We start from the raw sequence: 1153433 nt of genomic DNA, 5'->3' as shown, positions 1-1153433 counted from the left end.
CAAAAACAGGAGACAAACTACCGCCGTGACACCCTGTTCCACCTCTGTGCAGCCACGGTATATCCTACAATTCCCGTGAAGTGCTTCGTGGAGGGTACTTCCCTTTGCACTGGTTATAAGGGCTTCTTCCCATTCCATTCACATGTGGACCGCTTGAAGAATGACTGCTTAAATAACTCTGTGAACTGTAAGTGATCTAACATTGTCTTACCTTCGCAATCCGTATGAAAAGGACGCTGATGAAGTCACAGTATATTCCTAGATTCCTCAATTTAATTTTTTAACCTTTCACGGAATGGCGTCAGTCAGTTCTCAAGCGACTGTCAGTACTGTTTCTTCGGCGTCTCCGTTGCTTTCTCTCGTGGATCTACCTTACGTGCTGCCCTCCTTTGTATAGCTTCAATATTCCCTGTAAGACCTCTTTGCTACAGATTTCACGCACTTGAGTAACGTTTTAGAATGGATCGCGCGAGTGGTTTGTAACCGATTTCACTTCCATAGTGATTACATTATCCTAGTCTTCTACCTATGAAAGATACCTGCCTCCCGATTAGCTTCGACAGAATATGTGATCATTCTGTTTCATATCGCTACAAACCGTTCCACGTAAATACTTGTATTAGTTGACTGAGTTCAGATGGATCTTATTGATTAGATTAGATTAGATTAGATTAGATTAATACTAGTTCCATGGATCATGAATACGATATTTCGTAATGATGTGGAACGGGTCGAATTTTCCAATACATGACATAATTAGGTTAATTTAACAACATACTTAAGTTAATATAACAACTTTATTTTTTATTTATTTTTTTCTTAATTTATATCTAAAAATTCCTCTATGGAGTAGAAGGAGTTGTCATTCAGAAATTCTTTTAATTTCTTCTTAAATACTTGTTGGTTATCTGTCAGACTTTTGATATTATTTGGTAAGTGACCAAAGACTTTAGTGCCAGTATAATTCACCCCTTTCTGTGCCAAAGTTAGATTTAATCTTGAATAGTGAAGATCGTCCTTTCTCCTAGTATTGTAGTTATGCGCACTGCTATTACTTTTGAATTGGGTTTGGTTGTTAATAACAAATTTCATAAGAGAGTATATATACTGAGAAGCTACTGTGAATATCCCTAGATCCTTAAATAAATGTCTGCAGGATGATCTTGGGTGGACTCCAGCTATTATTCTGATTACACGCTTTTGTGCAATAAATACTTTATTCCTCAGTGATGAATTACCCCAAAATATGATGCCATATGAAAGCAATGAGTGAAAATAGGCGTAGTAAGCTAATTTACTAAGATGTTTATCACCAAAATTTGCAATGACCCTTATTGCATAAGTAGCTGAACTCAAACGTTTCAGCAGATCATCAATGTGTTTCTTCCAATTTAATCTCTCATCAATGGACATACCCAAAAATTTGGAATATTCTACCTTAGCTATATGCTTCTGATTAAGGTCTATATTCATTAATGGCGTCATACCATTCACTGTACGGAACTGTATGTACTGTGTCTTATCAAAATTCAGTGAGAGTCCGTTTACAAGGAACCACTTAGTAATTTTCTGAAAGACAGTATTGACAATTTCATCAGTTAATTCTTGTTTCTCAGGTGTGATTACTATACTTGTGTCATCAGCGAAGAGAACTAACTTTGCCTCTTCATGAATATAGAATGGCAAGTCATTAATATATAATAAGAACAACAAAGGACCCAAGACTGACCCTTGTGGAACCCCATTCTTGATAGTTCCCCAGTTTGAGGAATGTGCTGATCTTTGCATGTTACGAGAACTACTTATTTCAACTTTCTGCACTCTTCCAGTTAGGTACGAATTAAACCATTTGTGCACTGTCCCACTCATGCCACAATACTTGAGCTTGTCTAGCAGAATTTCATGATTTACACAATCAAAAGCCTTTGAGAGATCACAAAAAATCCCAATGGGTGGTGTTCGGTTATTCAGATCATTCAAAATTTGACTGGTGAAAGCATATATGGCCTTTGCTGTTGAAAAACCTTTCTGGAAACCAAACTGACATTTTGTTAGTACTTCATTTTTACAGATATGTGAAGCTACTCTTGAATACTTTACTTTCTCAAAAATTTTGGATAAAGCTGTTAGAGGGGAGATTGGACGGTAATTGTTGACATCAGATCTATCCCCCTTTTTATGCAAAGGTATAACAATAGCATATTTCAGTCTATCAGGGAAAATGCCCTGTTCCAGAGAGCTATTACACAGGTGGCTGAGAATCTTACTTATCTGTTGAGAACAAGCTTTTAGTATTTTGCTGGAAATGCCATCAATTCCATGTGAGTTTTTGCTTTTAAGCAAGTTTATTATTTTCCTAATTTCAGAGGGAGAAGTGGGTGAGATTTCAATTGTATCAAATTGCATAGGTATGGCCTCTTCCATTAACAGCCTAGCATCTTCTGTTAATGGAAGAGGCCATAGTCATAGTGTACAACATTTTTCTTTTTGTGAAGTGCACAATTATATATTTCTGAAGATTTAGCAGCTTGCTGCCCGACCTTCTGCTAATTTGAAGTCTTATCAAGATTTTTTCGCACAGTACATCATTACAGACATCTGCATCACCTTCCGATTCTTTGAAGTTACTATTAATAATGTCAGTCCGGTCATTAATACACGAGATTACTGTACGACATACTTCCATGGCTACGCCTTAACTTACTTTTATATCAGCCGATGACTCTCCATCCAGGTTAACACACTGCGCGTTCCTGCCAAGAAATTTTCAGACCCGTCGAATTCCTCTTGATACCCAATAGTGTCATACATTCGATAACAAGTGTAGGTGTGGTGCTGAGTCAGCTGCTCCCCAGAAATGAAGAAATGCAGCACAAAACTGCATGGATTCACTGCTTTCAGGAAGTTATGAGAGATTAACACGAGTTGCATTTCTCATGATCGATGTTTCTGGAATCAATGCTAGTTGGCATAGACGAGGTCATTCTGTTCGAGATACGTTATTACGAAAATGGTTCAAATGGCTCTGAGCACTATGCGACTTAACCTCTGAGGTCATCAGTCGCCTAGAACTTAGAACTAATTAAACCTAACTAACCTAAGGACATCACACACATCCATGCCCGAGGCAGGATTCGAACCTGCGACCGTAGCGGTCACGCGGTTCCAGGCTGAAGCGCCTAGAACCGCACGGCCACACCGGCCGACCATACGTTATTACGTTTCAGCTCAGAATATGTTATAAGATTCTAAAACAATTGGGTGTTAAGAATACTGAACTGTATTTTAGTACATCACTTCTGCTAAGCTACCTGTAAATGGATGTGACCTGTGCTTTCCTGTAACTAGAGGACAGACTTCTTTGTTTCTAGAAATTTTATTTCATCCTATCGGCAACCAGGACGAAGTATTGACACACATCTTTATTAATAAAATCGATTATCATTTCCCATTTACAGGATAAGTGGCACCAAGAAGTCAGTGAGCCATTAGGGGAATATACAGATGAAAGGTGCAATTTAGGGAACTGAAACTAACTGTCATGCGCATCTACAGCATCCAATGCTAGCTCTGTGGAATTCATGCTGAGCGATGGAGATGATCTCTCGTTCCACTGAGATACTTGCTTTTGAAGATATTTACCAGTACGACAGTTACAGCCACACTACTGTCATCCTCAAAGAAGTAAAGGCGAATAATCCCAAACGAAGCGACTCCACACCACACTGTGACACAAGAACTGTGCAAGGGCTTGCTGTGAAGTTCATGCGGGTTTACATCACTCCAATAACCCATATTTTCATTCACTGAACCACATAACTCGAAATGACCTTCATCTGACATCAGGATGGTGTGCAACATTTGTGAAATTTGGCGAAGGAGATCACGCATGGTTAAGCAGAATGTTTCAGGTGAAACCCAATCGCGAGGCCTAGTTTCCTTTGCAGCTTATGTGGGTGAAAATGGAGATCTTCGTGCAATATTCTCCTGAATGAGCATGACGACGAGCAGATCTTTTTGGGCTACACAATGGTGCAGCACGAGCATTTTCCACGACTTCTGGTGTCCGCACAGTTCTCTCACTTCTTGCCTGTTTGCCACTGCAGACAGAACCTGTTGTTCGAAATGCACGTACCCACCTCACAATGGTCCGTCCATCTGGAACTTTCCCATGTCATCCCAAGTTGAAATGTTGCCGAAATAGACGTTGAGCAGCAATAACAGAGTCGTTATTCTTGAAATAGCTTTCAACGTTGATCAGCAATAACAGAGTCGTTATTCTTGAAATAGCTTTCAACAGCAAAGCAAGATGCTGTGCACTCCACCGCTTCATATCACAGTCACACTCGAAATGGCAGCTCATTAGTACACGAATGCGCCACGAGCCGGCGCGCATTCCTGCAGTACATCATTGTACTAGGCAAGTCAAATTACGCTATGAACGCTGCCGCACCCTGTGTATGTAACCCAACACTCCTTTTGTCCATTCCTTAAAATTCCACAAGAGTAATAAAAGCAGTATGGATGAAAAGGGGTCTGGATGAATGATTTGAGATAATGTGAGTAAAAGCAGAATGAAATAATATCTCTAGATAAGCAATGTATATCAATTTTGGCGACAAGTGAGAATGTTCTTATGTAGATGTGGGTCTTTCACATCGGAGAGATGGGGGATAGGATAGTCTGTAACTTCACCTTTAGCTCACTGTGCTGAAAAGCGCGGGCAGTTTTCATTGTATGTACGAGAGGAAGGAACTAGGAATTTCAAACACTTGAATTTTTAGAGCGCTCATTGGTCAGGAGTCACCACACCCTCTGGTTAGGCCGGTAGGAACTAGTGGCCAGGCGGCAAGAGAGCACTCGCGCTGGGGCTCTGGACTGGATGGATTCAGCTTGTTAACGGCTGAGCATAATTGCTCACAAAGAGGAGATAGGAATGAAATACTTAAGGCAATAATAAGTGATTATCTTCTTTTTCAGCTTACATTAGAAATATTTGTAGTAAATTTTGGACGGGAGAAAATCTATGTAGGCAGGTAGAACTTGTGCGTGTGAAAAATTTGTGTCGGTAATTTGATAGATTAAGTTTCATTATGTCGAAAATTAAGTTTTCGAAACAGTTAGGATTTAAATAAAAGTTTGTTGCTATTACTTTACTCGGTGTAAAGAATGCGTGTGACGAACATGGGTAATTTTGTCACCTTGCACATACCACAAGGGGCAGACAAAGAAGGTGAACGGTGTGGTTTTAAAAGTACTTGGTACTGTTAACATTAAGCAGGAACTAACAAATCTTTTTCGTATGCTTTTCAAGTAAATAAAGTAGTTACGGAGACGGCGTTTCAGTTAACAAAAAACATTTACAACAAAAAGAGTCTCTCGTGGAACTGCAAAATACGGCACTAGACAACAGTAATTAGACCCGAAGCTCTCTACGCATCTGAGACACTAAACCTTCAACACAGAACACTAAAAGAGGAATTAGAAGTGAAAGAACGTAAGATAATGAGGAAAATCCTAGGACCAAGAACTAAAGATAGGGTACATTATCCAGAACCCAATGCAGAAATATATAAAAATATCTCCAAAATAACAGACACAATGCGCATGAGAAGAATCCAATTCATGGGACACTTAGAAAGAATGGACTCAAACAGGTTAACGTACAAAATCCATACATTTTTAAAGAACAAAACTACAAGACCGAACTGGTACAAACAGACGGAAAAAGACCTGAGAGAATTAGGGTCTCCAAATCTACATGATAGAAATGAAATCAGAAAAATCACAAACACACGGGGTTTTGAGGAAGAAGAGAGAAAAACTAACCGACATACATGGTCTACGCAACGAAAGCTAGCCCATTCGTTGTTCATGAAGGAATACTGGGCGAAAAGGAAGGCCAACAAATGTTGATTACGTGTGGTCCTAAGCGATCCATCCGCGAAGAAGAAGAAGAAAGTAGTTAAGTTCGATCTTGAATTTGTAGGAGTAATTTCGGAAATTTTAAGCAACGGGAGATTGCAGGGGATAACGTTACTTATGTGGAAAAGTAAATTCGCGAATGGAAGTAATACCAGCAATACGTGGGAATAACGTACCGGAAGACAAATTTTGGAATGTGGGAAACTTTTAAAAATAAACCACGAGAATTAGAGGATCGACGACGCGTATGGAAACTGTACGTACAGTGTAGAATAAAAATGTGATATTGTGCAATGAAGCACGCTGTTGTAAAATTTCGTGTACTATTTTGGAGGCAAAGAGCAATTGGATCCATTCAGCCTCAGCTACGGTAATTTTGGGGTTCCATAAGAGAGTCAATCTGAACGTATTTTTAAAGTCTTTACTAGATCCCAACTGAATAGTGGGAGACGTAGTAATTTGCCAATCACGTGAGCGAAAAGTATATAACCAGGAGTGATAATAAAAAATAGGCTAGATATGAAAACTGACTTAGAAATGACGAGAAGGTAGCGATATAGATGCTAAACTTTGCAATTACAGATATTCATTGCTTGGCTCAGTATCTAAAACGTATGTGTGAGTAAATGCGAGAGATCGAATGTTTACGCTTGTGGAAGCCACCTCACCTTGACCTTGGGTCTAATGTTGAGAATTACGAGACCAAAGTAGTTTAATTTAAATTTTAGAAACCGTAAAAGTTGTCACAGTCAAAGAACTCGGTTGCAATTGTGAATTACTCGTCTACAAGCTTATGTCAAAATATAGTTAAATGAATAAAAGAAAATTTTGTAAACTCAAATAATATCTGTTAGTGTTTCTCATTACAATCATTGTTAGGGCACCCGTATTACCGTCGAATGAGGTGGAAATATATACAGAGTGAGTAAAAGCCTAATTCTGCAAATTCTAGTAAGATGAATTACTGTTCTCGTTACAATGTTAGAGCACCCTCATTATTGACAGAATAGAGTAGATATTCCTTATATGAAGAACATAGAGTACATGGCACGAACAATGTCTAAGAGAAGAGAGGTGGATCTATTATGTTGGGGGTTATAAGGAATATCGTTGATTACAGTCGTTACAGCTGCAGTCGGGTGAACTTATAGATTAAATAATTATCCGTTGGAACACATGAGGCAATACTGACCTTACGACTTATCTTAGAAGAAATATTAAGGAAAGGGAAACCTACGATCCTAGCATTTGTAGACTTAGAGAAAGCTTTTGACAATGTTGACTGGAATACTCTCTTTCAAATTCTAAAGGTGGCAGGGGTAAAAGACAGGGAGCGAAAGGCTATGTACAATCTGTACAGAAACCAGATGGCAGTTATAAGAGTCGAGGGGCATGAAAGGGAAGCAGTTGTTGGGAAGGGAGTGAGACAGGGTTGTAGCCTGTCCCCGATGTTATTCAATCTCTATATAGAGCAAGCAGTAAAGGAAGCAAAAGAAAAATTCGGAGTAGGTATTAAAATCCATGGAGAAGAAATAAAAACTTTGAGGTTTGCTGATGACATTGTTATTCTGTCAGAGACAGGAAAGGACTTGGAAGAGCAGTTGAACGGAATGGACAGTATCTTGAAAGGAGGATATAAGATGAACATCAACTAAAGCAAAACGAGGATAATGGAATTTATTCGAATTAAGTCGGGTGAGACTGCGGGAATTAGATTAGGAAATGAGACACTTAAAGTAGTAAAGGAGTTTTGCTATTTGGGGAGCAAAATAACTGATGATGGTCGAAGTAGAGAGGATATAAAATGTAGACTGGCAATGACAAGGAAAGCGTTTCTGAAGAAGAGAAATTTGTTAACATCGAGTATAGATTTAAGTGTCAGGAAGTCGTTTCTGAAAGTATTTGTATGGATTGTAGCCTTGTATGGAAGTGAAACATGGACGATAAATAGTTTGGACAAGAAGAGAATAGAAGCTTTCGAAATGTGGTGCTACAGAAGAATGCTGAATATTAGATGGGCAGATCACATAACTAATGAGGAGGTATTGAATAGAATTGGGGAGAAGAGGAGTTTGTGGCACAACTTGACAAAAAGAAGGGACCGGTTAGTAGGACATGTTCTGAGGCATCAAGGGATCACAAATTCAGCATTGGAGGGCAGCGTGGAGGGTAAAAATCGTAGAGGGAGACCAAGAGATGAATACACTAAGCAGATTCAGAAGGATGTAGGTTGCAGTAAGTACTGAGAGATAAAGAAGCTTGCACAGGATAGAGTAGCATGCAGAGCTGCATCAAACCAGACTCAGGACTGAAGACCACAACAACAACAACAACAATTATTCGTTGCGCAAACTTTTGGCTATTACAGTTTCGTGGAGATGTTGATTCTCTCACGATAAAAGAAATTTCTTTCTTACTTTCAAAATTTTTAGCATGGTTCACACAGCAAGTGTAGGTAACGCTTCTATCTTCAGTTCTTATTCAAAAGAGACCCCGCAGGGTTTTGGGCGAGGCGTCTTGTCATCATCGCAACGAGGTTGCGCAATCCTCTGCGATCTCTCGTGTGCTGGCCGGCCACACGCAGCTCTGAGTCCTGTAATGTTGGAACGTACGGACACTCTACTTCGAGGTGATCGACGGATCACAATCAAACACCTTGCTGCTCAACTGGACGCCTCTGGTGGTAGTGCTGACACACTCGTCCACCACTAGGGGTACTCAAAAGGTGCGTGTCCGGTGGATTACTAGCCGCCTGAAACCTTGTCTCCGACGTAGCCCAGTGGCGTGGTGCCATGTGGGCCTACAGACCTTTGCAGTAAGATGGCGTCAGGCCGTCACATCGAACAGAGATTATGTTGAAAAAAAAGGCTCGTGCATCCAAAAGAATAAGGAATAATATAGTGTATTGCGATCCTGAATTAAACCAATCTTCTTTCAGAAAGAAATGTCTTGCATTACTTGCTGAGCGCCCTTCGTACTTGCAGATATTAGTTAAATTTTTGTTAATATCTGTTCATATTGAGTACAGAAAGTGTGGATTTGTGTAGGTGCTCAGACGCAAAGGTCGTTGAAAGATGAGGATTCCGAGGCAACAAAAAGTTATTATTCCTATTATTTGACGCACTTCCGCAGTTTTGTTACTGGCATTGTCTGTTCAAGACATTTTTCCTCCCATTTTAATGTTATTTTAGTATGTGCACTGCAATTATGAAGAGATGCATCTGTGTAAAGACAGAAACAGTTGTTACAATACAGGGTGAAAAGTATTTAAACCGACAAACTTGGGGAGGTTATAGGGAACATCAAAACAAATATTTTTCCCTAATGTCATTTTTTTCTGTGAGGATTATTTAAACCGGTGAAGGTCGTATTACGCTCTTCAGTTGTAGGCAACTGCTGTCACCAGTGTAGTAGTGCAGTGTCTGTTTATTAATGGAGCGATACACCTGGAGTGAGTGCATTGATATGGTTGGTGCGTACTACGTAGCGCACCACAACGGACGGGCTGCACATCGGGTTTATCAACAACAATATCCTAATCGCCGTATCCCGCATCATGGGACCTTTGCTGCTGTGTACCAACGTCTGCGTGAGACCGGGTCATTTAGCAGATTACCTGGACAGGGACGACGTCGCACGGTAAGAACGCTGCAATTTGAGGAAGCTGTCTTGCAGCATGTGGAGCGGGATCCTTCAATCAGCACTCGTGCAATTGCACGTAACAAGGGAACGAATCAGACGAATGTAAGAACAGTCCTTCGAGAGCAATTGTTACGTCCATTTCACTTACAGCGTGTCCACAACCTGGAACCAGTTGATTATCCACCCAGAGCACAGTTTTCACAGTGGTATCTGGAAAAATGTGAAATGCATCCTACATTTCCATCCTCTGTGCTGTTTACCGATGAAGCAACGTTCGGGCGTGATGGAGTCTTCAGGATGCACACTTCGCATGTTTGGAGTGAGGATAACCCACATGCCACAATTACTATCAAGTGCGGTTCTTCATTAATATGTGGGTCGGTGTTGTTAGGGACTGTTTAATTGGGCCGTATCTGGTACCTAGACCATTAAATGGCAGGTACTATCACAATTTTCTCGCCAGAGCACTGCCAGAATTGCTGGAAGTCGTCCCGCTCCCTACAAGACAACGCATGTGGTTCCAACATGACGGGGCGCCGGTCATTTCAGTCGTCGTGTGCGTCGATTCCTGGTCCGACGGTTCAAAAAATGTTCAAATGTGTGTGAAATCTTATGGAACTTAACTGCTAAGGTCATCAGTCCCTGAGCTTACACACTACCTAACCTAAATTATCCTAAGGACAAACACACACACCCATGCCCGAGGGAGGACTCGAACCTCCGCCGGGACCAGCCGCACAGTGCCGACGGTTCCCAGAAACGTGGACTGGCAGAGGTGCTTCTGTACCATGGCCTGGTCGGTCCCCAAATATGTCCCCTCTGGACTTTTTTGTGTGGGGAGAGTTCTTTACGCAACTCCTGTTGCATTAGAAGAGGATCTGGTTGCCCGGATAGTAGCAGCAGCAGGAACAATTCAGGATAATCCTGGGGTTTATGCACGTGTCAGACAGAACATGACTCGACGGTGTAACCTTTGTTTACGAGTCAATGGAGGCATTTTTGAAAATCTACTGTAATTGAATTGGGTTGTGTTAATGTGTTGTCTCTTGGTCATAAAAAAATGGAAATGTGTTTGTTGGTTTAATTAACTTTCCGCCAGAGAAATCTTCCTCTATCGGTTTAAATACTCCTCGTAGGAAAAAATGACATTAGGAAAAAATATTTGTTTTAATGTCCCCTACAACCTCCCAGAGTTTGTCGGTTTAAATACGTTTCACCCTGTAGACAGCAGGATAAAAACATTTTACACGTACTTTAGAGAATACGTCTGAAAATGAAGCGTTTGGTGGCAAACTATGTTACCTGTTCTAATGAAACAAAATATGAACAATGTAGAAAAAAAATTAACAAAGCAAAAGTTAATCTGGTGCATGTGAAAGGGTCACTCCAAAATAACTGTCAGTACTGTAAATATAGTGTTTCAAATATTGTATGGTGTGCATTTACCATCGTTTGCGCTTGGATATATCGTTATGCTGGTAAAATACTCGGTATTTCCTGTTGCGAAACGGGAATCCCCACCAATGTAGAGATGTTTCAATGGAAAATATTTTCAAAAGCAAGTATCTCAGTGGAAAGAGTGATCATCTCCATCTGTCGGCATGAATTCCATAGAGTATAGTTTGCATGCTCTAGCGAGGCATGACAGTAAGATTCAGTTCTCTAATCTAGGGCCTGGAAAGTAATATCATAAATTGCACCTTTGATCTGTATAATCTCCTAATGTTTCATGGTCTTCTTGGTGTCACTTATCCTGTAAATGGGAAATGTTGATCGATTTATTTAATAGAGATGTGGGCCAAAGACTTTCTCCTGGTTGCGGATAGGAAGAAATAAAATTTCTAGAAACAAAGAACTGCGTCCATTAGTTACAAGAAAGCAGAAGTCACACCCATTTGCAAGAAGTGTAGCAGAAGTGCTACATTAAACTACAGTTCAGTACTCTTAACATCCATTTTTGTAGAACTTATAACATATTCTGAGCTCAAACGTAATAATGTATCTCCAACAGGACGACCTTCTTCAAGCCAACCAGCATTGATTCCTGAAACATCGATCATGCGAAATCCCACTCTTATCTCACACAATTTCCTGAAAGCCATGGATCGATGGAGTTTAGTGTAGTATTTCTCCATTTCAGGCGAGCAGTTAACTCAGTAACGCAACTACGCTTATTATCGAAAGTACGGGTATCAACAGGAATTCGAATGGTTTGAAAAAATACTTGGCAGGGTGGACGCAGTATGTTAACCTTGACGGAGAGGCATCGGCTGACATACAACTAACTTAGGGCGTACACGTGAAAGTGTGCCGTACAGTAATGCTCTGCATTAATGACCTGACTGACACTATTAATAGTAACCTCAAACTATCCAAAGTGACACCAATATCTGCAATGACGTACTGTGCGAAAAAAGTTGCAAACATATTCAAACTAATGTTGATATGACTTAAAATTAGGGCAAAGTCTTGTATCAATCTGTTAAATGTTCAGAAATATATAACTGAGCATTTCACAAAACGAAGAGTATCGTGTACTATGACTAAAATAACAATAAGATTCATCAGAACTCAATCATCTGATTCAAGTACCTGCATGGAACGGTTTGTAGGCATATAAAACAGCATGACCACAGATTCTGTCGTAGGTAATCAGGTGGTAGGTATCATTTCATTGCTAGAAGGCTAGGATCGTGTAATCAGTACGCAAACGCAATTATTTACAAATTACTCATGCGATCCATTGTAAAACGTTACTCAAGTGCGTGGAACGCATGCCAGACAGGACCTACAGGGAATAGTGAAGGGCCGGCCAGAGTGGCCGAGCGGTTCTAGGCTCTACAGTCTGGAACCGCGCGACCGCTACGGTCGCAGATTCGAATCCTGCCTAGGGTATGGATGTGTGTGATGTCCTTAGGTTAGTTTGGTTTAAGTAGTTTTAAGTTCTAGGGGACTGATGGCCTCACAAGTTAAGTCCTATAGTGCTCAGAACCATTTGAACCATTGAATACTGAAGGTATACTAAGGAGGACAGCACGTAAGGTCACATGCTTGTTAGGCCCATGAGAGAAAGCAACGGAGACGCCGAAGAAATGGTACTGTCAGGCGTCTGAGGACTGACGGATTTCCATGAAAGCTTACAAACTTTCAAGGGAACAATCTAGGAATACACTAAGACCTCACAAGCAATCCTTTCGCAGGTATTGCGAAGACAAGACAAGGTTATGAAAGGTACATCGCACGGACCTGTTTAAGCAGTCATTCTTCAATCGGTCCTACGTGAATGAAACAGGAAGAAGTCCTAATACCCAGTTCAACGGATATACAGTAGCTGTACAAACGTGGAACAGAGAGTCATGCGCTTAGGAGAACATTAGCATAAAATTTTAGTGGTTTATGCAGTTCGAAAACAGCACGAGTTAATACAAGTTTGCTGACAGGGTTCGTCCTTCGTGGTAACTGCCCGAATTCGGTCCATCGCTAAACGAGTGTCACGCAGAAATTTGGCCTACGGAGAGTTACAGCACAACGGTAGGGTGTTTCCTGTTATTGATGTATTAACAGATGAAGTACTGGAATGTCTGATATTAACATGATGTTGTGAAACCGAGCACACGGCCAGTGTGACTAAGTGAACCGATTTTTTTCTGTCTCAGTGCCTCAACACAGTTAAGGGAGGCTTGACAAAATTCGACATGATAAAAACTGATGCCGAAAAAATCTTGTCACCTGCCCTCAGCCAATCGTTTGTGTATTACCCGCACAATTTGAGGAAGGCTACTATTGTTGGAGTAATCCGCGGTAAGTAATGTTGCCACCGCTGATGAAAATGCTGCCGTTTCCCCACTACAGTATCACGATACGTACCCAGGATCTGCATAGTCGTGTGTCCTAAAATCTTTCATTTAGGGGAATTTCACTTTATGTTAACATAAGTAAAAGCATTTCTGGAGAATGAAACGTTGTTTTCTTTTAATCATATTCAAAGATAAGTATATTAATTATTATTTCAGTAACGTAAGTTTAACGTTTTTTCACACTCTGCTACAAGATGAGAAAATTAGAAAAACTTTCCTGTTGCTGTTATATGTGAAGTGAATATGAATTCGTAATATCTTTACAAAATCATAGCTAGGAGATGTCTTTAATGTTCACTTTCTATCCTTCGACTTCGTGTTTAAATATTTTCTTTGGCCCTTTCTCGAAACTGTCGCGAGTCAGTTACTGACAGAAGCAGGACGGAAGCGAACTAAATTGTCTTACATCACGTCCAGGAGCGATCACTGCCACATAAGTTGTACAACACAGGACAGAATGACCACATGCTTAAAAACTTGCTGTCCGTATTGGGAACGAAATACATCACGGATTCTGCGAATCAGAAATACGACAGTTTGTTGATAGGTTTGTGAAGGTTTTGGCGTTAGATGTCTACGCGCAGGTCACATATTTTGAGTAAATTAAGTCCAATGATTTGCGTACGCTTTGATGACGTCCGATAGCGACCCACTTGGGATCCGTGGGATTTACGTCAGGCTAGTTTGGTTACCAAAACATCAACATGAGTTCACTATAATGCTCCTCAAACGACTGTAGCATGGTTATGACTCCGAGACACGGATAATTTTACTGCTGAGAGATGACATCGCCGTCGGGGAAGACGTCAAGCATGAAGGGATGCAGCCGGTTCGCAGCTGTCTGTGTGTCTTTGATTACTGTCACAGGTCACGTACAAGCGCAGGAGAATGTCTCCCATTACACAATACTATTCCCACCAGTCTGCGCCCGTGGCGCGGTGCACGTTTCGAGCCGCCTTCACCTCGATGAGGACGCTTGTGGAGACGACCATCGACCCAATGAAGCAAAAATGTGATTCACCCGAAGAGCTCACGTGTTACCGTTGAGCGACGGTCGAATCCCGATGATCCCGTGCGCACTGCAGTCGTAATTGACGATGTCGTTGGGTCAACGTGTGAACACGTAAGTGTGGTCTGCTGCGGAGCTCCATGTTCAACAATGTACAATGAACGGTCTGCTCCGAAGCACTTGTGCTGCAACCAGCATTGTGCTCTTGCGGCAGAGAGACCACAAATTACTGTCTATTCTACTTAGTAGAGCAGACAAACGTCCGAATCCTTCACAGGCTGTACATAATACTAATTTGCCCTTTGTCGAAGATGCTTATCTCAATAGATTTTTACGTTTACAGCCCAAATTTTCGCTAGAGGATCTCCTGTCCGTGTCTGCTAGACTTACACACTTATGCTAAGGCGTCACGTGCCCACAATGCCATCAGACGGGCTTCCGACGTCTCGGTGGGCAGCGGTCATAATGTTTTGTCTTATCAGTGTACAAAACATCAGATCAATAAGACCTAGTAAGTATGCCGAGTTTGCTGAATATTGCTCTAATACGTGCAACGCATGAGGGCAGCAGCAGCAGCAGCAGTTCGTTTTTACGAGGGCAATCCACAAAGTACATTACATTTCGGAATTAAAAATAAATAAAGTGTTGGAATTTTTTTATTATATACAGATGAAAGCCACACTTAAATACAACTTTTCTACAAAGTTGCCATTTAAGTTAAGGCACTTACCGTAGCGATGGACGAGCTTGGAAATTCCTTCGTCGTAAAATTCGGCCGCCTGCGCCTTCAACCACGTGGTTACCTCTTCTTGAAGCTGTGCGTCGTCATCAAAATGCTGCATAGCCAACCACTTCTTCATTGCTGGGAATAAGTGGAAGTCGCTCGGTGCCAGGTCGGGACTGTACGGCGGATGAGGAAACAACTCCCACTTAAAAGATTCGAGAACTTCACGAGTGGCATTTGCCGTGTGGGCCCGGGCGTTGTCGTGAATCAGCAAGATCTCTGAACCCAACTTTCCCCTGCGCTTGTTTTGTATTGCTCTTCTGAGGTTGTGCAGAGTTTGGCAGTACCTTTGAGAGTTTATTGTAGTGCCTCTTTCCAGGAAATCCACAAAAATCACGCCTTTTCTGTCCCAAAAGACAGTCATTACGTGGTTGAAGGCGCAGGCGCCCGAATTTTACGACGAAGGAATTTCCAAGCTCGCCCATCGCTACGTAAGTGCCTTAATTTAAATGGCAACTATGTACAAAAGTAGTATTTAAGTGTGGCTTTCATCTGTATATAATAAAAAAATTCCAATTCTTTATTTATTTTTAATTCCAAAACGTAATGTACTTTGTGGATAGCCCTCGAATAAGAGGGTGGGTGAGTGTGGTTGTTACTCGAGGCACGGAGCTAATGACTTTTTTTTTAGTCTTGTGACTGATTTGATGCGGCCCCGCTACGAATTCCTCTCGCGTGCCAACCTCTTCAGCTCCGAGTAGCACTTGCGACACAAACCGGCCGTTGTGACCGAGCGGTTCTAGGCGTTTCAGTCCGGCGCCGCGCAGCTGCTACGGTCGCAGGTTCGAATCCTGACTCTTGCATGGATGTGTGTGATGTCATTAGCTTAGTTAGGTTTAAGTAGCTCTATGTCTGAAGGTGGCAGGGGTAAAACACAGGGAGCGAAAGGCTATTTACAATTTGTACAGAAACCAGATGGCAGTTATAAGAGTCGAAGGGTATGAAAGGGAAGCAGTGGTTGGGAAGGGAGTGAGACAGGGTTGTAGCCAATCCCCGATGTTATCCAATCTGTATATTGAGCAATCAATAAAAGAAACAAAAGAAAAGTTCGGAGTACGTATTAAAATCCATGGAGAAGAAATAAAAACTTTGAGGTTCGCCGATGACATTGTAATTCTGTCACAAACAGCAAAGGACTTGGAAGAGCAGTTGAACGGAATGGACAGTGTCTTGAAAGGAGGGTATAAGATGAACATTAACAAAAGCAAAACGAAGATAATGGAATGTAGTCGAATTAAGTTAGGTGATGCTGAGGGAGTCAGATTAGGAAATGAGACACTGAAAGTAGTAAAGGAGTTTTGCTATTTGGGGAGCAAAATAACTGATGATGGTCGGAGAGGATATAAAATGCAGACTGCCAATGGCAAGGAAAGCATTTCTGAGGAAGAGAAATTTGTTAACATCGAGTATAAATGTAAAGGTCAGGAAGTCGTTTCTGAAAGTATTTGTATGGAGTGTAGCCATGTATGGAAGTGAAACGTGGACGATAAATAGTTTAGACAAGAAGAAAATAGAAGCTTTCGAAATGTGGTGCTAAAGAAGAATGCTGAAGATTAGTTGGGTAGATCACATAACTAATGATGAAGTATTGAATAGAATTGGGGAGAAGAGGAGTATGTGGCACAACTTGACAAAAAGAAGGGACCGGTTGGTAGGACATGTTCTTAGACATGGAGGGATCACCAATTTATTATTGGAGGGCAGCGTGGAGGGTAAAAACCATAAAAGGAGACCATGAGATGAATACACTAAGCAGATTCAGAAGGATGTAGGCTGCATAAGATACTGGGAGATGAAGAAGCTTGCACAGGATAGAGTAGCATGGAGAGCTGCATCAAACCAGTCTCACGACTGAAGACCACAACAACAACAATATGTCTAGAGGACTGATGACCTCAGATTTTGAATCATTTGTGAATTTGCGACACACGTCCTCAGTATTCCAGTCTCTGTCTTCGTCAACAGTTTTTGCCCTCTACAGCTCCCTCCAGTACAATGGAAGTCATTCCCTGATGTCCTGTCATCCTGTTCCTTCTACGTGTCAGTGTTTTCCACATATTCCTTTCCTCTCCGGTTACGTGCAGAACCTCCTCATTACTTACCTTATCAGTCTACCTAATTTTTAACTTCGCCTGTACCACCATTTCTCAAATGCTTCGATTCTCATCGGTATCGGTTCTCCTGCAGTCCGTGTTTCACTACCACACAATGCTGTGCTGCTTATGTAGGTTCTCAGAAATTTCTTTCTCAAATTAAGGCCTATGTTTGATACTAGTTGACTTCACTTGGCCATAAATGCTTTTGATGTCCTCCTTGCTCCGTCCGTCATTGGTTATTTTGCCGCCAAGGCAGCAGAATTCCTTAACTTCATCTACCTCGTGACCATCAATCCTGATGCTAAGTTTCTCACCGTTCTCCTACTTTCATCTTTCTTCGATTTACTCTCAATCCATATTCTGTACTCATTAGATTGTTCATTCCATTCAGCACATCGTGTAATTCTTCTTCACTTTCATTCACCTTATCAATGTCATCGGCGAATCGCATCACTGATATCCTTGCACATTGAATTTTAATTCCACTCCTGAAGTTTTCTTTTATTTTCATCACTGTTTCTTCGATGTACAGATTGAGCAGTAGAGGCGAAAGACCACACCCTGTCTTACACCCTTTTTAATCCGAGCACTCCGTTCTTGGTAGTCCACACTTAATATTCCTTCTTGGCTCTTGTGAAGTATATTACCCGTCTCTCCCTATAGCGTACCCCTATTTTTCTCAGAATTTCGAACATTTTGCACCTTTTTACATTGTCGAACGCTTTTTCTAGGTCGACAAATCCTATGAGCGTGTCTTGATTTTTCTTATCCTTGCTTCCATTATCAACCGAAACGTCAGAATTGCCTCTCTGGTGCCTTTATCTTTCCGAAAACAAACTGATCGTCATCTAGCAAAGGCTCAGTTTCCTTTCCCATTCGGTATACTATTCTTGTCAGCAACTTGGATGCATGAGCTGTTAAGCTGATTGTGTGACAGTTATCGCACTTGGCAGCTCTTACAGTCTTCGGAATTGTGTGCAAATTTGTCCGAAAGTCAAATGGTGCGTCTCCAGACTCATACATTCAACACACTATAATATCATTTCATAACGTGTAATTCAAGCTAAGACAAAAGTCTTATGACTGCGGCTCGAAAGACATTAACCAGTATGTATTCCCTGTACTTATCCAGTAAAATACTGGATAGAGATTAACGTAATACTGTAAGTCTCTAATTTAATTTTTGAAGCTATATCTTACGTACATGACGGAAAGACTGTCGGTTATAAGTAAACTGAATTATCAAATGGTTCAAATGGCTCTGAGCACTATGCGACTTAACTGCTGAGGTCATCAGTTGCCTAGAACTTAGAACTAATTAAACCTAACTAACCTAAGGACATCACACACATCCATGCCCGAGGCAGGATTCGAACCTGCGACCGTAGCGGTCGCTCGGCTCTAGACTGTAGCGCCCAGAACCGCACGGCCACTCCGGCCGGCCACTGAATTATCGCTATCGCCCGCGAGAGCACAGCATTGTAAGTACGAGGGCAGTTCAATAAGTAATGCAACACATTTTTTTCTGAAACAGGGGTTGTTTTATTCAGCATTGAAATACACCAGGTTATTCCCCAATCTTTTAGCTACACAACACTATTTTTCAACGTAATCTCCATTCAATGCTACGGCCTTACGCCACCTTGAAATGAGGGCCTGTATGCCTGCACGGTACCATTCCACTAGTCGATGTCGGAGCCAACGTCGTACTGCATCAATAACTTCTTCATCATCCGCGTAGTGCCTCCCACGGATTGCGTCCTTCATTTGGCCAAACATATGGAAATCCGACGGTGCGAGATCGGGGCTGTAGGGTGCATGAGGAAGAACAGTCCACTGAAGTTTTGTGAGCTCCTCTCGGATGCGAAGACTTGTGTGAGGTCTTGCGTTGTCATGAAGAAGGAGAAGTTCGTTCAGATTTTTGTGCCTACGAACACCCTGAAGTCGTTTCTTCAATTTCTGAAGAGTAGCACAATACACTTCAGAGTTGATCGTTTGACCATGGGGAAGGATATCGAACAGAATAACCCCTTCAGCGTCCCAGAAGACTGTAACCATGACTTTACCGGCTGAGGGTATGGCTTTAAACTTTTTCTTGGTAGGGGAGTGGGTGTGGCGCCACTCCATTGATTGCCGTTTTGTTTCAGGTTCGAAGTGATGAACCCATGTTTCATCGCCTGTAACAATCTTTGACAAGAAATTGTCACCCTCAGCCACATGACGAGCAAGCAATTCCGCACAGATGGTTCTCCTTTGCTCCTTATGGTGTTCGGTTAGACAACGAGGGACCCAGCGGGAACAAACCTTTGAATATCCCAACTGGTGAACAATTGTGACAGCACTACCAACAGAGATGTCAAGTTGAGCACTGAGTTGTTTGATGGTGATCCATCGATCATCTCGAACGAGTGTGTTCGCACGCTCCGCCATTGCAGGAGCCACAGCTGTGCACGGCCGGCCCGCACGCGGGAGATCAGACAGTCTTGCTTGACCTTGCGGCGATGATGACACACGCTTTGCCCAACGACTCACCGTGCTTTTGTCCACTGCCAGATCACCGTAGACATTCTGCAAGCGCCTATGAATATCTGAGATCCCTGGTTTTCCGCCAAAAGAAACTCGATCACTGCCCGTTGTTTGCAACGCACATCCGTTACAGACGCCATTTTAACAGCTCCGTACAGCGCTGCCAGCAGTCGGAAGTCAATGAAACTATACGAGACGAAGCGGGAATGTTTGAAAATATTCCACAAGAAATTTCCGGTTTTTTCAACCAAAACTGACCGAGAAAAAAAAATGTATTGCATTACTTATTGAACTGCCCTCGTATCATCGTTGGCTTGTTAGAGTTCCATGATTTGTAACAAACTTTTATTCGTGACTTAACTAATAATTTTTTTCTGATAGTAGACTGGACTACGGAATGACGTATTTTCAAAAGAGGTGTACTTCTATTGTTAGAAAAATAAACGACAGCCCCCACTCCTGCAAGATATCAGAAGATATTAATTTTTGTCAATATACGCTCTTGTAAGAAGCTGAATATATTCTGCAATAGTTGAGCATTGAGAAGAAATTTTTTATGAAATAATAATTGTTATATTAAAAGGTAAAGTTTTTCTCATTTCTGAAGTGAATATTATGCTCATCTGTCCTCTCCTAGTAACTACGATACAAAGCGTAAGCAAGAAGTCTCAGGATTTTGAAATCTAGGTAATAGTGTGCGAGACTATCATAGTTGTTCAGAATCGTATCCATCTGACTTGCTCTTCAATAACAGCGTCAAGAATTTTTCAGAGCTACATTACGACGCAGATCTTGAAAAGCTGTTTCTTACGCTGCACTCTGGGGACGCCACGCATTACTGCAAAATTAATAATTTACCCTTTTTCAGCCAAAAAGACAGTAATTAAGATCCACAACACTAGATATTTTATTTTTGAAGAAAAACTCAGTTTCAATTTTCATATTAATAAGTAACACCGAAGGACAGATTTATTTAAATCATTTAATACTAGGAAGGAAAGAGGACCTGGTGAGAGTAGGGAACAATAGTTACAATCTATTTTACAGGGAAAAGTTTCGAGGCTGCCTGTCTGTTTCTTCTTTTGGTTTATCAGGAATACTTAACACTCGTAATTTTTCTATTGGCCAAGGGAAGGTCATTAGAACACAAACGTGAATAGTCGTATTGTTGCCACTTCTCCCAATGATTTTAGAAATTCTGATGGAATGTCATCTATGCCTTCTGCCTTGTTTGATACCGAGCGAGGTGGCGCAGTGGTTAGCACACTGGACTCGCATTCGGGAGGACGACGGTTCAATCCCGTCTCCGGCCATCCTGATTTAGGTTTTCCGTGATTTCCCTAAATCGCTTCAGGCAAATGCCGGGATGGTTCCTTTGAAAGGGCACGGCCGATTTCCTTCCCCATCCTTCCCTCACCCGAGCTTGCGCTCCGTCTCTAATGCCCTCGTTGTCGATGGGACGTTAAACACTAATCTCCTCCTCCTCCTTGTTTGATCTTAAGTACTCCAAAGCGCTCTTAAATCCTGATTCTAATACTGGATCCCTTCTCTCTTCTAAATCGACTCCTGTTCTATCACATCTGACAAATCTTTCCCCTCATAGAGGCCTTCAATGTGTTCTCTCCACCTATCCGCTCTCTCCCCTGCATTTAACAGTGAAATTCCCGTAGCACTCTTTATGTTACCACCCTTGCTTTTTATGTCACCGAAGGTTGTTGTGACTTTCCTCAATGTTGAGTCAGTCATTCCGACAATCATTTCTTTTTCGCTTTGTTCACATTTTTCATGAGGCCACTTCGTCTTAGCTTCCCTGCACTTCCTATTTACTTCATTCCTCAGCGACTTGTATTTCTCTATTCCTGAATTTTCCTGAACATTTTTATATTTCCTTCTTTCATTGATCAACTGAAATGTTTCTTCTGTTACCCATACCCATGGTTTTTTCGCAGTTAACTTCTTTGTACCTACGTTTTTCTTTCGAACTTCTGTGACAGGATTTTTTAGATATGTCCATTCCTCTTCGACTGTACCGCCTACTGAGCTATTCCTTACTACTGTATCTATAATCTCAAAGAACTTCAAGTGTGTCTCGTCATACCTTAGTACGTCTGTATCCTTCATCCTCACTAATGTCTTAAACTTCAGCCTAGTCTTCTTCGCTACTACTTTGTGATGTGATTGTATAACTGCTCCTGGATACGCCTTACACTCCAGTATCTCACTTCAAAATCTCTGTCTGACCGTGATGTAATGTGACTGAAATCTTTCCATATCACCCAGCCCGTATCACCTCTCTCTTACCTCCTCTTCTTGTGATTCCTGGACAGAGTATTCGCTATTACTAGCTGAAGTTTATTATAGATCGTAATTAATCTTTCTCCTCTCTCATTCCTTATCCCAAGAGACAAATTCTCCTGTAACCTTTTCTTCTACTCCTTCCCCTACAACTGCATTCCAGTCTCCCATGACTTAGATTTTCATCTCCCTTTACATACTGTATTACCCTTTTGATATCCTCATCCGCCTTTTCTATCTCTTCATCTTCAGCTTGCGACGTCGGCATATGTGGCTGAACTATCGCTGTTGGTGTTGGTTTGCTTTCGGTTCTGATTAGAACAACCCTATCACTGAACTGTTCGCAGTAACACACTCTCTGCCCTACCTTCCTATTCATAACGAATCTTTTCTGCTGCTGTTGATATTACCCTATACTCATCTGACCAGAAATCCTTGTCTTGTTTCCTCTTCACTACACTGGCCCCTACTATATCTAGATTGAGCCCTTGAATTTCCCTTTTCAGATTTTCTAGTTTCCCTACCAGATTAAAGCTTCTGGCATTCCAAGCCCCGACTCGTAGAGTGTTATCCTTTCGTTGATTATTCAGTGTTTTTCTCATGGTTACCTCCGCCTTGGCAGCCCCCTCCAAAGATGCGAATGGGGTAGTGTTCCGGAATCATTTGCCAATGGAGAGATCATCATGACACTTCTCATTTACAGGCTACATTTCCTTTGGATACAAGTTATGTGTCTTTAATGCAGTGGTTTCCATTGCCTTCCGCATCCTAAAGCCGTTGATCATTGCTGATGTTTCCACATTTAGGGGCAGTTTCCCACGCCAAGAATAGGAGAGTGCCCTGAACCTCTGTCCGCTCCACCACCGTCTTTGACAAGACCGTTGGCAGAAAGCGGGTGTCTTTTTATGCCGGTAGTCTTCGGCCACCAAATGCTGCTTACATTCGTATAACTATTACATTTGTCCCTGGTCATTGCCTCCTGCAATGCGTTACCCTGAATACTTCAGAAATAGTTGGTCCTGGAATTTAAAAATCTAGTAGAGGAAACTGGTGCTATTTGCGATTACATTACTTTTCTTATCCTTTCGTTGATTATTCAGTGTTTTTCTCTTGGTTACCTCCCCCTTGGCAGCCCCCTCCAAAGATGCGATAGGAGGACGAAATATACTGTGTGTCTCATTATTAAATAGTTAGTGCTTTTCAATAAATGAAGTTCGAGGTGTTTCACTGTTATTGTGACTGACGATCCACGTACCACTATTTTCTCACAGACTGACTGTGTATGACATACATTTCATAACTAAAGACTTGGCGACTTTGGTGCTAACTTCCTGCCTGTAGGCACATGTAGATACAACATTTTTTTCAAATGAAGTTACAAAAATATTATGTTGTATATCTTATATTCATATAGAGTCATTTAAGTATTACTTCCGAAACTGGCTGAGATTTTGTGATTGCCAAAATTTAATCGGAACCTTTCATTATTCAGACTGTTGCATAAGCAGTCTTGAGTGGGTGTGTATGTATGTGATAAGCGTTTACCAAGAATATTCTGTGTGTCTCTGTGACCGTTCAGGGACTCTTTGCTCTGTATGTAGGTAACGTGAATATGAATGTGCAATTTAAAACACAGGGTGTCCGAAAAGTCTTTCCCTGATTACATAAATTGATAACTCAGGCTAGAAGTAAGATACAAATATGAAACTGGTGTCTAATTGTTTACAAACTATCTTAGTTTTTTTCACACATCAGTAAACTTCCACATGAGCACCCTTGGTAGCACGCAGCACAGGTGATTGTTTGGTGCGCGCTATTGCACAATCGAATTATCGGGCCATTTTTCTTCGCTGAGGCTACCATCACACCTGCAGTGTATCTGGACATGTTGCAACTGCGTGCTGTTCCTCAGCTGCTACAGTATCACCCCGATCTCTTGTTTCAGCAAGACGGTGCACCGCCTCATTGGGGTTTGGACGTCCGTGCCTATCTCGATATGATCTTTCCTGAGCGATGGATTGGTCGTGATGGGCCAACGGTTTGGCCTCCACGCTCTCCTGACAGAACCCCATTAAACTTCTTTTTATGGGGTTATGTCAAGGACGAGGTCTACCGAACACGTGTACCACATCTTGAACCCTGAGGCAACGGATAACCACAGTCGTTGAATTGATCCCTCCAGTGATGTTGGCTAATGTGTGGACGGAAATTGAATATCGCCTAGATGTGCTACGTGCTACCAAGGGTGCTCATGTGGAAGTTTACTGATATGTGAAAAAAACTTTGATAATTTGTAAGCAATTAGACACCAATTTCATATTTATATCTTACTTCTAGTCTGAGTTATCAATTTATGTAATCAGGGAAAGACTTTTCGGACACCCTATATTATACAGCGTTTAGCAATCATCCTCCTTATCTTTTTGGCAGATAGAACGAATAAATCATTAGAACTGAAAATTCTAACACAAGACAGCATATTGTAAGCTAAAGACAAGGATAGCCACCTACCAAAAGTCTGTTGTAACAGATAAAAGTGATTTTTTGCGTGAACATGTACTAATTACGATTATGTTCCAGCTTTGAATGAAACTGCATCCATTTTGCCATCGATGGACGAAGACACATCGATGGCAGGGGCCGCGGACATCGTAGGGTTAGAGTTTGCGCCACAGTGGATGGAACCGTGCCACGAGTCTACGTTGTGAGACTATGGAGATCGCAATAAAGTCGTCCGAAAAACAGACGAATGTCAGTTTTCTTCATACATTCATCTCAAGCACATCATTGCTTGGTACGTTTGTCGGATTTTCAGTCGGATTCTATAATCAAACTTAAATAAGAGAATCAGGAGGGGGACATCGGCAAGGATGTTCTGATCGCCATACTCACTCAGCCTCATTTCTTTTAAGTGCAATACAAACCTCTGAATCACGAAGAAGGGTAAGTATAACCAACGTACAGTGCATCAGTTTCGTTTCTGGCATTGCAATAGTTGCAAACACCAAAAACAACATGCGGTAAACTATTAATAACCTGTCAAATATTTCGGAGGAGTATCCGTTACTGATTAATGTCAGCAACGCTGATATCACTAAGTCACATCAATACTGATGGCAGCAGCTGCTCCTTAGATTTAGGAGGAGCTGCTTCTGCTGTAGAAGCATTTGCTGACAGCTTTTAATAGAGTTGCTAAGAACGAGGATAGGAAGAATTTTATAGAAGACTGCTGGCTTTCGTGGCAGTTGTCACTGAAGGTCAAATCCTCCTAGGCCATCTCAGGCTCCTCTTCAATTTTTCCTTATGCAATTGACATTTCCACCAGTCTGCTGGGATCATCTTCAGAATATACTGGCGTTCCAGGTGAGCTCAACACTATCAACGACCAGTGCCCTGTTAAGAAGTGGGATTATTGGGAGAAATTTTTCCAGCTACTGTTGATGAACCATCGGCAGTGGCAGGTTGCCAATATACAATTTGCTACAGCCACTCGCCGCTTCGTAGACTCCCGCAATGCCGAAGTGATCAGGAGCGTCGGCTTTGCGTCGTAAAAATGTCTTATTTTGTTCTGACCAAAAAATGAAGTCTTCTGGCCATTTTATCGAAATATTCTGCTTATGTTGTCCGTTACTCAAGAAACGAACGGTGACCTGACTGAGTGAGAAGGCGATTACTCGTCCTTCTAATTGCCACAATCAATACAACTACGTTTGAAAACCCTATCTGTAAACAAACTATCACATCGTTTACCCTTCTGCATCTCCTTTCCAAGATGTTACTGTCATTGATACGAAAGGCACGCGTAGACGGAGTTTTGAGCACTACTTGCGTCTGGAACTGGAAGGTGGTTGGAAGTGGAATCTAAATACCAGTTTTACATCTACATCTACATTTATACTCCGCAAGCCACCCAACGGTGTGTGGCGGAGGGCACTTTACGTGCCACTGTCATTACCTCCCTTTCCTGTTCCAGTCGCGTATGGTTCGCGGGATGAACGACTGCCGGAAAGCCTCCGTGCGCGCTCGAATCTCTCTAATTTTACATTCGTGATCTCCTCGGGAGATATAAGTAGGGGGAAGCAATATATTCGATACCTCATCCAGAAACGCACCCTCTCGAAACCTGGACAACAAGCTACATCGCGAAGCAGAGCGCTTCTCTTGCAGAGTCTGCCACTTGAGTTTGCTGAACATCTCCGTAACGCTATCACGCTTACAAAATAACCCTGTGACGAAACGCGCCGCTCTTCTTTGGATCTTCTCTATCTCCTCTGTCAACCCGACCTGGTACGGATCCCACGCTGATGAGCAATACTCAAGTATTGGTCAAACGAGTGTTTTGTAAGCCACCTCCTTTTTTGATGGGCTACATTTTCTAAGGACTCTCCCAATGAATCTCAACCTGGCACCCGCATTAGCAACAATTAATTTTATATGATCATTCCACCTCAAATCGTTCCGTACGCAAACTTTCAGGTATTTTACAGAAGTAACCGATACCAGTGTATTTTCCGCTATCATATAATCATACAATAATGGATCCTTCTATCTATGTATTCGAAATACATAACATTTGTCTGTGTTAAGGGCCAGTTGCCACTCACTGCACCAAGTGCCTATCCGCTGCAGATCTTCCTACATTTCGCTGCAATTTTCTAATGCTGCAACTTCTCTGTATACTACAGCATCATCCGCGAAAAGGCGCATGGAACTTCCGACGCTATCTACTACGTCATTTATATATATTGTGAAAAGCAATGGTCCCATAACACTCCCCTGTGGCACGCTAGAGGTTACTCTAACGTCTGTAGACGTCATTCCATTGAGAACAACATGCTGTGTTCTGTTTGCTAAACACTCTTCAGTCCAGCCACACAGCTGGTCTGATATTCCGTAGGTTCTTACTTTGTTTATCAAGCGACAGTGCGGAACTACATCCACCTGGGAGCCTCTATCTAATATTTTCTGGGTCTCATGAACAAATAAAGCGAGTTGGGTCTCACATGATCGCTGTTTCCGGAATCAATGTTGATTCCTACAGAGTAGAATCTGGGTTTCCAGAAGTGACATGATACTCGAGCAAAAAACATGTTCTAAAATTCTACAACAGATCGACGTCAGAGATATAGGTCTATAGTTTTGCGCATCTGCTCGACGACCCTTCTTGAAGACTGGGACTACCTGTGCTCTTTTCCAATCATTTGGAACCTTCCGTTCCTCCAGAGACTTGCGGTTCACGGCTGTTAGAAGGAGGGCAAGTTCTTTCGCGTACTCTGTGCAGAATCGAATTGGTATCCCGTCAGGTCCAGTGGACTTTTCTCTGTTGAGTGATTTCAGTTGCTTTTCTACTCCTTGGACACTTATTTCGATGTCAGCCGTTCTTTCGTTCGTGCGAGGATTTAGAGAAGGCACTGCAGTGCGGCCTTCCTCTGACAAAAAGCTTTGGAAAAAGATGTTTAGTATTTCAGCATTAAGCGTGTCATCCTCTGTTTCAGTGCCATTATCATCCCAGAGTGCCTGGATATGCTGTTTCGATCCCCTTACTGATTTAACGTAAAACTAGAACTTCCTAGGATTTTCTATCAAGTCGGTGCATATAATTTTACTTTCGAGTTCACTGAATGCTTCACGCATAGCCCTCCTTACGCTAACTTTGACATCGTTTAGCTTCTGTTTGTTTGAGATGTTTTGGCTACGTTTAAATCTGCAGTGAAGCTCTCTTTGCTTTCGCAGTAGTTTCCTAACTTTGTTGTTGAACCACGGTGGGTTTTTCCCGTTCCTCACAGTTTTACTCGGTACGTACCTGTCTAAAACGCATTTTACGATTGCCTTGAACTTTTTCCATAAACACTCAACATTGTCAGTGGCGGAACAGGAATTTTAGTTTGATCTGTTAGGTAGTCTGAAATCTGCCTTCTATTACTCTTGCTAAACAGATAAACCTTCCTCCCTTTTTTATATTACTATTTACTTCCATATTCAGGGATGCCGCAACGGCCTTATGATCACTGATTCTCTGTTCTGCGCTTACAGAGTCGAAAAGTTCGGGTCTGTTTGTTATCAGTAGGTCCAAGATATTATCTCCACGACTCAGTTCTCTGTTTAATTGCTCGAGGTAATTTTCGGATAGTGCTCCCAGTATAATGTCAATCGATGCTCTGTCCCTACCACCCATCCTAAACATCTGAGTGTCCCAGTCAATATCTGGTAAATAGAAATCTTCACCAAAGACTATAACATGTTGAGGAAATTTATGTGAAATGTATTCCAGATTTTCTCTCAGTTGTTCTGCCACTAATGCTGCTGTGTCGGTAGGTCGGTAAAAGGAGCAAATTATTAACCTAGCTCGGTTGTTGAGTATAACCTCCACCCATAATAATTCACAGGAACTATCCACTTCTATTTCACTGCAGGATAAACTACTACTAACAGCGACAAACACGCCACCACATGTTTGCATGCAATTTATCCTTTCCAAACACCGTCTGTGCCTTTGTAAAAATTTCGGCAGAATTTATCTCTGGCTTCGGTGCTTTCTATCAGCGCTTGAACTTCCGGTACTTTACCAACGCAGCTTCGACAGTTTACAATTACAATACTGATTGCTGCTTGGTCCCTGCATGTTTTGACTTTGCCCCGCACCCTTTGAGGCTGTTGCCCTTTCTGTACTTGCCCGAGGCCATCTAACCTAAAAAACCGCCCAGTCCACGCCACACAACCCCTGCTACCCGTGTAGCTGCCTGCTGTGTGTAGTGGACTCCTCATCTATCAAGCGGAACCCGAAACCCCACCACCCTATGGCGCTAGTCGAGGAATCTGCAGCCCACATGGTCGCAGAACCGTCTCAGCCTCTGATTCAGACCCTCCACTTGGCTCTGTACCAAAGGTCCGTAGTCAGTCCTGCCGACGATGCTGCAGATGGTGAGCTCTGCTTTCATCTCGCTAGCGAGACTGGCAGTCTTCCCAAATCAGTTAGCCGCCGGAAACCAGAGAGGATTTCCTCCGATCCATAGCGACACACATCATTGGTACCGACATGAGCGACCACCTGCAGATGGGTGCACCCTGTACCCTTCATGGCATCCAGAAGGACCCTTTCCACATCTGGAATGACTGCCCCCGGTATGCACACGGAGTGCACATTGGTTTTCTTCCCCTCTCTTGCAGCCGTATCCCTAAGGGGCCCCATTACGCGCCTGACGTTGGAGCTCACAACTGCCAGTAAGCCCACCCTCTGCGACGGCCTGGATCTTGCGTTTGTTGGCTTTCCACACATTTTTGCTTTCGAGAGGACTGCCAGATCTATAGACCAACATCTGTAGGAAAGGGAAACCAACGTTAATCCGTACACCTGACGTGAAACTGATTTTCGGATTAACGTCATGTAAGAAATGGTGGAGTTCATGAAACTCCTGTTTACTGTTTAACCACAAACAAACAAACGTGTTATTCACGTAGCAGAGCTAACAATAAGATCTTGGTGCTGCAATGTAAACTACGTGTTGTTCAAAATGTTCTATAAAAATGTCAGCTGCCCTTGTCGACAAAGATAAACCCACAGCAACACCGACAAACCCTCCTTTCTATTTAAAATAGCTCCATCCAGGCATATAATGCATCAATAGGCGCAAATGGCAGGAGAGTAAAAGTATGCATTAAATAGCATCAACGTCAAGTGCTGATAAAACCAAACGTGAAGTCCGCGGTTGCTGAACATCACCAGAGTTGCTGCCAAGATACAGATTTCAAAAACGTATGTATGCTGTCAATGGAACGCAAAGTTTATAGATAGAAAGAACCGGTAGAGAGTTCTTAAATCGAATGTAATTTTAATAAAGATGAAATAGGCGTCCAGGTTCGTGGCTTCTGGAATCAAGGAAGCAAATATGCAACTGAGACTTCTAAGGACGAAAGTAATTTTAAACGTAGAACATGAAAGAAGCGAAAACGTTACATGACTTCTAAACCATCGCTAAGTTTACTAATTCAATTTCATTCACACGAATTCATAATTATTAGTTTATGCCTAGTTAATTACAATTATTAGATCGCAAATGATATACATGCCAAATCAAGTACAAAATGTCCTGTTTTATACCCTTCTGCAACCTTAAATTTTACTAGGATTTAGTAATCAAGTGTGAATAAAGATGACAGCATTAAGCTTATTCTTTGTTTCCTACCAGCAGGGAAGTACACTACTGGCCATTAAATTTGCTACACCAAGAAGAAATGCAGATGATAAATGGGTATTCATTGGACGAATATATTATACTAAAACTGACATGTGATGACATTTTTACGCTATTTGGGTCCATAGATCCTGAGAAATCAGTACCCAGAACAAACACTTCTGGCCGTAATAAAGGCCTTGATATGTCTGGGCATTGAGTCAAACAGAGCTTGGAAGCCGTGTGCAGGTACAGCTGCCCATGCAGCTTCAACACGATGCCATAGTTCATCAAGAGTAGTTGCTGGCGTATTGTGACGAGCCAGTTGCTCGACCACCATTCACCAGACGTTTTAAGTTGGACAGATCTGGAGAATGTGCTGGCCAGGGCGGCAGTCGAACATTTTCTGTATCCAGAAAGGCCCGTACAGAACCTGCAAAATGCGGTCGTGCATTATCCTGCTGAAATGGAGGGTTTCGCAGGAATCGAATGATGGGTAGTCCCACGGATCGTAACACATCTGAAATGTGACGTCCACTGTTCAGAGTGCCGTCAATGCGAACAAGAGGTGACCGAGACGTGTAACCAATGGCACCCCATACCATCACGCCGGGTGATACGCCAGTATGGCGATGACGAATACACGCTTCCAATGTGCGTTCACCGCGATGTCGCCAAACACGGATGGGACTATCACGATGCTGGAAACAGAACCTGGATTCATTCGAAAAAATGACGTTTCGCCATTCGTGCACCTAGGTTCGTCGTTGAGTACACCATCCCAAGCACTCCTGTCTGTGATGCAACGTCAAGTGTCGCCGCAGCCATGGTCTCCGAACTGATATTCTATGTTGCTGTAGACGTCGTCGAACTTTTCGTGCAGATGGTTGTTGTCTTGCAAATGTCCCCATCTGTTGACTCAGGGATCGAGACGTGGCTGCATGACCCGTTACAGCCATGCGGATAAGATGCCTGTCATCTCGACTGCTAGTGATACGAGGCCATTGGGATCCAGCACGGCGTTCCGTGTTGCTCTTCTGAACACACCGATTCCATATTCTGTTAACAGTCATTGGATCTCGACCAACGCGAGCAGCAGTGTCGCGATACGATAAACAACAATCGCGATAGGCTGCAATCCGATCTTTACCAAAGTCGGAAACGTGATGGTACGCATTTCTCCTCCTTACACGAGGCATCACAACAACGTTTCACCAGGCAACGCCGGTAACTGCTGTTTGTGTATGAGAAATCGGTTGGAAACTTTCCTCATGTCAGCACGTTGTAGGTGTCACCACCGGCGCCAACCTTGTGTGAATGCTCTGAAAAGCCAATCATTTGCATAGCACAGCATCTTCTTCCCCTTCTATAACTGAAAGCAACGCTGGTCTTGAATAATATCATACCATAGAGGTCGAAATTGTAGATTTTACCTAAGGAAAAAAATTTTAGAAACCTAAATCTATACTAGGACAGTGTACGGCTGCCAAAGCTGGAAACTGTTAGCAGATGATGTAAAGCTTCTGGAAGCAATGATTATTTGTTTATGGAGGAGGATAACGAAATCTGTTGAATGGAAACGAAGATAAATTCACTGGTATTAAAAGCAGAAAGTAAACATAAAAATCACCGGAGGGCGAAAATTATCCCTTTTTCGACACATTCTAAGGCATAGCAGCAAATTTTAAACAATTTCTATCATGAGATTCTTGGAAAGAAAGGAGGGAGAAAATCAAAAAAGAAATTGAAAGATAAACTGATGTACAGCATGTGGCTACGAAAAGAGTACAGACAAAAGATATGAATAGTGACAGTGACAAAGCATAGCCTTTAGTAAAACGATAACATTTATAACGCCAGGAATACGTCAGCTGTTCAATTACAGTAACTCCTGAAATGTTCCTGAACAATATATGAACGAATATTAAACAGGTTTTCAAGTCTTTGTCTAAATGTTATTGTAAAATACAATGAAACATTCGCTTTAGAAGTGCTGCTTCAATACTATTACCACTTAAACGCGCACACACACACACACACACACACACACACACACAGACAGAGAGAGAGAGAGAGAGAGAGAGAGAGAGAGAGAGAGAGCTACTATTGAATACGTCAGGTCGACGTTTCGTGTCATAGACGTGACTATATGGGAGAGAGTACTAGCGGACTATTGAGGAGTATGACGCCTAAGTCAGTAGAAAGAAATGGTCGACGGCCCATTGACTAAATTCGACATACAGGATGATACACGGTATGTAACCGATGTTGACTTTCCGGATGACTTCCACCAGTAACATGTACACGTGTTTCGGCTTCTTGAGAGTAAAATACACAAAATTCGGAGAAATACGAATGCAGCAACATCTCACAATACTGTGACAACCCTCCTACTCAAGAGGTTTTAATAATTCCAGGGATAAAATCACACCATTTGTTCCCTGTTCCATCTACAGCACATCCTCGCGTAATCTGTCTTCTGGCAACTGTTTACCCTAAGAGAGGCAGTAAATGGAAAATTCAGACTCAAATGTCACTGAACTTTCTCTCATGCAGTCGCTCTACAATTACTTCAACACGCACGAGAAACACTTAATCTCAAGGACTGACATCTAATAAGAGTACTTTGTATAACACGATGATGTAAAATTAAAATTTAAAATATGCATATATTTTCATTCATATTGTAGTTTTGGGCTCAATTTCCGTACTTGCGGGAAGTAATAATGAATTAAAGATGGATACGCCTTTCTGAAAGTACACAAAATATGGTTTTTTACACAAAAATATGTTTTACGACAATTGTGGCATCCTCAGTGGATTTTTTCTTTTATTTTTCTGAAATGCATACATACAGATTACGTTTAGGTTAAGAAATACGTTACATAGATTTTGCTGTTATTTACATTCATCTTGTTTTTTCCACTCTAGGCTTGTCCCGTAATTATGCAACTAAGACGTAAAATCGAATAAAAGTGTGGAATTTGCTGTGTTTCATATATCATATAAAGTCTAGCATTCCCATGCTGTAATCTAAAAATAGAACTTACTCTAAAATAAACGTGTCATAAATGAAACAAAATAATTCGTCCTGGACAGGTTTACTAAAACTGGTAGAAATAAATTTCAGAGAGAGAGGCGGAATGTGTAAATCAAAAGCCACTATAATCTCTTAATTTTAGGCTTATGTGTTGAAAAAAGGCTCAAAGAAGTTTCAGTTAAAATATGTATATCTCCAAAGTTCAAAGGCTGTGAACTAACGGAAATAAAGAGTTACAGATGTATTTACATTCCTTGTAGGATCCCGTAGACGTTTTGAATGCGGTTTTCGTATGGTGTGACTTCCATGCGGTTTCTGAAGATAATTCGAACTGCCTTCCAGTTGAGACCATTACGTAAGCAGAGAGGTAACGATGAGGCTGGGTGCGTCGGCCACAGATTTCACGAAGTCTGCATATTCGCAGCAGTACGAGTAGCCCTTCTTCTGGCTTTTGGGCTTCCATTTTATCCAGGTGATATTGGGGCATACGTTTTTGCAGATGTAGTAGTCAGAGCCAGGGTTCTTAATGTACGGGTTGTTTACACCCAGGAACACTACAGCTGCCTTAGTAATCGCCTTATACACAATCTTCCAAAAGAGCTTCGGCACTGGGATGTAGTTGCCGCCGTCAATACACAGAAACAAATCCGTCTGGTAATTCGTCTTGCTGGGCAGCGTTGTGATGCCGTGTGTACCCGTGTAGATTTCAAGCTCGGTTCCGTTACTCGCAGCATAGGAACGTACATTTTTCTCCATGGTCTCCCAGTTGCCACCGTTGAATGTTTGCCACTGCGGCGCAGAGTTCATGTAGAAGAACGTGACTGAAATCAGTCCTAGCAGTGAGGTGTCCTTTGGAAAGGAAGTAGTTTTTCCTTGCAGAAGTGATTTCAGAAATGTACTTTGACCCGAGCTTTGGGTCCCCTAGCAGCCTGCCGACCGTGTTGACTTGGGTGGTTCTATTGTAATAATACTCCATGTCAATGTTGCTGAAGAAGGTGCCACGTAACAATTTGGGCCTGCTGGAATCGTTCTGTTTGCCCCCTATTTCGGCGACCATCGTGAAGTGGTCGTACACCGTGCTGTAGGAGCGATTGTCGAAGCAGGCGTCGATGAGCGTGTAGAAGTCGGAGCCGACCTGGAAGCCCAGCTGGACCACCTTGTACTGTCCTCTGTTCCCGCACGATTGGACCGGAATCCGCTCCGACGGCTTCGGCTTGGACTTGCATGCGAGATCAGTGAAGTTGTACGACTTCCCATTGATGGAAAAAGTGGAGCCGGAGACACAGGAGGCTATCGCTTGCGGCTGTTTCGTGGCCTGGACGATGTTGCCGGGACACGCGACGATGATCTGCTGGTTCTGGCTGAGCGAGATCACCCCCGAGGCGTCCGGCGTGACGAAGCCGTGCACGTCTTTGCTTCCGCCGGGCTTCAGCAGCAGCGGCTGTGGGGAGGGCATCTTGGATCTGTTCACGTCCACCGAGCAGCCTGAAATTTGAATAGAAATGTCATTCTAACTGCACTGATGACTTAGATTCACAACACGCTGCAAAAAGATTACAATACTGAATACTGTGAAAGTATTTGCACACTCTAATTCACTGTTTCAAATTCATTTACTTCAGATTTAACCAAAGTCAGAGCAAGTGTTTGCTGTTGTTTCATCTAAAATCAAAAAACTGGTTAACCTACGCAAGAGAGAATCAAAGACACTTAGATGTCAAAAAGAATGTAATACACAGCTGGCCACCAAAGTTATAAACTAGGAAGGATATCAAATATCGAAATTGTACAATAGGACGTCGACTATACCATGAACCTGCTTTGTTAGTTTCGTAATCGTTGCAGCGACGTTCAGTCACTTGTGAGACGCACGCTGGTGGCCACGTTCACCGACTCACAGCGCCAGCGGACCAGCATGAGAGAGTGAGCGCCAGAGACGCCTTCTGCACACACACAGGGGATAGCTCGGTGGATGCCCTAGCCTCACTTAAGAAAGGGGGCATTGTGAAGTACCTGGCAGAAAATTCAAAACGCGCTGATAATTGAGAGGATCCTGCAGACACTCGGATGGAGCGCAGATACAAAGCGCTAAGGATTCGCAGATGGAGGCGTGTGAAATTAAAGAACAGCAGATTCTTAGACGAAGCACGAACATGAGGCTATCCAGACCTCATGCAGATATAGCCGTTACAAAGAAGTGTTGTGTGGCAACTAATGAATAGAGACAAACATCGGAACAACGTGTGACCAACGCTGGGAACAGTCTGACAGTGAAAAAGTGAAATTGATTTCAATTCCTGTGTCACACATCACTTCACATCGGATACAAAATTCCGAACCTGCATTGGAAGCGTGGTTATGGAACAGCGTTTAGTCATTGGGAGGCAGTAGAGATTTAGTCTTCCAATGAGAGGAAGAAAAATTCAAGGTGTCGGTGAGCTTAGATAGTGATGAGAAGGGCAGAGGACAATATCGGTGGCAGCGCGGGGAAGCAAGATTACGCGGTGCTCCCCCACCCATTGTTTTAGATCTGCCTCCCGTCACCGCGAACCTGTGCTCCGGCTACGGCAACACACAGCGCCAACGCGGATACCGTACCCAAGCGTGGGCAGCCGGCTCGACGCCGCCGCCGCCGCTACGAGGCGACGCGCCGGGACGACACACCGCGTCTGCTGCCGACGTCACCACGGGACGAGCGACCTCTCTGGCTTACAAGGGTTCAGCCGAAAATACAAGTCTGCCTGTACTACACCACTGGCCGTTAAAATTTCTAGACCACGAAGACAACGTGCTACAGACGCGAAATTTAACCGACAGGAAGAAGATGCTTTGATATGCAAATGATTAGCTTTTCAGAGCATTCACACAAGGTTGGCGCCGGTGACGACACCTACAACGTGCTGACATGAGGTAAGTTTCCAACAGATTTCTCACACACAAACTGCAGTTGACCGGCGTTGCCTGGTGAAACGTTGTTGTGATGCCTCGTGTACGGAGGAGAAATGCGTACCATCACGTTTCCGACTTTGATAAAGGTCGGATTGTAGCCTATCGCGATTGCGGTTTATCGTATCGCGACATTGCTGCTCGCGTTGGTCGTGATCCAGTGTTAGCAGAATATGGAATCGGTGGGTTCAGGAGGGTAATACGGAACGCCGTGTTGGATCCAACGGCCTCGTATCATTAGCAGTCGAGATGACAGGCATCTTATCCGCATGGCTGTAACGGATCGTGCAGCCACGTCTCGATACCTCAGTCAACAGATGGCGACGTTTGCAAGACAACAACCATCTGCACGAACAGTTCGACGACGTTTGCAGCAGCATGGACTATCAGCTCGGAGACCATGGCTGCGGTTACCCTTGACGCTAGATCACAGACAGCAGCGCCTGCGATGGAGGACTCAACTACTAATCTGGGTGCACGAATGGCAAAACGTCGTTTTTCGGATGAATCCATGTTCTCTTTACAGCATCACGATGGTCGCATCCGGGTTTGGCGACGCGGTGAACGCACGTTGTAAGTGTGTATGCGTCATCGCCATACTGGCGTATCCCCCTGCGTGATGGTATGGGGTGCCATTGGTTACACGTCTCGGTCACCTCTTGTTCGCATTGACGGCACTTTGAACAGTGGACATTACATTTCAGATGTGTTACGACCCGTGGCTCTACCCTTCATTTGATCCATGCGAAACCCTACATTCCAGCAGAATAATGCACGACCGCATGTTGCAGGTCCTGTACAGGCCTTTTGCATACAGAAAATGTTCGACTGCTGCCCTGGCCAGCACATTCTCCAGATCTCTCACCAATTGAAAACGTCTGGTCAATGGCGGCCGACCAATTGTCTCGTCACAATACGCCAGTCACTACTCTTGATGAACTGTGGTATCGTGTTGAAGCTACATGGTCAGGACCTGTACACGCCATCCAAGCTCTGTTTGACTCAATGCCCAGGCGTATCAAGGCCGTTACTGGGTACTGATTTCTCAGGATCAATGCACCCAAATTGCGTGAAAATGTAATTACATGTCAGTTGTAGTATAATATATTCGTCCAATGAATAGCCCTTTATCATCTGCATTTCTTCTTGGTGTAGCAATTTTAATGGCCAGTAATGCACTTTATACTGCACTAACTTATTGATGTCATTATATAAATAATTATGCTCTTCGTATTCATATTTTTTTTATGATCTAGTTAGCTGAGTCATTTTGCCACTCTTCTCTGCATATTGTATCCCAGTGGCTGGCATTGACGTCAGGCGGGAGTGGGGGCCAGAGTCTCCTCTGCTTAGCTCCTAGCTTCCTGACGCTGACAGCACTTGACATCCATGTCTTGCACATGCGGTTCCAGCACCTGGTATCATTTCTTCAGCGGGTATGAAATCTGAAGTATGTACTGCCGAGGCGAACGGTCGATTACCGTCAGTACCTAAGGAGGTCAGGATAGTGCAGGCAACTTATGGTCTTGCATTATCTTGTTGAAAGGTAATGTCACTGAGACCTCGGAGTTAGAGTACAGCCATAAGCTTTAATACGCCAGAAATGTAATACCTGCTATCCATATGACTGGCTATGTGGACCAGAGGTGACCGTGATGTGCTCGTAATGGAACCCCGATACCATTACGCCAAGAGTTAAAATAGTAAGACGATGAGAAATGTTATCTGGAAACATCGGTTCTTCTGGGAGCAACTACAAACGAATACATCCTTGGTGATACGGTACGTAGAACCGGAGATGACGCTGAGCTACTTCTGTGATCATTACCGTCGCTGGACAAGACACGTGACGTGGCAGTACGATACTGCACAGTCGGGCAAAAATTATATCTTTATCCTCTCCGTCTCTAGTCGCACGGGACTATAGATTTTGCATGGCATTGACTATGGCACTCTTGAATACATTGATTCCCTACTCGTATGGCAGTCGATGCTTGCCGATTAGTGCGAGCAGCGATATCGCAGAACAATAAACCTCATACATTAAAGGTCACTTCCGTGCCACTGTGCAGTTCTCATTACTGCTAGTACATACGTCTCTTTACGTGAGGCATAACGCGACCTCACTAAAGTAAACAGCATTCAAACGCGAGTTCTGACTGAGAAACCCACTGTCTAATATTTTAATTTTATAAAGAGTGTAGATGGCGTTGCTAATGTTTACTTTCTGCAATTGAGCTGAGATGCTGACTATTTACATACCAGTTGCAAGACCGCTTTACTGGAAGTTGTGATATATGTGGCCTGGTTTATGTGGCCTACACAGATAAGCGAAACTGAGAAGCACTATAAAACAGTAACTAAAAATTGATATGCTTCTGTGTATAATGAACACCCATTAAATTTATTCAGCAGTTTATGACATTCAAGCAACAAAAAAATCAGGTTTCAACCTAATACGTAAGTGGAGTGTTGCTCCGATTTCATAAACACGTACTTTAAACACATCCAATAGTTAAATGATCAGCAACGTACTTTGTTTTATTTTATAAACGATTTGTTCACAATTGTTAAGAAACCTTCAGCAATCAGCTGTTGTTATTGGCAATCGTGTAAAAGCAACGATCAATGAACGCATCTTTGTAGTATTGCTAAAAATCACAAGAAACATTGCTACTGGGAGCATTGTTTTCATTTTATTTTATGTAAATTTTGTGTTGTGCTACACACAGACCTAGTAATTTCCTTACTTAGTTTTGTGTAACCCCCCACCCCCCCATGAACCATGGACCTTGCCGTTGGTGGGGAGGATTGCGTGCCTCAACGATACAGATAGCCGTACACACGAAGGGGTATCTGTTGAGAGGCCAGACAAACGTATGGTTCCTGAAGAGGGGCAGCAGTCTTTTCAGTAGTTGCAGGGGCAACAGTCTGGATGATTGACTGATCTGGCCTTGCAACACTGACCAAAACAGCCTTGCTGTGCTGGTACTGCGAACGGCTGAAAGCAAGGGGAAACTACAGCCGTAGTTTTTCCCGAGGGCATGCAGCTTTACTGTACGGTTAAATGATGATGGCGTCCTCTTGTGTAAAATATTCCGGAGGTATAATAGTCCCCCATTCGGATCTCCGGGCGGGGACTACTCAAGGGGACGTCGTTGTCAGGGGAAAGAAAACTGGCGTTCTACGGATCGGAGTGTGAAATGTCAGATCCCTTAATCTGGCAGGTAGGTTAGAACATTTAAAAAGGGAAATGGATAGGTTAAAGTTAGATATTGTGGGAATTAGTGAAGTCCGATAGCAGGAGGAATAAGACTTCTGGTCAGGTGAATACAGGGTTATAAATACAAAATCAAATAGGGATAATGCAGGAGTAGGTTTAATAATGAATAAAAATATAGGAGTGTGGGTAAGCTACTGCAAACAGCATAGTGAACCTATTATTGTGGCCAAGATAGACACGAAGCCCATGCCTACTACAGTAGTACAAGTTTATATGCCAACTAGCTCAGCAGATGATGAAGAAATTGAAGAAATGTATGATGAGATAAAAGAAATTATTCAGGTTGTGAAGGGAGACGAAAATTTAATAGTCATGGATGACTGGAATTCGAGCATAGGAAAAGGGAGAGAAGGAAAGATAGTAGGTGAATATGGATTGGGGGTAAGAAATGAAAGAGGAAGCAGTCTGGTGGAATTTTGCACAGAACATAATCATAGCTAACACTTGGTTGAAGAATCATAAAAGAAGGTTGTATACATGGAAGAATCCTGGAGATACTAAAAGGTATCAAATATATTATATAATAGTAAGACAGAGATTTAGGAACCAGGTTTTAGATTGTAAGACATTTCCAGGGGCAGATGTGGACTCTGACCACAATATATTGTTTATGAACTGTAGATTAAAACTGAAGAAATTGCAAAAATGTGGGAATTTAAGGAGATGGGACCTGGATAAACTGACTAAACCAGAGGTTGTACAGAGTTTCAGGGAGAGCATAAGGGAGCAATTGACAGGATTGGGTGAAAGAAATGCGGTAGCAGAAGAATGGGTAACTTTGAGGGATGGAGTAATGAAGGCAGCAGAGGATCAAGTAGGTAAAAAGACGAGGGCTAGTAGAAATTCTTGAGTAACAGAAGAAATATTGAATTTGATTGATGAAAGGAGAAAATATAAAAATGCAGTAAATGAAGCAGGCAAAAAGGAATACAAACGTCTCAAAAATGAGATCGACAGGAAGTGCAAAATGGCTAAGCAGGGATGGCTGAGGACAAATGTAAGGATGTAGAGGCTTATCTCACGAGGGGTAAGATAGATACTGCCTACAGGAAAATTAAAGAGACCTTTGCAGAAAAGAGAACCACTTGCATGAATATCAAGAGCTCAGATGGAAACCCAGTTCTAAGCAAAGAAGGGAAAGCAGAAAGGTGGAAGGAGTATATAGAGGGTCTATACAGGGGCGATGTCCTTGAGGACAATATTATGGAAATGGAAGAGGATTTAGATGAAGATGAAATGGGAGATACGATACTGCGTGAAGAGTTTGACAGAGCACTGAAAGACCTGCGTCGAAACAAGGCCCCGGGAGTAGACAACAATCCATTACAACTATTGACGGCCTTGGGAGAGCCAGTCCTGACAAAACTCTACCATCTGGTGAGCAAGATGTATGAGACAGGCGAAATACCCACAGCACAGACTTCAAGAAGAATATAATAATTCCAATCCCAAAGAAAGAAGGTGTTGACAGATGTGAAAATTACCGAACTATCAGTTTAATAAGTCACAGCTGCAAAATACTAACGCGAATTCTTTACAGACGAATGGAAAAACTGGTAGAAGCCGACCTCGGGGAAGATCAGTTTGGATTCCGTAGAAATGTTGGAACACGTGAGGCAATACTGACCCTACGACTTATCTTAGAAGAAAGATTAAGGAAAGGCAAACCTACATTTCTAGCATTTGTAGACTTAGAGAAAACTTTTGACAATGTTGACTGGAATACTCTCTTTCAAATTATAAAAGTGGCAGGGGTAAAATGCAGGGAGCGAAAGGCTATTTACAATTTGTACAGAAACCAGATGGCAGTTCTAAGAGTCGAGGGGCATGAAAGGGAAGCAGTCGTTGGGAAGGGAGTGAGACAGGGTTGTAGCCTCTCCCCGATGTTATTCAATCTGTATATTGAGCAAGCAGTAAAGGAACCAAAAAAAGTTTGGAGTAGGTATTAAAATCCATGGAGAAGAAATAAAAACTTTGAGGTTCGCCGATGACATTGTAATTCTGTCAGAGACAGCAGAGGACTTGGAGGAGCAGTTGAACGGAATGGACAGTGTCGTGAAAGGAGGATATAAGATGAGCATCAACAAAAGCAAAACGAGGATAATGGAATGTAGTCGAATTAAGTCGGGTGATGCTGAGGGAATTAGATTAGGAAATGAGACACTGAAAGTAGTAAAGGAGTTTTGCTACTTGGGGAGCATAATAACTGATGATGTCGAAGTAGAGGGAATATAAAATGTAGACTGGCAATGGCAAGGAAAGCGTTTCTGAAGAAGGGAAATTTGTTAACATCGAATATAGATTTAAGTGTCAGGAAGTCGTTTCTGAAAGTATTTGTATGGAGTGTAGCCATGTATGGAAGTGAAACATGGACGATAAATAGTTTGGACAAGAAGAGAATAGAAGCTTTCGAAATGTGGTGCTACAGAAGAACGTTGAAGATTAGGTAGGTAGATCACGTAACTAATGAGGAGGTAATGAATAGGATTGGGGAGAAGAGAAGTTTGTGGCAGAGCTTGACTAGAAGAACGGATCGGTTGGTAGAACATGTTCTGAGGCATCAAGGGACCACAAATTTAGCATTGGAGGGCAGCGTGGAGGGTAAAAATCGTAGAGGGAGACCAAGAGATGGATACACTAAGCAGATTCAGAAGGATGTAGGCTACAGTAGGTGCTGGGAGATGAAGGAGCTTGCACAGGATAGAGTAGCATGGAGAGCTGCATCAAACCAGTCTCAGGACTGAAGACCACAACAACAAAAACAACAACAGTTTTATGTATGTGAGAGTCAGGATCATTAAACACCGAACACTCCCATGTAGGTCCCAAATCCACAAGCATCAGTAAATATAGACGCAGAGATACAGAAATCCAAGCACTATACATGAAAAACTTTTGAACGTTACCGCAAACGACTACGGAAACATTTCGACCCATCCACTATAAACGTTATGCTTGGTGTGTTTCGTAACTATGAATATCAGAATTGTTATCGTAACTGAGTAGCAAATCATTTACACATATTCTAGCTTCCATTGCAATGTTGTGTTGACAGTGAATTTAATCTTCATTACAGGAATGATAAGCCCTTTTCATAGCGAACTCGTAATTACCAAGACCGATTGTAAATTTTGGCACTACTATTTCAGAATTCTGTTCAGATTACTGAATTTTGTTGGCGATAGGAGAGGACCACGTTGTAGAATTGCAGACCAGGGCACATCTGCAGGCCCATGTAGTGTTGTGGACAGCATTGAGCACAGCATCCATAGGATGGGGTACAGATCAGGAAGTACTTCGCGGACCCGCAGACCGTGACTAACACCGACTTCCACGATGAGCATATCTACATCTACATCTATACTCCGCGAGCCACCTTACGGTGTGTGGCGGAGGGTACTTATTGTACCACTATCTGATCCCCCCTTCCCTGTTCCATTCACGAATTGTGCGTGGGAAGAACGACTGCTTGTAAGTCTCCGTATTTGCTCTAATTTCTCGGATCTTTTCGTTGTGATCATTACGCGAGATATATGTGGGCGGTAGTAATATGTTGCCCATCTCTTCCCGGAATGTGCTCTCTCGTAATTTCGATAATAAACCTCTCCGTATTGCGTAACGCCTTTCTTGAAGTGTCCGCCACTGGAGCTTGTTCAGCATCTCCGTAACGCTCTCGCGCTGACTAAATGTCCCCATGACGAATCGCGCCGCTTTTCGCTGGATCATGTCTATCTCTTCTATTAATCCAACCTGGTAAGGGTCCCATACTGATGAGCAATACTCAAGAATCGGACGAACAAGCGTTTTGTAAGCTACTTCTTTCGTCGATGAGTCACATTTTCTTAGAATTCTTCCTATGAATCTCAACCTGGCGCCTGCTTTTCCCACTATTTTCTGTAGACACCCCTGCTGCCAGAGCTGTCTCTCCAGAAATTTTAAATTTGGAAATATTTGAAGTAAAATTTTACAAGCTACAAATGCACTGGACATATTGGAAGGATAAATATCTGTACATGATGAATGGAACTACGAGAGGAACTTTCGTAAAGAAATGTCAGTTAGACAATGGTATGAATTAAAGAGCGTCCAATCATGTCCATCATCGGTTTGAAGTAGGGATGCCGTGCTACTCATCGTATTTACACACTATCCTGGACAGCACGTCGGCAAGCGGAAGTTTCACGGGCAACATTCACTTGTTTATTACTGAACTGGATGAGTAGACTGCATTGTTTGGCGAGTAATTAAGGACATGCACAACTGATCGCAACTCTCACAAAATCCTCCACATGAACCAGTGATTTAAGTACTGTTACATATACACTCAGGGGACAATGTCATAGAGTTGGACGGTAGTATCGCGTACACGGGGAATAAAAGAACAGTGCATTGGCGGATTATCACACGTGATTCACGTGAAAAGGATTCCGACGTGATTATGGCTGTACAGAGGGAATTAACAGACACCGATCGTCGGATGGTTAGTTGGAGCTAGATGCACGGTAAATGTCCCATTTCGGAAATCGTTAAGGAATTCAATATTACGAGATCCACAGTGTCAAGAGTGTGCCGAGAAACCAGGCTGCAGGCATTACCTCTCATCACGGACAACGCAATAGCCGACGGCCTTCACTTAGTTACCGAGAGCAGCGGCGTTTGCAGAGAGTTGTCAGTGCTAAAAGACAAGCAACACTGTCTGAAATAACTGCATAGATCAATGTGGGATGTCAGAGGAACGTAACCGTTAGGACTATGTGGCAGCATTTGGCGCTAATAGGTTGTGGCAGCAGACGACCGACGCGAGTGCTTTTGCTAACAGCACGACATCTTCTGCAGCACCTCTCCTTGTTCGTGACTATATCGGTTGGACCCTAGACCAATGGAAACCGTGATCTGATCAGATGAGCCCAGATTTCAGTTGACTGTACCGCAGACCCCACTAAGCCATGGACCCAAGTTTTCAAGAACGCAGTGTACAAGCAGGTGGTGGCTCCATGATGGTGTGGGCTGCGTTCGCATGGAGTACACTGGGTCCTCTGGTCCAACTGAACTGAGCATTGACTCTAAATTCTGATGTTCGGTTACTGGGAGACCATTTCCAGCCATTCAGAGACGTAATGTTCCCAAACAACTATGCAATTTTTATCAATGTCAAAGCGCTATGTCACGGGCCACTATTATTCGCGACTGGTTTGAAGAACATTTTGGACAATTGGGGCGAATGATTTGGCTACCCATATCTCTCGAAATGACTCCCATCGAATATTTATGAGACGTAATCGAGTGGTTAGTTCGTGCACAAAATTCTGCAGCGGTAACACTTTCGCAATTTTTGCCGGCTGTAGAGGAAGCATGGATCAGTATTTCTGCAGGGGACTTCCGGCGACTTCTTGAGTCCACGTCAACGTCGAGTTGCTGCACTACGGGGGGCAAAAGGGAGTCCGACACGAGGTTAGGAGGTGTCCCGTGACTTGTTTACATTATACTGAACGAGTATACATTAATTCTGAACGAGTACTCCATCAAACAGTCGTACAAAAACATTTGCGTCTTTTCAAATGTGACATGTCTTTTTACGGTGTTTTCTTGACTCCCCTCGCGCATGCTACCATTCCTCATAATTCTGTCTGAGTAAGAACGTCAGTGATGCGACTAGTTAGAGAGAGCAAGCATTACCTGGAAGACTAGTAGACAAAACGTCCTGGATACACGTTAAGTCTAACTCACCAGTCGATGTTTCTACAAAACTGCCACTTTTAAGACCAGCTTCAATCATTAAATGTAGGACGTGAGACATGGTTTTTGTTCCAAATTAATAAAAAAGCATGTAAATATAATCGAATAATAGAGATTCTGTAGGATGTGACGTTCTGTAGTCACTTTATAAATGAAACTGAATACAGCCTATTGTTGCAAACTGTAAACATAGACAAATGTACAAAGAAACAGACTCATGGCATAGCAGATCAAATATGGATATTAAGATAATTTGTTAAGAACAGGGAAGTGTACGATATCAAACTAAACGACAAGTTGAGGGTATTAGAAACTGAAGGAAATACGAACATAGCGGAATGGGGTAATTATCAAATCTAAAACATCAGATACGTAGCAGATACGAAGAATGTAAAGGACTATAGTAATGCTTAAGCAAAACTAATTGTCCCCATGAATTAGAGAAGATAAAATGAAAATTATAAAGAGGAATAAATTAAGTCAACATGAAGTATGAAGAAATGTATCAGAAACTTTAGCTAATCCTTAGAGATAGAACATTTCATCAGTTAACGTGGCGGAGGCAATAATATGAACACTCCAAGATTGCTTTAATTGTTCATAAAATTAAGATACGAGTTTGATACCCAGGTAAGTACTAATGAAAACGATAACATTCCAGAAGTAGTGGCAGATGAGTTGTATAAAAACGATCGATCTACGAAGGAAGGTCTTCTACAGGTCCAACCCATCGTCCAAGTCGTGGGAGATGCACAACGGCAAGAAGCAGGGGATTGCCTGTGGGGTCAAAGTGCTGCGGGGTCTGCGTTTGTTCCGAGACCGCTACGGCAGTTGTGGAGATCTTACAGGAGCCCAGAAAGAGAGGGCCATTGTGACTACGATGAAGCTACGATGGGCTCAGCCATTCATTAGTGTGCAATCCATTTGCTTTGAACAAGCAAACGAACCTCGGATCGAAACCAATACCGCAAGTGACAAAGCCTTTGACAAGAGCTGCCAGTTATGTCGGCAAACATGGTTCCCATGAAGGAGAGATTTGTCCAAAAAATTTGTAAATATTGAGACTACTAATATTGTATCCTTATGAAAGGATGCAGGACTCCTGGAAATCACACAGATAATTACAGAAGGGAACGCACTGATAATGGTACTAAGTGAAGTAAGAAAAAGAAGTGATTAGGTAGAGACAAAAGAAGAAATGATGTCGCAATAATAGCAGCTACAGACCTGGAGAAAGGGGTACTTAAAGTGGAAGGGACAGAATAATTGAACTTAAGATAATTATAGAAGGAAATGTTCTTGATGTAGACCAGGTTTATCCTCCTCTGATAAAATATGAAAGAGACGAGAAGGGTGAGTTTTTCACTAAACTGGAATATTCTCTAAAATATAACACGACTGTGGTTGTAGAAGTTCAAAAAATGGTTCAAATGGCCCTGAGCACTATGGGACTTAACATCTGTGTTCATCAGTCCCCTAAAACTTAGAACTACTTAAATCTAACTAACCTAAGGACACCACACACATCCATGCCCGAGGCAGGATTCGAACCTGCGACCGTAGTAGTCGCGCGGTTCCGGACTGAGCGCCTGAACCATTAGACCACCGCGGCCGGCGTTGTAGAAGTCTTAGTTAGCAAGGATAGAAGAAGGTATGAAACAGTCACAGAAAAGATCTCAGAAATGTGGATATTGCTAGACACATGTCTGATAAATTCATGAATAATTGGTAATGGACGATATAAGAAATGAAATAGCCACATGTCTGCCAGATACAGTTGGAGCTTGGAACAGAAATCCATAGTACCCAATATAATAATAAATGAAGGAAGAGAGCCGGCCGAAGTGGCCGTGCGGTTAAAGGCGCTGCAGTCTGGAACCGCAAGACCGCTACGGTCGCAGGTTCGAATCCTGCCTCGGGCATGGATGTTTGTGATGTCCTTAGGTTAGTTAGGTTTAACTAGTTCTAAGTTCTAGGGGACTAATGACCTCAGCAGTTGAGTCCCATAGTGCTCAGAGCCATTTGAACCATTGAAGGAAGAGAAAAATTTAGAAAAGATGCATATGGAGGAAAGAGAAAGGCTAAAGTAAAGCTCTCGGAACTGAAAGATAAAGAAATACAGGACGTATACGAGGTGAAGATTAAGGCACTGCTTCCTAAAGATGAGAGGAAGGATGAAGCGCAGAAGAATGGAGGAGGTTGGAACTGGCCTTAGTCAAGGAAGTACATAAACAAATATCAGACACAAAGAGACTTCACGATGGAATGAAAAAACTGCAGAAGAAGTCAAGAAGGAGAATAACGCAAGGAGAGGAGGGTTCAAAAACAGAACGGAACACAATGGAGATAAATGGGAACGAGTGAGCAGAGCATCAAGGAAAATGAGGGCATTGGCCAAAAAGATGTCTCGGGAAAAATTCACAAAAGATGTAGTAGAGAATTTACAGATGACGACAAGATGTTACGCTACATGTTAGGTAATAGAAGGATCCAGAAACAAAATACTTCAAAAGGCATCAACATAAAAGGAAAACACGTGCCTTCATTGAGGAAATAGAAAGAGAAGATCTGTAGATATTGGATGCAGAGGAAGCTCTATTTTAAATGACAAATGCCAAAGCTCCTAGGTTAGAAGACATCACGCTAGAATGTACAAAGGTATAGGACCAAACGAAATCCAGTATCTGTACAGAATAATGTTTGCACGTATGGAAAGATTCCTGATGATTGAACAAAGGCAGTTGCTATACGGATCTTTAAACAAGGGTAACAAGGTGCACTGTGAGATAGTACTACTGTATCACTGCAAGCAGATTTACAAAAAGATAACTCACAGGAAATCAAGAATAAGATAGAACCACAATTAGGAGAAAAACAACAAGGAATACAACCCGAAAAATCAACTACAGACATATTTAAGCCAGACAGTTGCAGAAAAGAAATGGGGATTTGGGAAAGGCATGGTAATTGAATTTATAGGGCTAAAAAGGCTTATGATGATGTCAGAAGGGATGATATATGGCTCACTGAGAACATATTGGAACGGTCAAAAAGAATGCAACTCAGAATCAGAAACATATGCAATAAAGGCCTGAAATGTGTTATAATGAATGGCAAAAAATCAGAATGGTTTAGAACGGGCAGAGAGGTTCGGCAAGGGTGTGTGCTCTCACCAGCGCTCTTTGACATAGTCACGGACAGCATCATAAGGAAAGTTCGCCGAAGGTCAACAGGAGATAATGTGAGAGCCGAAGCATATATAGATGTTGTGATGATTTGGGAAGAAACTGCGCACAAATTGGAAGGAAAGTTAAATATCTGGCAGAGAGTAATTGAAAAATAAGCCATGGAATTAAGTATAACAAAAAATGAGGTACTGAAAGTCAGCAGGACAAATGAAAAATCTAAGTTGCAATGGAAAAATTATTAAAAAGGTAGACGCTTCCGAGTATCTAAAAAGTAAATTAACCAAGAAAGGAAACATCAACGACAAAATTTTTGAAAGTATAGAAAATTGATAAAAATTCGGTTATTGTGTTTGGAACATAATTAGAAATAGGAAAATACCTGCCAGAGCAAAGATCATGATATACAAGTCATGTTATCTACCAGTTTTACGTATGGATCACAGTGTTGGACTTGGAAAAATACATAGCTGAGCAAAAAACAAGCAGCAGAGATGCGTTTCTACGAGAAATTCTGGATAAGACGAGAAGGGACATGATAAGAAATGAGAAGATACGAAACATCCTTCAGATCAATCCCCTAAAAGAAAGTATGGGTACAAACAGACATAAATATTTTGGCCATGAGAAAGGAGTGGGTTTAGAAAGACTTCCTGAAGAGCCCTAGAATGGACAGAATCTGGACGAAGACCAATTGGAAGACCACGAACAACATGGAGAAACAAGGTGAGAAATGAGGTGAACTGGAGAGCAGTGCAGTGCGAGGAAATGCTGTAGGACAAAAGAGAAGCTCGGTAGAGGCTCTGTGGACGACCTGCATAAGCAGAATCGTTTCAGCAAGAGGAAGAAGAACAAGAAGTCTATGAAGGGAATGAAAACAGCGTGAAATGATAGTGTATGAGCAGGAATGTTTAAAGCTGAGCTGAAAATTGACACGGAAAGAAGCTGCAAGACTTGTGAATATTGTTTGCGGAGTAACACATTTCCTTGCAGCGTGAACAGTGTTCTATCTCTCAAGAGAGGAGAGAGGCAAGAAAGGAGATATCGGCATCCATAACGTAAACGGGAAAGAATATGTGTAGTCACTACATAGAAGATAAAACAGTTTAAATTAAAATCGTAGTCATACAACTAGTTTATAATAATTTTCCGCATCGGATGGTTGAAAGCAGTGGACAAAATAAACGATGTCTTCAAAACTAGGCTTCCGTTATGTCGAAATGTAAAGTCTACAACGAATGTGTGTCACTACTTTTGATCTATATTAGTAAATAATAAGTGACGAAGTAGGTATCTATTAGCTACTCTAATTATTATGTGAAGATATTGTCCACCTTGGCAAGACAGGTTTCAAAATTCCTGTTATTTCTAGGTACTTTATTTGATGCGAAAGAGTTTCAGTCTTACCTGAAGGAAAGCTAAAAAGCTGCAAATAAACGGATTTTCATTTTACTTTTACAATAAATACAATTACGGCGAAATCATACCACACAAAATCATACCATTGCGATACAATCTTATTGAGTGAGATTGGTGAGCAGTTACAACGGAATGGTCCGACAAGAAATATCGAAAGCTACCACAAATCTTTTACACAGGAAGAAGTCAACGAAAGAAATGCACTGCCAAGATTTTGGCTGCTAAGAGGTACTGCAAGTGTTTTATAAAAAAATGTTGAAGTTGCACATTTTTGCCGCCCGAAGAACAGCTAGTAACAACGGTTTGTACAGACCTGCCCGCCTAATGCGCGACTCGGTGAACCACTCACACAGACAGAAGTTTTAAGCACGTAAGGCCTAGTTTACAACGGAGTGAATGGAAGCGAACACATGCGAATGAGCTTAGCCAAAAATTCCCCAACGTTCCCTTTTATAAGGGTAGAATCGTTTATACTAGAGGGAACAGAAGCCAACATGAGGTAGCGAACATTACCTATGAATGCTGTGTTATTAGTTTTTGGAGCTAATATTCGGTATACAGGATACAACTCTATCTTGTTGGAGCAACAGTGCGAAACTTTGGTATTTAGTGAGGATTATTTTGCGTGGCGAGCGCGCTGTTCTTGACGGAGTATGCAAAAGGCGCAGGGAAGGAAGAATTCAAGTGTCTTAATTTGTATGTAAGCGTGACACGCATGGAGATCGTGCACTTTAAACGGAGTTGAAGCTCCATCTCTCCTTAGCACTGGTCCAAAATTTTCCTTGTATGTCTTGGATTCTCATTACCACTGAGGGGAAATCTGTAAACAGAATACTAATTACCGAAACTGATAACGCGCAGATGATTGGAGCTTAAGAATACTGTTCCGCTGATAAACTTGAAATGAGAGAGAGGTATCGGATATTATGTTGTTTGATAATTTCCTGAAAATGCTTTCCACTGTATTGTAGTAAGTGCAGGCGTTGGGAACAGTAGCTGTGGGAATGAGCAGAAAACATTTTAAAAAAATGAACCGAACGATGTGAAATAATAATCAAGAATTGATTATACATCTTTGTATAATAATACATTTCCATGTATATAATTTTCAACAAAACTCCTAACAGAGCCTTACAGTATCACGGTCTCAACGAAATGTAATTTTCGTGTTCCTTTTGTTTTTCATTTTCTTACAGGGTATAGAATTGTTTGGTGATTTATGTACCCTTGAAAATACTATGTACAGTTGTCTGTAAGTAAAGATGGGATTTGGTAAATACAACCCGGCTCTTCGAAGCGTTTGTCCCTGCCAATCGCTTGCAGTGATCGCAATTGCAATTTCAATAGGAAACTGTCTTCTTGTGAGTTCAAAACGATTTCACGGATCAGATGATGTTTCCGTGGTGTACAACATGACAGTAGCGTTTTCTTTTAACGTAAAATTATGTGACGGTAGCCCTGACGGATCCAATGAATATACAAATTCTACAAGATACATCTGGTTGTCAGACCACTCGTCGTACAGTACAGTGTCACAACTGTAGTAAACGCGAAGTGTATAGTGTACAATGTCGCTCTCGCCTCTTACTTGGTATATCACTAAGGCCACAGTAACCTCTAACTGTGCCCTAGTCCTGATGGTAATAAGTAAATCACAATTCAAGGCGACAATGACAAATCAGTTTTTTTTTTTTTTTCGTTCCAGTAAGTACATTCGTTTAGAAAAGACAACTTTTCCGACGGGAAAAGATAATGGACTACCGTAGCGGTCACGAATGTTATCAGTGTGCAAATTATGTAGCTAATAAGTACTTTAAAACAAATAAATTCGTTTGCTATATTTTTGAACTTCCACTACTATAAGTGTGAATCCTGAATCCTTCCTGGTCATGCTGACAAAGTTTTATGAATTTATTTGTAAAACTATAGACAGTCGGAATTAAAATGTCCTGTGGTGCCTCTCCTGCTCCAAATCGCCCCATTTGACGTCCTACCCCCTTAAATGCAATGACGAGTAGCTATTAAAGGAGGAAGAGAGAATAGAGCAAGAATACAATAATAGGAACTTCATACCATGTACTGAATTAAACAGAATTTCTCGAAAATGTCTCCGTCAAACAGAGAAAGTAAAATGACAGTTTAATAACAGAAATACACATATGACAAAAACTTTTGCGTCACCCCGGTTTCCAAAACTCCTGAAGATAGACGTTGAGTGTAGATATTGTATCAGTCCCTTTGACTATTCAGAGAGGTCACTAAATCCGCGCAAAGAAGTAAACAACCATGCATGTGCAGCGCCTATTAGACAGAGGGGGTTCGACAGCCGATCAGTTCCAGTCATTCCACCAGGAAGGACGTACACGGCTCGTGTTGTCTGTAGTGCAGCCGTGCCTAGACGGTCAATACCACTGTTCGATCGCGTCCGGCTTGTTACATTGTGCCAGGAAGGGCACTCGACAAGTAAATTGTCCAGGTGTCTCGGAGTGAACCAAAGTGATGTTGTTCGGACGTGGAGGAGATACAGAGAGACAGGAACTGTCGATGACATGCCTCGCTACTGCAATGGATGACCGCTACCTACGGATTACGGCACGGAGGAAACCTGACAGCAACACCACCATGTTGAATAATGCTTTTTGTGCAGCTACGGGACGTCGTGTAACTGTGCACAATAGGCTGCATGATGCGAGACTTCACTCCCGACGTCCATGACGAACTCCATCTTTGCGACCACGATACCATGCACCGCGGTACAGATGGGCCCAACATGCCGAATGGACCGCTCAGGATTGGAATCACCGATGAGTGTCTCATATGACTTCAACGAGACAATCGTCGGAGATGTACTTGGAGGCAACCCGATAAGGCTGATCGCCTTAGATACACTGTCCAGTGAGTGCAGCAAGGTGGAGGTTCCCTGCTGTTTTGGAGTGGCATTATGTGGAGCCGACGTAAGCCGCTGGTGGTCATGGAAGGCGCCGTAACGGCTGTACGATACGTGAATGTCATCCGCTAACCGGTAGTGCAACTATATAGGCTGCGTATTGACGAGGCATTCCTCTTCATGGACGACATTCCGCGCTCCCATCGCGCACAGCTTGTGAATGACATCCTTCAGGATAACGACATCGCTCGACTAGAGTGGCCAGCACGTTCTCCTGACATGAACACTATCGAATATGCCTGGGATAGATTGAAAAAGGCTGTTTATGGACGACTAGACCCACCAACTATTCTGAGGGATCTACGCCGAATCGCCGTTGAGAAGTGATACAATCTGAACCAACAGTGCCTTGATGAACATGATCAGTGCCACGACAAGTACAGGCACGCATCAACGCAAGAGGACTGCTACTGGGTGTTAGAGGTACTGGTGCATAAAGCAATGTGGAAGACTACCTCTGTAGGTCTCGCTGTGTGGAGGTACAATATGCAATGTGTGGTTTTCATGAACAATGAAAGGGGCGGAAATGATGTTTATGTTGACCTCTACCTTTTTTGATGTGTGTAATTGAAAATAATATGAAGTATGAAGACTGTGCGAAATACTGCATGAATAAAATAAGACAGTACCTTAAGTTAACAGACACAACGTTTCATCATATAAGACGACATGGAAAACAGTAAGAGTATTAGAAGATAGTTTTAAAGGCTTACGACGTCCAAGAGATGAATTAGATATACAGATAAATATAAATCAGTATAATGGCGTTCCAGAAGTAGCGGCAGGCGAAGTGTATAAAGCCGTTCAGTCTATGAAGGAAAGGATGGCAATGAGAAATGACAATATTTGAACAGAAGTGTTCAAAGTTGGAGCCAACTGATACAGAAAGAACTTGCAAAAATAGATACTGAGTATCTGCAGGGGTAGACATTTCGCTGCAGTGAGAACAATATTCTGTCTGCCAAGACAGGAAACAGGCAAGATATAATAATAAGATGTCATCCGTTCCGCAAACGGCAAAGATTATGTATAACCACTACATGGAAGAGGAAATAGTAGAAATTAAAAATGTAGTCATAGAACCAGTGTATAAGATTCTATATTTACGGTAGTTGAAAACAGTGGATGTACGAGAAATTTCGATGAAAAAATAATTTCTTTGTGACTAAAATTCCAATAAGTGTTAAGCGGGAGGCCTAAAATGTTATAGAATTATGGAACATTTTTTTCCTCAAGAATTATGACATTCTTGGAGAAGGAAAATCTCATCTATAAGAATCAACTGGATTCCGCAAACAGAGGTCTGTTCCTCCATGAGATCCACAGTGGCGTACACAATGGCGCTCAGGTTGATGCCGCACCACATTGACGTTTAGTGAAGAAAGAAAGAAAAAAAAAAAAAAAAACGACCTTACCGCGTATCGGAGCGGATTTGCGAGTGGATTCAAGACTTCTTTGCAGACAGAACTCAACACGTCGCTCTTAACGAAACAAAACCGACATATGTAAAGGTAATTTTCGGAGTAAACCAAGGAAGCGTGTTAGGACCGTTGTAAATAAATGTGTCATATTGCTCACACACAGGAAAATAAATCCACTACTGTATAGCTACACTATTGATGACAAACCGCTGGAAACAGTATCTACCGTAAAATTTCTAGGTGCAACTACCCACAGCGACCGTAAGTGGAACGACCACATAAAACAAACAGGGGGGAAAACCAGATGCCAGACTCAGATTCATAGGAAGAATATTAAGGAAATGTAACTCATCCACGAAGGAAGTGGCTTATAAGGCGCTTGTTGAAAAGATTCTTGATTATTTTGCATCTTGGAATACCTACCAGACAGGAGTGATAGGAGAAAGAGAGAGAGAGAGGAGATCCAACGAAGAGCGGCACGTTTCGTCACGGGATTGTTTAGCGTTGCAGAGATGCTCAACTAACTCCATTGGCAGACGTTACAAGAGAGGCGTTATGCATGATGGAGAGGTTTTGTATTGCAATGTCGAGAGAGCACTGTCCGGAAACAGTTGGACAACATATTACTTCCCCCCACATACGTCTCGCGTAATGACCATGAGGAGAATATCCGAGAAATTAGAGCCAATACAGAGCTTGACGGCAGTCATTCTTCCCATGCGCTGTTCTAGAGTGGAACAGGATTCGAGGGCTCAGTTAGTGGTACAAAAAGCACTCTCCACCACACACCATTAGGTGGTTTGCGGAGTATGATATAATTGTACAATGTGTATCACTATTTTTGACTTATGGCAGTGGAAGAAGTACGGCGATGTGAGACTGTTCGAGAACAGAGGGTTTCTCAGCGACCAGTGGAGAGCTCCCAGTTATGAATTACAGGAAGAACGGGAAAACAAACAGATTACTGAAAAGTCTGAAGTGGACGAGATAGTTGTGGATCTACGACTTTCTTTGCTGTTTTCTAGTAGATAAGAAGAAAAGAGAGAGAGACAGCGGTGGAGTGAGAGGTGAGGAAATGACATCACAAAACATACAGAAGCCACATCCGAGAAGATCGTGAGGTCTTTTACCAACTGTGGCTACGAATAACTAATGATGATGATGATGATGATGATGATGATGATGACGGTGATAAGATTAAAACAAAATTGATAAACAGCATCAAATCACCCAGACTGACAGTTATCCCTTCCCTCACTCTATTATGTCTTAGTCGGTGCTCACGTATACTGAGTGTTGAATTAGGCCACTAGGTATGTTTGCATTACTGAACTTACAGCCTGTATAAAAATGTCAATTGTCTGTAATGGTGACTGAAGAATTCACGAAGGCTAAAGTCGTATAGAGAATTAAATATTGGAAAATGACTTTTGTATTTAGGGCAATCGGTGATAACATATGCAAACGGTCTATTGGGAAACATCGGGAGCTTGTGAGACTTAGCAGGTGGTACTGTTGTATACAAGAAAGGCAAGCGTAGAACACCGTAGCGAAATGCAAGAAGTCTTCCAGAGGACTGGCAGTTGAGCCTCAATTTAAACAAATGTAACGTACTGTACACAAATAGGCACAATGACCATAATTACATGGTTACAAGATTGATGAACACGCATTGAAAGCAGTCACATCCAGTTAGTATATGGAAGTGTGTACTCAAAGCAATTAAATGTGGAACAACCACAAGAAACTAATCCTAGGAAAGACAGATACTAGAGACTTTTGCGCTAAATCTGAGGAAGTGTAGTCCAGCCAGGTAGGAGGCAACTTACGAAATCCTTGCTTAACTGACACTTTAATATTATATAGGGCTGATAGTGGAGATAGAGGATAACCACAGAAGAACAGTATGTTTCGTCGCAGGTTAGTATAACAATCGCCAAAGCGTCGCGGAGGTATTCATCTCCAGCGGCTATGGCTGCAACAAAGGCTTGCCAAACACAGTGCGGCTTAGTGTTAAAATTTCGTGAGCGTGCTTTCCTGGAAGAGTCAGCGAACGTATTGCTTCTTCCTACTCATATGTCCGCCTCTGGTAGCTGAGTGGTCAGCGCGACGGAATGTCATTTCTCAAGGCCCGCGTTCGATTCCCAGCTGGGCCGGAGATCTTCTCCGCTCAGGGAGTGGGTCTTGTGTTGTCCTTATCATCATCATTTCATCCCCGTCGACACGCTAGTCGTTGAAGTGGCGTCAACTCGAAAGACTTACACCATGCGAACGGTCTACGCGACGGGAGGCCCTAGCCACACGGCATTTCCTATTCATATCACACGAAAAGGCCATGAAGATAAAATTAGAGGCTTACCAATAGTTATTGTTCTTCCCGCTTACTATTTGCTACTGCAGTAGGAAAGGATTGAAGAACGGTGGTACATAAAGTACCATCCGCCCTACACCATATGTTCGCTTGTGGAGTACAGATGCAAATTTAGATGTAGAAAACGAGTGGAACTATAAGTAAAAAAAAAAAAAAAATCGATTAAGCCAAACCGGGCCTTCAAATGCAAGTGTATAATGAGCGTGTGCTATCAGTTTGGACTTATGGCAAAGATACGTGGACGTTTAATGGAAAATAGAAATGTGTGGTTTGAGGGACGAGGTGTGATACGTGTAGGGGAGGCACCGTACCTGCACGAGGAAGCGAGGAGGCGTGGCCAGCCGTGGCGAACAGCAGTACCAACAGCAGAGTCGGCAGGGGGGCCATCGTGGAGTTCGCACTGAGGGATCTGCGGTCGCCGCCCGCTTATATTGCGTGCGCCGATACTGTCACTCTTATCTGCCAGCCAATGGAAGCTCGTTAGTAGCGTCACGTGTCTTGAGGAGCACCGAGGTAGGACAGTGTGGGGCGATAGGTTCAACTACGTGTAACGTGTATGTCACTTAGGTAAAAGCTCTTACATTATAACGTCAGGCGCTGTGATGGGATTCACAACTACACGAGTTCGAATTTATCGTCTCGGCGACGTAGACTTCGGTTGACTGAAGGTGGGCTTCGATAGTTCGATAGCTGGCATTCGGCCACTAAGGTGCTGTCCTGCTCTCGCCACCAACTCACCTGTGGGGGATCTCACGCGCCTTGCCGGCAGCCACTGAGCTGCCAATTCCGGTGCGTAATGCACTGTTCTGGCCGCTTCTCAGGGAGCCATTCTAGAAGGATATTTGGGAGACGTTTGGTTTCACATCCCTCACAATCTACAATGAAAATAGTTGAAAGAGGGGCATGAAAGAGATCTATGAAAAAATGGGTCTGAGCACTACGGGACTAAACTTCTGGGGTCATCAGTCCCCTAGAACTTAGAACTACTTAAACCTAACTAACCTAAGGACATCACACACGTCCATGCCCGGGGCAGGATTCGAACCTACGACCGTAGCGGTCGCGCGGTTCCAGGCTGAAGCGCCTAGAACCGCTCGGCCACTCTGGCCGGCAGCGATCTATGAGATACAGACTTTGCACTTAATACTTGTTATATTGACAAAACTGCAGAAAACCGGCATCGTGGACGTTTATACATAACAAATGCAATCCGATTCACTACTTGGGGAAAGACACATTGCCAAATAAGGTATTTTTGTGGTCTACAATAAAAAGTACACTGATGGAATAGAAATCGCAGCACCAAGAAGGAATTGTGGGACATAAACAAAAGTCCGTGATTCTGCATCTGAAAGATCATGTCTATTGAAAATTTCGTGACAATCGCTTAAGAGTGGTGCTCGTATTAGAGCCACTATGAGGAGGCAAATGTTGTTTGCTTTCAATACACGCTATAACGGTCGTGAGCGGTAATTACCTTTCCGATTGGAGTTTGTTAGTTGATGTTAGTCAAGAATATCTTTAAGGCGCCATTATCAACACGGCCCTGAGTACGAACGAGGTCGCGTTATAGGGCTACTACAAGTTGGATATTCCTTCTGCGACATCGCGGAAAGACTTGACAGGAATGTAGCCATTGCACATGATTACTGGCGGCGGTTGTGATGAGAATCAACGGTCGCAAGAAGACGGGGCATCGAGCGGCCACGTGGCAGTACCGAGAGGGAAGACCGTCCTGATCGGCGTATTGATTTGGCGCATCGTGCACGATTTGCAGCACCAATTTGAGCGGCAGTTGGCACCACAGTGACACAGCGAACTGATACAAATCGCTTTCTTCAAGGACAGTTCCGAGCATGCACTCCACTGCTCCTAAACTACCGCCATTTGCGACGTCTTTGGTATCAAGCAAGAGTTCATTCGAGGTCAGGAAGAAGATCTCTTATGTTTCCTGATGAAAGTAGTTCTGCCACAGTGCCAATGATGGCCGTGTGTTGGTTAGGAGGAGACCAGCTGACGGACTGCAACCAGCCTGTCTGCATGCCAGACACACTGGACCTACACCTGGAGTTATGCTCTTGGGTGCGATTCTGTATGACAGCTGGAGTACTCCCGTGGTTATCTCACACACTCTGACTGCAAATTTGTACGTATGTCTGGTGATTCGACCTTTAGTGTTGCCATTCATGAACAGAGTTGAAGGGACGTTTTCCAGCAGAATAACGCCCGCCCACATACCGTTATTGTAACGTAACGTGCTCTACCGAGTTTCGACATGTTGCCTTGGCGTGCTGGATGACTATGTCTGTCTCCAGTGGAGAACATATGGAACAGCATCGGACGACAGCTCCAGTGTCATCCGCTCTGTACTGACAGTCCAAGAGCAACAGGCATGCAGCTCCACCCCACCAACTGACTTCTGGCACCTGCACAGAGCGCTATACATGCACGTTTTCTTGCTCTCATTCACATACTGGTGGTTATACCGGTTATGTTATTAATGTACCAGCATTTTACATTTGCTATGACTTATCTTGCGTTAACATTAACGTGTGATCTTGCAACGTTAATCACTTAAATATGTTACGTAAAGAAATATATTCCCGAAATTTCAGTACTCTGCATTAATTGTTTTTTGGTATCGTGATTTTTTCCGTCAGTGTATTTCTGTGAGCGCTATAATTTTCGAAATAGGGCGTGGGGCAAGGTACACCTGTCAAACGCGAGTACGGCTCGTGCCCTGACGGTTCCGTACAAACTTGATTATGTATACAGACAATAATTTCGTGTGACACAATGGCCTGGTCCGCGCGACTTACCAGTTATCAACCGGGAAAAGAGTACCTGTAATTTAACGTGGAATCGTAACAGCGTGTTGACTTTGGTGACTCCTTACATCGGCGAGAATTGAAGCCTAGGTTGAAAAAATTCGCTGTCCGGTCGACATTCGACCCCAAGAGCTCTAGAGTGCCAGGCATACGCTTTACCGCTAATCCACCACGCACGATGTTTATGTAGATAGTTCATCTACAGATTTTGATTGGAGTCTGTGAGAATCTATATATGGCCGTATCTTTTGATCGCAATCACCTAAACGGTTAGATATATTCACAACGCCAAGGGAACGTAAACCTTATTACCTGACATAAATTTCAACTTGATACCTACACCCGTTTCTGAGAAAATGGGATCTTAACAGTCGGACAGATCGACAAACTTGCCATACAAAGGTTTCGTTTTCACCCCAAAAACAACTCTTTAGCTTAGGAACATCAAGAGCAATTTTGGACATCCGTAGAAAAACTACAGAGATTGCCATAAGAGAATATGACATTTTTTAAATGATTTTCGAAAAAGATAGACCGTTTAGCGATTTTCGGTGGCCACGGAGATCGCAGTGCTGTGGAATTGCAGCAGCTGCCTGCGACAACTTCGCACCTTTGGACCTTACACGTCAGATTCCGGCTAATTTAGGAGTGGAGAACAGGTGAACGAGGTTTGTGGACGGAAGCAGTGACGGCCACCACCCTCGAGGTGTGTTAGGGAGAGCGTGGAACACACAAATCCGGTTTGTCGCCTAGGGATCTGGGATCTGCTCCATATGAATGCGGATCCATTGCCTCGTCCACCCGGCATATGTCTTGGTACGTTGTCAGTGGTATCGTGGAAAACAGCAAATTTTTCACCGTCCTTGATTCTGTAGGCATTATACTTTGCGGATCCTGGTCAGCTATAACAACACAGTACAGACCCAAACAGTCGCTGTTGAAGCTCGACGGTCGCTACAGCTTCATTAGATTACATAGTCACAGTAGTCTTACTCGGCGCGTTTCTTAAATATGTTACCAGTTCTTGTCTTCTGGAACCTTGAAAATCTGGAGTGTAATTTAAGCTTTTCGCACAACTTATTGGACGAAGAAGAAGGTTTGAGATAGTTCGTGTAGATCTTAACGATAACGAAATATTAGTAAACTGCAATAAAATTATTTACCACATTCCACGTTTTTCGTTACATAAATACTTAAAAACTGCGTGAGATTGGCCATGGGATATGGCATTGGGTAGTTCCTTGTCGAAGGCCATGGATGGATGGGTGGGCCATGGATTGTGGAACATTGCAGAAGTTCTTGAAGTTTAAGGGTAAATATATGCATCTGAGCAGACACTGACACACCCATCGAATACTGTACGTGAACTTGAAACAATATGCATATAATGCAACCACCAATCCATTTGTGTTACGTTAAAATATGACCTGAAATTACTTAAAAATAAATGTAACAGGAGACATATTCTAAATCAGGTGGTCCAGATTTTTGGGAGGCAATTTTCCCTCCTGCTGCATTGCCAATTTTTGTACCATGTACCAAAATAAGCAAGAAATATCAATTTATTTTTAAAGACAAAAAGAAAAGTCTGAGGAGAGAACATTTATTACACAATTTAATGAAATACAATGTTAATGGGATGTCTGGCTTTGTTTGACTGAACTGAGTGAGTCAGTGTTGATGTCAACTGACGTTGTAGCTACACGCAAAGAGTTTCCAGATGAACGTCAGTAATTTGTGATTTGATGTAGTTCATCCGACCAAACTGCTGCTCGCACACGTAAGTGTTTCTAAATAATGAAATCATTTTTAAACCGTGTTTGTAAAACTCTGGATATTTCTTCTTGTCCAAGTATGTTTTGCAGAACTCTTCCAAACCCATCTGAGTAAATTTCTCTTTTAACCGGTCATCACATTGCATTTCACAGCATTCCATTTGTAAATGTGCCGGTATCCCGGTAGTGAAATCATATCTATGGAGAATGGCGTAACAAATATAGAAAAAGCAGACAATTCTTCTTTAAATCTCAAAATCAGTTTTCGAATTCGTATTTCAAGTCAGATACCACAGAAGCATATTTAATCGCTGTCGCCTTGTGACACCCGATTGTTCACACAGTATAGGAAAATGTGTGAAGTATCCTTTTTCGTAACTGTAGTTCCTAAAATCCTATACTACTGGCCATTAAAATTGCTACAGAAAGAATAAATGAAGATGATAAACGGGTATTCGTTCGACAAATATATTACACTGGAACTGATAATGTGATTACATTTTCACGCAATTTGGGTGCATAGATCCTGAGAAATCAGTACCCAGAACAACCACCTCTGGCCGTAATAACGGCCTTGATACGCCTCGGCATTGAGACAGACAGAGTTTGGATGGCGTGTACAGGTACAGCTGCCCATGCAGCTTCAACACGATACCACAGTTCATTAAGAGTAGTGACTGGCGTATTGTGACGAGCCAGTAGCTCGGCCACCATTGACCAGACGTTTTCAGTTGGTGAGAGATCTGGAGGATGTGCTGGCCAGGGTAGCAGTCGAACATTTTCTGTATCCAGAAAGGCCCGTACAGGACCTGCAACATGCGGTCGTGCATTATCCTGCTGAACTGTAGGGTTTCGCAGGGATTGAATGAAGGGTAGAGCCTCGGGTCGTAACACATCTGAAATGTAACGTCCACTGTTCAAAGTGCCGTCAATGCGAACAAGAGGTGACCGAGACGTGTAACCAATGGCACCTTACACCATCACGCCGGGTGATACGCCAGTATGGCGATGACGAATACATGCTTCCAATGTGCGTTCACAGCGATGTCTCCAAACACGGATGCGACCATCACGATGCTGTAAACAGAACCTGTATTCATCCGAAAAAAATGACGTTTTGCCATTCGTGCACTCAGGTTCGTCGTTGAGTACACCATCGCAGACACTCCCGTCTGTGATGCAGCTTCAAGGGTAACCGCAGCCATGGTCTCCGAGTTGATAGTCCGTGCTGCTGGAAACGTCGTCGGACTGTTCGTGGAGACGATTGTTGTTCTGCAAACGTCGCCATCTGTTGACTCAAGGATCGAGACGTGGCTGCACGATCCGTTACAGCCATGCGGATAAGATGCCTAGTCATCTCGACTGCTAGTGATACGAGGCCGTTGGGATCCAGCACGGCGTTCGGTATTACCCTTCTGAACACACCGATTCCATATTCTGCTAACAGTCATTAGATCTCGACCAACGCGAGCAGCAATGTGGCGATACGATAAACCGCAATCGCGATAGGCTACAATCCGACATTTATCAAAGTGGGAAACGCATTTCTCCTCCTTACACGATGCATCACAACAACGTTTCACCAGGCAACGCCGGTCAACTGCTGTTTGTGTATGAGAAATAGGTTGGAAACTTTCCTTACGTCAGCACGTTGTAGGTGTCGCCACTGGCGCCAACCTTGTGTGAATGCTAATCATTTGCATATCACAGCATCTTCTTGTCGGTTAAATTTCGCGTCTGTAGCACGTCATCTTCGTGGTGTAGCAATTTTAATGGCCAGTAGTGTAGTATCATTTGGAATGCGGAAATAAGTACATGCATGACATTAATCAGTTGATCTAGATTAGTACAGTATTATTATCATGTAGGTGGCTAGCTATATCGACCAAGAACGTAAAGTCGGAAAGTTAGTTTCCATCTTCGAACTCCGGAAGCCTCTTCGATTTGCTTTCAAAGAATGATTGCATTTCTTGCTTCAAATCAAACACTGTTTCCCACATTTTCGCACTTGATAACCATCTTACTTCGGCATAATAGAAAATGTTATCAAGATGACGATGATGTTAGGTTTGTGGGGTACTCAACTGCGCGGTTATCAGCACCCGTACAAAGTCCCATCCTTACTCTATCCAATCTCACCACTTCCATGAATGATGATGAAATGATGAGGGCAGCATTCGCAGGGTGGAGAAAACCCCAGTCCGACCGGGCAGCACTGCTCCTTAGGGAGCAACTCTAGCCACTAGACCACGAGCTGCGGACAAATGTTATCATGCTCTGAATCGAACAAAGTTCACTGTTTTGACAACTAACTTCATAACATGATCCATTCTGAGGGACTTGGCAAATATATTTCCTTGATGTATAATGCAATGAAAGTTTAGCGTTGACCTATTGCCAACTTTGCGGGACTCGTTTTCAATCAACTGAACTATACCTTCATGTTTCCCAGCTATTGCTGGAACACCATTCCTTGTTAGCCTCGGTAAATTTTTAAGTTCTAACGAAAAGATACTTAATTTTGTCGATATAACAGTATCAATAAATCTAGCGACCTCGCCGTATCCTTAAGTGGATGCAATGTCGCTAATTCTTCTGTTTTATTACAATGGGCATCACCACCTCTGACATAAATCGCCACTTGGGCGGTATCCGCCATATCTGTGCATTCATCCAAAGCTGGGGAATAATATATAAACTCAGATTTACGATTTTTCGAATTATCTTCAATTTGTCTTCCAATATCGTCCTCGCATCTGGTAATAGTCTGACAACACAGGCTTGTTTTTCAGAAATCCCTTTCCTTTTTTGGACACACAATTTCAACAACGGTCTCTAAGCATTCCTTAACCAATTTGCCATCTGAACATGGCTTTTATTTTTTTGCCAGTATCAGTGCTACTGCATTATTCGCTTTCACATAGCATGTTGACTCTGAATTCGCTCTTCTATATTCTCCTGTTGAGCAGAAAGTTTACTTTTTATGTTGTTTATCTGTTCTTCTCGAAACTGTCCCTTGCACTTATCAAATATAGCTGCATGGTTAGTCTCGTGATGCCCTTTGGTGTGATATTGTTTGGGAACCGAGACAGATTCATTGCATATCGGAGATATAGGTTTTGTTTTTACATTCCACAAAAAAATTGTTTACAGTCCACTTGACTTGAAAAGTTCTCAACTCCTCTGCATGTCAAGTTTACGTCTTGATTTGAAACAGACTTTTTTTTAACATAAGTCGAAAACTGAAAAAGAGACAATACGGTAACCTGATTTTTGTAATTTTGTCTGTATATCGTATGTGAAGTTCAGAATCAAATATCAGTTAACTCAAAAATTCCCTACAAAATCTACTTTAAAGTTTCCTGAAGTTATTAACACCGTAAAGCAAGTTGGCAGTTTTTATGGGCTGTGTGGCTGTGTGGTAGGACTGTCGTCTGCCACATGTGTGGACTTTGATTCCCATTTGTGGTAAATTTTTAAACAAAGGTTCACTTCCTTGAGACGTGTGATACATGAAGATGGAAGAAAATTAATCTGAAATGCTTTTCTTTTTCTTTTATTCTTTTCAATATCCTTATATATAAAGAATCAGTTGAAGAAAGAAGGATGAGATCCGAGAGAATGAAGAAGTACTGGGCTGACCGGAAACTGAAAAATTATTTGTATAAAGTTGGCTAGAGTGGTCCAATGACGACCATAAAATGTAAATAATAACAATAATAATAAAGAATCGGTCACTATGGATTTTTATCTTCATTGAAAGTTGGGTTTTTGAGTGTGATAGGTAAATAGACATAAGAAGACATGAATTTTTCACAAAAATGACAGTTAAATATGTGCTAATTAGTAAATATTTATATGACACAGGTATTCGAATTGAACGAAAAAAACAAAAAAAAGTAATGACCGAAACTAGACTCCAACCAGCAATCCAGCAATTATCAATCTCGAGCGCAGTTTTTTTACTACGTTAATGTCTTTCCCGCTTCACGGAAATGTTTAAAAATATACACCAACTATGCACCTATTTTTAAAAATACACTCCATCTGCGCATGAAACCGCGACCCTCCACATGGAAGACTAGCTTCGTACCACAGAGCTACTTTGTCTGACGCGTTAGTGCACTTTCATTTGAGTATTATATCGACTTGAGAAACATCATGGTCTGTTTCTCGAGAATTTTTGAGGGTAATATTCAACTGTTTTAGGAAACTGATATTTTATTTCTGAACGACATGCGTCATAAAAATAAAACGTTACATATGCTGCACTTAATCCAGTAGCGTTTCTTTAAAATTTCGACCCCCATTTCCACTTGTTTTGTCATGATTCATTCTTAGAACTATTCCTAATTTGAAGGCGATAAATTATTAGTTGCTGTAAATAAGAGAGAGAGAGACAGGTGGATGAAGATGAAGGTCCCTTTTCTATTTTTGTAATGCAGAATTCTTAAACGTCATCTGTAAAAACAAATTATTTCAATTAAGTATTTATTTTGTGCTACTAAAACTAAGAGAAGGCACTGAGACAGTATCCATTGCTAATGTCGGTTGCTGTACCTACTCACCATAACTGAATGAATGAAATAAATGCAAGCCTACCAAAATTAAAGACAAACGTCACAGATTAATTGTAAAAAGATAAAATCTGGCTTCACTTACCTGAAGCTATGATAGGTCTATCACTATCGAATGCGCAGCACGTATACACGTGAAGGGCCGTAAGTTACGGCCAATAGTGTTTTGAGTTTGCAGTAAAATTACATATGGAATGTAATGGTTACGTCTGGCTCTCGTCTCACTCGCTCAGCGCAGCAAAAATATCTGGCTGTGCAAGCTACACTATTGCTGATTGTTCGTTACATATCGCCAAAGCGAACTATATTTTCTTCACGATGGTGCGCGGGTGTTTCAAAATAAATCAAACATAATGATGTTTTTCAAATAGGAATATAGACGAAAATCTAAAGGTAGTTGAATCAGTAAACTGAGATATTCCTATCGTAATTGGATATGACACGAAAGATGCTTGATGGATGTGATTTTGCGCGTTACCTGAAATTAAACTTAAATTTTTCTTTCATATGATACAGCTCCGCGGGTCAGAAATTAGCATCTCGTGGGACCCACGCGGTCCCCTAGTCGCGGGTTGGCCACCCCTGTTCTAACTGCTTCTAGAACAGAGTAGCGCGATTATAGAAGTCGGCAGGGGGCAGTCCATGTCGACCAAACGTTGTTATAACAGACTTTTAGTATCACATCTGTCCGGACAGGCAAAGAAAATGTGATTGGCTCCTTCTTTACCCCAGCACTGGAGCCAGAGCGGAGCGAAGGAAGCGTTTAAGTTATTGGAGACTGGGCACTAGCTCAGTTGGAAAGAAGTCGCTGTGATCTTTTCTAAGGAATCGCCCACACATTTACCTACAATGATTTAGGAAGCCAATAGGCACATAGAGCAGGTGATTTGAACTTTCGCCGTCCGAAATTGGCGAGAAATGTATTTAAAAGAAACTCTTGCCCATACTACAAAAGATTAGTGTCATAGGCTTATAATGGGAACATGTTAATTTAATGCTTATACAGTGCCGACAGATCAGTCCTGTCTGACTTTTCATAGTTACCGGCAGCGGGCGCTAAGTAAATCTCCTTTGAAATTCCATTCACATTGCCCTAAAATTGTTACTTTAAACTAGTTTAGGCCACTAATTGTTACATTTTTAAAATATTTTTGTTTACTAGTATTTGTCGCTTTTATGAGCATGTTTGCATAATGTTCTATTGCCTTCTACAAAAGCTGTGTTGAGTATTTCCTTGTGGCTTGATAACAGAATTTCATTTTGATTTCCGTTTGGTTATTGCGAAGCTTCTTTTCTCTTTTTTTCTTTTACCTGGAAGAACGTATTCTGCACAAGATGATTTCCTCTGTAAATTCTAGAAATTCATTACAACTACCAATTTTTAGTGTCATATTAGATGTTTCCCAGTGAAGAATCTTTCTTTAGTTTTTGTCTGTCAGGTTAAATGACACGGTAGAGTTCAACTGTATTGTGTTAGAATATGATGTACCTATCGAAAACAGAGGCTCTGTGAGGAGGGGTTTAAATATTCCGTTATGCAAAATTCCTTATCAAAAATCTCATATTTATGAGCTGATGAGAACACAAATTACATGCAAGTGAATTTCAGAAAAAAATACTTTTGGTACAAAAATCTTCCTTGCTTGCAGCATCACCTATTGACCTTGCTCTCAGTTTTTATAGTCATTTAAATTACTCGTTCCTATAGTGTTGTGGAACATGCGACACTTGTGCTTTGTCTTCTACAGCTTACGGTATGTCAACTGATTTGTCGCTGCCCTCTACTTTTTCGCTATTGTATGACAATCATTTCGATTATGCGTGTGTCTGCAGCTCGTGGTCGTGCGGTAGCGTTCTCGCTTCCCGCGCCCGGGTTCCCGGGTTCGATTCCCGGCGAGGTCAGGGATTTTCTCTGCCTCGTGATGACTGGGTGTTGTGTTATGTCCTTAGGTTAGATAGGTTTAAGTAGTTCTAAGTTCTAGGGGACTGATAACCATCGATGTTAAGTCCCATAGTACTCAGAGCCATTTGAACCATTTGATTATGCGTGCACCCGGCCGAATCTTCCCGCTGTGTTTATATTTACTTTTCGACCCACATTGTGAACATATAGCGTAAAATCCTGTAAGTCTGTATTACAGTATTTGTAAATAGAGTTAGTCTCTTGATTACCCATGTTTTTTATGAGTAATACTATTATTATGAACTGTTTTCGGTACATTGAGCTACTTATTTCTTCACTATTTACCTCAGAAAATCGGTAATAATGTGCTTTGCTTTGCTAATTGCTTCGTTCAGAAATATCATGAAGGCGCATTATACATAACTTCCTCTTTTTATAAAAAATGGTTCAAATGGCTCTGAGCACTATGCGACTTAACTTCTGAGGTCATCAGTCGCCTATAACTTAGAACTAATTAAACCTAACTAACCTAAGGACATCACACACATCCATGCCAGAGGCAGGATTCGAACCTGCGACCGTAGCTGTCCCGCGGTTCCGGACTGAGCGCCTAGAACCGCTAGACCACCGCGGCCGGCCTCTTTTTATAACTAAACGTCAGTTGCATAGTAACGCTTAATTTAAAAATACCAAAATTTCGTTGAGAATCAGTTCAGAAAGCCGGAATTAATGTAGGTCCTCAGATGTTGAGATCATTATTCTGTCACTAGAACAAGGCAGTCAGTATGTAAAGGAGTTTCCTTGTAAATGGTTCTTACAATTCTTTCTAGAACGTTGTTGAAGTGTATGGAACCTGTACCACAAATGTGCACAAATGGACACAAATGGAGCAGACAAGTCCTGTCTGCTCCCTATGTAGTGTGACTAAGACATTTTAAAATACTGAGGTCCTTAAGCGACTGTTTCTTCAGGTCCTTAACATGTGGCAACCATGTAAGTTTGCTGTCAAATGTAAGGCCCAGGAACTTCACTGTGTCTGTAAAATTATGAACAGCGTCCCTCATCCTCAACTCGGGAAAGTTTAAAATGGAACGAGAACTGTTGAAAAGAACACACCCAGACTTCTCAGTTGAAAACTTAAAATCATTCTTCTGCACCCATTCATCCAAACGGTGAAGAGTGAGTTGCAACTGATGTGTTATCGTGGCAAGGCTAGAAGAGGAAAAAAACACACAGACCTCATCCACAAACAAAGAACACTGGACAGGACTTTGCACTGCTGACGTAATACTGTTAATAGCTATGGCAAAGACAGTCACTCTTAAAACACTACCTTGAGGGACACCATTCACCTGCTCAAAGCGCTCAGACAGAACGTCACAGACTCGGTATTGAAAATACCGTGGCGAGAGAAAAGACCGTATAAAAATGGGAAGACAACCACGAAAACACCAGCCGTGAAGCTGCTCCAGGATAATATGCCTCCAAGTAGTATCGTAGGCCTTTCCAGTGTCAAAAAATGTACCTAAAAGGTGATGCCGGCGCAGGAAAGCCTAATGTATAGCCGCCTCCAGGTTACCAAAGGTGGAGAGATACCTCCTTAACCCACACTGAAAGCGCCTAAGGAGTTGCCTGGAGTCTAACAGCCAGACCAGGCAGCGGTTGACCATCCGCTCCAAGGTATTTCCCAGGCAGCTAGTGAGGGCAACACTACGATAACTACTCGGGCACATATGGTCTTTCCCAGGTTTTAAAAGAGGAATGAAAATGGTCTCACGACACGAGTCGGGTAGCGACCGGACGCACAAATGTAGTTAAAAAGTGCGAGGAAGGTACCTGCGTTTCTGTTGTTGAGGTGCCGCAGCATACTATAATGGATTCTGTGGTGACCAGGTGATGTGTCACGAGCCGCAGACAATGCAGAATCCAGCTCCCACATGGAGAATGGGCCATTGTGATCTTCATCAGAGGCAGACGGGAAATCCAAACTGCCCCTCTCAGGAATCGCTCCATGGTGCTGGAAAGCTAGATCCTGACTGTCGGTTGCAGTAACCGTGGCAAAATAGGCCGCCATCTTCTGGGCAATGTCTCTTGGATTGGTTTGGAGAATGCCGTTCCCCATTGCAGCAGTCATGGGGCACCTCCTGCCTCTCCTAGAAATTCACCTGATGGTCTCCCATACAACAGAACACTTAGTGGAACGAGTAATGGTGTTCAGGAACTGTTGCCACGACCTCTTCTTGCTCTCTCGAATAATCCGGCGAGTGATGGTGTTCAGGAACTGTTGCCACGACCTCTTCTTGCTCTCTCGAATAATCCGGCGACACTTTGCCCTCGCCACCCAAATGGCTGCAAGATTCTCCACAGTTGGCGGACACTTGAACTTAGGCAGTGCTGCACGCCTAATCCCGACTGCAGAGCGGCATTTGTCACTCCACCAAGGGACAAGGTGCCTCTTCCGTTGTCCCATGGACTGTGGAATGGATGCCGCAGCAGCGTGGTGGATCATTTTGGTAATATGATCCACCCATTCCTCAACATCGGCACAGTGTTCAAACTAGGCTAGCTGCCCGTAAAGTGTCCAGTCTGCTCTACGGAGCACCCATTGCGGCGGCTTCCTATCGGATTCCACCCCATCTGGCAAGTGGATCCAGATGGGGAAGTGATCTCTGCCATGCAAGTCGGCGACCACTTCCCACTGACCCTTATGGGCAAGGGCTGGTGAGCAAAGTGAGAGATCGATGGCAGACAACGACCCACTTGCAGTGCAAAAGTGTGTGCTCTGTCCCATATTGAGCAGATACGCACGTGAGGACATGAGAAGCCTCTAAATTACTCTCCCCCGGGGACAGGTAGTTGCAGAGCCCCAGAGTACATTGTGTGTATTCAAATCGTCACAGAGGATGAAGGGGCTGGGGGTCTTTGTAAGAAGGTCGTTCAGAGCCTCTTTGTCAAGTGCATCATGTAGCGGCAAGGCAACATACTGTCAGTGGATGACGCAAGTACACTTATATGGCACTTGTAAAATCGTTGTAAAGGAGAGAGGCTAGGAGTGGTAGTCAGTATTGACGAAAATACCGACTCCTCCTCTAGCTCTCTCTCCACTCAGGTGGTTCTTCTTGTGGAGGAGATAGCACCGAAGCTCAGGGGTATATGAGTGATGGAAAACAGTCTCCTGGAGACACAGACACAGTGGTATACTCTGAGAGAGTAAACGAAGTTCCTCCACGTGCATTCTGAACCCCTGCAAATTCCACTGAAGTATAGGAACCATCTACCTTCAACCTGTCTCTTCGCTGGGGTGGGGAGAATGGAGCAGGTGGAGGATCAGCCGTGGGTCGAGATGATTACCCCACACATCCCTCATACTCCATCAGCTCTGGGGAAGAGTCAGATGAACCATCATGCAGAATGAGATAGACATGGTCGGATGGTTTACCAATTGACGTTACCTGCTGTTGGTGCTTTATAGTAGCTTTTCGCGGTTTTGTGGACTTTGCTTGAGCTGGAGAAGGAGTGGTAATGGCCATGCTGGGCTTCTGAACAGGCCGCTGTAGCTCTGTCTGCTGTTGTAGGGGGAGGGGAGCTACAGGTGTTGGAACACTTGCTGCCTGGCAAGTGCACTGACATGCGCAGGTGTTTGTGCCAACACTCGACAGCTCCGTTTGCGTAGAGGAATCAGATGTCGGAGTAGGCTTCTAAAGATTGGACGCAAAAGATGTAGCAAACGTGGGAGGCTGCATGAACTTGTAAATATTTTTGACTTCACCATAGGGGATACGCTTAGTTGTTTTTATTTCCTGTACCTTGCGTTAGTCTAAAACGATTCTGTAGTCCCTACTCCAAACTGGGTGTTGTCCAGAACAGTTGACACATTTAGCTGGAGACGAGCAAACAATTCCTTCATGAGCGGCCTTACCACAGTTTCCACATGTCGCATCTCCTTTACGCCTGAGGACTGTATGCCCAAAACAATGGCATTTCAAACAGTGCATTGGGTTCGGGATATAAGGCTGTACGTTTTGACAAAGAAAGCCTGCCTTAACGTGCTCTGGGAGTTTGGGGGTGTTGAAGGTAAGAATGAAGGAGCCAGATTTTATCAGATTTCCATGCACTCTTTTTATAACATTCTGGACATCCACAATTCCCTCTGGAGCCCACTCACTCTTCATTTCTTCTGCAGGAATATCCACTAAATCCTGACACAACACAACACCTTTGCTGAAGTTCAAAGTGCTGTGGAGCTCTGTATCGATGGCATAGTCGCCCAGCCACTTAGCACTCTGCAGGTTAACAGCTTGTTGGGAACTGTATGTTTCAACCAACAGCGTCCCATTTCGCAACCGCTTTCCAGATTTTAAAGTCCCAGCAATTCCTTCTAAGCCCTTCTTTCCTTTTGATTACTAAACACACATTCTGATTACCACCTGTGCTCTGTTACTCTTTATTGCTGCTTGCCGTCTTACTCTCGCATCTGGAGGGCTGGCTACACGAGCCCTCTTATTAGTTGGGGTGTTAGTACCTTCCAGTGACCCACCCGTTCCACTGGGAGGAGGAAAGGAAGATTTCGGAGGATCCATTTCGGTCCCACGAGCAGCTAGGGAAATAAGGGTCCACTCAGACAGAGCCCCACGTGCCTGAGTAAGCCTTGCACAACTGAGGTGCTGCAGGTTCCCAAGAGGTCGCCCGCTAATGACTGTTCCACCTCAACAGCCATGCATCTCATCAGCGCGCAGCACCACTGGAGTTTGAGGTTTTTATTATAGAGGTTTATTCCGTCCTCGCGATCCGGGCGCTCAAGCCAAGATCCCTTTTCTCTGAGACACACAACATTCCATCGCCGCGCCGCACAGTGATCGCTGAAGCACGTACAGAGCTTACGGTGCAGGGGGACTGGCGGCGCTAACCAGTCCCCAGCTCAGAAACCCCGGGGTCACCAAGCCCGTACCCAGAAAATAAATGCCGAGCCCCTGTGGGCGGGTCACATGGAGAATACGTCCCCCCTCCCGCCCACCCCACCCACTACAACTCAGACTGGTCTGCGCATCCGCCAGTCTGGCAGCTTGGGGCGTGTGGAAATCAAAGAAGAAACAGCTGAAACTACTTTAAACACGGTGATATAGAAGAATGAAAGAAACTTATGTGAGCAAATGAAGTAGTGAGGAGATACTATGTGTTGGTAACAATAGTAAGAATAGGCCCAGAAATAAGTGTGTGGGAAACCTTTACCATATACAGAAAGAAGAAAGGTTAGAGTTTAATGTTACTTCGATTATGGGGCCAGCAGCCACTGAGTACGGACTCAGACAGGATAAGGATGGCGAAACCAGTCGGCCGCGATAGCCAATAAGGAAACATCATGGTATTCCCTTTACTCGGTTTAGAAAAAGCTTAGGAACCCTAAATGTGGACAGCTGGAGGTCTAAAGGAAACCTGAATGCGCTTCGAGTATCCTATCACTTGCCCACCTTACACTGTAAACAGAAAAGGGTTCAAATGGTTCAAATGGCTCTGAGCACTATGGGACTCAACTGCTGAGGTCATTAGTCCCCTAGAACTTAGAACGAGTTAAACCTAACTAACCTAAGGACATCACAAACAACCATGCCCGAGGCAGGATTCGAACCTGCGACCGTAGCGGTCTTGCGGTTCCAGACTGCAGCGCCTTTAACCGCACGGCCACTTCGGCCGGCCAGAAAAGGGCAAACGGGGATATTGTTAACCAGTTGCTCCTGACACATTCCACAACCTGTTGTACATGTACCAACGTTTCCTTTCCCCTGCAATTTGTCCCTTGTTTCTTCTGTTGGGAAATCTGTCACTCAACTTCCTCCATATTTAAGGGCAAGTTCGTTTTGTCGGCAAGGTGTTCCTCATTCTCTTCACACCACATAATCGTACGAATCGCTGGTTACACTTAAAACACTGCTGTGTCGCGTGTCTAAAATCACTAGAATTTAGCCCGAGAGAAGCTGGGTTCGAATCCAGTTATAGTCTTCGAGATATATTAAAGTCTCAGTTTCATAACGCGGTCTAGAGAACCACTGCTTAGAATGACGTCAAATTTGAACAGCATATTATTGACGCAGGGGAAAACGTAAAATAAAAGACAATTTTACCAACGAATGGCGCTGTAAGTGTCCTAACGTAAATTAGGTCAGTTTCAAACGACAGATGAATCGCAATACGACTGGTATGGTTTGAGTTGCCCATTACACCATCCATACTGTTGAGTGTGCAAAACTGCACAAGTCGGCAGACATCAACTGTGGCACTGTTAATAACGTAAACCCGTTCAACATGGCAAGGTCGTAAAATTTGTTTTTTGACTGTCCTGAGGCCAAAAAACGCACAAAAGGAATATGAAATCGGTTTATTATTGTCCTGGAACCACAATTTGCATAAAAAACAAGATGACATCAGACCAGAGTACATCGGGGGCTACGTTCAGAATGCATTTTGCAGTGCGTGCCAACTATTCAACTACGTTCGTCATTGGAGCACTGAAGACAACATCTTTCAGATAAACCCACAGCCAGAAGTCACACGAATTAAGATCAGGTGATCTGGAAGGTACAGGCTTCAGAGAAATGACGGCTAGTATCTATCTATATCTATCTATATCCGGATCCCGCTCCAGCTACTGCCGGGTCTGGGTGCTGACGAATCCTCTCCATTTGGCTCGGTCCTCCCACTCCTTTTCTTCCTCCACTTGCTGCCAGATCACACCTCTCCTTTCCACAGATATTCTCACTCCCATTTTCCACCATGTTCTTGGGCGCCCTCTAGGTCTTTTCCCACCCATATTTAGTTCTTCCATAATTTTGGGGAGTCCCTGCCCATGCATCCTCTTAACATGCCCATACCATCTTAACCTCTTTTTTTTTCAATTTCTTCTCTCACACTTTCTTGTTTAAGGTCCTTTCTAATCGCTACATTCCTTACTCTGTCTATTCTTGTTTTTCCCTTAATTCATATATTGCTTTCGAAACACAGACGGCTGGTAATTCTAGCATTTTCGAGAAGTGTATCTGCAGCAGCCGCTCCTCTAGCTGCGCGATGTTCGGAGGAGCACCACCTCGGATAAAAATGATTCACGCGGTTGGGAGATCAGAATGACGGCGCGCAAAAGACTCTCATAGCGTTCTCCAGCGACGGTGCAGTTAACAGGACCTGCGAGACTCATCTCCTCGAGAATATACGGCTCCATATACTGTAGTCACCTTTGCAGAATGAAATGGTAACGGTCGATGTGCGTGCGAATGTCCCGATGCCCATATTCTTCAGTTCTGCGTATTGATGTGTCCTTGAAGATGGACATCGGCTTCGAACGTCCACAGAATGTTTCATGGCTATTCATTGTCTACTTCCATGCGAGTAATTATTTTCAAAGCGAACGTTTGTCTTGCTGGCAGGTCAGCAGGAAGCAACTCCTGGACAAGGGTGTTTTTGTATGGAAAGAAATATTGCACGGATAGCAATGCAGGATGTTTCGTAAGATTTTATGCACCGTTTCGAAGGCATATCGAACGTTCGGGCAATTCCCCGTGCACTGCATGTTAGCACACCATCGCTAGACCCCTCCTGCATTGCTGTGGCCAGATCTTCAACAGACGTTGGCTCAGCTGCTTTCCTCGTACTGCTACATTGCAATTTTTTAAAAAAATCTGTCTTTCGAATTTTGTAATCATTTTTTCGAGACCCTTAGCAGACATCGGAGCAATGCCTTTTTTCATACCACTGAGTGTCCAGAACTTCTGCAAGGCTACGGCTGCACAGTCAACGTTGTTGTAAAGGAGCTTTACCAGCATCGCGCTACACCTCGTGGAGACTGTCACGTCGGGCGTCTCAGAAGCAAAATGAGGAACAGCAGTCTGCCTCGCGTCTGTTGGTATGCGTATTATGATACTTACAGTGCCATCTGTTGCTAAAATTCCGTTATTTTGTTTTCTTCCCTGACGATTTCCCCCGGGTAAATAATGTATTGTTCACATCTGACGTCACTCTGGGAGTTTTGAAACTGTAACTTTTGTTACGGACACCGTGTATATGTTTCACATGCCTTCTCGCAACCAGTTAAGGCAAATGTCTTATTCGTTCCTTAGAAAAGGAAACAGCCAATTTCTTTGTCCACTATATCCTTGTCGACGTCTAGAGACCTCATCGTTGACTTGACGTTAACTTAACACTACTGGCCATTAAAATTGCTACACCAAAAAGAAATGCAGATGATAAACGGGTATTCATTGGACAGATATCTTATACTAGAACTGGCATGTGATTACATTTTCACGCAATTTGGGTGCATAGATCCCGAGAAATCAGTACCCAGAACAACCACCTCTGGCCGTAATAATGGCCTTGATACGGGTGGGCATTGGGTCAAACACAGCTTGGATGGCGTGTACTGGTACACATGCCCATGCAACTGCAACACGATACCACCGTTCATCAAGAGCAGTGACTGGCGTATTGTGACGAGCCAGTTGCTCGGCCACCATTGACCAGACGTTTTCAATTGGTGAGAGATCTGGAGAATGTGCTGGCCAGGGCAGCAGTCGAACATTTACTGTATCCAGAAACGCCCGTACAGGACCTGCAACATGCGGTCGTGCGTTATCCTGCTGAAATGTAGGGTTTCGCCAGGATCGAGTGAAGGGTAGAGCCACGGGTCGTAACACATCTGAAATGTAACGTCCACTGTTCAAAGTGCCGTCAATGCGGACAAGAGGTGACCGCGACGTGTAACCAAAGGCACCCTATACCAACACGCCGGCTGATACGCCAGTATGGCGATGACGAATACACGCTTCCAATGTGTGTTCGCCGCGATGTCGCCAAACACAGATGCGGCCATCATGATGCTATAAACAGAACCCGGATTCATCCGAAAAAATGACGTTTTGCCATTCGTGCACCCAGCTTCGTCGTTGAGTACACCATCGCAGGCGCTCCTGTCTATGCTGCAGCGTCAAGGGTAATCGCAGCCAATGGTCTCCGAGCTGATAGTCCATGCTGCTGCAAACTTCGTCGAACTGTTCGTGCAGTTGGTTTTTGTCTTGCAAATGTCGCCATCTGTTGATTCAGGGATCGAGACGTGGCTGCACGATCCGCTACAGTCATGTGGATAAGATGCCTGTCATCTCGGCTGCTAGTGATACGACGCCATTGAGATCCAGCACGGCGTTCCGTATTAGCCTCCTGAACCCACCGATTCCATATTCTGCTAACAGTCGGATCTCGACCAGCGTGAGCAGCAGTGTCGCGATACGATAAACAACAATCGCGATAGGCTACAATCCGACCTTTACCAAAGTCGGAAACGTGATGGTACGCATTTCTCCTCCTTACACGAGGCATCACAACAACGTTTCACCAGGCAACGCTGGTCAACTGCTGTTTGTGTTTGAGAAATCGATTGGAAGCTTTCCTCATGACAGCACGTTGTAGGTGTCGCCACCAGCGCCAACCTTGTGTGAATGCTCTGATAAGCTAATCATTTGCATATCACAGTCGGTTAAATTTCGCGTCTGTAGCACGTCATCTTCTTGGTGTAGCAATTGTAATGGCCAGTAGAGTAATAATTTTCTGTCCTTTCCTTACATCGTCTCGGAATTCAAGTCAGTCCATCGGCCTGATCGTCTGTCATCTATTTCTGTGGTAACGGTGCCCAAGCAACGTGTTACAATAGACAGTGGTAATACACTAACGGGAGTGGGAAGTGTACAACGTATCAGAATCTGTGGAGATGTTCAACGCATAACCAGTATTCAAATATTCAACGTTCATCCTATTCGGAACTCATGTCCACCATCGACATTAGTCTGAGCAACGAGACCCAAGGCCACGAACACACTCCTGTACTCTTTGTGCCACGTTAGCAGACAGTGTCCGCATGTCACATTGAGCAGCGTCTTGCCACGCCTGAAGCACTCGCTTCGTCAGTTCATGGAGAATGCTGGCCGCAGACTGGTACGAAAATATACATCTTTCTGTAGACGTGCCCTACAGGTACCAAATCAGACGACTAGGCCGGCCATTCAAAGATCCGAACATTCCAAAACAAATTTTTGTTTTGAACAGCTAGGCGGAGTCTTGCTTCATCCTTCAGCAATCTGGCATTTGGCATACTGTTCACAAAGGGTAGGATAACAGAGTCTGCTTACCATGTAATAGCGAGCCTACTTTTTAACAAGTAACGTCAACATCTCCTCACACAATGAATCTAGGAGTTTGAGAGGTATGAGTCCCAAGCATCGCTGCTTGGTGTGACCTTCATCCAGATTGTCTACAGACATGGTGGAGTCGATCCGACAAACGCAAACAGAGGTGAGACTCATCGCTGAGCACCACAGAGTGTCACTCAATGTTCGAGTTTACTCAGGCTGTGGATGGTGCACGTCTCTGTCGTCTGCGGTAAACGACGCTCGACAACTCGATATCTCAGTCCGACTTCCAGTAGTCTACTTCCGACGGTTCGTGGTGATACTGCGTGCGTCCTCCGTCCGGATTTCAGCTGTAGTTAAGCGTCTGTTCGTCACATTCAGTCGTAACAGTCCTACTGGGAGCACCCATGCCTGCCTTTCTTACCACTCTTAAGTCCTGAGTTCATTTCGTCGCCACCTGTTGTGTAGTTACTGCCTTACAGCCAACTGTCGGGCGATCCGTCTAAATGCTGCTCCATTGTCCCTCGTACCAGTGTTCTGTTTTCCTCAAATTCCGGAAGATGGGAAGCTGTACATGCACCTTCTCTTGGCACCCCGTGTCGCGATCTCCATCTAAACAGTTTCACCATAGGGATGTAAATATTGGAGTACCTGTTTTTTTTACTCTCAGTCGAGGTGTCCATGGTATAACACTTTCCATTTCCGTTATAGTACGTGGAATACAGCTGGGGCTCAGAAGAACACAGCGTGCCGCTGTTTCTATCGGATCCAAGGATGCCCGAAGCACTCACTCACGAAGTACGAAAGAATTTGTCTGGAAGCTGCAGCCCTTCCCCTCTCACAGTTAGTTAATGCACCTACGGGGGTTAAACAAAAGTACGAAAAAACAGCGTGAAACGCATGCTTGAACATAAAAGCAAATACTACCAAAGCCTGCGGGTGGTGCTGTCGTATTTAATCACGAACGACTCCTGCGTAAAGTCCCCTATACCTTGCAAATATAAGCCGTGGCCGTAACAGTGTTCTATGTAGGTCTGAGTGTATTGTGTCGTAGCTAAATGAATTCGAACTTCGACAAATTTTTGGTGTTCGTATAGTGGGTAATCAAGGTAACCAAAGTGTTGCCGCACAGTGGCTTGAGATACAATCTCACGCAACAGGAGTGACAGGTATAAAGAATGAGCTGGCCGATAGATTGATTACACAAACATGATGAACAATGAGTCTTGGAAAAAGTAGTTAGAGGTGAACAAAATGGATTAGTGTTAAGTGGATTTCTGAGAAAGACGTCATACACTGTTTATCGTGGAGAGTTAAGTTGTGGACATAGAAATGACGTTAGGCAAATGATCCAGTATGAACCGTGAAATATCTCAAGTGTGATGGTGCTGTTGACTGACTTTGTGCACATGATATGACTTAGACCAATGACGTTATTAAACCAATAATGTAAAGACACATTAGGTGACATCAGAACAAACAGAGAACAGCGCCATACTAAAGCAAATTTTGCTTTACGATGTGGGTATGAGATGTTCAGATTGTATCGATCATGGCCATTAGTTAGAGTTGATTTTGGCGAGCCGCGCGGGATTAGCCGAGCGGTCTAAGGCGTTGCAGTCATGGACTGTGCGGCTGGTCCCGGCGGAGGTTCGAGTCCTCCCTAGGGCATGCGTGTGTGTTTGTCCATAGGATAATTTAGGTTAAGTAGTGTGTAAGCTTAGGGACTGATGACCTTAGCAGTTAAGTCCCATAAGATTTCACACACATTTGAACATTTTGAACCAAAGTGTTTGGCGTTTCAAGAGGCACCTGTCGAAGATTTGTACCGAACACAGGAAAACGAAAAAACATCATCCGCTAGATCGCATTGCAGACGAGAGTATGTGTTGAGTGATCATGACAAACGGTAACAGAAGAGTACTGTGACGAAAAATAAGAGGACGGCTACTGCAAAGGCCACTGCAGAACTTAATGTCGCACTTACGAACCCTGTCATCATCAAAACAACACGATGGGAGCTCCATAAGCAGGGAATTCGAGGGCGAGCTGGAATTACAAAACTAAACATCAGTGATTCAAATGCCCATAATACGTGAACGTGTGGCCGAAGCCATAAAACGTGGACTAGGGCGCAATGGAAGGAAGTCATTTGGTCGGATGAGTCTTGTTCCACACTGTTTCAAACTTCTGACCGAGTCTGCATCTGACTTACGCCGTCGCAAGCCTAGTGTGCAGACTGCTTGAAGCCAAGATTGAAACTTCGCCTGGGTTGGGTGATGATTTTGGGCAGCCATATCGTTGTATCCCACTAGCCCATGGTTACTTTGCAAGGTCGTATTACTGCCGAGGATTATGTGACCATTTTGGCTAATCGGGTCCATCCCGTGATCCACAGATTATTCCCGATGGTGATGCTGTGTACCAAGACGACTGGGCCCTCGTTAACGGAGTTCGTATGGTACATGAATGGTTTTGAGAGGCACAGAATGAATTGTCGCATCTCTAATGGGCACCACAGACAGCAAACTTAAATATTATTGAGGCTTTGTGATCTGGTTTGGAGATAAGAAAGCGTAATCACTAGCCACCTCCATCACAGTTACCTGAACTTGCCATCGAAGGTTTAAACCTCCATGATCGGGTGGATTTATATTTCTTAGTATGATATACAGGGTGGTCCATTGATCGTGACCGGGCCAAATATCTTACGAAATAACCGTCAAACGAAAAAACTACAAAGAACGAAACTCGTCTAGCTTGAAGGGGGAAATCAGATGGCGCTATGGTTGGCCCGCTAGATGGCGGTGCCATAGGTCAATCGGATATCAACTGCGTTTTTTTTAAAAATAGGAACCCCAATTTTTATTACATATTCGTGTAGCACGTAAAGAAATATGAATGTTTTAGTTGAACCACTTTTTTCGCTTTATGATAGATGGCGCTGTAATAGTCACAAACATATGGCTCACAATTTTAGACGAACAGTTGGTAACAGGTGGGTTTTATGAGTTAAAATACAAAACGTAGTTACGTTTGAACATTTCATTTCTGTTGTTCCAATGTGATACATGCACCTTTGTGAACTTGTCATTTCTGAGAACGCATGCTGTTACAGCGTGATTACCTGTAAATACCACATTAATGCAATAAATGCTCAAAATGATGTCCGTCAACCTCAATGCATTTTGCAATACGTGTAACGACATTCCTCTCAACAGCGAGTAGTTCGCCTTCCGTAATGTTCGCACATGCATTGACAATGCGCTGACGCATGTTGTCATGCGTTGTCGATGGATCACGATAGCAAATATCCTTCAACTTTCCCCACAGAAAGAAATCCGGGACGTCAGATCCGGTGAACGTGCGGGCCATGGTATGGTGCTTCGACGACCAATCCACCTGTCATGAAATATGCTATTCAATACCGCTTCAACCGCACGCGAGCTATGTGCCGGACATCCATCATGTTGGAAGTACATTGCCATTCTGTCATGCAGTGAAACATCTTGTAGTAACATCGGCAGAGCATTACGTAGGAAATCAGCACAGATTGCACCATTTAGATTGCCATCGATAAAATGGGGACCCATTATCCTTCCTCCCATAATGCCGCACCTTACATTAACCCGCCAAAGTGGCTGATGTTCCACTTGTCGCAGCCATCGTGTATTTTCCGTTGTCCAATAGTGCATATTATGCCGGTTTACGTTACCGCTGCTGGTGAACGACGCTTCGTCGCTAAATAGAACGCGTGCAAAAAATCTGTCATCGTCCCTTAATTTCTCTTGTGCCCAGTGGCAGAACTGTACACGACGTTCAAAGTCGTCGCCATGCAATTCCTGGTGCATAGAAATATGGTACGGGTGCAATCGATGTTGATGTAGCATTCTCAGCACCGACGTTTTTGTGATTCCCGATTCTCGCGCAATTTGTCTGCTGCTGGTGTGCGGATTAGCCGTGACAGCAGGTAAAACATCTACTTAGGCATCATCGTTTGTTGCAGGTCGTGGTTGACGTTTGACATGTGGCTGAACGCTTCCTGTTTCCTTAAATAACGTAACTATCCGACGAACGGTCCGGACACTTGGATGATGTCGTCCAGGATACCGAGCAGCATACATAGCACGCAATAGCCATACATCAACACGATATCGACCTTTTCTACAATTGATAAACGGTCCATTTTAACACGGGTAATGTATCACGAAGCAAATACCGTCCGCACTGGCGGAATGTTACGTGATACCACGTACTTACACGTTTGTGAATATTACAGCGCCATCTATCACAAAGCGAAAAAAGTGGTCCAACTAAAACATTAATATTTCTTTCCGTACTACACGAATATATAATAAAAATGGGGTTCCTATTTAAAAAGACGCAGTTGATATGCGTTTGACCTATGGCAGCGCCATCTATCGGGCCAACCATAGCGCCATCTGGTTTCCCCCTTCAAGCTAGACGAATTTCGTTCTTTGTAGTTTTTTTGTTTGATGCTTATTTCGTGAGATATTTGGCCCGGTCACTATCAATGGACCACCCTGTATATTGTGCTGTGTTATGATTTTGAGGGAACTTATGGACTGTTTCCAGTGGTCACAGGTTCCTTACACCGTCGTAGCAGATAACTTTTAAACTGTAGTATAAATCCCCCTAAATCGTAACACAGCACACGGTCATCTCTCCACTGCTGTTTAATTTATATATTAACGACCTCCCAACGGTGCCACATGTTACTGCCAGTTTCTATGCCGACGACACAGCGCTCCTGACTGCAGGCACCAGAATGGACCACCTCGTCACACGGATGCAGCGCCAACTAGATTTAGTGGACCACTGGACCCACATGAACAAAATAACGGTCAATGCGGAAAAAACCAAAGTTATTGTCTTCACACGTCGGAGACCCATCGTCAATGACCGCCTGCGGATATCAGACCAGCCACTCCCCTGGGCAACAACTGTAAAATACCTGGGAGTGCATCTAGACGCCAAACTGTTGTATAGTCATCACATCATGGAGAAGAAGACGTCTGGCCTCAAAATGCTGGGAGCTCTCCTCCCCTTTCTGAAGAGCTCATACCTCAACCAACGCACGAAACTCCAGTTGTACCATGCCACAGTCGAACCATCCATTTTGTATGGATCGACCTCTTGGGGTACTACGTGTGCCACGAACTACAAGCAGTTACAGGTTGTACAAAGCAGATGCCTGCGATGGATCACAGGAGCCCAATGGTGGATCCGAAATCAAGACATTCATCGAGCCTTAAGCGAATCTTACCTCTCAGACAAGGTCAAGGAGAAGGCACGAACCTTATTTCGGAAGTTGGACATGATACGTGACAGTACACCACAACTCACCACAGTAGGGGCGGTAGAACCCTTACGCAACCACAAATATAAAGTACCGAAGGCGATAGTATTTGAGCCTCCGTAAATGATATCCCTACGTAATTCTCCATAATTTAAGGACATATCGTCCTTTAGCACTTCTACACACATGTTTTCAAACACACACCAAAAGCAGCGAGTTAAAGGACCCTTCTGTGTGCCCAAACTAAAGCTGAAAGAAGAATAAATAAATAAAGAGAAAATTTTTACCCCTTCCATTCCCTACAGAAGTAAAAATCAACGAAGTTGATCAGACTTCAGCACCACCAAAAAAAAAAAAAAAAAAAAAAAAAAAACACAGCACACACATATGTCAAACTAACAAATATAAATCGACCTGGTAATGGAGCTTTAATCCTTAGAAACGCTTTGTGGAGATAAATAGATAGTGATTGGTAACAGTAAACGTGTTTCATTCGACGTCAGTCGCTGTCGCGGCAACGTCTAACTTAAAATATTCACATTTAAAGTTGAACCTGTCACTATTTCGAGGAAGAATCGTGTAACAGTCTCTTGAAAATCACAGAAGACCTGTGTTTATCCATTTATATGCGTATGGAAGCTGTTTTGAACGCCAGCGGTTTTCCTACGTCGTATTAGGTATGGTAATGTGTTGTGTTTTTAGTATTCCTACCGTGGTACACACGAACAGCAACTTTTTGATAATGACTACTCTTTATGCCATTTCCATAGCACTTCCGTAGGCAGTTTTTAGTCCACCACAAGCTAACATATTGCGTTCGAAAATAACGATCACACTGATAAATGTTCGTAGCCAACCAGTATCCATCAGTATTATTCATTGTAACAGTATCGCGCAATAACGAATGTCTCCCACGTTTAAAATTTTTCTATGGTCCCAGCGTGTAAAGGTTCTCGGTAATGTATGTCTGACTACGCGGTTTTATGTAACTCTGCGACAGATGATTTGTCTCTGCCCGCTTCTAGCAAATCCAGCAGATCAGCTCAGCGATGGATGTGGAAACCTCGACGTTGTCCATCAACTGTCAAGCACTGTAGTGAACAATACGAAACACCAACGGAGGCGCAATAGACAATGGACGACCATGATATAGTGCGTCTGTATCGTTCCCGATTGTCACCAGTGAAAATATTAATCACTGCCGACATGATATTCCCCTTAAATTCTGTATGTCCCCAGGTCGTAATTTAAAAACTGGGAAATGAATCACACAAAGTAAGTATTCTTTTAAAATATCTGGCGCTCATCAATCTAACAGAGACGGACGAGCATGATGACACAATCAGCTGGCAGTAATGGACGTTGGAAAGTCGTGGAAATAAATTATCCTCCCATTATTTGTCTCTTCTGGTCGAACGCCTGAGGAAGTAACGAGTGACGTAACGAAAACTGAGCGAAAACACTGGATCGAAACAATGATAAAATAATATAGAGAAAGCTGAATACTATGTAATGCTATGTAATGTAACTTATGCCATGTAACTTAATCCATGAGTGTAAGCCAATACAGATTACGTACTGCTCTACTTTTTAATAAGAGTTACCAAATTGCTGTGCCCGGGTTCGACGTCGGGTGGTTTGGGGATTTTCTCTGGGTGTTTGTGTTGCCCTCGTCACTTCACCATCATTCGTGAACCTGGCAAGAGTGGACTGTGTAAAGACTGGGACTTTGTACAGGCACTGATAACCGCGCAGTTACGCGCCCCACAAACCGAAATTCATCAAAATGCAGCGAGCTTTTTCTTTGAAAAACCGTGAACTGCAATAGAAAATTAATCACTTTTAAGTGTTACCGTCTGAATTGTAAAAAATGAAGTTATCTATGAGATTATACACTACTGACCGTTAAAATTGCTACACCACAAAGATGACGTGCTACAGACGCGAAATTTAACCGACAGCAAGAAGATGCTGTGATATGCAAATGATTAGCTTTTCAGAGCAATCAGACAACTACAACGTGCTGACATGAACGTGCATACACGAACAGCAGTTGACCAGCGTTGCCTGGTGAAACATTGTTGTGATGCCACGTGTAAGAAGTAGAAATGCGTACCATCACGTTTCCGACTTTCATAAAGGTCCGATTGTAGCCTATCGCGATTGTTGTTTATCGTATCGCGACACTGCTGCTCACGCTGGTCGAGATCCGACTGTTAGCAGAATATGGAATCGGTGGGTTCAGGCGGCTAATACGGAACGCCGTGCTGGATCCCAACGGCCTCGTATCACTAGCGGTCGAGATGACAGGCATCTTATCCGAATGGCTGTAACGGATCGTGCAGCCACGTCTCGATCCCTGAGTCAACAGGTGGGGACGTTTGCAAGACAACAACCATCTGCACGAACAGTTCGACGACGTTTGCAGCAGCATGGACTATGAGCCCGGAAACCATGGCTGCGGTTACCCTTGACGCTGCTTCACAGAGAGGAGCGCCTGCGATGGTGTACTCAACGACGAAGCTGGGTGCACGAATGGCAAAACGTCATTTTTGTCGGATGAATACAGGTTCTGTTTACAGCATCGTGATGGTCGCATCTGTGTTTGGCGACATCGCGGTGAACGCACATTGGAAGCGTGTATTCGTCATCGCCATACTGGAGTATCAGCCGGCGTGATGGTATAGGGTGCCATTGGTTACACGTGTCGGTCACCTCCTGTTCCCATTGACGACGCTTTGAATAGTGGACGTTACATTTCAGATGTGTTACGACCCGTGGCTCTACCCTTCATTCGATCTCTTCGGAACCCTACATTTCAGCAGGATAATGCACGACCGCATGTTGCAGGTCCTGTACGGGGCTTTCTGGATACAGTAAATGTTCGACTGCTGCCCTGGCCAGCACATTCTCCAGATCTCTCGATAACTGAAAACGTCTGGTCAATGGTGGTCGAGCAGCTGGCTCGTCACAATACACCAGTCACTGCTCTTGATGAACTGTGGTATCGTGTTGAAACTGCATGGGCAGCTGTACCTACCTGTACACGCCATCCAAGCTCTGTTTGACGCAATGCCCAGGCGTATCAAGGCTGTTATTACGGCCAGAGGTGATTGTTCTGGGTACTGATTTCTCAGGATATACGCACCCAAATTGCGTGAAAATGTAATCACAAGTCAGTTCTAGTATAATATATTTGTCCAATGAACACCCGTTTATCATCTGCATTTCTCAGTTCTGAAAACATCCCCCAGGCTCTGGCTAAGTATGTCTTCGCAATATCCTTTTTTTCAGGAGTGCTAGTTCTGCAAGGTTCGCAGGAGAGTTTCTAATAAGTTTGGAAAGTAGGAGACGAGGTACTGGCGGAAGTATAACTGTGAGGACGTGGCGTGAGTCATGCTTGGGTAGCTCAGTTGGTAGAGCACTTGCCCGCAAATGGCAAAGGTCCCCATTTCGTGTCTCGGTCCGGCACACAGTTTTTGTCTGCCAGGAAGTTTCATTTGCATTTCTTCTTGGTGTAGCAATTTTGATGGCCAGTAGTGTACATGTCTGGAACTGTGTGAAAAGTGTAATGATTTTAATCTATGGGCTACAACTGTGACGACTTCCATGTTTCACTTGTAATATTAGGAGGCCGAAATTTCTCTGTCCACACCTACACAGCATCTTGTGAAATCGTATAGAGGAGAATATAACTTATCGGCTGAAATAAATTGTATTTACATACCTGTTTATGTGCGAAATACGCAGCCGAACATGAGCGGGAGGGTGCGATTTTGACCTTGGGAGCGATGGGAGCGGATGTGCAGCATATTATGCTTGGAGTGTGCAAAACATTGCCACCAACATAGATTGAATATATATATATATACTGTAAAGGGAGAAATAGCAAAGCTAGTGGGGTTCCAGTTACCGACATTCATGTTGTTAAGAGCTGAAGCCCACAATCCGTGATCACGTGTTACTGAGGTACAATCTACACATCTACGTAAACTTATGTATCAGCTGGAATTACTATGAACACCAAAAAAAAAAAAAAAAAAAAAAAAACACAGGAAGCAGGGAGAGGAAATAAAAAAACACTATGAAGAACGAACTCGAGGAACAGGGATGTCCACAGTGGCCTGAACACGCACTGAATTACCTTTCGGTATTTATACAAATTACGGTACAAGACCAGGAGCCGCGATCACCAATTCCTTACAGGTCCACAGACATAATTCGGCCTGAGTTCCTCTCGACGGTTAGCACGAGGAATAAGAATAAGCACGGAACATGCTGGACCGAGGAAATGTGTACTAGCTTCGTAACATAGCCCCAAATGCTTGCTGAAAAGTGCCGTGAAAAAATCTTTAGTGACTACAATTCCGTATGGCAATAAAAGGCAGCATTTGCACTTTCCTGAATAACCGAGAGGTAGAGTGAAGGTATTTCACATTTCCGATTCCATTACAATGGTAAATTGAGAGCAGAACCAAACATGCATTGAATTGCTGTCAAGATTGCAGTTCGGAGAGTTTATACGACGAAAGTCTCATTACACTACATTACAAAGCATTCAGACTTCTTGTAGATAAATCTCAATCGCATTGTTTCTGCAGCTCTGTGCGGCTTAAATCTACCATCCTCAAGCAATGTGTCGTTTACAGAATACTGAAATCGGACAGATTTTAATAATATGAATGCTTTTGTTAACTGGTGAAATATCATTAGAATCGAAGCTGAAGCTACCATAAAGAGTGTTTGTATAGTAAGCTAATCACTGCGCAAACTTGCTGTGTTCCATTATCTTCGTAGAATATCCTATACGAACCGAAATGTCATGGTATGGCTGACTGTTTGTCAAGAAACTGATCGTTCTACTCCGGTCAGTCTCACTTACAAGCTGATGCTGCGTCTTTTGACGCACACGAGGTACACTTGCTTTCACGGTTCCACCTCTCATGGCTGTACAGCGACTTTGAGTCTTGTGTGATACTGAGCTCTCCAGCCACTCAGGAAGGGACGCACTCATGTATAGTTTCAATCCATGCAGACAATTCATTGTCGATGATGTTGATTCGATATTATCTTGATTCCTACTTCCAAAAGACCACAAGTAGGAAATTTGATGAAACTTAGCGCAAAACGAAACAGACAATCGATTTGTAGCCCAGGATCATTTCAACACTGATTTATTTTCCAACCTTTACGTTGTTGTTGTCGTCGTCTTCAGCCCGAAGATTGCGTAGCTCTCCACGCTGGTCTATCTTGTGCCGTACTGTGTTCATGACAAGAATAAACCTAATGTACACAACACAGCATGTATTTTTTCGCACTTGGTGGAATCTCACTGGATTTCGTTTCAAGCTGTCTCGAGTACAGTCAAGTACCATAACAGGGATACGTTTTATGCTGTCCCTTACGCGCACGTCGACTGACCGATAATACGGGACAAGAGATTTACCGGTGGATTTAACTTGGACAGCAGTGGCCAGCCAGCTGATCCAACTAATCTGAGTTAATGTGGGCAGCTGCAGTTAAGACGAACAGAGAAACAATATAGCTTCGAGTGTCATCCAATTATTAAACAGAATACTGCACGCATCTTAGGAAGCCAGATGGAAAGCATAAACTGCTCTCGTTCTTAGTTAAAATAGTTCTTGTTGTTGTGCTCTTCAGCCCTGAGACTGGTTTGATGCAGCTCTCCATGCTACTCTATCCTGTGCAAGCTTCTTCATCTCCCAGTATCTACTGGAACCTACATCCTTCTGAATCTGTTTAGTGTATTCATCTCTTGGTCTCCCTCTACGATTTTTACCCTCCTCGCTGCCCTCCAATACTAAATTGGTGATCCCTTGATGCCAAAGAACATGCCCTACCAACCGATCCCTTCTCCTAGTCAAGTTGTGCCACGAACTCCTCTCTCCTCTTCCCCCCAATTCTATTCAATACCTCCTCGTTAGTTATGTGATCTACCCATCTAATCTTCAACATTCTTCTGTAGCATCACATTTCGAAAGCTTCTATTCTCTTCTTATCCAAACTATTTATCGTCCATGTTTCACTTCCACACATGGCTACACTCCATACAAATTCTTTTAGAAACGACTTCCTGACACTTAAATCTATACTCGATGTTAACAAATTTCTCTTCTTCAGAAACGCTTTCCTTGCCATTGCCAGTCTACATTTTATATCCTCTCTACTTCGACCATCATCAGTTATTTTGCTTCCCAAATAGCAAAACTCCTTTACTACTTTAAGTGCCTCATTTCCTAATCTAGTTCCGTCAGCATCACCCGGCTTAATTCGACTACATGCCATTATCCTCGTTTTGCTTTTGTTGATGTTCATCTTATATTCTCCTTTCAAGACACTGTCCATTCCATTCAACTGCTCTTCCAAGTCCTAAGCTGTCTCTGACAGAATTACAAATTCATCGGCGAACCTCAAAGTTTTTATATCTTCTCCATGGATTTTAATACCTACTCCGAATTTTTCTTTTGTTTCCTTTACTGCTTGCTCAATGTACAGATTGAATAACGTCGGAGATAGGTTACAACCCTGTCTCACTCCCTTCCTAACCACTGCTTCACTTTCATGCCCCTCGACTCTTAGAACTGCCATCTGGTTTCTGTACAAATTGTAAATAGCCTTTCGCTCTCTGCATTTTACCCCTGCCACCTTTAAAATTTGAAAGAGAGTATTCCAGTCAACATTGTCAAAAGTTTTCTCTAAGTCTACAAATGCTAGAAACGTAGGTTTGCCTTTCCTTAATCTTTCTTCTAAGATAAGTCGTAGGGTCAGTATTGCCTCACGTGTTCCAACATTTCTACGGAATCCAAACTGATCTTCCCCGAGGTCGGCTTCTACCAGTTTTTCCATTCGTCTGTAAAGAATTCGTGTTAGTATTTTGCAGCAGTGACTTATTAAACTGATAGCTCGCTAATTTTCACATCTGTCAACACCTGCTTTCTTTGGGATTGGAATTATTATATTCTTCTTGAAGTCTGAGGGTATTTCGCCTGTCTCATACATTTTGCTCACCAGACGGTAGAGTTTTGTCAGGACTCGCTCTCCCAAATCTGTCAGTAGTTCTAATGGAATGTTGTCTACTCCCGGGGCGTTATTTCGACTTAGGTCTTTCAGTGCTCTGTCAAACTCTTGACGCAGTATCATATATCCCATTTCATCTTCATCTACATCCTCTTCCATTTCCATAATATTGCCCTCAGGTACCACGCCCTTGTATAGACCCTGTATGTAGTATTGTAATTAAAACAAAACTGATGAATATTCCTATCTGAAACATAGATTAATGTTTTTGCGCGAGGCTCCTGAAGATATTACTTACAGTCAATCGCCAGATAATTTCTGAAATCCTTCCCTATCCTAATCCGAGAAATATACACTCCTGGAAATTGAAATAAGAACACCGTGAATTCATTGTCCCAGGAAGGGGAAACTTTATTGACACATTCCTGGGGTCAGATACATCACATGATCACACTGACAGAACCACAGGCACATAGACACAGGCAACAGAGCATGCACAATGTCGGCACTAGTACAGTGTATATCCACCTTTCGCAGCAATGCAGGCTGCTATTCTCCCATGGAGACGATCGTAGAGATGGTGGATGTAGTCCTGTGAAACGGCTTGCCATGTCATTTCCACCTGGCGCCTCAGTTGGACCAGCGTTCGTGCTGGACGTGCAGACCGCGTGAGACCACGCTTCATCCAGTACCAAACATGCTCAATGGGGGACAGATCCGGAGATCTTGCTGGCCAGGGTAGTTGACTTCCACCTTCTAGAGCACGTTGGGTGGCACGGGATACATGCGGACGTGCATTGTCCTGTTGAAACAGCAAGTTCCCTTGCCGGTCTAGGAATGGTAGAACGATGGGTTCGATGACGGTTTGGATGTACCGTGCACTATTCAGTGTCCCCTCGACGATCACCAGTGGTGTACGGCCAGTGTAGGAGATCGCTCCCCACACCATGATGCCGGGTGTTGGCCCTGTGTGCCTCGGTCGTATGCAGTCCTGATTGTGGCGCTCACCTGCACGGCGCCAAACACGCATACGACCATCATTGGCACCAAGGCAGAAGCGACTCTCATCGCTGAAGACGACACGTCTCCATTCGTCCCTCCATTCACGCCTGTCGCGACACCACTGGAGGCGGGCTGCACGATGTTGGGGCGTGAGGGGAAGACGGGCTAACGATGTGCGGGACCGTAGCCCAGCTTCATGGAGACGGTTGCGAATGGTCCTCGCCGATACCCCAGGAGCAACAGTGTCCCTAATTAGCTGGGAAGTGGCGGTGCGGTCCCCTACGGCACTGCGTACGATCCTACGGTCTTGGCGTGCATCCGTGCGTCGCTGCGGTCCGGTCCCAGGTCGACGGGCACGTGCACCTTCCGCCGACCACTGGCGACAACATCGATGTACTGTGGAGACCTCACGCCCCACGTGTTGAGCAATTCGGCGGTACATCCACCCGGCCTCCCGCATGCCCACTATACGCCCTCGCTCAAAGTCCGTCAACTGCACATACGGTTCACGTCCAAGCTGTCGCGGCATGCTACCAGTGTTAAAGACTGCGATGGAGCTCCGTATGCCACGGCAAACAGGCTGACACTGACGGCAGCGGTGCACAAATGCTGCGCAGCTAGCGCCATTCGACGGCCAACACCGCGGTTCCTGGTGTGTCCGCTGTGCCGTGCGTGTGATCATTGCTTGTACAGCCCTCTCGCAGTGTCCGGAGCAAGTATGGTGGGTCTGACACACCGGTGTCAATGTGTTCTTTTTTCCATTTCCAGGAGTGTATTTCAGTGCTGGAACTGTCCTCTGCTACGCCATTCCTACAAAACCATTCAAGCGCCACATTTTCTCCTCTTCTTTTATAACGTGCCGATCCGTACCCCGCAAGCGTTCGGCAGCGACCTGTTTCTAAGCTTCATGCATTAGTTCGAGTACGTCTGGCGGCTTAAATGTCTTGTTATTTCTCGCGACAAATTCCTTAACTTGGCTCCAGATCAGGTCTGCTGCGGTCATAATACAGAGGTACGGTGGCAGCTGCAAAAATGCTGAATTTGTACGGTGTTCTCGACGCCACCAAAATTATTGTTTTCCATATTCCTACAACGCTAATCATTCTGCCTATTGTGACATCACATTTGTGACAAAAGGCAATGGACATAGTCCAAATAAAATGTTCGATATTGCATTTCTGTCATAAAATTTTCATTTGTTATGTTTTACATTTGGTTTAAGAATCATGAAAGAACGTTGTATACATGGAAGAACCCTGGAGATACTAAAAGGTATCAGATAGATTATACAATGGTAAGACAGAGATTTAGAAACCAGGTTTTAAATTGTAAGACATTTCTAGGGGCAGATGTGGACTCTGACCACAATCTATTGGTTATGACCTGTAGATTAAAACTGAAGAAACTGCAAAAAGGTGGGAATTTAAGGAGATGGGACCTGGATAACCTGAAAGAATCAGAGGTTGTACAGAGTTTCAGGGAGAGCATAAGGGAACAATTGACAGGAATGGGGGAAAGAAATACGGTAGAAGAAGAATGGGTAGCTTTGAGGGATGAAGTAGTGAAGGCAGCAGAGGATCAAGTAGGTAAAAAGACGAGGGCTAGTAGAAATCCTTGGGTAACAGAAGAAATATTGAATTTAATTGATGAAAGGAGAAAATATAAAACTACAGTAAATGAAGCAGGCAAAAAGGAATACAAACGTCTCAAAAATGAGATCGACAGGAAGTGCAAAATGGCTAAGCAGGGATGGCTAGAGGACAAATGTAAGGATGTAGAGGCCTATCTCACTAGGGGTAAGATAGATACTGCCTACAGGAAAATTAAAGAGACCTTTGGAGATAAGAGAACGACTTGTATGAATATCAAGAGCTCAGATGGAAGCCCAGTTCTAAGCAAAGAAGGGAAAGCAGAAAGGTGGAAGGAGTATATAGAGGGTCTACACAAGGGCGATGTACTTGAGGACAATATTATGGAAATGGAAGAGGATGTAGATGAAGATGAAATGGGAGATATGATACTGCGTCAAGAGTTTGACAGAGCACTGTAAGACCTGAGTCTGGCGGCCTTGGGAGAGCCAGTCCTGTCAAAACTCTACCATCTGGTGAGCAAGATGTATGAAACAGGCGAAATACCCTCAGACTTCAAGAAGAATATAATAATTCCAATCCCAAAGAAAGCAGCTGTTGACAGATGTGAAAATTAGCGAACAATCAGTTTAATAAGCCACAGCTGCAAAATACTAACACGAATTCTTTACAGATGAATGGAAAAACTGGTAGAAGCCGACCTCGGGGAAGATCAGTTTGGATTCCGTAGAAACACTGGATCACGTGAGGCAATACTGACCTTACGACTTATCTTAGAAGAAAGATTAAGGAAAGGCAAACCTACGTTTCTAGCATTTGTAGACTTAGAGAAAACTTTTGACAATGTTGACTGGAATACTCTCTTTCAAATTCTAAAGGTGGCAGGCGTAAAATACAGTGAGCGAAAGGCTATTTACAATTTGTACACAAACCAGATGGCAGTTATAAGAGTCGAGGTGCATGAAAGGGAAGCAGTGGTTGAGAAGGGAGTGAGACAGGGTTGTAGCCTCTCCCCGATGTTATTCAATCTGTATATTGAGCAAGCAGTAAAGGAAACAAAAGAAAAATTCAGAGTAGGTATTAAAATCCATTGAGAAGAAATAAAAACTTTGACGTTCGCCGATGACATTGTAATTCTGTCAGAGACAGCAAAGGACTTGGAAGAGCAGTTGAATGGAATGGACAGTGTCTTGAAAGGAGAATATAAGACGAACATCAACAAAAGCAAAACGAGGATAATGGAATGTAGTCGAATTAAGTCGGGTGATGCTGAGGGAATTAGATTAGGAAATGACACACTTAAAGTAGTAAAGGAGTTTTGCTATTTGGGGAGCAAAATAACTGATGATGGTCGAAGTAGAGAGGATATAAAATGTAGACTGGCAATGGCAAGGCAGGCGTTTCTGAAGAAGAAAAATTTGTTAACATCGAGTATAGATTTAAGTGTCAGGAAGTCGTTTCTGAAAGTATTTGTATGGAGTGTAGCCATGTATGCAAGTGAAACATGGACGATAAATAGTTTGGATAAGAAGAGAATAGAAGCTTTCGAAATGTGGTGCTACAGAAGAATGCTGAAGATTAGATGGGCAGATCACGTAACCAATGAGGAGGTATTGAATAGAATTGGGGAGAAGAGGAGTTTGTGGCACAACTTGACAAGAAGAAGGGATCGGTTGGTAGGACATGTTCTGAGGCATCAAGGGATCACCAATTTAGTATTGGACGGCAGCGTGGAGGGTAAAAATCGTAGAGGGAGACCAAGAGATGAATACACTAAGCAGATTCAGAAGGATGCAGGTTGCAGTAGGTACTGGGAGATGAAGAAGCTTGCACAGGATAGAGTAGCATGGAGAGCTGCATCAAACCAGTCTCAATACTGAAGACCACAACAACAACAACATCATGTATTATAGTTTAAATAATATGTATTATCAATCTTCTATAAAATATCGATAATTAAGAATTTATAGTTGCATTAAAAATTGTAATTTCGCGTGCAACACGTAATTAGAAACAAGAAGACATCCTTTTTTCATAAAAAGTCTTGATTAGATATCTGCTAATTTGTATATATTTAATGAATATTATATTTAAATGATTTAGTTTTGAACGAAAAAAGAAGACAAACGCGAGATTTGAACCAGTGAACCATGGACTTATCAATTTAGCATACTACAGCACTACCGATTCAGTTATGCTCTCCCTTTTCAAAACGCATTAACTTAGTATGAAAAACCTCAAATCTGACTTTTTTTGCAAACCTGTGATAAACATTCAGAACACTATGTTTTTCGCTGCTTTTTTAATGGTGTTCCAAGCGCGCGTTTCAGGACGAAGCAGGAAGCAGCGTCAGCCATTTTCACACCATGTGTTAACAGCGCGACATTCAGAGCACAACAGTACAAGGGACTGTACACGATTTTTGAAATATAAATTACAGAGCTAAGGTGATATTAAGAGAAACGTTAATTGACTGTTAATACATTAGAATATCTTTAAGTTTCATTTACCGTAACATATCAACAAGATATCTAACACATAAGTAGGACATACGTCCAAGAGCAGAACAACACGAATGTAGATGTAGTATGGCTGCTACTAATCATTGCGTTTATGTTTGATCACGTCAGGTTTACTCTTATTATGAACAAAGTATAGTATCTTTATGTCTGCATCACTACCGTAACCTGCACCCACCTGGACCTGCTTATTGTAGTTAAACCTCGGTCTCCTTCTACAGTACAATTATAACCCCTCCAAACTTCTGTCTGTTACTAAAATGAATAAACCTTAATACCTCAGCGTGTGTCCCGTCAACCGATTCTTTCTTTTAGCCAAGTTGTGCCACAAATTTCTTTTTCCCCCAGCTCAACTCAGTACCTCTTCGTTAGTTGTCTAATCTCCCCATACTAACCTTACCTTTCTTCTGCATCAATACATTTAAAAATTCTACTTTCATATTGTCTATACGGTATATCGTCCGCGTTTCGCGTCCATGGAAGGCCACAATTCATATATTATTTCGTGATGTTTTAACAAATCTCCTATCTTTCTGTCCTTTCTTCTTGTCACTATTGCCCACAAAATACTCTCCTTGCCAATTTTGTAGAGATCTTTCTCATTTCTTATAGTAACAGTCGACATAATTTTCATAATCCTTCTATAGCCCCACATCGCATAGCTTTCGATTCTCTTTCTTCCCGTTTTTCCATAGTCCACGACTGATTTGCATACAATGCTGTGCTCAAAACGTTCATTCTTAAAAATTTCTTCCACGAATTATCCCTTTGAGTCTCAACAATATAAAAAGTTAAATTTTAAGAAAATTAACCTTTACTATCATAGTAAACAACGATAGCAAGAAGAAATTGGCTAAAAATAAACAATTGTCTGAAGAAGATGGTTTCGCTTTGGAATACAATTTTAATATTTTCCACAAAATTAACCTTTATTATCATATTAATCAATGAATACAAGAAGATGTTTGCAAAACATAAACAATTAATTATTTTAAGAACGTGGTTTCATTTTTAAACCATTAGGAAAAACAGTTTGCATGCACTAATCTTTTCGTGAGATATATTTGAAAACAAATTACAATCGTAAATAACAAGCAGAAGGGGGCTTAAAATTCAATACATATTGTATCAAATCTACGTACTATCGCAATGGTTTAATTTCGAAACCACTCGTAAAGGCCGTATAGAAATTCAAATCTAAGTTACAATAACTTTACATGTACTTACTTTCAGTGTCAATGATCTTCTCAATTTGGCCACCATAAAAATAAAAAACGCTTTTCACAATCTCCTACAATCACGTGGTACAATCTCCACACCAACTGTTGCTTTGAACTCTTGGAGTGACTACTACAACGCACATCATTCGTAGAAGTACCTCAGTGTACCACTACATGGATCTGTATTGCAACGGCATTGGTGGTTTCGTACTATAGTCACTGGTACTTAGAAACAAGTCAACAAAATGGTGGATTCAAACAGAAACCACTGAAACTCAAAGGATTAAAGCTAATGTTTGATACTTTGGTCATAGGCAGTAGCTTGGCTTCCCCAGTATCAAAATTCATGGCCCACTTCTAGTGTCCTATATTCTAAACTAATTCCCTGGATGTCACCTAATTTCATCTGACTGCATTCAATTACTCTTATTTACTTCTCCTGTCGTTCAACTTTTGAACTATATTCAATACCCTATCCACTCCGTTCAAATGATATTCCACGTCCTTTGCCTCTTCTGATAGGATTGCAATGTCATCGTCAAGCTTCAAAATTTTCAGATGTATTCCCAAGAATTTCATTCCTTTTCCAACTTTTGCTTTCGTTTCAGTTAATAAGCACTCATTGTAGAGATTAAATACCACGAGAGACAAGATACAATCCCGTCTCAACGACTGCCCCCCTTTCGAGTTATTCAAATCTTGTAACTGCTCCTTAGTTCCTGTACGAGTTATAGTTAATCTATCGCTCCCTGAATTTTATCCCTGCTACCTTAAGAGTTTGAAAGAGTATTTTTCAGTCAACACTGTATATGTTTTTCGTGTGCACAAAACAACTTTCTGAAGAATTAAATGAACAATTAGATGACGCAGATGCAAATATAAACATCCGACTTTCATCAGTAAATATTATGCCCATGTAAATAGATTCACTCCAGTACGAAAAATCTCCCATTTCCAGGGTTGTCAGCTGATGGGGCTGCCAATGCGGCGCGTACCAACCCGCATGTACAGGGTGTCCGAAAAGACTTTCCCTGATTACATAAATTGATAACTCAGGCTAGAAGTAAGATACAAGTATGAAACTTGTGTCGAATTGTTTACAACTATCAAAGTTTTTTTTCTGTTTTAGGTTCGCAGTACGTAAGTAGTGGATGGGGTGCAGTGCCCAAGAAGCCATGTTAACCAATCAAGAGAAGGCACAGTGTGTCCTGTAGTACCATGAGACACGATCACCAACCATAGTGCAGAGACACTTCCAGACAACATTTGGAAGGAATCCACCTGATGTCAAGAGCATTAAAGCCTGGTACGAGAAGTTCAAGAACACAGGATCGGTTGCTGACCTTCCGAGGTCTGGTCGACCAAGAACCTCAGCAGACAGAGTGGAAGCTGTAAGGCAATCTTTTCTGCGAAGTCCGAAGAAATCGGTGCGCAGGGCCTCACGTGAATTACAGATGCCAAAAAGGCTCGTTCAGGCCTTGTTGCCCAATGACAGTACACGTCGATATGAGTTTGCGGTCGAAATGCTATCACGTATTGAGGACGATGATGGTAATCTCAGACGAATTGCCTTTTCCGACGAAGCGACCTTTTTTGTCAGTGGAGTAGTGAATCGCCATAATGTGCGCATTTGGGGTTCACAACCCCCTGGCGAGGTCATTGAATGCACCCAGAGGCAGTCCAAAGGTGAATATTTGGTGCGCGCTATTGCACGATCGAATTATCGGGCCATTCTTCTTCGCTGAGGCTACCATCACATCTGCAGTGTATCTGGACATGTTGCAACTGTATGCTGTTCCTCAGCTGCTTCAGTATCACCCCGATGTCTTGTTTCAGCAAGACGGTGCACCGCCTCATTGGGGTTTGGGCGTCCGTGCCTATCTCGATATGACCTTTCCTGGGCGATGGATTGGTCGTGATGGGCCAACGGTTTGGCCTCCACGCTCTCCTGACAGAACCCCATCAGACTTCTTTTTATGGGGTTATGTCAAGGACGAGGTTTACCGAACACGTATACCAGATCTTGAAACCCTGCGACAACGAATAACCACAGTCGTTGGATCGATCCCTCCAGTGATGTTGGCTAATGTGTGTACAGAAATTGAATATCGCCTAGATGTGCTACATGCTACCAAGGGTGCTCATGTGGAAGTTTACTGGTGTGTGAAAAAAACTTTGATAGTTTGTTAACAATTAGACACCAGTTTGATATTTGTATCTTACTTCTAGCCTGAGATCAATTTATGTAATCAGGGAAAGACTTTTCGGACACCCTGTATATCTCAGATATTTATTTTCCTCAGCAAAAAAACACTAGTTTTCAACCGCAGAGACTCGCCTTTCACTCCTTCCCGTCTGCTACACTCACACTGGGCGCATTTTCCAAGTATCATGACTTCCAAGTGATAGTACGATTTGCACAAACAGATGCACAAAACTGATTAATATTAAGAATATGGAATGAGGAATTATAAGCGGTTGTAAAATAACAACAAAAAGCATAGGAAGAGCTCCTGCAGAAGAACACAAGAACACACCAGAAGCTGAAAACCATGGTAAACAAAAGCGAAAACATGCTCTCAACGTGTACATATACGACAGGCCGGTCAAGGATCTTGGGGAAGATTCAACTGCCAAATCGAAAATGATATACAAGGAAGACAAATTCTTGCATACAAGATAAGGAGGCACGTAACACAGTCAGTAAAAGGTACAGCAAAACCGAATAAATTAAAGATTATTGGGTTTGACATCATCAACAGGTAGGGTGTAAACCGAATGATGCTGGAACTGATGTGCATTTTGATGAGAGAAACGAATTTGTAGATATTGACAGCTAGTTGAGTACCTGGCTAGCCCAGGCATGTATTTATTCCAATCTTCTATTAGTCCATTTCCTTCTTCCCCTTCTCTCTGCCCGTCTCTCCTCCCCCCCCCCCTACTATGCACCTCTTCCTGCCCCCTCTCTGCCCATCCGCTAGCCCTTCTCTCTGTCAATCTGCTCCTCCCCCCTCTCGATGCTCGTCTGTTGCTCCTCCCTCTGTCCATCTCCTCCTCGCCCCCTATAACTTACGTCTTCATCAGTCCTTTGTCTCCTCTTCAGCCCCTCTAAGTCCGTTTCCTCCTCCCCCTCTGTTCAACTCTTCCTCTCCCCTCACTGTCCATCTCTTCTTCCCTCCTCTGCATCTGTAGCAGAAATCTGAACAGTGGTTGGCACCGCAGGACTCAACGAACTATTACAAAACGGTTAAATCAAGGACGGCTCTGGACGATTTCAGTGAACTCGGACCGCGACCATTTGCGACTTTAGTGGTGTCAAGCGAGAGCTCATTGGAGGGCTGAGCGGACCTCTGTTGTGTTATCTGATGAAAGTTGGTTCTGCCTTGGTGCCAGTGATGGCCGCATATTAGTCAGAAGGAAGCCTGTTGAAGGGCTGCAAGTAATCTGTTCGTGTGCTAAACGCACTGGATCTACACCTGAATTGACGAGCTGGGGTGCGATTCCGTATGAGAGCATGAGCACTCTCTTGGTTATCACATGCACCCTGACTGCAAATTTGTACATTCTGGTGATTCGATCTGTTGAGCTGGCATTCATGAACAGCATTCCATGATAACCTAGCCCACATACCAATGTTACATACATACATACTCTATAGAGTGTCGGCATGTTGCCTTGGCCTGCTCATTAAATGAGCGCATATGGGACATCATGGGGCGACGACTCCTGCGTCATCCACGAACATCCCTGTATTTCTAACCAAGTGCAACAGGTATGGAAACTCCATCTCACAAATTGGAAACCGGCACCTGTAAAACGCAATATACGCACGTTTGCATGCTTGTATCAAACATTCTGGCAATTACACCGGTTATTAATGCACCAGCATTTCATATTTGCAGTGGCTTATCTCGCTCTTACATTAACCTGTGATCGTGGAATATTAATCACTGAAATATGTTACCTAGACAAATGAATTCCCGAGATATCACTACTGTAAACTAATTATGTTTTGGTGTCACGACTTTTTCCCCTCAGTGTATATCACAACAATAAGAAAGTTTCACATGCACCTAGAGACCAGAGGAAGTTTTTCAAGTTTAGTTGAAGTGTGGAAGGCTTGTTTTGAGATTCACTATGTTCTTTTACTCTTCCAAATAAGTTGCCAATTCTTAATTCACTTTATGATAAGAGGTCAACGACGTTGGTGACGCCCCCAATACACAACCCCACGTTTCATCAAATGAAGGGCAACAGATATATCGTACTGCATAACCAAATGTATTGGAGCTACAAGAATATTTCACATTTTCTTTAACTACAGCTGCTCGTATTGTTTTAATGGCAAATATCCTTGGACGTTTTACACAGCTCTTCACTGATGTGAACGAACTTTGATATCGCCATAGATAAATCATTTACTCCTTGCATCTATATGCATTTCCAAAATCTGTTAAGATGTGTATGTCAGACATTTGGTTACTTCAAGTCACCTTTCAGATCACAGAAAATTCTCAGTCACCTTCTTTTAAGTCGTATCCTCACCTGCTGCTACTCGCAATTAACTCTGCTGTTACCATCACTCTAAGAATCCATCCCCCATTATGTGAAAACCAGAGTTACGTATATTCTTCTCCCTTAACACTTAATTACGAATAATTGATTCTTTCTTCAATTCTCTTTTGCTTCTTGAGACTGACGAATAAAGCATAAAAAGAATGTAATCCTTTGTAAGTGTATAACATGACAGGGAGGAAGTATGCTGTCTGATTAAAGTATCCAGACACATAATGGTGGACATTCAAATGGGTAGTATCCACATTTCGGCTTTATGGTGATTTCAACTCTTCTGAGGACACTTCCAGTGAGGTGTCTGAATATCTGTGGATGAATGGCAGCCCATTCTTCCTCAAAAGCTGAAGCCAGCGGAGGCAGTGACGTTGGCCGCTGGGGTCTGGAGCGAAATCGAAGGTCCAGCTCATCTCAAATATGCTGCGTTGTGAAGCTTGATTCATTACACGAAATGACTTGCTTGCAGTAAGCCATTGCCAAGCTCCCCCGTCGCTCTTCGGACCACCTCAAGCGTCGCTTAGCGCTGCCTACAGATAAGTGTGCTTCTCAGGAGATGCTCGACTGTTGTACTCAACTTTTAAACTCCCTAGACACAGTCCCTCTACTGGCTGTAGACACAGTCGTTGTGCTAGCTGAACTCCTGTTAGCACTTTGGTACTCAGCAGTAATTCCTTCCGCTTATTTTATGCGAACTTTTACAACGACCCTCCACATTGCACGACGGTCCCGGTCTGTCAGTAAATGAGGCAAGTCTGGTCTTGGTTCAGCTGTGGTTACTCCTTCGAGTTTTCCCTTCGCAATCCCACTACCAACTGTCGACTTGGGTAGCTTTAGAATGGTTGAAATAAAGACCCAGATGGATTTGCTACGCAGGTGACATGCGATGTCTGAAACACGTTCGAAGACACTGAGCTGTTCTGACCGACCCATTATGCCGTTAATGTTCTTCGGTTGGCAGCACAGTAGTCTCCACATCCTTTTATACTAGCGGGCCCACCTACATCTACATCTACATTTATAATCTGCAAGCCACCCAACGGTGTGTGGCGGAGGGCACTTTACGTGCCACTGTCATTACCTCCCTTTCCTGTTCCAGTCGCGTATGGTTCGCGGGAAGAACGACTGCCGGAAAGCCTCCGCACGCGCTCGAATCTCTGTAATTTTACATTCGTGATCTCCTCGGGAGGTATAAATAGGGGGAAGTAATATATTCGATACCTCATCCAGAAACGCACCTTCTCGAAACCTGGACAGCAAGCTACACCGCGATGCAGAGCGCCTCTCTTGCAGAGTCTGCCACTTGAGTTTGCTAAACATCTTCGTAACGCTATCACGGTTACCAAATAACCCTGTGACGAAACGCGCCGCTCTTCTTTGGATCTTCTCTATCTCCTCTGTCAACCCGACCTGGTACGGATCCCACACTGATGAGCAATACTCAAGTATAGGTCGAACGAGTGTTTTGTAAGCCACCTCCTTTGTTGATGGACTACATTTTCTAAGGACTCTCCCAATGAATCTCAACCTGACACACGCCGTTTCAACAATTACTTTTATATGATCATTCCACTTCAAATCGTTCCGCACGCATACTCCGAGATATTTTACACAAGTAACTGCTATCAGTGTTTCACCTCTCGTGGCATATAGTGGTCAGATCCGGATTATACAGGGTGTCACAGGAGGAATGGTCATTATAGATGGATATGACGTGAACGACCATACGAAGTAAAAAATATAGTAAACATGGGCTCTAAAATGCATATCTTAAGAGCTATGAGTACTTGGTCATCTCCGCTACTCCGGAAAACATCAATTCTACTGAACGAGTCCTCATAACTCTTCGGGTACGCATTTTAGAGCCAGTGTTTACGGGAGATTTTTTTCTTGTTTTGGTCCATACTACTGCCTCTCAAAGTAGGGAAAGCAAAGAGCTTGCAATAGAAGCGATTTGTCTTACAGTATCGAAGATGAAGAACTGCTCATGACCCTTAATATATGCATTTTAGAGCCCGTGTTTAGTAGACGTTTTTGCGACGACAAGTCGTTCCTGTCATATCCCTGAATATTGACCATTCCTTCTGGGTATCCTGTATAGAGGTGTGCAAATAGTTTCGTTCAGACAGTGTTATGTTATGTTATGTTATGTTAACCGGGGACCTAGAAACGATGGAGAAGCTCCGTCCCCGCCGCAGCCGCTGCGGTCCGCAGCCCTACGACGACTACCGCAGTCCACTTCACTCCTCCGCCGCCCCACACCGAAACCAGGGTTATTGTGCGGTTCGGCCTCCGGTGGACCCCCACAGGGAACGTCTCACACCAGACGAGTGTAACCCCTATGTTTGCGTGGTAGAGTAATGGTGGTGTGTGCGTACGTGGAGAACTTGTTTGCGCAGCAATCGCCGACATAGTGTAGCTGAGGCGGAATAAGGGGAACCAGCCCGCATTCCCCGAGGCAGATGGAAAACCGCCTGAAAACCATCCACGGACTGGCCGGCTCACCGGACCTCGACACAAATCCGCCGGGCGGATTCGTGACGGGGACCAGGCGCTCCTTCCCGCCCGGAAAGCCGTGCGGTAGACCGCATGGCCAACCAGGCGGGCTTCAGGCAGTGTACTTTGTTAGAGTTAAAACACAATCCACGAACCCGAGTGACGCTGGTAATTTAAATTGTTGTATACATGTGGAATATAGATCTTAGAATATGAAAGGAATCACACGGAAGCGCTGTCTTCGGTGTTGCGCAGGATCCAATACTAGGGAGTGATCGTGTGATGGCTGCATACGCTGTGGCCGGTTCCTCAGACTTTGGTAGGTGCGGTACGGGTATTAGATGAGAATAAACTCGGCGTTGGAGAGACGTCTGACAGAACCGTTGCTCTTGCTTTGTGCACTTCTTACCGTCGTGTCGGCAGCATGTGCTCACGGAGCTGTACACTGATTCAGCCCGAGAGCTTAGAAAATAACGACAGTCCGTCGACAGGCCAACGCAGATAATGTTGAGCGACGTTAGGGCTCCAACTGGCTATTGCTTGATGGAGAGGTTAATCCTGAAATGCTCTTTTTTCTGATGAATCTTGGTTGTATGATTCGGGCTACACGAACTCACAGAAGAATCTACGTCGGAAATCTAAAAATTCCCAGCATTCACTTGAAGAGCCTCTACATGATGTGACAACGAGTGTTGTTGGATACGTCTTTCTCCACTAAACCGTAACTTCTCATGGGTATATGAACGCTACATTTTAAACTTTTTTCAGAGAACTAGATACTAACGAAAATCCAAGAGAAGAAGATGGGCAGCATCGCTCGTAAATTTTTAACCTGTTTATTGCGTATCGATTTCAACTGCTATGTACTTCTTCAGTCCCACACGAATAAAAGAACTTAATGGGAATCAGGCATTAAAATATAAATTAAAACCAAATCATAAATATATCAGATTGTAAAACACAAATTTACGTACATGTCATGATGAGTGATCATAAATAAAATAGCACATGGTACAGATGCCAAACAATTAAATTCAGGTTGCTGCTTACATTTCCATGCAGCTAACCTCGGTACGTGACGTAAGTAGTATTTTGCGCCCTCTTTATTAGTGGCACTTGGGTACTACATTTTAAAAAAATTTGCAAAATAATATGTAGTAACTTTACATACATTTACGATGGTGTGCTTAAATACCAAAGTAACTTCATTAATTATTTTAAAACCAGAAGAAAAATCCTCATTTTCGAAGCGTAAATTGAATTATTAATGATATTTGTTTTGTATAAAAATATTGACGTGTATATGTATCAATAATGTGTACTTGTTTTTTATATTAGTATTGATTTTCGGTTTTATACAAATGTTGTTAGTATTTCAATTTATGTCACCTAAATGAGGATTCTTCCTTATGATTTTAGTATAATAACTGAATGTACACTCCTGGAAATTGAAATAAGAACACCGTGAATTCATTGTCCCAGGAAGGGGAAACTTTATTGACACATTCCTGGGGTCAGATACATCACATGATCACACTGACAGAACCACAGGCACATAGACACAGGCAACAGAGCATGCACAATGTCGGCACTAGTACAGTGTATATCCACCTTTCGCAGCAATGCAGGCTGCTATTCTCCCATGGAGACGATCGTAGAGATGCTGGATGTAGTCCTGTGGAACGGCTTGCCATGCCATTTCCACCTGGCGCCTCAGTTGGACCAGCGTTCGTGCTGGACGTGCAGACCGCGTGAGACGACGCTTCATCCAGTCCCAAACATGCTCAATGGGGGACAGATCCGGAGATCTTGCTGGCCAGGGTAGTTGACTTCCACCTTCTAGAGCACGTTGAGTGGCACGGGATACATGCGGACGTGCATTGTCCTGTTGGAACAGCAAGTTCCCTTGCCGGTCTAGGAATGGTAGAACGATGGGTTCGATGACAGTTTGGATGTACCGTGCACTATTCAGTGTCCCCTCGACGATCACCAGTGGTGTACGGCCAGTGTAGGAGATCGCTCCCCACACCATGATGCCGGGTGTTGGCCCTGTGTGCCTCGGTCGTATGCAGTCCTGATTGTGGCGCTCACCTGCACGGCGCCAAACGCGCATACGACCATCATTGGCACCAAGGCAGAAGCGACTCTCATCGCTGAAGACGACACGTCTCCATTCGTCCCTCCATTCACGCCTGTCGCGACACCACTGGAGGCGGGCTGCACGATGTTGGGGCGTGAGCGGAAGACGGCCTAACGGTGTGCGGGACCGTAGCCCAGCTTCATGGAGACGGTTGCGAATGGTCCTCGCCGATACCCCAGGAGCAACAGTGTCCCTAATTTGCTGGGAAGTGGCGGTGCGGTCCCCTGCGGCACTGCGTAGGATCCTACGGTCTTGGCGTGCATCCGTGCGTCGCTGCGGTCCGGTCCCAGGTCGACGGGCACGTGCACCTTCCGCCGACCACTGGCGACAACATCGATGTACTGTGGAGACCTCACGCCCCACGTGTTGAGCAATTCGGCGGTACGTCCACCCGGCCTCCCGCATGCCCACTATACGCCCTCGCTCAAAGTCCGTCAACTGCACATACGGTTCACGTCCACGCTGTCGCGGCATGCTACCAGTGTTAAAGACTGCGATGGAGCTCCGTATGCCACGGCAAACTGGCTGACACTGACGGCGGCGGTGCACAAATGCTGCGCAGCTAGCGCCATTCGACGGCCAACACCGCGGTTCCGCTGTGCCGTGCGTGTGATCATTGCTTGTACAGCCCTCTCGCAGTGTCCGGAGCAAGTATGGTGGGTCTGACACACCGGTGTCAATGTGTTCTTTTTTCCATTTCCAGGAGTGTATTTTAGTATTTAAGGATGCCATTGTAATTTTATGTAAAGCTACTGCATTTTATTTTCTAATTTTTTTAAAAAAATGTAATATATAAGTGACACTAATAAAGAGGGCGCCAGTTATTACAGACGTCACATACGAGGTTAGTTGCGTGGAAATGCAAGCAGCAAGCGCAGTTTAACTGTTTGTTATCTGTAATGTCAATGTGGTAGCATGTCATGTTCAAGTCATCATGACTCGGACATTACTGCTATGTAAATTTATGTTTTACAAGCTGATACGTTTGTGATCTGGTTTTACTGTATTTTTTAATGGCTGATCATCCTTAAGTTCTTTTATTCGTGTAGCACTGAAGATAGCTACACAGTACTTGAAATCGATCTGCAATAAACAGATCAAAAATTTGCGACCGATACTGCCCTTTTTCCTATCTTGGATCTCATCAATACGGTCGTGGAGCACACTGATTTTGATGGGAACGAACCCCAATTAACGAAAATACCTACGATTATTTTATACAGGACAGTGTAAGAGGTCACACCGCCAATGCCTGTACTACAGCGTTACGGGGTATTTTTGATGACAAGAACCGACACTCCGGTTTCACGGTACTGATTTCTACGCAACACCGTACGTGGAACACCCTCCACATTGCTGACGTATCCGTTAGGCTGTAGCTGTTCTGATTGCTCCGATTCTCTTTTAGGTATCCGTATACGAATTCTCTCCGCTGATTCCTGTGTCGGTAGCTGGGCTAACGTACTAAACGGTCTTTCGTATTACTCTTATGAGACTGCGGTAGTTTGGCATAAGGGGCAATCAAAAAGTTTCCGTTTCAGGTAGTTGCGGCAGCATATACACAACGTAGCTCGATCCCGGTACGGTTACATAAGCACCAACATGCAGGCAAGGGGTTAGTGTGGCATTCGTGTCTTGCCGGCGTGCTTACGGTAAATGCGGAAACGTTAACTAGTCTATGACGACGTTATTACCAAATGCGTCCAAACAGGACCAACGTGCTGTCATTATTTTCTTGGCTACCGAAGGACAAACGAAGGTATACATCCATCGGAGAATGAAGAAGGCATACAATTAACGCGAGACGTTCGAGAAGACTGTGACTTGGGTTGCTGCTGCTGCTTCATGATAACGCACGTCTCGATGTCGCAAATGTCATAACGTGGAAGTTAGGACAACTCAAGTGAGAGGCACAGTAGTCCTCATCTCTCCACATGCAATGATCACGCCTTCGGACCCTGAAACAGGCCTCGAAAGGCCAACGAATCCAGTCGAATGAAAAGGTGCAGCAGGCAGCTACGGATTTCTCCGTGCACCAGGACGCGGTGTTTTACCAAACGGATATCTTCAATCTGGAGCGTCGATGGACGATGGGCTCAATACTTAAGGCGATTTTGCCTGATTGCCTTACCGATTCTGGACCGTTCGGCCTTCTAACAGAGACTTTTTGATTGTCCCTTATATAAAGTAATACAAATAGCTAAGAAGTAAGCTCTCATAAAGAAAATTGGTGAAACCAGTTCTCCTTTCCACTTTGGCTACAAGTAGTAGAGACAGGTGAAAACTACTTGGCCTGAGCCGTAGATTACATTCATGTCAATCAAAATTTGATTTCAGTGTTTCTACACCTACTCCTCCATAACATAACTCATGCCTAAAATCGATCTACTTAACACCTTTATTTGCTTGTTTCTTTTTTTCTGCTACTGGCGTATGCGCTCCGTTCAAATGGATAAACTGAATTCTTTGCCATTATAAATTTCTTTGTCTTGGACGTCTGTTGACACCGGAATTGAGTACGACTTTAGTAAAGGCTTATAAAGAGGATGCCTATCTACTCCTGTGGATGATGTGCGTGAAAGACGTCTCAGAACAACCAACACAGGCAATAAAGCCACAAGAAAATGAATAACACTGTTTGGGCGACCGGCTATTAAAGTCCCATAAATGTCTGACATCATAGCCACACAAGGGATAAGAGTACAGTACATTTTACATTGAGAATTAATGGCAAGGAAGCTTAGTGCAGGACGGCTACTATATCTGACGAGGGCAATTCAAAAGGCAGTGCGAAAACGAAGATCTCAGCTTCGCATCCACATCTACATCTACATGCCTGGCAGAGAGTTTATCGAACCACCTTCATAATTATTATTCCAATATCGTATAGCGCGCTGAAAGAACGAACACCTATATCTTTCCGTGCGAGCTCTGACTTCCCTTATTTCATCGTGGTGATGGTTTCTCCGTATGTAGGTCGGTGTCAACAAAATATTTTCGCATTCGGAGGACAAAGTTGGTGATTGGAATTTCGTGAGTAGATTCCGTCGCAACGAAAAACGCCTTTCTTTTAATGATGTCCAGCCCAAATCCTGTATCATTTCAGTGACACCCTCTCCCATATTTCGCTATAATACGAAACATGCTGCCTTTCATCAGTTTCTTCTTATGTAACTCAACTTATAGCAAACCTTCTCGCTTCTGTGCCAATGAAATCTCAATTGCTTTGTCCTCCTTAGTCGGCTACGGATGCTGTAACAGTATATACCTGAGTTTATGAGTTAAAGAGAAAAGCCCTCCTCATAATTAACGCTCACCGATCTTTTATTGTAGGCTATACTTTTCAACGTTATAACTTCTTGTTCTCAGACTAGCCTACGTACACTCACATGGTCAGTCACCACAGAAGTTCCCAGGTTTTCCGAATGAGATTTTCACTCTGCAGCGGAGTGTGCGCTGATATGAAACTTACTGGCAGATTAAAACTGTGTGCTGGACCGAGACTCGAACTCGGGACCTTTGCCTTTCGCGGGCAAGTGCTCTACCGACTGAGCTACCCAAGCACGACTCAGGTCTCGTCCTTACAGCTATACTTCTGCCAGCACCTCGTCTCTGAAGTTTGGAAGGTAGGAAACGAGGTACTGGCAGAAGTACAGCTGTGAGGAGCGGGCGAAAGTGGGTCAATACTACCACTAATTTTGCCGGCACGATAGCTCAGAGTGCTCGGTCACAGGGCTAGCTGCCCTCTGTTATAAAAAAAACTGAATTAATGGATCAACAATGAACTGATACGGATGTCTTTCGACGTCCGCCCAGAGCAGATACAACGAACTAAAGCGAACAAAATGAGATTAAAAAAAAAAAAAAGTCGGTACTGCACTTGCCCGCGAAAGGCAAAGGTCCCCAGTTCGAATCTCGGTCCGGCACACAGTTTTAATCTACCAGGAAGTTTCATATTAAGGTTTTGACAAACGTTTCATGTTTTTACGAATTTATTGTCTTCCAAGTGAATCGGTTGTACGAATAACAAATCAATCATGTTAGCGAATCGATCTAAAGCTAAAAAACCAGCACAGCAAATTACACTGCCAGAAAAAAAGTAGTACACCTGGAAAGACGACGCCGATTTTGACCCGACGACTACATATGCTACCTAGGGGATAGTAGATGTACTGATAAAGGTTCCACTGTCGTCCACCAACAAGTAGCGTAGTGGCATAGCTACCAGAGTGCTATCTTTGTGTACCCTTTAGTAGGGAAGGCTCACAGCCAGAAGGCTCCATGTGGTGCAAACGTGTGAAGCAAACAGGCAGCCATTCCACGGAGACGCACTCGTGCTTCCTACAGCCAACTGAGCGACTGTGAAAGGGATCAAACTGCGGCCTACCGAATAGGAGGATGGTGCTCTCGGTGAATTGCCATACAAGATTGACGTTCTGCGTCAGTCTTGCAACGATGCTGGCGTAAGTGGTCACGTTATCAGCCTCATACCAATAATGGAGATTCTGGACGTCCATGCAGCAGCACAGACGGCCGCCAGGATCGTCCTATTGTAAGGGCAGCAGTGGCAGGTCGTACAGCTACCACAGCACACATACACTCCTGGAAATGGAAAAAAGAACACATTGACACCGGTGTGTCAGACCCACCACACTTGCTCCGGACACTGCGAGAGGGCTGTACAAGCAATGATCACACGCACGGCACAGCGGACACACCAGGAACCGCGGTGTTGGCCGTCGAATGGCGCTAGCTGCGCAGCATTTGTGCACCGCCGCCGTCAGTGTCAGCCAGTTTGCCGTGGCATACGGAGCTCCATCGCAGTCTTTATCACTGGTAGCATGCCGCGACAGCGTGGACGTGAACCGTACGTGCAGTTGACGGACTTTGAGCGAGGGCGTATAGTGGGCATGCGGGAGGCCGGGTGGACGTACCGCCGAATTGCTCAACACGTGGGGCGTGAGGTCTCCACAGTACATCGATGTTGTCGCCAGTGGTCGGCGGAAGGTGCATGTGCCCGTCGACCTGGGACCGGACCGCAGCGACGCACGGATGCACGCCAAGACCGTAGGATCCTACGCAGTGCCGTAGGGGACCGCACCGCCATTTCCCAGAAAATTAGGGACACTGTTGCTCCTGGGGTATCGGCAAGGACCATTCGCAACCGTCTCCATGAAGCTGGGCTACGGTCCCGCACACCGTTAGGCCGTCTTCCGCTCACGCCCCAACATCGTGCAGTCCGCCTCCAGTGGTGTCGCGACAGGCGTGAATGGAGGGACGAATGGAGACGTGTCGTCTTCAGCGATGAGAGTCGCTTCTGCCTTGGTGCCAATGATGGTCGTATGCGTGTTTGGCGCCGTGCAGGTGAGCGCCACAATCAGGACTGCATACGACTGAGGCACACAGGGCCAACACCCGGCATCATGGTGTGGAGAGCGATCTCCTACACTGGCCGTACACCACTGGTGATCGTCGAGGGGACACTGAATAGTGCACGGTACATCCAAACCGTCATCGAACCCATCGTTCTACCACTCCTAGACCGGCAAGGGAACTTGCTGTTCCAACAGGACAATGCACGTCCGCATGTATCCCGTGCCACCCAACGTGCTCTAGAAGGTGTAAGTCAACTACCCTGGCCAGCAAGATCTCCGGATCTGTCCCCCATTGAGCATGTTTGGTACTGGATGAAGCGTCGTCTCACGCGGTCTGCACGTCCAGCACGAACGCTGGTCCAACTGAGGCGCCAGGTGGAAATGGCATGGCAAGCCGTTCCACAGGACTACATCCAGCATCTCTACGATCGTCTCCATGGGAGAATAGCAGCCTGCATTGCTGCGAAAAGTGGATATACACTGTACTAGTGCCGACATTGTGCATGCTCTGTTGCCTGTGTCTATGTGCCTGTGGTTCTGTCAGTGTGATCATGTGATGTATCATACCCCAGGAATGTGTCAATAAAGTTTCCCCTTCCTTGGACAATGAATTCACGGTGTTCTTATTTCAATTTCCAGGAGTGTAAGAACCGGTTATTAGCGGTGGAACTACGGGCATGCACACCTATAGTACGTCTTCCACCCACGTAACAGCATCTACGAGCATAGCTCGAATGGTATCGTCAGAGGATCACATGGAAGGTGGTCTTCAGCAATGAAAGCATATGTTGGCTGGACACCAGTAATGGTCGTCTGAACGTACGGTGTAGACTTGGCGATCACTTTCTTGTAGAGTGCATTCGTGCAAGACACACTGGCCCAAATGGGGTGCGACAAACTACAAATCTCGTTCACCTTAGGTCCTTATGAACGGACGCTAACCAACGCTCGGTATGTGCAGAATGTTGTTTGACCCGTTATTTTACAACAGGAAGGTGATGCGTTGCTCCAGCCGGATAAAGCACTCCCATGCACTGCCCGTGGAACTCAAAGTGCTCTGCGAGGTGTGCATCAACTTCCCTGGCGAGCACGATCTCCGAACTTGTCTTCAACGTAGCACATATGAAATATGATGGAAAGAGAAGTGACTCGTGCGACTCATCAGCCAACAACTCTTAGAAAACTGCGTGAACAGATCGAGCAGGCGCGGCGTAAAGTACCCCAGTACAGTATTCGCCATCTGTACGATTTTCTGGATCTCAGATTCAGCGTCTTCATAGACGCTCGTGCAGGCTAAACCAAGTACTGATATGTGTGTTTCAGGATCGGTGTTACGTAGTAACTCAGAACCGCGTGTACCTATGTTCTCTAAATGTAATAATTTGATGTACTTCATGTGCCCTGTGCAGCAATAAATATTGAGTGAATTGAAAACTCTAAAAGGGTGTTCTATTTTTCTCCCGCAATGTATATGGGACATTATTAATGAAAACCTAGATCTGGGCTTCGGTATTGGTGTTTAACCGTCCTCATTATTATTTTGGTTAACTTATCTTCTATCTGTGAGTCATTAGTGTCATTCTTCCGTTTGTTTTACTCTGATACCTTAACGAGGCTTAATGTTTGCTGTTCTATCCTTGGATTTATTGGGGTTAGTTGTTCAGTTTTTAGTCTCAAATGGGGACTTATTTCCTCAGGATCATCTGTTGGTTTTCAATTCCTGATTGATTCCTCATATTCCTTGGCGTTTATCGGATCATGATGGTCACAGTTTTTCTCCTTTTTTGGGTGAGATTTTTTCTTCGTCAGTGGGGTGAATATAATTCTTATTTGAGCCAATGTCTGTTCCTCTCAAGACTTTCACACTGTATATATTTAAAAAGGGGGAACACATTTTAAATTCAGACATGAACTTACCGAAATAAGCGATGACGCATTTGTAAATATCAGATAATGAACTAAGAGGTATTGGCATCTACAAAAAAGAATAATCATTCTTTGTATGTGTCGATCACTTACCAAAAATATGAAAAAACTGTTTTTAATAAATTAACTGAGTTTGTGGAAAGTATTAATTTTTACGAAAAACATTTGGTTCCTGCTCCACTTCGTTTCATGTGTGAACTCTGCCTCGGTACAGCTGTGTTAACCCCACAGGCCCTGCCGGCCTAGGAGAGGCTCGGCGCGCCGAGAGGACAACGACCGGAGGACAATCCTGATGTTCATGCTGGCTCACAAGACTGATGGAGGCAGTTGCTGCTGCTGCCTTTGACAGCGCTGGTCTACGTAACGCTGTACTGCCCTTTGCGCCTAATACAACAAGACTGTGGACCTCACTCCAACGTCACATACAGCAGTACACAGCCCTCTGATTCACCCATCCTCTGTGAAAAGACGCACCAGCCTCAGTGCAGTGAATCACGCTCTTTTGTGTGATCGTGTGACAGTGACACGCATCTGTAATCTCCTTAATATACTCGACAAAAACCTCAGTGTACATTAGTGCTTTCGTTGGTTTCTTTACAGTAGGCTCTGCACTGTTGTACAATGTCCCCTTTATCAAGAGTACTAAAAACTTTTTAATTATATTGTTCATAAATGTGGAGCATTAGGACATGAATATCTTCATGCCTGTAACAATAACGTCGCCAAAATCAACTCTAACAAGTGGCCATGATCGATACAATCTGAACATCTCATACCCACATCGTAAAACAAAATTTGCTTTAGTATCGTGCTGTTCTCTGTATGTTTTGCTGTCACCTAATGTGTCTTTACATTATTGGTTTAATAACGTCATTGGTCTAAATCATATCATGTGCACAAAGTCAGTCAACAGCACCATCACACTTGAGATATTTCATGGCTACATACTGGATCATTTGCCTAACGTCATTTCTATGTCCACAACTTAACTCCCCACGATAAACAGTGTATGACGTCTTTCTCAGTAATGCACTTAACGCTCATCCATTTTGTTCACCTCTAACTTCTTTTTCCAAGACCCATTGTTCATCATGTTTGTGTAATCAATCTAACGGCCAGCTCATTCTTTATACCTGTCATTCTGTCATTCCTGTGGCATGAGATTGTAACTTCTCCTTCAGAAAGCAAAAAATCTTGCAGTGTGTCAGAAAACTTTTCGGTCGCTCTTAGACTTGAAAGAGGCGGAAAATTAACTTAGTTAAACAAGAACAGAACTTCTTGCAGCTTTGTATACTAGACTCCTAGCTGATAACTTTATATTAAACTCTAAACATTTAAAAATTGTACTAGCAGCCATTCCTTGCTACGTTGGTACTGTTGTACTTCTGGCGTAGATACTGAGTACCATCAACATTAGGCCAATTTATATCTATTCAAATTGTGTGGCCGGCCGCTATGGTCGAGCGGTTCTAGGCGCTTCAGTCCAGAACCGCGCTGCTGCTACGGTCGCAGGTTCGAATCCTGCCTCGGGCATGGATGTGTGGGATGTCCTTAGGTTAGTTAAGTTTAAGTGGTTCTAAGTCCAGGGGACTGATGACCTCAGATGTTAAGTCCCATAGTGCTTAGAGCCATTTGACCCATTTGACCCAACTGCTTGTAAGAGAAGACTATCCTGTGGTTGAACTTAGAGTGTTTAGTCTGCTTCCAGCCCTGTTATACCATTCCATGCTGTAAATTTCACTGTTTTATGTGGATGCCACTACCAGCATTGATAGGTGGCAGATTTTGCTTGGAATTGCTCCATTTACATATTTCAGTAGGACAACTCCCACTCAGAATTATATTGTAAAGGGGGAAGTTACGGACGGCTACATCCCGTCTGGCTTGCCTCCTTCCATTTATATTGAATTTATGTGCCCCCTGACATGACTGGCGATAGCAGGGCACTTTAGTTACACCTGTTTCAAGTCGCATTCGGTTGGTATATTACTGGGAAATGTATTTTATAAAATGTCAGTGGTCATCGGTTAACGGACTAACAGTCCCAGTCTGTGAGTGACTGAGAAATGCACAGCTCTCACACTGCTCTGAATGTGGCAGATGTGTCGTGGGCACTCAGATTTATTTGCTGGCTTGCACGTGTCAAGCGACCATCGACGGAAGTTTACGGAACCTACCGGTTCTTTTTACTAAGTCGGGCTCAGAGGCCTGTGGTACGAATCGTATCTTGAGATGGTCGACGGAAAGAGTCTCAAATGCTTGCTGGGGACACTACAATTTGTGGGGGAAAAGTACGTCTTGGAATCTAGTTTGGCCTCAGGAAATCAGAAACTACGCTCCGATTCGCCCATCGCCGGCTGACGCAAGACGCGAATTTGTAGGACAAACTTGCGAGGAAGAAGTGCTCTGATTGGCCCGTGATTGGCGATATTCCGGAAGCACACCATTGCAACAAATCCGCTAAACCCGATTCATGCCTCAGTATCGTTTGTTATGGCACTCAATCGATCACTGGAGTTAATTGTTCTGCTCTACTGGATTAACGATTTAATGTGCAGTTAGGAAACGGTAGCGCTCCCTCCACTTGCCTGTCTTGTTAGTTGTCGCCAGCAATTAACCTTTTTTCTAGTAGAATGTTGATGCAAGCACTTCGTAATTAGTTAAATAGTCGGTTTATGATTCATTTGCATTTTTACTTGAAGGAGCACGTAGTACTCTTCAATTCACTGGTTTATTCTATTGCTTGCATGGATAGTTATTCAGGTGGTCCATTGATAGTGACCGGGCCAAACATCCCACGAAATAAGCATCAAACGAGAAAACTACAAAGAACGAAACTCGTCTATCTTGAAGGGGAAAACCAGATGGCGCTATGGTTGGCCCGCTAGATGGCGCTGCCATAGGTCAAACGAATATCAACTGCGTTTTTTTAAATAGGAACCCCCATTTTTATTACATATTCCTGTAGTACTTAAAGAAATATGAATGTTTTAGTTGGACCACTTTTTTCGCTTTGTGATAGATGGCGCTGTAATAGTCACAAACGTATAAGTACGTGGCATCACGTAACATTCCGCCAGTGCGGACGATATTTGCTTCGTGATACATTACCCTCGTTAAAATGGACCTTTTACCAATTGCGGAAAAAGTCGATATCGTGTTGATGTATGGCTGTTGTGATCAAAATGCCCAACGAGCGTGTGCTATGTATGCTGCTCCGTATCCTGGACGACATCATCCAAGTGTCCGGACCGTTCGCCGGATACTTACGTTATTTAAGGAAACAGGAAGTGTTCAGCCACATGTGAAACGTCAGCCACGATCTGCAACAAATGATGATGCCCAAGTAGGTATTTTAGCTGCTGTCGCGACTAATCCGCACATAAGTAGCAGACAAATTGCGCGAGAATCGGGAATCTCAAAAACATCGTTGTTGAGAATGCTACATCAACATCGATTGCACCTGTACCATATATCTATGCACCAGGAATTGCATGCCGACGACTTTGAACGTCGTGTACAGTTCTGCCACTGGGCACAAGAGAAATTACGAGACGATGACAGATTTTTTGAAGGCGTTCTATTTAGCGACGAAGTGTCTTTCACCAACAGCGGTAACGTAAACCGGCGTAATATGCTCTATTGGGCAATGGAAAATCCACGATGGCTGCGACAAGTGGAACATCAGCGACCTTGGCGGGTTAATGTATGGTGCGGCATTATGGGAGGAAGGATAATTGGACCCCATTTTATCGATGACAATCTAAATGGTGCAATGTATGTTGATTTCCTACGTAATGTTCTTCCGATGTTACTACAAGATTTTAACCGCATGACAGAATGGCAATGTACTTCCAAAATGATGGATGTCCGGCACATAGCTCGCGTGCGGTTGAAGCGGTATTGAATAGCATTTTTCATGACAGGTGGATTGGTCGTCGAAGCACCATACCATGGCCCGCACGTTCACCGGATCTGACGTCCCCGGATTTCTTTCTGTGGGGAAAGTTGAAGGATATTTGCTATCGTGATCCACCGACAACGTATGACAACATGCGCCAGCCCATTGTCAATGCATGTGCGAACATTACGGAAGGCGAACTACTCGCTGTGGAGAGGAATGTCGTTGCACGTATTGCCAAATGCATTGAGGTTGGCGGACATCATTTTGAGCATTTATTGCATTAATGTGGTATTTACAGGTAATCACGCTGCAACAGCATGCGTTCTCGAAAATGATAAGTTCAGAAAGGTACTAGTATCACATTGGAACAACCGAAATAAAATGTTCAAACGTACCTACGTCCTGTATTTTAATTTAAAAAACCTGCCTGTTACCAACTGTTCGTCTAAAATTGTGAGTCATATGTTTGTGACTATTACAGCGCCATCTATCACAAACTGAAAACAGTGGTCCACCTAAAACATTCATATTTCTTTATGTACTACACGAATATGTAATAAAAATAGGGGTTTTATTTAAAAAGAACGCAGTTGACATCCGTTTGACCTATGGTAGCGCCATCTAGCGGGCCAACCATAGCGCCATCTGGTTTCCCTCTTCAAGCTAGACAAGTTTCATTCTTTGTAGTTTTTTCGTTTGACGCTTATTTCATGAGGTATTTCATGAGGTCACGATCAATGGACCACCCTGTATAGCAAGTTTCTAATCTTTTGATGGGCGTTTCAAGATATCGATTCTATTGCTAATTTGCAGTTAACATGGAGTCTCAAGGGGAGCGTGATGGAGTCTGGGTAGGTCCATTACTCTGACAGGTTTCGCAGTGGCATACACAGTGGAGTATTGCAACATAAAGATCGAGCGCAGAGGCGTTTGCGGATAGTTGTCAGTGCTAACAGACAAGCAACATTGCGAGAAACAACCGCAGAAATCAACGTGGGACGTACGATGAACGTATTCTTTAGGACATTGAGGAGAAATTTGGCGTTAATGGACTATGGCAGCAGATGACGGACGCGAGTAGTTTGCTAAGAGTACGACATCGCATGCAGTGCCTCTCCTGGGGTCGTGACCATATCGGTTAGATCCTGGAAAACCGTGGCCTGGTCAGATTAGCCGCGATCTCAGTTGGTGAGAGTGGTGGTAGGTCTCGAGTGTGGAGCAGACCCTACGAAGCTCTCAACAAGGCAATGGCCAGCTGGTGGTGGCCCCATAATTATGTGGGCTGTGTTCACGTGAAACAGACTGAAGTTATCATTGACAGCAAAATGTGATGTTCGACTGCTTGGATACATTTACACTATTCATAGACTTCATTTTCCCAAACAAATATGGAATTTTTATGGATGACAATGCGCCGTATTAGCGGCCACAATTGTTCACTACTGGTTTCAAGAACATTGTCGACAATTCAGAAGAATGGTTTGTCCACCCAGATTACCCAACATGAACCCCACCCAACATTTGCTGAACATAATCAAAAGGTCACTTCGTGCACAAGATCCTGCACCGGCAACTCATTACGGACGGCTGTAGAGGCAGCATGGCTCAATACTTCTGGAGGGGACATCTAACGACTTGTTGAGCCCATTCCACTTCGAGTTGCTGCACTACGCCTGGCGAAAGGAGGTCCGACACGATATTAGGAGGTGTCCCATGAGTTAGGTTATTTCGGTGCACACTTGGTGTTATTCACAGTTGAAGAGCCATGAACTGTTTCAAAGCAGTGAGATAGCAGCTCATCTTCATTGCAGTTTACTAGTGCAAGTACTGTTAATAACGACAGTGTGATACGTATTTTCCAGGGTGAACGATATTTTTGTACACGTGTGAAGAGTCATGTCTTTTGAGCGCTTTACTATAAGCATTCCGGTACACATTGGATTTGTCTTTTTTTAAAAAAGGCAACGGCCTTGCTGCAGTCGACGCACCGGTTCCTGTGAGATCGCCGAAGTTAAGCGCTGTAGGGTGAGGCCGGCACTTGGATGGGTGACCATCCAGCCGCCATGCGCTGTTGCCATTTTTCTGGGTGCACTCAGCCTCGGGATGCCAACTGAGGAGCTACTCGACCGAATAGTAGCGGCTCCGGTCAAAGAAAGCCATCATACCGACCGGGCGAGTGGTGTGCTGACCACATTCCCCTCCTATCTGCATCCTCAACTGAGGATGACACGGCGGTCGGATGGTCCCGATGGGCCACCTGTGGCCTGAAGACGGAGTACTTTTTTAGATAAGGCTTGTAGTAGCCTTACTCAATTGCTTTCCTTGGACCTATCGCTCTTCTCTCTTGACGTACACTTAATTACGTTTCCAAATAAAATTTTCTTTTCGTTTTTTGTTATATTTTTCTTGTAGAGTGCCCTGTGGACAGCTCTCGTAATAATATGGATAAAATATACCGTAACTGAACCGCGATTTTACGGGATTGCTGCACCTCTAGGGTGTCTTTCTTATACTAACGGTGCGTTGATTTGAATACCCTGTTAAGAGAGTGTAGCACAGCTCAACACTCGTCGAGACGGTATATGAGATGGTCGAGATTCTCGAGCGAAGAGATTCACCTCTCTAGTTACAAGTATGCAGTTTACAGTCCGGCCGACAGTGTGGTTACGTAGTACCCCCTGTCGGTCTCCACATGAGGGCAATTAATTTCTAAAAAATGGCTCTAACAAGGGAACATCCCCATCGCACCCCCCTCAGATTTAGTTATAGGTTGGCACAGTGGATAGGCCTTGAAAAACTGAACACAGATCAGTGAGAAAACAGGAAGAAGTTGTGTGGAACTATGAAAAAAATAAGCAAAATATACAAACTGAGTAGTCCATGCGCAAGATACGCAACATCAAGGATAGTGTGAGCTCAGGAGCGCCGTGGTCCCGTGGTTAGCGTGAGCAGCTGCGGAACGACAGGTCATTGGTTCAAGTCTTCCCTCGAGTGAAAAGTTTACTTTCTTTATTTTCGCAAAGTTATGATCTGTCCGTTCGTTCATTGACGTCTCTGTTCACTGTAATAAGTTTAGCGTCTGTGTTTCGCGACAGCACCGCAAAACCGTGCGATTAGTAGGCGAAAGGACGTACCTCTCCAATGGGAACCGAAAACATTTGAGCGCAAGGTCATAGGTCAACCGATTCCTCCACAGGAAAACACGTTTGATATATTCTATACGACACTGGTGACGGGATGTGCGTCACATGACAGGAATATGTTGTCGACCCACCTAACTTGTACACTTGGCGAATGGGTAAAAAGATTCTTCTACCTTGCCCGATTTAGGTTTTCTTGTGGATGTGATAATCACTCCCAAAAAAGTGATGAAAACATAAGAGTTGGTCACATAAACTGAAAAAAGGAATTAAACTTTTTAGGCGAGGGAAGACTTGAACTAAGGGCCTCTCTTTCCGGAGCTGCTCACGCTAACCACGGGACCACGGCGCTCCTGAGCTCAGGCTGTCCTTGATGTTGCCTATCTTACGCATAGACTACTCAGTTTCTATATTTTGCTTATTTTTTTCATAGTTCCACACAACTTCTTCCTGTTTTCTCGATTGATCTGTGTTCCGTTTTTCAAGGCCTATCCACTGTGTCAACTTATAACTAAATCTGAGGGGGGTGCGATGGGGAGGTTCCCTTGTAAGCACTATGAGACTTAACATCTGAGGTCATCAGCCCCCTAGACTTAGAACTACTTAAACCTGACTAACCTAAGCACAACACACACATCCATGCCCGAGGTAGGATTCGCATCTGCGACCGTAGCAGCAGCGCAGTTCCGGACTGAAGCGCCTAGAATCGCTTGGCCACAGCGGCCGGCAACTAATTTTTTGTGACACCGACTGTGCCTATACGGCTACTTCAAAGAATTGATCAAAATACAGTTGCCAGATCAGTGGTATTCTAGGATTACTCTGAAAGTATAAACGCATACATTAATAGGAAAGGAAATGCTCTGGATGAAAGAGGCATCGTATCGATCCTACTTGCAGGGTTGCACCGCATTACTGTGATTGAAGATCGGTTCCACACCTACGAAACGAGAGAGAGTCACAACAGACGAGGGGCGTACAATAGGTAAGACAAAACTTTTTTTTTTCTCGGCCAATTTCCGTTCTAAAATTAATGATTATGTTGTGGGACATTGTCGAATATTCACGCTTCAGTCCCTACAGTTTCACGAAGATACAGTTGGTGGCGGCGAAACCAGAGCAAATCAGATATACACAGGCGCTTTCAGAATGTCTACAGACACCTGGTAGCGAACAAAAGCTCCGCGAGTCGTTGGATCAGGCGTCTATCATCACCGCAACAAGGTCCGCTCACCCCCGTGCCGGCCCAGGCGCACCCAGCTGTGATTCCTGCGATGTTGAAACGTGCAGACACTCTCATTCGAGGTGATCGACGGACCACAGTCAAACACCCCGCTGCACAACGGGACATTTCTGTTGACAGTGCTGACACACTCGTCCACCTGTTGGGGTACTCGCAACAAGGTCCGCTCACCCGCGTGCCGGCCCAGGCACACCCAGCTGTGATTCCTGCAATGTTGGAACGTGCAGACACTCTCATTCGAGATGATCGATGGATCACAGTCAAACACCCCGCTGCACAACGGGACATTTCTGTTGACAGTGCTGACACACTCGTCCACCTGTTGGGGTACTCGCAACAAGGTCCGCTCACCCGCGTGCCGGCCCAGGCGCACCCAGCTGTGATTGCTGCAATGTTGAAACGTGCAGACACTCTCATTCGAGGTGATCGACGGATCACAGTCAAACACCCCGCTGCACAACGGGACATTTCTGTTGACAGTGCTGACACACTCGTCCACCTGTTGGGGTACTCGCAACAAGGTCCGCTCACCCGCGTGCCGGCCCAGGCGCACCCAGCTGTGATTCCTGCAATGTTGAAACGTGCAGACACTCTCATTCGAGGTGATCGACGGATCACAGTCAAACACCCCGCTGCACAACGGGACATTTCTGTTGACAGTGCTGACACACTCGTCCACCTGTTGGGGTACTCGTAACAAGGTCCGCTCACCCGCGTGCCGGCCCAGGCGCACCCAGCTGTGATTCCTGCAATGTTGAAACGTGCAGACACTCTCATTCGAGGTGATCGACGGATCACAGTCAAACACCCCGCTGCACAACGGGACATTTCTGTTGACAGTACTGACACACTCGTCCACCTGTTGGGGTACTCGCAACAAGGTCCGCTCACCCGCGTGCCGGCCCAGGCACACCCAGCTGTGATTCCTGCAATGTTGGAACGTGCAGACACTCTCATTCGAGATGATCGATGGATCACAGTCAAACACCCCGCTGCACAATGGGACATTTCTGTTGACAGTGCTGACACACTCGTCCACCTGTTGGGGTACTCGCAACAAGGTCCGCTCACCCGCGTGCCGGCCCAGGCGCACCCAGCTGTGATTGCTGCAATGTTGAAACGTGCAGACACTCTCATTCGAGGTGATCGACGGATCACAGTCAAACACCCCGCTGCACAACGGGACATTTCTGTTGACAGTGCTGACACACTCGTCCACCTGTTGGGGTACTCGCAACAAGGTCCGCTCACCCGCGTGCCGGCCCAGGCACACCCAGCTGTGATTCCTGCAATGTTGGAACGTGCAGACACTCTCATTCGAGATGATCGATGGATCACAGTCAAACACCCCGCTGCACAATGGGACATTTCTGTTGACAGTGCTGACACACTCGTCCACCTGTTGGGGTACTCGCAACAAGGTCCGCTCACCCGCGTGCCGGCCCAGGCGCACCCAGCTGTGATTGCTGCAATGTTGAAACGTGCAGACACTCTCATTCGAGGTGATCGACGGATCACAGTCAAACACCCCGCTGCACAACGGGACATTTCTGTTGACAGTGCTGACACATTCGTCCACCTGTTGGGGTACTTGCAACAAGGTCCGCTCACCCGCGTGCCGGCCCAGGCACACCCAGCTGTGATTCCTGCAATGTTGGAACGTGCAGACACTCTCATTCGAGATGATCGACGGATCACAGTCAAACACCCCGCGGCACAACGGGACATTTCTGTTGACAGTGCTGACACACTCGTCCACCTGTTGGGGTACTCAAAGGTGGCTGCCTGGTGGACTTCAGCGTGGTCATCACCACACAACTCAAACGAACTTCTACTTATCCATGACAACGCAAGGCCTTACTGTCCGCACACTCGAGAGGAGCTCACAAAACTTCACTGTTCATCCTCACTCACCCTACAGTCGGCGTGTTGGCTCTTTCGACGTGCACCTGTTTGGCCCAATGAAGGATACATTTCGCCGGATGCAGTACGTGAATGATGAGCAAGACGTTGGCTCCGACGTCGACCAGTAGAGAGGTACCGTGCGGGCATACAGACCCTCCCAGCAAGCTTGTGGCATTTAACGGAGATAATGTCCAAAAATTGGGTTTTATAGCAGAAGGGTGAGGAATAATATGGTGAACTGGAATTCCGAATAACACCAACACTCTTTCGGAAAAAAGTGTTGCATTATTTACTGAACGCTGCTCACACAATTTGGTATTTTGGGCGAACACACACGAGAATATATAGAAACTGGAATCCTGATGAAAACCCCATAATGCATTTCATTGCACAATCTATATTGACAAATACGCACAGAAATTCGATGCGAGTGGGAGAAAACACAGGAACAGTTGCGTGGGTGTTTGGATACGCACCGAATCCGGCTGGTTTGGTGACATGACCCCAGTACTGGGCGGCACGCCACCTCCCCAAAACTGGCGTTTCTTCGGCGGTTGGTTACAGAGAACCTCCTACACTGATTCCTGCCATATTGCCCAGTAAATTGGTGCCTTGGGCACGCTCTTCGCACAGGGACAACAGATGGCAGTGTTTCCATTAAGTTTCCTGATAACGTCGATTTTGCTTGAGATCTGAGACTGGTAATACATGTAATCTGTCTTCGGGACTAAATATGAACTTAATGTCCTTGCTCTCAATTCCTACCCCAAGAAGCCGTCGTCGTGCAATTTTTCTCCTCCCCCCACTCCCGACCACAACCAACAGCCAAATGTCGCCAAATGTGCACCATGCTGCTCCTGTATCATCTTCTCACTTACCTCACTGGCAATATGCATTCAGGGTGTGACAGCTATAAGTGCAGATATTTCTATTGGTAAGTGAGGACAGTGTACTAAACGTTATCTGTAGGCTAAGAGTTACTGCTATTACAAGTCGTACTTACCTAGGTTGGATACTACCTCCAAGTGCATGTGGCAAGGGCAAGCCATTAATGCTTATTCTCGCTGGGGCAGCAGGTCAGAGTTGTATGTGTGGACGCAAAACCGTTAGTCTATACTCACAGGCGTCGTCGACTTACTATGCAGTAACGAACTTTCAGGGAACATAAGGTCGTAGACTTAGCGACATGTCTCCGGGACGGGTGTTTGGTGTAGAGAAAAAGCACCCAATTCAAAGGTATTACATATAAAAAATATTTGCGCTTACATTCGTTAGACCCTGTATATAAAGAGTAAGAGTATAAGTGCAGACATTGTAATCATTGCTACCTTAACATGTACCCACTGCAGTTTCCTCTATGTCTAACGATCTTCCTGCAGACACTTCACATAATTTACTACCTGACATTTTCTGCATGGTCGTAACTGTACAACTAAGTGGGCTACACCTGTCAGTATAGACAGCATCCACACTTTAACACCTGACTTGCTGCCCAGGGGAATAAGCATTAAGGGCTTGCTCTTGCCACATGTACTTGAAGATACTAACCAACCTAAAAACATATGACTCCTAATAGCTGTAATTATTACACTACAAATGAAGGAAATACTGAGATGATGTTGTTCAGTACACTGTCCTCCATCACCAATTACAATATCTGCACTTATATACCTCATTGCCTCAATATTGCACATCCAGCTTCTTGGGGACGCATCAAAATATTCGTATCACTGGAGTCACTAGTTCATTTTGCAGAATATGGCGGAACAAGCCAACATGACATATATCAGAAATCATAGAAGCATTCGACTTATTTGATTTAGGAAAATCACGGCACGCTGCATGTTGACTGACTGTTTGAAATCGCCACAAAGGCTCACGGTCCCGTCGGCCTTCTGAATCACCACCAAAGGAGTGGCAGCCCACTAAATGGAAGAAACAGGAGAAACAATCCTGCCAATGCTCAAACTCAGCCCTTAACCTTTTGTACATGGCGAAGGGGACAGGGCATGACGGTAATATTTAGGTACCGTCGACGGCTTAAGAGAAACAGAGGCATCGAAATTTTCTGCTCAGCCCAAGGCATTTTTAAACAGCAGGCTGTGGGACCACAGTAACGAATCCGGATTGTGAAAACGGATTGAGACACTAAATGAACTTCGTCAAGGATCTGAAACCAAAAATAGAAACCGTTCCGAGCTCAAAGACATTTTGTGCCAACGGTGTAGTGACTACTAACAAGGTAAGTTGCCGTTCCACACTCTTACAGACATGGAGAATTGCCTCCGGAAAGGAATGCGCCCTTTTCTATAACAAACAACCTGATGAAGCGGCAATTGCAGCTCCAGCCACCACAAGAGCGTAATGTGTCTAAGGTAACTAGGCTGACCATCACTCCTGAGTCTGCATTAAAGTCGACGGGCTGCCCATCCACAACCAACGTCAGCAAAATACGCTGGGGCGAAAAGTGCAGGGTGCTGGAGACAGCCCCAGCGTGCAGTGAAAATTCTGGGATGTCTAATGACTAGGGCCCGCATTTTAATGACCAGTCATATTTTTTTCTGAACTATAGGGTGAATTTTAGAACAATTTATACACAAATCTAGGCATTTTAGTGTCGAAAAATGTATTTTGATTGTGCTATAAAGTCATATTTCAACAAATTTTAGTAATAGGTCATACTGCGGCTAACTTTTAATATAATAGGTCACATGTCCGCCAACTTTTACCAAAAATGCATATACCGTTTTTCTCGTACTTTACGGGACACACGAATAAGAAAATGAATATGTTGCTCACGAGACAATATTTAAAGTGCTATTATGAAAGATAATCAGATAAATTAGTACACAGCTTTATTTCTCAGGACTGTAGCAGAAAATCGGTACCACAGGAGACGTTTCGCGAACATAAAACATTGTTGCACAGAGTCGACAATACGCTCTCAGAGCCAATAAAGGCGGCTTCTGCCGTAATAATCATAGCAGTCGCACAGGTGTTCCCAATAACCTGGTTGAATACAGCCTTTGCCTTGTTCAACATGCCTAAAGTAAAGTGCTCCGACAGCGCGAAATTGCGAGAATATGTTCGAGAATTTGGAGAGAAGTTCTTTAGTACTGATGGGAAAATATTATTTTGTAAACTGTGTGAAGTTAGTGCAGAAAAGCGCTTTAATGTGCAACAACACTGTAATACCGCTAAACACAGCAGCTGTGTGAAACGAAGTGCTGAAAATAACAGCAGGCAAACGTTGTTATTTGAACAGACAGGGCCGGCCGGAGTGGCCGTGCGGTTCTAGGCGCTACAGTCTGGAGCCGAGCGGCCGCTACGGTCGCAGGTTCGAATCCTGCCTCGGGCATGGATGTGAGTGATGTCTTTAGGTTAGTTAGGTTTAATTAGTTCTAAGTTCTAGGCGACTGATGATCTCAGAAATTAAGTCGCATAGTGCTCAGAGCCATTTGACCCATTTTTTGAACAGACAGGTCAATTGTCAACCGTGCAATCATTCTGCAAGAATTTGTGTGAGATGATGGTGTCCTGCAACATCCCATTGGAAAAGCAGAAGAATCCACGCTTCAGACGGTACTTGGAGAAGTACACAACACATCCAGTTCCAGATGAATCTACACTGAGAGAGAATTATTTATCCGTATGCTACAATGATGTGCTCAACAAAATACGAATTCCTATTGCTGAACAAATGATCTGGTTGTCGATAGATGAAACTACGGATATTAGTGGGCGATATATTGCAAATGTTGTTGTTGTTGTTCTAAAAGTTGATGCCCCTGGAGATATGTTCCTATTAACGTGTGAAGCTCTCGATAGAGTAAACAATTCGACGATTGCTATTTTGTTTGACAACTCTCTGAAGCTACCATGGCCGGGTGGTGTGGAAAGACACAACGTTTTGCTGCTTGTAACAGACGGTGCTTCATATATGGCTAAAGCAGCCAAAGGGCTTCAGATTCTCTACCCCAGTGTGATGTACGCCACTTGCCTTGCACATGCGTTGCACAGAGTTGCCGAAGAGGTGCAATCAAATTACCCTGACGTGGACAAATTAATTTCCTGTGGCAAGAAAATCTATGTGAAGGCTCCGTTACGGGTGCAGAAATTCAAGGAACAAGCACCTTCAACGCCCCTCCCACCTAAACTTGTTCTTACACGATGGGGTTCTTGGTTTAATGCTGCTGAGTATTACTGCACCAACTACACCCAAATAAAGACAATCTTCTTTGAGCTTGATAGCGATGAATCAAGTGTTATCAAAATTGTGAAAGACGTTTTTACAGATACATTGTCTCGAAACTTGGCATACATCAACGCCAGTTTTTCAGTGATATCAAAAGCCACCAAACGACAGGAAGCTGTTGGCACTCAGCTACGTGAGGCCCTGAGTATTGTGCAACATGTGCAGAGTGAGTTGGGTCGAGCTCGAGGTCATGTGGCTGACAAAGTGAAAACCAAATTGCAAAGTGTTCTCCAACGGAATCCTGGATATTCTACACTGTGCAAAATTAGTGACAGTCTTTCAGGGAATGCCGCAACATTTGAAGATACTGAAACAAAGCTGAACTCCAGTGACCTGGCTGGCTTCAAATACGCTCCAGTGACGTCTTGTGAAGTGGAGAGGAGCTTTTTTCCAGGTACAAAACTATCCTCAGCGAGAACCGTAGATCTTTGACGATGGAAAACCTGAAAATGCACCTTGTAATCCAGTGCAACTTTGCAGATACTGAAGATTGACATAAGGTATTAAATAATGTGAAACGCTTTAAATGCTATGTAGAAATAAAAACATTGTTTTACTGTTGAGATAGATGATCTTTTCACTGTACTTTGTGTTTAGAAAATAAAACATTCAGACATTTAAAAAATAGATGCAAATTAGCCACAAACCCTACAGAAAGAAAGAACTATATTTACAATAATTTGAGAAGTGAATTTTGTATTACTTTATGGTGAAAAAAAAATTAAATAAATAAACGAGAATGCTTTAAGTAAACTTCTATTAAGTCATGTTTTATTTTTTAAGGTCATATTTATGTAAGTTTTAGGTCATAAATGCTTGCATATTTCACTGCTTTTTAGGTAATTAAAATCCAGGCCCTACTAATGACTGACTAACAGCTCGTCGACTGCCACGAAAAGTTGGCAAATGCCGTTATCGCTGGCATACCCCACACATGGAGTCCACATGTAGGCAGTCACCGCAAACAAATGACAGTGGGGGCAGGACCGCTGGTTCGCCCAAAGAACGGAAGCAGATCGACGCCAAGTACCCGAAAAACGCCACTGGTTGGAATTACGACAGCGCGAAACTGCCGAGCTTGTCACAGGCGAGGATGTGCAGCACTGCGGCGCTACTGCACCAGAGTCGACAACAGCGGCAATACATGGCGATTCTGCGGAGACGAAGCCGTCTTGGGTATCCACCACCAGGGGCTGTTTACCACGCACATCCATCATTTAAAGGATTCCCTTGCCACAGCCCTGAGCTCATGCGATTTTGGCAAGGTTAGAAAAGGGTTGGACAAGATCAACGCCTAGCCTGAATCTCGTGATCAGGAACTATCCTGATAATCACGTTCCAAATTAGCAAGTCTGTATAAGAGGTTGCACATTTGGGACATTCAAAACGACACTTTCACGAGAGGCCCTACAAATAAGCTATCCAGGCCACATACGACTGCCTAGGGCCGCTGTGGTATTGGTTAAACAGCACCTGCATCAACACCACATGGATTTGGTATGCAAGGTACTGTGTAAGCAACTGACAAAGCTCATCAAATGGGAGTTTCTTGGCCTCAATGGATGGATTCAAATTTTGGACAACTTTCTATAACCCTTCGCTGCTGGACAACAACAAGGCAGCTTTATCAATGGATCACGATACGCTTTACTTTGCAGTGCATCAAGAATCGGCGCATGTAATTCTTCCACTTTTCTGTCGACTAACTTAACCAGCAATTGGGGTCCGGGGTAGGGCTGGGGGTAGGAAAACGGACCAGCAGATGCCTGAGAAGCAAGTCCCCATTCTGGATTATCAGCACTTGCATCTACTCAGTTGCTACTCCTGCAGCTGTTGCTGATCCTTCTGGGCCCAACTGCTCCTGCCATCACTACAGAAATGCCAGATCCATAGTGGCCTAAGTGAACACTAGGAAAAGATCAAAGAAAAAGAGTGTAAGCCATTTCAGTATCTGCACAGGAGTGACAATGTCGCTTCACTACACGGTCGGCGCAAATACTTTAGGGACCGACGACGGATCGATGATAATTGGGGAGCAGAGGCCCTTGAGAGTGAACCAAACTCCCCACATGAGTCAATCTACGGCAGGCAGATAGTCTAAACCCACGTAACGACGAGTACGGAATGAGCTCAGCACATGGTTGGCATGGACAGCTAACGGCCAAACACTCGGCACGACACAGGCCAGGATTAACCAGGTGAGGTTCGCGTTCTTGCCCAAACAACCTGCATTTCTGTGAAATTTAGGAAAGTAGAGTTTGAATCCCGAGAAGGAGACAATAGGTAATCAACCCAAAAAGGCTGACAGGGTATTGTGGTGTAAGCCAAAACTGATGGTTGTCCTGATAGTAGACGTGGAAGCTTGACTGTACTCGAGAGGCACAAGATGATCCCTGACAGCTTGCAGAGCACTTGCCAGCTTTCAACTGTAAAGCCCTTAAAGCTGCAGACAAAAATAGTGCCGTCTACATAGCTGTGACAACACTGACGCTTTACTATTCAGACTTTTACAAAATGGCGTTACGTCATTGGTTGATGTCCACCAAACTGCTGTGCCCAACTCACTGCATTTGTCAGGGATCAACTTCGTTGACACAGCTATGGGTATAAGATTTCTTACATAAGGTAGAAATTACATTGGGAGTACGTGAGCCCCCGACACCGCAAGGGGTTGCAAACTGTTATGGGTTGAGTTGTTAATATTTCCTGGTGATTATTACTACTCCACTGATACGGTTTGTTATCGCTGATGGCTATGTAATACGTTTATTGAGAATATTGTTCTGTCAGTAGACAGATCTTCGGAAGTGATTCTGTATCTGCTGCAGTTCAGCAGTATTAATTTAACACATATAATTCAATATTTAAATAAGGTACTTAACAGTAAATGTGGATCAATTTTTACATCAAAGTGCATGAAAATATCTATATAGTATTGTCTCTAGTTTTTCCATATCCCCACTGGAAATGAAATTACTGTTGGTTCCTTACTAGCGTTATATATTGCTGTTCAGACAGTTCGTTTGCTGTAAAGTTAACTTTAGTGAGAGTTTTTTGGCGCTTGGGAAACAGCTGCACTAACTGGGAACTTCTTGAGTGGGAAAACCTTTTTGGTTTGCCAGTATCCCGTATCCATCGTTGCCATGAACACAACGCTTTTGCACAGCATGTTGCGTCACAGCGAGCTTTGCTAAGCTCTTCCACTGAAGCTTCTGTGCAAAAGCTTGAGGTCGGTCACTTGTGATATTTCAATATTACAGTGATGTTTAAAAATTTATACTAAAGCGTTGACATATAGATAATTGAAATACTAGTTCGCTGAATTCACACAACATTCTTTTTTTTTTTAATTTTGCACAGTTCTGTACTGAATTAGAAAAGACCATGTTTAATTTACAGCTTCAGAAACTTTTAAGATTAAAGTAACCAGAGTAGCTTATTTATTACCCCTGTTAGTGGATAACTTAAGGAAGAAACCAAATATTTTGCTGTTACTGATAAATAGTAGTGACTTAAATGTGGGTTTTGTTGAAAAATTCTTGTCAGCGTGGACGTAGTAAAGTGCAATACTGCAGATAAAGTATTCCATTCTTCTAGCAACAAGTAGCTCATAAAAAATTACTATACTTAGACCGTCTTTTGATAACTGAGTTCCCTCTCACTAAAGAGTGCTGTGTAAGGCCTTCGTACCCGCAACCACCTTAGTCTCGTCCATTAACGATGGGCCACAGTTTGAATGTTGGAGGGCTTAACGCCCCGTTGAAGAGGACAGATGCAGCAGCAGACGCACACACACACACACACACACACACACACACACACAGGCACACACACACGTACTCTTTATACTCTCTAGGAATGTATCGAATAAAGCGACAATTGAAAGTTTCCACCTACATTTAGCACAAATAAACTTTTCATCTAAACGACCAGATACGTCGATTTTCTCTTGGACCACAGCATAGGCCATATGTCTGTTGGCTAAATATACACTTCGAAAGAAATACATATCTGCCAGCCGGCCGAAGTGGCCGAGCGGTTAAAGGCGCTACAGTCTGGAACCGCACGACCGCTACGGTCGCAGGTTCGAATCCTGCCTCGGGCATGGTTGTGTGTGATGTCGTTAGGTTAGTTAGGTTTAAGTAGTTCTAAGTTCTAGGGGACTTATGACCACAGCAGTTGAGTCCCATAGTGCTCAGAGCCATTTGAACCATTTGAACCATTTGAACATATCTGCCTAATACAAACTCAGGTTGTTTGGAAGTGATGCTTAAATGACTAAACGAGCATAAGAACCGCAACTTAATGCTTTTGCAAACTATAGTTTCGAAAAAAAGTGACAGCTGAATGTGCTTACCGGCAGGGCACTAACCAGTGAGTTGCTTACGTCTACATTTAGTAAGTCTTCAGTTATCAGATACACATCATACGCATTAGTTTGTGGGAAAATATAGGTATATGGAACGGTAGCTATAAGAATGTAAGCAGTGAGACACCATGAACTTTGGAAAGTTCTGACTGCTCAAAAGCGTGCCACGCGACATTATTTGTAAACTCTAGTACGTTCTGCTGTGTCGTCTCCAGCATTCAGTTTAACGCAAAGGAGGGAGAGGTCAGAGGCAACGACTAGACGCTAATCTAACATTTATACGAGGATAAGTGAACAGCAAGGAACAGTCACCCATCCTGTTACAACGCAAAGAGCCGCTGCTGTCCCATGCGTTGCATAGTAATAGAATAACGAGCAGTAAATTACGCATATGTAGTTGAATCTTACACAAAGCAAAACACCACCGATGTGTTGTATATGAACTATATGTGGCAGTGATTCCTTCTGGACTTCATTTCGAATGAGATGCCGGATTATCCGGTAGCAGTACATCGCTTCAGTGTTATCTCAGGCAAGTATCCACTTGCTAACAACTTGGGTCATTAACTTCTAGAAAAGAGAAAAGGAAATATACAAACACGTAGTCTGAGTTATAAGCAACAAAGGGGACATTGAAGATATTTACAGCTATTATTTCCCTCATTATTTATTCTTATGAGGTGTTAGTTCACCGCCGCGTGGGATTAGCCGAGCGGTCTCGGGCGCTGCAGTCATAGAGAGTGCGGCTGATCCCGGCGGAGGCTCGAGTCCTCCCTCGGGCATGGGTGTGTGTGATTGTCCTTAGGATAAGTTAGGTTATGTAGTGTGTAAGCTTAGGGACTGATGACCTTAGCAGTTAAGCCCCATAAGATTTCACACACATTTGAACATTTTTTTGTTAGTTCACATTCTAAACAGTCCAGCTCCTTCGTGTCATTAACATTCAGATAATGAAAACGAAAAATTTCAAGTATTCATCATTTTTCTAACAGTATAACAGCATTTCAGAGGTAATGTCACTGTAAATATCCACTTTAAAATGGTTGTTATATGAAGTATAAAACAACGGAGATACTCTTCTAAATTTTCTCTTGAAATCAGTGGCTCAGCTGGTGTTCCAGTAATCTGCTGTGGGTTGATGTATAAGAGGCCCAGGTCAGATAAGTGTCCATGAAGACAGTGTGTTGATAAGAAATCGGATTTCCCTATATTCTCATTATAATATAACAGTCTGAATGTAGTCGGTCACTTTGGAAATGAACACTGGCTTTCAGACTGAAATATTTACATTCTTTTTGTAACCGTTCAATTACAAAAATTAACATTTGGATTTTAAACTTATTTGACAACATTCACTTCACTGGACGAAACTTGCTCTCCATCTAACTTAGAGGCATGTCACAGCCACGCCGAACCACGTCTGTCCTCTGGTGCAATGAGTCAGAAATGAATATTTACAGAAAGTTTAAGCTCACATTGATCGAAAAAAGATAATATTCAAGACATAAACAATTTTTATATTAATAATTAAATAAAACAATCTTGGGTATAATTTAGCAATGTATTTTTGGGTGTCAAACTAATGTTAAATGCTTAAATGTCTGCCAGTTACTGAAGAAAGAAGTAGATAAAATTTCATAACCTAACCAACGTTTTCATGAGCAACACGAAAATGAAATCAACTGATTTTGAAAACATAATGGAAAAAATATAAAAAATAAGTCATATTTCAAATAATAGTCGCGAAACAACATATGATGCCAAAAACTCTCATAACGAAATATGCAATTTTCAAAGAGAACGACAATGAACAGCTCCTTGGAAAGAGATGTATCGTCAACTACTATTGATCAGGTGACACAACGGTACACGATAGTTTCAACATTTAGTAGCAAGACAGAAAGTATCTTTCTACATCTTACGTTTTTTTCTTTTTAGCAGTTTTTGGGACCATGATGAACTTGTGTAACTATTGTGGAAGTAACCATTATGTCAGGTTAATATATGTATCGCATAGGATATAGATAACTTTTCAAACGACTGTTCGGTATGACGTGGAAATAATAATTATTATATTTATCTCGGAACATAGTTCAAACGAGACAGGACATGGAAATAATGACTATTACATGTGTCTTGGCGCGTAGTTCAAAGAAAGCAACGCTTTTCTTCCCTAAGGCGGATATATAAGCCTAAATTCCTCACTACGGGGAAAAAAATCTGAGGTTGTCAGTCGCACATGCGGCTGCTAGGTACGTGTTCTGGTGCTATAGCAGGAAAACGGTAGCATTTTCCTCATTCAGTTTCAACATTATTTGCCGCGGATTATCCCAACAATAGAATCTGCAGATTATCACGTTATATCAGCGGTCATTGTATTTCATATTATACGGATAGCACACGACAGGTGACAAAGGTTTTATCTACATCAGTTTTCATCATACCGAATTACAACGGGAGTCCTTTACGTGTGTTTTTGAGGATATAAAAAAGAAAGAAAAAACTTGACACTTAAACATGGTGCGGTAACGTGATATCATCAGACACATCTGTTTCACTTCTTGCCACTGCAATAACAGGTGACATCTTACCGACGCAGCTCTCCACATGTCAAATCATTATAGTGCGTACGTTATGCAAGAGACCTTTACCTATGGAATGAAAGTAGGCAGTTACCACGAAGCGCTTACCCTGTAAATCGTACTCTGTTTTCGAACTGAACAAACCGCTAGAATTTTGTGCCACATGTTCTCCTAAGCGTTCTATGACTCTATTCCATCTTTGTTTCACTATAGGCTATCTACTGTCTTCTCTGCAAGCCCTGTGAAGTGCGTCGTAGAAGGTACTTCCCTTCGTACCGGTTATAAGGGCTTCTTCCCGTACCATTCACGTATGGAACGACTGAAGAATGACTGCTTAAACAGCTCTGTGCGCTGTAACTGATCTAACCTTGTCTTGTTTTCGCGATTCCTATGAAAAGGATGCATATGGGTCACGGCATATTTCTAGGTTCCTTCTGTAAACTTTCCTTCCATGAAACTTTGTGAACATTCAAGGGAGTGAGTCACCCATCATGCGTTTGTCAGCGCATTTGCATAAGCATCTCAGTGACTCTCTATAATGGGTCAAAGAAACATGTGATCCTTCCTGCTGTCCTCCTTTGTATCCGGTCAATATCTCCTTTACGCCCTACACTGAGTTGACAAAACTCATGGGACAGCGATGTGCACATAAACAATTGACGACAGTTTCGCGTACATAAGGTATAAGAGGGCGGTGCACTGGCGGGTCTGTCATTTCCACTCAGGCAATTGAGGTGAAGAAAGCTTCCGACGTGATTATCAAGCACGACTGGAATTAGGAGACTTAGAACTCCGAATGATAGTTGGAGCTAGACGCATGGAACATTCCATTTCGGAATTCGTTAGGGAATTCATAATTCCGAAAGGGTCAAGAGTGTGCCGAGAATATCAAATGTCAGGCATTGCCTCTCATCACGGACAACGCAGTGGCCGACGGCAAAAGTTAACGACCGCGAGAGCAGCGGCGTTTGCGGCGTTTTCCGTGCTAACAGACAAGCAACACTGCGTGAAATAACCGCAGAAGGCAGTATGGGACGTACGGCAAACGTATTGTTACGACAGTGCGGTAAAACGTGAAGTTAATTTGCTATGGTAGCAGACGGCCGACGCGAGTGCCTTTGCGAACAGTACGACATGGCTTGCAGCGCTCCCCTGGGGACGTGACCATATCGACTGGACGCTACGAACGGTGGCTTTTAGAAATTTCGGGAAGGACTCGACCAGGAGTTTACTGGCCTTCATTCACCTTTTCATCATTCCGCTTTATGGAGCATTAAATTTAACAATTCAATCAGTGGTTAAATATCTTCTGCAAAATGGTCTCCAAACAATTTTTCAATATTAATCAATATGAAGCGAGATACTGCGTGCCGTAAGGTAAGAAACAATCAATTAACATAATAGACACTTAAATCCCAATGAAAATAACCAAGTTAGTTAACTATCATTATAGTACTAATTTAATCTTCGGTAAGAGTCTGGAACAAAATATTATCTTAAAAAAATAGGTCTTAAGGCTACAATACAATTACAGAACAAAGCAAGATGTAAAATTACGATAGCATAAGCAGCAATACAGAACACTTTCCGGTATAGAAACACTCATCAGTACATGAATATTACATCGCCATTAATAATCAATGTGTACACCTCTCCCACAAAGTGAATTTTAACATACAGGACGACAAGATAAATAGTAGCCGCAAAAAATGTATACAAAGTAATGGCCAAGTTGATCCCTCGAGAGGACTAGGGGACTATTTTGGGTGCTAGGACTGGTGGCTGATGCCAAAATATCTGAAAAAGATCCGGTGAGTAACTTAACTCCAACCTCGCAACTGTAGGACGATGTGGCGTGGCTTCATCCCAAGTTCTGCGACAGACACAGGAGAACAGAAGCTAGAGCGCGGGCACAGCTCTTGCGCGCAGCAGTCAAACTCCGTTCAGTCGGCCACGAAAGATCAAACGGGAAAGGTAGTACTTAAGTACAACCAGTCCAGGCTAGAACTAAAGTAATCGTGTGATGGCTACATGGTATACAAACCAGACACCGGTACATTGAAGTAACAAGCTTAAAGATAGCATGCAAAGGTCAGATGTAGCAGACAAGGACCCACTAGACAATTTATCATAGGATTCAGCACTTTCGGACACCCTGACCCACTGCCTTACCACCCATCATAAATTCAAAGCGATATCTGAGAAGCAATATGTGCTTACACGTGAACACACAAGAACCGTACTATAATTAATAGCAAGGCCTACTTTCGAAGCTAAGGCGAACGGAATAAAATACTAAATATAAAGCAATGTGGGATTACTCGACCTAGTACAGTACAAATTAGCAACCATTTAAAAATACAAACATAAATTTAAAACCAAACTTTAAAAGACTTAAAATACCAGATTAGGTTATGATCATAGCTCACTGTAACAATGCCAAGTTCTATGAACAAGGAGTAATTGGATGCATACCGCACTTAAACCGTCAAACTAAATGTTACATACGGTAATTGTCCTCAAGGGGAGAGAGCATCGTCAAATACTTTAAGGGGGGTAGGATGTCAAACGGGCCGACTTGGAGCAGGACAAGCATCACAGGACATTTTAATTTCCAGTGTCTATAATTTTACAAATAAATTTATAAAACTTTGTCAGCAACACCAGGAAGGATTCAGGATTCACACTCATTGCAGTGGAAGTTCGAAAACATAGCAAAATAAATTTTTTTACGTGCGAAATTTCATCTTTTTTCACTTACTAATGGCTGCATTTGTTGCTATAGGTACACTTTTCTTCATAAGTTAGAGAGATTCTTCGATGAATTTTGCCCAGCACACATACCATACTCACAGGTGTATGAAACTCTAGAATTTAATTAATTTATGAAAAAAAGAATGAACTGTTATATTTTAAACTTCGTCTTTAGAAAAAAACACAAATTTTATAGTTAATTACCTCAATTTTTATCACAGTTTTTAATAGATTTGGAAAATTCTAGAGTTTCATACACCTTTAAGTATGGTTTGTATGCTGTGCAAAATTCATCGAAGAATCTCTCTTACCTATGAAGAAAAGTGTACCTATAGCAACAAATATTGCCATTATTAAGTCAAAAAATGATGAAATTTCATACGCAAAAAAAAAAAAATCATTTCGTTATGTTTTCGAACTTCCACTCCTATGAATGTGAATTCTAAATCCTTCCTGGTCATGCTGACAAAGTTTTATGAATTTATTTGCAAAAGTATAGACAGTGGAAATTAAAATGTCCTGTGGTACCTCTCCTGCTCCAATCCGGCCCGTTTGACGTCCTACCCCCCTTAAGCTTCTGAGCAAGAGAAAGACAATAACAAATATATCGTCTGCTTCTCAGCACACAAGCCTGCAACAGCTTAAATCAAGACTTCATAAAAGAACGCTTTAACTAACAAATTCTTAAAATATAACATGTCAGTGGCAGCATACAACAAACAAATTTAGTAGCGTGACGAATCACTTGACGTCACTGGTCGGGAACAGGTTAACGGACCAATCACTTGCTTTTCCCGTCGCAAGGTACAACTAACGGTCTATTCAATCCGTTGCGATTGTGTTAGAGAAAAGTCCAGTGCGGTTGTAAGTTCGGGGGCGAGAACATATATCACCAGAAACAGAGATGATCGCCATCACCTAAACGTGTGGCTTCGGCTCCATGTGTGGCAATTTCATTGAAATCAACAGCAGTCCTTCAGTGACGTAAGGTGCCAACCGCAGAAGCTGCCATACTGGACACCCAGCAAACAAGCAGCTCCGCTTCGTCTCTCTTCTCTCTTTCAAACACGCAGTGATCCGCTTCCCTTCTGTGCCCACTACCAACTCTCGTCTTCATCGCGACGGGGCCTAACTCATTGCTTCGCCCCAATCGCCGCCAGAGCGCGCCAACACCCGCCTACGACGCCCTCGTGGACAAACCACCCACTTACGTAAAGAATCGATAACCAGAGAGCCGCAACGGCTCACCCTAGAAGACTGGAAAACCGTGGGCTGATGAGGTGAGCCCCGATTTCAGATGGTAAGAACCGTTGGTAGTATTCGAGTGTGGCGCAGACCACACGAAGCCACGGACCCAAGTTGTCAAAAAGGCACTGTGCAACATGGTGGTGGCTCCATAATGGTGTGGGCTGTGTTTACACGGAATGGACTGGGTCACCAGGTTCAAGTGAACGATTATTGAATGGTAATGGTTATGTTCGGCTACTTGGAGAGCATTTTGAGCCATTCATTGACTTCTTATTCCCAAATAGCAATGAAATTTTTACGGATGACAATGCGCCATGTCATCGAGCCACAGCTGTTCGCGATTGGTTCGAAGAACATTCTGGACAGTTCGAACAATTTCATTTGGCCACCTTAACCTCCAGAAAAGAGTCCTATCGAAGATTCACGGGACATAATCGAGAGGTCAGTTCGTGCACAATATCCTGCACCGGAAATACTTTCGCAATTATCGACGGCTATAGAGGCAACATGGCTTATTATTTCTGCAGGGTAATTGCAACGTCTTGTTGAGTCCATGCCACGTCGAATTGCCGCAATACGTCGGGAAAAAGAAAGTCCGACACGATATCAGGAGGTATCTAAAGATTACCTCAGTCTATTTGGTACAGGTTCCATACACTTCAGCAACGTTCTAGAAGGCATTGCAAGAGCCTTTTGCGAGGAAACTACTTTAAATATTGAGTTGGTTGTCCTAGTGATCTATCAATGATCTTAATATCTGAGGACCTACATTAATCCCGCTTTCCGAACCGATTCTCAGTGAAATTTTGGTGTTTTTAAATCAATTATTACTATGCAACGAAATATGTTTTTCAGTACAGTAGATCCTTAGCGTTGCTTTACAATTACAATTAAGATTGCTGAAAACACTACTATTACGTCTACTCCGTAAGCCGCCGGTAACCAGTATCCTCCAGCAGCTGATCGAGATATTCGTTTCAGTATAACGCCGTATGTTGCCTATCTCATCTATGGTCGAAGATCAAAAACATTTCGATAATTTACCAAGTGATCCGTACATTCTGTTCGTACAGCCCCTCACATAACATTAGAAACATTAGTCGGCGCATCTTCCAAGTGTAGAACGGGACTAACAACATAGGACCATCTTGCAAAGGTAAAGGTAAAGGTAAAGGTAAAGTTAAGCGCGGACCTACCCTAAATCGACGTTTAGGAGGGCGTTATGTATAATACGCCTTCATGGTATTTCTGAACTAAGCAACTGGCAAAGTAAAGCACATTATTGCCGACTTTCTGAGGTAGTAGCTCAATGTACCGAAAACGGTTCATAATGATAGTATTACCGACAGAAATACGGGAAATCAGGAGACTAACTGCATGTAGCTATTCTGTAATACAGACTTACAGTTTTTTACACTAAATGTTTACAATATCGATCGAAAAGTAAATATAAGCTTGGCCGTAATTTACGGCCCTTCACGTGTATACGCGCTGCGCATTCGATAGTGATAGACCTATCATAACTTCAGGTAAGTGAACCCAGATTTTATCTTTTTACAATTACTCTATGACGTTTGTCTTTAATTTTGGTAGGCTTGCATTTATTTTATGCATTCAGTTATGGTGAGTAGGTACACCAACCGACATTAGCAATGGTTTCTGTCTCAGTGCCTTCTTTTAGTTTTAGTAGCACAAAACAAATAAATACTTAATTGTAATAATTTGTTTTTACTGATGACGTTTAAGAATTCTACATTACAAAAATAGAAAAGCAACCCTCCTAGTGCATCATAATCCACCTGTCTCTCTTATTTAGAGCAACTAATAATGTTATCGACTTGAAATGTAGAATAGTTTTAAGAAACAATCATAACAAAAGAATTCGAAATGGGGGTCGAAATTTTAAAGTAAGGCTGCTTGATTGAGTGAAGCATATGTAATTCTTTATATTTATGACACATGTCGTTCAGAAATACAATATCAGTTACATAAAACAGCTGAATACTAGCTCTGTGGTACGAAGCTAGTCTCCCATGTGGAGGGCTACGGTTCGATGCACAGATGGGGTGTATTTTTTTAAAAAAGGTGCACAGTTGGTATATATTTTTAAACGTAGTCGCATGCTGTAAAAGCATTTCCGTGAAGGGGAAAGACGTAAATGTCGAAAAAAAAAGAACAACACTGCTCTCGAGACTGGTAATTGTTGGATTGCTGATTATAGTCTAGTTTCGGTCATTACTTTTTTTGGTTTTTCTCGTTCACTTCGAATACCTATGTCGCATAAATATTTAATAATTAACACACATTTAATTGCAATTTTTGTGAAAAATGAATGTCTTCTTATTCCTATTTACATATCACACACAAAAATCCAACTTTCAATGCAGATATAAATCCCTAGTCACCGATTCTTCATATATATATGGATGTTCTAAAAAAAAAAGCACTTCAGATTTTTTTCCATCTTCATGTACCCCACGCTTCACGGTAGTGAACCTTTATTTAAAAATTTACCACAACTGGGAATCGAAGGCCACCTGTGTTGCAGACGACCATCCTACCACACAGACACACAGCCATCAAAACAGTCAACTTGCTTTACGGTGTCAATAACTTCAGGGAACTTTAAAGTAGATATTGAAGGGAATTTTGGAGGTAACTGATGTTTGGTTCTGAACTTAACGTACCATATATAAATAAAATTACAAAAATCAGGTTACCGTGTTGTCTCCCTTTTTAGTTTCTGACTTATGATAAAAAATGTCTGTTTCAAATAAAGACGTAAACTTGATATGGCGTCATCTAGTAAACAAATAGGACCCAAGAAGAGGAAAGTTGCAGAGGAGTTGAGAACTTTTCAAGACAAGTGGATTGCAAACTACTTTTTTGTGGAATATAAAAACAAGACCCTTATGTCTGATATGCAATGAATCTGTCTCGGTTTGAAAAGAATATAATACCAAATTGCATTACGAGGCTAAACATGCAGTTATATTTGGTAAGTGCAAGGGACAATGTCGAAAAGATCAGCTAAACTACTTAAAAAGTAAACTTTCTGCTCAACAGAAGATATTTAGAAGGGAGAATTCAGAGTCAACATGCTACGTGAAAGCGAACAATGCAGTAACTCTAATATTGGAAAAAAAATCAAAGCCATATTCAGATGGCGAATTGGTTAAGGAATGCTTAGAGACCGTCGTTGAAATTGTGTGTCCAAAAAAGGAAAAAGACTTCTGAAAAACAAGCCTATGTCGTCAGACTGTTACCACACGTGAAGACGACATTGGAAGACAAATTAATGATAATTTTAAAAATCGTGCATCTGAGTTTATGTATTATTCCCTAACTTTGGATGAATGCACAGATATGGAGGATACCGCCCAAATCGAGATTTATGTCAGAGGTGTTGATGCCCATTTTAATAAAACAGAAGAATTAGCGACATTGTATCCACTTAAGGATACCATGAGGTCACGAGATTTATTGGAAAATGTTATATCGACATTAAGTCGCTTTACGTTAAAACTTAACAACCTATCGGGGCTAATAACAGATGGTGTTCCAGCAATGGTTGGGAAACACGAAGGTTTAGTTCCGTTGATTGAAAACGAGGCTCGCAAAGTTGGCAATACGTCGATGCTAAACCTTCATTGCAATATCCATCAAGGGAATTTATGTGCCAAGTCCCTCAGAACGGACCATGTTATGAAGGTAGTTGTCAAAACAGTGAACTTTATTAAGACGAATGAACTTAATCATTGTCAGTTCCAAGAATTTCTGAAATAATTGGATTCAGAGCGTGATAACATTTTGTATTATGCAGAAGTAAGATGGCTAACAAGAGCGAAAATATTGGAAAGATGTTTGATTTGAAGCAAGAAATACATTCTTTGAAATCACATCAAAGAGACTTCCGGAGTTCGAAGAAAAACTGGCTTTCCAACTTTGCGTTTTTGGTCGATATAAGTAGCCACCTACATGATGTTAATCGGACGTCACACAGGCGACAGCGATTAAATATGCTTCTTTCTAATCTGACTTGAAATACGAATTCTAAAACAGATTTCGAGACTTCAGGAAACATCGACTGCTTTTTTACATATTTGCTACGCCATTCTCCGTAGACATGAGCTCACTACCGAGACTTTTCAAATGGAATGCTGCGAAATGTAGTGTGATGCACCGTTAAAAGAGAAATTTACTCAAGGTCGTTTGGAAGAGTTCGGTAAAACATATTTGGACAAGAAGAAACATCCAGCCATTTACAAACATGATCTAAAAATGATTTCGCTATTTGGAAACACGTGAGTGAACAGCTTTTTTAGTAGGATGAATTACACCAAATCACCAATGAGAATACGATTTACTGACTTTCATCTGGAAAATTCTATGCGTGTAGCAACAGCGTCAGTTGACATCAACACTGACTCACTCAGTTCAGTCAAACAAAGCCAGACATCTCATTAACATTGTATTTCATTAAATTGTGTAATAAATGTTCTCTCCTCAGACTTTTCTTCTTGTCTTTAAAAATCAATTAATATTCCTTGCTTGTTTTGGTTCACAAAACAAAAATTGGCAATGCGGCCGGAGGGAAAATTGCCTCCCAATAGTTTGGTCATATTTAACAAAAACGGATTGGTAGGTGCATTTTATGTATATTGTTTCAAGTTCACGTACAGTATTCGATGGTTGTGTCAGTCTCTTCTCAGATGCTATATATTTACCTTTAAACTTCAAAAACTTCTGTACTGATTCAAGTTTCCGGAAGAGAAGATGTTAAGAAAGATTATATTGACTTTGAAATTTTAGAAAGAGAGATTAGTGTTACGTACACTAACAAAACATTTGATTGAGCCACTACGTGGAAAGGACCAATCCGTGGCCTTCGGCAAGGAACCATGCACATAATTGCCTCAAGTACACACAGTGCCATATCCCTTGGTCACCCTCACACAGTGTTTAAATAATTATATCAAGAAAGACGTGGAATATTGTAAATAATTTCTTTGCAGTTTACCAATATTCCATTATCGTGAAAATCCACACGAATAGTCTCAAACCCTTTCTTCGTCCAATAAGTTGTGCGAAAAGCAGAGAACGTTAGTGAAATCTCAAGGTCAAATTACAGTGTGGATTTTCAAGGTTCCAAAAGGCAAGAAGAGGTAGCATATTTAAGAAAAGTGCCAGGCAAGACTCCTGTGACTATACAATCCAATGAAGCTATAGCGACCGTCGACCTTCAACAGCGACTGTTTGGGTCTGTACTGTGTTGTTATAGATGGCAAGGATCCGCAAAGTATAATGCCTACAGAATCGCAGACGGTGAAAAATTTGCTGTTTTCCACGATACCACTGACAACGTACCAAGACATATGCCAAGTGGGCGAGGCAATGGATCCGCATTCATATGGAGCAGATCCCACATCCCTATGCTACAAACCGGATTTACGTGTTCCACGCTCTCCCTAACACATTTAATGGGTATACAAGCGCGGTGGCCGTTACTACTTCCGTCCAAAAACCCCGTTCACCTGTTCTACGATCTTAAATTACCCGGCATCTGAGGTGTAAGGTGCAAAGGTGCGAAGTTGTCGCAGGCAGCTGCCGCAGTTCCACAGCACTGCACTCTCCGCGACCCCTGTAAATCGCTTTACAGACTATCTTTTACGAAAATCATTTTAAAAAATCTGATATTCACTTATGGCACAAGTTTCTGTAGAGTTTCTACGGCTGTCGAAAAATTGCTCTTGATTTTTCTTAGCTAGAGGTTTTTTTTTAGGGTGGAAACGAAACCTTCATGTGGCCACTTTGCGTCCATTTGTCAATCTGTACGACTGTTAAGATCCCATTTTCTCAGATACAGGTATAGGTATCTAGATAAAATTAATGTCAGGTACTAAGGTCTACGTTCCCTTGGCGTTGTGAACATATGTAACCGTGTAGGTGATTGCGATCAAAACATACGGCCGTATTTTGCTTCTCACAGACTCCAATCAAAATCTGTAGATGAACTATCTACATAAACATCGTGCGTGGTGGATTAGCGGTAAAGCGTATGCCTGGCAGCCTAGAGCTCTTGGGATCGAATGTCGACCGGACCGCGGATTTTTCAGTGTTCTTTTCAACCTAGGCTTCAATTCTCGCCAATGTAAGGAGACGCCAAAGTCAACACGCGGTTACGATTCCACGCTAAATTACAGGTACTCTTTTCCCGGTTGGATAACTGGTAAGTCACGCGCACCAGGCCGTTGGGTCAGACGAAATTATTGTCTGTATACATAATCAAGTTTTTACGGAACCGTCAGGGCACGAGCCGTACTCGCACTTGTACGGTTTTCGTTTGACAGGTGTACCTTACCCCACGCCCTATTTCGAAAATTATAGCACTCACAGAAATACACTGAAGGAAAAAAATGACGATACCAAAAAACAATTAATGCAGAATAATTAAATTTCGGGAATATATTTTCTTACGTAACATATTTAAGTGATTAACGTTGCAAGATCACAGGTCAATGTAAACGCGAGATAAGTCATAGCAAATGTAAAATGCTGGTACATTAACAACATAACCGGTATAACTACCAGTATGTGAATGGGAGCATGAAAACGTGCATGCATAGCGCCGTACAGGTGCCAGATGTCAGTTGCTGGGGTGGAGCTGCATGCCTATTGCTCTTGGTCTGTCAGTACAGAGCGGATGACACTGGAGCAGTTGTCCGATGCTGTTCCATATGTGCTCCATTGGAGACAGACATAGTCATCCAGCACGCCAAGGCAACATGTCGAAACTCGGTAGAGCATGTTAGGTTACAATAACGGTATGTGGGCGGGTGTTATTCTGCTGGAAAACGTCCCTTCAACTCTGTTCATGAATGGCAACACTAAAGGTCGAATCACCAGACATACGTAAAAGTTTGCAGTCAGAGTGTGTCAGATAACCACGAAATTGCTCCTGCTGTCATACAAAACTCCAGGTGTAGGTCCAGTGTGTTTGGCATGCAGACATTTTGGTTGCTGTCCGTCTGCTGGTATCATCCTAACGAACACACGGCCATCATTGGCACTGAGGCAGAACTACTTTCATCAGGAAACACAAGAGATCTTCTTCCTGACCTCGAATGAACTCTTGCTTGATACCAAAGCCGTCGCAAATGGCGGTGGTTTGGGGGCAGCGGACTGCATGCTCGGAACTGTCCTTGAAGAAAGCGATTTGTATCAGTTCGCTGTGTCACTGTGGTGCCAACTGCCGCTCAGATTGGTGCTGCAAATCGTGCACGATGCGCCAAATCAATATGCAGATCAGGACGGTCTTCCCTCTCGGCACTGCCACGTGGCCGTTCGAAGCCCCGTCTTCTTGAGACCGTTGATTCTCATGGCAGCCGCCGCCAGTAATCATGTGCAATGGCTACATTCCTGTCAAGTCTTTGCGCGACATCGCAGAAGGAATATCGAGCATGTAGTAGCCCTATAACACGACCTCGTTCATACTCAGTGACGTGTCGATAATATCGCCTTAAAGATATTCTTGACTAACATTAACTAACAAAGTCCAATCTCAAAGGTAACTACAGCTCACGACCGTTACGGCGTGTATTGAAAACAAACCCAATTTTGCCTCCTCATAGTGGCTCTAATAGCGCCACTCTTATGCCATTGGCACGAAATTTGAATAGACATGATCTTTCAGATGTAGAAACACAGACTTTTGTTTATGTCCCACAACTCATCCTTGGCTCTGCGATTTCTTTCCTATCAGTGTGAAACATCGCCTTAGAAAAATTTATGAATTACTGTGCTGATAAACCTCCACGTTATTTGATTTTCAAACAGCTGAGCAAAACTGAACGTACACAGACATTTCTCTGCTTACTTATTCTGATCAACACTAAACTGACACACAATATTTTTTAGCGCAACGCAGTCTGATTTTCAATAATCCCTACAAAAGAATGGCCCTGACTATCAATAACCTATACCTTTCATGAATCACTTACCTCACAAAAATCTTCGTTACTCGAACTACTGCAATACAGCGAGCGTCAATACTGCCAGCTAAGTGAAAGATTCTAGCTACTGTAGGCACAGTTAGCAAATGGAAGATTTTGATGGAGAACCAACAATGTATTTACCTTAATAGTCCCCAAAAGTCATATATATATATATATATATATATAAATATATATATATATATATATATATATATCAGTTCATGACATACAGTCTTACAAATTTCCTTTTTCTGACGGACACACGTCCAGATCATCCGCTCTCAAAACTCCGCCATCTCTCTCCCCACATCCACCACTGCTGGCGGCTCACCTCCAACTGCGCAACGCTACGCGCTGTTCACATCGAGCTTCCCAACACTACAATACCGAATGTTCCAAAACTGCCAACCAGCCACAGACTGCACACATCACAGTCAGTGATTTTCATACAGAGCGCTACGCGACGTTACCAACATAAAAACCTAAACAGCCTACTTACGAGTGTACTTTTTATTCTTGATTGCAAAAATACCCTATTTGGCAATGTGTCTTTTCAAAGGAGTGAATCGCATTGCATTTAATATGTATAAACGTCTATGATGGTGCTTTTGTGCAATTTTGTCAATATAACAAGTATTAAGTGCAAAGTCTGTATCTCATAGATCGCTGCAGTGTCTCTTTTATGCCCCTCTTTCAACTATTTTTATTGTAGATTGTGAGGGACGCGAGACCAAACGTTCCACGAATATCCTTCTGCAACGGCTCCCTGAGAAGCGGCAAGCACAATGCAGTACGCACGGGAATTGACAGCTCAGTGGTGGCCGACAAGGCGCTTGAGGTCCCACACAGGTGAGTTGGTGGCGAGAGCAGGCCAGCCCGTCAGTGGCAGAATGCCAGCTATCGGACTATAGAAGCCCGCCTTCAGTCAACCGAAGTCTACGTCGTTGAGACGGTAAATTCTAACTCGTGTGTTTGAAAACCCCACCACAGCGCCTGACGTTATGATGTAAGAGCTTTTACCTAAGTGACATACACGTTACAGGTAGTTGAACCTATCGCCCCACGTTGTCCTACCTCAGTGCTCCTCAAGACACGTCACGCTACTAACGAGCTTCCATTGGCTGGCAGATAAGAGTCACAGTATCGGCGCACGCAATATAAGCGGGCGGCGACCGCAGATCCCTCAGTGCGAACTCCACGATGGCCCTCCTGCCGACTCTGCTGTGGGCACTGCTGCTCGCCGCAGCTGGCCACGCCTCCTCGCTGCCTCGTGCAGGTACGGTGCCTCCCCTACACGTACCACAAATCACACATTTCTATTTTCTGTTAGACGTCCACGTATCTTTGCCGTAAGTGCAAACTGATAGCACACGCTCATTGTGCACTTGCATTTGAATGCCCGGCTTGGCTTAATCGATTTTTTTTCACTTGTAGCTCCACTCGTTTTCTACATCTAAATTTGCATCTGTACCCCACAAGCGAACGTATGGTGTACGGCGGATGGTACTTTATGTACCACTGTCGTTTAATCCTTTCCTACTGCAGTTGCAAATAGTAAGCGGGAAGAACAATTATTATTGGTAACCCTCTAATTTTATCTTCGTGGCCTTTTCGTGTGATATAAGTAGGAGATGCCGTGCGGCTAGGACCTCCCGTCGCGTAGACCTCTCGCGTGGTGCAAGTCTTTCGAGTTGACGCCACTTCAACGACTTGTGTGTCGATGGGGATGAAATGATGATGATAAGGACAACACAATACCCAGTCCCTGAGAGGAGAAAATCTCCGACCCAGCCGGGAATCGAACCAGGGCCTCTAGGTATGACATTCCGTCGCGCTAACCGCTCAGCTACCAGAGGCGGACATATGAGTAGGAAGAAGCAATACGTTTGCTGACTCTTCCAGCAAAGTGCGCTCGCCAAATTTTAACAGTAAGCCGCACTGTGTTTGGCAAGCCTTTGCTGCAGCCATAGCCGCTGGAGATGAATACCTCCGCGACGCTTTGGCGACTGTTATTCTAACCTGTGACGAAACACACTGCTCTTCTGTGGATATCCTCTATTTCCACTATCAGTCCTGTACAATATTAAAGTGTCACCTCAGAAAGGATTTCGTAAGTTGCCTCCTACCTGGTGGGACTACACTTACTCAGATTTATCCCAATAAGGCTATAGTATCTGTCTTTCCTAGGATTAGTTTCATGTAGTTGTTCCACATTGAATTGCTTTGTGTACACACTTCCAGATACCGACCGAATGTGACTGCTTTCACTGGGTTTCAGCAATCTTGTAACCATATAATTGCGGTCATTGTGCGTATTTGTGCACAGTAGGTTACATTTGATTGTATTGAAGCTCAACTGCCAATCCTATGCAAGGCTTCTTGCATTTCGCTACAGTGTCCTAAGCTTGCCTCCATCTACATCTACATCTACATGGACACACTGCAAATCACATTCAAGTACCTGGCATAGAGTTCATCGAACCACCTTCACAATTCTCTATTATTCCAATCTCGTATAGCGCATGGAAAGAATGAACACCTATACCTCTCCGTACGAGCTCTGATTTCCCTTGTTTTATCGTGGTGATCGTTCCGCCCTATGTAAGTCGGTGTCAACAAAATATTTCCGCATTCGGAGGAGAAGGTTGGTAATTGGAATTTCGTGAGAAGATGCCGTCGCTACGAAAAACGCATTTCTTTTAATGATTTCCAGCCCAAATCCTGTATCATTTCTGTGACACTCTCTCCCAAATTTCGCGATAAGACAAAACGTGCTCCCTTTCTTTGAACTTTTTCGGTGTACAGCGTCAGTCCTACCTGGTAAGGACCCCACACCGCGCAGCAGTATTCTAAAAGAGGTCGGATAAGCGTACTGTAGGCAGTCTATTTAGTAGGTCTGTTACATTTTCTAAGTGTCCTGCCAATAAATTGCAGTCTTTGGTTAGTCTTCCCCACAACATTTTCTATGTGTTCCTTCCAATTTAAGTTGTTCGTAATTGTAATACCTAGGTATTTAGTTGAATTTACGGCTTTTAGATTAGACTGATTTTCGTGTAACCGAAGTTTAACCACTTCCTTTTAGCACTCATATGGATGACCTCACACTTTTCATTATTTAGGGTAAATTGCCAATTTTCGCCACATTCAGATCATCATCATCATCTTGGACAGTTTCCAGCCATTGGCTGTGTCTGTCGGGAACACAAGCCTCTCCATCGTGTTCTGTCTTTCCACCATTCCCCCTCTTCCACCTTCGTCCAGTTCTCTCCTCTTCTCGTCACACATTCCTTCACTCCATTCACCCATCTATCTCTTGGTCTTCCCCTGGGCCTCTTCCCCTCCAGTTGCAGATCAAACATCCTCTTTGGAATTCTTCCCTCATCCATTCTCTTCATGTGTCCATACCACTGCAGTCTTGATTTTTCTATCCAGTCCTGTACTGGTTCCTCCTTTAGTCTTTCCCTCACATACACATTTCGCAATCTGTCTCGTCTTGTTACACTCAACCTGCTCCTCTGGAACTTCATTTCACTAGCTTGTATTCTACTTTTGTCGCTTTTGTGCATTACCCGTGTCTCACTTCCGTATGCCAATATGGGGACAAAGTAGGTTCGGTATATAATTCCCTTGGATTTCTGTGGCACCTCCTTGCTCCAAATAAGCCCCCTAATGCATTTGAAGAACTGCCCTGCTTTTCTGCACCTTTCGTTTATTTCCATTGCGTTTCCCCCCTTACTTTCAATCATGCTTCCCAGGTACTTGAAGTTCTCTACCACTTGTAGTTTTTCCCCTCCACAAGTTATATCCACATTTGGCCTATTCTTCTTCCTTGTTGTGACAATTATTTCACTTTTCTTTGCTGAGAAATGCATTCCATATTGTGCTGCCGTTGCCTCCCATACATCTAACTGCTCTTGCACCTCCTTCTCGCAATTTCCCCATAACATCAGGTCATCGGCAAAAAGCACTGCTTTCATTTTATGATCTCCAATTGCATCTGATACTTGCTGTAGGATTTCATCCATAACAATAATAAACAATAAAGGCGAAAGTGCACTTCCCTGTCGCAGCCCATTTTCCAGCTTGAACCATACAGTACGTTCCCTCCCCACTTTCACACAACTCTCACTTCCCTCATACATTTTTCTGACTTTTCGTGTTATCTCTTCATCTATCCCTTTTGCGTTCAGCACATCCCAGAGCTTGTCCCTATAGATACTGTCATACGCCTTCTCAATATCTAAAAAGGCCATGATTAAGTCCTTCCCGTACTCATAGTGCCTTTCCTGCAGTTGCCTTACCGCAAATATGAGGTCCGTTGTTGATCTTCCCGGTCTGAAACCATACTGCTCCTCTTGCAGTCTACTTTCAATACTGCTTCTTATTCTCTTCTCCAGGATCTTTTCATAGAGTTTTCCACAGTGGCATAGCAGGGTGATTCCTCTGTAGTTCTCACATCTCCTTTTATCCCCTTTCTTGAAGATCGGGACTATAATTCCTTTCTTCCAATCCTCAGGAATTCTGTTCTCCTTCCACACCACCCTCAGCACTCTGTATAGCCACTGGGTTCCTACTTCTCCTGCTGCTCGTATCATATCCACTGTTACTTCGTCCCAACCTGGTGCCTTGCCCCCTTTCATCCTCTTTATGGCTTCTTCCACTTCATTCCATGTTAGATCATCAATTTCCCCACTATTATAATCGTCTGCTGCCTTAGGCTCTCCATCGCTGTTAGTTACCCACTTGACGGCATTCAACAGATATCTGTTCTAAATCGTTTTGCAGTTTTTTTTATCTTCTGATGATTCTATTAGTCGATAAACGTCAGCGTCATCTGCAAACAATCGAAGACGGCTGTTCAGATTGTCTCCAAAATCGTTTATATAGATAAGATATACCTTCCTTGTATAGAACAGCACCATATAAGTCCTAATCTGAGTGATGTGATGCTGTTTACCAATTTTGTTATAATCTTATCCCCGTCATCATCGTCATTATTATCATTAGCTATTTCGTAACCACAGGTGGTAAAAGACCTCACGATCTTCTCGGATGTTGCTTCTGTAACTTTTGTGATGTCATCTCCTCACTTCACACGAGACCGCTGTCTCTCTCTCTTTTCTTCTTATCTACTGAAATATAGCAAAGAAAGTCGTAGATCCACAATTATCTCTTCCATTCAGACTTTTCGGTAGTGTGTTTGTTTGTTTCTCGTTTTTCCTGTAATTCATAACTGGTAGCTCTCCACTGGTGGATGTGGTGGAGGGTACGTTTTTACCGCTAACTGGGCCCTCGAATCATGTTCCACTCACCAGTAGCGCATGGGAAGAATGATTGACGGTAAGGCTCCGTATCGGCTCTAATTTCTCGGATTTTCTCCTCACAGTCATCACGCGAGACGTATGTTGGGGAAAGTAATATGTTGTCCAACTCTTCCCGGACAGTGCTCTCTCGAAATAGCATTAGAAAATCTCTCCGTGGTGCATAACGCCTCTCTTGTAACGTCTGCCAATGGAGTTAGTTGAGCATCTCTGCAACGCTCTTGTACCTACTAAACAATCCCGTGACGAAACGTGCCGCTCTTCGTTGGATCTTCTCTCTCTCTCTCTTTCTCCTATCACTCCTGTCTGGTAGGTATTCCAAGATGCAAAATAATCAAGAATCTTTTCAACAAGCGCCTTATAAGCCACTTTCTTCGTGGATGAGTTACATTTCCTTAATATTCTTCCTATGAATCTGAGTCTAGCATCTGGTTTTCCCCCTGTTTGTTTTATGTGGTCGTTCCACTTACGGTCGGTGTGGGTAGTTACTCCTAGATATTTTACGATAGATACTGTTTCCAGCGGTTTGTCATCAATAGTGTAGCTATACAGTAGTGGATTTATTTTCCTGTGTATGCACAATATGTAACATTTATTTACGCTCAGGGTCAACTTATATTACAAATATAACGGTCCTAACACGCTTCCCTGGTTTACTCCGAAAATTACCTTTACATCTGTCAATTTTGATCCGTTAAGAGCGACGTGTTGAGTTCTGTCTGCAAAGAAGTCTTGAATCCACTCGCAAATCGGCTCCGATACGCGGTAAGGCCGTATTTTTTTTTTTTTTTTTCCTTTCTTCACTAAACGCCAATGTGGTACGGCATCAACCTGAGCGCCATTGTGTACGCCACTGTGGATCTCATGGAGGAACAGACCTCTGTTTGCGGAATCCAGCTCGTTCTTATAGATGAGATTTTCCTTCTCCAAGAATGTCATAATTCTTGAGGAAAAAAATGTTCCATAATTCTATAACATTTTAGGCCTCCCGCTTAGCACTTATTGGAATTTTAGTCACAAAAAAATTATTTTTTCATCGAAATTTCTCGTACATCCACTGTTTCCAACTACCGTAAATACAAAATCTTATACACTGGTTCTATGACAACATTTTTAATTTCTACTATTTTCTCTTCCATGTAGTGGTTATACATAACCTTTCCCGCTTATGTAACGGATGGCGACGCCTTATTGTTATATCTTGCCTGTTTCCTGTCTTGGCAGACAGAATATTGTTCTTTTTGTGGCGGCGTTCGTAGCGACAAGCAATTCGCTGTAGAAACGGCTTACGAAGTCACCGCCACACTTTTAATAGCGGGCCGACCAGTCCGCTGGAACAGTGAACAGAAAGATGAAAACCCAAACACTCTGATTAAATAAAAGTCGGTACTTATCTTTATTAACGAAGATACAGAAACACAGTAGTGAACTCCGTGTCTACAGAGATCTGTCTAGTTCGAGTCGGAGCGGCTAGGTCAGCGTCGGCTGACGACAAACAACAACTCTGCTGCGATGAACACACAACTGACTAGCAAGTACACAATTCGGTGGCGAGTATACAACTGAGCGGCGAATACAGAACTGTCCTAGCGCTCGCGACTCCAGCGCTTAAGAAACCAGAAGCCAGCGGTGGCGCGCGCAGACTTGCGGCGATTTCCTGTCTCGCTGGCGCTGCTTATGCGGACGGCGTCCGGACTTTGATGCTGCCAACCTTTTGGCAGCGGGCTCGGGTGGCATTACTGGCTAGGATATAACAGTTCTCACTGTAGCGGAATATCTACCCGCGCAGAAACTCAGTATCTATTTTTGCATGTTCTTTCTGCATCAGTTGCCTTCAGCTATGAACATTTTTGTTCAAATACTGTCATTTCTCACTGCCTTCCTTTCCTTCATAGACAGAACGGCTTTATACACATCATCTGCCGCTACTTCCGGAATGTCATTATACTCATTTATATTTAGTTGTATATGTAATTCATCTCTTAGAGGAGGAGGAGGAAATTAGTGTTTAACGTCCCGTCGTTATCTCTTGGACGTCGGAAGCGTTTAAAGCACTATTGTAATACTCTTTCCATGTTATCTAAAATGATGAAATGGGGGGTCTTATTTTATTCATATCGTATTTCGCACTGTCTTCATGCTTCATATTGTTTTCAATTACACACATCAAAAAAAGTTTTGCATCACCTCCGTTCCGAGAGTTCCGGAACCTGTACAGAAAATTGGAATATAGATAAACATAATTAACATTTCCGCACTTTTTATTACTCATGAAAACCAGACATTGCATATTGTACCACCATACAGCGAGACCTCCAGAGGTCCACATTGCTGTACACACTGGTACCTCTAATACCCAGTAGCACGTCCACTTGCGTGGATGCATGCCTGTATTTGTCGTGGCACGCTATCCACAAGATTCTCAAAGCACTGTTGGTCCACATTGTCCCACTTTTCAACGGCGATTCGGCGTAGATCCCTCAAAGCGGTTGGTAGGTCACGTCGTCCATAAACAGTCCTTTTAAGTCTATCCCAGGCATTTACGATAGGGTTCATGTCTGGAGAACATGCTGGCGACTCTAGTAGAGCGATGTCGTTATCCTGAAGGAAGTCATTCACAAATTGTGCGCGATGGGAGCGCGAATTGTCGTCCATGAAGACGAATGCCTCGCCAATATGCTGCCGATTTGGTTGCACTAACGGACGGAGGATGGCATTCATGTATCGTACAGCCTCCCATGACCACCAGCGGCGTACGTCGGCCCCACATAATGCCACCCTAAAACAGCAGGAAACCTCCACCTTACTGGTCTCGTTAAACAGTGTGTCTAAGGCGGATTGACCGTGTAAGCATGGTTGAACTACAGACAACATGAGCTGTGTACGTCCTTCCTGGTGGAATGACTGGAACTGATCGGCTCTCCGTCTAATAGGCGCTGCACATGCATGCTTGTTTACATCTTTGGGTGGGTTTAGTGACATCTCTGAACAGACAAATGGACTGATACAATATCCATAGTCAACATCTATCTTCAGGAGTTCTGGGAACCGGGGTGATGCAAAACTTTCTCTGTCTGACGGAGATGTTTCTGAGAAATTCTGTTTAATTCGGTATATGGCATGGAGTTCCTATTATTGTATTCTCGCTCTATTCTCTCCTCCTCCTTTAATAGCTATTCGTCATTCCATTTAAGGATGGTAGGATCTCAAATGGTCCCACTTGAAGCAGGAGAGGCATCACAGGACATTTTAATTTCCACTGTCTATAGTTTCACAAATAAATTCATAAAACTTTGTCAGCATGGCCAGGAAGATTGAGGGTTCACATTTATAGCAGTGGACAGTGAAAAACACAGCAAAAAAATTATTTGTTTTAAAGTACTTATTAACTACATAATTTGTACACTGATAACATTCGTGATTTCTGCGGTAGTCCATTATCTTTTCCCGTCGGAAAAGTTATCTTTTCTAAACGAATGTACCTACGGGAACGAAAAAAACATATTTGTCATTGCCGCCTTGAGTTGTGATTCACTTATTGCTACTAGGGCCTAATGTCTTACATAAAGAATGAAGCACAATTAAAATCCTAGGATACAGTTAGAGGTGATGGACCAAGTAAGAAGCGAGCGCGATATTATACACTATACACTTCGCGTTTACCACAGTTGTGACACTGTACTGTACGACGAAAGAACTGACAACCAGATGTATCTTGAATAATTTGTGTAGTCATTAGGTCCGTCGGGGTTACCGTCCCATAAGGTTATTTTAAAAAAAAACACTGTTGTCATGTTGAATGCCACTGATAAACTGATCTGTGCCATCGTTTTGAATTGACAAGAAGACAGTTGCCTATTGAAATTGCATTTACGATCACTGTAAACGAGTCGCAGGGACAAACGCTCCAAAGAGGCCTGATGTATTTACCAAATCCCATCTATACTTACAGACAACTGTACATAGTCTTTTCAAGGATACATAAATCACCTAACGATTCTATACTCCGTAAAAAAACGAAGAAGAACAGGTACACGAAGACTGCATGTCATTTAGACCGTGATATTGCAAGGCTCTGTTAGGAGCTTTGTTGAAAATTATGTACATGGAAATGTATAATTATGCGAGGATGTATCATAAATTAATGATTATCACTTCACATTGTTCGGTTCATTTTTTAAAATGTTTTCTGCTCATTCCCACAGCTACCGTAACGCCGACGCCTAAACTTATTCCAAATATTGTTGTTCTTTAAAACTACAATAGTGAGAAAGTTTCACACGGCTCATCCAATTGACAGTTATCGAACATTGCCTGGCGAAAGGAATTGCTGAGCTTAGGGCTGACGGTGAACACACTCAAACACTTACCAAGCAATAAAGTTATATGTATTATTGCTAGTTACAGATCCCAACAAATTTTTGTTACTCCGTTTAAAGTGCACGATCTCCACGCGTGTCACGCTTACATACAAATTAAGACACTTGAATTCTTCCTTCCCTGCGCCTTTTGCATACTCCGTCAAGAACAGCGCGCTCTCCACGCAAAATAATCCTCACTACATACCAAAATTTCGCACTGTGGCTCCAACAAGATCGAGTTATATCCTGTATACTGAATATTAGCTCCAAAAACTAAAAACTAATAACACAGCATTCATAGGTAACGTTCGCTACCTCATGTTGGCTTCTATTCCCTCTAGTATAAACGATTCTATCCATATAAAAGGGAATGTTAGTGAATTTTTGGCAAAGCTCATTCGCATGTGTTCGCTTCCATTCACTCCATTGTGAACTAGGCCCTACGTGCTTAAAACTGCTGTCTGTGTGAGTGGTTCGAGTCGCGCGCTTGGCGGGCAGGTCTGTACAAACCGCTGTTACAAGCTAACTTAACATTTTTATAAAATACTTGCAGTGCCTCTTAGCAGCCAAAATTCTGGCGGTGAATTTCTTTCGTTGACTTCTTCCTGTGTAAAAATTTTCGGTGTGGGTTTCGATATGTCTTATAGAACCATTCCATTGTAAGTGCTCACTGATCTCACTCAATAAGATTGTATCGCAATGGCATGATTTCGTATGACATGATTTCACCGTAATTGTATTTATTCTAACAGTAAAATGAATATCGTTTATTTACTGCTTTTTAGCTTTCCTTCAGGCAAGACTGAAATTTTAGTTCGCATTAAATAAACTACCTAGATATAACAGAAATTGTGAAACTTGTCTTGCAAAGGAGGCCGATATCTTCACATAATAATTAGAGTAGATAATAAATACCTACTTCCTCACTTATTATGTACTAATATAGATCAAAAGTAGTGACACACATTCGTTGTAGACTTTACATTTCAACTTATCGGAAGCTTAGTTTTGAAGACATCGTTTATTTTGACCACTACTTTCAACAATCCGAAATGGAAAATTATTATAAACTGGTTGTGTGACTACCTTTTTAATTTGTACTGTTTTATCTTCTATGTAGTGACTACACATATTCTTTCCCAATTACGTAACGGATGCCGCTATCTTATTTCTTGCCTCTCTCCTCCCTTGAGAGATAGAAGAATATTGTTCACGCTGCAAGGAAATGTCTTACTCCGCAGATTTCCACCAAGTCTTGCATGTTATTTCGGTGTCAATTTTCTGCTCAGCTTTAATCATTTCTGTTCAAGCACTATGATTTCACACTATTTTCCTTCCCTTCATAGACTTCTTCTTCTTCCTCTTCCTGAAACGATTCTGCTTATGCAGGTCGTTCACAGAGTCTCTTCCGAGCTTCTCTTTTCTCCCACAGTTCATGATTCAGCATTTCCTCGCTCTGCACTGCTCTCCGATTCACCTCATTCCTCACCTTGTCTCTCCATGTTGTTCGTGGTCTTCCAATTGTGCTTCGTCCAGATTCTGTCCGTTCTAGGGCTCTCCTGGAAGTCTTTCTTGACCCACTCCTTTCTCATGGCCAAACTACAGAGGGGTCCAAAAAATGTATCCACTGTTTAAAAGTCCATAACTGGCAAACTAATTGACGGAGTTGTCTCATCTTTGGTAGTGTAATACTTTGTAGTTCCAGCAATCGCCACACAAGCGTTGTATTCCGTTGTTTTGTTTTGTCAGATGACAGTCACCACATAGTTAGTGTTTTGTTCTTAGTTGCACCTAGTTACTCGAGTAAACATGGCTGGCGCAAGGCTCACATTCGATGAAAGGTAGTCAGTTTTGAAGTGGTATTTTAAGTACAAAACATTAATGAGGTTCAACGGCAATGGCGAAATGAGTATCAAACAGAGCCACCGACACGCTTAACGATTCGTCGCATTCGAGGAAAATTTGAAGCCGAAGGCTGCGTTAAAGATGTACACAAACAACGATCTGGACGACCTGTAATAGTAACAAGTCCAGCTAACTCCCGTCGCCGGCCGCGGTGGTCTAGCGGTTCTAGGCGCGCAGTCCGGAACCGAGCGACTGCTACGGTCGCAGGTCGAATCCTGCCTCGGGCATGGATGTGTGTGATGTCCTTAGGTTAGTTAGGTTTAAGTAGTTCTAAGTTCTAGGGGACTGATGACCACAGATGTTAAGTCCCATAGTGCTCAGAGCTATTTGGACCATTTTTTGAACTTCTACAACCACAGTCGTGTTATATTTTAGAGAATATTCCAGTTTAGTGAAAAACTCACCCTTCTCGTCTCTCATATTTTATCAGAGGAGGAAAAACCTGGTCTACATCAAGAACATTTCCTTCTATAATTATCTTAAGTTCAATTATTCTATCCCTTCCACTTTAAGTACCCCTTTTCCAGGTCTGTAGCTGCTATTATTGCGACATCATTTCTTCTTTTGTCTCTTCCTAATCACTTCTTTTTCTTACTTCACTTAGTACCATTATCAGTGCGTTCCCTTCTGTAATTATCTGTGTGATTTCCAGAAGTCTTGCATCCTTTCATAAGGATACAATATTGGCAGTCCCAATATTTCCATATTTTTTGGACAAATCTGTCTTTCATGGGAACCATGTTGGCCGTCATAACTGGAAGATCTTGTCAAAGGCTTTGTCACTTGCGGTATTGGTTTTGATCCGAGGTTCGTTTACTTGTTCAAAGCAAATGGATTGCACACTAATGAATGGCTGAGCCTACCGTAGATTCATCGTAGTCACAATGGCTCTATCTTTCTGTGCTCCTGTAGGATCTCCACAGCTACGGTCTCGGAACAAACGCAGACTCCGCAGCACTTGGACCCCACAGGCAATCCCCTGCTTCTTGCCGTTGTCCATCTCCAACGACTTGGACGATGGGTTGGACCTGTAGAAGACCTTCCTTCGTAGATCGATCGTTTTTATACAACTCATCTGCCACTACTTCTGGAATGTTATCGATTTCATTAGTAGTTACCCGAGTGTCAAACTCATATCTTAATTTTATGAACAATTAAAGCAATCTTGGAGTGCTCATATTATTGCCTCCGCCGCGTTAACTGGTGAAATGTTCTATCTCTAAGAACTAGCTTAAGGTTCTGATACATTTCTTCACACTTCATGTTGCCTTAAATTATTTCTCTTTCTAATTTTTCATTTTATGTTCTCTTATTCATGGGGACATTTAATTTTAAGCATATGATATCTTTATTAATATATTCCTTTACATTCTTAGTATCTGCTACGTATTTGATGTTTTAGATTAGATAATTACCCCATTCCGCAATGTTCGTATTTCCTTCATTTTCTAATACACTCAACTTGTCGCTTAGTTTGATCTCGTACACTTCCCAGTTCTTAACAAATTGTCATATTTTATCTACTATGTCATGAGACCCCCCATGAACCATGGACCTTGCCGTTGGTGGGGAGGCTTGCGTGCCTCAGTGATACAGATAGCCGTACCGTAGGTGCAACCACAACGGAGGGGTATCTGATGAGAGGCCAGACAAACGTGTGGTTCCTGAAGAGGGGCAGCAGCCTTTTCAGTAGTTGCAGGGGCAACAGTCTGGATGATTGACTGATATGGCCTTGTAACACTAACCAAAACGGCCTTGCTGTGCTGGTACTGCGAACGGGTGAAAGCAAGGGGAAACTACAGCCGTTATTTTTCCCGGGGGCATGCAGCTTTACTGTATGGTTAAATGATGATGGCGTCCTCTTGGGTAACATATTCTGCAGGTAAAATAGTCCCCCATTCGGATCTCCGGGCGGGGACTACTCAAGAGGATGTCGTTATCAGGAGAAAGAAAACTGGCGTTCTACGGATCGGACCGTGGAATGTCAGATCCCTTAATCGGGCAGGTAGGTTAGAAAATTTAAAAAGGGAAATGGATAGCTTAAAGTTAGATATAGTGGGAATTAGTGAAGTTCGGTGGCAGGAGGAACAAGAATTCTGGTCAGGTGAATACAGGGTTATAAACACAAAATCAAATAGGGGTAATGCAGAAGTAGGTTTAATAATGAATAGGAAAATAGGAATGCGGGTAAGCTACTACAAACAGCATAGTGAACGGATTATTGTGGCCAAGATAGATACGAAGCCCACGCCTACCACAGTAGTACAAGTTTATATGCCAACTAGCTCTGCAGATGACGAAGAAATTGATGAAATGTATGATGAAATAAAAGAAATTATTCAGATAGTGAAGGGAGACGAAAATTTAATAGTCATGGGTGACTGGAATTCGTCAGTAGGAAAAGGGAGAGAAGGAAACGTAGTAGGTGAATACAGATTGGGGGTAAGAAACGAAAGAGGAAGCCGCCTGGTAGAATTTTGCGCAGAGCACAACTTAATCATAGCTAACACTTGGTTCAAGAATCATAAAAGAAGACTGTATACATGGAAGAAGCCTAGAGATATTGACAGGTTTCAGATAGATTATATAGTGGTAAGACAGAGATTTAGGAACCAGGTTTTAAATTGTAAGACATTTGCAGGGGCAGATGTGGATTCTGACCACAATCTATTGGTTATGAACTGTAGATTAAAACTGAAGAAACTGCAAAAAGATGGAAATTTAAGGAGATGGGACTTGGATATACTGAAAGAACCAGAAGTTGTAGAGAGTTTCAAGGAGAGCATAAGGGAACAATTGACAAGAATGGGGGAAAGAAATACAGTAGAAGAAGAATAGATAGCTTTGAGGGATGACGTAGTGAAGGCAGCAGAGGATCCAGTAGGAAAAAAGACGAGGGCTAGTAGAAATCCTTGGGTAACAGAGGGCTAGTAGAAATCCTTAGGTAACAGAATAAATATTGAATTTAATTGATGAAAGGAGAAAATATAAAATGCAGTAAATGAAGTAGGAAAAAAGGAATACAAACGTCTCAAAAATGAGATCGACAGGAAGTGCAAAATGGCTAAGCAGGGATGGCTAGAGGACAAATATAAGGATGTAGAGGCTTATCTCACTATTGGTCAGATAGATACTGCCTACAAGAAAATTAAAGAGACCATGGGAGGAAAGAGAACCACTTGTATGAATATCAAGAGCTCAGATGGAAACCCAGTTCTAAGCAAAGAAGGGAAAGCAGAAATTTGGAAGGAGTGTATAGAGGATCTATACAAGGGCGACGTACTTGAGATCAATATTTTGGAAATGGAAGAGGATGTAGATGAAGATGAAATGGGAGATATGATAGTACGTGAAGAGGTCGAAAGAGCACTGAAAGACCTGAGTCGAAACAAAGACCCGGGAGTAGAAAACATTCCATTAGAACTACTGACAGCCTTGGGAGAGCTGTATGAGACAGGCGAAATACGCTCAGACTTCAAGAAGAATATAATAATTCCAATCCCAAAGAAAGCAGGTGTTGACAGATGTGAAAATTACCGAACTATCAGTTTAATAAGTCACGGCTGCAAAATACTAAAGCGAATTCTTTACAGACGAATGGTAAAACTAGTAGAAGCCGACCTCGGGGAAGATCAGTTTGGATTCCGTAGAAATATCGGAACACGTGAGGCAATACTGACCCTACGATTTATCTTAGAAGCTAGATTAAGGCAAAGCAAATTTACGTTTCTAGCATTTGTAGACTTAGAGAAAGCTTTTGACAATGTTGACTGTGATACTCTCTTACAAATTCTAAAGGTGGCAGGGGTAAGATACAGGGAGCGAAAGGCTATTTACAATTTGTACAGAAACCAGATGGCAGTTATAAGAGTCGAGGGGCAAGAAAGGGAAGCAGTGGTTGGGAAGGGAGTGAGACAGGGTTGTAGCCTCTCCACGATGTTATTCAATCTGTATATTGAGCAAGCATTGAAGGAAACAAAAGAAAAAATCGGAGTAGGTATTAAAATCCATGGAGAAGGAATAAAAACTTTGAGGTTCGCCGATGACATTGTAATTCTGTCAGAGACAGCAAAGGACTTGGAAGAGCAGTTGAACGGAATGGACAGTGTCTTGAAAGGAGGATGTAAGATGAACATCAACAAAAGCAAAACGAGGATAATGGAATGTAGTCGAATTAATTGGGGTGATGCTGAGGGGATTAGATTAGGAAATGAGACAAAAATGGTTCAAATGGCTCTGAGCACTATGGGACTCAACTGCTGTGGTCATAAGTACCCTAGAACTTAGAACTACTTAAACCTAACTAACCTAAGGACAGCACACAACACCCAGCTATCACGAGGCAGAGAAAATCCCTCACCCGCCGGGAATCGAACCCGGGAACCCGGGCGTGGGAAGCGAGAACGCTACCGCACGACCACGAGATACGGGCGAAATGAGACATTTAAAGTACTAAAGGAGTTTTGCTATTTAGGGAGTAAAATAACTGATGATGGTCGAAGTAGAGAGGATATAAAATGTAGACTGGCAATGGCAAGGAAATCGTTTCTGAAGAAGAGAAATCTGTCAACATCGAGTATAGATTTAAATGTCAGGAAGTCGTTTCTGAAAGCATTTTTATGGATTGTAGCCATGTATGGAAGTGAAACATGGACGATAACTAGTTTGGACAAGAAGAGAATAGAAGCTTTCGAAATGTGGTGCTACAGAAGAATGACGAAGATTCGATGGGTAGATCACATAACAAATGAGGAAGTGTTGAATAGGATTGGGGAGAAGAGACGTTTGTTGCACAACTTGACTAGAAGAAGGGATCGGTTGGTAGGACATGTTCTGAGGCATCAAGGGATCACCAATTTAGTATTGGAGGGAAGTGTGGAGGGTAAAAATCGTAGAGGGAGACCAAGAGACGAATACACTAAGTAGATTCAGAAGGATGTAGTTTGCAGTAGGTACTGGGAGATGAAGAAGCTTGCACAGGATAGAGTAGCATGGAGAGCTGCATCAGACCAATCTCAGGACTGAAGACCACAACAACAACATGTCATGAGTCTGTTTCTTTCCACGCTTATTTATGTATACACTGTCCAATAATTGGCTATAATCAGTTTCCGTTATAAAGTGACTACAGAACGTCACATCCTACAGAATCCCTATTATTCGATTATTTTTACATGCATTTTTATTATTTTGGAACAGAAACCATGTCTCACTTCATACATTTAATTATTGACGCTGGCCTTAAAAGTGGCAGTTTTGTAGAAATATCGACTAGGGTGTTTGACTTAACGTATATCCATGACGATTTGTCTACTAGTCTTCCAGGTGATGCTTGTTCTCTCTAACTGTTCGCATCATTGAAGTTCTTATTCAGACTGATTTATAATGAATGGTAGCAGGCACGAGGGGAGTCAAAGCAACACCATAAAAAGACATGTCACATTTGAAAAGACGCAAATGTTTTTGTACGACTGTTTGATGGAGTACTCGTTCAGAATTAATGTATACTCGTTCAGTATAATGTAAACAAGTCACGGGACACCTCCTAACCTCGTGTCGGACTCCCTTTTGCCCGCCGTAGTGCAGCAACTCGACGTTGACGTGGACTCAAGAAGTCGCCGGAAGTCCCCTGCAGAAATACTGATCCATGCTTCCTCTATGGCCGGCAAAAATTGCGAAAGTGTTACCGCTGCAGAATTTTGTGCACGAACTAAACTCTCGATTATGTCCCATAAATTTTCGATGGGATTCATTTCGAGAGCTATGGGTAGCCAAATCATTCGCTCGAATTGTCCAGAATGTTATTCAAACAAGTCGCGAATAACAGTGGCACGTGACATAGGGCCTTGTCATCGATAAAAATTGCATAGTTCTTTGGGAACGTGAAGTCTATGAATGGCTGTAAATGGTCTCCAAGTAGTCTCTAGAATTTAGAGTCAATGATCAGTTCAGTTGGACCAGAGGACCCAGTGTATTCCATGCGAACGCAGTCCACACCATCATGGAGCCACCACCTGCTTGTACAGTGCGTTCTTGAAAACTTGGGTCCATGGATTAGTGGGGTCTGCGGTACAGTCAAACCCAACCATCAGCCTTACCAACTGAAATCTGGGCTCATATGATCAGATCACGGTTTCCATTGGTCTAGGGTCCAACCGATATAGTCACGAACAAGGAGAGGTGATGCAGAAGATGTCGTGCTGTTAGCAAAAGCACTCGCGTCGGTCGTCTGCTGCCACAACCTATTACCGCCAAATGCTGCCACACAGTCCTAACGGTTACGTTCCTCTGACGTTCCACATTGATCTATGCGGTTATTTCAGACAGTGTTGCTTGTCTTTTAGCACTGACAACTCTCTGCAAACGCCGCTGCTCTCGGTTACTAAGTGAAGGCCGTCGGCTATTGCGTTGTCCATGATGAGAGGTAATGCCTGAAGTCTGGTTTCTCGGCACACTCTTGACACTGTGGATCTCGTAATATTTAATTCCTTAACGATTTCCGAAATGGGACATTTCCCGTGCATCTAGCTCCAACTACCATCCGACGATCGGTGTCTGTTAATTCCCGCTGTAAAGCCATACTCACGTCGGAACCCTTTTCACGTGGATCATGTGTGTACGTGTGAAACTCCCCGAATACACTGTTCTTTTATTCCTCGTGTAAGCGATACTACCGTCTTCAGCATATGTTCGTATCGCAACTCGATGACATTGTCCCCTCAGTGTATATGTAACAGTACTTAAATCACTAGTTCATGTGGAGGATTTTGTGAGAGTCGCGATCAGTTGTGCATGTCCTTAATTACTCTCCAAACAATGCAGTTTACTCATCCAGTTCAGTAATAAACAAGTGAATGGTGTCCGTGAAACTTCTGCTTCCTGACGTGCTGTCCATGATACTGTGTGAATACGACGAGTAGCACCGGCATCCCTACTTCAAACCGATTATGGACGTGACTGGACGCTCTTTAATTCATACCATTGTCTAACTGACATTTCTTTACGAAAGTTCCTCTCGTAATTCCAGTCATTATACACAGATGTTTATCCTTCGGATGTGTCCAGTGCAATTGTAACTTGTAAAATTTTACTTCAAATATTTCCAAATTTAAAATTTATGAAGAGACAGCTCTGGCAGCAGCGGTGTCCACAGAAAATCGCTGCTAAACGGTGGGTACTGAGTGATGTACTCATCGTGGAAGTCGGTGTCGATTACAGTCTGAGTGTCCACGAAGTACATGTTGATGTTTACCCCATCCTATGGATGCTGTGCGCAACTCTGTCCACAATACTACAACGGCCTGCCGATTGGTCCTGGTCGGCCACTGTACAACGTGGTCCTTTCCTATCGGTTACAGAATTCAGTAATCTGAACAGAATTCTGAAATATTAGTGCCAAAATTTACAATCGGGCTTGGTAATTACGAGTTCGCTATGAAAAAGGCTTGTCATTCCTGTAATGAAGATGAAATTCACTGTCAACACAACATTGCCATGGAAGCTAGAATATGTGTAAATGATTTGCTACTCAGTTATGGTAACAATTCTGATATTCATAGTTACGAAACACGCCAAGCATAACGTATTTAGTGGATGGGTCGAAATGTTTCGCTAGTCGATCGCGATAACGTTCAAAAGTTTTTCGTGTATAGTGCTTGGATTTCTGTATCTCTGGATCTATATTTACTGTTGCTTGTGGATTTGGGACCTATATGGGAGTGTTCGGTGTTTAATGATTCTGACTCTCACATACATAAAACTAAGTAAGGAAATTACTAGGTCTCTGTGTAGCACAACGCAAAATTCACATAAAATAACATGAAAACAATGCTCCCAGTAGCAATGTTTCAAGTGATGTTTACGCATGTGTAGCAACGCTACAAAGATGCGTTCACTGATCGTTGCTTTTACACGATTGCCAATAACAACAGCTGATCGCTGAAGGTTTCTTAACGATTGTGAACAAATCGTTTACAAAATAAAACAAAATACGTTACAGATCATTTAACTATTGGAAGTGTTGAAAGTACGTGTTTATGAAATCGTAGCATCACTTTACTTATCTATTAGGTTGAAACCGATTTTTTGGAACTTGAATGTCATAAACTGCTGAATAAATTTAATGGGTGTTCATTATACACAGAAGGATATCAAATATTAGTCACTGTTTTATAGTGCTTCTAAGTTTCGCTTATCTCTGTAGGCCACATAAACCAGGCCACTTCCAATAACGCGGTCTTGCAACTGGTATGTAAATAGTCAGAATCTCAGCTCAATTACAGAAAGTAGACATTAGGTACGCAACTACACTCTTTATAAAATTAAAATATTAGACAGTGGGTTTCTCAGTCAGAACTCGCGTTTGAATGCTGTTTACTTTAGTGAGGTCGCGTTATGCCTCACGTAAAGAGACATATGTACTAGCAGTTATGAGAACTGCACTGTGGCACGGAAGTCACCTTTCATGTATGAGGTTTTATTGTTCTGCGATATCGCTGCTCGCACTGATCAGGATCCAGCGACTGCCATACGAGTAGGGAATCAATGTATTCAAGAGTGCCACAGTCAATACCATGCATAATCTATAGTCCCGTGCGACTAGAGCCAGAGAGGACAGACATATAACTTTTGCCCGGCTGTGCAGTATCGTACTGCCACGCCACGTGTCTTGTCCAGCGACGGTAATCATCACAGAAGTAGCTCAACGTCATCTCCGGTTCTACGTACCGTATCACCAAGGATGTATTCGTTTGTAGGTGCTCCCAGAAGAACCAATGTTGCCAGATAACATTTCTTATCATCTTACTATTTTAACTCCTGGCGTAACGGTATTGGGGTTCCATTACGAGCACATCACGGTCACCTCTGGTGCGCATAACCAGTCATATGAATAGCAGGTATTACATTTCTGACGTATTAAAGATTATGGCTCTACTCTAATTCCGAGGTCTCCGTGACATTATCTTTCAACAAGATAATGCAAGACCATAACTTGCCTGTGCTATACTGACCTCCATTGGTACTGACGGTAATCGACCATTCGCCTCGGCAGTACATACTTCAGATTTCATACGCGCTGAAGAAATGATACCAGGTGCTGGAGCCGCATGTGCGAGACATGGATGTCAAGTGCTGTCAGCGTCAGGAAGCTAGGAGCTAAGCAGAGGAGACTCTGGCCCCCACTCCCGCCTGACGTCAGTGCCAGCCACTGGGATACAATATGCAGAGAAGCGTGGCAAAATGATTCAGCGCACTAGATTATAAAAAAAATATGAATACAAAGAGCATAATTGTTTATATAATGACAACAATAAGTTAGTGCTGTATAAAGTACACTACTGTCCATATAAAAATTGCTACACGAAGAAGAAATGCAGATGATAACCGGGTATTCATTGGACAAATATATTATACTAGAACTGACATGTGATTACATTTACACGCAATTTGGGTGCATCGATTCTGAGAAATCAGTACCCAGTAACGGCCTTGATTCGCTGGGCACTGAGTCAAACAGAGAGAGCTTGGATGGGGTGTAGAGGTACAGTTGCCTACGTAGCTTCAACACGATACCACAGTTCATCAAGAGTAGTGACTGGCGTATTGTGACGAGCCAGGTGGTCGGCCACCTTTGACCAGACGTTTTCAGTTGGTGAGAGATCTGGAGAATGTGCTGACCAGGGCAGCAGTCGAACATTTTCTGTATCCAAAAGACCCGTACAGGACCTGCAAGATGCGGTCGTGCATTATCCTGCTGAAATGTAGGGATTCGCAGGGATCGAATGAAGGGTAGAGCCACTGGTCGTAACACTTCTGAAATGTAGCGTCCACTGTTTAAAGTGCCGTCAATGCGAACAAGAGGTGACCGAGACGTGTAACCAATGGCACCCCATACCATCACGCTGAGTGATATGCAAGAATGGCGATGACGAATACACGCTTCCAATGTGCGCTCACCGCGATGTCGCCAAACACGGATGCGACCATCATGATGCTGTAAACAGAACCTGGATTCATCCGTTTTGCCATTCGTGCACCCAGATTAGTAGTTCAGTACACCATCACATGCGCTCCTGTCTCTGATGCAGCGTCAAGGGTAACCACAGCCATGGTCTCCGAGCTGATAGTCCATTTTGCTGCAGACGTCGTCGAACTTTTCGTGCAGATGGTTATTGTCTTGCAGACGTCCCCATCTGTTGACTCAGGGATCGAGACGTGGGTGCACGACCCGTTACAGCCATGCCGATAACATGCCTGTTATCTCGACTGCTAGTGATACGAGGCCGTTGGATCCAACACGGCGTTCCGTATTACCCTCCTGAACCCACCGATTCCATATTCTGCTAACATTGGATCTCGACCAACGCGAGCAGCAATGTCGCGATACGATAAACCGCAATCGCGATAGGCTACAATCCGACCTTTATCAAAGTCGGAAACATGATGGTACGCATTTCTCCTCCGTACACGAGGCATCACAACAACGTTTCACCAGGCAACGTCGGTCAACTGCTGTTTGTGTATGAGAAATCGGTTGAAACTTTCCTCATGTCGGCACGTTGTAGGTGTCGTCACCGGCGCCAACCTTGTGTGAATTCTCTGAAAAGCTAATCATTTGCATATCAAAGCATCTTCTTCCTGTCGGTTAAATTTCGCGTCTGTAGCACGTCGTCTTCGTGGTCTAGCAATTTTAACGGCCAGTAGTGTAGTACAGGCAGACTTGTATTTTCGGCTGAACCCTTGTAGGCCAGAAAGTCGCTCGTCGTGTGGTGACGTCGGCAGCAGATGCGGTGCGTCGTCCCGGCGCGTCGCCTCGTAGCGGCAGTGGCGGCGTCGAGTCGGCTGCCCACGCTTGGGTACGGTATCCGCGTTGTCGCTGTGTGTTGCCGTAGCCGGAACACGGGTTCGCGGTGACGGGAGGCAGATCTAAATCAATGGGTGGGGAAGCACCACGTCATCTGCTGCCCCGCGCTGCCTCCGATATTGTGCTCTATCCTTCTCACCACTCTCTAAGCTCACCGACACCTTGAATTTTTCTTCCTCTCATTGAAAGACTAAATCTGCACTGCCTCCCAATGACTAAACGATGTTCCATAACCACGCTTCCAATGCAGGTTCGGAATTTTGTATCCGATGTGAAGTGATGTGTGACACAGGAATTGAAATCAATTTCACTTTTTCACTGTCAGACTGTTCCCAGCGTTGGTCACATGTTGTTCCGTTGTTTGTCTCCATTCCTTAGTGGCCACACAACACTTCTTTGTAACGGCTATATCTGCATGAGGTCTGGATAGCCTCATGTTCGTGCTTCGTCTAAGAATCTGCTGTTCTTTAATTTCACACGCCATCATCTGCGAATCCTTAGCGCTTTGTATCTGCGCTCCATCCGAGTGTCTGCAGGATGCTCTCAATTATCAGCGCGTTTTGAATTTTCTGCCAGGTACTTCACAATGCGTCCTTTCTTAAGCGAGGCTAGGGCATCCACCGAGCTATCACCTGCGTGTGTGCAGAAGGCGCCTCTGGCGCTTACTCTATGGGGTTCGAATTTCCCTCATACTAGACTGCTGGCGCTGTGAGTCGGTGAACGTGGCCAGCAGCGTGCGTCTCACAAGTGACTGAACGTCGCTGCAACGATTACGAAACTAACAAAGCAGGTTCATGGTATAGTCGACGTCCTAATGTACAACGTCGATATTTGATATTCTTCCTGGTTTACAACCTTGGTGGCCAGCTGTGTCTTACATTCTTTTTGACATCTTAGTGTACTTGATTCTCTCTTGCGTAGGTTAACCTGTTTTGTGATTTTAGATGAAACAACAGCAAACACTTGCTCTGACTTTGGTACAAATCTGATGTAAACTAATTTGAAACAGTGTATTAGAGTGTGCAAATACTTTCACAGTATTCAGTATTGTAATTTTTTTGCAGCCTGTTACGAAACTAAGTTATCAGTGCAGTTAGAATGACATTTCTATTCAAATTTCAGGCTGCTCGGTGGACGTGAACAGATCCAAGATGCCCTCCCCACAGCCGCTGCTGCTGAAGCCCGGTGGCAGCAAAGACGTGCACGGCTTCGTCACGCCGGACGCCTCGGGGGTGATCTCGCTCAGCCAGAACCAGCAGATCATCGTCGCGTGTCCCGGCAACATCGTCCAGGCCACGAAACAGCCGCAAGCGACAGCCTCCTGTGTCTCCGGCTCCACTTTTTCCATCAATGGGAAGTCGTACAACTTCACTGATCTCGCATGCAACTCCATGCCGAAGCCGTCGGAGCGGATTCCGGCCCAATCGTGCGGGAGCAGAGGACAGCACCAGGTGGTCCAGCTGGGCTTCCAGGTCGGCTCCGACTTCTACACGCTCATCGACGCCTGCTTCGACAATCGCTCCTACAGCACGGTGTACGACCACTTCACGATGGTCGCCGAAATAGGGGGCAAACAGAACGATTCCAGCAGGCCCAAATTGTTACGTGGCACCTTCTTCAGCAACATTGACATGGAGTATTATTACAATAGAACCACCCAAGTCAACACGGTCGGCAGGCTGCTAGGGGACCCTAAGCTCGGGTCAAAGTACATTTCTGAAATAAACTCCACTTCTGCAAGGAAAAACTACTTCCTTTCCAAAGGACACCTCACTGCTAGGACTGATTTCAGTCTCGTCGCGCAGAGGTACGTCACGTTCTTCTACATGAACTTTGCGCCGCAGTGGCAAACATTCAACGGTGGCAACTGGGGGACCATGGAGAAGAATGTACGTTCCTATGCTGCGAGTAACGGAACCGAGCTGGAAATCTACACGGGTACACACGGCATCACAACGCTGCCCAGCAAGACGAATTACCAGACGGATTTGTTTCTTTGTATTGACGGCGGCAACTACATCCCAGTGCCGAAGCTCTTTTGGAAGATTGTGTATAAAGCGATTACTAAGGCAGCTGTAGTGTTCCTGGGTGTAAACAACCCGTACATTAAGAACCCTGGCTCTGACTACTACATCTGCAAAAACGTATGCCCAAATATCACCTGGATAAAATGGAAGCCCAAAAGCCAGAAGGAGGGCTACTCGTACTGCTGCGAATATGCAGACTTCGCGAAATCTGTGGCCGACGCACCCAGCCTCATCGTTACCTCTCTGCTTACGTAATGGTCTCAACTGGAAGGCAGTTCGAATTATCTTCAGAAACCGCATGGAAGTCACACCATACGAAAACCGCATTCAAAACGTCTACGGGATCCTACAAGGAATGTAAATACATCTGTAACTCTTTATTTCCATTAGTTCACAGCCTTTGAACTTTGGAGATATATATATTTTAACTGAAACTTCTTTGAGCCTTTTTTCAACACATAAGCCTAAAATTAAGAGATTATAGTGGCTTTTGATTTACACATTCCGCCTCTCTCTCTGAAATTTATTTCTACCAGTTTTAGTAAACCTGTCCAGGACGAATTATTTTGTTTCATTTATGACACGTTTATTTTAGAGTAAGTTCTATTTTTAGATGACAGCATGGGAATGCTAGACTTTATATGATATATGAAACACAGCAAATTCCACACTTTTATTCGATTTTACGTCCTAGTTGCATAATTACGGGACAAGCCTAGAGTGGAAAAAACAAGATGAATGTAAATAACAGCAAAATCTATGTAACGTATTTCTTAACCTAAACGTAATCTGTATGTATGCATTTCAGAAAAATAAAAGAAAAAATCCACTGAGGATGCCACAATTGTCGTAAAACATATTTTTGTGTAAAAAACCATATTTTGTGTACTTTCAGAAAGGCGTATCCATCTTTAATTCATTATTACTTCCCGCAAGTACGGAAATTGAGCCCAAAACTACAATATGAATGAAAATATATGCATATTTTAAATTTTAATTTTACATCATCGTGTTATACAAAGTACTCTTATTAGATGTCAGTCCTTGAGATTAAGTGTTTCTCGTGCGTGTTGAAGTAATTGTAGAGCGACTGCATGAGAGAAAGTTCAGTGACATTTGAGTCTGAATTTTCCATTTACTGCCTCTCTTAGGGTAAACAGTTGCCAGAAGACAGATTACGCGAGGATGTGCTGTAGATGGAACAGGGAACAAATGGTGTGATTTTATCCCTGGAATTATTAAAACCTCTTGAGTAGGAGGGTTGTCACAGTATTGTGAGATGTTGCTGCATTCGTATTTCTCCGAATTTTGTGCATTTTACTCTTAAGAAGCCGAAACACGTGTACATGTTAGTGGTGGAAGTCATCCGGAAAGTCAACATCGGTTACATACCGTGTCGAATTTAGCCAATGGGAAATTTCTTTCTACTGACTTAGGCGTCATACTCCTCAATAGTCCGCTAGTACTCTCTCCCATATAGTCACGTCTATGACACGAAACGTCGACCTGACGTATTCAATAGTAGCTCTCTCTCTCTCTCTCTCTCTGACTGTGTGTGTGTGTGTGTGTGTGTGTGTGTTTGTGTGTGTGTGTGTGTGTGTGTGTGTGTGTGTGTGTGTGCGTTTAAGTGGTAATAGTATTGAAGCAGCACTTCTAAAGCGAATGTTTCATTGTATTTTACAATAACATTTAGACAAAGATTTGAAAACCTGTTTAATATTCGTTCATACATTGTTCAGGAACATTTCAGGAGTTACTGTAATTGAACAGTTGACGTATTCCTGGTAATATAAATGTTTTCGTTTTACTGAAGGCTATACCTTGTCACTGTCACTATTCACATCTCTTTCTGTACTTTTTTTCGTAACTTCAGTGCCCCATGCCGAACATCAGTTCATGTTTCATATTCTTTTTTGGTTTTCTTCTTCCTTTCTTTCCAAGAATCTTATCATCGAAAATATTTAAATTTGCTGCTATTCCTTAGAATGTGCCCAAAAAAGGACAATTTTCTCCCTCCGGTGATTTGGAGGTGAAGTTTTGGTTATCCTCCTCCATAAACAAATTTTCTTGACTTCCAGACGTTTTACATCATCTGTTAACAGTTTTCAGCTCTGGTAGCTGCACAGTATCCTACTCTAGATTTAGGTTTCCAAAAATTCTTTCTTTAGGCCAAATCTTCAATTTCTACCCCTGTCTTAAGATATTATTCAAGACCAGTCTCGCTTTCTGTTATAAAAGGGGAGTTTTCTTGCGAGTTGTCTTAATAAACGGGACTATTGGGTGAATTTTTTCGGGCTACTATTAAAAGTCCTTTGCCAATAGACAGATAACGATACAGGTGTGCAAGAGAGGGGGAATGTTATCAAAATACCAAATACACGGCCTCCTCCTACTATTGCGCATTCCCCACGTACCGTTTCCGCGTATTTCCTTCCTTGTTGGCGGGAAACAACGAAACTGCCAGCCTATTGCTGTCATCTCTATTAACAATTGATTACTAAATCGCCGTAAATTTAAGGTTGCATAAGTGTATAAAACAGGACATTTTGAACATAATTTGGCATATTTACTATTTGAGATCTAATAATTGAAGTTAACTAAGGCATAAAGAATAAATTCTGAATTCTTGCGATAAAAATCAAGTTGCAAACTTTATGCAACATTTTCTCCTCTTTGATGTTCTAGTTTTAAAAATGCTTTCGTTCTTAGAAGTCTCAATTGCATATTTACTTCCTTAATGGCGGAATCCACGAACCTGGACGCCTATCTCATCTTTATTGAAATTACATTTGTTCTGATAACTCTCTACCTGTTCTCGGACTTTCTATCTATAAATGTTGGGTTCCTTGGCCAGCATACATACGTTTTTGAAATCTATATCTTGGCAGCAATTCTCGTGAAATTCCGCAACCGCGGATTTTTTAACAGTACGTGGCGTTGGCCCTGTTAAATGTATGCTTTTACTCTCATTCCAGTTGCGCCTATGCATGCATTATATGTTTTGATGGAGCTGTTTTAAATAGAAAGGAGAGTTTGTCAGTGTTGCTATGGGTTTATCTCTGTCGCCAAGAGCAGCTGACATTTTTATAGAACATTCTGAAAAACACGCAGTTTACAGAGCGCCACCAACACCTTATTAGCTCTGCTACGTGAATAACACGTTTGCTTGTTATATGGTTACACAGTAAACAGGAGTTTCATGAATTGCACCCTTTCTTACATGACGTTAATCTGAAAATCATTTTCACCTCAGGTGTACAGATTGACGTTGGTTTCCCATTCCTACAGATGTTGGTCTATAGGTCTGTCAGTACTCTACGAAGCAAAGATGTATGGAAAGCCAACAAACGCCAACTTTCAGCTCCAGAAGCAAGTAGCGCTGAACACTCTGCCTACGCGTGCCTTTCGTAACTATGACAGTGACAGATTGGAATCAGAGGTAAATTTCTTAAGGATGCACTGTAGATTGGTTATATTTACCCTTCTTCGTGATTCAGAGGTTTGTATTGCACTTAAAATAAATGAATCTGAAAATGTACGGCGATTTTTACTTTGCTTATGCTTGCATAACTTTCAATCGTTGTTTTTTGATGCATGTATAAGTTTAATAGCACTCTCCTTTTCTTCGAATCTCAGCGTATATTCTTCACATCTTAGAAGAGTTTTTCCCACTGAATGTTATCATATGTTTTATCGAGATCAACACTTCTGTTTTATTGTATTTCACATTCTACTTCATCTCTTACGTAATCATAATTTACATTCTTCCCCGATGACTGCAAGCCAAAGCCTTCCACGCACAGCATTTCTTTTGTCTGTGCACCAAAAGACTGCAAATGTTGTAGAGTGTTGAAACGTTTCCGTCCCTTGGCATTGCCCATGGACCGCATGTACATAGCTAGTTGATATTTACTCTCACTGATCTACCGGCACCAACATCAGCCAATTTCTCCAGGCAACGTAAACACGCTAATCAAAAATACATCAGCCATTTACACTAATTTAAAAATGTAGCTCCAAAGAAGTACACTACTGGCCATTAAAATTGCTACACCAAGAAGAACTGCAGATGAAAACGGGTTTTCATTGGACAAATATATTATGTTAGAACTGATATGTGATTACATTTTCACGCAGTTTGGGTGCACAGATCCTGAGAAATCAGTGCCAAAGGACAACCACCTCTGGCAGTAATAACGGCCTTGATACGCCTGGGCATTGACTCTAACAGAGCTTGGATGGCGTGTACAGGTACAGCTGCCCATGCAGCTTCAACACGATACCACAGTTCATCAAGAGTAGTGACTGGCGTATTGTGACGAGCCAGTTGGCCGGCCACCATTGACCAGACGTATCCAATTGGTGAGAGATCTGGAGAATGTGCTGGCCAGGGCAGCAGTCGAACATTTTCTGTATCCAGAAAGGCCCGTACAGGACCTGCGACATGCTGTCGTACATTATCCTGCTGAAATGTAGGGTTTCGCAGGGATCGAATGAAGGGTAGAGCCTCGGGTCGTATCACATCTGAAATGTAACGTCCACTGTTCAAAGTGCCGTCAATGGGAACAAGAGGTGACCGAGACGCGGGCACCTCATACCATCACGCCCGGTGATACGCCAGTATGGCGATGACGTATACACGCTTCCAATGTGCGTTCACCGCGATGTCACTAAACACGGATGCAAGCATCATGATGTTGTAAACAGAACCTAGATTCATCCGAAAAAATGACGTTTTGCCATTCATGCACCCAGGTTCGCCGTTGAGTACACCATCGCAGGCGCTCTTGTCTGTGATGAAGCGTCAAGGGTAACCGCAGCCATGGTCTACGAGCTGATAGTACATGCTGCTGCAAACATCGTCGAACTGTTCTTGCAGACGATTGTTGTCTTGCAGACGTCCCCATCTGTTGCCAACGGGATCGAGACGTGGCTGACACGATCCGTTACAGCCGTGCGGATAAGATGCCTGTCATCTCGACTGCTAGTGATACGAGGCCGTTGGGATCCAGCACGGCGTTCCGTATTACCCTCCTGAACCCACCGATTCCATATTCTGCTAACAGTCATTGGATCTCGACCAACTCGAGCAGCAGTGTCGCGATACTGTAAACCGCAATCGCGATAGGCTACAGTCCGACCTTTATCAAAGTTGGAAACGTGATGGTACGCATTTCTCCTCCTTACACGATGCATCACAACAACGTTTCACCAGGCAACGCCGGTCAACTGCAGTTTGTGTATGAGAAATAGGTTGGAAACTTTCCTCATGTCAGCACGTTGTAGGTGTCGCCACCGGCGCCAACCTTGTGTGAATGCTCTGAAAAGCTAATCATTTGCATATCACAACATCTTCTTCATGTCGGTTAAATTTCGCGTCTGCAGCACGTCATTTCGTGGTGTATTAATGGCCAGTAGTGTAGTTTGTTTGCGAGTTGGCTAAGTCAACGACTGTGAGTGTCAAATCATAGTTGTGGTAATAGACTGACCTTTAGCGTGGCCTAAAGTTTACGTTCGTATCATATTTAAACTGTTGGCACATAGGAACGGCATTTGTACTGTAATTTTGGTTGCTTGTAGCCTAGTACACAAGCAGCGTGTCTGTTGGTGAAAGATAGAAAAGTGATATATCGCAGTCGAAAAACTGTCTGTAAGGCCATTGCCAATTGCGCCACTGACTTCTTGGGGCAAGACGTGGAAACCCGTTTTACTAGGAGGCACACACCACCATTAGCGGCTTCAGGCGCACGCTCTGTGGTGTTCTGTGATCTATATAAGGCTGGTGTCTCAGGCGTCCCAGCAATCGAGTTTCGCATCTGAGGATGTTGATGGTATGAAGCTGCGAAGTATTGAGTAAAATTGGTTTTGGGATGCAGCTGCAAAACCTTCAAACATATCATGAGGGGGTGTATGTAAAAAACTCGCGTTAGAAGGTCTGTCTTGCAGCAAAATATATCTTACGCTTACCATATGTCATTCGGATAGGCTGCGTCGTACTGTCATGAATATTTCAGAGATTTTAAATGCAGTGGTTTCTGCGACAATTTCACTAAACTATGCCGGCGAGGGTGGCCGAGCGGTTCTAGGCGCTACAGTCTGGAACCGCGTAGGTTCGAATCCATCCTCAGGCATGGATGTGTGTGATGTCCTTAGGTTAGTTAGGTTTAAGTAGTTCTAAGTTCTAGGGGACTGATGACCTTAGAAGTTAAGTCCCATAGTGCTCAGAGCCATTTGAACTACTAAACTATTTTCTCTCCACAAATTAAATTAATTCAGGAAATAATTTACATCGTGAATTTGGGGATACGTAAGAGATATTCTTTGAATTCTCTTGAAGTTTTCGCCGTTATAAAGCTCATTCTAAATCCAGACCGACATAATGAAATTGAAGTAACGTTCATGGAAAACGACATTCAGTGCCTAATATTAATTATAAAAGAGAATGCCGCAACAGCTATAGCGATGAAGGGCGAAGTAAAGCAAAGCTGGTACAGAATACTCAAAATATATTTATTATGCTGTTCCTGACGCAAGTGTGGTGACTCACGGTTTGGAAATGGACGGCTAATATCCTACTGGTACGGAACATTTGGCCGGAAAGTGAAGAAAAGGTGTTGTGTAACGTTCCTGACTCTCAGACATTATTTCAATATGCAAAGCCAAATTTTAAACCATTTTGCAGAGCCATAAGTGCGATCACTTACGAAACGGTGTATGGTTATGACAGCATGGCTGTATCGTAAGGGTGAGGAGGTTTTCCACAGAAAAAGAGCAGCACATGGAAAATGCTGACAACAAAAAGGAACACGGTGATGACGACATCAGGGAATAATTTCTATGGTACTAGAGGGAGCTTTAGAGGGTAAGAACTGTAGGGCAAGATAGCGGCTGGAATATATCCAACAAATAACTGTGGACTGAGGCTGCAAGTGCTGCTCTGAGATACAGAGAGAAATACATGGCGGATCTCATCAACCATTCAGGGGACGGATGACTCCCAAAACGAAACTGGTGATCCATTCGGTGGATGGAATGATAAGTTCGGGAACTGCATAGAGCTCTTCGAAGGCAAGGTTTAATGTTTCATCTTCTCTCGACATTACCAGCAACATAATACTGAAAGCCATATGCACCCGTCAATATTACACCACTGGCCATTAAAATTGCTACACGACGAAGATGGCGTGCTACAGACGCGAAATTTAACAGACATGAAGAAGATACTGTGATATGCAAATGATTAGCTATTCAGAGCATTCACACAAGGTTGGCGCCGGTGGCGACACTTACAATGTGCTGACAGGAGGAAAGTTTCCGACCGATTTCTCATACACAAACAGCAGTTGACCGGCGTTGCCTGGTGAAACTTGTTGTGATGCCTCGTGTAAGGAGGAGAAATGCGTACCATCACGTTTCCGACTTTGATGAAGGTCGGATTGTAGCCTATCGCGATTGCGGTTTATCGTATCGCGACATTGCTGCTCGCATCGGTCGAGATCCAATGACTGTTAGCAGAATATGGAATCGGTGTGTTCAGGAGGGTAATCACTGCAGGCGATCACTATTCTATAAACTGATGTCAAATGCCCCCTGTACCCACTGCCACCAGCCACTTCCGCCAGCCTCCTGGCTGCTTTCTTAGCTTCTCAACTCTCAAAGGTAGTAAATAAATAGTAATTCATGTGTGTATTACATACATTTCAGATCACAAATATCAGTACAGAACACCAGCTTTCACGCAATCTATTTGCATCCCAGGGAAGAAAATAGTCGTTTTTTCTTACACCTGAAGGCAAGTTACAATTCGCATTCCCGACCCGTTCTCGTTTTTTGGAAACATCCAACTGAGTAGAACTACAAACTCAGTCTGTGATACAGGGCTCCTATGTTGTTTTGGAAACAGTTTCACACGTTTCTCTTTTTTTTTTCTTTTATACTCTAACACATTGAAGCAATGTATGACTACAGCTTTGTACACCACCGTTCATCCTCTTTTCATACTACGACTTTGAGGTCTATGTCAGGCGTTAAACTGACATTAACGCATTTCAGTCCATTGCCCGTCACAGAAAGCTGGACATCCCAGGATGTGCTGCTCCCACAATGCACACAGTGTCGGAAATAAAAGAGGGGGTGCTTCTTATTGATCGCAGTATATGGAAACTGGAAGAGTTTGCACCATTGTGAAGCGTTTTAAACTGCTGTCTGACGGTGTTGGCCTCTACATTTAATCTCATGTTACCCAGCGACAGGGTATCAGATGTCTTAGTGCTCCATTTTTGAAGGGACCAAGAGCATTGATTCCTCGTGTTGCACCCAGGTACATGATCACTATCTCGGTATCCTAGGTGTTGGTCGTCCTGACCTCTTTACCTTTGGACACTGCACCTTTCATTTTTATGGCTTATAATACCTAACCACATGTGGAACATGGTATATTCTCCAGGACTTAAACCCATAGAGCACAGATAGTATGTAGCATCTGTTGCCAGTCACACCAGTAGAGCAATGGAATGATTTCACGCACCCAGCTTGGCATGTAAGTACCCTCTTTTTTGGAATTTTTTCTATAATTTACACATTTTCCATCAGTTTTCTCCATTTTACCAGGTTTTCCGTAATTTCAACCCCTTTTACTAGAATTTTTATGGCTGAAAATGCGTAACCACATGTAGAATACGGACGGTATTCTGCAATACTTAACCCCATAGAGCATGGATGGTATCCATAATCAGTTGCCAGTCACGTCAGTGGAGGAATGGAATTATTTTCGCACACCAAGGCGAACATGTAAGTACGCTCATTTTTGTTGTATTTTCCTCATTTTTACGTATTTTTGTCAATTTCGCCAGCTTTTTCCATAATTTGAACGCATTTTACCGAATTACTCAAGTTCTAAAGCACCACATTCGACAACTTGTCACTTCAAGAAAACGTCTCATCACCTCGATCCTGTGATGCTCTCAGCCAATCGCATGGTAGCAAGGTTCTCAAGTTCTTTATCACTGCTAAACACTCCTCCGTCATTAATGTGTATCTGTGGCGCGCGTGCGCGCGCGCGCGCGTGTGTGTGTGTGTGTGTGTGTGTGTGTAACATTGACTGACTAATACAACAGGCAATATCTCTCAGGCGAACTGCTATATGTCGAAACATTATGTATGCATGTGTTACTGAAGGTGTATGTATACCGGAAAATCAGACCTCATCCTAAACGTGCTTATGCTTCCAAACGTGTAGCGGCGACTTCAGTGGCGCTCCTGGAAGGATCTGGCACTTAAATGTCACGCAGGACAATCATAAGTTGAGTGTTTTGAACTCAGAATCTTTGGACCCAGTCAGTATATTGCAGCACTCTGAGTCTTCCAAGGCGCATTCATTTCTGTAGCTTATAATGGATTACTGCATGTAGGGCGAGCAGTTGGAGTCACAGCAGTCATGGCCTGGTGTTAGGTAGTAGTGCTCATCCGTAGGGGGATATGGTAGTTTCAATTTGACACGACATCGTTACACTGCACTCTCCTTCCACTATGAAGATGTATATGCATACTCAGTCCATTCTCCCTCCCAGAACATGTACTTGTACTGATTTTGACCCATATTCTAATACACGCCCAGTTTCCATTACTGCTTACTGTAAATGATAATAGTCTCCCGTCGTAGCCAGATTTCCCGACACACAATGTTTAAAATCACTGTAAAACCAGCTTCCTCATCTGCAATTGGTTCTTCTTTCTCCAGTCAGAGCTGTCTTCGCCATACACCCTAGTTCTCGTTTCATGACTTTGATGTCATGTAGTTCCAGTTTTCTTGTTGTACACATATGAAATTAATTGTACTTGTAGGAGTAATTTCCTTAATAGGGAACGGTTACTCTCTTTAATAATGGTGGGGAAAAATAATTGTTTGCGAAAACGAGCCCCAATTCGCTAATATCTATATCCGATACTATGTTGGAGAACACTGTCTTCGGTTGGGGAAAACATCGTTTGCCTGCTTTAATAAAGGGCTAATGAGTAATAATTACATCGTCTTTGCTGGAGTCGGTATTTCGAATCCTCACGTAGTTTACAGGTGGATAATTGAAACTCAATGCAGACAGAGCATAATTTATAAGCTTTTCTCAGTCTTGGGTGTGTGGGAGGTTGACATTGTGTCAAAACGCTCCAAAAACGCTTCAGAATTTCTATCAAAATACATCCAATCTGCAATAAATTGTTTTGAAAACACAGCATCCGTCATTACAACTCTCAGCTCCTCCGCCACTACAAGGGCCCTTGTACTGACTTGAATTTTCTCCATTACAGATGACAAAACTTTACACAGATCTTTGATGGGTCTATGGAAACGACTTTGTTCACAGACCTACACATGCAGCACTACTGGTAAAATTTAAAACAGTTATTCTGTAAACTGAGGCATTTCCTGTTAGTATAAACGCAGCAAGAACATGTCACAACAGAGTTTTACTGGTTTTGTGATGATTCGCCATACTTTCAATATACATCCATAAGTGTATACACTTATTGCTTACCAGATGTGGCTTGCTATTTCTGTTTATACCATCCAACAGTTACACATAGCCACTGAGCTCAGTCATTGTATCTAGAAACTATCCAAATATCACACATGCAAATAAATGAATTACTGCGGTGTGGCAGGGTGTTGATGTTATACTGCTGTAAACTCGCTCATAGCACTGAGGGAGCTTGTGTTTTCAAACCTTGGTGGATACAAAACTGGGTATATTTAGCGCTATTGGTAGATTTTTTTTCGAAATTTAATGACATGATTTGCAAAATTTATGTGTGCTTCTCATGTGTGTGTTGGATTATGATGTCTGTGAGTGGTAGTTCTTTTTGTGACAACCATGTCGATGTATAATTAGAGCAGTGATGCATTTTATATCACTTTTGTTTGTGTGTATTGAACCATGACCTGTGTGTGTTTGAGGCATGAGGGCTGCGGGGTAATTGTTAGTTTGGGTTTGAGTGGTAAGTGACTTTTTTCCATTGATACTCTGCAACATCTTCCTGTGAAATGGATGAGGGAGGAACGCTGTGTTCCCGCCAGTTTCAAACCTCTCCCAGAGAGCGGTGGTGGTACACAGAGCCAAGGGGTGATGGGTAAGAGTCTGTGGGCCTCTCTCAGCCAGCAGCCGGCCGGAGTGGCCGAGCGGTTCTAGGCGCTGCAGTCTGGAACCGCGCGACCGCTACGGTCGCAGATTCGAATCCTGCCTCGGGCATGGGTGTGTGTGATGTCCTTAGGTTTAAGTAGTTCTAAGTTCTAGGGGACTGATGACCTCAGATGTTAAGTCCCATAGTGCTCAGAGCCATTTGAACCATTTTTCTCAGCCAGCATGGCTGCTGTTCCTGGCGTCCCTGCAGTCAGCAGACAGTGCACGCTCCGACGCAAGTATGTTTTATGTTTTTTCGACACATAGTTTTAGTGGTGGTGAGTGTCTTAAGCAAGCTTTTTTCGCTGCGAAATAGTCATTCAGTTCCATAAGATGTTTCCTATAAAAATGCGAATGAGCTATAGCAATCAATCCAGTTGAGTCTATCAATCAAAAGTGTGCCAGTATAACAAAAGAGGAGGCGAACCGAGGGGTAGTGGGATCAAGGCACTAAAGTATTTTGACCTAACTGAACCAGTACCCGCCAAAAGTTAAGAGTGGAGGTACCACAATTTAGCTATTTTCCCACCAAGTTTTTTGATATCAAAAGTAATACAGGGGTCCTGGAAGGGGAGGGGGAGGCACAAACAAAATGCAGCAGTGGCCCCATTCCTCCGCTAATAATGCAGCATGTAAGTCACAGGGCTTACACTGCGTTAGTGGTGTTTCCTGCCCTGAACTTGGAAACTCTTCGCGAGGAGAAACTTCGTAGATCACCTGGATAGTTTTAATGTAATATAATTTGCAATTTAATGATCCATTTCACTGCAGATGCATTAGTTCCATCTGTAAATCCTCGGGTCTGCTTCCAACTGATGCAGTAAACGGTCTTGAAAACGTCTCAAAACCGGATGTGAGGGTGGCAGTGACCTAAAAGCGATTTGGAAATTATTCCTGTATTTCTTCCAACACTGAAACGGATTGCTCAAGGAGCTTAGGGAAATAAGTGGTATTCTCTATCAGAAGTTTTCCCTTCTATAATGTGATTTTCATTTAAACGGCTTCTATCCTTTCATTAAACCAGATTAATTGCTTCTCACCTTGCAATTTCTTATTGAGTGTGTTCAGGTGTGCAGTCAAGTAAACTAAAAATGTGAGGTCTGCAATCTATTCTGGATCTTCTAATGTTGGTTCCTGCTTTCCTTTTTTTTCATAAATACTAAAATAGCAGGTCATAACTTCAAAAATCGTTCCAGGTTTGTCTCTCGACTTCGTTTCGTAGTAGTAATTCACGGCTCCCGGCTCCATTCTCTTCCTGCAATACCATCAAAAAGTGTTGAAACTGCCGTTGTAATAGCCTGTGTGACTTTAGATAACTTTCTGTCTGGGCTACTAGTCTCATGAGGTGCCTCACCCACGTAAATTTACTACAAAGTGCTTCTTGACGCACGAAGCACTGAATTCTGTACAAATTGTCTGTTGATCGTTGCAGCTTTTTTCGTGCAACAAAGCTACAAGCCCATTTTGTGCCCATCGCATCCTTGGTACTCCTTCGGCAATAACTGAGACCAACATGTTCGAATTCGGCCAACCGTTTCGATTGCCTCTTCAACAGTTTTCAACAAGTCGGTCCCTCTCGTTCTGTCTTTCATTAGCATCAAATCTAACAGTTCTTCCGTCACGTGAAAATTATTGTGTGTTTTCGTCCAAATGATTGGTTCAAATGGCTCTGAGCACTATGGAACTTAACATCTGAGGTCATCAGTCCCCTAGAACGTAGAACTACTTAAATCTAACTAACCTTAGGACATCACACACATCCATGCCCGAGGCAGGATTCGAACCTGCGACCGTAGCGGTCGCTCGGCTCCAGACTGTAGCGCCTAGAACCGCTCAGGCACACCGGCAGGCTGTGTTTTTATAAGTTGCGCACGGCTCGAAATGTCGGCCGCCTCGCCCAAGGCAATGAAAAATGCAGTGGACTTGCTGCCATTGTCAGTTAACTGCCTGTAGACGTCAGCTGACGTGGCATCTCTGCGGCGAGCTTTTTTTTTATCGAAAGACTAATTTCAGAAAACTTCTGTACCTCATGAGCACCACTGCCTCAACAATGTGCTCTTTAAACAAATCACCATCAGTGAGAGGTTTATTAAATCCGGCAATTTTGAGCCTAATTCTTTTGCTTGCTTCTAATGACGGGCCGCTATAGATGGTTGCCCGATAAAAATAAGAACAAAAAGAAAGGATTGAAAACACATTAGACTGCTACAAGTAAACACTGTAATGTTGATGCATTAATTTGTTCTGACAGCGGTGCTGATATTCAAGACAATAAAAGCAGGTTAAAAGCTGTGAGCTATCTGGGGAAGTTAACCTTGCATTACTGAACAACTGTTTCACCAGGTATCCGATCTAGCTTACCAAATTCCAAACCAGACTAACATTAATTATAATCTTATATATATATATATATATATATATATATATATATATATATACAATTTAAATAAAAAGAAATAAATCAGTTTATATTTGGACATTAATTTTAATATTGATCATTGTTCCGTTAAAATTTCATATATATATATATATATATATATATGAAATTTTATTGTGTTCCATAAGATTACAAACTCACATTTTCACAATCCTAAATAAGGCAGCAGTTTAGTTATGAATCAAGTTTAATATGCTGAAATTTTAACGGAACAATGATCAATATTAAAATAAATGTCCAAATATAAACCGATTTATTTCTTTTTATTTCAGTTATATATATATATATATATATATATATATATATATATATATATATATATATCAGTTTATATTTGGACATTTATTTCAATATTGATCATTGTTCCGTTAAAATTTCAGCATATTAAACTTGATTCATAACTAAACTGGTGCCTTATTTAGGATTGTGAAAATGTGAGTTTGTAATCTTATGGAACACATCAAATATATAGTCAAGATTGGCAGATTGCATACAACACTGCATTCATAAAATAACACACGAAAAACATTGAAGTATATACAAGAGGAAATTAACCACAACCAACCGATTCAATTTTCACCCAATGAAGTTACGTTCATAGTGCAATCCTGTCCATCATGAAATTACAACATACTGGTATACTAAATTCATACTAACTCTCTGTGAAATCTTCCCGAAAAGAATAGCTGAGGGCTACTTTGATGATTACACTACATGCTTCACGTGGTCACTTGGTTTACACAAAGAGTGTAACTCCACAATAATTTTGATAATTAAAATAAATTACATCGAAACACAAATTACAAAAGAAAAACCTCGAACTGGTTACTATTGTCTTACTATTAACCTGATGGGTCAAACAACTGTATAAGTACATGGTACTGGTCTCACAAAGTACACCCACGTGGGTTGAACATAAAGAAAAGTTGCTATATTAAAAAATATTGTCAAGACGAGACGTTATAATCTCACGCACATTCGCATTTAAGATTGATGATCTTCGTTAGAGTTAGGGATCATCCACACGTGGTTCCACTTTACTCACAAAGTAGTGACAAAGCAACTACTGAAAGATATTCTGAACTTCACACTCGCATCACACTGCGTTGCAATTTAAGATAACATTAGATATTTTAAGTCTAAACCTGAAATATAGGTGATTAAATTTTCAGTTAGGCTGAACTTAAGAAAACCATTGTTCTACAGACTTAGCAGACATGCGCTTAGCCGGAGATCTTACCACCTCAGACGCTCGCCGCGGACCAACTGGCCTGGGCCCCTACCGAGGGTGCTTCACAGATACAAACAGAAGTGACAAGAGAGGCAGCTTCCTATACCATCATGACAAGGGACAGACAGGACCATACTAAGAATAGAAAACTCTGCTTCTAGAAAGCGTAGCTACCTGTTCCGACGTTGGTCCTACTGTTCTCTAGCAGACAGGCTTGTCTGCTACCATCAAGCATGCAACTAGAAATACATTTGTTCATCCATCCTTTCACACAGAAGGGAAGGGGGATGACAGTATCTTATGATATACAGTATATAAAAGAAAGCGGATGTAGGTTCCGTATGAGACTGTGTGACATGAATTACATATAAACTGTGTTTTAAAGTGTAGTAGTGTGACAGATCGTTCTTGTTTATGTGTAAAAGTAACACGTTTCACTGCTCAGTCTCCTCCCAGATAGTCAGAAACACCACAGTAAATTTAGAAGTGGAATGTATGCCGTAAATGACAACAGTTTTAAAAAATTAACATGAAAGGAATCCAGCAGAGACCTTTCAACACGTACAAATACAAAAAACACAAACACAATAATCTTCATGGGTTACGTTGAGACCAGCGCGCTATGCAGCAGTACACATTTTTAGGTTCGCCGACTTTTTTCAATTTCATTGGACGGTAAATCTTTAAACTGCTTGTGAATTTTGATGTAATGCCATTCTAGAACATATCTGTTGTACTCGGTGAATACACGACTGCGTAATAGACACTCAGAATTTCTACCCTTCTCTTCGAAGAAGTACAGTAATTCCCACTCTTATTTAAATGCTCGTGATAATACGTCGCTAGACTTCATCTTTTTGACTGTGTGTGTCACTGCACCAGCCACTGCTCTTTTACACGTCCTTTAAAGCGCAAACAAACAGCGAGGAATACAAAGCACTGGTACTTCGAACAATACCGCGCTATATGCCGGAAGAAACAGTGCCGCATCGCACTTCTAAATGAGGTGCCGCGCGTTACGGAGTACTTCCGAGAAGGACTGAGCAAGGCCGAGAGAGGCCGAGCTTCCTCCCCCATATGCGCTCGCCTGCGGTTTGGCATGCTGCGGCCGGCCCTGGTCTTGTGCGTACATTGTGTGACACTCGTTTAGCGATGGGATGAATGCGGGCAGTTACCACGAACCAATAATCCCGTCCGCTGTCTCGTAATAACTCGTACTGTTTTTAGAACTGTATAAGCCACTAGAGGAGTATATAGAGGATCTATAAAAGGGCAATGTACTTGAGGACAATATTATGGAAATGGAAGACGATGTAGATGAAGATGAAATGGGAGATATGAAACTGCGTGAAGAGTTTGACAGAGCACTGAAAGACTTGAGTTGAAACAAGGCCCCCGGAGTAGACAACATTCCATTAGAACTACTGACAGCCTTGGGAGAGCCAGTCCAGACAAAATTCTACCATCTGGTGAGCAAGATGTATGAGACAGGCGAAATTCCCTCAGACTTCGAGAAGAATACAATAATTCCAATCCCAAAGAAAGCAGGTGTCGACAGATATGAAAATTACCGAACTATCAGTTTAATAAGTCACGGCTGCAACTTACTAACGCGAATTCTTTACAGACGAATGGAAAAACTGATAGAAGCCGAACTCGGGGAAGATCAGTTTGGATATAATAGAAATGTTGGAACACGTGAGACAATACTGACCCTACGACTTATCTCAGAAGAAAGATTAAGGAAAGGCAAATCTACGTTTCTTGCATTTGGAGACTTAGAGAAAGCTTTTGACAATGTTGATTGGAATACTCTCTTTCAAAATCTGAAGGTGGCAGGGGTAAAATACAGGGAGAGAAAAGGGAAGCACTGGTTGAGAAGTGAGTGAGACAGGGTTGTAGCCTCTCCCCGATGTTATTCACTCTGTATATTGAGCAAGCAGTAAAGGAAGCAAAAGAAATATTCGGAGTAGGTATTAAAATCCATGGAGAAGAAATAAAAACTTTAAGGTTCGCCGATGACATTGTAATTCTGTCAGAGCCAGCAAAGGACTTGGAAGAGGAGTTGAACGGAATGGATGGACAGTGTCTTCAAAGGAGGATATAAGATGAACATCAACAAAAAGGAAAACGGGGATATGGAATGTAGTCTGATTAAGTCCGGTGATGCTGAGAGAATTACATTAGGAAATGAGACAGTTAAAGTAGTAAAGGACTTTTGCAATTTGGGGAGCAAAATAACTGACGATGGTCGAAGTAGAGAGGATATAAAATGTAGACTGGCAATGGCAAGGAAAGCGTTTCTGAAGAAGAAAAATTTGTTAACATCGAGTATAGATTTAAATGTCAGGAAGTCGTTTCTGAAAGTATTTGTATGGAGTGTAGCCATGTATGGAAGTGAAACGTGGACGATAAATAGTTTAGACAAGAGGAGAATAGAAGCTTTCGAAATGTGGTGCTACAGAAGAATGCTGACGATTAGATGGGTAGATCACATAACTAATGAGGAGATCTTGAACAGAATTGGGGAGAAGAGGAGTTTGTGGCACAACTTGACTAGAAGAAGGGATCGGTTGGTAGGACATGGTCTGAGACATCGAGGGATCACCAATTTAGTATTGGAGGGCAGCGTGGAGGGTAAAAATCGTAGAAGGAGACCAAGAGATGAATACACTAAGCAGATTCAGAAGGATGTAGGCTGCAGTACGTACTGGGAGATGAAGAAGCTTACACAGGATAGAGTAGCATGGAGAGCTGCATCAAACCAGTCTCAGGACTGAAGGCCACAACAGCAACAACAATAAGCCACTAAAAGTTTCCGCAGCACATCCCTCTAAGTTTTCTATCACTCTCTAATCCATATTTGTACAGCTACACACATCAAAAAAACTTTTGCATCACCTCGGTTCCGAGAGCTCCGTAACCTGTACAGAAAACTGGAATAAAAATCAACATAAACATCATTTCCGTCCTTTTTATTGCTCATGAGAATCACACATTGCATCTTGTACCACGACACAGCGAGACCTTCAGAGGTGGTAGTCCAGATTGCTGTATACACCGGTACCTGTAATACCCAGTAGCACGTCCTCTTGCATGCCTGTATTTGTCGTGGCATACTATCCATAAGTTCATCAAGGCACTGTTGGTCCAAATTGTCCCACTGCTCAACGGCGATTCGGCGTAGAACACTCAGGGTGGTTGTTGGATCAGCCCTTTTCGATCTATCCCCAGGCATGTTTGATAGGGTTCATGTCTGGAGAACATGCTGGCCACTCTAATCGAGCGATGTCGTTATCCTGAAGGAAGTCATTCACAAGATGAGGACGATGGGGGTGCGAATTTTCGTCCATGAAGACGAATGCCTGGCCTATATGTGGCCAATATGGCTGCACTATCGGTCTGAGGATGGCATTCACGTTGGTACAGCCGTTATGGCGCCTTCCATGACGATCAGCGGCGTGCGTCGGCCCCAAATACTGCCACCCCAAAACAGCAGAGAGCCTCTACCTTGCTGCACTCGCTGGACAGTGTGTCTAAGGCGTTCAGCTTGACCGGGTTGACTCCAAGCACGTCTCCGACGATTGTCTGGTTGAATTCATATGCGACGCCCATCGATGAAGAGACCGTGATGCCAGTCGTGAGCTATCTATTCGGCCTATTGTTGGGCCCATATGTACCGCGCTGTATGGTGTCGTGGTTGCAAAGATGGACCTCGCATGGACGTCGAGAGTGAAGTTGCGCATCACGCAGCCTATTGCTCACAGTTTGAGTCGTAATACGACGTCCTGTGGCTGCACAAAAAGTATTATTCAACATGGTGACGTTGCTGTCAGGGTTCCTCCGAGCCATAATCCTTAGGTAGCGTTCATCCATTGCAGTACTAGACCTTGAGCGGCCTGAGCGAGGCATGTCATCGACAGTTCCTGTCTCTATGTATCTCCTCCATGTCCGAACAACATCGCTTTGAATTACGCCGAAACGCCTGGATACTTCCTTTGTTGAGGTCCCTTCCTAGGACAAAACAACAATGCGGACGCGATCGAACCGCGGTATTGACCGTGTGGGCATGGTTGAACTACAGACAACACGAGGCGTGTATCTCCTTCCTGATGGAATGACTGGAACTGATTGCTGTCGGACCCCCTCCGTCTAATAGGCGCTGCCCATGCATGGTTGCTTACATCTTTGGGCGGGTTTAGTGACGTCTCTGAACAGTCAAAGGGACTGTGTCGGTGATAGAATATCCGCAGTCGACGTCTATCTCCAGGAGTTCTAGGAACCGGGGTGATGCAATACTTTTTTTGATGTGTGTATACCTATACCCTACAACCCCTATGGACAGCATCCTGCAGGGCTACTTACTATTCTACCGGTTATTAACGCTTCTTCCCATTACATTCGCGCCGCTGTGGTCCACTTTTCTCAGTGGGAGTCTTAATGTTTCACCCATAGAGGCCAACACCGAGAACTGTTCTCATACTGCAGTGATTAATTGCGCTAAGGCGCTACTTGTTGTTATGGCTACCGCTGCATGGCTGCTTTTACTGTTCGTCAGGCTAGCGCCTATCGAGTTATAATGGGGGTAGGTCCCCATTTTAATCTTAACATCTACTTTAAGCTACGGCTAGTTCCGACCAGTGTGGTCATAATTTGTCATAAGGGACTATTGGGATAGTAGTAAGTGATGCCAAGCTAATTTAAATCAACAAACTGTTAGCGCTCTAGTTTAAGTATCTTCGGGTGTACCTTAGACCAGCCCATACTTTGTACATTAATGTCTACTAACTTTTATTACTAACTGAACGTGTGGAGAAATGTCAGCTGTGTAACTCCTTGAAAATGAATGCTCGATTCTTACCTATTGTGCTTCTGGTTTTCATGTTTATTATTTATTGTGGTTAGTACAAGAGATGCAATGAGACTGCTGAGAATTATTGGTAAGAGAAGGCCAATTAAGAACATATACCTACAACACGTGTTCAGAATTGGAATGAGATGACAGGGGAAAGCATAATAAGAAGGGGAGTGAGACAAAACTATTGTTTCTCCCCAATACGGTTTAAGATATATTTGGAACATATTATTCCAAAATGTGTGAAACAAGAAAGAGTAGTGCAGATTTGTGGTAGACGTATAGAATGTATTCCAATTGTAGATAATACGGCGTTATTGACAGAGAACGAAAAAACTATGACTGGAATGTTAAAATCATTAAATAAGATCTGTGAGGAATTTGGAATGAAAATTAATTTGAAAAAGACTAAATGTAGGATGATAAGTGCAGTAAAAGTAAGAACTACAAATTTAGCACAGGAGGATATACACTAGTGTCCAAAATTAAGGCAAAAACGGAAATTTTGCAAATTTGTGTGTATTTTGCCACAAAACAGTAGAAACAGGTGATAACAAAGTCGAAACAATGTAAAGGACACAGAACGTAATCTACTGCAACACGTATAACGGTAGACAAAAATTTTCTTTGCTTTTTCAACTTAACGGATTTGCACACACGTTCTGACAACTGATCAATGTGCTCAGTATGGGGTGTGACCACCTCTAGCAACAATACAGGCCGGACAACGATGGGACATGATGTGAATGATGTCGTCAATCTCATGTTGAGCCCAAAACGCTCCCCTGCCCACACCGTTAGGGATCCTCCACGATACCGGTCTCTTTCCACAAGGCTTGGGTCCTGACGTTGTGATCCATGTGCCCTTCAGATGCGAATCCGTCGAGAATCACTCTCCAGATCAAATCATAACTCAACTGTGAAAGAACATTGTCCCACTGATCGACGTCCAGGTGGCATGTTGATGGTTCCATCCTAGACGTTCCCTTTTGTGAAGACACGCCAGAGGTAAGCAGACAGCAGGTCTCCAACAATAAAGGCCACTTTGCTGAGGCCTTCTGTACACCGTTTGCCTCTATACAACACGTCGAGGGGATACTGCGAAGTCAGATGCCACTTGCATTGCAGTAATAGTGCGCTACCGTCGTGCCCTCATAGCCAAATAATGGTCCACTCTTTCTGAAGTCACACGTGGTCGATCATATCCTGGTCTCCGGGATATAGTTCCGGTTTCTATAAAGTGTCTCTTCATCCGAGAAACAATAGAACAATTCACATCAAGCCATCGGGCCACATCAGTTTGCGACTCTCCTGCTGTCATTCTTCCTATGGCCCAGCACAGCAGAGAATCTGTAGGCGTCTTCTCTATGCCATACAGGGCAGTCTGTGTCTTTGTACACAGCGAAAGTTGATGTGGGACTACCCTGCAAACACTACCCCGCTTGATAGGTGCTCTGGCGTGGTTGTCCATTGATCGGAATGCCATCTTCCACGCAGAACACCATCGTAACGACATCTGGTTGACAGCTTGAATGATTATATTGTCCATTAGACACTGGACGGGGAAATAGCAGTTTGTTGCTTAAATTTTGGTCAACAGTGTAGAACAAGTTAGTGCTTTTAGATATTTGGGAAGCACAATTACAAACGACATGAGATGCAATAAGCAAATGAAAAAATGTAAAGCATTTGCTAAAAAGGCTTCTAATAAGAAGAGGCGGCTTCTATGTGGGTGCATGGACAGTGTACTCAGGAAGAGACTGGTGAAATGCTTTATATGGAGTGTGGCGTCATACGGAGCTGAGACATGGACACTGAGGAAAGAGGAACGGAGGAGAATAGATGCATTTGGGATGTGGATTTGGTGGATAATGGAATGTTTAAAATGGGTGGACAAAGTGAGAAATGAGGAGGTGCTGAGAGGAGAGGGCGAAGAGAGAAATTTTAAAGGTGATCAGGAAGAGGGAACACAATTGCTTTGGACATTGGGTGACAAGAGATTGTTTACTGATGGATGCTATGGAATGAACGGTGATTCGCAGGAGAAGAAGAGGACGCAGGAGATACCAGATGGTGGACAGTACAACGATAGGAAACAATTATGAGCAAATGACAAGAGTGCATGAAGAGCAGCATGTGATGACCTGCCCTATGGCAGAACGCTGATGATGATGGTGAGTATTTTATTAATGTTTTTTTTATTTAGTTTTACAGTAATGCTTGCCTGAATATTTTTTGAATCTGCTTTTAAATGTCAGCGGATAATGCTGTTGTTGCTTGGAGCGAGATCTAGTGGCTTATTCAGATCCCTGTTGCAGAGCAAGAGTGTTCTACTTTCTGTGCGTCTTGCTCTCTTGGCTGGCGATGGGGCGCGCACCGGCGTTGCCACTGGCGACGATCTGGTCCAGCCGGTATGGGATCTCGCATCTGGTACTTGGCTCACACAAGCAACTCTGCATCCCGTAAACTGTTGATGAAACTTAAGAAAGTAAAAGATAAAAAAATTTTGAAACATAATTTTGTGTCAGCTCAAAGGAACCTTAGTCACTAACAAACAGCACTGCACCTCTACTCCCATGCTCCCTGCTGTTTCAGAATTGTCTAAGTGACCTGACTGCTGTAAATAACAGCTTGGGGAAAACATGTTAAGTAGGTCTGTAGACTAGTTACTTTACTTTGTTCTAGTATCTTGGATTCTGATGTCACAGAAACTGTGCCAGTATCCCATCGGTCATCTTGGATTCTATACTTAGCGACATGTGGCTTACTTTCGCAGTGACGTCAGTGAAAACCTCAGTGGCGATCTTGAATTTTGTATTAAGCACAAGTGATTTACTTTCTCCAACATGACAATGCTTCAGCTTCGATGTTTTAATTTCCCACCAATTAATACTTAGGACATCACTTCTATATCACAAGGGTGTGGGGGACCCTGGCTATTTTTTAAACTTTCGAAAAATTATTGAATTTCTCGTAATTTTATGCATATGGTAAATGGTCTTTGTCAGATGAGTGGTAGGGAGAGGGATGAGGAAAACCGATGACTCGTTGATAACGTCATTGATGATGCCATAGTGGTAGGGGAAGCAATTGGCCCTATCCCTTGCGTCCTTTGCTGTCTCAGAAGAAGCTCAGCCTACTTACTAGTTCTAAGTGAAATACTGATAATGCTGAATGGACACTGATTGTATACTGAGTAAATTTTGATGTTCTCAAAACTGAAAGAGCTTGTTTCTGCTATAGTTCTTAAATCAGTTGTGTGAGATGTATTTTTCTAGCATTTTTCAATGAAGGCTTCTGATATCCTGTAATCAAAATGTTCAAAAAATAGTTTAAATTTGTGTGAAATCTTACGGGACTTAACTGCTAAGGTCATCAGTCCCTAAGCTTACACACTACTTAACCTAAATTATCCTAAGGACAAATACACACACTCATGCCCGAGGGAGGACTCGGACCTCCGCCGGGACCAGCCGCACAGTCCATGACTGTAGCGTCCGAGACCGCTCGGCTAATCCCGCGCGGCTGTAATCCTCTGAAACGAAATTTCTTATAAGTTATGCTGTGATGTATTCATTGATGTAAACAAGTTACTCGTAGATTTAAATATTTTGTAACTTTTTATTATTATTATTATTCTTTCCTTTCTCAGACGTTATGTCTGGTTAAAAATGGAAAGTGACGCGGACCTTGATCAAGCGTGAGTTCCTTTTAACTGTACGGTATATGTTACATTGCATTTAGGGACTTTCGGGTAATTTAACATGTATCAATAATTACAGGTTTCTGTAGCTGTATATATAAGTTTGGATGCAACTGTATTGCGTTGATGTACTGGTGGATATTGTGTGGTATGATTCCTGTAGTTGATAGCATAATTGGTATGATGTCAACTTTATCCTGATGCCACATGTCCTTGACTTCCTCAGCCAGTTGGATGTATTTTTCAATTTTTTCTCCTGTTTTCTTCTGTATATTTGTTGTATTGGGTATGGATATTTCGATTAGTTGTGTTAATTTCTTCTTTTTATTGGTGAGTATGATGTCAGGTTTGTTATGTGGTGTTGTTTTATCTGTTATAATGGTTATGTTATAGTATAATTTGTATTCATCATTCTCCAGTACATTTTGTGGTGCATACTTGTATGTGGGAACGTGTTGTTTTATTAGTATATGTTGTATGGCAAGTTGTTGATGTATTATTTTTGCTACATTGTCGTATCTTCTGGGGTATTCTGTATTTGCTAGTATTGTACATCCGCTTGTAATGTGATCTACTGTTTCTATTTGTTGTTTGCGAAGTCTGCATTTGTCTGTTGTGGTATTGGGACCTTTAATAATATGCTTCAAAAATGGCTCTGAGCACTATGGGACTTAACTTCTGAGGTCATCAGTCCCCTAGAACTTAGAACTACTTAAACCTAACTAACCTAAGGACATCACACACATCCATGCCCGAGGCAGGATTCGAACCTGCGACCGTAGCCGTCACGCGATTCCAGACTGTAGCGCCTAGAACCGCTCGGCCACCACGGCCGGCCAATAATATGCTTGCTGTAATATCTGGTGTTTATTGTTTGATGCTGTATTGCAATCATGAATCCTTCCGTCTCACTGTGTATATTGCCATTTCTTAGCCATGTGTTGGATGCGTCTTGATCGATGTGTGGCTGTGTTAGATGATACAGGGGCTTGCCATGTAGTGTTTTCTTTTTCCAATTTATTTTCTTCGTATCTGTTGATGTTATGTGATCTAAAGGGTTGTAGAAGTGGTTATTAAATTGCAGTGGTGTAGCCGATGTATTTATATGCGTGATTGCTTTGTGTATTATGCTAGGTTCTGCTCGTTCTATAAAGAATTTTCTTAAATTGTCTACCTGTCCATAATGTAGGTTTTTTATGTCGATAAATCCCCTTCCTCCCTCCTTTCTGCTTAATGTGAATCTTTCTGTTGCTGAATGTATGTGATGTATTCTATATTTGTGGCGTTCTGATCGTGTAAGTGTATTGAGTGCTTCTAGGTCTGTGTTACTCCATTTCACTACTCCAAATGAGTAGGTCAATATTGGTATGGCATATGTATTTATAGCTTTTGTCTTGTTTCTTGCTGTCAATTCTGTTTTCAGTATTTTTGTTAGTCTTCGTCTACATTGTTCTTTTAGTTCTTCTTTAATATTTGTATTATCTATTCCTATATTTATATATTAGATATTTCTAGATTTTTATTGTTATTATTATTATTATTGTTTTTAGCATAGGCGTCTGTGGCATGTTAAAAGCAGTTCTGAAATACAGGTAGATTTGGGAAAAGAGAGGTGGGGGTGGAATTGTATCAAACTGTGGTCACCTACCCCCCAGAAACCGCATCATTTACTGTAAAAGAAAGTCTTCGTTACTTGTACCACTTCCAGGCGAGCTAAAACCTTTTCATATTTTTCAAATGATAGTAGTTGATGATTTTATTCATGCAGTAGCGGAGCAAATGAATAGGTAAACAATGAAGATTTCTCCGTCCACTAACGTCCAGTAGCTCACATATTAAACTACAGAAGTAAACTTGAAGGAACCTGTTTCTTCTTACCATTTCGATATCACTTGCATTCATCAATGACTATTCGAAGAGTGACTCCGTTCAATATGGTTCAAATGGCTCTGAGCACTATGGGACTTAACATTTGAGGTCATCAGTCCCCTAGAACTTAGAACTACTTAAACCTAACTAACCTAAGGACATCACACACATCCATGCTCGAGGCAGGATTCGAACCTGCTACCGTAGCGGTCACTCGGTTCCAGACTGAAGCGCGTAGAACCGCACGGCCACACCGACCGGCGGCTGACTCCGTGACTACACTGCTACCACAATTAAAAAGAGAAAGCAATTAGCAAACGCAGGGAAAATAATGCTCGATGTCCCTGAATGGACACTCAGTAGATTTTGTCAGCCAGCCTGAGCGTCTGTCAGAGTTCTGTATGGAACAGCATGAAGGGGCCGGCAGCCAACTAGGTCAGTCGCTGACCGCGCCTCAGTCTATAAGCACCGAGGCCGTCCCACAGTTACTGTTCACCGACCCGCCGCTCCGGTGATGCGGCTAACAGGTATTGTGATGTAGTTTTAGCAGTGATGGAGCGTAAACACGCGTGAAACAGGAAGACGCGCTGACGAGCAGCTAGGAGGGCCACTCGAGAGTAATGGGCCGTAATTCTGTGGGGGGGAGGGCAGGCTGCGGGCGCCTCGTCACCCTGCTGGTGAACCGACAAGCCGTTCACCCCCGCTCCCCACATTAATGAGAACCGGGGAACGCCGGAGAGTCTAATGTTTCCCGTGCCAGTCACCGCGCTGGTATTACTCATCCCAGACAGCAGACATGCCTCTTTACAGAAGCTCAGCTCGGCTGAAAAGCTTCGTCTTGTCACCAAAGGGACAAACTACAACAATAACCGCACGTTGGTTCATATGTCAATCACTTATGCATTGCCGGAAAAAAAAATCCCAACACCCAGAAAGACTGTGTTTGGTGGCTCAAGGGTGTTGTTGTTGTGGTCTTCAGTCCTGAGACTGGTTTGATGCAGCTCTCCATGCTACTCTATCCTGTGCAAGCTTCTTCATCTCCCAGTACATACTGCAGCCTACATCCTTCTGAATCTGCTTAGTGTATTCATCTCTTTGTCTCCTTCTACGATTTTTACCCTCCACTCTGCCCTCCAATACTAAACTGGTGATCCCTTGATGCCTCAGAACATGTCCTACCAACCGATCCCTTCTTCTAGTCAAGTTGTGCCACAAACTCCTCTTCTCCCCAATTCTATTCAATACTCCATCATTAGTTATGTGATCTACCCATCTAATCTTCAGCATTCTTCAGTAGCACCACATTTCGAAAGCTTCTATTCTCTTCTTGTCCAAACTGGTTATCGTCCATGTTTCACTTCCATACATGGCTACACTCCATACAAACACTTTCAGAAACGACTTCCTGACACTTAAATCAATACTCGATGTTAACAAATTTCTCTTCTTCAGAAACTCTTTTCTTGCCATTGCCAGTCTACATTTTATATCCTCTCTACTTCGACCATCATCAGTACTTTGCTCACCAAATAACAAAACTCCTTTACTACTTTAAGTGTCTCATTTCCCAATCTAATTCCCTCAGCATCACCCCAATTAATTCGACTACATTCCATTATCATCGTTTTGCTTTTGTTGATGTTCATCTTACATCCTCCTTTCAAGACACTGTCCATTCCGTTCAACTGCTCTTCCAAGTCCTTTGCTGTCTCTGACAGAATTACAATGTCATCGGCGAACCTCAAAGTTTTTATTTCTTCTCCATGGATTTTAATACCTACGCCGAATTTTTCTTTTGTTTCTTTTACTGCTTGCTCAATATACAGATTGAACAACATCGGGGAGAGGCTACAACCCTGTCTCACTCCCTTTCCAACCACTGCTTCCCTTTCATGTCCCTCGACTCTTATAACTGCCATCTGGTTTCTGTACAAATTGCAAATAGCCTTTCGCTCCCTGTATTTTACACCAGCCACCTTCATAATTTGAGGCCGGTCGGTGTGGCCGAGCGGTTCTAGGCGCTTCAGTCAGGGACCGCGTGACCGCTACGGTCGCAGGTTCGAAGCCTGCCTCGGGCTTGGATGTGTGTGATGTCCTTAGGTTAGTTAGGTTTACGTAGTTCTAAGTTCTAGGGGACTGATGACCTCAGATGTTAAGTCCCATAGTGCTCAGAGCCATTTGAACCATTTGAATTTTTCATAATTTGAAAGAGGGTATTCCAGTCAACATTGTCGAAAGCTTTCTCTAAGTCTACAAATGCTAGAAACACAAGGGTGTAGTCCACTGAAATGATAGAAGTCGTGGGGTATCTCCTAGTATTGTGTTGTGGGATCCTTTTGTCCCGTTTAGAGCACCAGCTCGACGTGTCATGCACGAACAAGCCGTTGGAAGCCCTCTTCAGAAATACTGAGCCATGCTGTCTTTATGGCCGTCCATAACTGCCGAAGTGATGCCAGTGCTGGATTTTGTTCACGAACTGACCTCTCACTTATGTCCCGTAAATATTCGATGGGATTCATGTCTGGCGATCTGGCTAGCCAAAACATTCGCTCGAACTGTCCAGAACGTTCTTCAAATCAACCGCAAACAATTATGGCCCCATGAGAATTCCATCGTTGTCTGGGAACATGAAGTCCGTGAATGGCAGTAAAGTGTCTCCAAGTAACTGAACGTAACCGGTTTCAGTCAATGATCGGTTCAGTTGGACCAGATGACCCAGTCCATTCCACATGAACTCAGCCCACACCATTATGGAGCCACCACCAGCTTGCACAGTGCCTTGTCGACAACTTGAGTCCATGGTTTCGTAGAGTCTTCGCCACACTCGAACCCTACCATCAGCTCTTAATAACTGGAGCCGGGACTCATCTGACAAGGCCACCGTCTTCCATTCGTCTAGGATCCAATTGATATGGTGACGAGCCCAGGAGAGGCGCTGCAGGCGATGTCGTGCTTTTAGCAAAGGCACTCATGTGGGTCGTCTCCTTCCATAGCCCATTAACGCCAAATTTCGCAGCACTGTCCTAACAAATACGTTCGACGTATGTCCCAATTGATTTCTTCGGTTATTTCACGCAGTGTTGCTTGTCTGTTAGCACTGACAACTCTACGCAAACGCCGCTGCTCCCAGTCGTTAAGTGAAAGTCGTCGGCCACTGTGTTGTCCGTGGTGAGAGTTAATGTCTGAAATGTGGTATTTTCGGCACACTCTTGACCAGGAGTGGCCAAGAATACGGCTAGTGAGCCATGCTGGGGCCCGAGTGGCAATGCACTCAACCACGTTGAAAGACATGCACTCCATTCACCATTCAGTGCTCGTATTTCATATTTCTAATCCCAGCATTCTGGTATTCGGTAAAATAATAATTCAGGTAATATTAATCATTTCTATGGGTTGCCTGATTTATTAGACGATTTTTACAGTTGTCTCACACTGATCTGTGAGAGGAGCTTGGCGCCAGGAATTTTCTTTATTTATGGGCGATGGCAGCAGTCTTCCTAGCAGCCATGATGGCTTCCCGTTTCCCATCCCTTTTCCGGTCGCCAGGGTAGCACGTGGTGTCATTTCAACATTCAGTAGTGGCCAAAGTTTCTCCTGTTCTCAGTTCCCCAACCTGCCTTACCAACCTTGTAACCGCTATTTCTGCTCGATTTTAACGTCGCGAGATCGCCTCCCTGTGAGATTCCGGCTCTCTGATTGGCCAGTTCAGGTGCGCGCCCGTTTTTCGCCGATAGGCGCCAACCGCCTTCAGCGGGTTGATAGTGGACAAAGGGGCAGTAGCTCAGTTCTAGTGTGACCGTGCCGGAGACCGGAGGTGCCGCTTCCAGGAGATGAAGTTCGGTAAGCATGAGCGCAGCCGTGCACTGTAGATTCGCGCCCTGCGGCCCAGAGGGAACCTGATAGGTCATTGTGAATAGTTTCGCATCTTGCGGGTTTTATTCCTTCAGTACGGGAGGCTACCTAGCGATTCACGCACAGTAGCATCTTTCTTGGCGTTTGGCTGTTTCATGGTGGTGGTCGTTGCACGCCTGCAACCCCTTCCTTTACTAAATGGGATTGTACTTGATAATACGGCGATCGTTACTAAAATTCCTTTTCTCCTGCTATCGTGGCTTGTTACGAGCGTATGTTGGAGCAGGTTGCTGAAATCGAATCTTTCTTCCTCCCACCCCCATTCGGTTGTATTATTGTTCGATTCTCAACTGTTTAATAAATGAGTCCGTTATTCTTACATTCTCTCTCTTTCCATACGTGAACCCACCCCTAGTGTAACAGAATAATGCGGAACTATAACGGTGGCTATAAGGTCGTGAAGGTCTCGCGCCACTAACGACAGTATAAAGATTCAATATCGCGCGCCTGGCACGACCATCGCACGCATGGCACCAATAACAAATTGTAACGGAATGTTATCGGAGAAGGAGGAAAACGTAAGGCAGAAGAAAAATAAGTAGTTACAAAATGTAGCGGTAGATGGCGCTGTAAGCATCATAATTTAATAGTGGTTGACTACAAACGACAAAAGAATTACACAATGCCTAAGGTGCACGTTTAACGTTAAACACACTGCACTACTCAGTGTACATGGGCGTACATGTGTGATACTGTTAGTTACGCAAACCCATCCACCACGGCAAGGTCATTCGCATCGGAGGAGAAAAAATCGGTTTTTAATTGCCCTCAGGCCAAAAACCGCATTAAAAGCATCACTAACATCGGTTTTTAATTGTCACGAGGTCAAAAACCGTATAAAAGCATCAATCAAAATCAAATCGGATTATTAAATTCCGTGTGACTGGTGCAAAACATTTTCAGTATGCGGTCCACCGTTTTCTGCAACAAATTGAAATCGAGAAACAGCATGTTCCACAACTGATCGAAGTGTTTCCGGGGTCACGTTCAGAATGTGTTGCGCAGTGCGTGCCTCTAATGCAGCTAAGTTTGAAAGCGGAACACTCAGCAAACATCTTTCAGACAGCCCCACAGCCAGAAGTCACACGGATTAAGATCAGCTGATCGGAACGGCCAGATTATAGGGAAATAGCGGCTGACAATTCAATCTACCCTCGATATGCTGGAAAAATTATTCGTTTAAAGCCGGCGGCAGGCATAAAACGTCATCCGAAACTGTACAGAATGCTTTATCAGAAAATTATTTTGAACAATTAGTTCATGAGCCCACTCGAAGCGTAAATGGTTGCGAAAGCATACTTGACCTCTTAGCAACAAATAATCCTGGAAAAATAGTAAGTATCGTGACGAATACAGGGATTAGCAACCACAAGGCAGTTGCTGATAGGCTGAATGCCGTAACACCTACAACCATCAAAAAGAAAGGCAAAGTATATCTATTTAAAAAAGCTGATAAAAATGCTCTTAACACCGTTTTAAGAGACAGTCTGCACTCCGTTCGATCTGATAATGAAATCGTAGAAAAGTTGTGGAATGATTTCAAAGAGATAGTATCGACAGCAATTGAGAGGTATATACCACATAAATCAATAAGTGATGGTACTGATCCCCCATGGTACACAAAACGGGTCAGATCGCTGCTGCAGAAGCAACGAAAAAAACACGCAAATTAAAAAGAAGGCAAATTCCCCAAGACTGGCAAAGTTTTATAGAAGTTCGAAATGAAGCACGTACTTCAATGCGAGATGCTTTTAATAATTTCCATAACGAGACTCTGTCTCGAAATCTGGCAGAAAACCCAAAGAGATTCTGGTCATACATAAGGCACACAAGTGGCAAGACGCAATCAATACCTTCTCTGCGCGATAACAACGGTGAAGTCATTGATGACAGTGCCACTAAAGCAGAGTTATTAGAGACGGTTTTCCGAAACTCACTCACCAAAGAAGACGAAGCAAATATTCCTGAATTCCAATCAAGAACAACTGCCAAGATGAGAAACATAGGAGTAGATATCCTCGGTGTCGCAAAGCAGCTTAAATCACTTAATAAAGGCAAGGCTTCTGGTCCAGATTGTATACAAGTCAGGTTCCTCTCAGAGTATGCTGATACAATAGCTCCATATTTTGCAGTTATATACAACCGCTAGCTCACAGAAAGATCCGTACCTAGAGACACGAAAATTGCTCATGTCACACCAATAACCAAAAATGGAAGTAGGAGTAATCCGTTGAATTACAGGTCCATACACTAACGTCGATTTGCAGAAGGGTTTTGGAACATATACTGTATTCGAACATTATGAAGTAACTCGAAGAAAACGATTTATTGACACATAGCTAGCACGAATTCAGAAAATATCGTTCTTGCGAAACATAATTAGCTCTTTATACTCATGAAGCAATGAGTGCTGTCGACAGGGGATTTCCAATTGATTCCATATTTTTAGGTTTCCAGAAGGCTTTTGACACTGTTCCTCACAAGCGTCTTTAACCAATATGCATACGTATGGAATATCGCCTCAGTTGTGTGACTAGATTCGTGATTCACTGTCAGAAGGTGACAGTTCGTTGTAATAGACGGAAAGTCATCGAGTAAAACAGAAGTAATATCCAGCGCTCCCCAAGGAAGTGTTACAGGCCCTCTATTGTTCCTGATCTATATTGATCTTAGTAGCCGTCTTAGATTATTTGCGGATGATGCTGTCATTTACCGTCTGGTAAAGTCATCAGATGGCCAAAAGGATTTGAAAAATGATTTAGATAAGATATCTGTATAGTGCGAAAAGTGGCAATTGACCCTGAATGAAGAAAAGTGTGAAGTTCTTCACATGAGTACTAAAAGAAATCCACGAAATTTCTATTACGCGATAAGTCACTCAAATATGAAGGCTGTAAATTCAACTACATACTTAGAGATTACAATTACAATTAACCCAAACTGGAATGATCACATATATAATGTTGTGGGTAGAGAAAACCAAAGACCGCGCTTCACTGACAGAACACTTAGAAGGCGCAACAGGTCTACTAAGAGACTCCTTACACCACGCTTGTCCGCCCTATTCTGGAGTATTGCTATGCGGTGTGGGATCCGCATCAGATGGAACTGACGGATTACTTCGAAAAAGTACAAAGAAGGGTGGCTCGTTTTGTATTTTCGCGAAACAGAGGAGATAATGCCACAGACATGATACGCGAATTGGGGTGGCAATCATTAAAACTAATGCGTTTTCTGTTGCGACGGGATCTTCTCACGAAATTTCAGTCACTAGTTTTCTCCTCCGATTGCGAAAACATTCTGTTGGCACCCACCTACATAGGGAGAAATGATCATCACGATAAAATAAGAGAAATCAAGGCTCACACATAAAAATTTAAGTGCTCGTTTTACCTGCGCGTCGTTCGAGAGTGGAACGCTAGAGAGACAGTTTGAAGGTGGTTCATTGAACCCTCTGCCAGGCACTTTATTGTGAATAGCAGAGAAATCATTAAGATGTAGATATAGATGAAGAAATAGGTATGTTTAGAACAGTAGTACAGTCGAGGGTCCGTTTATTGTTTCTATAAAACAAGCCAGTATTTTGTTGTGATATGTAAAAAAAGGATGATATTTAAAAAAGGGTATTGTAACAAAACTGGAACTATCGATGTTTAATTCAGGTTTTACCCGAAAATTGTTGATTTGTGTCGTGAAACACAGGGATGTAGTAGTAAAAATAAAATTAATAGGGATTTGTAACATTGCGCTAAAAAGCACAATTACCTCAAAAGAAAGACAAAATTTAAAAAACTCAAAACAAAATTATGTCAAACATCGCTTCAGTACTGCGTTGAGATTATATAAAACGTGCTTCTGTTATTCATAAACAATTTTTGCTTCTGTCGATACTAACAGGAAACTCTTGCCTTTGATCATTTTGAAGAATGATTTTACTAAGTACAAAGTGATGTGTTAGTAAATGTGCCAACACCTCGTAGATAGAGGACGCCGAAATCTAACGCAGACGGGCGTGAATTCTGGAACAGGATAAGTAGTGAATGGTAGCAAGAAAAGTACGTAGCTGCTATACTTAACTTTTATATCTTCATTGGTTTACAACGTTCTTGTAGAGACATGCTTTATACGGTAAGTATCAAACTATGTAAGGCTAATGGCGCCTTGCTAGGTCGTAGCCATGGACTTAGCTGAAGACTATTCTAACCGTCTCTCGGCAAATGAGAGAAGGCTTCGTCAGTGTAGTCGCTAGCAAAGTCGTCGTACAACTGGGGTCGAGTGCTATATCGTGTCTCGAGACCTGCCTTGTGGTGGCGCTCGGTCTGCGATCACACAGTGGCGACACGCGGGTCCGACATGTACTAAATGGACCGCGGCCGATTTAAGCTACCACCTAGCAAGTGTGGTGTCCGTCGGTGACACCACACAAAGTAGCAACATTAATTATATTATTATTATTATAACGATTGTTGCCCTTTAGGAGAGTGTTTGAACTTGAATTCATAATTTCATCTTCGGATGTTTTTCTTCTTTGCTTCCCAAAACCTCCTCATCCTCTCAGAATGCTCCTTCTTCCGTTCGTCTGTCCACTTTTTACCAGGCTGACGCGATGTTCTTTCCCCAAACTTCACACTTGTGATTTTATGCCGGCACTCGGTGCGATCTTCGAGATTTTTTATGTTGATCTGCTGTAGATCCCTCTGGACTTCTTTCAGCCATTCCATGTCACATTTACTCCTTGTTATAATATTGAATAATTTCTTTGCTGTTCTGGAGTCTTCCATCCTGTAGATGTGTGTATAAAATTTGGCTCGGCGCTTTCTGATTTCACCTGTTACTATGTTGATCTTTCTATAGAGCTCGTTTTGTGGTCTCTTCATCCAAATGCCATTTTTGTTGATTGGACCCTAAATCTTCCTGAGAATTTTTCTTTCCTGCTTTTCTATTTCCTTAATTTTAGAATGACCATCAATCACCATTGTTTCAGCTGCATAGATTGCTTCTGGAAGAATCACTGTTGTATAGTGCCTTAATTTTACGTCTGTCGAAATGCACTTCTTGTTGTAATGCGTCCATGTTAGCTTGTTGGCTTTCTGGAGCTTGGTGATTCTTTGTTCATTGGCAATTCGGTTTAATCCTGAGGACTGTATAGTTTCACCGAGGTATTTAAAATGGCAGACTTGTGCAAGTTTACCATATTTTGTTATTAAAGGGGATTTATTTTCTGGCTGCCTTTCCATATATTGGGTTTTTTCATAAGATATCTGTAGTCTGGTTTTTTGTGAAATTTCATGTAGTTTGTCCACTGCGTGAATCGCTTCTGTTCTGTTATTGGTGATAATTGCAATATCGTCAGCGAAAGCAAGGCACTTGACTTTAATTCGGTTCTCTTTCTTGATACCAATTTGGATACCCTTTACTTGAGGTTCCCATTCCCTGATTATCTTTTCTAGAACAATATTGAAAAGGATTGGGGATAGTCCGTCCCCCTGTCGGACTCCAGATTTGATTTCGAAGGGTTCTGATACTTCGCCCATGAATTTCAATTTGGCCGTTGTTCCTGTAAGTGTCTGTTCTGTGATTTTTCGTGTCTTTCGGTCGATCCCAAATTCTCCCATGATTTTAAACAGGGTTCCACGGTCCACTGAATCATATGCTTTCCTGAAGTCGATGAATGTAACTCCTGTGTTTCTGCATTTCCTCATTTGTAATATTGTCTTTAAGCACCAGATCTGTTCCGCACATGACCGTCCTTTTCTGAATACGACCTGGTATTCACCAATTAGTGTATCTGCTTGGGATTCTATCCTGTTTAAAAGCGCTTTGGAAAGGATTTTGTAAGCGACTGGGAGCAGGGAAATTCCTCTGTAATTGTTCATGTCTGTCTTGTCGCCCTTTTTGTGTAGCGGGTGAATTAGAGCGCATTTCCAGTCCTCTGGTATCTGCTCCGTTATCCATACGTCTGATATTATACGGTGTAATTTCTGCATAAGTATAGGATCGTTTCGTTTCCAGAACTCAGCAATGATCCCATCTTCTCCTGGTGCTTTGTTATTTTTCAACTGCTTGACTATCTCCATAATTTCTTCAAGATCCGGGGCATGTGAGTCTGGGTGTGTGAATACTGGAGAAGAGAAGACAAGTATTTCTTGGGGTGGATCGCAGTTGAGGAGGGAACTGAAATATTGGGCTAAGATTTTGCAGTTATTTTTCGTGTTGGTTTCCAAAGAGCCATCGGGTTTCTTGAAGCATACGCTAGGCACTTGGTATCCCTGTAAGTTTTCTTTGAAAGTCTTATAAAAATTTCTTGTATTATTTTTGATGAAATCCTGCTGGATTTCAGAGAGTCTGTTGTTGTCATATCCCCGTTTTTCTTTTCTAATTATTTTTGAGGTCTGTTTTTGGGTTTTAAGAAAGTTCTCCCAGTTTTCTTCAGTTTTGTGACTGCTAAATTTTTTCCATGCAGTTATTCGGTTGTCAACTGCCTCATCACAGGTTGCATTCCACCAGCGATGTTTCCTGTTGCGAGGGGGTTGTCCTAATTTGAGGGCTTCCTGAATTTTCTCTGTTAGTTTCTTCCAGTCTGTTGATTTTTCCTGATTAATTTGCATGATGATTTTTTCTTTGTTCAGTTGCAGATATTCCGGATCTGGTTTGGTACTTTTGGGTGGCCTTTTTAGCATTCTGTTGGGTTGGAATTTTGTTTTTATTTGGAGAAGATGATGGTCTGATTCAGACACCTTTGCGGGTTCTGATGTTTTGAATTTCTTTTATGTTTTCTTTGGAAATTGCGACATGGTCTATTTGGTATTCACCCTGTCTAAGACTGGGTGATCTCCATGGGGTTAATTTACATATATATTTATTTATTTATGTTTCTCCATGAACCCAAACTTAACAAAATGCCCTTCAAAAATTTAGACAACATGTCAAAAACACAGAAGTTCCTGATGGAGCCACACTTGCCTCATTTGACATGCAAAATCTTTATTCCTTTACGTCAATAGATCCCACACTACAGATAATTAATGCCTACCTACAAAAGCACAAAAAAGTCCCTGCAGCTCACATTACTGAACTAATGGACCTACTCGAATTCACACTTTCACACAACTACTTTAAATTTAACAATAAAATGTACAAACAAACAGATGGCCTGACAACGGACTCAGACCTTTCTGGATTGTTAGCTGAATTTTTTATAAGTAATTTAGAAGACAAAATCCTGAATTCCAACCACCACCTCCTCAAAAAAATTATCTACTACTGCAAATATGGCACAAAAGATGAAATCAATGAGTTGAACCAGTCATTCAACAGTTCCCATGAACACATAAAATTCACTGTTCGACACCAAGCAGATGACAGTATAACAAAATAAAAGACATCAGTCTGAAATCTATTGGTAGCCTACGACAACACATACTACAATCCACAAAATGGTAGCATTCCAGTACATGATCTGTCAAGCTATCCAACTACCCCTCTTTGAAGACAAATAAGAACAAGAAATTGGAATAACAAAACAAACAGCTATTGCAAATGCTTATAACAACTCCATAGTAGATACCCTAAAACACTCAATAGTGGCAAAGCAATCACATCACAAAAAAACAAAACAAAAATACATCTTCCATATAATCCCCTCCCTAGGTAACATTTCATATCAGATTGCCAATGTCTACAAACGAAAAACATAATCATATCCTTTACACAGAAAACAAGATTGGACAGAAATTACCCCAAAACTTCAGCACATGAAATCCACTTCAACACACAGGTGCGTACAAAATTGAATGTTTGGACTGTGAGTGCTTCTACATTGGCCAGACAAGCATATCATCTGAGAGTAGATTCAAAGAATACATGGCAACATTAAAAAACAAAAAAATACCTCACATCAAAAGAAAACACCATGTTAACAGCACAAGTACAAGCATCCTAAACATCCAACCTAAAGACAATAAACTAGACATTCTCTAAACACTCCAAATATACAAACACCAAACAAAACATACTGAATCCATCTTAAATGAAAATATTAACAAAATTATCGTCTCTGTTTTCAGTGACTGCCAACGTTATTAAATTTGCAATGTACACACACACATAAACACAATAACACAGATACACACACACACACACACACACACACACACACACACACACACACACACACACACACCTTAATATTTACCATAAATATTTAGTTACATTACCATGACATCCCCCAATGTACAAGGGATTAACCTCATTTACAAATATATCATCACATCAACAGCTTGTACCCTCTGTCAGCTTCAAACTATATGTACATCAACTAATAACACAAACTGTACATCCATTTGAACAATTACAGCAGTAACCAATGTATTACCACAGCCTTTAGGCAGTTATTACATGTAACATACATAATCCTAAGAACCCCTGCTTTGCAAATTTGCGCTCAGCCAATCACTCCTCTGACCCTCTCTCTCCCTCTCACTTTCTTTTTCTCTTCCTCTTGCTCTGCATCCTGCCTCCATTTCTGTTTGTGCATCCCAACCAAAATTGTTATTTACGTATAATTTTACCACCATATTCAACATAATTATTCTAATTAAAGGTTGCAACATGTCACCTTGTTGTATAAATGAGTATAAAGTTTAAGCTATATTAACTTGGCAAAATCGGACTCATATACCACCTGAAATATTTATAACATCATGTATTCAACACTTCAAAATAAAGGTCTCCAAAATTCTTTAACATTTATTCTGTAAAATCCTTTAAAATTTATATTGAAATAATGTTGTTACGATGTATAGTCTTTGTACTTTGTGATCATGTTTTTCTTCTGCTATATGATCCTTGCACCTGATAGTTCCCCGACGCCATATTTGTTTACAAAATACGACAGAGTACATGTGATGTATTACGACAATGGAAGGAACCTGTGACCACTGGAGATACTCTATTTTACTTATTTAATTTTTACCGTTAGATATACGTTTAGTTTTTTGTCAAAGAAGTCCAAAACCGTGTTCTGAAATACTGTTTTGTTTTTCCTACTAGACAGTGCCACAAGTTTCCTCCACAAAATTGTAACACAACAAACAGACGCATCTCATACTAACAAATGTAAATCCACCTGATGATGGTGGTTTAAATCTTTGAAACGCGTCGTGGAGATAAATGAACAGTGACTGGTAACAGTAAACGTGTTGTTTCATTTAATGTCAGTGACAGTCACGGTAAAACCTAACCAAAAATGTTCGCATTTAAAGTTACTGTGTCTTACGTTGGGAAAATATCAGAGAAATTGGCGAGTTATTTACAGTGTCCATTTGGCATTCAAATTTAGTCTGATATAGCTTAAGGAATGACGTTGGGAGCTGGAAAAGCAAATTAGAGCAAGTGGAAATATATAAAATACGGTATGCATAATGTAACGCGATGTATATAGGACAGATAGGAAGAACACTTTCGACTAAGCACAAAGAACACATAGACGCCTTCAGTCTAAGCAAGTACGGTAAACCTGTAGTAGGCAAATTGAAGAGATATATGCAGCAAAGAAAAGAAAAAAAGTTTGATCTAGCCGGCCGAAGTGGCCGCGCGGTTCTGGCGCTGCAGTCTGGAACCGCGAGACCGCTACGGTCGCAGGTTCGAATACTGCCTCGGGCATGGATGTGTGTGATGTCCTTAGGTTAGTTAGGTTTAACTAGTTCTAAGTTCTAGGGGACTAATGACCTCAGCAGTTGAGTCCCATAGTGCTCAGAGCCATTTGAACCATTTTTGAACCAAAGTTTGATCTACTTGAAGAACTATCTATTCACCAAGATAAGTTTCATCATCATCATTACCATAATCATCTTGCGAGTATCCTACGGCTAGCGCCACTTCTTGTTTTCCGTATTTCACTTTTTCTGATCATGCCAGTCTCCTTCTTGTAGTCCTTTGGGATCCATCGCATCCCGGACATCTTGACCCCGTCTCCTTCTAGGTCCCTTGGTCGCCCACGATCTCTTCTTTCCGCTAAGGTCCAGTGTAAACTCTGAAGTAAAAAGTGAAGAAAAAAATTCTGAGAGCCAGTCTTCATTACTCATGGCAAAATTTCCGGATGATAATCATTTCCAGAGCACTACAAAAGACACACGATCTTATAACTCACACGAGTTTAACACAAGCTGGCACAAGAGTATCATCCAAGCCAACTCTAAAAAAAATTACTCCGTCTTAACGCGAGATCACGTTTTACACGCGATTCCAGGTATTGTCTCATCCAGAAACGCTCAGAAACTAGTCTTGAGCTATCTGGAAAGTTTAACGCCTGCTCTTTCAGGGTGCACTTATGATTAGTCCATCCTTTCCATCGATAAGCACTGGCAATAACTAAAATTTGTGTAATTTGCTGATTAATTGAGTGATATTGAAATTATTATTAAAAAGTGCAACTAACGGCATCAGTACTGATGGAGCTATATATTAATATTTAAACAGTAAATATAAGTAATAATAGATTCGCTTCTTACCGACCAGCGTGGTAAGTGAATTCCAACTGCCTCTGTTCCAGTACGATAGGGCCCTTGCTCGCCCGGCCGTTCCCACGATATGTGACCATCGGGCGCGTCATTGGATGAGTCTATCTTGCGATCCTAAGTACTCGCTAGCCTCCCGTACCAAATATTCATATACTGTGCATTAAAACATGTAATAAATATAGGTAGAGATGTGACATAAATGACACACAGTAGCACACTTTCTTTGGCCATCGGTTATTTTCCATCCCTCATATTTGTTCATATCATTCTAGACGCTTCATCTTTATGGTGCCTGTGATTACTAATGAATTATTCACACTCATTGGCTCTCTTATGACCATATATGGTGCATAGTCCATACTAGAGATGCCAGTAGTCAGTCTGAGTGGTCAGTCTCTAGGCCAGCAACTTGTTCCTTTGACGCTTGTTTACTATGTTTCTCCTCTGTACGTACCGATAATTTTATCAATTGAACGATACATTCCTAGTTTAGGTCTTTTGTTATTTTGTTGCTTCAAAATATTGACTTCATTCGTCTTACGACCAACTTGCCCCTATTTATATCATCTTCTGCGTTTAATGTACAAGCGAGAGAGAGCGTTAACCCATTCTACAACGGGTTCATACATCTATTTGAGCTTAGCGGTAATACGATATATGTGAACATTTTGACATAGATAGCTAGCAGTACGTTGTTTCATCATGCCCCTTTAACATCTCTGGAATGCAGTGGAACAGCCCATCGCGCAGTGCAGCCAGCTGAAGCCGTGTACTCATTTATAGAACTAGGAAGTGTACGGGAATGCAGCTGGTGTGACATGAAGCACATGCGAGAGAATTATCACTATGGCAAAGAAGCACTTCGGTGATTGGGCAATGGTACCTTATGAAGAAGCAAAATAGAGGATCGGGTATTTCCAATTTAGAGTTAGAGGACTTTATGTCTGAATATTTTTATTTTATTTCATTTCATGAATATTTTATGTTTTTTAGGTTGCCGTACCTCAATCGGTAAAAACCGAACCTTTATAGGGTCACTTCGTTATCCGTGTAGCTGTCTATCTGCCAGACCGTTAAAAACCCTTTCTCTGGTAAACGGGTTGATGTATCAAGTTGAAATTTATGTCACATATTAAGATCTACGGTACCTTACCGGTGTAAAAAATTGAAGCTTCTATGTCGGTGCAGTTAAAAGATAAGGCCATTTATTTCACGTATTTTTTTTACTCGAAAACCTGCTCGTCAAAACTTACAGGGTTCTTCCCATTGACCTAGAATCATGAAATTTGTCAAGAAGGAGAGTTTCACACTACAATTAAAGGGAAAAATCCTAAAATTGTTAATTTGTAATAATATCACACGATTTTCTTTTTGAGACATGATTTCTAACTGTCAGTCTGTCTGTCCGTCCGTCTGTTAAGACCTCTTTTTCTCAATAACGGGTAGACTTTGCAAGTTGAAATTTACGTTACATACTAAAGTTCATGGTCCCTTGTTGCTGTAACAAATGTAAATTTCGAAATCAATGAAATCAAAAGATACGGCCATTTATGTCACATATTCTCAATCTCGGAAATTCACTCATCACAACCTATAAGGTACTTCCCATTGGCCTGGAATCATGAAACTGGGTAAGACACTAGGTTTCGCAGTACAAGGAAACGAAAAAATTCGAAAGCTGTGTGTTTTTAATTATATCACACAGTTTTTTCGCGTTTGTTGTCCCACTGTCTGTCCATCCAGCTATTAAAACACCTTTTCCTGAGAAAAAGGTCTATGTTCCCTTGGTATATGAAAGTATTAAGCTTCTAAGTCAATGCAAACAGTAGATACGATCATATATGTCACGTATTTTGATACTCATAAAAAGCTGTAGGATACATCCCATTGCCTGGAATCACTAAATTGGGCAAAAAGCAAGGTTTCACAGTGCAAGTAAATGAATAAAAAATCAGAACTACGAAGTCTTTCGCGACGGAGTCCTTGCATAAAAAGTTCTCGGTTTACTTGCCGCGTCAAATTTGGATAAAATCCCAAGCTTTCGATGACTACCTCCGTCATCTTCGTCAGGGGGAAAAACTGACTATCGTAGACCGGTGAGGCTTCCGCTTTTATAAGCAGTGGACGGCTTCTCATTGGCTGGATGACGTCACGGTGAAACCGATGCGTACTGAGGTGGCGGCCTCTATATCCATAGATTTTGTTTGCGCGCTTTATCCAGCGTTGCTTGCAGTGCCATCCATCGCAACAGGCGGAGAACTGCGAGGAATGTAAGAAGTCTCCCTCTGTGCTCTTTCTATATCAATTGCGCGCTTCCATGCATTGCTGAGCGCATAACCGGAATCTCTGTTGAAATTATTTTCACAGAGTCTAATTTCAACTGCTTCCCTGATGACAGAGTCCCAATAGTTTGAAGCGTGAGCAAGTAGTTTTGTTTCATCGAATAAAATCTTATGTTTATTTAACAAACTGTGCTCAGCCACCGCTGATTTTTCTAGATACGGTGGCTGAGCACAGTTTGTTAAATAAACATAAGATTTTATTCGATGAAACAAAACTACTTGCTCACGCTTCAAACTATTGGGACTCTGTCATCAGGGAAGCAGTTGAAATTAGACTCTGTGAAAATAATTTCAACAGAGATTCCGGTTATGCACTCAGCAATGCATGGAAGCGCGCAATTGATATAGAAAGAGCACAGAGGGAGACTTCTTACATTCCTCGCAGTTCTCCGCCTGTTGCGATGGATGGCGCTGCAAGCAACGCTGGATAAAGCGCGCAAACAAAATCTATGGATATAGAGGCCGCCACCTCAGTACGCATCGGTTTCACCGTGACGTCATCCAGCCAATGAGAAGCCGTCCACTGCTTATAAAAGCGGAAGCCTCACCGGTCCACGACAGTCAGTTTTACCCCTAACGAAGATGACGGAGGTAGTCATCGAAAGCTTGGGATTTTATCCAAATTTGACGCGGCAAGTAAACCGAGAACTTTTTATGCAAAAAATCAGAAAATTGTTAATTTTTAATTATATCACATAATATAAATCTTTTGTCAAAAGCTATAGGGTACTTCCCATTGACCTGGAATCACGAAGCTTGGCAAAAAGCAAGGTTTCACAGTGCAAATAAATGAATAAAAAATCAGAAAATTGTTCATTTTTAATTATATCACATGATATAAATCTTCTGTCATTTGTTATCCGACTTGAAACTTAAAATTAAAACATTACGTGGACCAGTATCTTGCCAGTATAAGTATCGATAATGGACAAAAACTGTCGTGGTCAGACTCGCAGGATGAATGAACTTTCTATATACAGAATCACATTTGTGCAGAATCCTCAGAGAGCGAGTCCTGTTTTTGAAGTACGGGTGCATAAAGGATTTGAAAGCAGAAAGCCAGACAGACGATGGGAGCTTGACTCCTAAACACATTGCTGTGGAGTATATTGTTGTATGTTAAAAACCGGTTACGATAATGGAAGTTGAAAGACGCCAAGCTCACGTGGATTGTCCTCTTCCATTTTTTTGCCTTGATTCAACTTTTTCTCGTTAAGTCCCCGAGTTGAGACAGCCAGTTAAGGTCACTGGAGAAATGAAATCTAGAATGAGAGCTTTGATTTTTCCTAGACAGTTACCGGCTGATGGGACTGGCGCAGTTCATTAGGAGTGGGACCATGTGAGGGGGTATAGCTCCCAGAGTGACAAGAGCAGAGTATGGCCCGCTCGTTGCACTGCACGGGGTGTCCGGTGTTTTATCTTTTGTAGCGAGGCGAGCAGGGTGTCTGGGACATGGCCAGCGTCGGGGATGCTGTCTCGCAAATCATTTAAGTGCACTGGGCCAGCCGCACACTTACCAGATGGCGCCGGACGGTTGCACTGTTGAAGATTTTCTTGTGTGGTGGGGACAGGGCGCTAATCTTTTGGTGTGAAGGCGAAGTGAGCAGCTGAAGGTATTCGCTTATGGACGGCCGGAGAACTGTTAGAGTTCTTCAGTTCTGGTCAACCAGAGTGAAGATGACCGCAAGAGTCAGCAGTATTTCTGTCGTGGTTGTCCGGGCAGAGCCTGTCTGTTACCACTTGGTGAGAACACTCGGTACTGTTTCTCATTTCGCGCTTACACTACTTCAGTCGGGTCTTTATCCACGTGCACGGACTGCCACTGAGAGCAGCTGCAATATCATCCCTGCGATCCGAGTTGTTGGCGCATGGCCACTGTAGCAGGTGGTAAAGTATTCACAGCACCAGCTCAGTAGTTTAATTAATCTGACCTCTCCCAGCTTATGCTGTCACCATTTCGCCATACACAGCCACGGCTTGCATGTGTGATCTGTATCAAGGGCTCTCATTCCCGATCGATATTGTTCGTAGTAGTCAGGGGTAACGTGTTAAGTCATACCCTCACTCACTAAGTTTGTAGGTGTCTATAACGCGGTAGTTGATACAACTCCTATACGCGGGTTCAGCCAACATGTCATTACCCAAGTTACATTGTTCTGATTTATATTCCATGCAATGTTTGTGTCTTGAAATAGTTTAGGAGTTTTCGCAATAAATCACTTTGTGATACCAAAATCTTTGTATTATTTAGTGATTGAAGTTCATATTTATTATCAGGGCCATTTGCCAGCTGAAAGTGATCAGCTCATAAGCTATCATAAATAGAATTATTTCGAAGGTGCAGCTCTTAAACTGCATACAAACAGGGGCACATTTCCCTAATTTCCCCCATAAATTGTATATTGCATGATAGGGTTGGTAGTTAAAGGGGAAGTTGAGTATATTAGCCTAAGTAATACGGACTTCTGTAATGCATTTGGGTGAATGTCCACCTCTCAGTCCCCACAACTCGCTAAGTTATTGTATCAATTGCAAATTTGCAGCATGAGAAAAATATACACCACTCTTTGCTGTTTCAAAGGAAAAGAAATAAACGAGAAAGCACACGTTTCTGACACGTGTGTGAATTGGATATAAGTCCTAATCTCCTTCTCCTCTGCCTCTGTCCACATCCCCCACCCCCTTTCTTTATCCATTCTTCCTCCTTCCCCATCCCCCTGTCCATTTCCTCCTCTCTCATCTCTCTCTCCTTCTCCTCCTGCTCCCCTCTTTCCATCTTTCTCAGCTCATCTCCTCCTTGTTCCCTTCTCTCTCATCTCTCTCTCCATCTCCTCCTGCCCCCTGCCACCCTTTCTCACCCCATCACCTCCTCCCCTCCTTTCTCTGTGCATCTTCTCCTCGCGCCCCTCTCCGTCCACCTCCTCCTTCCCGTTTTCTGCGTGCATTTCCTCTCACCTTCTTCCCATCTTTTTTAAAACTTCTCTCTAACCTTAAACCTTGTTTATTATTATTGTAAATTCATGTCCTGTATTTGTGTCCCAATCATAAACCAATAACCAATAAATACAACTTTCCTGTTTGCTACGAACGTTTCACAATTTCATACTTTCTATTTATATATTTTAAAGGCTGTAGCCATTATGTGTCTAAGCGTTTCTTACAAGTGCGTGAAAAAATTTCAAATAAATCGGAAAGGTAAATTTTGAGATTTTGGTAACACTGTTTCCCTTTACATACACTACTGGCCATTAAAATTGCTACACCAAGAAGAAATGCAGATGATAAACGGGTATTCATTGGACAAATATATTATACTAGAACTGACATGTGATTACATTTTCACGCAGTTTGGATGCATAGATCCTGAGAAATCAGTACCCAGAACAACCACCGTAATAACGGCCTTGATACGCCCGGGCATTGAGTCTAAGAGATCTTGGATGGCGTGTACATGTACAGCTGCCCATGCAGCTTCAGCACGATGCCACACTTCATCAAGGGTAGTGACTGGCGTATTGTGACGAGCCGGTTGCTCGACCACCATTGACCAGACGTTTTCAATTGGTGAGAGATCTGGAGAATGCGCTGGCCAGGGCAGCAGTCCAACATTTTCTGTATCCAGGAAGGCCCGTACGGGACCTGCAACATGCGGTCGTGCATTATCCTGCTGAAATGTAGTTTCACACTGATCGAATGAAGGGTAGAGCCACAGGTCGTAACACATCTGAAATGTAATGTCCACTGTTGAAAGTGCAGTCAGTGCGAACAAGAGGTGACCGAGACGTGTAACCAATGGTACCCCATTCCATCACGCCAGCTGATACCCCAGTATGGCGATGACGAATACACGCTTCCAATGTGCGTTCACCGCGATGTCGCCACACACAGATGCGACCATCATGATGCTGTAAACAGAACCTGGATTCATCCGAAAAAATGATGTTTTGCCATTCGTGCACCCAGGTTCGTCGTTGAGTACACCATCGCAGGCGCTCCTGTCTGTGATGCAGAGACAAGGGTAGCCCGAGCCATGGTCTCCGAGCTGATAGTCCATGCTGCTGCAAACGCCGTTGAATTGTTCGTGCAGATGGTTGTTGTCTCGCAAACGTCCCCATCTGTTAACTCAGGGATCGAGACGTGGCTGCGCGATCCGTTACAGCCATGCGGATAAGATGCCTGTCATCTCGACTGCTAGTTATACGAGGCCGCTGGGATCCAGCACGGCGTTCCGTATTACCCTCCTGAACCCTCCGATTCCGTATTCTGCTAACAGTCATTGGATCTCGACCAACGCGAGCAGCAATGTCGCGATACTATAAACCGCAATGCGATAGGCTACACTCCGACCTTTATCAAAGTCGGAAACGTGATGGTACGCATTTCTCCTCGTAACACGAGGCATCACAACAACTTTTCACCAGGCAACGCTGGTCAACTGCTGCTTGTGTATGAGAAATCGGTTGGAAACTTTCCTCATGTCAGGACGTTGTAGGTGTCGCCACCGGTGCCAACCTTGTGTGAATGCTCTGAAATGCTAATCATTTGCATATCACAGCATCTTCCTTCTGTCGGACAAATGTCGCGTCTGTAGCACGTCATCTTCGTGATGTAGCAATTTTAATGGCCAGTAGAATATAAAGAGGTAGGTTCGTAAAAACAGTTCAACTTCATGACAAAATTTCGAAGCAACTGGGCAACAACTTTTGGAGATGAACGATTTTGAAGTGACGAAAATTTACATTTTTTGTATGGATACCCGTAGGGCCCTTGAAGGCTCGATATCACATACAGAGCAACCCTGCGAACTGTCCCAGAGCCCACGGAACATCCCATCCCGCCGCCACAACATCCCCACAACGCCACCCCAGCGACTGCGCCCTCGCCTCGTCGCGTGTCTGCTCGCAGTTTCTGCATCCGGCCGGCACGCGGCGCTGCGGGTGCCCTGCACCCCTCTCAATACGTCGTTTCCGGGAAATTAAATAACTACACAAAGGACCGCCCGGAACAGACGCCGACGAACATATTCGGGCTGCTCGGAGAAAATAAATAACTGCGCATAAATCAGGGGCGTTTCTACTTTAATAGTCGTCGCGAGCTCCCGCCGATGTCCAAAACACGTCGCCGCGCCACCCCTTAACCGGGCGCAGACCATAACGAGACCGGGAAACACATTAGCGGGAAGCCGTTTGTCATGCGCGTGCGTGTGCGCTATCTGGGGTCCCGACACAAACCTTTCGGCTCCTTCTCAGGCCACCTCGCCTTTCTCCCGCGCACAATAGAGCCCTCTCTCCACGCAGCTCTGCTGATGCGCGAATGGCTCCTGTTTAATGCATCAGGCGCCGCCTCCAGTAGCAATTCCATTTTTCGCCTGCATTTCACACACAAAAACCTGGAATGCTTAAAATGAGCGCAAAAATGCGCCAGGCGCAGACGACGAAAAAATTCAGCACCTAGAGATTCTCTTTCGCAATTGCGTTACAGTTTCAGACAGACACGATACAGTGGAATGGTAAACTACGTTTATAAACAATCTTTTATCTTGAACTCTTCCATTGGTTCGTGTTCGCGTAAAAACAACAATAGGGGATTGTAGATCCGCCTTGATGCAAAATACTTTTGTTTTTTATTTATTTAATCCCAAACTAGTTTCGGCGACGATATCACGATCATCAGTGGGTTCTTTAAACCCAAGACAAGCAAAGAATAGCATACTTTTATAAACGTTGTAAAACATTATTATTTCAATACTTTCATAATACATTATTTACTTCCTGACAAATGGTTCAAATGGCTCTGAGCACTATGGGACTAAACTTCTGAGGTCATCAGTCCCCTAGCACTTAGAACTACTTAAACCTAAGTAACCTAAGGACATCACACACATCCATGCCCGAGGCAGGATTCGAACCTGCGACCGTAGCGGCCGCGAGGTTCCAGGCTGTAGCGCCTAGAACCGCACGGCCACTCCGACCGGCTTTGACGGACACAGCGGCAACAAACGGAAAAACCACGCTGTGACACAAAGTAAATATAGTACTATGAAACTACTCACGGAACACAATATTTTGGAATCAAACAGTACACATATAAGAATGTTGTACAGTGCTCATAAATAACCAATTTTTCTGTAAGTTTTAGAGTTGAAGAACCCACTGATGATGGCGATATTGTCGCTGAAACTGCTTCGGGAATAAATAAATAAATAAATAAAAAACAAAAATGTTTTCCACCAAGGCGGATCCACATACCCATATTTTTGTTATGTTTATTAACGTACACTACCGGTCTAAAGTTTCCGATCACTTGTCGCAACTATGGATTTATGGTTAAACAGGAATTTCGTTTTGGATATTCTATCACATCCCCTTTTTGATAACAAAACAGGTACAAACATGTGAAGACTAAGTGTCTCTGTTGTGTATTTGACTGGTTTTTCACGTAGAGCTGCGCTGATGAGTGTGTACAAGAATATTGACGTGCCTTTAGCTAAGACGATTACATTCGAATAGGATCCATGCCTTCAGCTGTGTAGCAACCAGTTCACATTACACTAAGGCCACGAAAGTCATGGGAAAGCAATATGCACACATAAAGATGACGGTAGTATCGCGTACACAGGTACCAAAGGGCAGTGCATTGGCGAATCGGTCATTTGTACTCAGGTGATTGAAATGAAAGGGTTTCTGACGGCAGTTAACAGACTTTGAACCCTGAGTGATAGATCGGGCTAGAACCATGGGACATTCTGTTTCGGAAATTGTTAGAGAAATCACTATTCCGAGATCCACAGTGTCAAGAGTGTGCCGCGAATACTAAATTTCAGGCGTTACTTCGCATCACGAACAACTCAGAGGCTGACGGCCTTCACTTAACGACCCAACGCAGCGCTGTTTACGTAGACAAACAAGAAATCACCGCAAAAATCGGTGTGGGACGTGCGGCGAACGTTTCCGTTTGGACGGTGCGGCGAAATTCGTCGTTAATGGGCTATGGCAGCAAACGACTGATGCGAGTACCTTTGTTAACAGTACGGCATCGCCTGCAGCGTCTCTCTTAGCCTCCTGGCAATGTCGGTTGTGCCCCAGACGACTGGAAAACCGTGACCCAGTCGGATGAGTCGCCATTTCAGCTGATGGTAGGGATCGAATGTGGCACAGATCCCACGAAGCCACGGACCCAAGTCGTCAACAAGGCACTCTGCAAGCTGGCGGTAGCTACATAATGACGTTGGTTGTGTTTACAGAAGTGGACTAGGCCCTCTGGTCCAACTGAACCGATCATTGACTGGAAATGGTTATGTTCGGCTACTTGAAAACAATTTGCAGACATTCGTGGACTTCGTGTTCCTATACAAGAATGGAATTTTCATGGATAAAAATGCGCCACGTTCTCGGGCCACAGTTATTCGCGATTGGTCTGAAAACATTTCGGGCAGTTCGAGCCAATTGTTTGCCCATTCAGGTGACCCAACTTGAATCCCATCGACATTTATGGGACATAATCCAGAGGTCAGTTGGTGCACAAAATTCCGCACCGGCAACACTTTCACAGATATGGACGCTGTAGAGACAGCGTGGCTCAGTATTTCTGGAGAGGACTCCCAACGACTAACTGAGTGCATGCCACGTCGAGTTGTTGCACTGTTGTTGTGTTGTTGTGGTCTTCAGTCCTGAGACTGGTTTGATGCAGCTCTCTATGCTACTCTATCCTGTGCAAGCTCCTTCATCTCCCAGTACCTACTGAAACCTACATCCTTCTGAATCTGCTTAGTGTATTGATCTCTTGGTCTCCCTCTACGATTTTTACCCTCCACGCTGCCCTCCAATATGTGATCCCTTGATGCCTCAAAACATGTCCTACCAACCGATCCCTTCTTCTAGTCAAGTTGTGCCACAAACTTCTCTTCTTCCCAATCCTATTCAATACCTCCTCATTAGTTACGTGATCTACCCACTTTATCTTCAGCATTCTTCTGTAGCACCACATTTCGAAAGCTTCTGTTCTCTTCTTGTCCAAACTGGTTATCGTCCATGTTTCACTTCCATACATGGCTACACTCCATACAAATACTTTCAGAAACGACTTCCTGACACTTAAATCTATACTCGATGTTAACAAATTTCTCTTCTTCAGAAACGATTTCCTTGCCATTGCCAGTCTACATTTTATATCCTCTCTACTTCGACCATCATCAGTTATTTTACTCCCTAAATAGGAAAACTCCTTTACTACTAGTGTCTCATTTCCTAATCTAATCCCCTCAGCATCACCCGATTTAATTTGACTACATTCCATTATCCTCGTTTTGCTTTTGTTGATGTTCATCTTATATCCTCCTTTCAAGACACTGTCCATTCCATTCAACTGCTCTTCCAAGTCCTTTGCTGTCTCTGACAGAATTACAATGTCATCGGCAAACCTCAAAGTTTTTACTTCTTCTCCATGAATTTTAATACCTACTCCGAATTTTTCTTTTGTTTCCTTTACTGCTTGCTCAATATACAGATTGAATAACATCGGGGAGAGGCTACAACCCTGTCTCACTCCTTTCCCAACCACTGCTTCCCTTTCATGCCCCTCGACTCTTATAACTGCCATCTGGTTTCTGTACAAATTGTAAATAGCCTTTCGCTCCCTGTATTTTACCCCTGCCACCTTCAGAATTTGAAAGAGAGTATTCCAGTTAACGTTGTCATAAGCTTTCTCTAAGTCTACAAATGCTAGAAACGTAGGTTTGCCCTTTCTTAATCTTTTTTCTAAGATAAGTCGTAAGGTTAGTATTGCCTCACGTGTTCCAACATTTCTACGGAATCCAAACTGATCATCCCCGAGGTCCGCTTCTACCAGTTTTTCCATTCGACTGTGAAGAATTCGCGTTAGTATTTTGCAGCTGTGACTTATTAAACTGATAGTTCTGTAATTTTCACATCTGTCAACACCTGCTTTCTTCGGGTTTGGAATTATTATATTCTTCTTGAAGTCTGTGGGTATTTCGCCTGTCTCATACATCTTGCTCACCAGATGGCAGAGTTTTGTCATGACTGGCTCTCCCAAGGCCATCAGTAGTTCTAATGGAATGTTGTCTACTCCCGGGGCCTTGTTTCGACTCAGGTCTTCCAGTGCTCTGTCAAACTCTTCACGCAGTATCTTATCTCCCATTTCATCTTCATCTACATCCTCTTCCATTTCCATAATATTGTCCTCAAGTACATCGCCCTTGTATAAACCCTCTATATACTCCTTCCACCTTTCTGCCTTCCTTTCTTTGCTTAGAACTGGGTTGCCATCTGAGCTCTTGATATTCATACAAGTGGTTCTCTTCTCTCCAAAGGCCTCTTTAATTTTCCTGTAGGCAGTATCTATCTTACCCCTAGTGAGACAAGCCTCTACATCCTTGTTGCACTATGCTCGGCAAAAGGACCGACACGACGTTCGGATGTATCCCATGACTTTTCTCACCTCAGTGTTACAGTAGTGTGTTTGTGTAGGTGATCAGCTTCGTGCCATAGTATCTCATAATGGGACGGATAAGCCATGTGGATAAGATGCCTGTCATCTCGACTGCTACTGATACGAGGCCGTTGGGATCCAGCACGGTGTTCCGTATTACCCTCCTGAACCCACCGATTTCATATTCTGCTGACAGTCATTGGGTCTCGACCAACGCGAGCAGCAATGTCGCGATACGATAAACCGCAATCGCGATAAGCTACAATCCAACTTTATCAAAGTCGGAACGCATTTCTCCTCCTTACACGAGGCATCACAACAACGTTTCACCAGGCAACGCTAGTCAACTGCTGTTTGTGTATGAGAAATCGGTTGGAATCTTTCCTGACGTCAGCACGTTGTATGTGTCGCCACCGGCGCCAACCTTGTGTGAATGCTCTGAAAAGCTAATCATTTGCGTATCGCAGCATGTTCTTCCTGTCGGTTAAATTTGGCGTCTGTAGCACGTCATCTTCGTGGTGTAGCAATTTTAATGGCCAGTAGTGTAATTCCTGTACAGGTGAGGACACTTTAATTGAAAGTCGCTCGTTGGCATCGGTGGATAAGTACAATATTGTAGAGCCCCTTTTGCCAAGAAGAACGATGCAATGTTTCATTTTCACTGTCGCCATTTCCTCATATAGCTGATGGTTGTTCTTTTCGCAACTGCGGATACATTTCATGCACTTCGCAACGGCTGTACGCGGCATTGCCTGTTCCTACGACCATGCATGCATGTCTGAAGGAACATTGCGTCGTTTTTCTCAATAACGCAGGCACTGCGATATCGTATCGAGTGTCGAAATATTTGACAAGTGAACAGAATTAGTTGAGACATCCAGAGGTGTTTCTGGCAATTTTGATGTCACAATGAATGTTTTGGTTATTTTAATGATTGAGTATGGAACGTGGCTCCATAGCTATGATTCCTGAATAAAGGAATCGACAAGCGTATGGCATCCCGCTACCGAAGAAGCTCCGCTCCCATAAATCAGCCAGAAAGCTCACAACCTCCGTAATCTGGAACAAAGACTGAATACTGTTGTGCCTGCCTTAGGACTGTAGTATAATCAGAGAATATTAGGTCTGCCTCCTCGAACAGCTGAATAAGGCAACTGAAACGCCGTGGAAAGTTCACTAACGGCACTTGTTTCATGCAATATCAGTGCAGTTTCGCATATATCTCAAGAAATGACTGCGAAGTCTTGCGTTTCCAACTGTCCGATCATCCTTCTTGTTACTTCAGTAATTCAGTAATGGATTGCAAATGTTCGTTGGATACTCTCGCCGCCGGCATCTGTGACCGAGCGGTTCTAGGGGCTTCAGTCCAGAACCGCGATGCTGCTACGGTAGCAGGTTCGAATCCTGCCTCGGGCACGGATGTGTGTGATGTTCTTAGGTTAGTTAGGTTTAAGTAGTTCTAACTCTAGCAGACTGATGACCTCAGATGTTAAGTCCCATAGTGTTTAGAGCTATTTGGACCATTTGATACTCTCATCCTTGTACCTTCGCCTTTGATTTAGTCATTTTTCCTTGCTTAACGTTAAAAAAAGACGGAATTGTTTTATGGAGGATTACAAAAAATTCGTAGGCAAAAGTAAGTACGATCAATTGATGATAATTGGGGGCCGGAAGCACGTCTGGTAAACATATTAATACCTTGAGACATTGGTGGACGTGCTGTCCTCTCTCACTGTCTGTTAAAAGAGCTGGCACCCCAGGTGCCTAACGTTAAAGTAGCTTGCCCCAGTTTGCAGATCAACTGGTCACCGAAATTCTGATACTGATCATCTATTGTTTCTCCGACCCTGTAAGGCACCAGCAAGTTCCTACTGCACGGGGCCTTCGTTAGTATGGACGCAGAAGATTGGGGAGACAGGTCACAACTCAAAAAAATCGATAGCCGCTTTATCACAAAACAAATGAAAGCGTTCAGAAATTATAGGTTAACAATGTTCAGTGGAAAACACCCTAAACTAATGTAAAGCATTACTAAAGAAAAGTTAAATCTGGGAAACTCAGCTATAGTGCACTGAAACTACACAACTAGGTGCAATTTTTTTTTAACTATACAAGGGCGGTGTTGTGCCAGATGGTCAATGTTGGATGGAATTCATTTAACCCAGAGTGAGACTACTGAACCAGGTGACAAAGGGGCGGTCGCGGTATGCTCTTGTCGCGTTGTTCTGTGGCCTTAGCGTAAGGTGGTCGACCCGCCGTGCGAACGAGACGGCGCACGTACGCGAACAACAATGCGGAGTTCCGTCCAAGTTCACCTGTTCAGAAATGCGAGGCGGCAAGTGTCTACAGTAAAACGGGACCGCGGTAGATATAGATCTGCATCTGTTGCTCGGCATCGAAGCTAAAAATTGTCGGGACCGAAGCGCCTGCAGTCCGACCTTTCGTGATTCCAGATATGTCACATCCAAGTGAGCTTCCGACCCCAAAAGGCTGGAGGGGTATTGGGGAAAACCCACCTGCTGTGAAATAGGGGACTACATCTCTTGTCGAAAGATGTTTCACATTATAGCTTAGTACCAACCTTCGAAAAACAATCCTCACTGTATGAAGATGGCATCTGTTCTTTCGGATCTTGTAGCTCTCAAAAAATGAAATTACAATGAAGTCCAGATCCTTTGCTGCTTCCAGGCGTTGATAAATATCAACTGGGACAGTTGAAAATGTGTGCCGCTACTGGGACTCGAACCCGGGATCTACTACTTACATGGCACGCGGTCTATCCGACGGAGCCATCGAGGGCACAGAGTATAATGCGACTGCAGGGACTTATCTCTGGCACACTCCCCGTGAGACCCACATTTCCAACGTACTGTCCACACACTACAAATGTGAGAGAAGTCCTACAAATGCAGTGTGTTGTAACACGCCCGAGAGTACGAATGGGTGTGGTCCTTTTAAACTGGTTGTCGCTTCTACTTTTCTAGACCGTGAGCCCTGTCCACACCACGTACCTGATAATCCCGCGGCGGCCGTACTGTTCTGCTCCACACTGCTGCTGGCTTGCCTGAAATTATCCATCGAAATATACGGGCGGGTTTAGGGGAGCCACTCAACGTTAAAACACAACACTGTTCTACGTTTGGTATGAACAACTATATTCTGAGACGATAAAAGAAAATCGCAGGTTGCACTGTTTACATTCTAATTCATACGTGCTTATCCCAATTAATGGATGATTATCTGTCCACAAAAAATCACTAGGACGAGCGTACGCGTAACCGAACACGGCGCGGATGATTGTTGATGATGCGAAATCCGAATGTGCGCACGAAAGTACTTACTCTCGTCATGCATTCACAGATATTTGGTACCAGTCCTCCTTGACACTAGTAATGACATTTTAACACTGTTCACAAAGTTAATTTTTCAGTTCTCAGTTCTCACTTGTACGAGTGCGCGCGTAACCGTCGCGGCGCGGCTGATTGTTGATGATGCGGAACGCGATGACCGAACGCACGTTCTCACGCTCGCTACAACACACTGGCACTTGACTGCACTCTTTTATGGTAACTAATTTCTACTGATTCACATAAGTTTATTCTGGGAGACCGAACACGGCGCGGATGATTGATACTGTGCGACACGCAACGAGAGGATGCATAAATACGTTATCGGCGGCACTGCTCATTTTTAATTACATCTTGACGCACTTTCCTCTGAATTACTTCCATATTTCATCATTTTACTGTAATAGCACTCCTAATAGCACTTGTAGCAACACTTCAACTAACGTACTAACAATTCCTCTCACATGCAGAGCTACACACTACACAGCATAACAGTTCCGTGTCCCGTGCTGCACTGTCTAGACGCGGCTGCCCGCAAAGATACTCCACAACCAAACCAGCGGTATGACAGTACAATTACAGTGTGAACAGTTGGAAACGTGGGTCTCACAGGGAGCGTGCCAGAGATGAGACCCTGCAGTCGCCCTGTCTCAGTGGCTCAGTAGGGTAGAGCGTCTGCCATGTAAGCACGAGATCCCGGGTTCGAGTTCCGGTCGAGGCACACATTTTCAACTGTCCCCGTTGATATTTATCAACGCCTGTAAGCAGCTAAATGTCTGGATTTCACTGTAATTTCAATCCTCACTGTGTTCCTGCGGCCCCACATGGGAAAAGAAGGAAAAGTTTGAAACTCGAAGAGTTTTTAAAGCTTGCTGACATTTTGAATAAATTAAGAACTTCTCTCAAAATGACAGCAGCCGAAATCCGGATCAATATTTCGCTTGCTCGGTGTATCAGGGGTAATTGTACCAATGTCTCTTATCTCTCGGAATTTTTGTTGAAGTGTTAAACCGCCACTGGAAATTAATGGAATTCGAAATAAAGATGATATAAACTATGAGTACAACAGTGAACTGTTCATTATCTAAGAGTCCAGACTCGGTTATCAGACTGCACGATTTTTGCTTATTATTGTATTCTTTTCTTGTCTGAAGGCTGTGGCAGGCTCACATACTTCCATCCCAACACAGGGCGTTAGAAGCATAAGAAGAGCACATAACAAATAATAATGGACAAGGATGAACACATTCCGCAACATTCGAGGATATGAAAATTACCAAAACGTTAGTAAAAGAGATATGGAGTGCCAGAGGCGAACGGTCTCTTTTCGATTACTTTATAGTAAATAGAAAAACTTAGATTACTTGACCAAGATACAATATTTCACAGAGGAAGCAACCTGCAATCGGACCACAATCTTGTTATAGCGAAGATAGACCTGTCGGCTAGATGAGAGAAACAAATAAATAAATAAATTATACAACACCAAAGTAGAAGAATTGAAAGCATATCTGTTACAACATTACAACAAAACATTATAAAGGCTCTGTACTCTCAAGGACCCGAACAATATATACAGATCGAAATCACTCAGAGCAATGTACACAGACAAAGGGGAAACATCAAATCATGCACTAACAGAGTAGCAATGGACAATACAGGGAGAAAAAGAAATTCTCGTAGGAGAATAATTTCGGTTACCTCGTTTATTTACATATTTTACAGAAGTGATTCGAACGATACAGGTAGAAAAGTGCAACTTGGCCACAAGAGCAGTAAGGAAATTTGATGAAGAACAGTGGCATAGATTTATGTGAACTACAGGAAATGACGAGTGTCGTAGATAAGGAGTGGCCTATAAACTCATGAAGCAACTTAACAAGCAAGAAAGAGACGCAGAAAGAATAAATTTCATAGATAAAGGACCTTAAATAAAACACTACCATTTGCTAATGAGTCAAGAAGATGACGAGGAGGAGGAAGTAACAACTTCACTAAATGAAGGGGACAAACTTGTGTTCGGGGATACACTAGATAAATTACAAGCATTTCTGAGAGAGATGAAAGCAGGAAAAGTTGTAGGCCCTAATGTAAGCAACATAGAACTCTATAAATACGTAGGATAAATGTTACTACTTAGGTTCATATAGCTCTTAAGTGAATGCCGAAGCTGAGGATGGTATCCGAATCGTGGAAAATTGCGGGGGCGATACGGCTCCACAAAAGAAAAGAAAAGGAATTGTTGGCCTTGAAAGGAAAATTTTCAGTAAGCTTTAATACAGTACTGAGCAACGTATAGACCAGCTGACACATTTCCTGCTATTACCCTGTGATGTTAGCTGCAAATAAGAACATGACGTCACTAATTAATTAAATAAGTTTAAAACGACATGTTACACAATACATCGAGGACTAGGCAACAAGACAAGAAAGGATACAAAGTGAAAGTTTTCCAAAGTAATGGAAAATCCTAGTCTAATATATGGAAGCGAATCATGGAAATTAACTGTGAAAGACAACAATATTGTCTGATTAAATGGAATAATTGAGGAAAGTTAAAAGTTGTAACCTCCAAGATAAAACAGAAGAGTATGTATGTTTTTGGATAGGGTTCGCCTTTAGCAAAACATATTTCTTGTTTTTTACCCAGACATGTTTCACTGTAGTTGCAGCATCTTCAGTGGGCTTTTATTTTCCATCTGTTAAAGATAAAGAGTGTTATTTGCTGTTTGTATACATGTAGCTATTAGTTTTTAAATCGTAATTACAGATATTTGAAAAAAACACATAAATTACGATTTCATACCTTTTTACCACATGGCGTGGCTTTTCTGATGTGTTGTGTTTCTACAGTGACCGTTTTTTTGCACAGTTTGTCATCTGCAGCCACTTATACCTTAAAGTAGACAAATTGTTTAAGCCAAAATTACGATTTGAAAATTTGTTATTTCTGTGTCTGAAATTATTTATTTCTATGTGTGTGTCTATTTACATAATGTCTCACTTACGTTTTCCTTGTTTTAAAAAACAAAAAATGTGTTTTGCTAAAGGAAGACCCTATCCAAAAACATACATATTGGTAAGCAAACACGGAAGAAAAGAGCTTCAACCCAAAGATGAGTATTATAAGAGATTGTAACATACACTGTACAAATGAAAAGATGAATAAACGTTGCAAGAAATGGAAACAACATACTAACAAAATGGTGACAAGAGATTGGTTGAACGAGTCGTCAGTTATAAACCAGTAGGAAGGAGGGATGTACGATCATCGAGAAACAGATGGTTTCAGCGAAGGCGGAACAGGCTATAAGCTTACTCCACGAAATGAAAACGAAGAACAAGAAGAAGTCCATTTACCATATCATTGAACATTCACACCGACGCACAACCCTAACTGAAAAATAAGTGTAAATTCGTCTCTCAGAACTGGAAACATTGTTTTCAAAGTATGACAGACAAGGCGCATGGCAACCAAAATAGCCGACCAACATTTCTCTCACTTGGTAATAGCCTCGTCCTTTGAGCTGCGACGTACGCGTCGCCTCTCTAGAGCGCCTAATGCATCAGTCAGCAGCAGTGCTGACACCTTGTTCCCACAGTGTCAGGTAGCGTCAGACTCGCACACTTATATTACTTATCGAAGTGTTAATTCCAGCAACACAAACAGACGCTGTTTTGGGAATCGTGTAATGTTACAGCTTCAAACGCAATCCACAGAAAGAAAATAGTGGAAATTTAGTTAGCAAACAAAAAAAAGATGTTTCTGTCATGACAGTAACATACACAACCATGCTGCGTGTCCTATTATCCATACATTACGTTTAAATGAGGCTCCGAAAACCAGATTTCATAAACCGATTTCCGTACACCAATTGGTCATGTTTACACTCCAGTATCGAATATTGCCGGATTTCCGCTTTCATCATCGACTTTCGTTCTCTTTTAAAGGCACAGCCATTGTTTATACGTGCTTTGGTTGCAAGGTTATGCCTTCTTTTCTTTAATTATTGGCCTACCTGGACAGAGTGACTTTTCGCGCAGTGAAGAATAAGTAGAAATACTATACTGAGCATAAAGTTGTGTTCTTTTAATATTCAACTGAAGAGAAACAGCGCTAGTGCTGACTAAATCATATACAACCGCTCGCTCGTCGAAAAATCCGTACCTCAAGACTGGAAAGTTGCTCAGGTCACACCAGTACCCAATAAAGGAGTAGGGGTAATCCACTTAATTACAGATCCATGTCATTAACGTCGATTTGCAGTAGGATTTTTGAACATATACAGTGTTCGAACATTATGAATTACCTCGAAGAAAAAACGATTTAGCCGGCCGGTGTGGCCGTGCGGTTCTCGGCGCTTCAGTTTGGAACCGCGTGACCGCTACGGTCGCAGGTTCGAATCCTGCCTCGGGCATGGATGTGTGTGATGTCCTTAGGTTAGTTAGGTTTAAGTAGTTCTAAGTTCTAGGGGACTGATGACCACAGATGTTAAGTCCCATAGTGCTCAGAGCCATTTGAACCATTTGAACCAAAAAACGATTTACTGACAAATAGTCGGCACGAATTCAGAAAATATCGTTTTCTCAAACACAACTACACTACTGGCCATTAAAACTGCTACACCAAGAAGAAATTCAGATGATAAAGGGGTATTCATTGGACAAACATATTATACTACAACTGACATGTCATTACATTTTCACGCAATTTGGGTGCATAGATCCTGAGAAATCAATACGCAGAACAACCACCTCTACCCGTAATAACGGCCTTGATACGCCTAGGCATTGAGTCAAATAGAGATTGGATGGCGTGTACAGGTACAGCTGCCCATGCAGCTTCAGCACGATACCACAGTTCATCAAGAGCAATGACGAGCCAGTCGCTCGGCCACCATTGACCAGACGTTTTCATTCCGTGAGAGATCTGGAGAATGCGCTGGGCAGGGCAGCAGTCGAACATTTTCTGTATCCAGAAAAGTCCGTACAGGACCTGGAACATGCTGTCGTGCATTATCCTGCTGAAATGTAGGGTTTCGCAGGGATCGAATGAAGGGTAGAGTCACGGGTCGTAACACATCTGAAATGTAACGTTCACTGTTCAAAGTGCCGTCAATGCGAAGAAGACGTGGCCGAGACGCGTAATCAATGGCACCCCATACCATTACGCCGAGTGATCAGTATGGCGATGACGAATACACCCTCAAGTGGGCGTTCACCGCGATGTCGCCAAACACGGATGTGACCATCATGATGCTGTAAACAGAACCTGGATTCATCCGAAAAAATGACGTTTTGCCGTTCGTGTACCAATGTTCGTCGTTGAGTACACCAGCGCAGGCACTCCTGACTGTGATGCAGCGTCAAGGGTAACCACAACCATGGTCTCCGAGCTGATAGTCCATATTGCTGCAAACGTCGTCGAACTGTCCGTGCAGATGATTGTTGTCTTGCATTTCTCCTGCTTACACGAGGTATCACAACAACGTTTTACCAGGCAACGCCCGTCACCTGCTGTTTGTGTATGTGAAATCGGTTGGAAACTTTCCTCATGTCAGCACGTTGTAGGTGTAGCCACTGGCGCCAAACTTGTGTGAATGCTCTGAAAAGCTAATCATTTGCATATCACAGCATCTTCTTTCTGTCGGTTAAATTTCGCGTCTGTAGCTCGTCATCTTCGTGGTGAAGCAATTTTAATGGCCAGTAGTGTAGTTGTTTATTCTCACGAAGTAATGAGTGCTATCGACAGGGGTCTCAAATTGATTCCATGGTTTTAGAGTTCATAAGGATTTTGACACCGTTCGTTACAAGCGACTTCTAATCAAACTGCGTGCCTATGGGGCATCGCCTCCGTTGTGCGACTGGATTCGTGGGTCCTTTCAGGAATGTCACAGTCGCACTGATTGGCAAAAAGTCATTGAGTGAAATTGAAGTAATACCTGACGTTCCCAAAGAAAGTTTTATAGACCGACTGTTGTTCCTGATGTACATAAACGATTTAGGAGACAATCTGAGCAGGTCTCTTAGATTGATGGTTGATGATGCTGTCATCGAATGTCTTGCAAAGTCATCAGATAAAACAATTTGCAAAACGATTTTGACAAAATATCTGTACGGTGCGAAAAGTGCCAATCGAATCCAAATCGTGAAAAGCGTGATCCCATTTACTTGAGTAAAAGGAAATTTCTGGTAAGGTCTTATGGGACCAAACTGCTGAGGCCATCGGTCCCTAAGCCTACACACTACTTAATGTAACTTAAACTAACTTACGCTGTGGACAACACACACACCCATACCCGAGGGAGGACTCGAACCTCCGATGGGGGCAGCCGCACGGACCGCAACAAGGCACCTTAGACCGCGCGGCTACCTCGCGCGGCACTTTACTTTACTAAAAGAAATCCGTTAAATTTCGGTTACACGTTAAATCGCAAAAATCTATAGGCTGTAAATTCAACTGAATATTTGGGGATTGCAGTTACTTAAACTGGAACCGGCTCGAAGATAGTATTGTGGGGAAAGCAGAACACTTAGAAAGTGCAACAGTTGTTCTAAAGGGACTACTTACACCATGCTTGTCCACCATCTTCTGGAGTGTTGCTGTGCGGTGTAAGATCCGTATCAAACCGAACTGATGTTCAGAGGAGGGCAGCTCGTTTTATATTACCGCGAAATAGGAACGAGAGTTCCGCGGACATGACACGTAAATTAGGGTGGGGATCATTAAAACAAAGGCGTTTTTCGTTGCGGCAGGATCTTCTCACGACCTTTCAATCACCGACTTCCTCCTCCAATTGCGAAAATATTCTGTTGGCGTCCCGATACATTGGGAGAAATTATTGCCGGCCGGTGTGGCCGTGCGCTCTAGGCGCTCCAGTCTGGAACCGCGTGACCGCTCCGGTCGCAGGTTCGAATCCTGCCTCGGGCATGGATGTGTGTGACGTCCTTAGGTTAGTTAGGTTTAAGTAGTTCTAAGTTCTAGGGGACTAATGACCACAGATGTTAAGTCCCATAGTGCTCAGAGCCATTTGAACCTTTTTTTTTTTTTTTTTGAGAAATTATTATCAAGATAAAATAAGAGAGAGTCAGAGCGCGTACAGAAAGATTTAAGTGCTCGTTTTTCCCATGCTCCGTTCGAGTCTGAAACGGTAGCGAAATAGCTTGGAGAGGGTTTTATCCACGCTGCCACGCGATTAAGTTTGAATAGTAGAGTAACCAGGTAGATGTATATGTAAATCAGAAGTGGGAGCAGTTAATTTCCATATGGCGTATTTGGACGGTGTATTAAAACCTTTTAAGGCCTTAACATGTAAACAACAGAGTGAAGAATGGTTTCTGAATTTCGGTTTTCGTTTTCCGTAAGTTGTGTGCCATGTAAACGTAGTTGCAGATTATATGGACTAGGGATGGCTCGAGCCTATAGCAGCACACAATAGGTTGGTGGGACTGCCGACGGATGTGCCAGTATTTGCTGGCTGGGGCCAGTTGTTACATACGTTGCCTGCGGCTCATATCTGGCCTGGCCACCCATATCAATCGCGCCGCCCTGGTACGCGTGCCTACTCGTACCCCGGTAGGGGGAGGGCGAGTCCCGAGGGGAGGGGGACATGAGTGTGTGCCTCCCCCTCTCTGGAATCAATCGGCCACCTCTCGCCACTGCCGCCATGTATCAGCAGTAGCAGAGCAGCAGACCGCGGAAATTACTCCCCCGCTTGGCTCCCTCTGTTTGCTCGCCGGCACGTGGAGACCATGCTGTCGATACTTTTTCAACATCATCAAGCTGGACTAGACCTTGCAGGGCTTCTTTTCCAGAACCGGTGCGATAGGCTGCAGCTGCACTCCTCTCTTTAAAAAGTGATCCACTTTTACATATACACTTCTGGCCTTTAAAATTGCTACGCCATGAAGATGACGTGCTACAGACGCGAAATTTAACCGACAGGAAGAACATGCTGTGATATGCAAATGATTAGCTTTTCAGAGCATTCACACAAGGTTGGCGCCGGTGGTGACACCTACAACGTGCTGACATGAGGAAAGTTTCCAACCGATTTCTCATACACAAACAGCAGTTGACCGGCATTGCCTGGTGAAACGTTGTTGTGATGCCTCGTGTAACGAGGAGAAAAGCGTACCATCACGTTTCTGACTTTGATAAAGGTCGGGTTGTAGCCTATCGCGATTGCGGTTTATCGTATCACGACATTGCTGCTCACGTTGGTCGCGATCCAATGACTGTTAACAGAATATAAAATCGGTGGATTCAGGAGGGTAATACGGAACGCCGTGCTGGATCCCAACGGCCTCGTATCACTAGCAGTCGAGATGACAGGAATCTTATACGCATGGCTGTAACGGATCGTGCAACCACGTCTCGATCCCTGAGTCAACAGATGTGGACGTTTGCAAGGCAACAAGCATCCGCACGAACAGTTCGACGACGTTTGCAGCAGCATGGACTATCATCTCGGAGACCATGGCTGCGGTTACCTTTGACGCTGCATCACAGACAGGAGCGCCTGCGATGGTGTACTCAACGACGAAATTTTTTCGGATGAATCCAGGTTCTGTGTACAGCATCATGATGGTCGCATCCGTGTTTGGCGACATCGCGGTGAACGCACATTGGAAGAGTGTGTTCGTCATCGCCATACTGGTGTATCGCCCGGCTGATGGTATGGGGTGCCACTCGGAACACGTCTCGGTCACCTCTTGCTCGCATTGACGGCCCTTTGAACAGTGGACGTTACATTTCAGATGTGTTACGACCTGTGGCTCTGCCCTTCATTCAATCCCTGCGAAACCCTACATTTCAGCGGGATAATGCACGACAGCATGTTGCAGGTGCTGTCGGGCCTCTCTGGAAACAGAAAGTGTTCGACTGCTGCCCTGGCCAACACATTCCCCTGATCTCTCACTAATTGAAAACGTCTGGTCAATGGTGGTCGAGCAACTGGCCCGCCACAATACGCCAGTCACTACTCCTGATGAACTGTGGTATCATGTTGAAGCTGCATGGGCAGCTGTACCTGTACACGCCATCCAAGCTCTGTTTCACTCAATGCCCAGGCGTATCAAGGCCGTTATTACGGCCAGAGGTGGTTGTTCTGGGTACTGATTTCTCAGGATCTACGCATCCAAATTGCGTGAAAATTTAATCACATGTCAGTTGTAGTATAATATGTTGTCCAACGAATACCCGTTTATCATCTGCATTTCTTCTTGGTGTAGCAATTTTAATGGCCAGTACTGAATATTCCGCTAGGCAACTTATGGTTTGTGGCAGAGGCTACTTCTGATATCACTTTCTTCGCCTCCCTCCTGTCGCTTTCGCGAATGACGCGTGGACAGATTGGTTGTCAGTAAAGCTGCGTACAATATATAATTTGGCTGTTATTCTCATCGTTATCATTCGGGGCTCGTATGTGGGAAGAAGCGATGTGTCGCCCCACTCCACTTCGAAAGTATGCTCTTGAAATTGCGACAGTATACCACTATTCTGCCACTGGTGTTTCGAGCACCTCTTGTAACGTTCTCACGCTGAGTCAGCGATTCCGAGACGAAAAGCAACGCTCTCCGTTGAACTCCTTTATCTCTTTTATTAATCCTACTTGGTACAAGTCCCAGACTGGTGAAAATCATTTTAAAAATGAAAAGAAGCCGCTTATTTCCTAGGTAATTACATTTCGTTAAGATTATACCGATGAATCTCAAACTGGCATCTGCTGTATCTACTATTTTGACACGTTTTTATAAGATTGCTTTCTTGTGTGTCTAACTGTTTTGTCCAAATTTTGTTATTAATTTTAAATTAGCTTCCCAATGTGCTAGACTTGAAATTTTAGGCATTGCTCAGAACTGGATGATAATCAGATATTAACTCGCTCTCTTGTCAGTCTGATCGGTGCTAGTGGGGATCGATGTGATAAGGTTTGGGAACCCCTGACATGTTGGCTGCCCTGCAGGACTGGCACTGGCACCTTGTGTGAGTTGTATCAGACTCGTTCCTGGCGGAATGCGAGTGGTTGGCAGTGACTGAGCAGAGAAAGGGAAGAAGAGGAGATGGACAAAGAGAAAGGACGAAGAGATGAGTGTTATACAGGTGACACACACATAAATGGGCAAAGCTGGAGGTTAAAAGCTAGTGTATGTACAAATAATCAGTTAAATAAAAAATATGATCCCATCAAAATGTCAAATTCTATTGAGTAACTTCACACACACAAGAATAACAAAACAGAAAACATATATTTTGAAAAAAATAAGTTTTCAACATAGCACTTTTTTAAGCAGATTAAAAGGTAAATAACACTGTATCACCTAACACGATACAGATTTTTAAGACCATACAGATAGCCTGAAACTTTTTGCTTGTGAATGTTTAACAGCTATGGCAATATTTCTAAGATTGATTACGAAAAACATGGGGTATGTGCGGTAGATAACAGTTAGGAAGTGCTCATACGTCAGTTGTGTATTGAATGTACCCATGTTTTTCGTTATAAATTTGCAACTGTTGTCATAGCTATTAAAAATTCACAATTACAAATTTTCAAGACTCTCAGTATGGGTGAGAAATAAATTATTTTACACGCTTTAGTCAGATCTAAAACTGTTCCATCAAAAAATTATTTTATTTAAATATTTGCGTTTTATGTGGATATTCCAATTTATGACGCTCAGGGTGGTTACTGCTAGGTACTTCATAGTCGATATTGTTTCCAGTCATTTGTCACCTATAGCGTAATCGATCAGTAGTACTGAAACTTATTAATATATTTTTTGTTTAAACTGAAATAACTGAGAATGTCAAACTTCTATATTTTTACACAAATTGCTTAATCCAACTGAATCTTCTAAACCTGAGGAGTGAAACTGAACGTGTTGTCACTTTGTCTTTGTCATTCCAACTCTGACCTACAAAATTTTCCCTGACAAATATATCTCAAACTGATTCTATTCATTTATGACGCACAATATACAAGGATAACGCAATCTGACTATTAAATAACACAAAAGAATGGCCCTGAATTAGAAGAAATCCTAACAATAACCCATACACTTCAAAAGTCATTTACCTCACAGAAATTCTTCATGACACGAACTACAGCAAATACAGCAGGTATACAGCCAGCTAAATAAAAAGAGTATAACTACTGTAGGCTCTAAGTACTAATAGGCATGTGGTCAGCAAAGGAATGATTTTGTTGTAGAGCAAACAATGTATTTATCAGATATTACCTTAATCATGTGACATCCAGTTCCAAAAATTATATAATCGTCCGTGACAACCAGTTCCAAAAATTGTATAATCGTCAATAATTCCATTACTCACAGTTTATAATCCATGTCCAACCAATATTAAATCTCCATGACGGACACACGTCCAGACCGTCTACTCCCGCTAACATTGCTTCTGGCCTCCATCATTACTAACTATTAACTTCTAACTTCGAGTCCGACCAGCCACAGAGTCTCTAACAGAGGGTACACAGTGTTGTCAGAGATGTTAATGCAGTCTATAGCGCTGCATAGCACTGCCAGCATAGAAACATATAAACAGGCCACATACATAGGCCCCCTTGATCCTTTCAAGACATTTTACACAGTGTTTAGGGCAGTGGCCAAAACTAATTTCGTAAAGATTTTTTTTTATATTAACAATATCAAATAGATCAGATGCACACAATTAGTAACATACTGTTGGTGCACGCATAAATGGCTCTGAGCACTATGGGACTTAACATCTGAGGTTATCAGTCCCCTAGAACTTAGAACTACGAGTAGACCGTAATTTCTCCCTCACTCCATTTTCATGTGGAACAGGAAAAAAGTGACTAACAGTGGTACAAGGTATCTACCGCCATGAAGCATACAGTGGCCTGCTGAGATTGTATGTAGATGTAGACAATGCCACAACCCGTTGCTGCCGTAATGGTTCAAATGGCTCTAAATACTATGGGACTTAACATCTGAGGTCATCAGTCTCCTAGACTTAGAACTACTTAAACCTAACTAACCTAAGGCCATCACACACACCCATGCCCGAGGCAGGATTCCAACCTGCGACTGTAGCAGCAGCACGGTTCCGGACTGAAGCACTCAGAACCGCACGGCCACACTGGGTGGCGACTTGTGCACTCACAAACTTTTTGCAATATCCTTAAAATCAGCAGTGATGTTATCCAGTCCCTTGCTGAATTATCAACATACGTGCAATCACTAACAAAGTCATATAACTTCTGAGATTTCATATACATATAGTATTAAAAACAGACAAAAGTGTGCAGCAAAATGAATCCCTACTGTTTACTTAACTTGGAGAACTGGTGTGTATACAGTAACAATTTTACAGCATAAGAATACAATTAAAAAGGTAAAGAAAACATCTTTACAGTAAAGAATATGATAATACAGATAACATTTGTATTAATACAGGCTTTACGAAAAGAATAGAAATAAACATATACATGAGTATTACAGGAATTATGACATAAGTAAGTAAATGAAAAATGTGAATATCTTTAGAAACATGAACTTGATGCATGCTCATTAAGATAAAATATAACAGAATAAATAATGTCTGGACATCTTTCCAAAGTAAAGAATATGGTACAAAAGCAGATTAGATTTCAGGATAACAATATTCCTCATCATAGTGAATGCAGCCTGGTATTAGAAGCAAAAAAAAAAAAAAATCTAGCAAATTTATCTTATCAGGTAAACACACAGAGACAGGAAGAACACAGACACACAAGGGTACACGTAAGCATATAGCGGAATAACACAAAAGCAAAGGACAGGGTCTGTTTTCAGTGTAGCATTTGGTACTGCAGTACTTGTGGTACTTCCTTTCGAAACAAAATTTCATTTAATTCCCACAGATCTTTCTTCTTATTTCAATAATTGTTCCACAAAAAAACCCTATTTATCTGTATTTATACTTTCATATATTTCTTACTTCGTCATTTGTTTCCAAGAAAATCCTACCTAAACCTGTTGTCACTATACCCTACTCATCTGTTCATTTCCTTTTTCAAAGTAATTATTCCTTATTGTCCAAACTTTTTTCTTATAGCTTCTCAATGCATTTCTTCCCTACTCATCACAACTCATTTTCTTATATAGCATACCCCCCCTTAAACTAACTTAAATATAAACTAGAGAATGAGGCAATGCAGCAGCACAAAACAGTTAATACAAACCATAATGACAAAAATCCAAATTGGCAAAGCAAGCAGCAGCAAATCTAAATTAGCAAAAAATAATGCAACATTACAACTCATATAAGGCAATATGCAGCAGATAAGAAAAATAAATCAGCGGTAAAACTGGCTTATCACAGTAATGCAAAGTAAAATTCAGTAGGACAATGCATGACAAATAGCAGCAGCAAATGTAATAACTTATACCTAAACATGAGAAATCACACACAGAAAAAGTATTACACTAAAAACATCAATGCAGATAAGGGAAATGTCTATTTACATCTTAATATCTGTGTCACATCTTAACACTAGAGTGGTGCACCACAACAACTTATTCCACCAAAAAATTACCAAGTCCTTGAAAAGAAAATTATGTATGCAATTCCTGTTACTAGCCCCTTTTTCTTATTGTTCTTTCCTTTCCAAGTGCTCTTCTTTTTAATAAGGTGGGTCACATAATTAGTATTTAATGGATCTGTAGACAGAAAGTGTTTACATTAGCATATGTATTGAAATTTATTTTATAAAACCATTGCTGCAGGGCCGCTAGAATCTAGATTTCAAATAAAATAAGCAAATATGCACAAAACAAAGCATAAAAACGTCATTCACGTGCATATGGCATTTCATAAGTCAGTAAAAATTCTCTCAACTCTAGCAGAAAGACACTTGTCATAATCAGATGTGTAGAGGTAAGAATATTTGTCATCACTTCATAAGCATTTCAGTAAGTAGCATAAACTGCAAGCTTCAAAGTGTAATCATATATTTCGAAGTAATTGTGTGTTGTGTTTATGGTGCGTTCTGCAAAGAAATGTCGACAGCGAGGTCAATGGCCTCTCTTTTCTACAGATGTGCACGCAGTTATGGGAGTGTGGCGTGCTTCACAGCGGCTTAAGCGATGTCATTTCATTTAAAGTTGGAAGGCAACACCACAATGGGTTTTTCCAGACTGCTAGCTCGCAGCTGGGCGCAGCAGAGTATTACATAGAGGTCACAAGTACTCCTTTCCAAAACATGTACGACAGATACAATGACACAGATCGAAAAAATACAGAAGTGTGTAGAAACCACATCTCATCAATAACAGTGTCAAAAAATTTCCGTCGGCATTGTGGTACTCACATTCACATATATATTCACATTTCATAACTCTTAAAGTACAATTCTTGGTTTCCAACATTCTTTTCTACAAACCAGAGTCCCTAACCCCTACTCTTTAATCATTGCCTCATTCAATACTTCTTCAATACTTCATCATCATAAATATGTAGCAAAATCACATTCTTCATATAGCATTACCTTATTGAACATAAACATATCTCAACATCATAATATACGTCGCGTCATTATAGCATCATCATAATAGATCAATCAAATCTCAAAATCGTCGAAGCTTCCTTCAATAATTTCAAAACCTCTAAAAAATGCTCGGTCGTTTCAATAGTGTCATCTACCTCAAACGTACTTCAAAAATCGTGATCCCTTACTGTATACATCACTCAGATCTCTCACAGTATCACAATGCTTCCCAAAATATATGTGAACAGATCACAATATGCAGGCGCAAAGTAATCGAACAGTGTAATTACGTAAATATGTGTCAAACATGTAGTAAAAAACCATTTATTTCTCTGACTTAAATGACCAGATAGCTGTGTAATACTGTGTTAGAGAAATATGGCACCGATGTATAAAATTGTATAAGCAAATACCATATTAGCTAGGGCTCCTTGCGCTGGACACACACATAGTACACAAAGTAGGCGTTCCCCCACGAGGGAAAATGTAATTATACCTCAGATGTTACAGATTAAAGCTGAGGAATGAAATTTATCAACGAAAACCTTCTCCGTATCACTGTAATTCATAAATATTTTCTAAAAATGTTCCAAGTACAAAAATTAATCATTCAACTGCGTGTAATGTAGCGCTAAACTATACTTCTTGCTGTAAGATGATTTCTGTCATTAGCTATGGTAAAAATGTACTAAGTGCAGTAATTATCGTCATTCATAAGCAAAGTTCTCCAAATATCAATGTACTTACCTTTGTCATGCACAAAATGAAAGTGCTATGCGTATAAATGTCGTAGTTAATTACGTGCATTGCTGTGACCTTGAAAGTACTATATTATAATGTATTGTTGTGTTATGAAAATAACTGTCTCATTGTAGCTATGCCACAAAAGTCATTACTTTCCAGATAAAGTAGAAAAACTGTGCAGACTTGAAACAGCTAAAGCGCAAAAGCAATAATGAAGATTGTATCACACCTAAGTAGCGTCGTACTATAATCGTGCAGCTGTCAAAAAAGCCGAATACTCTGTCATCTGTGACCTCACAGAAAGTACTTTAAATAAAAAAAATTTTCAAGTAAACAAAATGTTCCAATAAAACATCGTTAGCAGTATATGTTCCAAGAATATGAACCTTATAGTCGTCACGTAATCGCACAACTAACAAGCAAAATGTACACACAATGAGACTGTGTCGTCTGTTCCCTATAAAAGTGAACTCGTAAAATTACTGTCTTAATAAGTTCCAGTTGATTAGACAGTTGATTTCAAAACATCGCGGTATGTTAAATGTGACAAACGTGATAGTAACTTCAAGTGACAAATTTAATGACAAAGTCTAAGCCAGAAAGTAAATTATTTCTCAATAAACGATTTTACACGAGAAATGTGATCTTGTTACATTCTTTTTTTGCACATTAATGACCAATTAGGAGGAAAGCAATATGAAATCTGATGAAGCCAAGCTTGTGGATGTATATGATTACTGGCATTCTTGAATGTTTTGAGTTTAAGTGTAGCGATATAGTGAAAGTCATCATGACGGCGAGTCGTAAATCGGTCATTCTTACGTCGTGTTGGTGGTTCTATCTCAATGTACGATGCACCCTGCCGGCTGCTTTCAAGATCTCCGAAATACTATGTATTACTGCTTTGTAACCTTTCCGTACTTCTAAACATCTCTTCCCGTGTCAGAACGCTAGTATCCTCTGAAATATGTAACTCTTTTATCACCTGTGCCAACTAATCATGTACTTCCCGCATTTATCTTTTGTGTTGCTTATTGATTTGTTTCTGACTCTGTTTAGAGTTCCTGATGTCCTCGTACTCCTCTGTATTAGTAAAAGCTACCAGTCTTGTATCATTCAAATCGTCATCTACCTTCGTAGATAAATTTGTTAACTGATCCGAAAGTTCGGCTACTTTTTCCGATAATGAGTTAATTTCCTGCGTGTGTTTTTCTGAACCAAACTTTAGAGTATCTACTGTGCTCTTTAAGTTTTCCTGAGCTTTTACAAGTTGCGCAATTGTATCGGTAGATGCAACAGAGCCACTTTTAGCCTGCAAGGTGTCATGATTTTCGTGTACAATGGTCTTTTGTTGAATTATGTCTAGCTTTTGAAGTTCTTGCTGTGTTTGTTTCTGATTTTGTTCCATTGAGTCTAGCTTTTGAAGATTTTGAATTAAATACAATAACAACGCATGAGTGACTGAAACATGTCCCATTATGTTTTTCGGCAGTGCACTCGCACCGGCAATACTCGTTTACCGAAAAGCAGAAAGCGTGTCTTGACTAAACTGAGAAAAGTGTCATGACGCTAAACCTAAATCTACGGTATTTGAAAGGTTTTGTTCTGTTATTTCGCATTCCAGAAGCGAACTGTTACCGACCTATCGATCGACAATACTTCTCTGTTTTCTGATTGTTTCCATTTCCACACCATTATTTACTGCTTGATCCATGTCCCTATGCACAATTACCAAATTTTTGTTTTGAACATTTGTCAATTCATTACAATGTGGTGCTAACACGCTACGCTCGTCTTCATTGTCATTTCTCAATTTACTTTGCAGCCTAGTATTGCGCTTTTCACACGTCATGATTGTCACACTATTTCACACGATAACACAGAAAAAAATGAAAAACAAAAATAGGAAGACACACTAAAATAGCACTGAAAATAATCAACATCTAATTAGCTGCAAAAGCGACTACGACATACTCAGTGCAAATACACGGGGATACCACAACTGCTTTGCTCATTACAAAATAGTACAACAATAAGAAACTACAGCTACAAAGGAAATTCCATATACTGTTACGCACAAGCAGTAAAAAATAACTAATTTCTAATCATGCACTAATTATTCAAACTACAAGGAAATCAGAAGATTCCAGTGAAGAATTCTCGGCTAAGGGTCCACAGGTGAAACTTCTTTATTTATTTTTTACTTAAACTGAAATAATTGAGAATGTGAAACTGCTACATATTTACTTAAATTGCTTATTGCAACTGAACCTTCTAAAACAGCTGAGTGAAACTGACGTACTGTCACTTTGTTTGTCTTTATCATTTAATCGCCGACCTACAGAATTTTCCCTGACAAATACAGCTCAAACTTATTCAATTCATTTATGGCCCACAATATACGTGGATAACGCAATTTGACTATTAATTAACACAAAAGAATGGCCCTGTATTACAAGAAACCATAACAAATACCCGTACATTTCTTAAATCACTTACCTCACAGAAAATCTTCATGACACGAACTACAGCAAATACAGTTAAGTATACAGCCAGCTAAATAAAAAGAGTGTAACTACTGTTGGCTCTAACTACTAATAGGCATGTAATTAGCAAAGGAAATATTTTTTTCACAGAGCAAACAATGTATTTAGCAGATGTCATGAGACATCCAGTTCCAAAAATTATATAATCGTCCGTGACATCCAGTTCCAAAAATCATATGATCATCAATAATTCCATTACCCACATTTCGCAATCCATGTCCAACCAATATTAAATCTTCATGACGGACACACGTCCAGACCAAGCTCTAACTGTGAGTCCGACCAGCCACAGACTGTCTTACAGAGCGCGCACAGCGCTCGCAGAGATATTGATGTAGTCTATAGCGTTGCGTAGCGCTGCCAACACACAAACATATAAGCAGGCTACTTAGAATAGATATGTACGCTTTTTCACGCACAGTTCGTTTACGTTCAGAGTCAATTGTCGCTGTACTGTTTGCGCCAATAGTTGATCCACTGCAGATCTTGCTGCATCTCGCTACAGTCTTCTGACGTTTCTATCGTCATTTCGACACCATCGTCCGTAAATAGCCTTGCTGGGCCACCAGCATTATTCACTAGGTCATTAATATACAGTAGCAGCCGTATAATATTCCCCTGGGGTACTCTCGAAATTATCTGTCCGTTTGACGATTTTCTTCTGTTAGTTAAGCTCTCCCTGCAAGAAAATCCTCTGTACAACCATAAGTGTGGTCCGATACTCGAGATGCTCATAATTAGGCCACTAAAAGACATTGCGAAACCTTTCGGAATATAGCAACACGGCATCAACCACATTGCAAGTGTTTACAGTGCTGTGGATATATGGACGGTCAGAACAGCTGAGTTTCGCTAGATCTGTGTTTACAGGAGGCATGTTAATTTTTATCCAGTATACTTCCCTTCTCCAAAACTGCCGTAGCGCGTAACCATAAAATATGTTCCAAAATCCTACGACAGACTGACTTCAGAGATATGGGCTGATAAATATGTGCATCTGTCGCATGACCCTCCTCAGTACCTCAGTCGATCAAGTTGCCTTTCCAGTGTTGACCAATTTTAGTTGAACATGCAAATTAGCAAGATATTGGAACTTGGACTGTTGGCGTCTAATGAATATTTCGTGTGAAAGAATTCCATAAACATCGCTGACACTTCAGGTACTGAACTCTAATCGGCCAGTTAAACACAATAATTGTAAACTGTCGCACAGCTCACAAAATTGTCCCACACTTGTATTTTCGTCCTAGTAACTGCGACATCGAAGCCACATTCATTTCAAAGAACAGTTTGGTGCAAATAAACTGAGGGAGAGAAAAATCGCAGCACCAAGAAGGAGTTGTGAGACTTACACGAAATCTGGTAGGCATTTTTCTACATCTGGAAGATGATGCCTATTGAGATGTCGCGCCAGTCACGTAACAGTGGCGGTACTAGCTCCACTGTGAGGACGCAAATCAGGTTTCCTTTAAATACACGCTGTAACGCGAGTGTTAGCTACATTTGAAATTGGACTTGGTGAGTTGATGTTGGTCAAGAATGCCAGTAAGGCGACAAAGATGCCATTCTCAACAGCTCACTGAGTTTGAACAAGGTCGTGGAACAGGGCTGCTAGACGCTGGATATGCTTTCTACGATATTGTAGAAAGACTGGGCAGGAATGTAGCCATTGTACGTGATTGCTGGCAGAGGTGGTCAGGAGAATTTACGATCGCAAGAAGACCGGTCTCCGGACGGCCATTTGTCGCTAACGTGAGGGAAGACCATCGTGTTGGGTGTGTGGCTCTTGCGCATCGTACTGCACTGGCAGCAGCAATATGAGCAACAGCTGGCACCAAAGCGACACAACGAATGCTTCAAATCTGTTACTTCAAGGACAGCCCGGTGGTGTGCATTCTACTGGCCCGAAACTACAGCCATTTGTAACTTCAAGCGAGCAAGAGCTCGTTTGAGGACAGGGTAGAGGTCTGTTGTTTTTTCTGATGAAAACTGGTTCTGCCTCGGTGCCTGTGATAGCCCTGTATTGGTTAGAAGGAGGCCAGTTGAGGACCTTAAACCAACCTGTCCGCATGCTAGGCACTCTGGACCTACACCTCGAGTTATGATCTGGGGTGCGATTTCGGATGACAGCAGGAGAACTCTCGTTGTTATCCCACGCGCCCAGACTGCAAATTTGTATGTCCATTTGGTGATTCGACCTGTTCTGCTGCTTATTTTTAAGAAAATGTCCCATAGACAGGAAGTTATTTAATAGGTCCCTACGCCCCTCATTCTGTAACGATCTCTGGAAGTGTGTCGTATTCCCATTAATAGTTTTACCTTCTTCCACAATCACAATACAGTGAACGCAATGGCACAGCTGGACAATACTCAGTATTGTAAAACATTCAGTATAATGTCGTTTATTGAAACTGAACTACACTTCTCGAACAATCACTATATACACACAAAAACAAATAACTTGTAGACGACCATTCATCAAGAACGTTGGTGAGGTCCGTCGGAGCTGGTCCTAGCTCAGTGAGGAACTGGCTGTACTGCTGCTGCGCTGGCCTTATAAAGCTGGCGGAGGCCGGCGGAGTACTCCAACTTTCCCTGTATCTGTGAGGAGACCTCAGCAGAAAAAGGTTCGCATTAGTCTCTAGCAAGTTCTGTTTGTTTTGAAGAACTGTTTTCCTCTTGGTTACGCCTGCAAATGTTTGTGTATGTTATATGGTACACAGGGGTGTCTTGAGTGTAGTCTGCCTGGCAGGGGCCGTCTGTGGCAGATGTAACAACAGCTGTCTTGGGTAATAGGCCTGCCCAATGGTAGTCTTAGGCAGAGGCTGGTTTTGCATCAAATCAGAATTTACAGTCAGTGAATTGTCAAGCAACTAGTTGAGGTTCTGGAAAATACCCTTACCCTAGAGCAGCTTCTCATTGGTAGATGCAGCTGATTTCAATTGCACGCTACATTTCAGACATTAACTGCAAGTGTCCTACTTCACGCTTCCGAACCCTAGATTGAATTTGGTAACAAATATCTGCAAAAAAGCCTGTTGTAGCGATTAAATATTTACATTTAGTTAAAAATTGCAAAGAATCATAAGCACTCCCAGTACGGAAACACCTTTGTGTGATAATGAATATGACAGTAAGCTTTCTTATAAAGCTCATTGCAAAATTTTTTGAGATTTCAACCAAAATATATGATATGAACAATAATCGAAATTACTATGTCTTCGTAACCTTAAATTTACAACAAAGTAGAGTTTAAGTAATATTAAATGAGAGAAGACAACAAATTACCTCGTAATGCAAAGTGTAAGTGCAGTACGTAGATACACCAGAAGTTCCACGTTGTTCACAAAATAACACCCACATATTTCGAATATTCAGGTCTACAGGATGATACGTTCTCCCTTGTGCAACACCTCGGATGTATAGCTTTTCTCTGCATTTGAATGACTGAATATGGGAAGAAATCTTTTCTTGAAGAGCAGTCATTAAAGCTGTCGATCTAGACACACATCTCTTCTCTGGATCAATAACACCTGCCCCTGTTATGCCTTTGCAGCATTTTCACTCACTCGCCTACCAGTGTTCAGTACACTTAGAAATGTATCTCGACATACATTTACCACAGCAGTATGAGATTTTACTTTATATTTTACGGAAATTGTCTTCTTGACACCTTTACCACTTCCCTGATTGGGTCTGCACCTCACCGGTGAAATTACATAAGTGTATGCAGAAATGACCTTCTTTGGTAAATCAGTATCTTTGTTCTCATAGAAACTGTCATGAACTCTTGAATTTCAGTTGGTAATATAGGTGCAGCACTGCAGAAGCCACTGTCACGTTCTCAACAAACTGGAGGCCTAACACTAGCATTTGTGCATGCTGAATTTGTTTTGCGACATTTTTCTCCCACTTTTCCGGTCTGCATACACATTTCCTTGGATTTTCAGTTACTGTTGGTGATTGACATTATTCATCTGATATATCAGACCCCATTATTTAATTAAAAACTCAAAACAGACTCGTAGTTAAAACGTACAATGTCATTTTAAAAATGTCGCTCTTACAACCTCACAAATATGTTTAAAGTCCGTTAGAAAATTTCGCACACACAAGACTAAAAAGTAGAAAATAACTGTTTGAATAAAGATTAATTTTTAATATGTTACGTTTCTAAATTGACTAAAAAGTAACTTCTCCTAGCCACAAACAGATTCCTGACCTCAAACCGATGGATTTGTAAATTTGTGGCTGAATTTTTAATAGTTGTGAAATTAAATGTGAGTTTTCAAATGAAAAACGTGAGCCCACGTAATACATAAGTGATTAGTGAATAGTTCACTTACTTACTCTATACAATGTCTCCACTGAACCAGTGTCAAAGTATGGATCGTCCATAACAACCACTCCACGTAGAGCACACTTCTGGATTCCAGAATTCACAAACTTGTTGTTTTACTAGAAGTTACATCATCCAGAATTTATTAAAGCAGGTGCTAACATATGCGAGGAAGTACTTTTAAGTGCATTTAGCTCTTCGGTAAGACAAATGTATCTTTTCTTACCACCTGACTTGTTGAAATATTGTATAAGGTATACATCAATATAGCAATGAATTCAGCTGTTCTATCGTAATCATCACTATTTATTATTGTCATCACCAAATCATGCTGTAAAAGTTCACATGTATATTTCACGGATACATGAGCACTAAAGCAAAAATCATCAAAAGAATATGAATACGCTTCAAAATGCATATTTTACGGCTTAAAATCTTAGCATGTAGTTCATTTACAGATAATTCATTGAAACACTTCGCGTGTGATTCATTAACTGACCAAAAATTCTTTCACTCAGAGTACACAAGTTCACAGCTTCCAACCACAATGCAATTTACTTTATTTTGTTTATTGGCAGTGTGATATTTTGTCCTACGAGATGTTCGCGGTTCCAAAAAGTCAGATGTTTTCATCGATCTTGTGGTTGGTCCTCCATAAATTTTGCAGGTTACTTTGGGAAAATGTCACTGCCTGTCGCACCTTGAAATGGGATCGTCCGGGCCGCACACCATCACGACGCCATGCCCCGTATTCTCGTCTGGTAGGGACGACGTTTCGACAGTTCTTTATGTGAAGTAGTGAAGTGAAGCGGTTTCTTGTCTTATTCGTTTCTCGTAAACACGTGTTGCGCCTGCCTTTTATTCTAGAGTTACGGCATGACTTTTTTCGTTCAACCGGTTGGATGATTGAAGCCATGAATTCTCTCCCGTAGAGCTACCGAGAGGTTCCGTATGGATAACCGCAATTACGGATAACATGGATGTGTGGCATGGTTGATCTTGCTTGGAAGCAAGCGTACCAAAATCGACGCATTTTGGATCGACAAGTAAAGTTTTTTAACATACATCGTAAAAGATTTTCAGTGTTGGTCGAAGATAGACCACTCGAAGATAGGATGTATTGAAAGATGAAGTATTGCTTTGGTTCCGATGCTTCGTAAGCATCTTACACAGGCCGTTCTTTGTACAAAACGACAAGTTTTACCGACTGGTATCAGCATGTAGGGACTTTATGTTGTGACTTGGCAAGACAGCCAAGCCACTATGAGAGGAAGCCGAAAGGCACGCGTTTAAGCTCACGCAGGCTGGTGTGAGGTCTGGAACAGTTAAAGGAATAGAGACTAGCAAAATAGGTACGTAGCTTATGGAATACTTAACTTTAATCCGTAATTGGTGAATATCGGTCTGACGGCACATGCATCACAAGATAAATGGCAAATGATAATGGCGCCTTGCTAGGTCGTAGCAAATGACGTAGCTGAAGGCTATGCTAAATATCGTCTCGGCAAATGAGAGCGTAATTTGTCAGTGAACCATCGCTAGCAAAGTCGGCTGTACAACTGGGCGAGTGCTAGGAAGTCTCTCTAGACCTGCCGTGTGGCGGCGCTCGGTCTGCAATCACTGACAGTGGCGACACGCGGGTCCGACGTGTACTAGCGGACCGCGGCCGATTTAAAGGCTACCACCTAGCAAGTGTGGTGTCTGGCGGTGACACCACACTTTACACCTCACAGAATTCTCAGAAGTCAGAGATCACAGAGACCATTTGCAGTTTTATTATCTACGAGGGTCACTCCAAAAGAAATGCACACTATTTTTTTTAATCCATCTTTTATTCTACATGTTTGAAAGTTTTACAGTATGTGGACACATCCTTTGGGAACAATATTTTCATTTCTCAATATAATTTCCATCCCTCTCAACTGCCTCACGCCATCTTGGAACCAGCGACTGTATACCATCACGGCAAAATTTTGGACCAACCTGTTGGAGCCACTGTTTGGCAGTGTGCACAAGGGAGTCATCATCTTCAAACCTTGTTCCACGAAGAGTGTCTTTCAGTTTCCCAAAGAGATGATAGTCACATGGAGCCAGGTCAGGACTGTAAGGCGGCTGTTTCAGTCCGAGTTTTGTGATCGCTTCCATGGTTTTTTGACTGACATGTGGCCGTGCATTGTTGTGCAACACCAAAACATCCTGCTATTGCCGATGTGGTCAAACACGACTCAGTCGAGCTTGAAGTTTCTTCAGTGTCGTCACATATGCATAAGAATTTATGGTGGTTCCACTTGGCATGATGTCCACAGGCTAGAGTCCTTCGGAATCGAAAACCACCGTAGCCATAACTTTTCCAGCAGAAGGTGTGGTTTTCAATTTTTTTTCTCGTGTTAATTCTCATGATGCCCCTCCATTGATTGCCTCTTCGTCTCTGGTGAAAAATGATGGAGCCATGTTTTATCACCTGTCACAATTCATCCAAGAAATTCATCTCCACCATCTCGTACTGTTCCAAAAGTTCGGTGCATACCGTTTTTCTTGTTTCTTTGTGAGCCACTGTTAACATCCTGGGAACCCAACTGGCACAAACCTTTTTTAAAGCCAACATTTTCACTATTCTGTAAACACTTCCTTCCCCTATCCCAACGTAGCTGACAAATCGTTAACTGTCTGCACATTGTCTGGAGTGTGTGCGGTACGAGGCCTCAATATTGCCGTGCCCGCTTTCATCACGTAACGTGCTTGCCCACCGACTAACTGTTCTGCGATCGACAGCAGCATCTCCATACACCTTTTTCAACCTCTTGTGGATGTTTCCCACCGTCTCGTTTTCACAGTACAGAAATTCTATGACAGCACGTTGCTTCTGACGAACGTCAAGTGTAGCAGCCATCTTGAAGACATGCTGTGACTTCGCCACTCACGGGAAAGGTTGAACTAAGTTTGTAAACAAGTGAGAAGGATGTATTTACACACTCTAAAACTTTCACAGATGCAGAATGAAAACTGTATTTTTACAAAAATAGTGTGCATTTCATTTGGAGTGATCCTGGTATATCATTTGTGTTGTCATGTATCAAACCCGTACTGCAATGTTTATTTGTGTTACTTGTATAAGCCGGCCGAAGTGGCCGCGCGGTTCTGGCGCTGCAGTCTGGAACCGCGAGACCGCTACGGTCGCAGGTTCGAATCCTGCCTCGGGCATGGATGTGTGTGATGTCCTTAGGTTAGTTAGGTTTAACTAGTTCTAAGTTCTAGGGGACTAATGACCTCAGCAGTTGAGTCCCATAGTGCTCAGAGCCATTACTTGTATACTTACCGTCGTTATGAACTTGACAGATCATAGTGCATGTATGTACTCATTCGTCCATCACGAAGTAGCTTTGATTTACGTAATTTCAAAGAATGAGGGAACACAAAAAATAATAACAATAATAATAATAGGATCTCAGCAGCATATCTAGGTTACTGGCCTTTGGAGCTTATGAACAGCTATTTCGTTAACGACAGTAATGGATATATTTTAATATTTAGCGGTTTAACAAGAGCATTCCGTACGCTGGCGTAAGAGGCATCTCGCAGACTCCACAGTGCCAAAGCAACGCGAAAGTAGCACTGGTTTCGTGACCAGTGAGAATGCAGAAAACGGGCGCGATGTCGAGGCTGCAGAGCCATTAAGTCAGGCCGCGGGCGGTGTAAAATGTGCGCGGTAATTCGGGGGTGCCATTACCTGGTTACTTATTCATGGGGGCGTCAGGGCGCGGTGGCGCTCCCCTTTGTACTCCGTCCCTCCCCCGCGTGGGGGCGCGCCAGCTGAGGGGGCCACGACACCGAGTCCTCTGCAGCAGCCTGCTCTGCAGGAACGCTCGCTGCTAGCAGCTGCGAGTCGGGGCGCGCTCCAGGCTCTAGACACTACCTGCACCTACATCTAGCTAGCTGACTATTCTCCCATTCACAATCAAGCGTCTGGAAGAGGGTTCTTCTAACCGTCTTCAAGTTATTTCTCTAGCGTTCCACTCTCGGGCGGGAGGGCGGTGGGGATTGAACACATAAATCATTTTGTGCGAGACGCGTGGTCAGTGAAGCCTGTGGGCGCGCTCGACGCAAAAGGGGGCCACAACTTCATCCTATGGCAAATGACACACTGCTAGGACAATCAGTGGTTACAAATTATTGCGCGAGTTCGTAAGCCTCACCAGATTTGATCACAAATACGCGATATTGTCCCCAGCCCAAAGACTTTTTATTTTCTTTATTGAATTTCGATTGCCGCTCTTCGGCCTACAGACTTTATTTTAAAAAGATGAGAATAAAAAACAAGCGATAAAACCGGAGACTATCATAGTAACATGGCGAAAAAATCGTGGAACTTAAAAACATAGAACAAAGGGATGATGATGCTAATAAAATACATACGAAGCAGACAGGTAAAATAATAGACAGACAATTAAAAAACACGGCGACAGGCTGGTTTCTGTTCACAAAAGACGTAAAATTCACACCCAGCGACATCATGGTTTCTGTTCGCAACACTAGAAAGACGAACAACACTGAACATTCACTGGAACACTGCACTAAAAAGTTGGCAAATGTGACACACCACAGCCGCGAGCAGGTGGGGCGAAACTGGACAGATGATGGAAAAATAAAAAAGAGGTGCAAGGAGAGGAAAAGGAGCCGTTGGAGGATGAGGACCCATAAGAGGGGTGGGGGGTGCTGGGCAGACGCGACAGGGAGTGGGGAAGGCAGAGGAGGGGAATACAAAAGGACTCGGGGGCCCAAAGACCCAAGTGCGAAAATATAAAGCTAACCTTTGATGCACATGCTGACAGATGTGAATATTACTAAACCATCAGTTGAATAAGGCATGGCTTTATTAGTTCTTGTGTGACACTACACCACACGACAATAGGATTTTTTCAATCTACAGGGTGGTCCATTGATGGTGACCGGGCCAAATATCTCACGAAATAAGCATCAAACGAAAAAACTACAAAGGACGAAACTCGTCTAGCTTGAAGGGGGAAACCAGATGGCGCTATGGTTGGTCCTCTAGATGGCACTGCCATAGGTCAAACGGATATTAACTGCGTTTTTTTTTTAAATAGGAACTCCCATTTTTTTATTGCATATTCGTGTAGTACATATAGTAATATGAATGCTTTACTTGGACCACTTTTTTCGCTTTGTGAGAGATGGCACTGTAATATTCACAAACGTGTAAGTATGTGGTATCACGCAACATTCCTCCAGTGCAGACGGTATTTGCTTCGTGATACATTATCCGTGTTAAAATAGACCGTTTACCAATTGCGGAAAAGGTAGATATCGTGTTGATGTATGGCTATTGTGATCAAAATGCCCAACGGGCGCGTGCTATGTATGCTGCTCGATATCCTGGACGACATCATCCAGGTGTCCGGACCGTTCGCCGGATAGTTACGTTATTTAAGGAAACAGGAAGTGTTCAGCCACATGTGAAACGTCAACCACTACTTGTAACAAATGATGATGCCCAAGTAGGTGTTTTAGCTACTGTCGCGGCTAATCCGCACATCAGTAGCAGACAAATTGCGCGAGAATCGGGAATCTCAAAAACATCGGTGTTGAGAATGTTACATCAACATCGATAGCACCCGTACCATATTTCCATGAACCATGAATTGCATGGCGACAACTTTGAACGTCGTGTACAGTTCTGCCACTGGGCACAAGAGAAATTACAGGACGATGACAGATTTTTTGCACGCGTTCTATTTAGCGACGAAGCGTCATTCACCAGCAGCGGTAACGTAAACGGGCATAATACGCACTATTGGGCAACGGAAAATCCACGATGGCTGCGACAAGTGGAACATCAGCGACCTTGGCGGGTTAATGTATGGTGCGGCATTATGGGAGGAAGGATAATTGGCCCCCATTTCATCGATGGCAATCTAAATGGTGCAATGTATGCTGATTTCCTACGTAATGTTCTACCGATGTTACAACAAGATGTTTCAGTGCATAACAGAATGGCAATGTACTTCCAACATGATGGATGTCCGGCACATAGCTCGCGTGCGGTTGAAGCGGAATTGAATAGCATTTTTCATGACAGGTGGATTGGTCCTCGAAGCACCATACCATGGCCTGCTAGTTCACCGGATCTGACGTGCCCGGATTTCTTTCTGTGGGGAAAGTTGAAGGATATTTGCCATCGTGATCCACCGACAACGCCTGACAATATGCGTCAGCGCTTGTCAATGCATGTGCGAACATTACGAAAGGCGAACAACTCGCTGTTGAGAGGAATGTCGTTACACGTATTGCCAAATGCATTGAGGTTGACAGACATCATTTTGAGCATTTATTGCATTAATGTGGTATTTACAGGTAATCACGCTGTAACAGCATGCATTCTCACAAATGATAAGTTCACAAGGTATAGGTATCACATTGGAGCAACCTAAATAAAATGTTCAAACGTACCTACGTTCTGTATTTTAATTTAAAAAACCTACCTGTTACCAACTGTTCGTCTAAAATTGTGAGCCATATGTTTGTAACTATTACAGCGCGATCTATCACAAAGCGAAAACAGTGGTCCAACTAAAACATTCATATTTCTGTACGTACTACACGAATATGTAATAAAGAATAGGGGTTCCTATTTAAAAAAACCCAGTTTATGTCCGTTTGACCTACGGCAGCGCCATCTAGCGGGCCAACCACAGAGCCATCTGGTTTCCCCCTTCAAGTTAGACAAGTTTCATTGTTTGTAGTTTTTTCGTTTGACGCTTATTTCATGAGATATTTGGCCCGGTCGCGATCACTGGACCACCCTGTATACATGTTGAGAAGTCCCCTTAGAAAAATTATGAATGACTGTGCTGGTAAACTTCTACGTTATTTGATTTTCAGACAGCTGAGCAAAACTCAACTTACTCAAACAGTTTTCTCTTTACTTATTGTGATCATCACTAAACTGACATGATCATCACTAAACTGACACACAATATTTTTAGCGCAACGGAATCTGACTTTCAAAAATCCCCACAAAAGAATGGCCCTGACTGACAATAACCTATACCTTTCATGAATCACTTACCTCACAAAAATCTTCGTTACTCGAAATACTGCAATACAGTGAGCGCCAATACTGCCAGCTAAACAAAAGATTCTAACTACTGATAGGCGTAGTTAGCAAATGAAAGATTTTGATATAAAACAAACAATGTATTTACCTTAGTGTTCAAAAGTCATTATATATATACCTATCAATTCATGACATCCATCTTCACAAATTTCCTTTTTCTGGTGGACACACGTCCAGATCGTCCGGTTATGGTAACTTCTCAAAACTCTGGCATCTCTCTCTCCACATCCACCACTGCTGGCGGCTCACCTCCAACTGCGCAGCGCTACGAGCTGTTCCCATCCAACTGCCCAACACTACACTAGCGACTATTCCAACAATGAGTCCAACCAGCCACAGACTGCACACAGCGCAGTCAGCGATTTTCATACACAGCACTACGTGGCATTACCAACATAAAAACCTAAACAGCCTAATTACAATATTATAAAAATGGACACGTGTGCTTGCGCGCGCGCGCGTGTGTGTGTGTGTGTGTGTATGTGTGTGTATGTGTGTGTGTCTGTGTGTGTGTGTGTGTGTGTTCCATATCTCCTCCTAAGTCACTGCAACGATTTCACCGAAGCTTAGTACACATATACCTTAACTGTCAGGCGATAGTCGCTGTGCGAGTAGGAATCACTTAGTTATCAAGGGGGTATGGGTAGGGATGAGAAAGGAGTCTAGCCGCGATGCGTTAATTCCCACACTTTATCCACCCAGCATTTGGGAATGAGAGCACTCAGCGACACGTCACAAATCTTACACACAGTTTCAAGGTTTTCGAAATTTTTTCTCGCTGACAAGCTGACAAGCCCTACAAAGTGATTAAAGAAAAAAAAATTTACCCCTTACCACTTTTCCGCTGTTAGTACAGTGAAAGTACCGCATGAGGTTCAAAATAGTTCAAATGGCTCTGAGCACTATGGGACTTAACTTCTGAGGTCATCAGTCCCCTAGAACTTAGAACTACTTAAACCTAACTAACGTAAGGAGATTACACACATCCTTGTCCGAGGCAGGATTCGAACCTGCGACCGTACAGGTCGCGCGGTTCCAGACTGAAGCGCCTAGAACCACTCGGTCACACCGGCCGGCTAAATGTTTCCCTGAAACATTTAATTATAAGACCTATAAGATCACCAATGGTACAAGGACGTCCCATTACGCCCAATGCTGGGGTGCTTGCCAATACTAGAGAGCCCTGGCAATAGTGACAACATGTAAGGGAAAAATGAATTGAAGTTTGTGTTGGGGAAGGCTCTCAGCTTAGGTAATTCGTGCTGCAATACTGGCTGTCGTACGGTGGTGGTGTAATGTTTAACGTTTCTACCTCGAAAGCAAGACGACCCGGGTTCGAGTCTCAGCCGTAGCACAAATTTTAATTCATTTCGTATGCTTCGATCATTAGCGTGGATAATAGAAGGAGACTTAAATGTCTCAGGGAATTGTAAGATTATATTGTCATTAGCGTTGATTTCACGTAAGGACAATGAAAATAAGACCATAGAGGTTACGGCTCCTATTATAGATAACTGTTTTCCCCTCGCTCTGTTTGCTAGTGGAACAGAAAAGGAAACTAATAGTAGTGGTACAGGGTGTCCTCCGCCACACACCATGCGGTGGCTTGCGGGTATGGTTTTAGAAGCAGCCCTAATAAATGGTTCGACAGGAAGTACCTTCTGCCATAAACGCCACAGTGGCAGATCACGCAATTCATTCGCACTTCGGTATTTTATTGCTGACGAAGCAACAAAGTTGATTTCTTCTGTCATGCTCACTGTAGTTTAATTGTGATTCTTCCTCGCTTTCAATTCGTAGTACTGTTATGGCCTCTGTACATTGTCTTTATAACATTAATGTATCCATCTTCTATATCTATCTTCTTCAGTTCTTCCCAGAGTCTTTCCCTGTCAACTGAGTCATATGCCTTTTCTATGTCTATAAAAACCATTATCACCCTTTTGTTACACTCCCAACTTTTTTCCATCAGTTGACGGATAGAAAATATCAGGTCGATCGTGCTCCTTCCTTTCCTAAACCCATGCTGTTCTTCACTCAGCTCCTTTTCTATCTTTTCACTTATTCGATTTAGTAAAATTCTTTCAAAAATCTTGGCTGTATGACTCATGAGGGTTATTCCTCTGTAGTTTTTACAAAGTCTTTTATTGCCTTTCTTGAAGATGGGAACAATGTCTCCTGTTCTCCAGTCATCAGGTATTTTATTATTTCTCCGCACGCTTGATAGTACTCTATACAACCACTGCATTCCCACTGGACCTGCTGCTCTTATCATGTCCACTGATACTTCATCAGGTCCTGGGGCTTTCCCCCCATTCATCTTCTTCACAGCTTTTTCCATTTCTTCCCGTGTAATTTGTCCTAATTCTGCATCCCAACTTCTCTCAATTTCTTCATTATTTGTTGTTTCCTCATGTACCTGCTCCTCAGCGTTTAACAGCTTCTTAAAATGTTCTTTCCAGAGATCTTTTATATTCCCTGGATCTTCAATAATGGTACCGTCCTCTGTTTCCATCTTTACTGGTACTTGAGAAGCCTTCCTTTTATTTTTCATCATTTTATAGAACATTTTCTTATTGCTCTTCACATCTTCTTCAAGTTTTTTTGTAAACTCTTCCCATGCCTTTTTCTTTGCTGCTTCCACTATTTCTTTCCACTTCTTCTTTTCCTCTATATATCTTTTATGGTCTTCGTCATTTTTAGTTTTCCACTATTTTCTCCATGCTCCATTTTTTCTTCTAACTGCTTGGATTGTGGTATCATCCCGCCAACTTGTCTGTCTTATTTTTTCCTTTCCAGATGTTCTGCCACATACTTTTTGTGCTGCTTCGACTAAAGTGTCTTTGAATAGACTCCATTCTTTTTCTACATCACAGAAAACTTCTTTTGGAAATTTTTGTGTTATTAATTCTCTGTGCTTCTCAGCACATTCACTCTCCTTCAATTTCCAATCCCGTATCCTCATCACTTTCTTCTGTTTTCTATTTTTCACACACTGATTCATTTTCCATTGTCCCACCAGTAATCTATGGTCTCCATCTGCACTCACACTTGGAATTACCTTCACATTTGTTACTTTCTCTCCCCATTCCCTATCTACTAGAATATAATCAATTACACTCTTCGTTCTTCCATCCCAACTGTATCTGGTGATAACATGACTTTCTCTCTTCATAAACCAGCGGTTTGCTATTTTCATTCCATTTCTCTGGCACAAATCCAGGAGTCTTTCCCCTTCTTCATTTCTGCCTCCATACCCAAAACATCCCAATACCTGCTCAAATCCCTTTCTGTCTTTGCCTACCTGTGCATTAAAATCTCCCATCACTATATTAGCACTCTCTATATGGTTTTCTAACACATTTTCAAAGTTCCTCTTCTCTTCTTCGCTACATCCCACTTGAGGTGCATAAATCTGGATTACTTTTAGTGTTTCTTTTTGGAATCTCAGGTTTAAGATTATGATCCTGTCTGATATATATCTCACATTTTCAATACAGCTTTGTACATTCTTATTCACCATCACTGCCACACCATTTCTTCCATACCTGTTATTCCCACTCCAGTACAGCTTTCCTCCTCCTCTCAAATTCTTCTCACCTTTTCCCTTCCACTTTGTTTCGCTTAATCCCAATATATCTAACTTCCTCTCTGTTAGTACATCTGTCATTTCTTCCATTTTTCCATTGAGGGTTAATATATTAAGTTTGACAATAGTTAGGTTATTTTTTAGTCCAGTTGGTTTCATCTTCTTATACTGATGAATATCATCAGGTCTCCCATCATTTGCACCAGTACTTGAAGAAGCAGTGGGGTCAAATCCTGAGTGGTTCGTTCCGAGGCTCGTCTGTGTTTTGAAAGCAATATATGAAGACTTTCCTACTGGCTTGCTAGGCCTAACGCAAGGAAGGATTTTCTGTTGGGGTTGTCTCCCTTAGCCTTTGGAGTTTCTTCTCCACCACAAGGCAGTGGTTCCCTTCTCATTTAATCCCCAGAAAGGAGGGCTGCCTCATCTGCCAGCTACGCCGTTCCGAAGTCTTCCTTCTCCGCCGTCGCTGCCATTAAGGTCTTCACCCGTAACCCTGGGCATGGGATCCGTGTTATACCCCACAGGATTGGGTCCCTGCCTGAACTCAGCCATCCTAGCACTCCGGCCTACTGAAGTGTAGGATGCCCACCCCCGCGACGTGGACGCGCCAGGCGGGAATTACCCCAGTGGAGGAATAGGGAAGGGCACCCTACCTCCCTGGAGCCAGGTTAATGATTGTGTATGGTGCCACAGTCTATAGTTGTAGAATTAGAACACCATTGGGGAACTCTGAATACTTCGAAATAAGACAAGGACTTAAGCAAGGAAGTATTCTATCTCCTGCGCTTCTTAATGTTGTGATGGAGGGAATGAATAGGGCAGTTAAAGATATAGTAAAAGAAAAAGACAAAAAGATGATTTTTGCAGATGATATGGTAATATGGGGTGATAAAGAGGTAGATGTACAGTTACAGCTTGATGCGTGGAAGGAAATAATGAAAAGGTGTGGATTAAAAATAAATAAAGATAAGAGTGAAGTAATGGTATTTGGAAGGGAGAAAGGAATCAACGGAAATATTACCTTGAATGGAGAACCCCTCAAAGTGGTAGAAAGTTTCACTTATTTAGGGAGTGAAATATCTAGTGATGGAAGAATAACTAACGAAATTAATAGGAGGTTACAGAAGGGAGGCAATTTCTACCAAACAATAAAACATCTGATTTGGAATAATGAAGTTTCAGAAAGAGCAAAACTCCTTATGTATAAGAATTATTACATCCCTATTGTCACCTATGGTGGAGAAACATGGACAATGACAGAAAGGGACTGGAGCAGACTGCAAGCAGGGAAAATGAAATTTCTCAGAGCAGTTAAGGAAAAAACAAGAATGGACAGAGTAAGGAATGTAGAGATTAGAAAGGACCTCAAACAAAAAAAGTATGAGAGAAGAAATTGAAAGAAAGAGATTAAGATGGTATGGGCATGTTAAGAGGATGCATGGGCAGAGACTCCCCCAAAATTATGGAAGAACTAAAGATGGATGGGAAAAGACCTAGAGGGCGCCCAAGAACACGGTGGAAAATGGGAGTGAGAATATCTGTTGAAAGGAGAGGTGTGACCTGGCAGCAAATGGAGGAAGAAAAGTGGTGGGAGGACCGAGCCAAATGGAGAGGAGTCGTCAGCACCCAGACCCGGCAGTAGCTGGAGCGGGATTCGGATATAGATATAGTACTGTTGTATCCTGTTGTTCGTAATATGGAGAGCTGTGATGGAGCTGTGTCACTTGAAAAATAAACGTCAGTAGGACAAGGTATGAGATTTACGTATTAGCAATCCACTGTCTAAATTAATTTCTCAACGGCAGACAACGATTATGGGAAAAAGGATTGCGGGTACTACGGTGAACGCCTACGCTCAGGCTATCTACGTTGCACCTAGCAGGATAGCGCAGAGGGGTTATGTTCCACAACACAACACCGTTAACGGTGGTGAAATATTACTTACTGATGAAATTCTCGTCCTGTTTGTTGGCAACACGTGTACATTTTGTGAGTGCAGTAAGGGATGCTCCAGGTGCATTGGAACGGAGTTAGTCCTGGAGGGCTGGTGTCGGTAATGGCGCGTATCTGAATGCCGGCACGCAGGTGTGCGGGCTGCGGAATGTTGTGTGCAGAAGACAGCAGACAGACAGAGACAGCCCGGGGCGGCTCCGCCCCCTCGCCTTTAGAGGCGCGTGAAACGCGATTTGCCGCCTAACGAGGCCCGTGAATCACTCGCTCGTCAGCGCCGCATCCAGCGCGAGACGCGTCGCCGTGCCGCGCCACGATTACTGCAATTGTGTGTCCGCCGCTGCCGACGGGCGCGCCCTCTGCAGTACGAGGACGGGCATCAAGCGAGCTCTGCGAGCAGCGGGTCCCGCCCCCTCGTCTGTCTCCCGTGTGTAAACAGTCGCCCGTACTACTCACTGGCGAACATGGGCCACGGAATGTTCAGCCCTGGGAGGTACACTTGAAACTACTAAACATAATTTTTTTGCTTAAACTGGAATAACTGAGAAGGTGAAACTTCTTTACTTAATTCTGAAACTGCTGAGTGAAACTGACGTACTGTCACTTTGCTTGTCTTTATCGTTTCAACACTGACATACAGAATTTTCCCTGACAAATACAGCTCAAACTTATTCTATTCATTAATGACCCACAATATACAAACGCAACGCAATCTCACTATCAATTAACATAAAAGAATGGCCCTGAATTTGAAGAAATCCTAACAATAACCCATACATTTCATAATTCACTTACCTCACAGAACATCTTCATGGCACGAACTGCAGCTAATACAGCAAGTATACAGCCAGCTCAATAAAAAGATTCTACTACCATAGGCTCTAACTACTAATAGGCATGTGGTTAGCAAAGGAAAGATTTTGTTTCACAGCAAATAATGTACCGGGTGATCAAAAAGTCAGTATAAATTTGAAAACTAAATAAATCACGGAATAATGTAGATAGAGAGGTACAAATTGACACACATGCTTGGAATGACACGGGGTTTATTAGAACCAAAAAAATACAAAAGTTCAAAAAATGTCCGACAGATGGCGCTTCATCTGATCAGAATAGCAATGATTAGCTTGACAAAGTCAGACAAAGCAAAGAGATGTGCCTTACAGGAAATGCTCAATATGTCCACCATCATTCCTCAACAATAGCTGTAGTCGAGGAATAATGTTGTGTACAGCACTATAAAGCATATCCGGAGTTATGGTGAGGCATTACCGTCGGATGGTGTCTTTCAGAATCCCTAGAGATGTCGGTCGATCACGATACACTTACGGCTTCAGGTAACCCCAAAGCCAATAATCGCACGTACTGAGGTCTGGGGACCTGAGAGGCCAAGCATGACGAAAGTGGCGACTGAGCACACGATCATCACCAAACGACGCGCGCAAGAGATCTTTCACGCGTCTAGCAATATGGGGTGTTCTTTTTAGTTCATTCCAAGCATGTGTGTCAATTTTTACCTCTCTATCTACATTATTCCGTGGTTTATTAAGTTTTCAAATTTATACTGACTTTTTCATCACTCGGTATTTAGTATATTTTACCTTAATCATGTGACATCCAGTTCCAAAAATTATATAATCGTCCGTGACATCCAGTTCCAAAAATTACATAATCGTCAATAATTCCATTACTCACATTTTACAATCCGTGTCCAACCAATATTAAATCTCCATGACGGACACACGTCCAGACCGTCCGCTCCCGCTAACACTGCTTCTAACCTCCATCGACTTCTCCACTAACTTCTAACTGCGAGTCCAACCAGCCACAGACTCTCTTACAGAGGGCGCACAGCGCTGTCAGAGATATTAATGCAATCTATAGCTCGTCATATCGCTGCCAACATACAAACATATAAACAGGCTACATACACACTAAGTACCTGGTAATTCGGAATTGACCAGCAGATGTCATAAGAGGTATTGAATAGAATTGGGGAGAAGAGGAGCTTGTGGCACAACTTGACTAGAAGAAGGGATCGGTTCGTAGGACATGTTCTGAGACATCGAGGGATCACCAATTTAGTATTGGAGGGCAGCGTGGAGGGTAAAAATCGTAGAGGGAGACCAAGAGATGAATACACTATGAGCACTATGGACTTAACATATGTGGTCATCAGTCCCCTAGAACTTAGAACTACTTAAACCTAACTAACCTAAGGACATCACACACATCCATGCCCGAGGCAGGATTCGAACCTGCGACCGTAGCGGTCACGCGGTTCCAGACTATAGCGCCTAGTGCTCTATCATCTGATCTACCCAAGTAGCTCCTCATATAAGTCAACGTTTCATTAGTCACTGCTAAGTGACGCGCTAAGTGGCATAAAGGGCAATGGATGACTGCAAATGAGTGATTTAGAATGATGAATCGTGCTACACCTGGCGGCAATCCAGTGGGGGCGTTTGGATTCGCCAAATTACTGGAGAACGTTACCTCTCATGTGTAGTGCCAACAGCAAAGTATGGATGAGCTGGTGCTTCGGTATGAAGCTGTTTTTCGTGCCCCACCGTAGTGGCCGAGCGGTTCTAGGTGCTTCAGTCTGGAACCGCGCTGCTGCTGCTGCTGTCGCAGGTTCGAATCCTGCCTCGGGCATGGATGTGTGTGATGTCTTTAGGTTAATTAGGGTTAAGTAGTTCTAGGTCTAGGGGACTGATGTCCTCATATGTTAAGTCCCATAGTACTTAGATGCATTGCTTCGGGTGGCCTATATAGTCTTCTCCACTTTGAATACAAAGCATGGAACGTTCATACGACCATATGAAATTGTCAGAAAAGCCTTTCTTTGGAATGTTGTTCAACTCGTGAATTACTTTGGCTCCAGTGTAGGTTATACCATCAAATCGATGATTCTTCATGCGAATCGCTGCAAGTTGTCGTTTTGATGTAGGTTCGTATTGACTTAATCAGAATAGCTTTTTAAACTTTCACCCTCGTCATGCAGCCCCTCAGCCTATAGTTGTAGTCCCGAAAAACAAACAGATCAAATCTCTTCCGATTCAGAATTACATCCAATCAGATTTGTACATGTAATGGGGGTTTATATGAGTTGCAGCACGTCACCGTATTGTCAAATATCAGGCTTTTGGCAAAGTTTTTAAATCATCCCACCATGGTTGTGATTGCATGAACGGTGTCCAAGACTGAGACGAGATGTATGTAAAGTACTCACTTCGACATCTCAGCATCAAAGTCAATTGTTGTAAGGCAGCGAGCACTACTACTGGAGCATCATAACAGACAGTCCTCCGGGATTGATTTCCGCTTTTACAACGAGATCACAGTTAAACACAAGTAATAGTAATGTCAGTACTTGACATTGTCAGAAGAAGAATGATCTCCATACCAATGTAAAAAAGCTTTCAAAGTAGAAGTTTTACTGCTAAGTCGCAGTTAGTACATACCCCGATTGCTAGCTTCGGCAAAGTTATATTGGCGTCTTCAGGTCATCGGATACATGGATTATAAAGCCGCTAAATGTGGTGCATTACCACCTGCCCATTAAAAACATGGAGGTAAACTCACAGAAATGACACTTCCGTGCAACAGTAAGTGCACTAAAATAAAAGCCATTAACTTTACCAGCAAGGAACTGAGGTATCAAACACATTAAAGGGAGCACATACTCTGCTCTCACATGCGTGTATGTCCTCAATTTGATGTGTTTGATACCTCAGTTCCTTGCTGATATAGTTGTGGTTGTTACGGATTTTAATTCAGTGCACTTAGTGTTGCATGGAAGTGTCATTTCTGTGAGTTTATCTACATCTTTTCAATGGCCAGATGGTAATGCACCACAGGTTAGGGCTTTATAATTCACGTATCCAATGATCTGAAGAAGGCTATTTAGCTTTGCCGAAACTAGTTATTAGTATATGTATCAACTGCAAACTGGGAAGTAAAACTGGCGACTCCAGCCAAAAACGACTAGTAAGCTTGCACCGTCGACGAGATCGTTCTAAGGCCTGTGAGGCAACACGCTCTACACACTGAATCATATTTTAGATAAAGTCGGGTGAAGATTTCGTAAAAAATGTAACTCAAGCACTCAGTTATATTAGTAAAATACCTCTGCACTTTCACAACTCGTTTTCGCGTAATAATTATTTAATCTGAAAAACCTTACACTAAATCTCTGCAAAGAATAATACTAACATCTTATCTTCTTTCTGGTCTTAACATATAGTTCATTATGATGGATGTTGACACAGTTTTCCATTCAAGCAAGTGGGAAGTAGTGGTATACGTGATGGAAACCAAATATCATAGTCATGGTCCTGCTGTCAATCCATTGTGTGTATAATGTGTAAAGTGCGTGTGGGCTGCGCAGTGACAGCACATTGCAGCACTAGCTCGTTACGTTATGATACAGCTTCTCTGCAAAGATGTATAAACAAAACAGCGTCTACATCGACGCTGCGCAAGTCGCGGAGGCTACTTTGCTACTACTATCATTTCTCCAGTCCCATGTTCGATTCGCATGAATTCCAGTTTTTCTGATATCCTCGTCGTGCTCATTTCACGATGGACATGTAGGAGTAAGTATTACGTTGCCCGACTCTTCTTCGAACGCACGCTTTCGGAACGCCAATATAAATAGTACCCTCTCTGTAATCTCTTGTAGTGACTGTTCCTGGAATTTCTTGATACAATAATTTACCAACAGCCGTATATATAGTAGAAATTTATTTCATGAACTTCTTATATGCAACCAGTTTCGGCATTACATTGATGCCATCTTCAGGCCCCGCACGTCATAGTCGTAAAATAGCTATACACGGCTGTTGGTAAATTGTTGTATCAAGAAATAAATGTCAGCCGTTGTCCCACAGTCCATAATGGATCAACAAAGGTTCCTGCAGTTTGTTGAACACTTCCGCAACGACCTGTCAGTTACTAAACGATTGCATGACGAAATGTGATGCCCTTCGTTGTATCTTCTCTAGCTCTTCTGCTAATCCTACATGTCAAGGGTCCCATATTGATGAGCAACACTCAAGAATCGGTCAAACAAATATTTTGTAAGCTACTTGTTTCGAGAATGAACTACATTTCCTTAAGATTCTTCTCACCAATCCGAGCCCAGCATCTGCTTCTCCTTCAGTTAGTTTCATGCATTTATTGCACTTCAGGTCGATACGGATAGTTACTTCCAGGTATTTTACAGTTGTTACTCTTTGCAGTGATTTTTCACAAATAACAAATTCGAACAGTGATTGATCTCGTCGTCTTTTTGTGCGCAATATGTTACATTTATTTTTGTGCAGCGTCAATTGCCTCTCGCTGCATCAATCACCGATCCTCTACTGGTCCTCGTGCATTTTGCTACGTTGGCGAAATATCGAACGAGACTGTGCTGTTCTTAACTAACTGGCTTTATATTCGGTGGAGAGGAGGCATCTAACCCCCATCCAGTCATCCTCATTTAAGGTATCCGCGGATGCCCTAAATTATAAAGGTCAGTCAGATGAAAACGATACAGATGGAAAAAAATAAGTAAACTATTTATTATTTCAAAAGTAACAGCCATAACTATTAACACATTCATCTCACTGTGAGACAAGAGGGTCAGTGCCTTCAGGGAAAAACATACACAGTTACCAATGTAACTCTTCGTCCGAAACAAATCGACGACGACAAATGCCTTTATTCAGGGCTCAAAAAACATGAAAATCCCATGGCGAGAAATCGGGACTGTATGGAGGATGTGTAAGGGCCTGCAAGTGAAATTTCTGAGCGTGGTCGAAACAACAGACACGCCAGCTCCAGAAATGTCTCGGAACTTCTTGGAAAAACGATGCAGGTGCGGCAAAAATTCTTCATAATCAGGCGTATGGGATTATTTGCCGTTCCATCAAAGCCGCACAGGATTAGCCGTGCGGTCAAGGGCGTTGCAGTCATGGACTGTGCGCCTGGTCCCGGCGGAGGTTCGAGTCCTCCCGCGTGCATGGGTGCGTGTGTTTGTCCTTAGGATAATTTAGGTTAAGTTGTGTGTAAGCTTAGGGACTGATGACTTTAGCAGTTAAGTCCCATAAGATTTCACGCACATTTGAACATTTTTGTTCCATCAAAATTATGTCGGGAGAAGTAAAAGAGGAAGTGCAGATCTTACTAAACATTGTGCTTCCGTGGGTAACAGTTACATCTCGCTATTCCAATCCTATAACAAAATCAATACAGAACGACGGGGAAAACATAGCTACAAGTATTTCCCCAAGCTTCAATATTTCAGAAAGATGTGGAAGAAGGAGAAAAAAGTTACATTTACCATGTTGTTCCCCGCTCTTTTCGCTACAAGACTATTTTTCAACATACTCTCCGTTCGTTGCGACGAACTTATGACCCCTACTAGGAGAATCTTTATGCACTCATGGTACCACCCGACTGGTGGATGTCGGAGGGAACATCTTGCTGCATCAGTAGCGTCGCTATCATCCACGTGCTGATTCCTGTGGAGTGTATCCTTCATTGAGCGAAACAGATGGAAGTCGGAAGGTGCTATATCTGGCTGTAGGGTGGATACGCAAGAACAGTCAAACGCAGTTCTGTGAGTTGCTCTCGGGTGCACAGACTTGTGTAAGACTTTGAGTTGACATGGAGAAATAGCAATTAGTTTGCACTGATTGCTTTCTGCGGTATTCTGCTAGACAGGGAGGAGCAAAGCGAGCACACACCTTTGAATACCCCAACTGGTGGACGAGTGTGTCATCAATCCCAACAGGGACGCCCAGTTGTGCAGCGAGATGTTTGTGATCCGTCGATCACCTCGAATGAGTGTGTCCACACGTTCCAACACTGCAGAAATCGCAGATGTGTGCGGTCGGCCGGCATACGGTAGATCAGACAGATCTGCGCGACCTTTCTGCGATGACGACGGACGCCTCGCCCAAAGACTCATCGCCTTATTGTTCACTGCCAGTCTCTGCAGTCATTCTGTGCCTCACGGGGTTAGCCGAGCGGTCTATGGCGCTGCAGTCATGGACTGTGCGGCTGGTCCCGGCGGAGGTTCGAGTCCTCCCTCGGGCATCGGTGTGTGTGTTTGTCCTTAGGATAATTTAGGTTTAGTGTGTAAGCTTAGGGACTGATGACGTTAGCAGTTAAGTCCCACAAGATTTCACACACATTTGAACATTCGAGTCATTCTGCAAGCACCTATAACTACCTGTGAAGCTTTAGTTTGCTGCCAAAAGAAACTTGATGACAGTCTCTGCTTGGAATGCACCTCTGTTACCGACACCATTTTGAAGGGCCGGCCGGTGTGGCCGTGCGGTTCTAGGCGCTTCAGTCTGGAGCCGCGTGACCGCTACGGTCGCAGGTTCGAATCCTGCCTCGGGCATGGATGTGTGTCATGTCCTTAGGTTAGTTAGGTTTAAGTAGTTCTAAGTTCTAGGGGACTGATGACCACAGATGTTAAGTCCCATAGTGCTCAGAGGCATTTAAACCATTTTTTTTAAGGCTACATGTAGTCTCGCCAAATACCAGAACGTCATGAAACTATAACGGCTGAAGCTGGAATGTTCCACGATCTCCCACAACAAATTCAGCATTTTTTTTCAACTGAAATTGGCCAGAGAAAAAATGTGTTGCAGTACCTTTCGAATGTCCCTCGTAATTTCAACGTAACACATTTTCCTTGTTTTACTTTGGCAGTAATATAAGCGACATTGTCTGTAACGTTTCATTTTTTGCCCCTTTTTTGTTTTATGAGATTCCCTTGTGTCAGTTCATTCGTTGGACTTGTTTTACCTTCGTTGATCCATTTGTAAGCGGCTTTTATTTTTTTGGTACTCTAATAGGAAACATTGAACGCCTATATCGCCGATGACATTGTAATTCTGTCAGAGACAGCAAAGGACCTGGAAGAGCAACTGAACGGAATGGGCAGTGTCTTTAAAGGAGGATATAAGATGAAGATCAACAAAAGCAAAACGAGGATAATGGAATGTAGTCGAACTAAATCGGGTGATGCTGCGGGAATTAGATAAGGAAATGTGACGCTTAAAGTAGTAGATGAGTTTTGCTATTTGGGAAGCAAAATAAATGATAATGGTCGATGTACAAAGGGTATAAAATGTAGACTGGCAATGGCAAGGAAAGCGTTTCTGAAGAAGAGAAATTTGTTAACATCGAGTATAGATTTAAGTGTCAGGAAGTGGCTTCTGAAAGTATATATGTAGTGTAGCCATGTGTGGAAGTGAAACATGGACGATAAATAGTTTAGACAAGAAGGGAATAGAAGCTTTCGAACTGTGGTGCTACAGAAGAATGCTGAAGATTAGATGGGTAGATCACATAACTAATGAGGAGGTATTGATTAGAATTGGAGAGAAGAGAAATTTGTGGCACAACTTGACTATAAGAAGGGATCGGTTGGTAGGGCATATTCTGAGGCATCAAGGGATCACCAATTTAGTATTGGAGGGCAGCGTGGAGGGTAAAATTCGTAGAGGGAGACCAAGAGATGAATACACTAAACGGATTCAGAAGGATGTCGGTTGCAGTAGGTACTGGGAGATGAAGGAGCTTGCACAGGAGAGAGTAGCATGGAGAGCTGCATCAAACCAGTCGCTGGACTGAAGACCACAACAAGAACATCTGTCGAATTATTGTTATATATTACCTGTTGATACCAACGTTCACAGACTTTCTAATTGTGGTTTAACGATGTCTTCAGCTGTTGAACTACAACTCCGCTAACGCACCATCGTCTTTCATAAGAGAGCCCCCGTCGTTATCTTTCTCTCCTCCCACCCCACGCTCCCCTCTTCCTATCTGCCACATCGTCTGCGCAGCTACGAGTCAGGTTATTTTGTGCGATTCTATCTATCTCGCAACTTCTAAACGTGTCAGCTCAGCGCAAAGACTGAAAATTACAAAAATACATACTGTACGAAGAAGGGAAGAAACATTCATTCGACTAGGAGATACATCCAGACTGGACTACGGTACACAGCAGTAGTCGTTAATCCGCTGTACTGACTCGAGTTTAGATCACTTCGCAGTCTGGTGATTTATCGCCATACTCGCAAGCGCAAGCTTTATGCGAGCGAGTCGAGTGAGTATCTTCGCTAACTACCGAGAAAGATAAGGAAATGATGTTCTGCAACTGGGCTGCGGTAATATTGTGCTGTGGCTAGGCTGTGTTTTGATAAGAAAAGATGATTTAGTTGGGTCTGGAAATGAGTTTCATCGCAGAACGGCCAGAAGCGGGGAAATGTACACCCACGCCGCCGGATGGAAACCGTGCCGTGCCTTCTGCGACCCCGTCCACGTACAGCGTTTCTGGGGTGGCAATATCCACAAGTTGACAAAATTGCGGGGAGGCCATCGCGCAGCCATTATCCCGCTCTGAGATAACGGACAGCTCCTGTATAGATGTGTGTGTGTGTGTGTGTGTGTGTGTGTGTGTGTGTGTGGCCGCGCACGCCGCCTGCGCGTATTCATGAGGTGTCCGGCCGAGCGCGTGATTCACGCCACGGCCCGCGGGCGGCCTCGCTGTTTATCGGCCGTAATGCTCGCGGCTCATCAGCGACGGCAATAACCGCCTCCCCTGGCGCTCTGGAGCAGCCGTTACAGAGTAACACGGTGGCCGTACAGTACGGTCCCACCGCGAGCTGACGAGGCCGCAGGGACAGAGAGACGCGTGTCCACCAAGTACGCAGCCGCCCTTAGCCGTAGAATCATTCCCAACCGGGACGCCGTTGTTCACACGTAACAACCACCTTTTTCGAAAGTGGTACGATAATGTTGTGACGACGATTTCAGGGAGCTTCTCTTTTTGCTACATCAGTACAGCCCGCAACGACCTCCTCTCGTCAGCCTGCTCCCTTCATCTCAGAGTATCGCTAGTACTTACATTCTAAAACGTTTCTTTCATCCGCGCCTCGTAACTGTGGTGATACCGTAAACTAAGAGTTGAAAACAACAGGAGTGTCACACTCGTTGCTGCGTCCAGAATCGGCGCAGTCTTGTCAATGCACGGTGCGAGAGACAAGCTACGCAAGGTACTGGTCCGCACATCTACTCGGAAACGTTTATTAGCAATTCAGCATACAGTGAGTAACGTTAATATAGCCCGCCCGGTTGGCCGTGCGGTCTACCGTACGGCTTTCCGAGCGGGAAGGAGCGCCTGGTCCCCGGCACGAATCCGCCCGGCGGATTTGTGTCGAGGTCCAGTGAACCGGCCAGTCTGTGGATGGTTTTTAGGCAGTTTTCCATCTGCCTCGGCGAATGCGAGCTGGTTCCCCTTATTGCCCCCTCAGTTACACTATGTCGGCGATTGCTACGCAAACAGTTCTCCACGTACGCGTACACCACCATTACTCTACAACACCAACATAGGGGTTACACTCGTCTGGTGTGAGACGTTCCCTGGGGGGTTCACCGGGGGCCGAACCGCACAATAACCCTGGGTTCGGTGTGGGGCGGCGGAGGGGTGAAGTGGACTGCGGTAGTCGTCGTGGGGTTGTGGACCACTGCGGCTGCGGCGGGGGCGGAGCCGCTCCGTCGTTTCTAGGTCCCCATTTAACATACAATACAATACATACAACATTAATATACGGAGACAATGGAAACTTTGTAGCACCATAACGTTATCCTTAATTTTTAACCGGTTTGATAGGATATTTTAACACTAACTGCATTATGGAATATGGAATCGTGGAGACACACACACACACACACACACACACACACACACACTAAACGTGGCTTGTGTCTGGTAATTCGGGACGTGTGCGTAATCAAAGACATATAAAGGAATCGAACTTTTATTGTTAGCAAGTTTAGAAACAAACTAAAGCCAGAAAACATGAAACTAAATATAATACATATACAGGACGGTCCATTGTTCGTGACTGGGCCACATATCTCACGAAATTAGCGTCAAACGAAAAAACTACAAAGAACGGAACTTGAAGGGGGAAACCAGATGGCGCTATGGTTGGCCCGCTAGAAGGCGCTGCCATAGATCAAACGGATATCAACTGCGTTTTTGTAAATAGAAAACCCCATTTTTTATTACATATTCGTGTAGGACGTAAAGAAATATCAATGTTTTAGTTGGACCACTTTTTTCGCTTTGTGATAGATGGCGCTGTAATAGTCACAAATATATTGCTCAATATTTTAGACCGATAGTTGGTAACAGGTAGGTTTTTTTAAATTAAAATACAGAACGTAGGTACGTTTGAACATTTTATTTCGGTTGTTCCAATGTGATACATGTACCTTTGTGAACTTATCATTCTGAGAACGCATGCTGTTACAGCGTGATTACCTGTAAATGCCACATTAATGCAATAAATGCTCAAAATGATGTCTGTCAACCTCAATGTATTTGGCAGAACGTGTAACAACATTCCTCTCAACAGCGCGTAGTCCGCCTTCCATAATGGTCGCACATGCATTAGCAATGCGCTGACGCATGTTGTCAGGCGTTGTGGGTGGATCACGATAGCAAATATCCTTCAACTTTCCCCACAGAATGAAATCCGGGGACATCAGATCCGGCGAACGTGCGGGCCATGGCATGGTGCTGCGACGACCAATCCACCTGTCATGAAATATGCTATTCAATACCGCTTCCATTCTGTCATGTAGTGAAACATTTTGTAGTACAACGGTAGAACATTACGCATTTTGCACCATTTGGATTGCCATCGATAAAATGGGGGCCAATTATCCTTCCTCCCATAATGCTGCACCATACATTAACCCGCCAAGGTCGCTGATGTTCCACTTGTCGCAGAAATCGTGGATTTTCCGTTGCCCAATAGTGCATATTATGCCAGTTTTCGTTACCGCTGTTGGTGAATGACGCTTCGTCGCTAAATAGACCGCGTTCAAAAAATCTGTCATCGTCCCGTAATTTCTCTTGTGCCCAGTGGCAGAACTGTACACGATGTTGAAAGTCGTCGCCATGCAATTCCTGGTGCATAGAAATAAGGTACGGGTGCAATCGATGTAGATGTAGCATTCTCAACACCGATGTTTTTGAGATTCCCGATTCTCCCGCAATTTGTCTGCTACTGATGTGCGGATTAGCCGCAACAGCAGCTAAAACACCTACTTGGGCATCATCATTTGTTGCAGGTCGTGGTTGACGTTTCACATGTGGCTGGAAACTTCCTGTTTCCTTAAATAACGCAACTATCCGGCGAACGGTCCGGACACTTGGATGATGTCGTCCAGGATACCGAGCAGCATACATAGTACACACCCATTGGGCATTTTGATCACAATAGCCATACGTCAACACGATATCGACATTTTCCGCAAATGGTAAACGGTCCATTTCAACACGGGTAATGTATCGCGAAACAAATACAGTCCGCACTGGCGGAATGTTACGTGATACCACGTACTTATACGTTTGTGACTATTACAGCGCCATCTATCACAAAGCGAAAAAAATGGTCCAACTAAAACATTCATATTTCTTTACGTACTACACGAATATGTAATAAAAATGGGGGTTCCTATTTAACAAAAAGCAGTTGATATCCGTTTGACCTATGGCAAAACCATCTAGCGGGCCAACCATAGCGCCATCTGGTTTCCCCCTTCAAGCTAGACAAGTTTCGTTCTTTGTAGTTTTTTCGTTTGATGCTTATTTCGTGATATATTTGGCCTGGTCACGATCAATGGACCACCATATACAGGGTGTTACAAAAAGTGAAACGTCCCCTTTGAACAATTATACACGAGACTGTGCTTAACCTGACACACAATACTTTGTTAGCGCAACGCAATCTGACTTTCAAAATTCCCTACAAAAGAATGGCCCTGACTAACATTAAACTATACCTTTCACAAATCACTTACCTCACAAAAATCTTCGCTGCTCAAGCTACTGCAATACAGCAAGCGCCACTACTGCCAGCTAAATAAAAGATTCAAACTACTAAAGGCACTAACTACTGATAGGGATAGTTAGCAAATGAAAGATATTAATAGAGAACAAACAATGTATTTACCTTAATATCATCACAAGTCATAATATATATATCAGTTCATGACAAATTGCAAAGTTCCGCCATCTCTCTCCCCACATCCACCACTGCTGGCGGCTCACCTCCAACTGCGCAACGCTACGCGCTGTTCACAGCCAGCTGCCTAACACTACAATGGCGAGTATTACAACAATGCAAAGCAGCCACAGACTGCCCACAGCACAGCCTAGAGGTGGCGTTACTAATAAAAAACCTAAACAGCCTACTTACATAGAGAAAACATAAACAGCCTACTTACATAGCCCCCATGCTCCCCACAAAAAATTTTTACAAATGGTGTTGGGCACTGGCCAATACAGATTTGACAAAAATTTTTCACAATTATAGTAACAAAGATATAAAATGCACACACTTATTAATATTATGTTGGTCAAAAGATCTCAAAGTCCAAGCAGTAAAAGAAAATGCACATAGAAGTAGTGGATTTCCATGCAGTCTTGAAGAAGTAGTGTTGACCTTCCAATGGAAAGACAGTGCTGACTCTCGACATGCAGACAGGTAATGGGCCACAACAGAGCAAACCCACTGCAGAGTCAGTCGAAGTTTTGATGAAAATTGGTAGGTAGGTCACAGAGCAGACCCACTGTAGTCCTGGTAGAGAGTATGGTATTGGTGGGCCACCAGAGGTGCAGACCCACTGCAGTCCTTGTAGAAATAATGGTATTGATGGATCATCAAAGATGTAGACCCACTGTAGTCCTTGAAGCGATGGCCAGCAGCCATCTGTTGTGACTGTGCAGGTGCACAATCACCATTGAAGAGTCTTGCGGATAATATAGCAAGTCCATAAACCACCACTTGTGCACTCACAAAGTTTTTGAAATTGTCCTTAGAACCAGCAATGCTGTCATCCAGTCCCTTGCTGAGTTATTAACACACGTGCAAACACTAACAGTCCCTACTTCTCACATATTGTCCACATACTATGACCAACAGAAACGTGTGCAGTGAAATGTAACTAACAAGTTAATAATGTCATGAACTGGTGACAATTACAATTCTATAACATAAGAATACAATTACAAAGGTACAAAATACATCATTAAAAACATAATAATACAGATAACATTTGTAGTACAGGCTTTACAAAAGAATAGAAATAAACATATACATCAGTGGAATTATGACATGAGTACATACATAAAAGATCACAATAACTTTTGAAACATCAACTTCACACATGAGCATTAAACAGAATAAATAATGTGTAAGCATATTTATAAGGTAAATAACATATTATGAATGCCAATTATATTTGAGGATAACAGTATTCCTCATCATAGTGAATGTAGCTTAATATTAATAGAAGAAAAAATTCTATGAAACTGTACACTGAGACAGGAAGAAAACAAATACACAAGGGTACACAAACATATAGTGGGATAACACAAAAGGAAAGGACAGGGTTTGTTGTACTGCAGTATTTTGCGAACAAAACTTTCTTTACTTCTTGGAGATCTCCCTTCATTCATCATTATTCCCAAAACTTCATTCTATAGATCTTTCGTCTTATTTCAACCTTTGCTTCCACCAAAAAATCTTATCCAAGCATGCTTTCTGTATTTATTTCACATATTTCTTACCTCATTATTTATTTCCAAGAAAATCCTACCTATACCTGCTTTCTGTACGGTTTTCGTATAGATTCTCAATGCATTTCTTCCAATTCATCGCAACTCATTCTCTTCTATAGACTACCCCCTCTTAAGCTAACTTAAATCTACTGAGCTCAGATGCTAAACTAAGGGACGAGGCAATGCAGCAGCACAAAATAATTAATACAAACAGCAATGAAAAGAATGCAAAATGGCAAAGCCAGCAGCAGTAAATCTAATTTACAGATAAAATGCAAAATTACAACTAATATGAGCCAATGTGCAGCAACATGAAAAATCAATGAGTAGTAAAATTGGCTTAGCAGAGTAATGTAATGTGAAATTTAGTAGCACTATGCCTGGCAAACAGCAACAGCAAATGCAATAACTTATATCTAAACATGACATAGCTCAAGCAGAAAAAATAGTACACTAAAGATAACAATGCAGATAAGGGAAATGTATAATCACATCTTAATGTCTAAGTAATTAAAGTGGTGCACCACAAGAAGTTATTCTACCAAAAAGTTACCAATTACTTGAAAAGAAAATTATGAATGCAGTTACTAGTTCCTTCTTATTGTTCTTTCCTTTCCAAGTGCTCCTTCTTTAAAGAATGTGGATCATAAAATAATTATTTAATAGATCTGTTGACAGAAAGTGTTCACATTAGCAAATGCATTTTATTTTATAAAAGCAATGCTGCAACACAGCTGGAAAACAGATGTCAAATGAAATAAGCAACTATGAAAAGCAAAGCATAAAAATATCATTCAGCAGTCATGTGACATTTCATAAGTTAGTAGAAATTCTCTCAACTCTCGTAGAAAGACGCTTGTCGTAATCAGGTGTGCAGATGTACGAATATTTCCCGTCATTTCATTAGGCATTTCAGTAAATATCATAAATTACGAGCTCCACATTATACTTTCAACAAGGAAATGTCAATACCGATGATAATGGCCTTCCCTTTTTTTTTTTTTTCTGCCTGTGCTTCCGGAAAGGCTAATGGCTTTTTTTTTTTTTTTTTTCGGGCGGCTGTCGCCCAGGTGGGTGCCCGCGACGCATTATGTGCAGGTGGTCACTTAACTTTCTTACGGAAATATTTACGACACCAGCTTCCGCTACGGTAACAGTCTCACATAATTCACAGGTCAAGAATTAGCGTTGCAAATCTGTAGAAAGAAAATCCTATAAATATAAGTGTCCAAATAAAATATTCGTCAGCATTGTGATACAGTCACACATTTCATAACTCTTAAAGTACGATTCTTGGTTTCCAACAACCTTTTCCACAAATCAGAGTCCCTAATCACTACTCATTATTCCTTACCTTATTACATATATACATATTCGTATTCATCAACACATAATAACTACATAGCATAATCAGATTCCTCATATAACATCAGCTTAGTGACCATAAACATACCTCAACAGCATAGTGCACATCGTCGTCGTAAAAATAACATCATTACACCCCAGTCAAATCTCAAAAACGTCGTACCTTTCTGCAATAATTTCAAACCCTAAAAAATTCTCTGCTCATGTCAAAAGTGTCATCTGCCTCAAACGTACTTTAAAAATCATGAATCCATACCAAATACATCATTCAAAGCTCTCATAGTATCACAATGGTTCGAAAAAAATATGAAGAGTTCACACAGTACAGACAAAATACAATTTCATAAGTTTGAAGTTACCCAACTGTGTAATTGCGTAAACATCTGTCACTGGCGTAGTAAAAAAATGTTTATCTCTCAGTTAAATGATCAGATAGCTGTGTATTTGTGTGTTAGAGAAATATGGTACCGATGTGTAAAGTTGTATAAGCAAATACCATATTAGCTAGGGTTCCTTGTGCTTGCCAAACACATGGTACACAAAGTAAGCATGTACCCCCCTGAGGATTTATGTAATTATACCCTCAGGTGTTACAGATTACAGCAATGAAATGAAATATATCACGGAAAACTTTCTTTGTAATTAAAAAATCTTTAAAAATAAATGTTTTAAGTACAAAATCTCTCAAATGCGTGTCCTGTAGCGCTAAATGTGCGTCTTGCTGTAAGATAATTCTGTGTAAGTGTCGTAATTATCGTCCTCCGAAAGCTAAGTTCTGCAGAAGTCAATGTACTTACCCCATCAGAAACGAAAGTGAAATGCTTTGTGTATAGATATCATAATTATTATGCACATTACTGTGATCAAGAAAATACTATACTGTAAAGTATTGTTGTGCTAAGAAAAGGGCCTCACATTGTAGCTTACTACTAAAACATGTTTTGCTTTCCAGAAGAAATTCAGAAAAACTGTGCGGATATAAAACAGAAACACTGCAAAAGCAACATTGTAAATTGTCACTCATTAGTAGCGTCGTGATAAAATCGTGTAACTGTCACATAAACTAACACTGTGTCATCTGGTATCTCACAATAACAATGCATTCGTAATTTCTGTTTAAATAATTTCTCTTGGTTCTTGGCTGGATATTTAACTTCAAACATTGTTGCATGGTAACAGTTTCTAAAGCATACTAGTAACGTGAAGTGAAACGTTTTATGGCAAAGATAAAGTTAAAAGGCAGATTATCTGTCAATAAATGGTTTTACATGAGAAATGTGGTGTAAACCTTTACTCTTCCTAGTACGCAGAGTTTCAACTTCAACGCAATTATCATGTGGTATACGTCGGATTCTGTAAGGTCCATTGTAAACTAGAAAGAATTTGTGACTCAAGTGTTTCTTCTTATGTGACAATGAATGAGCTTTAATGAGAACTTTCTGACCAATATACAATTTCTTTGTATTTGCTTTACCGTGTAGTTTTCTCCTTTTGTCTGCTGCAGATTTTATATTTTTAAGAGCCAAATCAATTATGTCTTTGTGTCGAAGTTTACGTGTATTTGGGAAAGGTACAAGCTCTCTGATTCTGTTCGGTGGTTCTTCATTCTTTAGTACAAGAGTGGGTGGTAAAGCAGTGGAATCATGAGGCATTTCATTCAGCACATTTTGAAATAAGTGTAAATATCTGTCCCAATGCTGATGCTTTCTGTGACAATAAAGTCTGCAAAGCTTATTGATTTCTTTCATAATCCGTTCAGACGGGTTACAATGTGGTGAGTACAATGAAATAAAAACAGGTTTGATTTTATGGTTGCGAAGCATGCGTGACCAAACAGCAGATCTGAATTGCGGTCCGTTATCTGAAATGACTTTAGCAACGTGGCCAACTTCACGTAAGAAATTTTTAACAAAGGCGTTGGATACAGATCGTCCAGTGGCTTTACGTAACGGAGTGAAAGAAACAAATTTTGAAGTAAGTTCAACAGCGACTAGAACGTACGAAAATCCATTGGATGTTCTGACAAGGGGTCCCAAGAGATCAACAGCAGCATATTCTTTTAATTTAGAAGGAATGATAGGAAACAGCGGAGCACGATGTGAGATAGTAGATGGTTTCGCCTTTTGACAAAGTTTACAAATAGACAAGACTCTTCGAATTCGCTTTTCCATATTGTTAAAATAACAAGTCGTTCGAAGAATATGATAACATTTTCGTGGACCAAAATGTGCGTAGCTGAAATGAATGTACCAAATGAGCTTATTAACAAAATCGTCTGGAATGCAAAGTACCCATAGCTTGTCATCAACAGTGCAGCGTTTGAAGAGTATGTTGTTTCTAACCAGGTAATAATGCCGAATCTGTGTGTGTGTCTTTTCATGCCATTTGCTCTTGATGTCTTTCCAAATCGGATCTTTATCTTGTTCATGAGCAATGTCCTTTAAAGATGTGGTGATGAAGTTTTCAAAGGCGACTTTCTGAATGTAAAGAATACTGAAATTTTTCTCGAGGTTGCCTTCTGTGGTACTTTTCTCAAGCCCAGCCGGTGCGCGTGACAGTGCGTCCGCAACAATGTTCTCCTTGCCGGGAATGTAGACTATTGTGAAGCGGAATTCTTGCAGAAACAATGCCCAACGTTTTAACCTGTCATGATTTAATTTTGAAGACATAAGAAATTGTAATGCACGATGATCACTGTATACTTTTACGTGCTTACCAGAAAGAAAGAAACGGAATTTGTTAAATGCCCAAACGATAGCTAAAGCTTCTAATTCAGTAACGGAATAATTTTTTTCAGATTTTGTTAGCACTCGGCTAGCAAAAGCAATGGTTTTCTGAACAGTAGTGTCATTTTCTGTGGCTTCTTGAAATAAATGGGCACCAAGACCGACTTTAGAAGAATCCGTGCTAAGGCAGAAATCTTGTGACAGATCTGGATGAGCTAAGATTGGTGCGTGAAGTAACGCTTCTTTCAAAGAATTGAATTCCAACTGTGCTTGTTCGTCCCAGTTCCAAATAGTATTTTTTCCAGTGAGAGAACAAAGTTTTGGTGTAACAAGAATTTGCATATTCAGAAAACGACGGTAAAAATTTACGAGACCTAGAAAACTGCGGACTTGTCTTTTTGTGGATGGAACTGGAATGGCTCTGATTGCTTCTAACTTTTCAGGATCCGGCTGAATGCCTTCAGAAGAAATAATATGTCCCAAAAACTTCACCTTTGTCCTACCGAATTCAGACTTTTCCAAGTTAACTGTAATTCCAGATTCTGCAAAAATACGTAACAAACTGTTGAGGATGCGATTATGTAGTTCCCATGAAGCTTCTGCTATTAGAATATCGTCCACATATAAGGTGATGTGACGTTTTAAGAACTCAGGTAATATCGAATTTAGCCCGCGAATGAATGCTGCTGAAGAAATGTTCAAACCAAAGGGAAGTTTCCGAAACTGATAACAAACGCCGAAACAAAGGAAAGCTGTGTATTTTCTACATTCTGGATGAAGTTCGATCTGATAAAAGCTGGATCTGAGATCAATGGAAGACAACACTTTTACACCATTAAAATTTTGAAGAAGTTCTTCCATCGTCTGCGGCCTGTCTGTTTCAGGAATAATGATAGTATTGATTTGTCTCGAATCTAAGACAAGCCTGATCGATCCATTTTTCTTCTCAACAACATGTAACGGATTGTTGTATGAGCTTACTGCAGGCTCAATAATGCCCTCGTCAAGCATAGATTGTATTTCTGTTCTAACACGGTCCCTATAATGCGCCGGAATTACATATGGTCTAACACAAAATTTAGTATGCTCACGAACACGAAATTGGTATTGAAATCCCTTGATTGTTCCTGTTTTGTGAGTAAAAACTGTGGAATGTTCTTGTAAAATCTCAAAAAGGTCCTGCCTATCAGTGTCATTACAATTCTCAATTGTTTGAATTTTATTCTGAATTAACTTATTAGTGTCAAATGCGCCGTCGATATCATCCCTGTCAGTACTTGCAGAGTGATTGTTAGTGTCTAGTTCCGTAGAAAAGTCCGAACTGTTGTCTAACAGAAGGTAAAGCCGATTAATTTCCTCGTCATGGTTTGAGAGCCAATCTTCAAATTTCAAAGCTACTGACTTACCTTCTTTTTCTAAACTTATTTCAGCATCGTGAAAGCTTAAGATTGCTTTGTATTCATTTAAAAAGTCTACTCCCAGTATAATTTCCGTCGACAATAATGGAACAATGAGAAAGTTCATAGAGAAGCTGTGGCTTTGACAAAAGAATTCTAAATTGGTTTGTTGGCGTACATCTACACCTTTTCCAAAGATTGCACCTTGTAATTTAATCTTACGTAACGGAAGTGTGGGGCAATCGTTCGATTTGTTGCATTTGCTAAAGGCTGTTTCACTGATTACTGAAATGGGACTGCCAGAGTCAAGTACTGCCGTAAATTTTATGTCATTTACAGTAATGTGAATCACAGGATATGCAATGTTGTTATGTTTTATGTCGTGTTCCTGGAGTAAGATGTCCCTAATGTCTTCCATTTTTACGTAATTACTAGCTACGGCAGCTGCGTCGTCAGTTTCATAAGTATGTTTTGTGGCTGCCAGCGGTGTGAGTCATTGCCTATTGTCTCTTTGTTGGCGCGCGTCGTTATTCGGATTTGGAGACCTAACTTCTACAAATTCACCTCCTCGAGAGGGCCCTGCCCTGTTTAAATCCCGCCAGTTCTGATGCAATTCAGGTCTGTCGTTACGATCACATCGTCTGTCGCCATGTCGATAGCTCCTGTAGTTTCTTTCTTGTCGGTTAAGTGGTGGAGAATTTCTCCCTGAATCGTAACTGCGCGCTGGACCGTTGCGTCTAAAGTTATTCTGTCTCCCTTGATAATAATTGTTTTGGTTTCCATATTGTCTGTTTCTCTGATTGTCTCTGTGATAGTCATTACCACGGAGAGGTGATCTTTCCCTGTAATTATTACTACTCTGCCAACGGTTGTCATACGGGTGGTGTCTGTTTTGGTCACGATATGTGTTGTGGGAATAGCCTTGTCGTGTCCAGTTATTATTTCTTTCATCGCGGAATTGCGACTGATGTGATCTGTAATTGTTGTGCTCCTGTGTTCCGCGATTGTCAGTGTCACTTTCCAGTTCTTGTAACAGTCCCTGAAAAGCTTCAATGTCGTCTTTGCAACGTCCTGCCAAAATAATATGTCGTAAATGTTCAGGTAATTTGATTAAGCAAATGCGGATGAGTTCTGAGGGGCTGTATGGGTTTGACAGGTACTGATTCTTGTGCAACATGTCTTCAAAATATTTCACAAGACTGGAGAATTCAGATTGTTCGAAATGTTTCATCATTATGATGCCATGTTTTACGCGGTCTTGTGTGGCTTGAGACCAATATGCTGAGAGGAAGGCATGGTAAAATTCTCCTTCACTGTGGCAATCGTGAATGACCGATCGCATTCTTACAGCTGGTTCATTCTCTAAGTAGCCACACATAAATTCTAATCTGTGCTCCAATGACCAGTTGGGAGGAAAACAATGAGAGAATTGATGAAGCCATGCTTGTGGATGAATGTCGTTGCCAGAATTCTTAAATGTTTTGAATTTACGTGTAGTAATGAACAGCTTATAGTCAAAATCATCATGTCGGCGAGTCGCATATCGGTCATTGTTAGGTCGTGTCGGCCGTTCCATCTCAAAATTCGGTGTACCTTGCCAATTTCTTTCATAATTACCGAAATGCCCTGTGTTATTATTTTGTGGCTTTTGCGTATTTCTAAGTTCCTCTTCCCGTGTTGGAGCGCGAGTGTCTTCTGAAATACGTAATTCTTGTATTACCTGTGTCAGCTGATCTTGTACTTCCCGGATTTCTCTTTGGTGTTGCGTATCAATTTGATTCAGATTTTGTTTCAGTTTCCTAATTTGTTCGCTCTGTTCTGTGTCATTAAAGACTACCGGTTTTGCGTCATTCAGATTATCATCTACCTTCGTAGATAAATTATTTAGCTGATCCGAAAGTTCAACTACTTTCTCTGATAATGAACACATTTCCTCAGTGTGTTTTTCTGAACCAAGTTTCAGAGTGTCCATTTGTGTTGAAATCGAATCTACTGTGTCCTTTAAGTTTTCTTGACTTTTTGCAAGTTGCGTAACCGAATCGGTAGATGCAACTGCGTCAATTTTAGCTTGCAAGGTGTTGTGATTTTCATGAACAATAGTTTGCAGTTCTTTTATGGCTGCTTCGTGATTCTGTAGTGCATTTTCATGCCGCGAAAAAATAGGTTGGAAATGCTCACAAATTTGTGTTTTTACGTCATTACAGACTTTTTGACATTTCGATTCGATGTTATGTAACTCAGTAGTTAAATCTTCACGAGTTTGTTCAAGCGTCGTGTCTAACTTTTGAAGCTTTTGCTGTGTTTGTCTCTGATTTTGTTCCATTGTGTCTAACTGTTGCTGTGTTTGTCTCTGATTTTGTTCCATTGTGTCTAACTTTTCAAGCTTTTGTCCCATTTGTTGCATTAATCGTAATAACAATGCACTGGTGTCTGAAACATGTTCCTCAGTGCTTTTCGGCAGTGAATTTGCACCGGCAACATTCACAGTTTGACAAGCGGAAAATGTGTCTTGACTCCTTTGAGAAAACGGTGAGGACGCAAAACCTGAATCTACAGTATTTGCGAGATCGTGTCGTGTCATTTCGGCTTCCTGAGGCGAGCTATTGCCGACCGGTCGATCGATAATGCTTCCCTCTTCACTAATTGTTTCACTGTCCACGCCATTGTTTGACGCCCGCTCCATTTCCCTGTGCACAGTTACCAAATTACTACTTTGAACATTAGTAAATTCATTACTCGGCGGCGCTGATAAGCTACGCTCGTCATCACTATTATTTCTCAGTTTAGTTTGGAGCCTAGTGTTACGTTTTTCACACGCCATTATTGTCACAGTATTTCACACGACAACACAGAAAAACACAATTTGAAGATCAAAAATAAGAGAACACATTAACATAGCACTGAAAATAATATCTAGTTAATTGCAAGCGCAGCTGCGAAATACTTGGTGCAAATCTACATGCATGCCACAACTGTTTTACTATACAACAATGAAAGACTGCAACTACAAAGGAAATTCTCTCTACAATTACGCGCTAGCAATAAACAAAAGCTACACTAAATACACAAACTACAAGAAAAAATCAGAAGATTCCAGTGAGGTATCCTAGGCTAAGGGTCGACATATGAAACGTCCCCTTTGAACAATTATACACGAGACTGTGCTTAACCTGACACACAATACTTTGTTAGCGCAACGCAATCTGACTTTCAAAATTCCCTACAAAAGAATGGCCCTGACTAACATTAAACTATACCTTTCACAAATCACTTACCTCACAAAAATCTTCGCTGCTCAAGCTACTGCAATACAGCAAGCGCCACTACTGCCAGCTAAATAAAAGATTCAAACTACTAAAGGCACTAACTACTGATAGGGATAGTTAGCAAATGAAAGATATTAATAGAGAACAAACAATGTATTTACCTTAATATCATCACAAGTCATAATATATATATCAGTTCATGACAAATTGCAAAGTTCCGCCATCTCTCTCCCCACATCCACCACTGCTGGCGGCTCACCTCCAACTGCGCAACGCTACGCGCTGTTCACAGCCAGCTGCCTAACACTACAATGGCGAGTATTACAACAATGCAAAGCAGCCACAGACTGCCCACAGCACAGCCTAGAGGTGGCGTTACTAATAAAAAACCTAAACAGCCTACTTACATAGAGAAAACATAAACAGCCTACTTACAAAAGGCACGGCCAAACTTTCAGGAAACATGCCTCACACACAAAGAAAGAAAATATGTTACGTGGACATGTGTCCGGAAACGCTTACTTTCCATGTTAGAGCTCATTTTATTACTTCTCTTCAAATCACATTAATCATGGAATGGAAACACACAGCAACGGAACGTACCAGCGTGACTTCAAACACTTTGTTTCAGGAAATGTTCAAAATGTCCTCCGTTAGCGAGGATACATGCATCCACCCTCCGTCGCATGGAATCCCTGATGCGCTGATGCAGTCCTGGAGAATGGCGTATAGTATCACAGCCATCCACAATACGAGCACGAAGAGTCTCTACATTTGGTACCGGGATTGCGTAGACAAAAGCTTTCAAATGCCCCCATACATGAAAGTCAAGAGGGTTGAGGCCAGGAGAGCGTGGAGGCCATGGAATCGGTCCGCCTCTACCAATCCCTCGGTCACCGAATCTGTTGTTGAGAAGCGTACGAACACTTCGACTGAAATGTGCAGGAGCTCCATCGTGCATGAACCACATGTTGTGTCGTACTTGTGTAGGCACATGTAGAGTATCCCGTATGAAATCACGATAACGTGCTCCATTGAGCTTAGGTGGAAGAACATGGGGCCCAATCAAGACATGACCAACAATGCCTGCCCAAACGTTCACAGATAATCTGTGTTGATGACGTGATTGCACAATTGCGTGCGGATTCTCGTCAGCCCACACATGTTGATTGTGAAAATTTACAATTTTATCACGTTGGAATGAAGCCTCATCCGTAAAGAGAACATTTGCACTTAAATGAGGATTGACACATTGTTGGATGAACCATTCGCAGAAGTGTACCCGTAGAGGCCAATCAGCTGCTGATAGTGCCTGCACACGCTGTACATGGTACGGAAACAACTGGTTCTCCCGTAGCACTCTCCATACAGTGACGTGGTCAACGTTACCTTGTACAGCAGCAACGTCTCTGACGCTGACATTAGGGTTATCGTCAACTGCACGAAGAATTGCTTCGTCCATTTCAGGTGTCCTCGTCTTTCTAGATCTTCCCCAGTCGCGAGTCATAGGCTGGAATGTTCCGTACTCCCTAAGATGCCTATCAATTGCTTCGAACGTCTTCCTGTTGGGACACCTTCGTTCTGGAAATCTGTCTCGATACAAACGTACCGCACCACGGCTATTGCCCCGAGCTAATCCATACATCAAATGGTCGTCTTCCAACTCCGCATTTGTAAACATTGCACTGACTGAAAAACCACGTTCGTGATAAACGCTAATCTGTTGATGCTACGTACTGATGTACTTGATGCTAGTACGGTAGAGCAATGAGTCGCATGTCAACACAAGCACCGAAGTCAACATTACCTTCCTTAAATTGGGCCAACTGGCGGTGAATCGAGGAAGTACAGTACATACTGACGAAACTAAAATGAGCTCTAACATGGAAATTAAGCGTTTCCGGACACATGTCCACATAAGATCTTTTCTTTATTTGTGTGTGAGGAATGTTTCCTGAAAGTTTGGCCGTACCTTTTTGTAGCACTCTGTATATTAAATATATTACATATAGTCCTTCTGTTATATCTATTTTCCAAGAAAAAAACTGACAAATAAAAACATTTTATCGAGTATACGTGTAGTAACGTCTAAACTATAACAAAAGAGCATATATTTAGTTCTATAGGAAACTTGTAAAATACTGACAACAGGTCAAACACGCATACAAAATGTGGTAACATTTAGGAGTCTTGAACACTTACAAGACATTGAACACACAATTTTCGTCTTCAGTTTAAGCAATCTGCATCTCATCTTCTTCATCAGATTCACCGCCAGAGAGTTCACTTGATGTTTCGTGATCACGCGGAATAGCATTTTCGGTGGTAATGTTGCTCTCGGGATCGCCATTTACATCTGAACAGGTAGCATCACATTCTTCAGTCCGCCTTAGTAGACTTTTCTCAGAGTTAGAATCTGCAGCGTTAACATTTTCTGGATTCGCGAACGTATCCCTAGCGACTCTTACGCTCGTTTTTACAGCGCTTGCCTTGATAACAGACTGCAGCCGCTTCATCACCCGACGTGTCTCCCCACCATGGGAAAGTAATGAGTATGGCATGCTGCCTGATCAACAAATACAGAAGTTACTACAACTTCTTACTCACCTGAAGTCCCAGAGACTCCGCAAAAAAATCGTGTTTTATAGTTTTATATTACGATAGATGCCCAGTAAACAATAGTATGAACTTTTCTCACATATAACAGTTGTTAAATAATACCATTTATGTAAAGCACTGATCGACTTTCACGTTAATTTAGTATACCGACAGTTGTCAGTGTAGCGCTTGTTATGTTCGTTCGAGCCAAGTTATATACTGTTATTGTTAGAAGGCAGTGTTTGTTTACAGCCGAGGTCGACCGTCTAGACGCTTCAATGCCACGCAAAAGCAATACCATCTTTGATATATGACAGCTTGTGATTTTTCATAACACGAAAGGTAAATCATGTAAACAAACTGCTGCCATGGTCAACATTAGTAAATTTACTGTGGTAAATATCGTCAGATGATTCAAGAATGAGGACAATATAGACTCTACACCCCGAAAGGGCCGACATAAGAAGTTCGATGCGCGTGACAAGAGACATCTAATACGTATCATAAAGAAGGAGCCTCCACGGAGTGCACCCAAGGTGGCAAGTGAGCTTCTGGCCGAGACTGGAAAGAAGGTGCATCCTCAAACGATTAGCAGAACACTGGACTATAGTGGTTACAATGGAAGAGTAGAGAACAGAGCGAAAGAAGAGATTGCGCTTTGCTAAAGAGTTTATGGCATAACGACGTCGTTTTTACCGACTAAAGTGAATTTAACGTTTTTGGTTAGGATGAACGAAGAGTGGCGGGACGGAAGAAGATTGAAGAATTTAAAGTTACGAATATTATGCCCACTGCAAAGCATGGAGGTTGCAGTGTTCTTGTCTGGGCTTGTATTTCCGTATTTCGACCTGTCAGATCAGTGTTCATCGACAGTATTATGGACAAACATGTCTATTCGTATGTACTGAAAAACAATTATGCACAAGTGATGAAAAAATGGGCATATCTAACACGGTCAAGTTCTGTCTGGACAATGACCCGAAACATAAGGCTCCATTGTGCAGGAATGTTTGTTGTACAATTGCTTGAAAGTTCTACGACTACCATCTCAATCACCTGACTTTAACCCTTCCTACTGAGAATGTGTATGGAGAACTGCAGAGACGTTTCAGCCAACACCAATATCTTACAAACAAATTTTTGAAGCGTTAATTAAAAGATGAATGGAACGGTCTATGTACTGACTATTGAAGAAAGATCATTAGAGTATGACGTAACGTTTGAAAGAAGTGATGCTGCAGAATGGCTCCCCGACAAGATATTGAAAAATATTTTTCGCAAAAAATTGTTTTGAAGTAATTAGTTCTGAAAAGTGTGCGAATATTAAGGTAACATGAAAATACGATCGAGTTTTATTGAAATCATTTTTTAAAGAAATTTGGTAAGTTATGTTAATACAGTTTATATCTGTTATTTACAAGACATGCAACTTAATATAATACTTAGCATACGAATATTAACATTACTTACTGTACGTACATATTATTCTTGGAATTATAACACGCACCCGGATACCCGTGCGTGTTAAAGCACCACTTCCAGAACGGGCAGGTGCGCCGGAGCCCATAAGCGACAACGATCGGTTTGCCGGTCAACCTGCATGTGATTTTTATGCGGTTTCTCACATCCAGCCAGGTGAACACCGGACTGGTACCCAAAGTCCAGGTCAGGTAAGCGATTCGTAAACACTTAGAAAGCCCTTGCACACTTTCACATGCACACAGACACTCATGGTGCACACATTCCCTACCGGGATGGCGGAGGGGGGGAGACGGGGAAGGTTGGTAAATCAGCACAGGGAGGGCATCCAGTCACGCCTTAAATTAACCATGTCAAATCCTACCTGCGTAGATGGGGAACAAAGACACAACAAATAGAAGCACACTCTCGAAATAACAATCATATATAAACAATAAAAGTACAATATAAGTACAAATAACCGGTTGCATTGTTAGTAATAATAGATACCATTTTGTACATAAAAGGAAAGTAAGAAATCATACTTTTGGTGTGTGTTTAGCGTTGTCTTATGTTTGTTACAGACTTAAGGTACAGTCTTTCTTCGGTCCTTTTCCTGTTGGAGCAGAAACCTCGGGTTATGACTGATAGCTCTAAATATTTTAGTCAATAACATTTTCTCACTTTTCGAAATTCAAGAAGGCTTTATTGCATACCTCGATAAGGAAGTTCTGTCGTTTGAGCGCCGATCCATAACGAAATACCGAGCAAGGTGGCGCAGTGGTTAGCACACTGGACTCGCATTCGGGAGGACGACGGTTCAACCCCGCGTCTGGCCATCCTGATTTAGGTTTTCCGTGATTTCCTTAAATCGGTCCAGGCAAATGCCGGGTCCGCAGCTCGTGGTCGTGCGGTAGCGTTCTCGCTTCCCGCGCCCGGGTTCCCGGGTTCGATTCCCGGCGGGGTCAGGGATTTTCTCTGCCTCGTGATGACTGGATGTTGTGTGTCGTCCTTAGGTTAGTTAGGTTTAAGTAATTCTAAGTTCTAGGGGACTGATGGCCATAGATGTTAAGTCCCATAGTGCTCAGAGCCATTTGAACCATTTTTTGAGCAAATGCCGGGATGGTTCCTTTGGAAGGGCAAGGCCGACTTCCTTCCCTATCCTTCTCTAATCCGATGAGATCGATGACCTCGCAGTTTGGTCTCTTCCCCCAAACAACCCAACCCAACCCAGCCCCCATAACGAAATTTTAGTTTGCCCTCTTTAAATGTTTATAAATATAAGGTAAAGTCTGTAACAAAGAAAAAGATCGTATAGTGTCCGAGTACAAGATTAGTGGTTCACGTGTTAAGCACGTTACATCGTAAAGATATCTAGAAGTAACACTAAAAGCTACATGGAAATTGTTGTGAATGCCTTATCCGAAAATTATCTTGAGCAGATAATTAGGGAATCCACAGTGAAGGTAACACATCAGATCACGAGGTTACCAAACAGGCCCGAACTTACCTACTGAGCGTAGAACAGGGAATCAGTGATCATTGAGGTCGTTTGTGTACCACTGAATACGGCTGTGAATAGCAATGTAAATAAAGGTAGAAAATCTCCGTTTTCGAAGAGCGACAGAAAACAGATATCATTTTATCTGAGTGATCAATATGAAAAAACCCATCTCCAGAACCGTCGAATTGTTGAGCATTAGTGAGGAAAGTTAAATGGTGTGAGTTCAAGTTGGGATCGGTCGAAAGGCCCGCCGTGGTTCGACAGCCGTACTGGAAAGCTGCTACGAAAGCAAAGATACCTTCACTGAAAGTTTCATCTCAGCCAAAGCCTCACAAACAAACTAAATCTTAACTAAACCAAAACTAGCCTAAAGAGAGCAACGCATTAAGCGCTCAACGAATTCGAAAGTAAAATTCTATCTACCGACTTGACAAAAAGTCCTATGAGATTTTGGTTTGAAGTCAGTAAACGGATCGAAGCCATCTGTTCAGACACTGTGGCCATAATAGCAACGAAACGGAAGATGACACAGAGAATGCTGAAATATTAACTGTTTTTCTCCTAAAATGTTTCACTAACGAAAATCGTATTGCGATTTCTCCTTGAAATCGGCGCACGAAGGACGAAATAGATATCGAAATAAGTGACCATGTGATAGACAAGCAACTGAAATCTCTCAACACCGGGAAGGTCATTGCACCTGATGGGATGAACATACGATTTTACGTAGAGGGGACTATGTGTAACAACTCTTCCAGCAGCAATGTAGCTTAGGTCGCTGGAGAAGAGTTCCTGGTGATTAATAAAGCACAGGTGTTTCCTGTTTTTGAAGGGTATCGAAGAGACGAGAAATATCATAGGCCAATATCTCTGACGTCAGTCTGTTGTAGGATTTCAAAACAAGTTTAAGCTCGCGTATTATTATATTTCTGGAAACAGAGAATCTCCTCTGAAAAAATCAAAATGGATTCCGAAAAAAACGATCGTGTGAAACCCAGAAAGCTCTATTCGTCCTTGAGATTTACAAAGCAGGAGTGCAGGCGCCCAAACTACTATCGTATGGAATACCAGGCTAACTGCGCGACTAGATTGAGAAGTTTCTAGTAAACAACACAGCATGTCATTCTCGACAGACAGAAGTCGTGAGACGTAAAAGTAAATTCGGGCATGCCCCAAGGGAGTGTTATAAGACCATTACCTTTCTAATATATGTAAATGATCTAGTGGGTAACACTGGAAGTTCCATGAGGCTTTTCGCAAATGATGCTGTTATGCATAGAGAATTCTCAAAGCCCGAATATTGTACTGAAATGGAGGAAGATTTAAAGAGGATCGACGCTTGTAGCAGGGGATTCGCAGATGAGCCCTAACAAAGACAAATTGAAACTTGTAAATAATTGTTTTACTTAAATTGCTCAATGCAACTGAACCTTCTAAAACTGCTGAGTGCAGCTGAACGTACTGTCACATTGCTTGTCTTTATCTTTTGAACAGTGACCTATAGAATTTTCCCTGACAAATACAGCTCAGACTAATTCTATGCATTAGTAACCCACAATATACAAGGATAACAGAATCTGTCCATTAATTAACACAAAAGAATGACCCTGAATTAGAAGAAATCCTAACAATAATCCATACACTTCATAAGTCACTATTTACCTAACTTGAAGAACTGGTGTCTGTACAGTTACAAATTTACAGCATAAGAATACAATTACAAACGCAAAGAAAACATCATTACAGTAAAGAACATGACAATACAGATAACATTTGTAGTTGGTTGGTTGGTTGGTTTGGGGAAGGAGATCAGACAGCGTGGTCATCGGTCTCATCGGATTAGGGAAGGATGGGGAGGGAAGTCGGCCGTGCCCTTTCACAGGAACCATCCCGGCATTTGCCTGGACTGATTTAGGGAAATCACGGAAAACCTAAATCAGGATGGCCGGACGCGGGATTGAACCGTCGTCCTTCCGAATGCGAACATTTGTAGTAATACAGGCTTTACAAAAGAATAGAAATAAACATATACATGAGTATTATAGGAATTATGACATAAATAAATAAATGAAAAATGAGAATATCCTTAGAAACATTAACTTGGCACATGAGCACTGAAAGAAAACATAACAGAACAAATAATGTCTAAACACCTTCCCAAATTAAAGAACATGTTACAAAAACAGATTAGATTTGAGGATAACAGTATTCCTTATTATAGTGAATGCAGCTTAGTATTAAAAGCAGAAAAAATTCTACCAAATTTATCTTATCAGGTAAACACACAGAGACAGAAAGAACACAGACACACAAGAGTACACATAAACACATAGAGGAATATCACAAAAGGAAAGGACAGCGTCTGTTTTCAGTGTAACATTTGGTACTGCAGTACTTGTAGTGAGCATTGTATACCTCTTTTCCATTTTTCTCCTTTCAATAATATCCTTCATGCTGATCCCTCTATAACTTTCAGCGAAAACTACTTAATTTCATTCTCGGAGATCTCCCTTAGTTCAACATTGTTTCCAAAAAAAGTCCTATCTAAACCTGTTGTCACTATACTCTACTTATCTGCTCATTTCGTTTTTTCACAATAATTGTTCCTCGTTGTGCACTACTCTTTGGCCAAACGTTTTTCTTATAGCTGCTCAATGCACTTCTTCCCAACTTATCACAACTAACTTTCTTATATAGCATACCCTGTCTTAAACTAACTCAAATCTACTGATCTGAGATACATTAACTAGAGAATGAGGCAATGCAGCACAATTAACACAAACAAATATTACAAAAATGCAAATTGGCAAAGCAAGCAGCAGCATATCTAAATTAGCAAAGCAAATGTAACATTGCAATTAATATAAGGCAACATGCAGCAAACATGAAAAGTAAATCATTGGTGAAACTAGCTTCACACAGTAATACAAAGTAAAATTCAGTAGGACAGTGCGTGACAAACAGCAGAAGCAAATTTAATAAGTTATACGTAAACATGAGAAAGCACAAGCAGAAAAAATATTACAGTAACGACAGCAATGCAGATAAGGGAAATGTCTATTCACATCTTAATATCTATGTCACACCTTAACACTAGAGTGGTGCATCACAACAACTTATTTTACCAAAAAATTTACCAAGTCCTTGAAAGAAAATTATATATGCAATTCCTGTTACTAGTCCCTTATCCTTCTTATTGTTCTTTCCTTTCCAAGTGCTCTTTTTTTTAAGAGTGTGATTCATATAATTATTATTTAATGAATCTGTTGACAGAAAGTGTTTACATTAGCATATGTATTGAATTTTATTTTATGAAACCAATGTTGTGAGGCAGCTAGAAACTAGATATCAAATAAAATAAGCAAATATGTACAAAGCAAAGCATGAAAACATGATTGACCAGCCATATGGCATTTCATAAGTCAGTAAAAATTCTCTCAACTCTCATAGAAAGACACTTATCATAATCAGGTGTGTAGTTGTAAAAATATTTCTCATCCCTTCATAAGCATTTCAGTAAGTAGCACAAAGTACAGACTCCAAAGTGTAATCATATGTTTCCAAGTAATAGTTCGTCGTGTTTGTGGTTCATTCTGGAACGAAATGTCAATAGAAAGGACAATGTCCCCTCTTTTCTACAGCTATTCATTTCAAAGGCAACACAACAATGGGTTTTTCCAGGTGGCTAGCGCGCAGCCAGGCACAACACAGCTTTTCATCAAGGTCACACACACTCTTTACCGGTAAATTTATGACAGCAGTTTGAGCTACAATAAAAGTTTGATACAAATAAAAAATTTCACAGGTTGAAAAATTACAGGAGAAGTGTGTAGAACCGAAAACTCATCAATAACAATGTTCAAAAATTTCCGTCGGCATTCTGGTACTCACATTCACATATATACTCACTTTTCATAACTCTTAAAGTACGATTCTTGGTTTCCAACATTTTTCTTCACAAACCAGAATCCCTAACCCTTACTCATTATTCATATACGCATAAACACGTAGCATAATCACATTCCTCATATAGCATCACCTTATTGACCATAAACATATTTCAACATCATAATACATATCGTCGTCATAATAACATCACCATAATACATCAAACAAATCTCAAAATCGTCGTAGCATCCTCCAGTAATCTCAAAACCTCAAAACAATTCTCTCTCCTCGTTTCAGTAGTGTCATCTACCTCAATCGTACTTAAAAACTCATGATCCCATACACTATACACTTCTCAAAGCTCTCGCAGTTTCACAATGGTTCCGAAAATATATGTGAACAGTTCACAAAATAAAGACGAAGTACAATTTCATAAGTGCAGAGTAATCCAACTGTGTAATTAAGTAAATGTGTGTCAGAAACGTAGTAAAAAAGTTTACTCCCCTCAGTTAAATGAGCAGATAGCTGTGTAATTCTGTGTTAGAGAAATGTGGTACCGATGTATAAAATTGTATAAGCAAATACCATACTAGCTAGGGCTCCCTTCGCTTGCCACACGAATAGTACACAAAGCAGGCGTACCCCCATGAGGGATAATGTAACTATACCGCAGATGTTACAGATTAAAACTGCGGAATGAAATGTATCGCCGAAAACCCTCTGTGTATCATTGTAATTCAAAAATATTTCTAAAAATTATTCCAAGTACAAAAATTAATCTCTCAAACGCGTGTCCTGTAGCGCTAAGCTATGCTTCATGCTATAAGTTAATTTCTATCATTGGCTAACGGTAAAAAGGTACCAAGTGTCGTAGTTATCGTCGTTCATAAGCAAACTTCTCCAAAAATCAATGTACTTACCATGTTCTATACGAAAGTAAAGTGCTATGCGTATAAATGTCGTACTCATTACGTTCATTGGGGTGACCTTGAAAGTACTATACTGTAACGTATTGTTGTGTTACCTGTCTCATTGTAGCTATGCCATAAATGTCATTACCGGAACATATTTTACTTTCCAGAAGAATGTAGAAAACCGGTGCAGAGATGAAACAGATACAGCGCAAAAACAATAATGAAGATTGTGTCACTCCTAAGTAGCGTCGTACTATAATCGTGCAGCTGCCAAAGAAAACCGAATACTCTTGTCACCCGTGGCCTCTCAGAAAGTACTTTATATAAAAATTTCTTTTCAAGTAAACCAAGATGTTGCAGCAAAACCTTATTATCAGTAAATGTTCCAAGAATGTGGACTTTATAGTCGTGACTTAATTGTGCAACTAACAAGCAAAAATGTACACACAATAAGACTGAGTCGACTGTTCCCCATAAAAGTGGACTTCTGAAATTACTGTCTTGATACGTTGCATAGTTTGTTGACTAGATAGTTGACTTGAAAAAATCGTTGCATGCGAAATGTGACAACGCTTAAATTTAATAGCAACGACTAAGTCAGAAAGCAAATTATTTCTCAATAAACGGTTTTACACGAGAATTGTGGTATAATCTTTCGTTAAATTTTTTCTTTCATTTTTGCTCTGATGACCAATTAGGAGGAAAACAGTAAGGAAATTCATAAAGCCCAGCCTGTGGATATATAGCATTACTGGAATTCCTGAAAGACTTCGTGTCACCGAGTCGCAAATCTCTCATTCATACGTCGTGTCGGCGGTTCCTTCTCAAGGCTCGCTGCACCTTGCCGACTCCTTTCAAAATCTCCGAAATACCATATATTATTGCCGTGTGACTTTTGTGTCGTAATCGTATCTACCGTTTCCTTAAGGTTTTCCCTATTTTTTACATGTTGCGTGACCGTATCGGTAGATGCAACTGAGTCAGTTTTAGCCTGCAAAGTGTCGTGATTTTCATGCACAATAATCTGCAGTTCTCTTATGTCAGCTTTATGATTCTGTACTGTGTCTTCATGTCACGAAAAGACATGCTGTAAATATGCACAAGTTTCTGTTTTTACATCTTTAGAAACTTTTTGATATTTCGATTCGATTTCGGGTGTCTCAGCGGTTAAATCTTCACGTGTTTGTTCAAGTGCTTGTTCAATTGTGTTAAATTTTTGGAGCTGTTGCAGTATTCCTTCCTGATATTATTCATTTGTTGCAGTATTTGTTTCTTATTTTGAATTAATAGCAATATCAATTTTAGTGAGTGAAACATGTTCTATTGTGTCTTTCGTCAGCGTCTTTGCGTCGGCAACATTCATATTTTGAAAAGCAGAAAATGTGTCTTGACTTAATTGGGGAAATGTTATGACGAAAAACCTGAATCTACGGTATTTGCAAGATTTTGTTCTGTTGTTACGCTTTCCTAACAGTTACCGATCGATCGATCGATCGACAATATTTCCGTGTTCACTGATTGTTTCACTTTCTGCACCGCTATTTACTACCTGGTCCATGTCCCTATGCACAATTATCAAATTACTGCCTTGAACGTTTGTCAATTCGTTACAAGGTGGTAACAAGCCTCGCTCTTCGTCACTGGCATTTCTCAATTTGATTTCAGCCTAGTTGTCACACCCCATGATTATCACAGTATTTCACACGATAACACAGAAAAAACACACTATGAAAAGCGAAAAAGGGAAGACACACTAAAATAGCAAAGAAAATAATCAATATCTAATTAGTTGCAAAAGCGACTGCGAAATACTTGGTACAAATCCACATGCATAACGATACTGCTTTGCTCACTACAATATAGTACAACAATAAGAAACTACAACTACAAAGGAAATTCCATATACAATTACGTGCTAGCAGTAAACAATCACTAAGTTCTAATCATGCACTAATTATTCAAACTACAAGAAAATCAGAAGATTCCAGTGAGGTATCCTCGGCTAAGGGTCGATAAGTGAAACTTCTAAGTAATTTTTTTTTACTTAAATTGCTTAATGTAACTGAACCTTCTAAAACTGCTGAGTGCAACTGAACATACTGTCACTTTGCTTATCTTCATCGTTTCAACACTGACCTACACAATTTTCCCCGACAAATACAGCTCAAACTTACTCTATTCATTAATAACCCACAATATACAAGGATAACCCAATCTGACTATTAATTAACACAAAAGAATGGTCCTGAATTAGAAGAAATCCTAACAATAACCTGTACGTTTCATAAGTCACTTACCTCACAGAAAATCTTCGTGACACGAACTACAGCAAATACAGCAGGTATACAGCCAGCTAAATAAAAAGATTCTAACTACTGTAGGCTCTAACTATTAATAGGCATGTGGTTAGCAAAGGAAAGATTCTGTTGCAGAGCAAACAATGTATTTAGCGGATTTTACCCTAACCATGTGACACGCAGTTTCAAAAATTATATAATCGTTTGTGACACGCAGTTCCAAAAATTACGTAATCGTCAATAATTCCATTATCCACATTTATAATTCATGTCCAACCAATATTAAATCTCCATGATGGACGCACGTCCAGACCGTCCACTCCCGCTGTAAGTAGGCTGTTTAGGTTTTTATGTTGGTAACGCCACGTAGCACTCCGTATGAAAATCACTGACTGTGCTGTGTGCAGTCTGTGGCTGGTTGGACTCAATGCTGGAATATTCGCTTGTGTAGTGTTAGGCAGTTGGATGGGAACGGCGCGTAGCGTTGCGCAGTTGGAGGTGAGCCACCAGCAGTGGTGGATGTGGAGAGAGAGATGGCAGAGTTTTGAGAGGTTGCTATAAGCGGACGATCTGGAAGTTTGTCCGCCAAAAAAAGGAAATTTGTAAAGATAGATGCCATGAATTGATAGATATACATATATGGTGACTTTTGTACATTATTAAGGTAAATACTTTGTTTGTTCTCTATCAAAATCTTTCATTTGCTAACTATGCCTATCAGTAGTTAGTGCCTTCAGTAGTTAGAATCTTTTATTTAGCTGGCAGTATTCGCGCTCGCTGTATTGCAGTTGCTCCAGTAACTAAGATTTTTGTGAGGTAAGTGATTCATGAAAAGTGTAGCTTATTGTTAGTCAGGGCCATTCTTTTGTAAGGATTATTGAAAGTCAGATTGTGTTGCGCTGAAAAAATACTGTGTGTCAGTTTAGTGATGATCAGAATAAGTAAAGAGAGAAATGTCTGAGTAAGTTCTGTTTTGCTCAGCTGTTTGAAAATCAAATTACGTAAAAGTTTACCAGCACAGTAATTCATAATTTTTCTAAGGGGACGTTTCACCACTAACACAGATTCTAACCTCCATCGTTGCTACCTATTAACTTCTAACTGCGAGTGCGACCAGCCACAGAGTCTCTTACAGAGGGCGCACAGCGCTGTCAGAGATATTAATACAGTCTGTAACGCTGCATAGCGCTGCCAACATGCAAACATATAAACAGGATAACTTACAAAATGTAACACGTTGGGCGCAAATAGGCAGAGAGACCCATTGCTGTACCGCTATACATGGCAAAACAATCACTCGAAGCATTCACATCCATATAATGTCTATGATTGTGTGTACAAAGCGATTGAAACTGGAAAGAAAACATAAACTTAATCGAGGGTACGGAGGCGGCAGACTGAGATTCGTTGGAAGAATGTTCAGGAAATGCAAGCCACCCACGAAGAAGGTAGTATACAATACCCTCGTTCGACCGATATTTGAATATTGCTCGCCCGTATGGGATGCGTACCAGATAGGATCGAGAGATGAAATAGAGAATACCCAAAAAAAAAGACCAACACATTTCGTTACAGGTTCATTTAGTAAGCGCGAAATCCAGTGGCAGACGATGCAACAGAGGCGTTGTGCACCACGGCGTGATTTACTGTTAAAATTCCGAGGGCGTAAATCCCTAGATGAGCCAACCAACATATTGCTTCCACCTACACATATTTAGAGAAAAAAACCATGATCGTTAAACAAGAGAGAGAAACGAGATCACACGGAGGTTTACAGTCGTCCTTCCAGCGAAGAATCGCGACTGCAACAGGGAAAGGGCGACCTGACAGTGTCACACCATGTTCCCTCTGCCGCACCCCGTACAGCGATCTACGGAGTATACATGTAGACGTAGATGTAGAACGATTACGTCAAATGAGTATCAGCGAAGGCTGGTGGAAGACTTAGATTTGTTGTAAGGGTTCTGGAAGAATGCAATCCTCTTTTCAAGAAAATAACATACAAGGTGCTACAGCAACTTATTCCATAGAATTTTACCAGTGGTTTTAGTCTTTACCGTGAAGCCAAGACAACAGATGTTGAACGAGTTCAAAGATGCGACTTTAAGATCTTAAAAAGGTACTGCAGTCCGTACGAAAGTGTAATAGAAATATACGGAAAGCTTCAATTGGAAATTTTGAAAGCAAGATAACGTAGTACTCGCAAAATCCTATTGGATAAATTTAGAGAACACAGTTTTGATGAACGCTGTGCGACCATTGTGCTGCCAGCAACGTACATTCCACGTAGAGTTCGGATGGATCAAAAGACTCTAACCCCTATGGGACTTAACATCTGAGGTCGTCAGGTCCCTAGACTTAGAACTCCTTAAACCTAACTAACCTAAGGACATTACACACATCCTGCCCGAGGCATGATTCGAACCTGCGACCGTAACAGCAGCGCGGTTCCGGACTGAAGCACCCAGAACCACTCGGCCACAGCGGCCGGCTCTCACGTAGGGATCGAGAGGAAAAGGTGAGAGAGATTAGGGTTCGTACAATCCTTTTCCACCGCACAATACATGAATTGAATACGAAGTTACTTGGAGATAGTGAGCGGAGCTGTGGGCGGTAGAAAATAGAGTGCCGGGTGGAGAAATTGGAACACATCAGACGTATACATTAAATGAATCCGTAATTGCGAATAAGGACAACCATCAATTGTAGACTAGAATGAGGACATGAAAATTTGTGCCGGACCGGGAATCGATCCCGGATTTCCTGCTTATCGCGAGCGTTCTGCTTACCATTTGGCTATCAGTGCAAGACTCACGGCCAGACCCAAACTTCCATATGTCATCAACCACGCTTCTATGGCCTGTACTCGCACATCCATTATGTATATTCCCGTGCAGGTCAGCCATCGTACGTGAAAGTCGCTTGCCCGGTATCGGCAGATAAATACGATATTACAGCGACTGTGTTATTCTGATTACGATGCAGACTTCCTTTGAACATACATGCATGTCCAAAGGAACTTTGCACAGTAATCAGAATGACAAAGGTACTGCAATATCGCATTTTCGACGCGTTGTTCAGTTTCAGTTCAGCAGAGACCTGACAGCAGCGTAGACTGCCAGAAACATTTTCGCCGTGTATGCGGATAATGGCATTTGACAGAGGAGGGCACGAAAATGGATTTCGCGTTTTAAGGAGGATCATTTTACCCCTTAGGGTAGGTCTTCGGAATTTCATGAAGATACACTACTGACCATTAAAATTGCTACACCAAGAAGAAATGCAGATGATAAACGGGTATTCATTGGACAAATATAGTAGAAGTGACATGTGATTACATTTTCACGCAATTTGGGTGCATAGATCCTGAGCAATCAGTACCTAGAACAACCACCTCTGGCCGTAATAACGGCCTTGATCCGCCTGGGCATTGAGTCAACAGAGCTTGGATGGCGTGTACAGGTACAGCTGCCCATGCAGTTTGAACACGATACCACAGTTCATCAAGAGTAGTGACTGGCGTATTGTGACGAGCCAGCTGCTCGGCCACCATTGACCAGACGTCTTTAATTGCTGCCACCATTTACCAGACGTCTTCAATTGGTGAGAGATCTAGAGAATGTGCTGGTCAGGGCAGCAGTCGAACATTTTCTATATCCAGAAAGGCCCGTACAGGACCTGCAACATGCGGTCGTGCATTATCCTGCTGAAATGTAGGGTTTCCCAGGGATCGAATGAAGCGTAGAGTCACGGGTCGTATCACATCTGAAATGTAACGTCCACTGTTCAAAGTGCCGTCAATGCGAACAAGAGGTGACCGAGACGTGTAACCAATGGCACCCCATATCATCACGCCGGATGATACGCCAGTATGGCGATGACGAATACACGCTTTCAATGTGCGTTCACCGCGATGTCGCCCAACATGGATGCGACCATCGTGATGCTGTAAACAGAACCTGGATTCATCCGAATAAATGATGTTTTGCCATTCGTGCACCCAGGTTCGTCGTCGAGTACACCATCGCAGGCGTTCGTGTGTGTGATGCAGCGTCAAGGGTAACCGCAGCCATCGTCTCCGAGCTGATAGTCCATGCTGCTGCAAACGTCGTCGAACTGTTCGTGCAGATTGTTGTTGTCTTGCAAACGTCCCCATCTGTTGACTCAGGGATCGAGACGTGGCTGCACCATCCGCTACAGCCATGCGGATAAGATGCCTGTCATCTCGACTGCTAGTGATACGAGGCCGTTGGGATCCAGCACGGCGTTCCGTATTACCCTCCTGATCCCACCGATTTCATATTCTGCTAACAGTCATTGGCTCTCGACCAACGAGAGCCGCAATGTCGCGATACGATAAACCGCAATCGCGATGGGCTACAATCCGACCTTTATCAAAGTCAGAGACGTGATGGTACGCATTTCTCCTCCTTACACGAGGCATCAAAACAACGTTTCACCAGGCAACGCTGGTCAACTGCTGTTTGTGTATGAGAAATCGGTTGGAAACTTTCCTCATGTCAGCGCGTTGTAGTTGTCGCTTCCGGCGCCAATCTTGTGTGAATGCTCTAAAAAGCTAATCATTTGCATATCACAGCATCTTCTTCCCGTCGGTTAAATTTCGCGTCTGTAGCACGTCATCTTCGTGGTGTAGCAATTTTAATTGCCAGTAGCGTAGTTTAAACGCATTACCCATAATTATTGAGGACTGGCAAAAGTGAAGAACTATGATCATTCCATGATCGTCCGACATTTGCATGGAATAGGGAAGGTTCGAAGCTCGGATCTAGGTACCGCATATTCTAAACCAAAATCACGTAAATCAGTGGGTGGCCAAATGTGAATCTCTGCTTGCTCACATCAATTTAGTGGTGAACAACACCGACCATTCGTATCCTTTGTTGTTGCTTCTGGGGAGAAATGGTATCTTTAAGCTAACATAAGGAAAAGAAAATGACTGAGCTCACACGGAGCAGCGGCTCCCCGTACAAAGACTTGTGCGCATCTACAAAAGATAACGTTAAGCAACTGATGGAACAGCATCGGTGTAGTGTGCTGCGAATTGCTTCCCAGAGCTGTAACCACCAGTGCTGACATTTATTGTCAACAACTAAGATGTCTTGCCGACGCTTTTCAAGAACAACGTCCATCAAGCGATGCTGCTCGACAATAACGTCCGCCTGCATTCAGCTAGGTCGACGGAAAACACTATACAGGAGTTGGGCTGGGAAGTCAGTATGCACCCACCTTATTCACTTGATCTTGCGCCCTCGGATTTTCGCATTTTCTGCTCTCTGTTGAACAACTTTCAAGGAACTTCCTTTCCGCTCCAAACATGGCTCGACGAACTCTTCGCCTCAAAACATCATGGTTTCTACAGTCGCGGAATCGGAAAAGTACTCAGCGATGGCAGATTGTTATAAATAGTGAAGGAAAATATATTATTGATGACTAAAGTCTCTGTTAAGTGTACCTGTTGCGTTTATTAAACTCACAGAAGAACGCTACGAACTTATGCAACAACTTAATACGAGGGTGAGTCAGATGAAAACCTTCAATATGTAATAACAAATCGAAATTTCGCGCTGTCATCCTGTAAGGTGGTAAGCGTGCTACAAACAGCCTGCAGAATGGCCTGTAGGTGGCAGCATGGTGCAGATGCACACATACCGTCGCAATATCAGTATAAAGATGGCCGCCCCACTTGCGACTTGTACCAGGGAAGAACAGCGTTCTGTTATTCAGTTTTTGCGTAGTGAAGGTGCGAAACCTATTGAAATTCATCGACGAATGAAGGTTCAGTACGGTGATGCATGTTTGTCACAGCAGAAAGTCTATGAATGGATAAGGAAGTTCGCAAATGGTATTACTTCAGTGGAAGATGCTCCTCGTCCAGGTCACGCACAACGAATTGTGACTCCACAGAACATTGCAGCAGTTGAAGCCATAGTGAAGGAAAACCGCCGAGTGACATTGAATGACACTGCAGCATGTTTACAGATTAGTCATGGGTCTGCACACCACATTGTGCATGATGTGCTCCAGTTTCACAAAGTGTCTGCAAGATGGGTGCCACGGCAGGTGACTCCTGAAATGAGAGAACGACGTGTTGATGCTTGTGAAGAACTTCCTCGGCGCTTTGAACGAGAAGGTGATGGCTTCTTTGCAAGAATCGTTACTGGGGACGAAACATGGGTTCACTTCCACCAACCGGAACGAAGAGAGCAAGCAAGGAATGGCGCCATTCCTCATGACCAAAACCAAAGAAGTTTCAAACAGAACCATCAGTAAGGAAGGTTATGGTTCAACTGGCTCTGAGCACTATGGGACTTAACATCTGAGGTCATCAGTCCCATAGAATTTAGAACTACTTAAACCTAACTAACCTAACGACATCACACACATCCATGCCCGAGGCAGGATTCGAACCTGCGACCGTAGCAGTCGCGGGGTTCCGGACTGAAGCGCCTAGAACCACTCGGCCACCGTGGCCGGCAAGCAAAGTTATGCTGACTCTCTTTTGGGACGAAAAAGGCGACATTTTGGAGCATAACATGCCTAGAGGGCCCACTGTCACCAGTGCATCATACACAGATCTCCTAAAAAATCATCTGCGGCCTGCAATCAAATGAAAGCGACGTGGATTGCTGTCAGCAGGTGTCCTTTTTCAACACGACAATACAAGGCCCCATACTACCCTTACAACAGTTGCAACGATCACAGACCTGCATTTTGAGTGTCTTCCTCATCCACCACACTCACCAGACCTTGCCCCAAGTGATTTCCATGTGTTTGGACTGTGGTGTGCATACTGTAAGACCTTTGGTACACACACCATCAGATTATTTAACTTGTCGCTCTAACGAAGTAGGCGAGTGTCAGCAATATGTCTCGTGGTCTTATCGTGGCATGTTTATCTTCTGCCATTAGGTCAGACGATAGAAATGCCACTTGCACGCTTAGAGTAGCAGACTGAAAGTGACCAACTTTAAATAGAACTTAATTAATTTTCACTCACATTTATTAAAATAATAAAAAGCATAGACATTACGTAACTTGATTCTGGATGCTGTTTACGATTGACAATCTGCAGTTCCTTTGGTCTTGGCACGTTAATCTTATTCTCACATATCTCTGATACTTGACAAAGTGTCTATACATTTCTCTTCATGGCTATGTACAGGAATATGATAATCTTCTTAGGTGCAGACTGAAACTTGACTATAGACTGGTATAGACTAATGCAGACTGGCACAGAGTGGTGCAGACAAATGCCGACTGAGTAATCGGAGGACTGTACACTCGTTATAATACCTCGAACATTCAGGTATCACTGCGCTAGTGTGATCCGCCAGGAGAAAAGTTCTACGTTAGCAGCAATCTCATTGGCTGCGTTACATATTAATACGTGGGTCGGCGGAAGCAGAATTTGGTCCGTCTCTAAGGCAGTGCCAACTCGTAGTGCAGAGACGGACGAGCGCTGCGCCTGCGCTGTTGTGCTTAGCGGGGCACACTCTAGTGGGAAAGTTGTGTACGCGCTGACTACGCGGAACTATGTACACAACATGGACCACTCAAAGACGCAACGGGAGGAAATAATTTCCGTTCTGATGAAGAGGTACACCACGCGGTGCATGAGTGGTTGTGCGGACTACCAAAAGAATTTTTTTCAAAAGGAATTTATGCACTTTGTAAGCACTGGAGGACATGCATTGAGCGTGGGGGAGATTATGTTGAAAAGTGATACCGCTTTGTACCACTTCTGCACAATAAATAATATTTTAAAAAGTATTTAAGGTTTTCATTTGACTCACCCGCGTATAATGATTTCATCTCTCATGTCTGCTCCTCTTAAATCTTTCCCTATCGTCTCAAGTTCCCACTACGCTGACAGGCGCTATTCAGTCTGGTTATCGGCAGGGGTCACAATATTTTGCCTCATTAGTGTATTTAGATCTAGTTGTTGAAGTTCTGTGCGGTGTACTCTCCGCTGCAGATTGAATATGGGCGGCCGCGAAACGCAGCGGCAGTTGTTCATCAGCAGCGTCCTCTGGTGGTCCGCTGTGAATCGGCCACCCTCGTGGACCGTCGGCAGTGACAGATGCGCGCCGCAGCGCCATTGTAGAGCGCGATTGCTGCGCCCCCGGGGGGCACTTACCGCCCTAAGTGTGCCGCCAAGGGGTGGGCCCACCCTCCCGTCAGGAGCCACGCACTGCTCTGCCGGCTGCGGCAGCGGTGCTTTATTTATGTTTAAACAAAGGTCAGCCGGAGACAGGCTTAATCACTGGCCACAGCGGTAAAGCTCCAGAACCGCCACGGAGAGGCTGGTAATCGTACAACCCAAGGGAGTGTGCCGCGATCGGCGATGAGTAGTTAATGAGCCAATATAAGACTACAGACAACTGCAAATAAAATTTTCTTTTATCAAGTCTGGATCTTGTTAAACTTCGTGGCTGTTTTTCAACTAATGATTTTTGACGGTGAACACCGTTATTCACAAATAGCAAGTCTGTTAAAAAGCATTTCAATGACATGATTGGTTTCTAGTTTTCATGCTCATCTTCGGATGCCTACATTTGTTTAATTACAGTAATAAATTCGTCAGCAGCATGTTCTCGGCTTCTTCACTGGATAAGTAGGTGTCACTCCATATGCTTTGTAGATGACTTGAATAATGTATTACATGAAAACGAATATTTCTTTGCTCGCCTTGTATGCGTTCCTGTTGTGCTCACGCCCGCAAAGTTATCTGTAGAGATAAGTACCACCCATACTAGTGACCGTGAGGGTCAAAACAAGATGAGACAGTACTATAACTCAGGAATGCCTGGAGCAATTTCAGTCAAATTTGGTATGAACGTGATTCATTAGTTCCATAAAAACTTTGTGACAGTAAGAAACTCCTGCTACTGTAGGGGCTAAGGGTGACGATGAGAGCACTAACATCTACACTATGTGATCAAAAGTATCCGGACACCTGGCTGAAAAATGTTCGTGGCAGCCTCCATCGGTAATTCTGGAATTTAATATGGTGTTGGCTCACCATTAGCGTTGATAACAGCTTCCACTCTCGCAGGCACACGTTCAGTCAGGTGCTGGAATGTTTCTTGAGGAATGGCAGCCCATTCTTCATGGAGTGCTACACTGAGGAGACGTATCGTTGTCGGTCGGTGAGGCCTGGCACGAAGTCGCGTTCCAAAATATTCCAAAGGTAGGATTCAGGTCAGGACTCTGCGCAGGCCAGTCCATTACAGGGATGTTATTGTCGTGTAACCACTCCGCCACAGGCCGTTCATTACGAAGAGGTGCACGATCGTGTTGAAAGATCCAACCACCATCCCCGAATTGCTCTTCAACAGGTGCTTAAAACATCAATGTAGGCCTGTGCTCTGATAGTGCCACGCAAAACAACAAGAGGTGCAAGCCTCCTCCATGAAAAACACGATCTCTCCATAACATCACCGCCTTCGAATTTTACTGTTGGCACTAAACACGCTGACTGATGACGTTCACCGGGCATTCACCGTACCCACACCCTGCCATCGAATCGCCAGATTGTGTACCATGATTCGTCACACCACACAACGTTTTTCCACTGTCCAGTCGACCAGTGTTCACGCTCCTTACACCAAGCGAGACGTCGTCTGCCATTTACCGGCATAATGTGTGGTTTATGAGCAGCCGCTGGACTATGAACTCCAAGTTTCCTCACCTTCCTCCTAACTGTCATAGTACCTGCAGTGGCTCCTGATGCAGTGTGGAATTCCTGTGAAATGATCTAGATAGATGTCTGCCTACTATACATTACGACCCTCTTCAACTGTCGACGGTCTCTGTGAGTCAACAGATGAGGTCGGCCTGCACACTTTTGTGCTGCCCAAGTGACACCCAATCACCTGAGCACGTTCGAAGTCCGTTGAGTTCTGCGGAGCGCCCCATTCTGCTCTCCCACGATGTCCAATGACTACTGAGGTCGCTGATATGGAGTACCTGGCAGTAGATGGCAGCACAATGCAGCTGATATGGAAAACGTACGTTTCTGGGGGTGTCCGGATACTTTTGACCACATGATGTATAATTGACCGAAAACGCCCTAACGATATTTCTTTCCGTGTATAGATGACATGGAATACTTCAAAATTTGCGTTGTTCAGTGTGTCACCACATCGAGATTCAGCGCCAAAACTCATGCCACCGGGTTTAATACCACAACAGCGGAGAATGATACATTTGCCAGAGACACTTCTACACACATCAAGAAAAGTTTTACATCACCTCGGTTCCCAGAGTTCCGGAACCTGTACAGAAAACTGGAATGCAGACCAACATAAACATTATTTCCGTCTTTTCATTGGTCATGGAAACCACACATTGCATGTTGTACCACCATTCAGCGAGACCTTCAGAGATGGTGGTCTACATTCCCGTACACAACGGTACCTCTAATACCCAGCAGCACGTCCTTTTGCATTGATGCACGCATATATTCGACGTGGAACTGATACATGGCTATATTCGCCGTGGCATACCATCCACAAGTTCATCAAGGCAGGGTTGGTCCAGATTGTCCCACTCCTCAACGACGAGTCGGCGTAGATCCCTCAGATTGGGTGGTGGGTCACTCATCCATAAACAGCCCTTTTCAATCTATCCCAGGCATGTTCGATAGGATTCATGTCTGGAAAACATGCTGGCTACTCTAGTTGAGCGATGTCGTTATCCTGAATGAAGTCATTCACAAGAAGTCCACGATAGGGGCGCAAATTGTCGTCCATGAAGACGAATGCCTGGCCTATACGCTGCCGATATGGTTGCTCTATCGGTCGGAGGACAGCTTTCATATATCGTACAGCCGTCACGGCGCCTTCCATGACCACCAGCGGCGTACGTCGGCCCCAGATAATGCCACCCCGAAGCAGCAGGGAACCTCCACGTTGCTGTACTCGCTGGACAGTGTGTCTAAAGCGTTCAGCCTGACCAGGTTACCTCTAAACATGTCTCCGACGATTGTCTGGTTGAATGCATATGCGACACTCATCGGTGAAGAGAACGTGATGCCCATCCTGAGCGGTAAATTCAGCATGTTGTTGGGCCCATCTGTACCACGTTGCAAAGATGGACGTGGGAGTGAAGTAGCGCATCATGCAGCCTATTGCACACAGCTTGAGTCGTAACACGACGTACTGTGGCTGCACGGAAAGCATTATTCAACATGGTGACGTTGCTGACACGGTTCCTCCGACTAGGTAGCGGTCATCCACTGCAGTAGTAGCCCTCGGGTGGCCTGAGCGAGGCATGTCATCGACAGTTCCTGTCTCTCTGTATCTCCTCCATGTCCGAACAACATCGCTTTGGTTCACTCCGAGGCGCCTGGACACTTCCCTTGTTGAGAGCTCTTCCTGGCACAAAGAAACAATGCGGACGCGATCGAACCGCGGTATTGACCGTCTAGGTATGGTTGAACTACAGACAACACGAGCTGTGTATCTCCTTCCTGGTAGATGACTGTAACTGACCGACTGTCGGGCAACCTCCGTCTAATAGCCTCATGCGTCTTTGTTTATATCTTTGGGCGGGTTTATTCACATCTCTGAACAGTCAAACGGACTGTATCTGTGATACAATATACGTAGTCAACGTCTATCTTCAGGAGCTCTGGGAACCGGGGTGAGGCAAAACTTTTCTTGATGTAAGCATTTCTCAAATCGACAATCAGTTACTGTCAGTATTAATAAATTTCTCAGAATTCAGACGAAACTGCTTGGCGAACTTGAAACGTTAATGTTCAAATTTCTAAACTCGTGTTTGCATCTTTTTGGTATCTGATAAATTAGTAAAACTTATTTTGATATCGAAGTGTGTAAACTTCGGTGGAGAGCCAAAGAACTGTGTTAAAATTAAGTCCTGAAAGGAAGTATGTGAAGCTCAATCCAAACGATGCGAAATTCAGGCTAGCCAGTACACCAAACATTTCGCCTGCGAGAGAGAAATCCGTTTTCTATGATGTTTACATACTCCATTTGACTGCAAAACAAATGACTCAGATTAAAATGTTGGCCCTAAATATTTTTAGTCTTTCTTTTTAACTTTGCACAAAATTGGTGTACCAGAACTTTTATTATAATTATAGAGCAAATGGACATAAAATTTAACGCAACTGACTTTGTTTTAAAACTGCTTGAAAGTTAGAAGACAATACTTAATCTGAAATCTATTACTGATTCGAAACCCGTGAAGTGGTATGATATTTTTACAGATAGATTCCGACACTCACTGTACCTTACAGTGGGCATGAATTTTGATGATAATTAAATTTGTTGGCCTACCTGTGCACAAGGAACGCTCACCTGTTCTGCAACTTGTTACTATTAGGAATATTGATCTAACTGTCTAAAATCAGATTTCATTTGCCTTACTTGCGATGTGCAGTGGCAGACGGTCTCTTAATAATGCTCTCAAAAATGCTTTTGCAGCACGCAACTAGCAGTGTGCAATGAGAATATACAAACACATTAATAAACATAAAGAGTGATAAATGACGAACTAAACTGAACGACTAATAGATGAGAACAAAGACTCCCAACTGTAACTATGCTTCATAAGAGAAACACACCCTTTCATAAATTTCTCATAACTAGACAAGTTAGCAAAAATTTTTCTTAATAGTTTTCCTTTCTACAATTACTTTCCTGGACACACATTTAAATTATAAGTCAAATCCATGAGCTTCACTACGAAACTTCTTACAATAAACTTTAACCATACACAATGTTCGTCAATAAGAAACTGCACAATTACGAATGTATATAAAAACTAGATTACCTTAGAAAACTATCCTTCTGATATTCTTGCATTCATATCACCTCCGCTCCACAAATTGTTTCGCAGAATAAATTAATATAAAATCCTTTACATATAATGCTGCCTCGACTACACGGCAGGCCAGCTTCTATACTTCTCAAAGCAAGTACATAGCTAGACTGTCTAACACACAGTACTGCTACTCCGACAAGGTAAAACTAACCTCTCTGACCAACATCTCTAGTCTCAAGAACAGACTTACAAAGAATACGGTCGTATCAGTAACACAGCAGTTGAGTACATTTATCAAAAACGTCATTCAGATTTATTGTCAAAACCTCTTGAAAATCGACACTACAAGCAGAACAGACCGTTTTCATCAACCCTCCTCTATGAAACAGGTATTTCGTAGAGTGGTTTCTGCTGATAGAATTGCAGGAAGCACTCAAAAATTCTCTAAAAGAAAGTCACAAAAGCATGGTACAATATGTGTGGTTACAGATACTTGGGGTGGGTGACAATGTATACAAAGTATCAGTGAAGAGGTACAAAGTTATGTAATTGTGGTACATAAGTTTAAATACAAGTAACAGTACATATATGCAAACAAGTGTACAAACGTTCCAGTAATAAATGAGTTTACACGTTTGTCATGAAACAGAAGAGATGGCATAACAAGATACTTGCTTTGTCAAAACAGTAATCTAGTTTAGTCAAATGCAGTGGCATAAATACATGTAGTGTTTTTACAATAAGTTACAAAGTATTACAAAGTTATTACAATTAGCTGTAAAAATGTTTAAAAGAAACCTATCAGGACAAGTAAGCTCTCCTGTCAATTCCAGTGACGTAAGAAAGGTACACACGTTTCATGCAACATTGTACAAAACTTTACAGAGCAGTTCTAACTGCCTATTCAAATGTTTAAGATAATTTTATGAAGACAAGTTAATATTCTTGTCAGTTCAAATAAAGCAAGAAAGATACGCACATTACAGTATGATACAAAAGTGTAGAATTTTCTATTCAAAATTATGTAGAAAGCCTATGAGGGCAACATCATGCAGTGAGAGAAAAATATCACAGCAAAATGTCACACACATCACTGTTTTGTTGCACAGATGTTTATCACAATTGCGCCAGCATGATGGCATGAGTACATTCCTGGGGCAGACTCAGGGAGCATAGTACTTTGCCTTCAGTTTCTCCACTGTCAACCCACAGGGCTCAAAATAAGTGTTATCCAGGCAGACTCAGGGAGGATGAAGCGTCTTGTTACAAACCCCACTCACAACCCAGAATCTGAAGAGCTTATCTTATCTAGGCAGACGTAGGGAGCAATAAGTATCTTGTCGCAACCTCCATTGACAATCCAAAATTTGAGGAACTACAATCATTGCTATAGAACTGCCATTATGAGCAGCGTTTCAATCGGTCCAGCTTTCATAACCTGAGGCATATTGTGATACTCAAGTTAGTCCCACAGTAAATTGCATAAAGCCACCCAGCACACCTTATCCCTTAAGCATTGCGTGTGCATGTCATCCAAGCTCATCTCCTATACATGTTCTGAATACATGAAACAAATTTTCAAAGGAATTCGATAACTAGTTACTAAGCATATCAATACCACAATCAATTGTTATGAAAAACATGTCATTCCACACACAGTGGCTTATTCAAGAGTCCTTACGTGATGTACATACAGTAGAAATGGTTATCTCATAATATGTAAGGCTTATCAATAAAGATCTGGTGTCATTTAAAACAGTTGCTTACACAAGTAAATAGTTAATCCTCAATCTGGTATCACATGTTATTCTTAAATATATTTCTTCATTTTTAAAGTAATTTACATGAACGAAGAGACTTGGATCCAGTTTCTTAAGTTATATACATTTATCTATTTGGCCAGAATGGTAACTACCACATATCTCATGTACAATAACATCAGGAACAAGTATGGTGATAACCAAAATAGGTAATTGTTGTATTCACACTCTTTGAATAGAAAACCTTATTAATGTACAATCAGTGTCAGACAACATCTTATACCAATGGAGCAAAAACCTTAGGTGTACACCATCTTAGCACTTTTCAAATTCCATGGTATCATTATGACTACAAAACTGTTGCCATTCCTGGTGACAAAAGAGTAACATGTTGATTATATTTTCATTAGCAAGCTGCAAGTTTTTGAAAATTCAAAGATCAGTTGACAACCACAAAGTAGCTCTATTATCCGGTGAATAAATTCCTAACAGATACATACAGAGCACAATTCTAAAAGAAAATGTTCATGTTAAATATATTTTAGTTCTTGTTTCCACTGCTACACAATGTCCCTGTGAAGTACATTTCTGAGACAAAAAAATCTCCCTTTGCCCCTCATTGGCTACCAGAAGTAACAATCCACAAAACATCCCATACACCATCACTACTGAAATAACATTTTCTAATACTCATTAGTTCCCTGAAATATTTATTCTTACAAACACCTCTTCGCACACATATACATCATAATTCAATACATATTATTACTTCATTACTTTCAGCATAAGAAAATTTTTACTACTACAAAATATCGTCTTATTTCATCACACAAATACAGCCACATCATCAGCACATCATCTCTTACCTTTCAGTCTCAGCATTTTTTCTTTTACATAAATGTCACATTTCACTCATTCGCTATCATTCTTTACACCGTGTCCAGAATACACATATTCAGCTGGAATTGGCAATTCATGTCTCTGTATTACCAGTAACCAATAGCTGACGACTGTTAGCTTCATGTAAATATTTTCAAACATCTCAAAATGGCATCAGTATCATAGACATCTGAAACATCATTCACACATTACCAAAGTTCATAGCAAATTGCATTTATCAGTACTCAGAAAAATAATTTCTTGTTGTGGAAGATCAACAAGCCTCAAAACTTACTTCACTATACATACACTAGGAGAGAGGGAGAGATTCATTTACACTTATTAACTAAATAGAACAGTAGAAAAAGTCGAGTGCACCATGATCCAGCTGATGTAACCACCATAGAGAGATGGATCCTCTATCATATCACTCATTAAATACCCTGACATTAGATTCATGATGAACGCCTCGCACTTTACGCGTCCTCAATGTTTCCACTTCCACAGCAATTTCACGAACAATGCGACGTATGAGAGGCGGTTCATTGTATAGAAGAAAGAACTTATGAATAAATAATTTTCCCTTTTGAGAAAGACGGTGAGATTTCACAAAGTCCTTTTGGCCTATATATAACTGTCTAATATTTACACGTCGTTACAAGTTCGTCCTGTTTTCAGCAGCTCTCTTAATGTTAGCTAAGGCTAAATCAGTCAATTATGACGCAGGCGTCTCTGTTTGGGTAATGATACAATTTCTCTGACTCGGTCAGGTGACCGCTTATCCTTTAACATCAAAAGAGGGGGCAAAAATATAGAATTATTTGATAACTCATTCAGCACATTCGGAAACAAATGAAGGTATCCCAAGCGTTGAGTTTGCAGTGACAGTAAAATCTGCAGAGTTTCCAAGTTCTTTCATTAGACGTTCACAGAGATTTGAAGATGCATGATACAAGGAAAGACAGGTCTAATTTTCCTATGGCGTAACGTACACAGCCAATGCTGAGATAGGAACTGAGTTCCGTTGTCAGATATTACTTTGTCTATATGACCAACATCTTTCAAAAAATATTTAACAATTGCTGCAGATATAGATTTTGTTGTTGCTCTACACAGTGGTGTAAATGACACAAATTTCTACGTTTGTTCTATTGCCACAAAAACAAAGGAGTAATCGTTGTTTGTTCTGGGAAATGGACCAAATAAATTGACAGTTGCGAGCCACCTTAATTTAGCAGGGATTATGGAAAGATGGAGCAGAGTGGAATATAGTAGGAGGTTTCGCCTTTTGACAGTTTACACTTTAATAGCACTATACTATTTCTTTTCTCAATATTGTGAAAATAATATGTGTCACGTAACTTGTAAAAACATTTTCGGGCCCCAAAATGGGCGTAACTAAGGTGTACGTACCACACAAGTTTATTAACTAGGGCATCAGGAATGCAGACCACCAATAATTCATGATGGGGACTCGTACGTTTGAAAATTGTTTCACAGTTACATTGTCCCTGTCATTCCATTTCTCTTTGAGTTCCCTCCATTCCCTCCATATAGAGTCCTTATCTTGTTCTTTAGCGGTGTCAGCAGGAGTTAATGAGATGTAATTCTCAAATGCAACCTTCTGAATTTATAAGATATTGAAGTTATTTTCCTGATAATCGCTTTCCGTTGCTTTGAGAAGACCAACAGGTGAACGAGATAAAGAGTCAGCTACTAAATTTTGTGCTCCCGGAATGTTAACCATGGTAAACTGGGACTTTTGTGAAATTAAGGTCTAACGCTTAAGACGATCATGATTCAACTTAACACTCATCTGAAACTGAAAGGCATGGTAATGAGGATATACCTTGGTAAGTCTGCCATACAAGAAATAGCGGAATTAATTAAAAGCCCAAACCATAGCCATCGCCTCCATTTCAAAAATGTTCAAATGTGTGTGAAACCTTATGGCACTTAACTGCTAAGGTCCTCAGTCCCTAAACTTACACACTACTTAACCTAAATTATCCTAAGGACAAACACACACACACACACACACACACACACACACACACACACACACACCAATGCCCGAGGGAGGACTCGAACCTCCGCCGGGACCAGCCGCACAGGCCTCCATTTCAATCATAGAATAATTCCGTTCTGATGTTGATAAAATACGACTGTCAAATGCAATAGTCCTTCGGGTAATGATGCAATTTTCCTCAATTTTTGAGCTGTCGGTAGAAATATAAAAGACACATGACAGATCTGGATGGTATGATATCGGTGATGCAAGAAGTGCATCCTTCAAACTTTGAAATTCATCCTGAGCTACCTGGTCCCAGTGCACACAATATTCTAACCAGTCAGCTCATACAACCTGGAAGTAGTCAAGTTTTTCATAGTAATGAGCCCTAAGAATACTCCGTGTTGATGTTTAGTTGTAGGTACAGGCCTTTTTTCTGGATCAGGTTGAATTCCTTCATTAAATATGATATAACCAAGAAATTTAATTTGAAATCTGCCAAACTGTGACTTTTCCAAATTAACTGTGATGCCAGGCTCGGCAAATACCTGTAGTAGTGAATTAAGATAACTGTTATAATCTGACCATCCCTTTTTCACAATTAGGATCTCATCAACGTAGGTGATAATTCTTTCCTTTAGGTATTCAGGAAGAATAGAGTTTAATCCATGAATAAAAGCAGAAGATGAAATGTTAAATCCTAAAGGCAATTTACAAAACTGGTAACAGCTACAAAGCAAAGAAAAGCTGTACATTTCTTAAAAGTAGGGTGCAATTGAATTTGCCAAAAGCTATCTTAGATCTAAAGTAGATGAAACCTTAATACCATGAAATTCCTGTAAAAGTTCTTCCAATGTCTGTGGATGATCTGTTTCAGGAAGGCTAACGGTATTGATTAGTCTGGAATCTAACACCAAACTTATTGACCCATTTCATTTCTTAACAACAAGAAATGGACTGTCACAGCTGGTTCAATGACACTCTCAGCTAACATGGATTGGATCTCATTCTTTACTCATTCCCTGTATAGCAATGGAATTGTATAAGGTGGAACAAAAATTTCCTATGTTTAGTATGGTACCAGATTTGTTGACAAAGCCTTCAGAATGTGACTGTAAGATATCGAATAACTCTCGCCAACCTACTCTATCTACTTCAAAAGCATCATCTACACTGCCTACTTCCCCACTTACAATTTCAGAAATGTCAAAAGACTGTTGCATCTTCTGAGAAATATATTAATTATGACGAATACGTGCAGTGGAAGTTTGTAGTTTTGACGAAGATACAAATTTTAGACAGCTGATGTCTTCTTCCTCTGAGATTCAATCCTCGAACTGCAAACAGACTAACTTGCCACCGACTACAGCTTTCGCCCTAGCATCATTAAAGTTTATCATAGCCTTGTGTTCAGTCAAGAAATCACATAGTATCATTTGTGTAGTTAGGAGGGGAATGATTAAGAAGTTGGCTGAGCATTGATGGCCTTTGCAAATGACATCTAAACATGTCTGTTTTCTAACTTCTACTGTTTTCCAGAAATCACGCCTTTAATTTTGGTATGTTGCAATGGAAATATTGGACAAATAGTTAATTCCTGTCATTTACTGAAAGCTGCCTCACTGATACTCGAAACAGGGCTGCCTGAGTCTAATACCGCTCATAAGGAGCCTTTTCCTACAAAAACTGACACTGTAGGATGGATTAAGGTGTTCTAATTGCCTACCTTCTCTTCTAATAAGGTGTCTCTAATGTCATGAAACTGGACAAGCTTTATTCGTCTCTCCTTTCAGTCCATGTTACAGTGTTTTTCCTAAGAAAGTGTCACGAAAATCCACTTCCATATCATTAGACATGTTCCCTACACCTTGCGTATGTACATCAGTTTCATATTCACTGTCATCATCTGACCAACGTATGTAATTAGTTACCTAGTCAAAAACAATGATTTCCCTTAAGTTTAGAGCTTGCTCCTCGAGAGACTCTATATTAACAGGACTATGACCAGTTTCACGTAACATTTGATCCTCATTTTGATTAATAAAAGGCTCACACTGTTCATTTTGTTTATTAATGGATTCACAACAATTATTTTTATGGTACGAGTGGCGGAATACTGTGTATCGGCAAACCAGTCGTTTTCCGCATGTGCCATCAGTCATCCCTGAGATGAACCATCACGTCTAACATTATCACGAGCATTAGGTGGTCTAATCTCAACTACGTCAGCACGTCGTTCAGGACTAAAATTTCCACGATCGCGCCACTCCTGATTATTTCGTTCTTGATCACCACTACGATCACGCGAACCATCTCGTATTTGGTTGTAATGATAGTCATGTGCCCTGAAATCAGTGTTCTCAGTGTCTCGGTTTGAATTAAAGTTTCGTCTTTCACGCCCATTACTGTTGTTTCTTTCGTTGTACTGATGTCTGTTGGAATCACCATTATTGCCATAATTTCTTTGGTTCCTAAAACCACGATCTCTGTAGGTGCCTTTGAAATTGCTGCGGTTGTTAGACTGTTCTCTCGGATACCAACTGTATGAATGATTGTGAACACGGCTATTAGAAAATTGATTACTGTATTCATAACTTTTGTTGCGATTTGCAGAATACCCATAATCCGACCACCTTCGTTGTAACTGGAAATTTTGCCTGTTGCCGCTCTGTATTTATTTCGTGAGTAAACTCTCTGGAGTACGTGTCATTGGGAGAATTTCGAGAAACTTTAAACTTCCGAACTGTAAGAAAATGTTTGTAATCGAATCAGTCAGTCTGCTGAGAGTGCAAATTATTTTTCTCGCTGTTTGAAGCATCCGCGCTATCTTGTCTGCGTAACGCACTGCGTTTGCGTATCAGTTCACCTACTCGGCATAAATTGGAAAATTCGTCAGAAGTATTAAAGCGTACAGTCTGAAAACCAGTATCATCAAGCCTGTGACTGATTTTACTTTCAATGCGAGATAATCTGTTATCCAATTTCCTTACATCAGACTTGTGCTGTTGATTAATGGTTATCTGATCCTGTTAAAGACGATGAAGAGAAAGATACTTTTCCGATTCTGCTGAGGAAACAGGCTGTGTAACATAAAAACTTTTATCCGCGTTGCTAGACAATTGGATCACTGTTACAGGAAGTTCGTCTACTTGTTTGGTAAGTGTATTCAACTGTTCTTTGGTAGCAAATTCTGTCTCTTTAACCTTAAGCGATGCGCACTGCTCTTCAAGACTTTGTATCTGGCTTTCAAACTGGCTATCCTGTTGTTTTAACTGTGAAATTGCAGCCATTTCAATGTACTCTAGACTTTAGATTGTTTACATCTTGCTAAATCTGTTTAGTTTTCTCAGTTAAATCGGACATAATTTCCTCTCTAAACCTTTTATAATTCTGTTCCAGATTGCTGGCCAGTTTTTTGTCACGTTCTTTATTATCTTCCTTGACGCTTTTAATCTCTAACATACGAATTTCATTGTCTTCCTTAACGCTTTTAAGCTCTGACAATAGTATCTGTAACAGATCGTTGTCCTTATCTCTGGCATTGCTACCGGAAGGAGAAGAGACTGGCTTAGCTTGACTAACAGCTGTGGGTGCAGAACGTGAATCTATCTACAGAATCTGACTGTTGTGACAAATTACATCCTACAGACTCATTTTGCAAAGCAAAATCCCCAGACGCTGTTTCTTGTTCGTTGTTTGATACTATCCTGATCAATCCTGTCAGTCATTGTCCTATTTGTTGCAATTAAATCAATGTTGTGAGACTAAACCTGCTGAACTGTCCCTTCTGTGTCTACAGAATTTAAATCAGCTGCAGCTCTAGCAAGCGACTTGGCTCGGTAACTTTTGACATTTTAATGCAACTAAAGTAATACAAGTAATACAGCAAACAAAAGGCACACTTGTCACACACAGAAGACAATACTACACAGATAACTACTAAAAATAACTTCCTATAAATGTTAATGAAAACAGAAAAAGATTTAAATTATCACTGACAGGATATACCATAAAAAATCACTTTCTGTCTAACCATATAACATATCAAGTTTCAGTATAAAAGAACACTTTCAAATTGGACCATATAATTAGAAACAACAAAGATCAGTAGCAAAATCAGTTGTTCTAAGCACAATATAACACCACAAACTTATAAAATTAAAGAATCTATTTTCACTACACGCTGTAAAATACTTGTCACAAATTGATATTCAGAACTGCAGAAAATACACTAAACTCTAAACCTGCTCAAAAAAACTTTTACTGTTCTCCAGAAAATTTGTCTACATTGTTCACTGGTAAAAATAATGCAAAGAAACTGTGTTGCTGGAATGGTATGCTATGTATGCACTTTAATTGTTGAGTCCCAAATACTGAAAGGAATTGCTAAGTCAAAACCTACAACTGAAATTTTAATTTGTGGTTGCAGATCAAAACTTTATCTGTCTGCAAAAATCAGCGGACAATCACGTAATTACGGATCATGGCAGGAAAGGTCGACAAGTGAAATGTTAATGTTCAAACTTCTAAACTCGTCTTTGCGTCAGGTTGGTATCTGATGAATTGGTAAAACTTATTTTGATATCGAAATTTGTAAACTTCGGTCAGGACAACAGAACTATTTTAAAATTAAATTTTGAACGGAAGTATGTGAAGCTCACGCTACTCGAATTGAAATCCGGGCTAACCAGTAAATCAAACAATTCACCTACGAGAAAGTTGTCCGGCTTCAATGAAATTTACATATGGCATTTGACTTCAAAACAAATGACTCAGATTAAAATATTGGCACTCAGTATTGTTGGTCTTTATCTTAAGCCTTGCAAACAATCACTGGACTAGAACTGTTACTGTAATTGTAGAGCAAATGGACAAAAATTAACGCATCTGCCTTTGTGTTAAAACTGCTTGGAAGTTCACAAGATAACACTTGACTGAATTTTTTTACTGATTTGAAATCTCTGATATGACGTGATATTTTTACGAGTAATTCCGACAATCACTGCACCTTACAGTTAACATGAATTTTGATGATAATTAACTTTGTTGGCCTACCTGTGCACACGGAACGCTCATCTGTTCTGCAACCTGTTACTATTAGGAATATTGATCTAACTGTCCACTGTGATTGCTGTGTTCGGATGAGGGCTGAGTTGGCATCCCTTCGCTCACAGCTGCAAGCGGCGCTGACTTCGGTCACGCAGCTTGAGGCTGTTGCCAATGGGCACCACTGTGGGGAGCCGGACTTGGGTATCACGGGGATGTCAACCTCGTCCCGTCTGTCCCCAGATCGGTCTGCCGCTGTGGTTGCCCCGGTTGCTGCCCGCAGTGGGGCTGAGCCCTCGCCTGTGGTTAATTGGGAGGTCGTTCCAAGGCGTGGCAGGCAGCGAAAGACGTCCCCGGAGGCTGATCAGAAAGCCTCCCCTGTGCGCCTGACAAACAGGTTTCAGGCACTGTCTCTGGCTGAGCCAGATGCAGCTGCCTGCCCTGTTTCAGACGATGATTCTCAGTCTTCAAGGTCCGGGCAATCACAGAGGGTGTGCTTATTGGTAGTTGGGAGCTCCAATGTTAGGCGCGTAATGGGGCCCCTTAGGGATATGGCGGCTAAGGAGGGGAAGAAATCCAGTGTGCACTCCGTGTGCATTCCGGGTGGAGTCATTCCTGATGTGGAAAGGGTCCTTCCGGATGCCATGAAGAGCACAGGGTGCAGCCAGCTGCAGGTGGTGGCACATGTCGGCACTAATGACGTGTGTCGCTTTGGATCTGAGGAAATTCTCTCTGGATTCCAGCGGCTATCTGATTTGGTGAAGGCTGCCGGTCTTGCTTATGAGATGAAGGCAGAGCTCACCATCTGCAGCATCGTTGACAGAACCGACTGTGGACCTTTGGTGCAGAGCCGGGTGGAGGGTCTGAATCAGAGGCTCAGACGGTTTTGCGACCGTGTTGGCTGCAGATTCCTTGACTTGCGCCATAGGGTGGTGGGGTATCGGGTTCCGCTGAATAGGTTAGGAGTTCACTACACTCAGTTGGCGGCTACACGGGTAGCGGAGGCTGTGTGGCGTGGACTGGGCGGTTTTTTAGGTTAGAAGGCCTCGGGAAAGTACGGGGTGGGCTGCAATCTCAAAGGGTGCATGGCAAATACAGGACGTGCTTCGATCAAGGAACAGTCGGAATTGTAGTTGTAAATTGTTGTACTTTTGCTGGGAAAGTCCCTGAGCTTCAAGCGCTAATAGAAAACACAGAAGCTGAAATCGTTAAAGGTACAGAAAGCTGGCTAAAGCCTGAAATAAGTTCTGCAGAAATTTTTACGAAGTCTCAGACGGTGTTCAGGAAAGATAGATTAGGCAGAATTGGTGGTGGAGTGTTTGTGTCTGTCAGTAGTGGTTTATCTTGTAGTGAAGTCGATGTAGATACTCCGTGCGAATTGGTATGGGTGGAGGTTATACTTAACAGCCGAACTAAGTCAACAATTGGCTCCTTCTATCGACCCCCAGACTCCGATGATATAGTTGCGGAACAGTTCAGAGAGAATTTGAGTCTCGTAACAAATAAATACCCCACTCATACGGTTATAATTGGTGGGGACTTCAACCTTCCCTCGATATGTTGGCAAAAATACTTGTTCAAAACCGGTGGTAGGCAGAAAACATCTTCCGAAATTGTCCTAAATGCTTTCTCCGAAAATTATTTCGAGTAGTTAGTCCACGAACCCACGCGCATTGTAAATGGTTGCGAAAACACACTTGACCTCTTAGCCACAAACAATCCAGAGCTGATAGAGAGCATCATGACTCATACAGGGATTAGTGATCACAAGGTCGTTGTAGCTAGGCTCAATACCGTTTCTCCCAAATCCACCAGAAACAAACGCAAAATAATTTTATTTAAAAAAGCGGATAAAGTGTCACTAGAAGCCTTCCTAAGAGACAATCTCCATTCCTTCCGAACTGACTATGCAAATGTAGACGAGATGTGGCTCAAATTCAAAGATATAGTAGCAACAGCAACAGCAATTGAGAGATTCATACCTCATAAAATGGTAAGAGATGGAACTGATCCCCCGTGGTACACAAAACAGGTCCGAACGCTTTTGCAGAGGCAACGGAAAAAGCATGCGAAGTTCAGAAGAACGCGAAATCCCGAAGATTGGCTAAAATATACTGACGCGCGAAATTTGGCACGGACTTCAATGCGAGATGCCTTTAATAGGTTCCACAACGAAACATTGTCTCGAAATTTGATAGAAAATCCGAAGAAATTCTGGTCGTATGTAAAGTCAATACCTTCGCTGCGCAGTGCCGATGGTACTGTTACCGACGACTGTGCCTCTAAAGCGGAGTTACTGAACGCAGTTTTCCGAAATTCCTTCACCAGGGAAGATGAATGGAATATTCCAGAATTTGAAACACGAACAGCTGCTAGCATGAGTTTCTTAGAAGTAGATACCTTAGGGGTTGCGAAGCTACTCAAATCGCTTGATACGGGCAAGTCTTCAGCTCCAGATTGTATACCGATTAGGTTCCTTTCAGATTACGCTGATACAATAGCTCCCTACTTAGCACTCATATACAACCGCTCGCTCACCGATAGATCTGTACCTACAGATTGGAAAATTGCGCAGGTCGCACCAGCGTTTAAGAAGGGTAGTAGGAGTAATCCATCTAACTACAGACTTATATCATTGACGTCGGTTTGCAGTAGGGTTTTGGAGCATATACTGTATTCAAACATTATGAATCACCTCGAAGGGAACGATCTATTGATACGTAATCAGCATGGTTTCAGAAAACATCGTTCTTGTGCAACGCAGCTAGCTCTTTATTCGCACGAAGTAATGGCAGCTATCGACAGGGGATCTCAAGTTGATTCCGTATTTCTAGATTTCCGGAAAGCTTTTGACACCGTTCCTCACAAGCGACTTCTAATCAAGCTGCGGGCCTATGGGGTATCGTCCTAGTTGTGCGACTGGATTTGTGATTTCCTGTCAGGAAGGTCGCAGTTCGTAGTAGTAGACGGCAAATCATCGAGTAAAACTGAAGTGATATCAGGTGTTCCCCAGGGAAGCGTCCTGGGACCTCTGCTGTTACTGATCTATATAAATGACCTGAGTGACAATCTGAGCAGTTCTCTTAGGTTGTTCGCAGATGATGCTGTAATTTACCGTCTAGTAAGGTCATCCGAAGACCAGTATCAGTTGCAAAGCGATTTAGAAAAGATTGCTGTATGGTGTGGCAGGTGGCAGTTGAAGCTAAATAACGAAAAGTGTGAGGTGATCCACATGAGTTCCAAAAGAAATCCGTTGGAATTCGATTACTCGATAAATAGTACAATTCTCAAGGCTGTCAATTCAACTAAGTACCTGGGTGTTAAAATTACGAACAACTTCAGTTGGAAAGACCACACAGATAATATTGTGGGGAAGGCGAGTCAAAGGTTGCGTTTCAATGGCAGGACACTTAGAAGATGCAACAAGTCCACTAAAGAGACAGGTTACACTACACTCGTTCGTCCTCTGTTAGAATATTGCTGCGCGGTGTGAGATCCTTACCAGGTGGGATTGACGGAGGACATCGAAAGGGTGCAAAAAAGGGCAGCTCGTTTTGTATTATCACGTAATAGGGGAGAGAGTGTGGCAGATATGATACGCGAATTGGGATGGAAGTCATTACAGCAAAGACGGTTTTCGTCGCGTCGAGATCTATTTACGAAATTTCAGTCACCAACTTTCTCTTCCGAATGCGAAAATATTTTATTGAGCCCAACCTACATAGGTAGTAATGATCATCAAAATAAAATAAGAGAAATCAGAGCTCGAACAGAAAGGTTTAGGTGTTCATTTTTCCCGCGCGCTGTTCGGGAGTGGAATGGTAGAGAGATAGTATGATTGTGGTTCGGCGAACGCTCTGCCAAGTACTTAAATGTGAATTGCAGAGTAATCATGTAGTTGTAGATGTAGAAACAAATTTCAATTGACGTACTTGCGGTGTGCAGTGGAAGACGGTCTCTTAACAATTTTCTCAAAAATGCTTCTGCAGCACACAACTAGCGAAGTGCAATGCGACTATACAAACATAACGATAAAAATAAAGACTGAAAAATGGGGAACTAAACTTAACGAGACATAGATGAGAACAGAGTCGCCAAGTACAACTACGCTTCGTTAACAACACTACACCCTTTCATAAAGTTCTCACAACTAGACAAGTTAGCAAAACTCTTTCTTTATAATTTTCCTGTGCACAGGTCCTTCCATGACACTTATTTCAATTATAAGACAAATACGTGCGCTTCACTATAAAACTCCTTACAGTAAACTTTAACCACGCACAATGTTCTTCAATAAGGGACTGCACAATTACAGATGTACATAAAAACTGGATTACCTTAGAAAACTATCCTTATGATTTTCTTGCATTCATACCATCTCAGTACCACAAATTGTTTCGTCAGAATAAATTAATATAAAATCCTTTCCAAACAATGCTGCTTCCACTACACGGCAGGCCAGCTTCTATCCTTCTCAAAGCAACTACATAGCCAGACTGTCTAACACACAGTACTGCTACTCCGACAAGGTAAAACTAATCTCTCTGACCAACATCTGTGGTCTCAAGAACAGACTTACAAAGAATATGGTTGAGTCAATAATACTGCGGTTGAGAACGTTTATCACATTCACATCATTCGCATTATTGGTCAGAACCTCTTGAAAATCGACATCGCAAATAGGACAGTCCCTTTTCGATCTCGCTAGAGGTAAGAATGAAATATGTGTACAAGTATGTGTGAGATAAGTTCAACGTATGTGTAATACGAGGGTAAGTCAATTATTATCTGTAATTTAGTTATATTTTTGTTTATTTTGGTAGGACTATCGTTTTACGTCGATGACGCATGCTTTGTTTATTTGTTGTTATATCTTTGCGATTTTCAAGCTGCTAGGTTAGTTTCGTTATCGCTGCCTTGCTGTTAATTACGGCTTCTCCGCTGTCTATTTGCACCAAAGAAGAGCAACGTTCAGTGATCCGTTTTTTGTGGGCGGGAGGGGTATCCGGGGTCGAAATTCATCGAAGACTTTCGGTACAGTATGGGAACAGTGTTTTGCCACAAGGGAGTGTGATGCTTACGGTTTTTTGGGACGCACGAGGTCCAGTACTGGAACATTATGGGAAAAGGGTCACAACAATAAACAGTGTACGTTACAGTGAGATGCTTACTGCCGGGCTAAAGCCTGCAATTCCAAGCAAACGCCGAGGATTGATGTCAAAAGGTGTTGTGCTGTTGCACCACAATGCCCGCATACTGCTGCCCACACTGCTGAAACTGAGTGCTGAATCCTAAGGGATCGGGTTCGATTCCTGGCTGGGTCGGAGATTTTCTCCGCTCGGGGACTGGGTGTTGAGTTGTCCTAAACGCCAAACTGCAAAACAATTTTGAAAAGATATCTGAATGGTGCGAAAAGTGGCAGTTGACCCTAAATAACGAAAAGTGTGAGCCCATCAACATGAGTGCTAAGAGGAACTCGTTAAACTTCGGTTACACGATAAATCAGTCTAATCTAAAACCGCTAAATTCAACTAAATATCTAGGTATTAAAATAACTAACAACTTAAATTGGAAGGAACACACAAAAAAATGTTGTGGGGAAGGCTAACCAAAGATTGCGTTTTATTGGCAGGACAGAAAATGTAATAGACCTACTAAGGAGACTGCCTACCCTACGCATGTCCGTCCTTTAGAATACTGCTGCGCGGTGTAGGATCCTTACCAGATAGGACTGACGGAGTACATCGAAAAAGTTCAAAGAAAGGCAGCACTAAATGTGGGAGAGAGTGTCACAGAAATATACAGGATTTGGGCTGGAGATCATTAAAAGAAAAGCGTTTTTCGTTGCGACGGCATCTTCTAACGAAATTCCAATAACAACTATCTCCTCCGAATGTGAAAATATTTTGTTGACACCGACCTACACAGGGAGGAACGATCATCACGATTAAATAAAGGAAATCAGAGCTCGTACGAAAAGATATAGATGTTCATTCTTTCCGCGCGCTATACAAGATTGGAATAATAGAACTGTGAAGGTGGTTCGATGAGGCCTCTGCCAAGCACTTGAATGTGATTTGGAGAGTATCCATGTAGATGTAGATGTAGATTTAGAGGGTCGGCGACATACAGCAGACCTGTCAAAGTCCTTTCGATGTTTGACTGCTGCGTACGATTAGTTGTATATTCTTTGAATTAGGGATATCTGTTGTGCCTCTACTCCTATATACTCCATCCCTTCCCATAGTCCGTTGATTGGAGACAGCATCATACGCTTTTTCTAAAGCTTCTTTGGTAATTAACTCTACGATAGGAAGCTATGTGATCCACACAGCGGAAAAACTGTTATAGATAATTTGCGAAAAAATCCAGCTCTCCTAAGGAAACACACACACACACACACACGGGATAAAATGACTAAAAACGAGTACCTCGTGTTGTCGTTGACACAGTAGCATTCTAAGCTGTGTGAATGTCTGGAAGGCCAGCGGTGTCTTCTAGAACGACTTGAGGAGCAGTGTTCCCTGGGCGCCTTTGTTCCTTACTCTTTGTGTTCCTTTTCGGGAGAGGTGAAAGATTAACTGATAGTTCCATTTTTCATCTGCTCTGAGTGCACCAACATCTGCATACGTCTCTCTCTGAAGCAGGACACAGCACATCGCTGCCTCCGCTGCCAGGCCCGCGCTTCTTTTGCTCTGATTACAGTACTGCAGGTGCATTACGTACTTCCACAATGAATCTTACACTCTGCAGCGGAGAGGAAGCTGTTTTGAAACCTTCTCGCAGACTGACATTGGATTGGCGCAGAAGTTCGTAGCGTTTTAAACACGACAGACAGAAGTGATGGAGACTTTAGTCATTAATAATAGATTCTCAAATGGTTCAAATCAGTCCACAACAAGAAAGGAATACGTGGAAAACACTGATAAGGAGAAGGAACATAATGATAAGACATATGTTGAGGCATGAGGCATGATGAATTCGTGACGGGCCGCATCAAACGAGCCAGAAGACTGACGACTCAAAAGAAAAAAAAAAAATTCAAGTTATTAATATGACTGTATTCCGCCAATAACAGACCAAATATTCCATAAATAGAAACAAATATCATTTACGTTTCGTTGGTAATATTGCGAGGAACGCCTCCAGAGTTCAAGATAATAGTTTTCTTATAAATACGGTGGTTCAAAAATGGCTCTGAGCACTATGGGACTTAACTTCTGAGGTCATCAGTCCCCTAGAACTTACAACTAACCTAAGGACGTCACACACATCCATGCCCGAGGCAGGATTCGAACCTGCGATCGTAGCGGTCGCGCGGTTCCAGACTGAAGCGCCTAGAACCGCTCGGTCACACCAGCCGGCAAGCTATTACACACACGACTTCGATTGACTACTTTATTGCTTTGGTTCCTCGACATCCCAGCGAGTAATTCTGAATATCGCTTGGCACAGGGCGTGTGACGCGACGATAGGCAGCCCTTCCCTGACATTCAGAAGTTAAAAGGCGTCATCTGAGAGCTCATTGTGAGCTACACACCACAGGCAGTTTCACGTTTGACACAACCACTACGCCCAGCGTTGCACTGCCACGATACTGGGGAGATGGAGGCAGGTTTCCTCACCGCATTCGTCACATTTTTTCCCAGTTTATTAGTTTTCGTTTCGTAACCATATAGCCGTCTCAGCAGTGAAAAGATGGTCGATATATGTCTGAGGCGACTTTAGTGTCTGTTAAGGCGACACAAATGTAAGGACAACACAACATTTACTTCCAGAACGAAGAAAATCTTCGACCAGGCCGGAAATAGAACCGTTCCCTTTCTATTAGCAATCTGCCGCGCTGACTCACTGAGAACATTCTTCGGACTTGGCAGGCGGCGTATTGGTTGTAGCTGGACGTACGAGTTCAGAGCGGCCGTACAAGGAAGTCCGAGGAAACCGTTGCGTTATTTAGCGCTTTAGACAAGTATGTCAGTAACATGTGCTGACAGAGCTGAGTAAAAACCCAAACTGAAACCTTAAATACACTGCTCTGCAAAAATTAATGATGTGTAAGTAGTTGGTGGAAATAAATGAAGGTGCTGGAGCATGTTGCCAGGGGCCTCCCAGTCGTCCACAGAAAGCTGACGTCACATGGTATGAGGCCAGCTTGGCCGTTGGGCCAGCTGCAGTTGACGGAGCGAGAAAAGACAAGCAGAGACCAGTCACGATCCACTGTGTTGGTGTTCTTCAATGTAACGTGGCCCGGATACAATGTTTGGATGACTTCACACAGAGAAAAATCATCGGTAAACTGGAAAAAGTGGTGTAGCCCAAGAGTCTGGTATTGTTCACAGCATTTTTTTCCCGTGAGTAGGGTGCGTTCCGAACCACAGACATATATTGTACAGTTCGCAAGAAGGGATCCACCTCAAACAATTGCAACAACATTTGACAAGAATGAGATTTTCACTTTCAGTGGAGTGTGCGCTGATATGAAACTTCCTGGCAGAGTAAAACTGTGTGCCAGTCCGAGACTCGAACTCGGGACCTTTGCCTTTCGCAGGCAAGTGCTGGAAACATCCCACAGGCTGTGGCTCAGCCATGTCTCCGCAATATCCTTTCGTCCAGGAGTGGTAGTTCTGCAAGGTTCACAGAAGAGCTTCTGTGGAGCTTCGAAGGTAGGAGACGAGGTAATGGCGGATGTAAAGCTGTGAGGACGGGTCGTCAGTCGTACTTGGGTAGATCAGATGATAGAGCACTAGGCGCTACAGTCTGGAACTGCACGGCCGCAACGGTCGCAGGTTCGAATCCTGCCTCCGGCATGGATGTGTGTGATGTCCTTCGGTTAGTTAGGTTTAAGTAGTTCTAAGTTCTATGGGACTGATGACTTCAGAAGTTAAGTCCCATAGTGCTCAGAGCCATTTGAACCATTTGATAGAGCGCTTTCCCACGAAAGGCAAAGGCCCCGAGTTCGAGTCTCGGTCCGGAACAAAGTTTTAATCTGCCAGGAAGTTTCACATTTGACAAGATTCGAAGGCACGCCACTCACACTACACATTGGTACAGCGACTGCAAGTCAGTGGTCTCTATGCCGGATGATCAGTGCGTTCTGTTCTGTTGGCATTCGCAAATCGGCGGACCGTCTGGGATGGTGCCAAGAGCGTAGGAACTGGACCAACGAGGACTGGGTCGCTTGTTCTTCTCAAATGAGAGCAGGTTCAGTCTGAGCAACAATTCTGAACTACCCTAGTATAGAGAGAAGACAGAACATGTAATACACCCAGGAACATTTAGTTTTTAGTTTGGTTTTAGTTATGTCATGTTTCGTAGATCATTTTCCCAATTATTTTATCGATATGATGTGGAAGAAGTCAGATTACAAGATATACAGGGTGTTACAAAAAGGTACGGCCAAACTTTCAGGAGACATTCCTCACACACAAAGAAAGAAGAATGTTATGTGGACATGTGTCCGGGAACGCTTATTTCCATGTTAGAGCTCATTTTATTACTTCTCTTCAAATCACATTAATCATGGAATGGAAACACACAGCAACAGAACGTACCAGCGTGACTTCAAACACTTTGTTACAGGAAATGTTGAAAATGTCCTCCGTTAGGGAGGATACATGCATCCACCCTCCGTCGCATGGAATCCCTGATGCGCTGATGCAGCCCTAGAGAATGGCGTATTGTATCACAGTCGTCCACAATACGAGCACGAAGAGTCTCTACATTTGGTAACAGGGTTGCGTAGACAAGAGCTTTCAAATGCCCCCATAAATGAACGTCAAGAGGGTTGAGGTCAGGAGAGCGTGGAGGCCACGGAATTGGTCCGCCTCCACCAATCCATCGGTCACCGAATCTGTTGTTGAGAAGCGTACGAACACTTCGACTGAAATGTGCAGGAGCTCCATCGTGCATGAACCACATGTTGTGTCGTACTTGCAAAGGCACATGTTCTAGCAGCACAGGTAGAGTATCCCGTATGAAATCATGGCGGTGAATCGAGGAAGTACAGTACATACTGACGAAACTAAAATGAGCTCTAACATGGAAATTAAGCGTTTCCGGACACATGTCCACATAACATATTTTCTTTATTTGTGTGTGAGGAATGTTTGCTGAAAGTTTGGTCGTACCTTTTTGTAACACCCTGTATATACACACACGAATAGTGTTAATATTAGTAGTACTGAAATGCAACTACATTTAGAGGTACAATTTTATTTTATTTTATTTATTTATTTATTTATTTTTTTTTTTTGCCTGTTCTGAAACAGAAACTCGTCTATGGAATAGAAGGAGTTGTCCAAAAGAAATGATTTTAAGCTAGATTTAAACTTGATCTGCTACCTGCCAGGCACTTTATGTTGTTGTGTAAATGATCAAAGATTTTGGTTGCTGAATAATCTACTCATTTTTGAGCAACTGACAGCTTCAATAACGGATAGGAAAGGTCATTTTTCCCTCTAGTGTTGTACGTATGAACATCACTGTTCTTCGCGAATTGTTGTGGATTATTTGTAACGAATTTCATTAGCTAATATATGTACTCTGATGGTGCAGTTAAATACCTAACTCCTTGAAAAGGTGCCTACATGACGTCCTTGGGTGAAAACCACTAATCATTCTCACTACTCTCTTTTGTGCAATCAGTACTTTGTGTCTAGGTGGTGAGTTACCCCAGAAAACTATTCCATAAGACATTACTGAGTGGAAATATTGTTTTGGTCGTCCATGTATAATGGTGTTGGGAGACATAACGTTGCATGGCGTAGCGATCTCAAGATCTTTAAACGCAGAACACTCCTATCAACGCTATTCTGATGTACTCCTATCCCAAGTGCGTCTTTTCAGGAGTGGATTCAGCCCTTACTTCATTTTTGTGGATGACGATGCGCCACCGCTTCGAAGAGCAGAGGGGAGGAACTCTTGGACAGAGAGAGTATTCGGCTAATGGACTGTCTTGCCCGTTCCCCGACTTAAATCTCATCGAGTACGTGTGGGATACGCTGGAAAGACGTAATGCAAGACGCCCACAAGCACCACGGACCGTCCAGCAGCTGTTAACCGCGCTGGTGGAGGAGTGGAAAGCCATACCACAAGAACTCCTTACCAACCTTGTGCACTCATAGGAGCACGGTACAGAACAAGTACCGCTTTCAGTGATGATCACACACAGTGTTAAGGAACATGTTCCGCCTTACGTAACGTCCAGGGAACCGTGATAAATCGAGACCACTTCCGTGTAATGGCTGTTTTCAAAAGTGACATTTCTCATTCCTGTTCGTCTCACTGCGTATTTATTTCAGTTACCTTCTGTACTATATTTTATCAGTTTTTTCTGTGCCTGATCAAAGTTTCATAGAACAGTGTCACTTGGCAGCGACAACTGATGGGAAACGTAATTCGTCCTGAAGTTTGGCACGTCGGAGTATTACCGGGAGTGCAATCGACTGACCAGTCTAATGAAGCTTGGCTTGATTTGTCGGGGCACGTGAACTCGCAGAACAATCGACGTTGGACATCTGAGAATCTTCGTCATTCACATCGAGAGCCGCTGCATAATTCAATAGCAGGAGTGTGGTGTGCAGTTAGCACAACTGGAAATTTTTGATGGGTTTTTTACCGACAACTATAACTTCCGGTAGGTATGTGAACAATATTCTGCAAGCTTTTCTTCAAAGAACTGACTGTTAAAAATGGCTTATGGTTATTTCATACATAAGTGTGCAAGGACACATACCGCCAATGCATCTGTACGGGACGCATATTTTAGGATTTTTGCACGAATTTTTACTTCGGACGCCCTAGCCGCTTCTTTGAAGCAGTCTCGCGGTGTAAGTTCCCACAGGGCCTATTTACCTGACAGGCAACGGCCTTGCCGCAGTGGGTACACCGGTTCCCGTCAGATCACGGAAGTTAAGCGCTGTCGGGCGTGGCCGGCACTTGGATGGGTGACCATCCGGGCCGCCATGAGCTGTTGCCATTTTTCGGGGTACACTCAGCCTCGTGATGCCAACTGAGGAGCTACTTGACCGAATAGTAGCGGCTACGGTCAAAGAAAACCATCATAACGACTGGGAGAGTGGTATGCTGGCCACACGCCCCTCCTATCCCCATCCTCAGCTGAGGTTGTCCCGATGGGCCACTTGTGGCCTGAAGACGGAGTGCTACTTACCTGATAGAACCTGTGGCATCAGCAACATGCTATCTCTTCCGCTTCATTTGACAAAACCAGTTACACGCGAGACTCAGACGGCCAGTAAGAAACATGGGGAATGCGTTACGTGTGTAGTTGTATTAGCATCTTGCACGAGGGACTTTCAATAAGTAACTCAACGCTTTCTTTTTCTGAAAGTAAGTTGGTTTTATTCAGGATTCCAGTGCACCGTATTGTTCCTCACTATCTTGGCTACAGTAGTCTATTTTTCACCGTAACCTCCATTCAATGTGATGGTCTTACACCATCTTACTGGGAGGGCCTTTGCGCCGCATAGTACCACTTTACTGATCAATGTTTGAGCTAACGACTTGCTGGATCAATAACCTCCCCATCATCCACTTACCGCATCCGGTGGAGGGCATCCTCCTTGGACCAAACAGATGGAAGTGGGAAGGTGCGAGATGTGGACTGTAGAATGGATGTGCAGTACCAATACACCCTGGCGGACCTCGCTTTATGAAATGGCCTTTTAAGGACACTCTAGGGAAAATGAAGAGTGGGGGGATAGCGTTGCCAATAGCACTGACAGCAGTTGCAACTGTAACTGTTTCCCCTCGCTCAGCAGAAGTGGCTTTTGCAACTTGCCGAACGCCTTTCTCAGCTGTAATTTTGCTTGGCCGCTGAACAGCCTGCACCCAGGTTTCGTCCGAATTCCATTCTTTGCTTTGAAACTTATGTTTTTCATAAACATGTCTCAAATTTTCAGAAAAACTTCCAACGTTGTACCGATTAAAACTAATTGTCCGACTAAGGCATGTCGCTTCTGGCTCTCTTAAAGAAAGATTGGGGTGCCTTTTTAAAAACTTATAAAACCATTCTGAGGTTGCCATTTTGGCATTTATCCAGGTATCTGTCACTTTTACTTGATTAGCTAGTGATAATTCACCGGCCATTTCCCGAATATTTTTAGGAGTTAATGCATAGTTAATTTTAGCACTTGTTAAAATGTAGTTACTAAGCTCGTTTTTCAAATCATCATTTAATATTTGTCGAAATTTAGCATATCCCAGTTTTACGTCCCCAACTCCTTCTGGTGTTACAAGATGCTTTTCCTTTTTAACTTTATACCTATAACGTGCCATTTTGTCTATAGCAAATGTTTTTGCTACTTCCCTAATAGACATCCAGCCATTTTTAATTTCTTTATATGCCCTCTCAAATATATCAATCAACACAAACATCAAGATACTGGGACAGTGTCATCAAATAATCTATTGAGATTAAGGTTGCGGAGAATCTCATTAACCGGGACACCGGTTTCCACCTCAGCTCTGCTTGGAACCCAACACTCGATCTTCTGAAGATACATCGCAGCCAACATCCAGACTCCAAGGGACACAAATATAAAGATGGAATCAGAGATAACAGCCCAGTACATGTAACAAAGGACTTACGTGAGGTAATGTCTCAGACAACAGACACAATACCTGAGGACGTTCTTCCAAGTCTCGAGCGACAATTTGAACACAATCGGCTGAAAATGACACTGCAGCCGCTCCTGAGGGGCAAGACCTTCGGGTGGAACGCCTAACACGACACAGCACAGCAGAGGAAGTTCCACGCGGCTTTTCACGGATAATGCTGTGGTGTACAGAGAAGTTGCAGCATTAGAAAATTGCAGCGAAATGTAGCAAGGTCTGCAGCGGATAGGCACTTGGTGCAGGGAGTGGCAACTGACCCTTAACATAGACAAATGTAATGTATTGCGAATACATAGAAAGAAGGATCCTTTATTGTATGATTATATGATAGCAGAACAAACACTGGTAGCAGTTACTTCTGTAAAATATCTGGGAGCATGCGTACGGAACGATTTCAAAAATTCAAATCTGTGTGAAATCTTATGGGACTTAGCTACAAAGGTCATCAGTCCCTAAGCTTACACACTACTTAACCTAAATTATCCTAAGGACACACACCCATGCCCGAGGGAGGACTCGAACCTCCGCCGGGACCAGCCGCTGAGTCCATGACCGCAGCACCTTAAACCGCTCGGCTAATCCCGCGCGGCGGAACGATTTGAAGTGGAATGATCATATAAAATTAATTGTTGGTAAGGCGGGTGCCAGGTTGAGATTCACTGGGAGAGTCCTTAGAAAATGTAGTCCATCAACAAAGGAGGTGGCTTAAAAAACACTCGTTCGACCTATATTTGAGTATTGCTCATCAGTGTGGGATCCGACCAGGTCGGGTTGACAGAGGAGATAGAGAAGATCCAAAGAAGAGTGGCGCGTTTCGTCACAGGGTTATTTGGTAAGCGTGATAGCGTTACGGACATGTTTAGCAAACTCAAGTGGCAGACTCGGCAAGAGAGGCGCTCTGCATCGCGGTGTAGCTTGCGGTCCAAGTTTCGAGAGGTTGCGTTTCTGGATGAGGTATCGAATATTTTGCTTCCCCCTGCTTATAAAAAAAATGGTTCAATTGGCTCTGAGCACTATGGGACTCAACTGCTGAGGTCATTAGTCCCCTAGAACTTAGAACTAGTTAAACCTAACTAACCTAAGGACATCACAAACATTCATGCCCGAGGCAGGATTCGAACCTGGGACCGTAGCGGTCTTGCGGTTCCAGACTGCAGCGCCTTTAACCGCATGGCCACTTCGGCCGGCCCCCCTGCTTATACTTCCCGAGGAGATCACGAATGTAAAATTAGAGAGATTCGAGTGCGCACGGAGCCTTTCCGGCAGTCGTTCTTCCCGCGAACCATACGCGACTGGAACAGGAAAGTGGCACGTGAAGTGCCCTCTGCCACACACCGTTGGGTGGCTTGCGGAGTATAAATGTAGATGTAGATGTAGATGTAAAAGAACGTCCTAATTCACAGAAGGACTCAAATGACGACAATCGGAAGATTAAACGACTAGCACAGGATGGACACGATTCAGAACCTAATTCAGCTATATTGGCAACGAATAAACCACGAAGTACGCGCACAGCTTTCGGAACACCTGCGGCTAGAAGAAAACGCTACAGCTGTTGCTATTGGTCGGCGCACACCACGGACAGAGCGCCAGACGCGGCGCGTACCGCAGAGGGAACGCCTAGCACAACGTAGGTATAAATACCGGACTCGTTCCACACTGTAATCAGTATCAGACAGCACCTGAAGAAGACTGCGAGTCACGCAGTTGAAATATCGTGCAGGCAAGACGTGAATAACCGGCAGAAACCCGAATAATCAACATGACAACGCCTCGCCGGCAAAGCTTGAAGGATTATATCAGTGGGTATTTCGCCTCTTTCAGTTGACTTCTTACAATTCCTCGGCATTTCTGAAAACGAAAATACCACATAAGAAAATACTCGTGGGTTAATACACCATGTCAACTTGATCCAAAAGAAGCGTATCAACTGGACCCAAACGACGCCATTACACTAAACTAAAATCTACGAGAAACAGGTAGCAGTTGTATTTACCGTTTAAAGTTAATATTCTTATCAACAAACCATGAAACAATATGATATGTCTGATTGTTCAAGTAGTTCACGAATAACCATAAAACAAAAGGTGGAAATGGCTTCTAAAATTTTACTTTCAGTTAAAAAAAAATTTTTATTCACAAAACACAGCGGCAAGCAACCTTCTCCCTCGGCACACGCGTGGTTACTGAGTATCGATCTGTTCCCCCTCCACTCCCGTTCCCGCTTGCAAGCGTCTTCACGTTTGGAAGTTAATGGGGCCTGTATCAATTTGACCCTGTATCGACTAGACCCGGTCTCCCCTACATTGCACCGTTTCCGAGTTAATGAGCGTTGAAGTCAGCTAATCAGACACTTGCGAGTGCAAATTCAAGCGGCCCGCCAGAGACGGCGTCGCCATGTGTGTTCTTCGTCAGGCTTATTAAAACCGAAAACAGAGAGTGATACAAAAACTGAACATAGCACAGTAGTAAGGATCGAACTCGAGCCAAAGGCTGAGCAGTCACGTGCCCTATCATCCACCTATAAGAACAGCTGACACTAGTTCTATTTGGCGGACCGCGCAAGAGCCTCATTGGCTAACTTCAGCGCTAATTATCAGTTTTACTCAGCTGTATTTGTATCAAATAACGTAGAAGTTTACCAGCACAGTAATTCATAATTTTTCTAAGGGGACGTTTCAAAAGGTTTTTAGGCCTGTGATTATTTGATACTTTCTCCAGAATGTCACTGTCCACTTACACGAAATTTGTGTCGACGTCACTGCAGTAGTGGGCAGGGGAACCCCGACATTCTGTTGCACCCCAGCTTACTCGAGACAACCGGTACCGCTAGTGGACCCTCGCGAACGGTTACACAGCACGCGGCGGGGACCGGGCCGATGCAGAGAAAGAGAGACGTTAATAACACTTAGCTCGACAGCAGGGATTATTGCCTCGCTTGGCCATTAGACGCCGTATTTAAGGCGGAATTAATTTTAGTAGCGGAACCGGGAAAGCAGCTTAGCGGTGAAGCCTTCCCTCGGAAAACTCCGGGGAAACTGGGAAGGCGCTGCCGGGATGAATATTTAAAATGATAATCGCGTCTCAGACGCGCCTGCCTCGGCCTGGAGGAGGTGCAATTTGGCTAATGATGCAGCCACTCCGTGAACCGGGGGGTGGCGTGTGGGGAATGCGCTCATCTAACGCAGAAATAATGGAACGCAGCGTGGCCAAGGGGTGGGGGATTCTGGGGACGAGGGCGCAGTGTTGCACTCGCACATGCGCGGGAGTGCGTACGGTGCGTATGTGACGCCGCGAGGCGCCTACAATGCCGCTCTTCTGTCTCCTCCCCCCCCTCCCCCCCCCTCCCCAACACAAACTCTGGTGGCATTGTGCTCAGGAGAGCCGCTCCCGTCCCACCCAGCGCCGGCGGGTAATCGCGGAAGCCCGGCCGACACCCGTCGCAGGCCTTGGGCAGTTGGCCGGGCTTCCGGCCTTATTGCCATCCGAGAGCCGGTCACCCGAGTCGTTACGTGACTCACCGGTAAGCGGGCTTTCACGTTTATGAACTGTCGCCCTCATCACCATATTTTCGGTGACACAGCGGAATTGCGACAGATCGAAAAAGGAAGATGCCGCATAGAGTGCTGTGATACGGGGATTGCGTCACTCTGTGCGTTGTCGTCAGCACTAGGGCACGTCATCGTGATTTATCACATCATCATCATCTCATATCATCGCCAACTCCTCTTTCTCTTCCACCTCACCATCATCACTATCTCAGGTCATTGTAAAGTGAGGTGGTATTGCGCGGACGTGTAACAAGTATTAAGCTGAAACTTCCTGGCAGATTAAAACTGTGTGCCGGACCGAGACTCGAACTCGGGACCTTTGCCTTTCGCGGGCAAGTGCTCTACCATCCGAGCTACCCAAGCACGACTCACGCTCCGTCCTCACGGCTTTACTTCTGCCAGTATCGCCTCGTACCTTCCAAACTTTACAGAAGCTCTCCTGCGAACCTTGCAGGAAGTTTCATATCAGCGCACACTCCGCTGCAGAGTGAAAATCTCATTCTGGAAACATCCTCCAGGCTGTGGCTAATCCATGTCTCCGCAATATCCTTTCTTTCAGGAGTGCTAGTTCTGCAAGGTTCGCAGGAGAGCTTCTGTAAAGTTTGGAAGGTAGGAGACGAGATACTGGCAGAAGTAAAACCGTGAGGACGGAGCGTTAGTCGTACTTGGGTAGCTCAGATGGTAGAGCACTTGCCCGCGAAAGGCAAAGGTCCCGAGTTCGAGTCTCGGTCTGGCACACACTTTTAATCTGCCAGGAAGTTTCATATCAGCGCACACTCCGCTGCAGAGTGAAAATCTCATTCTGGAAACATCCCCCAGGCTGTGGCTAAGCCATGTCTCCGCAATATCCCTTCTTTCAGGAGTGCTAGTTCTGCAAGGTTCGCAGGAGAGCTTCTGTAAAGTTTGGAATGTAGGAGACGAGATACTGGCAGAAGTAACGCCGTGAGGACGGAGTGTGAGTCGTGATTGGATAGCTCACAAAGTAGAGCACTTGCCCGCGAAAGGCAAAGGTCCCGAGTTCGAGTCTCGGTCCGGCACACACTTTTAATCTGCCAGGAAGTTTCATATCAGCGCACACTCCGCTGCAGAGTGAAAATCTCATTCTGGAAACATCCCGCAGGCTGTGGCTAAGCCATGTCTCCGCAATATCCTTTCTTTCAGGAGTGCTAGTTCTGCAAGGTTCGCAGGAGAGCTTCTGTAAAGTTTGGAAGGTAGGAGATGAGATACTGGCAGAAGTAAAACCGTGAGGACGGAGCGTTAGTCGTGCTTGGGTAGCTCAGATGGTAGAGCACTTGCCCGTGAAAGGCAAAGGTCCCGAGTTCGAGTCTCGGTCCGGCACACACTTTTAATCTGCCAGGAAGTTTCATATCAGCGCACACTCCGCTGCAGAGTGAAAATCTCATTCTGGAAACATCCCCCAGACTGTGGCTAAGCCATGTCTCCGCAATATCCCTTCTTTCAGTAGTGCTAGTTCTGCAAGGTTCGCAGGAGAGCTTTCGTAAAGTTTGGAAGGTAAGAGACGAGATACCAGCAGAAGTAAAGCCGTGAGGACGGAGTGTGAGTCGTGATTGGATAGCTCAGATAGTAGAGCACTTGCCCGCGAAAGGCAAAGGTCCCGAGTTCGAGTCTCGGTCTGGCACACACTTTTAATCTGCCAGGAAGTTTCATATCAGCGCACACTCCGCTGCAGAGTGAAAATCTCATTCTGGAAACATCCCCCAGGCTGTGGCTAAGCCATGTCTCCGCAATATCCTTTCTTTCAGGAGTGCTAGTTCTGCAAGGTTCGCAGGAGAGCTTCTGTAAAGTTTGGAATGTAGGAGACGAGATACTGGCAGAAGTAACGCCGTGAGGACGGAGTGTGAGTCGTGATTGGATAGCTCACAAAGTAGAGCACTTGCCCGCGAAAGGCAAAGGTCCCGAGTTCGAGTCTCGGTCCGGCACACACTTTTAATCTGCCAGGAAGTTTCATATCAGCGCACACTCCGCTGCAGAGTGAAAATCTCATTCTGGAAACATCCTGCAGGCTGTGGCTAAGCCATGTCTCCGCAATATCCTTTCTTTCAGGAGTGCTAGTTCTGCAAGGTTCGCAGGAGAGCTTCTGTAAAGTTTGGAAGGTAGGAGATGAGATACTGGCAGAAGTAAAACCGTGAGGACGGAGCGTTAGTCGTGCTTGGGTAGCTCAGATGGTAGAGCACTTGCCCGTGAAAGGCAAAGGTCCGAGTTCGAGTCTCGGTCCGGCACACAGTTTTAATCTGCCAGGAAGTTTCATATCAGCGCACACTCCGCTGCAGAGTGAAAATCTCATTCTGGAAACATCCTCCAGGCTGTAGCTAAGTCATGTCTCCGCAATATCCCTTCTTTCAGGAGTGCTAGTTCTGCAAGTTTCGCAGGAGAGCTTTCGTAAAGTTTGGAAGGTAAGAGACGAGATACCAGCAGAAGTAAAGCCGTGACGACGGAGTGTGAGTCGTGATTGGATAGCTTAGATGGTAGAGCACTTGCCCGCGAAAGGCAAAGGTCCCGAGTTCGAGTCTCGGTCTGGCACACAGTTTTAATCTGCCAGGAAGTTTCATATCAGCGCACACTCCGCTGCAGAGTGAAAATCTCATTCTGGAAACATCCCCCAGGCTGTGGCTAAGCCATGTCTCCGCAATATCCTTTCTTTCAGGAGTGCTAGTTCTGCAAGGTTCGCAGGAGAGCTTCTGTAAAGTTTGGAAGGTAGGAGACGAGATACTGGCAGAAGTAAAGCCGTGAGGACGGATTGTGAGTCGTGATTGGATAGCTCAGATGGTAGAGCACTTGCCCGCGAAAGGCAAGGGTCCCGAGTTCGAGTCTCGGTCCGGCACACAGTTTTAATCTGCCAGGAAGTTTTATATCAACGCACACTCCGCTGCAGAGTGAAAATCTCATTCTGGAAGTATTAAGCTGTCAGAATGATACCTTAAAAACCTTACACTGGGGTGACAAAAGTCATGGAATACCTCCTAACATCGTGTCGGACCTCTTTTTGCACTGCCTAGCGGGGCAGCTCGACGTAGCATGGACTCATCAAGACGTTGGAAGTCCCCTGCAGAAATATTGAGCTATGCAGTCTCTACATCCTTCCATTTTGCGAAAGTGTTGCCGGTGCAGGATTTTGTGCACGAACTGACCTCTCCATTATGTCCATAAATGTTCGATGAGATTCACGTATTGTCCAGAATGTTCCTCAAAGTAATCACGAAGAGTTGTCGCCTTCTTTTCCCTGCTGAAATAGGGCATGCAAAACATATGAACCAACCGATTTGCTCCATTTGTCGAAGAATCAGTAAGTATGTACTATTCATACTTTGACCCTGTATTGTAGAGTAATGACACCAACACGATCCGTCTGTTTCATATAAAAATTGTTCCAACCGCAATGGCTAGCCAAAACACTTGACCCTACCTTTATATTCCCAATAGAAACCGAGATATGAGCACCGGAAAATCTCGTTTTTATGAGCTGCGTTTTGGAACATACTACAGGGCGTACGTAAAGTCCACGAACACTTTCAATTATTTATTTCACAAGAACCAAACATTGTACAGATATCATACATATTCTGAAGAAAAACCCTGAAAGTTTTTTTTCATGTGTGCCGCCACAGCATAGTTTGGTAATTTGCCTACTGTCAGCGCTAGTCGCAAACATGGCGAGTTCAGGTTTGGAGCGAGCTGTTTCATGAAATGGCCTCCCTGATCACCAGATCTCACTCCATGTGACTTGTTTCTGTGGGGACACATTAAAGGTCTGGTGTATGTACCGCCTCTACCACGTGATGTAGCAGAGCTCCGGGAGAGAATACGGGAAGCGACTGTCACAGCCGACGATGCCCTGCTGGGACGGACGGGTATGGCAGGAATTCGATTACCGTATTGACGTCTACCGGGTCACTCATGGTTCGCATATCGAATGTTTGTAAAAAGCTTTCAGAGTTTCTCTTAAAAAGGCAATATGTATGACATCTGTACAATGTTTAGTTCTTGTGCAATAAATAACTGAAAGTGTTCCCGGACTTTATGTACACCCTGTACGTGTGGAACAACTGGAAATGAACGTGTAAGTCAAACACTTATGTGCGGTGTATGTAAATTAACTTTGTGTAAGTGTACCACACACACACACACACACACACACACACACACACACACACACACACACACACATGCTGTGCGGGATATGGTGATTTATTGGGAAAATAGGACGAATTCCGACAAAGGAAATGAGAATCTGGACAGCAAAATTAGGAAGTTACTGTCAGCAATGGAAGAGACTATAAAAACGTGCTGGAAAACCGCCAGAGGTTCATAAGCGTACGAAAACAGATTTTGTTTAATAGCTTGAGGATACCATTTCTATTACTTTCAATATCATTAGCTGTTTATCAATCAGTGGTGGAAAGGACGGTCAATGTTCGAACATGAAATCCATTACTTGTTTCTAAGAGAAATAAAAGCGTCTTTGCGAGTGCAAGCACCTGTGAAGACGCTGCAGTTGAGCTAATATGCAGGTCAAAAATTCAGTAACATATATACACACATAAAAAAAAAAAATGTTTTGCATCATTTCGGCTCCGAGAGTTCCGGAACCTGTACAGAAAATTGGAATAGGGATCAACATAAACATCATTTCCACCATTTTTATTGCTCACGAAAACCACACATTGCATGTTGTACCACCATACAGCGAGACCTTCAGAGGTGGTGGCCCAAACTGCTGTACACACTGGTACCCCTAATACCCAGTACCACGTCCTCTTGCACTGATGCATGACTGTATTCGTCGTGGCATATTATCCACAAGTTCATCAACCCACTGTTGGTCCAGATTGTCCCGGCGATTCGGCGTAGATCCCTCAGAGTGGTTGGTGGGTCACGTCGATCATAAACAGCCCTTTTCAGTCTGGGCATGTTCGATAGGGTTCATGTCTGGAGAACTTGCTGGCCACTCTAGTCGAGTGATGTCGTTATCCTGAAGGAACTCATTCACAAGATGTGCACGATGGGGGCGCGAATTGTCGTCCATGAAGACGAATGCCTGGCCTATATGCTGCCGATATGGTTGCACTATCGTCGGTCGGAGGATAGCATTCACGTATCGCACAGCCGTTACGGGGCTTTCCATGATCACCAGCGGCGTACGTCGGCTCCACATAATGCTACATTAAAACAGCAGGGAACCTCCACCCAGCTGCACTCGCTGCGCTGTGTGTCTAAGACGTCCAGCCTGACCGGATTGTCTCCAGAACGTCTCCGACGATTGTCTGGTTGAAGGAATATGCGACACTCATTGGCGAAGAGAACGTGATGCCAATCCTGAGCGTTCCAACATGTTGTTGGGCCTATCTGTACCGCGATGCATGGCGTCGTGGTTGCAAAGGTGGACCTCGCCATGGACGTCGGGAGTGAAGTTGCGCATCATGCAGCGTATTGCGCACAGCTTGAGTCGTAATACGACGTCCTGTGGCTGCACGAAAAACATTATTCAACGTGGTGGCGTTGCTGTCAGGATTCCTTCCTGCCATAAATCGTAGGTAGCGGTCATTCAGTAGTATCCCTTGGGCGGCCTGAGCGAGGCATGTCATCGACAGTTCCTGTCTCTCTGTATCTCTTCCATGTCCGAACAACATCGCTTTGGTTCACGCCTTGACGCCTGGGCACTTCCCTTGTTGAGAGCCCTTCCTGGCACAAAGTAACAATGCAGACGCGATCGAACCGCGATATTGATCGTGTAGGCATGGTTGAACTACACAACATGAGCCCTGTACCTCCTTCCTGGTGGAAATACGGGCAGTGATCGGCTGTCAGACCCCATCCGTCTAATAGGCGCTGCTCATGCATGATTGTTTACATCTTTGCCGGGTTTAGTGACACCTCTGAACAGTCATAGGGACTGTGTCAGTGACACAATATCTACAGTCAACGTCTATCTTCAGGAGTTCTGGGAACCGTGGTGATGGAAAACTTTTTTTGATGTGTGTATATACGTATTTGAAAATAAAAGAAAAACCCACTACTGAAATAATGGTAACAATTTTTATGATTAATTTAATATATATATTGTTTATGAATTTCTTGCTGAGTGCATTTTTCAAAAATGGCTCTGAGCACTATGGGACTTATCTTCAGAGGTCATCAGTCCCCTAGAACTTAGAACTACTTAAACCTAACTAACCTAAGGAAATCACACACATCCATGCCCGAGGTAAGATTCGTACCTGCGACCGTAGCGGCCGCGCGGTTCCAGACTGTAGCGCCTAGAACCGCTCGGACACCCTGGCCGGCAGTGCATTTTTCGCTCATATGTTAAGGCCCTAGCATTTGACACAACATCAACATCAAATAGAGACCCTTTTCGAGCAGTGTGAAATTGCATTCTCAAAAATGTTTTCGTGTAGAGATACAGTTCCGACTCTACCGCCAATCTTGGAACAATTTCAAATGCACTTATTCTGGGATCAATTTCAATAAATTCCAAACTGGAATTGAAGGGTCAGACGTCAAGAAACATTTAGATGAAGTCGATGTGTCTCGAATACTCCATTTTCTTCGAACTACTTTGAGAAGCACAATGTCAGGGAGTAAATTGCCGCGCTACCATGCAGAAAAACTATTCATTATCTCACAATTGTTATTATGATTAATTTGAATTATCATCACAAAAATATCATGCGGTTTGTAGTATTTGCATATTCAGTGCCATTTCTGAAGTCAAAGCACTTTATCTGGATTTCAGTATTAGTTCGAAACTGCGCACGCGTCATGTTATCTGTTGAAGTAGATTTAGTGTAACTTCACTGAAAAATTATTAACAATTTCTGTCTCCTATCTCCGAAACTGTATCCACTCAGCCTTGCGAGACCAATGGGGGAGTTGCTTTTAAAAGAAGAACCGGCATCACCAGGATGCACCTACTAACAATAACGGCCGGAGGAATTGACAACATCCTCATTACACGTCCCAAGATCATTAATCGCTTCTAGTAGTGCCAGTCGGAACGGGTCTTACGCTTAGTCCGTGAATGGCTTGTTTTAGTTTTGTCATGGCTAACAAAAAGCTAGGTGAATTGTGATTACTCCCTTTTCTATTGATGAGCCCCATACTGTTAAAAATTCAATTGAGTCCAGCGTCGAACGAATTATTTGCTTGACGAAGCGAAATAATCATAGGGAATTTTTGGTCGAGAGACACCGTATGGGTAGTTAGCCAGTCGATCGTTCTTGCGCGTATGTGTGGATGAAATTATGATGAGAACAACACGACACTTGGCTCCGGGCAGAGAAAATTTCCAACCCGGGTTGAATTGAATCTGGCATCCCACGATTCAGAGGCAGCAACACTAACGATTATTTCCTACCTTTTTTTTAACGTTCGCTGTGGGATTGGGGGGGGGGGGGGCAGAGTGGGTAGGGTATGGTCTCGAGACCTGACCACGGTGTCCCCGCACTCCCAGCTGCCAGGACTGACTGTGGGAAAAAAGGAAGTGTAAAGCGTATTGAAAACATCGATATGTGCCGGCGTCACTCGGGGAAAGTACCATCAGATCACGAGCTGCACGACTCACTAATTGTGTTATTCCAATAATTACTTGAAATTTCGCCTATCGTTGCTTTAAGTAGAGGATTGCTTGATCGAATAAGCGAGCACAAAATGCGAAATGGGCCAAGCACATCCTAACTGGATAGGCTGCCCACGCCGCTGAGCATAGAAGCCATGATCGAATCCTAGGAAATTTTGGACTCCAAAAACGTTAAATGTGTCTTTATCCACGCACGACTACATCCAGCAGAGGCTTCTTATTCGTGGTGTGCTTCCAGCCGTGAACCATGAGGAAGCCAGTGCAGCAAGCAGTCAAACTGAAACCAATGCGTGCGCACTGAAAAAACGGGACGGCCTAAGAAATGTATGGAACAATTCTGTTTGCTGTGGATACGTATCAGGCATAAACATTATCGTGTTTCCTGTAGGGAACGACTCATTTAAGGAAACACCGTTGTAATAAATGCCATATTGACACAACTCCTTCAGGAATACCTACAATATTAAAAAATGGAATAATAGTGACGTGTGCTAAAGATATGAGACCTTTTAATATGTTTGTGGTGAAGGTTTCAAAGAATTAGGCCAAGAATTAATTCATGTAGGTGCACATTGGCGAGAAGTCAGCAGTTCAGATGTCATGCCACATCCCTCTAATGTAAGTAGATATGTCAAAGAACGAGCTGATGCAATTAGAAACAGCGTAAAACTTCCGGTTACTGAGGAATTTGCTAATAAAACATGTTCTACGACAGTTAATATGTAGATTGATTCGTACAATAGTGCGCCTAATATGACGCTTACAGCATTTAACATAAACACACATTGATCTCTTGTGAATAACATTTTAGCTAAAACTAAATTCCTTGACATTAAGATTAGGGAAGTACATATTGTGAAAGCTACAGAAGAAATGATGACTCGAACATTTCGCCGGACATGTTGCGAAGTTTTTGTTTTGTTTCCGACTACGGTGTCAATATAATAAAAAGCTTTGGAAACTCACAAAAGTCTTCCTTGTGCTGCTCATTGTATTACAGCGCTTAGCACAATTCCGATTGACGAAGCATCTTGTCAAATGATGCGGCTAACATGGCAGCAACAATAAATGCTGTAGACCGCATTTGAACGTTGCATGAAGAAAAATGGCCTCTGCTCAGCGTTGAAATGGTTCAAATGGCTCTGAGCACTATGGGACTCAACTTCTGAGGTCATTAGTCCCCTAGAACTTAGAACTAGTTAAACCTAACTAACCTAAGGACATCACAAACATCAATGCCCGAGGCAGGATTCGAACCTACGACGGTAGCGGTCGCGCGGTTCCAGACTGCAGCGCCTTTAACCGCACGGCCACTTAGGCCGGCTCAGCGTTGAAGTCAGAGAGCAGCACTCGCAGGAACAGCCTGTACACTGTGCTAGATTCCTTACGCACTCTGTATAACCAAGTTGCTGTGTACTGAAGGAAAGTAATCCGCATTATAATTTGTAGGAATATGACAATGAACCTGCAGGAAGACTTGTAGATTTCTCGAAATCTTCATGAGGGCGCAGATGAGTTAGAAGACAAAAAAGAACCTCAAATCCAGTCTGTTTTCTTTGGTTTCAAAAGCGTCAAAAAATCTGCAGAGTCAAAGACAGAGGCTGTAACTGTGAGGTGAGTTTAATTAGTTTACTTACAAGTATTGTTGCATTATGATGCAAGGAAAGGACAGATATGTAATAAACTACCGTAACTGTCGTATACTGGCAGATGTGTATTTGTTAACAGCACGTACAAGCGCTAAAAGGACGAGCACTAAGGCGTAATTATTTCTAAACATAAAACCGCTACGTCCGTTTTGCCATCTCCCGGTATCTCAGTAAGTTTGACATAAATGAAAATCAGGAAATTCCTAACTGTGCCAGATAAAAGTGTGCCAACTGTTCAGGTACAACATGCAACCATTTACGTAATCGTTTTTGTGTAGTTAGTGCATAGTGCCTGACAGCGAAACGGAAGTATTGTAATTCGTATAATATTTCTTCATCGTAAAACAATTTTTCCGGTTATTCTTTCATGATTTCCACAACCGTTCTGTACTATTTCTCTCTCTTCTGTTTACTAAAGTTCAAGTGCAGTGCCGTAGCCAGCCAGAAAAAGAGATCCTTTCAAGCAGATTAGGTAGACGTCTATATTTTAATGCACCCATGCGCTCACGATATCTTAAAATCGTGGAACAGACATAAAAAGGATTTAGCAGGCCTGACTGCAGTCGTAACACTTATTTTACACTGAAGAGCCAAAGAAACTGGTACACCTACCTAATATTGTGTAGGGCCCCCTTGAGCACACAGAAGTGCCGCAATACAACGTAGCATGGACTCGACTAATGTCTGAAGTAGTGCTGGAAGGAATTGACGCCATGACACTATGAACCCCGCAGGGCTGTCCATAGATACTTAAGAGTAGGAGGGGTGGACAGCACGTTTCAAGGCATCTCAGATATGCTCATGTCTGGGAAGTTTGGTGGCCAGCGGAAGTGTTTAAACTCAGAAGAGTGTTGCTGGAGCCACTCTGTAGCAAATCTGGACGTGTGCGGTGTCGTATTACTGTGCTGGAATTGCCCAAGTCCGTCGGAATACACATTGGACATGAATGGATGCATGTGTTCAGACAGGATGCTTACTTATGTATCACCTATCAGACTCGTGTCTAGACGTATCAGCAGTCCCATATCACTCCAACTGCACACGTCCCACACCATTACAGAGCCTCCAACAGCTTGAACAGTCCCCTGCTGACATGCAGGGTCCATGGATTCATGAGGTTGTCTCCACAGCCGTACACGTCCATCCGCTCGATTCAATTTGAAACGACACTCGTCCGACAAGGCGTCAACAGTCCAATGTCGGTATTGAGGGGCCCGGGGCCGACGTAAAACTTTCCGTCGTGCAGTCATCAAGGGTACATGAGTGGGTCTTCGGTTCCTAAGGCCCGTATCGATGATGTTTCTTTGAAAGGTTCGCAAGCTGACAGTCGCTATGGCGTAGCTTTGAAATCTGCAGCAATTTGCGGAAGGGTTGCAATTCTGTCACGTTGAACGATTCGCTTCAGTCTTCGTTGGTCCCTTTCTTGCAGGATCTTTTTCCGGCCGCAGCGATGTAGGAGATTTGAATTTTTACCGGATTGCTGATATTCACGGTACACTCGTGAAATGGGGGTAAATCCTCACTTCATCGCTACGTCGGAGGTGCTGTGTTCCATCGCTCCTGCGCCGACTTTAACACCACGTCCACACTCAAATCTTCATAACCTGCCACGGTAGTAGCAGTAACCGATCTAACAACTGCGCCAGGCCGTATTCTGCCTGTTTACATACCTCTGAACTTGAATACGCTTGCCTATACCAGTTTGTCTGGCGCTTCAGTGTTTGTACCCTAGCAACAAGCGCAGCTAGCGAACGGTGCCTTAGCAAAGCTGGAATGTTATTAACACATCGCTACAGCCAAACAAACCCAGAACGCGTCAGCGATATACTGCTGATCAACAGTAACTACAAATCTTTTTCTCTTGCAAACAGCTGAAAAGTGTGAAAAGCCACAGCTGTAAATGTACACCGTTGTCGATGTGCCCTGTTAATAAAAACAGTCGTCTCCTACATTTCTTGGATAGTATTTGTGTAATATGTACGAAGTTTCCTGTTAATGACAGGAAAAATAAATCTTCTGTTTGGAAATGAGTCATATATTTCCCTGTTGTTGTACTGAAAAATCAGATTATTTTTCACCGACTGTATGAAGTTAGGTGTGGCATGTAAGCGTTCTTGAAATCGTTACTTATGCGTTTGAAGGAGAAAGAGTGCGAGAGAAAGCTGTTGGAGTGGTGAAGTGAGGCGCGGCGAGACTTCTGCCAAGACTGGTCACGCACGGTTATTCGCATGCCCGGAGTCCGGAGTCCGACTGAGCGAGTACATGACCGAGCAGTCATTTGAGGCTGGACGCGAGTGGCTCGCTCCTCCATGTAGCAGCCGAGCCGTAACTGGTCAAATATAGGCGCTGCAGCACTCTCGCTTCAAACTACATATGAATGCCAATGCCAGGCGTACAAAACTGCACGCGCGACAGAATCGCTTTCCGGGTAGCATTACGCTCGTCTGTAGGCGTTAGTCGGAGCGATGCCCGGCATGCTGCGACTGCAGAAAAGAAACAAAAGCGGTCGCAATATTTCACAGACGACACATGCACAAAATATTTACTTCAGATTACACCTTACCCGTGAAAGCACGGTGTAACGAAAATTGTTGTTGTTTACATTGTTTGGTGGCATACCGTCAGATTTTTGGAAAAATATCATCCACACAATCCTGAAGATAAAAATCAAATGGCTCTGAGCACTACGGACCTTAACATCTGTGGTCATCAGTCCCCTAGAACTTAGAACTACTTAAACCTAACTAACCTAAGGACATCACACACATCCGTGCCCGAGGCAGGATTCGAACCTGCGACCGTAGCAGTCGCGCAGTTCCGGACTGAGCGCCTAGAACCACTCGGACAACGCGGCCGGCTCCTGAAGATAGCAAGGACAGATAAGTGTGATAACTATCTTACAATCAGCTGAACAGTTCATGCATCCAGGCTACAGACAAGAATAATGTACAGAACAACTGGAAAGGAAACCGAAGATTTGTTAGATGACGATCACTGGCACTTTAGGGAAACTAAAGTCACCAGAGAAGGAGTTCTGACGTTGCGATTGATAATGGAAGCAAGACTTTGAGAAAATCAGGACATTTTCATATGACCTATCTACCCAGAGAAAGCGTTCAACAATGTAAAATGGTGTAAGATGCTTAAAATTCTTGGGAAAATAGGTCTAAGTTACAGGGAAAGACGGGTAATACGCAATGTGTACAGGAGACAAGAGGAATAAAAATTAATGAAAGACCGGGAACTAACTCCTCAGATCGGAAAGGCTGTAAGACTGCGATGCTGTCTTTCTGACGTAGTAATCAATCTATAGATCGAAAAAGCAATAATGGATAAAGAAACATAGTTTCTGAAATGGGTTTAAAATTCACGATAAAAGAATATCAATGATAAGATTCACGAATGACATTGCTATGCTCAGTGAAAACGGGGAAGAACTGCGGAGCTTACTGAATGGAATGAACTTTCTACTGAGCAAGAAAGTAAAGGGGAGTAACATAAATGTTATTAGTGAAAAAGCGAACGTCAAACTTGAGGCCTACGAAGTAGACTGAGTGAAGAAATTCTACTACCTTGGAAGCAAAATAACGTGTTACGGACGAAGCAAAGAGGACATCAGATTAGCACAAGCAGAGAGGGAATTTCTGGCCAAAAGTAGTGCACTAATATCAAACATCGGCCTTTGAGAAAGAAATTTCTGAAAACTCACGTTGAACCATAGAACTGTGTGAAAGCGAATCATGCGCTGTAGGAATAAAAGAAATGGAATCAAAGTTTTTGAGGCGTGGTGCTCTAGAAAGAAGTTCAAAATTGAGTGGATTCAAAAGATATGAAATGAGGAGGTTCTCTGCATAAACGACGAAGATGTGGAGAACATTAACAAGAAGAAGGAACAGGATGACAGAATATCTGCTGAAATATCAAGGAATAACTTATATGGTAATTGAGGGTAAAAACTGTAGGGGAAGACACAGACTGGAATATACGAAACAAATAGCGGAAGACGTTGCATGCAAGCTCCATTCTAATATTAAGTGGTTGACACAGGAGAAGCATTCTCGATGGGCCGCTTCAAACTTCCAGCAGACTGATAGCACAAAAAATGATTACCTAACCCAGCGCTCACGAGCTGTAAATGGACTCGTAACTGTCTGTAATGAACTGTGACTGATTCACTCGTCACACTTTAACTCCTTCGGTCTCAAATTTTTGCTATAGGTTTACGTGGTTTGTTATTCCTCTATTTGCTGTCCTTTTTTGCGCAGACTTGTTGTCCATTTCGTTTAACAACACGTGGAAATGCTAGAGGGGCGGCTGTAACTCCTTGTTTCATTGAGGAACTTACGTATACAATATGTTAAACGTTCTTGCACTACCGTTTTGTTTCACATTTGACATATACGTTTCCTGCCAGCTCTCAGAAGTTCTTAAGTAAGCTTATTAAGTTGTTACGCAAGCTTGTGAAGTAACCCATTAATACCGTGGCTTGTCGTCGAGTAATGCTATACTGACCCGCTGAATTTTTTCTGCCTGTGAGGATGTAGTGGACATATTTTGACAATGAAAATCGGACTTAACTGTTCATCGTGTTCTGAACACTGCAATCTCAAGTGTATCAGATAGAAATTACTGATATATTGTAAGGGTACTGCTTGTTATTAAGTTTTGAGTAGATGTAAGAACGTCTCCAGAAAATAGTCCTATTTAAAATGTCCTCTTTTAATCCATTAATACTGGCCCATGAAATAATATTTGTTTTAAGAACAAGTTAACAAGGGATCACTTACCTTGCGCAACTGTTGTTCTATGGGCAGCAATGAACATTTAAATGTACTTTAATGGTCAATTCGCCTATCACCCAGTTCACCACCTGATTTACGAAATGTGTAAACGCTCCATCTTATAGAACAAGCACGTGCAATGAGCATATCTCACAATTGGGATCCAAACACTTTTCCGCACAAAGATTGAAATTATTGAACAACAGAACAAATACTGAATGGGACTTGAGATGTCGCCGGCCGCTACGAAAATCGCGAGGCAACGTAACTGCAAAACCTGAAACATGCGGGTGAAGACGCTAACAATATATGCGTTTCTAAATAAACGAGAGCCGATTCACTGTTGTAAATTCTCATACTTTGTATGTTCAAATCACAAACCAGAAATGGGTGTCATTGTTGCCGTGAGGCTATTGCAAACGAGGTTCTCGTGATTGACGATGTTCAGGAGACACCAATGAATGGGAGTAAGGAACAGCTTGAAACTGCAGTGAGACGACTCCAAAGCACGTGGGAGGAAGCATGCTATCATATATAAATAACAAGCAGGAGTCATTGAAATGTCAAATCTGTTCTCAGAGTTTCATGTGCATGTACTGTTTCTTTTTTTCTTTTTTTGCAATGTACGAATGTGTAAAAATGTAAGTTCTTTATTTTGAAAATTAAAGCAATTATATAATGAGTAGTTGGAGTTTGCTAATAATATCATCCTCTTCAGATACATGAATGTGTATCAAGAGTGATGCATGTGGCCATATAAAGCTTTTAGTCGCATCTTAAGTTTAAAATAGGTCATGTGCATCATATTTGATCAAACCATATTTATCAGGTAAAAAACGGTTTTTTGTCGTTTCATGCGTGATCAGATATACTAGATTCTACTTTTTTTAAATAAGAAGCAAAAAAATTACTGCCAAAATGAAAAATTTATCAAAAAGCTGCCGGAAATCAAAGTGTTAAAACTAACGGCATCTGGTTTCCCTGGACGGTTACCCGTCCAATTACTACTCGGGCCCAACGATGCTTAACTGCCGTGATCGAGCGGGAACAGATGTTACCAACGTCGCAACATCGGTTGCGTTCTTTGCAGTGAAATAATATGCTAACCGTACTTTTCAGCACGTTACACCGTAATTCGTAGGCCCCAATAAGAGAATGCCGGAAGCAAATCTCATTGCAAGTATGCTCATACAGACTGTAAGAGGCCCATGACTAAGGAATTTATTGCTAGCGCACTCGAGCAGATGTAATTTCGATGGATTGCTCACGAGCTGCCTGGGGTATGTAAGCTAGATGAGAATCTCAGACCAGAGAACAGTGTTGGCTGCAGTAGGAACTGTGTAGCAGTAGGAGTAAGTAGTAGCTAGCAGTCTGGTGTATGGAGTTGGCTAGGCCGGTCGTGGGAAGCGATGGCGGTGCCTGAGCGATGTAGTATAAGGTAAAAGAGGCCTCGCACATATGTGCTATTGTTATATCGAGTCCCATATAAAGGTTTTTAAAAATACCTTAATAATAATCTTTGTTACAAAAATTAACTTTTGACAATCATTCATCTCAATTTAAAGAAGGACCGCCTCCAAAATTTGCTCGGAGCATTTAGGCTTCATTCAGTGCACGAGAATGAAAGCCAGTGAGCTGAGTCTGAGTTTTTATCGGTTGTTTGTCACTGGGCCTTGGCCTCAGTTTGAAGGGCGAATTCAATAAACTGCGACTTTTTCAGCAGAGTATTCCATCAGTATAATTCCAACAGTGAATTTAAGAGCCCCGATTGGAGTATAATCACATCGGACGTGCCAAGTGGACTCAGTAAGGCGGAGAAACAGCAGCGTACGTCGAATAGCAGGACAGAGGGGGCAGAACAGGGTGAGTCGTCAATGACGTCACGCTCACTCGCCCTATAATTACGTTGGCGGCCGCTGCGCGTCGCCAGTTTCGTCAACAGGGCGGGCGGGTGACACAATTGAAATAATTACTGGCTGCCGATTTACGACCCCTGCTGCAAGGGTGGATCATCTTTGTGCACGCCTGTGTAGAGGGGACGGGGAGTAAAAAATGGGTTCGGCGCGCTGGAGTCTGTGCCGTCCAGCAGTTTATAATGGAGAGCGATTCGTTGGCGGTGCACCCGGGCAGCGGTTATGTCATTAAGGGCTGCGACGGACTGGCGACAAATTAAAGCGGTCTCCGGGGGGGCAGAATCGCTTAAAGGGCGCCCCGTCACCGAGAGGCCAGTGGTGGCAGATAGGAGGGGCGTTACTCACTGCCGGCACAAACCGGCTCAGGTGAGGCGGCCAGGGACAGCTGCGTTCAACAGTTGTCAAGTGGCTAGTGATTACTGAGAATACGATTCGTGTCACCTACCAGCCTCTCAATACTCCCATTTCAGTGTCAGTATGTCAGCAAGCAGTATCTGCAGCGAGCAGCTACCTCTTTGCACTGCATTCAGTGACCTCTGCTTATTTCTAAATACACTACTGGCCATTAAAATTGCTACACCATGAAGGTGACGTCCTACAGACCTGAAATTTAACCGACAGGAAGAAGATGCTGTGGTATGCAAATGATTAGCTTTTCAGGGCATTCACACAAGGTTGGCGCCGGTGGTGACACCTACAACGTGCTGACATGAGGAAAGTTTCCAACCGATTTCTCATACACAAGCAGCAGTTGATCGGCGTTGCCTGATGAAACGTTTTTGTGATGCCTCGTGTAATGAGGAGAAATGCGTACCATCACGTTTCCAACTTCCATAAAGGTCGGATAGCGCCTATAGCGATTGCGGTTTATCGTATCGCGTCATTGCTGCTCGCGTTGGTCGAGATCCAATGACTGTTAGCAGAATATGGAATCGTTGGGTCCAGGAGGGTAATACGGAACGCCGTGCTGGATCCCAACGGCCTCGTATCACTAGTAGTGGAGATGACAGGCATTTTATCCGCATGGCTGTAAAGGATCGTGCAGCCACGTCTCGATCCCTGACTCAACAGATGGGGACGTTTGCAAGACAACAACCATCTGTAGGAACAGTTCGACGACGTTTGCAGCAGCATGGACTATCAGCTCGGAGACCGTAGCTGCGGTTACCCTTGAGGCTGCATCACAGACAGGAGCGCCTGCGATGGTGTACTCAACGACGAACATGGGTGCACAAATGGCAAAACGTCATTTTTTCGGATGAATGCAGGTTCTGTTTACAGCATCATGATGGTCGCTTTCGTGTTTGGCGACATCGCGGTGAACGCACATTGGAAGCGTGTATTCGTCCCGGCGTGATGGTATGGGGTTACACGTCTCGGTCACTTCTTGTTCGCATTGACGGCGCTTTGAACAGTGGACGCTACATTTCAGATGTGTTACGACCCGTGGCTCTACCCTTCATTCTATCCCTGCGAAACCCTACATTTCAGCAGGATAATGCACGACCACATGTTGCAGGTCCTGTACGGGCCTTTCTGGATACAGAAAATGTTCGACTGCTGCACTGGCCAGCACATTCTCCAGATCTGTCACCAATTGAAAACGTCTGGTCAATGGTGGACGAGCAACTGCCTTGTCACAATACGCCAGTCACTACTCTTGATGAATTGTGGTATCGTGTTGAAGCTGCATGGGCAGCTGTACCTGTACACGCCATCCAATCTCTGTTTGACTCAATGCCCAGGCGTATCAAGGCCGTTATTACGACCAGAGGTGGTTGTTTTGATCTTTCTTCTGCGTCTTCGTGGTATGAATGCTGTGGACACTACCCTCAACAAGACGGCAACAACTGAGTTGGCCAAGTTGTAAACGTCAGCGAAACCTAAAGGTGGACATCTCCAGTGGACCAAACAACGCAGAAACTGGATATTAGCTGACTGGGGGTGCTTAGTGTAGTTTGGCAATTTACGATTTTTTCCTCTTTTCAAGTAATCCAACGCGTCGAGAGCTTCAACGGACAAATGACAGGTTCTGTTTACAGCATCATGATGGTCGCATTCGTGTTTGGCGACATCGCGGTGAGCGCACATTGGAAGCGTGTATTCGTCCCGGCGCGATAGTATGGGGTTACACGTCTCGGGCACCAGAGGTGGTTGTTCTGGGTACTGATGTCTCAGGATCTATGCACCCACATGCCTTGCTCATACTGTGGCATCAAGCAGTCAGGCCTGCAAGATGAGTGGTCTGCCAAGCGAGTGGATTCATTTTTTTCTTATCAAGTAACATGAACTCTAGTACTCACAATTAAGTTAGAAGTTATTCTCCTGCTTGGATATTGCGCACATCTGACTATTAGTAATTTACACAACTCTGACTGTTCACTACGCACTGGCAACACCACATTTTCGTTCTTATTCAACGGCTTTGATCAACACGCGGCCATCCCACTGCATATGAATGGCGCACACATTATAAATTCTGGGTATCATGGCAACACACTATTCGAAGGAAAAGGGCACCAATCTTTTTCTTTTCACTACCTTATTTATTCCGATAAATTCTATGACCTAAACTCACAAATTCTATAACCTACAACAATAACACATGAGAAATTCCGCCCAGTGGGCATGGCTTTACACTGGTGATTCTCTATCTTATGGTCTCGTAATTATTTAACGCTACAGTGCACTTTCTGGATAGGATGGTGGATCTTTTGCTATATCTCACACTTCGACTCTCACAACCATCATCACGAAACTTTCCTCCAGGCCGAGCGGTACAAAAGGAACATGCATAACCCACTACCTCTGAAATTATCTTGCTACTCTCCCATGCAAACCACACATACTTAAATCACATGACATACACCACACTGCAACATGGAATACAACACAAGGAATAGTCACAACATTATCACTTTCAGCTTTCCCACTTCAATTAGTATTTATCCCAGTTTCACACGACACTGCCCCACTTCGTAATTTTTGTTTCCTACTATGAACTCTGGAGGATATATGCACGTCTTCCTGTGCAATGCAAGCCAAGTGGCGTTGCTGGATAGACGGCTGACTCACCTTGCTTCTCTCTCAGAGTATTACAGTTTGAACCGTCACACGGAAACATAACACGCAAAGTAATATTAAGAACATATTTATCATACACGCGAGTCCTCAACTGCTACCATGGACGAGTACTTCTTTTTATCCTTTGTCTCATACACAGATTGAGACTCACACAGTACTCACTACGTGGAAGTACTCGTCTCTAATTTCAAGTCCTGCACACGCCATTTCTTAAATATTTCCAACTTATACACACGCTAGTAATTCAGCTAAACTTAAGCACTCGGAAGTATTTCAACTTATTGCTACACATGGTTTCATTGTGACCATTGGTCACTTCCGAAGATTACTACGATCCCCTTAATATTACCTGCCTGACATTTAATTCTCCCCACAAAAGTTCCTGAAATAGAGAAATTATTATTCTAAACTACTCTTAAGTATTTCACATGCACACCATGTCTCCACTCTTTTGTCCTTACGGAGCACGCCTACGACAGGTCTTACTAACACTAGATCCAGTGGCAGAGTGCTGAAACATGGTCATTCTTCAGGTCCTCTCGCACCTCTGCCGAAGTGGGGGAGCACCTTGCTACCGTATTGGTCAGCCACATTTCAGGCGCTCAAAGCTCAGGTAAATTTCATCTCTTTGGTCACACCAAAGGTGACCCAAGTACCGTCTCAAAGATGATCATATATTCACATTCACTATCTGCGGTTAGCAGACGACCATACATTCATTCATTTCACAGATCTCACCAAACTGGATGTAGGGATTTATTTTGTGGGAGTGCACATGTGATCAATTAAATAAATAAATTGTCATTCTTTCCCACACTGGTATCCGGGTTCGCTGTATTAATTGAAATTGAGTTATTATTAGAAAAAAATATGTTGTTTTGACAAGAATAATGAAGAATGTTGTACCTATTTTTAATGTCGGGCAGTACTGTACCCTTTCAATATATCAAACTATTTGATTATCATTTCAGAACATAGATATTTAAGATCATTCCTAACACTAATTATTTATCATTTTTGATGGCACACAAGATGTATCACACATCAGTCAAATGTCTGAAATAATTCCGTATGTACGTATTGTAGGTTCAGAAATCACAGTAGACGAATCCTTTATCGATTTCATTTTATTACGTGTGAAATCAGCTAATGAAATTACAGAAGAAATTTTTGACAAGTTGAAAGAAGATGGTGTAAAACTGTAGTATTGCTGTGCTCAGGGATACAATAACGCTGCGACCATGTATGGACATACGAGGTGTGATCAAAAAGCAATGGGATTTTTTTTCTTAAATAATCTTTATTTATTCATCAACGTCAATTTTGTTCCCTTATGAGTAATCCCCTTCAGATATAACACACTTATGCCAGTGCAAAAGCACTCTTAGAAGTACTTCTGGAACTCATTTTCCGTTACGGAGTTCAGCTCCTTCAGCGAGTCTGTTTTTACCTCATCAGTGGTGGCAAAACAAAGTCCTTTCATGGTTCTCTTCAGCCTCTGGACAAAAAAGGCGATAGCAAGCACTGAGGCGTAACAGTGGGACCATTATCTTGATGCAATTTCCACGGCTGATTTTGCCACAATTTAGATCGTTTTCTTCGGACTGCCTTATTGACCATATGACCACAAGGCAGGAACTCATGATGCACTATCTCTTTGTAAATTAAGTAAACAGTGAGAAAAACCTCCACTTATGATCGAACTTGGCAAATTTTTTTCGGTCTTGGCTCTTCAGGCAATTGCCATTCGGACGATTGTGCCTTGGTTTCGACGTCATTCCTATGTAGCCATGTTTCGCCACCTGTAATAACGATCTTTGAAGTTCTGGATCGTTGTCGACTTCATACAGAAATATCTGAACGATGTTTAAGAGACATCGTTTTCGGTCGAAATTCGACAATTTCTTGCTCAAAACATCCTTACAAACTGCTTGGCCTGAGCTAAAGATTATGCCGACATGATCAGTAACCTCTCTGGTAGTGATTCGGCGATTTTCAAGGACCATTTTCTTCCCTTCTTCCACAGCGTCGCCAGTAACTGATGTGCTTGGGGGTCCAGAGTGATCTTCGTCTTGAGGATGTATGCGACTTTCTTTGAAACGTTTGCGTCGCTCGCAATCTCTTGGCTTCCTCATGGCAGATTTGCCAAAAGCCACAGTCAACATTTTGAATGCGGAGCTGCACTTTGTTGCCTTTTTCAAGCGAAATTTAATTCAAGTTCTTTGATACATCTTTTTCGAAAGTAAAAATTCGCCGAGCACTCGAAAGCACTTACAACATTTTTGACTGTCACCAATAAACTAAATATTCAGAATAGCTGAAAATGCAGACATACATCAGGAACATGTGTACCAACAAGACAAATGAAAATTAAAAAAATTACGTTACTTTTTGATCACACCTCATCTTAACGGAGTTCAGGGACACATTTTTACATACTCCCCAAAACAGTGTTTGTACTACTCACTCAATCTTGTTGGAGTACGTGCAGCTACTATTGGAGCAAAATTGGTGACTTTTGTTTTTTGCACTGTGCAAAAGGTGTACACACTTTTCTCACTCTCAACATATAGGTGAGAAATTTTTAAACAGCACGTTCCAACTAATGTGAAGCGATCCTGTGATGCAAAATGGAGTTCAAAGCATGAATCTGTACATGGGCTTGCAGAGCGCATAAATGCGTAGTAAAAGCTTTGGTCGTCTTGTGGGATGGACCAGGAGAAACCCCAGAAACCAAAGGAGATGTAGGCAATTTGTGGGTTTGCAGTAAGACCTATTCTTTCATTGGATTTCTTTGTTTTTGGAGCCCATTGCTTACTGAGGTGAATGATGCTCAGGTGTACCTACAACAAAAACTGGGACTCAAACAACAAAATCTGAAAGTGCTGATTCTATTTTGTGAGAGAAAGCCTGATTCTCTAGTCACAAAAACAGCTGAAAGAGTCAAGGGGATATGTAGTATATTTGATATTTCAACAACAACAAAAACCTAAAGACGAAAGAAAATATCTGATGAGAAAAGCATCAATCTGGCTTAAATGCGGGAAGCTTGTCGAGAACAGCTTGAGACAGTAGAAAATTTACCATTAGAATTAAAACAACATACAATTACAAATGTATATAATTGATGAGCTATTAGCCTTTCTTCAAATTCAAATACTATTGGATGCAGACAAACACAAATTCATTGTTTGAAACATTCAGCATTATGTGGAAAATATTCCGAATAAAATGCTTGAGCTATGATTATTGAAGTACATTGTATTAGGTGCCACATTTCTTTATTCAAAGTACATCAGTAAATGGTAATATGTGGTCACAAAAGTGCTCCCAGCAACACTGCAGTAATGCAGCTGATGTACATGGCAAAACTCATATATGGAACAGACTGCTGCAGATAATTGCAGACGTTGTCGAGGACCACTAAGGGTGGAGAATGCGTGGGCAATATCTCTGTCCTTGTCTAAAATATGACTGTGTAACCCTATTTTCATCAGTATTTTAGGTAGAGGGAGGACAACATTAACTGAATTTCCAGGACTTAACCTGGCAGTGTGTGGTCACCCCCTCAGATGGACAGCAAGCCAAATTTGACCACTGTACCACTATCCGCAGAACAGAGAGATCTGTAAAGACGGTGATACCATAGCAAGGTACCTGTCAGTTCATTACTTTCCTCTGATGTCTTTGGTGTAATCATTCTGTCTTGATGCTTTTGTTCCCCAAGGAATGTGCAGTTTCATGGCTTGGGTTTAAGAGCTTAGAGGACTTGCCAAGTCATCTGGTGACTAATAGCTAATTGGAAGTGAGAAAGAACTCTTCTTGACAATGTTGTATGCCTTCCTTTCCTATGAACTGCAGTTGTGCAGAATGTCTACATATGCTTATCGCAGACACATAGGATCATTCACTTTTCAAATCACTACACTCCTATGTTTGCCATTACGAATAGGAATTTTTGTTGTGAAGTGTCTGTAACACACAAAAAATTTTGTCTTAAAAAGATATTTGTCAAGTACATAAAATGACTGCTAAGCAGCTCAAAAACGTTAATTGTGTATGCCACTGTTAGTTGGGATATCCCACACGATGGCTTCAGCTGCCTGTTTGAAAGGGTGTTCTCCTTCCATGCATATTGGTCTTTACCTTGCAGATATGTGAGAATTAGGTCATATGTGTATTTTTAGAGTGTAGTTGAGTGTAGTTGATGCATGTATAACGTTATGTTAGTGTTGCATGATGTTGGTGAAAGAAGGGAAGTGGTGAAACTCAGTGTTGGCAAGCAGCCTACTCTTTCCGAAGAGCACCAATGGAGCACACTGAACTTAATTTTCCCATTCAATAACAGATCATAGTCAATAGTGTCACATGCCCTCATTTCATTAGCCACTAAGGAGAAGCTTGGAATGTGATCCAGGATATTAGTGCCAAGACTGGTGAAAAGGTACCTTACATCATCAAATCTCCTCCCCATGCGGACAAAAACTGGCAGTGAAAATTTAATCTACCACCAGGATCAAACCAGCTTACCTCTGAGATGATCACCACTGTACAAGTGTGCATTATTGACCTCAGCTACAGAGGCAGGGGTGGGTGCTAAATAACTTTTCACAAGATACCATTTCAGTCACCAATTCTGCTATGTTTACATGGGAATAAACAGCAAAATGGCTCTTACATGTACATTTCTGTTTTAATGTGAAGTCTTCTATTTACGTCCTTTTTTTGCTTTAATAAGCATTCACATACACAAGAGGAAGGAATGGTCTGTAGCCATCTTGTTTCCATTTGTCAGTGTGATGTCAAACCGGTTTAGAAGTTATGAATGTTTTTTCTTTTCTTTTTTTTAATGAAAACCAATCCCTCTTCAGGATGTCTTCAGTTTTTCCTAATATGCTACTGTATATAGAAGCACGATATGTCAGACTGATCATGCAATAGTTTTCACAGTTGTCTGTCAGTGATTTCTTTGGTAATGTAGTATATATCTAATGGTATGTCATACAGTCACTCGAAAAACTTTTTATACATTTAATTACCAACTGACTTTAATAATTACAAAGATCTGTTGTTCAAGTTTTTCAGTGGTGTCATAGAATCTGCAGCTGCTTTCTCTCCCTCTTGTCATGCTACTGGACAGCTCTTAGACTTCCTCCAAGTTGTCAATGAGAGCTCTGTTTATTCTTCTGTACTTCTGGCTCTCAAACATCAGTTTTCCACTTTCAACTTCCTTTTTATAGTTAATCTTAGAATACAATAATGAATTTGCAAAATGACTTAGGCCCTTCGAGTTAAATTTTCAGAAACAACAAAAAACTGTTTATTATCTTACTGAAGGGAATATTACACAAAATTATTGTATGATATGATACACACAAGTAAATTACATAGAACCATTAAGAAAAAATATGACCTAGTAATCTCTTCGTGTTCAAATTTTGTTTTAAAAAGCAAGACTGAGATTTTTTCAAATTATCTTCAGTTGCGTTTTTTACACAATACAATTCTGATATGTAAACATACAATGTGTATTCTGTTTATTGAAAAACGCATTCAGAATACAGAGAACAGTAAGTCATCAAGAAATATGAACATAAAGAAAAAACTTTCCAGAAATTCAAATTTTACTCATTTATCTTTGTTACCCAAACTGCATTTCTTTCATAAAATGCCTTTGGTTCATCACTGTCAGGAACATACTTGAGCATTTTGTGCATATCATTAATTCTGTTTTCACTGACTGGGCACACACCATCTGAATAAATATATCTGGTTGTTAGCTCTGGGATTTGTTGATATGTTGGGCTGAGAATGAAAGAATATTGAATTATTCCTGCTATGAATGATTTTACCGTAACTATTCTGATCTGTTCTGCAGAAAAGCAGAACTCCATGAAATATAGAACAGTGAATGATACCTTTTTATCTCTAGAAATCTTCATAACAGAAGATTTTGTGGACTTCACATATGTTTTGTAATATTGTGGCGATCAGTTGTTGCAATCATAAATATCCTCACTTTCAGTGATAGCTGTGAAACTTCCTTTACTACTTGAGCTAACTGTGTGTTCACATACATACTTCATTGTGTAGACTCTATCAACAAGCTTCAGTCCTTCTTTTCATTGCTGCAAAGTCCCTATTTGATAGCAGAAATGAGTGTCCTCTGATAAAGAAAAGAAAACTGACGTTCAGAAAAGGTCTATAAGCACTTACAGCCATCAAAAACATGTCATGTTGTTCTTATTCAGTCCTGGACATCCATCACAAGACAACCAGTGTTCCATAACACTAGATGAAGCACAAGCATTGAAGTAATGGAGGAGAAAACTGTGTAATTGTCAAGAAAAACAACTAAGTCTTGGAGTGAAGCTGTTTTGGCAGTAAACAAGAATATTGTCACTGGAAATAATGTAGAGAAGATGCAGACTAAGTCATTTTATTAATAAACAATGTAAGTTGGGCATCTGCACACTGCTGTACTCATAACTCAAAGCCATAAGTCATTTTACAAATTCATCATTATGAGTCTTTGCACCAAATTTCATTTTCAGTTCATCTATTTTTATTTCCTATGGTTTCCATTTCATAGTATGATGTTGCTGCTATTCTTTGGCATTCTTCATAAATAATCTGATGTATCTGTTTCCACATCAGTCTTCTTTTACATTCGTTTTCTTAAACTTAGTCTCTCCACACTTAATGATATATTTTTGTAGTATGTTCCATTCTTTTCTTGTTGAACTATTCAAAATTTATTGATTGTTCTGGTCATCAGCTTATGAGAAATGCAAATTATTCTTATTACTCCAAAAGGATAAACTAGTGTGAAGCCCTTTTTTATGTTTCCTTTCTATCAATACTTAGTTGCAATTTGAACTTATATTCATTCTGTGTATATTCTCTATCCTAGGCAAATGCATATCAAAACATTACTAATTACATTGTAAAGCATGTGTCTGAGGATGAAAATAATGTAAATGAATAATTATAAAATGTCCATACCACAGGAATAAAGGGAGGACTGCATAATTGTAAATTAGCAATTCCCTTTGACATCTCCTACCTTTCAGTTGGTAAACTCAGATATGATACAGGAAATGACAGAGATCATATGTTACTAGAATTAACCATGAAATAATACAGAAATTGTACAAGAGGTGGCATTCTTATACCACTGATCACATTATTTTAAGTTGCAGAGAAAACCCAGATTCAAAGCTATAAAGAAATAGTCATCAGGCCTGATGTCAGAATATTGGATTATAAGAAATTAATTACAAATCGGAATCTATACTAGAATAGCATAAAAAATTTCAGCATCTTAGAAAATTGAGATAATATGAATGTGGCTGCAAGAACAATCACTTAATACAGGTAGTTAACACAAACAACAAAAGATGTTGCTGACATGAAGAGAGAGAAAAAAAGGAAAGATTACACACCAAGATAAAAGAAATGATGCACCATTAAGGAATTATCTGAATGGGTTAGAAATCAGTAGATATGATGTACATGAACAGAGAAACAAATGCTTACAATTTCAGAAAAACTGTATGATTAATTCCCAAGAAAGAGCTTCACAAACTGAGAATGTCACCAACACACTGCTCCACCTGTGGCCCTTATGCAAGCAGTTATTCCATTTGGCATCAATTGAAAGAGTTGTTAGATGACTTCCTGAAGAATATCAGAACAAATTCTGTCCAGATCATTAAAATTCCAAGCTCGTTGGAGGGCCCTGTTCATAATGTGGCACACATTCTCAACTGGGGAGAAATCCGGCACCCCTCACTTTGTTGCCCTTCACGGTAAGCCATCCTGGGCTTACATTTCAGCAAGATAAAGCCTACCCATACATGACAAGAGTTTCAGCTCCTACATTGGCCAGCAAGGTCACTGGATCTTTCCCCAATTGCAAATGTTTGGAATATTGTGAGCAGGGCCTACCCCCCCCCCCCCCCCCCATCCAGCTTGGGATTTTGATAATCCAATGTGCAAATTTGGTAACATATCTGCTAGGACATCCAACAACTCTCACAGTTGGTGCCAAACCAAACAACTGCTTTCATAAAGGTCAGAGGCAGACCAATGTATTATTGACTTGTTCAGTTTGAGAAGCTCTTTCCTTTGAATAAAACATTCAATTTTTCTGAAATTGTAATCATTTATGAAGAAATCTTCTTGGGTTATCAGCTGAGTGATGGCATCATCTTGTTGCAATGTTGTGATAAGCTTCATCATCTGATTGATTGATTTCTTCATTAATCCATGTAACAATTTACACTGTGTGGATTTCATCAGTAAAATCATATACAATACAATATACCTACAATTTATACACTTAAAATTAATATTTACACACATTTTTAAAGTACCTTACGTTAGTTTTATATTCTTATGTAATTTTCTTATAGTACTGTACAGTTCTGGATTTCATATTATAATTATTTCCTCGTGTATTACAATGCAGGCTACTTTAATTACACTACATGTTTTAATTCAGATAGTCCATTACTGTGTAATAACTTTTATTTAATAAAAATTTTTTTTTTAGTTTTGTTTTGAACTTTCCAAGCAAAGTGCTGGGATGCTGTGTCCCACCTATCCATATAATTGCTTGACAGCTGTCCACTTCTGCAGGCAGTACAATTGCTCACCTCCAGAAGTGTGGTGCCATATTGGTGGTCGGGGTACATGACACAACCAGTGGCAGGGGATTGCAGTGTGGTCCTGACACTGGCATCAAGTCTCAGATACTGTCCATCTGCAGATGCTGCTGGCTTCAGAACAGAATGTTCCTGACCTATTTACTCAATTGTGGAATCCCATGCTGTGCTTAGCAGAAATCCACTATCATGTTTTCACAACAGTCTACTAAGTCATGATAGCTCATTTGAGTTTAGCACAGCATGGGATGCCACAATTAAGAATTACAGCAATAATGCTCCATTCTGAAGGCAACAGAGACCACAGACAGATTGGACTACAACCAGGACTCACTGGCCATGTCAGGGCCTGGCTATGATTTCCCATCACTGGTCAAATTGCATCCCCAATAACCACACAGTATCCCTTTCTGGAGGCAAGCGATTGGCCCACCTGTATAAGTGGACAGTGGTCGAGTGACTATACAGATAGATGGCATACAGCATCCCCAATACTTTGCTTTGAAGATGATGGCTACAAAACTCATCAAAACATTGCAACAAGACAGCACCACAACTCAGCTGATCACCCGAAATGATTTCCTCACTGGAATATGCCAAGAAAGCCTGCAATCTCATATATTGTAATATCTGTTCTTTTCCTTTTTTTTTAGATAGAAAATGAAAGAGAAAATTGCACTAGGATTTCTACTTCTTTTTTAATGTATAGTTCAAGATATGAATCAGAAATGGAGATGGTTAATAATGAAAATTCTGACATTGCATAAATAATGCCAAAGAGATGTATACAATCATTTGATGATGTATCAAGGTAGGAAAAATGACAGAAGATAATGATTAAACCTGGAGAAAAAAAAACACAAAATGAATATGCTAAATTATTTGCACAATATTTATGGAGGGACATTTCCCAAAAAAATGGAGAAATACTATTATTATTCTACTTCATAAGAAAAGGAGCAGGATTGGAAATTTTAATAATAGCTTAATAGATGTAAGATACTGAATAAAATTTGGGAGTATACTGAAAATTATATATATCAACACCATAGTTTCCATTGAACTTCATCCAGATTGTAAGAAATTTAAAATTGAAAGAGAAGTCAAACAAGGAAACTCCATAACTTTGTAGCCCTGGGAGAAGTTTTCAAATCTTAAAACAAAGAAAGAATGTGTGTCAATAGACCATATCCGAATCACTTACATTTTGTGAATTATGCTGTGCTGCTTGCCTCTAGTGCAGAAAAACTTCAGCAACCAATGGAAGAACATAGTACAGCAAGTTTGAAAATAGAGCAAAATCAATTATAATATGACACAAAAAATGTAAAACAAATTAGTCATGTACTTGGCTCATGATAATTTGATTTTACAGCAGTTGAAGATGACGAGTTGATGTAAGACAAAATAAATATCACGCAACAGTAAAAAAAAATCGTTTGGATTGTTTTTGACAGCCTAAACTGTGTTTTCAAAGCTATGATTTAATGTGAAAACTATTTTAAAAGGTGAGTATTGTTCAGAGGGCTGTGGAGAGCTCGATGTTAGAAATTACTAATCACTGAACAGACTGGTGGGAAGGTGTAATTATTATGGTAAAGAAAATAAGGGGAGGTGTACACAGCATGTAACCAGAAGAATGCATGGTAGACGGACCAAGAAAGTCGTTTTGCTGGATTTCAAGAAATAAGAAAAGGCCAAGACATTGTTGTCCTAAAAAAGATGGATATATCACAATACAAAAAAGGCAGGAACAATAAGGATACATGGAGCACGAATGTAAAGCCTGGAAAAATATATGAGGGGCTTTTATTCAGCAGCTGATGATAAATCTCTGCTGCTGATGGTGATGAATGTTTGACATTACCATTATCTCACAAACATGTTCTGAAGATGGACTGATCTGAGAAAAAAAGCTGGAGACAGTGGGTGCACCAATGCAAAAAAGTGCTATGCTGTATGGCACACACAGAACTTCAAATATTAGTTTCTTTCTGTTTAGTCCATCTTTTAAATCATTGTTGTTATTACTAACTGAAATGTTGGTCAAAATTTCATCTGAGCTACACAGAAAGAGATTTCCTGTTAGTTATGCTTGACATGTTAAGTATGTTTTACATATTCTATTTTTAGCAGTACAACAGCGTACGCACGTTTGAGAGGGTTCTCTTTGTAGCATGCATTCATTGTCATTGCACTTTTTGGGTGCAGTAAAGAGATTCTGAATGGCTTCAAAGTTATTTAATCATGATTGCAATGTTCATTATAAATGATGAAGATAATTAAAACAGTGACACAAAGTAAGATCCAGTAAATTCCATGCTACCACTTTTTGCTCTTGCTATGAATATCATAGATTGATTTTTAACTCATAGAATAGGTCTGCAAGTTCCTTGTAGGCACTGTAATCCTTTACAATATCTGGGCATGAAATATCTACAAGGGAATCATCTTTACATTTCCAAGCTGCTGTGTTTTTATTCTCAATTTTGTGGAAATTTTGGAGAAACTGTAATGGTTCCTGATCTTTCCAACCCATTGGTGTGATATCTGGCCTACTACATCAAAAACTGGAATCCTCCCTGGAACAAAATCTAGCTTTATTGACACAAAAGTGATCATATGATATAACAACAACAAAATTTTAACTTCATGATACTGTATTTTGGGTGGTTTCAAAGTAAAACCACTGGGCCCTTATGATGATTTTAATGGCTACATATGAAGGTAATTACATCTAGGTGCTTTCAGGCTGAAACTATTATAAATAGAAATATCTTCTTAAATGAAGCATAAGAACAAAGCATTACCCAAAATTCCAAATGTCTACTGAAGAGATGTTATAAATTAAGTATACAATTATGTGTGGATTCCATCATCCAGTATTCAATACAACATTGCTTTGAAAAGGTGGGTAACCTTCAACAATCACTTTGCTGCTCCTCTAGTTGTCAGTGCTGATGATAGGTGACACCAGCAGTCAGTGTCCAGTACTGACTTCAAGACAAAACCAGTAGATGGCGTAAGGAAGAGAAGTAAATAAGTAAATACATGGCTTCAGACAAATCACTGGCTTGGAATGAGGTAAGTATATTACAACTATCATAAAACTTGTTTCTGCCGTTTATCGTTTTATTACAGTATTTACCACAAAATTGTATTCATTAAATTTTCTCACACATTGTTTTCTAAAACATATTTTATATGTAAATGATGAAATAACTTTTTACCATTTTTATGCATTAAATGAAAGTGTCTTGTACTGTTGAAGTTTGACTACAGATATAGGAAATTAATGAAACAAATTAGTTTCTCTACATTTTATTCATCAAGTAGCTATAATTTATAAACCAATTTGCACTTTGCAAATGGGAAGGATGTTATCAGTGGTGGAGGACAGCAACACAACAATTACTTTAAAGCATCAGTTGGGAAAGATGTGAGTAGAAGTAGGAGAAGGTTTGGCATTATTCATATACTCAGATTATGCCTGAGAGATCAAGTCGACTCAAGGCTCCAGACCATTAGATTAATCTCTTACAACATAATGGCAGTTCCATAAAAGTACTTGAGATATTTACACTACCAAATTCTATAGATGACGGGAAGAGAGCTTCACAAGCACATGTATCATACATACAATGATTCGGCTGCTCATGCTGACGGATTTTATGCAGCCTGCAATGTCTTCAAATATAACACGCAAGGTTTTCATATTATCTCCTTTGCTATGCACAAACTATCATTCCTATAGAGACAATAAATGGGACTCTTTTGTAGGAAATTTAATGTAGTTAAATTCTGTAGCAGGGTGTGTCTTTGCTAGACACCATAGTTCTCAAATTATTCAAGAAAAACATACAAAAGAGACCTTCAAATGCATTTTTCTTGAATAACTCAAAAATCCTGGTCTCTGGCGAGAACTTAAACCAGTACAAAATTTAACTACATTAAATTTCCTACAAAAAAGTCCTGCTCATTTGTCCTATAGGTCTAACACTTTGTGTGTATCGAATGAGATAATATGAATGTCTCACATGTCTGGTTTTTGGAGGCATTGCAGATTGCATAAAACCTGTCAGTAGAGGCAGGTGAATCACCCTGTATATATTTTTTTGCAGAATTTTCTTGTTTCAATTTGAGAACATAGTTTTAGGCTGCATTTGTTATCTTTTTAACAGTGATAGCATTACACGATAGTAAAGCCACTCATCACATAAAATTGTGAACATAGCAGCAAGAGGCACAGAAGTACTCATGGATTACCGGACAGTTTTTCTGTGTTTAAGATTCATTAGTAGTTTGTCATTATCATAAATTATCATTTTGTAGACGAGACATTAAAAAGATTACTGATTTCATTTCATAAATTCCATTTCCATGTTGTCTTGTATATAAATTGTTGAAGTGGAATTTCAGGATCATTTTGCACATAGAGAAAATTTAAAATTTGAATGAAAGAAAGTGTATAATTATATATGGTTCATTTTAATTAATATAAATATGTACATGAATAATTTTACAATAAAAATACTTTTTTATACTTTGATTTACAATATATGAAATAAATAATATTCAAATTATTTACAAATGTTTACAGAAAAATCTTATATACAGCCATATTTACAATGTTCGTATATTATAAGGGTCTCTTAAAACTATACAGTCATATGTTCACTTGAAGGAATGATAACTCATTTTGTAGCAGTTAATAACATCCATGAGCAACTGTCTCAAATATGTTTACTGAAATGGTTGTTATATGTACAAAAACTGTATGGAAGATCTATGTTCAATGGTATGATAATATTTGCAGTGTATTACATTAAAATATCTTTATGATATGCATTCTGGTGTCGGTACAAGTCAAAGGCTGCAATTTCTTGTGCTTTGGATAAATTTATGAATATACTGCAAAAACAAGATAACCATAGAGGTCTCTCAAATGATGATATCAGTGAATGTTGCACTTACATCACTTCGTTTAAACTTATGACATAAAATGTTAATCTCATTCCTGAAAAATTCTCTGACATAAATAGTACGATTGTCATTAATTTGGAAGCATGTCTATTGACACTGTGCTACTACATGACAGTCTCTACAGCAAGTTCTACATGTCTATAAATATCTGAGACCACTTCCATCTAATGTAATGGCACTTTTACCTAATATACTGTACTGAAGAAATCTGAGATCATCACAGGCAAAGGCAGGGGATGGGCACTTTATCAGTTACATTTTGTACTGCTTGCCAGCTTCTCTATCATAAGGGCACATTGGTCATGATTTTTTATTAAGTATACCTCAAAAACAGCTGGTAAGGCTATGGTAAAAGAGCCTACTGCTACAAACATCATCTCTTTTAAAGTGTACAAAATTTGCAAAGGACACTTCCATGTAAGAATTAAAATATTCTTCATACAATTCCCACATTTATCTCTAAAAGCTCTAGAAAGTCTGAATACTGAATACAAATATTTCTTGATAGCATAATAGTACCTACAATAGCTACTAATACAATTTCCTTCCAATAGCAGATCAATAAAATGATGCACTGCTTTTATTTAATGCTTCTTGACAAAACATTCACAGTCACAATATTAGTGTTAAAACTTAATGATACAAAAGACTGATAGTAAACTATGGAATTCAACAAATAAAAATGTTGTCTGATAAGCATGGTCAAAAGATGATGCAGACTCTGACACTGTGCAAATTAAATTTTTTATGATCCAAACTAGAAACCTAGAAAAAGATTCAAAATAGTGCATGTGTGAAAGTGGACATATGACCACTAATTCACTTTGATCAGGTAAATAAATGGTACAAGAACAAAGGAGAGCAGCACAACATTATCAAAATAAGTATCAGATATTCTGTATATGCCTAACCAGCAGATTAAAGTTGACTGAGGCTCAGAGATCAAAATTACTCATAAACAGTGTTTAGGTATTATGTGTATTTTTCTATACTGGGTAGTCAGAATTATGTAGTGATAAAAAGGCATGAAAAAGTGAAGATAAAAAATCGTTAAAAATCATTAGAACTTCCCAATGATATGTCTGGACAACCATGTCATAAATTTGTAGTAATATTTAAATATGATCCAAAAACCAATATCATGTTAATCAACAAATGCTAGAACACATCTGATCAGAATTGCCATTGTTCCTTTTTCACCTATGCACAGTCTTAGATTTAAATGTTATTCATATTTTTTGTGTTTCCTGTTATACTATTTAGCTTTAACGTGCGCCTCCACAGAGTGGAAGAAACAATTTATTAGAATCTCCACATGACTGATGTGTTTGATGTCCTATCACTTTAATACACAGTACTGCCATTGAGCATTACCGTTTCATCATATCTTGAAATGCCAAGTTACAAGCCTCTGAAGAAAAGAGCTCTGTGACAAAATTGTTACAATTACTGATGCTAATTATCAGCAGATGCACAGGCAAGACTACGTGAACGCATGTGTTCACTTAGATATCTCACAGCAGTTACAAAATGAAGAGACAGAAATGTTAGAGAATTAGTCTAGAACAGTAGGTTTTAGATTCTATTTGTGGAACCAAACACTTGTACCTAAAAGACATCAAAGTTCTGTGAAAAAACTGAAAATCAGATTTAGAAATGAACTATTTCAATGAAACAAATTCAAATATGTCTAGGCTCATTCTAGAGAAAAATATGACAGACAGTACTGTAAGATTAAATATGCAAGAGATTTTAAAAATGTATAGTACATCAGTGCCCGTAATAATACATGTCACACGGAATGTGGCCCAGTTTTGAATCATTCTGTGCATCTCCTTCTACTAAACACGGCAGGCAATGACATTTAGTCTTTCCCTAGATGTGCCTTGTGATGGTGGTAATAATTGGTCTCTTCCAGACTGCACTGTGGCCATACTTCAGTGGTGATGAAATTTTGTGCATTGTTGTCCACAAAAGCACTTTATAGAGCTTTGTAACAGGAGCAGTATTTGCTCTCCTTACTCTTCTTCATTGCGTAGAGATGTCTTCTGACACGATGTGCAGTATAGGAATGAATGCTCTCTTAATGGACCAGAGTGAACAATACAGAAACTGATGAAACGCACAGAGAGCAGCTTCTTTCTTATGCAACAGAAAGTAAAAGTAACACAATTCCTGTCCTTGAAGGAAGGATAGTGATTTACAATACAGCTCAAATTCTGTTACTCTGTAAGATTCTGCGATAATTTTCAATTATAGTTGTCCACAGCATTACATGGATTAAGGAAAACAACAAATTCTCATTTGCTAGTCTCAGTCAATAGGAATTAACTGATTAGAAGCCAAATACATATAAGCTTATGCCAAGATAGTGGCATGGAACAGATTCTTAAGTATGTTTCAGATTAGAAAAAAAACTGTTATAAATACTTGTTTCAATTAATGACAAGAAAAGACTATGGCACTTAATAATTTGCACCAGACGATAAACTACAATATCACTCATTAATGTGGATTACTGGGCCAACTCAAATGTTGCATAGAACATAGTTTCTAAGAAGAAAAACTATTTCAAATTGTTGTAGTTAATATAGTGATAAATCTGACAAGCATAAGAGAGATAGTTTTAAAATGTATAGGTATTACTAATCACAGAAGTTTGTAGGTGATGAGGAGATGCTAAATCTCTGAAGCTGTTACTCAGATTAATCACCCAACAGACGTAATTTATCGAGGGGCTGTTGTGCTTAAATAATGATGTTCAATTAATGGAGGATAAACCACATAATGCCAGTAAAACAGGATTTCTTGGAATGTTACAGCATCACACACTCAAGTTCGCCTACTTTTCAATCACTTAAGTTGGCCTACTTTATGTTTTAACACAACATTATAGAGTGATACAGTCTTTTCCATTTCTGCTTGTAATGGCATTGTGATATGTCAGAAATGTAGCAGCAAAACAAGCAAAGCTGGATCTGCTACACATATCTTGTTAACTGTGTATAGAAATCCTGAAGGCACACTTGGAGCTGACTGAATGTTGGTCTTTCATCAGGACTCATTGCCCAGCAATAAGCCATCACACCAAACCTGAAACAGATGGAAGTTATGCAAATGTTGCAGGCACATGTATAATGTGCTATGTGCAGAATATTATGTCCAAAAACTTGATTATAAAAGTAAAGACTATTGCTTATAACCTGATCAAAGCTGTTATTTTCCAACAACACAAGTTTTAATCCATATTAATTCAGCAAGTAGCAAAATTCTAAATAATACTTAACACAGTGACAAGACAAAGTTATTATAAGCTATTGAGGGCCAAAGTACACGTTTTCCATGATTATTCTGAATTTAGTCAGGGCTTTTATTTTGGGACAAGTCCAAGTAGCAGATGAGTCAATATCACAATTAGGTTCAACTCATGAAGTGAAGAGCCATTAGAAGGATAAGAGCTAGCTAGCTAGCCATGGAAAGAGGCTGTTGATGCCAATGAGGGTGGTGACAGAGCATAGCTATGCAGCTGTGGACTAATTTTCAAGCAATGTAATAAGTTTGAAAGCAATCAGAATATTGTCATATGTGTCAAACTATAATACTAGTACCTCTGTAATCAGATTCAGTGGCAGAGTGCACATTGTCCGGTAATATGATGCCAGCTTGTGCAATCAGTCTTGTGAAGATACTCTCTACATACCAACTTTGTTCACGGTGACACGCCTGAAAATCCAAGCATACAATCTCCCTAACTTAGATTCGTCCATTCTTGCTATGTTGGAAGGCATGACAGCAGCCAAGCTGCATGTAATAAACATCCAGAAAGTCATGAGCTGTAAGTTCATCTTCAACTTATTTTATAGGCTACTGGTTTCAGCGATATAACTCGCCATCATCAGGCCGTCTACTCTAGATTGCGGCTCAATTTTTCACTGAAAGAATTTATGTAAAATATGTGCTTACATCATATGTACACAAGCTGCTGAGAAGACTGGTTATTTCCCATATATGACATATGAGTGTCATTCAATAATTAAAGAGAAAAATTGGTCAGGGGAAAAAACAGTTAGTAGGGCAAGTTTGGTACTTCTATGGCTTTATGTTGGCATCACTGGAATGAGCCTTGATCAGCAGATGTATCAACATTGTTTTGTTTATAACCTCAAAAATACATTTCAAGATGGCTAGTCCACTTGAAATGTTCACATTAGTTGAATATCGTTCTGTTATTCATTTTTTACTTGCTGAAGGTGAGAAACCAGTGAATATATATTGTAGAATGTCTAAATTTTATAGTGAAGGCTGTATGAATTGTGAAAATTTTTACAAGTGGGTAGAGCAGTTCAAAAATGGTCAGGACTCAGTGACTGACAAACACCATTCTGGCCAACTGGTTGCAGTTTAAGCTCCCTCACTTGAAGTCGAACTGATGACGTTATTCATGCCGATCGCTGTGTGACTGTGAAAATGATGGTTGATAAGTTTCAAGTCAGTACTGGTAGAGTTCACAACATTATCTGTAACAAGCTTAAGTACTGCAAAACATGTGCAAGATGGGTTCTAAAGGAGTTGATGTGGCTACACAAGAAAACAAGGTTGAGAGTGTGCACAGAGCTAAGGGAACATTATGAAAGAGAAAGTCAACACTTCCTCAACAGAATTTTAACTTGTGACGACACTTGGGTTCACTATTATGAGCCAGAATCAAAAAGACAAAGCATGGAGTGGAATTACACCAACTCACCTGTCAATAAAAAATTGAAAACCCAAGCATAAGCAGGAAAAGTCATGTTGATGGTGTTTTGGGATGACGAAGGTCCAGTTTTTTTGTGATTATCTAGAAGAGCAGCATACAATGAACAGCCAATATTACACAGATTTGCTTTTCTCTCTCATGTGAGAGAGATGTCATGGATCTCAGAGGAGGGGTGTGATTCTCCAGCAAGACAACGCACTTCTTCATATTGCTCAACTAACCTGGTAAACCATTGACAAAATGGGTTCGGAAGTGCTGCCTCATCACCCGTACAGTCCTGATTTAGCACCTAGTGATTTCTACTAGTTTGGTGCACTGAAGGAGGCATTACGTGGGAAAAGGTACCACGACAATGAGGCTGTGAAAAAGTTTGTGCACTGAAGGAGGCATTACGTGGGAAGAGGTTCCACGACAATGAGGCTGTGAAAAAGTTTGTGGGAAATTGGTTCAAACATTAAGATAAAGAGTTCTTTACAGCCAGAATAGAAAAGCTTGTAGCCCATTGGCACAAGTGCATAAATGTTCAAGGGAGTTATATCGAAAAGTAGAAAAAGTATTGCTTTGTAAAAATAAATGCTGTTTTCTCCAAACCAATTTGTCTCTTTCATTACAGAATGATCCTTGTACATACATTTTGTCATTGAAAAATTCTATCTAGAATAGAGGGTCTCAAGATGGAATATTATATCACTTAAACTGTTAGCCAATGAAATAAACTGACGATGAAGTTACATCTGATGGCCTTTTCGATATTTATTATACATCAAATCTCTCTGGAAACTGAAGCAAGTAACTTGCGTGTTTATCACACTTAAAACCCCACTGGTCATGTTTGATGTAAGCCTGCCAGCAGAACTGCATCTACACTAGCATGCCACAAAATGCTTCCGGAGTGGCAGGTTACTCTTCCCAGTACGTACAGAATTCTGCCAACAATTCCTTGACAATAGTGGTGAATCTACACAAAGAAGATTCAAAGCAGTAATGACTGATTGAAATGACTACACCATCCTATCACACATTACATCTGTGGTCTTATGTGTCTGTTCAACTGTTTCACTGAAATCACAACTGGCCTATCAGATCTCACAATTTATGCTCGTATGTGCCAGAATGAATACTGTTACACCTGAAATATTTATTAAATAAAAAAAAAAAATCATATTATTCCTGATGTTCTGTCTAAGCCTTTAATTGTGCCTAAAACATGGAAAATAAGATAAAAGAAACTAAATGTGTACAAAAAAAAACTGTTAAAGAATATCAGACTGAGATTTTAATACTTTGATTTCTTTTCTGTGAGGTCATAATTCCTTACATTGCCATTGAGATGCTCTGTAAATGTGAGTATATCATCTGTCCAAATAGAGTGTGACAGAGAAAACTGGAGCAGGAAATTAGGATAAGAAATGAGTGGATGTTTATTTCCTAATAAGCCTAATTTCTTCAATATGCCAACTGCAGTGAGCAGTATAGTATATTATACCCAGCTTATGACATTAGACTGTTTAATAGTGTTACAACCTCTTTAACAAGTCACAGCAAATCAGATCATAAGATAAAGAGGAAACTCACAGTTCATCAGGACAATTTACAGGCTGCACAAGCCTAAAACCATCACTGAGGTATGCAGCCATTTCAAATGGATCAATCTCTGCATAAGGTTGCTGTGCCAGCGTTGTTAGCTCCCAGAGTAGTACTCCAAAGGCCCACTGAAACAAAGTAAGATTTTATTACTTCAGTACCTCAATACACTCTGATACTCAATGTGTTGGATAAGAAACAAACAGATCCCTCACCCCACTCTCTCTCACTCTCTGTCACACACACACACACACACACACACACACACACACACACACACACACACTACAAATGAGCAAAGTTCTCAGAATGTAAGAATGTAAATAATAAAAGATAAGCAAGTAATTGCTGCAAAATTTTCAGGTGGCAGCTAGTAAGATCTCTGCAGTTCAGTATCAGTCTACTGCCTGAGTCATGTTTCAATTAACAGTACTAAACAGAAGAACTTTATGTAACTATTTAGATGAAATTAAAAAGTCTTGTGACATATATTAGGATTGTTAGTATGAATTTTAATATTCTAGATTCAGGCATTCACTTCAAGAGCTCAACGTAAGCTTTGACGTCAGTCGTTCATACATGTGTGCTAGTACAATAAGTTTTCTTTGCCACCTAAGACACATTCCATTTTTTGTTCTGCTACTGTTTCTGTTTGAATACTTCTACATTTACATCTACATCTACATATATACTCCACAGGCCAATGTACAATGTGTGGGTAGGCTACCTTGTATCTCTACTAGCCATTTACTTTCCTGTTCCACACATAAATAGACCAAAGGAAAATACTGTCTATCTACCTCAGTACAAGCACTAATTTCTTGTCTTTTCTTACAAAATGTATGTTGGCGGCAGTAGAATCATTCCACAGTCAATTTCAAATGCGGGTTCTCTAAATTTTCTCAGTAGTGTTCCTTCAAAAGAACATCAGAGATTCCCATTTTAGTTCCCAAAGCATCTCCATGATACTTGCATGTTGTTCAAACCTACTGCTAATGATCCAGCGGCACACCTCTCAACTGCTCAGTAACTTCCTTTAATCTGTCATGAAGCAGGTCCTAACCACTCACGCAGTATTCAAAACAGATCACACTGGTGTTCTATTTGTAGTTACCTTTACCTATGAACCACCCTGGCTCAAAATTCTCCCAATAAACTGAAGTTGACTATTCACCTTCCCTACCTGAATCCCCGCATGCTCATTCTATTTCATACTGCTTTGAAACATTAGGCACAGATGTTTAAATGATGTAACTGTATCAAGGAAAACTACTAACACTGTACCCCAACATAATGGGCGCATCCACATTAACTTGCATTTTTGTACATTTAGAGCTACCTGTCATTCATCAAACCAATTAGAAATTTTGTATAGTCATCTGGAATTTTCATTTGACACCTTCCCATACACCATATAATCATCAGCAAACAATTGCAGATTGCTGCACACCTTGTACAACAGATCATTTATGTATATAGAAAATAACAATTTCATAGCCAGACATAGCGTCTTGTTCAGGTATTCTTTATTGTTTCCACTGTATGATTTAGTTACACTTCTACTGAAAGTTGTTCAACTTACGACATCAGATGCTGGTGAATAGCTGTTGTGAAGGAGACTTTCTATAGCCAGCCATTTAACAGGGCGATTCTCGTTGTCACCCAGACAATGGTAGTCAGCAGGGAAGAGATCGCGTGAGAGAGCACAGTCTGTGAGCTGCACATGCAGCCTCTCATCGACAACACAGTTCCGTGCTGCGAGGTCACGGTGCACGAGTCGCTTCTTGTGCAGAAATTGCACTGCTGCCACAATCTGCAGTGCCATGTCGACCACCTCCTGTGTTGTCAGAGTATGTGCTACACCTTCCGGGCACAGCTTACATTTCTGCAGGAACCTGAAATGAGCAATTTATTTATGAGTTGTGTTTAATTATGCTTGAGAAGATATTACAGTCAGTGAGGAATAGTTTTGCAATGGGAAAATACATATTTTACTTTGATATACATTTCAAATGCATCAGACACTACATTCAAGAAGATAAAGTTAATAACATAACATCAAAAAGCCTTCTACATAGATAATGCCAATAACATAGTTCATAATGAGTAAAGAAAAAATAATATAAACTAAGGAGGACATCTTATGCACATGAAACTCCTCTTAATGTAATTCACCAACATGGTGAGCTAAACATAAAAAGATTAGGACTGATTAATTAAATGGCATGGTTTAGACGTGAGTTGTCACTCATCAACCTCTCTCCTTCCTTCTGATTTTACACATACCACCTCATTTGTACACAAGATATATCACAGACATTCAAGATAAAAAACTGTATCTATTAAAGTAAAGAACTGTAACTTATGAATAAAACTTATGTGAACTGGACCACAGACTAACATTTACTTTAATGTGCACAGAATCAATGGTAAATACATAGTGGATCATGTACCCACGTGAAGAACATCAACAGAACCACTTCTGATTAGGATCTGAAAAGAATTTTAACAAAACTCTCCCCCCTTCCACACCCCTGCACTGCAGATAAATTATGTTATTTTAATAATAGTAATAGATAAGCAAAAACAGATGCTTACCTTTTCAGGTTTGTGTAACCATGATATGGATAAATGAGAAAAGGTGAAGTGTGGTCTTCAATGGACACACCCAGCACAGACAAAATATTCTTGTGGCTGAAGCCATACATTGCCATTCCCTCTTGCAGTAACAATGAAACTTGTACTTGGGATGCATGATCTGTTTCAAGGAAATTAAAAAACAAGCATGTAGTTAGCAACTTGCTACATCAACAAGTTATAATACATCTTAATAAATAACAGAATGTGTACCAGATTACAGAAACTGTAATATAAGTGCAAGTATTAAGGATGCAACCAGCAGAAAAAAAACTGGCAAACAAAATAAAGAGACATAATAAGCTACTTGCTATGTTGATAAGTTATAAATGAACATAATAAGCAACACAAAGCATACCTAATTACAGTAATTGTAACATAAATGCAAGTATTCAGGATGTAGCCCAAAGAAAAAATGCTGGCAACAAAACATGTAAAGAGATATAATTGGCTACGTACTAGCATGACGGGTGGAAGAGCAAAGGAAAAATAAATAACAGAAATAATAATAACAAACCAACAGAGAAAATTGCCTTATTTATTTATTTCCCTACCTTATTTCCCTACTTTTTTTGAAGGGGGTGGGTGGGACAGGGGAGTGAGGGGGATGTAATAGATACTACAATTCAAACAATGGAAAGTTCAAGATGGAATAACGTGAAATGAATAGACTGCTACACAACACACAGAGGAAGTGATGAGTAAGGTGACCAACACTCCACATTTCCCAGGATCTCCTGTATAGGAATTCTTTTTAATCCTCCCAGCTCCCCTACTGATCACCTGTTTCTCCTGTGTATTTCTACCATGATCATTTTATAATGGTGATCACTGATGAAATATTTATTATCAAGCCCACACAGTACTATTGATATTTCGTATTCCATGACTGGCAGATCTCCAAGTTTTCAAGTAATAATCAATCCTATAATTTACATATAGTATTTTTTCTGTTTGTCCATTTATGGAAACAAGGTTCATGAAAATAAATATAATGAGAAGCATTAGTTACTACATCTAATTATCTGAACAGATAATGGCATGCTTTTCTAGAACTTCCACCACAAATAAGTCTTATTACATGTTTTTGCACTCTAAAAACTTTCTCTCAGTTTGTGAAATCATCCCAAAATATGATAATGTATGGCCTAACAAGAGTAAAACTAAATCATGCTTGCCAGTTTTTTATATTTATATCTCCATTGTTAACCATTCCAAGAAAATGTGATGTAGTACGTGCAGTTGGAATTTATTGCACCCAATTATGCCTTAAATGTCCTTTAAAATCATGGTTAGATGGTTATCATCCCCCTTAAAACCATGATCAAATGTTGGTAATCCTTGTGTTGAGTCACAGAGAGGCACAATGAAAAAGACTGCTACATTGGACCTCAGCACCCAGAGAAAGAGGCCGTGTGTGTGTGTGTGTGTGTGTGTATGTGTGTGTGTGTGTGTGTGTTTTCTCTGTTTGAGAAGAATGCCCTTCTATCCAAGAGCTCAAATGTTCAATAGTATTTTTCATTGTGCCTGTCTGCAACTCAATACCTCTGCCACAATTAGCAGCCACCTACCTTTTCCTACATTCCAACTCTGCTTTCTATGATTATCAATGGACACAGTTGAGTTTCCTACCATTTGTTAGAGGTTAATTCAACGAAAATGGGGAATTAAATTTCTTATTGTCAGTAAAGTATTGTTTTCTGGCATATTATAGTATTCAACATTATAAACTTTGGTTTGATACTGCCTCATAGATTTATGTATATCATTTTGAAGGAAAAATGGTACCTGTCACAGTTTTGACTAGCACTTCCTCTTCCACGCCATCTTCATGAGTGTATGAACCACGATACACTCTACCAAATGTTCCTTCAAGAACCACACTACGCAGACGCACACGACACCTATAAAGATACATCATTATTACAAAATGTAATTTTCAAATGCCTTGATAACTCTCCAAAGATCTGAATACTTTTATTCAGCACTACTATATGAAATAAGCTACTTTTCCAATAGCAACCAATTTAATCAATATATTTTGATTCTGAAAGGTAATAAAGAAATACATGTTGATACACAATTAACAACTTTAGTTGGGATTACTGATGTGCTAGTTTACCTCGGACCAAGCAATCATATCTGCAGCATATCTATAGAGTAAACAGTGTGTGGGAAAATACTGCACTGGCTTGCAGCAGTAAGGCCTAATTATACATGGTTTTTCAGTGTATCACATCTCTGTATACAGCCCACCCCCTCTGAAAAATATAAATATATTTATATTTGTGGATAAATGTAAAATTAACAGCAGAAAATATTTTTTTACTTATTCATTGCCTGTAATAATCCAGTAGGACTTAAGCATATTAATTGGAGCATGGCTGCTAAGATGATGAAAATTGTCACTTCTTAAACAATAAATACGGAGTTGCGTGAGAGAAACGAAAGTTCATAGGTGTGTTTCTACATCTGAAAGATGTTGTCTATTCAAATTACAAGTCATTCGCTTATGAGTGGCGCCTTTAGAGCCACTGTGAGAATGTAAATCCTGTTTGCTTTAAATACACATAGTAATGGTCATGAGCGTTAGTTACCTTTCAGACTGGACATAGTGAGTTGATGTTAGTCGAGAATGCCTTTAAGATGACGAAGGCGCCATTATCAACAGCTCACTGAGCTTGAACAAGATTGTGTAACTTAGGCTACAAGAAGTTGGACATTCTTTCTCATATTGCAAAAAAAGACTTGGGAGGAATGTAGCCACTGCACGTAATTGCTGGGTGGTCACGGGAATGTTTAGCTGCAAAACAGGCTCTGGACAGCTATGTGCCTGCCATTACCGAGTTGGAAATCAATCCTATTCGTCGTATGGCTCTGGTGTATCAAATTGCATCTGCAGCAGCAATTAACTTCGACAGCTCCGAGCCGGAAGCTCGGTAGTGTGCATTCCACTCACCCCAAACCACAACCTTTTGCGACTTCAGTGGTGTCAAGCGAGAGCTCAGTGGAGAGTTGATTGGAGGTCTGTTATATTTTTTGATAAAAACTGGTGCGCCTCGATGCCAGTGACTGCCATGTGTTGGTTACAAGGAGGTCAATTGAGGAGCTACAACTAGACTGGGTAGCAATTTTGTAGGGCAGCAGGAGCACTTCAGTGCATATCTCATGCATCCTGACTGCAAATCTGTACGTCAATCTAGTGATTCGACATGTTGTGCTACCGTTTATGAGCAAGAGTGTTTTCCAACAGGATAGCACTCACCTAACATATTCTGTAGGGTGTCCAAATGTCGCTTTGGCCTCCTTGATTACCAGACCTCTGCCCAGTCGAGCACATACAGGACATCATCGGGTGACAACTTCAATGTCATCCGCAATGAGCATTCACCGTCCCTGTACTGACCGACCAAGTGCAACAAGCATCGAAATCCATTCCACAAATTGACACCCGACACCTGTACGGCACAATGAATGCACATTTGTGTGCTTGCATTCAACATTCTGGCGGATGCTCCAGTTATTAATGCACCAGCACTCCACTTACACAATTGCTTTTTTCGCACCTGTGATCTTGAAACGCTAATCACTTAAACATGTTACCTTGGGAAACGTATCCCAAAATTCAATTACTCTACATTGGTTATTTCTTGTTGATGGCATTTTTTTCCGTCATTCTACTTCCACGATGCATTTCAAAAGTGGCAGGAAAGTTGGGATGTATTTGCGTCAAAAGGTACTACTTTGAAGATTTATGTAACATGTAATGCCTTCAATTAATTTTTTTTTAATACCTCAGATAAATATGTTGTCGTCGTCGTCGTCGTTGTTGTTGTTGTTGTTGTTGCTGTTGTGGTCTTCAGTCCGAAGACTGGTTTGATGCAGCTCTCCACGCAGCTCTCTCCTGTGGAAGTCTCTTCATCTCCACATAACTGCTGGATCTTACATCCTCCTGAATCTGCTTACTGCATTCATCTCTTAGTCTTCCTCTACGATTTTTACCCCTACACTTCCATCTGGTACTAAATTGGTGATCCCTTGATGTCTCACAATATGTCGTATGAACCTATCTCTTCTTTTAATCTAACTGTTCCACTAATTTCTTGTTTCTTCTGTTCTGTTCAGTACCTCCTCATTAATTTCGTGATCTACTCACCTAATCTTCAGCATTCTTCTGTTGCACCACATTTCCAATGCCTCCATTTTCTTCTTGACTGAACTCTTTATCGCCCATGTTTCACTTCAGTACAGGGCTACACTCCAAACAAATACTTTGAGAGAGGGCGTCCTAAAAGTTAAATCTATAGCCGATCTCAACAAATTTCTCTTCTTCAGAAGCGCCTTTCTTGCCATTTCCAGGCTATATTTTATATCCTCCTTACTTCGGCCATCATCAATTATTTTTCTGCCCAAATAACAAAACTCATCTACTACTTTAAGTGTCTCATTTCCTAATCTAATGCCCTCGGCATCACTTGATTTAATTCGATCACACTACATTATTCTTGTTTTGCTTTCGTTGATATTTATCTTGCATCCTCCTTTGGGGTGTCCAAGTCCTTTGCAGGCTCTGACAGAAATGCACTGTCGTCCGGAAACATCGAAGTTTTTATTTCTTCTCCCCGAACTTTAATTCCTTCTCCAAATTTTCCTTTACTGGTTGATCAATGTACGGATTGAATAACATCAGCGATAGGCTACAACCCTGTTTCATTGCCTTCCCAACCACTGCTTCCCTTTCATGTCTTTCGACTAGTATAACTGACGTCGGATTTATGTACAAGTTGTAAATAGCCTTTCGCTCCCTGTATTTTACCCCTGCTACCTTGGAGATTTCAGCGAGAGTATTCCGCCAACAGTTTCAAAAGCTTTCTCTGGGTCTATGAATGCTATAAATGTAGGTTTGCCTTTCCTTAACCTATCCTCTAAGAAAAGTTGTAGGAGCAGTACTGCCTCGCGTGTCGCTACATTTCTCCGAAATCAAAATCTATCTTCCTCGAGGTCGACTTATATCAATTTTTCTATTCTTCTATACAGAATTCGGAATAGTATTTGCAACGATGACTTATTAAACTGATAGTTGTATACTATTCACATCTGTCAGCACCTGCTTTCTTTGAAATTGCAGTTATTGCATTCTTCTTTAAGTCTGAGGATATTTCCCTGTCTCATACCTCTTGCACACCAGATGTAAGAGTTCCGTCACGGCTGACTCTACCAAGGCTGTCAGTAATCCTGACGGAGCGTCACCTACCGCGGGGCCATGTTTCCACTTGGTCTTCCAGTGCTCATGCCACACCATGGACGTGCACGGACCACCTGGGGCTGTCAGAAGATCACTTGGAAGATGGAACGGCGCGCCTAAGTCTTCAGCGATGAAAGCGATAAGCTACAACTTTCCTTCATCTTCGGTGGTTTCGGTAGGGGACGCTAACCAGCGCTCCGTACGTGCGGAATGTTGTCAGACTTATTCTTCTGCCGTACTCAACAGGATAATCCTCTCCCACACATCACCCGTGAAACTCAACATTTTCTGCAAGACGTGCAGCAACTTTCTCGGCCATCACGATCTCTGGACTTGACTTCAATCGAGCACGTGTGGAATATGATGAGGTGAGAAGTGACTCGTGCGACTCGTCAACCAACAGCTCTTACAGAACTACGTGAAAAGATCGAGCAGGCGTGGCACAACTGTCCCAGGACAGTATTCGGCTTCTGTTCGATCGACAGAATGACAGAATCAGCGCCTGCATTGCCACCTGCGGAGGTTTACAGCGCGCACTACATTAAGAGAGCCAAAGAAACTGGTACACTTGCCTAATATCGTGTAGGGCCCCGCACGAGCAGCAGAAATGCCGCAACACGACGTGGCATGGACTCTACTAATGTCTAAAGTAGTGCTGGAGGGAACTGACACCATGAATCCTCCAGGGTTGCCCATAAATACATAACAATATTTGGGTGTGGAGATCTCTTCTGAACAGCACGTTGCAAGGTATCCCTGAAGGGCTCAGTAATCTTTATATGTGGAGAGTTTGGTGGCCTGCGGAAGTGATTAAACTCGGAAGAGTGTTCCTGGAGCCAGTCTGTAGCAAATCTGGTCGTTTGGGGTGCCGCATTGTCCTGTTGGAATTGCCCAAATCCGTCGGAATCCACAATGGACATAAATCGATGCAGCTGATCAGACAGGATGCTTATGTTCGTGTCACCCGCCAGAGTCGTATCTAGACGTATCAGAGGTTCCCTGTCACTCCAACTGCACACGCCCCATACCATTACAGAGCCTCCAACCAGCTTCAACAGTACCCTGACGACATGCAGGATGCATGGATTCATGAGGCTGACTCCATACCCGTACACGTCCATCTGCTCCATACAATTTGAAACCAGACTCGTCCGACTAGGCAACGTGTGTGCAGTCATCAACAGTCCAATGTCGATGTTGACGGGAGCAGGCGAAGCGTCAAGATTTGTGTCCTGCAGTCATCAAGGGTACACGTGTGGGCCTTCGGCTCCGAAAGCCCATACCGAAGCGAAAAAAGCGATCCAACTAAAATATTCATATTTCTTTGCGTACTACACGAATATGTAATAAAAAATGGGGGTTCCTATTTCAAAAAACTCGGTTGATATCCGTTTAACCTATGGCAGCGCCATCTAGCGGGCCAAACATAGCGCCGTCTGGTTTCCCCCTTCAAGCTAGACAAGTTTAGTTCTTTGTAGTTTTTTTCGTTTGACGTTTATTTCGAGAGATATTTGGCCCGGTCACGATCAATGGACCACCCTGTATATAGCACGATGTCACATGTAGCAATCCTGTTGGATGTCGAGGATTTTTTACGTGCATCGTCTGCAGCCACTCTTACGTGTTTGCTGCTCAGGACTACAGGGACACTGGTTTTGTTACCGTCTCAAGTGGGGCGGGACTGGTCGGTCACGATGGGACCTTTCTTGCTGCTGGTTATGTGATTTGGCGTTGGCGCCAGTCCGGCGCCAGTGCGGCTAAATGAAGCCATGATCAGCGGCGGAAGGCGCCGGAATGCAGTAAGAAGCGGCCGCCGCGCCGCCGGGATAAAAAGCGGGCGCGGCGCCTCCGTCCTCTTCAGTTAACGCTGGCCACTCCCCGCCAGCACCGGACCGAGCCAGTCGGCGACGCCGGCCTAGCGTCTCTGCAGGGAGGCCAGAGAGCGATAGCGGCGCCAAACAGGAAGAAAAAGTGCGCTGCATCCAGCCCCTTGTAATACCTCCTATGTAAGAGTCGATACTGCTAAGCGACTTTTCCAGAATCCCGTACCAGTTGCAGGTTTCCTGCTTATTGGCTTCTAGGGGCAACAAAAACTAAATTTCCAATATTTCGCGCAATTAATGACTGAATTTAAAAATTTAAATGATGTCGTAATCTACTCATTAAGAGACCTAATCATACATTAAAAGTTTAACACCATGAGACAAGTATTCCAGTTAGAAACTGTTTGTTTGTCTTGAGGCAGTGTTAACAGATGGAGTGGAAATATCCAAACTTCAATCATCCAATATTTGAGAATGAGAGCATTTAGTGACTGCCAACAAGGGTTGCACATAATTCAAAAGCTTTAAGAAAAACTTTCTCGCTGACATCCCCACAAAATGACGAAAGAAGAAAAGCTTCCGTTCTAGGTGCTTCAGTCTGGAACCGCGCGACTGCTACGGTCGCAGGTTCGCATCCCGCCTTGGGCCTGGATGTGTGTGATGTCCTTAGGTTAGTTAGGTTTAAGTAGTTCTAAGTTCTAGGGGATTGATGACCTCAGATGTTAACCCATAGTGCTCAGAGCTATTTTGAGAAAAGCTTATTGCTCACTACATTGTCGCTGTTCATGCAGTAGAACTTCAACTTAAGGCGTGACGCTTTAATTTATTACTGACTCGTATGTATGTATGTATGTATTAGGACGGGGACATAGAAGCAACGGAGAGGATTCGTCCCGCCGTGGCCCCCAGTGGTTCAAAACCCAACAACAGGCCACAGCAGTCCACGCACCCCACCGCCGCACCATACCGAACGCAGGGTTATTTCGCGATTCGGCCCCCAGTGACCCCCCCCCCTCCCCTCCCTCCACCGGAACGTCTCATACCAGACGACTGTAACCCCAAATGTTTACATGGTAGAGTAATTATGGAGTACGTGAACGTGGGAACTATTAGTGATACTGATTTACTACCGACTCTATTTGCAATACAGTTTGCAAACAGTACCTAGATATATCACTGAATGTACACTACTGGCCATTAAAATAGCTACACCAAGAAGAAATGCAGACGATAAACGGGTATTTATTGAACAAATACATTATACTAGAACTGACATGTGATTATATTTACACGCAATTTGGGTGCATACATCCTGAGAAATCAGTACCCAGAATAACCACCTCTGGCCGTAATAACGGTCTTGATACACCTGGGCATTGAGTCAAATAGAGCTGCCCATGCAGCTTCAACACGATACCACAGTTCATCAAGAGTAGTAGTGACTGGCGTATTGTGACGATCCAGTTGCTCGGCCACCATTGACCAGACGTTTTCAATTGGTGAGAGATCTGTAGAATGTGCTTGCCAGGGCAGCATTCGAACATTTTCTGTATCCAGAGAGGCCCGTACAGGACCTGCAACATGCGGTCGTGCATTATCTTGCTGAAATGTAGGGTTTCGCAGGGATCGAATGAAGGGTAGAGCCACGGGTCGTAACACATCTGAAATGTAACGTCCACTGTTCAAAGTGCCGTCAATGCGAACAAGAAGTGACCGAGACGTGTAACCAATGGCACCCCATACCATCACGCCAGATGTTACGCCAGTATGGCGATGACGAATACACGCTTCCAATGTGCGTTCACCGCGATGTCGCCAAACACGGATGCGACCATCATGATGCTGTAAACAGAACCTGGATTCATCAGAAAAAATGACGTTTTGCCATTCGTGCACCCAGGTTCGTCTTTGAGTTCACCATCGCAAGCGCTCATGTCTGTGATGCAGCGTCAAGGGTAACCGCAGCTACGGTCTCCGAGCTGATAGTCCATGCTGCTGCAAACGTCGTCGAACTGTTCCTGCAGATGGTTGTTGTCTTGCAAACGTCCCCATCTGTTGACTCAGGGATCGAGACGTGGCTGCACGATCCGTTACAGCCATGCGGGTAAGATGCCTGTCATCTCGACTGCTAGTGATAGGAGGCCGTTGGGATCCAGCACCGCTTTCCGTATTACCCTCCTGAACCCACCGATCCCATATTCTGCAAACAGTCATTGGATCTCGACCAACGCGAGCACCAATGTCGCGATACGATAAACCGCAATCGCTATAGGCTACAATCCGAGCTTTATCAAAGTCGGAAACGTGATGGTACGCATTTCTCCTCCTTACACGAGGCATCACAACAACGTTTCACCAGGCAACCCTGGTCAACTGCTGTTTGTGAATGAGAAATCGGTTGGAAACTTTCCTCATGTCAGCACATTGTAGGTGTGCCCACCGGCGCCAACCATGTGTGAATGCTCTGAAAAGCTAATCGTTTGCATATCACAGCATCATCTCCCGTTTCTCCTGTCGGTTAAATTTCGCGTCTGTAGCACGTCATCTTCGTGGTGTAGCAATTTTAATGGCCAGTACTGTACCTCTACAATTATGTCGTTGTAAGACGCAAAGTTCAGGAGATACGACGTCATAAGCATTTAGCTGTGTCAAAAATGGTGGATAAATTATCCAGACTCTATTCATCTATTGTTTCACAATGAGAGCACTTAGCGACTTCCAACAAACTTTGGGCATAATTTCAAATCTTTTCAACATTTCTTCTTGCTTACATATATAAAGTCAAATATTTTACACTTTAACCCATTTGTAAAATAATGAGCCATTTGAAGCTATTTAATACCGAGTTGTTACAATTGAAGTACAGCAGCTCACGGAGGTCCGATACGGGCTGTTGTTTCCTTATGGCAGCGAAACATGGAAGATATCTAACGCGAAACAGATTTACGGCAGAAAAAAATTAGTTCCAGTTTTGGTCACCAGTGCAAACCTGGCGCTGGACAGCATCTAGTCGACATCTCTGAAGCTCATATTTAACAATTTGTGTAAGCGGTAGTTAATAACAAAATCACCATTATGCCTTTCTCACTTCTTTGGCGTTCTCTGCACACGTCCCATTCCTTATCCATTACGTATGGAAACATTTCTGTACGTATTTTTTTCCTTCACTGTGCCAGATTTGCACCTGGTGGTCAGTAATTTTGTCAGTGTAAATCGTTGTGCATTAACGCATTAGAATGTGTACCCAGTTTCGCTGCCATACAATAACTATGGCCCACAATGGACCTCTGTTAGCAGCTGTATCTCAACTATTACCACACGGGGTGTATGGGAGTTCGATTCTTTAAAGAGCCGGGGGTTTACTGCTCAACAGATTTTGCAAACAACGATCTTGCCAAACCCGCTGCAGTCATGGGCTGTGCGGTTGTTCCCGAGGGAGGTTCGAGTCCTCCCTCGGCCATGGGTGTGTGTGTTTGTCCTTAGGATAATTTAGTTTAAGTAGTGTGTAAGCTTAGGGACTGATGACCTTAGCAGTTAAGTCCCATAAGATTTCATACACATTTGAACATTTGATCTTGCCAAACCGTGCTTGCTATATTCGTCCGCAGGATCCAGAAGGCAGCAGACACTACTAATCCTTTTTCCCTCCGCCTGTCGCCGTGTGCAGTTCGCGACTGGCCGAAGTCACATCACGAGGGATTTGTGGCCATATTGGGGCCTCCTGTTACGTGTGACTCACAGGAAGTCTTAAGTATTTTCGGAAGTTTCGGGCGAAAGTGTTGTGCTTTTCGAGGGAAGAAGGGAGGCAAACGTTGTACAGTTCGGGACGACGGGAGAGATGCAGATGGTTGTTTGGAAGTACTCAAGAAATAATAAAGTAGAACATATCAACACATCTGAGTATTGTTTCGTGTCATAGTTAATGTTAAGTTCTTCAAGTCGTGTCATAGTTAATGTTAAGTTCTTCAGGTCTGATGCACGCTTTTCTCAATCGTTAATTTGTGTTTAGTGTACAACTACGAGTATACTACATAACACAATTTCAAACACTGCTATTAGCTACAGCAATATGTGCAATGTGTCTTGCTACGAATGAAACCTTATACAGAGCTGCAGGAGATTCCAATGCCCAAGTTGATGTCGTGATTCTTTAATTCCTGATGCTCCTCCGACCCTCACCAAATGAATAACGAGCGCACGGAAAATCAAAAAAGTTCGTAGAAAACAGAACATAGCCTGTCCTTAATGGAGAGAAATCTTCAGATGTGAAAGTAGCAACAGGCGTTATATTAAGAACTGCTACGGGACTATTACTGATCAGAATGTATGTAAATGACCCAGTGGATAAAGTAGGAAGCTCTTTCAGTCTATTCGGGAATGATGCTGCTGTGGAGTGTAGCGAAGTTTAACCCTGTCTCGCGGGAAAACGACGCTCGTAAATTTTATTCCTGTGAATCAAAGCAGAGAATAAATCTGGGTCCTCCAGTGCACGTTTCGGATGATATATATTGAGCAGTACGTCTTACACAAGCGAGACGAAGTGTGACACCGAGGCCCGGTCTAGGGCTGCCACCTGTCCCAGTTCCGTAACGATCGTCCCTACTTTCTATTATTGTCCCTTGTACTTAGATGAGTGTGTCGGAACAGCCTCAAGTCGCTCCTTTTTCGGCTCACATTTCTGTTTCGGACATGTCCGAAAGAACAGATGCCATCTTCATATCGTTAAGGCTAACCGGCTGATGACTTTCTTCAGTGCGGATGCACACGAATTGCCTGAACTCTTGCGGGACTCGGTGGATTGTCTGCCGCGAGTAATGTGTATAATGACAGGGGCACTACGAAAGTTATGTGTGGAATGTAAGTTGAGAATGTGGGTCTCACGGGGAGTGTGCCAGAGATACATCCCTGCAGTCGCACTATCCTCTGTGCCCTCGGTGGCTCAGATGGAGCACAGGTAGCTCAGCGTGTTCGGTCAGAGGGTTAACTGCCCTCTGTGTAAAGAAAAAAAAAAAAAAAAAAAAAAAAAAGACTGAGTTAATGGATCAACGACGAACTGCAACGGGAGTCTTGCGACGTCCGTCCAGAGCAAACGCAACGAACGAAAACGAACAAAATGAGCTTAAAAAAAAGAGAGAGAGAGAGAAGATGGATAAGCGTCTGCCTTGTAAGCAGGAGATCCCTGGTTCGAGTCCCGGTCCGCGCACACATTTTCAACTGTCCCCGTTGGTGTATATCAACGGCTGCGAGCAGCTATGGTACTGATTTAATTGTAATTTCATTCTAGAGATCTGCACGGTCGCCAATGGCACCTGTTCATTCGGACATGTAAGCTATTGAAGATATTAGGTCACAGTCTAGTTGTAAATTTCTGCGTACCAAGCTTACACAATTGGCAGTTACATTGCAGATCTATGCAAGGAAATTAAAGTGCAAAAAACCTAATTTGTGGTGAAGTTGTGCATTTGAATAACGTAATATTATCTTGAAATTACTTCCATTTCATCTTTGTAAACACTGTCGGCCTTAATCATATGAGCAAATATTGAGAGTGTAAAAGTCTGATACTATTTTATAACATTAAATTTGTGTACATGTCTTAGTTAAAATGTTTACAGCATTGATATTGCTGCAAAATTTACGTTGTTTTATTGAAGGCACTTATTGTTTTTATTTAAATTATATTATTACTTGAAAGTCTTTTCGGGTTTGCTGCCGGATCCTAAAATCAACTTGACTCGATATTTCGGCGATCCAACTGTTCGCCATCTTCAGGAAATGCTGCTTCTGCTGATGAGTCCCGCTGAGAAATGACGCAAGATTGCAATTCGACGTCCTATATAGGCCACCGTTCAGTACATGGCGCATGCGCCGCCCATCACGGTGTCTGACTTCCAAAACAGGGAGGTGGCGCCGCCCTTAGTGAAACACTGCTGGCAACGATATATCGCAATCAAGGCCGCATCGAAGAACGTTCAGTTTTTATGCGAGATATTACGGGATTCCACGTTTTGCTAAGAGGAAACCCATTGTCCCTGTTGATTAAATTATCAGCCAACCTAATTTCGATCGCCTCTTTATACACACTATTCCAAAAACCGGAAATGTTGGCAATTACAACAGTTTCCTCAAATTTCATTTTATGTCTCTCATTCAGGCAGTGTTCTGCTACGGCCGATTTTTCCGGCTGTTGTAGCCTCGTGTGACGGCGATGTTCCACACACCTGTCATTCACTGTGCGAATAGAACGGCCAACGTAAGCTTTCCCACATTGACACGGGATTTTGTACACCCCAGGTTTCTTAAGTCCCAAATCATCCTTCACAGAGCCGAGCAGAGCCCTAATCTTAGAGGGTGGACGGAACACACTCTTAATGTTAAAACTCCTTAAAATTCGTCCAATCTTAAATGATAAGCCTCCAGCATAAGGAAGAAAGGCCACAGATCTATGTTCCTCTTCGGACACCTCCGGAGACGGTTCAAATTCCATAGCCCGACGAATCTGTTTCTCGGTGTATCCATTTTCCTTAAAAACAGTCATCAAATGCTCAAGTTCTTGGGTTAAGCTGTCTGCGTCGGAAATGGCATATGCTCTCCGTACCAAAGTCCTAAGGACGCCACTACGTTGGTGTGGTGGATGACAACTCTTAGGGTGCAGATACAAATCTGTGTGTGTCGGCTTTCGGTGAACGCTGTGTCCCAAAGTTCCATCTGGTTTTTTATAAACCATAACGTCTAAAAATGGAAGCATCCCATCATTTTCAACCTCCATAGTAAATTTGATACGGGGATGAAGACAGTTGAAGTGGTTCAAAAACCTTTTAAGAGCATCACGTCCATGCGGCCATACGAAGAAGGTATCGTCCACGTATCTCCAGAAGCACGTTGGTTGCAAAGCTGAAGTCCTCAGTGCCATAGCCTCGAAGTCCTCCATAAATAAATTGGCGACTATGGGTGACAAAGGACTACCCATAGCCACTCCGTCATTCTGTTCAAAAATGTTACCGTTAAATAAAAAATACGTGGAGGTCAGCACATGACGACAAAGCTTCACCCGCTCTTCATCCAGTTTTTCACTGATCAAACTAAGGGACTCTTCCAGAGGAACTCGTGTAAATAGGGATACCACATCGAAACTCACTAACAGATCTGAAGGACTCAACTTCAAAGATCCCAATTGTCGAATAAAATCCACCGAACTGGATATATGGTGTTCACATTTGCCAACAAATGGACTGAGAGCAGATGATAAATACTTTGCCAGGTTATAGGTCGGTGCACCCAAATTACTAACAATAGGGCGTAGAGGAACCCCTTCCTTATGCAACTTAGGCAAACCATACAACCTAGGCGGAACGGCAGCACCAGGATGAAGTTTCTTACGTAAATCATCTGATAACGAACTCTTTTTCAGCAGTGAAAGTGTCTTACGTTTCATCCTTTCTGACCCCACAGATTTGTATCTGCACCCTAAGAGTTGTCATCCACCACACCAACGTAGTGGCGTCCTTAGGACTTTGGTACGGAGAGCATATGCCATTTCCGACGCAGACAGCTTAACCCAAGAACTTGAGCATTTGATGACTGTTTTTAAGGAAAATGGATACACCGAGAAACAGATTCGTCGGGCTATGGAATTTGGACCGTCTCCGGAGGTGTCCGAAGAGGAACATAGATCTGTGGCCTTTCTTCCTTATGCTGGAGGCTTATCATTTAAGATTGGACGAATTTTAAGGAGTTTTAACATTAAGAGTGTGTTCCGTCCACCCTCTAAGATTAGGGCTCTGCTCGGCTCTGTGAAGGATGATTTGGGACTTAAGAAACCCGGGGTGTACAAAATCCCGTGTCAATGTGGGAAAGCTTACGTTGGCCGTTCTATTCGCACAGTGAATGACAGGTGTGTGGAACATCGCCGTCACACGAGGCTACAACAGCCGGAAAAATCGGCCGTAGCAGAACACTGCCTGAATGAGAGACATAAAATGAAATTTGAGGAAACTGTTGTAATTGCCAACATTTCCGGTTTTTGGAATAGTGTGTATAAAGAGGCGATCGAAATTAGGTTGGCTGATAATTTAATCAACAGGGACAATGGGTTTCCTCTTAGCAAAACGTGGAATCCTGTATTATCTCGCATCAAAACTGAACGTTCTTCGATGCGGCCTTGATTGCGATATATCGTTGCCAGCAGTGTTTCACTAAGGGCGGCGCCACCTCCCTGTTTTGGAAGTCAGAAACCGTGATGGGCGGCGCATGCGCCGTGTACTGAACGGTGGCCTATATAGGACGTCGAATTGCAATCTTGCGTCAGTTCTCAGCGGGACTCATCAGCAGAAGCAGCATTTCCTGAAGATGGCGAACAGTTGGATCGCCGAAATATCGAGTCAAGTTGATTTTAGGATCCGGCAGCAAACCCGAAAAGACTTTAAAGACTTATTACGCCGGGAAAGCCTACGTAGTCATATATTATTACTTATTGGTTCTTAACTTATATTAATTGATGTTTGCTTTGTGTATGCCGTGTTTTCTGTTTGTGTTGTCTGTTTGTGTTCTAGTTTTTGTGCGAGTTGAGGTGTGTGGGAGCGGCGCCACGTTCTACTGCGGTGCACAGAAGATGTGCACTGAGGCGTACCCTCCGATGCTATCCGTACAAAATCCATCGGCATCATGAACTGTTACCTGGCGATTTAGTGAAGCGGAGGGCATTTGCGGGGTGGGCGTTTCAAAAGATGGCGGAAGATGACGATTGGTTGAGTAACGTGTTGTGGACCGACGAAGCTCATTTCACGCTCCTAGGGTATGGCAACGCCCACAACTGCAGAATTTGGGCTACCGAAAATCCTAGAACTGTCGTGGAAACTCCATTGCACGACGAGAAAGTCACGGTATGGGTTGCATTTCCCACATCTACTGTTATCGGGCCTTTTTTCTTTGAGGAAATGCGTTATTCCTGTTTTGTAACTGCTACCAGCCCAGCTGATAAACACCTGCTGGAACGTACGATGTTTATGAAGGGTGGCGCTCCACCCCATGTTGCTAGACGCGTGAAAGATCTCTTGCGCGCGTCGTTTGGTGATGATCGTGTGCTCAGCCGCCACTTTCGTCATGCTTGCCTCCCAGGTCCGCAGACCTCAGTCCGTGCGATTATTGGCTTTGGGGTTACCTGAAGTCGCAAGTGTATCGTAATCGACCGACATCTCTAGGGATGCCGAGAGACAACATCCGACGCCCATGCCTCACCATAACTCCGGACATGCTTTACAGGGCTGTTCACAACATTATTCCTCGACTACAGCTATTGTTGAGGAATAATGGTGGAAATATTGAGCATTTACTGTAAAGAACATAATCTTTCCTTTGTCTTACTTTGTTATGCTAATTATTGCTATTCTGATCAGATGAAGCGCCATCTGTCGGACATTTTTTGAACTTTTGTATATTTCTGGTTCTAATAAAACCCCATGTCATTCCAAGCATGTGTGTCAATTTGTACCTCTCTGTCTACATTATTCCGTGATTAGTTCAGTTTTCAAATTTAGAGTGCCTTTTTATCATCCAGTATAATTAATATCACTAAGTGGTAACGGATATGACCTGTGTGTTTACGACATGTCATTCGATTACCATCCCTCTTTTGTGATTTTCAGATTATCCGGATTTTCTACAATCCGGACGACCAACGATCGCACCTAGTCCGGAGAAACCAGGTTTCGATGTATAGCAAGTGACACAGAGAGAGAGAGAGAGAGAGAGAGAGAGAGAGAGAGAGAGAGAGAGAGAGAGAGAGAAGTACCTCTGTATGGTGAGCTGGGCGATGCGCTCGTGGATGTCGGTCGGCGGCTGGGCGGCGGCGCCAGGGGCGGGCAGCGGCCCCGCGGACGTGCGGAGGCTGGCGTAGCTGTTGCTGGAGGCGGCCGACGTGGCGCGCGCCGGCGGCGGGGGCGGCGGCAGCAGGGAGGCGTGGCCCGCCGCGCTGCTGCTGGCCGACCCGTGGCGCGACTCCCTGCACACGCAGCACACACCAGGCGGCTGTAGCAGCGGTAACGACTGTGCACTCGCTGTCTGTTGTACATCGTGACACTCGCGGCTGTATAAGTTGGTACCACCTGACTGCCGGAACGAAACTAGCGCCCCAAGCGGCGAGAAAGCCGGCGACTATAGCAGAGCGGTTCCGTACTGAAGCGCCTAGGTGCTTCAGTCCGGAACCGCGTGACCGCTACGGTCCCAGGTTCGGATCCTGCCTCGGGCATGCATGTGTGTGATGTCCTTAGGTTAGTTAGGCTTAAGTAGTTCTAAGTTCAAAACATCTTCGGTTCCGGGTTCGATCCCCGCCACTGCCTAAATTTTGATAAATAATCAGCATTGGCGGCCGAAGACTTCCGGCATAAGAAGTCAGCCTCATTCTGCCAACGGCCTTGTCAAAGAGGGCGAGGAGCGGATAGAGGTTCAGGGCACTCTCTTGTCCTAGGGGTGGGAAATTGCCCCTAAAGGCGAAAGAATCAGCAATGATCAACGACATGAGGATGCACAAGGCAATGGAAACCACTGCATTAAAGATACGTAACGTGTATCCACAGGACATGGAGCCTGTAATTGAAGAAGTGTCATGATGATCTCTCCATTGGCAAAAGATTCCGGAATAGTCCCCCATTCGGATCTCCGGGAGGGGACTGCCAAAGGGGAGGTTACCATTAGAAACAAATTGAATAATCAACGAAAGGATAACGTTCTACGAGTCGGGGCGTGGAATGCCAGAAGCTTGAACGTGGTAGGGAAACTAGAAAATCTGAAAAGGGAAATTCAAAGGCTCAATCTAGATATAGTAGGGGTCAGTAAAGTGAAGTGGAAGGAAGACAGGGATTTCTGGTCAGATGAGTATCGGGTAATATCAACAGCAGCAGAAATTGGTATAACAGGTGTAGGATTCGTTATGAATAGGAAGGTAGGGCAGAGGGTGTGTTACTGTGAACAGGTCAGTGACCGGGTTGTTCTAATCAGAATCGACAGCAGACCAACACCGGGAACGATAGTTCAGGTATACATGCCGACGTCGCAAGCTGAAGATGAACAGATAGAGAAAGTGTATGACGATATTGAAAGGGTAATGCAGTATGTAAAGGGGGACGAAAATCTAATAGTCATGGGCGACTAGAATGCAGTTGTAGGGGAAGGAGTAGAAGAAAAGGTTACAGGAGAATATGGGCTTGGGACAAGGAATGAAAGAGGAGAAAGACTAATTGAGTTCTGTAGCAAGTTTCAGCTAGTAATAGCGAATACCCTGTTCAAGAATCACAAGAGGAGGAGGTATACTTGGAAAAGGCCGGGAGATACGGGAAGATTTCAATTAGATTACATCATGGTCAGACAGAGATTCCGAAATCAGATACTGGATTGTAAGGCGTACCCAGGAGCAGATAGAGACTCAGATCACAATATAGTAGTGATGAAGAGTAGGCTGAAGTTCAAGACATTAGTCAGGAAGAATCAATACGCAAAGAAGTGGGATACGGAAGTACTAATGAATGACGAGATACGTTTGAAGTTCTCTAACGCTATAGATACAGCAATAAGGAATAGCGCAGTAGGCAGTACAGTTGAAAAGGAATGGACATCTCTAAAAAGGGCTATAACAGAAGTTGGGAAGGAGAACATAGGTACAAAGAAGGTAGCTGCGAAGAAACCATGGGTAACAGAAGAAATACTTCAGTTGATTGATGAAAGGAGGAAGTACAAACATGTTCCGGGAAAATCAGGAATAAAGAAATACAAGTCGCTGAGGAATGAAATGAATAGGAAGTGCAGGGAAGCTAAGACGAAATGGCTGCAGGAAAAATGTGAAGACATCGAAAAAGATATGTTGTCGGAAGGTCAGACTCAGCATACAGGAAAGTCAAAACAATCCTTGGTGACATTAAAAGCAACGGTGGTAACATTAAGAGTGCAACGGGAATTCCACTGTTAAATGCAGAGGAGAGAGCAAATAGGTGGAAAGAATACATTGAAAGCCTCTATGAGGGTGAAGATTTGTCTGGTGTGATAGAAGAAGAAACAGGAGTCGATTTAGAAGAGATAGGGGATCCAGTATTAGAATCGGAATTTAAAAGAGCTTTGGAGGACCTACGGTCAAATAAGGCAGAAGGGATAGATAACATTCATCAGAATTTCTAAAATCATTGGGGGAAGTGGCAACAAAACGACTATTCACTTTGGTGTGTAGAACATATGAGTCTGGCGATATACCATCTGACTTTCGGAAAAGCATCATCCACACAATTCCGAAGACGGCAAGAGCTGACAAGTGCGAGAATTATCGCACAATTAGCTTAACAGCTCATGCATCGAAGCTACTTACAAGAATAATATACAGAAGAATGGAAAAGAAAATTGACAATGCGCTAGGTGACAATCAGTTTGGCTTTAGGAAAAGTAAAGGGACGAGAGAGGCAATTCTGACGTTACGGCTAATAATGGAAGCAAGGCTAAAGAAAAATCAAGACACTTTCATAGGATTTGTCGACCTGGAAAAAGCGTTCGACAGTATAAAATGGTGCAAGCTGTTCGAGATTCTAAAAAAGTAGGAGTAAGCTATAGGGAGAGACGGGTCATATACAATATGTACAACAACCAAGAGGGAATAATAAGAGTGGACGATCAAGAACGAAGTGCTCGTATTAAGAAGGGTGTAAGACAAGGCTGTAGCCTTTCGTCCCTACTCTTCAATCTGTACATCGAGGAAGCAATGATGGAAATAAAAGAAAGGTTCAGGAGTGGAATTAAAATACAAGGTGAAAGGATATCAATGATACGATTCGCTGATGACATTGCTATCCTGAGTGAAAGTGAAGAAGAATTAAATGATCTGCTGAACGGAATGAACAGTCTAATGAGTACACAGTATGGTTTGAGAGTAAATCGGAGAAAGTCGAAGGTAATGAGAAGTAGTAGAAATGAGAACAGCGAGAAACTTAACATGAGGATTGATGGTCACGAAGTCAATGAAGTTAAGGAATTCTGCTACCTAGGCAGTAAAATAACCAATGACGGACTGAGCAAGAAGGACATCAAAAGCAGACTCGCTATGGCAAAAAGGCATTTCTGGCCAAGAGAAGTCTACTAATATCAAATACCGGCCATAATTTGAGGAAGAAATTTCTGAGGATGGTTCAAATGGTTCAAATGGCTCTGAGCACTATGGGACTTAACATCTATGGTCATCAGTCCCCTAGAACTTAGAACTACTTAAACCCAACTAACCTAAGGACAGCACACAACACCCAGCCATCACGAGGCAGAGAAAATCCCTGACCCCGCCGGGAATCGAACCCGGGAACCCGGGCGTGGGAAGCGAGAACGCTACCGCACGACCACGAGATGCGGGCTGAGGATGTACGTCTGGAGTACAGCATTGTATGGTAGTGAAACATGGACTGTGGGAAAACCGGAACAGAAGAGAATCGAAGCATTTGAGATGTGGTGCTATAGACGAATGTTGAAAATTAGGTGGACTGATAAGGTAAGGAATGAGGAGGTTCTACGCAGAATCGGAGAGGAAAGGAATATGTGAAAAACACTGATAAGGAGAAGGGACAGGATGATAGGACATCTGCTAAGACATGAGGGAATGACTTCCATGGTACTAGAGGGAGCTGTAGAGGGCAAAAACTGTAGAGGAAGACAGAGATTGGAATACGTCAAGCAAATAATTGAGGACGTAGGTTGCAAGTGCTACTCTGAGATGAAGAGGTTAGCACAGGAAAGGAATTTGTGACGGGCCGCATCAAACCAGTCAGTAGACCGATGACAAAAAAAAAAAAAAAAAAAAGTTCTAGGGGACTGATGACATAAGATTTTAAGTCCCATAGCGCTCAGAGCCATTTGAACCATTTTTTGAAGCGCCTAGAACAAATGGTTGAAGTGGCTCTGAGCACTATGCGACTTAACATCTGAGGTCATCAGTCCCCTACAACTTAGAACTACTTAAACCTAACTGACCTAAGGACAACACACACATCCATGCCCGAGGCAATGCCCGAGGCAGGATTCGAACCTGCGGCCGTAGCAGCAGCGCGGTTCCGGGCTGAAGCGCCTAGAACCGCTCGGCCACAGCTTCCGGCTAAATAAGATACAATTCGGAACAATATCGATCAGGGGAACAATGATCAACTCTAACAATCAATGCCAAGCCGAACTTGTGTAAGCGCCAGAGTTGGACCAAAGCGTTATTGATTTTCTCAATGTGTGAAACTCTCTTTCTCTTGAATAAATCATCCGGTATTTCTGAAATTGCCATCATTTGTTTGTCCGCACGTGTAAATCATTTCGATTTCTATCCCATTCGGATAATCCCTTCAGTTATGAACTATTAGTAGAAATATATGTGTCTAAACTGGCTGCAACAGAGACATAATGGGTGTTGTGTTTGGATCAGCATTGTACTCATATTTTGTGTTACTGGCTGGAGACTTTGTGAAGAAAAATAACTGCACACTTTTTTTTAATACTTAATGTGTGAACGTCACTACACACGGCACAGCATTTTTTTTAGTTAACTACGGAACTGCAGTAGTTGGAAGTGTAAAGAGGATTTGATTCAGTCTTACTCGTTTATCTCCATTTGTTGTGCCACTGCAATGCAACACAACATTTCCGTTCCTGTTAACTAATCCATGAGTTTTTTTTGCGCTCCTCATGTGGTACTTGGATCTACGAAGCGAAGTTTTAAGGCTTTAACCTTTAAAATCCTGAAAAAAATATTATTGTTTTTAATAGAGTATTCTACCGGATTCCATTAAACTTTTAAATTAATTTAAACTAACACAAAATTTAAATCGTAGTTGTAGCCGTGACTTTTTCACAACGAATGTAAAATTCAGTATTTCAATTTCAGGACTATACTTACACATCAATATCTCTTTAAAAAATATGTTTTCACTAAAAGTCAACAACAGTTAACTAATTTTGTTGTTCTTTGTATTATCTTGGGGTAGGCATTATGTACCCCTTCCACCCCCTTGGTAATACATCTTACTGAAAATGTGTTTATGTTGCTACGGTTAAGCATGAGCTTGCAGACACAAAATAAGGTAACAGATTTTTTAAATCTGCAGGTAGATGTCTGCTGTTCTGGTTCACATTAAAAGACCTGCGCTGCAAAACTATAGCACGCTAGAGGGCCCGAAACAAAACGGCGCAGACCATGGATGAAGAGTCGCAGGATCAGCTCGTCTCCGGCAGCAGCAGAAAAGATGCAGTCAGGTGAGGGCAATCCACATGGATGAAGACGTCATCCAGATGCCTGCTTGGTGGCATTTTTGAAAAGGACATGGTCGATTTCCTTCCCCACTCTGAGCTTGTGCCCTGCCTCTAACGCCACAGTCGTCGACGGAAAGTCGAACCCCGATCTGCCTTCTTCTTACGATAGGAATCGCTTGATAAAAAAGATCGAGCAGCAGTGTCTGTATGAGCTGTAAAAAGAAAGGCTGTTTTCATCTGAGACTTCAGGCATGTCCAGTGCTACTACACAAGCCTATTGCAAAGAATCAAAAATTCAGAATTACTTAAATGACGTCCTAGCAACATCCCTGGCAACAGTCGGCACATTTTAAGTCTTAGCAGACCTTGAAAATACACTTGTTTCTCTGGCCGTACGCTTCTTGACGTCGCTTCTCATCTAAGTAGTGTTTCCATTATCTATATGTGTGTCCTGTAAAATCTGTCCTCTGCGCTTTAACATTTTCTTCGCCGTGTTTCTGACGGGTGACGGGAAATCATAAAAATTCGTCGAAAGATGTACGAGCAACGGACTAAAATCCACACCCAGGTTTGTCAGTGTCACAACTGTAACGGATGGTAATTCGTTGCGTTGACGCGCAAGTTGCCGAAGCGGCGTCAAATAGAATCACTAGCACTAAGCGGCCCAACAAACCCAGACGGGGGCCTCCCGGCCAATAATCATCTTGAAAGTCGGACGTCTATGGTTCTGCCGTGTGCATACACAAACTCTGAGTCTGGGATTTTACTCGTATTATCGCGAGTGGTAGCGAACGAGCAGTGGTCGAGGGGAGACGGAAGTGGTCGGACGCGGCCTGCGGTCGAGAGAAGCCGCGCGACATGCGAGGTCGAAGTCTGCCGTGATCGTGCTAGTACCGCCGGAGGAGTCTCCCGTATTAATTGAGGATTTTTTGATAATTTGCCTTTTCGCTGCACGTAGCTGTTGGTTTCTTGCGCACTCGAGGGATTTTGGCAGATTTATGTGTGCCTACACTCAGAATAATATTCTGAACAGTATAAACTCGAGAATTCAGTTCACAATGAAGGAGGAGGTAGACGGCAAATTACATTTCCTCGATGTGCTTGTTTTTAGAAACAAAAGTGGTGGTTTGGGCCACTCAGTGTACCGCAAACCCACGCACACGGACCGTTATTTGCACCGGGATTCGAACCACCACCCACAACAGAAGCGGGGTGTTATCAAGACGTTAGCGGACAGAGCTAGAAATATTTGTGAACCTGAGTTGCTCGACGCTGAGATGGAACATCTCCACAACGTACCAATGAAGAACGGATATTCGTCCGCCGAAATAAAACGCGCGTTGAGGCAGCCACGCAGAAATTATACTGACGTACAGGCTACTGCAAAATCTAAGGATTTCCTGCCGTTTGTTAAAAATGTAACGGAAAGAATAGGGAGGATTTTGACGAAGCGGAATATTACCGTAATTTACAAGCCCACCAGGAAGATACAGGATTACCCTAAGCCTCCCAAGAACGCTCGCAAACCATTGGAAAAATCTGGAGTGTATAGGATCCCATGCAGTTGTGGTAATGTTTATGTGGGTACCACTAAAAGAACTGTTTCTAAACGTTTGGAAGAGCACAAGGGAAATTGTAGAAGAGGAGAAACGGAACGATCAGTTGTTGCGGAGCATGCTTTCCAGCCAGGGAACCACAATATTCGTTTCGAGGAGACGCAAGTACTAGCGGCCACGAGCGGATATTACGAAAGGCTCTACAGGGAGGCAATCGAAATCGCTAAACACCCAAATAATTTCAACCGAAAGGAGGAGGGCGTCAAATTAAACGGTATATGGATACCGGTGTTAAAGATGTGTACCACCCGTCCACTACTGGGCGATGGCAACGGCGATCGACGGCGACGGACAGCGGCCAATTGCACTGACGTTTTCAAAACACGTGACGTCACGCCGCGGCGCGGGGGCGCGCGGGCACGGAATTTAGCGGCAGTCAGTGGCGAGCCAGTGTGTGTGGTTGGACCTTCCATCGAGCTACGGACCCCCTTGAAGATGGTTCCCGCAGGCGGAGACGAAACGTTGGGAATCACCACAGAATTCATCAACCGGCCACGGCATAACAGCCCGGATAATTATAATGGACATTCGTAACTTTGTTCAAAAAATGGTTCAAATGGCTCTGAGCACTATGGGACTTAACATCTATGGTCATCAGTCCCCTAGAACTTAGAACTACTTAAACCTAACTAACCTAAGGACATCACACAACACCCAGTCATCACGAGGCAGAGAAAATCCCTGACCCCGCCGGGAATCGAACCCGGGTACCCGGGCGCGGGAAGCGAGAACGCTACCGCGCGACCACGAGCAGCGGACGTAACTTCGTTGTGGCCAGTGGTTATTGAGTATATACATCCTGGAATAATGAAAAAAAATGGTTCAAATGGCTCTAAGAACTATGGGACGCAACTGCTGTGGTCATCAGTCGCCTAGAACTTAGAACTACTTAAACCTAACTAACCTAAGGACATCACATACACCCATGCCCGAGGCAGGATTCGAACCTGCGACCGTAGCAACAGCGCGGCTCCGGACTGCAGCGCCTAGAACCGCACGGCCACCGCGGAATAATGAAAAGTCCGTGTAAAGTTTGTCAGCACTTAAATCATCAATTTTCTGAATATAGTAATTTAATAGTTTTTATTGGTTTCTTTCATTTTTCTTTACATCGTTTAAGGTTAGTTGACGAAACCCGTCTTGATCATTCAATTTATATACACGAGGGGTGTCCAGAAAGTAAGTTCCGATTACTCGCGAAATGGAAACGACTACGAAAATCAAATGATGTTTTGGCACAGATGTGTTGGGCAGTGTCCCTAGTATGACCCTAGATAGCATCACGCCCCTCTTCTCATTTCTGAGCTCACACTGACCGCGTAAAGATGTCTAGAAAATAGTGTCTCCCGCCAAGTACGAGGGCCTGGCGAGAAATTTCGCCTGAAGCTATGCAGCCAACACTACATAACTATCGTGCAGTTTCTTCTTCAAGACAATTCTCAGCCTCATTCTGCAGGGTCAATGAAGATGCTCCTGCATCATTTTCTATTGGAAATGTTTGATTGCCCACAATACAGCCCGTAATTGTCTCCCTCTGAGTTTCATCTCTGCTCACATGAACCGCTGGCTATGAAGACAACATTTTGGCACAGACAACGAGCTGTGGGCCAGCGTAGAAAATTGGCGGAAAGCACTGGCGGCTGCCTTGTATAACGAGGGTATTGGAAAGTTGGTACAACGCTACGACAAATGTCTAAGGCAGAACGGCGACTACGTAGGGAAGTAGCTGGAAGGTGTAGCTAACTGTTACAAATAAAACATTTCTGACTTTCTTTGTGGTTTCCATTTCGCGACCAATCGGAACTTACTTTCTGGACAGCCCTCTTATAGAAGAGTGTCAGTAATTGATGCAATTAGTTCATGCATTGCTCTCTGCTTGGATCGCAGTACTGCTTTTTGAAATATTTTAGCAAGTTGCTGATCTGTGCAGTTGCAGCGGCAAGACGAGGTAAGTTGTCCGTTGCGTACAGGAGTACTGCAGAACAGCTGTTAGGAGACGTTAGAGGATATTTTAAATCTCGCAGTCAGATGGTTAAGGTTTCATTAGTTTGTAATGCGTGGGAGGAGTAATTAACTTTCTGTTCATATTCCCTTTTCTATATATATTCAATCAGAATTCCATTACTGTCAGAGACGGAATGTCACGCACATATTTCCGAACATGTCTTTTAAAGAATAATTACGAACCTATTTGAATCTCATTTTACTTCAGTTCAGCGCAAATTCCGTCTACGTATGGTACCTTAGCGGCCTGCTCCCTACATTACCCGATCAGGTAAACTAACTAAAATGATCCTGCATTCCGAGTACTGTCTTAGAATGCAACGAACGACGTCAGTAGCCGAAAGTGTATGGACGTACATCGCCAAGCTTGGGCAGTTCTGTGGGTATAAGGGAAGGTACACAAAACTTTTATATGACAGCCTCGCTGCTCACGTGTCGCAGGCGCCACATAGCCACTTGAGCTGCGGTCTCGTGGGACAGTTCAGAGACGCAGAGTATAACATAAAGGACCACAAAGGCGGAAGCGTCGCTGGCCCCGAGTGAATGGCACGGTCAATGGAGGCAGCCAACGGCTACCTGTTGCTTCGGCAATGTTCGGAACGGGACTTGAAAAGCACAGATCGGCGGAACGAAAGGACGGAAAACGCGGCTCACTGCAGATCAGCTGACGGACGAATGTTTTCGAATGACTCCGACCGCCTGATATAATGGTCGCTACGTTTAATTGTTGCTGTACGGGGAAAAGGGGGGGGAGGGAGTAGAAAAATATGAGAACACCAAAAACGCCAGACATTACCACCCGAATGCAGTGTAGGAAAGCAGCTGGTATTAAAAACAGCAACAAGTCGTCTCCGAATGAATAAACACAGGTTCCGTATGGCTTTCAGGGGAATATTAAATCGTCGTTCCTGCGAAACAGTGACACGTTTAAGGTAACGACCGTGGAGATGGATAGCATTTACGCACCCTTCTCTCCAAATTAGATCACATAGACCCAATAATATTGAGATCTGCTGACTATTGTGGCCAGGGAAGATGCAGGGGTTTATCCTCGTGCTCATAAAATCAGTCCTGGACGATACGGGGTGTGTTAACAACAGCCCTGGAACAGAGCATCACCACTGGGTAACGAACATTGTCCCATAGAATGGACCTTATGAGCCGAAATATCACATGATACTTGGCAGCACTGCAACCTTGAGAAGAAACCATTGGACCCATGGAATTCTACGATTGTTGTTGTTGTGGTCTTCAGTCCTGAGACTGGTTTGATGCAGCTCTCCATGCTACTCTATCCTGTGCAAGCTTCTTCATCTCCCAGTACCTACTGCAACCTACATCCTTCTGAATCTGCTTAGTGTATTCATCTCTTGGTCTCCCTCTATGATTTTTACCCTCCACGCTGCCCTCCAATACTAAATTGGTGATCCCTTGATGCCTCAGAACATGTCCTACCAACCGATCCCTTCTTCTAGTCAAGCTGTGCCACAAACTTCTCTTCTCCCCAATCCCATTCAGTACTTCCTCATTAGTTATGTGATCTACCCATCTAATCTTAAGCATTCTTCTGTAGCACCACATTTCGAAAGCTTCTATTCTCTTCTTGTCCAAACTATTTATCGTCCATGTTTCACTTCCATACATGGCTACACTCCATACAAATACTTTCAGAAACGAGTTCCTGACACTTAAATCTATACTCGATGTTAACAAATTTCTCTTCTTCAGAAACGATTTCCTTGCCATTGCCAGTCTACATTTTATATCCTCTCTACTTCGACCATCGTCAGTTATTTTGCTCCCCAAATAGCAAAACTCCTTTACTACTTTAAGTGTCTCATTTCCTAATCTAATTCCCTCAGCATCACCCGACTTAATTCGACTACATTCCATTATCCTCGTTTTGCTTTTTTGTTGATGTTCATCTTATATTCTCCTTTCAAGACACTGTCCATTCCATTCAACTGCTCTTCCAAGTCCTTTGCTGTTTCTGACAGAATTACAATGTCATCAGCGAACCTCAAAGTTTTTATTTGTTCTCCATGGTTCCAAAATAAAATTCCGATTTTGTTCAGAAAATAGTTTGGAATCGTGGCACAATTTTCGTCAATGACTGTCTGTAAAGATCACTTAACACACTTCCGTCCGCGTTCTGACTTAGCGGGTGATGATATTCCGCTTTTCTGTATGCGGTATACTTCTATGAAGTGCCTTTTGAAACACTGCACTTCGGCTCCCTTACTGACTGAAGAACCTACCATACAAGCATCAACGAATCCACTTAGCGTCGGCATAATGTGCCAAAAACTAGACAAAACACCGTTCTGACCACGACTGACCCTTGAAGCACACTGAAAACATTACGCAGGTGCCATTCGTGGTCAAATACGAGTCGCACATGCGCCTCGCAGTGTCGACGAAAATCATCCGTTTCCTGTAACAAACAAAATTATCTGTAAAGTAAAATTTTACGTGCCCATTCGATAGAGTGGTCCCAGGTAAGCCTAGTCCGATATTCACGTTACTTATACACTCTTTGATCAAAAGTATCCGGACACCTGGCTGAAAATGACTTACAAGTTCGTGGCGCCCTCCGTCAGTAATGCTGCAATTCAATGTGGTGTTGGCCCGCCCTTAACTTTGATGACAGCTTCCACTCTCGCAGGCATACGTTCAACCAGGTGCTGGAAGGTTTCTTGGGGAATGGCAGACCATTCATGACGGAGTGCTGCACTGAGGAGGGGTATCGATGTTGGTCGGTGAGGCCTGGCACGAAGTCGGCGTTCCAAAACATCCCGAAGGTGTTCTATGGGATTATGGTCAGGACTCTGTGCAGGCCAGTCCATTACAGGGATGTTATTGTCGTGTAACCACTCCGCCACAGGCTGTGCATTATGAACAGGTGCTCGATCGTGTTGAAAGATGCAATCACCATCCTCGAATTGCTCTTCGCAGTGGGAAGCAAGAAGGTGCTTAAAAGATCAATGTAGGCCTGTGCTGTAATAGCGCCACGCAAAACAACAAGGAGTGCAAGCTCCCTCCATGAATCAGAGGACCACACCATAACACCACCGTCTCCGAATTTTACTGTTGGCATTACACACACTGGCAGATGACGTACACTGGGAATTCGCCATTCCCACACCCTGCCATCGGATCGCCGCACTGTGTACCGTGATTCATCACCCCACACAACGTTCTTCCACTGTTCAATCGTTCAATGTTAACATTCCTTACACCAAGAGAGGCGTCGTTTGGCATTTACCGCCGTGATGTGTGGCTTAAGAGCAGCCGCTCGACCACGAAATCCAAGTTTGCTCACCTCCCTCGCCGGCCGCTGTGGGCGAGCGGTTCTAGGCGCTTCATTCCGGAACCGCGCTGCTGCTACGGTCGCATCCTGCCTCGGGCATGGATGTGTGTGATGTCCTTAGGTTAGTTAGGTTTAAGTAGTTATAAGTCTAAGGGACTGATGATCTCAGATGTTAAGCCCCATAGTGCTCAGAGCCATTTCAGCCGTTTTACTATTGTTCGTATTTTGTTGCCACTGTTGACAGATAAGGGTAACATGGGACCGCTCTATCGGATGCGCACGTAAAATTACGCATTACAAATCACTTTGATTGCAACGGCAAAGGAACCTATGCTTTCCGTCGACACCAGACGTCGCATGAAAGACGTGGTGTGCAGTATTTATTTGGGCTGACTGGCTACATGTTGAAATAACGAAACTGCAAATATCTGCCGAAACAGCAGAGAAAATGCGCCTGACAACTCTTAGGGGAGACACACTGTACATTGTAACTTCAATTTGTTAATCCTGTTGTTATTTTGTGTGATATCATTACATTAGCTGCTTTTAAGCCGACTATGCTGTACAGCATTTCACACAATGTTACAATTCATGTAGTTTTTGTTTAAACGCTATATGATACGTGTCAGTAGATCGATATCCCTCTAACTATTTTGACTTCGACCAGATATTGAATCGTAACCAAAGATGTGAAACGTGCCTTATTCTATCTTCCCTTTCGAGTAGCATCAGAATGAACGGAATAATAGGCGCCAGAAAAGAAATTTCTCTCGGCTCAATCTTCGGACAGTGGTTCGGTTTGTATGTGCAACTGCAGAGTACGACCTGAGAGAGCTGGCCAGAGGAAGGGGGGCATGTAAAGGTTAAACGCGAGGCAGCTGGCCTGCTGGACGCCGTCCAACTGAGTCTGCTTTACGCGAGGGAGCAGGCGCTGCAAAGTGCGTCCCACGCTGCTCTGCCACGTCTCAGGTGCGGCGCGCGCGCTGTCCGCTACAGAGGCTGAGTATGTGCCAGAGCATGCTACACTACTGGCCATTTAAGTTGCTACACCAAGAAGAAATGCAGATGATAAACGGGTATTGATTGGACAAATATATTATACTAGAACTGACATGTGGTTACATTGGGGTGCATAGATCCTGAGAAATCAGTGCCCAGAACAACCACCTCTGGCCGTAATGACGGCCTTGATACGCCTGGGCATTGAGCCAAACAGAGCTCGGATGGCGTGTACAGGTACAACTGCCCATGCAGCTTCAAAACGATACCACAGTTCATCAAGAGTAGTGACTGGCGTATTGTGACGAGCCAGTTGCTCGGCCACCATTGACCAGACGTTTTCAATTGGTGAGAGATCTGAAGAATGTGCTAGCCAGGGCAGCAGTCGAACATTTTCTGTATCCAGAAAGGCCCGTACAGGACCTGCAACATGCGGTCGTGAATTATCGTGCTGAAATGTAGGGTTTCGCAGGGATCGAATGAAGGGTAGAGCCACGGGTCGTAACACATCTGAAATGTAACGTCCACTGTTCAAAGTGCCGTCAATGCGAACAAGAGGTGACCGAGACGTGTAATCAGTGGCACCCCATACCATCACGCCGGGTGATACGCCAGTATGGCGATGACGAATACACGCTTCCAATGTGCGTTCATCGCGAAGTCGCTAAACACGGATGCGACCATCACGGTGCTGTAAACAGAACCTGGATTCACCCGAAAAAATGACGTTTTGCCATTCGTGCACCCAGGTTCGTCGTTGAGTACACCATCGCAGGCGCTCCTGTCTGTGATGCAGCGTCAAGGGCAACTGTAGCCACGGTCTCCGACCTGTTAGTCCATGCTGCTCCAAACGCCGTCGTACTGTTCGTGCAGATAGTTGTTGTCTTGCAAACGTCCCCATCTGTTGACTCAGGGATCGAGACGAGGCTGCACGATCCGTTACAGCCATGCGGATAAGATGCCTGTCATCTCATGAGAAATGGGTTGGAAACTTTCCTCATGTCAGCACGTTGTAGGTGTCGCCACCGGTGCCAACCTTGTGTGACTGCTCTGAAAAGCTAATCATTCGCATATCACAGCATCTTCTAGCTGTCGGTTAAATGTCGCGTCAGTAGCACGTTATCTTCGTGGTGTAGCAATTTTAATGGCCAGTAGTGTATAACTGAGAAATTGAAATACCTCTTTGCTGACTTGAAAAGTGTATATATCATCTCCTTAGAATTTAATGGCTGCTTTTCTGCGAACGAACAGTCACTGAACTCAGATAAAAAACAAAACGTCTAATTCAGTTGTACGAAGTGCCTGACCACAACATTAGAAGTAATAAAAAGCTAAAGCTCCGTCCGCTGGCGTTGCTAGGCCATTAAGTACCGCCTCGTGATGACTGGGTGTTGTGTGATGTCCTTAGGTTAGTTAGGTTTAAGTAGTTCTAAGATCTAGGGGAACTGATGACCATAGACGTTAAGTCCCATAGTGCTCAGAGCCATTAAGTACCAACCGACCACCATGGTAGTTACAATACTGGTGTGCAAAACTTAAGGCTAGTTTACACGACGTCACTAGGTTGCAATCAACTGCGCTACCGGCCACCGGGCACGCGCGCCGCGCGTTTGCACCACTCGTCGGTGAAGCTAAATAGTTTCGGCGTGTTCCAACTTTGGCGAGACTAGTTGCATGACTTTTGAGGTTATGTGTGTTTGTAGAGTGTAGACAAACTGAAATATGTTGAGGTTATGTGTGTTCGTAGAGTGTAGACAAACTGAAATATGCAGTGAGGAACGGAGAATAATGTTCGCTTTTTGGATATCTATGCTTTGCGTAAGTGTTTGTGGGATTTCAGTGATGCTGATTACAAAAGTAAGCAATATATTGCTGCTCCAGAGACCTTCACGTGCGGTCAGAACACAGAAAGTTTGACAATATCTGAGCTGCAGGGCAACATTTATTGAATTAGAAGCACATATACAACTGAACTGTGAAAAATACAAGCAAATGTAATTCCAGCTGTGGAAATGTTCTCGTCTACAAGACTAAAATCCCACCGTTCGAGTTGGCCGACTCTTTTTTTCAAGGAATATTGTTAACAGGAGGGAAGGCTACATAAATCAAGAAGCTGCCTTCTTTATTCAATATTCATCTATCTAAAACGTCGCAGCAGTGCACTCATTCACATATCTTTGAATTTTGAAATATTACCACTGTACAGATCTATCTTCAAGAGATTAGTTTGCAAACTATTCTCTTCTTGATGCGGCCTGTTCGAATAATTACTGCTGTTAATGTTAATGATTATTACTGATAATGTTACTAATTATTGGTGTTAGTGAAAAAGTGTCATCACCAACTAAATCCGCACCTTATAGCATGCCGAGTGTTCTCGATTGTAACGCACGCAATGTGATATGTAATTTCAGTTCTGGCGAAGTGCGTCATGCATTACTGTATTTTTATTCCTTATCGCAAAATTAACTCTATTTAGAAGATACGTGAACAGTTCTGGTGACATTCTAAGATAATTAAAAGAACTTCTTGCGTCTTCCATTACAAATTAATTCACCAAGGATGCTGATCAACCGAGCTGACGTCTTTTCTTCATTCAGTGACGAATCGAAACACGTTTATTTTCTTCTTAAGCAGCGATTCCACGAAACAAGCTTTCCAACTCCACCACAGCTCGTGCGACGTGCAGCTGCCAAAACTTTCATTTCAGACACGACTCAGCAACCCATGAAACGACGAAACTGAAGAGTATACTGGTTTAGCCGTGTCGACTGTCAAAGACGAAACCATTTGCGTGCATCTCATTCCATGCAACAAGTGGCGCAAACCAATGTCGTCGTGTTAGGCTTTAAGGACGAAAGTAACTTTCGCATGATGTGTCACTGCCAACTAACAGATCTCTGTGAAACTTTGCACACGAACAGGAAGAACTGCTACAGTATAGCACAGATGCTAACTGAAAGAGATACGTAGCCAGATATGACACTTTTATTCAAAGACAATAATTACGCAGAAGTCACTGCGATTCACGATGGTGTCCTGGTCCTTACAAACAGCGGGACATGGTTCTTAATATGATGTATGATCACCACGGATGGCAGCTCGGTTGGCAACTGTGGATGGGCTTTGGCGCATATACACTTAAGTGTCCCGAACGCATACCACATGCTGCTCGATGAAATTTAAGTCGGTGAATGGGCGGGCCAGTCCATTCGCCAAATATCCTCTCGTTCCAAGAGATGCGGTCAAAGTTTGATGCGGTCGCGCACTGTCATCCCCAAAAACAAAGTCAGGACCGAAAGACCGCTGAACAAGACGCCCATAAGGAAGGAGAACAGTGACAAAAAAACAATGACCAGCAAGTGTACCTTGTTCAAAGATTTGGAGATCAGTACGCCCTTGCAACATTATGCCTCCCCACACCTTAACGCCTGGACTACCAAAGCAATTATGTTTGACAATAGTTGGCATACCCTCATATGGCGAGAGCGGGGAACACACAATGGACCCACCAACATAGTCGAATACGATGGTTTTGATGCTGCTTGTGTTATGGCCTGGAGAGCTGTAGTGTCACGTTAGCGTACTAACCATCCAATTCTTCAACACGGTACTCATTCCCTAAGTGCGCCTTTTGAGGGGTGCAGTCGGCCCCGACTTTATTTTTATGGATAGCAATGCGCGACTGCATTGAAAAGCGCACGTGGAGGATGGTAAAACTCTAGAAATGAGAAGATACGAGAGCTATTCGGAAAGTAAGGAACGACAGGTCGCGAAATGGAAACCACAGCGAAAATCAAAACTGTTTTACAATGAAATGAAGACCCTTAGCTGCTTACAGGCATTGACATACGACAACGGGGACAGATGAAAATGTGTGCCCCGACTGGGACTCGAACCCGTGATCTCCTGCTTACATGGCAGACGCTCTATCCATCTGAGCCACCGAGAACACAAAGGATAGTGCGAATGCAGGGATTTATCTCTGGCACGCCTCCCGCGAAACCCACATTCTCAACGCATTGTCCCGCACTACATTCGTAGTGCCCCCGCCCATTATACTCATTACTCGCGGCGCGTTTCCGATTCCCGCAAGAGTTCGGGCACTGTTTGTGCATTCGCACAGAAGAAGAAGATGGCCAAGTGGCCAGTGAGCCTTAACTATATATTTACTAAGATGGAATATGTTCTTTCGGCAACGCGCCGCGAGTAATGAGTATAATGGGCAGCGGCACTACGAATGTAGTGCTGGACAATACGTTGAGAATGTGGGTTTCGCGGGAAGCGTGCCAGAGATAAATCCCTGCAGTCGCACTATCCTCTGTGTTCTCGGAGGCTCAGATGGATAGAGCGTCTGCCATGTAAGCAGGAGATCCCGCGTTCAAGTCCCGGTCGGGGCACACATTTTCATCTGTCCCCGTTGACGTATGTCAATGCCTGTAAGAAGCTAAGGGTCTTCATTTCATTGTAATTTCATTCTAACGAGCTACTTGGTCACCGATGGTATCTGTTCTTTCGGACATGTCCGAAAGAACAGATACCATCTTAACAAAACTATTTTATTTCCAACAGTTAGCTACAACTTCCAGCTACTTATCTCCATAGTCGCCCATCCGACTTAGACGTTTGTCGTAGCGTTGTGCCAACTTTCCAATACCCTCGTTATAGAAGCCAGCCGCCAGTGCTTTCCGCCAATTCCCTACGCTGGCCTACAGCCCGTTGTCTGTGCTAAAATGTCTTCGTAGCCAGCGGTTCCTGTGAGCAGAGATGAAACTCAGAAGTAGACAATTACGAGCTGTATTGTAGGTAATCAAACGTTTTCAATTGAAAACGATGCCGGAGCATCTTCATTGCCCCTGCAGAACGCGGCTGAGAATTTTCGTCCAAGGTTACCGAGCAGCATACATAGCACACGTCCGTTGGGCATTCTGATCACAACAGCCATACACCAACACGATATCGACCTTTCCGCAATTGAAAACTGTCCATTTTAACACGGGTAATGTATCACGAAGCAAATACCGTCCGCACTGGCGGAATGTTACGTGATAGCACGTACTTACACGTTTGTGACTATTACAGCGCCATCTATGACAAAGCGAAAAAAGTGGTCCAACTAAAAGATTCATACTTCTTTACGTCCTACACGAATATGTAATAGAAGTGGGGGTTCCTATTCAAAAAAACGCAGTTGATATCCGTTTGACCTATGGAAGCGCCATCTAGCGGGCCAACCATAGCGCCATCTGGTTTCCCCCTTCAAGATGGACGAGTTTCGCTCTCTGTAGTTTTTTCGTTTGATGCCTATTTCGTGAGATATTTGGCCCGGTCTCTATCAATGGACCACTCCATATATATACAGGGTATTACAAAAAGGTGCGGCCAAACTTTCAGGAAACATTCCTCACACACAAAGAAAGAAAATATGTTATGTGGACATGTGTCCGGAAACGCTTACTTTCCATGTTAGAGCTCATTTTATTACTTTTCTTCAAATCACATTAATCATGGAATGGAAACACATAGCAACATAATTTACCAGCGTGACTTCAAACACTTTGTTACAGGAAATGTTCAAAATGTCCTCCGTTAGCGAGGATACATGCATCCACCCTCCGTCGCATGGAATCCCTGATGCGCTGATGCAGCCCTGGAGAATGGCGTATTGTATCACAGCCGTCCACAATACGAGCACGAAGAGTCTCTACATTTGGTACCGGGGTTACGTAGACAAGAGCTTTCAAATGCCCCCATAAATGAAAGTCAAGAGGGTTGAGGTCAGGAGAGCGTGGAGGCCACGGAATTGGTCCGCCTCTACCAATCCATCGGTCACCGAATCTGTTGTTGAGAAGCGTACGAACACTTCGACTGAAATGTGCAGGAGCTCCATCGTGCATGAACCACATGTTGTGTCGTACTTGTAAAGGCACATGTTCTAGCAGCACAGGGAGAGTATCCCGTATGAAATCATACCGTGCTCCATTGAGCGTATGTGGACGAAACTAAAATGAGCTCTAACATGGAAATTAAGCGTTTCCGCACATGTCCACATAACATCTTTTCTTTATTTGTGTGTGAGGAATGTTTCCTGAAAGTTTGGCCGTAGCTTTTTGTAACACCGTGTGTTACAAATGAAGATAATTAAGTATGTTTCACTGTAATTTTAAAAAAGTAGTAATAATAACCTGAAGTTTCCGTGTGAATGTTGAGCATGTGGCCACGTTTTTCACTGAGGGATAAAGCACTGGCACGGTAGGTTTGGGACATCCGGCGTATCATACAACTCACTGACCTTTCTGCATGACATGTCTCATATCAACAAGAATATGTGTTAGTTCTGCCGGTGCGGGAGAGGGGAGATGTTCTTACGAATTCCAGAGGAGCCACCAAAAAAATCACAGAACGTCACATACACGTGTCAGGAAGCCACGCCGCTACACGGCTGCTGTGAACGTGGCATCCACGTGGAATGCCAATGAGGGCATCTCATACACGACAGGGCTGCGCGCTGCCGAGGATGTTCCTTGACTCCGCTGAGGATACACAGAAATCTTATTTGGTAGTATGACGAATATAATCGTGTGTTGTGAAATATGAAACACACATTTCCACCGAATTTATAGTATAGGATATTTGCCAATTAAAGACTACATTGAAACTTACCATGGCAATCTTTAGAACTTGAGATTTTTTTTCAGATAATTGTGACGAATAACGTAGGTGTGGTAGACAATCCATGAAGAGTTGAGATATGATGTCGGGGGTAGTGGCAAGCTTAATGTGAAATTCATGTAACGTCGTATGTCAAAACATGTAAAAACTGTCTTCGGATGCTGCCTGCAACGGGCAGTGTCATTGATGCGAAGAGATCAGAAAGATCAGTTCTGCCGGCCGAAGTGACCGAGCGGTTCTAGGCGCTTCAGTCTGGAACCGCGCGATCGCTTCGGTCGCAGGTTCGAATCCTGCCTCGGGCACGGATGTGTGTGATGTCCTTAGGTTAGTTAGGTTTAAGTAGTTCTAAGTTCTAGGGGACTGATGACCACAGCAGTTAAGTCCCATAGTGCTCAGAGCCTTTTGAACCAGATCAGTTCTGCTGTGACGGCTTCCAATAATGGATTCTTACCAGCACCTGGCTTCAGGGTCGCATGGAAAGGTCTAACGGTTCATACAGTTAGAACCATTCTGAATAGAGAGATATCCTTTACGAATTGGACAGCACTTTACACCTACGATTTATTGTTTTGTGAACACTGTGACCGCAATGCGTTGTTCGCTGGAGTCTTTTTGCGCTGGCCTGATGTACTGTTGGGTATTTTTATCAGTGTGCTGTAGTCAGATTGGGCAGTGTTTCACATTTGAGTTTTTTTTTTTTTCTTCCGACAGACGTAGTTGTCATTATACGCAATTATCATTACTGGGCTAGTAAGGCTCTGGACATTTGTGCTGAAGACGGAAGGTGGTAGTTCAATGCGGCTTGTCGCTGACTTCCGTTGGTGGTCCTTTCCGATGCATGTCTAAAACGTATCTAAAGATACTGCAAAATCGTGTATGTCCAGTAATTGCTTAGTGGGGTCATACTGCGCAGTTTACTTCATACAGTATGGTGCACTCGCACACTTCTCAAATGAAGTTCGTAAGTCGTTGTACAAAAGTTTCCAAGGACTATGGGTTGCGCCGGCCGGGGTGACCGAGCTGTTCTAGGCGCTACAGTCTGGAACCGCGCGACGCTACAGTCGCAGGTTCGAATCCTGCCTCGGGCATGGATGTGTGTGATGTCCTTAGGTTAGTTAGGTTTAAGTAGTTCTAAGTTCTAGGGACTGATGACCTCAGAAGTTAAGTCTCATAGTTCTCAGAGCCATTTGAACCATTTTTGACTATGGGTTGCGGTGTCTTGTCCCTCATACGAATGTCCGAATCACAATCCAAACCAACCATCCTTTGACTTTTTCGTTTCGAGATAGGAAAATGAAGAGGAATTACTTGAAAATATGAAGAAGAATCTAGGTCAGGATGGGTGCAGTTATATAAAGTAGTCTCCATCCTCTTTCCATCAAAAACTGTTATGCGGCTTTCGGTTCATTATAGTAGTTTACAGTTACTTGTTATTAATAAAGGAAAAAAATCCGTAATATGAATTCGCGATCATAAAGGAATTTAAGAATAATACCGTCTAGATGGCTTAAGTATATCTTTCATTATGTTGTTTCACATAAGTTTCGGCTCATGTCATCTTTAAACCCAAACTTAAAAGTTTCTGAAATATAGTCCTGTCCCAATACACGGTAAATGCTTCGTCGAACCAAAGAACCTGTTATCGGTGCGAAATGGCAGTTTCGCCAAGGTTTATTTGCTTCACTGGCACGCAAATTTAAGACTGCTTCACCACGTCTGCAGACACCTCCACCTGCTTCAGAACCTAAAGACAGAACGGTAACCAAACTGAAATAGCCAGTAGAGTTTATTTGGAGTATCAACTGTTTCTCCCAAGTATGTCGGCTGGTCTTCTTTCGCCACCGAAGTCGACATTTAACTCTGACGTCAATGGCCTCATTAAACCCAGCAGTTCTAAATGGTGTCATTAGTTGACAGATGATGCACCACAGAGGCAAGAGAGAAGTCTATAAACTTCACCTGCTAAATACTGCATTCTCCCTCTTCGCCACGACACCTCCATCTCTCTCTCTCTCTCTCTCTCTCTCTCTACCACATCATAAACTTCCACTCCGCCTTCTCTATCTCACTGCCAACTCAAAACATTATAGGACATGCTTAAACTCATTCTTAGAAATGTGTATTGCCAATGACTGGAAATATTACATAATAACAGTTCAAGTTCCACTAGACGTTTGAGATTAATTACAACATATCGGTGGCTATAATTTCTTGGCGGTACAAGCACACTGTTGATATCACAGTTTTTCTGAGAGTGGACAAAAATATGGAAACAAAAAACGCAACACATTACCACCCCTTCATTCGAATTCAATCTGTATATTGAGCAAGCAGTAAAGGAAACAAAAGAACAATGCGGAGTAGGTATTAAAATCCGTGGAGAAGAAATAAAAACTTTGAGGTTCGCCGATGACATTGTAATTCTATCAGACACAGCAAAGTACCTCGAAGAGCAGTTGAGCGGAATGGACAGGGTCTTGAAAGGAGGATATAAGATGAACATCAAAAAAAAGCAAAACGAGGATAATGGAATGTCGTCGAATTAAATCCGGTGATACTGAGGGAATTAGATTAGGAAATGATACACTTAAAGTAGTAAAAGCGTTTTGCTATTTGGGGAGCAAAAAAAATTGACGATGGTCGAAGTAGAGAGTATATAAAATGTAGACTGGCAATGGCATGGAAAGCGTTTCTGAAGAAGAGAAATTTGTTAACATCGAGTATAGATTTAAGTGTCAGGAAGTCGTTTCTGAAAGTATCTGTATGGAGTGTAGCCATGTGTGGAAGTGAAACATGGACGATAAATAGTTTGGACAAGAAGAGAATAGCTTTCGAAATGTGGTGCTACAGAAGAATGCTGAAGATTAGATGGGTAGATCACATAACTAATGAGGAGGTATTGAATAGAATTGGGGAGAAGAGGAGTTTGTGGCACAACTTGACTAGACGAAGGGATCGGTTGGTATGACATGTTCTGAGGCATAAAGGGATCACCAATTTAGTATTGAAGGGCACCGTGGAGGGTAAAAATCGTAGAGGGAGACCAAGAGATGAATACACTAAGCAGATTCAGAAGGATGTAGGTTGCGGCAGGTACTGGGACATGAAGAAGCTTGCACAGGATAGAGTAGCACGGAGAGCTGCATCAAACCAGTCTCAGGACTGAAGAACACAAGAACAACATGCGTAATGTAGTGTAGGAAACCCATTGGCATTCAAAACAGCTTCGTCATCTCAGAAGGCATAAATACAGGTACTGTGTGCTTTTCAAGCGAACCTTACACCAACCTTCCTGCAAAATATTGACAAGTTCAGGTAACAACGATGCAGGTGGATAGCGATCAAGCATCTTCTCTCCAAAGTAGGTCACAAATGTTTGAAGTACTGAGCTCTGGTGACTTGGGGGGAGGGGGTGGCAACAATTCATTCTTGTGTTAATAAAACCAGTAATAATTGCCGGCCGCGGTGGTCTCGCCGTTATAGGCGCTCAGTCCGGAACCGCGCCACTACTACGGTCGCAGGTTCGAATCCTGCCTCGGGCATGGATGTGTGTGATGTCCTCAGGTTAGTTAGGTTTAAGTAGTTCTAAGTTCTAGGGGACTGATGACCACAGATGTTAAGTCCCATAGTGCTCAGAGTCATTTGAACCACTAGTAATAATTACTTTCTTCCACTGCTCCATAGTCTAGGATTTATACCTTCGGCACCATGTATTCCTGCTACAGGCATCTGCCCTAGTGGTAAGTGGTTTTGGAATTCTAGCTCACCCTGCGATTTCCCGCTTATAGAGCTTCCTTCGAGTTTTTGTGTTGACTGGATTCGCGAGTGCGACAATCACTTCTGCAGTGACTTTTGCAGCTGTCATCCTCTTTATTTTTCGTCATAATCCTCTTCAGTGACGCCTGTCACGATCACTCAGTGCACGCTTTCGTCCGCGTTGTGATTTAGCGGTTGATGCTTTCCCGCTTTCCCTGTAAGCGGTACACAGGGTGTTACAAAAAGGTACGGCTAAACTTTCAGGAAACATTCCTCACACACAAAGAAAGAAAATATGTTATGTGGACATGTGTCCGGAAATGCTTACTTTCCATATTAGAGCTCATTTTATTACTTCAAATCACATTAATCATGGAATGGAAACACACAGCAACAGAACTTACCAGTGTGACTTCAAACACTTTGTTACAGGAAATGTTCAAAATGTCCTCCGTTAGCGAGGATACATGCATCCACCCTCCGTCGCAGGGAATCCCTGATGCGCTGATGCAGCCCTGGAGAATGGCGTATTGTATCATAGCCGTCCACAATACGAGCACGAAGAGTCTCTACATTTGGTACCGGAGTTGCGTAGACAAGGGCTTTCAAATGCCCCCATAAATGAAAGTCGAGAGGGTTGAGGTCAGGAGAGCGTGGAGGCCATGGAATTGGTCCGCCTCTACCAATCCATCGGTCACAGAATCTGTTGTTGAGAAGCGTACGAACACTTCGACTGAAATGTGCAGGAGCTCCATCGTGCATGAACCACATGTTGTGTCGTACTTGTAAAGGCACATGTTCTAGCAGCACAGGTAGAATATCCCGTATGAAATCATACCGTGTTGCACTGAGCGTATGTGGACGAAACTAAAATGAGCTCTAACATGGAAATTAAGCGTTTCCGCACGTGTCCACATAACATCTTTTCTTTATTTGTGTGTGAGGAATGTTTCCTGAAAGTTTGGCCGTACCTTTTTGTAACACCCTGTATATACCCGATACGGTGTCCCTCGAAACACCAAACAGTTCGGTAACCTTGGTTACGGAAGCACCCACCACATGGGCACCAACAAGTATCCCAAGTTCGGACTCACTTAGGTCCGACATAAAGCACTCTAGGATTGGTGGCTGAAACTTCACATACCTAAGTCCATTACTGACGATAAATCTTTGTCTTAGGCCTACATGAAATACGCAACCTAAGATATATTCTGCATAATCACTCGCGATATCGTTCGGTCTGAGTTACATTCTTTCTCATGCCTCTGACTCTCTGGCCGCACACTCGACAGACTCCGCCACACTAGGGATGACGGTTATCGCTGAAAAAAAAAAAACGGTTTTCAGTTATATCGTTTTTTTCCATGACAATTAAACCTGACTGTTGAAACCGGTTTGTGAAACAATCGATTTTCGACTTTCTGTTCCAGTTATTTACTGTAATAAACGTAGAAATCGAACAAAGATTGAAAAATTTCGTCTCTCTCAGTTTCCAGATAACATAGAATCAAAATATTATATTAAATAGGCAAACAAAAGGAAACTCTGTTCGTCCATCGTTCGCTTCCTCGAAAGTGTTAAGTGGTTGAATACTACAAAAAATAACCAATTTTTTGAAACTCTGCTCGGAAACCACATTTTAACCGGGGATCTTACCACTATTTCGGCATTACGAGAAGTCAGTGCTAAAGAGTGAAAACTTAAGAGTCAAGAACCCTGTTTTAAGCGTTCACTTGACCATCTTCAAGGACTGCATGCAGATAAAGACATGATTATATAGACACAGGCACGAGATCAGCTATTTTCTATTTTTATTGCTTACTATGAATGAACTGTTGTCACGTCTTCAATTTATTGCTGTTACCAAAATTTTCTTCCTTTTCCATTATTTCACAGAAATAGCAGACAAATCTCTAATCGTTTAAAGCAAATGAAGTACTGTACCTGATTATTACGTCACTTCGCTATAAATTTTTAACATGTTGCAGCCCTGACAGTAACTGATAAATTAATACGTCAAAGATCCGCCTCAGTTGCGAAAAGTCACTGGTCTTTACCCAGGTTTCAGCTAGAGTAATCTAGCCTTCTTCAGAAGCATAAAATAAACGAAGACATGCAAGAATACGACACGGTCAAACATAAAAAGCTTAAGTACCGTGGTATCATGTCAAGCTACGTTACTTAGCTGAGGAACAGCCCCGGGACCACTTCATGGCCGGCCGAAGTGGCCATGCGGTTAAAGGCGCTGCAGTCTGGAACCGCAAGACCGCTACGGTCGCAGGTTCGAATCCTGCCTCGGGCATGGATGTTTGTGATGTCCTTAGGTTAGTTAGGTTTAACTAGTTCTAAGTTCTAGGGGACTACTGACCTCAGAAGTTGAGTCCCATAGTGCTCAGAGCCATTTGAACCATTTGAACCCACTTCATGTAAATAGTCGGTAACCGCAAATGCTTCGCTAACATATTTTCAGTCTAGGTTTGGTGCCATTCCGCAATAAGGCGGATATGCAGCGACAACAGTAGGAAACTACCATACAGACCAGGTAGGGTAAGTCTTGCACAGCGCACGTTCGCGGGTACTTTAAGCCACGACACATGGCAACAGCGAAATTGCTGTCTCAGCAATGTTGTACCAATGCTTATGCCACGTGTTTGTTAATCATTTCTGTTGGCACTGTTATTAAAATAGCACTGATCGCTTTTCCTACTTTCTATAATAACGCAATATTTCAAACCACTGCAAATTTTACGAATAAAAATTACTACTTTTTTCTAAAAAAAAAGTTTTTATTATATATGGCTAATTGATATTTCGATTTTTTACTCCGTCATTAGTAGGAAATAAAAATCGCCTGTTATAACCGAAACCAAAGAAGCACCGAAAAATACCTGTTATTCAGAACTAAAATACCGGCATCAGTTTTAGCCGATCGGTTTTTCCTATACGTACGCCGCACTGTTCACTCAAACAGTGCGTATCGCCCGCACTAGCCGTTCTGAAGTTCAAAGAGAACCAACAGCGTAAGAAAGTCTACACCACCCTGGCTGCGGTATGGGCTAAGCCCACAAACTCCAGGCGCTGGGACATCCACGTGGAACCCTTATTGAACAGCCTATAGCAGAGTGAAGAGGTGCTACAGGTGATAGCCTAGCGGATGACTTCCTCACGTTGGTTGGCGGCCGTAGCCGCGAATATATTGAGCCAAAGATAGAAAGGGTTATGGAAAAACTACAACTATAGTGCCGAAATACGAAAATGACAATTTCATCAAATAAGTCAGCATATCTCTTACTAAAAGGACAACTTGTAAGGATTCCAACAGTGAAGGCTCGCCAGTTGTTCGGCGAGGAGAGGCGCGCTATTTGGGAGTCATCATTGATGAAAGGTGGAACATTGCATAGTACATCGAAACCGTAACCCAAAGAGCCCTGGAAGTACTCAATAACCTCATTTCCATTGGTCATAAAAGATTCCATGTTCGCCTCATTTAATGAAATTATACCACGACAGCATATTAACATCAATTGTGTGTTACGGCTTTGGAGTCTGGGTGCACAGGCTCACGAGGGTGGTGTCCGCCATGACGGTGAGGAGGACGAAAAGGGACATGATATTAAAGTCAGGTGGGACAGGAAATCTCCAAGTGGAGCCCAGTTGGCAATAATGGGGCTCTGCACTCTTGACATTAAAATCAGAAAGTAGGCAGCATGGTTTGGGCTAAGAAGGGGGTAGTTGGAAGAACAGGAGACATTCTGCGCGTTCGGGCTGGGGATAAGAGTGCGATTAGGAGACGACGTGAAGAGCTATGGCAGGAGTCATGGGCAGCTGATGACACTGGCCGAAGAACATTCCATCTTCTACTAGACGTGAAAGAACGGTTAGGCATGAGATACTTCGAGCCAACATGGGGAGTGTTCCATTTCCTCACTAGTCATGTGCTCCATCCGACATAGCTATGTCGTTTTGGGAGGAGGACTACGCCTTTGTGTGACTGTGGTGCATCGGAGGATAGTCCCAACCATGGGGTTTACGAGTGCCCCCTTTAAAATGATGGCCGGCCGGTGTGGCCGAGCGGTTCTAGGCGCTTCAGTCTGGAACCGCGCGACCGCTACGTCGCAGGTTCAAATCCTGCCTCGGGCATGGATGTGTGTGATGGATGTCCTTAGGTTAGTTAGGTTTAAGTACTAGGGGACTGATGATCTCATTCTCTGCCTCGTGATGACTGGGTGTTGTGAGATGTCCTTAGGTTAGTTAGGTTTTAAGTAGTTCTAAGTTCTAGGGGCTGATGACCATAGATGTTTAGTCCCATAGTGCTCAGAGCCATCTGAACCATTTGAACTGATGACCTCAGCAGTTAAGTCCCATAGTGCTCACAGCTATTTGAACCTTTTTTTTTTTTTTTTTTAATGATGTAACAGCCGCGCTACGACTTCAACTACCAAACAACAACACGTACACACTACTGAGACGAAAGGATACATTTTGAACATGAAACAACCTAGCGAACGAGGTATCACGAAAAGTTTTATCGGAATATCTGAGGGACAATCGTGATAAGTAACAAATAACCAAATGCGTCTCAGTACCCCAATCACGTAGCGCCTGTGAGTGGATAGATCGACTACCATTACAGTTGGAATCCGCCACGTGCAGGACTATGGGCAGTGGGGTGCAACAACACTGAACCAAGACAAGCACCAAAATTGACGTAGGCTAGATTCTTAGTAAGTAGAACTTAGAATTAGGGAACAAAAAATAGGAACCTGCAGCGATATTCAAGTTATCTTTGGCCTGCCTAGAGTAAAGGGCACGCTCATCAGGATTAGCTAGGTGGGCAAGGACGCGCAGTAGGTTATACACTTGACTGACACACCTGTGACGCTGCGGGCAGTGTAGAGGTTTAGTCACTAAGCACACCATTAGAATAAGTAGAGTAATATTAATAGTAAACAAATTGCCCATTGTAACACTACTGTAGCTCACCTGTAACCTTGTAAATTAGCTGCTAACAATATTGCAACAGAATGAGATTTTCACTCTGCAGCGGAGTGTGCGCTGATATGAAACTTCCTGGCAGATTAAAACCGTGTGCCCGACCGATACTCGAGCTCGGGACCTTTTTGCCTTTCGCGGGCAAGTGCTCTACCATCTGAGCTACCGAAGCACGACTCACGCCCGGTACTCAAAGTTTGGAAGGTAGGAGACGAGGTACTGGCAGAAGTAAAGCTGTGAGTACCGGGCGTGAGTCGTGCTTCGGTAGCTCAGATGGTAGAGCACTTGCCCGCGAAAGGCAAAGGTCCCGAGTTCGAGTCTTGGTCGGGCACACGGTTTTAATCTGCCAGGAAGTTTCAATATTGCAACAATTAAGGACCCACTAATTATGTGAGGTGGCGGGTTGTACATGTGTAATACAAAGATGGAAAAAAAAAAACCTCCAGGAGTTGCGGCCAAACAAATGAAGAATTCGAGGATCATCCATCCGATTATATGACTCAGATAAATCGTTTTCATTACCGATTACGCCAGTGAGCGACATGCAAACGGACAGTCTGCCAGTCTTCTGATACAGACACTCTGCCACTGTAGATGTTGCAACATATGGCGCCTACGTGCTCGTTAACGTCAGGTCGAGGATATAATAATGCGTACCGTACGGCTATCCCACTGTTTTTCTAGAGTGTTGAACACAGCCAGTATAATGCCTGTATAATGCGAAGGATCCGCTGTGTGCGTCTGCTGCATCGGCATCAGCGCCAGCGCACATCGGATCCCGGCACCGTCGCCAGACACAGCTGGGCGCCGTGTGCTGTGCGCTGCCCGCCCACACGTCTTCTTTCTCGCTTTGTGAGCGCACCGTTTATTACCTCTTGTCCGCAACAGCCAGCGCCAGCCGAACGTGACGAGCGCAACGTGCAGTTTGATAAAAACAAATAACACACTCCGGTCGGAACAGCGACGCCGAGGCAGGGGTGTGTCTGTTCGCTAAGCAGCATGACAGTTCCTAGCGAAACAACAATTACACTGGTCAAATGCTCTCGGGCAGCGATACATTGAACGGCTATACATCAGTCAGCCTGGTGCAGTATTCGCTGTACTCTGCACAGTATTTGCTATCTGGACTTCGTAATAATTTATTTCCTCCAGTCGTCAGGATCTTAAGCAGCTTCGGTATCCGATACAAGTAAATTCAACGAGGAGCTTTGCGTATTAAGTTCATCGAGGTTTTTCCCGTTTTTAAACAAGAACTGAGTCTTTGACTTGGAGTACCATAGCTCAACAGATACAAATTCAATTGTAATTTTACGATGGAAGAGGGGATGAACTTATGTTTTGTTTGTGTGTTGGCGATGGGTTGGGGTACTTTTATAGAATGAGGAGGTAGTGGTCTGGTTAATAGTGACCTGCCTCCTAGAGACACGGTCAGTGTCCTGGTCGGACCAACTTGTTCAGACAAGTGGTCAACAATAATCAATTAGCTAGCAATGTCAACAGCATCATTATCATCTCAACTTCTAGGGATCAGGCTCACAGCCAACTTGTTGAGACGAAGCGGCCAAAAATAATCAACTAGCCAGCAATGTCAACAGCATCATCATCATCTCAACTTCTAGGGATTAGGCCTCTTCAAAGATTATTATTGAGCCCATCACATTTTGGGTCTACCAGAGCTTTTACTTCCTCTTGGGCTGTATGTCAATCGTTACTCCGCCAAACTTTCTTCTGGCATTCTGCCCAGATGTTCATTCCATATGTTTCTATATTTATCTATTGTGTTGATTATCCCATCAACATTCAGTTTATCTTTAATTTGTTCATTCCTAGTTCCATCGTTGCGTATGGAAGATCAGACTGGGAAAGATCATATTGAATCTCACTAACCAGTTGTGTAGCATGTATGTATGGCTAATTGATATTTCGATTTTTTACTCTGTTATTAGTAAAAAATAAAAAACAGCTGTTATAAGCGAAACCAAAGAAGTACCGAAAACTACCGGTTATTCAGAACTAAAATACCGGTATCAGTTTTAACCGATCGGTTTTTTCTATACCTACTCCACACTGTTCGCTCAAACAGTGCCTATCGCCCACGCTACCCGTTGTGCAGTTCAAAGAGAACCAACGGCAGAAGAAAGTCTATGCCGCCCTGACCGATAAATAGACGTTCTGTATGGTTTTCAAAGCAATCTTGTACCATTCTTTCTACAAAATAGTGGCAAGTTCGGATAATGATGATGGAGGTGGATGCTGATCACACACCCTTCTCCCCAAAGTTGACAACAAAAGCTCAATAATATTGAGATCTAGCGACTGTGGTGACAAACGGAGATGCGACAATTCATCCTCATGATCACAAAAGTCCTACACGTTGCGAGGTGTGTGAATAGGGACCCTGCCGACTTGGAACATGGCATGACTATTCGGGAACAAACACTGTAACATGGGGTGGACCTTATACGTCAAAATAGTCACATAATCATTGACAGTAATGCAACCTTGCAGAGTAACCATGGGGCCCATGTAATATTACGATATGGCTGCCCAAATCAGCACCGGACCTTCGCCATATTTCATTTTTGGGACGTAAACTTTCCAGATAGTTGGAAAAAGTGTGGAACAATACTAGCCCGACCAAATGAGTTTCTTCAATTGATCCACAGTCCAGATTTCATGGATTCGACACCTCGTTTTCCTGTTACAGGTATTTGCATCACCGATGAATGGTTTTGGAATTCCAGCTCGCTCTAAAATTTCCTGTTTACGGAACTCCCTCGATCTTGGTTTGGTGCCAACAGGGCTCGAGATGCGACATCCAGTTCTGCAATGATTTTTGCAGCGGTCGTCCTCGTATTTTTCATCACACTCACAACCCTGTTCAACGACCGTCTGTCACGATCACTCAACACACACTTTCGTCCGCATTGTGACTTAGTGGATGATGTTTTTCGTTTTTCCCTGTAAGCGGTGCCTCTTAGAACACCAAACGTGCTTGGTTACGAAGCACCCACTAAACGAGCACCAACAATTTTCCCACGTTCCAGTTCACTCAGCTTCGACATATATCACTTACAACCACACAGAACATCGTTCCGCACGCAACTGACACATGCAACGTAATGGGGGCATTGCACAAGCGCCGTTAGTGGTCCAATACCATAGTGCAATCTGCAGGATTAGCTAGTATCTGCATTTACATTCAAGCATGAATTTCTCGGGATGTTTCCATGATTCTGTCCAATCCCTCCACACATAGACTGTCTGATATCCGGTGGAAGTTTGCCCCCAACAGCCCCCTTCTTTCCTATATTGTCTGCTATAGCATGTCTTAGGACGTGTGCTCTGACTGCTACTTCCTGCTGGTAAGAGAGTTCCTTGCATTTCTTATTTTGCTTAGCTGCTTTGTTTTTGAGACATTTTTGGCTCTGAGCACTATGGGACTTAACATCTGTGGTCATCAGTCTCCTAGATCTTAGAACTACTTAAACCTAACTAACCTAAGGACATCACACACATCAATGTCCGAGGCAGGATTCGAACCTGCGAAAGTAGCGGTCACACGGTTCCAGACTGAAGCGCCTAGAACCGCACGGCCACACAGACCGGCTGAGACATTTCTGTTAGACATTTCAACTGCCTCCTGTTTCTTCTTCCCAGTACCTGCTTCACGTTCATACAATGTTTTGTTCCAGATTCTCAGTTTCAGAACAGTGGAACGAACAACCACAGTAGCGACGTAATATTCCTACAAACGGAGTATTCTTTGCTCCTGGGACAGAGAATTCGACAGCACGCTTGTTGTTACTTATTTTGAAATTAATGCCATTGAACTAAGGAGATTAGAGAATCGGGCTGGTAGGAGTTTTAAGACTACGTATCGATCGCGAAACTCGTGACAACTGAAGAAGATAATTACCGATATGACAGCCACGTGCAAACTGTGATGAAGAAATTAGTTTCAGGATAGAAAAAATTGTACTTTGCACTTCTTTCGTGGCAGTTTGACCTTCACAGAGTGTGAGCGTTTCCGAAAGGCCTAAGTTTGTAAATTGTTCCCCTGCCGACGGCCGCGGTGGCCGAGCGGTTCTAGGCGCTTCAGTCCGGAACCGCGCGACTGCTACGGTCGCAGGTTCGAATCCTGTCTCGGGCATGGATGTGTGTGATGCCCTTAGGTTAGTTAGCTTTAAGTAGTTCTAAGTTCTAGGGGACTGATGACCTCAGATGTTAAGTCCCATAGTGCTCAGAGCCATTTTTTTGTTCCCCTGCCGCCCAGGTTAAAGCATACCGTGCATGGAAAAATGCCGCTATCCTAAAAACTGGCGCCGAGGCAATTGTAGCGCATCGCAGGCCATAGATGAAAGGGGTAAAGGACGGCTGCGGAGATGTGTACGGGTGAATAGCCGTGCAACTGTTGAGCAACAGAGCCCCGGTCGCCAGACGAACTAATGGGCTGCCAACAGCGTGTCGCCAGCGTCCGTCCATCGGACGTTGCTGTATATGGGCGTCCGCAGCACCGCGCGTGATTCATGCACCCACGCTGACTGCTATTCATGGGCGACGAAGACTGGAATTTGCACGATAATAACGCAACTGGACGTCTGCTGAGTGGCGCTAGGTATCCTCTTCAGGTGAATGACGTTTTATGCTCCATCGGACAGACGGCCGTTGGCGTATATGGACCTCCAGCAATCGTCGAAAGGGTCGAGGCCGGAGGAGGGAGTTTTATATTCTGGTGGAAGTTTCCGTGGCATTCCCTGGGTGATATCTACATCTACGTACATACTCCGCAATCCACCATACGCTGCGCGGCGGAGGGTATCTCGTACCACAACTAGCATCTTGTCTCCCTGTTCCACTCCCAAACAGAACGAGGGAAAAATGACCGCCTATATGCCTCCGTACGAGCCCTAATCTCTCTTATCTTATCTTGGTGGTCTTTCCGCGAAATGTAAGTTGGCGGCAGTAAAATTGTACTGCAGTCAGCCTCAAATGATGGTTCTCTAAATTTCCTCAGTATCAATTCACGAAAAGAACGCCTCCTTTCCTCTAGAGACTCCCACCTGAGTTCCTGAAGCATTTCCGTAACACTCGCGTGATGATCAAACCCACCAGTAACACATATAGCAGCCCGCCTCTGAATTGCTTCTATGTCCTCCCTCAATCCGACCTGATAGGGATCCCAAACGCTCGAGCAGTACTCAAGAATAGGTCGTATTAGCGTTTTATAAGCGGTCTCCTTTGCAGATGAACCACATCTTCCCAAAATTCTACCAATGAACCGAAGACGACTATCCGCCTTCCCCACAAGTGCCATTACATGCTTGTCCCACTCCATATTGCTCTGCAATGTTACACCCAAATATTTAATCGATGTGACTGTGTCAAGCGCTACACTACTAATGGAGTATTCAAACATTACGGGATTCTTTTTCCTATTCATCTGCATTAATTTACATTTATCCATATTTAGAGTTAGCTGCCATTCTTTACACCAAGTCTGTCCAAGTCATCTTGTATCCTCCTACAGTCACTCAACGACGACACCTTTCCGCACACCACAGTATCATCAGCAAACAGCCGCACATTGCTATCCACCCTATCCAAAAGATCATTTATGTAGATAGAAAACAACAGCAGACCTACCACACTTCCCTGGGGCACTCCAGATGATACCCTCGTCTCCGATAAACACTCACCATCGAGGACAACGTACTGGGTTCTATTACTTAAGAATCGTTCTGAAAGGCGCAACGGATCAATACAAGTATGCATCTACCCTTTGGGACCATACCAACCCCTACTTGCAGTTTCTTTCTTCCTCGGTATCGTGGCATCTACCAACAGGACACTGCAACATGTCACACAGCTCGGAGAGTACGTGCGTGGATCAAAAAGCACCAGAATGTGAGAATAATGAAAAACTCGCGAGACGCGCATGCGATGTAGTTTAGGTTATTTTTGTAGGCCAATTAGAGATAATTCAGACACAAAGGAATTACAGACATTGACTGCAAGTGGGCACTGATTTAACTCGATGGAGAAGGTTGAAAAATTTTAGCGGATCGGTATTCGAAGCTGGGTCTCCTTTACTAGGCAGATGCGCTGATCACTGCACTATCCGGAAACTGATCATTGCAATCGCAGGGACTACCCTAGCACGCCTCCTATCAGACCCAGATTTTCAACCTATTGACACACTACGAATGTAGTGCCCCTTGCCCTTTATCCTCATTACTCACGGCATTTCACCGATTCCCATAAGAGTTAAGAGACTGGTGTGCATCCGCACTGGAGACGACATTGATCATCCTGACCTTAATTAATCAGAGATAGTTCTTGATTTGATAGACCACAAGCGTCTTTTAATAAACATTGTAAACAGTTATCGTTTACACTCTGTAGATTGAACAGTATAGGTGGAAGACTGCATGCTTGTTTTATACACTTTCAAAATCCGTGCACATGCTTCTTGGTCTTCCGTTTTTATTTTTCCCCTCTAGCTCTTGTACCTGTTATGTACAGCGTGGCGCACGAAATGTGTTACCATTTTGTTTTTGAATATAAACGTTATTGTCAATACAATCTGAAAGGAACATATACTACAATGAAGAGCCGTCCATGGAGATTGGTTCTAACTCAGCACATGCTCAGTATGTCCACTATTTCGTTTCCTAATTTCCTTCAAACGAACAAGTTAGTGATTACCCTACGGCACATGTCTTCTGTAATTTGACTGCAAGCTTGAAGAATAAGTCTTCTGAGCTCCATTAAATTCCACAGCTTCTTGCTACTGCCTTGCCCTTCAACACACAGTGGTTCATGCAAGATGGAGCAAGACCTCATACTGGAAACACTGTGTTGGAGTTTTTACACGAGAATTTCGAGATGAGGATCATTTCACTCAGGTTTCCAGGTCGCTTCATTGACGGACAAAATTGGCACCCCAATAGTCCAGACCTCAATCCATGTGACTTTTTTCTTTGGGGGTACCTAAAGGAAAAAACTTTCCCGAAACGTCCACGTGATTTAATGGAGCTCAGAAGACTTATTATTCAAGCTTGCAGTGAAATTACGGAAGACATGTGCCATAGGGTAATCACTAACTTCAGTGTTCGTTTGAAGGAAGTTAGGAAACGAAATTGTGGACATATTGAGCACGTGCTGAGTTAGAAAAACACTCCATGGACGGCTCTTCATTGTAGAATATGTTCCTTTCAGATTGTATTGACAATAAAGTTTATATTCAAAAACAAAATGGTAACACATTTCGTGCGCCACCCTGTATTATCGTTTAATATACTTTTATCCATATTTCAGTTAAAGGAGGAATCATGCCAGACGCAAAAGAGGCACTTATGCGACAAGGGTGGTACTCACTGCAGGATGTGCCCGTGGCGGCGCGCCTTGGAGGTCCTGAGGTAGCAGCCCGCGACGGCGAGCAGCACGATGACGATGAGCGCGCATGCGCAGCCCAGCGCCACGTAGAACACCAGCGTCGGCGTCGCCTCCGACACTGCGGCCGCCGCATCCACCACCACCGACGGCTGCTGGCTCTCTGCACACACACACCACACGCGACTCTCACTCGGGTGCTCAGTGACCTCTTCCCTAACGCCTTCAGCACCCAGAACATGTTGAACACTAAACATCTCTGTCTCTCTTCTCTCTAGGCTAGTTGCAGTGATACGACGTCACCAGAAAGCTGGATGTCTGTAAATGAGACCGTAACTGCAGGAAATGGTCCCTCAGTGGATAAGGGCCAAGGGTCACATGTACAAGGGTTGTCCGTAAAGTAAGGTTCCCATGGCGCTACAGTCCTGAAAAGGGCTGTTACCATGGAGGTAGAATAAGGGGAGATGGCGCTACAGACTTAGGCTGTACGTTGTCTTGAAGGTAGTGGGAGGGGCCTGCCGCAATCTTGGATCCCCCAAAACATTAGCAGAGCAGTGTTTACAATTGCTTCTTGTTCGTTGTTTCTGTCGTGTGCACGCAATATTTATTTTATATAGTTAATGTTACACTATTTTAGTGAACAACACAGCATAAGGAACGCAACTCCAAACGTTTTTCTGGTCCCTAATGCGTATTCGATACAGTAATACGACATGAAAATATGACGCTTCTGGCCTCAGTACTGTAATTCCTTTTTGTTTATACACTTCGAATAACCGAGAAGAGAAGTATTTGCTATGAAAAGCGCGCTTCCGTAATCCATTTCTATTCACTCTCATTGACTTGTGTTTGTGTCGATAATTGATAAAGCCAGAACTCCAAAAGCAATTATTGATAGTTTAGAGGCACCGATTTCTATTCGTTGCATTTTCAAGTGAAATGCAAATTTTTAATGTTTATGTTTGCAAGAAACTTACCTTATTTCCTTTGGTGTCCCATCGATGTATGCCGCGATGATATAAACAAGCCAGCTGTCATCTCAACAAAGTGAAAGATTCGTTAAATTACGAAGGAAAAGAACGGAATTTAAGATTGTCAGACCCATTGCAGTTTACACATCTGCTTTGTTTTTCAATTGCACCTACCAAGTGACATCCAGTGTGGCAAATAACAGCAATTTACAGGGTAACACGACAACACAGTGACTAAAGTAATGATCTAAATAGCCTGGGCTTAGATAGGGTACGTTGCTTTAACATATGTAACCCTTTAAGTACTTATAATTTAACCACTGTAACAGGTGTTCCACACATTTTACTGAAGATTTAATTAACTACATGTAGTTACATTACTTTTATATTAAATTATCGCATTTTAAAATATTAGTCCCCATTTCCAGGATATTTCTTGCCAGGACTTTTCAGTTACTTGGGAATGACCAAACAATGAAAACCAAGTGTATTGCTCACCTCCAGAGAACTCTTCACGTTGAATTGATTGGTAATCTAAAGTCAAATCATAGAAGTAAAACCATACTGCAAACCTTTACAGCGCATCAGAATTTCTAGTATATATAAGAAAATAGCGCTTAAATAAGTCCACTTACGAATGAAATGTGATTTGTTTAAACTTTAGACTACAATCAGAACGATTAGTACACCCGTAAGCGACGCAAGCTGGCATTTTTTATCAAAACTCTTCACGACTACAAGGAATCAAACCACCAGAAGTGAATGTTTTGGGGTAGCTAACATGGCGGATCTTCACTTGGGTCGGCTTCAAGTTTGTGACGTCATGACAACTCCCCTTATTTTTACCTCCATGGCTGTTACGGTGGATCCCGCGATTCTGTAGTGTACCTTGGTTCCCCCACTCCAAATTCCCTCCCTAGCGAGCTGCCTGCGGAGCTCAGTCTTGGCTTGGCAGCCGTATGTGATGGACCTCCCCCACGCTTCGCCGGCCACATGTGAGCTGCGCTTGGTGATTCGTTTCCTGTCTGCAAAAAACGTTGCGCCGGCAGAAATCCATTCCCAGCTATGCGAAATCTACTGAGACAAGTGTAAGACCGTACAACATGTGCAAAAATGGTGCATTAATGGTTCAAATTGCTCTGAGCACTATGGGACTTAACTTCTGAGGTCATCAGTCCCCTAGAACTTAGAACTACTTAAACCTAACCAACCTAAGGACATCACACACATCCATGCCCGAGGCAGGATTCGAACCCGCGACCGTAGTGGTCGTGTGGTTCCAGACTGAAGCGCCTAGAACCCCTCGGCCTCTCCAGCCGGCCAATGGTGCAGAGAATTCAAGAACGGGCGTACTGACGTCCATGATGAGGAGCGCTCCGGAAGGCCATCTCTTTCTGACGAAACAATCTCAGATCGAAGAGTGACAGATCGTGAGCACTCCGAAATGATCCCTGATGTCAGCAAAACTTCTATTGACAAGATTTTGACGGAGCATTTAGGGTATGCTGAGGTTTGCGCGAGGTGGGTGCCAAGGATGTTGACCGAAGACCACAAACGTCAACGCGTTGAAGCGGCCCAAGAGCTTCTTAAGACCACGGAACTCTTGGCGAGGAATACCTCGACTCCATCGTCACTGGAGACGAGACTTGGGTGCACTACCGCTCACCCGCAACCAAAGAACAGTCCAAACAATGGAAGCACCCAGAGTCGCCGAGATCGCGAAAATACAAAGAAACGCAAAGTGTCGACAAAGTGATGGTAACAGTGTTTTGGGACAAGAAGGAAGTATTGTTGTGCGAGTTCTTGCCCACCGATACACAACAATCGACGCTGCCGGGTACTGCGACACACTGCAAAAATTGCGCCGTGCAATTCAAAACAAGAGGAGCGGTACGCTGTCCAAGGGGGTGCGTCTGCATCAGGATAACGCACGACTGCATACCGCTAAAGCCACCAACGAGTTCATCGCAAAATTTGGATGGGGCAAAACACCCACCCTACAACACGGACTTAGCCCCAACTGACTACCATCTCTTCCCTGACACGAAGAAACACCTGGGTGGAACGCATTTCGGCGACAGAGAAGGGCTGGAAGAAGCGGTTCTCAGGTATCTGCGCGGCTTGGCGGCAGATTGTTTTGACTCGGGCATTCAAAAGCTCGTACACCGCATGCAAAAATGTATTGACTTCAACGGCGACTATGTAGAAAATTAGGTTTAAGTCTGAACTTCCCAAAATGTACGCATTCATGAAATAAAAATGTTTTACACTGTAAAAAAAAATTGGGATCCTTATTTTACGGACACCCTTCGTACACATGGCCGGAAACGCGTTCCAGAGGGGGTAGAATCACTTGAGAATGGAGACGAAACATCTTTGCCAGTGACCCCTGCATCAGCACCAGGCGCGGACCCACCAGCAGAGGTAACCCAGCGACTGTGTGGAACATTTCTCCACAACTGCCACTATCCGTAACGCTTTTAACGCGTACCGGTCTTATTACGCACGCACTTGTCTCGGCGGCGGCGTTTTTGTCAGTGGTTCGTCGCACAGACCCCCATGGTGCTGGTCATCCGGGCTCAATTCGAAGCGGGACTATCACTCAAGAGTATTCTACTCCAGTCAATGAAATTGGAGATCTAAGGCGTGTCTGGAGACGCCCCGGACAGCGGTGGAATATAAATAGTCAGCATTAACGTTAAAGAGATATTGCACATATTGATACTGAAGAATTCATAGATTTTATTATTTGAAGCAACTAATCGTCAGGATGTACAAAATTCACAATTTTGTATAGCTTCCAACACAAAGTTGTAACTGCGATTAGATTAATTGAAGAGGAGCCTGGTAGAGGTAAAAGAGTCACTTGTTGGTTCAGTATGAGCCGATATGAATGTAATTCAGTAAGTAACTGCAAACACAGTAGATACACATAGTTTTGACCTTTCGCCAAAACGTCCGTCCGTTATCTCTGGCAACTCGTCGCACTAACAGTTTTGAACATCAAAGCACGCACGCAATGCAGTTCAGACTCATACTTTTAATGTGGTGTAAGTCCGTTCGTAGTTTGTAGTTGTGCGCCGCTAACATGATTGACCGCGAACGGCAAATGAGATTGCGTGGCGGGTCGCTCGGATTTAATTGCCTCCCAGTTATGCTACCAGCAGAACAATAACGTAAATGAATTTATGTGTCAGCCAGTCGCATCGAGCCACTGTGAGTACAATTATGTTCTGTGAGCCTTCAACGATAGAGCTTTTTGAACAAATGAGATGTCGCATAATTCGTGGTTATTTTAGTAAAGGTCAGTGTATTAAAATAGCAGCCTCGGGCTTTCGACTACGACTGCCTTCCCACGACGGGATAAACGGAAAGCAGAGCAGATAGATGCAGTATGAAAACGCGCGGCGCCTCAATGCGGGAAAAACACTGACCAGTGCCGCTGCTGAAGAGTTAAATACAATTACAATTACTGTCATTAATCAGTTAACCCTCTCCTCACACAGGAAACACAATAACACATCGTCAGGCAATTATAGTGTCACAACACTGGGTCGCTGAGTCTAAATTTCGAATGGTGCCGACTTTTAACGATCCAATATATTTCAGTTATACTATAACTAGTCTGTTGTGGTCTTGTAACACACTATTTTTTGCAGGTTACCAACTATTAATAATCATCATTTCTGCCAAAAGGCAGGTTTTCACATGGTAGTTCTCCAGGCTGTCCGGTCTTCTGCCATCCTCTTCAGGTCTGCATAATTTCCTCTGCCCTTTAATTCGTCCATCATCTTGTATCTCCTTCTTCCTCTCAGTCTTCTCCCACAAACCATCCTTCCAAAGCATCTGCTAGCAAGCACTCCCGTTTCAATCAATGTCCCAACCAGTTCTTTTTCCTTTCTCTTACAACCTTCACCAGACATCTTCTCTCACCAACCGTTTCCGATACTCTTCTATTACTCACTCTTTCCATCCAGCTTATTCTCTCCATTCTCCTCCACAACCTCCATCTCAAATGCTTCTAACCTTTTTTCATCCTCTCGTCTCAGCGTCCACGTTTCTGCCCCTTATAGTGCCACACTCCAGACAAAACCTTTTCCTTAGAGCCGGCCGGGGTGGCGGAGCGGTTCTAGGCACTACAGTCTGGAACCGCACGACCGCTACCGCCGCAGGTTCGAATCCTGCCTCGGGCATGGATGTGTGTGATGTCCTTAGGTTAGTTAGGTTTAAGTAGTTCTAAGTTCTAGGGGACTGATGACCTTAGAAGTTAAGTCCTATAGTGCTCAGAGCCATTTGAACCATTTTTCCTTAGACCTTTATCTAATTTGCCACATAAGAGTTTCCTCTTTCTGTTGAATGCCTCCTTCGCTACGGCAATTCGAGTTTACACCTCCTGGTGACATATCAAGTCTTCAGTTATTGTGCTTCCAAGATATTTAAATGCATTTACTTGGCTAATTTTAGATTGTCCTATTTTAATATTGAACAGTCTGCGTCTTGTACTGATGACCATACTCTGTTTTTGCTGTGTTTATTTGCATCCAATATTCCACACAAGCTTCATTCAGATCTTTCTGCATGTTATTCACTGTCCGCTCACTTTCTGCCACTAATACCATGTCATCAGCAAATCTTATACATTCTAGTCTCTTTCCACCAATACATATTCCTCTTTTCCTATCTAAGCCTTTCGCAATAATCTCTTCAAGTTATGCGTTAAACAACAGTGGGGAAAGTCAACACCCTTATCTAACACCTCGTCCAATGCTGCTTCCTTCTGAGATTTCATTTCCAATCCTTATCCTTACTTTCTGGTGTAAATATAGATTCTGTATGAGTCGAACCTCTTTCCAATCTACTCCTTTCCTCTTCAAAATATCCTTCAACTTGTTCCACTAAACTCTGTCAAAAGCCTTCTCTAAATCTATAAAAACAGCAAAGAAATCTCTACCTTTTTCCGTATATCTTTCCCCTACAGTTCTTAACAGGCCAAAAGCATCTCTTGTTCCCTTTCCTCTTCTAAACCCGAACTGCTCCTCTGCAATCTCTCTATCCAGCTTGCGATATAGCCTTCTACTCAACACTCTCAGCAAGACTTTAGCTGCATGAGAAATTAGACTGATGTCCGGTGCTCTTCACATTTTTGAGTGTTTCTCTTTTTCTCCGTTGGTATCATAACTGTTGCAAGGAAGTCCTCAGGCCATTCCCCTCTGCCATATATCTTGTTACAGAGGTAGACTATTTCTTTTCTTGCCTTGTTTCCCAGACTCTTCAACAGATCTGCTGGTAAATCATCAATTCCACATGCCTTCCTATTCTCAATCCCCTTCAGCGCTTTTTCTACTTCTGCTTCCAAGATGGTGAATCCGTTTCCATCTTAATAATGACAACTAAAGGGGACCTACTCTTAAAAAAAATGGCTCCCAAGACCATCACTCCTGGTTTCCATGCCGTATGGCGGGCGACAATCAGGTTGGTGTCCCACCGCTTTTTCAGGGCGTCTCCACAGACGTCTTCGGCCTGGAATCTCATTGACTGGAGTAGGATTGCCTTTGGGGATGAGATCCACTTCGAACTGATCCCCGATGACCATTGAGAATCCTCACACAGCTATGGGATACCAATGTAACTCTCGCCCACTGTACGGCCCGACGTCGAAGAGTGACGCTCTAGGGTGCCATTTCCTTTCACAGCAGGTCTCGTTTGGTTCTCATTCGCGGTACCCTTGTTGCAAACCCTACCTTTGCCAGCAAAGTTGTCAGATCTCTCTCCAATTGAGAACGTTTGGAGCATTATGTGCAAGGCCGTCCATCCGTCTCGGGATTTTGACGATTTAAAGCGACAGTTGGACAGAATCCGGCACGACATCACTTACAGGAACACCAACAACTCTATCAGTCAATGCCAAGCCAAATAACTGTTTCATAAGGGCCAGTGGCGAACCAACGCGTTACTGAGTTGCTCTATTTGTGAAGTTTTGTCTCTTGAATGAATTACTGAATTTTTCTGAAATTGTAATCACTTCTTTGTCCGTAGATGTGCATCACATCAGCGGTACCAATAGCTACGATGCCACGGCGTAGGTTGGCACTACGACACCGACACCGACGACAGCGCCCTCTAGCAGGCGCTGTCCAGATCTACGAGCTCCGCTCCAGATTCTCCTCATTGGATCAAGAGCAGAAAACCGGGACACTTCGTTTCATATATATTTGCTCTACTTTACGTCGGGTCTACGGCTTCGCACCTACGTACAAAGTTATGTATGCTCTGTATATATTCATGCACCAGTAAACCACTTTTACTTTCTTGCAGTACCAACGTGTATTACCTTTTCCTGTTCCTACTCACTTCCTTCATTCGGTCAACCTTTCAGTTTTCAGGAGCAGACCCACGCGTCGCCTTCCAGGTGGGATACAAAAACATCTATCGACTTCCGTCCCATTCGGTTAATTCCTTCGTGCCGCATCGTTTTGTTTTGTCTTAGAGGCGACTACCCCGTAACCCGTAGGGAATAAGGACGGTTTCGAGGGGCAACAAAAATGATTTCGTGTAATTATTGATCGAATTTAATAAACGTTTAAAACACTGTCCTAACCCACTCATTAAGACACTTAATCTCATGTTAAAAGTTTAGCACAATAATACAAGCATAACAGTTAGAAACAATTTTCTTGTGGTAGCGTAGCTGACAGCACGGAGACACTTGGAGATTATTCATCCAGTATTTGAGAATGAGAGCACTTAGTGACTGTCAACAAACTTAACACATAATTTCAAACATATAACGAACTTTTTTCTCGCTAAAGCACTTAGCCACTCTCAGCAAACTTTACATGTAATTTCAAACATATAACAAACTTTTTTCTCGCTAAAATCACCCCAAAAAATGATAAAAAGTAAAAAATTTGTCGCTTACTACATTTTCGCTGTTCCTGCAGTAAAATTTCAGCATCAGACATGATGTTTTAATTTATTACTTCTTCACTGCGAATCTTCGTAAACCTGTTAGCACACAGTATACACATGTGTAACTGAATGTACATGCAAAATTATATCAATGTAAAACATAGTTCAGGAGGTATAACGTCAGAGCCATTTTGATGCGTGGAAAAATACCTTTTGCTTAAAATGGCTCACAGGCATGACCTTTAAATTTATTACTTCTTCACAACAATCTCGAATCGTGGCACATTTTGCACACAGTACCAATATGCAACAACCGAGCGAGGTGGCGCAGTGGTTAGCACACTGGACTCGCATTCGGGAGGACGATGGTTCAATCCCGCGGCCGGCCATCTTGATTTAGGTTTTCCGTGATTTCCCTAAACCGATCCAGGTAAATGCCGGGATGGTTCCTTTGAAAGCGCAGGGCCGATTTCCTTCCCCATCTTTCCCTAATCCGATGAGACCAATGACCTCGCAGTTTGGTCTCTTCCCCCAAAACAACCCAACCCCCTACATACAACTGTGAATGTATCTGCAAAATTATATTAATCTTCAGGAGATATGACGTCATAAACACTGAGATGCGCGGAAAACTTGCTTTTGGTTGAAATGGAGCACAAACAGCCAGATTACAATCATCCAGTAGTCGGACGTTTGAAGCTGCTTTATATACATGGGCGTTCGATTCTTTGAAGACGGTTCAAAAAATGGTTCAAATGGCTCTGAGCACTATGGGACTTAACATCTGAGGTCATCACTCCCCTAGAACTTAGAACTACTTAAACCTAACCAACCTAAGGACATCACACACATCCATGCCCGAGGCAGGATTCGAACCTGCGACCGTAGCGGTCGTGCGGTTCCAGACTGAATCGCGATCCTTTGAAGAATCGGGGGTAAGTATTTCCTACGATCTTAGCTCGCTGACATCAACATCCAGTAGTAGCGTGGACTGCAAAACCTTTGTTCACAACACGACCCGATGTCTCCTCGGTGGTCGATACAGGTTTTGCTGTGCACACTACTTCTAGACGGTGATGTCAGAAAGCTAGGATCCTAGGAAATACATATCTTATTCCTATAAGAAGTATATGCGCGAGGTGCATCTGAATATGGGGCTGGTAGCTCCGAAATCGATCAAGACACAAGAAAAAGAAATTGCTGGTCATTTTTTCAGTCAGCGGAAAATTCTCTCCTAATATCGCTCCATCGAATTAATTTCTCTGCACTGTAAGATTTCAGTCGGGCAAACACGCGGTGCCGTCAGTAAGGTGAGGCCTCGGAAACTTCAGTTAAGCTACGCGTTTCAGTCCAGCAGTGAGCCAACTTACGGTGCTGTCGCACGGTCGTTGTGTCCTCCAGTTTGATCAGCGATGGGCGTGGCCGGGAGGGCGTGGTCAAATAGCTTTCATCTACTCATAGACCTTGCAACGCGACGTGAGCGTCAACAAAAACTCAAAAGAAAGAGTTTATATATTACAGATTACTCGCCCACTGTAAGACGCGTCACTTGCCCCTCATCATGAAATATAACTACGTAACTAGTGCAGCTACACTACTGGGCATTAAAATTGCTACACCACGAAGATGACGTGCTACAGACGCGAAATTTAACTGACTGGAAGAAGATGCTGTGATATGCAAATGATTAGCTTTTCAGAGCATTCACACAAGGTTGGCGCAGGTGGCGACACCTACAACGTGCTGACATGAGGAAAGTTTCCAAGCGATTTCTCATACACAAACAGCAATTGATCGGCGGTGCCTGGTGAAACGTTGTTGTCATGCCTCGTGTAAGGAGGAGAAATGCGTACCATCACGTTTCCGACTTTGATAAAGGCCAGATTGTAGCCATCGCGATTGCGGTTTTCCGTATCGCGACATCGCTGCTCGCGTTGGTCGAGATCCAATGACTGTTAGCAGAATACGGAATCGGTGTGTTCAGGAGGGTAATACGGAACACCGTGCTGGGTCCCAAAGGCCTCCTATCACTAGCAGTCGAGATAGGCATCTTATTCGCATGGCTGTAACGGATCGTGCAGTTACGTCTCGATCCCTGAGTCAACAGGTCGTTTGCAAGACAACAACCATCTGCAGCATGGACTATCAGCTCGGGGACCATGGCTGCGGTTACCCTTGACGCTGCATCACAGGCAGGAGTGCCTGCGATGTTGTACTGAACGACCAACCTGGGTGCACGAATGGCAAAACGTCATTTTTTCGGATGAATCCAGGTTCTGTTTGTAGCATCATGATGGTCGCATCCGTCTTTGGCGACATCGCGGTGAACGCACATTGGAAGTGTGTATTCGTCATCGCCATACTAGCGTATCACCCAGCGTGGTGTTATGGGGTGCCATTGGTTACACGTCTCGGTCACATATTGTTCGCATTGACGGCACTTTGAACAGTGGATGTTACATTTCAAACGCGTTACGAAGCGTGGCTCTACCCTTCATTCGATCCCTGCGAAACCCTACATTACAGCAGTATAATACACGACCGCATGTTGCAGGTCCTGTACGGGCCTTTCTGGATACAGAAAATGTTCGACTGCTGCCCTGGCCAGCACATTCTCCTGATCTCTCACCAATTGAAAACGTCTCGTCAATGGTGGCCGAGCAACTGGCTCGTCACAATACGCCAGTCACTACTCTTGATGAACTGTGGTATCGTGTTGAAGCTGCATGGGCAGCTGTACCTGGACACGCCATCCATGCCCTGTTTGACTCAATGCCCAGGCGTATCAAGGCCATATTACGGCCAGAGGTGGCAGTTCTGGGTACTGATTTCTCAGGATATATACACCCAAATTGCGTGAAAATGTAATCAGAATTCAGTTCTAGCATAATATATTTGTTCGGTGAGCACCCGTTTATCATCTGCATTTCTTCTTGGTGTAGCAATTTTAATGGTCAGTAGTGTATGATTTCTGTTCCGTGATACTGTTTCCCTCTTCAGTGTATTACAAGAGGCACAATGATCCAATTAATAGTTAGATATTACTTCGTTTTCGCTTATTACCTATACGCTGTCTTCGCACATAAGGCACTTTAAAGCGTGAACGGCATATTACAGAAGGCAAACCTTTTTGGTTGATAGGCTACGTCACGTTCTTCTTCAAGTTTCTTCTTGAAAAGCCGATATTTCGACGCTTCTGCTGGTATTTTTTTCAAGAATCTCCTTGTGTCCCCAGTGAACTGACTGTGGATAATAGTAAAGTGCTGTAGAAGACTTCAGCAGAGTGTCGAAACGTCGACCTGTGAAGAAGAAATCTGAAGAGGAACGAGCATGACGCGGCCTCACAATTTAGAAGTTTTGCCTTCAATGACAATGGCCTCGAGAGCCTGCAAACTTATATAAAACGTCATATTACTCTGGAAAGATTCATAAGAGAATGGATTACTATCATCAGAGCATAGAGCTGATGTCCAAAGCTTGGTCTTTTTTACACTGCTGGGAACGAATATCAGTACACCATTTTAGAGGTTCCAAATTCACTAAAGATTACTGTTGCAACAGTTCATATGAAGTACATAAGATGATTACATTCACAGATTAGTAGCACAAGCGGTTCTGAGGTACCAGGTATCGACCCATGGAGCAGTACCCATATTAGTTCGTGGTATAGCATCCACGGGTGTAATACAGGCGCAGACTGTGGCACCCAGTCGATCGTACAGATAACGAATACTGCTCTGCGAAATGTTATGCCACGCCTACTCGATCCGTTCACGTAGTTCTGTAAGGGTTGTACGCTGATGACTCGCACGAGTCACTTCCCTTCCCATCGTAAACTACATGTTCTTGATTGGAGACAAGTCAGGAGATCATGCTGGCCAGGGAAGTTGCACAGTATGTTGAGTTTCACGGGCAGTGCGTGGGCCAGAATTATCCTATTGGAACAACACATCACCATTCTGTTGCAAAAGAAGGCCCTAACAACCTTCTGCACGTACCGAGCGCTGATTAGCGTCCCGTTCAGAAATACCATAGCTGAACGAGGGCTGTAGCTTACCGCACCCCAAACCATAAGGCCAGTGTGTCTTGGACGAATGCACTCTACGAGAAAGCACTCAACAGGTGTACGTCGTATGCGCAAACAACCATCATTTGCGTGCAGGCAGAACCCGTTTCCATCGCTGAAGACCACGGCGCACCATTCCATTTTCCAAGGGATCCTCTGACGGCACAAGTTGAGCCGTGCACATCGATACTGTGGGGTGAGTGGAGGATGGGCTAGAGGTGTCCGTGTCTGTAGCCCCACTGCTAATAACCAGTTCGTAACAGTTCGTGTTGACACGTCTGGACTCCAAAGAACGCCGGCCGAAGTGGCCGTGCGGTTAAAGGCGCTGCAGTCTGGAACCGCAAGACCGCTACGGTCGCAGGTTCGAATCCTGCCTCGGGCATGGATGTTTGTGATGTCCTTAGGTTAGTTAGGTTTAACTAGTTCTAAGTTCTAGGGGACTAATGACCTCAGCAGTTGAGTCCGATAGTACTCAGAGCCATTTGAACCATTTGAACTCCAGAGAACCTCTTATCTGTCCTCTGGCATCTATACAATAGTCACTGCTGTCGAAACAGTACAAGGATCCTGGTGGACGTCTGTGCTGTGTGGACGTCCAGAATCTCGGCTACGGGTGTAAGAATGTTCACGTTACTACTGATACAAGCATCGTTGCACAATTGACCCAGCACGTCCGACTTGTGTAGCAATTCTCCGAAAGGACCATCCCGCCGCTAGGAAGGCCACAATTTGACCCCTTTGAGACTCGCTCATTTGGTTTTGGGAAGGACCGTTCGCCGGGTGCAAGTCTTTCGATTTGACGCCACTTCGGCGACTCATGAGGATGAAATGATGATGTTTAGGACAACACTACACCCAGTCCCTGAGCGTAGAAAATCTCCGACCCAGCCGGGAATCGAACCCGGGCCCTTAGGATTGACATTCTGTCGCGCTGACCACTCAGCTACCGGGGCCGGACTGTGGCATGGTTACCGGCTTGCTTTACAAGTCTGCAGCACACTGGGACCTCTGGCTGTGAGCATTTCCTATTAAAGGGTACACACAGCTATCGCTCTGCTAGCTATGCCTTTACGCTATCTGTTGGTGGAAAACATTAAAACCATTACCAATATATCTACTATCCCCCAGGTGGCATATGCCATCATCGGATCAATATCGACGTCGTCTTTCCAGGCGTAATTTTTTTTTCTTCATTGTATAAGGGCCACATGGGCGCAGTGGCTTGACAGTGGACACGTATTCGTGAGGGAAGTCGTTCAAAACCCCGCCCAACCATACAGATTTTGGCTGTCCATTATTTCGCTAAATGACCTGGAGGGGATGCTGGGATGGTTCCTTTGAAAGGGCAAAGCCAGTTTCCTTTCCTATCTTCCCAAAACTGGAATTGTGGTCTTTCTCTAATTCCCTCGTCTTCGACAGTACGTCTAACCATAATCTTCTCATCTGTTTTCCCCAAAGGAACAGTCGTGCAAGATACAAAACACAGGTGGTCAAGCAGTTGAGGAAGTTTCTGAAGCTCTTTTCTGAAAATGTGTCCGCCGATCGTTATTTTCGTTTTTAGACACTTGGAGATCAGCAGCAGCCCCATATATTGATTGCCGTTAGTATCACAACGCAAACGGCTGGGTTTGGAGTGGTGTCGTGACTGGGAAGCATGGACTTCTGATGAAAGGCACCGCAATGTGTTCAGCGAGTGTTCGTTTTTTCTGCACGACCCCGGATGTCCTTCGTCGGCCAGAACGGCGTCGACCTGGGGAGATGTCGCATCCTTCGAACGATTTGGAGTGGCATAGCTGTGTTACTCATGGCATCATGGTGTGAGAAGCTACTGGGTATGAGTTCAGGTCACGGCTCGTAGCAATCAAGGGAACTTTGATGGTAGAACGATATGTCACGGACATCTTGCGTACTCACGTGTGGCTTCTCATGCGACTGTATCTTAGTTGCTTCGTTTAACAGAATAATGCTCTCCCACAAATGGCATGTGGTTCTATCAACTGTCAGCATATGCGGAGGTCCTCTCATCGCTAGTAATGTCCCCTTATCTCTATGCGATAGCGTATCTGTGGGACCAGTTCAGACGTTAACTCCGTCCTAGTGTCACTATCCGGTTATCGAGAACCAGTTGCAGCAGTGGTGGTGGGCCAGCTTACCTCAGGAGAGGATATAACCAAATCAGTGCATTCCTACGGGCCAGAAGGGGAGCGACGTTATATTCATAAGTGGACTCGTATTGTCAAGCTGTTTCTAAATTTGATTGGATATTGTGATCAATGCAATAAAATCATGTACCCCTTCACGCCTGGACAGCCGTGAAGTTTCATTTGTTTGTCTCCTTCCTTACGGGTGTTTCACCTTTTCTTGTCAGGCAGTGAACTTGTTCGTATATTTTTTTGTTTGATTTAAAGCTTGTGTCATTCTGATTAAACCTTACGAAAATCCACTAAGAGATACAAATAGTTGAGCGCAACTGCAGCCGAAGTAATCCACGTTTCCGAAGTAAACCGCTTTCAGCTGCGTAAGAACGTTTACAGGAAAACGACCGGTTTCATGATGTCAAATCGCATCCTCAGATGTACATCTACAAGACAGTTGAAGTACAATTGATATTATGATAAAAAGCATATACCTATTGTAATAATCTATGCTCTATGACAGCCAATATGATATAGTATAATATGAATAGTATAACATTTATGCCCTCATACGAGCAGGAGGAGGACTCAACCTTCTGATAATGAAATACTGTTACCCGCAAAAGAAACAGGGCATTATAGTTCAAACTGGCCTGATGAAAAACTGACAAGTTAAAAGATCAAAACAAGAAAATAATTAAAGGTAAAAGCCCCAGCTAGTAACATTGAATGCCCATGGTTAAGAAAACTCACTTCATACTAGGAAGCGGCGGGCAGCAATCCTCGCCGTATGGGCCACACTGCTAGTGAATGTATTCATGTGTGTCACGGAGAGCACTATCGCGACCTTCCACATAGCGGGGAGAGTTACAAACATTTTCGTGCCTATCGAAATATCAGGAAGGGCATCCAACCACCCCTTTCAATTAACGTTGCCAAATCCGTTGTAACCACGCCGACCCTGCGAACATTGCGGGACAAAGACGCAAGTGAAAGTAAAGTGTCATAGATCATTAGGATAGGTCTCTTTTTTTATCATAATGTCGATTGCACGTTTCTTATCTTGTAGCTGTAAACCTAAAGATGTTATTTGACATCACGAAACTGGCCGTGTTCGTGTAAAAGTTCACATACAGCTGCAAGCGGTTTATTTTCAGAAACGTCTATTGCAGACAGATTTTCAAATCAGATGCGTAGAGACTGGGGCCGATAGGACGTACTCCAAACTTTTGATCGATGATACGTATCGATCCTTCATGGTATCGATAATTTTTTTTCTTCCATTACTGCTCAAGAGTACAGTGACGATACCTGTCCTTCGATCACCGCGTCCCTCCGGGTAACCCTTACTTGTACGCCACCGTAGGGACAATGTGCTCCTTCAGCCCCGCCATGTTCGTTCGCATCCTGTCGTCAGCTCATCGAGGAAGACCTGAGAGCGCAGCCCGCAGTGAGCACCGCACTCCAGCCTTAACGACGTAATGGCCACTCTACATGTCCGTGTGTCGCGCTCCCAGCCGGATACGGCGGCTGCAGTGTAAGGCCAGACGCCACGGCCTGCAGCCTGCAAGCTGGACCGGCCCCCGCCCATACCGGGAGCGCCATCAGATAACTCCTGGGGAACGTACGGGTGTCGCCGGCGAAAGCAGCCCACCGCCCACACGCACAACTACTGACCTTTACGCACTGCGCAGCGCCACTCCAACAAATAGCGCGTTCGCCTTCTGTCAGTGCACAAACCGCCGCCAACCGGACTTTCTCGTCACCGAGAGGTCGAAAGAGAAAACACCGCCCCATTTCTCTCCACTTACACAGTGCCAGAGTCGCAAATTATCTGTGATTATTCTAAGAAAAATGCGAGGCAAGAAGCGGGGGTGCTTCCCTGGATCCTATGGCTAACGACGAAGGGAAATTATGCGCAGTATGAGAACGATCAGCTTTTATCGACTTAAGGATGTGCATGTAGGAAAGCAGATGGGATAAGGTGGAGCCCGTCACAGACAGGGAGTTGGGGAAAGGGGGGGGGACTAGGGGTGGTGAAACTTTTTCAAATGCTTTCCTTACTTAATACTGCAAAACATGGATGCATGTGTTCGAGTCTTTTGTGCAACACAGGCAGAAATAGTGGGGTGTGTTTACACAAACCAACAGGAAACATGCCATTGGTGGAAATAACTGTTGTGATTGGTCCCTGATACTCTGGATACTGACACTGGGACAGAGTTGATATCTGAACTGGTCCTACACATGTTCTATTGGGGACAGATCTAGGGATCTTCATGGCTAAAGAAGTACCTCAACATCACACAGACAGTCATAAAGACACGTGCCACGTCTGCTGAAAAATGGAACAATGATATTTCACATGAGAGGTAACACATGGGGATGTAAGATGTCCGTACATATCCTTGTGCACTCCGAACTCCTCAATCACTACCAGCTGTGACCTGAAGTCATACCTGATGGCTCCCCACAATATGGCACAAGGACTAACATCACAATGCCTCTCCAAAACACTGGAAGGAAGGGACCTCTTCCCAGGTTGCCATCATACTTGCAGATAGTGGTCATCTAGATCAGTGCGGAACCATGACTCACTGCTAAGCACAATGTGATGAAGTTCATCAGCAGTACATGTTTCCCTGCAATAGCACCATTGCAAATGCAGCTGGGACATGGCATGGGATGGTAATGTCCCAGTACAGCTTCTGCTAGTATCTGATCCACAGTGTGCAATGACACAGAATGTTGGAGGTATGGATTTGAAGGGAATACGGTGAGCTTGGTGCATAATACTGAGATCCTGTTCGCCTGAACATTGATGACAAGTATACCTGCCATCACAGTCTCATGCAGCCAAGAATTAGGTCACTATCACATCCAAAAGCACCACATATCTAGATATTACATAATTTGATCAACCGGCGAAATGGAGGCTCACAAAGAGGCCTCCTCCAAATTCTGTCAGATCCAGATAATAATTTCTTACATGAGTATGTGAGATCTGTGTGTCCTTTACAGTTCTCGAGAACTGAGATGATATGAACACGTTCGACGGACGTGGCAACACCGATGGCCGTAGTGTTTGCTCAACTGGCCTCCCCCAGGGAGAAGAAGCCGACTCAAGCCAAGGGCACCGTAGACGGAACTATAGTCAAAATTACGGAAAGGAGGGTCCTATGGGAAGGAAGGAGACCGGCGGAACAGAAGTTCGTGGCATTGAGAAAAGGCAACTGCTAAAATGTGAAAACACTCGCTACAGTAAAAAAAAAAAAATAGATACATTTACGCCTCTACTGGACTTATGCTGATGAGGCAAGTCTTTGGTACGTTTCTGGAGGTATGTGGCATCACATATCTATACAAAGATCACGCCATTCCCGCAAATTATGGGCCACTGTTTGTGAGCGTAGAGGTGACGTTCAGTAGCGGCCCAGATGCGTTCCATAGGGCTCAGGTCCGACGGATTACGTAGCCAAAACACCAACGTGAATTTCTATCATCAATCTTAAGCCATAATACACTACTGGCCATTAAAATTGCTACACCAAGAAGAAATACGGATGATAAACGGGTATTCATAGGACAAATATATTATACTAGAACTGACATGTGATTACATTTTCACGCAATTTGGGTGCATAGATCCTGAGAAATCAGTACCCAAAACAACCACCTCTTTCAATTGGTGAGAGATCTGGAGAATGTGCTGGCCAGGGCAGCTGTCGGACATTTTCTGTATCCAGAAAGGCTCGTACAGGACCTGCAACATGCGATCGTGTATAATCCTGCTGAAATGTAGGGTTTCGCAGAGATCGAATGAAGGGTAGAGCCACGTGTCGTAACACATCTGAAATCTAACGTCCACTGTTCAAAGTGTCGTCAATGCGAACAAGAGGTGACCGAGACGTGTAACCAATGGCACCCCATACCATCACGCCGGGTGATACGCCAGTATGCCGATGACGAATACACGCTTCCAATGTGCGTTCACCGAGGTGTCGCCAAACACGGATGCGACCATCATGATGCTGTAAACAGAACCTGGACACATCCGAGAAAATGACTTTTGCCATTCGTTCACCCAGGTTCGTCGTTGAGTACACCATCGCAGGCGCTCCTGTCCGATGCAGCGTCAATGGTAACCGCAGCCATGGTCTCCGAGCTGATAGTCCATGCTACTGCAAACGTCGTCGAACTGTTCGTGCAGATGGTTGTTGTCTTGCAAACGTCCCCATCTGTCGACTCAGGGATCGAGACGTGGCTGCACGATCCGTTACAGCCATGCGGATAAGATGCCTGTCATCTCGACTGCTAGTGATACGAGGCCGTTGGGATCCAGCAAGGCGTTCCGTATTACCCTCGTGAACCCACCGATTCCATATTCTGCAGACAGCCATTGGATCTCGACCAACGCGAGCAGCAATGTCGCGATACGATAAACCGCAACCGCGATAGGCTACAATCCGACTTTTATCAAAGTCGGAAACGTCGTGGTACGCATTTCTCCTCCTTACACGAGTCATCATAACAACGTTTCACCATGCAACGCCGGTCAACTGCTGTTTTTGTATGAGAAATCGCTTGGAATCTTTCCTCATGTCAGCACGTTGTAAGTGTCGCCACCGGCGCCAACCTTGTGTGAATGCTCTGAAAAGCTGATCATTTCCATATCACAGCGTCTTCTTCCTGTCGGTTAAATTTCGCGTCTGTAGCAATTTTAATGGCCAGTAGTGTAGCACCATTTTGGCGTTGTGACATTGGCAGGTTGGTGCGGCGACACTATATTAAAGGGAAATCGTCACTGACATGAAAAAAGCGACCGCGAATGAGGGAGGCTCTCTTGAGAGGTTATCCGATTGCCTGTAATATCCGCAGCAGTCATCCTCAAGACACCTACGTGGCGCCAAAGTGTCGGTATTACCCAGTCGAACGTGAACTGCAGTAAATGTGCCATAATGCGGACATCTTCGTACATACAAACGTTTACATGGAAACATCCGTGGTATATTCGCTGTGTTCTTCGACGATTTCCTTCAGCTGCACAGTAAACAAAGTGTCATGTCTTGCAATTCTTTCCACGTGCAGCGCTCGAAGTTCACGTACTGCGAACGCTAAGAAGGCACTGTAGAACGCTACATGCTATTTACTGGCTCAGTGCGAACATCAGGACGTTACAGCACTTTGTATTTAAAATCAACTTTGATTCAACGGTGTTTGAAGAAGGCACTAACGCATGCTTTTAATGCTTACTCAGTATGGGTTTCCAATCTCTGATTTTGTATCGAAATACGATTGTCGTTGGTGTCGACGTAATACGTCATGTTGGGCACTGAATTTTGATCAACTTGTATATGCGCCTATGGTCACTGAGGAGGCAATGGAACAAAGTAATCCCGTGTTGGCATATGTAACCTGCTGCAGGCAGGAACAATACTGTTGCGAAATGTGCTGCATGCTTTGTACTGAAGCGGTACGCGTCACTGGCTGGCGTGTAGGATCGGATCAAGAGCAAATATTTGTTATTCAGTATTTCTTACTTCTGGAGAGTCTCGAAGCCTCTAGGTTTTCAATGTTTACCTATTCCGTAGTATTCGATGTTTATAGAAACAGCAGCGTTCTCTGTCCAGGACGCAGCTCTGTTGTGTCTGTACGTTAGTGTCCGTAATATACGAGCTTTCTGTGCAAAATGTTATGCTTCACTGAGGACCAAGTTTTCTGATTTGGTGTGCGGTTGGTCCCGGCGGAGGTTCGAGTCCTCCCTCGGGCACTGGCGTGTGTGTTTGTCCTTAGGATAATTTAGGTTAAGTAGTGTGTAAGCTTAGGGACTGATGACCTTAGCAGTTAAGTTCCATAAGATTTCACACACATTAACTCATTAACTTTCTGATTAGGACTTCATTGTGATTACGATATGATAATGAGAGATACGTCGCCTGCATACTTAATAGAAGCCGAGGGAGACCTCGTAGTTTGGAGGCCGGAGTAAGGCATCACAGTAGCTGAGGATGAACAAGACTAGGCCTCGAACCGCCATTGTTTTCATAGACGAAATATGCTACTCGAGGAAAATGTATTCCGCGACACAGCTGGTGATACAGTCAGTTACTAGTGATACCTCTACTCGGCTGCCATATGCCTAGGAGCTGCCATATGCCTTAGATTGCGTGGAACTGCTTTTCAGGTCTTCATCCGTGCTTCGGCCACTGCTTACAAATTCTCAGGAGCGGGAACTTCGAGTGCATACGGAGGATGCTTCTGTACCAGTGGGAATTCGACAGCCCATCCGCTGGTACACATCTAATTAAGGAAAATACTGGTGCCACTCGTCAATGATACGTAATTACCGTCTGAGAACAGCGACAATTTGCAGCAGCAATTACAGCCTAATACCAACTGTAGTTTTGCGGAGCATCTAATAAACTTGACTGATGCTACGAGTATAATGGGTGCTGCAACGAATACACATCTCGTGAGAACTGCACTCATTAGTAAGATTTCCGGAGAAGCATAGAGGCAGCAACTAGGGTATTCATCTGCTATCAGATTATTCTACACCTTATTTTAAAATACTGAACCAATCATGAACAGCCTTATAGTATTTTCTAAAGGCCATCATATTCACCGTGGTCCTTAGAAATTACTTATTTCATTATTGAAGTTTCTGCCTTTGGGTCATTTTCAAGCGGCACTGCAAAAGATTTTGCTTTAGCACATTTCAAACTTTTAAAATCCCCCGACATATATACGCGTCATCATCAAAAACAGACCTTTTCACTGTAGAAATATAATGAGAAGAAGTTCTGTATGTTGTGAAATAATGTAATTACGTGAAACGTTACAAATGTTAACATCATTAACGTAAATCGTTACAAATCGATGTTATAGGACACCGTTTACATGCAAACAAAGGCCGTTCGCGTCAAGGGCCTTATTTTACATGTAAGCTCAGTGCCAGAAAAATCGATCTGTCTTTATAAAAATTCTACATGACTGTGGACCCCGACCATGAGAAGTAGAAAGGCTAGAATTTAATTTATTTCCGAGGTTGAGATCACTCAAGTTGGGAAGGACGAGTTAAACTGAATGGTGATGGTGGAGGATACAAGCGAATTATGTGATTTACGGGAAGAGGCCAGCAAGAAGATGACTGGACGGGGATTTATGTCTGCATTCACAATGTGTGATAGTATGCGCTTAGTCACAGCTGAGAGCAAATTTTTGTTGCCAATAGGGATATGGCTGTGGCTATTTTCGTATCACTACGTTGAACAGAATCCTGTGGGCACAGTTTAGGCCAAAACAGACACACACTGCTGAGCCAACTTTACAATCAGCTGCTTAATAGCTTGTCTGTCCGTTTCTGGAACGAAATAAGTCACTGATTCTCCGTGTCAGGGATCTGACAGTTTGTTGGTAGGGTTGTGGAGGTATGTGGCATTAGGTATCTACCCACAGTTCACGTAATTCGCATAAATAACGGGCCGTTGTTCTGCGTACGCGGTGATAGCGCCCAATAACAACCCACATGTCTTCCGCGGTATTTACATCAGGCGAATTTGGTCGCTGAGGCATCACCGTGAGTTCACTATAACGCTCCTCAAATCACTGTAGCTCGGTTCTGGGTTTGAGTTACGGACAGTTATACTGCTTAAAGATAATATCACCTTCGGAATATATCAAGCATGAAGGGACGCAGGTGGTTCGCAGCTGTCAGCGTGTCCTCTATTACTACCACGGGTCGCATGCAAGCGCAGGAGAATATCTGCCATAGCATAATACTGCTGGATGATTCCATCTCAAATCATACAGAGCAAGAGTGAATGCGTCACATTACTATTTCAAAGTTCGCTGAGAAAAAAATATATGTTGAAGTTCACAAGATACCTCTCCAAAACTACAATATTTTGATTATCTGGTGATTTTTTTTAAAATGCTAGAGACGTCTCTAAATGAGAGTATTTGTGAAAAAGTTGTAACGAAAGGGAAAATTGACAAATTGTAATAAAGAAACCGAAAGTGATAGAGATCTGAATTTGTTTGCAATAAATACTTTGTTCCCAATACTACGAGAGAAGAATAATACATGGGTACATCTGAGCTTCTTTCACCTTTTATTTTGGAAAAATAAACTATGAAAATTTGTAACTTTTTGCAAATTCAAAATTATGTTTTGAAAACATGAATAGTCACAAGATGTTAACTGCCTTGATAAAGTGGAAGTAGTGTTGTCAGCTATGACATTAACGCATGAAATTCTTAAACATTCAAAATATTTATACGTAAAGATTAACGAATCTGAATGTTCTAAATATTTCATATCACGGTAGTTGGTCATTGTACTTAGGGAATGTACAATCATAGTGGGCAATACTTGTCTGTACAAAATGTGAGAAACTTTTCAGGTAAACCTAGCGCTACTCTCAAAGTCAAAAAATTATGGACGTTTAAATATTTAAACTGACCGCTGATTTTAAATAAATGTCATGCAAAACTGGTATTTATGAATAAAAATAACTACTTAGCAACATTATAAGTGAGTGGGAAAGCTTCTTCATCTCCCAGTACCTACTGCAGCCTACATCCTTCTGAATCTGCTTAGTGTATTCATCTCTTGGTCTCCCTCTACGATTTTTACCCTCCACGCTGCCCTCCAATACTAAATTGGTGATCCCTTGATGCCTCAGAACATGTCCTACCAACCGATCCCTTCTTCTAGTCAAGTTGTGCCACAAACTCCTCTTCTCCCCAATTCTATTCAGTACCTCGTCATTAGTTGCGTGATCTACCCATCTGATCTTCAGCATTCTTCTGTAGCCCCACAATTCGAAAACTTCTATCCTCTTCTTGTCCAAACTATTTATCGTCCATGTTTCAAAATAGTAGCTTACCATTTCTCTGTGGACATTTAAGTAACTTGACGGCTTACTGGAATACGGTCATGCTATACTTCAGGGGTGTTCATCTATGGACCGAAATTTAAGGGGGAAACAAGTCCTCTCTAGGAAATAGGACCTTCCCAAATCCTGTAGCATGCCAGCCACAGTGCGACATGGAAACAAGAATCCTTCAATCACTTTGGTAGGACTGCACGGCAGTGTGTCAGTTGGGAGAGAAGAAACACATTCGTTCAATCCTAGGCCGTTAGAAGCTGATTCTGTTGGTCAATTTCAGTGTGTTTTGGGAGATTTCCCGCAATCATCTGGTCGAATGCTGGCACAGGGATACACTTTACTAGAGCAACCCAAAAAGTGTAGCTTTCAAAACAGACTTTTTCTTAACTTCAAATAATAGAGTACATTAAAGTAATGCAATAAATCCGTTTAAGCTATCAAATGGAAAGTTTTGTAAAGAAACCAACTATTATAGTTGGCGTAACATTTGAATAAGCGTCTCTTAAAGTTTGTCCGCTTTGAAGAGAATTAAAGCTGCATCTTTTGCTGGTTATTTTTGCTGCTATACAACAGGATTTTGTCAATCAATTTGATTTTTATTCCTGTTCCGGATTTTTTAATTTTAAATGTAAAATAAACATCATTTGTTTTCCCGATCTTCAGTCCGAAGACTGGTTTGATGCAGCTCTTCACGATATTTCATCCTGAGCAAGTTTTTCCATCCGCGAACAGCTACTTAGCATACCCACGCTTGACACATTCAGGTTGCTTTCCCTAAGTCTCGGTCTCCCAAACGTCCTTCCATTACCAAGTTGACCACTCGTTGATGCTTCAGGATATGTCCTGTCAATCGATCATTTCTTTTTCTCCAATTCGATTCAGTCTCCTCATTATATATTCGGTCTACCCGTTCAATCTTCGGCGTTCTTTTGTAGCACCACATTTCAAAAGCGGATATTCCCTTCTTGTGTGCGCTGTTTATCGCTTACATTTCGCTTCCATACAGGGCTACACACGAGAGCAATGTCTTCAGAAAAGACTTCCTAACACTTAAATGTATATTTAAATTTAACAAATCCCTTTTTCTCAGAAAAGCTTTCTTTGCTACAGCCAGTCTGCATTTTCTGTACTCTCTGCTTCGGCCATCATCTGTTATTTTGGGGACCAAATCTACTACTTTTTCCAATGTCGCCTAATTTAATTTGCCGGTCAGTGTGGTCGAGTGGTTCTAGGCGCTTCAGTCTGGAACCGCGCGACCGCTACGGTAGCAGGTTCGAATCCTGCCTCGGGCATGGATGTGTGTGATGTCCTTAGGTTAGTTAGGTTTAAGTAGTTCTAAGTTCTAGGGGACTGATGACCTCAGATGTTAAGTCCCATGGTGCTCAGAGCCATTTGAACCATTTGATTTAATTTGATTAAGAGTCCATTGCCGTTGTTTTACTTTTGTTTATCTTTATCTTATAATCACTTTTCAAGACTCTGTACATTCTTTCAACACAAAATGGATATATGAACATAATGTTTTGTCAATAAACCTTTGGATATACTCGATTTAATCTTAAGCCTTCTTAACGTAATTTCAGGTTACTGGCATTTTGATTCATGGCAACAGTGTAAAAGGTTAACTTTCGACTGGGAAATGAAATATGCTTACGATTTACGTGTTCAAATAATTTACCTTAAAAATAAGGGGATTCATATCAGACGTTTGAGACACTGTTTTCTGTGAACTTTCTGCCAATACGTTCTCAAACTCATTTAATCCGTTATGTAAAAAACGGCAATTTTACAACCTTGTCCCTCCTAGATAAATTTCAGCAGACTCCCACGTTCATACATAACTTAAATTTAGTACAAAAAAAGTGATAACCAGCAATGAGTAGCCGGCCGCGGTGGCCGAGCGGTTCTAGGCACTACAGTCTGGAACCGCGTGACCGCTACGGTCGCAGGTTCGAATCCTGCCTCGGGCATGGATGTGTGTGATGTCCTTAGGTTAGTTAGGTTTAAGTAGTTCTAAGTTCTAGGGGACTGATGACCTCAGAAGTTAAGTCCCATAGTGCTCAGAGCCATTTGAACCAGCAGTGAGTGGTACCGTAGATGAGACACCTACGGAGCAGATCACCGAAGCCAGGGACGGTACCTTGTTAGTGAAGCGTCTCCTTGCTACCGAAATAAAAGGAGGAGCAAGTTTAAGAGGGAATTGCACGGGAAGTGCGGAGAGACGCGAGGTTTTCGTCGAGCTTCTGCGCGGCGCGAGAGTATTCAGGGAGGCGCGAGAAGAGGAACAGGGCGCGGGGCGTGAGAATGGGAAGCGCCGCTTCCGGCGCTCTTTACGGGCGCCCTAAAACAGGGGAAACCATCCAGCACAGCACAGTGGAGCACAGCAAGCCGGGCGTCGCGAGACACACAGGCCCGGCGAGCGGCGGCGGCGGCGGCAGCCACGTGTGACTGGGAACACCTCTGACGTGCTCTGACGAGGTACTGCGACAGCGGGTTCCGACGCTGTTTCTTCGTAGGAACTTCGCCAGTGCTGGGTCCGGTGGAGCAGACGAATGCCGGACATTTGCCACGCCAGACATTTGCCACACTTGCCCCTTCTCCAGGTAGCGATCCCTCAGGTATGGGACGCCCTTCCTCGTACTACTTCTGTCCGCTTTCAAACCGCAGTCTCCACATCTTACTCGATACAACCAGTACGTAACGGACGTTCTTCTTCGACATCTTGGTGAAATACAGAGCTTCTTTCCGAAATCGAAATATTTATAACTTGTTGTTGTTGTGGTCTTCAGCCCTGAGACTGCTTTGATGCAGCTCTCCATGCTACTCTATCCTGTGCCAGCTTCTTCATGTCCCAGCACTTACTGCAACCTACATCCTTCTGAATCTGCTTGGTGTATTCATCTCTTGGTCTCCCTCTACGAGTTTTACCCACCACGCTGCCCTCCAATACTAAATTGGTGATCCCTTGATGCCTCAGAACATGTCCTACCAACCGATCCCTTCTTCTAGTCAAGTTGTGCCACAAACTTCTCTTCTCCCCAATTCTATGCAACACCTCATTAGTTATGTGATCTACCCATCTAATCTTCAGCATTCTTTTGTAGCACCACATTTCGAAAGCTTCTATTCTCTTCTTGTCTAAACTATTTATCGTCCATGTTTCACTTCCATACATGGCTACGCTTTCGGAAACGACTTCCTGACACTTAAATCTATACTCGATGTTAACAAATTTCTCTTCTTCAGAAACGCTTTCCTTGCCATTGCCAGTCTACATTTTATATCCTCTCTACTTCGACCATCATCAGTTATTTTGCTCCCCAAATAGCAAAACTCCTTTACCACTTTAAGTGTCTCATTTCCTAATCTAATTCCCTCAGCATCACCTGACTTAATTCGACTACATTCCATTACTCTCGTTTTGCTTTTGTTGACGTTCATCTTATATCCTCCTTTCAAGACACTGTACATTCCATTCAACTGCTCTTTCATGTCCTTTGCTGTCTCTGACAGAATTACAATGTCATCGGCGAACCTCAAAGTTTTTATTTCTTCTCCATGGATTTTAATACCTACTCCGAATTTTTCTTTTGTTTCCTTTACTGCTTGCTCAATATACAGATTGAATAACATCGGGGAGAGGCTACAACCCTGTCTCACTCCCTTCTCAACCACTGCTTCCCTTTCATGCCCCTCGACTCTTATAGCTGCCACCTGGTTTCTGTACAAATTGTAAATAGCCTTTCGCTCCCTGTACTTTACCCCTGCCACCTTCAAAATTTGAAAGAGAGCGGGTCAGTGTTCAAAACATGACTGAAAGTACGTTCATAAGCACAGATAAGAATATCTATGATTGACATGTCATCTAAAGTCGACGTACAATTTTAAAATGTTAGAAATACGGAAATAAAGTAATACAGAATGCTATGCTTGTAACGTACGTTGTTGTTCTACATTGTTGAGCTCTCGTATTTACAGGGTCACTGACAAAGCATCCTAGGTTTCGGAGGGAAAAGTCGTAATTGTAATGATCTGCACTACAACAGAAACAAGAAGCACAACTTAAGGAAAAATTATGTAATGTATGTTCCAGATCACAAGCGACATTGAAGCTGATGGTTACTGTGAATTATTGTGGGCAGAGGTTATATTCGGCAACCGGAATAAATTAATAACTGGCTCCTTTTACCGACCCCCGGTCTCAGATGAAACAGTTGCTGAACATTTCAAAGAAAACTCGAGTCTCATCGCAAATGGGTACCTACTCATACAATTATAGTTGGCAATGATTTCAATCTACCTTCCGTATGTTGACAAAAATACATTTTCAGACCCTATTGTAGATAGCAAACCACTTCCGTAATTGTTCTAAATGCTTTTTTTAAAAATTATTTTGGACAATTAGTTCAAGAGGCCATTCAGATTGTAAATGGTTACGAAAACACACTTGACCTCTTAGCCACAAATAACCCTGAGCATCACGAAAAGAAATTCACTAAAACTAAGAGCGAAATATATCTATTTATAAAAGCAACTAAAAATTCGGTTGACGTCTTTCTAAGAGACAGTCTCCAATCCTTCCAAACTATGAAAGTGAAGACCATATATGGCTTAAGTTCAAAGAAATAGTATCAACAGCACTCGAGAGATTCATACCAAATAATAACAAACGGAACTGATCCCCCATGGTACACAAAACACGGCAGATAGCTGGTGCAGGAGAACCGAAAAAGGCAAATATAATGCAGACGAACGCAAAATCTCCAAGATTGGCGAAGTTTTACTGAGGGTCGAAAGTTGGTGCGGATTTGAATGCGAGATGCATTTAATAGTTTCCACAACGAAACTCTCTCTAGAAATGTGGCGGAAAATCCTTAGAGATTCTGGTCCTATGTTAAGAAAACCAGCGGAAAGGCTCAGTAAGTAGCTCTACTGCGGGTCAGGCGGCGAGTGAGCAGGAGGAGGAGGAGGAGGGGGAGACAAGCGACCCAACCCTTCGGAGCAGGTAAAATCGTGGCAAATGACCGGCGTGGCAAATGTCCGCACACCGGATCAGACACGGATGCATGGAGGCGGGGTCACTAGGGTCATGCCCAGCTCCTCCCCCACCCCCTAAGAAAAGGAAACATTTCAGCTTACCATAAAAGAAAACGTTGTCCGTTGTAGGCTGTAGATTTACCTTACATTTTATGTGCTCTTGGCCAGTCTCGTCTGAGGCGTCAGTACGAAACAAGTATGCATCTACATCTACATCCAAACTCCGCAAGCCATCTGACGGTGTGTGGTGGAGGGTACCTTGAGTACCTCTATCGGTTCTCCCTTCCATTCCAGTCCCGTATTGTTCGTGGAACGATTGTCGGTATGCCTCTGTGTGGGCTCTAATTTCTTTGGTTTTATCCTCATGGTCTCTTCGCGAGATATACGTAGGAGGGAGCAATATACTGCTCGACTCCTCGACGAAGGTATGTTCTCGAAACTTCAACTAAAGCCCGTACCGAGCTACTGAGCGTCTCTCTTGCAGAGTCTTCCACTGGAGTTTATCTATCATCTCCTTAGCGCTTTCGCTATTACTAAATGATCCTATAACGAAGCGTGCTGCTCTCCGTTGGATCTTCTCTCTCTCTTCTATCAACCCTACGTGGTACGGATCGCACACCGGTGAGCAGTATTCAAGCAGTGAGCGAACAAGTGTACTGTAACTTACTTCCTTTGTTTTCGGACTGCATTTCCTTAGGATTCTTCCGATGAATCTCAGTATGGCATCTGCTTTACCGGCGATTAATTTTATGTGGTCATTCCATTTTAGATCACTCCTAATGCCTACCCCCAGATAATTTGTGGAATTAACTGCTTACAGTTGCTGACCTGCTATACTGTAGCTAAACGATAAAGGATCTTTATTTCTATGTATTCGCAGCACATTACACTTGTCTACATTGAGATTCAATTGCCATTTCCTGCACCATACGTCAATTGGTTGCAGATCCTCCTACATTTCAATACAATTTTCCATTGTTACAACATCTCGATACACTACAGCATCATCCGCATAAAGCCTCAGTGAACTTCCGATGTTATCCAAAAGGTCATTTATACATATTGTGAATAGCAACGGTCCTACGACACTCCCCTGCAGCGCACCTGAAATCACTCTTACTTCGGAAGACTTCTCTCCATTCTGTTATCCAGGAACTCTTCAATCCAATCACACAATTGGTTTGATAGTCCATATGCTCTTACTTTGTTCATTAAACTACTGTGGGGAACTGTATCAAACGCCTTGCGGAAGTCAGGAAACACGGCTTCTAGCTGGGAACCCGTGTCTATGGCCCCCTGAGTCTCGTGGACGAATGGCGCGAGCTGGGTTACACACGATGCACATTACGTACTACGTTGTATGAGGTCTGACATGCAAATCAATATGTCAATCAAAATGCGGAACCACACTTCAGTATCAGCATGCTCTATATCGAATGCGACCTGAAAGACAGTAAAATACGCCCTTAAAAAAAATCGACGCACCACGAAACAATTACTCCAGCAGGACGGAAATTGGTAGATGCGATGAACACGTACAGACAAACAAACAGTTAACAGTTTCAGACAAATTGGATGATTTACCCAATAGAGAGAACTTCACAAACTGGGCCAGTCAGTAATCGTTGGTCCATCTCTGGTCCTTGGCCGGCCGCAGTGACCGAGCTGTTCTTGGCGCTTCAGTTTGGAACCGCGCGACCGCTACGGTCGCAGCTTCGAATCCTGCCTCGGGCATGGATGTGTGTGATGTCCTTATGTTAGTTAGGTGTAAGTAGTTCTAAGTCTAAAAGACTGATGATCTCAGATGTGAGTCCCATAGTGCTTAGAGCCATTTTGAAATGGAGCGGCAAGTGGAAACCCACTCTGAAGTAGAAATACGCGGGACAGTACAATTCTGAGGTTCACAGTAAAATGCAGGTGCTAATTGGACCAAATGCAATGTCGCATCCAGCCGTACAGAAATGATGCCAACAAAATGAGCAAGGACGCATAGATGTGGGCGCGATGCTGATTGGCCAGAAGAGCCATCGACATCGACAACAGATTACAATGTACAGACCATCTATTAGCTGTTCCTGCTGCTGCTGATGATTTTGGTTTGGAGGACGCTCAATCGCGTGGTTACCAGCGCCCGTACAATTTCTCAGTCTTTGCATTTCTCACTCTGGCCAATTTCTGAATGATGATAATATAATGAGGACAACAAAAACACCCAGTCCCCGGGTGGAGAAAATCCCGACCCGGACGGGAATCGAAGACGGGACCCCGTAACACAGATGCAGCGACGTAAACCACTTGACCACGAGCTGCGGACATCTGCTAACTGATTCGCAGTCATGGCAGACTCAGATGCGCATCTCAATAAACATATCCGATTTTTAAAATATTATACATTTCGTAAATGTTACTTTAATTACTCGTATGTACGCCAGTGTAATTCCCTGCACAGTCCTAACAAACCTGCAACCTCTTTACAGAGAGATCAGAAGCGTCATTACAGTAAATTAAGCTTTGCTCACGGTCCTTCACTCGCCTTTCAAATGGTGTGCCTCCACCGCATTTGGACTGAACTCAACAGCTGCCTACTTACAGAGCCTGGAGCCTACACCGCTGCACCCGAACCAGTCACGGTTGACAAGCGAGTGCTCGCCACTGCATGCCTGATGTCGCACACGAGCACAGCGCGGCGAGATTAGTATTCGTACCGGGTCTGCTGAGATCTTAACGCTGCATGTTGCTCGTTTTTTCGTGCGCTCGTTTGGGAGGTTGCCAGGCAGAGTCCAGTTAGGTGAGGGGCAGGTGTCCGCCAGCTGGTAATGGCTCGAGGTGTATACATCGCCGTGCTCGCTCCGTATCTGGAGTAGCCGCCTGTACGTCCGTGTCCAGTGTAACGCGGCCTGCTTTCTGACAGGCCGGAATTTACTCCGGTCGCCGATTCGACTAAAGATACTTCAAGAGACGTATCTGTTTGCATCTGAGATCAGGAAGGTATTCAGTAAATTTATCTTATGAATAGATTATACATGACGATATGGCATGAGAGAGAGACAACCGATGCAGCTGCCTTGCCAAAGAACCATGATGCAGCCGATTAAGTTGTCAGTAAGGAAACTGTCAGTACTGCCTAGACATATCACTGAAACAGAAGCAGATTTGGTCTAGTCACTGGCGAATGGTGCCGTAGGCGGTAGGAATAGACAGTATCTGATAAATAGTATCCGGTTACTCCTATGTAATGTAGAATTGACCGCCAGATGTCACGAGAGGCGGAAGCCAGTATAAAAGGAGGCGAGGAGTATTATACACGCATCGAAAAATGTTTTCCTTCACCCCGGTTCCCAGAATTCCTGAAGACAGACGTTGCTGAAGATACTGTATCACAGACACGGTCCCTTTGACTGTTCAGAGTTGTCACAAAACTCGCCCAAAGATGTAAACAACCATGCATGAGCAGCGCCTATTAGACGGAGGGTGTCCGACAGTTCCAGTCATTCCACCAGGAAGGAGGTACACGGCTCGTGTTGTCTGTAGTTCAACCACGCCTAGACGGTCAATACCGCGGTTCGATCGCGTCCGCATTGTTACTTTGTGCCAGGAAGGGCTTTCAACAAGTGTCCAGGCATCTAGAAGTGAACCAAAGCGTTATTGTTCGGACATGCAAGAGATACAGAGAGACAGGGTCTATGACATGCCTCGCTCAGGCCGCCCAAGGGCTACTACTGCAGTGGATTACCGCTACCAACGGATTATGGCTCAGAGGAACCCTGACGGCAGCGCCACCATGTTGAATAATGCTTTTCGTGCAGCCACAGGACGTCGTGTTAAGACTCAAACTGTGCACAATATGCCGCATGATGCTCAACCTCACTCCCGACGTCCATGGCGAGGTCCAGCTTTGCAACCACGACAATATGCAGCGCGGCACATATGGGCCCAACAACATGCCGAATGGACTGCTTAGGATTGGCATCACGTTCTCTTCACCGATGAGTGTCGCATATGCCTTCAACTAGACAATCGTCGGAGACGTGATTGGAGGCAACCCGGCCAGGCTGAACGCCTTAGGCAGTGTCCAGCGAGGGCAGAAGGTGAAGGTTCCCTGCTGTTTGGGGGTGGCATTATGTGGGGCCGATGTACGCCACTAGTGGTCATGGAAGGCGCCGTAACGGCTGTACGATACGTGAATGCCACCGTCCGATCGATAGTGCAACCATAACGGCACCATACTGGCGAGGCATTCGTCTTCATGGACGACAATTCGCTCCCCCATCGTGCACACTTGTGAATGACTTCCTTCAGGATAACGACATCGCTCGACTAAGGTGGGCAGCATGTTCTCCAGACATGAACCCTAACGAACATGCCTGGGGGGTAGATTGAAAAGGGCTATAATTGACGACGTGACCCACTAACCACTCTGAGGGATCTACACCGATTCGCCGTTGAGAAGTGGGACCAACAGTGCCTTGATGAACTTGTGGATAGTATGCCACGACGAATACAGGCATGCATCAATGCAAGAGGACGTGCTACTGGGTATTAGAGGTACCGTTGGGTACAGCAATTTGTACCAACACCTCTGAAGGTCTCGCTGTATGGTGGTACAACATGCAATGTGAGGTTTTCATGAGCAATAAAAAGGGCAGAAACGTTGTGTATGTTGATCTCTATTCCAGTTTTCTGTACAGGTTCCGGGACTCTCGGAACTGAGGTGATGCAAAACTTTTTTTGATCTGTGTATTGTCAGCAGAGACGCAGTATCAGCGGAATCGGTCGATCACGAGAGCTTAGTACCCCCGCACATGGACTAAAGCTGTCCAAGTCGGTACTCGGTGATACGATTGTGAACTGGAAACTCGAAGGAAAAGCCACACCTAAAACAAGATCAGGCAGACGCCATGTGTTGACAAAACGAACCGTCGAGGCTTGCAGAAGGTACCAGTAACAGTCGCATGAAATCAGCGGAAGGAACTACTCGTGAGCTCCACAGTGCCACCAGCAGAATGACTGTGCGTAGGGAATTAAAAAGAATAGGTGCATTGGTCGAGCAGTTCCTCATAAACCAAGCATATCTGTAGTCAGTATTAAAGGGCGCTGGAGGTGGTATAGGAAGAGACGGCTTTCAAATTTGATGACTGCAAACGAGTGCCTTGGAGTGATCCATCACGCTATAGCCTGTGGCAATCCGATGCATGTGTCCGCAGCTCGTTGTATAGTGGCTAGTATTGTTGCCTCGGGATCACGGGGTCTCAGGTTCGATTCCCGGCCGGGTTGGCGATTTTTTCTGCCTGAGGACTAAGTTTTTGTGTTGTCCTCATCATTTCATCATCATCATTCGTGACACTGGCTAGATCTGACTGTGTAAAAATTGGAGTGTGTCAAAATTGGGGCTTTGTACGATCGCTGATTACCGCGCAGTTGAGCGCCCCACAAACCAAACATCATCATCATCATCATCATCCGATGGAAGTGTTTAGGTTTGGCGAATGCCTGGAGAATGTTACGTGCCATCATATGTAATGTCAATAGCGAAGTTCGGTTGAGATGGTGTTACGGTGTGTAAGGCGTTATTTGTGTTTCCCCTTACTGCACTCAAGAAAACAATGAACGGGTAAGGATGCGAATGCGTTTTACAGCATTGTGTACTGCGTACAGTAGAGGAACAGTTAGAAGAAGATAATTGTCTGTCTCAGTATGACAATGCATCCCATCATAAATCAGTATCTGTGAGAGAGAGCAGCATTATGTGAGGCAGTGGTTTGTAGATAGTAATATTTCTGAAATTGACTGGACCGCCCAGAGTTATGACCTGAAGCCAAGTGAAAGGCTTTGGGGTGAGTTAGAAAGTCGACTACGCTCCAGATCCCAGCGTCTACCAACAGTCCCTTCTCCAGTTTCGGCCCCTGAGGAAGAATGGCCTCCATTCCTCCACAGACATTCGGACACATCACTGAAAGTGCCCCAGCAGATTGCAAGGCGTCAAAAAGGCGAAGAGTAGACGTAAGCCACGCACTTCTCAACTGGAATATTGTCACTGCTTTACCAGGTGTATGTGGAGCCTTAATTTGAACTGCAACAAAATACTGAAAATTTGGCAAACCATAAAACTTACTGGACAGTTTATTGGACATGGGCAGTGAAATTAGCCGGCATGTCAACTTTAAGCAGGGATGCTACATGGATAATTATAATTAATTAATGGGTAATTACCAGTGCCGAAAGTGTACCCAGTCCGGAAATTTTTTACAAATTTGACACCAAATAAGTAACCGCACTGAATAAATAGCAGAAGATTATGAAAATTGCTACCGTAAAATGTCGATGCAGCACCGTACACGATTTATCACACTGTGAGATACGCGTAGCAGACCGTCCTCAAGAAATAGTAGCATCAGACTTTAGAACGTTACTCTGTAGCTCTTCCGGTGTGTGTAGATTATTCGAGTACACTTAGCAGTTAGATTTTGCCACGAAGGCGATAGTCACATTGTCGGAGATTAGGTTATCGCAGAGGCGACGAGATTTTGCTGCTCTTGTCCTCTCCTCACCAAACAAGCCATAAGCTAACGTCAGATTTGCGTGTGCGGTGTATGCGAAAACGAAACGATGTACCGTATTCGTATGACATTGGACTGGTATTCGCGAAGACGGCGTTCCTAGTCCGGTACTTCCCGTCCAAATGTACGTTCCTCGTGATTTCCCTAAACTGCGTAGGGCGAATGCCAGGATGGTTGCCTCGAAAGGGCACGGCCGATTTCCTTCTCCCACGCTTCCTCACAACGGCTTTGTACGTCACCTCTATAATGATCACATCGTTGTCGGGACGTCAGACTGTAATCTTCCTTCCTCCCATTCTGACGATAACATCCATATCCGAAATATCCTCTGTAAGCTGATCTACACATGAATCAATACGAGGGTCGTTCAATAAGTAATGCGTCACAGTTGTTTTTTTTTAAGTCATTAATATACATAGACAAGCGTCCTTGCTGGTGCTTCACATTTGATGTTTTTTCTGTGCACCTGTGAACTTCAGAACCGTTGTGGTAGATGCAAGAGCCGTAGTACAGCGTCAAAATGGCGTCTACATACTACTCACTTTACAAGCAGTGTGCTGCTATTGAATTCTTGTGTGCAGAAAAAGAAACCAACCATGGTGAACATCCATAAACGTTTGTGTGCCGTGTATGGCGATACTGCAGTTGATAGGAGTACAGTCGGGGTAAAGAAAGTTACAGCCTCAGGAAACGCAGAAAGAGAGCTTCATGATCAGCCACGCTCGGGACGTCCTGTCACAGCCATTGCTCCAGACATGATGAATCGTGCGGACGCCATTATTCGTGTCGCCTAGCGTATCATAACTCGACAATTGACTCTACAGTTGTCGATCAGCATTGGAAGTGCGTCTGCCATGATCGAGACTCTCGGATATTCAAAGAAGTGCTCACGATGGGTTCCACGCATGCTCACAGCGGACCTCAAGATTCAAAGAAAGGCCATTTCATCTGAATTGCTGGAGCGTTTTGAGACCGACTGAGAGGCCACAGATGCAGTAAAAACACGGCTACGCCTACAGGACAAGAGCTTTTACCAGCGAGGAATACGTGCTCTTCCTCAACTTTGGTGTACGGCCATAACGTGATGGAGATTACGCAGAAAAAATATATATATTGTCACCAAATTCTGACTCTTAACAATAAATATGTTCTAAGAAATTAAATGTGGGGCTTTACTTCTTGAACGACTCTCGTATATACGTTTCATATGCCGCTCACTTGTCTTAATGTTGCGCTACGGAAGCTCAACGTACTGATGAGAATTTTTTGGTACATAATGTCGTGTGTTTGTGAGTTCACTTACCGGGGAAGCCTGGAAAGTCCTAATCGAAGGAAATGAAAAACTAAGGATCCATATGTCCTGAACGACTTTATTTAGAAACCGTCGGCTGAACTAAACAGACGTAAGTTGGTCTGGAAGCTTTAAATAATGCAACTACAGAACATTTGTAAGGCTACAGATACGAATCCTGGGAGTTCCAAGATACTTCGTTTGTATATTAGACGCACAATCAGCCCTTGGTGCGCATCCAGAAGAAGTCTGAGGATACATCCTATTTATGTGATCAGTTAAAATATCCGCTGAAGCTGGGAGGATGGTATGCTTCGTCGAGTAATTCTGCCAGGTCAACATAATTCTATAGATGTTATACAGCGAGTGGGGAAAGAGAACGCGTCCGTACAATACACGAAAAAAAAAAGAATATGGTACGCAACCAGAAGCATAAGGGGGAGGAAACGAAATGGAACTTCAAGAGTTGAGAGTGTATGTCACGTTACTACAGTATCAGAAAATCAAGTCAAATTAAAAATAACTTGGCAGCAGAGCCCACTTATCAGTATGATGCTGCACCACCCTTTGTCCGGGATGCAAGAAACTGATTCCGTTGGGAAGTTAGTTACATATCCCATAGATCATTTGAACCGATTATTTTATTGATATGAATGTATAATCATGCTCATAAATTAAGGATAATGCTGATACATGGTGAAACAACGCTCTGGTGGGCGGTTTGTGGGTTTAAATCACCTCGGTGTATGACGATGCGGTGCATTTGCTCTGCGATCGTAGCACGGTGGCAGCAGTCCACATACGCAGAGGTGTGTTGGTGCATGTCAGAATACGGTGCAGCGAATAAGTGTGCAGGCGTTTTCAGACGTGCTAATGGCGACTGTGTGTTAAAAATGGCTCAAAGAACACATATTGATGATTTTATGAGGGGTAGAATACTAGGGCGACTGAAAGATTGTCAAACACAGCAGGTCGTAGCACGGGCCTTCCGTGTGCCACAAAGTGTGATCTCAAGATTATGGCAACGATTCCAGCAGACAGGCAACGTGTCCAGGCGCTAAAGTACGGGACGTCCACAGTTTACAACACCACAAGAAGACCGATATCTCATCATCAGTGCCCGCAGACGGGCACGGAGTATTGCAGATAGCCTTGCTCGGGACCTTGCCGCAGCCACTGGAACAGTTGTCTCCACACACACAGTCTACAGACATGGTTTTTTTCACCCGGAGAGCCGCAAGGCACATTCCACTGACTCCTGGTCACAGGAGAGCCCGTAAAGACTGATGTCAAGAACATAGTACACGGACGTTGGAACAGTGGTTCCAGGTTATGTTCACGGACAGTGATTCTCACCGGGTTTTCATCTGATGTGAACCAGAAACCAGATACCAACCCCTTAATGTCCTTGAAAGGGACCTGTATGGAGGTCGTGGTTGGATGGTGCGGGGTGGGATTATGATTGGTGCACGTACACCCCTGCATGTTTTTGACAAAGGAACTGTAACAGGTCAGGTGTTGCACCAGTATGTCCGCCTTTTCAAGGGTGCAGTGGGTCCCACCTCCCTCCTGATGGATGATAACGAGCTGCCATTGTGGAGGAGTACCTTGAAACAGAAGATATCAGGCGAATGGAGTAGCCTACCCCCGCGCGGCTGTGGTATCTCCACAACGAATGCTCAACGACCCCATCATATACCCTATCAGGCCTACTAACGACACTTAACATGAAATCAGTAATGCACTGTAGTTGCCGTTCTATGTGTGACACGGAATTGCAATTACGAGGGGCATTCAATAAGTAATGGAACACTTTTTTTTCTCGGCCAATTTCGGTTGGAAAAAAATCGGAATTCGTTGTCGGACGTCGTGGAAAACTCATGTTCCAGCACCTATAGTTTCATGAAGTTCCGACAGTTGGCCGTGCTATTCGTAACCTGCAAAATGGCACCCGTAAGAGAGCTGCGGTCCAAGCAGAAAGCTGTCATTTAGTTACTGTTAATGGAAAACCAGAGTACTGCAGATATTCGTGGGCGCTAGCATAACGTGACGGAGATCTGGCAGTGAACAAAAGCACGGTGAGGTGTTGGGCGAGACGTCTGCCATCATCGCGACAGGATCACGCAAACTTTTCTGAACTCCCGCGTGCTGGCCGGCCGCACACAGCTGCGACTCCTCTGGAGTGCTGGAACGTGCGGACGCTCTCCTTCGAGGTGATCGACCAATCACAAACACCACGCTGCTCAACTGGATGTCTCTTTTGGAAGTGCTGACACTATGGGTACTCAAATGCATGTGCTTGTTGGGATACTCACCGCCTAACAGAAGACCATAAAGAGCATTTGTCGCAAGCAAGACATTGGCTCCGACGTCGACCAGGAGAGTGGTAGCGCGATGGCATAGAGGCCCTCCAGTAAAGTGGTGATGAACGGAGACTACGTTGAAAAGTATGGTTTTGTAGCCGAAAGAGTAGAATATGATATGGTGTATTGCAATCCTGAATAAAAACAACCCTGTTTTCTGAAAAAAAAGTGTTGCGTTGCTTATTGAATGTCCCTTGAGTAATTATTTATATACCCACAGATGGTTTGCACGAGTGCAAAGCTATGTTGACATCCGATCATGTCTACTGGGTGCTTCACATTGTTTGTCAGGCAGTGCATAGGTCACGAAACTACACTACTGGCCATTAAAATTGCTACACCACGAGCATGACGAGCTACAGACGAGAAATTTAACCTACAGGAGAAAGATGCTGTGATATGCAAATGATTAGCTTTTCAGAGCATTCACACAAGGTTGGCGCCGGTGGCGACACCTACAACATGCTGACATGAGGAACGTTTCCAATCAATTTCTCATACACAAACAGCAGTTGACCGCCGTTGCCTGGTGAAACGTTGTTGTGATGCCTCGTGTAAGGAGGAGAAATGCGTACCATCACGTTTCCGACTTTGAGAAAGGTCGGATTGTAGCCCATCGCGATTGCGGTTTACCGTATCGGGACATTGCTGCTCGCGTTGGTCGAGATCCATTGACTGTTAGTAGAATATGGAATTGGTGGGTTGAGGAGGGTAATACGGAGCACCGTGTTGGATCCCAACGGCCTCGTATCACTAGAAGTCGAGATGACAGGCACCTTATCCGCATGGCTGTAACGGATCGTGCAGCCACGTCTCGATCCCTGAATCAACAGATAGGGACGTTTGCAAGACAACAACCATCTGCACGAACAGTTCGACAACGTTTGCAGCAGCTAGCATAACGTGACGGAGATCTGGCAGTGAACAAAAGCACGGTGAGGTGTTGGGCGAGACGTCTGCCATCATCGCGACAGGATCACGCAGACTTCTCTGAAATCCCGCGTGCTGGCCGGCCGCACACAGCTGCGACTCCTCTGGATTGCTGGAACGTGCAGACACTCTCCTTCGAGGTGATCGACCAATCACAAACACCACGCTGCTCAACTGGATGTCTCTTTTGGAACTGCTCGGAGACCATGGCTGCGGTTACCCTTGACGCTGCATCACAGACAGGAGCGCCTGCGATGCTGTACTCAACGACGAACCTGGGTGCACGAATGGCTAAACGTCATTTTTTCGGATGAATCTAGGTTCTGTATACACCATCATGATGGTCGCATCCGTGTTTGGCGACATCGCGGAGAACGCACATTGGAAGCGTGTATTCGTCATCGCAATAATGGCGTATGACCCGGCGTGATGGTACGGGGTGCCATGGGTTACACGTCCCGGTCACCTCTTGTTCGCATTGACGGCACTTTGAACAGTGGACGTTACATTTCAGATGTGTTACGACCCGTAACTCTACCCTTCATTCCATCCCTGCGAAACCCTATATTTCAGCAGGATAACGCACGACCGCACGTTGCAGGTCCTGTACGGGCCTTTGTGGATACAGTAAATATTCGACTGCTGCCCTGGCCAGCACATTGTCCAGATCTCTCACCAACTGAAAACGTCTTGTCAATGGTGGCCGAGCATCTGGCTCGTCAGAATACACCAGTCACTACTCTTGATGAACCGTGGTATCGTGTTGAAGCTGCATGGGCAGCTGTACCTGTACACGCCATCCAAGCTCTGTTCGACTCAATGCCCAGGCGTATCAAGGCCAGAGGTGGTTGTTCAGGGTATTGATTTTTCAGGATCTCTGCACCGAAATTGCGAGAAAATGTAATCACATATCAGTTCGAGTATAATATATTTGACTAATGAATACCCGTTTATCATCTGCACTTCTTCTTGGTGTAGCAATTTTAATGGCCAGTAGTGTACATCCGGAGATGAAGTGTTCGTGTTATTTTTTTCCCCATAGGTATAGTGCAGGAAACGTGAAAACATTCCAGGTCCGGGTAGTGGTCAGGTTGCTCCGAATTATTCTGGCACGACCTGGGTCGCGGGGGCGCCGAACGGGCGGTCCACTGCGCGCGCCCCTGGCCGCGGCATCAGATGGCGCGTCGCCCGTCGGCGGAAATACTGCGGGCATTAGCATGCGCCATTGTGGGTGCGCGCCCCGCCATTAATTAGCCGAAAGCTGGCAGAGGAGCAGGCCCTGTTTTGCATGTGGCCGCCGCCGCAGGACCGGTTGCCCGGCCGCCGCGCACTTGTTAGCATTCCTTATTCAAACAGTGGAGCAAGGCGGTGCGGAGGAGGGTGAAGGGCAGGGAAAGGAAAGGGAAGGCAGCGGGCCCACTCACACAAAGGAGGCGCGCTCCCAGCACCGCGCAGCCGCGCTGCTCCGCCACGTGAGGACTCGCGGCGCTGACTGACTCCTCGACACCTCCAGAGCACTGCAACTGTCATTTGCTCCTCGACGCTGTCCAGCAACTATTCAAATTGTGTGAAGATAACTCATAGAGATGTTGTGTCTTAAGAACGCATGGTTGTGCTCATGACATCATACAGTTAGGTAAACTTACAGCTATATTCCGCAAGCCTCCGTAAAGCATGTGCCAGAGGGTATACCTGATGCCGCTGCCACTTGCCGCATTCCCTATTCCTTTAGTGAATGGTACGTCGAAAGAATGTCAATAAATTTCTATACGACATCTAATTTCTCTGATTTTTCATCGTGGTCATTTCACAACACATGTGAGGAAGATGTATGAGACATGCGAAATACCCTCAGACTTCAAGAACAATATAATAATTCCAATCCCAAAGAAAGCAGGTGTTGACAGATGTGAAAATTACCGAACTATCAGTTTAATAAGCCACGGCTGCAAAATACTAACGCGAATTCTTTACAGACGAATTGAAAAACCGATAGAAGCCGACCTCGGGGAAGATCAGTTTGGATTCCGTAGAAATGTTGGAACACGTGAGGCAATCTACAACTGATCTTAGAAAATAGATTAAGGAATGGGAAATCTACGTTTCTAGCTTTTGTAGACTTAGAGAAACCTTCTGACTGGAGTACTCTCTTTCAAATTCTGAATGTGGCAGGGGTAAACTACAGGGAGCGAAAGGCTATTTACAATTTGTACAGAAACCAGATGGCAGTTATAAGAGTTGAGGGGTATGAATGGGAAGGAGTGGTTGGGAAGGGAGTGAGACAAGGTTGTAGCCTATCCCCGATGTTATTCAATCCGTATATTGAGCAAGCAGTAAAGGAAACAAAAGAAAACTTCGGAGTAGGAATTAAAATCCGTGGAGAAGAAATAAAAACTTTGAGGTTCGCCGATGACATTGTAATTCTGTCAGAGACAGCAAACGACCGCCGGCCGGAGTGGCCGTGCGGTTCTAGGCGCTGCAGTCTGCAACCGAGCGACCGCTACGGTCACACGTTGGAATCCAGCCTCGGGCATGGATGTGTGTGATCTCCTTAGGTTAGTTAGGTTTAATTATTTCTAAGTTCTAGGAGACTGATGACCTCAGAAGTTAAGTCGCATAGTGCTCAGAGCCATTTTTTTCAGCAAACGACCTGGAAGACCAGCTGAACGGAATGGACGGTGTCTTGAAAGTAGAATATACGATGAACATCAAAACGCAAAACGAGGACAATGGAATGTAGTCGAATTAAATCGGGTGATGCTGCGGGAATTACTTTAGGAAATGAGACGCTTAAAGTAGTAAGTGAGTTTTGCTATTTGGGGAGCAAAATAACTGATGATGGTCGAAGTAGAGAGGGTATAAAATGTACACTGGCAATGGCAAGGAGAGCGTTTCTAAAGAAGAGAAATTTGTTAATATAAGAGTATTTTAGGTGTCAGCAAGTCGTTTCTGAAAGTATTTGTATGGAGTGTAGCCATGTATGGAAGTGAAACGTGGACGATAAATAGTTTAGACAAGAGGAGAACAGAAGCTTCCGAAATGTGAGGCTACAGAAGAATGCTGAAGATTAGATGGGTAGATCACATAACTAATGAGGAGTTATTGAATAGAATTGGAGACAAGAGAAATTTGTGGCGCAACTTGACTAGAAGAAGGGATCGGTTGGTAGGACATGTTCTGAAGCATCAAGGGATAACCAATTTAGTACTGGAGGGCAGCGTAGAGGGTAAAAATCGTAGAGGGAGGGCAAGAGAGATGAATACACTAAACAGATTCAGAAGGATGTAGGTTGCAGTAGGTACTGGGAGATGAAGAAGCTTTCACAGGATAGAGTAGCATGGAGAGCTGCATCAAACCAGTCTCAGAACTGAAGACCATAACGACAACAGTAATAGGGTGATTCGGCTGCCCCTATTTACGGGTTTCCTGCAACTTTTATATCTTCAAAAACGACACATGAAATTTTCAAACGCTCCCGCTCACTATGTTCATACTGTTAGTCCTACAGAAAAACTGACCAGGACAGTGTTGTAGGAAATTTAATGTAGCTAAACTTTCTGCTGGGATACGTTTCTGCCAGAGGTCACAGTTTTCGACTTATTCAAGGAAAAAGCATTTGAAGGTCCCTTTTGTGCGTTTTCCTTCAATAAGTCGAAAACTACGGCCTCTAGGAGAAACGTATCTCAGTACAAAATTAAACTACATTAAATTTCCTACAAAAACGTCCCGTTGATTTTCTTCCGTAGAACTAATAATCTGCATGTAGCTAGCAAGAGAATATGAAAATTTGCGCGTGGTATTTCAAGCTTTGTTACATTTATATCTTATATGCCGTTTGAAGTGGATTTCCACTGTTTAGACTATGCCCAGTTACGTTAAAGGACGTCCTACTGTGTATCGTGTTTTTGTGGTGTAACAAGCTTCTGTGACCGGCGTATTATGGCGTGGACTTCTGCACTGTGTTCTTTATGTTCCTCAATATTTTAGTTATGACAGACCTTTTATAATGTGCTGATTTTTATCCACATGACAACTTGGCGTGAGGTGCGACGTAAACTGAACACGTTTCACAACAAAAAGATTCTTAAGACCTGAATTTGACAACAAACTGTCGAAATAGATTGTTATAAAGAAACATTTTACGCAATCTAGGCTATTGAATGTTTTTAGCTCGAGCAGTCAATTGAAACAAAAATGTTGCTCTTATAAAAGGGGCTTAAGAGGCAAGAGGGCACTGCGGAGACTACGGGCCACTCAAAAATGAATTTGCAGCAAGTGGGAAAAATGTTAATAATAAATTTGAGATAATGAAAAAACGCATAGTTACAGCATGCACAGGCTGAGAGCTGGGGTAAAACCGCGACTCACTGAAGCCGGTTAATGTGACCGTTCGAAAATCCATTCCAGAATGTCTACACTGCCCATATCTAGATGAAGTTAGAACAGAAAAGACTGATTTCAGCCACAGAACAATGCCAAGACAGATGCGGAACGCTGGAAAATTACTGTAGATTGAGCGCAACGTAGACTTCGAAAAGTAGGTAAGCGCATTTTTTTAGTCGATGTATGTTGGAAACTGTGTGTTTCTGTATCAACAAGGGCGATGAAACTGGCGTACAGCGTAATCAAAAAGTAAAAACTGCACGAAAAAATTTTTCGGCATTTCGTAATAACGTAACATAAAGAGTACAGAATTCGCCAGAAAAGAGCGAAACTCCACTTGATGTGAAAGCAGCACGTGAGGGGGTGGATGCTCATGCGCTGACACGTGACAGCAACAAGTTGTTTCTCTCTCAATGAGAGCTGTAGAAGGGGTCAGTGACTCACTGAAGTGGACACAAATGCTGTGATTCGTGGAAAACACGCGCTAAACTGTTTGCACAAGACTTTAAGGCTTGCACTGTTTTGGAAAAAAACCTCCAGGGAAATCTGCGACAGATAATTTTGTCACGAAACTGAGTGAAGGGTGATCTGCATGTGCGTCTCTCAGTCTTCCTCCTCCTTTCCTTCTGACATCGACCGTGTCTTTTTCACGGTTTTGTACTTTATGGAAAAAATAATAACCGAGAACAGTATAACTGATAACTATGGAGTCACATGTGGTGTTTTATATATTTTATATGGAGAGATAATGCTGTTGCCTTTTTACATTCATTAATGCCTTTTAATCGCATGAATACCGTTATTTAGCGTTTTATTAGTACACCAATCCGTATTTAACTACAGTACCATGTTATAGCAATTTTTCGCTAGTACCTCGATCAGCTGCCATAGATCTCAGTTAGCACTTACAACTGTTTGTTTAGTCTAGTATTAGACGAGATACATTGTATCCACACTCGCCGATGATGATGTTTGGTTTCTGAGGCGCTCAACTTCGCGGTCATCAGCGCCCGTACAAAGTCCCAATTTTTACACAGTCCAATTTTTATCCAATCTCCGCTAGCCACTGCCACGAATGATGATGACGAAATGATGATGACAACACAGACACCCAGTCCCGGGGCAGAACAAATCCCCGACCAGGCCGGGAATCGAACCTGAGACCCCGTGATCAAAAGCAGCAAGTATCCATACTTGATTTTTCTTTGGTATGTATTAAGAGTTACGGAGATCCACGACGACCTGTTTGCACATTAGCTCATACCGACTGCTCTTTATGTTTCGATTTTCTTATACCGCGTGATTCAGCTGACCCTACCACTGTCGTTTTATGTAACCTACAAAGTTTTAGCTGTCCTTGATAAGCCACGTACGAGATTTTCGTTTTCTCTCACTTGCTATGCGCAAACTTTTACTCCTACGGAAAAATTACCTGAACTCTTTTTTGGAAACGTAATGTTGTTAAATTTTTTACTTTGTTACGTTTCCGCTGGGGTCACGGTTTTCGAGTTATTCACGAAAAAGGTACAGAAGTAACATTGAATCACACATCCACCCCCACTGATCCGCCGCCAGTGAGGATTTCTAGTACGTTGTTCGTGGCACTCCTCCATACCACTGTGCAAATAATTCCGACTACGTGAACTGTTCCCGATACTCGACTTTTCTTAGTCTCGACTGGGCTGTTTCGCCACTAGCATATTCAGCTACTTCGCTAACATTATTGATTTAAGCGCGCCACTGACAGTAATAAACGACAAACTTTACACCAAAACTGATTACGTTGACTGTTTGGTCCACACTTAACTGTTACAGGCACAGTAGTTTCGTAGTCAGAAGGCCCGCCGAATACAACGATGTTTAAACTCGCAAAAATTTACACAAACGTCAGTTCTACAATTTGTAGTTGCTAAACTCTTGGTCGCGTACTAGGGTCAGTCAATGAAGACGAAAAAAGATCAAATGCGGGAAATAAATTATGCAGTCGCAAATATTTGTACAGTGGTTGGAGGGAATGCCACGAACAACATACTAAACATCCTTACTGGTTGAGGCTGTGCTTGGGAGTGGGGTGAGTGACGGTCATTTCCGTATGTTCTTCTTGAATAACTCGAAAACTGCGGCCTCTAGTGGTAACTTGTTCTAGTATGAACTGTAACTACATTAAATGTACTACACAAAGGTTCTGTTCAGTTTTTTCTGTAGAACTAACAGTTTTCGCGGAGCAAGCGAGAGAATACGAAAATCTAGCGAGTGTTTTACGAAGGCCAGTTACTCAAAACGAGACGGGTTGCACAAGACAATAGTGGTAGGGGCTGCTTAATCATCTGTAGCCTGATGCCTGAGGCACATACGCGTCATAATAATAATTAATAAATGCATGCGATCTACGGTCTGTGTATGAGACCCGGGTAATTTCATATGATCCCAAGGGTCTGAGAGATTCAAGGAAGAGATGGCATATTGTTCTCGATGTTTGAGCGATGTGTGAGTGGGCTGCGAGCGTCCGTGGAGCTTCACGTTCGAAGAGATTTGCAATTCGAGGTCACGGCAGCGACTATCGACTCGGCGCACCGGTACCGTTATCGACATACCTCAAGGCCAGAGCAGAACACAGAGTCCAGTGTTCGCTGCAGACGCCTACGAATGGCTTCCTCAGCTCGTTGTTTACACTGTCAACGTTGGCACACGGCTTCCTACGGCCATGTTTACACTGTCAACTTTGGCATACGGAGCCTACTGTGCGAAAAAAAAGCGCCCTGTGATTTGTGGGAACGCTCAGGATTTCAAATCTGGATGTCAACGCTGACGGTGAAGGCTTCACAGCGACGTTAGCACTGCTATTACTATGTAGGAGTTCACTTTCAGCTCCTATGTGCTGCTTGCAAATATTCTTATAGTAGCAGGCAGATACGGAAATTTTCAAGTTTTTTACTGTTGTTATCCACATATGTACATGTAATGTCGAAGTCTGGATATATAAGCATCCTTTTTAAAAAATCAATGCCATTCATTAAAGACAATTACATTAATGTTTCAATAAATGGGTTAATCTCTGTGAGTCAATGTTATGAACACAATAAAACGACAAAAATCTATTATTTACATTTCACTAAATTATAGACAAAACAAACACTCTAACTTTTTCGTGTCACTCAGCATTTACCCTTGGGACTGTCATATATTAGCGAGTTAAATTCATTTCTTTGATGCCGTTCTTCATCTCTTTCCATGTTGCATATCAGTAATCTTCGTTGATATACTAGGCATCTGTCCCTAAAATTTTTCCATTCTACTCAGCAGGAATCAACCTGGATGCCTCAGCAGGTGTCCCACAAATGGACCTCTTCTTCAAATAAGGGTTTCGCAAGGACTTACTTTGTCACCTATCCTTCTCAGAACCTCTTCTTTTCGCACTTTATCGCTCCACTTCAAATTTAACATACATTCACAACGCCACATTTGGAAAGTTTGCTGAAACTTTTATTTGCCCCAACCCAACTCGTGGAGTTAGGCTGAAATTAATGTTTAACGTTCAAATAACGAAAGGGAACTATTCACATCTCTTTGATATGTGTCAAACATATATTCAAGGGAAAATCTGAAAGAATTACGTAAAATGGGGCCGGTACAAGCTGTTAGCGCTAAATTCCGCGAAGTCTTTCCGGTGCTCGCAACAGACTTTTTGATAAACGTACTACTATTTTTTTAATTATAAAAAAGGAAACCTATTTGTATTTGTTATGGAAAACATTAAACTTCCATTTATGGCAAATACATGCAAAATGGCCCTTAAAATAATTTAACAACTTGCTTCTGACGGATTTAATTTGCCCCCTTTTATTTTATTCTGCCAGATATGGACTCCCTGCAGACTGCCACATTAATGAAGAACAACGTTTTACGACGCAGCTTTCATTACGAACGACTCTGGTGCCATTATACTTCGTTTTTTTTACGCTGGGTAGACTGAAAAGCGAAGCTTGTATCCACGTCATAAAAGTTTTACGGTGGTCCTGCCTGTCCGTGGAGAAAAGCGGCGCACCTGATCAGATCATTTTATTGCTTAACTCTTCTGCAACTTCCCCAGTCGAAGAACGCAAAAGGAGACACGGCGGTGTTAACTCGCTTTGATTGGGGAAACGTTCCGACCGCCACAAATTTCGGCCTAGGTCACCAGAATAAAGATATTTTAGAAATGTGAAATCAGCTGCTGACTTTGACGTCAGGAAGTCCGGAACGTAACTCTGGCAAACCGGTTCTGTCAATAGCTTTCGATTTAAAGGTATTCGTGTCCGTAAATAACGGATGAATGTCTCTACTCAACTTCACTGGAACTGCATACTTGAAGCAGGATTATAAAGACAAGTCTTTAGACTAGAGATTACTGTGAGGAAGAAGACACTTACTGCTAATCAAATGCGGAAATCCAGTTTGACCCAATGATCTGGATGTGGTTAGTGTTGTACGAGTACATATTGCACGATGCGTTCAAATGGCTGTATTTTCACCAACTGTAAACTTTATTACATAATCTTACCGCTATCTCTAGAGGAGGACTAAGAGTTTCGACGTCATTTGATCACAGTTGCCCAGTAGCGTCTGATGTTGTCCTTGTCAGGAAACTTGGTTACATTAACTGTAGAAAACACACTGTAGCGCCAAAGGAACTCGTATAGGAGTGCGTATTCAAATACAGAGATACGTAAATAGGCAGAATGCGGCACTTCGGTCGGCAACACCTGTATAATACAAGTGTATGGCGCAGTTGTTAGATCGGTTACTACTGCTACAATGGCAGGTTATCAAGATTCAAGTGAGTTTCAACGTGGGGTCATAGTCGGTGCACGAGCGATGGGACACATCTCTGAGGTAGCGATGAAGCAGGGATTTTCCCATGCGACCATTCCACGAGTGTACCGCGAATATCAGGAATCCGGCAAAACAGCAAATCTCTGACATCGCTGGGGCCAGAGAAAAGATCCTACAAGAACGGGACCAACGAGGACTGAAGAGAATCGTTCAACGTGACAGAAGTGCAACCCTTCTGCAAATTGCTGCAGATTTCAATACAGGCGCATCAACAAGTGTCAGCGTGCGAGCCATTCAACGGAACAGCATCGATGTGGGCTTTCGGAGCCGAACTCCCACTCGTGTACCCTAGATGACTGCACGACACAAAGCTTTACTCCTCGCCTGGGCCCGTCAACACCGACACTGGACTGTTGATGACTGAAAACATGATGCCTGGTCGGACGAGTCTCGTTTCAAATTGTATTGAGCTGATGGACGCATACGGGTATGGAGACAACCTCAGGAATCCATGAATCATGCATGTCACCAGGAGACTATTCAAGCCGGTAAAGGCTCTGCAATGGTTCGGGTCGTGTGCAGTTACAGTGATATGGGACCCCTGACATGTCTAGATACGACTCTAACAGGTGACACATTCCTAAGCATCCTGTCTGATCACCTGCATCCATTAATGTCCATTGTGCAGTCCCCCGGACTTTGGCATTTCCAGCAGGACAATGCGGCACCCCACACGCCCAGAATTGCTCTACAAAGTGGCTCCAGGCACACTTTTCTGAGTTTAAACAATTCCGCTGGCCACCAAATTCTCCAGAAATGAACATTATTGAGCATATCTCGGATGCCTTGCAACGTGCTGTTTAGAAGACATCTCCTCCCTCTCGTATTCTTACGGATTTATGGACATGGTGTCTGAAATACATTTCTACTGTACGTGCTAGTTAGGCGTAGGCGTAGGCAGACTATTTAATGACGTGGCCGAAATTTCATTAGGGAAGCCAGTTAGTTTATTCACGAAGTTGGTCAAAATAACAAAACCACAATCACAAAGTCGTATCCTCACAATGGTTAACGACCTATTATTCTGGTAGCACAATTCGCATTTGTAGCAAGAATATTTTACAATCACAAAGAGCAATAAATAGCTTTCGTAATTTGTAATGGGTCTCAACTGTTAGCGCGGATTACTTCTTGAGGCATTGTTCGTGACAACCCAACAACGCGCGAAGTGATTTGAGCAGTTCATATTTTTTCTTATTTTATAAATGTACAATCACATTATTCTGATAATTCATTGATGGGAGACAGCTCACCAAAGTGGTGTCCAGCACGCAACCGACATGTGGCAACTTTCTTTGATCGCAAACAGCGATCAGTAAATGTTTGTGGCGTCAGTAGAACTGCGGTCTACCAAAACTACAGTTTGGTAGTTTTTGCACAATACATACATGACGCAGTAAATGTAGAAGTACCGATAGTACTGATAACATTAGTAAGGAAAGAAACGTAAATGAATATGTGAGAGAGAAACAAGGAGCCAACGAATTGTCTTTGTTTTCTGTTTGTTTTGCACATAATTAGAACCACACATCTTTCAATGATAAAAATGGCTCTGAGCACTATGGGACTTAACATCTGAGGTCATCAGTCCCCTAGAACTTAGAACTACTTAAACCTAACTAACCTAAGGACATCACACACATCCATGCCCGAGGCAGGATTCGAACCTGCGACCGTAGCGGTCGCGCGGTTCCAGACTGAAGCGCCTAGAACCGTTCGGCCACACCGGCCGGCGTTCAATGTTAGTCCACTGTGTATTTTATATCCTTACAAATATAAATTGCATTTTATAAGTAATAAAACTAGTTTATCGTGCAACTTCTGCGTTTGAATGAAAGCAAAGCAATTATTATTGATACAAGTACATTTTTCATGCTCAAACATAAAAATCTATATTATTATCGTTGTTTTTTATACTCAGCAGAACTTTCTCCATCATGTTAAAAGGCAAGACTTTCTTGTTATTGTTGGTAAGTTTAAAATGGCTATACGCACTATGGGACTTAACATCTGAGGTCATCAGTCCCATAGACTTACAACTACATAAACCTAACTAACCTAAGTACATCACACACATCCATGCCCGAGGCAGGATTCGAACCTGTGAACGTAGCAGCAGCGCGGTTCTGGACTGCAGCGTCTAGAACCGCTCGGCCACACCGACCGGCTGTTGGTAAGTGCGGAAGTTTTTTCACATAATAGAAATACGTTTTATATAAAGTAGACGAGGTATTGAAGCTATGTTGGTGTGCTTTTCTTGTGTGCGTATTTTTTTAAATTTTACCTTTTCAAGGATCAAAAAGAATTATATTTGTGAAACTAATTAACATATTCAATGAATTTTGTTTTTTGATGAACGGGAAATACAAAAAGTTTTTATTTCATACCTTTTCATAGGTTTTAAGTATGCACCCATTGAGATGCACGCATATGTCAAAGCGATATTTAAAGTGTTACCACACTGCAGCCAGCATGTCTTGAGTACAGCTTCCACAGCTGCTATTATGCGATGTCTCAGTTCATTCGTTATTGTTGGTGACGGAGGCACTTTTTTTATACAAAAAAAAAGAGGTGGAGCCCCTTCACGCCCATGCCGGCATGATGGCCGACTCAAAAGGTCTACTGCCATCTCTGCATAAGGTGTGAGGTGTCGCAGGATGAGGGTGCTGCGATGTTTGCGTACGTCTAGTTAAGGTTAACCATTAATACGCGCTCATCTGAAGATAGGTTGGGTCGAAGTCGGAAGAAGGCCAGAGCCAAGGGAAAAAAACCTCTCCGATAGTTAGGACGGGTGGTAAGAGGAGCAGCGGATGTCTTGCTGCCTGCGACAGGTCATGCAAGGGTAGGCTTGGTTAGTAGTGAGTATCATGCATGTCGATACCTTTGGCGTTGTGCGGTGCTGTTGCTCGCGAGCTGCCGCTGGGGCTTATAAAAGACTCTGTTAAAACCCCCACAAGAAATAGTCACACGCAGTCAGGTCCGGCGACCTTGGAGGCCAGTAATGTAAGGCTGAATCATTTGGTCCAGTGCGACCGATCCATCGTTCTAGTCCTTTGATTTAAAAATTGCCGCACTTCAAGATCCCAGTGTGGCGGTGCCCCACCCTGTTGGTAAATGAAGTCGTTCGAATCAGTCTCAAACTGTGGGAAAAGGGAGTTCTCAAGCATATCGAGATGTGTGCTTCCTGTAACAGTGTTCTCGCAAACAAAAATGGACCATACTCCTTTTCCTGTGAAACTACACAAAACACATTAAATTTTGTAGAGTCCCTCTTATGTTGTACAACTTCATGTGGTTGTTCCGTACCCCATATTCTCACAATATGGCGGTTCACGTTGCGATTGAAATGGAATGTTGCCTCTTCACTAAACACTAACCGTGGAAGAAAACTGTCATCCTCCATCTTGCCAAGAGCGAAATTACACAGCTCCACACGTTGTTGTTTGTCGCCTTCACGAAGAGCTTGCAGTAGCTGAATTTTGTATGGTTTCATGTGTAAACGTCGACGCAACACACGCCAGACGGACATCGGGGGCATGTTGAGCTGTCGAGCTGCACGGCAAATGGATTTCTGCCTACTGCTTGGGAAACTATGGCGGACGCGTTCAACATCTGTGTCAGACACTCGGGGACGGCCCAGCGATTTGCCTTTACACAAACAATTTCTCGAAATTGTTCATGCCATCGTCTAATGCTCTGTGCTGTAGGAGTGTCCACACTATATATAGCACGAAAGTCACGCCGAACAATTATTACTGACCTGCACTGCGCAAAACATACAACACAAAACGCTTTCTGTTGCCTCGACACCATTTTTGCTAGAAGTGAAGTGGACGCACACTGCTGCTACCTAGCGAGAAAGATGTAAAACTCGAAGACGTTGCTCACGCCCATATCTCAAATAACATAATAGTTGTGATTTTTTAATGGGATAATTCTTTTTGATACACCTTGTAAGTAATAAGATGATAATTATGTAGAACAAAAATGTTCGTAGGTTACGTGGCCTTTTGTATATCGTCACCCAGTTTCTAGACGGTTCAACGGTACAGGTCTTTGGAGGATTCTAGTAAGAGACTGATAGCATGCGTGAAGAAAGTGACCGTTATAAGGTAACACTCGACAGGTATACAACCAATCCAATACACTGTTAACGTGGGTACAACCTTAACTGACCAAAGTTACTACGAAAACTACCTCAGTCTAGACTTACTTGTGACAGTCTACTGTAGCCTACGCTAGATTTACAACTCTAGGCGTCAGCTGCCTGCTACATCACGTAAGATGAGAAGAGAGTAGCCATGGCTGCAAGAGATAGAAATGTTACAGTAGCCTTGCACGGAAGTCAAACACTGACACTAAGCACTTCATACAAGAAGGGACTGGAAGCTTTTGATAAGGAGTGCTATAGAGGATTGCTGAAGATTAGATGGGTAGGTACTCTAAGTGAGGAGAAAGGAAATTTATGGCTCAACGTGGCTAAAAGATGGGATCGGTTGATCCTGAGGTATCAAAGAATTGTGTGTGTGTGAAATCTTACGGGACTTAACTACTAAGGTCATCAGTCCCTAAGCTTACACACTACTTAACCTAAATCATCCTAAGGGCAATAGCCGGCCGCGGTGGCCGAGTGGTTCTAGGCGCTACAGTCTGGAACCGCGCGACCGCTACGGTCGCAGGTTCGAATCCTGCCTCGGGCATGGATGTGTGTGATGTCCTTAGGTTAGTTAGGTTTAAGTAGTTCTAAGTTCTAGGGGACTGATGACCTCAGACGTTAAGTCCCATAGTGCTCAGAGCCATTTGAACCATTTGAACCTAAGGACACACTCTCATGCCCGAGGGAAGACTCGAACCTCCGCCGGGACCATCCGCACAATCCACGACCGCAGCGCCAAAGAATTGTGGTAGGAAATGTATGTGTTTGTGTGTGGCGGGGAGGGGTAGAAATTGTATGAGGGCGACCAACGCTTGACTACAGAAAGCGGTTGAAATTGACGTAAGTTGTAATAGCTATGCAGAGGTGAACAGCTTTGCGTAGCATACCTGTCGTGGAGAGTTTTCTATTCGGTCTGATAACAACAACAACAACAACAACAACACTGAGAACAAGAAGATATAAAAACTGCTTGACTAGACACTCTGTTGACTACTATCGACCTGTACAGGGTAAAACGATGTTGCACCTCAAGAGCCTAGTCCACTTTTTCCCCGGCACGTGCCAGAGTGGCTGTACGCCAGGAAATATTGCGGACGGTGCGCAGTGTGTAGGCGGGCTGTCCGTGTCCAGGCGGGTGGTCACACGCGCGACGGCTGAGCTTCCAGCAGGTGCGCTGGAGCAGCTAAGCGGCGCGTTCCACCCGGCTGCCACTGCGTACACACGCTCAACACAGCAGAGGACGGCCTGGAGTAGGCTGTCCCTCACAGCGACACAGGGCTTTGTGCCTGCTGCTGTTGCTGCTGCTAGCGCGTCTCCGCTCACACGCCGCTGCACCTCAAACGACGCTGGCGATTTGGGGCATAGCAGAGCAGCGCGGGTTTAACTCGCACAGCAGCCGACGGCGGGCACACCAGTCCCCAGGCACACACTGCCGTCCGTCCCACATAGGCCAGTCATCTTACCTGTCCCATAAAAACCGCCCCTATACTAATACGTAAATCGACAAGAGAAGTGGGAAAAATTCACTGAACGTTCGTCTTGTAGCAAGTTGCGCCTCACAGAAACTCAGCCATTGCTCTTTCCATGTAGTGGCACTAAGTCATTTACATCACACTTAAGATATGTGGTATGTGTGACAGTACACATGAATAATATGAATATATCGTTGTACTTCAATAATCGTTATAAGAACAGCGAACAAAAATTTAATCACTCCCACGTGACATCATGCTAATAACGTGCAACACGGCTTCCACCCTTGATAAGGGACTAATTTCGGGGTGGAAGAGAGTCCAGAAGTTTCTTCAGCTGTCAACCCACCTCCGCAGCCGAGGTCGGCAACGCAAGCCTGTGCGGTAGCGCGCATCGGAGGCAAGCCGGCCCGAATCCTAGAATTGAACTAAATTCTCACAGCCACTGTTTGCCCAGAAGGGATGGAGAAGTGGTAGTGTATAGTTCCTGCTCTTTAGTCTTTCCGATGATGTTCTGGATTAAATTCGAAACCTCTCCGCAGTGTCTCATGATGTGAGGGCATGTTGTGATCCGTCCGTCGAATGCGTCCTCCTTGGTGCCCTTCGACAGAAGTAGGCTTTGTGCCGGCACCGGCAGATATTTCAGTGTGCGTTCCCGTGAACGTCTTAATTTGGCCAGTTTGAAGTCGCCTTGAGTGCTCCCCTTCGTGAAACAGGACATACATTTGGTAATCTACACTCCAATTTACGTATTATTTAACTCTCAATATCCTTCGGGAAGTGGAGATCACGTAAGAACACCCTCCCACGCACACTCTGAATAACCAGATGGAACTAAGGTACTGTGGTATTTTGAATAACTTTGACTGTCTAAAAAGTGGATTTTTAATTTGATCTACTTTGTCATTCAACTTATTTTTATCTGAATCACTTTTTTACTTCATTATATTTACCTTTTCTTGAATAATCAATTTTCATCTTTAACTTTTTTTTATTACTCTGTCTTTGGACACATTCTTTCCCAACCTTTCATATTCAAAAATCCCGCCACGTTTACCTTACGTCGTGTTCTTACCGTTGCGCAGTAGCGCCTCCCGTCGTATGTCGCCTTTGGAAGTCTCAGTTCACACCTGATAGCCTTATATGTCCTGTCCTTGCAACCACCATAGTGTATGTATAGGTCCTCGTTTTGTATTACTGCAAGTTATTATAGTTCTTTCCTATCTTATTACCTTAAATTTCTGACATAGTAAGGTGTCCTTTCACTTGATGTAGTCTGCCGGACACAAAAAAAAAAAAAAATTTGCATGTCAATAACACTGCCAGTATGCTGCTGTTTTAATGTAATGTCCAGCATCTCACTGATTCCACACGGATGGCGTTGGTTATTTAGCTCGCTGAACGCCCCAGTTTTGATCTTTACGTCTTTAGTTTTCACTCATTGTACCTACACATGTTTCTTCTCGTACTACGCCATCACTCTATTCGCCCCGATGTTCTGTTTTACTTATTTTGACAACTTCCCGTCTTCAACTTTTTTATTTTTGACTACTACGAACATTGGGGCTGTCTTGGTATGCTAATCAGACACTGTTGCAAGTTTGTGCCTGTTTAAATGTGTACATAAGATCTATAAAAATACCAAAAGAAATTCCTTGAAATTCTCGAAAAAAATTATATTTATTAAATTTTTTAAAAATAATTCTTATAGCATTTTGTTCATTTGTATTACGTGGAATCCTTTCCTTCCTAGCCGGCCGGAGTGTCCGAGCGGTTCTAAGCGCTACAGTCTGTAACCGCGCGACCGCTACGGTCGCAGGTTCGAATCCTGCCTCGGGCATGGATGTGTGTGATGTCCTTAGGCTAGTTAGGTTTAAGTAGTTCTAAGTTCTAGGGGACTGATGACCTCAGAAGTTAAGTCCAATAGTGCTCAGAGCCATTTGAACCATTTTCCTTCCTATGTAGTTCAGCAGAGGATGCTGCTTTAATGCAGCGAAACCGTTTAAGACTACAAAGAAACCAGCAATTACAGCTATCTTGAGGTTCATTTTACTTCCATTGATTATGAAGTTTAACGGCTGTGGCCACCCGTGTTACAAAGTTTAATGTGCCGGCACTGGGTCTCATCCTTTCCCTTCTTTCATCATCACCGCTCGACAAGACAAGTATAACACTACATTCTATACGCACGCACTACACTCGCCTACACTCTAGAAATACACACATTACACAACACTCAAGTACCCGCATGCACGAGGCCAATGTACGCGGAGGAAGAACTCTCCTTACGACAGGTGGCTTCCCCCTTCCTTTCTATATCCCAGCCAACAATGCCACACGATATTTACATCTTATTCTGGTATTCAATAGACAACAGCGGCCACTGATGACTAGATCCAGTAGAGTTATCAAATTACGACGACGTTGGTCGCTACGTTTCACACACTGCTCCAAACAGTCACATGCGTTTTAGAGGAACAAACAAAGCATGATTTAAAAGGCTAGTTGAGGTACAACATGATGCTTGAATTTTCGTTAAACCAGGAACGCATTTGTGTAGCTGTTTGCACATGGCTGTCGTCAGCTTCCAAGACGGGACTGTCCACAACATTGAAATCAGGAAGACGCAAAATAAAGCGCAACATATGGTCACGACACATTTATTTCTGTCCTTAAGGCTGTCGCGCAAGGAACATGGATTCGAAAGTTCTGCGTAACGAGTTTCTGAGGTCATAGCGTTGAAAAAACACGTCGGGGAGTCTTTCAGAACGAGCAGAGCAATATCTAGCCTGTCAGATATTCTGAACTGCTGCTGAACGTTGACCAATGAGACGGAAGAACGTCATCTATGTCACATGCACGTCATCATCTTCAGTACGGAGACGTGAAGCACCAAACTGTCTTTCAGTTCAAGCCGATGTTTATAAATGCCATTTCTAAGCATCAGCAAATTGAGGATTTCTCAAAATGCCATTTGTTGAATGAAATGATGTGAAGCGTGATATTGGTGGTTAAAGAATTATTGTAACTTGTGTATTATGCAAGTACGACCTTCAAGACGACGTCACACTGAGGATCCATAAAAAATGCAATGTGCTTGGTACAATCTGTTATAACTAAATACCAGTTAATAATATATCTAACACTGAAACTTTCAATTAATACCAAATCAGCTGTCAGGAGACAATATATGCAAAGTATAGTCGCAAAACAATAATATCTAGTACAGCGCAGCTTCAACACACTGCCGTGCAACTAGGCAACATCAGTAGAGTCGTGGAATTGTAAGTTATAAGGTGATCTGTTGCTGGTCCACGTCTCACTGTACCCAAAAAATTTTCTACTATGCTTCGAGTTTTCTGATCGGTTCTGATACTTTCTTATTAATTTAATAAAAGTACATTGTATAACATACGATGTTAAGTAAATATAAGTGTGCCCTTTCTGGGCAGTGAGTTCTTATCGATTAGCGTGATCTACAAGACCGCTTGCACTACTTGCTTAAGATATTTTGCACTTTGTTTTTTTAAGTTTAGTATTTCACATGTTGTAAAGATTCTGCTGCTCACTAGGAACGATGATCAAGTGAGACAGACCTTAGGATTTTATTAAAAAATGAGAATGATGAAATAGTTTTTATCTTATGTGGAGAAGTATTGTAAAATTTTCCACATTATTTCTAATGGAACTGCCGGCCGCTGTGGTCGAGCGGTTCTAGGCGGTTCAGTCCGGAACCGCGCTGCTGGTACGGTCGCAGGTTCGAATCCTGCCTCGGGCATGGATGTGTGTGATGTCCTTAGGTTAGTTAGTTTTTAGTAGTTCTAAGTCTAGGGGACTGATGACCTCAGAAGTTAAGTCCCACAGTGCTCAGAACTATTTGAACCAAACTGCTGAGGTCATCGGTCCCTAGACTTACACACAAACTAACTTATGCTAAGAACAACACACACACCCACGCCCGAGGGAGGCGGGAGGGGCCGCGCAGTCCGTGACACAGCGCCTCAAACCACGCGGCCACTGCGAGCGACTTATGCATTTTAAAATTGTAAAAGAGCCTTTGGGTTGATAACAGCTTCTCCATTAGGTCATGCTGTGAGTGATTTTGGAGAGTTCGGGAAGACATACTAAGGAGCAGAAGCTTTCAGACAGGGTGTGAGGTGTGCCCAAATAATTCAGTCGGTAAGAGCACTACCCGCAGCGCATCTTGATACAGCACGCAGTTTTAACATCTGACCAACTTTCGCGACTCTGCATGTACAGTATCCTCCGTTGCAAGGTGAGAGGTAATTCTCTGTTAACACTGCTCTATACACGACCTGCCTGATGAAGGCACCGGAGAATATATTCCAATTGTACAAAGTGAGATTTATGTAACCCGGGCTGCCGTTCTCTCCTGCTATGGACAGTTCTCCCATTCACCATAATTATCACTGCCGCGTAAGCCTGGAGCAGAGCTACAGAAAGCACACACAAAAAGGTGAGCCACTGTCAAATCCACGGGGAACGCCACGCTGTGTCTCCTCTAAGCCGCGACCACTGCCGCGCCGGATTTTGAACGGCTAATGCGTCACGGCGGGAATCTAGACATCGAAAACAACGTCTCTCATTGAGCTCGACAGCTTAAGCAGCGACAGCGGCGCGGGAATCAAAACAAACGTCAACACAGTCAGTGGTGCCTGTAAAGGGGTGTGGGGGAAAAGAAATAATGCGAGAGGTACCGCTCCAGAGTGCACCACACACACACACACACACACACACATAGAGTGAGTCAGTCGGGCAAAAACGCTAATGCGGAGCGGCGGACCCCGGTATCTGGATAAGCGGGCAGTCAGTCATGCCAACCACCACGTCCGTCCCGTATCGCGAGGCCGTGCTCATTAGGGCCGTTTCTCACCGGTTCTCGGCAGAGGTGCCACCACTAAGTGGCCGTCTCGCAGTTCGCTTCATGTCCTGTTACGTCTCAATAGCTAGGCAGCGATGCGCAAGCGGCCTTCGTAACTTGTAGTTAAAGTGATTTTGTTTCAGTTCCACAGCAATGCCCCCTCTGCGCTCCGAGGCTCACAAGGGAACCTCCCCATCGCACCGCCCTCAGATTTAGTTATTTATAAGTTGGCACAGCGGATAGGCCTTGAAAAACTGAACACAGATCAATCGAGAAAACAGGAAGAAGTTGTGTGGAACTATGAAAAAAATAAGCAAAATATACAAACTGAGTAGTCAATGCGCAAGATAGGCAACATCAAAGCATCTGTGAGTGCAGGATCGCCCCGGTCCCGTGGTTAGCGCGAGCAGCTACAGAATGAGAGGTCCTTGGTTCAAGTCTTCCTTCGAGTGAAAACTTTAACTTTTTATTTTCAGACAATTATTTTGCGAAGCTGCACAAGTACACAGAGCAGTATTGTTTACGTGATCGTGTGTCAATTATCAAAGTTCAGGCACTCACACATAATCAACTTCGCTCTACAAAATTCCAGGACATGTTCAGATTTGCTTGGACATGCAGGATTTGACGGTCCACACACGGAAAAATTTGAAAACGTTAAAAACATATGTTTTCACAGAGCACAGGGAAAACTGCGCGACTGTGAAACTGTTGCATTCATTTGTTGCAATTTATGTGACAAACTCTAATGTTTTCATCACTTTTTTGGGAGTGATTATCACATCCACAAGAAAACCTAAATCGGGCAAGGTAGAAGAATCTTTTTACCCATTCGCCAAGTGTACAAGTTAGGTGGGTCGACAACATATTCCTGTCATGTGACGCACAAGACGTCACCAGTGTCGTATAGAATATATTAGACGTGTTTTCCTATGGAGGAATCGGTTGACTTATGACCTTGCGATCAAATGTTTTCGGTTCCCATTGGAGAGGCACGTCCTTTCGTCTACTAGTCGCACGGTTTTGCGGTGCAGTCGCAAAACACAGACACTAAACTTATTACAGCGAACAGAGACGTCAATGAACGAACGGACAGATCATAACTTTGCGAAAATAAAGAAAGTAAACTTTTCACCCGAGGGAAGACTTGAACCAAGGATCTCCGCAGCTACTCAGGCTAACCACGGGACCGGGGCGCTCCTGTCCTCAGATTCTACTTGATGTTGTTTATCTTGCACATGGACTACTCAGTTTTTATATTTTGCTATTTTTCCACACAACTTCTTCCTGTTTTCTCGATTGATCTGTGTTCAGTTTTTCAAGGCCTATGCACTGTGCCAACTTATAACTAAATCTGAGGCGGGTGCGATGGGGAGGTTCCCTTGTCAGTAACAACCATCACGCATCTGTATGTGACACTGCGAAGCGAGATGGAGCGGAACGAGTACGCATAATGAAGTGCGTGTCACACTGTGGGAATTCTGGCCAATTGAAGCGTGCATGTGAAGCACATCAACTGAAAGTAATGAAAAGTGCCTTGAACAGCAGTTGCATGATGAACATTAACAAAAGTTCAACGAGGGTAATATAGGGTAGTAGAATTTAGGTGATCCTGTGCAATAAGATTACGAAATGAGACACTAAAAGTTGTAGACGAGTTCTGGAATTCAGGCAGTAAAATAACTGAAGATCCTCGAAGTAGAGAGGACTCAGGACGCAGATTGACAATAGCAAAAACGGCCGTTTCTGAAAAAGAAAAATAAATTTTAGTGTGATAAAGCCTTTTCTCAACGCATTCCTCTGAGTGCATCTTTATATGGAATGGAATGTGGACGATGCATCATACAAAAGAAGAGGACAGAATCTTTTCAAATGCAGTGTTCAAGAAGAACGCCGAAGGTTAGATGAGAAGAGCGAATAACTGAATAGAACTGGTGAGGATAGAGCGTTATGGCATCAACATCTACATCTTGCCGGGCGCAATGTCCGAGCGGTTCTAGGCGCTTCAGGTTCGAATCCTGCCTCGGGCATGGATGTGTGTGATGTCCTTAGTTTAGTTAGGTTTAAGTAGTTCTAAGTCTAGGGGACTGATGACCTCAGAAGTTAAGTCCCATAGTGCTCAGAGCCATCTACATCTACATGGATACTCTGCAAATCACATTTAAGTGCCTGGCAGAGGGTTCCTCGAGCCACCTTCACAATTCTTGTATAGCGCGCGGAAAGAATGAACGCCTATATCTTTCCGTACGAGCTCTGATTCCCCTTATTTTATCGTCGTGATCGTTCCTTCCTATGTAGGTCGGTGCCAACAAAATATTTTCGCATTCGGAGGAGGAAGCTGGTGATTGGAATTTCGTGAGAAGGTGCCGTCGTAACTAAAAACGCCTTTCTTTTAATGATGTCCAGCCCATATCCTGTATAATTTCTGTGACACACTCTTCCATGTTTCGCGATAATGCAAAACGTGCTGCCTTTCTTTGAACTTTTTCGATGTACTCCGTCAGTCCTATCTAATAAGGATCCCACACCGCGCAGCAGTATTCTACAAGAGGACAAGCGTAGTGTAGGCAGTCTCCTTAGTAGGTCTGTTACATTTTCTAAGTGTCCTTCCAATAAAACGCAGTCTTTGATTAGCCTTCCCACAACATTTTCTATGTGTTCCTTCCAATTTTAGTTGTCGTAATTGTAATACCTAGGTATTTAGTTGAATTTACGGCTTTTAGTTTGGACTGATTTATCGTGTAACCGAAGTTTAACGAGTTCCTTTTAGCACTCATGTGGATGACCTCACACTTTTCGTTATTTAGGGTCAACTGCCACTTTTCGCACCACTCAGATATTTTTTCTAAATCGTTTTGCAGTTTATTTTGATCTTCTGATGAATTTATTAGTCGATAAACGACAGCGTCATCTGCAAACAACCGAAGACGGCTGCTCAGATTGCCTCCTAAATCGTTTATGTAGATAAGGAATAACAAAGGGCCTACAACACTACCTTGGGGAACGCCAGAAATCACTTCTGTTTTACTCGATGACTTTCCGTCAGTTACTACGAGCTGTGACCTCTCTGACAGGAAGTCACAAAAAAAAAAAAAATAGTTCAAATGGCTCTGAGCACTATGGGACTAAACATCTTAGCTCATCAGTCCCTTAGAACTTACGAGTAGAACTACTTAAACCTAACTAACCTAAGGACATCACACACATCCATGCCCGAGGCAGGATTCGAACCTGCGACCGTAGCAGTCACGCGGTTCCGGACTGAAGCGCCCAGAATCGCACGGCATCCGCGGCCGGCAGGAAGTCACAAATCCAGTCACATAACTAAGACGATATTCCGTAAGCACGCAATTTCACTACGAGCCGCTTGTGTGGTACAGTGTCAAAAGTCTTCCGGAAATCCAGAAATACGGAATCGATCTGAAATCCCTTGTCAATAGCACTCAACACTTCATATGAATAAAGAGCTAGTTGTGTTTCACAGGAACGATGTTTTCTAAACCCATGTTGACTGTGTGTCAATAGGTCGTTTTCTTCGAGGTAATTCATTATGTTCGAACACAATCGACTGATAGGGCACAACCGGTGGTGTCGAGGAATAGTCACTGCGGTTATCAATGAAAGAGACCGATGGAGAGAGGGGGAAGGGGGCTGACGGGGAGCGAGAGGAGTAAAATTGTAGACCATAGCTTAACTGCTATAAGCAGATTCCAATGGGCTGACTTTGTCACAGATATATGCAGAAATGAAGAGACTTGCATAGGACAGACGGACATGGGAAGATGCATCAAACCAGTCTTCGGACTAAAGACGACAACAAAAACTTACGATAGGCATTGCAGCAGTAACTCTCGTGTAATCTAGACCCGGGAAGAATGGTCCGTACGAAACCAAACTCTGAAGACTGTAAGCGCTGTGCCGGCAACGAGGAAAGACGGCTACAGGGCACGACGAACCCAAGGAGGCAGCAACAGCGCCGCGTCTCGCTTGGGTGGAAGTTCAGTGACACGCCAAGATCAGAGAAGTGAAAAGCAAGTGCCTATGGGCCTAGTTATCAACGAAAGGCTTAAAAGTGGAGTATTAGTATCTTCGAAACAGACAGAGTTGTCGATTTCCGGGAAAGGGTTTTGGAATACTGAGATGTCTCGCCTTTACAGGGTATACTGATGTACTGCGACTGCTACGGCAGTGATGCGTGCGTGCAACCAACGGAAAGACAGGAGCATGCACACTACTGAGAATCGCCTGCTTCTGCGCGTAGCTTCGATCGCAGAGCAATGATTTCCAGAAATGGGGCTGGTACAGTAGTCTGGGAGAGTGGATGTATCAAGCGCCACTGTATCATAACCTGAATCTTATTTTCGTATAACGTTGACGGAACTATTGCGTCTAACACCTGAAGCCACATGGTCCAGCTGTGATGTAAAGTGAGTATTTTCATATCCCCTAATTTTTTGGCTGATATCATGGCAAACCTCAGAAACAAAATGTGTAAAAGAAGTACACAGTTCTCTGACGGATAGTGAATAAATATGCCAGTAAAGGATGAGCGGGAAAACAGTTAATGCGCCACATTTATCTGTATTCGACGAGGACGCGGCACCTGTTTGGTTACTTTTATTTTCAACTAATTCGGCATTCATACAAGGATCACACATTTTACGCAATTACCAGAACTGGCTCCAGAAGACATGATCGGACGTCAACGTGACTTCGTACAGTTAGATACCGTTGGCGGTTATGTAAGAGATTACAGCTGCACTTTTGTGAGACAAGTAGAATGGTAACCGGAGTGCGTTAGCGTTCTCCAGGTTTGTATTTGCTATCAGGCCTGGCAGAATATACAAGGGGCGTGAACAGCATCACATATTGAGTGATCACCGTGAAGAACACGGAGATGGCAGGTACACGTATGAGACAGCGTTATCGGCACCTGCACAATTTCGAGGGGCGTGATGTGGGTCTCTGTCTGACCGGCAGGTGGAATCGTGGAATATCCAAATTTGTGGCTCATTCGGATGTGATAGTGACCGGATTTTGGACAGCATGGAAACGTAACTGCAGGCTTTCTCGTCGTTAAGGTTCCTCTTGACCACGTCTGCCAACCAAAAGGGAGGATCACCGCATTGTGCACCAACCACGTCACACCGCCTTAACACCTGCGATCCGAGAAAAAGTAATGGACTCCATTCAACATTTTGTGTCATCCCGCACCATTCTTTGATCGGAGACTAGTAGCAGCCTGACTTCGGAATTACCATCCCATGCGTAGCGGTAACCGGTAAGCATGGGCTGCTGATAAATGGCGTCGCACTGTATTCAGCGATGGATCAAGGTCCTGAACGACCATCGTCGGCGAGTATGGCGAAGATCTGAGGAGGAGTATCATGTTTTGGAGATGTACAACGGTCTTCTTCGTGGCGTCATGCTTTACGGCGTAATCAGATATGACTTCAGGTCACGACTGGTAGTGACCGAAGGTATTCTGACGTCACAACGCTACATCAAGGACGTCTTGCGCCATCATGCGTTGCCTCTCATGCGACAGCATCGCTGTGCCATTTTTCAACAGGGCACGTGTATCTCTGAACTGTGTGCATTATTATACAATGAAAGCATTCACGACCAGATGTTTCAGCTGCCGAGAATTCTTCCGGGTTCTATGGCCGTGGCCCATGGAACTCTTCTGTTCCTGACGTTTCGCCCAAAGCTAAGTTGCACATCTTCGGAGGTGCTCCTGGTTGTAGTGAGTCATGCTGAATAACGGGACGGACGTCGAAGAACGACCTAAATACCGTGGAAAGTGAGCGTGGTATGGATTTCAGGTGATAGCAGAGATGAACCTTGTCAAGGATAAAATTTAACTATCGATCATAGTACGTCAAAGATAAAAACTTCTCATCGATTCTGTACTGTAGCACCACTAGTGTTACGAGGCCGTTGGGATCCAGCACGGCGTTCCGTATTACCCTCCTGAAACCACCGATTCCATATTCTGCTGACAGTCATTGGTTGGTTGGTTGGTTTGGGGAAGGAGACCAGACAGCGTGGTCATCGGTCTCATCAGATTAGGGAAGGATTGGGAAGGAAGTCGGCCGTGCCCTTTCAGAGGAACCATCCCGGCATTTGCCTGGAGTGATTTAGGGAAATCACGGAAAACCTAAATCAGGATGGCCGGACGCGGGATTGAACCGTCGTCCTCCCGAGACAGTCATTGGATCTCGACCAACGCGAGCAGCAATGTCGCGATACGATAAACCGCAATCGCGATAGACTACAATCCGACCTTTATCGAAGTCGGAAACGTGATGGTACGCATTTCTCCTCCTTACACGAGGCATCACAACAACGTTTCACCAGGCAACGCCGCTCAACTGCTGTTTGTGTATGAGAAATCGGTTGGAAACTTTCCTCATATCAGTACGTAGTAGGTGTCGCCACCGGCGCCGACCTTGTGTGAATGCTCTGAAAAGCTAATCATTTGCATATCACAGCATCTTCTTCCTGTCGGTTAAATTTCGCATGTGTAGCACGTCATCTTGGTGGTGTAGCAATTTCTATGGCCAGTAGTGTATTATACTTTAAATTTGTTCAGAAGTGAATTCTGTATTACATGAGACACAAAAAAATCAACAAGCATGTTATTTTTAAGGTCATATTCATGTAAGTTTTACGTCATAAATGCTTGCATAATCGCTGTTTTTTAGGTAATTAAAATCCGTGTCCTACTGATAAGTGAGCTTATACTGACAACTTCTTTGAAAATCGGACTCGACATTGTCATCACTACAGTAACATGACTTGTTAAGTTCCATTTCGTTTCCTCTGGCTCTGCTCAGTGCCCCCCCCCCCCCCTCTTTATTTTCTTTTTCGTAGGCAATATGTATCAAAATTATTTGTGCTGATTCTAAAAGGCTGATAATGGCAGAAAATGTCCAGGAATCTTAACAAAGAAGTCGCTGGTCGCAACACTGCATGAATGACGTTTTATGCTTGTTTCATTACTGAGGGAACTCTCTTCAGATTTCTTTCAGAATAGACTGCCCCCAACAGGCTGGGCTTTATTTATTAGCGTTTCTCCATCTCAGCCGGAACACTTTACGCTGCCGCCTCATCAATATTCCAGACTTGATGGGTCCCCCGGGACGCGGCAGAAGCTCTGACCCGGGAGCAGCGGCGAGTGGCGCCTGCCCGTATCGCCGTCGTTAGCAGGGCGCAGCCGTTAAGTGCGTTTCTTCGCGGCTGTCACGCGGCCACAGGAATCCGATCACTTCCCGACAGACATCCAGCGGCCGCCCCCAAAAATACCTCTACAACCGGGGCCACAGCTTGTACGCTTCTCCAGCTATCGACGACCACCGTTCCTCAAAACCTAATCGAATGACGCGAGTCTGTAATACCTCCGTGCAACATCAATCCAGATTCCCTCGTAACAGAAATTAATGAAGTGTAATATAACGACGCTCTGCATATTTTATTTTATACTGCTTCGAAATATACTGACCTCTCGTAATTCGGAGACGACGCGGTCATTTACCATCCCTAAGGCAGCTCTAGGCAGCATGAGCAATGTCTTTATCTCTCTCGTTTCACTTCCACCAGTAAATGAGCATGTTATTTTCCCTTTTCCCCTCTTCTCTTTACCAGAACATTATACGGCCGTTAAGATAAACGTGACGCAAGTAATATAAAGGTGACTGAAGCAACGTGTTACCTGTCTGAAGCGACTTACAACTTCTTACAGATATCTAGGTCAGTGACTATCTTGGATGAATATATTTGATAGTATTTGACGTAAAGTACTGATCAAGCAAGTAATTGGATCATATGCTTATGTCGAGTTTCGTAAAAATTCAGTCAGCTCAGTGGCAGTTGAAGAGCAGCTTACTATAGTCGTGTTCCTACGTTCCGCCGGTAAAGGTCGTGTTGAAACGTCTCTGTCGGAAACGTTTCATGTAATCTTTCTCAGATTTCATTTTATTTCCACTCAATACCGCCACCTCGAATTATCGGTGCGTTTCTTGGCTAACCCGCGAGAAAACTGAGCAGCTGGACATGCTTATCTCATTATAAATTAATGTAAAGATGAGGCAAACCTTATTCCGCATCACTCTAACGTATTTATACATGCATACTGTCCGCCCCCGGTAGCTGAGTGGTGCCGGCACGGTAAGTCAGCATGTTCGGTCAGAGGGTTAGCTGCCCTCTGTAATAAAAAAAACTGAGGTAATGAATCAACGACGAACTAAAACGGGTGTCTTATGACGTCCGCCCCGAGCAGATACAACGAACAAAAACGAACAAAATGAGATTTAAAAAAAAAAAAAAAAAAAAAAAAAAAAAAAAAAAAAAAAAAGGAAGAAGTGGTCAGCGCGACAGACTGTCAATCCTAAGGGCCCGCGTTCGATTCCCGGCTGGGTCGGAGATTTTGTCCGCTCAGGGACCGGGTGTTGTGTCGTCCTAATCATCATCATTTCATCCCCATCGACGCGCAAGTCGCCGACGTGGCGTCAAATCGAAAGACTTGCACCAGGTGAGCGGTCTACCCGACGGGAGGCCCTCGTCACACGACACTATTATTATTATACATGCATACTTATGTTCCACGCAAGTCAATACTACTTATGTGATTTTTGTTATGTGCTTCCATACGTCCCTTCCTTTCTTAGCACCTGTGAGCGTGTCTATTTAGTATTTCAACAATAGTTAGTGATGCAGCACTTTGCTGTCTGCTGTAGACACAGGATTGCAATCTCAATGGTTTCAGGTACAGCAAAGAGGTTTGTGCTTGCTGTGTGTCTTTCGACTGTCGTTAAGCTGGTGTCGGAGAGGATGCTGGTCAGCTCCTCTTACCTAGAGGTTCGTTATTCGGGGTTCGGGGAGCTTGCAAAAACATTTGGCACTGGACGGCTGGTGAGCGCACATCGTAACTGTAAGAGCCAGGCGAGACTTCGCCTTGGAACGTGAATTGTGTAAGTCCTCAGGCCAATGTGAAGTATTCTAGTTCAGTTTATTTCACGATGACAGCCTCAGAATTATATTTGATTGTTCGTTAAGAGTACTTTGTCTTACGAGAAATTGTGGTCTGGAAATGCTTTCTACCAGGATACGTTTAAGTTATTCAGAGAATGAATTCTATTAAGTGAGAATGATAATGTGCGTGTGAATGTACTCTCCTGTGAATTTACTTTCATTTCTTGTAAATTCATTTCCGTTTCAGCTGTATCTATAGCTTTCCAGCTTTTTTTTTTTAATGGCATCACACATGGTCAAAATTCTTTCTGTGTGCCCTCAGCACTATCCAATTGTGTTTTCTATGGCTGAGTCGTGCGATAGGAAATATTCAGTGTAGTTAGATGTGTTCGTGTGATTCGATTGTGTTAAACTCCAATTCTCGAGTACGCGCTTTGTTCGTGTAGGTCACATGCACAAATGATTCCGTTGAGTCCTGAGCTCCTCATCTTTTTTATTTAGTAAATTGTTTTGTATTCGTTTGGATTTTTACTACCGTGGCAAGTATTTATCAGTTTAATTTATCTCGTAAATATTCAGAAAATTTGCGAGCGTTCCACTTGATTTGCTGTGCTGGGGTGAATGAGCCGCGTGGTCTGTAGTTATGTGGCGAAGGGCTGACTTCCTTCAAACTGTATTATTTTAGTGTGAAGTTAGTGTGCATATGAATTTACCCTATCCTTCTCTCATTTTGTACGAATTATATTCATGAAGTGTCTCAGTATCAAACATACATGCTATATTCAATTACAGAATATTTGTCTAATAAAAGGAAAGCATCACGAAAGGCTCCAATATCCGGCAAGAGATCGCAGGACTCTATTCTTCTACCTTGAAGCAATGGGTGCAGCTCATACGCCGACGATGATATTTTTTCCATTTAAGTGTCATCACCAGTCCGTTGTTCTGCTCTAAGATTAATCTGAAGTAGCTGTAGAACAACGTACGGCTCACCTGTGTGTACCCCAACCCCCAATATCCAATATTTCTGCGGCCAGTACCCTCGGACACTACAGTGTTGAACAGCGAGGACACTTAACGAAAAATTTTGCCTTAAAGTTGAGGTTGTCTTTCTGCAGAGTGAAGCTGCTTGAGTAACAGCGAAACAAACAAAAAATTAAAGAGTCAAGTGTCTTGGACGCTTTCCCACCTTGTACTGTGCAGGATGGGCCATAACGGTGGCCCGCAAAATATTTCATGCACCTTAAGATAGGCAACCCTGCGAGCATTACCTGCCCTAGGTGCAGACGATGTAAGCTGGGCTGCCTATCGTAACGTACATGAAATTTTTGCTGGTCAGATTTATAATTACAACACCTAGCAGATAATAGACTACTAGCCATTAAAATTGCTACACCAAGAAGAAATACAGATGATAAACTGGTATTCATTGGACAAATATACTATACTACAACTGACATGTGATTACATTTTTACGTAATTTGGGTGCATAGATCGTGAGAGATCAGTACCTAGAACAACCACCTCTGGCCGTAATAACGGCCTTGGTACGCCTGGGTATTCAGTCAAAAACAGCTTGGATGGCGTATACAGGTACAACTGCCCATGCAGCTTCAACACGATACCACAGTTCATCAAGAGTAGTGACTGGCGTATTGTGACGAGCCAGGTGCTCGGCCGCCATTGACCAGACGTTTTCAGTTGGTGAGAGATCTGGACAATGTGCTGGCCAGGGCAGCAGTCGAACATTTTCTGGATCCAGAAACGCCCGTACAGGACCTGCAACATGCGGTTGTGCATTATCCTGCTGAAATGTAGGGTTTCGCAGGGATCGAATAAAGGGTAGAGGCACAGGTCGTAACACATCGGAAATGTAACGTCCACTGTTCAAAGTGCCGTCAATAGGAACAGGAGGTGACCGAGACGTGTAACCAATGGCACCCCATACCATCACTCCGGGTGATACGACAGTATGGCGATGACGAATTCACGCTTCCAATGTGCGTTCACCGCGGTGTCGACAAACACGGATGTGACCATCATGATGCTGTAAACAGAACTTGGATTCATCCGAAAAAAATGACGTTTTGCCATTCGTGCACCCAGGTTCGTCGTTGAGTACACCATCGCAGGCGCTCCTGTCTGTGATGCAGCGTCAAGAGTAACCGCAGCCATGGTCCCCGAGCTGATAGTCCATGCTGCTGCAAACGTCGTCCATGTGTTCGTGCAGATGGTTGTTATCTTGCAAACGTCCCCATTTGTTGACTCAGGGATCGAGACGTTACAGCCACGCGGATAAGATGCCTGTCATCTCGACTGCTAGTGATACGAGGCCGTTGGGATCCAGAATGGCGTTCCATGTTACCCTCCTGAACCCACCGATTCCATATTCTGCTAACAATCATTCGATCTCGACCAACGCGAGCAGCAATGTGGCGATAAGATAAACCGCAATCGCGATAGGCTACAATCCGACCTTTATCAAAGTCGGAAACGTGATGGTACACATTTCTCCTCCTTACACGAGGCATCAGAACAATGTTTCACCAGCCAACGCCGTTCAACTGCTGTTTGTGTATGAGAAATCGGTTGGAAACTTTCAGCGCGTTGTAGATGTCGCCACCGGCGCCAACCTTGTGTGAATGCTCTGAAAAGCTAATCATTTGCATATTACAGCATCTTCTTCCAGTCGGTTAAATTTCGCGTGTGTAGCACGTCATCTTGGTGGTGTAGCAATTTTAATGGCCAGTAGTGTAATCTAAGAGTATCTAATCTTACAGTAAGAAAGATATACTGGCTCGATCATTTGCTATATGTTTTTGTTTTACATTCTGAAGATGATGACACAGGCTGATACGTATAACGATCAACAGAATCATTTAACAAGAGTGACTGGAACAGATAAGCGGTTGTTATATGATAACAAGGTAATACGTGTGCCTGTATACGATTATGTTCCTGGTTGGAGAGTTAAAGGCGGACTCACCGGGGTCGCCCTTTCGGCAGATCTTGCGGCGGCGGAAGAGCAGCGAGGTGACGTTGTTGGTGGCGCGGTGCAGCGTCACGTTGACGGACAGCGCCACGTCCACCTCGGCGTCGGCGCGGCCGGTGCAGGGCAGCGTGACGCGCCACGTCTGCGCGTACGTCGGCACCTCGCCGCGCGCGCTGATGTTCAGCTGCGGCGGCCACAGCGCCTCCAGGTCCGACGCCCACACCGACACCTCGTACGGCAGCTGCGGGCACACGGCGAGGCGCCGAGTCAGCACTCCCAAACTGTCTACCGACACGGACGAGTGTGCCTACAAAGCTACAGAAAAGCAGCTACAGCTCCGTCAATATTACGAGGCTTACTCCGAAAGAAATGCGCACTGTTGTTGTAAAAATACAGTTTTCATTCCGCATGTGTGAAAGTTTTACAGTGTGCAGATACTTCCTTCCCCCTTGTTTTCAAACTCACCAGGAAAGTACTTGGGCTCGAACAAACACAAATACACCAAAATCGTGTGAGAAATAATGGTTAAAATGGCTCTGAGCACTATGGGACTTAACATCTGTGGTCATCAGTCCCCTAGAACTTAGAACTACTTAAACCTAACCAACCTAAGGACATCACACACACATCCATGCCCGAGGCAGGATTCGAACCCGCGACCGTAGCAATCGCGCGGTTCCGGACTGAGCGCCTAGAACCGCTAGACCACCGCGGCCGGCTGAGAAATAATGTAAAGGTCTCTTATTGCACTAGTGATACACCCGCATCTGCAAAATTCTGCAGTCGTCCGTTAGAGGGCTCTGCGTATGCCATGCCGCATTGCACACTGACCTGCCGGTACGCCATTCGGGACCAGTAGGGACGGTGCAGTGTGCCTCTGAAGTTGTGTTTTGTGACATTATTTGTGTATTGAAGCGTCAGATGGCTATGCGATTGGTAATCAATCCTGCTAATGTATTGCGATTGGCTGAGATGAAGTTACGAAGAACTCTTCTTCGTGAAGATGGTATTGGTGTAGAAGACGAATCATTCGCATGTTTTCTGGTATCTATTATAGTGCAGAAATATGAGCATAGGTTAGAAACAGATACTGTTGTAACACTAACACATAATGATGATGATAGGGATGATAATGACGAACAACTCATTGCAAACGGTAGTGCTACGGCAAGTGTGGCAAGAGGCAATGGAAGCAGTGACAGTGATACCAACCGTCTCCCAAGAAGAAGGTTAAAGTTGCACGGCGTTTGATGACATCACACTGGACAACATGTAAGATGATTATTACGTAAGAGGTTTCGACACATACGACAAGCTCCTGAAAAGATATCCTAAACTGAAGCCTAAAAGCAATATTAAAAACATATTGGATTACGTGGCAAAGAAAAGAGAAGGAAATACAGTTTTCAAAGGAAATCGTACACGGCTGTTCAAGACCATCAAGCAGCGTGTAATGGCGAAATTCGGTGAAGCGCGAGAATGCGGTTCCGCCGTTCATTATTGGCATTTACAACATTGGGCATTGGACGTAGCCAGAAATCTCGGGTGTACAAACTTTACAGCTTCACTAAGATGTATTACTAATTTAAAAATGGAGTTTAGGATAACATTACGCAGTATCACTATGCTCCAAGCACGAAAAGATAAGGACGACGAAGAAGAGCTGATTGAAAGAGCTCAAACGTTTGTTGCTGACGTCAATGAGCATATCACGAGAGAAAGCATCGATATTAGTTCTGTATGGAACTGTGATCAGAGTCAGTTCAACTATGAACTTTCTTGTGACAGTCGAGAGAAACACTGTCGCGATGTTGCAATCAGTTAACTGTGCAACACATAGTTACATGATCCATGTTGCTATATCAATGGACGGACGATTGGCAGACAAACTCTATATTTGCTTCCAAGAATCCAGTGGAAAGTTTGGACCCCGCGTGTCAAGGGAAATAGAAACGCGGTGCCCTCCAAATGTCGTCGTCGATATAAGTGTGAGTGGGAAGATGACGAAACAACTTCTGAAGACGTTTTTTCTGTCAGTTTTGAATCCACATTTGTCGAGAAAGTCATTAGTACTTTGTGACTTCTGGTCTGGACATAAGGATGAACGAGTACTACTGGAAGCATCTGGCGGAAAACATGTAGATTTAAAAATCATTCCGCCTAAAACTACAAAATATGCACGAGCTCTGGATGTGTATTTCTTCAGGCAATATGAAATATATGCCAAGAGAATAACAGACTTCATTAAATTACGTTCCAGTAATATGCAGCCGAAATTACACGATAGATTCTTTATCATGAATATGCATTCTGTCACTTACAATCAGTTATCTGCGGGAGTATACAGACCAATGCTTCGTTACGCGTGGCAGAACGCTGGCTACGATATTGGTGAGGCAGTGAAGAACTTCAAAAGTGTCACTGACGTGGCGTTCAACACTGATATTATATAATGTGCAAATACGCCATGCGATCAACTTGCATTTCTTCGCTGTGCATTTTGCAGTCATTCGTATTGCTCGGAGCATTTTATTGACATTTCGCATTTACATTTATAGTTAAGATTGCTGCATTGCGTATGGCGTCTACAATTACATCTACAGTGATATCTAGAGCATGGCTGCAGAGTTCTGCAGAAAAACGACACCCACCAGCACATTCAGAGGTACATAATGGTCCTGTAACCAAACGTTCATACAGATCTGTTTGTTCGAGCCCAAGTACTTTTCTGATTAGTTCAACCTGTTCCCGTGAGTGGGGCCGTCAAAGCGTGTCTTCAAGATGACTGCTACACTTGACGTTCGTCAGAAGCAAAGTGCTGTCATAGAATTCCTGTGCTGTGAAAACGAGAATGTGGGAAACATCCACGAGAGGTTGAAAAAGGTGTATGGAGATGCTGCTGTCGATCGCAGTACAGTTAGTCGGTGGGCAAGCAGGTTACGTGATGAACGCGGGCACGGCAATATTGAGGGCTGTCCTCGCAGCGGCAGGCCTCGTACTGCACACTCTCCAGACAATGTGCAGAGAGTTAACGAATTGGGGACTGCTGACAGACGCATCGCAGTGAACGAATTGTCACGCTACGTTGGGATAGGGGAATGAAGTGTTTGCAGAATACTGAAAGTGTTGGCGTTAAAAAAGGTTTGTGCCAGGTGGGTTCCCAGGATGTTGACAGTGGCTCACAAGGAAACAAGGAAAACGGTATGCAGTGAACTTTTGGAACAGTACGAGAATGGTGGAGATAAATTTCTTGGAAGAATTGTGACAGGTGATAAAACATGGCTCCATCATTTTTCACCAGAGACGGAGAGGCAATCAATGGGGTGGCATCATGCAAATTACCCAAAAAAAAAAAAAAAAATTCAAAACCACACCTTTTGCTGGAAAATTTATGGCTACGGTGTTTTTCGATTCCGAAGGACTCTTGCTTGTGGACATCGTGCCAAGTGGAACCACCATAAATTCTGATGCATATGTGACGACACTGAAAAACTTCAAGCTCGACTGAGTCGTGTTCGACCACATCGGCAAAAGCAGGATGTTTTGCTGTTGCACGACAATGCACGGCCACACGTCAGTCAAAAAAGCATGGAAGCGATCACAAAACTCGGGTGGACAACGCTGAAACACCCGCCTTAGAGTCCTGACCTGGCTCCATGTGACTATCATCTCTTTGGGAAACTGAAAGACTCTCTTCGTGGAACAAGGTTTGAAGATGATGACTCCCTTGTGCATGCTGCCGATCAGTGGCTCCAAAAGGTTGGTCCAGAATTTTATCGTGCGGGTATACAGGCGCTGGTTCCAAGATGGCGTAAGGCAGTTGAGAGGGATGGAAATTATGTGGAGAAATGAAAATACTGTTCTTAAAGGATGTATCTACACACTGTAAAACTTTCAAACATGTAAAATAAAATATGGATTTAAATAAAATAGAGTGTATTTCTTTTGGAGTGACCCTCGCAGTTTGTGAGCAAATGGTGCATAACTTCTCGATTCCTTTCAGCATTATCTTTATGTCTTACCACTTTGCGTAAACAAAGAATCGTCACTCCGCATATATAGTAAAGATAAATCGCAATTAATTATAGGCTTATCAATGCAGAAAAATTTTTGAATTTGGCATTTGAAAGTTAGATGGACTGATAAGAAAAGAAATGAGGTGGTTCTCCTGAGACTCAGCGAGTAAAAGGATCCTACGGAAAACTGTCACAAGGAAAAGGGACAGTACGATAGCACATGACTAAACACATGAGGGAATAACTTCCATGGGAGTAGGGATCTGTAGAGGGCGAAAGCTGTAGGGAAAGACAGAGGTAGGGTGTTTTTACCCTTCAGTCCTCTGAATGGTTTCATGTGACGCGCCAATAATTCCTTTCCTGTGCCAGCCTCCTTATCTCGGAATTAGACTTGCACCCTAAATTCTCAATTATTTGTTGGAAATATTCCGGCCCCTGTCTTTCTTACACCTCCTTCTACTACCTTGGAAGTTATTCCCTTATGCCTTAACATGTGTCCTGTCATCTTGTCACTTCAGTTATTATCTTACCAGTCCGTCTAATTTTGAAGACCCTTCTGCAGCAGCACACCTCGAACGTTCCTATTCTCTTCATTCCCGGTTTTCCCGGAGTCCATGATACACTGCCACATAACGCTGGGCCCCAAACGTGCATCCTCAGAAATTTCGTCCCCAAATTAATGCCTAATTTTCATACCAGTAGACTTATCTTGGACCGGAATACCCTCTCCGCCTGTGCTAGTCCGTTTCTTAAGCCTTCCTTCCTTCGTCCGTCATGGCTCATTTTGCTTCCAAGCTAGCAGATTTCCTTAACGTCGTCTACAACTTGGTTCCCAATTTCAGTGTTAAGTTTTTCACTCATCTCTTTCTGCTATTCCTCATTACTTTCGACTTTCTTCGGTGTACTCTCAGTCCATATCGTATGCTCAATAGACTGTTAATTGCATTCAGTATCTGCTGTAATAATTACTATTTTTCACTAAAGATAGCAAATGCCATCAGCGAATCTTATCATTGATATTCTTTCCCCTCCTGAACTTTATTTTCGGTGCCGTCATTGCTTATTCGACGTACAAATTCAACAAGAGGAGAGAAAGACCGCATACCTACGTTTCACTGTTTTCAATCCGAGCACTGATATAACAGATAATTGCGGATGTTTAGCGCAAGTGCACTCCAAGGTGAAGAAGTTCGCACCGTGGCGGGCCGCTTCAAACCAATAAGAATACTGGTGACAAAAATAGATGGTATCACTTGTTACGAAATTTGTTAAGAGGAGGATGGAATATAGTCAACAATAACTGGAGTTAAAATTTTTTACTCTTTATTGAACACTTCAGTTTAACGTACAAATAACCAAAGTTTGTCACGATTACGCATACTAAAAAAAGACGTACCACGAAGGGAAAGAGCTTTACAAACTGATCAAGTCAATAACGCGTTGGTCCATCTCTGACCCTTCTGCAAGCGGTTATTCGATATGGCACTGACCGATACAATTGTTGGATGTCCTCTTGACGAATATAGTGCCAAATTCTATTCAATTGGCGCATTAGATCGTCAAAATCCGGAGCTGGTTGGAGGGCCCTCTCATAACGCTCCAAACGTTCCCAATTCGGGACAGACCCAATGACCTTCCTGCCCAGGGTATGGTTTGGCCAGCACGAAGACAAGCAGTAGAAACTCTCGCCTGTGTGCGGACGAGCATTATCTTTCTGAAATGTAAGCCGAGGATGGATTATCGTAAAGGACAACAAAACAGGGCGTAGGATATCGTCGACGTACCGGTGTGCTGTATGGGTGCCGCGGATGATAACGAAAGCAGTCGAGCTATGAAAATAAATGGTACCCAAGTCCAACACTCTTGGTTGCCGGGCCGTATGGCGGGCCACAGTCAGGTTGGTATCCCACCGCTGTTGGATACGTCGGCAGGCACGTCTTTGATGGTCAAAGTGGCTCAGTTAGAAGTGTGACACATCACTGAAGACAATTATACTTCAGTCAATGACATTCCAGGCCGAAGATATGTTCGCTGACGCCCCGGATACCGGTGAGATAGCAACCTGACTCTCGTCCGCCATACGCCCCATCTACCAGGAGTCATCCTCGTCACCCTTAAAGCTGAGCGGTACGTGGACGATATTCTACCCTCAGTTTTGTTGCCCTTCATGCCAGGCCATCCTGGGCTTACATTTCAGCAAGATTATGGGTCAAATGGCTCTAAGCACTATGGGACTTAACATCTGAGGCCATCAGTCCAAATGATTCAAATGGCTCTCAGCACTATGGGACTTAACATCTGTCATCAGTCCCCTAGACTTAGAACTACTTAAACCTAACTAAACTAAGGACATCACACAGATACATGCCCGAGGTAGGAATTGAACCTGCGACCGTAGCACCTAGAACCGCTCCGCCACAACGGCCGGCCAGCAAGATTACGATTTTCCGTACAATGCTAGAGTTTCTACTGTTTGTCATCGTACTTGCCAAACATTATTTTTCGCAGCAAGGTTGCCAGATCTCTCCGCAACTAAGAACGTTTGGAGCATTAAGGGGGAGCCCTGCAACCATCACGAGGTTTTGCTTTTCTAAAGCACCAATTGGACAGAATTTGGCACGATATCTCTCAAGTGGATATCCAACAACACTCTCAAACGATGCGAAGTGGAATAACTGCTTGCTTAAGGGCGAGAGGTGGATCAACACGTTTTTTGAGTTGCTCAATTTGTGTCGCTCACTCTCTTGAATAAATAATCCAATTTTTCTGAAAGTGTAATCATTTCCTCGTCTGTATGTGTACATCACTTCTATCGATTTGCGTTACATTAGGATAATTGCTTCATGGTGCGTCGTTTTCTTCTTCTTCTTTTTTATTAATATCATGCTTATCCAAAGTTTTGGATAGTACACAAAAAAAAGAAAAATGTGTTCTTGAAAGCTGTGTGCACTGTGCACAGTTGTCTACGGGAGTTCTAATGATAGATCGCGTACTATCCACATTACACGTTCCTGAGTAATGAATGTTTACTTCACCAAAACAGAGTTGCCTCATAATATTATGCCATTACATGCTAGAAAATAAAAATGGGCAAACAAAAGTAATTGTCGGACACCGGTATGTCTCAAGTCTGCAACTGACCGCTTAATATCTATAAGTACCACGTGACTCGCATCTCCCTGGGCCGGCCGCTGTGGTCGAGCGGTTCTAGGCGCTTCAGTCCGGAACCGCGCTGCTGCTACGGTCGCAGTTTCGAATCCTGCCTCGGGTAATTGATGTGTGTGATGTCCTTGGGTTAGTTTAAGGAGTTTCTAAGTCTAGGGTACTGATGACCTCAGGTGTGAAGTCCTATACCGCTTGGGGCCATTTTTTTGCATCTCCCTGGGCCGCATGGGAGGCAGTTGCTAAACCTGTGTTTCCACAACGTCGTAAGCAAATAAAGTCAAAGTCCACAGCAGTTAGTGCTTGCGTTTTAATTTGTTTATCACTGCGTACTCGATTTGAATATAGTGCATCTTATCATCCAATGGGGGGGGGGGGGTTCATCAAGAATTCGGAGTTTACCGTGTTCAGGCCGATCAGAACACGAGTGGTTGTACCATGGAACGAGCCACTGGACGATGAATGAGAATAAATGCCATAGCCAGTACATTGTGCAGCTTAAGAAGTAACAGAGTGCGCCCACGGAGCTGACACGATGCGTGCACACAGTGGCAGCGGCTGTTCAGCTGGGCTGCTGGGTCGCCCTAGTGTGCAGGGCGTGCGTGGCACGTGTGGCGGGGAAGGAAGGAAGGAAGCGGAAACGAGCAGTTTTCAGCGGCAGCGCCCGGCCCACCCACCGTCCAGGGAGGGCACTCGCTAAACACTGCGCCCTTCACCAGCTCAGTGGCGAAAGTAAACATCGGCTGACACTGACGCCCATAGTGTTCCCAGTCGTTGTACGACGAGAAAAGTGATGTGTTTCTGCAGACTGTTTTGTTTTCTCATATACAACTGAGTACCATTAACATTTGTGTCAACTCCTCCTGCCACCGAAAGGAACAATGCTTGGTTGCACATGCTGTACAGGTAGGACTTAAGCACTGTATGGCGTAGTGATGGCAGCAGCCTGCACTTAATTTGCCACTGGAACCCTAACAAGGGCATTTCAAAGTCAGTGTGTAGTCAGCAAGTTCCGAAAGTAGTAAGTCGTAAAAATTGGAAGATTTACGACCGCTGTGAAGTCCACAACATTTCCAGCCCATGAACTTAGTTGTACCGACCGAGGTGGAGCGGTGGTCAGCTCACTGGAATCGCATTCGGTTCAAACCACGTCCGGCCATCCTGCTTTAGGTTTCTGTGGTTTCGCTAAATTGCTCCAGGCAAATGGCTGGTGGTTGTTTTCACAGGGCAGCGTCGATTTTCTTCTCCATCCTTGACAATCCTAGCTTGTGCTAGGTTTGTAATAACCTCGATGTTGACGAGACGTTAAACCTAACCTCCCTTCCTTTCTTCCTTTAATATAGCTGTACGTAACTGAACGCTTTCTCAAGAGAAGTGGTACTTACTTTCTTTGTTCATCCACTCTCTAAAAAATACATGAGTACACAAAAAGAGTGAAAAAGAAAACAAAGTGCGTAACGTGAAAGTCTACTATTTTGTAAATTCATTGGTTCACATCTCACTGATAATAACCTTTTTTTATGGAACTTTAGTCTCTCCCGGCGTACAGAATGTTCAAATAGCTTACGGGAATACAATTTGTGCTTTGAAAATGACAGGGTGTGCAACTGTTGAAATATTGCCAGTTGTCGAAGACTTCAGCCAGTTGCTTTCCCGTAGGTTACTGGAACCTTTTTTTTTTTTTAATTTTATTTAAGTTCTATATTCCTTATCAAATGGAAGTGTTAATTAAACAATGATAAATCATAATTTAATAACAATGACGTCTTTCTGTTTCATTTACTAATCGCAAGAAAAAGCGAGTCTGCATAATAAATTCAAATTTGCTACATCTGTGTGACATCTTATAGAAAATTAAATATTATCTTATCATTGATTGCCCAATTTGTTTCATTTAACAACAGGCCATTCCACATGCCTGTATCAAATTTAATGTATTTTAACGACCAGTAATAAAAAAAATACAAAAGTATTACTTTATTAAATTTATGACTCAATATTACTTAATTAACATTTCCATTTGATAATAAATATAGAATTTATATAAAAATAAAGAAAAAGTTTCATTGAGCGAGTTTCGAATCAACGACTAGACTTTATGAATACAGTTACAGGCAATTACGTTAACGTGTTCGAAATGTTTGGAGTTAACAGCGGTCGGAAATCTTCCAGTATACAAATGCGATTTTTTTTTTCCTTTAGGAAACTGATACCCGGGCACTGGCCTTCAAACCTTACAAGTAAGGCCCCCTTGTAAGGATGGGACTCTGGAACCGGATACACAGTCGTAAGGTACTTTTACATACTTTAATGTTTTATTAAAATTAGGGTGAATAATAACGTATGCTTCACACTGGAATCCAGCGCCCAACATCAGCGCTTTCTGTGGTCTCGGCTCTTAAGGAAGAATGGGTTGCGATTCCTCTATTGCCATTCAGACACCTTACTGAAACTGTGGCCAGCAGAATTCAAACCGTGATCAAAGGGAAGGGCGTACACACAGCCATAATGATGTCCACTAAAAGTGGTTTGAAAATGGCTCTGAGCACATCTGAGATCATCAGTCCCCTAGACTTAGAACTACTTAAACCTAACTAACCTAAGGACATCACACACATCCATGCCCGAGGCAGGATTCGAACCTGCGACCGTAGCGGTCGCGTGGTTCCAGACTGAGGCGCCTAAAACCGCTCGGCCACAACGGCCGGCCACTAAAAGTGTCCGGACACAGTTGATCAGGTGATAGGGGTACGTATATGTATAGAGGGTGGTTATGATTAAACTTCCGCTACTTGAGAGGACCCATGGAAAACGATAGATCATAGGACAATAAAACTTTTTGAAAACATATGTTCAAAAATGGTTCAAATGGCTCTGAGCACTATGCGTCTTAACTTCTGAGGTCATCAGTCGCCTAGAACTTAGAACTAATTAAACCTAACTAACCTAAGGACATCACACACATCCATGCCCGAGGCAGGATTCGAACCTGCGACCGTAGCGGTCGCCCGGTTCCAGACTGTAGCGCCTAGAACCGCACGGCCACTCCGGCCGGTGAAAACATATGTAATGACATGCGGAAGAAAAATAACGAACAAACCATTTAAAGAAACACATTTTAATTTCCACGTGAGAAGGTGACATGTGTTAGTTACGTACATGTGTACGTTTCAGGTTACTAACGTTGTTCATTGTGACGACTATCTGCATTCACGGCAACCTGGAACCGCAACAGAGACTGCTCTTCTGCTGCCGAAACATCTCAGGTGGAACGTTCACCACCTCCCTCGCTATGTTCATCTTCAACCTCCGACATGTGTTGGAGTGGCGTTGATAAACCCTGTCATTCAGGGAAACCACACGGCTTCAAATCTGGTGATCTTGGTGGCCGCGCAGTTTGAAACGAAGGGCCAATGATTCGGTTTTCTCCTACTGTGTTACGAAGTAACCGCGTGGTCTCAAGGGCAACGCGAGGTGGATCTCCATCGCGCATCAAAACAGTTGAGTCCAAAGCACCTCTCTCCCGTAGAGCAGGGACTAAAATACTATTGGCAAAGTAGATCACAGTAACGTGTGCCGTACATACTGCGTGTCCTTGGTCATTGGGATCCCAGTTCCTAGAAGAAAAATGGGCAAAGACGAACTCACTATGCATGGGAACTTCATGAACGTTTCTTGGCGGTGACGATTCTCAAATGCGATAACTGTGAGTGCTCACTGCCGCAGTGAGCGTAAGGTACGCATCACTACACAAAATGTTTAACCTTTTCAAGAAACGTAAGAGGGAAGTCTACTCGAAAGTCTCCGTCACGTGGCAGAAGTTAGTGAGTAATGTGAAGCTTACACACATATCATTTCACAATTGTTCGCAGTACTCTTCGAACGGTGGACCATGGAATGTCCAAACGTCGTGACACAGCTCGTGCGCTGCTTGAAGGTCGCACATTGCGTTCAGAATTCTCAGCCGCGGCAACGGTAGCTCGTTCTACAATTCGTGGCGCAATAGGCCTTCAGCGTCTTCCAGGAGCAGTTCGCAAGTCGTCAGTTAATTCGAACTTCCAAATATGCTGTTTAACTCCTTTAATGCATCGATTGTCGCTAAGGGCAGCAGCACTATTGCTGTTATTTAGATGAAACAATATTACGAGTAAAGCCCAGCTCATCTTGTCCAGAGCCACGTTGGCTGGCTGCAGTTGTAATGCGCACTGATGCTTGCGTTTCACGACCGAGTTACCCAAGTGTACTTGGAAATACCGGGTGATCAAAAAGACAGTATAAATTTGAAAACTAAATAAACCACAGACTAACGTAGATAGAGAGGTAAAAATTGACACACATGCTTGGAATGACATGGGGTTTTATTAGAACCACCCCATATTGCTAGATGCGTGAAAGATCTCTGACCTGAAGTCGCAAGTGTATCGTGATCGACCGACATCTCTAGGGGTCCTGAAAGACATCATCCGACGTCAATGCCTCACCATAACTCCGGACATGCTTTACAATGCTGTTCACAACATTATTCCTCGACTACAGTTATTGTTGAGGAATGATGGTGGACATATTGAGCATTTCCTGTAAAGAACATCATCTTTGCCTTGTCTCACTTTGTTATGCTAATTATTGCTATTCTGATCAGATGAAGCGCCATATGTCGGACATTTTTTGAACTTTCGCATTGTTTTGGTTCTAATAGAACCCCATGTCATTCCAAGCATGTGTGTCAATTTGTACCTCTCTATCTACATTATTTCGTGATTTATTCAGTTTTCAAATTTATACTGACTTTCTGATCACACGGTACATAGATAATGGATAAGAAAATATGAACAAGATATTCTAGGTAGGAATATCAGGAGCAGGACAGAGTTGTAGGGAAAATGAGCACAAGACAATATTTGTCGCTTGTAGCTGACAAGGCCGTATCTCCGTTCTCAGCTGCTACGGAGCGCTGCCTGAGACGAGTTCCAGGAACCGCAGCTGTAGCCGGCGCGGCGCTCGCGGATCGGCTTCGCCGCTGTGCGTCGCAGGAATGCCGCGCGCGCACGTCTCCCGGGAGACGCTAATGATTACGTCACAAAGTCGGGCAGGAATGCGGGTGGAGAATGCGGACGACTCGGCAGGCGCCACACGTCGCGTCAGCTCAGGTGGGGCGGCCAGCAGCTGAGAGCTACCGGCGCGTGGCTGCGCCGGCATGCGGCCGGGCCGCGTTCCACGCATTTAATTGGCTGCCGCCGTCCCTGGCACTGCGCTCCCGCTACAGTCATTTCCCCCCACTCCTCCCACCGTTCATTTCCTCCGTTCTCTGTTACAGTTTCGCGATTCAATCTGTAAAAACGGAACCCTTATAGCATAGCTTTTTTGTCCGTCTATGCGTCTGGTCTGTCCGCCTATCTGTGCGACTGCTAAGAACGCTTTTTGTCAGGAACGAGTATACGTATCAAGTTCCAATTTATGATCCCTTGACAGCGTAAAAATTTTAACCCGCTAAGCCAGTGCAATCAAAAGATACGCCCATCTATGTGACATATTTTGATGAAATGATTATTAAATGGACACCCTAGCTGCAAACAGGCACTGATGTACTTTATTGGGGACATGTTGAAAATGTGTGCCCCGACCGGCACTCGAACCCGGGATCTCCTTCTTACATGGCAGACGCTCTATCCATCTTTTTTTCCCACTAAGTGTGCATAAATCTTAACACGAAACTCCCAATCTCCGATGTAAGAAAGACAAAGAAACCTCTTCTCTGAGGAGAAACTGAACACTGATAAAACTTAACAATTCTTCTTGAATCACACAAATACTTTGGAAGTCGAACACGAGTAATTCTGAACAAAATGTTTAAAAAAAAAAAATCTTCGTGTAACATAGAAGTTCCGGAAGCAAGGTAATAATAAATAAGAATAAGAAACGAAGTGACTTTTAATTTTCTTCTGTTCGTTCTCGTTCAAGGTGTTGTAGTGGTTCCACATATTTAACCAACACCCATTCTTTCAAAAATGATCTTCAGCATGTTGCCGTAGTGCGTCTTGTGGTTGCGATACGTGCTGATTTTTGCATATTCACACTTCATGTAAACGCGGAATTCTATCTCGTTGTCCGACGCACGTTTGTGGATGACATAACTAACATATTTTCCCAGTAACCACCTAATGGCGTTGGTTTTTAATTTCGGAAAGTATGTCATGTCTGGTCTCAGGAGGAGCGATGGCGTTATGTATTCCGTCGAGGATCCGGTGAGAAAGGCGATTTGTTGCCTGATCCAATTCCAGTTGTGCACATTGCCACCACAGGTGAATCTGTGGATGAGTGTATCCACCAGATTGCATTTTCCACAAAGGTGTGTCTGGTTTAAACCGATCCCATATAGTCTCTCGTTGGTGCTGATGACATTGTTAACTGTTTTGTACCATGCGGAAATAGCGTCTGTAGATAGCCCGGCATAGTTGATGTTCTGCCATACAGCTTTCCAGTCACAATTAGGGAATTTCGTTTCAATTGCGTTTCTGCCCTCATTTAACTTCCTTTCAAGTATGATGTCGCGTGCTGTGATACATGTGTTGCTTCTGATTTTGTCACTAAGATAACTTGCTTCGAGGAAAAAGTTCCTCACATGCTGGAAACGGGCATTAATCCTTCGCGCATCAATCGGTGCTTGCAGGCTATGGGGTGTCACAGCCTCAAAGAGCTTTGCGGTTATACATTGTGGAAGTTCTCTGAGTATTTGGAAAGTCCGTTCGAGGAACAGAGCAGACACTTTATTGCGAATATCCACCAAACCGAGGCCCCCGTTTCTGACATCCAGTACAACGGTAGTCGCAACCAACCCTGAATATGTCTCCTCGCCATAAATAATTGGTAACAGTGGACATGATCCCTTTCGGTACTAGATCCATCTGAGCCACTGAGGGCACAGAGGATAGTGCACCTGCAGGGACTTATCCCTTGCACGCCCCCCGTAAGACCCACATTCCCAACATGTCCACACCACTACATTCGTAGTGCGCCTAATAGATGTTTGCCCATCATACTCATTACTCGTGGCAGCTTAACCTACCAAGTCCCATAAGAGTTTGGGCATAGCGTGTGCTTTCGCACAAGAAGGTCAATGGCCGGGAAGCCATATTTTAACTATATATGAAGGTAGTATCCGTTCCTGAGAGAACAGTTACCGTTGATGACCATGCAGCTTTCGTTAGAATGAAATGATAATTAAATGGACACCCTAGTTGCAAACAGGTGTTGATATATTTCATTGGGGACATATTTTGATACTCGAAAACTCACTTATCAAAACCTAAAGCGTACTTCCCGTTGACCTAGATCCGTCAAACTTGGAAAGACGTACAGGTTCATACACAAGTAAAGGTAAATATCTGAAAATTGTTAACTTATAATTATATCATACGAAAAGAATCTTTTATCATATTTTATCCATCTGTCTGTCCGTACGTCGGTTAAGAACCATTTTTCTCTGGAATAGGTTGGCCTATCAAGTTCAGATTATGTCACACCCTAAAGTCAATGAGCCCTTGGCGGTGTAAAACATTAAATTTCTAATTCAGTTCAGTCAAAAGATTCGGCTATTTATCTCACATATTTTGATCCTCGAAAACTCACTCATCGGAACCCACAGTGTGTTTCCCGTTCACCTAGAATCATGATATTCTGCAAGAAGCAAGGTTTCACTGTTCAAGGAAAAAATCCGAAAAGTGTTAATTTGTAATTATATGTCACGAACAAATATTTTTCTCGCTTTTTACTCGTCGTCTGTTTATTTACACGTCTGTGAAAACCTTTTTTTCCCCTCTGAAACGTGTTGGCGTATCGAATTCAAATTTATGTCACATAGTTAAGTCTACGATCAAATGGTTCAAATGGCTCTGAACACTATGCGATTTTACTTATGAGACCATCAGTCCCCTAGAACTTAGAACTACTTAAACCTAACTAATTTATGGACATCACACATATCCATGCCCGAGGAGATTTCGAACCTGCGACCGTCGCAGCAACGCGGTTCCAGACTAAAGCGCCTAGAAACGCTCGGCAACATTAGCCGGCGGCGGAGGTTCCCTGCTGTTTTGGGGTGGCATGATGTGAGGCCGACGTACGCCGCTGACCCACGGGATCTACGGCGATTCGCCGTTGTGGAGTGGAACAATCTGGACCAACAGTGCCTTGATGAAGTTGTGGAGAGAATACCACAACGAATACAGGCATACATCAGTGTTGCTGGGTATGTGTACAGTAATCTGGACCACCACCTCTGAAGGTCTCGCTGTATAGTGGTACAACCTGCAATGTATAGTTTTCAGGGGCAATAAAAAGGGCGAAAACGATGTTTATGTTGATCTGTATTCCAATTTTCTGTGTAGGTTCCGGAACTCTCGGAACCGACGGGATGCAAAACTTTTTTTGACGTGTGTATTATCCAACGACGCTAGAGAGCGTCGAAGTTGTAAGCGCCGGTGCCTGCCGCAAGACCACTCATTAGGCAGTAAACGTGACTTTGTTCGCTGACGAATCGTAGGCGGAACGTGTCGCAATGCTGTTTGTTATTCAGTAGACAGGCCTTGTCTCCTGTGAATTCGATGCTCTGTTGTCTAGGTGGACAACGGTTTCGGACACAGATTTCCAACCGCAGTTATTTCTCCTGAAAGCTTCTAAAATTTCCAGTGCTTTTCGATATAAAGTAGAGGAGAAAAATAAATTGCAATTGGAAACCCGTGTCTGAAACTGTCTTCCGCAAAGGCAACAGAGCATCGCATTCTTAGGAGACAATGCCTTTCTACGCAGCAGCTTATCCGCTGGCTGTTGTGGCAGTCGTCACGATCACTGAATAACAAATTATGGGGTTCAAATGGTTCAAATGGCTCTGAGCACTATGGGACTCAACATCTGTGGTCATAAGTCCCCTAGAACTTAGAACTACTTAAACCTAACTAACCTAAGGACATCACACACATCCATGCCCGAGGCAGGATTCGAACCTGCGACCGTAGCGGTCACGCGGTTCCAGACTGAAGCGCCTTTAACCGCACGGTCACACCGGCCGGCTAATAACAAATTATAAAAATGGCTCTGAGCACTATGGGACTTAACATCTGAAGTCATCAGTCCCCTAGAACTTAGACCTATTTAAAACTAACTAACCTAAGGACGTCACACACATCAATGCCCGAGGCAAGATTCGAACCTCCGACCATAGCAGTCGCGCGGTTCCGGACTGAAGCGCCTAGAACCGCTCGGTCATCGCGGCCGGCAACAAATTACCCTGCGAGAAGTTCCGCCTACGGTCTTCCATTGTAGAAAGTCAAATTTGCTACTGAAGGGGTGGCGTAGTGGCGGTCACCGCCGCCTGTAAATTCGTCGTACTGTAGTGTCCTTGGATGACACTACCGGACAGGGATTCATATCGTCGATTTATTTCTCAAGACATCCTCTAAAACCCCTTGAAGTTTGTCGCAACATTTCTGGGACACCCTGTATACTTCAAGGACTTACTACACCAAATTTTAAATTGTAACTTCATCTTTGAATAAACGGGTCAGTTCCGAATATAAATACAGCCTTTTGCATTCTTTATTTACATTAACCAAATCTACAGATGAATCTTTAGGATTTGCTTGACAACGTCGTCATTTTCTGGAGTTAGGAAACATAACTTGGCGACACTATTTTAAAGTGAAAAGAAATTTTACAGTGTGAAAGACAGGGGTGGATTGGTAAAGTCAGATAAGTGAACCGCGCTATGGAGTACTGCCAATTGATACGAGAATTCACTGACCATAAACTTACATGGCAGCAGCTTTGCAAGAGACACGAAATCCTAAAAATATACGCAACCTCAATTCTCTTATCGTTCTAGCGAATTTCTGTCTGGACAGCCATCAGGAAATCAAAAATGACCTGACAAAAGCGTGCGTTACGATACCACTTTGAGTGAAAATCAACTTCGGCCATAGTGCTTGGTGTCACGTCGATTGCAGTCACCCACTGGCATTGGAGGGAGAGCCTTTGACCATGACTGTGTATTCTCCTGGAAAAACGCCAGAGAAACGAAACCCAGTACAGTGCCATAGGCGCTACATCAAGAAGCAGCCATGGCATCCCTCAAGATTTTAGAACAATGGAACTCATAAGATAAAACAAAAATTATAGACAAAGTTAATGTGTTTTAACGTTTTAAATGATTGTGCGTTAGTGTTTAAATATTAATCACCTAATTTTCTTCATGATCTACGTTAAAACAAGATGGTCAACGTGATAACATTGCTCGATGCCCTTTTTCCTTTTTGTAATGGTACTGGATCGGAGGTTCGTTATTAAGGAAGAAAACAGAATATGGAAAAGTGCTTTGGAAAATGCCGTATGATTGATGTTCAGATCTGCTTTACCTACCGTGATTTTAAAGGAATGTGTGTTTTTCAAGGAATTTTGCACAAAACTCTATAGGTCTGTAAAATATCATGACTGGATCATCGACGTATCGACGCATTTGCAGCCTATACTAAAATGAGATGAAATGAGCGTCCTTAAACTGATCAAATACTTATAAAAAGACCAAGGTACATATATGTACCTCGCCTGCAACTGACCTAAAAGTAAAGGAGTTAGTCACTGTGAAGCACATGAAAACCTCCAATCCAGGAATTGAGACTTACCATATGCGTCTCAATTTCAACTAAAATAGTGGACAGGGCATATCCTAACCGAAACTTACCGTTGCCCTATTTTTGGTACATGAAACGCGCTCTGTGAAACTGTAGCTTATGGAAGTTGTATACTACAAGCACAGAGATATTCGTATCGAAATAGGAGTATGTCCTTCAATTCTTGAAAGTATTTGGAACGAAAATTCATGTGGGATAAGTTTGGCGATCTGTCGAAAGTGGAGGAAACTGTAATTGAGAGAACACAGAAGCACAGAGCAACAGCGCCCCTAGTGGTCTGGCGGTGAAATTTGAGCACGAGAAAATATGTCGCAAAATTTCGTATTTACAATTCAAAATACGCGATTAAAATGACAATATTTTTCATTTATACTTCATAACCAAGATAGACACAAAGCCCACCCCTATCACAGTAGCACAAGTCTACATGCCAACTAGCTCAGCAGATGATGAGATTGAAGAATTGTATGACGAGATAAGAGAAATTATTCAGATAGTTGAAGGAGACGAAAATTTAATTGTGATGGAGGACTGGAATTCGACAGTAGAAAAAGAAAGAGAGGAGAAAACAGCAAGTGAATATGGGCAGGGGTAAAGGAATGAGGGAGGAAGCCGCTTGCTAAAATTTTGCAAAGCACAACTTAATCATCGCCGACACTTGGTTTAAGAAGGTTTCAGATTAATTATATAACTGTTAGAGAGTTAGGAACGAGATTTTAAACTGTAAGACATTTCCAGGAGCAGAAGTGGAGTCTGGCCGTAATTTATTGATTATGAGCTGTAGATCAAAACTGAAAAAATTGCGAAAAGGTAGGAAATTGAGGAGAGGGGACCTGGATAAACTGAAAGAACCAGAGGTTGTTGTGACTTTCAGAGGGAGCATTAGGCAAAATTTGACTAGAACATGGAAAAGGAGTAGTGTAATTAATTTATTAAAAACTATTCCACAAGATTTCGGCATTGCAGCCGGATCTCATCGACTTCTTTCCACGATATTTCGGCTGACAACCTTACAGCCATCTTCAGGCGAGTGTTTGACACTGGAGATTGCTAGTTTTTTTTTTTCTTTATTGTATTTCAATTCCCCATCGGGGCGGGCTGGCAGCAGCATATGCGCTGCTCTTCAGCCGAAAGACATAGAACAAACAATAGAAGACAATTAAAAATAACAAAGGAGAGAATATGGTGAACATAGATATAAAAAAGGGGGAACATCATGGAAGGCAATAGACAAAAAAACAAGGTGACCGTAAAATGGAGATAAAAAAACTGTTAAAACTGATTAAAAGTAGCACACACAAAAAGCCACACACTGCGACAATTAAAAGAACACAAGGCACAGTATGACTGGAGCATAAAAGGTATCAATGGATGGCGTAGCACATAACAAACAATGACGGCGAACCTCAAGGCAGTACACAATTAAAATCACACCTCTTGAAGCACAGGAGAAACAGCACTAAACACAACACTGATGTGGCACACTGATGATAATCAAAACAGAGGATCTGCCAGGCGCTAGGAGATGAGGGAGACCAGAAGAAGGGGGGGAGGGGAAGAGATGGGGGAGATGAGCGGGGGGCACGCCAAAGAGGGCCCGGTAGGGAGGGATGTGGGAAGGAAAGAGGCAAGTATGGGGTGCAGGGTCTCAGGGGAGGGGGGGTTGGGAAGGAGGAAAATACTCTCTGGGAGAAGGAGGGAAGAGGAAAAAAGGGGGCCCTGGGGAGGGGGGGGGGAACAAGGCCAGGTTATAGTTGGATGTCACAGCAAAGTTCGTCATCTGGGAGGGGGAGGCGTTGGAAATTGCCCTGATGAAGGAGATGGAGGGTGTGGAGGTGGAGAGAGGGAGGGATACAGTGATAGAGGCGCGGCAACGGGCAGGGGGTGGAGAGGAAGGAGGAAACCAGAGGGTGGGGGGGATCAAGCCTGCGGACAATGTAAAGGATGCGGAGATGTTGGAGGAACAGGAGGAGATGGGGGAAGAAGATCAGTTCATACAGGAGCCGTGTGGGGGAAGGGAGGCGGATACGCAAGGCAAGGCGGAGCGCATGGCGTTCAAGGATTTGGAGGGCCTTGTAAAAGCGGGTGGGGGCAGAGATCCAGGCAACACTGGCACAACGGAGGATAGGACGGATGAGAGATTTGTAGGTGTGGAGGATGGTAGAAGGATGCAATCCCCATGTCCGGCCAGACAGGAGTTTCAGAAGGCGGAGGCGGGAATGGGCTTTCTGCTGGACAGTCTGGAGATGAGGGGTGCAGGTGAGGTGTCGGTAGAGGGTGACGCCAAGGTATTTCAGGGTGGGGGTGAGCTGGGTGGGACGACCATAAAGGGTGAGGTAGAAATCATGGAGGCGAATGGAGTGAGTGGTGCGGCCGATAATGATTGCCTGGGTTTTGGAGGGGTTGAGACGGAGGAACCACTGTTTACACCAAGTGGTGAACTGGTTAAGGTGGGTTTGGAGGGTACGTTGAGACCGTTGAAGGGTAGGATAGAGATCCAGGAAGGCGGTGTCATCAGCATACTGGAGAAGGTGGACTGGTGGGGGTGGCTTGGGCATATCAGCTGTATACAAGAGATAACGGAGAGGGGGAGGACAGAACCCTGGAGGACGCCAGCCATCGGATAAAAGATACGGGAGTTGGTGTTGTGGAGGGTGACATAGGAAGGACGGTCCGAGAGGAAGGAAGCGACCAGACGGACAAAATTGATAGGCAGGGCGTAGGTTTGGAGTTAAAGAGGAGACTGGGATGCCATACACGGTCATAGGCATTTTGGAGGTCAAGGGAAACAAAAATGGCGGAGCGACGGGAGTTGAGCTGAAGGGACAGAAGGTGAACAAGGTTGAGGAGTTGGTCTTCAGCAGAGAAGGAGGGTCGGAAGCCACACTGGGTAAGGGGGAGGAGGTGGTGTTGAGCAAGGTGCTGATGGATATGGTGGGAGAGGATGGACTCAAGGACCTTAAAGGGAGAGGATGGATTCAAGGACCTTACTGAAGATGGAGGTGAGGCAGATGGGACGATAGGAAGAGGTAGCAGAAGGGGGTTTGTTGGGTTTGAGGAATAAGAGGATGCGGAAGGTCTTCTACAGGTCAGGGTAGAAGCCAGTAGATAGGATGACATTATAGAGATGGGCGAGGACAGTCAGGAAGGAATAGGGGCTTTCTGGAAGGTGACGGTAGGTGACACACACCTCGGAAAGGTGGGAAGCGAAGTAGTTGGCCTTACTGAGGTTGTCACGAAGGGGGCGATCGTTATGGAGAAGGGGGTAGTGGGGAGCGGAAAGGGAACCAGTAAGGCGATGGAAGGCGGACCAGTACTTGGAGGAGTTGATAGGGAGGGTGGCGTTGAGTCGTGTGCAGGTCTGGCGCCAGTCTCGGCGTTTCGTTGCTGTAATAAGGTTCCGTACGTGTCGCTGTATTTGCCGGTGGCGTTGGAGTGTATCCCTGTCACGAGTGTGCAGGAAGGAGCGATAGAGGCGGCGGGATTCACGGAGGAGGAGGCCAGCCCGCGGAGGGAGAGTGGGACGGTGTGGGTGGATGGTTTTAGTAGGAACATGGGCCTCCACGGCGTCAGTAATTACCTTCTGAAGGAAGGACGAGGGGTGGATGATGTCGTCAGGATGGCGATAAGTAAGAGCGTGGCTTTCGACCTGGGTGGAGATGGAGTCCCGGTAGGAATCCCAGTTGGCACGGTGATAGTCATGGACGACCTTGGCAGGGGGTGAGATTGCTAGTGCAAGTCGCTCTATTTATACGTAAAAGTGCCGCAGGCGCGCATGCGCCAAGTTACCGTAGCATGCGCGCCACCTGTCGATTCCAAGGCCCTCTACTATATTACTGCATCTATGGAGCGCAAACGAATGCGTGAAAAAAGTAAAACATGCACGCAGACGTGTCCAAAACAATAAAATGCAAAATTTCAATATTAAAATTAAAAATACTTGTCGCGCGACATGTCAGAAGCCATAAAAAGTTTTCTTTTCGTTGAAATTAAAGAAATCAACGGGTACCAGGCCTTCCATATAAAAGTTTGCTACCAGAGGGGACAGAGGACTGCCCATGGCAACACCGTCAAGTTGCTCAAAATATTCATTATTAAATAGAAAGAAGGTAGAGGACAGGGTATGGTGAAACAGCGCCGTTATATCGGCTGTAAACTTATTGCCGATAAGAGACAATGAATCCAAAAGAGGGACCCTCGTGAAGAGTGAAACGACATCGAAACTTGCTAACAAGTCCGAATCCTTCAGCTGTAGTGTTCTCAGTCTATTGATAAAGTCCGCAGAGTTGCGAATATGGTGCGTACATTTGCCAACAAAAGGTCTCAGTAGCGAAGCCAAATGACTAGATAAATCATATGTTGGAGCACCGACATTGCTCACTATGGGGCGTAAGGGCACATTATCCTTATGGATCTTTGGAACACCATATAACCTCGGTGGAACAGAACTGTGGGGTCTCAATCTTTTCACAACTTCTTGCGGCAGAGAAGAGGAGTTTAGCAACTCTGACGTTTTCCTTTCTACTTTCCGAGTAGGGTCTTTATCAAGCTTCCTGTACGTTGTCTCACTCAGCAAACTATATATCTTCTGATCATACATACCACGTGGCAACAGCACAGTAGCATTCCCCTTACCCGCCGGATGGACCACCGTCTGAGGATCTTCCCGTAACTTGTGCAGCGCAGCCCTTTCCATTGAAGAAATTTTGCTCTTCTGAGGCCGAGTTCTCGTAAGGGCGCCCTTTTATATGGAAGACTTTGAGGAGAGGGCTCTCGATTCGGCGATGTTGAAACCAACAGTATTCTGGCGGTACGTAGACGATACCTTTGTAGTGTGGCCTCACGGTGAAGAAGAGCTTTCACGGTTTTTACATCTGAATTCCATCCACACAAGCATTCAGTTTACGATGGAAGTTGAAAAGGATGGTTGCCTACCATTTCTGGACGTCATGGTTAAACGCAGGGTGGGTGGGTCATTGGGGCATTCTGTCTATCGAAAACCCACGCATACGGATCTGTACCTGCAGGCGTCAAGCTGTCATCGCCCGTCACAAACTATGGGTGTCCTTCGAACGTTGGTGCATAGGGCACATGTCGTGTCTGATAAAGACAGCCTTGCAGACGAATTAGAGCATTTGAAATCGGTATTTCAACGTAATGGATATTCTGCACATCAGGTCAGTACTGCTTTAAGGAGGAAAAAACGTGACCACCCACAAGATCAAGAGGATAAGGAGATGTTTAAGTCCAGAGTATTTCCCCCATACGTCGGGAACATTTCATCGAAAGTAAGCAGAATTTTAAAGAAACATCGTGTGAAAGCAATCTTCCGGCCACCTACAAAGACTCGTGCTCTTCTGGGCTCAGCCAAGGATGATCTGGGATTACGGAAGGCTGGAATTTATAAAATACCTTGCGAGTGTGGGAAAGCCTACATTGGTCAAACCACACGCACAGTACACGACCGCTGCATTGAACATGAGCGCCACACTCGCCTTTCACAGCCCAGTAAGTCGGCCATAGCCGAACATTGTATTTCCACAGGACATACTATGGATTATTCGGCCACGAAAATCTTGGCCCTATCGAGATCCTTCTGGGATTCAGTTGTGAAGGAATCCGTGGAAATACGTTTAGCGGAAAATCTCATTAATCGTGATGGCGGCTTTTTATTGAATAAGGCCTGGGACCCGTTTATTTCTTTAATTTCAACGAAAAGAAAACTTTTTATGGCTTCTGACATGTCGAGCGACAAGTATTTTTAATTTTAATATTGAAATTTTGCATTTTATTGTTTTGGACACGTCTGCGTGCACGTTTTACTTTTTCCACGCATTCGTTTGCGCTCCATAGATGCAGTAATATGAGGGCCTTGGAATCGACAGGTGGCGCGCATGCTACGGTAACTTGGCGCATGCGCGCCTGCTGCACTTTTACGTATAAATAGAGCGACTTGCACTAGCAATCTCCTACCTGTGCCACCATCTATGTACGCCCTAACGCCCCTATTCCCTTCGATTTCCTCTCCCACATTGACCGTACCTTCTCCTCCTACGTGATCGCCTCAACATCCAAAGTCGTTCCGCCGCCCAGTTACGGCGGTGGCATCGGTTCCTCTCCTCCCTTCAAGGCGACCTCATCCCCATCCCCCAGCACACCCGTCCCGAATCCAACTCCACTCCCGATGTTATCCTCTCCTCCCCCAACCTCCTTGGCCGCATCACGGTGGATGTCCTGGAGCCTATTGGTAGCGACCATCTCCCTGTCCTCGTTTAGGACGGTCGTCGCCCCCGCCCCGACCCTCGTAATGACCCTCCCCCTCAGTACGTCCATGACTAATCTCGTGCCAACTGGAATGCCTACCGGGATACCCTCTCCACCCAGGTCGATAGCCACCCCTTCACCTACCACCACCCTGACGATGTCACCCATGCCGCCTCCGTTCTCCAGCAGACCTTGTCTGAGGCCGTGGAGGCCCACGTCCCTACTGTCGCCATCCACCCCCACCGTCCTACCTTACATCAACTCGTCCAAGTTCTGGACAGCCTTCCGTCGCCTTACCGGAACTAAACCCTCCCCCTACTATCCTCTTCTCCATGATGATCACCCCTTACCTGACACCCTTAGTAAGGCCAATCACTTTGCCTCCTACCTCTTCGATGTATTTTCCATCCCCGATGATTCCCAGTTCGATTACTCCCTCTTGCCGGATGTCCGCGATCGAACTGACTCCTCTGTCCCTCCCCTCGCACCTGATTTCCAGTACTTGGACAACATTGCACACATGGAACTCAATACCCATATCACTACACAGGATCTCATTGCTACACTCCGCACAAAATGCAACACCGCTCCTGGTCACGATCGTGTCACCTACCGTCACCTTCGTGAAGCTCCTGTCTATTTCCTCTCCACCCTGGCCAGGCTCTACAATGTAGTCCTGTCCACCGGTTACTACCCCGACCTATGGAAAACCTCCCGTATCCTAATGTTCCTTAAACCTGCCAAACCGCCGTCCGCCGTCTCCTCCTACCATCCCATCAGCCTTACCTCGGTCTTCAGCAAGGTCCTGGAATCTATCCTCATCCGACGCATCCACCAGCATCTCCGCCAGCACCGTCTCCTTCCCGTTACCCAGTGTGGCTTTCGGCCGTCCTTCTCTTCCGACGACCTTCTCCTTCACCTCACTCATCTCCTTTCCGAACAGCTTAATTCCCGTCGCTCCGCAATCTTCCTCTCCCTGGACCTCGAACGAGCTTATGACCGCGTATGGCATTCCGGTTTCCTCTTCAAGCTCCAAACCTTCGCCCTTCCCATTAACTACGTCCGTCTGATCGGCTCCTTTCTCTCCCGCCGTCCTTCCTATGTCACCATCCATAACACAGATTCCTACACCTTTTCCCCTCCGCCGGTGTGCCCCAAGGCTCCGTCCTCTCCCCCCTTCTGTACCTTTTGTACACGGCTGACATGCCGCCGCCGTCACCCCCCATCCACCTTCTCCAGTTTGCCGATGACACCGCCTTCCTTGCCCTTGCCCCCACCCTGCAGCGCTCCCAACACCTTCTCCAATACCATCTTGACCGATTCACCGCTTGGTGCAACCAGTGGTTGCTCAAGGTCAATCCCTCCAAAACCCAGGCGATCATTGTAGGCAAAACCACCCCTTCCTTCCGCCTCCTTGATTTATATCTCACCATCTATACCCGTCCTATCGCCCTCACTCCCACCCTTAAGTACCTTGGCGTCACCCTCGACCGTTGCCTCTCCTGGACTCCCCATCTCTGGACAATCCAAGCCAAGGCACACTCCCGACTTCGTCTCCTCAAGCTCCTTTCGGGCCGTACGTGGGGTCTGGACCCCTCCACCATCCTCCACACCTATAAATCCCTCATCTGCCCTATCCTTTGTTACGCCCATCCGGCCTGGATCTCCGCCCCCCCTACCTTTTATAAATCCCTCCAAACCTTGAACGCCATGCTCTCCGCCTCGCCTATCGCATCCGTCGCCCCTCCCCCACGTGGATCCTGTACGATCTCATCCCCTTCCCCCACCTCCTCCTTTTCCTTGAAAGGATACGGATCCTGTACACCTCCCGCAAACTCGATCCTCCTCACCCACTTGTCTCACCCATCCTACCCCACCCCCACCCGCTGCTGCGCCTATATTCCCACGTCCCACCCGATCTCCATCTCTCCACCCTCCTTACCCTCTCCCAAGGTGGCTTCCGCCAGCTCCCCCTCCCTGATGATGTCCTCCTCCCCTCCATCTACCCCTCCTATCAACTTTGATCCTCCCCACCACTTCCTGTGTCCTTTCCTTTAGGCACCCTCCCTCCCTTCCTTTTCCTTTTCCCCCATCCCCACCCTCCACCCCTCTTCCCCCGGGCTTCCCCTCCCCCTTCCTCCCTTCCCCCTGTCTCCCCTGCCCATGGCATCTGCTCTCCCCTCTCCCTCTCCCTCTCCAACCCCCCCTCCTCCTCTCTTGGCAGGTCCCCGGACTCGTACACGGTTAGTGAACATTCACGCGCCGGAGATCAACGCCTCGTGTTCTGTGTGTGCCGTCGTTTTGTGCTTAAGTGGTTCAGTGTTATTCGTTTTGTGCACCTACGTTCACATGTGACAATTTTCGTTTCTGTCTGTGTCCAAGTGTCTTAACAATTTTATCTTGGACTCTACGCCTGTGCCCGCATCTCGTGGTCGTGCGGTAGCGTTCTCGCTTCCCACGCCCGGGTTCTCGGGTTCGATTCCCGGCGGGGTCAGGGATTTTCTCTGCCTCGTGATGGCTGGGTGTTGTGTGATGTCCTTAGGTTAGTTAGGTTTAAGTAGTTCTAAGTTCTAGGGGACTGATGACCATAGATGTTAAGTCCCATAGTGCTCAGAGCCATTTGAGGATCTACGCCTGTGAACGGCACCTTGTATTTTAAAAAGTGTTTGTCTCCGTTTATATGTCCACCATCTTTTTTTCTCTCATTGTCTTCATTGTATCTTAGTGTTTCTCTGCAGCCAAAGAGCGGCGTAGTATGCTGCTGCAGGCCTGCCTGTATACAGGTTTCAAAATGACAATAAAGAAAGAAAAAAATCTAGCAATTTCCAGTGTCAAACACTCACCTGACGATGGCTGTAAGGTTGTCAGCCGAAATATCGTGGAAAGAAGTCGATGAGATCCGGCTGCAATCCCGAAATCTTGTGGAATATTCGATACGCCGGGAAAATTTCAACAGTCACATTTTTAAAAACTGTTATAAAAATTGAGATAGTTAACTATAAAATTTGAGTATTTTCTAAACATGAAGTTTTAAAATTAACAGCTCATTCATTTTTTCATAAATAAAATAAATTCTAGAGTTTCTACACCTGTGGTTTGTATACTGAAAGTATGGGGGGGGGGGGGGGGGAGAACAGGGAAGGGGAGCAGATGCGGTATGGGGAGAGGACGGGGATGGATAGGCTGGCATTGATTCAGAGTTGGTAGGATATAGGATGAATATATGTCAGGCCACAGTTCATTCGTGGTCTGGGAGAGGGTTGAAATTTCTTTGGGAAAGGACTTATATGCTGTACAGGAGGAGGGTTGGTGGGATGTGTAGGTAGAGGCACGGCACCACACTAGGATTGGAGAGCAGAGGGGACACACTAGGACTGTTGGGAGTCGAGATTGTGTTCAGTGTAGGTTATTCAGAGGGGTTCAGTGTGAGTGAGCAGAGATGAGAATTTGATGATTTGGTAAAGGATTCTTGTTGAAGTAAGGTAAGTGGATGTGGAAAGCAAGGTGGAAGGCATCGTCTTCGAGGATCTGAAGCAGCTTATAGAACTTCGGTGGGACAGATATCCATCAACATTTGTATTGCAAAGGCTGGGGCAGATCAGAGACTTGTATGTGCAAAAATAGTGGAGGGCTGTAGTCCCAATTTTCAGCTAGTTAGTAGTTTTAGTAGTGTTGTCTACTGTGAGCTTTCTGTTGGATTGTTAGAAGGTGAGGTTCCCATGTTAGATATGCCAGTCGATGGTGAGTCCAAGGTATTTTACAATGTTAGCTGCATAGAACGGTGAGGTAGAAATCGTGGAGTCGGAAGGTGCGGGTGTTGCGTTCTACAATTATTTTCTGTGTTTTGATGGGGTTAATCCTAAGGAGTCACTGACCCACCAGGTTAGCCGAGAGCGCTAATGCGCTGCTTCCTGGACCCTGGGTAGGCGCGCGGGCCCCGGACCGAATCCGCCCGGCGGCTTTAGACGGTGTGCTGGCCAGCCTGGATGTGGTTTTTAAGCGGTTTTCCACATCCCTGTAGGTGAATACCGGACTGGTCCCCACGTCCCGCCTCAGTTATACGACTCGTAGACATCTGACAGTTGGGGTACATTCATTCCGTCCCGGGGGATATGGGATGGCGGCAGGAAGGGCATCCAGCCACCCCTTAAATTAATCTTGCCAAATCCGATTAACCATGCCGACCCTGCGTCATTGCGGGAAAACGGCACAAGCGAAAGAATCTTAAGGAGTCATTGGTTAAACCAGAGGGTAAACTGACTGAGATGGATTTCTGGAGCGCAGGATAGAACGTGATGAAAGCGGTGTAATCAGAAAACTGAAGGAGGTGGATGGGAGAAAGTGTTTTGGACATATTGGCAGCGATAAGAGGTAAAGGAGAGGGGTCGGAACGGAACCTTGGGACACTCCTGCAGTGGAATGGAAGGTTGTTGACAATGACATCAGATGAGAGATTGGAGAGGGATGATGCAATAAGTCGGCCATAGTTGATTGGAAGTGCATATGTCTGGAGTTTGAAAAGGAGACGGGAATGTCAGACGCTGTCATAAGCTTTCTCTAGGTCAAGGTACACAAAGATGTTGGATTTACGGTTGTTGAACTGTAGATATACGAGATGGGTGAGGTTCAGAAGATGATCATCAGCACAGGAGGAGGGAGGGAAGCACTGGGTAATAGGAAACAGATGGTGTTGCTGCAGATGCCGGCGGATGCGTCAGGAGAGGATGGATTCAAAGGCCTTGCTAAACACTGAGGTAAAACAGGTGGGGCGGAAAGATCGTCGAATGTGCACACATTGCGACTCTGCGGCATTTGTGTATCCGCGCGATTTCCACGGGGACAGGCAAGCCGCGCCAGAATCTGTATCATTAGGCAAGGAAGTGTCAGTCATCTTTGGCAACTTCCGCCACGCTGTGCGAAGTTTATTCGCCTATGTGCCGCACACTGCAGCCGTGTGGACGGCAAGCGGACCGAGCATCGGCTTGCAGCGTTCTAATAGACAGCCACTGGTTGTGTGGGAGGAAGCAGAGGGGCCCCGGGGCGGCGTGTCCGGCGGCGGTCTATTCCGGGCCGTTTACTGTGCCATTTAACGCGCGCGTTCCACTAGAAAAACACAGCCAGGCCCCGAGACCGGGCCAGACAAATTAATGCGGCGCCGCGCCGGAGGCGCGATGCCATGCGACGTGATGTGCTGTAGCTGGCCGGCGTATTTTTACGAGTGGGTGGGGCGCGCCGGGGTGTCGCGTTTCGTCTGTTTGTTGTGACTGCCCCGTGCGACGGCGGATGTCGGCTGCCGGCACGCCTAATAACGCCCCAGGGTGGAGCTGACGCGTGGGAAACGTCACTCACACCCACAACTCCAGAAATAACAACGACGATTCAGCCATTACTTTTGATATGGTCAAGTGGAGAACAGCGCAAAGAAACACAGATACTAAATCAGTGGACACTGTAAAAAAAATTTAAAAAAAGACTTGCTGGCATCCTGTTTCCCCAGTTTCTTAATTTTAAGTACAGCAATATACATGGGGTCAATGGCGTTGCTGTAGTGGTGACACCGGCTTCCGTCAGATCACTGAAGTTAAGAGCTGTCAGGCTTGGCTAGGACTTGGATTGGTACCGTCCGGGTCTGCCGAGTGCTGTTGGCAAGTGGGGAGTACTCAGCACTTGGGAGGCCAATTGAGGAGCTATTTAACTGAGAAACAGCGGCACCGGTCACGAAAACCGACAACGGCCGGGTAGAATAATGTGCTGGCCACATGCCCATCCATATCCAGCGATGTCTAAGGTTTAAGGATAACACGGCGGCCGGTCGGTACCGTTGGGCCTTCAAGGCCTGTTCAGACGCTGTTTGTTTTTTAATATACAGTACGATTCAGTTGCCCCTACCGACAGGCTTTATGCAACCTGCAACACCTTCAAAAACCTCGCACAAGATTCATATTTGCTCGCTCGCTATGTGCAAACTATTTGTCCTACAGAAACAAATGGACAGAACTTTTCTGTAGGAAATTTAATGTATAAGGCCACAGTTTTCGCGTTATTCAAGAAAAACTCGTTTGTAGGTCGCTTTTGTACGTTTTTCTTGAATAATTCGGAAACTATGGCCTCTGACAAAAACCTATTCTCCAGTACAAAATTTAACTAAATTAAACTTACTATATAAAGGTTGTGTCCATAAATTCTGTAGGGCTAAAAGTCTGCACATAGCGAGCGAGAGAATATTAAAATCTTGCATGTGGTATTTGAAGGTGTCGTGGACTGCATAAAACCATGTATACAGGATGATTTCTTGATGATGTTACAAACTTTCAGTGATAACAGAGAAGGATAAACACATCAGTCTCAGGCAAGGGCCCCTGGTCTGGAAACGACCGAGACAAAAGGCGTCAGCGAAAATCTATCAAATTTTAACTTGGTCTCGCGCAGAGCACAAAATAAGTGCCCCAACTTCCGAAGCCCGCGGGTCCGACATTCCCTGAAACGTGAATGGGCAGTGGAGGTTCTTTTTTAATGGCCAGCACATTCACCTGACGTTACCCTTACTTGATTTCTTTCTGTGGCAATATGCGAAAGCAGGAGAACTTCTGTAAAGTTTGGAAGGTAGGAGACGAGATACTGGCAGAAGTAAAGCTGTGAGAACGGGGCGTGAGTCGTGCTCAGTTGGTAGCGCACTTGCCCGCGAAAGGCAAAGGTCCCGAGTTCGAGTCTCGGTCCGGCACACAGTTTTAATCTGCCAGGAAGTTTTTAACCGAAAACCGCTTGCTTACGCGATAACCGTCAATCCTCGTTCGCACGTGTCCATGAAGTATTGCGCGAGGAAGACTGAGCCACTCGCACTCATATGAGACAGCATAAGACCAGTGATCGTAGTGTAACATTATGTGATTGCCTTATCATTTTAAATCATTCACTAATCGAGCAGTCGCTCGGCAACAGCTACAGTTAGCAAATAATGTTGCGAGAATGTAAAAGGTGAACGACCTGTGACGTAACTTGTTTATTGTCGAAGCGCCGTCAGAGATGCAGTGAGGTATTGACTTTGAAAACCGCGGCGCGAAAAACGGACAGAAGAAGAACACTTTTACACATTTTTGAGGTACGAGATATTCTCGATGAACAGTTACTCATTCTTCTCTTGTCTCCTGTAACTTGTGTCGGACGCGCATGTCTTGCCGCCGTATTATTATTGTTAAAAATAATATTGTTCAAGTGTAAAGTAAATGTGTAATACTAAAAGTGCCTAGCAGTAGATTTATTGTGCGACGTGTATGTGAAAACGTCAAAGGAATTGTTTTCATTACGAGAAGTGTCAGTCAAAACGGCATCCATGTTAAATCCTTCATTGCAGTGTAAGTTCGTCTATTAATTGCCATAAATTCAGAGTTAAGTGGAACTGGTGCATGGACTATTCATTTACTATAGAATCTATGTCTCACTTCTTCATGAAATTACTTAATTTTCTGTATGTTTCTGCCAAATAGAGAGTTCACAGTCACGAATTCTTTCGTCGAGTTCGGACGGAAGTTGCATGCGGCGAAATATTTTCTCCGCGCCATATTCAACTGGTAAATGCATGATAAACTACGGTCCCTTAGGAAATTCATGTTGAGCTATCCAAAAATAATTATATTTTGAACAGGCATTTACTCTCCTCTGCAATGCAACTTCCGACTGATCAGACGATCCAACAAGAAACAGCCGCACACGGTCGGCGGTCGCAAATATGTTTCCACCGCTGATTATAGCTATATGTTACAGCACAAAAGTAAACATATTGTTATAATTAGCGACTACGAACGGGGACATTTATAACTGTATGTTTATGTATACACATTACGTAAACATATCGTTATAGACAGCATAAGACCAGTGATCGTATTTTACGATTCCTGCCTAGCAGGGACCGGATATGAGTGTCACGCACGCCCTGTCAATGTCAATCGGTTTCTAAACAGAAAGGAGCTGCTGAAGTGACCGAGTGCAGGTTCATCTCACCCAGTTTCAAAGGGAACATTGGGAAGGAAATTGCATACATGGAAAGTTGGAGTCTTCTACCTCACGAAAGACCATTGCTCAGAGTGGCACAGACAGCTACCATCTCTAACTGGCCAAACAGCACACAAAGTGAACAGTTGCTGACTGGAACGTGTAGTGTAGCCCGATAAGTCGTGATATTTACGTGCTTTTCGAGTGATGCAATGCGTTTAGTGCGTGGACAGTTCATTGAGCCGTATAACCCGTAGTGTATGCAGGATATAGTTTATGCTGGAGATTGTCGTGTGATGTTTTGGGGGTGTTTGCCGTGTTATGATCTGGACCAACTCATTTAGGTTAAAATCAGCATTAACCAAGATCACTAAAGCAACATTCTCCGTGACCAAGTGATGCCCCTTCTATTGCATCTTCATGATGCATTTGCTGTAGACGTTTCCATCATCCAAGATACACTGAAGAGCCAAAGAAATCGGTACACCTGCCCATCATCGTTTAGGGCTCCCGCGAGCACGAAGAAGTGCGACAACACGACGTGGCATTGACTCGCCTAATGTCTGAAGTAGTGCTGGAAGGAACTGATACTATGAATCCTGCAGATCCATACATCCGTAAGAGTACGAGGGGGTGGAGATCTCTTCTGAAGAGCACATTGCAAGGCATCCCAGATATACCCAATAATGTTCATGCCTAGGGAGTTTGGTGGCCAGCGGAAGTGTTTAAACTCAGAAGAGTGTTCCTGGAGCCACTCTGTAACAATTTTGGGCATGCGCGGTGTCGTATTGCCCTACTAGAACTGCTCAAGTCCGTCGAAATGCACAATGGACATGACTGGATGCAGGTGATCAGACAGGATGCTTAAGTACGTGTCACCTGTCGGAGTCGTATCTAGACGTATCAGGGGTCCCACATTACTCCAACTGCACTCGCCGCACACCATTACATAGCCTCCACCAGCTAGAAAAGTCCCCTGCTAACACGTAGCGTCCATGGATTCATGAGATTGTCTCCATACCCGTACACGTCCATCCGCTCGATACAATGCGAGGCTTTGTGTCGTGCAGCCATCAGGGGTACACGAGTGGGCCTTCGGCTCCGAAAGCCAATATCGATGATCCTTCGTTGAGTGGTTCGCCCCAAACTTACACTTGTTGATGGCCAAGCAATGAAATCTGCAGCAGTTTGCGGAAGGGTTGCACGTCTGTCACGCTGAACGATTCTCTTCAGTCGTCGTTGGTCCCGTTCTTGCAGGATCTTTTTCCGGCCGCAGTGGTGTCGGAAATTTGATGTTTTACCGGACTCCTGATATTCACGGTACACTCGTGAAATGGTCGTACGGTAAAATCCCAACTTCATCGCTATCTCGGAGATGCTGTGTCCCATCGCTCGTGCGCCGACTGTAACACCACGTTCAAATTCACTTAAATCTTCCCGAATGAGATTTTCACTCTGCAGCGGAGTGTGCGCTGATATGAAACTTCCTGGCAGATTAAAACTGTGTGCCCGACCGAGACTCGAACTCGGGACCTTTGCCTTTCGCGGGCAAGTGCTCTACCATCTGAGCTACCGAAGCGCGACTCACGCCCGGTACTTTCAGCTTTACTTCTGCCAGTATCTCCTCTCCTACCTTCCAAACTTTACAGAAGCTCTCCTGCGAACCGCACGAGAGCTTCTGTTAAGTTTGGAAGGTAGGAGACGAGATACTGGCAGAAGTAAATCTGTGAGTACCGGGCGTGAGTCGTGCTTCGGTAGCTCAGATGGTAGAGCACTTGCCCTCGAAAGGCAAAGGTCCCGAGTTCGAGTCTCGGTCGGGCACACAGTTTTAATCTGCCAGGAAGTTTCACTTAAATCTTGATAACCTGCCAGTATAGCTGCAGTAACCGATCTAACAACTGCGCCAGACGTCTTATATAGGCGTTGCCGACCGCAGTGCCATCTTCTGCCTGTTTACATATCTCTGTATTTTAATATACATGTCTATACCAGTTGATTTGGTGCTTCAGTGTAGGAACAGCCATGTGCCTAGCGCTGCACGTATATCTTCCTTGTTTGACAAACAGTCAGGCACACCAGTGCTCCTACAGCAAATGCTGCTTGTCCCTACTGGAACTCCGCAGTTCGCAGTCTTTTCACTTCCTCACTTGGAGATTGGTGAACTGCGTAGATTCCTTGATACCTGCCACCACCTTGTAGAGTATCGACTTTGTTTCCTTTTTCCTCTGGGATCAACATATGTACTTTCTTTGGCTATGTATGATAATCCATTCGTTCTAAATAGTCATACCATGTTATCATCTTCCTCTCAATACCTTCCACGATGTTTCTTTCCAGTTACACGTTTTTTTTAAGTTCTTCATTTCTTATTTGGTCTAGTATTGAGACTCGAGCATTTCGTCTTCAGTAATTTATTTCCATGGACAGCAGTTGTTCTTTTCCTGTCCCTCTTATTTCCCAAACATCTGACCCATATACATACTTTCTATTATAGTTCTCTGCATAACTCTTAGTTTTATTTGTAAACTAATTACTCCAAATGACACAGTACAACTAGCCAATAATATACATCCCTTGTCCAATCTTATTTTTAATATTTTCTACATTCTATCCATTCGAAGATGTACACACACTTTGATATTTAAAAGAACAACAAGTAATATTAATACTAACAGCACATAAAATGAAGCTCTTCGTCGGTACTCGTTGTCATTTTATACCCAACTTGTCATAGTCCGCTAATGGCTTCGTTAGTCATCACCATCTTCAGCAATTATCGCTTGCTTACAAGCGAATAAGAGAACATAGTTTGTCAATCCACACCGACTTTCCCACAAAGCTCCATTTGCTCCTACATACTTTGAATACTTCTTCCAGTTGGGTTTTTAACAATCGAGGTGGCACTGGATAATCCTGTCGAAACAATTTAGCTAGTGAATGTATGTGGTGCATTAGTACCCTAATTTGGTACAATGCTTTGGTTCATGTAGATCTGTAAAAAAGAAATTATTATGTAATATTTTTGCGTAAGAGTACTCATACTCAGTAGGTTTTTCGGCTGCCGAACTAAAAATTATGAATTCCTGTGCGTATATAATCACTTCGTAGGATGTGACGTATATTGAGTGCACGTAACTAGAGTAACTGACCGCAATGAGTTGGGTCAAACGGCACCGTTGTCTCTTTGTCTCTAATGTAAATAAACTCCGACACCTGATTTTAGAAATTAATAGGACGCGTTTGAGCGTAAGACGGGAAATAAATTAGAATAAAACTAAAATAGTGGAGAATCAAAACATATAAAAGAAAACAGTAGAAACCAGCCACAAATTATAAAATTAGATTACAAGTTATTGTAGTTTGGGTAACTGACTTCAACGCTGGATGAATAACAAATCAAATAGACAGATAGCAAACTGGAGAGTTTTTGGTAAAGGGTTTGAAGAACTAAACTTCGTACGTGCCTGAAACCGAAAGTTTACAATCAGTTGTCAGTGCGACATGGAAGTTTAATGTGAAAACCATTAGCGCACTGAGGGCCGCGCAGCGACTAGTGGCGAGAGGGAATGGAAATGAAAACAAATAAATTGAGCACGAAAGGAACTCGAGTGAATAGCGTTATCAGGACTGTGATGGAAAAAAATAGAGGTAGTTGAGGTATGTAGTCACACGAATTTACGACAGGCAGACCAAGGAAACACTTTGCTGGGTCTGGGAGATAGGAAAAGGAAGATCTGCGCTTACCGTCCCGACGCCTACGAGGGGTCATCATAGGTAAGATACAGAAAGGCTGGGCAAGAAAATCGGGTGTGCCTTTTTTCGAAGTAACCATCCCGGAAACTGCTTTAAGCGATTTAGGTAAATCATGAAAAACGACCATATTGGGATTTGAACAGTTGTCCTCCTGCATATGGATCCACTGTGTTGCCCACTGTGCTACTTCGGTGGGAAAAGACCGAGAAAACAACCTCCTAACGGTAATTTGTACATGATTTTAGAAACAGTGCTAGAGCAACGTGTATGCCTGTACCGAAATGACTGGAGAAGTCCGGAACAGGTCTACCTTCCAGCAATATATGTCACTATAAGTGTGGAAAGATGATACATATATACACCAGCAGAAAATTCAGATAATTTGCAGAAAAAATTCCCGTTTTACTTTTCTTTAAATGGTCACCTGCGGTCCTCGTTCGCTACTCAAACTTATCGCACATTTTACAACCAATGTGTTTCGTTCAGATGAAGGAGTTCCATAAAATCTTTATAATGTAGTCACCTTAAGCATGAATTAATTTTATGTTTTTCTGACTTGTTGTTTGTGTGCCACAGGAAAGTACCGATAGCTCCTTAAAACAGATTTACCTGAGAATTGGTGCATATCTTTTCGCTTCCTTTCAATGTTACCTGACGTCAAGCACGCGCGCGCGCGCGCGTATTGATTTTAAACGACATGAAAAGATAATATTCGGAATATTGCTCTACAGTTTCCACCTACGTTGGAAATGACGAACGTAATTACTTCGGTTTTTAAGTCACAAAGCGTGCATGAGCGAAGATTTTGTTGCGCTCCACAATAAATAAATAAATAAATAAATGCGCAATAGGTTTTTTGAGATGACACACTCCCCAAAAAACTCTTCCAGTAGATGCATAGTAGTGTGCGCAGTGCACCTATTTGAAATCATGTGTAGTTTATTGCGCCTTTCTTTAACTGGATAATTAAATAGTGGGTCATTAAACAATAACTTTCACTGTTCACGGTTTCTTCAAAAAGTAAAGGGCCAATAATGCGACGTCCGGATGTTACCACCCACACACAAATTTTTTGGGCACGCAATGGCGTTTCAAACATAGCACGAGGATCCTCCGTTGACAAAATCGTGTGTTTTGTGTGTTAACATAAGCATGCTGCCACACCTCGTCTGTGAAGCAAGTCACGTGAAGAAAATCAGTGGTATTCCTCTTAATAAAATATGTAAACCATTTCCAGCAAGGGATTCACTTGTCATCATCCGCATCTTTCACTTCTTGCATTCTTCTTCTTTCGCTTACGCCATAGTCCCGCAGCGATCGCATGGTTCGGCGCGGTTAGAACGGATTTGGCAAGGTTAGTCTTAGGGTGGCTGGATGCCCTTCCTGCCACCACCCCGCACCCCGCGGGGTGGAATCAGTGCACCCCAACTGTCTGCATCTAGTGTAAATCGTGAAATAGTACGAACGTGTTTCAAATGTGTGCGTGACGCGTGGAACTGAGGCGTAACGTGGGGACCAGCCCGGTATTCACCTAGCGGGATGTGGGAAACCGCCTAAAAACCACATCCAGGCTGGCCGGCACACCGGGCCTCGTCGTTAATCCGCCGGGTAGATTCGATCCGGGGCCGGCGTGCCTACGCGAGTCCAGCTCGCGGCTACCCTGGCGGGAGATCTTTCAATTCTTGCATTAAATAAAACAAATGTCGTGTGACTAGGGCCTCCCATCGGGTAGACAGTTCGCCGGGTGCAAGTCTTTCGATTTGACGCCACTTCGGCGGCTTGCGCGTCGATGGGGATGAAATAATGATGATTAGGACAACACAACGACCCGGGCCCTTAGGATTGACATTCTGTCTCGCTGACTATTCAGCTACCGGGGCGGACAATTCTTACATTGCTATCATTTTATAAGGAAACAACGTCAATATTTGTCTTGCAACTTAATGCGCTGTTGCAAGCCCGACATGTTTTACTTGTACCAGCTTCCTCAACGATTTTGCTCCGCTCTGCTGCATAGAGACAGAAATATCCAACAACTTCTGTTCGTTTAATTTAGATGGTCTTACAGTTCATTCGGTACCTAACACTGAGCCTGTCTCTCGAAATTTTTCAATAAATTGAAGAACCGCAATAACGACGATGTGCGGAGGTTTCGGCAAAATTTCAGCAAATGCCTCCATTTATTTATAACCTAGTCTAAACACATTTTGAACAAGAAAAATAGGTTCCTCAGTTCAAAATACTATAATTTAAAAACAAATTGAATATCTAGACACTACAAATCGCATTCAGTAACTTTCATCTAGTGAACCAAACAGTAGAATGAAATAAATAATAGTCGTGTTTCTATGAAAAAAACAGTTAAGCCAACTTTGTTTCGAACTTTCAACATAATCTACATATATAGTCGGTAGCCTAGTGCACAGTGGCTCTCCAAAGGCACTGCACATTGAGCCAATGAGGTTAATGTACAGTGAAAAATCGACACCCAACTAGTGGGTTGGTTGAATGGCCAAGATAGAGTTGTCAAAGCCCCAGCTCTTTAAAAAAATTGTCCTCTGGTGCTAATATGTTGTGTGGCGGAGATTTCAAGGTTGCGGAAAAGATATCACATATTAGTTTCGGGAAACAACTTGCCTAGTTTTTGGCGTGAATAACACTTTTTACGGCCTACGTTACTATTACAACAGTAAAAGGTGACTACGCCTGTCCTGTTCATTGGCAGAAATACGTTCATTCACACGCATACACCTACATCTAAATTCGAGGCTTTATGGTTTCCTCCGTTCAAATGTGTCCGTACGGCAGACAGTACCAAGCTATTCCGAGGTTTATTTGATGGCTCCAGGAACGGCTGAACGACACTAAGTGCGGAAACCGAGGTAATACGAGACTGGTTAGGCCGTGGCACAAAAAACACCTGCCAGTTCTATGTAACAGGGACGACGCCCCTCGAAAATTCCAAGGCGACAGCAAAGTTCTTCGCGATCGCTGCCTCGGCTCGACACATCGTGCTCGCCCAAGCGCCCGTGACGTGTCGCGTCGTCTGACTTCTTTCTTTCGATGATTCACAACGGAAGTGAGAACTTACTTGGTGGGGAAGAATAACCCGATAGTAAGGTCAGTTCACGATAGGTGACGCCAGATCGAGCAATTTGTTCTCAATAAACATAGGTCGGAAATGCACTATCCCCATAAAAGGCACACAACCGTCGAGGATCGCGCGGAAATTCGTTCCGCAAAAAATGATTCAAATAGCTCTGAGCACTATGCGAATTAACTTCTGAGGTCATCAGTCGCCTAGAACTTAGAACTAATTAAACCTAACTAACCTAAGGACATCACACACATCCATGCCCGAGGCAGGATTCGAACGTGCGACCGTAGCGGTCGCTGAGCTCCCGATTGTAGCGCCTAGAACCGCACGGCCACTCCGGCCGGCTTCGTTCCGCAAGCTAAAGTGTGTATGTGTCTAACAGTGTGGTTCTTTCCTATTACGCTGCTTCTATATTATGCTGCGATTACTGCTCATTTTTTCGCCGATGTCAACTTTAGAGCTACACTGAAGGCGCGAATATCGAGAAATCACTATACAAAATGTGATTTACCAATAAAATAATGTTTAAAATTTAACGTATGCGCTCTACTTCACTACTGTCTTAGCTCACAATTACTGATCTACTAAATCTGTCAGACGAAAATTCATTATTGTTTTCTCTACACTAACAAAAATCACATTTCGCCCTTAGATTTCACTGATTTTTTTAAAGGTTAGATCGATCGCAAAATTAAAACCACAGAAAAAATCCTATGACGCTTTGCGCAGATGTGTTGCGCAGTGTTCCTAATATGCCAGTCGATCGCTTCACTTTCAGTTCTGAGCGTACAGTGAGTACGTAAAGATATGTATAACAATAGTCTCCCGCCCTGTGTGAAGTGCGTGCTGTCATTCGATTTTTTCATGACGAGGGATTCCGCCTGAATTTACGGAGCCAATAGAATGTAATTGCCATGCCCCACGGCAAAGTGCGGCAACGAAGCAGGAACACTGAAGCACGACGAACTGACGTTCATGATGCAGGTGGTCCAAAAAAATAAGTTCAAATGTGTGTGAAATCTTATGTGACTTAACTGCTAAGGTCATCAGTCCCTAAGCTTACACACTACTTAACCTAAATTATCCTAAGGACATACACACACACCCATGCCCGAGGGAGAACGCGAACCTCCGCCGGGATCAGCCGCTCAGTCCATGACTGTAGCGCCTTAAACCACTCGGCTAACCCCGCGCGACGCAGGTGGTCAGGGAAGGAAGCGACTGTCAGCTGATGACCTTGTTCAGCGAGTGGATCAGGCAAGTAGAGAATATCGTCTACGAAGGGCAGTTGCCATCCGGCACTGTTCTTCATGACAATGCTCGGCAACATACTGCAGTGGCAACAAAAATGCATCCGCAACGATTTCGATGGGAAGTGTTTGAGCACTCAACCCACCGTATAGCCTGGGCTTGGCTCCCTCTGATTTTCATCTCTTTACTCTCTTGAGCCGCTGGCTATGAGGACAGCATTTTGGACAGACGACAAGCTACAGACCAGCATAGAGAATTGACGGACGGCACAGGCGGCTGGCTTCTGTGACGAGAGTATTGGAAAGTTTGTACCATACAACCACAAAGGTCCAAGTCGGAACGCCGATCACGAAGAGAATGAGCTGGAAAATTTAGCCAAACGCAAATACAACATACTTGATTTTTGCTGTGGTTTCCATTTCGCGACCGATCTGACCTTGCTCTCTCTGCACCACAGGTGAATATCTTAACAAGTTAATGGCTGTACGGCACTTTCGGCACAGATGGTTCAATAGCCAAGCTTCACCCAGTAAACATTTCAGAAAATTTGCGCCTAACGTAAGCAGCCATTTATAGGAACTTAAAGTCGACCAAGCTTTGATTGTTCAACTGAAATCATTATTTGTAAATGCCTTCTTTAGCATAACATATATTTGCTGGGGCACCCTGGTTCAGATGCACACAGTTCCGTGCGCTCCTTGCTAATTGGCTGTCGTGTCGTGGCCGTTGCTCCGTAAAGGAGCATCTACGGACTATGGTTATTTGCAAAATATTCGTCGATTCGACGTCTTCTACCTTGTTCTGACCCTTGTATCAGTCCGCATCTCTCCACTGTACACACGAGGTACATTGAATCATCCTTACCTGCAAGTCCTGATTCTCTCGGCACAGTTACTCTGAATGTCTCTATCTCTGGCGACAACAAGGGACAACAAATCATTCTTTGAATGTCGCTGAAGACACCGCACGTGTGATATCTTTGTGGAAAACAGCAATACTTGAGAACGGAGGTGGATCTAGTTTTCCCACATGGGAGCATAATTTCACGATGATGTAGAGATGATGCAAGTTAAAGTGATTTGCAAAGTAAAAATAAAGTACAGTCTTTGGCCAAACGCCACGACTGGACTACTTGCCTAACTGGCAAGTAGAATGCATTCTTTCTTCACCGAAACATCAGAAACGAGTCATCTTATAAATTTACGTAGTTAATTAAACAATGCAAACTGGAAATAATTTGATATTTGTTTATTTCATTGTGGCTAGGTACTGTTGTGAGGCCTAGTTCGTCTGAGTGCTGCTGTGTCTTGATGTTGATTGGAGCCTATTGGTTTGTTGTTGTCAACCAGTTTGTTGACCGGCCTGGTTGCCGAAATTCACCAGAGATTTTTTAACAGCTGTCTTTCATGTCGTGACGAAACCACAATCGTCCTGTAATTGTGGTTCGTGATTGTTGTGGGAGGTGGCTGATCGGAACTACTACATATGAAACATTATTTCGCTTTATTACAAGAACGAAGAGTCGAATATTTACAACTGCCTTTGAATAGTTAAGCATCACAACTGCCTTTGAATAGTTAAGCACACAATTACAACTTCTTTTCCTGTAGTACAATTTCAACATTTACGTATGTAAATTTCCATCTGATACTCGACTAGCACTGGTGTTCTAACTAGATGAGGCCACGGACTGGAGCAGAGCGATTCAAGGCTTGGCTCTACATTGACCTATGTGTGATGGCACTGCACTGTGAGACACAAGGCGAATCTTCATGCAAGCCTCCCAATCATCGCTGATGATTGTAGCGAGACATCGCCCATATCTGTGGTATTACGTTGCGTTGCTGACTTCGGTCGTGGCATTGTGATGTTTGGATGATGCCATGTATTTATTGCAATGATTTTAAAAAATTCGTAAATCTTTCTTCACGTTTGGTATTTTTCTTCTTTTCTTATTTGGTCCCATCGGGAAGTTAGAAATTTCTCAGCGCGTTGCAGTTGGTTCAAATGGTTCAAATGGCTCTGAGCACTATGAGACTTAACAGCTATGGTCATCAATCCCCTAGAACTTAAAACTACTTAAACCTAACTAACCTAAGGACATCACACAACACCCAGTCATCACTAGGCAGAGAAAATCCCTGACCCCACCGGGAATCGAACCCGGGCGTTTGCAGTTGGTAGATGGAGGCGGAGGGTTGCTGGCCTATAGCCCCGGCCATATTTATCGCTGGAAAAAATCTCCGGTATTCATTTGATAGCAGGCTGAGCGGACCTGGTGCCATCTTGGAGGGACTGAAAAGAGGAAAATTCCCCGCCCCTATCCGGGATTGAACTCGAGACCTCCAGGGCCACATGGACGCAAACATCGTAGATCAACAAAAGGATCAATTTAATGTCTTTGAACTAAGTCCTGCGCCATGACGCAACCAGTCACCGGTTATGTGAGTTAGCAAGAAGCTTGTACGAAATGTAGATTTTCTAACGGTGACCTACGCCAGGCATGGGTAACCTTTGGTGACCTGCGGGCTTGATTGGCAGACGTCCCTAAGCTCACGGGCCAGCCACTTTGTTACGTGACGCGGTATAAAACAAAAAACCATAGCGTGACATTAATGATAAAGGGTAACTAGCTGATATGTACAGAACCGCTTTATCGACACGCAACGCTAACAAATTATGCCTAAAAACACGCTTTTTTGAGAAAGCATCCAATTTATGTTCACTCCATCTTCTGATCCTTACATTTATTTCTGCGTTGTGACTACTCTTACGTTACTTACGACTTCTTGCAATAGCTGTCTTAAAAACTTCCGTTGCAAAATTCTTCAACGCCGTAAGTAAAGAAAAAATGTTCGCGACATGTAAATAAATGTAAACGTTTGAATGCTGGATGCCAGGTGTCTTGAAATGTTTCATGGAAAAATGGACGCCTATAAAAGCAACTGGTTGCAGCTAATTCATTATATATTAGCACCAACTTCAACAGATGCAGAGTTCTGACATACACAAAGGGCAAGATTTATTTATTAATGTTAATACGAGAAAGGATAGAAAAACAAAATACAGCAGCGAGGTGCGGAATTCCAATCAACATGCAGTTAGGACTACCTTAGCGATTTTTGGCTACAGGCAGCTCATTTGGGTGTTTGAAATTGAGTTTGTTAATATAATTGTAACTAATAATTAGTATTAGCAAGTATTTTTAAATATTTGTCCAAAATACTTACGATGACTGATTGCATAGGTGTGATTGTTTCTGTAACACATTAAATACAATTTATTCCGCGGGGTCCGCAGCTCGTGGTCGTGCGGTAGCGTTCTCGCTTCCCGCGCCCGGGTTCCCGTGTTCGATTCCCGGCGGGGTCAGGGATTTTCTCTGCCTCGTGATGACTGGGTGTTGTGTGATGTCCTTAGGTTAGTTAGGTTTAAGTATTTCTAAGTTCTAGGGGACTGATGACCATAGCTGTTAAGTCCCATAGTGCCCAGAGCCATTTGAACCATTTTTTTCTTCCGCGGGACGGACTGAACGAATAGCGGGCCGGATGCGGCCCGCGTGCCACCGGTTGCCTATAAGTGTTCTATGCAATAAGAACGAGGAAAACATTTTATACAACAGTGAATGAAACGTCGCACGATACAGTTTGCGAAATATTATTTGCACTTCCGCGGCCTTTGACAGTAGAGATTCAGTACGAGCTAGCTTCCTACTTCTCGCGTATTCTTCTCTTCAATGCCAGGCAAACCATTATTCAACTTCCCACCAGTTTATTGTCCGAGAAAGATTAATGGAGTCTCGTCCGTCCATTATCAGGATAACGGAGGAAGTACACAGGAAATCGATGTAGCTCTTATTCCAGCGTGTTTATCGGGACGCAGATTCTCTCTCCGCGGGCAGTTTATTTCTCCTGGAGACTGGATAATGGCAGTCATCTATCTCGCTGTCGCAGTTGATGAAAAAAGCGTCCGAGGAATCAAAGGGAATGCAACAAAGAGCATGTGATGTAGTACTTCCGTAAACATACCTGACGCAGTCACTTCCCTCTAGGGAGGTTTCTAAAATGAAAATATGACAGGGCTGTTAGAGTGCAGGAACTTGCTTGATTCGAACAATGCTATCTGTTGTTTTGTACCGGAAACAATGGTTACCGCCACAGTAAGTAGAATTTTTTGGAGAGGAGTAATCAATCAATTTTTCGCTTTTGACTCCCTTGCTCATATTATTTCTAGGTATTTCGCGACAGATTTCTTATACTAACAAAATTTTAAGAAACGGTAAAATATTTTGAGAAATGATTTGTCTAAAAGCACAAAATCAAAAAGATTAGAGAAAGATTTCGAGTTCCATTTAATGAGGCTCGAATTCATGCACAGCAGCTGAGATTCTCATACGTTAGTGAGGTAAAGATATCAAGGATATCACTGAATAAAATTCCAACAGACACTTATCCTGTAGCATTCGTTAGAATTCTAACATTCTAACTTTGAAAATCAGATTATCAGTCTGAACCTCATTTGCTGTAAATTATTTCAATCATTCAAACGGGCGTCCGGTGTTCCCCTAATCCACATATATTATAAAAATGAATGTATGCACGTATATCCCACATGTCCTCCTAAATCACTTGATCGATTTCAACCAAGCTTGGTATTGATATCACTAACTGCCTGGAAAGAACCACTGTGGATACCCCTCAAAGGGGTTCGGGTGAAAAATAAGCATAGTTCACGACACGCAAATACCAGAATCTGTTCATCCCGTATTTGAGAATGAGGGCACTTAGCGTTTTGCTGAAAACTTCACATATGGCTTCAAACTTTCAAGAAACTTTTTCTCGCTGTCGCTCCCCACAAAACGAAAGGAAAAGGTGTATCACTTACTATATTTTTGCTGCTCATGCGGTGAAACTGCCATATCAGGAATTAAGTTTTAATTTATTACTCATTTACTACTACTTCTATTAGCGACACATTTTGCATACAATATTCACATATACCACTGCATGTACTCGCCAAATTATATCATTGTACGACACATTGTTCAGGTGATGTCATCAACATTGAAGTGTGTGAAACGAAACTTCAAGTAATATCTTCCTTTCGACTTTCTTCCAAATTTGAAATTCTATTAAGAAATAATGAAATGTAATATACTTAAATATCGACTGGTGTTCTATTATTATAAAGAGGATATAGTTCAAGAGATAGAAGATAGGTTTCAATTTATGATGTGATTTGATAGTTTTGGACATTTCATTTACATACCTTACTGCCGCTGTTGGTAAAATATAACAATTTGCTCTCAAATCACTAATTAAGTTTTTTCATAGTTCCCCTGATGACTTTCAAGCAGTTACGTATTTTTCCTCTTGAAAACTAGACCTCACCCTGGCTAATTAGATACCCCTTTTTCCTTTTCTCGCTATACGGTTGGCTTTGAAAATTCGGACGAAACGCCATTTGTAATTTCTAGAGATTCTTGCATTCGCTCGCTACACAAAAGGGAAGTTTCATAACACCATCTGAAAAAGTTTCACTCGTTTATAGCATTCCCAGCAAATAGTGTTAAGTGTAATCTTCCTCTCTCTCTCTCTCTGTGTGTGTGTGTGTGTGAGAGAGAGAGAGAGAGAGAGAGAGAGAGAGAGAGAGAGAGAGAGAGAGAAAGAAAGAAAGAGAGAGGCTGAAAACCATGGCCCCTATGTGGGATCTGGAGCCGATTAGTTTGGGCCTTGATAGAGAAGTTTACTTTGCAAATACAGCTATGCTTACCAGGACAACATTTTATACTGACGTCAGTGGCAGCTCAAAATCAGTTACCTCGCAAACGATTCTGTGACTGGCCGGTGCTGGAGATGGCGTGATATGATGAGATTAATTGAAAGTATATCAGCAATGATTAAACTGGCTGTCAGTTTCCTTGTTCCCCTAATTAATTGGCGATGTTAAACCTCACCTGTCGGTCTGCTGTTGTCCCGACCGAAGCCAGGATCAGATTCCATCACATCTAGATGGGATTTCAGTATTCAGTTAATAATAATAATAATAATAAAAGAGACTAAACGGCGAAATCACAGGCCAAGGTAAAACAGACAAATCTGGTAAAATGTTGCATATGCTGTCTCCGATGGACATATTAAACGAAAGGTAGCCTGTTACACGCGAACAACGGTTACTGCACACAAATTTAAGTAAGAAAGTGGTGGGAACTAGTTTTGCTGCAGGTCAAGACTCAATAAAATTTAAACAGGAAATAGTTATGGATGTTGTGTTGCGTGGTCTAACCCCAGAATTAAGAGAGAGCGCGCTACGAGATACTTGAACGCTAACTATCCTGAGAATTGAGGTGACCATCCTGGGCAGGGGAAGTTTAGATTGCTATTGCAGAAACATAATACGATCACTGCTCCTACTATTTGGTGTAAGTGCTGTTGCAGTCCATCGGAATTATTAGCGATCAGCACGCAGAAACTGTTTACTGACCACTACTGTAGCGAGTCACTGGGCGCTACCGATGTGACATGTATACACACCCACGCACAATTTCAGCAACTCATTAGCTGAGGACGGTGACGAACCTGCACCAACTGTCCGCAGCTCGTGGTCGTGCGGTAGCGTTCTCGCTTCCCACACCCGGGATCCCGGGTTCGATTCCAGGCGGGGTCAGGGATTTTCTCTGCCTCGTGATGACTGGGTGTTGTGTGATGTCCTTAGGTTAGTTAGGTTTCAGTAGTTCTAAGTTCTAGGGGACTGATGACCATAGCTGTTAAGTCCCATAGTGCTCAGAGCCATTTGAACCATTTTGAACCTGCACCAACTAAGAACTGACTTCAGTTGGGGCGTCGAAGGCATCTCTTGTCACTTTTGTGTGCGGAGACACAACAACACTGTAATACCTCCACGGTAAGAAGAGGAGCCCCGTGACCAAACTAACAGGTGTGCATCTTGCGGATTTGTTCCGGCTCTTGAGGGCTGTACCTGTGGCCTACAGGTTGGGAGACCTGGAACAGCCGGTCTTCTACGAAAACGACGGGTAGGGTGTATCCCTCCGCCGCTCGTAAAGGAAGACTGAAGATCAAACCAACAGATACCTTGGTCTTCCAGAAATACGCCATACTGTGCAAATTCTGTATTGATTAAACCAGCCGCCAGGAAATTATAATCTCTTCATATGCCGGGCGTCCTGTGGTTAGGCAAGCCTATGGAGGTACCGCAGGGAGTCTGTATCCGCTATCTATGGACAGGGACCCACACCCATGCATAACGGCAGCAACTCATTGGATATGATTTAATTATATCGATTTTTATACTACATCTACAACTACTTCTACACTGCAGAAAACATTTAAGTGTCTGGCACAGGGTTCATAGAACCACCTTCACAATTCTCTATTGCCGGCCGCGGTGGCCGAGCGGTTCTAGGCGCTTGAGTCTGGAACCACGCGGCTGCTGTGGTTGCAGGTTCGAATCCTGACTCGGGCATGGATGTGTGTGATGTACTTAGGTTAGTTAGGTTTCAGTAGTTCTAAGTCTAGGTGACTGATGACCTCAAATGTTAAGTCCCATAGTGCTTAGAGCCATTTTTGAACAATTCTCTATTATTCCAATCCCGTATACTGTGCGGAAAGAACGAACATCTGTATCTTTCCATACGAGTTCTGATTTCCCTTATTTTCCCATGGTGATCGTTTCTAGGTCTGCGTCAACAAAATATTTTCGCAATCGGAGGAGAAAGGTGGTGATTGGAATTTGTGAGATGATTCCGCCGCAACGAAAAACGCCTTTGTTTTAATGATGTCCGTCCCAAATCCTCTATTTCACGATAATACAAAACGTGCTGCTCTTCTTTGAACTTATTATCTGTACTCCGTCAATCGTATCTGGTAAGGATCCCACACCGCGCAGCAGTATTCTAAAAGAGGACGGACATTTTCTATGTGTTCCTTCCAATTTAGATTGTTCGTAATTGTAATTCTTAGGTATTTAGTTGAATTTACGGCCTTTAGATTTGACTGATTTATCGTGTAACCGAAGTTTAACGGATTCCTTTTAGCACTCACTTGGATGACCTCACACTTTTCTTTATTTAGGGTAAAAAAAAAAATGACTCCAAGCACTATGGGACTTACCATTTGAGGACATCAGTCCACTAGACTTAGAAATATTTAAACCTAACTAACCTAAGCAAATCACACACATCCATGCCCGAGGCAGGATTCGAACCTGCGGCTGTAGCAGCTGCGCGGTTCCGGACTGAAGCGCCCAGAATCGCTCGGTCACAGCGGCCGGCATTGAGGGTCAATTGCCAATTTTCGCACCATTCGGATGTCTTTTCTAAATCGTTTTGCAATTTGTTTTGATCTTCTGATGACTTTACTAGTCGATAAACGACAGCGTCATCTGCAAACAACCTAAGACGGCTGCTCAGATTGTCTCCCAAATCATTCATATTGATAAGGCACAGCAAAGGTCCCATAACACTACCTTGGGGAACGCCAGAAATCACTTCTGTTTTACTCGATGAATTTCCGTCAATTACTGTGACCTCTCTGACAGGAAGTCACAAATCCAGTCCCATAACTGAGACGATATTCCATGCAATTTCACTGCAAGCCGCTTGTGTGGTACAGGGTCAAAAGCCTTGCGGAAATCCAGGAATACGGGATCAATTTGAAATCGCTTGCCGATAGCACTCAACACTTCGTGCGAATAGAGAGCTAGCTGCGTTTCACAAGAGCTAGTGGGCCCATTCGCCTGTGACCTATACCAATCAACTCCTAATTTAAAGAGTACTCTTAATTTGTAATCAAAAGTATAAATTAAGTTTTATTCGGGCATTCTCCCTGTGTCAAACGGGAAAGTATCAGTGCGACATATCGTTTGCAGACCTCGTTCGATCCTATTGTCGTACATTTTCACACGCGGGAATATTTGCTATTATCGTAATTGTGAAACACGTAGTGCAGAAGCTCTCGTTGACTTTGTTTTAGGTTTATTTTTCGTATCTTGCGGTAATCAGGAAGATTCGAATAGTAAAGAGTTTCGAATGGGCCTTTTATTACACATTATCTGGGAATACAGACACGCACATTATTTTTCTGTTTTCTTTTCTACAGGCATTGTCCAGTCTAGTACTCCTTTTACAGGAGTTGGCTGGTTTTATTTCATTACTTCACTTGTGGCCCGATGCTCTTCCTGACGTCACAGTTGTTAACTCTCAGGAAAGGGATTCGGTGCGCCATATGTCTGTGAATGGTGTCTACGTCCTTCTTTGTGTTATCCTGTTTTAACAGCTGGCGTATCTTAGTATTTAAGGTGGAATTTGGGGACCAGCCCAGCGCGAGAAGCTGATTAAAATTCACACTCCGTCTAGCCGGAAACCAGCCCACAGTCGATCAAAGTCTGGTCAGCTAGCGCGCTGTGCGTTACGCTATACGGCAGATCAGTCTTATACGTTTTCCCATATCTCACTGACGTACATTCGGACCACAAATACAGGGTGATCAGAAAGTCAATATAAATTTGAAAACTGAATAAATCACGGAATAATGTAGATAGAGAGGTACAAATTGACACACATGCCTGGAATGACATGGGGTTTTGTTAGAACAAAAAAATTACAAAAGTTCAAAAAATGTCCGATGGCGCTTCATCGATCAGAATAGCAATAATTAGCATAACAAAGTAAGACAAAGCAAAGATGATGTTCTTTACAGGAAATGCTCAATATGTCCACCATCATTCCTCAACAATAGCTGTAGTCGAGGAATAATGTTGTGAACAGCACTGTCAAGCATGTCCGGAGTTACGGTGAGGCATTGGCGTCGGATGTTGTCTTTCAGCATCCCTAGAGATGTCCGTCGATCACGATACACTTGCGACTTCAGGTAACCACAAAGCCAATAATCGCACGGACTGAGGTCTGGGGACCTCGGAGGCCAAGCATGAGGAAAGAGGCGGCTGAGCACACGATTATCACCAGACAACGCGCATCTGTCGGACATTTTGTGAACTTCGTTTTTTTTTTTTGTTGTCGTTCTAATAAAACCATATGTCATTCTAAGCATGTTTGTCAATTTGTACCTCTCTATTTACATTATTCCGTGGTTTATTAAGTTTTCAAATTTATACTGACTTTTTGATCACCCAGTGTATTGTGGACGGTGGTGAGACCGTTCTGGAAACCACGTAAGTAATTCCGCAACAGGAAAACAAAAGCAGAACACCCATCCTGACAGAGTAGTCGTTGTGAAGATTTAACTTTTTTTTTAACGAATCTGTCATCGAGATTTGTAGAAAGAAAGAAAAAGAAAACCACAGTTAGTGAGCGGGATCTCCATCAACGCCTGGCACTAGCCGCTGATCTCTGGTGTTTGTTTAAGCTTTCAGAACGCGCGCGCCCCCGCCAAACACGCGCAGTTAATTTTATCCCGGGCAGCTGAGTCCGGCCGTTGTCCGCTACAATAACTGTTTGCGAGCGTTCCCAGGCGTCGCAGCGGCCCTGCCCGAGGTGACGAAACGCAGCCAGTGGGGGGCGCCGCGTAAACACGGCGGGGCAGAGAGCGGGGTAGGCGCCGCGCCTCGCGCGCTGCCCGGGGATTAGCGCCGGGCAGGCGGAGATCGCGTTTCTGAGACGTGTGCGCCGAGTCTAGCAGGCTGCTGAACATTTCCGTCGCACTTAGGATGAAGGCCGATTCACACGAGACGTCAGCGGAAAGACATGGAGCGTCAGGCGACGTCACCGTCAAGACGTTTCGGGCCAACGGGATATACGGGCCCTGCAACCAAATGGTGGCGTCACACTGGTCGGCTTGTCTGCCACATTTCACGTGCGCTCTGCTCCGTGCAGGACCGACGGGAGATCAATATTTCATTGAAAAGGTACCATCTGAAAGTCTTAATTTCGTCGTGTGCTATCGAGAATTCGCATGCATTTAAACACGCAGTCAAGAACTGCTAAATTCTTTTCAAATTGTTATTCGCACTATCTTTCAAATTCTGAAGGTGGCAGGAGTAAAATACAGGGAGCGAAAGCCTATTTATAATTTGTACAGAAACCAAGGGGCAGTTATAAGAGTCCAGGGGCATGTAAGGGAAGCAGTGGTTGGGAAGGTGGTCCCTTGGGCATGGTGCAAAAATGGCTCTGAGCACTATGGGACTTAACATCTGAGGTCATCAGTCCCCTAGAACTTAGAACTACTTAAATCTAACTAACCTAACGACATCACGTTCACCCATGCCCGAAGCAGGATTCGAACCTGGGACCGTAGCGGTCGTGCGGCTCCAGACTGAAGCGTCTAGAACCGCTCGGCCACACAGGCCGGCTCCCTCGGGCATGGGCGTGTGTGTTTGTCCTTAGGATAATTTAGATTAAGTAGTGTGTAAGCTTAGGGACTGATGACATAAGATTTCACACACATTTGAACTTTTTCTTTAAGTGTCAGGAAGTCGTTGCTGAAAGTATTTGTATGGAGTGTAGCCATGTATGGAATTGAAACATTTACGATAAATAGTTTGGACAAGAAGAGAATAGAAGCTTTCGAATTGTGGTGCTACAGGAGAATGCTGAAGATTAGTGGGGAGATCACATAACTAATGAGGAGGTATGAATAGAATTGGGGAGAAGAGGAGTTTGTGGCACAACTTGACTAGAAGAAGGGATCGGTTGGTAGGGCATATTCAGAGGCATCAAGGGATCACCAATTTAATATTGGAGGGCAGCGTGGAGGGTAAAAATCGTAGAGGGAGACCAAGAGATGAATACACTAAACAATTCAGAAGGATGTAGGTAGCACTAGGTACTGGGAGATGAAGAAGCTTGCACAGGATAGAGTAGCATGGAAAGCTGCATCAACCAGTCTCTGGACTGAAGACCACAACACAACAACTTTCGCACCTCGCCAGAGACGTCTCCCTGGCACTCGTGAGACCTGCAGTGTCACGTGCTGTGACGTACCCGCCATGTAGTCGACGCCGACGAGAAAGACAGGCCGTGGCGTCACAGCGCGTAGCACAACAGGTTTTACGAGTACCAATAGCCGCCTCCGTCAGAAGGTGAGTAACTATTTGAAATGAGTTTATTAATTCTTAACTGTGCGTTTAAATGTATGCAAGCTCCCGATAGCACACGAAAAAGTTACGACCTACAGTGAGTAGCTTTTCATTGATAAATTCATTTTCCGTGGACACTGCAAGGAGCTGAGCGTTCGCGAAGTCTCACAAGTTCGTTGCAGGGTCCGTATTTATCGTGAGCCCCGCAGATGATGGAGAGTTCAAACCAGACGGAACGTCATCACGACGTCAATTCGCTTAGCCCAGGTCCGAAAGGTGGAAGTAGTGTTATGAGCTATCATCCGTGATACGAAAAGTCGAAATATAGTATCGGAATTAAGGAAGTAACTAGGACGAATTTTATTAATGGGCAAAGCATCCATAAGCGATGTTTGTGCGGTACATTGCTGAAAAGTGAAACAGCATTTCAAACCGAGCGGGGTGGCGCAGTGGTTAGACACTGGACTCGCATTCGGGAGGACGACGGTTCAATCCCGCGTCCGGCCATCCTGATTTAGGTTTTCCGTGATTTCCCTAAATCACTCCAGGCAAATGCCGGGAAGGTTCCTCTGAAAGGGCACGGCCGACTTCCTTCCCAATCCTTCCCTAATCCGATGAGACCGATGACCACGCTGTCTGGTCTCTTTCCCCAAACCAACCAACCAACCAACCAGCACTTCAAAACAACGAAATTTATCTGCTGGGAAAAATATGTACATACAAACACATCGTACTATTCTTCCACAAAATTTCGGGGGAACTGCCGGATGTTTGCAACTTCCTGCCACAGGTGATACCTGAAGTTGGCCAGAAGACACTGCGCCGAAATATTGTGGCAGGAAGTTGCAAACATCCGCAGTTCACCCGAAATTTTGTGGAACAGTACGTACGCCGGGAAAGTTTTAAATCTCACACATCATACTATGTTTATAAGGGAATGCAGACTCTATAGTCTGTTTTTCTTATCCATTATGTCCTTTTCCCCCTACGTAACAAATAATGTCATGAACAGTTGTACGTTTCTCCTTCAGCAGAGCTCACTTTCTCCACTTAATAAAACGTTACTTAATGAAATACACTTCATCAATTTATGGTCTTATTTACATATAGTGTACATGTCAGCTGTGTGCAGTTATTGTTAAACTTAAACCAATTTTCGCTTTCAGATATCTGACATCTCTTATAGAAGAATAGTGAATGGAAAAAATGTCAAATTTGTCAAAGAACACTTGCAATGGTTCACATGGCTCTGAGCACTACGGGAATTAACTTCTAAATTCATCAGTCCTCTAGAACTTAGAACTACTTAAACCTAACCAACCTAAGGACATCACACACATCAATGCCCGAGGCAGGATTCGAACCTGCGACCGTAGCGGTCGCGCGGTTCCAGACTGTAGAGCCTAGAACCGCTTGGCCACTCCAGCCGGCACACTTGCAATGGATCACGGACGAAGCAAACTAATCAAATAACGACTAACAAGAAGCAAAGAGCGAAATCCAGTACTGCAATATGAGAGCACGACCTGCCCTGGGCAGCGGGTCAGGAGCTGGTGTGTGGACTCGTGTACGCAAAACTGTAAGTCTATACCAACAGGCACAGCCCACTTAGTGGTGCAGTTGCGACCGTGCAAAAGACATCAGACAGTAAATTATGTGAGGTGTTTGCAGGAAGACTGTTAGACGCAGAGACACAACTAACATATTGTAATGGCTACACATTAATATGCCAATGATCACAGTTTCTGTGTTTATACTCCTAACAGCCTGCATTTTGATTACTGACTACTTATCAGTGAGCCTAACGAACTATTGGTAACAATGATGGGTTAGTAAAAAATTATATGACTTCATCGCTGGACCATAATTGAACCTGTTTTAATATCTTCTGTAGACAGTGCTACAGAGCTTCCTTGCATTTAGGAAATGCCATCATGAAGCACCAGAAGCTGCTATACCGTATATTTGTTCATAGGCAACTGGCTCCGGTGACACGGCCACTGTCAAGTCATTATGCCTAAAAATGTGTAAGAAACATTACCTGGTAAAAAAGTCATGGTCAATCTTTGTTTAAAACACTACACCAAGATAAAGGAAGGTTGCTTCGCGCATGTATCTGCATATGGGATCTCGTAAGCAATCGCTGTACTAAGGAAGACAAACTTTATCCGATACAGTCAGCAGTTTATGATTCGACTTTAACCAGTCGGTGTGCTGAAGAATGCAGATAGTATGTCGATTAAAACTTCCTAGCAGCTTAAAACTGTGTTCCGGACCGAGACTCGAAATCGGGACCTTTGCCTTTCGCGGGCAAATGCTCTACCATCTGACCTACTGAAGCACGACTCACGCTCCATCTTCACAGCTTTACTTCCACCAGTACCTCGTCTCCTACCTTTCAAACTTCACAGAAGCTCTCCTACGATGCTCCAGAGCTAGCACTCCTGGAAGAAAGGATACCGCGGAGACATGGCTTAGCCACAGCCTGGGGGATGTTTCCAGAATGAAATATGACGATTGTTGCAGAAGACGATAGATCCACCCGCCACAGCTGCTCGTGGTTCTCATACTCCTCTACGTGTAGGGTGTAAGTAAGTGATTTCAGGAGTTCCCTTGACCGAAACGCATCTACATCTACGCGCCACAGCGGAGGGTATTCCTGGTACCACTATACCCCCCTCCCACGTTTTGCTGTTGCATTGGATAAGAATGACTGTTGGTGAAGCTCTGTATTATCTCTAATTTCTCTGATTTTCTTGTCGCATTTATTTTACAATACGCATGTCGGAAGAAGTAATCTGTTGTCCGATTCTCCCCGGAACGTACTCTCTCGAAATTTCTGTAGTAAACCTTTCCGTGACGCAAACGCCTCTCTTATTGCGTCTGCCTCCGGAGTTTGTTAGGCATCCCCTCAACGCTCTCGCGTTCCGACTAACGATCCCGCGACGCGACTCGCCGCTCTTCGTTGAATATTCTCCACCTCTTCTGCTAATTCTATATAGTAAGGGTCCCTGACCGACGAGCAATACGCAAGAATCGGTCAGACAAGTGTTTTGAAAGCCACTTCTTACGTGGGCGATTTATATTTACTTAAGCTCCTTCCAGTGATTCTACATCTACATCTACGTGAAAACTTTGCAATTCACAATATTAAGTGCCTGGCACGGCGTTCATCGAACCTCTTCATCTGTTTCTCTAACGTTCCTCTCTTGAACAGCGTCTGGGAGAAACGAGCACTTAAAATCTGTCTGTCCGAGCTCTGATTCCTCTTGTTTTATCGTGATGATCGTTCCTCCATATATAGGTGACCGCCAACAAAATACTTTCGCAATCAGAGGAGAAATTTGGTGATTTTTCATGAGAAGATGAAAAACGCTTTTTTCAGTGAGTGCCACCCCACTTCACTTATCTTGGCCGTGGAACTCTCTCCCCTATTTCGCAATAATAGAAAACGAGTTGCCCTTATTTGAAACTTTTCGATGTCACCCGTCAGTCTCATCTGAAGCGGATGTCACATCGCGCAACAGTACTCCAGAAAAAGGCGGACGAGCGTAGTGTAAGCAGTCTCTTTAGTAGACCTGTTGCAGTTTCTAAGTGTCTTGCCAATGAATCGCAGCCGTTGGTTTGCTTTACCAAAACATTATCATTGTGACCTTTTAAAAAATAAGTTACTCGTAATTGTAATCCCTAAGTACTTAATCGAATTTACAGTCTTTAGATTTGTATGATTTATAGTGTAACCGAAATTTAGCGGTTTTTAGTGCGCGTTGCTTCCGCTCGTTGTTCCCGCTTTTCGCACCAAACAGATATCTTGTCTAAATAATCTTTCACTTCGTTTTGATCTTCTAATGACTTTACACGAAGATAAATAACAGCATCGTCATCTGCAAACAATCTAAGGGGACTGTTCAGATTGTCTCCTACGTCGTATACGTAGATCAGGCGCAGCAGAGGGCCTATAACACTTCCTTGGGGAGTGCCAGATATTACTTCTGTTTTGCTCGATAACTTTCCATCAGTTACTACGAACAGTGACCTTTATGACAGGAACTCAAGAATCCAGTCGCACAGCTGAGGCAATACTCCACATGCACGCAATTTGATTAGAAAACGCTTGTTAGGAACTGTGTCAATAACGTTCTGGAAATCTAAAAATACGGAATCAAATTCAACATCCCTTGCCGACCTTTTTTTTATTTTTTTTGAGGTACTTCAAAGTGTTCGAACACAGTATATGTTACAAAATTGTAAAGCTTTCGTGGCCACTTGTTGACAAACCGCCTATTGGCTCATGTCTCGGGTTCTTCGGCCGACGTCTGATGACGAACGTCGGCCGAAGAACCCGAGACAGAAGCCAATAGGCAGTTTGTCACAGTATATGTTCCAAAACCCTACGGCAAATCGACGTTAGTGATATGGGTCTGCAATTCGGCGGATTAGTCTTATTTCCTTTCTCGGATACTGGTGCGACTTGTGAAACTTCCCAGTCTTTAGGTACGGAACTTCCGGTGTGCGAGTGATTATGTATGATTGCTAAGTATGAAGCTATTGTATCAGTATACTCTGAAAGGAATCTGAGTGGTCGGCCGGAGTGGCCGTGGGATTCTAGGCGCTACAGTTTGGAACCGCGTGACCGCTACGGTCGCAGGTTCGAATCCTGCCTCGGAAATGGATGTGTGTGATGTTCTTAGGTTAGTTAGGTTTAAGTAGTTCTAAGTTGTAGGGGACTGATGACCACAGCAGTTAAGTTCCATAGTGCTCAGAGCCATTTGAACCATTTTTAAATCTGAGTGGGATCGGAGGCTTGCCCTTTTTTAAGCGATTTAAGCTGCTACGCTACACCGAGGATATCTAGTTCTACGTTACTTATGTTCGCAGTTCTTTACTCAATTTCTGGAATATTTACTTCGTCTCCTTTGGTGAAAAAGTTTCGGAAAGCCGTGTTTAGTAATTTGCTTTACACTGTCATCAGTGACATCTTTTTTATCGCGCAGCGAACGTTTTGGTTGCGTCTTGTCGCTGGTATACTTCACATATGACGATAATCTGCTTGGGTTTTTCGCCAGATTTCGTGACGGGTTTTCCTCCAGATTTTGTGACAGAGTTCCGTTGTGGAAACTAATGACAGCATCTCTCAATCCCAACCTGGCGTCTGCTCTTCTTTTCATGGGTTTTACGTCGTCATTGCATTTTACGTGGTGTGCGGACATTTGCCACGCCGGACATTTGCCGCGTCGGACAATTGCCACGATTTTGCCTGCTCCGAAGGGTTGGGTCCCTTGTCTCGTTCTCCCCCCCCCCCCCCCCCCCCTCCTCCTCCTCCTATATTATGTTTGCAGCTATTCTCATTTCCAATTCTGGAATATTTACTTCGTCTTCTTTGGTGGAGGAATTTCGGAAAACTGCATTTAGTAACTCCACTTTAGTGGCACTGTCATCAGTAACATTACCGTCGCTGCCGCGCAGTAAAGGTACTTACTAAGCCTTTCCATTGGTTTGCTTAACATAGGACCAGAATCTCTTTGCATTTTCCGCCACATTTCTAGAGAGAGTTTCGTTGTGGAAACTATTAAATCCATCTCGCATTGAAATCCGCACCAAATTTCAAGCCTCAGTAAAACTTCGCCAATCTTGGAGATTTTGCCATCGTCTAAATTATACGTGCCTTTTTCGGTGCTCCTGCAGCAGCCTTCTGTCGTGTTTTGTGTACCATGGGGGATCAGTTCCGTCTCTTATTAATTTATTTGGTATGAATCTCTCGAGTGCTGTTGATACTATTTCTTTGAACTGAAGCCACATATGCTCTTCACTTACATAGTTTGGAAGGATTGGAGACTGTCTCTTAGAAAGACGTCAAGAATTTTTAGCTGGTTTTACAAATAGATATATTTCGTGTTTAGTTTTGGTGAATTTCTTTGTTACGGAATTGAGCCTCACCACGACAGTGTGTTCACTAATCCCTGTATCCGTCGTGATGCTCAGGATTATTTGTGGCTAAGAGGTGAAGTGTGTTTTCGTAACCATTTACAATTTGAATGGCCTCGTGAACGAACTGTTCAAAATAATTTTAAAAAAAATTAGAACAATTACGAAAGTTGTTTTCTATCTACAATAGGGTCTGAAAATGTATTTTTGTCAACATACGGAAGGTAGATTGAAGTCACTGCCAACTATAATTGTATGAGTAGGGTACCTATTTGTGATGAGACTCAAGTTTTCTTTGAACTGTTCAGCAAATGTTTCATCTGAGACCGCGGGTCGGTAAAAGGAGCCAGTTATTAATTTATTCCGGTTGTCGAAAATAACCTCTGCCCATAGTAAGTCACAGGAACTATCTGCTTCAATGTCGCATGTGAGCTGAACACATATTACATTTTTTTCCCTTAAGCTGTGCTCCTTGTTTCTGTTGTAGTGCAGATCACTACAATTACGACTTTTCCCTCCAAAACTTAGGATGCTTTCTCTGTGACTGTAAATACCAGAGCTAAACAATGTAGAACAACAACGTACGTTCAAGCATAGCATTCTGTATTACTTTATTTCCTTATTTCTAACATTTTAAAATTGTACGTCGACTTTAGATGACATGCAAATCATAGATGTTCTTATCTCTTTTTAGTGAACGTATTTTTAGCCATTTTTTGAACACCCGTTTCACTTTATTACCTAATGTTTCGCCGCAAGGGATATCGGGTTTTAGAGAGTAAATTAATATGGAGTATGACGTTCTTCTTTTCAAACATTCACATACCAATTGCTTCGTTCCGTATTGTCTTTTAGGTATGTAGTTGTAGTAATTAAAGTAGGCACAAATGCAGTGATCAAAAAGAAATGATTAGCGTACATTCGCATTCTCTTTACATCGTTCCTTTCTTGTTGCTCCCATGGCGATGGACTGTTTCTATCGCAATCAGTAAGCGTGAAAGGAAGCTACCGTACAGACAGAGGGATCTATATTTATACTTGGCAGAACTAATTACATACTGACATAATCGTCGGTATTGCCTTCGTTTCCCAAAAGTTATATACATTTCGATTTCGAAAAAGAAGATGTCGCGAAGATGTCGAAGAAGAAGGTCCCTTACGTACTGGTTGTATGGAGTAAGATGTGGAGACGGCGGTTTGAAAGCAGATAGAAGACGTTCGAAGAAGGGCGTCCCTTACCTGAGGGATCACTACTCAAGCTACCTGGCGAAGGGCAAGTGTGGCAAATGTCCGTCGTGGCAAATGTCCGGCATTCTTTTACGTAACTCCTTAGTATTTTTAAGGTAATTACTGTTTCCACGCGCGTGTAATCGGGCAGTAGTGGACATCATCACTTATTTATACGCACTGTCATATATTTATTTACGTTCAGTGTCAACTGCCAGTCCTTGAACCAATCGTCGATCCACTGGGCAATTTGCGATCGTGTGCCTCAGTGGTGTTTCCAGTCGATAGGGGTAAGCTAAATGGGACGCGCGAATTGAAGCATTCGACCAGTGCAAGTGAATTAGGCAGCTTTAAAAATTCTCTTCTGCTGCACACGCCAGCTGTATCGGAGGACCACACTCAGCAACTCACATCGGGAGCACCTGCACTGGAAGTTAAACGAGAGCTGAAATAACGCTGTTCACGCGGAAGACGTTTAATTGTAGGCTGCCGATCGCGTGCACAGGCCGCGCAGCCAAAGAACGCGCGGATACGCGATCGCAGATCGGGGCAAAAATTTGCAGTTACTACGCGCCAGCTACGCGAAGGAATGCCGTCGCTGATAGCAGAGCTGATGGAGAGGCTGTGAGAGCGGGCCACGGCGGCCTCTTGACCAGTCTACGGGCCTGCGGGCCAACTGCGACCGGCAACGAGGAGAGAAGCGACTGGCGAGCGGCGCTAATTGCAGTGGAGAGGCTGCCCGGTGGAATGGGTTGGCCGAGTGGGGAGGGGGGGGGGGGGCGGTTGAGGCAGAGCTAATCGCTGCCGGGACGGGACACGCCACAAATAAACACGTCAGCGCGCGTTTGTTTTCGGGACAGCGCCTCCCCTCCCCTCCCCGCCGCACCGCACCACTCTGCACCCACACTTCATCTCCGGTTGCCGGCTGCAGCCCGCTGCACCGCCTCGTCACCCACGCTGTCATTCTCCACGCCGTTTCCTGCGCTGACACGACTCGTTCTGGTCTTTTTGTTCTCCCGCACAGACGTCCGGATGTTGCACCTACCCTGTATCACCCCATTACCTCATCTACGCTCCTCTGCCTTCGCACCCGTCACCTGTCAGCTGTCAACTGTCACGATTTCTTCCGGGCGATTCAATGTTTCATCTAAGTACTATAAACGATTAATGCTCAGGAGAGGCGTTAAGCAATATTTTATTAGTTTTTAATAGCAGAGAAGTAATGTACAAACAACTTTTGATGAATTCAGCCGGATGACGTCTACGACAACAACCGATATTTCGACATGTGAACATTCCGTCATTTTCAAGGTCAAATGACGTAGTTTTCACCTGTAGAAATACTGGCGGTAGTCGAAGACGTCCCTCGCCTGCATTCTCCGAAGTTGCTTCAACTCTTTGTATACAGGGAGAAATTAAAGTTTCACAGCTGAAGTACTGTTTATGTTCCTAATGCTTTAATCGTATGCAGTATCTGAAGGCCAGTTCCAAGAGATTGAAATAAAAAGCGATTAAATCATTAAAATGAAATAGTAACTGCCAAGTGAATTAAAATACATGCATAAAATTCGCTAACAGTAATCGTCTGCATCATCACAGCCGTGTTTCCTTGAGATATATGGAACGACCAACAGAATCACGAAAGTCGAAGGCTAGTTATACTCAGAGAGGTACAGAGAGTAAAAACGTGCACGCCGAAATGCGCCAACGCGGCTGGGAGTTCAGTAGTTATCAACGAGTAGCAACGTCTGCAGCGTCTTCAGCGATCACACGGCTTACGATGCGTAGCGGGATGCCTGCATTTGAGGGGCGTGCGCAGCTGACACTGCACCAATCTATTCAAACGCAACCACCATCGAGCTTCAGGCTCTATACTGCATGTGGCCAGATAAGATCAGTGACAGTTAACCTAGGTTTTATAAAGGCAGTCACAATGTCAGTGAAGATCTGTGGCAAGTGTAACGTCATCGCCGATTATTTCAGTTACAGTTGCTATTTAATACAGAGGATCGGTTTTCTTATTTTAATGTCAAGGCAGCCTTTCACGACGACGACGTTGATGAGTAGCGCTGAAGCAAAGCTGAAAATATTTAAAGGTGGATGATAACCGTCAAAACCGGTGATCGACCGTATTAAATCGCAGCTGTGACTGAACTAAAAATCACATGATTTCTTATGACTGCAAATAAACATGTGTTCTGATTAATATATTTAAGCCGATTTCAGAGCTGTTCCTTATGCTAAAAAGTTTATGTTAGCCATACTTACAGGAATGTTACTAAGAGAGCACGAAAATGCTCTGATTTTTATGTGAATGGGGTAGCTGTACAAAGCAAAAGCATTGGAGCGCAGAGGTTGGGCCAAATCTGAAGCATTTTTTGGCTTGTAGTAAAAATATATCTTGCATGAACAGCTTATACGACACAAAAATATTGCTTTTACCGATACATGTCAAATTCGGCTTGATCGGGCAGCACTTTTCAATAAATTTCATATAAAATTCCCGTCGGTAGTGTGAAGAGGAAAATGAAAGCCGGAAGTTAGTTGGTCCTCAGAGTCACAAACTGATGAAGGACCACGAATTTCAGAACAAAGAAAGAGAAAAAGATGCATGGACTGCCTTCAGGCGTGGTACTGAACACTTCCTGGGGAATAGAAATCAGCCATTTCACAAGAACATTGTCAAAACCGTGATGTAAAATCTGAAGTGGCTGGGTTGTAGCATCAGCGTAAAAGTGCACATCTTGACTAATTCCGTAAAAATCTGGGGCCTTATAAAGTAGAGCAAGGAGATCGTTTCCATCAGGACACTGAGGAGGCGGTGTAGCGGCAGTGGGGAAGATGGAGTGAAAGTAGGATGGCCTATTGGTGGACGTTGAGGAGGGCCAGTAAAAATGAATCTTTTGTAAGTAAATCGAAAACAAGAAAGTTTGAAAATTTGATGTAGCTAAGAGTTCTTCTTCTGGGGCAGCCGGAGCTGTATAAGTCGGTTTTGTAAAATGAAGAAACCGCCAACAGTTGCTTAGTCCGCAATATTTTATTGTGGACACGAATGGCTTCGGACCACTTAAAGTTCTATCATTCGGTGGAAAAATGACAACACTTAATCATCTTCACCCCACAGTTATCAGTAACTAAAGGTCTCGTGTCAAAAGGATAAGATGAACGCAAATTCCATGAAAACCGTTCGTCTTGCTGCGCGAGCGAGGACACAAACAGGAAAACTGTGTGGATTAAGCAACTGTTAGTGGTTTCTTCATTTTACAAAATTAATGTAAGAGCGTACCCATAATGATTCTAAGAAAACTGTTTGAAGTATTTTAGTATTTGCCTAAAAAATAAAGAAATAGTTATAAAAATTTAGGCCTCGATAGATTTTTTATTTTAATATTTGCGTTTCAACTACTTACATCTTCGAAATATGTATTATTGTGCTAAGAAGTCTGACATGATAGAACAAAACGAAAGTAATTTCCATAGCAAGCTTTATAAGTTTATTCTACAACGCATATTTTTGAGAAATCACCTGACAGTAATTTTAAAAATGTGTATGCCTATAGGCCAGACGTCAATGACAGCAGACGATAAAGGAAAAGGGTAGTGTGGGTCACCACTGAAGTAGACAAGAAAAGAGGATACTGATTGTCTTGGATAAAGAGCGGGAGGGAAGAAGAAAACAAAATCGAGTAAGAGACTACCGCGATCCTACAGAACGTCTAAGGGACCATCAAATGGTTCAAATGGCTCTGAGCACTATAGGACTTAACATCTGATGTCATCAGTCCCCTCGAACTTAGAACTACTTAAACCTAATTAACCTAAGAACATCACACACATCCATCCCGAGGCAAGATTCGAACCTGCGACCGTAGCGGTCGCGCGGTTCCAGACTGAAGCGCCTAGAACCGCTCGGCCACACCGGCCAAGGGACCATCTCCCGCCGGAGATACCGCAGTTACCAGCTCGCCATTCCGCGAGGCACAAACGTGGAACGTCTCCTGGGGAGGCGGTGTGGCAGACTGCTTTCTTTCTTGCTGCGCTGGCTGGCTGGCTGCGTTCACCCCTGGGTTGACCCTGAGTAACCAGCAGCGGAAGGTGTCGGGCGGACATAATGGCCGTTTGATAAGCGGGCCGTGTTGTGTTACCGCGGGCTGTTTGTTTTGTGGAGCGCGTGCTTAATGGAGAATCCATTAGCGGGCCCGGCCCAGGCGGGGGCGGCGCGCACACACTCATACACACACACACACACACACACACACATACACGGGAGGCAGCCTGCTGCTACAGCACTCCGGCTGAGCGTGTTCACGCCTCGGGGCTGCTCTTCCTCCTTTTCCTCAGTCCTGCTTTCTGGAAGACTGAAACTGCAACAAGTGTACGCGTCACCTTCCCTCTCCGACCAACAATACTCTAGCAGTTTCTAAGTGGTGACTTCGCAGGATCATCATAACCGTTCGAGAGAAAAGAACGTGCCCTCCAAGTACTGTACAAGGTCTATAACGGCCGAAGAAAGGATTGATCCGATAAAGTGAAAATTTTGATTCTAGCTGACGGCTTAGACCAATTACGAAGTGAACATGCATTAGGTACCGTAAACAATGTCGCGACTATAACGTCATATTCTTGGCCGTATTTTTAAAACGATTTCCGGTATTGTAAAGTAAGCTTGTAAGTAGGCTGTTAGGTTTTTATGTTGGTAACGACAGCATGAATGGGACTTTCTTTTCGTCAGTTGTGACAATGGATGAGACGTGGATGCCATTTTTCAATCCAGAAACAAAGCGCCAGTCAGCTCAATGGAACAAAGCGCCAGTCAGCTCAATGGAAGCACACAGATTCACCGCCACCAAAAAAATTTCGGGTAACCGCCAGTGCTGAAAAAATGATGGTGTCCATGTTCTGGGACAGCAAGGGCGTAATCCTTACCCATTGCGTTCCAAAGGGCACTACGGTAACAGGTGCATTCTACGAAAATGTTTTGAACAAATTCCTTCCTGCACTGCAACAAAAACGTCCGGGAGGGGCTGCGCGTGTGCTGTTTCACCAAGACAACGCACCCGCACATCGAGCTAACGTTACGCAACAGTTTCTTCGTGATAACAACTTTGAAGTGATTCCTGATGCTCCCTACTCACCTAACCCGGCTCCTAGTGACTTTCGGCTTTTTCCAACAATGAAAGACACTCTCTGTGGCCGCACATTCACCAGCCGTGGTGCTATTGCCTCAGCGATTTTCCAGTGGTCAAAATAGACTCCTAAAGAAGCCTTCGCCGCTGCCATGGAATCATGGCGTCAGCGTTGTGAGTAATGTGTACGTCTGCAGGGCGATTACGTCGAGAAGTAACGCGAGTTTCATCGATTTCGGGTGAGTAGTTAATTATAAAAAAAATCGGAGGCCTTAGAACTTGAGTGCACCTCGTATTGGCGCTCGCTGTATTGCAGTAGTTCGAGTAACGAAGATTTTTGTGAGGTAAGTGATTCATGAAAGGTATAGGTTATTGTCAGTCAGGGCCATTCTTTTGTAGGGATTATTGAAAGTCACACTGCGTTGCGCTAAAAATATTGTGTGTCAGTTTAGTGTTGATCAGAATAAGTAAAGAGCGAAATGTCTGAGTACGTTCAGTTCTGCTCGGCTGTTTGAAAATCAAATAACGTAGGAGGTTTATCAGCACAGTCATTCATAGATTTTTCTAAGGGGAGGTTTCAAGCTCTATAGCTGTAGTGCAACTGCGACAAACAGACAAGAAGAGCATTATCAGTTTATCAGAAAGGAAACGAATCGCGTATCGTACATTTGTAGCGGAGACCACGACAGACTGTGAGAATTAAAAGTAAAACAATTTGTCGTATAAAAAAAAAGCTGGTAATTGGCCTAAACATTAAAATTCCCGCCTAAACAGAAGAGATACTATTTAGTTTCTCGTACGCAATATAAACTTTAAAAATAATGATAACTCCTCTCGAAACTGCGGAAAATATGACAACGAATATCTACATAGAGAGACGCAGTTCAAAATGCGCACCACGAAATGACGTGCTTTGTGAATCTGGAAATCTCTCCTGTGGATACATAATCATTTCAAGGTTGTTTTTATGACTTATTACGGTAAGCTGAGTAAAAAATGGTTCAAATGGCTCTGAGCACTAGGGGGCTGAACATCTGTGGTCATCAGTCCCCTAGAACTTAGAACTACTTAAACCTAACTAACCTAAGGACATCACACAACACCCAGTCATCACGAGGCAGAGAAAATCCCTAACCCCGTCGGGAATCGAACCCGGAAACCCGGGCGTGGGAAGCAAGCTGAGTAAGAAATGCTCACGTGACAAACAGCTTTATGTGTATGGCTACACCACTGCCTGTTCGTTAGCACGATGATTTACTGCCCGATGAACTTTTAACCCCAAGCGTGCAAGTGTACAAACATCTTCTACGCTGGCTGTACGTATGCAGAGACATTCCGTGGCGACAACCTGTCTTGTTATGCCGTATGTCGAACAGGCGGCCATTTCTTCTGGTCCTCGGGGAATGGAATTCAGGTTATCTGCTACAGACGTGGAATTCCTGCTTAATGTATTTCAATCCGTGACTGCGAATAACGATGTAAAATGAATGAAGGTCCTCATTAATCAGGAGCTACTGTCCACAGAGACGCCCGTGCCATTTCCGTTGGCCACCGTTCTGCCATTGTGTCGTTGCACTTACACTGTATATGTCGTTTAAAGGAATCCATACTAAGCGATTAGGTATCATGTGACCTTCACAGCGCTATGACATTAACGCATAGCACGGGTATGGAAGCCTACAATGACAACGCTGCTAACTATTGGAGTATTTATGATAGCGATTTATAGTGTCTTTCTAAATATCCATTACACATTTTGAGGGCTTTTTGTGGAGACTGGGCGCACGTCATTTTAAATAGGAACTCACGATTGGAAATGTATCTCTCCCACTCAAGAGGAACGAACATCAAATAATGTCTTCCATTCACCGCGTCTGATGCTTGAGAGAGTGGTGGTAACTCATTGTGATTCCGGTAACTGTTATATTTACATAGCTGCGACATGAATTCACGAAAACGGTATGCGACGCTGTGCAAAAGTATGCACAGCCTGCAAATGGCTGAATATGTCGCTGAGGAAAAAATCGCCGGCCGGAGTGGCCGAGCGGTTAAAGGCGCTACAGTCTGGAACCGCACGACGGCTACGGTCGCAGGTTCGAATCCTGCCTCGGGCATGGATGTGTGTGATGTCCTTATGTTAGTTAGGTTTAAGTAGTTCTAAGTTCTAGGGGACTTATGACCACAGCAGTTGAGTCCCATAGTGCTCAGAGCCATTTTTTTTAGGAAAAAATCATTGACTGGATGCAAGCTGATTTTTATTATTCCAGTATTATGCGTTTCGGACACCGCCATCACCAGATATCCTGGAACATCATCTTATGCATAGATACAAAAGCTAGTAACAATCACTAAGCAGTCTGCTTATCATCGTTACAACAGATATTTTTTTTATCTACGTAAAACATGATGTTCCAGCAGTCTGCTTATGATTGTTACTGCTACAACATGTAACTTTTGTATCTGTGTGCAACGTGAAGTTACAGGACATCTGATGATGGCAATGTCCAAGACGCGTAATATTGGAATAATGAAGTCAGCTTACATCCAGTCACTGACTTTTTCCCCAGCGACCTGTTCAGCATTTTCCAGACTCCACATATGTTATATTTACAGCCGTATAATGAAACAATACGGCAGAAAATGGTACACTCCGTCTTTTCCTCGAGGAGTCTCTCTTAACAACGAAACTTAACAGTCATCCTAGATGGACTTCAATGTGCGGAAAAAATAGGAGATAGTAGTGATCTGTATTGGCGCTGTTACAGGACCGTCTCGTCGACAATACCAACAATTAGTCAGTACATCAAATAGCAGACGAAGAGGTAGGATTACGTCGTTGTGATTATAAGACTGCCATGATGGGGTGAAAGAACACTGAAGCGTAGGAAAGAATGGAGATTTATACAGACTAACGAAGGCGGCACTTCGCATTGGTACAAGGAAATGTGACCAGTTTTTGTCACATACACGTACTGCAGCTTGTACAGGTACTACTTACATCAGTATTAGGTACTGCACTACGCTGAAGTAAATGGGAACATGACATTACGACCATGGCAGAACCGTGGCTGCAAGATCGTGTGCAGTGTGCAACAGAAAGGCAATGTTTAATGAACTGTGTAAGTGTGACATACTATCAGTTGAAATCTAGCGCCTATAGAAGAACAAGTTGACACATGAAAGGAATAAAAAAATACAAACTATTCGATAATGCCCAGCAGGATTAAGCGGAACGTAGTTGGTTAAAAACGAAAGAAAGATTCAGTTGCAAAAGAGGGATTTGCTCTTATCCAAACGGTAAACACAATCAGAAGTGGCTGTTTGCGTTGCCCACAGGCGGCCCAAAGCTAGTACAAGAACTGTGCCTCAGTACTTAGGATTGAAATCGATGGTCAGTTGTAAAATAAATAAGAGACTCAACGCTGAAGCAAATACATGGTGTTTATAAAAGTATGTCGCAGTTTAAATGGCATATTGTAACAGTTTCATTCAGAGTATTTACAGCAAATCATACATCAAATTGAAGGTTAGCTAACTTAATTTTTATTGAAAATGTTCACTATGTGCGCACATCAAACCAAAAATCCAGTTCTTCTCATACTTTGGTGAACAAGTCTGGAGTAAAGGAGGCACCAGCCTCTTCAGTTCTGTGTCTCAGCTCTGGTATATCACTAGGTAGTAGGGGAACGTGGACGCGATCTTTTACAAAACTCGAAAGGAAAAAAATCGTCAGGCGTGAGCTCTGGTGAACGTGGAGGCCAGCGCAAAAGAGTTCTGTCGTATTGACCATTAAGAGCAATCCAAAAGCCGGGGCCGGGACTTCGACGTTTAACAATTCTCTTATAAAGAGATGCCAATGGAGAGGGGGGCATCTTGTTGCCAAATGAAGTTATCAGGTTCAGATTCTAATTGGGAATGCTCTGCCTCGTGATGACTGGATGTTGTGTGATGTCCTTAGGTTAGTTAGGTTTAAGTAGTTCTAAGTTCTAGGGGACTGATGACCACAGATGTTAAGTCCCATAGTGCTCAGAGCCATTCTAATTGGGAAAAGAGCCATTCTTGTCACATATTCAGATAAGCCATCCCTGTTACTGTAGATTGAGCGGAAAAAAATGTTTAGTACTCTTGACGGTGGGACCCAGCGCAAAAAAGTTTAGTTTTGAGGAATGTCTTTGATATCGAATATTGACCTTTCCATTTAGGTGAAAAACTGCATCATCACTGAACGCTACACGATGAAGAAAGGTATCTTCTCGCTACAACACTTCGTTTGCAAAGTTGTAACGTGCTCAATGGTCATCTGCCTTTAAGGCATGTACCAGCTGTAACTGACACGGAGGCATGTGTACAGTTTTTTTTTTCTTATTTTAACCTTCCACACTGTGTTGTTTGGCAACGTAAGTTCAAGTCTTGTTTTTCCAACAGACTCTCTACGGCGGTGAAAATAAAATGCTCAGACACGGTCGACAACCCCTTCAGATACTTTTAGTCGTCATATGCTTTTCCCTTTACACAAATATCCGGGGCGTTTAGAACTGAATATACCATCAGCGGATGTTTCTGCCACATGGGGGATCACAATGAAATGGAATGGAAATAACAGACTCGCTCTTAGCAAACTACAGAACACAAAACGCCTTACGCTCAGTAGTCGTCATTTTGGGTATGTAGTGGTGCAAGCACGAAAACAGCAGAGAAGTACTAGCGCTTGCAATTAACTGAACTGTTTGCGTTACTCTTTCTGACCTTGAACCAAGACTCAACAACGCTTTCAGTTTATAGTATCAAAACTTACACGTCTGGGAATGAACTCTACAGATGCAGCAGTCAGGGCGAACAGGCTTGGATGGTGGGGTCATGTTACACGCATGGGAGAAGTAAGGTTACCCAAGAGACTCATGGGTTCAGCAGTAGATGGTAGGAGGAGTCGGGGTAGACCAAGGAGAAGGTACCCGGATTTGATTCAGAATGATTTTGAAGTAATAGGCTTAACATCAGAAGAGGCACGAATGTTAGCACTGAATAGGGGATGTGAAGGAATTGTATAAGGGGGACTATGCTCCAGACTGAACGCTGAAAGGCATAATCAGTCTTAAACGATGATGATGATGAATTTATACGTCGGGCGTCCTCTTATGGGCAGCCTGTATTTTTTTCTGAATCATGGTGACCAGACATATTTGTGCAATGAGAATACAGTGCCTACTAGCAGGCATCGAGTAAAGAAGGGGAGTGGGGCTTGCGTGGGAGTCATAAACTGCCAAAACCCAAAATCACTGTACTAACCACTGAAATCAACAGTTGTCGATAATATTAAAAACCCCTGACGTCAGTGGTGTGTTAAATGTGGGGGTGACGACACTGTTTGATTTTTTAATGGGGGCCGGGAGAAGGGGTAAGATCGAGTGGAAAGCTGACCCCTATCTCCCCCTCCCAGGAACAAACCCTGGACCCGCACCTATTGATCGCTGCCCCACTTGGCTCAGCGTGCGAGTATAAAGGCTGATAGATCAAGATTGAAATGGTTCAAATGGCTCTGAGCACTATGGGACTTAACTTCTGATGTCACCAGTCCCCTAGAACTACAGTAAGTAGGCTGTTTAGGTTTTTTTATTGGTAACGCCACATGGCGCTCTGTATCAAAATCACTGGCTGTGCTGTGTGCAGTCTGTGGCTGGTTTGCATTGTTGTTTGCTATTGTAGTGTTGGGCAGTTGGCTGTTAACAGCGCGTAACGTTGCGCAGTTGGAGGTGAGCCGCCAGCAGTGGTGGGTGTGGGGAGAGTTTTAAGAGCGGATGATCTGGACGTGTGTCCGTCAGAGACAGTAAATTTGTAAGACTGGGTGTCATGAACTGATATATATTATGATTTTTGAACACTATTAAGGTAAATACATTGTTTGTCCTCTATCAAAATCTTTCATTTCCTAACTATGCCTATCAGTAGTTAGTGACTTCAGTGGTTAGAATCTTTTCTTTAGCTGGCAGTATTGGCGCTCGCTGTATTGCAGTAGTTCGAGTAACGAAGATTTTTGTGGGGTAAGTGATTCATGAAAGGTATAGGTTATTGTCAGTCAGGGCCATTCTTTTGTAGGGATTTTTGAAAGTCAGATTGCGTTGCGCCAAAAATATTGTGTGTCAGTTTAGTGATGATCAGAATAAGTAAAGAGAGAAACGTCTGAGTACGTTCAGTTTTGCTCAGCTGTTTGAAAATCAAATAACGTAAGGGGTTTACCAGCACAGTAATTCAATATTTTTTCTAAGGGGACGTTTCATACTACTTAAGCCTAACTAACCTAAAGACATTGTAATTCTGTCAGAGACAGCAAAGGACTTGGAAGAGCAGTTGAACGGAATGGACAGTGTCTTGAAAGGAGGATATAAGATGAACATCAACAAAAGCAAAACGAGGATAATGGAATGTAGTCAAATTAAATCGGGTGATGCTGAGGGAATTAGATTAGGAAATGAGACATTTAAAGTAGTAAAGGAATTTTGCTATTTGGAAAGCAAAATAACTGATGATGGTCGAATTAGAGAGGATATTAAATGTAGACTGGCAATGGTAAGGAAAGCGTTTCTGAAGAAGAGAAATTTGTTAACATCGAGTATAGATTTAAGTGTCAGGAAGTCGTCTCTGAAAGTATTTGTATGGAGTGTAGCCATGTATGGAAGTGAAACATGGACGATAATAGTTTGGACAAGAATAGAATAGAAGCTTTCGAAATGTGGTGCTACAGAAGAATGCTGAAGATTAGATGGGTCGATCACATAACTAAAGAGGAGGTATTGAACAGAATTGGGGAGAAGAGGATTTTGTGGCACAACTTGACAAGAAGAAGGGACCGGTTGGTAGGACATGTTCTGAGGCATCAAGGGATCACAAATTTAGCATTGGTCGGCAGTGTGGAGGGTAAAAATCGTAGAGGGAGACCAAGAGATGAATACACTAAGCAGATTCAGAAGGATGTAGGTTGCAGTAAGTACTGGGAGATGAAGAAGCTTGCACAGGATAGAGTAGCATGGAGAGCTGCATCAAACCAGTCTCAGGACTGATGACCACAACAACAACAACAACCTGAAGACATCACACACATCCATGCCCGAGGAAGGACTCGAACCTGCGACCGTAGCGGTCGCGCGGTTCCAGATTGTGGCGCTTAGAACCGCTCGGCCACTCCGGCCGGCCTAGATCAAGAAGAATCGGATGCTGACCGAGTGTGGGACAGAGTAGGTCTGAAGCGCGCGGGGCGGCGAAGCAGCAGTGTTGAGGTTGAGGAGGTCTCGGCTGAGCAAACGGCCTGCAGGTATTGGCGTTGGCTCTGCCTTTGTCGGCGCGGCGGCCGCCCAGATGCGCTATCTGCTATCTGCACCTCGCGCCACGCCACGCCGCGGCGCTCTCTTTTGTAGCGGTCTTCGGCGCCGGCGCCCGGAGGGGGCAGAGCGTGCCTGGCCGTGCTCTGCTGTGCCGTGGCGTTCGCCTCGCGATGTGGGCCGATTAGCGGCCAGGCGCCTGTCTGACTGCCCACCTTCTCACGACAGACAGCCCGGGCCACGCTGCCACGTGACCGGCCGCCAGCTCCGGGAATTGGGACTCCACTATGCGAGGCCCATTTTCTGTTTTCAAGGTTCGCACAATCGATGAAGCCTTGCACAGACGTGTTGCGCAATATCTGTAGGATGCACGTCGATAGCGTCGCGTCGCACTCCTCAGTTCTGAGCACACAGTGAGAACGTAAAACACGCATAGAGCAATAAAGTCTCCCGACAAGTGTGAAGTGCGTGATGTCATTCTTCCACCTGATTTCATGCGACCAACATAACTTGTCATGCGTAACAGCAAAGTGCGGCAATGGTGCAGGAACTTTGAACAAGGACGTACAGATGTCCATGACGGAGGCGGTCAGGTAAGAAAGCGAGTGTCAATCGATGATCTCTTTCGAGAAAATCGTCTTCGAAGAGCAATACAGAACACCCCAAGAGCAATGTTGTCACCAGGCATTGTGACAACGCTCGGCCGCACACTCCAGCTGCAGTGAAGACGCTCCTGCAATGTTTCCTATTGCAAGTGTCTGATCACCCACCATACAGCGCGGAACTGTCTCCCTCTGATTTTCATCTCTTTCGTCGTATGAACCGCCGCCTATGAGGACAGCTTTTTGCACATACAATAAGCTACAAATGGTTCAAATGGCTCTGAGCACTATGGGACTTAACTTCTGAGGTCATCAGTCCCCTAGAACTTATAACTACTTGAACCTAACCAACCTAAGGACATCACACACATCCATGCCAGAGGCAGGATTCGAACCTGCGGCCGTAGCAGTCACGCGGTTCCGGACTGAAGCGCCTACAACCACTCGGCCGCCGCGGCAGGCGACAAGCTACAGACCAGCGTATGAAATCGGGGAAAGCACAGGCGTTTGGCTTCTATGACGAGGATATTGCAAAATCTGGCATCACACTACGACAGATGTCCAAGTCGGAGCGGCAGCTACGTACAGAAGTAGCTGGACGGCGTAGCTAAATGTTGCAAATAAAACATTCTTGATTTTCACTGTGGTTTACATTTCGCAACAGACCAGATCCTGAAAAAAAGTAGCCTCTGTACTATATTTTGCTCATCGCAAGCTCAGTCCTCATTGCACGCTCAGAGACTGGTCGTCGAACGATGACGAGTAGTATCAGATGTTATGTCGCCACAGAAAACAGGCCCTTCTTGCGTATAGGTTATTCGTCCTTATTGTACTTATTGTAATGTAAACGGCATGGTGATTTATTCGACTTAATTCAGCCGGCCATAGGGCATCCAGGAGAAATCTCCATCCATTTCTGCCTTTAGCTGCTGCTACGGATGTGTGTGCTGTCCTTAGGTTAGTTAGGTTTAAGTAGTTCTAAGTCTACGAGACTGATGACCTCAGATGTTAAGTCCCATAGTGCTTAGAGTCATTTGAACCATCTGTCTTTGGCAATTTCTCTCAACTCTAATCAGGCCTTGCCAATTCTCCTTGCTTCCGCTCTCCTCTTCCATGTACCTCTCTGAGCCTTCCTCTCCTACATGTTTCCTGCGGATTCCATTCCAATGCTTTTTTCTCGATTGCTACGTTTCGCTTCCTCAATGTTCGCCCCAGCCATATCCAATTTCTCTGACGTATTTTGTCATCTATGCCAACGACCTTGCGGCAGTGGTAACACCGTTTCCCGTCAGATCGCAGAAGTTAAGCACTGTCGGGCTGGGATCGCACTTGGATGGGTGACCATCCGGTCTGCCGAGCGCTGCTGGCAAGTGGGCTGCACTCAGCCCCTGTGACGCAAACCAAGGAGTTACTTGATTGAGAAGTAGAGGCTCCGGTCTCGGAAACTGACATACGGCCGGAAGAGGGGTGTGCTAACCACATGCCCCTCCATATCCGCATTCGGTGGCACCTGTGGGCTGAGGATGACACGACGGCTGGTCGGTACCGATGGGTCTGTCAGGGCCTGTGGACGGAGATTACATTTTATCATCTTCAAGTATTTGCTCGATGTTATTTGTTTTTTCTGCGTTGGTGACACCTACTTCTGAAGCTCTCCAACTGTGATTTTATCTTCTTGTACTCATTGTCAACTTACACTGGCATGTGATGTTTATGTTTGCCTTCCTTCTTTATGCAGTTTTTCACGTATTTTCCAGCTCCATCATCTCCTGCCACCATACTACCTACGTCCGAGAAAGTTCGTCTCCACCTGCTGCTCCCCTAGAAACAGAGGCAAGAGTGACACAGTGAGGCACAGAGCTGAAAGATTTCACTCTTTCTGCCAACTGACTGACGCAGGTCTTGTTTAAAATCTCAATCTCACTGAACAGTAGGGTTGTTTGCCCCGCCATTCGTGCTCATATCGTATATCGATTTTTTTTTTTTTTTTTTTTTTTTGCCAGCAATCCGGAGACTGATTACCTGTAGCTCTCCACGGTAGTACGTCCTGTGCAACTCCCTTGGTCTCTACGAAGCTACTGCAACCTACATCCATATGAAGCTGCTTACTGTATTCATGTCTAGGTCTCCCTCTACAGCCGGCCGGAGTGGCCGTGCGGTTGCAGGCGCTACAGTCTGGAGCCGCGCGACCGCTACGGTCGCAAAAATGGCTCTGAGCTCTATGGGACTTAACATCTGTGGTCATCAGTCCCCTAGAACTTAGAACTAACTAAACCTAACTAACCTAAGGACACCACACACATCCATGGCCGAGGCAGGATTCGAACCTGCGACCGTAGCAGTCGCGCGGTTCCGGACTGAGCGCATAGAACCGCTAGACCACCGCGGCCGGCACTACGGTCGCAGATTCGAATCCTGCCTCGGGCGTGGATGTGTGTGATGTCCTTAGTTTAGTTAGGTTTAAGTAGTTCCAAGTTCTACGGGACTGATGACCTCAGAAGTTAAGTCCCATAGTGCTCAAAGCCATTTCTTCCTCTACATAAGGGGGAAAATTATTGTTTCTGTGTCATAAATATTGTTACTGGTATACAGTTTTGTGCAGTCTCAATGAAATTGGACAGGGTGAGTGAAAACGAACCTTACGGTGGTGAAAGATTGCATTTCAAACTGAAGTAAAAATGAAATCCTCTACCTTAAGCACACTGGTACTGCAGATGTAAGTACTATTTCTGTGTAAAGATCACACATTGCAAGTGTTGTATCATTGGCATACGTTGGGGAAAAACATACAGCAGTAGACTGTAATTATTGATACTGAATACGCGAGCGTGCATGTGTGCGTGTGTTTTAGAAAGAGACAGAAAGAGAGACAAGGCCCAGATGACAGGGAAACATAACGAAATTTTTGTGATAACGTTGTAAATATAATGCTAAAACGTGAATTTTCCAGTAATGTGGCTAAATCGCAACCATTTAAACGATCATCGATAGAATCTCTGCGTAAAAACAAACAAAATAAGATCCTTACAACCTGTGTGATGAACATGCTGTATGCATTATAAATTGAGGAAATAAGGATTCAATAACCGTCACCGACGATATCATTTGAGACACCGCGCGTACTCTGTTTGAACAACGGTAGGTGCAAGAAATCGTGTGTTGTGTGTCCTTTACGAGTATACAGTTTTTGCAATTATCTCGCACATTTCTTTCTAGAAAAGGTGTCTGAAATCGAATCTTCCGGGTGCATCAGTTAGTAGTTATTCCATCATTGCAGAGTGATTTTTTTTTGGAACGTTTTCCAACACATCCTTCGATGATATAATTTTTTTTTCGTTAGTTTGTTTAGTTGAAAACACACTTGGCAGCAAACGCATTTGTTGTCTGCGATTGTTTGTAAAACGAAAACCATCGGCTACAAAAATAAATACAGCAGAACAAAGTTTGCCGCTTCTTTTTTTCCGTTCTTAAATAATTACACTTCCTCGATGAAAGCGCATAAACTGCAAACCGATGACTGTCAAAGAACTTCATTGGAGTACTATGGAAACTTTTCAATTTGTTTTTCATCTGCGCTCCACGTCGTAATACACATGGCGCCTTAAGCACGATACACAATCTTTTGTATCTTGTACGTTGTAACAATGGCTCTACCGTGTGAAAAGAGGCCTCACTCCTCTGCAAGGAGGTATGACCCGTCAAACTGGTCAAGGTTTTCATAAGATTTGATTTCTGTGTGTTCAAATGGCTCTGAGCACTACGCGACTTAACTTCTGAGGTCATCAGTCGCCTAGAACTTAGATCTAATGAAACCTAACTAACCTAAGGACATCACACACATCCATGCCCGAGGCAGGATTAAAACCCGCGACCGTAGCGGTCGCTCGGTTCCAGACTGTAGCGCCTAGAACCGCACGGCCACTCCGGCCGGCTGATTTCTGTGTGTCCTCATATCAGAATACAGAAGGGTTATATCGCCCGAATGCACATAAACTGCAGAAATTTCGCTTGAAAAGTTCGCCCAGTGCTGAACGAATGTCTCTCAGCCGGTCGGAGTGGCCGTGCGGTTCTGGGCGCTACAGTCTGGAACCGAGCGAGCGCTACTGTCACAGGTTCGAATCCTGCCTCGGGCATGGATGTGTGTGATGTCCTTAGGTTAGTTAGGTTTAATTAGTTCTAAGTTCTAGGCGACTGATGACCTCAGAAGTTAAGTCGCATAGTGCTCAGAGCCATTTGAACCATTTGAATGTCTCTCAATATTCAAACGGAGCGGCATTCCACACTAGAACCCCGAAGAATTCAATTTCTCTGTTCGCTGCTACTTCACATTTTAGTTGGATTCAGCCTTAAAAACGAACACAAGTTTACCCACAGAACATGTAGAAGTTAAATATTCAGCACGTCACCTCCATTACGGAAACTTGATTTGAAAGCGGCGCGGTAACTTCCGCGCTGCCTCCCACCTAACGACCTGAAACGAACTTTTTCAGGAAGGCACTGCAGGAGAGGCTGCGCATCCCTCCTTCGTCTACCACAAATATTTCAGTTCGTAAGAATGTGGGAAAACCGTCAGTGCTTTGTTTGGCCTTCGCAAACCCAAAGCAATGTCGAAATCTGAAAAGACAGAAGCATCGTCATAATCGTAATCCACTAAAAGTACTGAGAGAGTTCCAGTTTTGTGACTACACGAACTGTCTTCATAATCACTCTTTCCTAGAAATCGACGTTGGAGCACTGTACATTATACCATAGTCTCTGGCGTTATAACAAAATACGTGTCCATTTAAACTGGCTCAATTGGAGATCGCAGACTATTTTTTCGGCATCATTGTTTCTTGTGACCTCATTCAAAGTTACGACGCTCAGGGAACATAAAAAACCTGATCTGTGACATATTTATTCTTGTTTTATAATGATCGCGAAGTTTTCAACATTTGCTTCCTTCTAGAAGAACCGGGTTCAGTACAGACATTATGAAATCTACTTTGGGTATCCTTCCTCAATTGTTACACAAATTCAGTTTTGAGAGTTATTTCTGGCTGGTAAATTATGGCCGGCCGGTGTGGCCGAGTGGTTCTAGGGGCTTCAGTCTGGAACCGCGCGACCGCTACGGTCGCAGGTTCGAATCCTGCCTCAGGCATGGATGTGTGTGATGTCCTTAGGTTAGTTAGGTTTAAGTAGTTCTAAGTTCTAGGGGACTGATGACATCAGATGTTAAGGCCTATAGTGTTCAGAGCCATTTGAACCATTTTTTTGGTAAATTATGAAGTGACACAACCCAGATAAACAGGGGTTTCAAAGTCTTTGCGACAAACGTCTAATGGTGATAGTACCATGTCACGAGGAACTACTTCTGTTAGAGAAAAACTGTTCGCTGATGCTTGCCGGCAACCCCAGGAGCCCTTTTGTATTGGTTATGCCCCTGAGATGCGGCAGCGATTAGGCACTATTAGTCTCAGCAGAGACGCAATACCAGCTCTCAGACTAATACTAGCTTAAACTAACTTACGCTAAGAACAACACACACACCCATGCCCGACCGAGGACTGGAACCTCCGGCGGGAGGAGCCGCGCAGTCCGTGACATGGCGCCTCAAACAGCACGGCCACTCCGCGCGGCGAAATATTCAAATTTAGTGCCACTTTGTAAACATAAGGCAAACGATGCACAAATGAGCCACATACTACCTCTCACTGAATATGGAGGCGGAAGTGTGTTCTCAAATCACGCTTTGTGGAAAATGCGTTTGAAGCAAATGTGATAGTGAAAATATATAAGAAATCTGTGAGCAAACGGTGTATTCATAAGCACGAGAAAAAGATATCCACCGAGATACGCAACAAGGAGGATAACCTAAGTACAGTAACATACACAACTGCTACTGGCCGTAGTGACCGAGTGGTTCTAGGCGCTACAATCTGGAACCGCGCGACCACTACGGTCCCCGGTTCGAATCCTGCCTCGGGCATGGATGTGTGTGATGTCCTAAGGTTAGTTAGGTTTAAGTACTTCTAAGTTCTAGGGGACTGATGACGTCAGAAGTTAAGTCCCATAGTGCTCATAGCCATTTGAACCATACACAACTACTAACCGCGAAACGCACATATTTTCCTCATGACTACTTTACAGATGACATGCTTTCAAAACGAAAAAAAAAACAGGCACAAACAACCGATCTGTAAAAATGCAATTTCAATAGCAGTGTAATTTTCAGGAAAGCAATCTAAACAAACCCAACAAAATGCACATGTTATAATTGTTTGCCCTAAAATGGAAAAAGGTTTATAATCTTTGAAGTATACGTTACAGAAACAAATCTGACCCACAGAAGATGACACATAGGTGTCGAAAGGTATCTGGGTGAATAAAAACAAACTAGGTTCTTACTTAATGCGAATTTAAGAGAAAAAAGAGTAATACCAACAAGGAAAAGAAAGCGCTGCAGTTTTGGACTGACCAATAAAACAAAAAACGCCGACAGCCCCTTTTTCCTTGTCTCTTACAGAGGTCTTCTTCCCCTCACCGTTAGTATTTCGCAAGGTAAGTGCGTCACTCGGCTCTAGTTGCTTTTGAAATACTACCTGTCATAGAGGATAATGTTTCATTGCAAGCGGTGACTAGCCGTCTTCCAGATGGAATTTCTTCTTTCCGCTATTGCGGCAACGAGACACTATAAAAGCAGGATAAACACACAGACAGCTCGGCTCCCTGCAAATAAGGTCGTTTACCCGGAGATCCGCGTTTAGAAGGCGAGGAGGCGAACAAAAACCGAAGGAGGGAATTTGAGTATTACAGACACAGATGGCTCCGGGCAGTGGAGCCGAGCGCCAGACACCTGCCATTACGCGTCTGTGCTTGCGGCTGCCTTGTTACCCACTTTGAGGAGCACCGCCACAAATGACAAAAACACGAGGGAAACGTCGGAACAAAGCACGCAATACGATTTCTTGTCAGCCTCGTGCTAGTCACGTTCTGTAATTCTCATTGTTCATTTTATTCGCAAAAATGTGAAAGTCGGGTTCACAAGGCGTCACAAAAACCTACTGGTTACTTGCCTGCTCAAATATTCTACTTCTAGTGCACACCAATCCTTAGAGTGTAGCGCTGTTTATGGCTCTTCTGAGTCATATAAAAGGATAACGTAACCATCAGCAGTCAGTACCTTTATTCTCATTTGATAACAAAACAGATTGCAACATTTTCTACATTACCCCAAATTCTGAAAACGTGCCTCTACAAATGAGATGTATGAAAATATCCTGCACAGGTCTCAAGAAAAAAAGAGTACAGGCTGTCGAGCGAAATGGTTGTCTATAGCTGATCAACATTAAAATGAAGTTTAGTGTTTTGTCAATCGGCAGCAACTGTAGTCGATTATAATGAATTAATAGGCAACCAGCTGCATATAAGAAATTTAATATTTCACCTGTTTCGGGAACTTAGTGCCCTTCTTCAGAAGGATGTATTCACGGTGTCAGCATGAGACTAGCACAAAGAAGCGAAACAAAAAGTGCAGACATCACGCCAGAACATGAGCCTATCAGGCAATGGAATTCATCACTTGAAGTTGGTCTCAGGGTTGCTGTTTATGATACAAACCGAAAACTTAAAAACGATTACAAGTCTATGCTATACTTATTGGATAGATCTACAAAATAATATATGAACAGATAAGGCCTATTCATCGAAAAAATACATTCTTTCTCATCAGTGCAGTACACTAATTCGTACTCTCCGTATGATCATTAGAAAATATGTGAAAGAGTGTAGCGAACTTGTTAGAAAACATAGAGGAAAACTTAGAAAACCTTAGAGTAAGGAAGACAATACGAGGGAACGAAAAAAGTTGGATACGAGAAGTTGTTGTTGTTGTGGTCTTCAGTCCTGAGACTGGTTTGATGCAGCTCTCCATGCTACTCTATCCTGTGCAAGCTCCTTCATCTCCCAGTACCTACTGCAACCTACATCCTTCTGAATCTGCTTAGTGTATTCATCTCTTGGTCTCCCTCTACGATTTTTACCCTCCACGGTGCCCTCCAATGCTAAATTTGTGATCCCTTGATGCCTCAAAACATGTCCTACCAACCGATCCCTTCTTCTAGTCAAGTTGTGCCACAAACTTCTCTTCTCCCCAATTCTATTCAATACCTCTACATTAGTTACGTGATCTACCCATCTAATCTTCAGCATTCTTCTGTAGCACCACATTTCGAAAGCTTCTATTCTCTTCTTGTCCAAACTAGTTATCGTCCATGTTTCACTTCCATACATGGCTACACTCCATACAAATACTTTCAGAAACGACTTCCTGACGCTTAAATCTATACTCGATGTTAACAAATTTCTCTTCTTCAGAAACGCTTTCCTTCCCATTGCCAGTCTACATTTTATATCCTCTCTACTTCGACCATCATCAGTTATTTTGCTCCCTAAATAGCAAAACTCCTTTACCTCTTTAAGTGTCTCATTTCCTAATCTAATTCCCTCAGCATCACCTGATTTAGTTTGACTACATTCCATTATTCTCGTTTTGTTTTTGTTGATGTTCATCTTATATTCTCCTTTCAAGACACTGTCCATTCCGTTCAACTGCTCTTCCAAGTCCTTTGCTGTCTCTGACAGAATTACAATGTCATCGGCGAACCTCAAAGTTTTTACTTCTTCTCCATGAATTTTAATATCTACTCCGAATTTTTCTTTTGTTTCCTATACTGCTTGCTCAATATACAGATTGAGTAACATTGGGGAGAGGCTACAACCCTGTCTCACTCCCTTCCCAACCACTGCTTCCCTTTCATGCTCCTCGACTGTTATAACTGCCATCTGGTTTCTGTACAAATTGTAAATAGCCTTTCGCTCCCTGTATTTTACCCCTCCCACCTTCAGAATTTGAAAGAGAGTATTCCAGTTAACATTGTCAAAAGCTTTCTCTAAGTCTACAAATGCTAGAAACGTAGGTTTGCCTTTTCTTAATCTTTCTTCTAAGATAAGTCTTAAGGTTAGTATTGCCTCACGTGTTCCAACATTTCTACGGAATCCAAACTGATCTTCCCCGAGGTCCGCTTCTACCAGTTTTTCCATTCGTCTGTAAAGAATTCGCGTTAGTATTTTGCAGCTGTGACTTATTAAACTGATAGTTCGGTAATTTTCACATCTGTCAACACCTGCTTTCTTTGGGATTGGAATTATTATATTCTTCTTGAAGTCTGAGGGTATTTCACCTGTCTCATACCTCTTCCTCACCAGATGGTAGATTTTTGTCATGAATGGCTCTCCCAAGGCCATCAGTAGTTCTAATGGAATGTTGTCTATTCCCGGGGCCTTGTTTCGACTCAGGTCTTTCAGTGCTCTGTCAAACTCTTCACGCAGTATATCTCCCATTTCGTCTTCATCTACATCCTCTTCCATTTCCATAATATTGTCCTCAAGTACATCGCCCTTGTATAAACCCTCTATATACTCCTTCGACCTTTCTGCCTTCCCTTCTTTGCTTAGAACTGGTTTGCCATCTGAGCTCTTGATATTCATACAAGTGGTTCTCTTCTCTCCAAAGGTCTCTTTAATTTTCCTGTAGGCAGTGTCTATCTTACCCCTAGTGAGACAAGCCTCTACATCCTTACATTTCTCCTCTAGCCATCCCTGCTTAGCCATTTTGCACTTCCTGTCGATATCATTTTTGAGACGTTTGTATTCCTTTTTGCCTGCCTCATTTACTGCACTTTTATATTTTCTCCTTTCATCAATTAAATTCAATATTTCTTCTGTTACCCAAGGATTTCTATTAGCCCTAGTCTTTTTACCTACTTGATCGTCTGCTGCCTTCACTACTTCATCCCTCAGAGCTGCTCATTCTTCTTCTACTGTATTTCTTTCCCCCATTCCTGTCAATTGTTCCCTTATGCTCTCCCTGAAACTCTCTACAACCTCTGGTTCTTTCAGTTTATCCAGGTCCCAACTCCTTAAATTCCCACCTTTTTGCGGTTTCTTCAGTTTCAATCTGCAGTTCATAACCAATAGATTGTGGTCAGAATCCACATCTGCCCCTGGAAATATCTTACAATTTAAAACCTGGTTTCTAAATCTCTGTCTTACCATTATATAATCTATCTGATACCTTTTAGTATCTCCAGGATTCTTCCACGTATACAACCTTCTTTTATGATTCTTGAACCAAGTGTTAGCTATGATTAAGTTATACTCTGTGCAAAATTCTACAAGGCGGCTTCCTCTTTCATTCCTTCCCCCCAATCCGTAATCACCTACTATGTTTCCTTCTCTCCCTTTTCCTACTGACGAATTCCAGTCACCCATGACTATTAAATTTTCGTCTCCCTTCACTACCTGAATAATTTCTTTTATCTCATCATACATTTCATCTATTTCTTCATCATCTGCAGAGCTAGTTGGCATATAAACTTGTACTACTGTAGTAGGCATGGGCTTTGTGTCTATCTTGGCCACAAAAATGCGTTCACTATGCTGTTTGTAGTAGCTAACCCGCACTCCTATTTTTTTATTCATTATTAAACCTACACCTGCATTACCCCTATTTCTCTCTCTACGTCTATTCACTGAATGTTGAAGGAAGTCGCTTGAGACGGAGTACAAGCTTGGACTGCGGAACTATGGGAACGAAAACAGGCCGTGCGCTTTCAAAGGAATCATCGAGGCATTTGTCTTATGTGGTTTAAGGAAACCATGGAAAGCAGAAGATAATACACAGTTTTTAAATATTACAGAAAAAAATGATTTAACACGATAGCTGCTAGTTAATTTTTTATAACTAACAGTCCGGTCAAACATCAGACAATCCTTAGGTAAAAAGAAAGACATTAACTATGTTAACATTGTGTATCACTGAATGCAGACTTTCACGTGCGGCATTTGCATTATTCCTATGTTCGTTTCATGGTCCAAGGCATAATTCTCTGCCGAATGTTTCGTATTCCCCCACTGGAGGCATCACCAGTGCTAAATAAAACAAACAGTGCAAACTCTTCCGCACTACATGCTCCAAAACATACGTCTGCGTGATCTTGCGGTCTTAGATAGCGGTGTAATGACGTCACGAACCAACCGTTGCATATAAACACTTCGATTTTAGTGAGTTTGTTTGAGACTGTAACTGCCATCTGGGACGTTAAAGCGTCTGATGAGGTCTCCAGGACTAGAAGATGATGTTGCTAATGGTGAGAAAGTGCTTCAGGAGACCAAACAGCTATGGTCATTGGACTCCCTTTCACCACACCCAGGGCAGGAACAGTTACCCAGTCTGTCTGCGTATGGCGTTAATTCTGTGTGCAAGGGTGAGAAACTTTACTACACGTTTGCGTAGTAGACAGAACATGGGAACCAGCCCGGTATTCACCTAGTAGGATGTGGGTAACCCCCTAAAAACCACATCCAGGCTGCCCGACGCCGGCACGTCGACCCTCGTCGTTAATCCACCGGGCGGATTCGATCCGGGGCCGGCATACCTCCCATCCCAGAGGCGGGTTTGGAAAAAAAGAATTCTGTCGCGGACCGCGGTCTGTCCGTAAATCAAATATCAGTATAACTGCATATCACTGATTTTTGTGATACAAGATATATACCATCACAGTGTGGCCTTGTGCTTCGCTCTGCTACCGTTTTGCCTAATAAATAAATCGGGAACTATTCTACATTATACAATTTATTTCAGTTGCTGTATAAGGTAGATCAAGATACAAATTATAATGGCTGGACGCATTAATGTGGATGCATTAATGCATTTTTGTACCTATGGATGTCCTATTGAGTGAAATTAATTCACATATCGTGGAAAATCTTTTAAGTCACGGGAAACCTACATCTGGATGGGCGGACAGAGATTTGTGCCGACGCGTTCCCTAATACGAGTCCAGTGTCTTACCATCGCGCGGAACCTCGCTCGGTTCTGAATGTTGAAAGCACAGACTGCGACGCGGACTGGAGTTGAAGGACAGGCAGTGTAGCAGGCAGCTGGAGACCGGAGGGGAGAACTGCGCTATTGGTGCTGATGACAGCCCCAGACGTTACACACTGATTGCTACCTCCCCTCCCCTCCCCTCATCGCCCCTCGCTACCTCGACCCAGCAGACGTGGTGCTAATTAATCTGTCCGTCAGAACGATCCCAGGGCGTGAGTGACAAGTGCCTTACCGGACACACAGGCAGCGGCAGCCTCAACCCGTTTCCATTAGCCAACCGCCGTCAACTGACAGGGCGCCGGCAGTTGTGGCCGAGCGGTTCTAGGCGCTTCAGCCTGGAACCGCGCTGCTGCTCCGGTTGCAGGTTCGAATCCTGTCTCGGGTATCGATGTGTGTGATGTCCTTAGGTTAGTTAGGTTTAAGTAGTTCTAAGTCTAGGGGACTGATGACCTCATATGTTAAGTATCATAGCGCTCAGAGCCATTTTTTGAACTGACAGGGCGCTGATAGGTTTGTCGATATGTACTACGGTATCTCTTAGAGCTCCTATAATAACAGGCTGAATTGTCCGCCAAGTTTCCCCCAACTCTGACGATTTAACCACCCACCTTTTGGGTGGTTAAATATTCATGCAACTTTTTACAGTACTTATTATGAAATTGAATACTGCGTGTACGAAGTGTACCGAACAACAATTAATGTGTATAGAGATACTTGGAATGCCCTTTTCATATAACGGAAAACTGAAATGTAGTATTACACTGCTATAGAAATGTAGGCTCGAAACTTCCGCGGTAGTCTGTAAATATTAAATGTAATGAATTACGAACTCCGTACCAATGTCTTCAAATATGGATGCTAGACAGTAACAACCTATGTCTGCTTATTAGCTTTTGCACGTATGTTGGCACTTGTAAAAGTGATGTTTATGTTTTAATCGTAAGTAGGTGCTTTAAGAAATACGGCAGTTTTATTTTTACAGAGGGGAATTGTACCATGCATGAACTCAACCATAGAAGTATGTTCATACAGGCCTATGAAGCAAAACTACCATTTTATGTTATTTTTTGTTCATTACGTCGAATTAGTTAATGACCTTGTGGATAACATCGGAAGTTCCCTGAGGCCTTTTGCAGACGATGCTGTAGTATATCGAGAGGTTGTAACAATGGAAAATTGTACTGAAATGCAGGAGGATCTGCAGCGAATTGACGCATGGTGCAGGGAATGGCAATTGAATCTCAATGTAGACAAGTGTAATGTGCTGCGAATACATAGAAAGATAGATCCCTTATCATTTAGCTACAAAATAGCAGGTCAGCAACTGGAAGCAGTTAATTCCATAAATTATCTGAGAGCAGACATTAAGAGTGATTTAAAATGGAATGACCAAATAAAATTAATCGTCGGTAAAACAGATGCCAGACTGAGATTCATTGGAAGAATCTTAAGGAAATGCAATCCGAAAACAAAGGAAGTAGGTTACTGTACACTTGTTCGGCCACTGCTTGAATACTGCTCACGGGTGTGGGATCCGTAACAGATAGGGTTGATAGAAGAGATAGAGAAGATCCAATGGAGAGCAGCGCGCTTCGTTACAGGATCATTTAGTAATCGCGAAAGCGTTACGGAAATGATAGATAAACTAGAGTGGAAGAATCTGCAAGAGAGACGCTTAGTAGCTCGGTAAGGGCTTTTGTTGAAGTTTCGAGAACACACCTTCACCGAGGAGTCAAGCAGAATATTGCTCCATCCTACGTATATCTCGCGTAGAGACCATGAGCCCACACAGAGGCATACAGACAATCTTTCTTTCCACGAACAATACGAGACTGAAATAGAAGGGAGAACCGATAGAGGTACTCCAAGTACCCTCCGCCACACACCATCAGGTGGCTTGCGGAGTATGGATGTAGATGTAGTTTTTGCCCAGCAGGGGTGTCTGAGTAAACACCCGTTCTCACTAAGCACCAACCGTAAAGTTTGTGTGCATGAAATTCAGGCTTTTATTGTTTTTATCATTAACAGAAAAATAAGACGGAAACGTTGTTACTTGTTGTGGTCACAACTTAATAGTTTGGAAGTTATGTTTAATTATTAAATAAGAAAAGGAGTTATGTATTATTCAGTTTGTGTATGTATAAATAATCACAACAGGCCTAAATATTCGTTTTCACTTTGCCAATTGCGAAAATGCCTCAAGAATTAAAAAAAATTGAGACGAATTGCTTCATACAATCGGTTTCATATTTATAATTACTTTTATTAACATATACTCGCAATACACAATTGAGTGCCAGGTCCTGGTAACCAGCTGTCTCGCTTTCTTCGTTCAGGATCACATGGAAATCTAAACACGTGAAAACAATTTTTGCAATGGTTAGTGCAGTTTACAGCTGAGCAGCCACCTTTTTTTACGATAAATTCTTCAATACATTTAATCAGAAACATCCACTCGCATCGGGACTCATACATAAGCAAGTATGAATATAGTATACTCTAGGGAAAACATGGCAGACCGTTCAGCTCAGGTTATAGGAGTCTTAGTACCTCTGCACACGTCACCGTATCGAGTGCACTGGACCGCTACATAGAACTACACTTAAACTCTTCCAAATTAAGTGGTAGCGGGGGCATATCTTTTACGGAAGTTCTTCAGCGCACTCGTAACAGTCTTGGCAACATGCGAGCCCTTATACATCCTCCATACAGTACCGACCTCTTCGCATGAGATTTCCATACCTTTGGAGCTCCGAAGAAAGGCATTCGTGGCCGTCGATTTCCTTCGGTCGAAGAGACACATCCCTGGGTACAACCACGGTTCGGTAGGCAAACGCAGACATTTTTCCATGAAGGCAGTGACCATCTTGCCTCACAGTAGGATAAATGTATAAACATTTATAGCTGTTACAATGGAAATAATAAACAGTTTACTTACTTTTCCCCTTGTGTCACGTTTTAATTTGTCAGCCCCTCAGCCGGCCACAGTGGCCGAGCGGTTTTAGGCGCTTCAGTCCAGAACCGTGCTGCTGCTACGGTCGCAGGTTCGAATCCTGCCGCGGGCATGGATGTGTGTAATGTCCTTAGTTAGGTTTAAGTAGTTCTACGCCTAGGAGACTGATGACCTCAAATGTTAAGTCCCATAGTGCTTAGAGCCATTTGAACCATTTGTCTGCCCCTTACAAACGAAGCGCGAACCTTGCGGTTCCACCAGAAGAACGAGTTCCCGTATCAGATGCCATGATACAGTAAGAGGGAAAGTAGGAGAGTTCCATGAAGTCTGAAGATTGAAGGAAACTTTAACCATTCATCAAGATTAAAACGTCTCTGCGGGATTATAGACACTGCTCTACAACCCGAGAAACTTCATGGTAACAAAGATGCACCTGATACGTTAAGCGGTAAACTCTTCAGTTTCATCGAACATAGTACTTTTCACTCCAACCAGATTTACAATACTGATGAACCGGCACTGTACTGGAAGCGCATTTCCACATTTCAGCCTCTCCAACACACGCGCCTGTTGATTTCGAACTGTCAACGTTTTTCGGATACTGTATAGCCTGGTGTCCTTGTTAACCTGAACAGTCTGGCTTTTCTCAGGGCGGTAATTTTAGCATTTTAAGCATTGTACACTGCAGCGCCAAAGAAACTGGTATAGGCATGCGTATTCACATTCAGAGATATTTAAACAGGCAGAATACGGCGCTGCGGTCGGCAACGCCTATATAAGACAAGTGTATGGCGAAGATGTTAGGTCGGTTACTGCTGCTACAATGGCAGGTTATCAAGATTTAAGTGAGTTTGAACGTGGAGTTGTAGTCGGCGCACGACCGATGGGACACAGAATCTACGAGGTAGCGATGAAGAGGGGATTTTCCCGTACGACAATTTCACGAGTGTACCGTGAATGTCAGAAATCAGATAAAACATCAAATCTGCGACATCCCTGAGGCCGGAAAAATATCCTGCAAGAATGTCACCAACGACGACTTAAGAGAATCGTTCAACGTGACAGAAGTGCAACCCTTCAGCAAACTGCTGCAGATTTCAATGCTGGTCCATCAACAAATGTCAGCGTGAGAACCATTCAATGAAACATCATCGATATGGGCTTTCGGAGCCGAAGGCCCACTCGTGTACCCATGAAGACTGCACGACAAAAAGCTTTACTCCTCGCCTGGGCCCGTCAACACCGACGTTGGGTTGGAAACATGTTGCCTGGTCGGACGAGTCTCGTTTCAAATTGTACCGAATGGATGGAAGTGTACGGGTATGGAGACATTCTGATGAGTACATGGACCCTGCGTGTCAGCAGAGGACTGTTCAAGCTGGTGGAGGCTCCGTAATGGTGTGGGGCGTGTGCAGTTAAAGTGATGTGGGACCCCTGATACGTCTAGATATGACTCTGACAGGTGATACGTAAGTAATCATCGTGTCTGATGTCCTGCTTCCATTCATGTCAATTGCGCATTCCGAGGTACTTGGGCAATTCCAGCAGGACCACGCGACACCCCACACGTCTAGAATGGCTACAGAGTGGCTCCAGGAACACTTCCGCTGGGCACAAAACTCCCCAGACATAAACATTATTCAACATGGATGCCATGCAACGTGCTGTTCAGAAAAGATCTTCATCCCCTCGTATTCCTACGAATTTATGGCCAGCCCTGCAGGATTCATGGTGTCAGTTCCCTCCAGCACTGCTTCAGACATGACTCGAGTCCATTCCACGTCCTGCTGCGGCACATCAGCGTGCTCGCGGGGGCCCTACACGATATTAGGCAGTTGTACCAGTTTTCTTGGCTCTTCAGTGTAGAGGACCTTGCAGCAGTATAAGTAGAAGGGTGTTGACGAGATTGAGAACGGGAGCGGAAACCTTCAGACGTGTATCAGTTCTGGCAGTGCGCAACTCACCGGTCGTCCAGCGAGCGACTGCCAGGTGAAGTGGAGGCTCTCGATGCCTGGGTGCACGGGCACCACGAAGTTGAGCGCGTACGTGTTGACCATGCCGTCCCGCACGTAGAACAGCTCCGCCTCCAGACCTGCAACACACCAACACACGAGTTCACAACCCACACATACGAACAATGACGTCACGAGAGAAAGAGGCAGTGTGCAGACAAGAGACACCAAATAAAAAAAAATTGTTTCATTTTTTGTAATATAAACTTCAAGTTATACAAGTAACGCGCAAGGAGAACTCTAGATGCGGTTTATTGGTAGAAACCTGAAGTGATGCTGTCCGTCAAGAAACGAAATTGCTTACAATACGTTAGTTCGTCCAGTCTTTATTGTTCGTCTGTATGGGACCCTTACCAGTTGGGTCTGATTCAAGAGATTGAGAAGGTCCAAAAAAGAGCGGCAAGATTTGTGACTGGTACATTGAGCCATCGCGAGAGCGTTACAAATCTCATTTAAAATTTGAAGTGGGACACACATGCAGGTAGACGACGCGCTAAACTGAAGGGGCTTGCTCACTAAATTCAGAAGTCCGATCGATCTTCGCCGAAGGTGTTGAGCAGGTATTATTACCACCTACTTTCAAATCGCGCGGGTGGGAGGGGGGGGGGGTATGACTTCGGCGCGAATTGTGCCCTCCGCCACACACCTTGCTGGCTAGCGGAGTATATATGTAGATGCAGAAGTTATTGCCAGATCATTAGTGAAGTGTTTCTCATCATTTGGCTCAGTCCGCAGCTCGTGGTCGTGCGGTAGCGTTCTCGCTTCCCACGCCCGGGTTCCCGGGTTCGATTCCCCGCGGGGTCAGAAATTTTCACTGCCTCGTGATGACTGGGTGTTGTGTGATGTCCTTAGGTTAGTTAGGTTTAAGTAGTTCTAAGTTCTAGGGGACTGATGACCATAGATGTTAAGTCCCATAATGCTCAGAGCCATTTGAACCATTTGGCTCACGATAAACCAAGTCTGAACAAGTTTCGACGAGATTTGTGCCTGATTTTCGTAAGTGAAGACCATCTGTGTCCCCTAAATTATGATCAGATGAGACAGAACGAAGATCTTGGCAGGATAAACAGGTAACGACGAAAGGTCTGCACTGTAGATCTGGAAATCGATTTAATATAAAACGCGAATCGCGACTGGAAAGTAAACACTGCGCAGGATGAAGTGAAACAAGCTGATAAGGTGAAAGCGGAGTACAGGACCTCGAACCTAGCAACATTTTCCAGATAACCGCAGATCGAAAATATACGGATCTGGATGATGATCGGGTTCTGGGTGCTCAACTACACGGTCATCAGCGCCCGTACAAAGTCCCAATTTTTTCACACGAATGATAAGGATGATGATAAAATGATGAGAACAACACGAACATTGAGTCCCCGGGCAGAGAAAAATCCCCAACGCGGCCGGGAATCGAACCCGGGACCCCGTGAGCCAGAGGTAGCAACGCTAGCCACTAGACCACAAGTTGCGGACTACGCATCTGGAGCTACGGCCGCCAAACGACAATCGGCGAGCAGGGTTCGGAAGTTTGTCCACTACACCTACTTGTTTGGGCGTAAAATGTAAAATTAAAACACCTTTAGCCGTCTATACTTTGAATATAATTTACTTAAGCGACCAGTTTCGTTGTTTCACTACGCCACCTTGAGGCACTTGCGTAAGAACAACAACAATAATGACGGTGTAAAAAACTACATAAAATGGCGGTATAAAATTTAAGATATCACTTATATGCAGCGGTAATATGTGGTAAAGATCTGACACAAAGCAAACTGTACAAGCCGTACACATTAGTTGTGATATCACATCTTCTACAGTTCTTTTTCTTAAATGTTTACTACATATTAGCACTGCATATAACTGACCTCTTAAATTTTACACCGTCCCTTTAATATGTAAATTACTCTATCATTATTGTTGTTATCCTTACGCAGGGCCTTTAAGATGGCGTCTTGAAATACCAAAACAGGTCGCATAAGCAAATAACATTCAAAACATAGACGGCTGAAGGTTGTTTTTAATTTTATATTTTATAATGAACAGCCTAAATCCCTCAATCATCTTGTACAAAGATGGACTTACAGTGTCCGTGTCTAGCAGTGTGGTGCTGTCCAGCTAACGATACTTCTGTCTTATGCTGTGTTTGTTGCTGTGGTTCTTGTCAACTTCGAAGCGAAGCTGTGGGCAGGACTTTCGTGCAGTTGCTGTAAAAAATGTAATTTGAGTACAAAAGGACTGTTTAAAATTTAATTTCTCTCTTCATTCTTGTCACCGTATTATTTCACACTTAATGTCCTCATACTGTACCTTTTCATATAAACTTTAATTCATCCAATCTGTGTGTAGTAAAAAGTAAGAGATGTGGTCCTTAGATATCACTATTAATAACATTGTACCTTACAGTACCAAATATCGACTACCTCACTACAGTGGTGTTTCTGCAGTACAGTTTATTATCTTAACAAATTAATATCATTGCGATCTATTTAGCCTACTTGAATGAAAGTCGAGCTTTACGTAGTAAATATAACAGAATTTCGGGATGGGAATTTAAAGTTTGACTAGCTATAAATGTTCAATTAAAGTCATTATCTCCAACTACTTTAAAGGGTAACGGCGCTCTTTGGCATAACAGGCGTTAACTGAAGCAAAGTAATTTCAGTAGTAGTAGTAGTTGTTGTTGTTGTTATTGTTGTTGCAGTTTTATGCATCCCTAGATCTCTTTTGAAAGATATTGGACATGTGTTGCTATTACAACCAAAAACAAAGCAATTCACGTATACGGAAATTTGCATACTTACAGGTCTAGTTTGAGAAGGAAGAGGCACATAGTCGGCCGTGGCCTTATAGTAGGAACCATCCCGGTGTTTGCCAGAAGTGATTTAAGGAAACCACGGAAAACGTAAATTGTAATGTCTGAATGAAGACTAGAGCGTCCACCGTCCCGAATTGATGGCCGATATATTTGAAACAGTCCTGCCTCACTCTGTTTATTATTAGTGTGCAACGTTATTTAATAAGTAAGTTATTTAATAGAATAAAAGGCTAGCGCTAAACTATTCATCCATAAGAAACTTCCTGGCAGATTAAAACTGTGTGCCCGACCGAGACTCGAACTCGGGACCTTTGCCTTTCGCGGGCAAGTGCTCTACCAACTGAGCTACCGAAGCACGACTCACGCCCGGTACTCACAGCTTTACTTCTGCCAGTACCTCGTCTCCTACCTTCCAAACTTTACAGAAGCTCTTCTGCGAACCTTGCAGAACTAGCACTCCTGAAAGAAAGGATACTGTGGAGACATGGCTTAGCCACAGCCTGGGGGATGTTTCCAGAATGATATTTTCACTCTGCAGCGGAGTGTGCGCTGATATGAAACTTCCTGGCAGATTAAAACTGTGTGCCCGACCGAGACTCGAACTCGGGACCTTTGCCTTTCGCGGGCAAGTGCTCTACCAACTGAGCTACCGAAGCACGACTCACGCCCGGTACTCACAGCTTTACTTCTGCCAGTACCTCGTCTCCTACCTTCCAAACTTTACAGAAGCTCTTCTGCGAACCTTGCAGAACTAGCACTCCTGAAAGAAAGGATACTGTGGAGACATGGCTTAGCCACAGCCTGGGGGATGTTTCCAGAATGATATTTTCACTCTGCAGCGGAGTGTGCGCTGATATGAAACTTCCTGGCAGATTAAAACTGTGTGCCCGACCGAGACTCGAACTCGGGACCTTTGCCTTTCGCGGGCAAGTGCTCTACCAACTGAGCTACCGAAGCACGACTCACGCCCGGTACTCACAGCTTTACTTCTGCCAGTACCTCGTCTCCTACCTTCCAAACTTTACAGAAGCTCTTCTGCGAAGTTTGGAAGGTAGGAGACGAGGTACTGGCAGAAGTAAAGCTGTGAGTACCGGGCGTGAGTCGTGCTTCGGTAGCTCAGTTGGTAGAGCACTTGCCCGCGAAAGGCAAAGGTCCCGAGTTCGAGTCTCGGTCGGGCACACAGTTTTAATCTGCCAGGAAGTTTCATATCAGCGCACACTCCGCTGCAGAGTGAAAATATCATTCTGGAAACATCCCCCAGGCTGTGGCTAAGCCATGTCTCCACAGTATCCTTTCTTTCAGGAGTGCTAGTTCTGCAAGGTTCGCAGAAGAGCTTCTGTAAAGTTTGGAAGGTAGGAGACGAGGTACTGGCAGAAGTAAAGCTGTGAGTACCGGGCGTGAGTCGTGCTTCGGTAGCTCAGTTGGCAGAGCACTTGCCCGCGAAAGGCAAAGGTCCCGAGTTCGAGTCTCGGTCGGGCACACAGTTTTAATCTGCCAGGAAGTTTCATATCAGCGCACACTCCGCTGCAGAGTGAAAATATCATTCTGGAAACATCCCCCAGGCTGTGGCTAAGCCATGTCTCCACAGTATCCTTTCTTTCAGGAGTGCTAGTTCTGCAAGGTTCGCAGAAGAGCTTCTGTAAAGTTTGGAAGGTAGGAGACGAGGTACTGGCAGAAGTAAAGCTGTGAGTACCGGGCGTGAGTCGTGCTTCGGTAGCTCAGTTGGCAGAGCACTTGCCCGCGAAAGGCAAAGGTCCCGAGTTCGAGTCTCGGTCGGGCACACAGTTTTAATCTGCCAGGAAGTTTCATATCAGCGCACACTCCGCTGCAGAGTGAAAATATCATTCTGGAAACATCCCCCAGGCTGTGGCTAAGCCATGTCTCCACAGTATCCTTTCTTTCAGGAGTGCTAGTTCTGCAAGGTTCGCAGAAGAGCTTCTGTAAAGTTTGGAAGGTAGGAGACGAGGTACTGGCAGAAGTAAAGCTGTGAGTACCGGGCGTGAGTCGTGCTTCGGTAGCTCAGTTGGTAGAGCACTTGCCCGCGAAAGGCAAAGGTCCCGAGTTCGAGTCTCGGTCGGGCACACAGTTTTAATCTGCCAGGAAGTTTCATATCAGCGCACACTCCGCTGCAGAGTGAAAATATCATTCTGGAAACATCCCCCAGGCTGTGGCTAAGCCATGTCTCCACAGTATCCTTTCTTTCAGGAGTGCTAGTTCTGCATGGTTCGCAGAAGAGCTTCTGTAAAGTTTGGAAGGTAGGAGACGAGGTACTGGCAGAAGTAAAGCTGTGAGTACCGGGCGTGAGTCGTGCTTCGGTAGCTCAGTTGGTAGAGCACTTGCCCGCGAAAGGCAAAGGTCCCGAGTTCGAGTCTCGGTCGGGCACACAGTTTTAATCTGCCAGGAAGTTTCATATCAGCGCACACTCCGCTGCAGAGTGAAAATATCATTCTGGAAACATCCCCCAGGCTGTGGCTAAGCCATGTCTCCACAGTATCCTTTCTTTCAGGAGTGCTAGTTCTGCAAGGTTCGCAGAAGAGCTTCTGTAAAGTTTGGAAGGTAGGAGACGAGGTACTGGCAGAAGTAAAGCTGTGAGTACCGGGCGTGAGTCGTGCTTCGGTAGCTCAGTTGGTAGAGCACTTGCCCGCGAAAGGCAAAGGTCCCGAGTTCGAGTCTCGGTCGGGCACACAGTTTTAATCTGCCAGGAAGTTTCATATCAGCGCACACTCCGCTGCAGAGTGAAAATATCATTCTGTATTCATCCATATCTCACTCCAAGTCACTGCACACATCGCTTTACAATACTACACACACTGTAACTCATGTGACTGCCTTGTGAGATGTTGAGCTCGGAAAGACGATAAGGTGTGTAGTATTACACACTGAATAGCGTTGAGAGCAAGATTTTCAAGAATAGAAATGTACTATGGTAGTGTCATGTGGAATGATAGATGTTTTGTTACTGTTACTATTATTTATTAGTGTTACATTTTTTACTAAACTCTTACTCAGCGGTATCTAAATAAGCCTTCGACGTATAAAATGTATTGTGTAACAGGTACTTTTTAACAGCCTTTTTAAATCATTTTCTTTTAGCAATTTCTTCAGTCTCTCCAATTTATTGTACAGTTTTATTCCTTGGTAGGAAATACTATTTTGTGTTTTACGTTCATTCTTTCTTGGTGAAAGTAAGTTCACAGCAATTCTACTTCCATGGTAATGGATAGAGCTGCTTGTGCAATAATTTTCAATGTTATTGTGATGTGATGCACGCACTTCCGCGTGCTCATCGCTGGTTACTTATCGTTTTATGGCCGTAGCTCCACAACGGCGCATTTCCAACAGTGATTCGATTCGACGCGCTCTACCACGCTGTGGCGTAATTATATCACGGTAACGCTCATCTCACAATGTTCCCTACAAACGTGAAGTAATTTTGACGTCACACGCAATATAGATAACCGAAGGAACTGCTATCGACTTTCGTTAGCGTTTGGTTTGTGAGAAGTCTTGTGACGTGAGAATTATCCGTGAAATAACTGTGACAAGAAAGAATATGAATGTTACTGCTCATCGTTACACTTGCAGCAGTTGAAGCCGTCCTCTTAGGTTCCTGCCTAACCACACATTAGGAAATCGTCACTTATTCGGAAATAAATAGCCAAATAGTTCATCCTTCGTTGTCTAATAAGACGGAAATGTTAAATAGCATCGAAAAATACAGAACATATTACATTCACAAGCAAGTCCCAAAAAGTGTCAACAACGCGAAGATGAAAAAAATAAATAAATAAAGAAATTAGCACTTAGCGGAGTGCAAACCTACATCCGTCGGCTCCAAATGGCTCTGAGCACTATGGGACTTAACATCTATGGTCATCAGTCTAGTACTTAGAACTACTTAAACCTAACTTGCCCGCCGAAGTGGCCGCGCGGTTCTGGCGCTGCAGTGTGGAACCGCGAGACCGCTACGGTCGCAGGTTCGAATCCTGGCCCGGGCATGGATGTGTGTGACGTCCTTAGGTTAGTTAGGTTTAACTAGTTCTAAGTTCTAGGGGACTAACGACCTCAGCAGTTGAGTCCCATAGTGCTCAGAGCCAGCCAACCCTAACTAACCTAAGGACAGCACACAACACCCAGCCATCACGAGGCAGAGAAAATCCCTGACCCCGCCGGGAATCGAACCCGGGAACCCGGGCGTGGGAAGCGAGAACGCTACCGCACGACCACGAGATGCGGGCCCCAATCCGTCGGCTCCGTAGACAACGATATATCCTCCTTTTTTTTCACAGCTTAGTCATGTAACTTTTGTTTCATGTTACCGTTATCATACCTGTGGCAACTCTTCGAGGCTTACATCGCTAACGCGTTAGTAACTCACATTTCATGATAAGGATAACGTGCTTGTAATACATTTTCAATGCGCCGTCGCCTTTAAACAGCATACTGCAAGTTATAATTCAAAATATCTAAATGTGCCAAAACGCATATGGTGCCTGCCATATAAATTACCGATACTGCGTGTGACCTCAAACAAGACGAGGGTCACGTTTGCAGGAATCTTGTGAAATGAGTGTTACCATTATTGTCAGCTCGTTCTTCTGCTCCCTGTATTGCAACATGAAGAAGACGTGTGAATGTATAAAGCAGAAAGCTGCTTTAGAAGAATACAGGTGAGATGATTCGTTACGATTACTATTTGATACAACGATTTGAGAAACCGCGAGTAATCCGTTTATTACTTATTCAGATTTTTAATATTCCTTAGAACAGAAGCATGCGTAAGAACTTGATTACTAATGGAATGCTACAGGTCTGAGAAAGCACGAATGTTGTTGTTCATACTCTTTTGGAATAGGCGATAACTCGTAAAAAAACTTTTCTTTCCATTTAATAGATCCGGGAATGAAACTTGGAAGATTGAAATGCAGGATATTTTCAGCGAGAGCTCGAAACACTTTATAATGGTACATAACTTGGTGTTCATACCTTCTACGTTGAGTCTTGTGTGTATCGAAACATTACCAAGACGTCCGCCGGTGGGCAAGACGTAGAGAAACCCATCTCGCGAAGTGTACTGCATTTGTGAAAAGCGGCTACCTGTAAAACTCATCACAGGAATGAACAAACCGAACATTCTCTGCACGTCGCCTATCTTTGCCGTAGCGACTCATCTGTGGCGAGGTCTTCTCACGCGGTGTTTTTTTTAGCAGCAAAGAAATTGCAGACGCTTTGCTCCGAGACGCATCGCTCCTCTTACAAAGCCCTCCCCTTTCCCTACATCGCCGTGGGCAGAAGACGATGGACCGCGCTTCGGCGCTACAAAGGCACGCTATGTAGCGCGGTGCACTCTGGGAGGTTTCCGCCGCCACTGCCACCGCGTGATGTAATCACGGCCGCCTCAAAGCCCGCCTTGGAGCTCTCAGCAGATGAACGCCGCCCAGGTATTCCGAGTTGGACTGCTCACGATGAAAGCTGTAAGCGCACGCATTTCGTTGTATTACTTTTATTTTTACTCTGGCCCGTGTTCGTAGTCGCTAACGCTCGCTCGAGCTGTGGCGCTCAGCCGACAGGTTTCCAGTTCGAATCCTGGAGGTGGGAGAAATATTGTCGTGTCACGTTCGCTTCAACACTGCTTGCGTGGCAGTTGTAGTGTGTTACACGGACTCGTAAACGTGGCTGTGATGATTGCATGTACAGCATACAGGTAGTATCTTATTTGTGGTCATGTTCTACATTCTATCTATCGCTTGTGCATTGCCCCGCGGTTACGCAGGCTCGGCTATGGTTAGCCGGATTTGGCCTCTTAATTGCAAGGGGTGACCTGATGCCCTTCTTGCCGCCACCCCGTACCCCCCAAGATGGAATAGTGTACCCCAATTGTCTGCGTCTAGTGTAAATCGTGAAATAGTGTGAATGTGTTTCAAATGTCTGTGAGTCGTGTAACTGAGGCGAGACGTGGGGACCAGCCCGGTATTCACCTAGTAGGATGTGGAAAACCGCCTAAAAACCACATCCAGCCTGGCCGGCACACCGGCCGTCGTCGTTAATCCGCCGGGCGGATTCCATCCGGGGCCGGAGCGCCTTCCCGAGTCCAGGAAGCTCTCGGCTAACCTGGCGGGTTGGTCATGTTCTACATCTACATCAATATTCCGCAAGCGATCTGACAGTGTGTGGCGGTAACAGGCACCTCTATCTGCTCACCTCCTCCCTGTTCAATTCAAGGATAGCGCGTCAAAAAAATGATTCTATATAGACCTCCGTACTATCTCTAATTTCTCGAATTTTCACGTTGCGGTCATTTCGCGAGTAGTGTAGGAGGGTGGGGAAGGGGTAATAATTAGTTGTCCGAGTCTCCCCAGAAATTACTTTCTCGAAATTTTAGTAGTACACGTTTCCGTGATGCACAGCGTCTCCTTTGCAGTGTTTGCCACTGGAGTAGTAGTAGTAGCAGTAGTAGTTACTGTAGTTGTTGTCGCTGTCACTGTTGTTCTTCAAATGGCTCTGGGCACTATGGGACTTAACATCTGAGGTCTAAGAACATCACACACATCATGCCCGAGATAGGATTCGAACCTGCTACCGTAGCGGTTGCGTGGTTCCAGACTGTAGCGCCTAGAACCGCTCGGCCACTGGGGCCGGCTTTATTGTTCTTGATGATGATGATAAGAGAAGGGAGAGACAGGCGTACATCGTGTGCTCTTATCGAATAACACAAGGAGACTACCGAGCTTAACGTGTCCATCCGACGGACGGAACACCATCAACAGCGTCACATCGCACCTCGACTACGAGGCTGGTTCAGTGTCTCATTGAGCAGAGGCGTGTGACTGCGGATGCTGATTGGCCCGTCTGATGGGGATGTTAAGCTCGGTAGTTTGCCACCTTGCACTACTCCCCCCCCCCCCCCCCCTCCACTCTCGCTACCGTACAACAGAAGACTTCCCCCTCTCCCTTCACCATGAGGCTTCCAGAAGAATGTAATGTAATAATTCCAACTGGAAGGAAAGTAAGTGTTGTCCGATGTAACCCGTCAGTTTATTACTTCTTGCTTGCAAAATACTGACTCAGTTATTTGCAGACGAACGGAATAACTGGTAGAAGCCGAACTTGAGGAAGAACAGTTTAGGTTCCATAGAAATGCAGAAACAAGTCAGAAAATACTGAGACTATGACTTGCCTTTAAAGTCAGGCAAACGACAGGTGACTCTACGTTTATATCATGTGTATGTTTACAGAAATGTTTTGACAATGTTGAGTGGGCCAGTCTTTAAAATTCTGAAAGTAACACGGATAAAATACAGGGAGCGAAAGGTTATGTACACAACTTATACAGTAACCAGACGGCTGTTACAAGAGTCTGTAAGAGTATTGTCATATCGCTGGCTTAGTTGTGGAGTATCTTTGCGGGCAGCCGCGTCTATAGTGAGTCGAGCACGGGACACGAAACTGTTATGTTGTGTATTGTGTAGCTCTGAATGTAGAAGTATTGTTAGTATTCAGGTTAAGTGTTGCTACAAGTGCTATTATAGTAAAGTGATGACATATGGAAATGGTTCAGAGGAAAGTGCGTCAAGAAGTAATTGAAAATGAGCAGTGGCGTTAATAACGAATTTATGTACCCTCTCGTTGCGTGTCGCATAGCATCGATCATCCGCGCCGTGTTCGGTCTCCAAGAATGAATAAATGTGAACCAGTAATACTATTTACCACAAAAGAGTGCAACGTGGTGTGGACAGGGCGCACGGTCAAGAAAAGAAACAGTCACGAAACGAGAAGTCAGTTTAAAGGTACCTCCACCCCCCTTATTACTCCTGGGGCGTGTTACAAGTCGAGGGGCATGAACGGGAAGCAGTGGTTGAGAAAGGAATGAGACAGAGTTGTAGCCTATCCCCGATGTTATTCAATCTATATTTTGGACAAGTAGTAAAGGAACCCAAAGAAAAAGTCGGAGAAGGAATTAAAGTTGAGGGACAAGAAATAGAATTTACAATTTTTTTTCGACGACATTTTAACTGCTTCAGATGTGGCAAATGACTATCAAGAGTAGATGAATGGAATAGATAGTGTCTTGAAAACAGGTTATAAGATAAACATGAGCAACAGTGGAAATGGAAATGAAGTCCCATGCTTCTCGACGGAGCGTAGGGGAACGATGCGGGAGACCCGCACCGCCGTACTAGGCAAGGCCCTAATAGAGATGGCTTGCCTTCCTCCGACCGTAATGGGGATGAATGATGATGATGAAGACGACACAACAACAGCCAGTCATCTCGGGGCAGGTGAAAATCCCTGACCTCGACGGGAATCGAAACCCGGGACCCCGTGCTCGGGAAGCGAGAACGCTATCGCGAGACCACGAGCTGCGATCTATAAACTACAGTAGAAAAAGGATAATAGAATGTACTCGAAATAAATCAGGGGATGTTCCTGTAACCAGACAAAGAAACGTCACGTTTTGCTATCTGGGCAGCAAAATAATAGCCGAAGAAGACAGTATATAAAATGTAGACTTGCGATAGCAAAAATAAAAAGCGTTTCTGAAAATGAGAAATTTGTTACAATCGAAAATAAATTTAAGCGCTAGTGAGTTTTCTCTGAAGTTATTTGTGTGGACCGTAGCCTTGTACAGAAGTGAAACGTGGACGATAAACACTTCAGACAAGAGCAGCACAGAACCTTCTGAAATGTTGTGCGAGAGATGAACGCTGACGACTGGATGGGTGAAACGGTTAACTAGTGGGGAGGTGCTGATTCAAATTCGAGAAGAAAGGAATTTATGACACAACTTGACTAGAACCAGGGATCTGTTCATTGGACACATGCTAAGGCATCAAGAAAGCGTCCCTTTAGTAAGGGAAGGAAACGTAGAGGGGTAAAGACTGTCGAGGGAGACCAAGGCTAGCGTACAGTAAGCAGTTTCAAATGGATGTAGGATGTAGTAGCTCTGCGCGGATAAAAAGGCTTGCACAGGATAAAGTAGCGTGAAGAGCTGTATCAAACTATCAATAAAATTTTATGTTATGCAAAAATACCAATATGGACATTCAAATTTAAGTGTTCGATCAGTCTGGAAGCTGTCTTATTTTGTGCAAGCTGATAATAATCGGGAGAACAGCAGCGTTGTATGTTTCAGTTACACTGTAAGATATCCTCCATCTTACACAACAATGCGTTTCTTGAGTCAAAGTTCTCATCATACAATGACGGAAAGAAATCGCAATACCAAAATGGTTCAAATGGCTCTGAGCACTATGGGACTTAACATCTATGGTCATCAGTCCCCTAGAACTTAGAACTACTTAAACCTAACTAACCTAAGGACAGCACACAACACACAATCACGAGGCAGAGAAAATCCCTGACTCCGCCGGGAATCGAACCCGGGAACCCGGGCGTGGGAAGCGAGAACGCTACCGCACGACCACGAGCCGCGGACGGGCAACACCAAAACATACTCAATGTAGAGTAATGAAATTTTTGGGAACACTTTTGTCAGGGTAACATATTTAAATGATTAACATTGCAAGATCGCAGATTAATGTAAGCGCGAGATAAGCTATTGCAAATGTCAAATGCTACTACATTAAAAACCGGTGTAACTGCCAGCATATTCAACGTAAGCATGCAAACGTGCCTGCGTCGTTTTGTGCAGGTGCCAGATGTCCGTTTGTGAAATGGAGTTCCATGCCTGTTGCACTCGGTCGATTAATACAGGGATAGTTGTTGCTATTTGTAGATGACACTGGCGTTGTCGTTCGATGATGTCCCACATGTCCTCAGGTATTCGAGCAGGTCAAAGCAACATGTCAACACCCGGTAAGGCACGTTGGGTTACAACAGCGGTATGTTGGCGAGCGTTATCTTGCTGGAAAACACCTGGAAAGCTGTTCATGAATGGCAGCACAAAAGGTCGAATCACCAGACTGATGCACAAATTTGCAGCCAGGTTGGGGGACAACCACGACAGTATTCCTGCTACCGTACGAAATCGCACCTCAGATCATAACTCCAGCTGTAGGTACAATGTGTCTAGCACAAAGAGAGGCTGGGTGCAGGCCCTCGGCTGGCCTGCTTCTAATCAACAAACGGCCATTACTGGCACCGAGGCAGAACCAGCTTTCATCAGAAAACACGACAGATCTCCACCCTGCTGTGCAACGATCTGTCGTTTGACACCACTGAAGTCGCAAATCGTGGTGCTTTGAGGTCAGTAGAATGCGCGCTACAGGGCGTCTGACCCGCAGCTCTCCTTGAAGTTTCCGGTTAGTAGCAATTCATTGTGTCACTGTGGTGCCAACTGCTGCACAGATTACTGCTGCAGATGCAGCACGATGCGCCACAGCCATACGCCGGGCACGACGGTCTTCCCTCTCGGCAGCACCACGTGCCCGACCGGAGCCCGGTCTTACTGCGACCGCACATTCTCGGGACCACCGCTGCCAGCAGTCACGTACAGTGGCTACATTTCTGCCAAGTCTTTCTCCAACACCGTGTAAGGTACATCTTCTCACAGCCTTATTACACGACCTCTTTCAAAGTAAGTGAGGTGCTGAAAATGGCGTCTTTGTCGCTTTAAATGCATTATTAAGTAACACCAGCTCACCACGTCCTATCTCAAAGGTAATAACGGTCACGGCAGTTACAAGGTTAATTTAAGGAGAACCTGACTTGCATGTTCATAGAGGCACTACTAGCGACAATCTTATGCGACTGGCGCGAATTTTTCTACATCTTTCAGGTGTAGAAACACGCCTTCCAGCCTTCGTTTATGTCGTAAAACTTGTTCTTGGTGTTGCGATTTTTTTTTTCGTCCGTGTATTTCCGGCACTTATACCATAGCATGATGAGAGGTTTGATTGGCGTTAACTCAGCATGGCTGTGAGGGGACAGCTAATGTGGTCCTGATGCCGGCTACAGACTCTGGTTTCCGGCCAGCTGCCGAACACTTGCACGTGATGGCAGCTCAGCTCAGCACCTGCAGCGCATCCTGTCAATGACGCAGCGTCCGGCTCTCGCTGATAGGATACCTGCTGTCCTGTTCAACAGCCGAACGCTGCCACTGTACTGCCGGCGAATAGATAACAGTTAACGCACCTATTCCACATTACGCAACTGACCTCTTGTATGCCGGATTTCGTTCTTAATAACTATGTAAGCAACAGCAAATGATACACTGCTTTCCTTTTTGTTTTTACCACGTATGTATTAAGTCACGTTCTTGTCCGCCCGCAGCTCGTGGTCGTGCGGTAGCGTTCTCGCTTCCCACGCCCGGGTTCCCGGTTTCGATTCCCGGCGGGGTCAGGGATTTTCTCTGCCTCGTGATGGCTGGGTGTTGTGTGATGTCCTTAGGTTAGTTAGGTTTAAGTAGTTCTAAGTTCTAGGGGACTGATGACCATAGATGTTAAGTCCCATAGTGCTCAGAGCCACTCAACGTTCTTGTCCCTCTCTGTCTGTCTGGTATAATTTTTATAATTGTTTTTAAACTAGTTTACAAACGGTGTTTTACAGCATTGGACCCTTACCTAGTTTGCATTTATCGAAAGTCTTTCGCCCAGCGGAAAGTCCCAGACGACTGGAAAAAAGCGTAAGTGACTCCTGCATATAAAAACGGCAAAACTACGGACCCGCAAAATAACAGGCCAATAGCCCTAAAATCGGTTTGCTGTAGAATCCTTGACCATATTCTCAGTTCGAATATAATAAATTTTGAAACTACCTGGCAGATTAAAACTGTCTGCCGGACCGAGACTCGAACTCAGAGCCTCTGCCTTTCGCGGGCAAGTGCTCTACCATCGGAGCTACCCAAACACGACTGACGCCCCGTCCCCACAGCTTCATTTCTGCCAATGCCTCGACTCCTACCATCCAAACTTTACGGAAGCTCTTCTGCAGAAGATGGTAGAGCACTGCCCGCGAAAGGCAAAGGTCCCGAGATCGAGTCTCGGCCAGGCACACAGTTTTAATCTGCCAGGAAATTTCATATCAGCGCACTCTCCGCTGCAGAGTGAAAATCTCATTCTATAATAAATTTTCTTGATACCGAGAAGTTTGTGTTCACGAATTACCAAGGCTTTAGAAAGCATAGCTCGCGCGGAACTCACCTTGTCCGTTTCTCAGATGATATCCCGCCAAACATGGATGAAGCGCATGAGGCACATCTCATATTTCTAGATTTCCGAGAGCATTTGAAACGATGCGCCTCTCCAGTCTGTTAATGAAGATACGAGATATGTAATATGTTCCGACATATGTGACTGGCTCAAACACATCTTAAGTGTCCTCGTCGGCCAGAGTTCATCAGAGAAAATGGTATCGTCAGGAGAGAACCAGGGGAGTGTGATAGGCCATTATTTTCTGTATACATAAATAACCTGGCGGACGAGGTGGATAGCAATCTGCATTTGTTTGCTGATGATGCTGGGGTGTTTTAAATATCTGGGAGTAATGTTGTAAAGCAATATGAATGGAACGATCACGGAGGCATTGTGTTGGGTAAGGCGAATGATGAATTTCGGTTCATTGGGAGTATTTTGGGAATATGTGGTGACCTGTAAAGAAGACTGCACAAGGGCGCCAGTGAGACCTGTTCATGAGTACTCCTCAAGCGTTTGGAATTCCGTACAAAGTCGGATTCAAGGCAAACATCGAACAAATTCAGAGGCGGGCTGCTAAATTTGTTACTGGTAAGTTCGAACAACATGCAAGTGTTACGGACATGCTTCAGGAACTCAAATGGTAATTCCTGTAGGAACACTATTAACAAAATGTAGAGAACTGGTATTTGAAGCTGACTGCAGAACGATTCTGCTACTGCAAGCACACATTTCGCGTAAGGACCACGAAGGTAAGATACGAGAAATTAAGTTTCATACAGAGGCATATGGTGCAGTACCACATATTGATACCACCCTAAGTCGTATCAAGATTGGTAACGGAATTGCAACTTTCCGTCTGACACCGACAGCACTCGCACGGGATCTGGCGGACCCATGGTGCGCGTCCACTGCGCCACAAGTCCAGCAGCTCTGTTCTACAAGCGCCCTCTGCCGCCGAAATATTGGGCGGCCGGTGGCAGACGCTCAGCCCACTTGCGCTGAGAGCCACTTCGCCACGCAGATGCCGCCAGTTGCTGCTCCAACTAAATCGTTCATGCTTAGTACAGAGTGTCTCTTCGTTGTGGACATTGACGTCGGAATGTATTTCTTGCTGCATCATTTCTAATACGTCTTCATATGCTCCCAGAACTACCAGTTAAGTAAATTTTCGGTTTACTATGTTAACTTGTTCGCTAATCATTTCTACTCCTGTCCAGCTTCCCTTCAACAACAGCTGCTGCTCCACTCTCTGGCCCACCTAGCGTTACTGTTGTGTACGAAGTCGCACAGAACATATAGACGGTCGTTTTTTGCTAGTGGCACAGGAAAGGAAACGACTAGTAATGGTACACGCTAACCTCCGGCACGGACCGTGTGGAGTATATATGTAGAAGTATGGAGTATATATGTAGATGCAGAAACTAACATCTTGAAGAGCTAGACATTTGAAATTTTAACTATAGCCCACAACTGGATGAAATGTCATAAAGTTCCAGCACAGTATATGTTCCAAAATCTTAGTACAAAATGATGTCAGTAATGTGAATTTGTAATTCAGATAATTACTTCTGTTTCCCCTCTTGTATACTGATGTGACTTGTGCAACTTTCAATTTCTTAGCTACGAATCTTTTGTCGAGTAAGCGGTTGTACATGATTGTTAAATGAGGAAGTATTCCATCATCATGCACTGTATGAAACGTACCTAAATTAGTATGCAATCTGGACCGGAAGCCTTTTTGTTTCGTGACTTAAGTTGCTTTGCCACACTGGGATATTTACTGTTAAGTTTTCTACAATTTTTTGCGTAATCGAACAGCGTCCCAGAATACACTGTGGCCATGTTTGAGTACGTATGAGCACTAGGATAATTTGTGAACCGCACGAACAAATTCTAGGCCCGAGATCTCACACGATGGCGCACCCGATGACAGACATGTGATGAGACACGATGGTAGTGGTGGTTGCTGTAGGGGAGGGCGCGACGCCGCGGAGGGACGACATGCAGCCGCCGCCCCGCCGCCCCCGCCACCCCCGCAGTGCGGTCGCGCCACCGTCTCATTAGGCGGGGTCGATACCCGCCACAGGTGCTCGCGGAGACGCCCTTAGCCGACGCCTCTGCGGCGCCCGACACGCGTAACGCAGCAGCAGCCGGCAACCAACTCCCTTCGCACAAAATTACTGCCCTCTGGTTCACACTTGCGCGTAGGCAACACGTTAACAAAAATACACTGACAGAAAAAGATCTCAACACCACGACGGAGTTGTGCGACATATACGAAAGTCAATAGGCGTGTTTTTACATCTGAAAGGTGATTTCTATTGAAAATTCGGCCCTGTAGTACCACTGTGAGGATGCAAATCAGCTGCGATTTATTTACACGTTGTAACGGTCGTAAGCGTTAAGTACCTTTGACATTGGACGTGATGAGAGATGATGTCAATCATGACGGCGTTTAAGGCGACAAAGACGCCATTATCAACACCTTACTGAGTTTGAAAGCGGTCGTGTAAAAGGGCTACCAGAAGCTGAATGTTCCTCCTGCGAAACTGCATAAAGTCTTGGCAGGAAGGTTGCCACTCTACATGATTGCTGGCACCAGTGATCAGGGGTATGTACGGTCGCAAGAAGACTGGGCTCCGTACGGACACTTACCATTACCGAGAGGTAAGACCACCGCAATCGCCGTATGGCTCTGTCGCGTCGTAATGCATCTGATGCAGCAATTTCAGCAGCAATTAGCACCACAGTGACACAACGGGCTGTTACAAATCGGTTGCTTGAAGGACAGCTCCAAAACAGACGTCCTGGAGAGTGCATTCCACTGATCCCAACCACCGCCATCAGTGTTGTCGAACGGGAGCTCACTGGAAGGTAGGGTGGAGGTCTTTTGTATTTTCTGTTGAAAGCTGATGCTGCCTCGGTGCCACTGATGGCTGTGTGTTGGCTAGAAGGAGGCCAGTCGAGGGCCTGTCACCAATATGTCTGCTTTACCAACACCTGGAGTTGTGGTCTGGCGTGCGACTTCGTATGACAACAGCAGCACTCTCGTGCTTATCCCACGCATCCTGGCTGTAAATTTGTACGTAAGTCTGATGATCGACCTGTTGTGCTGCCATTCATGAACAGTACTCCAGGGGGCCTTGTTCACAGACCGGTGGTGTACCCCAATATGCTCCACAGACTGTCGACATGCCTTGATCTGCTGCATCGTCTGATTCGTCTCAAATCAGGCACATATGGAACATTATCAAACAACAACTCCAGCGTCATCCACAAAGAGCATTAACCGTCCCTGTATGGATCAGTCAAGTACAACAGACGTGGAACTCCATCCCACACACTGACATCCGGCGCCTGTACAACACAGTGCGTGCAATTTCGCGTGATGGCATTCAATATTTGGCGGTTACATCGATTATTAACGTAGCAGCGTAAAGATTTGCAATCGGTTTCTCCACCCTTACATTAAATTGCGATCTTGTAATGATAATCACTTAAATATGATACCTAGACAAATGTATGCCCTGAATTTAACTACCCTACATTAATTATTTCTTGGTGTTCGGATTTTCTTTCCGTCAGTGTAACTAATACTAAAACTGACCATCTTTGGCCCGTAGTGCATTCAAGATTCGAACCGGAATCGTTTCCATGTACAGCTACTAAGTTTGTGTAAATGTTCACATCTCATAACTATTGCAATGTACACCCCTATTAACTGTAGTCATCTCTTCGTCTCCCGCTTCAAATTTCAGCCCCCCCCCCCCCCAACAGCTCTGACGGTTGACTGCGTTCTGGCTAAATTTTCGCCTGCTGAAGTCGGACTTCAAATGTAAATTTCATACGCTAAAGTAGTAGAGACCAATCAGGACCACATTTCAATATAACATATACTATGACATTCTTCATACGTTTCGTAATTTCTATAACTGAATTATTGTAGTTTTCTTGGAACTTTTTCCTTGACATTGGGAAGTCAGATGACGTCGTGTTACATGTTGTCATCACATCATGCAAACTGGTACATATTAATCAAATAATCCATTTATAAAATGCACATTAATTTCCAGAAATGAAAATAATTCTAACGTGCTACACTTCTCATTGTAAGGTGCATTGTAATATGTGCTTCTAAAAATATTAAAGAAAAGCGTTGATACATTCATCGATTCTATATTTTAAAAAAATGGCTCTGAACATTATGGGACTTAACTTCTGAGGTCATCAGTCCCCTAGAACTTAGAACTACTGAAACCTAACTAACCTAAGGACATCATACACATCCATGCCCGAGGCAGGATTCGAACCTGCGACCGTAGCGGTCGCGCGGTTCCAGACTGGAGCGCCTAGAACCACTCGGCCACTCTGGCCGGCGAGTCTATATCAAATATTATTTAATTCATAAAGTGTAAACAAGCGAAAGTACTAATATTGACACTGTTCGCCGGCCGGGGTGGCCGAGCGGTTCTAGGCGCTACAGTCTGGAAGCGCGGCCACTACGTTCGTAGGTTCGAATCCTGACCCGGGCATGGATGTGTGTGATGTCCTTAGTTTAGTAAGGTTTAAGTAGTTCTAAGTTCTAGGGGACTCATGACCTCAGAAGTTAAGTTCCATAGTGCTCAGAGCCATTTTTTTGACACTGTTCTTTAATTTATAAGTACAAAATAATTATTACACCAGCGGATATCTGCTTCGGTGAATGATTTTTTACGCGAAGTATTTAAAACTGCGAATATCAGTGGCCATCTGTGTGAAACCTGCGAGCTGCTTTTAGCCTGATCTTGTCTCTGCGGTCCCCACACAAGCTATACGGAGAACATTTACGAACCTGATCTAACGTGATGTCATTGAGAGACTGAGCAGAAAACAGGGCTAGTAAAGTGTAAGGGCAGAAACCAACTGCGACCTTCTTACAGGAATTTATCATGCCAAGATCCAGTTCCACGCATTTCGCTCGGAGGAAGAAAGGATCAGTAGTCAACTTTCCGTCGATTACGAGGTTCTTAGAGACGGAACACAATCTCGTGCTGGGGGAGGAAATCGACTGCGCCGTTTCTAATCGATTCAGGAAAACCCTAATATCTGCTCCAAATGTCAGGGACTGAAACCGCCACCCCCGTTGGCCACCTCGCTCGACAGACTTTTCTAGAGCAGACACATTTAGCAACTCGTTGCTCGACGTTATTTCTGCAACAGTACCTTATTGAATGGCAACAAACAATATTGATACATGAAGGGCCTTTTTTTCTTTCAGGATACGTGAAGAGCACGAATACGTGCAGCTGGCGTGCCGCCTCACAAACAGAACGTGTTTCAGGAGGGCCTCGAGGACACAGTGGTTAACAATTACTCCAGTGAAGTGCCGCTGTGAAAACATGTGACGACAGGTCGGCTATTATACACTTCGCCCGGGCATCAAATTAGTGGTCCGGTAACGACGTGTGGAGGGGTGGTGGACAGGGGGTGGGGGTGGGGGAGAGGGGGCGGGGCCGCGCCTTCTCGCAACTCACCTCCTTTGATTGAGCCGCTGCCGCTGCTGGCGCGTCTTTCTGCCGTATTTTCGTGACTCGTTAACTAACGCTATTGTCGGCGAATAAGGATCGCGGCGAAGCGCAGATGATTCAAGTTCTGCGCTCGGCGTGCTGTGGCATGAAATGCTCCGGCCTTACATAACGCACCCATACATAAAAACTCCGCAAGCCAACGCACAGTGCGAGGCGGAGGGCACTGTGTTTCTATATTTCAATTTTCTGCCTCGTTCTATTAGCTTGTTGAGCGAAGGAAAGATGTCTATCTATACAGCTCTCCCTCTTCTCTACCTTGTTCTCAGAATTCCTAAGCAAAATATACGACGATGGCAAAAGAACAGTCGCACAGTCTTCCTCAATTACAGCTTTTTTAAATATACCTAACGGGACTTCGCAAGCACTATGTCGTCTTTCTTATAAGGAATCCCATTTAAGTTCCTGGACCATTCCTATACGTACTACACCATCCTGTTAGGAACTTAGCAGCACGTCTCTGAAACCGGTCAATGTCTGTCGACGAGGAATCCAAACGCTGAAAGAGTATGCACGGAAGCAGACATCCACTGGTGTAATAATCAACTTGTTATTAAAAGTTAAAGAACAGTGTCAATAACCGGCCGGGGTGGCCAAGTGGTTCTAGGCGCTACAGTCTGGAACCTCGCGACCACTACGGTCGCAGGTCCGAATCCTGCCTCGGGCATGGATGTGTGTGATGTCCTTAGATTAGTTAGGTTTAAGTAGTTCTAAGTTCTAGGGGACTGATGGCCTTAGAAGTTAAGTCCCATAGTGCTCAGAGCCATTTGAACCATTTTGAACAGTGTCAGTATTACGACTTTCACCTATTTGCACTTTATGCACTAAATAATATCTGATATAGAATCGATGAATTTATCGACGCTTTTCTTTAATTTATTTAGAACCACATATTACAACACATCTTATATAGAGAAGTGTAGCACGTTAGAATTATCACACTAGCGTCTTGCAAGACATTTCTTTTACAAATACGCCGCACTTTCCAGGTAGCATTTCAACATACCTCGTCTTCAACTCGCTTTCGTGATCGTCCGATTTCGTACAGTGTCTTAATATTACTCCTGAATAGCTATACGATGTGACGATATTGAAAAAAAATTGCAATCGAATAATTTATTACAGGTGTTATTTTGGATTTATTCACATCTAAAGAGAGTTGCCATTCACTAACGTAGTGAAAGTAGTGTCCAAATCTTCCTTCGTTACCTCACGATCATCCAACATTGATACTTTCCGGCAGACAGCACCATCGCCAGCGAACAATCTTATAGTGCTGCAGATCTTGTCCGATAAATCGCTTACATATAATGAGTAACGCCACGCGTGGATAATTGCCTCTGTCGTGTTACAATGTCACCAACTGTAGCTTGCATCACAGGAAACAATGTCAGCCTTACCATCTCCGTTACGGGTTAACATTACATTCTGTCCTTAACGAAATATTTTGAAACCGAGTACTTGCGTGTGGTTAATGCTCATAATATGAAAAAATAATAAAACATAACCTGATTTAAACTCAACATCGCGTTTACATTGTGATATAAACCCGAACAAAAACTCCTTTTCTAGATACCTGTTAAACTAAAAAAAAATTTAAAAACAAAGCTGAAAGCGCTGTTAGTGATTACTGAACAGCTGGTACGCAGGTGACGAATAACACATGGAAACCATGAATGAACTTTGGAACTTTAAAATATGTATTAAAGTGTTCATTTAACGCAACAAAGGCGGATTATGTAGCACCTGATAAACTTCAGAATTAATTATTCTTTAACCAGAGATCTCATTCGACCACTATGGAGCCCAATACAACTTATAGGGCTTGACGGTCATGAGAATACTTCGTCCTCGTCTGTTGGTCGCCTTTTCTGGGGTGCACTGGGCAAGACCTGTAGAATATACAAATCGCTGGGCACAGTCATTCCTTCACAGCTGAGTGACGGAAATTTCTATCAGTACGGGTTCTATCATCACACTAACAGATTAGCAACTTCAGCGTCAAACTGTGAGGCGTAAACGCCCATGGCGTGCGTCAATGAAATGGAACTACACTCCTGGAAATTGAAATAAGAACACCGTGAATTCATTGTCCCAGGAAGGGGAAGCTTTATTGACACATTCCTGGGGTCAGATACATCACATGATCACACTGACAGAACCACAGGCACATAGACACAGGCCACAGAGCATTCACAATGTTGGCACTAGTACAGTGTATATCCACCTTTCGCAGCAATGTAGGCTGCTATTCTCCCATGGAGACGATCGTAGAGATGCTGGATGTAGTCCTGTGGAACGGCTTGCCATGCCATTTCCACCTGGCGCCTCAGTTGGACCAGTGTTCGTGCTGGACGTGCAGACCGCGTGAGACGACGCTTCATCCAGTCCCAAACATGCTCAATGGGGGACAGATCCGGAGATCTTGCTGGCCAGGGTAGTTGACTTACACCTTCTAGAGCACGTTGGGTGGCACGGGATACATGCGGACGTGCATTGTCCTGTTGGAACAACAAGTTCCCTTGCCGGTCTAGGAATGGTAGAACGATGGGTTCGATGACGGTTTGGATGTACCGTGCACTATTCAGTGTCCCCTCGACGATCACCAGTGGTGTACAGCCAGTGTAGGAGATCGCTTCCCACACCATGATGCCGGGTGTTGGCCCTGTGTGCCTCGGTCGTATGCAGTCCTGATTGTGGCGCTCACCTGCACGGCGCCAAACACGCATACGACCATCATTGGCACCAAGGCAGAAGCGACTCTCATCGCTGAAGACGACACGTCTCCATTCGTCCCTCCATTCACGCCTGTCGCGACACCACTGGAGGCGGGGTGCACGATGTTGGGGCGTGAGCGGAAGACGGCCTAACGGTGTGCGGGACCGTAGCCCAGCTTCATGGAGACGGTTGCGAATGGTCCTCGCCGATACCCCAGGAGCAACAGTGTCCCTAATTTGCTGGGAAGTGGCGGTGCGGTCCCCTACGGCACTGCGTAGGATCCTACGGTCTTGGCGTGCGTCCGTGCGTCGCTGCGGTCCGGTCCCAGGTCGACGGGCACGTGCACCTTCCGCCGACCACTGGCGACAACATCGATGTACTGTGGAGACCTCACGCCCCACGTGTTGAGCAATTCGGCGGTACGTCCACCCGGCCTCCCGCATGCCCACTATACGCCCTCGCTCAAAGTCCGTCAACTGCACATACGGTTCACGTCCACGCTGTCGCGGCATGCTATCAGTGTTAAAGACTGCGATGGAGCTCCGTATGCCACGGCAAACTGGCTGACACTGACGGCGGCGGTGCACAAATGCTGCGCAGCTAGCGCCATTCGACGGCCAACACCGCGGTTCCTGGTGTGTCCGCTGTGCCGTGCGTGTGATCATTGCTTGTACAGCCCTCTCGCAGTGTCCGGAGCAAGTATGGTGGGTCTGACACACCGGTGTCAATGTGTTCTTTTTTCCATTTCCAGGAGTGTATATGGCCGCTGAAGCGAAGCCGATAATGCTGAACAAGTAATTTAATGTCGGACACATTGGGCAGCAAATGTCTGGAAATACCACAAAAAGTTGATGCTAGATGTTGACCAGGTGACATTGAAAGGTCTCTGTTGGATTCCTTTCATGTTTAATTTCTTAAATCTGTTGTCATTTACGGCACAAATTCCTCTTCTAAATTTACTGTGGTATTTCTGACTATCTGGGAGGAGACTGAGCAGTGAAACGTGTTACTTTTACACAACAACAAGAACGATCTGTCACACTACTACACTTTAAAACACAGTTTATATGGAATTCATGTCACACAGTCTCATACGGAACCTACATCCGCTTTCTTTTATATACTGTATATGATAAGATACTGTCATCCCCTTTCCCTTCTGTGAGAGAGGATGAATGAGCAAATGTGTTTCTAGTTGCATGCTTGAGGGTAGCAGACAAGCCTGTCTGCTAGAGAACAGTAGGACCAACGTCGGAACAGCTAGCTACGCTTTCTAAAAGCAGAGAGGTTTCCATTCTTAGCATGGTCCTGGCCGTCCCTTGTCATGTTGGTGTAGGAAGCTGCCCCTCTGGTCACTTCCGTTTGTATCTGGGAAGCACGCTCGGTAGGAGCGCAGGGCAGTCTGTCCATGGCGAGCGTCTGAAGTGGTAAGATCTCCGGCTAAGCGCGTGTCTGCTAAGTCCGTAGGACAATGCATTTCTTAAGTTCAGCCTAACTGAAAATTTAATCACCTTTATTTCAGGTTTAGCTCTAAAATATCTAATGTTATCTTAAATTGCAGCGCAGTGTAATTCTCGTGTGAAGTTCAGAATATATTCCGGTAGTTGCTTTGTCACTACTTTGTGAGTAAAGTGGAACCACGTGTTGATCACTAACTCTAACTAAGTTCATCAATCTTAAATGCGAATGTGCGTGAGATTATAACGTCTCGTCTTGACAGTATTTTTCAATATAGCAACTTTTCTTTATGTTTAACCCGCGTGGGGTGTACTTTGTGAGACCACTATCACGTGTTTATACACTCCTGGAAATTGAAATAAGAACACCGTGAATTCATTGTCCCAGGAAGGAGAAACTTTATTGACACATTCCTGGGGTCAGATACATCACATGATCACACTGACAGAACCACAGGCACATAGACACTGGCAGCAGAGCATGCACATTGTCGGCACTAGAACAGTGTATATCCACCTTTCGCAGCAATGCAGGCTGCTATTCTCCCATGGAGACGATCGTAGAGTTGCTGGATGTAGTCCTGTGGAACGGCTTGCCATGCCATTTCCACCTGGCGCCTCAGTTGGACCAGCGTTCGTGCTGGACGTGCAGACCGCGTGAGACGACGCTTCATCCAGTCCCAAACATGCTCAATGGGGGACAGATCCGGAGATCTTGCTGGCCAGGGTAGTTGACTTACACCTTCTAGAGCACTTTGTGTGGCACGGGATACATGCGGACGTGCATTGTCCTGTTGGAACAGCAAGTTCCCTTGCCGGTCTAGGAATGGTAGAACGATGGGTTCGATGACGGTTTGGATGTACCGTGCACTATTCAGTGTCCCCTCGACGATCACCAGTGGTGTACGGCCAGTGTAGGAGATCGCTCCCCACACCATGATGCCGGGTGTTGGCCCTGTGTGCCTCGGTCGTATGCAGTCCTGATTGTGGCGCTCACCTGCACGGCGCCAAACACGCATACGACCATCATTGGCACCAAGGCAGAAGCGACTCTCATCGCTGAAGACGACACGTCTCCATTCGTCCCTCCATTCACGCCTGTCGCGACACCACTGGAGGCGGGCTGCACGATGTTGGGGCGTGAGCGGAAGACGGCCTAACGGTGTGCGGGACCGTAGCCCAGCTTCATGGAGACGGTTGCGAATGGTCCTCGCCGATACCCCAGGAGCAACAGTGTCCCTAATTTGCTGGGAAGTGTCGGTGCGGTCCCCTACGGCACTGCGTAGGATCCTACGGTCTTGGCGTGCATCCGTGCGTCGCCGCGGTCCGGTCCCAGGTCGACGGGCACGTGCACCTTCCGCCGACCACTGGCGACAACATCGATGTACTGTGGAGACCTCACGCCCCACGTGTTGAGCAATTCGGCGGTACGTCCACCCGGCCTCCCGCATGCCCACTATACGCCCTCGCTCAAAGTCCGTCAACTGCACATACGGTTCACGTCCACGCTGTCGCGGCATGCTACCAGTGTTAAAGACTGCGATGGAGCTCCGTATGCCACGGAAAACTGGCTGACACTGACGGCGGCGGTGCACAAATGCTGCGCAGCTAGCGCCATTCGACGGCCAACACCGCGATTCCTGGTGTGTCCGCTGCGCCGTGCGTGTGATCATTGCTTGTACAGCCCTCTCGCAGTGTCCGGAGCAAGTATGGTGGGTCTGACACACCGGTGTCAATGTGTTCTTTTTTCCATTTCCAGGAGTGTATAACTGTTTGACCCATCAGGTTAATAGTAAGACGATAGTAACCAGTTCGAGGTTTTTCTTTTGTAAACTGATTTTCGATCTAATTTATTTTAATTATCAAAATTATTGTGGAGTTACACTCTTTGTGTAAACCAAGTTGACCACGTGAAGCATGTGGTGTAATTATCAAAGTAGCCCTCAGCTATTCTTTTCGGGAATATTTCACAGAGAGTTAGTATGAATTTAGTATACCAGTGTGTGGTAATTACATGACGGACAGGATTGCGCTACGAACGTAACTTCTTTGGGTGAAAATTGTATCGGTTGGTTGTGGTTAATTTCCTCTTGCATATGTTTCAACGTTCTTTGTGTGTTATTTTATGAATACAGTGTTGTATGTAGTCTCCCAATCTTGGCTCCCTATTTGATGTGTTCCGTAAGATTTCACATTTTCACAGTCGTAAATAAGGCACCAGCTTAGTTATGACTCACGTTTAATATGCTGAAATTTCAATGATCGATGGTAAAATAAATTTCCAAATATAAACTGATTTATTTCTTTTTATTTAAATTCTCTTTTTTATATATATATATCACCGGTTGTCGTATGACTATTAAAAGATTATAATTAATGTTAGTCTGGTTGGTAATTCGGTAAGCTAGACTGGATGCCTGGTGAAACAGTTGCTCAGTAATGCAAGGTTAACTTCCCCAGACAGCTCACAGCTTTTAACCCGCTTTTATTGTCTATCAGTTCCGCTTACATCATAGCAAATTAAAGTAACAACGTTACAACATTACCAGACAACGCATCTCGGCGGAAGTGTAGCGGTTAGACTTGTCGGGCCCACCCTAGCCGATAGAGGGCAGTGCAGCACATCGCTCCGTTAGGCTCCTCTCTTTTCGTTCTTGCAGTTTTTCGATGTCGTACGATGCTGCTCACGGTAGTGGTAAATCAACACTATGACGAACCGTTTACATTTACCGAGCTTGCAGACATACGTCTCTGTTACGATATTGCTAATTTCAATGCTGTGGCAGCAAGGCGAATTTACGCGGAACGTTTCCCACAGTGTTTTTTTACCTTCTCAAACACCGTTTCCTTCAGTGGGTCGTCGAACGAAAGTAAACAGTGAAGGCCAAAATGCGCTGGGGGAAGGTAACACAGTGGCCAGACGTGCTGTGTTTTGAAATCAATGTTAATCATCATGTCAGATCTAACGCATCAAACGATTTCTACTTTGTTGCTATTTGTTCCCACTACCCCTGAGACATCGGGTAGCGCTAGAACGAAAACAGAGTAAAGACACAAAGGAATTACAGACATTGCCTGCAAGAGGACATTGATTGAAATCAAAGGGGAAAGTCGAAAATTTGTGCCCGACCAGGATTTGAACCCGGTTCTCCTGCTTACTGGGCTTACCACTAAGCCAACCGGACAAAGAGATCATTGCAACTGTACGGACTACCCTAGCACGCCTCCCGACAGACTCAAAATCTCAATTTATCCACACAGTACTAATATAGTTCCCCTTGCCCATTATCCTCATCACTCTCGGCATTGCGACGATTACCAAGAGAGGTGTGCATCCGCACTCAAGACATCATTGGCCGGCCGGTGTGACCGAGCGGTTCTAGGCGCTTCAGTCCGGAGCCGCGTTGCTGGTACAGTCGCAGGTTCGAATCATGCCTCGGGCATGGATTGTGTGATGTCCGTAGGTTAGTTAGGTTTAAGTAGTTCTAAGTCTAGGGGACTGATGACCTCAGATGTAAAGTCCCATAGTGCTTAGAGTCATTTGAACTAAGACAGCATTCGCCGTCCTCGCCTTACTTCTATATATGTGTGGTGTCTGTTCATTCAGACATGTCTGAAGAGACACTCCATATGGAAAACAGAATAGCCTAGCAGAACGGTCTGCAGCACGGCCTCCTGCCTGTGAGGGCAGGATCAGCAAACTCAGACGCTGTACTTGCGCCGAGTTACGGTCATCTGGTGACAACGTCTGTTCAAAACATGCCATTCAGAAAACAGAGCAGCCTAGCGGAGCGATGTGTAGCGCTGTTCCCTGGTGACAACGTAAGTTCAAATCTTGCCATCCACTTCTGGGGTACTTCCAGATATATGCGGACCCATGTGAGTCATATTAAATTAATTGTCTCAGGTTCATCTACGTCACTTCAGAGGTTTTTGAAAGTTAGTATGGATCACTCTGTATATAAAACAGTGTCAGGTTAGTATTTTGGGTTGTTCATATCGTAGGAAATTTATTACCTATTGATTTAAGTCACATACAGCGTATCTGGAACTCCTATGACACTGGAAACCTTCACAATGTTGCACGAAAGTCAAACAACAAAGAATAATAGAGAGGATACGGCACCAACAATTATGAGCGAGTGCTGCAAGAAAACGTTAACTGGAAGTGAAACATGGACGATAAGTAGTTTGGACAAGAAGAGAATAGAAACTTTCAAAATGTGGTGCTTAAGAAGAATGCTGATGATTAGATGGGTAGATCACATAACCAATGAGGAGATATTGAACAGAATTGGGAGGAGTTTGTGGCACAACTTGACAAAAAGAAGGGACCGGTTGGTAGGACTTGTTCTGAGGCATCAAGGGATCACAAATTTAGCATTGGAGGGCAGCGTTGAGGGTAAAAATCGTTGAGGGAGACCAAGAGATGAATACACTAAGCAGATTCAGAAGGATGTGGGTTGCAGTAAGTACTGGGAGATGAAGAAGCTTGCACAGGATAGAGTAGCGTGGAGAGCTGCATCAAACCAGTGTCAGGACTGAAGACCACAACAACAAAAACACCGGTGTCAGCCAACGACGACATGTCACCCCGCCCCCACCCCTCCCCACCCCCCCTAACGTTAACTGCAGAACTTTCTTCCTGCAAATCCTTGACACTGACGCCCCGTTTCAGATCCACTGCCGGCCGGTGTGGCCGTGCGGTTAAAGGCGCTTCAGTCTGGAACCGCGTGACCGCTACGGTCGCAGGTTCGAATGCTGCCTCGGGCATGGATGTGTGTGATGTCCTTAGGTTAGGTAGGTTTAATTAGTTCTAAGTTCTAGGCGACTGATGACCTCAGAAGTTAAGTCGCATAGTGCTCAGAGCCTTTTTTTTTCAGATCCACTGTGGGATTTATTGACCTTCCGTGTCGTCGAGAGCGAATCCACCCTTTAACGACAACTGGAGCTGAAAGTTGGAGCCTGTCCCGACAGAGTATCACGAGGGTAGAACAATCGGGAGAGCGCTGCCTTGGGGCGAGACCCTGCTTGTCGCACGCCACTCTGCCCCTCGGCATGTATCAACACTGCGGCCACGCGCGCAGCCCCAGTGCAGCAGTAGGCAGTGTGCGCCAGTTGATCAATTAGTCGCGCGGCCCATTGTGCATGGCTGCCTGGGCCAGAGGTGTGAGAAGCCAGCAGCGGCGGCAGCGGACGGGGGGCAGGCGGTCTCTGGCGCTACTGCTGCCGCTGCTCCCGGACCCCACAACGGCCGCGGATCCGCTTTCACGAGCGCATGCCTGCCAACCCAACGAATACACACTGCCTCTCCCGAACACCCCTAGCACACTTTCTTAACCTTACACAGATTGTTTCAATAAGGTGTTTTTTTTCTGTAATTTACACAGCAATTAGTGGAACGAATAGGTGAACATAAGAAACGATGCGATTTCTGCGGAGTTATCAGCAGAGTTTCAAAATCTTTCAACAAAGATGCTATTCGGCAACGGCGAAGGTAAATGAGTGATTTGAGAAAAATGAGCCAACGAGCTTCAGATGTAAAAGTTTATTAACAACGCCTGACCATTATTCCAACAATTTTGAAATTGTCTTCTTCGGAAATACATGGAACTATTGGGGATATTATTTACATCATAGTTAAACAGAATTACCAAGGTTTAAAGGATTTACAAAATCACTGGATAAAAAGTAATAAACCAAAACTACTTACACGTAAAATCGCATTTCGCCGACGACAAATTTCAGAGCACAGACGCCTATGTCAAGAAAGGCTGCCACACACGTAACTGCATGCTTGACAAGCACCCTTGCGCAAGCATGTACAAACTTCTGGCGCCTACACACGCTTCAAGCATGCTTGTACAAGTATCTGTTTATAAGGAGCCGGCCGGGGTGGCCGAGCGGTTCTGGGCGCTACAGTCCGGAACCGCTCTGCTACTACAGTCGCAGGTTCCAATCCTGCCTCGGGCATGGATGTGTGTGATGTCCTTAGGTTAGTTAGGTTTAAGTAGTTCTAAGTTCTAGGGGACTGATGACCTCAGATGTTAAGTCCCATATTGCACAGAGCCATTTTGTTTATCAGGATATGTCGATCTCACATGGCTTTGGCAACCTTTCTGCTTGTGTTAAAAAAAAAAAAAAAAGAAAGAAAAGAAAAGGGCGGCATATGGAATTAAGAGTGGTTAAAGCAACGATAACATTACTCCCGTATTAGCTATTCTTGGCAGACATGCTATGGAAACTATCTCACAGTACTGTTTTTCTTCTCTCTTTCTCCACATAATACTGCATTCTTTGACTTGACTTACAGTATAATACAACCACTGTACAGAATGTAAATTAACACGACCAAATATAAATTAAATCAAAGCCGATCACTGACAAGTGCTTGCAGAAGCCTCTGTATTTTTGGTACATACACTAAAACATACACACGTTTGAACTCTTGCACAAGCATGCATAATGGAAATTCGATCAAGAATCAAGATCCTTGTACAGGCCCAATGTTTGCGCAAATTTATCCTACACATTATCAAGAGCGTTTGCACAAGCTTGCTTGTCAAGCATGCAGTTACTTGTGAGGCCGCTTTAAAATTATATGTGTGACCATCATTAGAGCCAAATAAAATCTGTTAAAAACATTCCCCCTGGAACGGGGTTAAGCGCAGAAATCTTCACATTAAAAGGTACATGGAGTTAAAGGTAGTGCCACGACCTGTAAGCTTATATAGCCGGTGCCATGCGGCGACAGAGTTGTCGCAGTGCACGGAATAGCAAACATCGGTAGATGCCCTACCCGCGCGAAAATATATGCACAAAGCAAGCACCTAAAGCGTAAACTACGAATCGCCACTCGTATATCGAAAAGGAAGTGAGAAAGTTTCTTAGACAGAACAATGGGGTAAGATGGGAGGTAGGGAGGAGGAGGAGAAACTTTAAAAATGAATTATAACAGTGAAATATTTCATAAAAAACAAATTTGAAGAGAATGAATGACAAGTGGAGGCCAATAACGAATTCCATCTGCACTAACCGGTCTGAATCTTCAAGAAACCGTCGACTCGCAGATTGCTGGTGATCATTTAACATGTTACCATCCCTACCGAGTGTATGTTTAAACATTTATAGTTCTTCACGAAAGTCTTGTTTCCACCCTTTAAGCTCCTGACACAAAATCACTGTTCCACCAAGATCTTTAGGGGAATGCTTAGCAATGAATGAATGTTCAGCAAATGTGATGTGGTGCACATTACCACCATCCTTTCCAGTTTATTTAGTTTATTTAATTAGATATCCCCTTAAAAAGTATCGACGACTGTTTATTGGTATTAAATCGTTACTGAACGAACAAGCTATAGTTGTGTAGTTGAAAGTGAAAAGAAAAGGCAGAGATACAGTGATACTAGGTACAATGGTTGAGGTGCTCGATATCAGAGTCAGACATAGTAACCTTTATTTATGGATTTTTACCGTCTCTCACGAGGCATTAATTTCACCATATCGCCAAAACTAAGTGTTTCCTAATTTAACATAATCCGACGGATAATAAGGTGTCATCTCCTTTTCCTAAACCAAAAACACTGAATGTAATTGCACTGAGAATAATAACGATCTCAATGAGCACATTTGCTTCCACTGTTGAAAATAACTGTCAAAGCCGCGAACTACGAAAATAAAATTCCAGTGCGGACAACGAGACATCTCCAGAAGGCATGAGGTAAGCAGGGCTCTCTTCCAGCAGTCAGTTAATCACTGAGTGCAGACGCTTGTTAGACGTGAGGAACAATCTATGGACTTAGCCTATTCAGTCACAGTAATGTGTCGTCATAGGAATATCCTCTTCCTTTTTTACAAGTCCAGGAATCACCACAACTTGATTCAGCAATGTTCTAACCCCCACTATCCAGAATACCTTACAGGTAATATGAAAACAGAACAGATTTGGGTTTAACGTCCCCCGTGTACGACGATATCGCTAGAAACGGATCACAAGCGCAGTTGGATGAGAAGTGAACACAGAAGTAGGCCCAGTTCTTATCTATGAAACTCTCCCGGCAATCGTCCGAAATAATTTAAGGACATCAGGGAAAAATTAAATCTGGTTGCCATGTTAGCATTTAAAAACCACTCCACCCATAAGAGGTGTCCAGTGCCTGTAACTCCTGTATCATTTCGCTCTGAATGTTGCAAGTTGTCACTAAATAAGGATACAACTGTACCATTTCGTGGCGACATATAACGACTTACATTTACGAATAATCTTTAGCTCAGTTGGTATTACACTGTAATTCGTCAACTGAGAACTACTGTACGTGCTGGAAGAATAGCGCCTAACCAACAAGCAGGTAGGCAACCCGACATGCACGATCCATTGACGCGCTTGAATATGAAAGTAACGAATAAATAAATAGTACTCGATGTAATTGCAATAGTAAATTATGTCGAGATCGATGGCGTTCTTGTTTTCTGTTCTTATAAATGACTATTGACAAAAGTTAATTAGCTGGACCGTCTCTTATGACTAAAAATGAATCTTATTCGAAACGAACAAACGAGGAATTCGACAATTCAATGTTTTTATTGATACGCTCTTCAAGTCTACTCATCTCCGCCTAGCTACTGCAACCTACGTCCACCAGAGCCAGAATGCCTGGAATTATGGTATGAGGGTGACTAGAATTGAACTCGAAAAATAAGAAAAAGAAAGAAAACAGGTCTTTCACGCCTCGTGCACAATGTTTTGCGTCCCGGTAATCCAAATTTAGGTTATCTGTGGTTTCCCCAGGTCACTTAAGGCAAATGCCAGGTTGGCCGTTTTCCTTCTCCAGCCCCGATGTGCGATCCGTCTCTAATGAGCCCTTCGTCGTCGGTACGCTTAACCCTAATCTCCCTTCCTTCTAAAGAAGCAAGGCTTAACCTCCCGTTCGACCACAATCCATTACCCTTACGCTGGTAACAAGGACCCCTTCTTCACCTTCCACTCTCCTTTTTGCGATTAATACTGTGTTTATATGAAAATGGTATACCATCGGTGACCATGCAGCTCGTTAGAATGAAATTGTAATGAAATGAATACCCCTAGATATATATAAGGCTCACCGGCCATTTGACCATCTTCTTCTGTGCGGATGCACAAACAGTGCCCGAACTCTTACGGGAACCGGCAAAAAGCCGCAAGTAATGAGTATAATGGGCAGAGTCACTATCAATACAGTGCGGGACAATGAGTTGGGAATGTGGGTCTCACGGGAGGCGTGTCAGAGATAAGTCCCTGCATCGCACTATCCTCTGTGTCCTCGGTGGCTCAGAGAGGGAAGCATCTGCCTTGTAAGCAGGAGAACCCGGGTTCGAGTCCCGGTCGGGGCATACATTTTCAACTGTCCCCGTTGACTTATATCAACGTCTGTACGCAGCTAGGGGTATTCAGCTCATTGTAATTTCAATACTGTGTTTCGCCATATAACCTCGACATGAGTGAGAAAATTTTAAGCTTCTAACCGTCACCCATTAAAGAAGAGTTACTCTTCGTGTGTTGGTGTCGATGGTATTAGAGTGCAACACCATCACAGGAAAAGGAATGGTGGAGGTCGGAATCGCCCATGACTGTCGTAGGGACCATCTCAACACACGCTGTGATCTGGGAAAACTACTGAAAAGAAAAATCCTAATTGTCAGATGGGAATTCTATACTTAATTTGCTGCGATTTTCTTTGACCTGCCACCCGACAACTAAGGTTGATGGTGTTTTCACAATAGTAAATTCTACATGTACTTAAAAGAAAGTTTATTTGTTTTCTTAGTGTTTTAACTAAGCTTTTGCAGCTTTATATACTTTGAAACTTAAACCTAACTAGGAAACAAAAGTGTTTAAAATTAACTATTTATGTATAAGTAAAATAGGAAAGTAGTGCGACAGAAAAGAGGAGCCGTCCAGGAGGGAGTAACTCGGAAAAATACTGAGCCTCATTCTCTTGGCCAGCCACCGCCCGATCTTGGCTACCCGCCACCGGAGGGCGATGATCTCAGCAATGCTTTTGAGATTCTCGTCCTCAGATTCTGCATCTAGGTTAGGTTCTATTTTTCATCTACTGCAGCGTTACTGTCCTCCATTTCTACATTTGTCTTACAAATCTAATATTATTGTCTAAAGTACAGTGCACGCTTTTCGCGACTCTGCGGTTTGAGGCACCAGTAACGTTTGGTTATTATCCTGTTCATAATTCTAATATTTTTAGTTCTTCAGATTTTTACCAGATGTCTTCGTGTATTTATGTTCTGCATAATTAAGTGATCAGTATTGCTCCATGCCTAGCATACACGATTCACCTGGATTATTATAAGGGACAGACAAATGAAAACGAGACAAATGTAAAAAAAGAACGTGCACTGTTTATTATTACAGAAGTAACCGCCATGACTGTTAATGCATTTATCCTACTGTGAAACAAAATCATCAGTGGCTTCATGGAAAAATCTTTTCGGCTACCTACCGAATCAGGAATGTACCCAAGAGTCTCCGTCCAAAGAAATCGACGACCACGAATGTCTTTCTTCAGCGTTACAATAATATGGAAATATAAGGGGGAAACATCGGGACCGTGTGGAGGATGTACAAGGGATTTCCAGCGAAACTTCTTCAGCGTACTCGAAACAACCTTGGCAACATGCGAGAAGCTCTCACACATCCTCCATACAGTCCCGATCGGTCCACATGCGATTTTCAAATTTTTGAATCTCTAAAGAAAAACTCTCAGGCAACGGCCTTGCCGCAATGGATACACCAGTTCCCGTCAGATCACCGAAGTTAAGCGCTGTCGGGCGTGACCGGCACTTGGATGGGTGACCATCTGGCCCGCCATGCGCTGTTGCCATTTTTCGGGGTGCACTCATCCTCGTGATGCCAATTGAGGAGCTACTCGACCGAATAGCAGCGGCTCCGGTCAAAGAAAACCATCGTAATGGCTGGGAGCGCGGTGTGCTGACCACACGCCCCTCGTATCCGTATCCTTGGCTGAGAATGACACGGCTGTCGGATGGTCCCGATGGGCCACTTGTGGCATGAAGACGGAGTGCAAAGAAAGACTCTCATGAAAACAGACTTGATTCAGACGAAGAGGTGCACGCCTAGTTACAATCGTGGTTCCGTAGACAATCACAAAGATTTTTCCATGGAGCTACTGACCGACTTTCCTCACAGTGGGATAAACGTATAAACAGTTACGGCGATTATTTTTGAAATAATGAACAGTTTAGTTACTTTTTTCCACCTGTCTCGTTTTCATTTGACTGCCACTTGTAGTCATGAATTCTAGTGTATCACCTGTATCAGCCAGCCTATGTTAGTACTTTGTATTTACTCCTTATCCTATCTCAGTCCGTCTACGTCACTGCCGCTGCCTTCCGTTCTGCTACAACTACTTTCAGTCTCGCTAGTATCGTCCGTGCAGTCATTCGTCACCTATGCTCGTTGCCGCCTGTACTCTCGCCGCAGCAAGTTTTCTTTATGTAACGATATAGATATTCTGTTTTTATAGTTCTTGGGATTGGTCCTCATTGTCTGGTCTCTAAGACATTGCTTTATGTCGTAGTGTGAGTACAGTAGTCGCATTTCCTGCGGGAATGTGGCTCTAGGGACCCCTCTCTCACCCGTCAGACGGTAATACGAATCATGCGCCTCTGACGTGGAAAGTGTCAACCATCTCAATGTAGAAAACGAGCTCAGAATCAAAAGCGTATTGTATTGTATTGTATTGTATTGTATGTTAACCGGGGACCTAGAAACGACGGAGAGGCTTGGTCCCCGCCGCAGCCGCAGTGGTCCACAACCCCACAACTACCGCAGTCCACTTCGCCCCTCCGCCGCCCCACACCGAACCCAGGGTTATTGTGCCGTTCGGCCCCCGCTGGACCCCCCAGGGAACGTCTCACACCAGACGAGTGTAACCCCTATGTTGGAGGTAGAGTAATGGTGGTGTACGCGTACGTGGAGAACTTGTTTGCGCAGCAATCGCCGACATAGTGTAACTGAGGCGGATAAGGGGAACCAGCCCGCATTCGCCGAGGCAGATAGAAAACCGCCTAAAAACCATCCACAGACTGGCCGGTTCACCGGACCTCGACACAAATCTGCCGGGCGGATTCGTGACGGGGACCAGGCGCTCCTTCCCGCCCGAAAGACCATGCGTTAGACCGCACGGCCAACCGGGCGGGCTCATCAAAAGGGTCCTGCGAAGTCTTTTGAGTACTTGCAGTGCGTGCAGAACTCGGAGAAGAGAGACCCTAAAGGGAATGTGTGACATGACTGATTATCGCTCCGAATACGATTCGGAGTCCCCACAAAACGATGAGGAGCGTTGAGCCCGCTCCACAATATTTTTATTGCTGCTGTCACAACTAGTTTCGCGACGTTCCAGATTTCAATCTCCTGCTCCTCCTCCTTTGACGTATAAAGAAGACGCGAACGCGAGACGAGGCCATTCGCTTCGACACCGCAGCTGTGTGCCGGGGCGATGAAAGCCCAGGAAGGCGGTGTCGGAAGACATTGCCGTCATTCCGCGACAGCTTTGTGCGTTCCAGCACTGGGAACTGCAACTGGAGAGGAGGCCTCCTGGAACGGAGCCAATTTCCAGTAACACGAGCACCAGCCTTCTTTTCTCCGCAGCGCCGGCCCAAATTAAACTCGACTGCGCACAGCGTGAGCGCCTCGCGGCATGTGCCTTATTGGCCGAAATCAGATCGCGCACATCCCGCGTCTACTGCGATGACCGTATGGTGGAGCGCGGCCACCGCTAGGGGCCGGGAAGGGCCATGTAAAGCAGCGCCGCGCCGCGAGGAAATCCATTTCTACTTTTCGTGCGCCGTTTTTTCGTCCCCTCCGTTCTCTCTTTGTGTGTGTGTGTGTGTGTGTGTGTGTGTGCGCAGGGGAATAGGGGTTGGACTCTTTGTGGGCCTGCACAAAGACATTCAGCTGTCAGGGCCGGACCGCGCGTGAGAAAGCCACAATGGGGCGGCGCTGGCGAGGTGTCGGCGGCACACGGTGCGTCGACAATCGCGTCGTCGTCGCCGCAGAGGCCTGTTAAACGCACACCGCCCGCACGCCACCGCCAGCGCGCCGCTCGCAGCGTAACACTCGCATCCGTCTCAGCGCTCCTAGTTTGGGGCCGCCTTTCCTCACACTACCGGAATTTACTAATTCTGGATTTCCTAATACACTTTCGCCGGCCGGATTTCTTCCGTGGTCACGGTGTTTCGAAATGAACTTCGGATATATCCGAAAGAACACACACACACACAATCAGATGACGACGAACAATGGTCCTTTCTTTCAGTGCGGATATACACTACGTCATCAAAAGTACCCGAACACCTGGCTGAAAATTACTTACAAGTTCATGGCGCCGTCCATCGGTAGTGCTGGGGAAGTATCGATGTTGGTCCGTGAGGCCCGGCACGAAGTCGGCGTTCCAAAACATCCCAAAAGTGTTCTCTATAGGATTCAGGTCAGGACTCTGTCCAGGCCAGTCCATTACAGGAATGTTATTGTCGTGTAACCACTCCGCCACAGGCCGTGCATTATGAACAGGTGCTCGATAGTGTTGAAAGATGCAGTCGCCATACCCGAATTGCTCTTCAACAGTGGGAAGCAAGCGTAAAACATCAATGTAGACCTGTGCTGTAATAGTGCCACGCAAAACAACAAGAGGTGCAACCCTCACTCCATGAAAAACACGACCACACTATAACACCACCACCTCCGAATTTTACTATTGGCACTACACACGCTGGCAGATGACGTTCACTGGGCATTCGCTATACCTACACCCTGCCATCGGATCGCCACTTCGTGTACCGTGATTCGTCACTCTACACAACATTCTTCCACTGTTCAATCGTCCAATGTTTACGCTCCTTACATCAAGCGAGGCGTCGTTTGGCGCTTACCGGCGTGATGTATGGCTATGAGCAGCCGCTCGACCATGAAATCCAAGTTTTCTCACCTCCCGCCTGTCATAGTACTTGCAGTGGATCCTGATACAGTTTCGAATTCCTGTGGACCTAGGGATGTTTAGGAATGTGGAAATCTTGCGTACAGACGTATGACACAAGACACACGCAATCACCAGATTACGTTGGAAGTCCGTGAGTTCCGCGGTGCGCCCCATTCTGCTCTCTCGCGATGTCTAATGATTACTGAGGTCACTGATATGGAGTACCTGGCAGTAGGTGCCACAGTGCACCTAATATGAAAAACGTATGTTTTTGGGGGTCTCCGGATACTTTTGATCACATAGTGTACACCTTGCCTGATCTCTTACGGAAAGCAGGGACTGCGAGTATAGGGTTCATGGGTTAAGTGCCGCTCCATCAGACGTGAATAACAAGCTGGGAATCGGGATGGGAAGGGAAGGGTACATGGATGGCGGACGCGTTTAAGATCACTCTCACGTTAGGCGGACATTCGAGTTCGAGTCCTGGTCCGGTACAAATTTTCACCTGCAACTATTTACAGACTTCAATCCCCAAATGCGGTAAACGTCATTGAAAACCATTGAACTTTCATAAACAGATGGTAGATCAGTGAGGGAACAGAAGAGCAGTTGAGAATAAAAATTTGAGCAAAGTAACAGAAGCGCAACTTACCTTCCTTACAAGGGAACCTCCCCATTGCACCCCCCTCAGATTTAATTACAAGTTGGCACAGTGGATAGGCCTTGAAAAACTGAACACAGATCAATCGAGAAAACAGGGAGAAGTTGTGTGGAACTATGAAAAAAATAAGCAAAATATACAAACTGAGTAGTTCATGTGCGGCATAGGCAGCATCAAGGGCACTGGTAACGCTGAAGCGCCGTGGTCCCGTGGTTAGCGTGAGCAGCTGTGAAACGAAAGGTATTTGGTTCAAGCCTCCCTCGAGTGAAATTTTTTTTTTATTTTCAGACTATTATCAAAGTTAAGGCACTCAAACATAATCAACTTCGCTCTCCAAAATTCCAGGACATGTTCAGATTTGCTTGGACACATGCAGGATTTGACGGTCTACACACGCAAAAATTTGAAAACGTTAAAAACATATGTTTTGACAGAGCACAGGGAAAACTGTACGACTGTGAAACTGTTGCATTCATTTGTTGCAGTTCATGTGACAAACTCTTATGTTTTCATCACTTTTTTGGGAGTGATTATCACATCCAAAAGAAAACCTAAATCGGCAAGGTAGAAGAATCTTTTTACCCATTCGCCAAGTGTACAAGTTAGATGGGTCGACAACATATGCCTGTCAGGTGACGCACATGCCGTCACCAGTGTCGTATAGAATATATCAGACGTGTTGTCCTGTGGAGGAATCGCTTGACCTATGACCTTGCGAGCAAATGTTTTGGGTGCCCATTGGAGAGGCACGTGCTTTCGTCTACTAATCGCACGGTTTTGCGGTGCGGTGGCAAAACACAGACACTAAACTTATTACAGTGAACAGAGACGTCAATGAACGAACGGACGGATCATTACTTTGCGAGAATAAAGAAAGTAAAATTTTCACTCGATGGAAGACTTGAACCAGGGACCTCTCATTCCGCAGCTGCTCACGCTAATCACGGGACCTCGGCGCTCCTGAGCTCACAATATCCTTAATGTTGCTTATGTTACGCATGGACTACTCAGTTCGTATATTTTGCTTATTTTTTTCGTAGTTCCACAAAACTTCTTCCTGTTTTCTCGATTGATCTATGTCCAGTTTTTCAAGGCCTATCCACTGTGCCAACTTATAACAAAATCTGAGAGGGTGCGATGGGGAGGTTCCCTTGTTAGTTCCGTAACATAATGTTAGTATTCTTTTTCTTACCACAGAAATGTGCGGCACCTTAGAAAACAGAGCTTGACATTGAAGGCCGGAGATCCTCTGGTCATTAAAGGTGCACAATATGTAAATTCCACGCAGGAGCAGTGAATTGTTAAGCTGTGGTGTGCATCCAGGGCCATGTAGACTGATAAACAGGCACAGGTTGAGGGAGCTGGCAACACACTAGGTAAGGTACTGCGGCACATAGTGATGTGGTGTCGGTGCAGCAACTGTGCCGGCTGGTGGGACGTATCCGCGGGGGGGGGGGCTTAATTCAGGATTCGTGAGGCAGCTCTTTGCCTGTCGAGGTCGTTCCGCCTCGCAGGGCCGAGAGTGAAACGTCTGCAAAAGCGCACGTGCCGACTTTATCTGCTGCGAGCGTCGTATGTTAATTGTGGCTGGGGCCGACAGCACTATGCATCTCCCGTATTCCAGCTCATGCACAGAAGTACCTCAAATGATGTCAAGTGCGTATCGTCTGCTTACCTTCTTAATACACGGCACGAACATCGTCCGAACCAGCGCACGACAATCCGTGGGACCATCCATTTTTTGCGGCCTGCAGAGTCATATTTCGTTTTATATCGTACCTTATCTAAAGGGTTCAAAACTTGATGTTTACTTTCTTACAGATATCTCGGCTTTGCAATACGCAGACAGTGATATTTCCAGATAGGAATCGATATAATCATTTTTGTACTTCGTGTACTGATAGTACATCACTCGAAAAAACATGAAATGGCAGCGTGAACTGCGTTCTTTCCTTTTTTGTAAATAATTTTCTGAATGTTTCGATTTCCTTTTATTATCATTCTAATTCAATATACGTAACTCTTTTTAGGGGTACACTTTCCTCAGGGAATGCCAGATTAGATAAATGTTGCCAGTATTATGCGATCGCAAAGTCGTCTGCCGTAAAATATCAACAAAATTCCTCTACAGTTCTTAATTTTGTATTCGTTTTGTTTCCTTAAACTCCAAAAACACTGATATTTCCTAATTTTTTTGTTCATCAAATAAAATCCTGCTTTGAAAAAATTTCAAAAAGTTTCTTTCACTTAATTACTGTACATGTCCCATTGCTATCAAAACAAAGTGAATCGTTGGATTTTGGGTTATATTTTATTGCTGCAGCTTTACAATGTTGGCAACGGCCTTGCCGCAGTGGCTACACCAGTTACCGTCAGATCAACGAAGTTAAGCGCTGTCGGGCGTGGCCGGAACTTGGATGGGTGACCATCCAGCCGCCATGTGCTGTTGCCATATTTCGGGGTGCACTCAGCCTCGTGATGCCAATTGAGGAGCTACTCGACCGAATAGTAGCGGCTCCGGTCAAAGAAAACCATCATAACGACCGGGAGAGCGGTGTGCTGACCACACGCCCCTCCTATCCGCATCCTCGTTGAGGATGACACGGCGGTCGGATGGTCCCGATGGGCCACTTGTGGCCTGAAGACGGAGTGCTTTAGTCTGGAAACACATGCGGCCAACAACATTTTCAGGTTGCTACAAACTGATAAGTGGGAACTGTGTGTGTGTGTGTGTGTGTGTGTGTGTGTATATATACCTAAGGGACCAAACTGCTGAGGGTCATCGGACCCTAGACTTACACACTACTGAAACTAACTTACGCTAAGAACAACACACACGCCCGTTCCCGGGGGAGGACTCGAATTTCCGGCGGGAGGGGCCGCGCAATGCTGACTTGGCGCCTCTAATTTTTTTGGAAATTTATGGTAAGATCCTATGGGACCAAACTGCTGAGGTCATTGGTCCCTAAGCTTAGACACTACTTAATCTAACTTACGCTAATGACGACACACACACCCATGCCCGAGGGAGGACTCGAACCTCCGACGGAGGAAGCTGCGCGGACCGTGACAAGACGCCTAAGACCGCGCGGCTACCCCGCGCGGCATGGCGCCTTTAACCGCGAGGCATGTGGGAACTAGAAGTTCGCTAATCCGTGATCTAAACAGGAAATGTCTGAATAATAATTTGATGCAGGGAAGCTGACATCAGAACACAGCTGTGAGCAACTGACAACCAAGACGTGTTACGGATGCAGCATATTGTTGAGTCAGGAGACTATTCTGAACACATGTTTGCAACTTTCGAAGATATCCTACTAAAGGTGCCAGGACCACCGTTACCTTAAGTTTGATCATTTCTCCCCTTTACCTGCACCCACGCCACGTTCTCACTGCTTACAGCTCCGTATTCTCACCTTGTGGCAGATAGTGGAACTATTATTTTTTCAGTGTATTCCGCAAACCATGATTAATGATCATACCTACGACGTTTCGGCGTCCTGATATGTATACAGACTGTACTGCGCCATTCGCAACACCGTCAATTTAATTATAACCATCCTATATGTAGGCATGTGGCAGTAACATTGAATTTACGGATTTGTCTGCTAAAATAGACCAGACCGTCTTCCTGTTTAAGTCTGTGTTTCACGTGATTTGCTGGCGACATGTAGTTCTTTCCCCAATGATTTTCACTATAAAAAATATGTTACAGTTTCGCAAGGCACAAGTCCGACGGACTTGCCGGTAACTTGAGTGTACTTATGAGATTTTTCGCTAAAAGGACTCAACACTTTGCTTCACAAGCTGTTAAGTTTACGCCGCCATAGTTAGCCGGTCACGTCAGCTGATACCCAACCACACGAAACAACGAACCAGTCGTTGTACTAGAGAGATTAGAACCAACTAATTTGCGATTAAGAGACTCGGAATGGGTTCGAAAGTGTTTGTAATCAACAGCCCTCGGAAATCTCATTTTCAAAGGCAATACTTTCAAGTGTTTATAAAAGTGAAATTGTGAAGTGCTGCTTTAGAAACGTGATGTGTGAGCAATTCTTCAATGACTATAAACACGAAGAAAATCAAAGAGGGCCAGTCCGTAAGGTTCTCTTTTAACCTGTAAAAAAAAAATTAAAAAAATTAAAAAAAATGGATCGAGCCCACGGTAAATTTCTCGGCAGAACGCCACCGACAATCACTGGTACACACAACAGAAACATCATAACTTTAGCGCGATAGGCATATGATTATATGATATGGCAATATGTTGCCGAAACGCGTCGTGCTACATATTTCTATTGAACGTGTTTGAAGCAGCAAATTGTGTTGTTTATAAAATTACAGTTTATGTTGCATTACCACTGCCTACAATGTTTTAGACTGCAGCTAGAGTTGCTCTGTACCAAAACTACGGGTCGGTGGTTTCATTATGGTGCATAAATCACGTAGTAAGTGCTAGGAATACTGGCAGTACTGATAGCTTTGGTAGGGAAAGAAACATAAATGAATGTGTGAGTAGAAACTGGGAGCCGACGACTTCTCTCTGATTTTTTTTTGTTTACTTTTTGTTTGTTTTGCACATAATTAGAACCACACATCGTTCAGTGTTAGTCATTTGTGTATTTTATATCGCTAAAACAATAAATTGCATTTTATAAGTATTAAACAAAGCAATTACGTTTTATGTAAGTACTGTTTGCATACGCAAACATTAAAAAAATCTATGCTATTACTGTTCTTACCTTGTACTAAACAGAACGTTCTTCATCATGATCAAAGACGAGAGTATATAAGCTCGACAAAGTACTGAAGCGTAGTTTGATATGCTTTTGTTTCGAGAATTTTTTTTATTTTAGCTTTTGTTGAGGTAAATGGTTTTCCTAGCACTGTATGATAAGTCTGTACCTTTTTTCTACACCATCCCTCCGTTTCACGTTAGAAATCAACAATTTTCGTACAAAATCTGAATTAAATACTGACAGTCTCAATCTTGCTATAAATACTGTTTATTTTTATGTAACAAACAGAAGGATAACTATGCAGAGCAAGAATTTTCCATTAGTTACGTCCCCCGTTATATATCCTCACTCAGCTTTTATATGGTTCACAACTTCCGGTTTCTAGCAGAATTTACAGGGTGACAATTATTAGACTACATGTAATAGAAAGGTCATAATTTTTGAATGGTTTGCGTTAGGGCGTTCAACCTGCACAGTGGCAGAGGAGCATGATGGGAATTAGTATGCCCTTTGTGGTTTGGTTAAGCGACGAAGCCCACTTTTTGGATGGGTTCGTCAATAAGCATTTGGAGGACTGAGAATCTCGATCGTGAAGTCTCTTCACCCTCAACGGGTGACAGTGTGGTGTGCAATGTCCAGTCACGGGATAATCGGTGCGATATTCCTTGATGGCGCAGTGACTACCGAACGGTGCGTGAAGGTTTTGGAAGATGATTTCATCTCCATTATCCAAAGTGGCCTGATTTCGACGCAGGTTCGAATCCTGCCTCGGGCATGGATGTGTGCGATGTCCTTAGGTTTAAGTAGTTCTAAGTTCTAGGGGACTGATGACCACAGTAGTTAAGTCCCATAGTGCTCAGAGCCAAGTTAACAATGTCATCAGCATCAACGAGAGACTATATGGGATCGGTTTAAACCAGACACCCCTTTGTGGAAAATGCAATCTGGTGGATACACTCATCCACAGATTCACCTGTGGTGGCAATGTGCACAACTGGAATCGGATCAGGCAACAAATCGCCTTTCTCACCAGATCCTCGACGGAATATATAACGCCATCGCTCCTCCTGAGACCAGACATGACATACTTTCCGAAATTAAAAACCAACGCCATTAGGTGGTTACTGGGAAAATATGTTAGTTATGTCATCCACAAACGTGGGTCGGACAACGAGATAGAATTCCGCGTTTACATGAAGTGTGAATATGCAAAAATCAGCACGTATCGCAACCACAAGACGCACTACGGCAATATGCTGAAGATCATTTTTGAAACAATGGGTGTTGGTTAAATATGTGGAACCACTACAACACCTTGAACGAGAACGAACAGAAGAAAATTAAGTCACTTGGTTTCTTATTCTTATTTACTATTACCTTGCTTCCGGAACTTCTATGTTACACGAAGAATTTTTTTTTTTTTTTTTTTTCCAAAACATTTTGTTCAGAATTACTCGTGTTCGACTTCCAAAGTATTTGTGTGATTCAAGAAGAATTGTTAAGTTTTATCAGTGTTCAGTTTCTCCTCAGAGAAGAGGTTTCTTTGTCTTTCTTACATCGGAGAATGGGAGTTTTGTGTTAAGATTTATGCACACTTCGTGGGAAAAAAAAGATGGATAGAGAGTCTGCCATGTAAGAAGGAGATCCCGGGTTCGAGTGCCGGTCGGGGCACACATTTTCAACATGTCCCCAATGAAGTACATCAACGCCTGTTTGCACCTAGGGTGTCCATTTAATAATCATTTCATCAAAATATGTCACATAGATGGGCGTATCTTTTGATTGCACTGGCTTAGCAGGTTAAAATTTTTACGCTGTCAAGGGATCATAAATTGGAACTTGATACATATACTCGTTCCTGACAAAAAGCGTTCTTATCAGTCGCACAGATAGTGCCATAGTGCTCAGAGCCATTTAAACCATTTGATTTCGACAAGATGTAGTTCATGCAAGGCGTAGCTCGACCCCATCGAAGCAGGATAGTTTGATATCCTGGAGCAGCACGTTGGGGACCGCATTCTGGCTCTGGGGTACCCACAGGCCACTGGCATGGGCTTCGATTGGCCGCCATACTCTCCGGATATGAACACATGCGACTTCTTTTTATTGAAGACAAGGTGTACAACAATAACTCCAAAACCATTGATGAGCTGAAAACAGCCGTTCAGGAGGTCATCGACAGCATAGAAGTTCCGAAACTTCAGCGGCTCATGCAGAATTTCGCTACACGTCTGCGCCACATCATCTAAAATGATGGCAGGCATGTCGAACATGTCATAACGTAAATCCAAATATCTGTAGTGACGTTTACATGTTGAATGCCGTTGTGCACGCTGTAGTTTGTAACTAATTTATGTTTGTTTTTTTTTCATATAGGTTCTCGCGTCCGTCGGCCGTCGTAATTTAATATATTATTATTATGTTGATTGTTGCCGACTTACGTGGTGGGCCTTAATAAAAATGATATTTCATTCAATTTTGATTTACAATTAAATGCTTTTGTGAAGTTCTCCTTTTTAACAATATTAATCCTAAATTATTTGTTACGTTAATGAATGTTACACTTGCCTTAAAAGATCTTAAAACATGAGCATGTAAGTTGAACAATGGAATAATCTTTTCATATTAATTCCCTCGGCTAGTCAGCTCACTTTAAAGCAAAAAATCTTTAGTTATTAATTCCAATTGCGGCCCACACACGCGCGAGAGTATTTCTTCTTACCTCCGTTAACCATTGCATTGTAGTCGGAGTCCTGGCTCAGGCTCTCGTCTGTGGTACTGAACATAAGAATCTTAAAGCTACGTATTTTCTACAACGTCGGGTGGCTGTGGAGAAAAATGAATATTATGTAAATAGCGGGGGAGTTTTTCATTTCCGCAAATTTTTTTATAAGTTAATATCGCCACGTAATGGCGTCGTTGGCTGCATCGGCCGCTGCGATTGTTGAACTGTAAATTACTCGAATGCAGGTTATTTCAAGGAAGGCGGACATGAAATCGGGATCACCTCTTGCAAATTAAAAGTGAACAATGATATTAAATCAATATATTATCTGCTTAATTAGTACAAAAACGCTTACATTTGCCAGCACTCGCAAGATGTCCGTCTACACACAACCAAGACAAGAGAAGAAGTGAAGACGACTAAAAAATTAACAAAAGAGTGTATCTTGTCGTCCCTTTGGATCATTTTGTTACATTTCTCTGCCCTCGAAACTTACACAGAGAAATTATTATAATCCAGGTACATGATAAAAATGAATATTATTCAATTTTTAAATTTCTCTTCTTTATAAATACTGTTTTTAAGTCTTTTCGTATTATTTCACTGGGGACGCTATAAGGTCAATAATTGTCGCCATATAGTAAGACAGTGATCACATACGCAGACAAAACGATCGAAATGAGGTAACTCCTGATAGGTATGCAACGCAACTAATGTGCAGGTAACGCGGTTACGATCTTAATTGACCAAAACTACTAGGAAAACTATAGTAGTCAACGCTTACTTGTGGTAGTCTACGGTAGTTTTTCGGCTCTACCTGCAACACATATTTCTCCCCAAAAGAGGGGAGCGTACAGAAGTGGGTTCGCTGACCAACCACAGCAGAGCAGAACAAAGCCCTGGGAACGCCGGCGTTTCTCGCTGTACGCGTCGGCAACACTTTGCACTCTGTGAATAACGGGTTCGTATCGCAGCCGAGAACAATGCGCCTACCTCACTCGCGGCAATGAAATACGGCTGGGTTGCGTGCTGGCGCTACAAGGAAGTTGTCGTCGGTTGTAAATGAACGCCTGCCGATGCCTCCTTAAGGAGCACACGACTGCTTGCGGCACGAAGCCACGCCGCGGGCACCCATTCACCGGTGCTACGTCGGAGCTGCTCGCGGACTATTTTAATGCAAACCCGCGCGCGGCTCCCATACGCAGCGCCCCGTCTGACAGCTCTCTTTTGTGCGCGCACCAACAATAAAGACCATTATCCTGCGCCGAGTGGCGACGCCCGGCATAAATATTTACATAAACGCTGCACACTGAAATACAAATGACGAATTTGGGAACGGAGATGAAAAGAGAGGTTACAATTGTATTTAGATTTACGGCAGCAACCGCGCCCTTGCTGCGGCGTGGAATTTTAATTAGCGTCCCGTGTTCCTTAGTGCTGACACGGTGTATTCGACGAGTGTGTGTGTGTGTGTGTGTTTGTGTGTGTGTGTGTGAGAGAGAGAGAGAGAGAGAGAGAGAGAGAGAGAGGGGGGGGGGGGTGGGAGGGGGGGCGTGGCTTGCGTGGTCGCAAGTCAAATCGCCCTACAAGGCTGAAGGAGAGAGGTGGTGGGAAGTCTAGCAGCTAGCCCCAAAAAGGGTAAGTGGTATCCTTGCTACGGTCTCTTCAACACACACTACTGGCCATTAAAATTGCTACACCACGAAGATGACATGCTGCAGCCGCGAAATTTAACCGACAGGAAGAAGACGCTGTGATATGCAAATGATTAGCTTTTCAGAGCATCCACACAAGGTTGGCGACGGTGACAACACCTACAACGTGCTGACATGAGGAAAGTTTCCAACCGATTTCTCATACACAAACAGTAGTTGACCGGCGTTGCCAGATGCAACTTTATTGTGATACCTCGTGTAAAGAGGAGAAATGCGTACCATCACGTTTCCGACTTTGATAAAGGTCGAATTGTACTCTATCGCGATTGCGGTTCATCGTATTGCGACATTGCCGCTCGCGTTGGTCGACATCGAATGACTGTTAGCAGAATATGGAATCGGTGGGTTCAGGAGGGTAATACGGTACGCCGTGCTGGATCCCAACGGCCTCGTATCACTAGCAGTCGAGATGACAGGCATCTTATCCGCATGGCTGTAACGGATCGTGCAGCCACGTCTCGATCCCTGAGTCAACAGATGGGGATGTTTGCAAGACAACAACCATCTACACGAACAGTTCGACGACGTTTGCAGCAGCATGGACTATCGGCTCGGAGGCCATGGCTGCGGTTACCCTTGACGCTGCATCACAGATAGGAGCGCCTGCGATGGTGTACTCAACAAAGAACCTGGGTGGACGAATGGCAAAATGTTAAATTTTTCGGATGAATCCAGGTTCTGTTTACAGCCTCATGATGGTCGCATCCGTGCTTGGCGACATCGCGGTGAACGCACAGTGGAAGCGTGTATTCGTCATTGCCATACTGGCGTATCATCCGGTGTGATGGTATGCGGTGCCATTGGTTACACGTCTCGGTCACCTCGTGTTCGCATTGACGGCACTTTGAACAGTGGACGTTACATTTCAGATGTGTTACGACCCGTAGCTCTACCCTTCATTCGATCCCTGCAAAACCCTACATTTCAGCAGGATAATGTAGGACCGCATGTTGCAGGTCCTGTACGGGCCCTTCTGGATACAGAAAGTGTTCGACTGCTGCTCTGGCCAACACATTCTCCAGGTCTCTCACCAACTGAAAACGTCTGGTCAATGGTGGCCGAGCAACTGGCTCGTCACAATACGCCAGTCACTACTCTTGATGAGCTGTGGTATCGTGTTGAAGCTGCATGGGCAGCTGTACCTGTACACGCCATGCAAGCTCTGTTTGACTCAATGCCCAGGCGTATCAAGGCCGTTATTGCAGCCAGAGGTGGTTGTTCTGGGTACAGATTTCTCAGGATCTATCCACCCAAATTGTGTGAAAATTTAATCACATGTAAGTTCTAGTATAATATATTTGTCCAATGAATACCCGATCATCATCTGCATTTCTTCTTGGTGTAGCAATTTTAAGGGCCAGTAGTGTAACAGGCTTATTCACACCAAATATCAAAACAGAAGTTATAGCGTAGCAAGACGGCAAATGTCAGAAAGCTCTCGTGTCGCCTTCTCCGAACCACGAGTGTGCAGTGTCATTGCACTCGCAGTGAGTACTCATTACGTGCGTGTATGGCGCTGCAGTTGTAGAATTAAGGTAGTGTGCACGCCGCCCTATACTCAGTACAGCTCGAATAAAATGTCTTTGTGATTGACAGACTGAATTCTTACGAGTGGCTAAAATGAGGAATTACCACGATGTGCGGCTGGCATTCGGCTGAAATCGGAAATCGGTCACGTGACGTCCTTCCGCTCGGATGAAATGGGAAATCGGTCACTTGAAGTCCTTCGCTCGTTGTGTGGAGCGATCTTAGTCTTTCTTGACTGTCAGATTTACGACAGCGTTGTTAAGGATTGGATCGCAGCTAAATATTTGTGACTAGCAAGACTACAAATACGGGAGTAGCTAGGTTCAATAACAGCAATTTAAGCTCAGGTCCTAGCTTCCTTCCTAACCACACCCTCGGAAATATACAGCCAATTCGTCTATTATAATGTTTTCGGTGGGTGATGAACGCAACGTATGTTGCAATAGCAAAAAGATATTTCGTACGTGATATAATTACAGTTTAACAATTTCCTGCTTTTTAACTTCACTTGCACTGTAAAACCTTGCAATTTGCCAAATTTCATGGCTCTAGGTCGACAGGAAATAGCCTATAGGTTTGGATGAGAGAATTTGCGAGTGTCAAAATATGTCACATAAATGACCGAATCTTCTGATTGCGTTTAAAATTCGTTGCGACTTTTGACGTTTGGCTCACTGGAGGTGACATAACGCCGTTGCCCGGGAAACACCAATGGCGAGCCGGCTTTCCCTACCATGCCGCCAGCGGTTCGGTTGGTAAAGCGTCCCTGTTGCCACGCCGTGGATAAACAGTTCCACGTGGTGTCGCGCATAGAGACACCTATGTTATAGAGGCACCTATGTTCATTAGCTCACGTTGTAAAGTGATATTTTATGGCGTTGAAGTGTTCTACAGTCCAATGGTTTTTTTTTTTATTCTAGTCTTTGATCACAGTATAAATTCCTTTGACAATGACCGGTTTCTGTCAGTGATGACCATCTTCAGATCTACAATATAAAAATTATATACACCTAGTGGGCAGTCTATCTTTCAACACAATACAGCATTTCATATCACAATGTACTACCATACAAACTTGGAAATGTACAGATAAAATAAGGTAAAACGTACCTGTTCTACACCATGTCCTAATGTGATAGAGACTTAATGGCATCGTCAAAACATATAAATACACTCAGCATAGCATCGTCACATAGATCTAAAATATGGTGTAAAATAGGCCACATCGTCCACACAGCCATTTTGCAACTGGCGTTATTGTACAAAACCTACAGAAGTGCAGTAGCTACCAGAAATCTGTTTACCTACATCCTCCAAAACTGTCGCTACTGTTGGCTTACATGTATTCTTCATTTACGTAAGAACCATAATCTGATAAAAACACATTAGGTAAAATACTTGATATGTCGCAGTTGGTGTTCTACAGTCGTCAGGTGTTCGTTTTCGCGCTGCATTAGACCTAACAATAACAGCATGTCTAAACACAAGATTCACAACATAGGTGGGCGACCAAGAACACGTTCTCCGGCTGTGAAGAGAATGTTCCGTTGCAAAATATTCCCCTGAAGTAGACAATAATAATAGACAATGCGCAATACCCATTTGGCTGTGATGGATAAAGCTCCAACAATGCAGTGGAGGAAAGCGGTTATTTTTTGTCTGGGTACAAAGAAAAGTGCGATTGGATAAAGTTCAACCTAACTTGTGTAAGGCGAAGTTAATGTAACTTGCAGTACTGTACAAGCTAAATAGTCCACGCTATCAGGTCGTCGAAATGGCTAACGCTGAAGAGCGTAGTTTAAACAGGCTTCCTCCGCAGGATGCTCACTTAAATCCGACTGAGAATATATGGCATGGGTGAAAAGTAACGTGGCAAGAAACAACAAGAAATTTACGCTCAGCGAGGCTGAAATGCTGACAAAAGAAGTCATTGCAAATGTTACATCACAGGCCTGGTCACAAGTTGTCAGCCATACCAAGATTGTGGTTGAGAAGACATTGATTCATGAAGGACTGTACTGTCGACTTTTGAGTAATACGTTACTTTTCTTGCAGCTGTGTTAACATCTGCTTCTTTTGCCTAAACACAGCAGAGTTTACAGGCATACATCTCATTAACATTCTAATGCAGTTGAAATTGTTGCAGAATCCTAAAACAGCGTATTATTGAACTAGCAACTGAGGGAGAGACTTAACTAACAAATGGTTCAAATGGCTCTGAGCACTATGGGACTTAACATCTATGGTCATCAGTCACCTAGAACTTAGAACTACTTAAACCTAACTAACCTAAGGACATTACACAACACCCAGTCATCACGAGGCAGAGAAAATCCCTGACCCCGCCGGGAATCCGGGAATCGAACCCGGGAACCCGGGCGTGGGAAGCGAGAACGCTACCGCACGACCACGAGCTGCGGACTTTACTAACATGACCGAGCGAGGTGGCGCAGCGGTTAGACACTGGACTCGTATTCGGGAGGACGACGGTTCAATACCGCGTCCGGCCATCCTGATTTAGGTTTTCCGTGATTTCCCTAAATCGCTCCAGGCAAATGCTGGTGTGGTTCCTTTGAAAGGGCACGGCCGACTTCCTCCCCGTTCTTCCCTAATCCGATGAGACCGATGACCTCGATGTCTGGTCTCCTTCCCCAAAACAAAAACAACTCACTAACAGTTATGAGAAAGCCCATTTTCAGTATAAAAATAAATGTGCAGCTTTTTCACTTATAATGTTGCAAAACCCACAGTAATTCTCGTTTCACAGACTACTGATCGTCCTTAACAATTACATTATTTCATTTAAAAATATATGTAGTTGCTTGAATGTCGCGGTAGAAATGGAAGTTTTGCATATTAGTCATATGGCAAAATATCATTCCTTTGCGTGCTATCATTAGACTAAATCTTGTTTCAATATCTCAGGCCATTTATGAGATACGAGGGCTTCATGAATATTTCATTCTGGCTTTTTCACCGGCGAGTGTGTTCGTGACGGAGCCCCTTACATACATTCCATTTTCTGGACATTGGAGATAGATAGCGATATGCTTCGAGGTTTAAAGAACAATTTAATATGTTATCTAAATTTCATGTGTAGCAACCTATGACCTAACATACACCAAACGCAAATCCATAGCGACCCCTCTTTTTCACTGCAAACTTTAAGAATTTCTCGCAGTAGTTTAGCTAACACCGAAATACCACAATAACTATGGCCATTACAGAAATGATAGGTAATTCATTATGAAGTTAGCAAATGAAGCTATAAGATGTGCTAGACTCAGAATTTATTACGGTATAGTTTCTGTAAAATCGTTAGGGAAAGACTGCAGATCGGCCAGCTTGCGCACCTGACATGTTACACTCCGTTATCGTCGCCTGCTAACGCGTTCAACAAACGCTGGCATCTGCGCTTCCCTCCACTCGCTCCGTACTGAACTGACAAAAGTCGCAACTAATTTTAAATGCACTACATAAACTTGCATTTTTCACACAAATTCGAACGTGATACACCAACCCGTTCCAGGGAAAAATGGATCTTAACAGACGAACAGCTTGATGCATGGGTTAAAAACGACAGCCGCGCAGGATTAGCCGAACGGTCTGACGACATATACTTTCCATCAACCAGAACGAACGCCGTTAACTGGCTAAAAGGCATGGCCGTTTACTACATACTTGCGATGCTCCCAAAGGCACACTCGACTTTTGGTCCCTATTGATGACGACACATGCAGCTTTCAGCCGCCACCCGAAGTACCGAACTCGTTTCGCAAATTATTTAGGTTCATTATTTGCGGATCCTCCTGCTCACTGGGGCGTTCCGGGTATGAGACGCTGAAAATGAAGAAGAATCCTGGAGCATATTGATCCTCTACGGACGGAATAGGGGGGAACCCCTCCCAACAGACGAGAAGACGACTCGGACGCTCGGCTACGGCAGTTGTAGGATCTTTCTTTGTAATGAAACAAAAATAAATCTATAAATACAATACAAAATGAAAATTTAAAAAAATTTAAAAACGTTGTAAAAATTAAAGAAATAAGTAAATACAAGAACATCGACAAACCCACTACATCCCCTTCCTGATCCTTCGATCCTCGAACTCGAACACGTTGCTTGGGCGTGGCGGCGGGAAGATTTCACACACATTTGAACACTTTTTAAAAACAACAAATAACATTTTCGTGTGATATAATTAGGAATTAATGGTGATTGGATTTTGTTCTTTACTTGTAGTGTGAAACGTTGTTTCATGACAGATTTCATGATTCTACATCAATGTGAATGACCCTATACTTTTTGATGAGTGAATTTTCGAGTATCAAAATGTTACATAAATGGGCGAATCTTTTGATTGAACTGACTCAGAAGCTTAACATTTTTATGCCGCCAAGGAACTGGAAACGTTAATATGTGATATAAATTTGAACGTGATACGTCCACCAGTTCCAGTAAGAAAGGGTTCTGAACAGTCTGACAGCCGTACGGACAAACAGAGAGACAACAAAGGGATGCTGAAACAGTTTCGTTTTTTCACACTGATGCACAGTATCCTAACAATAAGTCGTAGAAGTTTCTAGTATTCCTTGAATAATACACTACTGTCCATTAAAATTGCTACACCACGAAGATGACGTGCTACAAACGTGGAATTTAACCGATAGGAAGAAGATGCTGTGATATCCAAATGATTAGCTTTTCAGAGCATTCACACAAGGTAAGCGCCGGTGGCGACACCTACAACGTGCTGACATGAGGAAAGTTTCACCGATTTCTCATACACAAACAGCAGTTGATCGGCGTTGCTGGTGAAACGTTGTTGTGATGCCTCGTGTAAGGAGGAGAAATTCGTACCATCACGTTTCCGACTTTGATAAAGGTCGGATTGTAGCCTATCGCGATTGCGGTTTATCGTATCGCGACATGGCTGCTCGCGTTGGTCGAGATCCAATGACTGTTAGCAGAATATGAAATCGGTGGGTTCAGGAGGGTAATACGGAACACCGTGCTGGATTCCAATGGCCTCGTATCACTAGCAGTCGAGATGACAGGCATCTTATCCGCATGGCTGTAACGGATCGTGCAGCCACGTCTCGAGACCTGAGTCAATAGATGGGGACGTTTGCAAGACAACAACCATCTGGACGAACAGTTCGACGACGTTTGCAGCAGCATGGACTATCTGCTCGGAGACCATGGCTGCGGGTACCCTTGACGCTGCATCACAGACAGGAGTGTCTGCGATGGTGTACTCAACGACGCACATTGGAAGCGTGTATTCGTGATCGCCATACCGGCGTATCACCCGGCGTGATGGTTTGGGTGCCATTGGTTACACGTCTCGGTCATCTCTTTTGCGCATTGACGCCTCTTTGAACAGTGGACGTTACATGTCAGATGTGTTACGACCCGTGGCTCTACCCTTCATTCGATTCCTGCAAAACCCTACATTTCAGCAGGATAATGCACGACCGCATGTTGCAGGTCCTGTACGGGCCTATCTGCATACAGAAAATGTTCGACTGCTGCCCTGGCCAGCACATTCTCCAGATCCCGCACCAACTGAAAACGTCTGGTCAATGGTGGCCGAGCAACTGGCTCGTCCCAATACGCCAGTCACTACTGTTGATGAACTGTGGTATCGTGTTGAAGCTGCATGGGCAGCTGTACCTGTACACGTCATCCAAGCTCCGTTTGACTCAATGCCCAGGCGTATCAAGGCCGTTATTACGGCCAGAGGTGGTTGTTCTGAGTACTGATTTCTCCGGATCTATGCACCCAAATTGCGTGAAAATGTAATCACGTGTCCGTTCTAGAATAACAAATTTGTCCCGTTCATCATCTGCATTTCTTCTTGGTGTAGCAATTTTAATGGCCAGTAGTGTAGGTCGAGAACTTCAGATATTTAACACGTCGGAAGATAGGATCTTAATCGTCTGCCTTATACAAGGCCAGATGAGATGCAGAGGTGCACCTGCTGGAAGCCCCTACACGGTTCCGCTGGTCTCGGCCTGTGGCGGCGGTGTGACGGCCTGCGGGCTGCCGCCGCTGCAGAGGACCTGTGCCGAGGACAGCCGGGGAGACGTGATTTGCCGGCTGAGTGGCGCCGCTGCACGCCTGGATTACGGCCCACGCCTCTGGCTGCTCGCTTTGAGCCATTCGTCGCGCCTCGTCCGCCGCCCTGGGGTAGCTGCCGCTTCTATACCAGTCCGCCCCGCCGCAAGAAATCTCGCCGGTACGCTACTCCAGCCACCACCTCCTCAGCCACGGCACCTGCCGCTATGCTAATGTCTTCACCGTCTCCGGACCACTTGCATACACTCAGCAGTGTTCCCGCAAATATTTACTTTGTAGCTACAGAAACTTTCAAGGGTCTCTCACGGTAGCGTTCTCGCTTCCCACGCCCGGGTTCCCGGGTTCGATTCCCGGCGGGGTCAGGGATTTTCTCTGCCTCGTGATGACTGGGTGTTGTGTGATGTCCTTAGGTTAGTTAGGTTTAAGTAGTTCTAAGTTCTAGGGGACTGATGACCACAGATGTTAAGTCCCATAGTGCTCAGAGCCAAGGGTCTCTCAGCTGCCTCCGGATGCATCTCGGACGCATCGGCATCGTACGTAAGAGGTCCTCAGCTGATACGTACTGGTGTGCACGTCAAAGTCTTAAGGCTACTGCGCTGCGTCCAGCAAAACCAGGTACTGTTTGAAAGAGGAAAGGCAGCAGCCGATGAAGGGGCGAAGGGGGGAGGGAGGAGTGGGCGGAAAGGTCAGTGTCGTTATCCCCACATCAAAAAAGACTTTATCAAAAATGCTTGTACACTGTTGTGCAAAAATTAAGCATGATGTGTTGCTGCCAAGTAACATAGCTCGATGAAACTTGGACATTGCATACACTAAAGCGCAAAGAAATTGGTATAGGCGTGCGTATACAAATACCGAGATACGTAAACACGCAGAAGACGGCGTTGGGGTCATCAACGACTATATAAGACAACAAGTGTCTAGCGCAGTTATTAGATCGGTTACTGCTGCTCCAGTGGCAGGTTATCAAGATTTAAGTGAGTTTGAACGTGGTGTTATAGTTGGCGACCGAGCGATGGGACACAGCACCTTCGAGGTAGCGATTTGCCGTTCGACCATTTCACGAGTGCACCGTGGATATCAGGAATCCGGTAAAACATCAAATCTCCGACACCACTGCGATCGGAAAAAGATCCTGCAAGAACGGTACCAACGATGACTGATGAGAAGTGTTCAACATGAGAGAAGTGCAACGCTTCAGCAAATTGCTGCCGATTTCAGTGCTGGGCCATCAGTAAGTGCCTGAGTGCGAACCATTCAACGAAACATCGATATGGACTTCCGTAGCCAAAGGCCCAATCGTGTACCCTTGATGACTACACGACAAAAAGCTTTACGCCTCGTCTGGGCCCTTCAACACCGACAATGGGACTGTTGATGACTTGAAACATGTTGCCTGGTCGGACAAATGGTTCAAATGGCTCTGAGCACTATGGAACTTAACATCTGAAATCATCAGTATCCTAGACCTAGAACTACTTGAACCTAACTAACCTAAGGACATCACACACATCCATGCCCGACGCAGGATTCGAACCTGCAACCGCAGCAGCAGCGCGGTTCCGGACTGAAGCGCCAAGAACGGCTCGGCCACAGCACCCGGCTGGTCGGACGTCTCGTTTCATATTGTATCGAGCGCTTGGACGTGTACGGATATGGAGACAACCTCATGAATCGATGGACCCTGCATGGCAGTAGAAGACTGTTCAGGCTCGTGGAGGCTGTGTATTGGTCTGGGGCGTGTGCAGTTGGAGTGGTATGGAATCCCTGATACGTCTAGATACGACTCTGACAGGTAATAAATACGTAAGCATCCTGTCGGATCATCTGCATCCATTCATGTCCGTTGTGCATTCCGACGGACTTGGGCAATAGCAGGACAATGCGACATCCAACTCGTCCAGAATTGCTTCAGAGTGGCTCCAGGAAGACTCTTCTGAGTTTGAACGTTTCCGCTGGGCACCAAACTCCCCAGACATGAACATTACTGAGCATATCTGGAATGCCTCACAACATCCTGCTCGGAAAGGCATCTCTACCCCCACATACTCTTACGGATTTATGGACAGCCCTACAGGATTCGTGGTGTCAATTCCCTCCAGCACTACTTCAGACATTAGTCGAGTCCATGCCACGTCGTGTTGCGGCACTTCCTCCTGCTCGCGGGGGCCCTACACGACACTAGGCAGATGTACCAGCCTCTTTGGTTCTTCAGTGTAGAAAAAGCTGCTACAGTACAGAACAGAATAAATGAAAGAAACATCGCTGTGAAGGGAGCAGAGCCGGCCGGAGTGGCCGTGCGGTTCTAGGCGCTACAGTCTGGAGCCGAGCGACCGCTACGGTCGCAGGTTCGAATCCTGCCTCGGGCATGGATGTGTGTGATGTCCTTAGGTTAGTTAGGTTTAATTAGTTCTAAGTTCTAGGCGACTGATGACCTCAGAAGTTAAGTCGCATAGTGCTCAGAGCCATTTTTGAAGGGAGCAGAAATGAGACTTTTACTGAAACACTACAATTACAGTGAAGTAAATGCGATGCTGACGGTCGCCTGGATATTACAAACGGCGTTACATGGTTACATGGTTCATTATAGAATATGTGAACAACACGCACAGTAGTGCGTGCTTTCCAACGAATGTCTCTGCTCGCCAGTAGGCTGGTAAGGGGTTCTTTGGTAGGGCGTCGCATTCCTCCACCAGAACGGGCGACAGATGCTGGACTGTCGTTGGTGCACGTGGAGGTGCCGCAGTACGCGTCCCCAAGGCATCCCACATGTCCTCGACGCGATTTAAGTCGGGGGAGCGAGCGAGCCAGACAGTTCACCGAATATCCTCAAGTGCGGTCCGAATGCACTCTGAAAAGACGCACATGGCGAGAGAGAACAGTGTCACAGTAACGTTTACCGTTGAGTGTACCGTGCTCAAAAAATTGGACGTCAGTAAGCCCATGCAACAATTATGCTTCTCCACATCATAACACTTGGACGTATCCTCACTTGGTGATAGGTGGAATCACGTAATGCACCCAGGAACTTTGTCCAGGTGTTACGGTTAGTGAGCGTGTGTGAGTGTGTATGTGTGTGTGTGTGTGTGTGTGTGTGTGTGTGTGTGGTTGGAGGCATGACTTTTCATGGACGTACTGACCTCCGTATCTTTGAACACCATACACTTAACGATTAACGTTGCTGTTTTGTGTTTTTTCGGGGTTGAATTCGGCCTGACTTCATTTTTATGGATGACAATGCGCGACTGTCTCGAAGAGCACAAGGTGGTGGAGCTATTGAAATGAAGGGATATTTGGCGGATGGACTAACCTGCCGGTTCCTCCGATTTAAATCTCTTGGAGCACGAGTGGGATGAGATGGGGCACTTATTGCAGCACGTCCAGATTCACCAACAACCATCGAGCAGTTGTCAACCCAGCTGGCGGAGGATTGGAACGCCCTACCGCAAGAACTCGCGGATGTCAGATATCCTATTAGCAGCCATGTCAAATCTTCTGTACCGTCCAGGAGACCACCATAAATCACAGAGACGTCAGTGTAATAAGTCCTTCCGATTAAAGTTGTCATTTATGTTCGTCTCATTGCGTGATTCTTTTTCAGTTACATTCTGTACTATATTGTACCAGGTATTTCTATGTGAAATCCAAGTTTCATTGGGCTACGTTACATGGCACTATGGCAGTATGCGAGAGCTAGTTTCGTCTTTAGGTATTGCACATCAGTGTATTTTGTAAGTCATGTTCTTGCTACATGAATTGCATTTCCTTGAGATTCTGTCAATTAATCTGAGCCTGACTTCCGATTTTCCTACAATATGTTTCACTTGGCAATTTCATTTTAGGTTGCTCCAGATGTTCATCCTCGGTGTTTTAATGTAGCGACTGGTTCCAGCGATCTTGTCACCGACAGTGTAATACAATGAGGTTGCAAATGTCTTGGGATCCCTTCTAATATCGTGGTGGACCTCCTTTCGTCCGGAGTAGTGAAGCAACTCTAAGTGGCACAGACTCAACAAGTCGTTGGAAGTACTCTGAACAAATACTGAGCCATGCTGGCCCTATAACCTTACATAATGCTGAAGTTTTAACAGTCTTGACGGCGCACGATTTTGTGCGCGAACTGATGTGTCATAAATGTTCCGATGAGATTCATGTTGGGCGATCTGGGAAGCCAAACCATTAGCTCCAATTGTCCAGAATGTTTTTCAAACCGATCGCGAATAATTGTGACCCAGTTTGGAAACATGAAGTCCATGAATGGCTGCAAATGGTCTCCAAGCAGCCGAACATTGTCATTTGCAGCCAATGATCGGTTCATTTGGACCATAGGACCCTAAACATTCTGTGTAAACACGGCTCACACCATTATGGAGCGATCACCAGCATGCACAATGCCTTGTTGACAACGTGGGTCCACGATTTCGTGGGGTCTGCACGACACTCGAACCCTATCATCAGTTCTTACCAACTGAGACCGGACTCGTCTGGCCACGCCGCGACTTTCCACTTGTCTAGGGCCCGACCGATATGGTGATGAGTCCAAATAGTTCAAATGGCTCTAAGCAGTATGGGACTTAACATCTGACGTCATCAGTCCTCTATACGTAGAACTACTTAAACCTAACTAACCTAAGGACATCACGCACATCCACGCCCGAGGCAGAATTCGAACCTGCGACCGTACCAGCCGCGCGGTTCCGGACTGAAGCGCCTACAACCGCTCGGCCACAGCGGCCGGCCGTGATGAGCCCAGGGGAGGTGCTGGAGGCGATGTCGTGCTGTTAGCAATGGCACTCGCAGGAGTCTCCTGTTCCCATAGCCCATTAATGCCAAATATCGCCGCACTGTCCTAACGGATACATTCGTCATATCTCCCACATTGACTTTTGCAGTTATTTCACGCAGTATTGCTTGTCTGTCAGCACTGACAACTCTACGCAAACGCCGCTGCTCTCTATCGTAAAATAAAGGTCGTTGGCCACTGCGTCGTCCATGCTGAAAGATAATGCCTGCAATTTGTAATTGTCAGCACTACCTTGAGACTGTTGATCGCGAAATATTGGATTCCCTATCAATTTCAGAAACGGAATGTCCCATGCGTATAGTTCCAGCTAAATTCCGCGTTCAGAGTCTTTTCATTCCCGTTAAAAATGTTCAAATGGGTGTGAAGTCTTATGGGACTTAACTGCTAAGGTCATCAGTCCCTAAGCTTACACATTACTTAACCTAACTTATCCTAAGGACAAACACACACACCCATGCCCGAGGGAGGGCTCGAGCCTCCGCCGGGACCAGCCGCACAGCCCATGACTGCAGCGCCTAAGACCGCTCGGCTAATCCCGCGCGGCTTGATTCCCGTCTTGCGCACACAATCACGTCGGAAGACTTTTCACAAGAATCACTTGCGTACAAATGACATCTCCGCCAATGCATTGCCCTTTTATACCTTGCGCATGCGATAACACCGCCATCTGTATATTTACATATCGCTATCCCATGAATTTCGTCATCTCACTGTAGCGCAGTAGTAGATTTCTTCGCCTGTTTGTGCGCAACATTTATTAGCGTAGTAGACAAGGAAAGGGGAGAATCAGCGGTACGTTATTGAAGGAGAGCGAGCATCCGCGAGAAGTGATTTATAACGGAAACCCGTGGTATTGTTTTGGATTCTGCAGTTTTATTTAGAGGAAAGATTTTCTTACAATCGTAAAGCTACAAATGAAGATCATAGTTCTGTATTACTGAATCCTGTCCAAGCAAACGTAGATCAATATGAGAAGATGCTTTGCCCCATTGCAAGCTTCGGAAATTTTACATTCAAGTAACTATATTTACTTGATCCACTTTGTTATCGAAACTTACCCCAAGCCCCTTACAATGAACTCGTTTTATTTATTTATTTATTTATTTCCGTTTGACATCGTCACTGGAAATGTTAACTAATTTACATTTGTAAATGTCCAACTGTTGCCAGACATTAGATTACAGTCGTTTTCAACGAAAGGAATTCTAAACAGGAAACAAAATAGCTTCATACATCGAAAATACTGCTGAGCTTAAACTTTTTTAAACATGCACATTAGAAAAGATAAATATTCCCCTCTTGCAACCGAAAGGAGAAACTTTATAAGATAAAAAAAAATTATTTGATAAAACAAGTATCTCTCTTTTGCCTCTTCCTCTGTCCCCCAGCCGCTCCCCCAACGTGTACAATCGCAAGATATTTCATTAACATTCAGTGCTCCTCACCCCATAGTCAACCAAGATACCTAAAGAAGTGCACGAATATGTTCAGTTTCTTGTAAAAACAATCCAGTACAAACGTAACTTCCTCAGATTTATAAATAAGGTAAAGAAGCACGAATTCTGTTGCTGCTGGACCATGAAGTTGTTTTTGTATGTCAATCCTTAAAACAGGTGGAAATTTAAGCTCAGGAGTACACTATTTGTTAAGAAATGTAATGAATTGCACAATTAATTGATTGCAGAAATCTCTCAGAGCAATGTGTGTTGGTCAACTACCACCAATAGTTTCACATTTTCCTGTGTCACAGAAGGAGACATCACCATTATGAGTATGCCTGCAACAGACCTGGCGTTCGCCGTGCTTAGCTCACGTGACGTCACGAGCAAGCGCTGAGGCCTTCCTTTGAGTCGGTGTTGTTGTTATAGGGGAAGGACATCGACAGAGGGGAGAGACACAACGGCAAATTCTGATGCTTCACCACGCTCCTGTTTATAATGAAGTCAGATTCCTTCACAGAGCTTGGCGAACAGATCGTGACGGATGGATTGCATCAATCCCATTAAAGGAACGAGGGAGTAAGAGGGAGGGAGTAAGTGTGAGCCGAGAAGGCGCTCCGAGCAGCAGACCGCTATTCACATAGCGGCAGGAGGTGGGGCTGAGGTGAGCGAGATTTCCGCCCGGCTGTGTCGCGTCGCCGGCGGCACAATTTGTCAGCGTCGCCCGGTCGCAGCTGCGGCGCGGGGCTGGCTGGGTAGCGTACTGGCGTGGCGCCCTGTAGCGCGGAGCGGGGGGACAGACCGCCAGCTGCGGACACCTCAGCCGTCGCGGGAAGCAGCCGCAGCCGCGGCAGGAGCTGCGGCGGGAGACGCTGCCCGCAGTCCAGCTGCCGCCGCCACGTAAACACCGTGGCCGCCGCGCCGCCGCAATCGTGTCGGCTCGCCGTTCGTTACGGCGGCCATCACGGCGCGCACGTGCCAATGGCTCAATTCGCACGTCCACGTACCAGCCGAGCACGGTCTCTCTGACTCTCTTTCGGCGGAACGCTGGAGAATGGAGCGCCTTCAGGCTCACATCCTCGCGCAAGTCCTTCAGTTACGCCTCAACAGTCCCACGGAAGGTCGGCGACAGGACGGATTGAAAAACCCCCCTGCTCCTTCAGGTGAACCGAGGTTGACAACCAGGCGCAGTCGGCTGCGTTCAGGCTGCCGTGAGTATTCACGGATAACACCTAATGTTGTTGTTGTGATCTTCAGTCCAGAGACTGGTTTGATGCAGCTCTCCATGCTACTCTACCCTGTGCAAGCTTCTTCATCACCCAGTACCTACTGCAATCTACATCCTTCTGAATCTGTTTAGTGTATTCATGTCTTGGTCTCCCTCTACGATTTTTACCCTCCACGCTGCCCTCCTGCAGGCGCTCCATTCTCCAGCGTTCCGCCAAAAGAGAGTCAGAGAGACCGTGCTCGGCCGGTAAGTGGGCGTGCGAATTGGTGATCCCTTGATGCCTCAGAATATTCCCTACCAACCTATCCCTTCTTCTAGTCAAGTTTGCCACAAATTTCTCTTCTCTCCAATTCTATTCAATACCTCCTCATTAGTTATGTTCAATAATGGCTCTGAGCACTATGGGACCATCTTAGGTCATCAGTCCCCTAGAACTTAGAACTTCTTAAAGCTGACTAACCTAAGGACATCACACACAACCATGCCCGAGGCAGGATTCGAACCTGCGACCGTAGCAGTCCCGCGGTTCCAGACTGCAGCGCCTAGAACCGCACGGCCACCGCGGCCGGAATTAGTTATGCGATCTACCCATCTAATCTTCAGCATTCTTCTGTAGCACCAAATTTCAAAAGCTTCTATTCCGTTCTTGTCTAAACTATTTCTCGTCCATGTTTCACTTCCATACATGGCTACACTCCATACCAATACTTTCAGAAACGACTTTCTGACACTTAAATCTATACTCGATGTTAACAAATTTCTGTTCTTCAGATACGCTTTCCTTGCCATTGCCAATCTACATTTTATATCCTCTCTACTTCGACCATCATCAGTTATTTTGCTCCCCAAATAGCAAAACTCCTTTACTACACCTAATATTATAATTTAAATAGCTGGACAAGTGCGAGTAGAACTCGCGCTCTCCGGACCCCGATATTTCGAAACTATTCGTTCAAATTAATACAGGAGGCAGAGTACATCAAAACAAGCCCGCCTGGCTAGCCGCGCGGTGTGACGCGCTGATTCCCGAGCGGGAAGGCGTGCCGGTCCCCGGCACGAACCCGCCCGGCGAATTAGGGTGGAGGTCAGGTGTGCCGGCCAGTCTGTAGATGGTTTTTAAGGCGGTGTTCCATCTGCCTCAGCGAATGCGGGCTGGTTCCCCTTATTTCGCCTCAGTTACAATATGTCGACGGTTGCTGCGCAAACACTTGTCTCCACGGACGCAAACAGTTGGGGTTACACTCGGCTGGTATGAGACGTTGATGGGGAGGGGGGAGGTTTCCACTGGTGGTCGAACCGCACAATAACCCGGGGTTCGGTGTGGGGCAGCGGTGGGGTGGGTGGACTGCTGTGACGTGTTCTGAACGACTGAGGGCTACGGCGGGACGAAGCCTCTCCATCATTGAGGTCCGCCGCTGGTAGCTGAGTCGTCAGCGCGAAGGAATGTCATACCTAACGGACCGGGTTCGCTCCACGGCTGGGTCGGAGACTTTCTCCGCTCAGGGACTGGGTGTTGTGTTGTCTTTATCGTCATCATTTCATCTCCATCGACACCCAAGTCGCCGAAGGAATCTTTCTGTATTTCCCCTGTAAAGGACATTTTCCATGCGTCACCTTCTTCAACCTAATGATACAGTTCCTAATCAAACTGCACCTTCCTGCGGTCAAATGATGACAAAATATCGTTGATGCCGAGGCCGTTAGAGAAGAATAGCTTCAGAGGAGAGGGAACGAAATCGACCCTGTCCTTTTCGGGAACTATCGGTCGATTTGCCTTAAGCGATTTAGGGAAACCACGCCCGCCCGGAGAGCCGAGCGTTTTAAAGCGCCCGCTCCCGGAAAACGCTGATGTGCGATGGCCTGGGATCGAATCCACCCACTCCACCTAAACGACACATTCAGGCTAGGAGGCACTGTAAACCCCGTACCCGGTCTTAATCCAACTACCACCAATATTGCCGAAAACTATATAAGAACGCCGACCCCGTAGGGGAAAAAAAAGGACAACAAATTAGTTAGGGGTACCACGAAAAACCAAAGCCTAGATGGTCTGTAGGGGTATTGAAATGTCATCTTCCCAAATGTGAGGGTAGCATCTTATCACTATGACTGGATTGATGTCTGGAAAAAGCAGGGTCATGTTTAGAGTTGAAAAACTACCGTAGGCTGTTGTAGACTATCGTAAGTAACTGCAGACTACAGTACTGCTGCTATTTGCTTTGGTCAGTTAAGGTCATGCCTGTGTTACATGTAAATAAATTGTGTCGCATACCTGTCGGGCGTTACCTCAAAACGACCACTTTCTTTCTGTATGAGATCAGTGTCTTAGAAGATTTTTCTAAAAACCGGAAGTGGTAAAATGTCTAGAAGCTGTGTGAGGACACCTAAATAGACGCATTATCTACGGAACATTTTTGTTCTACACAGTTAAAAATGAAGAGTATTTGCAGCGAAATTGAACTTGTCAACATTTAATTTCGACTTTATTCGAAAATTGTTTATTTCTAACGTGAAACAGAGAAACGTCGTTGTAAAAAATAGAGAAAACAATACAGATTTATCATACAGCGCTAGAAAACGCGATTTCCTCAACAAAAGGATAAAATTAAAAAAATTGCAGACAAAAATATATCAAACATCGTTTCAATACTTCGTAGAACTTACATAAAACATGTTTCTGTCATTTATAAAAGACTTTCGAATTTATCCATAATAACAGGAAACTCCTCTGATCGTAATGAAATGCGAGGGGTTCTAGGCGCTTCAGTCCGGAACTGTGTGACTGCTGCGGTCGCATGTTCGAATCCTGCCTCGGGCATGGATGTGGGTGGTGTCCTTAGGTTAGTTAGGTTTAAGTAGTTCTAAGTTCTAGGGGACTGATGACCTCAGATGTTAAGTCCCATAGTGCTCAGAGCCATTTGGATCTTTTTTTTTCGTAATGAAATGTTCTACTGAGTGCAAAATAACAGCAATAATTGAATATACTTTTTAGTGCATGTAAACCGTGCTTGCACCAAAAGTCATTCCTTTAGTTAGATAAAAACGTAGAAGTTACGCTATCAACTAATTTTTATTATTACCTATAAAATGCAATTATTTTCTGTTAGGATATAAAACACATGTTGGACTAAATTGAGTGACGTGCTGTTCTAATTATGTGTAAATGAAAAAGAGAGAAATCGTCGGCTCCCAAAAAAGGTTCAAATGGCTCTGAGCACTATGGGACTTAACTTCTGAGGTCATCAGTCCCCTAGAACTTAGAACTAATTAAAACTAACTAACCTAAGGACATCATACACACCCATGCACGAGGCAGGATTCGAACCTGCGACTGAAGCAGTCCCACGGTTCCGGACTGAAGCGCCTAGAACCGCTCGGCCAGCACGGCCGGCGTCGGCTCCCAATTTCTCTCTCACACACACTCATTTATGATTCTTACCCCATCACCAATGCTACCAATTCCACGTGTAATACTACCAACTTTACTACATCATTTATGTAGTGCACCAAAACTAACGAATCGTAGTTTTGGTAGAGCGCAACTGTGGTCAGGTCATTTTCGTTTAGGTTCTACACAGTTACCGAAATCACAAAGACAGTAGACGGTGTAGTAGTGAGGACGTGCGAAGGCGCAGCACACGTGTTTCCGGGAGTGTCGCAGGAAGAGGCGAGATAGCAGGGAGGCGCGACGTGTAGAGGGCGCGAACAGGGCGCGCTTTGAGCGGCGGGGCGCGGGACACGCCGGTAGCAGCAGATAGCGGCCGGACACGTGTTGACACTGCGATAGCGCCGCCGGGGGCGCTGCCGGGCGTCTCCACAGGCGGACGTGGATCAACGGCTCGAGCGGCAGGCGGGCTCGAGACTCCGAAAGTCCCTCTCCTCGCCGTCCTGGGGCTCATCACCCTACACACGAAACAGACCTTATAATCATAGAGGCACTTTAGGCAAAAAGTGACCAGCTTTCAGTGTCATGCTGACTTCCTAAACCACCTACTGGCACCACTCTCACAGTGCTTCCCTAGGAGTGGTAATGGAAACAAAAATTCACCACCACTGGCCATTAACATTGCTACACCAAGAAGAAATGCAGATGATAAACGGGTATTCATTAGACAAATATATTATACTAGAACTGACATGCGATTACATTTTCACGCAATTTGGGTTCATAGATACTGAGAAATCACTACCCGGAACAACCACCTCCGGCCGTAATAACGGCCTTGATACGCCTGGGCATTGAGTCAAACAGAGCTTGGATGGCGTGTACAGGTACAGCTACCCATGCAGCTTCAACACGATACCACAGTTCATCAAGAGTAGTGACTGGCGTATTGTGACGAGCCAGTTGCTCGGCCACCATTGACCAGACATTTTCAGTTGGTGACAGATCTGGAGAATGTGCCGGCCAAGGCAGCAGTCTAACATTTTCTGTATCCAGAAAGGCACGTACACGACCTGCAACATGCGGTCGCGCATTTTCCTGCTGAAATGTAGGGTTTCGCAGGGCTCGAATGATGGGTAGAGCCACGGGTCGTAACACATCTGAAATGTAACGTCCACTGTTCAAAGTGCCCTCAATGCGAACAAGAGGTAACCGAGACGTGTAACCAATGGCACCCCATACCATCACGCCGGGTGATACGCCAGTATGGCGATGACGAATACACGCTTCCAATGTGCGTTCACCGCGATGTTGCCAAACACGGATGCGACCATCGTGATGCTGTAAACAGAACCTGGATTCATCCGAAAAAATGACGTTTTGCCATTCGTGCACCCAGGTTCGTCGTTGAGTACACCATCGCAGGCGCTCATGTCTGTGATGCAGCGTCAAGGGTAACCGCAGCCATGGTCCCCGAGCAGATAGTCCATGCTGCTGCAAACGTCGTCGAACTGTTCGTGTAGATGGTTGTTGTCTTGCAAACATCCCCATCTGTTGACTCAGGGATCGAGACGTGGCTGCACGATCCGTTACAGCCAAGCGGATAAGATGCCTGTCATCTCGACTGCTAGTGATACGAGACCGTTGGGCTCCAGCACGGAGTTCTGTATTACCCTCCTGAACCCACCGATTCCGTATTCTGCTAACAGTAATTGAATCTCGACCAACGCGAACAGCAATGTCGCGATACGGTAAACCGCAATCGTGATGGCTACAATCTGGCCTTTATCAAAGTCGGAAACGTGATGGTACGCATTTTTCCTCCTTACACGAGACATCACAACAACGTTTCACCAGGCAACGCCGGTCAACTGCTGTTTGTGTATGAGAAATCTGTTGGAAACTTTCCTCATGTCAGCACGTTGTAGGTGTCGCCACCGGCGCCAACCTTGTGTGAATGCTCTGAAAAGCTAATCATTTGCATATCATAGCAGCTTCTTCCTGTCGGTTAAATTTCGCGACTGTAGCACGTCATCTTCGTGCTGTAGCAGTTTTAATGGCCAGTAGTGTATAAGAGTCAGTAAAATTAATCTGGCTGTTTTACTGCGTCATGTGTGTTATAACTAGCCAGTCTTTTCAGCCACTATTGCAGGTAGCCTTCATCAGGATGACTACTTGTAGTTTTTGGTAACTACTGAATAATTAAAATTAATTAATGTCAAACATTCGCAGAAATAAGCATCGGATATAGCTCTAGTTGGTCCGGTCTCTCAGCCAAAAAAGTGGTCGTCAAGCCTATCAAAGATATAATAATGAACATTGAGTTTGTTCATCTTCTATGCGTTCCTACACCATCATCCGTTTACAATAACACTTCGGTGAGCTGTTGTGCTCACATTGGGGAAGTTTTCTGCGGGGGTAAGTATCAGCTAGGCAACGGCCTTGCCGCAGTGGATACACCGGTTCCCGTCAGATTACCAAAGTTAAGCGCTGTCGGGCATGGCCGGCATTTGGATGGGTGACCATCCAGGCCGCCATGCGCTGTTGCCATTTTTCGGGGTGCACTAAGCCTCGTGACGCCAACTGAGGAGCTGCTCGACCGAATAGTAGCGGCTCCGGTCAAAGAAAACCATCATAACGACTGGGAGCGTGGTGTGCTGACCACACGCCCCTCTTATCCGCATCCTCATCTGAGGATGGCACGGCGGTCGGATGGACCCGATGGGCCACTTGTGGCCTGAAGACGGAGTGCAAGCATCAGCTCCTACCCATAGGAAAGAGGTGGAAAAGAGGGAGAGAAATCACAGAAGTTTAACTCAGAAACATCTGGAGCAGTTTCAGTCACTTTTGTATATACATGACTCATTATTTGTACAATTATTTGTATAAAAATATTGTGCAGGCAATACAGGCTAGCCACCGATAGAAGTAGGGTGAGAAGATGTGATGTGTAAAACCATTCTCTAACGACCGATACTAGTACCATAGTTCTCGGGTCGCTGGACTTTAGGTAACGATCATGATGGCGTTTCACGCGTCGTGTTGCAGGAGGCGTGAGGAGGGAGAGAGCAAAGACATTAACATATCAGCATATCTCTGACACGCTCGATGAAATTTCCACTAAACGTTTAACACGTGTCACTTGCCGTCTGTAAAAATGTACTGTGGCAATTAGGCACCACTAGTACCTCTGTGGGTGAGGATTTAGAGTGAAAAGGCGTGTCGTAAAAGCATAACTCAGGAACTTCTGGAGCAAATTCATCCAAATTTGTTGAATAAACACACGGTGGAATAAGAAATGGAAGAAATACCAACTACAGCTAGGAGTTAGGGTGACGCTGGGAGGAGATGACACGTATAAACGACTGAAAACGACCTGATGGTATTTCTTTCCTATAATTATGAAGCGTCTGTGTTGTTTGATGCATCAGCCATATCTGTTTTCGGGCCAAAGATCATTACCGCATATACATTTAACGTCCTCGCTAAATTCGCATGGTGTCAGATGTGGAGAATCAGACAGACGCCAGCGACAATCCTCTTTCTCGAAAAGATAATCAGTTACTCGCAGAATTACCAGTTTCCTCATCATTCGCTATAGGTACGGGTGAAATGCGTGTACAAACATGCGGAATGCTAGATTGTACTGTGCCTCAGAATGCTACTCTCAATACTACGTCCACTTTTCGTAATGAAATGTCCAATAAACATAATGAATTATCAGATCAGTTATCCCTAAATTATTATTTGAAGTACACACGTTACGTAATGAAATGTGTACTAAAAATAAAATTACCCCTTTTCCATAATGAAATGTGTATTAAGAGTAACGTGTCAACTAAATCTGAATACTGTCCGCTAAACTGTCAAGCGAAATTTTCGCAAAACATGAATTCCGAAGCAAAATACGTTTTCAAATAACATGTCTGTCTGCGGACACATCACAGTTAAAATAATAGTGTACGACTTTCACAACTGATGTAGCAAATTTGTCACTGCAACACGCTACCATGAATACTGATACAGCTGCACTGAAGGATGGAAACGAAGATTTGGCAACTTGTCTGTCGAGTATATACTTATTGTACGATCTGTACGGAAGTTAGATACTAACGTAGATTCAGAACCAGCACTCGTAGTACAGCCTTCAGCTGGTGACCTTTTAACCCAGTATGGCACTATGGAAATGGTTAAAGCTACGAACATGGCGATCTTACATGCATCTAAACGGAAGTAAGCAGGGCTCTAATGAACTTCCTTTGTTTCATATAAAAATAACGAAATTAATCCATCGGCTCCAGCACATCGAGTTCAAGGATATACATATCTCTCAGCATGGTAATTAATTAAACAACAAAATTTAATTTCTTGCAGCCTGAAGCCAGGGACAAAAAGCTTTTCACATGATCAGTTACATCTTTCACTCTCGCGAGTGAGACAGCCAAAAATGAATTTGTTTTTACAGAAGACGGTAAGGTCAGAAATACTGATATCTCAAAGGACTTGAAAAACAATTTCAAATAAACATAACGTACAAAAATTATCATTATCATTCATTTATTTTGCACTCATAAATGTGTCTGCTTTGTTTATGTACAGTACACAGAAAGAAAAAGTGATTGCAACGCATGCCGGTCTCAGCTGATTTCAAAAAATAAATACAAAGCTGCAACGACAAGCCACAAGTAGTCATATCGATGAAGACTGCCTGCAATAGCAGTTGAAACGTTTGTCGTTTTATCACTTATGAGGCCGCCATACACCAAAGAGTATTATATTGAAACTGACTCCTGCTGCTAAATCCTATGCTCTTAAAATATAAACTGCCCATTTGGCATCACCTTCATAATCTGCGAATGATTCAAGGAGAGCAGGGAGTCAAAGAATAAGCCTTATGAAAATTAAAAAGAAACTTATCATACTAACAGAATCTTCCGTTGGTTCTTGGTAGAACAACATTATAATAAATGAAAATCACCAGTTTGCTTTTGTTCTATTTGTTTTATTCTACAATATTGTAGAATAAAAGCAAACTGGTGCTTTTCATTTATTAAAAAAACTTAAATATATAATAAAAACAAAACAATAACCACAAAATTTTAGTTTGTTTAATGGCGCTCGTCTGTGAAATCTGAACCTGCTTCTGGTTAAATTCGGTACCGTATTGTTCCACCATGCACATTGTAAGATGACTGTGTCACCCTTGGCAAGCCGTCCACACGGTGGTAGAGAATCGCAGCTACTCAAACCTGTCGCACGCTTTCTATGCGACGTCCCTTCTGAGGTTACCCACTGCTAGTTTCAACTGGTCCAGAGCATCCTCAGTCGACTTTACGCCAGCAGACACCGCAGGTCATGCCATTCACTTCCTCCAGGGGGAACGAGTTCACAAAATGGGCTCGTCGTACTAGTGCGTTGTCGTCTTGAAACCTAACACATTGTCTACTAAAGCATAAGGAAATAAGTTGGAGCAACTTGGTCCGATACTGAGAAGTATTCAACTTATCAAAGACACCGATCATACTGCCCAAAATACATGACTGATGCATCTTCCTGCTGAACTTGTCAGACAGCAAGTCTGAGATATGTATTGGTGGGCATGAGGAAATTCCTCATCAGGAAGAACTTCAAGTCTTGTAAAGCATCATATACCAACAACAGTGGGCAGCAAATACTCAACCAACACGAGGCACGGAAGCATCAGCAACATCCCACAAAATGCCACACGCTAATGTCGCGGAATGAAGGTTTATCTTTGTATAGTAATGCGATATCAGTGATTACCTGACGCAGTGGTAAACCTGCGCTGTTAAGAGGCTCTGGAATGATATATGCGAATGTGAAAGGGTGAGCCAGACAAATGTCTACCAAAATTATTATATTTCATTGGCTTACCTCAAGCACACATGCAGCAAATGAACTTGCAATGCACTTGAAGATCGTAGCATGCTACCGAAAGACCTAGTGCAAACAAATTTAGTAAATAGTGACTGAAAGAGCAGAAATTATTTCATAAATAGGAAAGATTAAACTTTTCATCACGTCTTTAGACTCAGTGGTTTCCAATATGTATTTCCGTTGTGAGTCACAGATGTTTCTTTGTCAGTCGATATCTTTGATTCGCGATCGCAGGCGACATCGCTGTGGCGACGGCAGCCATCTTCGATTAACGAACATCTCTGGTAAGTAATCGCTGCCATCTTGGCCGACAACAGGCAGTATCTCTGGCAATGTATCGCAGCAATCTCTGGCGCGGAGCCGGCGAACAGCGCTACCAATCACGGCCACCGAACACGGAGGACACAGATTAATCGAGCGGCAGCTTACTAGCCGCTTGAACAACCGAGGGTGGAAGAGGAGTGCTCCTTACACGGTAGCGGCGTTCTGCGTGAAATATGCCTCGACCGTGGGGAGATAAGCACAGGCGCATACATCAGCAGGCACGCCGGACCAGTGCTAATTAACGAAGGCACCCGCAGATGTCTGGACCCAGATAGCCGGGGGACAAAACGGCTCCTCGCTTTTCTTTCCCCATCTCTGGCGAGACCGCAATTAAGGGGGCGAGAGACGGATGGGGCCGAGGAGGGTTCGCTGGCGAGTTTCGCTGCAACATCGAGGTCCAGACCTGCGGAAGATTCCGATAACGCTGGCGCAACAGGTCTCGGGTTTCTCTTTTAGCGACGCTTATTATTGTGAAACATGACCTAGCTTGGATTTATATTCGGTTCCCAGCGTTCGTTGTCTTCCCTTTTTTTTAGGAGGCGGGTAGAATTATGTCCGTAACTTAAAGGATCTTTGAAATCTACGAAAAATACTGTGTCCTGTTGTCACCATGCAGATTAACAAAAGTTGTTACGAAAGAACACTGAAACGTGTGACATAAACGAGACACAAATTCCTGTATAGGTATACTAGGTTATTCAGATGTATGGTTTTAAGCAACCGGCAATGCCTTCAAAAACCACAAATGAGATTGTAACATTCTCTCGCTCGCTACGTGCAAATTACGAGACCTACAGAAATATAAACTGAACGTTTTTGTGGGAAATTTAATGTAGTTACATTTTGTACTGCAATAAGTTTTTAGTAGAGCACTTAGTTTTCCAATTATGCAAGAACACCGCGGTTGAAGAGCACTTTGACACGTTTTTCTTGAATAGGTCGAAAACTACGGTTTATGGCGAGAATGTGTCCCTGTACAAAATTTAACTACATTAAATTTCCTGCAAAAAGGTCCTGTTTGTTTGTTCTGTAGGACCAATAGTTTTCAAATAGTGTGAGAGAGAGAATATGAAAATCTTGTGTGTGGTATTTGAAGGTGTTGTGGGTTGCATAAAACTCACAAGAAGGGGCAGCTCAATCATCTTTCATAATTACAAAGGGTAATACGTGTACAGAGTATGTTACAACTTGTAACATCCTTTTTATTTCATGAACGATTCAAGATATAAAAACGAAGCTTTCAGAGAAAGATAGTACACAGATGGACATGTTATCTTGCTACAGGTTTAATATTGTTAACTCATCTATTGAATTAGCTATTCAAGCAAGTATGTTCCTAATTTTTTTAAATAAATACTTTAAATAAATAAGACGACATAGCACTTTAACGACATTCGGAAACTTTTGAAAAGACAAACACAATAATATTCTGCTTGTTAATTCTGGTACTGAAACTTTTTGCAAAAAGTATCTGATAAACCTGCCAAAAGATCAATTATTTCGACACAAAGTCTGCCAAGTGGGGCTCTCAAACCGAGTTCCGACCGTGTATATAGGGTGCAATAGGTATAAGTATAGATAATTTTATGTGTGGTACTTTACAAAGATCATTGTGTTGGTTCTTTTTTCTCTGCACTGAACAGTCTTCCCACAAACACGCCACAAAACTAGTACCTGATGTTTTCTGCACCGTCATAACTGCATCACTAAGTGGTGTACGTCTGTCAGTATAGACTAACCGTTTTGTGTCCATGAGCCCACACTTCCATATCTGACATGCTGCCCAGGGGAAAATAAGCATTAATGGTTTGCTTGTGTCATCTGGATTTGGAGGTACTAACCAACCTAAAAATACACGACTTGTAATAGCTGTAATTATTAGTCTGCAAGTGACGTAAATACTGATGTAATGTTGTTCAGTACTTCGTCCTCAATCACCAGTAGAATCTTCTGCATTTATGACTGTTACACTCTGTATAGCATATGTGAAAACACTGAGACACATACATAGTTGAAATAGTTTTCTGATCCTTTTCTGACACCCTTAAAGGTAAGATACAGGTCGTTTCTAGAAAATCGTAGCTGTACCTCTGTCGTATAGAATACCGTCAAGAGGAAATAAGTTTCATCTCAGTAGCCTCGGCTTATCTTGTTGTTGCATGTAGCGACGGTGCCTAGAAAGACAGGCCAACTTGGCAGTGGTGGACGCAGCAAAGACCATTCTGGTCGTCAAATCACCTCTAAATTTTAGCACATTTCTCAGATACGCGAAATGATTCAAAGCTAGTATTGACATGTGTTATATGAGGTGTATTCAGGGAGCATAAGTCGGATGGACCCGAGTTCTCGTTTTTGTGTTGGTAAACACGTCTGAAACGTATGTGTACAGAGTTAGCCGTATCGGATATTTAGTCTTTTGTCAGCTGTCAAAAAGAATACACGTGTTTAGGTGCTATCGCTGATTATATATTTTGTATCAAATGGATCACAGAATTCACACTAAAGATTACTATAAAAATGAAATAAAGTGCAGCAAAGTTTTACAAATGTTAATATTCATTTTGGTTATTGTGCTGTGAGTAATGCGAGGGTTCACGAATGGTATAACCACTTCGAAGAAGACGTTAAAGATAGTAGCACTCTGGACGCCACAGCACATCAGCAATCGATGACAGTGTAAACGGGGATTATGAACGGTCGACGAATAACAACAGAGATGTCACTGATGATGTTGGTATATCAAATGGCTCATACCATGAAATGTTTTCAAATTTTTGGGTATGAAACGTGCGAGAACAAAATTGATTCCAAAATCACAAAGTTTCGAACAAATTCTCAGGAGCTGCTGTCAGATGTGAAGGTGTGCTTACTGTATTGTTCGGTTTTAACGGCGTAGTTCTCCACGGTTCTTGTCACAATATCGAACGATCAATAAGGACTACTGCTTACACGTTTAATGCAGTTTGCCTGAAGCACTCCAAGACCTGTGGCGAAGCAGTCCATAGCTCTTGCCCCATGACAATGCTTGTTCGGGAATTTTTGGTCAAAATCAACACTGTAATAATGGCAGAACCTCCATAGTCGCCAGACATGTACTCATGTGACTTTTTCCTGTTCCAGATGATAAAGGATCGTTGTTTTATATGTGCAAAAGGGTAAGCCATCGTCAGCCGGAAAACTGGCTTGAACAGCACAACGCTTTATTAGTCACTGTCGTATTGGAGATGGTATACCGTTTCCTTTCTCCGACCTCTGAACTGACTTTGCAGTCAGTAATAGGGGGACCTACAGTTTATCGTTTCCTCCGGACCAAGGAGAACTCAACGTTTTTGACACTAACAAGCAGTGGCAGTGGTGAACGAAGTGATAGGTGACAGTCTAATGGCGCGATTAATTATGCTCGTTCTACAGAAAATGTCCACTCACCTTGTGCTGAATTTCCTCTTCTGAAGTATGGCCCACATCCCTTCCTTGCTAAAAACGAATGGTGTTCTTCTACCGGAAACGCTGTAGTAGAACCAGCAGCATTATACAAATCCAACGGGTGCAGCAGCTGTCCTTCAGTATCAGGTTAGCTGAATGATTAATAGAAAGGTAGTTCGTGGGTGAAGACTTCGATGTATTGACCCTTGTTTGATACAAAAACCCTGCCAAGCCCTTGCTAATGTTAAGTTCTAGTTTCAACACTAACACGCAGTTCAAAAATGGCTCTGAGCTCTATGGTCATCAGTCCCCTAGAACTTAGAACTACTTAAACCTAACTAACCTAAGGACAGCACACAACACTCAGCCATCACGAGGCAGAGAAAATCCCTGACCCCGCCGGGAATCGAACCCGGGAACCCGGGCGTGGGAAGCGAGAACGCTACCGCACGACCACGAGATGCGGGCAACACGCAGTCACAGTCACTCGTAATAGAGAGTTTATGGTGTGGAACTAAACCTAATACCAGACAGCATTACAAAGCGGATTATCTGTAACAGAATGCTCACTCAAATATTACACAATTTGACCTGAATGTTAATTTCACACATACGGCTTGTATAACACGCCATGCATATTTTGGTTATTCAAACATTACATGTTACATACTAAAACGAACACGTGCCTAGTTCAACGGGCCGCTGAACGCTCAGAAACGATGCGACTTGTCGTTATAGTACGTGGGCCCCATCGTCAAATAAGTAATCGCAACGCGCTCCAGCTGCAGTTGTCGGCTGTATCTGGATCGTAAATCACACTGTTTACGAAATGGACGGGACTAAAATTCCTGTATTAGCTGTGTTAAAACGTACTTTCCTCCCTTGTGTATATGCTAGTCAGGTTGTTCTGTCCGTAGTATACATAAAGAAAAACTTCAATATCCGTAAAAATATTACAAGGCAAAAAGGAAAGTACCGTGTCAAGTCGATAAGGACATCGGCTTATAAAAGTTCCATTACAAATAGTATGATGCAAATTTACAACAGTTCTCCACACAAGATAAAAATTATTTCATCATTCTTACAAAAACACTAAGGCCATTCTTACATGATTACTGTTCCTACTCAGTAGCAGAATCTTTACAACATGTGAATTACAAAACTTAAAAGAAAAAAGGGCAAAATATGTTACAGCAAGTAGTGCCAAGTGCCTTGTAGCTTGAGCCAATCGAACTACTCACTCCCCAAAAAGAGCGCACTAATATTTACATAACATCGAATATTATAATACATACTTAACGGAAGTATCAGACCGTATTAAAAACGCGAAAGTTGTTGTTGTTGTTGTGGTCTTAAGTCCTGAGACTGGTTTGATGCAGCTCTCCATGCTACTCTATCCTGTGCAAGCTTCTGCATCTCTCAGTACCTACTGCTACCTACATCCTTCTGAATCTGTTTAGTGTATTCATCTCTTGGTCTCCCTCTAAGATTTTTACCCTCCACGCTGCCCTCCAATACTAAACTGGTGATCCCTTGATGTCTCAGAACATGTCCTAGCAACCGATCCCTTCTTCTCGTCAAGTTGTGCCACAAACTTCTCTTCTCCCCAATCCTATTCAGTACTTCCTCATTAGTTACGTGATCTACCCATCTAATCTTCAGCATTCTTCTGTAGCACCACATTTTGAAAGCTTCTATTCTCTTCTTGTCCAAACTAGTTATCGTCCATGTTTCACTTCCATACATGGCTACGCTCCATACAAATACTTTCAGAAACGACTTCCTGACACTTAAATCAATACTCGATGTTAACAAATTTCTCTTCTTCAGAAACGCTTTCCTTGCCATTGCCGGTCTACATTTTATATCCTCTCTACTTCGACCATCATCAGTTATTTTGCTCCTCAAATAGCAAAACTCCTTTACTATTTTAAGTGTCTCATTTCATAATCTAACTCCCTCAGCATCACCTGACTTAATTCGACTACATTCCATTATCCCCGTTTTGCTTTTGTTGATGTTCATCTTATACCCTCCTTTCATGACACTGTCCATTCCGCGAAAGTTAAGAAAAAAAAAAATTGGACGCAGCAGGACGCAAACCACTGCCGTATCATACATTGCGTCACGATCCTGAGACACTATTCATTGAGCTTTATTTTTTTTATCTCATTTTATTCGTTATTATTCGTTGCATTTATTCGGGATGGAAGTTCCATGACACTCGTTCAAGTTCATCGTTGGTCCATTCACACAGTTTTTTTGTATTACAGAGACCAGCTAATCCTCTGAGTGAACACACTGAGCTACCGTGCCGGCATCATCATCGTATGGCCGTTGTTACCATATCTAGCTTTTACCATGTCCTGAAAGCTTTAATCGTAGTTATATTATTAATTGAAATTTAATTATACCAAACTGTACAAAGAACAATGCGGTTTTAATGGATCCTCAACATGTCGTTGTCTTCAAATTCCATACTCTCATAATATGCAAGTTACAATAATTCTGTTACCACGAATATGACGTCTCTCGTCTTTTATTACAACGAATCGTACAACTGACCGCGGGTTTCCGAGAGCTCCTAAGTTTGCTGGTGCTCCGAAACGGCATATACACATACGGGCTTCAACTGAAAGCCAATATGGCGCCTCACAAGGGAGATAGCCTGCACGCCCGTGGACAGCATGCATGTGACGTAGAAGGCGTTCTGCCATCTCATTGGTCAACGCTCAAACGCTCGTTCAGAATATCTTACAGGCTAGATTTTGCTCTGCACGTTCGGAAAGCCTCCCCATCGTGCTATTCCACACTATGACGTCAGAAACTCGGCACGCTCAACGCTCGAAGTTCGGATGCAAGGTCCGTGTGCCGATGGCTTTACGTAGGCACTGTGAGGTACGGTTTCCAGATATTTTATAGCCAAAGGTCGGAAATAAATGATTTCGTTGAATGGAAGTGAAATGTCGTACTTATTTTGAATATAAATGAATAAGGTTTATTAGTTGAATGGCGTGCATATTTGCTGTGCAGAATAATGGTTCGGAATATAAAGAGTTAGTTATTATGTAAGAAGATTTATTACGGGACAAGTCCTGTTTTGTGTACTTTATTATTTGAGTGAGGTATTCTGTCTGATCTCCGTGCCGTCTCAAGAGAGCTGAAGACGTACTTGGTATCTTGGCGGGCAAGGCACTCAAACTCAAAGGCGGCAAAGAGTCTTCTGCACCAGCCACGCTGTCAAGGAGTACCAGTGACCGGAAGTTCATATCAATAATACGAGGCCTGTTCAGAAAGTAAGCTCCGATTGATTGCCAAATTGAAACCACAGTGAACATCAGAAATGTTTTACTTGTAACAATTAGCTACACCTTTCAGCTACTTCTCTACGTAGTCGCCGTTCTGACTTAGACTTTTGTCATAGCGTTGTACCAACTTTTCAATAGCCTCATCATAGAAGGCAGCCGCCAGTGCTTTCCGCCAATTCTCCACGCTGGCCTACACCTCGTTGTCTGTGTCAAAATGTTGTCTTCAAAGACAGCGGTTCATGTGACCAGAGATGAAACTCAGGGGGAGACAATTGCGGACTGTATTGTGGGTAATCTAACATTTCCATTTGAAAACGATGCAGGAGCATCTTCATTGCCCCTGCAGAATGCGGCTGAGAATTGTCGTGAAGACGAAACAGCACGACAGTTATGTAATGTTAGCTGCATAGCTTCAGGCGAAATTTCTCACCAGGCCCTCGTACTTGGCGGCAGACACTATTTTCTAGACATCTTTACGCACTCACTGCGAGCTCAGAAATGAGAAGAGCGACGTGATGCTAACTGGGGTTGTACTAGAGACACTACCCAACACATCTGTGCAAAGCTTTATCGGATTTTCATAGTCGTTTCCATTTCGCGACCGATCGAAGCTTACTTTCTGAACGCCCCTCGTAAATACATGTAGTATTGAAAAAAAATCGCTTGTTATTCGTTACCCAAAACATCTCCTGTAGCAAGATACTTATCATCTAATATGTGTTTTATTTAAAGGGACAATTAAAGCCTTAAAAGATCGGAGTTGCCAAGTCGTGGGTTTTAGTAAAAATTGAGTTATTCTACACATAGGAAAAATATTTAACAAGTCGGGGGTTCGCAGATTACTCCGAAATGAAGACAACAATGAGGTAACTTAAAAGATAAACGAACTCTCGAAGCGCGATGCAGAGCGCTACGCCTCAACAGATTAAAATCATGGGAGTGACCAGGGATCTAACCTGTGACGTTTGGATATGTAGCCTGCAGCTTACACGAAGCCAGCCGGCCGAGGTGGTCTCGCGGTTCTAGGCGCGCAGCCCGGAACCGTGCGACTGCTACGGTCGCAGGTTCGAATCCTGCCTCGGGCATGGATGTGTGTGATGTGCTTAGGTTAGTTAGGTTTAAGTAGTTCTAAGTTCTAGGGGACTGATGACCACAGCAGTTGAGTCCCATAGTGCTCAGAGCCATTTGAACCATTTTTTACACGAAGCCTCCACGATTTATATATGAAATTAAAACGCATCACAGATTGAGCTAAGGGCTATTCGAAGGATCGGATTTCAGAAGCGTTACTACTATTGGAAAAAGCTCTGACGGGTAAGTGTGTAATACCAAAAGGCGACTATTTTGAATGGGATAACACTGATGTAGATGTATAAATTAAATTCTTTAAAAAACCGTTATTTCTTGAACATACCACTCAACGTTGCATACGTCTTTTAAAGAACTTTCGCGTGCCGTTGTAAAGTACATCGATCCATATAAAAATAATCTTACTTCCTTCCTTCCATCGGTCGGTACCAGAACTAATAGTATTAATGCTCTTGATACAATGATGTCTTTCTCAATACAAAATAGTCGCAGAATACCTCGTACTTATATTTAGAACCGTGAAGAACGTAAAATGGGATGGTACGTTTTACGTGATTCGTCCTTTATAGTACATTTACCGCTCAAATATCTGAAACAAGATAAAAGTATAAGAAGTAATTTAGGGAAACTACGAAAAGGCAAACGAGAAAAGTCGTACGGGATTTAAACTGAGCAAGGTTCGATTCCCGGTACTGACAGGACTTTTCCTTTGATGAGAGACCGCAAGGGGGTGCACTCAGCCTCGTAATGCCAACTGGGAGCTACTTGACAAAATAGTAACTGCACCACGCCTGCTGAACTAACAACGCCCGGGGGTGTGATGTGGGGCCCTTCCACACTGCATTCAAATGACACCGTTGGCAAAGGACGACACGACGGTCTGTCGGTGCTGATTAGCCCTCCTGTGGCCAGAAGGATGGTTCTTAACACTTCTCGGATAAAGGTATGGCGGAGGACAGATCAGCCACCGCGTAGGACCCGTTTCCACCTGCAGTGGAATATAGGCTGTAAACGAAATTTTTCTGTGGAAGGCAGAGACATTGCCTAGTGACAAAAGTTCGATTTTTATTGGTGCTTGAAACTGCCTGGGCCTGTCCTATATCGCGCCATAGGATTGACAGCAACCTCGGAGAGTCTAAAGATGTTGACCATGTAGGCGGTGGCGTTCATCTCTTGCGACCGCCCGACTAAGAGCTGAGCGGGAACTATACCATGTTTTCTCACGCTTTTTAAAAGAGGTGCAGCTACTCGTGTACGGCTGAAACGCAGGCAGTTGATTATATTCGCGGTTGTTTACATTGAGGCTCGGTAGCGTGTATATTTTTTTTCGTGATATCTAATCTGACGCTGCACTCACCTATCTTTCTAAAGTTAAGCGTCCATTCGTGCTGAGTTCTCTGCGGGTAGGAAGGCGTAACAACATGTTCTGTTCATGAAGACAAACAATGGCCGCTGCATGCTTCAAACAAGTTTGGTAATGTTCCCGATAAGTAAAACATAGAAAATAGAGTACGGGGGAGGAGATGGACTGGGGAAGTACGTTACGATTTGTTGTATCGCCAACTGTGAGGTCATTTCGGATCGGAATTAGCACCATGCTTCTCCAGATCGGGCTGCGTTGAATGAATGTTTTATCAAATCGATGGCTGGCGTACAAGCTCACTTGCTGAACCAGCACTCCTGGAAGAAGGTATATTATTAAAAAATAGCTTAGCCACAGCCTAGGGGATTTTTCTAGAAGGAATTTTCACTTTGCAATATCCTTTCGAACAGGAGTGGTAGCCCCGCAAGATATACAGAAGAGCGTTTGTGAAGATTAGAAGGTTGGGGAGAGATACCGGAGGAAGTAAAGTTGTGTGGGTGGGTCGCCAGTCGTACCTAGACAGCTCAACCGGTAGAGTATTTTATCACAAAAGTGAAAGGTCCCAATTTAGAGTAAAGGCCTGGTACACAGTTATAGTCTGACAGGTATTTTCAAACCAGCGCTCTTTTATAAAGAAGTATTATCTGAAAAAGCAGCACAAGTATTCACTCGAATCATGATAAAATTTTAAGATGACGCAGAGGCTGGCAACTTGTTTTAAATTTTCAGAAATGTAAATTTATGTACTTCACAAAATGAAAAACGTAGTATCCTATAGCTAAAATATTAGTGAGTCACGACTGGAACTGTTCACGCCATATACATATGTGGCTTCTGCAATTTGTAAGGATATGAAATGGAACAGTCACATAGGCTCAATCTTACGTAAAGCAGATGGCAAAGTTCTGTTCATTGCCAGAATATTATGGAAATACAAGTACTCTACAAAGGAGATTCCTTACAACAGACTAGTGTGACCCATCCTAGTGTATTTCTCAAGTGTGTAGGACTTGTGCCAAACAGGACTAACGGGGGATATTGAACGTAAACGGGAAAGGATAACACGAATGATCATACACAGCAGGCTGTATGCATCGTTGTAGCATATTTTAATTACTGCTGTATCGCCCTTTAGTCTTTGATATATCTACTAGTTGTTTTTCTTAAATATCAAGTACTCCCACCAGTATAAACATGGAGCACCGATTCATATTGTAACCCGGAACTTTACAATACTCATCTCTTTTCATATGGAATAAAAGCATTTACCCCATACGCGGGCCGGCCGCTGTGGACGAGCGGTTCTAGGTGCATCTGTCCGGAACCGCGCGACTGCTACGGTCGCAGGTTCGAGTCCTGCCTCGGGTATGGGTGTGTGTGATGTCCTTAGGTTAGTTAGGTTTAAGTAGTCCTAAGTTCTAGGGGACTGATGACCTCAGATGTTAAGTCCCATAGTGCTCGGAGCCATTTGAACCATTTTTTTTTTTTTTTTTTTTTTTTGTTAGCATATCATATCTGATTTCCGGGTGTACTTTGTGTCCCGTTAAACTAACAACTAGAATGTGTAAACCAGGAGCAATTTAGCATACGTAAGCTTTGAATTCCACAATGCACGTCAAAAATATTTCTAAGTGGGTGCATATGACCTCATGAAAAGATCGGGAACTACATCGTGAGCTCCACAATATTTTTCCGTAATCTGCTGTGCGGTTACACTGACCCATAACTCATAAACCCATAAAGAACGTTCTGTACTTAGATCACGAGCACCGCATCACTGGCACCTATGACTTAATGTAGTTCATTTAATATGGCGTGAAGCATACAGTTACGTGAACCTGATAGTATTTGAGGGAGTGATTTTGTGTGGTCCACTGTTATGGCCTATACAGAGTGAACATTAATAAAACCGACAAACTGTAGGGACGGATTCCTTACTGGAAATGGAAGAAAAAAGGTCCTATGAACATGCGTCCGGAAATGCACCGTTGTCACGGCAGATGGCGCCGACTATTGAACGTTCCTGTGACCATGTGGTGTTATGTTCCTTGTGTGTTGCACGTCGCGTGATTGCGTCTGGTTTTCATGTCGGGAATAAGCCGAGATGGTGTTTGTGTACGTCCAGACAGATGGAAACGGCCGACAGCCAAAGCAAATACTCTCCTTGCACGTTCGTCAAAGGACCCACGATCACACAAACGGCCAAAACGGGATGAAATGTTGTGTTATGTGGTTGCTGTTTGTGAGGGTACTTGTTTTGGTATATCCGTGCTGTGTCGATTGTTTCCATCTGCTGGGCCGTACACAAACACGTCTCGGCTTGTTCCCGACATGAATACCGAGCCATTCTGCTGCTTACGGTACGCTGCGCCAATAGCACAGCCTGAAACACACAAGGAAAACACAGGACTTGGTCAGAGGACCTTACATTCGTCGGCGCTATCTACCGTGGCAACGATGCATTTCCGGACACATGTTCATAGGACCTTTTTTCCTCCATTTCCGTCCCTGCAGTTTGTCGCTGTTGCTAATGTTCACACTGTATTTGTCTTGCATATTGTTACCTTGAGGACTTCGATGTGGCTCTGTGTTGACGAATAATCTAAAGCACGTTAGTTGTAAACTTATTTTTTTAATGACAGTTTATTTTAAGTTTACATGTAATAGATGACGATATATGTTTCACTATAAATTTTACTTTTTTTAAAAAAATGACACTGTTTATATTTAAAACATAATGTTATTTTGAATCTGCCATTTAAAATGTTAGTTAGATTGTCTTAAAATAATAGCAAAGGTATTGGAGAGAAGACATAATTTCAGAGTGGCAGATGTACCACAATTTATCAGTTGTCGGACACAGCTATGTAAATAACTGTATACTTATCTATCTGTGAAAATAATATCCTAAGTTGCCACTGTGGTGTCAAGTGACTAATGTATGCTGGGACATCAGCACAACGTGTCGTATGTTTTAATTGTGTATTATTTTATTTGTGAGAGCCGATGTTATCTGCCATTTTTGATTACGAATTCGCGCAACATCACTATGTGTGTTGCAACAAGCATGTACATCTAATAATGTTACAAGACACGTTAAAGCCGTGTACACTGCGGCTATATGAAATCCTACATGTTTGAGCCACACATTCCCTTGGGGTGTTTGTTTTTGTAAATTTCAGATCCGATGATGACAGAGTAGATCTGTCGAAACCGGCCATAGTAATAAAAAGAATTTCTACCGATAGTGGCAAACTTGATACTTAAAGAACAATATAAAGTCACAGGTTTGTTTGACACATAGAAAAGCTTGACAGAGACGCTTAACAAACTGAACTGGCAGACAATGACAGAAGCAAACTATACCGAAGAAGGCCATGCACAAAGCTTCAAGAACCAAATTTAGGTGATGAATAAAGGAAGTAACTACAAACCCTTACGTACCGCTCCCGTTCGGACCGCGAAGAGAGAACTGGGCCCGCCCACAAGTTGCCCAGATTGTTTGGAATACACTGCATAATTTTTCCCTGGGAAGCCGCAGCCAGTCCCCGATCTCTCCCCATGCGATTTCCTTATTTTGGGAGTCCTAAAGAGAGGCATTCGTGGCCACTGATTTGCTTCGGACGAAGAAGTGCACTCTAGAGCACAATCAATGTTTCGTAGGCAACCGCAAACTTATTTCCATTAAGATCCTGACTATCTCGTCTCACAGTGCGGTAAATGTATTATCAGTTATGGCGGTTACTTTAGAAATAATAAACGATTTGCTTACTTCTTTCCATCACTCTGGTTTTCACCTCACTGTGCCTTATACGAGGAAAAAAGTTCAGCAAACATCCGCTCTAAAATGTTAACCTTAAGAACAATGAGCACTCGTAAGTCTTCGCTATTGCGAAACAGTTCCCTTCTATTGCACGCTCTTTGCTTTTCATATTTTAGGGGAATCAAACCAAGAAAAGAAGTCAGTAAACATGGACTCTAAAATGTATACCTTAAAAGCTACAAGCACTTCTTCAATGGAAGGGATGTATTTCACAGTAGGGAAGATGAATATGTGGTAATAGCAGTTAAGATATACGCTTTAAGAGTCCATGTTTACTGGACATTTTTCCTTGCCCTGTTTCATACTATATCCTCGCAAAATATGGAAAGCAAAGAGCAAGCAGCAGAAATCACGTGTGTCACGGTATCGATGACGAACAAGTCCTCACAGTGTCCACGTTAAGTGAACTTTTTTTCTTGCTTTGATGGTTACCGCCACCTCTCAAAATATTCGAAATTTTTTAACAACCTACACTACTGGTCATTGAAATTGCTACGCCAAGAAGAAATGCAGATGACAAACGCGTATTCACTGGACAAATATATTATACTAGAACTGGCATGTGATTTCATTTTCACGCAATTTGGGTTCATAGATCCTGAGAAATCACTACCCGGAAAAACCACCTCTGGCCGTAATAACGGCCTTGAAACGCCTGGGCATTGTCTCAAACAGAGCTTGGATGGCGTGTACAGGTACAGTTGCCCATGCAGCTTCAACACGATACCACAGTTCATCAAGAGTAGTCATTGGCGTACTGTGGCGAGCCACTTGCTCGGCCACCATTAACCAGAAATTATCAGTTGGTCAGAGATCTGTAGAATGTTCGGGCCAGGGCAGCAGTCGAACATTTTCTGTGTCCAGGAAGGCCCGTATAGGACCTGCAACATGCGGTCGAGCATTATCCCGCTGAAATGTAGGGTTTCGCAGGGATCGAATGAAGGGTAGAGCCACGGTTCATGACACATCTGAAATGTAGCGTCCACTGTTCAAAGTGCCGTCAGTGCGAACAAGAGGTGACCGAGACGTGTGACCAATGACACCCCATACAACCACGCCGGGTGATACGCCAGTATGGCGATGACGAATACTCGCTTCCAATGTGCGTTCACCGCGATGTCGCGAAACACGAATGCGATCATCATGATGCTGTAAACAGAACCTGGATTCATCCGAAAAAATGACGTTTTGCCATTCGTGCACCCAGGTTCGTCGTTGAGTACACCATCGCTTCTGTCTGTGATGCAGCGTCAAGGGTAACCGCAGCCATGGTCTCCGAGCTAATAGTCCATGCTGCTGCAAACGTCGTCGAACTGCTCGTGCAGATGGTTGTTGTCTCGCAAACGTCCCCTTCTGTTGACTCAGGGATCGAGACGTGGCTGCACGATCCGTTACAGCCATGCGGATAAGATGCCTGTCATCTCGACTGCTAGTGATACGAGGCCGTTGGGATCCAGCACGGCGTTCCGTATTACCCTCCTGAACCCACCGATTCCATATTCTGCTAACAGTCATTGGATCTCGACCACCGCGAGCAGCAATGTCGCGATACGATAAACCGCAATCGCGATAGGCTACAATCCGACCTTTATCAAAGTCGGAAACGTGATGGTACGCATTTTTCCTCCTTACACGAGACATCACAACAACGTTTCACCAGGCAACGCCGGTCAACTGCTGCCTGTGTTTGAGAAATCGGTTGGAAACTTTCCTCATGTCAGCACGTTGTAGGTGTCGCCACCGGCGCAAACCTTGTGTGAATGCTCTGAAAAGCTAATCATTTGCATATGGCAGCATCTTCTTCCTGTCGGTTAAATTTCGCGTCTGTAGCACGTCATCTTCGTGGTGTAGCAATTTTAATGGCCAGTAGTGTATATATAACCCAAGGGTCTATCCTCAGGTTCTCGTGCAATGCTTCGTAGTACTGATTTTAAGCAGGTACCTGATTAAGTACTTCTAGTACGCTAATCTGGCATATTTCATTGAACTACCGAGTTCGCTACAGTTATTTACACGTCCTTGTCAGTATTGAAGAAGAGAAACTTCAGTAGTGCTCGTCGCAACGACGCGCAGTAACTCATAGGGGCCGTACAAGAAACCATTCGGTTAGCGGCGTTATAACGAGCTGATACTTTATTCCCGCGCCTTACGAAACCCGGTGCCGCGGCCGTTTTTCTGTCGTGGCGGTTTCGCTCTCATCTCTCGCGTCCTCGCACGACACTAATCTTTGTGCTGCCAGAGCGCAGGATTTACTGCGGCGCCAACAAAGAAGACACTGTGCAGACGCGGACATTTAAATACACTGCGGCACATTTTGAGCTTATCCCACGCAATTTATGTGCTTACACAGTGCGGGAGCCGGCGCGGGGTCCCGGGGGAGCAGCACCAGAGCGGCGGCAACGTCTTCTGCCAGGAATAACCCGCGCCCGCGATTAACGGCTCCGCTGGAGCCGAATTCATTACTCGCGTGCGGATAAATCCAACACAGTCAATTAAGGACGGCATATTCAAGATGGAGAGCGGCATTTTAACGCAGTCCTCTTAGCGCGACGAGCAATTAAATCACAATCGCGCCAATTAAGGACTTGTCTGACTAACAATGCAGCTCCGAAGTTGTTCTCGAATGTTGGTGTCCTTGACATCGGTAGAATATATGCCAGACAGCAGATGCCGTGACAGAGCCTATAGCCTGATTCAAATTAATTAGGCTACGACATTTCATGTGCACAGTTGCTACACTGTTGCAGCAAGTGCTGCAGGTGCCCTACGATCCCCGTGGCGAATGAAAATCGCCTTTGCCTCTTATCCATGTATTTGAAAAAATAATTGTATATATATATTTACGTTCATCGGTAGGTTCCCTATCTTCTAACGCAATGGATCGACTCCAACCAAATTTGGTGCACTTTTACATTCGTGTATGTAGACAGCGCTAGCAAACTACATTGCAGAAGGAGGAGTTTGAGGGGTGATAGAAAGGCCCAACTGGGAAAAGTCTGAAACAGTTAAAACCAAATCTGCTGTATATACAGGCTGAAAAAAATCGCAGTACCAAGAAAGAGTTGTGCGACACAACCGAAAGTTGGTAGGCGTGTTTCTACATCTGAAAGATGATGTATATTCAAATTTCGCGACAGTCGCGTAACAATGGTGTTAGTAGGGCCACTATAAAGATACAAACAAGGTTTGATTTAAACACATGCTGTAACGGTCGTGAGCGTTAATTACCACTGATTGAAAGTGGTGAGTTGATGTTAGTTAAAAATCTCTTTAATTGGACAAAGACGTCATTATCAGTATCTGAACGAATTTGAAAGAGGTCGTGTAATAGGGCTACGAGAAGCTGAATATTCCCTCTACTATACTGCAGAAAGACTTGGCAGGAATGTAAGCAGTGTACGTGATTGCTGGCACCAGTTTTCATAGGAACGTACGGACGTAAGAAGATCAACTACAGTTGGCCACCTGGGGATACCGAGAGGGGAGACCATCGTGTTCAATATTAGCTCAGGCGCATCGTACTGCATCTGCAGCAACGATGTGATCAGCAGTTGACACCACAGTGACACAATGAACTGTTGTTACAAGTCGGTCACTTCAAGGGCAACTCCGATCCAGACGCCCTGTAGCGCGCATTCCACTGACCTCAAACCACCACCTATTGCAACTTCAATGGTGCCAAGCGAAAGCCATTAGAAGGCAGGGTGGAGGTCTATTGTATTTTCTGATGAAAGCTGGTTCTGCCTCGTTGCTAGTGGTGGCTGTTTGTTGGTTAGATGGAGGCCGGTTGGGGGCCTGCCACCAACCGGTCTGTGTGTTAGACACACTGGATCTACACCTGGAGGTACGGTCTGGGGTGCGATTTCAGCAGGAGCACTCTCGTAGTTATCCCAAACATCCTGAAAGCAAATTTGTACATCATTCTGGTGATGCGATCTATTCTGCTGTCATTCATGAACAGCGTTCCAGGGGTGTTTTCCAACAGAATAACGATCGCCCATCTACCACTGCTGTAATCTTACGTGCTCTACAGAGTGTCGACATGTTGCCTTGGCCTGCTCGATCGTCAGATCTGTCTCCAGTCGAGCACATATGGGACATCATCGGAAGGCAACTCCAATGTCATCCACAACCAGCATTAACCGTCCCTATATTGACAGATTTTCGTTTTTCTTTGAAACAGGAGAAATGTTTGCATCGGTTATGCTTCCTTCTTGTTTTGTGCAGCGGGAGTGGCAGCACAGGAGTAGCCGACAGCAGTAACAGAGCGAGTCCGCTGGTTGTGATATAGCATTCATTTAAAATCCGACCGTAAGGTTTGAGTTTAACACAAAACTTTCGCATATATACCAAATGGTATCCCAGGAGGAAATTGTCAATATCAAGAAAATGGTCATCTGAAAAAAAAAGCAAAATAAAATACAAATAAACAAACCCTACCGATCTCTGCTGACCTGTTAAATACGTTTCATGTCCATGTCAATAGCTATTAGGTGCTTGGTTTGCAGTGTAGATGAAGGAGAGATATGGATACTCTGTTTATCAAAGAGATTATACTGCATATTGAAACGCTAATGTCAAGGGTTACACACACACACACACACACACACACACACACACACACACACACACACCCGTACCCACGCACACATACACACAGAACAGACAGAGACAGAGAAACAGAGACAGAGAAAGAGAGAGAGAGAGAGAGAGAGAGAGGGACGGAAGGAGAGGGGAGAGAGAGAGAGAGAGAGAGAGAGAGAGAGAGAGAGAGAGAGAGAGAGAGAGTGAGAAAGAGAGAGAGAGACTTCGCAAGATTGAAGTTAATCGTCAAAGCACGGCTGTCGAGGAGAGAGACCGTGCTCTGTTGCTCGAACTGTTTTATGTGAACGGCAACAATTATAGTGTTGCATTGAGAGAGTATCGCCGACTGAAAGATCAGAGGAGAGGTCGGATGTCATTAAATGGCCTTTAGAACTTGAGGATGAAATCCCAAAACGCGGTGTGACCTTGGTATGGTACTTGGAAGGCGGCCTATCCCGGTGAAAGTTATTGACCAGGTTGCTATTGCTGCAACTGACCATGCAGCGCGTGGTCCGGGTATTGTTGGTCCTCGTGCAGTGTCAAGAGAATTCTCCGCCACACACCATCAGGTGGCTTGCGGAGTATGGATGTAGATGTAGATGGTCAATAGTACGGGATGTTTTGCGGTCTGTTTCACACTAGCACCCGTACAAGAGCCAGACGGTGCACAAGTAAAACGTAATGAACCACAACAAAGTTCTGAATTTTCCCTTCTGTTTCTGGCACGGATCAAAGCTGATGATATGTGGCCGCGCAATATTCTATGAAGTAACCAGGCACATTTTACACTACAGGATGCAGTAAATACAGAGAATTGTCGAATTTGCGGTACTGTTATACCGCGTTTCCCGCACGAAGAGTCGTTGCAATCACCATATGTTGACTGCAAAGTGTGAAATTCACAAGTACCTTTGTTCTCGGTCCGTTCTTCTTTGAAAAGAATGCATGCACATGACTTGTCGGCTAAACCGCGACGTCTGTACGTTATCGAGACATTCTTGAACAAGATTTGATTGCGACTTTGAAAGAACACAACCGAGTGGAAACCACTACTTTCATGCAAGATGGGGCAACACCTTATGTCGCTCGCCCAGATGTGCTCAATGCAACGGTTCACGAACGTGTTATTTCCAGAGATTTTTCAGATGCATGTCCTTCAAGATGACCTGTTCTGGATCCATGTGACTTTTTGTTCTGGGAATACCAAAGATAACGCCTCTACCTAGTACACATTCTATCTCTACCTGGTCTGAAGGCCAGTTTACAGGAACACGTTGCTTAGATTCCACCAGAACTGTTGCGATCAACTGCTGATGACATCGTTTTGCGGATGCAGCATCTCGCCAATGTTTCCGGTGCTCGTATTGAAGAAATTGTGTAACATTACGCCTTTCTCGCCCGTTTGACCTTTTTTCCCTCCTCCCGTCCCTAATCCATTACATATGGAAACATTTCTATACGTCTTGCTTCCATCCAAACGCTAGATTTGCAGCTGGTAGCAAAAACTGGTACTTTTTTTTTTTTCAGCGTAAATCAGTCCCGCATTACCGCTTTAGAATATCTGCCATGTTTCGCTGCATACGATAATTACAGCCCACAATTGACCTATGTGAGCAGTTGAACATTAATTACAGCCACCTGATATACAGCCTGCAAACTAATGAGCGAGCAGGCGAGTCCCAACTCTCTCTACCCAACTACTTCACAAGCTGCACCTAGTGACGATTTCTCCGCAGTGACCGGTTTCTCCGCAGCGCGTTTTAAACCGATGGCTATGCAGTGCTAAGATACGTCCACGGAGAGTTGATTTGTCACTACACGCGTTAATTCCGCACAATAACACTTAAATTAGTAACATATAAGTGAAGCAGTCCGCCTCCGTAGTTGAGTTCTCATGCGGAGGACCTGGGTTCGCTTCCCGATGCTGCCAAGGATTTTTTTCTTGGTAGGAGGACTAGTATGGTGTGCATTAAGTCCCGTGTTGCCAACTGAGGAGCTACTTGAACGGGTAGTAGTGTCTCCTCGGTCTGGAAAATCGGCAGAAGGGGCGGAAGAGGTGTATGCTGATCACATGGCCTTCCATACCGCACCCACATGATGTCACAAGGCAGACAATGTCACGGTGACCGGTAGACATCTTTGTGCCTTCACGGCCTGGCGAGGATCTCGTTTTCTTTATATATAAGGGGTGTTCAAAAAGAAACGAGCCGGAGGCATAATTACAGAAACCAGTACCTATATGTTAGAAATATTGACCCTGGCTGTTGAGACACTTGTCCCACTGTGACACAAGGCGGTGAATGGCTGTCTCATAAAATTCCCGGGGCTGCGATGTTAACCAGTTCCGCACGTACAGCTGGATGTCGTCGTCGGCGGTGAATCGTTATGCTGACGTTCTTCTTTGACCTAGATGGCCTTTCCGATCCATATCCTGCAGCACGGGAGAACAGTGAATGCCCAGCGTTACTCGCAAACCTTGACCACCCTTTCACAAGCGATCAAATCAAAACGACCAGGCAATCACACCAGTGGGGTCATTCTGCTCCACGACAATGCAAAGCCTCATACGGCCAACACAGTCCCGGCACTCCTGCAGAAATTCAAATGGGAGGTTCTCGGCCATCCTCCATACATTCCGGACCACTCTCCCTGTGATTACGCCATGTTTGATCGCCTTAAAAAGGCTCTGATGGGCAAACTATTCACCTCGGACGACGACGTCCAGCTGTACGTGCGGAACTGGTTAACATCGCAGCCCCGAGAATTTTATGAGACACCCATTCATCGCCTTGTATCACAATGTCTCAACAGCCAGGGTCAGTACTTCTAACATACAGGTACTTGTTTCTGTAGTTATGCCTCCGGCTCATTTCTTTTTGAACGCCCCGTATGAATAAAACAAGAAAAGTACACACACAGAAACTACATAAATCACCGGACGCTGCACTACATTGCTAGACTCGAAACCGGTTCTTAAGTGTTCCTGTACGGCAGCTGTAGCGTTCTTCCGGGAAAATCCACCTCCATCGCCACAAACACTACTCGCTCCTCAGTTGAAGATAATATCGTCGCTTAGGTGTTTTATGTCTTAGAAATGACTAAAGTACTTTCTTAGCCCGTGTTCCCCCTATTTAGAGTACATCTGACATACCAACAAGAGAAAGTTACTACAGTGTTTTCTGCTGCTCTAAATATTGGTGCATAATTTCGTAGCGTTTGTCCCCAGTTTCATAAACACAACAGATATACTTAACAGAGAAGTTAGTCGTTATTAATACATTCTGCTTCCTTATTTACAACAGTCTGCCAATGCTGGTGTGACTTTTCGATTCCGCTACTGCAGAAACCATGTTGTCTGGAGGCGAAGAACTTGTCGAGCCATGTTCGGAGTTCATCTTCATCCGGAAAGGAAGTTCCTTGGAGGTTTTTCGATAGAGTGCGGGAAAGCTGAAAAGACGGCTGAAAAAGGTGGTTGCGGATGCCTTCCTAAGCCAACTGTTGTAGAATGTTTTTGATCAGTCTAAGGGAATGCGTGCTGGTGTTATCGTGGAGTAGTTTCACCTCACGCAGCCTTCCTGGTTGTTGTCCTTGGATTGCGTCTGGAAGACTACTAAGTTGTTGACCGTAAATGTCAATAGCAGGCCGGCCGGTGTGACCGAGCGGTTCTAGGCGCTTCAGTCTGGAACCGCGTGACTGCTACAGTCGCAGGTTCGAATCCTGCCTCGGGCATGGATGTGTGTGATGTCCTTAGGTTAGTTAGGTTTAAGTAGTTCTAAGTCTACGGGACTGATGACCTCAGATGCTAAGTCGCATAGTGCTCAGAGACATTTGAACCATTTTGTCAATAGGCATGGTTACATCTCGGGGTAGGGATTTGTTGAACTCCACGCCGTCGCTGTTCCACCAGGTGCATTACATTATCTTTCGTGGATGCGTACAGGTCTTAGTGTGGGGAGCTGCATCTGTGTTTGGTCTCAACCAGTCCTTTCTTTTCCTCACGCTAGCGTAAAGGCACCCTTTCTCATCACCAGTAACGATACGGGATAGGAATGGTCGGAGTTGTTTACAAACAAATTCATGACGAGGAAGCGGAGACGCACATATGGGCGCCTTGTGATTTTTGTTTAGAATAGGCGGTACCCATATAAACGGTTTTTGAAAGTTCCCCATTGCATGCAAATGTCGCACATGGTCGAATGATCATAGTTCATCACATTCGCCAGTTGTCGAGTATACTGCAGTGGATCATTGTGGATTAATGCTTTTAAACGAGCCCCATCAAACACACAAGTTCTTCCTGAACGTTGAAGAGTCACTAATGTCCAAAAGATTCTCCACAGAACGAGAAAACCATTTCCTTGTCGTGCTCTGTCCAATGGCATTATCCCTATCAATGGTGCAAATGTTTCTTGCTACCTCCGCTGCTGTCACAACTCCATCGAACTCTAATAGAAGAATACGTCCGTACTGTTCCGAATTTTCCACTTGGCGCTACATTTTCTAGCGTCCACAGCTCCATTATCTCCAAGTGGCAAAACGACAATATGAAACTCAACTAGCAACAGTTACAACAAATTCTGTCGGAGGATCATCCGCAACTGAACATTATATCAGAGGTTGAAAATACTGCTACAGTTGTGAGGTTCTTTTCATTTAAACAGTGTGTTAAATAAAAAGAACCTTACAACTGTAGCTGTATTTTCAACCTCTGGTAGCAACAGTGAACTGTAAATAAAATATCACAATCGATAAATAAAAACATAGCAACCGGAGTACCAAGATGCAAAACAAAATGGCTAGGATATCATGCACCAACCTAATACAAGAACTTATATACTGTTGTATGATGCCATTGTTACTTCGTGCTATGTTGTTTTATACGCGTTGACTGGGAAGACGAAGTGAGTACTGTGTGTATTCAGCGCGTTGGATTATAGTATTACAGGTACAAAAACAAGAGGCTAGTAGAGAACAATGAAACAAGCAAATAATCCTAATAAACACAGATTCAGAAACGGATAGTCTCCTAGATAAGACGTATGTACATGTACAAAAATGGTTCAAATGGCTCTGAGCACTACGGGACTCAACTGCTGTGGTCATAAGTCCCCTAGAACTTAGAACAACTTAAACCTAACTAACCTAAGGACAGCACACAACACCCAGCCATCACGAGGCAGAGAAAATCCCTGACCCCGCCGGGAATCGAACCCGGGAACCCGGGCGTGGGAAGCGAGAACGCTACCGTACGACCACGAGATGCGGGCTGTACATGTACAATCACACCAATGTTACAATACTGTTAATTTCTAAGGTCACGTTAATTTCGAAACCCCAAGTGAGGGATAAATTGCGTAGCGGTAAACTGCCCTAGTTTGGCTCTATCATCATTCCGGATGATTAAGTACTGGTAAAGAGCACTTCAACAACAAGTGTATCGGACGTTGCTCGTCAATACCATGTCCTCCTACATCCATCGATGTGAACCAATTGGATTTTGTGTACGTGTTTATGGTAGGAGGAGGGGGGGGGCGTGGGACAGTTTTTAAAAGCTTTTGGTGTATTAAAGCAGTGTTAATAATGAACTTTGGTGGCTATTAGAGAATTCCAAACAAGCCTGTTATTTTGGAACGTGTATGGGCATCTATGAGTCGACGTACTGAAGCCTGCCTTTACGTGAACGGTAACCATGTGGGACACATATTACTATGTGTTTGTCCCCAAGTACATATATGCAGTTTGGACCCCTGGGGACACTGTTTCAACATGTTCCAGTACTTCGTCGCAATACGTCGTATCAGGGAAGTAATTAGTATCTGGACCTATGTTTATTAGCTTGTTTCATCGTCCTCTACTCGCTGCTTTCGTTTGTGTCCATCGACCCCTGCATACGCATATGGAGTATATATTTCATTTTTTATGCGCCTGCAGAAATTTCTCTTTCTCCAATCAGGCATCATCAGGCGTCTATATTTTATGCCCAACACCAGTATTCAAGTCGCGACCTGACGCCTCATACTGCAAAGAAAAACATTCGTATGTAAATAAACTGTGCCACTTTGCAACTTGAAAAGTCGGCTACTTGGTGAAACACATTCACACACAATGTTGAAAAGTATTTAATTAGAATTGGGGGAAAATTCCTCCGTATCGAAAGTTCGTTATTGCCCTACATCAGCACGGCGTCCCTCAAGATCTCAGCCAGCAGGGCGATGAATGAAGATGCGGCGTGAAGAGACTCGGAAGTTTAATTAAGGGGATCTGGAAGAAGTGAAGCCCTTTGGCCAGCGGTCTGGAGTAGTTACCTGCCCTGGGAGCCGGGCGGTAGGGCCCCCTCTCCCTGGCCCTTTGTGCGCAGGGCGGAGGGCGCATTCCTGCGCGCCGCGCTGTCCTGCGTAGCGTGGCGTGAAAAAGTCACGAAACGTACACAAACAGGTGGCTTAATTACGGCCGTCACTCAGCGAGCGCCATTGTGCCGGTGACGCATTCAGGCGGACGCGACGGCGCCGGAAATGAGGCGGCGACCCGCTTCGCCTGCGTGCGCAACCGCAACCAAAACCACAATCACGCCTTCTGCATCACTGCAAGCGGTACTCCAAACGTCACTTTCAGAATTTGGAGCAGATCACCGGCGACTCAACGAGTTGGCCATCACTGGTCATCCGATTGGGAATTAGTTACGCCCGGTGACTCCCAATGGAAAGCAGGTTCATTCATTGATCCTGTTTCGTAGAGGAAACTTCAAAGTTGCAAAACGAGTCAAGGTGTCCATTAACAAAAGATAAGCACCTCTTAAGGTACTTGACCAGTACATTGCATAAACGGTAAAATTTCACCATACTGGTTGCTACCAGTTATGCTTACAAGATCACTCGGCTCAATGCAAATCTCAAAAATTTTCGAAAAAAACGACTCTGAAGTTTTCTGAGCTGTTTTAGTACATCACCGAAAAAAAATCGCAACACCAAAAAATAATTAATGTAGACTAATGACATTTCTCTAGGTAACATGTTCAAGCGATTAACATTGTTAGACCACAGATTAATGTAAGCGCGAGATAAGCCATTGCAAATGCGAAACGCTGGCACATTAATAAAAGGTGTAACAGCTAGAATGTTGAACGCAAGCAAGCATACGTTCATGCATTGTACTGTACAGATGCCGGATGTCAGCTTGTGTGATGGATGGCTGGTTCAAATGGCTCTGAGCACTATGTGACTTAACTTCTGAGGTCACCAGTCGCCTAGAACTTAGAACTAATTAAACCTAACTAACGTAAGGACATCACACACTGTGGTGTCACCGCCAGACACCACACTTGCTGGGTGGTAGCCTTTAAATCGGCCGCGGTCCGGTAGTATACGTCGGACCCGCGTGTCGCCACTATCAGTGATTGCAGACCGAGCGCCGCCACACGGCAGGTCTAGAGAGATTTCCTAGCACTCGCCCCAGTTGTATAGCCGACTTTGCTAGCGATGGTTCACTGACAAATTACGCTCTCATTTGCCGAGACGATAATTAGCATAGCCTTCAGCTACGTCATTTGCTACGACCTAGCAAGGCGCCATTATCAATTGCTATTTATCTTGTGATGCATGTAACGTCAGACCGATGTTCACCAATTATGGGTTAAAGTTAAGTACTCCAGAAGCTACGTACTTTATTTGCTAGTCTCAAGACATTGTCCTGTTCCAGACCTCACGCCATCCTGCGTGAGCTTTAACGCGTGCCTTTCGGCTTCACCTCATAGTGGCTTGGCTGTCTTGCCAAGTCACAACACACACATCCATGCCCGAGGCAGGATTCGAACCTGGGACCGTAGCGGTCGCTCGGCTGCAGACTGCAGCGCCTAGAACGGCACGGCCACTCCGGCCGGCTGTGTGATGGAGTTCCATGCTTCATGCACTTGGTCTGTCAGCACAGGAATGGTTGATGCTGGATGTGGATGAGGCTGAACACAAAGTTCCAAATGGCTCTGAGCACTATGGGACTTAACATCTGAGGTCATCAATCCCCTAGAACTTAAAACTACTTAAACCTAACTACCTAAGGAAACCACACACATCCATGCCCGAGGCAGGATAGGAACCTGCGACCGTAGCGATCGCGCGGTTCTAAACTGAAGCGCCTAGAACCGCTCGGCCACACCGACGCTGAACACACTGTAGACTGTAGAGCATTTTGGGTTGGTATGTGGGTGAATGTTATCCTTTTCGAAAACACCCGACGGAATACTGTTCATGAAAGGCAGCACAACAGGTCGAATCACCAGACTCACGTACAATTTTGCAGTCAGGGTGTGTGGGATAACCACGATAGAGCTCCTGCTGTCATACGAAATCGCACCCCAGACCCCAAGTCTAGGTGTAGGTCCTATGTGTCTAGCGAGCAGATAGGTTGGCTGCAGACCCTAACATCGCACACGATGGTCTTTACTCTCGATAGCGCCCTATAGCCGTCCAGAGACCGGTCTTCCTGAGACCGTACGTTCTCGTGACCACCGCTGCCAGCAGTCCCGTACAGTAGCTATATTCCTGTCAAGTCTTCTCGCGGTTACGCAGAAGGAACATCCAGCTACTCGTAGGCCTATTACAGGATCTCGCTCAAAGTTAGTGTGGTGTTGACTATGGGGTCTTTGTCGCCTTAAAGGCATTCTTGAGTTATTCAACTCACCACGTCCAATCTCAAAGGCAATTAACGCTCACGACCGTTACACCGTGTGTTTAAAGCAAATCTGGTTTGCACCTTCCTGGTGACGCTACTCTCGTCACTCTCATGAGACTGGCGCGACATCTGAATAGACGTCATCTTTCAGGCATAGAAACACGTCTACCAACTTCCATTTATGTCGCACATAACCTTCTTGATGTTACGATTTTTTCCGCCAGTGTAACTTAAAATAAGATATACTTTTCGACAGGCAACGTCGTTCTGTGGGAAGCTGCTCGCCTGCCATGTTGGGGTTCATGGTTCGATTCCTGGCTTAAGCAAATTTGTAAAGAAAGGTGCAATGTTGTACGAGCATTTCCATAAAGCCTGAAATACATAAAGATTGAAAAGAAATGTCAGTAGCTCTCGAAACTGGTAATAGCTACATCGGTGGGTAGAGTCTCGTTATGTTTTTAGTTCGAACAGCTATTCCATTTATATATAAAATTGAACAAATATATGCTAATTAGCAAGTAATTATCGTTTTTATGGAAATGATCGTATTTTTATTTCTCATTACATATATCGTATAAAAATCTAGCTTTTATTGTAAAAACAAATTCTTAACTACTGTTTTTCATTTTACGTATTTTACGCTTCACGGAAATACTCACAGAACATGTACCTTTGTTTAAAGATTTATCTTAGCTTGCAATCATCGAACCAGGCCGTCCACGTAGCAGACGAGTTTCCCATTACACAGCCACACGACCCGTCGAAACACGAGCTTCTTTAGACATTCGCAGGGCTCCCTTCACCTAGCCCTCGACTGAGCACCGGTGGCGTCACAGCTAGTACGACGGCTACACAATGACGAGGGCAGCAATCACATTGCTACTATTCTCCGATGGGCTCGTATTAGTGGACAATCTTACCCAGAGATACGAACAAGAACACAGCCGCGTATCCTTCAACTCCTAGATCGAATTACTATTTGCAGAGGTGACAGTGGAACTTTCTATGATGGCCACCGTGCTACTTGACAATGGGCAATGAGCACTCGACCGAAAGCCTGGGAATGAAAAAGCACTTGACGCGGTGGGAAACCCGAGGAGATTTTATTCGCTAAATCAGGATGTTACGAGGAAACGATAAGCCGTCGCCAACAGAGCGATGGGGAGCGCTACGCTATGGCGTTCAGGCCAGCCTTGCGTTGGTGACAGAAAGGAGGAGGTGGAATATCAGAAGTCGTTCCGAACGCGAGGAGGAGCAGGTAGCAGGCGTTGGGGGGCAGCGACGTGTTGACCGAGGGGAGGGCTGTTTGCGCCGGGCACACACAGCCGCGCCTCTTCACGCCTGACATCGGATACGGGCATTCCAGCGCGCGGACATTGTCTCGTCGCACCACGCACGCTGTGGTCCTGGTTCGATCCTCGTCTGTCTGCCTGACTCACATTTTCCGAGCACTTAGACGACCTACTAAGTGTTACTCGTAAAATTTTCCCTTTTCAGAAAAGTTCCAGGGCTGGTTTCTTTTTCCTTTATAGAAAGTTACACATACCAAATAATGATCCTAGCTCGTATCGAAGTAGCCCCCTTGGCTATCTATACATGTACACAGTTGCCACGGTCCTGCCGGCCGCGGTGGTCTAGCGGTTCTAGGCGCTCAGTCCGGAGCCGCGCGGCTGCTACGGTCGCAGGTTCGAATCCTGCCTCGGGCATGGATGTGTGTGATGTCCTTAGGTTAGTTAGGTTTAAGTAGTTCTAAGTTCTAGGGGACTGATGACCACAGATGTTAAGTCCCATAGTGCTCAGAGCCATTTGAACCATTTTTTTTTTTTTTTTTTTTTTTTTTTTGCCACGGTCCTGGAGGTCTTGGAAGCAAGAGGGGAAATTTTCAGCTGTTATACTTGTAAGCTCATTTGTCACAGCCCGTTGGAAGTCTGCGATATCTTTATGAAGCTTTCTTACAGTCGCCTTTTCACTCGCGGAAATTAGAAAAAATCGCGGATATGGGAAGGCAATAAAAAACGTCTGACCAGATACTGGGTAACAGATAAAGCGGGATGGGGCCTTGCATTGTCATACAGTAATAAACAGTCCCGAGAATGCCACAAATCAGGGCGGGTATGTCGAATTGCTTGTCGCAAACGTTTCAAAACTTCAGTATAAAAAGTTTGATTAACCGTTTGACCTGGAGGAACATAATCATGGTGAACTAATCCTTAACTATCAAATAATGCTATCAACAATGTCTTTGTTCTCATCGATTGTCGTTTGATTTTTTTCCAGGTTGGTGATCCAGGGATCTGCCATTCAGCACTTTTGACGCTTCCTGTGAAGGTCATACTGGCGGCACCAGTTTTCGTCGCCTACAATAATCTTTGACAGAAATGTGGGATCACGTCTGGTTCTGTCCAGTAGTTCAGCAGAAATTCCTCCTTCCGTTCGTCTGTTGGTGCGTGAGGGACGAGATTTGCATTAAGTTGAGGTTTCTCTAAATCTTCGCGTAAAATCTTATGACACACATCACGATTCAAATTAAGTTCTTCTGATATCGCACGCACAGTTGCATGACGGTCTTCTTGCAATAACTGCCTTACACGCTTCACGTCTGCATCGGTATATGCTGTAGACGGGCGACCAGCTTTGCAGTCACGAAACCTTTTGTACCACTGGAAAACACGACTTGTTGAAAGTTCCTGGCCTGCATACTCTTACTTAATCATTGTACACGTTTCATTAGGAATTTTCCTGAGAACGCAGAACTTGCTGTTCACTCTTTGCACACAATCAGTATCAAAAAATGGTTCAAATGGCTCTGAGCACTATGGGACTCAATTGCTGTGGTCATAAGTACCCTAGAACTTAGAACTACTTAAACCTAACTAACCTAAGGACAGCACACAACACCCAGCCATCACGAGGCAGAGAAAATCCCTGACCCGCCGGGAATCGAACCCGGGAACCCGGGCGTGGGAAGCGAGAACGCTACCGCACGACCACGAGATGCGGGCCAATCAGTATCCACTGTGCCATCGTAACTAATGCGCCAAAAACTCAGTGTGCTGCTAAGCTCAGCCCTGCCACCTAGTGGGTTTGCGCGTAAACATGGCCAAGGTCATTTCAAGGGCGCACACATAACACGTAACATAAAAACATGTTCCTTTTTAGTACCGCAAACTCAGAAATAAAAAAAATCCTGGAACTTTTCTGACAAAGGGAATAATTATACAGGCCGAACCAGAACGTCATCTACAGTAATTCAGAGGTTGTTCAGCGACATTTTCTGCGTATTTTGGTATAACTGACCCTGTAGTCTTTAGTGGCTCGTTAAAGAATAATTATGTAATTATGATGTACTAGCTGAGTACCCAGCGTTGCCCGAGTCCGGGTTTATATTTATTACAGTCTCCAATTAGTCCTTCTCCTAGTCCCCTCTCGCTGTTCATCTCTTCCTCCCTTATCAGCCTCTCCATCCCATCCTCTTTCATTTCTCTGTCCGACTCTTCCTCTTCCCCCTCTCTTTCTCGATCTCCTCCTCTTCTACCTCTTTGTCTATTTCCTATTACCCTCTCTGTATCAATCGTCCCTTCCCCTCTCTTGGTTTATCTCCTCCTCTGCACTCTCTCTGTCCATCTCCCCCTCCCCTCTGTCTGTCCATCTCCCCTTCCCCCCTATCTGTGTCCAGCTCCTTCTTCCCCACCTCCCCCTCCATGTTATCACTCCTATCGCAATAGGAGGCTGATGTTTCTTACCTCACAGTATTTATTTCCAGATCGTTATTAATTTGTGTACCAAATTTGTTGAAATCGCTCCAGGGGCTGAGGATGAGCCTTTTACCAGCGCGTTTGCCCACGTTCGCACATATTTTTCGCATATTTACAGTGTTTCACAAGTGTTTGTACACATAGCTGACCTGTATCTCTAGCGAATTTCTCCCTGCAGTCTCATTTTCACGCAGCTCAATGCTTATGACGAAGTATCTCTTAAACTATTTGTCGTACAATGATATATTTGTGTACGTACATTGAGTGGTGTATTTAGTTATCAGTTGCGAAAAGTGCTGCGAATAGAGTACATAGTAAAGAAGCACTAAATTTACACGTCATGCATGATACGGCAGTTTTTCACGCATCCCATTGTTTATGACATCGTATCTCCTGGACTATCAGTCGTACAAATATATAAATTTGCTTGTACATTTCTTGGTATATGTGAATACCATCTACAATATTTGTCGCTAATACAATTAGTAGTAAAGAAGTAACACACTGAAACGTCGTGGTTTATACAGAAATTTTACTATATGAACAGCATAAATGTAGTAGCGATAAACTTTTCTCTTTTCCTAATATTGTAGGTGTTGGCAGCGAGAGAAAGTTTCATAAAGATATGAAAGTATTCGAAAAATTTGTTGTAAGTCATTTACTGCTCTCATTCTCAAATACTGGATGAATAAAGTATGGGTATTCGCACGTCGTGGCCTACATTGCTTTTCCACCAGCACGCTCGCCCCTTTGACAGGAATGTGGTTTTTACCCGCACAGCGATTCTTTCCAGACGTTAATTCATGTACAACCATTATTACAGTACCTGTGGATTCAGATTGTTACTCCAGTTACCTTCGTGCCGTGAACAGCGAAAAACTCGGTAATATCCAATCATCAAAACCCAGAAAACAAAACACACAGTAGCTCAACAACTCCCAGACGAAACAGGTACACATGGATCACAACGTTCAATTTAATAATCAGCGAAAACAGTGAAATGCAATCAGAATTCGATAATGAGTGCAAGAGAATGTCACTTTAAACATAAAAGTAACAGCAACAACTCAGGCCAGACGCCGGATGTCGGTGAGATATTCCCATAGTACTTCAACGGCGCATCTGACCGACATCTACAGGTTTTACGAACACACAGGTGAGCTATGACTATAGTTGTAAAACTACCGTAGGTTACCCTAGACCACCACACGTAAGCACAGACTACGAAAGTATTCCTAGTAGCCAAGGTCAGTTAAGATCGTATTCACGTTACCTGTGTGTTAGATATTTTGTATATCTCTCGGGCTTTACCTCATATCGATCGCTTTGTTTGCATATGCGATCAATGTCTTATTAGTTTCCTCTAAAAGTTGGAAGTGGTTAACCGTCTAGAAACTGAGTGAGAACGCATAAAAGGTCACATAATCTACGGAACATCTTTATTCTACAAGGTTGTCCTCCTGTATTACTTAAAAGTAAACGGTACTTAGAGTAAAATTGAAATTGTCAGTCTTTAATTCACGTTTCAATCGAAAACTGTTGATTTATAACGTGAAACACAGTGATGTTGGGGAAAAAAAGAAAGAGAGAATCACAATGCACAATTTCTTTTTTAAAAAAATATATAACATTTAAAAAAGGAAACAAAACAAAAATATATCAAACATTGCTTCAATACTTCGTCGAGCTTATATGAAACATGTTTCTGTGATTCACAAATAACTTTCGCATTTATCAGTAACAATAGGAAATTCTTGCCTTTAATCACGATGAAGAACCTTCTACTGCGTATAAAATAATGACAGTAATTATACAGATTTTTTTTTATGTTTGACATGTAAACCTTACTTTCATCAATAGTAATTGCTTTGCTTACACAAAAGTGCAGAATTTACGTGAACAACTAATTGTTGTTGCTTATGAAATACAATTTATAAACGATATAAAACACACAATCCACTAAAACTAAATGATGTGCTGTTCTAATTAAGTGCAAAAGAAACAAACAAAATATGGAGAGAATTTGCCGGCTCCCACTTCCTCTCTTACACATTCATTTATATTTCTTTCCCTACTAACACTACCAACACTACCTGCAGACATGATATTTACTATGTCATTTGCGTACTATACCAAATCTACCGAACCGTAGTTTTGGTAGAGTGCGACTGCAGCTGTGACAAAAGTCTCTTATTTATGTCAGTCTAAGTAAGAAACGCGAAGGTGTGGAGGGTCAAATTCGATGGCTAACAGTGAAGATGTCCTTATCGCGGAACTATTCGTCATAAAATGGATGGCGCTTCGGCGACGACACAGATATTCTCATGACAACAGTGTGCATCGTCACACGCCAAAGCGGAGGCGTATATCGGCACGTGACTCAACAGAATGCGCTGGAGGGGCTGACGGGCAGCGCCAACAATGAACAACAGCCTTTGCGCGTGCGCCGACGCTCTTGGTTCCGACAGATGACGAATCTGTCCATTCCGCTACCGATCACGATATCTTCGCTGTTGGTCACCGAATTCGGCGCCTTCACTCCCGCCCGTCTCATACCCACACAGGCATAATAGGAGGCATAGTTGCAGCTCAGCAAGTGGTGTAACACGTGGAAACTTCAAGTAAATCCGCGGAAAGGCCAAGCCACCATATTTGCCTGCTCCACTCGGCGTTTTTATTGTCCACATTTCCATCTCTTCATCTACAACCACTGTGGCTAACAGAGTAAGGTATTTGGTTCTAACTCTCGAAAAGAAAACTAAAACGGAATGCACATCTCCCTACCATCCAACACAAAGTCCTAAACCAACTAAAACTACTGACAGGCCGCACGTGGGGTTTACATCCATCTACTATTATCCTCGTCTATAAATCCTTCATTCCTCCATCCTCACCAACGCCAATTTTGCTTGGATCTCTACCTCCCCTAATAGTACCTCGAAACCGTGGAAATACATGCACTCCGCATCGCCTTCCGCATCCATCTACCCTCCCCAACTCGCATTTGTACCAACCCATTCGTTTCACACATCCTCTTCTCTTCCTAGAGCACCTTACGATCCGATGAGTTAATCGCAAAATCCATTCCCAGCATCCGATTTCCCAGACAGTAATCACACACCCAGTTTTCTGCCGCGCCACCGCAACCATATTCCACGTGGCATGCACGATCATACCTTATCTATCCTCTTCCGCCGAAGTTTCAACCAACTCCCACTCCCCAACGATGAAATTAGCCTCGAGATATGCCCCTCGTTCATCTAGGTTTTGAGACTCGTCATTTGCTGTGACCTATCGATAGGTCGTCTATGAACCAAATGGCATCGATCTCGTTAACGGATGTTGGGCGACTTATGAATGTATGCGATGTCTTTTTCGAAGGTGACTGAAGGCGTAAATTTCGCCATCACTGCTTACGTCCATTTTTGTTCCAGTCTGCTACAGGCAAATCTCTTAGCCCATAAGTAATTTATCTAAACGGTGCCGAAAACACTTATTCGAGGGTTTCTGTGCCATGTCGTTCACAAATTGAAGATAAGCTGCTTACTTGCTGTCTCACATTTTTCCCGCTCAATGTCTTCAGTAATGCGCAGTTGTCAGGATGAAGTTCGCAGAAAAAGGGTTGACAATTCTTAACGATTTTAAAACAGTTTAATTTTAATGGATACTAATGGCGGCACGGTTCACATAAATGCGAAAAACTGAATGCAGTTCTCACACATTTCTTGTAACAAGGGTCCACATAGTGTTTCACTTCCTGCTCCGCTACCCGCCTACTTACTGCTCCACCCTCGCCGTGGCATCATGCAAAGATAAGTGTTGCGAGCTTTCCACTCGCTAGGGATGGGAAGTATGAAGGACGCTACCAGTCGGATCACCACGTACATACAGGATATCTGTCGCAGAAGACCACAGAATTACTATTCAGAATCCCACAACGGGAGTGCACACACGACTTTGACATTGTGGATCTAATGTAATGTCATCTTTAATTTTGAGAATATTTCTCGTAGAGAAAATCAGCGATCTAACTAAAATACACTAAAATAAGATCAAAACATTCTTTATCACAACAAAACATTTATTTGCAGTGGAATCGGTTTCGGTCATGATGTGACCATCTTCAGACCATGGTAGGCGGTGGCGGCCAACAGAGACGTTGCTCCAAGGAACTCAATCGCTCAACTGCTCGTGGAGCCACAAGACGTGTTTCGTTCGCTGCCACCGCCTACCATCATGGCATAAATAGTCTGAAACTCAGATTTTGACTGAAACCGCTTATCACATACATTTTAATGTCATTTTTGAATCACAACCTTGCTGGAATCACAGAAGATATCTTTCGTATGCAGACAGCAAATTTATTTATTTTGATAGAACTCTGCAGATCATTCCTGTGCTACACACTCCCAGTTTCCTCTTTTTCTTCTTTTCTTTCTTCTTTTCTTTTTTTTTTTTTACGATTGAGGCACCAGTGTTGAGGCACCAGTCTTAGTGTTATGTCGGGAGTGGAGCCGACAATACTTCACTATGACCACTCGTCACGTAAAGCCCATACACAACCGTCATCAGGTATGCCTGCCGTGCGCGGCCCGCCTGGTCATACGTCATGCCACCCCCGCACGACACAGGCGCAGACACGCGTGCCTTTGTCTCCGTCTGGGAGTAAATCACTCGCCTCATTGGAGGGCTGTGGCACGCCGAGGCGGCGAGATGTACTGTTTCCGCCAGCGGTCCAAGTGGGAAGCGGCGACCGCTTGCGTCTTCCCCGAACACTGTACTCAGTCGGACAGGGATGGCGCGTCCAACAAAGAGTTGTTCCAGCAGCATTACGATGTCAAGCGCTTCCCGAATCTCAACATCTCGTCATCTCGAAGCCGTCAGCAAGTTTGTTTATTTTACTTAAACTTCTACATTCCGCAAGCCACTTCAGGCGTGTGGCGGAGCACGGTTCCGGTACCTCTAACTAATCTGGAGAGGCCGGAAGAAAAGCCTCATTCGAAAGAACAGTTCCTTTATGTAACTGGTTTACACGGTGCACAGTTGGCCTGAGTCCACGCAAGAAGAATATTGTAGCATGGAACGTCTATAACTGGAAACACATTGGCGAAAATGAAAAGTGTTTCACTATCAAGCACCAGCCTGGTATTTATCAAACTACCCTGTTCCCTGTCGGCTGCAGAGGCCGAGCGGTTCTAGGCGCTTCAGTCCCTAACCACGCATGTGCTACGGTCGCAGGTTCGAATCCTGCCTCGGGTATGGATGTGTGTGATGTCCTTAGGTTAGTCAGGTTTAAGTAGTACTAAGTCTAGGGGACTGATGACCTCAGATGTTCAGCCCCATAGTGCTTAGAGCCATTTGAACCCCGTTCCCTTCGCGAACGACGCGCGGGAATAATGACTGTCAGTAAAACTCTTTATTAACTTTGATTTATCGAATTTTGTCGTTGTGGTCACTTCGTGAGACACATGTGGAAGGAAATAACACGTTCTCCGACTCTTCCCAAAACATACTCTCTCTCTCTCTTTCTCTTTCTTTCTCTCTTTGATGCACAACGCCTTTCTTGTATCGTCTGCGTAACGCTATCGCGCCGACTGTACGATCCCGTGACGTAACACGCCGCTCTTCGTTAGATCTTGTCTATTTCTTCTATTAATCTCTCCAAGCAAGGGTCCCATACATGCCAGCAATGCTCGCGAATCTGTTGACCAAGTGTTTTGTAAGCCACCTTCTTTCGTAGATGATTACATTTCCTTACGATTTTTTCGATGAATCTGTCTGGCGTCTGCTTCTCCTATTTGTTTTATGCGGTCATTCCGCTTACGATCCCTCTGGCTGGTTACTCCTAGATATTATACTGTGATTAGTTACTGTTTACAGCAGTTTGTCGTCAGTAGTGTGTAGAAGAACAGTAGTGGGTTACTTCTCCCATACATGTGCAGTTCGTTACATCTATTTATTTCGTGGGTCGACTGCCAGTCCCTGCACCATTCATCAATCAAATGGTTCAAATGCCTCTGAGCCCTATGGGACTCAACTTCTTAGGTCATCAGTCCCCTAGAAAGTAGAACTACTTAAACCTAACTAACCTATGGACATCACACACATCCATGCCCGAGCCAAGATTCGAACCTGCGACCGCAGCGGTCTCTCGGTTCCAGACTGTAGCGCCTAGAACCGCTCGGCCACTCCGGCCGGCCCATTCATCAATCCTCTGCAGGTCCTTCTGCAAGGCGCTCCAGTCATCTGGCGTTAAAAAAACATAAACTCCGTCCACAGGTCATGGCGGGCCCATTGGTATAGACCGACAGCCGTGTCCTCCTCTGCCAATGTCGTCACTGGATGAGGTAAGGAGGGGAGTGCAGTCAGGGGGTCTGCGGTCAGCATACGGTTCTGCCAGACGTTGTCGGTTTTAGTAACCTGGAGCCGCTCCTAATCCGTCAAGTGACTCGTCAATTGACGTCATGAGGCTGAATGCACACTACTTCAGTTCTCCCAACACGGGTAACTTCCTGACAGTACCGGGAATCGACGCTGGTCCTCGCAGGTTCGAATCCTGCCTCGGGCATGGATATGTGTGATGTCCTTAGATTAGTTAGGTTTAAGTAGTTCTAAGTTCTAGGGGACTGATGACCTCAGAAGTTAAGTCCCATAGTGCTCAGAGCCATTTGAACCATTTTTGAGATTGGTCCTCTGCATGGCAATAAACCGCACTGACCACTCAGCTGCAAAGGCGGAAGTCGATTGGCATTGCTATCTTCTTACAGATAGCCGCGTCATCTGCGAACGGCCTTATTGTACTTTCTTCTAGTTATTTTAAAAACCATTGAAGTTTTTTTAAATTTCATTCCAAATTTTCCCCTGTTCTGAGTTTCGTCTTCAGTTATGTGTATCTCTCCTAACGCTCTCTGAATATCTTTGGTTCACTGACTTTCTTTCTGGTATAGTAATCTTGGAAGATTGTTTTTTAATTAATCAGATGTCCTCCATTTCTTTCAAGTATGCAAAGAAACTGACCGCCATCTCCGAGCTATGTCTGAGGGTTTTGGAATCTTCTTCTTTTTTATATACAGTTCTTTGTGGTTTCTTAATTTTGATTTCGTCTGCGGTTAGTTCCAGAATTTTTAAAACCATTGTCCTCTCTTTTTTCTCCATTATTTTTGCTGTTTCTCCTACCTTACGTGTAGCAATGCATTGTGCTGTATTGAGCACTTTCGGTTTTTATAGCTCTTCTGGCGTCTAGTTTTCGCATTAACGGGGACTGATTTTTTTATTGTGTCTCTGGAGAGTTTATACGCCATCTCCATCTTCTGGCATCTGACGTTGTTTGTTTCTTTGGTCAGTATTCGTTTGAATGATTACTTAAATTTATAAACTTTATTAATTTTTCGGAAATCTCTTTTCAGTGATTTGGAGCATCTACGATATTTGTCACGTATTACGTTTTAAATATTGACATTTGTAGGCCTGCTTTCTGCGATATTTTTCCGAGGAGGATTATTTACGTTGTGGCTGATTCAATTCAGAGCCAAAGACTGTAAAGTCATCCGCAAAGGCTAGGCAACTGGTTCTGATTCCTTTCTGTATCGTTTTTATCTTTTTCTAGCGCACTTTCCCACTCTTCCATTATTTTGTTTTCAAAACGCAATTAAAGAGTAAAGGGGAGAGTCCACATTATAGTGCTATGAGTCATACAAGGTAGGCTTTCAAGACCATATGTCTTAGCCGCTGGTAGATCTTTCAAGTTGTACCGCCTTGGTCTCTGAAAGTTTTCCGTAGCTAATGTTTTGGCCAGAGTTGTGCTGGGTATCTTCAGAGGTGCTCCTGGTTCCACTGAATCAGTTGGCAAGTCTCAGCGGAAGCCAGAGCACTTCTGAAGATGCCCAGCAGAACTCTCGCCAAAACTTTAGAAAGGGAGAAGTTTGACGGACCGCGACATAAAACCCGCATGATTTACCAGGATCTTAAGTAATACCAACGTTATCAGGTAAGCAACCACCGAAAATCTCTATGAAGGTATGCGTAGCCGAAGACGTCATTCGCCGAGCGGTTCTAGGCGCTTCAGTCTGGAACCGCAGCGATCGCTACGGTCGCAGGTTCGAATCCTGCCTCGGGCATGGATGTGTATGATGTCCTTACGTTAGTTTGGTTTAAGTAGTTCTAAGTCTAGGGGACTGATGACCTCATATGTTAAGTCCCATAGTGCTCAGAGCCATTTTTTGAAGACGTCATTCTAGAAGCTCCATTTACACAAAAGACGCAGTCGCTGAGAAATTTCTTTGCTGGGACAGTAACAGAGTATAGGGAGGTATAAATCAGAGGAGAAGAGAGCAGTGACTTCTCGAGAGCCTTGTGTCGGATTCCAGGGACCAACTGCGGGGGACCCTGCAGTGGGCGCACGCCGGGGGGCGATGCCAGATTTTTTTTTGTCACCGCACAGCTGAAGATAAGACGGCAGGGGGCGGGGGATGCTGGCTTTTTCTGTGGGGCAGTAAATTGGCCATTCCGTGAGGCCGCGGCCCTCCCACGCACCCAGCACCACCACCACCAGAGAGGCACAACACGGCGCGGCGCAGCGGGGCGCCGCAGAGATATATGAAGACGTTTCACTCGGCCGACGGCCGCGTCTTTGTCTGGTGCGCGCGCGCTCTATTCGGATGGGCCGCACATCAATTGCGTGGACGAGGACCGGCTCCGGCGTAACGGCCTCCGCCCCCGCTGCGGCCTATGGAACGGCGTCGCACTGTCGCAGCTGCGTCCCGCCAGCGCGAGCTGTGTAGCCCGGAGGACCGCATCTGCAGCGTGGTGCGCCACCATTAATAACACGCCCCTGCCCCGCGGCTGGAAAAACACGCCGAATCTGTTGTGACTTCGGTGGCATGCGACTGATGCCAGCTGCGGAAACAGCCTCGCTTCCGCTTTTGGGAACTCGGGGAGTGGAAGACGGAGGCATATCCTTACACAGGGTGTTCCAAAGCCTTTTGTCTCAGACATCTAAGGCTGCCAGATCACGTCACGGGGACCAAGTTTTGTTAGTGACAAAACGTTCGCTGACGCTTCTCGGGCCGAGCGGAATCAGCTGCGCGGTCTCGGCGCTGCAGTCATGGACTGTGCGGCTGGTCCCGGCGGAGGTTCGAGTCCTCCTCGGGCATGGGAGTGTGTGTGTGTTTGACCTTAGGATAATTTCGGTTAAGTAATGTGTAAGATTAGGGACTGATGACCTCAGCAGTTAAGTCCCATATTTTTCACACACATTTGAACATTTTCAACGCTTCTCGGCGACGTTAGGCGTCCTTTTGCGTTGGTTCTGACCCTACTAAATACCTTAGAATCTAGGTTAAGGGAAGTCAATCCTACTTTTACAGCATTTGTAGACTTTGAAAAAGCTTTTGACAATGTTGAGTGAAATATTCTTTTTCAAATCCTGAAGGTGGCAGGGGTAAAATACAGGGAGCTAAAGGCTATATATAATTTGTACAGAGACCAGATGGCAGTTATAAAGAGTCGAGGGGCACGAAAGGGAAGCATTGGTTGAGAAGGGAGTGAGACAGGTTAGCAGCCTGTCCCCGATGTTATTTAATCTGTAAATTGAATAAGCAGTAAAGCAAACGAAAGAAAAATTTGAAGTGGGAATTAAAGTCTAGGGAGAAGAAATAAAAACCTTGAGGTTTGCCGATGAGATTGTAATTCTGTCAGAGATAAAGAGGACTGGAAGAACAGCTGAACGGAATGGACTGTGCCTTCGAAGGTGGATACAAGATGAAGGATAACTGAATTAAATCAGGTGATGATGAGGAAATTAGATTAGGAAAATGGTTCAAATGGCTCTGAGAGCTATGGGACTTAACTACTGCCGGCCAGAGTGGCCGAGCGGTTCTAGGCGCTACAGTCTGGAGCCGCGCGACCGCTACGGTCGCAGGTTCGAATCCTGCCTCGGGCATGGATGTGTGTGATGTCCTTAGGTTAGTTAGCTTTAATTGGTTTTAAGTTCTACGGGACTGATGACCTCAGAAGTTAAGTCCCATAGTGCTCAGAGCCATTTTTTGAACTTAACTGCTGAGGTCATCAGCCCCCTAGAACTTAGAACTACTTAAACGTAACTAACCTAAGGACACCACACACATCCATGTCCGAGGCAGGATTCGAACCTGTGACCGTAGCCGCCGCGCGGTTCCAGACTGTAGCGCCGGCCGGCTAGATTAGAAAATGAGACACCTAAAGTAGTACATGTGTTTTTCTATTTGGCCAGAAAAATAATTGAGGATGGTCGAAAGAGAGGATATAAAATGTAGACAAGCGATGGAAAGGAAAGCGTCTCTGAAGAAAAGAGATTTGTTAACATCGCATATAGATATAAGTATCAATAAGTCCTTTCTGAAAGTATTTGTATGGAGCGTAGCCATGGATGTAAAACATGGACGATAAACAGTTTAGACAAGAAGAGAATAGAAGTTTTTGAAATGTGGTGCTACAGAAGAATGTTGAAGATTAGGTGCGTAAATCACGTAACTAATGAGGAGGTACAGAACAGAATTGGGGAGAAGAGGAATTTGTGGCACAACTTGACAAGAAGTAGGGATCTGTTGGTAGGACACATTCTGAAGCATCAAGGGATCACCAATTTAGTACTGGAGGGAAACGTAGAGTAAAGAATCGCAGTGGGAGACCAAGAGATGAATACACTAAGCAGATTCAGAGCCGGCCATGGTGGTCGAGCGGTTCTCGGCGCTTCAGTCCGGAACCGCGTGACTGCTACGGTCGCAGGTTCGAATCCTGCCTCGGGCATGGATGTGTGTGATGTCCTTACGTTAGTTAGGTTTAATTAGTTCTGAGTTCTAGGAAACAGGTGACCTCAGGTGAAGTCCCACAGTGCTCAGAGCCATTTGAACCATTTTGAAGCAGATTCAGAAGAATGTAGAGTGCAGTAGTTACTCGGAGATGAAGAGGCTTGTACAAGAAAGAGTAGCATGGAAAGCTGCATCAAACCAGACTTTGGACTGAAGACCACAACAACAACAATAGCAACAACATGCCATTGAGAGGTGGCAACGCGTAGGCAATGTGCAGCATGTGTATGTGGTGTGTGTTGCCTATAATCCAGTCGTCTACTCCGCGTGAAAGGTGACAGACTGTGCAAAACTGAAGTTCCTGATTCGCTTCTAAAATACCTTTATCCGCTTAGAACCAATTATTTATACGGTCTTCTTGTTGAAAATCCCTCTGTCAGTTTACTGAATTTAGTAGCCGCAGTATGCCTGGTTATTAGACAATACTAGTTCGGACGGCGAATACTAAAGAACGTAAGTGTTGGCGGGAAGCGTCAGTGAACATACTGTTGTAAGTAGGCTGTTTCTGTTTTCTTATTGGCAACATTACGTAGCGCTCTGTATGAAAATCACTGGCTGTGCTGTGTGCAGTCTGTGGCTAGTTTGCATTGTTGTCTGCCATTGTAGTGTTGGGCAGCTGGATGTGAACAGCGCGTAGCGTTGCGCAGTTGGATGTGAGCCGCCAGCAGAGGTGGACGTGGTGAGAAAGATGGCGGACTTTCGAAATTTGTAAGACTGGATGTCATGAACTGCTATATATATTATGACTATTAAGGTAAATACATCATTTGTTCTCTATCAAAATCTTTCATTTGCTAACTATGCCTATCAGTAGTTAGTGCCTTCCGTAGTTTGAATCTTTTATTTAGCTGGCAGTAGTGGCGCTCGCTGTATTGCAGTAGTTCGAGTAACCAAGATTTTTGTGAGGTAAGCGATTTGTGAAACGCATAGGTTAATGTTAGTCAAGGCCATTTTTTTGTAGGGATTTTTGAAAGTCAGATTGCGTTGCGCTAAAAATATTGTGTGTCAGTTTAAGCACAGTCACGCGTATAATTTTTCAAAGGGGACGTTTCACTGTCAGAAACAAAAGTTGTTCCCCAAAACGGATCTATCACCTCTAGACATCTGTCGTACGATTTTGAAACACCCTGCGCAGATTTTTTTTCTTTTTGAAGCCCACCTTCTGCAAAACAAAGATTTGTTTTTAATATTTTCCCAAATGTTTCTTGAAAACAGCTTACGTGGTTATAAGACGAAGTAATTTCAGTTCATTTTCCATTCCGTGATCATTTTTCTCAATATCTATTATTTCGAAAGCAATACTGCGTAGGGTTTTCTCCAGTCGAGAGCACGACATTTGTATTCTCGAAGAGGAGCTTTCCATTTCCATTCCAATGACGCAGACGTGCACCTCGTCGGTTGCTCCGCATGGGTAAATACTGGTGGTATCACTGCACAGAATGAGAACTACGCTAGTAAATTGCCCCAATCTTTCTCAGTCAGACACATGTGACGGGTAGACTCATCACTCTACCCTCTGCCTAAGTTGCGTACTTACCTCTGCATAATTGGGTCTAGCGTCAAGTGACCATTATGAGTTCTAAACAGCTGAGCCTTGCAAACCGTTATGAATACGGTACACGTTTAGATTTATCCCCTACAAGGCAGTGACAAACAGTAATAAACACTGGAATGATTGATTAATTTTTATGTTAATTAAAGTAAATCCAATCTTTTTACACTAGACTCAGGTACTACAGTATCGCACTCAAACCTGAAGATTTGTATTCAGCAGAGACAATTACTAGAACTCAATCTCAGAAATAAAAAAAAGCGAGGAAATTTCTATGATAGATCCCTGGGTCAAAAGTCGGTAACAGCAGATGACTTTCCATTCCACTTACACAAAGGACCATAGGAAAAGTTTGAAAAGATCTCACCCACAATAGAGAAAACCAAGGCTGTTCTCTCTAAGAACACATCGAAAGAATGAAATCATAAGGTACAAGATAATTGCTACAATAACGTTAAAATAGCAACCAGCCACTGTCAATAATGCTTTTTTTTTTTAGGAGGAAATAGCACTGTTATCGGTTTAGAACCAGACGACTGTTCAGATTTGAGGATTAACTTGCCAATTAGAAACAAGTAACGCCGCATTTTGTTGCTTACAAATAGCATTATTAACAGTGGATCATTGCTATTTCTACTTTTTTGTCAGAAGTATCTTGTATTTTCATCCACCAATGGATTTATTATGTCAATTTTCGACAAAATAGCGGAAACCAGAAAGGTTGCAAAAAGGATATCGACATAGCGGAACAGAAAACACAATATAATAAGTGTAGAATTATATTACGATAGAGGGAAGTCCGGGATCAGTGAAAAATACAGAGGTTCAGAGAAAAACTAGTTAGCCTGGCGATCTATCCTATGACAAGACAGAACAACACGAGTACTATTCTTGGGAGAAGAGCGAATAGAGACGAGTCCGAGAATGACGGAATACTGGCGAAAGAGAAAAGATCTTGAAAAGTGAAGGCATTGTGGAATGGCAGTCCGTTAGCAGGTAAAAGAATCAATTGAAATACAAAGCAGAAAGTAAAATTTACGTCCCTATGCCTCGGTTTCTTTCCACGCCCACAGATCTCCTGTGAATACCATCCACCCGTGATTACCACTCACCAGTGACTGTGTGTGTGTGTGTGTGTGTGTGTGTGTGTGTGTTACAGTTAATGTCTTTCTGCTATCATGTTGATCCAAGTGTCCCCAGTGTTGCTCGCAAGTTGTTGCGTTGTCATCTGGGATATTCGTAGGCAGTATCTTTGGACGAGCGTGGTTTCTTGTCTCGATGGACCCACGTTAGATGACCAAGGTCGGGTGCACAGTGGCCACAGTCTTGTAAGCCAGGGCACAGGCTGCTCCGTCGGAGACGTTCAACAACAGTAGTTACTGTATATGACATTATCGTTAAAACTGTCAAGGTGGGCTGTTTATATCCTCATGTTTAAACCAACGAAACGTGACATCATTTACAAATCGGCAGATGTTCTAGCAATATTCAAGCGTGTTACGCACTTCGGCTGCTTAATCGTTTCTCTCTGTCAAGATCACACAGAGAGCAATTCTCGCATTCACCTGGTAGTGGAAGGGAAACTGAAGAAAAATCAATCGATCACTGTGGAGTTTGTGGACCCACAGAAGTCGAAAAAAGTTCTTAAACGAATTGAGTGAAGTGCAAGGACGACCGAATAATCTACAACATCCACAAACCTCAAACTATAGTCATACTCGTAAATGTTAAAGGACAATATAGACTAGTACGTCTTAAGCAAGATATAAGACCTGGTTGCAGCTTATCGCGTCCGTTGCCCAATTTGTAGGTCAAATGTGCAGTGTTGGAAGGGAGAAGACAATTTCGGAACACGTTCAACATTAAAACTGGTAGTGATACTGCAGTGGAAAAAGTAGAAGTATTCTGCAACTTAGGAATACACAGGATGACCTAAACGATGGAAATGTATGAAGTACATTGCCACAGTCGAAGAAAGCTTTCTTTAGTGAAAGAGCTCTAATGCCACAAACTTTGTTATAAAAATAAGAAAGAAGCACCCGAAAATATACGTATGGAGGACTGCGATGTACACTATCTGATCACAAGTATCCGCATATCTCTGTGTAATGCAGAATTGATGGCTGGATGCCGGCCAGAGTGGCCGAGCGGTTGTAAGTGCTACAGTCTGGAACCGCGCGACCCCTACGGTCGCAGGTTCGAATCCTTCCTCGGGCATGGATGTGTATGTGTATGATGTCCTTAGGTTAGTTAGGTTTAAGTAGTTCTAAGTTCTAGGGGACTGGTGACCTCATAAGTTAATTCCCATAGTGCACAGAGCCTAGATGTAACGAGGGGAACTTCCACCAGTATAGAAGGAGGTAGGAGGCACTGTGTCGTCAGAAGAGAAGCAAACAACAGTCTGTCTCTCTCTTTCTCTCTCTCTCTATCTCTCTTTCTCTCTCTCTCTCTCTCTCTCTGTGTGTGTGTGTGTGTGTGTCGCGCGGAAGGGGGTGAACGGAAAGAGGATAAAAACTGTAGAGGGGAGCCAAAGCTTGGATACAGTAAGGAAGGTTCAGATGAATGTAGGTAGCAGTAGTTATGCAGACATGAATAGGGTTTTACAGTTACAGGATATATTGACGTTTATAGTTGCATCAAACCAATCTTCGGACTGAAGATCACAACAATAACATTTACAGCATGCACATACCAGCTTTTTTTTTCTTTTTTTCTCCCTCTCTCTCTCTCCGTGAATTTCGGTAGAAGTACCCCTTGACGTATGCTGGTATTCTTGCGAACGCCCTGTAAGTAGTTGTAAGTGGAGGTGTACTTCACCCGGCGTGGATGCTGGCGCTGCTACCGCCGTGTCGCCAGGCAGCGAGCAGACAGGCGTGGAATGCACAGTGGCCGCTGCTGCCGCCCCCGCACAGATAAGGGCGGCGGCGCTATCTGCGCGGTGCGCCCCCACACAAGGCCCCAGTGTGCGCGCCTAACACACGTCCAGATGGGTATCGCCGCTACCTGCCCGCTGCCACACGCAGCAGCAGCAGCAGCCGCCGGCGTTCCCACGTGGCCCGCCACTCCGTGTCACGTTACACGGAAACGCACCTCGTGTAAACACGCACAATTTGTTTAGCGTGACGGCTTCGTTTCTCTATTCGAGAGGCGACTCCGCAGCCTGACGTCGCATACAGAATGAGAGGTCGAGCAGCGAGCCCTGAGGAGCGCCTCTTCCCACCGGAAACCGCCCGAGTCATTTAGTACGGCGTCGTTGACTTGTAAAGACACAGTGGATGCCATCAGCGTGCCGTGACGTCGGTAGATACACTCCAGTAAGAGCTGAGGAATTCATCGACCCCTCTCTTTCACACTGCCAGTTGCATATTCACACAGCAGACACGATCACTGTTGGCCATATACAGCACAGTCCCAACAGAAAACTTAACTAGGCCCAAACGCTTCCGTGATTCTAGTTCGGTGGTAAGTTGTTTGCCGAAACTGGGGGATTCCTCCGAAATATTCAGAATTGTGTTTGGCCATTCCACAAGTCTAGCTTGTAGAGATTTCGCGGAAAAGAGTAGACACTTAAAGAAGTGTCCCACCTCTCAGATTTAGTACATAATGAACAGCAGGCAAGAATTTTTTTAATTTGGGCAGTGTCATCTCACGAATAAAAAATGTCTGGATCTCTCTGTTGCGACTGGGGATATCGGGAAGTACTCACGAGCTGTAACGGCAGAACAGGATAATTTCTCCACATAATCTCAATCTCGACGTCGAAGAATTTTGGTTGATTTAGCTTAGTTACACTGTGAATTATAGTCTCGAAAAAATGAGGTTACGTAATTTATGTTTCATGTTTGTTTTCAGCTGCATGCCTACGGTCCGGATAATACATTAAAATCCGTGCGCCATAGTAGTACGCCGCTATAGCAGCCAAAACAAAATTTTACAGCTCATTTCGATTTTATCAATACCCGCCGGCAGGTTTTTTGCCTCCTATAGTGGCGTATTACGGTGGTATGGCGCAGGGATTTTAATGTGCATCAGGACCGCAGGCATGCAGTTGCAAACAAACAAGAAAAATAGATCCTTAATCCTAGTATGTTTACGCCTTTTTCAGAATTTGACAAATTTTATTTTATTTTTTATTTTTTTAATTGTGTGAACGACTTATCTAAGGACCCATGTGGTTACCACCCACACGCACCCAAGAAGGGAACCCCTCAAGGGCTAATAAAATATCAGGGCAGGTATTAAACAAACTTTGAAGCTGTTGATATAACAGCAGCATGAAGGAAGGTGAGACACCAAAAGAATGGAAAGACAGTATTACAGTTGCAGTGTATAAAAAAGGAAGTAAGCAAGTATTACGTAATTACCGAGGAATTACCCTGTTTGATACCACTTTAAAACCCATAACATCAGTAATTACACACAGAGTTCAGAAATATATAGAAATAACAGAAAAACAGCGGGGATTCAGGAAAAACAGGAGCGCAATAGATGCTATTTTCGTTTTAAGACAGATTGTCGAGTAATCGGTAAAACTTAGTAACAAAATCAATCTGTGCTTCATTGACTTGTTAAAAACTTTTGACAGGATTAGAAAACAACATATAATCCAAGCCTAAATGCGCAAGAGAATATCAACGTGTTTACTGAAATCGTAGAATATATATATATATACGGATACAAAAAAAATCATAACACGAAGGATTCACAGATGAAACTATACTAAATAAAGGAGTTAGACAAGGAGACTCATTGCGCCCACTGCTGCTCAACTTCATAATGGACCACATCAGTGATGAAGTAAGAAAGAAACCGAGTATAAAATGGAAAGTAAAGTGGTAAATATTATGTGTTATGCTAATGATGCTGTACTGATACCAAATAACAAGGATAATTTACGAAGGTTGATTCACCAATTTAATAGAACAGGTAAGCAATATAATATGGAAATCTCATCTAAAAAAATCTAAGAGTATAGTAATATCAAAAGAAACCTATAGAATGTAAATTAGAAGTAGATGAGTTTTAATTATCTACAGACTGTTATTACCTGCTGTAAATACTTAACCATGGCAGTGAAAAATCAAGTGACAAAGGCAGTAAGGGTAGCCGGGTGCCTGCAAAATACTGCATGGAGAAATCAGTTTATGACTACTGAGGGAAAAATAAAATGGTATAAAAGTGGCGTGTCCTGTTTTGACATACGCAGCAGAAACTAAAGCAGAAACGAAAAAGATAAAGCAAAAGTAAACGGCAGTGGAAATGAAGATACTAAGGCAGATACAAGGAGTAACAATGTGGGACAAAAGAACAAATATGTCGATAACGGAACAGTGTGGAATACAAAAGATAAATAAATAGATGGAGACGAGAAAAATAAATTCGAAGGATTATGTGCACAACATGGATCCCACAAGCCCATCTAAAATTTGCAAACAGGGACGACCGCAAGGGAAGCGGCTACCCGGGTGACCACTCAAGAGACAGGACAGCAGTTTGCCCAGCACATTCGCGGAATGAGGCAAACCAACGGGGCAAATAAAAGCCGAAGACGAAGAAAAGAAGTATGTGAACGGATGCCCGTCCTGACGTCACAGTCGTCGAGGTTACTTGAAGGAGTGAAGTATCGTGCGCCTTCCGTCTGTGAATCGTGTAAATTTTGTTCTGCGTTTTACCCTACTTTAACTGGTTGCTTATTGTATTCTCCGAGAAGGAACTGAGCGCCCAGTCCAGCGTTTGCCCAAACGGGCGTGGGAAATCTAAGCAATAAATGCACTCAGGACGGCCAGTGTATCATGCTACTGTCCGTAATTCCCCGTGGATCCGATCCGGGTCCGGCCTACCTTCCTGCCCCGCAAGCTAGCGCTCTGCGCGTTACCCTATACGAGTAGGACAAACAAGAAAAAATAGTACGGTAATTTTATGTTCTCGTGGTGATAATAATCTTTGTACCAGCCAAAACTACAAAGGGACATATGACAGGATTTAAAACACTGGACACATACTAGGAAAACCCAAAAAGAACGGTAGCTAGGTTTTCACGATTAAGATTCTCATTTGCGAGTTTTTCTCCATGCTGTCGAAAGCCTATCTTTGCTGCTGTATGGCGCGTTATCTCACTCAAGACTTTCGGACGTTTTTGTAACTGTCGGTGGCTAATGTTGCAGTGGTTAACTGAAAAGAAGAAGAACCGATTTTTTCACCTAAGTTCATCAGAAGGCCTCAAAATCTGATGGCCTTTCTGTCGACTGTTCTGCATCTGCCTTACTCTTGCAGCCTCCATGTTACTATCAGAATGTGCCAGTAGGTATATGACAGTTCTACGGAAGTTTAGTTCTCTCAGCGGTCGGCTCAGTTCTGTAACACCTCGCGCGTCAAACTGGTATAGGGTCATTATCATCATAATCATGTTCGATAAATGCATCCATGTTGCCGCTTCTTGTTTCCTAATTTCTGCCCACTTTCCATTTGGTAGTTGTATTCGCCTTTCGTTATCTCTTGGCATCCGGCATTAATTTCCTTGGTGCGCCTACCATCTACTGGCCTGGTTACTATTCAGCCCACGTCCATTTCAGTTTCACTACGGTCATAAGTCCTTCTTCTACTCCATTATATTCCCCCTATTATTTTTATTTATGTTAGTCATAGCAATTTTCACCATTGGTAGATGAGAGACGCTCATTTTTGAGGTACATAACCGTCAGTTCAAAAAGTTTCGAGACTGGCTTAGTAAAAAAATAGAGAAAAGATAAGATGGGAGATTTAATGCTTTAGATGTTCCACTAGTCTCTCTGAGAACGTTCGTATATCCATGTGAAACTGTCAGAAAAATTCTTCATTCTGATGTTCAGCTAGCGCGTCACATTATCTTGTATGACGGTTATGTCGTCAAAGCGAATTTCTCCACTTTGTCGCTTTGTTGTCGATTCGTATTGAAAATATGTCGATTCGTATTGAAAATACCGCGTCTCGACGCCCGAGATAATTTTTTCCAGTAAGGAACGGCTGCATTTCTGAACAATTTCTTGAACACTTTATTTAGGGATTTTGTTCCACTGCGATTTCTGACAGCACCAACGTTGACACACTACGGCTGAACATCCACTGCTTAACGCACATCTGTTGTTTGCAGTTGTTGGTTCAAACTGGCATCGTAGTTACTGCGTTGACATAGCTTACTCGCCAGGAATACAATCAGTCCCGGGACATTTTGGTCGGGTGGCGTACATCCTTTTGTTGTGCATCATCAGTGAGAGCAACACCAACGAGAGCAAAGAAACCAGGTGTGTGTGTGGCACAAGTTCCCCATACAAAGTAATATAGAATCCAGATCATGTACGTTGATATGAAAAAATGTGAAAAGGTGTAGAATTTACAGCTTTAAGTGGAATCAGAAGGAAAACCTACGTGCACAAGATAAGCTACGCTGGAGACGGGAGCACAGTAAGGGGCGTAATGAGTTTCACCTTCCGAATCCAAAGAATGAATGCCAGGAATGGAATTCTACTCTCCCTCTCTCTCTCGAGGAAGAGGAGGAGAAGGTTCAATTTAGCGACTTTCTGAGGACACTGAATCTATGAAAATATTCTGAGGTTACAGTTTAACGACTCGTCAACACTGAAGTCTTCAGAGCGGAGTAGTAGCTCATTTCGAAAGAGAAAGAACAGTGGCCGTATCCGTGGAACCATCGGGCAGTCGTCTTATTTATGAAAACAACATAAAACCTAAGTGTGGGGAATTGCTGAATTCCCTTACGAACTCGAGTTCAGTGCGCTATCTTACTCCGTAGGAGCCAGCAGATGCAGGACGCCTCACAGCTGTAATCACTGTAACTTGAGAGACGGAACGTCTTGACACATTACTAGTGTGTGCCGGGCCAGGACCCGAATCCGGGACTTTGCTATTCGGGAGCTTTCCCGGTATGACTCAGGAAGCAGACTCACGGATGAACTTCTGCCAGAACCTCTGTCTACTTTACATACAAGAACCTCTCCTGCATGCGTTGCTGAACTAGCGCTCCTGGAACAAAGCACTTCTACTCTTCTTCTTCTGCAGTGGTCAATCCAAGGATTGGTTTGCAACAGCAACAATGGCAGCTTGCCTCCATTCTGTGCGCCTTTCAGCTTTTCTCTTCATTTCTTTATTGGTGTTACATCCCACATCTTTCACGATTTGATCCATGTACCTCAGTCGTGGTCTTCCTCTTGGTCTTTTTCCCTCGACATATCCCTCTATCATTCTGTTCAGGAGTCCTTTATGTCTTAATAGATGGCCTATAAATTGCACTCTTCTTTTAACAATGAAACTCTAGAAGCTTCTCTTCTCACCTGCTCTTTCCAGAACCACTTCGTTTGTGACCTTGTCGATACATTTTATTTTGAGCATGCGTCTACAGCACCACATTTCAAAAGAATTTAGCTTCTGGTCTTCCTCTGTCCCGAGAGTCCATGTTTCACACCCATAGCATGCCACACTCCACACATATGGTTTCAAAAACCTTTTCCTGATTTCAAGGCTGATGCTCTTAGATGTTAAGATATTTTTCTTCTTGTTAAAAGCAGCTTTTGCTTGAGCAATTCTACTTCTCACTTCTGCCTTGCTCCTTCCATCCCTGGTAATATTACTCCCCAGATAAGTGAATTTATCAACTTGTTCAAGCAGTTCATTGCCTACATGAACTTGTACTTTCACTTGATCTTTTTTGCCGCATGCCATTACTTTTGTTTTTGCTTTATTAATTCTCATATTATATTCTTCACCCATAACTTTATCCATTCTATTCAGTAGGACTACAAGATCTTCTTCACTTTCAGCCAGGGCAGCTATATCATCGGCATATCTTATCATATCTATTCGTTGGCCATGAATTACTATACCTGCCTGTGAATTTTCCCTTACTTTTTTCAGCGCCTCTTCAATGTATAGTTTAAAGATAACAGGGGATAGTGCGCAACCTTGTCGGACACCTTTCCGTACTTGCACCTCTTCTTGTTTCGTCCGTCCATGGATAACTGCTGTCTCGTTTTTGTACAGGTTCCATATCATTTTTCTATCTTTATAGTCTATTCCTACTTTTTTGAGTACCTCAAACATCTTATCCCATTTAACATTATCAAAGGCTTTCCCTACATCTACGAAAGCTATGTATGTTGTCAGGTTCTTATCTAGTCGTTTCTCTATTATTAGTTTTAGAGCAAATATTGCTTCTCTGGTTCCTCTGTCTTTCCGGAATCCAAACTGGTCTTCGGAGAGTGTAGAGGAACAAAGCACATTGCGGAGAAATTCTCAGCTACAATCCAGGGGATTATTTCCAGAATGAATTCCAGTCTTCCGGTCCAGTATATACTTTTAATATAACGGAAAATTCCGAAATAGTGCATACACTGATACAGACGGAAAGATCTGTTCTGGTCAGTTGAGAAGTATTTTGTGTCGACGAGAGGCGGCAGAAGAATACGTGGCGGAGGGCAAGCAGGAGAATGTAGTGAGGACGGAAGGAGCTACTGGTAAGTCGCTCTGCTTCAGAACCGAAGCCGACGCGCGCCCGCAGCACACCCGAGCAGAGTCAGCGCGCGTCCAGGTAGTGGAGAGTCCGACAGCCCAGCTCAGACGGAGACGGATGGGCCGGCATGATGGATGGCGGGCCTCGGGCCTCTGCAAACATCGCCGCCCACCGCCGCCCCACCCCTCACCGGCGCCACAGCAAGAAAAACGTCGGGAGAGGGGAGGAGGGGGCCACAAGTCTCCCGGCAACGTCACATCACGCCACGCCATATGGGAACACACCTCCACAGCTGACATCCGGCAGCGGTTGGACGACACTGCTATCGAAACAGTTCGTACACAAATATATTTGCTTATAGGAAGCTTTGACCGTGCGATCTGGCGCAGTAATAGCCATACAGTACTCCTACATCTACATCTACATACATATTCCGCAATCCACCATACGGTGCGTGGCGGAGGGTACCTCGTACCACAACTAGCATCTTCTCTCCCTGTTCCACTCCCAAAAAGAACGAGGGAAAAATGACTGCCTATATGCCTCTGTACGAGTCCTAATCTCTCTTATCTTTGTGGTCTTTCGGCGAAATATAAGTTGGCGGCAGTAAAACTGTACTGCAGTCAGCCTCAAATGCTGGTTCTCTAAATTTCCTCAGCAGCGATTCACGAAAAGAACGCCTCCTTTCCTCCAGAGACTCCCACCCGAGTTCCTGAAGCATTTTCGTAACACTCGCGTGATGATCAAACCTACCAGTAACAAATCTAGCAGCCCGCCTCTGAATTGCTTCTATGTCCTCCCTCAATCCGACCTGATAGGGATCCCAAACGCTCGAGAAGTACTCAAGAATAGGTCGTATTAGTGTTTTATAAGCGGTCTCCTTTACAGATGAACCACATCTTCCCAAAACTCTACCAATGAACCGAAGACGACTATCCGCCTTCCCCACAACTGCCATTACATGCTTGTCCCACTTCATATCGCTCTGCAATGTTACGCCCAAATATTTAATTGACGTGACTGTGTCAAGCGCTACACTACTAATGGTGTGGTGTCATCGCCAGACACCACACTTGCTAGGTGGTAGCCTTTAAATCGGCCGCGGTCCGTTAGTATACGTCGGACCCGCGTGTCGCCACTATCAGTGATTGCAGACCGAGCGCCGCCACACGGCAGGTCTAGAGAGACTTCCTAGCACTCGCCCCAGTTGTACAGCCGACTTTGCTAGCGATGGTTCACTGACAAATTACGCTCTCATTTTCCGAGACGATAGTTAGCATAGCCTTCAGCTACGTCATTTGCTACGACCTAGCAAGCCGCCATTACCAGTTACTATTGATGCTGTAAAACATGTACCGTCAAGAGCGATGTTCACTTATTATGGATTAAAGTTAAGTATTCTACCAGTTACCTCCTTTTTTCTGAAGTCTAAAATCCGTGTCCTGTTCCAGACCTCACGCCAGCCTGCGTGAGCTTAAACGCGTGCCTTTCGGCTTCCTGTCATAGTGGGTTGGCTGTCTTGCCAATCCACAACAAATGAAGTATTCAAACATTACGGGAATCTTTTTCCTATTCATCTGCATTAATTTACATTTATCTATATTTAGAGTTAGCTACCATTCTGTACACCAGTCACAAATCCTGTCCAAGTCATCTTGTATCCTCCCACAGTCACTCAACGACGACACCTTCCCGTACACCATAGCATCATCAGCAAACAGCCGCACATTGCTATCCACCCTATCCAAAAGATCATGTATGTAGATAGAAAACAACAGCGGACCTACCACACTTTCCTGGGGCACTCCAGATGATACCCTCACCTCTGATGAACACTCACCATCGAGGACAACGTACTGGGTTCTATTACTTAAGAAGTCTTCGAGCCACGCACATATTTGGGAACCAATCCCAAATGCTCGTACCTTAGTTAGGAGTCTGCAGTGGGGCTCCGAGCCAAACGCTTTCTGGAAGTCAAGGAATATGGCATCTGCCCCATCGTATTCAGTCGATGATGGTTCAAATCCCCGTCCGGCCACCCAGTGTTAAGATTCCCAAAATTGTTGAAGGCTAGAGTTGTAAAACTATCGTAGGCAGTCACAAGCGAGTGCGGAGTTCGGTAGTTTTCCTAGTAGCCTTGGTCAGTTAAGTTAGTAACCGCGTTACTTGTACGTTAGGTGGGATACATACCTACTGGGCGTTACCTCACTTCCATTCCTTTGTGAACGTGGTCAGTGTCTTACAAGATTCTCATAGAAGCCGGAAGTGATGAGGATATATCAGGAGCCGCACACCCTCCGGGACATTTCTCTTCCGTATCGTTTTCCTCCTGTCTGTCACTTAAAATAAGCTTTACTTATAGCAAAACGGAAGCAGGCAATGTATAATTCAGGTTTCATTCGAAAACTGCTGATTTCTAACGTGCAACGGAGGGATATTGTAGTAAAAATGAAAATTCAAGCTATTCAGGTTTTTCATATAGCACTAGAAAACGCAATTTTCTTTTTAAAAAAAGTAAAAAAAAAAAAAAACGCAAAGCAATAAAATACCAAACATCGCTTCAATATCTCGTTGAACTAATACTAAACATGTTTCTGTTATTCATAAATAACTTTCACAATTATCAGTAATAACAAGAAACTCTTGGTTTTGAACACAAGAGTACAAAATAGCAACAATGATTATATAGATTTTTTAGGTTCTTGCATGTAAACTGCACTTGCACCCAAAATAACTGATTCGGTTACGTAAAGGTGCACAAGTTAGGAGGTCAACTATTTTTTAGTACTCATAAAACTCGATTTATATTTTGTAAGGATATCAAATACACAGTGGACTAACACTGAACGATGTGCATTTTTTTTTTAATTACGTGCAAAACAAATAAGCAAAAAACCTTTCCTGCCAATGATAACAATACTACCCGTAATTCTACGATTTGCTACGTAATTTATGAACTGCACGAAAACCACCGAACCGTAGTTTTGTTAGAAAGCGACTCTACACAAGCCAAACGCTGGGTTGGTTCTTTTAAAAGATAACGGCCCATTTACTTTTACATTCTTCCCAAAACAGAGCTTGCCCCTAAACTTCCTTTCTTCTTTGTGGTCGGACGATGAAACTGTTGCCAATCTCTCTATTGTAGTTGCAAGTTTCAGTACACAAGTTGAGCATCGAGCCACCAAAAGACATGCCATTAAATAGCCAGAGCGTTACAGGAGAGACAGTAAAAAATTTAAAAAAAAATTTGGGAAATAGTAGTGTAGACTAACGTCCAATTTTTATTGTTTGCCGGCCGTGGTGGCCGTGCGGTTAGGGCACTTCAGTCCGGAACCGCGTGACTGCTACGGTCGCAGGTTCGAATCCTGCCTCGGGCATGGATGTGGGTGATGCCCTTAGGTTAATGAGGTTTAAGTAGTTCTAAGTTCTAGGGGACTGATGACCTCAGATGTTAAGTCCCATAGTGCTCAGAGACTTTTTTTTTTATTGTTTACACAGACAGAGTTGGTCACAGAAGTAAGTTATCATTTTGCTAGTTGGTACTTTATTAACTATATATATATATATATATATATATATAGTGCGTGCATGCGCGCAAATCCAAAAAATGTTACGTTGTGCACGAAAGTAAACCGGCTACTGATGTCTCAGAACCATTGAACAAAACACTCAAGTATTTCTCAACTCGTAGGTTAAATAAGGCTTTCAAAACGCCTTACTCGGCTAACATACACGAGCAAGCCTTTACCGCCTAAACGACCTGACCAGATCGGTGTCCATCGGCAAAAGGCCACGAAAACAGCTCAGCATGCTCTCAGCTCAGCGAGCCATGTGACCAACTACATTAGTCAAACGTCCACCTACGGCCAGCCTCATTTGGACGCAAACACGTTTTTATGTTTAACATTTAAATTATATTAATCGAAAATTATTTATCACAAATATCAAAATAGTGTTTCATTCATAATTGTTATAACCCCCATTTTTTAGATCGTTAAATCGCCGGAATCCACACGCACTAGTCACCAATCTTACTACATTTACTCCTTCCGTTTCCACACTGCGTTGTTCAAATTTTATTTTTTGTTAGTACCGATTTCCAACTTTTCTTTCAGTACACGGACAGTCAAATCCCACATCGATTAATGTAGAAGGTTAACTGTTTCATTGTGGATGACTTGTCCTGAGACTTATTTTTCCACATCACTTTACTCTCTCGTCGGAAAATTCTTGTTAAAATTCCTCATAGTATACATTTCCAACAGACGACGGTGCCACAGCTGTGACATGTGTTATTATACGTCACTGCTGCCTCTTATCTTACTGGTAGATTTCTGAAAATGGGTTCCTTAGCAAAACTTTATCTACTAAGTCGTTTCTACAGCCCCTAAAAGCCAGTTATAGGAATAATGAAACACGGTGTACAAACGCAGAACACAACCACTTTACCCACGCGTCATCTCCCCTCGCACTCCGCACCGGCTCGCTTACTTACTTGCAAGACGTCGTATTGTTGAACATAGAAGCCGTAGTTAGTGCAATTCGGCCCACCCCTCAACAGACAGACCCATTCGCGAGGCACCGATCGCGGTAGAATTCATATTAAGCGCCAAAAAGTTCCAGAGCGTAACCCTACAGTAGTAAGATATAAGAGGTGTACCTTCTAACACGAACGCAGTGGTAGCCTAACAATCGGTCACAAAAGAACCAAGTCGGTATTCTCTTTCCAACTTGTCCTCCTTGTGTGCTGGACTAGCGAACCGTTACGCGCGCCCCTTGTATCGCTGGTCTAGTCTTCGGCAGCGCTGCCGCGTACCGCCGGGAACAATACGCCGGCGTCTGCAGACTGGAGCAGCGATATTCGGAATAAAGGCTCGGCGAAAGACAGGCGCGCCATTGTGGCGCGTTGCAATTGGAACCGCCGGAAATTAGGTATCGACCGCTCCGGCTGTCACAATAGGCGCCGAAACAATGCTGGCGGCGCGTCAGACTTGGCCCTCCTGTGTGCCAGTGTCGGGCGACGCTGCCCGTTTTGGGAGACAGCACACGGGCCGGCGCTGTTAACAGCTGGCGCTCCAGCTTTGTCAGCCATAAATGCCCGCCCAACGAGATTTTTCAGCGCTTTTTGGGATTAGTGGCTATCTGAAGCACTGTGCAGTGATTCGCCACCACACCGATAGGCGTGTGATATTGAGGCAAAGCTGTGTATTTATAGATACAATTTATAAATAGTCAGTGACTTGAGCGCGGGAGATACTATGGATGATAAAAGAGTTTTTAACGTCGCGTCGACAACTAGGTCACTAGGGATGCAGCGCATATTCAGATTAGGGAAAGAAAGGGTGCGCAAGCGGCGGTGCCCTTGCAAAGGAACCACCCCCGCATTTGCCTGGAACGATTTAGGGAAATCAGAAAATCTAAAGCTGGATGATCTAACGGAGATTTGAATCGTCGAGACCAGTGTGCTAAGCTCCGCCCTTGGTGCAGATAATAGAGGAAAAACACGGGGCACATTCAGTGACACATAGCTTTTGGTCACGTGCTGGGGTGATTTTACACATCTGCGTCTGTAATACGTAAGATACCTTACAGTGTCCGACACAGGGGGCTTAATGTGTAGTGGCTTCTTAGGAGAGGAAGCAAGTTCAAACTCGGCGAAGAAAACAAAGATAATGTCAGTCACTGGGCTCGTGAAAAGTTGGCCCCATTAGGAAATTTAACTGACATAATTTATTTTGCTGTTCCTGAGGGAAGAATGACCCTGCCAGACCACTTGTGGTGGTAACATGGGAGGTGCCAGTGCAGGATATTCTCTGAAGACAATCGCCCAGGAAGGACAACGGGTTTCATGGCGGAAGAAGAGATCATCTCTAGAAGGACAGAGTTACAGATGAGATTGAAACGTGTTGTGAGGCCGTCGCCGCGAAATATCAGCCTCTGCTTATGGCCGGCCGCTGTGACCGAGCGGTTCTAGGCGCTTCAGTCCGGAACCGCGCTGCTGCTCCGGTCGCAGGTTCGAATCCTGCCTCGGGCATGGATGTGTGTGATGTCCTTAGGTCAGTTAGGTTTAAGTCTAGGGGACTGATGACCTCAAATGTTAAGTCCCATAGTGCTTAGAGCCATTTGAACCTCTGCTTACCGGCTTCACGCGCCACTGACGTCACCGTCACAGCTAAGACTCCTGTAACCTGAGCTGAGCTGTGCGCCATGTTTTCCACAAAGTACAGAAAATTCATACTTGTTTACATACAAGACACGATGCGAATGGAGATTTCTAATTAGCTGTATTGAAGAATTCGTCGTAAATATGGGTGGCTGCTCAGCTGTCAACTGCACGAATTATTGCAAAAATGGTTTTCGCATTTTTAGATTTCCTAGTGACCCTGAATGAAGAAAAAGAGAGACCATAGACTGCTGGAGAAACAATTGAGAACCCCCGGCGCTTAGTTGTGTATTGTAAATATACGGCAACAACACTAGTTACCAACATGAAACCAGTTGTATGAAATTACGTTTCTTCCCAGTCGAAAACTGTACTGGAGCAGTTCGTCTCACAATTTTTCAGGTTTGAGATATTTTCGCAAGTGGAAAATGGAGAGGAATATTTTTGATGTATTTATACGTCTTATCATAAACATACATATTTAAACTGAATAATACTTAACCCCATTTCTTATATACACACAACAGACGAGTGATATTTCAGATATGCTTGTAGTCCATTGGTAATTGTGAGGAAACCTGCATAACCTTCAAAGAATAAAGTTTTTACCACAACTCAACAAGCAACAAACCTATCGTGAAGTGCATAAAATGAATACTGATAAAATGACAGAGCCGGCCGCTGTGGACGAGCGGTTCTAGGCGCTTCAGTCCGGAAGCGCCCTGCTGCTACGGTCGCAGGTTCGAATCCTGCCTCGGGCATGGGTGCTTGTGGTGTCCTTAGGTTAGTTAGTTTTAAGTAGTTCTAAGTCTAGGGGACTAATGACCTCAGATGTTTAGCCCCATAGTGCTTAGAGCCATTTGAACCATTTTGAAAATGACAGATGAAACTATTAATAAAAATTCATTTCTCTGGAAGATAAAACTATGCTTTCCCTCACTTCTGTGCAATAAAAATGCGGCAATTCTTGAAGTTCCTACTTTTGAATTAAAAAGTAAACACCTCTTTTACAAGTGACTATATACAGGCAAAACTAAAAAATAGCCGCAGGTTGTTACTGCATAACACCCACATTTGAAGACAATCGTACCGAGTTCTTAACTCACTACAATTAATATGAGGGGTTTTCAAATGAAACCCGGTCACTAGTGTAAAGTAACGGTAACGATTTTATTAACTCAAAAATGTAGTTACACACAGTACACAAACTTAAAAATAGTCGCCATGAACTGTTGGCACATTTATCCCATTGCGATACTAGCCTGTCGATTCCATCCTTGAAGAAGCTAGTATGCTGCTGTCGGATCCAGGATTGGACCCAGTCACACATGTCGTCGTCCGTTGCGAATCGTTGCCCGCGAATAGCTGGTTTTAGCTAAAGCAAGCTTCAGCTTTGGTAAGCCTAAAGCATTCACGTCCGCAACCATTTCCGGTGTGATGACACGATGAGACTGTCCAGGACGAGCATCGTCTTCCAGTGACTCGCGAACCTCAACGAATCGTTTGTGCCATCCCACAACACTTGAACGACTCAGACTGTACTCAGCGAACACAGCCTGCATCCGTCGACACATTTTACGGCCTCTAACTCCCTTCGCCTCCAAACATCGAGTCACTCCTCGTTGTCCCTGCTTATTCGCCTGCATGTTCGGAAGTGGACGATAACTTGTGTGACCACCTTCTCTTCGGCGGGAAACCACACCGGCGCTATGCAACATCAAACGGTGCGCACGCGTCATTCTACCAATAGATGGTGCCCCCTCTACCAACAGATGGTGCTCCGTCTCCCCGCAGTTACGTGGTTCCATCTTACGTGTAAGGCAAAGGTAGACGCACTGACCAGGTTTCATTTGAATGAACTTTACATTTACAAACTACCGCGGAACTTCCGACTCTACGTTTCTACAGCCGTGTTATATTACCAAACATTTTATAAGAAATACTGTAAAAAGTTACCCAGCCACAAAGTAAACACTGCTGAATCGTCAGAGATGGGGAAAGCCTGGTGGACGTTCAAATGGCTCTGAGCACTATGGGACTCAACTGCTGAGGTCATTAGTCCCCTAGAACTTAGAACTAGTTAAACCTAACTAACCTAAGGACATCACAAACATCCATGCCCGAGGCAGGATTCGAACCTGCGACCGTAGCGGTCTTGCAGTTCTAGACTGCAGCGCCTTTAACCGCACGGCCACTTCGGCCGGCCCTGGTGGACGATTCAGCCTGTTACACAGGAGCTCCAGTCACCGCAGCAAACCACGCTGCAGTACGCAGCTAACTCTCCGTGCTTAGCAAAACCCTGGCGCACCCGTTCCTCTTGTTTCTCCCACAATGAAAAGGTTTCTGTGAGTCCGTTGAAGGTCATGAAAATAATATATCGTTTTTATCAGGGGTCTTGGTTCTAAATTACATGACCACTCCAAACATAGACTGCGTGTAGTTATCCCCACGACGTATCCTCTTTGTAACGGTTAAGTCATGCAAGTAGGATCAAACCGATGCCTTTCGACTAAGGGCGTTTCTATTTCTATTAATGTGCGCGCTTACTTTTAACAGAGAAACACTAGTATAGCCCCCACTTTTTGTTCTTTAAGGAATAGAACTCCCATGTATAAGCCACGTCTGATTACTTTGCAATTGCGTTAACGTGTTAAGCGTTTGACGTTAAGTTTGCAAGAGTCTCAAAATTCAGAAGCTGTTGGTAATCTGCGGTCCATTTTAAACAAAAGCTACTTTTTCACGCACTTCAATGTATCTGACGGCACGTCCACTGAACTCTGTGCCGTAGAACGATATAATTTGGTGCATTGAATGCTGTACGTGGATACTTTCTGCAAAATGTATTGGGAACAGAGTTAGTGGCAAAGAAAAAAAAAATCACACGTCGTGCCTGATATGGTAGTTTTACTGCATAAACAGCGAAAAGGCAGCAACGTCTTCCTTTCATCGATCTGTGGGAGGTATCAGAGAGAAAAAGTGTCGGAAGCGTTTGAAACTGCGTGTACAATTTGTTGCAAGACGCTATGCTCTCATTCTCAAATGCTCGATGAATATAATCTACGTAATTTGTTCACCGTGACTTACGCTGCCTGACGACAAAACACAGTTTTCAACTTCCTCCGTTAAACCTTTAATATAACGTTCTAACTCTTTATTAATGTGTAGATTATGACAGCATTTAAAATTTTTACGTTCGATCAATAATTGTAAGGCATACTGCAAATTAAAATTTTTGCCCCTGTTAGCAATCTGCAACTCGAAACGTGCACCGAACGCCTGGTTATCCTTTTAGTAATATAGATCAATCTGGCGAATGTGTTTTACTCAATTACTTCAGGTAGCCATACCGGCACAATCGGTCGAATTAATCAGTAAGCTACGGCTAATTAATGTGTGTAAAACAGAGACCGACAGAGGGCAGTACCACAGTTCTAACGACATCGTCTATTAAATAATTATTTGGTATACCTGTATATAGGGAAATATATAATTGTTCTTTGAGTATGGTAGCATAAGTAGGCATGGTGGTACAGATTGCTATGGCGCGACTATTTCCTTTTTTAGGTTACCATGTTTCCATTGACTTACTGCTCTCTTCCATATTTTCCTTTCTTGGGCTAATCTATTCACCTACACATAAGTGCTACACGCAACATCCTCCACAACCTGTCTCGGATGCTGTAGCAGATGTACCACTAAGCTCTCACTTATGCTAAGAGTCTTTCATTGGCGTTTGCTCTCGCCTGTGTTCCAGACGTACAATTCCAGGAAATTCTTCCTCCAGATACATACCAATAAACAAATACACATGTTCACATGTGTGTGAAATCTTATGGGACTTAACTGCTAAAGTCATCAGTCCCTAAGCTTTCACACTATTTAACCTAAATTATCCTAAGGACAAACACACACACCCATGCCCGAGGGAGGAATTGAACCTCCGCACAGTCCATGACAGCAGCGCCTTAAACCGCTCGGCTAATCCCGCGCGGCTAAACGAAGACAGCGGACGGAGACGTTTAATTGCAGAAACTTTTCATCGCCTGTGCCAGTCTACTTCTACTATTTTCCTTGCTTCGACCACCGATTGTAATCTCGCTTCTTTGATAGGAAAATTCTTTCGCTCCTTCCACTGTTGTGTCATTAGCGAGATCGACGTCGAGCAAATCTTTATTCTCCTTATTACAGCTCATCATCACCCACGTCCTATTCTTAACCTTAGAGCATTACTTCCTTCCATCGATGTTGCTGGCATCACGTTCGCCAGACCTGGGTTGTGGATTTGATTGACCGTAGTTGTAGTTTACCACCTCTAACTACTCTTCTTTCCACTGAATGAGATGACAGCGTGCAGGTGGACGGCACGCCGAATCACAACGCCTCCTCGTCCACTCCTGTTAGGCGGCTTTACAGACGCTCCAAATGTGTGCTCGGTTTGAATGATCTACGCGAGTTAATAAACAAGTTATGACCGCTTCAGGGTTACTTGCAGTACACTTGTGGATTACCGCATAGCGTGTGGGTAGGACCTGCTGGATTTGTGTGGAGGATATTTTGCGGAGCAGAGCGTGGGCGCGCAGCTGTCGCGAGGCTGGCGGCTGATAGCGGGTGCCGGGGTCGATACGCGGTGAGCGAGTTAATTAGGCGAGCCGCAGTGGCAGTAGGGCGCGGGGGTGGAAGGTGGGGGCGGGCAGGAGGCGCCCGCCGTGCGTAACGACCTGCAGAGCCACGCCGCGCCGTGGCGTGGCTGAACCAGCCGGCAGCCGCCTCAGGCGTGCCCGTGTATAAGCGCGGCTGGCTTTGAAAGCGCGGCCGCCGCCCTGCACTAGGAGCCACTACTGCCTGCCCCTCACCCGCGCCAATTACACTGCGTCGCCACGGGGGAGCGCTGTGCGAGTGTGAAGGCTCCCCCGAACGAATAATACGCACAATAATGCCGCGTGGGACGTCGAAGTGGCCCAGTCCTACCTTCGGTTTCTCGAAAATCTTGAACAGTGGTTAATGATCTTTTTAGCCGAGCGGTCTAGGGCGCTGCAGTCATGGACTGTGCGGCTGGTCCCGGCGGAGGTTCGAGTCCTCCCTCGGGCATGGGTGTGTGTGTTTGTCCTTAGGATAATTTAGCTTAACTAGTGTGTAAGCTTAGGGACTGATGACCTTAGCAGTTAAGTCCCATAAGATTTCACACACATCTGAACATTTTTGTTAATGATTTTTTTGAGACCATTTCCCACGAGTGCAGTCAGACACTAACTGGTTACCCTACCCCAACCCTCACTATCATCAACTACAATTTACAATAAACAGAATTTTCTTTCAAAGCTTCTCTTTTTAAAATGACGAAAATAAATGATATTTCGTTTCTGTAGGTGTTTTATTGAACCTCGGACTAGTCAGTGAGGCAACTAGTACTGCTTGTTTCTAACATTACTTTCTTATGTAATGGTGAAGCAGTTCTCAGTGTATCGTGAGCGCTACCTACAACTCCTCCTCAGAAAAAGAGAGTTAACTGTCCGCACTCAGGGTAGATGCTTGCTACAGAACACTCTCCTCTCCAAGGCGACTTCTGCATCACTTACACTACTCTTCACCCCTATTTAAAATCGCCCAAATTAAACTGAGTGCATTATACTTATACCTACTGTTCGTAAACCACTTCATTGCTGGACTCTTCACATCCGAATGGACAGAAACTGGAAGATTTTAGCCTGTTAATGCCTCGCCTCTGACCACTCCCACTGATAATAATACTGTCTGGACCCTACAGCAGTGAGGCAGCCATAACATAGTTATTGTTGTGCTGTGCTGTCAGACCGTTCGTTTATTGTTGCGAAATGACTAATGAAGAAATTTCTCGTCTACTGCGACAGATATCTACAACTCGGAGAAGGCATAATCATCAGATATTTAAGCATAACGTATTTACGAAAGGTGTCCAGAAAAGAAGTTCCGATCGGTCGCGAAATGAAAACGACAGTGAAAATCCTATGAAGCTTTCCACAGATGTGCTGGGCAATGTCTCTACTATGCCTATCAATCGCGTCACGTAGCACTTTGCAGTTCTAAGCAGGTAAACATGCCTATAAATGGCTCTGAGCACTATGGGACTTAACATCTGAGGCCATCAGTCCCCTAGGACTTAGATCTATTTAAACCTAACTAACCTAAGGACATCACACACATCCATGCCCGATGCATGATTCAAACCTGCGACCGTAGCGGTCGCGCGGTTCCAGACTGAAGCGCCTAGAACCGCTCGGCCACACCGGGCGGCAAACATGCCTATAAAATAGAGTCTCCCGTCAAGTATGAGTGCCTCCCGTGAGATTTCGCCTGAGTTCATGCAACCCCACATAACTGTCAAGCATTTTCTTCTTTAGGACAATTCTCGACCGCATACGTCTAGGTCGGAGCGGCGACTATGTAGAGAAGTAGCTGAAAGGTGTGGCAAACTGTTGCAAATAAAATATTTCTGATCTTCACGGTGGTTTCCATTTCGCAACCTATCGGAGCTTACTTTTTGGTGGACCCTCGTATGTATCTCAGTATTACTGTCATAGATGCATGGAACAGAGTATGTATGCAGTGGGTGGACTATATGAAAACATGTTCATACATTCGTTTCACAAGCTGTAACATCCACCAAAATGTGCCAGGTGTTAATGTTAGTATTTCGAAAAGAATAATTTATTAGTAAGTTGCATAATCAGTGTTTTAGACACTAAGTAGTGTTTATAGTAAAAAAAATTAAAATAATTTAGCTTAATGACAAACTGAAACAGTTGGTTTCACTCATCAGAAAATTTATTTTACCACTGACGGGGTAATTACTTCCAAACTGGGAGCGTCTGTCCTGGAAGGACCTACACTCCGCCTTGGCATCCGTCTACGTATCTGGCACCTTTTTGTAAAGTACCCTCACCTCCTCCTCAAACACCTAGAAAATCTTCGCCTGTCTTACGTCTCCTGTAAACGTGGTTCGTAATGTCCTTTGTAAAGGACGGGACCGATTTCTTACCCATTGCCTCCCTCGTCAAGAGCTGGTACTGCATCTCTGGCCTCGTTCTCCGACGGGATGTTAAGCCTTTATCTTCCTTCCACTTTCCCAACACTTCATTGCAGCCCCTGGCCTCGAGAATCCAGGTCTTCTGCAGCGTCTATGCCGCGTTATTCGTAAATTCCTCTGGCCTTTCAGAATACGACCGCACGAAAACTACTGGACGTACGGAGAGATGACAAATATCAGTGTACAGAACATCCCTACAAGTTTTCGCTTCGTAGAATGCGCCTTGGCATAGCTGTCAGAACATGTAGACAAACCGTCCGCTCCGCACTGTCGCATCCAACAAGTCCGCGCCTGCAGATAGGCAGCTCAGTGAACAGATTACCAAAGCAGGCTGGTGTTTAGCGCACTCCCAGTCAGCAGCGCGTATTGTTCTGCCCACACTGACGTTTTCCAAGTCACAAACGGAGCCTACACTGAGCACCTTTAATATGAGTTAAAAACTTGGAGAGGTGCTCTGTCCGCTGATATGTGTATGTTATCTTGATGCCTTGTAGATATCGCACAGTCATCTTCTGAAACCCCAGAGGTACTTACGCATAACCACTTATTAGCAGATACCATATTCCCCTCATCCTAAACATACCACACCCTTTCTGAACAAAACTGTAACCACCTCGCCTTCTCCCCTCCCCTCCCCCAAGAAAATTCCATCCCAAATTAAGGCTCCAACTCACCCTCTTCCCGCATAATTGAATCTTACCATCTACTAATTTTACACTCCGACCATCACATTCTTCTCCTGTAAACATCCCACAGATCTTTTTTACACAACATCCTCTCCAATATCTTCCTTCAACTAAATCCATTTCCCAAGTCAGCAGTAGCCCCTAACATCACCACAGAACAGCAGAACAAACTTCACCGTTATTCTGTCATGAATACTTTCCTATTTTATACGGTTAACTTTATTTTTATATGACTTTTATTTTTAGGGCAAAGGCAATCAGCTCGCTGCTATCCGTACCCCTCTAGGGAGGCGGTATATATAACCAAGAACTAAAAAAGAGAGAAATGAAACATCAGCAGCACATCAGTTTCAGACTCCGTCGCTGAGCAGTGTACTTGCACTGATTATTACGACGTTCAGATCCCGGCAACCGCATCATTTTCTTTAGAACTTCATGGAACCGGTGTAAATACATCAAGATAATTTCACCAATTAGGACGAGATCCTCCACTCAGGTAGTTCATGGAAACCATGCTGCCATTGCAGCAATTATATCTTTTTTTTCATTTCTGGATACATTTATATGTGCCGTAGTGTTGTCAGCTACATCTGTGTGTATTCACATCTTTGAATGACGTGTCTTGGCGTCTCAAGCAATAAAAAGATGTGAATTTCAACTAGGAAGTGAATCGCCCACTCGCCTTGACGGTGATTGGAAGGTTTCTGCCAGTAATATGGAAAGAAATATTCATGGAACATGAATGTATATTGCCCAGCCTTTGTAAAGGAATGTCTACTGAAGGTGGCTAAAAAAATTTAAGAAGTCATGAAACGAGCAAGCAAAATTGGTGTCAAAATTTAAATACTGGAAAAAAGCGTTTATGACCTACATTAAGCGTAGTCAAATCAAGGAAATGAAACTGCAGGATGCTACCCAAAAAGTCGAAACCTACCAATTCTGACAAAAATTTATTTATTTTTACTAGTGCTGTAGTCATCTGAAAAGTGAAGAAGATAATTCTAGTAAGGAAACCTTTTCGACTGCTAAACTTATTCTATGATTCTCTTTAAAACACAAACAGCCACTTTTAGCCCGCATGGCCTCCTTTTGCCAGAATAACCGTTGAACCAAAATATGAATCGCATTTAACAGTACAAACGCAATGCACTTGTTATGGCGTCACTCCCAGTCCACCTGGATATGATACCACAGAAATCCCGACGTGTTTACGTAGTGTGCCCTGAGTAAACTTGTATGCAACAACAGCTGCTTACAGTGATGGATTATTAATAAAAACAAGGCAACATATGTCATAAATATGAAGCCAAACAAGTAGACACTACCGTACCGCCATAGGTGTCATCGAGATGCATAAGAGCAGGCTGCGACGTCATTACTCACCTGAAACAGAACGAACTGCAATCAGTAACCCTTCTACACGCATTGAAAATAACATTATTTGTCACACTGAAGGAAGAATGGATGTCACACATTGGTTAAGAACACACAGAGACAAGCAGAACTATGGAGTCCTGGAGACAACGGACTTACTGACATTTTTAATAATGCTACTTATAAGGAAATAATTTTATAACTAAGTATGAACTTCGTACGAAGTAATGACATCATTCACGAGAACTGTCACAGCACAAAGGGCAGTCGCAAAGACAACGATGGGTCGCAGTGATCAACGCTCTGGCTTTGTGTTCCGAACTGTTCCGTCTCAAATCTCCTCCGGACAGCCGTCATTAAAACTTTGCCCGCTTCTCCTGCATTACTTTCGAAGGAGCCCAATATGGCTCCATGAAGTAAGCTACGGATGATTTCTTACACACCTCTTACGTTGTTGAAAATTAAGGAAAAGACAGCGGGCGTAGTACGCTGCCGGTGCATGATTTACTCAGCTCGAACAGTAATAAGAGGTCGCCTGGAGTTAAAATTACCGCAATGCTGATCGATCCTACCATGCCAGTGAGTACTGTGGAGCTGCTCAATACAGTGCACGTTCAAGTCTGTGGGTCAAGAATTGCACACTTCCGAGTCATTCTCCTTGCACACCAATGAATTGAAATGTGTGGCGAGGGCCTCCCGGCTGGTAGACGCGATCGCCTCGTGCAAGTCTTTTGAGGTGACGCCATTTCGGCAACTTGCGCGTCGATGAGGATGAAATGATGATGAAGGCGAAACAAACACCCAGTCCCTGAGCAGAGAAAATCTCCAACCCAGCCGGGAATCGAACCGTACGGGAGGCTATTGCCCGTGTTACTGTGGTAAGGTGACGCAGGGAACAGCGAATCGGCAGGCCGCAACCAAAGTGTTTTCCTGCAGCGTGATGTCGAAGGCGGACGCCAGTTCTCTTGTGGCTGTTCCTTAATACTGTTGGATCTGGATCATGTGGTCCTGTTGGCTGGCAAACACAAGCGGCCCGTTGGGCTGGGATCGCTGCATCCTGTTCATGCTGTGGGGGTGTTTAATTATTTCTATAGCCTCTGCAGTGTTTCGTTGTCGCATTAACGGCTGACGGGCAAGCACGTAAAGCATACGAACAATGACAGATCGGCCAAACCACTGGTAGCGTTCAGCTACAGCCGATTTGTTGCGTCGCCCCAGTCAAACGTACCGTTCTTGCTGCGACATGGGAGAGCTAATCGGTCTCCCGGTTTCACCGAAGCACACTTCGCCGAAATTTCATCGAACTTGTGAACGACTGTAGTATGGAGATCATCTATGGAATCCTAAGTGGGCCTCAACAGATCTTAGCTCTTGCGGCCACTTCGGAATATTGGTTTGATTCCGGCGCGGCGTACCACCTCACGTGTACGGCCGCTGTCACCTCAAAGGTAAGAAACCTTCAATGTACTTCTCAGCTCGTTGTACACTATGTGATCAAAAGTATCCGGACACCTGGCTGAAAATGGCTTCAAGTTCGTGGCGCCCTTCAATGGTAATGCTGGAATTCAATATGTGCCGCTCTAAGGAGGTATCAATGTCGGTCGGTAAGGTCTGGCACAAAGTCGGGGTTCCAAAACATCCCGAAGGTGTTCTATAGGATCCAGGTCAGCACTCTGTGCAAGCCAGTCCATTACAGGGATGTTATTTTCCTGTAACCACTCCGCCACAGGCCGTGCATTATGAACAGGTGCTCGATCGTGTTGAAAGGTGCAATCGCCTTTCCCGAATTGCTCTTCAACAGTGGGAAGGAAGAAGGCGCTTAAGACATCATTGTAGGCCTGTACTGTGATAGTGCCACGCAAAACAACAGGTGTGCAAACCCCCTCCACGGAAAACAAGACCACACCATAACACCACCGCATCCGAATTTTACTGTTGGCATTACACACGCTGGCAGATGACGTTCACCGGGCATCTGCCATACCCACACCCTGCCATCGGATCGCCACATTATTTATCCTGATTCGTCACTCCACTCAACGCTCTTCCACTGTTCAGTCGTCCAAAGTTTACACCTCTTACACCAAGTGAAGCGTCGTTTGGCATTTACCGTCGTGATGTGTGGTTTATGAGCAGCCGCTCGACCATGAAATCCAAGTTTACTCACCTTCCGCCTCACTTTCATAGTACTTGCAGCGGATCCTGATGTAGTTTGGAATTCCTGTGTGATGGTCTGGATACATGTCTGCCTATTACACATTACGACCCTCTTGAACTGTAGGCAGTCTCTGTACACTTTTGTGCTGCAAGTATCCCTTCACGTTTTCACTTCACTACCACATCGGAAACAGTGGACATAGTGATGTTCAGGAGTGTGGAAATCTCGCGTACAGACGTATGACACAAGTGACACCCAATTACCTGACCACGTTCGAAGTCCGTGTGCTCCGCGGAGCGCCCCCATTCTGCTCTCTCACGATGTCTAATGACTACTGATGTCGCTGATATGGAGTACCTGGCAGCACAATTCACCTAATGTGAAAAACGTATTTTTTGCGGTGTCCGGATACTTTTGATCACAAAGTGTATGTTCTTATTGATATATCCAGTCGCACGGAATGCTGTCTGAAACTCGTGTAGTACAGCAACCAGTAGTTAGCCAGCAGCTCCATAAGAGCCGGATTCAGCTCAGCAATACAAACAAGCGGCCACAAGATTGAACTGACGTGCCGCATCAACGTCTCGCTGCAACAAAACACCATGATTCAAGTTCGCACTGGTAGTTGAAGTCCACCAATTTATACAGAGCAAAGTTTACACGATTCGCAAGCAGGTGGTGCAGACGACGAGTCTCCCGTAGTTTAAATAACGACTGGAGACTGAGGTATACTCGGTTGTAGGACACCACCCGTCTGTTTTGACCTGTGACGCAGTTGCGCTGTGTCGCGATGTGTTGGTGTGACGCCATCGAGCTGCTGTGTGATTGTTTCGGAATGGAAGTAAATGTCGTGGGGGGGGAGGGGGGGGTATGAAGAGGTGGCGTGATCTAGCGGCTAATTATGTGGTAGCGATGTGTTTGTGAGGTATCTTGTTGTGTCATTTAGTGTACTACAAAAAAAAAGTTCAAATGTGTGTGAAATCTTATGGGACTTAACTGCTACGGTCATCAGTCCCTAAGCTTACACACTACTTAACCTAAATCATCCTAAGGAGGAACACACACACCCATGCCCGAGGGAGGACTCGAACCTCCGCCGGGATCGGCCGCACAGTCCATGACTGCAGCGCCTTAGACCGCTCGGCTAATTCCGCGCGGCTTAGTGTACTACAGTCGCCATGATGTAGAGTGTACGAAATTACGTGGTGCCACAATGGACTACATTCCGCAGAATGCTGGAATATAAAACTTAATGTGTCGTAAAATTTAAACTGGCTGCGTAGCCACCGAGTAAATGGATCAACGTGTTTAATTAAAACATGGGAAAAGATAGGTGGGTCAATGTTTTTACTATATCGAACATATGACTCTAGTATTAATAAACACTGATCCAACCATCATCACCCATGATCTAGATCAAAAACTTTGATCCCCCTACCGTCTCCTATGATTTAATTAAAAAAGAATGATCCACTTACGACGTTTATCGAAAACTATTTTCTTATGAGTTCCACCATCTTGTCCTATTCGACTCATCATTCATCATGTTTAGTTCCCATCATTCAGCGCGCATACAGTTACCAACCACAAAAGAAACAGGAAAGCCGCCGACAGCGTTAAGTGGGCTTTTACTATAATGTTGACCTATATAGTAAACTGGAGATTTGGGTACTTCCTTTTGTAGTTTGGAGGAGGGGTGGGGGTGGTTATTTGTATCCCGGTCTTGGGGTTGAGCTGTAGAGGTGAAATGGAGATTGAGATACCGGCTTTTGTAGTTCTGCGGAATGAAAGGATTTAGAGTTCAGCTATATAGGGGAACTGGAGACTCGACTATCAGCCTTTGTAGTTGTGGCGGGGCAGGGGAGGGGGGGGGGGGGGGAGGGAGCGGAGTTTATTGGTATTGGTATCCTGATCTGTGGATGAGCTACATAGTTTGACTGGAGACTAGGATACAGTGATCGTATGGTGTGTTTCGTATGGTTTTGTCGCGTTTTGTTTTTTGGTAATTTCGAGTTTTTGTTTTTTGCAGAGTGTTGCGTCTTGAACAGTATTATGGTTCTTATTATTCAATTTTTAATTTGTCACCGTACAAAACCTCCTTGCTCCCGCGGTTGTCCCTGTAATTTCATTGGTTTTAATCAGTATACTTGTTCGCGTGGTATTTTTATTTTTGCGACGAGTGCTCCGTTTTGGCCGCCATGTTGGATACGTTCGAAAGAGGAGTTTGGCGGCATTCTGAGGACGTTATTTGTCAAAAAAGACAAGTGGTATCCCAGTCTCCGGTAATACTCGTGACAGGAAGGGCACCCGGCCACAAAGTTAAATAAAATAAAACTGTAGATCATTAAAAACGCTTTGAAAGAGAGAGAGAGAGAGAGAGAGACGTGGCGGCGGGGGTGCGGGGGGGGGGGGGCGTTTCGCTCTTGAGTATACACTTATAACAACTTATAACTTATAACAACTGACATGAAAATCATAGATATATACAGACACATACAGAGCAAGAGACACGAAGAGCACAGTAATGAATAGTCGTTAAGTTTTTGTCAAGCATATCATTAGTTTGGCAACAGTTACATAAACAACTAAGAAATGAGATATCAAGTGAACACACCTTTACGACAGAACTCACGCACAGTTCCCGTAAGAAATATTGTAACTACTGCCAGACCAGTAATGGTGTTCCGCAGCAGCTAGCTTACGAAATACGCAAACTATGAAACCAAAAGATCGTGGCGTGTAAATAGGTCGATGTTTCGGAAGTAATGTTACAGTGGGATGAGCGGAAAAGCAGACTGAGGGCCAGGAAAATGAATAATATTAGTAATCAATTTATACAAAAATTATGGGTTTTCTAATGTATAAGGATCGCATATGAAAACTGTATTGCTCGAGATTAAATCTACTGAACATACTTTACAAATAAGGCGAAAGGCGTGTGGAACAAATAAAACAGACTGCAGCGAGAAAAAGGCGACTGAATTTATAAAACGAACTTGTAAGTAACAACATTGCAGTTAACATCCCGAATGTTGGTTCGAACACCACAGGCTCTGGACTGCATACTCCTTCTTTATGTGGTATCCCTTCGCCTATTGGCCTATCCCTGACTAGAAAACAAGTTGTAGATGACCCTGCAGTTCACCTTACAGTCCTTACCAACGTATAACTTGACTCGCTCATTCTCTCTCTCTCTCTCTCACACACACACACACATCATTGACAGTAGTGAAAGTCCGATTGACGTCGCAGGAAAAGAAACGGCTTTGTCCTAAAGGAAAGCAAAGCTCCAAACCTTTGCAATTGGAATCTGACGCTAAAACACTCACCGGTAAAATTAAAGCGACTGGCAGATAGAGGAATGTGCCGATTCACTACGTGTTGCTTCGCGTCAGTTGGTACACGTGTGATGGGGATCTGAGCCTCCAGCGTCGCGGCTTTGAGCGGATACGTTTCAGGCATATCTCGCGTGCCCCGTGCCGTTTGAGAACGCAACACCCTCCCGTCGAAAGCACATGCAGCAGACAGATAAAATCACGACGACAGAACAAGCGCCAGGTTGCAGTCGATCACTCATTGTTTGAGTACCGACTGATCCCTCCCACAATGGGGCACGGGCGAGCAAACGATTGTGTGCGCCCGAGAGGTCGTTACTCCGCGAGAAGTCGGATAACACGCTACAAATGAGAGGCGCCGCGCAATTTGGGGAAGAGTGCGGTCCTGTGAGCTCACAATGGGGTATTATCGGGCCATCGGCGGCTTCGGCTGCCGTTATTGTGGGTGGGGAGCCGAGGGGCCGGCCGACACAATGGCGCGGGCAGCCCCCGCTTATCTCCATCAGGTCCAGGTGCCAGCCAAGCCTCTCCACCACCCTCGGCGCGTCTCCTCCTGACGTGCTCGTCAGTAATGAACGTGGCCACAGCTCAACAGACGTTACGTGGCAGGAACTTGCTCCAGCGCGATCTACTGCTCTATTTCGTCATACACGATGTGTTCCCTGACTTCCAGAAGACGTCTGATACAGATCCGCACTGCCGCCTAATGAACAAAACACGAGAGCACGGAATATCAAACCACTTCAGTGACTAGACTGAAGAGTTTCTAGCAAATAGAACACATCATGAAACTTTCTGGCAGATTAAAACTGTGCGCCGGGCCGAGACTATAACTCGGCACCTTTGCCTTTCGCGGGCAATCTCATTCTGGAAACATCCCCCAGGCTGTGGCTAAGCCATGCCTCCGCAATATCCTTTCTTTCAGGAGTGCTAGTCCTGCAAGGCTCGCAGGAGAGCTTCTGTAAAGTTTGGAAGGTAGGATCCACAGTTTTAATCTGCCAGGAAGTTTCATATCAGCGAACACTCCGCTGCAGAGTGAAAATCTCTTTCTGAGAACACATGCCATTCTGATTCCGAACGAAGAGAGGTCGTCAGACGCAAAAGTAAACTCGAACGTGTCGCAAGGAAGTACTATTAAAACTGAACTCCTCCCGAACAGGCCATGAAGGCCCATCGTTACCGACCGGCCGCCGTCTCATCCTCAGCCCATAGGCGTCACTGGATGCGGATATGGAGGGGCATGTGGTCAGCACACTGCTCTCCCGGCCGTATGTCAGTTTCCGAGACCGGAGCCGCTACGTCTCAATCAAGTAGCTCCTCAGTTTGCCTCACAAGGGCAGAGTGCACCCAACTTGCCAACAGCGCTCGGCAGACAGGATGGTCACCCATCTAATGTGCTAGCCCAGCCCTACAGCGCTTAACTTCGATCAGACGCTGCTCCGCAGCTCGTTGTTTGTGCCAAAAAGTAGTCTTCGTAGCCAATGGTTCATGTGAACAGAGATGAACATCAGACAGAACCAGGTGTGGGCTATATGATGGGTGATGAAACACTTCCCATTGAAAACGCTGCAGGGGCGTCCTCCTTGGCCCTGGAGTATGCGGCCGAGAATTGTCATAAGGAAGAAAATGCATGACAGTTATGTGGGGTTGCATAACTCGGCGAAATCTCACGGGAAGCACTCACACTTGACGGGAGACAATATTTTATAGGCATGTTTGCCGGCCGGTGTGGCCGAGCGGTTCTAGGCGCTCCAGTCTGGAACCGCGCGACCCCTACAGTCGCAGGTTCGAATCCTGCCTCGGGCATGGATGTGTGTGATGTCCTTAGGTTAGTTAGGTTTAAGTTGTTCGAAGTTCTAGGGAACTGATGACCTTAGATGTTAAGTTCCATAGTGCTCAGAGTCATTTGAACCATGTGGTCACCCATCCAAGTGCTAGCCCGGCCACACAGCGCTTAACTTCGGTGATCTGAAGGGAACCGGTGTTACCACTGTGGATAGGTCGTTGGCTCTTTTTAAATACACCACCAGCAAATCAGAAACAAACTGCCTTGCAATGCGTTACTGTGGACAGTGTGCAGTGAAGTCTGATTAAAATGCGAAGTCTGCATTTCACTCCGGATGATGTAATTTTCGTTCCTGCACTGCTTTCTCCCTGATACATTCAACAATAGCGAGATTGCAATCGGAAACTAGCTTCAGGTATGCCCCTTGACTTAACCAACGAACTTTGCAGTAATATATGAAGTCTCCATACTCTTCCTTAATTTCCACTGAAAACTGCTGCAACTGAAAATGGAATAATGGGTGCAACTTCAGAAACTTTACTATTCGTACACCACTTTCTGCAAGTGCTTCACGCGTGCAAATTTAAAACAAAGTGTTTCTTGATGTACTGAATAATTAATGCCGTAGGTCGATCATTGTAATTTTTTGCTCTTTTATTGTCGTCTCAAAATTTGAATTCTTGCTGCATGATACTATAGTGTCGTTTCGTAGTAGGTAAGCAGTAGCAGATAAGCAGAATTGAGAATTATCATCCCTCTCTTCTGTTATTCCCATTCATTTTAAACTTTGTGACAATAGATCGCTAGACTGCCTCTTTTTGTGCTAACAGTCACTGGTCCTGAGAACGTCCTTCATACCAAGAGCAAATAGCGAAGGGTAAACAGCGCTCACAGTACGATTCTGCCGAACCCAGAGAGTTGTGCCGACCAGAAAATGCCACAATGTTGTGCGGGTACTTGCGAGAAGTAGCGAGCAAACCAAAGCCGATTTGACAAGCCGGGCCTTATAAGGCTCACCGGTCACTTGACCATCTTCTTCTGTGCGGATACACAAACAGTGCCCGATCTCTTACGGGAATCGGCGCTAAAGCCGCGAGTAATGAGTATGATGGGCAGGAGCACTATGAATATAGTGCGGGACAATAAGTTGCGAATGTGGGTCTCACGGGAGGCGTGACAGAGGTAAGTGCTTGCAGCGGCACTATCCTCTGCGTCCACGGTGGCTCAGATGGATAGAGCATCTGCCATGTAAACAAGAGATCCCGCGTTCGAGTCCCGGTCGGGGCACACATTTTCAACTCTTCCCGTTGACTTATATCAACGCCTGTATGCAGCTCAGACCTTGCCTGGAGGTGGCCCGCTCACGCTGCACGCGTGAAGTTTGGCACGCCGTGGCTGGCCCTTCCACAGACTGTTTACTATCTAACATCAGGTTGCATGCTAAAAAGTAGTTGTGAGTGTACTTGCATGAATAGGGCTGAAAACTAATATGTCCAATTATGTTAAAACTAATCAGATGTATGTATCCTGTGAACTGACTCATTCTACACAAGTCGGAAAAGAAACTTGTTAAAATCATGCGTGGGACACGTAACTAATCAACTACGTCGCCAGAAAAAAAATCATCCTCACAGACTGTGTTTAATGGCACTAGGTGTATATTGAGATGTTCTACTGACAGTGATTCATTTGTCAGTGTCATCGTCGATCAGGTGGCGCTTAGGAGGTCTGTCTGTTTTGACTCTGCACGCAGTAACTGTGCTGAGTGTAGAGGTCAACCACTTGAACGCGGTCGCCGGCCGCTGTGACCGAGCGGTTCTAGGCGCTTCAGTCCGGAATCGCGCTGCTGTTACGTTCGCAGGTTCGAACCCTGCCTCGGGCACGGGTGTGTGTGTGTGATGTCCTTAGATTAGTTAGGTTTAAGGAGTTCTAAGTCTAGGGGACTGACGATCTCAGATGTTACATCCCATAGTGCTTGGGGCCATTTGAAATTTGAACGCGGTCGCGCTACGGATCTGCAACAAGCTGGAAGGACATATCGACAGAGTATTGCGCATATTGGACACAAAGGGCCGACGGTGTGTCGCAGCTTTCGGCAGTGGTCTGTGGAAGATTCCTACACGTGTATACAAGCTTCTGGACGTCCGCGTAATACTGAATAAGGTCAGAATCGACGGATGTGCGAGCAGCAGTGGCCAACCTAACATCTACCAGGGACGGAAGCTGGGTACATGCTGCACCTGCCTCGTCACCAAGGACCACTGGGAATCGTTTGTTTGCAGCAGGACTAAGATCATTTGCGCCTCCGTCCATGCTGCCACTGACCTACGACACCGCCAAGCTCGGCTACTCTGGAGTCGTGAAAGAGTTGACTTGTGAGTGCAATGGCGCTTAGTTTTTCCCGTGATGGGAGTAGATTCTGTCAATCTGCGCGTAACTGACATACATGTGTACGGCATAGACCGAGGTCCACGAGAAAGACAGGCCGAGGTACGTACGTCACGGCACGTGACACTGCAGGTCTTCCGAGTGCAAACAGCCGTCTGTGGCGGCGAGAGAGTAATATTTCAGAAGAGCTAAACTGCGTGTTTCAGTGATTGCAAGCTCTCCATCGCACACAACAAAGTTCAGACTTTCAGTCGGTACCTTTTCTTTGAAATATCTATTTCTCGCAGGCCCTGCGCAGAGTCGACCGTTCGCGAAGTATGATAGATAAGGCGACTAGTGTAGCGTCACAAGTTCGTTTCAGGGCCTATATACACAAATGTAACATACTGCGCATAAATCCACTACTGTTCAGCTACACTATTGATGACAAACAGTTGGAGACAGCGTCTGCCGTAAAATATCTAAGCGTAACTATCCAGAACGACTTTAAGTGGAATGACCATATAAAACAGACAGTGAGAAAAGAAGATTCTAGACTCAGATTCATCGGAAGAATCTTAAGGAAATGTAACTCATCCACGAAAGAAGTGGCTTATAAGGCGCTTGTTCGCCAGATTCTTGAGTATTTTTCATCAATCTGGGATCCGTATCAGGAAGGACTGACAGAGCAGGTAGAGAAGATCCAACGAAGAGCGGCGCGTTTCGCCACTGGATCGTTTAGCTGGCGAGAGAGCTTTACGGAGATGCTAAAACTCTACTGGCAGACGTTACAATAGAGGCGTTGTGCACCATGGAGAGATTTACTATCGATATTTCGGGAAAGCAGTTTCCAGGAGGAGTCAGACAACATATTACTTCCCCAACATACATCTCGCATATTGACGACCTCGAGGAGAAAATTCGAGAAATTAGAGTCAATACAGCGGCTTAGCGACAATGATTCTTCTCACGCACTATTCGCGAGTGGAACAGGGTTGGAGGGATCAGATACTGGTACCGAAAGTACTCTCCGACACACAGCATTAGGTGGCTTGCGCAGTATGATGCGGATGTAGATGTATTTCTCGTGAGCCCTGGGTGTAGACATGGTGAGCGAACTATCTGGATTGCACTCTACCATGACACACAAGTCTCCACCCAAGGTTGAATGGTGTGGGAGGCTATCTGTCACAACTCGAGATCACGCTTGGTTTTCCTGCAGGGTAAAGTAACCAGTGCCTACTAGATTGCACAGGTTTGTAGCGGCACTACCGTTTGGGATAGGAAAAGTCAGTGCAATATTTCTGAGCGAGCAAGTTACATCCAGGTGTGGGCCTGTTTACAGTGAGTTACGCTCACCAGCAGTTGCGAAGTAATATAGAGGCCAAGGGGCGTAGAACTGCCGGAAACTGTACACGCAGCGGTTTGCATGACTCAAGTCACAGGCAGAAGGCGCCCACTGGCCAACCTAAGTGTTATGAGTACATGACGTGGAGCGGCGCATTAAGGAAAACAGAGGTGCACAGCCACATATAAAGAGGCGCCGGTTCACTAACAACACATTCAAGCGTGGCAGCTCTCCTGGATGGTGGGGCCTGTCTCACCACTGGCTACACACAGCAGCTGATGGGGCGCCAGCGTTCCAGTCCACGGTGGGTCGCTGGTTCGACCCTCTGAGGCTGACGCAGGCCACGGCCTGCTACTGCGGGCAGTTATCTTGGCTCCCAACACGCACCAGAGACATCCAGGGCGAGGGCCGGATTGCGGGCGCTTGTTGTCGCTGTGACCCAAGCCACCTTGCAGTTCTCAGCGGGCGGCGCTGAGGCAGCGCAGGATGAAGGCTGCTGAGCCAGTTGCTGGCGCAGCCCTGATGTCGTACAAGGCCGACACATTAGCAGAACGCTCGATGGGATGCTGAGGTGGTGTCCTCAGCATTTCGGGATCCGGTGACACAGACTGAGGGGAACGCACCACTGTAGTTGGAAACAATAAACCACTTAGAAAGCTCTGACGAGTCTTAATACGGTGCCTTCTACCTCTTACATTTGGTGTTTCTGTTACATTTGGTGGCAGAAGTCGCTACTACTGGTTGTTATCCGTCTGATACTGTCTCTTCTTCAACAAGATGAAGATGAGCTTTTTCAGCAGGACAATGTTCACGTACCGCTACTGCGATGCAAAGTCGTCTACATTGTGCAGAACGGCACTGACGAGGAGGATAACCAGTTATCTCTCCAAATGAACACGTAAGGGACGTTTCTGAAGCAAGAACTTACTCGCTCTCCTGAAACTACGAAGAAAGTTGCTGAATTGCGACCAAAGGTGTAAATGACTAGGACGATCTATTGCAGGGTGCCATTCGGCACCTTTATGATGATTTGCATGCGAGAATACACGCCTACATTGCCGCCGGAAGGAGGTACAGTGTGTATTGAAGCAACTATTTGGGCATCCCTTTACTGTGCCATGTGTGTTTCATTTTGTCTCCTACAACGAAGACCTACCTGTCACGTCACTTGTCAGTAAAATGACCTAGTCCTTGAGGATGTTGCATTTTTTTTTTCGGACAGTGTAGCTAACTAGCGGCCCCGCAGGCGCAGTGTTGGCAACAGTAACTGGGAAAGAGTGATTTAATAGCGCAGCCGTTCGATGTCCGCGGCCAGCGGGCTGTCACTGCAGCAGCCGGCGGCAGCGGAGGCGGCTAAGCGCGCGCTTCACGGCCGAGCGCGCTGCCGCGACAGCTGTGCGCAGCATCTGCCGGGTAATCTCACGTCAATTACGAGCCTGCACCTGCGGCTGCCAGCTAGCATCTAGTTGCCAGCGGCTAGCCACGCCATTATACTTGCAAACCGCGCGCGGCGGCCACGCCGCGACATCTGACCGCGCGCGCGTCGGCTCTCCGCGGCTCAGCAAAGCGACGCTGCCAATCTTGAGCCGTAACGTCACTATTACCGTGATCTATCGCCGGCGTTCCGCTCTCGACCGATGGCGACTGGCAGCGACTCAGCTTCGAGATTAACGGCCGTGCCCACTCGCTTGCCATCACCTACGCGCCCAAGTACGCGCACGGGACTAGTTGGCGCGGCGATAGAGGGCACTGGAACCGCATTCGACAGCAGAAGAATTTACGTCTCTGTTAAGCCATCCCGTACGTTTTTCAGTGGTTTCTGCAAGCCGGCGGCCGCGAAAGTTAATTTCAGAAGTACAAAACGCCAATTTCCTTTACTATTTTCGTTTAATCTGACCTCAATGTCCGGCTGCAATGGTCTCGTGTCGACGGGTCATCGACGCCTCAATCTTCTTTTTAGGCTCCTTCGAAGACATGCATACTCGCACAGTCCACACTAAGGTCTGTGCTGTTTGGAGGGCAGTGGTGGGCTCACAACGTAGTGATAGCTTGTAAGTCCCATGAATTTTCGAAAGGAAACGCATCACAAATAATATTTCCTTAGCAGGGTAATTCAGCTGCCCCTATTCCATGCAACCCACAACGCCTTCAAAACCACGCGCGAGATTCTCATGCTCTCTCGCTTGCTACACGCAACTACTAGTCCCACAGAAACAATGAACAGGACCTTTTTGTAGAGAATTTAATGTAGTTAAATTTTCTAGTGGGATACGTTTTCACTGGAGGCAACGGTTTTCGAGTTATCCAAGAAAAACGCGTTTGAAGGTCACATTTGTAAGTTTTTCTTGAGGAATTCGAAAACTACAGCCTCTAGTGAAAAAGTATCCCCGTAAAAAATTTAATTAAATTAAATTTCTTAGTAAAAAGGTCCTGTACATATTTTCTGAAGGGCTAATAGCTGGTAGCGTAGTGACCGAGAGAATACGAAAATCTTGTGCGTGGCATTTGAGGGCACTGCTGGCTGCATAAAACTCACATGCAGGGGCAGTTCAGTCAGCCTGTATATTGTCGAGTCACATGCCATGTGGCACTGTCGGCTGGTTATCCCGTGGGATGGTTTCAGATGTCTGTCGAAGAGGGTGTTCTTCCACTGTTCACAATAACGCCTTTCGTTGCGGGTAAGTGAGAGTTGCGTCAGACGGGTATTTGTATAGTGCAGGTCGGTGAAATGGATGCGTGTATTGTGTAGTGTTATGTTAGTGTTGCCTGACGATGATGAGACAAGGGAGAGGCTGAAACCCAGTCCGGGCACAGAGCCTACCCTTCTCGAATACCGGCAAGGGGGACGCCAAGTTTAACGTCCCCATCAGGCAGACAGGTATCCACGACATTGGCGCAAAGACTGGTGACGTCACCATCTCTCCTCCCCTTGGCTGTCAAATTCATCCACCACCAGGATTCGAACTGGCTTACCCCCGAGCCGAGACCCACCCGCACAGGCGTACGCTAGCGACCTACTGAGGTACCAACTGTCATCCCATATTACAGCGCACACAGCCGCTACACGAAATGCATTATTATTGCCGGCCGGAGTGGCCGAGCGGTTCTAGGCGCTTCAGTCTGGAACCGCGCGACCGCTACGGTCGCGGGTTCGAATCCTGCCTCGGGCATAGATGTGTGTGATATCCTTAGGTTACTTAGGTTTAAGTAGTTCTAAGTTCTAGGGGACTGATGACCTCAGATGTTGAGTCCCATAGTGCTCAGAGCCATCTGAAATGCATTATTACACTTGGCCTGAGTGGTTCTATCGCTGCTGTCTGTATAGTCTAGAGTAAACGTTCGGTCAATACAGTACAACAGCAGTGGGGGAGTTGAACGATACGTAGTGAATGATTTTCTAAACGAATACTAAGATTTAGGATTTCTTAGATGCTCACTTGTATTACGTTTCAGGTAATTTGGGAACCAAATATGTAATTTCAGTATTTGTTTTTATTCTTCCAGCCGTGTTGCTGAAAGATTACGCATTTCCCGGCGCAGACGATCAAACGATATGGGTGAGCAATTGCTCTGAAATGTGGGTTCATAATCCATAGCCTCAAGATAGCTTTTGGTATAGAATAATGGTTTTACAGCACGTGCTGAAACTACTCCCCGGACTATAACACATCTCCCACCGAACGACTATTTCCATACCTCGCCACCTCCTCGCTCAACATCGCCACTACATTTACTTTTACAGCACTTGTCGCAGAGTGCCTGTTATTTGACGATCGTCAGTTCAAAGAAGTTACGCACCGCCAATACGTCACAGTCCATAACAAGTGTCTTCTGTCTTAAAGTATTTTCCGTCAAAGCACCGTCGTTAGCAACAATGAAGACCTATCAAGTCACCATCTCCTTCGGAGTTCCTTGCGCAACAGGTTCGTCGCCGATGAGTTACTATAGCCACGAGTCTGGTCGCCCACGTCTTTTTATTATTTTTTAAGTTTTTTGGTCAGGACGTGCTCTGCTGTAACATATCTGGTCGTCATCACTGTCGACATTCACTTCGCACATCAAAGGCAGTTTCCCAGTTCTATGTGTTGTCATTAGTCCACTCGCTATACACTTTCAGCAAACAGGCAGGCAGACAGGCGTCCGAGAAATATTGCCCCTGCAAACAGCTGTTGGCTCTCTATGATACTCAACACCATCTCTTCGTTTGGTAATTTTAGCAATTCATGAACTGTGGATTAAGTCAGCCTGTCAGACTCACTATAAACTGCACACATTAAACTGATGTTAAGTTAGGAAACTAGCTTTGAATATCCTTACGAAAAAAGGAAATAATAGTAATTGTAAGGACGGAAGGCAGTTTATTACATTGCCACAGCCAAGTTTCCATTGACCTATCGACCATTTTGTCATAAATTCTCGAACAGTATTATCGGCTGCAAAAATATTTGGACCCACGTATTGGTTCATGGTTGGGGGCAATGCAACTAACTTAGAGCAGATCTGAACCGCATGACAAGCGCTCAGTGACAAGTGTGCATTAACTATACTCCCCCCTGAAAGAATTCCCTGGCAGTTGTTTTGAACAGGCTGGTGCTACTTCTGCAAAGTAGCACGGAAGAAATACGGGGGCATTAACAGTGTGTTCTCGAGCAACAAATTTTGACTTAACCAAGATATTTGCTTAAGGATTGAACAGTTATTTGAGTCTTTTTAAGGCCTCTGGCGTTGTCTCAAGCAATGGGAAGTGAAAACTTTTGGCACAGAAATATGCCTTGGACCATGGCCTAATGGCCATAAAACAAAACTTCATGAAGAACAAGAACACAGGCTGTGGAAGCCTGCACTGTATGACGTAACCTTCCTCTTTTTTCAAGTTCCTCAGCAGAAAAAAAGAAAAAGCGCAAGATGAAAATTTAAAGCATACACCAAATAGATACATATCTTTGATTCATAATGCACCAACTGACTGTAACTGTTTCCCGTAGAGTATTATTGTGAGGCTGTTTACGAACTTAAAATGAGTCAACTCACAGGCAGTTGACAAAATGTTTACTACAGACGTGTTCCTACGTTCCACCGTAAAATTTCCCTGCACTAAACGTCGACAACGAGTAATTGACGTTCTTTTGAAATATATGAAGCCAACTTTGGAGACTTTTCATTTGCTAATAGGGACGACTGAGAGAGTCTGTGAATAGTATAGGAGATCTTCTGCACGTTGGGACTCGGCGAAAAACCGTGACTGACCATATCACACTAAGAGAATAGGGGTAGACACTGAAAAAATTCTAGAAGCAATGAGGGGAGACTGAAGACAGAGTGATCCTCGTATTACTGGAATGTTGCAAACGCACGAAGGAAGTTATTGGCGCACTTAAAGGAGTACAAGAACATGAAGAACGTTAAGTGCGAAAATACTAATAAAAAATTGACCTGGTGAAGAAAACAAAAGAAGAAAATTCGTTTTGGTATGTGGAACAGGTTGATGAAGAGCCCTGTTTTTTTAAAGACTGTTAATACTGACTGAAGCAGGGACAAAATCCAATGAGCGAAAAATTATTCATAACTGGTCTAGAAACCAGTTTTTAACTGTAATACTTTTCAAAGAAACACACCGCCATTTGACTGTTTTATTCTTTAATAAATAAAGCCACATTTCGGCCTTTTATGCCGTTTTCAATTATTTGATTTTATGTCTTTAACATACGTTGCAGCAGACTTAACATGTTGTCAAGCTCAAAGTTGGCCATAAATTAAGAAACATATTGACTCCTCACGAAATGCCAGATGCGATTTTAAATAGAACTCAAGTCAAGGGAGGAGAAATTAAAACATTGAGGTTCGCGGGTATCAATGTAATTCTGTCACAGACTGCAAAAGACTTGTGAGATCAGCTGAACGGACTGGACAACGTCTTGAAAACACAATATAAGGTGAATATCAACTTATGTAATGGAGTTCAGTAACATTATATCAGTTATTGCTGATGGAATTAGATTAAGAAGATAAGCCACAAAAAGTAATAGAAGAGTTTTGCTATTTGTGCAACAAAATTACTACGTCGGAGTCCCTCGGGCATGGCTGTGTGGTGTGCGTTGTCCTTACGGTAAGTTAGTTTGAGTTAGATTAAGCAGTGCGTAGGTCTATGGACCGATGACGTCAGTTTTGTCCCTTAGAAGCTTACGACAAAATATGAAGATTGGCTAAGCAGATTGATATCTAATGAGATGATACTGTTTGGAATTGGGCAGAAAAGAAATTTGTGACGCAGAATTACTACAACAGGGGATCGACTAATAGAAGATATCGTCAAACTGGTAATGGAGGCAAGTGTGGGAGGTGGAGGGGGTTAAAGTTGTAGAGGGAGACGAAGGCTTAACTACAGTATGCAAGTTGAAATGGATGTAGGTTGTAGTAATTATGCGTAGACGAAGTGACCGCGCAACATAGAATAGCGTGTAGAGCTGCATCAAACCAGTGTCGGAATGAAGAGCACAAGAACATCATGTACGATCAAACTTGGATTTTTTTTGTGCAGAAGTTAGGGCAATACGCGCATCGACAATAAGTGTATCGAACATTATTACCTTCCTCACCTGAGAAGAAAACACGTGTAAGTCGTTTAAAGTTCAACGCAATGCTAATCGTTATCTTCGATATTCAAGGCATCATTGCGACAGAAGGGGCACTCACTAGTCAGTTAATTAACAGAAAGAATTTTCTTATTCTGATGTACAATGCGACGGTGAGGATTCAAAGCCTAGGATAACCCTGCTCAAGGTACAAATTCCAGTATCCGACGGCGCTGGTGTGTAGGAACGTGAAAACACATAAATGATGACGACCAGACCAAGACAAAAAGGTAATGACTGGATATACATGCAGTTATGGCAGAGCCTGGTTTGACAGAAAGATTTATGGCTTACTGTTGCATCATCAGCCTTGTTTACGTTCGAGCAGGAATACAATAGCGCGCGGGCAACACGAGCGCGTGTTCACTTTTACTGCTCCCTACGACGCGACGCGGCGTGCTCGCCGATCCGTGACCATCCGCTCGGCGAAAGAAGGGAGCGAGCGACCGTAGACGGGTACCGGGAAGCGGGCTACGGAATTAGAATGCCGATTTCCGCTCTGGAGGAGCAGAGCCGGGTTCGCAGTTCCGCGTATTCTCCGCGTGGGGCCCGGGGCTCTAGACACGGCGTGACGGCTCCCCACGACGCCTCTGCATTCGTTCCAGCCTGTCGAGCTCTCTATGACAGCTCACGCGTATTAGCAATGCGGAGATTTCGGGCTCACGGCTATGCACGTCCGCGCTAGGGAATGCTCTGACTTGATTCTCGTGGAGCTGTGCGACACGACGTGAGGCGATTCTCAGAAGCAATCACACCAGCGCGGTTAGACTAGCTGTCACTTCGAATCAGCGTCAAGCTGAAGCCATGCGATACGTTGTGCAGCGTCAGCCATATTTACTTAGAAATCAGTTTGCCAGATGCTCGAGCAAAGCGAAGATCAAAGTACAGAATACTCACTCTCCACCACGCGCGCGCGCTTGTGTGTGTGTGTGTGTGTGTGTGTGTGATGGAGAGTCATCCGAAAATTAGAGGCAGATCGAATGCAGTAGGAGACGACGACGTGGGTAAACATTCTCCAGTTGTTCTTATATTGCATCATCACTTGATGACAACAGGTTCAACTTCCAGGAAGCTTCGGTGCGGCACTGGCTGTTTATGGCTTCCATATAATACGGGGTGGTCAAAAAGTCTCTCCGCAGTGCCGTATGATTGCTAACCGCGCGTGCCGTATGCCGCAGTGAATATAACGAAATGAAACTCAGTGAAATACAAGTTATTAATTTATTGAATATTCACTTTTACTTACAAATTTTCACATTAAGTGCTGAAAGTGTCCCCCCTGTTGTTGAATACACAACTGAATTCGTCTAATAATACGGCTCGCGCGGCTATCAATCATACGGCACTCCGGAGACTTTTTGAACACCCCGTAGAAGCATATTACATCTCCTATAACTTGTACACAAACCAGGCTGCTATTATAAGAGTCTGACATAAAACGGACACAGCGGTTGAGAAGCGGGTGAGACAGGGTTGTAGGCTGTCCACCTTATTCAGTCTGGGCGTAAGCAGCACAGGAAACCAAGGAAAATCATGGTAAAGGAATTAACTTTCAGAGGGAAGAAATTAAAACTTCGAGATTTGCCGTTAATACTGTCATCCAGTGATGACGAGAAACGGCTTGGAAGAGCCGTTGAACGGAATGGGCGATTTGTATAGGAAAGAGGTTATAAGACGAACATCAAGCAAGGGTGTTGCAGTGCAATCGAATTGAGTAAGTTAGTGTTAAGGACAATAGATAAGCAAATGACACACTGAAAGTAGTAGATGAGTTTCTCAATTTACGCAACAAAATTACTGATAGGTCCTCCGAGTCTTTCGCGGCGGCATAATTGGGTTAAATGTTGGCGGTTTGCAAATTCCGTCAATTTGAGGTATATACTTCTCGACCTTTCGACAGCTGTCACCGCCATCGAAGGTTCCAGAATTTTATCTCAAAAGTATCCAATTCTCCAATAGAACTAAAGACGGAAAAAGTAAAGGTGATATAATTATAACCACTCCATTCCATGGCTACCGCAAACTTCTTCTTGAAGTCAGAAGGTATACCGCCTGTCTCATACATCTTGCTCACCAGATGGTAGAGTTTTGTCAGGGCTGGCTCTCCCAAGGCTATCAGTAGTTCTAATGGAATGTTGTCTACTCCCGGGGCCTTGTTTCGAGTTAGGTCTTCCAGCGATCTGTCAAATCCTTCACCAAAATCATATCACCCATTTCATTTTCCCCTACGTCCTCCACCATTTCCATAATATTGCCCTCAAGTAAATCACCCTTGTATAGACCCTCTATATACTCCTTCCACCTTTCTGCTTTCCCTTCTTTGCTTAGGATTGCTTTTCCATCTGAGCTCTTTACATTCATACACGTAGGTCTCTTTTCTCCAAAGATCTCTATTTTTCCTTTAGGCAGTATCTATCTTACCACTAGTGAAATATGCCTCTACATCCTACATTTGTCCTCTAGCCATCCCTGCTTAGCCATTTTGCACTTCCTGTCGATCTCATTTTTGAGACGTTTGTATTCCTTTTTGCCTGCTTCATTTACTGCATTTTTATATTTTCTCCTTTCATCAATTACATTCAGTATCTCTTCTGTTACCCAATGATTTCCTCTAGCCCTCGTGTTTTTTCCTACTGGATCCTCTGCTGCCTTCACTATTTCATCTCTCAAAACTACCCATTCTTCTTCTACTGCATTTCTTTTTCCCGTTCTTGTCAATCGTTCCCTAATCCTCTCTCCATAACTCTCTACAACCTCTGGTTCTTTCAGTTTATCCGCTCCTAGTTCCTCCTAGTTTTACGGGACTCTTAATCACATTTGAAGCTTCGGTTACGATTAGCAAGAACTTTTATCGATAAGCTCAATTCTGGTGCAATCTTTTATGAGTTGAAAATTATAGCCCTCAACATCCCGTGAAACACAAATGTGACCCTGTGCTCCATAGTCCAATCGGTGTATGTCGTCTTCTACTTTTTTAATTTATTCATTTATTATTGCCTTCAGTAGAACTTTATACTTATACCAGTTGGTAATTTCTCCAAATTGTCTGATGATGCACAGAACAGGCGAAAAGCGTCACACGTGAAGATTAAGTAAACCTGTCTTGTGCAAGGCCTTTTTCTCTGTTCTAAAGATTATATAATTTGCAGTCAAGGAATAAACAAGAAAAATATGTTTGTTAACATCGAATAACAATCTAAGTGTTGATAAGTATTTTCTGAAAGTGTTTGTCTCGGGTACAGCTTCATCTGGAAGTGGAATGTGGATGATAGAAGAGTACGGATAAGACGAGGGTAAAAGCTTTTGAAATGTGGTGTTGCAAGCAAAATGATGAAGATTAAATGTGTCGATCGAATAACCAGTGATGAGTTGTTGAGTGTAATCAGGGAGAAAAAAGCTTTATGGACGTTTCTCCAGAAGGAGGTAAACACTGATAAGACCCATCATAAGGCATCAAGGACTAATTATGTTGGTACGGCAGGAGATGTGTGCGCAAGCGGGCGGAATGGGAGGGGGAAGGTGGGGGGAAAAGCGTATAAATTTTATAGGGACAGTATGGTTGGACTACAGTAACAAAATTCGAATGGATATAGGCTGGAGGAGTCAGCACAGATGAAGAGACTTCCACAAGTAGCGTCGCGTGGACAGCTGCATCGAGGTAGTCTTCGGACTGAAGACCACAACAGTAACAATGCAGAGGAACGGGAGAGATCTTACAAAAAATTTCGCTGCCCTGATTTCAAAAGCCAACCACGACCAATATGGAATGTGTTTTCCTTAAGTTTGGAGCAAAAGGGTGATATCACCGAGTTTTGCTGCCCGTATTGGCTGCGGTAAAATGTTCAATTTACGAATACTATAAAACAATTTTCTCGATCGAACGTGTACGTTTGCGATTCAACTTGTAACACCAGGTGCGGACAAACCTTGTAATCTCGCCTTTTTTGTTTCTAGTGTAACACCCCAACAAGTGGTTCGGTTCGTGCTAAGAAGAAGGGGAAAAAACGAACGTTTCCGGCTGGTTCTGAGCGAGCCCAGGTCCCTGGTTGCGTTTGCGTGCGGCGAACTTACTCACCAGCTGCCTTGCTCACATGGGGAGAGTTCCACAAATTTATGAGGCATTAGCATGAGGGCTAAGCACGAGAACGTGACTGCAGGAGCAGGCACGAGCACATTTTATGGAGAGCTTAGAAGGCCCCTTACCGCCGCTGTACTAGGCCAACGAATTTATCGTCCTTATTTTCCATCGATGATACGTATTAATAGCGACAATACGGAAGAAAATTCGTTGTTTCTTGTTTGTTTCCAACGAACTGCGAGATACCAACAGGCAGAAATTCAGCTGTGATTTTCTTTTCCGTGTTAAGTGACATCACCATTGAATCAAAATTATGCACCGAAGAAAGCAGAGAAGAAGGGAAAAGCATACATGCTGAACTTACAAGGGGAGGCCGCCAATTGTGAAATTCAGATTCGATTCATACTGCGCATAATAAAAGCTCATGGCCAGAGGTGTAATGTGGCAAAGCACCAAGATGCCCTTCTCAGCCGTTGTCGAGAAAATCGACAGTTAAAAGAAACCGTTGCGGTGAAATACTCTCTACGATTTATAATTTTCTACAGCGTCGTGGTGCAGCGGTAAGCGCTTGCGTTCGTAATCCGAAGGTCGCCGGATCGAATCTCGCGCCATGCAACCTTTTTTTTAGTATTTGTTTTTTGTAATTCAAATATATAAATATATGTAATTCCCGGCAATCAGTTGCAACAATTATACATATAATAAGTTGTTGAAAGTCGTTTGTCGTGGAAAAACTGGCGACTTCGAACATCATTATGTTTTCCGCGAACAAAGTAGTATTTCACAAATGTTATTAATTGTCTTCATAATGTTAACCACGTATAGTTAACGGAAGACGTAGAAACGATATTCCGAAACGAATACGTATAGGGTAAGTCAAACGTTCGAATTAGAATAGAGACCCCACGAACACAAATTTGCTGTGGCAGGTATGAAATATAAACTCCGTTACTCGCTCGTTACACTTGAAGGACAGATGTTGAATGGGCCAAAACGAGCCGCCGCATAACAGCGTAGTTGCCTGCCAACTTTGAAAGAAGGTAGATGCGGTCCCTAGCGCAACTTATAACATCGTCGAAAATCAGTGCGGACGGGAGAGCTTTGGTAAACCCTGTTAAACAAACGGAAAAATGAAGACGGTACAATTGGAGAGCGATCCACCTTCACCAACATGCATAAGCAATTCATTAATAGATTACAAAAAACTAATAATAAAAAAAACTGCATGGCGCGAGATTCGATCCGGCGACCTTCGGATTACGAACCCGAGCGCTTACCGCTGCGCCACGACGCTGTAGAAAATTATTGGTCATAGAGAGTATTTCACCACAACGGTTTCTTTTAACTGTCGATTTTCTCGACAACGGCTGAGAAGTGCATCTTGGTGCTTTGCCACATTACACCTCTGGCCATGCGCTTTAATTAAGCGCAGTATGAATCGAATCTGCATTTCACAATTGGCGGCCTCCCCTTGTTAGTCAGGTGATAGGCTTAAATAAATGAGCCAAAGCAATTATAAGTGAGAAGGTGATCTTCGGATCTGGAGAATTGCGAAATAATCCCCAGATGTTGTGAAATGCTACCCTAATGCCAAGATTGTTTCTTGCCATCTTATTCACGATATCCGTCTTGGTTCGTTATTAGATTCAGAGGAGATGCCTGACGCAAAACAGGCGAGAAGTATGGTCAAATTTTGTGTGCTTATCAAGTATGTTCAGTTAGTAGCGAACATCTTCAAAGTACGTATTACCTGACTAGACAAACGTTTCAATTCACAATGTAGGAATCATCTGACTAGACAAACCTGTCAGTTCACTACACTCACTCACAATACTTATGTACCTCGTTTCTTTCACTATCACAAAATTAATCACTATTCTCACAAAATTACTTTCCGGAATTAAAAAAAAAAAAACGTACAGTGACAGACCAGCTGAGTGAGGTGAGTGTTCAGGAACTGATCTGTTTTTATTGCACAAAGATTGCTGCACTGATAAAATGTTGTGTGTGGCCACATTGTCCTGATCCTTTTTAAATCCATTTCATTCCCTATGTGCGACGATCTGCAGCCACTTTCCTGTAAACAGCAAGTGCCGTCAGTGAATGGAACGAATTTGTTTCCAAACAAGACACACAGCACATGCCGTCGACATTTTCGCAGTTGTGCAAATGTCTTCCGTGCAGTATAGTTCTTTATATCAGGCAACATTACGCGTCTCTGTCCACTGTAATGAACAGCAGAACTTTGATGCGTCTCCATGCGGCAAATGCTTGAGGCTGAAAGCGATAACCGATGGTGTCTTCGAAGCTTACTATCTAACAGCAACCGCTGATGTCCGAATAAGAAGAATGGGACTGAGAGGCAGCATTCGGGAGTTGTATGATGTAGGAATTGCTACTCCTCAGTAAACTTCAAAAGACCGAAAAGAGGGGTATGCCAACTGCTGAGAAACGCAGTGGCCAAGTTCTATCTGCTCTGACATAGGAACATAAAATGCCTTCGTTCCTCAGACGTTTACCGTCCTGCCTTGGTGACAACTGAAGAAGGGGGACTGTATCAGGACGCCTCTTTGAATACGGAGGAGCCAATCAAATCTTCAGTGAACTTGAGAAATGCAGAGGCAGATGTAGATGGATTTCAAGAATGCCGGCCAGTGTGGCCGAGCGGTTCTAGGCGCTTCAGTCTGGAACCGCGCGAACGCTATGGTCGCAGGTTCGAATCCTGCCTAGGGCATGGATGTGTGTGATGTCCTTAGGTTAGTTAGGTTTAAGTAGTTCTAAGTCTAGGGGACTGATGACCTCAGATGTTAAGTCCCATAGTGCCCAGACCCATTTGAACCATTTTCTAGAATTTTTTATGATTACTCAACGAACTGAAGTACTTTTGAAATTAATTCGTTGACTGCGAATTCCCTGGCATCAACTGTATTATGCACAGATCTAGTCAGCAAATTAATTACGAAAGTACAGCTGTGGATCGTTAACAGTGTCTGTTCTTTGAAATATGAGTGTAAGAACTAAAGTAGTTCACCAATAAAGCCCAGGAGACCACAGGACCCAGTTCTACACGCTGCTTAAATCATCTGCCTTAACATCTATATTAAAGTTATGCAGCGTTGAGCGATTAATTACGAAAGTACAGCTGTGGATCGTTAACAGTGTCTGTTCTTTGAAATATGAGTGTAAGAACTAAAGTAGTTCACCAATAAGGCCCAGGAGACCACAGGACGCAGTTCTACACGCTGCTTAAATCATCTGCCTGAACATCCATATTAAAGTTATGCAGCGTTGAGAATCAAAAAATTCACAAGTCCGACAGTTACGGGTTCGGCGAGAGGCGATTTTTTAGGTTCAGTAATATTTGCCACCTAGTAAGGTTCAAATGAGGTTCAAGTTTAAGCTAGTGAAAAGAGTCATTATGCTCTTCGATGTGTGGAAGCCATTAACATACATAAGCATTACCATTTCCTCTATAGCGAAGAAGAAGCACTAGATATTAACAATATAAGGATTTCATCGCAGGCAAAACAACGGCCACTAAAGTTAAGTGCAGCGCGGCGACAGACAGCCTCAAATCCAAGCAATCAAACTGGAGGAAAGTCAGCAGAAGACGTAAAACTGGACAAATACGTTGTGGCGAGAACATGTAAATAATAACTGAAATGTAGAGGAGTTGAACAATCAGTGCTACAAAATTTACTATCAAAAACAGTCTTCATTGTCCGGTTTCGACCACTAATGTGGTCATCTTCAGACCAATGAGTAAGAACGACCTTCTGGTGGTAAATTGCTCATCTGAAGATGACCACAGTAGTGGTCGAAACCGGTCACCGTAATAAACAAATTGTGATCAAGACTGTTTCTGATAGTAAATATTTGTAACACATTGATCACTGTTCATTCCCACAACGTATTCAAAAGTGCTAGAAAACACTTGAAAATGTTAGGTACGCGCGCTGGCGGAAAGGGAATCCGACTCCAGGTGCTGGTATGAATATTTCACTGCGTAAGGGAATGTGCACTGCTTTGAAACCTCCTGCTAGATTAAAAAAGTGTTCTGGACCTGGACTCGAACCAGGACCTTGTCTTTCGCGTGCTATGCTGTTACGTGTGAGCTATCCAGACACGAGCACTGCTGCCACTACCTCTCGCCTACTTTCGTAGCTTCACAGTTAGCACCGTGTGAATTCTGCATCGCTCTGCGTTACTGTGTCATCACTTCTGTTACGTCGAATTTTTCTTTCACAGTTCCTTTTTCGGAAATAAGCATTTCAAGTCAATGGTGGTAAGGTGTGAGTTGAGCGATAACATCTGGTGTGGCCGACGTCCCCGGAAGTGGGTACGCAGTGAAGTGTTTGCGGGACGAGTCGGTCAGTTGCCTTGGTATTCTCGCTGGGCACGCGCTGTCAACCTGGGGTATTAGGGGCCACTTACAAGTTGGAGTGGAAACCTTTCGACAGGGCTGGCTAGCGTCGGTTTAAAATTCCGGGCCGACGCCCGCCATTAGTCTATGTCCCCGGCTTATCAGCGCAGACCCGGCTGGCTGGGCCAGCTTTTTACCGCCACCTACGCACCTGCCGTCTGATCGCGAGGACGCAGCGTGTGTGAGCGATCACCGTGTCCCGCAGTATACGCCCTCGCAGTACATGGGTGGTCCGCGAGTAGCGCCTTCAAACTTGATTATTGTGATTATTGCAGCATCTACTAATACCGTTACTAGGTACTGCTTCTGTTACTACCACTCTCGACAGTCCCTACACTTATAACGCTGAAATGGAGCAATTACTTAAATGATTAACAAGCTTCCAAGTACTTAGTAAATAAAAATATATTTTAATCAGGCTTCAAGTCTAGCCTTCGAATTCTTTTCTTGGAGCATAGAACGCCAAGTCTGTTTTTAAATCAATAACAGTGACGTGATTTCAAAGATGGTATACGTATGTTAATCCGGCCGGAGTGACCGAGGGATTCTAGGCGCTACAGTCTGGAACCGCGCGACCGCTACGGTCGCAGGTTCGAATCCTGCCTCGGGCAAGGATGTGTGTGATGTCCTTAGGTTTGTTAGGTTTAAGTGGTTCCAAGTTCTAGGGGACTGATGACCTCAGCAGTTTAGTCCCATAGTGCTCAGAGCCATTTGAACCATGCGTATGTTAATCGGAAGTATTGATTTTAGCCGACAAGTAACTGCTGTAAATCTTCGCTGTAATAGAACAACTTCGAACAAATTTTTTATCTGGCTGTTTCCGCAAAATCTATTTTGTGATAGTGCACATAATTACTATAACACAGTTAAACATACCTAACAGTGCTGCATACCATTCTATTCTTCCAGTGAATTAACTGCTATTACACTGTAGGACAAAAAAGAAAAAAAAAAAAAAAAAAAAACACTGGATCATTCAGAAGGGGAGCATGAAACGAAATGAAAACTCATGTGTTGAAAGGGTATGTGGCGTTACGTGAGTTATTAAAAAAATCAAGTCAAATTCACAAAGACCTGTATGAGTCTACTTATCGGTGTAACGTTGAAATAGTCCTCTTCTAAATAATATTAATGTGAGTATTAATTGTATATTCTAATATAGGGGTTTCCAGGCTGTGGTAAGCGTCCCACTGGTGGTACGCACGGACATTTCAGGTGATACGCGTGAAAGTAAACACAGCATCTATTTATATAAGTAAAAGTACTGTTATCTGATTTATTTCGGACTGTGCACACGACATAGGAAAGTGAGACTGTACCTTCCCCATCCCTCTCATAATTATTCATCGCTGCCTTGGCCAGAAATGTTTCAACTCTTTTCGACGTTGGTGGCGATACTTTGATCGAGTCGTGTCGGTGATCGTTCGAAAGGTTTCGTGCCACTTTGCAAATACTGCCAATTTTGCGGTCCACCAATGTGTGGCGTTACAGTAATTTTTACGGTTTATTGTTGTTATTGACACTTTGTTGGGCGTTACATTAAATGATAGGAAACGCTTGCGTCTGGAACTGGAATGTGCATATTACAATGAGCTATAGTACTATGTACTTCTATAATATACGACTACTATAATTGTGATGTGAAGTTTATCTTAATTGCGTTACTTATATGTGACAATTCTGTCATACATAGTAGTTGATCGGTATGACGCAAAAACCGTGCGTGATGAAACTTCCTGGGGGGATTAAAACTGTTTGTCGGACAGAGACTCGAACTCGGGAGCTTTGCCTCTCGGGGGCAAGTGCTCTACCAACTAAGCAACCCAAGCACGACTCACGCCCCGTCCTCACAGGTTTACTTCTGCCACTACCTCGTCTTCCTTGCGTATTGTTAGCGCTGAGCAAGATGGCGAAAATTCTTTCGCGCATACCGTTCCTCACCCTCCGGCAGTCACTGCCCAACAGCCTGCTTCCCCCCGCCCCCCCCCCCCCCCCGTCCCGGACAAAATGGCGAGTGGTATGCAGCGACAAAAAGTTTGGGAACCCCTGGTCTAGTAGCCAGTCTAATCCACCTAATGACAGCTACTACAAATCTTTCGCTAGGAAATTCTGTATGAATCAAAAAATAACAGTCAGCAGTCGTTTTAGTTAACCAAGTTAACTGTAATTAAAGTAAGCTGGAAGTTTTTGCTTATTGGTGATTAGCAACTCCGTGCTATGCTCTCTGTACTGTATAGCCCATGCCCTTGCATGTTACACCGTAATTACTTAGGGTGGTATGTCAGATCGTCTCCGAAGTTAGATTTTGCAACGAGTCACCACGGACCGCCAATAATTACCAAATAACGTAAAAGAGAAATCCCGGTGATGAACTTGAAACTCGGAAAACCGAAAGTACTTTAAATTGTCTCACTCTGTAAGACGTAAACAGTTTATTTTTAAACCTCCTGGCAGATTAAATCTGTGTGCCGGACCAAGACTCGGACTTGTTACCTCTGGCTTTCGCGGGCAAGTGCTCTATAACCTGAGCTAGCCAAGTGTGACTCAGGACCCGTCCTCACAGCTTCAGTTCTACCAGTATCTCGACTCCTACCCTCCAAACTTCACAGTAGCTCTTCATATCAGCGCACACTCCAGTACAGAGTGAAATTCTCATCCTGGAAACATACCCCAGGCTGTGGCTAAGCCATGTCTCCGCAATATCCTTTCTTCCAGGAGTGCTAGTTCCACTAGGTTCGGCCGGCCGCGGTGGTCTCGCGGTTAAGGCGCTCAGTCCGGAACCGCGCGACTGCTACGGTCGCAGGTTTGAATCCTGCCTCGGGCATGGATGTGTGTGATGTCCTTAGGTTAGTTAGGTTTAAGTAGTTCTGAGTTCTAGGGGACTGATGACCGCAGAAGATAAGTCCCATAGTGCTCAGAGCCATTTGAACCATTTGAATCTACTAGGTTCGCAGAATAGCTTCTGTGAAGTTTGGAAGGTAGGAGTCGAGGTACTGGCAGAACTGATGCTGTGATGGCGGGTCGTGAGTCGTGCTTGGGTAGCTCAGATGGTAGAGCACTTGCTCGCGAAAGGCAAAGGTCCCGAGTTCGAGTCTCGGTCCGATGGTTGGTTGGGTGGTTGGTTGGTTTGGGGAAGGAGACCAGACAGCGTGGTCATCGGTCTCATCGGATTAGGGAAGGATTGGGAAGGAAGTCGGCCGTGCCCTTTCAGAGGAACCATCCCGGCATTTGCCTGGAGTGATTTAGGGAAATCACGGAAAACCTAAATCATAATGGCCGGACGCGGGATTGAACCGTCGTCCTCCCGAATGCGAGTCCAGTGTCTAACCACTGCGCCACCCCGCTCGGTCTCTCGGTCCGACACACAGTTTTAATCTGCCAGGAGGTTTCATATCAGCGCACACTCCGCTGCAGAGTGAAAATCTCATCCAGTTAATTATTCTTTGTGCTCTCCAGAATAAATGATAAAAATCCTTCGTTTTACGTAGGACATCGAACAACGAACAATAGCAGAGAGTAAAAACCTCCGATCGGTTAGCGCACAAAATTGCTGCTGCACTGATTATATCATCTCTGGCGCATGAATTTTCCGTAACTTACGAATTTCAAAATATGCTGTAACGTTGCGCCCTCTCAGGCCTGGATGGATGTACTGATGCGGTTGGGAAGACTATTATAAAGCCGGTGTATTCTCTCCTGAAGTAAATGACCCACAGTTGTTGTAACTGGTCCTTTATATTCTGGATGATAAAAGCACTGGGACGGAGTTGACGTCGGAACTGCTCCCACATATATTCCGACTCGCAGATAACTAAGGATGTTGCTGACCACGGTAGTAAGGCAACATCACCTGTTGAAAAATAGCACCACGGTATTGTCTCACGAGAGGTAGCAAATGAGGATGCAGGATGTTCGTGGCGTACCGTTGCATTCTCAGAATTCCCTCAATCACAGCCAGTCGTGGCGTGAAATTATACTCGACGGTTCTCAATTACGCAAAAAAGCTGTACTGGACACTATCTGTCGTTTTATACACTAGTTCAGCTTCAAACATTTCCCTATATCGCGTTGTTCAACTCTTCCATGTTCGCGGACTTTTTTCCTTTCGGTCGGAATCTAGCATGCGGCGAAGGCGCCGTCATTAGCAGCTGTGGTCGAATCACATACACGCAGCCGAGCCCCCGGAGAAAAACAGGCGTTGCCAGCCGTCGCTGTAAGACTCTATCTGCGGTCGACAAACAGCTCCACCTAACAACGGACGCAAATCGCGACTCGGCGGTGGCGCCGATCGGTCCGGCCGCACATCCTGGTGAGCGCGGCCTGGACTGGGCGTGTTCTCGGCCGTGTAACCGCACACCGCCGGCAAAAAGGGAATACCTGCGGTCGCGACAGGGCGGCAGCGGCTGCGGCTGGGGAGGCGTCGAACCTGCCCACGCCGCTCGCCATAGGTCCAGCCTCGAGGACAGCGGGTGATCGCTCTGTACCTCACAGACCTGCTGCCACGTTTGGATTTACACAATAACAGCATTGCTTTACTAAGCTCAAATTAAGAGGGAAGGTATAAGCGACCCTCACTACTAACTTGTTTATTTCATCGCTCATCACCCTCTCTACACATGCAAAGCTATCTTGATCTGACCCGCCCTCTCTTACGCCAATGTCACATCGACATCCATTCTACACTGCGTCTATCAATCATTCCAAACCCCCGAACGCCATCCACTTTGTCTAACTTACAACATCCGCCTATCTACGTTTAACCAAATTCTCTACCAAGTCGTTAAATTCCCCTTCCTCCGCATCCACAATTAAAACCACCGTATATCCTAAAAATACCACACACTTGAATCCAACGTTCTCATTGTCTCCCTGTCCGCCCCCGGTAGCTGCGTGGTCAGCGCGACACAATACCAATCCCAAGGGCCCGGCTTCGATTCCTGGCGGGGACGGAGATTTTCTCCGCTCAGGGGCTGGGTGTTGTGTTGTCTTAACCATCGTCATTTCACCCCCATCGACGCGCAAGTCGCCGAAGTGGCGTCAAATCGAAAGACTTGCACCCGGCGAACGACCTGCGCGACGAGATGCCCTAGTCACACGACATTTACATTTTATTGTCCTCCCCGATAGCTGAATGGTCTGTGACGGACTGCCGTCATAAGGAGCCAGGGTTCGATTCCCGGCTGGGTCGGGGATTTTCTCCGCTCAGGGACTGGGTGTTGTCTTCATCATCATCATCATTTCATCCCCATCCGGAGCGCAGGTGGCGTCAAATGTAATAAGACCTGCACCACGGCGGCCGGACCTGCCCCATAATGGGTCTCCCGGTCACTGATGCCAAACGCTCATTTCCATACATTTTATTGTCTCCCTGTTAGTTACCAAATCCCAGCATGCTATCGTGCCACGGTAAACATATCCCACCCAGCCCTTCAGCTTCATATCCCCTCTAAGGCAATTCTGCCCAAACTTTTATTCTACTTGACATCAGGGTTTCCACCTTATATCTCACACAGTCCTTTTCTTTTTTCTCTATTGCAACGAACTGACCTTCATCGCTGATATCCGTATCCAAAATCCCATTCTCCTGCCACACACTCTGCTACGCTACACACATCCCCATACATCAACTCCTTTACCACTCCATTCTTCATAGCGCATCTTTACTCGCCTAATCCACTCCCAACTTTTTCTTCCCTATTCCAGATTCCTACAATTTGCCGTAGCAAAGAGAGTGGTAACTTTCAATAATTCAGAAACTAACACGTTCATGTTTTAACATTTTAATATTTTGAAACTGTTTATTTTTGTAAGCGCTCCCCACTGAAGAGGACTGCTAGCTCATCTCGCCCTGAATGGCGAAGGAATAACGTCACAACATAAAAAATTATGTGCTTTTATCTGATTAAATAATGCAGGGGCAGCCGTAAGTTCTTGTTATTGGCGACAACAATGAAGAACAGCTATATCCTACGCTTTGCAAAAGGATAAGATGTGCCTTTAATTATATCGACTAGCATGTTAGTACTTTTGATTCGATAGTGTGCAATAAGTGTAGTGTAGATATGCAAGAGACGAGTAAATTAGGGATAACGAAAATCGTGTGTAGCTTTCGCTCACATGAACGCAAAAACTCGTACGAAGCTGCGCTGCGGATTACGTGACTACGCTCCGATGTATGCGCCTTTCCACACAAAAGAGAAAGTCACGCAATGAATTACATGTTTACAGTTCTCTTCCGTTTTTGAAAGACCAGTGGCCGTTTTACACTGTGAGCCATTAAGGTTGCAACAGCATGAATGTGACAAGCATTAAAGGTGAGTTTGCGAACGGATAGTGGTCCGTCAATGAGAACTCTAGGCACTGAAGTGAAACCATATCGTGTTTTCAGTAGGATCACAGTTCCACATACAACACATTATGACGGATGAATTCTGTTTGGAAGCTCCGAAGACAGCAAACGTTCCCAGACGGCTTTCTACGTTATACGAGCCTCGTACCCTGCGTGATGGTACGGCGTGCCAGTGGGTATATAATACACAACACTATCATCTGCTTGGTAATTTGGACAGCAGACATAGTTCTGAAAGATTAAGGCGGTGGCTCTGCTATATCTTAGAGGTCTCCAAGACGTTACATTTCAACACAAAAACGCAAAACCACAAGTTGCCAGAGCTGTCCTGAGCTACCTCGATGCAGAGGGGGTTTGACAGTTGCCATCGCAGGCACATTCCCCAGATCTCTCACCCACTCAAAACAATTGGTCATGAGCTGACGAGAGACTCGCATGCCTACACTCACCAGCCATCGCGATCGATGACTTCTGGAACAGAGTTGGAAAAGCATGCAATGTCGTACCAGCATCTGCCATCCAAGCTGTCAGTGCGACTCGATACCAAACCGGGTTACAGGGAATGTTGCGACGAAAGAGGGCAGTTCTGTGTACTAAATCTCGCACCCTGTGTACCCCAAACCTCGCACCCTGTTTACCCCAAACCAATCGCAAATTTAATCATGTACTTTCCTACCATACTGTAGAAGCACAATACGTAATATTTCTTTTCTTGGTACCCTTCCAAGCGTGAGTTTTACGGCCAACAGTGTATTATTAGTAGACAAGAACACGGGTGATGGTCATGTAGACGGAATATGGCGAAGTTTACTTTCTTCGGAATTCCGGTGGACAAAGCAGTAGAGGGTGGGTGCGTTTTCCAAACACTGGAAGAACAATAGCGGTCGATAGTATCGCCGGACCGGAGCGGCCAGCCAGCAGCCGCTGATGCCTGCCTCACGGATAATTACCGGCAGCGCCGGCGGAGAGAAAGAGCGAGAGGAAGGAGCGGGCGCTGCCCGGACCAGTCCAGATTGCATCGGACATCCCGGCCGCCGACGCGTCACGAGCTCGCCGCGGGTCGACTTGCCGAGGTCGATAATTCCAGAGCCCGCCACCGCTCTACCCCACCGCCGGTTTTTGTGCTCGGCGACAAGCCTCACTTCATTACTGTGAGATCTGTGCGCTGTACCTATTGATAGTAGCGGAACACTGGTAATCGACAACGTAGTTCGATAACAGCCCAGAGTCGACTCGAATGTGGGTTCACAGAATACATGGAGACAACACAAAGTCCGTAGCTAGAAGGTAAACTGGTGGTCTGGGAAGTTTTCACTAGCATCCGAGCAACCGAATTACAAGTCGAGGAGATATCCTAATTTTTCTGCGGCTTCTTAATAAGGACAAGGACTAAAAACAAACTTATTGCTTTTAATTTGCTGGCGCACGTAACCACTACACGTTAACTGGGGTTGACAGCTTTGCCTTTGGGGTGAGGAGGGGGAGGAAGTGGGGAGCAATATTTTTCTGCCAGCGCTGACCTGATTTATAATATAACATGCTATGAAGTAAGAGTAGTGCGAAACGTGTCGTTTCAACAAGAGTTTGTACGAACTCATCACTAAACAAAACATATACAAATGAGGCACATCATTCACCTATAACCGAGCTAAGTGGAGTAGCAGTTGATATACACTGAACCCGTATTCCGGAGGTCTGAGATTCAATTCCACCGTCCGTCCAACGACACTTAATTATTCCTTGATTTCCCTAAACCAAGTGAGACGAATGCCGGAATGGCTACTCTTTCCAGTCCTTCCCCACTCCGTCTCACGGCTACGTCGTCGATCGGATGTGCAGACCATAACATTCCTTTAATTTTTCGAAAGACGGGGCAGTGTGTTAAGGACAGCTCCACCCACCTTCGTATAAACGATCGAGGTTTTTATCTGTGAACCGGCATTGGAAAGAGATACAAGACTATCAGACATTCTAGTATGTGTGAGTTCCACAATTATAGTTTTTAGGTTACGGTATTTTATAATAACAAACCCTCTCCGTTCAGTGTATGTTGCGCCATCAGCGTTCAGGGTCGCATAAGTTTTTGTGTCAAGGTAAAAGAACTACGTCTTTGCTTCTGAAATACGTAAAATAAAGCTGTCCTGAACGGGAGTTTTGGATTTTTAGTCTTGAGCTTGCCCATTTAGTTAGCTAATCAATCTTTTGCCCATTTAGTTAGCTAATCAATCTTATTAAAAATAAAACTAAAAATAAAATCTATTTATCTCTGAGGCAGTTCTGCTATGGATATTCTTTTGCAGGAGAATGATGGCCAAAGTAGAAATAATATAAAATGCAGAATTTTAATAGCAAATAAAATGTCGAATATATTTATATCGAGTATAAATTTAAGTGTTAAGGGCTTTCTTAACGTTTGTTTTTGTGTGTATCCTTACACGGAAGGGAAATATAGGTGAAAAACTCTACAGGCAAGAAGAAATTAGAAGCCCTTGAGATGTATTACACAAGGACGTTAAGAGATTAGATGGCTTGATTGAATAGCAGAAGGGGAAGCACTGAGACGCACTGGAAAAAAAATTATGGCTAATTAGACTAAAAGAAAGGAATTGTTATTTTACTGTTAGCAGTCATAGTTGTGAAGTTAATGATGATCTTTAATGCTGGTCATCAGAGTTTGTTTAAAGTTTTCTGAACTGACCATCTGTTTCAAAGTGTTTAAAGTTGCGAAGAGACTAACAATAACGCTGTTTTTAAGGTATGCTTGTAAAGTGGCTTGGCACCTTACCACTCCCCTCTCCATTTGCCATTCGATCCACCCCTCTAACCTTCAGCGTTCTGTAGCACCACATTTCAAAAGCTTCTGTTCTTTTCTTGTCTGACCCGCTTATCGTCTAAGATTCGCTTCCGAACAAGGTTACGCTCCATACAAATACCTCCAGCAAAGACTTCCAAACACTTCAATGTATATTCGCTGTTAACAGATTTCCTTTTCCAGAAACACTTTTCTTGCCACTGGTAGTTTGCATTTTGTAGCTGTCTGCCTCGGCCAACGTCAGCTATTTTACTGCCCAAACATCGAAACACGTCAACTAGTTTTACTGCATCAAAACTGGACAGACCTGTCACAGTACAGTATCCCGTTTTCTTATTGGAAAGGACCGTTCAGCGTGTGTGTGACGATCTGTTAATTGTAATTATGTTTATTGGCCGACAGTAGTCGATCAATGTTTGTATACCCACTGTAAATATACTAGATGCTCTGTGCACGTGCGTTACTCCATGAATGTTGACTAGGATTGTGTACATGTGTGGAATGTGGTCCACACTGAATTGTGAAGAAAAAGAGCAATAAAATACAAAGTGATCATCACGAGGTCGCTGACGAGACTCCAATTCAATTACACCGTCCACTTAGTTTATTAATCACGAAGTCAGTTTTCAGGTGGTACGGATTCTATATGAAGTTGGATGCTGCGAACGAACCACAGCACGGTGGACGCCACTTTACACCTATGCTACGATAGCTGTTCAGCTTTACTATTTGGGTACGCGTCGCTCATTGAGGAGTCTCTCCTACCACAAATCAGTCTTCGCTTACTGGGTCTGCTGACGCACCTGGAAATTCTGCTGAGCGTTATAGACTGGACTAGAAACTAAATCCAATATTCATGATACCAGGCAACAAAGTAAGTAACAATTCAACAGGAAGCTACCAATGATTCATATTTGTAGAAAATAGACATTTTTCTGTCTGTCGATTGCTGTTTTTATTTTTTTAAACTGACTGGTTTCGGACAGTGTCTCCCCCTCATTATATCATTTCTTGTAGTTACAGGGGAACCACTCATAACGCAACTATCAGTTTATAACAACCTGTGAGAGCGAAGCTGGAAGTTCGTTAGCGCCGATTACTCTGCAGCTACGAAATATGAAGATGAACGACACATCCCGAAACCGGTCTATCTGAAATTACAAAAAACAGTGATCGACAGACGGATAATAGATCTATTTCCTGCTCTTAGTGTGATTTCCTAACCTAATTCCTCACTGTCACCTGATTTACTTACAAGGGGAGGCCGCCAATTGTGAAATTCAGATTCGATTCATACTGCGCATAATAAAAGCTCATGGCCAGAGATGTAATGTGGCAAAGCACCAAGATGCACTTCTCAGCCGTTGTCGAGAAAATCGACAGTTAAAAGTAACCGTTGCGGTGAAATACTCTCTACGATTGATAATCTTCTACAGCGTGGTGGCGCAGCGGTAAGCACTCGGGTTCGTAATCCGAAGGTCGCCGGATCGAATCTCGCCCCATGCAATTATTTTTTTATTATTAGTTTTTTGTAATTCAAACATTAATGTATTGCTTATGCATGTTGGTGAAGGCGGATCGCTCTCCAATTGCACCGCCTCCATTTTTCCGTTTGTTTAACAGGGTGTACCAAAGCTCTCACGTCCGCACTGATTTTCGACGATGTTATAAGTTGCGCTAGGGACCGCATCTACCTTCTTTCGAAGTTAGCAGGCAACTACGCTGTTATGCGGCGGCTCGTTTCGGCCCATTCAACATCTGTCCTTCAAGTGTAACGAGCAAGTAACGGAGTTTATATTTCATACCTGCCACAGCAAATTTGTGTTCGTGGGGTCTCTATTCTAATTCGAACGTTTGACTTACGCTATACGTATTCGTTTGGGAATATCGTTTCTACGTCTTCGCTAACTATACGTGGTTAACATTATGAAGACAATTAATAACATTTGTGAAATACAACTTTGTTTGCGAAAAACATAATGATGTTCGAAGTAGCCAATTTTTCCACGACAAACGACTTTCAACAACTTATTATATGCATAATTGTTGCAACTGATTCCCGGGAATTATATATATAATCAGTGCGGACGCGAGAGCTTTGGTACACCCTGTTAAACAAACGGAGAAATGGAGGCGGTACAATTGGAGAGCGATCCGCCTTCACCAAGATGCATAAGCAATTCATTAATAGTTTATATATATATATATATATATATATATATATATATATATATATATATATATATATATATATGAATAACAAAAACTAATAATAAAAATTGCATGGCGCGAGATTCGATCCGGTGACCTTCGGCTTAACATTTGTGAAATACAACTTTGTTTGCGAAAAACATAATGATGTTCGAAGTAGCCAGTTTTTCCACGACAAACGACTTTCAACAACTTATTATATGCATAATTGTTGCAACTGATTCCCGGGAATTATATATACGAGGGTTATTCCAAAAGTAAGGTCCGATTCGCCGTAACTATTGAAATTTGGCGCCAATGACAAAACACGCATGCGCGCCGACTCCCGGCAAGCCTTGCGCGTCAAACGCCGCCATTCGCTTTGTTACTGTTGCTGAGTGTAGTTCACAGTGTCACTTTACAATGTTTAAGACAATTGATCAGCCCGCCGATTGTGAAGTAAGGGCAGTGATACGGTTTTTGTCTGCAAGAAACAATTCAGCGGCGGAAATCCATCGGCAGATTACTGAAGTGTACGGTCCTAACATAATGAGCGACAGTAAAGTGCGCAAGTGGGTGCGAGCTTTTAATGAAGGACGGGATAATGTGCACGATGAACCACGGTGTGGCCGACCATCAGTGATTTCAGACGATTTGGTCAATGCGGTTGACAAAAAAATTCGTGAAGATCGCCGATTCACTATTACAGACGTAGACATGCATTTTCCGAATGTGAGTAGAACAACTTTGTACAGAATTGTGTCTGAACATTTGAAGTTTCACAAATTGTGTGCCCGTTGGGTTCCCAGGCTGCTTACTGAGCCCCAACGAATGAAAAGAATGGCTTTTGCTCTTGATTTTTTGGAGAGATATCATAAGGAAGGTGACAGTCTTTTAGACAATGATGTCACAGGGGATGAGACATGGGTTTCTCACATCACTCCAGAGTCTAAACGTCAGTCAATGCAATGGCGTCACACGTCATCGCCAGTCAAGGTCAAGGCAAAGCAGACAATCTCAACACGTAAGGTTATGGCGACTGTGTTCTGGGATAGACGTGGAGTATTGTTAGTCGACTTTATGGAGAGAGGAACAACGATTAATAAAGCCGCCTACTGCGCTACCCTGACTAAACTTCGACGTGCAATCCAGAATAAGCGACGTGGTCTTTTGTCGTCTGGAATCTTGTTGTTGAATGACAATGCCAGACCCCACACTGCAAATGAAACGCAAGCTCTGATCAAGAAATTTGGATGGGAACAGATGGACCATCCTCCTTACAGTCCGGACCTGGCGCCAAGTGATTTCCACCTGTTCCGTTACTTAAAGGAGTTTCTCGGCGGCAAGCGCTTCGACACAGATGATGAAGTGAAAGAAGCAGTTAAGGACTGGTTATCGTCACAGGCGGCCGATTTCTATAACATGGGCATTCAAAAGCTTGTTGAACGATGTGACAAATGTTTAAATAAGTATGGAAGTTATGTAGAAAAATAGATAAAGATGTAAGGAATGTAAATAAAACAATTGTTTTGAAAAAACATTTTAGTTTTGATTTTTTTTTTATAACCGGACCTTACTTTTGGAATAACCCTCGTATAATCAGTGCGGACGCGAGAGCTTTGGTACACCCTGTTAAACAAACGGAGAAATGGAGGCGGTACAATTGGAGAGCGATCCGCCTTCACCAAGATGCATAAGCAATTCATTAATAGTTTATATATATATATATATATATATATATGAATAACAAAAACTAATAATAAAAATTGCATGGCGCGAGATTCGATCCGGTGACCTTCGGCTTACGTACCCGAGCGCTTACCGCTGCGCCACGACGCTGTAGAAAGTTACGTATTAATCGTAGAGAGTATTTCACCGCAACGGTTACTTTTAACTGTCGATTTTCTCGACAACGGCTGAGAAGTGCATCTTGGTGCTTTGCCACATTACACCTCTGGCCATGAGCTTTTATTATGCGCAGTATGAATCGAATCTGAATTTCACAATTGGCGGCCTCCCCTTGTTAGACTAGAATTACTTTACATTAGTCGATGCTCAGCTCATAACTGCTTATCGAGTCACTATACAGGGTGTTTGCCAAATAACTCCCTAGTTTCAATGTGTTCTAGAATCTATAAAAAGTGACATACACTATTGTAGTTTATGGTGTCTGATTCATCAGCTCTCCAAGTTTGACTCCCCTGCAATTGGCAGGTCTGCTTGACCTTTTTGACGGCATCAGTGCTGTTTTTTCCCACTGTTCCCTCAGTTCATTCCAGGCATGCGTGCAATGCAGTGCAGCGCACCTCAGCAACATGTCATGTCAGTAAAACAGTTAATCGTCATAACTGCAGAATTTGGGTGGCAAGGCATCCACATGTAGTTAATCAGCGTCAATGTGACTCTCCCAAAATTAATGTCTGGCGTCGTTTGATGTGACTGGTCCTTTCATTTTTGTAGAAAAAACAATAAATCGGGACGTTTTACTGTGACATGTTGTCAGAGTACGTCTTGCCCCACATAGACGATACCGAGGCGGAAAAGGGGCTTGTGTTTTTCCAGTAAGATGGCGCCCCATCTCATTACAGTAACCATATGCATGCAGCTCTTGACACTCGCTTTCCAGGAAGGTGGATAGGCAAGGACTGGCCCAGTACCTTGCCCAACACGAAGCCCAGTCTTAACCCCACTTGACTTTTTCTTTGGGGACCACATAGAAAATGTTGTGTACAGTGAAAAGATCAGAGACATCAATAATTTACGGGAAAGAACTGTCGCGGCGGTTGAGACAGTTACACCTGAAATGTTGGTGAACACGTGGCGAGAAGTGGAATATCGTCTCGACGTGTGCAGGGCAACAAATGGATCCCTCGTTGACGTCTATTAACATTAAATAAAACTTGAAGGCATTATCTTTCGTGACATGTACGCACTGATGTAATTTTTCATTAATTTCCCCATTAAATGTATGCTTAAAACTAGGGAGTTCTTTTTCAAACACCCTACGTCGTTGCCGTCTCAGATGGGATTATGAACATCATTGGCGAATCTGAAAATAAATTCAATTTCCAAATGTCTTCTTGGTGTCGTTTCCTGCCTGCTCAGTGTACAGACTGAATAACAGAGGGGAGAGGGTATATGCCTGTCTCAATCCCTTTTCAAGTACTTCTTCCGTTTCACATTCTCTCACTCATGTAATTGCAGTCTCATTTCTGTACCAGCTTTCTCTCTCTGTACGCCTATTACCACGTTCGTCATTCCAAAGAGGTCATTCCAGTCAACATTGTCAAAAGTTTTCCAATAAACTTACTAAATGGAAAAATTAAAGCTATGTTTGGACACATCAGAGTTACTCTCGGAATAGATCCAGCCGCCTGTTTCTCTTACATCTACATCTACTGATTACTCTGCTATTCACAATAAAGTGCCTGGTAGAAGGTTCACTGGACCACCTTCAAGCTGTCTCTCTACCGTTCCACACTCGAACGGCACGCGGGAAAAACGAGCACTTTAATTTTTCTGTGCGAGCTCTGATTTCTCTTATTTTATCGTGATGATCATTTCTCCCTATGTAGGTGGGTGCCAACAGAATGTTTTCGCAGTCGGAGGAGAGAACTAGTGATTAAAATTTCATGAGAAGATCCCGTCGCAATGAAAAACGCCACCGAGCGAGGTGGCGCAGTGGTTAGCACACTGGACTCGCATTCGGGAGGACGACGGTTCAAACCCGCGTCCGGCCATCCTGATTTAGGTTTTCCGTGATTTCCCTAAATCGCTTCACGCAAATGCCGGGATGGTTCCTTAGAAAGGGCACGGCCAATTTCCTCCCCCATCCCCCTAATCCGAGCTTGTGCTCCGTCTCTTAATGACCTCGTTGTCGACGGGACGTTAAACAGTAATCTCCTCCTCCTCCTCCTCCTCCTCCAGGAAAAACGCCTTTGTTTTAATGATTGCCACTCCAATTCAGGTATCATGTCTGTGACACAATCCCCCTTATTTCCGAGATAACAGAAAACGAGCTGCCCTTCTTTGTACTTTTTCGATGTCATCCGTCAGTCCCGCGTGATGCGGATCCGACACCGCACAGCAATACTCCAGATTAGGGCGGACAAGCGTGATGTGAGCAGTCTCTTTAGTAGACCTGTTGCACCTTCTAAGTGTTCTGCCAATGAATGGCAGTCTTTGGTTTGCTCTACTCACATTATCCATGTGATTGTTCCAATTTAGGTTATATGTAATTGTAATCCCTAAGTATTTAGTTTACAGCTTTCAGATTTGTGTGACTTATCGCGTAATCGAAATTTAGCTGATTTCTTTGAGTACTCATGTGAATAAATTCACACTTTTCCTTTTTCAGGGTCAATTGTCACTTTTCGCACCATACAGATATATTATCTAAATCATTTTGCAACTGGTTTTGATCATCTGATGACTTTACAAGACGGTAAATGGCAGCATCATCTGCAAACAATCTAAGACGGCTACTCAGATTGTCTCCTATGTCGTTAATATAGATCAGGAACAATAGAGGGCCTATAACACTTCCTTGGGGAACGCCGGATATTACTTCTGTTTTACGCAATGACTTTCCATCTATTACTACCAACTGTGACCTTTCTCACAGGAAACCACGAATCCAGTGGCAGAACTGAGGCGATACTCCGTAGGCACGCAGTTTGGTAAGAAGACGCTTGTTAGGAACGGTGTCGAAAGCCTTTTGGAAATCTAAAAATATGGAATCAATTTGACATCCCCTGTCGATAGCACTCATTACTTCATGAGTATAAAGAGCTTGTTGTGTTTCAGAAGAACATTTTCTGAAACCGTGCTATGTGTCAATAAGTCGTTTCCTTCGAGGTACTTCATAATGTTCGAATACAGTATATGTCCCAAGACCCTACTGCAAATCGACGTTAGTGATATAGGCCTGTAATTCAGCGGATTACTCCTACTTCCCTTTATGGGTATTGGTGTGACTTGAGCAATTTTCCGGTCTTTAGGTACGGATCTTTCTATGAGCGAGTGGTTGTATATAATTGTTAAATATGGAGCTATTTTGTCAACATACTCTGAGAGGAACCTGACTGGTATACAATCTGGACTGAAGGCCTTGCCTTTATTAAGTGATTTAAGCTGCTTCGTTACTCCGAGGATATCTACTTCTATGTTTCTCACCTTGGCAGTTGTTCGTGATTGAAATTCAGGAATATTTATTTCGTCTTCTTTGGTGAAGGAGTTTTTAGGAAAACTGTGTTTAATAACTCTGCTTTAGTGGCACTGTCATCAGTGACTTCACCGTTAATGTCGCGCAGCGAAGGTATTGATTGCGCGTCTTGCCACTGGTGTGCTTTATGTATGACCAGAACCTCTTTGGGTTTTCTGCCAGATTTCGGGACAGAATTTCGTTGTGGAAGTTATTAAAAGCATCTCGCACTGAAGTACGCACCGTATTTCGAACTTCTGTAAAACTTTGCCAAACCGACCTTCTGATGTTGTCACTTCACAACCGACCTCAAGATAATAATGAAGGGGAGAAGGCAGGGAAGACTATTACCTGTGCTACGCTAGAGGATGATTGGCGGGAATTTCCCTGACGAATGGCGGGATGTTTCCATCGACGAGACCACTGTGGTCTCTTTCCCCGCCCTTCCGCAGCTGGGCTGTTGCTGCGCCACTAACGACCTCTACGTCGACGGGCCGTTAAAGTGGACTGCGCCGCCGCCCTGAAACTGGTCTGTCTTCACGTCCACGTTCACGCTCGCGCTCGTCCGTCAGCGCGGCCGTTCGGAATGTCCGGAGCCGCGAGCAGCACGGCTGCCGGGTCGGACGCGAGCGCGCCCAGAGTAAACACGCCGGCCGGCGCGTGATTACTCGATAATTGCGAGCTGTCGGGCCAGCCGCCTTTATTTAGGGACCAAGCCGCCGGCACGGCCATTACCATAAGAGGCAGAGGAGGAAGAGGGGGGGGGGGGGGGGGAGACAAGCACTGGTCTGCCTTCTAACGAAATGGGACTTGATGACGTTTAGATCCGCCCCCCTCCTCTCTCTCTCACTCTCTCTCTCCTCGACTACTCACCTTGTCGCTGTCACTGAGACCACCACTCTGTTGCAGCTCACGCTCGTAATGGAAAGTAACACAGCCCCGTCCCCTGGCGCTGCTATCTGACAACTTAAACTTGCTCCGAATAACTCGAGTTCTGGCGGCACCGGATGAAGCGCATCGTCGCTGCAACGCTGGATCAGTTCTACCTTTGGTAAAGACTTTTTAAGTAATGGAACACAATACGTTGACCTGGAAAACGAGAATTCATTTATACTTATATGGATATGATGTCTGTTCTTTCGGACATGACCTGCAGCCGTCTAGAACGAAATTAGAATTATATTAATATCTTCAGCTGCTAACGGGCGTTGATATATATCAACGGGGAAAGGTGAAAATGTATGCCCCGACCGGGACTCGAACCCAGGACCTCCTACTTACATGGCAGACGCTCTATCCAGCTGAGCCACCGAGGGCACAGAGGATAGCGCGACTGCAGGGACTATCTCGCGCACGTCTGCTGCGAGACCCACATTCTCACCTTGTATGTCCACACACTACATTCGTAGTGTCCCACCCCAACACACTCATTACTCGTGGAAGACATTCTTACCAAGTCCCGTAAGAGTTCGGGGAATATGTGTGCATACGCACAGGAGGAGGAGGTCATGGCCGGTGTTGCCAGAACGATATACATATATGGATGCACACATATTCCCCGAACTCCCGAACTCTTACTGGACTTGGTAAGATTTTCTTCCATGAGTAATGAGTGTGTTGGGGTGGGACACTACGAATGTAGTGTGTGGACATACGAGGTGAGAGTGTGGGTCTCGCGGGAGGAGTGTGCGAGATAGTCCCTGCAGTCGAGCTATCTTCTGTGCCCTCGGTGGCTCAGCTGGATAGAGCGTCTGCCATGTAAGTAGGAGATTCCGGGTTAGAGTCCCGGTCGGGGCACACATTTTCACCTCTCCCCGTTGATATATATATCAACGCCCGTTATCAAAAGACAGTATTAATATTATTCTAATTTAGAAGTCATTTAAGTCAAAGGCGTCGTCAGGACTGCGCCAGAAAATTGTGGGAAGACCGCTATTGTTTTTTGTACACATAAACGATTTGACGAATTTTGTCGGCAGCGATCTGAGTCTTTTCGCCGTCGTCGCTGTAGTGGACAGGAAACTATCGTCGATAAGTGACTGCAGAAGGATCAGGATGACTTGGACAGAATTTCTGTTTGGTACAAGAAATAGCAGCTTGCTTTGCACGTGAAAGAACGTAAATTAAAGCAGATGGATAAGAAGAATGATCATGTAATGTTAGAATACCGTATTAGTGGTGTGCTATATGAGACAGCCACGTCGCTTATTCACCGGCGGAAAAAAACCGCAACACCAAGAAGGAGCTGTGCGACATAAACGAACACAAAAGGTGACGGTCTGTGATAACTGTTTTAACTCATCGCTATTGACATAAGCAATCACAGTTGCTAAACAACAGTCCAACGTGGATGATGTAAGGTTATTTACGGTTCCTTTACACCAGAAAGTCTTACAGTTTGATAATCTGGAAATAATTGTATCAACATGAAGAGAAAGCACGAAGACACTGCGGATTCGCGTTATGGCTGGACAGTAGTTCGAAATGTGATGCGATCGCATTCGGCTTCCGATTGAACCTTCCGATAACAATGCACAGCGGAGCAAGCAATTTCCGCGGCGAGAGATGCTTATCCGACGGGAATCAAATAAGTGTGTACAAATGAAGTAGGCAGTACAATTCCGGAAGGGCTGTAATCCCGTAAGCACACAAAGCGAGGTTTCGACTCATCGGCGCGTCCACTATTGTGGTCGGAATGAAACGCCGCCTCCTCGCAGACACAATAGGCCCTGGCTTATCTCGGTCCAGCCCGCCGCCTTCAACCGTCCCCTCGACGAATCGAGAATTTAATGAAACATACAGCAGAATGATGGCGTGGCAAACATGTTCTGTGAGGCTACGGCAGGAATGAAATGACCGTCGGATCTTGTTGGAGGCTGTATCTACTGCGTTGCGTTCCTCTGGAAAAGGCAGGTAAATAGTATTGTACCATTACAGGGACAAGAGACGTCGTAAAAACGACGAGCCCACACTCACGCCTTAACAGCCACGTACGCAAATCGTAAAACTTCACGACAGAGCGTCAGGGAGGCAGCGGTCGTAAATTTTGTACGAAAAAGGAGCGCCTCAAAAAGTATATCACGGCTGCTGGATGTGATGAATGCGGCTGACTGCTAAGAAAGCTAAGAGATGCACCAGACATAAAGTAACGAGATTATTTGCGTTAATAAAATCTCCCGGCATTCAAATGGTACTGAAGGCGTCCCAGTGCTCTTACGCGTTACGGATGTTGACAGGCGGACTCTCCCTGCTCTGGAACAAAAGTAACTGAAACATGCACATAAACGCGACGCCCTGCTCCCAGCTCTAAGAAACTAATTTCGTGCGTGCAGAGCGGACAAAGAGGTTGAAAGCGATGCACTGTTCCGCCGGGAATGATGAATAGCCGTAGTCAATGAATAACAGCAGCTCAAGTTTACGTGCGGTCTGGTTAGTGCGACGAACTTACACATCTACAGCGCGTAGTACGGTATTGACTCTCCTTGTCGCTGACCAATATTTCCAGCATTGCCAATAAAACTGAAACCAGCACGTTGAGGCACCCCTGCAATACAATCACGACACTTTTTATATCTTTTTCCCAGAAATTCCCGAAATGCATGGAGTGCAGATAAGTTTGTGTCCACTGCAATAAAACCTGTTATATTTAGCTCCGTTTGTAACTCTTCTCAGTGTTTAGTAGTTTTAAACATAAATAATACACACAAATTCACGGTCCTCATGTAAGGAAGAGGAGTGCGGACCATCACGTTTCCGACTTTGATAAAGGTCGAATTGTAGCCTATCGCGATTGCGGTTTATCGTATCGCGACATTGCTGCTCGCGTTCGTCGAGATCCAATGCCTGTTAGCAGAATATAGAATAGGTGGGTTCTGGAGGAAATACGGAACGCTGTACTAGATCCCAACGGCCTCGTATCACTAGCAGTCGAGATGACCGGTATCTTATCCGCATGCCTATAACAGATCGTGCAGCCACGTCTCGATCCCTGAGTCAACAGATGGGGACGTTTGCAAGACAACAACCATCTGCACGAACAGTTCGACGACGTTTGCAGCAACATGGACTGTCAGCTCGGAGACCATGGCCGCGGTTACCCTTGACGCTGCATCACAGACAGGAGCGCCTACGATGGTGTACTCAACGAAGAACCTGGGTGCACCGATGGCAAAACGTCATTTTGTCGGATGAATCCAGGTTCTGTTTACAGCATCATGATGGTCGCATCCGTGTTTGGCGACATCGCGGTGAAAGCAACGCACATTGCAAGCGTGTATTCGTCATCGCCATACTGCCGTATCACCCACCGTGATGGTATGGGGTGCCATTGGTTACACGTCTCGGTCACCTCTTGTTCGCATTGACGGCACTTTGAAAAGTGGACGTTACATTTCACATGTGCTACGACCCGTGGCTCTACCCTGCGAAACCCTACATTTCAGCAGGATAATGCACGACCGCATGTTGCAGGTCCTGTACGGGCCTTTCTGGATACAGAAAATGTTCAACTGCTGTCCTGGCCAGCACATTCTCCAGATCTCTCACCAATTGAAAATGTCTGATCAATGGTGGTCGAGCAACTGGCTCGTCCCAATACGCCAGTCACTACTGTTGATGAACTGTGATATCGTGTTGAAGCTGCATGGGCAGCTGTACCTGTACACGCCATTCAAGCTCTGTTTGACTCAATGCCCAGGCGTATCAAGCCGTTATTACGGCCATAGGTGGTTGTTCTGAGTACTGATTTCTCAGAATCTATGCACCCAAATTGCGTAAAATGTAATCACATGTCAGTTGTAATATAATATATTTGTCCAATGAATACCCGTTTATCATCTGCATTTCTTCTTGGTGTAGTAATTTTAATGGCCAGTAGTGTACTTAAACAAACATATAACGGCCGATATCCCAAGATGCCTGTAGTGAGATTTACACTAGTGCCAATACGCTAACAGTGCAAGCATTTATTCAGCGAAGCTATAAACCCGTCGAAGTTGCACAGACGTTAGTTGTCACGTAAATGCCGACCAATTTCAGACCTTAGTCCACTGTCAAACCATCCACCGAAGTCCTAACATAACACCATAATGCATGTACGCTTTAGGTGCACGCATGAGTGGACTGTCGTATGCTAATAGCACGTTGCTCTTAACCATTATACATGCAATGGTGGCCGGCGCACACACATAACAGTGTTATGGTAGGACTCATGCAGCTGGCTTGATAATGGACTAAGTTCCGAAACAGGTGGCCATTTAAATAAAAACAAATTTATGTGCAGCTCTGACGTAATTACAGTAAGTTGCTGCCTACAGCCATCGAGAATGCTGGGGTAGGACTAGCATTCACGTTACAATAGAAATCACATGACCAGTTTCCCAGCGCTCTGGCGGAAAATTATCGAATTTACTTACGTTTCTCATGGAGGTAGCAACGAAATATTGTACATTACACACAAGTTGTCGTTCCTAACGTTTATTGTAGAAGACTGTGTATTTCAGCATATATAGCGAATAATAGGAGACGCGCACACATCATTCATACTGTTATCTCAGAGATATTACACTTTTGTAAAAGATATCATCACATTTGCTTTTTATTTTCGTCAGTTATACTGATTTCAAAAACGCGTGGGCTTCTGCGTCTAGTCTTAATGTAATAAAGTCCTTTTACAGAATAGGCTGTGTCCTAATGAGAAAGCCGGCCGCGGTGGCCGTGCGGTTCTGGCGCTGCAGTCCGGAACCGCGGGACTGCTACGGTCGCAGGTTCGAATCCTGCCTCGGGCATGGGTGTGTGTGATGCCCTTAGGTTAGTTAGGTTTAAGTAGTTCTAAGTTCTAGGGGACTTATGATCTACGATGTTGAGTCCCATAGTGCTCAGAGCCATTTGAACCATTTGAACCTAATGAGAAAATAATAAGAACAATACAACAATGGCCGAAGTTTCAACTGAAGTGCTGCCGCCTTTCTCCGGGTCTCGAAATTGCTGATATGATTTCTGGCATATATTTTTAAGAGGTTTCATAAAAATATGAAAATGAAGTGGATTTAATTCTGATTTGTTTTTATTTTTCGGTAATTTTCGAATTATTCGTAGAAGTTCAATGTTCGAATGGTTTCGATGTTGCGCAGTATCTCTTTTTGTTCGAGTGAAGAAACGAGGAAGATAGAAAAGCCAATTACTACGCGGCCTGTACGGCCTGTTTGTTCTAAAAGATGGTTTTTGGGTAGAAAGCTGTAAGTCACAATTTAGAAGATGGTGTATGTGACTAAGACGCCACACGTCTGATGTGTCGTCGCCATTGGAGGTATTTTTCGAACTAGAGCGTACAATTTCGTCGACTATGCATTAGTTTTCCAACAAGGTCCTTCATTTATTCCATTCTTTTATACGCTAACGATATGCGTAACTAACTGTGAAAGAGGTTTGCGATAACGCTAGAAGCATCAATCACTTTCGTGTACATACGAAGAAACAGACTGATGTGAAAGGAGAGAACAAACGCCTTATTGACAATAATAGTGTTTTTTACAGAGCGATTATTACAAAGACATATAGTGCCAAACTCATTACGAGTTTAAAGTGCCACTGGGCTACGTATAATCAGAATTAATTACAATTAACATTTTTGTACTAAAATATTACAATGACTTCTGCATCTCTGGAGTGTTGTCAATATTGCCAAACAAACACACACACACACACACACACACACACACACACACACACTGTGCTGGCTACGTGCCACCAGTGCCGCCGACACTGGTGAGATATACGAAGGAGCACGAAAGCCGAAAGCTGCAGCAACCAATCACGAATGTAACGCAGGCACACCCTGCGCTGCGGCGTGCAGATCGTAACCTCAGCGAACAATGCTGTCGGCGAGAGCACAGCTGCAAATTTGGAACACAACGCCGAGCGTGACAAAACAAATAGCAGAATCAAGAGACGCGAGCGCCTTGTGTCGCCGATTTACGACAGCTGGCGGCAGTCCCCTACAACACTTCTCTAGGTAGGTCGTAGGCAGCGCAGGGCTGCCAACGCCACGGGGAGTCCCCTAGCGGCGTCAGCCAGCCTGTGTCAAAACACGGCGTGTTTCAAGTGGCCACAAATGTCGCGAGAGCTCGCCGCTGTCGCAACATCCTGCAATGGGCGAAGAATACGACCACAGCTCCCCCTTCATTTTCGGTGCCAGCAAAGCCAAACTTTTTGTTATACCCACAACTACACTACAGGATGAACTGCTGTATGAAAACCAAGGCACAACGGGTAGCTGATCTTTTTCATCCTACAGTCATCGTCAATAAAAAATTGTACAATTTTCCAACAAAAAATTCGCATTTGAACGCCAAAGCGATTGTGCAAATATCGCCTGTCTACACAAGCTATCATCCTTTTGTTTTTTGGTTTAAATATAGACCCTCCTCTTCCCCTTCCTCCATCACCATGGGCACCCCAGCGAGCTATTCCCTATTGTTAACTTGTTAATGGAATATTCGGTACGCTGATGATTTTTACTTTGGGACCGTGTAATCGCAACTGGATGAAACGCAAATTTTCGCCTTTATTCTTTGAAAGACATCTTCAGCGGCAGATTTCGTGGCTGTTGATGTACATAGTTGACGCAAACCGTAACATCAAAACTAGTTTTCAGTTCCATTTTCGGTGAAGTGTGAAATCTAAATTTTGATGATGGTTATAATTATGAGAATAGTCGTAACAATGGAACAAGAACACAACATGTAGATCAACATCCACGAAATCTGCCACTGAAGATGCCTTGCAAAGAATAAAGGCGAAACGCGTGTGGCACAAAACTTGCGTTTCATTCAGCTGTCATTTAGTTGGTCCGAAAGCAAAAATTATCAGACTGACGTAATATTACACGCAACTAAAGACGATAGGACTACAAAAGATGAAGACTTTAACGCAACATGTCGAACAAAAGGAGCTATATTTAAACCTAATACTATCTCGAGGTAAGTGTATGATATTTTTGCAGCGTAGCCGCGTAGCACGTTTACTAAGGCCATTTCAGTTCCATTACTGGAAACGCTCCAGATACCGTGGACCCGGATACTTGAGGATGGATACCTCCCTCCGTTTTGGATACCCTGTTCACCGCAATAACAGTGACTGCCTGGTACATATTGTCTACTGCAAGTGTAATAAATCTGTACCTGCTTGGGGACAGTTATCTTTCGCAGAAACTGAGAAGGGAGCGGGACAGACTTGTTAAAATTCTATGTCGAGCAACAGCAAAGGAAACAAAAGAGAAAGTCGGAAATATTTTAATTCTGTCAGAAACAAAACTGAATGAATCCTCTACCAAAAAGGAATTATAACATGATTGAAAATGGAAAAAAAAACAGTTGTAACGTCGAATTAAAACACGTAATACTGAGAGAACTGTGGTATATTAAATAAAATGGCTCTGAGCACTATGGGACTTAACAGCTATGGTCATCAGTCGTGGTATATTAGCAACTAAACTGTTGAAACTAGTAAAGGAATTTTGTTATTAGGGTATCGAAATAACTGGTGACAGCAGAAGTGTGCGGTGTATACAACGTAGACAACCAACAGCAAGGTAAGCTTCTTTTGTAGGTAAAAAATGTTAGCAGCGAATATAAATTTAAGCGTTACGTTGTTGACCATCTGAAATATGGTGCTCCAGAAGAATACTGAATATTAGGTGAGTAGCTCGGATGACGACTGAACTGAAAAGGGGAGAAAATAAAACTAAACGACGGGGAAGGTCGACGGGACGCATTCCGAGGCACAACGAAATCGTCAGTCTGGTAATGGAAGTCAAGAGACACTTGCACGGAGCCCGGGACGCTGTAGGCAGTGGACAGGGTGTTCCAGATGTAGGATAACCCGACCTGACCACCGCTACGTGCACCTTATTCTGCGGGGGCCAAAGCACATTTCCTTCACAAAGTTTGCTGTCCCCCTTCCAGTCTTGAATTTACTGGATAAAAATATACTCATATTCTTCTTGAGGAGGAGCAGTGGACATCTGATTGTAAGCTAGTGCCTCTTTCCATGGTGCTTGTTGCTTGTACTGAACAGGACTTCAGCGTATGCTCTAAATTTTTATTTTCACAGTCAACAGGCAAAGTAATTTCCAACGACTGGCTGTTGCTTTGTCTCAGTTTCCTTGGAAATCCTGCAACTTGTTTTTCCCATTATTAAATTTATACCAAGGCCCAAATATTTCTTAGACCTATTTGTAATGGGAAAACAGCCAATTCGTTTTGAGATCTAAGAGTAAACACTCCAAAGACGTGAAACAGCCATTAAATTTTCTTGAAGAATGAAGTTTTAGGGTGGAGTCTCCCCTTGAAATGGAGAGTAGCTGTTTTTAAAGGAGTGAAAAGTAGCACGATAGTCGGATTACAAGCTTCGAAGCGGTGAGACACATCAACATTAATGTATCAGCGCAGGAGTCCTAGTCTGTGTGTTTGTTGCATGCGTTGATGTCTTGATATGTTTAGTGTTCTATTAATATACTTCAAAACTTTTAACAGAACGAAAAAAATTCAGTTTACAACAACATTACAATAAATTCCATGCAAAGATTGTGGGCATTCGGAAGGTGAACTGAGAGATGCAAGTGTACCCAACATTAAAAGCAAGGCGCTCTTTTTAGTGTCGTATGGGAGCAGAGAAATAAATGTCTGAATAGTTTTCCCAACATTTCCGCTGTGGAAATACATTTTTGTTTCCAGGAGAAACACTCAATGGATGCATATGCAGTTAGATCAGGTTACCCCACTGCTTTTCAGTTTGTAAGGGGTTGCGCAGTTTCACCGATTTTCGCGTTATGTTGACAGAATGGAAATTCGGCTACTGCTAGAATTTATACACCCATAGTATGACGTTAGCGTGATTAGCTTCATAGCAAAATTAGTCTCATACACATATGTTTCCTCAATGTAAATCTTCACGACGTTAGAAGTCTGCCGCTGCAATAATGTCGACGTTTGGATTTACGAGTACACGTTGCTCTTTTACGCAATGAAGAGAATGAAATCCACCCACAGAAGCTCAATGGCAGACTTCAACTAAAGAGCTGGTCTTCGATTTAGCATTACTCGAAAAGTGGTACCGGACACTGATCCTTTAGTAATACGCAAAAGTAGGAATATTCACTGACATTTTGTGATTTTACGTTTAAGATTTATATAAAATGGTAACGAAATATAAATCTGTCAGTTTAAATCAAATGGTTCAAATGGCTCGGAGCACTGTAGGATTTAACATCTGATGTCATGAGTCCCCTAGAACTTAGAACTACTAAAATCTAACTAACCTAAAGACATCACACACATCCATGCCCGAGGCAGGATTCGAACCTGCGACCGTAGCGGTCGCGCAGTTCGAGACTGAAGCGCCTAGAACCGCTCGGCCACAGCGGCCTGCTGTCAGTTTAAATTTTGTCCCAAAACGGCAGTCATCGTAAGACTGCAACAGCCGTAAGAAATACCATGTTCCTTATTTATCCACTCAGCGGATTAAGAGATGTGAAGTTCATTGTCAGTTTCAATGTTGAATTTCGTAGTCTGTTCCCATTAATACAACACTCTTAAAAATGAATCTGCCATGAAACGCGTTAATGAGCCACCCTGAAGCGACACATGGTTATTCACTGCTGTGGTGTGATGACCGCGAGCCAACTGCTGGACTCCCTAGTGTGCCTGTTAGCCGGTTAGACTGGAAGAGCCCCAAGCTCCGTGCAGGTATCACTCTGTGCAAATGTTCCAACCCCTGGTAATGGCGGTGTGTGTGTGTGTGTGTGTGTGTGTGTGTGTGTGTGTGTGTGGGAGGGGCAGCAAAAGCTGTACAGGAAGATCAAGGCTAGGATACAGTCAGCAATTTCAAATGGACGTACGGTGCAGCACGTACAAGGGGTTTTATATGATAGACCAGTGTTGCTATACCAGTGGTTCCCAACAGGTGGTCTGCGGACCCCCAGGGGTCCGCGAGCTATGCCAGAGGGGTCCGCAAGATGCTATTAGAATAAAAAATTTATTAAATATATTTCGTATGATAACAGATTTTTTGTTTTTGTCTCTCAATATTTTTTCAATAATGAATATGCCAATGTTTTTTCTAAGTACCAAAAATAGAAAACGTATAAAAAGACTCTTAATTTGTTTTTTTAGGTACTCGATACTGTGATATGACAAGGTACCAATCATGCTCGATGAGGGGGTCCTCGAGAAAATTTTGTTGGCAACGCCTGTGCTAGACGAATCAAATCTGTCTTCGGACTGACGAGTACACCATAGCCTGACGTGCGCTGTGTACCGTCGACACCAACGATACAAAAAAATGTGGCGCGCCTGTGACTCTCATGCGAGGATCCTTAATTTTCATGTCAGAGTAGTTCCCTCTGTGTGGCGGTGAGGGATAGGGGAGGGGGCGCTGGGGACATTCGGACCACATGAGTGTTTACGACCTGCCAGTCATCGCACGAGGAGCGCTGCCTATCAGTGGGGAAGTTCGCAGGGATGCGGAAAAGCCAGTGCATTGGAGTGAAAGCGCGTCGTCACGCGTCCTCCCTTGTTGGTCGGGCAGGTGGTGGGTGGTGCGAGCGCAGTGGGCTCCGAACAGGTAGAGCCTCCTGCGGCTGTCAAGGCCGTCCGAGAGGCCGCGAGCAGCGCCACTGACGGGCAGGTAGCGGCCGCGACACGCACGCCCGAGAGCAGCAGCAGCTGCTGCCTGCGCGCCGTCTCCCACTTCCAGGGGAAAACCACTCGCCAGACGTCGCCAGAGGAACAGTTTTTGCTGTGTCAGATAGCCGAAACATCCGCTCCAGTCACAAAACTCGCAGCGCACGGTTACTACAAAATGTAACATGTATTTGTAACTGTTGTTGTGGTCTTCAGTCCTGAGACCGGTTTGATGCAGCCCTCCATGCTATTCTATACTCTGCAAGCTTCTTCATCTCCCAGTACCTACTGCAGCCTACATCCTTCTGAATCCGCCTAGCGTATTCATCTCTTGGTCTCCCTCTACGATTTTTACCCTCCACGCTGCCCTCCAATACTAAATTGGTGATCCCTTGATGCCTCAGAACATGTCCTACCAACCGATCCCTTCTTCTAGTCAAGTTGTGCCACAAACTCCTCTTCTACCCAGTTCTATTCAATACCTCCTCATTAGTTATGTGGTCTACCCATCTAATCTTCAGCATTCTTCTGTAGCACCACATTTCGAAAGCTTCTATTCTCTTCTTGTCCAAACTATTTATCGTCCATGTTTCACTTCCATACATGGTTACACTCCATACAAATACTTTCACGACTTCCTAACACTTAAATCAATGCTCGATGTTAACAAATTTCTCTTCTTCAGAAACGCTTTCCTTGCCATTGCCAGTCCATTTTATATCCTCTCTACTTCGACCATCATCAGTTATTTTGCTCCCCAAATAGCAAAACTCCTTTACTACTTTAAGTGTCTCATTTCCTAAACTAATTCACGCAGCATCACCGGTTTTAATTCGACTACATCCCATTATCCTCGTTTTGCTTTTGTTGATGTTCATCGTATACCCTCCTTTCAAGACACTGTCCATTCCGTTCAAATGCTCTTCCAAGTCCTTTGCTGTCTCTGGCAGAATTACAATGTCATCGGCGAACCTCAAAGTTTTTATTTTATTCTCCATGGTTTTTAATGCCTACTCCGAGCATTTCTTTTGTTTCCTTTACTGCTTGCTCAATATACAGATGTGTAACTATTGTAATGAAAAGAATATATCTACGGAGGCAAAGATAAGCCACTACAAGGCAACGATGAGGAATGCAGTATTATATGCCGCTGAGGCGATGACACTAGGAAGAAATGGGGCAGAACAACTAGAAAAAGAAGAGAGAAAATTCTGAGAAAAATACTAGGTCCCAAAGGAGGTGGAGAGAGGTGGATGCGAAGACCTAGGGGAGAATTGTACCGGGAACATGAGAAAAATAACCGGGGAAATCAGACTCAAAAGGGCAAGGTCTGCTGGACGGAATGACGAAGAGAGTGTGGGAAACAACAGGGAGGACAAGGGGAAAGACAGGAACCAAGTGGGATGTTGAACTTCGGAAGGACTGTTTGGAATTGGGGATCAAGGTCGAAGGAAAGGAAAATTGGAGGAACAAATATACACCGACCAATATGCCGGAGATCAACGACAGAGAAGAATACAGGAAAAGATTAGTGTGTCACCAGTGGAGCCGGCAGGAGAAAAGGACACTGAAGATCTCGGAAGAAGAGCGGGAGAGAAGAAGAGAAAGAATGAAGCGGTTCTGGGACAAGAAGAGGAAAATGCAGTCCACGAAGGGGCTACCTGTGGTCCTGCAGAGGCCGTAACACAAGTAGAAGAAGAACTATTGTTCACGTTTAACCCCTACTGGACCATGCAATGAACAACAGAGGACTTTTTCAAAGTTCTGGTTTAGCTTCTCTTTGTGCCCATATTCAAAAATGGTTCAAATGGTTCTGAGCACTATGCGACTTAACTTCTGAGGTCATCAGTCGCCTAGAACTTAGAACTAATTAAACCTAACTAACCTAAGGACATCACACACATCCATGCCCGAGGCAGGATTCGAACCTGCGACCGTAGCGGTCACGCGGTTCCAGACTGAAGCGTCTAAACCGCACGGCCACACCGGCCGGCTGTGCCCATATTACTATCATTCTCTCAGAATGGGCTCTTTTTCCACTCGCCAGATCAAGTTGTTCCGATCTCCTTGGGTGTTTGGTCCAGTCGTGAATTATCTACTTTCAAATTTTTCTGTCTGGTATACCAAGCTGTTTTATTTCTGCTTCATTCGGCTGCACCGATCCGTCTCATTGTTTCAGTTTTAGATTTACTATGACTTTCGTAGGTTACAAGCTGTGTACTTAATCCGGTTGTGTCCATTCCTTTAATACGTCCATAGAATTTTTTCTTTGTTTTATCATATATGAATACACGTTGGTAAACTTTTCCACTTTTTAGTTGCTCTTCTTCTGTACGTTCCTTCTTCGGTATAATTTGTATCTTTAATTTTTCTAATTGGGCTACTTTTTGTTAACTCTTTTGGATTCCTTCAATTTTTCGGTTTGATATGAGTGTTTTAGACCCATCAAGACATTCTACTTTGATAACTTAATGGTACTGTCTCAGTTATAGGTATTTTGATACGGATTTTTTGTTATAGATACTATTAGTGTCTCTGAAAGTTGTTTCCACTACGTGACAAGGAACTTCGTAATCAGTCTTTTCCAGACCCCCCTCATGAACAGTTGCCTTTACTTGAAATATATAATACGCGAGTCGCTCATTGCATTTTGTCTAATAGAATCCTGCACGCTACTAGACGGCATACATAAAATATTTCTCATGTAGTGTCAGAAGCACTAAAAATTGTTCGCTGACAATGGTCTTTTCTACAGTAAAATAACATCGTTGGATGACTGTAAGGAAATGCGAGCAGATTTCATGAAATCTCCATTCTGTTTATTGGATAGCAGCTCTCTCTAAATGTGGATAAATGCAAGATAATAACCGTAACAGGCAGTAAGAGCTCAATTGTATCAGTATACATGATTAATGGTAAATATACATAGCATCTCAATGCTGTTGTTGTGGTCTTCAATTGGAAGACTGGTTTAATGCAGCTCTCCACGCTAGTCTGTGCAAACGCTTAGTCTCTACATAATTACTGCAAACTGCATCCATTTGAACCTGCTTAGTGCATTATTCCCTTGTCTCCGCTAGACTGTTTTCATATCCAAAATGGCTCAAATGACTCTGAGCACTATGGGACTTAACTTCTGAGGTCATCAGTCCCCTAGAACTTAGAACTACTTAAACATAACTAACCTAAGGACACCACACACATCCATGCCCGAGGCAGGATTCGAACCTGCGACCGTAACGGTCGTGCAGCTCCAAACTGTAGCGCCTAGAACCGCTCGGTCACAGCGGTCGGCTTTTCATATCCCACACTACCTTCTATTATCTAACTGGCGATTGCTTCATGCCTCACAATGTGTGCAACCAATCGAGCCCTTCCTATAGTCAAGATGTGCCACTAATTTCGTTTCTTCCTAATTCGATTCAGTAGCTTCTCATTAGATAGCCGATTTACTCATCAAACCTTTAGCATTCTTCTGTAGCACTATACGTTAAAAGCTTCTATTCTCTTTTTATCTGAAATCTTACTCTCGCATCCGTATAGGGCTACACTCCATACAACGAACTAACGTATTTCATAAAAAACTACCTAGCACTTAAAACTTTTATTCGATCTCCCCTTCTTCAGAAATAATTTTCTTGCTATTGCTAGTCTGCATTTTACATCTACTCTACTTCGGGCATTGCTAGGTAATTTCCTGTCCAGATACTTTTAGCATTCCATTTCATAATCCAATTCTGTCAGCACGCCTGATATAGTATGACTATATTTCAACGCCTTCGTTTCACTTCCGTCGCCGTTCACGACAAGAAGTCTTCTCCAAACATTACCCATGCCATTCAACTGTTCTTCCAAGTCCTTTGAAGTGTTTCACAGAATTACGATGTCATCGGCAAACCTCAAAGTTTTTATTTCCTCCGCCTGAAATTTAATTTCGTTTCCAAATTTCTTCTTGGTTTCCTCAACTGCTTGCTCAGTATACAGACTGAATAGCACTGGGGTGAGGTTACAAACCTGTCTCAGTATCTTCTCAAATACTGCTTAGCTATCTAGTCTTTCGACTCTTTACCATTACCACTACATTCAAGTTTCTTTAACTTATAGATATTTTATCCCCGCTACGTTCAGAATTTCAAAGGGTATATTGCATTCAAATCAAGTAAATATTCACGAGGATACTAAGAAGCAAATGCACAAATTCCGTAACAGAGAAGGCGTAAGAAAGACTTGGATTTGTTGAAATGGTTCTGGGAAAGAGCAGCGTATCTATAAAGGAAACCGCACACGAGACCACCACTTCTAGATTACCGCTCCAGTCATACTACGTACACTAAGATTCTCCGAGAAATTAAATTAAGATCTTGTAAGGCGACAGTTATTCTCCCACAACCTTCATGGCTAGATCTAGATAACCAATTTCTATGAGGCCTGGTTGACGATGTACCTGCCACCGTTGTACTGTATATCTCTTGCAGGAATCGTGAGAACAATGAGCGTGAGAGAGGTGCGCGCGCGCACACACGCACGAGCACACACACGCACACGCACACACACACAAGTATATTAGTCTGAGAAAATTCAGTAGCTCGTCTAGTTTTTCGATCGTGACTTAAAATTAAATATGTTTTTTGCTGTTGTCAGTCACAACTAGTTTGCATCTTTCTTAGAATTTCCTTAATGCTGGTGTTTCTAGGCGAAACACGTCATGGTAAGGCTGTTTTGCCAAAAAACTGTATCTTAAGTACACAATGGTTTTTCCGCGTAGTAGGTACTCTTGGCGCGTTATGACGGGCGCCTGCGTGAAAGAGAAGCATAATTTTTCTGAGAAGGTGTTACTTTTTTCTCGGTTCACTGGTCTGCTGCTAACTTTTAGTATTTAAAATGTCACTCACTGTGCCCATTAACCCGTGCAGCACTCTCCTTCTTCGATCACTGGAGAAAAGTGTCTTTTTCGATTTTTTCCACACAATTCACTTTTCGGGGGACAGCGAACTTCTCTTTTCCTGCACCTTCTTTCTAGAAACGTGGAAGAAACTACGTGTTTACGAGCCGAAAGGCGCCGATGTACTGAGGTACAAGTAATCAGTAGTCTGAAATAACACACCTAGCCGCATTTTAGTGAGGCAAATACGGTATTTGGTGCTTGGTACTTACTGTTAAACGCAGTGCTCTCAGAACATTTGGATGCGATGACAACACGTTCTGCAGTAAGCACCCTGGTCTTTGGTTGTGACATCTGTACTTACCTGGAACAGAACAAAATGCGATTAGACACATTGGCTCTTTCGTATGTGTCAAAGCTAGTTTACATACGTACATAAGACAGGAAGAAAAAAGTCAACCGCTTATCGAGTGCTGTTACAACATGCATATACAGTGAAACGTCCCCTTTGAACAATTTTACATGACTGTGCTTAACCTGACACACAATATTTTTAGCGCAACGCAATCTGACTTTCAAAACTCCCTACTAAAGAATGGCCCTGACAAACATTAAACTATACCTTTCACAAATCACTTACCTCACAAAAATCTTCGCTGCTCAAGCTACTGCAATACAGCGAACGCCACTACTGCCAGCTAAATAAAAGATTCAAACTACTGAAGGCACTAACTACTGATAGGGGTAGTTAGCAAATGAAAGATATTAATAGAGAGCAAACAATGTATTTACCTTAATATCATCACAAATCATAATATATATATATCAGTTCATGACAAACTGCAAACCTCCGCCATCTCTCTCCCCACATCCACCAGTGCTGGCGGCTCACCTCCAACTGCGCAACGCTACGCGCTGTTCACAGCCAGCTGCCTAACACTACAATGGCAGACAACAATGCAAACTAGCGACAGACTGCACACAGCACAGCCAGTGATTTTCATATTGAGCGCTACGTAACGTTGCCAATAAGAAAACATAAACAGCCTACTTACATAGAGAAAACATAAACAGCCTACTTACATAGAGAAAACATAAACAGCCTACTTACATAGCCCCCATGCTCCCCACAAAAATTTTTACAAATTTTTTTTGGGCAGTGGCCAATAATGATTTGATAAAATTTTTCATAATTACAATAACAAAGAAATCAAATGCACACACTTATTGATATTATGTTGGTCAAAAGCTAAAATTGTCTCACAGTCCATAAAGACAGTCCTAATCGTACATCATAACAGTAATTACAGGTTTTTTTTCACAAAGTCTCATTAGTAAAAGAAATTGCACACAGAAGTAGTGGATTTCCATGCAGTCTTGAAGAAGTAGTGTTGTCCTTCCAACGGAAAGACAGTGCTGACTCTTGACATGCTGACAGATAACGGGCCACAACAGAGCAAACCCACAGCAGAGTCAGTCGTAGTTTGGAAGAATATTGGTAGGTAGGTCATCACAGAGCAGACCCACTGTAGTCCTGGTAGAGAGTATGGTATTGGTGGGCCACCAGAGGTGCAGACCCACTGTAGTCCTTGTAGAGATAATGGTATTGATGGATCATCAAAGATGTAGACCCACTGTAGTCCTTGTAGAGATAGCCAGCAGCCATCTGTTGTGACTGTGCAGGTGCACAATCACCATTGAAGAGTCTTGCGGATAATATAGCAAGTCCATAAACCATCACTTGTGCACTCACAAAGTTTTTGGAATTGTCCTTAGAACCAGCAATGCTGTTATCCAGCCCCTTGCAGAATTATTAACAAACGTGCAAACACTAACAGTCCCTACTTCTCACATATTGTCCATGTACTATGACCAACAGAAACGTGTGCAGTGAAATGTAACTTACATGTTAATAATATCATGAACTGGTGACAATTACAATTTTATAACATAAGAATACAATAACAAAGGTACAAAATACATTATTAAAAACATAACAATACAGATAACATTTGTAGTAAAACAGGCTTTACAAAAGAATAGAAATAAACATATACATCAATGTTACAGGAATTATGACATAAGTACATACATAGATCAGAATAATTATTGAAACATCAACTTTACACATGAGCATTAAAACAAAACAATAAACAATGTCTAAACATCTTTACAAAGTAAATAACACATTATTAATGCCAATTGTATTTGAGGATAACAGTATTCCTCATCATAGTGAATGTAGCTTAATATTAAAAGAAAAAATTCTATGAAATTACACAGAGACAGGAAGAAAACAAATACACAAGGGTACACACACACATAGTGGGATAACACCAATAGGAAAGGACACGCCATATGAAACGTCCCCTTTGAACAATTTTACATGACTGTGCTTAACCTGACACACAATATTTTTAGCGCAACGCAATCTGACTTTCAAAACTCCCTACTAAAGAATGGCCCTGACAAACATTAAACTATACCTTTCACAAATCACTTACCTCACAAAAATCTTCGCTGCTCAAGCTACTGCAATACAGCGAACGCCACTACTGCCAGCTAAATAAAAGATTCAAACTACTGAAGGCACTAACTACTGATAGGGGTAGTTAGCAAATGAAAGATATTAATAGAGAGCAAACAATGTATTTACCTTAATATCATCACAAATCATAATACATATATATCAGTTCATGACAAACTGCAAACCTCCGCCATCTCTCTCCCCACATCCACCAGTGCTGGCGGCTCACCTCCAACTGCGCAACGCTACGCGCTGTTCACAGCCAGCTGCCTAACACTACAATGGCAGACAACAATGCAAACTAGCGACAGACTGCACACAGCACAGCCAGTGATTTTCATATTGAGCGCTACGTAACGTTGCCAATAAGAAAACATAAACAGCCTACTTACATAGAGAAAACATAAACAGCCTACTTACATAGAGAAAACATAAACAGCCTACTTACAACAGTATAACTAAAATCTTAAAAATAAACGTTCCTTACCTGGATTTGTCCATAACAACAAACGTTCCGTACATACATATACTGAAAAGCACTCCTTTAAAACCGGGAACTAATGACCCTAAATCATCAGTATTGCTACATTTAATAGATCGATGATGACAAACTGTGCCATCTTCTGCGCCCTCCAACGAACTTTAATGCACAGTTCAGTTTTAAGCGACTTTAAGCCAACACTTCTAATGTCGACTGCCTAAATTTCGCTACTGTCTAGGGACCAAACTCACTGCCAATCGCTATCGTAGGCCACCGTAGTCGTAGCTTCATTTAACAGACAGGCTGTTACCGCGGAAACATTACTCAAGTATACGTAGATTTTTACTCATTGTTTTAACAGCGGTTTTGATGGCATCACAGAGATTCTGCTTTAATGATGTGAGTTTGTTATTTAGTTTTATGTTTCATGGATCATTTGCACGATAAATAGTAATGATGTGGAACGAGTCATTTTATATTCACATCGCAGATTTATTCATAAATACGGTTCCATGCTGAACATTTACAAATTTTTAATTATGATTATTATTATTATTAAATGTACAAACGTCAGTGACACATTACAATAACAGAAATTCTTCGACGCAATAGAAGGAGCTGTCAAGGAGAAAGTTTGTCAGTTAGTTTTCAAATTTTACTTTGCTTACAGGCAGGCATTTTATATCAACGGGTAAGTGACCAAAAATTTTAGCTGTAGCATTGTACAAACTTTTAGTGCTAAAGACAACCTTAAAGTGGAGCAATAAATCTGATATTTCCTTCTGGTATTGTAATCACATACATCACTGTTCCTTTTGAACTGGAGTGGATTATTTACAACAAACTTCATGAGGGAATAAATATATGGTGAAGCCGCATTCAGAATGCCAAATTCCTTTACAGATGTGTGCAGGATGATCACGGGTGAGCACCACATACTATTCTTACAGTACGCTTTTCAGCAATGGGACTGTTTATCTTAAAGATCAGTTACCCCATAACATTATTCCATATGGTATTATTCTATGAAAATATGCCAAATGTGTTAACTCACTGATCTGTCCCTCCCCAAGATTTACGATGACCAAATTCAAATGCGGCTGAACTACGTTATTTCAGGAGTTCTAAAATGTGATTTTTCCAGCTTAAAGTGTTATCTGTACGGACACCCAAATTTTTTGATGTTTCCACCTTATTTATTGTTTCCTCACAGTGTTTTAACTTATCATTGGTGTAGTACCCCTAGATGTACGAAACTGGCGTGTTACGTCTTTTTAAAACTGAGAGTGAGACCATTTCCAGAAAAAACAGTTAATGGTACTGTCAAGAACATCTATTTCTTCTGTTGCTGTATTGCAATACTAGAACTAATTGTGGAAACCACACATCTAGCTCGTCCTTGCTTTCTTTGTATTCTTCATCCTGATTAAGGCTAGCGACGTAGATTCATAATGCGATAGCCTCGCTGAATAAATCAGCATGTTTTCTCAATATCAGCCAGATCAAGCAAGTCACTCATGTAGATGCTATGACCATACATTTTCGGTCTTGAAAAAAAACGTTACGCAAGTCCATATCTGTATTATCTTTAGCCTTCTGAATCGTAATTTCAACAGAATGTCCTGTAACAACAACGTGTTATTTATACAGTCTGAACAGTAAAGCGAAAGACTACATCGGTGTCTTATACCCTTTGCTTCCATCCTTATCTTTCCCTCTTTTAATGTGGAATCTAGAAGGTCAGATTCGAATTTTTCAGATACAAAAGACGTTTCTGAAGATATAAATCTTTTAACTGTCATAAAAGCCCAACACCAACAAATCGTGGTTTGAGGCTCTGTAGATGTGCCCTGACTATCACTCTTAAGCGGTGGTAACATAGTTGAGGCTACCACTGCAGAATGCGGTTAGTAATAGAAGATGCAAGATAAGGATTTGACGTCCCGTCGACATTGAGGTCATTAGAAGCGGAACACACGCTCCAATTTACCAGGAACACAGACATAAATCAACCGTGCCTTTCTCAATGGAGCCGTCCCACCATTCGACTAAGCTGCCCCGCCTCTAATGACCTCGATGTCGACGGGAGGTTAAACCATAATCTTCCTTCTTTATCACTAAGGCGACAAGTTGTACATGTGATATATCTCCAAAACATGAACGTGAAATTATTGTGTAATGCTATGCCTGCACTAAAGGTTTACGCGGATAAATCTCCAATAAGAGTTACTAAACGGATAAAATTTTGCGCGAATGTAGATATCTGCGATAGAAAAACAGAAATAATAACTACATTGTCGTTGAAAGTTAAAGGGCAATTAAGTATTATTACACGATGGTCGTCAAACTGGGTTCATTGCGATCACTGAACACGGTTGCATCAGGCTGCGTTTGTTACTGTGTGAAATGTAGCACGTTGACATGATTTAACGCTATGGTGAACTGACATACAACGATGAACCAGAACATTATGATCACCTGCTTAATAGCATGTTTGTCCGCCTTTGGAACGAAATATTGCACTGATTATGCTTATTAAGGAGCCGAAAGTTTGTTGGTAGGCTAGTGGAGGTGTGCAGCGTTAGATGTCGACGCACAGGTAACGTAATTTGCATAAATAACGGGCCGCTGATGGGCGCACGCGGCCATGCCGCCCGGATAGCGACCCCATATGGTTTTCATACGATTTATATCAGGATAATGTGGTCGCCGAGACATCAACATGAGTTCACTATAATGCTCTTCAAATCACTGCATTACGGTTCTGGGTCCGAGACCAGGGCAATCAATAGAGTGAAAGATGACATCGCTGTCGGGAAAGACATCAAGCGTGAAGGGATGCAGGTGGTTCGCAGATGCCAGCGTGGCTTCAATTACTACCACAGGTCCCGCGCAAGTGCAGGAGAATGTCTCCCATAGCATAATACTGCCCCCACCAGGCTGCTTCCGCGACGCGCTGCACGTTTCCAGACGCCATTTACCCTGGTGGCGGCGTTTGTGGGGTCGACCATCGGCCTAGTGTCACAAAAATGTGATTCACTCGAAGAGCCGACACGTTTCCATTGATCGGCGATCGAATCCCGGTGGCCCCAAGTCTACTGCAGTTACAATAGACGATGTCGTTTGGCCAACATGTGAACACGTAGGGGTGGTCTGCTGCGGAGCTCCATGTTCAACAATGTACAATGAACAGTGTGCTCCGAAATACTTGTGCGTGCACCAGCATTGTGCTCCTTCAGCAGAGATGCTACAGATTACCGTCGATCCTACTTTACAGAGCAGACAAGCCTCCGAAACTCACGTTCTGTGAAGAGTCATGGACCTCCACCCATTTAGTGCCTAGTGGAGGTTACACTGTCCTTCTACCTCTTTCCGTATATGCTCAAGCCACTAGCACATGAACATTTGACCAGCTTTGCGTTTTCGAGATACTCGCTCACAGGCCCTGCGTAGTAATAATCTGCCCTTCGTCAAAGTCGCTTATCTCAATGGATTTTCCTCATTTGCAGCCCGTATCTGCGCTAGGGTGATCCCCCGACCCTGTCTGCTCCGCTTACATACTTATGTTAACGTCACGTGCCCGCATAAAGTTGTCACAACTAGACAAGTTAGTAAAATATTTTTTAATAATTTTTCCCGTGTTAATTACTTTACTCGACACTTGTTTCAATTATAAGACAAATCCATGTGCTTCACTATAAAATTTCTCCAGTGAACTTTAACCATACGCAATGTTATAACAATAAACTACACAATTACTAATATAAAAAAACTGGATCATCTTAACACTTTAGCTTACGTAATTCCTCGATTAATACAATCGCACTTACTCAGTATTTTTAATCAAAAACATCTTATTGCAAAATCCTATCTAAATACTGCTGCCTCTGCTGCACGGCCGACTAGCTTCCATCCTTTTCAAACCAAGTGCGCTGCCAGACTGACAAACACACACTGCCTGAATATACACTCCTGGAAATTGAAATAAGAACACCGTGAATTCATTGTCCCAGGAAGGGGAAACTTTATTGACACATTCCTGGGGTCAGATACATCACATGATCACACTGACAGAACCACAGGCACATAGACACAGGCAACAGAGCATGCACAATGTCGGCACTAGTACAGTGTACATCCACCTTTCGCAGCAATGCAGGCTGCTATTCTCCCATGGAGACGATCGTAGAGATGCTGGATGTAGTCCTGTGGAACGGCTTGCCATGCCATTTCCACCTGGCGCCTAAGTTGGACCAGCGTTCGTGCTGGACGTGCAGACCGCGTGAGACGACGCTTCATCCAGTCCCAAACATGCCCAATGGGGGACAGATCCGGAGATCTTGCTGGCCAGGGTAGTTGACTTACACCTTCTAGAGCACGTTGGGTGGCACGGGATACATGCGGACGTGCATTGTCCTGTTGGAACAGCAAGTTCCCTTGCCGGTTTAGGAATGGTAGAACGATGGGTTCGATGACGGTTTGGATGTACCGTGCACTATTCAGTGTCCCCTCGACGATCACCAGTGGTGTACGGCCAGTGTAGGAGATCGCTCCCCACACCATGGTGCCGGGTGTTGGCCCTGTGTGCCTCAGTCGTATGCAGTCCTGATTGTGGCGCTCACCTGCACGGCGCCAAACACGCATACGACCATCACTGGCACCAAGGCAGAAGCGACTCTCATCGCTGAAGACGACACGTCTCCATTCGTCCCTCCATTCACGTCTGTCGCGACACCACTGGAGGCGGGCTGCACGATGTTGGGGCGTGAGCGGAATACGGCCTAACGGTGTGCGGGACCGTAGCCCAGCTTCATGGAGACGGTTGCGAATGGTCCTCGCCGATACCCCAGGAGCAACAGTGTCCCTAATTTGCTGGGAAGTGGCGGTGCGGTCCCCTACGGCACTGCGTAGGATCCTACGGTCTTGGCGTGCATCCGTGCGTCGCTGCGGTCCGGTCCCAGGTCGACGGGCACGTGCACCTTCCGCCGACCACTGGCGACAACATCGATGTACTGTGGAGACCTCACGCCCCACGTGTTGAGCAATTCGGCGGTACGTCCACCCGGCCTCCCGCATGCCCACTATACGCCCTCGCTCAAAGTCCGTCAACTGCACATACGGTTCACGTCCACGCTGTCGCGGCATGCTACCAGTGTTAAAGACTGCGATGGAGCTCCGTATGCCACGGCAAACTGGCTGACACTGACGGCGGCGGTGCACAAATGCTGCCCAGCTAGCGCCATTCGACGGCCAACACCGCGGTTCCTGGTGTGTCCGCTGTGCCGTGCGTGTGATCATTGCTTGTACAGCCCTCTCGCAGTGTCCGGAGCAAGTATGTTGGGTCTGACACACCGGTGTCAATGTGTTCTTTTTTCCATTTCCAGGAGTGTAGTTATATCGATACCACAGATGTTGAGTACATTTATCAAATTCGCTGCTCCATTCACATTTATGGCCAAACCTGCCTGAAAATCGTCATGGCAAATAGGATAGTCCCCTCTCATGGTCTGCTGCGGAGCTCCATGTTCAACAGTGTACAATGAACGATGTGCTCCGAAATACTTGAGCGTGCACCAGCATTATGCTCTTTCGGGAGAGATGCCACAGATCACCATCTGTTCTACTTTACAGGGCAGACAAGCGTCCGAAACCCCTGTTATGTAAAGAGTGGTGGAGTCCAACTATTTAGCGCCTAGTGGTAATTTCACTGTCGTCCTACCTCTTGCCGTAGATGCTCAAGATAGTAGCACGTGAACATTCGACCAGCTTCGCCGTTTTCGAGATACTCGCTCACAGGCTCAACGTAATAATAATGTGACGTTCGTCGAAGTCGCTTATTTCAACGGATTTCTCCATTTGCAACCTTATGTTCGCTAGAGTGATCCGTCGTCCGTATCTACTCCACTTACATACTTTTGTTACCACGTCACGTGCCCGTAACTCGACCAGGTGGTATCCAACGCCGCGGTGGGCAATGGTCATGTTTTGCCTTATCGGTGTGTATTGGATGTTTACAAATTCCTCCTTTTCATAAGTTCTTTGGCACCTCTTGATAATTTGCATTTTGTATCGTCTCTATTTCCACGATCACCAGTTTTTTGCTATCAAAACAGAAGACTCATCTTCTACCTTTACTTTCCCTTTCCTAATCTTACTCCCTCAGCAAAAACTCACCTACGAATTTTACTTCCTCCTTCGTAATCTAATTCTCTAATTAACACCTGATTTCATTCGACTACATTTCATTACACTTGTTTTAATTTTTTTGATGTTCATCTTAAAATATTTACAAGGCTCTATCCACTCAGTCCAACTGCAGCACCAGGTGCTTTGCGTCTGTGACGTAATTACAGTGTCGTCGCCAAATATCATTTCTTCTCCCTCAACTTTAATTTGTCTCCAAATTTCTCCACCGTTTCCTTTACTGTTAGAACAATACAGAGATTGAATAACGTTGGGGATACGCTAGAACCCTGTCTCCACTCCCTTCTTAACCACTGCTTCCCTCTTAGATCCTTCGACTCGTATAAGCTAGTGTCTGGTTTCTGATCGAGTTGTAAATAAACTTTCGCTCAACGTACTTTATCCCTGCTGCCTTCAACATCTCAAGGAGTGTCGGCCAGTGAATATTGTCAAAAACTTTCTCTAGATCAGGAGTAATCAACCTTTCTTACTGACCACTCACTTATGTATCTCTGTTAGTAGTAAGGTTTTCTAACCCCCACTGAGTGCATCGATAATTTGCAATCTTGGGAAGTAACTTTATAAAATTTATGAAGCAGAGTCACGGCTAGTAAAAGCATATAACAATAATAATTAAATATTTCATGTAAAAATGTTATGAAATCCTGATGAAAATATCTTTAAAAGCGCTACTGCCCACCAGGAAAGCTGGATCGCCCACCAGTGGGCGTTAGAGTCCAGGCTGACTACCACTGCTCCAGACCTACAAATGTCACCTCCTACATCTTAGGATCAGTTTTGCCTAGTGTGGCCTCACATTTATCTGGAACCCAAATTTATCTCCTCCGAGGTCGGCTTCTACCGATTTTTCCATCGTTTTGTACATAATACGTGTCAGTATTTTGCAAGCACGGGTAAACTGATGGTTCGACAATATTCACGCCTTTCAACAGCCGCCTTCTAGGGCGTGGCCCGGGGCGAGGTGAGGTAGAAGCTGTTGGGCGGGAACGGACCTCTCTAGCTGTCTGTCTGTGGTGTAGTGGCGACCCTGCCGCAGGGGCTGCCCCGCCTAGCCGCTGGCAGGCTGGCTGAGGTGTCTGTAGTGGCGACCCTGCCGCCGGGGCTGCCCCGCCTGCTGGCTGGCTGCGGTGCTAAGTCAACAGCCCGTCAGCACCACTCCAGGTCGGCAGTTTACTTTAGCCCGCTCCCAATTTAAACTGCCTTCTCTCACCTCACACTCCCCACTCGCCTTTTTTCACCCTCGGCAGTACTTCGACTTATTTTCATCAGAGATGGAGACTTTCGACTTCTACGCCTCCTCTGGTAGCAGCTGAGAAGACAACGTAACTTCGAGCACGTTTCATGCCAGCGTATTATGACCTTGCTGGAGACCAACAATTTGCTCTGTTGCAATCAATACGGAACCTGTAAACAACGCTCGCGTGAAGCCCAGCACGCTCTGTTCGTCCAGGATACCGACGAGGCAGTAGATAACGGCGCTGAGGTGGATGCTGTGTTCCTTGGCTTCAGGAAGGCTTTCGAGACAGTTTCGCACTGCCGCCTGCAGAAAAAAAATTCGAGTTTACGGAACAAGAAAACAGCTTTGTTGTAGGAGTGAAGAGATTCTTAAAAATGGAAATGTCGTTCTAAACTGAGACAAATCTTCGAACGTAAAAGTAATTTTGAGGATGGTCAGTGAGGATATTCTCGCATGAAATCTTTTCTACAGAGAAGTCGCAACTCTAGATAACTGTAGCGGAACGCGGAATGACGTGCACACGATCGACGCTTTGTGCAAGGATAGGTAGTTAACCGTCACCATAAACAAATGTAATGTATTCTGCACAAACAAGCGGAAAGATCCCCTACTGTAGGGCGCACGACTGCCAAAAATCAATGGAACGTCATTGTAAATGCTTGAAAAGTGCCGGGAACCAAGATGTCTTTTGGATCCCTCAGGATTTGCTCCGAAAAATCAGTCGTAACAAAACACGCTCTAGAAATTGTTTCGTTTCAAAGGTCGGAGGAACGCGAAGGCACATCATCCCTAACAGGATCGTGCATAGAGTAGCGCTGTAGTGTTTAAACCGACCTTCGAGCTGAGGACAGTTTAGCTCCATAATCATAGTGCCTTCTGCCACGAAGCCCAGCCCGTCTCAAGGAATACATCAGCCCTAGATTTTGATCCAAACCATCTGGTCCACATGCAGTTACTAAGCTTACACATACTATCCCAGCTATACGTAAGGATGAATATTCCGTCGCCTAAATATCGTGGATAAGGAACGATTTGACTTGGATGGCGATCCGAGAAGATCGTTTAAGTGCGGCTTTTCAACAGATACGTTACCTTTGTGCAGGTGGTGCCCCACACCTCGTAAATAACAGAAACGTCGGAGATCCACAGCCAGAAGCTGCTAATAAACACTTTTTTACTGCAACGTGTTTCAGTCCTCAAATTATTCTCAAGTACCTTAAAGTCATTTAAAACAGCTAGCCGGGTACTAAACATATGGTGCCAAACAACATAAAAGCCTTCGTACATCACTGCTGTTAAGTGGGAAAATACATTACATCGCCAGTAACATTTTAATCGCGTACGTAAATGCGACCTGCAGAACATATAATTTGCAGACGAAAACTCTTGTTCCATTTGTTTTGTTACCCAGTTGTCTACTTAAAATAGGGTAAAATGTTTTGTTTCTAGGAATGACTCTCGGAAAGCACATGTGACGATATGAGCAGGCAGGCGCACGCGGATTTTATAATGAACAATCGCGCGGGAGATTTCCATACCCCTGTTAACAATACGCGACAAGTACGTAGCAGCCGTATTCGCTTGAAATTTGCCCATTAGTACGCTGATTCCAAAGTTAAGACCCAAAACGATACTTTTGTTAAAATTAATTCCTCCAGCAAGCTACGATTCGTGCCTCGCTGACGGAGACATTGTACGCATAGTGACAGAGCGTAATAAACACAATCATCCAGGCAAAGCTACAAACAACACTTGGAAAGTTAACAATTCTATTTTCCTCAAGACGTTCTTAGTTACACGGATAGGTTCGTTGTCAAATGTATTTGCCATTTAATACGGTTCTATAAAAGGGAAATTTAAAACCTGAAGAGAGGTCTCACGCCTGTCTCACTCCTTTCTCAACTACATACGCATACAGAAATACTTTCCGAGCATCTTGACGGGCTAATCGCCAACGTAATAGTAGTCGTCGGTTACAGCCAGTGGCGGATACATGCACGAAAAAAAAAAAGTGTGTTAACTGTTAAGACGGCTGCGTTGTGAGGGGAGTGTGGGGAGAGGAGGAATCAAGCATTGGCTGGCGAGGGGAGGGGAGTGGAGCCGTTGGGGGGGGGGGGGGGGGACAAGGCACGCCTACCAGTTGCAGTGCTGGCACTACAAATTGCGTGTCATGCTCACACGAAAGCAGACGAAAGGCTTGGAAGTAAAGCTCGCTTTAAATGTTGTTCGTAAACGAAACTGAAATCGTCATGTACATTAATGTATGTATGTTTGTCTACTATGCGCTCACAAACCATTCATCCGATTGCAATGAAACTTCGGTGAGTTGTTCTCCGAACGCCCGAAAGACGTAATGTTTCAACAATTAGGTCAACGTTGTATGCGTAGCGCAATTGATTAGGTAAAGGCTTGAGACGCAGCGAACCCGCGTTCGATTCCCACTACTCGCAATTTTTTATTTTATTTCATTCCCCGCAATGTTAAACTACTAATTATAAAATTTAAATATACTTAAACAGGTAATATACTATAACGTAACTGTCAATCTCTATATATAAAAATGAATGTATTTATGTCTACCCTCTGTGCGTTCCCAAACCATTCATCCGACTGCGATGAAATTTTCGTGATTCCTTCAAAGTGATCGCGAACAAAATATCTGAAATGGAAACTCACCTTTTCTTGCCAGGCGTTTGTGGCGATACGCCAGGATGATTCTTGGAAAACTGTTTGAATCTTCCAGTGCTACGCATGCTTTGTCCTGTGTATGTAGCAGCTCTCACTGAAGATTTGTAAATGGGGTGAAGCAATTTTTTCTGCTCCCTTTCCCTTTCGCAGCATTCAATCACACGCAATATAATTTTGCGAGCGTCGCTACGTAATACTGATTCCCTTCTAACCGTAGGCCTACCAGTAGGGTTTGTTGGCGACTCCCGAGATGGGTCAGCAACTGCCTCTTCACTCATTTTGATAATGTTTAGCACAACTGCACAATAAAAACACGCAGAACAGTACAGCGCAAAACAATAATGAAGCAGACGACAATGGCTACCTTGTACAACACAGTCAGCTACGTAATGTTAGCAGCAGTCGAAACTGCGTGCCTACCGAAGCTTCCCGACGTTTACCGACTTCGGCCGATTCAGGACTAGGGAGAGGTCTGCCATCTAAAAGTTTACACACTGTATAGGGGTCACGCCCCCCCCCCCCCCCCCCCCCCCCCCAACACCGTGTAAGGCCGACCGCATTGCCACGCGCGCCGCCACCGCCAGTCAGCCCGCACGCTATTCGTTCATTTCTTTCGTCAGTCGACTCGACTGAATCGTGTTGTCGACTACAGTCGTACCCTCCTATGTAGCACGCGCGTCCGCGCCATCGTATATTATACGTTTCTGTCTGCCACATCGATAGCCAACACATACCTACGAGAAATGTCACGGTCATTCTAGTGATCTCGATACGTTATTCTGTCTGGCATTTGCTCGAGAACAGTCGCCAATATTTTATTTTACTGTTTTGTTGTATGGAGATCCTTCGACATGTAGCGTTATATGGCCGGCCGAAGTGGCCGCGCGGTTCTGGCGCTGCAGTCTGGAACCGCGAGACCGCTACGGTCGCAGGTTCGAATCCTGCCTCGGGCATGGATGTGTGTGACGTCCTTAGGTTAGTTAGGTTTAACTAGTTCTAAGTTCTAGGGGACTAATGACCTCAGCAGTTGAGTCCCATAGTGCTCAGAGCCATTTGAACCATTTTTTTGTAGCGTTATATATACGGACTACTCGCCGAGTAGGAAGCTAGTTTATAGTCAGAAGCAGAAATGTTAAGACTGAAGAATGAATAAGTAAAAAGTCCTAGTTGTAGCAAGTGCAAGTGTGAAGATTAATCAAGAGTGGGAGTGATCAGTCGATTGCGACGTATTAATAATAGTAATTCACAGTAATTTCTCAGTAAAAATATTGTTACGAGACTCGTAACAATACTTTTACTAATAACGTAACACTAGTTTACCATACCTAATTTCGTAATACGAGTTAGCATGGGAAACTATTTATGCGTATATGTCTGGTAATAGTGACTTCCGAGAAAAGTCCTAAAAACGCATTGTTACTATATAGGCCCTCTATCGAATGCACTAGAAAGGAACAGAATCGACAATAAAAGTTCCCCACACATAAATTGCCGGACGACGTCATCATTGGAAACCCGCCGTTGTATTATACGTCGTAAGGTACATATTGGCTTGTCGCTTTCACAGTAGGTATTTGTTCACACACCATATAAGTCTGGAAGCGAACGTTATTACCGTAAAAGTAAAGGTAGCTGAGGATATCTGTGCGCGCCCTCTTTGAGGTTTTTCTTTATCCGCCACTGGTTGCGGCTGAAGGTTAAAGGAGACGGGGAAAGTTGCGAATGTAGTAACTGAATGCTACTATTAATCCAGCCCCAACATCCAGAGTAGCAGAAAAATGTTTCGCTGCTAAGAATATGTTACAAAATGGTACTTTGGCATAATTTGATGCGTGACGCTTGATGCCCTAAGGTAATATAATGACGTCTTGGCAGTGTAAGATGTCGTCACTATGACTGAATATAGTTGAGCGGACACTGGTAATGATCGAAGTTCTCTGCACATAGTCAATGATAAAAACGGAATATAGGCTTCAGTGTACTGTGCTGAGCTGCTTGCAGGAATTTAACTGAATTCTCTAACGGCTGAATGGGAACTGTCTGAGTGTCTGCGGCGCGTCTTGTTTTGATGACTGTCAATGGAAGGGCCCCCACGTCCGCCATTACAGGGAGGAAGCAAAGTAGTTCGCAGTTGAGGCGGCTGTCGACAGTATCAAAAATGGTTCAAATGGCTCTGAGTACTATGGGACTTACTTCTGAGGTCATCAGTCCCCTAGAACTTAGAACTACTTAAACCTAACTAACCTAAGGACATCACACACATCCATGCCCGAGGCAGGATTCGAACCTGCGACCGTAGTGGTCGCGCGGTTCCAAACTGTGGTGTGCGTAATATAAGGCCTTCGGTACACACACCATCAGATTATTTGACTTGTCGCTCTAACGAAGTAGGCGAGTGTCAGCAATATGTCTCGTGGTCTTATCGCGGCGTGTTTATCTTCTGCCGTTAGGTCAGACGATAGAAATGCCGCTTGCACGCTTACAGTAGCAGATTGACGGTGACCAACTTTAAACAGAACTTGATTAAGTTTCACACACATTTATTAAAATAATAAAAAGCACAGATATTACGTAACTTGATTCTGGATGCCGTTTACAATTGACAATCTGAAGTTCCTTTGGTCGTGGTACGTTAATCTTATTGTCAGATATCTCTGATACTTGACAAAGTGTCTAGTCATTTATCTTCATGGCTATGTACAGGAATATGATAATCTTATTAGGCGCAGACTGAAACTTGACTACAGACTAAGGCAGACAAATGCAGACTGACTAATCGGAGGTCTGTACACTCATTATAATACCTCGAGCGTTCAGGTATCACTGCGCGAGTGTGATCCGCGAGGAGAAAAGGCTCTACGTTAGCAGCAATCTCTTGGCTGCGTATCGGCGGAAGCAGAATTTGGTCCGTCTCTATGACTGCGCCATCTCGTAGTGCGGAGACGGAAGAGCGCTGCGCCTGCGCTTAGCGGGGCGCGCTCTAGTGGGAAAGTTGTGTACGCGCTGACTACGCGGAACCATGTACACAACACAAACTGTAGCGCCTAGAACCGCTCGGCGACAGTATCGGCGGACCCGTAAGACACAGTGGAGGAAGCTGCGCGGAAGCAGGAAGTCGTCCGGGTTTGTGAGCGTAATCTCACGGCTGCTGCATGGACCTGAGGGACGCCGGGTATTGGTTCTGCCTTTGTGATGGGGTCTCTCGCGGTATTTGTTGTGTACCTCTTAATTGGTATGAAACAACAGAGGTGCAACCCTTCCGCAAATTGATACATATTTCATTGCTGGGCCATCAACAAGTTTCCTGTCTTACCACCTGCATCCACTCATGTCCATTGTGCATTCCGACGGACATGTGCAATTCCAGCAGGGCAGGTCCAGAAGCGCAGTCGCTAGCACACTGGGCTCGCATTCGGGAGGACGACGGTTCAATCCCGCGTCCGGCCATCCTGATTTAGGCTTTCCGTGATTTCCCTAAATCGCTCCAGGCAAATGCTCGGATGGTTCCTTTGAAATGGCACGGCCGACTTCCTTCCCCATCCTTCCCTAATCCGATGAGACCGATGACCTCGCTGTTTGGTCTCTTCCCCCAAACAAACCAACCAACGTCCAGAAGTGCTACAGAGTGCCTCCAGGAACTCTCTTCTGAGTTTAAACTCTTCCGCTGCCCACCAAACTCCCCAGATATGAACATTCTTGATCATATCTGGGATGCTTTGCAACGTGCTGTTCAGAAGAGATCTCCACCCCCTCGAACTCTTACGGATTTATGGACAACCCTGCAGGATTAATGGTGTCAGTTCCCTCCAGCACTATTTCAGACATCACTCAAGTCCATACCAGTCGTGTTGAGCGGCACTTCTGTGTGCTCGTGGGGTCCTACATGATATTAGGCAGGTGTAACAGTTTCTTTGGTTCTTCAGTGTGTATCTACAACGTGCTGTGGTAAAGCCGTTCTTTGCTCTCGTGGGTGCTGTGGCCGTTGTCCACATTAGGAGGCCACGTCGGAAATGCAGAGGGAAGGAAACGGTCGCCACCACGTTTCCCGGGCGGCGGGATCCGCTACAAATCCGGGCAGAGCAGTCGTCGTCAGACAGCGCCGTATCGGTTTTACGGCTGCCGCCTCCGCCGGCCGGGAGGCCGTAAAACGCGATCCGCTAAGCGACCCGACCCGGCCAGACCAGGCCACACCCCGGCGCTAAGCGTCGCGACGTCGCGCGTGACCTGAGACGGCGCGGCGACGTAAACAGCAGGCGCCTCTGCCAGTGCTGGCGCCACATAAAATGCTTCCCCTGCCCCCCCCCCCCCCCACCAGCCCACATCCGGAAACAGTGGCGCCAGCCACGTGGCGTTGAATGGCACGCACCCAAGGGGTGGGCCAATAATAAACCGAACAGTGATTATAATTTATACATTTCCTGTTTGCTACAGGGCGTTTCACACAAGGAAAGTAAACAATGCATAATATGCGGCTAATGCAGGATCGACTTTTGATAGCAGCTGATCATCGAATCTGTTATCCGTTTCATAATGATCAACCCCTGACTGAGATCGTATTCTCGTTACATCGCATGATGAACGTCGATGTGTTGTACTTCGCCGGAATCGTGGAAAAGCCTTATTTACTGTACGTCGGAAAGTGGCGTGGAGGATTGCCGTTGTTAGGTATACGTCGAAGCGATTATCCGCAATGATAATTAACCTCTACATAAAAGTCCGCGCCGATGCGGATGTCTACAGTAATAACTACTTTGTGCATAAAAGTGGAGAGGCAGTGTCGTTGATTTAAAATACATGCGATAGACAGCAGTAGTTGTCAGTATAGATGTCCGTTTGGGATTCGATGGCTTGAATATGCAGTGTCCTGAAGAGGTTAGAAGGATCGTTGGCATTTTTAAGAGCGCCATCGACTACTTCCTAATTTTTCGCAACTTTTACAAATGCATCCTTTTTCCGTCGTCAGAGCAGCTGTAGTAATTCTAAGTCATTGGTGTGCAGTTTGTACTAACAGAGATGAGTCGTGTCATCTCTACCACAAAGCTCTTGTACGATACTAAATCTATTGGAATCTTCGCTTCGTCATCTGTATCTTGTTTGCGTTTGACATAGGACACGTGCAATTTTTTGTATGAAATGAATGAATTTAAGACCTCTGTCTTAAATGTAGCCGGTGAGGTTATGCCGTGTATTGACTAGGGCTCGTCCACCCAAGAGTAAAACAGCAGCAGAGAGAGCTGCTTTACGCCCTCTCAAAGTTGATTCTGATATTGTTATTTTCACTGCGGACAAGGGCAATGCCACCGTTCTTTTAAATAAAGAGGATTATTTACAAAAGGTGCAACGTGTACTATCTGATTCAGCGTATCGCAGAATCGATGCCGCCCCACAAAAATGTTAAGAGAAAGACCAACAGCCTCCTGAAGGAAAGTGGTTTGTCGCAGGACGCTATCAAGAGTCTTAACACCTATAGAGCTGTTCTCCTAGGTTATATGGCCTCCCGAAGGTTCACAAGGAAGGAGTTCCTTTCCGTCCTATAGTGAGTAACATCGGCGCTCCGACATACGGTGTAGCCAAGCATCTTGCTTTTCTGTTGAGTCCACAAGTAGGCCGGTGTGAACATCATATCAGGAATTCAGCTGATTTTTTTTACGTCGTTTGGAGAGACTGTAGTTGAATGATATTTTAGTGCGTTTCGATGTGGTCTCTCTCTTCACTCGTGTTCCTCTGTCTTATTCTTTGCGATTAATTGAGGCTATGTTTGGTGCTGAATTAACTAATCTCTTTCGGCTTGTATTGACATCCACTTACTTTTTATTCAGTGACCAGCATTACGAGCAGACAGATGGAGTTGTGACGGGTAGTCCGTTGTCTTCTGCGATCGCAAATTTGTTTACGGAAGACTTCGAGGAACGTGCATTGGAGTCGGCGCCTTTGAAACCCGCCTGTTTCTTTAGATTTGTTGACGATACCTTTGTTGTTTGGCCTCATGGTAGGGAGAATTTGAATGCCTTTCTAGAACATCTGAACTCGATCCACCCGAACATTCGTTTTATGATGGAGGTGGAAGAGGATGGTTGCCTTCCCTTTCTTAACGTGTTGGTTAGGAGGAAGGATGATGGATCGTTGGGACATGCAGTCTACAGGAAACGTACTCACACCGACTTGTACTTACAGGCTAATAGTTGTCACCATCCCGCTCAGCGTGAAGGGGTACTTCGTACCTTGGTACACAGGGCACATGTCGTTTCGGACGCTGAGACTTTGCAAGCTGAGCTGTCCCATCTTGAAGTTACGTTTCGTCAAAATGGTTATAGTGATAGACAGATTGAACGTGCGTTGCGCTATCGACCAACTGTACATCGGGTGATTGATAATAATTCTGAGTCGACACCTAAGTGTACTGCCTTTTTGCCTTGCGTAGGAAACACTTCCAACGAGATCGGTCGTATTTTACGGAAATACGATGTGAAATGTGTTTTCCGACCTCCATCTAAAATTAGAGCGCTTTTGAGTTCTGTTAAGGATGATCTTGGTCTGCGTAAGGCGGGTGTATATCGCATTCCTTTTAGCTGCGGCATGGCATATATTGGTCAAACTATCAGGACCGTGGAGGACCGATGTACTGAGCACAAACGACACACACGATTACAGCAGCCAAGTAGATCTGCTATTGCCGAACATTGCTTGGATACTGGTCACCCAAGTTATGTAACACCGATATATTGGCATGCACGTCCAGCTATTGGGACAGTGTTATTAAGGAGGCACATGAGATTAAATTAGCGAGCAACCTCGTTAACAGGGATGGAGGTTTTTGTTTAAACTCTGTTTGGAATCCGGCTCTCTCCCTTGTCAAAAAACAGAGGGACAGAGTCAATGTTACCTCACCTGCGAGTTCGTAGTCTCACTACCGATAGCTCTGACTTTGGTCATCTATGGTGGCACTAGTGTTCAGTGTGTGTGTTATCTTTCCTGCATCAGTCCGGGAACCGAGGTTTTAAATTTGCATATACGTCGCCTGTGCGTTGCAGTTTGCGTTGAAAATGGTGGGGTGTTCTCCCGCCGAAATATGGGCGGTCGCTGAAAGTGTTACCTGGCTGAATTCCCGGAAGTTATTTGAAAGTTGTATACGCCAGGAGAAACTCAGGTCTCAAATCCAACAAAGACTGAAAAATTTTGAGTCTCGGTTTCAATATACATAGAATCAAAATATTGAATTAAATAGGCATCTGACAGGAAACTTAGTCCGTCCACTGTTCACTGCTTTTCTCGGAAAGTGGTAAGTCGTCGAATACTACAAAAAATCACCAGTATTCCTCACAGATTCTAAACTCTCTCCAAAAATCATGTTATAATCAAGGATCATACCACTATTTGAGCATTACGAATAGTCAGTGCCGAAAGGTGAAAACTTGGGTTGAAGGACTTTGTTTTACGTATAATTTGTCTGTTTCCAAGGGTTATAGGCAACAGATCAGCTACTTTATATTTTTATTGTATACTATGAATGAATTGTCGTTGAGTTTTTAATTTATTGCTGTTACCATAATTTCCAACCTCTTATTATTTCATAGAAATAGTAGACAAATCTTCAGTCTTTTAAAGCAAATGAAGCATTGTAATTCATTGCTACTTCATTTTGTAAAAATGTTTCCATACAAGGGTTGGTGCCATTCTGTAATAAAACAGATTGCCGACGACGACAACGAGAAACTACCGTAACGTCTAGAGGAGATGTGGTCCAGTCCTGCTTACTGCGCATACTTGCTTACTTTAAGCCACGACGCACGGCAACACGGACATTATTGTGTCGGCAATGTTGTAGCAGTTCTTATGCCACGTGTTGGTTGCTCGTTTTTGTCGGCATTGTAATTAAAGTAGCACTGACCGCTTTTCCCATTTTCTGTAATAACGCAATATTTCACACCATTACAAATTTTATGAATAAGAATTACTAAAAGAAGTTTAGTTAAAAACTTTTAATAGTGCTGCTATAGCTAACTAATATTTCTATTTCTTTACTTGGTTATCAGTACAAAATTTAAAAAAAATGGTTTTAACTGAAACCAGACAAATACCGAAAAATACCGGTTATCCACGCTAAATTACCGTTATCAGTTTTAACTGTTGGGTTTTTCCCATCCCTAACTTATACTCCTAACGCCATACATGGCATGCTACGCTGTATTATATGCGATTATGAACGGCCTGTGCGTTCTTACTGTGTCAAACAGAAATGACGACGTCCGGCTTCAGAACTCAGGCGTACCAAACAGGTTAAAAATGTCTTACAAAGTTTTAATATCCGTTGATGGGGATGACAGACTTGTCGGGTGCGGTGCGGATAACACTTCCTTTATCTGCGTGGACTACTGGTGATGGCTGCGAAATGGTCGAGCAAGTTTTGAAACTGCAGTGACGCGTCACCTGATCGTTGGTAACCAAATTTAGAGGTGTGGTAGCCACGTCTGTGGCGCCAGGAGGAAGCGCCGTTTCCGGTGCGCTGGCGCCAGCGTCTCCAAATGGCGTACTGTACGCACAGTGGCCGCTGTAGGCTGAGGCGCTTGAGACTGTGCTAACAAGAAAATGAAGTGCGACAGAGTGCGCCGAAGGATTTTCAGCAATGCCAACAGCAACGTGTCAATCTGAGGAACAGCCGGCCGGGGTGGCCGAGCGGTTCTAGGCACTACAGTCTGGAACCGCGCGACAGCTACGGTCGCAGGTTCGAATCCTGCCTCGGACATGGATGTATGTGATGTCCTTAGGTTAGTTAGCTTTAAGTAGTGCTAAGTTCTAGGGGACTGATGACCTTAGAAGTTAAGTCCCATAGTGCTCATAGCCATTTGAACCATTTGAATAAATCACATTTGCAGTATTTCTATCACCCCAGTTTCACGGGAGGAAGATATGCATCGGGTTAATAATATCGAAAAAATAAGATAAAACGCAAGTTATTACGAAATTTTCGTGGAACACATACAGCTTAAAGAGACAGACGTTAATTTCCATCTACCTTCTGAAAAACATGATGTTGGTACAAATGACAAAGTAACCAAAGAACACGAATTAACAACCTAAGAAAGCTTGTAAAATATAAGGTACAAAACGGAAGTCTCACTAGTAACAAGTAAATGTTTTAAAATTTTTCACGTATGTAATGAAAATAATCACGTACACACTCATGTCGGCACATATGTACTGAAATATGTTAGTTCAGATTAATTTGAGAAAAAATTGTGTTTTACCATAGTAGGCAGAAGCCAGTTCTGGAACCTAAACTGATAAGAAAGTGCTGAGACATCAGAAGGAGGATTTGGACCCGCCAAACACAGCGCGAACATCGTATTCTAGACTAGGAACGCCGGATGCAGAATATCTCCACGCGGATGTGGTGCGGTAACTGACGGCATGGAGTTTTTTCATATGTCTCGCGTGCACCGATCTGATTTGAGACTGAGTTTAGCTCAGACTTACTGCACATGGCGTAACACCATCTGTCTGTAGTGATTTAACTCGAAAAGAGATTGCCGTTCCAATCAAGGAACTCGTGCTAAATAAATAAGTCCGAAGTCCGCCAGACCGTCACTGAAGGCTCTGGAACAACGTTGCTATTATTTTACTACATAAAACACACACACACACACACACACACACACACACACACACACAGAGAGAGAGAGAGAGAGAGAGAGAGAGAGAGAGCGAGGGAGGGAGAGAGATGGGGGAGAGAAAGAGGGGTTTTCAATTGGGGACATATCCCCTACAACTGGATCGTCCAGTAAATGGCTCTCAAGAAAATAAAAAGAAGATGAGGGTATACAATGGGAGCAGAGAAGGAGAAGTATATAATGCGAAAATACCTTCAGCCCCACACAGATGCTATACGCGACGTCCCTGGTAATCTCGATCACCTGAGTCATATGATACTGTACCTCCCAACCAATCTACAGGTTCCTATACAGCTACATTAATTTCGTACGAATATCTTAAACGATGTGCTGTACCAACGTGTCCCTCACACCGCTAAAAGCTTTGCATGCCATTTTTTGTATTGTTTAAATAATATTTCCGTCATTTTTTTATTTACTTTCGAATACAAGGGCAAGGGTACTCAGATATCGTTTATTGCACCTCTATTGATTATTTCAAACGAGGAACAGGATTGGAGCCTTAGTCTTGACCACGCATTGTCACTCATCGTCGCTGCTCACTTGAGTTTTAACGTATTTCGCTGACACACATCCGTTGCCTGCACTTCTCTCTTTTCCGGTTTTCTCACCAGACATTTTAAACTAGGAAGAGGTACACCCCTGACAGAAGTACAAAAGTTTGCAAATTCTTTATCTCTAGGTGATAGTTAACTTTTACAGCAACCAGACGGCACTAATAAGGGTCGAAGTGCATGAAATCGTAGCAGTAGCTGCGAAGGGAGTGAAACAGTACTGTAGTCCTTTGATGACGTTATTCAACCTGCAAACGGAGTAAACAGTAAAAGAAATCTAAGAAGAAATTTGGAAAGGGAATTTAACTTAAGAGGTAAGAAATAAAACTTTGCTGTTTGCAGACGAAATTGATATTCTGTCAGAGACGGCAAAGAACTTGCTAGAGAACTTGTGCGGAATGGATAGTGTCTTGAAAATATGACTATCGACTAAAGTAAAACAACGATAGTTGAGAGTATTAGAATTAAATGAGGTGATACTGAAGTAATTAGATTTGAAAGAATGGTTCAAATGGCTCTGAGCACTACGGGACTTAACATCTATGGTCATCAGACCCCTAGAACCTAGAACTACTTAAACCTAACTAACCTAAAGACAGCACACAACACCCAGTCATCACGAGGCAGAGAAAATCCCTGACCCCGCTGGGGAATCGAACCCGGGCGCGGGAAGCGAGAACGCTACCGCCCGACCACGAGCTGCGGACTAGATTTGAAAGAGAGACACAAAAAGTAGTACTAGGAAAGTTATGCTACTAGTTAGTAAAATAAGTGACGATGACCGAATCAGAGAGAACATAAAATGCTGACTGACAAGAAGACGAAAAGCACTTCTCAGAAAGAGCGATTTTATTAATATCGAAGGTAAATGTGTCAGAGAGCCTTGTTCGCAGATGTGTGTCTGGAGTACAGCTATGCACGGAAGTGGAAAGTTCAAACAAGAAGAGAACATAAGCTTTTGAAATGCAGCGCTGTATGAGAACACTGAACAGTAAATGGATAGTTTACGCAAGTAATGAAGAAGTACTGAAAAAAACTGGCGAGAGAAGGGCGTCATTGCACATCACCAGTTGGGGCTGGTTGACAGGATATATCATGAACCATCAAGATATCATCATGTTGGTACTGAAAGAAGAGTGGGAGATCAGGGCTTTAACACAGCAAGCAGTTTGAAATCGATAGAGGTTCCTACCAGTGATTATTCGGAGATGGTGAGGCTTGCACAGGACGGACAATCACAGTGAGCTGCACCAAACCAGTCTCTGGACTGAAGAAAACGACAACAACAGACACTATTGCTGAAACAATTTTTCTTCACAAACTTCCAGCATGCTGGAGCACCTGTGGATCAGTAACTTCTGTTAATCAGTACAATGAAAAACCAGTCTAAAGTTGCAAATTTTGCGTTTTTTATTCTGAAATCATCGTAAAGTATTCAAAAATAGTATTTCCGAAGATGTGAAAACCATGTCAAAAATGTACAACGAGCAGATACAGCGCAATTAGATAGTTATCTGTATGCGCTGTAACTGTTCGTTGCACGTTTCTGACGTGGTTTTCAAATGTTCGGAAATATCATTTTTGACTATGTTACGATGATCTGAAAATGGGTCTCGGCCGGAAACTAGCCATCGAGTGAATAAAAAAAAATCAAAATTTGCAACTGTGGACTGTTTTTCCGTTGTACTAATTTTTCTTCACTCCAGTCTTTTGTAATACGTTTCGTGAGTAACTGTACACTTGCGCTGTTTCAGCTGCATCTTCATCAGTTCCGATGTTCAACTTGTTAAACAGTCTCATTCCTGATACATGTCCATACTGCCGTTTTAATTTTATCGACCGTTACTAAAAATGTTGTATCACGTACCCTGTCCATTCCGTGTAAAAAGTGATGTAAGTCATCCTTACTTCAAGGCCTGGTACGGAATGCCAAATATTTGCTCTCGCTCGTGTTTATCGACGTGTGCAGCAGAACCAGAGCACCCGGTTCGGCGTCGAAGCTGCCATTAGATGCTATCGCCGGTCACGCCTGTGACAAAAGTCGCCGCCGAAAGCTGTTACACGAGAAGCACATTTACAAACAGAGCGCAGGGGGACGTGATTTCCTGTGTCATAAAGGAGACAGTAGCTTATTGTTCGGGCAGGACCCTATCGCAACTGAGGAGATCTTTGCAGAAAGCGACTCCCCTCAGGAAGTCACACAGCCTGCCGAAGTGGCCGTGCGGTTAAAGGCGCTGCAGTCTGGAACCGCAAGACCGCTACGGTCGCAGGTTCGAATCCTGCCTCGGGCATGGATGTTTGTGATGTCCTTAGGTTAGTTAGGTTTAACTAGTTCTAAGTTCTAGGGGACTAATGACCTTAGCAGTTAAGTCCCATAGTGCTCAGAGCCATTTGAACCATTTGAAGTCACACAGAAGGCGAACGCTGTGGCCCGTCGGAGGTGGAGCCAGCCGGCAGACAGCTCTGACTGCAATCATGTTCTCTCCGTGCGCAACGTGAGGTTTCAGTAGCATTCTTCACAAACGACAAATTAAATTCGCCGTCTGCGATTGCCTGTTCGCTGACAGGGTGTGTGCTACTAAATGCGTCGATGATCAAGCCGAACAAGGTGACGCAACGGTTGAGATACTGGATTTGTATTAGGGCTGGGGAGTTTACTATTTCAAAACTTAAGAGTTCCCTAAATCATTTGAGACGAATGCCAGGACCATTCCTTAAGGGAATCTGCTTTCTCCTTTGTCTTAACTCGAGCGCCAGTTTAACCTCTATTGACCTTGACGTCGATGGGACATTAAACACCAAAATTCCTTCATCCGTCTATGCTAATCGAAGCACAAACTAATAACAATTCCAACAGACAGCAGCTGGGTAATTTACCTGGCATGTAGGTTTGACAATAGTGATGCACTGTGATGGATGGAATGCTTCTTATTGGCCATTTTGTACCTCAGTGATGCTACACAAGCTTGGTTCGGAAACTGTTCAGTGGTAATGCTATTAGTTTACATGCGTTGAAGATATCCCATCAATCATGTTTACTGTGAAGCTAGTACACTTTTCCCTCATTTGCTCTGAAAAATATTTCTGTTCACTGATTTCTACCAAAACCGCCTAATTATTTCTCTTATACAAGGTCTCAATATTCCTACAAAAGATAGTATTGGTCAAAGCTAGAAGAAATTTCCAATAATTGTAAGTCTTGAAGCAACACCTGTTGAAGTATGGGACGTTTTATTCGTGACGATTGGTGTACGTCGTCTTAATGTTGCAGTTCATTGTGCATGTCTGAATGATGGTTGTAATTTGCAGAACTCTGATGGTGACACTGATACAAATCATATCAGTGAAACCATCTGCTACATCCGTCAATTGAGGTTGAGCTGCGACAGTACCTCACTGCAACCTTCCGTGAGCGATGGATTGGTCGAAGTTGTCAGGTAGCGTGGCCTCCTCGTTCACAAGACATGAATCTGTTGCGTTTCTGGATACGGGAACCTTCAAATAGCATTTGTGTGTCCGCTCATCGACAATGCACAATACATCCAACACATTCCAGATGGAGCCAGGTGTATTTGAAAGAGTGCGTGGTTCACTGCGAAGAAATGTTGAAGGATGTATCAGGATGCATGGTAACCATATGCAGCATTGCCTAGGGTCACTACTTCTACGTTAACAGACAAAAGAAAATGGCAAGAAAGATTGGTCGTACCTCAACAGGTGTTGATTTCCGGACATAAGTTTATGGGAACTTTTCTTCTAATTTAAACCAGTACTACCTCTTGTGGGAATGTGTTCTGCCGTTACTACAACTATGACTAAAATACGTAATGTTAAAACTCTTTTATATAAAAAGGTACTACATTATATTCCCAATAATCAACACAGTTTAATTAATAATTTAGGCTGCATTTATTTAATAACCGTGCTAGCACTCAGAACAAAGCAATTTCAGTTTTTTGGTCATACAGAAGCTTGAACTAGAAATAGTACTTTCAGAACCTGTAAGTAAAATATAACTTCGACCACAGATATAATTATTCGATATAAACGAATATGTAACTTGGCAACATGGCCGATACTGCGCTGTTTTTGTTCAAAACACAATGAAAAAATATTTGTGCCATGCTTATAAAGGCAAAATTAGAGACCACAAGCAGAGTAAAAATTAAGTGCGTCTAATTAGTAATACAGCGTAAATACACAACGCGTGAAGTATAGCAACTATACAAAGCTGTTAATTTATATAGGCGAGCTGCAGCATTCAAACTGCTGTTGATATTTTAACGATGTATAAATGAAGGTTGATTAGGTGTTACCCCAACTGAAGATGGGTGAAAGCCCGAAAAGCGTACTGGCATAAATAAAAATACCTAAAAAAGTGGCTGGTTGCTTCATTTCTTATAATAATATGTGACACTTTTTAAATACCTGGTGTACGTTCTTTACTCACAGTCATTTTTCCATTGCCTTCAACCGGTAGCTCTCAATGTTCGTTATTTCCCAGGAAGAAAGACAAAAAAAATGGCTCTGAGCATTATGGGACTTAACTACTGTGGTCATCAGTCCCCTAGAACTTAGAACTACTTAAACCTAACTAACCTAAGGACATCACACACATCCATGCCCGAGGCAGGATTCGAACCTGCGACCGTAGCAGTCGTGCGGTTCCGGACTGCGCGCCTAGAACCGCTAGACCACCGCGGCCGGCAGGAAGAAAGACAACAAGAACCTTATGGACGGCGATAACAGCTGAGGTGGGAAAGTAGGAAGAGGTAAGTTTTTCTTCACCTTGTCAATGAAAATACTTCAATTTTCACTTTGACTTTTCCTTGTTGTGTACATTCATACTTCTGACACTACCACAGATTTAGTCCAGAATGGATTTTCACTCTGAAGTGGAGTGTGCGCTGATTTGAAAATTCCTGACAGATTAAAACTATGTGCCGTACACGATATGGTATTGGTAGAAGTAAACCGGTGAGAGCGGATCGTGAGTCGTGCTTGGGTAACTCAGGCAGTAGAGTACTTGGCCCTGAAAGGGAAGGGTCGCAGGTTCGAGTCCCGGTGCGGCACAGAGTTTTAATCTGACAGGAAGATTTGCTATTCTCTAGGTTGAGAAGTTTTGTTCAATCACAGTCTTAAGGGCAGATCAAAGAACAATGCCAATATACAGAACTGTATAAAAATCTGTGTATGTTTATGATCCAGTTTAAAACAGGGAAGCCTGGAGCTATTTTAACAACCCGTAACACATATATGACTTTTACCTGGGAGAAAATATAGTGTGGGTAACAGACATCCAGCATTACAAGGGAGGAAGGGTTGATGAGATTTCAGTAAGATCTAGCACACTTGCGACTTGTTAAATGGCGAAAAAGTACGAGGGGCCAAACATTTTTGATTTCCATAACGGTGATGTGGAGATGATCTGACATGAAAAGTAAAAATGAACGAAGACCGATATTACTGTCTAATTCAGTTTTTCGGGTCGAGAGATCGATCGATAGCAGTCTTGCTGAAATGTACATCCACCTTTAGCTGACAATTCTAGGTAATTTTTGCAATATTTTTCTGTGTCTTTATATTCTGCCGGGGGCCGGAAAATAGGGTGGAGGTTGGATGAAGATATAGTTGGGTGGTGTGGTCGGTTACGTGTATATGGGTTTTATTCATCTAGAGATTCATTTAGGCTTACCCATAATGAAATAACTAAATATGTTTTTTAAAATCAAGTTTTCTGTTAAATTCATATCAAAGGAAATTTGTAGAAGATTTTAATTTATAATTGATGTACGATACTCACAGTTTTAAAAACTTGTTCATAGGGTAACTCTGACTTTACTTTATAGATATCATTGATACCTCTTTGCGGCTAACAGAAGACTGATATAATCTGTCAATGTCGGCAAACCAGCAAGTGATGTTGGCAAGAGTTAAACTGACAGGCCCCTCCCCCAAACATTTACATTTTTCGGAGCTGATGTTGAATTAATGTACATAACGCGCAAAAAAAAAAAAAAAAAATACATTGACATCTGTCTATTATGTAACACAACTTTTCTGTATTTACCTTGTAGTTTTAGTTAGTTATAAGCAAACGTACGTCCAATATCGACCTGTAATGAAGACAGATACCGTCTGGATAACTTGGTGTGTTTCAGTACGGTAACTGGTTTCGACCTTCGATATTTGGTTATCCTCAGAAATATGCATGTAATGACTGAAGCGTAAAGTGTCACAGCGGTGAAGATTCAATTAAATATAAAAAAATTACCGAATGTTCGCCCTACTAACAAACTGTGCTTCGCATCAGTTAGACGTATGGGTCTGAGGATGACACGTATCAAAGGTCCAAACTGGTTTGCCTAATAAAACATACCAAATGACTAGGATTGTGACTTTTCTTATTAAGTGGTCACGATTCCCTGACATATCGTGTCTTCAATTACGACACATCAATCTCTTGCCACAACCCTTACACGTTTTGATATTCGTCGGCTTTACCGATTGACAACCAGAATCGTAAATTCCAACGTAACCTATACATAGGGCTATGCAAGAAATCAGCCTAATAACTCAACCAAGATTTTAAGGAAAAAATGTGAAATATGGAAACGATTCAGTTTGTAGCATCCTGTGAACTATTCGTCAATGTGAAAATAGATTAGCAATATCTTTGGCGAAATAAAAGATATTTGTATTATTAAACAGCAATTGAGGGCAAGACACCTCAATACTTTTTGATAAAGTCCATTCTTAGTACTAAAATAACATGTAATTTCTGCACGTATGTTACTGGAAAACCCACAGCAATTTTCGTCTTACCGACTATTGATGGCCCTTAAAAATTACATTACTGCACTGAAAAAATCAGTACTTACTTGCGTATTGTACCAGATAAGGAAGTTTTATATTTTAATCTCCCGGAAAAATACTCTTCTCTTTGCTTGCTATCATTTCCCAAAATCTCTTATCGATACCTCAAACCGTTCGGGAGATAAGAGAGATGTTATGAGTATTTCGTCCTGGTTTCATCGTTTGCACACGTGAGCGGAACTGAGTGCGACACATACAGTCCACTTTATCGAGGGTAGAGATAGATATAGATCTCCTTCCATTTTTAAAGAATAATTTAGTATGTTAGCTACATTTCACACGCTGCAATGTATGCAAATGAAACTCATACCGACTTCTATTTTCCACTGCAAATTATTCGAATTATTTTTGGATGTGAGGTCCGCCAGTTACGCAAAACACCGTTTTTCTCAGTACCCAAACACACTTCGGCACCACATCAGTGGGTTTTCGTTTTTATTTATTCTGCAATGTGAACATTTTGTTAAATTATTATAAAATTATGTGCATTTTTACTTCAAACAACAGATTGTGTTTTTGTAAATACCTTTACATTTAGTGAACACTGGATCACTTTTGTGTTAATTATTACAGGTGGCTTGTCATCTGCAACCAAACGATGTTGATGAGAAAAGTGTTTTGCTGGGAGTTAACCTATCTTCTAGAACGTAATTTAGTTTCTCGCGATGTTTTCGCGCCTACTTTCGTATTTACTTACGATTTCGTGTGGCAAGCACTTCCATTCTCCGCATCATGCTGAGATGTTGTGATGCATACGTAACTATAATAAGTATTTTCCACAAAATAACGTATTAAAACACTCTTTTACTACACCAGAACACAGTGTGATTGTGGTTTGTTATGTGTCCCAGCCCAGTCAGTGTTCATTTGTTCAGCAGAGAGTACGGCACCTAATTTGAATTTTATTTGCATTTTATCTTTGTGTGTGTGTGTGTATGTGTGTGTGTGTGTGTGTGTGTGTATGTGCGCGTCTGTGATCCAGAAAAGTGATCCAGAAAATTCATGTTCACCAAATGTAAAGGTATTTACAAAAAGACACGATCTGTTGTTTGAACTAAAAATGCTCATAATTTTATAATCATTTAACAAAATGTTCACATTACAGAATAAATAAAAACGAAAACCCACTGATGATGGCACAGTGGTGCCGAAACATGTTTGGGTACTGAGAAAAACGGTGTTTTGCGTAACTGGCGGAACTCACATCCAAAATTTGTTAACTGTAAGCACGGCCAATACAAGGAGCTGCAAATCAAAAAGATGGATATTCGAATTACATGCAATAACTCACTTAATGCTGAAACATCACAGTGCCTGTAAGCATCAAGGAAATGACAGGCGGTTCATTACGGAGCTGACGAATCATGCTGTGATACGCGAGAGATTTTTTTAACTGAACAGTTTACTTAAATTAGTTTGAGAAAAGCTGAAAAGCAGTCGGCTGGCGCGCAATGCCCTTCGCGGAGTGTAGCTGCAGCCCTGTATATTGCACCGTGTGAGTGGGACCACCGGCGAGCGAGCTAGTCAGTCTACACTTGCGACACGGCACGCTACTTTTCCTGCCAGTGTCCAGAAAATTTCATTTGTCTAGCTAAAAGCTGTAGTAGAAAATATTAGGCCACTACTGTCTATTGCAAGTCGCAACATACATAGAATTGTCCGGCAAACGGGATGTGGCTAGTTACTGAAATAAAAGTTTTAACCTGGCAATGTAAATTTTCAGCACCAGTTCGCTTTTGTTCTACAATATTATTTTTATTGCTAACCGGTTTTCGGCTTACAAGGCCATCTTCAGGCATTTACTGAGTATTATCACCAAAGAAGTTAAATGTTAGCAAACCACATTGGAAGAGAAGTAACACATCTAGAGTGAAGTAGAAACATACAGTGAGTAACGTCTTTGCAATGAAATAGTAAAAACTGAACAGTACATAAATAACAATGGAGTTGACAGGAAAACCTTTAGCACAAAATAAGAATAGCATGCCTACATAACAGTTTCTATTGATAAACAAAACTATTGAAATAAGATAAAATTAGTACTAGTGATAAACAAAACTATTGAAATAAGATAAAATTAGTACTAGGCAAGGCTTGCCTAGTACTAATTTTATCTTATTTCAATAGTTTTGTTTATCAATAGAAACTGTTATGTAGGCATGCTATTCTTATTTTGTGCTAAAAGGTTTTCCTGTCAACTCCATTGTTATTTATGTACTGTTCAGTTTTTACTATTTCATTGCCTAGTACTAATTTTATCTTATTTCAATAGTTTTGTTTATCAATATAAACTGTTATGTAGGCATGCTATTCTTATTTTGTGCTAAAAGGTTTTCCTGTCAACTCCATTGTTATTTATGTACTGTTCAGTTTTTACTATTTCATTGCAAAGATGTTACTCACTGTATGTTTCTACTTCAATCTAGATGTGTTACTTCTCTTCCAATGTGGTCTGCTAACATTTAACTTCTTTGGTGATAATACTCAGTAAATGCCTGAAGATGGCCTTGTAAGCCGAAAACCGGTTAGCAATAAAAATAATATTGTAGAACAAAAGCAAACTGGTGCTTTTCATTTATTATTATAATGTTGTTCTACCAAGAACCGACGGAAGATTCTGTTAATATGGTAAATTTTCAGGTGTATTTTTACGATAAAGATCACAGTTAATACTCCCAAGCCCATACTAAGTGGCAACACAATGTAAAGTTCACACACACATCACAATCACACACGTAGCCAGTTTATGGTATTTATACCCGTTAACGAAGTTAATAGAGTTCACCGGATCGTTTAGTTATGAAAATGCTCGCTCAAATGTTGTCCACTCTGCTCTACACGTGATACCTGTTCCAGTCTTATATCGCACAACACGCCACGCGGTTTTAACTAACGGTCAAAAGCAATAAGTTTGATATTCCGTCCGAAATTCCACACGATTTCCACTATACCGTTCACTTAAATACACTTTGTACTACTTCGCGAACTCGTAATTAGCATTTTTCCGCGATTTTATAGTAGTTTCGTCGGAGCTGCTTTCAATGAGATGTTACTAGTTCGAACCCTCAGCCCCGACCCCCTAGATCACACCAAAGGCTTTGTTCCCATCATAGATTGGCGCGATCCTGTATTTTTCTGATTGGCTGATACCACAAACAGCAGATCAGGTTGCAGTATTATGCCGCGCTGCATTTTTCTGATTGGCTGATACCACAAACAGCAGATCAGGTTGCAGTATTATGCCGCGCTAACCCGCGCTTTATTTCAATGACCAATCATAGTAAAACATTTCTTTCGATGGCAATTGCTAAATAAATAAATTTAGAAAAGTGTCAAATATAAAATTACTCCTTCCGAAATTACCGATTAATTTGTGTTCTACTCACGATTTATTAGTACCATAAACTGACTGCACATTTAATTATTGTAAATCCCCTGTATAGTTTAACCGGTACTTCGTGAACAAACAAAACAATTTTCATTTACTTCTGTTCTTCTTTACTCATACAACACTCACACTGCTAATTACTACACATATAAAACAATTATAATTATGCAAATACATTAAAAACTAATCAAACATAACTTTACAACATTGTTTTGACTACGACTGCTACCACTGTTCGTCAACTGCTGACCTCTGCCGCCTACTGGTACAACTACGTGCAGCTCTGTAACTCAGGTCCATGTCGGTTGGTGACATCTGTCTTGATGACTCATGCCTATAACGATTTCGTCCTAACAAGTGACAGGAGCGATGCGAAGGCGCTACGCCTCACACTCCCTGCTAGACAACAGTGGAGCGCCTCACCTAGCAAACTTACGGCGAACCTTACTCCCTGTGAGGCGGGCTTATCAATACACTCTTAAGATGGACTACTCCTAGCGGTGTTGTTCCCATTGGGTGTCCCCCTGCACCAGGGAGAGCCTGAGAAAAATGGCTGATTATGCGGCCACAATTAAGCGGAGGTGGCCGCGCACACCCACCCTTTCTTATCGCGTCCGCATCGCGCCGCCCCCGGGGGCAACCTCGCGGACATCCTGCGACGGCCGGCCGATAGTATTCACTGTTTGTTTTGAGGAGGCAGGCAGTCAGCCAGCCAGCGCCCCAGACGCGGACCGCCGCCCCCGCCGACGAATAAAGCATTAACATAAGAATAAACACTGAGGCCCGCCCGGCACTTATCCCATCATCGGCCATGAATAGGCAAGCGCGTATAATTCAGATCCAAACACGGCCCAAGGAGGCAGGCAGGCAGGGTGGGAGGTAGGTCGGTAGGAAGGAAGAGCGAGGAGACTGGAGGAGAAGCGGCCGAACAAAGGGCCAATTTAAATTCGTAATTTACGGGGTGACGTCAGCGGGCGGCCACACCGTGCGATACGCATCGGCCCAGGTCCGCTCTGCCGCCTTTGTGGGGGTCCGTAATGGCGGCTGTCCCTATAAAGCGGCTGCTGGCTCGTAGGGAACCTCCACCACTGCCGGCGCCTCCTCTTACAGCTTCCCTTATCGGGCATGAGGACTGTATTAGGGTGGCGCCACCCCGCACTAATGCCTGCCCTACTTAGGATGTCTCTGCCGTTTCTGGACCTCCCCCAGGTCTGTCCCGAGACAGTTACGTGGGCCGATGCGACTTACACGACTGCCTCGTTAAACACCGCTGGCGCGACACATTAAGAACTCGGAGAGCTTCTTTGCCGGGCGTGTGGGTGACGGGCAACAAGTATTGTGTCCGTCGGTCGGGAGGTGTGGTGGAGAAATCAGAGATCGCCGGGCGATCTGCGTCCTAGAAGTCTTACTACTTGACTTCTCTTTGGCTCATTACTGATGCAAAGGAAACACGTTTGGTTTGCTAAGGGTACCATATATTCTCAACACACAAAAATCTTCTTCCTCTTCACTTCAAGGAACAGGCTCATAGCCTGCTCCATATTCATAAAAGCTACCTTTTTCTTGGCCTTCCCATTTCTCTCTTTCTTACAGGTCTACAGTCTATTTCAAGTCCGACTATTCTTTCTGTCTCCCTTGTTCCAATATACTTCTTCCATTTTACGATAATAATATACCATCTACACTGCTCTTTTTCTATGAGTTTTATAGCGAAAATCACAGTGAGCTCATTTCGGCATATTGCCGTCGTCAGGTGTTCTGTAAACACATCAACAGGTGATAGTCTTCATATTGCAAACTGTAACAATGATCATAAAGATATTACACATTCGACTGGTGTTTTTACCTTATGCGTAATGTCGATGACGCCACAGGCTGTCTTTGTTAGAATTTGTGTTTAGCCGCTACTTGGACATTCGCTGTAGACGATCCATACCTAATAAAAATAATCAAAACATAACCGAATTTCCAAACATCCCTAATTTCTAGTCGTAATTATGCAAACTTGTGACATCACTGATTCACTGTCATCCAAGCTGTCGAGAGGAATAACAACCCAGAAAAACTAATATGTATCTAAAAATCAAATATAACAGTACCTCTATAACGAACGTCCACGTAACGTCGAAATACAAGTTCCAACAAAGACAGCATAAAGCAGCATCGATATTAGAGGTAAGGTAAACATAAATCGAATGTAAATATCATTACGATCATAGCTACAGTTTACAATTCCAAGACTATCACCTATTATTGTATTTACAGAACACCTGACGATGGTAATATGCCCATATGAGCTCATTGTGATTTACGCAATACAACTCATATAAAAAGATCAGTGAACTGATATATAACTGTACTGATGCATAATGAAGGAGAACGACTAACATATATTTGATCTGCCTGTATTTTTCCGGAATTTTTTAGACGAGTTCGTCTCCTTGCTAGTCCGTTTGTGCTTCACGAATCTACATTTGCCGCGGAGAAGACCTGGGTGTTCGATTTTCACAATAATTAAAAAAACACGCACTGCTTTCGTTGAGCAGCAAGTTCTCGTGGACCATACCTTCCAACGCGTTCCCCGGCCTTAGTCTGATTCCTTTGAAGAAATTCGATATTCATCTATGAGATAGCAGGAGAGTATTCGTTAATTATTTCCACTGTCAATCCATACGTCGTAAAATAGCAAACAGTCGGAAAGAAGGAATTTCATTTCTTTTTTGCATACTAGCTTACAAACCCCGCATTGTCCTGGTATTCATTTTGCCAATTTTACATTATAAATGAAAAGAAAAAATGAACTGTGTTTGCAGTGATGTACCATAAAAAATTTCTTTTCCACGTATTCGTGACACCATCTGTGAAATTATGAAACAACCGTAAGAATTAATGTATTGAAACTTCACGCATGCTGCGGCATTTTTTCACATATGTCAGTGCATATGACGCGATATTTCTTGAGCTATTTGTCGTACAATGCTGTAGTTTTGTAGGTACGTTCAGCGGCGTATTATGGATACTGTCAGTAAGAAATGTTGCTAATAGAGTTAGTAGCAAAGAAGTAATAAATTTAAACGTCATGCACGATGCGGCCGATTTTCACGTGTCTCAGTATTTATGCAATCATATGTCCTGATATATGTGTCACACAATATATAATTTTACAGGTACATTCAATGGCATGTGTGTATACCGTCTTTAAAATATGTTGCGAACAAACTAGCAAAGCAGTAATAATTTTAAAAGTCATGCACAATATGGTAATTTTTCACGCATCTCACTGTTTACTTTGTCATATCTCCTGAACTACCTGTACTGTAATTTTGCAGATGCATTTAGCGGCCTATGTGCATACTGCCTACGAAATTCATTGCGTATAGAACTAATAGCAGAGAAGTAGTAAATTTAAGAGGCATGCCCGATGCGGCAGTTTTTTCACGCCTATCATTGTTTATGACATCATATCTCCTGAACTACAATAGGTAGGTGGTTCTTAACCCCACGGCAATTGTTGCCTGACAGGCTGACAGTAAGGAACATCGAAATCGGTTCAGTGGTTTTTACTTTAAAAATAGGTTGAACATTTTGCAATTTTTTCTTGTGATAACATGTATTGTTGCGTATTACAAGCAAAGTTTGTTTTCAGCAATAAAAATATTGAAGTCATAATAATGAGTTGGAAAGAAAAATTAAATTACTTAAGAGAAATGGAGAGTGCCAAGTAAATATGTCAGTAACTTACTGAGACTGAAGGAAGTTTTGGATAACTGCGAAGATTAAAGATGAGTTGTAGACTCCTGCCACCACAAAATGAAGGGCGTTGGGTAGGGGAGTGTCTGACCTCGCAGAGACTACCAAGCCACGCGTTCACCGGTGGTTCGTGTTGTTACGAAGCTATATTCCTACTTCTACCGCAGAGGTTTTACGTGACTCTATACTACGTGATTCGATCGAAGGAATTATCATGATCGTCTGCATTGTTTTTGAGTCAGTTTCGCTTTCCCTGAGATTTCTGTAATGATGATTGTTTGTTGTGCCCTGGGTCTCATATGAAGAAGAGAAGATGGAAAGAAAGGTTATGGTTTAACGTCCAGTCGACAACGGAAAACAACCTCGAATTGGAAAAGGACATCGGCTATGCCACTTTATAGGAACTACCCCGGCATCCGCCTTAAGCGATTTAGGGAAATGACGGAAGACCTAACTATGGACGCCCGGACAGTTGAACTGCCGCGCTTCCGAGTACCAGCCTCGCAAATAGTAGGAGCACCTTGCTGTGCTTTATGACTCACGAGGACGTGGCGCTCTGCCTTTCAGCCTACGATTAAGTTGTATTAAAGGACAGGGGTCATTCCCTGGACGGGGGTGTCGAGCCCACTCGATGCCGGATGTGCGTGCTGCACGTTTATTGGTCGAATGAGCACTCTATGGTCCTGGCAGAGGGGCGCAGAGGCGAGAAAACAGAGGCATCAAACGGTGCAGCCGCTGATGGATACGCGCCCTTCGGCAGGAAGCCCCAAAATTGCTGCCGGGGGTGGGAGGAGGGGGTGCACACCCCGTGGCTTCCGGCCAGCCATCTGGCGCACCGCACCACACAAGTTGAGCCAAGACAACGCGGCCGCAGAGGTACGCTCTCCCCAATCTGTCGCACTGCTTTCAGTTGTATGTACGCGTGGTTCCTGTTCTTTCGGAAATATCCAAAAAAGAGGCACCACGCTAAATCCATAACTGTAAGACATATTATTTAAGTTGAAGGTGGAAAGGGGGAAAAAGAAAAGGAAAGCGTAGCAACTAATGACATTAGCTGCATCGGGGCTTCCTGCAGAATCAGCGGCGACGATTGAAAATGAGTGCCGGACCGGGATTAGAACCTGGGATCTCCTGCTTACTAAACAGATGCATGAACACTGCGCCACCCGGACACTGCGATTCTCGCAAATGCCCGGACTATCTCGGCAGGCGCACCAGCTGGCTGTCTGCAGTCCCACTCGTTTCCTTCATGCTCCTTAGATTCCCACTGGAGGTCGAACGTAAATGTGCATCAACGATGAAAGCTGTAGTTCTTTCGCACATGTCCAAAAGATCAGACAACACGCATTCATAAAACTGATTCACCTTGATACGCAGTGCACTGAATCCACAACCTTCCGTGCAGAGGTACACATTTAATACACGGAAGCGCCACTGAAACTGGTGCAGGAGTGCGTAGAGATAGGTGAACAGGCAGAATACAGCGCTGCGGTTGGCAACGCCTATATAAAAGAACAAGGGTGTAGCGCAGTTGTTAGATCGGTTACAGCTGCTACAATGGCAGGTTATCAAGATTTAAGTGAATTTGAACATGGTGCTATAGTCGGCTTATGAGCGATGGGACACAGCATCTCCGAGGTAGCGATGAAGTGGGTATTTCCCTCACGACTATTTCACGAGTGTACCGTGAATATCAGGAATCCAGTAAAACATCAAATCTCCGACATCGCTGCGGCCGGAAAAAGATCCTGCAAGAACGGGACCAACGACGACTGACGACGACTGAAGAGAATCGTTCAACGGCCGGCCGAAGTGGCCGTGCGGTTAAAGGCGCTGCAGTCTGGAACCGCAAGACCGCTACGGTCGCAGGTTCGAATCCTGCCTCGGGCATGGATGTTTGTGATGTCCTTAGGTTAGTTAGGTTTAAGTAGTTCTAAGTTCTAGGGGACTAATGACCTCAGCAGTTGAGTCCCATAGTGCTCAGAGCCATTTGAACCATTTGATCCAATCGTTCAACGTTACAGAAGTGCAACCCTTCTGCAAATTTCTGCAGATTTCAGCGCTGGGCCATCATCTAGTGTCAGCGTACGCACTATTCAACGAAACATCATCAATATGGGCTTTCGGAGCCGAAGGCCCACTCGTGTACCCCTGATGACTGGAAACATGTTGCCTCGTCGGACGAGTCTCGTTTCAAATTGTATCGAGCAAACTGGCGTGTACGGGTATGGAGACAGCTTCATGAATCCATGGACTCTGTATGTTAGCAGAGGACTGTTCAAGTTGGTGGAGGCTCTGTAATGGTGTGAAGCGATTGCAGTTGAAATGGTATGGAAGCCCTGATACGTCTAGATACGAATCTGATAGGTGACACGTACGTAAGAATCCAGTCTGATCACCTGCATCCATTCATATCCATTGTGCTTTCCGACGGACTTGGGCAATGCCAGCAGGACAATGTACACCCCACGCATCCAGAGCTGTTTAAACACTTCTCCTGGTTACCAAACTCCCCAGACATCAACATTATTGAACTTATCTGGCATGCCCTGCAATGTGCTGTTCAGAAGACATCTCCACCTCCTTATGGATTTATGGACAACCCTGCATGGTGTCAAGTCCCTCCAGCACTAACTCAGACATTAGTCGAGTCCACGCCACGTCGTGTTACGGCACTACTGCATGTTCGCAGGGGCCTTACACGATATTTGGCATGGTGTACCAGTTTATTTGGCTCTTCAGTCTAAAATGTTCCGGGGTATTATGCTGTGGTCGAATAGATTTCACCTTAAAATCAGACGTTTCGTCCCCACCTGCGGAGGACATTTTTAAGAGGGATCGTAGCTTTGTTGAATGTCCGAATCACACCCTGGCTTACTAAAGACATTCGACCACGGCATAGTAGTCCGAAACATTTTCTTAATTGTGACATATACGGTCGTGGCAGTTTACATTTTACAGCTAGATGCACATGACATTCGAGCTCCAGTGGGAATCTAAAATAACAGAGCTTGGAGTACATGCACGGAGACTGCGTACAGGTGGCACTTGGTGGAAATGTGGGTCGACTGGGGAGCGTGACGAGGTGGTCCACGCATTTCTGATGAATGTTGTTCCCGGGTGGCACAGTGGTTAACGCAACTACCTAGTAAGTAGGAGATCCCGGGTTTGAGTCACAATTCGGCACACAATTTCACTCGTCACCGCTGATTCCACATAATGTTCCGATGCAGCTGATATCATTAATTCCTCCCTTTTCCTTTCATTTCTGCCCCGTCCACCTTGAATTTACTTAATGTTTATTGTTCTAGTTACATCAACTGTTTTTGTTCCAAAGTATGATTGGTATCAAACGAAATTAGTGACTGGATTGGGGATTTCTTGGTATGGAAGACGCAGCATGTTATTTAAGATGGAGAGTCATCGACAAGCCGGCTCCTGTGGTCGAGCGATTCTAGGCGCTTCAGTCCGGAACCGCGCTACCGTCGCAGGTTCGAATCCTGCCTCGGGCATGGATATGTGTGATGCCCTTAGTTTAGTTAGGTTTAAGTAGTTCTAAGTTCTAGGGCACTGATAACCTCAGATGTTAAGTCCCATAGTGCTCAGAGCCATTTGAACCATTTTGAAAACATGCAGTTAAATTGAGGAGAGAATCGTGAAATGTGGTCGCGAAAACATCTGTTATCGGAATGGAGTTCCATGAAAGTTATGTATTTTCATGACGTCACATCTAGGGCACCACTTCTCGCAAGAAATGAACTCTCGTTTCAAGGCTATACGCGAAACTCAGACGTGGCACAAAGAATCAATACCCAATGTCAATTTTAACTAAGTGTCAGTTACCAATAGCAGTAAACTGATACCCTTAGATTAACAACAAATTTCACACGAAAACGGGGAAAATGCTAAATTTTGCAACATTCCATCACGACCACCGACTTCGAATTCTCGGTAAAAACCACCAATTTCGCATTATTTTTGGTGTTATCATTTATGCAAAATTTTCGTGCATCTACATACTGATCAAGTGCCTGTAGGTAAAGTGGCCAAACGTGCTGTAAGAGATTTTTCCGTATTTGACAATTAAAAAAAGTCAAAGATGGACCTTGTAAGGGACGCTAAAATCGCTTTTTTAATATTTTCCGCTAATTTATAGTACTCGTGAAGCTTATTTGTCGGAGTTACATCACTGATGGGCGTGTGCGTCGCTGAAGAATATACTGAAGTAATCGTTTATCTTATAACACGTTTGTCGGGAGCGTGTTACGCTACTCCACATTACGTATTATTATGAGTTTAGGTCTGAATTTACCTTATTTAAACGGTAGCCTAACTCAGCTGTCAAATTGACTTGAGGGGGGACGTTCATGAAAAAATACAATATTTAAACGATGCACCAAATCCACAAATTTGAAGATACAGCAATGAAATGTACCATGTTTTACATGAAATTAACACATTTACTTTCAGGTTCTTTGGATTATATATTTTCAATATTTTTTATGGAATTAAAAAAATGTATTTAAAAAAGGTACATATACCTTTTTCGCAATCGCTATTCAAGAGATTTGTACAAGATTTTCTCTGTTTGCATATAGTAATTTTCCCATCGAATGGGAGAATTTTAATAATCGTTTAACTGTAATTCTGTAAGTAAAATACAAAATTTATGCAAAATTTCAAGCACTTTATAACATTTATTGGGTCTATAGAAATAAGTGCATAAAATGTAATAATTCTACACTTCGTAGATTCCGATAAAAAGGTACATAACCTTTAAAAACATAATATTCACATTACGCAGTTTACAGTTCATCGTAACCTTTTTCTTATGTCACGTCTTCAGAAGACCCCTTGTACTCAGGATCCTATTTCCCTTCATGGCCTCTCTTTTGCTTCCTTATTTTCTGCCGTCTTTGCTTTACCACCTATTCAACTGACTTTTCATCTGCAGATAGGCGTTGTAAATCTATTTTTCTCAAGATGTCTTGAGTGAAATTTCTTATCCTAAGCCCATTCTCCCAACAACGTTCATCTTCCCTACGTTCCCCTCATTAAATACAAGAACTGATTCATAAGTTCCAGTTCTGAGGACAGTAGCGTATGAAAACGTGGCAAAGCAAGAATTGTTTCTTCAGAAACAAAGCAGCTGGTTAGTTCTTGTTTGTAAGATACAGAACAGAGTCACAGATGATATATAAAACCAGAGGACATGTATCACAGCCATATAAATGTATCCAGTGAAAGTAATCTACGCAGTCGTTGCTCTCTGAGTTTGTACTGAAGTGTTGCTTCAAAAAGTGGACGTAGCAGGAAAGTCACTTCACACATTTAAGTGTTTTTCTGGCACATCAGATGCGGTTTCAGCATTTAGGCTTTTGGAACTTATTTCCCATGAGTTCAAGTAATAAATTTAAAAAAAAGGAAAAATTGAAATTTTCCGTTCATTTCATTAACATCTCCCTTAAATAATACAATCTATGTACTACTCAACAATAATTTGAAGTCTGAAAAGCAATTATGTGTAGGAAATAGACGTCAGTGCGCATACTGGACATTAGTTGTTAGTTGTACGAATACGATTAACCTCGAAGTAATAAAGTCCACTTCATCTCCTAACCGTGTTAATCTGCTATGTGTTTATTTAAAGAGATGGGAAATGCGTCACTCATAGATACAGCTATAAGGAACCTTTTGAGATTGATAAGAATGACAAAAAACTGTTGACTAAAGGAAAAGAAATAAGCGCCGTAAATACGATTTTGTCAGAGTAGAATTATTTTGATTAGAGTTCAATCTTTAACATTTTGAATGTTTTGCACGTGTTTATGCGAGCTCTGTAGAATTTACATTGAACGTGATTAGTAAGCCTGCAGTATTTTATAAAACTGCTGGACGTAAGTTTTCTTGTTATTACATGTGCACGTCCTTCCCTTAGTAAAATTAACAGCTGGTCACGGTAAAAACTTGGAACTGTCATTGAGGCCCCTTATTGGGGTGTTGGATAAGTTGGCAACCCTAGCTGCAGGTCGCCGTACATGGCGTCGCCACGAGACGTAAATTACGCGTGCGTCACTCGCCAGGCGCGAGCCCGGTTCATCGGCATGCGGGGCGCTGCCTTTGGCACGCGCGAGATTTACCGGGCGTCGCTCCAGCCAGTCACAGCAGGCGCCGTGATGTACGCCGACCTGCGGTCAGGGCGTACCGTGCTCTGCTGTCTGCAAGCTCGGCCACACTCGGCTAGTGTTGCTTGCTCCACCACTGTCTAACCCGCACGTTTCCCACACCGGCTGACACGCTTAAAATCCGTGCGCCTAACCAATGCGTCTTTCTCGACTGGCTTTGTATCGACAAGTTCTCCATTTGCTACTAGCTCACCGGCCAAAGAATTAAGCATCTGGTGTGCCTGTGCCAATAGTAACTTCGGGAGCTATCTACAGTGCATTTGAAAGATAGCTTACGAGAGAGTCTCGTTTTTAAACAAAAATCCGCACTTTAGGAAGGTAGAAACATTGTAAGTTCGTTGGCCGCGCGGGATTAGCCGAGCGGTCTCAGCCGCTGCAGTCATGGACTGTGCGGCTGGTCCCGGCGGAGGTTCGACTTTTTTTTTCCCTAGATGGTTCAAATGGCTCTGAGCACTATGGGACTTAACTGCTGTGGTCATCAGTCCCCTAGAACTTAGAACTACTTAAACCTAACTAACCTAAGGACATCACACACATCCATGCCCGAGGCAGGATTCGAACCTGCGACCGTAGGGGTCACGCGGCTCCAGACCGTAGCGCCTAGAACCGCACGGCCACTCCGGCCGGCGCGGAGGTTCGAGTCCTCCCTCGGGCATGGGTGTGTGTGTTTGTTGTAAGGATAATTTAGGTTAAGCAGTGGGTAAGCTTAGAGACTGATGACCTTAGCAGTTAAGTCCCATAAGATTTCACACACATCTGAACATTTTTCTTGAAGTTCGTTGCAAATATCTCGGAAGTGGAGTCATCGAAAGGGTGGTGATTTTAATCTAAGGCCATTTGAATAATACACGCTCGATTTCGTATTCCATTCTTGTCTGATGTGCCATATCCAATTTGCAGAAAATCAGGACTTACAGACTGATAGTATAAAAATCAGGAGCACAAAGTCGTAGCCAGTCGCTGTGGCCGAGCGGTTCTAGGCGCTTCAGTCCGTAACCGCGCTGCTGCTACGGTCGCAGGTTCGAATGCTGCCTCGGACATGACTGTGTGGTATGTCCTTAGGTTAGTTAGGCTTAAGTAGTTCTAAGTCAAGGGGACTGATGACCTCAGATGTTAAGTGCAATAGTGCTTAGAGCCATTTGAGCCAATTGAACAAAGTCGTAATAAGTCGTAATACGAGAAAGGACGTAAATTTTCAATAATTATAAGTATTTTATTATAATATATTATGAACAAAATTGAGACACTGGTGCACAGGTGCTCATCCAAACTACCAATTTTAGACTGGGAATAAAAAAAATTAGCAGAATTGAGACCACAGATGCAACAGCCTGTCAATTTTGCTGTTAATATATTATAACAAAGATTTTTTTTAACATGGCTGTTATTCAACAGCCTTATACTACATTCAACTTAGGATTAAACAGTTTCCACACCTACTAGGGGTGTCTTCATCAGAATGAAATGTTGATAAATCGTAAAATTACACTGCTAAAAAGCAATAGTCAAAACTTGGAGCACCTATTGATGTAGTTCATAGCTCGGCATATGCGGCAAAAGCTAGAAGAGTTTCTTTTTATTTTTGACTGGAGCATAGCTGCTCCAAATTGTACTGTCGCTTTTAAGCAATGTAACTTTACGATTTAACAACATTTCATTCTGATGAAGACACCCCTAATAGGTATCGAAACCTAGGACAATGTACCAATCATTTATGTACAACCAGTTGGCTGTTTAATCCGAAGCTGAAAAAAAATTATAGCAATCTACGTACTGAAAATTTACGTCCTTTCTGTATTTCCACTTTTTAACGCTTTGTGCTCCTATTTCTTGTACCACCAGTCTGTAAGTCCGGTTTTCTGCTAATTAGATATGGCACGTCAGACAAGAATGGAATACGAAATGGAGCGCGTGTTATTCAAATGGCCTTAGATCAAAAGTATCACCCTTTCGATGACCCCATTTCCGAAATATTTCCAACGAACCTGCAATGTTTCACCTCCGAAAAGGCGGATTTTTGTTCAAAAATGAGAATGTCTCGTAAGCTTCCGTTCAAGTGTACATTAGACAGGTCCCGAAGTTACTATTGGCACAGGCACGCCGGATGCTTAATTCTTTGGTCGGTGAGGGAGTAGCAAATGGAGAATTTGTCGATACAAAACCAGTCGACAAAGACACACTGGTTGAATGCTCGGATTTTACAGTGTTAAAAAATATGTTTCGTACACAACTTAAAGAAGTAGTGCTCAGTATGGCAGTTTCTCAACCACTGTCAATATCTCAGAACCATAGGCATTAGGCCTATACCATATAACGTGAAATAAAATAATATTGTGTAATCTAATTATTAATTGCGTTTAATATTGTCCATTGTGTAAAGTTAATTTCCAGCGCTAAGAAACAAGTTTAGCGCAAATCATTCTGTGCAAGCAGATTCTACCCTTGCTCATAATGTTGGTTATCTAAGAACTACTGTTCTATGCGGAAACTAGTCACTTGTTGCATGAAGGTGGCACAATAATCCGAAAACTCGTTACAAATAAACAAAAATCAGTTGAACAAGAACTATTTACTTGTTATTCAATGTCAAAATTTTGTAAAAAATGGAGGTACATTTTTAATTAGCTTGCCTACAAAAAATCTTAATAAAAAACGCGTACAACGTGTTAAATGTGAAGCAACAAACCGATATTAAATAAATGTATGCTTCGCGTTTCTTAAGAATACTAATGGCAATGTAAGACTTAAGACGGGTCAATGTTTAGGCTTGTTGGTGTTCTTAGTTTATATAACTAACTAGCGTATATTTTCATTCAAACTGTCTATATCTGAAACAATGTTCAGAAAACGATGGCGTGGGGGCAATGACACGACGATGGAAGCCGCGTGACGGAGGTACACCCCGGGCATGCGCTGGAGTGGCAGTCTAGTTCACCGACTGATCGCAGGATATTCTTCTGACTTCCTTGCGTGTCGTCATCGACGCGTTCAGGAACCCATTTCGAGTCTTTAATGCACTTGGCCGTTTTTGACGTAAATACGCATTTAACTCCGAATGGTTAGCGATACTCAAAAATTTCGTGGGAATTTCTTTGTCCCAGGCCTGTGCTGAAGTAAAATTATAATTGGAACACAATTCTTGACAAAAGAAACACATTTCACGGAAAAGGGATGTTTTCTCAACTACTAAATATCGCCCTTTACCTTCCATTATTAATTTAGTAGGAAGAAATGTACAGTTGTTTCTTCCACATCTTACTGAAAGTAATGTCCGATTGTCATAAACAATAAGAAATAGATTTTGTTATTCCTTAAGAAACTTTATACAGTTTATAATTTATTTACTACAAATCATCGTGCGAAATATTTTTCATTACTGCAGTTCTTTTACGTAATATTTTTCAACAACGCTTCATTTTATAAACAAACTTACGAAATTTTACAATATGTTATATCTGCGTATGGAAGATTGGAGGAAGGTAATTTTAAGAGCAGGAAGTGAGTGTGCGCAGTTTTGCCCAGCCAGGAGACCAGCAGATCACCACGGTCCGGATCTGCCCTGGGGGGGTAGAGGCAGCGAAGGATATACCTTGCTACGTTGTTGTTGTTGCTGTTGTGGTCTTCAGTCCAAAGACGGGTTTGATGCAGCTCTCCATGCTACTCTATCCTGTGGAAGCCTCTTCATCATCGAGTAAACACTGCAACCTACATCTTTCTGAATCTGCTTACTGTATCCATCTCTTCGTCTTCCGCTGCGATTTTTACCTCCCCCCCCCCTCTCCCTCCCCAGGCTTCCTTAGAGTACTACATCGGTGATCCCTTCATGCCTCAGACTGTGTCCAACCAACCGATTCCTTCTTCTAGTCAGGTTGGACCACAAATTTCTCTTTTCCCCAATTCTATCCAGTACCTCCTCATTAGTTACGTGAGCTACTCATCTAATCTTCAGCGTTCTTCTGTAGCACCACATATCGAAAGCTTCTATTCTCTTCTTGTCTTAACGGTTTAATGTCCATATTTCCCCTCCATACATGGCTACACCACATACAAATACTTTACTCGTTATTAACAAATTTCTCTTCTTCATAAACGCTTTCCATGCCATCGCCAGTCTACATTTCATGTCATCCCTACGTTGACCATCATCAGTTACACTACTGGCCATTAAAATTGCTACACCAAGAAGAAATGCAGATGATAAACGGGTATTCATTGGGCAAATATATTATACTAGAACTGACATGTGATTACATTTTGCCGGCCGGTGTGGCCGAGCGGTTCTAGGCGCTTCAGTCTGGAACCGCGCGACCGCTACGGTCGCAGGTTCGAATCCTGCCACGGGCATGGATGTGTGTGATGTCCTTACGTTAGTTAGGTTTAAGTAGTTATACGTTCTAGGGGACTGATGACCTCAGATGTTAAGTCCCATAGCGCTCAGAGACATTTGAAACATTTGATTACATTTTCACGCAATTTGGGTGCATAGATCCTGAGAAATCAGTACCCAGAACAACCACCTCTGGCCGTAATAACAACCTTGATACGCCTGGGCATTGAGTCAATCAGAGCTTGGATGGCGTGTAGAATACAGCTGCCCATGTAGCTTCAACACGATACCACAGTTCGTCAAGAGTAGTGACTGGCCTCTGAAGAATGTGCTGGCCAGGGCAGCAGTCAAACATTTTCTTTATCCAGAAAGGCCCGTACAGGACCCGCAACATGTTGTCGTACATTAACCTGCTGAAATGTAGAGTTTGGCAGGGATCAAATGAAGGGTAGAGCCACAGGTCGTTAATACATCTGAAATGTAACGTCCAGTGTTCAAAGTGCCGTCAATGCGAACAAGAGGTGACCGAGACGTGTAACCAATGGCACCCCATACCATTACGCCGGGTGATACGCCAGTGTGGCGATGACGAACACACACTTTCAATGTGCGTTCACCGCGATGTCGCCAAACACGGATGCGACCATCACGATGCTGTAAACAGAACCTGGATTCATCCGAAAAAATTACGTTTTGCCATTCGTGCACCCAGGTTCGTCGCTGAGTACACCATCGCAGGCGCTCCCATCTGTGATGCAGCGTCAAGGGTAACCGTAGCCATGGTGTCCGAGCTGATAGTCCATGCTGCTGCAAACGTCGTCGAACTGTTGTCTTGCAAACGTCCCCATCTGTTGACTCAGGGATCGAGACGTGGCTGCACGATCCGTTACAGCCATGCGGATAAGATGCCTGTCATCTCGACTGCTAGTGATACGAGGCCGTTGGGATCCAGCACGGCGTTCCGTAGTACCCTCCTGAACCGACCAATTCCATATTCTGCTAACAGTCATTGGATCTCGACAAACGCGAGCAGCAATGTCGCGAAACCATAAACCGCAATCGCGTTAGGCTACAGTCCGACCTTTGTGAAAGTCGGAAACGTGATGGTAACCATTTCTCTTCCTTATATGAGGCATCACAACAACGTTTCACCAGGCAACGCCGGTCAACTGCTGTTTGTGTATGAGAAATCGGTTGGAAACTTTCCTCGTGTCAGCACGTTGAAGGTGTCGCCACCGGCGCCAACCTTGTGTGAATGCTCTTAAAAGCTAATCATTTGCGTATCACAGCATCTTCTTCCTGTCGGTTAAATTTCGCGTCTGTACCACGTCATCTTCGTGGTGTAGCAATTTTAATGGCCAGTATTGTATTTTGCTCCCCAAAGAGCAAAACTCATTTACTGCCTTAAGTGTCTCATTTCCTAATCTAATACCCCCAGCATCATCTGATTTAATTCGACTACATTCCATTATCCTGGTTTTGTTTTTGCTGATGTTCATCTAATATCCGCCTTTCAAGACGCTGTCAATTCCGTTCAATTGCTCTTCCAGGTCCTTTGCTGTCTCTAACAGAACTATAGTTTTGTCGTCAACCTCAAAGTTTTTATTTCTTCTCCGTGGGTTTTAATTCCTACTGCAAATTTTTCTTTCGTTTCCTTTACTGCTGCAGATTGAATAACATCGGGGACAGGCTACAACCATGTCTCACTCCCTTCTCAACCACTGCTTCCCTTTCTTGCCCCTCGACTCTTATTACTGCCATCTGGTTTGTGTACAAATTGTATATAATCTTTCGCTCTCTGTATTCTACCCCTGCCACGTTTAGAATTTGAAAGAGAGTATCCCAGTCAACATTGTCAAAAGCTTTCTCTAAGTCTAATGCCTTACTGTACCGAAAGTATTTTTCCTGTCACGTTGGATCGCAGTTTTATCTTTGCACTGGTTGCATATCGTGGGGAAATACAGCCACGCTACTGCGGGAGCGGACGCCGTGTTATCTGCAGTGCAGGCGCTCTTCCGCCGTCATAAGTCACAGGGCTGCGCTCCGGAGTATCTCTCGTCGGTGGCGCTTTGTGACGTACCTGCCGCTTGTCGCTGACGTAGGTCATAAAAGGCTGCGGGTAAAAGAGGCTACCGTCTGCCCTATCGCCAGGCGAGCAAGATGAATGTACTGTTCCCGACTTTCTGTGCAGGGAGTTTTAGTCTTTGCATCAACCGTTTAGGGATGATAGATAACGTTACGGGGAACAACTTTTTGTTAGAGACAAAATGTTAGCTGATCTATTGCCTTCAAATGTTTGACGCAAAGACTTAGAAACGTCCTGTATATCCAGTTTCTTTGCACGAAACTCTTGTCTACAACTTGCAGAGTTCGCTTTCTGTTTAAACAACAGCCCATGCGCTGCCGCAGAATTTTCGACCACTGCTGTGTCATGTGTGGAAGTACAACGATGAACTACTCTGGCAACGCTTTATGTGTGGAACCTACGAAGAAGATGATGTTTCATTTCTTTCACAGATTTTTTTCTCACTGTCTGTTCAATTTAGGACTAAAAGAATCTATAGCACAAAGCACTTGTTCAGTCAGAAATGAGGAAGAATCTATCTATAATTACTACGATGTAATAGCCTGAATCTTCTGTAATACATGATTGCTCGCTACCTTATTTTGTGACGTCAGACAGATAAGCAGAAGGTCTAGGGCTCGAGGTGCTGATGCTGCTCAGGCGCAGTTTAGTTCTTGCACTTGCTGCTAGCTTCATCTCTTGCTGAGAATTGTGTGCACAAAAAGTGACAGCACGCCCTGTGGTTCGCATTTAATCTATGTCTGGCTGGCTAATTGATTTCTGAGATCGGTGACAGGTAAAGTGATTACTCCTCTGTTGTTTGTATTATTCGCCAAGGTACTGAATTTACTAAGCCTCAAGCGACAGACACCATCGTTCACATAAAAAGAAAAATCGCAAAAAACAAGCTGCAGTTGGTGTATCCAAAAACGGTTCAAATGGCTCTGAGCACTCTGGGTCTTAACATCTGAGGTCATAAGTCCCCTCGAACTTAGAACTATTTAAACCTAACTAATGTAAGGACATCACACACACCCATGCCCGAGGCAGGATTCGAACCTGCGACCGTAGCGGTCCCGCGGTTCCAGACTGAAGCGTCTAGAACCGCTCGGTCACACCGGCCGGCCTGGTGTATCCACACCAGTGTCAGAAAAATAGCTCTAGTGACAAGAAGACATTGTTCACAGCTCACAATCGTTAAAAGACCTGAATGTTTACATTCAAGTTATCACCTTTTATTTTCGGCCTGTGTTGATGAAGAGCCGGCCGGTGTGGCCGTGCGGTTCCAGGCGCTTCAGTCTGGAACCGCGTGACCGCTACGGTCGCAGGTTCGAATCCTGCCTCGGGCATGGATGTGTTTGATGTCCTTAGGTTAGTTAGTTTTAAGTAGTTCTAAGTTCTATGGGACTAATGACCTCAGCAGTTGAGTCCCATAGTGCTCAGAGCCATTTGAACCATTTTTTGTGTTGATGATGATGTTTGGTTTGCGGGGCGCTCAACTGCGCGGCTATCAGCGCCCGTACAAAGTCCCAACCTTTGCACAGTCCGAACTCGCCCAACTCATGAATGATGATGAAATGATGAGGACAACACAAACACCCAGTCATCTCGAGACAGGTGAAAATCCCTGATCCCGCCGGGAATCGAACCAGGGACCCCGTGCTCGGGAAGCGAGAAAGCGACCACGAGCTGCGGACTCGGCCTGCGTTGATTTGCTGCATTAGCACTTGACGGTGCCCCGAATGCCGAAACTGCATTTATCGTGAGGAAGTACCCTCCCCCCCCCCCCCCCCCCCCCCAAGAAAAAAAGGCTCGACCCAAAGGAGTTATTCATATTGGTCACTAACTGGTATTCATACAGGTATCGACGGAGAATTCAAAATTGTAAACTTTGGCGTCTGATGAACAACTGCGTGACGCTGCAGCGCAGTTTCATTGCACAGCTGGCGAGGATAGTAAGGAGGGGATACGTCAATAACAAGCCACGAAGACTTTGCGAATTTCATTCCGTGTACGCAGATGGCAGCATTTGAGGGAGGACGTGTAGTTGAGCTCAAACAAGCCGGCTGGAGTAATCTGCGAATCGCTCGACATTTGAATAGAAGCAATACCATTATTCGAAGACGCTGGCAGGAATGGGTGAACCATGGTCTAAAACAGCGTCAAGAAGGAAGCGGTCGGAATAGAGAGACGACAGGACGTGGTGTTGGTGACAGTTTTACGGAGAGACACTTTTACAGAGAGGGAATGTGTTGACATTTGTAGGGAGCCCAGGACACTGTAGATAGTGGACAGGGTGTTTCAGAAGTGGAGTACACCGGCCTCTCCGCCGCTACCTGCGACGTGTTCTGCGGAAGACCGAAGCCCATTTCCTGCACAGAGTTCCCTGTCCTCGCACCCGTTCGCAGAGTGCGTGGCGCTTTCTCAAAGTTTAGTACTTCAGTACTGGCAAGTAGCGTTCCATGTGGGAAGGGAGCCATGTTTTATATTCCAGATGAAGCAGCAAATGAAATGCGAACACATTTTGTCAGCCCAAAGAACCGGACAAAAGAAACAGACGCTACTGTTTCATCAGTTTACGTTGAAGAAGCAGGGCAAGTGCGACACAATCGTTACACAGCATTACGCGAAAATGTATGGGAACTACACAAGATCCCAACGATTCTGGAGGAATATTCTTCCAAGAAAATGATTTACTGATGAGTAATGGTAGCAATTTTTTACTTGCAGATGATTACAGAAGGCCGAATGACAGAATACTGGTGTCTGCTAGCGAAAAGGGAAAAGCGTATCAAATCACGAATCTTTCTTTGTGGATGGAACGTTCAAGGTTTCGAGCAAGCAGTTTCGACAGTTGTTTATACTTCACGCTGACTTTAATAGTTCTTGGGACGGAAAAACACCATTCCAGATGTTTAAACTTTGATGTCAAATAAAAAGCGAGAAAAACATGAACTCTTTTTTAAACTACTAAAATTTACGCATCCGGATAGGACTCTGTGTCTCTGATGATGGACTTTGAAATTGCCGTCATTCAAGCAGCTAACATTTTGTTTCCTTTAACAGAGATGAATGGTTCCAGTTATCATTTTAATCAAAGTTTGTGGAAAGAAGATCAGTGTTGCGGCTCTTTCCAGCCTATAAGCAAAACGAGGAAGTTCTCCGTCACATAAGAATGTGTCCTGCTCTAGCACATGTTCCCCTGGCAGCGTTGGAAGTGACTGGCTGTGTATTCACGACAGCACGTCTGAAAACCAAAACCTTCAGGGATTTTATGACACTTCTGTAGACCAGTGCATTTTATGACAATTTTGTGGACCAGTGGCTCGATAACGAAGAAAGATGTAGAACTGCAGTGGAAGACGCCATCGCACCAATAATAACGTCTCAGAAGAATGGAACCAAAGAATAAATGCATTAGTATGAACAGTTCATTCCAATTTTTACTCATTAATGACAAATATTTTGAAGATGCGGAGTACCACGGCCACCAGTTTGACCGATTAATTTTAAACTTTGATGGGAAAAGAAAGAAAAAAAAGAAAAGGAAGTCAGCAACGAAGGCTGACAAAACGATTGCTAACAAACCCCCGACTGATGGAAACTTAAATCATTTTTGGCTTCCGTGGCCAACACACAGAAGTTACAACGACGAAGACAACGTCAGAATAATTGAAAAACTTGTAAATACTGAAACGTAGTTTGATGTAATCATCAGAAATCCTGTAAATATTGCAGATATGGTAAATAAATTTAATGAGAGACGGAAAGAGACTACCTCCTCGTATCCTCGTAATGCTTTCCTTAAACGACACCAAGTCACCTAAATGTCCCTTGAAATTTGTAAAACTTTCCCTAATGAAGACAGATAAGACTATCTCAAAGTCCAAGTCTTGTCCAGTGAATAATCGCAGCATTCATCGTGGTTGGTCGCTACACTAGCTCCACTTTCGTTCAGCAGTCTTTACCTTATGGGTACATAAGCAACAAACGTTAACAGTTTCTTCCCCCTATTTCTACGAAAACACACATTTGCGGCCCTTACAAATGACGATAAATGCTCAGATTTCGATTAGGTCCCACTCTTGCACTTTCTCGTCCAACTAACATCGACGCACACCTCACATGACACTATTTCGAGACCAAGGGCAAATGGGAAAGCCAACAATGAAACATTCCACATCTCCCCCGCCCTAAACCGCGCGACTGCTACGGTCGCAGGTTCGAATCCTGCCTCGGGCATGGATGTGTGTGCTGTCCTTAGGTTACTTCGATTTAAGTAGTTCTAAGTTCTAGGGGACTGATGACCACAGATGTTAAGTCCCATAGTGCTCAGAGCCATGTGAATACCCCGCCCTAGGAATCCAAAGCTTCGACTTCGACTGTAGTGGCCGCATGGTTGTCGAGTTCCTCGAGCGTGGAATCACAACCAGTGCACAAACTGCGTCATAAAGTCAAAACGCCTAGGAATGCTGACGTACGGAATCATCCCGTTAAATAATAACGCATGTCCCCACACTGCCAATCGTACGAAGGCTATGCTCCAGCCGTTTGGTTGGGAAACACTGCAGTATCCTCCATACAGCTCGGATCTTTCACAGTGCGATTTTCACATCCTTGGAGACCTGAAGATAGATGTGCGTGGACATCGGTTTTGGCTGGACGAGGAAGTGCAAGAGTGAGTGCGGTTTTGGATCCGTCAGCGGCTTACCGTGTACTACGAAACAGGAATTGATGATCTCGTCTTCCAATGGAATAAACGTCTTAACACAAGTGGTGATTAATTTTGAACATAACTATTCCATGATCACGTTATGGTGAGTGTTCGGTTTCCATTGGACTGCGCCTTGTAGGAGCCGAATCGGTTGGCCTGTCTGAGGCCCTCAACTTGTCAGTCGCTTTTGGCTATAACCAGGACGGAGTTCAACAGACTGAGCGAATGTACAATCTACCACAACGATAGGACATTAAATCCTAAAAGTAAAACAAAATAAATATTTGCCATACATGTAAACTGAAGGTCGAGAAGGGGGGAGAGAGAGAGAGAGAGAGAGAGAGAGAGAGAGAGAGAGAGAGAGAAAGGAAAGGAAAGGGATTACTGATGCCAGCACGCGGAATCAGCGGCGACGGGTGAAAATCTGTACCGGACTGGGATTCGAACCAAGGATGTCCCGCTTACTACTAGGCAGGTGCGTTAACCACTGCGCCATCCGAGACACTTTTGGTCCGCTGTTGTTTTCTATCTACATAAATGATCTTTTGGATAGGTTGGATAGCAATGTGCGGCTGTTTGCTAATGATGCTGTGGTGTACGGGAAGGTGTCGTCGTTGAGTGACTGTAGGAGGATACAAGATGACTTGGACAGGATTTGTGATTGGTGTAAAGAATGGCAGCTAACTCTAAATATAGATAAATGTAAATTAATGCAGATGAATAGGAAAAAGAATCCCGTAATGTTTGAATACTCCATTAGCAGTGTAGCGCTTGACACAGTCACGTCGATTAAATATTTGGCCGTAACATTGCAGAGCGATATGAAGTGGGACAAGCATGTAATGGCAGTTGTGGGAAAGGCGGATAGTCGTCTTCGGTTCATTGGTAGAATTTTGGGAAGATGTGGTTCATCTGTAAAGGAGACCGCTTATAAAACACTAATACGACCTATTCTTGAGTACTGCTCGAGTGTTTGGGATCCCTATCAGGTCGGATTGAGGGAGGACATATAAGCAATTCAGAGGCGGGCTGCTAGATTTGTTACTGGTAAGTTTGATCATAACGCCAGTGCTACGGAAATGCTTCAGGAATTCGGGTGGGAGTCTCTAGAGGAAAGGAGGCGTTCTTTTCGTGAATCGCTACTGACGAAATTTAGAGAACCAGCATTTGAGGCTGACTGCAGTACAGTTTTACTGCCGCCAACTTACATTTCGCGGAAAGACCACAAAGATAAGATATGAGAGATTAGGGCTCGTACAGAGGCATATAGGCAGTCATTTTTCCCTCGTTCTGTTTGGGAGTGGAACAGGGAGAGAAGATGCTAGTTGTGGTACGAGGTACCCTCCGCCACGCACCGTATGGTGGATTGCGGAGTATGTATGTAGATGTAGACAGTGTTATCGCATCTGCGTGGACTATCTTAGTACGCCTCATGGCCGATCCACATTCCCACCGAGCACCACCTACCCGCCGTCCCTGTCCATTTTCCTCCATGCTCGCTACTTTGCGATTCCCGCAGAAGGTCGGACGTACTTGCGCATCTGCACTGAAGAAGGTGGATCAATTGCCCAACTAGGTGAATCGATTATATAAATGCGTGGTGTCTGTTCGTTCGGACATGTCCGAAAGAACAAACACCATTCATGTACTTTCCAGATAGTTCTAAGATTTTTGTCTGGCTTTTATCACTTCTTTCCGCCAGTAATGTTTTGTAATGTGAAACAGGCAGAGCTGCATAGCGGTTCGGAGTCTACGCTAAGCTGTAGATCCCGTTATAATTAGATGGTACTGAAACAGAGGATGACAGACTAAAGGCCGAAATACTAACTGTCTTTTTCCAAAGCTGTTTCACAGAGGAAGACTGCACTGTAATTCCTTCTCTAGATTGTCGCGCAGATGACAGAATGGTAGATATCGAAATAGATGACAGAGGGATAGAGAAACAATTAAAATCGCTCAAAAGAGGAAAGGCCGCTGGACCTGACGGGATACCAGTTCGATTTTACACAGAGTACGCGAAGGAATTTGCCCCCCTTCTTGCAGCGGTGTACCGTAGGTCTCTTAGAAGAGCGTAGCGTTCCAAAGGATTGGAAAAGGGCACAGGTCATCCCCGTTTTCAAGAAGGGACGTCGAACAGATGTGCAGAACTATAGACCTATATCTCTAACGTCGATCAGTTGTAGAATTTTGGAACACGTATTATGTTCGAGTATAATGACTTTTCTGGAAGCTAGAAATCTACTCTGTAGGAATCAGCATGGGTTTCGAAAAAGACGATCGTGTGAAACCCAGCTCGCGCTATTCGTCCACGAGACTCAGAGGGCCATAGACACGGGTTCCCAGGTAGATGCCGTGTTTCTTGACTTCCGCAAGGCGTTCGATACAGTTCCCCACAGTCGTTTAATGAACAAAGTAAGAGCATAAGGACTATCAGATCAATTGTGTGATTGGATTGAAGAGTTCCTAGATAACAGAATGCAGCATGTCATTCTCAATGGAGAGAAGTCTTCCGAAGTAAGAGTGATTTCAGGTGTGCCGCAGGCGAGTGTCATAGGACCGTTGCTATTCACGATATACATAAATGACCTTGTGGATGACATCGGAAGTTCACTGAGGCTTTTTGCGGATGATGCTGTGGTATATCGAGAGGTTGTAACAATGGAAAATTGTACTGAAATGCAGGAGGATCTGCAGCGAATTGACGAATGGTGCAGGGAATGGCAATTGAATCTCAATGTAGACAAGTGTAACGTGCTGCGAATACATAGAAAGAAAGACCCTTTATCATTTAGCTACAACATAGCAGGTCAGCAACTGGAAGCAGATAATTCCACACATTTTCCGGGAGTGGGCATTAGCAGTGATTTAAAATGGAATGACCATATAAAATTAATCGTCGGTAAAGAAGATGCCAGACTGAGATTCATTGCAAGAATCCTAAGGAATTGCAATCCGAAAACAAAGGAAGTAGATTACAGTACGCTTGCTCGCCCACTGCTTGAATACTGCTCAGCAGTGTGGGATCCGTACCAGATAGGGTTGATAGAAGAGAGAGAGAAGATCCAACAGAGAGCAGCGCGCTTCGTTACAGGATCATTTAGTAATCGCGAAAACGTTACGGAGGTGATATATAAACTCCAGTGGAAGACTCTGCAGGAGAGACACTCAGTAGCTCGGTACGGGCTTTTGTTGAAGTTTCGAGGAGTCAAGCAGTATATTGCTCCCTCCTACGTATATATCGCGAAGAGACCATGAGGATAAAATCAGAGAGATTAGAGCCCACACAAAGGCATACCGACGATCCTTCTTTCCACGAACACCACGAGACTGGAATAGGAGGGAGAACCGATAGAGATAGTCAATGTACCCTCCGCCACACACCGTCGGGTGACTTGCGGAGTGTGGATGTAGATGTAGATGTAGATGATAAGCCAATGGTAGGAGGAAGGCAACGTCATACCACATCCAGCGGGGCCAGTACATCATTGTGGCGTTGAGATCAACCTTCTGGTTGATGACAGCATTAATATTTAAGTTCACGTGGCAGTTTAGCTCGGAAGTAACACGACAACCGAACTTCGAAAACTACTCCTCGATATGAGTATAGTTCTGTTACTCTTGGCACAAATTCCCAGGAGACTTCGCCGGATCGTTGGCATCACTGAGGGTATTCCCCTGTGAAGGACAGGGAGTGAGCCCCTCCCGAGCACAATTTATAGTGTGTCGGGCGGGCGCGGAGTGGCTGTGAGTCAGCAGGTGGCAGTGCTGGGGCCGGCCCCTGAGGACACGGCGCGCCTGACTGACAGCCGACAAGCCACCGTTAATTCGCTCTACAAGCCGGCACGGGGGGCGGGGGCACCACCGCCCAGGGCCGCCAACACTATTTATTTTCCAGTCTTGGCAGTAAATTGGTTTTATATCGCGCAGCATCGCTAGGCTGACTCAACCGCGGGGCCCGCCCTGTCCTTTCAAGCGTGACAGCTACGGTGACGAGACACGATGACTTGGGGAAGGCGGGCGGGCGCTCGGGACCCACAGGAAATGGGAACGACATTGCCACAGTATTTGCAAGTTGATTACGCTCTGTAGCAAAAGATGAGTTCCCGCGCAATTCGAGAGGCTTCGTGTCAAAGCAACAGCGAAAGCCCCCTTTGTATTCCCGGTAGACACCATGCTGCACTGGCCTCTTTGCACTGGTAGATGTACGGTATAAGTAGCGACTAAAGAAATACATCAAAACAAGGGTATAATTTGTCAAGTACGTTACTTGCGGCGCAGTAGGTACCATACTGGACTCGAATTCGGGAAGACGACACTTAAAACCCGCGTCCGGCCATCCCGCTTTAGGTTTTCCGTAATTTCCCAAAATCGCTTCAGACAAATGCCTGGATGAGATTTTCACTCTGCAGCGGAGTGTGCGCTGATATGAAACTTCCTGACAGATTAAAGCTGTGTGCCGGACCGAGACTCGAACTCGGAACCTTTGCCTTTCGCGGGCTAGTGCTCTACAAACTGAGCTACCCAAGCACGACTCACGCCCCGTCCTCACAGCATTACTTCTGCCAGTACCTCGTCTCCTACCTTCCAAACTTTACAGAAGCTCTCCTGCGAACCTTGAAGAACTAGCACTCCTGAAAGAAAGGATATTGCGGAGACATGGCTTAGCCACAGCCTGGGGGATGTTTCCAGAATGGTAGAGCACTTGCCCGCGAAGGCAAAGGTCCCGAGATCGAGTCTCGGTCCGGCACACAGTTTTAATATGTCAGGAAGTTTCATATCAGCGCACACTCCGCTGCAGAGTGAAAATCTCATTCTGGAAACATCCCCCAGGCTGTGGTTAAGCCATGTCTCCGCAATATCCTTTCTTTCAGGAGTGCTAGTTCTGCAAGGTTCGCAGGAGAGCTTCTGTAAAGTTTGGAAGGTAGGAGACGAGGTACTGGCAGAAGTAATGCTGTGAGGACGGGGCGTGAGTCATGCTTCGGTAGCTCAGTTGGTAGAGCACTTGCCCGCGAAGGCAAAGGTCCCGAGCTCGAGTCTCGGTCCGGCACACAGTTTTAATCTGTCAGGAAGTTTCAAACGCCTGGATGATTCCTATGAAAGGGCACGGCCGACTTCCTTTCCCATCCTTCCCTAAGCCGAGCTCGTGCTCCGTCTCTAATGAGCTCGTTGTCAACGGGACGTTAAACACTAATATCTTGCCCCTGCTCCTCCGTTTCTCGTGTTGACATCTTACGGTTAACAATTCCCCTCATCCGTAACTCTAGGGCGCAAAGAAACGAGCGCTCAAAACAGAGGTTTCAGAGACATACAAATTGAACCGAGAACAAGGATCGGGATTAATCTGAGGAAAACACATGGAAGGGTGGCCCAACTTGATGAGGCTTTTTTAACCCGAAATAAATATTTTTATTTAACAACAAGTTTATTATAAGCCAACTAACAGTTAGCAACATTCTGGCCAAATTCATACAGAAAGTTAAGGTTTTTAAATTAATATCACAATGTTAAAGTACATTTGCATTATAAATAAAATTACAAATGCTACTCGAAGAACATGTCAACTGTGCGATACAGTGATGCCCCAATGACAAACAGTTAATTGATTAAATAAGCCTGCGGCGAAACTCTGTTCGCGCGACTACCATCACGCTTTGGTGTCATAAGACAGTGTTATTCTGCTCCCATGCAGACAAGGTACGACCAAGCTGGCCAAGCGCTACCCACGTGTAAAAACCGAAACAAACAGTAAAACGTTACTGATTGGCCATACGCTGTTACACATAAATCAAGTTATGTTCTTAAATAAACTACCGCGCCCCTAAAACACTATTTAAACGATAATGACAATTTAATTCTTTTTTTAAATCCAGAAACTCAGTGCTCAGTTGGCCCAAAGGCTCTCATCACGTGCCCACAAGGACCTTACAATAATAGAAACACAGAGTAAATTATTTCCCCAGAGTGACTAACGCTACGTTCTAATCCACCGACACCCTCCGCAGCGGCACGAATGATAATGTACTACACAACTTGGGGCTGGAACGGGAGATCCGCCGAAGCGCGGGTGACCTGCCAACACAAGAGCCTCGTGCGATGACGAGAAAGCCGCCGAAGCAGAAGGACAACGCGTTCCTGCCCTGGGCCAGCAGAACAGCAACGCATCAACCGCTGCCGATACAAGGCTGTCAACATAAACCAAATGACAAACTGCAAAGATGTTTGATAGAGAAACTTCCTGGCACATTAAAACTGTGTGCCGGACCGAGACCCGAACTCGGGACCTTTGCTTTTCGCGGGCAAGTGCTCTATCAACATCACCTAGGCTGTGGCTAAGCCATGTCTCCGCAATATCCTTTCTTTCAGGAGTGCTAGTTGTGCAAGGTTCGCAGGAGAGCTTCTGTAAAGTTTGGAAGGTAGGAGACGAGGTACTGGCAGAAGTAATGCTGTGAGGACGGGGCGTGAGTCGTGCTTGGGTAGCTCAGTTGGTAGAGCACTTGCCCGCGAAAGGCAAAGGTCTCGAGTTCGAATCTCGGTCCGGCACACAGTTTTAATCTGTCAGGAAGTTTTATATCAGTGCACACTCCGTTGCAGCGTGAAAATCTCATTCTGGAAGTTTGTTAGAAATTAACACACACGGAAATATTTGAAAGGGCAATTAGAGATTATTTTCGAAGAAGCCAACTATTAAAACTGTAATATAGGAGTGGCCCACTCAAACACTGCAAGTTATTCTTCCTAGCAACAACAAGAAACAATGGACAACGTCATTTAAAAGAATAATTACATAATAATTCAAATAACATTAAATAAATCAAAGTATACCTTTACTGGAGCCTCATAGGGACTAACAGAAACTGTAATTTGCATATCGACCAAATGGGAGATGACGGGTTAAAATATACATATATAATCCGAAAGGTTGCTCAACACGAAGTAAGAAAGTGTGCAAATACAAGCATATACACATACATGACCAGCACGTGCGTACCTTTAGGTTGAGCACACACAATTTTACTTACAGGCCAAAACCAATAACTTGCCCCACGAAGAGCTATAATGTCTACAGAAAACAGAAATTACAATCAGTACTATCAGTTACTCAATGGCAAGAAAACATGACTTCACATATGAAATTAACGTTGCAAAAGACTAGCTTGGCGTCTACAGAAGCCTCCAGATTGACACGCACAGCCCCAAAAGGTGTCAGTGGAGGGCATAAAGGAACCAGATTCCTGGCCAACTCACACCAGGGCAGAACTGACACTCTTTTATGTACAGTACTTACTGAACAGTGCCAACGGCCTTGCCGCAGTGGTTGCACTCAGCCTTTGTGAGGCCAACTGAGGAGCTACTTGATTGAGAAGTAGTGGCTCCGGTCTCGGAAACTGACATACGGCTGGGAGAGCGATGTGCTGACAACGCGCCCCTCCATGTCCGCATCCAGTGACGCCTGTGGGCTGAGGATGACACGGCGGCCAGTCGTTACCTTTGGGCCTTCATGGCCTGTGCGGGAGGAGTTTCGTTTCGTTTCACTTCCTGAACAGTCTTCATGTACAATTTCAAATAGCCATGGAGGCCAATAGCTTCACGACTCCAGGTAGGCACCAGATAATACTGCCCTCCTGTTCGTAATTGCTAACACGGTGCGCAATACATCCCGGTGTATTTAGGACACCACAGTTAACAGATGCACTTCGTAACCAAGTTGCACGCGACGAGAGCCGCTCCTTACTCGCTAACTCGCCGGAACAACGATGAACGCTGCAGGCAAACGCGGTCCCCAAGGCCCAGCGGTTTCAACACACTGCAATCGCCGGACGCCGAGTACAAAGACACGTCCGTCCAGCTCCGTGTCCCACGCACCACTCACTATCACACAGCCCCAGAGGGAACACACAACCAGACAAAGATTATACGACGGCGCCCAGAATCGATGGGACGCGCGTACAAGTGGCGCCAGTAGGATTGCGCCCGCGCTCTCACAGAAACCACCACGGCACAACGAAGAGTTGGTTACTGTCAAACACAAGTCGTAGCGCTAACGACGTATCTCCAACGAAGATATCGACATGATGTTTGCTACCATATGACTTCTGAATCACGTCATGATGGCGTAGGCCGACCAGTCACAGGCCGACTATTGGTTACAGGAGATCAGTTTCTCTTGCCATTAACGATAGAGAAAGTGGTTGAAATTACAATGAAATGAACACCCTTAGCTGCTTACAGGCGTTGACATACGTCAACGGGGACAGATGGAAATGCGTGACCCGACCCGACATGTCCGAAAGAACAGATACCACCTTAGTATATATATAAAGTGGTTGAAAGTTCGAATTCTTACTCACATCTGACGCGGCAAAATTGAAAAATACATTTTATTCAAAAGTACAGTTTCCCCATCAGTTCACTATTTTCGATCATCATGTGATATTCAGACTTTTAAACTCCGCCTTCTGCAAAACACACAAAGTGTTTCTTTTGTTATTTTACCCACACATGTTTCCCTGAGTCATCTTTTGTGGGTCTCGATTTATTTCTATAAAAATATTATTCAAAGTCCATGGTTGTTTTTCTATTGTAAGACTAAAAACTTTGACTGCTCACCCGAAAATTAAATTACTTGAGAGAACAGATTTGTACAGATCTTTCTGCATTTACATCTTTTTAAATTTTTACAGCATATCATCCGCAATGTAGTCGGAAGAATTTCCTTGGAAAGCTGTCAATTTTGAAACACTTTCCCGGAAGTGGTAGCGGTGTATGCGGTGGACTTCCCTGTCCTGTTGTAACCATAGGCATGTTCTGCTTTTTGGTCGTAATTACATACACTTTTTTTCAGACCTTTCGCAGATTCGAGAGTAAACATAGATCTCTGTACCCATCGACGGCCGCTGCGTTACCATCGCCGTTCAGATCACTGTAAAATATTAAAAAGATGTAAATGCAAGAAGAAATGTGCAAATCCATTTCACAATTAACGTAATTTTCTGCCAATCAATCAAAGCAAAATAGAAATGCACATGTTCTAATTTTTGGGCGTAATACCGAAAAACAATGAAGAACTTTTAACAGTATTTTTACAGAAATAAATCGAGACACGCAGAAGATCACACATAGGCGTCGAAAGATGTCTGGATAAACGGAAAAAAGAAAGAGATAACGTTTGCCTGAAGGCAGGGCTTAAAAAGTCAAATTTAATTCGCAAACACTGAAAAAATTTCAACAGGAGTTTGTAACGCCAAAAAGATCTCAAGGTTGTGCCAAACATCTTGTGATGTATAGCCATTCCTTTCCAACGCTTGCGCAGAAGTTGATACTTTCAGTTATTTGCGCCTAAAAGGGATTACTGATTGAGAATATCTGAAAATGTTCCTTCAGCAGCTGACAACCGAGAGGACGTCCCTACAACCTTTGTCGAAACCAGAGGATTGGGGTTATTTTAAATTTACTGCAGAGAAAAATAATGGCACATGTATACAACTATTAAGGCGAGCTGTAGTCATTGCTTAGTGTAAAGGTACCGATTATTGATGAATACGTTATTTATTTGTATTTTGTTGCTGTCAGGAACGGTGTTCTATTTTGTCACGTTTCGAAGTCGCTTACTGCACATTCAGCCTTTACGTGCGTACAACTTATACTCTTACATTATACTTTATCAAACTACAAGAAACGTTGCAATGTGGCATTGGTCAGTATTTATTTATTGTTTATGTACTGCACTTCTTACGTTTCCTGCCGCGTAGTAGCTACTGAAGTTTGTACTCGCATGTCTCACAATTTCCAGTTAACTGATGTGTGAGTACAAGTCAGACATTTTTATATGTGGTACTACCTTAATAAGTACACGAGTCCGTGTATTGGTTGTTTTTGCTCTGTGCCCAACAGCCTTCCCGCGAAAACATAAATTTACTACCTGATGTATTCTGCACGGTCGTAACTGCCTGTCAGTATAAAGCAACAGTTTTGCGTCCACACTCCCAACACTTGTCCTGCCACCCAAGAGGCGGGAAAAATCATTAATAGCCTGCTCTTGCCATAAGTTCTTGCAGGTAATAACGAACCTAAAAATATACCATTCCTAATCAAAATTATTAGTCTGGAAAGGAAGTAAACACTGATGTGGCTCTGAGCACTATGGGACTCAACTGCTGAGGTCATTAGTCCCCTAGAACTTAGAACTAGTTAAACCTAACTAACCTAAGGACATCACAAACATCCATGCCCGAGGCAGGATTCGAACCTGCGACCGTAGCGGTCTCGCGGTTCCAGACTGCAGCGTCTTTAACCGCACGGCCACTTCGGCCGGCAAACACTGATGTAATGTTATTCAGTATACTGTCCTCACTTACCAATAAATACCTCTGTACTTATAGCTGCTACACCCCGTATATTGTGAGTTGAAAATAAAGCTATCATCAACTGGAATGTTAGTTTGAACAGGACAGCGTTTTATTAGTCATGGTGCTATTACAGATGGTATGCTGCCTTTCAGCTGACTTTCCCAGGCACTTGTTGGGGATCTACATTGCCGGCCACGGTGACCGAGCGGTTCTAGGAGGCGCTTCAGTCCGGAACCGCGCGACTGCTACGGTTGCAGGTTCGAATCTTGCCTCTTGCATGGATGCGTGTGATGTTTTTAGGCTAGTTAGGTTTAAGTAGTTCTAAGTTCTAGGGGACTGATGCACCCATAGTGCTCAGAGCCATTTGAACCATTTGAACCTACATTTCTGCATGGATTCCGACTCATGTTGCAGTCAGGCATTTCTCACAACAACAAGCATTGACAGATAAGAAGGAAATGGAAAGTGACAGGTAAATAGCCTAGGAATGACAGGGAATCGAACCACAGACCTTTGCATTCATAATCTGGCGTTTTACCACGAAGACACATTGTTAGAGCAAGTTTAACTTACTAAAGAAAAGAAAAACTTTCGATGGGTCACAATAAAGTCACGAATAAAAACATCTAGCTGTATATTTCATAACAAGAACGTACTCGTAGTATTGTAAACGACTATGTAAATATTGCTTATAAATTAAACGACTTTTTAGTGCTGTAATATTACCATTTAATTTCCCAGACGTGTTTTGTCTTTTACATAAAACACGTCTTCAGTGGATATTTCTGTAATAACAGAGAAAAAGAGTAACTGTAAGCAACATTTCATTTCTATAAAAAGATTTTGACACGAACTGTTTTAAATTTATAATTAATAAAAAATGGTTCAAATGGCTCCGAGCACTATGGGACTCAACTTCTGAGGTCATCAGTCCCCTAGAACTTAGAACTACTTTAACCTAACTAACCTAAGGACGTCACAAACATCCATGCCCGAGGCAGGATTCGAACCTGCGACCGTATCGGTCGCGCGGTTCCAGACTGTAGCGCCTAGAACCGCTCGGCCACCCCATCCGGCTATAATTAATAGATGGAGAAACAAAACTGTATATTATTCTAGCAGAAACTACTGAAAATTCTTTTCATATAAAATATGAAACAAATATGAAAGTACATACAAGTAAAAACTTATTGTAACTGCGAAGTTGCAGTAATTGATAGCGGTTTTTTGCAAGTAATACAATTTAAGTATTCGCAGCATTTGTGCTTGTAAAACAGGAGAAGTTTAATAAAAATGATTAATTTTTCACTGAAGAAGACAATGGTTATGATGGGGCTTTAGAAGTAGGGAGCGATGGAACGGAAGTGCAAAATGCTCGATTCTTTAGCATTGGTGGCAGGGGTGCGTTTATAATATATTTACCAAGAAGCGCTTCGCCTGATTCAGGGATTTTCAGATTAGCCTACACAAAAAATATACATTTCGTTGCAAGTGACACGAGCCGATTTTGCAAAATTGGAGTTACTAGCAACTAATTGTATCACGACTTACTGAACATCAGATGGTGTTAGGTACATGGGATACCTACAGAACATCGCAGTAAATATTTGGAAACATTGCGCGCGTCCTATAAATAAATAGAATGGAATATAGGTGAAAAAATCACACCCTGTGACCTGTTTTGTCATTAATATGTATTTCACACTCCATGAAATAGAAACACAAAACGAAAAAGAAAGAAAAACCGATTACCTTATTGAGATAAACAAAAGAAGATCAGGGCTACATTGATCCGTCATCATAGACATCGGCGTGCGATAAGTGTCTGCACCTCACAGCAGATGGCGCTAGTGAACTATTAGACGATATGTATAAAACTGATATAGAAAACTAGTCGTAATGAAATTGTGGAAAATCCATTTACAAATGTGAGCCAAAATAGCAGTAAAAATTGCTAGGTATAGTGCTGAGACGTAAAACCGCGTAAACCCACAAATGGAAACGACAATCATCAAAGATGGATGCAAATGATAACTGGTGGTACAAAGCCAAGGACATATAAAAATTAAAAAAAAAATACAACTGAAACTGAAATAAAATTGGGGCATAAATGCTAGATGCCTAAAATTGGACCTATTGACAAATAATATACGAAACTGATACAAAACTGATCGCATTGAGATTGTGGATAGTCCATTTACAGATGAGGGCCAAAATAACAAGACAAAAGCAACAACAAAGAATTGCGTGCTATAGTGGTGTGTTCTGGTCACATCTCGACATGAAAGTAGCACTATGTAGGCCTGTTCCTGTTGTGCATTCACTGGACTACGTCGCATGTCTCAACAAGGTAATCCGTTCTCTTTCCTTTTCCTTCTGCAACTTCATGAAGTGCAAAATACATTTTTATTACGAAGCAGGTGACTGCGTGTGACTTTATCCCGTTCTATTTATTCATAGTGGCCGCGCAATGTTTGCAAATATTTGGCGTGGGCAATTATTTGCTGGGACGTTCTGTATAAAATGGTTCTGAGCAATATGGGACTCAACATCTGAGGTCATCAGTCGCCTAGAACTTAGAACTAATTAAACCTAACTAACCGAAGGACATCACACACATCCATGCCCTTACAGACTGTAGCGCCTAGAAACGCACGGCCACTGGGGCCGGCCACGTTCTATATAGTCGGTATTCTATGTAGCCGACGCTATCTAATAATCAGCAAATAAGTCGTTTGTATCTAGAACGAAATTTTCACTCTACAGCGGCGTGTGCGCTGATATGAAACTTCCTGGCAGATTAAAACTGTGTGCCGGACCGAGACTCGAACTCGGGACCTTTGCCTTTCGCGGGCAAGTGCTCTACCAAGATGCCTGAATCAGGCGAAACTAGTCAGTGGTAAATAAACAGTAAATACGTCACTGCAAACCGAAAACCGACTGTTTCTTCATCGTATATTACTTGTTGCTGTGCCATTCCTGCCTTATGTTGAAGAAGTTTTACATTTTTAATCTATACACTGCATCTGTTCGACCTCGATCTGATTGCTACTACGTACCAACTGCGTTTGTCGATGTGCACTGTTAACGTGTCAGGCGTATGAGACAAATAACGCCTGCCCAGAGACTGCAGTGATGGGTACGGTGCGTGAAAGCTTGGCACTGAAAATGCCAAATGTGCGTCGCGTCTGTTAGGTGCGAGCGCACGTCTTGTACGGGTGACGGGCAGAAATCTAGGCCTTCCTGTCGGCTGACGCCTTGGAGCCGACAATCGGATTTGTCAGGAGCTGTCAAACGGCGACGGCGCGGGTCGGAGGGCGGGGGAAGGAAGCTTTGTGCCGCGCCTGAGGCTGGCCGGGGATCTCGTCTAAGCCGCAGCCAGGCAGCTGCAGGTAGCTGACTGGCGCGTCCTGTGCCCTGCGTGCGGCTGGCGACCTTGCCAGCTGGCGGGACGTGGCCGTAGCCGCCCCCACCTCCCTCGCCTCCCAGCCACGGCCGCGCGGCTGACGCCGTTATGTTAATGAGCGGCCCTAAGCCCGGCCGCGTCAATCTCTCGCGTAATTGGAAACACTGGCCGAGCGAGCTGTGTGACACGGCCTCCAAGCGTCGCCTGCTCCCTACGACATGTCTGCTCGCGGTCTTACTCCATTGGCATATGGCGCCATGACACACTGACCTGTATTCCTATCAACGCATCTCTCCTATATTATTTATTTCTGTTTATCTTTTTGCCTACATCTATATCTATTTACAGGGTGAGTCGCGTAAGATGTAACACCCCCTTTTGTTCCGGGGGCGATTGCACGTATGGGCATGCGGTTTTCGGTGAATCATATGGGGCACATACGTTGGTACATGCACGATAATCACAACGTTTATATTGACGGAGATAATGAGGCAAGTATATGTTTTTTAAATGGGACGCTATACTTTTTTTACCATCATTCGAACGCTCTGGAAACGACCTGTATAGTGATGTAACGCATGTTGCTATTGTGATTCAAACTTTGCTTAAAAGAGGGCGGATGAGGATTTACCTACGTAGCGTAGGCCGTGCATGCTGCGTAGAGCCAACACCGACTCAAAGGAAGGCCTCGGCGCTTGCTGGCGACGTCACGTCAGCTAGGCACGGCGAACGCCAGGTCTGTTGCAGGCAGAAACGCCTGGGCGTGCTTGTCACTATAAATCTCTTATTTTTGGACAAACTGTTTGGTATTGTTTTGGATTCTGCAGTTTTATTTAGATGAAAGATTTTCTTACTATCGTAAAGCTACAAATGAAGATCATAGTTCTGTATTAACGAATCCTGTCGAAACAAACGTAGATCAATATGAGAAGATGCTTTGCCCCATTGCAAGCTTCGGAAATTTTACATTCAAGAAACTATATTTACTTGATCCATTTTGTTATCAAACTTACCCCAACCCCCTTACAATTAACTCGTTTCTTTTATTTATTTATTTATTTATTTTCGTTTGACATTGTCACTGGAAATGTGAAATAATTTACGTGTGTAATTGTCCAACTGTTGCCAGTCATTAGATTACAGTCGTTTTCGACGAAAGGAATTCTAAACAGGAAACAAAATAGCTTCGTACATCGAAAATACTGCTGAGCTTAAAACTTTTTTAAACATGCACATTAGAAAAGATAAATATTCCCCTCTTGCAACTGAAAGGAGAATCTTTATAAGATAAAAAAAATTTTATTTGATAAAAGAAGTATCTCTCTTTTGCCTCTTCTTCTGTCTCCCACCCCCTCCCCGAACGTATACAATCGCAAGATGTTTCATTAACATTCAGTGCTCCTCACCCCATAGTCAACCAAGATACCTAAAAAGAAGAGCACCAATATGTTCACAGTTCTAAAAGCAACCCAGTACAAACGTAACTTCCTCAGATTTACAAATAAGGTAAAGAAGCACGAATTCTGTTGCTGCTGGACCATGAAGTTGTTCTTGTATGTCAATCCTTAAAACAGGTGGAAATTTAAGTTCAGGAGTACACTATTTGTTAAGAAGTGTAATGAATTGCACAATTAATTGATTGCAGAAATCTCTCAGAACAATGTGTGTTGGTCAACTACCGCCAATAGTTTCACATTTTCCTGTGTCAGAGAGGGAGACACCACCATTATGAGTATGCCTGCAATAGACCTGGCGTTCGCCGTGTCTAGCTGACGTGACGTCACGAACAAGCGCTGAGGCCTTCCTTTGAGTCGGTGTTGGAGCACGGCAACTCGGCCTGCGGGTCGCGCGAGGCGTGTTTACAGTCTGCAGCCGCTTCCGACCGCATCGACCTTCAATCGTACAATATTTTCCAGCGTCTTTTAAGCGAAGTTTGAATCGCAATAGCAACATGCGTTACATCACTATACCCGTCTTTTCCAGAGCGTTCGAATAATGGTAAAAAAAGTATAGCGTCCCATTTAAAAAAACATGTACTTGCCTCATTATCTCGGTCAATATAAACGTTGTGATTATTGTGCTTGTACCAAGTATGTGCCCCATAGTCGGCTACGATTCGCCGAACACCGTTTGTCGATACGTGCAATCGCCAAAGGAATAATGGGGGTGTTACGTCTTATGCGACTCACCCTGTATACTGTCCGCAAACCAACTTGTTACATTGTCGAATGGTACGCGGGAACGACTGTTGCTTTGCCCCTCTCCTGTGAACTCGAATCCCTCTAATTTTATCTTCACTGATTTTTCGCGATCATGTACGTAAGAGGAAGCGATATACTTTGAGGTGACAAGAGTCGTGGCACAGCAGTGTGCACATATACAGATGGCGGTAGTACCATGTACTTAAGGTACAGAGTTTATAAATGAATATCAGGGTTTTAATGCTTTATAATATTAATTACATTAAACTTACAGTTATAAATAATATGACAAATGAAAGAGCAACTCCAACAGCTGTGTTTGGCACCAGTGCGCATGCGCAGCGCTCAACGTTTCCGCCGCAATCCGCTAGACAGCCGTAGTAGCGAAGATGGCGAATAGTGAACAGAAAGCGTTTTGTGTTTTGCAGTTAGCAAAGACCGAATCTGTAGTTACTGTGCAACGTGCGTTCCGGCTGAAGTTCGGTTGTGATCCTCCAAGTAATAATAACATTCGTAGATGGTATCATCAATTTGAAGATACCGGCTGCCTTTGTAAAGGGAAGAGCACAGGACGACAAAGAGTTAGTGAAGAGACTGTTAAGCGAGTGAGACAGTCGTTCACTTGTAGCCCAAAGAAATCAGTCCGGAAGGCTAGTCGTGAAGTACAAGTTCCCGTGTCGATTGTTTGGAAAGTTTTAAGAAAACGCGTACAACTACGTCCGTACCGTTTACAGTTATTACAGGGTCTAAGCCGGCAGACCATGGATTACGTGCCAAGTTCGCAAACGAAATGTTGTTTCATGACGATGAAGATTTTCTGGATCATGTTGTTCGTCAGTGATGAATCGACCTTTCACCTTAGTGGACATGTTAACACTCACAATGTGAGCATCTGGGGCTCAGAAAATCCTCACAAGGTGGTACAAATGCACCGAGATTCCCCTGAAGTGATTGTTATTTGTGCTGTATCCCGGCAGAAAGTTTATGGGCCCTTCTTTTTTGGTGAATCTTCTGTAACGGGCACTTCTTACCTTGATACACTAGAGCAATGACTCTTCCCTCATTTGGAAGAAGATGAGCCAGAGAACTTCATTTTCCAGCGAGATGGTACGCCACCTCACTGGCATAGCAAAGTACGCTATTGGTTGAACTTCACTGTACCCAAGCGCTGGATAGGCCGCAAGGGGCCCAGTAACGGGGCTTGCTTTGCATGGCCTCCACGTCCACCCGAACTAACGCCATGCGATTTTTTCCTTTGGGGCTTCATCAAGGATCGTGTGTACGTGTCTCCGCTACCAGCAGACCTCCCTGAATTAAGAAACCGGATTGAAGCAGCTGATGCTACATTCGCTGAAGACACATTTATCAACGTTTGGGAAGAAATCGGCTATAGACTTGATGTGTGCCGTGTAACAAATGGTGCTCACATTGAACATTTATAAGGTTCTTGATAAAACTGTTTGAGTTGCTCTTTCATTTGACATGTCATTTATAACTGTAAGTTTAATATAATAAATATTATAAAACGTTAAAACAGCGATATTCATTTGCTAGACGCATGGGATGTTTCACTTCGAAAATCGTTACGAAATTCAATACTGCGAGATCCACAGTGTCAAAAGTGTGACGAGAATATCAAATTTCAGGCATCATCTCTCACCACGGACAACGCTGTGGCCGACGGCGTTCACTCAACAACAGAGAGCAGCGGCGTTTGCGTAGAGTTGTCAGTGCTGACAGACAAGCAACACTGCGTGAAATAACCGCAGAAGTCAAAATGGGACGACGATGAATGTATCCCTTAGGACAGTGCGGCGAAATCTGGCGTTAATGGCCTGTGGCAGCACACGACTGACCCAAGTGCCTTTGCCAACAGCACGACATCGCTTGCAAAGCCTCTTCTGGGGTAGTATCCTAGACGGATGGAAAAACTATGGCCTGGTCAGAAGAGCCAGGATTTCAGTTGGCAAAACCTGGTGGCAGGGTTCGAGTATGGCGCAGACCTACGAAGTCGTGGACCTAGGTTGCCAACACGGCACTGTGCAAGCTGCTGATGGCTCCATAATGGTGTGGACTGTGTCCTCTGGTCCAACTGAACCGATCATTGACTGGAAATGGTTATATTCGGCTACTTGAAGACCATCTGCAGCCATTCATGGACTTCATATACCCAAACAACGATGGAAGTCACTGGGCCATAATTGTTCGCAATTGCTTTGAAGAACGTTCTGGACAATTTCTGCGAATGATTTAGTCACTGATCCTTTACGGGACATAATCGAGAAGTTTGTTCGTGTCCAAATTCTGCACCGATTGTGGATGGCTATAGGGGCAGCATGGCCCAATATTGCTGCAGTGGGCTTCCAAAGACTTGTTTAGTCGATGCTACGTCGATGCTGTACTACGCAGGGCAAACCGAGGTCCGATACGGTATCAGGAGGTATCCCATGACTTCAAAAATGGTTCAAATGCCTCTGAGCACTATGGGACTTAACATTGGAGGTCATCAGTCCCCTAGAACTTATAACTACTTAAACCTATCTAACCTAAGGACATCACACACATCCATGCCCGAGGCAGGATTCGAACCTGCGACCGTAGCTGTCACTCGGTTAGGCCGGCCGCGGTGGTCTCGCGGTTCTAGGCGCGCAGTCCGGAACCGTGCGACTGCTACGGTCGCAGGTTCGAATCCTGCCTCGGGCATGGATGTGTGTGATGTCCTTAGGTTGGTTAGGTTTAAGTAGATCTAAGTTCTAGGGGACTGATAACCACAGCAGTTGAGTCCCATAGTGCTCAGAGCCATTTTGTCACTCGGTTACAGACTGAAGCGCCTAGAAGCGCTCGGCCACAGCGGCCGGCTCCCATGACTATTGTAGCTCAGTGTGTTGTTTGCTGCCACACTCTCGGAATTTTAACAGTAAACCATACTGTAATGCGAAATGCCTCTCTTGCAGCGACTGCTACTGGATCCGGACGAGTATCAACGAGAAGTTTTAGCGCTTAGTGAACCAAAGTGTGACGAACGCTCCGCTCTTTTTTGTATCTTCTCTACTTTTTCTATCAAACCTATCTGGTTAGGGACCCAGACTGACGAGCTGCATTCAGGTACAGGTTGAACGAATGTTCTCTAAAATATGTCACTCCTCATGAGTGGATTACAGTACTTGAAGTTTCTTCCAATAAATCTGTCTCCCTTCTGTTATTATTATTTTATGAATTACAGCTAATGGTGCACTTTTATCTCTTTTTTTAACTAGATTGGTCATTGCTGACAAAGGAGTACATCAATACCTGCATCCATACACGAGATCGTTACTGCTGGCTAGCTCGGAATTGCTAAATCAGGAGGTAGCCTTTTCGGATCCTGACAGAGGCATTTTGAAATACAGTAATTGGGATGCGTAACAGATCATTTTATTGCAGAGGTCTCACATTTTTATGAAAGACCAAATCTGTGTTAGATTTCATGGCGTTACTTTTGTTAAATCATTTTAAGATAGTGATGGCGATAAAATTATACTTCTTTCTGCAGAAACATTGTGTCCTAACATGTTTTAAAAAGCAAATAATGTGACTGAATAAGCTCTCCGAAATATGCAGCGAAATAAAAACTATGGTGCATAATTTGTATAATCAACTAGCCTTCTGACATTAACCCTCAATGGACAATAAAGGCAAACAATGTTCATCTAAAATTCCCGATGAAAGATATCATAACGCGAGACAGATGAAAATAAAAACTAAATATTTTTATTCTCCACTGGTTATAATAGACTTCTGGCAAAGTATCTCAAATGTTTTTGGCAACGTATCGTAAATGTCAACGAATACTTCTTCAGAATTTATGGACGCATTGATGTTGCAGGTCTTTGGATGTGCGTTGTAGGGTGATCTGTGTAGTGTGAATATGGTAATTACTTCCCAGCTCGTGTTATGATGATATGCATAAGAATCTCGGCTACGTGTATCAGACCGGAATCACCAGTAGTTTCTATCCGCGTTGCGTTCTCTTTGATAACCAGTAATGTGGCGTATAATGGAAACCGTTTATCCTCTAAATGATTTCCATCCCGAAGAGATTTTAATCAGCCCTGTATGCATTACCCACTCAAAACTTCTGTTCTCCACCCTAACATCGCATGCGTATCTGTCGCCATTAGGCACCTTTTTTAAAAAACTTGGTGTTCACACGTTGCTCAATCCCACTGCGGCACACTTCTTCATGATCACTTCTGATGCCTTAGTAGTGTATCTTTCATATAAATCAAGAAAATAACATGATGACGCATACGGGAGTGTACAGACAGCAATTTATCCTCGCTCCACAGGGGACTACGATTGGAGCAGGACAGAGGGGGACAAATATTCTTTGAAAATATCCTCCGCCCAGACTACAATTATTTTCAGAATGAGATTTTCACTCAGCAGCCGAGGGTGCGCTGATATGAAACTTACTGGCAGATTGAAACTGTATTCGGGGGGGTTGACGTTTGTCGCGCAGGATTCCCTTCTGTGTCGGTGTACAAAGTGAACGTGGATTCCAGCACTAATAATCTGGAGGTTGCTCACAGATATTTTCTGAGAATTTTGGTGTAAGGGACATGTGGTCTCTTGTGGCTCTTTACAGATTAGTAATGTAATTATGAAGTATCATGTGTCTTCAAACTGTGATCACTGGAAAGTGTATAGCAACGCATCATCGACTGACGTTCAAGAATTCCAGGACTTTCGGCGTACTAACATTGCGAAAATCCTAACAACCAGGTGCATGTGAGTATCAACCAGATTCTTGTAAACTGGACTCTCCACACTGATCCAGAAGGAGAAGTCCAGTGATGTCATTTCTGGTGACCGAGTGAGCTACGGAACAGGTCCACCATGACAATCTACTGTTGACCAAACGAAACTTAATCGCTCTATAAAGACACATAGCAGACGTGTCCCTTACACCAAAATACGTAGAAAATACCCCTGAACCACTTACGAAATACTGTCGGTGCAGACTGGGTTCGCTTTGTAAGAGACGTTTTACATATTACATTAAGCACTATGACAACGCATTCACACCTTTTTTAATGCAAGACTGATCTGACGATGGCTGTAGATCACAACTGAAATCAGAAGCTGTAAAAGTAAAACTAGTATAAAGTAATGACGGTTCCCACACTACGCTACGGTACCCAGGCAGCTTAGGGCTGTGAAAGGCTTACTGGATTAGACAGAATGAGAAGCAGCGACATTAGGAAGGCATTAAACGCATTTAACGTAAGAAACAGAAATGAAGTCAACAGAAGAAATTGGAGTGAACATCTTCACAGAATTAACAGTGGCAGTGTGACATTTCTGGCTTTGGAACCCTAATATTCCACACCACTTGAAAGTTTAGTTTGGTCGTTGGGTCACGTAAGAGGTGCAGCGAGAGGCAGACAACAGACAGTGAGTACCAATTCGGCGAGAAACTGCGTCAGCTTTGTAGTCGGTTAATCTAATTGGCTACCACATCAGGATCCAGGCACAATATCTCCAATTTTCATTTATTAATATTTTTGAACAGCATGCGGTCATCAGCTTACTTTAGAAGTCAGTTTTATCACAACTTTCATTAATATTAGAATAGCGACTGCGTGCAGTACAGACAAGGTCAGAGTAGAGAATGTGTAACTTTATTTGTGAGTGTAGTTTATAGAATGCATTCAACGTACCAGGCGTATTAATGTTTCGTACGTGGACTGTGATAAGTGTGACTTCGTCGGCGTACATTTGTAAAGTGGTTTCTTACCAATTTGTGGCTTATCTGCAACACGATTTGTGTGGTAATAAAAAAGCCTCTGGTATTCCTGATTGTAATTTGACTGGTTATTTCGTAGCCTTAGCTATGTTACTAGTTTATTACAGCCTCACATCAACAACAATGGACTCACGATGTATATGCTTGACAAAGACTTCTTTAGAAGACGTCAATTGGGTGCACAATTACGGAATGCCTTGATGTGGCAGAATAGCCTACACTGTGTGCGCAAGGGTCCATTAGCGTTGCTGGTGTTGAATTCCAAACTGCAACGCTATCTCGCGGTGAGCTGTGTGTTATGATCCTGAAGTTCGAACAACAGCCGTGTAAAAGATCAAAGCATTAGTATCGACGGAGCAGGTGTCCTGGCCGCAATTGTAACAGTACGTGTCTGGCACTCGTCGGAAAGTGGTGGTGGAGCACTGAGGCAACATCAAGTTTTGTATTGAGTTTCGTGCTTGAGGGCGAGAATTCGTCAAATTCGAATGCCGAGAGGTAGGTACCTGGTTCCTCCACCATGAGAAACCCCAGTCCACAGAGTGAAGACTGTGCGTGAGCTTTTGGCCAGCAAATGGATCACAGTCCTGGATCACCCACCGTATTCGTTGGATTTAACACCTGCCGATTTCTCGTTGTTCCCGAAGTTGAAACTGGCAATGAAAGGACACCATCACGACGCACTTAAGAACATTCACGAAAATTGCTCTAAATCCAGTTCCAAAAAAGGATTACACTGAATATTTCAAACCATTTTTGAAACGATTCCAGCTGTGTATTGATCCAGGTGGAGACTATTGTGAATAAATTCAGTGACTGTGTAAATATAATGAATGGTTTTTCGTTTTACATATCTATAATCCTAGCAGAAATGGGACACACAGTGTATATGTTCTACCTTTTCAGTACAAAAGGGAACTGTTACATGTTATCTGTGGCAACACAGAGAAGGATATGAATGAATCAATGTGCAGAGCGCCTGATTCTCCAGACACTGATTGTACTCGTCACATTTTGCTTCTGTCACTCAAACTGCAACATATTGTGTCGTCGTGGCAGACTGCCAAACAACGGCAGGAATCTTATAATCCGGTAGCCAGAAGAACTCTGGAAAGGTCAAGGCAGCGAGGGCCACCGTAACACAGAAAGGCCTGACACAAAGTGCAGAGGGGAAGAAACTAATGATTGTCACCCGCTTAAGTAGAGGAAGAAGAAGAAATATTTGACGGAGTTGCTAAAATATGGGCATCGTACTGGCGAGCACACGTACTGGCAGGCTTTTGTGGGCCGCGACTACAGCGGTTGCTGTCGTGACGCCCCACGAGGGCATTCAGTGACCGTCGCTGCCGTAATGTATGCGCCGAGCCGCTACTGTGGCTTTCTGGACCGACCCTAACTCCAGCACCTCGGCGGGACAACAGAAGCCACCGTAGGGGGACAGCGGCCCGCCTTTAATTGCAAATGAACAGAAAAGCCACAGTCCGGACGGGGCGAACGATATACTGAGTGGACATGCAAATTATTTTTCGGGAACTGTATCCTTTGGCGGACAAAAGGGACCGCCACGCAATTACCATGGGCGTTCTGAAAGGCCTTCCGCCGTCCAGCAAGTGTGTGGGGTACGGAAGAAGGGGTACGAGGAGAGGGGAGGGGTGTTATTTATTAAAGCATTGTTGCAGAGCAGGGAGTGCTATTAATACTTGTCGCTGGCGCGTCCCAGCACACCATTTGTTCCGTCGATTAGTGTCACGGGCCGTATTCAAATTCGCAGCAGCCAGGCTGGCCCGGGCCTCTCATCCTTCCGTAGAGAGAGCGGAAAGGCAAAAGAAAACAGAGGCGGAGAGGAGAAAACAAAACAAGCGGGAGAGACAGAGAGAGAGAGAGGCGGTGGGAAACGAGGTAGGGAGGCGGGAGAGCGAGATTCGCCCTAGGCGATACCGGTATGCCAACCGGGCCTTCCAAGTCTCCACTGGAGATCGCGCGCCCATTAAAAAAGCCGCCACGCAGAACCAGACCGGCCGGCAGAGTTTGCGCGCCGCGGGGCTTGTATGCAAAGTACCAATAAGCTGCCAATACCATTCATCAGCCGCCGTAACGGCAGGCACTGACAAAGCGCTCGCCGTCGACCGATCGATCGCTCGATCCACCGCTCGCTCTCGCCCTCCGTCTCTCTCTCTCGAACGGGACGAGCGGGCTAGGTCGGAAGGCGCGGCCGCACAGAGGAGACGTGACAGACAGCTGCCAGCCGGCGCGTGTTCGAGTGCGTGGAGCGCCGTGTCGTGTGCGTCACGCATGGTGCAGAAGTGAGCTCGGGCGGGGAATGCTAAACAGGGGAGCCAGACCGGCGTACCTGTCCAAGAATGCTCGCGTCGTATGTTCTCGCCGAGGTACGTCTCGCTACGCACGATACGCTTGTAACTCTCCTGGAACGTCCTTAGTCGACAGCCTTAGTGCCAATCACAGACACCTCGAGGATGACGAGTTTACCTCCGAATACGCGTTCGCCTCACTCAGATCCGAAACTTTTACCTGCTCAACACCCCAGACTCTACAACTGGCCCAAAGCTGCCCTTACCTCCAGTGCCCGAACCCCACACCTAGGAGCAGACCTTTGATTTTCTGTTCGCCACTCTCTGTAAGACATCGGCATGCCATTCTGTACGGGTGTAGCAATGATAGGTGCTACAGTCTGGAACCGCGTGACCGCTACGGTTGTAGCAATGATAAGCCACAGCGTAAGTAGGCACACTGTTATGTTTTTATTGATGTAGTGGTATTCAGCTCGAAGACTAGTTCGAAGCTGCTCTCCGTCTAATCTATCATGTGCATCTTTGCATAAATACTACATCATATACGCATTTGCATAAGCTTCGTGCAGTCAAGCGTTGGCTTCCCTCTACAGTTTTTAACACCCACACTTCTTGACGACCTCTAGATGCCTCAAGAAATATCCATCCAATCAACTCTTCCCTTCTTTTAGTAAAACTGCGCCACAAATAACTGTCCTCCCGAACTCGCTCCAGTACCTTATCGTTTGTTATCCGACCTACATTCAAAATTCTACTGTAGCTCTACGCTTCAAAAACCCTCTGCTTTCCTATTGTCTTAACTATTCATTTTCCACTTTGTATTTCTGTAAAATGTAGACTGGCAATGGCAAGGAAAGCGTTTCTGAAGAAGAGAAATTTGTTAACATCGAGTATTGATTTAAGTGTCAGGAAGTCGTTTCTGAAAGTATTTGTACGGAGTGTAGCCATGTATGGAAGTGAAACGTCGACGATAAATAGTTTAGACAAGAAGAGAATAGAAGCTTTCGAAATGTGGTGCTACAGCGAATGCTGAAGATTAGATGGGTAGATCACATAACTAATGAGGAGGTAATGAATAGAATTGGGCAGAAGAGGAGTTTGTGGCACAACTTGACAAGAAGAAGGGATCGGTTGGTAGGACATGTTCTGAGGCATCAAGGGATCACCAGTTTAGTACTGGAGGGCAGCGTGGAGGGTAAAAGTCGTAGAGGGAGACCAAGAGATGAATACACTAAGCAGATTCAGAAGGATGTAGGTTGCAGTAGGTACTGGGAGATGAAGAAGTTTGCACAGGATAGAGTAGCATGGAGAGCTGCATCAAACCAATCTCAGGACTGAAGACCTCAACAACAACGTTTCTGTACAAGGCTACAATCTAATAACGCTTAAATTTATATTCGCTGTTTATAAATTTATCTTTCTACGAACACTTAGCTTGCTGTAGGTAGCTTGCGTTTTATATCCTCTCTACATCTGCCGTAGTTATTACGTTCACCATATAGCAAAACTTATTGACTACCTTTAATGTCCCATTTCCTAATCCGATTCCCTCAGCTTCACGAGATTTAATTCGACTATATTCCATCAGTCTCGTTTTACGTTTGACGATACTCTTCTCGTTACCTATTTTCCCAACATTATCCATTCCGTTTATTTGATATTCCGAGTCACTTGCCGTCCGTAATAGAAAACAATATCATTAGCAAACCTTTAAGTACTTATTTCTTCTCCCTGAGCATAAATTCGTTTCCAAATTGTCCGCAGTTCGTGGTCTAGTGGCTAGCGTTGCTGCCTCTTGATTGCTAAGTCCTGTGTTCGATGCCCGGCCGAGTCGGGGATTTTCTCCGCCCGGGGACTGGGTGTTTGTGTCGTCATCATCTCATCATCATTCGAGGCGTGACGAGACTGGAAATGGAAAGATTGGGAACTTGTACGGGCGCTGATGACCACTCTGTTGAGCGCCCCACAAAACATCAGCATCACCGTTTTCAAATTTATCTTTAGCTTCTTTTAATTTTGCTCAGTGTACAGATCGAATATCATGGGTGATAGGTTACAACCCTGTCTCACCCTCTTCTGTTTCCGTGCAAACTGTGAGTAACCCTTTTGTCCGTGTATTTTATCCCTGCTACCTTCCAAATTTCAATGTGTTTGAGATAACATTGCTAAAAGCTTTCTATAAACTTACAACGACCACAAATGCTGCTTTGCCTTTTTTCATCCCATCTTGTAAGGTAAGATTACAAATAAAAAAGTTATTGTTTTAAATGCTCTAAATAACAGAAGGATGACGAAAAATTATTCAAAGGAGAGGAACTATACAATAACGAGCACCAATTAATAGTACTTTTATTCAGAGCATTTTTTTAAGTCAACGTCAAGATTTAAGCTTTGTATGAAACAGTTTTCCATAAGTACAATCCGTCCATTTCAGGATTTTGCCGTAGCACAATTTTGTTTGAGATAAACACTTGTCTTCATTTGGTTTTCCTATCAGTTTTTGGTACGGAACCGGGGCCGACACCGTTTAGTCGAAGAGCCTCTACTCTTCAAGAGTTCCTCCCAAAAATGCAAATGTTGGACTCAACAGATTCAAACAGAGTTAAAATGAAAATGAAAATCTTGCAGGCCTTTGCTGTTCTCGAGAACGCAATGGACTCGTTTGTTCAAATATATGTGTGCGTCCTTCTGTCTGAAGTGTTGGATAAGAGGACCCTTTCTCGAGCTTCTGTGAATTACAGAGTTCGTGCCCGCTGGATGTTTTTTTTTTCTGGATCTTTGAAACCAAGGAGGCTTGAGTGTGGACAGCCTGTATTACAAGATAAGTGGATTTCAGTTCGTCAGTAACTTGATGGGGTATAATTTTAAATTATTTTTTTCCAGATTAGTAAATTTTTAATTTTCACAGTGTCAGTTGGTTCATACCCAATGTACGTAGTGATACCTGTGAGGAACTTATTTGAAATTTTCTTGCTGTGATTTGAAGAGTGATGTCGAGTGTCACTGATTTATTATGGCTAGTGGTGTGACTTTTTCGGACAGAATATAATGGACAGAAGTCGAAACTGATATGGCAGTGATTTTAATAGTTATTTGATGAAGGCTAGTACTTGTTATTTTTCAGATGACCAGAGTTATTATGTTATGTAATACGTTATGATGCCCGTAAGGAATTTATGCATTGAACCTTGTGGCCTGTCGACTCATTCCATTTAAAAAATGAACAACACCATTTGTGTTCTATCGCGGTTGTACAAATCAAATTTTACACTGGTTTCGGTGCGTCGATGAACGTGGTTGCTTAGGATTACTTTATGAACTAATTGTATTTTATTTAACCGGCAATTGTGGCTGATTCTTAAATTATATCACCTGTAATTTAAAAATGTTTGGTTCGAAATGTCGTATACTGATATTCGTCACATGCTCTGCATATTATTTAAGTAATGAACGAATGTAATGTTGTCGCTAAAACCATTTCAGCCCTTATCGGTGAAGACGATCCATGAGTGAAACCGGTCTATATTTGATTTTAAAATAAAAGCGTCTGATGAACGAACATGCATATTATACCTGTAATATCAGTTTATCATTTCAATCTTAAAATTGTTTATTAACTAGTTGTATTTTTAATTGTAAAATTTTGGAACGATCTTTGAGCAGATATACTTCATTTTAAAAATTATTTCATTTTACCAAATTATGTTTTCAATTGATAAATGTTTGCAACTGCCATTCTGGAAGTTATCCTACCAGACATCGCTCCACATGACTATATGGAATATAGGCGAATGAAGTCAGGAGGTGTTTTAGAAAGCCTTTTTGTGGGGTTTAGCCCTGTATGGAAATGAAATGTGGACGACAGGTAACTCAGACCAGATGATAGGTTTTGAAATGTGGTACTATAGAAGAATGATGAAGATTAGGTAGGCAGATCCAGTAACTATAAGAGATGAGCAGGTATTGACTCGAAGTAGGGAAAAAATGAATTTATGGCACAAAGTGGCTCGAAGAAGGGAGCAGTTGACAAAAACACCGTGAGACCTCAAGGAATTGTCAGTCTGGTAATGGAAAAAAGTGTGGGGATAAAAATTGTAGAGGGAGACGAAGGTTTCAGTAAAGCAAGCAGGTTCAAATGGATGTTAGGTTGCGGTTGTTATCCAGAGATGAAGAGGACTGCACACGATATACTACCGTGACTCGCTGCATCATACTTGTCTGCGGACTCAAGGCCACAACAACAACAACAACAACAACAACACTTCATACATTACTGGCCATTAAAATTGCTACACCAAGAAGATGACGTGCTACAGACGCGAAATTTAACCGACAGGAAGAAGATGCTGTGATACGCAAATGATTAGCTTTCCAGAGCATTCACACAAGGTTGGCGACGCTGGCGACACCTACAACGTGCTGACATGAGGAAAGTTTCCAACCGATTTCTCATACACAAACAGCAGCTGACCGGCGTTGCCTGGTGAAACGTTGTTGTGATGCCTCGTGTAAGGAGGAGAAATGCGTACCATCACGTTTCCGACTTTGACAAAGGTCGGATTGTAGCCCATCGCGATTGCGGTCTTTCGTATCGTCACATTGCTGCTCGCGTTGGTCGAGATCCAATGACTGTTAGCAGAATATGGAATCGGTGGCTTCAGGGGGTAATACGGAACGCCGTGCTGGATCCCAACGGCCTCGTATCACTAGCAGTCTAGATGACAGGCATCTTATCCGCATGGCTGTAACGGATCGTGCGGCTACGTCTCGATCCCTGACTCAACAAATGGGGACGTTTGCAAGACAACAACCATATGTACGAACAGTTCGACGACGTTTGCAGCAGCATGGACTATCAGCTCGGAGACCATGGCTGCGGTTACCGTTGACGCTGCATCACAGTCAGGAGCGCCTGCGATGGTGTACTCAACGACGAACCTGGGTGCACGAATGGCAAAATGTCATTTTTTCGGATGAATCCAGGTTCTGTTTACAGTATCTGGATATCCCATCCGTGTTTGGCGACATCGCGGTTAACGCACATTGGAAGCGTGTATTCGTCATCGCCATACTGACGTATCACCCGGCCCGATGGTATGGGGTGCCATTAGTTACATGTCTCGGTCACCTCTTGTTCGCGTTGATGGCACTTTGAACAGTGGACGTTAAGTTTCAGATGTGATACGACCCGTGGCTCTACCCTTCATTCGATCCCTGCGAAACCCTACATTTCAGCAGGATAATGCATGTTGCAGGTCCTGTACGGCCGTTTCTGGATCCAGAAAATGTTCTACTGCTGCCCTGGCCAGCACATTCTCCAGATCTCTCACCAACTGAAAACGTTTGGTCAATGGTGGCCGAGCAACTGGCTCGTTACAATACGCCAGTCACCACTCTTGATGAACTGTGGTATCGTGTTGAAGCTGCATGGGCAGCTGTACCTGTACACGCCATCCAAGCTCTGTTTGACTCAATGCCTGGGCGTATCAAGGCCGTTATTACGTCCAGAGGCGGTTGTTCTGGGTACTGATTTCTCAGGATCTATGCACCCAAACTGCGTGAAAATGTAATCACATGTCAGTTCTAGTATAATATATTTGTCCAATGAATGCCCGTTCATCATCTGCATTTCTTCTTGGTGTAGCAATGTTAATGGCCAGTAGTGTATACACACTCCGATTTCATCTCACTAATCGGTTCAATAAAGCCGGCGTGACTTACGTACTGCGTGGGAAGTATAGGAACGTTTATTACGACCGAAAAATCCTCTTCTGTGTTTTTAGTTTTACTGCATTGCGTCACACAGAATCCTCTTTCTCTAACTGTCATTCACTCGAATGTAAACCAGGATTTAGAGCGCGCGCTTAATAATTAAAAATAGCGATGTGGCAGCAGAATGCGAATAGATGTAATGGAGAAGAGTTGGACTTTGCTTTTGGAATGCGTCAGTTGTAAGACATCGAGTCGTAAGATACAGGGCTGCAGGAGTGCGGTGGAAGCATGCGGAAATGCTTGAGAAACTGCAGACACATCCACCGTCCGCGTGGCGCGTCGCCTGTGCGAGCACATACGGCAAAAAAGGCGCCTCCGAGGTGCTGCCGCCGCCGCTGTGGACAGCAGAGCGCGCTGCCGGATCATAGGCCATACATCGCGCTGCCTGCCTGCCCGCGATGGAGCAACGCGGAACACCTGCCTCTAGCACGGGAAACTCGTTTCGAGGCTTTTACAACGCGAAAAACTGTGCTGTTACAATCCGCTTTTTATTTTGGTCCTAATTGTAATTGTAGTGACGAAATCCAAAAAATTAAACCGCAGTCGAGTTTCCAAATTAATTACGAGTTTTTCGTCTTTCTGAGGCCCAGGAGGAACTGGTAACTTAATTTGTTCTGTCTACTATACAGGGTCTATACGAACTCTGCAGACAAACTTTCAGAGGTTCGTCTGGAATGTTTATTGAGACGTGTGATGAAGATGAACCAATGGGCACCGGTGTGGCTAGTTACCGATTAATTAAAACTGTTAAGATATGTGATATCTCTGGCACTGTGCCTTCTGAAGCTCAGCAAGCAATATGAAGCACTTAACCACAAACTGTGTTCTGAATTACACACAAAAAATACACTCCTGGAAATTGAAATAAGAACACCGTGAATTCATTGTCCCAGGAAGGGGAAACTTTATTGACACATTCCTGGGGTCAGATACATCACATGATCACACTGACAGAACCACAGGCACATAGTCACAGGCAACAGAGCATGCACAATGTCGGCACTAGTACAGTGTATATCCACCTTTCACAGCAATGCAGGCTGCTATTCTCCCATGGAGACAATCGTAGAGATGCTGGATGTAGTCCTGTGGAACGGTTTGCCATGCCATTTCCACCTGGCGCCTCAGTTGGACCAGCGTTCGTGCTGGACGTGCAGACCACGTGAGACGACGCTTCATCCAGTCCCAAACATGCTCAATGGGGGACAGATCCGGAGATCTTGCTGGCCAGGGTAGTTGACTTACACCTTCTAGAGCACGTTGGGTGGCACGGGATACATGCGGACGTGCATTGTCCTGTTGGAACAGCAAGTTCCCTTGCCGGTCTTGGAATGGTAGAACGATGGGTTCGATGACGGTTTGGATGTACCGTGCACTATTCAGTGTCCCCTCGACGATCACCAGTGGTGTACGGCCAGTGTAGCAGATCGCTCCCCACACCATGATGGTGGGTGTTGGCCCTGTGTGCCTCGGTCGTATGCAGTCCTGATTGTGGCGCACACCTGCATGACGCCAAACACGCATACGACCATCATTGGCACCAAGGCAGAAGCGACTCTCATCGCTGAAGACGACACGTCTCCATTCGTCCCTCCATTCACGCCTGTCGCGACACCACTGGAGGCGGGCTGCACGATGTTGGGGCGTGAGCGGAAGACGGCCTAACGGTGTGCGGGACCGTAGCCCAGCTTCATGGAGACGGTTGCTAATGGTCCTCGCCGATACCCCAGGAGCAACAGTGTCCCTAATTTGCTGGGAAGTGGCGGTGCGGTCCCCTACGGCACTGCGTAGGATCCTACAGTCTTGGCGTGCATCCGTGCGTCGCTGCGGTCCGGTCCCAGGTCGACGGGCACGTGCACCTTCCGCCGACCACTGGCGACAACATCGATGTACTGTGGAGACCTCACGTCCCACGTGTTGAGCAATTCGGCGGTACGTCCACCCAGCCTCCCGCATGCCCATTATGCGCCCTCGCTCAAAGTCCGTCAACTGCACATACGGTTCACGTCCACGCTGTCGCGGCATGCTACCAGTGTTAAAGACTGCGATGGAGCTCCGTATGCCACGGCAAACTGGCTGACACTGACGGCGGCGGTGCACAAACGCTGCGCAGCTAGCGCCATTCGACGGCCAACACCGCGGTTCCTGGTGTGTCCGCTGTGCCGTGCGTGTGATCATTGCTTGTACAGCCCTCTCGCAGTGTCCGGAGCAAGTATGGTGGGTCTGACACACCGGTGTCAATGTGTTCTTTTTTCCATTTCCGGGAGTGTATTTGCTCAAAAATTTCAATAATTGGCCTGTATAGAACTCCACTGCAAAATACAGCTTTAGGCGTGGCAATAACAACCGCACTCAATTTTTTCGTTCTTGTTTCTTTAGAAACCACATTTTCCGATGGTTGGATCGTGCTCTGACACACAGCCTTGTGCAGCAACGTGTGAACAACCTCACTCTGTGAAAGTAGGGTGAATTAATAATCTGGACAAACGTCCTCCTAACACAAAAGAATTACTGGTTTCAGTTACTATTATCATCATAAAAATTACCCTTTGTTCTCAATAGCACTTTTATCCCTTTACAATATAGAACTGATCTTTAGGTCATGTACTCACGGGATTGATGTCACTATCTTTACACAATCAAGAAAGAAGATCAGCGTTAAATGTCCTGTCGACGATAAGTTAATAAGTGACTTTTCGCGCTCTTCTGTAAACACTGTATCATTTCTGATTCTGTCATCAGTGAGACACTAACCTTCCGTCCTTCTTCATACTGGGCCACTCGCGACTCCGTTTTCCAAAGTAAGTGTAATCCCCTTCCCTCGTTTAAAGAACAGACTCGACGCTTCGGAGCGCTACAGACGCCGCAGAAAACGTAGCGTGCGGTAAAGGAAAGCGTAGCGGGCGGTAACGTGTCCTTCCATCGCCGGCGTATTTTATGGCAGCGTTGTGGTATATGTGTGCCAGTCGGGTGTATGGATTCAGCGGAGAAGATGGGCTGATGTGGAGACGTGACACAAAGCAGCTTCCGCTTCTGGATGCACCCACCACTGCACCGTAAATGAAGTTGCTCGATCTGCTGGTATATCAACGTGAACTGTCCAGCGTGTCTGCAAGCAACGGTGTACCACTCACACCTGTATAACGCGGTGCAAGAAAAGGGGACGTAAAAAGATCGTAATCAGCAGGAACCGGGACACTAGTGTCACGCCTTGTCAACGACAGGGGGTTTCAAACCCGATAGGAACTGCTGTTTCCAGTCCATGTAGGTCGATCTCAACCACTTTCCAAGCGAACATTGCGGAGGACAATGCACAATGCATGAAATGTACAAATGCTCCTCGCCAAAGGTTCATTGCTCACAGTAGCACATAAAACGACACGTCTTCAGTGGGCGAAACCATACAGAAACTGGAATGTAGTTCATTTTAGGCGTATAGCGTAGTCCGACGAGTCGCGATTTTGGCTGCTTTCAAAGACATCGAGTACACTGAGTGCGATTTTTTTCGTTGGGTTCTGTGACGTTTTCACGTGTTTTTCGGAGCGTAAGTTTTTCCCAGTCAATCAGGTTACAGTGAACATTAAACAAGATGACCAAGTGTTGCCATTTTTTTTCAGGATATTCTTGATGTGTATGCTCCGGATACTCCTATATTCCAACATAACCACAGTGGTGTTCAGATGACTGCACGCATACGTTCGTGGTTTGAAAAACACTCAGACACACTATCGCACCTCCACTAGCCAACTGAATCACCTGCTCTCAATCCCACAGAAAGTGCCTGGGACTATTTGGAACAGGGGGTCACGCGCAACACTTTAAATCACCGTAATTTGACAGCTCTACAGAATCTCATTACCTAAGATAGGCATCGGGTATATGGAATACCTCAAGAAACGTGTGAACTCTCTGCGTCACCGAACTGCGACTTCATCAAGACTGCAGGCGGCTTTACACGGTATTATGATATCCGATGTGATTGCTTCCCTCACCACTTCCAAGTTCATTTCCTCCGCCCAGGGAACGCCCCAAAATTTCAAGATAAACAAATTTCTTCCACGTTTACAGCGCGTACGAGCTGCTGCCAGCCCTGGAGTTCCTCAAACATAAAATGTACGATCTGTTTCAAATTCTCAATAAATTTGTTACGAGAGCCATCCCAAACATCACAGATAAGTACTTCAAAGGAATTCAGTAGATGTATCTAACTGCTCCTGTGCGCTATCAGATCGAAAATATCTGGAGACCTATAAGTAGATATAAAAATGGAGTGCCTCTTCACTTCTCCTTTATGGCGGATTGAACTCTACTGGGTACAGTTTCAGTAAGGCGCCTCAGTGTCGGTGGAACAGTAGCAATCAATTGTTCCTCGAGAACCAAAACCAGAAAAGGTAGCTATGCGACCAAAGTCTACGATATTCCTACGTTGCGACATCGTATCACTAATGCGATTGAAACAATAAAAGAGGAAATGTTAAAAGCACTTGGCAAGACAATGAATATAGACTCGATATTCTTCGTGCTACAAATGGTTCACATGTATAGGTGTGTTGATTATAAATAAATAAATTCTTTGAGATGCTCTACAATGTGGAGCATTTTTCATTATCGTATCTACTGTGTTTTTTATTTTATTTTCCTCGGTCTTTGAAATCAGGGAGGTTTGAATGGGACACCCTGTATTACAAGATAAGTGGAATTCAGTTCGTCAGTACCTTCATGGGGTATAATTTTAAACTTCAAATCAGAATGAGATTTTCACTCTGCAGCAGAGTGTGCGCTTATATGAAACTTCCTGGCAGATTAAAACTGGACTGCGTGGCGGACCGAGACTCGAACTCGGAATCTTTCCCCTACGCGGGCAAGTGCTCTACCAACTGAGCTACCCAAGCACGACTCACGACCCGTCCCCACAGCTTTGGTAGGTAGGAGACGAGGTACTGGCGGAATTAAAGTGTTGAGGACGGATCGTGAGTCGTGCTTGGGTAGCTCAGGTGGTAGAGCACTCGCCCGCAATAGGCTTAGGTCCCGAGTTCGAGCCTCGGTCCGACACTCAGTTTTAATCAGCCAGGAAGTTTCATCACTTCAGATCACTCGTTTCCAGTCGTCCACTGTCCAGATGCGTAGCTATTTACACCACCTCAACCATCACTTAGCATCGTCTATAGAAATCTGTGGCTTATAATAATGTTCTCGACCACTGTATCCCATTCTTTTTAACGCTCTACGCACAGTCGTCGTACTAGCTGCACTGCTGTTATGACTTGCAAAGCCACGAGGTGATACCTTCCTCTGATTTCATGTGATTTTTGTACAACTACCGTCTGTAATGCCCGTCGGTACAGGAGATCTCGGTTTAGCTGTGTTTGTTCCTCCACGTTTCCACATTCCAGTCGCATCACCAACGATCGATTTGGGTAGCTTTAGAAAAGTTGCGTTGGAGTGTCCACGATGGATTTGTTACTCAGGTGACTTCTAATAACAAGTCCACGTTCGAAGTCGCTGAGCTCTTCTGGCCGACCCAGACTGCTTTTGCTGCTTCTCTGCTGACAACGCAATACTCCTCTCGTGACATCTAGTGGGCTGGTCCGTATACTTAGGGGTATCGGGACACTTTAGTTGAGACGATGTACTCATTTTGCGGCGCAGTTTGCGACAAACCTGGAGAACGCGAGTGCGGCAGTGGCCGGTCGCCGGCTGCGAGGCCGTGGGAGCGGCAGCTGCGTCGACTATCGCGGCCTGCTGAGCCGAGAGGAGTCGCAAGGCTGAGCTGAGCCCGGCTGATCAATAACGCACGCCGCCGGTGGCGTCGCGTCGCGTGCCGAGGCGAGCAGCGTGGCGTCTCGCGCGTGACACGGCCGCCAAACTGCGTGAGGCGCCGCGGCGGTGCGTTACGCACCAGTGTCTCGCCCTCTGCAACCCTACCAGCGGCCCAGTTAGGGCGCGTTGGGTATATACCTTCTACTTCAGCACCAGTGACCAGTTTAAGATGGACCATGTAGGAGGTGGACAAAAACGTGGAAACACTAAAATTACACTTTCCATCATAACGATGACGGTCGACGGGACTTTAAACCTCCAAGTGGTCAAGCACGCTTCTCTCCGAAGTACACCACAAAGGCTCAATAATATTAAGATCTGGTGACTGGGGTGGCAATGGGGGGGGGGGGGGGGGGGGGATGCGACAAATGATTCCCGTGCTCACAAAACCAGCTGTGGACGATGCGAGCTGTGTGAATGACGGTTCTGTCGTCTTGAAACATGGCATCACCACTGTGGGAACAAACACTATACCATAAGGTGCATATGGTCATCGAGAATGGTCGTATAATCGTTGACAGTAATGAGACCTTGCAGCGAAATGATGGGACCCGATGGATGCCACGATGTCGCTGCGCAGTTCATCTCCAAACCACCGCCGTGTTTCACTTTTGGTGCGTAAACTTGGCCAGAAATTGGAGATACTGTGCAACAAGACTTATCCGACCAAATGACTTTCGATATCGCAGCGCCTGTGTTATTCTGATGACGATGAACCGCGGCGACCACGGCCGTTACGAAACACGTCAGATGAATTCGCAATGGTGAATAATGATTACCACCAGCTGTGGAATGGAATGAGGGAAATGAAAATCTGTGCCGGACCGGAACTCGAACCGAGATTTACCACTTATCGCGAGCGGTCGCCTTACGATTTGCCTATCGGCACACGACTCACGACCAGATGCAAACTTTCACATTTCGTCAACCATACGTCACCGATGGCTTTCTTCCGTTGCTCCATAGCCCGGGTTTTATGGCTTAGGTACCACATTTCCATGCTAAGGCAATTGGCATCACTGATGAGTGATTTTGGAATTTCAGCTCGAGCTGCAATTCCCAGCATTCCTCTTCCATCACCATATGTCAGCATCCTTCAACACTCACTGTGGGGCCCGCATCTCGTGGTCGTGCGGTAGCGTTCTCGCTTCCCACGCCCGGGTTCCCGGGTTCGATTCCCGGCGGGGTCAGGGATTTTCTCTGCCTCGTGATGGCTGGGTTTAAGTAGTTCTAAGTTCTAGGGGACTGATGACCGTAGATGTTAAGTCCCATAGTGCTCAGAGCCATTTGAACTCACTTTGGTTCGCGTTGTGAAACGGAAGTTTACGTTTTTTTCGCTTTCTCTGCATGTGACACTGTGTCTCTCTTGAAGCACCAACTACTTCGGTTCCCATCGTTAAGGAAGCGTCTACTATATGACTACCAACACTTTTCAAATTCAGTCATAAATACACAGAACGCTGTTCCGACCGCGGCTCACACTACCAACGTATTGGGGACTGCAAAGGTGTTGCTCGTGGCCAAATACAACAGCGCGTGGTACAGGCTTGGCTATCATCTTGAGTCAAACGAAAACCTTAAATATTTTTTAAAATATTATTTATTGTGCAGAAGTGGTACAAAGCTGTATCACTTTTCAAGATAGTCTCCCCCACACTCAATGCAAGTCCTCCAGCGCTTACAAAGTGCATAAACGCATTTAGAAAAAAATTCTTTTGGTAGTCCATGCAACTACTCATGCACCGTGTGGCGTGCCTCTTCATCAGAACGGAACTTCTTTCCTCCCATTACGTCTTTGAGTGGTCCAAACATATGGAAATCACTTGGGGCAAGGTCTGGTGAGTACGGTGGATGAGGAAAACATTCAAAATGCGGGTCTATGATTCTTGCAACTGTTGTACGGGAAGTGTGGGGCCTTGCATTGTCATGTTGCAAAAGGTCACCTGCTGACAATAATCCACGTCGCTTTGAATTGATTGCAGGCCGCAGATGATTTTTAGGAGATCTGAGTATGATGCAGTGGTGACAGTGGACCCTCTAGGCATGTAATGCTCCAAAATGACGCCTTTTTCGCCCTAAAAGAGAGTCAGCATAACCTTCCCTGCTGATGGTTCTGTTCGAAACTTCTTTGGTTTTGGTGATGAGGTATGGCGCCATTCCTTGCTCGCTCTCTTCGTTTCCGGCAGGTGGCAGTGAACCCGGTTTCGTCCCCAGTAACGATTCTTGCAAGGAAGCCATAACCTTCCGTTCAAAGCGCAGAAGAAGTTCTTCACAAGCATCAACACGTCGTTCTCTCATGTCAGGAGTCAGCTGCCGCACCCATCTTGCAGACACTTTGTGAAACTGGAGCACATCGTGCACAATGTGGTGTGCTGACCCATGACTAATTTGTAAACGTGCTGCAATGTCATTCAGTGTCATTCGGCGGTTTTCCTTCACTATGGCTTCAACTGCTGCAATGTTCTGTGGAGTCACAACTCGTTGTGCTTGACCTGGACGAGGAGCATCTTCCACTGAAGTCATACCATTTGTGAACTTCCTACTCCATTCGCAGACTTGCTGCTCAGACAAACATGCATCACCGTACTGAACCTTCATTCGTCGATGAATTTCAATTGGTTTCCCACCTTCGCTACCCGAAAACCGAATAACAGAACGCTGTTCTTCCCTGGTGCAAATCGCAAGTGGGGCGGCCATCTTTATACTGATACTGCGACAGTATGTGTGCATCTGCACTATGCTGCCACCTACAGGCCATTCTGCACGCTGTTTGTAGCATGCTTACCAACTTACAGGATAACGGCGCCAAATTTCGATTTGTTATTACAAATTTAAGGTTTTCATTTGACTCGCCCTCGTATATTCAGGCATACATCTTCGCCGTGTTTCTCTATTTTTGTCCAAACCCTGTACTTATGTTGCGGTTGACACCAGCCAGACGGCTGCACCAAGCGCTGACTGTCTGCAGGACGCCCTGCATTTCGCTAAAGAAATAAATAATAATAATAATAATAAAAGCATTTCCTGTACACGACCGCATGATCCTCGAATAGCTATAAAGAGCTTCAGACGATGTCAATCAGCTCATTTGTCTATGGTACACTGGAAAAAAATTAGCACACACGTTTCGAGGTTTCATTTTCACTCAAGATTTATTGCTGCAACAGCGAATATGGAGTTCATGATATTATTACATTTACAGATCAGTAGGACGTAGGTTGCAAGTGCTGCTCTGAGATGAAGAGGAATTCGTGGCGGGTCGCATCAAACCAGTCAAAAGACTGATGACCAAGAAAAAAAGAAAAAAGGAAAAGGACAAAGTGTTGCGAAATACCAGGCATCCAACCAAGATGAAACACCCATATTAGTACGTGGTGCATGCAGCCTTCACGGCCGGCAATGCAGGCACAGAATGCAAATGCCCTCCTGGGATACATTATGTCACACCTCGACTTGTTCATGTACTTCTGTAAGAGTTGTTGGTTGACGAGTCCCAAGAGTCACTCCTCGTCTCATTTTATCCCACATGTGCTCGATTGGAGACAAGTCCGGAGATCGTGCTGGCCAGAGAAGTTGCTGCAAGTCTTGTGGGGCGCATTGGGTTTGAGGGGCAGTGTGTGTGGGCGACAGTTATCCTCTTGGAACAACACATCACCTTCCTGTCGCACGAACGAAGAAACAAAAGGTCTAAGAACATTCTACATACACCGAGCGCTGGTTAGCATCCCATCCAGAAACACCACATGTGAACTGCAGTTGTAGCTCATCGCTCCCCAGGCCATAAGGTCGGGGGTGGGATCGGCGTGTCTTGGATAAATGCACTCTACGAGGCAGCAGTCACCAGGTCTACGTTTACGCGCAAACGACCATCACTGCTTTCATCGTTGAAGACCACGGTGCGCCATTCTGTCTTCCAATTGATCCACTGGCGGCACCAGTCGAGCCGTACATGTCGCTGCAGTGGTGTGAGTGGAATACGGGCTAGAGGTGTGCGTGCCGTAGCCCCATTACTAATAGCAGGTTCGTAACCGTCCGTGTTGACAAGTGTAGGCTCACAAGCACTCTTATCTGCGTTGTGGTAGCTGTAGGATCTTCCACTGCTGCTCTTACAATACGGCGATCCTGGACGGCGTCTGTGCTGTGTGAACGTCCAGGACCTCGCCTATAGGTGTGTGAATGTTCATGTGACCACTGACGCCAGCACCGTTGCACAATTGACGCAGCACGTCCAACTTGTGTGACAGTTCTCCGAAAGGACGATCCCGCCACTCGGAAGGCCACAATTTACCCCTTTCAGACTCTTTGCTGGCTGTAGGAAGCACATGTGCGTCTCTGTGGCATAATTCTCAGCTTTACACATGCGTACCACACAGGAACTCCTGGCTGTGAGCATGCGATATTAAAGGATAGACACAGATTGCTCTCTGGTAGGTACGCCGCTATCTGTTGGCGGACGACGTTGAAACATCAGTACATCCACTGTCCCTCTGGTGGCATATGCCATCAACGGATCAAAGCTTATTGACACCAGTGCTTACTAATTTAAGTTATATATTACAGCACTGAAGATGGTCACTAAGTGACCGAAAATCGATTTTGCGATAATAAACAAAAATATACGACCAATGCTGTCTCTCCTTCCAAGTATAATTTTTATCCCGACAATGTAGACCGACGGAGGTGGCGCAGTGGTTAGCACACTGGATTCGCATTCGGGAGGACGCCATCCTGATTTAGGTTTTCCGTGATTTCCCTAAATCGCTCCAGGCAAATGCCGGGATGGTTCTTTTGAAAGGGCACGGCCGACTTCCTTCCCCGTCCTTCCCTCATCCGATGAGAGCGATGACCTCGCTGTTTGGTCTCTTCCCCCAAAACAATCCTCAACCCAACCCGACAATGTACATCCCAAGAACACTCTGGGATGCGAGCGATGTTACTTTCACTTCACAGGACTTCTCCTTGTTTAGAATGACGTGCGCAGATCGATGGTTCACCCAGACTGTAACCAATTACTGTCTCCCTCCTCTTCGCCCAGTTGCGCTAATGCGTGAACACTAAAGACGACGACGTCGTTCGGGAGGTCATTCCGTCTGCTATAGTTGTCTTACCTGGAAAATGCCAGAAGCGGTGTCCTACAAGTCCACCACACGCACTCGCTGCAGGTTTCGGGGCAGAGTGTTGCAAGAAGCGCGTGCTGGACTTGCGAGCCGGCTTGTAGTTTCGCAGAGCTGGTGGGGGCGTAAATTAGGCGTGAGGCGCGGCGCGCAGACACACACGTGTGGCCGCCACCATGGGTCGACGCCTGTGCAATGCACAGCCGCAGCCGATACCTGCCTGCTCGCCAACGAAGCGTCTGAGGTGAGACGGCTATCGCTTCGGAACAGAAAGTACGGAGCACACGTACTGTCCAACGTCATCTTGTACCGCGGACCGGTTAGTCTTAGAACGATGGAAAACAAAACCGTAGCACAAAGAAGGAGTTGTTCGAGATAAACGAAAGTTGGTAGGCTTGTCTCAACATCTGAAAGATGATGTCTATTCATATTTCGCACTTCTAGCGCCACCATGAGGACGCGAATCAGGTTTGCTTTAAATACGCGCGGTACCGGTCGTGAGGGTCAGTTACCTTCGAGATACGACGTGCTGAGTTGATGTTAGTCAAGAATGTCTTTAAGGCGACAAAAACGTCATGATCAGCACGTCACTGAGTATGCACTAGGTCGTGTAATACGACTGCGAGAAGCGGGATGTTCCTTCTGCGATACTGAAAAGAGAGTTAGAAGGAACGTAGCCGCTGTATATGATTGCTGGCAGCGGTGGTCCCGAGAATGTACGGTCGCAAGAAGACCGGGCTCCGGACGGCCACGTGGCAGTAATTTGAGAGAAGACCACCGTGTTCAACTTATTCCTCAGGTGCATCATATTGCATGTGCAGCAGCAATTTGAGTAACAGTTGGCACCGCAGTGACACATCGGTTGTTTCAAGGGCAGCTTCGAATCAGACACCCTGTAACATGCATTCCACTGACCCCAAACCACCGCCACTTGCGGTTTCAGTAGTGTCAGGTCTAACAACCTTACCACAACAAAGGTCAAAATTTAATAATGATTGTGGTGTTGCTCACGCTGCTAAATACTGCATTTTCGGGCAACAACACAGTTATTATGTGGCAGGTGTCATTAGAGCACGGTTAATAAAGTCATTTCATGTAATAACGAATAAACTAGGCACTCATCTTTTTGTGTTTCCAACGCTGGTCTCGTCGTAAAATCATGGCTCAATCGTCGAAAATCTAGGTGGTTATGATTCCAAGCTCGGATGCGAAGAGGCCTAGGTTTTATTCTGCTATATTCAAAACTTTTGTAGATGCGCTTCACAAACCATTCTTGAAGATTAAACCTTTCAAAGTTAGCACAATGGTGATGTAAAAAAATAATCAGCACTCCGAATTTAAGTTACACTTCTTTTTTATTGCTTTTGTTGCGATAGCACGTAACACACAAAACATCACTTCACAATACAAAACATACTTGAAAACATCTTCCTCACTGTTAAAGTTCACATTTTATAAACTGGCTACAATATGCGCCTTTCCAACATGACGTCCAAGACTTGACTTTCTCGAGGTCCGATTCTCTAACAACTAACTAATAATCGCTTACGCGCCCAAAAATCAGAGTTTACAAGTACGTCAAAGATCATAGTGACAAAAGAAAGAATACACATAAGAGTAATATCATTGCAACATAAACATATCGATGTATCAAAGTACCTCTACATTAATGAAATCAAATCTGAATGTTGTCTCAGAAACATGTTAAATACTTTACAGAAACACAGTAGAATTTTGCTGGTTACGAGAGGTTCAGGTGAGCTGCCGTAATGGTTACGTAATTCAAGTACCATTACACAGGCGAGAGCTCATTGTAGGGCACGGGACGCCTGTTGTGTTTCCTGATGAAAAGTCGTTCTGCCTTGGTGTTAATAATGGCCGGTTGTTGGCTACAAGAAGGCTAGCTGAGGGCCTGCAAGCAAACAGTCAGCCGGCTGAAGTGGCCGAGCGGTTCTAGGCGCTACAGTCGGGAACCGCGCGACCGCTACGGCCGCAGGTTCGAATCCTGCCTCGGGCATGGATGTGTGTGATGTCCTTAGGTTAGTTAGGTTTAAGTAGTTCTGTGTTCCCCAAGTTGAGTCCAATAGTGCTCAGAGCCACTAGACACTAGCAAACAGTTTGCACGCTAGACACACTGAACCTACACCTGGAGTTTGGTCGGGGGTGTGATTTCGTATGAGAGCAGCAGCGCTCTCATGGTTGTCCCACGCAACGTGACTGCAGAGTTGTACGACAGTCTGATAATTCGACCCGTTGTGCTGCCATTCATGAACAGCATTTCGGGAGGTTCTAATGGTTCAAATGGCTCTGAGCACTATGGGACCTAACTTCTGAGGTCATCAGTCCCCTAGAACTTAGAACTACTTAAACCTAACTAACCTAAGGACATCACACACATCCATGCCCGAGGCGGGATTCGAACCTGCGACCGTAGCGGTCGCGCGGTTCCAGACTGAAGCGCCTAGAACGGCTCGGCCACTCCGGCCGGCTTTCGGGAGGTGTTCTCCAACTGGATAACGCTCGCTCACATACCGCTCTTGTAACCCAATATGCTCTACAGACTGTCGACATGATGCCTGCGTCATCACCAGATCTGACCCCAATCGAGCATATATGCGTCATCCACAACTAGCATTAATCGTTCCAGTATTGACCGACCAACTGCAACAGGCAGGGATCTCCATCCCTTGTAATGGACTGGCGTGCACAGAGTCCTGACCTGAATCCTGTAGAAAACCTTTGGGAAGTTTTGGAACGTCGACTTCGTATCAGGCCTCACCGACCGACATCGATACCTCTCCTCAGTGCAGCACTCCGTGAAGAATGGGCTGCCATTCCCCAAGAAAACTTCCAGCACCTGATTGAACGTATGCCTACGAGAGTGCAAGCTGTCATCAAAGCTAAGGGTGGGCCAACACCATATTGAATACCAGCATTACCGATAGAGGGCGCCACGAACTTGTAAAGTGAATTTCAACTGGGTGCCCGGATACTTTTGATCACATAGTGTACATAACAACTGCTTTAGTTCAGGCGGCCTTATCCCTTTTGTTGAGCGTGCGAAGGACATGTTTCTGTGGCAGTGAAAATCTCTGTGCTGCGTGACGTACAGTGAGCTGAGGTACACATGCGGAGCAGTGGCTTCTGAACCCCATACCGAGTTCTGGTTTTGTCTGGGATGGGTCTGTCATTAGTTGTTGTTGTTGTTGTCTAATAACGGATTGCTGCATTGTGGTCCGTCCATCTGCTGCAGCTGTCGCTGGAGCTCATGGCGATTCTTATGTCAAGGCGCTGTTGTGTGGTGGCATACGACAGCCGCTAGCGTTGACGTGAAAGATACCAGATGTGCTTGCTGATACCGATGGACAAACGACAAAAAACGCAAACGCCCTCACTGCCAGTCGCAACAGAGTACATTGGCATCCCTGTAAGCGCTCAACCCGGCGCTGCTGAAGTCAGCTGCCATCCTAGATGAGGATCCTCTGCTGGTCACGTCATAGCTTCCGGTCATACGCTTGTCTCAGGCATGCCGTGACCGCATGGTTGCTAGCTCCCACTCCTGCGAATTCACAGCACAGTCTTGTAGATTTAGAAACGCTGAGCAAAGGCACACAACTCCGTCGAAGGGGAAATAACAAGTCAGCTCCATTAACACCACGAGCGTGCAGGTGACAGTTTTTAGAATTATTTACCCCATTAACAGCAAGGGACTTGCCTTCGCCGAGAAAGCGAAAGGGAAAAGAGCATTTTGTACTTATAACTCCGTGGCGCAATCGAAAAGGCGTGATACAAATCGACTACCGTCACCCACGACTTTGCATTTTGTTTCCGCACCCATTCTGAGTATAAACTTGGCGACGTGGGCCAGCGGCCCCAGTGTAAAACACTCACCTGAAGATGGCTGAATGGTTGGCGGCTGAAATATAGAATATAGTGGAAAGATGTCGATATTGTACTGCTGCTAGCCCGAAACCTGATGATGTTCAGCTTTTGGATTCTAGACGGCTTCACCTTGAACATCAGAGACAAGGAACAACGTAGGTTTTGAGCTGCTGGGGAGTCTACACTATCTCTCTCCACTAATCCATTAGTTAAAATGTTTTTGCAAGCTAATTACAGCTGTTTATAGAATAAAAATCAGCTTCAGTTGCCAGTAATTTTCTTAATTTATTCCACGACCGGTTTCGAAGCTTAAAGCTTCATCTTCAGGTGCCACCAAATAATTATGGGAATAAGTGTGTGGTAGTCGGGACCAGGCAATCACGGGAGATCACACAAACATAAAACAAAATCATGGGAGCGTAGGACCACACAGAACGTGGATGTGATCCCTAATGACTTGACTAGCCCGACCACCACACACTTAGGTAGCCTATTATTTGATGGCGCCTGAAGATGAAGCTACAAGCTTCGAAACTTATCGTGCAATAAAATAAGAAAATTACTGGCAATTGAAGTCGATTTTTATTCAATAAATATGTTCCTCGGTTTCGAATGTTCACCTGATCAAATATTTTGCATTCCAGCTGTGTTAACGAAAGATGAAGCCAAGAGGGGGGAAAAAAAGGGTACATTTTGCGCGTATGGTTACAGGGAGTGTTGGGTCGATGCACTATGTACCGCGTTACTTGTTACGGAATAAGACACGAAGCCTGCAAAGTCCTATACGTAGCAAAAACCCCTTTCTTCAATCTCTGTACTGGGGACCTCGCTCTTAATCTTGGAGGCATCTCGTTGGGTAGACAAGACGGAGTCCTATCTGCGTGGGATTAAAATCGCGCGTTATTAAGGAACAAACGGCCTTTGCGGACAAAGCGCGGCCTCTGGGCTGTAGCTGTCGGGCCGGCTCCCTAATGAGCCCTCTGATCAGCGCGAGAGCTGGGCGCCTACATCCTCGCGTGCTGCTCGTTGTTCCCCCGTCCTGCATAAAGGAGTTCATTAAGCCGTGTGTGCGCCGCGCCTTATCGCACGACTCCCGGCCCGGTGCCGTATTTCTCCTTTATCTCGACCGGGGAATCCCCTACCTGTTGTCCCTGTCGCACACTCACCCCTAAGTCCTCACTACACACTGATATGTTTTAGTTGCTGTACTCTTCCTCTCCTCCCTATTCACGGCTCTTCTTTGTTCCTGTTCTGGGCTACTACTGAACATCTGCATAAACGTCATTCTGGGTTAGGTATTCAGGCCACTGTTTCTTTCCTGCTCTCTTCCTAATGAAATTAACTAAATTGAACGTTTCAGAATGAGCACGGAGCGAAGTAGTGCAGTTGAGGCTCTGGACTCGTATTCAAGAGAAGCGGCGCTATGATCGTCCTCTGTTCATCCTAACTTATATTGTACATGTTTCCCGAGAGTCACTTTAAACGAACTGCAGGGTGCTTCGTCCAGAACCGAAGACCGATGCATTCTTTCCCGGAAGCACTCTGTCTCTTATCATCCTGCCGTCTATGATACGCCCAAATCCACCAATCCTATTTTTTTTCAGACTGTTCCCCACATCCGTTTAAGGCAATATTTCTGAGGAGAATCTTATCACCGTATCAGATAAAGTCATCAGTTTCAGACTTATCGAGAAGCGTTGAAGACGTCGAGGGAATTCCGCTGGGCTGTCTCCTGCAAGCTGCTAGCTGAGGTAAGTTGTCATTGGCCTCCTCGTATCTTCAATTAGCCAATGTCCTTGCGCGATGGTAACACCGGTTCGCGTGAGACCATCTAAGTTAAGCGCTGTCGGGCTGAGCTAGCACTTGGATAGGTGACGATCCGTTCTGCCGAGTGCTGTTGGCAAGCGGGGTGCACTCAGCCCTAGTGACTGAGAAGTAGCGGCTCCAGTCTCGTATACTGACATACGGCCGGGAGAGCGGTATGTTGACCACATGCCCCTCCATATCCGCATCCTGTGAAGCCTATGGGCTGAGGATGACACGGTGGCCGGTCGGTACCGTTGTGCCTTCATGGTTTGCTCGGGCGGAGTCTTTTTAGTAAAAGGAAAGGAGGTGTCGAAACTCGAGGTTATAATTAAATCTTCACCACTGCCCCTTTTACTAGGAAAAAAAGTAGACCGTCTTTTCAAAAATTTCGGCGCCTGGTGTCATTCTTGGGCTATAAACGACTTCTGCGCAGTAACTACGGTGGCAGCTTGAACCAACAACTGTAAGCATCACACGTGCATTCGACCAGTCTGTTGTGTGGACGGTTATTAAGTAGCGGATCTACGAACATAATGTGTCAACTTTGCTTTGTTGCAAATTGCAATGCAGCAACATCTCCAAATCAGGTGCTCAAAACATTCACCAGACTACATTAGTGCAATGTCTGATTCTCCCGAATGTTTTGAAGAAGAAAAAAAAGTTTATCCCGCACACCTTGACTCCAGAACAGAAACAACGACGCGTGGACACCTTGCGCGAAATGCGAAACGCGGAAAATTCTTTTCTGGAAAAAATCTTCACGGGTATTGAGATTTGGTGTTATCAATACCAATCTAATGCATAAAGTCAAAACGAAAACGCTGAAATTCACATGCATGGAGGTCAACGCTTTGACGATATAACCTACATTCAAGCCAACGTAAAGTGCGAGATGAACAACATTCCAACGACTTTTCTGACGGTTTCACAAGGTTCTATGAACTTACTGTGCGTTTTACTCAAGGGGGACACGGTACAGACTGTGTAGAACACATGAAGCATTACGACACCATCTTAGCGTTTTTTTTTTTTTTTTTCGTTAATGCTGTCTCGGAACTTTTTGGACTGAACTACTCACGAATCACAAGTCACGTCTTCGCAGGGACACGGCTGACTTAGGTAGTGACTATTTATGGGATATAATCTAACTGCAATTTCAGTTACAGTATAAGGCGACAGAAAACGAAGCCGGTGCATCAGTATGCTCCTCAGCAATGATATAGATGATATGACAGTCTGCTGCAGCCGTTGCACTGCAATGATTAATGGGGTGCGGTTGACCGGCCGGCCTGGCTCATTAATCAGTGACAGGGTATGCCGTGCACCACTCAAGTGTACAGCTGCCGTCCGCCTATTGTCCTCAGAGAGTCGCCCTCGCAAATATGGCAGAGGTGGGCGAGTTCAGTCTTGGCTCCTAGGAGGAGTGGAGTGACGTGGAGCTATGAACAGCACCGCGTTCGCTGTCTATCTGTCACTGTTCGCCGGCGGTCGGCACCCATGTGTGCTGGCTTCCCGTAATAGTACAGTGTGAATGCCCTGCGCTTGGTGACTGCTGTAACTAGGAATAACACAATAAATATACCACCGTTTATTGACGCAACACTGTTACAAAATAGTTCTGTTACCAAGCGCCAAGTTGAAGCTGAACACTTCATGGAAATTAGACCACTGCCCATTAAAATTGCTACACCAAGAAGATGACGTGCTACAAACGCGAAATTTAACCGACAGGTTGGTTGGTTGGTTTGGGGAAGGAGACCAGACAGCGTGGTCATCGGTCACATCGGATTAGAGAAGGATGGGGAAGGAAGTCGGCCGTACCCTTTCAGAGGAACCATCCCGGCATTTGCCTGGAGTGATTTAGGGAAATCACGGAAAACCTAAATCAGGATGGCCGGACGCGGGATTGAACCGTCGTCCTTCCGAATGCGAGTCCAGTGTCTAACCACTGCGCCACCTCGCTCGGTTTTAACCGACAGGAAGAAGATGCTGTGATATGCCAATGATTAGCTTTTCAGAGCATTCACACACGTTTAGCGCCGGTGGCGACACCTACAACGTGCTGGCATGAGGAAAGTTTCCAACCGATTTCTCATACACAAACACCAGTTGACCGGTGTTGCCTGGTGAAACGTTGTTGTGATGCCTCGTGTAAGCAGGAGAAATGCGTACCATCGGGTTTCCGACTTTGACAAAGGTCGGATTGTAGCCTATCGCGATTGCGGTTTATCGTATCGCGACACTGGTGCTCGCGTTGGTCGAGAGCCAATGGCTGTTAGCAGAATATGGAATCGGTGGGTTCAGGAGGGTAATACGGAACGCCGTGCTGGATCCCAACGGCCTCGTATCACTAGCAGTCGAGATGACAGGCATCTTATCCGCATGGCTGTAACGAATCGTGCAGCCACGTCTCGATCCCTGAGTCAACAGATGGGGACGTTTGCAAGACAACAACCATCTGCACGAACAATTCGACGACGTTTGCAGCAGTGTGGACTATCAGCTCGGAGACCATGGCTGCGGTTACCATTGACGCTGCATCACAGACAGGAGCGCCTGCGATGGTGTACTCAACGAAGAACCTGGGTACACGAATGGCAAAACGTTATTCTTTCGGATGAATCCGGGTTCTGTTTACAGCATCACGATGGTCGCATCCGTGTTTGGCGACATCGCGGTGAACGCATATTGGAAGCGTGTATTCGTCGTCGCCATACTGGCGTATCACCCGGCGAGATGGTTACACGTCTCGGTCACCCCTTGTTCGCATTGACGGCATTTTGAACAGTGGACGTTACATTTCAGATGTGTTACGACCCGTGACTCTACCCTTCATTCGATCCCTGCGAAACCCTACATTTTAGCAGGATAATGCACGACCGCATGTTGCAGTCTTTCTGGATACAAAAAGTGTTCGACTGCTGCCCTGGCCACCACATTCTCCAGATCTCTCACCAATTGAAAACGTCTGGTCAATGGTGGCCTAGCAACTGGCTCGTCACAATACGCCAGTCACTACTCTTGATGAACTGTGGTATCGTGATGAAGCTGCATGGGCAGCTGTACCTGTACACGCCATCCAAGCTCTGTTTGACTCGATGCCTGGGCGTATCAAGGCCGTTATTACGGCCAGAGGTGGTTGTTCTGGGTACTGATTTCTCAGGATCTATGGATCCAAATTGCGTGAAAATGCAATCACATGTCAGTTCTAGTATAATATATTTGTCTAATGAATACCCGTTTATCATCTGCATTTCTTCTTGGTGTAGCAATTTTAGTGGGCAGTAGTGTAAATACGTAAATTGACGGTGGTTATACCAATATGCAGGAAGTGTAAGTCAAATGCAGAATTCCGGCTGAATTCGCAAGTGCGTTGAAATACCAAGCCTAGTGAACGTTGAAGTCCAAGTTCCAGTATAGCATTCGGATTCTAAGTGCAGCCGAATCAACATCCAACAGCAGGTCCACCGCAGCATAGCACTTCCGAATTTTGGAGTAGAAACATAACGCGATGAGAACTGGCTTGCAGACGTATGGAGCGCGGGGAGCTGGCGGCTGAGGTCGCTATATACTCTGGGTCGCCAATCGCTTAGTGTTATGTGAGGTCAATCCCCCAGGGGGCTGCACACGGAGATGTGCGGCCAACATTGTGTTTCTCGGCCGCGCGTAATGGAGCGCGGCACAGCTCGGAGGAGATTTAGTAATGTGACGTTTAGAACTGCAACACTGAAGCTCCGCCATTCTTCACAAAAATGTAAAATGTAGCTTTCATTGTTAAAATGATTACCTTTTCCAGTGGATTTTGTGAAAGTCTTTGATCGAAACAAATGTAGGCAATGAGTAGTGACAGTGGCAAATCACCACACTTCTTCATAAGGGAAATGAGGTGTCCCAGAAATGTTGCGACAAACGTCTAGTGTAGCTGGGGCAATCATAAGAACCGGGATAGCAAACCATGGACGCAAAAGTCCGGGGTAAGTGGTAGCAGAAGTCGAAGATCTGAAACGAAACAAGACAGCGACTAATTTGAAATCTTCATTGGACATAATGAGTACACATGATGTACTACATCAACATAGCTCTAATGTTACAAAGATGCTCGACGTTTGCACCATCTGACGCTACACATGCCTGACATAGACGGAGCATCGACTGTCGCACACGCGCGAGCACACCAGGGAGTTTCTCTGATTGTAGCAGTTTGGCAGACGATTCTTGCGACGAGATTCATTTCAGACTCCACAGGACCGTGATGCATGAAGGTTTTTACGACTCCCCACAGACAAAAATCAGGCCTCGATAAATTCGGTCAGCTTGGGGACCAGGGAGCCGCACCACCACGTCGATGCCAGACGTCCAAAATCAGAAGGTACCCCATCACGTTGGAACCACATGATGCCTCTCAAAATTACTGGAACATCTTTAGGCAAGCCGGAAAGAACCTGTTCCACAAAAGTCCGATAATTCGCATTGGCCAAGCGGAATGGTACGAACGAACTAAGCAGTAAAAGAACTGCATCAATATTGTGCAAGCCAAGTCTTAATACAAAAATTATGTAACTACACGATAAAACTTCTTGGCTTGCCAGGTCAGAGAATGTGATATTTCTCTAGAACTAACACCCGAATGACAGCAACACTTCTGCACAACGTTTGTTCACAAAAGACCTTCCTTGCAAGTAGAGGGAGCTACTCTCCAGCGACGCATTTGTGAAGTAAGCCACTGGTCCTTTTCACCCAGTGGTTCGAGTCTCCTGGGCTTATCCTAGGCTCTGTGACTAACTCCAAACATTTCTAGCAATTTTATTCTGCTGTTCCTTGGCTTTTACCGCGTCTCGTTACGCGCTCCGCTGTACCACAGCTTCGGCAGATTTTGTTTTATTTCTCTTCGCGGCCGGATGCCCTTCCTGCCGCCGCACTCGTCGAGGAAACCTACGGGAGGGAAGTCGCATGCTTCCTCTCTAGAATCGTGTAAACTCTGTTCTGTGTGTAATCGTGTTTTAGCTGTTTGTGTGTCGTCCTATCTGAGGCAAAAATTGGTCATCAGACCTGCATTTGCCTATATCAGCGTTGGGAGATGGCATAAAAACCCACACTCAAGCCAGCCGATGCACCAGCCACAGTCGTTAACCCGCCGAGCGGCTTCGATCCTTATGAATAAATGAATGAGCTGTTACAATTTAAACTTCATGTTTAGAAAAAACTCAAATGTTATAGTTAATTATCTCAATTTTAATAGATTTGGAAAATTCTAGAGTTTCATGCACATGTAAGTATGGTTTGTATGCTGTGCAAAATTTATCGAAGAATCTATAGCAACAAATGCAGCCAACAGTAAGTGAAAGCATAATGAAAATTCACATGTAAAAAAAATATTTTGTTATATTTTTGAACTTCCACTGCTATGAGTGTCCGGTCAGAGTGGCCGAGCGGTTCTAGGCGCTACAGTCTGGAACCGCGCGACCGCTACGGTCGCAGGTTCGAATCCTGCCTCGGGCATGGATGTGTGTGATGTCCTTAGGCTAGTTAGGTTTAAGTAGTTCTATGTTCTAGGGGATTGATGACCTCAGAAGTTAAGTCCCATAGTGCTCAGAGCCATTTGAACCACAGTTAACTTGTTGGATGTGCCATGACTCATTCGGAACTAATTTTACAGCATGGAGTATTTTTCACACTTTTCTCCAACACTTCTCCGCTATCTACTGTTGACTCTATGCCTTCCAGCTAAACTTACAATAATAAATGTCAACACACGCGCTTTTTCTTGAGCATTCGTCAATTTCGTTGGATTTGGTAAAGCAACATTTGAGGCGCGGCGAAAGTGTGAGTACTGATGAAGAATGCTGTCAGCAAAACTCACCACGTAGAGAGAGTCCACAATGCTGACGAAAATTAGATGGAAACAGCGGTAGTGACCTTTTAAGATTCGTTTGACACTGTCCTTTACTATTTACAATAGATACATTTTACGCAATGAAAAAACATATTTAAATTTTACACCGAATAGACGGAGCATTACAGCAGGAAATGCAGTCGTTCACAGAGAGACGTAGAAAGTGTGTGGCGCCGACAGAGGCCATTTATACTAACCAGGTGCGGCTGATTTCGCTTTTGTAGCATCTGTAGGTAAAGCGTCCCTCGAGGACGTTTGAATGCTATCTACTCAGCACATCGTTGTCTTCATGGATTGCAACAGGTGCACGAAGTTAGTGGCTTGGCAAGTAATAGTCAACCCAACGCAGTTTTGCAGCGGTTTAGGAGAAGGAGTACGTCTGAGTTGCATGGGTGTCAACGCTAGCGACGCAGTGCTTCTGTGGCCGAGCCTTTGCAAGCTGTACCAATTTCGGCAGCACGTCGCACTTCTGCCTCGTCACCAATCCACGTGTCTGTAAGACGCCAAGCAACAGCGTGGATCGAATAATAATTGAAGCTGATTATAGCCGTGACGTATGTTTGAGTGCCGAGGACATTGCACTCAAATGGGAAGGCCTGAATTTGTATGTCAGAAGAAATATATGTGAGTAAACGGTGATAGGTCAGAACACTATGACAACAGCCCACTGCGACAGTGGATGTCGCATGGTGGCGTTGCGGGGACGAGCAGACAGAGACAGGGGATCACCATAGCGAAGACGTGGAGTGTAAATGGGGAAATCAACAGAGATAAGCGACTTCGACTTTGACAAAGAGCAGATTATTATTACGCAGAGCCTGTGAAGCGAATAGCTAGAAAATGGCGAAACTAGTCGAATGTTCTCGGGCTACTATCGTATCTGCGGAAAGAGGTAGAAGGACAGTGAAACGACCACTAGGTGCAAAATGGTTGGAGGCCCACGACTTTTCACAGAACGTTGGGTTCGGAGGCTTGTCTGCTCTGTAAAGTAGGATGGATGGTGGTCTGTGGCTTCTCTGCTGAAAGAGCATAATGCTGGTGCGGGCGGAAGTGTTTTGGAGCACACCGTTCATCGTACATTCTTGAACATGGAGCTCCGCAGCCGACCACCCCTACATGTTCACATGTTAACCTAAGTACGTCGTCATTTACGATTGCAGTGGTCACGGGACCCAGTATTCGACGGCTGATCAGTGGAAACGTGTCGGCTCTTCGGGTGAATGAATCACCTTTCTGGTAAACTAGATCGATGATCGTCTCAACAAACGCCGTCACCGAGGTGAACGGCGACTCGAAACGTGCAGCCCGCCACGGACGCAAGCTGGTGGGGCCAATATTGTACTACGGGAGACATTCTCCTACACTTGCATAGGACCTGTGGTAGTAATCGAAGTCACGCTGACAGCTGCGAACCACCTGCATCCCTTCGTGTTTGATATCTTCGCCGACGGCAATGTCATCAAAAAAATGGTTCAAATGGCTCTGAGCACTATGGGACTCAACATCTTAGGTCATAAGTCCCCTAAAACTTAGAACTACTTAAACCTAACTAACTTAAGGACATCACACACACCCATGCCCGAGGCAGGATTCGAACCTGCGACCGTAGCAGTCCCGCGGTTCCAGACTGAAGCGCCAGAACCGCTAGACCACCGCGGCCGGCGGCAATGTCATCTTTCAGCAGTATAATTGTCCGTGGTTCGGAGCCAAAACCCTGCTACAGTAGTTTGAAGAGCATTGTAATGAACTCACGTTGATGTTTCGGCGACCAAATTCGCCTGATGTACCATAAATTGTTTGGAACTCATCTATGTTGCTATCGGGCGCCATCACAAGCATTAGCAGATCAGCGCCCCGTTATTTACGCGAATTACATGATCTGTGCGTAGACGTAATGCCACACACCTCCACCAACCAACATACTGTCGGATCCCAGATACACAGAATCAGTTATGTATTTCGTTCCGAAGACGGACAAACACACAAACAAGCTATTGAGCAAGTGATTATAATGGATTTGGCTCATCAGTGTACGTAGTATGGATCTGAATTCACTATTATAGTGACAGAAAAAGTTGCTCATTTGCTTAAAGTAAATTCAATTCAGTCAATAATCAAATTGCTTGCCTTTTTCTACATTTTGCACTACGTTATACTGAGGTTGCTAAAAGTCTTTTTTTTTTTTTTTTTTTTTTTTTACATAACAATGTTAAAATCAAGGCAGTCATTTATTTAACCAGTAACTTCATTTAAAATTACTTTAAAAATTTACTAGTCCAGAATAAGTAACTGCAGACTCAGTACTCTGCGATTCATTTATTTTCTCGTGAAATGCTATGCTGTGGAAAAGCGTGACAACCTTCTGTTACCACGCCCGTGATTATTTGCTTAAATTTCTTTGCCATTAACTTTCTCAAGATTCTGGAGATTCATTGCCTACTGGGCTGGCGACCGTTTAATTATCCTTTTCTTAGCAAATCAGTGTTTTCTACGTGATATCAGTGATTCTTGTAGTAAATATTACATGGTAATCCCCCCCCCCCCCCCCCCCCCTGTGCGGTTCGTGAGCGATTGCACTACATTCCACCCATTACAGAATTATCATCAGTATTTAGCTTAAGTTTAGAATAGATTCTTCCTTCAGAAGAGTCTGTTGTACACTTTCCTCCAACTAACCGGCGTTATTTTCCTTCGATAACGATAGCCTTACTAACTGTAATATTTCAATAGGCACAAGCGTTCACGGTCAGCTATATCTTAACCCAGTAGGCCGATTAGGAAGGGGGAGGTTACTGAGTCTCCATAATCGCATGGTGAGAGAACAGAACTATAGGACGAGTGCTCCAGAGTTGGCGTAACTTCTGCGTCTCGATGTTTATGATGTGGGGACGTGCCTTTTGAAGCAGCATCACCACTTGCCGCATCCATTCCACAACGGCAGGTTTTCGACAGAATTCTGTCTCCTACACATTTTTCAGTCTCTGATGGATGTCTCCGATGTTCGTTCTGTATATGAGCGCGAATGCGGACAAAGCGACGTGTAAAAATTTCATATTAAGCCCCTGGAACGATTTCAGTCAATCTGAGTACGCATATTAGTTACAAACTGAAGAGAAATACTGTAGGTGTAAGAACCACCAGCCTCCTATTGGGGTGAGTGTCATAACCTGGAGAGAGAAGGGAGGATGAGGCGATGGATAGATAGCGAAGGGAAGGAGGAGATAGGCATAGACAGGAGGAGGAGGAGGAGATAGGGGAGGGGGAAAAGGACAGAGAGAGGGGAAGTAGGAGATGGACCAGCTTGTAACGCCGGAAATGCATATCCTCCTATTTCCATCTATTGTACTATAATTTTTTTTCTTATTTTGTTACCTGAAGATATGACATTTCTGTGTTTTTATATATTGTAATTATTTTACAATTTGTAGATATATATTTATGTCGATGTATAATTGGTTTGTTTTGTAAATATTGCTTGTATTTTTACGCTGGGTCTTGCCTAGGGAAAACTATGCTATCGACCGATTACATCGATACGTCGTGTGGAGAACCAAAGTGCTTAGGATCTTTGGTAGTGTTAACGGCCGCGTGGAGCGCGGGCAGAGCAGATTCTGGCTGGAATAGGGCGGTTGGGCAGGTGTGTTGAGTGACACTCCCCAGAGTTGCTGCGCTTTCGGGGTTTGGCAGCATGTAATTGCGCTCGACTTGCTATGATAGTTTCTGGCACGGTGTCGCGGACGGGAAACATTAGCTGGCACACATGAAGAGCCTGTTTCGCCTGGTGACCGTGTCGAGAAGAAGGCGCGCCACATCCAGCTCCTGCAACAGCGACGGCCGACATAAGCGATTGTCGCCACCTCCTCGATCGACGACATCAAACCTTCAATCAACCAACAAGGAAGACTGAAGGCACGTAAAGTTTTAGAACTGTATGGCACACCTGAACTTTTCAAACTGTCCCATTTGCATCATTAAAATACTGCAACTTAGCATGAACCTTTGTTGCTCATTGCCCGAAGTTGCTCATTGCCCCAATTGCATTACCAAGCAGGGTCCCTTCCTTTTCCGAAATGCACCCGAGTGTCGTTGAAATTCAACGCCAGCATTAAAGTAATATCATTCCATTTCACTGCTTTAATTTCGAAGTTCAGTAAAAGTATTCGTAGCTGGCTACAATAAACAAACAGAACTATATTTAGATCACACAAGCACAATTTAAGAGTGCGAGTTTTGTTACCATATTTTAGCTTACCTGTGACTGCAGCTCAGCTTGGTACGTACTAAATTTTACTATTGTTAGTTGTTCAAAATCATTTAATTCAAGTTCAAAGTTAAATCTCTTATTTCTAAATTGCGTAGATTCAAGTTGCTTTTGAGATGATTGTTGAGGTAGCCCAAGACTAACCTTATTTTATTTAATTTCGTAGTGCTTCAGAAACAAAGTTCACTATTAATTTCAGTCACTAAATTAACTTTCAATTTTGCGGTTTTATTAATTCTTTTTCTAAATTAAGTCAGAGTGTAGCGAAATTTATTACTTCTGACAAACATTCAGTTATCACACAAAACATGTCATCCTTCAACGCTTTTAGTGCATTAACCTTTGTTTTTCAGTTATTATAGTAGTTGTCCATAGGACTAGCGACCGTAATATTCCCCAAATCTTAAATATCTAATTAACGCCAGTTAATTTTTAACGTAACGACCGCACATTTACTTTCTTTAATAACTTTACCCTTTCTCAAAATTAATTTCCACCAATTTAATTTGCATTTTTCCTTTCATTTAGATGTAACTCTTCCTCCCTCTTTACCGACAGATTAACTTCGGTGACGATTGCTTTTTCCCAAATTTCCATTAGGTACACGCGGTTTAATTTTTCACTGTCATTAGGGTCGATACGTGAGGGGGAGGTTACAAGGTGGAGGAAGAGACAGGCAGAGAGGTGGGAGAGGATGAGCTTACCAAACAAAGAAGGACATGAACAGCGAAAGGGAAGAGGAGATGGTCAGAGAGAGGGGAGATATGGAGATGGAAGGTGGTGGAGATGAACAGGGAGAGGGGAGGACGATCTGCACAGAGAGGGGCGTGGAGGAGATGGACAGATGGGGAAGGAGCAGATGGATAGGTGGGGGAGTAGCAGATTGACGAAGAGACAGCAGGAGATGGGCAGAATGACGGCAAGGAGGAGATGAACCAAGGTTGGGGGCGGGTGGAGTAGAAGAGATGGACAGAGAGAGGGGCTGAGGGAGAGGAAGAGATGGACTAATAGAAGACTGGAAAAAATACATACCCGGGAGACGCCGGGTACTCAGCTAGCGGCATGGCTCAAATGGCTCTCAGCACTATGGGACTTAACAGCTATGGTCATCAGTCCCCTAGAACGTAGAACTACTTAAACCTAACTAACCTAAGGACATCACACAACACCCAGGCATCACGAGGCAGAGAAAATCCCTGACCCCGCCGGGAATCGAACCCGGGCGCGGGAAGCGAGAACGCTACCGTACGACCACGAGCTGCGGCCAGCTAGCGGTATATAAAAATAATTTCCTTGCACGAACCACCGCTATGGTGGCTACTATCGTAACCTCCAACCAATAATTCAAAACTGTTCCCACTCTTAACTCGAAACGATTGGCTATAGCCACTTGGAGCGCAGTACTCTGTTGTAGTCAAGCTATAGTTCGGAAACGGTTAGCCCGATGCGGCCTTGAGTTACGTATGAGCGGCCACAGCGATCACGCAGCACGTGAGGTGACCAAATTAGTGATAGCGTAGCTGGGACGGCCCCCGCAGCGCGAATGGGCTGCCAGTTCGCGTGCTCGTAGCAATTAGGTACCGGCCGCCCACACCACCATAAACAAGGACAGCACTCGATAACTCGCTCGCAGCGGGACTTTATTTACTATGCATTGGCCCGTTTGAATTTCAAATGTAAAACGCCCTGTACATCACCCGCAGTCCATCTCCGACAGGAAACATTCTCCGCTTTGCGTCCTCGCACAAGAATTTATATCTGGGCGGGAGCACCTCGCGTGGTTATGCTGCGGCGAACAGCATCGAGTCTCCTCCCACACGTCCCGCTTTTCTCTGTTGCTCGCTGCCGACGCCGAGTTTTCTCGCTTTGTTTATAGCGGAGTCAATGCTCGTGCATAATCGTCATTCGCCTTGTCACCTCTCCATGCAACGATTTCTTATATATTACATGCATAATGTATGAGAGGCAGGCCGGAGAGGTGTAGGGGCGGAGCACCTTTTATATGTTTGCACTTGTTATGCCGAGGAGCCTGTGAACACTTTGAAAACCAACACAAACGGTTCGTTAGACGTGTGAACGAGGTGTCCGAGCCAGTAAGGGCCATTCTCGCGCGCGCTGCACGCCCAGATAAGTGGCGTATGCTAATGGTTGTTAGCCACAGCTGTCAGAAGCGCGTGGCGAGCGAAAATAACCCGTAACCGCCTCTCTGCCTGGAGAACGGTCGAGCGAGTAAGGCGCCCGCTTTTTTTTGCCCGTCTCTCCTTCTCATTCTCTCTCTCTTCAGCTACCCTTTTTTCCTTCCTTTTTGCTTTGTTTACTTCTCCGCCCTACCTGAGTCTCCTCTTCGCGAGTGCAACAAAAAGACTCCGGGCCGGTCGGTTAATAAAAGTTGAGGGGGGAAAATGGCCCGGGCGAGCTGCGGAAGAGAGAAAACTCTCGGAATTATCACCTGCTTCCACCGCCGCAGCCAAAGCACAGGCAGGCTGTTGGCATCACAACGAGGTGCCTGTTTGCGTTGTCTCTGCAGTCACGTTCCGGCGAGCAGACTTGAGATGAGATGCAGTTACCAACATTTGCGCGGAGAGAATGCAAACGGCGAGATTTTCCTAATGTCCGGCAGGCGTCTACGGAGATGGAAGGGGCAACGCTGAATGTAACGGCGCATTTCGCTGTGAAGCCCATGAGCTGCTATGTAGTAGTTTCGTGTCATTCACCTCTGCAACGGTGCTCATTGAACTTAAAAGCTATTATTTCGTTGATTAAATAAGGCAAGCAAATTTCATCTCAAAACGTTCAGTGTCCGAAGTCTACTTTACGAGACTGCTAAACCTCTCCAACTTGTCTTCGTACGCTGTTTCTTCTGTATATGCCCGAAACAACATATACCATCTTCATATAGATAAGGCTTACCGGCCAATGATTTTCTCCAGTGCGGATGCACTCACATTGCCAGAACTCTTGCGGTAATCGGTAGATTCACTGCCGCGAGTAATGAGTATAATGGGCAGGGGCACTACAAATGTAGTGTGTGGACAGTACGATGGAAATGTGGGTCTCACGAGGAGCGTGCCAGAAATACGTCCCTGCAGTCGCACTATCCTCTGTGCCCTCCATGGCTCAGTCGCATAGATCGTCTGCCAAATAAGCAGGAGATCCCGGGTTCGAGTCCCGGTCGGGGCACACATTTTTCAACTGTCCCCGTTGATATTTAACAACGCCTGTAAGCAGCTAAGAACTAGATTTCATTATAATTTCATTCTTCTAGAGCTGCAAGATCACTAATGATATATGTACATATACCAGCTTCATGCGTATCCATCCACGTCCATTGTACATTCTCACGGACTCGGGCAATTCCAGCAGGCCAATACGGCTCTCCACACGTCCAGAATTGCTGCAGAGTGGCTCCAGGAACACTGAGTTTAAACACTTTCGCTGGCCACCAAACTCCCCAGGAATGAACATTATTGAGTAAATATTGGACGCCTTGCAATGTGCTGTTCAGAAGAGATCTCCACCCTCTCGTACTCTTACGAATTTATGGACAACTCTGCAGTTCCCTCCAGCACTACGTGAGACTTTAGTCGAGTCCGTGCCACGTCGTGTTGCGGCACTTCTGCGTGCTCGCGGGGGCCCTACTCGATATTAGGCAGGCGTTCTTTGGCTCTTCATTGTATAAGCGAAGTCGTTGTTTTGAACAACGGAGTGCCTGTTGGAGAGGAGGGAAGGGGGAGTGCGAATGATTGTTTTTTCCTGTAACCAAATCAGTTTGTAAAGTCATTGACCTCTACTCAGGTCACTAGGTTTCTGCCTTTGTAATTCATATATTTTGTAAGATTTTTTCTCAAAATAATGGCCTGTTTGCAAAATGATGAAATAGCAGACATAAACATATCTGACAGTGATGAAGTTGTTTCGAAGGATGACGATCATGTTTCGGGATGCATCTCTTGATCTTCACTAGGAGGCGCAGATGAGACACCAGAATAACAAATAGTTAGCAGTACGATAATGAAGTCAAAGGTTAAATCAATTGAATGGAAACAGAACCCCTGCCTCAACTGGGACGGCATGCAGCATGTAATATAGTTCACCTGACTCAAGCACCGACGAGGTGTGTCACTTATCGAATTAAAAATGATTACTCAGCTTCCAAAGATTTCCTTCCGTCATCAATGGAAGACATTATACTCACCCATTATAATGCTGAAGGAATGCATTTGTCTGAGATCAGTGCAAAAAATTATATGTTCTTGACCTAGATGTTTACCCAGGTCTGTTGTTATTAGCAGGAATTAGTAAGTCACATAATGAGTCTACTGATAGTTTATGGGATGATAACATAGGGTCCACTTTTCAGAGTTACAGTGTCACTAGAAACGTTCAAAAAAGGATTAATCCATTTGACGACCGTGAGACAAGGCAAAAAATAAGTGAATAGGTTAAGTCTGCAACTGTAAGGGATTTGTGGGAGAAATGGGTAGAGATATTACCTAAATTATACAATCCCATTATGTTTGTTACAGTAGACGAAAGACTTGTGGCGTTCAGGGTAAACCTTTCCGCCAGTATATGCCTAGTAAACCGGCGAAGTATGGCATCAAGTTTTGGGAACTGTGACGAGGAAACAAGTTATGTATGGAATATTCAGATTTATACTGGAAAATAAACAGATAGTGCCCCTGAAAAGAACCAAGGTCTAAGGTTTTAACTGACTTGTCTTATGGCTTGAAAGGGCATAGCACTACCTGCGACAACTTTTTCACCTACAACGAGCCAGGACAAATGCCGATGAAGAGAAACATCACAATGATTGGAACTGTACGAAAAAACAAGCCTTCCATCCCACCAAAAATATTGAAGACCTAGGGGAGTCTTAATCACCCACCAACATTTGCTTTCACAAAGGACACAACGCTTAAATCATACATCCCAAAGCAAAACAAATGTGTTATTGTACAAAGCACTCTGCACCATAATGCAGAAGTCAGTGACGTCACCAACAGAAGAAACTCAAGTTGTTTTAGATTACGACGCTACGAAAGGAGCTGAGGACGCACTAGACAAGGTGCTTGTGAATTATATAGTAAAGAGCAAGATAAGTAGTGGCATATTGTTTTGTTCTCAAATATCATCGACATATCTGCATATAACTTAAGTGCTATTAAGGGCAACTTACCCCCAATGGAAAGCAAACCTCTACGGCGAAGAAGACTATTCCTACAGACTCGTGGCGAGCAACTAACTGATGGGGACATCTTTAAAGAAGAAATGCTGCAATAGAAGCTATAGAGAACAGAATATCGTTTGAATCTGCACCTCTGCATCGGAAGAATGTAGTCCTAGGAGTAAAATGGCTCTGAGCACTATGGGACTCAACTTCTGAGGTCATCAGTCCCCTAGAACTTAGAACTACTTAAACCTAACCTAAGGACATCACACACATTCATGCCCGAGGCAGAATTCGAACCTGCGACCGTAGCGGTCGCGCGGTTCTAGACTGTAGCTCCTAGAACCGCTCGGCCACTCCGGCCGGCCCTAGGAGTAAGGAGAGGCAGATGTCATCAGTGAGGGAAAATGCAAAGCAAGCTGCTCCTCTCAGAACTTTTTCGGTGTCTTCTGTCAACCTTGTCTGGTAAGGATTTCATACTGCGGAGCAATACTCCAGAAGAGGACGGACAAGCGTGGTGCAAGCAGTTCGTTTGACAGATTTGTAACATCTACTTATTGTTCAGCTGATAAAACGCAGTTCTGCACAATTTTCTGTGTGTCAGCTCTTAACTGCAGTCCCTAGGCATTTAGTTTACCATTACTTTTGATTTCTTTATTTCCGTATTATTTCGCATACACGCCATAACGATACAAAATCACTGTGTGAATCAATATTGGACACGAGTAATATTTTGTCAATTCCTGCAAAGCCTTAAAGACGAATAAAGAAAGATTTGGCGTGCAGATCCGAATCACGCCGAGAAAACTATATATACTGCGGTACATGAAAGAGCTGGTTGCAGACATAAAAGGCTGCCCCGGCAACAAGATGACTGTAAAAGAAAGTCCGGGTGAGGTGCTATTAGAGAGGAAGGATGATAGATGGTCTCTAAAGACAGCACTATTTCAGGACAAATGCGGTAAGAAAGTACACGCTAACAGACAGAATGTGCACGTTACACTGGAGTGTTATTCTGAGAAACATCATGATAACCTTGTAACACGAAAGGAGAATGTCAAAAGCTGTCGCACGGCTGTGGGCGGAAAAAAAAAAGTCCTCTCTTGCCTCTCGTCCATTCGGGTATTTTGCAGAGAGAGAGAGATATTACGAGAAAATGAGCGGTGTATGGACGTCTCTGTACAAAGCCCAAAGCCTCGCGAATGAGGTGTAATTTGGGCGCCGCCTGCACGAAACGCGGCTAGTCCAGTCGGACTCCAGGCGCCTCGAACTGCGCCACGAGCGGACGGCATTTCTCTAGCGAGCGCGATCGTCTTTCATTCCGCCAGCGAGGTCGCTTTGTACGAGGTGACACAGACAGACCCGGTTATCTCATTTCACGCAGTGGGCGACTTTGCATAACGCCCGCACGGCGGTATCTCGTCTCTCTTTACCGCTGTGTCAATACAGACTGAAATACGTTCGTTTCTTATTTCATGCTGATGGTGTTGGTATTTATGCAATCTCAAAGGCGTTTCAAGCTGCACAGGCAGCATGAGATATTGCGGCTGTGAGCAAAAGGCGCTCTTAAATGTAAGAGGTTTAACGGGAGAGACGCCTGGTGCCAGATAAAAGTGTGGAATAACAGCACAATGCAGACTGGAGACAATGCGAACGACTTCCTGTCAACTCCTGAGGAACATTACCAGGTGTACCGGTATGAAATGAGCGTTAAGATACAAATAGGGAATATTAGTTGTGAACGAGCCTTAACTTTTTTTTGTTTGGTTGGTATGACATCTGTCAAAGATATTTAGTATACGTCAAGCCATGGAACAAACAACATCATATGTTTTCATCGTGTTAACAATGTCGAATTTTGTACCAGAAAGTGTTGATTTGCGGAAAGCAGTAATTTTTTGTTTTCATTTGAAAAAAAAGTACTGCAGAGTCGCATCGAATGCTTGTCGACGCATATGGTGATCATGCTCTATCAGAAGCAACATGCAAAAGATGGTTTCAACGGTTCAAAAATAATGATTTTGATGTAAGAAATGAAGAAAGTGGAAGACCACCAAAAAAGTTCCAAGACGCCGAATTGGAAGTAATATTGGATGAAAATGATACTTTGAGTCAGAAGCAAATGTCAGCAATGCTAAATGTTGCACAACAAACAATTTCTGACCGTTTGAAAGCTATGGGAAAGATCCAAAAGTGTGGAAAATGGGTGCCACATGAACTGAATGAAAGACAGATGGAAAACCGAAAAACCATTTGTCAAATTTTGCTTCAAAGACATGGAAGAAGATAAATTTTGCATCGAATTGTTACTGGCGATTAAAAATGGATTTATTTTAAGAATCCTAGAAGGGAAAAATCATGCGTTAATCCGGGACAACCATCAACATCGACTGCAAAACCAGATCGATTCGGCAAGTTTGGTGGGATCCGAAAGGTATGGTGTATCATGAGCTTCTAAAACCCGGTGAAACTGTGAATACTAATCGCTACAGACAACAAATGATCAATTTGAGCTATGCATTGATCGAAAAAAGACCAGAATGGGCCAGAAGACATGGCAAAGTAATTTTTTTACATGACATGACAATGCACGTGCACACAAAGCAAAACTGGTTCAGGATACAATCAAAACACTTGGCTGGGAACTGCTATCCCACCCGCCGTATTCACCAGACTTGGCCCCTTCCGACTACCATTTGTTTTCATCAATGGGACACGCATTGGCTGAGGCGAAGAAGTCGAAATTGGGTGTCTGATTGGTTTGCTTCAAAAGACGAACATTTCTATTGGCGTGGTGTCCACAAATTGCCAGAAAGGTGGCAAAATGTATAGAAAGCAATGGTCAGTACTTTGAATAAAATGTTTTTACTCTTCAGTTCAAAATTAGTGTTTCATTTTCACAAAAACAAACGCTCATTTCATACCGGTATACCTGGTATGTTCCTATGTATAGCTATTACAGAAAAACAGTCAAGTCTCTGCGTTTTCCAGTTTACAGGGCAATAAGCGACTTATTCTGACGCTAGAATTTTTAGTAAAAAGTAGCAGTCGAGTTCGTAAATTTATTTTAAAAGGTGTACAACTCTGCTTCCACCGTTTCTTCCCCAACATTTGAGGCTTTAATGAAACAAATTGGCTACACATGTATCATTCAAAGTATTTTCCATCGCTGGCCACTACTTTCTCCCATCTTTCGGGTACTGTACGAATCCCGTGTCGAACATATTGTTAATTTTTTGAAGTGATCCACGAATCGATCCAATTTGTGACTTCTTCATGAGATAGGAAGTGTTCGTCAGCCAGGACATGCACCTTTGATCTAAACAAGTGACAGTCAGAGGGAGCAATGTCAGGAGAATACGGCAGGTGGGGTAGGACTTCCAATTTTAACGTTTCCAAGTGCGTTTTGACCTCTATGGCAACCTGGGGTCGAGCGTTGTCGCGCTGCAAAATCACTTCATCGTGCCTCTCGTTGTATTGCGGCAGATTGTCTTTTAACGCTCTGCTCAAACGCATTAATTACGTTCGATAACGAGCACCTGCGATTTTTTTCACTTGATTTTAACACCTCACAGTAGACGACGCCGAGCTGGTCTCACCAAATGCAGTGCATGATCTTTGAGCTGTGAATATTCGGTTTGGCCGTCGACGTGGAAGCATGGTCGGGATATTCCCATGATTTTTTGCGTTTAGAGTTATCGTAATGAACCCATTTTCCTCCCCGGTCACAATGCGATGCAGAAATCCCTTCCGCTTTTGCCTCTGAAGCAAGTGTTCACAAACACACAAACGCCGTTCAACGTCTCTTGGTTTCAACTCAAACGGGACCCAAGTTCCTTCTTTCTGAATCATGCTCATAGCCTTGAGACGTTTTGAAATGGCTTGCTGTGTCACTCCCACTAATTGTGCCAATTCCTCTTGAGTCTGACGCGAGTCTTCACTCAGCAATGCCTAGAATTCTGCATCTTCGGAAACATTCCATCTTCCACCACGATGCCGATCTACGACGTTAAAATCACCATTCTTAAAGTGTTGAAACCACTCACGACACGTTCTTTTCATTAATGGCGTCCTTACCATACGTACTGGAGAGCATTCGATGAGACTCAGTCGCTGTTTTCTTCATATTGAAACAAAACAGTAGCACCTTCCGCAAATGACGAGAATTAGGCTCGGAAACTGACATTTTCAATCAAGAACAACTTTATGATGCAGACACAAATCGACTAATGTTTGAGTGAGGTTATGTTGACCGAGGTCCAAGCTAACTGCCTGACGTCTGCGATCTGTTTCTTTCGACCGCTACTTACCGTTGTCGCCACCTATCGGCAAACGGCGGAAGCAAAGTTGTACACCTTGTATATTTAACGATGGTAACCGGTTTCTAGTATTATAACCGTCTTCAGATCAAGATTGTGAAGTAATACAATATTACCAGCTTTAAATCCATACATTTCGTCAAAATGGATGTGTTTATCAATGTTCCACATCTCCTCCTAAACCACTGGACCCATTTCAATCAAACTTGGAATACATATCCCTCACTGCCAAGCAACATCCTCGTGAGGGTAAGAACCATATACCTATCATAGTTCAGGAGAAATGATGTCACAAACAGTGAAATGAGCGAAAAACTTGGCGCAGATGCACGACGTTTAAATTTATTTCTTCTGTGATGCTGACTCTATTCCACATATCTCGCTAAATGCACCAACACCATTACGTAATGGTACCACAAGTAATTCAAAAGATATGACGTCATAAACACTGACGCGTGAAAAACTGCAGTGTCATGCATGACGTTAAAATTTATTACTTCTGTGCTACTAACCCCATTTGCAAAATATTTCGTAGACAGCATCTGCACATGCCATTGAATGTGCCTACACATATATATCATTGTACTATACACCGTTCAAGAGATATGACGTCATAAACACTGAAATGCGTGAAAAAAATTCTCCATCTTACACGACGTTGTAATACATTCTTTCCTTCTAATTAGACACCCCTTCAGTCGAGTCACAGCTGGCAGCCCTTTGAACAGTTTTCAATAGCGAAGGGCAAACCGCTGTAGGTGAAAATGATAGCCAGCTATGGAGACATGAAGAGCCGTTCCTTTGAGACAATTACGAAATCGCGTTGTAGACATGGGAAGCAGCTGCGTCCAGCATACAGCAACTGTTCGTGACTATGTCACACCGAGTCTACTTCAGAACACGTATAAGATTTCGTTTCTAATAGAAAACTGGCAAAATGAATACTTGCCACGCCGGGTTTGTCTGCTAGTTTTAACATAAAAGCGACACTAGTTAAGATACAAAATAATGTTTCACCCAGATGACCAGATGTTCCAGTGCCCGGAGTCATTGCGTGATACCCAATAGTATCCATCACGAGCTGCTATCTAGCCGTTATAAAAGGGTAATGCTGTAGGCCATGGGAGGAGCTTGTAGTATACAGGGCGTATCAAAAAGAATCATCCGATTTGGCAGTCTATATTTCTAAAACTAACAAAGATATACAATGAATTTTGTGTTCTGAGGAACGCGAAACCCAAATTTTTCATACCTTTTCATAGCTGTTTAATGTGGTCCCAGCGAGATGCGCGGCATATGTCAATTCGGTATTCAAACTGTTCCTACACAGCAGCGAGCATGTCTGTGTGAGTCCCAGCTTTCACAGCTGCTGTTATACGATGTCTCAGTTCATTCATGACGGCTGTTGTGGCCGAAGGCGTTCTAGGCGCTTCAGTCTGGAACCGCGCAACTGCTACAGTCGCAGGTTCGAATCCTGCCTCGGGCATGGATGTGTGTGCTGTCTTTAGGTTAGTTAAGTTTAAGTAGTTCTAAGTCTAGGGGACTGATGACCTCAGATGTTAAGTCCCATAGTGCTCAGAGCACAGATATTACATTCTTCTAAGCAACGATTGTGCTAGACAGAGCCCCAACGGTCACCAAGTAATTCGTACTCGGGAAACTCAGTCATTTCGTTGTGAAGCAGTGTTATTTGCTGCATTATAGACAAATCTGCTTAACAGCTTATCCGCAATGCTCCAGTATACTTTCTTTTTGACACATAAATCTTGCGTAAGTAGCTGTCACCAATTATTTATTTTTCCACTACACTTTCCGGAAGATCTATCATGAGGTTCACTTAAATTGTGTACGTCAGAGGTGAAAACCCTTTTTTAATTAACGCAACCGGTATTAATACGATATCAAAAATGCCGCAGTTAACTCTCACTATTTTAAAAATGTATTTTTAGCGTTTTCACATAGTATTTCAAGACATAATAATATGAAGTTGAAATTTTTCTGGTTGTGGTTGCACCGGTTAGTACGTACCATGACTACTATGACAAGCTGTTTGGATCTTCTTCTTATGCAAGAACCTCGTGGTTCAGGGAAAATAATTAAAGTTCTGATCTCCATGGGAATTTCCTCATCTATCAGAAGCGAAATTGAAAGAATGCGTCTTTATTGGATCTGGCAGTCGAAAAATGATCTTGCGCTCTAACTCTGAATAAAAAAAAAGTCTGTGAGTGAAATGGAATCTTCGGCGTAATTCAAAGAGATTTTTTATACGTTCTTGGGCATCAGTAAGGACCCGACTGACGTTTCTGCTGTAACAAACATACTCGGAAAGTTTATGGGCTGTTTGATGAACCTCAAGTTTCTTTTTCTGAACAGTCATCTTGACATTCACGCTCAAATTTTGGGCGATTTCAGCGAAGGACAAGGTGAGCGCTTTCATTGACTCATCGAAGTGACGGAAAGATGATATCAGTGCCGCTGTGAAATCGTATGACGGGAAACTATCGTTGGTAACTTCACGGATCATTCAACAGCAGAAACAGCCATATTAGATGCTTTAAAGGAGAGAGAAAGGAAATATAAGGCAATGGATTCTGAATTAGTATGTACGCTGATTTTCTGCTTCATAACGAAGTCATATTTAGATAAATTTTAATAGTGAGTTCGCTATGTACGCACCTGCACGCACATCATGTCCACAGAAAGGTCCCGAGAGATGGAGCGATGTTCGGCTTTCATGGACCAGCAGGAAGAAACAGGAGTCGTTAAACGTACTGCAGTTTATTTTCTTACGAAATATTTTACCGAAAGAAAAGAGTTCCGTAAGATAAAATTTTGTTTTTTAAATAAAAAACTTGAAAATCCACTGTTTATTTGATATGCAATTTCAAACTCCAAATATGATTTAGAATTTTGCTCCGCTCAGAGTTACTGAAATGTCTGTATATTACACGATTATGATTATTCTAGGCCACTGAATCGCTAGGTCACAGTTCACTACAAGCATTTCACAGACACGAAGAATAAAAAAATCCGATGTGGAATTTCGAAGTTGCTGATTTTAAGTTAAAACGATAATTTGTCATTTTTATGTGTGAATAACTAGCTGAAAACTTTTTTATAAAAAATTTTGCTAACGCAAAAAATAGATTTGGTTTCTCTTGGGGCAGAAGCACATCGTTAATCCCGCAACCTTTAGGTGCGGTAACACAAACTGTGATAAGGCTGCTTACGGCAGTTCCATGCTATAAACAGATTCAAGCAATAGCAGCTGCTATCTTTTCAGAACAACGTAATCGCAAGAACTGAGAAAATATGTCAGAATGAGGGAATTCTTAACTCCTTCTGAAAGCGAAATACTATAACTAACACTTTTGTCCGAATTTCAGAAACATTACAATTGTATTTCAGCATCAAGTAGCTATAGCAATTGCCGGCTGGTGTGGCCGAGCGGTTCTAGGCGCTACAGTCTGGAACCGCGTGACCGCTACGGTCGCAGGTTCGAATCGTGCCTCGGGCGTGGATGTGTGTAACGTCGTTAGGTTAGTTAGGTTTAAGTAGTTCTAAGTTCTAGGGGAACTGCTCAGAGCTATTTAGCTATAGCAATTTCTTCCTTGCCTCAAAAACATCTTTAATTTTTAGGTTTTAATGAGGCAACGGCTTGATTTTTCAAATAAAGAAATACTCTTTTAGAACAAAATAACTTATTCTTTATCGCTACTTAAAAGGTAAAAATAGTCTTAACTTCTCGCAACATTTCTGCCATAGCAATTCTTTGATTTTTAGCCTGTACTCTGGGTGAACAGCACTAATGAAGAGTACTGTCAAACAGTTTGTTTTGCAGATGCAGTCTTAACATGTAATTCTGTTGAAATCAGTGTACAGGTATGTTGCCCCGTTTTTATAAAGCCTCGATCCGGTATTTCCTGCCCGAACGCCTCTTACGCAAGGTCGGTTACCGCGTGCGGCCGGAGGAGGCGTTCGACCAGATCGACAGCTCGCGAGCGATCTCTCGCGGACGATGCACCCGGATATCGTTCGTCAGCTGTCACGACAGCCCGGTAATGGGATGCATTATGCGCAGGCGCGACATTTCATGGGCCGAACCGCTTTGCATCGCGAGTAACGAGGCGGCAACATGTACTGGCAGGGGGAGTGGGATGGGTTAGCGGTATGGAGGGCGGGGGGAGGGAAGCGGGTTGTACCTGTGGAGGGAGTTACAGCGAATTTACGGCTCCCAGGAGCCGCAGTGTAGCGTCGTTTCTCAGCGGCCGTCACCTCTAAACGGCGCAGAGCCGTCGCAAACAGCAACTCTGGCGAAGTTCACGGCACAGTTTAGCTGCCGCTTTCTGCAACTTATTTCTCTCAACGAGTCAACATTTTTTTTCCATTTTTCTGGCATATGCTATAAGTTGAGCGTCTGTATCGTGCAATTAAGTCTATGCCAGCGTTTGAAGTTCGTCCTGCCTGTTTTCTGTGCGTTCTAGCTGACTCTATGCATAATTCCTTCTCAGACAAGTCTACATGTTTATGCAGAAGACATTTGTTGTAGTGGGCGACAACTTTGGGCTACAGAATGCTCTGAAAAAATAAATCACACAGAATGGTCCAAATCTTTAGAATATAAAATACAGGGTGAGCACAAAGTCTTGCCCTGATTATAAAAATTTATAACAGAATAACCATTTGACATAATAAGTTACATTTGATGCCGTTACATAAGTTAGTGTTACTAGTTGTTGTGACCAATAAATGGCGATAGTGCTCCACAACACCGACGCCATCTGTTAGGTCACGTTAGTTGCTGGCGAAATGGCGTCGAAGCAGGAGAAAGCGCAATATGTGCCTTGGTGTCACGAACCGAAATCGCCCATCATAACGAAAAAGGCAGCGTTGAAGATCGTCCTCGAAGTGGCAGGCCTCGTGTGATTGATGCAACTGTTGATCGTGTTCGGCTATCGTTTCAACGGAGTCCGTCTAAATCATCTCGTCAAGCATCACGTGAACATCAAATACCGCAAGCAAGTGTGGTGAAGATTCTTCATGAAAAGCTTTTGTCGCATGCTTACAAAGTGCAAATCGTGCAGGCGTTGCAACCGAATGTTTTGCTGACACGTGCTGAATATTCAACTGAGATTCTCAACAGGATTGATGGCGCTAACGATTACTTAAATCGCATATGCTTTACCGATGAATCCACCTTTCATTTCTGTAGAATGGTAACTAGGGATAATGTCCGTATATGAGGTACAGAGTCTCCACATGTTACTCTACAGTTACAGCGAGACATCGAAAAAGTAAATGTTTGGTGCGGCGTCGTGCATAACAAGGTTTTTGGACGTTTTTCTTCGCGGAAAAATTCATTACCGCTAACATTTACTTAGACGTTTTGCAACAGTTCATTGCCCCACAGACGAATATCAACCACGGATAATTTTCCAGCAAGATGGAGAACCCCCTCCCACTGGGCTTTGACAATGCGTGAGTTCCTGGATGAAACATTTCCGGATCGGTGGACTGGAAGGAACGGTCCAACCCTCTGGCCACCCCGCTCTCCAAACATTATGGCCCTTGACTTTTTTTTCTGGGGTATATCAAGGACAGAGTCTTCGTCACACCAGTTGCTGACGTCGACGAACTGAAGGCTAGGATACAAACTGCTTTGTGTACTGTGACAGAACACATGTTACGAAACACCTGGCGGGAAATGGAATACCGCCTCGACATTCTCCGAGCTACCAAGGGAGCACACGTTGAGGTTTACTAATGTAAGTGGTCTTTTTTAAACTAGTGACACTAACCTATGTAACGGCATCAAATGTAAATTATTATGTCAAACGGTTATTCTGTAATAAATTGTTATAATCAGTGCAAGACGTTGTGCTCACCCAGTATAAAGAAGGCAGAAGGTTCTGAGTTTTTCCAGATAATGTGCTAATGGTTGGAAATGTAATCCACATTTTTTTACATGACGAACATCTACCTTATGGCAACAACTTCAGTTCGTTTAAACTGTACAGAACGACGAACGAAAGTCTAAATGCTTGAATTACAAGATGATTCATAACAGAGCTGTGTGTACCACTATCTCATCCACTTTTTTCTGTTCCAGTCGCGTACGGTCCGCGGGAAGAACGATTGCTGGTAAGGTTCCGTGTGTACTCGAATCTCTGTAATTTTATCTTCGTAGTCTTATCTTTTAGCGCCGTCCAGAGCGTGAGACAAACCATGCGACGTATCGCACCGTTGACTCCCTCCAAAATGTCTGTTAGCAGACCTCGATTACTTCTACGCAATGCTGCACACATACTGTTATGCCAAATAAGGATCATCAGCCTTACTTTGACCCTCGAAACAAGGTTAAAATAATCATTCTTCTATGTTATTAAACCAGTGTTTCCTACCCTGGGGAGATTATCAAGTACCCCCTGAGGGGTAAAATGAAATTTTCTGAGGCGGAAAAACAAAAGAACGCGATTGTGTTTCGGTCAAACAAAAGTTTTTAAAACCACTATTCTTTTCACAATTTTGTGAGACTGTTAATACTGATTACATAAGTTGGCAATTATTACATTTTTCCCCTAATACTAGTATTAACGAGTGGGACTATGTGGTGGAGGTTATAGCGTGTGAAACGAACGGGCGAACGTCATTTCCTCACTTAGTGCTCCCACTCTGTACATACTTTGCTGCACTTTGTATCATGCATCTACAATAGTAAAATTCATATATACAACACATATTCTTAAGCATATCATGGAAAAGCCCTCTCCGAGGTGTAGGTAGTTCCTGCAATTGGTTAGAATTTGTTTCATCGTTCACTTCGCAACAGATAAACGTACTAACTGATTGCATAACATGACAGTAACTATGTGATGGCTAATTCATATTATTATTATCAGTAGTAGTAGCAATAGGAGTAGTAATACTATCTAGCGGCAATGGTCATACTGAAAGCATTGTCAACCTGAAACGTTCCAGTTTCTGCCACTTTAGAAGTAAGGAACACAGCAATCACGTAGGCCTAAGTGTAGTACACATAAATTTTAAATGGGAGTGCAGGGTGTGGATGAGAGCAGGTGTCGCTAGGGAAAGGAGTGGTTCAGAGGAAGCATGTTCTGTAACAAGTGCCTATTTCTTTTCTGAGAAAGAGTTGTAGGTAGCACTTGTGATGCACCGAGAACTGTATCACCACCCTATAAAAAAGAAATAAGTGGTACCAATTGTTTCACTGACCCTTTGGTTTGTGGTTTAATAACACACTAACCAAATATTTATCGTTCGTCATTTTGAAAACAAAAAATTCTTTTTAATTCCAAAGTTTAGTAGGGCGCTGATGTGACTGTGGTGTGGGGAGGGGGCTTACTTCCTAATATATGAATGCACTCAAGCGTAATGGTTCAAATGGCTCTGAGCACTATGCGACTTAACTTCCGAGGTCATCAGTCGCCTAGAACTTAGAATTAATTAAACCTAACTAACCTAAGGACATCACACACATCCATGCCCGAAGCAGGATTCCAACCTACGACCGGAGCGGTCGCTCGGCTCCAGGCTGTAGCGCCTAGAACCGCACGGCCACTCCGGCCGGCTGGCGTAATGGTCTCAAAAAGCTTGTGAACCGCTGCAATAATTAGTGCTCTGGTAACACTCTCATTCTATCAAAATGTTCTCAGATCCGACCACTGCACTGGAAAACACGCAGTCACTACACCATCTACAACAGGGATACAATGTCTCCATCGTAAACCATACTGGTTAACAGTCTAAAGATAAAAGGAAAGAGGACGTACACATGAACAGGTGTCGATTGAGACAAATGGAATTTACTGTCTTCTATACGGCCTCGCCAAGGCCATCTCGTTGTTATCAAACACATTCTCCAGCTTGTTGATGTGTCCAAGTACCGAGTTGAGACCTTTCTCCGCGTAGCAAATGCTCACTCACTGGCTCACACCCTTTCTCACAAAAACTGAGGATCGTACACGGAACAATTAAAATCTCAGCCCCGGCCTACAGGACTCGCGACTACCGCTCTAACTTCATCAGGGCTGCCAGCTGATTCCCCACCTCGTGAGCTGCCAAACCTTGCACGAAATTACAAGGGCTGATCTATAAAGAATTATCATAATGTTTGTTTTGACAAAATACCTCTATTCATGCTCATAATTTTGATAGCCCTTCTCAAAATATTCTCCTCTTAATGTCCCAGCTTTTCTGCCAGTCTGCAGAGACATACTGGAAACTATTTCTGATAGGCTCTACTGAATCATCCCCAAAGTCTTCACTACTGTACCTGATGGTGGAAAATGTCTTCCACGAAGGCCGTTTCTTCAGGTTAGAGAATAAAAAATAATTACACACTGTAGGGAGGGTGACATATGCACTTCACATCGATTTTTGCATGATATTCAGCAATAACAATTGCAGTATGTGGCTGTGCTGTATCGTGGTACAGTATCCACCATTATTCCTGGTATGGACTTGCAGGTGTTGACAGATGTGAAAATTACCGAACTATCAGCTTAATAAGTCACAGCTGCAAAATACTAACACGAATTCTTTACAGACGAATGGAAAAACTAGTAGAAGCCAACCTCGGGGAAGATCAGTTTGGATTCCGTAGAAACACTGGAACACGTGAGGCAATACTGACCTTACGACTTATCTTAGAAGAAAGATTAAGGAAAGGCAAACCTACGTTTCTAGCATTTGTAGACTTAGAGAAAGCTTTTGACAATGTTGACTGGAATACTCTCTTTCAAATTCTAAAGGTGGCAGGGGTAAAATACAGGGAGCGAAAGGCTATTTACAATTTGTACAGAAACCAGATGGCAGTTATAAGAGTCGAGGGACATGAAAGGGAAGCAGTGGTTGGGAAGGGAGTAAGACAGGGTTGTAGCCTCTCCCCGATGTTGTTCAATCTGTATATTGAGCAAGCAGTAAAGGAAACAAAAGAAAAATTCGGGGTAGGTATTAAAATTCATGGAGAAGAAATAAAAACTTTGAGGTTCGCCGATGACATTGTAATTCTGTCAGAGACAGCAAAGGACTTGGAAGAGCAGTTGACTGGAATGGACAGTGTCTTGAAAGGAGGATATAAGATGAACATCAACAAAAGCAAAACAAGGATAATGGAATGTAGTCGAATTAAGTCGGGTGATGCTGAGGGAATTAGATTAGGAAATGAGGCACTTAAAGTAGTAAAGGAGTTTTGCTATTTGGGGAGCAAAATAACTGATGATGGTCGAAGTAGAGAGGATATAAAATGTAGGCTGGCAATGGCAAGGAAAGCGTTTCTGAAGAAGAGAAATTTGTTAACATCCAGTATTGATTTAAGTGTCAGAAAGTCATTTCTGAAAGTATTCGTATGGAGTGTAGCCATGTATGGAAGTGAAACATGGACGATAAATAGTTTGGACAAGAAGAGAATAGAAGCTTTCGAAATGTGGTGCTACAGAAGAATGCTGAAGATTAGATGGGTAGATCACATAACTAATGAGGAGGTATTGAATAGGATTGGGGAGGAGAGAAGTTTGTGGCACAACTTGACCAGAAGAAGGGATCGGTTGGTAGGACATGTTCTGAGGCATCAAGGGATCACCAATTTAGTATTGGAGGGCAGTGTGGATGGTAAAAATCGTAGAGGGAGACCAAGAGATGAATACACTAAGCAGATTCAGAAGGATGTAGGTTGCAGTACGTACTGGGAGATGAAAAAGCTTGCACAGTATAGAGTAGCATGGAGAGCTGCATCAAACCAGTCTCAGGACTGAAGACAACAACAACAACAACAACATGGACTTGCAAACTTTGCATTACATCCTTGCAGTACTGTCCAGTTACTGATGTATATCTAGGTACAACATATTGATAAACCAATCCACGAATATCAAAAAATTAGAGGACCATGACTTTTCCAGCAGGCGCAACCTCTTTGGCTTTTTGGAGGTTGATGATGAAAAAGATCTCCACACTGAGCTTAGCTGTTTGCTCTGAGGATCAATCTGCTGCAGCCAAGTTTCGTCAGCAGTGATTACCTTTGAAAGAAACCCCGGACCTTCCTCTAACATCAGCTACAAGTGCATGCAGACTTGCATCCGAATGTCCTTTTGTTGGGGGTACAGCAGTCACGGAACCCGCCGAGCACAAACGTGTCTTGTGTAAAATTTCCGTTACCAACTTGTGGGTGGCACCCAGTGAAATATTCAGTGTTACAGGGAGTGTTCGTAAGATTTTTCGTCCATCTTGTCTGGCAATGACGCAGCAGGTGTTTTTGGTTTCCTCTGTAAGGACCAGTAACTGGAGCTCCTTTCAGATTGATTGCCCCCCCTCTTGAAACAGTTTAAACCATGTAGATCTTTCCACGAAATGTATTCGAAATTACGAATACGGACGATCATCAGTTTGTATAATGGTATGGCGACAATGAAAATTTATTCCGGACCCGGCCTCGAAACCGGATATGCCGATTATCGCAAGCGGTGGCCTTACTATTAGGTTATCCGAGCACGCTCAACGGCCAGAACCAAAATTCCGTATGTCGTCAGCCACGTGTTTAAAACTTGCACTCGTACATTGACTGTCTAGCGGTTCTAGGCGCGCAGTCCGGAACCGCGCGACTGCAACGGTCGCGGGTTCGAATCCTGCCTCGGGCATGGATGTGTGTGATGTCCTTAGGTTAGTTAGGTTTAAGTAGTTCTAAGTTCTAGGGACTGATGACCACAGTAGTTAAGTCCCATAGTGCTCAGAGCCATTTGAACCATTTTTTTCGTACATTGACTATGTATATTCGCGAACAGGGGAGACATTTTAATTGAAAGTTGCTTGCCCGGTCTCGGCGAATAAATATTTATCCAGCTTAACATTTATTCGCCGACACCGGGCTAGCGACCCTTTCATGACAGTCAATTCAACTTTTCAACGTTGTGAGTACTTTTAGCTCATGATTAAATTCCTCATTCCATTTCTTAATCTCATTATCCATACATTCCTTTGTCCGGGACTGCGTGTTTGTGTTGCCCTCATCATTTCATCGTCATGCTCATCATCATCATCATCACCAACATCATCATCATCATGTGTGACAGTGGCTAGATTGGATTGTGTAAAAATTGGGACTTTGTACGGGCGCTGATGTCCGCGCAGATGAGCGCCCCACAAACCGATCATCATCATCATCATTATCCATGTCTCTTTTCCATACAAGCTTCTACTTTCATTTTTTCACTTAAAGTGAATTTTCACGGGCGTCCTCGTGCCCACGTAGTGTAGACAACGTTTAGTACAGGGGCATTGCTGATCGGAAAGCGGTTGTACTCACGCACGGCCATGTTAACATCACATGGTGCCGCAAGGCACTGTACCATCTCTCTTCTTCCATTCAGCAACGGTACGCGGGTGAAAAAAGGAATCTGCGGAAAAAAATAATAACCCACAAGAACGTATTTTGAGTTATTGAATGTTATATGTTTGCTTACCCGCCAAGTTAGCCGAGAGCGCTAACGCGGTGCTTCCTGGACTCGGGTAGGCGCGCCGGCCCCGGATCGAATCCGCCCGCCGGATTAACGACGAGGGCCGGTGTGCCGGCCAGTCTGGATGTGGTTTTTAGGCGGTTTTCCACATCCCTCTAGGTGAATACCGGGCTGGTCCCCACATCCCGCCTCAGTTACATGACTCGCAGACATTTGACACACATACGCACTTTTACATGATTTGCACTAGATGCAGACAGTTGGAGTACTCTGATTCCGTCCCTGGGGGTACAGGGTGGCGGCAAGAAGGGCATCCGGCCACCCCTTCAAATTAACATGCCAAATGCGATTTAACCACGCCAACCCCGCGCACAATACGGGACAATGGAGCAAGCTGTATATAGATAGAATGTTATATATTTGGTTAAACTTAAAGACAAGAATAAAAATACAATACGATAAAGCAATTTATATGGTAGACAACGAGTTCTAGCGAGATATAAGGAACCTTATTTGAAAACACAACAGATTACGAAGTTAGACTATTCTTGACTTTAATGGGGTTAGCACTTTCTTCCGCGCGATCCCTTCGTATTAAATAATACTGTGCGACAACGCTTTCGTTCAAATAATTTTTCAGTAGTTATGTTACTGTTCGTCTGAGTACAGTCAATGGGAGTGCAGCGTAACTAAGAAGATAAAAGCTTATCTCTCATCCCAATAAATTTTAATATCTAGCGTTGAGACGTCGCCACTGGATAAGCACTTGAGATAAGGTGCCACTCATCCTGCTGTAAAAATCCACTCTGAATTACTGACATACGTATCTTTGAAAACAGTAGCGAATGATAATACATTTTGGAGCTATCCACGAAAAGAATTATCCGCATCTACATCGATATTAGCACTGCCGATATTCTTAAAAATACTAAGAATCAGATATATCGATATTTAAAGCAATATCATTATTGGCAATCGACGTATCTAAAAAATCACAATCGACGGAAAAATATCGACGTACCGGCAAAGGAAAATATCGATTGCAGATTGTAAATATACCGCCAGTATTGATTTATTATTAGATATTCTGCTAATCAACGAGCTAGCAGCCTGATTATTCCCCTTAGAGCAAGAATTGAAAGGAAACGATGCACGTTCACGCTTGGCGATAGCCATTTCGCTAACTGCAGGTAAGTGACACGATAAAAGGTGTCGCTCGGCTTCGTCACATAACGGATTTGTTTGGGTTCCAGCGACCTAGCAGTTGCGGGGTGAAGTTAAACGTTGTAGTTTCGTGGTAGCACCGAGAGCAGATTACGTCAGAATTCCCCCTCACACGACTTGGCCCACCACAAAAACCATCCTTGTCAATTAGATTTTTGTTCATCAGTTTCACCAACTGTTTTGAAGGATGCCGATGTGAAGAAATAGCACACTGGTTGCATTAACAATTGTTTATTGACGCAGCTGGTGCATTATTTCTTCACATCGGACATGTTGTAATTCATTTCCCACCGCCCTCCCCCCCCCCCCCCCCCTCCCCCGTGAATCTCACTTCTTCTTTGTGCCATCTATACTTGCTTCACACAGAGAAGGCTGGACGTAATGAAAGCTCAAAAAGTAGTAAGACTCCTTTACATAGTGAAATTCAAATTATGCTCGACTACAATTTCAAGAGAACAACTTAAAATATTTACCGAAAATTGCGAAAAAACTGTAATACAAAATAAAAATATTGGAGCTCGATATCGCCTTTCGGTATCGATATATTGGCGAAAGAAATGTCGCCGATACGTAACTACATATTTTGGAAAAATATCGATATATCGATATTTTATGAACAGCCCTGATAGCAAGCTATATTGTGTTGCGTGGCGCAGAGTACTTTGGTACCACTGTCACTTCCCTCCTTTCTTCTTGAAGACCGAATAGTCCACAGCAAGAGCGATTGTTGGCAAACCTCTGTGCGAACTTGAATCTCTCTAATGTTACCTTCATGGTATTTTCTCGAGATATAAAAAGAAGCAATATATTGGTTGACTCTTCTGTGAACGTACGCTCTAGGAACGTTAACAGTAAAAGATATCCTGACACCCAATGCCTCCCCTTCAGAGCCTGTCGCTAGAGTTGGGTGACGCTTTCGAGTGTACTAAATGAACGTGTGAAGAACTGGGCTGACCTCTGGATCTTCCCTATTCCCTTTATTTAATTCCATTTAGTACAGATTCCAGACTGGAGATCGGAATAAAACGGCACTAACAAAGCTGATGCAGATAAACATCAGCCTTTTGTACGGACTAAGCTACGTAAGTATTCTAGGCATTGATCAGTGATTTGGATGAAATCAGACACGAAGAATTGATCCACCTCGTAATTTTCGAAGTCCGCTAGCTAGATCGACATCCTTGCCGTCTTCATGGCAGAGTTAGTTTTATCGGTCTGGAAGGAAATCACACTCATTCGATGCAACCCTTCTATGAAATACGGCAGCTTAGTGCTCGAATCGTACAAGGAACGATACTATCCGACTGTTTGTGTTCAGTTTAAAACATAGTTGAAGAAACATTAAATAAACATAGGCTCTAGAAAAAAATGTTGATTGTGTTTTGAAAATACTGTCTCCGGCGGAGTTAAACTGTCGATACGGATATCATAAAGAAATTATTATTAGCTCGTTGGATGAATTCTTCTGAAACGTGACCCTTGTATTTACTAAAGCGCAAAACATTACTTTACAACATCACACGTCGCTTAACAACAAAGCTTCAACTTCTAGAAAAACAGCGAGGCGCCGTTTTTCAATTAAAAGGAATGGTCGGATACCTTCCTTCAGGAATCATCTGACAATTACATGAAGTGATTCGGGGCAGTGGGGGAAATTTAAAGCGTGTCGTCCTCAGCTCCCACCAGTGCAGTGCTTGCCCACATGGTAAGTTCGGCAGTAACTTCATCTATGAATCCTAGTCGGCAAGAAGCTAGTTCCGGCCTGTTCAGAGAGCAAAGTGTAGACGTTCTTGATTCGTCTTGCCGGAAAGCACGTGTTTTCGTTTCTCATGCACACTATTTATTGCAATTTTTTTGCTTTCATAGCTGGGCTTTTTATTAGTAATCGACTACATTTGTATTTTTAAATTTCTGAGTCCCTGTAGACTACCTACGTACAGCACGAACTTAGACTATTTAGCTTACATATCATCATCATCATCATCATCATCATCATCAAATTATTGTCACAAGCGAAATCCTCTCTTCATGTTGCTCTTTTTTATATACAGTAAGCGTATACTGTACTCCTTACCTCGTCCAGGAAGCTTTTTGTGCGTCCTCGTATTGTTTCCTCCAACGAATAGCTTCTAACACTAAGAATCTGTTACCCTTTAGTGAGTGGCTCACAAATTTAATTTCCGGTTGCTGCACTACCACAAGCAGACATCTACGTTTATTCAGTTTGTTTTTAGCACTGTCCTATGCTTTTGTTATCTACCCATAATGATCCGGTAAGTTTTCTTCGCCGTAAGGTATCGATTGCCTGACCCCATTGCTTCCATTATTTTGTAGCTGACCAATATTCCTTGCTGTGTAACAACGTGCTGTAGCTAAACATTGTAATAGTAAATTCATCGTTATCGATTCTACGTTAGGTTGAAAGCAAAATCTTTGCTACTGCTTGATAACTTGTTCTGTAGAAAATCCTATATTCTGAGGCCAATGTAACTAGTTTTCCAGACGTCTTTCCGACTACGAAGGAAAAAATAACTGGAGACTATGGGAATACCGCTGATGAATAATGACTAAGATTCATGAATAATGACAGAGACGTTACAGTGTTTGAAGCAGTATCGAACACCCAACCGAAACTATCAGAAGCAATGTTAACAGCATATTTTTAAGAAAACTGAAATATCGTGTTCGGCCGTCCAGCGACCGTAACGTACGTATTAAATCGCCTATCCCTTGAACCAAAAAGAAATGATAGACGAATTAGAAATACTGGAGAGGAACTAGTCAAAAAGCGACGACAAAGGAAATGTTGTTGGCCGGCCGGTGTGACCGAGCGGTTCTAGGCGCCACCGCTATGGTCGCAGGTTCGGATCCTGCCTCGGGCATGGATGTGTGTGATGCCCTTAGGTTAGTCAGGTTTAAGTAGTTCTAAGTTCTAGGGGACTGATGACCTCAGACCTCAGAACCTCAGTTGATACTCATCAACACCCGTCAGCAGCTGAAGGTATTAATATATAATTCTAATTTCCTTCTGTATGGTGTCCTGCACTGATAGCTTGTCATGTTTTGTTGTGACTGATCGTTCTTCTTTTGCGTCCTACGGGCACTGCACACAACACACACATTAATGTACTTTGTGTAGTTTCGTTTGTTGTAAACGCCTTTTCACTCCGCAAAGCGCGGTGAGCACTATGAGTCTTCAATAAACAAAACCCACTGTTGGTGGCACAGAGTTACCGAAATATGTTCGGATGAAAAAAAAAAATATACCGGTATTTTTGCGTAAAGGCGGAACCTATAACGTATAGCTTAACTGCAAGACCAGAAGAAACAGCTGCAGATCCAAAATACGGATAGTAAGCGAAATACTTTAAGCACCTTGGTATTCGCCAATAGCTAGACAATAACAGTCAACTTCAGAAGACGAAGTGACTAAAAACAGGGAGGGGACGTACTTCCCAGTAACAATCGCCGGCTGCAGTTCCTAGGAGAGGAACTGCCACATCACGGCAGCAATCCGGCAACCGTGACCGGCGTATCTAAAGCTGGCGACTCGTCTCAGTGCCAGCGACGAGCGTAATGGAACACACACGACGTGAAAATTTTACTGCCAGCCTTGCTGGCAGTGCGGCAACAAGCGTGGCCAACACGCGTCCATTATGGCGCGTCGAAGCGATTTGGCACGCCGCGGGGACGGCGGAACACGGGGAGCAGGGTCGCCCCACCCCAGGATCTCAAGAGAACACAGCCGGGCGCTGTCGCCGCCTCTGGGACTAATAACGCGTACAGAAGAGGCGCTACAGTCTCGGCCGCGGGACTGTTTGCTCTTGTAAACCTGCGTGAAATTACGCCGCGCGGATGGCACGTAAAGGAACGCCGAACTCGGTACATAGAGTCGGTCCGGCGGAAATCGACGCAGCGCATTCACGATTTATTAGTCCGCTGTTAGCAGAGGGAAGGCAGAGTGCGATACGCGGACGATAAGCGGCTTTAATTGTGGTCCGGAGGTGCTGCGCCGGCCGGAGAAGTAATGGACGCAATTTCACGGACAGCGGAGCCCGGCCGTACTTCTTCCTTTGTTCGTCTTTTGTCGGCACTCAAATAGGCATGCACTAACTGGCGCGGCGAAGATGTAAAGCATAGCGCATAATTCATACCGCAAACACTGTTCAAAGATGCTGTACCGGCGTGTGAAGCGATCGTAACAGTCACGCTATAACTTGCCTATGCAGGAAAGTCGTTGCGTGTCGCGCGGAAATCTGCGCAGGGTTTAGAACCGCGCATATAATAACATAAAAAATATAAAAATATTATACGAGACTCGTTTCAAAATTTCTGCACCTTGTAAGATAGAATTGAAAAAATAGTATTGGTTAAAAACAGTTTTTTTTTATTTTTCAACGACGCGTTTCGCCTTATGTAGGCATCTTCAGGTTATCTAAATAGAAAACAGAGAACAAATACATCTATTTAACAATCGCGATCGCGTTGTACAGACTTGGATAACCTATATGCATGCATAAACAGCTCACCTATTGAAAATATAAACAGATCATCTACTGAAAGAGAAAATATCTTAATTTGGTATTTCTTAAGAATCCTTTAGTCAATGTAGCCAAAGGGCATCGTCGAATATATCAGGCCAGCATTGCCTTCCTTAAACTCGGTAAAAACTAGAAATATAAAATAGTAAAATCATTACCTTTTCTAGATGGACGCGAGAGGCACCAAGATCTGCATAACGCGTTCCCGTTCACAGGAGCGAGTAACAGTAAGATGGGGGCTCAGGCAGTAAGTAATTTCAAATAAAGAGGCCGCACATATAACACTCATAATTTATCTTACAAAATACGTTTGCAGGGCTGCAATATAATCTCCATTCTTGTTATGACGACTTCCCAACGTTATGGCAACTTCTGTATTCCAGACAGGGCACCTTTCATTGTTGAGAAGCTTCATAAGTTGCGTCAAAACGTGTTCCACAGAGTTGTTTACTCAGTTTGGGAAACGAATCAAAGTATGGTCGGCTCATATCAGGACTCCATGGTGAATGGCGAAGTATCAGGTTTATTCGGAAAGTAAGGAACGATCGGCCGCGAAGTGGAAACCGCAGTCCAAATCTGATGAAGTTTTGCACCGGTGTGTTGGGCAGTGTCTCTAGTATGTCCGTCGATCGCGTTACGTCGTTCTTTTCAGTTCTGAGCACACAGGTAGCACATAAAGATACCTAGAACAATAGTGTCTCCCGCCAAGCACGAGGGCCTGGTGAGAAATTTCGCCTCCAGCTATGCAGCCAACATTGCAAAACTGTCGTGTGTTTTCTTCTTCGAGACAATTCTCAGCCGCATTCTGCAGGGGCAAAGAAGATGCCCCTGCATCGTTTTCAACTATGAAGATAACATTTTTGCCCAGACAACGAGCTGTAGGCCAGTGTAGAGAATTGGAGGAAAGCACTGGCGGCTGACTTCTATAACGAGGGCACTAGAAAGTTGGTACAACACTACGATAAACGTGTAAGTCGGATCGGCGACGATGGAGATAAGTAGCTGGAAGTTGAAGCTAACTGTAGCAAATAAAACAGTTTTGATTTTCACTGCGGTTTCCATTTCGCGACCTATCGTTTCTTACTTTCCGAGCAGCCCTCGTGTTTCCCATCCGTATTTGTCGAGTGTGTCTCACTGGTAGGGCAATACTCGGCCTTATATTTTACGTGCAAAATGAGGGCACCAGCTGCAAGTACATTCTTTGACGATTCCATATACAGCTACATGTTCCCTCATAATATTGTGGGTGAGATGCTTCTGAGATGGCTTGAAGGTAACGCGTATACCACCTCCAATAGAGCGAAGAATCTTTCTGCAGGGTGTAAAGTACAACTGTTTATGAAGAACCACAGTGGTTTAGGAGAAGTCGAGACAAACAATCTGATAGAGGATACTTGTGGTCTATCAACATAGAAAACAACCCCAAATTGACAGAAAAGTTTTCTGAGTACGATATCGCGTCACAGGGTAAAAAGAGATCTGTACTGGAGAAACCAATGTTTCGGCCATGGAAACAGTGGCTTTCTTCTGGTTCTACTCAGACACAGAAGAAGGCCACTATAACCATGGCAAAAATGTATTTTCCACTGTAGCTTCGCTTTTACATTATAACGCGGTAACGTACCCAGTAAACGTTTACGTTAGCTGACACCGGCCGCGAACCCTCCGCAATTGTACACACATAAAGAAAACAAAAATTTGCATTACGTCGGTTCCGAGAGTTCCGGAACCTGTACAGAAAATTGGAATGGAACCAACATAAACATCATTTCCGCCCGTTGTATTTCTCATGAATAAGACACATTGCATGTTGTACCACCATACAGCGAGACCTTCAGACGTGGTGGTCCAGATTGTTGTACACAGCGGTACTTCTAATACCCAGTAGCACGTCCTCTTGCATTGATGCATGCCTGTATTCGTCGTGGCATACAATCCACAAGTTCATCAAGGCACTGATGGTCCAGATTGTCCCACTGTTCAACGGCGATTCGGCGTTGACCTTTCGGAGTGGTTGGTGGGTCATGTCGTCCATAAACAACCCTTTTCAATCTAAACCAGGCATGTTCGATAGGGTTTATGTCTCGAGAACATGCTGGCCACTGTATTCGAGCGATGTCGTTATCCTGAAGGAAGTAATTCACAAGATGTGCACGATGCGGGCGCGAATTGTCATCTATGAAGACGAATGCCACGCCAATATGCTGCCGATATGCTTGCACTGTCGGTCGGAGGATGGTATTCACGTATCGTACAGCCGTTACGGCGCCTTCCATGACCACCAGCGGCGTACATCGACCCCACATAATGCCACCCCAAAACAGCAGGGAAACTCCACCTTGCTGCACTCACTGAACAGTGTATCTAAGGCGATCAGCCATATCGGGTTGCCTCCAAACACGTCTCCGACGATTGTCTTGTTGAAGGCATATGAGACACTCATCGGTGATACCAATCCTGAGCGGTCCATTCGGCATGTTGTTGGGCCCATCTTTACCGCGCTGCGTGGTGTCGTGGTTGGAAAGATGGTCTCGCCATGGACGTCGGGAGTGAAGTTGCGCATCATGCAAGCAATTGCGCACAGTTTGAGTCGTAACACGACGTCCTGTGGCTACACGAAAAGCATTATTCAACATGGTGGTGTTGCTGTCAGGGTTCCTCCGAGCCATAATCCATAAGTAGCAATCATCCACTGTAGTAGTAGCACTTGGGCGGCCTGAGCGAGGCATGTCATCGACAGTTCCCGTCTCTCTGTATCTCCTCTATGTCCGAACAACATCGTTTTGGTTCACTCTGAGACGCCTAAAAACATCACCAGGAAGGAGGTACACGGCTCAATAGGCGCTACTCATGCATGGTTGCTTACATCTTTCGGCGGATTTGGGGACATCTCTGAACAGTCAAAGGGACTGTGTCTGTGATACAATACCCACAGTCAATGTCTATCTTCAGGAGTTCTGGGAATTGGAGTGATGCAAAACTTTTTTTGATGTGTATATTAAGCTAAAACTGGCCTACAAGTGCCACCCAAGCTATAGCGCAAGTGTGCAGCGTGAGTTTTTAACATCCTCCCACCCTCTTACCCCGCCGGCTTCGTAGTGCACTTGCAACTTCCGGGCAGATTAAAACTGTGTGCCGGACCGAGACTCGAACTCGGGACCTTTGCCTTTCGCAGGCAAGTGCTCTACCAACTGAGCTAACCAAGCACGACTCACGTCCCGTCTTCGCAGCTTTACTTCCGCCAGAACCGAGTTCGAGTCTCAGTCCGGCACACAGTTTTAATCTGCCAGGAAGTTTCATATCAGCGCACACTCCGCTGCAGAGTGAAAATTTCATTCTGTAAAACTGACGTTTGTGTACATGCTACCTCCCAATTTTGTGGATTGTAACATCGTAAAATTAACAGTTAAATCGTTTTGTTCGTCTTAATACAAAATGAATTGGAAACCTTAAGTAATTTTTGTACAACTTGTTCGAAAGTCTTCCTTTCATTACCCTCTAGACGAATGAAAAAACTGGTAGAAGTTGACCTCGGGGAAGATCAGTTTGGATTCCGTAGAAATGTTGGAACACGTGAGGCAATACTGACCTTACGCCTTGTCTTAGACGAAAGATTAAGGAAAGGCAAACCTACGTTTCTAGCATTTGTAGACTTAGAGAAAGCTTTTGACAATGTTGACTGGAATACTCTCTTTCAAATTATAAAGGTGGCAGGGGTAAAATACAGGGAGCGAAAGGCTATTTACAATTTGTATAGAAACCAGATGGCAGTTATAAGTGTCGAGGGACATGAAAGGGAAGCAGCGGTTGGGAAGGGAGTGAGACAGGGTTGTAGCCTCTCCCCGATGTCATTCAATTTGTACATTGAGCAAGCAGTAAAGGAAACAAAAGAAAAATTCGGAGTAGGTATTAAAATCCATGGAGAAGAAATAAAAACTCTGAGGTTCGCCGATGACATTGTAATTCTGTCAGAGACAGCAAAGGACTTGGAAGAGCATTTGAACGGAATGGACAGTGTCTTGAAAGGAGGATATAAGATGTACATCAGCAAAAGGAAAACGAGGATAATGGAATGTAGTCGAATCAAGTCGGGTGATGCTGAGGGAATTAGATTAGGAAATGAGACACTTAAAGAAGTAGAGGAGTTTTGCTATTTGGGGAGCAAAATAACTGATGATGGTCGAAGTAGAGAGGATATAAAATGTAGACTGGCAATGGCAAGGAAAGCGTTTCTGAAGAAGAGGAATTTGTTAACATCGAGTATAGATGTAAGTGTCAGGAAGTATTTGTATGGAGTGTAGCCATGTATGGAAGTGAAACATGGACGATAAATAGTTTGGACAGGAAGAGAATAGAAGCTTTCGAAATGTGGTGCTACAGAAGAATGCTGAAGATTAGATGGGTACATCACGTAACTAATGAGGAGGTATTGAACAGAATAGGGGAGAAGAGCAGTTCGTGGCACAACTTGACAAGAAGAAGGGACCAGTTGGTAGGGCATGTTCTGAGGCATCAAGGGATCACAAATTTAGCATTGGAGGGCAGCGTGGAGGGTAAAAATCGTATAGGGAGACCAAGAGATGAATAAATTAAGCAGATTCAGAAGGATGTAGGTTGCATTAAGTACTGGGAGATGAAGGAGCTTGCACAGGATAGAGTAGCGTGGAGAGCTGCATCAAACCAGTCTCAGGACTGAAGACCACAACAACAACAACAACAACAACCCTTCACAGGAAAGGTCAATTTACTGATATTAAGGAAAGTCGGGGGCATAAGAGGGCGATATTAAAAATGTCGCGCCGTGGGCATGTGCTGTAGCTTAGGTAAGTATTGTAAGCCAATTTGACGTTGCTTTCCCCTTTTAGAGACACGCGTCCTTTATCAAACTATTCGGCTCAACTTCTTCTAAATCACTGTGTTACGTTGTAAACAGTTATCGCTTATACCTTATATATTAGGAGCTAAGATCAGATGTTTCCGTAAGTACCTGGATTTGGGGAAGTAATTGTGGTCTTATCATACTTGAGCCAGGAACTCAATAAGCCGGAGGTTGACAGAAATAAAATCTTAATGAAATGTGGGCACTTGTATGTACTGCAGTAAGCAAATTTTTGGAGCTAGAGGGGTAGAATCTGAGTGCAACCTGAACCAAATGGCAATTCTCGTATGATTATCACTGAAAAAAAAAGCAGAAGAGTACAATGGTTTAGAAATGGAAAGGCACATTCAACAGTACACTGAGGTGAGTAACATTGTGCGATTCATCATAATATCGTGTCGAATCTCCTTTTGCCCCGCGTGGTGCAGTAGCTCGACATGGCATCGACTCAACAAGTCGTTGTTGAAAGCCCCCTGCAGAAATACTGAGTCACGCTGCCTATATAGCCATCCATAATTGCGGAAGTGTTGCCGGTGCACGATTTTTTGCACGAACTAACCTCTCGATTATGTCCCATAAATGCTCGATGGGATTCATGTCGGGTGATGGGTGATGTGGGTGAACAAATCATTCGCTCGCATTGAGCAGGGATTCTTCAAACCAATCGGGAATAGCTGTCGCCCCGTGAAATGGCGCATTGTTGTTTCGGAACACAAAGTCCATAAATGGCTGCAAATGGTCTCCCCCTAGCCGAACGTAACAATTTCCACTCAATAATCGATTCAGCTGGACCAGGAACCCAGTCCATTCCACACATACACAGCCCACACCATTATGGAGCCACCACCAGATCACTGAGCGAGGTGGCGCATTGGTTAGCACACTGGACTCACATTCGGGAGGACGACGGTTCAATCCCACGTGCGGCCATCCTGATTTAGGTTTTCCGTGATTTCCTTAAATCGCTTGAGGCAAATGCTGGGATGGTTCCTTTCAAAAGGCACAGCCGACTTCCTTCTGCATCCTTCCCTAACCCGATGAGACCGATGACCTCGTAGTTTGGTCTCCTCCCCCAAATCAACAGCCACCATCAGCTTGCACAATGCGTTGTTGATAACTTGGGTCCATGGCTTCGCAGGGTCTGCGGCACACACTAAGCGTAACATCAGCTGTTACCAACTGAACTCGGGACTCATCTGACCAATCCACGGTTTTGCAGTCCTCTAGGGTCCAGCCGATACGCCCAAGAGATCGCGCAGGAGAGGCGCTGCAGACGATGTGCTGTTAACAAAGGCGCTAGCGTAGGCCGTCTGCTGCCGTAGCCCATTAACGACCAATTTCGCCGCACTGTCCTAAAGGATAAGTTCGTCGTATGTCCCACATTAATTTCTGCGGTTATTTAATGCAGTTTTACTTTTCTGTTAGCGCTGAAACTCTATCGCTGCTCTAGATCATTAAGTGAAGGCCGTAGGCCGTTGCGTTGTCTGGGTAATGCCAGAGATTTGGTATTGTCGGCGCACTCTTGACACTATTGATCTCGGAATATTGAATTCCATAACGATTTCCGTAATGGAACGTCCCAAGCGTCTAGCTCCAATTAGCATTCCGCGTTCAAAGTCTTAATTCCCGTCGTGCGGACGTAATCATTGCGGAAACCTTTTCACACGAATCACCCAAGTGCAAATGACACCCCCAACAATGCACTGCCCTTTTATGTCTTGAGTACGCGATGTATGTGTGTATATCGCTATCCCATGATTTTCATCACCTCAATGTAAATCTCCAATTAACACACATGAAATTCTTTAGTTACTTATATAAACACTAGTTACCAACCCAGGACAGTTAGAACTTAGTGCATAAACTGTACAAAATTAGGAGTCGATCCATGGGCAATAGACAAACATAAAACGTAAAATGACGGTGCAGCGAAATGATTAAATGAGCGAGAGACAAGAGATGAGGATGTCGTAGTACACGCCACTCTACTGAGTACCGAAGTGGTGCAAATATCCGTATGACGTGACGGAACGACACAAAGTTGTTTGCATCAGTGAACATACGTTCCTGTTACAAATGTATAGGTGTAGCGTGAGACATGCACCTAGAAACGCATTTACCGACGAACGTCTGGAATGAAGTAACTGTACTGTCATCGTGTGCTTCAGCAGTCAATAAACCCATCAACATCACAGCAAAATGCATTTGGCCGACCACCACAAGGCGCTCTCAGCAAGCAATTTCTTTTGCTTACCGTGTTGTTTGCTCGGAATGTGAGATTTCACATTATGAGTTGGTATTTGCCTGGAGGCATGCGACCTTTTCTTGTGCATCGGTAAGTTGACGTGAACGTGGAGCGAGACGCGAGAGACGCGTTGCGCCATACGCAGGGTGCGCCCAGCAAACTTGCACCTGGTGCTTCGTTACATCTCGAATACGACGAGAGTTTCTCGATAGCTCTCCATTTATTCCATGATCGTGGTTCGAGACTCCTGGTGACGATATACTTACAATATATCGATTACAATTTCCTGCGAGGAGGTCGTACTACTTAACGTCTCAAGCACCAGCATTCGACTAGCATCTAGAGAATTCTGGTGGTTGTGATCTGCATGTATAACTTTGCGAAATATTTGAGCATAACCGCGATACTGCCAGCTGCCTCGTTTGTTGCCATTAATCTTGCACATTGTACAGTAAATTTAACTAATCTTAAATCTCACGCAATAGGGATTGCTTAGTACATACTACCATGTACGTGTAACCCTATACCTAAACTAGCTGCAACAGACCGAGTCGCTGCTAATAGAAGAATTGTCCGTCTCCAATTCACTCTTCTCTCCTCAGACGAGATGTTATCCTGTAATCCCTCGTAACATCCAAAGAATGCTATGTTCCAGTGGGCATCTCATTGTATTTTACTTTTTAATTTTATTAGCTTACGGAACAAGCCCATACAGCCGTCTCAATAGTAGAATGTCAATTATGACCATACAAACGCAAGGACAATACAACACTCAGTCCCCTAGTGGAGAAAATTCCCGACCCGTCCAGCAATCGAAACCGAGCCTCTTCTATCAGAGAAAAATCTCATACGAAATCTACTTCTGCAGGAGGTTTGAACGCAACGTAAGTATAGGTCTCTAATCTCGTGTTACAATGCATCACGAGCTAACCAGTTTAGTCTTTCGCAGAACAAATACGCAATTTCACCAACCTGCATCTGATGAAGAATCAAGAGGCTTCGAAATGCGTTGTGTGTAGCATAGGCTTTAGTGACTGACGAGTTCTTTGCCCGTCAACATCTTTCACAACACATAGCGACTGATGCATAATAACGCTGTTATTAAACACCATTCTGAATCTCTTATCTTGGTCACTTTCGACCTTCATTTGAGTAATAACTAATGAATATTTAATTAAAAGCGTCAAAGGTACCTAACAATCAGCACTACGATAGCCAGAGAAAGAGAAATTTAACATAATGTACAAGGTGCTTATCAATATGACAGACAGAAGATTATGCCGACCTACAGCTGCGAATACACAGCTATTCACGAAGCAGTTGCACGTGATATAATGTGGACATGGGACCAGTGTAACACGCACGCTTCTTTTCGCGACAGGATACTATGATACTACGATTTCTGCTGAGTGGTACACCAGACGACGACAGTTTCCAAATGGTCTGTCAATTAAAAATGTGAAATCGAGTGACTTCAGCTTCCGTAAGTCCTGTCAATGTCTTTTTGTAGGTATTAAACTAAAAAAAGGGAGCGCTCTGTTTTTGCGTACAACTTGAGATATTAAATTATGAGTAAATTCGTTTTGATTTTATTCCTGCCACACAGTGAAAGATCTGTCAACATATCAACTTAATTTTTCAATAAAAATTCATTCACGGTTATCGCTTGTTTCTTGAGATACGGCATAAATTCGAATAGTCTCTTACTGAGGTGCTGACCAGTATATAAAACGTTGCCTCTATTGGTAATAAATGACAAATCATAGCTGAAAGTGTACAATACTCCACAACTGATGAAATGGACAATTTTTGCTTCCGTGCAGACCCAGCAGTGATGCTCGGGAGTATCTCATTAAGAGTAACAGTGCTTTCATACAATTCTCCAAGTAGCGTCTGTTTTCCGATTAGCCACATCCACGATAGTATCGTCTCAGAAGAAATGAAAACACAGCTGGAAAATTAGATTTTTAATGAAGCGAGGCGCCCCATCCCTACCCGTGCTGATAACGCTGCCACTACAGGCGCGTCCATCAATCATGCAAATTGTTTCTGTCAAGATCCTTCATCAGCACTTTAAGATCAACACACCTAACAGCGCCCCATCACAGAAAAAAAAGGAGGAGGATGCGAGAGGAAAGCAATCTAACAAAAACAAAGGAATCACTGACACTTCTCGATTGGCTGACGATATTTATAAAGCAACAGTCGGCTACAGGGCACGCACAAGGCGGCGACGCGAGAAAAGGAAACGAGGTGCTAGATTTACTATATCCCGAGTCGGTTTTACGCCAGTGATGCGATGTATGGGACATTCCCGACGCGCTTGTAACAAAATGTGGCGGTCGGCGCACAAAAAACCGCTCGTACGTCAATGTCTAGTTTAAATTCGGCAGTCCTTTGGAGCCCGCTACACGCGCCGTCCAGCTCACGCACGCACTTCTCTGCATGGTTTCCTCTCGTTCTCTCTTTCGTTTCTCCGTTCTTTTCTCAGCACTGTTTCACAACAATGGTGTCCTCCACGTAGCGGTCTTTGATAATGGCCACAGTGATGCCGAATGCACTTTAAACACAAGTATTTACTAGCAGCATTGCCTGCCACAGGAACATGTTCGATAAATAGTGTTGTTTGGTCACGTATGTTTCCACCCGTTTCAATGAAATGAAGTTCGAGATACACAACAAAAGGTCGTTACTGGTACACATGAAGCAGTAATGATTGTTCACTACAGATGACAGTTCCATGCGATTAAAAATTTCCGCCAAGGAACATCAGGTATCAATTTGGAATGCTTGTGGAATAATTGACTCGGGTGTAGCATTGAAGAAATTGTAGTTTTGTAAAAGTGACAAATGCGACATTGTAATTTTATGCCAGGAGCATTGCAAGAATGAACGACTTTATGGAAAGATACGACATAATACAGCCACGTGAAAGAACACGGATAACAGTTACTTTCGATAATGAGTTGTAAATTACGGTAGATTTCTTTTACACAGATGGGATGCGAAAAGATGTTAAGCCGCGTGACTTCTCTACGAAAATGAACACGTGCGCAGTCTCAAACACAACAGAGTAGTACTGTTGACGAATTGTTCGTTGCGTGTCGATAACACGACGCACTCCAGATTCGTGCCGCTTCACAGTAAATACCAGCGCGCGGACTTACCGAGAAGGCGCCTGACTTCGGGCTGGCTGAGGTACAGGTTGAGATTCCCGGAGCACAGGTCGAGGAGGAAACAGCAGACGAGAGAGCAGGCCAGCCGCAGGCGGCCGGCGGCGCCCCGGGAGGCTTCGGCGTGCAGAGCCATCGCCGCGTCACATCACAGATGACAGCCACTCGTCGCCGCGTCGCGAAACCAGCACGGAACACGCGTCGCTGCGTAGCACTAGCCCCGCCCGACCGCCATAGCTTTGCCAGACTGACTGGCCTGCGGCCACAGACTTGGCGCGAGCCGGCCTGCCGTCTGCTTGTTGGGGGAGCCCTGGTGGGGGGGACGCCGCGGCCCGAAGGTCGGCGGCGACGCACGAGCGCGCACGATCGCTGCGCTCCACGCGCGCTTGCCCGCCGCGCCGCCTCGCAGCATCCGTCCGTAGCACAGAGCGAGGTGAGGACTGAGCAGAGGAACGCCTACCTGCTTGCGCGTTGCTAAGGAGATTCCACGCTCACTGACTGGCAGCCAGTTGGTTAAGTAGATCACGGGCCCCGGGTACTTGGTACGTTATCGTGACCTACGTTTTGCTAGACTGGCAATAGCAAGGAAAGCGTTTCTGAAGAAGAGAAATTTGTTAACATCGAGTATAGATTTAAGTGTCAGGAAGTATTTGTGTGGAGTGTAGCCATGTATGGAAGTGAAACATGGACGATAAATAGTTTAGGCAAGAAGAGAATAGAAGCTTTCGAAATGTGATGCTACAGAAGAATGCTGAAGATTAGATGGGTAGATCACATAACTAATGAAGAGGTATTGAATAGAAATGGGGAGAAGAGGAGTTTGTGGCACAACTTGACTACAAGAAGGGGTCGATTGGTAGGACACGTTCTGAGGCATCAAGGGATCACCAATTTAGTACTGGAGGGCAGCGTGGAGGGTAAAAATCGTAGAGGGAGGCCAAGAGATGAATACACTAAGCAGATTCAGAAGGATGTAGGCTGCAGTAGGTACTGGGAGATGAAGAGGCTTGCACAGGATAGAAAAGCATGGAGAGCTGCATCAAACCAATCTCAGGACTGAAGACCAGAACAACAACAACATGTTACTCTATGAGCGGTTTTTAATTTGTAAACACCAAACTGTAGCAACACTTTGTTTGTATACTATACATGGTGAGCCAGGAAGAAAGGTATGTCCTATGTACTGTACATATGCCCTTTTCTTAACCTATCCGACAAACAGCTGTTTGAAAATAACGGGCGCCAACAGTACTAAAAGTACATACGACGTCGTGTTGTCAAAGGAATGTCCTCCAAGTATTCTAGTACGACAACTTGAAGGAAATCAAGATACCGTACTCCATTAAGACTGTCATCTGAAACAACTAGATGATGAGTTGCTCATCAATAATACTGCACCACACATTCTCTGAGATAAGCCGTCGAAAATTTGTTCCCACAGTAGCGTACAGATCTTTCTCTATCGACACGTCAAAGCTGGGGTATTATTGATGGCATAGAATTCACGCAATGTGGTCAGATCAGCAACACAGTAGCTGCCTACAAGAGCTGCAAAATGCATCACAGTTCACGGTGTACTTGTTGAACATATTTTGTCAGGAAATGTACACAATTAAACACAATATCATATCGTAATATTTTAGTACCATCGCCTTCGTTTGTCCTGTTCTCATTATTTTCGCTAGTTTTCTCGGAAACACTTCAGAACAGGACATACAGGGTGTGTCTTGCCAACCCGAAAGGTTGCAGTGTTGGTGAGCGGGGAGGGGGGTTTCGCAGTTGCCTACTCGGAGTTGGTGCCACAGGAACAAACTATCAATAGCCAAATTTACTAAAAAGTCCTTGAAAGGCTCCGAAACCGGATGCTTCGCGTCAGGAAGGCAATTAGTGGAAACTGGTGACTCCATCACCACAACGTACCGTCTCGTACCGTCTTTATTGATTGCGAATTCCTGATCAGGCACGATGTGGCAACGCTGCCCCAACCTCCACACAGTCCTGATTAGGCGCTAACGGACTTGTTCCTGTTTCCTCGAATAAGGAGAAGCTCAAAGATCCACATCTTGGTATCGTAGATGCCGTGAAAGTCGCCGCGACGAGGTGTCTGAAGGAGGTTTCAGAAAACTGTTCTTTACGGATTTATTCAACTTTTTTCCGGACACATCCTGTATGTTCAGACGATGTTTTTTGTTCAGAATCACTAATACTACCTCCCCTCACAGAGTGTACATTTCCTCCTGATTCAACCTGTATATATCGAATTGCCACAGAAATAAATAAATAGATATATGTATATATTCTTGATGGTATTATGGTTCTGTCGTTGCAACGACAGAACCAAAATATGCTCAAGAATTATAAAGCAACTACGGACGCTATGGCCACACAAATGAAGAAGTAAATAAATATACATGTATGTAATCTTTTTCCGAGTTGTTTTACAGCTCATTAGCTCGTTTCTAACGACCATGTCTCGAAGCAAATTTTTTTCATTGCACATCCTACTCTGCTTGAATTTTTCATTCTGTACAGGGTCTTCCTACTTCTTTTGCATGGAGATTGCTAACACACATGAAAAAAAAGTTTTGCATCACCCCGCTACAGTCGCAGGTTCGAATCCTGCCTCGGGCATGGATGTGTGTGATGTCCTTAGGTTAGTTAGGTTTAAGTAGTTCTAAGTTCTAGGGGACTGATGACCACAGATGTTGAGTCCTATAGTGCTCAGAGCCATTTGAACTCCTTTTTTTTTTTTTTCTTTGCATCACTTCGGTTCCGAGAGCTCCGGTACCTGTACAGAAAATTGGAATACAGATCAACATAAACATCATTTCCGCTCTTTTTATTGCTCATGAAAACCACACATTGCATGTTGCACCACCATATAACCAGACCTTCAGAGGTGGTGGTCCAGATTGCTGCACACACTGGTGCCTCTAAAGCCCAGTAGCACGTCCTCTTGCGTTGATGCATGCCTCTATTTGTCGTGGGATACTATCCACAAGTTCATTAAGACACTGTTGGTCCAGATTGTTCCACTCCTCAACGGCGATTCGGCGTAGATCCCTCAGAGTGGTTGGTGGGTCACTTCGTCCATAAACAGCCCTTATCAATCTATCCCAGGCATGTTCGATAGGGTTCATGTCTCGAGAAAATGCTGGCCACTCTATTCGAGTGATGTCGTTATCCTGAATGAAGTAATTCACAAGATATGCACGACGGGGACGTGAATTGTCGTCTATGAAGACGATTGTCTCGCCAGTATGCTGCCGATATGGTTGCACTATCGGTCGGAAGATGGCATTCACGTACCGTACAGCCGTGACCACCAGCGGCGTATGTCGGCCCCACATAATGCCACACCAAAACAGCAGGAAACTTCTACCTTGCTGCATTCGCTGGACAGTGTGTTTAAGGCGTTCAGCCTGACCAGGTTTCCGCCAAACACGTCGCCGACGATGATTGAAGACATTCGTGACACTCATCGGCGAAGAGAACGCGACGCCAATCCTGAGCGGTCCATTCTGCACGTTGTTAGGCCCATCTGTACCGCGCTGCATGGTGTCGTGGTTGCAAAGGTGGACCTCGCCATGGACGTCGGTTTGAAGTTGCGCATCATGCAGCCTGCTGCGCACAGTTTGAGTCGTAACACGACGTCCTGTGGCTGCACGAAAAGCGTTATTCAACGTGGTGGCGATGCTGTCAGGGTTCCTCCGAGCTACAATCTGTAGGTAGCGATCATCCACTGCAGTAGTAGCCCTTGGGCGCCCTGAGCGAGACATGACATCGACAGTTTTTTTTCTGTCTGTGTCTCCTCCATGTCCGAACAACATCGTTTTGGATCACTCCGAGACGCCTGGACACTTTTCTTGTTGAGAGCCCTTTCTGGAACAAAGCAACTTTGTGGACGCCATCGAACAGCGGTATTGACCGTCTAGACATGGTTAAACTACAGACACCATGAGCCGTGTTACCTTCTTCCTGGTAGAATGACTGGAACTCGGCTGTCGGACCCCCTACGTCTAATAGGCGCTGCTCATGCATGGTTGTTTACACCTTAGGGTGTGTTTTGTGACATCTCTGACCAGTCAAAGGGACTGTGTCTGTGGTACAATATCCATAGTCAACGTCTGTCTTCAGGAGTTCTGGGAACTGGGGTGATGCAAAACCTGTTTTGATGTGTGTAGTAAGTTTTCCAGCCATCACTCATCCCCCCCCCCCCCCCTCAAAAAAAAAAAAAAATGGTTCAAATGGCTCTGAGCACTATGAGACTTAACATCTGAGGTCATCAGTCCCCTAGAACTTATAACTACTTAAACCTAATTTACCTAAGCACATCACACACATCCATGCCCGAGGCAGGATTCGAACCTGCGACCGTAGCAGTCGCACGCTTCCAGACTGTAGCGCCTAGAACCGCTCGGCCACCTCGGCCGGCTCACTCATTCCCATCTCATCACATGTCCATACCATTTTAAACGCCGTTTTTCCACCTCTTCGACCCTGTTTGTGGGGGACCGAGTGAGGTGGCGCAGTGGTTAGCACACTGGACTCGCATCCGGGAGGACGACGGTTCAATCCCGTCTCCGGCCATCCTGATTTAGGTTTTCCGTGATTTCGCTAAATCGTTTCAGGCAAATGCCGGGATGGTTCCTTTGAAAGGGCACGGCCGATTTCCTTCCCAATCCTTTCCTAACCCGAGCTTGCGCTCCGTCTCTAATGACCTCGTTGTCGACGGGACGTTAAACACTAACCACCACCTGTTTGTGGGACTTGTCATTCGTTTCCTGATTTCTCTCCTTTGGATGTTCTCTCGCCTTAAAGCTTTACAACTTTGTCCAAGAAAATCCATAACAAATGAGAATATTCTTCGAAGAAGCACCGAAATGTCACAAACATGAGACTGTGGGGTATAACAGAGTGGAAGTATGCGAAGTAAACAAGTGATAACACATCAGTGTCAGACACAGTGCAGTTATAGATACAGGAAGACGACAGAGACTAGTTTGAGCTCGAGATCATGAATGTGTTCCCTGAGAGAGAGATTTTCATTTATCTTCAGTTTTAAGATTTTAAAATGAACAATTTCACTGATCTTTTGACTGCCTTGTAATTAAGAGGATTCACTGCTGCAAGAGCTTGCGTCACAACCTATATGTACTACATAATAACCAATGAAAGTGTTTTGTTTGCATGTTTTAGTTTCTTTGTTTTATAATATTATTGCCTCAGAATTTTAGTTGCGCTTTGTGTCGATCGAGCAAGGCCGTTCGCTTATTTTTTCAACAGCCTTCTAATTGGTTTTATGATATGCACCATGACTTCCTCTCTTGTGTCAATCTGATTATCTCAGAGCAGTACTTAACCCAATTGTTTGTTCTACATATTCCTGTCTCTGTCTTTTCCTGCAGCTTTTACACTCTGTGGCTCCTTCCAGAAACGTGGAACATATTTCTTGATGCGCGAGTAGATGTCCTGTTCTCTTTCTTGTCACAGTTTTCTGTAAGTTCCTTTCCTCGCTCATTCTGCGGAGAACGTCCTCGTTTCTTATCTTATCAGATCACCTAATTTTCAACATTTTTCTATAGCACTATGTTTCAAACATTTCAGTTCTCTTCTTTCCCAGTTTTCCTACAGCCCACTATTCACTCCCATACAATGTTCAGCTGGAGAAGTACGCTCTCAGAAATTTCTTGCTCAGTCAAAGATCTCGTAGGTATCTTTTGGCTGGGAATATCCTCTTTCGCTGTGACAGTCTGCTTTTCATATCCTCCTTGCTTCGTCCTTCAACTGTTATTTTGCTTCCAAGTAGCAGAATCCCTTCACTTCATCTACTACGTAGCCCCAATTTTGAGAATACTGGAGCTATGCCTTGCGCTCTCCACGCTGGGGTGGTGTGATGCGGGAAACAACTATATGACCTCTTTTACCGGCAGGTAGCTGGTGAATCTCATTAGGCCAACAGCACCTCCTTTTGGAATGTGGCCAGCTTTAACGGAAGTTGGGTAGTAACCCGAAAGATGGGCTGGCGTCTTCACCCACTGTGGTCAGTGAAAGTTGCGCCCGCCCTCCAGCCCTCAGAACATGACCAAGAACCTATTTTTGGCTTACCGCGTGAATATCAAATAGCAAGACACGACGGCACCGTCCGACCAGCATGGGAGAGTCAGTTACGTTTTCTCCAAAAATTTGGTTCAACCAATAGAACTGCGCTGCCACTATACAGTGTTATCGTTGCATAATTCTGACCGTCGTGAAGGCATTGCTTCAACCCTGTACCAACTTCGCGTTTAAAATTGTCATTCGGTATGCAAAACAAACGAAGTTATATGTGCTTTCCCCTACTTTTTAATGAATTTAACAACAGTTCTTACTCGTTTCATTGGCACCAAAATAAAAGTCATTCCTCCGTTGTAGGACTTTTTGGTATGGGGAGTTGGGAAGGACTAAGTTGGGGAATTTGCGGCCAGCTATCTTCTGATGAGTTAATTTGGAGGGATCGTATGCTGGTGGCCGTTTGGTGCTGTTGGACACGCTTTGCTCTTCTTGAGGAAATGTAAGTTCACGGTATGGGGTGGCGCGATCAGTATTCTGAGCAACTCGCTTGCCTGTGTGTTTCTAATACGTAACTTGTGTTACGATCTGATTTAGTGTTAACTATTGAATTCGCGAGCTGCACAGATAAGGATCTTCGTTAATCATAAAAAAAGTTCAAATGTGTGTGAAATCTTATGGGACTTAACTGCTAAGGTCATCAGTCCCTAAGCTTACACACTACTTAACACAAACACACACACCCATGCCCGAGGGAGGAATCGAACCTCCGCCGAGACCAGCTGCACAGTCCATGACTGCTGCGCCTTAGACCGCTTTCTTTCTTTTTTTTTTTTTTAAATCTCATTTTGTTCGTTTTCGTTCGTTGTATATGCTCGGGGCGGACGTCGCAAGACACCCGTTTCAGTTCGTCGTTGATCCATTACCTCATTTTTTTTTTTATTACAGAGGGTAGCTAATCCCCTGACCGAACATGCTGAGTTACCGTGCCGGCACCGCTTGGCTAATCCCGTACGGCGTTCTTCATCCTCTGTGCAGTGTTCCAGGTAAATTTTTATGCCCCCAACAGTGTTAGCGTAATTCTTGGCCAGTTTCATTGAATATTCACATAACTTTGCTCTCTGGCAATTTGTTGTTAGTTTCTTGGAGCATACAAAGCAAATAAACACCTGTTATCTGCAGCTTTGAATTAAATATCAATATCCTTCAGCTTTCCCTACAAATCTTCCTGGTAACGCGATCCATAAAAACTACGTAATAACTTGTTGTACATCCAATTGGTTCACGCCTCAGCCGCGTCCTTCTCCACAGTGATCAAGTACCAGAATAATTTACTTATTATTTTGTGAATGCAACGAGCATTGCACTCGCTCGTCAGGTTATCAGTACGATTTAGTTCTACTCGTTATTTTGTGGTTTTATTAACTGGGGAGAGTTGAGCCCATTTCCCATAGATGTATAAGTTGGACGTGGGCGGGCATTAATTCGCAACGTAACCACCGGACTACGAACTTTCGCCTGTTATTGTTTCTCACATTTACAGAGGATACCATTGTCATCGGCGAATCTTATAAATGATATCTTTTCACTCCTGAAAGTTTCTTTAAGGGGAGGTTTACTATCTTTGGCCCGAAATAAGCATGTTCTTTGAGAATATTTTTCTCTAGATGTGTTATAGATCTCAATGTCAAATTTGGTTAAAATGTTTATTGATATTTCCTTTACAAACGGGAATTTTTTTTCCGGAAATGTCGAAGAGCAAAGGCGCAAGTGCCGTCGGAACGAAACAATATTTCGATGTAGACTTCCACGCGCGGTATGTCACAGGTCAGCCGGCTGGTCTGAAATCAAAATTGAGTTCACGTTAGTGAAGTATATAAGATTCTTTAGGAGCTGTACCTCGCTTAAGTTATTTGGACCATAGGAAACAAAATAGCGTTTTTTTCATCGATATTTCGATTTCGTCGGCCAAGTAAAAATATTTATAGTTGATGGATCGTAATGAAAGTGATACAACTCCTAGACAATTTAGTTAGATTCGTCGGAAACAAAGAATCATGCCAATCGGTTCAGTTGATTTGAAGTCACCATACCGCGCGATAAAAAAAAAAAATCATTTCGAGAAAAACGCGTTTGAAGTTTTGGCTACATATAAATGCAATATTATGCACCTTCCTATTCCTCTTAGAGGGCGTTCTCCTCGATCTGGGCCATCCTGCGCTGCTCCAGAGCCGCTCGTACGGCCAGTGAAAAGCTTGAATCCGGTGGTCGTCCGAATGCTTGGCGATCTGCCTCGAATAGAGTCCCAGGGTGACGTACATCGTTGTCATGGTCTTCAGAACTGCTGAATACCCTTCGTTGAAGCCGCTCACTGCCAGGAAAGTCTCAATCTCCACAGTCTTCGCACCAGAATGCAGATGCTTGGGGGCTAACTTCCAAACACAAGGAATTAAAACTTTCATTTGAATTTAGTGTGTTTCCTCCCAAGCACTGGTACAATAGCTCCTCCTCGGAAAGGGCCTCGTATATCGTATGAATCACTTTTTGAACTTCTTTGGAGAGCGGCTGGTCGTGTTGATATTCGTCCAGTTGTCCGGTAGCCTCTGCAATGCGCCACTTGCACCAACTAGTTTCCCCAGTCGGACAATTTTGGTGTTGTGGGTGGCCATCCGTCGAACACTTGTGGAAATGCATTGCCCAAATTGCCTTCTTCATCTGTTCCATGGAGTTGGAATCCTGTTGGATTACCAAGCCATAGTATGTCGTAAGCTTCTTGATCACTGGATCACTTGATTCTTGGCCAAGCACATAGAATAACTTTCTGCGGCTACAAAGTCGAAATTCCCGAAAAAAACTGGTGCGCGACAACGGCCGATTTCAGGCAGGTGCGTTTTATGTTCAACCGCGAATAGCAAACATTTCCGTTCCATATTCAGGAAAACCGTTTCAGGGGTTCATTCTAAACACTTTAATGGATCCAAAAATGCAATTTTAAAAAAATCAATTTTTTGAACCAACAGATAATGAACCTCCCCTTAATCTCCGTCATTGCTTCTCTGGTGCACAAATTGAAGTGTAGGAGAGAGCGGCTGCACCCCACTCTAACACCCTTTTCAGTCAGACAAATAACAGACACAACGCAGAATCCTCAGCTGTGATACATACTACTTAAATTGAGGATGTAGAGAGAGAGAGAGAGAGAGAGAGAGAGAGAGAGGGGGGGGGGGGGGTTGGAAAGGAGGAGAAAGGAGAAGAGAAAGGACATGTCCAAAAGAGCAGACACCATTAGTCGCCTCGATGGGCTATGAATTCACCAGCTTCAGTGCGAATGCACAATTACATTCGACCTTTTGCGGAAATCTCAAGGTGGCGAGCATGGAGGACGTAGACGACTGCGGGTAGGTGGCGCCGAGTGGAAATGTGCGTCCGCCAAGGAATGTATGGAGGTATTTAGCCCAATTGCAATAAACGCTCTGTCTGGGTGGCGCAGTGCTTAACACAACTGTCTAGTAAGCAAGGGATGCTGGGTTCGAATTCTCGTCCGCCACAATTTTTCAGTCGGCACCGCCGTCTCCGCATGAAGTCCCGAAGCAGCTGGCGCACTCAGTTCCTTTCCTTTCTCCTCCTTCCCCCTTCAGTTTACGCTATATTACAACAATATTATCGAATGAACGGTCTGCAGGAGTTCTAGATAAGGAGCCACTTGGCGTGCGGAAATGCCATTTTTCGTCACACTAATCGCAGGTTAACACGGCAGGTAATTCCGGCTATCGGTTCTGGTTTAACTCCTGACTGAAATACCGTTAACCATTCGCGGATGAAGGCAGCACTTCTGTTTACGAGTGTGCTTGTACCAAGGGCTGGAGGAGCACGCCACTCTTAATTCACGAAGCTTTATGGCGGCTCTTTTATCGCGTGTCTTACACTTGTTGAGTCGTCCCTGCCGCGGGTCGCTATCAACGCGTAAAATTAATTGGAGCCGACCGTCGGCTCGGACGCTGTTATGGTAATGACTGGCAGAGGGGTGGGGTGTACAGATTTACACAGCCACTAGGCCGGACGCAGCTATACGTGCCGCACTGTACGATCCGAGCTGCGGCCCACGGGCGTCTCGCCCGCACTCGTCACGAACGTATTGCGCCTAGCCGGCAGCTGCACGTTTATTGCAGATGTTCAGGCGGGATAGAACGGTCGCCACAAGTTTCGTGTGTGCTGTCCACGGAGCACATTTGCACATCTTTTTCATCATTCAATTACAGCTCTGTGTCAGTGATGCATGTAAGCAGTTTCATTTACAGATACACTGCACTTTTCGAAGATCCTCCCAACAAATAATCCATTTACTTTCCCTAATGGTGATTTTATGTGACTCTCCCATTTCACATCGCTTCCTGCTGTAACACTTAATTCCGCGATGTGACATTTTCCATTTATTATACGTGAAACGCCTGGTTAAATCCGCAGGACAGAGCAGGTAGTTGGAATTGTGGAAAGGGGCCAAAAATGAGCGGCTGTCAGTTACACTCGAACACAAAGAACTTTATTTACGTGCCCAAACATTACAGCGCAAATTTCGAGCTTAAGGGCACAACCTATTTAATTGTTTTAAAACGGCTGAAGGCCCATGATCTAAAACACAACTACAATAAATTTTAAAAAGGCAGAAAACGCAAGGTTTTATACTTAAATAATATTTCAAATGAGGCTGAAGGCCCGAACAATGCAAGACTTGACAAGTAAGGAACTTTCAATCTTAAAACGGCTGAAGGCCCATTATTTAAAACCCAACTAAAAGCATACAAATTCAAACCATCGGCTATGAGCCATTAAAATACACAATGAAACGCCAATAAGAAAAGGCAGTACAGCCAGCGGCGCTCAGAAGTTTCCAGGGGTCGGTCTGCACTTGAAATATTAACGTTCGCTTAGGGGGAGACAGGTAGTCGGCCCAACTATATCCGATCCGCCGGCAACCCAACCAAGAGACAGTCAACAGACCCACCGACAAGACGACTTGCTTTCCACCCGACCAGTACACAAGGAGCTCCAATGCCAAAACGTAAAAGGCGTAGCCGCCCACAACCAAGTGTGCATAAGCTGTAAAAACTACACACACACGTGTTGGACAGCGACAACACAGTGAGAAAAGGACACTGCCTGAATTTTACGTCAGCGGCCAGGGCAGGTAACCGGAACGCTAACGGCCACAAGGCAGAAAATACCGCTGGTGCACTTGGACTTCAAATAAACAAAATACAGTTAAACTCCACCGGATGGTGGCCAAACCTTTGCCAACTCGAACACTCGCTATTGCTCACGGGAATACCCCCAACAGCCAACCATGAAAACCAACGGCACAATGTGAACAGGCTGGCTACGGTAATTAAATCACCACTCAACTTTGATGCCCTGGGCCGGTGAACCACGAACCTCGTAGCAATCGGAACAGTTCCCACACACTCCGACACTGAGTAGCGACCGCCAGCGGGCCAGGCCCACTGCACCGCGCGGAGATTTCCTTGGCTGATCCACACCAACCGACCGACTGGTCGCAGACCGCCCCGTACGTCGACAATATTTAAAATAACTTGTTAGTCAAAATCACACACACTGCACACAGTTTCTCTAACACTTGCACGAAGAACCAGACAACGTTAACGGCAGTAACAGTACAATAACAGGGACGAATCACGAGTCGGCACACACAGCCAACCCATAAGCGATCGCCGGCCAAATACACGTCGTCCGGCGGGACGACCGACCGACGACCTACCAAAGTCGTCGCCACTCCAATCGTGTGCGTCGGCAACCGTCGGGCGAGTCGTAGCGGTCCGGACCTCACTGCTGCCACGCCCCGACTGAACTTGTGCCGCGTGCCTACTCAAACACTGCCAGGTCCGGACTAACTGCTCGCACGACACACGACGACCAGGAAGTAATAGCACTCCAGCAAACATAATACGGCAGGGCCTATATCGATAAGCGCTGCTGGTGCCGCTCACGGGCAGGCAACGCAGCAACTCAGTGACACCAGTAATTGAAAATTAACATACCGAGGCGGTAGTACAGTAAAAAGAGAATGTCAAATGAGATATGGCAGGAACACGAGTCACGCACCGCTCAACACGCATTATCTTACGTCTATAAAAAGAGCTGTCTTCATTACACCCAGCGGAATATTGTCCAAATCTTGTTGCCTTCCCTGCTTGCAAAGGCATCGCCTGTGAACAATCCGATTAGTGCCATAGGTGCTATGTCAAAACGGGGTTGGTGGAGCCGTTTCATAACAGGAAGATTCTGACGGTGGGCATTATACAAGCATGCGACTGATGGCACAAGTAACCTGTACAGAGTGGAAAAAATGTGGAAGCACCGTGAGAAATGCTTGCTTGCACATAAAAGCAGATACTGGCCAAGCCTGCAGGTTGCACTGTTTGACCACGAACGGCACTTGTCCAGTACGTTGCAAGTGTTAGTCGACATCAGAACAGTGTTACGTGTCGTTGCTGCTTGATGTCGGACTAACTGAATTCGAACTTGGACAAATCGCTGATGCTCGTATGGAGGGTGATTCCGTAACCAAAGTGGCCGAAGTGTTTGGTGTTGCAAGAGGCACCGTATGTAAGATTTACACCGCGTACAGGGAAACCGGAAAAACATCATCCGCTAACTCACAAGGCGGATGAGAGTGTGTTGAGTGATCGTGACAGACCGTCGTTGAAGAGGATCGTGAAGAAACATAAGAAGACGAGAGCTGCAAAAGTCTAGGTAGAAGTCAATGTCGTACTCGCGAACCCTATCAGCCACAAAACGACACGAAGGGGCCGGCCGAAGTGGCCGTGCGATTCTAGGCGCTGCAGTCTGGAACCGCGAGACCGCTACGGCCGCAGGTTCGAATCCTGCCTCGGGCATGGGTGCGTGTGATGTCCTTAGGTTAGTTAGGTTTAACTTGTTCTAAGTTCTAGGGGACTGATGACCTCAGAAGTTTTGTCCCATAGTGCTCAGAGCCAGCCCGACACGAAGGGAGGAATTTCAGGGTGAGTTGAAATTCCAAAACCGCCGGCCGGTGTGGCTGTGCGGTTCTAGGCGCTTCAGTCTGGAACCGCGTGACCGCTACGGTCGCAGGTTCGAATCCTGCCTCGGGCATGGATGTATGTGATGGCCTTATTTAGGTTGGTTAGGTTTAAGTAGTTCTAAGTTCTAGGGGACTGATGAACACAGATGTTAAGTCCCATAGTGCTCAGAGCCATTTGAACCATTTTTTGAAATTCCAAAACCACTAATGAGTGGTGGAAATGCTCGTGACGCGAAAACGTGCCGAGTGGCCGCCCGGTTGAGGACGCCATGTCACTGACTGCGCGGCTCCTCCCGCCTGAGGTTCGAGTCCTCCGTCGGGCATGGGTGTGTGTGTTGTTCTTAGCATAAGTTAGTTTAAGTAGTGTGTAATTCTAGGGACCCATGACCTCAGCAGTTTGGTCCCATAGGAATTCACACACATTTGAACATTTGAACGAAGACACGGGGCTGAAGCCACAAAACCTGGACTATGGAGCAATGGTGTGAAGTCAGTTGATAGGATTGTAAAGTGGCTATAATTTCGCACCTTACAAGCACTCATCCACATACTTTGCCGTTAATTACAACCACAATTAGGTATCATTTCATAGGTTTTACATCGTATATATGAATATTTAAAGGAGATTGACATTGTCACGTATGCCTTATAAATAATTGTTAAACCTTATTGCATGAAAGGTGACGGATTGTCTTTATTATCAAAACGGCGGAATGAATGATTCCCTATACTAGCAGAAGTCGGAACGCCAGTGGATATGAAACGGCAGGCACAACTCAAGCTCTGGATGGAAGGCCCGCACAGGTGTTGGTCCTGCTTAAAAACAGGAATTAGCTAGATGGACGTCGTGGCACCTGAGCTCTGGAGCACAATAGGGTGACGGCCGGCCGCTTTTGTAGTAGGACCGGAAGGACAACCGGGAACTCTGCAAATCTTGAACGCAGTTGAGAGGAACGAAGTGGCACATCGGAAACCACACAGGCTAAGTTGTTTCCAAGGATTTTTCTCAGAAGCGTACCACTGTACGAATATAGGTTTTTCCTCGCAAACTTTCCGCAATGGACCACAAAAGACTAAAATATGATTGGTCGGCGTTCGGAAGAATCTGTAGAGAGGGAGAATATTCCGTGGTTTCGGGAATATGATTCGTTTTCGGAATTACGAGGATAGCGAGCCGAGCCTTGCTGGGAAGCCAGCAGTGGAGAGACGAGGTCTTCTGTTTTGAGCGCCCGTGTGTGACGGTCGCTCGATATCAGCATTGTTGGTACAGACGGACTTGCTGCCTTTGCTCTCAGTAGAGTTTATAGTTAGAACAGTTAGGCACTGTGCTGTTGCGAACCTATACGATTCTGGACTTCACCTCCAGGTTGGAAGTCGTCGTTGAGGACGCAGTGTTCAGTAATTGAGAGCACTTCTTCTGCCTACATTTACGTTGAGACGTTATCTGAACTCCGTCCTTGTGAATGGGAGTTGGTGTTTCTCGTCTGTAGAACACAGAGAGGAGAAGACAGTATTATAGTATATTGGTCAGTGGAACACCTTCTGCCATCCTAATGTTTAAAAGTGTTTATTTGTAGCTGGAGTTCTTCCATCGTCGCATACGAGTATGAGAACCATCACTTCTATGCACCGCACACAGTACATACGGTGATATCGCAAAGTGCTTCGGCTTATTAGGGTTATAAAGCTAAACAGCTGTGATCACGTTAGTTTATTTCCACTGAGGTTCCACACCACCGTAGATCATCTTTGAAAGTAGTGTCTTCTAGTGTTCGGTACGTAGATGACGTCAGCCATTTCGCATTAGTGATATTAGACAACTCAGTCAAAATAAGAGCAACTGATCAACAATTTTAGTCAGGAAATGTAGACAATTGTACTAAAGGGTTGATTTTAATCTATAATAAATATATATTGAACTACAACGTTTATCATTTAGTAGTATTAGTTGCCTTCATCATTCATTTATATTTAGATTGTAATTTATATGTAAAAAAGACTATTAATCGTGAAACGTCCGCTTTCAACAATTATTCTTGACTGTGCTTTAACTGACACACAATATTTTTAGCGCAACGCAATCTGACTTTCAAAAATCCCTGCAAAAGAATGGCCCTGACTAACATTAACCTATACGTTTCACAAATCACTTACCTCACAAAAATCTTCGTTACTCGAACTACTGCAATACAGCGAGCGCCACTACTGCCGGCTAAATAAAAGATTCAAACTACTGATAGGCACTAACTACTGATAGGCGTAGTTAGCAAATGAAGGATTTTAATAGAAAACAAACAATGTATTTACCTTAATAGTGTTGAAAAATCATAATATACATAGCAGTTCATGACATTCAGTCTTACAAATTTCAAAACTCCGCCATTTCTCTCCCGACATCCAGCACTGCTGGCGGCTCACCTCCAACTGCGCAACGCTACGCGCTGTTCACATCCAGCTGCCCAACACTACAATGGCAGACAACAATGCAAACTAGCCACAGACTGCACAGAGCACAGCCAGTGATTTTCATACAGAGCGCTATGTGGCGTTACCAATAAAAAAACCTATACAGTCTACTTACAATAGATCGTAAGATGTGCTTCAGGGGGTAGTCAGACAAAGCCAAATCATCATTTTAGCATTTATTATTTTCCGTTGCACACATTCATTTCTACACCCGGCTTGAGTAGCACCTCGGAGGATGGGTATTGGTTCACACTGTTTCCGACTTCATCCCACTTAAAATCCCACGCGTGAAACAAGGCGGGATGTGGTGACGATTTTGGGAGCCATATCGTGGTATTTAGTGAGCCCCATGGTTACTCTGGAAGGCCAAGAGTTATGTGACCATTTTGGCTAATCAGGTCCATCCCATGTCACAGTGTTTGTTTCCCAGTGGTGATGCTTTGTTCCAAGACAGCGCCTCTGGTGCCATAATGCATAATTCAGGACTCGTTCTGGGAGCACGAGGATGAATTGTCGCATTTCCCTTTGCCATCACGGTCATCAAATCTCATGGCTGTTCCGGATTTGTGGTTTACATTGGAGAGAAAGGTACGTGATCGCTATCCACCTCCGTAATCGTTATCTGAAGTTGCCTCTATTTTTTTGGAAGAATACTGTAAGATTCGCTTGACAACCATACAACACCTCTTGTTCTGAGACGACTGGAAGCTGTTTTGAATGCGAACGTTTCTTCTAGCCGATATTAGGCATGCTTATGTGTTCAGTTTTTGTTGTTCTCACAATTCTTGTCCATTATATGTATGTGCATTGGCGGCCGAAAGACCTCCGGCATAAGGAGTCACCCTCATTCTACCAAAGGCCTTGTTAAAGAGGGTGGGGGAGCGGATACAAGTTCAGGACTTCAGGACACTTTCTTGTCATTGGGATGGGAAACTGTCCAAAAGGTGGAAGAATCAAAATGATCAAAGGCACGAGGATGCAGAAGGCAATGGAAACCACTGCATTAAAGACACATAACGTGTATCCACAGGACATGCGCCCTGTAACTGAGAAAGTGTCATCATGATCACTCCAGTGATGAAAGATTCCGGAATAGTCCCCCGTTCGACCTCCGGGAGGGGACTGCCAAAGGGGAGGTGACCATTAGAAAAAGATTGAACAACCGACAAAAGAATAACGTTCTGTGAGTCGGGGCGTGGAATGTCAGAGTCTTCAACGTGGTACGGAAGCTAGAAAATCTGAAACGGGAAATGCAAATGCCCAATCAAGATACAGTAGGGGCCAGGGAAGTGAAATGGAAAGAAGACAAGAATTTCTGGTCAGATAAATATAGTGTAATATCAACAGCAGCAGAAATTTGTATAACGGGAGAAGGAGTCGTTACGGATAGGAAGGTAGGGCAGAGAGTGTGTTACTGTGAACAGTTCAGTGACAGCGTTGTTCTTATCAGAATCGACAACAAACCAACACTGACAACGATAGTTCAGGTATACGTGCCAAGATCGAAAGCCGAAAATGAAGACATAGAGAAAGTGTATGAGGGTATTGAAAGGGTAATACACTATGTAAAGGGAGATGAAAATCTAATAGTCATGGGGGACTGGAATGCGGTTGTAGGGGAAGGAGTAGAAGAAAAGGTTACAGGACAATATGGCTTGGGACAAGGACTGAGAGACGACTAACTAAGCCCCGTAATAAATTTCAGCTAGTAATAGAGAATACCCTGTTCAAGAATCACAAGAAAATGAGGTATACTTGGAAAAATATGGGTGATACGGGAAGGTTTCAGTTGGATTACATCATGGTCAGACAGAGATTCCAAAATCAGACACCGGATTGTAAGGCGTACTCAGGAGCAGGTATAGCTTCAGATCACAATGTAGTAGTCATGAAGAGAAGCTGAAGTTTAAGAGATTAGTCAGGAAGGATCAACATCAAAAGAGTGGGATACGGAAGTACTAAGGAATGACGAGAAACGCTTGAAGTTCTCTAAGGCCACAGACACGGCTATAAGGAATAGCTGAGTAGGTAGTACAGTTGAAGAGGAATGGACATCTCTAGAAAGGGCAATCAAAGAAGCTGGAAAGAGAAACACAGGTACAAAGAAGGTACCTGCGAAGAAGCTATGGGTAACAGAAGAAATATTTCAGCTGATCGATGAAAGAAGAAAGTACAAAAATGTTCAGGGAAATTCAGGAATTCAGAAATACAAGTCGCTGAGGAATGAAATAAGTAGGAAGTACGGGGAAGCTAAGACCAAATGGCTGCATGAAAAATGCGAAGCAATCGAAAAAGAAATGATTATCGGAAGCACTGCCTCAGTAGATGGGAAAGTCAAACCAACCTTCCGTGAAATTAAAAGGAAGGGTGGTAACACTCAGAGTGAAACGGGAATTTCACTGTTAAATACAGAGGAAAGTGTGAATATGTGGAAAGTGTACACTGAAGGGCTCTACGGGGAGGAAGATTTCTCTGATGTCATAGAAGAGGGAACAGGACTCGATTTGGAAGAGATAGGAGATCTAATATTATAATCAGAATTTGAGAGAACTTTGGAGAACATCTAATAAGACAAAAGGGATAGATAACTGCACTGAAAAGGTGTTTGAATGTTGTGCAGGTGTGGTTAAATTTAGTGGAGCTAAACTTCTTACTGTTGTTATTTATAGATCCCCAGACTCCGATTTCAAAACTTTTTTGCTAAAGCTAGAGGAGGTTCTTGGTTCACTTTATAGGAAATACAAAAAGTTAGTTATATGTGGTGACTTCAATATTAATTGTGTAAGTGATTGTGCAAGGAAAAGGATGCTGGTAGACCTCCTTAATTCATATAATCTTATGCAAACCGTATTCTTTCCAACGAGAGTGCAAGGGAACAGTAGAACAACCATAGACAATATTTTTGTTCATTCGTCATTATTAGAAGGGCATTCTGTTAGCAAAAAGGTGAATGGCCTTTCAGATCATGATGCACAAATTTTAAGTCTAAAAGATTTTTGTGCTGCAACACATGTTAAATATAGTTACCAACTTTTTAGGAAAGCTGATCCAGTTGCTGTACAGACTTTTGTAAACCTTATCAAGGAACAAGAGTGGCAAGATGTTTATAGTGCTGTTACAGTAGACGATAAATATAATGCTTTCCTCAAGACTTTTCTCGTGCTCTTTGAAAGTTGCTTTCCGTTAGAACGTTCAAAACAGGGTACTAGCACAAACAGGCAGCCTGGGTGGCTGACTAAAGGGATAAGAATATCTTGTAGAACAAAGTGGCAATTATATCAAAACGTTAGAAACAGTCAAAATCTAAATGCAGCAGCCCATTACAAACAGTATTGTAAGGTGCTTAAAAAAGTTATTAGGAAGGCAAAAAGTATGTGGTATGCAGATAGAATAGCTAAGTCTCAGGATAAAATTAAAACCATATGGTCAGTCGTAAAGGAAGTGGCTGGTCTGCAGAGACAGGTCGAGAATATAGAATCAGTGCGTAGTGGGGATGTCCGTGTTACTGATAAGTCGCATATATGTACAGTACTTAATGATCACTTTCTGAATATAGCAGGTGAACTAAATAGAAACCTAGTCCCAACAGGGAATCATATAGCGCTCTTAGAAAAAAGTGTTCCGAGACTGTTACCTGAAATGCTCCTCCATGATACTGACAAGAGGGAGATTGAGTTAACAATTAAATCACTAAAGACCAAGAACTCTCATGGATATGACGGGGTATCTAGCAGAATACTGAAGTATTGTTCCACGTATGTTAGCTCAGTACTTAGCCATATCTGTAACTTTTCCTTTAGGAGTGGTCGGTTTCCTGACCGATTAAAGTACTCGTTAGTGAAGCCAATTTATAAAAAGGGAGACAGGGATAATGTTGACAATTATAGACCTATTTCTATGCCATCGGTGTTTGCTAAAGTTATCGAGAGGGTTGTATATACAAGGTTACTGCAGCATTTAAATTCACATAATTTGCTGTCAAATGTACAGTTTGGTTTTAGAAATGGCTTAACAACTGAAAATGCTATAGTCTCTTTTCTCTGTGAGGTTTTGGACGGATTAAATAAAAGGTTGCGAACGTTAGGTGTTTTCTTTGATTTAACGAAGGCTTTTGACTGTGTTGACCACAAAATATTACTGCAGAAGTTGGAACATTATGGAGTAAGGGGAGTAGCTTATAATTGGTTCGCCTCCTACTTTAAGGACAGAAAGCAGAAGGTAATCCTCCGCAATATTGAGAGTGGTAATGATGTTCAGTCCCAATGGGGCACTGTTAAATGGGGCGTTCCCCAAGGGTCGGTGCTGGGGCCACTGCTGTTCCTTATTTATGTAAATGATATGCCTTCTAGTATTACAGGTGATTCAAAAATATTTCTGTTTGCTGATGACACCACCTTGGTAGTGAAGGATCTTGTGTGTAATATTGAAACATTATCAAATAATGTAGTTCATGATATAAGTTCGTGGCTTGTAGAAAATAATTTGATGCTAAATCACAGTAAGACTCAGTTTTTACAGTTTCTAACCCACAATTCAACAAGAACTGACATTTTAATCAGACAGGATGGGCATGTTATAAGCGAAACGGAACAGTTCAAGTTCCTAGGCGTACGGATAGATAGTAAGCTGTTGTGGAAAGCCCATGTTCAGGATCTTGTTCAGAAACTAAATGCCGCTTTATTTACCATTAGAACAGTATCTGAAATAAGTGACATTTCAACACGAAAAGTAGCATACTTCGCATATTTTCATACGCTTATGTCATATGGTATTATTTTTTGGGGTAATTCTTCTGATTCAAAAAGGGTATTTTTGGCTCAAAAACGGGCTGTTCGAGCTATGTATGGTGTAAGTTCGAAAACCTCTTGTCGACCCCTATTCAATAGTCTGGGAATTTTGACATTGCCCTCACAGTATGTATTTTCTTTAATGTCGTTTGTTGTTAGCAATATTAGCTTATTCCCAAGAGTTAGCAGCTTTCACTCAGTTAATACTAGGCAGAAATCAAATCTGCATGTTGAATGCACTTCCTTGACTCTTGTGCAGAAAGGAGTGCAGTATTCTGCTGCATCCATTTTCAATAAGCTACCACAAGAACTAAAAAATCTTAGCAGTAGCCCAAGCACTTTTAAGTCTAAACTGAAGAGTTTCCTCATGGCTCACTCCTTCTATTCTGTCGAGGAGCTCCTGGAAGAGATAAAAAATTAAGCAAATTCCAGTGTTACATTCTTGATTTTCTTTATTTAAACTAACGACTTGTCGCCTGAATATGTTTCTTATATTTCATTTTATCTGTTTCTACAATCGTGTTATAATTTAATGTATTGACTCGTTCCATGACCATGGAGACTTCTCCTAAATGTGGTCCCACGGAACAATAAATAAATAAATAAAATAAATAAACATTCCATCAAAATTTCTAAAATTATTCGGGGAAGTGGCAATAAAACTACCGCTCACATTTGTGTGTAGAATGTGTGAGTCTGGCGACATACCATCTGACTTTTGGAAAAATATCATCCACACAATTCCCAAGACTGCAAGAGCTGACAAGCGCGAGAATTATTGCACAATCAGCTACAACTCATGTATCCAAGTTGCTGACAAGAATAATACGCAGCAAAATGAAAAAGAAAATTGAGGGTGGGTTATATGACTATTAGTTTGGCTTTACGAAAGGTAAAAGCACCAGAGGGGCAATTACGACATGCGGTTGAAAATGGAAGCAAGACTAAAGGAAAATCAAGACCCGTTCATAGGATTTGTCAACCTGGAAAAAGCTTTCGACAATGTAAAATGGTGAAAGATGTTCGAAATTCTGAGAAAATGGGGGTAAGCTACAGGGAGAGACGTGTAATATATAATATGTACAAGAGCCGAGATGGAATGATAGGAGTGGACGATCAAGAACGAAGTGCTCGGATTAGAAAGCGTGTAAGACGGGGATATAGTCTTTGGCCTCTACTGTTCAATATGTATATAGAAGAAGCAATGATGGAAATAGAACAAAGTTTCAGGAGTGGAATTGAAATTCAGTGTGAAAGGATGTCAATGATACGATTCGCTGATGACATTGCCATCCTGAGTGGAAGTAAAGAAGAATTACATGATATCCTGAATGGAATGAATGGTCTGAGTACAGAATATGGATTTAGTGTAAGTCGAAGAAAGACGGAAGTAATGAGAAATAGGAGAAATTAGAATAGCGATAAACTTAACATCACGGTTGGTGGTTACGAATTAGATGAAGTTAAGGAATTCTATTACCCAGGTGTCCGCCCCAGTAGCTGAGTGGTCAGCGTGACGGATTGCCGTCCTCTGGGCCCGGGTTCGATTCCCGGCTGGGTCGGAGATTTTCTCCGCTCAGGGACTGGGTGTTGTGTTGTGTTCATCATCATTTCATCCCCATCCGGCGTGCAGGTCGCCCAATGTGGCGCCGAATGTAATAAGACCTGCGATATGGCGGCCGGACCTGCCCCGCGAGGGGCCTCCCGGCCAATGACGCCAAACGCTCATCATCATCATTACCCAGGTAGCAAGATAATTCATGACGGATGGGGCAAGGAGGACCACAAAAGCAGACTAGCACTGGCAAAAAGGACATTCTCGGCCAAGAGAAGTCAACTAGTATCAAACATAGGCCTTAATTTGAGTAAGAAATTTCTGAGAATGTACGTTTGGAGCACAGCACTGTATGGTAGTGAAACATGGACTGTCGGAAAACCGGAACAGAAGAGAATCGAAGCATTTGAGATGTGGTGCTACAGACGAATGTTGAAAATTAGGTGGACTGATAAGGTAAGGAACGAGGAGGTTCTGCGCAGAATTGGAGATGAAAGGAATATATGGAAAACACTGACAAGGAGAAGGGACAGGATGATAGGACAACTGCTAAGACATCGGGGAATGACTTCCATGGTACTAGAGGGAGCTGTTGAGGGCAAAAGCTGTAGAGGAAGACAGAGATTGGAATACATCCATAAAATAATTGAGGACGTAGGGCGCAAGTGCTGCTTTGAGATGAAAAGATTGGCACAGGAGAAGGATTCATGGTGGGCCGCATGTAACCAGTTACAAGCCTGATAACTAAGAAAAAAAAAAAGAATTTGAAGGTGACACGCATTTTCTGGCTATTTGAAATGATTAAATGTTTGAACCTCTACTTCACCTGTGTGCGAACGCAACGTTATATGATAGTGTGATTGAGTTTAGTTTGAAATTTTCGTGGCTAACTGTAACCTGTATTATAATACTGTAATCTTTCCCACTTGAATTGATTGAGATGGTGATGGAAGAAATTTGAAAGGTTTGTCTATGCGCGTAAGAGACGCTAAGGAGTTTCCGCATTAAGACCGTTAGGTTGGCTACCCTCACCACGTTTGCCTCCCGAGCGCCCCAGTCTGGCTGCAGTGGGGGTATGAACTACTGTGTTTTTGCAAAAAATACCGGTATATATATATGAAGACAGTAACTGTTCTCGAAAGAACAGAATACTGTTGATGACCGTGCAGCTTTTCTCTGGAATAAATGATGACTAACTGAAACCCTCAGCTGCCGACAGGTGTTGTTGATATGAATGGGCAAACGCCTATTAGGTACATTACATATGTAGAATTGTGGACAGTTGAGAATGTGAGTCTCACGGGAAGCGTGCAAGGGATAAGTCCCTGTAGTCAAGCTCTTCATCTGTGTCCTCGGTGGCTCAGATGGATAGAGCGTCTGCCATGTAAGCAGGAGATCCCGGGTTCGAGTCCCGGTCGGGGCACACATTTTCAGCTGTCCACATCGAGGTATATCAACACCTGTCGGCAGCTGAGGGTTTCAGTTAGTCATCATTTAAATACGGTATAGTTTCCGCATGTAAGTATCAGGAGGTCTCACTTTGAGCAATCATGATGTTTAACGTTATTGTTTCTGGTGTATAATGTGAGGGTATTTTATTTTGTCTTTCTCAATATTTCGCAAATGAGGAAAATGCGATGTCCGCGAGGACGCTATATTCTGATCCAAACTACCTCCACAATAACTGGGAGAACAATGTGACTGTGTTTGACAAAATTTGTTATGATTTTTACTGGTTCATATAGAGTTGATTTCACTGCTATTTTCTAGTGAGAATCATCTGATACGGAGAAGTAGCTGCTTTTGTGTTTGGAGGTCGCATATTGTCTATGTCTCTCCCATTAGGTCGATCTATTCATACACTATGCGGGTGAAACTATTTATTCTTACTGTAGTCGTTTAGAATGTCGCTTCTGTCTAATTTGGTTCGAATTGTGCCACGCTAAAAATTTGATTCTTGATCAACGACTTCCCAGGTGGTGTTGAGTGAGATGTAAGTGCTCTGTCTTCCCAGTAAATTTAAGTTGTGTGTGCTTTCAGCTTGTATTTAGCAATGCTTTCACCCCCCCCCCCCTCAATATTTTGTTGAATGTTGTGTCTTCATGAAAGATAAATTTTCTTCTTATATACAGCACGCACGACCATGAGTTCAGTGAGTCGGTAAGACTCGGTTTCGTTCTAAGAATGAGTCACTAAATGTTTCGCCTCCGCCTGTGCTAAATTAAAAGAAAGTGGACGAACTTCTATTGTGAATTTTTACATCGTAATTTCCTTACGCAGGTGAACTGTCCTTGGTGAGAGGCGTAGGTATTTCTATTCACCTGTACCTGTCCAGTCGACAAATAACACGTAGCATTCCACTCTCGACGAATTCCCTTATGTCTATATAACTTGCCTTCATTTGTCTGAAATGCGATTAAACAGACATGACATGTAGCCTATTTGAAGACTCATGGCCGCCAATGGAATTTTTTCTGTGGTGTGTTTGCTATGGATATGTGACCTCTAGCTGTGGCTAAGAAGGATAGTTTCAAACTGATCCCTTACGGATATTTTAGAACCCGTGACTGTTAATTGAACGTAAATATATGAAACTAAAACCAGTGACCGGTTGTAGTTTTTTGTATTTACAATGATAATTTTGCTTTGATTGGGTATGTGTATTGTGGCGAAAGTATTTTTTTCCCTCCCTTCTTTCCTGCGGCTCGTGATGCTGTCCATAATTTTGGGCCCATAAGTAAATCAATGTCTTCTTTCTTGTGCCAATGGACGATGCATATTTATAATTATAACGAGTAAAGGTTTACTGGTTTCTCGCATATTAGAAAATAAATACAACTGACCTTTGAAGGAGGTATAATCTTCTACTCTGTAATTCTGTTATTGTAGCAACCGATTTCAACGTTTGCATAAATAACTCAAAAAACTGAGGTTCAAATTTAGTAACGTATCTCTAAATTACTAAGATACTTAAAGTCCGATCCTACTCCTCGTGATTGATGCCCTCCTGTTAACAATGCCATTTTAAGGAGAGATATAAATGGTGTAAGATGCTAATGAAAAGAAAGCCGAGTGCTTGTGGTATTTGCCTTTGTCAAATACGTCAGGTTTCTCATTCATGACTAAATTATATTGGGGGCAGTAGACATGGAATGTTTCATGAGAAACATGAGTGCCTAGCCGGCCGATGTGGCCGAGCGGTTCTAGGCGCTACAGTCTGGAACCGCGCGACCGCTACGGTCGCAGGTTCGAATCCTGCCTCGGGCATGGATGTGTGTGATGTCCTTAGGTTAGTTAGGTTTAAGTAGTTCTAAGTTCTAGGGGACTGATGACCTCAGAAGTTAAGTCTCATAGTGCTCAGAGCCATTTGAGCCATTTTTTGAGAGTGCCTAAGAAATGGAAGTGGTGCTGGGATAGCAAGACAGATAGCTAGTGCCCATCAACAGAACACTTTCAATCTGAAATGCTCAAGATATTGCGATGGAACCCAACGGTTACTGCTGAATGTAGTCACTCTTCCAAACAGCAGTCCAGTTGGGTCCTTACCTGTAGTTATTCGTACGATAGATACTGGGGCTATACATGGTTCAGTTAAAAAAAAAATGGTTCAAATGGCTCTGAGCACTATGGGACTTAACATCTGAGGTCATCAGTCCCCTCCCCTAGAAGTTAGAACTACTTAAACCTAACTAACCGAACGACATCACACACATCCATGCCCGAGGCAGGATTCGAACTTGCGACCGTAGCCGTCACGGGTTCCAGACTGAAGCGCCTAGAACCGCTCGGTCACAGCAGCCGGCGGCCTGTTTGAAAAGAATAGCTCGATACAGTCGTAGAGTCGAGCTGCGAACTTTGCTTTCATGCCCCACAGCTAATTCATTGCATATTATAACCTTTAATTGTGATCCTGCAGTCAGAGATGCTATGCATTGGTTAGATTTGTGAATTAAGAAAGTGCACAGAAATATAAAATAAAGGATAAGCGATTAATTAAATACGAGGGTTGGAACTTTAATGATGGCAACTATTTATTTACAGCTCGTACAAAATATATACGTGTTTCAAAGTTTTACTGACCTTCAAAGTAGTTACTAGCATTGTGTATAGCCCGATGGCAGTGATGTGGAAGACGTAGGACAATCTCAGCACTGCCAGTTGTGTTGACAGTTCGAGCGGCGTGGTCTATTGTCCAACGAATTTGTAGCAGTTCTGAAGCGAATGCCGTGAAGTGTTTCCTTCAGTTTAGAAATCGAGTTGAACTCACGAGGGCTTAAGTCAGTGGAGTGCAGTAGGTGGTACAGCACTTAGCAGCCCCATCAGTCAAACAAATCAGTAACGGCTTGCACTGTACGTGCTTGAGCATTGTCCTGCAAAATGATGGTCAGGTCCTGCAGAAGGTGTCTTTACTTCTGTCTCTAAGCTGGTCGTAGGTTGTGTTCCAAAAATGAACGGCTGTACGATACGTGAATGCCTTCCTCCGATCGATAGTGCAACCGTATCGCCAGCGTATTGGCGAGGCATTCGTCTTCATGGACGACAAATCTCGTCAAAGTGTTGTTAATGACTACCTTCAGGATAATTACATCGCTCGACTAGAGTGGCCAGCATGTTCTCCAGACATGAACCCAATCGAACATGACTGGGATAGATTGAAAAGGGTTGTTTATGGTCGACGTGATCCACCAACCACTTTGAGGGCCTTGATGAACTTGTGGATAGTATGCCAAGACGTGTGCAGGCATGCATCAATGCAAGAGGACGTGCTACTGGGTATTAGAGATACCAGTGTGTAGAGCAGTCTGGACCACCACCTCTGAAGATCTCGCTGTGTGGTGGTACAACATGCAATGTGTGGTTTTCATGAACAATAAAAAGAGCGGAAATGGAGGTTATGTTGATCGCTACTCCAATTTTCCGCACAGGTTCCGGAAGTCTCGGAACCGAGGTGATGCAAAATTTTTTTTGATTTGTGTATATACATATTTATGAGTATAAAATTTTGTTTTATACACCAGATTCACTACTTTCAGGTCAGAAACGTTTCTTTCATTTTCTCATTTTATGAAAGGATAGTCCACATTTGTACTTACAAGATTTATAGATGCTGCTCTATATGTGTGCTTGCTGTGCTGGTTTTAAAGATATTCTTTTCCTTCCAGTCTTTTAGAATTTCACTAGTACAGCACTGAGAATACCGAAGTCCATAGAATATCTAGGCATATGCGTATGGAGCTATTTAAAGTGGAACGGCCACATAAAACTGATCGCAGGAAAGCCAATTGCCAGACTGAGATTTATTGGAAGAATTCTCAAGAAATTTACTTCATCGCCAATGGAGATGGCTTACAAGACTCTCGTTTGACCAGTACTTCAATATTGCTTTAAGTGTGTGATCCGTACAGGATCGATAACGGAAATACAGAAGGCCCAAAGAAGTGCAGCGCGTTTCGTTGCTGGTTCATTTAGTCTAAGTACGAAAGCCTCACGGGTAAGATCAACCACTCCAGGAGTTCTGCATCATGGTGTGGTTTATTGTTAAAGTTCGTAGAGCGTACGATCCTAGAAGAGTCAACAAATATATTGCTTCTTCGTACATATATCTCGCGAAAACATCGTGAAAATAAAATTAAAAAGATTCGTTCCCACGCGGCAGCTTACAGGCAATCATTCTTTTCGCGAACCATTCGCGAGTGCGGCAGGAAAGGGGCAAGAGAGACCGGTACACAAAGTATCCTTCGCCACAGACCGCAAGGTGGCTTGCGGAATATTCATATGGATGTATATACAAACACATGTTTTCCTCATGTTCTGCTTGAATATTATTTCCACCTATTGAATGTTGTTGCAAACTGTCTATTGTCTGTCTGTGACAAACTTGGTTTGTGTACGTGTGCTCGCGCGAGGGCGCTTATGTGTGTGTGTGTGTGTGTGTGTGTGTGTGTGTGTGTGTGTGTGTGTGTGTGTGAACTGATACACGCTCTAGCACAGTAAGATATACATATGAAGTGCACCTGCAATTTTCAACTATTTAATTACTTTGGTTAGATTTAGCATGGAGTTGGTGGTTATTATGTATCTGGTAGTTTATTACCTGTTAGTTCTCTGCAGTTGCTTCACTGTGAAAGTCACGAGAAGAGCAGACGAATCTCAGACACATGGGATGTATAGAAAACGTACATACAACGAAGCTACACGAACCATTCTCTGTTTTCTCTGGTCTCACAGTTACCAGTTCATAAAGCTTTCACGTTTTCAGATAGTGGGAAGAGCACTGAAAAATTTGCACCCCTTAAATTTTTTTGAGAGGAGTGTGTATTCATGAAAACAAATGGCATAGGAATTAAAGAGAAAATCAACAACGCCTGTCAAAGAGACCAACGCTGTAGAAGAAAGAGAAAGAACATTAGTCAATTAACTGACCTATTCCGAGAAAAAATCGCGATGGGAACGTGTCATTAATGTATTTCAGGCTCGCTAAAGAAGGTAAGAGAGCTATTTCATAAGATTAAAGATGACCTCAGTTACGTAAAACCACATTACTTACCAATATGCCTCATCGTGCGTGGGGTAAATTAGCAAAACAATCTAAGACATAAACAAGTAACAGCAGTGATACACCCAGATAAAGAAGCCAAGAAAGTTGATAACGACCCCTGTCACAAGCATAATCGAGAAATGGGATAGTAGTATAGTCGTGTAAGCGCCAAGTTTCTGGGAAAGTGTAAGTAGTATATGAAATACCGCTATTGAGAACCAGAATGAACAAAGACGGAAGTTTAAACATTGGCAAGGATTGAGAAGCCGCACTCAGCTTATTGTCGTCGAGATAGTCACTGCTCAATAGATGAATTCTTAGATATAAAGTAGTAAGTGCGAAAAAAAAAATTTTGTAAAGAAAAATTAGGTTAAAGTGACACGCTCCACATCATTACGAAATGTCATACTCATGATCTATGGCACGATGATTAATGTGTGTATGTATCTCCACAACGAGTTTCAAAGGTTTAAACCTCCATTATCAGGTGGATTTACATTAGTTAGTATGACATGTGTCTGTGTGTTGTGTTACGATTTTTTTTTTTGTGTTCCTCCAAAAGATCGTAACACAACACACAGACACATGTCATACTAACAAACGTAAATCCACCTGATGATGGAGTTGTAAACCTTTGAAACGCACCGTGGAGATAAATAAACAGTGACTGGTAACAGTAAACTTGATGCTTCATTCCCAGAAATTCTCAATTACAAGCAGCCATTGGTTCACTATAAGTACTTTATGGTTTGGCTCATTATTCTGGAAGAATCTGAACGTCGACAAGACGTCTAACCCTCCAAAATTTCGTGTTCAATACATTTTTATGTAGTAAGGTATTATTTGTCTTCAGCTAAAGTCTGTGAGACACACACCTCAGTTGAAGACGGACGCACTAACTGACGACATATCATCACATATCATGCTCTAGCATCACCGTGGTTTATAATAATAATAATAGCTGTAATTATTAGTGAATAAAGATTAGTAATTATAAGCTGTTGTTTGGTGCATTTTTCTAATAATCATGTCGTTATCACATCAATTCTATCTTCACTTCAGTATCGATCCATGATATCGACCGTGGTAGTGCGTATATATTGTACAGGGTGTTTCAAAAATGACCGGTATATTTGAAACAGCAATAAAAACTAAACGAGCAGCGATAGAAATACACCGTTTGTTGCAATATGCTTGGGACAACAGTACATTTTCAGGCGGACAAACTTTCGAAATTACAGTAGTTACAATTTTCAACAACAGATGGCGCTGCAAGTGATGTGAAAGATATAGAAGACAACGCAGTCTGTGGGTGCGCCATTCTGTACGTCGTCTTTCTGCTGTAAGCGTGTGCTGTTCACAACGTGCAAGTGTGCTGTAGACAACATGGTTTATTCCTTAGAACAGAGTATTTTTCTGATGTTGGAATTCCACCGCCTAGAACACAGTGTTGTTGCAACAAGACGAAGTTTTCAACGGAGGTTTAATGTAACCAAAGGACCGAAAAGCGATACAATAAAGGATCTGTTTGAAAAATTTCAACGGACTGGGAACGTGACGGATGAACGTGCTGGAAAGGTAGGGCGACCGCGTACGGCAACCATAGAGGGCAACGCGCAGCTAGTGCAGCAGGTGATCCAACAGCGGCCTCGGGTTTCCGTTCGCCGTGTTGCAGCTGCAGTCCACATGACGCCAACGTCCACGTATCGGCTCATGCGCCAGAGTTTACACCTCTATCCATACAAAATTCAAACGCGGCAACCCCTCAGCGCCGCTGCCATTGCTGCACGAGAGACATTCGCTAACGATATAGTGCACAGGATTGATGACGGCGATATGCATGTGGGCAGCATTTGGTTTACTGACGAAGCTTATTTTTACCTGGACGGCTTCGTCAATAAACAGAACTGGCGCATATGGGGAACCGAAAAGCCCCATGTTGCAGTCTCATCGTCCCTGCATCCTCAAAAAGTACTGGTCTGGGCCGCCATTTCTTCCAAAGGAATCATTGGCCCATTTTTCAGATCCGAAACGATTACTGCATCACGCTATCTGGACATTCTTCGTGAATTTGTGGCGGTAAAAACTGCCTTAGACGACACTGCGAACACCTCGTGGTTTATGCAAGATGGTGCCCGGCCACATCGCACGGCCGACGTCTTTAATTTCCTGAATGAATATTTCGATGATCGTGTGATTGCTTTGGGCTATCCGAAACATACAGGAGGCGGCGTGGATTGGCCTCCCTATTCGCCAGACATGAACCCCTGTGACTTCTTTCTGTGGGGACACTTGAAAGACCAGGTGTACCGCCAGAATCCAGAAACAATTGAACAGCTGAAGCAGTACATCTCATCTGCATGTGAAGCCATTCCGCCAGACACGTTGTCAAAGGTTTCGGGTAATTTCATTCAGAGACTACGCCATATTATTGCTACGCATGGTAGATATGTGGAAAATATCGTACTATAGAGTTTCCCAGACCGCAGCGCCATCTGTTGTTGAAAATTGTAACTACTGTAATTTCGAAAGTTTGTCTGCCTGAAAATGTACTGTTGTCCCAAGCATATTGCAACAAACGGTGTATTTCTATCGCTGCTCGTTTAGTTTTTGTTGCCGTTTCAAATATACCGGTCATTTTTGAAACACCCTGTACAAACATGAGGAAGATTGAAAGTTACCATTGGATCATGCTGTGTAAGCTTTACAACACTTCTAAGGGGCATCTGCTGTGTAAATGGCAACGACTTGCCGAAACTGGCAATGTGAATACTTTATATACATTTAAATGACCGTGACGCAATAAATGATCATACAAACAATTACAGAAGTCGTATATTTCCAGACGACAATACGCTATTTATTTTCGGAATTATTCTAAAGAAACTTTGACAGAGCAGGATACTAAGGCGAAATGACGATCGTCTCTCAGAACGATGGCGTGAGAACCAGTAATTAAATGACGTTAGGTATAAATAGCATCCCGTGAGCAACAGTCGCTCACACATGAACTGGAGTCTATGCAGAGAAAACGTCTTAGGCCATCGCTAGCAGTACGTGAGACCAATCACGCATATTGGGCACAAAATGGAAAAAAAAAAAAAATTAGCTCTACTGGTCATCCTGGAGTATACTTTTTATCATCTACTTTGATAAAGATAAACTCTGAGACGGCGGGCAAGGCAATTCTTTCACAGAAGTTAAAAGCCGGAGTGAGTCTTTTGCTCTGGATATAATGTAGTCTCTACGCGAGTCTTCTTCCGCCCAAGTTGTAGTTAATGGCGTAGGACGCAACATTAATACCAGTTTCGGACATCGCAGACTACGCCGTTATATTTAAGGAGCTGTGAAAGCGAAAAAAAGCTGTTGCGGAACCAGTATGATATTAAGAAAGATTGCTACCTGGTGAAATGATTGGCCATTAAGTTCGGTCATCCAAAAATGCAAATAATGCCCTGGAGGGAGTGAGAAACCAGTCATCACCGTCCACTGGAGAGTCAGGTTGGTGCGGTTTGTGGCTTCCGCTACAGCTACGAGCAATGAGGCGCAACCATGCGACCACGCACATTTCGTGTTCTTAGTCTGCCACGTAGTATGTTGGGCACTCACGATGTGCTCAACGAAGGATCGAAGCCGAGTACTTCATTCAGAGGCATTAGAGATGTGATTGGTTTATTCGGTTCCGTAAAATGTTCAATAGTTTCACTGATTTTATACCGAAAATTATGGAAATTATTTATCGACATGAAGCCAGTAAAATTATGATGCATTCTAGTGGATTTTAAAATGTTTTTGTTTCCAAGCTGTTTTTATTTGATGACAATCAGACAGGAGTCTGAAACAAAGGTTTCCCTAAAGACACGAAATGAAAACCTAGAAATTATTTCTAGTGTCTTAAAATATGACACAAATTTTCTTTATTGTCACCTCGTTGAACAAGCGGGAGAAAACTACAACGTTTTTAAATTTATTGGGACATTGTTCCAGGGAAAGTAGCGATCTATTGACATTATAGCCTATTTCAATTAACACGGCCGTAACAGCATTTAAAATAAAAAAATAGAATAAAATAAAAATAAAAGGCTTAAATGCAATATCGTCTGTGTTTATTGAAATAAGTTATTACTTTCTCTTTCAGAAATGTCGACCCTTGCAATAACTGCCTTAGGCGTTGTTGTTGTGGTCTTCAGTCCTGAGACTGGTTTGATGCAGCTCTCCATGCTACTCTATCCTGTGCAAGCTTCTTCATCTCCCAGTACTTAATGCAACCTACATCCTTCTTAATCTCTTTAGTGTATTCATCTCTTGGTCTCCCTCTACGATTTTTACCCTCCACGCTGCCCTCCGCATTCACAAAAAAGAAAAGAAAAATTGTGGCTGACCGAAAAGTAAGCGTTGTTCGTTCGCTGCTAGGCCCGAGGAAAGTCTTTTACTATATAGTGACAAGAGGTGCATCTCTACCTTATTGTTACACAGCTAAGTATGAACAACATTTACTCCAGTGAAAGGAAACGGTCAACTAACGCCTACTCTGAGAAGCCTGTACCACCGGAAAGGGATCTTCAGGAAAGATTTACACGTTTCCCGTATTTGATCGACAGAGTTTAGGAGAGAGGACGGAAAAGCGGGCAACAAATGAGAAACGCACGAACATACTAAATATTCTGGTGAAGCAACTGCAGCAACTTGTGGGAGGGTTGCACTTCTGTACCTCCCTAGTTACTGAGTCTTGTCTGCGTCCTTCAAATCAAGCCGAAGTTTTGTATTAGTATCAATCAGTCATATTAATATGAACATAACTGATTACGTGATTTGATTGTGTAATAAATTTTTGTATTAATTTCTATGATTTGCGTATCAATTTCTTCACGGTACTACATTCTGATGTCCGGCGTGAGGTCTCTCGTTTGTCATTTTAATATCGTTATAATTAAGGTCGGTTATACTTTCAGGATAATATACACTATTACACCATTTGATCAAAAATATCTGGGCACCCCTACGTAATGCAGAAGTGACTCCTAAGTACCACGAGAGACCTACCCGCCAGTATAAAAGGAGATGTTGAGTATTGTCAGTAGAGAAGGAGGGACGGCAGAATGGGATGGCCAGGAGAGCTCAGTAAATTCTAACGTGGACTACTCACTGAATGTCGCCTGAGCAACAAATCCATCAGCGACATTTCAACCCTTCTAAAGCAGCCCATATCGACTGTTGGTCTTGTGACTGTGAAGTGTAAATGCGAATGAACAACCAAAACTAAGCCAAGACCAGGTAGGCCTCATGGAACTTCGGACAAGGACCGTCGATCACTGCGGAGGGCGGCTGTAAATTAATCGACTGAAATCAGTGGAAGGAATCATTCGTGAGTGGTACCACGAATCCAGTTTATTCAGTGACTGTGTGTAGAGAGTAGAAATAATGGAATACAATGCTGGAGCAGTTCCTTGTGTGCTACACGTTTCCGTAAAGAGCGGTGGCACTGGACAGTGGATGACTGAAAACGACTGATTTGACGTGGTGAGACACACTGTACCCTGTGGCAACATTGGAAGTTTGGGTTTGGTGAATTCTTGGAGAACTTTACCTGACATCCTGTAGAGCGCCAACAGTGAAGTACACAGAAGGTGGTGTTACAGCACAGGGCTGTTTTCGAGACTGCGGTGTGATTCACTTAGTGGACTTCAGAGAGCGGCAAGTGTGAAAGGAAATTGAACACATTCTAGCGCATTGTGTAGTGCGTATTGTAGAGAAAAGCTCGGACACAATGATTGTATGAACGTGACAATGCATTCTGTCACAGTCTGTGGACAATAATATTTATAAAATGGGCTAGCCTGACCAGAGCCCTGACCTAAATCCAATGGAACATCTTTTGGTTCAGTTAGAACATCGACTTCGCTCCCAGTGTGCAAGATCACTAACTTCTATAGCGTGCTCTATACGCAGGAGGATGAGTGAGCGGTGGCGATAGATCGGTGGACCCAGGTGGAGTGCTGTTGATAGTCACAAATGACTATAACTGGCTTCAAAATGTGATGCAAGGAGGCCTCCACACATCTTCCCATTCCCCTTACTAGTGCTGATGAACGTGTGGTGGCTTCTGCCTATAACTGCTGAGCGAGTACCCTGCATTACTGAGGCTGGCGGCCTCTGGAGATCATATTCATTGACAGCAGCAGCACTATATTGTGTTGTGCTACGACAGTATTCCACTCGCATAGGAGTCTAACGGCGGGTCGTCGCGCGGAGTGGCCGCGCGGTTTAAGGCGTTCTGTCAAGGATTGCGTGGCACCTCCCGCCGGAGGTTCGAGTCCTCCCTCGGGCATGGGTGTGTGTGTTGTTAGCATAAGTTAGTTTAGTTTAAGCTGTGTGTAAGTCTAGGGACCGATGACCTAAGCAGTTTGGTCCCTTAGGAACTCACATCATTCTAACGGCGACTGGTACTGTCGCACCAAATCCCACTAGGAACTCAGCATTGGTGGTGGCTGGCACGGTGAGAGGTCAGTGTGGCCGTGACATCAAGTCCTGTGAAGGACTTAGTGCGCGCGGCAGGCGCAGCCTGGCCTCGAAACCCATGGTCGCTGTTGGTGGTGTCCCATCATCTCGCTGTCCATCATAGCTCTGGCGTCGCGGCGGCGCTGCTGTATTATAACGACGAAAAGTGATCCTTGCTATAAGACCCAGACTTACAGTGCCCATCTGTTTCACTAAAACCCGGCACCTAGTCGTGTCGCTTTAATAAGAGACTCGTCCCGGTATTGTGACATAGCGTTGTTTGCTATACAGTTACTGCCCGTGCTCGGCTATCCTTGCTTCCCAATCCACTAGCGTGTCTATTGACCCAAATGTCGCTCACTGGCGGCTGCCAACCCAAGTCTGTTAACACAACACTCTATGGCAGCTTCCATGAAACTTCTCCTTATTTTTCCTACGGAATTCTAATTTTCTGTCCAAAGACTGGGTAGTGGTACAACACTGCCGTCCCCTGCGGAGAAGGTCTGATCCATCAGGTGTTATTTTGACCAGTCTTCCGCTAAGGTAACTTCGCCCTTTACTCTACAGACGAATACGCTTATTACTAGACTGGTTACTCTTACTTAATAGACAACTATCGCACTCATCCTGAATTTGACAAACTACTCTCTATCCTTTGCTCACAGAATACAGTCCACGGGAACTCGAATTGTCCTTGGATCAACCCTCTGAACGCCTCGTCGTCTCAAGTACATAAACGCTAAGTCAGGAAAAGTCAGAGTCACTATGGCGCTAGGGAGTGCGACTTCTGTCACGGTTACTTGACGTCTGCCATCTCAATATTGACTTACATGCTGCAGCAATTGTTCTGCAGTGGCTTGCCCCTCCTGTGCAGCTATCATCTGACTTAACGAACGGTCCAGGCTGTGTTCCCAGGTAATTAAGGAAGGAAAGGTTCTGCTTGGACAACATCTCTACAGGTTCGTCTGGGCGTTACAGCTGTGGCCTGTCATAATGGCTGACGGATTGGACGTAGGTCCCATTATATCACACTTGGTCCCATTGATCAACAGTACATTGCTCTGTAAGTTTAAACATTTTGCAGCCATGATCTTCCCTTCTCCATAGCAACTGGCCACCACTACCATGATGTCGCATACTGAGTATATCCAGTGTAAACTTGACCTCTGAAAATACAGTTTTGGTTCGATCTAGTCTTTCTGCTCTACCTCTGAATACTTGCAAGCCACATGCACTTCCGCCTGTGGCGACCTCGCATGCCGTGCCTGTGGTGTCCATCCCGCTCAAGCACTGCTGAAGCTCACCCTCGGTCATCAACACAGGTCGATCCCCATCTGCTGCTACCAGCTTCTTTCGTTTGCGCAAATTTCCCTATTGCCGCTAACTTCATTGAACAGATATGCACCGTGTAACATTTAAATAGTGCATGCTTGCTCGCTGCCAGTATCTGACGCTCTGACACATACAGTCGTGCTTTATCCGTCGTTTTCTCCACTGCTGTACTGTGAAAGTACAGGCCGGCCGCGGTGGCCGTGCGGTTCTTGGCGCTGTAGTCCGGAACCGCGGGACTGCTACGGTCGCAGGTTCGAATCCTGCCTCGGGCATGGATGTGTGTGATGTCCTTAGGTTAGCTAGGTTTAAGTAGTTCTAAGTTCTAAGGGACTGATGACCTAAGATGTTAAGTCCCATAGTGCTCAGAGCCATTTGAACCATTTTGAAAGTACAACGACAAGTTCTGACTACCTGGCTCCACTACTTGCTGCAATTCCGGCGGTAACTCTTCCTGAACCTTCCTCAATCCTTTGAAGTATTGCTCAGGGGGCAGCAAGACTGGATTCAACTGCCCGTGAAGCGCCTGGTGCATGGACTCCTGTAATTTTATCAGCTCCATCTTGCATCCCAAATGCGATCTTCTAAAGACTTCAAACATCTCGTCCGTGTTACTTTCACAACCAGTACCGGGATTCGTGCTTGAACGGCTTCCAAATCTTGATTCTAAGTACTAGCTGAGGCCTAGGAATAATGCATAACCTCCTCGGTAAGTTGCCAGACAATGTGTGCGTTGTGTAGCACCATATCCTCCAGATTCATGATCTGCATAGAACGCAACTCTTCTGTTGCTTCATTTGTCCGAGCCATCTCCTTCAGGGCCGTTGCAGTTTTATTCAATCTGCTCACGTCACTTGCTTCTGCCGCCCCAAGTAAGGTTTTCCGTATCCTACCTCCTGGGCCTATCGAACCCCTTTTTACCCTTCTGTCCTCGCGTGGTGTGCTAACTGCTGACACTGCTCAGATGACCTCCAGCATCTGCTCTTGCAAACGCGCTTATGCTCTCAGTAACTTCCTGCGTACCTTGAAGACTTCCATAAGCACCCCATTACTATCGCTGTTACACCCCAGCGAACACCTTTCCTAGCCTCCATAAGTCATTCTGTAGTCCCCAAACATTAAACATTAAGCTCAGCGACCACCTATGGCTGGATAATGTTACATCTTGTTTCCTGGAAAGCACAGCTCCTCCGTCCAGGCGATGACTCTGCAGTGCAGCCACTTCACCACCAGCGAAGAAGTGCAGCACTGCCAACACTAGCATTCTTCTCTCTGGTTCTCTACTGTTCGGCGACCTGAGCTCAGGGACCTTGTCACCTTCCCTCTCGCGAGAAGCCCGCAGTCCACGACAGCACGTCTCTTCATACAATAGATAAATCCTAACTATTGTAGTATCTTAGTTAAAACAACGTCAACCACCCATACTATACACAAAAGGAAAAAAAGAATCACAAAACATAAAACATACGATTACTTCCTAGTCGCTATTGCATATCGAGCTTGAGGAGTCTGGACCCCCTCATCTCTATGTCTATCCCTTGGTTTCTTCTTTCCTGGCTGCTTCCTTATTTTCATTCCCACTTCCTGTGGAAACGCTTCTGGCGCGCCCTTGAATGAACATGCGGAACTGTTGACATTGCAGGCAATTGTTGCTTGACTTTTGCTGGTGATGTAGTATCGATCAGTTGGTATGTGCCCTGTTACTGTTACGAACTTCTTCATTTTTCTCTTCGGAGTGTAAGGACTGGATAACATCACCTACTGTCCCACTCTGTACTGTGGCGATGTACCCACTCGCTTCACTGCATCTTCTTGTTTTTCCAACTCCTTTGCATTTACTCGCTGGACCCTTCTCCACACCTCCGTAACTTTTCTCGTCAATTTTCAGACTGACTCGCCGTTTATGCCTCCCTTTTGTGCAATCATGTTGCATAGTGATGGCATCTTCTTCCAGTGCGTTCCTCGCAGTTATATGCACTCACTGGAAACCTTAAATATGTGTCCCAAGCTGAATGTGTGCATTCTTGTAATGTTGTTGTTATGGTCTTCAGTCCTGAGACTGGTTTGATGCAGCTCTCCATGCTACTCTATCCTGTGCAAGCTTCTTCATCTCCCAGTACCTACTGCAACCTACATCCTTCTGAATCTGCTTAGTGTATTCATCTCTTGGTCTTCCTCTACGATTTTTACCCTCCACGCTGCCCTCCAACGCTAAATTTGTGATCCCTTGATGCCTCAAAACATGTCCTACCAACCGATCCCTTCTTCTAGTCAAGTTGTGCCACAAACTTCTCTTCTCCCCAATCCTATTCAATACCCCCTCATTAGTTACGTGATCTACCCACCTTATCTTCAGCATTCTTCTGTAGCACCACATTTCGAAAGCTTCTATTCTCTTCTTGTCCAAACTGGTTATCGTCCATGTTTCACTTCCATACATGGCTACACTCCATACAAATATTTTCAGAAACGACTTCCTGACACTTAAATCTATACTCGACGTTAACAAATTTCTCTTCTTCAGAAACGATTTCCTTGCCATTGCCAGTCTACATTTTATATCCTCTCTACTTCGACCATCATCAGTTATTTTACTCCCTAAATAGCAAAACTCCTTCACTACTTTAAGTGTCTCATTCCCTAATCGAATTCCCTCAGCATCACCCGATTTAATTTTACTACATTCCATTATTATCGTTTTGCTTTTGTTGATGTTCATCTTATATCCTCCTTTCAAGACACTGTCCATTCCGTTCAACTGCTCTTCCAAGTTCTTTGCTGTCTCTGACAGAATTACAATGTCATCGGCGAACCTCAAAGTTTTTACTTCTTCTCCATGAATTTTAATACCTACTCCGAATTTTTCTTTTGTTTCCTTTACTGCTTGCTCAATATACAGATTGAATAACATCGGGGAGAGGCTACAACCCTGTCTCACTCCTTTTCTAACCACTGCTTCCCTTTCATGCCCCTCGACTCTTATAACTGCCATCTGGTTTCTGTACAAATTGTAAATAGGCTTTCGCTCCCTGTATTTTACCCCTGCCACCTTCAGAATTTGAAAGAGAGTATTCCAGTTAACATTGTCAAAAGCTTTCTCTAAGTCTACAAATGCTAGAAACGTAGGTTTGCCTTTTCTTAATTCTTGTAATAACTCAACATTTTCTCAAACTGCTGATGTGCCAGTCCTGTTCTTCCATTAGCCTGAGGATGAAGTGGATTTGTTCTTAATTTTTTTTTTTTTTTACTCTTAGTGACCGACAGAACCTTTACATTATGTCTGACATGAAGCACGTTCTCTGATCCATAATTATCGTCCCTGAGCCACCCCAAAATTAATTACCCGCCTGTTCACGAGTGCTTGTCTGACTGTGACTGATATGGCACTGGCGCCTGATATACGTAACGAAAAATGATCTTTTATGGTCAGCACAAGACGTTACAAGCTGGCGTCCAGTTGAATGGTCCTAATACATCGACCCAATAAAATTAAATGGTGACATTGCCTCTGGTAATTTTTGTAGTAACGCCTGTTACCCCACCATCAGTACTTCTCTACCACTCTACAATTCGTTGCTCTGCAACACCCATGCCCTAACAAGATGTGATCATGCATTTCGCAGAACACCTCTTTCAACATTGGTGGAGCTAATTTTGTCTCTCTGCACAATGAACCATCATGCGTGCTGAACTGCTGCTTACTGTATTGTTTACATTCCTCTTCATTATTCTGTGCAACCTACCATTGCTCTAAGTTCTGACCAAGTGCTAACACCGCCATTTCTTCCCAGGCTTGTGGATTAATTTGTACTCAAATTCAGTGAATTTCAGTGCCCATCTCGTAAATCTACTAGGTGGGCCCTGCAAAACCTAGTAACTGCTTCAAATCGGCATGGTCATCACTACTTTGAATGTCCTACCATCTAGGTAACATTAAAAATACATCATATAGCAAGCTAAACACCTCTCTCTCTCCATTGTGGAGTAATTCTTTTACACTCTGTTCAAATGCCTCGGTACAAAAGTAACAGGATGTTCCTGATCAACCGCTTCCTGGCTTAAAAATACACCCAAGAGCATGATTGAGAATGCATTACATGACAGTGTGAGCACCTCTTAAATATCTGGGAACACTAACACTGGACTCGACGTCAATACTTTCTTCAGTTTGAAAAATGCTCCCTGATATTATTCTGACCAAACACAGCGGACACCCTTCTTTAACAGTTGCGTAAGGGGTCATGTTATGTCTGCAAATCCCCTCACGGATTTCCTATAATAATTTGTGAGACTGATAAAATATTGAAATTCCTTGGTTGTTCGTGGTACTGCAAAATCTTGTACTGCTTGAGTAACCTCAGATCCATTCTCACACCGTCCTACTAATGATATGTTCGAAATAGTTGGTTTCTTCCAGCGCAAAGCGACATTTTTCCGAGTTGAATGTAAACTGGCTGCTCGTAGCCCCTTGAATATTTCCCTCCCACATTGTCTATGTTCTTGCATATTCCTTGAAAAGACGATTATGTCTTCAAGATACACTAGACACTGCTGTGGCTTCAAACGTCTGAGCATCCTGTCCAAAAACCATTGGAATGTTACCGGCTCACTTTTCAACACAAAACGCATCCTTCTATATTGCTAATGCCCCACAGTGCACAAAAACCGTTTCCGGTGTACCCTCCAGAGCAACTACTAACTGATGGTATCCACTCTTTGAGTCCATTGTTGAGAAGCAATTGCTCTAGATTATCTATCATCTCCATGATGTTTGGAATTGGTTAGGCGTCTGTCGCAGTTTTACTATTTAAGTGGCAGTAATCACAACAAAAGCGGCACTTCCTAGAGCAATCCACAGACTTCTTGGGCACAATTACGATTCCCGCGCCCCAGTGCCTACTACTATCCTCCATCATCCCATCACCCAACTGCTGACCGTGGTGGTTCGTTTCCCATCGGAGTTCTTTGCTTTGTGTCTGGTTTAGCAGGTAAAGGCCCTTGCGAAAAAAATAGATCTTGAAACTCCAGTAGCAGGTATTCCATCCCCATCGTCTCTCATTGTAGGCTGTTCAGCACTTCTTTGACGCCCCTACACTGACTAAACAATCCCGTAACGAACTACACAGCACTTCATAGTATTTTCACTCCTTGCATTAATCCAACCTTGAAAGCATTCCCAACTGTTTAACGATATTCGAGAAACAGTCGCCCCACTTGAGCGAAATGCAAGTTTATTGGGCTATTTTAATGATATGATTCGTGCTAAACAAAAAGTACTCACACTAACTTTTCAAAAAATGTCGACTTCGGTAGCTGCACCGTCAGCGCGGCGGATTGCTAAGCGAAGGGGCCCAGGTTCGATTCTCGGCTTGGTGGAAGATTTTCTCTGCTCGGGGATTGCGTGTTATGTTGTCTTTATATTCGTGTAGCCTTAATTGACATTACTATTGAGATTGCTGAATGGCACGGTCCGCCAATAAATCGAAAAAAAAGAATGAGCTACCATTTTATATCGTATCCTTACTACCTCACAGAGAGTATGCTCGTGAGCTTAAAAATTGTCTTAAAGATGCAGGAAGGGTTATCTCCGTAATTTCAGTTACCAGTTTTCAATTAGGAAGCTACGTATCTACATATATCTGTCGTAATAACCGTGAAGATAAAATTATGGCAGTAATATCTAACGCAGAAGCTGATAAATAATCATTCGTCCAACAATATCCAGCCGCACATGGCGTGGTAACTGACCGTGCTGTATAGTGCAATGTAGATTATGTTAATATCACACACTGCAGGGCATATATTTAGAGGAAGATAAGGGGAAGACGCTTAGATAATGTCCGTCAAGACTGTTCGTCCAATAGACCCATATCGCTGCAGAAATCGGCGTGCAGCAGCTAGCGTAAAATTCTGAGGAATAAGCATCCGAGTGACATAAAATGGAACGAGCGCATAAAACAATGAAATGCCAGGCTGAGATTGATAGGAAGAATTTTAAGGAAAATCAATTCATCCACGAAAGAAGTGGCATATAAAACGCTTCACTGACTGATTCTTTAGTACTGCTTATCAGCCTCTGACTCTTACCAGGGTGGTTTAAGGAAATCGTCTGACAAGATTCAACGAGGAGCGAGGCGTTCCGTCACGGGATCGTTTAGTCGGAGCGAGAACACTATGGAGATGCTCAACGCACACTGATGGCCGACGTTACAAGAGAGGAGCTGTACATAACGGAGATGTTTACCATCTAAATTCTCATAAAGTAAGTCTTGCGAAATGAGCACAACGAGAAAACTCTAGAAATCGGAGCTAATCCGAAGGCTGACCGACAATCATTTTTTCCAGCCGCAATTTACAAATATTCCAAGATGCTATTGCAGGCGGGTGTAAAAATGAACGTGCGCAACGGAAAATAATAAACGCTAAAATGATGATTTGGCGCTGTCTGACTACCCCCTGAAGCAGATCATAGGATCTCTTAATGCTCTTTTCTAACATATAAATTACAATCGAAACATAAATGAATGATGAAGGCAATTAATACTACTAAACAATAAACGTTGTTGTTCAATTAATATTTATTATAGATTAAAATCAACCCTTTAAGTACAATTGCCTATATTTTCTAACTAAAATTACTAATCAGTTGCCCAACTCTGCACCTTATTATGACGGGGCTGTCTAATATCACTAACGCGAAATGACTGACATCATCTACGTACTAAACACTAGAAGACACTACTTTCAAAGATGATCTACAGTGTTGTGGAACCTCAGTAGAAATAAAATAACGTGATCACAGCTGTTTAGCTTTATAGCCCTAATAAGCCGAAGCAATTTGCGATATCACCGTATGTGCTGCGTCCTGTGCTTCGAAGTGATGGTTCTCGTACACGTCTGCGACGATGGAAAAACTCCAGCCACAAATAAACGCTTTCAAACACTAGGACGGTCCTGTGACTAATATACTCTAATACTGTCTTCTCCTCTCTGCGTTTTACAGACGAGAAACGCGAACTCCCAGCCACAAGGACGGAGTTCAGATAACGTGTCAACGCAAGTATAGGCAGAAGAAGTGCTCTCTATTACTGAACGCTGCGTACTCTACGACGACGTCCAGCCTGGGGGTGAAGTCCAGAATCATATAGGTTCGAGACAGTACAGTGCTCAGCTATAAACTCTCCTGAGAGCAAAGACAGCAAGTCCGTCTGTACCAACAAAGCTGATACTGAGCAACCGTCAGACACAGGCGCTCACAACGGAAGTCCTCGTTCCTCCACCGCTGGCTTCCCAGCAAGGCTCGGCTCCCCACCCTCGTAACACAGAAGGTGATTCACATTCTTGTAATCACAGAATATTCTCCCTCTCTACAGACTCTTCCGAACGCCGACAAGCCATATTTTAGTCTTCTGTCGTCCAAATTTGGGAGGAAATACCAATACTCGTACAATGGTACGCTTCTGAGTAAAAATCATTGAAAATAACCCATTCTGTGTGGTTTCCGAGGTGGCACTTCTTCGTTCCTCTCAGCTGCGTCCAAGCTTTCCAGAGTTCAGAAGTACTAGCCGGTTATCCTTCCGGCCCTACTGCAATAGCGGCCGGCTGCTCCTGTATTGTGTCTTCGCGCTCAGGTGTCCAGACTGTCCGTCTTGGCCCTTACTGTGTGGAGCTGGACCATCACACCTGTGTGGGCCTTCCACCCAGGGCTTGAGTTCCGCCTGCTGTTTCATCTCCACTGGCGTTCCAACCTCTACTAGTACAGGCAATCATTCATTACACCGTTCTGATAATGAAGACAATCCGTCACCTTTCATGCAATAAGCGTTAAAAATTATTTACAAGGCGTACGTGACAGTGTCAGTCTCCTTTAAATATTCGTATATACGATATACAACCTATCAAATGATACCTAATTGTGGTTGTAGTTTACCGCAAAGTATGTGGATGAGTGCTTATAAGGTGCGAAATTACAACCACCTTACAATACAACAGGGAAGTTGGGACAGGTAATGGTACCAGGAGTACCGTATCTTCCACCAAAAACCGTAAGCCGGTTTGCGGAGTGTATTTGTAGATGCTGTATTCAGCTAGGGGTCCCAGTATCAAAATACGTGTAGCGAGAGCGCATGTTCGAATAAGAATCATTTCGATCTGCATATCCGCCAACTTGTGAAAAAACTGATTTTTTCAATATGCAGAAGAAATGCAAGATCCCCCATAACGTAATCTACAACTGTGAACGAATTAGATGAAGTATTTCAGGAATGTCGGAGAAGAAGAAGAAGAAGAAGAATGTGAATTCTAAAAATACCCATATTTTCTTACACGATACTATAACCGGTGCAATTGTTACCTTTATTTCGACGATTGGAGACTCATTTCAAAAGATTTATAGCGACTGTAGATATATACTAAAAAATAGTAGCTCAAATTTTACTGCTTTAATTTCCGTTTATTGTGTTGTTGTTGTTCACGGTAGCACTTTTGTTAGTGCCTGCACATTAATATAAGTGGTTCTAGTTACTAAATTACCCAGAAAATTCAGACAAATCAGATGAAAATAGTAGAGAAGAATAGTAAAGATATAAAAATAATTATTTAAACACAAAAGGCTGTGTAAAGATATGGAGAGCTAAAAGCTGAACAAATCTTAGGTTTACTGCTGCAGCCAACCTGAAAAATATCCTAAGTGTTCCTCCTTCATTTTGTGTAGGAGAGTTGTAACCTTTACAGGTACACATTTAAAAAGCGGTTGGTGCCATCCCTCAAGGAAAAGGGTAAGGTACCAGCCAACCCACAGGCTGTCTGCTCATTAAAAAATAAACTGCATTCTGACAAAATGCAAAGTTCTGGTGCTCGTTCACCCTAATCTCCGCACACTGCTGGAGCATCTCGTCAGAAGAGTAGGAAACATAAAGTCGTATAGGATCGTTGAATGGGAGACCTCCGGCGGGTAGCTTCTCTCATCTAATCGGAAAGGCTCTCCATCCCTTCGCGAAGAGAGAGCATGGTGTACGAAGTGTATGTGCCCAATGTAGGTTACTGAGTTGAGCACGTGCAGGGTTTAGTGGCAGGTTTGTGTTACTGACGACAGCGAAAGAGACAAGGGAGGAGGCGAAATGCGGTCCGGGTACACAGTTTGCTCCTCTCGACTAGCTATGAGGGGGCTGCCGAGCTTAACGTTCTCACCCGTAGAACGAGTCACCACCAGCGATGCTCCACACCCTCTCTTCCAGAGACGCTGCGTAGAAGTAAGGAGTTTAAGGCTCGACGTAATTACGAAGCCAGTTGATTAGGAGCTGTACGACGCCAGGGGTCGAAGCGGCGGCACCCCACAGGCATGGGTTAGCGACCTCGGCTGCGGAGGGGGAATCCTTGCATCGCAGGGCAGTGCCCAAACTGAAGTCAAGTTGACACTACTTCATCTCGCATGAATGGCTGAAAGAAGTTCCTACATAGCAGGGCGATCTTTACAACACACGTTTTAAATTCGACATGAAATATCAATGTACATTTGCATATTGTGTCTTAAAAATTACGAAGGAACTACACTGTTGCCAGAAGCTGGCTTTTACAAACCTTTGAAGAAAGCACTTTACCATCTATAAAATTAATTCAGGATATAAGGCACTGTATCATATCAACCACGCTATGCGAAAGGAATGAGAGATTCTCTCTGTTAAAAACGACAGACGTCATCATCACATCTTGAATTATATGAGTTTGCCACAATGGCTGTTATTGTTAGAATTAAATCATTCTTTTTTTCATATCGCTCACTACTTTCCTGTCAGAAAGGTCTCGGTTCGTCGTAACAGACGGGAAATCATCGAGTAAAACAGAAGTAATATCCGGCGTTCCCCAAGTAAGCGCTATAGGCCCTCTATTCTTCCTGATCTATATTAACGACATAAGAGACAATCTGAGTAGATTGTTTGCATATGATGCTGTCATTTACCTTCTTGTAAAGTCATTAGACGACCAAAACTAATTGTAAAATGATTTAGATAAGATATCTGTATGGTGAAAAAAGTGGCAATTGACCATGAATAAAGAAAAGTGTGAAGTTGCTCACATAAGTTTCACCAACTGCGACAGACAGTGATCCAATATGTCAAATGTTTTTTATTTCAGTCTTTGATCACAATATGAATTCTTTAGACGATGACCGGTTTCAGTCCGTAATGATCATCCTCAGATCTTTTTTACACCATGTAATCACTTTAGACTGAAACAAAAAACATTTGCCTCACATAAGTACTGAAAGAAAGCCGCTAAATTCCGATTACGCGATAAGTCACACAAATCTGAAGGCTGTAAGTTCAACTAAACACTTAGGGATTACAATTGCAAATAACCTAAATCGGGATGATCACGTACATAATATTTTGGGTAGAGCAAACCAAAGACTGTGATTCATTGGCAGAACACTTAGGTAGTGCAGCAAGACTACTAAAGAGGCTGCTTACACCACGATTGTCCGCCCTATCCCGGTGTACTGCTGTGCTGTGTGGGATCCGCATCAGGTGGAACTGACGGATGACATCAAAAAAGTTCAAACAAGGGCAGCTCGTTTTGTATTACCGCGAAAATACGAGAGATAGTACCACAGACGTGATACGTGAATTGGAGTGGCAATCATTAAAACAAAGGCGGTTTTCGATGCAACGGGATCTTCTCAAGAAATTTCAATCACCAGTTTCCTTCTCCGATGGCGAAAACATTCTGTTGGCACCCACCTACATAGGGAGAAATGATCATCACGAGAAAATAGGAGAAATCAGGGCTCGCACAGAAAAATTTAACTGCTCGTTTTTCCCGCGCACCGTTCATGAGTGGAACGGTAGAGAGACAGCTTGAAGGTGGTTCACTGAACCCTCTGCCGGGCACTTTATCGTGAATAGCAGAGTAATCACGTAGATTTAGATGTACTGTGTAGTTCTCGCTGCGTAACTTTTCTCCTGTGTGCAGTTCTTATCAGATATACGAGAAACATAATTAAAATACAAAGCAAAGAGCACCCATTTGTTGATTAGGTGACAGAAAAAAGTGAACCTAAATAGTATAATCCGTTAAACGCACATACTTGGGTGACAGTCAGTGTACTTTTCTACGTCAGTTTTATAGGCACAGTGTCATTGTCCTGATGCACAGTAAAATAAATGCGAATTCAGTAAAGTTAAACGTTGTAAGAGTTCGGAAAGGAAGGCTATAAAACAATAAAGTATTTAACTACTCAACCTTACTTTAGAATTACTGGCATAACAACAAGTGTTACAAAAACAATAATTGCACAACATAATAGCTCACAGTGTGAAGGAGTACTGAATTATAAAAGTGAGCTTGTGTCTGACTGCTCAGAGACAAACCTGAGCGGAAAGATATGTTTTATGTCAAGCTCTCAGTGACCGTTACCCTTGAGGGCAATTAGATGTTAGGGAGTACCACGGCCCTGCTCACCCTACCATTGTCAACATTGGCGTGTGATGAAATTTTAGAATGAAAAAGAATTTTCTTTTAACATTTTAATTTTTAAAATGACGAAATGTAAGTGATATTTAGTTTTGGTGGGTGTTTTATAAAATACAGGGCATCGCGAGTGCTACGCACAACTACTCCTCATAAAATGAAGCTAACTACCCAGACTGGGAGTGAACAATTTTTACAAAACACGCTTACTCTGCACTATTCCGCTGCCTAGTGAGGGAAAAACGACTATCTACGTGCCTTCGTATAAGCATTGCCTTCTCTTATCTTCGTGGTCCTTACGCAAAATGCACGCTGGTGAAGTAGAACTGTTCTGCAATCAGCTACTAATGCTAATTCTCTGAATTTTCTTAATTGTGTTCCTTCAAAAATGGTTCAAATGGCTCTGAGCACTATGGGACTCAACTGCTGAGGTCATTAGTCCCCTAGAACTTAGAACTAGTTAAACCTAACTAACCTAAGGACATCACAAACATCCATGCCCGAGGCAGGATTCGAACCTGCGACCGTAGCGGTCTTGCGGTTCCAGTCTGCAGCGCCTTTAACCGCACGGCCACTTCGGCCGGCTTCCTTCAAAAGAACGTCGCTTCCCTCCAGGGAATTTTGAGTTCTCGAAGCATCTCTATAATACTTGCGAGCCAATTGAAACTGCCTGTAACAAATATAGTAGGCCGCCTCTGAATTACTTCGAGATCTTCCTTTGATACAACGTGGTGAAGATAAAACAAATTCTCCCAATAAATCGAAGTCAATAATTCGCCTCCCCTACTGTAAACCAAGCATGGGCTCGTTCCGTTTCATATCAGTCTGCAACATTACGCCTAAATAATTTATCAGCCAAGTTATAATGCGTGCACTACGTTTAGAGCTACTGTTTGTAAATCACATTATTGCCGGTCTCCTTACTTCTGAACTTATAAGAATTGGAAGGCTTCAGACTGCCAATGACTTTTGTCTGACGACTGTCACTAATAATAATAATAATAATAATAATACAACTTAGGCCCTACAGTAGTGTAGTAGTAATCATAACATAGCTAATGTTGTGTTTTGCTGTCAATTAATTCGCTTATTGTTGCGAAACGAATAGACCTAATGAAGCAATTTATGATCCGATGTGTGTGTGTGTGTGTGTGAGGGTGTGTGTGTGTGTGTGTGTGGGGAGGTGGGGGGTGGGGGCTGCCTACAACTCAGGGAAAGCATTTTCATGAGGTATTTAAGCGTATGTGATTTAAAAGGTGTAAAACTTTGCTTCCGCCGTTTGCCGACCGGTGGCGACAACAGCGTTCGAAAGAAACGGATCGCAGACGTCAGGCAGTTAGCTTGGACCTCGATCAACATGACCACATTCAAACATTAGTAGATTCTTGTCTGCATTATAAAGTTGTTCTCGGTTGAAAATGTCAGTGTTACTGTGTCAGGTGTTACTGTTTGGTTTCAGTATGAAGAAAACAGCGACTGAGTGTAATTGAATGCTCTCAAGTACGTATGGTAAAGACGCTGTTAGTGAAAGAACGTGTCGTGCGTGATTTCATCGCTTCAAGAACGGTGATTTTAACGTCATAGACCGGCATGGTGGTGGAAGAGAGACTGTTTTCGAAGACGCAGAATTGGAGACATTGCTGAGTGAACACTTGCGTCAAACTCAATAAGAATTGTCACGACTAGTGGGAGTGACAGAGCAAGCCATTACAAAACATCTCAAGGCTGTGGGCATGATTCAGAAAGAAGGAACTTGTGTCCCATTTGAGTTGAAACCGAGAGACGTTGAACGGCGTTTGTGTGTTTGTGAACACTTGCTTCAGAGGCATTGCATTGCACTGTGACCGAGGATGAAAAATGGGTTCATTACGATAACCTAAACGCAAAAAATCATGGGGATATCCCGGCCATGCCTCCACGTCGACGGCCAAATCGAATACTCACGGCTCCAAGATCATGCTCTGCATTTGGTGGGACCAGCTCGGCGTCGTGTACTATGAGGTGTCAAAACCAAGTGAAACAATCACAGGTGCTCGTCATCGAACGTGCGTTTGAGCGGAGCATTAAAAGACAATCGGCCGCAATACAGCGAGAGGCACGGTAAAGTGATTTCGCAGCAGGACAATGCTCGACCCCACGTTGCAAAAGAGGTCTAAACGTACTTGGAAACGTTAAAATGGGAAGTCCTACCCCACCCGCCGTATTCTCCAGACATTGCTCCCTTTGACTATGACCTGTTTAGGTCAATGGCGCATGGCTTGCTGACCAACACTTTCAATCTCCTGAAGAGGTCACAAATTGGATCGATTCGTGGAGCGCTTCAAAAGATGAACAATTTTTTCACTGATGGAAGAAAGTAGCGGCCAGCGATGGAAAATACTTTGAATGATACATGTGTAACCAATTTGTTTCATTAAAGCCTAAATTGTTGGGGAAAAAACGGCGGAAGCAAAGTAGTACACCTTGTATATGTCTCAATTTAATGTTATAGATACATAGTACACAATATGTGTGTAGAGGGTGGACTATGTGAGCAAGATGATGCTTGATGATGCTTGTAGATTCGTTTCACTAACTATGGAGACTACCACATTGTGTCACAATTTAACGAAAGAGTTTTTTAAATATATGATTAGTGATAACAAATTTAATCAGTACTACAGTTTTACGAAATAGTAATAATAGTAATGCACTTTTAAAAATAATGACTGAAATAAAATTGAACCATTTTGTTTTTACCGCTCAGATTGGTTCAAATGGCTCTAAGCTCTACGGGACTTAACATCTGAGGCCATCAGTGCCCTACACTTAGAACTACTTAAACCTAACTAACCTAAGGACATCACACACAACCATGCCCATGGCAGGATTCGAACCTGCGACCGTAGCAGGAGAGCGGTTCCAGACTGAAGCGCCTAGAAACACTCGGCCACAGCGGCCGGCTACCGCTCAGAAGATAACGTTTTACCCTCATGAGTTAATTACCCCCAAGTTGAGAACTAGTACTATGTGTGTAGATTAGATTAGATTAGATTTACTTTCATTCCAATTCATCCGTAGAGCGGAGGTCCTCCAGGATGTAGAACATGTCACAAAAACAACAATACATGTCAAATATTTACAACTCAAACAAATAAGCTAATGTACCATTCCACAGGTCCCAGGTGGCATGGTCGTCATTTTTTAATGAACGCTGTATGAAAGAATCATTTTACAAATAGTAATACACTGAATTTAAAATAAAAAAGTTTTTTATTTATTTATAAGGTAATAAACGTATAATAAAACTGCTAAATTCTTATTTACAATTAACACATTACTGCACTGAACTGGTGCAGAAGTTATATTGTACTTATATACATATATACACACAAATCAGTTGGTTCTTCTGAAAAATTCATCAATGGAATAGAAGGAGTTGGCCACCAATAAATCCTTTAGGCTTCTCTTACACTGAATTTCGTTTGTTGTTAAGCTTTTTATGGCTGCTGGCAAGTTATTGAAAATGTGTGTTCCTGAATAATGCACACCTTTTTGCACAAGACTAAGTGACTTTAAATCCTTGTGAAAATTATTCTTATTTCTAGTATTGATTCCATGAATTGAGCTGATTTTAATGACAAATTTCATTAAGGAATAAATGTGTTGGGAAGCAGTAGTTAGTATCCGTAGTTCCCTAAACAGGCTTCTTCAGGATCCTCTTGAGTTCACACCACATATAACTCCTACTGCACGTTTTTATGCCCGGAAAACTTTAACTTGGCTTGATGAATTGCCCCAAAAAATAATCCCATATGCCGGCCGCGGTGGTCGTGCGGTTCTAGCGCTGCAGTCCAGAACCGCGGGACTGCTAAGGTCGCAGGTTCGAATCCTGCTTCGGGCATGGATGTGTGTGCTGTCCTTAGGTTAGTTAGGTTTAAGTAGTTCTAAGTTCTAGGGGACTGATGACCTAAGATGTTAAGTCCCATAGTGCTCAGAGCCATTTTGAACCATAATCCCATATGACATATGAAATGAAAGTAAGCATAGTATGCCAGCTTTTTCATTTTTATATCCTCTATGTCTGACACAATTCGCATTGCAAATAGACATTTGTTAAGACGCTTCAGCAGTTCTGTGGTGTGCTCCTCCCAGTTGAATTTATTATCAAGCTGTAATCCCAAGAATTTAACACTGTCCACTTCTTCTATCTGCTTGTCATCGTATGTTAGGCATATACTCGTGGGACACCCCTTACACGTTCTGAACTACATGTAGTGTGTTTTTTCAAAGTTTAATGACAAAGAATTGGCTAGGAACCAGTGATTAATGTCCACAAATATTTTATTAGCTGACCTTTCTAAGACTACACTTGATTTGCTATTTATTGCAATTTTTGTATCATCGGCAAACAAAACGAACTTGGCTTCTGGTAATGTTACTGATGAAAGGTCATTGATATATACAAGAAAAAGTAATGGCCCTAAAATGGAACCTTGTGGGACCCCACATGTAATTAGTTCCCAGTTGGATGATGCCTGACAGCTTGATACATGTCTCTTTCCTAACAACACCCTCTGTTTCCTGCCAGAGATATAAGATTTGAACCATTTTGCAGCATTTCCTGTTACACTATAATATTCTAATTTACGTAAAAGAATATTGTGATTTACACAGTCAAATGCCTTTGACAGATCACAAAATATTCCAGTTGCCTGGAATTTTTTGTCTAATGAATGAAGCACATTTTCACTGTAAGTGTAGATAGCCTTCTCAATATCAGAACCCTTTAGGAATCCTTTGTTAACCACGAAACTCACTGGAAGTTATAGCCAAGCCGACTCCAGTGCCGTGGCCAGGCCAGCTGCGTTAGGTTTCTCGGTTGAGGATCCATGGCGCGAACAGCCTGATCGAGGTGGTCCTGGAGATTCTGGATTGGGTTAAAAACCGTAGGCTAAGGTGGCCAGGGGAGTACGGTAACTCATCCTGACGATCTTCGAATCACGCACCTACATTGCAAGCTGTGTGGCACGTTGCATTGTCTTGCGGGTAGATGTCTTCGTGCTGAGGAAAAACAAATTGCATGTAGGGGTGGACACGGTTCCCGGGGATAGCTGTATACTTGTGTTGATCCACTGTGCCTTCTAGAATGACGAGATTACCCAGATAATGCCCTCCTATATTGACCCTTTCGACGATTGTTCTACATCTACATCTACATGGATACTCTGCAAATCACATTTAAGGGCCTGGCAGAAGGTTCATCGAATCACATTCACAATTCTCTATTATACCAATCTCGTATAGCTCGCGGAAAGAATGAACACCTATATCTTTCCGTACGAGTTCCGATTTCCGTTATTTTATCGTGGTGATTGTTCCTCCCTACGTAGGTCGGTGTCAACAAAATATTTTCCCATTCGGAGGAGAAAGTTGGTGACTGGAATTTCGTGAGAAGATTCCGTGGCAACTAAAAACGCCTTTCTTCTAATCATGTCCAGCCCAAGGCCTGTATCATTTCAGTGCCACTCTCTCCCGTATTTCGCGATAATACGAAACGTGCTACCCTTCTTTCAACTTTTGCGATGTACTCCGTCAGTCCTGTCTGGTAAGGATCTCACACCACGCAGCAGTATTCTAAAAGAGGACGGCCAAGCGTAGTGTAGGCAGTCTCCTTAGTAGATCTATTACACTTTCTAAGTGACCTGCCTATAAAACGCAGTCTTTGGTTAGCCTTCGCAACAACATTTTCTATGTGTTCCTTCCAATTCAAACTGTTCATAATTGTAACTTCTAGGTATTTAGATGAATTTACAGCCTTTAGATTTGACTAATTTATCGTGTAACCGAAGTTTTACCAATTCCTTTTAGCACTCATGTGGATGACCTCACACTTTTCGTTATTTAGAGTCAACTGCCACTTTTCGCACCATTCACATATCTTTTATAAATCGTTTAGCAATTTGTTTTGATCTTCTGATGACTTGGTCGATAAACGGCAGCGTCATCTGCAAAGAACCGAAGACGGCTGCTCAGATTGTCTCCCAAATCGTTTATATAGATAAGGAACAGCAAAGGACCTATAACACTACCTTGGGGAACGCCTCAAATCACTTCTGTTTTACTCGATAACTTTCCGTCAATTACTACGAACTGTGACCTCTCTGACAGGAAATCACAAATCCCGCCACAAAACTGAGACGATATTCCATAAGAACGCAATTTCACTACAAACCGCTTGTGTGGTACAGTGTCAAAAGCCTTCCGGAAATCCAGAAATACGGAATCGATCTGAAATCCCGTGTCAATAGCACTCAACACTTCATGTGAATAAAGAGCTAGTTGTGTTTCACAGGAACGATGTTTTCTAAACCCATGTTGACTGTGTGTCAATAGACCGTTTTCTTCGAGGTAATTCATAATGTTCGAACACAATATATGTTCCAAAATCGTGCTGAATATCGACATTAACGATATGGGCCTGTAATTTAGTGGATTACTGCTACTATGTTTCTTGAATATTGGTGTGACCTGTGCAACTTTCCAGTCTTTGGGTACGGATCTTTCCTTGTTGTCGTGCTTTCAGAGATTTCACGCCGTTGATGCCAATGGCCATCAGTCAGAGCATAAAAAGCGCTTCGTGTGATTTGACCCGTGGTCTAGGGGCAGCGTCTTTGATTCATAATCAAAACGTCTTCGGTCCCGGGTTCGATCCCCGCCACTGACTAAATTTTGATAAATAATCAGCATTGGCGGCCGAAGACTTCCGGCATAAGAAGTCAGCCTCATTCTGCCAACAGTCTTGTCAAAGAGGGCGGAGGAGCGGATAGAGGTTCAGGGCACTCTCTTGTCCTAGGGGTGGGAAATTGCCCCTAAAGGCGGAAGAATCAGCAATGATCAACGACATGAGGATGCAGAAGGCAATGGAAACCACTGCATTAAAGACACGTAACGTGTATCCACAGGACATGTGGCCTGTAATTGAAGAAGTGTCTTGATGATCTCTCCATTGGCAAAAGATTCCGGAATAGTCCCCCATTCGGATCTCCGGGAGGGGACGGCCAGGGGGGAGGTTACCATGAGAAAAAGATTAAATAATCAACGAAACGATGTTCTACGAGTCGGGGCGTGGAATGTCAGAAGCTTGAACGTGGTAGGGAAACTAGAAAATCTGAAAAGGGAAATGCAAAGGCTCAATCTAGATATAGTAGGGGTCAGTGAAGTGAAGTGGAAGGAAGTCAAGGATTTCTGGTCAGATGAGTATCGCATAATATCAACAGCAGCAGAAAATGGTATAACAGGTGTAGCATTCGTTATCAATAGGAAGGAAGGGCAGAGGGTGTGTTACTGTGAAGAGTTCAGTGACCGGGTTGTTCTAATCAGAATCGACAGCAGACCAACACCGGCAACGATAGTTCAGGTATTGCATGGGGGCTTAATTATTTATAGAATGCAAATACTTTTTAATTTTTGTAGTCGTCTGTCCGGTTACGCAGTCTCGTAACCGGTTGGCCCTGACTGGTATTTGTACGCAATCTGACTGCATAGAACAACAACATAGAATGAAACAAAATTTCCGTTAACACAATTAATTAATTAAGTCCCCAGCAACTATGAAAGCTACGAAACAACAAGGCACAAGTGTCGCTGTTCTGTGTGTGGAAGTGTGATTCAACGTACACATCTGGCATGGTTCTTCCTCAATACGACAAGATATTTTAAATACCATTTATACTGAAGTAATTAAAAAAAACCAGAAATACTATAATTGCTCATAGAAACCAGAAATACAGTCTAATACAAGAACACGAGCCAGATGCTTTGTTGACTGAACCTGTGACCAAGAGGCATTATTGTTTAAGACATTGAAATAAATAAAAAAAAGGAATTTTTTACCTTCATATATACTGACGAAAAGCACGTTACAGCATCCCCAATCCAAAAACATCTGGTGTCTAGCCCATCAAAACAATACTACAAGTTCTGAACAAGCACTCTCCATGGGAACTTCTCAACAACGACTCGCTACTGCCACATCTCAACAAGCACTCTCCACCACGACTTCTCGACAAGAACTCCACTACCACATCTCAACAAGCACTGCCTACTGCTACTTCTCAATAAGCACTCTGCACCACGACTTCTCGAGATGAACTCTCCACTACCACATCTCAACAAGCACTGCCTACTGCGACTTCTCGACAAGAACTCTCCACCACGACTTCTCGACAGGAACTGCCAGTGGAGGCGGCTGAATAATACTCTTTGGCGCAATCTCTGGCGCTGTGGCTCAGTGTAGCCACCTTTCATATGCCCTTCCTCCACAGGCCAGAATTTGATGGTATTTTTGCCACCATTGGTGGTGAAAATACCACCAAATTCGTCCAAAAAACACAACAAAAATAAAAAATAATATTAATAATTAAATATCACATAAGTAGCTAAAATTTTGGCTTTGCACTGACCCTTCAATAACCTAATATATAAAATACAGTTGTTGTCGTTGTTGTGGTCTTCAGTCCTGAGACTGGTTTGATGCAGCTCTCCATGCTACTCTATCCTGTGCAAGCTTTTTCATCTCCCAGTACCTACTGCAACCTACATCCTTCTGAATCTGCTTAGTGTATTCATCTCTTGGTCTCCCTCTACGATTTTTACCCTCCACGCTGCCCTCCAATACTAAATTGGTGATCCCTGGATGCCTCAGAAGATGTCCTACCAACCGATCCCTTCTTCTGGTCAAGTTGTGCCACAAACTTCTCTTCTCCCCAATCCTATTCCATACTTCCTCATTAGTTATATGATCTACCCATCTAATCTTCAGCATTCTTCTGTAGCACCACATTTCGAAAGCTTCTATTCTCTTCTTGTCCAAACTATTTATCGTCCATGTTTCACTTCCATACATGGCTACACTCCATACAAATACTTTCAGAAATGACTTCCTGACACTTAAATCTATACTCGATGTTAATAAATTTCTCTTCTTCAGAAATGCTTTCCTTGCCATTGCCAGTCTACATTTTATATCCTCTCTACTTCGACCATCATCAGTTATTTTGCTCCCCAAATAGCAAATCTCCTTTACTACTTTAAGTGTCTCATTTCCTAATCTAATTCCCTCAGCATCACCCGACTTAATTCGACTACATTCCATTAGCCTTGTTTTGCTTTTGTTGATGTTCATCTTATATCCTTCTTTCAAGACACTGTGCATTCCATTCAACTGCTCTTCCAAGTCCTTTGCTGTCTCTGACAGAATTACAATGTCATCGGCGAACCTCAAAGTTTTTATTTCTTCTCCATGAATTTTAATACCTACTCCGAATTTTTCTTTTGTGTCCTTTACTGCTTGCTCAATATACAGATTGAACAACATCGGGGAGAGGCTACAACCCTGTCTTACTCCCTTCCCAACCACTGCTTCCCTTTCATGGCCCTCGACTCTTATAACTGCCATCTGGTTTCTATACAAATTGTAAATAGCCTTTCGCTCCCTGTATTTTACCCCTGCCACCTTTAGAATTTGAAAGAGAGTATTCCAGTCAACATTGTCAAAAACTTTCTCTAAGTCTACAAATGCTAGAAACGTAGGTTTGCCTTTCCTTAATCTTTCTTCTAAGATAAGTCGTGAGGTCAGTAAGGAATACAAATGCTTGCATACATGTGATCTTACATAATAATCTACATAAGTATCATGTGGTTAAACAATTCAATCAATAGCGTCAGCCATGACGAGTAGGTTCAGGTAAGAGTCTCATAACATCTTATAAACAGTAAACACACAAAAAATCAGTTCTTACAAATATTCACATAAACCCCTTTCAATATATCAATAAACAAGTAGTTGACAGTTCCGGCAGTAGCACCCAGCAATGGTCAACAGGTGTAAACACCAACGAGTGACATTATTTCAGTAGAAACAGTTCCATCAGTGGCACCCAGAAATGTTAAACAGGTGCAGACAGCAAGAAGTAACATCATTTCAGTAGAAGCAGTCCATCAGTTGCACCCAGTAATGTTGAACAGGTGCAGACACCAACAAGTGACATCATTTCAGCAGAAGCAGTCCATCAGCGGCACCCAGTAATGTTGAGCAGGTGCAGACACCAACAAGTCACATCATTTCAGTAGAAGCAGTCCATCAGTGGCACCCAGCATTGTTGAACAGGTGCAGACACCAACAAGTGACATTATCTCAGTAGAAGCAGTCCATCAGTGGCACCCAGCATTTTTGAACAGGTGCAGACACCAACAAGTGACATTATCTCAGTAGAAGCAGTCCATCAGTGGCACCTAGCAATGTTGAGCTGGTGCAGACACCAACAAGTGACATTATTTCAGTAGAAGCAGTTCATCAGTGGCACCCATCAATGTTGAGCAGGTGTAGACACCAACAAGTGACATTATTTCAGTAGAAGCAATTCCATCAGTGGCACCCAGCAATGTTGACAGGTGCAGACAGCAACAAGTAACATTATTTCAGTGGAAGCAGTTCCATCAGTGGCACCCAGCAATGTTGAACAGGTGCAGACACCAATAAGTGACATAATGTCAGTAGAAGCAGTCCATCAGTGGCACCCAGCAATGTTGAACTGGTGCAAGTAACAGTCCATAATATTCACTATCACTAATCAGACAGTTCATCAGAGTTTATCAACAGAAATTAAACATTTCCAAGTGGCACCCATTAATGTTGAACAGGTGCAGGTAACAGTCCATAATATTCACTATCACTAATCAGATAGTTCATCAGAGTTTATCAGCAGAAATTAAACATTTCAAAGTGGCACCCATCATTTTGAACAAGTGCAGGTAACAGTCCATAATATTCACTATCACTAATCAGACAGTTTATCAGAGTTCATTAGCAGAGATTAAACATTTCTATGTGGCACCCATCAATGTTGAACAGGTGCAAGCACGAACAACTATTTGAAGGCACACACAATTGCTTTTACAAAATTATTATTAATGCTCTTACACTAAACATACAAATTATAACAAACACACAAATGATATCAGATAATTGTCATATTAACTATTACAATACACAAATAACAGTAAACCTATAATATTTATGGGTGTCAGTGCAAGCCACAACAAACAAGTAAGATAATATTTAGGGGATGGATCGGTACCAATTATTTGGGATTAGGAAAGGAAAACACACAAAACACCCTCACTCATCTTTCATCCACATTAAGTACTACTGTGTAAGTGAATAGTATTAACTGTGTAAACGCAATTCTGTCAAAATTTGGTGTTCGACATGTGTATCAAGTAGTAGTGGCAGCAATGTATAACAGTCAATAATTGTTAGTCAACGTCATAGTCATCATGTCAAGACCAATGTTTGCCAAGCCAAATCAAAATGTACGGTTTCTGAACAACTGTCAGTGTGCCAAGATATGCAAATGCTTCCTCTCTCCAAAAAAAAAAAAAAAAAAAAAAAAAAGTATATACTGCTTAGTGATTTAACAAAGTGTGTGTGTGGACAATCTTTCATCTACTTGAGTGTTCTAGTCCGCCATCTTCATTCTCCTTGTTCCATATAAACCAACAAAAAAAATATGCTCCTCACTTACTTTACCTCTTATCCACCAAAGCTCCTATAATCATCAGCATCACATAATCTTAATACTTCAATAACACCTCTTACGTCGATACATATAAACCTTATCATCAATATCATTTACCTTACCTCTTGTCCACCAAAACTCCAATACTCATCAGCATCACATTATCTTAATACTTCAATAACACCTCTTACGTCGATACATATAAACCTTATCATCAATATCATTTACCTTACCTCTTGTCCACCAAAACTCCAATAATCATTAACTTCACACAATCTCAATACCTCATAATACCTCTTCAATACGTCGACACATATAAACCTTATCGCCAATATCATTTCACTTCCATAACAACTCTTTCCTCTAGTCAGTCTCCTCGAACAAGTACAGATAAAATCCTAGTGCAAACTTCAGTTCATCATCCCATACAATCCAAAGACACAATGTCGACACACAACCTCTGTGTAATCCATCTGACCCAAATCCTCTACTCATTATGAATTATAAAATACATTTTGGTTACCTTGTCCATCATTAAATAAAAGAAATGCATACATGACCTCTAACAGCCCTTAGTTTGAATAACTTTCAGTAAGTAAGTACGAGGTCGGAGTGTGAATGATAGTAATAATTCACAGTGTGTACACCACGTTAAGAATCATGGCAAAACAGAAGCAAACATGTGGAGTATTTCTTGTGTCAAGTGTCACTTACTATTTCAGTTGCTCACGAAGAATGCAGTGTAATAACTGTCAATGGTCTAAACCTAGTGTTGGTATTTCATGTCGTTAGCTTCCTTTCTATTAGCATAAATTTTTACAGCTTCCGTAAAATCTCCAGCTCATGTGACTTCAATGAAGTTTCTTGCACTAATGTCGTTCGTAGCATTATAGTAGTTCATTTTCTTATCTTAAAATATAAGGCACTGAGCGTAAGCAAAACATGCAATACCGAGTAAATATACCAGTGGAGAACAGAATGTCAACAAGTGGATGCAGCACAATCCCTACAACGAGGCTCTGCCAAGCGAATAATCTATAATTAACACCATAGTGTGACCTAAACTCTATGTTTGTACACAGTATATCAGCATTTCTATATACCAAAATAAAGAGTAGTTATGACAACAAAACAAAAATGTATAAATATGCAATCCATACGCAAAGCAGCAAATATGTATCTTACATAATAAACAGGTCATTAGCATCATATCAGCGTAAGCAAATAAATGTTCATACTCTTAATAAGTAAACATGAAGACGCAAGCAGATAAATCACAAAGTATGACTTACATACATAACCATATCAGCACAATTAATCATGTGACAATTATATTTTAAATAAGTAAGCACAGCAGACACATAATAGAAGAATATGACATCAGTGAAAAAGCAGTGCAGCCAAGCGATGCATAATATACACAAGTAACAACCCTATTCATTAATAAAACATTGTCAAAATCAGGAAACGTACGCAAGCACGTCGCTTCACAAGTAAATTCATAGAACATGAAATTTAGCACAAAGTATAAATCACGTAATCGCGAGCAGCAAATTACGTCTAAAGTACGTACCTAAGTGGAAATATATTACCTGAAGAATAAACTCAATTAACAGTTACCTTTTTAGTTTATTAGTTTCTTCTTCGAAATTACATTCTTCCTGAAATTTTCTCGATAGCAAGTCCTCTTAACGTCGGACACACACAGAATTTACATGAACGTCTTAAATATTTTATACAACCGTATCCTGAAAAATACTGAACGTTAATAACATAATTTTTCAAGTCACTATAGCTTTATACTGAATTTAATCAGAGAAATTAGACTGTGTATTTGTTTACGGCTGTCAGTGCATTCGCACTGAGCGCTCGATCAGCTGTAGGTACGCGTGACGTAGGAAGTAATTGTTTGCGGTCAACGACTGCCTTATGCGCTGCGCAGACTTGACTGTTGCTTTGAGTATGTGCCGCCACCGGAACACGGCGCGGTATCCTTGTATTCTCTGCATGTTTACGTATAACTGTTGGTTTCTCGAAAGTATGTCATTCCACAAAAATTTTAACGTTCGATATGTGATGTATTCCCTTAGAGCGCCGAGATTTAAGAGTTTCTACTTTGACAGTGTTATCATGAATAATTTTGCGAACCCTATATGGACCGTTATAAAGCAGAAAGAATTTGCGACACAAGCCTTTTCCTTTGTGAGACAAACGATGAGACTTAATTAACACCTTTTGACCAACTGACAAGATTTTTAAACGACCAGGACGTTTAGCTGATTTCTCTCTTCTAGCAGCCGCAGGTGCAATATTTCGTAGAGCCAGGTTGACAAGTTCAGAATGCCACAGTTTCCGTGAAGGCGGAAAAGGAACGATTCCAGAAATGCGATTTGTCGGTGCTTTATTATTTAATATCAATAGAGGCGGTAAAGAAGTTGAATCATTAGGGAGTTCATTCAGAATGTTTTGAAAAATATGAAGATACTGATCCCAAGTTCTGTGATTCTGATGACAATAAAGTCGACACAATTTATTGATTTCCTTCATCCGTCTCTCTGAAGCATTAGATTGAGGGTGAAAAAGTGAAATGAAAATTGGTTTAATCTTACGACGCCGTAGAGTACAAAGCCAAATTTTAGAGCGAAACTGTGATTCATTATCTGATATAACCTTATCAACATGACCCACTTCTTTAAGAAAATGTTTGATGAAAGCGTTAGATACTGAACGAGCTGTTGCTTTGCGTAAAGGTGTAAAACACACATATTTTGATGTCAGTTCCACTGCTACCAAAATGTACGCAAAACCATTAGTAGAACGAACCACTGGACCGAACAAATCGACTGCAGCCATCTCCTTTAATTTCGCTGGAATGATAGGAAACAACGGTGCTCTGTGACAAATAGTTGGCGGCTTAGCCTTTTGACATAATTTGCATTTGGCAAGAACAGATCGAATACGTTTTTCCATATTACTGAAGTAGCAATTTATGAAAGCATTTTCTGGGACCAAAGTGTGCATAACTGAAATGTGTATACCAAATCAATTTATTAACCCACTCATCAGGAATACAAACTAACCAAACAGAGTGGCCGACCGATTTTCGTTTGAAAATAATATCATTGCGAACTAAATAATACTGTCTAATCGCTACGCTTTCCTTTCTCCTCCACTTCTCCTTAATGTCCTCCCAGATTGGATCCTTGTTTACTTCCTTAGCGATGTCCTGGAGTGAAGACGAAATAAAATTCTCAAACGCAACACCTTGAATATACATCAAACAATAATTGTTTTCTTTGCAGTCCTCTTCAGCACTTTGTTCCAAACCCATAGGTGCACGTGATAAAGCATCAGCAACAATATTTGAAGAACCCTGTACGTAAACAATACTAAAGTCAAATTCCTGTAGATACAACGCCCATCGTGACAATCTTCCATGTGTTAATTTTGTTGACGTAAGAAATTCCAGAGCTCGATGATTGGTGCAAGCCTTAGTATGTCTGCCAAACAAAAATATGCGAAATTTTGTGAAAGCCCAAACAACAGCCAAGGCCTCAAGTTCCGTAACCGAATAATTCTTTTCTGATTTAGAGAGAACACGACTTCCAAATGCAATAGTTTTCTGTATTACAACGCCGTTTTCTTGTACCTCTTGAAATAAATGTGCACCTAGGCCTTTGTATGACGAGTCCGTCGCCAAACAAAAATCTTTAGATAAATCCGAATGTGAAAGAAGTGGAGCAGTAACTAAAGCATCACGAAGTTGTTCAAATTCTGATTGAGCTTCCTCATCCCAACACCAATTAGAATTCTTTCCAGATAGTTCACATAAACGAGGTGTGGTCAAATCGTCCAATTTAACAAAGCGTCTAAGAAAATTACAGACACCAAGGAAACTACGAACATCACGTTTTGTAGTAGGAACAGCATAATTACGAATAGCATCTAGTTTCTCTGGATCAGGAAGAATACCTTCTGTAGAAATAATATGACCAAGAAATTTCACCTGAGAACGACCAAATTCAGATTTTTCCAAGTTCACTGTAATGCCAACTCTTGCAAAAATACGTAATAATGAATCCAAAATTTTGTTATGCTCACTCCAAGAACGTTTAGCAATAAGAATATCGTCAACATATGAAGTAATATTATTACGAATATAAACAGGTAAAATTTCGTTTAAACTACGAATGAATGCTGATGAAGGTACAGTAAGTCCAAACGGTAATTTCCGAAATCTCTTTTGAGTAAATTAGTCATATCCGGTTATTCGTTACCGGTTCTCTAGATGGATTGATAGTCGAAGAGTTGTTTTGATAGATGCAAAGAATAGTAGTAGAGTAGGCAGCAGTGCAGAAAACTAAAAGGGAAATAGCACCACTACAGCTCGGGGCCCTGTGCGCGCTACGGCACATATTCACTTAGTGTAGTGAATCCCCTGAGGACCTTAACAGCCACACGTAAATTCCAGTTTTTGACTTTGTGGCAAATCTGGCGGAAGTGCGTACGTAAATTGATCTAACCATGAACATGGATGTATGTCATTCTTAGAATTGCGAAAGATCTTAAATTTCCGAACAGTTAAGAAGTGTTTATAGTCAAAGTTTTCTCCTCGTGGCGACAAAGACCTACCGCGTCTGTCCCAGTCCGAATGTCGATTATTGTCAAGTTCGCGCGCCTGGGGCTCTCTTGTTGCATCCCGTAAATGAAACAAATTATTTTCTTCTAACCCCTCTGCTATCTGTGATTCTAAATTTCTTCTGCTGTCTTTTCCTACGATTTCGCCTTCAATTTGTTTGACTTGCTTCCGTAACGCCTCAAATTCCATTTTAACGCGTTCATTAAATTTTCCCTGATTTTCAACATGTTTATTTATTCTCTGGTACTCTTCGGTTTCTGCAAATGGCAATGGAGCTGTATCATCCGAATCTCTGCCCCCATTTAAACTAAGACTTGTCAGTTTATCTGAGATCTCCTCAACTCTTTCCGATGAGTCACCTATTTTTTCTTTCTGTTTATTTACGTCTTCCGTAAGTGTCGCGACTTGGGTTTCGGTATTGTCACATTTAATAGTTACCTGTTCATACTGTTGCGTTAAGTTATTTATTCTGTCATTTGGTACGGATTCCTCGATTCTTTCAAGTATTTCTTCCTTATCGTTTGCACGTTGTAAATTTAACTCTGAAAATTTTTGTACTATCACATGATCTCTTTCTCCCTGTTCTCTATCCTGTTCCTTATGTCTGATTTCTAATGAAATTAATCTATTATTGCGAGCATTCAAAATCGGTTGTACTTCTTCTCTAATTTCTTTCTTTGAGTCATCTTTCATGTTTTTGAAACATGTCCCTATTCGTGAGTCTAACCGTGTTGTCATTGCTTTCATCTTGGTTTTAATTGTTCCTATATCTGTTTCAATTGTTCCTATTTGTGATCCAATTGAGTCTAACCGTGATCCCAAATTTAATATTGCACTCATCAACTGCTCCATATCTTCTGTCGTTAATCTCGTATTCTGAAAATTTTTTGATTGGGAAAAATTTTGAACTGTTTCCGGACTATTTTCCGGACTTACTAAATTGTTTTCCACTTCATTATTCATCATCCTGTTCTCCTGTGTTGGCGAGTTCGCCATGTCAACAATTTCGTTATTCTGACTATTCATCATTTTTGCCTTTTTCATCGATCGCGTAATCATTTACAAAACATACAAAACTCGTCACTATACGAAAATTACACACAATGACACTTTATCACCAACAATCAACAATATCAATCACACGAAATGCTTCCCTCAAACATGATTAACGAACAATTGAAATCATCATAATTGCACAAAATTATCAAACCCGTATACAAGACACCAAAAATTAAATTCTGCAAAAAATACCATTAGAAGAATGACAATTAGCAAATCTACACATGCAATATAGACAACAATTACTAAACTACAAATTACTACAACAATACTACTGTCTGCTATTTTTACAATCAGAAGAATTCCAAGGGACGATCCGAAGCAGCGCTCGCCACGTGCATGGGGGCTTAATTATATTATAGAATGCAAATACTTTTTAATTTTTGTAGTCGCCTGTCCGGTTACGCAGTCTCGTAACCGGTTGGCCCTGACTGGTATTTGTACGCAATCTGACTGCATAGAACAACAACAAAGAATGAAACAAAATTTCCGTTAACACAATTAATTAATTAAGTCCCCAGCAACTATGAAAGCTACGAAGCAACAAGGCACAAGTGTCGCTGTTCTGTGTGTGGAAGTGTGATTCAACGTACACATCTGGCACGGTTCTTCCTCAATACGACAAGATATTTTAAATACCATTTATACTGAAGTAATTAAAAAAAACCAGAAATACTATAATTGCTCATAAAAACCAGAAATACAGTCTAATACAAGAACACGAGCCAGATGCTTTGTTGACTGAACCTGTGACCAAGAGGCATTATTGTTTAAGACATTGAAATAAATTTAAAAAAAGGAATTTTTTTACCTTCATATATATTGACGAAAAGCACGTTACAGCATCCCCAATCCAACAACATCTGGTGTCTAGCCCATCAAAACAATACTACAAGTTCTGAACAAGCACTCTCCATGGGAACTTCTCAACAACGACTCGCTACTGACACATCTCAACAAGCACTCTCCACCACGACTTCTCGACAAGAACTCCACTACCACATCCCAACAAGCACTGCCTACTGCGACTTCTCGACAAGAACTCTCCACCACGACTTCTCGACAAGAACTGCCAGTGGAGGCGGCTGAATAATACTCTTTGGCGCAATCTCTGGTGCTGTGGCTCAGTGTAGCCACCTTTCAGTATACATGCCGACGTCGCAAGCTGAAGATGAACAGACAGAGAAAGTGTATGAGGATATTGAAAGGGTAATGCAGTATGTAAAGGGGGACGAAAATCTAATAGTCATGGGCGACTGGAATGCAGTTGTAGGGGAAGGAGCAGAAGAAAAGGTTACAGGAGAATATGGGCTTGGGACGAGGAATGAAAGAGGAGAAAGACTAATTGAGTTCTGTAACAAGTTTCAGCTAGTAATAGCGAATACCCTGTTCAAGAATCACAAGAGGAGGAGGTATACTTGGAAAAGACCGGGAGATACGGGAAGATTTCAATTAGATTACATCATGATCAGACAGAGATTCCGAAATCAGATACTGGATTGTAAGGCGTACCCAGGAGCAGATATAGACTCAGATCACAATATAGTAGTGATGAAGAGTAGGCTTAAGTTCAAGACATTAGTCAGGAAGAATCAATACGCAAAGAAGTGGGATACGGAAGTACTAAGGACTGACGAGATACGTTTGAAGTTCTCTAACGCTATAGGTACAGCAATAAGGAATAGCGTAGTAGGCAGTACAGTTAAAGAGGAATGGAATGGACATCTCTAAAAAGGGCCATCACAGAAGTTGGGAAGGAAAACATAGGTACAAAGAAGGTAGCTGCGAAGAAATCATGGGTAACTTCAGTTGACTGATGAAAGGAGGAAGTACAAACATGTTCCGGGAAAATCAGGAATACAGAAATACAAGTCGCTGAGGAATGAAATAAATAGGAAGTGCAGGGAAGCTAAGAAGAAATGGTTGCAGGAAAATGTGAAGACATCGAAAAAGATATGATTGTCGGAAAGACCGACTCAGCATACAGTAAAGTCAAAACAACCTTTGGTGACATTAAAAGCAACGGTGGTAACATTAAGAGTGCAACGGGAATTCCACTGTTAAATGCAGAGGAGAGAGCAGATAGGTGGAAAGAATACATTGAAAGCCTCTATGAGGGTAAAGATTTGTCTGATGTGATAGAAGAAGAAACAGGAGTCGATTTTGAAGAGATAGGGGATCCAGTATTAGAATCGGAATTTAAAAGAGCTTTGGAGGACTTACGGTCAAATAAGGCAGAAGGGATAGACAATATTCCATCAGAATTTCTAAAATCATTGGGGGAAGTGGCAACAAAACGACTATTCACGTTGGTGTGTAGAATATATGAGTCTGGTGACATACCATCTGACTTTCGGAAAAGCATCATCCACACAGTTCCGAAGACGGCAAGAGCTGACAAGTGCGAGAATTATCGCACAATCAGCTTAACAGCTCATGCATCGAAGCTGCTTACAAGAATAATATACAGAAAAATGGAAAACAAAATTGAGAATGCGCTAGGTGACGATCAGTTTGGCTTTAGGAAAAGTAAAGGGGCGAGAGAGGCAATTCTGACGTTACGGCTAATAATGGAAGCAAGGCTAAAGAAAAATCAAGACACTTTCATAGGATTTGTCGACCTGGAAAAAGCGTTCGACAATATAAAATGGTGCAAGCTGTTCGAGATTCTGAAAAAAGTAGGGGTAAGCTATAGGGAGAGACGGGTCATATACAACAACCAAGAGGGAATAATAAGAGTGGACGATCAAGAACGAAGTGCTCGTATTAAGAAGGGCGTAAGACAAGACTGTAGCCTTTCGCCCCTACTCTTCAATCTGTACATCGAGGAAGCAATGATGGAAATAAAAGAAAGGTTCAGGAATGGAATTAAAATACAAGGTGAAAGGATATCAATGATACGATTCGCTGCTGATATTGCTATCCTGAATGAAAGTGAAGAAGAATTAAATGATCTGCTGAACGGAATGAACAGTCTAATAAGCACACAGTATGGTTTGAGAGTAAATCGGAGAAAGACGAAGGTAATGAGAAGTAGTAGAAATGATAACAGTGAGAAACTTAACATCAGGCAGTAAAATAACCAATAACGGACGGAGCAAGGAGGACATCAAAAGCAGACTCGCTATGGCAAAAAAGGCATTTCTGGCCAAGAGAAGTCTACTAATATCAAATACCGGCCTTAATTTGAGAAAGAAATTTCTGAGGATGTACGTCTGGAGTACAGCATTGTATGGTAGTGAAACATGGACTGTGGGAAAACCGGAACAGAAGAGAATCGAAGCATTTGAGATGTGGTGCTATAGACGAATGTTGAAAATTAGATGGACTGATAAGGTAAGGAATAAGGAGGTTCTACGCAGAATCGGAGAGGAAAGGAATATGTGGAAAACACTGATAAGGAGAAGGGACAGGATGATAGGACATCTGCTAAGACATGAGGGAATGACTTCCATGGTACTAGAGGGAGCTGTAGAGGGCAAAAACTGTAGAGGGAGACAGAGATTGGAATATGTCAAGCAAATAATTGAGGACGTAGGTTGCAAGTTCTACTCTGAGATGAAGAGTTTAGCACAGGAAAGGAATTCGTGGCGGGCCGCATCAAACCAGTCAGTAGACTGATGACCAAAAAAAAAAAAAAAAAAATGGAAAGGCCGTACTTCGCCAGTCAGTGGAAGCCCAGTTTTGGTACTGGCTTGCCAGTTGCAACCTTCGTAGCCGATGAACTGCAGTCAGTTTGGATGCATTATCCAGGCGCCTGCTGTAGTGGCTCATGCGGAGCTACGTCCGCTGAATGGTTGTTGAGGAGACACTGTTGATAGCACTTTGGTTCATCTGGGCGATCAGTTGCTCAACACTTGCACGTCTGTTCGCCCGTACACATCTGCGCAACCGTTGTTCACCGCTGTCATGTATAGCCCATGGCGGACTGCAGTTGCCTCGGCTGCTGTTTGGGATAGTGCCATTTTGCCCTGTACGGTATACGTTGATTACGGCAGCACGCAAACAGTTTACAAACTTAGCCGTTTCGGAAATGGTTCCACCCTTGCCCTTTTGAACATCAGATGAATCGTTCTGTTTTCGCATTACGATAACGATATCACTGTTTTCCGCGTCCCATTCGACACGCTTTATATGCCCTCCACCGCTAGTACTGCCACTTGCTGTGTGTTCAAATGGTTCAAATGGCTCTGAGCACTATGGGACTTAACATCTTAGGTCATCAGTCCCCTAGAACTTAGAACTACTTAAACCTAACTAACCTAAGGACATCACACAACACCCAGCCATCACGAGGCGGAGAAAATCCCTGACCCCGCCGGGAATCGAACCCGGGGAAGCGAGAACGCTACCGCACGACCACGAGATGCGGGCACTTGCTGTGTGTGAGTGGTTATTTCACGTTGATATCGAACATAGGCGGTGGTGGCAATTGAGCCGTGCGCGGCTCACGATTACCGTTTATTGCTCGTCATCTTGTTTTTATGGTTCTGTCGCCTCGTTTTCTTATAATTCGATTTAGTGGCGTCACCAGATTGCTGGTTTGCTCGCCCGTGAGTGGCAGCAGCAGCGCTTATCGGTAAGTGCACTGTTGCACTATCTCTGGAGCGACCGTTAGTATTTCCGGGTCGTCGTCTGTCGGGAGTTCAGTCGGGGACAGAGCGCCAGGGAGGCGCGGACAGCCAGTACTGGCCGACGGAAGGAGATTGGAGCGGGAACGGCCGCTGGTTGGTCGTTCGGTTGGTCGTCTCATCGAACGACGTGTATTTGGTCGTCGACCTCTTATGGAAACTCTGTGTGTGTGTGTGACTGTCATTTCTCCTTTCGTTCCACGGTGACTGGTTTTAGGATTGTCGGAGTTCTTGGTGCAAGTGTTTACGTGGAATTGTGTGTAGCTTCTGCGATTTCCGCTGAGCAGATGAATGCTGTCTGCGTACTGGAGAAGCCAGTCAGTCGGTTGCAAGAGAGTGAGTGTTTATTGTGCCTTGGCTGTATTTAGGCGCCGATATTTTAAGACATAGTGCTGCTGGTATCTTCGCCCTCGCTGACATTTGCCTTTGTCGTGCCGCTGGTCGGGTGGAAGGGAATTGCTTAGATTGTTTGTTGTTTCGTCATCCGTTCCTAGGTCGTGTTGCCACCCGATTATTTAGGGTTACGCTTGACTGCCTGTCTCACCTGAACTGTGGTTAGTTTCCTCACCAGGCCGATCCTTGGAACACTTCTGAGCACCACTCTCTGTTGTTTGGATAGTCATTTTACGAGTATTTTGTCGCAGGTACTGTGCCAGGCCTTCAGCCGTATATTATGTTAATATATGGCCTTCGGCCGGACTTCATAACATCTTTAAGATAAGGCCTTCAGCCGTGTTTCATTTAAAATTATCGTTGCTCTGCATTTAGGCCTTCAGCCGCGTTTGTTTCAGAATCTGTGGCTTTGATATGTAAATCCTTGTCTGTAAGGATTCTCTTTAACTATCTCAAATTCTTGAAAAGGCCCTCAGCCATGTTCTGTAAATGTTTAACTTAAGGTTGTCTTTAATGATTCTTGAGTAATTGTTTGGACCTTCAGCCGACAAGATACGTCAAGTTTTCTTAAGATGTTTCTCTGTTGTACTGTGTAAAGGCTTATCTTTAAAGTCTCTCTTTTATGATGTAAAGAAAATTTTTTTAATTGGGATATCAGCTGAAGAATTAGCTTGAATTTTCCTTAATATGTCCTGTAGCAGGAATTTGTAAATGCTTGTCTTTTAAAGAATTCCCTTAGCTGATCTGAAAGATTACTTCGGCCTTTAGCCAAGAAGATATTGTAATTTTACTTAAGTAAGGCCTTCAGCCGTTACTCCAAATCCTGGTATTTTAAAAGCAATCATTTAAGCTTATTCTGGAGTAGTTTCTTGGACCCCCAGTCGTGAATTGATCTTTGTTGTTTTAAAGAGAAAACTCTGCACTGATTTGAGGAATAAACTTGTGCCGCGCGGGATTGGACGAGCGGTTTAGGGCGCTGCAGTCATGGACTGTGCGGCTGGTCCCGGCGGAGGTTCGAGTCCTCCCTCGGGGATGGGTGTGTGTGTTTGTCCTTAGGATAATTTAGGTTAAGTAGTGTGTAAGCTTAGGGACTGATGACCTTAGCAGTTAAGTCCCACAAGATTTCACACACATTTGAACATTTTTTTAATAAAGTTGTGTGTGTTCTTGTATAACAAACAGTAATTGACCTTGGCCCCTTTCCACAACCCCATCCGCTCTGTCCTGCGAAAACAGATTTCAGCAATAATGTGATTGGATCGTGTATAGCCGCGGAGTGGCCGCGCGATTTGAGACGCCATGTCACGGACTGCGCAGCCCCTCCCGCCGGACGTTACGCATTATTGTGGTCAAGATAGACACGAAGCCCACGCCTGCTACAGTAGTACAGTCCTCCCTCGGGCATGGGTGTGTGTATGTGTGTGTGTGTGTGTGTGTGTGTGTGTGTGTGTGTGTGTGTGTGTTGTTCTTATCATAAGTCTAGGGGCCGATGACCTCAGCAGTTTGGTTCTTTAGGAATTCACACACATTTGAACATTTTGATCGTGTATAATGAGATCTATGATACGACGAAGCATCACTTCCCATCTCTCTTCTCAGGAATAGCAGCAATAAAAAGCATCCAGACAAAATGATAAAAAATAGTACGTAAACGAGAAAATATTTTCGTAATACATTTTGTTTTACACGGTACGCAGTAATAGATGCAACCTAAGTCCACGCGACGTCTCTTTTCATTTTTCTCAGCAACAGGAAACATGAAATAGGTTCTGGATGTTAAAATGAAAGTATAAAGACAAATACCAGAGGATCTTCGTCCATTCCCGAATCGGGCATCTTATTATTTATACGTAGTCGAATGTTTAAAAGTTAAAATGTGACAAGTTTTACTAAAAACGAATAAATTATTGAAAAATATGAAACTGTACGCACGAAATATTTTCTGGTTTTTCTCTTTCACACTACCAAAAACCATCCAGCCACTTGGTGGGGAGGTAAACAGGAAGAAAATAAAAAATGAGAACCTGTGGATGATTACGAATCAAGAATGAAGCACATAATTAGCCTTCCATAAACAGATACAAAATGCAGGATGTTAGAAAAGTTTAGAGCAACCACTATATCAAAACAATATGGAAACTTACATCTATATCTCTCTTACCTAAAAAATTATAATAACTACAATATTAAATCATTAATATAGATTTTGAATTTTATCTCAAGCATAGTATAATCACATCCGAGAGGTGAAGCATGTTTTAAAAACAATGGAATTCCCTGTGGAATAATGCTTTAGACTTGAGATAAACGACTGGAACAGGCTTATTTATCACCGTACCATCGTAAGGATACTTCCTGCATACGAGTAGTTTACACCAATGCAAAATATATGGGCATGCGGTGGAAGTACCTTGTTCAAGGCTCAATAAACAATGCTGCTGTATTTATCGCCCCGCCACTTGCGAAACAGGACTGCTATAAACATCGGACCGGTTCCAGAGAGGACCTTCCAGCCTGCGGGCTACAGGAACAATGCAAGTATGTGCTGCTGGACACCGGTGTCTTATCCAGATTCAATCCAACAGCTTTCGTGGCGTTACTGCATGCTCAGAAGCCTTTCATCGCTTAGAAAACTGGTTTGCAGCAAATCAACCACGTCTACTGGTGCTGATTTATAAATCTTCTCCACATTTTCACCACTTTGTGAGCAAAATTTACAAGAATCTTTTCTCAGTAAGGCTTCCACTGACGTTTTATTGCCCTTGGTAATTTCAAAGAGGAAAAATCCGTGAAAAATAACGTGAGATATTATTCTCAAGCATAAATTTTCAGTCACAATGTTTTCTCTCTGTGGATATATATCTCTGTATAAGTTACATTTCCCAACTAAAACTGCTTACTGTTCTTCGTTAAACACCCTCTCAGGCATTTCTAAGACCTTCACAGGTTTCTGGAAATTCCCTGAAACTTTTCTTGTCGCTATAGCGTGTTATAGGATATAGGTTCCGCCTTTTATGTAAAAAACACCCTGTTTTCTTTTTACCCGAAAATGTTTCGGCACCTCTGTGCCATCATCAGCGAGTTTTGTTTATTGAAATTGTAAAAACTGAACATATTTTAGGCTGTAAGTGATCTAATAAAGTGAGGTACAACCTAAAATATGTTAACTTTTTACAGTTTTCAACAAACCCATTGATGATAACACAGAGGTTCCGAAACATGTTTGAGTAAAATGAAAAAAGTGTTTTTGCATAAAAGGTTGTACTTATATCCTATTATTTAACTGCAAACACTGTAAGCAAAACAAGACCTGCAGATCCTAAAGATGAGCTATAGCGTCTGTATCAACAGCCTGGCAGATAATCGATATCCTTCTTTTGAATATTCAGTCCGCTGTACTTCCTCAGTTTTCTTTTACTTTTGATTTTTTTTTTATATTGGTAGTCGTGGTGTCTTAGCGGGCAGATAACTAGACATCGCCTCTGCAGAACCTGGGTTCGATCCCGAACGAGAGCGGGGATATATCTTCGATTCAGTTCCTACAGGAAGATCAGAGGTCCACTCATCCTCAATGAGTTCTGTGGATCTTTCGTGGGAGCAAAAGGCGGCCTGGGAAACAGGGCCTCCACCCCTCTTGCCCCTGGTACTGTACTGAAGAACGGCTGTACTCTACACACAATTAAGCCGCTAGCCCGGTCGCGGGCTTGGGCCACACAATTTACCTTCATCTTTTCGTTTAAATTATGTGTTAAAGGAAACGCAACATCGATAATTCTGAGTCTTATTGATTGTTTCAATGATAGCTACATCTGATGCTTTATCCTCAGCCATCTTCTAGAGTAGCCGGCACTGTCAGTATACAATACGACGGATGATATCTGGAATCCAAAAGAATCGCAGAAATATGTTTATAATAGGAGCTCGTGTATTAATTTTGGTAACTGGTTACGTCTGCCCAGATACGTGGTTTTCAAAGTACAGGGCAATCAGCCATGATTTGTGCTACTGATTCATTTCTTGCCTGCACCTGAAAGTCAATTCCATCTTCAGGATGTGCTTTTCGTAGCTCCGTGTCTTTGTTATTCACGAATTACCGCGACCATTCCCTTAGTCTCAGGTCCCAAACACATCGTCCGGAAGCCACTGTAACGCATTTTGGTCGTCATAAGATGCTTCTAGAAGCCGGGAAAACTTTCTCTCCATGTTGTGGGTTGCTCTTACAAGGGAAACTCCCCATCGCAGACCCCTCAGATTTAGTGGTAAAAAAGGCCAGTGAATAGCCCGTCAAAACCTGAAACACAGATCAAACATGGAAACAAGAAGAAGAGGTATTAAACTCTGAGAAAAACCGAAATAAAGGCAGTGATCGCTCAAAGTTAAAGATGTGCAACATCGAGAGAATTGTAAGAACCGCGGCATCGTGGTTGTGCGCTGACGGTGCTGGACTGCGAAGTGGAAGATCCGTGTTCAAATCTCCCTCGAGATCCACTTTTTTTCACAAATGTATGATCTGTCCGACCGGTCATTAACGTGTATGTTCGTACTACACATTGGTTATACGACAAGAGTCATTTGATAAGAACATATTTCCGTCGCAAGTAAATGTGATGAATAGTGAGAGCAGACTAGATGCCGCATAGACTTCGCACAGAAATGAAAACAACAAATAAACGGGTGTAAATTATGCTACAACAAAGGAATTCAAGAAATTTCCAAAATGGAACTTGAGAGTCATTATACGTGTCTGTAGGTCTCTTCCGTACACCCCACTGTTGCAGACGGACCTTACAACACAACTCACACAAATCTGAATACGTACACGTCAGTGACAGTTCATAATTTAGGGGAAAAAAATCGGGCGCGAAAGAAATTTGAACATGGATCTCCCCCGTCGCACTCCATCACCGTAGCTACGAGGACTATTCGCAGAAAATAGGGAACGTTTCTGTCTGACGCCGCTAGGCGCGCGCCGATCGCGTGTATTTTGGTATGTGCGCGCTCGGCAGCTCAGTCGGCATCCATCTGTGACAGCGGGAACGTCTCTGACCGTCTGCTTTTTCGATATTCGAAGCTAGGCTACCACAAAGTTTGTGCACGATGGGTTCCCAAAACGTTCACATAGCACCATAAAGTACAGTGATTGGGGGCAACGTTGACATTTGTGGAGGCCTGCCACAAACATGGTGATTCATTACTCGATCGAATAAATTGCGAGACAAAATTACAGTCCACGGAGTGGGGGCGCACAAGGTCCCCTCCCCCCCCCCCCCCCCAAACCAAGAAAATGTTTGCAAACTTTGTCAGCAAGGAAGTTGATGGCGACATTGTTGTGGAATAGGCCAGGTGTGCTTCTTATTGGTTTTCTCGAACATGGAGCAACCATAAATTCTGTCCGGTACTGTCAAACTTTGCACAGCCTTAGAAGAGCAATTCAAAACAAACGCCGAGGAAAGCTGACGTCCATAATTTTGTTTTTGCACGACAATGCCCGACCTCACACGGCAAACCGTATTAAAGAACTCCTTAATTCATTCAAATGGGAAATTTTCCCTCATCCGCCCTACAGCCTCGATCTTGCACGAAGCGACTTTCACTTGTTTCCCAAGATGGAGAACTCGCTTGCAACGCAGCGCTTTGATGACGACGCGGAACTCCAGGCGGGCGTGACTCACTGGCTGAAGTCTCAGGCGGCAGAATTTTACGACGAAGGTATTTCAAATCTTTTCCACCGCTTTGGTAAGTGCCTCAATGTGTTTGGTGATACGTGGAAAAGTAGTATGTCAGTCGCTCTTTCAGATGCATATAATAAAATCTATTTCTTATTCTTAGTTTTATTTTTAATGCCAAAACGTTCCCTACTTTCTGAATAGCCATCATACATAGCCACGGCGCGGTGGCTGATCAATTGCGTTCGCTGTTGCAGATCTTGAGCTTGGACGGTTCACTGTTTCTATTTTGCTCTCTTTTTCGTAGTTCAGTACACCTTCTTCCTGTTTTCATGCTTGATATGTGTTCAGTTCTTGACGGGCTTTCCACTAGGCCATATAACCACCAAATCTGAGGGGGGTACGATGTGGAATTTCCCTTGTTAGTATTTGTCGCTTCAACTTCACGTGGTTGTGCGGCAGATGAAATGGACTGTAGCTGCTGCCAATTTCCATAACTTTCTTCAAGAGATCATCTTGATTTTCCAGTTATTGACGAGACTGTTATAGATCTGAAAGGTTTGCAATACTCCTCTCCTACTTTCCTTTCGCGATGAATAGTCTATCAGCGGAAGAATTTACATGTTGGTTTTTGATATTACTGTCTTTAAAGAAAAGAATATTACCTTTTTGGTCTTACTGCAGTTGAATCATACCGCCAAAGCTTATTATAAGCATAAAATCATAAACATATACAGGAATCAGAATCTGAATAGATTAAACAATGCTTTAAGATTACTTTACCGTGCCCAGATAGGCAGAATACGTGAAGCTAAATAATCTTGACATTGTATCAGCTATAGAGATAAAATGAAAAAAGAACTGAACAGAGATTTTGGAGCATACACTGAGAGATCAGAATGTTTATGCAACTACAGAGAGTACACTAAAGTTCATACACACTCGTTTCTATGTTGTATAAAATGAAAACGGTTTTGTATATTTTAATACACTACGTGATCAAAAATATCCGGACACCTGGCTGAAAATTAGTTACAAGTTCATGGCACCCTCCATCGGTAATGCTGGAATTCAATATGATGTTGGCCTACACTTAGCCTTGACGACAGCTTCCACTATCGCAGGCATACGTTCAGTCAGGTGCTGGAAGGTTTCTTGCAGAATGGCAGCCCATTCTTCTTGGAGTGCTGCAGTGAGGAGAGGTATCCACGTCGGCCGGGGAGGCCTAGCACGAAGCCGGCGTTCCAAAACATCCCAAAGGTGTTCTATAGGATTCAGGTCAGGACTCTGTGCAGGCCAGTCCATTACAGGAATATTATTGTCCTGTAACCACTTCGCCACAGGCCGTGCATTATGAACAGGTGCTTGATCGTGTTGAAAGATGCAGTCGCTGTCCCCGAATTGCTCTTCAACAGTGGGAAGCAAGAAGGTGCTTAAAACATCAATGTAGGCCTGTGCTGTGATAGTGACACGCAAAACTACAAGGAGTGCAAGCCCCCTCCATGAAAAATACGACCACACCATAATACCACCGCCTCCGAATTTTACTGTTGGCACTACATACGCTAGCAGATGACGTTCACCGGGCATTCGTCTTAACCACACCCTGCCATCGGATCGTCACACTGTGTATCGTGATTCGTCACTCCAGTCCAATGTTTTCGCTCCTTACACCAAGCGAAGCGTCGTTTGCCATTTACCGGCGTGATGTGTGGCTTATGAGCAGCCGCTCGACTATGAAATCCAAGTATTATCAAATGGCTTTGAGCACTATGGGACTTAACTTTTGAGGTCATCAGTCCCTTAGAACTTAGAACTACTTAAACCTAACTAACCTAAGGACATCACACACATTCATGCCCGAGGCAGGATTCGAACCTGCGACCGTAGCGTTCGCGTGGTTCCAGACTGTAGTGCCTAGAACCGCTCGGCCACTCCGGCCGGCAAGTATTATCACCTCCCGCCTAACTGTCATAGTACTTGCAGTGGATCCTGATGTATTTCGGAATTCCTGTGTGATGGTCTGGATAGATGTCTGCCTATTACACATTACGACCCTCTTCAACTACCGGTAGTCTCTGTCAGTCAACAGACGAGGTCGACCTGTACGCTTTTGTGCTGCGGTCGTCCCTTCACGTTTCCACTTCACTACAACTTCGGAAACAGGGAACCTAGGGATGTTTAGGAGCGTGGAAATCTCGCCTACAGACGTATGACTCAAGTCACATTCGGTCACCTGACCACGTTCGAAGTCCGTGAGTTCCACGGAGCGCCCCGTTCTGCTCTCTAGCGATGTCTAATGACTACTGAGGTCACTGATATGGTGTACCCGGCAGTAGGTGGCAACATAATGGACCTAATATGAACAACGTATTTTTTTGGGGTGTCCGGATACTTTTGATCACATAGTGTACCTTCATGAAACAACAAAATAAAGCACTTGTTGGAAGCAGCATCTCAAGTTTCACAAGATTTGGCAGCAAACGGTTCTGCTGTGCTTTGAAAACACTGTAGGAAAACAGTAAGTAGTTACACCTCTTTCTTTCTTCTAACAGTCGTAAAAAGGATTATCTTGATACGTATCCTTTGTTAGTGGGAAGGAGTTCAACCGTGGTTGATACGCAACCGGGAAGAGACTAGCTCGCAGTGCAATCAGCAAATAAATATTAACCTAAGCATTGAAACTTGAACTGACAGTGCCGAATCATTTTTCGTAAAACTGTAATACTCCGAATCTATGTTTTAGAATTTCAAATTGGAATTTGAATGAATCCGAGATTGGGGTTGAAAGTCCCTTAAATGGCGAAGTAATTTGAAGCAGAATATAGTTGTGGTTACTATTACGATGCCTTCAGCAGCTGATATTGCAAATTTTATGCAGGTGGTATCAGATCTCATACAAGATCTAGGTCATTGATCGGACAGTACTGGCACAAAAACAAACCAAGCCCTTAAAAGCACATACACTTACATTGTTCATGGAGTATTTTCCGTCCAAACAACTAACTGAAGGTAATTTGTTTACTGCCATACGCGTTTCGCTTTTCTTATTTGTGAAGCGTCTTCAGTGACCTTGTAATACACCTTTCTTTTTATACATACAATAAATGTATCATGTGGTGATTACAATATGCTACTACGTCAGATTTTTTCGTGTTTTTCTCTTGATTTTTAGGTTAGAATCAACTTTTGTAGCACAAATTTCGTGACGTGAAATCATCGTTTGGTGTTACGATTTCCAGCGCTGTTGGCCCATGTATGTGGTCCTGGAGATGTGTTCAGTAGTCTCCATGTTCGGTCGGCCGGCTTCCGGCGTTCTTTCACCGACATTTGATTCAGCACATCGCTTACATCACTTGCACTTTACATTTTGTGTTCAACATGTGTGTTTTCAGTGTGTAGTGTTGGCAACTGTCGCTGTGCGTTTATCTCTAGTCTTTTGTTTGTGTTGTGTGTGTGGTCTGATATTTTAATTTGTTTTGCGCTCGCGCGTGTGTGTGAGTGTGTTTTGTTGGGTGTAAATGTGCCGTTCTTTGTGAGAACGTGATTTTTTAAATGGATATTTGTGCGTGTGTGTTTCACTTTCTTAGAAAGAACGAAACATTTTCACAAAATAAAATACACACACACACACACAATGTAAAGTGCAAGTTGGGCTAACAGCGCTGGAAATCGCAAACACCGAACGATAATTTCGCATCACGAAATTCGTTCTACAAAAGTTGATTGTCACCTTAAAAACAAGAGAAAAACATGACAAAACGTAACGTAGTAACATATTGTAACTACCACATAATACATTTATTATATGTATAAAAAGGAACATGTGTTGTAGGCCACTGTAGATGCTTCACAAACAAAACAAGCGAAATGCGTATGGGAGTAAACAAAGTACTCTCAACTAGTTGGTAGACGGAACATATCTCTAAGAATTTTGAAGCAACGAAGGAACGACGGAAAACAGAAAAAAAGACGACTTACAGTGTCAAAGCGAAAAGAATCTGCCGAAGTCACGTATTCTTTCACCAAGTAAGGACCTAGAGGAACACATGAATCTTTCACCGTGTAAGCGACATTACTTCATCTCTTTTGATGCACATAGGTCTGTGGGAGAGTTCTGGCTCAATACCTGATACAGGAGCAGTGAGTTTACACTCATGAAGCCAAATCCTTAAGACCACCGTAATAATAACAGGGAATGGGCGTTGTACGTAACCTTTGTACAGGCCTATTAACATGACTAGTGTGGTGTCACCGCCAGACACCACACTTGCTAGGTGGTAGCTTTAAATCGGCTGCGGTCCATTAGTACATGTCGGACCCGCATGTCGCCACTTTCAGTGATAGCAGACCGAGCGCCACCACACGGCAGGTCTAGAGAGACGTACTAACACTCGCCCCAGTTGTACGGACGACGTAGCTAGCGATGCACACTGACGAAGCCTCGCTCATTTGCAGAGCAGATAGAATAGCCTTCAGCTAAGTGAATGGCTACGACCTAGCAAGGCGCCATTAGCCTTACATAGCTTGTATCTAAAGAGTCTCACTTGTATCGTCAAGAGCGATATACAAATTATGGATTAAAGTTAAGTATTCCAGAAGCTACGTACTTTTCTTTATAGGGTTCATTACGTATCCTGTTTCAGACCTCACGCCATAATGCGTGAGTTTAAGCACGTGCCTTTCGGCTTCCTCGCATTGTGTCTAGGCTGTCTTGCCTAGACACAACAACTAGCAACTGCATTTTTTCTATAGGCCACAGTATAGTCAAGCATTGCAGCCACGGGACTGTAAGCATCGTGTGAAGTGTGAAGATGGATCTCATTTTGTTTCCACCCTACGGCATCGACAAGGTTAAATTTGTAACAGGTGACACGTCAACAGGTAGACTAGGACAATTAGAAGTAGCTACACGTGTCCTGTGAGCGGAGTGGCGGTTGTAACAGGCTCTAGCTGTTTGCACCATACACTATTTTGAATCTAATAAACAACAATCGTCTGCGCAGAAGATTCGGCTGTTATCGAGTGTGTTTTTGCGTTGACGACGTTCAGGTGTTAGGCGGTTTTGCAATTGGGAACATGACGAACAGTATACCAAGGTCAGACTCTTGTCAAAAAACAGAATGACAGAAGATGTCGTCTTTAGGTTGAAGACTGGTTTGGTCCACCTCTACTTGATTGCTTACATTGTGTGGAAGACTTTTCATCTCTGCATAGTCACTCCACCCCAAATTCTAAACTGCTTTTGTAGCCAGGCCTTGTTTTGCTTGTACTATTTACACCGCCTGCATTCCTTGATGCCTCAGTATGTGTACTAAAACTATTTCTCTTTAATTGGTCACATAATACCATGCGACCCTTGCTTCCTGTCTTCACTTGTCATCTCTTCATTAGTTACACGACGTATCCATCTAATCTTCAGCATTCTTTAGTGGCACCACAATTCAAAAGTTTCTATTTTTCTTTTATCTGTACTGTTTATTGTTCATGTTTCACTTCCGTACAAGGCTGGACTTCAGACAAATACTTCCAGAAAAGATTTTCTTAAATTTATATTGCATATTTACAAATTTCTCTTTTCAAGAAACAAAAAAATAAAATGAAATTAAAATCTTATCCTGCTATTCTCTCGTTTCCAAACCTAAACCACAGTATATCACCTCAGTTCGAGTATGTTCAGTTCCCATTCTTTTACTTTAGCTGAGGTTTCCCCTTATAACTTCCTTTCAAGACATTTTACATTCCGTTCAACTGACCTTCGAAGTCCTATGCCGTATATGATACAATTACAATGCCAAATATTTACTTCGTCTCTCTCCAAATACTTTTACATCTTTCTTCCCGGTTTCATTCCCTCTTTGTAGGTTGAATTACATTGGAGTTAAAATATAATCCTCTTTCTCCCCTTAACAGCTACTACCTCCCTTTCATGTCCTTCGACTCTGATAGTTACCGTCTGGTTTTTATACAAGTTTTAGATAACTTTGCCTTCCTTTTATTTTATCCCTGCTACTATCAAAGGATGGAAAAAAGTGTCAGATATTACCTGGAAATTAAATAACGGTAGAGGCAGTGGAAGCGTGCTTCATCACCGAAATAAAAGCACGTGAGAACCGTTTCGAAAACATTGTTAGTTTCTTTTTTGTTTAAGAAGGAGATGATCAGATTGAATTTTTTCCACAAGGCCAACAATGGATTAGCATTACTACCTTCAAGTGTAAAAACGATTCCGTGAAGTACCGCAGAAAAAAAAGGTCTCTATCTTAGCGATCAAAGGGTAAGCTCTACCACTACGACAACGTTCCTGGTCAGAGAGTACTATACGTATAACCCCTTTATCTGCTCTGAGGTTAAGTCTGCTGCCTAGGCATATATGCACATATCGAGGTTAGCCTCTATGCACAACAGACAACCCAGGACTAGAAGCAGTTAGCTGAAAATACCATAATTACGTTCATATTGATATATTTTTATCTGGTTGTAAGTAGTACAAATATTGCAATATAAACCAATTACTAATAATACTGGTTTATTCTGAACAAACGTTACCAACGCTTTTAACATAATATTAGACCAACACCAAAAAATTCAGCAAATGTCATAAGTTGCCTGTGAAAACCCTTTGCTCTTATTCTAAGCTTATGTACTGCAGCTTAAATACCGACATGGATTAAAGCTTTGGGGACTGAAAGGTCCCAACACTGATACTATTTACGTAGACGGCGTACCGATATACCTATCTCATCTGCAGTCCACCAAGACTCAACTGGAAGAGGACGCCCCTTTTATGACCCAGAGAGCTGGGATTGCATTGCGTGCAGGACATCAGATGCCGAGTTGAGAAATGGTCCACTTTGCCCCCAGAGGTAGTACACAGTGGTATATACAATGGGGAGTCGTCAGGGTGTGGGTATAATAAGCTCGTGCCGCAAAGAGGTACTGATGCCGAAGGCCTGTGAGCCATTGCGATGTGCTGTGCTGGTGGCAGCCTGGGGATGGGAAGGAGTTATGAAATATCCCCTTAGAAAAATTTTATAAATGACTGTGCTGATAAACCTCTTACGTTATTTGATTTTCAAACAGCTGAGGAGAACTGAACGTACTCAGACACTTCTCTCTTTACTTATTCTGATCAACACCAAGCTGACACACAATAATTTTAGCGCAACGCAATCTGACTTTCAATAATCCCTACAAAAGAATGGCCCTGTCTAACAATAACCTATACCTTTCATGAATCACTTACCTCACAAAAATCTTCGTTACTCGAACTACTGCAATACAGCGAGCGCCAATACTGCCAGCTAAATAAAAGATTCTAACTACCGAAGGCACTAACAACTGATAGGCATAGTTAGCGAATGAAAGATTTTGATAGAGAACAAATAATGTATGTACCTTAATAATATTCAAAAGTCATCTCATATATATATATATATATATATATATATATATATATATATATATATATATATATATATATATATATCAGTTCATGATATACAGTATTACAAAGTTACTCATTCTGATGGACACACGTCCAGATCGTCCGCTCTCAAAATTCTGCCATCTCTCTCCCCACATCCACCAGTGCTGGCGGCTCACCTCCAACTGCACAACGCTACACGCTGTTCATATCCAACTGCCCAAAACTACAGTAGCAAAAATTCCAACAATGCAAGCCAGCCACAGACTGCACACAGCACAGTCAGTGATTGTCATACAGAGCGCTACGTGGCGTTACCAACATGAAAACCTAAACAAATGGCTCTGAGCACTATGGGACTCAACTGCTGAGGTCATTAGTCCCCTAGAACTTAGAACTAGTTAAACCTAACTAACCTAAGGACATCACAAGCATCCATGCCCGAGGCAGGATTCGAACCTGCGACCGTAGCGGTCCTGCGGTTCCAGACTGCAGCGCCTTTAACCGCACGGCCACTTCGGCCGGCTGAAAACCTAAACAGCCTACTTACAGTGTCGCCAGTGTCCAGACGTTCTGCAGTGCAATACCAGCTCATTCCTCGGTGCTGTGATAGACAACCCATCACGTTCCAGTGAGGACAGCTGACTGTGTGGTCCAGGATGTTAGTTGTCGCGAAGACAAGGCCCTGGCCATCCACCGCAGATAGATAAAGACTGCAGCAGATGTTCTTGGGTCGAGCAGTGGGCTTCACAAACGTGCCATGCCTTCTCAGTGTAGAGACGATAGCTTGCAGATCGTCAGTGGGCGATCATCAGTAGAGAGCTGGCCTCATTCCAGTCACCTCTCCATCTGTGATGACCCTGTAGGTAGCAACAGCAGACCACAGCTGTCGTAAGCATCACGTTGGTTATGTCTCGGGGTTAAAGTCAGCAAGCAGGGAGCAGGCTGACCATCACTGATCAACTTGTAGTGGTTCCACTGGAAATCAGTAGACGATCATTCTCTGGTTCTAGTGACACCGACAGAACGACACCATGACTGGATGTGTCTATTAGCCCCAAAAGCCTTATTATACAGGTGATTTTTTCCTCTGCGTACAAACTCTAGGGATTGATCGATGAAAGGATATGGGGCTTAAAAGGTCTAATGAACCGATGTCTGGAAACGCATCGTTTCCATGCTAGAGACCATTTATTCAGTCATACATTGTTACAGAGACTGCGGTCTAATATGCGCTGTACCATGCAGCCACTGTTACAGTCTGTGTTGAAAATGGTTCCCATGTGCCTCAATGCCTGTGTGTACGCCTCTTACCATGTTGTGTCTCACACGTTCACATCGGCCAGGCTACATCCAAACAAAGGCAGCATAGATACGCTGCTCCAGTGTCTCCATATCTGGAATGGGCTGTGCACACACGATACTTTTGAGATGTATCCATAACCAGAAATCACATAGTTGAGATCCGGTAAACGAGCAGGCCATGCAACTGGACCCCTTGTCCAATCCATAGACCAGGAAAGCCAGGGAAGACATAACAGAGATGCGTGCGGTCGTTACCGGTGAAGTGGGCTGGAGCACCATCACATAGCAGCTACATAATCCCTCGAATCATCAATGGCATTTCTTGCAGCAGGGCAGGAACGCAGGTAATAAGTGTCCAAGGAATAGAAAAGCAACTGGAATCACTCAACAGAGGAAAGTCCACTGGACCTGACGGGATACCAATTCGATTCTACACAGAGTACGCGAAAGAACTTGCCCCCCTTCTAACAGCCGTGTACCGCAAATCTCTAGAGGAACGGAAGGTTCCAAATGATTGGAAAAGAGCACAGGTAGTCCCAGTCTTCAAGAAGGGTCGTCGAGCAGATGCGCAAAACTATAGACCTATATCTCTGACGTCGATCTGTTGTAGAATTTTAGAACATGTTTTTTGCTCGAGTATCATGTCGTTTTTGGAAACCCAGAATCTACTATGTAGGAATCAACATGGATTCCGGAAACAGCGATCGTGTGAGACCCAACTCGCTTTATTTGTTCATGAGACCCAGAAAATATTAGATACAGGCTCCCAGGTAGATGCTATTTTTCTTGACTTCCGGAAGGAGTTCGATACAGTTCCGCACTGTCGCCTGATAAACAAAGTAAGAGCCTACGGAATATCAGACCAGCTGTGTGGCTGGATTGAAGAGTTTTTAGCAAACAGAACACAGCATGTTGTTATCAATGGAGAGACGTCTACAGACGTTAAAGTAACCTCTGGCGTGCCACAGGGGAGTGTTATGGGACCATTGCTTTTCACAATATATATAAATGACCTAGTAAATAGTGTCGGAAGTCCCATGCGGCTTTTCGCGGATGATGCTGTAGTATACAGAGAAGTTGCAGCATAAGAAAATTGTAGCGAAATGCAGGAAGATCTGCAGCGGATAGGCACTTGGTGTAGGGATTGGCAACTGACCCTTAACATAGACAAATGTAATGTATTGCGAATACATAGAAAGAAGGATCCTTTATTGTATGATTATATGATAGCGGAACAAACACTGGTAGCAGTTACTTCTGTAAAATATCTGGGAGTATGCGTACGGAACGATTTGAAGTGGAGTGATCATATAAAATTAATTGTTGGTAAGGCGGGTACCAGGTTGAGATTCATTGGGAGAGTCCTTAGAACATGTAGTCCATCAACAAAGGAGGTGGCTTACAAAACTCTCGTTCGACCTATACTTGGGTATTTCTCATCAGTGTGGGATCCGTACCAGATCGGGTTGACGGAGGAGATAGAGACGATCCAAAGAAGAGCGGCGCGTTTCGTCATAGGGTTATTTGGTAATCGTGATAGCGTTACGGAGATGTTTAACAAACTCAAGTGGCAGACTCTGCAAGAGAGGCGCTCTGCATCGCGGTGTAGCTTGCTCGCCAGGTTTCGAGATGGTGCGTTTCTGGATGAGGTATCGAATATATTGCTTCCCCCTACTTATACCTCCCGAGGAGATCCGAATGTAAAATTAGAGATATTAGAGCGCGCACGGAGGCTTTCAGACAGTCGTTCTTCCCGCGAACCATACGCGACTGGAACAGGAAAGGGAGGTAATGACAGTGGCACGTAAAGTGCCCTCCGCCACACACCGTTGGGTGGCTTGCGGTGTATAAATGTAGATGTAGATAATTCCGGTCTGTTAGGCTACATGGAAGGAACACTGGTCCCAAAATACGGTCGTCAACTATCTAGGTCCACACATTCCGGCTGCACGGATGTTGATGATTCTCTGTCAGCATATCGTGGAGGTTCTGCATATTATGCAGCAGATTAATGGTCTGAAAGTTGAAGGTACCACGGTGAATAGGATGGATGACACAAATCCCAGGATCTTGGTTGCCTGGTGAAGACACCAGTGACAAAACTACTCCCGATGTGGAAAGTCTGTCGGTAGTAAGCCCTGCACACTCTGCAAGTGATGAGGTTAGTAGCAATTGTCGTGGAGAATGCTCCACACCGTCGTCTGGCTTACCCTGTACTGGCGGGCCAACTGCCTGGTGCTGACGTGGCCGTCGCCTTCCGCAATGTTAATCACATTTTCTCCAAGTCCGGTGTCCGAACATTTCGGATACGTCCTTCATGATTTCCTGCTTCCTGAAACGATCCTGTCTCAGACAGACGGCGAAACACTGTTGCAGACATTGAATGCGTAATTGTTGTCGGTGGGATGGATCTCATGATACAACCTTGCTGCTTGCTGCCCGTTGCCATTTATCTTTCCGTAAGTAACCGTCATGTCGGAAAGCTCTCGATTCGAATACGGAACCAATGTATATAATGCTGTATCACATCCACTACAAGGTGAGCCAGCAAGTGAAGTGAAGCGGACAGCCCGCATCTCGTGGTCGTGCGGTAGCGTTCTCGCTTCCCACGCCCGGGTTCCCGGGTTCGATCCCCGGCGGGATCAGGGATTTTCTCTGCCTCGTGATGGCTGGGTGTTGTGTGCTGTCCTTAGGTTAGTTAGGTTTAATTAGTTCTAAGTTCTAGGGGACTGATGACCATAGATGTTAAGTCCCATAGTGCTCAGAGCCATTTGAACCATTTTTGAAGCGGACACAACATTATCAATTACTATGGCAGGAGAGAACGCTAGGGCATGACGTATGAGGAACAGTACCACCCTCTAGTGGAAAACCACGCATACTCTAACTGTGGCTACGTGGTACAGCGTGTATTATAACGATGTCTCTGTAACAAAGTAAGATTGAGTAAAAGGTCTCTAGCATGGAAACCATGCATTTCCGGACAGTGGTTCATTAGACATTTTTGGTTTCTTATCCTCTCATCGAGCAATCCCTAGAGTTTGTACATGGTGGAAAAAATGGCCTTGTATAAAGAGCCCAGCCGGCGCCTACGAAGCAGTGACTCTGGGCGTATGATCGCATTTACCCTCATTTATTGGTCTTGTCAGCATTCCTTGCCTCACTGTGGTAACTGGATAATTTACTAAGTTGAGATCCATTGGTTTCCTCTATGTGCAGCGATCGTTCAATATATGTAGACTGAAGAAAGGGCAGCGTTCACTCGCAAAATCCGTAGTTTATTGCAGATCTAGATTTCGACTATAACAGTGTCACGAGCAGAGCGTTACCAAAGGGTTACGTAAGTCCCGATGTGTCAGAGCATAATAATGACAAAATAACACCAGCATTTGCATGACAGACACTAAACGTTTTGTGTCTGCTATGTAAACGCTAGTATCATTTTCTCAAATGTTAAGCTCTGACACACTGGGACGTATCTGACTCTTTGGTAATGAATCGAAGATGACGCTGTTACAGTCTAAATCTAGATCTGCAGTAAGTTACGGATTTTGCAACTAACTGCTGTCCTTCCTACTATTGTGATTTGAATATTAAAAATGGTTCAAATGGCTCTGAGCACTATGGGACTTGACGTCTCAGGTCATCAGTCCCATAGAACTTAGAACTACTTAAACCTAACTAACCTAAGGACATCACACACATCCATGCCCGAGGCAGGATTCGAACCTGCGACTGTAGCGGGCACGCGGTTCCAGACTGAAGCGCCTAGAACCGCACGGCCACACCGGCCGGCTATTTGAAAATTAACCTGGATCGCTGAGCTCGGGTCTTTCTGCAATATTTGACTAATGCATTGACTCAGTGTGTAAGGTGGCTATAATTTCGCACCTTACAAGAACTCATCCACATACCTTGCCGTGATCTACAAACACAATTAGGTATTATGTGATAGGTTGTACATCGCTTATATGAATATATACAGGAGACTGACATTGTCTCTCGTACGTCTTGTAAATAATTGTTAACGCAAATTGCATGAAAGATGACACAGTGTCTTTATTATAAAAACGGCGTAATGAATGATCGCCTATACTAGTAGCGGTTGGAACGCCAGTGGAGATGAAACGGCAGGCGGAACTCAAGCTCTGGGTGGAAGGCCCGCACAGGTGTTGGTCCTGCTTAAACACAGGAAGTAGCTTGACGGGCGTCGTGGCACCTGAGCTCTGGTGCACAATACGGTGACGGCTGGCCGCTGTTGTAGTAGGGGCCGGAAGGATAACCGGATAATACTTCCGAACCCTGAAAATCTTGGACGCAGCTGAGAGGAACGAAGAAGCGGCACCTTGGAAATCGCGCAGACTGGGTTATTTCCCAGGATTTTCACTCAGAAGCGTATCATTATACGAGTATACGTTTTTCCGCGCTGGACGACAGAAGACTAAAATATGCTTGGTCGGCGTTCGGAAGAATCTGTAGAGAGGGAGAATATTCCGTGGTTTCGGGAATATGATTCGTTTTCGGAATTACGATGGTGGGGAGCCGAGCCTTAGTGGGAAGCCAGCGGTGGAGAGACGTGGTCTTTCCGTTGCGAGCGCCCGTGTGTGACGGTCGCTCTATATCAGCTTTGTTGATACAGACGGACTCCAGGAGAGTTTATAGTTAGAACAGTACTGTTGCGAACCTATACGATTCTGGACTTCACCTCCGGGTTGGTAGTCGTCGTTGAGTACGCAGCGTTCAGTAATTCAGAGCACTTCCTCTGCGTATACCTACGTTGGGACATTATCTGAACTCCGTCCTTGTGGCTGTAGAACACAGAGAGGAGTAGACAGTATTTGAGTACATTAGTCAGAGGACCGCCTTCTGCCGTCCTAGTGTTTGAAAGAGTTTATTTGTGGCTGGAGTTTTTCCATCGTCGCAGACGAATACGAGAACCATCACTTCGACTCACCGGACGTAGTACATACGGTGACATCGCAAATTGCATTGGCTTATTGGGGCTATAAAGCTAAACAGCTGTGATGACGTTAGTTTATTTCCACTGAGGTTCCACTCCACCGTAAATCATCTTTGAAAGTAGTGTCTTCTAGTGTTTAGTACGTAGGTGATGTCAGTCATTTCGCGTTATTGATATTAGATCGCGCAGTCATAGTAAGGGGCAGAGTTGGGCAATTGATTAGTTCAAAAATGGTTCAAATGGCTCTGAGCACTATGGGACTTAACTTCTGAGGTCATCAGTCCCCTAGAACTTATAACTACTTAAACCTAACTAACCTAAGGACATTACACACATCCATGCCCGAGGCAGGATTCGAACCTGCGACCGTAGCGCATTGAGTAGTAATTTTACTTACAAAGGTTTCTTTTAAAAATGGCTCTGAGCACTATGGGACTTAACTGCTGAGGTCTTCAGTCGCCCAGAACTTAGAACTAACCTAACTAACCTAAGGACATCACACATATCCATGCCCGAGGCAGGATTCGAACCTGGGACCGTTGCGGTCGCTCGGTTCCAGACTGTAGCGCCCAGAACTGCATGGCCACTCCAGCCGGCAAAGGTTTCTTTTAATCTACAATAAATGTATAAGCAGGACCAACGTTTATCATTAGTAGTATTAGTTGCCTTCATCATCCATGCATGTTTAGATTTTAATTTATAGAATTAAGAGATCCTAAGATCTGCTTCAGGGGGTAATCAGACAGGGCCAGATCTTCATTTTAGCGTTTATTATTTCCACATTCATTTTACACCCGCCTGGAGTAGCATCTTGGAGTCCGCAGCTCGTGGTCGTGCGGTAGCGTTCTCGCTTCCCACGCCCGGGTTCCCGGGTTCGATTCCCGGCGGGGTCAGGGATTTTCTCTGCCTCGTGATGACTGGGTGTTGTGTGCTGTCCTTAGGTTAGTTAGGTTTAAGTAGTTCTAAGTTCTAGGGGACTGATGACCATAGATGTTAAGTCCCATAGTGCTCAGAGCCGTTTGAACCATTTTTGAACCATTAGCATCTTGGAAGTGGTGCCGAAGTTATTTCATAATATCTTGTTATGTAGAACTGCGGTGTTGCATTGCCGCTTCCCTGTCTCGGACGTTGTCTGGCAGTGCTACCCTTGTGCCCTGACGAACGTACATTCGTGTAACATTTTATTGACATGCCGATCGGTATACTGGCCCAGAGCTAGCATTTTCTGCTCTGCGCTCAAGAGACAGATCTTTAAAAAATTAAGCATGTACAATGAAATCATTCTGTGGGTTAACATGATCAAGCCTACATGAGACTTGAGCTGTACCACATCTCCACTGGAAGTGTGAGTCAACCATGGCAAGATATTTTGTTGATGCTCACCTACAAAGAGAGAAACGATCATCATAGTGAAATACAGAAATAATAGAAAACACAGAAAGATTGAAATATTCATTTTTCCTACGCTCTGTTTGGCAGTGGAGCAGTACAGAAATAGTGTGAAGGTGGTCCAGTGAACACTATGTCGGGCACTTAACTGTGAACTGAAGAGTAGTAATGGAGATGTTGATGTCATATTTTACTAGGTGAGCAGTTCTAGAAAAATTCTATTCAACCGTAAGGAAGTCATGCCCCGACGCTGCCTACTTTTGTTACTGCTTAGAGTATTAAATTGAACTCTTATTTTCTTGTTTCGTTCAGCTTAGTCTCGATCTCAAGCTTCTGTTTCTTTCTCATAAACTTTAACTGTGATTGTTTGTGTATGGTCTTAATTATCTTTGTTTTCCGATTTCGTGGGACAGTATTAGGATCGCACTCTCTGCTGGAGACTACTGGGAGCAGTGTCAGATGTGTGATGCCCGTTGGCGCCAATATTCTGACTTTCAGAGGCGATTTGAGAGAACTCGTGCGAGGGCTGTGACACGCGGGCAGGCAGCTATTGGTCGCTTGCATATCCTGCCCTGTCTTTCGCACATAGAACTCATCACGCTGAAGTCCAAAGCATCTTTAATTTATAATCTTAATAGCTGACCTGGTGGCTTGTTCTGTTACAGCTATCAGACAATTTTGGCTAAAAGTGAAATGAAAATGGGCCGCGCGGGATAAGCCGAGCGGTCTTAGGCGGTGCAGTCACGGACTGTGCGGTTGATCCCGCCGGAGGTTCGAGTCCTCCCTCGGGCATGGGTGTGTGTGTTTGTCCTTAGGATAATTTAGGTTAAGTAGTGTGTAAGCTTAGGGACTGATGACCTTAGCAGTTAAGTCCCACAAGATTTCACACACATTTGAACATTTTTTTTGTGAAATGAAAATGATTTAACGATAACCCTGTTCATTGGATTAGGCCTCTTGTGAAACAAAACTACGCCAAGCTCTGAAATGACCTATATAAAAACTTAACATCAACCTTATCAATGCTTCAGTTGTATAGTGGACCCTAATGTCTGTTACTGGCTTGTAATAGGGGTAGTCACAAAGCATTGATTACCACTTCAAATATATCAAAGAGTGACAATGAAACTTCGCGACAATATTAGCCATATTCATCATATTCACCCTAAAACGCAACAAATTTTTCCCCTATGGTGCGTGACATGATGGAAAACTAGACTGTAGAAGTTTGCTTTTTGGCTGTTCAGGAAACTAGGATATGACTGCCACTATTTCATGGTTATTTTATTGAGTGCACTGGACATGTTAGCCTGGGAGGAAAGATCTGTATTTTTCTAGCTAGGAAAATGCGCTCCCGATGTGCTCTCAGTTATGCTTGTCGATAGAGGTGATCAATGGGCCTTATTGGTAGAGGAGAACATCTCTGGCCGGCTGGGAACTTTTGGCGGAAGTTGAGCTGCAGCCTGCTCCGTGTTTTTGTTGGCAGAGCCAGTACCTGCCCTTGTGTGGGACAGAGGACGCCGTGCCATCACTGCTGTCCCCAGAGAATAATTGAGCATGATAGTTTTGCCCTTTCTATAGATATGTCAAAGGACGGCACCCAATGTCGCCTCCCAATCAGTGTGGTAAAGTCGGTTGCTCACGTTGCAAAATTTTGGCATATCCAGTCGAATGAGTCATCCTTGCCATCGTGCTTGGCGTGAAGAAGCTGACCAATGGAGGAGGAACTGCTATAGAGGAGTACTAACCTCATGTTTCTTAATGTGGGTGTTGTACGCGTAGAGTAGGAAGTTTCTGCTGCGTTCCCCCACTTCTTTTAACTAAGAGATATTCGCGTTCATCACATTGGAAGCAATGGCGAGTCGTCCCCTCCGTGGACAGTTGTCTTGAAAGTGAGCAGCTGAGGGAGTTAAACTATGATTCTGAGCGAACCGCCCCCTTGCCGCTGTCTGCTGTTGATCGGCGCACACTAGCTGATTTTGGAGAAGTGTAAGTGTCGCAACTGCGGTAGCACAATCCATATTCTGAGCAGCTCACTACCTACCTACTTTGCTATGCAACTTCTATTGCTCAATTTACTGTAACTTGTGGCCTTCTTTTGTTTCGCTGACTTTTCATTTATTGTCTGTCGAATTGACATCTTGTTGTCTCTTCTCCGTACAGTTTTCCATATAATTTCGTACCTCCCCACAGTATTGGAGTCATTTTGTGATTTCATTTGAGCTTTTAGCGAACTTTCCTCTGTGTTAATTTTGTGTCAATTAAGTCAGTCATTAAAAGCAAATAAATATCTGGTTCTCTCAGCCTTGTCTTAGATTTCAATATTCCTTACCATTTCGCTCTGGAAGCAAAAGAGACAACATCAGCTCCATACACTGAAATACACCCTATTCGGCAAGTTCTCGCGTAGTGTTAGTTCGTTCCTATATTTGTTCTGTTATCACAGGCTGTGCCAAATTGTTAAAACGTTTGCCCCACTGCGGTCACCGCCACGAACCGTGGCCCTTGCAGGGACCGCTGCTCCACAGATTTGGCAAAAGCAGCCGCACAGTGTCGCAATGAATACTGAGGCACTGCATGTACCCTTCGATGAAGTGATTAATGATGCAATCATCGCTTTCCACAATGCAGATACACACCATCATGTTCCACCTGTAGATGCAACTAAAGCAAGAGACCTGCAGCCATCGCAGAAACGCCAACGGGTACGCATGGAGGACGAGGGAGACGACAACCAACGAGACAAAATGGAGAAAGCACTAGGTGCCAACGTCACCTAAGCAGGTACTATCACCCACCAACATACAAGCTTCTACGCAACTTCTACGCAACTGCTAACAAAGGTCTTTTCATCTTATTTGTTGAAAACAGAGATGAAAACATAGGTAGGCTGCAGCCTACTGTAATAGGGAAAACTGTTAGACGGGAATAATCAATATTACGGATGCAGTTAAAAACAGTGTTAAACTTCAGACTGTGTAAGGATCAACTGCCAGTGCCTTGGTTCAACATGCTTAGACAAAGCTTATTTGGAGGCCTATATTCCGAAGTTATTCATTACAAACAAGGCATCGTCAATAATGTTGAAATCTTTCTTACGGAGGACGAATTACAAATGGAAATGACTTGTTGATGCAAAGTTACTGCCATCAGAATATTTAATAAAATTGTAACACTGAATGAGCAAAATGTAGCAAAGGAGTTTCCAGTTTGTGTTGTGCCAAAAATGGTTCAAGTGACTCTGAGCACTATGGGACTTAACTTCTGAGGTCATCAGTGTCCTAGAACTTAGAACTACTTAAAACTAACTAACCTAAGGACATCACACACATCCATGCCCGAGGCAGGAATCGAACCTGCGACCGTAGCGGTCGTGCAGTTCCAAATTATAGCGCCTAGAACCGCTCGGGCAACCCGGCCGGTTGTGTTGTGACATTTAGATCCCAGCGCCCCCCAACAGTTTGTTTTATTTCATGAAGTTCGCTGTCCACTAGACATGTATGTACCCTCCGTCTTACAATACCATAAGTGTTTGCGATTTGGACATGGCAGTAAATAGTGCACAAGTAACACAAAATGCGCGAACTGCACAGGTTCACACAGGATGGCCAGTCAATCAACTTGTATTCGTTGTACCGATGGTCATACTGTCTTAACTTGAACCTGCCCAGTGTATCTCAAATACAAGGAAATAAACAAAATTATATCTCTCAATAATATTACCTTCCCAGAAGCCACAGCTGTTTCCAAAAATAGACCGTATGTGAATGGAGTTACTTCTTTCCCTAACAATAAGAGACAGAGTACAGAGTTCCCACCATTTACGATTCAGTAGCGGCTCAGTGCGAATACCAGTATCGCCAGCTACAGTCCACAGCAATCAAACCATCCCATGACGACAATGCCGCAGACGTCAGGAACGGTGTCTCCAGTGGATTCACCGCCGACACCACCGCCGCATCCTCTCATATAGCATGCCCAAACGCACTAGCAGGAACGTGTAGATTCTATGGAACATAGAGGGCCCTACTGATGCTTGGTTGCCTGGGACCAATTGTAGCAACAAGAACTCTGCCTCCCTCTTGCTCCAATGGGTCCCATTCCCTACCTATCGCAATAACACAGACTCAACCAGTTGGTGGTGTTGGTAAATACTTCGTTAATAACATTTTAACTATAATTATAGCTGTGATGAATGATATATCCTACCAGCCGATTACTAACTGGCGCACTCCAGCACTAAAAACGGATTCGATACGGATGTCAATCCAGAATACGTTGACCACACCCCAAAATGGCCTATAAAATCATCCAATGGAACGCAAGACCGCTCATGACAAAAAAAGCCTTCGACATTATCTGCTCGAAGGTAATTTTGCCATCGCCAAAATAAGGTTAAAACCGCACTCCCAGGCTACTTTGTCATTAGAGAAAATATAGATGGTGGCTAATGCGGTTCAGCGTTGTTGTTCCTGTCGTCAATACTGGCACTCGGCATGATACGTTAATAATAGTAAGTATCCAGCTGCGGATCGAGGACCTCTATCTGAATTTGGTCTCAGGATGCAAACCACCCAGCGACAGACTTTCCAAACAACGGTTAACAACAATCATTGTCTACATCGACAAACCCCTTCTGATACTAAGTGACTTTAACGGCCACCATGCACTGTATAGCTGCAAAATTTCAACGCAATGGGAAAATACTATTGGACGTACTATCCACTTATACTAACCTTATAATACTAAACGACGGACCACTCACGCGAATAGTCCGACCAAATGAATTCCCGACTACAGTGAACTTGAGCGTAACATCCGCTGCACTGTCTGCCGGAACAACATTGGACGCTATACCTGATACTTTACATTCGGACCACTTGAAAATTCAAATCATAATAAACACACAACCTACGGAGACAGTCAAACACGGAATTATCGGAAATGGAACATAAACAAAGCTAAAGACAACCTATGCGAAACACTACTGGAAGAGAAACTAGAATCGATCATCGAAACTGACGATTCCAAAAGAGACTATCGGCTTTTGGTACCGCTTATCTATGAAGCAGCGGAAGTCTCAGAACCTCAAAAAGGACGAAAGCGGACTACTCATCGACCATCACACTGTTGATAGGACTGAGAATGTGACGTAGTCCTCAGGGAACGAGGGGAATCATTGAGAAATTACAAAAACCTCTCTAATGATACGAACTTTCTAACTCTTAAAAAAGCACAACCTTCAGCCATGAAAATATTCAAGTACAGAAAAGAGTGCCAAAATTTCTGGAGTGCACTCTTCAAAGAAACATAAATAACCAGTATTTATACTGTGATAAGGAACATAAAAAACGGTCTGACAATGGACATGCACGCAACCCCCCCCCTACCTCCCCCCCCCCCCCCCCCCCAAATCCGACAAACTATTAATCGTTCTTGTGTACGATAGGCTCACCTGACGTCATGGACAAGGAAAACGAGGCGGAATATGTAGAGGACAGCAGTGTCATTACACAACTTGAAACGTCCCCTTAGAAAAATGATATAAGACTGTGCTTAAACTGACACACAATATTTTTAGCGCAACGCAATCTGACTTTCAAAAATCTCTACAAAAGAATGGCCCTGACTAACATTAACCTATACGTTTCACAAATCACTTACCTCACAAAAATCTTGGTTACTCAAACTACTGCAATACAGCGAGCGCCACTACTACCAGCTAAGTAAAAGATTCAAACTACGGAAGGCACTAACTACTGATACGCATAGTTAGCAAATGAAAGATTTTAATAGAGAAAAAAACAATGTATTTACCATAATAGTCATCAAAAGTCATAATATATATGGCAGTTCATGACATCCAATCTTACAAATTTCAAAACTCCGCCATCTCTCTCCCCACATCCACCATTGCTGGCGGCTCACCTCCAACTGCGCAATGCTACGCGCTGTTGACAGCCAACTGCCCAACGCTACAATGGCGAGCACTCCAACAATGCCAACCAGCCACAGACTGCACACAGCACAGCCAGTGACCCTCATACAGAGCGCCACGTGGCGTCATCAATAAGAAAATCTAAACAGCCTACTTACAAACTCTTTTCGCTGGAAAAACTCACAACAGTGCTAACTCAGATTATATTGACTACCCAATGATATGACACATCCCACAAAAGGGAAACTGATGTTGCTCAAAATTTACAAGTCGACTCGCTGAAAACACGTCGTGTCTTTCTCATCTACAAATCGGTAAAAGAATGTTATAAACACGTGTTATATCGGGCTATCGCCTTGCTACAGTGTTCGGTAAAGGCACTGGAAAGGATTATCAAGCGGCGCTTATACTGGTGGTGTGAAAACAAGAAGACATTACCGACAAAACAACTTGGGTTTAGAAAAGGAAAACGAACAACTGAAATCCTTCTACTGTTGGTTGCTGACATACAGCTACATTTCTCTCGCAATAATTATATGACAGTTGCTTTCGTAGACGACACTAAAGCATACGTCAACGTCATCTCGTGAATCTTGGGAAAAACTGGAAAAACTCCAGTTTATAAAATCATTCGTGCATAACGTTGTAAGCTTTCTGAGCAGTAGGAAGCCATTTTGCAAAAAAAGTACTACACTGGGTCCCAGTGAAACTGGCAGTCTTGGCTCCCTTGTTACTCAATCTTTATACTGCTCTTTGGCAGTGACAGCAAAATATTACAATACGCAAGCTATGTCTGCATCTATCCGGAAGACATTGCGCTTCAGTCCTGACATCTGAAAATGCACACTGCTCTCATACGCCTGCATGAGTACGAAAATGACATCGAAATCTGTGATCGCAAGTCTACTCTTACTCTTCTTTATCCGCCACAGGATTCCACTGCCCCAAACAAAGCAAGTTGGACAACGTCGTTTTCCAGTTGCGGAAAGAACTCAATAGCCTGGAACAATGATCGATGATAGACTAAGATGGGCTCCTTGTATCCGACATATCATTACCAAATGTGAAAAAAGCCTGCAATATCATCAGAGCTACTGCTGAAGTGTGGCTCTGCTGGGCAGACAGCGATGAATTCATACCGGTCTCTGTTAAGGACATAGTTTGATTACGGACATCTGTGCTGCAGAGCAGCATCATACAGGACGCTGCAAAGACTCGACACTACGCACTGCAAAGCCTTGCGTATAGTTACTGGGGCGTTTATGTAAATCCCAACCAAAGCATTACGAATAAACCACCGATACAGTTGCGACGAGTATTCCTCCTCAAGAAATTCCTCCTGCGACTCTTTTTCGACGAATATGATCCCCTTGGCGAAAAATATCCTATTATGTGTGCGGACATATTGGATAAATAAGCAACTTCCACCCGTCGCTGCTGTATATATGGAGATGCAGGACTTGAAGCACCAGGTGTAGGAAATTCCTACCGCCCTACAACGGGCCATACTATACGTTGTATAAGCAGATTGATGTCAGGATCAGTTTAACGCTTCAAAACAAGGATCCAGCTGATGTAACGACAATGGAATTCCTCTCTCACTTTCACGATGCTTGTGTGGTGTACACAGATAGGTCCACGTTTAGTGAAGGCGCTAGTAGTGCTTATTGCGTACCCGAAGTAAACAAGCCTTACAAGCTGTATTCACACTCACTATTGCGACAAGCGAGCTAACTGCCATTTCGGAAGTCCTGCTAATCACACAGACGACTACAGCAGACACAGCAGTCATAATATTTGATAGTATTTCAGCTGTGCAACTGATCAGAGACAATGATAATAGTTGTAACCACACCACAGCTGCAGCAATTGTTGACGTTGTGTTTCGGGTGCAGAGGGACTGTCGCAGCATCGTGATGGTATGGATGAAAGACCATTCTGGGATACCTGTAAATGAACAAGTAGATGTCGTAGCAAAGCAGGCATCTCTACTTGTAGCTATTAAAAATTGTACGCTCCCTCTCACAGATATGATACCCACGCTCAGAAAGCGGCTGTATATATGGGGATGCAGGTGTGGAAAAGTCCACTTCTACCGCACTACAACAGGGCGTACTGAACGTCGACTCTGCAGACTGATGTCAGGATCAGTTTAATGTTTCAAAACTAGGATCCAGCTGATGCAACGGCAATGAAATTCCTCTCTCACTGTCAGGATACGTGTGTGCTGTACACGATGGATCCAACTTTACTGAAGGCGCAAGAGGAATGGTCCCGGACATCTAAAATGAAAAGCAGTCACAACGCAATAATTCATCCCATTATTTCAAAAGTACCATGGTATATTAATACACGAACATTGAGGAGCTTTGCGACAGTTACAGCACGATTAAAATTTAGTTGTTGGAAGTTCAACAAACATCTCTACCTGCTCAACCTAAGGGCCATCTCTCTTTGGGTTTGCGGGGAGGAAGAGATCCAAACCATATTTTTGTACAATATCCTCTGAAAACAATATCACATAAAAGTACTTCCAAGTAATGTCGGACTCTTGGTCATCAATTCCCAAGCAGCCTCCAAATCTTATTAGCTTCCAACGATGTTGTTGTTGTGGTCTTCAGTCCTGAGACTGGTTTGTTGCAGCTCTCCATGCTACTCTATCCTGTGCAAGCTTTTTCATCTCCCAGTACCTACTGCAACCTACATCCTTCTGAATCTGCTTAGTGTATTCATCTCTTGGTCTCCCCCTACGATTTTTACCCTCCACACTGCCCTCCAATACTAAATTGGTGATCCCTTGATGCCTCAGAACATGTCCTACCAACCGATCCCTTCTTCTTGTCAAGTTGTGCCACAAACTTCTCTTCTCCCCAATCCTATTCAATACTTCCTCATTAGTTATGTGATCTACCCATCTAATCTTCAGCATTCTTCTGTAGCACCACATTTCGAAAGCTTCTATTCTCTTCTTGTCCAAACTATTTATCGTCCATGTTTCACTTCCATACATGGCTACACTCCATACGAATAGTTTCAGAAATGACTTCCTGACACTTAAATCAATACTGGATGTTAGCAAATTTCTCTTCTTCAGAAACGCTTTCCTTGCCATTGCCAGCCTACATTTTATATCCTCTCTACTTCGACCATCATCAGTTATTTTGCTCCCCAAATAGCAAAACTCCTTTACTACTTTAAGTGCCTCATTTCTAATCTAATTCCCTCAGCATCACCCGACTTAATTAGACTACATTCCATTATCCTTGTTTTGCTTTTGTTGATGTTCATCTTATATCCTCCTTTCAAGACACTGTCCATTCCATTCAACTGCTCTTCCAAGTCCTTTGCTATCTCTGACAGAATTACAATGTCATCGGCGAACCTCAAAGTTTTTATTTCTTCTCCATGAATTTTAATACCTACTCCGAATTTTTCTTTTGCTTCCTTTACTGCTTGCTCAATATACAGATTGAACAACATCGGGGACAGGCTACAACCCTGTCTTACTCCCTTCCCAACCACTGCTTCCCTTTCATGTCCCTCGACTCTTATAACTGCCATCTGGTTTCTGTACAAATTGTAAATAGCCTTTCGCTCCCTGTATTTTACCCCTGCCACCTTTAGAATTTGAAAGAGAGTATTCCAGTCAACATTGTCAAAAGCTTTCTCTAAGTCTACAAATGCTAAAAACGTAGGTTTGCCTTTCCTTAATCTAGCTTCTAAGATAAGCCGTAGGGCCAGTGTTGCCTCACGTGTTCCAACGTTTCTACGGAATCCAAACAGATCTTCCCCGAGGTCGACTTCTACAAGTTTTCCATTCGTCTGCAAAGAATTCGCGTTAGTATTATGCAGCTGTGACTTATTAAACTGATAGTTCGGTAATTTTTACATCTGTCAACACCTGCTTTCTTTGGGATTGGAATTATTATATTCTTCTTGAAGTCTGAGGGAATTTCGCCTGTCTCATACATTTTGCTCACGAGATGGTAGAGTTTTGTCAGGATTGGCTCTACCAAGGCTAACAGTAGTTCTAATGGAATGTTGTCTACTCCCGGGGCCTTGTTTCGACTCAGGTCTTTCAGTGCCCTGTCAAACTCTTCACGCAGTATCGTATCTCCCATTTCATCTTCATCTACATCCTCTTCCATTTCCATAATATTGTCCTCAAGTACATCGCCCTTGTATAGACCCTCTATATACTCCTTCCACCTTTCTGCTTTCCCTTCTTTGCTTAGAACTGGGTTTCCATCTGAGCTCTTGATATTCATACAAGTCGTTCTCTTATCTCCAAAGGTCTCTTTAATTTTCCTGTAGGCGGTATCTATCTTACCCCTAGTGAGATAGGCCTCTACATCCTTACATTTGTCCTCTAGCCATCCCTGCTTAGCCATTTTGCACTTCCTGTCGATCTCATTTTTGAGACGTTTGTATTCCTTTTTGCCTGTTTCACTTACTGCATTTTTATATTTTCTCCTTTCATCAATTAAATTCAATATTTCTTCTGTTACCCAAGGATTTCTACTAGCCCTCGTCTTTTTACCTACTTGATCCTCTGCTGCCTTCACTACTTCATCCCTCAAAGCTACCCATTCTTCTTCTACTGTATTTATTTCCCCCATTCGTGTCAATTGCTCCCTTATGCTCTCCCTGAATCTCTGTACAACCTCTGGTTCTTTTAGTTTATCCAGGTCCCATCTCCTTAAATTCCCACCTTTTTGCAGTTTCTTCAGTTTTAATCTCTTCCAACGATATAGTAACGTATAAAATCATGTACGAGTTCGTTAACAGTGCCAACATCAAGATATAGCTCCCTGGGCTGTTTCTTTAACTCCTTTGGTAATTAGAATGCCAGCGGCAGCGCTAAGCTTAATTAACTGATTATATTCGCACGTGCTACTCAGCAAAATGTGGGACGCTTAGCTTTAGTAGGTCACTATGTACCTTCTATATCTACTTGTCTGAGTACTGTTGTATCTACACGTATGGGTGTAATACTCAAATCTGGTTCTTGTAAACTGTTCTCTTGTTTTATCTAGATGGTACTCAGAGACCTGCACAAATATTCAGTTCCCTATTCGCAGTTTTTGGAACGATTGTTGCAGGACATACCAAATAAAATTTACTGTTAATTTAGATGTATAGTCAATAACATGGATTGAACTGGGGATATTCCGGATGTGTTCCAACGGCGATTTGTTGTTTTTTATTGTGTTACCAGTAGCATTTTTATAGCATACTACCTCTGTATATCCTGCGTTACATTTTCGTCTTGTACACTTTTTTCAGAATACAGGTAGTGTGGTTATGAAAATTGTTTTATTTCGGAATCAGTTCTGTATTAAGCATATGTTACTTCGTACCAGGATACAATTTAAACTAATGTCTACTTTGAATTGTCAAAACAAACTGTAATCTGTAATATAAAATTTCAGTTATTGAGATGGCTATATGGGCACGTTCCGAAAGCCAATTAAAAAAAAAAAAACAGTAAAAGAAAAAGATTCCTTACTGTTTTACAACTTCTTTATTATCAGACGACACACAAATATTAAATATAAACTATTATATTCGTAAGCTGTTGATATCACTGTGTCAGTGTTTTTGTTGTGCACAGGATTCAAACTTAACGATCAATTACTTTAAAAACTCAGAGAAGGGAACGAGGATTGCACACGGTTGTTTTGTGTGATTATAGACTAGTTTATTCACCAGAGAGAGTGGTTTAGATTTCCACTTGCTCTATAACCTGATTTTTTGTTGTTCCAGGTTACTACGTGTAACAAAATTTAAGACAGACATCACAACTTCTGAAATGTGACATCTCGAAAATCACGTCGTCGTCAATCAGGAAATATCTGCCACGTAACGCTTCCTTCATCCGAGTAAAGAGAAAGGGTGACTGGGTAGCTTGCCAGAAGAGTACTGGAGGTGAGGAAAAGAATTATGTTCGAAAGAAGCAGCGTGTGTGACGGTGACCTGTGGAGAATGACCTGAGGTGTGCAACAAAAACACGCCTTCGGACAGCTTTCTGCGTCACTTCGTCGTGACAGACTCCCGCAACCTCATCCGGAGATTCCGGTAAGGTGCTCCTGTGACGATACGTTCCTTACTGGCATAAACTGCTAGCACCACACTATGGCAGTCCCAAGAAACTTGCGTCTTAGCCTTTTCACAGCGTTGTTAAATCCACACGTTGCCACCGCTTACCTTGCTCCTTTCTCTTGCCGTCATAGTAATACACTCAACATCCATCAATAGTGATTACGGGGCTAAAATACTCACATGGCTGGACCTGACCTGGCTACATCTACGCTGCTGCCAAAGTTCGTGCGCTCGTCGTGCTCAAAATGGCGTGAAGAACTTAAGAAATGAACAGATATTGTCTCGGGAACACAGTTTGGTAATGATGAAGAATAGACTGAAGTTTAAGAGAACTGTTGAGACAAATCAATGCGGAAAGGAGTTGGATACTGATAAGGTGCGTTTGAAGTTCTCTGAGGCTGTAGATACTGAATGCCACAATACCGATTTCAGCTGAAGAGGAATGGACAACTCTAATAAGGGCAATCACAGAAGGTGGGCAAACGAACATTGGTACAAGGAAGTAAGAGCAAAGAAATTTTCAGTGGCGGAAGAAATACTTCAACTGATCCTCGTAAGAAAGAAGTAAAAAAAAAATTTCAGAAAAATTAGGGAATATAAAAATTAAGTCACTTGAGGACGAAATAAATAGGGAATGCTAGTAAGCCAAGACGAAATGGCTACAAGAAAAATGTGAATTCGAAAAAGAAATAGTGGTTGCAAGGACTGACTCAACATTCATCAAATCACAAATAATCTTAGGTGAAATTGAAAGCAATGAAAGACAATGAAATTAAAAGTAAAAGCGTCAGCATTAAGAGTGAAGTGAAAATTCCACTGTTAAATGCTGAGGAGAGAGCTGGCATATGGAAAGAGAACACTCAAGGCCTCTGAGAGGGGGAAGGCTCGTCTGATGACGAGATTGAGGAAGAAACGAGAGTCAATATGGAAGAGACGGGGCATCCAGTATTACTACCAGAATTTAGACTAGCGTTAGAAGACTTGCCATCAAATAAGTCAGAAGGGACACATAACAATGCATCGGAAATTCTGAAATCCTTCGCGGTAGCGGCAACGAAGCGGCTGTTCAAGTTGGTGAGTAGAATTTATTGGTATGGTGATAAACATGAGACTTCTGGAAAAATATTATCCACACAATACAGGAGATAGCAAGGGCAGATATGTGCAAGAGCTATTGTAATATCAACGTAACGGGTCATGCATACAAGCTGATAACAAGAATAATACACAAAAGAAAGGAAAATTTTGATGTCGGAAAGATAAAGGTAGCAAAGGGGATGCTGTGAAGTAGCAATTATAAATGGAAGCAAGACTCAAATAATCGTAAGGAGCGTTCATAAGGTTTGGCCACCCGAAAAAAGAGCACGTCAATGCAAAGTGGTGCAAGATATTCGAAATTCTGAGGAAAATATAATTCAACTATAAGAAAAGATGGGTAACATCCTACACTAGTGGAAAACCGCTCTTATCGGAGCACAAAAAATCGAATACGCCCCTATTTATTTAAAAGACTGACTGAAAAGGGGATACTAGCTGCCTTATTCTACCTTCCTCAGCACCTTCAAAAATGTTTCCAAAAGTTTTGGCATCCGAACATATTCGTGCTTTTTTTTTTACCATACAGCTTTGTTGTAACCGCAACTGGAATAGTCGCAGGGTTGCCGAGAACGAAAGCGTGGTGGGACCAAACGGGAGTGGCCCGCGAACAAACAAAACGAGCGGGAAAGGACGGACAAGAACAACGACGGACGACCGAGCAAGACCTTACAAACAACAACACGCAAGAAGCAATGGGGTCACAAGCGAAAACCTCACGAATCCACAACGTCCACTCGTACACAGAAACAGAGTAAAGTAAACACGCTGTCTGTAGGCGAGATGTCCAATAGACTCACGAGAATATCAGACTGCCTCTATGAGCGAGAGGCAGGCGCTTCAATACATGATAGGGTACGTCGCTATTGGCCGCTGGGACCACGTGCTCCACCGTGACGCCCTCGCATTATACGCGGGCCAGGAGCGCGCGTGGCCACAGATTACGGCACGACGGCTGCAGAGACCTCTAGTGGTAGTCGAGGTGCATGCCGTCTAGCGCGGATTCGAAACCCGCGGCGCTCGGTACCAGAAGCTCACTTCAAACTTTCACAAGCTCACCTAACTTGTAACACCATAGCTCTAATACTCTGCTGACTTGTTTTGCTTTTGTTTTATTTAAAATTACATCGTTGAGCTTCTGTAAATGTGTTCGATTGAATTGATAACACAAAATTGTATACTCCTTTCTTTGTTAAAACTTTGATGTCGTGGTTTGATTCTATGCAATGTAGTATGTCTGTCATAAATTCTTTGTCCCATTGGGAGGGAACAAAACTTACTGTATATAATTGTAATTTCTGTGTGAATTATTTTTTGTAGAAATGTCAATATGTGCAAATGTTCTGTTTCATTTAATGTATTTGGTTGCTGTTGTGTAAACTGCTGATACTCACTTAGGGTTCTTAGTTAGTTTGTATGTAAAAGGTAGTGTGGTTCCCCTCGGGAACGGAACTGTGTAGTGCGCGCAAATTGTGGTTGGCTTATATAGAAAAGGTGGAACAAGAGTCAGTCGGGGACGAGCTACGAGTCGGGGACGAGCTACGAGTCCGTGCACTGCCATGTAAAAGATGCATATTGTGCTGGTTCCGGGAGAGGCTTTTTCTGCTTCTTTCCAAGGCCTCGGATGGATGGATAAATAGCTGGAACTATTCTGGAATTTGTATCTATCATCGCCACCAAGAAATGACAGAGTCCAGCAATTCTGCCTGCAATTCCACCTACCAACATGCAGTTGCCACCACATTGCGCAATCATTGCAACGTAATACTATAATGATGTACAGTGAAGGATCAGCTTAATGGATGTGCTAATGTGCTGAAATTTAAGGTAATTTATATCTGAATTTATGTACCTACCTTGACTTTTCTCCTCATCATAACACCTCTCAGGGTCCTCTCCGTTTGAACTAAAGTGATTACCGAGTGTCCTTACTGAAAGTACATTAAAACCCAGTTTTCTAATTAATGCCCCCTTTGAACATAGTAAAGAGAAAGTTAAAGTTAATGCGGCAAGGGAGTGAGTTAAAGTTAATGATGCTCGCTGAAATAATTTTCCTAGTAAAACTGCTTATTAATGTGTTGTTGCCAACTTCAAATTAAAATTTCTCAAGACTGAGGCTTATAGAGTTTTGCTTAGTAAATGATCACATTACTGCCTGTTGTTAATCGCAGAAAGTGAGTCAGTATCTTACATAAATGTTAATTTTATGTCTCACGGTAGTAAAAGTGGAAAACTGCATAGTAGGAAATTATATGTTCATGTTTGTCTCTCTTGTGTATTATAAGTGCATATTAACAGTATAACAGGATCCACAGTTTGTCTAGTGTGCTAATGAGAGATAACAAATAACGGAAAGATCTTTATTTATGAAAATCATAATCTATTTATTAGAAAAACATTGATAAGTAAGCTGTCAGTGAATTTCAACTAACTCTCATTTTAAATAGTAAAGTATTTAACTGAGAGAGACTTAACCTAAACCTCTGTCCAATTTATGATCCAGAGGGAATGTTAATGGTAGTGTTATAAAGACCACTCAGTTTGTGTAAGCCCTGAAAGTGATAGTGTTTTTCTGTACCTGTCATAATTTTGCAAATAGTTTGTGCTGCTCCAACTGTTAGTTTCAATCTTACAGTAAACGTATGAGTGTGTCAAAGTTCATTGCACTCGCGTGTGGCCAAGTATAGGTTGTGTTTATCCATTAAAGTTACTAATAACTATTTTCTTGAACGAGAATGTTAATCATTCTCCTGCCTAGTTAGGCTGGCGACCGTTTTCGTTATCCGTTAAACAGTGCAGATAGGCAATATTTTGTTTGTCACAGTTTAATTATTTACGTAATTCTGACTTTCATTTCCGATAAGCCACCTCCGTTAGGAATAACACGGTCAACATAACAAAAATCCTCTCAGAGGGTAACACTGCTCTGTTGCTTTATACCATAATTGCTATAACAAAATAGTTTTATTTCACAACCTGTTTCCAGCTTTAAGGTTATGGTACAGTAGTAACAGACAGAAGTGTTATAAACTGTAACTCACTCGTACTCACTAGTCTGTTGCTGTGAGTCGCTCATACTCACCCAATCCCAGTGCAACGTCTTAGTGTTCACTTAAACTGCAGAGTGAAACTGCTGCTACTGTCTGTTTACTTATTTTTATCATTTCAACACTGACCTTCATAACTTTCCCTGAGAAATACAACTTAAACTTAACCTAATCAATTATTACCCACAATATACAAGTGCAACGCAATCTGACTGCTATGCAATAACAACATGACTTCAAATAACTAACACAAAGAATGGCCCGTAATTGGAAGAAATTCTAACAATAACTCATACTTTTTCATAAGTCACTTACCTCACAGAAAATCTTCAAAACACGAACTACAACAATTACAGCAAGCAGCAACTACAAACCGCTAAACAAAAAGATTCTAACTACTATAGGCTCTAACTAATAGTACGCATATGGTTAGCAAAAGAAAGATTTTGTTGAAGGGCAAACAAAATATTTAGCAGATTTTATCTTATTCATTTGACATCCAGTTCCAAAAATCATATAGTCATCAGTAATTCCTCTACCCAAACATTACCAACTACATCCATCCTCATTTTACAATACATGTCCTACCAACACTGAGTCTCCATGAAGGACAAATGTCCAAGCTGTCTGCTCGCTAACTGATAACTGCTAGTCTGTCCAACCACAGAGTCTCTTTCTGAGGGCACAGAGCGCTGTCAGTGATATTAATACAGTCTATAGCACTGCCAACATACAAACATATAAACAGGCTAGTTACATAGCCCCACTGATCCCCTCAAAAAATTTTACAGCTTTAGGCAGTGGCCAAGACTAAGTTGTTAAAATTTTTTTATATTAACAGTATCAACTAGATCGGATGAACAAAAAGTTTAAGTAGTATGCTGTCGGTCAATAAAGTAAAATTCTCCTCACAGTCCGAAGAGACAGTTCTGCTTCCATAGAAGAGAAGTCTACGCCAGTTTTATGCAGAAAGGCTGAGCAGTATATGAAAATGCCCAAGTAAGTAGTGGACAACTATGATGTCTTCAAGAAGCCACGTTGTCCTCCCCACGGAAACACAATGCTGACTCTTGACATGAGGATTTCAGTTGATATCGTAAGATTGGTAATGGGCCACCGCAGTCGAAGTCTCGAAGAATATTGGTAGAATTGATAAGTCACCATAGAGCAGACACACAGTAGTCCTTGTAGAGGTTATGACAGTAATGGGCCACCAAAGGTTCAGATCCACTGAAGTCCTTGTAGAAATGGCCACAGCCATCCACCGCGACTGTCCAGGTGCACATTCACAACCATCCTCATTTTACAAAGCATGTCCTACTAACACTGAGTCTCCACGAAGGACACATGTCAAAGGCGTCCGCTCGCTAACTGCTAACTGTTAGTCCATCCACTCACAGAATCTCTTAGCGAGGGTACAGAGCGCTGTCAGCGATATTAACACAGTCTATGGTGCTGCCAACATGCAAACGTATAAACAGGCTACTTGCCTTACCAATACTGATTCTTGTGTTATATATCTTCAAAATGTTCTACCCGGCTGGAAAATACAGACTGTTCGAAATGCTTCAGCATTATAATACTGTATTTTACTCGATCTTGAGTAGCCTGAGACCAATATGTAGAAAGAAAGACATGATAAAAATCTATTTCACTACGACAGTCCCGAATAACCGATCGCATTCTTTCAGCTGGTTCATTTTCTAAATTGCCACACTTAAATTATAATCTATGCTCTAATGCCCCCCCCCCCCCCCCCACCTCCATGATCCATGGACCTTGCCGTTGGTGGGGAGGCTTGCGTGCCTCAACGATACAGATAGCCGTACCGTAGGTGCAACCACAACGGAGGGGTATCTGTCGAGAGGCCAAACAAACGTGTGGTTCCTGAAGAGGGGCAGCAGCCTTTTCAGCAGTTACAGGGGCAACAGTCTGGATGATTGACTGATCTGGCCCTGTAACATTAACCAAAACGGCCTTGCTGTTGTGGTACTGCGAACGGCTGAAAGCAAGGGGAAGCTAAGGCTGTAATTTTTCCCGAGGGCATCCAGTTTTACTGTATGATTAAATGATGATGGCGTCCGCTTGGGTAAAATAATCTGGAAGTAAAATAGTCCCCCATTCGGATCGCCGGGCGGGGACTACTCAAGAGGACGTCGTTATCAGGAGAAAGAAAACTGGCGTTCTACGGATCGGAGCGTGGAATGTCAGATCCCTAAATCTGGCAGGTAGGTTAGAAAATTTAAAAAGGGAAATGGATAGGTTAAAGTTATATATAGTGGGAATTAGTGAAGTTCGGTGGCAGGATGAACAAGTCTTTTGGTCAGGTGAATACAGGGTTATAAATACAAAATCAAATAGGGGTAATGCAGCAGTAGGTTTAATAATGAATAAAAAAATAGGAGTGCGGGTAAGCTACTACAAACAGCATAGTGAACGCATTATTGTGACCAAGATAGACACGAAGCCCACGCCTACTACAGTAGTACAAGTTTATAAGCCAACTAGCTCTGCAGATGATAAAGAAATTGATGACATGTATGATGAGATAAAAGAAATTATTCAGGTAGTGAAGGGAGACGAAAATTTAATAGTCATGGGTGACTGGAATTCGACAGCAGGAAAAGGAAGAGAAGGAAACATAGTAGGTGAATATGGATTGGGCTAAGAAATAAAAGAGGAAGCCGCCTGGTAGAATTTTGCACAGAGCATAACTTAATCATAGCTAACACTTGGTTCAAGAATCATGAAAGAAGGTTGTATACATGGAAGAACCCTGGAGATACTAGAAGGTTTCAGATAGATTATATAATGGTAAGACAGAGATTTAGGACCCAGATTTTCAATTGTAAGACATTTAGTGGTGTAGATGTGGACTTTGACCACAATCTATTGGTTATGAACTGTAGATTAAAACTGAAGAAACCGCAAAAAGGTGGAAATTTAAGGAGATGGGGCCTGGATAAACTGAAAGAACCAGAGGCTGTACAGAGTTTCAGGGAGAGCATAAGGGAACAATTGACAGGAATGGGGGAAGGAAATACAGTAGAAGAAGAATGGGTAGCTTTGAGGAATGAACTAGTGAAGGCAGCAGAGGATCAAGTAGGTAAAATGACGAGGGGTGGTAGAAATCCTTGGGTAACAGAAGAGATACTGAATTTAATTGAGGAAAGGAGAAAATAAAAAAAATACAATAAGTGAAGCAGGCAAAAAGGAATACAAACGTCTCAAAAATGAGATCGACAGGAAGTGCAAAATGGCTAAGCTGGGATGGCTAGAGGACAAATGGAAGGATGTAGAGGCTTATCTCACGAGGGGTAAGATAGATACTGCCTACAGGAAAATTAAAGAGACCTTTGGAGAAAAGAGAAACACTTGCATGAATATCAAGAGCTCAGATGGAAACCCAGTTCTAAGCAAAGAAGGGAAAGCAGAAAGGTGGAAGGAGTATATAGAGATTCTATACAGGGGCGATGTTCTTGGGGACAATATTATGGAAATGGAAGAGGAGGTAGATGAAGATGAAATGGGAGATATGATCGTGAAGAGTTTGACAGAGCACTGAAAGACCTAAGTCGAAATAAGGCCCCGGGAGTAGACAACATTCCATTAGAACTACTGTTAGCCTTGGGAGAGCCAGTCCTGACAAAACTCTACCATCTCGCGAGCAAGATGTATGAGACAGGCGAAATTCATTCAGACTTCAAGAAGAATATAATAATTCCAATTCCAAAGAAAGCAGGTGTTGACAGATGTGAAAATTACCGAACTATCAATTTAATAAGTCACGGCTGCAAAATACTAACGTGAATTCTTTACAGACGAATGGAAAAACTAGTAGGAGCCGACCTCGGGGAAGATCAGTTTGGATTCCGTAGAAATGTTGGAACAATTGAGGCAATACTGACTTATCTTAGAAGAAAGATTAAGGAAAGGCAAACCTACGTTTCTAGCATTTGTAGACTTAGAGAAAGCTTTTGACAGTGTTGACTGGAATACTCTCTTTCAAATTCCGAAGGTGGCAGGGGTAAAATACAGGGAGCGAAAGGCTATTTACAATTTATACAGAAACCAGATGGCACTTATAAGAGTCGAGGGACATGAAAGGGAAGCAGTGGTTGGGAAGGGAGTGAGACAGGGTTGTAGCCTTTCCCCGATGCTATTCAATCTGTATATTGAGCAAGCAGTAAAGGAAACAAAAGAAAAATTTGGAGTAGGTATTAAAATCCATGGAGAAGAAATAAAAACTCTGAGGTTCGCCGATGACATTGTAATTCTGTCAGAGACAGCAAAGGACTTGGAAGAGCAGTTGAACGGAATGGACAGTGTCTTGAAAGGAGGGTATAAGATGAACATCAACAAATGCAAAACGAGGATCATGGAATGTACTCGAATTAAGTCGGGTGATGCTGAGGGAATCAGATTAGGAAATGAGACACTTAAGGAAGTAAAGGAGTTTTGCTATTTGGGGATCAAAATAACTGATGATGGTTGAAGAAGAGAGGATATAAAATGTAGGCTTGCAATGTCAAGGAAAGCGTTTCTGAAGAAGAGAAATTTGTTAACATCGAATATAGATTAAGTGTCAGGAAGTCGTTTCTGAAAATATTTGTATGGAATGTAGCCATGTATGGAAGTAAAACATTTACGATAAATAGTTTAGACAATAATAGAATAGAAGCTTTCGAAATGTGGTGCTACAGAAGAATGCTGAAGATTAGATGGGTAGGTCACATAACTAATGAGGAGGTATTGAATAGAACTGGGGAGGAGTTTGTGGCACAACTTGACTAGAAGAAGGGATCGGTTGGTAGGACATGTTCTGAGGTATCAAGGGATTACCAATTTAGTACTGGAGGGCAGCGTGGAGGGTAAAAACGTAGAGGGAGACAAAGAGATGAATACACTAAGCAGATTCAGAAGGATGTAGGCTGCAGTAGGTACTGGGAGATGAAGAAGCTTGCACGGGATAGAGTAGCATGGAGAGCTGCATCAAACCAGTCTCAGGACTTAAGACCACAACAACAACAACAACAACAACAACATGCTCTAATGACGAATAAGGAGGAAAGCAGTGAGAAAATTGATGAAACCAAGCTTGTGGACGCGTATCATTACTAGAATTCTTGAATGTTTTAAATATACGCATTGTGATGAAGAGCTTATAGTCAAAGTCATCGTCACGCCGAGCCGCCAATCGGTCATTCTTACGTCGTGTCGCCGGTTCCATCTCAAGTTTCGCTGAACCCAAAATCCCCAAAATACCTTGGATTATTACTTTGTGACTTTTCCGTGTTTCTAAATCCCTCTTCCCGTGTGAGAGCTCGAGTATCCTCTGAAATATATAATTCTTGTGTCACCTGTGCCAACTGATCTTGTACTTTCCGCATTTGTCTTTTGTGTTGCGTATTGATTTGTTTCTGACTTTGCTTAAATTTCCTAATTTCCTCGTACTCCTCTGTGTCACTAAAGGCTACCAGTCTTGTATCATTCATATCATAGTCTACCTTCGTAGATAAATTTGTTAACTGATCCGAAAGTTTGGCTACTTTTATCGATAATGTGCTGATTTCCTCCGTGTGTTTTGCTGAGCCAAGTTTTAGTGCCCATTTGTGTCGTTATCGTATCTACTGTGTCCTTTAAGTTTTCCTGATTTTTTACAAGGTGCGCGACCGTATCGGTAGATGCAACAGAGTCAGTTTTAGCCTGCAAGTTGTCGTGATTTTCATTTACAGTGATCTGCAATTCTTTTACAGCTGCTTCATGCTTCTGTAATGTGTCTTCATGTCGCGAAACAATAAACTGAAAATGGTCACAAATTTGTGTTTTTACGTCTTCAGAGATGTTTTGATATTTCGGTTCGATTTTGTGTATCTCAGTGGTTAAATCTTTACGTGTTTGTTCAAGTGTTTGTTGAATCGTGTCTAACTTTCGAAGATGTTGCTGTGTTTGTTTCTGTTTTTGTTCCATTGTGTTTAACTTTTGAAGCTGTTACTGTGTTTGTTTCTCTTTTCGATTAAATATTTTAATTAATTGCAATAACAATGCAATAGTGACTGAAACAAGTTCCTTTATGCTTTTAGTCGGTGCGTTTGCACGGGCAATATTCGTATTTTGAAAAGCAGAGAGTGTGTCTTGATTTAACTGAGAAAAGTATAATGACACAAAACCTAAATCTACAGTATTTGCAAGATGTTATTTTGTTATTTCGCATTTCTGAGGCGAACTGTTACCTGACCGATTGATCGACAGTAGTTCCCTGTTCACTGATAGTTTCAGTTTCTACCACATTGTTTACTGCCTGGTCCATGTCCATATGCACTATTACCAAATTATTGTCTTGAACATTTGTCAGTTCATTACTAGGTGGTGCTAACAAGCTATGGTCATCATCACTATCATCTCTCACTTTGTTTTGCAGCCTTTAAAAGCAAAAATAGGAAGCAAGACTGAAATAGCACTGAAAATAATCAATATCTAATCAGTTGCAAAAGCGACTGTGAGATACTTAGTGCAAATCCGCATGCATACCACAACTCCTTTCTCATGAGAATACAGTACAACAATAAGAAATTACAACTACAATGGAAATTCCATACACACAATTATGTGCTAATAGTAAATAATATCTAATTTCTAATCATGCACTAAGTATTCAAACTACAAGAAAATCAGAAGATTCCAGTGAAGTATCCCGACAGGGTCGCCAGGTGAAACTTCTTAGTGTCTCTTTACTTCTTTTTATCATTTCAACACTTACCTACAGAAGTTTCCCTAACAAAGACAACTCAAACTTAACCTATTCATTTATTACCCACAATATACAAGTGCAACACAATCTGTCTGCTATACAATGACAACATGGCTTCAAATAATTATTGCAGAAGAATGGCCCTGAATTGGAAGTGATCCTAACAATAACCCATACTTTTTCATAAGTCACTTACCTCACAGAAAATCTTCATAACATGAACTACAGCAATTACAGCAAGCAACAACTACAGCCAGCTAAACAAAAAGATTGGACGCTTATGGTTAGCAAAAGAAAGATTTTGTTGAAGAGCAAACATTGCATTTCGCAGATTTTACCTTATTCGTGTGACATCCAGTTCCAAACATTATATAGTCATCAGTAATTCCTCTACCCAAACATTACCAACTACATTCATCCTCATTTTACAATGCATGTCCTACCAACATTGAGTCGCCACGAAGGACACATGTCCAAGCCATCTGCTCGCTAACTGATAACTGCTAATCCGTCCAACCACAGAGTCTCTTTCTGAGGGCGCAGAGCGCTGTCAGCGATATTAATAGTCTATAGCGCTGCCAACATACAAACATATAGACAGACTACTTACACCAGTTGTCCTTCCCCACTCATTCATTCAGCCTAACTCATTGGCATTATCTTTTTGTGTCTCTATGTTATTGTTCCCAGCTGCTCTCTCTTCTCACTGTCATTATCTTTCTATTCATCACAGTCATTGTCATATACTCTGTCATTATCAGTGATTGTCACTAACTCCCATCTTCTCTTTCTCTTTATTCCTACCCTCTCGCATTGTCTCCTTCACTCTTTTCCTACTACTGTTCTGTCATTGTCAACTATATTCCACTGCCACCGTGTGCCTCTCTTTCTTTCTTTCATCCAGGATTTTTTTCCGGCTCATTGTCACAGCCACTGTCTTTCTCTCTCAGTATAAAGAAGCGTGAATACGTTCGCATGCCAAAATTTTTGGGTACATTTTTAAAGTGCTGAGGATGGCAGAAAGAAGCAGCTGGTACGCCGCTTTGTAGTCAGAGTCTTTTAAATAATCAAGAACATATCTTCATTTTTTGTGCTCTGATAGATGGTTTCCTTCTCTTTCCTGCTGCAACAGGGCATGTAACTCATATGAAAAGAAATGTATTGGTAAGCAATATTTACTTATGTGAAATTGAAATAACGCAAAACTAATTTTACGCCTCAGACAGGATTCTACGTGGAAAAAAAGTAGGTGCTTCAGTACTACATCATGAGGTACCATATGATAACAGAGATGCCTTACAGCACATTTCTCTGTGCTATGTCACTTTATGAACTACGTTTTCATCTCACAGGTAGCTTTGAATCTCTGTATCTCGGAAACGGATAAAGATAATAAAAAAATATTCGTGGTTGTTCGAGATAGGATCTTTGAGACTGATTGAAAAAATTACTGCCATTTGCTGTGCATAGCCGTCTCTGAATCCCTGGATGGGTTTTTGCACCCAAAAAAGTCGTTTTTGGAGTGTTTCTCGATAACGAATAAAGATTTTTGAAAACGGGGAGTTGGATCCTCTAGACAAATGCATAGATAATACATCGTTAAAAATCTGAACAATTTTCTGTCGTTATTTATTATTTGGATTTCGCCTCATATAGAATTTTACGTGCATAAGTAAGGTAAATTTGAACCTACATATCTGGGGAAAAGATATCAAAAAAAATTTCGAACTTGTTCGAGACCGGCATCTTAGGGATATATTGTATAAATGTCACCCATTTACTGCCTATAGCCGTCTTGGAATCATCGGCTGGGTTCTGGTTAACTGGTTACGACGAAAATGTAGTAAAACCCTTTTTGTGGCGTTTTCCGAGGAACCAGCCATGAACTAGTGGTGCCTCCAGAAGTCCGATCAAGCCCAACGTCCATCAAGTAAACAGAACCGACCGATTTACCTCATCTGCATAAGCAGGTGGGGGCGTGTAATATTCACGCCTTGACCCTTAGAACAGTGACACTAAAAGGATCCTTCTGTTGCGTGTACAAATGGGCTCTATCCCATTGGTTGTCCAAAACAGTTGACCCTACCTTTTTGTCACCTATAGAACCAATGAACCAGTGGTATGCGTGGCATTTTGAAACATATTAGGTGTGTACACTGAAAAACCAAGAACCAAGTGTCGGATTGAAAGTGGTGTAAGAACTTGATGTACCCTTTCGTTCCCACTATTCAATCTATATCCGAAGAAGCAATAGTGGAAATACGAGGGCTATCCACAAAGTACATTACGTTTTGGAATTAAAAATAAATAAAGTATTGGAAATTTTTTTTATTATATACAGATGAAAGCCACACTTAAATACTACTTTTCTACATAGTTGCCATTTAAATTAAGGCACTTATCGTAGCGATGGACGAGCTTGGAAATTCCTTCGTCGTAAAATTCAGCCGCCTGCGCCTTCAACCACGGGGTTACCTCTTCTTGAAGCTGTGCGTCGTCATCAAAACGCTGCATAGCCAACCACTTCTTCATTGCTGGGAATAAGTGGCAGTCGCTCGGTGCCAGGTCGGGACTGTACGGCGGATGAGGAAACAACTCCCACTTAAAAGATACGAGAACTTCACGAGTGGCATTTGCCGTGTGGGCCCGGGGGTTGTCGTGAATCAGCAATATCTTTGAGCCCAACTTTCCCCTGCGCTTGTTTTATATTGCTCTTCTGAGGTTGTGCAGAGTTTGGCAGTACCTTTGAGAGTTTATTGTAGTGCCTCTTTCCAGGAAATCCACAAAAATCACACCTTTTCTGTCCCAAAAGACCAGTCGACTGGTAAGACAAGGTATGTGAAGGTTCTCCGCAAAATCCGTGAAGAAGGGAATATGTGGAAAACAGTGGCAAGAAGAAGTGACAAGACGATAGGACATGTGTTAATCAGGGCAGCAGGGAACAACTTCCATGCTACTAGGGGGAGTTCTAAAGGGTATCCCCCCTCCCCCCCCCCCCCCCCCCCCCCAGCAAACACACACACACTTTCCTTTACAACCAAGATGTGTCCTGTCAATTGATCGCTACTTTTGGTCACGTTATGCAATAAATTCTGTTTTTCCTCAGTTCGATTCAGCTCGTCTTCATTAGTTATTCCACCTAGACATCTAATCTTCAGCACTCTTTTTTGGCATCTCATTTCAAAAGCTTATACTCTATTCGTGTGTGAATTGCTTATCGTCCACTTTTCACTTCCGCACAAGGCTACACTGCTGACAAATACTCTTTGGAAATACGTCCTAAGACCTGAATTAATATTAGGTAATAAATTCCTGTTCTTCCAAAACGCCTTTTGTGCTACAGTCAGTCTGCATTTTCCATCTTCTCTACTTAATCCACAGATAGTTATTTTTCTGGCCAAATAGTGAAAATCGAAGCTGCTAGTATCTCATATATTATCTAACTCTATCAACGTCACCAGATTTAACTCGATCGCATTCTGTTACTCTTGTGCATTTTGTAACCTCTTTTTCAAGACACGTCCTTAGAAATAAATTACTCTTCCCAACCCTTTGCTGTCTTCGACAGAATTACAGTTTCATCGGCAAACCCCGAAGTTTTTATTTCTTCTTCGTTGAATTTTAATTCCTTTTCCAAACTTGTTCTTGTGTTTTTTTCCACTGACTGAATAATATCGGGGAGAGGCACCAACTTCGTCTCACTTCTTTCTCAATCGTTGCTGCCTTTTCATGACTTTCGATCCTTATAGCCGCAGTTTGGTTCCTGCACAAGTTGTAAATAACCTTTCGACTCCTGTGCGGCAGCCCCGTTACCTTCAATATATCGAAGAGTGTATTCGAGTAAACGTTCTCAAAAGCTGTCTGTAAATCTACAAAAGCTATAAACGTAGGTTTGTCTTTCTTCAGTCTGTCTTTAAAGAGACGTGGTAGGGACAATAGTGCCCTGCGTGTTCCTATATTTCTCAAGGCCGAAAAACGGATCTATCCCGAGGTCGTCTTCTAACAGTTTTCCAATTCTTCTGTAAATAATTCGTGTCAGTATTGTGCATGAATGACTTATACATCTAATGGTTCGGTAATATTCATCTATCAGCAGCTGCGTTCTTTGGAATTGTGATTATCACATTCTTCTTGACGTCTGACAGTATTTCTCTGTTTCATGTATCTTGCGCACCAGGTGGAATAATTTTGTCAAGGTGACCTTCCCGATGACCTCAGTAACTCTGAGAGAATGAGAATATGCGTTGTTTCGGTTCAAGTCTTTGAGTGCTCTATCCAATTCTTCTCTCAGTATCTCCCAAATCTTTTTCATCTTCTTCCTCTTCCCTTTCTATAATATCACTTTTCAGTTTCCGTCCCTTGTATAGCCATTCTATATTTTCCTTCCACCTTTCAGCTTTTCCTTCTTTGTTTAATACTAATCAGTTTTCTCCTACTAATTTACCTTCTTTTCAGTTCTCTATCATCGAATTCCAGTCCTCCATCACAAATTTTTCTCTCCCTTCGCTGTCTGAATAACTTCTTTTATTTTACCACATATTCTTTTAATTTCTTTATCATCTGCAGAGCTATCTAGCATATAAATTTAACCTGTTATGGTAGGTGTTGCTTTGTGATTATCTTGATTACAACCGTTCACTACGCTGCTCGTAGAAGCTTGCGTGCATTCGAATTTTCTTATTCATTATTGTACTCCTGTGTATCCAGTTTTAATTGGTGTTTCTAACCCTGCATTCACCTGACCAGGCGGCATGTTCTTCCTTGCACCACATTCCAGTAACTACCGCTATATCTAATTTTAACTTGTCAATTTTCCTTTCTAAATTCTCTAAGCTACGTATGTGATTGACTGAACTATTATTCTAAGCTTTGACAAGTAAAAAGCCAGTTTTACTTTCCCTAATGACGACATTCAAATTTGTAGTCCCCGAGATCAAAATGCGGGACTTTCTTACGTCCAGAATATTTTACTGGACGCCATCGTCTTTTAACTGTGTAGTAGAACTGAATGCCCCTTGCGTTCGTCTTCCAGCGCAGCAATGTAATGTTAACTGATGTTATAAGGCGAAATCAGTCAACTATCTAGATTATTTCCCCTGAAACTCTTGAAAAGGCTGCTGCTCCTCTCCAAGAACGTCTCTGTTGTGGTTGCACCTACGGATATTTATCATTGAGGTACATAAGCCATCCCCATTTATGGTTCGTGAACCGGGGAAAAATACATGCAGCAAATAATTGAGGACCTGGAATGCAAGTGATACTCCGAGACGAAGAGGTTGACACAAGAGAGGAATAAGGTATTCGACTGTTTTATGGAAGTTGTCTTATATTGTTAATTATGTCATTTTATACTTCTAAACTGCTATTCTTCCTCTAGAATTTCAGTATTCTTTTATAAACATGGCAATGAAATTAAAATAATTTGAAAGCCAGCTGAATCGCTGCATTAATCACGTGATGCCATTGACGTCACTGGCTAGCTCGCAGCTCCTATTGTCATAACGTTAATTCACGGAGGTGTCTTGTTTTCGAATTTACTTTTCGGAAAATGGGTTACAAATGGTGTGTAGTACCGTAGTGTACAAGTACAGCTATAAAAACTCTTGAAGAATTGTTTTTGAGTGGTCCACAGAATGAGAAGATGCGTAAAATGTGGTTGGACTGTACTGGCAACTTGCCACCACGTCGACTTACAAGTTCACTAACTTAATTAAAATTGTGCTACGCTGTGAAGTTAACATCGATTTACCTCCGAGAGATCCTTTCCCGCTGTTACAAGGAAGGATAGCGTCACTGAACGAAATTAATCTCTTATCGAAATTTGATGTTTTACCTAAATTCAAATTGTTCAGTAGGTCAGCTGTTAGAGCGGTAAACCACCATATTTTATGACTGTGTCCATAGATCGATGTTTCGAATCCAACCCGAAAGAATATTTTAACTTATTTGTAAAACGACTCGAAAAACCTCTCATATGAAAACCAAGTCACAAATACAAAACTTCGAGACACCCATCAGAAACAGAATATTATTGTGTTTTTTCCTTGCAGTTTGGATGCGCTCACATTGCAGTCGCTGTTTAAACACGTCACGTCCAAAATGGTATTTTCTGGAAAATGTGACCAACCACGTTTTACTTCAGTAGATACACTCCTGGAAATGGAAAAAAGAACACATTGACACCAGTGTGTCAGACCCACCATACTTGCTCCGGACACTGCGAGAGGGCTGTACAAGCAATGATCACACGCACGGCACAGCGGACACACCAGGAACCGCGGTTAGGCCGTCTTCCGCTCACGCCCCAACATCGTGCAGCCCGCCTCCAGTGGTGTCGCGACAGGCGTGAATGGAGGGACGAATGGAGACGTGTCGTCTTCAGCGATGAGAGTCGCTTCTGCCTTGGTGCCAATGATGGTCGTATGCGTGTTTGGCGCCGTGCAGGTGAGCGCCACAATCAGGACTGCATACGACCGAGGCACACAGGGCCAACACCCGGCATCATGGTGTGGGGAGCGATCTCCTACACTGGCCGTACACCACTGGTGATCGTCGAGGGGACACTGAATAGTGCACGGTACATCCAAACCGTCATCGAACCCATCGTTCTACCATTCCTAGACCGGCAAGGGAACTTGCTGTTCCAACAGGACAATGCACGTCCGCATGTATCCCGTGCCACCCAACGTGCTCTAGAAGGTGTAAGTCAACTACCCTGGCCAGCAAGATCTCCGGATCTGTCCCCCATTGAGCATGTTTGGGACTGGATGAAGCGTCGTCTCACGCGGTCTGCACGTCCAGCACGAACGCTGGTCCAACTGAGGCGCCAGGTGGAAATGGAATGGCAAGCCGTTCCACAGGACTACATCCAGCATCTCTACGATCGTCTCCATGGGAGAATAGCAGCCTGCATTGCTGCGAAAGGTGGATATACACTGTACTAGTGCCGACATTGTGCATGCTCTGTTGCCTGTGTCTATGTGCCTGTGGTTCTGTCAGTGTGATCATGTGATGTATCTGACCCCAGGAATGTGTCAATAAAGTTTCCCTTCCTGGGACAATGAATTCACGGTGTTCTTATTTCAATTTCCAGGAGTGTATAATGTTTTTTTAAATTTTTATATTTTTTATTTTATTTTTTATCTTCGTCCTGTTTATCTAGGATCCTTAACGTTTAAACTTACGAACTTTCATCTTACATAGGGATGAAGTAAGCCTGCTTCGTATAGTGACGTCAGTTTACACTCACAAACAGCACAGCCCTTACGTTTGTTTTAACAGCGTGTTGTACGTGCTTTACATCTATTACTACTCCTCGTCGTATTTTGGGCGTATGGTGATACCTCAACTACTAGCAGTACTTCGCAAAAAAGTGAGCTGTTTGTTCGCAAATTAAATGCATTCATCCTCTGTCAGCCATTTATCACAAACAACTGCTACAATCAGTTCTTCCCAGCGCTGTTTTGTATTTCGAGTAGAACTATTAAAAACAATTGATCCTTTAAGGATTAGAACATGTAACCTTTTTATGTGCATTGATTTGCACTATTCTTTGCGCCACGGAATTCCTGCTGTGGGTTGCAACTCTGCTGACTGTCTTCTGTAAAGGAAATAAGCACTAAGATTTGCCAAGAATAGTTCTGTTCTGCGCTGGGTCGTAGCTCATTACTGATAGTTGACAATCTAGTTATAATATACTGACCCTTTTACAAAAGTTCCAAAATTCCTTAGTTTTGAGCAAGTTCTATGATGTTGCAGTGAGCAGGCAAAAGAATGTCCGTCGCTGCACATATCGTTGCTCTAGCTGGGTGGAGCATAAACATGTCAGCTTTCTCCAGGTTTCCACTATTAGCGTTCACAAAATTTCTTTCTGTTCTTACTTAAAAGGTGTTATTACATTCTCCATCACTAAACAGCTAAATCGATTGCAGAAAAAGTACGCAGAAGCCTCGTAACTTAGTCTAACACCACTACGAGGGTTATTCGGAAAGTAAGGAACGATCAGTCGGGAAATGGAAGAAACAGTTAAAATCTGATGAAGCTTTGCACAGATGTGTTGGGCACTGTGTCTGGTACGCCCGTCGATCGCATCATGTCGCTCTTTTCAGTTCTAAGCTAACAGTGAAAACGTAAAGGTGGCTAGAAATTAGTCGCCGGCCGAGGTGGCCGAGCGGTTCTAGGCGCTACAGTCTGGCTGGAACCGCGCGACCGCTACGGTCGCAGGTTCGAATCCTGCCTCGGGCATGGATGTGTGTGATGTCCTAAGGTTAGTTAGGTTTAAGTAGTTCTACGTTCTAGGGGACTGATGACCTCAGAAGTTAAGTCTCATAGTGCCTAGAGCCATTTTTTAACATAAGGACATCACACACATCCATGCCCGAAGCAGAAATCGAACCTGCGACCGTAGCGGTCGTGTGGTTCCAGACTATAGCGCCTAGTACCGCACAGCCACTCCGGCCGGGTAGAAATTAGTGTCTCCCATCAAGTATGAGGGCCTGGCGAAAGATTTCGGCTGAAGCTATGCAATCCACATAACATAACTGTCATGCAGTTCGTTCTACACAACAATTCTCGGCCGCACTCTGTAGGCCCGCAGCGTTTTCGAGGGGAAGTGTTTGATCACTCACAATACAGCCCGTAATTGATTACCCCTGAGGTTCATCTCTGCTCAAATGAACCGCTGGCTATGAAGACAATATTTTGGCACAGAAAACAAGCTGCAGTCTGAATTGCCCTCTCTGTTTATTGATTGGATAGCCACTGAATTGCTATTTATTTATTTAATGGGATAATAATAATTATTAAAAGGTGACAATTTTATTTAAGCACTGTTTTTACTCTTTCGATTGTTGCGAGTCAGCGATAGTGCAATGCTGCTCGCTTTGGAGAATAAACATTTTATAAGAATTATTTGGTCCAGGAAACACTTTTGCGACCACGGTTGCGATTTTGACGGTATTCGCGTAATTGTACTGATTAAAAGTTATCATTTCCGAAAGACGCAAGTTCGATTAAAGCTGTGTGCACTTTTGAGCGTATAATGAAAATATTCATAACACGTCGCGTAAGAAAAAGAAACATGCGAATCACAACGGTGATCAAACGAAGAAAATATATGATAACATAAATGTTCTTCGCTGTTATTCAGGACAGGCTCAGATTAGACCTTGCAATTTTTAGCTATAGGAAATCACAAGACGTTACACTTTAGAGATATTTGTTTTGAATAACTTGTATTTACCTTCTCTCTCTCTCCTTTTTACAGCCTTTATACCTTCACATCCATTAAGAAACTTTTCCTTATCTACCGACCAGTACGAGAACAAAATTCAGACTCAACAAAATGTCTTACATCGAATTATTACATGCTTAACCCTTAACAGTCACATATAGTTTCGTAGTACAAACAATGCTAATTTATTCCGTGCACTAGAAAGTCTTTGATACACTGAGCACAAAAATGAAAATAATAAAATTATAATTACATTTTTAATATCATGAATGCTTCTTTAAATCATGAAAATAAGGTTTGACATCGTCGTAATATTAATTTTCATCGTTGTAGCACTACATTGCCCCCTTTGGATGTACAGTCACACTTGTTTGACTGGACATCCAAGCAGGCTTATTTTCCTTGTCTGTTCTGTTTAAAGTTCACTGTGTTCTTTCACTTGGAAGCATGTGCTTTGTTTACTTTTAAGTCTCAGGGATTTTCAGTTACGCTCCCCCATTCGGGCAAAGGCCAATAGGAAAAACCCCGGAAAAAAACCACGGCGGAGCGAGCACATCTTCCATACCCTCTTTGTTAATTTTTAACATTCGAATATTCACTTCGTATGACATTTAATAATAGTACAATTTCGAGATAGTGCTGCTGGTGACAACGGCTGGCGACTTGGTGTACTGCAACGCCGATGTCTCGCCCCATCAGGTAAGTCTGCGATGGACTGCGATGACGTGGCAGGGTGCGGCAAGGGATGACGGATGATGTCGCTGCAGTATGCTGCCCTCACCGACACGTGTGCTCAGCATCCCAGCATACAGTCACATGAAATTCAAACAGTAGTATCAGTTCCTTAAATTAACATCTAAATTACATCATATTTCACGCCCTCTTTCACTCAACAAGAAGAATGTGTTTTTTTTTTTTTTTTTTTTTTTTTGTGAGGTGTTCGACTGTTTGTGAGTTTCTTTATCATGATCCAAGTCCATTCGTCCTTCCGACGTAACTGACAATCTGCAATTAAAGGTTCATGTCATTCTGTTCCAACACTGATATAGCTCTGCAACGGATTTAATGATATAGTCAGTAGCAGTTCCCAACACTGTTACGACTCACCACTGTTGCTGACTGATCGATAAAAACACTTGCTCTTGAGTTTTAGTTTGCCTGGAATGTTACGTCCACACATGTGGTCCCAATAACACTCTGAATACTTGGCATTACTAAACACTAGTAGCACAAAAATTGAAAACGAAATCATGGTAACACAACGCGCTCACCGAGCGTCCACTTTTGTGTTAAATTCCACTCTTTCGCCAGTGAAATAAAGTTCGTACGCGCAGAAGATAATGTTCACAGGAAGTCTTTGTTCATAGGTCATCTGTGACATGTTCACTCCACCACATAGTCACTTGATCACAGTTACATAATGATAAATAACTGAATGCTTGTACATATCAAATGAAGTACATAATTGTAGTCATTTACAATATAAAAGCAAATCCTAAGTCATATATTTTCTCGAAAAAGTGCTCCTGGACTTACAAAGAATTGTGCAGTCATAAACACAAGTCTGTATATGTTTGTCTAATGATCTGTTCAGTCATGGACAACATCTTGTTCGACCTGGTTTATAGCTCATGCAAGTCCGAGCACTAACTTACGGCGGAAAATTTGTTAAACCTATACGTAACTCGCGTAAACTTAACATGTTGTAAGTGTATCCTTTACACAGTCTGAAAGAAAAAAAAGAACATAACCTGCTCACCCTAGTGAGTTCAAAATAGTTAACAATCAACAAAATGAAACGTTTATTTTCTAAAGTCACTATATCCTACTGTTGTTTGAAATATGCAGTTCTGTTCACTGTTCGAAGTTTCACACACATAATTTCCTGAAAGTTTACTAAATCTCAACAAGTTTGTATTATGTTTGATTAAGTGTCTTAGGGTGGAATCATCTTGAAGCAATTCTTCTCCTGGCTGCAGCTTGGCGTCCTCTTCTCCGTCGAACTGGAGCTGAAATTTTCTTACAACTAATTGGTATTCTGAGAGTGTCTTCCTCCAAGCAGTACTGATGCTTCCAATGTTGTATGTTCCTATTCTCTCACACGCCACATCGCAGTGTGTCCATGAAATACTTATACACTAGTCCATTAATTAATAATTGTCACTTAGCCTACTCGCACAGCACTTGAGTCTTTGATGTTTGACTTCACCTCATTACGACACACGTAAAAGGTCATCTACTGTACTTAAGATACATATATTTTCAAGTCTTTGTGATTGTATAGTCCTTTCTGTCTATTTGAGTTGGGATGGATCAAGAAATAACTATTTTTATGTGGTGTACCTAAGATGACAAATGGTCCTGAATATAACGGAAACCACTTCTCCATTTTTCTCTTTAATAATGAGGACATCGGATAATTCCTTACTAACACCATATCTCCCACGTCAAATTGTTGAGTATTCTGTAGTCTCCGGTTGTGTGATTCTTGCCGTTTCTATGCATTCTCGTATAGTGTGACCAATGCTTGTCTAACTTTGTTCTCCCAGTCTTCGGGTTCGGTATTTAGTTTTGGAAGTGGGTTGACCCAACTATTGTTCTCTTTTGTTTTTAATGTGAGTTCTGCTGGAGTAAAACCTGTCGATAAATGTAGTATGTAGTTTACAACACTTTCAAACGGCTCTATGTATTCTACCCACTTAGTTTGTTTAGCTGAGCAGTACGTTCTCACAAAGCGATGAAACTCGCGGAACACACGTTCTGTGGGACTACCTTGGGGATGGAACTTCGAAATGAAAATTGGTTTTATATTATGTTTCTCTAAGAATTTCTTCCAGGTTGTTGTTGTTGTGGTCTTCAGTCCTGAGACTGGTTTGATGCAGCTCTCCATGCTACTCTATCCTGTGCAACCTCCTTCATCTCCCAGTGGTAACTGCAACCTACATCTTTCTGAATATTCTTAGTGTATCCATCTCTTGGTCTCCCTCTACGATTTTTACCCTCCACGCTGCCCTCCAATGCTAAATTTGTGATCCCTTGATGCCTCAGAACATGTCCTACCAACCGATCCCTTCTTCCAGTCAAGTTGTGCCACAAACTTGTCCTCTCCCCAATCCTATTCAGTACCTCCTCATAAGTTATGTGATCTACCCACCTAATCTTCAACATTCTTCTGTAGCACCACATTTCGAAAGCTTCTATTCTCTTCTTGTCCAAACTATTTATCATCCATGTTTCACTTCCATACATGGCTACACTCCATACAAATACTTTTGAAACGACTTCCTGACACTTAAATCTATATTCGATGTTAACAAATTTCTCTTCTTCAGAAACGCTTTCCTTGCCATTGCCAGTCTACATTTTATATCCTCTCTACTTCGACCATCATCAGTTATTTTGCTCCCCAAATAGCAAAACTCCTTTACTACTTTAAGCGTCTCATTTCCTAATACAATTCCCTCAGCATCACCCGACTTAATTCGACTACATTCCATGATCCTCGTTTTGCTTTTGTTGATGTTCATCTTATATCCTCCTATCAAGACACTGTCCATTCCGTTCAACTGCTCTTCCAAGTCTTTTGCCGTCTCTGACAGAATTACAATGTCATCGGCGAACCTCAAAGTTTTTATTTCTTCTCCCTGGACTTTATACCTACTCCAAATTTTTTTTTCTTTCCTTTACTGCTTGCTCAATATACAGATTGAATAACATCGGGGAGAGGCTACAACCCTGTCTCACTCCCTTCCCAACCACTGCTTCCCTTTCATACCCCTCGACTCTTGTAACTGCGATCTGGTTTCTGTACAAATTGTAAATAGCCTTTCGCTCCCTGTATTTTAGCCCTGCCACCTTTAAAATGTGAAAGAGTATTCCAGTCAACATTGTCAAAAGCTTTCTCTAAGTCTCCAAATGCTAGAAACGTAGGTTTGCCTTTCCTTAATCATTCTTCTAAGATAAGTCAGTATTGCCTCACGTGTTCCAACATTTCTACGAAATCCAAACTGATCTTCCCCGAGGTCGGCTTCTACTAGTTTTTTCCATTCGTCTGTAAAGAATTCACGTCAGTATTTTGCAGCCGTGACTTATTAAACTGATAGTTCGGTAATTTTCACATCTGTCAACACCTGCTTTCTTTGGGATTGGAATTATTATATTCTTCTTGAAGTCTGAGTGAATTTCGCCTGTCTCATACATCTTGCTCACGAGATGGTAGAGTTTTGTCAGGACTGGCTCTCCCAAGGGTAACAGTAGTTCTAATGGAATGTTGTCTACTCCCGGGGCATTATGTCGACTGAGGTCTTTCAGTGCTCTGTCAAACTCTTCACGATCATATCTCCCATTTCATCTTCATCCACCTCTTCTTCCATTTCCATATTATTGTCCTCAAGAACATCGCCCCTGTATAGAATCTCTATATACTCCTTCCACCTTTCTGCTTTCCCTTCTTTGCTTAGAACTGGGTTTCCATCTGAGCTCTTGATATTCATGCAAGTGTTTCTCTTTTCTCCAAAGGTCTCTTTAATATTCCTGTAGGCAGTATCTATCTTACCCCTAGTGAGATAAGCCTCTACATCCTTACATTTGTCCTCTAGCCATGCCTGCTTAGCCATTTTGCACTTCCTGTCGATCTCATTTTTGAGACGTTTGTATTCCTTTTTGCCTGCTTCATTTACTGCCTTTTTATATTTTCTCCTTTCATCAATTAAATTCAATATTTCTTCTGTTACCCAAGAATTTCTGCTAGCCCTCGTCTTTTTACCTTCTTGATCCTCTGTTGCCTTCACTACTTCATCCCTCAGAGCTACCCATTCGGCTTCTACTGTATTTCTTTCCCCCATTCCTGTCAATCGTTCCCTTATGCTCTCCCTGAAACTCTGTACAACCTCTGGTTCAGTCAGTTTATCCAGATCCCACCGTTTTGCAATTTCTTTAGTCCACATCTGCCCCTGGAAATGTCCTACAATTTAAAACCTGGTTCCTAATTCTCTGTCTTACCATTATATAATCTATCTGATACATTTAGTATCTCCAGGATTCTTCCATGTACAGAACCATATTTTATGATTCTTGAACCAAGTGTTAGCTATGATTAAGTTATGATCTGTGCAAAATTCTACCAGACGGCTTCCTCTTTTATTTCTTAGCCCCAATCCATATTCACCTACTATGTTTCCTTCTCTCCATTTTCCTACAGTCGAATTCCAGTCACCCATGACTATTAAATTTTCGTCTCCCTTCACTACCTGAATAATTTCTGTTATCTCATCATACATTTCTTCAATTTCTTCGTCATCTGCAGAGCTAGTTGGCATATAAACTTGTACTACTGTAGTAGGCATGGGCTTCGTGTCTATCTTGGCCACAATAATGCGTTCACTATGCTGTTTGTAGTAGCTTACCCGCACTCCTATTTTTTTATTCATTATTAAACCTACTGCTGCATTACCCCTATTTGATTTTGTATTTATAACCCTGTATTCACCTGACCAGAAATCTTGTTCCTCCTGCCACCGAACTTCACTAATTCCCACTATATCTAATTTTAACCTATCCATTTCCCTTCTTAAATTTTCTAACCTACCTGCCCGATTAAGGGACTTGACATTCCACGCTCCGATCCGTAGAATGCCAGTTTTCTTTCTCCTGATAACGACGTCCTCCTGAGTAGTACCCACCCGGAGATCCGAATGGGGGACTATTTTACCTCCGGAATATTTTACCCAAGAGGACGCCATCATCATTTAACCATAAAGTAAAGCTGCATGCCCTCGGGAAAAATTACGGCTGTAGTTTCCCCTTGCTTTCAGCCGTTCGCAGTACCACAACAGCAAGGCCGTTTTGGTTAGTGTTACAGGGCCAGATCAGTCAATCATCGAGACTGTTGCCCCTGCAACTGCTGAAAAGGCTGCTGCCCCTCTTCAGGAACCACACGTTTGTCTGGCCTCTCAACAGATACCCCTCCGTTGTTGTTGCACCTACGGTACGGCTATCTGTATCGTTGAGGCACGCAAGCCTCCCCACCAACGGCAAGGTCCATCGTTCATGGGGGGGGGGGGGGGGGGTGAGAATATTGACAGTAAATGCTATTTGTATGTAATAATCAATAAGAATAACAACAATCTGAACCATACTTTAATGTAGGAAAATAGCCTATTCATGGCAGGCAGCATCTGACCAGTCAGGAAAATGATGAGTGAGTATGATGTCTGTTCTTTCGGACATGTCCGAAAAAGCAGACACCATGATGGACCATGACAGCTGTGTAGAATGAATTTTCAATTAATTACAAACATCAGATGTGTACGGGACGTTGATAGAAGTCAACGGGGAGAGTTGAAAATATGTGCCTGACTGGGATTCGAACACAGGATCTCCTGCTTATTAGGCAAGTGCTCTAAAACCTAAGCCACCGAGAACAAAGAAATTTGCGCGGCTGCTCGGACTTATCCGAAGCACGCACCCCAGCAGACTCATGTTCTGAACTTACTCCATATGCTACGAAAGTAGTGCTCCCTGCCCATTCGGACACGTCCGAAAGAACAGACACCACACACATATAATTACTGTGATCACAAGTCAAGGATCATTTCTGTGCAGATGCACACATACCCTCGAATTCATAGCATGAGACTGATGGGCAGGAAACACTACTTTCGTAGTGTGTGGAGTAAGTTGAGAATGTGGGTGTTCGGAGGCGGGGGGGGGGGGGGAGGCGTGGTTGGGGCAAGTGGCGCAGCCGCGGTAATTTCTGTGTCCTCGGTGGTGGGAAGGGATTAGAGCGCATTCCTAGTAAGCAGAAGATCCGGGCTTCGAATCCTGGTCGGGTACACATTTTCAACTCTTCCTATTGATATCTATCAATCTTCCATACACAGCTGATGTTTGCAAGTCATTGAAATTTCAGAAAAATTATGAGTTAAAAAAACTTCAACGTTTGTAGCGGAGCCTCCAGTTTGACCTTGACCAGGAACTACGGTGCAACTTCACAGTTTTCAGATCATTACCAGAGGTGACATAAACTGCAAGTAAACGAATAACTGCTATGGCATACTGGTGGGGACTGAACCCTGGGTCTCTGGGGTAATCTTCTGGCACTTACCCACTGAGTCATCAACCTTCTGCTATTCAGGATGGCAAAAACAACCTCATAATGATGTTAGAGCAGTCTAGGGGACGTAGAACCGAGCAAAATTTTCCAGACATCCACAGGTCTGAAATACAGTGTTGTGGAGCTATGGCTACAAAAAGACATGCAGTCGGCGACGAGCGCGCTGTCGTTTGTCCCGTAAAGTAAAGTGTTTGGTGGTGTATACTAATGCGGTTTTGTTCGACTGAGCTGCTGCTGTATTTTTAGAGAGAATGCACCAATCATTGCTTGGCCGATCTCAACATTTTAGTAGAAATTTCGTGTATTTCCTGTGAAAAATGTGATTTGAGAAAAGTGGAGTTTGTTTTTCTGTTTTGATTTTTAGAGTAGTTGTTTCAATAGTCTAGATTTATCTGAAGAGAATGGCAGAAGACAGAAGAATATGGAGAGTTACCACGTGAAAACCTGCCTTTGGGCAAAATACTCATGATGACTATGATTATATCGAATAAATATCACAGAAAATTCGCGTCTACCGTGACCAGTCATAGACAGGAATTTAAAATTTGTCTAAAAAGAAAAAACTAAAAACTAAACTCCTCCCGAACAGGCCATGAAGGTTCAACGGTACCGACCGGCCGCCGTGTCATCCTAAGCCCACAGGCGTCACTGGATGCCGATATGGAAGGGCATGAGGTCAGCACACCGCTCTCCCTGTCGTATGTCAGTTTCCGAGACCGGAGCCGCTACTTCTCAATCAAGTAGCTCCTCAGTTTGCCTCACAAGGGCTGAGTGCACTGCGCTTCAGCGCTCGGCAGACCGGATGGTCACCCATCCAATTGCTAGCCCAGCTCGACAGTGCTTAACTTCGGTGATCTGACGGGAACAGGTGTTACCACTGTGGCAAGGCCGTTGGCAAAATTTGTCTAGGTTTCACTATTCATCTGAAACCCTTATTTTCATCTAATTTGATTTGTACCTGCGCTTTTTAGCATAACAGAGATTAGCTGGAGCAACTTAGTTCACATTGTCTAAATATTTTACAACTCTTGCGAGACGAGGTTCTTCTGGGCACTGTAGAACGCTGCAACGCTAGGGGTGCAGCGGAAGTGTGATAATCATAGTTAACCAGTGCGTTGTTCTTTTAGAACGAATTTAATGTTAGCCACATCGGTGCTATAACGGAACTATTGTTATCCAGAGGTGCTGCACGGGGGCTATCGTGTGGAGCTGGTGGTATTGTGGAGCAGCCATTTGGCGTCCAGTTAACACGCCAGCGGCGGGTAAAACAAACACGGCACGCACGTTCCTGCTCCTTTATAGCGGCCATCCCGTGCCCGAAGCCTTACACACACACACACACACACACACACACACACACACACACACACACACACACACACACATGCAGCTTCCGGAACATGGTCCCACCTGCTGCTGCCGCTAACGCTACTTGTTTGCTTCCCCGTGCGCCCTCGCATGTTCCCTCGCGGGCGCACGCCGACCGGTCAGAGGCACAACTGAACACTACACACTGCTAAAGAGCTCCTTAACAAATGATGGGTAAGTGGTAGAATTGGCTAGCAAAGATTAATTAGAATCAGAGGAAGTAACGCACCATGGTTGAGCTACGCTCGTAAAGATTACCTGAATACTGCCACGTGGATTACTGGGGCGATAGTGAACCTCAGTGATGTGTGGACTTCAGAGTCGTGCGTGGGCTGATGTTTCTGGAACGCCAGCAGGTACGTAAGGTATTTTTACGAAGCTCACTAACATGTTGTAGAGACGCAATTACGAGAGAATTCTGAAACTGTGGTCTACTAACTTTTTTAATTGAGGAACTGAGGGAAGATAATGTCAATAGCTTATGAATAGTCACACAGTTGGTACAAAAAAGTGTAATACCTACATTTATGTTGTTCTAAAACCCACTGTATTTCTCTTTTCATCAGCTGTCAAAGGCCCCTAAAAATTACGTTCTTCCATCGAAAAAGTCTGTAGCTGGTTGAATAACGTGGTAGATAGTGAAGTTTTATATAGTAACCATGTGGCAAAATACTCTTCGCCGGCCGCTGTGGCCGAGCGGTTCTAGGCGCTTTAGTCCGGAACCGCGCTGCTGCTGCTGCTGCGGTCTCAGGTTTTGAATCCTGCCTCGGGCATGGATGTGTGTGATGTCGTTAGGTTAGTTAAGTTTAAGTAGTTCTAAGTCTAGAGACTGATGACCTCAGATGTTAAGTCCCATAGTGCTCAGAGCCATTTGAACCATGAATTCCGTTTGGGCACTACTACTTGCCAAAATCTCTTTTCGATATCTCAAACCGCTTATGACGTATGAGGCATGTTGTCAAAATTTCTTCAGGCCTTAGCGCTGGGCCACACGGCTCACCCCGTAAGAGGTTCGAGTCCTCCTTCGGGCATGGGGGCGTATGTTGTCCTTAGCGTAAGTTAGTTTAAATTGGATTAAATAGTGTGTGAACTTGGGGACCGATGACGTCAGCACCTTACCACAGATTTCCAAAATTTCCTTAGCGCTGGCGCTCAAGATCGCAAATGAATGTACTACATAAGATCAACTTCCTAGAGGTTGGTGACAGATAGAGCCATCCACCAAAGTCTAAAGGAAAATTCAACGTTTTGGCTAAATTTTATACGCAGCAACATATTTTATTATATGCACTAAACGCAGAATCATAGCGATCCCTATTTTTCGTTGCAAACTTCTTCGAATTTTGCGCAGTGTCTTATTTAAATGCAAACATCACAGTAATTATGACCATTAACGAAATGATGGGCACGTCATCATGAAGCTGACATAAAGCTGTATATACCGATAAGTCAAAACATTATGAGCACTACCCACCACGACATTGTATTCCACCTGGTGGCGTAGCGGGCATGTGACGCAGTGACAAAAGTACGTAAGCAGAGCAGACACGAACGGGGAACACACAAGCGATGATATGGGCTGCAAATGGGAGAATCAATTGGGATAAGCGACTTTGACCAAGGGCAGATTATTATTACGCAGAGCCTGTCAACGAGTATCTCGAAAGCGGCAAAGCTGGTCGAATATTCAAGTACTACTGTGTGAGCGTGTGGGTGCTATTCTGTCATTCTGCGCAACGGATTAATCTGAGATGTACCCTTTACCCTGTGGCTCCTGCAAGATGTAATTTCCACCCCCACACTACTACAGAAGTCAGACAGACACTCCTAACGTTCTAAAGAGAAATGCCTGAAAAACTTTCAGCAATAAATATCTTCTGGAGTCGTCCGCTGTAGGGAAATGACACAAAAATTCACAAAATTTCTTATGTAAGCAGTGTGATACTTGGGTACTGGAGTAGTGATAGTTAGTGTAAGAAAAACATGAAACTAACGAAAATTATTATTTATTTTGCAAAAATTCTGAGAAATCACAATGGCACTTTTAGTTATGAACTGAACAAGTTATTTCTAGGTTCTTTTCGGAATGTGAAGTTACCTCTTAAGGATAGGATTCGCTAATGAAATTTCTATACAAAGTTTAAGATTGTTATTGACTTGGCAGAATGGCTGAGAGCCGCACCTACTCAAATTGAATAATTATCCGTTAGAATGTTGCTAGGTATGGTCGAGGCTCTCACGTGTGAAATACAGTGAAGTGTATTGTTGAGGAGGATATGTGGGACTCGCAAGAGCTGTAGCACACAATACCGTAAGCTGCGATGACTGCTGTCTGCACTGCTCGCTGCTGACAAATAAGATAACTCTCGGTCTATCTGGATTGACCTTTGCCAATCAAACTCTCCCTACGCCTTGATGAAGTCAAGGACTCCTATTCGCCCCTAGTCTAACTAATGGCGTGGTACACCGGTCAGATAACCAGTCTACCGCAATGTCACTCAAAAATTCGCCTGCAGGCGTTTAACTATAACTCTGTCCGTTCACACTGCACAATAAGTGTGGCGGCCAACACAGTGAACAACGCTTAATCGCAAGGACTCAATATAGAGTCGCACTCCGGTTTGCTCTCGACGGAGGTGCTCTCCCAGTGAAGTACTGAGGAGGGACTTGTTCCTCGCTCTTTGTGTACATGTACGAGCGCACACGCTCTCGTTACGTGTTCTCGCTCCAAGAGCGACAACAGAACGGCCCCTCTCCATGCCAGACGTGAAGGGGTATATCTTTCGGTCTCTTCCATTACTCCTTCAGCTCAAGGCGTCAGAAATATCGCCTGCCAATCAGCATTGCTCTTCTAAAACGGGAGAATTACGTTTCGTTTAAGATGACCAATCCGGAAATCTGTGGCATCGGCGTTTGGCGTTTGCTGTCTCCATGTGAAAACCTCTAAAACTGCATGCTATGTTTGTAAAGAATGCATAGGCTGGGTGCTCCCACACAATGTAGCGGAATCTGCTTTTAAGCCGTACACGGGGTCGTTCTTCCTTTCACTCGGGCAAACGCTGTCTGCTCCACGGGCGGTCGCCGTCTGACATAGATAGGCTGAATCGTCCTCTAAAGGGACCGGCTTCTCGGCGTGCGGTCCGCCTCTCCCGAACTAAAAGCTCTTGTGACCGTTGTGTCTTGAATGTGTGTGTGTACGACAGCCCCAAGTATCTCAACTCCGGTGCGCACTTGTTATTTGCGTATCATTTACATGAATTCATACAACATTGACTTTATCTTATCGAATTTGGGTTCGAATGAAGCGTCTTGATGTGTGGAATATGATTGTGAGGGCAGAATATGTAAGCAGTAAAGGTCAGGAGACCATGACGTCTTACAACTGTTGTGAGCATCTACGGAAAGAGGTAGGACAGCGGAACTACCACTAGGCATTCACTTATTGGACGTCCACAACTTTTCACAGAAGTGGTGTTCCAAGGCTTGTGCGCTCTGTAAAGTCGAATAGATGGTGGGTGGTCTGTGGCATCTCAGCTGAAAGAGCACAATGCTGGTGCACGCGCAAATGTTTCGGAACACACCATTCATCGTACATTGTTGACAATGGAGTTCGGCAGCAGACCACTTCCCCATGTTCACATGTTGACCCAACGACATAGTCAATTAAGACGGCAGTGGACAAGGGACCATCGGGATTCGACCATCGATCAATGGAAACGTCTCGGCTTTTCGGGTGAATCACATTTTTACAACACTATGTCGATGGTAATCTCCACGAACGCCGTCATTGTTGTGAACGGCGGCTCGAAACGTGCAATGCGCCACGGACGCAGGCTGGTAGGGAGCAATGTTATGCTATGGGAGACATTCTTCTGCGATTGCGTGAGACCTGTGGTAGTAATCGAACGCACTCTGACAACTGCGATCCGCCTGCTTACTTTCATGCTTGATGTCTTCCCCGACGGCGATGTCATCATTCAGTAGTATAATTGTCCGTGATTCGCAGCCAGAACCGTGCGAACAAATTCGCCTCACGGAAATCCTGTGTGCATAGACATCTAATCCACATACCTCCAAAAACGTATTAACAAACTGTCGCATCCCTGATACGCAGAATCAGCGATATATTTCCGTCCAAAGACGGAGAAACAAGCTGTTAAGCAGGTGGTCGTGATGTTGCAAGAAACAAATATTTTGCTGTATAGTTTCTGTTAAAGCATTTGAGAAAGGCTGCAGGGCATTGGCCTCAATTCCGTCATCGCAGCGCGTTGCCAATCGGTAGACAGGGGACAAATAATATCGACCTGCCCTACCGAACAAACGAATGAAGTTGCCCAACACTTCGGCCGGATATTGGTCACCGAAAATCGACCACACTGTCCTGCGCGGTCTCTGTCAGGATCTCTTACCGTGTTTACGAGGATTGGCCATAATGTTTCACTTACAACCTCGAAAATAATCAAGCAATAAAAAATGGTTCAAATGGCTCTGAGCACTATTGGACTTGACTGCTGTGGTCATCAATCCCCTAGAACTTTGAACTACTTAAACCTAACTAACCTAAGGACATCACACACATCCATGCCCGAGGCAGGATTCGAACCTACGACCGTAGCGGTGGCGCGGTTCCAGACTCTAGCGCCTAGAACCGCTCGGCCACTCTGGCCGGCAATCAAGCAATACAGTGAAACTATGCGAAGGTGTGAGTCCCCCAATCAGACACATTCTTACAAACGGTGAGTAGCTTGGCGCAGTATTTGGTTGCAGACTTTTGCATTTTGGCTAGGACACGCTCCCCATGACACTCTCATTCTAGTCATTTTGGAAATTCCTGTTCCTCTCTGCTTTGTTCATCCAAGGATATAAGAAGTATCTGCGTACTATGCCAGAAGAATACAGGAGGTGAGGCAGAATTTGATAACAGTGGAATGTGTAGCTGTGTTCTTTGGGGCGATGTCATTGAGCAAAAACACCCCTACTGGGCATTTTCCTGCAACAGTTAACCGTGACAGCTTCCCGCAATCTTGTCAAGAGATATGGGTAGTATGCTCTAATGCCACTTTGCTTCTTGTGAGCATAATCTTTTAGCATCACCCGATGGCATTCCCTATAAACAATCAGTATTATGTTGCCAGATGACGGTGGGCACTTCACCTTTTTCGGCGGTATTGAATCTCTGTGCTTCCACTGTTTGCGTTGTTTCTCTGTTTTGGGATCATGGTAATGCACTTAGCAGTCGTACATGGTAATTAGGTGGCTTAAAATAATCTGTACTGGCCTGATACGTTTTCTACATACCGCTGCTGCCTTGATTCGACGTCCGTTTTGTGTGGGCGCCGTAGCCGCGGGTCCTAGTAGGTAGCCACCTGACCTATTCTATATGACGCGCAAGACGTCAGAAACAGTTCCGTCAACCGTTTTCACTTTTTACACTGTCGCCTCGGTTGCGATACACCGATGTTACTCACAGAGCGCCAAGGCGTGTACTTTCCTTGCGGTCCCAGTTCTTCACGGAAATGTGTATGTGCAGACTGAAGCGATGAATGAAAATTTGAACCAAGACCAGGATTCGAACCCGGATCTCCTGTCTAGGCAAATGCACTAACCACGACGCCACCCTGGCACAGCGGCTTTGTACAATTGCACTAACTAGCCAAGCACGCCTCCCACCTCAATCAAAATTTCCATTCACACCTCAGCCCACTTGGTATTCCTCCTAAACTAGAACGGGAGGGAGCTGCATGCTACGGCAGTATGTGCAGTTATGCCGTTTCGGTTAGCGTATCTGGCCACTGAGCAATAGATCTGGGTTCGAATCCTGGCCTTCCTACAAGCTTTCATTCGCCGCTTCGGTCTCATTCGCCGATTCGGTCTGTATATATATATATATATATATATATATATATATATATATATATATATATTGTTTTGGGTTTTCTAATGGCGTGAGGTGGTACTCAGACGTAGGTATTTCTCTGAGTACCAGAACTGCAGATTTGTACGAGAAAAAATAAATTAATTACTGTTATGTCCTAGCCAGTAATGCCAACCGAGCCCGCTGCCAAAAGGTTGGCAGCATCAAAGTCCGGACGCCGTCCGCATAAGCAGCGCCAGCGAGACAGCAAATCGCCGCAAGTCTGCGCGCGCCACCGCTGGCTTCTGGCTTCTTAAGCGCTGGAGTCGCGAGCGCTAGGACAGTTCTGTATTCGCCGCTCAGTTGTATACTCGCCACCGAAGTGTGTACTTGCTAGTCAGTTGGGTGTTCATCGCGGCAGAGTTGTTGTCTGTCGTCAGCCGACGCTGACCTAGCCGCTCCGACTCGAACTAGACAGATTTCTGTAGACACCGAGTTCACTACTGTGTTACTGTATCTTCATAAATAAAAGATAAGTACCGACTTTTATTTAATCAGAGTGTTTGGGGTTTCATCTTTCTGTTTACTGTTCCAGCGGACCGGTCGGCCCGCTATTAAAAGTGTGGCGGTGACTTCGTAAGCCATTTCTACAGCCAAGTGTTTGTCGCTACGAACACCGCCACAAAAATTACCTGACCTAATTTTTTTTGACATGCCCGCCACTATTGCCGTATGATTCTGTATATAACTGAAATAAAATACTGCGACAAACGTTACTCAAAGACCGTTTGTCCTCCCCTGTTCTAACCCACATGCTGGTACTGCCGCCCTTGACGTCGACAAGGTGTAATTGACTTTCTTTTTAATATTTTTTATACTTTTTTGCTCTATCGCATACAATTGCCAGACCTTAACAAGAACCAACGTTTAAAAGCAGGAGGCTTCATCTTAAAATCGTGTTAATACAAGGCAGGCGTTCGGTTTACACTAGACAACATACCAGTGACAAATGAGGCGTGCCAGACGTGAAAGAGTCAGCACGTTTTGCTGCCTGGACAGAGTAAATAACAAATACATCAGATTCAAAGATATTACAACATCACCAATCAATGAAAAATATAACTACTCCGATAATAAATTCTGCACTACTGGAAATTCAAGGTTTGTGTATTTCTATCCAAACTGAAACACATTGTTGACAATACCGGTCAAAAATTTTATTTTCACTTTCTCTGTTATTTTTCGATCATCCGTTTTGTGGTGGACAAATTAGGAAATTAAACGCAGTCCTTCTGGCCGCTTAGAAGGATGATTTATTAGTAGACCAATCGGAGAAAAGGCATAGCATACTTCGCACAGAATGTGGTTTAAGCATACACTAATCAAAGACGCATGCGATGCACAACAGAAGAAACAACTGAAAGAAAGGTAAAATATTTTGTGACATGATTGGTCTAAAAGTAAGAAATAAAATAGATTGGGGAAATATTCTGACGTGCCTTTGAAGATTCTCGAAATCATGTACAGCAGTTGAGATACTAAGACGTTAGTGACTTAAGGAGAAATTGCAGCACACAAATATCTTCTAGCACTCTTTAATATCCTAGGATTTTTAGTTGAACATTGAACTTAAAATTCTCAATCAGCGCCTCATTTGCTGTACATAATTTACAGCATCATTCAAAGCGGCTTTAAATGTTTCTGTAACCGACTTTATTCCTTACCTTTAGACAGACCTTTTCACAAAAGAATTTTCTTTTTTTCTCTTTCAAACTCCTTTTTAATTTTCAAATTTTCTTTAAGAAGTGTGAAATGCAATAGGTTTAACTATCGATCGGTGTTGTATAAATGATAAGAGTATGTAGATGAAGAGAAATCAGAGGAGTTGCAATTTTTCCTGTGACTTGGTAGTATCTGACACTTCATTTCCATTGGTGAAATCTCTCATTTTCCCCTCAAATTATCTTGATTATCTTGATTAAATGGTTCAAATGGCTCTGAGCACTATGGGACTTAACTTCTGTGGTCATCAGTCCCCTAGAACTTAGAACTACTTAAACCTAACTAACCTAAGGACATCACACACATCCATGCCCGAGGCAGGATTCGAACCTGCGACCGTAGCAGTCGCGCGGTTCCGGACTGAGCGCCTTAACCGCGAGACCACCGCGGCCGGCCTATCTTGATTACTTTCAAACAAATTTTTCTTAGCAAAACTTTACTTTACACTGGTCAATTTTATTCGCAATTTGCCCGTGTCTAACTCTTTATTTGACTACGAAAACATGTGACCAAGAAAGGATAATAACTATTTGATTAATATCAAAACTGGGAACTACGCAATGGAAAGCACATTAAACAAGAAAGCTGAAGCAAAGTTATGAGAAGTATAGCAAAGGGTTCTTCTGGTAGCAAATATTTCACGGTAATGAAGAAATGAAGAGTATGGAAGTGTGAAACAAGAACCGTTGGAAACCTAGACAAGAAGAACTATGGTGCTATCAAAATACACTCCTGGAAATTGAAATAAGAACACCGTGAATTCATTGTCCCAGGAAGGGGAAACTTTATTGACACATTCCTGGGGTCAGATACATCACATGATCACACTGACAGAACCACAGGCACATAGACACAGGCAACAGAGCATGCACAATGTCGGCACTAGTACAGTGTATATCCACCTTTCGCAGCAATGCAGGCTGCTATTCTCCCATGGAGACGATCGTAGAGATGCTGGATGTAGTCCTGTGGAACGGCTTGCCATGCCATTTCCACCTGGCGCCTCATTTGGACCAGCGTTCATGCTGGACGTGCAGACCGCGTGAGACGACGCTTCATCCAGTACCAAACATGCTCAATGGGGGACAGATCCGGAGATCTTGCTGGCCAGGGTAGTTGACTTACACCTTCAAGAGCACGTTGAGTGGCACGGGATACATGCGGACGTGCATTGTCCTGTTGGAACAGCAAGTTCCCTTGCCGATCTAGGAATGGTAGAACGATGGGTTCAATGACGGTTTGGATGTACCGTGCACTATTCAGTGTCCCCTCGACGATCACCAGTGGTGTACGGCCAGTGTAGGAGATCGCTCCCCACACCATGATGCCGGGTGTTGGCCCTGTGTGCCTTGGTCGTATGCAGTCCTGATTGTGGCGCTCACCTGCACGGCGCCAAACACGCATACGACCATCATTGGCACCAAGGCAGAAGCGACTCTCATCGCTGAAGACGACACGTCTCCATTCGTCCCTCCATTCACGCCAGTCGCGACACCACTGGAGGCGGGCTGCACGATGTTGGGGCGTGAGCGGAAGACGGCCTAACGGTGTGCGGGACCGTAGCCCAGCTTCATGGAGACGGTTGCGAATGGTCCTCGCCGATACCCCAGGAGCAACAGTGTCCCTAATTTGCTGGGAAGTGGCGGTGCGGTCCCCTACGGCACTGCGTAGGATCCTACGGTCTTGGCGTGCATCCGTGCGTCGCTGCGGTCCGGTCCCAGGTCGACGGGCACGTGCACCTTTCGCCGACCACTGGCGACAACATCGATGTACTGTGGAGACCTCACGCCCCACGTGTTGAGCAATTCGGCGGTACGTCCACCCGGCCTCCCGCATGCCCACTATACGCCCTCGCTCAAAGTCCGTCAACTGCACATACGGTTCACGTCCACGCTGTCGCGGCATGCTACCAGTGTTAAAGACTGCGATGGAGCTCCGTATGCCACGGCAAACTGGCTGGCACTGACGGCGGCGGTGCACAAATGCTGCGCAGCTAGCGCCATTCGACGGCCAACACCGCGGTTCCTGGTGTGTCCGCTGTGCCGTGCGTGTGATCATTGCTTGTACAGCCCTCTCGCAGTGTCCGGAGCAAGTATGGTGGGTCTGACACACCGGTGTCAATGTGTTCTTTTTTCCATTTCCAGGAGTGTATGTTAAAAATTGAGTGTAGAAAGAAAGTGCGAAATGAAGAAATGCGAAATAGAATATGTAATGAAATAATTGTATGAAAGAGCTTAACAGAAGAGGGGACATGTTATTAGGGCATTTGCAGCTAGGAGCAGTAGCGGTGGGAAGCAGGAGGGGTATCAAACGATTAGAAACCTGAGAAACAGAGGTCACCCTAGTAATTGCGTGGAGATGAAAGATAAGCACAATATAGTTGGAAGACAGCACCAAATCAACAGCAAGACTGGTGACTTAAAAAAATTCAGTCTGTCGACAGGAAGATAAAGTATTTCGTTAACTCATTGAGAGAAAACACTGAGCAATGGCATCAAGACTATCGGTGAAGTACGTGCACTTTACGCGAAACGGTTCCAGAAAACTCAGACGTGCTCTAAATTGCTGAAACTACATCATTTGAAACCCCAAATAATTATCCCTAAGTAGCCTTAGATAAATGTTTCCACTGCCACGAATAGAAGGCTTACTTTCCAATACAGGGCACTAAATTCGTTCCACTTGCGTATTGCGCTGGCGACGTATGCACGAAAGCTCTGAGCTGCAGCTGTGTGGTAAGCTCCTCATGTGCACAAGATGCACTGGGCGTTCGTCTGGGCACATCTCGCACCGAGATCACGTTCTAGAGTGCCTGCGACGTAAGATGAATACATCACCACAGAATTCTGTTAGCGGGCACGTTTGCATCAGAACAGGCCAACTCGTGATCTAAGTGCCCATACGCTGTAGGAGATGGATGTGAATTACGAGCCACGAGTATCTCCCGTCTCTCAGTCTCAGAACACCTGAATGACTTTCAAACTATCACATCAGTGTGGAAGAGGTACACATCTATGACAAACCGTGCCTTTGATGGAGGTGATTAATTAGCTGTGGCCAACGAAGCAAATACAAGATTAAATCAACACTCGACACGTTCGCGAAAGTTTATCGCACGAAGCACGGCAGATGTCCAGGGAGTAGCATGATACACTGTCTGATCAAAGGTATCCGGACACCTCTTTGTAATGCGGAATTGACGAGTAGACGCTACGAGAGGTGTACCCGACGGCATAGAAGGAAGCGAGGAGTATTGTTGAAATCTCTGGGCTAGCAGGACAGAGCGGATGTGGTTATATTTGTGGAAGGGGGCCAAAATAAGTTACTGTCAGTTGCACTCAACATACAAACTTTATTTCTTAAAACACACAATCGCAGAAGCAAGAATTAGAACTCTCAAGGTTTTAACGAAAGACCTCCTTTGATTTAATTTACATCGGCTGAAGCCACATCGAAAATCCAAGGCACAAGGCCTAAGCAAGGAATTAGGGTACAGGACTTCTGATGGAAGTTTCACTTCTTTAGAAAAATTTTTTACCTTCAATATAATAGGCTGAAGGCCTTATCTTAAAATATTTCGAGTAAATTTCGGCTCAAGGCCTCATAGTAAAGAATAACAATCTTATGACTTAAGGGCAAGACATGGATATTGAATTTTTTAATTTAAGAGAGATTAAAACTCGGCTGAAGGTCACACACCATGCAGAAAACAATTCTACGGCTTAAGGCCCAAAGGGAAGAGCTTCTAAATTTCAGCTAAAATAGGGTAAAGGCTATATCCCAAAATGCTTCACATAACTCTCGGCTGAAGGCCGCATACGAAACCCAAATAATCTCACAGCTTAAGGCCTAGACAAAGAAATTTCCAATTTTTAATTTAAGCTGGAAAATTCGGCAGAAGCCTACATAAAAACTAGAAAATATTTCTTAGGGTTAAGGCCTGGATAAAAATTTTCAACTTTTGATTTGAAAAGACTGAAAACTCGGCTGAAGGGCACATACCAACTTGAAACCAATTTACAGCTTAAGGCCTAGACAAAAGGAATTTTCAATTTTAATTTTGAAAGACTGAAACTCAGCTGAAGGGCACATACCAAACAAGAAACAATTTTTTTATGGCTTAAGGACTAAGAAGAAAGTCCTTGCAATTTTAATAAGCTAAAACTCGGCTGAAGGCCACACAGGATGCTTCAGACTAAAAAGGAAATCACTATGTAAAACACAAGGAGCAGCACTCACAAGGTTCCAAGGATCGGCCTGGGAAAGTAACACTAATGCACGTTTAGGTGAAACAGGCAGCCAGACCGACAACCTCTTAATCGGAACGCAACCCAATCGAAAGCCATCCGACGAACCAACCAACAAGATTAGTTCTGCTCCACCCGACCAGCAAAACGACAACAAGATGTCAATAGCACAACGTTCTGGATACTGGTGCCCAATCCATACAAGTCAGAATACACGCCGAAAACTACCAACAACACCTTAGCTGTCGAACTACACGCCGTACTGGACAGCATCAACATGACGAGGAAAATACACTTCCAAACTACGTCGACGACCAGGGCAGGTCACCAGAACGTCAACGGACACTAGGCAGAAGATACCCCTGGTAATTTAATTCATTCCTTCATTAATTAAGTGTAAGTTAAACACCACACAGGAACACTGCTACAATTCTAGCCAGTTTCAATGCACACACGTTGTTGCTCACGGGAGTCTCCCAGAAAACGACAACCAGGATCAAACGAAGAGAGGGGATAGCAGTTGAGGCTGGATGGTAGGTTAAGTCAGCACTCAACTTTAGTGTCCAAGATCGGTGGGTGACGAATTTCGTAACCCTCGCAAAAAGCGCCTCACAACTCCAATCGCGCGTGCACGCCGCCAGCAGCTCCAGCTTGATTACGCGCCATGGAGACTTCCTCGCTGCTCTGCTCCAACCAACCGACTCGTAGGCCCTAAAACGGTCAAAGGACCAAATACACGTCGGCCGATGAGACGACCGATCGAACGACCAACCAACGGTCGTTCCCGCTCCATTCTCCTTCCGTCGGACAGCTCAAGTGTGTCGCGAGCACTGGCTGTCCACACCTCACCAGCGCTCCGTCCCCGACTTCACTGCTGCTGCGTCCTGACCGAACTCCAGACACACGACGACCTCGAAATACAATCGGTCGCTCCAGAGATGGTACGACAGTGCACTTAGCGATAAGCGTTGCTGCTGCCCCTCACGGCAGGTAAGGCAGGAGGTTAGTGACACCAGGAAATGGAACAAGAAAACTAGCCGGCAGTACCGTAAGAGAACATGACAAACAATCAACGGCACAAACACGAGCCGTGCACAGCTCAATTTTGCTGTCAACACAGAAGTAGTAACAAGAGATGGGATCGATCAGGGGAGCTCAGTGGCTTCCAAGGTGGACCAGTCATCGGATGTCACCTGAGAACAAAAAACCCATCAGGGACATTTAATTCATTCTAAAGTTGGCCAGGTCCACGGTTGGTGATGTGATTCAGAAGCGGAAAAGCGAGAGAATAACCGCTTCTAAACCAAGACCAAGCAGAACTAATGTACAGACGAACAAGGACTGACGAGAATCGCGTAAAACCAGCGGAACAAAAAAAAAAAAAAAAAAAAAAAAAATGGTTCAAATGGCTCTGAGCACTATGGGACTTAACATCTGTGGGCATCAGTCCCCTAGAACTTAGAACTACTTAAACCTAACTAACCTAAGGACATCACACACAACCATGCCCGAGGCAGGATTCGAACCTGCGACCGTAGCAGTCGCGCGGTTCCGGACTGAGCGCCTAGAACCGCTAGACCACCGCGGCCGACCCAGCGGAACAGATCACTCGTAAGTTCCGAAGTGCTAGCAGCAGTCCAGCTGTGGCCAAGCCATGTTTCCGCAATATCCTTTCTATCAGGAGTGCTAGTTCTGCAAGGTTCGCAGGAGAGCTTCTGTAAAGTTTGGAAGGTAGGAGACGAGGTACTGACAGAAGTGAAGCTGTGAAGACGGGGCGTGAGTCGTGCTTAGGTAGCTCAGTTGGTGGAGCACTTGCCCGCGAAAGGCAAAGGTCCCGAGTTCGAGTCTCGGTCCGGCACACAGTTTTAATCTGCCAGGAAGTTTCATTTTGTCTACGTGTTTCGAGGCCGAAGATCCACCTCACGGCTCAGTGCCACAAATACATTTGTCGTTCTTTCTAGTTTCTAGAGTCCCATGGGGTGCAACAGCAGAGAACCTGTTGCCAGCGACAATTCTTTTTCTCGAAACGACAATCAATTACTGTTAGAATTACAAGAGTCCTCCAAATTAATATGAAACTGCAGTTTAAAATTCGTTAGGGATTCGGATGAAATTTGCTTACAAAAATGTGCGAAGTATGATTAATGTTTGTGAAATATACAGGGTGTCTCAGAAGGAATGGTCAATATTCACGGTTACGACAGGATTGGATCATTAGGAAAAAAAATCTAGTAAATACGGGCTCTACAATGCATGCCTTAAGAGCTGTTGGCAAATCAAAAACGGTTCAAATGGCTCTGAGCACTATGGGACTTAACAGCTGACGTCGTCAGTCCCCTAGAACTTAGAACTACTTAAACCTAACTAACCTAAGGACATCACACACATCCATGTCCGAGGCAGGATTCGAACCTGCGACCATAGCGGTCGCGCGGTTCCAGACAGAAGCGCCTAGAACCGCTCGGTCACCCCGGCCGGCTGTAGCTGTTGGCACTTGTTCATATTCGCTACTATGTAACATATCTCTTCTACTCAACAAGTGATCATAGCTCTTAAGGTACGCACTTTAGAGCTCATGTTTGTTAGACATTTCTGCTTCGAATGATTGTTTCTGCCGTCTCCTTGAATGCTGATCCTTCCTCCTGGGACGCCCTGCATACATAGGGTATAACGGGCATAAGTGCAGATATTTCTCGTGGAAGTATGTAATGTCTTGTTTTTTAGGTTAGAATCAACTTTTGTATCACAAGTTCCGTAATATTGACTCTGACCTAGAAAACAAGAGAAAAACACGACAATATGTAATATAGGAGCATAATATATCTACTATGTATACTTTTATTGTATGTATAAAAGGAATCGTGTATTTCAGGCCACTGATGACGCTTCCCAAATAAAAAGAAGCGAAACGTTTAAGGCAACAAACAAACTGCCTTCAATTAGTTGCATAGACGGTATATACTTCCACGAATTTAGAGCAGCTAAGGGAAAGACGGACACCAGAAAAAAATTGCAGTTGTTTCTGTTGGTGAATGGGGACGGTGTACTGGACAGTGTTACATCAGTATTCACGTCACGTGCAAGATAATACTTAGTACCTCTAAGAACATGAAGCAAAAGCAAGCCATTAATGGTTATTTTCCCCTGGGCAGCAGGTCAGGCGTGTGGACGCATGGTCGCAAATCGTTTAGTCTATACTGACAGGCGTAGTGGACTTACTTGTTACTGATGAAGTACGACCGTGCAGAAAACATTATAATGTAAAGTTTGTGAGGTGTTTGTGGGAAGACTGATCGACGCAGAAAAGAAGCAACGCATATGTGTGTGCATATCAAGGTACCACATGTAGAAGTATCTGCTCTTATTCTCATTGAACCTTGTATGAAATCTATGACATGCTTATGACACTGAAGGCGCGGATAGTTAGCTATTGCGCCGGCCACTGTGGCCGAGCGGTTGTAGGCGCTTCAGTCTGGAACCGCGCGACCACTATAGTCGCAGGTTCGAATCCTGCCTCAGGCATGGATGTGTGTGATGTCCTTAGGTTAGTTAGGTTTAAGTAGTTCTAAGTTCTAGGGGACTGATGACCTGGGAAGTTAAGTCCCATAGTGCTCAGAGCCATTTTGAAGTTAGCTATTGCCTATTGCTATATAAAACATCCGGAAGCCTTTGAAACAGGGTGAAACACAGCAAACAACATCCCCGCAATTTGTCAGCTCTATGGGATCTAATCATCGACGAGTATGTTCATAAGGATATCACAAAGCTGAAGAAATATGTGGACACGCTTCCTCTCCTGATTGAGGCCACTATCAGTACTAGAGGTGGTCTATTTAAATTTCGTACTAGCTGTGTAAGCTGATCAGGTATGTTATAAATACACGCTGTAACGGTCGTCAGACTTAGCTCCCTTTGAGACTGGGCGTGGTGAGCTGATGTTAGTCAAGAATGCCTTCAAGGTAACAAAGACACCATTATCAACATCTCAATGAGTTTAAACGAAATCATGTAATAGGGTACGTGAAGGTGGATGTTCCTTCTGTGATTTTGCAGCGAGACTTGGCGGGAATGTAGCCACAGTACATGACTACTGGCAGCGGTGCTCACGAGAATGTACGGTCACAAGAAGACTGGGATCCAGATGGTCATGTGGCCTTAGCGAGAGGGAAGATCATCGTGTTCGGCGTATGGCTCTGGCGCATCGTACTACTGGGTGATCAAAAAGTCAGTATACATTTGAAAACTGATAAATCACGGAATAATGTAGATAAAGAGGTACAAATTGACACACATGCTTGGAATGAGAAGGGATTTTGTTAGAACCAAAAAAATACAAACGTTCAAAAAATGTCCGACAGATGGCGCTTCATCTGATCAGAACAGCAATAACTAACATAGCAAAGTAAGACAAAGCAAAGATGATGTTCTTTACAGGAAATGCTCAATATGTCCACCATCATTCCTCAACGATAGCTGTAGTCGAGGAATAATGTTATGAACAGCACTGTAAATCACGTCCGGAAGCCAATAATAGCACGGACTGAGGTCTGGAGACCTGGGAGGCCAAGCATGACGAAAGTGGCGGCTGAGCACACGATCATCACCAAACGACGCGCGCAAGAGATCTTTCACGCGTCTAGCAATATGGGGTGAAGCGCCATCCTGCATAAACATCGTACGTTCCAGCAGGTGTTTATCACCCAGGCTGGGGATGATGCGATTCTGTAGCATATTGGCGTACCTCTCACCCGTCACGGTAGCAGTTTTGCTGTCCAGCGCCTTCTGTCGGACATCTTGTGAACTTAGTTTCTTTTTGTTCTAATAAAACCCCATGTCATTCCAAGCATGTGTGTCAATTTTTACCTCTCTATCTACATTATTCCGTGGTTTATTAAGTTTTCAAATTTATACTGACTTTTTGATCACCAGGTATATCTGCAGCAGCAGTCTGAGTTGCAGTTGGCACCACAGTGATATAACGAACAGCTACGGTACATGTCGGTTACTTTAAGGACAGCTCCGAGACAGACAAACCACGGTAGTTTGCGACGTCAGTGGCGTTAAGCGAGAGACTGGACGGCAGGGTGGAGATCTGTTGTGTTTTTCGATGAAAGCTGATTCTGCCTCGGTGCCAGAGATGGCGTTGTGTTAATTAGACGGAGGCCAGTGGAGCGCCTTCAACCAACCTGCCTGCATGCCAGACACTCTGGTGCTACAAGTATGGCCTGGAGTGCGATTTCATATGACAGCAGGGGCACTCTCGTGGCTATCCCACGCACCCCGACTGCAAACTTGTACATCAAACAGGTGATTCGACCTTCTGCGCTGCCATTCATGAACAGCATTCTAAGGGGTGTTTTCCAACAGGATAACGCTCAGCCATTTACTGCTGTTGTAACCCAACATGCTGTAGAGAGAATCGACATGTTGTCTTGGCCTGCACGATCACCAGATCAGTCGAGCATATATGGGACGTCATCGGACAACAATTCCAGCGTCCCCCACAAATAGCATTAATCGTCCCTGTACCGAAAGACAATGAAATCCGGTGCGCAAACTGACATCCGGCACTTGTACAACACAATGCATGCGCGTTTGCATGCTCGCATTCAACATTCTGGCTGTTACACCCGTTATTAATGTACGAGCATTCGTGTGTCAGTGTATCTAGCATGCAGACAGGTTGGTTGCAGGTCCTCAACTGGCCTCCTCCTAATTGACACATACACATCACTGGCACCGAAGCAGAATCAGCTTTCATCGAAAAACAGCAACAGATTTGTACCCTGCTATCCAGTCTCAAGCTTACGTTAATCTGTAATCTTGCAATATTAATCACTTAAATATGTTGCTTAACCCTTTGTTGCCTGACGGTACTTAAAAGTACCAGTAAGTTTTGACTTTAATTATTTTCTCGTGGTGCAGTTTCGTGATCTGAGAGCCTGTCGGTACGTAACAGTAACTCTGCTCTACTGTTTCATAGATGTTATTGTGCAATACATAGACCTCTCTGGCGGTCAGAGCTTGAAAGTGTTTTTCGCGCGCTGCTGGGAAAACAGAAGATTGTATGTGCTTGTTTCCATGGTGTTGCCTGAATTTGTGCGCAATTTATTGAAACTTCCGTTGAGTTTTCCATTGTACGTACTTACGTTCTTTGTTTTTTTATAATAGTTTGAAGCATTACGTTACAAGTGAATGAGATAAAGTGGAAAATATAAGGCGGACTTATTAGTACCGTCAGGTTGTGCGAACACTTTATTGTAGCAACAATGCGTTACCTCTCACTAGTTGTTCTGTCCACTTTTTCTCACACAGAAATTGGTAAATACATTTGCCTGTGGAACAATTAGAACAAACAGGAAAGGTTTGCCAGGGAATTTACCTAAAGAAAAATGTCTAAATCAAATCACAGAGTCATCTTTAGACCTAACAGTATTTCAATGGAAGGAAAATAAAGTAGTATATTTTGCGTCAAACTTCCATGGCATTGAACAGGGCGTAGTGACAAGAAAACAGAAAGATGGAACTAGTATGACTATACCATGTCCAGTTATTGTATGTGATTACAATAAAAACATGGGTGGTGTGGATCATGCAGACAGATTACATTCAACTTATGGTCTTGACAAGCGATCAAAGAAATGGTGGCACCGTCTCTTCTGGGGAGCAATAGAAATTGCTTTTGTCAATCCTTACGTCATTTTCAGTTATCTACATGGGGCACTGCTGGAATTCAGGTGTGCTGTGGCACTAGGACTAATGAATGAACAGCAAGTGCCAAATCTCAAAAAGAGAAACTCTGGTAGAGATGAAATAACTCTCCCAAAGAGAAGGAAGGATAACTTTTCTGTTCCGTAGGATGTACGTCTTGGCAACCGAGGAAACCATTTTTTAGTGTTCAGTTGTAAAAGAGGACGATGCGAAATGTGTGCGAAAAATAAAATTCAGTCGAGACCACATTCACAATGTAGTACATGTAAAGTTTATTTGTGCTGCAATGAGAAAAAGAACTGTTTCCTACAATTTCATGAGGTATCACTAACACTAAATATGTGATATGTATATACTGTCAAAAATGTATAGCTAAGTTACCATGTATTGTGAAGTTGCTCTAGAATAAATTTATGCGAAATTTAAAAAAAAATTCAGAAATATCATATTTCGGTTAATTAATTTTCTAATGTAAAAATATTTAATATTTATGTGGAATAAGGTTCAAGTTATAAAAATTGGAGCATTTTTCTGCGCATGTTGTGATTCTGTACATGGAGTCTGACGGTACTTCTAAGTACCAGGAGAGAAAAAAGTTGTGAAAAATAAAATAAAATTTTACAAAAAATCCTACCGTCATTTGAGGCCACAATAGCATAAATTCTGCAAAGAAAATGTTACAAAGTAAATTTTTTCTTATGTCAGGAAACGAAGGGTTAAACAGATGTATCATTACTCAACATTATTTTTTGATGTTGGGGTTTTTTCCCTGTCAGTGTTTTTTCGTCCTGCGAGCTTAGCTGTGGTTTTAAGGACCAGCCGCCGTGTGCCACGTTAGCCGTGGAGCCTGGCAACCACCGCCAGAGGCAGTTGTGGGCTGCTGGCGCGGCGTCGCGGCTGTTGACACCCACGGCCTGTCACGAACCCGGGCCTCGCAGCCTGACAGCCTGGCAGGTGGACGCGCCGCGGGGCGCAGCGTCTGCCTGCCAAAACATTTGTCCTCCGTCCGCGGAGCTGGCCGTTCCCACGTGACTGAGCATTTGCCTCGCCACGCTGGTTCTCAGAAATGTTACGCTTCTCTCCGGATGTGGTGCTTCTAATAAGACGCGTCGCAACAAATGCACCTCGTAGTCACTTTACGAAGAACTCATTCGCTGACTATTATCACATATGATGGTGCAAGGATACATGGTACATCTCGAAAGTAAGGGGTTATTAGTTTGCAAAGATCACAGTAGACGCATATCAAAAACATATTTTCAGGCACACACACACACACCACCTTCCCCTCCCCCCTCCCCCTCACACACACACGGACACACGGCGTTGCGATGCAACAGCCGGCCGGGGTGGCCTAGCGGTTCTGGGCGCTACAGTCTGAAACAGCGCGACCGCTACGGTCGCAGGTTCGAATCCTGCCCCGGGCATGGATGTGTGTGCTGTCCTTAGGTTAGTTAGGTTTAAGTAGCTCTAAGTTCTAGGGAAAAAAATGGCTCTGAGCACTATGGGACTTAACAGCTATGGTCATCATGTAACGCTACCGCCCTTCTCAGACGTACGTTAGCTCTATAAAGCCTGTACTGCAATAAGTTCACGGGCTTCACCTTATAAACAAGGATTTTAGTACATTAGTTGACCGCGTGTACCTAATAGAAGCAAGATCGGACTTATACTCAGTCAATAACTACAGTGGTGCAGTCAAGCAAATGTAAAGTATAATTACTCTTTCGCATGGACAAGAAGTACACACAGTAGATGTCACCTATAATTAATAATTCGGTCGCCAGCCTACTTAGGCAATGAGTGAGTTTTTCCTTGTACAAGCGGGTGCATGTACAAGCATAGTAACTCGTAGTAATGAAGCGTTATATGGCAAAGTTTGAAACCGGAAAAATCCACTGAACTAAAGTTATCTCTCTTTGTACTAATTTGGATGAACTAAATTTACACAACACCACACAGCAATGATTACTACGAACTATATTTTGTATGTTGAGCAGACTGAAATCGGGCATAGATTGCCCTAGCATCGACAATCTTGAAAGTACACACACAATATCACTATTAATGATGGAAAAACACTAATACACTTAGGATTAATATAGACTTAGCTTTACTGGTCAAATCTGATCAGTACATTTCAAGGTTTGAAAGAATGTACAAGAGAAAAGGGGGGGCCCTGAAACTGTTATGGTCGTTAAACTGAAACTATTAAGTACTGAAGGCAAATTAACACTCAAAATTATCAATCCATGGATAACTACTCTTTTGTCTTACTTCTGAATAATTTAACTGTCATTATTTCTGTCTCAAATTAATTAAATAACATCGCTAACTCAATTCAAAAAAAACTCTCTTCCAATTTAGTCATGCTTTTGTTCTTTACCAACATTTGCAACAACACACAGAACTATAGATTCCTTTATGGCATAGATTAATCTGCTGATAATTTTCATTAACACTAACATTAAACTTTCAGTTTAGGATACTCGGGTTGCACAATACGAGGTAAGGATCCTGTCTAGGTCAGTGATCAGGAGCAGTAATAGCTAAGGCAATTCTGGTAAAAGTCACGTTATTATTGAACAGTCAAAAACATTTTCGACACTGGTCCACACAGATACACTTCTAAAGATGAAATAAATGTTAGACCTGTGCAAGTCGGTGCGGCGGATGGCGGGCAGCGAGATAGCGGGCAGCACAGCACACATACAAGCACGGCTAAGGCTCACACAACATCGGCACTTTCCATCTTCTTAGCGTCGTAATCTTTCCAATTTTGTGCCTCAGAATATGGCCATGCCCAGTAGTCGTCGGAATCGGTTCATCCGAGGCTCAATGGAATCCACTTTTCCTGGGTAGCCTCCTCGGTACAGTACGTGTACTTCCGACTGTTGCTCGCCTCCGACTGTTATACTGTGCCCGTTGTGCCGAACCGCGCCAGTGTGCGTTTTCCCGCCTCGCCTGCCTCCACCTTTTCCCGCTCCCCTACAGGTAGGGTATTCACCACAGGTTTTCTACTACACATATCCTAATGCATTACCTACGTATGGACCAAGTGTATAAATTACAATTTTCACATCGTACAATAGTTTTAACATTAAATACACTTTCCTTTGATTACCACATTATTTGAAATCTAACATAAATAATAATATTAATTTCAAAAGTTGCTCACAGTCTCTTTAACCTAACAATACGAACCAAAAAAAAAGTTCAAAACATTGTTTACATTAATTTATCTAAATTCATAAAGAAAAGAATTATTATATGTACAGTTGTCGTTACACATGCCCCTGTATCCAGAAAATTTTCTTAAGTCCAAATTTTATGGGAACACTAAATCTTACAATTATACAGTGGTTCTGAATCTTTACTTAATTGTCCAAGAAGATTTACACTACATATTTCCTTTTACTCACTGTATGTAGGTTTACACTTTTTTAACACATCAAGAATAATTACTTGTCATTTACTCAAGTGCCTTTTGCACAGTCCAACTTCCCATCATAACATTACTAAAATAGCAATTTAATCATTTTTTCTAAATTTCTCAAAGAAATAATTTAAAATTCTGGAATACAAACATTTAACCACAAAAACAATTGCATATTTTGTACACACTATAAGATAATTTGTCGCTGCTTGCTTTGAATAGCAGTCCATTTTCTTACTCACTAAACAAAACACACACACATATATTCAGAAAATTAACTATACATATTTGCTGCCTATTATGCGGATTTGGGCAGTCCTTTTTACTTCATATTGTCACATCTCCTGGATCACATTTACAATTTTCCATCGATTATTTATCTGCCCTCATTGGTATTTGGCAGCCCTTCATATTATGGTTCATACACTGCCCATTTTCATTTTTGACAGTCCCATCTTTTACCTGGCTGATAGCATTTATCCTTTCTTTTCAGTCCTTTTCTCCATACATTTTTACAGTTACAGTACAATTGGTAATCTGAAACTCACATAACTACATTAGCACACTTTCAAGGGTATACAGACATTTACAAAGATTAAATACATTTAGAATAACTTGGGTTCAGCATAAGCTACAGCACATTTACTCATTCCTAGGAACATACAGTTTCAGGTCCACAATATTTCTTACACCTAAAGGTCTTTTGGATTTTGGGTAGATCAGGTAGTAAGCATTGTCGTGTGGAATATTCTGTATTATATATGGTCCATTATAAATATATTTAAATTTTGAAATTTCATGGTTTAGTTCACTAGACTTTTCGTGGGTTTTTAAAAGAACATAATCTCCAATTTTAAATTTTGAAACTTTTAAATTTTTATTGTGTCTTTTAGATTTAGATTCAGCTTTTTGCTTTGCCCTTTTTATCAGCAATTCTTTCTTTTGATCCAATCCCAAACTTGTACAAGGTGGAAACTCTAGTTTTTCTTCAATTAAACTTTTACTACTTCTGCCTAACAAAATTTCTTCCGGTGGAAATCCTGTAGTTTCATGATGTAATGTGTTCATGACATTCTCAAAATCTGATATAAATCTGCCCCAGACTCTAAATCATGCCCCTTCCTGTCTTTTCCACAAGATACGTTCCTGCCCTGTGAACCATTTATATCTGGCGGCTTTTTCGGTTTCTGGAGTTCAAAGTCTTTGCTTACTTGAACTCTTTGCAAAATAAACACTGAGTCGTCCGGTGGCTCTTTCTTTCTTTGTTCTGTTTCAACGTCTGGATTTTGTTTTGATACGTCGTCATCGTTAGGTACAATATCGCAATTAACTGTATCCCCTTTATTTTCACTGATTTTCTCATACCCTCTTTCAGTAAAAGTATATTCATTTTCCATTACACCTGAAAATTCATCTTCACTAGGGTCATTACTACTCTCTTCCTCAACATCAGATTCACTTAAGCACGCTACTTTTGCACAATAGGGAGCGTTAGTACATCCATTTTCGTCTGTATTTGCGTATCTTTCATCATCTGAACTATCGTCGGAATCCGACCATTCCGGATCGCTTTCAGGTTCTAACATAAAAGCTTTTCTGAGACAGGCACTAAGTTCTTCCTCTGTATTGTCGTCAGGCTTGGATTTTAATTCCATCTCCTCTTTTGGCAAAACGGCCTCATCATCATCTTTATTTACATCTACTGTGACTTCATATTTAGTGTAATCCTCGTGGACTTTAATTACTTTCAGGAAATCATCTACCCCTTCTCCACGGTGCCTCTCGGTGGCAGCTTGTACTATTGGCGGACTGTTAGCAAAAGTTATTTCTTCGTCAATGCTGAGGATTTCATCCTCCAAATCCTTCCTATCATTAACCTTCCTCCTATCGGCAGCACGCGTACTTTGCGCGGCGCTATTTATTCCCCCCTCTTCAAATTTGGGCCACGTCACTTTATGGACGTCCCTACTATCTCTCTTTCCACCAACTAATTTCTTCGCCTCATACTCCCTTTTAAAATCCTCCCACTCACATTGCTTTAGGCCCTTGTACAGATCATCGATCTGCACACGCCAATCAGTTACTTCTGCTAACTCATCCTCGCCTTTTATCTCATTGCAAACACTGCTAACCGCACCTCTCTGTGTATTCACAGTTTCATTTATTGTTTCCTTTGTCACGGAATTATCACTCGTAAAATTTTCATTAGCTCTGACGGCTATGTTCTTATCTACTGCTGCCGTATTACTAGCGGCTTCTTTCCGAACAGATGTTCTGCTAGGCTGGGCCGTTGCCCTCTGATGCTCCACTAGCCTGTTAACATGTAACGCTCTGTGCGGCAGAGATGACTCATTCTGGCTCGCACCTGACGCTTGTTTCGCCACAACACTTTGCGGCGTTCCATGTCCGTCCCTAGCCTGTCTCATTACATTACGGTCGGTCCGGTATCTTTTCTTAAATCGGGGCCGGTATGTATTGTCCGCTTCCGTTTGGCCCGCAACGTTCGCGGAAATCAGTTTCCCGCGTCGTTATTATTTTGTGCGGTATACCCTCTACCGCGACCTGGATTATTTCCTCTGCCTCTTCCTCTCTGTATTATATTGACGCGAAATCCATCGCCGTCATTTCTTTCGTCATTGTTTCGGTTATTACGGTTACCAAAATTTTGATAATTGGCACGACTTTCGCGCCAATGATCCTCGTCTTCGACTCTTTCGAGAAATGCTTGGAAGCTGCGATGATTGCTTCCTACATACCTCTTGGAATCCTCCGGAAGCTTTTTATATAGTTCCCAGATAATTTCCGAATCTGATCTTCTACCTCTTAAGTGTGTCAATTTTCGGTATCAATACTCACAGAAATCTTTCAAAGAATTTCTGCCCCGATTATCATGCTGTTTGGCCATGATAAACTCGCGCCATAAATGGTCCTGCTTTTGTTCAGACCAATATTCTTCCGTAAATCTTTGCCTGAATTCTTCGAACGTCATTCGTTCGGTATTTAAATTTATCCCCCAGCGCTTAGCGTCACCTGCTAAGGCGCTAATTACTACGTTTATCTTTTCCTGATCAGACAAGTGCTCAGGAAATACTCTCTCGCAATTTTTGATAAAATCTAACGGATGCCACCCGTTATGTTTCTTGGCTGGATCGAAGCGTTCCTCGCCTTCTAACAGCTTCGTAATTGGTGTGCCATTACAGACAACACCAGGCCTATCTTTAATTTTGCTCTCCAGATCGAAAATTCTGCCTTGAATTTTCGTAGTATTTTGTTCACAATTTTGAACACATCCGGATACTTTTTTACTTAAATCCCTTTCAGTGTCTGAAACTACCTTTTTCAATTGCGATATCCCGTGTTGACATTCGTTTACGATCTCAGTTTTAAGACCGAAAACTTTTTCGTCTACCTTAGTTTCGACCAGAGGTTCTACTTTCTCTTGAATGTTGAGAATTTCAACATCAAATCTACTATTAATGTTACCAATTTCCTCCTGCATAGTATCCATATTTTTGTTAATAACATCAATTTCAAATTTCAGAGTGTTTACCACAGAACTTAAATTACCCATTTTTTGTTCTACCTGTTCTATTTGTTTACTAATTTTAATTCCCTGTCCTTCGACCTGTGCTTTAATTTGATCCACCTGTGTTTTGAGCTGCTCGTCAACGTGTGTTTTGAGCTGATTAACCTGATTGCCGACTTGTTTTTGAAGTTGCTCATTTTGTGTTTTGAGTTGCTCGTCAACGTGTGTTTTGAGCTGATTAACCTGACTACCGACTTGTTTTTGAAGCTGATCATTCTGTGTTTTGATCTGCTCACTCTGTCCTGAAATTTGTTTGGTTAATTGTTCAAATAAATCGTTTATGCTTAAAATTTTCACACTGTTTTGTTCTACGGAATCGGTGTGTTCCGATCCTACTTCAAAAGTTTCTTTCGGTTCTTTCTTTATCTGTGGAGAATCAAACATGTCAGTGGATTCATTCACATACCCACTATCATCTACAAAGTCACCCTCTGCTTCCTGTTTTGTCCCTTGCTGTGTTCGAGGCGATCTCAACCTTTCAATCTGTTCATTGACGTGTTCGTGGTATTGTAAGTACGCCAATTGTCTTCCGCTAACGCCATCTGTTATCTGACCGCGTAAACTCCGGCTACTGCCAGCCGCATTCTCCATTTCACTTGGCGCATCTACCCTGCCTACGTTCCTGTCCATATTGAATGCCAACTATACCACACTATTATACTTGACTCACACTGCAGTTTATTTTGCTGAACTTTATTGCAATTCGTGCCACTGAACATCCACTGTTCAATCTTTACGTTAATTTGTAACTGACAACAACTGGATGTCCTGTCACCGGGAAGCCACTTGTAACGCTACCGCCCTTCTCGGACGTACGTTAGCTCTATAAAGCCTGTACTGCAATAAGTTCACGGGCTTCACCTTATAAACAAGGATTTTAGTACATTAGTTGACCGCGTGTACCTAATAGAAGCAAGATCGGACTTATACTCAGTCAATAACTACAGTGGTGCAGTCAAGCAAATGTAAAGTATAATTACTCTTTCGCATGGACAAGAAGTACACACAGTAGATGTCACCTATAATTAATAATTCGGTCGCCAGCCTACTTAGGCAATGAGTGAGTTTTTCCTTGTACAAGCGGGTGCATGTACAAGCATAGTAACTCGTAGTAATGAAGCGTTATATGGCAAAGTTTGAAACCGGAAAAATCCACTGAACTAAAGTTATCTCTCTTTGTACTGATTTGGATGAACTAAATTTACACAACACCACACAGCAATGATTACTACGAACTATATTTTGTATGTTGAGCAGACTGAAATCGGGCATAGATTGCCCTAGCATCGACAATCTTGAAAGTACACACACAATATCACTATTAATGATGGAAAAACACTAATACACTTAGGATTAATATAGACTTAGCTTTACTGGTCAAATCTGATCAGTACATTTCAAGGTTTGAAAGAATGTACAAGAGAAAAGGGGGGGCCCTGAAACTGTTATGGTCGTTAAACTGAAACTATTAAGTACTGAAGGCAAATTAACACTCAAAATTATCAATCCATGGATAACTACTCTTTTGTCTTACTTCTGAATAATTTAACTGTCATTATTTCTGTCTCAAATTAATTAAATAACATCGCTAACTCAATTCAAAAAAAAACTCTCTTCCAATTTAGTCATGCTTTTGTTCTTTACCAATATTTGCAACAACACACAGAACTATAGATTCCTTTATGGCATAGATTAATCTGCTGATAATTTTCATTAACACTAACATTAAACTATCAGTTTAGGATACTCGGGTTGCACAATACGAGGTAAGGATCCTGTCTAGGTCAGTGATCAGGAGCAGAAATGGCTAAGGCAATTCTGGTAAAAGTCACGTTATTATTGAACAGTCAGAAACATTTTCGACACTGGTCCACACAGATACACTTCTAAAGATGAAATAAATGTTTGACCTGTGCAAGTCGGTGCGGCGGATGGCGGGCAGCGAGATAGCGGGCAGCACAGCACACATAAAGCACGGCTAAGGCTCACACAACATCGGCACTTTCCATCTTCTTAGCGTCGTAATCTTTCCAATTTTGTGCCTCAGAATATGGCCATGCCCAGTAGTCGTCGGAATCGGTTCATCCGAGGCTCAATGGAATCCACTTTTCCTGGGTAGCCTCCTCGGTACAGTACGTGTACTTCCGACTGTTGCTCGCCTCCGACTGTTATACTGTGCCCGTTGTGCCGAACCGCGCCAGTGTGCGTTTTCCCGCCTCGCCTGCCTCCACCTTTTCCCGCTCCCCTACAGGTAGGGTATTCACCACAGGTTTTCTACTACACATATCCTAATGCATTACTTACGTATGGACCAAGTGTATAAATTACAATTTTCACATCGTACAATAGTTTTAACATTAAATACACTTTCCTTTGATTACCACATTATTTGAAATCTAACATAAATAATAATATTAATTTCAAAAGTTGCTCACAGTCTCTTTAACCTAACAATACGAACCAAAAAAAAAAAAAAGTTCAAAACATTGTTTACATTAATTTATCTAAATTCATAAAGAAAAACATTATTATATGTACAGTTGTCGTTACAATCAGTCCCCTAGAACTTAGAACTACTTAAACCTAACTAACCTAAGGACATCACACAACACCCAGTCATCACGAGGCAGAGAAAATCCCAGTCCCCGCCGGGAATCGAACCCGGGAACCCGGGCGCGAGTTCTAGGGAACTGATGACCTCAGCAGTTAAGTCCCGTAGTGCTCAGAGCCATTTGAACCGTTTTTTTGTGATGCAACACCTAGAGCAGTTTTTTCCGACCTGGGCGTAATTACCTGCTGAGGGGTGGATCGAAACAAATTGAGTTCAGTGAGAATTTAGTGATCATTCTAATTTTATTTTGTACGTAACCGCTATTATCGCTGTTATAGTACACTTTTGTATGTACAATTTTTGTACTTTTACTACCAGGTATCTGACATCCACTGCTAGATTAAAGCCTTCTCCAGGTGCTTTCATTCAATGCCATCTCCAGCGCCACGAGTCTGTGTTGCCACCGCGTATTTTCTAACGTCATTCACCTACCTACAGTTATTTTTTGAATGATTTCGTGCTGCCTTCAGCTGCCATTCTCTTTATTTCATTTACGAGTGCATAATTTCCGTCTTAGGCTATTTTGAAGAATAAAAAATGGAAGTATTATACATTGAATTCAGTAGTGTTACTTGTCATTTTAAGATAGGAACAACTCATATCTCTAGATTTGCTAGGCGCATTATAACTTACTTTATGGACGATTCCTTAGTGGTACATTATGCCACGTAAGTCCTTGATCCTACAATTGCATGTTATAGTTATAAAATTTAAAATGATTTATCCATATTACATAAGTTACAGAAAGGAAAAATCATGGATTTAATGGAAGAAATTGAAATTTACATCCGTCTAAAAGACCACTCAGACACAATTTTAAATGAACAAAAAGACCTGCGAAATGGCGAAATGGAACTTTTTACCAGTTCTATTACGAAGCATTACAGAACAATGGGATTTATACTTACCGCTGCACTCATTAATAAATATGACTGTACTGCGAAAGATCACGCAACCATAAACCCGGTTTTATTCGATTCCCATAGTTTTCAGTAATGTTTCATTACAGTACTGTGATCCATTTTATACATAAGATCTTTGTAACAACTATTCAAAATGACGTGCTCCAACAGTAACAGGACCAATATCTGTTATTTTAAAGAAATTACATAAAGACATATTTACACCAATGATGAACGATAATTAAATATAACTGAGAACAAAAATGTACTTAGGTTAATTAACAAACATCTTTAAAATAATTCTAATCTTCCTTTTGTAAGTACGTTAAAAACATCGACCTTATGCGTAAGAGCCTTGGAACAACTGCTCGAAAGCAATGTGCTCCTAAAATGGCAAAAAAACCTTTTCTCATTTGTTCTATGACAGCTCCATGGAGTCACAGAAGCAAGGACGTACATGGCATAATATAATACTAAAGAACTGATCCTATGTTAAAATCACAAGTGACACTAATGTATCCAACGTGTAATTCTTCCATTTTAGACACTTGAAAATGACCTAAGGCTGAAATTATACAATCGTACATAAAATAAAGAGAATTGCAGCTGAAGGCACCACGAAATCATTCAAAAAATTCAACACACCTGCAGACAGTATCGCATTGAACATTACCTAGATCGGACAGCTTTGTGCACTCTTGTTGCAATGATGACAGACGCGACGCCCAACGACTCAGCGTGCTTTGGTTCACAGCCAGGTCTCCGTAGACATTCTGCAAGCGGCTATGACTACCGGCGATGGTCTGGTTTTCTGCAAAAAGGAATTCGATAACAGCTTTCTGCTTGGAGCGCGCTTCCATTATAGACGACATTTTCAAGGCTGTGTATAGTGCTGCCACCTATCGAAACTTCATGAAACTATAGGGACTGGAGCGGGAATATTCCACGATGTCTCACAACAAATTCTGCGCGTTTTAAACCGAAACTGGCTGAAAAAACGAGGTGCTTTACTTACTGAACGTTCCTCTTATAGTAAGTGAAGAAATTTGTGGACTGTTCCACGACGCAGCCAACAACAAATATATTTTGATAAGGAACCACGAATGAAAAACGCATATTCGGAGCCTCTAAGTTTGCATGAGTATGTCCATTTCTTTTCACGGACAGGGCTTGATTTACTCACAAAGGCATGTTCCATTCTCATAGCTCGTAAGTATAGGCAGATGAAAAATCATGAACAACAGTTGCACGGGTGTAGTCCAGAAAGGAGAGAAGGGTGCCACTTTTAAATTATTCAAGATAGCGGACACTTCCCCTACCCCTGCGCCCTGGTTTGGATTTGGCAACGTCACGCGTTTGATATCAAATTAATTAATTAAATTCAATCAATTACCCCTCCCCATCTCTCCCACACCTCCCTCTCCACTCCTCTATCCACTCCTGTTCTCCTTCCCTCCCCTCCCCCCCCCCCCCCCCACCTGGAGAAATGGCTGGAAAAATCGTGCAGTCTGTGCTGAGCTGTTGGAGTGGAAGGATCTCGTGACATGAAACTGACATCAATGTCAATTACATTGCAGGGATATACTGTTTATTTATAAAAGTCAGGAGACATTGCTGTGAATCTCTTTACTTGGCGGGAAAAGCTCATCGTTCTCTGTTGTTTATTTAATTTTGGAACGTGCAAGTGTAAAATACTTAAAAAAATATCGAGATGTCAAAAAATAATTACTTAGTTAGTTACATGTTCCATGGATTATTTTGCGTGCTTGTTCATAAAATTGTGAACGTTTCATTTTACATTCACATGGCAAATTAAGAAAAAAAGATATACAGATGTGTTAGTAATTACTACCCCCATCTATTACACATTACAGTAATAGAAATCCTTGTACGGAATAGTCGGTGGTGACTTCAATCTACCCTCGATATGCTGGAAAAATTATAAGATCAAAGCCGGCGGCAGGCATCCGAAATTGTACTGAATGCTGTCTCAGAAAATTATTTTGAACAATTAGTTCATGAGGCCACTCGAAGCGTAAATGGTTGCGAAAGCATGAAGCATACTTGACCTTTTAGCAAAAAATAATCCTGGACAAATAGTGAGTATTGTGACGAATATAGGGATTGGCGACCACAAGGCTGTTGCTAATAGGCTGAATACCGTTACACCTACAACCATGAAAAAGAAACGCAAAGTATATCTATTTAATAGAGCTGATAAAAATGCTCTTAACGCCTTTTTAAGACATTGCCGGCCGGAGTGGCCGAGCGGTTCTAAGCGCTACAGTCTGGAATCGCGCGACCCCTACGGTCGCAGTTGCAAATCCTACCTCGGGTATGGATGTGTGTGATGTCCTTAGGTTAGTTAGGTGTAAGTAGTTCTGAGTTCTAGGGGACTGATGAACTCAGATGTTAAGTCCCATAGCGCTCAGAGCCATTTGAAACAAGCCTTTTTAATAGACAGTCTTCACTCCTTCCGGTCTGATCATGTAACTGTAGAAAAGTTTTGGAATGTTTTCAAAGAGATAGTATCGACAGCAACTGAGAGATATATACCACATAAATTAATAAGTGATGGTACTGATCCCCCATGGTACACAGAACGTTGTTGCAGAATCAACGAAAAAAGCATGCCAAATTTAAAAGAACGCAAAATCCCCAAGATTGGCAGAGTTGTACAGAAGTTCGAAGTATAGCGCATACCTCGGAGAAAACGATTCATTGACACTTAGTCAGCACGGATTCAGAAAATATCGTTCTTGTGAAACACAACTAGCTCTTTATAGTCATGAAGTAATAAGTGCTATCGACAGCGGAAATCAAATTGATTCCCTATTTTTAGATTTCCAGAAGGCTTTCGACGCCGTTCCTCAGAAGCGTCTTCTAACCAAACTGCCTGCCTACGAAGTATCGCCTCAGTTGTGCGACTGGATTCATAATTTCCTGTCAGAAAGGTCACAGTTCGTAGTAATAGATGGAAAGTCATTGAGTAAAACAGAAGTAATATCCGGCGTTCCCCAAGGATGTGTTATAGGCCCTCTATTGTTCTTGATCTATATTAACAACATAGGACACAATCTGAGTAGTCGTCTTAGATTGTTTGCAGATGATGCTGACATTTACCGTCTTGTAAAGTCATCAGATGATCAAAACGACTTGCAAAATGATTTAGATAAGATATCTGTATGGTGCGAAAAGTGGCAATTGACCCTGAATAAAGAAAAGTGTGGAGTTATTCACATGAGTACTAAAAGAAATCAGCTAAATTTCGTTTACGCGATAAATCACACAAATATGAAGGCTGCAAATTCAGCTAAATACTTAGGGATTACAATTACAAATAACCTAAATTGGAACGATCACATAGATAATATTGTGGGTAGAGCAAACCAAAGACTGCGATTCATTGACAGAACACTTAGAAGGTGCAACAGGTCTACTAAAGAGACTGCTTACACCACGCTTGTCCGCCTTATTCTGAAGTATTGATGTGCGGTGTGGGATCCGCATCAGGTGGGATTGACGGATGACATCGAAAAAGTACAAAGGAGGGCAGTTCGTTTTGTATTCTCGCGATATAGGGGAGATAGTGTTACAGACGTGATACGTGAATTGGAGTAGCAATCATTAAAACAAAGGCGTTTTTCGTAGAGACGGGATCTTCTCATGACATTTGAATCACCAGTTTTCTCCTCCGATTGCGAAAACATTCTGTTGCCACCCACCTACATAGGGAGAAATGATCATCACGATAAAATAAGAGAAATGAGGGCTCGCACAGAAAAATTTAAGTGGTCGTTTTTCCCGCGTGCCGTTCGAGAGTGGAACGGTAGAGAGGGAGCTTGAAGGTGGTTCATTGAACCTTCTGGCAGGCACTTTATTGTGAATATGTAGATGTAGAAGGAGTTGTCAAGAAGGAACTTCCTCAGTCTGATCTCAAATTTTACTTTGTTGTCTGCCAGACATTTTATATCACTGGGTAAATGATCAAAAATTTTTGTTGCACATTGTGTACTCCTTTTTGTGCTAAAGACAACACTAACGTGGAGCAATGAATGTCATTTTAGCTTCTGGTTTTGTAATTATGTATTTCATTGTTCCTTTTGAACTGTAATTACTTACAACAAACTACATGAGGGAATAAATATACTGCGAAGCGGTAGTCAGAATGCCCAACTCTTTAAACAGATGCCTACAAGATGATCATGGGTAAGCACCACATATTATACTAATAGCACGTTTTTGCACAATAAAGACTTTCTGTCTTAAAGATGAGTTACCCCAGAACATCAATCTCTATGACATTATTGAATGAAAATATGCAAAATAGGTCACATTACTGATTTGTCTCCCCCCAGGAGTTGCAGTGAATCTAAGTGCTAATGTGGCTGAACTAAGCTGTTTTAGGAGTTCCAAAATGTGTTTTTCCAATTTAAATCCTCATCAATTCAGACCTCTAAGAAATTTGAAGTTTCCATCAGTTTATTACTTCCTCACCATGTGCTACAGTTATCACTAGGTGCAGTATCTCTGCATGTACAGAACTGAATATGTTGTGTCTTTTTAAAACTGAGGATGAGACCATTTGCAGAAGACCACTCAATGATAATTTTAAGAAATTTCTTTACAATTTCTTCTGTTTCTTTGCAAATGCTGGGACTGATTACAATACTAGAGTCATCTGAAAACTGAACTAATACTGCCTGTTGTGTATTAGATGGAAAATCGTTTACATAAATGCGGATCAATAGTGGACCTAATATTTAACTTCAGGGAACCCCATGAGTGATCTCTCCCCAATCAGATCTATGTTCCTGAATTATATTGCTTGAATTACTAAGTATAACTTTCTGTATTCTGGTTAGTATGAAATTATCCATTGGTTGGCTATACCATCAATCCCACAAAACGTCAATTTATCCAGGAGAATACTGTGATTCACAGAGTGAAATGCCTTCGAAAGGTCGCAGAAAATACTAACTGGAGTTATTTTATAATTTAATGGTTGTAAAATCCAGTGAGTGAACGTGTAAATGGCATTCTCAGTAGAGCAACCCTTCTGAAACCCAAAGTAGTTTTCAAAGGTTACTATTGTTGCAATGGTGAGATACTATTCTAGAATACGTCACCTTCTCAAAAATTTTGGAGAACGATGTCAGCAGTGAGGCAGATCAGTTGTTACTAACATCTGTCTTATCACCTTTCTAAAAGAGGGGCTTAACAATGGCACATTTCAGTCTCTCTGGAAAAGTGCCTGACTTAGTGATGCATTACGTATTTCATATAAGACTGTGCTTATTACAAGTGAACAAATTTTTAGAAATATTGAGGAAACACCATCAAAACCAGATTTTAGTTTTGAGAGGTTGTATATTTTTCTCCATTTCAGAAGGAGAAGTTGGTGACACTTTCATATTAATGAATTTATGAAAGTTATATTTTTAACATGTTGCTGTGATTTTGTTCTTGAACTGTCTGTCCCTATGTTACTTAAGAAATGACAATTAAAAGCATTTGCTAGCTGTGACTCATGATTTACAGCCCCTCCATTCAGGTAAATAGTGATGTTGTCTTGTTTTGTGGCAGGTTGCCCTATCCCCCATCTCAGTAAATTCCTTATAGCTTTAAATCTCATGTCACAAGAATTGATTTCTGTCACTATCTGCATGTTCCTTGAATTTTAGTAACCCTTCTTAATAATTCTGAGTAGTTTTCTAACATGCAGCTACTACAGGATCCCTATTTGTTCTTGCGAAAAGATACGATTCCCTTTTCCTTTCACAAGACGCTTCGATCCCTCTAGTAATCCACGATTTCTTACATGGCTGCTTAGTGTCCTTTCTGATGAATTTAACAGAGAATAGATTAAATTTTATGTTAGCATTTAGTTCTGTATAAATTACATCCCATGTCATCTCCTGTAAACTATTCTTAAAAACTTTGTCCTGGAGACATTAATTATTGTAACTGATTTCCACTGAGGAGTACCCATACTGTAACGCGCTACGTTATTTATTCTAACTAACTGTAGATCATGATCAGAGAGAGTATTCGTTATAGGTTAAACAGCTATTTTCTTACTTTCAGCTTCATCAATTAGGGTGCTACTTCCTTTACCCACCTGAGTTGGTAAATTAATTACTGAGATCAAATTTCAGGATCAAAATAAGGTTCCAGATCATTTTTATTATCAGAATTCTTTAGAAAATCTACATTGAAGTCACCACAGACTATTAATGGCTTGCTGCTGTCTGACAGATGGCACAGTAAGGAATCTAGATTCCTCGTAAATACACTCCTGGAAATGGAAAAAAGAACACATTGACACCGGTGTGTCAGACCCACTATACTTGCTCCGGACACTGCGAGAGGGCTGTACAAGCAATGATCACACGCACGGCACAGCGGACACACCAGGAACCGCGGTGTTGGCCGTCGAATGGCGCTAGCTGCGCAGCATTTGTGCACCGCCGCCGTCAGTGTCAGCCAGTTTGCCGTGGCATACGGAGCTCCATCGCAGTCTTTAACACTGGTAGCATGCCGCGACAGTGTGGACGTGAACCGTATGTGCAGTTGACGGACTTTGAGCGAGGGCGTATGGTGGGCATGCGGGAGGCCGGGTGGACGTACCGCCGAATTGCTCAACACGTGGGGCGTGAGGTCTCCACAGTACATCGATGTTGTCGCCAGTGGTCGGCGGAAGGTGCACGTGCCCGTCGACCTGGGACCGGACCGCAGCGACGCACGGATGCACGCCAAGACCGTAGGATCCTACGCAGTGCCATAGGGGACCGCACCGCCACTTCCCAGCAAATTAGGGACACTGTTGCTCCTGGGGTATCGGCGAGGACCATTCGCAACCGTCTCCATGAAGCTGGGCTACGGTCCCTCACACCGTTAGGCCGTCTTCCGCTCACGCCCCAACATCGTGCAGCCCGCCTCCAGTGGTGTCGCGACAGGCGTGAATGGAGGGACGAATGGAGACGTGTCGTCTTCAGCGATGAGAGTCGCTTCTGCCTTGGTGCCAATGATGGTCGTATGCGTGTTTGGCGCCGTGCAGGTGAGCGCCACAATCAGGACTGCATACGACCGAGGCACACAGGGCCAACACCCGGCATCATGGTGTGGGGAGCGATCTCCTACACTGGCCGTACACCACTGGTGATCGTCGAGGGGACACTGAATAATGCACGGTACATCCAAACCGTCATCGAACCCATCGTTCTACCATTCCTAGACCGGCAAGGGAACTTGCTGTTCCAACAGGACAATGCACGTCCGCATGTATCCCGTGCCACCCAACGTGCTCTAGAAGGTGTAAGTCAACTACCCTGGCCAGCAAGATCTCCGGATCTGTCCCCCATTGAGCATGTTTGGGACTGGATGAAGCGTCGTCTCACGCGGTCTGCACGTCCAGCACGAACGCTGGTCCAACTGAGGCGCCAGGTGGAAATGGCATGGCAAGCCGTTCCACAGGACTACATCCTGCATCTCTACGATCGTCTCCATGGGAGAATAGCAGCCTGCATTGCTGCGAAAGGTGGATATACACTGTACTAGTGCCGACATTGTGCATGCTCTGTTGCCTGTGTCTATGTGCCTGTGGTTCTGTCAGTGTGATCATGTGACGTATCTGACCCCAGGAATGTGTCAATAAAGTTTCCCTTTCCTGGGACAATGAATTCACGGTGTTCTTATTTCAATTTCCAGGAGTGTAGTTCAAAATTTTGCAGTGGGAATATTGGTTTTCTCCAATCGCTCGTGCAATCCCGCCACGAAATCGGCGTCAACAACAGCATAAACACTCACTGCATGTAATTACTTTGCCACAGATAGCAATTGTAACACTAAACGTAGTCAGTCGTGACATATCTCGCAAAACAGAGGTCTTTTTCACAGTAAATCATATATCGCAAAAAAAGTTGAAAAGATCGTAACAGGTTAAAAATAATCACAGAAATATGAACTAACGCCACTTTACACCGTTCACATGCCTAGAAATTGCAAATCAAACCCATAAGGATGAAACGGTTAACAACATCGTTACAGGTCGAAATAAGAACGAAAACCATTCGGAAAATTGTCCTCTTCTTCCGATCGTGACAAATGGTAGTTAAAATCGTCGCAAGACCCAGTCCTAATGATCGCAGAAGAAAAAACGTAACAGCATGCATCGTCGAACACCTGTATCTTCCATGGGATCGGTGCACTCCCTGTGTGTTGTAAAACACGTGCAGAACTGGTAGGTCCTGCTAGCGATATGCACTGGTGGCTTTCGTCTTTGTCAGTAGCCGACCATCTGCATGTCATTATGTGTATATCCCAGACCGAAACGTTCGCTCAGTCGGCGGCTGCTCCAAAGGCCTTCCTAGGAAGACGATGTCGCTCTATGCGTAGTGGCTGCGACCAGTCATTGAGGACGGTTTCTTTTTCTTTTCTGCTGGACATCCTACAGACCGGAAGCAGCTCTCCTTTGTCGGCATCTTCTGGCCCTTGTATCGATTTCACTATGATGTAGTCTGTCGCGATTGCATCAAAGACATTTGCTCACTTAACAGTATACTTCATGTGTGCTGTCTGAAGGACGCTGTTTCCTTCTGAGTCTCCTTATCCTCCAGTATATCTGAGGCAGCAGTCCTGTATTGGCATCTTCAAAGATCTTTCTAGAACGACCAACAAAGCACGGTGTTTTTCCTGTTTCCTCGCACAAGCATTTCCTTCAAAGACATCTGGAAGAGTTGAAAGGCAAACACCAGGATGCTGACCTTGGCCTTGATGCTTCCAACCATCGATTTTCTGGGGAGGACTTATGAACGCCAAGAAAGACATTCCTTGAACCTTGACTTGGTGAATGATACCTGTTCAAAGGATTTTTACGCTAGCTTTGATGTAGCTGACAACAGGTTTTCCGGGTAGGAGTGGCGAACACTGACGAATACATTCCTAGAGCGTGGACCTTGCGAACAGTACCCACCCCCAGAGAATTTAACACCAGTTTTGATATATCTGACAACTTGTTTTCTCCAGGAAGGGCCGATGAACACTGACAAAGCATTCCCTGTCTTCCCACATGCGTTCTGTATGAGGGCGGTATTTAAGGACATTAACAATAGCTGTCCCAGGCGATTTGAACCTATTTTGATGTATCCCAAACCAGTTTTTTTTTTCCGGGAAGGACTGGTGAATTCTGCAATGGCATTCTCTGCGTTCTCACCTGAATTCTGTATGTGGATGGCTCTGAAGGATGTGAACAGTACTCGAAGTGTCTGAACTTGCAGGCCTGGGTTTTCACCGTGTAAAAGCATTCCTATTGGTTCCTGCAGAATTAATGGGTGGAACGTGAGTCTATAGAAACCCTAACCCCCTTACAGCCATCTTCATTCTCCTCTAATCTGTGACTATGTGCAGTTGTCCTCGTTAGTGCGTCTATCCACCTTTTTCGTCGAGTTTTCGATAGTGCATCCATCCACCTGTACCACGAAGTGAGTGGCAGCGGTAAACAGTAGCAGTACCAGCGACAGCAGCAGGAGCAGTAGCAGCGAACGTCTTCAAGTCAGAGATGACGTTCAAATTTCATAGCAATTTGTCTAACAAATCAGAAAGTTCAAATTTCGTGAATTTCATTACATGTGTTTATCAAGTTAGTGTTTTAGTAGTATACTGCCGTTTAAAAAGCTTCGTAGCATGTGTTTATCAAATTAGTATGTTCAAATGTCACAAATTTCGTAGCATGTGTGTCTGTCAAATCTATACGTCAGAAAAATTTCCTGTACTACAATTTTCTCCTTGTTGTTGTTACAACATTTATTCAAGTGTGTGTGTGTGAGTGTGTGTGTTTCTGAGCACTATGGGACTTAACATCTGTGGTCATCAGTCCCCTAGAACTTAGAACTACTTTACCCGAACTAACCTAAGGACATCACACACATCCATGCCCGAGGCAGGATTCGAACCTGCGACCGCAGCAGTCGCGCGGTTCCGGACTGAGCGCCTAGAACCGCACGGCCACCGCGACCGGCAACATTTATTCCTGAAATGCGGGCCAACAAATCTGGACAGCTTCCAGTGGCAGATCAGCCGACACAGCTCCCATGTAAGTACATATTCTCGTAAAAGTCTTTTTTTTACTGTTGTATTTCGTATATATGCCTCTTCGCTGTATAAGGTTTTGAATCAATATGTTCTTGCTGTTGTGAGGGAATTCGAGAAGGTCGAGGAATGTGTTACACCACACCTAATAATCCTATCACACATGTCATGTAAGTACATATTCTTTTTGTTAAATTTTTGTTCTTAGTGCTGTACACATTTCTTTTAATCAGTGTTATTATTGTTGTAGACGATATCAGTGAGCTGGACTGGTGGAGCCATGTCGGTCCAGGTAGTGGGAGCCGCTGATCCGAGAATTTGAGCCGGAGATGTCAGAATTGGTAGAGGGCGACATAGGTAATTTTGTTTTTTGTAATATAATCACTGTTTTTTCTTTCTTTGCAGCAGGAGCAGCAGCCGAGTTTATAACATGTGTACCTATTTTCCGTTATTATTTCTAAAAGATGAGGGCTCGTAGAAACCCTTGGGTAACAGAAGAAATATTGAATTTAATTGATGAAAGGAGAAAATATAAAAATGCAGTAAATGAAGCAGGCAAAAAGGAATATAAACGTCTCAAAAATGAGATCGACAGGAAGTGCAAAATGGCTAAGCAGGGATGGCTAGAGGACAAATGTAAGGATTTAGAGGCTTATCTCACTAGAAGTAAGATAGATACTGATGACAGGAAAATTAAAGAGACCTTTGGAGAAAGGAGAACCACCTGCATGAATATCTAGAGCTCAGATGGAAACCCAGTTCTAAGCAAAGAAGGGAAAGCAGAAAGGTGGAAGGAGTATATAGAGGGTCTGTACAGGGGCGATGTACTTAAAGGCAATATTATGGAAATGGAAGAGGATGTAGATGAAGATGAAATGGGAGATATGATACTGCGTGAAGAGTTTGACAGAGCACTGAAAAACCTGAGTCGAAACAAGGCCCCCGGAGTAGACAACATTCCATTAGAACTACTGACAGCCTTGGGAGAGCCAGTCCTGACAAAATTCTACCGTCTGGTGAGCAACATGTATGAGACAGGCGAAATACCCTCAGACTTCAAGAAGAATATAATAATTCCAATCCCAAAGAAAGCATGTGTTGACAGATGCGAAAATTACCGAACTATCAGTTTAATAAGTCACAGCTGCAAAATACTAACGCAAATTCTTTACAGATGAATGGAAAAACTGATAGAAGCCAACCTCGGGGAAGATCAGTTTGGATTCCGCAGAAATATGGGATTTCATGAGGCAATACGCACCCTACTTCTTATCTTAGAAGAAAGATTAAGGAAAGGCAAACCTATATTTCTAGCATTTGTAGACTTAGAGAAAGCTTTTGACAGTGTTGATTGGAATACTCTCTTTCAAATTCTGAAAGTGGCAGGAGTAAAATACAGGGAGCGAAAGGCTATTTACAATTTGTGCAGAAAGCAGATGGCAGTTATAAGAGTCAAGGGACATGAAAGGGAAGCAGTGGGTGGGAAGGGAGTGAGACAGGGTTGTAGCCTCTCCCCGATGTTATTCAATCTGTATATTGAGCAAGCAGTAAAGGAAACAAAAGAAAAGTTCGGAGTGGGTATTAAAATCCATGGAGAAGAAGTAAAAACTTTGAGGTTCGCCGATAACATTGTAATTCTGTCAGAGACAGCAAAGGACTTGGAAGAGCAGTTGAACGGAACTGACAGTGTCTTGAAAGTAGGGTATAAGATGAATATCAACAAAAGCAAAACGAGGATAATGGAATGTAGTCGATTTAAGTCGGGTGATGCTGAGGGAATTAGATTAGGAAATGAGACACTTAAAGTAGTAAAGGAGTTTTGCTATTTGGGGAGCAAAATAATTGACGATGGTCGAAGTAGAGAGGATATAAAATGTAGACTGGCAATGGCAAGGAAAGCGTTTCTGAAGAAGAAAAATTTGTTAACATCGAGTATAGATTTAAATGTCGGGAAGTCGTTTCTGAAAGTATTTGTATGGAGTGTAGCCATGTATGGAAGTGAAACGTGGACGATAAATGGCTTAGACATGAAGAGAATAGAAGCTTTCGAAATGTGGTGCTACAGAAGAATGCTCAAGATTAGATGGGTAGATCACATAACTAATGAGGAGGTATTGAATAGAATTGGGGAGAAGAGGAGCTTGTGGCACAACTTGACTAGAAGAAGGGATCGGTTGGTAGGACATGTTCTGAGACATCGAGGGATCACCTATTTAGTATTGGAGAGCAGCGTGGAGGGTAAAAAACGAAGAGGGAGACCAAGAGATGAATACACTAAGCAGATTCAGAAGGATGTAGGTTGCAGTAGGTACTGGGGGATGAAGAAGCTTGCACAGGATAGAGTAGCATGGAGAGCCGCATCAAACCAGTCTCAGGACTGAAGACCACAACAAAAACAACATTTCTCTACCGATGGTGAGCCAGCACTGCTGGGGGTGTGAGCTTCCTCTCCACCATTCCTTCAGTACACCATGACACACGTGCAAGGTCAAGTGAAAACGGCATTGCCAAAATGCAGTCTGTGTGGCATGCCTCGCCGACCAGTGGAGGCTCGTGACTGCATGAACCACAGCTGCCTCAGGCGCCACAGCCCCAATCGCTGCCAACCCTGCCATCTCTACCACTGCCTCCACCACCGCTGTATCGCTCTGGTAGCCATCGGATTCTACCTCTGGCCTCTAGGACACCACCACCACCACCACAGGCACTTGGGTCATCACTGCGAGATGTAGACAGCTCATGGCAGCCATTGCCCCAGTCTGGATGCTCGCAGGGGAGCAACTGCACCACACTGTCGATAGCCTTGCAAGGATGGAGTGCCATGCCAAGTACATCATCACTCCACCCCACAGCCAGCTTTTTCCACAAGATGGTCGTAGTCCTTGTCAGTTCCCTCTCCTGTCCTGTTATAGACAGACGCCAGGCTAGTACTGAGATGTCACAGCTAAACTATGAGATGACTCTTTTCAGGAGCACATCACATCTCTCCAAGCAGGACGGCACAGGGATCTTATAGGTTTTCTGAAAGCGAGCCTTTCTGTTCTGGAAACAGAGCTCCTCAAAATCATTATTCATCCAGAGTAACTCATCATAAAGTTCATCCCACCAAACAGTAGGTGAGTAATGTATACAAGGTGTTCATTTTAACAGGAGACAATGAAATAGCTCGAAAACAGCACATCAGAACTAAAAAGTTATAATTCCAATTTATTTCCCTTGGAGGGTACATCCTATGACACCCCACACCTGACCAAGCGCATGGGTGTTGGGGGGTGGGTTGAGGAGCAACTTTGTAATCTTTAATGTGGACTCCCATTTTTATTGCATATTAAGATTCTATACCAAACTGTACGTAAATTTTGCCTGACGCATATTCTTCGTTTCACCACAGATGGCGCTGTAATCAGAGGGATAGAAATGGGTAGACAGTCATAATTAACAACGTGTTACTCATTGGCTACTCAGTCCAGTCGCACTTGGGACCCCACCTTGATGCCGTGATTGATGGTAGGTCAGGCTAGTATTCCATAACTTATAATTGGAAACCCCATTCACAATGTTGTATTTCTCCGACATATCACACAGGGGCTAATCGATGCCCAATTTCAAACAAACAACATTAGTAGTTTTATTTCCAGAAGGCAAACTGACAATACTTAACTTTCTTTACAGCACATGTCGCCAGCGAGAGGCGACGTGAAAACAGTACAGTTCTTGGTATGCACAGAGTCCAGGGAAACAGTTGATACTGACAGCGTAGCACTGATCGCGTTGCAGACTCGGGCTAATCATGTGCGGCCGAGGCTAGCAGGGGCTGCGTTTATATGCAGCTATTGTAGGGGGCGCGCCTGGCTCGGCGCGGTCCGATTCCGCGCACCATTGGCCGCCGTTTTTTCACTGCCTTCTCTGGTCTTTCGTTTTGCATCTTCGTTCCGGCGCTTGTGGTTACGCCAGAACGTATTTTATATCAGCAACATAAAAACATGGCGGCTCGCTGGTGTGGTACCTTATGAGGCAAGTATACAGGATAATATGTTTCCAGGAAGTAAGCTCACAACTCATGATTTGAATGATGAATGTATTGGCCATTAAAAACAGCCGCGCGGGGTTAGCCGCGCGCTCTCAGGCGCTGCAGTCAGAGACTGAGCGGCCGATCCCGGCAGAGGTTCGAGTCCTCCCTCGGGCATGGGTGTGTGTGTTTGTCCTTAGGATACTTTAGGTTAAGTAGTGTGTAAGCTTAGGGACTGATGACCTTAGCAGTTAAGTCCCATAAGATTTCGCACACATTTGAACATTTTTGAACATTAAAAACAGCTGACACAGTTCAGAATCTCGTATAGATAATCTTACCTACACTTTTCCTCGCAAAGCAAGACAATCTCATGATGTATAATCCAGAAACATTAGTTCAAAAGGTAAGCTAACCTCCATGAACAGTTAACATCGGTGAATTGAAGATAGTACAGAATGAAATGTAGGTATTTAACCAGCTTCCGAGCAATTATGACTTCGCTACCTCTTCGCACCTATTCCACCGTGCGCAAAAACGCAATCAGATACGAGCACGCGGACCGATAATGGTACTCAAAGCCAGCTAACCACACAAGGAAATCTATACGGCACCCCTGAGTATAAATTGGATTGATCTTAACCAATTTCTTCTACATGGTAGCCTAATCCGTGCGTATCAACAGGGCCCTCAGTCAAACAAAGGTGACTTCAGCAGAAAAGCACGCGAAATGGGAAGTGTGAGGTTTGGTTGAGTTAGGTTAGATATCCAGGAGCGAATCATCATCTGTCCTCATACTATTACATTTGTCAGTATTTCCAACCTTCACAGAAGATGCGTTCGTAGCCAAAGACGTGCCGTGATGACGCTCCAAATTTTTCACAGTTTATGGTAAACTTTCGCTGAAGTATTCGTCTTTGACACGTCAGTTTAAAAGGTGTCCCAAATTCAGGTAACTAAAAAGTCTATGGTGGAGGTTTAGCACGTATTATCTCCGGAAAAAAGGTTCCAACATTTAGAAGATGTGGTATGCAACAAGGGAAGAAGAAAGTTGCTATAAACATCGATCGCAAGTCTCACATCTATGGTCTACAAGCACTGTGAAGGATCACTGTGTTTCTTTGCTGGTGTGACTACCATCCACTGCAATGCAGCCTTCCAACCTAAGTCTGATGGAATAACACATTCGTTGAATCATCCCTGGTTGTTGACGGTCTGTGTCGCAGGCACTCAACATATGTTGTCGTAGTCTACCCACAAAATGTATTCGATCGAATACGCCAAGGTCTTTACATGCCTCCAGAGCCAAATATCCACAGGGTAAAGGCTAGGAGAACGGGCAGGCCAAGGTATTGGCACTTCCCGTTCAATCCATCGCTTCTGAAAACTCCTTTAGATGTCGCTTCATCCTACATTGAAAATGCCCCATCATGCACGTATCACATTTGCAGTCGTTCATGTAATGGGACATTCTCCTGCAACACAGGTAACTAACTGGTTCCAAAGGAAGTCACGATGCCTACCACCACTCAATGTGTTTTGTAGAACATAGGGACCTAGCAACCTGTCCCCCGTGGACGCCTACCCAAATATTGATACCAAATGAGTGCTGGTATCGTCTCTTTTCAAGTGCATGTGGGTTGGCATCAACCAATAAGTGTGTGTTATAGTAATTTACGATACCATCTTTTGTGAAATCTGCCTCATAATGAAACAACACCTTCGCCGTGAACTGCAGACCATGAGCACACGTTTGGGGGGACCACTGTCAGAATTGCAATATGGCGGGGCGATAGTGCGGCAGCAGAGCATGGACTCGTGGCACATAGAGGACTGTCCAGCCAACAGACTTAGCAACATCTTCCGCGGCACCTATCCTTGAGACATTCGTTCCAGTGTTGTTCTTCACATGTTATAATACCAGTTGCTCCATATCAGGTGTGCGAGTCGTTCGAGGCCTATCACGATCTCGTAGTCGTGTTGCAAAGGATCGCATTTACGAAAGTCGATCGATCAGGGTACTAAACATCTTTAAAGATGGTGTACGGCGTCGTGGATGCTTGACAACATACGGGTTACCAATAAACCGACGTATTCAGATGGCATACTTCGGTTTATTGGCAGAATATTAGGCGCATGCAAACAGTCTACAAATGAGAGTGCTTACAGGTCACTCGTGCTGCCTATCCTAGAATTTTTCCCAAGTGTCTTGGGCACATACTAAATAGGACTAACGTGGGATATTGAACATACACTATGTGATCAAAAGTATACGGACACCTAGCTGAAAATGACTTCCAAGTTCGTGGCGCCCTCCATCGGTAATGCTGCAATTCAGTATGGTGTTGGCCCACCCTTAGCCTTGATGACAGCTTGCACTCTCGCAGGCATATGTTCAGTCAGGTACTGGAAGGTTTCTTGGGGAATGGCAACCCATTCTTCACACAGTGCTACACTGAGAAGATGTACTGATGTCGCTCGGTGAGGCCTGGCACGAAGTCCGCGTTCCAAACCATCCCAACGGTGTTCTATAAGATTCAGGTCTGGACTCTGAGCAGCCCAGTCCATTACGGGGATGTTATTGTCGTGTAACCATTCTGCCACAGGCCGTGCATTATTAAAAGTTGCTCGATCGTGTCGAAAGATGCAGTCGCCATCCCCGAATTGCTCTTCAACAGTGGGAAGCAAGAAGGTGCTTAAAACATCAATGTAGAATTGTGCTGTGATAGTGCCACGCAAAACAACAAGGGGTGCAAGCCCCCTCCACGAAAAACACGACCACACCATAACACCACTGCCTCCGAATTTTACTGTTGGCACTACACACGCTGGCAGATGACGTTCACCGGGCATTCACAATAACCACACCCTGTTCTCGGATCGCCACATTTTGTATCGTGATTCGTCACTCCACACAACGTTTTTCCACTGTTCAATCGTCCAATGTTTTTCGCTCCTTACACCAATCGAGGCGTCGTTTGGTATTTACCGGTGTGATGTGGGGCTTATGAGCAGTCGCTCGACCATGAAATCCAAGTTTTCTCACCTCCCGCCTAATGTCATAGTACTTGCAGTGGATCCTGACTCAATTTGGAATTCCTGTGTGATGGTTTGGATAGATGTCTGTCTGTTATACGTTGCGACCCTCTTCAATTGTAGGCGGTCTCTGTCAGTTTTGTGCTGTAGGTGTCCCTTCACGTTTCCACTTCACTATCACATCGTAAACAGTGGACCTAGCGATGTTTAAGAGTGTGGAAATCTCGCGAACAGACATATGACATAAGTGACACCCAATCACCTGAGTACGACCGAAGTCCGTGAGTTCCACGCAGCGCCTCATTCTGCTCATTCGCGAGGTCTAACACTACTGATATGGAGTACTTGGCAGTAGGTGCCAGCACAATGCACCTAATATGAAAAACGTATATTTTTGGGGGTGTTCAGATACTTTTGATCACGTAGTGTATACTGGGAAAGGCAACACGAATCGTCACAAGTTTATTTGATCCGTAGGAGGATTTAACAGAGATGCTGAAGAAACTGGAGTGGCAGGCACTTGAAGACAGAGGTCGACTATCCTGTGAAAGCCTAATTAGAAATTTTCAAGAATCAGCTTTAAACGATGCCAGTAGAAACATGCTACAACTCCGTACGTATCGCTCCGGAAGGAACAGCGAGGACAAGTTTAATCACAGCATGCACGGAAGCACGAAGGCAGTTCAAACGTGAATGGAACACGAAGGAGCCCCAGTAACTGGTAAAATTGAGACTACTCTATTCCACGCACTTCACAGTGGTTCGCAGAGTATCCATGAAGATATAGATTTAGAAGTACAAAGTCTCCGCATGCCTTACGGGGCTAGAACTCCCGGAAGAAAGGAGCACTGGCCACGAAAGGCAAGGTTCCGTTTGTAATCTCAGTCGCAGCACTGTTTTAATCTGCCAAGAAGTTTTATAACACCGCACACTCTTCTGCAGAGCGAAACATTCGTTCTGTAAACAGTGTAAACATAAATTCCATGAATTTTCGATTGTATCTGCATATCGTCGTCATCCGTTCGCGATAGTTCGGCTGACAACCATTCAGCATGCTCGTAGGTTAGCGTTGCTGAGCGCTCTCTGATGAATATCGGACCACACGCGGCGCGCGGGTGAATGCTTAAGGCTGATTTTGTATGCCACGGCCAGTGCAGAATTGCGGGCCTGCGAGCTTAAAATTCCGTGCTCAGAATAGTAAATTTAATTTCTACTAAACGTGTCATTAGATGTAAAATTTTGTTTTTGTGACGATATTGAAAAAATTACCACGTCCCACGCCTTATGAAGATGAAAGCTACCATTACATTAATTAGATTTTTCGCCAATCGTATTCCCACAGATTCCTTAGTAAATGAATCGCAAGAGGGTCTCGTCATCGCCAAGATTTCCATGGCAGAATAATTAGTAGAACGACTTCTGGAGACAAACGAGCCGTCTATGGTTGACTACTGGCCTGGGAAATGCGAGTGTGGCGATCGTGTTCTACGCATATTACGCGTGCTGTGGGTGTTGTTTGATCAATGTAGGCTATGCCACATTGCTATGGTATTCTGTAAACTCGAGTCTTCCGCAAACCCAGATCATCCTCCATAGGTCTATTTGGAAGGCCGGAAGATTACTGTCGCATGTTGTTTCTTTACGATTTTGCCTAATTTATGTGAAATATTTTCCACATGTAGAAGGAACGCATTGGACTTGAACAGCTTCTTCTCCTCGTGCTCTTGTGAGAGATTATGTTTATTCCTTACTGAAGCTGTTATAGTCTTTGAACACAAACTAGAGGTATTCTGAATGGCTCTGAGCACTATGGGACTTAACATCTAAGGTCATCAGCCCCCTAGAACTTAGAACTACTTAAATCTAACTAACCGAAGGACATCACACACATCCATGCCCGAAGCAGGATTCGAACCTGCGACCGTAGCGGTCGCGCAGTTCCAGACTGAAACGCCCAGAACCGCTCGGCCACACCGGCCGGCAGAGGTTTCTAGCGACTGTGCTGTGCTTTTACTATCACAAGCAACACCTGGTTAGTGTGAAAGAAAGATGCAAGCCCAAGGTTTGTGGAGGATGGTGGTAGCTAGACGTCTGCAAATGTAAGCCCGTATGTGTTGACTTACGACAAAACAGAATACCCTAACGAATCATTCACTTTCCGATTGACTAAGATGTCAAGAAAGGACACGCCGGCCGCTGTGGCCGAGCGGTTCTAGACGCTTCAGTTCGGAACCGCGCTGCTGCTACGGTCGCAGGTTCGAATCCTGCCTCGGGCATGGATGTATGTGATGTCCTTGGGTTAGTCAGGCTTAAGTAGTCCTAAGTCTAGGGGATTGATGACGTCAGATGGTCCGCAGCTCGTGGTCGTGCGGTAGCGTTCTCGCTTCCCGCGCCCGGGTTCCCGAGTTCGATTCCCGGCGGGGTCAGGGATTTCCTCTGCCTCGTGATGACTGGGTGTTGTGTGCTGTCCTTAGGTTACTTAGGTTTAAGTAGTTCTAAGTTCTAGGGGACTGATGACCATAGATGTTAAGTCCCATAGTGCTCAGAGCCATTTGAACCATTTTGACGTCAGATGTTAAGTCCTATAGTGCTTAGAGCCATTTGAACCACTTTTTCTAGAAAGTACAGAAAGTATTCTTCGTAGTCAAAACAGTGTTCTATGTAATTTTCGTTGCATTATGTCGGAGATGAGTGAATTCGAACGTCTTCAAATTATTGGTGCTCTTGTGTTGGCTGTTTCGGTAACCAAGATAGATCAAGTGTTTGCTGTTTCAAGAGGCACCGTATCAAAGAGTTATATAGTAGACAGGGAAAGCGAAGAAAGCCGGCCGGAGTGGCCATGCGGTTCTAGGCGCTACAGTTTGGAGCCGAGCGACCGCTCCGGTCGCAGGTTCGAATCCTGCCTCGGGCATGGATGTGTGTGATGTCCTTAGGTTAGTTAGGTTTAATTAGTTCTAAGTTCTAGGGGACTGATGACCTCAGAAGTTAAGTCGCATAGTGCTCAGAGCCAAAGCTAAGTGACAATGCGGAGGAAAGTGTGTGGTGAGTGATCCTTACAGCCTGTCACTGAGGAGGTTTTTGACGAAAAATAAAGAGGATGACAGGTGCAAAAGTTGTAGCAAAACGGTATGTCGCACTCGCGAACCCTGTCAGGACCAAACAAACAAGATGGGAGCTCTATAAGCGGGTAATTGCTGGGCGGGGTGGAATTCTAGAACTACACATCTGTGATGCAAATTCCTGTAGCAGGAAAATATGGTGCTGAAGCCATAACCTGCACTATGAAGCAATGGAGAAAAGCCATTTGGTCGGATGAGTCTGGTTTAACACTGTTTCCAGCTTCCGGCCGTCTTTATGTCCCGAGACTGAAAGATGGCGGAGCTCTGGTGATGATTTGAGCAGCTACGTCGTGGTATTCCATGGGCTCTCGTGGTTACTCTTCAACATCGCATTACTGTCACGGATTACGTGACAATTTTGGCTAAACTGGTCCATACCATCGTACAATATTTGTTTTCCAATCGTGATGCTATGTTGCAAGGCGACAGGGTCCAGTTTTGTGAGAATTTTCACATCCTCGCTGGCCACCACAGACGCCAGCTCTCAATATTATTAAGTCTTTCTGGTCTTCTTTGTAGAGAAGGGTGCTTGATCGCTATCTTACTCCAGCATCGTTACCTGAACTTGTCCCCTATTCTGCAGGAAGAATGGCGTCAGATTCCCTGGAAAAATAGACAGAACCTGTATGTATCCTATGTGAGACGAGTCTGTTTTGAATTAAAACGGGAGTCCCGTACCGTATTAGGCACGGTAATGTGTTGTGTTTTTGGTGTTCCAATACTTTCGTCCATCCTATATATGTGTATTCCGTTCACGTACGTTTCTTGGATTACTGACATTATTTAATAATTTATTCTGTGCGTTGTTAATACACTTAGCGGAAAATAGGCGTACCCATGTGTGTCTGAGGACTGCATTGCTACTCATTTAAGAGGAGAAGAGCTGCTATAGCATTGGGGAACAACCAGTAGCTGCTCCTTCTGACGTGCTGAGGTAGGGTGGATACTCACCTTCTAGGTAGACTATAACTTACAGTGTATCCAGCGGCAGTGTGAACTCTATTACAATTTTTACATGCGGCACAAATTCCGGAAGACAAGAAGCAAAATTGAGGAAGTGTTTTCCGAACGTCAGTTGTTTTATAGAAATAGCATTTCGAAATCAGCTGTTCAGATTCCCGATTTGGTCAGCACAATGGCTGTTTCTCTTAAATTAAACATCAGAGGTAGATAACTTCGTGCTCTGTCTAATACAGTAGTGGAAATCAGTATAAAGGCACAGATATCTGCAGGAAAATTGCAGTCTGCCAGTAACTGCCAGACGTACACGACAAATTTTGTCAAATGAGAAACATCTTCCATTCAAGAAATGACTGCAGAAGCCTGCATTGTCACCCAAACGCAAACAAGCTGGATTGGAGTAAGCTGAAAAAATGTATGCCATGGATTTAAGAACGGGATAAAGTGATCGTCAGTGATGAGAAGAAGTTTAATTTAGATGGACAAATGTGATTTGAATATTACTTGCATGATCTGTGAACAGAGTAGAAAGTAAGAATAAGGACAAATTTTGGTGGTGGAAGTGTTATGGTCTGGGCAGCCTTGATCTGCGCAGCCTTCTACGCTCAAACTAAAGAAATCTTTGTCTGGGTGATATTAGAAAGTACTCTAATATATACACTAAGATGATAGAGACGGAAATAATTAGAAGGTATGAGGACAAGGGAGACGAAAGTTTAATGTTTCAGTAAGATAATGCAGCTGTGCATGTTTCTGTACAACGAAAATGTGGTCTGAAGATAAAGATACCGATGTCTTACCCCGACTTGCACGTAGCGTGGATTTGAATCCCGTGCAAAATCTTTTTAGGATACTTGGTTCAAATGGCTCTGAGCACTATGGGGCTTAACATCTGAGGTCATCAGTCCCCTAGAACTTAGAACTACTTAAACCTAACTAACCTAAGGACATCACACACATCCATGCCCGAGGCAGGATTCGAACCTGCTACCGTAGCGGTCGCGCGGTTCCAGACTAAAGGGCGTAGAACCGCTCGGCTACAGAGGCCGAGCGGTTCCAGACTGAAAGGCCTAGAACCGCTCGGCCATAGCAGCCGGCTGGAATACTTGCAAGGCGTGTTTATCTCAATGGAAGGCTATTTGAAGCAGTATGTGAACTGAAAAGAGCGAAACGATAAGAATGGGAGACAATTTCACTGCAAGAACTACAAACCCCAACAGATTGAATGCTGAAGAAAATTTTTGACGTAATTAGGAAGAACGGAGGCTGGTCAAAGTATTAACAATGCAATAACACAACAGGACAGTGAGTGCCTTTTCCAGGTAAAGCAAATATTTTGTTTGCGATAATGGTGGAAGCTGAATAAATGAATTCAAATTTGTGCCACAGCCAGGATTTGAACTGAGGTACGCTTGCTTAGTAGGTAGGAATGCTGACTATTACATCGCCGCAGCATTACTGCTAATGTTGCTGCACAAAGTAGTCAAGTCCAACGGCCTCCCCAAAAGTAGCAGAATTCCTTAATTTAATCTATTTTGTGGTCTCCAATTCTGATGTCAAGTTTCTCGCTGTTCTCATTTCTGCTACTTCTAATTACTTTAGTCTTTCCTCGATTTACTCTGTCAATGTGGTGTACTCCTTAGATTACAGTAGTCCATGCAGCAACGTTAGGTACAGTGCTACAGTGGTGTAATGGTCAGCAACCTGTCTAGTAAGCAATGAGACTCAAATTCGTTTCTCGGCCGTTGCACAACTTTTAATTCATTTATTTAGCTTCCATCATTATCGTAGATAAGGACGAGACGTAAATGTCTCAAGGAAAATTTAATTATAAGACCTCATTTTGTTGCTCGTGTTATGAAAGAATCTTAGTAACTCTGTCATAATTGCTTAATGTCTCATTTGTATCTACTATTTCGATAGTAAATTCGATACGTGTATGCTACAGACATTGTATTATTGCTTTCTTGGAACCCTGCCTTTATACTGACTTCCATTATTGTACATATATTTCTCCTTCACTGAAGGTCGGTCCGTCAAGATTCTTCGAAAAATTTTCATAACAAGACGTAACGTGACAAACCAAGCACGTTTCGAAATCGGTTGTGCGGTTATTTGAGAGCGAAAATCTATTCTGCAGCTAGATCAAAGTGGCTCAAATGGCTCTGAGCACTATGGGACTTACCATCTGTGGTCGTCAGTCCCCTAGAACTTAGAACTACTTAAACCTAACTAACCTAAGGACATCACACAGATTCATGCGCGAGGCAGGATCGAACCTGCGACCGTAGCGGTCACGCGGTTCCAGACTGAAGCGCCTTGAACCGCACGGCCACACTGGCCGGCTCTGCAGCTAGAGCCACATTTTCTGAATCGATATTGGACCGACCAGAAGCGGTATCGGGAAATCGGTTTACAAAATCCGGTTTTGGGAACTACACGTAAAAGTAGTGTGCGCGTCTGTGTTACGCCGTCCTAAGATATTACGAACCTGGCGCTTTCTTCGTCATTACACACAGGAGGCAGCGAGCAATATGTCTGCTGGCGAAATGGTGGAAGTTTACAAGAGGGGAAGGGGGGGTGGGGAGGGGGGAGAGGCAGGTGGGAGAGTAGGCTGCGCCATGTTGCCTGCTCTCGGCCGTTACTCAGACGGCGGCAGTTGGCCCTGCTGCCATCCCCTGCTGGTGCTGCTGCTGGGCCGCTGGTCCCCCATGTAAAGTGGAAACGGCGGGCCTAAATCATAACGCCATACCGCGGAGCGATAACCGCCCGGCCCAGCAGGGAGCTGGCGGGATACTCGTGGAAGCGGCTCGCGCCAGATCCTCGCCTCAGATACGGCCTAAGCGGGCCTGTCCGTACAAACAGCCGCCTGTCGGACGAGGAGGGCGGGCAGACACCAGCCAAATAAAACTAAACGCCACGCACTGTCGTTTCTCCCTCTGACGGGTACGCACTGTAATGGCCGCCACATAAATGTCGCTGCGGAATTTGCCGTCTTGGCGAACTAACGACCCTATTTGTGTTTCTAGTAAAGAGGAGACGTGTCCTTAGTGAAAATTTTAGACATACCGACTGGACCATTACAGGGGCTTTGCTAGTAAGAGACTGCCTCTGGGTTTTTGGCCGCTGAGACGCCGTAATACTCGTTCGAAGAACATTCGGAGGCAGATTCCTGACGCCATACGAAATACTTCCAGGAAATTGGTGACACGGCGTGCAGTAGAACAACGAAAACATGCAAGGCCTGCACCACAGGTGGCATTAATTTGAATGTAATTGAAAGCGCACCAGACAAAAATTTATATATCAAATAAACTCGCAAACGCGAATGAGGACAACCGTCAGCTGTAGAATGGAATGACGACACTAACATCTTGAGCGGCACTGCGATTCGAACCCGATTCGCCTTAGCATTTAGCTATCCGCGCACGAGTCACGATGTAACCTCCCTACAGAAAAATAATTATAATATTCACATTTAGTGTAGCCTCCCAACAAAAAAATCTCGTTTAAATTCCCAATAGAGAAATTTCTTTCCAATAATAAAATTTCAAGTTTTAATATTACCTTCCATTAAAGACTGACTGCATATCGAGATTAATAAGTTCTGACGTCAGCAGCGCTGCGTCATGGTCCTATGAAATCATCCGGAATAAAGTGAAAAATTCTTACCTCACAATGATGTCAACGGATAACGCTATCTATATATCTGCTCCTATAAGAAATTTTTGGCACAGCCCAGTGCAATGCTGGCCATCAGATTTTTATTTGTAGGACAACGACTGATTTTCTTTTGCTTAATCAACGTGAGTATGCACAGAAAAAAATCGTAAAAGCATTAAACTCAGATAAATGCCTGGCAAAAGTTTTATTCAGAACGAAAGTTATTATTGAAGCATTTCTGCAAGGAATTGCATGGTACTTTAACATTACAAGTGTGGTTAAATCAGTTGTGGCAATTAACATACGTGAGCGGCAACAAAGAACAATTATATATATATATATATATATATATATATATATATATATATGTATATATACCTTATACCACATCGATCAGGCACCGCCATCGTTCTGCACAAGTCAACCGCTGCACCGCCCTGTCCGAACTCCATAACTGAAGTGCTCTGTGCGAGCTACAAAACAACTGCTCTCTGCGAGCTACTAAACTCGACTTACTGCCAACACTGCTCTGACCTGCGATTCTATTGTAGCATAGATATTCCATATCGCAGGCACCGCGTGAGCAATCCATCGAAATTACATTTGCTCAAGTGCGCTAGCGAATAGTAATAAACTCCTAATGAACCCCTTACAACGGCCCATCGCAAACTTCCATATGTCGTCAACCATGCGCCTGCGACCTGTACTCGTACATCCATTATGTATATTCCCGTACAGGTCAGATGTTGTAGTTGAAAGTCGCTTGCCCGGTATCGGCACGTAAATACGATATTTCAGTGCTTGCAATATCGTATAGTATAGACAAAAATTTAGTCAACCCCCTAACACATCACACTACTACAGTGTAACACTGTAGTCCTGATAGCACTTTCTTGAGTTAGGCTATAACGACTCACGATTAGTTTCTATAGGGCTACCAAATTGTGGGAATGTTGATAGTTAAGCTTCACCAAGCTGTTCCGCATAGTCTCAGACTTTTCTATGCGATTCAGATCTGTCAGTTGAGAAGCAATACGATCTACATCCACATCTATACTCCGCAAGTCACCTTAAATGTGTGATGGAGGGTACTTTGCCTACCGAAGTCACTTCCCTGTTTTGCCGTTGCAGTCACGTATGGGTAGCGGGAAAGAACGATTACTGGTAAGCTTGTGTGTGAGCTTGAAATTCTCTTGTTTTATCTCCATGCCCTTCCGCGACATCAACATAGGAAGCAGTTTATTGTTTGACGCTTCTAGCGATGTACGCTCTCGGAACTTTAACAGCAGACAACAGTGTGATGCAGGAAGCCTCTCACGCAGTATCTGCTACTGGAGCTGACTGAGCATCTCCGTCACGCTATCGGGCTGAGGAAATGAATGTGTAATGAAACGTGCTGCTCTTCTTTGGATCTTTTATATTTCCTCTACCTGTCTTAATTGCCACAGGCTGCAGGCTGACGAGCAATATTCAAGTACTGGTGTAACGATGGTTTTGTAACCTGCTTTATTTGTTGATCGGCTACGTTTGCTGAAGATTCTTCCAATGAATCTCACCCTGATCTCTGCCTTATCCACGATTAATTTTATACGGTCTTTCCACGAAACGTCGGTTCCTACCACATACTGGAAGTAACTGCTTCTAGTGATTGTTCTGTAACCGTGTAATCATGTACTAAAGAGTCTTTCTATCTGTTTTCACAATACTTCGCGTTTTTTTTATGTTGTAGGTCAGTTGCCACTCCGTGAACCAAGCGTCGCGACATTTTTTTGGCGTTGCGACTCCTCTGTATACAACAGCATCATGCGCGAAAAACCTCATGACAATTCCGACATTATTTACTGCTGTTGTTGTTGTGGTCTTCAGTCCAGAGACTGGTTTGATGCAGCTCTCCATGCTACTCTATCCTGTGCAAGCTTCTTCATCTCCCATTACCTACTGCAACCTACATCCTTCTGAATTTGTTTCGTTTATTCATCTCTTGGTCTCCCTCTACGATTTTTACCCTCCACGCTGCACTCCAATACTACATTGGTGATCCCTTAATGCCTCAGAATATGCCCTACCGACCTATTCCTTATTTTGGTCAACTTGTGCCACAAATTTCTCTTCTCTCCAATTCTATTCAATTCCACCTCCTTAGTTATGTGATCTACCATTCTAATCTTCAGCATTCTTCTGTAGCACCACATTTCAAAAGCTTCTATTCTCTTCTTGTACAAACTATTTATCGTACACGTTCACTTCCATACACGGCTACACTCCATACAAATGCTTTCAGAAACGACTTACTGACACTTAAATCTATACTCGATGTTATCAAATTTCCCTTCTTCAGAAAAGCTTTCCTTGCCATTGCCAGTCTACATTTTATATCCTCTCTACTTCGACCATAATCAGTTATTTTGCTCCCCAGATAGCAAAACTCATTTACTACTTCGAGCGTCTCATTTCCTAATCTAATTCCCGCAGCATCACCCCAATTAATTCGACTACATTCCATTATCCTCGTTTTGCTTTTATTGATTTTCATCTTATATCCTTTCAAAACACTGTCCATTCCGTTCAGCTGCTCTTCCAGGTCCTTCTCTGTCTCCGACAGAATTACAATGTCATCGGCGAACCTCAAAGTTTTTATTTTTTCTCCATGGATTTTAATTCCTTCTCCGAATTTTTCTTTTGTTTCCTTTACTGCTTGCTCAATATACAGATTGAATAACATCGGCCGGCCGCGATGGACTAGCGGTTCTAGGCGCTCAGTCCGGAACCGCGCGACTGCTACGGTCGCAGGTTCGAATCCTGCCTCGGGCATGGATGTGTGTGATGTCCTTAGGTTAGTTAGGTTTAAGTAGTTCTAAGATCTAGGGGACTGATGACCACAGATATTAAGTCCCATAGTGCTCAGAGCCATTTGAATAACATCGGGGATAGGATAAAACCCCGTCTCACTCCCTTCCCAATCACTGCTTCCCTTTCATGCCCCTCGACTCTTATAACTGCCATCTGGTTTCTGCACAAAATGTAAATAGCCCTTCGCTCCCTGCATTTTACCCCTGCCACCTTCAGAATTTGAAAGAGAGTATTCCAGTCAACATTGTCAAAAGCTTTCTCTAAGTCTACAAATGCTAAATACGTAGGTTTGCCTTTCCTTAATCTATTTTCTAAGGTAAGTCGTAAGGTCAGTACTGCCTCACGTGTTCCAACATTTCTACGGAATCCAAACTGATCATCCCCGAGGTCAGCTTCTATCTCACTTATGCAAACTGAGAAAAGTAATGGTCCTGTAACATGCCAGGGGGGCACACCCGAAGTTACTTTAATGTCGTAAGGCTTCTCTTCGGTGAGATTAACTTGCTGTGTTCTGTTTGCTACAAATTCTCTTCGTAAGCGTTCAAGAAACCAGGAACGTATTCATGAAGCTCCGTGGTAGTGTCCACAACACACCCATCACGAAGATGTGGAAGAAGGACAGCATCTGTTTGCTGAGAAATCTGGAACAAACAGTCTGGTTCAGCTTCACGGCAATCAGTGAAGTGGACCCAAGGCATGGCAAGTACCCCCGCCGCCCTCGCAATTCATCATAGAACCACCTCTAGCCTGAACTGCGCACTCCACAGAATAACGGTTAAACGCCTCATTGGGCTGCCAGCATCATTCGAAGAAAAGGGAAAAATTGTGACTTCGTCAGACGCAAGCCCGCATGCAATAAGCTACTTTCCAGTTTCTGTGCTATGAGGCACTTTGAAGAGGTGTAGCTTTATGCGCCGCTGGCGTTTTTCGACATACGCGACTAGAAATGTCTACATCTACATCTACATGGATACTCTGCAAACCACATTTAAGTGTCTGGCGGAGAGTTCATCGAACCACCTTCACGATTCTCTATTACTCCAATCTCGTATAGCGTGCGGAAAGAATGATCACCTATATCTCTCCGTACGAGCTCTGATTTCCCTTATTTTATCGTGATGTTCGTTCGTCCCTATGTAGGTCGGTGTCAACAAAATATTTTCGCATTCAGAGGGGAAAGTTGGTAATTGGAATTTCGTGAGAAGACTTCGTCGCAACGAAAAACGCCTTTCTTTTAATGATTTCCAGCCCAAATCCTGTATCATTTCTGTGGCACTCTCTCCCATATTTCGCGATAATACAAATCGTGCTCCCTTTCTTTGAACTTTTTCGATGTGCTCCATCAGTCCTATCTGGTAAGGATCCCACACCGCGCAGCAGTATTCTAAAAGAGGACGGACAAGTGTAGTGTAGGCAGTCTCCTTAGTAGGTCTGTTACATTTTCCAAGAGTCCTGCCATAAAACGCAGTCTTTGGTTAGCCTTCCCCCCAACATTTTCCATGTGTTCCTTCAAATTTAAGTTGTTCGTAATTGTAATACCTAGGTATTGAGTTGTATTTACGCCTTTTAGGTAGACTGATTTATCGTGTAACCGATGTTTAATGAGTTTCTTTTAGCACTCATGTGGGTGACCTCACACTTTTCGTTATTTAGGGTCAACTGCCACTTTTCGCACCATTCAGATATTTTTTCTACATCCTTTTGCAGTTTATTTTGATCTTCTGATGACTTTATTAGTCGATAAACGACAGCGTCATCTGCAAACAACCTAAGACGGCGCCGGCCGGAGTGGCCATGCGGTTCTAGGCGCTACAGTCTGGAGCCGAGGTTCGAATCCTGCCTCGGGCATGGATGTGTGTGATGTCCTCAGGTTAGTTAGGTTTAACTAGTTCTAAGTTCTTGGCGACTGATGACCTCAGACGTTAAGTCACATAGTGCTCAGAGCCATTTGAACCATCTAAACCTAAGACGGCTGCTCAGATTGTCTCCCAAATCGTTTATATAGATAAGGAGCAGCAAAGGGCCTATAACACTACCTTGGGGAACGCCGGAAATCACTTCTGATTTACTCGATGACTTTCCGTCAATTACTATGAACTGTGACCTCTCTGACAGGAAATCGTAAATACAGTCACATAACTGAGACGATATTCCATAAGCATGCAATTTCACTACGAGCCGCTTGTGTGTTACAGTGTCAAAAGCCTTCCGGAAATCCAGGAATACGGAATCGATCTGAAATCCCTTGTCAATAGCACTCAGCACTTCATGTGAATAAAAAAGATAGATATGTTTCACAGGAACGACGTTTTCTAAACCCATTTTGACTGTGTGTCAATAGACCGTTTCCTTCGAGGTAAATCATAATGTTCGAAAACAACATATGTTCTAAAATCCTGCTGCATGTCGACGTTAACGATATGGGCCTGTAATTTAGTGGATTACTCCTACTACCTTTCTTGAATATTGGTGTGACCTGTGTGACTTTCCAGTCTTTGGGTACGTATTTTTTGTCGAGCGAACGGTTGTATATGATTGTTAAGTATGGAGCTAACGCATCAGCATACTCGGAAAGGAACCTAATTGGTATACAGTCTGGACCAGAAGACTTACTTTTAGTAAGTGATTTGAGTTGCTTTACTACTCCGAGGATATTTACTTCTACGTTACTCATGTTGGCAGCTGTTCTCGATTCGAATTATGAAATATTTACTTCGTCTTCTTTTGTGAAGGCGTTTCGGAAGGCTGTGTTTAGTAACTCTGCTTTGGCAGCACTGTCTTCGATAGTATATCCATTGTCATCGTGCAGAGAAGGCATTGATTGTTTCTTGCCGCTAACATACTTAAAAAACGACCAGAATCTCTTTGGATTTTCTGCCAGGTTTCGAGACAAAGTTTCGTTGTGGAAACTGTTATGGACGTCTCGCATTGAACTCCGCGTATTGAATTCCGCGCGTCTGTAAAGGATAGCCAATCTTGGGGATTTTGCGTCTGTTTAAATTTGGCATGTTTGTTTCGTTGTTTCTGCAACAGTTTTGTGTACCAAGGAGGATCAGCTCCGTCGTTTGTTAGTTTATTTGGTATAAATCTCTCAGTTGCTGCTGATACTATTTCTTTGAATCTAAGCCACATCTGGTCTACACTTATATTGTTAATATGGAATGAGTGGAGATTGTCTCTCAGGAAGGCGTCAAGTGAATTTTTATCTGCCTTTTTGAATAGGTGTGTTCACTGCATACAGTTTCATTCGCAATATTGGTTCGCAACCTATTTGAGATAGACCGGCATTCACTGAAGCGGCAATTACTGTCGGGTTTGACATTAATTACCTTTGATGAAGCCTTCGGTCCCTATTACGATGACCATTGTTCATGTGCCGTATTACATAGATGCGAGTGCTGTATCATCCGCTGTAGACGCACTGGAGAATGTACGCTAATAGAATAAATTGTGCAACTTCATTCAAGGTGTGGTCACATGCACGTTGAATCACGACAGCTCCTTTCTGCCATTGTGTCACATTTCCATGTCGACCCTTTTTACTACGTTCATTCCAGACAACCGACTGGCGCATACACTACACTTCATCGCAACGACTTAAGTCAGAGGTAAAAGGTCATGCGGCCAGAGTGCTCTTTTAAGGTACTTACTAATACACCGACGGAAAAAAATTAGTACATTTTTTCAGAGGTTTCCAGTTCACTCAAGATTTATTGTTGCAACAGTGCGTACGGTCTACATGAAATGATTGCATTTAGAGATTAACAGCATAAGTGATTATGTGGTGCCAGGTGTCAGCCTATGGCGCAAAGCCCATGCTAGTACATGGCGTACCCTCCATGGGCGGCAATGCAGGGGCTGACTTCGGCACCCAGTCGATCGCACAAAATGGCGATACTGTCCTGGGATACGTTATGCCTAGCCTACTCGACCTGTTCACGTAGTTCTGTAAGAACTGTTGGCTGACGAGATGTGCGAGTCACTTCTTGTCCCATAATATCCCACATGTGGTCGACTGGAGACAAGTCCGGAGGCCATACTGCCAGGGAAGTTGCTGCACGTCTTGCAGAGCACGTTGAGTTTCACAGGCAGCGTGTGGGAGAGCATTATACTGTTGTAAGAACGTCAAAAGAACAGGTCTAACAACATTCTGCATGTACCGAGCTCTGTGTTACGACTTCTGCACCACTTGTTAGCAGCAGACACAGTAGCTGCGCCAAAGACGGAGACGACGTGGAGTTTTACAATTATTTATTGAACTAGCTTTGCAATTTCTCCCTCGTCGTCGCTGCCCAGCCCTGCGGATCCCTCCGCCTGGTTGCTTCTGTGTAGAGTCTCCGACAACGCGCGCAACGCGCGCCGCTGATAGCACTCGGCAACCTCAGGCCACCAGTGCTCCGCTGAAGCGAGGATGCCCTGTGGTTGAGATGAACTCGTCGCCGCTCGGCGCCCCCAGTCTGGGCGCGCCCACAGAGCCGCGTCGCCGTGAGGTCAGCTGCCGCCGCCTGCTGCACCAGCGGCTGGGAAGCCGTCAGTCGCGATGTCTGCAAGGTCCCGTCATGGACGGACCACGCGCCGTGGCGCCGAGGTTGCCGTGAAGTCCGGACGTCAGTCCCCAGCGGCGCCTGTGACCAAGACCGTGCTGCGGCCGGTCCTGCTGGAAGTTCTCGCTGTTAGTTAGTCAGCCATGGTGCCGACCGAACTCAGGCCGACCTCCAGAGCTGCTGGCGGCGAACGGATGACTCCTGCGAGCTGGAACAGACTTCCGGAATCGTCACCTACGAAGACTGAACATTTGGACATGGACCACGTCCGTTTATATCTGGCAGGAGGACGTTTTTTACCCTCAGTGGTAGCTTTTTGTTATTACTCCCGCAGTATATTGCAGCATAACTTAGCGTGCTGACCTCACTCCCCTTAGTCAACACTCTCCAGGCTTCACTCGGCTCTCAGTCTGTGTGCGTCCTTGCGTCAGCCTGTGGGCAGACTGCTGCTGTCAGCAAGGCTATCTGTGCCTGCCTATTTCACAATGCCTCGGTCGCCGGCGTGCCTCTGTTTTGCTATTCTCCACTTGGTGGAGCAACGCTAGCTGCATGTGGCCGCAACATCTGGTTAGCGTCCCCTCCAGAAACACCGAAGGTGAACGAGTGTTGTAGCTTATTGCACCCCAAACCATAAGGCATGTGGCAGGGCCAGTATGTCTTGGACGAATGCACTCTACGAGACAGTGCGCACCAGGTCTATGTCGTATGCGCAAACGACCATTACTTCCATGCAGCGCGCGCCATTCCATCTTCCAAGTGACCCTCTGGCCACCAGTTGAGCCGTGCACGTCGATGCTGTGGCGTGACACGTATGGTCTCACAAGCACTGTTATCTGTGCCGTGCCGGCTGTACGATCTGTCACTGCTGCTCTTACAATACGACGCCCCTGGCGGGCATCTGAGCTGCCTGGAACTTCAGATCCTCATCTACAGGTGTGAGGATGTTCACGTGACCAATGATACCAGCATCGTTGCACAAATGATGGAACATGTCCAACTTGCATGGCGATTCTCCGAAAGGACCATTCCGCTACTCTAAAGGCAACAATCTGACTCCATTCAAACTCGCACAGTTGGCTGCAAGAAGCACGAGTGCGTCTCCGTGACATGGTCGCCTGCTTGCTTCACACGTTTGCACTACACTGGGCCTTCAGGCTTTGAGTATTGGCTGTTAAACGGTAGACACAGGTGACGCTCAGGTAGCTATGCCACTACGCTATCTGTTGGCTGACGATGCTGAACAGCCATCAGTACACCTACTATCCTCCAGGTGGCATATGCCGTCCTCGGATCAAAATCGATGTCGTCTTTCCAGGTGTACTATTTTTTTTCCAGCAGTCTATTTTTGCCAATGAGTTTGTTTTGTGTAGTTCTTAATTTGATCTGTGTAACAGTTTTGGTTAAACTAGTATTTAAAAAGTAGCATTGTATGTTTCGTAACGTTCAAAATCGTAATCTACAGCGCCACACGCCATCACAAATTCTTTGTTTTGGATAACTTGCCATCAGTGAAATACATCCCATGCTGACGGGAGTGGATAACAAGTTATCTCTTTAATTTTCACCATTTAAGAAAGGAGCGAGTGAAATCAGACATGGATGTAACTCTCTGTGAGGTAATCCTGTTGGCAGAGCATTATAGAAGAGGTTGAAAATAGCGCTTCAGTTGTAAATTACTTTATTTTCACACGACCAGTTTCGGACTTTTATGAGCCAATCCTCAGGTGTCGTTTGTTTGAGATGATCCATGTGAAAGTCGTCGCTAGACTGCTACCAGATATGAAAAAAAGATTAGATTAGATTCAGTTTTCGTCTCATAGACCAAAAAAATGAGATTCTTCTCTTGGGTGTCGAACATGTCAGAAAGTATAACATAAAAACATAAAACATTTGAATATAATACTTACTACCTTGATCATTTGTCAGGAGATTGTCGAAATGGGTGAATACAATGCGGTGAAGTGGAACAGCTAATACTTACAGAATTGGCATACTGTCGGAATGAAACACTGTTATGCACTATTAATAAATTTATCATACACAAAGTACCTAATCTTGACTGTTGTGACCAAGTGCTGTCAAACCTGAAATCTAACAGACATTTTTAACTGGCTTAACAGTCTCTGTTAAGATATTCATTTATAGAGTAGGAGGAGTTGCCTGTCAAAAAGTATTTCGAAATCTGTTTAAACTGTGCTTTATCTGAAACCAAGATTTTAATGGTTGCTGGAAATTTATTGAAAATGTCTGTTCCTGAATACTGGACCTCCTTTTGGACCAAGGTAAGAGATTTTAGGTCTTTATGTAGATTGTTCATATTCCTGGTATTGAAACTACTTATTGAGCTATTGGTTGGAAATAGAGATTTATTACTCGCAAAAAACGACAAATAGCTCAGTCGGGTTTTGCGCAGTCTGCGATTATAGGTGTATAACGTCACAGGCGTATCAGAAGAACGGGTACAGCATTTCACTGTTTTGCGAAATTTGGCTGCCACATTTATTCTATGCCAGACAGAAACACTGCGCAAAAAAAGTACAACTTTTTCGAAACCTCGTAATGTCTCATATTACGACAATTTGGCTGAAAGTTGTCTACAGCCTTCCTCTGTTACGGTGCAGAAGGGCGGCGCTCTACGACGTCTCCTCACGTGTTCGGCAACGCGTCGACACATGCGGAAAACAGGCCACACCTCAGAATTTCATGCGAGGTGTAAAGTGGTTAGTGATATCTCATCGGGAGCACATTTTATCACAGTTCTGCCCAACACCATCACAGACGTGTCACCCCCCCCCCCCCCCTGTTACACATATTTCACCCCTTCTTTTGGCGCCTTTGAAACGTAGGTCAGAACTGTTACACGCAGCTTTGAAATTACGCAGTTCTTTATGTGTGACCTGGGAAAACATTTCAGACACACCGCTGCTCGGAATCGGCACGAGAAGCCGTCAGGCGTGACGTCACGTGTGCTGAACTGTTGTTGAAATTGCTCGTCAATATTTTATAAAGTTTTAGTCTTCAGTTACTTATTTCAAAGTTTATTTGTTTTAATATTGGCCGTAAAAGTAACTGATTAGGTGATTTTTCAATAATCTCAGTCTTTTTTCCTGTGTTATTGACTCGAGTGGTCTGTTGTTCGTGTGTACTTACATCGTTTGTCCAAGCCTCACGCGTAAGTAGTGTGTTTACATTTTGCGGCGTGTAGTTGTAGCTGTAGCTGTTTATAAAGCTAAGTACCGACGAAGTTGCTTGTGCACTGTTATACAGTTATTAAAATTAATAGTTTTCAGTGGTGTTTCGTGCTGTTTGTGGCGAAATAACGATTTAATAAATTTTTGGGAACGTTCGCTTGCTGTGTTTTTTACAGTTTTCTGTGCGTGGAAGTCGTTTAGTAAATTTCGTGCTTTAGTTTTCAGCTGACGGTTCTTATTGTTTCTAGTGAAACATTTCAGTAAAATTTTCATTCAGTGTTTTAACTTCTTTGAGTGTTCCAGTGGTGGTTTGAATTTTTGGTTTTAGCTAATAATTTTGTGAAATTTTGTTGTTATTGGTATTCGTTGTGGTTTAGTAGTATTAATACAAGCAGTTGCTTTCTTAGTAGAGAGAGAATTTCCAGACCGCTATTGCTAGTTCTATAAATAGTTCTACTGGTGTAACTGAACTTAGGTAATGAGACGTATAATTTTTTTTCAGCAACTGTAAAATTTTACCATGAGTGAGAAGTGAGGGCTCTGTTGTAGGTTTGTGAGTAGTGGGTTACGGTATGGGATTTATTCAAAGTATTTTCTTTGTGGGCAATGCAGCGGGGAAGCCAGTGGGCATTCTAGCGAGATCCTCTCCTGGGAATGTAGTGAAACTAAACTTGTAATTGCTCTTGTTTATAGGTCCCATAACGCTGACTTCAGAGCATTTGTGTTCAAGCTAGAGAGGGTTCTTGATTCACTGTAAGAAGTACCAGAAATTGTTTGTGTGTGGTGACTTCAGTATTAATTTTGTGTATGATTGTGCAAGGAAAAGGATGTTGGTAGATATCCTAAATTCATGTGACTAATGGAAACTGTGTTTCTTTTTCAACTAGCGTGCAGGTGAACAGTAGCACAGCCGTTGAAAATATTTTTATTAATTTTCCATTGTTAGAGGGGCATTTTGTTAGTAAATGGGTGAATGGCCTTTCAGACCATGATACACAAATTTTAACACTAAAAGGCTTTTTTACTCAAAGAAACGTCACGCATAATTACAAACTATGTAGGAAAGTAGTCACAATCAAGCTACAGTAGTCCATTACAAAGAGTACTGTAAGGTGCTTAAAAAAGTTATTAGGAAAGCAAAGAGTATGTAGTATGCAAATAGAATAGCTAACTCACAGGATAAAATTGTAACCATATCGCCAGTTGTGGAGGAAGTGACTGATCAGCAGCACAATTCGACGATATAAAGTCAGTTCGTAGTAAAAATATTTGTTTTAGTGATATATCAGATATATGTGCATTATTTAACAATCATATTCTGAGCATTGCTGGTGAATTAAATAAAAATTTAGTTTCTACAGGGAATTATATAACTCCCTTGACAAATGCCTTTCCAAGATTGATGTCTGAAATATTCTATGTGATACAGACAAAGGGGAAACTGAAGACTAAGGAGTCTCATGGTTATGATGAAGCACCTAGCAGAATATTGAAGTACTGCGCTTCACACGTTAGCCCAGTATTTAGCCATATTTGCAATTTTTCTCTTAGGAATGGTCAGTTTCCTGAAGTATTAAAGTACTCAGTAGTATAGTCACTTTATAAAAAGGGAGAAAGGTATAATGTAGACAATTTTAGACCTATTTCTATGCCATCGGTGTTTGCTAAGGTTATTGAAAAGGCTATGTATGTAAGGATAATTGATCATTTTATATCACACGATTTGCTGTCAAATTTACAGTTCGGCATTAGAAGTCGTTTAACAATTGAAAATGCTATATTCTCTTTTCTCTGTGATATACTGGATGGATTAAACAAAAGGTTTCGAACACTAGGCATATTTTTTAGATTCAACAAAGGTGCTTGATTGTGTTGATCACAAAATATTGTTCCAGAAGTTGGACCATTATGGAATACGGGGAGTAGCTCACAACTGGTTCGCCTATTTCTTTAGCAACAGGCAGCAAAAGGTCATTATTTACAGCGCTGAGAGTGGCTGTGATGTGTTGTATGAGTGGAGCATGGTCAAGTGGTGGTGGGGGGGTGGGGGGTGGAGGGGGGAGGGGTGTGCCCCAGGGCACTCTTATTCCTTATTTATATAAATGATATGCTCTCTAGTATTACGGGTAACTCTAAAATATTTCTGTTTGCTGATGACACTAGCTTGGCAGTAAAGGATGTTGTGCGCAACATTGGCTCGGTTTCAAATAGTGCAGTTCATGGCTTGTACAAAATAAACTAACGCCAAATCAGAGTAAGACGCAGTTTTTACAGCTTCTAACACACAATTCAATAACACTCGACGGTTTAATTTCACAAAATGGGCGTATAAGTTGTGAAACTGAACAGTTCAAATTGCTAGGTGCTCAGATGGATAGTAAACTGTCGTGGAAAGCCCATGTTCAGGATCTTGTTCAAGGATTTAATGCTGCGATTTTTACTATTGGAACGGTATCTGAAGTAAGTGATCGTTCTGCACGAAAATTAGTCTACTTTGCTCATTTTCATTCTCTTATGTCGTATGGTATTATATTTTGGGGTAACTCTTCCCATTCTAAAAGGATATTTTTGGCTCAGAAACGGGCGGTTCGGGCAATAAGTGGTGTAAGTTCACCAACCTATTGTCGACCCTTGTTCGCGAGTCTGGATATTTTGACATTGGCCTCTCAGTATATATATTCCTTACTGTCGTTTCTTGTTAACAATATCAGCTTATTCCCAAGAATAAGCAGATTTTACTCAGTTAATACTTGTTTTACTCAGTTAATACTTGGCAGAAATCAAACCTGTATTTGGATCGTTCTTAACTCTTGTGCAGAAAGGTGTGCAGTATACTGCTGCATCCATTTTCAATAAGCTACCACAAGGATTTAAAAATCTTAGCAGGAATCCATGCGCTTTCAAATCGAAATTGAAGAGTTTCCTCATGAGTCACTCCTTCTATTCTGTCAGGGAGTTCCTTGAAAAATTAAGCTGATTCTTGTTGTATTGTTGTTTGCGTTTACTTAAACTTATTGCCCGACTTTTTTCGGGTTTATAAACATTTTATTTTTATCTGTTATTTCTTTTACGTTGTAATTTTATGTACTGAGACGTTCCATGACCTTAGAGATTTGCTCCTCAGTTTGGTCCTACGGAATTTGACGTGTAAATAAATAAATAAATAAAGTGGTGGTACAAATGGCTTCAGTGAAACACACCCTCCCTTGTGGTGCTGAGTCCCACACATTTCGCGGTCGAATACGAGTGCTCACAACTCTATTAGGAACAGGAGGACGTTTTTGATAACTTTTGACATTGCTGATACCCCTCAGACGATTCATCACTACTCTGAGGACACCGTGGAGTGCAGCCCCATTGAACGTGAGCTGACCCCTCTGGAGTTTTTTTTTTCCGGGTATACAGAGTAGAGCCACTATTCACCGTTCAAACTATTTTACGAAACCTGAACTGGGGTGAGGCAGCAAATGATGTCTATGCTTTTTCAGCCTTCGTGTGTCGCGCCCTCCTCTGACGTGGTCACTTTACCGTGGAACATTGACAAGTGCCTGAATACACCGGCAAAGGTTCTCTTTAAGAGCCCTTTGTTCGGCAACGTCCTCGACGGCACACCCGCACATGTATCGACCACTTTAAACATGTACAAAACTCGCAGCGGGCTATACTATGGAGCATCATCTGTACAGGAACTTCGACAACCTTTCAGCTGAGTGGTGCCTCGAGGCTGCTCTTGCTGCTAAGGGCAGACAACCCGGAATACGTATCGTGTGAACTACGATCCATATAAGCATTTACTTCTTTTAAATGACGTTGTACATTAGCATTACTTTGAACTAAATTGTAATTCACTTCCTCTAATCTACGGTCCGTATTAGCATTGCTTGCAGTTAAGCTACCATCAATTTATTTTATTCTTGTTGTCAATGGCGCTAGACTAGCGGCCAGTAACTCCATGTTTTTCATGACACATGTATACTCAGACACTGACCCTGAAGTTCCCATGACAAACTTACCACTATTAAAATTCTATCTTTCCTCTACCACTATAACTTCAAAACTACTTCTGTGGATAGCCTCTATTTAACTGTCACAAGTTATTATTATTAACGTTTGTCATATTCCCTTAATTCTCATTAGCGCTAGTCACTTTCTGGACCACAGAGTTTTACTGTCCAAAAAGTTTCATCGATCGATCTGACTCACCCAAACTTTTATAAACTGAATTCTGTCCTCCATCTCCAGACGAGATTAGAGTTGGCAAGAATATGCTGGCGATTTTAGATATCTGCCTTGATGAGTGTGGCGACTGGCAATGAGCTCTGCATGGCGAACTGCTAACAGCGGCAACTCGGAGTGTTGGTCGCTGCGAGAGGGTTTGGATCTCTCCCGCTGCCGCTTTGCAAGTCAACCTGCACAAATTAATTCTCCTTCCCCCCCCCCCACCCCCCTCCCCACCCACACCATTCAAGGCTCTCCCTTTCTGTTCTTGAGCCTTTATATGAATCTTGTTCTTGAGCTTCTTATTTGCTTCTTAGTTCTTCCTGTCGTCCTCCTTCTTCCGAACGAAATTGCTCTCTCAAACACTTTTATTCTTGTACTTCATTCCAATCTTAAAGTGAGACAGCCTCTTAAGCTAACCCGCAGTACGTATCTCAGGTGACGTATCAACTCTTTCGTCAGCTTGAAGTCACACCGCACGAAGATCGTATCTCATCTACGTCGGAAGATTATTTCTGTGAGGATTTTGTACGATTTGGCGTACTTACAGTGGGGATGAATCTGGAATATATTAGTTAAACTCGATTCTTCCTCCAAATCAATGCAGAAATCAATGGCACCCGGGTTAGTTGATTTTTTACGTTGCTATAACGACTCAGCTATATCGTTTTATTGCAAAGTTCCTTATGATCCGTCAGCTCTGGGAATCATAATATCTGCTAACACACTATGTTTTATTTCTTATTGCAAATTGTCCCTACAATTGTCATCAGGGAGAGAAGAAATAATGGACATATAACATCGTGCAATCTTACGCATTTGCACTTTTTTTAGGTATAACTGGCGTAATTACCTTTCGCCAGAGGTCATCGTTACTTCCGCAAAGCTGAAGTGAATAGTCCCTGGCACGAAATTTCGTTTTTTTCAAATAAAATGCAGATTGTAATTCCAATAGAATTTAATTACAATATCCATTTTATTTGAAAGAACGAAATTTCGTACCGGGAACTATTCACTTCAGCTTTGCGGAAGTAGCGATGATCTCTGGCGAAAGTTAATTACGCCATTTGTACCTGAAAAAGTGCAAACGCATAAGATTACATGAGATTATACGCCCATTATTTCTTCTATCTGAGATGAATAGTTAGCACTGTAGAAACAATTTCTAATGATGGGAAAGACTATCAAAGTCCTTTGGCTACATTGCGATAACTTTTAGAATCCAAAGATATATTTTGTTACCTCACTAGTGACAATGTGAACTTCCTGTTTGGTTAAGATCTTTTTTACAAGTGCAGATACTTCTTTGCAATTCTCCACAAAATTCTATTCACCAGAGTTTCACAAAAATCAGAATACCGATAACTTCCAATTAATTTCAGGAGCCGGCCGAGGTAGCCGAGCGGTTCTAGGCGCTACAGTCTGGAACCGCATGACCGCTACGGTCACAGGTGCGAATCCTGCCTCGGGCATGGATGTGCGTGATGTCCTTACGTTAGTTAGGTTTAAGTAGTTCTAAGTTCTAGGGGACTGATGACGTCAGAAGTTAAGTCTCATAGTGCTCAGAGCCATTTGAACCATTAATTTCAGGAATCACACAAATTTTCATTTGCGCATAATACGTACTGAATCGTGTAACGCAGTAACAAGATCACAAGATCGATTGACGATTATTTCGTTATTTTATATTGTTACAACAAATAGTCGTAGGAAGAACTTGGAACTCCCGGCATCTTCTCTATACCTACTGCCGCTGATCTGACGGCGAAAAATGTTCGGAAGTGCCAATGCTTTCTCGGATATGAAAAACATATATCGCTGCCAACTTCTTTATCCACCACCCGTGAAACAAAATCAGATGCTTTGTGGTTACATGTCAATAATTCAAAATATACAACATAAAAATTTCAAGTCATACTGTCATAAAAATCTACTTAAATTTACCATACATCGTTGCCGCTGGGAAACCCGTAATGATACTATTGAGTTCTTTGTACCACTACATGTGTCGTTGTATCCTAGAGTGACTCTGCAGGGCGCCATGCTTTTGCACCATTACAGAGAAATTTTGTAGGCACATTTGAACCACATTTGAAACTTATGCGTCGTAATGGGAGACAGTTACGGGGCTTCGAAACTGTGATACTTTTATTGCGCAGTGCAGTTGCGCGACAATTTATTACTGCGTGTGAAACACGGGTTCGCCACTTCACACAAAAAAGACATAACAGTAAAAGTAATGAGTGGAAGTCAGATGCCTTGTAAGAAAAAATGTAAAATTGATTATACATGCCGGAAAGGTTCTCTTATGAATCCTATATTCCTCTTATTTACTACCTTGCAAAGGTTAAACCAAACGTTGAACCGTATGACGAAGACTTGCAGACTGAATGGAAACATACAGCAGAAGAACATGAAACAGAAAAAAAGAAAAGTTTTCTTATTGCCTAAGCGCCTGCTCGGAGAGGAGCAACCTATTGCGTCAAATAGTTAATAACCCACATTTTCTCTATCCCCGTCGTTATGATATATCGCGTAAGTTACCTGTAGAAAATGTAACTAACTGACGTCCGTCATATCTTACAACTTGTCGGTTCAAATACATCTCCAAATTTTTAAATCATTTAAGCTAAATTAAGCAGCTTTTTAACTGTCCTCAGATTAGGTGAGAACAACAAACACAGCTTTAAAACAGAGTTGAGAAAAAATCAGAATAGTAATATGTTTAATATGCATCATTTTCCACATAATTGACGACAAGCGGTAATTACAATCATATCAAAATAAAAAGCATGATGGAGTATGAATTCATTTATTTTGTTTATTTTCTCTGTGCATTCATTGGCGCAATGTCGGCGACTAATAACAGGCTCAAGTCTACATTGGGTAGTGTTTACGTTTTTCGTTGACCGCAGGACTAAAAAAATTACAAAAATTGCATATGACGACATAAAGATGAATGACAAACTGTAAAGGCATTGGTTTTACTTTAAGGAAGCAGTTTTATAACAAAGAAAGAACTAACTCAGAGCAAAGAGACAATCAAAAGCAGAGGCGGAAAGACGATGATAACTGAAGATATTCTACCCTTCAGCGAAAAGAAGTAAATAAAAATAGAGCAATGAGTCTGATGGAAAGCAAGCTAACGACACTACCCGGACGTACGAAGAAGCAGTAGTTGAGTAACAAACAGAAAACGTTGCGGTTATAGGGAACACTGATTGTGTACAAAAAGATTAAAGTGGAGATTATTAATCTACGGATTAAGCACGGAAGTCTCTTTTAACTTCAGAATTAACGGTAGCTAAGAGGCGCAGACCAACCTCTCCTGGTGTTGTACTACTGCCTCGCTGGACAAAGAAGATTAGTGATGGGTTGCTGCTTCTGCATTCAATTTTCAGAAAAGTTCACTGGTCGCTGAAGAACATAGCCATACTATACAGTTGTTTTGTTCATCTGTACCTAGTCTCAGTCAAAAAGGAGGAAATACCTTTTCCTGCACTTCAAGTGAAAAGAGGAAGCGTGAAATTTCGAAGCAGAAAAATGTCCTCTGCAGGAATCGGACCTTTTTCAACAGGCTATAAGACAGCATCACAAACAATCGTAAACCTATGAATTCTGCTCTCCAGTTCGCCTGAACGCGCAATAATCTGACAAACTAGTAGAGAGACGACGACTGCCTTGGTTCAGTCCCATTCTACTAGCCGGTTTGAGGTTTTACAATATTCATCTAGTCGAATGTTGACCCTGGACTATGCTTTTCCAACCAATCCAAAAAATGTACTTTTCAAAATACATTTTGTTCAATTGTAGTTATACCGGTCAAAACATTTATAATCGAAAGCGTGGAAGTAATGCAATGAATCAGATCACATGTTCAGATACGAAGTTTCGTGAGGAGACGAACTGTTGGTGAAGTCATCGAAGTTTAATAAGTGTTTTTTAAAGTTCATTCCCTTTTATCGGCTTTTTGAGACATTAACGTGCCATTTTTGGTTGGTCAGTTTTGTTGAAATTCATCAGGATTTGTTGAATCATCCTGAATCTTTATATTTCAGATATTTAATTTGAGTGTCAGCCTAACATTAGTGGAATATAATAATCATTTTGTGAGTAGTTTTTACCTATATTTTGAAAGTCATTGGTTGCAGTGGATGTAATCATATGACGAGATAATTTCAGATTCCTGATTAAAAAAGGTAGCCCCATATCACATGGAGTATTGTCAAAAGATCGCTTACACGACTGAAAAATTTTGGAAATTTGTGGTGAGGTCTTATAGAACCAAACTGCTGAGGTCATCGGTCCCTAAGCCTACACACTACTTAACCTAACTTAAACTAACTTACGCAATGGACAACACACACACGCATACCCGAGGGAGGAGCCCCACGGACCGTGACAAGGCGCCTCAGACTGCGCGGCTACCCCGCGCGGCATACACGACTGAAATAAGCCTACTGTTTAAGTATCAAAGTAATCTATCTTACAAGTAGAATAAAAAAACCGTAGCGTCACGAGGGAATTATCTGAGACGAAAAACGGTAGATGTGACGTACATGTATAGACAAATAAATGATTACAATTTCAGAAAAATTGGATAATTTATTCAAGAGAAAGGGGTTCACACAATGAGCAACTCAATAACGCGTTGGTCCGCCCCTGGCCTTTTGTGCAAGATGTTGTTCAGCTAGACACTGACGGACTTGTCGGTTGTCCTCCTGAGGAATTTCGTGCCCAATTCTGTCCAACCGGTGCGTTAGGTCGTCAAAATCCCAAGATGGTTGGAGGGCTCTGCCCATAATGCTCCTAACGTACTCAACTGGGGAGAGATCCGGCGACCTTGCTGGCCAAGGTAGTGTTTGGCAAGCACGAAGACAAGCAGTATAAACTCTCCCCGCGTGCGGGAAGGCATTATCTTGCTGAAATGTAAACCCAGGATGGCTTACCATAAAGGACAACAAACGGGCCGTAGAATATCGTCGACGTACGGCTTTTCTGTAAATGTGCCGCGGATGACAGCCAAAGGGATCATGCTATGAAAAGAGATCGTACCTCAGAGCATGACTTCTGATTGTCGAGCCATATCATGGGCGACAGTCTGGTCGTTATCCCACCGCATTCCAGAGCGTCGACACACACGTCTTCGACCTAGAATCTAATTGTCTGGAGCAGAATTGTCTTCAGTGATGAGTCCCGCTTCAAACTGAGCCCCGATGAGCAGCGAAGACGTGTCTGGCGACACCCTGGACAGCGGTGAGATACCAGTCTGACTGTCACCCGCCAAACGTCCCGACAGCCAGGAGCGGTGATATGGGGTGCCATTTCTTTTCGTAGCAGAACCTCTTTTGTCGTCATTCGCGGCACTCCTACAACACACCGGTACGTCGAAGACATTTGTTATCCCGTTTTGTTGCACTTCATGGCAATCCATTCAGGGCTTCCATTTCGATAAGTTAATGTCCGCACGCACACGGAGAGAACTCTTACTGCTTTTCTTAGTTTTGGTCAAACCGTGTCTTGGACGGCAGTGTCACCGAATCTCTCCCCATTCACGAATTTTCGGAGCATTATGAACAGGGCCCACCAACTATCTCGGAATTTTGACGGTCTATCGCAGCAATCGGACACAATTTGGCACGATATCTCTCAGGAGAACATCCAGCAATACTATTAATCAATGCCAAGCCGAAAAACTGCTTGGATAAAGACTGACTTGCTCAGTTCGTGAAGCTGATTCCCTTTCAACAAATCTCCCAGTTTTTCTGAAATCGTAATCATTTGTTTGTCCGTACGTGTAAATAACGATTTCCATCCCACTTGGATAATTCCTTCGATTTTTTCCTTAGAACATATTAAGTGAATTATTATCAATCGTTACACGTACAATAATTATCTTCGAAATTACTGGTCGAAGTTAAAAAACGGAAATTTTAGATTTTTGCGCCCTATTGGATGAATTTCTGCGGACGCAAATTTCTGCGAGCAGTGGAACAGCCACATCTTGGAGCCGGGACTGTGGGGGGCTGCTGGCTGACAGCATACGGATAGCGGACCCGCGTGCATCGAGCCGTTCGGCGTTGTTCTTGTCCCGAGAGTTCCGTCCTGGAAGTCGCTGCTTCAGCGTGGAATGGAAGCGTACGACTGGGAAGCCGGGTGGCGGTTGGCGACTGACGGTATGTGGGAGTGGTGCTGCAGGCAAGGACGACGGGCCGCTCGGTATTGTATTGACGTCCCAGAAATCTGTTCCTGCATAAAGGGCTTCGCATGGGGCAGAGCGAGATCTTGTTCTTGTCTGCCCGCCGCATGAGCAAGTGTGCACAGACAGAAACCAGAGCGGTTACTAGTCCAATGGAGCTTACGTGGGCAGTGATTCAGTACAAGCTGACCACGCATGAAAATTGCCTTTGATTGATTTATGCATAGTTGTCTTTGCGCCTAGTTATCTAATAATAATTGTAATGCTACTAGAATTCATCGTGATTTGCCGTGACCAGGAGATCAACTAAGGATTATCTGGTCGCCTGTACTGCCTCCGTTCTGCGTAGCTCTGCACTAGGACTTGTCTATTCTGCAGCAGAGTACTGTTCCCCAATATGGTTAAATAGTGCTCACATCAAGAAGGTGGATGCAGTCTTGAACCAAACGATGAGGATTATCTCTGGAACGATCAGGTCAAACCCTGTCCAATGGCTGCCTGTATTGAGCCATATCCCGCCGCCACATTTGCGCAGAGAACACGCACTTGTCAGGGAGTGTCGAAAAATCCAAAATAGCCCAGATCTTCCTATCCACACCCTGAGTAATGGAACTGAGCAAAATAGATTGAAATCCAGACACCCCCCTCTCGCAAGTGCCAAAGATCTGGTAAAGAACGCTTTTATTCTTGAGGACCGCTGGAGAGAAGAATGGGAGGAAAAGACACCGCCTCAGGTTAACACCTTATTGGGAACATCTAACAGACCTCGAGGCTTTGGCTTGCCCCGCAAAATCTGGTCTACCCTTAACAGGATCAGGACGAGCCACGGCCGTTGTGCGGACTCCTTGTACAAATGGAGCATAGTGCCATCACCACAGTGCGACTGCGGCGCTGACAGGCAGACAATTCACCATATCGTGGTAGAATGCCCTCTGAGGGCCTACCCTGGGCCAACAAGGGACTTCATGGATGCGACTAACAGTGCAGTCGATTATATTTCTAACCTAGATGTTTGTTTGTGATATTGTAACTGTTTTGTGTGTTATGTACTTTTAGATTTTTCATACGTGATTTGTACTTGCCATACGCTAAATAAATAAATAAATGTAATGCTACTGAGCCCAGTTATCATTTAATTGTTACATTTTGTGTCTCAGGGGTTACGAGTATGTCAAAGCAGAGCTCTACTTCTGTCGATTCTGTAGTCTAGGTTACAATATAATTTAATTCTGCTGTTTTTCGGGATATTAGTATTGAGCTTTTAATCATAAGGTTTTGTTTTATTCATTGCGGGGTTTGTTTACTGTTACGTAAATCTTGGGCACTGACTTCGTCTAGTGTAATTTAATTCTGCTCTTTTCAGTGTCGATTTTCTTCTTTTCATTGCGGGTTTTAACGTCTCATACGTTACTCATGAAACACTGTGCACGGTGTCGATTTTCTTCTTTTCAATGCGGATTTTAATGTCTCATACTTTACTCATGAAACACTGTTCCAGTTATTTAGGAAGGCTTTAAATACTTTTCTTGTATTTTAGATGTAGTTGTTTTAGTAACGATTTCTTATATTCATTGTCCAATATTTGAAGATTTCTGTTGAGGTTATATCATTCCTGTGCACATTTCAATAGGAAATTTTGTCTCTTGTTTGGAAATTTGGTGAATCTGTTGTTAATAAATTGTATTTTCTGATAAAAAACGTTTACGGCCCCACAATACGTGGTCACTTCCATCTCTCAACCTATGCTTTTAGGAAATCCGCCATTTTGCTAAATTTATCACTGCCATTTCAATTATTTCCATCTTATTCAATTAAACAGAGTTTCGGTTTGAAAGAGTGTATGCATTATTTTCGGGCACCTTGTATACACAGTGTTCCTGGCGGAATGGTCAGCATTCAGGGATATGACAAAAACAAGTATTAGAAGCAATGATCTCAGTATGCACCAAATATTTTTCGAAATAGAACAAATTAAATGTACATTGTTATTTATGGAACTGATGACTTTTCACACAACTAGTTCGAATCACACTGAACAAACAGAAAGCAAAACGTTGTGCTGAACCGTTCAAAAAGTGTCCTAAGGGTGGGAAATTTGAGTGACTGGAAATGAATCATAAAGGGAGTTCCACAGGGTTCGATTTTGTGTCCTTTTTAATTCCTGTGGCAGAAAGTCGTCGCGAGGAAAGAGGTTGAAAGCAACGTTGTTAGTTGGGGTAGAATAAAACGTCAAAGAGGTCGGATAGGTAGTGCACGTGCGTGCGCGCCGCTACACAAAAAACAATTGCCATTAAATGTGTTCTAATTAGGAAACAATTCGGAAAAGAGCATATGTGCGTTTAGTGTGTTTTGTGAGCGTTTCTATCATATGCCTGATTGTAGACCATTCCTCCTGGGACACCCTGTGTATCTGTACTGGCGTTAAAGCGGAGTCCACGTACACAGCGTTGAGCCGGGTAGAGCGCCAGCGTGTTGCGCGCTGCCCCTTGAGTAACGAGCAGCGAGCCAGCTGGGCATCGGACGCTTTCGGTGCCAGATCCGCCGCTACGCACGCCCCTGCCGTTCTCGTTCTCGCTCCCCGCCCCTTCCCCCCTTTTCCCCCACCACCCCACTTGTTCCAGGTCCCAGGCCACTGTTTGTTGGCACCTGACTCCTAAAATAAATACGGCGCCGGCGTAACCCGGACGGAGGCAGTGTCAGATTTTTACGACTGGCTGGAAACATTGTTGTAGCAGCCCGCTGTGGCCGTGTGTGCCGTAATTGCTGCCCCTTTGTTATCGCGGAAGACAAAAACAGACGGCGGCCGCGGGTAGTGGGGCGAGGAAGACAGACGGACTCTGCCGGCTGTGGACGTTCTGAGGCCCAGAACGAACCAGCTACTGCACGGAGTCCCTCCACTGCTGGTCGTCGGTATATGACCCCTAAACAGAATGGGACCCTCAGCCTATCAGACCTTCACTGTCAAAATGCACGGGCTGCAGATTACCGTTAACTGTTTTGAGATTAAGGTAGCAATGCAAGTAATGTGTGTGTGATACAGCAATGCAAGTAATGTGTGTGAGAGACTGAAACCAATAGGGGGTCGACAAAAATAATGGAAACCCAAAAGCTCTACACATTCCTCTGCCTAATACTGTGTAGGAAAATTTTTGGCAGTCGAAACAGCTCCCAGTCTTATCAGAATGGATAAACAAAGGTCTTGCATTGTTTCCAAGCGAATCTTACACTATTGTTCCTACAAAATAGTGGAAATTTTAGGTAATGATGATGAAAGTCCCCAAAGTAGATTACAAGGGCTCAATAACATTCAGATCTAGTCACTGTGGTGGTCAGAGGAGATGGGACAGTTGATCCTTGTGCTCATAAAACCGGACCCGGATGATGCGAACTGTGTGAACAACTGTCCTCTCACCTTCAAACACAGCATCGCTACTGGGGAACAAACATTGTTTCATGGGATGGAATCGATTATCTCAAATGGTCAAACCTTAGCAGCAATTCAAAACCATAGGGCTCATGGAATACCACTATATACCTACAAAATTATCAACGAACCCCCGCCATGTTCCAATGTTGGGACTTAAATTCGGCCAGACGTTGAATACGGTGTGAAAAAAAGACTCATACCACCAATGGACTTTGTTCCATTATTCGATACTCCAGGTATTATGACAACGGCACTAGGTTTTGAGTTACTGACGAGTTGTTCTGGCGTTCCCTCTAGCACTGGAATTCTCTGTTTATGGTGCTTCCTTCGTGTTGTGCTTGCTAACAGTGTTCGCGAGTGCGAATGTAGAAATGGTTAGGTCCATGATTTTTAAGTAGTCGGTCGCAGGTTCGAATCCTGCCTCGGGCATGGATGTTTGTGATGTCCTTAGGTTAGTTAGGTTTAAGTAGTTCTAAGTTCTAGGGGACTGATGACCACACATGTTAAGTCCCATAGTGCTCAGAGCCATTTGAACATTAAAGTAGTCGACTGCGGATCTGCATCCTGCTATGCGGACTTGCATCCATGTTTCGCGTCCACTGTACCTGTGTGGGTCCAGCCCTAAAGCCGGTTGGACAGACAGTATCTGTGAAGTGAATTCGCGTCCGCTGGACCTGTATTGGTCTGGGTCTACAGCCAGCGGGCTAGGCTTATCTATGATGCGAATCTTATCTGACCGAGAAGGATTGCACTTATGTTACACAGGAGTTAAAGAAGATGCAGCCCATAACTTATTAACAGACAGTCTTGATTTTTTTTAAGAATAAGAGGATGCTAACTGTGATAAAATTATGTTTTATTACCAGAAAATCACAAACACTTTGTCGCATTATAAATTCACAGTCATCAGTTACTATATATGTCACCCAAATCATAATTTTTTTTAAATTTTATTTTATCTTATTTATTTATTTATTTTTTTTTTTTTTTACCGAGCGAGGTGGCGCAGTCGTTAGCACACTGGATTCGCATTCGGGACGACGACGGTTCAATCCCGCGTCCGGCCATCCTGATTTAGGTTTTCCGTGATTTCCCTAAATTGCTCCAGGCAAATGCTGGGATGGTTCCTTTGAAAGGGCACGGCCGACTTCCTTCCCCCGTCCTTTACTAATCCAATGAGACCTATGACCTAGCTGTTTGGCCTCTTCCCCAAAAACAGCTCAACCCAATAAGTATTTTTCTGAGTATCTCCACAACACTACTTCCTTTGTTAACTATTAGTTTTTGCTGTAAAAGTGGCCACTTTTAGTCAATCAATATTTTTAAATAATTACTAGTATCAGCTATGTTGGAAGTTATACATCGATTCAGCAATGTTTCCTGTAAATATACAGAAATCAAAAAAGGTTTTGCATCACCCCCGTTTCTAGAACTCCTGAAGATAGACGTTGACTGTGGATATTGTGTCACAGACACAGTCCCTTTGACTGTTCAGAGATGTCACTAAACCCGCCCAAAGATGTAAACAACCATGCATGAGCAGCGCCTATCAGACGGAGGGGGTCCTACAACCGATCAGTTCCAGTCATTCCACCAGGAAGGAGGGACACGGCTCGTGTTGTCTGTAGTTCAACCATTCATAGACGGTCAGTACCGCATTGATACTTTGTGCCAGGACGGGCTCTCAACAAGTGTCTAGGCGTCTCGGAGTGAACCAAAGCGATAACCAAAGCGATGTTGTTCGGACATGGAGAAGATACAGAGAGAGACAGCAACTGTCGATGACTTGCCTCGCTCAGAGCGTCCAAGGGCTACTACTGCAGTGGATGACCGCTACCTGCGGATTATGGCTCGGAGGACGCTGACAGCAACGCCACCATGTTGAATAATGCTTTTCGTGCAGCCACAGGACGTCAAACGGTACGCAATAGGCTGCATGATGCTCAACTTTACTCCCGACGTCCATGGCGAGGTCCATCTTTGCAACCATGACACCATGCAGCGCAGTACAGATGGACTCAACAACATGCCGAATGGACCGCTCAGGATTGGCATCACGTTCTCTTCGTCGATGAGCGTCGCATATGCCTTCAACCAGACAATCGCTGGGGACATGTTTGAAGGCAACCCAGTCAGGCTGAACGCCTTAGACACATTATCCAGCGAGTGCAGCAAGGTGGAGGCTCCCTGCTGGTTTGGGGTGGCATTATGTGGAACCCACCTACGCCGCTGGTGGTCATGGAAGGCGCTGTAGCGGCTGTACGATACGTGAATGCCATCCTCTGGCCGACAGTGTAATCATATCGGCAGCATATTCTCGAGGCATTCGTCTTCATGGATGACAATTCGCGCCCTCATAGTGCACATCTTGTGACTGACTTTCTTCAGGATAACGACATCGCTCGACTAGAGTGGCCAGCATGTCCTCCAGACATGCACCATATCGAACATGCCTGGGATAGATTGAAAAGGCCTGTTTATGGACGGCATGACCCACCAACCACTCTGATGGATATACGGCGAATCGCCGTTGAGGAGTGGGACAATGTGGACCAACAGTGCCTTGATGAACTTGTGGATAATATGTCGCTACGAATAGAGGCATGCATCAGTGCAAGACGACGTGCTACTGGGTATTAGATGTACCGGTGTGTACAGCAATCTGGACCACCACTTCTGAAGGGCTCGGTGTATGGTGGTACAACAAGCAATGTGTGGTTTGCACGAGCAATAAAAGGGGCGGAAATGATGTTTTTGTTGATCTCTATTCCAATTTTCTGTAAACTCTCGGAACCGATGTGATGCAAAGCATTTTTTTTGATGTATGTGTATATAAACATGCCTACAAGGGCGTACGACTAAATTATACTAAATTGTGTGCAAGAAATATTATCTGGGATAATTTTTCAGGCTTCAGTCTGCTACATCGCTCATTAATTATTTGTCCCATCATGGAAAAATCCTCTCGCATGGCACAGAGATGGCAGGGATACACAGCCGGGTCAGCTTCACTTTATAGAGATGTGGATAAACATCTTTTTTTTGTTTCAACCAGATAAGAGAATCTTGAGTCCTGTCAAGTAATTATTCAGTAATATGTTTATCTATTTCTATAGCGCTCGATGGAGCAGGATTTTGTGGAGCAAGCATATTCTTAACTTGTTGATCAGATTCTCTCGAAATCAGCGACTGACAGTACTGTTGACTTGAGAGAGTGTCTTCAATATTTGTACTAATTTCGTCATGGTTTTGATCAGTATTTAACTTAATTGTAGCACACGGCTCGTGGAGCTCACCTATTGCTTTTTCTGCGTTTCTAGACGCTTGACCATGTGATTTGATCCTTGGATCTAGCAACGCCGCTTGAGAAATTAATTCTTCTGTTCCAGCAAATCTTGCGTTTGTCTCGCGCATAATTGCCTTGCGTTGTTCTTCAGTACAACTTCTATTTTGTTCTTGTGAGTATTCATTTAATTTGTCCAGCCGGCCGCGGTGGCCGTGTGGTTCTAGGCGCTGCAGTCCGGTACCGCGAGACTGCTATGGTCGCAGGTTCGAATCCTGCCTCGGACATGAATGTGTGTGATGTCGTTAGGTTAGTTAGGTTTAAGTAGTTCTGAGTTCTAGGGGACTGATGACCTAAGATGTTAAGTCCCATAGTGCTCAGAGCCATTTGAACCATTTTTTAATTTGTCCAGCATGGCACAAACATAAATATATTTGTTTTATAGGAGAACTTGTTTTTCTAATCAAAGAGAATATGTTACAACACGGAAAACATGTAAAACTTATTTGCACTATGATATAATTTCCCGCTCATCAACAAATTATTTAGCTGTGGGTTCTCAATGGCTAGAGTAGTTACTACAGCAGTCTTCATTATGTTACATCTAATAAACATATCATACGTTGAATTCCAACGAGTTAGACAATCCTGTTTCATTTTCAGTATTGGAAGGTTTAATTCTTTTTCATATAAATGTCCTTTAACCTAGATAAGGCATATGAACTTGGCTTAAAATATTCGACAGTATTCTTACTTTTGCTATAACTGATTTATTTTCTTCATGTCGCAGGCCACAATTTGTCAAATTTAAGGAGTATGCAAAGCATCACACTTGTCTCCACCCTGCGACTGTCACAGCCTTTAATATGTTGCTAGAAGTATCCGTGAACATGGCAATAACATTATGCTGAACCATGGGGACGTATACTCCCTTCAGATACAACATCTCGGAGCATTTTTGCTATACTGTGAGGCGTGTGCCAGGTTTGATAGTAAATGTAGTCCAGGACCACATTTTGCAACGTTGGGTTTTCATAGATGAAGTGACCTGTGATGGCGTAG

General features: G+C 43.6%; 3 protein-coding genes, 3 non-coding genes and 2 pseudogenes across 6 annotated transcripts; 5 read left to right on the top strand and 3 right to left on the bottom strand.

Moving 5' to 3' along the window:
- Nucleotides 1-33696: 33696 nt before the first annotated feature.
- LOC126472612 (uncharacterized) lies at nucleotides 33697-57040 on the bottom strand. The gene is made up of 3 exons (XM_050099949.1): nucleotides 56965-57040; nucleotides 34283-34830; nucleotides 33697-34194 (listed from the first exon to the last, which is right to left on the bottom strand). Exons 1-3 carry the CDS (start codon nucleotides 57038-57040, stop codon nucleotides 33697-33699), a joined length of 1122 nt encoding a protein of 373 aa, XP_049955906.1.
- Nucleotides 57041-170092: 113052 nt separating this feature from the next.
- Nucleotides 170093-171223, top strand: LOC126472453 (uncharacterized). Its single transcript, XM_050099939.1, has one exon. The coding sequence runs from the start codon at nucleotides 170093-170095 to the stop codon at nucleotides 171221-171223; it is 1131 nt and encodes a 376-aa protein (XP_049955896.1).
- Nucleotides 171224-331052: 159829 nt separating this feature from the next.
- On the top strand, nucleotides 331053-331170 carry LOC126429139 (5S ribosomal RNA; annotated as a pseudogene).
- Nucleotides 331171-371988: 40818 nt separating this feature from the next.
- Nucleotides 371989-939448, bottom strand: LOC126470088 (tyrosine-protein kinase Dnt-like). The gene is made up of 10 exons (XM_050097627.1): nucleotides 939205-939448; nucleotides 591278-591405; nucleotides 501971-502217; nucleotides 431079-431256; nucleotides 394891-395100; nucleotides 379821-379936; nucleotides 377994-378153; nucleotides 376978-377290; nucleotides 375387-375523; nucleotides 371989-372148 (listed from the first exon to the last, which is right to left on the bottom strand). Exons 1-10 carry the CDS (start codon nucleotides 939344-939346, stop codon nucleotides 372037-372039), a joined length of 1743 nt encoding a protein of 580 aa, XP_049953584.1. The 5' UTR covers nucleotides 939347-939448; the 3' UTR covers nucleotides 371989-372036.
- On the top strand, nucleotides 535837-535911 carry Trnas-cga (transfer RNA serine (anticodon CGA)). The gene has a single exon. It is a non-coding gene; the product is annotated as a tRNA-Ser (tRNA).
- Nucleotides 660703-660820, top strand: LOC126425772 (5S ribosomal RNA; annotated as a pseudogene).
- On the bottom strand, nucleotides 775609-775683 carry Trnat-ugu (transfer RNA threonine (anticodon UGU)). Its single transcript has one exon. It is a non-coding gene; the product is annotated as a tRNA-Thr (tRNA).
- Nucleotides 939449-962493: 23045 nt separating the features above from the next.
- Nucleotides 962494-962567, top strand: Trnat-ugu (transfer RNA threonine (anticodon UGU)). The gene has a single exon. It is a non-coding gene; the product is annotated as a tRNA-Thr (tRNA).
- The last annotated feature ends 190866 nt before the right edge of the window (nucleotides 962568-1153433 follow it).

Source organism: Schistocerca serialis, chromosome 1 (assembly GCF_023864345.2).
Source record: "Schistocerca serialis cubense isolate TAMUIC-IGC-003099 chromosome 1, iqSchSeri2.2, whole genome shotgun sequence".
NCBI lineage: Eukaryota > Metazoa > Arthropoda > Insecta > Orthoptera > Acrididae > Schistocerca > Schistocerca serialis.
This window is presented reverse-complemented; position numbering and strand designations above follow the sequence as displayed.

Coding starts and splice junctions, on each gene's coding strand:
- LOC126472612 (XM_050099949.1), bottom strand. CDS start 57,040: ATGGCCCCCCTGCCGACTCTGCTGTTGGTACTGCTGTTCGCCACGGCT. Junction 34,831..56,964: donor CTCCTCGCTTCCTCGTGCAG/GTACGGTGCCTC, acceptor TTCAAATTTCAG/GCTGCTCGGTGGACGTGAAC. Junction 34,195..34,282: donor GAACCACCCAAGTCAACACG/GTCGGCAGGCTG, acceptor TCCTTTCCAAAG/GACACCTCACTGCTAGGACT.
- LOC126470088 (XM_050097627.1), bottom strand. CDS start 939,346: ATGGCTCTGCACGCCGAAGCCTCCCGGGGCGCCGCCGGCCGCCTGCGG. Junction 591,406..939,204: donor CGAAGTCAGGCGCCTTCTCG/GTAAGTCCGCGC, acceptor GGTGTGTTGCAG/GTCTGGAGGCGGAGCTGTTC. Junction 502,218..591,277: donor AGTCGCTCGCTGGACGACCG/GTGAGTTGCGCA, acceptor GTGTGCCCGCAG/CTGCCGTACGAGGTGTCGGT.
- LOC126472453 (XM_050099939.1), top strand. CDS start 170,093: ATGCCCTCCCCACAGCCGCTGCTGCTGAAGCCCGGTGGCAGCAAAGAC.